The sequence below is a fragment of the Hemitrygon akajei genome, chromosome 1 (assembly GCF_048418815.1).
Source record: "Hemitrygon akajei chromosome 1, sHemAka1.3, whole genome shotgun sequence".
Lineage (NCBI taxonomy): Eukaryota > Metazoa > Chordata > Chondrichthyes > Myliobatiformes > Dasyatidae > Hemitrygon > Hemitrygon akajei.
The window spans coordinates 39181639-40335071 of NC_133124.1; the positions used below are offsets into that span (position 1 = coordinate 39181639).

The 1153433-nt window shown below is 41.3% G+C and overlaps 5 protein-coding genes and 1 long non-coding RNA gene across 31 annotated transcripts; 3 read left to right on the forward strand and 3 right to left on the reverse strand.

Moving 5' to 3' along the window:
* The first annotated feature begins 251 nt into the window (after nt 1-251).
* Nucleotides 252-68650, forward strand: ttpa (tocopherol (alpha) transfer protein). Of its 2 annotated transcripts, XM_073041632.1 has the most exons (5): nt 252-471; nt 43226-43379; nt 45114-45307; nt 67296-67406; nt 68282-68650. In XM_073041632.1, the coding sequence occupies exons 1-5, from the start codon at nt 271-273 to the stop codon at nt 68453-68455; spliced, it is 834 nt and encodes a 277-aa protein (XP_072897733.1). In that variant the 5' UTR covers nt 252-270; the 3' UTR covers nt 68456-68650. The 2 variants fall into 2 exon arrangements, with proteins under 2 accessions (XP_072897733.1, XP_072897742.1); XM_073041641.1 differs by lacking the exon at nt 67296-67406.
* A 41381-nt stretch (nt 68651-110031) lies between these two features.
* On the forward strand, nt 110032-155205 carry ggh (gamma-glutamyl hydrolase (conjugase, folylpolygammaglutamyl hydrolase)). The gene is made up of 9 exons (XM_073041655.1): nt 110032-110476; nt 124789-124900; nt 130078-130128; nt 133619-133703; nt 137143-137281; nt 140705-140811; nt 146377-146470; nt 148214-148351; nt 152394-155205. Exons 1-9 carry the CDS (start codon nt 110386-110388, stop codon nt 152528-152530), a joined length of 954 nt encoding a protein of 317 aa, XP_072897756.1. The 5' UTR covers nt 110032-110385; the 3' UTR covers nt 152531-155205.
* Nucleotides 155206-159863: 4658 nt separating this feature from the next.
* nkain4 (sodium/potassium transporting ATPase interacting 4) lies at nt 159864-678357 on the reverse strand. 4 transcript variants are annotated; one of them, XM_073041668.1, is made up of 6 exons: nt 678012-678357; nt 416301-416438; nt 395453-395533; nt 239001-239198; nt 201758-201818; nt 159864-160474 (listed from the first exon to the last, which is right to left on the reverse strand). In XM_073041668.1, the coding sequence occupies exons 1-6, from the start codon at nt 678063-678065 to the stop codon at nt 160461-160463; spliced, it is 546 nt and encodes a 181-aa protein (XP_072897769.1). In that variant the 5' UTR covers nt 678066-678357; the 3' UTR covers nt 159864-160460. The 4 variants fall into 4 exon arrangements, with proteins under 4 accessions (XP_072897769.1, XP_072897778.1, XP_072897796.1 ...); XM_073041677.1 differs by having other exon boundaries at nt 201718-201818; XM_073041695.1 differs by lacking the exon at nt 678012-678357 and adding an exon at nt 416678-416766.
* Nucleotides 678358-697909: 19552 nt separating this feature from the next.
* On the reverse strand, nt 697910-753564 carry LOC140725790 (uncharacterized). The gene is made up of 3 exons (XR_012098461.1): nt 753288-753564; nt 751451-751573; nt 697910-699566 (listed from the first exon to the last, which is right to left on the reverse strand). It is a non-coding gene; the product is annotated as an uncharacterized lncRNA (long non-coding RNA).
* A 24833-nt stretch (nt 753565-778397) lies between these two features.
* Nucleotides 778398-989005, forward strand: unm_hu7910 (un-named hu7910). 15 transcript variants are annotated; one of them, XM_073041733.1, is made up of 32 exons: nt 778398-778644; nt 822384-822533; nt 823216-823260; nt 834993-835061; nt 879002-879094; nt 880866-880934; nt 885735-885971; nt 894648-894701; nt 896201-896245; nt 896326-896376; nt 902691-902738; nt 904248-904292; nt 912144-912185; nt 912431-912472; nt 913130-913171; nt 913299-913340; nt 913672-913716; nt 919597-919641; nt 922585-922656; nt 922984-923019; nt 940713-940751; nt 951038-951129; nt 953268-953354; nt 954253-954403; nt 956078-956214; nt 958252-958350; nt 961715-961804; nt 962520-962657; nt 964673-964808; nt 969876-969967; nt 982060-982193; nt 983858-989005. In XM_073041733.1, the coding sequence occupies exons 1-32, from the start codon at nt 778587-778589 to the stop codon at nt 984006-984008; spliced, it is 2676 nt and encodes an 891-aa protein (XP_072897834.1). In that variant the 5' UTR covers nt 778398-778586; the 3' UTR covers nt 984009-989005. The 15 variants fall into 15 exon arrangements, 14 of the variants coding, with proteins under 14 accessions (XP_072897834.1, XP_072897883.1, XP_072897825.1 ...); XM_073041724.1 differs by having other exon boundaries at nt 778399-778644; nt 885714-885971; nt 913133-913171; XM_073041716.1 differs by having other exon boundaries at nt 778400-778644; nt 885714-885971.
* On the reverse strand, nt 989000-1120204 carry LOC140725864 (clavesin-1-like). 8 transcript variants are annotated; one of them, XM_073041817.1, is made up of 9 exons: nt 1120110-1120204; nt 1119400-1119629; nt 1117161-1117245; nt 1057484-1057638; nt 1054911-1055505; nt 1025887-1026061; nt 1015887-1015997; nt 1010294-1010529; nt 989000-989669 (listed from the first exon to the last, which is right to left on the reverse strand). In XM_073041817.1, the coding sequence occupies exons 5-9, from the start codon at nt 1055297-1055299 to the stop codon at nt 989585-989587; spliced, it is 996 nt and encodes a 331-aa protein (XP_072897918.1). In that variant the 5' UTR covers nt 1055300-1055505; nt 1057484-1057638; nt 1117161-1117245; nt 1119400-1119629; nt 1120110-1120204; the 3' UTR covers nt 989000-989584. The 8 variants fall into 8 exon arrangements, with proteins under 8 accessions (XP_072897918.1, XP_072897921.1, XP_072897926.1 ...); XM_073041820.1 differs by lacking the exon at nt 1120110-1120204 and having other exon boundaries at nt 1119400-1119837; XM_073041825.1 differs by lacking the exons at nt 1057484-1057638; nt 1117161-1117245; nt 1119400-1119629; nt 1120110-1120204 and adding exons at nt 1056175-1056295; nt 1056915-1057038 and having other exon boundaries at nt 1054911-1055679.
* Between the last annotated feature and the right edge of the window lie 33229 nt (nt 1120205-1153433).

The following is a 1153433-nucleotide window of genomic DNA, read 5'->3' on the forward strand; positions in this document are numbered from 1 at the left end:
GCTGGCACTGGGGATCCGGGTTTTACTGTCTTAATATAGTAAGAGAACATCAGTATAAACATAATTGACTCTGGTTTTACTTTTCATCTCTATGCAGACGAAGTAACATGAAAAGAAATCGATCCCCGGTTACATTCATAAAAGTGTATCCATCAAAAATAAAGGGATGGAATGAAAGTCGTGATTGGATGACGGCTGCCGCCACCCACAGTATAAAATTAGGCGTAACTTAAAATTAAAATTAGGATGAGTGTTTATTGCAAGTGCAGCATGTCGGCGGAACGCACGGGCGAGGGAGAGATCCCGCGGCACGGCGGCTCTGAGCTTCACCCCGACTCGGTGCTGCGCTCGGTGTCGCAGCTCAGGCTGAGGGCGCTGAGCCAGAGCCCGAGTTGGCCGCTGGGCTTGGAGGACGAGTTCCTGCTGAAGTTTCTGAGAGCCCGCGACTTCGACATCGACCTGGCGCTAAAGGTAAGTGTAAAAACGGACAAACCACAGCAAGCTCGCCGTGTCGTGGAGGAGGGCTGGAAGGCGGGGAGAGGAGAGATCCGATCTTTCCGAAGTTCATAGGGGTCTTCAGAAGAGGACAGTGAGCTGAAGGTGAAAGCAACATTTGAAATTTTTTTTAAAAACGCTGGAAGCACTTACGGACACGAGATTTTGCAGACGTCGGAAGTTCTGGGTGTTCTCCGTGCAGAGATGTCCGCCAAAAATGTCGACTGTTCGTTAGATGCTGCCTGACCTGCTGAGTCCCTCCAGCATTTTGTGCGTGAAACACTCACGGGGGACAAGCAATATCTCTGGACAGAGGAGGAATCAGCATTTTAGACGGTCGATTTTCACAAGTTTAATAGAGTTAGAGTGAAACGTGTTTAAAATTGCAGAGAAGAAACGAGAAGATGCTCCAGAGGATGGAACAGGGAAAAAAAATGAGTGGAAGAGGGTGGCAAAGTCTGGCGAATGACTCGGGTGGAGATGGGGTGATGTAAATGGGACAGGAAAAGATTTGAAGTGTTACGTAATCAAAAGACCATTACGAAAGTTGGAATGGGGGAAGACAGGAAGCTGACACAGGTTGAGTCCGGAAAGCTGTAATATCTCCAGCAGTAAAGTGAGGTGTGCGCGCATTGAGCTTTGGCCCCTGAAGAACGGGAATGAGATGGAGAATCAATGTCAGGACGCTTGATGTCACTTTTCATGTTCAAGTTTATCATCATCCAACTATGCACGTCGATACAACTAAATTAAATACCTTTCTTCTGGAGCCCAGGTGCAAAACACAGTACATATAGTCATACGCAGCACATAGATACGATCCAGGAAAGAGTCATAAAATAATAACACAACTCCGAGTGGCATGACATGAAGATTGACATACTGACATATGTAATGTTACTGCCACTTTTCTAATAAAAACAAGCAGTAGTATAAACATGTTCATTCTTTTTTTCATTATACATAACTTTTGATATTTGTCAGCCACACCAGCCTACTCTAGCGCCACTTTTATCAATCTTTCCTGTTTACACACGATAAACTTTCCTGTTTGATCTCTCTGCTCCCGCATTGCCCCCACCTCACGTTTCTCTGTGCCCTTAATTTAGTTCTAGTTTTGAAGCCAAATCGTCAGCCTAAAGTATTAACCATGTTTGACTTTCTACAAATGCCGTCTGTCTTGCTGAATACTTGTTTTCATTGAAAATGGAGCTCACATTGGCGAAACGCGCTCAGCCTTTTTTAAAAACTTTTATAATAAGATCTAAAAGTGCTTTCACAATATTGCAATATTAAACTTCATCATGGCGGATAAGTTAAGCATAGTACAGTGTTAAAACAGAAGTTTACTTGTTTGTTAATTAAGTTTAGCCGGTGGCATCATTGGGAACAAAGCAGCAGAATTCACATTGGAACACCTCCCATTGATGATTGCCTATGGTGATACAGAGGCTGCCGATGCTGCTCGACCTGCTCCAGTGAAGAAAATTAAGACCCTGTCTCAAGTATCTGGTTGAGCAATGTGCAAAGGATTTAATGATAATTATTCATGCAACCATCATCCAGGCAAACCACAGAAGTTGAGCTAGTATAATCAATGATGTTTTGCAATAACAAGATTCCCGTGTTGTCTTGTGCAAATGCAGGATCATCCACTTCGAACTGGCAACTGCAGACACTGACCTGCTATTTCTTCTACCCTGCTTGTTGAGAATTTACCGATGGAATTGGAATTGTTGACTATTGTTATACAGTATGCAGTGAGATACAGCCTTGCACGCTGTTCATATAACGTAAAGTGCACTGAGGTAGAACAAGGTAAAACAATGCAAAGCAAAATAAAGTGTAACAGCTACAGAGAAAGACCAGTGGAAGTAAACAATAAGATGCAAGATCATGATGAAAATAACGTGCAAAAGCTTTGGCTTTAAAAAATCTAAATGTGTTCTGACACATCTACCAACCAGTAGTTCAGTACGTGTTATTTCTGTATGATAATGTAGGGCATTCTGTAATACAGTAAGGATTAGAATTTTTTTGTCTTGATTTCATTATCACGCTTTTCAGTCCATGTTTCAGTCCGCGTTGCTCTTTCCACCATGCTGAGCTCCAAATATCTGGTTTGACTTGAGTCCTTTAGAGGAAGTTGACAATTCTGTGATATGGCTTCCATTGTCAGTTGCAAAATAATATATGTAGAAATGATCATTTTCAATTTTTGAAATCATAATTTGTGATGTAATGTGATTGTGCATTTAGTATTATCATGATAATCTTTCATAAATAAGCCTGAAAACTCCACATGTATCCCTATTGTTTATTCAGTAAGAGCCATGGGTTGAGAGCAATGTTCCCTCTATTTTGTTTAACAGCTGCACAGACTAACCATTGCTCTGAACAGGAAACTTTTACATGGCCGGAAAACTGCATCAGCGATCAGTGGACTGGTTATTTATTAACAATGAGCTAACAACTTTCGTTCTGTGTTTATTGTTACAATTTGTAAAGTGTTGAAACTTGAAACACTGACAATGTAACAATGTGTAAGCTCTAAAAAGTTTCAAAGTAGTATTTAGAAAATTTATGGACTTAATTTATTAACTAATAATTAATTACAGGGTATTTTGCAAATATATTTACAGAAATTTCAAAATTATATTAGCATAATTTCAAAATTATCTTAACATTATATAAAAGAAAATTCCAGCTTCATGGCAACAAAGGCTATGTGCATAGGAGTGTTTCAGTTACTGCGCGGCCATGCACCCTAACAGCTTAGAGGGAATGGTGGTGGAGAGGATCCACTGCTGGATTCCTGCAATGCAGTTTACATTGCTTGCGTTCCTTCACAGTGTCCTCCAACTCCTTGCTAATGACCCTAACCATAAGACATAGGAGCAGAATTAGGCAATTCGACCCATCAGGTCTGTTCTGCTATTTGATCATGGCTGATGTGTTTTCCCTTTCAACCACGTTCCCCCATCTTCCTCCCCCTGTTCCCTCACTAATGAAGAGCCTATTATCCTCTGCTTCAAATATACCCAATGACTTAGCCACAACAGCTGTCTGTGGCATTGAATTCCACAGATTCACTACACTGCTAAACCTCTTCCATATGCTCTCTAAAGCCTCCACACCCTTCCTGCAATGGGGTGACCAAAATCATGCACAACGCTTTGTGCAGCTTAAGCAAAGTTTTGTATAGGTACAATATGTCCTCATTACTCTTCTGATTAATGAAGGCAAGCATGCCATAGGACTTCTTTACCACATTATCTACTGGTGTGGCCACTTTCAGGGAACTGTGGACCAGAACCCCCAAATTTCCCTGTACATCAATGCTTTTAAGGGTCCTGCCCTTTACATTTGATCTTCCCAAGTGCAACACCAGACACATGTCCAAATTAAAATCCATCTACCATTGAAGTAACCAGATGCACCCAATGACAATGTCACCTCTTCACTTTAACCAAATCTGTCTGTTTATTCCCTTGGAGCTATTAAAAATTCTCGGCAGCTTATGGTTCATGATAACCACAAAGTTATGACCTTGCAAGTATCTGTACAACTTCATTACTCCGTTGACAAAAGTTAAATCTTCATTGTTCAGATGCAAGTAACATTGCTTTCCCTTGGGAAGGGAGCTTGATGTAAACCTGACAGCTTGCTCATCTCCATTCTTCTGGGGGTGAAACTATTTAGGACCAACCCTGCAAGGACATGCATCACAGGACAGAGGCTTCACTCAATCTTAATGAACAGGAACATGAGAATTAAACTTTGCCTCAAATCTTGGATCACAGCTTCTTGTTCATTTCTATTTTCATATTGGTTGTGGTTCAGTAACTATTATAAATGTCCTAACATTTTGGATGAGGATGGCAGGAATTATCGTAGCGTTTGAGAAGTCATAAAGAGGTCTTCAACTGTTGAGATCTTTGGTCAAGGTGAAATGTAGCTTTAATCTTGTATTCAAATTGGTGGAGTTTTTCAGGTTCCACTGTTTTCAAGATAAGCTACATCTGAAGTAGTAAAGATGCATGCCTTCCTTCAGCTGCATTTCTACATCTCAGAATCATTGAAGTATCTTCCAGTTTCCTTCTCATGGTCCTACTGTCCTTCCAGGCACGAATGCAGCAGTTAGAAAGACGACAATGCCACTTGGATCAAACAGTCCATTGTCTCCAGAAAATGCACAAAGCTGATAGGATCCTAAATAGAAGTTATACTGTTGGAACAGTCCAAGGTGTTCATTTATCTTTGAGTGTTCCTTTAATCTTGTCATAACTGATTTTCTGGTCATCATTGTGAAATATTCCTGCTTGCAGTCGTGTCAACTTCTGACGTACAGAAAGGTTGGGTGTAGTTCTGACAGTGTGAACAGTTTGGTTACATTTAGGTCTCCTCCTACTTCAATTAGTTTGTTTATGATACACTTCACTTTGCTTCCCAGTGGGTTTTGTATTATTTGATTTCAGTGTAACCCCCTGGGTCACCTCAGGCTTGCTCAGCTCGTTCTCGTCTCGGGGGATCAGCCTTCGGCCCCGCCAAACTGGGTAATCAGCTGGTGTGGGTGCTGTGTGATGTCCCCACCTCACCCAAAAACAGACAGCACACCATATGCGATTAAATGAGTACAATTTATAAAGATTACTATAACCAAGTAATTAATAACGATACAGTATACATGAAGGAAAAAAATAAAGAAAAGGCGCCAAACTTATCAAAGTCCAAACCACTTCGTGCACAACCGTTGGAGTTCAATTACTGAAGTCTTCTGGCCACCACTTGATCCCCTCTGAACTCCTTGACTCGCAGCTCAGGACCACCCGAAGTGGTTAACCAAGCACATCTATCTTTGTCTCCTCTCCTCGGGGTACCTCCTGGCCTTAGACCCCGCGTGGGGTCCGTTCTTCGCCCAGTTTACAGCATCGCGTCCTCTCTCTCTCTCTCACCCCCTTGTGCCGATCTCCCCAAAAGCCCACCAACAATAGCTTACAGACTCAGAAGAAAGAACAACATTAATCCCAATTGGTTTACAAAGGAATACAATTCTCGTTAACAGTAAATTTTAACCCAAACAAGCTTCCAGCACTCTCTCGCAACAAAGAAGCATTCCTACTTTTAACAAAACAAAGAAGCCATTTTGATTAACATACGCAGTAACAAAGAAAAAGAAGAAACCCCCTCTTTATACTCTCCCCCACCAAATAAAAGTCATGTCCTCATGACTATTAAATAACTTGCTCACTCTTCCTGCCAACACAAACCCTAACCCAGGCATAAACAGGGACATTGCTTCCCAAACAGTAAACCTCACGTGCTGTTCCTCAGGCGCTACATAGGCCAACTTATCTGGGAGTTTCCTAACCCTCCGAGACCTCCGTACCCCCTCACCTAAACCCTTCAGTCTCGCACACAACTGGGAATAACTCGGGCCCACTACCAACTCCTCTCTCAACCTCTCTCTTATGCCCCCACTGCAACTCTGAGCCCCCTGCTGCCCACAGCTAACCCTTCTCACTACACCTGACTCAGTGGGAGAAGGGCCAAGGGTCTCTTCCTCAATCGAGGGGAAGTCAGCAAAAGGCAGCATGTACCACACATCCAGCACATCATCCTTCAAATCCGTATTCTTCCTCATTTCTGCGATTGGTAGCTGCTGTTTGATCTTCTCCAAACAGAATCACGTGGCCTGCACTGCTCCTGCAGTCTCTTCAACCTCCTGCAATCGAGAGATCAGCTTCTTCTCTGGCTCCTCCAACTCTCGCCACAGGCTCAGCAGTTCTGACTCACAGATCCCGGCCATCTCAATCTGGGACGCAGTTACTCCAACAGCTTCTTCCACCCCGACCTGAAAAGCAGCAGTTAAAGATTGGTCAGCCTCCAGTTCAGTATTCACTGCACTTCTCTCCAGTTTTTTCTTCATCGTGACTTCTTCCAGATCGACTATCAGGCTTTGCACTTCATTTGAACTGTCGATGGTCATCTTCAGGTTCCCTTCAAGCTTCTGCTTCCCTCTTCCGAGATTTGTCCGCAATTTCTTCACCTCCGCAAACTCCCCTCTCCAGGTTCTCAGTTTGCTGTTGCCCTCAGTCAGACAACTTCCTTCGTTTTCTCTAACTTGTAAGTCTTCCCACTGGCTCCAGATCACTCTGTCCAATCTCTCAGTCTTCATTTCAAACTTGATTCTGTAGAGACAGTCACTCACGAGCTGCAACCTTCGCCAGCCCTGGCACGTGTCCAGAAAACACTTTAACTCTGTAGTTCTCAGCCGCTCCTGCAACAACCTCACTTCATATTCTCCTGAGGCAAATCCAAATACCAAGAGATCATCCACATACACTAAAACTCCAAACGCCTCCACATCCCCATGGTCTTCCACATGCCCCGCGGGAAGGTTGCAAGGGCTCCGGATATGCCCTGTGGCATCTTTGCGGACTGGAAGACTCCTAGGGAACTTATAACGGCTGTCTTCTCCTTGTCGGCCCCACTCATCGGGATCTGGCAACATCCACTCCTCAGATCCAGCACCTTAAACCACTTCACACCACTCAGATAGGCCATCGCCTCTTTGGCCCTCAGGGCCATATTCTGGTCACTGACAGTGCGCCTCTTCAGCGCAATATAATCCACACAAACGCTGTCTACGTCTTCCACGGCTGTAGGGCCCAGTCACCGCAACCTCTCTCTCACCGAGATGTCTTCAGCAGTCAACTCCCCTCCCTCGTGGTATTTCACAGCGTCCACTAAGAGGGTCTCACCCTCAAATACTTCCCCCAGGCCGTACCACCACCTGCTCTTGTTTGAATTCGGTATCGTCCCAATGCTGCTACACACGTTCGCACAAGCAGCTCGAAACTCTGGGTGCATCGACAATGCCTCCAAACAGCTCTCACCCGCCTCCTCCGGGCAGGCCCCCAAGAGCACCAGCAAGGTATTGGTTCTCTCCAGAACCGAAACGCTGCCCATCTCAACAGTGTCCGGACACATCAGCATTAACGATTCACGAACCTCAGTCACCCCCACGTTTACCTCTAAGAACTCCATTTTCACTGACCAACAACCGTCATCTGGATAATCACCGGCACTGGTACCCCAAATCTCCAGTGCCCTCAATGTGGTCAAGGGTAAATGCTTCCAATAACGGTTATAAAACAAACTGTACAGCAACTTGACCGGCGCCCCGGTGCCGAGGATGGCTTTAACTTGGCTTCCATCCATCCGTAACGACACCTGAGCGCGTGGTCCCTCTAAGCCTTCAGGAATAGTGTCTGTTCCTTTCGGGAGTTCCTTGGTACATTGCTGGGAACGTGCTCCCCCAGAGACCCCAAGCCGTTCCCCCACTGGGCCTCCTCTAAGTTTCCCGACACCTCTCGGATCAACTGAACAACTGAGGGAGGAGCTGATCCCTTTGACAGATCCCCCTGGCACCACAAGCAATTCATCTGCCCCCCTGGCCAAAAGGGATACCCTAAAAACTTTCCACTAATCACCTGCCGTGGATATGGTAAGCCCCCCAGCTGCGGCATTTGACTTCCAGTCAAACCAAATGCATTTTCCCACACTTTCCCAGAACTGGCAGCTGTCACTTCGAGGTAATTGCCCCCTACAGTTCTAACAACATCACCAGCCCACCTACTCAAACTTTCAACCAATCCCTGTCGCTTTCCCTCAGCCAAGCACTGCCACTCACCCAACAACTGAGAGGTCTGCTCCGCCCACGTCTCCGTCCCTTTAGGGCTGGACATTATTCCAACAACCGGGCGAAGCCCACCGTAGCTGGAACATACCCACCAGTCCTTCCCCTCTCTCTTAACAGCATGGACAGCCCATGGCCCCACCACCATTTCGTCAACGCTAGTCAGAACTGGAACAACACCCTCTGGGGCACCAACAGCCAACCCACCCAACACACATGCAGAGATAACCAGCAATCACACACCCGCAAAGGCACACCAGCTCTTCGCCGCAGATATAATTTAAAGAGGACGATCACACATTTTCCACGGAAATCTATCCGGACGAGCACCCCACAATGTAACCCCCTGGGTCGCCTCAGGCTCGCTCAGCTTGTTCTCGTCTAGGGGAAGCAGCCTTCGGCCCCGCCAAACTGGGTAATCAGCCGGTGTGGATGCTGTGTGATGTCCCCACCTCACCCAAAAACAGACAGCACACCATATGCGATTAAATGATTACAGTTTATAAAGATTAATATAACTAAGTAATTAATAACGATACAGTATACATGAAGGAAAAGAAAATAACGAAAAGGCGCCAAACTTATCAAAGTCCAAACCACTTCATGCACAACCGTTGGAGCTCAATTACTGAAGTCTTCTGGCCACCATTTGATCCTCTCCGAACTCCTCGACTCACAGCTCAGGACCACCCGAAGTGGTCAACCAAGCACATCTATCTTCGTCTCCTCTCCTCGGGGTACCTCCTGACCTTGGACCCCCGCTTGGGGTCCGTTCCTCACCCAGTTTACAGCATCGCGTCCTCTCTCTCTCACCCCCTCGCGCCGGCATCTCCCCAAAAGCCCGCCAACAATAGTTTACAGACTCCGAAGAAAGAACAACATTAATCCCAGTTGGTTTACAAAGGAATACAATTCTCGTTATCAGCAAATTTGAACCCAAACAAGCTTCCAGCACTCTCTCACAACAAAGAAGCATTCCTACTTTTAACAAAACAAAGAAGCCATTTTGATTAACATACGCAGTAACAAAGAAAAAGAAGAAACCCCCCTTTACATCAGCATGGTCTTCTTTTATGTAGCTTTGCTCTCAATAAAACTGTTGTTCAATTTCCCTTGAGAATGTTGATTACAGGGAAGAGGCACTTTGCATTCATTACCTCTGGGTCATGTGCTGTCAGTGATAACAACTTCCATTTGGATACTTCTTCGGTTTTCCCAAAGATGCCAACAAAGTTAGGCCTCAACATCTCAACAGTCCAGGCCTTTGCTTGGTGATGTTTCAAATCCTGTGCTTGCTCAGCTAATGTCTGCATAAAATCCAGTTTCTTCATAGTGAGCATCCTCTTTAAGTGTTATGGAATCCAAAAACATCACTTCCAAATTTCTACCACAATAGGATGAACAGCAAACTGCAGCAAAGTAAGATTGTTCCATCCTTTTGACGCAGTCTGTCGATGATTCAGAAGAACTACTGAAAAATTTCAAACTAATCATGTTCACCGCAACATATCTAGTAACATTTAACAATTATCAGTTGAGACCTGCTTCTTCATGGCTCCAGAGAAAGAGTCCTCAATGTGTTACGAGAGGAACCTGGGACCTGACTAAATGGGCAAGCAGGAGACCCAGAAGATTGCAGATAGACCATAAGATATAGGAGTAGAATTAGGCCATTTGGCCCATTGAGTCTGCTCTGCCATTTCATCATGACTGATCCAATTTTCCTCTCATCCCCAATCACCTGCCTTCTCCCCGTATCCCTTCATGCCCTGACCAATCAAGAATCTATCATTCTCTGCCTTAAATATACATGAAGACTTGGCCTCCACAGCTGCCTATGGCAAACAATTCCACAGATCTACCATCCCTTGGCTAAAGAAGTTCCTTCTGATCTCCATTCTAAAAGGACGCCTCTCTTTTCTGCAAACTTTGCAACAAAGCCATCAGTTAAATCATACAAATGATTGGCATATAACATAAAAAGAACTGGTCCCAACATAGATCCTGGTGGAACATTACTAGTCACCAGCAACCAACCAGAAAAGGCTCCCTTCATTCACACTCTTTGCCTCCTTCCTATCAGCTACTGCTTTATCCATACTAGAATCTTTCCTATGATACCATGGGCTCATAGCTTGTTAAGCAGCCTCATGTGTGGCACCTTGTCAAAAGACTACTGAAAATCCCAGTACACAACATGAACCGATTCTTATTTGTCTATCCTGCTTGTTATTTCTTCAAAGAATTTCAACAGGTTTCCCTTGAGGAAACCATGCTGACTTTGGCCTATTTTATCATGTGCCTCCAAGTACTGTGAGACCTCATCCTTACTAATCGACTCCAACATCTTCCCAACAACTGAGGTCAGACTATCTTCTGCCTCTCTCCCTTTTTGAAGAATGGAGTGACATTTGCAATTTTCCAGTCTTCCAGAACCATTCCCTAATCTAGTGATTCTTGAAAGATCATTACTAATGCCTCCATGATCTCTTCAATCACCTCTTTCAGAACTCTGAAGTGTACACCATCTGGTCCAGATGACTTATCTACCTTCAGATCTTTCAGTTTCCCAAGAACCTTCTCTCTAATTATGGTAATTTCACACACTTAATGAACCCCATCACTTGGAATTTCCATTATACTGCTGGTGTCTTCCATCCTGAAGACTGATGCAAAATGTTGATTCAGTTCATCTGCCATTTCATTATCCTGCACTACTCACTCTCCAGCATCGTTTTCCAGCGTTCCGATATCCACTCTTGCCTCTTTTACACTTTATGTATCTGAAGAAACTTATTGGCGAGTTTACTTTCGTATTCCATATTCACCTTTGTAATGACTTCTTAGCTGCATTCTGTTGGTTTTTAAAAGCTTCCTGATCCTCTAACCTCCCACTCATTTTTAGTCTATTATATACTTTTATGTTGGCTCTGACCTCTCTTGTTAGCCTCGGTTGTGTCATCTTTCCTTTGGAATACTTCTTCCTTTTTTGGATGTATATATCCTGTGCGTTCGAAATTGCTTCCAGTAATTCCAGCCATTGCTCCTCTGTTGTCATCCCTGCCAGTGTTCTTTTCCAATCAATTCTGGCCAACTCATCTCTCATGCCTTAGTAAATTCCTTTACTCCACTATAATATTGGTACATCTGACTTTAGCTTCTCCTTCTCAAATTTCAGGGTGAATTTGATCATATTATGATCACTTTCCCCTAAGGGTTCTTTTACCTTAAGCTCTCTAATCAATTCTGGTTCATTACACAACACCCAATCCAGAATAGCTGATCTTTTAGTGGGTTCAACCACGAGCTGCTCTAAAAATACATCTCATAGGTACTCTAGAAAAGACACCTCCTGTAATCCAGTGCCAAACCGGATCTTATCATTTCTACTTGCATATTGGAGTACCCCATGACTATTGTATCATTGACCTTTTGGCATGCATGTTCCACCTCCCATTGTAACTTGTAGGCCACATCCTTACTACTGTTTGGGGGTCTGTACACAACTCCCATCGGGGTATGTTTTTATCTTTGCAGTCCCTTGGCTCTATTCACAATGATTCAGCACCTTCTGACCCTATGTCACCTCTTTTTAATGATTTCATTTCATTTTTTACCAACAGAGCAACACCTACCCCCTCTGCCTTCCTGCCTGTCCTTTCGATACAATGTGTATCCTTCGACATTATGCTCCCAGCCGTAACCTTCTTTCAGCCATGATTCAGTGAGGCCTACAACATCATACCTGCCAGTTTGCAATTGTGCTGCAAACTCATCTACCTTATTCCATATACTATGTGCGTTCAAATACAACATATTCAGTCTAGTATTTACCTTTTCGATTTTGTCTACCTTTTACTTTGCACCTCATCCTGTTGATTGCAATTTTGCCCTATCAGCTTCCTCTCCTCACTACACATTGCTTCTGTCTGTAAACCAGCTGCCTCACCTTCAGCACAATTAGCTGCCTTTCCAATGATACCTCTTTCATTTGAGTAGAGGCAGCACAGGACACTAGTCACACCATGCTGAACCTTTTTGATTCCTAACTTTGTAAGAGGTCTTACCAACTTCTACCTCCACAACCTCTCCACTAACTGTTCTGGCACTCTGGTTCCCATCCCCCTGCAACTCTAGTTTAAACCCCACTATGCAGCATTAACAAACATTCCCACCAGGATATTAATCCCTCTCCAGTTTATGTATAAACCATCCTTTCTACTTAGGTCCTACCTTCCCCGGAGGAAAACTCCATGATCCAAAAATCTTATGCCCTCCCTCTTACACCAACTCCTTAGCCAAGTATTAAACTGTATAATCCTCCTAGTTCTAGCCTGGCATGGGTAGCAATCCTGAGATCACAACTCCGGAAGTCCTGGCCTTTAACTTAGCACCTAACTCCCTGTACTCCCCGTGCAGAACCTTGACACTCGTCCTACCCTTAGGTTACTGATACCTACATGGACCATAACTTCTGTCTTTCACCCTTCCACCTAAGAATGCTGAGGACTCAATCCAAGATATCCCAGACCGTGGCACCCAGGGGACAACATACCGTCTGGGAATCTCATTCTCACCCACAGAACCTCCTGTCCATTCCCCAAACTAATAAATCCCCTCTCACCACAGCGTGCTTCTTCTACCCCTGCCCCCCCCCCCCCCCCACTTCCCTTCTGATTCACAGAGGCTGAGGCCCACCCACTGTGACTTTCCTGTTAGGTCATCCTCCAAAGGATCCTCCATATACCAGTCATAGGGTGGGGTGGCATTGGGAGCGGACCCAAATGCAAGACACAGACACTGAACTACCAGGAACAGGACTAGGCGTGAGAAGGAGGCAAGGAAAGTGGGGAAGACAGGACGTAGGACATGACACAGGCCCTGGACAAGACAAGGATTCTGGGCCTGGGCTAGGACTTGACTGGGATAGCAGAACCTGGACATGGAACTGGGAACTTGGAGCCTGGGCTTGGTCTCTGAGCCAGAAACTGGACAATGACCCAGAATCTGGGTCTTGACTCAGGCTCAGACCCCAGAACTAGGCGAGGACATGATGCAGCTACAGGATGAGGAGAAGCAATGGGACTGAACATGAGACTCCTGGTTAGGACAAGGGAATCCCAGCACCTGACTGGGCAAGGCACATGGACAAGACAAGAACACAAAACCATGGCTTGGACAGGACAAGGTTCCTGGACATGGTTAGGACTGGACGAGACCCTAAAGCCTTGACTTGGTCGAGGGAGAGACAGGAACGCAGAGCCCTGGTCGAGGGAGAGACAGGAATGCAGAGCCTGGATTGAGGGAGAGACAGGAACGCAGAGCCTGGATCGAGGGAGAGACAGGAACGCAGAACCTTGGTCGAGGGAGAGACAGGAACGCAGAGCCCTGGTCGAGGGAGAGACAGGAACGCAGAGCCTTGGTCGAGGGAGAGACAGGAATGCAGAGCCCTGGTCTAGCTAGAGACAGGAACGCAGAGCCCTGGTCGAGGGAGAGACAGGAACGCAGAGCCCTGGTCGAGGGAGAGACAGGAACGCAGAGCCCTGGTTGAGGGAGAGACAGGAACGCAGAGCCCTGGTCGAGGGAGAGACAGGAATGCAGAGCCCTGGTCGAGGGAGAGACAGGAACGCAGAGCCTTGGTCAAGGGAGAGACAGGAATGCAGAGCCAGGACCCCTCTTTGGAAACAGGACATAGGGCCAGGACTCGTACACAGAACAGAGCCAGGACCCCTCCTTGGGTACAGGACATAGGGCTGGGACTCATTACACAGAACACAGAATACAACAAGACAGTCCTCAACACACGGTAGCAGCAGACAGCCAGACCTACCTAGCAAAGGCGTGGACACAGAGACAGTTCAAAACAATGAGAGACAGTTCCTCATCTTGCTCCAGTGGTTGAACTTGACAGCAGTGAAGGCGAGGGTTACAGGCAAGGCTCCAGGCAGAAGGTGAAAGGAAGGGATACAGACGGGGGTTTGGACAGAAACAATCCAGCAGCCAGAGGCTGAATCCTGAAGCTATTTATGAAACCAGCTCAAACAAGAGTCAGGTGCCTCAACAGAAATTGGGGAAAACCAGAAAACCTGGAATAAGGAGCATGGACCAGACCGTGCGGATTTTATGGACTGGACCATGACAATACTTGTTGTTGAGGGGAATGGCCATGGGGGCATTTGCTCCTTCACCCTTTTCTTCTTCCTGACTGTCACCCTGTTTCCTGTGTCCTTGGGTGTAACTAACTCTCTATATCCGATCTATCACCTCTCAGCCTCCCGAATGATCATCCAGTTCGAGCTCCAATTCCTTAATGCAGATTGTTAGAAGCTGTAGTTAGATGCACTTCTCCTGCTTGTAGTCATCAAGACAACAGGACATCTTCCTGTTTTCCCACATCCTGTAAGAGGAGCATTTCACTGTTTCACAGATGTAAGAGTCTAGAGAAAAACACAAACTGTTGGCGGAACCCAGTAGGTCAGGCAGCATCTGTAGAGGAGATGGATAGTTTCCAGTTGAGACCATTCTTCTGGACTGATACTAGAGGGGAGATAGCCGGTGTAAAGAGGGATGGGGAGGAGTGGGGCAGGCTTGTCTGTATCTCACTGGTGATCAGCATTGATTACTTCACTGAAATTTGCAGGAGAACAGGCCTTAAACTAAACATCCTGTTGATAACGGGCTTTGAATAATCTATCCCAGCTACACAGTGTTGTCCCTGGTGACCAAGACCATGATAAGATCCTTCGAAATGCGAATCATCCTTATTTTGAGAGTAGTTTCTCAGCAAAGGCAGCATTAGTTAATGCGATTAAAAAGAAAACGCTAGGGAATCATGGACAAAAAATCAATAGGAGCAAGCATTGATAACAGGAGAGGGAGCTTGCTGCCTTTTGGATGTATTGATTTCATTAATGACCCCATGCACTCTATAGTGTGTATAGTGCTGTTAACTTGCGCAGCTACACGAGGATCCTCTTCTGCTTCGGGAGGAAGCAAAATCAAAGTGCTAGATCTCAATTTCCTATTGGATCTACCCATTGTCAGCATATTTAGTGATTACAGTAAAACTAGTCAAAGTATAAGGGTGATGACTTTGACAAGTTTGTGTCTAAGGTTGAGTTGGCTACATCTGGTTGCAGCATTCAGTGCAACTCCCTATCACAGCTTTCTTGTTGAATCTTGGTTAATATATAGATAAGTCCTCCTCTGAACCCATTCCCCTGAAAACGTCGCAAAAGTCATTTTCAGATACAGTATTTAGTTCTTTGAGTTTCTAGCCGAAAAGTTATAAAAGGTAACTGCACCATGGTAACTGACCTTTCACAGTGGCATTCATGTTACTGTTCTTGTTTACAAATAGTGCACTAGTTATTTATTTATTGATTGCAATGCGGAGTAGGCTCTTACGGTCTTTTGAGTCACATCACCCTAGCAACCCCTCAACTCTCATTAACCCTAACCAACCCTAACCTAATCATGGGACAATTTACAGTAACTGATTGACCAACCTGATAATTCGTTGGACTGTGGGAGGAAACCGGTCTGTAATAGCAGCACCCTAGCCGCTATGCTACCATGCACAATATTTACAAATAAAGAAATAGGCACAGTTCTTGGAGTAAAGCCTGATTTATACTTCTGCGTCGCATGTACGCCATAGGTACCGTGTAACCTACGCCGTAGGGTGACATGCACCTCCCCAAAAAAGTAACTCACGTGTCACAGCAACGCAAGCCGCAACAACTGTGATTGGTCCGCTTGGTAGCATCGCATTTCCTCCTACGCATTTCCGGTTGCTTCTTCTCCGCCATGTCTGTACACCGATGCGAAATAGATGAACCAACTCGTCAAATCTACCTGCCGACATGCAAATATGTTTGAAATGCATTTCCTCGTCCACGTCTGTCAGGAAGAAACTCAACACAGTGGCATAGAAACCCCACTGCCAACTAGCGTTTTGGCGCACACCAACACATGCTTTCTTCGGCATACAGCCTACGCAGAAGTGAAAATCAGGGTTATGGCATAGGCTACAGCGTAGGCCGTACGTACAGATATAAATCAGCCATAACTTGCGGTGTTGAACATGAGGGCAAAGTGTTGTTCTCCTTTTTAGAGTATGTTCATGTTCTCCAAAATGGAGAAGTTTTTGATCTGAAGCTTTGAGAATAGGTTGGGTGAACTTGGCCTTTTCTCCTTGGAGCGATGAGAGGTGACCTGATAGAGGTGTATAAGATGATGAGAAGCATCGATCGCGTGGATAGCCAGAGGCTTGTTCCCAGGCCTGAAATGGCTAACATGAGGGGGCATAGTTTTGTGCTTGGAAGTAGGTACAGGGGGAATGTCAGAGGTAAATTCTTCACACAGAGAGTGGTGGGTGCATGGAATGCACTGCCAGCAGCAGTAGTAGAGGCAGATACAATAGGGTATTTTAAGAGACTCTTAAATAGGTACATGGAGCTTAGAAAAATAGGGAGCTATGCAGCAGGGAAATCCTAGGCAGATTCTAGAGTATGTTACGTGGTTGACACAACACTGTGGGCCAAAGGGCCTGTAATGTTCTGTAAATGTCTATGTTCTATGTTCTATATGATAGTGATACTGGGCTCTGAGACCTGAATTAATAATTCAGAGAGCATCTGTTCAATTACAGCCATTGCAGTTTAAAATTGCAAAATCTGGAAGTAAGGTAATATTGTCAAAATCAGAATCAGGTTTATTATCACCGGCATGTGACGTAAAATTTGTTAACCTATCAGCAGCAGTTCACGGCAATACATAATCTAGCAGAGATTATAGTAAATAATAATAAATAAAGTAAAACATAATAATAAATAAACAAGTAAATCAATTATGTGTATTGAATAGATTTTTTAAAATGTGCAAAAAGTAGAAATACTGTATATTAAAAAAATTGAGGTAGTGTCCAAAGCTTCAATGTCCATTTAGGAATCAGTTGGCAGAGGGGAAGAAGCTGTTCCTGAATCGCTGAGTGTGTGCCTTCAGGCTTCTGTACCTCCTACCTGATGGTAACAGTGAGAAAAGGGCATGCCCTGGGTGCTGGACGTCCTTAATAATGGACGCTGCCTTTTTGAGACTCTGCTCCCTAAACATGTTAGATTATTTTTAAAAATCTAGTGAGTGAAATAATATTGTTAAAGAAATGAGCCATTCGTTACCAACATGATACACTTGCTTCTAAATCCGTCCCATGATAGGTTGCTATTAACTGCCTTCTAAAATGGCCTTTCTAGCTGGGAGAAATAACAAGCAAAACTGGAAAAACAACTCCCCTGCAGCCCAGGCTTTAATCAGGACACAAAAGGTTCATTCTGCCCAGTTGGCCTTGAAAAATACTCCTCATTGACATTGGGGGATTGGTGCCAAAATCAGGAGAATTGAACCACAAACTAGTGAAGCAACAGCCTAAAAGAATGACACATTTATCTGCAAAGTGTGCCTAATTCCTTCATTATTCTTAAATATTTTAGATCCCAACACATATCTACGTATTGTGTGGAGCTCTGCAAAAGTTTGTTTGTGGTGAAATGTGGTTTAGGAGGTTTATTATGCTGAACATCAATGGACTTCCCCTCCCCCTACAGATACAAGTCACGCACCTAACGAGAGCATTTTTTATGTTGAACCTACTTCTAGGAAGCACTTAGTGGGAAGGGGAAGATAAGTAAGAGCCTGAAATGTATTCTTTGCACCTCACTCTCTCTCCCTCAGAGTGATTCATTAGTTGCACTAATGATGTGATCTTGAAGGGCATTTGGTACACATTGTTTTGTTTGCCCTCAACATCAGCAGTATAGGTGTGGTAGATATGTCATTTCAAGATTGACCACTTTGCATTCCTTTGGTACTAAATGAGGTAGATTAATGACAGATAGAATCATAGAAAAGTACAGCACAGAAACAGGCCCTTCAGCCCTTCTAGTCTGTGCCGACCCATTTAAACTGCCTACTCCTATCGCTCTCCATACCCGTACCATTGATGTACCTATCCAAACTTCTCTGAAGCATTGAAATCGAGCTCACATGCACCAGTTGCAATGGCAACATTCCACATTCTCAAGACCCATGGCAAGAAGATATTTCCCCTCATGTTCCCCTTAAGTTTCTCATCATTCATCCTTAACCCATAGATGGGTCTAGTTGTAGTCCATCCAACCTCTTTGGAAAAAGACTGTTTGCATTTACTCTAAATATACCCCTCATAATTTTGTATATCTTTATCAAATCTTCTCTCAGTCTTCTACATTCCAAGGAATAAAGTCCTAACCTATTCAATCTTTCCACGTAATTCAGGTCCACTTGACCCAGCAACATCCTTGTGAATTTTCTCCGTACTCATTCAACCTTATTTATATCTTTCTGATTGGTAGGTGACAAAAGCTGCACATAATACTCCAAATTAGGCCTCACCAATGTCTTATACAACTTCAACATAACATCCCATCTCCTGTACTTATAGAGCTCTTATAGATAGCGGGGTCAAGGGATATGGGGAGAGGGCAGGAACGGAGTACTGATAGTGTACGATCAGCCATGATCACAGTGAATGGCGGTGCTGGCTAGAAGGGCCGAATGGCCTACTCCTGCACCTACTGTCTATTGTCTATTGTACTGAGTACATTGACTTATGAAGGACACTGCACCAGAAGTTTTCTTTACGACCCTATCAATCTGTGCTGCCACTTTCAATGAATTATGGACCTGTATTCCTAGATCCCTTTGTTTTACCAAACTCCTCACTGCCTTAACATTCGCTGTGTAAGACCTACCCTTGTTGGTCTTACCTAAGTGCAATACCTCGTACTTGTCTGCATTAATTTCCATCTGCCATTTTTCACCCATTTTCCCAGCTGATACAGATCCCTCTGCAAGCCGTGATAGTCTTCCTCGCTACCCACGACACCCACAATCTTGGCTTCATCTGCAAATTTGCTGATCTAGTTAACACCATTATCAATCACATTGTTGATACAGATGACAAACAACAATGGACCCAGCACCGATCCCTGCAGTACTCCACTAGTCACAGGCCTCCTGTCAGAGAGGCAACCAGCTATTTCCATTCTCTGGCTTCTCCTGCAAAGCCAATGTCTAATCCAATTTACTACCTCATCTTGAATGCCAAGTGACTGAACCTTCTTGAACAAACTCCCATGTGGGCCCTTATCAAATGCCTCACTAGCATCAATGTAGAGAACATCTGTGGCCTTGGCTTCATCAACTTTCCTGCTAACATCCTTAAAAAACTCTATAAAATTGGTTAGACATGACAACTACACATAAAGCCATGCTGATTATCCTTAATCAGTTCAAATCTATCCAACTACTCATATTTCTGGTCCCTTAAAATATTTACAATAATTTTCCACTACTGATGTCAGGCTCACTGGCCTATAATTCCCTGCATAATTTTTAGAGCCTTTCTTAAACTGCAGAACAACATTAGCTATCCTCTAATCATCTGGTACCTCACTGGTCGCTAAGGATGATTTAAATATCTCTGCTAGGGTTCTGAAAATTTCTGCACTTGCCTCCCGCAGGGTCTGAGGTAACACCTTGTCAGGCCCTGGGGGTTTAATCTGCCTTAAATTGTCTCTAGAAAGCAAACACCACCTCCTCTGTAATCTGTACAGTGTCCATGAACTTGATTCCACTTTGCCTCACCTCTATAGATTCTGTGTCCAACTCCTGAGTAAAAACAGATGTAAAAAAATACATTTCAGATCTCCCCCATCTCTTTCGATTCCATGCTAGGGCTACTACTCTGGTCTTCCAGAGGACCAGTTTTGTCCCTTTCTCTTAACATATCTGTGGGTTCCCTTCGGATTCTCCTTCACCTTGTCTGCAAAGTGAACCCCATGATTTTTTAAGCCCTTCAGATTTCTTTCCCAAGTATCCTCTTGCATTTCTTATACTCCATGAGCATCTTGTTTCTTCCTACTTTCATATGCTTACGATGCATCTCCATTTTTTTTATCTTAAACGGTGCTTCAGTATCTCTTGAAAACCAAGGCTCCCACACCCCTTATCTTTACCTTTTATTCTGAAACCCGCATTCGAGCTTTGTACTCTCAAAATGTCACTTTTGAAGGCTCCCCACTTACTAAGTACACCTTTGTCAGAAAACTGCCTGTCCCAATCCACACTTGTCAGATCCTTTTTCCAATTTGTCAGATCCAATTTCCAAAATGGCCTTTCTCCAATTTAGAATCTCAACCCGAGGACCAGACATTGTTTTTGCATAATTAGCTTTGAAACTAATGGCATTGTGATCTCTCGATGCACAAGCATTCTACTTCACAGATTTCTGTCACCTGCCCTATATCCCCCCCAATTGTAGATCAAGTATTGCTCATGGGGACTTCTATGTACTGATTAAGAAAAATGCTCCTGTACACATTTGACAAACTCTGTCCCATCTGGTCCTTTTACAGTATGGGAGTCCCAGTCAACATGTGGAAAGTTAAAATCACCTAAGATAACAACCTTATGTTTCTTGCAACAACCTGTGATTTCTTGACAAATTTGTTCTTCTAAATCCCTTGGATTCTTGTGTGGTCTGTAATATAGCTCCATTAACGTGGTCGTTCCTTTCTTATGACTCATTTCCAACCATAACACCTCACTAGACGAGTTCTCCAGTCTGTCCTGACTGAGCATTGCCGCGATATTTTCCCTGTCTAGTAACACCACCCTTCCTCCTTTAATGTCTCCCGCTGTGTTTTGCCCGAAACAACTGAACCCTGGAATATTGAGTTGCCAGAACTGACACTCCTGCAACCAAGTTTCACCTTAAATTGTCTCTAGACAGCAAACACCACCTCCTCTGTTATCTGTACAGGATCCATGAACTTGATTCCACTTTGCCTCACTTCAATAGACTCTAGTTCATAGTTCTAGGTGTTGATTAATGCCCTGACCTCATCTGCCTTTCCTAAAATACTTGCATTGAAATATACGCAACTCAGACTATTAGTCCCACCCTGCTCAACCATTTGATTCCTGACTTGGTCTGAGATCTTAACAGCATCTCTCTCCACAACCTCTCCACTATCTGTTCTGACACTTTGGTTCCCAATCCCCTGCAACTCTCATTTAACCCCACTAATAACTCAGACCTCAGCATCCTTGAGGGTCAGGATGTAGTCACAGCTGGAAACTACCATTGACACACAAGAGAATCTTGAGAAAATAATAACTTACTAGAGGAACTCAAGGGATCAGGCAACATCTGTGGAGATAAAGAGATCGTCATTAATCTGGGTAGAGTCGCTGCATTAGGGGACTGGATATGACCATGATCTTTCCTTATCTCATTACCGTCAAACAGATGCTCATCCCTTGTTTAACGATGAACGCGTATGCGAATGAGTATTGAAATCACCCAGCAGCTAGTTCTCACCTACCAACAAGTGGGTCTCAACTCATGAAGGCTGTAAGGCAGAACTGTATGGGTGTCAAATGGGGAAACTGCATGCACATCAGAATAAATCATGGAACAGCTCTGAAATCACGATACATCCTCAAATCTACTCACGGCATCCATCCATGAGTGATGGGGAACAATTAAGTAATTAGCAAGACAAGATGGATGCAAGATCACCCAAGACCATAAGGCCATAAGATATAGGAGCAGAATTAGGCTATTTGGCCCTTCGAACCTGCTCCACCATTTCATCATGGCTGATCCAATTTTCCTCTCAGCCCCAATCTCCTGCCTTCTCCCCGTATCCCTTCGTGCCCTGACCATTCAAGAATCTGTGAACCTCTGCCTTAAATATACGTAAAGTCCTGGCTGCCACAGCTGCCTGTGGCAAAAAGAATTCCACAGATTCACCACTCTCTGGCAAAAGAAGTTCCTCCTCATTTCCGTTCTAAAAGGATACCTCTCTATTCTGAGGCTGAGTCCTCTGGTCTTAGACTCTCCCACCATAGGAGACACTCTCTCCACATCCACTCCATCAAGACCTTTCACTATTCGATAGATTTCAATGAGGTCATGACTCATTCTTCTGAACTCTAGTGAATACAGGCCCAGAGCCACTCTTCCTATGACAAGCCACTCAATTCTGGAATCATTTTTGTGAGTCTCCTTTGAAATCTCTCCAGTTTCAGCACAGCCTTTCTAAGATAAGGGGCCAAAAACCCGTTCACAGTACTCCAACTGAGGCCTCACCCCTGCTTTATAAAGTCTCAAAATTTTATTATTGTCCTCTTGAAATGAATACTAACATTGCAATTGCCTTCCTCACCACAGACTCAACCTGCAAATTAACCTTTAGGGAATCCTGCACAAGGACTCCCAAGTCCCCTTGCACCTCAGATTTTTTCTGTATTTTCTCTCCATTTAGAAAATAATCAACCCTTTCATCTCTTCTACCAAAGTGCATGGCCATACACTTCCTGACAATGTATTCCATCTGCCATCTCTTTGTCCATTCTGCTAATCTGTCTAAGTCCTTCTGTAGCTTCTCTATTTGCTCAAAATTACCTGCCCCTCCACCTATCTTCATATCATCCGCAAACTTTGCAACAAAGCCATCAATTCCATCATCCAAATCATTGACATATAATGTAATGATAATTGGTCCCAACACAGACAGCTGTGGAATGCCACTAGTTACCAGCAGCCAGCCAGAAAAGGCTGTTTATTCCCACTCTTTGCCTCCTGTCAATCAGCCACTTCTTTATCCGTGCTAGAATCTTTCCTGTAATAACATGGGCTCGTTGTATTTGAGAGCAAAATCTCACCTTTAGCTGAAAAACATTAGGTTTCAAAGTTTCAAAGGTACATTTACTGTCAGAGAAATGTATACAATATACATCCTGAAATGATTTTTCTTCCGAAACATCCACAAAAGCAGAGGAGTGCCCCAAAGAATGAATGACATTTAAATGTTGGAACCTTCAGGCACCCCCAGCTCCCTACTCCCATGCGTAATCAGCAGCAAGCAACAACCCCTCCTCCCCCACCAGCAAAAAAAGCATTAGTGCCCCCCCACCAAGCACTCAAGTGGGCAGCAAAGCATCAATAAAGACCAGACTTGTTGTACCCCAAAGACTACTCGTTCACCCGGTATTCGACATACCACAGTCTCTCTCTCTCTTTCCCTAATAAGGGAAAAAGAGATGTCCCTGTTCCACAGCAAGAGGGGAGACATGACAAACAACTCGCTGATTTACGATGTTAGAAGTCCGTTGCGTCGCTTTTTCCAAGCTCCGTGCCCAAAGAACTCAGGTCTCTGGTACACAGCTTGCTGCTTTCGATCTTCCATCTCCCACGACACACCAAGTTCCTGCAGAGGCACTGACCTCGAGTTCATCCGACTCCAGAGCCATGAAATCGCGGACCTTCGAAGACGAGCTCATCTTCTCGGCCGTGTCCATGGTATCTCGAATAACGGCCATTCGTCAGACCCCGAGAGCGGGTCCCATTCCTGCAAAGAACCGAAGTTAGTGTGTAACTCCAGGTCAGGGTCTTCAAAAGAACCCTGAAAGGGAACAGTAGAGATATTAAAGATGGAAATAGAGCTGTTTCTGAAGATGCAAGTAAAGGAGTCGCCGTTAGGCACCATTAGCTCCTTAGCTCCACCCACAACATATTTCTTGAATAAAAACATATTGCTAAAAATACTCAGCAGATCAGACTAGAGATGTCTGAATCCCTGAGATCATCTTTTTTCCATTGTCAGTCTTCTAGCTGCTTGATTTACTTGATATAATACGATATGGAGCCAGTGATCATTAATGGAGAATGTGTGGAGCAGGTTAAGACCTACAAGTATCTGGGAGTACAGTTAGACGAGAAGCTAGACTGGACTGCCAACACAGATGCCTTGTGCAGGAAGGCACAGAGTCGACTGTACTTCCTTAGAAGGTTGGCGTCATTCAATGTCTGTAGTGAGATGCTGAAGATGTTCTATAGGTCAGTTGTGGAGAGCGCCCTCTTCTTTGTGGTGGCGTGTTGGGGAGGCAGCATTAAGAAGAGGGACGCCTCACGTCTTAATAAGCTGGTAAGGAAGGCGGGCTCTGTCGTGGGCAAAGTACTGGAGAGTATAACATCGGTAGCTGAGCGAAGGGCGCTGAGTAGGCTACGGTCAATTATGGAAAACCCTGAACATCCTCTACATAGCACCATCCAGAGATAGAGAAGCAGTTTCAGCGACAGGTTGCTATCGATGCAATGCTCCTCAGACAGGATGAAGAGGTCAATACTCCCCAATGCCATTAGGCTTTACAATTCAACCGCCAGGAGTAAGATATGTTAAAGTACTGGGGTTGATTGTATTTAATGTATTTAAGTAAACTACTTAAGAACTTTTTAAAAGCTATTATTAATGCTTTTTGAGAGAGTGATTTAGATGCATATCATACTTTTACTGAGTTAAGTATTGTATGTAATTAGTTTTGCTACAACAAGTGTATGGGACATTGGAAAAAATGTTGAATTTCCCCATGGGGATGAATAAAGTATCTATCTATCTATCTATCTATCTATCTATCTATCTATCTATCTAAGAAGCATGTATTACATATAAGCTCTGGTCACCTAAAATGTATTAGTACTGCAGAAACTTATGACTCAGAACTGCATTTAGCTACATTAAATGCAGTGTTTATGCACTAAATGCACTAAATATAACGTTTAGCTATAATATTGCTATCTATATGATAGTATGGAAAAGTGTTCAAGTCGTCCATTTACTAAATTCAGCTTGGTACACCACCTCCTCTCCTGGACTGCTGCAAAAGGCAACTCCACGGCTTGTCGCTACAACCAAGGCCATGCAGCTCCCCTGCTGCTTGTCTCACCAATAAACAGGGGAAGTGGACTCGTGGTATTTTACATTATCAATGCCCAAACAGGGTCTTGCAATTGCAAGAGAAAAGTTAAAGACAATCGTTCATTGGTAGACTTCACACCACTTTCACGCACTGACTACAATGCCTTCCTGCAGCAGGCAGTAACACAGTCCACACCAAGTCCAGCTCCTCCACCAACGAGCAGCTCACCGATGGGGTACACCTGCAGTACGTGAAGTTCTAAATGTCCAACATTGTCCTGTGATTGTCTAAAAAGGCCAAAATCAACTTTGTTTGGCTCCCAAGAGGCTGCTGCATCTAAACATGCCGCCATCTTGGAAGCTGTGCCAGTGGTCAGAACAGCACTTTAAATTCTTCACCAAATGGAGATATTTTAGTAGAGGAATTTGAACAGTAGAGGAGCAAGATGAAACCTGGTTTGTGTTTTCAAAAAACACAGTGATCTTGATAAATAGCTTGTAGGGCTGTGACATATTATAGTCAGTATGGAAATTGTTCCAGTGTGAGGCACATGTGGTAAGGATTGTACACTGGGGTTTAGAAAGTGTGAGAACATTGTATGCCATTAACCGAACCCGAAATGGGATCCTCGTTTGCATTGAGCTTTATTTCCATTCTTTGTGCTCTCATATTTGTTTTGAGAACGGATCCAATTATTATGCAGACATGTTGGTGATTATTTTCTGTTACCACAGAAACCAGTCTGAAAATATTCATGATGACAGTGCAAATGTGGCATGATGGAATTCCTCAGCTGAAACAATTGTGACAACTGTTGCAAGATGAGCTAATTTATACAACTCATCAAAAAGTGGGGTGATAGCATTGAAACAGCTCTTTAATTGAACGTCGCTCATATGGGATACAAATGCAGGGCACTTTGATAAAAAATACGAACCAGTAATTCATGTTACCCGATCGTAATTGAGAGGCACCAGAGCTCCAAGTTTAACTCCTGTGTTAATAGTTACGCAGGAAGATGTGACGTGATCAGCGGGACTCAGAAACTTAGGGCTTCTCTGGAGCCAGGAGCAAGTGACCCTTCTTGCGAGAAGGGAAGTTCGCACTGCACCCTGACTCTGAAAGTTACAGGTATCGCAGCCAGAAGAGAAAATGGTTACTGAGAGGCAGAAGTAATACTAGTTGAACCAGTAATGGGTACCTTCTCGGTAAGATGATCTGCAGGCTGAAAAACAGCCAGGCTTCCGGCAAACCAATTGTTCAGACGGTATCAGGCTGCCAGTATACCATTATTTTCTGAGTATGTAAAGGATCTAGTGTTTGCTTGAGATGTGGGTGAAGGGCAGAATGTATTTTAGGCAAATATACGCATGTGCTTCATTCCCATCATTAAGTGTAGGGAGACTGCGCTGTACCTTGACCAAAATGTCATTTGTGATGGAAGAAAGTGTAAATGCTTTGAACAGAATGGGGAGGCAATAAAACAAATACAATTCACTCATTTAGTTGTTAGAAATACACTCTCCAGGGTGTGTTTCACTGGCCCTCAAGGTGTTGGAAGAGGCTGCTAGAGGCGATGATGATAATTCTTACTCAGTCTGGACATTCAGCTTGGTGTGTGCTGAGGAATTAAATCACAACTGAATAGACCAAATCACAAACAAGAGAAAATATGCAGATGCTGGAAATCTGAGGAAAACACACAGAAAATGCTGGAGGAACTCAGCGTGCCAGGCAGCATCTATGGAAAAGAGAAAAACTTCGGCAGTCCTGCCTACTGTGCTATTCCATGCCCTCACTTCGGGAAGTCTGATCACCTGGCTGTACTTCTACTCCCTGAGTATAGGCAGAGGCAGCACTAGTACTGAAGCCCAAGAAGGTATGGACAAGGGAAGCACAGGAGCACTTTCAGGACTGCTTTGAATCGGTGGACTGAACTGTATTCGGGGATTCATCTTTGACCCTGGATGAGTATGCTGCTGTTGTTACTGACTTCATTAAAACCTGTGTGGATGAGTGTGTGCCTACAAAGACTTACTGTACATTCTCAAACCAAAAGCCATGGATGAACCAGGAGGTAAACATGAAACTGAAGGTTAGATCTGTGGCATTCAGGACTGGTGACCCAAGTCTGTACCAGAAAACCAGGTATAATTTGTGGAGGGCTATTTCAAGGGCAAAGAGACAATTTTAAATGAGGTTGGAGGTGACATTGGATGTATGACAACTCTGGCAGGGTTTGCAAGACATTACTTCCTACAAAGCAAAGTCCAATAGTGTGAATAGCAGTGATGCTTCACTACCAGATCAACTCAACACCTTCTATGCCCGCTTTGAAAGGAGCGCACAACTACAGCTGTGAAGATCCCTGCTGCACCCAGTCATCCTGTGAACTCTACCTCAGATGCCAATGTTAGGCTGTCTCTAAAGAGAGTGAACCCTCATGAGGTGAAAGGCCCCGCTGGAGTACTTGGTAAGGCTCTGAAAACTTGTGCCAACAATTGGTGGGAGTATTCAAGGATATTTTCAACTTCTCACTGCTACAGGTGAAAATTCCCATTTAGATAGATAGATAGATAGATAGATAGATAGATAGATAGATAGATACTTTATTCATCCCCATGGGGAAATTCAACTTTTTTTCCAATGTCCCATACACTTGCTGTAGCAAAACTAATTACATACAATACTTAACTCAGTAAAAAAATATGATATGCATCTAAATCACCGTCTCAAAAAGCATTAATAGCTTTTAAAAAGTTCTTAAGTCCTGGAGGTAGAATTGTAAAGCCTAATGGCATTGGGGAGTATTGACCTCTTCATCCTGTCTGAGGAGCATTGCATCGATAGTAACCTGTCACTGAAACTGTTACTTCAAAAAGGCAACATTTATACCAATGCCTGAGAAGCATAATGTGAGCTACCTCAATGACTATCGTCATGTAGCACTCACATCTACAGAGATTAAATGCTTTGAGAGGTTGGTCATGACTAGACTGAACTCCTGCCTCAGCAAGGACCTGGACCCACTGCAATTTGCCTATTGTCACGATAGGTCAACAGCAGATGCAATCTCAATGGCTCTTCACACGGCTTTAGACCACCTGGACAATAGATACACCTATGTCAGGATGCTGTTCGTCAGCCATAGCTCAGTATTTAACACCATTATTCCCACAATACTGATAGAGAAGTTACAGAACCTGGGCCTCTGTACCTCCCTCTGCAATTGGATCTTCAACTTCCTAACTGGAAGACCACAATCTGTGCAGATTGGTGATAACATACCCTCCTCACTGACAATTAACACTGGTGCCCCTCAGGCGTGTGTGCTTAACCCACTGCTCTACTCTCTTTATACCCACGACGGTGTGGCTAGGCACAGCTCAAATACCATCTATAAATTTGCTGATGACATAACCATTGTTGGTAGAATCTCAGGTGGTGACAAGAGGGCGTACAGGAGTGAGATGTGCCAACTAGTGGAATGGTGTCGCAGCAACAACCTGGCACTCAAAGTCAGTAAGATGAAAGAGCTGATTGTGGACTTGAGGAAGGGTAAGACGAAGGAACACATACCAATCCTCATAGAGGGATCAGAAGTGGAGAGAGTGAGCAGTTTCAAGTTTCTGGGTGCCAAGATCTCTAACCTGGTCCCAATATTTCAATGTATCTATAAAGAAGGCAAGACAGTGGCTATACTTCATTAGGAGTTTGAAGAGATTTGGTATGTCAACAAATGCACTCAAAAACTTCTATAGATGTACTGTGAAGAGAATTCTGACAGCGTGCATCACTGTCTGGTATGGGGGGGGGGGGGGGTGGCGGCTATTGCACAGGATCAAAAGAAATTGCAGAGGATTGTAAATTTATTTGGCTCCATCTTGGGTACTAGCCTACAAAGTACCCAGGACATCTTCAAGGAGCGGCATCCATCTTTAATGATAGTTCCCAGGGCATGCCCTTTTCTCACTGTTAACATCAGGTAGGAGATACAGAAGCCTGAAGGCACACACTCAGCGATTCAGGAACAGCTTCTTCCCCTCTGCCATCTGATTCCTAAAGGGACATTAAACCCATGAACACTACCTCACTTTTAAATGTGTATTATTTCTATTTTTACACAATTTTTAATCTATTCAATATACATATTCTGTAATTGTTTTACTTATTATTTTTTCTTCTATATTAAGTATTGTATTCAACTGCTGCTAAGTTAACAAATTCTGCAACACGTGCTGGTCATAATAAACCTGATTCTGATTCTGATTCTGATTCTGAGCTAGTTGGGTTAAAACCAGGGTTGCAGGGGGATGGGAACCAGAGTGCCAGAACAGTTAGTGGAGCAGTTGTGGAGGCAGATGTTGGTAAGACCTTAGACAAAGTCAGAAATCAAAAGGTTGAGCATGATATGATCAGTGTCTTGAGATGCAATATTTCAGTGTAAGAAGTATCATAGGCAAGGCGGATAGAAGTGCTGAACTTGTAAAATTAGTCAGCTGTCTCATGGATACCACCTGCCGTAGAATTCACAACATCTTCAAAGGGCAGTGCCTTAGGAAGGCATTCTCCATCATTAAGGGCCCCCAGCGGCCAGGACATGTCCTCTTCCCATTGTTACTGTCAGGGAGCCTGAAGGCACACACTCAGTGAATCAGGAACAGCTTCTTCCCCTCTGCCATCCGATTTCTAAATGGACATTGAACCCGTGAACACGACCTCACCACTCTTTTTATTTCTGTTATTTTGCACTACTTATTATAACTGTTTAATAGACATACGTATATTTAATGTAACTGCGCTTTTTCTCTATATCTATTTATCAAGTATTTCATTGTGCTGCCGTGAAGTTAACAACTTTCATGACACATACTGCTGATATTAAATCTGATTCTGATTTCTGATTCTGAAGCTAAGGTAGCTGGTTTACAAACAGAGGCAATGTGTGGTGAAGAAAGGGCAAAATTGCAGTCAACAGGATGAATTGCAATGTAAAAGGCGGCAAAAATCGAAAAGGGCAACTACAGGACTGAAGGTGTTATATTTGAATTGTGTGGTATACGGATTAAGATAAATTAATTTGTAGCACAGTTACAGGTTGGCATGTATGAAGATGTAGGCTTCACTGAAAAATGGCAGAAAGAAGATTATAGCTGGGAGCTTAATGTCCAAGGATACACATTGTATCGAAAGGACAGGCAGGAAGGCATTGGGAGTGGTGTTGCTCTGTTGGTAAAAAATTAGATAAAATCATTAGGAAGAGGTGACACAGGGTCAGAAGGTGTCGAATCATTGTGCAGAGAGCTAAGGGACTGCAAGGGTAAAAAGACCCTGATGGGACCTGTATACAGACCCCCAAACAGTCTATGGTCTACAAATTAAAATGGGAGATTGAAATTGCATGCCAAAAGGGCAATGTTATAATAGTCACGGGGAATTTCAATATACAGGTAGACTGGGAAAATCAGGTTGGTGCTGGATTCCAGGAGGGGGAATTTCTAGAGAGCCTATGAAATAGCATTTTAGTTCAGCTCGTGGTTGAGCCCACTAGGGGATCAGCTATTCTGGATTGGGTGTTGTAAAACGAACTGGAATTGATTAGAGAGCTTAAAGTAAAAGTGGCAAGTGATCATATAATATGATCAAATTCACCCTGAAACTTGAGGAGAAGCTAAAGTCAGCTGTATCAGTATTACAGTGGAGTAAAGGGAATTACAGAGGCATGAGAGAGGAGTTGGCCAGAATAGATTGGAAAAGAACATTGGCAGAGATGACAGCATGGCAATATTGGCTGGGATTTCTGGAAGCGATTTGAAAGGCACAGGATATACATATCCCGAAGGGGAAGAAATATTCCAAAGGCAGATGACAGAACCGTGGCTAACAAAGGAAGTCAAAGCTAAGGTAAATGCCAAAGAGAGGGCATATAATAGAGCAAAAATTAGTGAGAATGTAGTTAGAGGATTGGGAAGCTTTTAAAAACCAGCAGAACACAACTAAGCAGTCACTAAGAAGGTAAAGATGGAATACAAAAGCCAACTAGCCTGTAATATTAAAGAGGATATCAAAAGTTTCTTCAGATACATAAAGTGTAAAAGAGGTGAGAGTGGATATTGGACCAATGGAAAATGATGCTGGAGATGTAGTAATGGGGGACAATGAAATGGCAAATGAACTGATTAAGTATTTTGTATTAATTTTCACTGTGAAAGACATTAACAGTTTGGTGGAAGCTCTAGGTGTTAGGGGCCATGAAGTGTTTGAAGTTAGCAGTACTAGAGGGAAGGTTCTTGGGAAACTGAAATTTGGTGGCATCCGTTAGTCTCGCAAGACCATGGATCTGTGCCTGGAATGGTTTCCAGGGTGCAGGCCTGGGCAAGGATTTATGAAAGACCAGCAGTTGCCCATGCAGTGAGTCTCCACTCTCCACGCCACCAATGTTGTCCAAGGGAAGGGCAAGAGCCGATACAGCTTGGCACCAGTGTCATCGCAGGAATTGCCAGAGCAAGGTTGAAGCAACGTCGGACTGCCTTAGGGAGTCCAGCTCCGGATTTGTCCTCAGGGTTTACTCCTAAAGCCTTTCCCATGAGTGGGTTTGGCCACAAAGCAACGGAAGTTTGAAATCAGAGTTTTCCCTCTCTTAGATGGACTGCTTTCCCAGACAAAGAGCTCCATCTACCAGAAGGAAATTGAAAGGTTCAAAGGTAAATAAGGCACCTGGACCAGATGGTCTACACCACAGGGTTCTGAAGGAGGTGGCTGAAGAGATGGTGGAGGCATTAGTTATGATCTTTCAAGAATTACTAGATTCTGGAAAAGTGCAGATGTCAGTCCACTCTTCAAGAAGGGAGAGAGGCAGATGAAAGGAAACTATATGCCAGTTAGTTTGGCCTCAGTGGTTGGGATTATCTTGGGATCGATTATTAAGGCAAGGTACTTGGAGGCACATGATAAATTAGGCCATAGTCAGCATGGTTTCCTCAAGAGAAAATCGTGCCTGACAAATCTGTTGGAATTCTTTGAAGAAATAATGATAGGATAGACAAAGGTGAATGGGTTGATATTGTGTACTTGGATTTTCAGAAGGCCTTTGACAAGTTGCCACACATGAGGCTGTTTAACAAGCTATGAGTCCATGGTATTACAGGGAAGATTCTACCATGTATAAAGCAGGAGGCAAAGAGTGGGAATAAAGGGAGCCTTTTCTGGCTGTCTGCCAGTGACTAGTGTTGTTCCACATGGGTCTGTGTTGGGACCTATTCTTTTTACGATATAAGTCAATGATTTGGGTGATAGAATTGATGGTTTTGTTGCAAAGGTTGCAGTTAATATGACAATAGGTGGAGGGGCAGGTAATTTTGATGAAGTAGAGAGGTTACAGAAGGACTTAGACAGTTTAGGAGAATGGGTAAAGAAATGGCAGATGGAATACAGTGTTGCAAAGTGTATGGCCATGCACTTTGGTAGAAGAAATGAAAGGGTTGGCTATTTTCCAAATAGAGAGAAAATACAGAAAACTGATGCACAATGGGACTTGGAAGACCTTGTGCAGTATTCCCTAAAGGTTAATTTGCAGGATGAGCCTGTGGTGAGGAAGGCAGATGTAATATTAGCATTCATTTCCAAAGGACTAGAATATAAAAGCAAGGATGTAATGTTGAGACTTTGTAAAGCACCAGATCGGCCTCACTAGGAGTGATGTGAGTAGTTTTGGGCTCTTACCTTAGAAAGGATGTGCTGAAACTGGAGAGAATTCAAAGGAGGTTCACGAAAATAGTTCCAGGATTGAATGGCTTGTCATATGAAGAGCGTTTGATGACTGTGGGCCTGTATTCACTAGAATTCAGAAGAATGAGAGGTGACATCATTGAAACCTATCAAATGGCAAAAGGCCTTGATAGAGTGGATGTGGAGAAAATGTTTCCTATAGTGGGAGAGTCTAAGACCAGAAGACACAGCCTCAGGGTAGAGGGGCGTACTTTTAGAATGCAGATGAAGGGGAATTTCTTTAGCCTGAGAGTGGTGAATCTGTGGAATTCTTTGCCAGAAGCATCTGTGGAAGCGAAGTCTTTATGTATATTTAAGGCAGAGTTTGATGGATTCTTGATTGGTCAGGACATGATAGGATATGAAGAAAAGATGGGAGATTAGGGCTGAGAGACAAATTGGATCAGCCATGATGAGATGGTGGATCAGACTTGAAGAGCTAAATGCCCCTGCATTTTATGGTCTTATGGGCTTAACCTATCCTTAACTACTCCATAAGGAACTAAAGAGGTTACTGTCAATAACTGTGAGAAAATGGACACAAAGCACAAACGTTTGATTCTGTCCAGGCAAAGAGTCTTCATGTTTAGCTGAAACTAGCTGAGGAGCATTAGATGCAGAGGGTACAGATCCAGAGATGATGAGCATGGTAGAGACATTCCACTTTTCCAGTCATTTGACTTGGGGATTAAGGAGGCTGCCAGACTAGTTAATTCAATGTTGTTAATGAAGTGAATGATTTGGAAGGGATGAAAAGCACAACCATTCACTTCAAGTGCTGAATTCCACAAGGTTGTGAAAGACACATGGGAAAGAACCCCACATTAGGCATGGCAGTGGACAATGGGACTGCAGAGATGACTCACCGGAGATCAAAGTTACAATAATGGAAGTCATGGTATTTTGAAGCACCAACCATCTTAAAGTCTATTGAACGGATTTGCTTGTTGGAAGATACATGATTTAGCATGACAGAACAGTATGGAACTCAATTACTCCATCACAGTCAAAACAGATTGACCATAATAATTGCAGGTGGCAATCCAAATTCATTGTGTTAGTGAGACTGAGTTCAGCAGCAAATCAGTATTAGTCTGGCTCCCCGAAAGATTGACTGTATGGTATTTTTTAATGACCAGTCATTGGTGATTCCATTGATTGTATATTTCTTCCATCTTTTGGAGGACCTGATGCCAGGTTGTTTCCCCTTCCATCAGTGCTGCCAGAATGTGGAGTATCCACATTTTCCCTGTTGCAGCTTGGATTTCCTCCATTGCTCTAGTGTCCTCCCACATTCCCAAAGATGTGCCCATTGACAGAATTAGTTATACAATGTAAATTGCCCCTTGTGTGTAGGTATGATGGGGAATTTGGTGGGGCATTGAAGGAATATGACGAGGTGAACCGGGATTAATGTACGGAGATTATTGATGGTCAATGTGGAATCAGTCGGATAAAGGTATGTTTCCACTGTCTGTGAATCTAATCATTGTGGAAATTGTATTGTCATAATCACTCATAGGTTAAACAAACATAGGTTTGTGAGAGTAAGCACTCGGCATGGACTAGAAGTTTCCATGCTGTAATTGTTATATGGTTATAAACAGTGAAAATTACCAAATGCTTCAACCACTGAGGAACCATATATTATTTGTCTTCAATAGTTTGTTCATTGTGGCTTTGAGTTTCATATTGACAATTCATTCAAGATTTAAGATTACAAAGTATTTGTTACTGTGGTTCTGATGCAGCACAAAAAGAAACACAATAAGATAAAGAAAATTATAATTTAAAAAAAATAAATACATAAGATTGTTAATATACATAGATTGATTTTATGTTCATAATGTGATGTGAGGCACAGGAGAGTTGTGACTAACAGGAAATGATAAAGTAGTGAGTTTGGGTATATGGGGGGGGCTGAATTGGTGGGTGAAGGTGTTGATCAGCCATTTTGCTTGAGAAAGTAACTGTTTTTGAGTCTGGTGGTCCTGGCTTGGACGCTACTTAGCATCCTCCCTGATGGGAGTGGGACAAACAGTCCATGAGCTGGGTGTGTGGGATCTTTGTCCATCCTGCTTGTTACTTCCTCAAAGAACTTTTGTCAGGCAAGATTTCCCTTTACAGAAGCTATGCTGACTTTGACTTATTTTATAATAAGTCTTTGTACCCTGAAACTTCATCCTTAATAATAGACTCCAACATTTTCCCAACCACTGAGATTAAGCTAACTGGCTAATAATTTCCTTTCTTTTGCCTTCCTCCCTTCTTAAAAAATGGAGTGACATTTGCAATCTTCCAGTCCTCCAGGACCATGCCAGATTCAAGTGATTCTTGAAAGATCACGAACAATGCACCCGTTATCTCTTCAGCAACCTCTCTCAGGACTCTGGGATGTAGTCCATCTGGTCCAGGTGACTTATCCACTTTAAAACTTTCCAGTCTGCCTAGATTTTTTTTCCTTTCTAATAACATACTGACGGAGCTCTGGCACACTGCTAGTAGACTGATGCTAAATACTCATTCAGTTCATCCGCCATTTCTATGTCTCGCATTACTACCTCACCAGCATCATTTTCCAGTGATCCAGTATCAACTCTCACCTCCCTTTTACTCTTTATATAAATGAAAAAGCTTTTAGTATCTTGCTTTATACTATCGGCTAGTTCGCCCTCATATTTCATCGTTTCCCTTCTTAGGGCTTTTTTAGTTGCCTTTTGTTGGATTTTAAACTCTTCCCAATCATCCAACTTCCCAGTCACTTTTACTACATTATATGCCCTTTCCTTTGCTTTTATGCAGTCCTCTAGTCAGCCACAGTTACCTACCTCTGCCATTTAGGAACTACTTCATCTGTGGGACATATTTATCCTGTGCCTGGTGAACTATTCCCAGAAACTTCAGCCACCTCTGCTCTGTCACACCCTTCTAGTAACCCTCTCCAATCCAGCTGGGCAAGCTCCTCTCTCATGCCTGTGCAATTCCCTTTATTCCATTGTGATACTGATACATGTGAGTTATGCTTCTCTCTCTCTCAAATTGCAGTATGAATTCAATTACATTCTGATCACTGTCTTCTAAGGGTTCCTTTACCTTAAGCTCTGTAATAAGATCTGGATTATCCAACACCCAACCTAAGATAGCCTTTCCCTGAGTATGCTCAAGCACAAACTGCTCTAAAAAGCCATCTTATAGGCATTCATCAAATTTCCTCTCTTGTAGTTCAGACACTCATCTAATCTGCCTCTTTTCTGCAATTAAAGGTAATGCTCCATTATTGGCTGGTCCGCTGGTGGCTCAGTGACAACAGCGCCGGACTCTGGAACGGAGGTTCCTGGGTTTGAATCCAATCAGGCCATTCCTGAGTACACTTTCCATCCGTGCTGGGTTGAGTGTTGAGCTCGCAACTTGACCTCGTAAAAAGAAAAAGAAAAAATACTATGAAATGTCTGTGTGAGGAGTGGCACGCCACACAGTCTTTCGTTCCGCACTTGGTAAGGCATGAAAATGCCCAACACCTGACAGTCAACGTAGTCATCATCATAATAATAATAATAATCATCATCATCATCATCATCATGCATTATTGAGACTTAAAAATAGTCACATGAGACAGTGCATTACTGGGCAAGAAATTCTGTGTACATTTTCCACTGTGAAGAAGAGCTGTACTAGGGAGCCTGAATTCAGTGATGATATATTGTATGCAGAGTCACAAGGGCATTTCATCCTCAATTTATGAACACAGTGGAAATGCTAGGAGACCATGGACATGGAGGAGATGGTGGTGGTAGGGAGTGGGGAGACCAGTTGTGCTGGGAAAAGTATTCAATGGGTGATGGTCAAGCCAGAGGATAATCGAGAGGGGAGAATGTCAAAGTGAGCTAGGGAGATGATCTGGGACCAAGTGAGGATATGAAAAGGGGAGCAAAAGAGTAGATGTGGAATTGAAGAAAAGTTTGGTGGCAGTGGAGAATATTGTAGATAAAGTCAGAATTGGGTAGAAAATTGGTACTTATTATACAGTCTATAGAGGGCTTCTGAGACTTTGAGAAGAATGGAGATGAATTGTAGGGGTAGGAAATGTCATGTCTCTTTGTAGCAGGGCAACTACTGTGGATGAGAACATAGAATAAGGCTGCATTGACTAAAACAGTGGCAGATATCCAGGTAATGTCAGGTCCTTTAACACCACACCATGGCTCATCCCTTCAGTTCAGGCCTTCTGTAATGTTTGTGTTCTGTGCGCTGGCGGGTTGCATATACATTGTTTAAGAACTAGATTTGTGGCTAAGTGATAGACACTGATTGACATGTTGGGCTTCATGAGCACATGCAAAATGCTTATGGAGGGTGAGAAATTTTTCCTGGAGTGGGCAAGTACTGATTTGAGTTTGGGTAAAATTAATTTTTGGTACCATTTAAACATTTGTTTATAGAACATAGAACATATAACATAGAAATCTGTGGCACGTGACAGGCTCTTCAGCCCACAATGTTGTGCCAACCATGTAACCTACTCTAGAAACTGCCTGGAAATACTCTAGCGCGTAGCCCTCTATTTTCCTAAGCTCCATGTACCTACCTAAGAGTTTCTTAAACGACCCTATTGTATCCGCCTCTACCACTAACACTGGCAGTGCATTCCATGCACCCACCAATCTCTGTGAAAAACTTACCCCTGACATCCCCCTTGTACCTATTTCCAAGCACCTTAAAACTAAGCCCCTTCATGTTAGCCATTTCAGCCCTAGGAAAAAGCCTCTGGCTATCTAATGCCTCTCATCATCTTATACATCACTCATCCTCTGTCACTCCAAGGAGAAAAGGCCAAGTTCACTCAACCTATTCTCATAAGGCATGCTCCCTAATCCAGGCAACACCCCTTTAAATCTCCTCTGCACTTTCTCTATAGTATCCACATCCTTCCTGTAACACAGTACTCCAAGTGGGGTCTAACTAAGGTCTTTTACAGCTGTAACATTATCCCATGGCTCTTGAACTCAATCTTACGGTTGATGAAGTCCATTATACCATACGCCTTGTTAACAACACTGTCAACCTGTGCAGTAGCTTTGAGTGTCCTATGGACATGGAACCCAAGATTTCACTGAGCTTCCAACTTGCCAAGAGTTTTTCCATTAATATTGTATTCTGTCTTCAAACTTGACCTACCAAAATGAACCACTTCAACCTTATCTGGGTTGAACTCCATCTGCCACTTCTCAACCTAGTTTTGTATCCTATTGATGTCCTGCTGTAACCTTGACAACCTTCCAGACTACCCACAACACCCCCAACTTTTGCCATTAGCAAGCTTACTAAAGCACCCTTCTACTTCCTCATTCAGATCATTTCTAAAAATCACAAAGAGGAGGGATCCCAGGACAGATCCCTGCAGAACACCATTGGTCACCGACCTCCATGCAGAATACTTCTTCTTCAGCAGTCCATTGATTTCAATATTGACAGTTTAGTCTCTGCAGGTACGTTTATGGGCCACAAGACCAGCAATGGATCGGCACTGTTTCCCACATCGGTTGCATTTGTGATTTGACTGGTCTAGCACCAAATTTCTGCATCCATGACCTGCTTCATATTTCTTCTGCCTTTTCTCCTCGATAGCTGGGATTGACTTCCTGACAATGCAGCGCCAACTTCTTCTGTCCAAAGCATCTTTCTCCCAGGTGTTGACATTCATGTCAGTGTTCTTCATATGGCGCTTGAGCTCATCTTTGTAGCACAGCTTCTGACCACCATGCTTCCTCTTTCCTTCATGTAGCTCGCCATAGAAAACAGCTTTGGGTAAACAATCATCGCTCATTCTTGTGACATGACCAGTCCAACGCAGCTGAGAAGCTGTGATGAGCGATTCTGCGCTGACTGTCCCAGCATGTTTGAGCACTTCCACATCTGGTACCCTCTCTTGCCACGTGATGTGCAATATTTGGCGTGAATGCCTGAGTTGTGTCTTGGTCAATTTCTTGATGTGCTTCCAATACAATGTCATTGTTTCAGTTGAATAAAGCAGAGATGGTAAAACAGCTATGTGCTGCCTTTATGGCAGTTATTTAGTTTATAATATTTTCGCTTAGTAATTTGTTAGCATTTTTTAGTTAAAGTTAGGATTGTTTAAGTCAATTTATTTGTCTGTAATATATCGCGGCTGCGATGACATCACATCCGGGTTCGCCGCGTCTTGTGGGAAAATACCGGTTTGGGATAAACGCAAGGGTGGGGGTCGCTCACATGTGGCGCCACAGCGCTAGTTAAGTTTTCTCTACGCACCAAAGACACAGTGAAAGCAACGCTGTAAGTCATTAGGTAATCGATATGTTGAGTTAAAATGTTAACGCCGATTCTGTTAAAAGTAACGACGGTCGATAAGGTTTATGTTTTCGTTAGTTAAAGAGTCGGGATAGTTTGTATTGAAGTGTATCTAAAGCAGTCAATGGAGCAGCTAGATTCTGACTGTATGCTGCACTTTAATGTAATGTAGTTATTGTAGTTTTACCTTTGCAAGTATTCACAATGTAAATGTGATATTTAGAAGGAAACAAACACTGTACCAATCTTGTATTGTTTTATCAACAGTTTTCACCATACGTTAATGTGAAGAGTGAACAGTAAATGGTTAATCTTACTGCGACCTTGTTTTCATTGACTCCGGTTTACCTCGACGTTTAATTCGGGTCCGTTACACCCGAGCGAGAACGTTACAAGCTATGTTATACACTTTGACCTTGGTTGCCATTTTATTGTTGTGGCGAGATCAAAGTCGCTTCTGCAAAGCACCAAAGACTTTTGTAGCTGATTGAATTCTCCTCTCAGCTTCCAGGTCTGATGAGTTGGTGTTGGTCACAGCGCTTCCTAAGTATGTGAAAGAGTCAGAACATTTCAGCGCTACCCCATTGACCGATATGACTGGTGGTTGGGTCTCACTGGGACTACACAGAGGAGGAGGCTGGTACAGGTTCGGTTTTGGAGACATTGATTCTTAGGCCAAAAAGGGTGGCAGCAAATGAGAAGTGGTGTACAATTTCTTGAATCACATTAACATCAGTAGCAACCAGGGCTGAGTCGTCTGCATACAAAAGCTCTCTGACTCATATCTCTCTTGATCTGGTTGAAGCTTTGAGTCTTGACAGGTTGAACAATTTTGCATCTGAGTGAGTCCTGATGTACACACCTTTGTCCAAATTATGGTACATTATTTCTGAAACTGCAGCAAGATATAGTGTGAACAAAGTTGGAGCAAGAATGCATCCCTGTTTTACCCCGTGGTTGATGGTGAAGGCTTCACTGACATCCCCTCTGATAGATACTTTGCCAGGTATGTTCTCGTGAAACAACTTGATCATCGTAACCAGCCTATCTTTACAACCATAAGTTTTGAGCACTTCCCAGAGTGTTTCTCTGTCCACCATATCAAATGCTTGTGAGAAATCAACAAAGACAATGCACAATGGTTGCTGCTGTTCTACTGCCTTCTCCTGGAGTTGCCTCAAAGTAAAAATCACGTCAGTGGTTGCTCTTCAGCCCTAAAGCCACATTGGCTTTCAGGAAGCACATCTTCCGAGATGATCTTGAGCCGGTTGAGCAGTATCTTCACCTTAATCTGGCCAGCTGTGGACAGAAGGGAGATTCCTCGGTGGTTTCCAAAAACTCTACGGTCACCTTTCTTTTTGTAGATGATGACTGATCAGTGCATCTTTGAAGTCCTGAGGGAGACATTGATTCTGCCAACAAGCATTATATAAGTTTAACCGTTCAGTCTTCAGAGCAGGACCATCATGCTTCAGTACATCTGATGGAATGCCGTCTTGCCCGGGTGCTTTACCACTCCTGGTACCTTTTAAAGCCTTATTAAGTTCTGTCATAGTGATGAGTCCACACAGCTCTTCTCTTACCGGTCCAGCTGTGAGCCTTTCACGTGCATTGTGGTCAGCCGCACCTTGTTGTTTTAGAAGGTTACAGAAGTGTTCCCTCCATCGCTCAATGACGTCTTTCCTGTCAGTGCATAGCCTGCTCCCATCTGCAGCTTTTACTGGGGCCACTGTATTGCTTCTTGGACCATAGATAGCTTTCAGTCCTGAGAAGAGCCCATGGTAGTCATTCCTGTCTGACATTTCTTGCAGTTCTTCCGCTTTCTTATTCCACCAGTTGTTCTTCATAGCCCCGATCTCCCTTTGAACTTTGGCTTTCACGGCCTTAAACGCTGCTTTGCTTCTTTCAGAGTTCTCTTTCAAGTGACACATATAAAGCCTTTGTTTCATCTCCAACAGTTCTTGAATTGAATCATTTTGTTCTTGAAACCAGTCAGGAGTTTTTCTCTTAGGGTGGCCAAGCACTGCATTTGCAGTTGAATGGATGGTTTTCTCAAGCTGCTTCCAGCATTCTTCAATATTGGTTGGGTCACTGAGAGGGTCTTTGTCTTCGTGGAGAGATAATGCCAATGCTGTGACAAGTCTCCTCTGATGTTCCTCACTGGCCAACTTGTTGGCCTCCAATTTCTTGGGTGCTTCACTAGGGGTTTTTCTCCTTGGCATCAGCAGTTTAAGTCTAAGTTGTGATCGTACCATGTAATGATCAGATGAGCACTCTGCTCCACGCGTTGCTTTTGTTGATAGAACCTCCGGCATATCTGCTCTGCAAGTCACAACATGGTCAAGCAAATGGAGATGCTTTGACCTTGGGTGCATCCAGGTGAAGTAGTTCTTCTCAGGTTGACAAAATAAAGTGTTGGTAACACACAATTTCGTCTGAGCACAAAAGTTTAGCATAAGGTCACCATCGGTGTTCTTTTTGGCTTTACCAAATTTGCCAATGACATCTTCATAGGTACTGTGATCCTTGCCTACCCTGGCATTGAAATCCCCCAAGATGAGCAACTTGTCTGCCCTAGGGACATTATCAGTTACTTCAGCCAGTTCCTGATAGAAGGACTCCTTGTCTTCGTCAGAATATGCCATGGTTGGTGAATACACATTGATCAAATTCAGGAAACGATCCTTTCCGATGGGAGCACGTAGTCGCATGATCCTTTCAGATATCCCTATCGGAAGTGTTTGCAATTTGCTAGCAATCTTGTTGGAAATAGCAAGGACCACACCTGCATCTCTCCTTTCGTTGGCTTTCCCAATCCAAAAGAAAGTATGAGTATTTTCTTGGATCTGGCCTTGTCCTTCAATCCTTATCTCTTGGAGCGCAGCAATATCAATGTTGTATCTTGCCAATTCCTTAGCTATCAAAGCAGTTCTCCTTTCCGGTCTTGAGTCATTATCCAGCATTGTTCACACATTCCATGTGGCAACAGTCAGATTCATCTTCTTAAACTTCTTACCACAGTGGTGAAGACCCGCTGGCCACAGTGAGCCAGCCAGGTGAAATCTGAGCAAGCTTTCTTTACCCCACCTTTTCTAGGGGCTTCCCCTTCCAGGGCAGGCAGTGCTATCCCTAAAAAGGGCTGCCCTGACACTCACATAACTGCCTAACCCTGTTGTGGCTCAGAAAACTCAACAAGGTAACGACCATCTTATGTGAACCGCCTATGTGCAGAGTTCATGCTAGCAGCTTCCTGCTTCGTCATATGACCTTCATCGCCACAGGGCTTTCCACACCATCCAGAAACTCTACTCCAACATGCCTTGCACAGTAATAAGACAGATGGTGTTGTGCCCCCACCATACGGTCTCTCTGGGTTTCCAACTCTGAAGATAAGTACGGTGGAGATTCGTTCTCTGGCAGGTCTAAACTAGCCGTGAAGGTGATGTTCAATCGGTATTCTACTAGACTAGATCTAGTAGTAGGATCCTGGCTAGCTAAGTCAAGGAGGTAAGCATGCCTTTGCTACTTTGTAGGTTATGCCTCTTCAGACAAAGGCTGCACCCAGTGAGGACGCTGGCAGCAGGGCATCTGATGGTGTCTGTGCAGATGAATCCGAAAGGGTCGATGGTACAGCCACCTTGGTGACATGCGGAGGAACCGGAGTGCTGGTCAACGGATGGCATCACCAGACTAGTTAGTTGTCACTGCGGGGCAGCGTCCTTATCCGCTAAGTCTGTTACGCTCCTGTGTACCACTTAGCATCAGATTTGGAAGCCCAGAGAGACTCTGCAGAATACGAACCATCTACAACCACCCTTTGCCTTCTGTGGGCAAGTCAATTCTAGATCCACAAAGCAAGGTCTCCTTGGATCCCATGCCTCCTTACTTTCTGAATGAGCCCTGCATGGGGAACCTTATCAAATGCTCTACTGAAATCCATATACACTGTATCCACTGCTCTACCTTCATCTCCATGAGGAATTGTGCATTAAGAAAGATAACTTCCAGAGAGACATAATAACAGTGAATTTTTAAAAATAAAAGTAAATATTTGGCATTACTTTTCAATTATTCAAGGAGTGAGGAATTTTGTTGCCCAAATAAAACCTTTCCACGTTGACTTCACAGTTACTGTCAAACTACCATAAATGGAGAGCTGAATGCCCTGAGATCAGTGCAGACCTGAGGCCTTCGTCCATCATAGGTCTCCTAAAGGCTGGTTACCACGCAGTTTTGAGGTCTCGTGATTCTAGTGGAAGCAGAGTTTTGATATACAAAATTGGTAAGTACTGTATCTTCCCTTTGATTCTATAGTTAAAGAAGCTCATTGTACTGCACATGAGTCCCATTAATCTGTATCCCTAGTCTTCAGGGGAATTCTTCGCTAAATAAATGAAGCGTTAATATGAGGAATGTACAAAGAAATATCCTACTTAGCATTAGAATGATTACAAAACCAATGTTGATTTTTTTTCCCCTTTCAAGATTCTGTTATTTTGAGTACGTTAGCAGTTTTGTTGTACTGTTCATGGAGACAGCATTTCATGCATTGTATTTTTCCCCATGCCATCTCCTGGTTAAACCAGCAATACACTGCACCTCTGTAGTTTTTGGAATTATTACAACATTTATTATTTTTTTATTTGAATGAAGCATGTAGCGTGAATATTGCTAAGGACATTTAGTGATCGCTTTATTGTTCAAATCACTTATCAGCTTCTAGCTTGTACTCCTTCATCTGCCCCCACCCCCACCCTGGCACCTTCTGATTCGGGCTCCTTCCCCTTTTCTTTCTAGTCCTGATGAAGGGTCTCAGCCTGAAACGCGGGCTCTTTATTCCATCCACTAAATGCTGCCTGACCTGCCGAGTTTCTCCAGTACTTTGTGAGTGTTGCTCTGGATTCTTTATGAGCATATCTACTGTTGCATGCTTGGCCTTTCTGTTTTTCTGGGAGCTATAAGTTGTGGTCATAGGTTGCACATTATTAGTTCACCTTGTTTTTTCGCTGGCAAGGCAGAAATGAACATTGCAGATGTTGGCTGCAACATCTCATGGGGAAATAATACAAGAAAAGCTTTAGCTACCTTAAAGGGATTTGCAGCCAGAGGTTGCAGTGGGTGGGACTCCTATCAGAAATGGTCAGCATTTTTCAAAGCACTTACAAAACAATGTGTATTTAAACAAAAAACACATAATTATATCTGATTTCTCAGCTTATGTGTGTATTAGGATGTCACATGAGGGGAGTTTATATTGCCTTCTCCATTCTATTAACCAACATAAACATTTCATGTATCTCAACGTTTCTCTGCACTTATCTATCTGTATGAATCTCGTTGAAGGCCATTACTGTCCTCTATATTTCATTAAAACTCTAAATGGTAAAATATGTATATTTGGAAATTCTGGCTTGTACATCCAAATCATAGCCATTAACACATACCATATTTTAATAAAATTGGCTGCACTACTAGCTCCTGAGGAAGCTGACTGTACACTTCCCTCCAGTGTGAACACTTCTTCTCTATTATTCTTTCCTGCTACTTAACAAACTTCCTATTCGTGTTGTTGCAGCCCTTGTTCTAGCCTTCAATCTCTTTGACAAGCCCACTGTACCCAATTAAGTGAAAGGGGCCGTGCCAAAGTTGAGGATCTGGAAGCAATTCTATCTGGCCCCTTGGTTCAGCCTGACTGAACCTCCTCCTGACTTCCAGTAGATTCTTGACTTCTGCATTACAACTCCTGGTTGCAGCTCAACATGATCCTGGCAGTCATGTTGGTGTTGTAAGGTAAGGATGTCTTGAGATTGTGTGAAAATGGAGCTGGAGATAAATAATGGATGGAATTAGAATCATGTCTGATGTTCCTCACAGGTTACCAAACAGTGGAGATGAAATAGAAAGGGAAATCTGAAGCAGTTCTATTAGATAATATTGAGTGAATTTATCTTTTCTAAGTGAGGTTGAAATAAAGGAAAATGACTGGTATCTGATCACTGTCCATTTCTTTTTCTAGGACATTGGGATCCCAAGCTGTTTTCAGTCTATGAAGTATTTCGTGTCAGCCTAATCACATCAGAACTAATTGTGAAGGAGGTCAAGACACAACAAAATGGTGTAAAGGTTATCTTTGATCTCTGTGGTTGGCGATTTGCTCACGTTTTGCTGATCAATCCAATAGTTGCTAAAAGAATTGCTGCAGTAATCGTAGTAAGTTTTTTGTCTTTGGTTAAATTTTGAATTAAAGGTTTGCTTTATATCCAACCACAGTGATAATAGATAGATAAGATAGATAGATAGATACTTTATTCATCCCCATGGGGAAATTCAACTTTTTTCCAATGTCCCATACACTCGTTGTAGCAAAACTAATTACATACAATACTTAACTCAGTAAAAAAAAATATGATATGCATCTAAATCACTATCTCAAAAAGCATTAATAATAGCTTTTAAAAAGTTCTTAAGTCCTGGCGGTAGAATTGTAAAGCCTAATGGCATTGGGGAGTATTGACCTCTTCATCCTGTCTGAGGAGCATTGCATCGATAGTAACCTGTCGCTGAAACTGCTTCTCTGTCTCTGGATGGTGCTATGTAGAGAATGTTCAGAGTTATCCATAATTGACCGTAGCCTACTCAGCGCCCTTCGCTCAGCTACCGATGTTAAACTCTCCAGTACTTTGCCCACGACAGAGCCCGCCTTCCTTACCAGCTTATTAAGACGTGAGGCGTCCCTCTTCTTAATGCTTCCTCCCCAACACGCCACCACAAAGAAGAGGGCGCTCTCCACAACTGACCTATAGAACATCTTCAGCATCTCACTACAGACATTGAATGACGCCAACCTTCTTAGGAAGTACAGTCGACTCTGTGCCTTCCTGCACAAGGCATCTGTGTTGGCAGTCCAGTCTAGCTTCTCGTCACAATAGTGTGACAATATTGTGACAATAGTCACAATTTCTACCATTGAACACTTGCAGACTATGTTCAGTTTCACATTACACCCAGATTTTTTTCTGAAGCTTGCAACTAAGTATTAAAATCCAATCATTGTAGAAAATTTCTCAGCAAAAAGGGCCACTTTCATCCCAGCAACTTAAATTTCATTTTCTTAAACCTGAATTCGGTGAATGTGAGCAAAATTGATCAAAATAACAAATAAAAAGAACCAGTAAAATCACTATCGAAAAGATATTTGAAGATCATTCCAGCATTAGTAAATCTAGCCTACTTCAATGAAATAAGTATAATACAGATTTACTGATCAAAAACCCAGCTGAAGGAATAAAATTACTCAAAAATATGGTCTGAATTTGTTTCTTTTCCCATAGATCTAAATTAGTGTTTCTTGTATGCTAGAATGCATTTAGCTAAACATTTGTTAAATCCTAAACAATTGTTAAACATCTTAACATATTATGCTAAAAAAGAAATTAACAATGTTTATTGTTAGATTTTGAATTACGTTAGATCTTCTTCCCCAGAATTAATGCACTGTAACCTAGAAGGAAATTCAATCTACCATTTTTGGCTGCTGTACTTGACTCAGCTAGGAAGGATGCAGAATTCCTCATTATAATTATCACTTCTAAGTAATCTTAAAAAGTATTTTGGAAAACTTTAAAAACTCTTTGATAAACTTAAGTTATGATTAAGTGCTACATTTTTATTACCTGTGCATGAGAGTGATTACAACTCAAAATGGCAATTTTTATCCCTGTAGAACTTACAGTGCAAGGTGAAAACAAGAAATTCTTTGAAAATGAACAAACGTAAATCTGTAACGTACATAACCCTCGGGCTCCCACAGCTCGTGGTCGTCTAGAGGAAACAGCCTTTGGCCCCGCCAAACTGGGAAAGCATGTTTGTGTAGATGTGTAATGTACCACTCAGTTACAAACTCACAACGCAACATATTAGACAGTACACCATATGCAATTAAATGATTGAACTTTATGAATCTTAATCTGAATATAGGGTTAGTAATGAAAATTAAAAAAGGGCCCAATTCAAGGAAAAGTTCAAAAGTTCACGTTGGAGCTCACTCAGTAGTCATTCTTCCACCATCGGTCTACTCCGAGTGTCGCCGACTTTCGGACCCTCAGATCCCAGTCCACTCCGTCCGGGGGTCTACCAGCTCTCTCCACATGCATCTTCCCTCTTCGTCTCTCCTCAACAAAGACCGTGAAAAACATCCTTCCAGATTCACAAGACAGAGCAACAATCTCCAATTGGCTAACATGCATACCACAGTCCTGTTATCTTCAGCCATAACACAAACATTGCTGCTGCAGAGTAACCATTACCTCAGCAGTGAACATTACAGAGAAGCCATTAGATTAGCAGTGAATCCTTACAGATATATATTGCAGGAACACCAGGTACAACTATTCTGCTTTTATCACTAAATATAAAATTATTGGTTCCTCAAATGTGAAATTAAAGGCAGCATTGATAGTATATGTTTTACTTAAACATAGATGAGAAACTGCTAACTTGCATTGAGGTTTTTTGGTGTTATGCAATGGAGAAAATGATTGAGGTGTGTGTTCTACTTGAAAGAAGAATCAAATAGTAATGTAATGAGTAAAGAGATCAGGCTTGCTAGAATGACAAAACATGTGTATCAAGATGTGTCCTCAGTTAGAATGAAGCATTCAAGTCCCTTTTGTGCCAACCCCATGCTAAGTGTATTCTTTGAATAACGAGGTGGCCTACAGGGAAGAAGTCATCTCTCTGACACAGAGGTGTCAAGAAAACAATGTCAATGTCACAAAGACAAAGGTGCTGGTTGCAGATTACAGGAGAAATGGAGATGGGCTAACCCCTATTGACATCAATGGATCTGGGGTTGAGAGGGCAAACAGCTTCAAGTTCCTCGGCATCCACATCACCGAGGACCTCACATGGACTGTACACACCAGCTATGTGGAGAAAAAGGCACAACAGCACCTCTTTCACCTCAGACGGTTGAGGAAGTTTGGTATGGGTCCCCAAATCCAAAGAATTTTCTACAGGGGCACAACTGAGAGCATCCTGACTGGCTACATCGCTGCCTGGTATGGGAACTGTACCTCCCTTAATCGCAGGACTCTGCAGAGAGTGGTGCGGACAGCCCAGCGCATCTGTAGTTGTGAACTTCCCACGATTCAGGACATTTACAAGGACAAGTGTGCAAAAAGGGCCCATTGGATCATTTGGGGACCCAAACCTTCCCAACCACAATCTATTCCAGCTGTTACCATCCAGGAAGTGGTACCGGAGCTTAAAAGCCAGGACCAACAAGCTTCGGAACAGCTTCTTCCACCAGGCCATCAGACCAATTAACTCACTCTGATTTGAGTGTACTCTATATTACATTTATTATAAATTACTATGATTGCGCATTGCACATTTAGATGGAGATGTAACATAAAGATATTTACTCCTCATGTATGTGAAGGATGTAAGAAATAAAGTCAATTCAACATTCATCGTCCCAAGCTTAACTGGCCAGGGAGTATTTGATTGTCTAAGTGAGGAACACCATGTAAAGAATAGGATGATTTAATGAGGTGAACAAAATCTGCAAAAATTTTACTGGGGCTAAAAAGGAGGTAAACCTGTGGAAGATGAATGCAGATATAAAATTTATGAAAAATGCAGAAACCTATTTTAATGCACTAAGTTGATATGATCTGGAAGATACAAACTGAACAGTAATGGCAGTGGATCCAATAATAAACTTCTAAAAGGGAGTTAGCGAAGAAAGGTGCTGGAAATAGAACATAGAACAAAACAGCAGAGGAATAGGTCCTTTGATCCACAAAGCTGTACCGAGCAACTTAGTAATCAAATGGCCACTAAACTAATTCTTTATGAAAACACAATGTCCATATCCTTCCATTTTGCTCACTTTCATGTGCCTATCTAAACATCTCTTGAAAGTCTCTAATGTATCTGCCTCTACCACCACCCCAGGCAGCACATTCCAGGCACCCACTGCTCTCTCTGTTTAAAAAAATGTCCCTTATATCTCCTTCAATATTATTCCCCCCCCCCCCCCCCCCCCACCTTAAATGTATGTTCTCATGTATTAGACTTCTCAACTCTGGGAAAAAGATACTGTCTGTTTATCTATGCCTCTCATGATCTTATCAACCTCTATCAGATCTCCTCTCAGCCTCTGCCGCTCCAGAGAAAATAACCTAGGTTTATCCAATCTCTCATTATAGCATGTGCTCTCTAATCCAGGCAGCATCTTGGAAATCCTCTTCTGCACCTTCCACAAAGCCCCAACATCTTTCCAAAAATGGGGTGACCAGAACTGTATGCAATACTCCAGATGTGGCCTAACTAGGGTTTTATATAGCTGCAACATAACTTCCTGACTTTTGAACCCAATGTCTCAACTAATAAAGGCAAGCATACCATATGCCTTTGTAACTACCCCATCAAGCTGTGTAGCCACCTTCAGAGACCTATGAACTTGGACCCAAAGATATCTCTGCTCATCAAAACTGTTAAGGGTTTTGTCTCTTTACATTTGACCTATCAAAGTGCAACACTTCACATTTGGCTGGGTTAAATTCTATCCGCCATTTCACCACTCATATCTGCAACTGATCCATATTCCACTGTATTTCTTGCCAGTCTTCTATGCTATCCACAAGACCACCAATCTTCACATCAATAGCAAACTTTCTAACCCACCCACTAACATTTTCATCCAGCTCATTTATTTACATCACAGTCAGCAGAAGTCCCAGTACAGATTCTTGTGGTAAACCAGTAATCACACACCTCCAGCTAGAATAAGTCTTTTCAACTACCACACTCTGTTTTCAATGGGCAAGTGAGTTCTGAACCCAAACAGACAATTAACCATTGATTCCAAGCATCTTCATCTTCTGGATGAGCCTCCCATGAGGGACTTTGTCAAACCCCGCCTTACTAAAATCTAGGTAGACAATATCTGCAAATCTACCTTTGTCAATCATTTTCATCACCTCATCAAAAAACTCAATCAAATTAGTAAAACATGACTTGTCCTGCACAAAACCATGCTGGCTGTCCCTAATTAGGCCGTGGTTTTCCAAATGCTCATTCATGCTAACTCTAAGAATGCTCTCCAGTAGCTCATTGGTCTATAGGTTCCAGGATTAACTCTGATTTTCTTCTTGATCAATGGAACAACATTGGCAACTTGCCCGTCCTCCGGGACCTTGCCTGTGACTAGAGAGGACACTAAGATATTTATCAAGGCTCAGTGTACTGTATTTAGTATTAGTAATATTTGTGTAATGTTGTAAATAAATTGTTTGATTAGACATTCTTTGTTTACATAATTCATTATGTTAAAGTACACATGCATCCCAGCTCCTTTTTTTTTCCATAGAACCATAGAACCATAGAATATTACAGCACAGAAACAGGCCTTTTGGCCCTTCTTGGCTGTGTTGAACCATTTTTCTGCCTAGTCCCACTGACCTGCACCTGGGCCATATCACTCCGTACACCTCTCATCCATGTTCCAAGCTTTTCTTAAATGTCAAAAGTGAGCCCGCATTTACCACTTCATCTGGCAGCTCATTCCACACTCCCACCACTCTCTGTGTGAAGAAGCCCCCCCCCCCATGTTCCCTTTAAACTTTTCCCTCTTCACCCTTAACCCATGTCCTCTGGTTTTTTTTTCTCCCCTAGCCTCAGTGGAAAAAGCCTGCTTGCATTCACTCTATCTATACCCGTCATAATTTTATATACCTCTATCAAATCTCACCTCATTCCAGGGAATAAAGTCCTAACCTATTCAACCTTTCTCTGTAACTCAGTTTCTCAAGTCCCAGCAACATCCTTGTAAACCTTCTGTGCACTCTTTCAACATTATTAATATCCTTACTGTAATTCGGTGACCAAAACTGCACACAATACTCCAAATTCGGCCTCACCAATGCCTTATACAACCTCACCATAACATTCCAACTCTTATACTCAATACTTTGATTTATAAAGGCCAATGTACCAAAAGTTTTCTTTACTACCCTATCTACCTGTGATGCCACTTTTAGGGAATTTTGTATCTGTATTCCTAGATCCCTCTGTTCTACTGCAATCCTCAGTGTCCTACCATTTACCTTGTACGTTCTACCTTGGTTTGTCCTTCCAAAGTGCAATACCTCACACTTGTCTGTATTAAACTCTATCTGCCATTTTTCAGCCCATTTTTCCAGCTGGTCCAGATCCCTCTGAAAGCTTTGAAAACCTTCCTCACTGTCCACTACACCTCCAATCTTTGTATCATCAGCAAATTTGCTGATTGTGGTGACCCACTTTCTGCGCAGGCGAACCGGCTCACAAATAGCCAGCGCGCAGGGAGAGACTTTGGTAATGCACCTCTGACGTCATTTTCGCCGGGAGAGTGCGGGCGCTAGGGATCAAATGCCAGCGCCGCGAAGTTTGAATAAACTAGTCTCAAAACGACTTACCGACTGCGTGTCGTCTCTAGCTCTGTATGTAGTACATCGCTACATTGGTGACCCCGACAGTCCAAACGTGATTTGGGCCAAAGATGACTAACTCTTCATCTGTTCACGCAGTTTCACTAAAACTGCCGACTTTCTGGATGCTGCGACCACGCGTGTGGTTTAGCCAAGCAGAAGCCCAGTTCCAAATTCAGCAGATATCCTCTGATTCCACGCGTTACTATCACGTGGTGAGCGCCCTTGACCAGGAGACGGCCGCCCAGTTTGCGGATTTCATACAGTCGCCCCCGGAAGAAGGGAAATATGAAGCATTCAAAGTGCTGCTCATTGGGACCTTTGGCCTCTCACGGCGTGAGCGGGGTACCCGCCTGCTTCACCTGGACGGTTTGGGAGACAGACTGCCGTCAGCATTGATGAACGAGATGCTGGCCCTGGCTGACGGACACAAGCCCTGCCTCATGTTCGAGCAAGCGTTCCTAGAGTGACTGCCCGAGGGCATACATCTGCTGCTGGCTGACGCAGATTTCAGCGACCCCTGGAAGGTGGTGGCCCGGGCAGACGTGCTGTGGAAAGCCAAGAGGGAGAGCGTGGTGTCCGTTGGTCAGATTACCAGGCCACGCACCCAACAGCGGACCAGACCAGGTCCGGCAGGGGGGCACACACAACACAGAGGCAGGAGTGAGGAGGACAGTGAACAGTGGTGTTTCTACCACCAGCGGTGGGGCACAAAAGCCTGCCGTTCTCACCCGCCCTGCAAGGGCCAGGGCCAGCAGCCGCTAATGACTATGGTGGGTGGCCACCAGAACAGCCTCTTGTACGTCAGGGACAAACAGTCGGGATGCCGCTTCTTGGTCGACACCGGAGCAGAGATCAGCGTCTTGCCCCCGACGGGGTATGACACCCGCAACAGGAAGCCAGGACCCACTCTGAGGGCCGCAAACGGCAGCACGATACGGACTTACGGCACCCGCACAGTGCAGCTGCAGTTCGGCGCCAGCCGGTTCACATGGGACTTCACACTGGCCGCCGTGGCCCAACCACTCCTGGGGGTGGACTTCTTGTGAGCTCACAGCCTGCTGGTCAACTTGCAAGGGAAAAGACTGGTACATGCCGAGACTTTCCAGACGTTCTCCCTGGGTGAAGCCAAGTTGCCAGCCCCACACCTGGACTCCATCACGCTGTCGGACAACGAATTCACCAGAATCCTGGTGGACTTTCCATCAATTCTGGCACGGCAGTTCACGGCAGCCATGCCCAGACACGGGGTACAGCACCACATTCTGACCTAGGGATCACCCCTCCACCCCCGCGCACGAAGGCTCCCCCCGGAAAAGCTCCGCCTGGCGAAGGAGGAGTTCAAGAGGATGGAGGAAGTGGGGATCGTATGGAGGTCCGACGGCCCATGGGCCTCCCTGCTGCACATGGTGCCCAAAGCAGCCGGGGGTTGGAGACCATGCGGCAACTACCGCAGACTGAACGAGGCTACAACACCGGACTGCTACCCTGTGCCGCACATACAGGACTTTGCAGCAAACCTGCACGGGGCAAGAATCTTTTCCAAAGTAGACCTCGTCCGGAGATACCATCAAATCCCGGTGTACCCTGAAGACATCCCCAAAACAGCACTCATCACCCCGTTCGGCCCATTCAAGTTCCTCTGAATGCTGTTCGGCCTGAAGAATGCCGCACAGACGTTCCAGCGGCTAATGGATGCGGTGGGATGCGACCTGGACTTTGCGTTCATCTATTTGAACAACATCCATGCTCAGACATGGGGTACAGCACCACATTCCGACCCAGGGACCACCCCTCCACGCCGCGCACGAAGGCTCCCCCCGGAAAAGGTCCGCCTGGCGAAGGAGGTGTTCAAGAGGATGGAGGAACTGGGGATCATACGGAGGTCCGACGGCCCATGGGCCTCCCCGCTGCACGTGGTGCCCAAAGCAGCCGGGGATTATAGCCAACAGTAGTCGCCAGGAGCATCTGCCCCACCTCCGCCAGCTCTACTCCCGCCTGAGTGATTTAGGCCTCACGATCAACCCGGCCAAATGCCAGTTCGGTCTCGATACCATTGGCTTCCTGGGCCACAGGATTACCAAAGACGGGGCAACACCTCTGCCCTCCAAGGTAGATGCGATCCGCCTCTTTGCCCGGCCCAACACGGTCAAAGGCCTGCAGGAGTTCGTTGGTATGGTGAACTTCTACCACCGTTTCCTCCTGCTCCAATTTATCACATTCTTTCGATTAATTTTTGGAATTACAAAACATAACAGTTATACAAGAAAGTTTGAAAATGAACCAAAGGTGTCTACCTACCTGTTGAAGCATAGCCTCTTTTTATTCACAATGGGAGAGAGGTGTTTGAGTTTTAAAAAAAGCAGAAAACAGGAGAAACTAACAATTAATGTGTATGGCCACTGGTTCATAAACAGTGAGCACCAGATGATAATAAGAATACATTTAGAGAACACGAGTGAATCTGCAGATGCTGGAAATAAATAAAAAAAACACGAAATGCTGGCAGAACTCAGCAGGCCAGACAGCATCTATGGGAGGAGGTAATAACGACGTTTTGGGCCAAAACCCTTCACGTATTTCACGCACCTCTGCCCTCACCCCATCAGCCCACCAGGGATAGAGTCCCCCTGGTCCTCACCTATCACCCTACCATCCTACAGATCCAACGTATAATCCTCCGTAACTTCCGCCACCTCCTACGGGATCCCACCACCAGACTCATCTTCCCCTGCCCCCCACTCTCGGCTTTCCGCAGGGATCGCTCCCTACGCAACTCCCTTGTCCATTCATCCCCTCCCATCCCTCTCCACCGACCTCCCTCCGGGCACTCATCCCTGCAAACGGAAGAAGTGCTACACCTGCCCCCACACTTCTTCCCTCACCACCATCCCAGGCCCCAGACAGTCCTTTCAGGTGAGGCACCACTTCACCTGCGAGTCAGCTGGGGTGATATACTGTATCCGGTGCTCCCGATGTGGCCATTTATACATTGGGGAGACCCGCCGCAGACTGGGAGACCGTTTCGCCGAACACCGGCGCTCAGTCCTCCAGCAGTGGCGGGATCTCCCTGTGGCCACACACTTCAATTCCACAGACCACTCCCACTCCAACATGTCTGTCCGTGGCCTCCTCTACCGTCAAGATGAGGCCACACGCAGGTCGATGGAGCAATACCTTATCTCCCGCCTAGGTAGCCTCCTACCTGCCGGCATGAACATCCAACTCACAGACCTCCATTAGTACCCCTGCCCCCCACCCTTACCCCCATCCTTATTTATTATTTTAGTCTGGTTCTCTTTCTCTTCCCCCCCTCACTATAATCTCTCCCCCTCCCAGCCCTACCTTTCTTTCTCTTTTATTTCCCATCATTTTCCACCTTCCCCCTAGCCCATTTCCCTCCAGCCTATCACTTCCCAGCTCTCTACTTTATCCCTTCCCCCACTTCTTATCCCCCCTCGACCATCCCATGTTACTTCACTCCTGATGAAGGGTTTTGGCCCAAAACGTCGTTATTACCTCCTCCCATAGATGCTGTCTGGCCTGCTGAGTTCTGCCAGCATTTCGTGTTTTTTAATTTATACATTTAGAGAATTTTTTTTTTAAAAAGCAGAAATAGTCAGAAAGATAGACATATTCAATTGCACAACAGATAACCGGATGATGTATACTGAGTGAATTATACAATATTCTGACGCAAATGAAATGATCAGTGAATGGTGAGTGTCAGTGTTACTGACTGCAATAGGTGAAAAAACATACAGTTTGCTTAGAAGTTTAACTGTTCCAACCAAACCAGCTGAAAAGAGCATTGCAAATGTAATGTACATTTAGAACCAAAACCATTGTTGCAGAACACTTTAGGTTTCATAATCAAAATGAAGGGGAGTCCATTTAAGCTTACATGGCTGAACTGATAAATTTGTCTTAACATTGTCAGTTCAGTAATAGGCTTAGTGATGCAATGAGAGATCATTTAGTTTGTAGAATCTTACAAAAATAGCTCCTCAATGAAGCACATGGTGGTTGCCCATCACATCTGAAGATGGCAGGGATCCTATGACAGACAATTTTTAAAGTGGAAAAACCACTCTATCAACCTTAGAAGTCAGGGTACACCTGTATGAACAAGTGGCAAAACCTTCCTTGGTTGCAGTGTATGATCATAACATACTCTGTGCCTTGTCATCTCCTTTGCTTTCCAAGGAGCATTGTAGTACCTCCTTCTTGGCTGTTGGATCTCACTGTAGATCTCATCCACCCAGTCTGCCAGAGCTGACTCTGCATGCTAGGATAGGCATGAGTCTGTCAGGAGCTGTGGTGATTCTAAATTCACCAGCAGCACAGTACTGAAAGTAAATTAATATCCTCGGCCCAAGATGGAGGATAGCTTGGTAAACCTTTCTGGAAGGCAACATTTCAGTAAAGTGGACCAAACTACAGATGGAGATTCTGAAGTGTTTCTCACTTAAAAAGGGCTTTATCACTATAATCGGATTATTTTTAGAGTAGCAACTATACCTACACTCTGGCAGAAATCAGGTGCTGCAAGGCTACCTACTCAGTGTTACCTGGATGACATCATTGTTACTGGTGAGGATAACAAGGAACACTTCCAAAATCTCAAGACAGTGCTGAAGAGATTAGAAAAGTATGGGCTCAGAGCATGACTCAACAATTGTGAATTCTTTAAACCAAACATCCCTTGCTATGGACACACCATTGATGCACAAGGATTACACAAGTGTGCTGAGGAAATTCAAGCAGTGTTGGATACCCAAGGTGAAAGGGCATGTCACAGATATGGTCCTTTTTAAGATTTTTCAATTACTATAACAGATTCCAACCAAACCCAGCTACTGTGCTCCAGCCCTTGCACTCATTACTACAGATCGGGAAGAAGTGGCAATGGACAAAGCAGTGTGAGGTAGTTTTCCAAAGACAAACGCAATGGTGTCACTGTACAGCATTATGATCCACATCATCCAGTCATGTCATATGAGTGATGGAATTAGCCTTTGCGTCGAATTCCCTTACTGTAACAGAGCAGAACTATGCAGATTGACAGAGTGGCTTTAAGTCTGGGTTGGGGTGTAAAACATTTCAACCAGTTCTTGAATGGGAGTGTACCCTCATTACTGATCATGAAGCACAGTGTCCATTATCAATCCACAGGAAGTTGTTCCACTAACACCAGCAGCATGAATGCAGAGATGGGATCTGTTTCTTGGAGGACACAGTTACAAGATTGAATTCAAGAGAACAACTAGTTATGGAAATGTTGATGGATTGTCCCATTTACCCTTGCAAAAGGAATTACTTGAAAAATTTACAACATAGACCCTTCTCTTGATGTATTCTCCTAATGCAAATTGAAAGTCTCCCTCTACAGCAGAGATGATCCAAACGGAAACCAAAATGGCTGCAATGTGCAGCAGAAATTCCAGTTCCCCTATCTCTACCAGCACTGGGATGAACTTACCGTTAATGGGGGTTGCCTTATGTGTGGATTGAGAGTTGCTGTACCATCCAAGCTAAGATCTGAAATGTTGGAGGAGCTACATGCTGGTCATATAGGCATGGTCAAAATGAAAGCATTGGCTCGAAGGATAGTCTGGTGGCCTGGGATTGATCAGCAGATCAAGCAGCTTACGATGTACTGTTTGGGATGCCAATATGTCCTGAAGATTCCAAGAGCAGTGCCCCTCTGTCCCTGGGAGTAGCCTGCATTGCCCTGGCAGAGGGTTCAGGTAGACTTTGCCAGATCATTCATGGGCATAAATTTTTTTGTAGTAGTGGACGAAGCTACAACGTGTCCCCAAGTAGATTCCACAAAAGCCTCACACACTGTTGATGTGTTGAGAAACCTCTTCAGAAGGACTGGAGTTCCAGAACACTTAGTCAGTGACAATGGACCACAGTCAGTCCTGAAAACGAATGGAATAAGACATACTACATCTGCACCGTACCACCCAGCTGCAAATGGATTTGTGGAAATGTTTGTCCAGAGTCTAAAGAATGCACTGCAAGCAATGGCAGCAGAACACACTGCACTGACAGTGAATCAGAATCTCATCAATTTCCTTCTTGCATGTCGCAATGCAGCACACTCCACAAACAAGAACTTACCTGCTATGCTGTTCCTGGGTTGCCCCTTGCATTCACGCTTGGATCTGCGTGAATTTCATGTGTATGTATTTTCAAATCACGTTTTTCATATTCGGTGTGAAAGAAGTTTTGAAAACCTTCTAGCTTTTGGACAATTGGTGACCATTTGAAAATCCTTTGTCCGGAGGAAGATTGGAAGGATGCTGTTGAAGAAGCATCATCTAGTAGGAGGCATGCATTTATCTCAGCAGAGGAGCAGATAGGGAGACAGGTTCTGGAAAGGAGTAATAATAACAGGGTTGTTGTGGTGGGAGATTTTTATTTCCCAAATATTGATTGGCATCTCTCTAGAGTGAGGGGTTTAGATGGGGTGGAAACATAGAAGCATAGAAAATGGGTGCAGGAGTAGGCCATTCGGCCCTTCGAGCCTGCACCGCCATTCAGTATGATCACGGCTGATCATCCAACTCAGAACCCTGTATCTGCCTTCTCTCCATACCCCCGATCCCTTTAGCCACAAGGGCCGTATCTAACTTCCTCTTAAATATAGCCAATGAACCGGCTTCAACTGTTTCCTGTGGCACAGAATTCCACAGGTTCACCATTCTCTGTGTGAAGAAGTTTCTCCTCATCTTGGTCCTAAAAGGCTTCCCCTTTATCCTTAAACTGTGACCCCTCATTCTGGACTTCCCCAACATCGGGAACAATCTTCCTGCATCTAGCCTGTCCAATCCCTTTAGAATTTTATACGTTTCAATAAGATCCCCCCTCAATCTTCTAAATTCCAGCGAGTATAAGCCCAGTCGATCCAGTCTTTCTTCATATGAAAGTCCTGCCATCCCAGGAATGTGGAGTTTGTTATGTGTGTTCAGGAAGGTTTCTTGACACAATATGTAGATAAGCCTACAAGAGGAGAGACTGTGCTTGATCTGGTATTGGGAAATGAACCTGGTCGGGTGTCAGTGGGAGAGCATTTTGGAGATAGTGATCACAATTCTATCTCCTTTACCATAGCATAGGAAAGGGATAGGAACAGACAAGTTAGGGAAACATTTACTTGGTGTAAGGGGAAATATGAGGCTATCAGACAGAAACTTGGAAATATAAATTGGAAACAGATGTTCTCAGGGAAATGTATGGAAGATATGTGGCATATGTTCAGGGGATATTTGCATGGAGTTCTGCGTAGATACGTTCCAATGAGACAGGGAAGTTATGGTAGGGTACAGGAACCACGGTGTACAAAGGCTGTTGTAAATCTAGTCAAGAAGAAAAGAAGAGCTTATGAAAGATTCAAAAAAACTAGGTAATGATGGATATCTAGAAGATTATAAGGCTAGCAGGAAGGAGCTTAAGAATGAAATGAACAGAGCCAGAAGGGGCCATGAGAAGGCCGTGGTGGACAGGATTAAGGAAAACCCCAAGACATTCTACAAGTATGTGAAAAGCAACAGTATAAGACATGAGAGAATAGGACCAATCAATTGTGACAATGGAAAACGTGTGTGTGGAACTGGAGGAGATGGCAGAGGTACTTAATGAATATTTTACTTCAGTATTCACTACGGAAAAGGATCTTGGCGATTGTAGGGATGACTTGCAGCTGACTGAAAAGCCTGAGCATGCAGATATTAAGGAAGAGGATGTGCTGGAGATTTTGGAAAGCATCAAGTTGGATAAGTCACCGGGACCAAACGAGATATAACCCAGGCTACTGTGGGAGGTGAGGGAGGAGATTGCTGAGTCTCTGGTGATGATCTTTGAATCATCAATGGGGACGGGAGAGGTTCTGGAGGATTGGAGGGTTGTGGATGTTGTTCCCTTATTTAAGAAAGAGGGTAGGGATAGCCCAGGAAATTATAGTCCAGTGAGTCTTACTTCAGTGGTTGGTAAGTTGATGGAGAAGATCCTGAGAGGCAGGTTTAAGAACATTTGGAGAGGCATAATATGATTAGGAATAGTCAGCATGGCTTTGTCAAAGGCAGGTCATGCCTTACGAGCCTGATTGAATTTTAAGAAGATGTGACTAAACACATTGATGAGGGTAGAGCCATAGATGTAGTGTATATGGATTTTAGCTAGGCATTTGATCAGGTAACCTATGCAAGGCCTATTGAGGAAGTAAGGAGACATGGGATCCAAGGGGATCTTGCTTTGTGGATGCAGAACTGGCTTACCCACAGAAGGCAAAGAGTGGTTGTAGATGGGTTATATTCTGCATGTAGGCCGGTGACCAGTAGCGTGCCTCAGGGATCTGTTCTGGGACCCCTACTCTTTGTGATTTTTATAAATGACCTGGATGAGGAAGTGGATCCAACCGCATCCTTTTACTGCAATTTTTGGTTTACCAATGGTGGATAATAGTCGTTTATCCTCGTCATCTCGACGAATGATTGCATTTGTTACATTAATGGCTAGAAGATCTATTTTATTGAATTGGAAAGAAATTAATCCTCCAACTATATTTCAGTGGTTTTCTCAAACTATCTCTTGTTTGAGCTTAGAAAAAATTAGAAGTGTTGTTTTTGATCCTTCAGTTAAATTTGAAGAAACTTGGAGACCATTTATTCAACATTTTCATATGAGTTAAATTGTCTTTTCCTAAACCTTACTTTTATTATCCTTAATTATTTGGATGGCGGTTCGGAGTTATTGGCACTACTGTATGTATTTAACATTATGCAACGGCCCATGTTGGTTAGTTTTTTTTTCTCTTGTTTTGGGGTTTTTTTTCTTTTTGTTTCTTTTGTTCATAAATACTGTGAGTTTGGGAGGCTATATATATTGATTATTATATATTTGAATATCTACTTAAACTATCAATTGTGTACTCTCAAACACTTTGTATTCATGTTTCATTTATGTTTGTTTAAAAATTAATAAAAAGATTTAAAAAGAAAGATGAGGAAGTGGGTTAGTAAATTTGCTGATGACACAAAGTTTGGAGGTGTTGTGGATAGTGTGGAGGGCTGTCAGAGGTTACAGCGGGACATTGATGGGTTGCAAAACTGGGATTCAACCCATATAAGTGTGAAATGGTTCATTTTGGTAGGTCAAATATGATGACAGAATATAGCATTAATGGCAAGACTCTTGGCAGTGTGGAGGATCAGAGGGATATTGGGGTCTGAGTCCATAGGACACTCAAAGCTGCTACACAGGTTGACTCTGTGGTTAAGAAGGTATACGGTGCATTGGCCTTCATCAATCGTGGGATTGAGTTTAAGAACCGAGAGGTAATGTTGCAGCTATATAGGACCCTGGTCAGACCCCATTTGGAGGACTGTGTTCAATTCTGGTTGCCTCACTACAGGAAGGACGTGGAAACCATAGAAATGGTCCTGAGGAGATTTACAAGGATGTTGCCTGGATTGGGGAGCATGCTTTATGAGAATAGGTTGAGTGAACTCAGCCTTTTCTGCTTGAAGCGATAGAGGATGAGAGGTGACCTGATAGAGGTGTACAAGATAATGAGAGGCATTGATTGTGTGGATAGTCAGAGGCTTTTTTCCAGGGCTGAAATGGCTAGCACAAGAGGGCATAGTTTTAAGGTGCTTGGAAGTAGGTACAGAGGAGATGTCAGGGGTAAGTTTTTTATGCAGAGAGTGGTGAGTGTGTGAAATGTGTTGCTGACGGCGGTGGTGGAGTCGGAAATGATAGGGTCTTTTAAGAGACTCTGGAGGGATACATGGAGCTTAGAAAAATAGAGGGCTATAGGTAGTTTTAAGGTCAGGACATGTTCGGCACAGCTTTGTGGGCCGAAGGGCCTATATTGTGCTGTAGGTTTTCTATGTTTCTATGTTTCATATTTAAAATGGCAGCCTGATTTTTCTGGAAGTGCCAGAGTAGACCACACACCATCAGAGAGGCAATGTCAAGTTATCTCATGTGGAAAGTGAACAACATTTAATCTCCTGCACAAGCAAGGCATTTGTTGGAAACACTACAGACTTGATCTTTTATTTTTAATTCCAACTCCTTTTGTCACCAGAAGAGCTCATCGTTATTATAAATCATCTAAATAATGCGTGGAACCCTTTTATCATTCAAAACATGCTAGAACGTTATGTGCGAATGGGTTAGTCTGTAAAAGCATCAGATTGAGATGGTGAGATAAATTTGCTGAAGAACGAACGGAGGAACATAGGAGCGGGAGTCAACCTCCTGCCAGCCTCACCATTCACCAGATCACGCCTTAAATCCTCTTCTGTGTCAATCCACATTATCCGCAATTCCTAGATATTTAAAAGAAATGTTTACTTCCTCTTTACATGCCTCCACAACTCCAGTCTTCATGACGCTCCAGGATAGTCAATTCCAGCTGTTCTTCATCTTCTGCAAGAAGAAATTCCCATATGCCTCAGTTCCAATTGGTGAGCCCCTAATCTTGTTACTATACAATCAGTGGCCGCTTTATTAGACACAGGAAATAGTCTACTGCTTGGTTCATTGTGTTCTGAGTTCAGGGAGGTTCTTCTGCACACCACTGTTGTCACACATGGTTATTTGAGTTACTGTCAGCTGAACCAGTCTGGCCATCCTCCTCCGCCCTCTCTCTCATTAACAACGCATTTTTGTCCACAGAACTGCCACTCACTGGATGTTTATGTTCTCTCTTTTTCCTCTGGATGAGGTGGAAGTCAATTTGAAAACCCTTGCAATATTGTAAAAGAGGTGATAAATAATCAGCAGTACATTTTTCATATCTCCTGATGCTATTTTCCATTTGATTTCAATATGTTAACGATTGACACTACAATCAAGGTGGTGCCAATAAATGGAGTTCTGACTGGATTCTTCAAATATTCCCATTTAGGACTACTACAGCTGAAATCCACAGTCACAGCCATGGGTACTTCAGTAAGCAATATCATTTTATGATGCTTAGAAAATCGACTGATATTCAAAATCAGTGGGCCCTGAATGGCAGACTCATGTTGTGAGTGCAGTTCCCATTTCAGAAAAAAGGCGAGTAGGTCTGCAGGTGTGATTGAAACACAGAGTCCTTAGACCTCCACTGCTGACTATCTTATTGGTGAATGCAGTCAATGCAAATTAAAACTGATGACCTCAGAGCAAGATTGCAGTACCGGAGGGATATTGGGGACTGCTGTGTACTTTGCTTCGCTGAAACATGGCTCAAGCCCACCATTTCAGATGCAGCACTGCAGCCCAAGGGCTTCACCGTACACCAGGAGGACAGGACAGTAGGACTGTTTAAAGATAGTGCAACTGGAGTATGCTTCATGATTTACTCATCATGATGCACAGATGTTTCTCACTCTCACTCTTCCAGGCTAGAATATCTATTTTTAGTTGAGGGAGTTTTCTGCCCTCATCCTGGTAATAGTGTACCTTCCATCTCTTGTCAACGTCAGGCTGGCACTGGAGAATCTGAGCACCATGATCAGCAGTCTCAAAACAGTGTGCCTTCACTATCATTCTGAGGCATTTCAACCAGGCCAACTTGAAAAGGTTTCTGAACAACATATCACCTATGGAACTAAAGGAGCCAACACACTTGACCACTGTTGTACTACCATCAAGAACACTTACCACGCCTTTCCACATCCAGATTTTGGGAAGTCCAATCACCTGGCTGTACTTCTACTCCTGATGTACAGGTAGAGACTAAAGACTACAGCACCAATTGTGAGGACCAAGAGGGTATGATCAAGCGAGGCTGAGGACTGCCTACTAGACTGCTTTCAGTTGGTGGACTGGACGAGATTCAGGAATTCATCTTTGAATCTAAACAGTGACTGTTGTCACTGACTTCATCAAGACCTGTGTGGATGAATTTGAGCCTTTGAGAACATTCTGGATATACCCAAAACAAAAGCCATGGATGAACCAGGAGATTAGTAGTCTGCTGAGGTGGCATTCAAGACTGGTGCTCTAGAACTGTACATTGATATACTGTATGACCTACAGGTCGCTATGAGAAAAACATTCCATTTGAGGTTAGAGACAGAACCCCATGTGCTTTAGCTCTAACAGGGCTGGCAGGACATTATTTCCTACAAGCACGAAGGAGAATCCTAACATCATGAACGGCTGTGATGATTCATTCCCAGATGAGCTAAATACCTTTTCATGCATGCTTTGAAATGGAAAATAAAACTACACCTGGTGCAAATCCCTGCAGCATCTGGTGACCCTGTGATCCCTGAGTTGAAGGCCAACAATAGACAATAGGTGCAGAAGTAGACCATTCGGCCCTTCGAGCCTGCACCGCCATTCTGAGATCATGGCTGATCATCTACTATCAATACCCGGTTCCTGCCTTGTCCCCATATCCCTTGATTTCTCTATCCATAAGATACCTATCTAGCTCCTTCTTGAAAGCTTCCAGAGAATTGGCCTCCACTGCCTTCCGAGGCAATGCATTCCAGACCCCCACAACTCTCTGGGAGAAGAAGTTTTTCCTTAACTCTGTCCTAAATGACCTAGCCCTTATTCTCAAACCATGCCCTCTGGTACTGGACTCTCCCAGCATCTGGAACATATTTCCTGCCTCTATCTTGTCCAATCTCTTAATAATCTTATATGTTTCAATCAGATCCCCTCTTAATCTCCTTAATTCCAGCGTGTACAAGCCCAGTCTCTCTAACCTCTCTGCGTAAAACAGTCCTGACATCCCAGGAATTAACCTTGTGAATCTACGCTGCACTTCCTCTACAGCCAGGCTGTCCTTCCTTAACCCTGGAGACCAAAACTGTACACAATACTCCAGGTATGGTCTCACCAGGGCCCTGTACAAATGCAAGAGGATTTCCTTGCTCTTGTACTCAATTCCCTTTGTAATAAAGGCCAACATTCCATTAGCCTTCTTCACTGCCTGCTGCACTTGCTCATTCACCTTCAGTGACTGATGAACAAGGACTCCTAGATCTCTTTGTATTTCTCCCTTACCTAACTCTACAGCATTCAGATAATAATCTGCCTTCCTGTTCTTACTCCCAAAGTGGATAACCTCACACTTATTCACATTAAACGTCATCTGCCAAGTATGCCCAGTTACTCAGCCTATCCAAGTCACCCTGAATTCTCCTAACATCCTCATCACATGTCACACTGCCACCCAGCTTAGTATCATCAGCAAACTTGCTGATGTTATTCAACATCCGAACATCTTTCAACATGGTGAACCCTTGCAAGTCATCAGGCTCTGATTGTTACCTGGTAGGAGCCAATCAACTGGCAAGGACATCTTCAGTCTCTGACTGCTGCAGTCGGAGGTTCCACTGTTTCAAAAGGGCAACAATCATACCAGTACCAGAGAAGAGCAGAGGGTGAGATACCTCAATGACTGCCACACCTTTGCACTCACATCTACTGTGATGAAGTGCTATGAGAGGTTGGTCATGACCAGAATCAACTCCTGCCTAAGCAAGGACCTGGACCAGCTGCAATTTGCCTATCGCAACAATAGGTCTATAGTGGATGCAATCTCACTACCTCACTTTTTTTTCCTTTTCTTTTTGCATTATTTATTTAATTTAATTTTAATATATTTCTTATTGTATTTTATGTTTTTTATTTTTATGTATTGCAATGTAATGCTGCTGCAAAAGAACAAATTTCATGACATATGCCGGTGATATTAAACCTGATTCTGATTCTAATTCTACTCCTGAGAAAATCTGGAACTATGTTTTCAAATGGAAAGCATCTGTAATGTCCTGGTTGAAGTTATATTTCTACTGTTATGCCCTTGAGCATTTTATTTTAGCAGTTTTCTGCAAACACAGTGTGTTTAGCTAGTTAAGCTTCATAGACTAGTGTTTTGACTTCAGCTGAGATAAGGAGAATTTGCTCAGCCTAGGAATGTTGTGTTAGCCAATCGGGGTGGGGGTGGGAAACACCATGGAATATTAAAGCGAGCTGGGCGAGATCAGATTTCTGAAGGACAGTAGTTTGGTTTGGGGTCTTTCATTAGGAGGTGCAGAGAAGAGCACGAGGGATAATGCCTGGAGGATCCCACCCGAGGGAGACCCTACTGCAAGGAGTGTTTTGGGCAGATGAATGTTTCCAAGAGGAAGTGGTAATAGTTCTGAGTTAGCTGGTGTGTTCATGATGTTCTAAGAAGGAAGTTTGACCTGTGGCTGGTGATGAAGGTTGAGTGCCATGAGTAAAACAATACACCCAACTACTACAGAAACGAGCTCCAATGTTTATGTGCACTTTTAGACTAGTTTAACTATAATGGGTCCTTTTCTTTTTCTGTTAAATGTTAAAGTTGAAACATTGGTAAGTATAGTTCCACTGTAATTTCAATGATTTCCACTGTAATGATCTGTTATTTCCTGTCGGACGATAATTTTGCATGGGGCATTATTTACACAACATTCACCACAATTTTCAATCCCTCATCAGAACACTCCAACTTTCCTGTTTGGTCGAATCTGAACCATACAGACCCTGGACGTGTGCTGTTTATTGAAAGTGGCCTTCTCACTGTTACCCATGTGATACTGAGTCACGTGACTGTTCAGTTAGCCAACGAGCCGAGTTTGTTATGAGGCCCGGTGAGAGGGTTACACATCCATTATCACTGAGTAGAATCACATGTCAATGAATCAATGGAGATTAATTGTGGCAATATTTATTTCTTCCTCAGGCTCTCTGAACGAACTGCTTCCTTAATAATTGTAAATATTGTGTTTCTGAAGCAAATTTTGCAAAACCTGTATAACCACCAGTCATTCAGTAGCCTTTCCTAGTCTGAAGTGTCAAATTGTAACACATCCAGCAAAGGGTAGTTTATACTTAGGTATTTCCCTGACCGGGTGTCTGTGACTGGTGTTCAAGTAAGGATCATTACTGGGAACCTCTCAGTCATATATTTAAATAATTTGGACAAAATGTAGGTGGGCCGATTAGTAAGTTTGCAAAAGGCACAAAAATTGTTGGGGGTTGAGGGAGATGGTCAAAGAACACAGCAGGAATTGGACTGATAGAAATATGGCTGGAGAAATGGCTGATGGAGTATAATCTGGACACGTGTGAGGAACTGCACTTTGGGAGATCAATGCAAGAGGAGAATATATATTTTATGATTATTATTATTTCTTTCTTTCTTTTTGCAGTTTGTTGTCTTTTGCACACTGGTTGCCACCTTGTTGCTGTGGTCTATCATTGATTCTATTATGGTTATTGGATTTATTGAGTATGCCCGCAGGAAAATGAATCTCAGGGCTGTATATGGTGACAGTTTGAAAATAAATTTACTTTGATTCCACCCTGCTGTTCAGATGAAGCAGAGCCTTTGGTTCTGAGAGACTACACTAAATATGGACCCCCGTTCTAGAATTGGCATACTCACACATTGTCCCTGTAATTGCTAAGCGTCAGATCTCATGGATAAAATGTGGTCAGACAGGGTTTGAAAGAATATGGAACAGCAGCTAGAAAAAGTCATGAATATTGGTCTAGAGAAAAATAAACTAGAACTTGTCAGTTTTTGCCTGGTCTTTATTCATTTCTAAGCAAGGGTATGTCTGCTTAAAGCATCTTGATAACTGGTGGATCTTAAGAAGGCTATATTTTATTGAAATGTAGATATGCAAAAATATGAAGTATAATGAAGGCCTCTTTTTTGTTATTCCCAGGACTCTTTTCCACTGAAGGTCCGAGGCATTCACATGATCAATGAGCCAGTGCTATTTCATCCAGTCTTTGCTATAATTTCAAAATTCTTGTCAGAAAAAATCATGAGACGTGTGAGTAATCTTGCACACTTCTTTTTAGTCCCAGAGAGAATAATTATTCTCAGTTTAGTTATTCTAACAACAATAATAAAACTTTATTTTAATCAAAACATAATCACATCAAAAGCATCCTTTAGAAGCCCATTCTTTATTTTGCTTGGGAATGTTGTCATTGGGACAAAGCATTGAATGATTATTTCAGTTATCAGCATGAATATTTCTCATTTAAATGAACAGCAAATGAATTGTTTTTATATTTTAAAACATGAGATGTCTGTATTTTAACTATTATGTTTCAAACTGAAGAATAGATGCTTCACAGATTTCAATGTTACTATTCAAGACAGAATGATTACAACAGTCTTGACATGATTTGTGTATAATCTGACAAAATGAAAATACAGAAAATGTCAATTATCTGAAACAATCGAATACAAATTGCAGAAAATACTCATTAGCTCAGACAGCATGAATGGACAGTTTATGTCTCTTCAAAGATCAGAGTTTTCATAAGAACTTCGTGCAATCTCCTGTATTATGGATCCTGTTCCACCCAAATGGTCTACTGGGGGAAATTTCAGAGACATTCAAAGGTATTTCACAGACATTCAGAAATATTTAAAACCCCTGCAAGTTTAACATTTGCCAAAGCTGGAGGCAAAACTTTGTCAACTGTCAAAATTTTAGTGGAATTTCTCAGGTAGAGCTCTTCTAGTGTCCCAATAGAGACCCTTCCATCCTAATAATATCAAATCCATTGTCTTTATTATTTATTCATATTTTTGTTTAGTTCATACAGAAAATATGCTTTATGAATTCTTTTTAAAATTGAAAAAAAGTAAATAAGGATGCCCTGATTTCAACTAAATCCATTGTGCTTATTTCAGATTCACATGCATGGAAATAATTATGAATCCAGCCTTAGAAGGTACTTTCCAGTCCAGATTCTTCCGCCTGACTATGGTGGCCAAGGACCTCTTTATGAAGAGCTCTGTCAGGAATGGACGAATTTTGTGCTGCATTCTGAGAAGGATCTTCTTGAACTCTCACTTGTTACTTGATGCCATACACCAGTGACTAGAATCTGAAAAGCAGTGGTTTTTCATGGTGTTATATCAATGTAACCCAAGTGCCAAAAAAGATGAAATTTTACAGAACAAGTCTATATCTAGTAATGCACTGCAATGTATTATAAGTATGATTCTTTTTAGAGATATTGAATATTGAATAAAATTGATAGTTTATTTGGGATTTCAGATGATTGTGTATTTAGTTTTTTTACCGTATATTTTTTGGTTCCAAAATGTTTGTTTAAATTTCAGAACTTTTAGGAACTGAAGCCTTTTTAGCTAGATTTCTACAAATGTGTTCCTGAAGTTAACTTAACTACCCTTTTTGGAGTACAGAGCTTTAATCCAAGTTCAAAGTATGTAAGCTATATGCAATCTTGAAATTTGTCTCCTTACAGGCAGCCACAAAACAAAGAAACCCAATAGAACCCATTAAAAAGAAAGTTGAACATCCGATGGGTTAAAAAAAAGAACAAGTCAGGCAATCAATAAGAAGTAAGCAAATAACATTCAGAACTAAAATTCATGAAAGTGAATTCACAACCGCATATCTTGAGCAAGGATTTCCACTCTAATTTTAAATGCTATTGGTATTATTTGACCATAAGGGCTTTCAGAAAAAGTGATGATGTCCATGGATTTTGAGATAACAAAACCAGTAAACCAGTTTCTCGGGAGAAGCCCTGGTTGGTCAGATCAGGGCTGAAGGTAAATATGTTTCATTCTTTGGTGTGTGCTTCCAATTTGACCAATTTTAAGGTCCATGTTTTGTAAACAGGACTCTGCTAGCAAGATGATGTTGGAAGGTATGTTAATAATATTCAACTGATAAATCAATATACTTAAATAAAGGCAAATTATCCTGGTCCTGAGCATAAATGGGAGGCATTTTTCAGTGGGGAACCCACCCGATGCTTCAGAAGTGATACCCTGAGTATCTTAAATCCTGGGACAAGTCCCTATCTCTCAGTGAAGTTATGATTGATCAGTATTTTCATTCCATTTGCCTACCTTTGTTCACAGCACACACAGCCCTTTGAGTCTGCTTCATTATTCAATACAATCATGGCTGATGGCTACTTCAATACCAAATTCGGACTTTCTCCCTGTACCAAGAACCCTATAAAACCCTGTTGAACTCCTATCTCTGTTATTTTTAAATATATTCAGTTACATGATCGCCACAGCCTTCATTGGTTGAATTCCAAAGGGTCACTACTGGGGAGAAGCTTCACCACATCCCAATCCTTAAAGGTCCTGGAGTCCTTAAAGTTCCCCTTAAAGATCCTTGGGTCTGTGAGCCATGCTTCTAGATAACTATAGAGAACGTAAACATCCTGTCTGCATCTAGCCCGTAAAACACTGCCAGAATTTTCTCAGCAACAAACTCAAAATGCTGGAGGAACTCAGCAGGCCAGGCAGCATCTATAGAAATGTCCTGATGAAGGGTTTCAGTCTAAAATGTAGACTGTTTTCTCCTTTTCATAGATGCTGCCTGGCCCGCTGAGTTCCTCCAGCATTTTGTGTGTGTTGCTTTGATTTCCAGTATCTGCAGATTTTCTCCTGATTGTGGACAGAATCTTGTGTTTTGCCTTTATATTCCAGTGAGTACAGGCCTAGTCAATCAATCTCTCCTCTTATGGCAGTCCTGGGGCACTGCTGTTGTACTCCCTCTATGGCAAGTACATAATTCCTTAGGTAAGGAGAAAAAAAGTGCACACATTACTTTGGGTGTACTCTCACCAAGGTCTCACCAAGACATCTTTGCTTTGGTACTCAGAACCTATTGCATTTAAAGCCAACGTCACATTTGCCTTCTTGACTATTTGCTACATCTATTGTTGATTCCAGTGATTTGTGTACCAGAATACCCATATCCTATTGTACATCAATATTTCCCAATCCATTACCTTTATATTATACTCTACTCTTCTTCTTTTCCTACCAAAGTGGATAGCATTCAATTTTACAGTATTATCCCATATCAGACTGTACAGTAAAATAATAATAATCCACTATTCAATTCTTTCTTTCTCAATTTTTTTATTAATAACAACATGATAAGATTAGTACATAGATAATGGGATTACAAACTTACAAAATTAAAATGAACATAAAAGGATACACAAGCAATAAGTACAATATAGTTAAGTCTTCCCAAATCATGAATGATACAAATATCATATAAACGAAACAAAAAAAAAACTAGGTAAATCATGTTAAAAAAAACCGATAAGAGAAAAAGAAAAAAAAAATTAATACCCTAAGAAAAACTAATCTTACAAACTAACCACTATTAAAGAAAAAAAAAGAAAGAAGAAAAAAATGGGCTGTTTATAGTATCTATAAAAAAAAATACAAAATCATCGGTGTCCCCAACTCCGATCCTCTCAACATATATATAACCAAAACCGGAAAAACAAATAGGATTGGAACAGGGTCAAATTACATCATGTGAAAATATTGAATAAATGGCCTTCAAATCTTTTCAAATTTAATAGAAGGGTCATATGTTCTATAGGTCAGTTGTTGAGAGCGCCCTCTTCTTTGTGGTGGCGTGTTGGGGAGGAAGCATTAAGAAGACGGACGCCTCACGTCTTAATAAGCTGATAAGGAAGGCGGGCTCTGTCGTGGGCAAAGTACTGGAGAGTTTAACATCGGTAGCTGAGCGAAGGGCGCTGAGTAGGCTACGGTCAATTATGGAAAACCCTGAACATCCTCTACATAGCACCATCCAGAGACAGAGAAGCAGTTTCAGCGACAGGTTACTGTCGATGCAATGCTCCTCAGACAGGATGAAGAGGTCAATACTCCCCAATGCCATTAGGCTTTACAATTCAACTGCCAGGACTTAAGAACTTTTTTTTTTTAAAGCTATTATTAATGCTTTTTGAGTTAGTGATTTAGATGCATATCATATTATTACTGAGTTAAGTATTGTATGTAATGAGTTTTTGCTACAACAAGTGTATGGGACATTGGAAAAAATGTTGAATTTCCCCATGGGGATGAATAAAGTATCTATCTATCTATCTATCTATCTATATACGACACTTCTAATTTTCTCCAAATTTAGACATAACATAGTTTGAGAAAACCAATGAAATACGGTAGGGGGATTAATTTCTTTCCAATTCAACAAAATAGATCTTCTAGCCATTAATATAAGAAATGCAATCATCCGACAAGCAGAAGAAGATAAATGGATTGACTCCATCATTGGTAAACCAAAGATTGCAGTAATAGGATGAGGTTGTAAATCAATGTTCAATACTGTGGAAATAATATCGAAAATGTCTTTCCAATATTTTTTCAAAAGTGGACATGACCAAAACGTATGAGTTAAAGAAGCTATCTCAGAATGACATCTGTCACGTATAGGATTTATATGGGAATAAAAACGAGCCAACTTATCCTTGGACATATGAGCCCTGTGCACAACTTTCAACAGTATCAATGAATGTTTAGCACATATAGAAGATAAATTAACTAATTGAAGAATTTTATCCCAATTCTCAATAGGGATAGTAAAGTTAAGTTCACTTTCCCAATCATTTTTAATCTTATAAATGTATTTTCATAATTATATTGTAAACATTTGATATTATACCTTTCTGAAAAGGATTTAGTTCTAACAATTTCTTCAAAATACCAGAAGAATCAAGATTTGGAAAGGTAGGAAGTACAGTGTTTAAGAAATTCCTAATCTGTAAGTATCTAAAAAAATGAGATCTAGGCAAATTATATTTATTAGATAATTGTTCAAAAGACATAAAACAATTATCCAAAAAATAAATCAGAAAATCATAGTAATCCTTTAGTCTTCCAAGCTGAATAAGCTTGGTCCATAATAGAAGGATAAAAAAAGAAATTGGATACAATAGGAATAGTTAAAACAAATTGATTCAACCCAAAAAATTTCCAAAATTGAAACCATATACGTAAAGTGTGTTTGACTATAGGATTGTCAATTTGTTTATGCAATTTAGAAAGAGCAAAGGGAAGAGAAGTCCCTAAAATAGAACCCAATGAAAATCCTTGTACAGACTTAGTTTCCAGATTTACCCAATGAGGGCTAGGAGATAAATCCCAATCCCTTAACCAACATTTCAAATATCGAATATTAATTGCCCAATAATAAAATCTAAAATTAGGCAATGCCAATCCACATTCCTTCCTTGCCTTCTGTAAATATCTTTTACCTAATCTAGGATTTTTGTTCTGCCATATATATGAGGAAATTTTTGAATCAGCATTGTCAAAAAAGGATTTCGGAATAAAAATTGGTACCATTTGAAATATATATAAGAACTTTGGTAAAATAATCATCTTAATAGCATTAATCCGACCTATCAGAGATAAAGACAATGGTGACCATTTAGTGAACAAACATTTAATCTGATCAATTAAGGGTAAAAAATTAACCTTGAATAACTCCTTATGATTTTTTGTAATTTTAATCCCTAAGTATATAAAAAAAGTCATTAACTAATTTAAAAGGTAAATTTCCATAAATTGGAACCTGTCTATTTAAGGGGAACAATTCACTCTTATTAAGATTCAATTTATACCCGGAAAAATTACTAAACTGAGCCAACAATGATATAACTGCAGGAATGGATTTCTCAGGATCAGTGATATATAATAAGTCATCTGCGTATAATGATAACTTATGTATATCCATTCCGCGAGTAATGCCAAAAATGTTAGGTGATTCTCTAATAGCAATTGCCAAAGGTTCCAGGGCAATATCAAATAATAATGGACTAAGAGGACATCCTTGCCTGGTACCCTGAAATAAACGAAAAAAGGGAGATCTTTGATTGTTAGTAAAAACCGAGGCTACTGGAATATGATATATCAAGATATAAATGTTGGACTAAAATTAAACTTCTCAAGCACAGTAAATAAATATGGCCATTCAACACTATCAAATGCTTTCTCCGCATCTAATGAAATGTCACATTCTGAGGTGCTGCGTGAAGGAGTATAAACAATATTCAATAATCTCCTAATATTGAAAAAAGAATAGCGATTTTTAATAAAACCAGTTTGATCCTCCGAGATAATTTGAGGTAATACCTTCTCCAGCCTGGTCGCCAGTAACTTGGAAAAGATCTTGGAATCTACATTCAATAAGGATATTGGTCTATAGGATGCACAGTCAGTAGGGTCTTTATCTTTTTTTCAATATTAAAGAAATGGAAGCTCTATAAAAAGATTGTGGCAATTTACCTAGTCTAATTGCTTCTTCAAAAACCTTGCATAATCTTGCATAAAATTCTTCAGAACATCCAGTGAGTGGTTCAGTATCTGGTTGTGTTTAGGAGTCTATCTCTTAAACTCACCAGGGCCCCCCTCTTGATCTACTTTCAAACTCAACCGGGCTCTGTATCCATGCTCCTTTGAATCTCTCACTCAGGTCCTCTTCTCTGGCGCCCTTAGAACTTACAGGGCCCCTGTTCCCACGATCTCTTTATGGTTATTGATGCCTCTTTTGTGATGCTACAATTAACCTATCCAGGAAGCTCTTCCCTTACTCTCTTTTAAGCTCACCTGGTTAAATGTAAAATTTATAATCTTATTGTGTAAGATATAAAACAAAATTGAATATAAGAAGTGTTAGATTATTAATAACGTCCAGCAGTCCGGAAATCATGCCACTGCCACTCCAGCACCACAAAACCCTGAGGGTGTTTTTAGAGTTTTACTGTACTTGCCTCTCCTCCAATTTGTATCAATCACCTCGAAGCATTTTTCTGCTCTCCTCACGAAACCCAATTTTGTATTGTTGACGAACTTAGAAATATTACATTCTGTTCCCTCATCAAAATGATTAATATGTGTTGTGAATCGTTGATGCCCCATCACTGTTGTCTGCAATGATTCACTAGACACAGCTTGCCACCCTGAAAAGCCCATTTATTTCTTTTCTCTGTTTCCTATCAATCCATCAGCTTTTTATCCATACCAGTATATTGCCCTGACCCCCCCAGTGCATTCATTTTAATTTTTTATGGCATTTTTTTTAAGAACTTACTTCAAATCTAAGTACTTTCTCTCTTACCTATTTTGCCAGGTATATCTTCAAAAACTCTAGTAGTTTTGTCAAATTCGATTTCCATTTTCAGACTTTTATGTTGAGTTTGTCTAATTTTATTAACATTGTCTAGGTCTCCTGTTATCATTTCATTCATAATGATTCCAAAATGTACTACTGAGGATAAACTAACCGGTCCAAAGCTCAGTTTTCTCCTTTGTTTAAGTAGACAGTTGTCGCACACCAAACTACAAGAACTGATTCATAATAAGCAAGCAGCTTGGAAGGAGATGACCAATATTTCCCAGCTACCTCTTTATCCTGTGATGCAGACCTTCAGGCCCTGGGGATTTATCAGTGGTTTAAACTAGACTTGCAAGGGGATGGGAACCAGGTTGCCTGAATAGTTTGTGGAGTGGTTGTGTAGGCAGATGTCGCTAAGACCTCAGACAGAGTTAGGAATCAAAAGGTTGAGCATAGTGCCACTGGTGTCCTGAGCTGTGTGTATTTCAATGCAAGAAGTATCTTAGGAAAGGTGGATTACCTCAGAGCATGGAATTATGATGCTGTAGTCATTAGTAAGACTTGATTCTAGCAGGGGCAAGACTGGCAGCTTAATATTCTGTGGTTCCTTTGTTTTAGACATGATGGAGTGGGAAGGATTAATGGAGGAGGGATTGCATTTCTAGTTAGGGAAATTGTCACAGCAGTGCCCCGTCAGGACCGACTGGAGAACTCAACTAGTGATGCGATATGGGTGGAATTGAGAAATAAGAAAGGCACGACCACGTTAATGGGGTTACATTACAGACGACACAGCAGGGATTTAGAGGAACAAATTTGTAGAGAGATCGCAGACTGTTGCAAGAAAAATAAGGTTGATATAGCACGTGATTTTAACTTTCCACATATTGACTGAGAATACCATACTGTAGAAGGACTAGATGGGATAGAGTCTGCCAAATTCGTTCAGGAAAGTTCCATTCATCAATACGTAGAATTCCCAATGAGACAGTGTGCCTGGATCTGCTATTACGGAATCAGGGCAGGTGACAAAAGTTTGTGTAGGGGAACACTTTGGATCCAGCAACCACAATGCCATTAGGTTCCAAATAAATATGCAAAAAGATAGGTCTGGTACGTGGGTTGATATTCTATGTTGGAAAAAGGCCAGTTTTGATGATCTGTAAGTGTGGATTAGGACAGGCTGTTTTCTGGCAAAGATGTACAGTACTTGGAAAGTGGGAGGCCTTCAAAAATTAAATGTTCAGAGTACAAAGCTTGCATGTGCCTGTTAGAATAAAAATATATAGTGTAGGGAAGCTTGGTTTTCAAGAAATAGTGAGGCCCTAATTAATAGAAAAAGGAAGTGCATAGCTGGTATAGGCAGGTAGGAACAAATGAGGTGGTTATGGAGTATAAGAAATGCAAGAGAACACAAGAAAGAAATCAGGAAGGCTAAATGAAGTTTCTCTAGCAGACAAGGTGAAGGAGAATCCTAAGGGATTCTACAGATATGTTAAGAGCAAAAGGATTGTAAGAGACAGAATTGGTCCTCTGGAAGACCAGAATGATAATTCATGCGTGGAGCCAAAACAGATGGGGGAGATAGTAAATGAATTCTTTGCATCCGTACTTACTCAGGAGACAGATAAGGGGTATATGGAAAAATGCAGAGTGGCATCAACCTCATAGACCATAGAGACTACAGTCGAGGAGGTGATTGCTACCATGAGACGAATCAGGGTCGATAAATCCCCATGGCCTGACAAGGTGTTCCCTCAGACTCTACAGGAGGCAAGTGCCCTAGCAGAAATATTACAAACATCCTGAGCAACAGGAGAGATACTAGAGGATTGCAGGATCACCAATGTTGTTCCACTGTTTAAAAAAGGCTCTAGACAAACACCAGGAAATTATAGGCTGGTGAGGCTGAAGTGGGAAAGATACTGGAAGGTATTTTAAGGGTGTATTTGGATAGACATGGATTGACTAAGGATAGTCAACATGGCTTTGTGCATGGAAGGTCATGTCTAACCAATCATATAGAGTTTTTTAAAGGAAGTTACCAGGAAAATGCATGAAGACAAGGCAGCAGATGTCATCTACGTGGATTTTAGTAAGACTTTTGACATAGTCCCACATGGAAGGTTGGTTAAGAAGGCTCAGTCGCTCAACATTCGAGATGAGGTAGTAAATTGGATTAGACATCGGCTTTATGAGCGAACACAGACAGTGGAAGTAAAGGGTTGCCTCTCTGACTGGAGGCCTGTGACTAGTGGCATGCTGCAGGGATCAGTGCTGGGTTCTTTGTTGTTTGTCATGTATATCAATGATCTGGATGATAATGTGGTTAACTGGATGTGCAAATTGTGGATGTGTGGTGAACTACATATACCTGTCTGGACACGCCCCCTGCTGACTGCTCCTGTGGCTCCTCCCACGGACCCCAGTATAAAGGCGATTGGAGACACAGCCCCGGCCTCAGTCTCCAGGATGTTGTGTGGTGGTCACTTGCTGCTTGTTCTTTCTTCCAGCTAATAAAGCCTATATCTCGCCTCACGTCTCTGAGAGCTATTGATGGTGCATCAATTTTATTGGCTGGAAGTTTTAAAACATGGAGAGTATCTTACGTCCAGAAAAATTAGATTTGGACCCTCAAGCTCCAGAAGCAGCTCTTGCCTTTGAACTCTGGCTTGCATGATTCCAATCATACTTGGAAGTGATTCCAGTGACTGAGCCTGCCACAATGTACAAAATCCTCCTTTCCAGTCCAAAAGTATTCTCCCTAATCAGAGACCTGCCGACCTACCAAGGGGCACTGGACGCCCTCAAAAGACAGTACCTGCAGCCGGTGAACACCGTCTACGCAAGACATCGCTTGGCGACGCGGCGGCAGAGGGCCGACGAGTGGAGCAGGGAGTTTCTCCGAGTCCTACAGACACTCGTGCGGGCCTGCGACTGCAAGGGACTGATGGTGGAACAGCATGTGGTACGAGACGCCTTCGTTACGGGGATCAGGTCAGTGTACGTGCGCCAGCGGCTGCTGGAAAATGCCGATCTTACCTTACGCTCGGCGATCGAGACGGCCGACACGCTGGAGGCTGCTCTGCACAATGCTGATGCTGTCCAGCCGCGCGATCCCCCGCCGGTTCCGTGGATGCTGCAGACCCTGCCACCCGCGAGCAAATCCACCACCACTGCTGCCAGTCATGAGTCCACAAACTCCCTGAAACCGACCACAGCTGCTGCCAGTCGCAAGTCCGCGCAGTGTTACTTCTGCGGACTCGAAAAGCACCCCCGAAAATGCTGCCCGGCCCGAGAAGCGACCTGCTCCAACTGCGGAAAGAAGGGCCATTTTGCCAAGTTCTGTAAGTCTAAACCACGAGCGGGGTCGGGCAGCACCACGTGTGAGGCATGGGGACCGCCATCTTTGTCGGCGCCACCTCACCCCGCCCCTGACCCACCGGTGCTTACCGGGCACCAAGACGGCGGTTCAACTCTGGCCTCCGTAACCCTCGACCAAAGCGCCCCACACCAGCTTGCAAGGTCAATGATGGGCATCCTGGTGGAGGGGCACAGGACTAGCTGCCTGTTTGACACAGGCAGCACTGAGAGTTTTATTAACCCGGACACGGTGCAACGCTGTGGACTCGTGACACGGCCGGTAAGCCAGAGGGTCACCATGGCTTCTGGGTCACATTCCACAGACATGCGGGGGTGGGGGAAGTTGTCTAGCGACATTGGTGGTGCAGGGCACAGAATATCGGAACTTTGCGCTACTGGTCATGCCTCAACTGTGCGCGCCTGTGCTATTGGAGCTGGACTTCCAGAGCCACCTCGAAAGTGTGACTATGGCATATGACGGGCCCCTCCCACTACTCACTGTCAGGAATTCTCAGTTTTGTGGGACTTCGTCATATACCCCGCTACTGACCACACACACACACCGACCCACACATCCCACCCAGCACCATGCCGACAGCTGCGCTACTGACACCACTTGCAGCCTCTCCACCCTCAAGATCCCTCCCCCACCGCTGTTCGCCAACCTGATCCCCGACTGTAAACCTGTGGCAACTAAAAGCAGGAGGTACAGCGCGGGGGACAGGGCCTTCATTCAGTCGGAGGTGCAGCGGCTGCTCAGGGAGGGGATCATTGAGCCAAGCACAAGTCTTTGGAGGGCCCAGGTGGTCGTTGTTCGGACCGGGCAGAAAAATAGGATGGTCGTGGACTATAGTCAGACCATCAATAGGTTCACGCAGCTTGACGCGTACCCCCTACCCCGCATCACGGATATGGTCAACCAGATAGCTCAGTACAAGGTGTACTCGACCATAGACCTGAAATCCGCTTACCATCAGCTCCCCATCCGCCCGGAGGACCACCCCTACACTGCCTTCAAGGCGGGCGGCAGGCTCTATCACTTCCTGCGCGTCCCCTTCGTGTCACGAATGGTGTCTCTGTCTTCCAGAGGGAAATGGACCGGATGGTGGACCAGTGCCGACTGAAGGCCACATTTCCCTATCTGGATAATATCACCATCTGTGGTCACGACTGGCCGGATCACAATGCCAACCTCCAACGATTTTTCCAAGTGGCCAAAGCCCTGAACCTTACTTATAACAGGGACAAGTGTGTGTTCAGAACCACCCGACTCGCTATCCTTGGGTATGTCGTGGAGAACGGGGTCATTGACCCTGATCCCGACCGTATGCGCCCCCTGTTAGAACTCCCTCTTCCCACCACCCTCAGAGCCCTCAGACGGTGCCTGGACTTCTTTTCCTATTACGCCCAATGGGTCCCCCATTACGCAGACAAGGCCCGTCCCCTGGTCAAGTCCACCACATTTCCCCTCTCTGCTGAGGCCCGCGCGGCCTTCAGCCGCATTAAAGGGGACATTATCAAAGCAACGATGCATGTGGTGGACGAGACCATTCCCTTCCAAGTAGAGAGTGACGCCTCCGATTTCGCACTTGCCGCTACCCTCAATCAGGCAGGCAGGCCAGTAGCATTCTTTTCTCGTACCTTTCAAGGCCCTGAAATTCGGCACTCCACGGTGGAGAAAGAAGCCCAGGCCATAGTGGAAGCTATTAGGCACTGGAGGCACTATCTCGCCGGCAAAAGGTTCACCTTGCTGACCGACCAGCGCTCGGTTGCGTTCATGTTCAGCAACCAACAGCGGGGCAAAATCAAAAATGATAAAATTTTGTGGTGGAGAATAGAACTCTCCACCTACAACTATGATATCCTGTACCGGCCCGGAAGGCTCAATGAGCCCCCTGATGCCCTATCACAGGGAGCGTGTGCCAGCGCACAGCTCAACCAGCTATACGCCCTCCATGCAGATCTTTGCCACCCGGGGGTCACCCGATTTTACCATTTCGTGAAAGCCCGGAACCTGCCTTACTCCCTTGAGGACATCAGGACGATGACCAGGGACTGCCAAGTCTGTGCTGAGTGCAAACCGCACTTCTACCGTCCTGAAAAGGCACAACTTATCAAGGACACCCGCCCCTTTGAGCAACTGAGTGTTGACTTTAAGGGCCCCCTTCCCTCCACCGACCGCAATGTCTACTTTCTCAACATTATCGACGAGTACTCACGGTTCCCCTTTGCCATCCCCTGCCCCAACACCACTGCCACATCCGTCATAAAAGCCCTGCGCCAGCTCTTCACTCTGTTCGGATATCCCTGCTATATCCACAGTGATAGAGGATCCTCCTTTATGAGTGACGAGCTGCGCCAGTACCTGCTGGCTAGGGGCATTGCTACTAGTCGGGCCACGAGCTATAATCCCTGGGGAAATGGACAGGTGGAGAGGGAGAATGCCACAGTGTGGAAGGCCACACTCTTAGCCCTTAGGTCAAAGGGATTGCCGGTCTCTTGCTGGCAGGAGGTCCTCCCCGAGGCACTCCACTCTATCCGCTCCCTGTTATGTACGTCCACCAATGCCACCCCTCACGAGCGCCTATTTTCTTTTCCCAGGAAGTCTGCCACTGGAACCACCCTACCAGCTTGGCTGACGCCCCCAGGGCCAGTGCTGCTCCGGAAACATGTGAGGAGCAATAAATACTCCCCGCTGGTCGAGAGGGTTCACCTACTACATGCGAACCCCCAGTATGCCTACGTGGTCTTGCCTGATGGGCGGGAGGACACGGTCTCTGTCCGCGACCTGGCGCCCGCAGGAGCAGCAGACCACTACCCTGAACACTCCACGGTAACTATGAACCCTGTACCCGAGGTGACACCGCGCACACCAAGCCCTACACAGACTCCTCACGACACTCCCATACCGGGCGTCTCGCACACGCATATACCAGGCGCCTCGCACACGCATGAGGGATCACTGACGCCTAGTGGGCTGACACCTCCAGTCAGGCCGGAACCAGCACAACCTCCGTCTCCGGTGCAATCACCACCGGCACCTGTGCAATCACAGCCGGTGCTACGTAGATCGCAGCGACAGATTCGACCACCTGATAGACTTAACCTGTAAATATACTTGTAAGAAACTTCGCCCCATGGGGACTCTTTTTTAAAACAAAGGGGGGGTGAATGTGGTGAACTACATATACCTGTCTGGACACGCCCCCTGCTGACTGCTCCTGTGGCTCCTCCCACGGACCCCGGTATAAAGGCGATTGGGGACTCCGCCCCGGCCTCAGTCTCCAGGATGTAGTGTGGTGGTCACTTGCTGCTTTCTTCCAGCCAATAAAAGCCTATATCTCGTCTCACGTCTCCGAGAGTTATTGATGGTGCATCAGGATGATACCAAGATTAGGGATGTAATGGACAGTGACGATGGCTATCATGGCTTGCAGAGGGATCTGCATCATTCGGAAAAATGGGCTGAACAAATTAGCCCATTTTAAATGGCAGATGGAATTTAATGCAGACAAGTGCAAGGTTCTGCATTTCGGTAGGACTGACCAGGGTAGTTTTACACAGTGAACATTAGGGCACTAAGCAGTGTGGTAGAGCAAAGGGATCTGGGAATACTGGTCCATAATTATTTGAAAGCGGTGTCACAGGTAGAGACGATCGTTAAGAAAGCTTTTGGTACATTGGCCTTCATAAATCAAAGTATTGAGTACAGGAGATGTGATGTTATATTGAAGTTGCATAGGACATTGGTGAGGCCTAATGTGGAGTATTGGGTGCAGTTTTGGTCACCTACATACAAAACAGATGTAAACAAGGTTGAAAGAGTACAGAGAAAATTCACAAACGTGTTGCTGGGTCTGGAGGACCTGAGTTATAAGGAACGATGGAATAGGTTAGGATTGTTTTCTTTAGAACATAGAAGATCTGATAGAGGTAGACAAAATTGTGAGAGGTGTAGATAGGGTAAATGCAAGCAGGCCTTTTCCACTGAGGCTGGCTGGGACTACAGCCAGAGGTTATGGGTTAAGGGTGAAAGGTGAGAAGTTTAAGGGGAACATGAGGGGAAACTTCTTCACTCAGAGTATCACGAGAGTGTGAAACGAGCTGCCAGCTCAAGTGGTGCATGCGAGTCCGATTTCAATGTTTAGGAGAAGTTTGGACAGGTACATGGATAGTAGGGATATGGAGGGCTATGGCCTCGATGCAGGTTGATGGGTGTAGGCAGTTTAAATGGTTTGGCGTGGTCTAGATGGGACAAAGGGCCTGTTTCTGTGCTGTGCTCATCTATGACAATGACCTCAGTGCAGCAAGATAGCAGCACAGAATATTATCCTTGGATTTTCTAATGTTATGCAAAACAAAAAAATATTACTGGAAATGCTGAGAAAACCGAGAAGCAGATTTTGTAAGAGACATAAATGTGTCAGGTTGACACATCTAAAGTGTTCCCAGTTTGAAATTTCTGTTGTATCTAAATTAAATCCTACCAATAGTAACACAATAATTCATCAACCACCAGAGGGCAGTACAGTGCAGCTATTAAAGCTCATTTTGGTGGGTCACCTGAAATCTTGAGAATTTATCCAAAAAAAAACCTGTAGATTAATAACATAGCCATTTGTTATGGTTTTCTAGCCCGTTATTCACAAATGCACCTCCACTTTTGGACAACAGGAACTATGAGGTTTTATTTAACCATCAAGTTTGAAATCTCTTGCTGGAGCTGAACATTTTAATGAACCACTGACCGTATCTGGAAACTGACTGAAATATCTGATTGAATTGTGCATCACCTGTGGTGAGTAGGTGCATGGAGGCCACACTGCACTGCAAGGTCACATAAGCAAAATAGTTATTTGCTTTTTTCAGGTTTGTGCAATTGCATAATCAATGCACACACCTACTCTGCAGTAGTTGTAAGAGAAGTGAAAATAGAAAATGTTGGAAATGACCTGGCAGTAGTAGCAGATAGAGTAAGAATTAACATTTTAGGTTGAAAGTTTATTAACTTGAAACACTAATATTAACATTTTCTCCACAGATGATTTATTTCAGACACCCAGCACCTAAGGTATTTTATCAGTTCAAATCAAATTGACTTCAAACTACTATCTGTGTTTTCTTTTGTCTCTAGGCAAATACTTCTCGAGGAACTTTCCCTGGTGCTTTTTCTGCCTTCCAGCTTTACTGGCAGTGTATGCCTGAACCCCTGACACAGGCACCATCACTCCACACTCCCCCATCAATCACCAATCCTACATCCCTCAATGTTCCAATCTCTTCCTGTTCTCTTTGCCATTTAAAGACCAAATATTTCATTGTTGTGATGTAATCAGGCATTTGGGCTTATGAAAACAATCCTAAATGCACTTAAAAAGCAGATTACTGGACCTTGACTGTAAAATGAAACATTCCGCGCATCATGCTTTGCGCGAATTTGAGCGTGAATGGTATTGCAATGTGATACAACTTACTGCTGGATTTTACCAAGAGTTCAGTCTTTGCTGCTCTGCCCAAGACCCCAGGACATTGCAGTGTAGTGCAGTCTATCAGTCATTTGAACAAACCTCCCTTCCACTCATCTTATCTAAAATTCCCACTGCCATGAGAAAGCAGCCAACATAATCAGAGACCCCCCCCACCCCAGTTATTCCCCCCTTTCCATTGGGCAGAAAATACAAAATGCTATGTTGCCTACCAGCAGGCTTAAGGCAGCTTCAATCCTGCTGGTAGGAGTCTCTTGAATTGACCTTTCGTGTGATAAAGATGGAACCTTTGCTGAAGATGCACACTCAGCGTTTTAGGAACAGCGTTCTCCCATCTGCCATCAGATTTCTGAAAGGTCCATGAACCCATGAACACTGCCTTGCTATTCCTCATTTGCATTTTTTATTTGTTTGTTTGTTTATTACAACTTATAGTAATTTGTTATGTGTGTGTGTGTGGCACCCTGGGAATGGTGTCACTGCCAACGTAATGGACTTGCTGCAGAAGCAGTGTTTGGGTTAGGGTTGGAGGTAATGGGTGCTTTGCAACATGAGCTGGGTCTTTCTGCTCGACCTGAGATGAGGGCAGAAGACGCTGGACAGAACTGGTCATAGGATGTGACCCCGTGGGGAGAACGAGTCAGATGGTGAGATTGACCGAGGATCGTTGAGTTAAACTCCAACTGGCGCACATTTGACTGTTTAGTTATAACGGGCCCTTTTTGTTTTCCTTTCCCATCCCTTTTGTAAAGATTCATAAATGTAATTACTTTAATCATATGCAGTGTGCTGTCTGTTGGTTCTGGGCGCTGAGTTGTAACAGGGTTGCAAATTACACAGCATCCGCACAAACCGGGGTTTGTGATGGGAGAGCTGTCTCAATCTCATGGGTTTGGTGGGACCAGAGTTTATCTTGCACAGCCAAGGAAACCAGCGGGATTTGATGTGCAATGTAATTTCACCACCAATGTCAGTGAGGACAAACTTGATTCTGATTCTCAGTCTCCCTTGTCATGGCCCTTGCCCCTTAATTGCATATCTGCACAGCAATGCACTTCAACCCTGTGTTCTACATTCTGTTCTTGTTTTATCATTTACCAAGTACTTTTGTACAGAATGATCTGTTTGGATGGCATGCAAAAAAAAAAGCTTTCCTTGCATCTTGGTACGTGTGACAACAATAAACCAATTCCCAGTTACTAATTATGTAGAGACACAGAATCTACAAGGAGAGAAGCATGGATAACCTTGAGCTTTCATTGTAATCAGCTGAGATATTGCGGGGAGACAAATCAATGTGACACCTTTACGCACAGTTTCCATTTACCAATTGGCTATTACGTTTCCTACATTTCAGAGTAACTGCATTTTAATAATTATTCAAATTACTGTAGTATATTATTCTAATATGTACAACATTTAGAAAACACATTCTTAGAACTTAACACTTACACTAGGCGGGACTTGCGCTGTATCAAAACTGATGTGCAATAACCAGCAAGTCCCCCATTGATAAGGCTTCAGGAAACCAATGGTGCCTATGTATCCTGACACTACATTCAAGGATCTGTTTGACCTGCTGTATCAGTCTCCACTCCCTAGGCATCACTGCATCATGCTCCCACTCTTATTCCTCCTTGCTGAAGCTCGTACAGTGGTGTACTCTGTCTAATACATCTGCACTATGACCACTAGGAAGTGTGAAAGATGGCTCTGTTGATAATACTTTTGCTTCTGAATTGGTACATTTTGGGTTTTAGTCCCACATCAGAGATTCGTCCAAAAATCTAGATTGATGTTTCAGTGCAATATGAGAAGTGCTGCAAGATTACTGTTCTAATTCCTTGGTATTATTCCAAAGAATGGGTTGCTTGTCTCTCAAGCTACCCCTGATTAAAAACAATTTATTTCATTATTACCACATTGCACTTCATGTATAGCTTCTGTTTATCAAGCAACACACACAAAATGCTGGTGGAACACAGCAGGCCAGGCAGCATCTATGAGGAGAAGCACTGTCGACGTTTCGGGCCAAGACCCTTCGTCAGGACTAACCGAAAGGAAAGATAGTAAGAGATTTGAAAGTAGTGGGGGGAGGGGGAAATGCAAAATGATAGGAGAAGACCGGAGGGGGTGGGATGAAGCTAAGAGCTGGAAAGGTGATTGGCAAAAGTGATACAGAGCTGGAGAAGGGAAAGGATCATGGGACGGGAGGCCTCAGGAGAAAGAAAGGAGGGGGGGGGGGGGAGCACCAGAGGGAGATAGAGAACAGGCAAAGAGTGATGGGCAGAGAGAGAAAAAAAAGGGGAGGGGGGAGAAAACTAAATATATCAGGGATGGGTTAAGAAGGGGAAGGGGCAAATCAGCACAGAGACTATTTAGCAGACAAATACCTGGAATGGGTAGGTTGCCCCATGACCAATACCTCAACATTCTGACGTTTAGAAGAGAGAGAAAGAAATTGATTGACGCTCTGAGAATTCCTGACGGGATGGGTGTGGAGAGGATGTCTAATCTTGTGAGGGAATCGACCAAGGAGACATCGTTTTAATATAAGGGTTGCCCTTTTATGACAGATGAGATGATTTTTTACTCAGAGTCTTGCATCTTTAAAATTATTTTAAAAGCAAATATAGATGAATTATTGATAATCATGTAGGAAGAATATTTATGGTGCATAGATTGTAATGTTGTGATAAGATAGAATGAATAGCCATAATGCTATTCAGTGGTAGGACAAGCTTCTGTTATGACTTCATATGTTCACATTAACAAGTGGGACAAGTGAACTGGTGACAAAGCCTTTAAATCTATTGTGTCACTGAAAAACTTTAAGGTAGAGAATACTTAAATCACTGATGGAAATGACATCAAAGAAAACTGAAGCACATCGACATCACAGATTCAGGACCTCTCCAGTTGGCCATGTAAATCCTATCACCGGCTATCAGCAGCAACTACAATAACACCTGATTCTATTTCTTCCAACAGCCTCGAGACCATTACCACGGCATGCTGAACTCTTTGATCTCCTGTCTCTTATCAACCTCAACCAAGGTGATATTTCAGGACAAGGATGCTTCATCAAAACTCGAAAAGTGAGAGAATAAAAGCTAGTTAAGATGCAGAGAGAAAGAGAGGAGGAGAAAACAGAGGGAATATCTGTGACAAGTACACACCAAAAATGTCATGGGAACAATTGCTTCGAAAAACTGACATAATAAATTAAAACAGGAAATAACAGCTTTGTCTATGGGAAAGAAAAGGATATGGGCGCATTTCTTTCATGTTAGACTTTAAATATGTCCTGAGGATTGAGAATAGGTTGAGTGAACTTGGCCTTTTCTCCTTGGCGCGACGGAGGATGAGAGGTGACCTGATAGAGGAGTACAAGATGATGAGGGGCATTAATCATGTGGATAGCCAGAGGCTTTTTCCCAGGGCTGAAATGGCTAACACGAGGGGGCATAGTTTTAAGGTGCTTGGAAATAGGTACTGAGGGGATGTCGGGAGTAAGTTTTTCACACAGAGAGTGGTGGGTGTACCCTATCAGTGGCGGTGGTGGAAGCGGATACAATAGGGTCTTCTAAGAGCATCTTAGATAGGTACATGGAGCTTAAAAGAATAAAGGGCTGTTTTCCAGGGTAATTCCAGGCAGTTTCTAGAGTAGGTTACATGGTTGGCACAACAGTGCGGGCCGAAGGGACTGTAATGTGCCCTTCTGTGTTCTACGTTATGATGTGACTGGTCAGAAGACGAGCAACTGTTCCTTATTGGAACAATATCGGAGGCCAACGGTAGATAGGTCAGAGTGTGAGTGGCAGCGATAATTAAACTGAAAACTAAAAGCAACAGGATTTTGTAGAATGAATGGAAATGCTCTGCAAAGCAAGTCCCCAGTCTTTATTTGGCTTCTCTGGCGTAGAAGGAAGCACTTTGTGACCACTGAATGGATTACAGTAGATAGGGAGTAGTGCAGGTGAATGACCGTTTCACCTGGATGTACAGTTTTGGACCCTGGCTGATGGGGAGAGAAAAGTGAAAGGCCAGTGCATTTCCTCCTCTAGTGAATGAGTGGGTGAAGCCAATGGAGTCCCTATAAATGGAAATTATTGTTGTTGTTATCTACAAACTTGTTCAAATGTCTTTTAAACCCTGGCCTTGAATCATATACAGTCAATGATGGATATGTAGAGATTTTCTTCAATTAAGGACCTAAATGAACCTGATGGAGTTTTACTCCAAATCTGTAGCTTTGTAGGGTAACGTAATTGGGAGAAATGTACATAATTCACAACAACTGACATTGAGTTGGGGTTTTGCTTTAAGAGGCTGGTCTGATGGGATGACGTGGTTCCGTAAGGATTTTAAGCGTGTTTCTGCGTTTAGGTTTTCGGAGTTCAATAACGTGTGTTACGGGTTTCATTAAACATAAAACGCCTCACTTTGTTTTATTTGAGAAAACCTCCATTGGTGACCCAGAAGGGAGCAAAGCGGCATCACTTGCTTGGTACAAGCAGAGGCCCAGTTTGCTCTGCGAGAAATCTCCACCGTCAACATCAAATTCTACTATGTGGTAACGTCGTTCAGCAACTCCAGGGCTGAGAGAATGAGGAGCCTACTTGAACACTCGCCTGAACATGATAAAGACCAATTGCTACAAACTTTTGGACTGTCGGAGCCTGAACGTGCCAAACAGTTGCTCTTCTTGCCCAGTCCCGGTGATGGCAAGCCTTTAGAACTAATGGACCACATGCTGTCTCTCCTGGGAAATCACCACCCTTGTTGTATTTTTAAAGAACTCTTCATGCAGCAAATACCTGATCAAGTTCGCACAGCCCTTGCTAATGCACCCATGAAGGACTATAGGGAGCTTGCTCAAATGGCTGATAGTCTGCACTCAGCCAGGCAGCAGTAACCATATAACCATATAACAATTACAGCACGGAAACAGGCCATCTCGGCCCTTCTAGCCCGTGCCGAACGCTTACTCTCACCTAGTCCCACTGACCCGCACTCAGCCCATAACCCTCCATTCCTTTCCTGTCCATATACCTGTCCAATTTTACTTTAAATGACAATACCAAACCTGCCTCTACCACTTCTACTGGAAGCTCATTCCACACAGCTACCACTCTCTGAGTAGAGAAATTCCCCCTCGTGTTACCCCTAAACTTTTGCCCCCTAACTCTCAACTCATGTCCTCTTGTTTGAATCTCACCTATCCTCAATGGAAAAAGCCTATCCACATCAACTCTATCTATCCCCCTCATAATTTTAAATACCTCTATCAAGTCCCCCCTCAACCTTCTACACTCCAAAGAATAAAGGCCTAACTTGTTCAACCTTTCCCTGTAATTTAGCTCCTGAAACCCAGGTTACATTCTAGTAAATCTTCTCTGTACTCTCTGTACCTTGTTGACATCTTTCCTATAATTCGGTGACCAGTATTGTACACAATACTCCAAATTCGGCCTTACCACTGCCTTGTACAATTTTAACATTACATCCCAACCCCTATACTCAATGCTCTGATTTATAAAGGCCAACATACCAAAAGCTTTCTTCACCACCCTATCCACATGAGATTCCACCTTCAGGGAACTATGCACCATTATTCCTAGATCACTCTGTTCTACTGCATTTTTCAATGCCCTACCATTTACCATGTATGTCCTATTTGGATTATTCCTACCAAAATGTAGCACCTCACACTTATCAGCATTAAACTCCATCTGCCCACTCTTCTAACTGGCCTAAATCTCTCTGCAAACTTTGAAAACCTACTTCATTATCCACAACACCACCTACCTTAGTATCATCTGCATACTTACTAATCCAATTTACCACCCCATCATCCAGATCATTAATGTATATGACAAACAACATTGGACCCAGTACAGATCCCTGAGGTACACCACTAGTCACCGGCCTCCAACCTGACAAACAGTTATCCACCACTACTCTCTGGCATCTCCCATCCAGCTACTGTTGAATCCATTTTACTACTTCAATATTAATACCTAATGATTGAACCTTCCTAACTAACCTGCCGGGTGTCAAAGCCCTTACTGAAGGCTATATAGACAACATCCACTGCTTTACCCTCATCAACTTTCCTCTTAACCTCTTCAAAAAATTCAATAAGATTTGTCAAAAATGACCTTCCACGCACAAATCCATGTTGTCTGTTCCTAATCAGACCCTGTCTATCCAGATAATTATATATACCATCTCTAAGAATATTTTCCATTAATTTACCCACCACTGACGTCAAACTGACAGGCCTATAATTGCTAGGTTTACTCTTAGAACCCTTTTTAAACAATGGAACCACATGAGTAATACACCAATCCTCCGGCACCATCCCTGTTTCTAATGACATTTGAAATATTTCTGTCAGAGCCCCTGCTATTTCTACACTAACCTCCCTCAAGGTCCTAGGGAATATCCTGTCAGGACCCAGAGTTTTATCCACTTTTATATTCCTTAAAAGTGCCAGTACTTCCTCCTCTTTAATCGTCATAATTTCCATAACTTCTTTACTTGTTTCCCTTACTTTACACAATTCAATATCCTTCTCCTTAGTGAATACCAAAGAAAAGAAATTGTTCAAAATCTCCCCCATCTCTTTCGGCTCCACACATAGCTGTCCACTCTGATTCTCTAAGGGAACAATTTTATCCCTCACTATCCTTTTGCTATTAATATAACTGTAGAAACCCTTCGGATTTATTTTCACCTTATTTGCCAAAGCAACCTCATATCTTCTTTTAGCTTTTCTAATTTCTTTCTTAAGATTCTTCTTACATTCTTTATATTCCTCAAGCACCTCATTTACTCCATGCTGCCTATATTTATTGTAGATCTCTTTCTTTTTCTGAACCGATTTTCCAGTATCCCTTGAAAACCATGGCTCTCTCAAACTTTTAACCTTCCCTTTCAACCTAACAGGAACATAAAGATTCTGTACCCTCAAAATTTCACCTTCAAATGACCTCCATTTTTCTATTACATCCTTCCCATAAAACAAATTGTCCCAATCCACTCCTTCTAAATCCTTTCTCATCTCCTCAAAGTTAGCCTTTCTCCAATCAAAAATCTCAACCCTGGGTCCAGACCTATCCTTCTCCATAATTATATTGAAACTAATGGTATTGTGATCACTGGACCCGAAGTGCTCCCCAACACATACATCCGTCACCTGACCCATTTCATTCCCTAACAGAAGATCCAACACTGCCCCTTCTCTAGTTGGTACCTCTATGTATTGCTGCAAAAAACTATCCTGCACTATTTTACAAACTCCAAACCATCCAGCCCTTTTACAGTATGGGCTTCCCAGTCTATGTGTGGAAAATTAAAATCTCCCACAATCACAACCCTGTGCTTACTACAAATATATTTCCTTGCATCTCCTTGCAAATTTGCTCCTCCAATTCTCTCTCCCCATTAGGTGGTCTATAATACACCCCTATAAGTGTTACTACACCTTTCCCATTCCTCAATTCCACCCAAATAGCTTCCCTAGACGAGCCCTCTAATCTATCCTGCCAGAGCACCGCTGTAATATTTTCTCTGACAAGCAATGCAACACCTCCCCCTCTTGTCCCTCTGATTCTATCACACCTGAAGCAACGAAATCCAGGAATATTTAGTTGCCAATCACACCCCTCCTACAACCATGTTTCACTAATAGCTACAACATCATATTTCCAGGTATCAATCCATGCTCTAAGCTCACCCACCTTTCTTACAATGCTCCAAGCATTAAAATAAATGCATTTAAGAAATTCTCCACCTCTTCCTCTCTGTTTATCTCTGACAGTACAAAAAACTTTACTGCCTTCTTTTCCTTCCTTCTCCCATACATCTGTTCCTACGCTCTGGTTCCCCTCCCCCTTCGTATCTAGTTTAAATCCACTGGAGCCTCTCTAGCAAACCTACCTGCAAGAATATTTGTCCCCCTCCAGTTCAGATGTGAACCGTCCCGCTGGAACAGGTCCCACCTTCCCTGGAGGGTATAATTCCTCCTCCTTTCCCTGCCTCAGTAAACTCAGTCAGCAAGGCCCCCAACATAAGGATGCCTGTGGCTGCCAAACAGGTGACGCCAGGCCTGTGCTTTCACCATGCTCACTTTGGCACTGTTATGAACCACAGTTTCAACACCTGGGACAGCACATGATGTACTGGGAATCTGTGACTTTGTTTCTGTGAGTGGCACGCGATGACCTACCCCGACGGTATAAAAGGAGCAGCACAGATTGCTCCGGAGAGTCGAGTATGGTTTCAACCATGGAAAGACACCAGTGAGTGGGGCCGCTGGTTTAAACTCTCCAAGTAGCCCAAAGGGGTGAGTTGAGATCGATCCACAGTATTGATAAATGACTCTCACGGTCGCTGCAGCTGGAGGCAGTTGCCGAGAAGAGGAGAGAGAGGAAAGATTTGAAACAGAAGGAACCTAGTGACAAAGAGATCATTATTTGGACTCTGCCAAGTAGCCCATAAGGGTGAGTTTAATTCCATTTGAATACGAAAGTGTGGTTGTCACATAGTTAATCCACAGGAGTAGGTTCTCTGGTGAGGGAAAACCTTTGTGAATACCACATGTGTGTTAACCCTTATCTGGGTGTGGTAGTTCACTAAAGAAGGCACCCCTGTGGCAAATCACTGTTGGAGTTACTTCATATGTCATGGAACTGGATAATCCAAACGTGGATTTTTGGCACCCACTTTGGTAAACCCCTGCAAAGTCTCGGGTGAGTGGTGACCAGTCCTGGAAAAGGGATGTCTCCTGTCAGTTACATGGTGAGATTCTCACTTTTTGGGTACTGTGTGTCTGCCAAATCGCCTTCAGAAAGGTACGGTGGCCGTTTCTGGCGTATGTCTGCAAGACTCGCTTCTTCGCTATTTTGAATCTCCGTCTTCAAGATTGTCTCTTCGCTACACCTCAAAGCTAAAGGTCTGTCCTATCAATTCCCCCGTGAATCCCTGAAACTTTCCTAACTGACATTCTGAGACTGTGCTCCAGTAAGACTCTGTTAAGAATTGTTTCTAAGTTTAACCATTTGGAAGCTGTAGACACATAGCGCTGTTAACTTTGTTTTAAGTTGGTCACTTGTTTAATTTTCTATGTTTCTGCTTGAGTGTTAATAAACTCTGTTGTTTTCCGATAATATTCTGACTCCATTCCACATCTATTATTGCCAGTTCCACGTAACAGGCACGAATACTAGAAAGTGCAGTTCCAACAGTGCCATTGCATTGGGACATCAGAGGTCTGTGAACACCGTGGGTTCCAGCTGCCAGAGTCGTTTACAGGGAGACACTTCCTGTGTGACACGGATGCTCGAGTAAGTGTGCTGCCAGCATCACCTACCGATGAGAAGGCAAAGAGCGATGAAACCCCATTCATATCAGACGTCTGGGCTTTGACGGCCAGAACCTCGGTGGTAGGCTACATCACACCATGGCATATCACCCACAGTCCAAAGGCCTCTGCAAGTGGTTTCACCTCTCTTTAAAGGCTTCCCTGATCAGTGGGTGTTGGCATGCTCATCTCCCATGCGTCCTGCTGGGGCTCAGAACTGCTCCAAAAGAGGACCTGCAGTGGTACGTGGCTCAGGTGGTATAAAGGGACCATTATGAGGGCCAGATGATTTCATTCCTGATGCCACAACCGCCTGGTCGGCCTCTCAACAGCGCTCCACTCTCCTCAGTAAATTCAATTCCCTTTCACCTGTTCCTACCTCCCATCATGGCGTACAGCACCTTTGGGTTTCTGTTGACCTGCATTCCACCTCGTTTGTTTTCGTCCACCATGGGACACACCAACATCCACTTAGGCCCCCTTATGATGGCCCATTCCGCATTTTGGAACGGGGAGAAAAGACATTTACCATAGATAAGAAAGGTAAACCCAAACATATTTCAGTAGATCGCCTTAAACCGGCCCACCAGGATTTGGAGCATTCCACTGCCATGCCCCTGGCATCACATCATGACCAGGAGTATGCCAACACACCTCTGGACGAGCCAGAGGCACCTGCTGTTCCTCCGCCCATGGAACACAGGACCCGAACTGGGAGGCTCATCCGAGTTCCAGACAGGTTCACAATGCCGGTTTTATTGAATTCTGGGAGGTCCTGTGAAGGGTAACATAATTGGGAGAAAGGTACATAATTTACAACCACTGACATTGAGTTGGGGTTTTACTTTTTAGAGGCTAGTCTTACGTGATGACTTTGTTATGTGAGGATTTTTTGTGTGGTTTTGTGTTTAGGTTTTGGAGGTCAATAAAATGCGTAACTGGTTAAACATAAAAACATTTCATTAAACATAAAATGCCTCACTTTGTTTTATTTGCGAAAACCTACAGTCTCATGTTTGCTATTATAATTTTAGATTAGTTTAATTAAGTTTATTTTCCCAAATTCTAGAGCATGAATTGAATTCCTATCTCCATTCCTAGGCTCTAGATTATGTGAGTAATTTCATTGTTCATTTAATATAAAGCTGTATTTTGTTGTCCTGTTTACAAATGGGTCAAAGTTCAATGTACTAAGTGTCATGTAAATTTTATTGGCATGTTTACAAGGATCAATGTATTGGGTATCATATAATGCACATACTAACTTTGTAACTTTTGTTCTGTCAGATGCAGCCATAAACTCATTAAAAGAATAAATTTCAAGCCTATGAATCTAGACTTAGCTCTATTTTATTTTCGTCCCCATGATCTTAAAAGATAAAAGTAAGTGTTTTCTGCCACCATCCTTTTAAGATATATGTTGGTTGAGGCAAAATAGAGAGCAAGTATGATCAGAGGGTGACAAATAAAAATTTCATAATCAGGTAACTGATGAAGTAGTTGAATAAATATTTCAGCTTCTGTTATTTTGTTCAGATGTTTTTCAAAGTCAAATGTTCAAGAACTTTCCTAGACATCTCTTGCAATCATTGCAAACCAAACTTTTGACAGGAAACTACACAGTTGGAGTATTTCTCAGAAGAGAGGATTTAGCAAGGTTGTTAGTTACTATTGCTTTACATAATAAGCTTTGAATAACAACCTTTTTTATACTGTATAATTGCAGTGCTTTTATTTAATCTGCTACAATTTTCATGTATAAACGTAACCACGAACTGAACAGATGTGTAACTCCATCGCACCCATGCAATACTTTGCTATGTTTAAGCTTGAAATACAAAATAATGTCATCATGAATCAATAGCAAAATTATAAGAGTCTAGAAAACTGTAGATTGGACAAGCAATATTATCTTTCATATAATTATTTAAATTGTAAGTTTCAAATGACTGTGTTTTGCTGACTTCATGGGCCTTCACAACCTTCTTAGGACAGGGAATTCCAGAGACTCATCATCCTCTGTGAAATGAAGATTTAACGCAGCTCAGTTCAATGACTTTCTCCTAATCTTGTAGCCGTGTCTCCTTAACCAAAGTACTCCCACTAGCAGTAAGATCTCAACATATGTCATATAAATCACGCTTCATTTTTCTCAATTCTAAGGAATATAGATCTAACTTCTTTAGCCACTTGTGACAATATTTTGCTTTGTGTGAGCATACAATTCATATTTCTTCAGTAGGATAAATTTCATAGTTTGCTGGCACAATAGTGTGGTTGCACAATATACACAGTATATCATAGATACTTACAGATTTGTTAATTTATTTTAGTTTTCTCAGAATTCTTTATTATGTATTTCAGAAGTTCACAAAAAATGATTTCTACAGAGCCCTGTGTACAAACATGAGCAGCCAACAAGTAAAACTTGTGCCCACCGTGGAAGGTAAATTCAAATAACAGCAGCTGTTTTTAAGTCTTTGAACAAAAGATTTTAATCATACACCCTACATGTAGAATATATTAGTTTTATCTGGGTTAGAAAAGCTGAATCTGATATTCCTATTTGCATCATTAATTTTTTTTTAACCTTGTAAATATCTGATTTATTGATGTTGACAAATGGTCCCGTCCATTACAATTAAGCATAGGAGATGCTGGTAAATGATTAGAGAAAGCTGGAAGAAAAGACAATATTCCCCAATGTAGTTACAATAGTTATGAAGTTGCGCATTCAGTTTCAAAGATCATTTATTGTACCAAGTACACTTCATGGCTGTAATAAGCTAATGCTAGTTATTGCATTACCAGCACACTATAATGTAAAAAGGTTTCGAGTTTGAATATTTCATCTATAATAGTTTCATTAATTTTCCATGAGGAAAGGATTGCTTGGCTTGCCACATTTCCAAGGACTTTAACAATCCTAGGCTTTCTTTGGGTAGCTGGGAAATAGCTGTTTGCAAATTACGGTAATTTCTTGTATATAACTTGACTGTCATGCTAAATAACTCTATTTAATGTAAAGCACTTAAAAATTTTGAAGATTATTTTACCACTCTAGCATTTGAATTTGAATCTAACATAACCTTTATAGTGAATGTTAACAATAAATGTCACCTTACTAGCAGAGCAGTGAAACCAAATCATCTTTCTCAGCTTGTGACTGTTTATCTCCACATTAGGCAGAGATCATCAGACATCGATCTGAAATGAGAACCTTGTTTCATTTTTCTCTATTTAATTTGCTAAGCCCTGTTGAGGTCTACCGAAATCTTCCGATAGCCACAGGCTGAGATGAAGTAATTTCCCATAAACCAGACCAAATCTGGGTCTTCCAGTATGGAGATGCTGGACATGCAGAATTTCCAGACTATTAAACATTACTTCTATGATATTCCAACACACTTTTAATTCATTTTTAAAATATGTCACATCATAATATTATAAGTTTACCGATGAATCAGGTTGAGGTTTTAAAAACTGGAGGAAACAGTGCTGTAGTGAGTTTAAAGGGGACACAGGAAATGCAATGTGGGTATATTAGAAGTGGGAAATGGGGTTGCAATATGAAAGGAGTGTGGTAACTGGGGCCCTTGGCAGTCTAAAAGTAGTGCTGGAAGTGAAGTCTTATGAGCCATTTGCCATAACAATTGGGATTTCTGTAACAATTGGATGGCAGATAACTGGAGTTTATTTACTGGCTAAATATATGAGCTATTAAACAAATTTTATTTGTGCAGGTCTATAAACCACCAATAGACTTTGCAGGAAATGTGCTATTTCTTGAAGAAATTAATCAAAAATGATATTGTGAATTGCAGTTTGCTTGGATAAAATGAACTATTCTATGAATGGTAATCTGTTAATCATTTTATTTTGCACATTCTCATCATGTAATGAAGCGAATGTTGATCTGTGTACATTATGTTATGTGTTTGTAGCATTTCTCATTTGGTTTATATATTTTTGTACTACTTTGAAATTACAAATGGATTTAACCTATTTCAGTGAGTGGAAAAGTGAGTATGAAATGGTATAAGACCCCACAGCTCCTCTGAATCTTTCTGTAAAATAATTTTACTATTACATTTCTATGTGCATTCACATTAAACTTTGTGAGAGTGCTTCAGTTTGGAAACTTTCATTATAGAAACATAGAAAATAGGTGCAGGAGTAGGCCATTCGGCCCTTCGAGCCTGCACCGCCATTCAGTATGATCATGGCTGATCATCCAACTCAGAACCCTGTACCTGCTTTCTCTCCATACACCCTGATCCCTTTAGCCACAAGGGCCACATCTAACTCCCTCTTAAATATAGCCAATGAACCAGCCTCAACTGTTTCCTGTGGCAGAGAATTCCACAGATTCACCACTCTCTGTGTGAAGAAGGTTTTCCTCATCTCGGTTCTAAAAGGCTTCCCCTTTATCCTTAAATTGTGACCCCTCGTTCTGGACTTCCCCAACATTGGGAACAATCTTCCTGCATCTAGCCTGTCCAATCCCTTTAGAATTTTATACGTTTCAATAAGATCCCCCCTCAATCTTCTAAATTCCAGCTAGTATAAGCCTAGTCGATCCAGTCTTTCTTCATATGAAAGTCCTGCCATCCCAGGAATCAATCTGGTGAACCTTCTTTGTACTCCCTCTATGGCAAGAACATCTTTCCTCAGATTAGGGGACCAAAACTGCACACAATACTCCAGGTGTGGTCTCACCAAGGCCTTATACAACTGCAGTAGAACCTCCCTGCTCCTGTACTCAAATCCTCTTGCTATGAATGCCAACATACCATTCGCCTTTTTCACTACCTGCTGTACCTGCATGCCCACTTTCAATGACTGGTGTACAATGATACCCAGGTCTTGTTGCACCTCCCCTTTTCCTAATCGGCCACCATTCAGATAATAATCTGTTTTCCTGTTCTTGCAACCAAAGTGGATAACCTCACATTTATCCACATTAAATTGCATCTGCCATGAATTTGCCCACTCACCTAACCTATCTAAGTCACCCTGCATCCTCTTAGCATCCTCCTCACAGCTAACACCGCCACCCAGCTTCGTGTCATCTGCAAACTTGGAGATGCTGCATTTAATTCCCTCATCTAAATCATTAATATATATTGTAAACAACTGGGGTCCCAGCACTGAGCCTTGCGGTACCCCACTAGTCACTGCCTGCCATTCTGAAAAGGTCCCGTTTATTCCAACTCTTTGCTTCTTGTCTGCCAACTAATTCTCTATCCACATCAATACCATACCCCCAATACCATGTGCTTTAAGTTTGCACACTAATCTCCTATGTGGGACCTTGTCAAAAGCCTTTTGAAAATCCAAATATACCACATCCACTGGTTCTCCCCTATCCACTCTACTAGTTACATCCTCAAAAAATTCTATAAGATTCGTCAGACATAATTTTCCTTTCACAACTCCATGCTGACTTTGTCCGATGATTTCACCTCTTTCCAAATGTGCTGTTATCACATCTTTGATAACTGACTCTAGCATTTTCCCCACCACCGATGTCAGACTAACCGGTCTATAATTCCCCGGTTTCTCTCTCCCTCCTTTTTTAAAAAGTGGGGTTACATTAGCCACCCTCCAATCCTCAGGAACTAATCCAGAACCTAAGGAGTTTTGAAAAATTATCACTAATGCATCCACTATTTCTTGGGCTACTTCCTTAAGCACTCTGGGATGCAGACCATCTGGCCCTGGGGATTTATCTGCCTTTAATCCCTTCAATTTAACTAACACCACTTGCTGTCAGGAATGTGCTTTAAATGTAATGTAACAGATAAACTTTTGGACGTGATAGTCCTGTTTTGTCTGATCACTTGCTCTGAAAATATGGATTACTGATTTTTGCAGTGCAGTAATACCCAGGGAGAAGTCCTTATCAATGGAAATCAACAAAGGAACTCTCACATTCCTCTGAAGCAGTTAAAGTCCCTTGGCATTTAGCTGATTTATTTTGTTAATGAAGGTATGGTTCACAACACACAGTACAGTGTTTTCTGTGTTTAGCTTTTTATAGCTGATGGGATTTTTAAATAATGAAATATTCTTGTTCAGTTTATATATGCAAATCTAAGAAATCGTCAAGAAAATTTCTCCTAAGAAAAATGCATTTTGTTTCTCAGCATGGAAGAAGTTCCACCACTTTTCTAATCGTGCAGAAGCCTAAGTATTGATAGATAATTATTTACCTGTTTACATGCAAAACATGTCTAACTTTGAACAAATTTTTATAATTGATTGGATTGAATTCAGCTTTATTTGTCTCAGTCAAATAAATTTAAATAATTACTTGTTACAATTTTTTCATTCTTAACCTATTAATAGAAACATGACTGTTTAATCTTTTCCATAGATGCTACCTGGCCTGTTGAGTTCATAGAAACATAGAAAACCTACAGCACAATACAGGCCCTTTGGCCCACTAAGTTGTGCCAAGCATGTCCCTGGCTTAGAAATTACTAGGATTACCTATAGCCCTCTATTTTCTAAGGTCCATGTACCTATCCAAAAGTCTCTTAAAAGACCCTATCGTATCCGCCTCCACTACCGTTGCTGGCAGCCCATTCTACGCACTCACCACTCTCTGAGTAAAAAACTTACCCCTGACATCTCCTCTGTACCTACTCCCCAGCACCTTAAACCTGTGTCCTCTTGTGGCAACCATTTCAGCCCTGGGAAAAATCCTCTGACTATCCACACGATCACTGCCTCCCATCATCTTGTACACCTCTATCAGGTCACCTCTCATCCTCAGTCGCTCCAAGGAGAAAAGGCCGAGTTCACTCAACCGATTCTCGTAAGTCATGGTCCCCAATCCAGGCAACATCCTTGTAAGTTCCTTTGGCATTTTGCATGTGTTGCAGTAGAAACTAATTACCTGCTGTGTTATGCTTGCTAATGTGTGGGGAAATGCCTTTCATTAGAAAGTAAGTGTGGGTCAGAACCTATAACTTTGTCAAGTGAAGTAAATGATGCAATAATTTTGGTTAAGACAATGGTGTGAAAAGGAAATTAAATCTTAAGACTTCCAGGCAATGCCCTCAGAATCTACAAACAACTTTTACTTTTACTTAGTAATAATATTTTGACAGTAAGTAATTCTTTTGTTTTACATGGCTTTAAGTACACTTTGCTACAATTCTGAAGTTTTGTTTTCATGGAATGTTATAACATTATTCATATTGGCACATAAATAAGAAATCAATACTAAGAATAGTGAGATCGTACCAATCTTCGCAAGATGGGGCAGCTTCCATTGCTTGATTTCTTTAGGCTTCAGTGCACAGAGCCAAGTTATGGAGACAGAAATAAAGTATGACTGCCAGAATTGAGTATATAATTTCAATCTGCTAGATATGTAACTCAGTTAAATCCATTGTGCATATTTGCCCTTAGATTTATGTAGTTCAGATTCAAAATTCTGTGCAATGGCTGTGACTATTTGTAGACTTAAGTGTCAATTTATTTCCTTTGGGGATACTAAAAGCTGTTCACAATTTTATTGGTTAAGCTCTAAAAACAGAAAGGTGTATTTTTGTACAGATTGTGAGAAGCTCTGGCAAGGCAAGTAGTTCTTGCCTTTGAGAATTTGAGAGGGAGTGTTCACCAGCGGAGCTGCATTCCATTCGGTGAAAACACTCCTGCAGATGGTTCAATATACATACCCAGTCATAATGAAGGATCAGCAATATATTTTGAAGTCTGGACATCGTGCGATAGTGAGGAATTGCAGGTAGTGGGATCCCCATGCTTTACCCTATTAAGTGGCAGTGATCATGGGTTTGAGAAGAGCTGTCAACCTCTATAGACTGCAAACCAAATTGAAATGGCATAAATTAAACCTAAGTCAACCATCATGGAACTGCAAGTCGCAAGAGGGAAGGAGAACACACATTAGTCTTCATCGAGGAGTCAGGAGTATAAAGGATCAGCAGTTTCTAGTTCCTGGGTGTCAGCATCTCTGAAGGTCCAAGATATTGATGCAATTATGAAGAAGGCACACCAGCAACCATATTTCATTGGAAATCTGAGATTTGGCAGGTGATGAAAGACTAGTAACTTCCTACTGATGTATCACAGAGGGGATTCTGACTGGCTGCATCACCATCTGGCATGGTGGGGTCAATGCACAGGTTTGGAAAATACTGCAGTGGGTTTTAAACTCAGCCAGCTACATTTTGGGCACTAGCCTACCCACCATCGAGGACATCTTCAAAAGATGATGCCTCAAGAAGGAGGCATACTGGAGAGAGGAATCATTGTCAACTGGAGGAGATCCCAGTTCAAAGTAAATTTATTATCAAAGTACATATATGTCACCATATACAACCCTGAGATTCAGTTTCTTGTGGGCATTCACAGTAAGTACTAAGAAACAAATAATTATAATACTGATTGTTGTCCATTGTGTCTGACGATGACAGAAAACCATTGCAGGTGTGTTTTTAAAGTTTAACCTTTTTGAGCTCAGAACTCCAAGTCCAGTTTTACAAACAAGCATCACAAACTGGGGTCTTCCCATTTGCGGTGGATGACTATGACTTCTTCCGTGCCTTGTAATGCCTTACACTCTCCACGAAGCATTGCGGAATTACCTTCCTGCCTGCTGGGCCTCACCGTGGATCTCATCTACCCAGTCCACCAGAGTTGACTTTACATGCTGGGACAGATATGTCCCTAACTCACTGGGGTATGAGGCCGCTGGCTAGCCTCACCTGGTTTAGCCCACCTGTTGAAGCTGTGTATTGGAGTATGGCTGTTGTCATATGCAAATGGCTACTTGGAGACACAGGTGAGGCTTGAGTGTCTGGTGGGGACCAAAAGTAAGTGAACTGCCCCAGAATGGCCATGATATGCCCCTACACCAGAGGTACTACCTGTGGTGAACTACATATACCTGTCTGGACACGCCCCCCCACTGACTGCTCCTGTGGCTCCTCCCACTGACAGTGGCTCCTCCCACGGACCCTGGTATAAAGGCGATTGGAGACACTGCCCCGGCCTCAGTCTCCAGGATGTAGTGTGGTGATCAATTGCTGCTTGTTCTTTCTTCCAGCCAATAAAGCCTATATCTCGCCTCACGTCTCCGAGAGTTATTGATGGTGCATCACTACCCCTCCCTGGACACCCCAATAATAACAATAATAATAAATAAACAATAAATATTGACAACATAAGATGAAGATTACTTGAAAGTGAGTCCAAAGGTTCTGGGCACTGTTCTTTGTTGGGATGAATGAAGTTGAGTGAAGTTATCCCCTCTGGTTCAAGAGCCTAATGGTTGAGGGGTAATAATTATTCCTGAACCTGGTGGTTTGGGTCTTGAGGCTCCTGTCCCTCCTTTCTGATGACTCCAGCAAGAAGGGAGCATGACCTGGATGGTGGTGGTCCGTAATGATGGATGATTCTTTCCTGTGACAGTGCTCCATATAGATGTGCTTGATGATGGGGAGGCTTTATCCATGATGATCTGGGCTGTATCCACTACTTTTTGTAGGATTTTCTAATCAAGGGCATAGGTGTATCCATATCATGCCGTGAGCAACCAGTCAATGTACTCTCCACCACACATCTATAGAAGTTTGTCAAAGTATTGGATGTCATGCCAAATCTTTGCAAACTTCTAAGAAAGTAGAAGGGCAGCTATGCTTTCTTTTTAATAGCACCTACGTGCTGGACCTAGGACAGGTTCTCTTAAATGATAACACCGAGGAATTTAAAGTTGGCGACCTTCTCCACCTCTGATCCCCTGATGAGGACTGGCTTATGGACCTCTGGATTCCTCCTCCTGAAATCAATAATCAGCTCCTTGGTCTTGTTGACATTGAGTTAGGATTGTTGCGGCACCGCTCATCCAGATTTTCAATCTCCCTTCTACGTGCTGATTCATCACCACCTTTGATTTGGCAAATGACAGTGGTGTCATCAACGAACTTGAATATGGGATTGGGAATATGGAAAGAGAGTGTAAGCACACAATCTTGTGGTGCACCTGTGCTGATGGGAGATTGTGGTGGAAATGTTGTCGCCAATCCAAACTGACTGGGTGAGATAACCAAGTGAGGTAACCAAGGATCCCATTGCACAAGGAGGTATTGAGGCCTTGATCTCGATGCTCATTGACTAGTTTTAAGGGGATGATAGAATTGAATGCAGAGTGGAAGTCAGTGAAGAACAACCTGATGTATGCATCTTCAGTGTCCAAGTATTCCAGGGTTGAATAAAGAACCAAAGAGTGGCATCTGCTGTTGTGAAGGTAGGTAACTGGAGTGGATCCAGTCCTGTCTCAGGCAGGAACGTTTCATTACCAACCTCTCAAAGCACTGCATCACAGTGGATCTAAGTGTGACTGGACAAGTCATTGAGGCAGGTTATCACATTCTTCTTAGGCACTGGAATAATTGAAGCCTGCATGAAGCAGGTGGGTACCTCAGACTGCTGAAGCAAAAGGTTAAAGGTCTCAGTGAACATTCCAGCCAGTTGATCAGCACAGGCCTTTAGCACTTGGCCAGGTACCCTGTCTGGGGCAAGTGCTTTCCATGGGTTCACCCTCCTGAAGAATCCTCTCATGTCAGCCTCAGAGACTGAAGTCAAAGGGTCATTGCAGGCTGTAAGAGTTTGGGATAGTTCCTCCCTGTTTTGATGGTCAGTGAGCATAAAAAGCATTGGGAATGAAACCTTGTTGTCGTATATGTCACTTGGTTTTACTTTGTAGGAGGTGAAAGCATTCAGACGCTGTCACAGCTATCGAGCATCCTACAGTGATTCAGATTTGGTCCAGAGTTGCCACTCTGCATGTGAGATTGTTTTCCGGAGGTCATATCTGGACCTTTTGTATTTTACTTGATCACCACACCTGAACACCACTGTTCTGGCCTTCAGCAGATTGCAGATCTCTTGTTTTATCCAGGAATCTGGTTGGGGAAGACTCTGATTCACACTCAAAGCCCGTGACAACTATGGAGTATTCATTCAGATCCTCTGATGAGTCCTTGAACACAGCCCAGTCTACTGACTCAAAGCAATCCCACAGCTGCACCTCTACCTCCCATGACCACCTCTTCGTTGTTCTTATCTCTTGAGTCTTGCTCTTTAGCCTCTGCCTGCATGCAGGTGTAAGGAGGACAGCCAGATGGTCAGATTTGTTGAAATGTAGCCCAGGATAGAATGTTAGGTATTCCTAATACCTATATAACAGTGGTCAAGTGTGTTGGGACCCCTGGTGCTGCAAGCGATATGCTGATGATAAATGGGGAGAGATTTCTTCAAACAAGCCTGAATGAAGTACCCAACAATGATTTGGAAAAAACCTTCAGTGTTTAACGATTGCCTTAGTATCGCTTCAAGTACTACCATCAGGTAGGGGAGTTGGAAAGTTTTTGGTAGTGAGAAATGTTGCTAGGTTTTGGAACTAGAGCAACGGCATCGATTATGGCTGTCTGTCTTTGTAACTGGTTTGCACATTTCAGGAAGTGATTGAGGGGCAGAACCTGAGAGTGCAGTCAGGAAGAGAAAGTGAGTCAGGAATGTGCAGGCACGAGGACGCTCTCAGATTATTATTAGATTCTATGTACTGATGGGAAAGCTTTCCACGGGGGTGCAATCAGAACCGAAACCATAGCATTGTGGTCAGCTCAACTGCACAGGAAGAGAGAAGAAAAACCAACAAAGCAATATTCACAGGGGAGTCTATAGTTAGAGCAGACAAACATTTCTGTGGTTGCCAGTAAGACTTGCTATCTCCCTCAAAATGAGCTCAAAGGTATCACAGCAGAAAATTCTGAAGGGAGAGGCCAGGCATCCACATCAATATCAATGATTATGAAGGAAAATGAATGGGGCCCTGTAGGCAAATAAAAAGCAGGACCTCTAAGGCAATAATTTCACAATTACTCCCTGGCTCCCAAGCTAATGAACGCAGAAATATAGCATGAGTTACTGTATTGTAGAGGAAATGTTGTAGAACAGAGAACTTTAGATTCTTGGAGCATTTGGACCAATTCAGGGAGAGGCGGGACTTGCACAGATCAGACTGATCACACTTTAGCAGAGCTGGAACCAATGGTGATACAAAGTGTTTAGAAGAAATAGGGAAGGGAATAATAAGTAAGCAGAATGGCAGTAATGATACATATGAGGAGTATTTGATGGCTCTGGGCTTGTACTCGCTAGACCGGGTCATGCTAGAGTACCGGGAGGTCCAGATAGAGTGGACAAGGAGAGGATGTTTCCTATAGTGAGGAAGTCTGGGACCAGAGGGCTCAGACTCAGAATAGAAAGATGTCCTTTAGAACAAAAATGAGGATGAACTTCTTTAGCCAAAGGTTGATAAGAGAATAGAATTTGGTGCCACGGGCAGGTGTAGAGGTCAGTTCATTATATTTAAAGTGGAAGTTTTAAATATATCCACTACTCTCCAAATGGGAACAGAAATGAGAGTGCTGAAGGTGAGGTAGCTGGTTTACAAACAGAGGCAGTGTGTAGTGAGGCTCCTAGCAAGGAGAGGCTGATGATAAAACTGCAGTCAACAGGATGAGTTGCAACATAAAAGGTGAAAAAAAAAATTGAAAAGGGTGAATAAGGTGTTATATTTGAATGTGTGCAGCATACAGAATAAGGTTGGTGAACTTGTGGCACAGTTACAGATTGGCATGTATGATGTGAGCATCACTGAATCGTGGCTGAAAGAAGATTCTAGCTGGGAGCTTAATGTCTAAAGATACACATTATATCAAAGGACAGGCACGTAGTCGGAGGGGGTGGCATGGCTCTGTTGATAAAAAAATTAAAACAAGTTATTATCAGAGGTGACACAGGGTCAGAAGGTGTTGAATCGTTATGGATAGAGCTAAGGAACTGCAAGGGTAAAAAGACACTGATGGGAGTTATGTACAGATCCCCAAGCAGTAGTAAAGATGTGGTCTACAGATTACAGTGGGAGATAGAAAGTGCATGGCAAAAGGGCATTGTTGCAATAATGCAGAAGACAACAAACTGCAAATGCAAATATTAATAAATAGCAATAGATATCAACAACATTAGATAATGAAATAAAGAATCCTTAAGAGTGAGATCATTGGTTGTAAGATTTCAATGATGGAGTGTAGTTATCTCCTTTTGGTCGAGAGCCTGATGGTTGAGGGGTAGTAACTGTTCTTGAACCTGGTGGTGCAAGGCTCTTGTACCTTCTACCTGATAGTAGCCGCAAGAAGAGAGCAAGACCTGGGTGGTGAGGATCTCTGATGATAGATGCTGCTTTCCTCTGACAGTGTTTCATGTAAATGTGTTGAATGGTTGGGAGGGCTTTACCCGTGTGTACTGGGCTGAATCCACTACCTTTTGTAGGATTTTCCATTCAAAGGCCTTGGTGCTCCCATAACATACTTTCCATTACACATCTATAGAAGTTACCAAAGGTTTAAATGTTATGCCAAATCTCCAGACTCCTAAGGAAGTAGAGGCACTGCTGTGCTTTCTTCGCAATTGCAATTACATGCTGGGTTCAGGACAGCTCCTCTGAAATAGTAACACCCTGCAATTTAAAGTTGATAATCCTCTCCACCTCTGATCTTCCAATGAAGACTGGCTCATAAACCTCTAATTTCCCTTTGTGGAAGTTTATAATCAGTTCCTTGGCCTTGCTGACATTGAGTGAGAGGTTGCTGTTATGACACCACTCAGCCAGATTTTCAATCTCCCTCCTGTATGCTGATTCATCTCCACCTTTTGATTCAGCCCACAAAAGTGGTGTCATCAGCAGACTTAAATATGGTATTGGAGCTGTGTTTAGCCACACAGTCATTGTAGGGAATTGTAATCATTGTAAGGAGTTGTATTACAGCATACCCCAACATCAGTTTGAGAACCACAGTATTTTGTCTTATATCCACGACCTCTACCTGGATGTACAGGGCACAAAACATCAAGTCACAGCCTACTGTGAAGAAGAGACTAATAGCATCCAAGCAGATACTACCCAAATACTTTGCTCTCTTTTTGGACGAATTGCTTATTTTTAAATACATTTCACATTGTAGCTTATAATATATTTTATGTATTGCACAGTAGACCTGTGCAATATGCAGGGATTCCTTAAGGTTGTTATAGCTGGGGGTGGTAATGGGGACAAGCTCCCGCTACATATTAAATGCTTCCAATATCATGCGCCTCAAATAGCCTCTGACAACCAAGTGCATCTCCTGGTCTTTGATACTAAGCCCAGTGGAACCATTTCTACTGATAGGAGAAAGAGTAAACACATGTTTCTGGCACCATAAAGCGAGTCACTTTGGGCAGATGGGGCTTGTCGGCCGCGATTGGCAGCTCACCTAGGGGAAGGAAAACTCTGATCTCAAACCTCTGTTGCCTTGGGGCTATACCCACTCAGAGAAGGCTTCGGGAGTAAGCTGCGAGGGAAAAATCCAGAGCTGAAGTCCCTAAGGCAGCCTTACATTGAGTTCAATACTGAATGGCAACTCTTGCAAGGCTGCTGGTGACAAACTGTATCGGTCTTTGTCGTTCCTTTGGGTTCATCAGAAGCGTGGAGAAGGGGAGCTTACTGCATATCAACAGCTTGCTCTCCATATTGTACTGGCCTGACTTGCATATCTAGACAGCTGAATGGAATGGGTTATAGGTGGTAAATGAAATTTAATGCTGAGAACAATGAATGTTACAGTTTAGGACAAAGAAAGAAAAGCGGCCACAATTCTAAAAGGGCTATTAGAGCAGATCTGGTGACATGACAGATTGAGGCAGTGTTTCTAAAAAGACATACGGGGCCCGGGGCTTTATAAATAATACAACGACTAACTTATGATGCACCTGCATAAAACATAGTAATGGAACAAATGTAGTATTGTGTCCAGTTCTGAGACCGTATTTTGGGAAGGATGTAAAGAGAGGACACTGCAGATACTTACTAAAAAGATTACTGCAATGAATGTCTATAATTATTTGGATAGACTAGCAAGTTTGTAGTTCTCTTGGAGCAGAGAAAGCTATGAGGTGACCTTCCATAATATTACCAATATATAGTAAAGGAGAATGCTGTTGAAGGACTTCAAGAACTAGGTTTCACAGAACAATGGTGACTGGCAAAAAGACAGCCATGTTTCAGGGTGGAAATGGAATTTTAAAATTGATGACATAAGGAATTGAAAAAAATGGAGAATGCTGACGATTTTGTTTTATCATGGAACACTTTTTTTTCTTTCCACCTACGCTGCCTGACCTACTGTTGTCAGCATTTCTACTTTTATTCATGAAAGTGCAGCAAGCTTCAAATACAGAGTCCAATGGGAAGTGGACATTTATCCAAAGTTCAGATTTCCACATATGGCAGTAAAGTACAGTCGCACAAAAACATATAGGTCCATGAATGCTGATGAAATCTGCAGCCGAACATTTGTCATCTGCCGAGTGAGCACGGGGGGGGGGGGGGGGGCAGCACCGACTCCAACGTTGATGCTGCCACGCTGCCTCCAGTGAAGCAACGACTCCGACCCCTCTCTCCTGGCCGACACCGCGGTTTGAAACCTAGTCATCGCTACGCCCAAGGCCATGCACCTTCCCCACCGTCCACCAATAACTCAGTGAATCGGACAAGAAGCGTTCCACATTAACAATGTTCAACAGGGTCTTGTGATCACAAGGAAAGTGACTAAGTGAAAGTGACTCGCTGTTAGACTGCACACCACCTTCGCGCACCAACTCCTCCGTTTTTTTTTGGAGGCAGCAGCGCGATCCACACTCATTCCAGCTCCTTAAGTTTCTCCGCCTGATGCACCATCAATAACTCACTCTGAGACGTAAGAAGTGAGATATCGGCTTTTATTGACTGGAAGAATGAACAACACAACATCCTGGAGAATGAGGCTGGGCATCAGGCCTCATTCGCCTTTATACAGGGGTCTGTGGGAGGAGCCACAGGAGCAGTCAGCAGGGGTCTGTAGGGAGCAAACCACTCTGGTATATGTAGTTCACCACACCGCCAACGAACCACTCGTTGACGGAGTAGACCAGCAGTCCTCTAAGTTCTGAATATCCAGCAGGGTCTTGCCATTGTAAAAAAACACGTTTCTAAAAGTGAAATAGCTCCTTTGGTTGAACTCGTAGAAGCCGCTGCGATTGAACGGCTGCCATCTTACTGGAACCTACGTAACGTTTTCTTGCAGGCATTTACAAATAAAAACAATGGAATCACTGAAAATCTACATACCAACAAAAACTAATAAGCAACCGATGTGCACATTCTGCAAATAGGAAAAACATATATAATAATAATAATAATAATAATAATAATAATAGAATGCCCCAAAATATAACCTATCAGTTATTACAGATAACTCTTCCCGCCATTACGGACATTTACACTACATGCTGCATCCACAAAGGAAACAGCATTATGAAGGACCCCACTCACCCCTCATACAAACTCTTCTCCCTCCTGCCATCTGGAAAAAGGCTCCGAAGCATTCGGGCTCTCATGGCCAGACTATGTAACAGTTTCTTCCCCCAAGCTATCAGACTCCTCAGTATCCATAGCCTGGACTGACACCTTGCTCTATTGTCCTGTTTATTATTTATTGTGATGCCGGCACTATTTTTGTGCCCTTTACGCAGTCCTGTGTAGGTCTGTAGTCTAGTGTAGCTTTCTCTGTGTTGTTTTTTTTTTACGTAGTTCAGTCTAGCTTTAGTACTGTGTCATGTAACACCATGGTCCTGAAAAACGTTGTCTCATATTTACCATGTACCATACCAGCAGTTATGGTCGAAATGACAATAAAAGTGACTTGACTTGAGATAGGGCAATAACCATCCGGATATAATAATAGAGGGTGAGCAAGCGAGAACAACTTATTTAATACGGTTGTAGATAAAGCCATTCCAAACACACAAAGCTTACAGAAATCAATGAGAAAAACACCATAAGTATGCCGAATTAAAAGAGGAATTTGAAAGAATTTGGAACATGAACAGGGTGTGCATTGTCCCGGTATCATCCCAAGGGCATTACACAACAGCATTAAACAATTAGGGCCACACAGTAATATCTATGTAAATCTTCAGAAACTTCCAATACTAAAACCACTGGAATAATCCGAAAGTTCCGAGCAATTGACAACTGAGCGCGCTTGGCTATGCCCGTTCCTCTGGGATTTACCAACTGGAACTGAGAAAACGAAAACCACAACAATAAATAAGTAATACTGAGAACATGAGACGCAAAGTCCATACGTTGTGTTCCGTGTTGAAGTTCTCCACGCTGTTTCAGGAGCCTGATGGTTGAAGGGTAACTGTTCCTGAACCAGGATGGTGGGGGTCTGTGATGATGGATGCCGCTTTCTTGTGCGGTGATGGTGGAAGAGGATTGAATGGGCTCTTCCGTGTCGTGACCTTTTGAGCATGTGGTTGATTTAATTCGGCTTTTGACTTTGGACCTCGAGTTCTGGAGTGGTAGTGCCAGAGAACGGAAGTGCGGAACAGTTGTTCGAAATCCACTGAGCAAGGAGTCAGTGCGGGCATTAGGCTGCAGGAATTCCGCTGTCGTGAATTTGTTGTATTAAAAACTTCCTCGGAACAGCTCTGAACTTGTGTCGATATTTTCATAATGGATATTCTCCGGCCGCACGCATTTGTACTGCTGTTGTGCGTCTCCGAGGCTCTTTCGGCTGCCCCCGTCAACCAGCGACCCGTAATCGGTAAGAGAGGCGAGTGACTCACAGCCGGGCATTGCTGGCAGTAAAAAAATAACTAGAACTGGGGATTTTGCAAAAATATTTATTCGTTTTTTTTTCAAGTCTCTCCCAATCAGAAAGCCAACTCGGCTTTCTGCCGACGTTTACGGCTTGTCAATGCCGTTACGTGCTCTGACACCGCCGGGAATGCTCACAGTTTGATTTATTATTTTTAAATGAAGCAAATTGCTGGAGGAACCCAGATCATCGGGCAATATCATGGGGTGGGGGGGGGGGATGGATAGTGAAGGGATTGCAGCCTCCTCAGGTTGACTCTTCATTTCCCTCCACAACCTTTTCGTATGCCCAGGCCCACCCAGCGCCACGGAGCCAACCGGTGTGTTTCAGACAGTCAGCCATAATTTCTGCGACTCTTTGGTCTCCAGGGAACGGATAGGATTTGTGACCTCTTGCATGCTCGGTCAGTGGCTGGCACAGCCTCTCAAACTTGTCGCCCACAACCACTGTGATAGAGAAGGACCTGCAGATCCTTAATGTAGTATTGATGTGACTCGGACACCGCTGTAGATTGAACAACCACGTTTATTTAACAGACTTCCATTTTCTTAACCCCCCCGTCCTGACGTCATACGCACTCTGACCTACGAATACTCACACAGTACATTACATTCCCCTTCTCAAGATTTGTTTTACAACACTGTGAATTACCAAAACAATGCCTTTCTTACATTGCAGCAACCATGACATAAACTAAAAAAATCTTAACTTCTTATACTGTATTCTACATTGAATCTTTACACCACTAACAGCAGTGTATTTTCTTTTACTAACATAGACTAATAAACCTTTTATTTCACACCTTGGAACTTATAACATGTGTCTTTGCCTCAAACTGTGTGAGACTGTAGGCAGATCTAGTCTCTGTATCTAGCTGAAAGCTTGACTTGTCTCCCAGACCGTGTGCGATACAACTGTGCTTGTCCTTCATCAGAGTCAGTCTCCCGAGTGACCTCTTGTGTCTTTGCGGTCTGCATTCCCACCTCGGTCCTAACCTTCACCTTCATTGCGTCGTGGGGTTTCATCGCGCCCCTCACTCTTGGTGTCGTTTGTTTCCATGTGTGTATCCGTGGAAATGTCCTGTGCATCTGTACGTGGAAGCTCCCTCTCGCCTGTCTTCAGCAGATGCTTCCTGTTCCTCCTCTAGACTCTTCCATCCGGCGTGCAAACTATGAAGGATCTTGGTTGCTGATGTCTGTTCACACCTACAGCTGGCTGCCAAGTGTCTCCTCTCTGTATTCTGACATTTTCGCCTGTATGCAGATCTGGCAATTGTCTTGTATGTCTGTCATAGTAGCTCTTTTGCTTGTCATGTACTTGAGCATCACCTTCAGGAGTCAGTAGAGTTGTGGATGTCAGCAGTTTGGACTTCAGACAACGTCCCATCAACAGCTGCGCGGGAGAGAACCCCGCACCCTCAATCGGTGTCTAGCGGTATTCAAGCAGAGCAATGTAAGGGTCACCATTGCAGCTTTGCCTTCGTGAGCAAGGGTGACCTGCAGGCTAGCGGAGGGAAGGAGCTCCTTACACCTCCTTTGATATACACCCCTTCCCCCACTAGTTTAACATAAGTATTCATAACTACAGGAAAGATCTAGCCTAATTTACTGATGTTTGCCAGCTGTCTGACTAATTGCTCAAGTACGAGTTCTAATTATGGTGCATATCAGCTGGAAATATCACAATAATCTGTGGCTCCCATGTTCACTTTATCCTCGCTACTAATTTGACCTTCAAGCTAACCCCAAACTCGCCCAACTAAATAAGAAATCTTTACCTCAATAAATCTAGTTTAATTGATTTTATTAAGCTTTTGTACTTTTGATCACACGGATGTAAATAATGAAAGACAAATTATACTTTTAAACTCAATATCCCTATGGAATAGATCAAATGCATTCAGGTTACACCTCCATACTGTCAAGCTTATTCATTTCTCTGTCACATATGACTCTTGGCAGTGTGGAGGATCAGAGGGATGGTGCAGCTGCACAGGTGGACTCTGTGGTTAAGAAGGCATACGGTGTATTGGCCTTTATCAATCGTGGAATTGAATTTAAGAGCTGAGAGGTAATGTTGCAGCTATGTAGGACCCTGGCCAGACCCCACTTGGAGTACGGTACTCAGTTCTGGTCGCCTCACTACAGGAAGGATGTGGAAACCATAGAAAGGGTGCAGAGGAAATTTACAAGGATGTTGCCTGGATTGGGGAACATGCCTTATGAGAATAGGTTGAGTGAACTCAGCCTTTTCTACTGTGTGGATAGTCAGAGGCTTTTTCCCAGGGCTGAAATGGCTGCCACAAGAGGGCACAGGTTTAAGGTGCTTGGGAGTAGGTGCAGAGGAGATGTCAGGGGTAAGTTTTTTACGGAGAGAGTGGTGAGTGCGTGGAATGGGCTGCTGGCGGTGGTGGTGGAGGCGGATACGATAGGGTCTTTTAAGAGACTTTTGGATAGGGATGTGGAGCTTAGTAAAATAGAGGGCTATGGGTAATCCTAGTAATTTCTAAGGTAGGGACATGTTCGGCACAACTTTGTGGGCCAAAAGGCCTGTATTGTGCTGTAGGTTTTCTATGTTTCTATATCTTAATTTGTTACAAGGTTCTGTTTTTAAAAATTAACCTCTGGTTTAATGGTTTAAACTGAATGCTGATAATATTCAGTCAATATTTTCTGTTATAGAGCCATAGAAAAGCACAGCACTAAAACAGGCCTTTCAGACCATCTGGTCCATGCCAAAGCATTTAAACTGCCTATTTCCATCAACTGGCACCCTCTCATTGCCATCCAGGTACCTATCCAAACATCTCTTTAATACAAAATGGAAATAGTGAACTTTTGAGTACAGACTTCAAATGAAGGTACTGATCTAAATTTTCAGGAGTTTCATCTGATTTGGAGCTCCTAATGTTTTTGACATAATTCTATTGCATGGTCAGTTTTCCAATAAATTTTGCTGCTATCATTAAAAATGCCAGATGGTCTAAAACCGTGTCCCTGACAAATAATCAGAATTAGAATCAGGTTTAACATTGCCAGCATATGTGGTGAAATCTGTTAACTTTGTGGCATCAGTACAATGCAATACATAATAATATATTAATTACAGTAAGCATATGTACATATATTAAATAGTTGAATTAAGAATAGTGCAAAAACAAAAATGATAAAAAAGTAAGGTAGTGAGGTAAATAAATAGATATTGCCCACATTTCTTAAACAAAAAAATCTCTATCACCCTCTTTTCAATTATAAAGCTTAAGGGTAAAAGGTAATAAAACTAAAGTTTAGTTAAGATAGTTACTCTTTCTTTTACATTTACATTATAGTGTTTTTTTCTTAAAATATTTTTTTTACAGAACTGTAATAACTACACTGCACACTGCCAGAATCATGACATTCTGTTCCTATAAATTCTTACCTGAAGGATTGATGCAGCATATAATTACATGTCAGAAAAGAAGCATTAATGTCAACTTTTTATGATCCATGTTCCTAAAAGCAGAAGTCAGAAAGTTGTAGGTATCAGATCTGCACTGTCTCAAGACAAAATGATCAGGAGTATTTTAAACCTTTCTTGTTTCAAATGTCTAGCTGTACCTGATGGCCATGTACCACACATTCCTTTTGTAAGCACAGAATATGTGTGTAATCACTGCAGTGACGAATGAAACGACTTCCCCACCCAAATAATTTTAAGTACAATTTTATGTGTGACTCACACTTCGTATAGAAACATAGAAAACCTACTGCACAATACAGACCCTTCAGCCCACAAAGCTGTGCCGAACATGTACTTACCTTAGAAATTACGTCGGGTTACCCATAGCCCTCCAATTTTCTAAGGTCCATGTACCTTTCCAGGAGTCTCTTAAAAGACCTTGGAAAATAACACAGAGATATCTCTAAAGATGCAGTAAAAGAAAACTAAAACTTTGCAGATGATGGAATTCTGAAATAAAAACAGAAATTAGTGGAAAATCTCAGTGAGTCAGACATAGAACATACAACACAGTAAAAGTCAGGTTTATGATCATAGCACATGTTCATGTGTGCATAAGTGCAATGAAAAATTTAACTTGCTGCAGCATCACAGGTACACAGCATAAGATAAACAGCATTCACAAGAAAAGCGTAAATTAATGCACAGCAGTACCAGTGAGAGTGTCCTGTCTGGCAGCATCATTGTGCAGTATGGAAGCTGCAAGGCAAGATCGTCAGGAGGATGGTAAAAATAGCTGAGAGGTTCACCAGGGTCTTCCTCCCCCTATTTATAACACTTATCAGGAGTGTTGCAAACAAAGGGCCCAATGCATTGCTCAGGATCCCCACCACAATCTTTGTGACCCACTACCATCAGGCAAGAGGTACATTAGCATCAGGACTAGGACTGACAAATTGGGCAACAGCTTCCCCCTTCAGGCTGTGAGACGAATAAATACCCTGCCACCAACGAGCTCTCATCACTCGGACAGCAAGCAGTTTACTGTTAACTATTTAAATGTGCATACTTTACCACATGCATTTTGAATTGTGTTTTATTAACTTATTGATAGTATAATATTTTAGTCTATGTGCTGTGTGTGATATGTGTTGTGGTGCACTAAGGCCCAGAAGAGCGTTGTTTCTTTAGGTTGTATATATAATGGATGTAGGAGAGATCCTGAGCACAAGAGATTCAGTGGATGTTGGAAATATGGAGCAACACGCAAAGTACTGGAGGAACTCGGCAGTTCAGGTTGCATCTACGCCTATTCCCCTCCAGAGACTTTACCATTAGTCTATGAGGGGAAATAAATAGACTGTTTATTCCCGCCCTTGGACTGATCTCCATCAGCACGACCTCGTGAGCAGAGGGGTCTGTACTGTGCCATAGTGTTCTATGTTCTATATTCTATCAGCTGAGTGAGGATGATCGGTGGTTTGTGTTTAATATGGAGTCAGCAGTCTGACAGCAACGTCGAGGACTTCTGGAGCTATTCCATTCCTCCTGAACACCACTGTCCTGCCCTACAGGTGGGACATGATGAACCGATGGGTTATGGTGAAGGAGTCACACACATTGCATGATTATGCAAGTAACAATTTATCAGGCAATCTGACCTCTGCTGGAGCGGACATCACTGCCCAGGTGTTTGTGAGGAAAGCTTTGTAAGGTCGATTAGGCTGCAGTCCAAATGTGAAAAGAAGCAAATCCTGACTGATTTCTATTGTGACCTGAGCTCTGCATTCCTGACAACCCACTGAATATTTCTCAGTGCTGTGCAGGATGGGCATGTAGCTGAGTTATACCTCATGAAAAAGACAATACACACAGCAGCTCTCAAGTCACTTGAATATGAGAGATTTCATTCGGAATGTATTCATTATCATCTGACTCATTCCACTCAATATTGCAGTTGGTCCGTATTTTTTGGCCTTGATTCAGACATCCTTATTTTGAAAATGTCCCTAATTATCTGTATTTATAAGAGGAATTTAATGAGATTCTTTGACTTCTTGGGTAATTGTCAGGTTTCTGGCATCTGCTGCAATGGCTTCAATGCAGTTAGATGTAATATTACCTGAAGTGTACGTGACATCGATAGAAATGTATAATGGAAAAGTATTAAACAGAATGGGCTGTTTCGTTTGTGTCATCGACAGGAACTCGAAGCATTCTGCCTTTAAAACTGGAATATGTCTCAAAATTCCCTGAACGCAATGTCCTTGACAATCTGACAGATTTGACCTTCTGGATACACTTTTCCTTACGAATGTGCATGTGAAAGTTAAACCGGACAAACGACTGTTGTCTGTGTTAACCCTCTCTTCCTGAAGTGATATCATTTGCTTGAGATGCTGTCGAAGAGGAGTGCCCAGTCTGTTCACAACTCCCTCCTGAGATGAATGCCAAGGACGTTCCCAGCTTATCACCAAGTTCAAAGAACCTTGAACCAACTGTAGTGAATTGCTGCAGCTGAGATTCTGAAAGCTGTCTGTTCCAGAGTTATGATTCATTTTTGTAATGCTCAGTATTTTTCAGTAAGATCCTCTCATCAAAGCTGAATACTACCCAATCGTAATAGTCTGGTTTGCAGGAATTTAATTGAAAAAGAGCTTCTTAAGCAGTAATACAGACAGGTAATTTTGTTCTTCTGTAAAATATAAAGTCAGTTAGGCAGCACACTGCATTAGAAGAAAGAGCTGGCTTGCCAATTTGCTCATTGGCCCAGTTACACTAACACTGATGGGTCCTTGTTACTTTCCTGATGTTAAACACTGCCACATTGTGTGTTTTATAGGGATTGCAAATCAGAATGTTTTAGAAAGTGTATATCAGTTCAGGTGTGTTCACATTTTCTTTATTCCCCTCTATTTATGACGTTTACTGGAAGTATTGAATACCAAAGGCCATCCATCCCATTATCTCTTTGACTCACTGCTGTCCACAAGGAGGTACAGGAGCATCAGGACTAGGACTGCCAGACTGCGTAACAGTCTTCCCTCAGGCTGTGACACTAATGAATAACCTGCCACCTCCGAGCTCTCATCACTAGGACAGCAGGCTATTTACTGTTTATCTGTGCTGTGTGCTGGGCACTACAAATACAAATACTTTATTGTCAGCAAACAATTGCTACTAGAGCGTACAAGCATCACAGTGATATTTGTTTCTGTGCTTCGCGCTCCCTGAAGTACAAATCAAAGTAAATATACTAAAAATTTAAATTATATATCATAATTAGAAAATAGAAAAGGGAAAGTACGGTAGTGCAAGTCAGGTCCGGATATTTGGAAGCTACGGCCCAGATCCGGGTCAGGATCTGTTCAGCAGTCTTATCACAGTTGGAAAGAAGCTGTTCTCAAATCTGGCCGAATGAATCTTCATGCTCCTGAACCTTCTCCCGGAGGGAAGAGGGACAAAAAGTGTGTTGGCTGGGTGGGACTTATCCTTGATTATCCTGGCAGCACTGCTCCAACAGTATGTAGTGTAAAGTGAGTCCAAGGATGGAAGATTGGTTTGTGTGATGTGCTGGGCTATGTTCACGATCTTCTGCAACTTCTTCCAGTCTTGGACAGGACAACTCCCATACCAGGTTGTGATGCACCCTAGAAGAATGCTTTCAACGGAACATCTATAAAAATTAGTGAGGGTTTTAGGGGACAGGCCAAATTTCTTCCGCTTTCTCAGGAAGTAAAGGCGCTGGTGGGCCTTCTTGGCAGTGGACTCTGCTTGGTTAGACCAAGTCAGGTCATTTGTGGTATTCACCCCGAGGAACTTAAAGCTTTTGACCTGTTCCACCTGCGCACCACCGATGTAGATGGGGTTGTGCGGTCCGCTACTCCTTCTGACGTCAACAACCAATTCCTTCGTCTTGCTGACGTTGAGGGATAGGTTATTGTCTTCGCACCATGCCACCAGGTTCTTAATTTCCTCTCTGTACTCAGACTCATCATTACCCAAGATACGGCCTACAATTGTGGTGTCATCAGCAAACTTGTATATTGAGTTCGATGGAAACTTGGCTACACAATCATGGGTGTACAGTGAGTACAGCAGGGGGCTGAGTACACAGCCTTTTGGGGCACCAGTGCTCAGAGTGATTGTAGAGGAGAGCTTGTCCCCTATCTTTACAGCCTGGATCCTGTCTGTGAGGAAGTTGAAGATCCAGCTGCAGATCTGAGTGTTGAGACCCAGGTTCCGGAGCTTAGGAATCAGTTTATTTGGAATGATGGTATTAAAGGCAGATCTGTAGTCAATGAAAAGGAGCCTTACATATGCGTCTTTATTCTCCAGGTGATCTAAGGAGGAATGTAGTGCCAGAGAGATGGCATCTGCCGTTGACCTGTTGCTCTGGTAGGCGAATTGCAAAGCGTCGAGGTTGACCGGTAGGTTATGGTTGATGTGTGCCATAACCAATCACTCGAAGCACTTCATTAGCAATTGACATCAGAGCCACAGGTCGATAGTCATTCAGGCATGCCACCTTGCTTTTCTTCGGCACCGGGATTATCGTTGCCTTCTTAAAACACGAGGGGATCTTAGACTGAAGCAGGGAGCAGTTTCTAAGATGGCAGCGTGACGCAGCAGCCACTTCGGAATGAATATCTGTAATCTGCCAAGTAGGATGCCGTGTACAATCCTGATTTGACGGAGACGGACGTGTGAAGCACGGAGGAACGTCTGGTGAAACTTTTGAAATGCCCGTTTCGCTGCCGCTGCTGCTGTGCGATCAGAAAAATCTCCGGGAAGAAGGCCCTGAATCTTCGGCTTTGCCTGTTGCTTGGCGGTAGATGCCGGGGTCGAAGCGCTCGGCAGAGATGGTGTTCGGTGCTCGGTGTCGGAGGGCTGGTCGGAGGCTCGAAGTTTTCGGACGGACTCAGAGTTGGCTGTGGTTGGGTGCTTCCAGTGGGCTGTATCAGCAAGCTGTGGCGCTGGAGGTTCATGGCAGGAAGAGTTTTTCTTCCTTCTACCATCTGCGTGAGATGATGGGCTATCGGGACTTTGAGACTTTTTTTTACTGTGCCATGGTCTGCTCTTTATCAGATTACGGTATTGCTTTGCACTGTTGCAACTATATGTTATAATTATGTGGTTTTGTCAGTTAGTCTTTTATCAATTATGATATTGCCTGCACTATTGCAACTAAATGTTAACTATAACTATATGGTTTTGTGTAGGTTTTTGGTTTGTTGGGTGGTAGTGCTGACTCTTGACTTAGTGTGTCTGGGTAGTCTTGTTTTGTCTGATGGATTTGGAGCTCCTTTCCGGGGAACGTGCTAAGATGGTAGAGCGATATTGATATGCAGCAGCCTCTCTGGACTCTGGACTGGGGATTACCAAACGTTATATGGTTTTTCTTGTTTAGTCTATTTTGTCGTGTGCTTTTGTGATATCATTCCGGAGAACGTTGTCTCATTTTTTAACTGTATTGTATTTGTGGTTTCTAAATGACAATAAACTGAATCTGAGTCGAAGATGTCAGCAAACAGTCCAGCTAGCTCGCTTGCACAGGCCCGGAGAACCCGTCCCGGGATGCCATCTGGGCCATCTGGGACACAACCTGCAAATTAATCTTTATGGAATCCTGCACAAGGACTCCCAAATCCCTTTGTGCCTTGGGTCTTTGTATTTTCTCTCCATTTAGAAAACAATCAACCCTTTCCTTTCTTTTACCAAAGTGCATGACTTTGGTATGCACTTTGTTCCAGCTGCTTTTTTTTTGCCCATTCTCCTAATCTGTCTAAGCCCTTCTGTAGACTTCCTATTTCCTCAAAACTACCTGCCTTTCCACCTTTCTTTGTATCATCTGCAAACTTTACAACAAAGCCATGATTTCCATCATCCGAATTATTGACATATAGTGTAAAAAGGATTGGTCCCAACACAGACTACTGTGGAACACTATTAGTCACCGACAGTCAACCAATAAAGGCTCCCTTTGTGACTTACCAATCAGCGACTGCTTTATCCATGTTAGAGTCTTTTCTGTAATACAGTAGCTTGTTAAGCAACCTCATGTATGATACCTTGTCAAAGGCCTTCTGAAAATCCAAGTACTCTCTGATTCTCCTTTGTCTATCCTACTTGTTACTTTTACAAAGAATTCCGAGAGATTTGTTAGGTAAGATTTTCCCTTGAGAAAACCATGCTGATTATGGTCGATTTTGTCATGCGCCTTCAAACAGTCTTGAGTCCTCATCCTTAACAATCGACTCCAGCATCTTCCCATCTACTGAGGTCTGACTAACTTGCCTATAGTTTCCTTTCTTCTGCCTCTCTCCCTTCTTGAAGAGTGTGGTGACATTTGCAATTTTCCAGTTTTCTGGAACCATTCCAGAATCTAGTGATTCTTGAAAGATCATTATGAATGCCTCCTCAATCTCTTCAGCCACCCCTTTCTGAGGTGTACACCTTCTGGCCCAGGTGACTTATCTACCTTTGAATCTTTCAGTTTCCCAAGAACCTTTTCTCTAGTTATGGTAATCTCATATACTTCATGATCCCTGACACCTAGAACTTCTACCATACTGCTAATGCCTTCCACAGTGAAGACTGATTTAAAATTCTTATTCACTTCATCCACCATTTCCTTGTCCTCCATTCCAACATCTCCAGCATTGTTTTCTAGTGGTCCAATATCCACTTTTACCTCTCTTTTACACTTTATGTATAGAAACATAAAAACATAGAAAATAGGTGCAGGAGTAGGCCATTCAGCCCTTCAAGCCTGCACCGCCATTCAGACTGATCATGGCTGATCATCCAACTCAAAACCCTGTACCTGCTTTCTCTCCATACCCCCGATCCCTTTAGTCACAAGGGCCATATCTAACTTCCTCTTAAATATAGCCAATGAACCGGCCTCAACTGTTTCCTGTGGCAGAGAATTCCACAGATTCACCACTCTCTGTGTGAAGAAGTTTTTCCTCATCTCAGTCCTAAAAGGCTTCCCTTTTATCCTTAAACTGTGACCCCTCGTTCTGGACTTCCCCAACATCGGAAACAATCTTCCTGCATCTAGCCTGTCCAATCCCTTTAGAATTGTATACGTTTCAATAAGATCCCCCCCTCAATCTTCTAAATTCCAGTGAGTATAAGCCTAGTCGATCCAGTCTTTCTTCATATGAAAGTCCTGTCATTCCAGGAATCAATCTGGTGAACCTTCTTTGTACTCCCTCTATGGCAAGAATGTCTTTCCTCAGATTAGGGGACCAAAACTGCACACAATACTCTAGGTGCGGTCTAACCAAGGCCTTGTACAACTGCAGTAGAACCTCCCTGCTCCTGTACTCAAATCCTCTTGCTATGAATGCCAACATACCATTTGCCTTTTTCACCGCCTGCTGTACCTGCATGCCCACCTTCAATGACTGGTGTACAATGACACCCAGGTCTTGTTGCATCTCCCCTTTTCCTAATCGGCCACCATGCAGATAATAATCTGTTTTCCTGTTCTTGCAACCAAAGTGGATAACCTCACATTTATCCACATTAAATTGCATCTGCCATGAATTTGCCCACTCACCTAACCTATCCAAGTCACCCTGCATCCTCTTAGCATCCTCCTCACAGCTAACACTGCCACCCAGCTTTGTGTCATCCGCAAACTTGGAGATGCTGCATTTAATTCCCTTGTCTAAATCATTAATATATATTGTAAACAACTGGGGTCCCAGCACTGAGTCTTGCAGTACCCCACTAGTCACTGCCTGCCATTCTGAAAAGGTCCCGTTTACTCCCACTCTTTGTTTCCTGTCTGCCAACCAATTCTCTATCCACGTCAATACCATACCCCAATACCGTGTGCTTTAAGTTTGCACACTAATCTCCTGTGTGGGACCTTGTCAAAAGCCTTTTGAAAATCCAAATATACCACATCCACTGGCTCTCCCCTATCCACTCTACTAGTTACATCTTCAAAAAATTCTAAAAGATTCGTCAGACATGATTTTCCTTTCACAACTCCATGCTGACTTTGTCCGATGATTTCACCTCTTTCCAAATGTGCTGTTATCACATCTTTGATAACCGACTCTAGCATTTTCCCCACCACCAATGTCAGACTCACCGGTCTATAATTCCCCAGTTTTTCTCTCCCTCCTTTTTTAAAAAGTGGGGTTACATTAGCCACCCTCCAGTCCTCAGGAACTAATCCAGAATCTAGGGAGTTTTGAAAAATTATCACTAATGCATCCACTATTTCTTGGGCTACTTCCTTAAGCACTCTGGGATGCAGACCATCTGGCCCTGGGGATTTATCTGCCTTTAATCCCTTCAATTTACCTAACACCACTTCCCTACTAACATGTTCCTCCATCTCACTAGACCCTCAGTCCCTTACTATTTCCTGCTTAGTGAAGACAGAACCAAAGTAGTTATTCAATTGGTCTGCCATGTCTTTGTTCCCTATGATCAATTCACCTGTTTCTGACTGTAAGGGACCTACATTTGTCTTGACCAATCTTTTTCTTTTCACATATCTATAAAAGCTTTTACAGTCAGTTTTTATGTTCCCTGCCAGCTTTCTCTCATAATCTTTTTTCCCTTTCCTAATTAAGCCCTTTGTCCTCCTCTGCTGGTCTCTGAATTTCTCCCAGTCCTCAGGTGTGCCGCTTTTTCTGGCTAATCTGTATGTTTCTTCTTTGGACTTGATACTATCCCTAATTTCCTGCTAAAACATTTGTTTATATTTACATTATTATTGTGATTTGCCCTTTACTGTGCCTATTGTCTTGTTTATTAATCATTGTACTGTCTTGGACTGTTTTGTGCACTTTATGTAGTCCTGTGTAGGTCCGAAGTCTAATGTAGTTTTGTGTTGTTTCAGGTAGTCTGGTGTAGTTTTGTGTTGTTTCAGGTAGTCTGGTATAGTTTTGTGTTGTTTCAGGTAGTCTGGTATAGTTTTGTGTTGTTTCATGCAGCACCATAGTCCTGGAGGAACATTGTTTTTACTGTGTACTGTAGCAGCAGTTATGGTTGAAATGACAATAAAAGCGACTTGACCTGAAGATTGGTATGTGTTCCTGCCTCGCAGTGGTCCTGACCCAAGAACCCAGCCTATCTAGGTATATCCTGTTACAGAATCACAATGACCTCCTCATCACAGCATGCTCTCCCAGCTATTTTCCATATCATCAGAGAACTTGGAAACTTTACATTTTGTTCCCTTCTCCAGATTTTTAATGTAAGTAATAAACAATGGAGAGTGCAGAATCAAATCCTTGTGATATTCCATTAGATATATTTCTCCAGCCTGAAAAAGACCCATTTATTCCAACTCTTCTTTTGAAGCCCATTTTAAATCCATGCCAACACACTTCTTCCAATAACCTGTGCTCTTAATTTATAAAACAGCTTCCTCATGTGACACCTTGTCAAATCTAATGTAATACATTTACGGGTTCCCATCTTTCAATTCTCTCCTGTCCCATCTTCAAAGTATTTGAGCAAATTCCTGAAACGTGACTTAATTTTCATGAAACCACATTGAGTAAATTTGGTTATCCTAAATGATTAGTTGTTTCCTCGTTGATTGCTGACTCAAATTATCTTGCTAAAGGCTTGGCATTGAATTAACTAATCACAAACAAGAGAAGATCTGCAGATGCTGGAAATCCGAATGACTCACACAAAATTCTGGAGGAATTCAGCAGGCCAGGCAGCATCTATGGAAAAGAGTGCAGTCGACATTTCAGGCCTGCTGAAGGGTTTCAGACCAAAATGTCAATTGTACTCTTTTCCATAATGCTGCCTGTCCCGCTGAGTTCCCCCAGCATTTTGTGTGTGTGGATTGAACTAACTAACCTACAGTTTCCTACCTTCTATCTTCTTCCCTTTTCAAAGGGAAAATATTGTCTATTTTCCAATCTTCCGGCATCCTGCAGAATATAGTGAGTTTTGTAAAACTTCCATTAATAGGTCCACTGTCCCTGCAACCAATTCCTCTAAAATCTTGGGTGCAGGATGCTGACTTCTGATGATTTGTCCAGATTTAGCCCCATGGAATTCTTGAATGCGTCTTTTATTTCTTTCAATTGGGATTTTTACAAATCCTTCAGTATTATTTAAAATTAACCCATCCATTACCTGGAATATTTTCAGCATCATCCATGGAGAAGGCATGCAAAACATTGTTTTAACTTACTTGACATTTCTTTGTTTCATTTATTGATTCACCATCTTTGTTAACCTTAGTTGTCCTTTTCTATTTTTATATCCATACAAGCTCTTTCCACTTGTCTTGATGTTACCTGAAATTTTACTCTCTGACTTTTTATTTGGTGCTGGATCGTAAGAGCTTCTCAGTTGTTCTACCAACCACTAGGCCTGGCAAATTTGTGTGCCCTGCTTTTCAATTTGACTTACTTTGTTAACCACAGTTTATACATCCTTCTCATGAAATCCCTCTTTCCAACTGAGAGAAATTCCTGCTGGGTTTCATGGATCAACTGTCCCTCAGTGTTCAGCTGTGATGATCTTTGAAGACTCTGAATGGCTCATTGAGTGGGAATGAATTACTTAAATTTTGGGTTGAAAGTGGTATTAGGTAAAGTTCGTATGAAATACTCCAGAATTAGAGCTTTATATTTAACTGGCATTGATTGACCTGAAATAGTAAATTTTCTCCAAATGCTGTCTATTCTGTTATTTATTTGTAACATCTTAATTTGCTTTAAAAATGTCCAGCATGTTCACTGTTATGATATTGACTTACCCAATGCATATCTAATAATTTTATTTTTTTACTGATGCTTGTATTTTTGTTTGGTCAGGTATTCTGGCTCAGCAAATGCCTAATAAATTTGCAGACTATGGCGGTAGCTACATTGCAGCATCGTATGTGAAATACTTGGAATCTGCTGGAGCAAGAGTTGTACCCATTAGGTCAGTGTAGTAAGCTTCCATTTATTCTTTTTACTCAGTATGAGGTTAATTTATTGTAAAGGACTGTATTGTAGATCTGTTAAAATGAAATTCCCCGAGCTTAAACATTGATAATCAACCATTTAAGTTGTTTTACAAACATATTTAAGACATATTCCTAAAGCTACACCACCCTCATTGCACCTTGTTTAGCTTTGCCAACCAGGATCTCCAAATCCAGTTTGCATTCAACACGTTTGTTTCAAGCATCTTTCTGACATTAACTTCATCAATTTGCATCAAATACAGAGAAAATTGTGCTGGGCTGCCTGGATATGTCAGTATGCTTTGGGTGCCAAAATAGCATGCCCTCAACTCGGTAATCTTGACCATATGTCTTTGGAATGTAGGAGAAAGCAAGAGCGCCTAGACAAAATCCAGGGAGAACGTACAAGCTCCTTACAGATAGCGGTGGCAATTGAACCCTGATTACAGCTGGCTGCTGTAAAATGTTGCACTACTGTGCCACCCTGCAGTATATATCCAGGAGTTAATCAATCCTTAAGTGATTAAAATCAAGCTAATTTATTTCTAATGATCTTCCAATTTATAATGTACCATTTAAACTGAAGCACAATTCTAGATTTACTCCTTGATGTAACATGCAAAGTCATTTGCAGACCAGTGGAATCTGCTAACTAAATTGCATTACTGGAGCCAGAAAAATGTAGTTAGTACTTTGATGCCAGAGAGTGTTACCATCTGCCTGGGTTCAGTGCACCCCTTGCTTAATGGTATTGATCCACGGCATAAAAAAAAGGATGGGAACCCCTGACCTAGAGGCTCAATATAGCTTTGGTATTCCAAAACTATTAAAAAGTAAGAGATTTCTGTAAGTAAATCAAATCAAGTAAATAAATTTGGATCACTAGGCTGTCTTCCAGGGAAGGGAGGGGGACCTGTATGGGAGAGAAGCATTGTACCAGAGCTGAAAGGGGACTAATATCCGAGGGGGAGGGTTTCCTAGTGCTGCACAGAGGGGAGGGGGGTTAAATTAGAGTTGTATGGATGGGAACCAGAGTTCCAAAACAGATAGTGGAGAGATTGTGTATAGAGTTGTTGTTAAGACCTCAGACAAAGTCACAAATGAAAAAGTTGTGCATTGTGCGAGTAATGTCCTGAGCTCCATATATTTTGTAACCCCCTGGGTCGCCTCAGGCTCGCTCAGCTCGTTCTCGTCTAGGGGGAGCAGCCTTCGGCCCTGCCAAACTGGGTAATCAGCCGGTGTGGATGCTGTGTGATGTCCCCACCTCACCCAAAAACAGACAGTACACCATATGCGATTAAATGAGTACAATTTATAAAGGTTACTATAACTAAGTGATTAATAACGATACGGTATATATGAAGGAAAAAAAATAAAGAAAAGACGCCAAACTTATCAAAGTCCAAACAACTGTTGGAGCTCAATTACTGAAGTCTTCTGGCCACCATTCGATCCCCTCCGAACTCCTCGACTCGCAGCTTAGGACCATCCGAAGTGGTCAACCAAGCACATCTAGCTTCGTCTCCTCTCCTCGGGGTACCTCCTGGCCTTGGACCCCTGCTTGGGGTCTGTTCCTCGCCCAGTTTACAGCATCGTGTCCTCTCTCACCCCCTCGCGCCGATCTCCCCAAAAGTCCGCCAACAATAGCTTACAGACTCAGAAGAAAGAACAACATTAATCCCAATTTGTTTACAAAGGAATACAATTCTCGTTATCAGTAAATTTTAACCCAAACAAGCTTCCAGCACTCTCTCGCAACAAAGAAGCATTCCTACTTTTAACAAAACAAAGAAGCCATTTTGATTACATACACAGTAACAAAGAAAAAGAAGAAATCCCCTTTACAATTTCAATGCAAGAAGTAATGTAGGAAAGATTAGGAAAGAGTCCTGAGGAGGTTCACGAGGATGATTCCAGGAGTGAAGGGGTTAACATATGAGGAGCGTTTGGCAGCTTTGTGCCTATACTCACTGGAATTTAGAAGAATGCAGGGGGATCTCATTGAAACCTACTGAATGTTGAAAGGACTAGATAGGGTGGATGTGGAGAGAATGTTCCCTAAGGTGGGGAACTAGAACTAGAATGCTTTACAACAGAGGTAAGGAGGAATTTGTTTTAGCCAGAGAGTACTGAATCTGTGTAATGCTGTGCCATAGACTGTGGTGGAGGCCAAGTCTGTGGGTATACTTAAGGTTTCCTGATCAGTCAAGGCATCAAAGGATATGTAGAGAAGGCAGGTATATGAGGTTGAGTGGGATCTGAAATCAGCCATGATGGGATGGTGGAGCAGACCCAATGGGCTGAATGGCCTCATTCTGCTCCTGTCTTATGGTCTTAAAGGTAGATGAGCTCAGGATATAGATCAACACATGGAATTATGGCCTTTAATGAGACTTGTTTGCAGGAGGGTCAGGATTGGCAGCTCAGTATTCTGAGGTTCCATTGTTTTTGATGTGACAGAACGGGAGGGATTAAAGGAGGAGGGGTGGTGTTATTAGTCAGGGAAAACATCACGGCAGTGTTCAGTTAGAACAGACTGGAAAAACTCACCTAGCGAGGCGTTATGAATGGAATTGAAGAAAAAGAAAGATATGACCATGTTACTAAGCCACCCAACAGTCTGAGGGATTTAGAACAATTTTGTAGAGAAATTGCAGACTGCTGGAAGAAACACAAGATTGTTATAGAAGGTGATTTTAACTTTGCACATATTGACTGGCTCTCCCATACTGTAAAAGGACTAGATGGGTTTGAGTTTGTCAACTGTGTTCAGGAAAATTCCCTTCATCAGTATGTCGAAGTCCCAGTGAGAGAGTGTGCGATACTTGATCTCCTATTAGGGAATGAGACAGGACTGGTGACGAAGTTTGTGTTGAGGAAAACTTTGCATCTAATGACCATAATGCCATTAGTTTCAAAGTCAATATGCAAAAGGTAGGTCTAGTCCCCTGGTTGACATTCTAAATTGGAGAAAGGTCAATTTTGATGGCAAGTGTGGATTGGAACAGGCTGCTTTCTGATAAAGATATACTTAGTAAGTGGGAGGTTTTCAGAAGTGAAATTTGGAGAATACAAAGCTTATACACAGCCTCTGAATAGAGGGGAGACCTTTTAGAACAGAGATGAGGAGGAATTTCTTTAGCCAGAGAGTGGGAAATCTGTGGAATTCTTTGCCACTGGCAGCTGTGGAGGCCAATTCTTTAACTATATTTAAGGTAAAGGTTGATAGATTATTGATTGGTCAGGGCATGAAGGGATATGGGAGGTGGTGGGGGTGAGGGGGGAGACAAGAGGTTGGGGCTGAGAGGAAATTGGATAAACCATGATGAAATGACAGCAGACCTGATGGGCCAAATGGCCTAATTCTGCTGTGTGGTCTTATGATTTTATATTTAAATCATCCTTACCCACAGGTGACCTATTGGAGGATAACCAACGTTGGTCTGCCGTTTAAAAAAGGCTCTAAAATTAAACCAGGAAATTGTAGGCCTGTGAAGTGTAGTGGGAAAGTTATTGGAAGATTTTCCAACGGAGTATTTGGATAGAAATGGACTGTTTAGGGATCATCAGCATGGCTTTGTATGTGACAGGTTATATCTAACCAACGTTGTAGAGATTTTCAAGAAAGTTACCAGGAAAGTTGATGAAGGCAAGGCAGTGGATGTGGTCTGCATATACTTTAGCAAGGCATTTGATAAGGTCCCACATGGGAGGTTGGTAAAGAAGGTTCATTCATTTGGAATTCAAGATGAGGTAGTAAATAGGATTAGACATTTGTTTTGTGGGAGAAGCAGGGGAGAGGTTCTGGAGGCCTGTGAGTAGTGGCGTGCCTCATGGATCAGTTCTGGATCTATCATTGTTTATCATCTATGTCAATGATGGTAATGTGGTTAACTGGATCAGTGAAGTGGTGGAAGACACCAAGACTGGTGGTGTATTTGACATTGGTATTTGGAATATTTTGTGCAGTTTTGGTCACTAATAAGGATGAAAGGGTACAGAGAAAATTTATAAGAATGTTGCCAGGACTGGAGGTCCTGAGTTATAATGAAATATTGAATAGGTTAGGTCTATTCCTTGGAATGCTGAAGATTGAGGGGAGATTTGATAGTGGTATACAAATTATGAGGGGTATAGATAGGGTAAGTGCAAGCAGGTTATTTCACTGACTTTGGCTGGGACTGCAACTAGAGGTCACGAATTAAGAGTGAAAAGTTTAAGGGGACCATGAGGGGAAACATCTTCAGTCAGAGTCATGAGAGTGTAAAATGAACTGCCAGCTCAAGTGGTGCATGTAAGCTCGATTTAAATGTTTCAGCAAAGTTTGGATAGGTACATGGTAGGGGTTTGGAGGGTAATGGTCCTGATGCAGGTTGATGTGAGTAGGAGGATTAAATGGTTCAGCATGGACTAAATGTGCCAAAGTGCCTGTTTCTGTGCTGTACTTTCCTATGACTCTGAAATGTCATGTATTTCAAAGTAGCTTTATGATCTTATGCATCGTTTATGACACCACTAAGAAAATCCAACTAAAATACAAGAAGTTAATGTGTCAACATTTTCTTTTCTCTTAGTCTCCAGCAGGGAGTTCTCTTTCAAATAATAAGTTTGTCACTTTCTCTGCAAGTCCATGTATCACTTAAGCAACACCACAAAAAAGCGAGTAGACGAGAGTACCTTTCTAACTGCATTTGTTAATCTCCTTTGGTAAAGAACTCAAGACAAGAAATAAGGATCAACTTGAAATTTTCAGGGCCAGTGAGCTTAAATTATAGGGAATAAAGAAATTGATCTAAAAGAGCAAATAGCTGGAATCACACTTAGTGGGAACATGAAGTCTCCAAATCTTGTGAATGGAGGGCCAAGGCCTTTCATGCTTCAAGTTAATGTTATACTTATTATAATTAACGCTTGTGACATTTTGGTTGTTTGAACACAGTGATTCTATGCACTCAATTGCAGCGGTGCTGCACTCTTCAAGATGCCTAATATTCTCAGTGGTAGTTGTGTTTATTTAGTGTACTTAGCCCGAGTTTGCCGAACTTCAGATCAGAGTTCAAGTTTTAGTTTATTACAGTGAAGCTGTTTACCAGCTGGCACTGCTTCCAAATAAAGAAGTTAATATAATCTTTATATTTCTGTTCTCCTGTAGCACTAAACTAAGTGAAGCTGAATACCAGAAACTATTTTATTCTCTAAATGGGTGAGTACTTTTATTAAGCCATAAGAGTTTTGTTGTTATATTTTGATTATGTGAACAATGTGTTACTAAAAGCTTGTATTTTTATGCCTTGTCTGAAATCTGCTGCATGTTTTTTTTCCGGAAAGAATAAATAAGGATAGAGTAAGGCTCAGCGGATGTTTTACTGTCTGGGAATGGGCAGTGAATGAATGCGTCCCATTTAGGTCCTGTGTTACATTAAAAATAGTTAATTTTTGAAATTTTGGTAAATTAGTTTGCTTGGACTTGACTAGATAGGATGGAGAAATATCTGGGTTGTTGTTGTTTGTTGATAGTGAGGATTCTTACCTATAGATACATAGGGCATAGATCAACTGAAAGTTGGGCAGATGCTGGAATTTAATCCAGACAGGTGTAACTAAAGAACTGGTTAGACATATAAAGTAAACAACAAGGACCATACAAGTGTCGATGTAACAGAGATCTTTTGTGTGCAAGATTGTAGTTTGCTGAAAATATCTGCAAGGGTGAATTGAGTAATGCTTCACAGACTGGGGTATTAAATATAAGAGTTGGATCATTATGATGCAGTTGTGCAAGATTTAAGTTGAGCTGCTTTTGGACAACTGCGTGCAGTTCTGCTCACCACAAGCTGGAATAAAAAAAATCCAGAAAGGGTTCAGCAGGATGTTGTCAAGTGTGAAGGGACTTAGTTACAAGGGGAGATTAGGTAGGCAGGGATAGTTCTCACTAGAGCACAGAAAGATGAGAGGTGACCTTTACAGAAATCTATAAAACTATGAGGGCGTAGACAGGGTAGATAGTTGCACTCTTTAGATAGATAGATAGATAGATAGATACTTTATTCATCCCCATGGGGAAATTCAACTTTTTTTTCCAATGTCCCATACACTTGTTGTATCAAAACTAATTACATACAATACTTAACTCAGTAAAAAATATGATATGCATCTAAATCACTATCTCAAAAAGCATTAATAATAGCTTTTAAAAAGTTCTTAAGTCCTGGCGGTTGAATTGTAAAGCCTAATGGCATTGTGGAGTATTGACCTCTTCATCCTGTCTGAGGAGCATTGCATCGATAGTAACCTGTCGCTGAAACTGCTTCTCTGTCTCTGGATGGTGCTATGTAGAGGATGTTCAGAGTTTTCCATAATTGACCGTAGCCTACTCAGCGCCCTTCGCTCAGCTACCGATATTAAACTCTCCAGTACTTTGCCCACGACAGAGCCCGCCTTCCTTACCAGCTTATGAAGACGTGAGGCGTCCCTCTTCTTAATGCTTCCTCCCCAACACGCCACCACAAAGAAGAGGGCGCTCTCCCCAACTGACCTATAGAACATCTTCAGCATCTCACTACAGACATTGAATGACGCCAACCTTCTAAGGAAGTACAGTCGACTCTGTGCCTTCCTGCACAAGGCATCTGTGTTGGCAGTCCAGTCTAGCTTCTCGTCTAACTGTACTCCCAGATACTTGTAGGTCTTAACCTGCTCCACACATTCTCCATTAATGATCACTGGCTCCATATGAGGCCTAGATCTCCTAAAGTCCACCACCATCTCCTTGGTCTTGGTGATATTGAGACGCAGGTAGTTTGAGTTGCACCATATCACAAAGTCCTGTATCAGTTTCCTATACTCCTCCTCCTGTCCATTCCATTCCTGACACACCCCACTATGGCCGTGTCATCAGCGAACTTCTGCACATGGCAGGACTCCGAGTTATATTGGAAGTCTGATGTGTACAGGGTGAACAGGACCGGAGAGAGTACGGTTCCCTGCGGCGCTCCTGTGCTGCTGACCACCGTGTCAGACCTACAGTCTCCCAACCGCACATACTGAGGTCTATCTGTCAAGTAGTCCACTATCCAATCCACCATGTGAGAGTCTACTCCCATCTCCGTTAGTTTGTGCCTTAAGATCTTGGGCTTAAGATCTTAAGATCTTTGTCCGAGGATAGGGGAGCTTAAAACTAAGTGATATAAGTTTAACGTGAGGGGAAATATTTAAAGGGGAACTGAGGGGCAAGTTTTTCCAGACAGAGTTTGATGGATAAATGGAACAGGCTGACAGAGGACTAGCACAGTATTTAGAAAACACTTCTAAATGAATAGGAGTATACATGGATATATAAATAGAATTAATAACATGATCAAATTCACCCTGCAGTTTGAGAGGGAGAAGTTAAAGTCAGATGTATCAGTATTACAGTGGAGTAAACAGAATTACAGACGCGTGAGAGAGCAGCTGGCTAACATTGATTGGAAGGGGACACTAGGAAGGATGGCGGTGGAGCAGAAATGACTGAGGTTTCTGTAAGCTATTTGAAAGGTACAGGATAGATACATCTTGAAGAAGAGGGAGTATTCTAAAGGCAGGATGACACAACCGTGGATGACAAGGGAAGTCAAAGCCAAAGAGAGGGCATATAATAGAGCAAAAATTAGTGGGAAGTTAAAGGATTGGGAAACTTATAAAACCAACAGAAGGCAACTGAAGAAGCCGTGGGGTGGAGGGAAGATGAAGTATGAAGGTAAGCTAACCAACAATATCAAAAAGGATGCGAAAAGATTTTTCAGATATATGAAGAGTAAAAGAGAGGTGAGAGCAAAAATGAAGCTGGAGATATAGTAATGGGCGACAAAGAAATGGTGGATGAATTGAACAAGTAATTTGCATGAGTCTCCATTGTGGAAGACGCTTCAAATTCCTGCAGATGCTGTTTCATAAAACTTGAGCCATTGTTTGCTTAATTAACAGAGTACCTATTTGAGCTTTTACAATTTATCAGGCTCTTCGTTACACAACATTCCCACTTGCTTCATCTCCAGGTGGTTCACAGAGGGACGTGAGGCTACCTCAGCTCTGTTCTCATATATTGATAATGGCCAGGTGTAGAACGTTTCACCTTCCTTCACTCTACCCCTTTCTTCTTGGTTCTCAGCATCTCTTACTGGCCTCAAGTGTGTCATCCCAGAGCCTGACAAGATACTGGCTGCTACACTGGTCTTGACAGCACTGAGGAACCCATGCAGGTCATGGTAATTGGCTAATTGCTGGATCTCCTGCATTATTCTGGACATCACAGATTGTTGGACTTTTAGCATTCAAATGACGGTGAACCTCCTGCTTAATCTGAAAGTAAAAAAACAGATTATGCTTGTGTACAAGTCTGCTGCTGCCCCACTGTACCATTTGGGAGCCCAAGTTAGTGAAGTTAAATCTGATATTCTCTTCAGTTAACCTGGTAGTTGTGGCACATGATGTAACTGTGTGAGGAAAAAGGGTCTGAATTGGAAAAGTTTGTTCGTTCTTCCTAATACTTTTAAAGAGTAGGTACATCTTGCCAAGTGGATTGATGAGCACAAAGTCAAAAGGGTTTTTTTGTTATGAGATTTAAGGTCAGTTCAACATAGTTTTCTTCAGCTATTACAATGTGTCCTTCAAAATATCCTTGTAAATTGATAATATGTGCTGATTATTTTCAGGGTGCTTTTTCCAGGTGGTGGTGTAAGCCTTCGGACATCACAATATGCCAAGATTGCATCTTTGTTTTATGATCTTGCAATACAGGTAACTGCATTTGTTTAGTAGAAAAAAATTGTCGAGTATGGATGACCTTGTATATGCATAAGTGCTGTTTTCAGCCCGTGGTTTATATAGAGTGATTACTGTGTCTATGCATTTTCAAAAATGTACTTGGGCTTCTGCATAGGAGATAAGATAATGCAAATGTACCATTATGTATAGAAAGTCTTTGAAGGAGAGAAAGGTAGCTATTTTTTTCTTTGAACTTAAATCTAGTTCTCATTTTTCTTGGTATATGTTTATCATGTATCCAGTTGTTGTACAATATTCAGAATTACAGAAGGAGATTTGTGAGTGTGATTGACCATTAAAAGGACTCCAGGTGAATTCAGAAGAAACTAAAAGATTGAGTTGATGCTTGGCTGATTAATGCCGATACCAGGAATGGTTCATTATGCGGTTGGTTTCACATCAAGCAACGGATCAGAGACATTTAAGTTTCTAATATAGCAAGCTTTGTGAGCAGACCATTTGGCAAAGTTGTATTTCTTAAAAATGATCCCAGGTTTTATAATGAAGATCTTAAGCCTGTGTTTCACCAATCCCACTTGGCTTATCATAGCCAGGGACCAAAATTGGACTAATGATCAGAGTTCCAGTGGTTAGGTAGGAGTGACTGCCCTAGATATCAAGATCACATTTTATTGATTGTGATATCAAAGCAGCTAAGTAAAACTGATATCCATGGGCATTAAGGACAGAACTCTCCTTCAGTTGGTAGCATACTTTGTGCAAAGACGATTGTGGTTTTTAAAGGTTTATTATTTCAGCTGACTGTCTACATTCAGGGATTCAGACCCAGCCTTCTTCAACTAGTCGCGGATGACTGCTCTTGCTTCATAAGTGGGACTACTTATTGATGATTGTGCATGATTCAAATCTATGAAGTAACCCATACGTGTATGCAGTGAAACCTAAACAAACTTTAGACATTGACTGATAGTGTAAAGTTATCTTCATCTGATGGTGTTGACCAACTACAGCTAGGAAAACCACAGGCCTTCTTCAGATCCACCCACCCCAGTCATCATTGCCCATGTAAAACTGGGTCTCCAAGAGTAGGACAAAAGTCGGGTGTCCTGCAATGTTTTGCTTCCTAATTTTGAAAAGCATTTCTGTCATTTGGTGTCAGGAGTATACACCAAATCCAGTGGCCTGGATGCATGCAGTTCCAAAAATACTCAAGTCAACTGACATCATCCAAGCAAAGGCAGTTTGTCCGTTTGGTATGCCAGACACCATTGTTAATTTTCACTGCCTTCTTCGCTGTTACAGCTCCAGTAAGTATCATCAGCTATTCACTACATTTAGTCGCCAAGGTTACTCTGATAACCCCTTCTAAACTCAAGACATTTCTAACATATTTTGGGGACGTTTGACGACTGTGACAGGGCTTGAATGCTTTTACCTCTTATAAAGTGAAACCAGGTGACACAGGTGACAACAAGGTTTCACTCCCAGATGAACACAATGCCTTCTTGCACTCTAGAGGAAAATCTAGAGGAACCTTCATGAACTCTCACAGCCCTGATGACCCTGTGATTTCAGTCTCTGAGGCCAACATGAGAGCATCCTTCAGGAGGGTGAACCCATGGAAAGCAAGCAGCTCAAATGGGGTTCCTGGCCAAGTAGTAAAGACCTGTGCTGATCACCGGCTGGCGTGTTCACCGATATCTTTAACCTCTTGCTTTGGTAGTCTGAACTACCCACCTGCTTCCAGCAAACTTCAATTTTACTGGTGCCTATGAACAACATAGTAACCTGCCTCAATAACTATTGTCCAGTAGCACTTATGTCCACAGTGTTGAAGTGCTTTAAGAAGTTCATTATAAAACATATCAACTCCTGCCTGAGAAGAGACTTGGATCCATTTCAATTTGTTTACCAGCACAACAGGACCACAGCAGGTGCCATTTCATTGGCTCTTCATTGAACTGTGGAACATTTGGAGAGCAAAGGTGTAGACTTCAGGATGCTCTTTATTGACTACAGCTCGGTATTCAACAGTATCATTCCCTCAAAACCAGTCAGAAATCTTCAAGACCTTAGCCTCATTACCTCCTTGTGCAATTGGGTCTTGGATTTCCTCACTTGCAGACCACAGACAGTTTGGATTGGCAACAGCATCTCTTTCATAATCTCCGTCAACGTACTGAAGTGCGCCACAGAGCTGTGTGCTTATCGCCCTGCTCTAGTCACTTTATACTTCTGACTATAAGGTCTATGAGCCAGTGCTCATTAGGGGATCAAAGGTGGAGAGAGTCAGCAAACTTTATTTTAGAGGATCTGCCTTGGGTCCAGCATGTAAGTGTAGTTATGAAGAAAGCAAGGCAGCACCTCTATTTCCTTAGAAGTTTGTGAAGATTCAGCGTGACATCTGAAGCTTGGGCAAACTTCTATAGGTGTGTGGTGGAGAGTTTATTGACTGGTTGCATCATGACGTGGTATAGAAAATCCTGCAAACAGTAGTGGATATGACCCAGTCCATCACAGGTAGAGCCCTAACCACCATTGAGCACATATACGCAGAGCGTTGTCACAGGAAAGCAGCATCCATCATCAAAGACCATTACCATCTAGGCCATGCTCTCTTCTTGCTGATGCTCAGGGGGCTTCAGGACCCACCCTACCAGGTTGAGGAACAGCTATTACCCCTCAACCATCAGACTCCTGACCAGTGGGGATAGCTTCACATCCCCATCACTGGACTGTTCCCACAGCCTATGGACTCACTTTCAAGGACTCTTCATCTCAGGTTCTTGATATTTATTGCTTACTTATTGATTTATTAATATTTTCTTCTCTTTCATATTTGAACAGTTTGTTATCGTTGCACACTGTTTGTCTTATTAAGTTCTGTTTGTCATTTATTCTATTGTATTTCTTAGATTTATTGTGCATGCCTGCAAAAAAATCAACCTCAGGGTTGCATATGGTGACGGGGTGTGTAAGTTGCTATATTATCACTTAGATAATAAATTTACTTTCTACTTTGAACCTCTAATATAATGACATTCTTCAGGTATATTATTCTTTTAATTTATCAATTTCTCTTTTGCTATTAGGAGGACATTTGGTCCCTTTTTAAGTAAAAAAAATCATTTATTGTGCAAGATGCTATATGTATCACTCTCTTGCACAATGTAATTTCTAAAGGGATATCATTGTGAATATGGCTGTGATATTATTCAAACTTAAGAATGCAGTAATTAGAAAGGCTGTAGGTAAAAAGATGGAAATAGTAATAACCTACCTAAATGTTGTTACAATATTTGCTTGTTAGTATACTGTAAATGCGGTGGAGTAACTTAAGCAGATTTAGACCTGTCAATTTAAGACATATGTAATATCAATTATAAATACAAAGCACTACTTGTCAAAGGCTGGCAGTAAATGCAACTTTTCTGATCCTGTTTTAAAACAGGCCAATAATCATGGGACCTATTTCCCAATCTTGGGGGTTTGCCTTGGATTTGAAGAGCTGACTGTCCTTACCAGTGGACAAAATCTTCTGGTTGCTACAAACACCAAGAATGTGTCTCTTCCTTTGAAATTCAGCAAAGGTAAACTTTGATTGGGAGGGTGGGATCATTTTGGTTATGGAAATGAAAATTGTGGGACCTGTAAGTGTAAGAAATTGGCTCCATTAACATTGTGATTCTCTTCACTCCTCTCACCTCCTTGTCTTCTTGTGTATTTTTAACTTTCATCTAGCTCCATTTCTTATACATGTGTCTGTAATGACAATTTATTATCACCCTTGTTATTTATATATTTCTTTTTAACATGATTCATTCCACCCAGTCTACTTCTAGCAAGGGATGAAATCTAATTAAATGGCTTGAAAGAAACACTGCACCAGAGCTTTATACGACAAAGAATAAACTCCAGGGACTTGGTGTGCGTTAGAAGCTAGTAGTCTAATGCAGTACTTCATTATCTAATTTTTGCCAGTTGCAAATCCATTTGCTTGTTCAGCTGAATTTGGCATGAGACAAAAAATTAGCTTTTTTCAGCATTTCCCCCACTATCCATTAAACTGTAAGCAAGACAGTTATTTTTTACATCTTTGTAACAAAAATCTTTGCATGAGCTGCACAATTGCATGCAGGACAATGGGCTAAGATTCTGTATAAAAGTAAAATTTTCCTTTTTCTGTCTATCCGTTGTGTGTGTTAAGCTTTTGTTAACATTTACAAGAGCAGGTCTTCAAAATACAGTCCTCATTTGTGATCTTACTTTGGATCCAGTGGCAAGCATACAAGTGAAACGTCGCAAGTATCTTGGCAGTAATTTCATTTATCGAAACTCTTTTATTAACATACAAGGTCTTACTTAATAATCCAGCTACTATATGTGTAAAGAAGTACAAGTACAATTGAAGTTCAAAAATAGCATCTTTTGTGTGGTTCGCTCAACGTAACTGTAAGCTTAGATTAGTTACGTTTACAGATTTTTTTATGGCTGACAGCCTATTTGTTTCTAATAATGTTGTACAGGGAAAATTGTGTTATCATTGTCTTTGTCATTCTCTGTTTGTGTTCTAATGTTTTCTGTTACAACACTTAAGATTCTGACGAATTTGGACATCTGAGAGACTTGTCAATATATTGTGGGGCTCCTTTAATTGAATCCATGACTTTGTGGTAATCAATTTCTATGAACTCATTAATCTCACCAGCTTTGGTATATTGTAGTTTGATTGCAGACATTTGATCTTGCAGTTTGCAACTGGCTTTAAATAAAACAATTATATTAAACCTACAGGTTATAACTTCCAGACAAGAGTCACTGATCTGGAATAATATCTCTGTCTTATAGAGTTTCTTACCCTTTCGCAAGGCAGTTGCCTTGTAACAACATGAGTACACTTTTCTCCTTGGAGTAAAGCCTGGTTACCAACTCCTGCCTCATTTCCTTTAAAGGGCAGATCCTTCAGGCAGGAATTGACAGTGGCTTGCTGAGTTATATTTTGATAAATTGCGATTCAGGAAGCTATGCATGTCTGATTGAGCTGTGTTCCGTTGCTGCACATATTTCTGTTCTGCTTCAGGGTATCCTAAGTCCACAAGTTGAAAGGAACTGTGTTCCATCTGTGATTCAACAATAAATAGATGATAAACTAATGGTGGTGTTAGCTGCTACAGTGATGAGATCAAGAGTTAATCCACTGATTCTGTTACAAATTCGTAGCCGACTGTGAGATTTTTCTCAACATGGCACAATCTACTGTAGCTGGCCTGATATACGTGAAGGTGAGGCAAGTTGCAATCTCTCCCCGTTTGTCCTGGGCAGGTTTCAAAGCCATCCAGTGTTATCTGTGCCAGTGCAGGGATTTGATTTCTTGTAACTCCAGTGCAACTAGTAAGCTTGTTTTGAAATTTCCCTTGTTTGAATTTGCTAAGTTTGTAGACTAATGAAAACAGGCCCCCTGGCTCACTGAGACTGCACCAGCCATCAAGTACTGCTGCACCCCATTTCCTGACACTTCCCGGAGCCTTCTGAGTCATGCCGTTCCAAGCACTCGTCCAAATGCTGCTAAAATCTCGTGCGAGTACCTTCCTTCATCACCCTCACTACCTCTTCCTGCAGAGGGTTCAAACAAAAGGCTTGCTCAAATTCCCTTTAAATCTCCTGCCCAGAACTTTCAACCTATGCTTGCTGGCTGTAGCCACTCAGGCTATGGGGAAAACTTCCTCACTGTCTGTCTACAGCAAATTCCAAATACATTTGAATGTATATGACAATGGAGTTGATCCTTGATCTTTCCCTCAATACGTACCACAATCAGGTCATCTCTCAGTCTTCTCTGTTCTAAAGAAACAAATTAAGCCCATCCGGTATCTCCTCATAGCTGATATGTTCCATCTCAGACAACATTCTGGTTAATGTTCATTGTGCTGTCTCCAATACAGTCATATCCTTCCACTGATGAGAAGATCAGATAACAACACAGTATTCCGCATGTGGCCTGCTCCTTTATCATGCCTTCTCTGATCTGTATTCCATGCCCTGTCTAATGAATGCAAGTATTGCACGAGCCTTCATAATCACCTGTCCGCCTGTGTTGCTACCTCTGGTGATTCTTGATCCCAGTTACAAACCTTGGCTCCTCAAGACTTCTAATTATCGTATTACTGTTTGTGGCTTGAAGGGGTCTAATTATATTCAATAAATATTTTCTGTGGGGTTTTTTCCCCTCTTTTTTTTTCCTTTTGGAGAATAAGGATTGATATATTTAAACCAGTCTCGGCTGACCCATTCAAACTCGTGTTTTCATTAAGAAAGTGCCCAGATTCATATTAATATATCTATATGTCTCATACGGATTGCACACCTACCAGTATATCTTTGCATGACCATTACTATGACCACTATATGTCATAGTATTGATTATGTCTAGATCTTAGCAAAACATTGTAGCTGCTGCAGATTTCAAGCCAGTGTTCTGTACAATAAGCTTCAGGTGCTAAATCAGATAGCTTGTTGTCAGAGGGGATTTAAGTGCACTGTTGACAATGCAGCAAATTGGAATATACTTAAATTAAAGAAAGTTTTATTTAGAACATAGGCTACATAATAGAATTTAAATGTTAATGAGCTAGAAAGGAAACGACTAACTTATCCACAGAAAATAAGGAATTGATGCATACATCAGAAAGCTGCCCTTGAACAGACATGAAAAAGCCAGAGCATTAAACTGTTTGGAGTGCACGTTCAGGGATATCCCTGATTTATAAGGAACTCCTGTAAAAGAAAAAAAAAGCTCTAATTTATTGAAATTACAGAAGCTGTAGTGGTTGGGGGAACACTATTACAGCTCCAGGCATCAAAGTTCAGAGTGCAATTCTGGCGTTCTCTATAAGAAATTTTGTGTGGATTGTTGAGTGGAGCAGTTCCTTGGGACAGAAGGGCCTGTTCTACACTATATCTCTCTTAAAAAAAATAAAATTGTTACTCTAAATCACTTATTTCATTTTGTCCAGATGCAGCAACCAGTCGGATGTTTAAGAACGTTCCTGAAGATTTGATGAAAGCATTGGCTGTAGAACCTTTAACTGCAAATTTCCACATGTGGAGTCTTTCTGTTCAGGTCTGGTAACTAGCACTTTCCAGCCATAAAGCTCTTGGACATATGAAATAAAAGTTAATGCACAATATAAATAACCAGTTGATTCTCTCCACACATTGTGGTGCGTTTTGTGCGGCTTATAGACATTACTTGTTTCAAGTTGTTAAAACTTTGCCAAAGTTTTAATTGAAACTGCAAAAGTAATGTTCAAAGAATTCAGTTAATCTGTAAACACGCTGTCCACAACGATCTGCTAAAAAACACCTAAAGGGATTTGACTGCGTCTGCGGAGATTCCTCATAAGACTATAAAGACATAGGAGCAGAATTAGTCCATTCAACCCACCAAGTCTGCTCCACCATTCCATTGTGGCTGATCCTGGATCCCACTGAACCTGCCTTCTCACCATACCCTTTTATGCCCTGACCAATCAGGAAACTATCAACTTCCACTTTAAATATACCCACGGGCTTAGCCTCCACTGCTATCTGTGGCAGAGCATTCCACAGATCCACTATTCTCTGGCTAAAAAAAACCCTTCTTACCTCTGTTCTGAAAGATCACTCCTCAATTTTGAGGCCGTGACCTCTAGTTCTGGATAACCCTGCCATTGGAAACAGCCTCTAAATATCCACCCTGTCTAGTCCTTTCAACATTCGGTGGCCTTCAATGAGATTTCCCCCACATTCCTCTAAATTCTATTGAGTACAGGCCCAAAGCTGACAAACATTCCCCATATGTTAACCCCTTTATTCCCAGAATAACCTTCATGAACCTCCACTAACTCTCCAATAACAACATATCCTTTCTGAGATATGGGGCCCAAAAATGTTGACAATACTCTGAGTGGCCTGACTAGTGTATTATAAAGGCTCAGCATTATCTCTTTGCTTTTATATTCTATTCCCCTTGAAATAAATGCCAACATTGCATTTGCCAGCTTTACCACAGACTCAAGATGTAAATTAACCTTCTGGGAGTCTTGTAAGAGGACTCCTAAGCCCGTACACCTCTGATGTTTGACTTTTCTACCCATTTAGATAAGAATCTGCATTGTTGTTCCTTTTATCAATATTATACTTTTCTGAACACTGTATTCCATCTGCCACTTTTTTGCCCATTCTTCTAATTTGACTAAGTCCTGCTGTAATCGCATTGCTTTCTCAGCATTACCTACCCCTCCACCTATCTTCGTATCATCTGCAAACTTTGCCACAAAGCCATCAATTCTTTTCTCTAAATCACTGACAACAATGTGAAAAGTAATGGACCCGATACTGACTCCCAAGGAACACCACTAGTCATTGGCAGCCAATCAGAAAAGGCCCCCTTTTATTCCCACTTGCTGCCTCCTGTCTGTCGGCCATTCCCCTATCTGTGCCAGTACCTTTCCTATAATGCCATAGGATTTTATCTTGTTAAACAGCCTCATGTGTGGCACCTTATCAAATGCCTTCTGAAAATCCAAATAAATGACAACCACGGCCTCTCCTTTGACCACCCTGCTTGTTACTTCCTCAAAGAACTCTTAACAGATTTGTCAAGCAAGATTTCCCTTCCCAGAAACTATGCTGACTTTGACTTATTTTATCATTAGTCTCCAACACTTTCCCAGCCACTGAGGTTAAGCTAACTGGCATATAATTTCATTTCTTTTGCCTTCCTCCCTTCTTAAAGAGTGGAGTAACATTTTCAATTTTCCATTACTCTGGGGCCATGCCAGAATCAAGTAATTCTTTAAAGATCATGACCAATGCATCCATTATCTCTTCAGCAACCTCTCTCAGGACTCCGGGATGTAGTCCATCTGGTCCAGGTGACTTATCCACCTTAAGACCTTTGAGTTTGCCTGGCACTTTTTCCGTTGGAATAGCAATGGCGCTCACTCCTACTTCGGATACTCACAGACCTCTGGCACACTGCCAGTGTCTTCCACGGTGAAGACTGTTAAGTTCATCTGCCATTTCTTTATCCCCCATTACTACCGCACCAACATCATTTTCCAATGGTCCAATATATCTGCCAACACAGATGCCTTGTGCAGGAAGGCACAGAGTCGACTGTACTTCCTTAGAAGGTTGGCGTCATTCAATGTCTGTAGTGAGATGCTGAAGATGTTCTATAGGTCAGTTGTGGAGAGCGCCCTCTTCTTTGTGGTGGCGTGTTGGGGAGGAAGCATTAAGAAGAGGGACGCCTCACGTCTTAATAAGCTGGTAAGGAAGGCGGGCTCTGTCGTGGGCAAAGTACTGGAGAGTTTAACATCGGTAGCTGAGCGAAGGGCGCTGAGTAGGCTACGGTCAATTATGGATAACTCTGAACATCCTCTACATAGCACCATCCAGAGACAGAGAAGCAGTTTCAGCGACAGGTTACTATCGATGCAATGCTCCTCAGACAGGATGAAGAGGTCAATACTCCCCAATGCCATTAGGCTTTACAATTCTACCGCCAGGACTTAAGAACTTTTTAAAAGCTATTATTAATGCTTTTTGAGATAGTGATTTAGATGCATATCATATTTTTTACTGAGTTAAGTATTGTATGTAATTAGTTTTGCTACAACAAGTGTATGGGACATTGGAAAAAAAGTTGAATTTCCCCATGGGGATGAATAAAGTATCTATCTATCTATCTATCTATCTATCTATCTATCATCTCTCACCTCCCTTTTACTCTTTATATAACTGAAAAACACTATTCTCATCCTGCTTTATATTATTGGCTAGTTTGCCCTCATATTTTGTCTTTTCCCTTATAGCTTTTTTAGTTGCCTTTTGTTGGATTTTAAAAGCTTCCCAATTATCCAACTCCCCAATCATTCAACTTCCCACTCACTTTGTATGCCTTTTCCCGGCTTTATGCAATCCGTAACTTCCCTTGTCAGCCATGGTTACCTACCCTTGCCATTTAAGAACTACTTCTTCTGTGGGGCAGATCTATCCTGCGCCTTGTGAAATATTCCCAGAAACTTCAGCCCCCTCTGCTCTGCCGTCATCCCTGTCAGTATCCTCCAATCCACTTGGGCAAGCTCCTCTTTTGTGCCTCTGTAATTCCCTTTATTCCATTGCGATACTGATACATGTGACTTGTGCATCTCCCTCTCAGATTGCAGTATGAATTCAATCATATTATGATCACAGCCTCCTAAGGATTCCTTTACATTAAGCTCCCTAGTAAGATCTGAGTTATTACACAACACCCAATCTAAGATAACCTTTCCCCAAGTAAGCTCCAGCACAAGCTGTTCTAAAAAGCCATCTCATAAATATTCAACAAATTCCCTCTGTTGCAATCTGACACCAACTTTATTTTCCTAATCCCCTTGCATATTGAAGTCCCCCATTACAATTGTGTCATTAACCCTTATTACATGCCTTTTCCAGCTCCCTTTGCAATCTCAGCCCCACATCTTGGCTACTATTTGGAAGCCTATATATGATTCCCAGAATGTTTTTGTACCCTTGCGGTTTCTTACTTCACCCACAAAGACTGAACATTCTCTGACCCTCTGTCACCTCTTTCTAAAGATGTAATTTCATCTCTTATCAACAGAGCCATACTATCGCCTCTGCCTTTCTGCCTGTCCTTTCGATTCTTGCCCAGGTGGATTGGAGAAGGATACTGGCGGGTATGACAGCAGAGCAGAGGTGGCTGGAGCTGTCAACTACGGCCTTCTTTCAGCCATGACTCAGTGATGCCCACAACATCCTACCGACCAATCTCTAATTGCGACACAAGTTCGTCCACCTCATTCTGAATGCTACGCATATTTAAATACAGCATCTCTGTCCTGCATTCTTTGCCCTTTTAAATTTTGCGTCTGTGGTACAAGTTAACTCTTTGTGCTGTCTGCATTTGTACCCAGTCATTGGCTTGTCCTTCCTTACATTCATGTTACTCCCATCATCTTGTAACCCTGCTGGCTCATCCTCAGCTCTACCATACTGGTTCCCATCCCCCACCCCCGCCATATTAGTTTAAGCCACTCCCAACAGCTCTAGTAACCTGCGCACAAGAATATCTATCGTTCTTTTTTCAGTAACTGATATTTCTAATGTCTAAGATAAGAAATTAGATGCTAAACTTGTAAAGAATAATATCTAAGTAATATATTAAAGCCCCATCTTTACAAATATTTAAAAGAATTGGTGGAGACAAAAGAAATCTATGATTGCCAGCCTTGCGTCTCACGTATCTAGTACTCCTATTTTTTTCACCTTCTCCTGTTTTCACCTGCTCCAGAGATGTTGTACTATTTACTAACCATTTCTATCCTCTTTCATCAAGCTGTTCTTTGATCTTTCTTGTCTTCCACCTTTTTAATTCTTTTAACTGTTCCTTGTTCTGATGCAAATTTATCAACTTTAAATATTAGCCCTGTTTCTCTCTTCATAAATGCTCATCTGAGCTTTGATATCATTTTCTGTCTTCGTTTAGATTTCCAGTATCTGCAGTGCTTTGCCAAAAGCCGCACAAAGAATTGGGATGTATAAGCTCGGTTGTTGAACTGGATCACGTGACCTGCTTTGCTTTTTTTAGTCATTAGGTGTTTGGATCAGCAGAGTGGCTCATAGATCACTGGCCAGCCATCACTGAGATCCATCCCTCACTGCAATCTGTGACACTAGATTCACCTGGCATCCCCAGAGATGGCAGTGAACCCTCCCCCCTCCGGCCAGTCATTCCTTTGTTCAGTGCCACTTGGACTTTTTTTGGCACAACGCTATTTTTCTGATTGTTTTTTGCTGGACCACAGCATATGCTACTCATTGGAGAAGATCCTGGCCATTGCTAGGATGGTCTGGATCACTGAGATAATGCGTAAGAAATGGGGACAATTATGAGGAAGTTAATTTTATGAATAGTTTATGCCCATATAATTGTTTGCAGAAAATAGCAGCAAACAATGAAAATTCTTCGGGGCAAGTATCTAAATAAGCATGGAATTTTGTTTTTATTTATGTTTTTCATGTTAGTATTTCTGTTCAGGTAACTGACCATGCAATACCGTAAGATATAGGAGCAGAAGTAGGCCATTTGGCCCTTCGAATCTGCTCCAGCATTCAATCATGGGCCGATCTAATTCTTCCAGTCATCCCCACTCCCCTGCCTTCTCCCCATACCCTTTGATGTCCTGGCTAATCAAGAACCTATCTATCTCTGCCTTAAATACACCTAATAACTTGGCCTCCACAGCCGCTCGTGGCAACAATTTTTGCAGATTTACCACCCTTTGACTAAAGTAATTTCTCTGCATCTCAGTTCTAAAAGGACGTCCTTCAATCCTGAAGTCGTGCCCTCTTGTCCTAGACTCCCTACCATGGGAGATAACTTTGCCATATCTAATCTGTTCAGGCCAGTGATTTCAGTGAAGTTTCTCACAAGTGTCCTTGTTTTTGTAGTTTGATGCTACACACCATCCAATAAGATTTGCTGCAGAGAATAGTGAACAAGGGTTTCTGTATCAATCACTATGAACTGAAGGAAATTGCAACATCTTAAAGTTTGTTGCTTTGCCCAGATCAGCAGAGCATCATTGAAAATCTTGTTGATGACGTATATTAATTTTTTATGATTTAATTTTAGAAATTTCAAAAGAATGAAGATTTGAAAAACTTCTACAAGATCTTGACCACTAATACAGACAGCCAACAGATTGAATTTATATCTACAATGGAAGGTACTTTCTAATTAACAGTTCTAATTAATAAACACACGAGTTTCCTTGGATTGATTTCAATCCATTCTATGAGATGTATTGTAATTTTCCTCATTCTTCAGAAAATAAGCTACTGCTGTGATTTCTTCTTTCCATTATTAGTATTGCTAAAGGTTTCTGTTTGTATGACACCACCAGATGGTATAGGTGACTGGAGAAACAAGGAGTCAGGTAGGGAGTGATAGAGACGAGCATTCTCCAGCTGTACACAGACTGTACATTTGGATGTATCCAGAATGTCTTTGGCCCGTTCTGCCAGTAAAGTAAAGTTTTTTTGTTACATATTTAAATGCTGTTTTCATTTTTGGCAGCAGTGTTCCAGCATATCCTAACAAGAACGCAAGGGTGCTAATGGACATGGTTCAATTCTAATACAAATAATTAGGCATGCATTATTTTGCTGATGATTAAAACGCCACTCTCGTACAATTAGATTAGTGAAACACTTCTTATGTTTTTATGTGCGTTTTTGATATACATTTGTTTATATAAATAAGTTCTTAATTGACAGCCTCAGTTATTTCTATTAATTTATTTTTACAGCCAAAAATATAGTTTAATTGCCACAGTTCTGGTTAACATATCAAAACATTTACTGTAAATACATTTGACTGGTCTAAATATAACACTGGGTGTTGGGGTGGAGCTAAGTCTCTTTCAAATGAGATGCAAAGCGCTCCTTCCCTCTGCTAGTTTGCAGGTCAACCTTGGGCAAGGTGTAGCACCTCTTTAGCCCCACCAGTCAGGGTCACACGAAGGCATGGAAGCAGGTGGTGGATGGTCAGGCTAATACATGCAACAAGTCCTGGTTATGTGGCCACTCTGAAGAGTATTGATAATGGCTGGGGTTACCCGTCTTGTAAAGACACTGCCCTGAAGAAGGCAATGACAAACCACTTCTTTAGAAAAAAATTGCCAAGACCGATCATGGTCATGGAAAGACTGTGATCACTCATGTCATACGACAAGGCACATAATGAATGAACAAATGAAATAGAACAAGTCTGGACCACGAGACCTACACCCCTTCCCTGGATTTTAATCAGTTATGTCTCTTATCCCAAAGTCCACAAGAAACCACTTGATTTAGATTTCATTAATGGAAGTTAATCTAATTCTATAGTTTTTAATTCATTCTGCCCACTCTCTTAGTTTAATAAAGTCTTTATTTCTATTTTTAAAATATTTTTACAATTCTTCAATGTCACCAACTCCTACCTCCTGACAAATTTAGCATGGAGCCACACGTGCAGAATGATTAAACTATGTAATTTCCACAGAGCAAGTTTTGGAATGGAAAAGTAATTATTCAGGTGCACGGTGTATTAATGAGGAGAGAAGAATGAAAGAACTAAACCTGATTATCAACTTTGCGTTTGCATTGCAGTACTCTTCCAATCCTACTCTGCAAAATCTAATTAGGAGTAACTTTTACAATGAAATTTATAATTTCTAAATTGATTTTTCTTTCTCTGAAGGATGATTACATTCCACAGAGAAACAACTGTACTTACTCATTGATCTGAATCATGTATTTTAAGAACTTGTGCAAACTTGTCTACCAACACTTTTTAGATGTAGTGTATGTAGTTGAAGCATACATTTCCAGTAAGGATTTCAGTGAGTTACTGTGGATAAATTTCATAGAACAATTATGCTCATTGATTGTATAAAGGGAATGATGAATGGTTTGTGTTATTGCAGCACACAACTATCCTATTTATGGAGTTCAGTGGCATCCAGAGAAAAACCCTTATGAGTGGAATCCAAAAATCAGCATCCCACATTCCAGCAATGCTGTGAAACTAACATGGTACATGGCTGACTTTTTTGTTAGTGAAGGTATGACCACTTAACATAATTAATCTATGATACTAGTTTTATTTTAATAGTTTGTGATTAGCAAAATGATTTATAGCAACTAACCAAATTGATTATCTACTTTGGAGAATTTGGGAAGTTGAACATGACCTGAGAAAGGTTTTGAGTGGAAAAGTAGTATTAGCGTCTTACTGCTGTCCAAGGCACAGGTGTTCCCAGGTTGTTCAAGTTACACATCAAAACTGAGACTGGAATTAAAAACAGATTCATCAGGTTTGCCACCATCAAAGGTGATCATTGTAAAGATTAGCGAATATTGGGCAAAATTCACAGGTTAAAATCCAATTGCGATCCCCTCACAACAACATCCTCTGCACCCAATCTACCCCACTTGCACAAGTTCATGACAATAGACAATAGGTGCAGAAGTAGACCATTCGGCCCTTTGAGCCTGCACCGCCATTTTGAGATCATGGCTGATCAACTACTATCAATACCCGGTTCCTGTCTTGTCCCCATATCCCTTGATTCCCTTATCCACAAGATACCTATCTAGCTCCTTCTTGAAAGCATCCAGAGAACTGGCCTCCACTGCCTTCTGAGGCAGTGTATTCCAGACCCCCACAACTCTCTGGGAGAAGAAGTTTTTCCTTAACTCTGTCCTAAATGACCTACCCCTTATTCTCAAACCATGCCCTCTGGTACTGGACTCTCCCAGCATCTGGAACATATTTCCTGCCTCTATCTTGTCCAATCCCTTAATAATCTTATATGTTTCAATCAGATCCCCTCTCAATCTCCTTAATTCCAGCGTGTACAAGCCTAGTCTCTCTAACCTCTCTGCGTAAGACAGTCCAGACATCCCAGGAATTAACCTCGTGAATCTATGCTGCACTTCCTCTACAGCCAGGATGTCCTTCCTTAACCCTGGAGACCAAAACTGTCTGCTGCACTGCCTGCTGCACTTGCTCATTCACCTTCAGTGACTGATGAACAAGGACTCCTAGATCTCTTTGTATTTCTCCCTTACCTAACTCTACACTGTTCAGATAATAATCTGCCTTCCTGTTCTTACTCCCAAAGTGGATAACCTCACACTTATTCACATTAAACGTCATCTGCCAAGTATCTGCCCACTCACCCAGCCTATCCAAGTCACCCTGAATTAACTCCTAACATCCTCATCACATGTCACCCTGCCACCCAGCTTAGTATCATCAGCAAATTTGCTGATGTTATTTTCAATGCCTTCATCCAAATCGTTGACGTAAATTGTAAACAGCTGTGGTCCCAATACCGAGCACTGTGGCACCCCACTAGTCACCACCTGCCACTCCAAGAAACACCCATTCACCGCTACCCTTTGCTTTCTATCTGCCAACCAGTTTGCTATCCATGTCAATGTCTTCCCCCTGATGCCCTGAGCTTTGATTTTACCCACCAATCTCCTATGTGGGACCTTATCAAATGCCTTCTGAAAATCGAGGTACACTACATCCACTGGATCTCCCCCGTCTAACTTCCTGGTTACATCCTCGAAAAACTCCAACAGATTAGTCAAGCATGATTTACCCTTGGTAAATCCATGCTGGCTCGGCCCAATCCTATCACTGCTATCTAGATATGCCACTATTTCATCCTTAATAATGGACTCTAGCATCTTCCCCACCACCGATGTCAGGCTGACAGGTCAATAGTTCTCTGTTTTCTCCCTCCCTCCTTTCTTAAAAAGTGGGATAACATTAGCCATTCTCCAATCCTCAGGAACTGATCCTGGATCTAAGGAACATTGGAAAATGATTACCAATGCATCCACAATTTCCAGGGCCACCTCCTTTAGTACCCTAGGATGCAGACCATCTGGACCTGGGGATTTGTTAGCCTTCAGTCCCATCAGTCTTCTCATCACCATTTCCTTCCCAATGTCAATCTGTTTCATTTCCTCTGTTACCCTATGTCCTTGGCCCATCCATACATCTGGGAGATTGCTTGTGTCTTCCTTAGTGAAAACAGATCTAAAGTACTCATTAAATTCTTCTGCTATTTCTCTGTTTCCCATAACAATTTCACCCAATTCATTCTTCAAGGGCCCAACATTGTTCTTAACTATCTTCTTTCTCTTCACATACCTAAAAAAGCTTTTGCTATCTTCCTTTATATTCCTGGCTAGCTTGCGTTCGTACCTCATTTTTTCTCCCCGTATTGTCTTTTTAGTTAAGTTCTGTTGTTCCTTAAAAAGTTCCCAATCATCCGTCCTCCCACTCACCTTAGCTCTGTCATACTTCCTTTTTTTTAATGCTATGCAATCTCTGACTTCCTTTGTCAACCACTGTGGCCCCTTTTCCCCCTTTGAATCCTTCCTTCTCTGGGGGATGAACTGATTTTGCACCTTGTGCATTATTCCCAAGAACACCTGCCATTGCTGTTCCACTGTCTTTTCTGCTAGACTATCCGTCCAGTCAACTTTGGCCAGTTGCTCCCTCATGGCTCCATAGTTTCCCCTGTTCAACTGCAACACTGACACCTCCGAGCTGCCCTTATCCTTCTCAAATTGCAGATAAAAACTTATCATATTATGATCACTACCTCCTAATGGCTCCTTTACTGCAAGATCGCTTATCAAATCCTGTTCATTACATAACACTAAATCCAGAATAGTCTTGTCCCTGGTCGGCTCTCATACAAGCTGTTCCAAGAATGCATCCCATAGGCACTCTACAAACTCCCTATCCTGTGGTCCAGCACCAACCTGATTCTCCCAGTTCACCTGCATGTTGAAATCCCCCATAACTACTGCGACATTACCTTTGCCACATGCCAATGTTAACTCCCTATTCAACTTGCACCCAATATCCATGCTACTGTTTGGTGGCCTGTAGACAACACCCATTTGGGTCCTTTTGCCCTTACTGTTCCTCAGTTCTATCCACACAGACTCTACTTCTCCTGACCCTATGTCCCCCCTTGCAAAGGACTGAACCTCATTCCTCACCAACGGGGCCACCCCACCCCCTCTGCCCACATTTCTGTCCCTACGGTAGCACGTATACCCTTGTACATTCATTTCCCAGGTCTGATCTCCCTGCAGCCATGTTTCCGTTATCCCAACAACATCATAGTTACCCATTCGCACCTGAGCTTCAAGCTCATCCGCCTTATTTCTGACACTTTGTGCATTCAGATATAGAATTTTTAGCCCATTTCTCCTCTCTCTGTTTGAATCGCTGCCTATTGTGCTTAACCCAGCTTCCCGAACTCCCATCGGGCTCTACGCCCCTAGAATTTTGTTGTCCTTCTTAAATTTACTTATTCTTTCAACACATTTAACTCCATGTTCCGTCAGACCATCCCTCTGTACATGTGTCCTCCTTATCACTTGTTCCACCTCACCTTTCTCTACTACACACTTAATATTCCGGAACCGTGTAGTCCCCACCTGTCCTTTATTCTTCCTCTCGTTTATCCTCTCTCACATTCTGGATCCCCGCCCCCTGCAAATTTTGTTTAAACCCCCCCCCAAGAAGCACTAGCAAACTTCCCTGCAAGAATGTTAGTACCGCTCCAGTTCAGGTGTAAACCGTCCTTTCGGAACAGATCCCACCTTCCCTGGACATTTTATTAGAAACAGAAATTTCCTGTTTGAACTGACTCATTAGTTGTCTCCCTTCCTCAGGCCAATTCTGAGACATCCCCCATTTTCCATTAACTCTTTCAAAGTATATCTACCTGTATATCATTTATTATTTGTAAGCGTGCCCTTATAATTGATACTTTTGTTTTATGTTCCATATTTAGATAATTTGGATTACCTTGCTATAGCACCTGGCAATCTCAATATGGAGCTCACCTTTACATTTATTTCTCATAGACTAGCAGAAAGCCAAGCTTTACTTGCTTCTGCTCTCACTGGTAATTCAGCTCTTCATCACATACATGATGCAATTCCCTTGCACTGGCAATGCATTTCATACATGTTTTGTTTCCCTTATTCACTTCAGAATTGCAAATGTTGTGAGTCAGTACATAAGCTTTAAGATCTAATTGTTACTGTCTTCTTTTCCAGCTCAGAAGAATTGGCATCATTTTCCTAATGAAAAAGAAGAAGAGAAGGCTTTGATCTATAACTATGCACCAATTTATGCTGGCAACGTCTCCCACTTTGAACAGATTTATGTAATTGATAAACCCTACTTCACTTAAGAAGTGGGCTTTGGAAATAAATCATCTTTGTGCCAAGATGTGAAGAACCATTTGAAATTGTATGGCTTCCCATGAGGAACTCAGAAAATGTCCTTTAAATGTATGTAATCACTTGATTCTAATAGTTCTAATATAAAAATGGTTATGTTAACTTTGTGGCCAATAGAAAATAATGTATAATTCTGTGGACACTGATACTGTCAGGATAAGGTTAATGGATATTTTGAGATTTTTTTGATTTTTGCTCACTTTTCCTGACTAACCTGGATCATCTAGTGGGTAAAACCACAGGTTTGGCTATAGAGGTTAATATTGGCAAAAGCATGTCATCGCTGCTTCAATGTACTATCGGTGCTGGTTTCTGTGTTTCTGAAGTAACAAAATCCAAGAGGAATACATTTACTATCTTGAAGGTGAAGTTCCTCCAATTCCTACTTTTAGCAAATCACACTAAACTTAAAACCAGATTCTCAATTTTGTACTTGTATAGATTCTAAAAGAATTTGAACTGAACAGCATATCTGAATACAATAGACAGTAGACAGTAGGTGCGGGAGTAAGCCATTCGGCCCTTCTAGCCAGCACCGCCATTCACTGTGATCATGGCTGATCATACACAATCAGTACCCCGTTCCTGCCCTCTCCCCATATCCCTTGACCCTGCTATCTATAAGAGCTCTATCTAACTCTCTCTTGAATGCATCCAGAGACTTGGCCTCCACTGCCTTCTGGGGCAGAGCATTCCACATATCCACCACTCACATTATGGCTTTCCCATCCAGAATGTTTTGACAAAAATAAGTTGATATCCTTAGTGTTCCCTAGACAACGAACATCAGAAAATCTCGCAGATTCAGCCCACAGTTGATTAGAGAATCACATTTAATACCTGAATGACGGCATTTTGATGTGAATCTCTCCTGTTGAATTCTGAAATCCTAAAGAAAACAATTTATCCTGTGTCGTCTTTGGGCAAAGGATAAATTTTAAAGTTCAAAGTAAATTTAATATCGAAGTACCTGTACTTATATGACACCATATACAATCCTGAGGTTCATTTTCTTCAGATTCAGTTTATCGTCATTTAGAGACCACAAATGCAATGCAGTTAAAAAATGAGACAACGTTCCCCCAGAATGATATCACAAAAGTATATGACAAAAGAGATTACACCAGAAAATCCACGTAACGTTTGGCAATCCCCAATCCAGAGTCCAGAGAGGCTGCTGCGTGTTAATATCGCGCTACCATCTAGCGCGTTCCCCGGAAAGGAGCTAGACAAAAACAAGGCCAAAAACTAAAGCTACAAGACCTGCACAAAACCACATAATTACAACATATAGTTACAACAGTGCAAACAATAGCATAATTGATAAAAAAAAGACTATGGGCACAGTAAAAATAGTCCAAGATGTTAAAGGACTGTAAGTTATTGCGGGCATTCACAGTAAATACAAGGAATCATTGAAAGACAGCACCCAGCAGGAGAAAAAAACACCAGTTTGTAAAAGACATCAAATGATGCAAATACAAAAAGATAATAATAAAATAAGCAATGAATAATGAGAGCATGAGATGAAGAGTCCATAAGTGAGTACCTCGATTGTGGGGACAGCTCTGTGATGGGGTGAGTGAAATTACCCTCTCTGGTTCAAGAGCCTGATGGTTCGGGGGTAATAACTGTTCCTGAACCTGGCGGTGTGGGTGTTGAGCCTCCTGTACCTTCTTCCTGATAGCAACGAGAAGAGAGCATGGCCTGGGTGGTGGGAGTCCCTGATGATGGATGCTGCTTTCCTGCGACAGTGCTCCAAGTAGATATGCTCTGTGATGGGGAGGGCTTTACCCGTGATGGACTGGGCTGTATCCACTACTTTGTCATCTTTTGTAGAGGTTTGCAGGTGAATTATATGTATGCCAATTCACTAAAGTTCATTTACTTAATTATAAGCTACAACATACCTTTACCACAAATCCCATTTCAATGCAAAATGCTCTGACCTTCCACATTTTTAGTGGGGTGCACGTGCAAAATGACTAAATTTATCATTACATTTTCCAAGCTTCTATGAAGGCTAAAGTTAACTGAATTACGTTTGTAAATTTGAATTTCTGTTTTTATTGTAATCGAAGGGTGTGAGATTGTTTTGCAAAGGAAGTGTGGAAAGGAGAAACAAAATCATACAGCTTCTACAATTGCCTCCCTGGTCACCTGTCATACACTTAACCCTGTCAGCCCAATCTCCAAAGCTTTTGTTCAGGAAGTACTGCATTGTTTTGTTGTGAAACCAGGTAAGGTGACGTGCAGAATTTTTAAATATATTGACTGGAAGAATAGGATCAGCCCATGATTGCATGGCGGAGCAGACTCGATGGGCCAAATGAGCTACTTCTCCTATATCTTATGGTTTTATTATCATAAGCTTAAACAGTTAAAAGGATACAAATAAACTTCTATTCCAGTATTTGATGTAAGTTTTTGGTCTTTGTAGGAAGTAAGTGAGTAAATGTCTTTGCTAATTGTATTGTGCATCAGTATAATGATTTGTTGACTATCAAAGGACTCTTCATGCACTGCACAATACTGCAAATCTGTTTTCCAGTAATGCAAGGTGTAATAAGGCTTTTGGAAATTGAGTTTGTGTTTTTGATCTGTGATAAAGCTCAATAAAATTAAACATTGTATTTTGTTCTTATTTCCCATGTAGTGAATTTAACCTTACATAAAATACTCAGATATAAAAAGTAGTAGGTCATTACTAAAGTCAATTTTCAAGTCTGCTTTAGTTATCTGATATTTGTAGGGAATTTATTATGGACCAACCCACCTGTAATAAGCTTGCAGCATTTTATTACAGATCTGTACTCCATTCAGATTCCTCATGAAGAAACTTAGCACCACAATGTGCTTAATTCCTTAGCACTGTTCAAGGTGAGTCAGGACAATTTTTTAAAAATACTGTCAGGGTGGAACTGTGCAGGCTACAGGCTGGTAATGCAGTGTGCATAACTTCAAAAAAGAATTCTGTTGATCTTAATGTTTTTAACACACGCTTAGATGCTGTCCTCCTATTCTGAGAAATCATGAGCTACAGATTCCGGCAAGTCACTGAAATACTACACTTATCAAGATGGCTTCCAGAATTATTTCCTCTGACCTTCAGCAGCCGAGCTGTGGTGCTTGTTTCTGATATCTGGTGTCAGGTACAACATAATATGATGTGTCGATTAATAGTCGACTAAAACGTATTTAGAGCATTGATGGGGGATTTTGGCATGTACTGGTTTGCTTGTCCCAAGAATGTATTTGGTGGATTTTGTGTTTGCTGCATGTTGACTCCTCTCCGGTGCTTTGCAATTGTCATTGTAGTTATGTGTGTTTGAGAAGCAAACAGGAACCAGGGGATCAATGCTATCCAGTGCACCACAAGCTTTATGCTGGATTGAGGCCCTAATTTTCAAACTTTAATTTCCTAAGAAGGCCACTGGGGGCACTGCTGTCTCAGTTAGCTGAGAGGTAGCTCCTAGTGTATGAAAATGAGTCCACATATTCCAGGTTGCACTTGCTATTGTAGGGGATTGGTGCTGTGTTTGCAGGGCAGCCGATAAAAGGCCCATACCTCCCAGTGCATCAGTGGATGAATTAGCAACCCTCGAGGTGCTGGTGGATCTCAGCGAGTCATGCAGCACCTACGGAGGAAAATGGACAGTTGATGTTTTGGGTTGAAAGCCTATACTTGCATTGGGAGATGCTGCCTGACCTGCTGAGCTCGCATAGCATCTTGTGTCTTCTCACCCAGATTCTATCATCACGCGTCTTGTGTCTCCACAATGACTTGAAATTTAGCTGTGCCAGCAGCATCGGTGAGCTGCATCCCGGAGTGCATTTGGAAAGAAAACCTTAATTAAGCACCTTAATTGATCTTTGTAGTCGGTAATCAACAAATTAAGTTTGAATACATTTGGTTTGTGTGAGCACCAAGCCAAAGGCACCTATCTGGCCGAAGAGTGCAGAATTCCCTACAGATTGATTTAGTAATCAAGATACAATAAAGAAGGAATACTTACAAGTTGGTTGTAATCCAATGTACAATTTAATCATTTTCAGCTGATGTGGAGTATTTGCCATCCATATGAGTTTTTACAAGGTACCCAAGTGATGGGCTTTCTACATAAGTAAAAATTGTTTACATAAAATACTATCAACAAACACCCTCAATACACTTACTGTGCATATATGTACAAGTTCTTTTTTTTCCAAAAAAATGTTATGCACAATGTGCTTTGTTCATCAGTACTAAGCAGTAGATCCAGTATTCAAAGAACACCAATAACATACATGTGTTAGCAACATTTGAAATAAGTAGGATCTTTGCAGTCTCCTTTGAACCCAAAATAATTGGAGTCAATTATTAAATATATTTTTTAGTTCCTCCTCCACATGCCGTTGCTGCAGATGGCTACAGGGAAAATGCCATGAATTTAATTGAGCATGGTGCACAGTGAGGAGTGTTGCCCAGGAACCTTGTCGAGTAAGAATATTTCAACAGCATCAAACAGGAAGAACAATATGAAATTGAGAGTTGAATTTTGCCTGGGTTGTTCCAGTCCTGACAGAGGAACAGAAATTGTTATGTTTGCAGGATATTTGGGAAGGACTTGGCAACGGATGTGCTTGATCAGAATTTTGAGGCCTCCTCTGTTTAGATATTTTGTTAAAAATGTGCCCTTGATATTGCTGAAAGCAAAGCACCTCTGATTTGAATATCTCCATTAATTGTTTTGCTGAGGATTTTAGTCAGCTTTCGCATTTTGTGTATATTTTTTATTCTCTAGGTGCTTTTGACTTCTGGCAACAAATTTTATAACGGTGGCTGAGGTCTCCATTTTGCGATCTATTCTGAGTATGGTTAATATTGTTGCAGAGCTGTTGGAGGGTAGGAACAATCCAGAAGAAGGGCAGAGGAGAAGGCAGAAATAGCACAGTGAGTAGACAGCTATGTCAACGATGTATTGAATGAGCATATCTTGTACTTCAAAACAATAAAGGCCAACAGTTCAGATGACTTTGTTCAGTAAAGACAATCTGATCAAAATACATTACCAGTGGAAACCACAATCAATCATTGTTATCTTTGTATTTCACGCCGTGGTGCTCTTACAGCTTGGATAGCTGACATTTCATTGTGTGCACCTTCGTGGTAGCGGGATGGCACTACATGCTGCATATTCTCAGAGGAAGAGCAGAGTTACGACTTTGCTGACATTGCAAGCTGCCGATAGACTACATCCCAGGATCATCTGAGTATATATTTTTTCAGAAGTTTGAGATAATCTTCCTGAATGCAAAGTTTGTTTGTAACCACCCAGAGCACAGCATGTAAGTCTGCACCTACTGCTCCTTTTATTTTGCCTCAGTGTCAATGGTTACCTCTTCCAAATGTCATTCATGATCTCTGAACTTGTCAAAGGCTTAATGTTGGCAAACAATGCAAATTGCAGTGGTTCCAAAAATTATGTTATTGATGAATGTGCAGCCTTGATTATTTGAGAAATTATGCAGTACATCTCTTACCTAGCCTCTTATTGTTTGGTCACTAGCTAAATGAAAACATTGGAAATTGTAAGCCATTCAGTTCACTGAACCAGCACTCCCATTCGATAAGATCATAGTGAATCCAATTCTGACCTCGGGCTGCCTTTCCCACTCAGTCCTCATACTCCCGACTCTTTCGTAGTTTAAATGTCTGTCAAATTATTCAAACACCTAGCACCCACAACTACCTGTATTGGAGACTTTTAGATATTCATGACCTTGAGAAAAGAAATTCCTTCACATCTCCATTTAAATTGGGAGATACTCCTTCATTCTAACAGTATACTTCTTAGTTCTATATATGTCCACAGGTAGAAATAACCAATCAGCATCCACCTAGTCCAACTTTTGTTTCACCCAGTGTGGTGAACTACATATACCTGTCTGGACATGCCCCCTGCTGACTGCTCCTGTGGCTCCTCCCACAGACCCCTGTATAAAGGTGATTGAGGTCTGAGCCTGGCCTCTCTGTCTCCAGGATGTAGTATGGTGGTCAATCACTGCTTGTTCCTTCTTCCAGTCAATAAAAGCCGATACCTCGCCTTTACGTCTCAGAGAGAGTTATTGATGGTGCATCACCCAGGGCACCTCATGTTCTTCTGTGATCTAGTAAGTATAGACACAACCCAAACCCACTGTTGACTTATTCATCCTGAGCATGTCATTCCTTAAATATAGACGGAAGTGGTCACCAGTTGCTACCAGAAGTTAAATCAAACCTTCTCAACTGTTATACAGCATTCAAACTCTGTGGACAATATTCTACTATCATTCTTAATTGTTTTGTGACCTACATGGTAATTTTTGTGCTTAAAAACCTTCTGATATCACTTAATTTTTCTTTACAATGTTCTTGAGTCTTGCATTTTTCATATTCAACTCCATTTTGTGACTTCTGGCCCACTCATTTCACCTAACCATCCTTTTGTGTACCTTGTGTCTTCCTCACTATGCATTAACTGATCTATGCTGCCCTTTACATCAAAAGTGGAAGAAGAGGAGAAGATAGAGGAGCACTATTGACCTTTGTTTGTAGGGAGTTTGGAGTGATACAAGAGCATTGCACCTGAATTATCTACAGTTCATTAGCTGCATTTACCACCCTTAGGTATTGGTTGTTAAGACAATGTTTGAGTACCTTTATAGTGGCACTGATAACACACAGTTCTTTTACTTTCATACATTTAGTAGACACATTATTTTGGAAGAGAGATGGGTGAATACCTATAGATCAACACCCATGTTTCTTCTAAGGCAATTTCTCGTGCTGAAGGATGATTTGATATTTCTCCACATCTATGATGGATGAATGTGAGATCTGCAGGTTCAGCCCCAAATGTGGTGGGAAATGTTTGTGAGGGAATGTTGATTGGTAGCATAGAAAGCAGTGTGGTTCTTCCAGCCTCTTCTTTGGGCTTTTGACCACTCTGGACAAAGACAGTCGAATACAATCCTGAATAAACAGATGTGCATAGGTAACCCACCCCCAACCACCCACTTGCTCCACTTTAGGCATGATGGAATTCCTAGCCTCTCACATTTAGAAGTCTGTGGGTGTTTTAATTTAATTATTATGTGTTCCAGATAAAGGCTTTGAGAGTAGGCTCTGAGACCAGGACTTTTAAAACTGTCAAATGGTAAATTGGATCTGGCAGTTAGGGTAATACAACCATGTCACACGCTCCACTCAGCAGACGACTTACAAGATCCTCAACTACATCAGAGAGAGAAATGCAGCAATAATGAGAATGAAAGGTTCCTTTAATCGCCTACTCTATAATGCATAAATAGCCTAAAAGATATCTTTCACATAAAATGCAACATTCACAAGACTACAAAATACTGGGGTGCTAACATTATCTTACAAATATGTTAAGAATTAATAATTCATAAATTCATAAAAAAGTGTTTTATACAAGTTGAAAACAGAATCATTTAAATATTCTACAGAGAAACTGTTGCTACTGTCAAAGGACTGATTCATTCTCAGCACAAATCCAGCAATGCTTTCCTTTTGCACAGTGGTTTTACCTGAAAGAAATCACTTTACCAAATTCACTGTCTGCTACAGTGTACATACTTTAACTAGACGCTCCATACAAGATACCATTATTGTACAGCAAAGGACAAAAAACAGTCATAACTAGAACCAAGTATTTCATTCTCCACTTGGATTTGTCTAAAATTAGTCCTTGACTTGCGTTTTGGTCAGAAATTAATTATGCGGGAGTACCTGCCCACATTTGATATTACATATAACCTTTTCTTTTCCTCTGATCTGTAGTTTGAAATATATCATTGCCAGCGGCCTCTTCATTGATGGTCATCTGTTATCAGTCATTTACTTCGACCTGCAATAGAAGCAAAAGCTTCAGTAATATCACTTTTGGACATTTTTTCCATCCAATATTTTTATTAAATTTCACATAGGAAAATGCAGAGTTCATGAGGATACATATTATGAATCGAAAAAGAAGATAGAATAGTACAAAATGCACTATATTTAAATCATGCTATTGCAATCACAGTACTCCATAGTCATAATCAAACAAATGAATTAAATTGAATTGTAATAGTTTTATTCTAATAGTTTTATTGTAAAAAAATAATCTAAACCCACTACCAAGATCAAAGCTGTTTGGTAAAGAAAAGAAAGACAAAAAAGACCTTACCAGATAGTGATTTGTGTTAATAGCCAACATCTGTACTTTAATGCCAGATCAAAGATCAATAGTTGAACCTTTGGATATTTTAAACTATATTAATATATAAACCTTGAAAGCATTAACCTTTCCAGCATAAACTATCTGAAAAGTTATCTGACTGCATTAATAATAAGTCTAATGGTACATCAACTTACACATCTTATTACAAATCCCTGACTGGATTGTCAAACGCTTTAATTGATAAGTAGAATACATGGTGCAATGATGCACACACACACACACCAACTGCAAATATTAAATGATCCTGAATGAACTGATGTCATCTCAGAAATCAGCAACAAATTATTGCAAAAATGGGTATGAGTGAGCATATCTTGTACCTCAAAACGATAAAGACCAACAGTTCGACCACCTAGCACCCACAACTCCCTGTGTTGGAGACTTTTAAATATTCATAACCTTGAAAAAAGAAATTCCTTCCTGTCTCCATTTGAATTGGGAGATACTCCTTCATTCTAAAAGTATACTTCTTAGTTCTATATATGTCCACAGGTATAAATAACCAATCAGGATCCACCTAGTCCAACTTTTGTTTCAGTCAGGTCACCTCATGTTTTTCTGTGATCTATTAAGTATAGACCCAACCCAAACCCATTGTTGAAACAATGGGTATGTTTCAGAAGTAACTCATTAATACTACTGAAGGGACAATGTAAATAAAAATATTTTTGTACAGTCATGAGTGAGGGTATTCATGCATGCTTTGAAAGCGAGAATAACACTATACCTGTGCAAATCCCCACAGCATCTGGCGACCCTGTGATCTCTGTCTCTGAGACCTTACAGCATACCTGGCTGAGTATTGAAAACCTGTTCCAACCAAGAGACTGGTGTATTCTTGGACATCTTCAATTTCTCACTGCTGTGGATTGAGGTTTGCACTTGCTTCAAAAGGGCAGCAATCATTCCAGTACCCAGGAAAAGCAGGGTGAGCAGTCTCAATGACTATTGCCCTGTAACACACACATCTACAGTAATGAAGTGCTTTCAGAGGTTATATATGGCCAGAATTGACTCCAGTCTGAGCAAGCACCTGGAACTACTGTGATTCGGCTATCACCACAACAGGTCTACAGCGGGCATAATCTCACTGGCTCTCCACTTCACTTTTGCAGCACCTGGAAGACTGCAAGACATAAGCAAGGCTACTATTTATTGATTACATCTCTGCATTCATCATTCCCTCAGAACTGATAACCAAGCTTCAAAATCTGTGATTCTATCTCCCTTTGCAACTGGATCCTTAATTTTCTTATCGGGAAACCACAGTCGGTGCTGATCAGCAATAGTATTTCCTCCTTGCTGTCAACACAGTTGCACCTCAAGGATGCATGCTTAGTCCACTGTTCTACTCTCTCTCTCTCTCTCTCTCTCTCTCTCTCTCTCTCTCTCTCTCTCTCTCTCTCTCTCTCTCTCTCTCTCGCTCTCTATTAATGACTGTGTGGCTTGGCGCAGCTGAAATGCTATCTATAAATTTGCTGATGCCACCACAGTTGTGGCTAGAATCTCAGATGATGATGACGCTTACAGGATCGAGGTAGGTCAGCTGGCTAAGTGGTGTTGCAACATCAATCTTGCACACAACTTCAGCAAAACTAAGGGACAGGCTTAGGAAGGGGAAGTTGGGAGAACATAAATGAAAGTGGTAAGGTAAGCACCCCCAGGTCCCTGGGCTTCAGCATCTCAGAGGATCTATCCAGAGCTCAATGCAAAACAATCATAAAGAAGGCATGCCAGCACCCCTGCTTCATAATTAATTTGAAGAGATTTGGTAGGTTATCAAAGACTCGTATATTCTGACGGGTTGCATCACAGCCTTCAATGGAGCCTCCAATGCACAAGTTTGCAAGAGTGGGTTATAAACTCATCCAGCTTCATCATTTCCTACCACAGAGGATGCCTTCAAGGCAGCATCTATCATTAAGCACCATCACCATCCAAGACTTGCCCTCTTCTCATTACTACCATCAAAAAGTAGAAGTTACAGGAGCCTGAAGAACTGCACTCAATGATTTAGGAACAGTTTCTTACCCTCTGCCAATGGATGTCTGAATGGTACCTGAACTCATGAACACCAGCTCATTTTTCCTTCTCTTACACTATTTACTTGTAATTTATAGATTTTTATGTGTTTGCACTGCACTGCTGCCAGAGAACAACTAATTTTATATCATACTGTATGTCGGTAATAATAAATCTGATTCTGGTCCAAGTCCATCCATAGTTTTCCCTTGAACTGAATGATTTCCCTTGAATTGAACCAACTTCAAGGGGCAGTTTAGAATCGAACCCAATGCAATGGGGTTAGAGGTACATTATAACCAGACAGGACAACGAAGGCAGATTTCCTTCCCTAAAAAGACATTGAAGCAGAGATATTTTTTAATATGTTCAGTTAATAAGCAATTATCATTTAAGATGCTGTCTTGTTAATCCACTTTATTTAATTAACTGAGTTGGAATTCCTTGGCTGAATGTAGTCTGATGGGGTTTGAACCTCCATTGCACATCTTTAAACCTGACTTTAAAAAGCTGGATGAGAAAAGGAATATTGGATGCAAATCCCTGATCATAATCCAATAACCCCTTGCTTGAACATGCACATATATTAATATCAGGTCAGGAAGGGAACGTAGATTTGGCTGTAATAGTTCAATTCTCTGCCAATTTTCTGTGTCTATAATAAAATGCTAATCATGGCTACTGAGGAAAGTGCTGCTGGATAGAAAAATGTTCCTGAGGTCAAATGTTTCAGCAGATGGAGAGGGAATTTTACCCATACAGATTTCTCATTTTTACTCATGAAAGGATAATGCCTATGCTTCAGTAATTCTTCCGCTGTAGGTAATTTTAAAGGCATGTTGATTAGAGCGGGCTAATGTTCTGCTAAAGTAACTCCCTCATGTTTGAACACGTTGCCTTCTTGGGATCAAGTAAAAATATTCTAACAATTACCGTGAATTGTGCCTGAGTTTGAGATTTGAATTAGAATTTCAGAATGGGAGTTAATCTCTCAACTCGTATGTCACTGTGTGGAGCTTTTGTTGCTATTCTTGAAATCGAGGCCAGAAACACACAAACCAGTGCTGCAGAACTACAAACAGGAGCGAATATTCAAAATCCAAACCAATCCCCCATCCAGAAGTTTGTCACAGCTAACCTGACTAGACTCTGCCAGATGCAGTGAGGTCCTGGAATCTTCAAATTCTGCTCATTTTCTATGGTGCAAGAAACCTTATAAACTTTTCTTACATGGACTTAGCTTATGGGTTTCATTTATTAAAATACTAAGTAGCAAGTAGTTATTAAAGTATGTTTTCTTTTAGAAGTACCTTAAGTGATTTTAAATCAGATGCTGTGGAGGATTGAGCACCCTAATTAAAATGCTCTATTTTCACTATATTATGTTCGTGCAGTAATACTTTTAATAAGAATAGTTAAAGAGTTAATAACTAAGCCTGATATGCACTGATTTATGGAAACTTTATAATAGTAATTACTCATCTTAATTTTAGAGGAAACTTGGAAGCAATTTTGGTGCAATTGTGCAAGTGGTCAGCAGCACAGGAGCGCCACAGGGAACCGTACTCTCTCCGGTCCTGCCATGTGCAGAAGTTCGCTGATGACACGGCCATAGTGGGGTGTGTCAGGAATGGACAGGAGGAGGAGTATAGGAAACTGATACAGGACTTTGTGATATGGTGCAACTCAAACTACCTGCGTCTCAATGTCACCAAGACCAAGGAGATGGTGGTGGACTTTAGGAGATCTAGGCCTCATATGGAGCCAGTGATCATTAATGGAGAATGTGTGGAGCAGGTTAAGACCTACAAGTATCTGGGAGTACAGTTGGACGAGAAGCTAGACTGGACTGCCAACACAGATGCCTTGTGCAGGAAGGCACAGAGTCGACTGTACTTCCTTAGAAGGTTGGCGTCATTCAATGTCTGCAGTGAGATGCTGAAGATGTTCTATAGGTCAGTTGTTGAGAGCGCCCTCTTCTTTGTGGTGGCGTGTTGGGGAGGAAGCATTAAGAAGAAGGACGCCTCACGTCTTAATAAGCTGATAAGGAAGGCGGGCTCTGTCGTGGGCAAAGTACTGGAGAGTTTAACATCGGTAGCTGAGCGAAGGGCGCTGAGTAGGCTACGGTCAATTATGGAAAACCCTGAACATCCTCTACATAGCACCATCCAGAGACAGAGAAGCAGTTTCAGCGACAGGTTACTGTCGATGCAATGCTCCTCAGACAGGATGAAGAGGTCAATACTCCCCAATGCCATTAGGCTTTACAATTCAACTGCCAGGACTTAAGAACTTTTTTTAAAGCTATTATTAATGCTTTTTGAGTTAGTGATTTAGATGCATATCATATTATTACTGAGTTAAGTATTGTATGTAATGAGTTTTTGCTACAACAAGTGTATGGGACATTGGAAAAAATGTTGAATTTCCCCATGGGGATGAATAAAGTATCTATCTATCTATCTATCTAAAGCAGATGCTGTAATATCAAACTGAAGAAATATGTGATTGACTGCTAAGACATGTATTGCTTCTGCAGAGGATGGTGCTTTAGTGGTTAAATTACTGGGGTTATAATTTAGAGACTTGAAATAATGGCATGGAGACTGATTATACAACCCCTATGGCAGTTCATTAGATAATAAACAAATATTAAACAACAATAAAAAGTTGCCTGGATAATGGTGCCCATGAAGTTGGTTTGTCATTAAATAACCATTTAATTCTCTGTTGCTCTTTGACGGTGGGAAGTGCTATGCTTTTGCCTCTACCACACAGTAATGTAGTTGGCTCCTAATTGCCTTCTCAAATGGTATACCAGCAGACTGGCTATGCCGGAAGGACTGAGGACTAGACATCACAGGTAGAAAAAAGGGAAAGAGAGTTTATGAGTGACATAAAGAAAATCCTTTATATCTGGTAGAGGTGGGATCCATTGAGATCACAATATGTTAAGGCAGCAACACTAGAGAGCAGGTTTGATAGAAACAAAGGACGCATGGAAGAAGGCCAAACAATATTAATCACCACTCAGATCATATCAAGCCTTGAATGATAATGAGCAATTAAGCAAGACTCAGCTTCTAATGCAACCCCATCCTCAATTATACCTGAGTCAAGCACTTCTAATTATCTTAAGCAAGATTCAATTTGGCTTCTGTCTGAAATCCCCATAGTGGTCATTCAAAGTCTATCAATAACAGAATGAATTCTGGCAAATGGTAGATGCTAACTGATCTTATCTCTCCAAATGTTTCCTGAGTGTTTCCAGCATTTTCTGTTTTTATTTTATATGGCATCAGAAGTTGCTAAACTTGGCTAAAACTAGTACAAGCAGACAACACTCTTACCTGGAATGCTGAAGCCTTATGCTCCAGAACCAGCTGATACTATAGCTAGCTGTTGCAGTGCAGTTATATACTGGCATCTAACCAGCAATGAGGCAAATTGTCCAAGCATCACCCATCCCAAAAAGTATGACGAATCCAAAGCAAAGTATGTTCAATCAACCTCCTCGCAAACATTTGCAGAATGATCCAAACAGTGCTAATAAGCAGCATTTTCTCATCAATAACATGCTCACAGTTGCTCAGTTTAGCTTTTGCCTAGACCAGTCCTCATCAGTAATTTGGGCAAAATCAGGACAAAAATCTGAACTCCAGATGTCAGGGATGATTTTGAATTGAATTAAATTGACTTTATTACTTACATCCTCCATATACATGAGGAGTAAAAATCGTTCCATTACATCTCCATCTGAATCTGCAATGTGCAATTTATAGTAATTTGTAATAAGTAGTATGTACAACAGGATAGTCAATATAACATAGAAATACAATTGTATCAGCATGAATTAAGCAGTCAAGTGGCCTGGTGAAAGAAGCTGTCCCGGAGCCTGTTGGGCCTGGCTTTTATGCTACGGTATTGTTTCCCAGATGGTAGCAGCTGGAACAGTTTGTGGTTGGGGTGACTTGAGTCCCCAGTGATCCTTTGGGCCCTTTTTACACACCTGTCTCTGTAAATGTCCTGAATAGTGGGAAGTTCACATTTACAGATGTGCTGGGCTGTCCGCACCACTCTGCAGAGTCCTGTGATTGAGGGAACTACAGTTCCCATATCAGGCAGTGATGCAGCCAGTCAGGATGCTCTCAGTTGTGCCCCTGTAGAAAGTCCTTAGGATATGGGGACGCATACCAAATTTATTCAACCGTCTGAGGTGAAAGAGGCATTGTTGTGCTTTTTCACCACACAGCTAGTACGTACAGACTATGTGAGATCCTCAGTAATGTGTATGCCTAGGAACTTAAAACTGTTCACCCTCTCAACATGAGATCCATTGATGTCAATAGGGGCTAGCCTGTCTTCATTCCTCCTGTAGTCCACAACCAACTCCTTTGTTTTTGCAACATTGAGGGAGAGGTTGCTTTCTTGACACCACTGTGTCAGGGTGATGACTTCTTCTCTGTAGGTTGCCTCACTATTATTTGAGATCTGACCAATCAATGTAGTACCATCTTTAAATTTAATTAGCAGATTGGAGCTGAGGGTGGCGACACAGTTATGGGTATACAGAGAGTAAAGGAGGGGGTTTAGGACACAGCTCTGAGGGGCACCTGTGTAGAGGGTCAGAAGGCAGAGGTGAGGAGGCCCCCTCTTATCACCTGCCGGCAATCTGACAGGAACTCCAGGATCCAGCTACACAAGGCAGGGTGAAGGTCGAGGTCTCTGAGCTTCCAGTTGAGCCCGGAGGGAATTATGGTGTTGAATGCTGAACTGTAGTCCAAGAACAGCATTCTCACATAAGCATCTTTCTTCTCCAGATGTGCAAGGACAGTATGTAGAGCTGTGGCTATTGATTGGTTGTATTGGTAGGTGGAGAGGTGAATTGTAGGTGGGCCAGTGTGGGTGGTAGCATGCTGCAGATGTAATCCTTGACCAGCCTCTCAATGCATTTGCTTATTATTGAGGTGAGCAGGACAGGATGCTAGTCGTTTAGACATGTTACCTTGGTCTTTTAGGTACAGGAACAATGATAGATGTTTTGAAGCAGGAGGGCACTCTACACTGGGACAGGGAGAGATTAACAATGTCTGTTAACACTTTGACTGAATTTTGCAGCTGAAATTTAAAAGAAATAGTGGAAATGTATTTATTGATTTGAGTAATGCACAAACAAAGGTATTAGCACTTCTTGGAGGATAGTCATTTCAGCAAAGCACAACAAGAGTTTTCAAGGAAATGTCATGGAGCCAAACCACCTTTTCCTACTTAATCAGCAACCATTCTTTTATCACGTTCTGAAATGTGATTGTTTACTAATGACTACAAAATGTTATTCGTCATTAAGAATTCTTTAATACAGTACCTGGGTAACATTTAGGGATGAGCTGAAAAATAGTAAGAAACATGCAAACCACACAATCACCAGGCAATTTTCAGTGCCTAAAACTGAAATAGGTTCTAAGTTGTGAGCTGCAAAGTCAATGAGGGCAAGATGGTAGATATAGACTACCATGTAGGGACTCCTTAATTTCATTAGGCAGAATTCACCCAGACTGTTAAATTCGCCATATACTTTGTATGTTATACGTTATTACATTTTGGGGGTGGGTTTGTTTCTTTTATATATATATGGACTGGAGGCTTATGACTCATGGTGTTCTCTAGATCTAGATGCTACCTACATTAATGATTTGGATGAGAATGCACAAGGCATGGTTAGTAAGTTTTTCAGATAACACTAAAATAAATGTTGTTGCTGACAGTGAAGATGGTTATCAGGATGTACAATGGGTTCTTGATCAACTAAATAAGTGGGCCAAGGAATGGCAAATCCAGTTTAAATAGGACCACTGTGAGCTACTGCATTTTCAGAAGTCAAAGTAAGATTTTTTTTCCCCAGTGCACAATAGGATCCTGAGGAGTGTTGCAGAACAGAGGGATCTAGAAGGGCATGTACACGGTTCCCTAAAAGTGGCATCACAGGTACTGTAGATTGGATGGTGAAGAATGCTTTTTGCACGTCAGCTTTCATTCGTCTGGGCTATGGGTATAGAAGTTGGGATGTTACATTGCAGCTGTACAAGATGTTGGTGCGTCTATATTTGGAATACATGTACGGCTTTGGTCACCCTGTTGTTGGAAAGATGTCATCAAGGTTGAAACGAGATTCACACGGATGTTGCAGGCACTAGAGTGAGTGAGCTATAGAGACAGGTTGAGCAGACCAGAACTTCTTCATTGGAGCTCAGGAGAATGAAAGGTGATCTTACAAAGCTGTATAAAATCACGAGGGTAAATGCACATTGTCTTTTTCCCACAGCGTTGGTGAATAAAGAACCAGAGGATATGGGTTCAAAGTGAGAGTGAAAAGCCATATTTGGATAAGCTGCTGGAGGGAATAGTTGGTGCAGATACATTTAAAAGGTACTCAGGATAGTTACACGAATAGGAGATGTTTAGAGAGATACAGGCAGATGGAACTAGCTTAGATGGAAATGTGGATTGGACTGGACCAGTGGGGCTGAATGGTCCATTTCCCTGCAGTACGACTCTATGATTCTAAAACACTTAAAGTATCAGACAGGAAAAAAAGCTTACCTAAATTGTAAATTACGTTATTCTTAACATTCTCTCTTACAGATGTTCTGTCCAATTCCAATGGATGGGCTTGTTTAACTTGCACCACGTCTGAACATCTGGAATTTCCTAAATATCCACACCCTGCCTAAACAGAGAACCACCTGGCATTCCTTAGATTTCCTCTGAGAAATCTGTGGAATTGTGCTCTGCTGTGGGATTCCATGAGAATACCAACTTCTACACAGTTCCCACGGTTGTACAGAAAATTGATGGCATTACTGCCGATGATGTGGGTCATTATTATATCACAAGGCAATAGATGAAAGATTACAGGCACTGAGGCTGAGATGTTGCTAAACTGGTGTCAGATCCACTGTGAATTGTTGTGCTGAACCACTGGATGGCATAGCTGCATCAAAGTGCACGATCAGAAGTAACAATTGCTGCATTTTTAGCAGCAAGTGGAAAATACATCAATCAGACAGCATATTACTTGCTTCTGCATGGATGACTATTTCCAACATTGTGATTTTTATCTATGAATTTTATAACGAGTGCCTCATTTCTATGTAGTTTAGCTATGAAGCGTTCAATCTTAATTGTATTTGCAAGTGAATAGACTTTGAACAACCCATGAGATCAGGGTGACAATATGGTCAGAAGCCATCACTCTCTAATAGCCTGTCCTTCCGTTAACATTCCATAAGCTTTAACTGCAGACACAGTTCATGCATAATACTGAGTAATATAAAACAGTAAGATATAGGAGCAGAATTAGGTCATTTGGCCCACTGTCTGATCTGCCATTTTATCATGGCTGCGCCATATCCCTCTTAGCCCCAATCTCCAGGCCCTTCATCTCCTTGTAACCTTCATGCCCTGACTAATCAAGAACCTATCAACTTCTAACTTAAATATACCAAATGACTTGGTCTCCACAGCTGCCTGTGGCAATGAATTCCACAGATTCACCATTCTCTGGCTAAAGAAATTCCTCCTCATCTCTGTTTAGAGGCTGTGTCCTCTGGTCCTAGACTCCCCCACCATAAGACACATTCTCTCCACAACCACTCTGTCAAGGTTTTTCAACATTAAGTTTCAATAAGATCCCCACTCATTCTGAATTCCAGTGAGTACTGGCCCAGAGCCATCAAACTCTCCTCATATAATAAGTACAATCCCAGAGTCATTTTCTTGAATCTCCTTTGAACTCTCTAAAATATCAGCACATCCTTTCTTAGATAAGGGGCCCAAAGCTGCACACAATACTCTAAGTGAGACCTCACTAGTGGTTTATAAAGCCTCAACATTGCATCCTGGCTACACTCTAGTTCTTTCAAACTAACTGCTAAAATTATACTCACGATGAAGAGTTGGTCACAGCAAAACCTGTCAATAGTGGTTTTGGACTGTCATGTGTGAAATAATTTTCCTGATAATTTATAAATATCAAAGATGTATGTCTATATATCATCTGGTCATTTATATTGTTCTCTGCATATTGAAGAGGGAGGAATCTGCTAAAAATATTCCTGTAAGAGATAAGGAATGTCATTGGTAATGCCTCAGCTATTGCCAAAATTCATTTTAGGGGCTGGGTCCTGTCTTGCTTCCTGTTCAGATTACTGATCAGTGAATTCTTCAAAATATCAAACAGAACAACTTTATTTATTCCTGCTAGCAGTAGATTTCTTGAACAAAGTTCGAAAGGAATTACGTTTTATGAGCAGAATATTCATACCTGTAAATCAAACTTTAAGATAGGCAGTGAGGTAAAGATAAACAAGCTTTTACAGGCCCTGTTACTGATACTGCAAACATGTAGTGTGGCATTACAATCTTTCCCTTTCATTATACTGTAGAGAAATGCAAGGAGTGGAACTGACAGGAGGGAGTTGATCATCTTTATCCATGTCTATATAAATTAAGGAAAAATGTGTGGGTCATATAAAAAGCAAGAGATTCAAAGCTGCTTATTTTCTCTCACCTGCTAAAGATGAATATCACTCCCCAAATCTGGTGACAACTCCACTTTATACAAATTTAATCATATGACTGTTTATAACCATGTCAACTAAAGAAAAGATTCAGTGCCATGATATAATTGTAAGCTTACAGTATACATTTGTGGAAGAGAGCATTTCCCAAAAAACATATATTTTAAAGAAGTGACTTTAGTTGCATTAATCATTTCCTTATTTAATGTGTCTGTTTGTCAACAAAGCTACAGTACTAATTTTCTGAAGCAATAAGTTATTGAATGAAAGGAGAAGTGTCAAATTATGAAAGCCCATTTTCCTGTGGGTTTTAGTAAGAAATATGATGGTCTTTGTAATTTTGTTTTCTCCAATTCCACAGGAAGAAAGGAAAATACTAACTTTTACCCAGATATTTTTTATTTTGGCCCAATGTTACATGCTAATTTTTTTTTATTTCTAATGCTGTATCTATTCTTTATTTCACTTTAATCAATATGATTTCCTTCATTCTTTTACTTGTGACATATTTCTTGTTTATGTAAATAACCTTAACTGTCAAAAAATTGCTATTTAAATATTTTCTAATGACTAAAATGCAAAAGCTTCATTATTAGTTTCTAACTATTGAATTGTGACTGTGGGCTTTAACCTTTACTCCAGTGCAACACCAGCATGAATTTTAGTAGCCCTTTCACTCTCACCATTTGAGAACAGAATACCTGCCGGTTATACAATAGACCTGATCTTCATTTCAATTCAGGTGAATGGACATGTAAGCCAGTCAGCCCTAGTGAATAGGGGATGGATCACTAAGAGCAAATATTACACAAAGAGCAAATATGTGCAATACAAAGTTCAGTTGAACGTCCTGTCTTTTCTATTTCCCTGATAAGGACTCAGGAAGAATTAGTACTTACAAATAAAATTCAGAAGGTTCTGATTAATTCCGACACATCGGGACCAGTATATTTTGGCCCAATTAAGTGGCTGCCCCAATTAGCCAAAGTTTCATGGAAAAAGTTAAAAAGGTATAAAAAAGACAAATGACCATTTAACTGAGTAACAAATTATGTATTTGAAAGAAATACAGAACATATTAGAACACTAACAAAACTAAGTACTATAAAAACTTGCTATTAGTTCCTGATAGTGATCAATGGAGAAATTTATTCAGTGTATGCTGCTGTGTTCTTTTGGTTGACTTTAAATGAACAAAATCAGTGCACACCTCGTGCAGATAGTGGACTGCTTACATCCAGTGCTTTGGACGATTGCATCCCTAAATCTTCATTTTCATTGTAACATTCAAGATGATTGTTGTTACCTTTAAATTCTTCATAGTTCCTAACTTGAAGTAGTGAAATCATTTCACTTTCACTCCCAACTGTTTCTGGCATCTCCAAGCCTGAATGCTTGAAACCGCAGGGGGCAAAACAGTTATGAATTGTCTTACTGTTAATTATATGCGAACCATCAGAGACAAAATCTCTGTTTTTTGAACACAAGCACACACGTGACGCTATGTAAAAACTGTTCACTCTAAGCAAGGGGTAGTGTCTAATGAAGACATGCACGTGACTGATGCTAGTTGGAAACTGTTCAGCAGTAGTCTGTTGTTCCAATTAAGTGACAGTGTTCCAAATAAATAAAGGGAATCCCAGCTATTTTCTCCATTTGTTTTTGTTCTATAAGATTTGTCCCAAATAGGTGGTCGCCCTGATTAACCAATGGCCCAATTAATCAGAATCCATTGTGCTCCCATTTTCAGGAACATAGGCTTGCAGTTAAACCCTCCCATGCCAAGTGTAATACTTAGAATTACAATTTAGAAGCCTTTGATTTGTATATTTTTTTACTGGAAATCAATAAAAAAGATTGAAAAAAAATATTTATAAGAGTAAAGCCCTCGATCATATACCTCAGCAAAAGAGCATCTTCTACTACTTTAATGTGGTATTTTATCAAAATTCAAAGTTCAAAGTTAATGTTTTTATCTAAGTACATGCATGTTATCAAATACAGCCATGAGATTCATTTCCTTATGGGCATACACAGTAACTCAAAGAAAAATGAAAAACCGCATTGAACAGGCTGGGTAGATATCCGAAGTACAGCAGACAACAAGTAGTAAAAATACAACAGAAATCAATAAATAAATGAATAAATAAGCAATAAATATTGAGAGCCAGATGAGGAGTCCTTGAACGTGAGTCCATAGGTTGTGGGAACAGTTCAACAATGGGGTGGGTGAAGATTCAAGAGCCCCATTGATTCAAGAGACTGATGGTTCAGGGGAAGTAACTATTCCTGAACCTGGTGGTGTTGGTCCTGAGGTTCCTGTACCTTTTTTCTGATGGTAGCAGTGAGAAGAGCATGGCCTGGGTGGTGGGAGTCCATGATGATACTTTCCTACAACAGCAGTCTGTACAGATGCGCTCAGTGATGGGAACGGCTCTACCTGTGACAGACTGGGCTGTAATTTTGTAGGATTTTCCATTCAAGGGCTTTGTTGCTTCCATACCAGGCCATGATACAACTGGTCAATATACTCTCCACCACACATCTATCGAAGTTTGTCAGAGTTTTAGAAGCCATGCCAAATCTTTGCTAACTTTTAAGGAAGTAGAGGCGCTGCCATGCTTTCTCCATAATTGCGCTTACGTGCTGGACCCAGGACAGATCCTCTGAAATGATTACACTGAGGAATTTAAAATTGCTACCCCTCTGCACCTCTGATTCCCCAATGAGGACTGGCTCGTGGACAATAGTCAGCTCCTTGGTCTTGCTGACATTGAGTGAGGATTTGTTGTGGCACCACTCAACCAGACTTTCAGTCTCCCTCCCTTATGATTCAGCGTCAGCTTTCTTTCAGCAGTAACAGTGGTGTCATCAGCAAACTTAAGTATGGCGTTGGAGCTGTGCTGAGCCTCACAGTCATAGAGCAGGGGCTGAGCACACAGCCGACCGCTGCACCTATGCAGATGGAGAACGTGGAAACGTTGGATTCTCCATCTTTGTAGCACATGGAGTAGGTCGCGTTTCTAGCAGCTCTCTCTCTTTTAATATATTTTATATCCCACTAACAGATCCCTTTTCGTTCTAATGACTTACTACTTCTACTGAAGAATTTTACGACTTACCGGTAATTACAATGGCCAAAAAAAGTCATTCTGGTATTGAACTGAGAAGCGGCAAGACTTTCCCCGAAATGGAGCAAACGGAACAAACCAAGAAAACGGAGGAATCTGTTACACTAGCGGGAATATTTTCTTCAATACAAGACATGAAGTCGGAATTCGGATCGCTTAATATTAAAATTGATAAGCTGACCGGTTCAAGCGGGAAGCTCGAAAAACCTATTTCTACGATTCAAGACTTGTTGAAAAACTTGGATGCTTCAACTTCAAACACTTCAGCAGACTACAACCCGAATCGAGAGCGAGCATGATTTATTCAAGCAAACTATTAAAGATCAAGGAATGAAGATATCTTCAATGGAAAAGAAAATCAATGAAATTACCTCGGAACTATCTAAAACGAAGAAAAGAATGGTTGATTTAGATAGTAGAGGGCGTCGGAGGAATCTGCGTATTCTGGGACTGCCTGAAAATACTGAAGCTGGCGATCTGTTAAAATTCTTTTCAGATATGCTGTATTCACTTTTCAATGAAACCCTCGAATCTAGCCCCTTAATCGACAGAGCTCACAGAATTCCATTCTCTCGCCGTTCAGCCGAATTACGTCCTCGAGCAGTTGTACTTTCTTTGCATTATTATATGACTAAAGAAGCTATTCTTTGAGAAACCAGAAAGAAACGGAAATTACTCTTTAATTCAACACACATTCGTATAGTTGAAGATTATCCCCCCAAAATCTTTGCCGAAAGAAAGAAATATCGAGAAGTTATGAGTGAAATGTATAAATTAGATTTAAATCCCTCCCTTCGCTTTCCAGCAAAGCTGATAATTTTTCCTGAAATATTTCAACCATTGAGAATCTACTCTCCTCAGGAGGGATGGGAGTATATTAAAAACTTTAAAGTTACGCCTACTGAATAAAATATTAAAATTACATCGATTATTCAATAGCCAATTTTGAAGTATCTGCTGTATGAGTTGTTTATGGAGCTTTTGAGTTAAGTACATGTTATACCTTTTCACTCTCTGGTATGGGACGTGGTCGATTTTTTTTTTACCTTATTAATAATTAATACATATATAACTGTTTTGTAGGGAACCTTTATAGTATTGTACTTTAGTGGTCCGTGTAGGACCTGTTGTGTATTAATCTTTTTTTAATGTTTCAATACTTATAGTTTTAGGTCTGTTATATACATATATTCATTTATTTTTATTTTTCAAGAGAAAGAATATTCTTTGTAACATTATTTGCTCGGATTTATTCTTTCTTTTGAATATGTGTTTAAGCTACTTTAGCTGATTCTAAGATGAATGAGAGGACATGATTTGAGAGTCGGGGCAAAAGTTTAAGGGAAACACGAGGGGGTATTTCTTTACTCAGATAGTGATAGCTGTGTGGAATGAGCTTCCTGTAGAAGTAGTAGAGGCCAGTTCAGTTGTGTCATTTAAGGTAAAATTGGATAGGTATATGGACAGGAAAGGAGTGGAGGGTTATGGGCTGAGTGCGGGTAGGTGGGACTAGGTGAGATTAAGAGTTCGGCATGGACTAGGAGGGCCGGAATGGCCTGTTTCCGTGCTGTGATTGTTATATGGTTATATGGCCGTTGTTGATTATGTTTTTATTAATGTTAGACACAACATTATAGTAGTTGAATTCTGTTTGTGCCTTTTATTATTCTATTTTCCGTGGGATTTTTGCTTTTTTTTATATATATACGGATGCTGCAAGTTGGAGAACAGGGTCAAAGGTGATTAGTTAGCATGGGACCAGCTATTGGTTCCTTTCTATCGATTGGGAGGGGGAGGGGTCTATTGGAGTAGGTTTTTTTCTTGATTGGGCAGTTCTTTTGATGGATTTCTCTTTCGTAAATGTGTCGCTCCTGGTTGTACCTGCGTAACATTTCTTTTATATAATATTAAACTCAATTTTAAACATGGATAATAATAAAATTAATATAATATCTTGGAATTGGAACAGTGTCAATCATCCCATTAAGCGTAAAAAGATTTTTAAGAAATTAAAAACACTTAATGCTGATATTATTTTTGCGCAAGAAAATCATATACGAAAACAGGATGGGGATAGATTTTTTCGCTTTTGGAAAGGACCTCTTTTTCACTCAGTGTCGGATAGTAAAACAAGAGGCGTTTCTATATTTCTTAGTCCCAAAACCCCTTTTGTACACCTTAATACTACTACTGATTTGGTTGGAAGATATTTAATTGTTACTGGTTTATTATGCAAGCAAAAGGTAGCTCTGGTGTGTGTATACGCACCTAATGTAGATAATTCTGATTTTTTAAAGAAACTTTTTCAGAGTTACCGAATCTCAATGAATATAAGCTGATCATGGGTGGTGACTTTAACTGTTGCTTAGATCCGGCGATTGACAGGTCATCAACCTGTCGTCGCTTCCTAATGAAGCGGTAGCTTGTATTAACTCTTTTTTTATTAGAATATGGCCTTGTTGATATTTGGAGATATATGATATATATGATAAAGATTTCTCCTTTTTTTCACACGTCCATCACAAATATTCCCGAATTGATTACTTTTTTTAGATACACGTCTGTTAAACTCCGTTGTTGAATGTGCGTATGACATCATTGCGCTTTCAGACACGCGCCTTTAAAGTTAACCCTTAAGCTCCCGGATAGATTTTTGAAAATCTCAGTGGGGATTGAACCCCGTTTTGTTACAGGATCCAGCTTTTGTTAATTTTATTAAGGAGCAAATTTCTATATTTTTTGAATTTAATACAACTAAAGGAATGTCAAATCTGGTTATATGGGACACCTTGAAATCTTTTCTTAGGGGACAGATAATCTCATATTCAGCAGCCTTGAGAAAGAAAACTAAAGCAGAATTGTCAGTGCTTATTAATAAAATTAAACAGATAGATAAAGCGTATTCAGTTAAACCTACTGAGGACCTATATAAAGAAAGGGTCGAACTTCAATCACAGTATGATTTACTTCTGACCTTTCCCATTGAACAGCAAATTTTTAAATCTAAAAGTTTATTTTATTTTCATGGGGAAAAATCTGCTAAACTTTTAGCGGGTCAGTTAAAGGCTGGGATGGTCAGAAGACAGATTTTAAAAATTCGCCGACCAGATAGAACAGAAACTTTAGATCTTTATGAAATTAATAAAGATATTTATGGACTTTTATTCTAATCTTTATAAATCTGAATTCTCTGATAGTAATATCACTATGAATAGATTTTTGCAAAGGTTAAACTGATGCACCATCAATAACTCTCTCTGAGACGTGAGGCGAGATATCGGCTTTTATTGACTGGAAGAAAGAACAAGCAGTAGTTGACCACCATACTACATCCTGGAGACTGAGGGCCGGGCTCAGGCCTCAATCGCCTTTATACCGGGGTCTGTGGGAGGAGCCACAGGAGCAGACAGCAGGGGGCGTGTCCAGACAGGTATATGTAGTTCACCACATAAACATACCTCAAATTTCGATTCAAGATGTTGATATGTTAGATGCACCTATTAAACAAGAGGAGATAGCCAAGGCTATATCCTCTATGCAATTAGGTAAAGCTCCGGGACCTGATGGTTATACGGTAGAATTTTATAAGACTTTTCACGAAACGCTTATACCACATCTTCAACAAACGTTCACTGATTCTACATCTTCTGGGAACCTTCCTAAAACTTTTTATGAAGCACTAATTTCATTGATTCCAAAAAAAGGGAAAGACCCACTGGAATGTGTATCCTATAGACCTATTTCTTTACTGAATGTAGATTTTAAAATCCTCTCTAAGATTCTAGCAAATAGGCTTGAGAGTATCTTGCTTAATGTTATCTCAAATGATCAAACAGGATTTATTAAAAATAGGTACTCACATTTTAATATTTGAAGAATATTAAGTATCATTTATTCCCCCTCAACCAAAGATTCTGAATGTATTGTATCTTTGGATGCAGAGAAAGCCTTTGATAGGGTGGAGTGGCTTTATCTATTTCAGGTTTTGAAGAGGTTCAATTTTGGTCCAGGATTTATTTCCTGGATTAAATTGATTTGTCATGCCCCGGTAGCTGCGGTTTTAACTAATAATCAAAAGTCTCCTTACTTTAGATTATATAGAGGTACCCGTCAGGGCTGTCTCCTTAGCCCTTTATTATTTAATTTGGCTTTAGAACCACTTGCTATTGCTCTTAGGGATTCTAATTCTGTGCAGGGTATTAGGAGAGGGGATAAATTATATAAAGTTTCGTTATACGCGGATGATTTATTCGTTTACATTTCAAATCCTAAGAAATCTATTCCTTCTATGTTATCTATATTTATGGAATTTGGTACTTTTTCTGGATATAAACTTAATTTACATAAAAGTGAATTATTTCCTATTAATAATTATTTTGATTATTATGATCAAATACCTTTTAATATTGCCAAAAACCATTTTACTTACCTTGGTATCAAAATTACAAAAATTTTTAAAGACCTATATAGGTATAATTTCTTCCCTTTAGTTGAATATACTCAACAGGCACTTTCCAAATGGTCACCTATGTCGATGTCATTGATAGGTCGAATAAATGCTATAAAAATGGTTATTCTACCGAAATTTTTATATATATTTCAAGCAGTTCCCTCTTTTGTTCCAAAAACATTTTTTGATAAAATAGACTCTCTGATTCTGTTTTATGTTTGGAATAATAAAAGCTCTAGAGTGAATAAACTTTTATTGCAAAAATCAAAAAAAGATGGAGGACTGGCTTCACCAAACTTTAGATTTTATTATTGGGCAATTAATATTTGCTATATTACTTTTTGGATTTATGATATAGACGATCAAGATTGCCCTTCATGGTTACAGCTGGAGGAAAATTCAGTAGTGGGGTTTTCGTTAGCTTCTTTATTAGGAGCTCCTCTTCCTTTTTTGTTCTCCAGAATAGGTAAACAAGCTCTTAACCCTATTGTTAAACATACTTTAAAAATTTGGTTTCAATTTCATAGATTTTTTGAATTAAATGATTTTTTACTTTCTAGTAATATTTATTCAAATTTCTTTTTTAAACCATCAACTTTGGATAAGGCTTTTCTAACTTGGAAAATTAAGGGAATAAAAACTTTTTTAGATTTGTTTTTACAAGACTGTTTAATGTCTTTTTCACAGTTAATGGATAAACATGATATCTCCAATACACATTTTTTCAGGTATTTACAGGTTAGGAATTTCTTATGTGATTTTTTACCAAATTACCCCTTGATCTGCTCTTCAAATTTGGCTTATGTTATTTTTCAGTTTAAACCTTTTCAAAAACGATTAATAGCTATCATTTATAAACAGTTAATGAATACTCACACATCGCCTAATGATAGGGTTCAACGCTCCTGGGAAGTAGAACTTCAACATTCACTCTCAGATAACCAATGGAGTAAAATTTATTATTTAGTTAATAATTCATCTATCTGTGCACGCCATATTTTAATTCAGTTTAAGATAGTACATAGATAAATTGGTGCTAATATATGCCCTATTTGTGATAGATGTAATGCAGAAGTGGCCACTCTAACCCATATGTTTTGGTCATGTGTAAGTTTAAATAATTTTTGGAGGGATGTGTTTGGAATATTATCTAAAGTTATAGATATGGATGTTCAACCTAATCCACTTACAGCAATTTTTGGGATTTTCCCAGAGGAAGCAAGCAAAGTGTCTGCCTCCGCCCAACATGTGATAGCTTTTTCAACTGTACTGGCTAGGACAGCTATTTTGCTACACTGGAAAGAATCTAACTCACCCACTGTTTTCTATTGGCTCTCCTCCATCATGTCATGTTTAAGCTTGGAGAAAATTAGAAGCCGGACATTTGATACATCCTTTGATTTTGAACAAGTCTGGCGACCCTTTATTCAATATTTTCACATGATTTAATTTATCTTTATTTATTTATTTTTCTTTATTCTCTTTGGAGAATATCCTTGTCCATGAAGGTTTGGAGATGACTGGAAGGATGTGTTTTTTTTTCTCTCTTTCTTTTTTAAGTTTATCCTCATTTGGACTGCCCAATCTTTCTTTTTCTTTTTTTTTCTTTCTCTCTTTTTTGTTTTAGTTTAGTTAGTGGGGTTTTTCTTTCTCTATCAATAAAATTTCCAATCTTTTTTTACTATTGCTATGAGGAATTGTAATTTCTCTCTGACCATTGTATATATAACAGCATAATATATTACCTATTTGAGTTTGATATTATATGCTTTTTGTCTTTAATATTGCTGTTTATATGTCTTTTATATTATCTACTTGTTAAACTCCTCTTTCGATTTGTATTTGTATATTCTTTATTTGAAAATCAATAAAAAAAGATTGAAAAATGAAATGAAATGGAAATGTCAATCCAAACAAGCTGGGATTTGCAGGTGAGGATATCAAGGATCCAATTGAACAAGGGGGTATGAGGCCAAGGTCTAGGACCTTAGTGTTTAGTTTTGAGGGGATGATAATATAGAATGCTGAGTTGTAGTCAATTAAGCGCACCCTGATCTATGCACCTTTGCTGTCTAGATGTTCCAGGGTGGAGTGAAGAGCTGATAAAATGGCATCTGCTGTGGACCTGTTGTGCCAGTAGACAAATTAGAGTGGATCCAAGGCACTCCTCAGGCACGATTTCAAAGCACTTCATCACTGTGGATGTAAGTGCTGCTGGATGACAGTCATTGTGGTAGGTTACCATGTTCTTCTTAGGTACCAGTATAATTGAAGCCTCACACTGCTGAGGCAAGAGGTTACAGATATCGGGGGAACAGTCCAGCCAGTTGATCAGCACAGTTGTTTAGTACTCGGTCAGGTTCCCCATCTGGGCCACAGGCTTTCCGTGGGTTCACCTTCCTGAAGGATACCTGTCTGAAGATTTATTTGCCAGATCCTTTGAACAAGGTTTAAGATTAGCAACAGCTTCGCTCAATGTTGAATTAGAATGAAACATTTTGTAAAGCTGGCTGTTCCATAGAATTGCCTAATTTACTTTGCGAGAGAATTGTATTCTCTATCACACATTCTAACCACACAAAGTAGTAGTTTCTGAATTGTAGTGACTTTGAACTAAAGTTTGAATTTGCTGTGTAGCCAGGGATGAATTTCTTGATCTGGAGTCTAGTAAGGAAACTATAGCTATATTATTTGCTAGTTCTGTCAATTGAAATAATAATAATTTTGTGCTTAAGCTGTTGATTTTCTTTTCTGATTACTTTCAAGAAGTTGGTTTTGCTTTTCAACTGTATTCTTAACATTGTTCAATTAAGCCATTTGAAAAGGATCTTCTTCTTCCTTGAGTTTTTACGGCAGTTGGCATCCACACTGCCATCTTCAGGATTTACGTCCCTCACTGTCCATTCACTTGACTGCCTGAAGTCGTCTTTCCAGTCCAGTCGCCCTTAAAAAACTAAACAACCATTTCCTCCCCGATCACTCTCCCCACATTCCAATAAACCTTTAACACTGTTCTCTACCAGTCCAATTTTGCGTAATTGTTGTAGCATTTGTTGTCTTCCCTGTGCAAATTTCCTGCATGAAATAAGAATATGCTCTACTGTTTCAGTCTCCTGACATAGATCGCAAAAACCTGTCGGATGTTTATTTATGATGGCCAGAGTACCAGTAAGGTTGAAAAGGATGAACACTGGATGAACACAAGGGATGATATTTTTAAATAAAGCTATTTGAATAACTCCAATAATTTTAATTTAGGTTAGATATCACAAAGAAAACTTGAATACGACATTAAAATGTGTCCTGAATATGTTATATTATTGGCCATAATTCCACTATATTGTTGCAAGTCTTTTTTAAAAAGATGACGATTGAATGCTGAAGTAGGCTCTGTTGTAAAATATAACCTGAATTTTCCTATGTTCCTTTTAATCATTAGTAATTTGGTCTTTGAAAAATCAGCATTAACAGTTGATATTAATTAATTCTGCAGAACAAGAGGAAAACTCCCAACCAAAAGAACTCATTAGTTCCTGGCCTACACAAATAATCCAACCCTAATCTCCTTGCATAACTTGTAAGGAGATTAAGTTGTTGTTTTTAGCCTTTAAAATAAAATTGTTTCAACTGCTTAACTTTTACTTATCTCTGGGGAAATTCAGAACAAACCGTTGACATGGACAAAGCTTTGAGAAACCCTTTACCTGATGTCTATAAATAAAAATAAAAGAATGTTATTTAACTTCCCTGGGGATAAAGTGATTTTGGCTGCAGATTTAAATTACAAAATTACAAAATAAATCCCAACTTCAAAAAGCCAGTTTCAAATATTATCTGCTTAGATCACCCCAAATAAAGCCATTTTAAATTTTCTGTCTTTTGTTCTGTGTATTTCTTACAATTTATACTGTCACCTTATGGCGCTAACAATGACTCCATCTCTGGAATTAGTTAAAGAGACAGACATCCTATGAAAGGAATATCACCTGAAGATTTTCTCTAACCATAAGCACCATTCTTAGTGCAATTCCATCAAACAAATCTTCAGTGACAAGTTAGTGTGTGCGTGTCCTGACATACAGGTAAGTCAATCAGAAACTCGAACATAATGCATAGCTTTCAACTGCCATGGACTATAAACCAAGACGATGTTTTGTGATGTATTTCTAACAAGAACAAACAAATGACTTGAATATACTCAAAGTTTAATATTTTTCATAGTCCCCAGTTCACAGGCTTATATCTAATATCTAAGGAAATGATGGAATACTAGTATTAAATGATGGAATATTGTAAGCTAGCCAATAATATTAAAGAAGGTACCAAAAGTTTCTTCAGATGCATAAAGTGTAAAAGAGAGAAAGGAGTGGCTATCAGACCGCTAGAAAACAATGCTGGAGTTGTAGTACTGGGGGAAGCAAGGAAATAACAGATGAACTGAATAAGTATTTTGTATCAGTCTTCACTGTGGAAGACACTAGCAGTAGGATGGAAATTTGAGAGAGTAAGGGGGCGTGAAGTTGCCATTACTAGGGAGAAGGTTCTTGGGAAACTTAAAGGACTGAACGTAGATCAATTACCTGGAATAGATGGTGTACACCACTTCTTTCAGAAAGAGCTGGCTGCAGATATTGTAGAGGAATTAGTAATCACTAGATTCTGGAATGGTTCTGGAAGACTGGAAAATTGCAAATATCACTTTACTCTTCAAAAATTGAGAGAAGCAGAAGAAGGGAAATCATAGGCCAGTCAGTCTAACCTCAGTGGTTGGAAAAATGTTGGAGTCGATTGTTAAGGATATGGTTTTGGGATTCTTGGAGATTCATGATAAAATAGGTCGTAGACAGCTTGGTTTCCTCAAGGGAAAATCTTGCCTGTTGGAATTCTGAAAAAATAACAAGCAGGATAGACAAAGGAGAATCGGTGGATGTTATGTACTTGGATTTTCAGAAGGCCTTTGAGAAGGTGCCACACACAAGGCTGCTTAACAAGTTAAGAGCCTGTGGTATTATCGGAAAGATTCTAGCATGGATGAAGCAGTGGTTGATTGGCAGGAGGCAAAGAGAGGGAATAAAGGGAGCTTTTGCTGGCTAGCTGCCAGTGACTAGTGGTGGTCAACTGGGGTCTGTCTTGGGACCGTTTCTTTTTACGTTATATGTCATGACTTGGATGACTGAATTGATGGCTTTTTTGCAAAGTTTGCAAACAATATGAAGATAGGTGGAGGACATGTAGTTTTGAGAAGGGCCTTAGAAGGACTTAGACAAATCAGGAAAATGAGCAAAGAAGTGGCAGATGGAATACAAAGTCATACACTTTGGTTGAGGAAATAAAAGGATAGACTATTTTCTAAATGGAGAGAAAATTCAAAAATCTGTGGTGTCCTTGCACAAGATTCCCTAAAGGTTAATTTTCATTTGAGTTGGTGGTGATGAAGACACAATGTTAATATTCATTTCAAGATGACTAGTATATAAAAGCAAGGATATAATATTGAGGCTTTGTAAAGCACAGATGAGGCCTCACTTGGAATATTCTGAGCAGTTTTGGGCCCCTTATCTAAGGGAGGATGTGCTGACATTGGAGAGGGTTCAAAGGAGGTTTACAAAAATGATTCTGCGATTGGATATGAAGAGCGTCAGATGGCTCTGAGCCTCTACTCACTGCAGTTAAGAAAAAATGAGGGCTGAATAATAAGTGTAAATGAAAAATGCATTAAAAATTAATTTACTTTTTTATTCCAACATTCTTCAATGTGCCTTTAACCTTTTCATGGCAATACAGAGGATTTAAATCACTTTTCAATGGTAACAAGGTTCTATAATTGATTCAAAGGTTTTCTTTCACTACCTTAAAAATCGCTCCAATCGATTTATCAGTATTTACTGTGCGATTCAGAAACTTGTGAGGTCGATTTTGAATATTTATCCTGGCAAGTTAATTCCTTGTGTATTTTGAATGGGTCAGTGAATCTGATGAAACAACAGACAGTGGAACTGATTTCTCCAGACTTCACATCTGTCTGCCAGCAGGGTGCCTGTAGTCACACTTACTCCCTATAGTTGGCCTCCCTGCTGCAGCTGTACTGTGCAACAGGGAGCGGCAACTAGGTCAGGCGGAGGAAACCACGTCTCTGCCCATGAAGCAACTATGTTACCCTCCGACAGTTCAGAAGTTTTTTTTCATAGTTTCTAAATGCCAAAATGAACAGAGGCATTAAGAAACAGTTGAAAATATTATCTTAATCTAAATTCATAGAATGAATGAACTAAAATATATTCAACTTATGCTGGTTAATTATAGCTATTAATATTGAAGCAATGGAATCCAGGTCATGCCCTCTTCATGTTAGGGTATGTAACGGTTTGTGCAATGCTTTACAATAACCAGCTGTAAGATAGTGGTTCAATTCCCATTGTTGTCTATAAGGAGTTTGTACGCTCTCCCCATGACCACATGGGTTTCTTCTGAATACGCTGCCTTCCTCACACATTCCAGAGTAGAATGGCTGGGGTAAGTGAGTTGTGGGCTTGCTATGTTGTTCCCAGAACCGTGGCAAATTTGCAAAATCGCTAATTTGATATGATGCAAATAACACACTTCATGGTATGTTTTGTAGTGCATAGGACAAAAAGGACAAACTAATCTAATTAAATGACTACTATCGGTGAGGATGTGCAGGAGCCTGAAGATGCACACTCAATGTTTTTTAGGAACAGCTTCTTCCACTGCACCATCAAATTTCTAAACAGTCCATGAACACTAACCCTCTACTTGCTCTCATTTAGCATTATTTATTTATTTTTCTTATATTCTTATTGTAACTTATAGTAATATTTTATGGAGGATTTGCACAGTACTGCTGCACAAAATAGTAAGTTTCACAACAAATGCCATTGAGAAGAAACTCACACAGTGCTGTGAGCCCATTCAACTGAATGGGGCTGCACTAGACCCAACCAGATATCACTGGCTTCGTGATGTAAGTTGTGTCCAGTCCCTCAGCTGAGATGTCCCAACATTTGACCTGAGATACCCCAATATGTTCCGTACTTGTTTCCTTATGGGACCGTGGGTTTGTCATCAGCGTGACCTGGCCCATTACCCCTCCTTGCTCTAGATCATTTACAGAAGAGTTGCTTGGAATGTTACTAGAGATAAGTGCTTTTCTTTAGACCATCCACATGCTGCTGAAGTTGAAGAATATCAGAAATTTAATTTTCCAATGCGCGCACCCAAACGTTGAGTCGTTAAGCTTTTCACCAAACACTGCAATATTGTAATTTGACCAATGTGCACCTAAATTATGAATACTATTTTAGCCTCCTTCCTCAAATTATATAGTTAGAGGTATAGCTACAGTGGGAACCCCAGTTTCACTATACTATTGCAAGTTCTCAAACTCCCATTCAGGACCACAGAGTTCTGTTTCCAGTCTGGATGATCTGCCAGAGGGTAAGGTGTGGAGGATAATGCCCTTTTCTGGGGTGGCACCATTTACTCAAACCCTACTGTTAGATACAGCCACAATTTTCCAGTGAGCCTGGCCATGCTATCTTCGGTGCAGGCTAACCAATACTTTACATTCCTGCTTTCAAAGTAAGTAATACCTCAAGTGAATATTCAACTTTAATACCAATTAATATCATTTTGTGGGCTGTGATGCTTCACTCCCAGATGTCTTTAACACCTTTTATGCACGAGAAAGAGAATAAAACTACAGTTATGAGGATATCTGCAGCATCCAATGACCCTCTGACCTCTGTCTTGGAAGATGGCAGCAGAACTTACTTCAAGAGATGGGTTCTTGATTAACCAGGGTATCAAAGGGTATAGGGTGAAGGCAGGGGAGTGGGGATGACTGGAAGAATTGGATCAGCCGATGACTGAATGGCAAGCAGACTCGATGGGCCAAATGGCCTGCTTCTGCTCCTATTTCTTATGGTCAAGAGGGTGAACCCTCGCAAGGCCGCAGGCCCCGATGGTGTATCTGGTAGGGCTCTGAAAGCCTGTACTAACTAACTAGTGGGTGGGTTCAAAGATATTTTCAATCTCTCACTGCTATGGTCAGAAGTTCCCACCTGCTTCAAAAGGGCAACAATCTTACCAATGCCCAAGAAGAGTAGGGTGAGCTGCCTTAAAGAGCAGTAGCCTTAAAATCCAGTAGCACTCATAGCTACAGTGATGAAATGCTTTGAGAGGTTGGTTATGGCTGGGATCAGTTCCTGTCTCGGCATCAATCCCGACCCACTGCATTTGCCTATTGCCACAATAGTTCTACAGTGAATGCGATCTCATTAGCTCTTCTCACAGCCTTGGATCACTTGGACAATACAAATACCTATGTTAGGATGCTGTTCATTGACTACAGCTCAGCGTTTAACAAAATCATTCTGGCAGTTCTATCAAAAAGCTCCAAAACCTGGGCCTCTGTACCTCCCTCTGCATCTGGATCCTCAACTTCCTCACCAGCAGACCACAATCTGTGCGGATTGGAAATCACATCTCCTCCTGACTGATAATCAACATTGGCACATCTCAAGGATGTGTGCTTAGCCCACCACTCTACTCTCTCTACACCCATGATTGTGTGGCTAGGCACAGCTCAAATGCCATCTATAATTTTGCTGACAACTCAACTATTGTTGGCAGAACTTCAGATGATGATGAGAAGGTGTACAGGACCAAGATAGATCAGCTGGTTGAGTGGCGTTGCAGCAATAACCTCATGCTCAACATCAGAAAGGGTAAAAGAAAGCAACATACATCAGTCCTCACAGAGGGTTCAGAAGTATAAAGGGTGAGCAATTTCAAGATCCTAGGTACCAACAACGCTGAGAATCTAACCTGGGCCCAAAATATTGATGCAGTTACAAAGAAGCCATGATGGCGGTTTTATTTCATTAGAAGTTTGAGGAGAGTTGGCATGTCACCAGAACACAACAATATCTGCAGGTATACTGTGGGCAGCATTCTAACTGGCTGCATCAATGCCCAGTATGGTGGGGGGGGGGGGTGTCACCACACAGGATCAAAATAAGCTGCAGAAAATTGAAAACTCAGTCAGCTCCATCATGGGCATCAGCCACCCAGCATCCAGGACACCTTCAAGGAGTGTTTCCTCTAAAAGGTGGCGTCTGATTTCTGAATGGACAATTAACCTCTGTATACTACCTCACTACTTTTCCCTTTTTCCCTCTTTTTTCACCACTTATTTCATTTAACATTATATATACCTTATTGTAATTTGCAGTTTTTATTATTATGTATTGCAATGTACTACTGCCAGAAAACAATAAATTTCATGACATGTGCCATTAATATTAAACCTGGTTCTGATTCTGCTGGGGAACTGACTCTCCAGGGAAATGGATTTCAGACTTGCATAGAAACATAGAAAGCCTACAGCACAATACAGGCCCTTGGGCTCACAAAGCTGTGACGAACATGTCCTTACTTTAGCAATTACCTAGGGTTACCCATAGCCCTCTATTTTTCTGAGCTCCCCAATCCAGGCAACATCCTTGTAAATCTCCTTGGCACCCTTTCTATGGTTTCCACTTCTCAAGCACATTTCATCTTGGATCATAAGCAGCATTTGAAAATAAAGTCTAGGCTAGTTATTTCTGATAAATTAGAAATAAATGAAATGAATGGTCTATATTAAATCCTTTTCCTGATGACACTTTTGTCAAACACCAGAATTCCATGATATCCATAGTTTCCTCTCAGGTGTTGTCTTACCATATGCCTGCATGTTTCTGGTAATTTATTAATGCTATTCCCACCTGTAGTCATACTCCTCAGACAGTTTCCCATTTTCTTTGGTTTATCTTCAAATCAGCCATAGTTCCCACAATTGTAGTCCTATCCCTGAAACCTTTCTACAGACCCTTCGGCCCACAAAGCTGTGCTGAGCATGTCCCTACCTTAGAACTACCTAGGCTTTACCCAGAACCCTCTATTTTTCTAAGCTCCATGTAGCCATCCAGGAGTCTCTTAAAAGACCATATCGTTTCCACCACCGCCACCGGCAGTGCATTCCACACACTCACCACTCTCTGCGTAAAAAACTTAGCCCTGATATCTCCTCTGCACCCACTTCCAATCACCTTAAAACTATGTCCTCTTGTGCTAGCCATTTCAGCCCTGGGAAAAAGCCTCTGACTAACCACATGATCAATGCCTCTCATTATCTTGTACACCTCTATCAGGTCACCTCTCAACCTCCATCGCTCCAAAGAGAAAAGGCCAAGTTCACTCAACCTATTCTCATAAGGCATGCTCCCCAATTCAGGCAACATCCTTGTAAATCTCCTCTGCACCCTTTCTATGGTTTCCACGTCCTTCCTGTAGTGAGGCGACCAGAACTGAGCACAGTACTCCAAGTGGGGTCTGACCAGGGTCCTATATAGCTGCAACATTACCTCTCGGCTCCTAAACTCAATCCCACAATTGATGAAGGCCAATGCATCATATGCCTTCCTAACAACAGAGTCAACCTGCGTAGCAGCTTTGAGTGTCTCAACCTGCATAGCAGTTTCACTTATCTCCCTTTGCTTTGCTTTCATTACTTTTCACGCATTTTTGCCTTGAATAAATAGTTTGAGCTATTTCTTTATAGGCATTACAAAAGATTTTTTTTAAAAAAAAGTTTCCTTTGTTTTCCTGAATTTGTACTGGAGAGCAGATCAACCAGCTTATTATCAACAATGATTTAACAGCAACTCAGTCTGACTATTCTCCTTCCTTGAGCTGTGCTTTTACATGGCATCATGGTACTGCAGTGTGAAAAATTCCAGGATATATACCTATAAGAATAAATCAATTCATATGATAGATTAAAGCACCTAGTGTGGGTTAGAGTTACATTACATTACACAACTAAGTATGTGATAATTAATGTTCATTGGTGCCCAGTAACAACTTGAGTGCCCTCAACTAAGCTTTCAATTAAAACCCAGTCACTAATGGAGTTTGGTGTGTTAAAGTGTAACTGAGGCTTGGAATTAGTCAATTAGCTACATTAGTCATTTGACAAGAATCTGCCTCTTGGGTTGATGTCACCTACATTCATTGTTTCCTTTAAAGAAGAAAAGCATAAAGTAGCAGGCTGCTCATTTGCCAATGTAGTGAAGGCAATTAACCATCAGAAGCTGCTGTTTAACCACAGGATACTCTTCTGTGGTTTCCACACTTTTACCAGCACATGCCGTTTGAATTAGAGCAAGGTTTATTGTCAGTTCTGGAAGGCACACCAAAGCAGTTAATAATGTTCACTTTCCTTCTAGTCAGCAGCAAACTTGTCAGAAGATCTCATAGCCTCCCAGCTGCATTGCTATTTGTGTTATGGAACATGTTATTTCTGCCTTTCCCATTGAGAACTGAGTTAAGATAAAGACTGAAGAGAAGAGAGAAAACCCTTTAAATGCAGGTTATGAAAATAATTATTCAAATCCTGTAGCTATATAATTTAATAATAACTATATTGGGTCATGCGGGAGCAAGTGAATTCTAATTGATGAATGTTATTATTGAGTAAGTGCAGGCTTTACAATAGCTCTACATGATTCTTGTTTTTTAAATGAAGATGTTCATTTTCAAATTTCACACTTTGAATCAAAATCAACTGATTACATTTAATTTTACATCAGAGCTTAAAATACAGTGTTCAAAGAGAAAATAAATCTTTAAGAAATTCTAACCTGCGGTTGGCCTTCAGCTAACAGCCACAAATTTTATGGTGGGATCTATCAAGTCAGGAAAGACTGCATGAAACTGTGGCGTAGCTTCAGCACAGAATGTGATTCAAGTCTTGGAATTTGCCCGTCAATTGCTCTTGGCATATTTTTAGATGAACTGCCAATTGCCTCTGGTTACGTATCTTACTGGATAATCACACTAAACCAACAATTAGATTTAAAAAGTTCTACATTGCATTATAAATTAAACTGGCATATATACATGAATATATGCATAGAGCACGTTTCCTGCTTTAAACAAAACACTGGCATTGATTGCATTGTAACACAAGTCAGGCTCTGATGAAAAATCTGAACATGAAGCTACTTTGAACATTAGATTTAGCACCTAATGCTAGGGACCAGAATTTAAAGAGGACTTTTTGGTCAATATTCCTGAAAATTCACGCCCTAGAAAGAACGTGGAAGAAGTTAACGCCCTTCCACAGCCAAACATCAAGAGGTAACGTCACTGCATTAGAGGAGTTTTCACTGTGCTCCAGTGCTTTATCTAAATTATGGATTAAATAACTATGATTTCACACAGGTTCAATGCAAGCTCTGCGTATTATTACATTATGTTTAATATTAATTAGAAAGCTGAATAGGCTGGAAAATAGGTGGCCAATTCATGACCAGTAACAGTAAGAATTCAGTCCAATTCTACCATTTGGATTCAAAATAGGCTTGCCTGTGGAAACTTATTCTGCTAGAAGTCTGAGACTAGTGGTGTTGCATAGGGATCCATATAGGGACCTCTGTTGTTTGTGATATATTCTGCCTAAGAATACAGCAGAGTACAGATCACTTGCAGATATGGGTGGGGAATATGACACGGCTGAATATAAAGCTATGCAATTTTGGAAGATCAAGTGTAAATAGACAGTACACGCCTAATGGCAAAACCCTTAACAGTGTTAATGTGCAAAGAGTCCAAGTTTTTTAATTCCCTGAAAAGTGGCTACAGAGGGTGAGTTCAGGAGTTAGGAAGTTATGTCAGAATCACATTTCAAAATTAGATTGATTTTCACTGACATAAGTTATGAAATTCTTTTTGGTGGCAGTAGTACCAGTTCAAATTATTGGCATTCAACTATACAGCCATATGAAACATCATTCCTCTGGGTGCAAAACACAGCACATATAATCACACACGATATATATAGTTACAATCTAGCACATAGAGTCACAAAGTAATATTAGTACAAATCCTTGAGTGGCATGTTGACATAAACTGGGAGATGCATACTTATGTAAGGCAGTATAATGTTACTGGCACTATTATAACAAATTTGTAAAATGACAGCAATAAAAGATGAAAAATGACCAATGTAAAGTGCTGATGAGTTGGGAAGCATTCCTAGATCCCTTTGTTCTACCACTCCCCTCAGAGCCCTACTGTTCACTGTGTAACACCTACCCTGGTTGGCCCTACCAAAGTGCAAAACCTTGCGCTTTGTTCCATCTGGCATTTTTCAGCCTATTTTTCCAGCTGATGCAGATCCCTCTGCAAGCCATGATGCCTTCTTCACTGTCCACTACATCCCCAATCGTGGTGTCATCTACAAATATGCTGATCCAATTAACCATACTACCATCCAGATTGTTGATATAGATGACATACAACAGGCCCAGCAACAATCTCTGCTGCACAGCACGAGTCACAGGCCTCCAGTCAGAGAGGCATTCATCTCCCACAGAGCCAATGTCTACCTCATTCTGAATGCCGAGTAGCTGAACCTTGACCAGCCTCCCATGTGGGACCTTATCAAATGCCTTACAAAAGTCCATGTAGACAACATCCACTGCCTTGTCTTCATCCACTTTATGGTAACTTACTCAAAAAAACTCTATAAGATTGGTTAGACATCACCTACCATGCACAAAGCCATTCTGACTATCCTTAATTAGTCCATATCTATTGAAATACTTAAAAATCTGGTCCTTTAAAATACCTTCCAATAACTTCCCCACAACTGATGTCAGACTCATTGGCTTATAATTTCCCAGTTTCTGTTTAGAGCCTTTTTTAAACAGTGGAACAACATTGGCTATCTTCCAATCCTCTGGTACCTCTCCTGTTGCTAGGGATTTTTAAAATATTTCTGCTAGGGCCCTGGCAATTTTTGCACTTGCCTTCTATAGGGTCCAAGGGAGCATCTCATCAGACCCTGGTGAATTATCCACCCCGTTTTGCTTCAAGGTAACAAACAGCTCCTTCTCTGTAATCTGTACAGGGTCCATGAAGTTGATGACACTTTGCCTCCCTTCTATAGACTCTGTATATATTCCTGGAGTAAATACAGATGCAAAGTATGCATTAAGATCTCCTCCATTCTGTTTTGGCTCCACAGATGGGTTACCATTCTTTGTCCCTAGCAATCTTTTTGCTCTTAACATACCTGTAGAATCCTTTAGAATTCTCCTTCACCTTTTCTGCTAGAGCAACTTCAGACCTTCTTTTAGCCTTCCTGATTTCTTTAAGAGTTCTTTTGTATTTCTTATACTCCATAAGCACCCCACTTGTTCCGACCTGCAATGCTTAAACCTGCAATGCATCTTTTTTTTCTTAACTAAGGCCTCAATATCTCTTGAAAGCCAAGGTCCCCTGCACTTGTTACCTTTACCAGAAAACATCCTGTCTCAATCCACATTTGCTAGATCATTTCTGGTACTTTCAAAGTTGGCCCTTCTCCAAGTTAGAATCCCAACCTGCAGACCAGATCTATCTCTTTGCATATTTACTTTGAAACTACTGGCATTGTGGTCACTGGATGCAAAGTTACACACAGACTTCTGTCACCTGCCCTGTCTCATTCCCTAATAGCAGATCAAGTGTCATATGCTCTCTCATTGGGACTTCTATGTGTTGGTGAAGGAAACCTTCCTGAACACATTTGACAAACTCTATCCCATCCACTGCTTCCCAGTACGAGATTCACAGTCAATATGTGGAAAGTTGAACTCACTACAATAACAATATTCTGTTTCTTGCAACAGCCTGCCATCTCTTTACAAAATCTCTAGGAATGTTGGGTGGTCTGTAGGATAGCCCCATTAGCGTGGCCATATTTTCTTATTTCTCAGTTCCACCCATAATGCTTCACTGCTTTTGTCCTGATGGAGCACTGCCGTGACATTTTCCCTGACTAGTAATGCCACCCCTCCCTCCTCCTTTAATCCTTCCTGCTCTGTCATGTCTAAAACATCAGAACATTGAGCTGCCAGTCCTGCCCCTCCTACATCCAAATCTCAATAATGACTACAACTTCAAAATTCCAGGTGTTGATCCATGCCCTAAGCTCATCTGCCTTTCCTAGGATACTTCTTGCATTGAAACATAGGCAGCTCAGGTCACTAGTCACACTATGCTCAACCTTTTGATTCCTGACTTTGTCTGAGGTCTTACCAACATCTGCTCCACAATCTCTCCATTGACTGCTCTGGCATTCTGGTTCCCATCCAGCTGCAACAGTACCTTCTGCCTGACAGCAAGAGGTCAAAGAGGTCATGGGAAGGATGGGAGTGGTCTTTGACAACTTTGTAGGCATCGCTTCTGATATGCACATGTCCTGAATGGGGGCGGGAGAGAGATCCTGATGTTTTCAGTGGTCCTCACTATCTGTTGCGGTGTCCTGCGATCTGATGCATAGCAATTCCCCATCCCATAGCAGATGGAAATGCAGCTGGTCAGGATCTTGATGATAAGCCAGTAGAATGTGCTGAGAAGGGTGGGGGGGAGGGTAGCTTCGCTTGTCTCAGTTATCTCAGGAAGTAGAGGTGCTGCTCTTAGCCAAAGAGATGGAGTTGTGGGACCAGGTGAGATCGTCAGTAATGTGCATGCCAAGAAACTTGGTGTTCCTGACTTTCTCCACAGAGAAGCCATTAACATGCGGTAGGGAATGGTATGCCTGCATCTTCCTGAAGTCCACAATCATCTCTTTAGTCTTGCCCATGTTGAGACTCAGTTTATTGGGTTTACACCAGTCCATGAGCTGGTCTACCTCCTCCCTGTATGTTATTTCTTCTTTGTTGCTAATGAGGCCAATCACTGTTGTCAGCAAAATGAATGATGTGGTTAGAACCAGATTTAGCAGTACAGTCATGCATTAGCGGTATGAACAGCAGTGGGCTGAGTGTGCAGCCCTGGGGGTTCTGCTGCTCCGTGTGATGGAGCTAGAGATGTTGCTGCTAACATGGGCTGTCTGTGGTCTCTTCATCAGGAAGTCTAAGATCCAGTTCCAGTGGGAAGTGTTGAGACTGAACATGGACTGTCTTTCCACCAGCCTTTGGGGAATGATTGTTTTGTATTGATTGCAGAGCTAAAGTCAATAAACAACATTCTGACATAGGTGTCACCACTGTCCGTCAGGAACAGGGCTGTGTAAAGGATGGAGGCCATGCATCGTTGGTGGACTGACTTAGAAGCTATGCAAACTGACAGGGGTCCAATGTTGTGGGAAAGCTGGATTTAATGTAGTTCAAGCGTAACCAATCAAAGCACTTCACTATTACTCCACAACCTGGATCAACACATTGATGTCATGTGGAGGCTTCCATGCTTCAATGACTCCATCAGGCAATGCCAACTCAAAGCCACCCATGTTGGACTGGCTGTGGATGAGATGCCAGACGGAGATTGATCCAACCCGGGCTCCCGAATGGACAAACCTGCGTCTGCCCCTCCCGGGCCACACTTCAATTAGAAGTGTTCATACAAAACAACGAATATTACTGATGTCACTAGCACGTGATGGAGTAATTGAGGTAGGATACGGCCAGCTTCTTGGGCACTGGGATGATGGTGGTGGCCTTACAGCTTGTGGGGGTGGTGGTCTGATCCCGGGAGATGTTGATGATGTAGTGAGAATGTCTGCCCGCTGGGCTGCACAATCTTAGATTACATGGGCACATATATTGTCAGGCCCTGGAGCTTTACATGGGTTGACCCCAGCTAGGGGCTTTCTCAAATCAACTGTGGCCAGACAGAGTGCCTGCTCCTCAGGGGGAGGGGCACCTTTTGAAGCACTAAATGATGGCCTGGCAGGAAAGCTCCCCCATAGAAGACTATGCATGCATAACAAACTACTACAAAATAAACTAATATAAAAAGAGGAATAGCAAGGTAGTGTTCATTAGTTCATTGACTTCAGTGTTCCTGTGGTAGAAGCATCTAGTCACAAACAAGAGAAACTCTGCAGACGCTGGAAATCCAAGAAACTCACGCAAAATGCCAAGGAACTCAGCAGGTCAGGCAGCATCTATGGAAAAGAGCACAGTTGGCATTTCAGGCCGAAACATCGACTGTACTGTTTTCCATAGACACTGCCTGGCCTGTTGAGTTCCTTCAGCATTTTGTGTGTGTTGTTAGAAGCATCTAGTGTTCAGTTCTGGATGGCCCATTTTAGAAAGATTGTTGAGGCTTTGGAGTGGGTGCAGCAGACATTTACCAGGATGCTGCCTGGATTAGAGGGCACGTGCTACAAGGAGAGGCGGGACAAATTTGGATTGTTTTCTCTGGAGTAGTGGATACTCCACTATATATGTGGAAAGATCTGATAAAGGTTGATAACATTATGAGAGGCACAGATTAAATGGACAGACAGTATCCTTCCCTTTGGTGCTCAAGTTTCTAATACCAAAGGACGTGCATTTAAGGAGAGGGAATGTTATGATACACGGATTATGACCAAGGAAAAACTATGGTCACTTAGCACTTTTTGTGCAAAGGTGCTTATTAGATCTGTCACAGGGAGGGGGTTAAGTTCAAAGGGGATGTGTGGGGTATGTTTCTTTTTTTACATAGAGAGTGGTGGATGTCTGGAATATGATGCCAAGGGTGGTAGTGGAGGTATATATAATAGAGGCATTCAAGAGGCTTATAGATTCACACATGATATACAGGAACAAATGCTACGAACATTGTGCAGGTAGAGGGGGTTGATTTATTTGGACATTTGATTACTAATTTAGCTAGTTCAGCACAACAACATGGGCCAGAGGATTTAATGTTGTGCTGTACTGTTCTATGTTCTACAAATTCTATCATGTCCTCCTGGAATAAATAGAGGAGATTACATCTTACTGCTAAAGTACATTCTCTCCATATGTATGCTTTAAAACTTCAAAGCTATTGACTTTGATTTTTATCAGATAAAGAACCTTATTGATTTTTGACTAACCATGACACATTAGATAGAATAAAATTTCCTTTCATTAGCCATTAAAATAAATTTCAGTAGGCGTGACATCACTAACAACAATTTTAGCGGAGTAACACTTAATAGGTTCTAATAGCATTTCCCTTATCCATTATCTTAATGAACTTCATTTATTTTAAATGGGTGTCTGCACTGGAAATGGGGAGATAAAAACAATATAACACTAAGTGAAAACTTCTGGGAGTTTCCTTGAGGATCCAGCACTGATGGATCTTGGTGACTGAGAGAGAGAGAGACTGGACTCACGTAGAGTGCAGTCACCACTGCAACTTGTAAAATTGACCAGATTGACAGGAATACCTGGGGGCCAGTTCAAAGGAAATAGCACAGCATTGTGATAAACAGCTGTAGGATAAAGGACATTGGGAAGCACCCAAGTCATGCAGGACAAACTAAGGTATCTAAAAAACATTGCAAGTTATTCTGGAAGTTGGAACAGGTTTTGGGCATCGAGACTTGGAATGAGCACAGTGTAGAGAGCCTTCTCTTCAAAGTTCAGCATTCTTTGTAACCAATTGCATTTGACTATGAGGCAAATTGGTACAATTAGGATGGCCATTTCACAGGTAAGCAGTGGTGCAGGGTGAGCATCTGATGCTCATGGCACAACAGAAGCAAGACATGGATAATGATGCTGTTAAGGGATAGCAAGAGCAGCTCTTCTGCTGGCTGTTTCCAGTGGCCACTCACCCATGCAGCAGGTCGAAGGTACAACCTGGAGCTAGATGAGAACTGGTCCTGAATTTATGTTTCATTGACACTCAGCTAAGACCTTGGAAGACCAGTAGCTTGGATTTATGAATATCCAGTTCACTCACTTATGCCAAGCAATGAAGAGAATCAAGACACACATTACTTTAGATGTTATGGGAAATGAAAATGGATTTGATGAGATACAGTCAGAACATGGGTACATCAACAGTTTCATTGGAAAAGCAATAAAACATTTGATCCTTTTGCTTGTTCCAGCAGTCAAGGAACTGATATCAAAACCAATGCTAATCAGTGAATTACACAAAATGCTGGGTCTAAGGAGGGGAATAAACAGTTGACGTTTTGGGCTAAAATCATTCATCAGGACTGGAAAGGAAAGGGGTAGAAGCAGAATAAAAACGTTGGGGGGTGTGGGTGAGGGGAAGTAGAACAAGGTGACAGATGATATGTGAAACCAGGTGAGGAGGAGGGGGGAGGCTAGGTGGGCCATTGTCAGGTTGGAGGGGCAGCACCTCAGATTCCATCTGGATTGCCTCCAGTCTGACAGTGTGGACATCGATTCCTTTGACCCCCCCCCCCCATTCTTTATCCATTCCCCATTTTGCTCCCTTAAGGCCATAAGACATAGGAGCAATATTAGGCCATTCTATCAGGGCTGATTTATTACCCCTCTCAGCTGCATTTTCTTGCCTTCTCCCCTAACCTTTGATGTCCTGACTAATCAATAAACTACTAGCCTCTGCTTTAAATTTACTGAACATCTTGGCCGCCATAGTCATCTGTGGCAATGAGTTCCACAGGTTCAACACCACCTGACTAAAGAAATTCCTTTTCATTTCTGTTCTAAATGGATGTCCCTCTATTCTGAAGCTGTGCCCTTTGATCCTAGACTCACCCATAACAGGAATCATCCTCTCCACATTCACTCTATCTAGACCCTTAAATATTCAATAGGTTTCAAGGGGATCTTCTCTCATTCTTCTAAACACCAGCAGGTACAGGCCCAGAGCTCCTCATACATTAACTCTTTCATTCCTGGAATCATTCTCTGACCCCACTCCAATGTCAGCACATCCTTTCTTAGATAAGGGGTCCAAGATTGCTCATAATATTCTAACCAAAGCCTTAACGTTACATCCTTACGTTTATATTCTAGTCCTCTCAAAATAAATGCTAACAATACATTTGCCTTCCTCACCACCAACCTTTGGGGGAATGAGGACTCCTAAGTCCTTTTACACAAGGACTATTCAAACTAACCCATCAGGAATAAGCAATTCAGATCCAGCCAATCAGGATTGATCATTAAGTCCCACCCAAGCCCTGCTCACTCAAGAGAGTATATAAGGAGTTGTCTCCAGTGGGACTTGCCATTTGACTAAGCTGTGCCTGAGGAAGGTGGTTGGGTTTACTGTTGAAATTTTGCAATCAGTATCTGTAAGAATGTGACTATTAAGGCCAAAGGATAATCTGGATAGAACTCTAAATCATGTAAAAAGGTTCTGCTACTCTGACCCGTCAAATGTTCAACTCTCCCTTTTCCAGTGTGACCTCCAATCTTGATCTCGTGCCTCCTTGCAGCAGATGCTGCAAATCTCTTGCCCTACGCTCGTATCCTCACGGTGTCCTGACTGTCCTCCTAGTCCTGAGCTCTCCGGCATGCCCCTACAAATTAACACCTATCCCCAAAACACCTCCCCATTAATCTACCTCCTTTCCCACTACTTGTAAGGTGAGTGCAGAGTGTATGCCTTTTAACACCACAGTGATGGAAAGGCAGTCGCATGGAATCGTAGGCCTTTCACAGTGTGCAATTCTCTACCAGTGGGGTTTTGAAGAAACATTTGTAGGGATATTTCTAATCCAGGCTATTGTTCCAGAAAATCTGTGCTGCACTCCCTGTAATACCAGACAGCTCATAGCTCCAGGTATGGTTAAAAGTTTTCAGCATAACTTTTTTACCCTCTTGTTCTATAGATTTCTAGACATGAGGGCCAATAAAAATACCACGTTATCATTTACTGATTATTTTCTGTACTTGCCCATTGCAGCTCAACGTTCAGTCTACCTGCGTCCCCAAGCCTCTTTGAACTAACGCAGTTTCTAGCATTTCGTCCTTTGGAACGTATTTCATCCTTGTTTGGGCTGAAGTCACATTGTTCCAAGTTACTACAATGTTGCTTATTGACTTAATCTACTAATGCTGTTATTTCTGCCACTCAGCAGCCCAGAATTGTGGCTTGTTATCTAACCATTTAAAGCAGCTCAGAAATAGTTACAGCCGCAGAAACAGAGGCTTCAGAGGCCCCACTAGTCACCTCCTTCCCATCTCCTTCCCATAGTGAGTGCCAAGCCCACATCTACAATTTTTCACTGGATTTATGTGGATTTTCTGGTGTAGTCTGTTTTGTCGTGTGCTTTTGTGATATCATTCTGGAGAAGGTTGTCTCATTTTTTAACTGCATTGCATTTGTGGTTTCTAAATGACAATAAACTGAAACTGAACTGAACTTAATTCTAAGCCCTTTTCTTGTTTTTAAAATAAGTATTAGCCTTCAAGTTCATAAGCACCAGCTTTAATTGCTTCTTTATCGGGTGCCTTCTGGAAGGCCACGTAAGTAACATCTACAAAGCTCATCCTGGTTTACTATGTTTTTCATCTTGTCCAAAATTTTAAAAATCTGTCATTGGAAGCAGCTATTTCCAGCAGCATATCTTTCTCTCCATCACAAGCAAGAGAAAATCTGCAGATGCTGGAAATCCAGGCAACGCACACAAAATGCTGGAGGAACTCGGTACCAGGCAGTATCTATGGAAAAGAGTGCAGTCGACGTTTTGGACCGAAACCCTTCAGTAGAATAGGTTTCACCCTGAAACGTCGACTGTACTCTTTTCCATAGATACTGCCTGGCCTGCTGAGTTCCTCCAGCATCTTGTGTCTTACTATGTTATTCATCTTGTCCAAAATAGTAAAAATCAGTTATTGGAAGTAGCCGTTTCCAGTAGCATATTTCTTTCCCACTTAACTATTAAGTTCAAAGATTTGGCCATCTCCCAAATCCTGATATTTTTCGATCACACTTCCATGCAGATGACATGCAACATTGAACGCATTGCAGTCATCATTAATGAACCTCCTGGAATAATTAATAAACAGATAGGTAACATATCTGTGAACTTTATTCATTGAACTATTTCATTTTAGCTGCTCACTATGTGGAAAACTATTGCATTTTTCTAAATTCAGCTGGGTTATTTTAGAGGGTGTTTATCTGCTTTGGAAAATTAATGAATTGAACTAAGAACTGTTCAGTGACAGAGATTTGGATCGCAGCCCAGTTGCAATTCCCCTCACAAAAAAACTGAGCAGGTTTTTTTTATTGTGTGTAAATATCTTATCAAATGCATGACCTTTGTTGCTGAGGGGGAGAGAAAGGGCAATGGTGATCAGTCAATTTATACATATCTACTAATGGAAAATCTGTTTAAAGAGCAGCTAAGCTGCATTATAACCCACCAGTGCTGAAAATTCTGTCCTATAATTCCAAAATTTTTTTTTCCCACACCTTCTCCTGCACCATACCCAACTCACCACCAAGAATGGAATAACATGTAAGTATTTTTTAATGCACTTTCAATAATAAAGTAGAATTGATCTTAATTTGTAACCCAAGCAATTAATCTTCTGAAAGAAATAAGTACCAGCCAGGAATGCAAATCCTGTCCAATTATAATAAGTAACTCAGAATAAGTAATCTTGAACATTGCTTTCCATAGGTTCTAAAACCAGTGTATCCCATAGAACATTAATCTGAGAGATAAGTGGTAATTATTACCTTTACTCCCTTACTTTGTGTTGAAAAATTTAAACTTTATATTATGAGATTTATTATTGGCTCGGCAAAGCCAAAAATAGCTGCTGAAAGAAAGTTCTAATTACTTTAATTAGAAATTGCTGAAATGTAGTCTAAACGTATGTCAAATAATTTATTACAAAGGTCATGTCTCACCCTGGAGTGATCCAGAGACGGGCGTTTTTTCAGTACTTACAGCTGTCCTCTTCTTCAGTGAAAACGCTGATCACATAGCAGGCATAGACAAAGCCGATGAGCTGTAGGGAGATGTAACAGGGAAAAGCCAAGGTTATCGAATGTTTTCAGGTCGTTTTCAACATATCCATCCAAGACTGATCAAACTAGAACTATCTATACCTTACCTATTTCCATGGACCAGTTCTGTCAAACAAGATTTTTTTCTTGATAGCATAGTTATCATATCAGGATGTTTTAACGTCAGTTCACCAAAATGCATGTAGAAATTGAAAGCTATATACATGCCATGGAAAAGTCAAATTTGATAAACTATCTCATCTACTATTCTGAAATGCTTTTTTAAAAATGAAATCAAATGAGCAACCAAGGTATTTCAGAAACAATAATTCAGTATCTAGAAATCAGCTTGATATCTATTAAGTGGTGAAAAAAATGTCATAAAACATATTCTTTCTCTAACTGTTGCATTTCACTTTCACCTTCCTGATTGGGAGATGGTCAAGACCAGTTCTATTGGACCAGCAATATGCTGCACAACTTCTCTAGCAGGAGGAAACCACATAAATTACAGGGCCTGGAACAGAGCTTTCATTTCTGCCCGATGGACATACAGGACAATGTCTCCAACATATAAAACCTGACAAGATCAAGATTTTGTCTGAGCATGTGTTAAGACCAAAGACTTTAATAGTAATATCCCTTTGATAGGCCAGTTCTCTCTTTTTTTTTACAAAAAGGGCTATTCCCCCAACTGGTATTGGATATTATGACATTTCTTCCAATTGCTTTTGCACTGGTATTTTGCTCCGATCTTCCTCTGTACATATCACAGTAAGTGATATCAGAAGCTTTGAGCTGATGTGTCTACATGGAAATGACAACAGGTATAATTGATGCTGAGATGAAGTGTTCTAGTCCAGACCTGAATCCCAATATATTTTGACCAATAATATCCCCAAAATGGTATTGGCAAAGGCAGACACTAAGGAGGTGATAATGAGAGCTGAATAACTGCCTAATATTTATGTTGGAATACTTTCCAGTAGCAGTTCAGTCATAATTTCCCATGACTTACATGGCATTGCATCATAGAATATACTAGTGCTCTCAGTATTTAAGATGCCATAAACTGCCTGACATTTAGACAAAATTAGCAACAAGCAAAGGCACACTGGATTCTCCAGTTCCAAATAACGGTGCTAGTTTTAAATTCTTAGATCATGTTTCAATGTTTCTAGTCAGGAAGTTTAGCCAACCAAAGCTCCACAAGTACAACGTGGCCATACTCTTAGACAAAATTACTTCTAAGCTGCTGACTGCAGAGTTAATAGTCATGTTCAACAGACTAGGGATTCCATGGCCACCAGATTTGGTGGCAGTGACCTGTGACCTGGCCAAAGTGGCAGATGCAGGCAGTGTGAGAGGGAGCAGAAATGTGGCAAGTGAGCCAGAGTACCAGACTAGCTGACAGCTAACCTGACCAGACCAGCAGAATCATCACTTTTCCTGGCCAACACCCACTCACTAGAAAATAAAATGGACTCACTGGGACTGAGAATGAATGCACAGAAAGAGATGAGAAACTGCTGCATTCTGGTTTTCACTAAAGCGCGGCTAAGCAACAATATGCCCAACTTGGCATCTTAGCACGATGCAATAACTCTGCTTCAAGCAGAGATAAGCTCCATTTGTCAAAACTAAAGGAGGTGGACTCTGTGTGTACACTAACAAAGGTTGGTGTTGAAGCTCATTTGTAGCTGGTAGTCACTGTTCTGTGGCAAATACACATCGTACAATTGAACGCTGGCCACATTAACTGTTCAGGTGCTGTTATATTCATCACCACTGTCACAACTCCCCAAGTGCAAGTACCATGGGTGCACTGCAAGAGCTTTACAGATCTAGGCCTCATATGGAGCCAGTGATCATTAATGGAGAATGTGTGGAGCAGGTTAAGACCTACAAGTATCTGGGAGTACAGTTAGACGAGAAGCTAGACTGGACTGCCAACACAGATGCCTTGTGCAGGAAGGCACAGAGTTGACTGTACTTCCTTAGAAGGTTGGCGTCATTCAATGTCTGCAGTGAGATGCTGAAGATGTTCTATAGGTCAGTTGTTGAGAGCGCCCTCTTCTTTGTGGTGGCGTGTTGGGGAGGAAGCATTAAGAAGAAGGACGCCTCACGTCTTAATAAGCTGGTAAGGAAGGCGGGCTCTGTCGTGGGCAAAGTACTGGAGAGTTTAACATCGGTAGCTGAGCGAAGGGCGCTGAGTAGGCCACGGTCAATTATGGAAAACCCTGAACATCCTCTACATAGCACCATCCAGAGACAGAGAAGCAGTTTCAGCGACAGGTTACTGTCGATGCAATGCTCCTCAGACAGGATGAAGAGGTCAATACTCCCCAATGCCATTAGGCTTTACAATTCAACTGCCAGACTTAAGAACTTTTTTTTTTTAAAGCTATTATTAATGCTTTTTGAGTTAGTGATTTAGATGCATATCATATTATTACTGAGTTAAGTATTGTATGTAATGAGTTTTTGCTACAACAAGTGTATGGGACATTGGAAAAAAATGTTGAATTTCCCCATGGGGATGAATAAAGTATCTATCTATCTATCTATCTATCTATCATCAGCACTTTACAAAACAAGTATCCAGGACAATCTCTTCATAAATGCAGGAGACTTCAAACATGGGAACCTGCAGGACATTTTACCCAAATTCCACCAATACATCACCACGGCCATTAGGGGAACAAACAGACTCAACCATGTTTATGTCAGCAGACACAGTACTTACAAAGCCATCCCACACCGCATCTTGGCCTCTCTGACCACATATCCACAATGTTAATCCTAGCACACTGACCGCTGCTGAAAATGGAGAAACCAGTAAAAAGGACTATCACTGTATGGCCCAATGAGGCAATCTGTAAGACCATAAGATATAGGAGCAGAATTAGGCCATTTGGCCCATTGAGTCTGCCCCGCCATCTCATCATGGCTCATCCAATTTTCCTCTCAGCCCCAATCCCCGTATGCCTTCACGCCCTGACCGATCAAGAATCTATCAACCTCTGCCCTAAATATACATACAGACTTGGCCTCCACAGCCGCCTGGGGCAAAGAATTCCACAGACTCACCACTCTCTATGCTTAAGGACTGTTTTGAACAAACTAGCTGGCAGATGTTCGAGGAAGTCACCAAAGACCAAGGAGACACAGACCTTGAGGATATGCCTCATCTGTCATTGGCTACATCAGTAAGTGTGTAGATAATGAAGGTACCTCAAGAACTGTCATCTCAAGGCCCAACCAGAACCCTGGCTGAATGCAGAGTTGCACTCCCTACTAAGAGCCCAGGATACTGCCTTCAAGTCTGGTGACAGAATATCAAGAGGGCTGAGACCCTCTATGCTCAAAAAATTCAGGTGCACCTGTCCAATAACAATCTCCGCAGTATGAGCACTGAGGGTGACGATGCCAGGAAAAACAGTGTCAACTGTTACTTCCCTCCCTGACGCTGTAAAAACAATATTTACGTGTGATTTTGGGTCAGAAACACAATATCTGTCACAAAAGCTACACCGCTCCCAGGTGACAGCGGCAGACATGAGAAGCCCACCGCAGAGAGGCAAACCCCAGGCCAGATAACATCCCAGGCTGAGTACTCAGGGAGTGTATACACCAGCTCACTGACCTCTTCATGGACATCTTCAACACATCACTCATCCAAGCTGCTGTCCCCACGTGCTTCAAATCAGACAGCATCATCATCAAAGAACTTTACATCTTCAGAACCAAATTGTCTACTGCCAATCATCATGAAGATGGTAATGGCACACATCAAAAACTCCATTGCAGCCACAAAGTCAATGACAGAACCACTTACCAACAGATGCCACAGCATCTGTCATGACCCTAAGCCCTGACACACCCAGAAAACAAAGACACTTATGTCAGAAAACTGATCTAAGTGCAGTCTGTCATTCAATTCAGTTCAGTTTCAGTTTATTGTCATTTAGAAACCACAAATGCAATGCAGTTAAAATTGAGACAACGTTCTCCAGAACGATATCACAATAGCACACGACAAAACAGACTACATCAGAAAATCCACATAACATTTGGTAATCCCCAAATTCAGAGTCCGGAGAGGCTGCTGCATATTAATATCGCGCTACCATCTTAGCGCGTTCCCGGAAAGGAGCTCCAAACCCACCAAACAAAACAAGACTACCCAGACACACCAAGTCAGAAGACCAACTCTACCACCCAACAAACCAAAAACTAAAGCTACAAGACCTACACAAAACCACGTAGTTACATATAGTTATAGTTAACATATAGTTACAACAGTGCAGACAATACCATAATTGATTTAAAAAAACTGACCATGGGCACAGTAAAAATAGTCCAAAGATGTTAAAAGACTGTAAGTTGGAAAGAAACCACCACACAGTTTCCACAGATCCTCAGGGTCCCACAATACTATTGTCCCACAGACCTTGGTGAACAAATTCCTGCTGCTCAGCTAAATTCACAACTGTGCAACTGAGTGTTGGGCTTCCTAATCAACAGACTTCAGATAGTCAGGATGCACAAAAACTCCTCCCTCCACATCACCGTCAACATGGCTGCTCTCCCGGGCGGTGGCTGAGCCTATTGCTGTACACTCTCCTCACACATGACTGCTCAGCGAAATATCCAGGTAACCATGTTGTCAAGTTCACTGATAACACGGCAGTGATAGGGCTCCTCACCAATGATGATGAGCCGACAGATAGGAGGTGGAAGAGCCAGGCAAATAACCTCTTCCTGAACGTCAACAAGACAACAGAGATGATTATCAGCTTCAGCTCGTACTACTCACACCCATGGCACAACAGTGGAAACAGTGAGCAGTTCCAATCTTCTGGGTGTGCACATCACGCACAACATGTCATCATCACAGAACATATTCTACACCATCAGGAAAGCTCATCAACACCTCGACTTCCTGAGGAGGCTGAAGAGAGCTGGACATTGCACATCTACACGCCTCTTTCTACAGATGCGCAGCATCCCATCAAGCTGCCCCACTACATACTACGGAAAAGACACTGCACCGGACGGGAAGGCTCGGTGTGGGTAGACATACTGCCCAACACATCACCAGCAACAGCCTAACTGTCATCAAGGACATACATACAGGAAGGTGCCAGAAAATGGCCAGTAACATCATGAAGGACCCCACCTACCTTGCTCAAGGACTGTTTGTCCCAGTTCATTAAGGGAGGAGGCTATGTAGCAAACATGCCAGGACCACCAGACTCAGTTACTTTCCCCAAGCAGTAAGGCTGATCAACACCTCCACCCACTAATCTACCCCTTCACACATCTAGTCACTACTGTTTTATTTCCTGTCAGTCGCCTTATGTATAGACACCCGTGTCTATGGACATACAGTACAATCTATGTATATAAGCTATCTTATGCATTTGTATTTATTATATTTTTGTTATTATTCTTGTGTTCTTTACCTTATTGTGTTTTTCTCTGCTGCATCAGATCTGCCGTAACAACTATTACGTATTCCTTTGTACTTGTGTACAGGAAATGATAATAAACAGTCTTGAATCTTGATAAATTGAAGTAGAAATAGTTGTGGTAATGTTAGAAGCTACCATCTCCTGTCATACACTTTATAAAGCAGATTAATTGACTCTTGTACCTTCAGAGAGCCATATGGAGTGTCAAGTGGAATGATATTCTCTCAAGCACCACTCACAACAATTCTTTCAGGCAGGAGGCCAGGTATTGGACTGTATGATTCACTCCCACATCTTTATCTTTCCCTGCATCGTAAATCCTTCAGCCTTTGAGAAATTTGCACTCTGAAGTTTTCTAATAGCTTTTAAAGTTCAATTTGGCCATTGAGTCATCATAAGACCATAAGATATGGAAAGACCATAAGACCATAAAATATAGGAGCAGAAGTAGGCCATTCAGTTCATCAAGTCCGCCATTCAATCATGGGCTGATCTAATTCTACCAGTCCTCCCCACTCCCCTGCTTTCACCCCATACCCTTTGATGCCCTGGCTAATCAAGAACCTACCTATCTCTGCCTTAAATACACCCAATGACTTGGCCTCCACAGCCACTCGTGGCAACAAATTCCACAGATTTACCACCCTCTGACTAAAGTAGTTTCTCCGCATCTGTTCTAAATGAACATCCTTCAATCCTGAAGTCATGCCCTCTTGTCCTAGACTCCCCTACCATGGGAAATAACTTTGCCATATCTAATCTGTACAGGTCTTTTAACATTCGGAATTTCTCTATGAGATTCCCCCCCCCCCCACCCCATTCTCCTGAACTCCAAGGAATACAGCCCAAAAGCTGCACATAATACTCCAAGTGTGGTCTCATGAGTGACTTATAGAGCCTCAATATCACATCCTTGCTTTTATATTCTATACCTCTAGAAATGAATGCCAACATTGCATTCGCCTTCTTCACAACCAACTCAACCTGGAGGTTAATCTTTAGGGTATCTTGCACAAGGACTCCCAAGTCCTTCTGCACCTCTGCGGTTTGAATTCTCTCCCCATCCAAAAATAGTCTGTCCATTTATTTCTTCCACCAAAGTGCATGACCATACACTTTCCAACATTGTATGTCATTTGCCACTTCTTTGCCCATTCCCCTAAACTATCTAAGTCACTTTGCAGGTTCCCTGTTTTCTCAACACTACCCACTCCTCCACCTATCTTTGTATCATCGCCAAGTTTAGCCACAAATACATTAATACCATAGTCCAAATCATTGACATACACTGTAAAAAGCAGCAGTCCCAACACCGACCCCTGTGGAACTCCACTGGTAACCAGCAGCTAGCCAGAATAGGGTCCCTTTATTCCCGCTCTCTGTTTTCTGCCGACCAGTCAATACCCCACCCATACTAGTAACTTCCCAGTAATTCCATGGGCTCTTATCTTGCTAAGCAGCCTCATGTGCGGCACCTTGTCAAAGGCCTTCTGAAAATCCAAGTACACCACATCTACTGCATCTCCTTTGTCTACCCTGCTTGTAATTTCCTCAAAGGATTGCAGTAGACTTGTCAAGCAGGAGTTTCCTTTCATAAAACCATGCTGACTTTGGCCTGTCTTGTCATGTGCCTCTGGGTACTCCGTAATCTTATCCCTAACAATCGATTCCAACAACTTCACAACCACTGATGTCAGGCTAACAAGTTTATAGTTTCCTTTCTGCTGCCTCCCACCCTTCTGAAACAGCCAAGTAACATTTGCCATAGAAAAATACAGCACAGAAACATGCCCTTTGGCTCATCTAGTCTGTGGTGAACCATTTTAAATGCCTACTCCCATTGACCTGAACAGGGACCGTAGCCCTCCATACCCCTACCATCCATGTACGATCCAAACATCTCTTAAACACTGAAATCAAGCTTGCATACACCATGCGCGGTGGCAGCTCATTCCACACTTTCGTGACCCTCTGAGTGAAGAAGTTTTCCCTCATGTTCTCCTTAAACTTTTCACCTTTCACACTTAACTCATGACCTCTAGTTATAGTCCCACCCAACTTCAGTGGAAAAAGCTTGTTTGCATTTACCCTATCCATACCCCTCCATAACCTACCACTCACTATATAAGACCTCCCCTGATTGATCCTACCAAAGTGCAACACCTCACACTTGTCTGCGTTGAATTTCACCTACTATTTTTAAGCTGCTCCTGATCCCACTGCAAGCTCTGATAGATTTCTTCACTGTCCACTACACCCCCAATTTTGGTGTATTCTGCAAGTTTGCTGATTCAATTAACGTTATCATTCAGATCATTAATATAGATGACAAACAACAATGGACCCAGCACTAATTCCTGCTGTACTCCACTAGTCACAGGCTTCCAGTCAGAGAGGCAACCATCTACTACCACTCTCTATCTTTTCCCACAATGCCGATGTCTAATCCAATTTACAACTTCATCTTGAACGCTGAGCGACTGAACCTTGTTGACCAACCCCTCGTGGTCCAAAACTTGTCAAATGCCTTGCTAAAGTCCATGTAGAGAACATCTACTGCCTTGCCTTTATCAACATTCCTGGTAACTTCCTCGAAAATCTCTGTAAAGTTGGTTAGACACTACTTACCACACACAAAACCACGCTGAATATCCCTAATCTGTCCATGTCTATCTAAATACTCATATATCCAGTCCATTAGAATACCTTCCAATAACTTTCCCACTACTGACATCAGGCATCCCAGCCTATTATTTCCTGGTTTAGTTTTAGAGCCTTTCTTAAACAGCATAATAACATTAGCTATTCTCCCGTCCTCTGGTACTTCACCTGTTCCTAAGGATGATTTAAATATCTCTGCTAGGTCTCCTGCACTTTCTGCACTTGATTCCCATAGGGTCCAAGGAAACTCCTTGTCAGGACCTGGGGACACATTTACTCTAAATTGGCACAAGAGAGTAAAATCATCCTCCTCTGTTTTCTGTTAATGACATTGATGCAGCTTTGCCTCACTTCTATGGACACTGTGTCCATCTCCTGAGTAAATACAGATGCAAAAAATGCATTTAACATCTCCCCATTCTGTTTTGGTTCCACACATGTATTGCCATTCTAGTCTTCCAGAGGACCAATTTTGTCCCTTGCAATTCTTTTGCTCTTAATATAACTGTACAATCCCTTGGATAACTCCTGTATAACTCCTTCACCTTGTTTGCCAGGGCAACCTCATGCCTTCTTTTAGCCCTCCAGATTTCTTTCTTGTGTTCTTTCGCATTTCTTATACTCCATAAGTGTTCCATTTGTTCCAACCTGCCAATACCTGCTATGAAATTTTTTTTACTTAACCACAGCCTCATTATCTCTTGAAAATCTTGGTTCCCTAAACCTGCTATCTTTACCTTTTATCTTCACAAATACCTATAAGATTTGTACTCTCAAAATTTCACTTTTGAAGGCCTTCAACATACCATGTACACCTTCGCTAGGAAACAGCCTGTCCCAATCCACACTTGCCAGATCCTTTCTGATGCCATCAAAGTTTGTCTTTCTTCCAATTTAGAATCTTAACCCACAGACCAAACGTATCTTTTTGCATATTTAATTTGAAAGTAATGGCATTTTGATCACTAGATACAAAGTGTTCCCCCACACAAACTTGTGTCACCTGCCCTGTCTCATTCCCTAATAACAGATCAAGTATTGCAGACTCTCTTCAACGTACACAAAGTGCTGGAGGAACTCAGCAGGCTAGGTAAGTCAGGGTGAGAAAGTGGGTGAGGCGAGGAGAATGTAAGACATAATGTCCAATGGGAAGTGAAATTAAAATGGGTGGCCACTGGGAGTTCCCATCTTTTCTGGCGGATGGAGTGTAGGTGCTCGGAAAACTGTCTCCCAATCTGCGTCCATTCTCCCCAATATACAGGAGGCCAGGTAGGATATAGTAGATGACCCCAACAGACTCACAGGTGATGTGTCGCCTCACCTGGAAGGACTGTTTGGTGCTCCGAATGGTAGTGGAGGAGGTGTGGCTGCAGATGTTGCACTTGTTCCATTTGCATGGATAAGTCCCAGGAGGGAGGTCAGTGGGATGGGGGATGAATGGACAAGGGAGTCACATAAGGTGTTTTCCCTGCAGAAAGCAGAAAGTGGGGGGCGGGAGGGGGGAATATGTGCTTGGTGATAAGATCCAACTGGAGATGGCGGAAGTTACGAAGAATCATGTGCTGCACGTGGAGGCTGGTGGGGTGGTAGGTGAGGACAAGAGGAACCCTATCCCTGGTGGGGTGGTAGGTGAGGACAAGAGGAACCCTATCCCTGGTGGGGTGGTGGGAGGTTAGGGTGAGAGCAGACATGCATGAAATGGAAGAGATGTGGTTGGGGGCAATGTTGATGATGGAGAATGGGAAACCCCTTTCTTTGAAGGAGGAGGACATCTTCATTCTGAAATGAAAACCTCATACTTATCACATTCTCCAACATTTTGTGTGTGTAGCTTGGATTTCCAGCATCTGCAGATTTTCTCTTGTTTGTGACTGCACACCCTTTTTGTGTGGCTTGCACGAACTGATTAAGGAAATCTCCCAAAATAAATTTCACAAACTCTATCCCGTCTAGTCCTTTTATTGTATGGGAATCCCAGTCTATATGTGGAAAGTTAAAATCATATAATAGAACAACCCTGTGTTTCTTTCCACAACAGTCTGTGATTTCTCTACAAATTTGTTCCTCTAAATCCCATTGACTATTGGGATTATAGCCTTATTAATGTGGTCATACATTCCTTAGTCTTCAGTTCCACCCATAATGCCTCAGTCAATGAGTTCTCCAGTCCTGACCGAGCACTGTCATGATATCTTTCCGGGCTAGTAGTACCACACCTCCTCCTTTAATGCCTCCTGCTCTGTTGCATCTGAAACAACCGTGCCCTGGTGTAAAGCTATCTCACACATGTGTGCTTTTATTTAATCAATATGTAGCTGTGCACAGACACAACACCCAGAATATTGAGCTGCCAGTCCTGTCCCTCCTGCAACCAAGTCTCACTAATGGCTACAATATCATAATTCCATGTGTTGATCCATGCCCCGAGCTCATCTGCCTTTACTACAATATTTGAAACATACACACCTCAGGACATTAGTCGCACCAGTCACCTTTTGATTCCTGACTTTTCTGAGGTCTTAACAACATCTGTTTCCTCAACCTCTCCACTATCTGTTCCGGCATTCTGGTTCCCACACCCCTGCAACTCCAGTTTAAACATCACCCCCTGCCCCTCTTCCCATGCCGCACTAGCAAAACTTCCTGCTAGAACATAGAAATTTACAGCACGTTACAGGCCCTTCAGCCCACAATGTTGTGCTGACCATGTAACCTATTCTAGAGACTGCCTAGAATTCCCCTAGTGTATAGCCCTCTATTTTTTTAAGCTCCATGTACCTATCTAAGAGGGTCTTACAAGACCCTATTGTATTCACTTCCATCACCACTGCTGGCAGTGCATTCCACACACCCAGCACTCTCTCTGTGAAAAACATCCCCTCAGTACCTATTTGCAAGCACTTTAAAACTATACCCCCTCATATTAGCCATTTCAGCACTGGGAAAGAGCATCTGGCTAGCCATACAGTCAATGCCTCTCATCATCTTATATACATTTATCAGGTCACCTCTCATCCTCCGTCACTCCAAGAAGAAAAGGCCAAGTTCACTTAACCTATTCTCATAAGGTACGCCCTCCAATCGAGGTGACATCCTCGTATATCTCCTCTGCACTGCACATTTGTCCCCTTCCAGTTCAGGTACAAACCGTCCCTTCTGTAAAAGTAAAGGTCCCACCTGCCTAGGAAGAGAGCTAAATGATCCAAAAGTCTGATGCCCTCTCTCCTACACCAACTCCTTAGCCATGTGTTAAACTGTATAACTTTCCTATTTCTGACCTCACTAGCATGTGACATGGGTAGTAATACTGAGATCACAACTCTGAAGGTCCTTCCTCGCAAGGTGGCAGGCCCCAATGGAGTACCTGGTAAGGCTCTGAAAACCTGTGCCAACCAACTGGCGGGAGTATTCAAGGACATTTTCAACCTCTCACTGCTATGGGCGGAAGTTCCCACTTACTTCAGAAAGGCAACAATTATACCAGTGCCTAAGAAGAATAATGTGAGCTGCCTTAATGACTATCACCCAGTAGCACTCACATCTACAATGATGAAATGCTTTGAGAGGTTGGTCATGACTCGAATGAACTCCTGCCTCAGCGAGGACCTGGACCCACTGCAATTTGCCTATCGCCACAATAGGTCAACGGCAGACACAATCTCAATGGCTCTTCACATGGCCGTAGACCACTTGGAGAATACAAACACCTAAGTCAAGATTCTGTTCGTTGACTATAGCTCAGCAGTTAACACCATCATTCCCACAATCCTGTTTGAGAAGTTACTGAAGCTGGACTCTGTACCTCCCTCTGCAATTGGATCTTAGACCTCCTAACCGGAAGACCACAATCAGTGTGTATTTGAGATAATATCTCCTCCTCTCTGACGATCAACACTGGTGCACCTTGGGTGAGTACTTAGCCCACTGCTCTACTCTGTGTATACTCATGACTGTGTGGCTAGCTACAGCTCAAATACCATCTATAAATTTGCTGACGATACAACCATTGTTGGTACAATCTCAGGTGGTGACAAGAGGGTGTACAGAGTGAGATGTGCCAACTAGTGGAGTGGTGCTGTAGCAACAACCTTGCACTCAACGTCAGTAAGACAAAAGAGCTGATTGTGGACTTGAGGATGGGTAAGATGAAGGAACACATACCAATCCTCATAGAGGGATCAGCAGTGGAGAGGGTGAGCAGTTTCAAGTTCCTGGGTGCCAAGATCTCTGAGGACCTGACCTGATCCCAACATATCGATGCAGCTACCAAGAAGGCAAGACAGTGACTATACTTCATTAGGAGTTTGAGGAGATTTGGTATGTTAACAAAAACATTCAGAAATTTCTGACACGAGGAAATCTGCAGATGCTGGAAATTCAAGCAAATTCAAACGTAGTCCTGACGAAGGGTCTCAGCCCAAAACGTCGACTGTGCTTTTTCCTATAGATGCTGCCTGGCCTGCTGTGTTCCACCAGCATTTGGTGTGTGTTGCTATTTATGGACAACTAATTGTTTGAATTTAGGACCAATCCTTCTCTTTGCTAAAGAGAACTTCAAATCCCCAACGTATCTTTCTAAGTGGGTTTGAATTACTTGAATATAAAATAAATGTCATAATCCTTGTTGAAATGTCACAAATTCAACATGGTGTCAATGATAAAATAATCATTGGATAATCAATAATCCTCGGACTTCCCCCTCCTACTTTCAAATTTCTTACTATCTTTTCTTTCAGTTAGTCCTGATGAAGGGTCTCGGCCCGAAACATCAACAGTGTTTCTCCTTACAGATGCTGCTTGGCCTGCTGTGTTCCACCAGCATTTTGTGTGTGTTGCAGAAATTTCTGACAGTCTGTATCACTGTCTGCTACTGCAAAGGCTGCAGGGTTCATAAATGTAGTCAGCTCCATCTTGGCTACTAGCCTACAAAGTACCCAGGACATCTTCAAGGAGTGGTGTCTCAGAAAGGCAGCATCCGTTGTTAAGGACCCCCAGCACCCAGGGTATGCCCTTTTCTCATTATTAAAATCAGGTAGGAGGTACAGAAGCCTGAAGGCACACACTCAATGATTCAGGAACAGATTCTTCCCCTCCGCCACTGGATTCCTAAATGGAGATTGAACCTGTGAACACTACCTCACTTTTTTAATATATATTATTTCTGTTTTTTGCACAGCCTTTAATCTATTCAATATACATATACTGTAATTTATTTATTTTCTTCTATATTATGTATTGCATTAAAATGCTGCTGCTAAGTTAACAAATTTCACAATACATGCTGATGATAATAAACCTGATTCTGATTCCCCTTAACTTAGTACCTAACCCCCTGAAGACTCTTTGCAGAACTTGTCAATCTTCCTACCTATGTCATTGGTACCTACGTGAACCTCTGGCTGTTCACCCTCCCACTCAAGAGTGCTGAGGACTTGATCTGAGATGTCCAGGACACTGGCACCCGAACAGCAATGTACCATCCAAGAGTCACAATCTTGTCCACAGAACCTCATTTCTGTTCCCCAAACTAATGAATCCCCTATCACCACAGCTCGTCTTGGAGATTCCTTCATTATTTGACTCTGTTGTTTTAAATCCATACTGTATTGCTGCTGAACTGTGCTAAATTTGCAGGAAGTTGCAAGCAATTATATTATTGGGGATATGACAGGTAATTGAGGGCAATTAAGCTTTTGGGATTTAAAGGGAATTAAATCAATGTTAATCAAATTACAGCTACTTTACATTAACTGATGATCACCTTCATTATTTTATCATTGACACCATGTTGAATTTGTAACATTTCAACAAGGATTATGACATTTATTTTATAGTCAAGTAATTCAAACCCACGTAGTAAGATGCGTTGGAGATTTGAGGTTCTCATTAACAAAGTGAAGGATTGGTCCTAAATTCAAACAATTAATTGTCCATAAATATTTTCTTTGTGGTTTTGCTTTCAGTCTCTTCTATCTTGGCAGTGATTAGATGACACCCAGATAAGAGCACTCATTTATATGCCTAAAGCAGTCAAGATAGTGAATGCAAATAATTCCTCGTAAATAATACACAATTGTTTCCAAGACTCTACAGAATTTCTAACCTGTAGAGCTATCAACAGTCCATTAATAAACTTGACTTCAATATTATCAGAAAACATGCATTCAGCAAGAAACCACTGGTCAATTTGTGGGCTGGCAATGTTAATGCTTAATGAAAAATTTGGTACGGTAGTGAACTGACCAATTATCATACTGTCACTTGATGTTATCTGTCAGTCCAGCAGCTCCTCTTTAGTATTGGTTACAGCAAGATACTGCTTTGTCTTTGCTATCTCTCATGGGGGTCTACTATTTGTAAAATCTAATAAAGCATTATTTCTAAAAGTGGATTATTTTTTCCATGAGTTGTTTTAGCATTCTACAAACATTTATTTAAATTGATTTCCATTGTTCCTCAATGTAACATATATCAAGAACCTCCTATGGTCCTTTTTATTTCACAATAAGTTTACATCCTTGCCAGATTTAAAGAGTATTCCATGAGATTGAATTTTCATGGAGGTAAAGGAAGCATTCAATTTCCCATCATTATTCCATAGTGTATTTCTCCAGGCAAAACTTCGGAGAAAATACCAACGACAATTCCTTGTTGGATTTTCCACTAAAATTATGACAAGCAGTCAGCAGAACACTCACACCAACACTAATCCCAACTCATGATCACATTTTAGTGCCCCCGTGTTTCATTCCTCTCACATTTACTTTTTCTACTTAAGAACCTTACAGAAAAGGATGGAAGTAGAGGCAAGTACAAGGTTAATGCCTCAGGATTTGGGAAAACATTTCCAGTACTGATTAAATGTTGATTGCTATTCTGCATGGAAAAGCCCTGAAGTGCTGGACCAATTTTACCCTGTGCAGCAAAGTCATACATCTTAATCATGGACACGTCTAAGAATGTGAAGCTTGCAGAAATAGAAGCGGAGTAGGACGTTTATCCCTGTAAATTTGTCGTACTATTCGGAACCACTTAATATTTACCTCAATTTCCCCAAATACCAAAAAAAACTTCTTAACCATGTCTTTAATATACTCAAGTTTCTGAAGATATGTGACATTTTGAGAAAAGAAATTTCTTATCACGCCTTCCCCTTGTAGCTAAGTTCCTATTTTAAGACTGGTACTTTCAGTTCAAGCTAAGGGAAATACTCACTGATCATTGACCAAAAACTCCCCTTAGGTATTTAACATTTCACGTTTTTCACCTCTTGTTCTTCTAAATGAGGCCACATCGGTCCAGTCTACCCATTTTATTGGACTACTTTAACAGCTGTACTTGAGGAGTCTAACTTGCCATCTAACAACCTCTCAGCCTGTTTATTAGTCTTGCTCAAACTTCTCATCTCAGTCCCACATGGCCTATCCCTTATTCTGAGACTGAGACACGTGGTTTGACATTTCTTAGTGGAGGTAACATCCTCCCTGTATCTATTTTCAAGCGCTTTCCAACTTCAGTGATTTTATTGAACTCAGCTCTCAATCTGCTAAACACTGGACCATACGGGGCTGGTCTAGTTGTTCACTCCTCATGTAGTAAACCCACCATCCCAGAAACCAGGCCAGTAAGTCTCGGTTGCACTTCCTCCATAACAAATATTTCAATTCTTAGTTTAGGAAACTGAAACTGTAAGCACTGTCTAAGTGTGGTCTTAATGCAGTAAAATATTGCAGTCTTGTATTTATTTCATGGATTAATTAAATTACACTTTTATTCAAACTGAAGTTTACAGGCAGCCCACATTTAGAATTGCAAATTATAGACAACGTTCCCTGTAAGATGTGCTCATGTGCTCATACACACCTCTTTTGCTACTAGCGCACAAAGGAATATAAACTTCTCACAAAAGGTTGTCACCTTCTACCTCGTTGGCATGTTAAGTATATTTCACGTTCAATACACAATTACATTTCTTTTTCCGGTTTCTGATGCAGATGGTGTTGACAACGAGGAGTTTGCAATGATTTGTCTGCAGAATTTAGAACTGGCTTTTTTATACTATTTTTGTTGAAAAAAAATTGATTCACTAAGTTGAATTCCAAAGAAGCAAAGGGCGTGAAGCACAAAAGAACCGCTAGTTCATCTGAAGTGGAATGGCTTAATGAAACAGTAGAAACTGCTACACCCGAAAGCTCATGAGATCAGGGATGTGCAGTTACGAGCAATATTTATGTACAATGCAGAAACTGGTGTTACCTGCATGTGTTGCCACATTGCACAAGTTGCTAGAGAGTTTACAAGTGGGAAGAAATGGAGTGATATTTGGAAATTTGACTTTTTAAAGTGCCATTTAGCAAGCAACTCACATATGGACATTGTGCAAAACTTCCAGCGAGAAACACGCGTGACAGGCCTGATACATATGTTTTCTGAGAGTGGAGATTGAATGACAGCGAAAATGATCAAACTCAGAGGAGATCCAAGTTCTTTAGATCAGTGTTTTGCTAGCTGTTAAAATGAGTACCTCTATATAAAATTCAGTCTGCACATGTCATCACTGGGCAAAAAATTGTACAGCACAATATTTTTGCACCCATTGGTCATTACATATCAGAGGAAACAGTGATTATGGATATGACACAATTAAGACCCATTTAATATTTGTTCTGCTTTAAGATGATTAGCAATATATTCTTAATGAAGCAGCTGAGATACAGAATCCTTCTTGAAAATCTGGTTATATTAATATCTGATTACTAACAGTGATATTAATTATCTTTAAACTTCTGAACAATGATTGTGATCTGTTTTGAGCTTGTCATCTTGGAAATGTAGTTTAGTAGTGAGAAGAATTGTAATATAATAGTTTCAGATCTTAACACTTGAGCAATGAAGTATTTAATAAAACAAATTAGCTTCAAGTGCTATTATTTTAATGTGGTAAAATGATTTTAATTAAAAATATAACGATCTAATGAATATGTTCACTTATTAAATAACTTGGTGAGCAACCTTGAGCACAGTGTATATATTAATGCTATATAGAACGTCCCCAGTGTGTTTAGTGGAGTTCCTCTTAATGACAAGAATATACTGATGGCCAAAATTTAGCATCTGGCACTTACGCCCATTTTCAAAATTATAAGACTACTTAATATAACTATACTCTGAGGAGTCTATCAGATACTTGCTCTCTAAAAGAGTGACCTTTAAGCCTGTTTATTAAAATCTTTCTCAAATACAAGGAATTTCTTACTCTTAGTTTATGATTGAAAAAACTGTGCATAACCGACTGCATGAAAATTGCTTGCTATATCTGTAACTTGTCTGAAGCCAACATTTAATTTGAAATGAGAGTGCTTCACTGCACTGCTTTGTAGTAATATGTTTTTGTCTGATTTTACTTTCAAAATCATTCTGGGACTTAGAGATTCCCAACATTACATTTTGATATACGCTTGATGAACCTCCCAGAAAAGGCTGTAAGTTGTGGAACCAGCTCAATTGTCTCATGGCCTTACAGCAGCCATCTTCCAGAGTGTATATCAAGCTTTGTACTAAGAGGATAAGACAAGCAACGGGGGTGGGTGGGGAGTGTCTTGGAAAAATAGTTAAATATTACACAGCTTGGGAGGCAGCACACAATGGTGTAGATGGGGCTTCAACGTAACACCAGTAGTAAATAATACCTTTGCTACCAGGAGTGGGCAGATGTGCACAATGGGACAAAGCACTGGGAAAAGGCAGAGTTTAGAATTTTAATGGAACAAAACTCCTGAATGAAAATCTGGGAAATAGATGAAGATCTCTGGCATGAGACCTGAATTTGGAACCTGAGAGTAACAGGCTGCTTCTTGACAATTGTTGGGCGGCACAGGAGCATAGTGGTTAGCTACAATGCTTGACAGTACAGTGACACAGGTTCAAATCCCGCTGCTGCCTGTGAGGAGTTGGAACATTCTCCCCGTGAGCATGTGGGTTTTCTCTGGGTGCTTCAGTTCCTCCCACTGTTCAAACACGTACCGGATAGTGGGTTAACTGGTCATTATAAATTGTCCTGTGATTAGGCGAGGTTTAAACTGGGGGATTGCTGATGAGCTGGCTCGAAAAGCCTACTCCATGCTATGTCTATGAGTAACTAAACCCAGGAGAGCAGAGAGTATTTTATTGCAATCTTAATCCTTGTCTTTTACATGGTGGATGGCTTCGATGAGTCAGGAGTGGAGTCACTCACCTCAGTTTGCGAGACTGACCTGCTCTGACCATTGCAATGTTTATGTGGCTGGTCCAGTTGCGTTCTGGTTAGTGATGAGCCTCAGGACATTGAAGATGGCGGCCTAGATAATGTCACTGAATGTCAAGGATGGGTAATATATCTCTCTCTTGATGGAAAAGGTCACTGCTCGACTCCTGTGCCACAAAATGTTAACTGCAGCTTTTGAGGCTCTAAGGAAATCTTTTTCAGATCTTGTTGAATAGAAACATAGACTGGTCCATTTTCAGCTGAGATGCCAAGGCAATTTAAAACTGTACATTTAGAATAAGGGGGTCGGGGATTGTTATTGTCTATGATTTTTTATGCAGGTGAGAAGGTCAGGGATTGTTATAGTCGCTGTTTTTTCTGTGGGGAGGGGGTGGAGATTTATTGCTATTGTCACCGTTTTTTTCAGCAGGGAGGGGTGGGGTTTTCTGGGGTCCTGCAAGTTTTTTTTGTGTGTATGTTATGACTATCTGGAGAAGACAAATATCAGAGTTGTACTGTGCATGCATACTATGACAATAAAATGAACCTTTGAAAATAGAGCACAGAACAGTACAGCACAGGAGCAAGCCTTTTGGTCCATGCTGTTGTGCCAAACTAATTAAACTAGAAAGTAGATACCGGTCTAAACCAATCCCCCCCGCTCACACAATCACATCCCTCCATTCTCTGCACAACCATGTGCTTGCACAACAGCCTCTTGAATGTCTCTCTTGTAATTGCTTCCACTATTACCCTTGACAGCACATTCCAGTCACCCACCATTCTCTATATAAAAAAAGCCCCACAGTTCTCCTTTGAACTTAGTACTTCTCACCTTATATGCATACCTCTAGTGCTAGACATTTCAATCCTGAGTAAAAAAATCTGTCCACTCCATCTGTTTCTCATAATCTTACAAACCTCAATCAGATCTTCCCTCAGCCTCCCTCTACTGCTTCAGCTAAAGTGTGTCCAAATTCTTCTTATAGCTCATGTCCTGTAATCTAGGCAACGTCCTACTGAACATCTTCTGCACCCTCTCCAAGGCCTCCACATCCTCCCGATAATGAAGCAACCAGAACTGAATGCTATATTCCAGATGCTGCCAGATCAGAGCTTCACATATCTGCAATTGCCATTCATTCTTTGGGGCACTCCTCTATTTGTGTATGTTTGTGAAGAAAAAGAATTTCAGAATGTATATTGTATACGTTTCTCTGACATTAAATGTACCTTTTGAAACCTATTGAGACATGATTTCCCAACTCTTGAACTCAGTGTTTTGACTAATCCAGTCAAGCAAACTTTGACTATTTTCCAAAAATAGCTTTTTCCAGTTAACTGTCCCTAGTTCCTGCCTAAAGCTCTCATAATTTGCCCTACTCAATTTAATACTCTCCTACAAGGTCCACACTTGCCCTTATTTAGAACTACCCAAACTCTTGCAGAGTTGTGATCACTGTTTTCTAAATGTTCTCCCAACGAAGGAGCAGTCATTTGGCCAGCCTAATTTCCCAACACCAGGTCTAGTATGGCCCCACTTTTTGTTGGTCTATGGGCATACTCATTTAAGAAATCCTTTAGGATGCTCCTTATAAAGTCTTCCCTGTCTAAAGGAGGTCCTTGGGTCCACTTTGTTGGAGTACAAGCATGTGTCTGATCCAATGACAGAAGCAAGTAAATTGATAAAGAAAATGAAGATGGTTTGGCCAAGGTTAGTGCCCCGAAGAATCCTGAATTATGTATCCCCGGGCTGTAATAATTAATTTCCAAACACACAACTATGTTCCTTTATACAAGGTTCAACTCCGATTACTGGATGTTTTTCACTACACACCCATTGACATCAGTTTTATTAGAACTCCTTGATGCCTCTTTACCATTGGGTCAGAAGTACCTTGATGTCAAGCATGGTAACCCTCAACTCACCCCTGGGATTTAGTTCTTTGATCCACGTTGACCCAAGGCTATGATGAGGTCTGGAGTTGAGTGAGCTTGGTGAGATCCATATTAGACATTTGTTAGCGGATATTGGCACTTTCAGAGACATCCCTATCATTTCACTAATAATTGAGAATAGACTGAGTGTCTTTATTGGAGATGTCTTCTACTATCTGCAACAGGTTGTTCTGGAATGCAAGTCTGCTATTCTACAGCTGTAATGTTCTTTGGTCTAGTTCTTTCAGCTGTTTCTTGATAATTCAAATAAAATAATTGAATTGGTGTAATGCTGGCTTTGGTAATGGCTGCAGTATCAGGTGGAAGCCAGGTTAGTTCTTCTGCCTGAATGTGGTGGCAAGTGTTTGCCTTGAGCATTCAGATGCCAGATGCCAGTATTGTTTAGCTTGGGAAATTTCTTGAAGCTGCTTTTCTGCTAGATGCGTCACTGTCTGCTGCAATTCATAACTGGATGTGGCAAGACTGCAGAACTGCTGCCTGATTCATTGGTTGCGGCATCACTTAGCTCTAAGTGAAGATAATGCTACACTGTGTGATGAATGGATTCCTCCATGAGGATTGTGTTGATTACTCCTATTAGGATGGCCATGGATGGATGCATCTGTGACAGATGGATTGAGGAGGGCCAGATGTTTACTAGTTCACTCATAACCTGTCACAGACCCAGTCTGGCAGCTGAATCCTTCAGGACCCGGCCAGAAGAAATCTATTAAGCTGCTCTTTGTGATGAACATTGAACATTGAATCTTCCACACTAGTGACTTGGGAGCTAGAGTAGTACATAAAAATACGCTCCCTGTAACCCAGTTTCTAGCTTATTGGCTTTGTTAAATTGGGAAGTAATTTTACAGTAACAAATAAATAATGTGCTTTTGTTGCTTTAACTGACAGTTGAAACCATATGAATCATCCATCATTACTATTGTCCCTTTGTAAAACTAAATCCAGGAAACTTTTATACATCTTAGCATAGCCATATATATACCCACCTTTTACAAACAAAGTGGTCTCCTATCACTCCATCAATTTATCTGCTAAACACTCGATTCGCTGAACTCCATTACACTCTCTAATTTTCTGCAAACTATCAATTTAAACATCATTTACCTTGCATGTATATTCTGTTCCAGTGTCAGCACCTCTCTCCTTGTATTTAATGCCTGGTTAAAGTCTGCAATAAAGCCAATAGCTTTGTCTTGCTGAAGAATCCAGAGAACAGTAGCACTGCGTGCTGAACCCCCAAAAAATGAACTGTGGTTTGAAGTTCCTCAGCCCATTAAAAAATGCACTGAAATAGTGCTAGACATGACAGTTGAACCACAAACATGGAAAAATCTGGAGATGCTGCAAATCCAAAGCAACACACACACACACACACACACACACACACACACACACACACACACACACACACACACACACACACACACACACACACACACACACACACACACACACACACACACACACACACACACACACACACACCACCCCTCCCCCTCCCGGAGGCCAGGCAGCACCTATGGAAAAGAGTAAACAGTCGACGTTTCCAGCCAAGACCCTTCATCAGGAGTGAAAATAAAAGGGGGAAGTCAGATTAAGAATGTGGGGGGGAGGGGAGGAAGAAATACAAGGTGGCAGGTGATGGGTGAAGCCAGGAGAGGGAGAGAGGGTGAAGTAAAGAGCTGGGAAGTTGATTGGTGAAATAGATAAAGGGCTGGAAGAAGGGGGAATCTGATAGGAGAGGACAGAAGACCATGGAAGAAAGGGAAAAGGGGAGGAGCACCAGAGGAAGGTGATTGACAGGTAAGGAGATAAGGTGAGAGAGGGAAATGGGAATAGGGAATGCTAATGGCGGGGTGGGGGGGGGGGGGTGGGGGGAGCATTTCCAGAAGTTTGAGAAATTGATGTTCATGCCAGCAGTTTGGAGGCTACCCAGAAAGAATATAAGGTGTTGCTTCTCCAACCTGAGTTTGGCCTCATCGTGGCAGAAGTGGAGGCCGTGGACCATCAGGAGATCCTGCTTTCTGGCAGATGGAGCAAAGCGGCTCGGCGAAGTGGTTTTCCCAACCTACATCAGTTCTCGCTGATATACAGGAGGCAACATCAGGAGCACTGGATACGAGTGTTGCCTCACCTGCAAGGACTGTTTGGAGCCCCGAATGGCAGTGAAGGAGGTATAGGGGCAGGTGTGGCACTTGTTCCACTTGCACAGAGAAGTGCCAGGAGGGAGACAAAAGGACAAATGAAACACATAGGGAGCAGTCTGTGGGGGAAGCCAAAAGTGGTGGGGGGGGGGGGGGGGCAGGCTGAAGATGTGCTTGGTGGTAGGATCCCATTGGAGATGGTGGAGAATATGGAGAATAATGTGCTGGATGTGGAGGCTAATGGGGTGGTAGGTGAAGACAAAAAGAATCCTATTCCTGGTGAGGTGGCAGGAGGATGGGATAAGGGCAGATGTGAAAGAAATGGAAGAGATATAGGTGTTGGCAATACTGATGGTGGAGAAAGGGAAGCCCCTTCCTTTGAAGGAGAAGGACATCTCAATTGTTCTGGAATGAAAAGCCTCATCCTGAGAGCAGGAACAGCAGAGTCGGAGGAACTGAAAAAAGGGAATGACCTTTTCACAAGTGACAGGGAGGAAGAGGTATTGTCCAGATAGCTGTGAGAATCAGTGGGTTTATAAAAGATATCAGTAGATAGTCTGTCTATCAAGGGGAGAGAGGTGTCAGTAATGGACCAAGTAAATTTAAGGGCAGGGTGGAAGTTGGAGGCAAAGTTGATGAAATCGATGAGCTCAGCATGGGTGCAGGAAGCAGCACCAATGCAGTTGTCGACGTAGCATAGGAAAAGATGGGGAGTGATACCAGTGTAGGTTTGGAAAATGGACCATTCCACATAGCTGACAAAAAGGTAGGCAGGGCTTGGACCCATGCAACTGCTCATGGCTACACTTTGGTTTGAAGAAAGTAAGAGGAGCTGAAGGAGAATTATTGAGGATGAGGACCAGTTCTACACCTTCCCCTGCACCTTCTCCCTCATCACTACCAATCAGGGCCCCAAACAGTCCTACCAGGTAAGGCGACACCTCACCTTGGCGTCAGTTGGAGTCATCTACTGTATTTGGTGCTCCTGGTGTGGCCTCCAGGAGATTGGGAGACGCCTTCACCGAGCACCTTTGCACCGTCCCCTGCAAAAAGTGGGATCTCCAGCTGGTCACCCATTTCAATTCTACTTCCCATTCCTATATGTCAGTCCATGGCCTCCTCTACTGGCATAATGAGGCCATGTTCAGGTTAGAGAAGCAACACCTTATAGTCCATCTGCGTAGCCTCCAACCTGATAGCATGAACATCGATTTCCCAAAACTTCCTGTAATTGCCCCCCACCTCCTTCACTGTTCCTCAATTCCTGTTTTCCTCTCTCACCTCATCTCCTTAGCTGCCCATCACCTCCCACTAATGCTCCTCCCTCTTCCCTTTCTTCCTATCAGATTCCCCCTTCTCCAACCCTTTATCTCTTTCACCAATCAACTTTCCAGTTCTTTACTTCACACCCTCCCCATCTCCTGGTTTCACCAATCACTTACCACCTTGCACTTTTCCTCCCCTCCCCCCACCTTCTTGTTCTGACTCCTTCCCCCTTCCTTTCCAGTCCTGATGAAAGGTCTCGGCCCAAAACATCACTGTATACTCTTTCTCATAGATGCTGCCTGGCCTGCTGAGTTCCTCCAGCATTTTGTGTGTGTTGTTTTCAACTACCGTAGATGCCAGATTATAAGCCGCTACTTTTTTCCCACGCTTTGAACAGCTTTGAACACTGCGGCTTTTACTACGGTGCGGCTAATACATGGTTTTTTTTCATGCCGCCAAAAACATTTTGCCTCGTAACAGTAGACCAATAAAATTGATGAGTAGTTCACAGAGGTCCAATGAAATTGTACGATAAATCAAGCGCACTTTCACAATTAAATTATTGTAAATCAGTCATTTGTACTCACCCTCATCAACATGGAAAACACTCGAAGAAAAGCATTGTGCTGCCTTTATGGCAGTTATTTAGTTTATAATATTTTCGCTTAGTAATTCATTTGTTAGTATTTTCTAGTTAAAGTTAGAAGTGTTTTAACTATATTTGTTTTCTGTACTACATCCCGGTATGCTATGACGTCACATCCGGTTTCGCCGCGTCTTGTGGGAAATACCGGTTTGCGATAAACGGGAAGGTGGGGGCGAGCGGCATTAGACCTGCGCGAGAACGCTGCTTTTAAGTTAAAGGCGATCAATAACTTTTCCTGGTAGGCTGCAGTATATATATTTTTTTACCAGTCGTTAGGAGATATTGGAATGTTGTTCGTGCACTGTTCAGTAAAAAAGTATACGCAACGTAATTTGTATGTTACCGATACGTATGTATATTTAAAAGTAGCCGTGTTACAGGCACGGTTCGAAAAAAAACATTTGCAATATGTATTTGTTTATGTTACCATACGGATTTAATTAAAAGTTAAAAAATCCTCACGTGTAATATCTTTCTGTGTAAATATCTCATATTACAACGTGGGACACCTGCGGCTTAAAATCCGGTGCGGCTTGTACAAGTACAAAATTGATTTTCTTTCTAAAATTAGAGCCTGCGGCTTTTAATCAGGTGCGCTCTATAGTACGGAATCTACGGTAATAACAATGTGTTCCTATGTCATTTGTGTTTTTTTTGTATCCACGTTTCTGGAATTTTGGAAGCATTAATCGGGATTTTCTTTTTTGCCCAAGTAATTTTAGGAGTCCCAGAAACCCTGTGAAATGTACCAGTGCTGAATGGCATCACACCAGAATCATAAAATTAGATACATCCACTGTAAGAAATTATTGTGGAGCTTGGGGAGTAGTCACACATAGCCCCAAGACATTTTATTGGAAGTTGTGAATATGTTCAGGGAGGCCCTGGATAGTGGGGGTGATGAAAAAAGCCCTTTATAACAGAAATGAAGCACCACTGGAAGCCTTGGCAAGAGAACATTGCACACACTAACCTGAGGACTTGATCCCAGAGCCAATAACAAAATATCATAAATTTGCAGTCCTGGCTGAGGTCCTTGTATATAGCAGTTAGTTTGAAGCTTACCTTGCGAAAGTGTTCATAAGGGACTCAGAGATTGTCAGCCTCAGTGGCAGCTCCAGCATTGTGAATGAGCGAACACTCGGCAAAGAGAAACATTTGCTAGTGACACTGATGTATGTTGTCCTGTATATCTAGCTGCCTTGCCTTTCTAGGAGCTTCGCATTGTGATAAGGACAAAATTTGCAAAAGTTACAGCTTCCCAGCTGAATCATGCCAGTATTGTGGTATAGTGCTACCTTAAGCCCAAGAGATTCTACAGGTGCTGGAAATCTAGAGCAACACACGCACACACACATACACCTACACACACACAAATTGATGAAGGAACTCAGCAGGGTGGGCAACAACTATGGAAATGAAAACAATTGATGTTTTGGGCTGAGACCTGATGAAGGGTTTCGGTCTGAGATGTCGACTGCTTACTCATTTCCATAGCGGTTAGCATAATGCTTTACTGCACCAGCAATCGAGGTTCAATTCCAACCACTATCTGTAAGCAGGTTGTATGTGCTCCCCGTCACCATGTGGGTTTCCACTTTTATTCTAAAGACATAGAAGCGAGGGTCAGTAAGTTGTGGGCATGCCGGAAGTAGGGCAGCATTTGCGGGCGGCCCCCAGCACATTCTCAAGCTGAGTTGCTTGTTGATGCAAATGACACATTTCACTCTGTTTCAATGTCTTGATGTACATGCAACAAACGGAGCTAATCTTTACCTTTGATTTTTATCTTTGTAAATGAACTCATGGAGCTAAATGAAGAGCACATTACAATCTCTTTGGAATAGTAGACAACTCCTTTTACAGACAGACTTGAGACTTTCAGATGCTGAAACAACTCAAAACAGATCGAGCCTTTGATACAGCATTCAGACCATCCAACATGCTCTTGTAGTGCCAGTAATGGTCCTTGTCAATATCGATCAAAAGGATGTTTCAGTTGGAAAATGCCAATACAATCATCACCTAGGCTTTATAAGGCATTGGTCAAACCCCATTTGGAGTACTGTGAACAGTTCTGGCCCCATATCTAAGGAAGGCTGTACTGGCATTGGAGAGGGTCCAGAGGAGATTTACAAAAATTATCCTTGGAATGAAATAGTTAATGTAAGAGGAGAGTTTGATGGCTCTGGACCTGTAGTTATTGGAGTTTTGAAGATGCATTGAAATCTATCAAATATTGAAAAGCCTTGAGAGAGCAGACATGGAGAGGCTGTTTCCTGTAGCGAGGGAAGTGTAGGGCCAGGGGACACAAACTCAGAATAGAAGGATATCCCTTTAGAACAGAGATGAGGAGGAATTTTTTTAGCCAGAGAGGTGTAAATCTGTGGAATTCATTGCCACAGGCAGTGGTTCGTCCATTGTCATCGATGAAGACCTTGACACCATTAGTCACTTTGAGACTGGATGCGGTGTGTCCAGAGGTGACTGGTCAGGCCAATTTGGGCACGGAATGTCCTGGCACACATTAGGCAGAAAAGTGTTTGCACTGCAGTTGTTGCGCTGGTGGCCCTGGACTTGCGCAGCTCGCGCTTATGTTGTGCTTCAGCGGTGCGCCTTGCTTTGTAATCTTGACAGCCCTTGTGAATGAGGCCGCGCCAGGTAGGGTGGTTTTGTGCCAGCGTTTTTCAGGAGGTCGTGTCTATGTCAAGCGACTTCAGGGAGACCTTTAGTGTGTCTTTGTAACGTTTCTTCTGCCCTCCATGCGAGCGTCTTCCAGCAGAGCGTTCCCCAAAAAGGAGGAGCTTGGGTATGCGCTCGTCTGGCATGCAGATGGCATGACCTGCCCCAGGGTCTGTGCTCCATTCAGCAGTGTGTGGACTGATGGCAGACTTGCTCTAGAGAGAACTTCAGTGTCTGGTACTTTGTCTTGCCATCTGATGCCTAATATTCTGCAAAGACAAGTCATGTGGAAATGGTTGAGCTGTCTTGCATGCCTTCGATAGACAGTCCACGTTTCACATGCATACAGGAGGGTCGTGAGTACCATGGCTCTGTAGACCTTCAGGTTTGTTGTGGGGCTGATTCCTCAACGTTCCCATACAGTGGAGCGCTATATACATCACAGCAGATGGCCAGAGGCTAAAATGTATACATTAGCCATTTGATAAGGTGCCACACACGAGGCTGCTTAACAAGATAAAATCCTATGGCGTTACAGGAAAAATACTAGCATGGATACAGAAATGGCTGACAGGCAGAAGGCAGTGCTTGGGAATAAAAGGGGCCTTTTCTGGTCGGTTACCTGTGACTAGTGGTGTTCCTCAGGGGTCAGTACTGGGTCTGCTACTTTTCATATTGTTTGTCAAAGATTTGGATAATGGAATTGATGGCTTTGTGGCAAAGTTTGTGGATGATATGAAGATAAGTGGAGGGGTAGGTAGTGCTGAGGAAGCAATGTGATTGCAGCAGGACTTGTACAAATTAGAAAAACGGGCGAAAAAGTGGCAGATGGAATACAGTATTGGGAAATGTATGATAATGCATTTTGGTAAAAGAAACAATAGTGTGGGCTATTATCTAAATGGGAAGGTTCAAACATCAGAGGTGCGGAGGGCCTTGGGGGTCCTTGTGCAAGGCTCCCAGAAGGTTAATTTACAGGTTGAGTCTGTGGTAAAGAAGGCAAATGCAATGTTGGCATTTATTTCAAGGGGAACAAAATATAAAAGCAAGGAGATAATGCTGAGGCTTTATAAGACACTAGTCAGGCCACACTTGGAGTATTGTCAACAGTTTTAAATGTAGAAACATAGAAATCTACAGCACATTACAGGCCCTTCAGCCCACAATTTTGTCAGGGCATCAAAGGTTATGGTGAGAAGGCAGGTGTATCGGGTTAATTGGGTACTGGGATCAGCTGTGATGGAATGCTGGAGCAGGCTGGATGGGCTGAATGGCCTAATTCTGCTCCTATATCTTATGGATATGTATACAGAATAGTAAAAATGAAGGAATCTCCCAAATAAAGACTGTCTGAAGTACATTAAGCACCACTTAATTATTTATCATGATTTTTCTAATTCTTATCTTCAAAAGCTGAGGGAAGCAAACTAATGAATGGTCCTCGAGCCTATGAACATTACTTTGCCATTCCTCTTTTATACTATTTATTTATTTATGCTGTTATTGTATTTTAGTCATTTTTATGTCTGACAATAGACTGTTGTTGTAAAACATCTAATTTAACAACACACTGTATCAGTGAAAACAGCCTGATTCCTTATTACATTCACTTCAGTCCAATTCTTTTTGAAGCAACTTTATTCAATTGCATTGTACCCATTTTAATATTTCATTATTAATGTCAAAGCTGATTTTGTTTAAACTAGGGACAACTCCAGATGAAAATTCATATATCATTTCTAAGGTAGGGACATGTTCAGCACAACTTTGTGGGCCGAAGGGCCTGTATTGTGCTGAAGGTTTTCTATGTTTCTATAATTTATATTAAGATGTAACATTTATGATGTGTCAGGAGTACATAGAACATAGAACAGTACAGCACAGGAGTAGGCCCTTTGGCCTAAAATGTGCTGAACCAATTAAACTCGTAGTCAAATGGCTAACTAAATTAATCCCCTCTGCTGACAGAATGTTCACATCCTTCCATTTTCCTCACATTTACGTGCTTACCTAAAGGCCGCTGAAAAGTCTCTGAAGTATCTGGCTCTACCACTACCCCAGTCAGCACACTCTGGGCACCCACAACCCTCTGCATAAAAATCTTTCCACTCAAATCTCCGCTGAGCTTACCCCTCTCACCTTAAATGTACAGCCTCTGATATTTGGCATTTCAACCCTGGGAAAAAAGAAGCTGTCTGTCTACTCTTTCTGTGCCTCTCATAATGTATTAAACCACTATCAGCTCTTCCTTCAGCATCTGCCGCTCCAGAGAAAACGACCCAAGTTTGTCCAGCCTCTCATTACAGCACACGTGCCCTGTAATTCAGGCAGCGTCCTGGAAAAACTCTTCTGCACACTCTCTGAAGCCTCACCATCCTTCCTAATGGCCAGAACTGTATGTAATACTCCAGATGCGGCCTAACTAAAGTTTTATAAAGATGCAACAAAATTTCTTGGCTTTTAAGTTCAATGCCCAGACTAACAAAGGCATACACGCCATATGCATTCTTAACCACCCTATCATCCGGTACAGGAGTCACTGCTTACAGAGTGTGGAGCATTTTCATTATTGGGCAATTCTGAATTGAACTAGAGGTTTAATATTAGCTTTATTTGTCACGGGTGCATCAAAAAGTCAAATCAAATCAGCGAGGATTGTGATGGCGCCAACATACCATGCCCACAACCCACTAACCCTAATCTAACACCTTTGGAGTTAAAGTCCTGCTCACATTTCTGTGATGTCAGCATCACTTAAATATTGAAGGCTGTTGCAAACTGCCACCTTCATCAGAAAATAAAAATAATCTGAGCAAGACCTAGGAAGATTTAATGGTCAATGAATACTATTAACGCTATTATCTGGCAATTACTATAGAGTAGGTGTGAAACCACAGGGATAATTGCATGTTTCTGGGTTCCTGGAATTGACCAACAGAGCATCAACTGAAACAATATCAATAATACGGATAATGGGCTGTGAACAGCAGCTGTAAACTGCTGTAACAACTGAAATGATTTGAGGGCAAAACAGTTTTCTTTTCTGAGCTGTACAAGAATGGAATATAGCATAGTGAAAAAAATATTTTTGGTGACAAACCAAATCTCATCAAAGTCCTGATGAAATTTAGCTGCTGTCTTGTCTTCTTTATAACTGCATCAATTTGTTGGGACCAGGTTACGTCCCCAGAGATGCTGAAACCCAAGAAATTGAAGTTGATCATTCTCTGCACTTCTGACCCTTCTGCGAAGATTGGTTTGTGTTCCCTCATCTTACCCTTTCTGAAGTCCACAATCAGCTCTTTGGTCTTGCCGACATTGAGTGAAAGATCATTGCTGCCACATCACTCAACTAACTGATATATCTTACTCCTGTATGCCCTCTTGTCACCACCTGAGATTCTGCCATGACCAACCTCTCAAACCATTTTATCACTGTAGATGTGAGTGCTTGGATCAACTTGCCTCAGTGTTACACAGTGAATAGTGGGGCACTGAGGAATGTGGTAGAACAAAGGGATCTGGGAATACAGTTCCATAGTTCATTGAAAGTGGCATCACAGGTAGATAGTGTCATAAAGGAGGTTTTTGACACATTGGCCTTCATAAATCAAAGTATTGAGTACATGAGATGGGATGTTATGTTGAAGTTATATCTTTGTGAGGCCTAATTTGGAGTACTGTATACAGTTTTGGTCATCTACCTTCAGGAAAAATGTGAAAAAAGTTTGAAAGAGCACAGAGAAAATTTACAAGGATGTTGCCAGGTCTGCGGGACCTGAGTTATAAGGAAAGATTGAATAGTTTAAAGCTTTATTCCTTAGAACATAGAAGATTGAGAGGAGATTTGATAGAGGTATACAAAATTATGAGGGACTAGATTGGGTAAATGCAAGCAGGCTTTTTCCACTGTGATGGGTGGGACTACAACCAGAGTTCATGGTTTAAGGGTGAAAGGTAAAAAGTTTAAGGGGAACATGAGGGGAAACTTCTTCACTCAGAGGGCAATGAGAGTGTGGAATGAGCTGCCAGCACAAGTGGTGCATACGAGTTTGATTTCAATGTGAAAGAGAAGTTTGGATAGGTACATGGATGGGAGGGGTATGGAGGGCTATGGTCCTCGTGCAGGTTGATGGGAGCAGGCAGTTTAAATAGTTTTGGCATGAATTAGATGGGCCAAAGGGCCTGTTTCTGTGCTGTATTTTTCAATGACTGTAATCTAATCTTACACATAAAGCTCATCTGCTACCAATCTAAATGCATTAAGATCACCTGAGCTAATGCTTTATGAATGAGCTGGCCAACTTTCTACTCTGGCTTTATTTTTTTACACCTGTGTAGGTTATTGGTAAAGTGGCGATGATAGAATCACAGAAAAATAACATTTGGCCTTTTATGAGGGCACTGGATAATAAAGAGCCCTTTGCCTAAACCCACCACGTGATCCTTAGCCCTGTCTGTGATGACTAGTCAAGTACAATCCAAATACTGTTTCAATGTGGGGAGAGTTTCTGTCTCTACCACCTCCTGTTCAAAGGTACTAGCAAGAAGAGAGCATGGCCTGCTCGACGGAAGTCTTTAATGATGGATGCTAATTTAGTGGCAGCACTCCGTGTAAACGTTCTCAGTGGTGGGGAGAGCTTGACATGCGATGGACCGGGCTATATCCACCACTTTCTGCGGCCTTTTCCATTCCTGGGTATTGTGTTTCCGTACCAGACTGTGATGCAAGTGGAATTTTAAAGGTGCTGTGAGGATTAAATTTCTTATAGGCGCCTGGAATAGGTACGAGGGATAGTAGAGGAAGCAGACTGGTTGGGTGCAAGAAACTTTTAGATAAATACATGAATATGAAGGAAATGGGCGGATTTGGATGATACACAGGAAGAGGATGCTTAGTACAAATAGGAATCAATATCAACACAACATTATGGGCCAAATGTCCTTTCCAGTGCTGAACTGTTCTATGTCTTGAATCTCTGCTAAAATCTAACTATTACTCCCTGCTTTCCTTTGACATTCATCTGGGCTGGTGAGCCATTGGTTCCTTGTATTAGCAGTCATCTGTAATTCAAATTCTGCTTAAATTGTTAAACATGACGACACTTTGCGATCCCCAATCATGTGCTTTTTATGCTATCCTTTGCTATTAAGCCCCCTGCTCTACTTGCTTTATACCTATGGCTGTGTGGCTAAACACAGCTCCAATGACATGGTCAAGCTTGCCGACGACACCGCTGTTGGAGGCTGAATCAGCGTATGGGAGGGAGGTTGAAAGTCTCGCAGAGTGGTGCCACAACAACAGCCTCTTACTCAGCAACACCAGGGAGCTGATTATTGACTTCAGGAGGAGGAAATCAGGGGTCCATATGCCAGACCTCATCAGGGGATTGGAGGTGGAGAGGATCGGCAATTTTAAATTCCTTATGTCATCATTTCAGCGGCCCTGTCCTGTGTCCAGCACGTATGTGTAATTACGAAGAATGCACGGCAGTGCCTGACTTGGGAGTTTGCAAACATTCAGCACAAATTCTGAAACTTTGACAAACTTCCATATATGTGTAATGGAGAGACTATTGATTGGCTGCATCGTAGCCTGGTATGGAAACACCAATGCCCTTGAATGGTAAACCCTACAAAAAGTAGTGGCCCAGACCATCATGGGTAAAGCCCTCTCCACCACTGAGCACATCTACATGGAGCATTGTCATAGGAAAGCAGCATCTATCATTAGGGACCTCCACCATTCAGGTTGTACTCTATTCTCACTGCTACTATCAGGAAGAAGGTACAAGAGCCTCAGGACTCTCACAACAAGGTTCAGAAACAGCTATTACCCCTCAAACATCAGGGTCTTGAACGAAAATGGCTAACTTCAGTCGACTTCATTTGCACCATAAACCACGGATTCAAATTCAAGGACTCTTCATTTTATGTTCTTGATAGCCATTGCTTATTTATTTATTATTATTTCTTGCTCTTTGTATTTGCACACTTTGTTATCTTTTACACATTGGTTGAACACCCAAGCTGGTGCAATCTTTCATTGATTATATTACAGTTATTATCATATTATGGATTTATTGAGTATGCCTGCAGGAAAATAAATCTCAGGAATACACGTACTTTGATAATAAATGTACTACATCAGCCTACATGCAAAAGTAGAAGAGGTAACTTTTGCAGTAGGTGAAACCAAGTGAGTACTGTATAGACCGTGACATGACAGCATTTATCTGTGAAACTTTCAGCAACTTCAGGGTTCCTGCATGAAATGCAGAAGGCTTGAAATTGTGATAGCTCTCTCTGTGTTTTTCCCAACCGCACTCCCATGATGGGCTGTAGCAAAGGAGCACAAAACAATTCCAATTCCATACTACTAAAGAACCTTATGCAGCTTCTGCGGAAGTAAATAAACAGTCAACATTTTGGGCCAAGACCCTTCATCAGGATTGGAAAGGAAAGGGGAATAAAGGTCTCAGCCCAAAATTTCATCTGCTTATTCATTTCCATAGATGATCCCGGCCTGCTGAGTTCCTCCAGCATTTTGTGTGTGTTGCTCTGGATTTCCAGCATCTGCAGAATCTCTTGTGTTTATCCATACTACTAAAGTGTGGCAACCCACAGAGACATTCTGTGGTAAATTGGACCTTCTGTGAGAACTGGTTCCCCATTGAGGCTAATGGAGTGGAAATACTATGAATGACTAAGGTTAGAGTTTCTTAATTTGGATATTTAAAAATTGGTTGATTTAAATTACCTGTTCTTAAGTGTTTTAGGGTTTTAGATTTAAAGTGCTTTTATAATGTTGAAATTTGAAAACCGATAGTAAGCCAGCGGTGTGACATAGTAAGTACCGGTAACAAAATTTACAAAAGCCTTATTTTGGGCAGGGCTCTCTACACCAAATGAATCTGTAACATCATGGAATGACAAACCTGGCTATGAAACATGATTCTGTGGATGAAATCTCACAAGTAGTTTCACTTTGAAGCTTAGCAATGCTGTCTCCCTGACAATTTCTGGTCCAATAGTTTCTGCAGTAACTCTGCCGTGGACTGTCCCAAACCCAGCTGTGAAAGGAGGCGGGTTGTGCATGGCAATAGCAAACCCATCCATGTAAAAACCCAGAGCCACAGAAACACCAACAGAAGCTGCAAAGACCTCATCCCTGGGAGACAAGGCTACACCCAGGAAAAATTTGAAAAACTAGCCGAAGACAGTAGAATCTGTCGAGCTTCTCTGAATAAAAAATCACAGAAATAAAGTAGTATATGAATGGTGGACAGGTATATGGATGGGAGGGGTTTGGAGGGATGTGGCCCAGGTGCAGGTCAGTGGGACGAGTCAGAAAAATGATCCGACACAGTCAAGAAGGGCCAAAAGGCCTGTTTCTGTGCTGTAATGTTCTATGGTTCTAGTAAAAATGCTGCGATTGTGTAACAGGTCAAAAAAACTCTATTTCTACATTTGTTAATGTCAGAATGTTTACGTTTTTGAAATTCCTGCTTAGTTTTTCTGCTGGTCCAAGTTGCTTAACTACACAGCATATGAATTGTGGCAATGCTCATTACTGATATCAGTTAACAGGAATTGTTGATTAGTTGCAGCAAACTGCCTCAGAAGCAAGTCAAGAACAGGAAATTTAACAGCATTACTTGTTTAGCTTCTCTGTACATAACTTATCATAAAGTAAGCATCTCTTATTCTAATATCAGAATCAAAGTTTCGATTTCTTTTGGCCAGCAGAAATACAGGGGCAAACAGAAATGATCTACTCTGTGAACTGCAGTGCCAGTACAGAGATACTGTCTGTATTGTATAAATAATGGGCAATGTCTCAAGTATTGAATTGACCCTAAATTTCAAAACACTTTATCAGTAAGTAGTTTATCAAAGCTTGAACCTGCTCCATACTTATGGTCACATCAGCACTTAAAAGAGTTATATCCTGGCTGCTTATTGCGACTGCGAGATGCACCACCCAGCCATTGTGTCCTATGAATGCTGAGCTGATTAAATCCTAATGCAAATACTGTATGCAAAATCAAGAGGGGCATAGGGTGGAAGCACAAGAAGCACAAAATGTGCTTCTCAAGGAGGTGGTGCTAAAAATCAAGAGAGAAATGTCAGCTTAAGATCAGAGGTGAGAGATTTAAAAGGAACATCAAGGACAGCTTCTTCATGCAAAGGATGGTGCATATTTGAAATCAGCTGTCAGAAACAGCAGGCACATTAACAATGTTTAAAAGCCATCTAGATAAGTACATGGGTAGGAGTGGTTTAGAGGGCTATGGGACAGATGTGGGCAGATGGGACTGACTAGCTTACTGAGCAGCATGGGTGAGTTGGGCTGAGAACCTTTTCCCATGCCGTAAGCCTCTATGACACTGTAATGATAATAATTATGTTAAAAGTGTCCATTAGCATTTCCACAGTAATGAGCCACTCAAAGAGTCAAAAAGCTGGGAAGCAGATTTGTTCATGTAGTGCTGCTCTTGTGTGGTTTAAAGTTTAAGTATTTTTCCTGTATGTTTGGTGAAATGATTGAGTAACAAACAAAAACCTTTATCAAAAAAGATTTAGGAGTCTGGGACAAAACGTTTGGTCACCTCACATAAACCTACTTCACTTTGCCTTTGTTTATGTATCTGAAGTTACCACAGAGGATGCATTGGTACACAAACTCTGAAAATGGCAGGTAAAGCTTAAACTATTTTCGAAGGAGAATGCTAAATGGTTCAGGAAAGTATGTGTTTAATTCTTCTGGTAATGAGCTAGGTTAGGATAGAAGAGTGTGTATGGGAAAACATAATCACTTTTAGTTTTTTATAATTAAGACAGGCCCAACATCTATAATAGAACAAGAATTTCGATATATATTCCACCTTCAATGCGAACAGACAGCGATAACAATGACCAGTCAATAATTTCTGCAGGGGTAGAATTATTACATTTGCTGGGACCGGTGAAGAAGATGGCACCAGCAAACAATGCGACCAAAGGTGACATCCTTCAGACAGTTTGCAAAATTACTTCTTCTACTTTCTTTACTATTACTATTTCTTTCGAATATGATTCAGTTACTATTGGAGTCTGTACTCTATAGATTGGTGGTGTGAGATTGAGCGAACTGGCACTTTGTTGTGTCCGAGGGAGTTCATTGAGGTATCGAGCCATCTGTGGCCTTGAGGCCAAGAAGCCTGGAGACGGGTACCAGCCCATGATCAACTCCATTTCTCGCTAATCCTGCCGATTAAAGCATTGAGGAAAATTTAAATTAACGAGAATGAGAGCAGAAGGACAGCAAGTGTTCAGCGCCATCTGCCTGCAAGTGACTGCGCTCTCTCTCATTCTTGCTCACTGCTCCCGGAGGAAGGTGTTTGCATTCGATTGGTCTCTCTCTCTCTCTCTCTCTCTCTCCCTTTTGCTCGTTGCTCATGCGGGAAGGTGTCTGCATTCGATTGCTCTCTCTCTCTCTCTCTCTCTCTCTCTCGTTGCTCATGCGGGAAGGTGTCTGCATTCGATTAGTCTCTCTCTCTCTCTCTCTCTCTCTCTCTCTCTCTCGTTGCTCATGTGGGAAGGTGCCTGCATTCGATTGGTCTCTCTCTTCCTCTCACTTGTTGCTGCCAGAGGATGGTGCTGGAGACTTGGGTCCTCAGCAAGGTTTAATCAACTCCGTTTGTGGACGGGGCTCTGTAATTCATGTTTTGATATGATCCTGGTTGCTCTGTTTTCTCGGTCGCTTTTTTTTGCAATTTGGATCAGAGTGAACTGGCTCTGCGGCCTGCAGTCAATGAACAACACAGCACTCGACTGAACTGAATATTCCTGACTCTCTCACTGACTTTGTGCTTTGATGTTTTATATTGTGTTTTTTTGGGGTTTTTTGCCACTTGTATGATTTGGGGTTTTTTTTTGCATGTTGGGGGTTTGATGTTTTTCTTTGAATGGGTTCGATATTTTTCTGTGTTTTGCGGTTGTCTGTGGGAAGAAGTATCCCTGGGTTGTATATTGCTTACATCCTTTGATAATAAATGTACTTTGCATCTTTGACTGTAATCACTAACACTTAAACCACTTTTTCCAAGGGCCATACTTACCGACAGTAGTATTTGGAAGGAGCTGTGAATAACCTCCAGGTACTGAAAATCGACAATGCAGCCTGTCACTGAGATATAGGTGCGATCATCCAAGCTTTTGCTGGCTGAAGCAGTCAACTCCTTCCGCACACACCCAGGCCCATGTTCCCTCCACCACGAGCGGTGCATCGAGATATTAAAGGTCATCAAATCACTATCCTGCAAATATCATAAAAAAGGCAATTTAAATGCTCTTTACTTTAACCATATCACCAAAACCACAGTATTAGACATACTGAAACTCTTGATTGTGTGCTAGATCCTTTATGTATTGCCAAAATGCAAAGCTGTACCATGTACCAAAATTAAGTCATTAAATAGAGCACACTGCTTCCTAGTTTGAGCTGAAGCTGACAATTTCATCCAGTCATCTGCATAGATGCTACATAGGGCACCTGAGTCAGCGGAGAGGAAGTGGGCAGCATAGAAGTTGGTGCATCATTTTCCTGCACCAGTGATCACTAATTGATGTTCAATTCCTGCCGCTGTATGGAAGGAATTTGTACATTCTCCCTCAGCTCTGAATATACATAAAGGGCTCGTCCATGATACAGTTGGAGAGAAATGACCTACCAGGGGAGGTGACATCTTCCTGGTCTCTGGCACCGAGTCTAGCTCTAAGGCTCAGAAGGGAAGGGGGGGAAGAAGAGGAATGCAGTGGTGATAGCAGATTCCATAGTTAGAGGAGCAGACAGGAGATTCTGTGGACTTGAAAGAGACACCTGGATGGTATGTTGCCTCCTAGTTGCAGGGTCAGGGATATCTCCGAATGGGTCTACGACATTCTAAAGGAGGAGGGTAAGCAGGCAGAAGTTGTAGTACATATTGGTACCAACAACATGGGTAGGACATGTAGTGATCTTTCAAGAATCACTAGATTCTTGAATGGTTCCAGGGGACTGGAAAATTGCAAATGTCAGTCCACTCTTTAAAAAGGGAGAGAGACAGAAGAAAGGAAATTACAGGCCAGTTAACTTGACTTCAGTGGTTGGAAAAAAGGTGGAGTTCATTATTAGGGATGAGGTATCAGGGTACTTGGAGGCATATGATAAAATTGGCCAACCCAGCATGGTTTCCTTAAAGGGGAAATCTTGCCTGACAAATCTATTGCAGTTCTTTGAGGAAAAAACAGGCAGGATAGACAAAGAAGAGGTAGCGGATGTTGTTTACTTGGATTTTCAAAAGGCTTTTGACAAGGTGCCACACATAAGGCTGCTCAACAAGATAAGAGACATTGGTATTATAGGAAAGATATGAGCTTTTCTGGTTGGCACCCGGTGACTATTGGTGTTCTATAGGGGTTGGTGTTGGAACCATGTCTTTTCACATTATATACTAGCGATTTGGATGACTGAATTGATGGCTTTGTGGCCAAGTTTGTGGATGATACAAAGGCAGGTGGAGGGGCTGTTAGTGTTGAGAAAGAAGGGACTCTGCAGGGTTTAAACAGATTGGGAGAGTGGGCAAAGAAGTGGCAGCTGCAGTATAGTGTAGGGAAGTGAATAGTCAGGAATAAAGGTGTAGGCTGTTTTCTAAATGGGGAAGAAATTTAAAAATCTGGGACTTGGGAGTCCTTGTGCAGGATTCCCTTAAGGTTAACTTGCAGGTCGGGTAAGGCAAATGCAATGTTGGCATTTATTTTGAGAAGACTAGAATATAAGAGCAAGGATGTAGTGCTGAGGCTTTACAAGTCATTGGACAGACACCACTTGCAGTTTTGGGTCCTTTATCTAAGAAAAGATGTGCTGGCATTGGGGAGGGTCCAGAGGAGGTTCACAAGAATGATTCCAGGTTAACACATGAAGAAGGTTTGATGGCTCTGGGCCTGTACTTGCTGGGAATGAGAAGAATGGGGTGGGATTTCATTGAAACCTATTGAATATTGAAAGGCCTAGGTAGATTGGATGTGGATATATAGGAAACATCGTGTGTCAGTCTTGGACCAGAGGGCACAGCCTCAGAATAGAGGGACCTCCATTTAGAACAGAGATGAGGAGGAATTTTTTTTTCGTCAGAGGTTGTCAGAATTCTCTAGAATTCACTGACACAGATGGTTGTGGATGTCAAGTCATTGAGTATATATTTAAAGCAGAGATTGATAGGCTTTTGATTATTATGTTTATTTTTCAATCCTAGCCTAATCACAGGACAGATACAATGACCAATTAACCTACTAACCAGTACTTCTTTGGACTGTGGGAGGAAACTGGAGCACCCAGAGGAAACCCATGTGCTCATAGGAAGGAACATACAAACTTACTTACAGAGGACACCAAAACTAAATGCTGAACTCCAACGCACTGAGCTGTAAGAGCGTTGTGCAAACTGTAAGCTTGTGCAAGCTGTAAGAGCGTTGTGCTATGCTACGGTAGTGTAGATTAGCCAGGGCATCAAAGGATATGTGGAGAAGGTAGGAGAAGGTGGTTGAGAGGGAAAATAAATCAGCCTTTATGGAACAGCTGAGCAGACTCAATGGGCACAATGGCCTATTTCTGCTCCTATGTTTTATGATCTTATGATTAACTGTAGTGCTATCAGCCTGGCAAGGAGCTAAACTGTCTTAGGTCACACCCTAGACTGCCAATGAAACACTGTCAGCTGAGTGAGGTTTTTGAGGATGGTTTTCCAGCATGAGTATATGTCACCAGCAGCACTATATTCTCCATTGTTTGTTCCATCTCATTAATTTTATGCTGGCCCATGAAAGCAATCACATTCCTCAATTTTCCCAGTAACCCATTCTTCTTACATTCCTTTTAATTTCCACCTAATCCCAACATTTTCCCATGCACTTACCTACCAGCGGTAATTCACAGTTATCCGTTAACCTATCAACCTGCACCTCTTTGGGGAGAAACAAGAGTGCCTGCAGTAAATCCACACCCTCAGCTATATAGACACAGGCAGGAGGTACATGGCAGCAATGGCTGTATGTTACTCTCAAAGCTGCATAGTCTCTTGACTTGAAAAGATATCACTGCCCTACTTTATGTACCTTCAGGCAGAGGGTCAGGTTTTGCCTGAGTTATGTCAAACGCTTCCCTTTATTGATCACAGCACTTAAACAAACGGGGATTGACGATAGTCATTAATCCATAACAAAAATGGCAGAAGCAGACCATGAAAAAGGCAGTATAGTGTATAGTATATTTATACCAGCAACAAGCAACCAACAGCTGCCACTGTGTCTATCCTGTGAAGTATATTTTTCAAATGAGGCAATGAAACTGTCCAGATTCCTTGAGCATTTGAAGAAAACACACTCTGACAAAGCAAACAATAAACTTGGCTTATTTTCAGTCACTTCATGAAAACTTTCAGAAACAGAAAATACTTCAAAACACGTTTGCCAGCTCTTCACAACAAAACAATGATGGTTTGTGTGCTTTGTACAATGTTTCATTGCTTATTGCTAAATCTGGAAAGCTCCATACCACTGGAGAGGAACTGATCCACCCTCCACCTGGCCCTAACCCACCTGGACAAAAAAGACACATACGTTCGGATGCTGTTCATAGACTTCAGTTCAGCATTCAACACAATCATCCCTCAGAAACTGATTGGAAACCTGAGCCTACTGGGCCTGAACACCTCCCTCGGCAACTGGATCCTAGACTTCCCGACTGGGAGACCTCAGTCAGTCCGGATCGGGAGCAGCATCTCCAACACCATCACACTGAGCACGGGGGCTCCCCAGGGTTGCGTGTTCAGTCCACTGCTGTTCACTCTGCTGACCCACGACTGTGCTGCAACACACAGCTCGAAACATATCATCAAGTTCGCCGATGACACGACCATGGTGGGTCCCATCAGCAAGAACGACGAGTCAGCTTACAGAGAGGAGGTGCAGCAGCTAACAGACTGGTGCAGAGCCAAGAACCTGTCTCTTAATGTGAACAAAAGAGATGGTTGTTGCCTTCAGGAGGGCACAGAGCGACCACTCCCCGCTGAACATCGATGGTTCCTCGGTAGAGATCGTAAAGAGCACCAAATTTCTCGGTGTTCACCTGACAGAGAAACTCACCTGGTCCCTCAACACCAGCTCCATAGTAAAGAAAGCCCAGCAGCGTCTCTACTTTCTGCAAAGGCTGAGGAAAGTCCATTTCCCACCCCCCATCCTCATCACATTCTACAGGGGTTGTATTGAGAGCATCCTGAGCAGCTGCATCACTGCCTGGTTTGGAAATTGCACCATCTTGGATCGCAAGACCCTGCAGTGGATAGTGAGGTCAGCTGAGAAGATCATCAGGGTCTCTCTTCCCGCCATCACAGACATTTACACTACACGCTGCATCCGCAAAGGAAACAGCATAATGAAGGACCCCGTGCACCCCTCATACAATCTCTTCTCCCTCCTGCCATCTGGGAAAAGGCTCCGAAGCATTCGGTCTCTCATGGCCAGACTATGTAACAGTTTCCTCCCCCAAGCTATCAGACTCCTCAATACCTGAAGCCTGGACTGACACCTTGCCCTATTGTCCTGTTTATTATTTATTGTAATGCCTGCACTGTTTTTGTGCACTTTATGTAATCCTGTGTAGGTCTGTAGTCTAGTGTAGCTTTCTCTGTGTTGTTTTTTTTTACGTAGTTCAGTCTAGTTTTTGTACTGTGTCATGTAACACCATTGTCCTGAAAAACGTCTCATTTTTACTATGTACTGTACCAGCAGTTATGGTTGAAATGACAATAAAAGTGACTTGACTTGACTTGATTCTGCCAGCAGTAAGGGAGGTTGTAATTATGGTTTTGCATCAGTCACCAGACCAAATAATTAAAGCAATTCCGTTCAGCAACAACTCTATTCAAAGTCGCACAGATGAAATGTCTGGAATGTGGAAGACTTATTGTGCAACATACTTGGGACAACAGAATTTGCTCCGCAGCTGGATGAGTCGACTTTGCCAGGCAATGGATTGTTGCTTCTTGGTTATGTTTGTTGCAAAACAGATGGTTCAAGAGTTGTTATTTGCAATGGGACTAGAAACAGATGCGAAGGGGGAGTCAATATTTCAGCTTTTGAGAAATTTTTCAAACAGAAGGACGTTCTGTTCACCAACATTCAATGATAGGATGCCATTTATCACTTTCTTGATAAAAGCTGTACCGAACGTATTTATCATTCACTGTGTAATTCAGAGACAACGTCTTGTCACAAAAAAACCTGAAAGATTAGCTGCACAAATGATTATATCCTGTTATCACAGCGGTAAATAAAATCAAGTACCATGCTCTCAATACTCTCAATTGGAGAGCTTTGTACTGAGAATAATAAACAGTTTGAACACTTGCTGTTGCACATTGAAGGCAGATAGCTCTCAAAAGGAGACTGGCTGGGATGCAGTGAGATGCTTGGAAGCAAGACTGTGTGTTGCTGCACAGTCATGGCTCAGCAGAGTGAACAGCAGTGGACTGAGCACACAGCCCCGGGGGGGCCCCCGTGCTCAGTGTGCTTTTTGAAACTGTAATAAAATTCTTTAAAGACTGAAATGCTTCATTCAGTAATCAACTCAAAAATATTAGTAACAACATTGCTTATTTGTCAGAATGATTCACAAAGTTTAATGAAATTAATCTTCAATTGCCAGGAAATGATGTGAATTTTATCGAAGTTTAATCAGCCTCCATTGTTCTATCTAAGTTAACCCTATTTAAGTGCACCATTGGCCACTGCACTCTTTTCCAATTTCCGAACCTCTCGGAAAGAACACCAGATTTTCAAGCATACTGTGCCCAATGGGTTGAGCTGCATAACGACAGATCAGAGAGATTTCAGGATCTTCTCTTGATGCCAATTACAGTTCTGGTAATAAATCCATTCCTTAACACTTGTAATGAAGAATTAACAGGTAGGATGTAGAAAGAACTGATCTCATTACAAAATAACTTTGTGTTGAAGCTGAGGCTTAAAAACAAGACTTTTAGTTGCAGAAAGAAGTCTCCGAACGCAATCATGCACTATGGGAAAAGGATGAGGTGTTCTTTATTGCCCTTCCAACATCATATTTAGCGGTCCGTGTTTTCACTGCAGTCACCAAACTTCTTTTGAAGCAATGAAACAGACTGCAAATTACTGAACATGGGGAATCTGAGACTCCTGAGTGACATTCAGCCTGAGATTGAGAAGCTGATATTCCTGCATGAAGCACATCCAGCTCATCGAAAGGTGAAAAAGCAATGAAGAGGTGAATAGTTGGACTACTAATCTACCCTCTAAAATTGTTCATGAAAATTGTTTTTGCTGTAATTAAATGAAGACAATTTATTTGTAGCTTTAAATAGATTTGAATTATTTTGGCAATTATTTGTCACTGCTCTGAATTTGCAATTCCTACTTTCTTTCACTGTGCTTCATAAATCAAAATTCTTTATAATTTTTATGTAATGGCTGGAAAGGGAAAGGTGGGGGGTTGCTGGGGTTGGGGTCTGGGATCCAAGGGGACAGTAAATTAAAAACAGTTTGGAAACCACTGCTCTAGGTAATGCGTTTTGGCCAGGAAATTTAACTCTGATTAGGTGTATAAATTGCATTGTATCGTGGCATTCTATCTTCAATATTTATTCCACTGAAGTTATGAACTCCCCAGCTACCATACAGCGTTGTTCTGCATATCAATTATTAGGCGCATTGCAAATCTATTATTTGATACCATCTATTCAAAACGTTTCCTTAAAATCAACTATGAGTTTTTCATAATTTGCTGTATATTAACTTTTACCCAGCCTCTTTCCAGTCTAATTTTTTTGGCAGCTGGGCAATTTTATTTCTTCATCAGAGACAGGTTAGGACAGATTTTGCTGTTAAGCTGAAATGTTGATGGCTCCTTCCATCAGTTGTACGCAAACTACATTGACAACAACTTCAGATGAAGAAAGTGAGAAAGCATTACAGGTGCTGGTAATGAGAAGCAAGGGTTATTTAAAAGGCTGGAAATATCAGATCAGATAGCCTCTGTTGGAGAGAAGAACAGAGTTAATGTTTCATGTCAATGACCTTTCATTATGACCTTCATCACCAGTTCTTATTAAAGATAATTCACCTGCAGCAGAACTCCTCTCCACAATGGCTGTGATTTCCATTTTTTATTTCAGTAGTTCTGTAGTTAAGTGAGCTCTTTTGATGATACTGTAAGTGCAGGTCACTGCTAAACAAGCTTATTGGCCCATTGGTGGTGCAGCTAGTGGAGCTGCTGGCTCAGAAGGCCAAAGACCTGGACTCAGTTCTGACCTTGGCAGCTACTTATAAGGAGTTAGCACGTTCTCTTTGTGACTGCATGGGGCTTATCTCGGTGCTCCAGTTTCCTCGCACATCCCAAAGAGAAGCACGCTGGTAAGTTAAGTAACCACTGTAAATTGTCCATAATGTGTAAGTGAGTGGTAGAATCTGGGAAGAAATGTTCAGAATGAGGATCAGGAAGATTTTAAAATGATCAAGTATAGATTTCATTATTTTAGCTCTTTTTCTATCCCTTTAAATCCAATCTTTCTTTATCTCTTTCTATTTTTCCTCCTGCATTAACTTTGACACTGTATTCCTTCCCTTATTTTACCCTCCTCGGGTTCTGAATTTTCCTTCCCTGGCCTTCCATACTTTTCGTCAAGGCTAGCTTCTCTCTTTGCACAGAGTTAAACATTGTATTTTTCCTGCAGTTCTATTATTTGCTTACATGTTCAACTGCTTGGTTGGAAAATTTTATGGTGCTGGGGAAGGTCCAGTCAAGAAAAGGCAAGGTTAAATGCACTGCTACTCTATTTCTGGCCCAATGATTATTCTTTTTCAAAGTGGGAAAAGGTTGTACCAGGTCATATCATGGAATATCAAAAGACTTAATAACATTTCTACTGAGAGCTGCTAATGTACGCTGTTAGTGGTAAGACCTCTTCAGAAACCGTATTTCAACAACATTCAAACTGTGCGTCAAATAGTGCTGAGGGCATTGACACAATCTATCATAATTACCTGCAAACCAAAGTAACAGAAGGCAGATGATAAAATATTCCATTCTGCTATATTTGCCATCATGATTTTTTTTTATATAAAAATGAAAAGCTTGCAGAAGCTTGATCCTGATCAGAGCTCCTGGCAGGTATTAGTGCCTGCACTGCTATCTTGATCTGTTCCACTGAGATTTGATCATTAAGTTAAATGCAAAGCAATTTTTTTCTGCAGTATCCCAAGAAATCCATAGTCTAATTATGTTTATTTCTGTGCATCAGCATTCCCATAGCTTTTTATTTTAAGACCATAAGCTATGGAAGCATTCAGAGACCATTCAGCCCATCAAGTCTGCTCCGCCATTCAGTCATGGCTGATCCAGTTCTTCCGGTTGTTCCCACACCTCTGCCTTCTCCCCATACCCTTTGATGCCCTGGCTAATCAAGAACCTATCTATCTCTGCCTTAAATACACCCAGTGACTTGGCCTCCACAGCTCCTCATGGCAACAAATTCCACAGATTTACCACCCTCTGACTAAAGTAATTTCTCTGCATCTCTGTTTTAAATGGACATCCTTCAATCCTGACGTCATGCCCTCTTGTCCTAGACTCCCCTACCATGGGAAATAACTCTGCCATATCTAATCCGTTCAGGTCTTTTAACAATCAGAATGTTTCTATGAGATTCCCCCTATTCTCCTGAACTTCAGGGAATACAGCCCAAGAGCTGCCAAATATTCCTCATATGGTAACACTTTCATTCCCGGAATCATTCTTATGAATCTTCTCTGAACCCTCTCCAATCTCAGTATATCCTTTCTAAAATAAGGAGCCCAAAACTGCACACAATACTCCAAGTGTGGTCTCACAAGTGCTTTATAGAGCCTCAACATCATATCCCTGCTCTTATATTCTATACCTCCAGAAATGAATGCCAACATTTCATTCGCTTTCTTCAACACTGACTCAACCTGGAGGTTAACCTTTAGGGTATCTTGCACAAGGACAAAGTCTCTTTGCATCTCTGCATTTTGAATTATCTCCCCATCTAGGTAATAGCCTTCCCATTTATTTCTTCCACCAAAGTGCATGACCATACACTTTCCCACATTGTATTTCATTTGCCACTTCTTTGCCCATTCCCCTAAACTATCTAAGTCTCTCTGCAGGCTCTCTGTTCCCTCAATAATATCCGCTCCTCCATCTATCTTTGTATCAATAGCAAATTTAGCCACAAATCCATTAATCCCATAGTCCAAATCATTGACATACATGGTAAAAGGCAGCAGTGCCAACACTGACCCCCGTGGAACTCCACTGGTAACCAGCAGCCAGCCAGAATAGGATCCCTTTATTCCCACTCTCTGTTTTCTACCGATCAACCAATGTTCCACACATGCTAGTAACTTCCCTGTAATTCCATGGGCTCTTACCTTGCTAAACAGCCTCATGAGTGGCACCTTGTCAAAGGCCTTCTAAAAAATCCAAGTGCACCACATCTATTGCATCTCCTTTGTCTACCCTGCTTGTCATTTCCTCAAAAAAAAATTGCAGTAGGTTAGTCAGGCAGGATTTTCCTTTCAGGAAACCATGCTGGCTTTGGACTATCTTGTCATGTGCCTCCGGGTACTCTGTAATCTCATGCCTAACAATCAATTGCAACAACTTCCCAACCACTGATGTCAGGCTAACAGGTCTATAGTTTCCTTTCTGCTGCCTCCCACCCTTTTTAAATAGCAGAGTAACATTTGCAATTTTCCAGTCATCTGGTACAATACCAGAATCTATCGATTCTTGAAAGATTATTGTTAATGCCTCTGCAATCTCTCCAGCTACTTCCTTCAGTACCCAAGGGTGCACTCCATCAGGTCCAGAAGATTTATCCACCCTGAGACCATTAAGCTTCCTGAGCACCTCCTCAGTCGTAATTTTCCCTGCACATACGTCACTTCCCTGACACAGTATATTGCTTTAAAACAATTAAAAAGCACATTTCAGTCAGTTTATTTGAATCAGGTGATTTGAGAATCAAGTTCCTCTTTTCATATTTTCTTTTAATTGAAGAGGAAAGGCTAGAGCAATTTCAAGTTCCAGGGTGTCAACAACTCCAAGGATCTATCTCGGGCCCAACGTATCAACGCAGTTACAAAAATGGCCCAACCGTGGCTATACTTATAACCATATATAACAATCACAGCACGGAAACAGGCCATTTCGGCCCTCCTAGTCCGTGCCGAACTCTTAATCTCACCTAGTCCCACCTACCCGCCCTCAGCCCATAACCCTCCACTCCTTTCCTGTCCATATACCTATCCAATTTTACCTTAAATGACACAACTGAACTGGCCTCTACTAATTCTACAGGAAGCTCATTCCACACAGCTATCACTCTCTGAGTAAAGAAATACCCCCTTGTGTTTCCCTTAAACTTTTGCCCCCTAACTCTCAAATCATGTCCTCTCGTTTGAATCTCCCCTACTCTCAATGGAAACAGCCTATTCACGTCAACTCTATCTATCCCTCTCAACATTTTAAATACCTCGATCAAATCCCCCCTCAACCTTCCACACTCCAATGAATAGAGACCTAACTTGTTCAACCTTTCTCTGTAACTTAAGTGCTGAAACCCAGGTAACATCCTAGTAAATCGTCTCTGCATTCTCTCTAATTTATTGATATCTTTCCTATAATTCGGTGACCAGAACTGTACACAATATTCCAAATTTGGCCTTACCAATGCCTTGTACAATTTTAACACTACATCCCAACTTCTGTACTCAATGCTCTGACTTATAAAGGCCAGCGTTCCAAAAGCCTTCTTCACCACCCTATCTACATGAGACTCCACCTTCAGGGAACTATGCACTGTTATTCCTAGATCTCTCTGTTCCACTGCATTCCTCAATGCCCTACCATTTACCCTGTATGTTCTATTTGGATTATTCCTGCCAAAATGTAGAACCTCACACTTCTCAGCATTAAACTCCATCTGCCAACTTTCAGCCCATTCTTCTAACCGGCATAAATCTCCCTGCAAGCTTTGAAAACCCACCTCATTATCCACAACACCTCCTACCTTAGTATCATCAGCATACTTACTAATCCAATTTACCACCCCATCATCCAGATCATTTATGTATATTACAAACAACATTGGGCCCAAAACAGATCCCTGAGGCACCCCGCTAGTCACCGGCCTCCATCCCGATAAATAATTATCCACCACTACTCTCTGGCATCTCCCATCTAGCCACTGTTGAATCCATTTTATTACTCCAGCATTAATACCTAACAACTGAACCTTCTTAACTAACCTTCCATGTGGAACTTTGTCAAAGGCCTTGCTGAAGTCCATATAGACTACATCCACTGCCTTACCCTCGTCAACATTCCTCGTAACTACTTCAAAAAATTCAATAAGGTTTGTCAAACATGACCTTCCACGCACAAATCCATGCTGGCTACTCCTAATCATTAGGAGTTTGAGGTATGTCACCAAAGACACTTGTAAATTTCTGCAGATATACCATGGAGAGGCGGCACTGCATAGGATCGAAAGAAGCTGCTGAAAGTTATGAGCTCTGTCAACTCCATCATGGGCACTAGCCTCCCCAGTATCCAGGACATCTTCAAGGAGCAATGCCTCAAAAAGGTGGCATCCATCAATAAGGACTCCCATTACCCAGGAATTGTCCTCTTCTCATTGCTCCCATCAACGAGGAGGCACAAACTCAACCATTCAGGAATACAGGTTTCCCCCGGTATCCGAAGGTAGAGCGTTCCTATGAAACAATTCGGAAGCCGGAATGTCGTAAAGTGAAGAAGTAGTTACCATTTATTTATATGGGAAAAATTTGTGAGCGTTTGCGCACCCAAAAAAATAGCCTACCAAAGCATGCCATATAACCATTAAAACCTAAAATAACAGTAACATATGGTAAAAGCAGGAATGATCTGATAAATACACAGCCTATGTAAAGTAGGAATACTTTTCTGCAATCATTGCAGCACTGTCCACCGCAGCAAAAATCTCACGCAAGCGCTCTCGGCAGAAAGACTCGGCGTAAGCGCTCTCGACATAGCACTCTTTGCAGTAATCTTTAAGCTATGAAGCTGCCAAATCATACCAAATAACACATAAAAATACACAGCCTATATATAGAAGTAATGTATGTACAGTGTAGTTTCACTTAACAGAATCGGGAAGACAGCGAGCGCACTGATGATGGTGTGTTAGGCTAGATCGTCGGAGGTTGAGGTGCTGGGAGACCGGGGTGTCATCTCATCGTCATCTGTTTCCATCAGGGCAGGCAGGTTACCTTCTTCTATGTCTGCCTGCCTCGATGTCGAAGATCGAGGTTCGTCGCCTGCTGTGGCTGACGTGGAAGGCTTGAAAAATGACAGTATGCTTGACAGCTTAGCCCTGGGCATTATTCTATCATACAGTTCTTTGGAAGCACTCAAACCATCCTGCAAATATAGCCTAAACCTACATACCCTTTCAAAATTAAAGTTATACTTTTCTGCAATCATTGCAGCGTTGTCAATCGCAGCGAAAATCTCACACAATTGCTTCACGTTCAGTTCCTGGACGACTTCACTTTCGGGTTGTTTGCTGCTGTGTTCAGTTCGATTGTTACCCTTTCCGCTTGCAATTGCATCAGCTCTTCATCTGTCAGTTCTTGGTCATGGGATGCCAAAACCTCTTCGACATCATCTTCGTCAATTTCCACAAGCCAAACTCACTATGTCCTTACTTCGTTCACCATGATCGAGATGCTTAGTTATGTCTAGTTTTACGCTAAGTCTAACACCCTTACGAGCTCTTTTAGGCTTTTTCTATTCCTTAAAACTCATCTTGCTAATGGATGTATAAAATAAATCGACATAAAGCACAGATGCTCACAGGCACATGTTTAAGCTATGCCGGCTGGAATGCAGTTCCGGGGGAGGAGCTTGGCTGGTCGGCGCGCGCGCTGCCTTTTTTTGTAACAGTGAAAACACCTTCTGTTAGCAAAAACAGTGAACTAATGTAGGTCTTTCGTAACAGCGAGGTGTCGTAAAGCGAACGTTTTAAAAATGGGGGACACCTGTATCTTCTTCCCCTCTGCCATCAGATTTCTGAATGGACATTGAACCTATAAACACTACTTTTTTTCTCTCTTTTTACACTACTTATTTAATGTACTGTGCTACATAACAACTATATTCATGACATACGCCAGTGATATTAAACCTGGTCCTAATTCTGATGCTGCTATTGTACCTTTTGCCTCAGCTGTTTTGATTTCTTCACTAGCTTCTGCAAGCAATACTACTGCCAATATCAGAAAGCTTATTAGATTTTCAAGATAGTAGCAGCTTCACTCACCTGAAGTGGTTAGAATGAGTAAAGCTAATATCTTGAAAATCTAATAAGCTTTGCTTCACAAACATCTCCACATTTTTTTAAATTTCAAGAACAGTACATTATTTGTAATATTTGCCAAAATATTAAAAAAGTATTGTCATGGGTCACCATTTCTAGTACCACTGTATCATTCATTTTATGTTAATGAGACAGCACTTTTCATTTATGTATATTCTTTGAATAAATACCATGAAGGATTTTCATGATGATTCCAGATCCTCAATATGTAATGACGAAGGGTTGGGCATTGCACTGTGACCTTTCCGCATTTGGTCTTTGCAGCACAACATTAACTATTAGCGCATTCCTCGACACGCATGGATATACAACTCTGGGTTGTGGACAGCTCTTTGCACAAGCAAGTTTTGGCAAGACAGAGGGTGAATTCTAACAATCTTCAAGCAGTAACTTCACAACCACCTCTATGATTGTTTTGCTTTCAGTTTGGTTCCCATTTAAGGTTTAATTCAAGTTTACTCAATCATTAATCCACATTCTATGGTGCCAGCTGAAAGATCACCGAGTCCTAATAACACTTGGAAATCCCCAGCTGTTTAATTATTCTGCAGCCTCCTCCTTCTGTGATGGTCTTCCCAACATCTATCAGTGTCAAATTTAAATATAACCAGCTAGCTTAGTAGTATCATCCAAGTTTGTTCCATACACCATCTGTAGTTGTGTAAGGTATGATTATGCACAAAACTTGACACCACTACCTTCCTATTTACGAAGTGATTAGTTGAATCGTTGAACTTTCTGTTCATGGAGATGCAAACCAGGTTCAATATCATCAGTAATGGGAAGTTGTAATTCTGATAAAAACAATGTTATGATAAATCCTCATCATGAATATGGACACAGAAACTTTGAATGTAGCAATGATAGATGCAAAAGTTGTAAAATAATAGTTCACTATTGTGTGAAAAGTGCATTGGTCCAAAATAGAGTAACAACTGCAAAAACAAGCTCATTGGATGTTAACTGTTTTGCGCTGAACTAAGAGATGTGATGAAGCACAGTATAAAAGTAATATTTTTCTCTATTTATTAGGTAGTACCAATTATAAGCTGCCTATTTGTCTTTGGAGCATAGAACTAGAAGACATGGGATTAAAGTTACAATCCTCAAGCAAGACAATAAATAAAAAAAACACATTTCTTTCCTATGAAGAAGAATGGATATATAAAAAATCCTTGCAATAAAAAGCACTTAGTGGCATCTTCAAGAGAGCCAAATAAACATCTACTTTTACACACAACTGAACATTATCAGGACATGGAGAGACATGAAAATCAAACAATGTCAGGTATACACAGAATCTAGGGTAAAGAATGCTCGAATCTGAATTAGGCTTTGCAATTTATGAAACATATTTATTAATTGTGGTTAAATCTTGATTTTGGTTTCAGTCTTGTATCTCTTGACTTGGGAGTCATAAGGTTATGGTTTGAATCTTTAGATGAAAGATTTTACCACTGAATTTGGTGCAATTGTGTTGAAGATTATACTTATGGCTGTGCTTCCTTTCAAATGTTGCACAAAACCAAGAACTTCCCTTCTCCCTCGGACAACAACCCTTCCATAGCTCTACCCGAAGAGATGTCAGGAGCTCATTATACTACGGTTTGTGGAAAACGATATAATTTCATTGATTGGATATCAGTCTGAGATATAAGAGGTAGTTTTGAAATTTCAAAGGAGATACTGAGATTTCAAAGGAATGTCCATTCTGATGGCAGACAATCAGGAAATCCTTCCCAGCAGAAAACTACAAAATCCTCCTCAGTGAGCACTAATGCTGGGTAATGTTTACACATGTTTGCAATTACACTGAAGACATAGACCATTCGGCCCATCAAGTCTGCTCCACTATTACATCATGACTGATATATTATCCCTCTCAACCCCACTCTTCTGCCTTCTCCCCGTAACCTTTGATACCCTTACTAATCAAGAAACTATCAACCTCCCCTTTAAATATAACCAATGAATTGGCCTCCACAGCTGTCTGTGGCAATGAATTCCACAGATTCACCACCCTCTGGCTAAAGAAGTTCCTCCTCATCTCCGTTCTAAACCGACTTCTCTCTGTTCTGAGCCTGTGCCCTTTGGTTCAAGACTCCCCTACTGTAGTAAACATCTTCTCCACAGCCACTCTATCTAGGTCTTTAAATATTCAAAAGGTTGCAAAGAGATCCCGCCCCCCCTCAGTTTCTAAACATCAGCCAGTACAGGCCCAGAAACATCAAATGCTCCTCATACATTAACTCTTTCATTCCCAGAGTCATTCTCGTCAACAACCAATGACAGCACATTCTTCCATAGATAAGGGGCCCAAAATTTCTCACAATACGGCAAGTGCAGTCTGACCAATACCTTGTGAAGCCTGGGTATTACATCCTTGCTTTGCTATTCTTGCCCTCTTGAATTTAATGTAATATTGCATGTCTTCCTAACGCTGACTCTAACTTCCAGTCACCAGGGTCAATGATAGTTCTTAATATTTTTTTGTTTCCTCTTTCAGTATTTTGTTGCAGATTTGAGCTTTCACCAGCGACCAATCTAGACATCGGAAATTTGAGAGGAGAGGAGTTCACTCAGGTCCACTGCCCAAGTAGAAAAAGGTAGCAGCGGATCATGGTACTGTAATTGAGCTTTGACCAGTGACCAGTCCGCATCTGGTATTCATAAGCAATAGCAAATTTAAGGAAGGCAAAGGCAAGTGCAGTGGCTGTTGTCTGAGTGGACAGAGTTACAGTGGTGATCTTGAGGCTTTTGCTCTTAGAGATTTCTGTCAGAGAAAGCAAAGAAAAGCTCGAGGTTCAGTTTTTTTCCTTCCCTTTTTTATATCTGCACAGTAAGGACAGCAAAGATGCCAGGAAGTATAGCTGAATACTCCTCTTGCAGGATGTAGGAAGACAGGGAGACCGCCAGTGTCCCTGATGACTACAGCTGCAAGAAGTGCACCCAGCTGCAGCTCCTAACAATCCATGTTAGGAGTTGGAACTGGAAGTGGATGAACTTGGGATCATTCGGGAGGCTGAAGGGGTGATTGATAGGACATATGGAGAGGTAGTTACACCCAAGGTGCAGGACACAGGAAACAGGGTGACAGTCAGGAAGGGAAAAGGGGTTAAGGAGCCAGAGCAGGGTACCTCTGTGGCCATCCCCCTCAACAACAGGTATATATAATTTGGATCATTTTGAATACTGTTGGGGGAGGGGGGTGGATATGACCTAAGAGAGGAAAATCACAGCGGTCTCTGGCACGGAGTTTGACTCTGTGACTTGGAAGGGAAGGGGGAGAAGAGGCATGCTGTGGTGATATGGGATTCATTGGTTAAGGGAACAGATAGGAGGTTCTATGGGCAATAACAAGATTCCTGGATGGTATGTTGCCTCCCAGGTGCCAGGGTCAGGGAAATCTCAGATCAAGTCCTCAGCATTCTTAAGCAGGATGCTGAACAGCCAGAGTTTGTGGTCCAAGTGGATACCAATGACGAGTGAAGAGGTTCTGCACAGGGAATTCAGGGAATAAGGTGCTAAGTTAAAGGACAGGATCTCCAGGGCTGTGATCCCAGGATTGCTACCCATGTCATGTGCTAGTGAGGCCAGAACGAGGAAGATTATGCAGTTTAATACATAGCTAAGTAGTTGGTGTAGGACAGAGGACAACTGATTTTTGGATCATTGGGCTCTCGTCCAGGGAAGTTGGGAAGGGACAGTTTGCACCTGAACTGGAGGGGGACTAATATCCTAGCAGGAAGGTTTGTTAATGCTTCCATTAGTGAGGTGGTTGCCAGGGGAGCAGCTCAGTATTCAGGAGTTCTATTGTTTTAGATTTGACAGAGTGGGAGGGATTAAAGGAAAACGGATGGTGTTACTATATATAACATATAACCATATAACAATTATAGCACAGAAACAGGCCATCTCGGCCCTTCTAGTCCATGCCGAACACTTACTCTCACCTAGTCCCACCTACCTGCACTCAGCCCATAACCCTCCATTCCTTTCCTGTCCAAGTACCTATCCAATTTTTGTTTTAAATGACAAAATCGAACCTACCTCTACCACTTCTATTGGAAGCTCGTTCCACACAGCTACCACTCTCTGAGTAAAGAAGTTCCCCCTCGTGTTACCCCTAAACTTTTGCCCCTTAACTCTCAACTCATGTCCTCTTGTTTGAATCTCCCCTACTCTCAATGGAAAAAGCCTATCCACGTCAACTCTATCTATCCCCCTCATAATTGTAAATACCTCTATCAAGTCCCCCCTCAACCTTGTACACTCCAAAGAATAAAGACCTAACTTGTTCAAACTTTCTCTGTAACTTAGGTGCTGAAACCCAGGTAACAGTCTAATAAATCTCCTCTGTACTCGCTCTACCAGAACTGTACACAATACTCCAAATTTGGCCTCACCAATGCCTTGTACAATTTTAACATTACATCCCAACTCCTATACTCAATGCTCTGATTTATAAAGGTCAGCATATCAAAAGCTTTCTTCACCACCCTATCCACATTAGATTCCACCTTCAGGGAAATATGCACCATTATTCCCAGATCTCTCTGTTCTACTGCATTCCTCAATGTCCTACTATGTACCATGTACGTCCTATTTTGATTATTCCTACCAAAATGTAGCACCTCACACTTATCAGCATTAAACTCCATCTGCCATCATTCAGCCCACTCTTCTAACTGGCCTACATCTCTCTGCAAGCTTTGAAAACCTACTTCATTATCCACAACGCCACCTACCTTAGTATCATCTGCATACTTACTAATCCAATTTACCACCCCATCATGCGGATCATTAATGTATATGACAAACAACATTGGACCCAGTACAGATTCCTGAGGCACACCATTAGTCACCGGCCTCCAACCTGACAAACAGTTACCCACCACTACTCTCTGGCATCTCCCATCCAGCCACTGTTGAATCCATTTTACTACTTCAATATTAATACCTAACGATTGAACCTTACTAACCTTCCATGTAGAACCTTGTCAAAGGCCTTACTGAAGTCCATAAAGATAACATCCACTGCTTTACCCTCATCAACTTTCCTAGAAACCTCTTTAAAAAATTCGATAAGATTTGTCAAACATGACCTTCCACGCACAAATCCATGTTGACTGCTCCTAATCAGACCCTGTCTATCCAGATAATTATATATACCATCCCTAAGGATACTTTCCATTAATTTACCCACCACTGACATCAAACTTACAGGCCAATAATTGCTAGGTTTACTCTTAGAACCCTTTTTAAACAATGGAACCACATGAATAATACGCCAATCCTCTGGCACCATCCCCGTTTCTAATGACATTTGAAATATTTCAGTCAGAGCCCCTGCTATTTCTACACTAACTTCCCTCAAGATCCTAGGGAATATCCTGTCAGGACCCGGAGATTTATCCACTTCTATATTCTTTAAAAACTCCAGTACTTTCTCTAGTACTAGTATGGGAAATGTCATGGCAGTGTTCTGTCAGGAGAGAGAACTCGACTAGGGAGGTGTTATGGGTAGAACTGAGAAAGAAGAAAGTTATGACCACGTTAATGGACCACCCAACAGTCCTAGAGATCTAGTGGAACAAATTTGTAAAGAGATCACAGACTGTTGAAAGAAACATAAGGTTATTCTAGTGGGTGATTTTAACTTTTCACGTATTGACTGGGAATCCCATGACATAAAAGGAGTAGATAGAAAAGAGTTTATCAAATGTGTTCAGGAAGGTTTCCTTTATCAGTACATAGAAGTCCCAATGAGAGAGTGGGCGATACTGGATCTGCTGTTAGGGAATGAGACAGGGCAGGTGACAGAAGTTTGTGCAGGGGAGCACTTTGCATCTGGTGACAACAATGTCATTAGTTTCAAAGTAAAATATGCAAGAAGATAGGTTGGTCTGCGGGTTGAGATTCTAAATTGGAGAAAGGCCAATTTTGATGGTATCAGAATTGATCTGGCAAGTGCATTTTCTGGCTAAGATGCGACTGGAAAGTGGGAGGACTTTAAAAATGAAATTTAAAGGGTACAAAGCTTGTATGTGCCTGTCAGAATAAAAAGAAATGGTAAAGAGTGTAAGGAACTTCGGTCTTCAAGAGATATTGAGATATTTAAGTGAAAAAGGAGATGCATAGCAGGTATAGGCAAGTAAGAACATTTGAGGTGCTTATGGAGTACAAGAAATGCAAGAAAAAACTTCAGGAAGAACTCAGGAAGGCTTAAAAAAAAGGCATGAAGTTGCTCAAGCAGACAGGCTGAAGGAGAAACCTAAGGGATTCTACCGATATGTTAAGAAGAAAAGGATTGCAAGGGACAAAATTGGTTCTCTGGAAGACCAGAATGTGTGGAACCAAAACAAATGGCGGAGATCTTAAATGCATTCTTTGCGTCTGTATTTACTCAGGAGATGGATAGAGACTCTATAAAAGGGAGGCAAAGCGGCATCAACTTCATGGACCCTATACAGATTACAGAGGAGGAGATGTTTGCTATCCTGAGGCAAAACAGGGTGGATAACTCCCAAAGGCCTGACAAGGTGTTCCCTCAGACCCCACGACAGACAAGTGCAAAATTGCCAGGGCACTAACAGAGATATTTAATCATCCTTAGCGACAGGAGAGATACCAGAGGATTGGAGGGTTGTCAATGTTGTTCTGCTGTTTAAAAAAGGCTCTAAACAGACAGCAGAAAATTACAGGCCGGTGAGTCTGACATCAGTTGTGGGAAAGTTATTGGAAGATATTCTAAGGGCTCGGATATATCTAAGTATTTGGATAGACATGGACTGATTAAAAATAGTTAGAATGGTAAGTCATGTCTAACCAGCCTTACGGAGTTTTTCGAGGAAGTTACCAGGAAAGTAGTTGAAGGCAAGGCAGTGGATGTTGTCTACATGGACTTTAGCAAGGCATTTGACAGGATCCCTCGTGGGAGGCTGGCTGGGGAGGTTCAGTCATTTGGCATGAGGTAGTAAATTGGATTAGACAATGACTTTGTGGGAGAAGCCAGAGAGTGTTCGTAGAGGGTTGCCTCTCTGGCTGGAGGCCTGTGACTTGTGGTGTACACCGGGAACAATTCTGGGTCCTTTATTGTTTGTCATCTATATCAATGATCTGGATGACTGGAGGTGTAGTGGACTGTAAGAAAGGCTATCATGGCTTGCAGAGGGATCTGCATTTGGCTGGAAAAGTGGGCTGAAAAATGGAAGATGGAATTTAATGCAGGCAAGAGCCAGCTTTTGTATTTTGGTAGGACCAACCAAGGTAGGTTTTACACAGTGACCAGAAGGGCACTGAGGAGTGTGGTAGGACAAAGGAATCTGGGAGTACAGGTCCACACTGTAATTCACTGAAAGTGATTTCACAGGTAGATATGATCGTAAAGAAAGCTTTTGGCATGTTGGCCTTCATAAATCAATGTATTGAGTATAGGAGATGGGAGGTTAAAGTTGTATAAAACATTGGTGAGGCCTAATTTGGAGCACTGGATAAAGTTTTGTTCACCTACCTACAGGAAAGACGTAAACAAGATTGAAAGAGTGCAGAGAAAATTTACAAGGATGTTGCCGAGTCTGGAGGACCTGAGTTATAAGGAAAGATTGAATAGGTTAGGACTGTATTCTTTAGAACATAGAAGATTGAGAGGAGATTTGATAGAGGTAAACAAAATTATGAGGGGTATAGATAGAGTAAATGCAAGAGGCTTTTTCCATTGAGTTTGGGTGGGACTACAATCAGAGGTCATGGGTTACGGGTGAAAGGTGAGAAGTTTAAGGGGAACATGAGGGGAATCTTCTTCACTCAGTGGGTTGTGGGAGTGTGGAATGAGCTGCCAGCACAAGTGATGCATGCGAGCTTGATTTCAATGTGAAAGTGAAGTTTGGAGAGGTATTTGGATGGTAGTGGTATGGAGGGCTTTGTTTGATGGGATTGGGCAGTTTAATTGGTTTCGGCAGGGACTAGATGGGCTGAAGGGTCTGCTTCTGTGCTCTACTTCTCTATGAAGAGGCTAAAAACCTACCGCTTTGACCATGCTAAATTCATTTCTGAACACTCCCCGCTGATTTGTTGTTTTCCTTTTAAAAATATATTTACTTTACCACATTTGATATCTGGAAGTTCGACTTACCCAAGCAAGAAGCTGAGTTGTGGTTTTGTATTTCTTCTTTTCAAACACTCCACTGAACTCTGATTTTGTAATCACTATTCAGTACAACTCATTCATTGCTTGCCTGCTAAATAGATCAGGATTAGCATTCATTATTGAATCTATTTTGGCCTGCCTCGTTGTTGACTTGGATGCAGAAAATAAGTTACTAATGCACGATGGAACTTGAAGAACTTCTTCACGAGCTGTTCTACTTGATTCAGTTTTCATGTAAGTTAATATTCCCATTAAAACTACTACGCATGATTGTATCTGGTGCCATAAAACTATTTGCTTCAGCCAGATGGTGCTCTTCAGCTGTGACTGGCAGCTCATCTAGAAGGAAAACTCTGATCTCAAACCTCCGCTGCCTTGAAGCTATACCCACTCATTGGGGAGGGCTTCACGAGTTAAACCCCCAGAAAAGATCCAGAGCTGGATTCCCTAACACAGTCCTATGCTGAGTTCAACGCTGACTGGCAACTCTTTCGATGCCACTGATGCCAGTCCGTATGGGTCTCTGCCATCTCTGGATTCGACAGCTTTATGGAGAGGGGGAGCCTGCTGCATTGGCAACAGCTCGCCCTCCTTATCATACTGCCTCCTAATCACGTAGACAGCTGGGACAAATATCCATGGTCGACCCCAACCAACGGAGGGCTTCAATGCGGCCATCATATCAATTCCTAAGAAGAACATGGTAACCTGCCGCACTGACTATCATACAGCAACACTTTCATCCACCATGATGATGCGCTTTGGGAGGCTGGCCATGAGGCGTAACAACTCTTGCCTCAGGAGTGACCAGGATATACCCCAGTTTGCCTGCAGTCAAAACAGGTCAACAGCAGATGCGATTTCATGGACAATGAAGATGCTTACATCAGGATGCTCTTCACTGACTACAGATTAGTACTCAATATAATGAACCCCTTGAAACTCATCACTAAGCTCTGAGACCATGGCCTCCGCAGCTCTCTGTGTAAATGCATCCTCAATTTCCTCACTAGAAGACTCCAGTCAGTATGGATTGGCAACTACATTTCCTCCACAGGTGCACCACAGGGCTGTGCGTTTAGCTCTCTGCTCTACTCACTTAATACTTACGATTGTCGGGCTCAGTATAGCTCCAGTGCCATATTTAAGTTTGCTGGTGACGGCACTGTTGTTGGCCAAATCAAAGATGGCGATGGACTGGCATATAGGAGGGAGAATGAAAATCTGGTTGAGTGGTATCTCAACAACATCCTCTCGCTCAGCGTCAGCAAAATCAAAGAGCTAATCATTGACTACGGGAGGAAGAAGATGGAGTTCCGTGAGCCAATCCTGATTAGGGGAATGGAGATGGAGAGGGTTAGAAGCTTCAAATTCCTTAGCATCAACACGTGAGAGGACCTAGGACCAGCACATAAGTGTCATCACGAAGAAGGCACAACAGCACCTCTACTTCAATAGACTGTGAGCGATTCAATGTCACAAAATTCTTCAATAAATTTCCATAGATACTCAGTGGAAAGTGTCCTAACTGCTTGCATCAAACTTTGTATTGAAACACCACTGCCCAGGAATGGAAGAGTCTACAAAAAGTGCTGGTCACAGCCCAGTCCATCCACAGGAGTACCTTTACGTGGAGAGCTGCCACAAGAAAGCAGCATCTATCATTAAAGAACCCACCCCACCACTATCCAGGCCATGCCCTCCTCTTGCTACTACCATTAGGCAGGAGGTATAGAAGCCTTAGGTCCCACACCACCATGACATGAACAGTCATTACCTTACAATCATCAGGCCCTTGAAATGGCATGGATAACTTCATTCACCACTACTCTGAACTGATTCAACGACATAGACTCAATTTCAAACATCCTTTACACTCACGTTCTTGGCATTATTTTTATCTGGACAGTTCGGCTTCTTTTGCGCACTGGTTGTTTGCCAGTCTATTTATGTATAGTTTTTTAAAAAATAAAATTCTATTTTATTTCCTTTTTTCCTGTAAGTGACTGTAAGAAAATGAATCTCAAGGTAGTAAATGGTGATATTTACTCAGTCGTTCAAAAACTGAGCTGATTAATATCTCTGTTAGATAAGGCCAAAATCTACTCAAGTGAACAGAGAAAATCGCACGTTGGAGTTTGAAGAGTTCATGAAGTGAGGTCAAAGTGAGCGAAGTTCACAGTGACACTCAGGCAAGTACTCACTCAAGACACTCTGCCTGAAGCTTCCTGTCACTGGACATAAATTTACTATCAAGATAATGGCTGTGGCAAGTTTAAATGTGCCTGACGTTATTGCTGTGTACATCTTCTGCTGAGGAAGAGGCAGGCAGTGATTTGCGAATTGCCACATTGCTGGATGATCTGCACCACCCTGCCATCAGCCTGGTGGAAGCGGCAGTTTGCTCTGAGCTTCTCCGCTAGTTGCTGTATTTGCATCCTAATTGCCAGCTATATGCAGAAAGTTAGAGCTGCTATTAGCACCTTTTCACCGAGAATTCTGTTCCTGCAACATCAATCAACTCTCTGGCTCAGAGAGGGAAAACTTGAAACTGCGGCTTCTGATTCTTACAGTTGTTTATATATGTACAAGAGTGAAGCAAAAAAAAACCTCTTAACTAATGAGATATACTGTTAATGCAAGGTTCCAACAACGTCAAAGCCTTAATTACTTTTAATTGATAAATCGATAATGGGGTACTGCTATTGACCTTTCAGGATACCGCTTAATTCAGAAAAAAGCTGGAAACAAGATTGCTTAACAATTACGATTATGTTCTGAGGTGGGGGATAAAACGGTAAAATATCTAGAACCAATGCACAGGATTTAAATCTTTTATTGCGATTCACTATTTCTCACAGTATCTGGAGACACTGACACTGGACGACTAACATTTTGCTCAGATGAAGCTGTTGCCTCGAGCTCTGTTATCAGCAAATATTTCTCAGTTGGAATACTAAACATCAATGACATTGCAGGTACTGGTTCCAGTTTTAGCAAATTCATTCAACAGTAAGTGGTTGCAAATAACATTGCTTTATTGCTGTTAGAATGTAACACAAAAATATTTTAGAGCAGTAAACAAGCCAAGTCCATGCTGACCTACTACATTAATCTCACTTTTTATTCTCCTGCATTCTCATTAACCCCAGACTCTACCCAGATTCAATCTAGGACCAATTTACACCGGCCAACTGGTCTACGACCTGAATGTCTTTGGGATGAGAGTGGAACCCTGACAAAAACATACGTTTATTTATTTATTGAGTTACTTGCGTGGATGAAGCCGTTCTAATTCTAATTTTAATTCTAGACCAACCATGGGACAAATTACAATGACCAGCTATGAGGCTGTAAAAGGCATTGGTGAGGCCAAATTTGGAGTATTGTGTGGAGCTTTGGTCACCGAATTACAGGAAGGATATTAATAAGGTTGAAAGAGTGCAGAGAAGGTTTACAAGGATGTTGCCAGGACTTGAGAAACTGAGTTACAGAGAAAGGTTGAATAGGTTAGGATTTTATTCCCTGGAGCGTAGAAGAATGAGGGGAGATTTGATAGAGGTATATAAAATTATGATGGGTATAGATAGAGTGAATGTAAGCAGGCTTTTTCCACTGAGGCTAGGGGAGAAAAAAAACCAGAGGGCATGGGTTAAGGGTGAAGGGGGAAAAGTTTAAAGGGAACATGGGGGGGGGGGGCTTCTTCACACAGAGAGTGGTGGGTGTTTGGAATGAGTTGCCAGATGAAGTGGTAAATGCGGGCTCACTTTTAACATTTAAGAAAAACCTGGACAGGTATATGGATGAGAGGTGTACGGAGGGATATGGTCCAGGTGCAGGTCAGTGGGACTAGGCAGAAAAATGGTTCGGCACAGCCAAGAAGGGCCAAAAGGCCTGTTTCTGTGCTGTAATGTTCTATGGTTCTATCAACTGGTACATCTTTTGACTATGTGAGAAAAACAGAGCACCCAGAGAAAAGTCACGCTGTCATGGGGAGAACATACGAACTCCCTCCAGGCGGTGACTGGAATTGAACTCGGGTGCCTGTACTGAAAAGCGTTGTGCTAACTACTACGCTACCGTGCCACGCAACACGGTCACGGAGAGAAACTGCAAACTCCCCACAGGCGACACCAACAGGTCAGAAATGAACCCGAGTTGCTGACACTACGAGAGAGCAATTCTACCAGTTGCCCCACTGCGCTGAGACAATATTTTCTTTATCCTCTTGTTATGGAGTGGTTGCCAGTTATCGTTCACAGTGGAACCATTCAACAAGCTCACAGGAAAGTTTGCATATCCACTCTGCGATGTTCAGCCGGGCATCAGCTTTCAGGTGTCAGGGTTGGATGCAATTGCAGCTTTTGAATAACCCTTACTATATTTCCAGAAATTGGCTTATTTATAGATCGGTGTAAACATAATCATCAGGCTGTAGAAAAGAAATCAAACCTTCTCAGTTCATGATGGCTCCATGTAGTGCATTATTAAATATATAAATGTATTGATGGATGAATTACTATGTCTTTTAGCTGTGCTTCAGTCATTTATTGAATGGTTGGGTGATGTATTGGGTTAAATATGGCGCAGGAGCAATTTACCCTATTATAAAAACTGAAAGATTTTACAGCTTTTCAATTGCATCAATTACCTAAACATATACATTTCTAAAGCTTCATGGCATGCTTTTCAATAATTTTGTAAGAGCGACAGAGCAGGGGATTCCTGTATTGCTACATCTTAAGCCAAACAACATTAATTAGACTTTTTCTGATTTATCACACTGTACGCACAACTCAAATTGCTGATATTGATCTGACATCATCTGAGCACTATCAATGTCTGGGATCTCACACGTGTCACACACAGTGGGTTAGCTCACTGGACCGTGAAATGAATGGATCGAGAAAGGAAGCGAAAGACAGCAAAGGAAATAAGTGAATGAAAGTCAAACTTAGGACAGAAGGTTAAAAAAGAATGAATCTAGTGAGAAATGTAAAGGGAAATAAAGCCAAAGAAAGTGTTAATGAGAACAATCAGGAGAGGACAACATAATACTTTACTTGAATTTCAAAACTGTTATAGCAATCCTCGAAGTTAATGTGTGAATGGCAAGTTATGTGTGAGGAATGTACAAACATTTTTGACCATAATGTATCGGACCAGGCAGCCTCATCCTTCATGATCAGGATCAATGCAGTAAACTAGGGGTTGCCCACTTGCACTGCTTTATAGGAATATGGAAAATGCCGGATAAAATAAAAAGACCAAGAACTATCTGGTTCATTTTCTGGTATATGTATGATACCATAAGACGTAGGAGCAGAACTAGCCCATTTGGCTCATCGTATCTGCTCCACCATTCAATCATTCTTCCCTTCCTCAGCCCCATTCCCCAGCCTTCTCCCCATAACCTTTGATGCCATGTCCAAACAAGAACCTGTTAAGCTCTGCCTTAAATACACCCAACAACCTGGCCTCCACAGCTGCCTGTGCTGACAAATTCCACAAATTTTTCACCACCTGGCTAAAGAAACCTCCACATCTCAGTTTTAAATGGATGCCCCTCTATCTGGAGGCTGTACCCTCTCGTCCTAGACTCCCTCACCTCGGGAAACAACCTTTCCACATCTACTCTGTCTAGGCTTTTCAACATTTAAAAGGTTTCAATGAGCTTCCCCCTCATCCTTCTGAATTCCGGTGAGCACAGATACCCAGAGCTATCTAACATTCCTCGTATGATAACGCTTTCATTCCCAGAATCATCTAGGATACAATTGTAATTAAGTTGCTGACTAATTAGAAACATAGTAACATAGAAAACCTACAGCACAATACAGACCCTTCAGTCCACAAAGTTGTGCCGAACATGTCCCTACCTTAGAAATTACTAGACTTCCCCATAGTCCTCTATTTTACCAAGCTCCATGTACCTATCAAAAAGTCTCTTAAAAGACCCTATCATATCCGCTTCCACCACCGTTGCTGGCAGCCCATTCCACGCACTCACCACTCTCTCCTCTAACACACTCACATCTTCTCTGTACCTCCTCCCAAGCACCTTAAACCTGTGCCCTCTTATGGCAGCCATTTCAGCCCTGGGGAAAAAGCCTTTGGCTATCCACACGATCAATGCCTCATCATCTTATACACCTCTCATCCTCCTTCAATCCAAGGAGAAAAGACCGAGTTCACTCAACCTATTCTCATAAGGCATGCCCCCCAATCCAGGCAACATCCTTGTAAATCTCCTCTGCACCCTTTCTATGGTTTCCACATCCTTTCTGTAGTGTGGCGACCAGAACTGAGCACAGTACAGTATTCCAAGTGGGGACTTCAACTACAACACAGAGTATTGCCATCTTCAGAAGTTTTCTGATGACTCTGCCATAGTTAGATACATCAGCAAGGGAGATGAGGCTGAGTACAGGGCGATGGTGGGAAACTTTGTCACATGGTGCGAGCAGAATCATCTGCAGCTTAATGTGAAAAAGACTAAGGAGCTGGTGGTGGACCTGAGGAGGGCTAAGGCACTGGTGACCCGTTTCCATCCAAGGGGTCAGTGTGGACATAGTGGAGGATTACAAATACCTGGGGATATGAATGGACAATGAACTGGACTGGTCAAAGAACACTGAGGCTGTCTACAAGAAGGGTCAGAGCCGTCTCTATTTCCCGAGGAGACTGAGGTCCTTTAACATCTGCCAGACGATGCTGAGGATTCTCTACGAGTCTGTGGTGGCCAGTGCTATCATGTTTGCTGTTGTGTGCTGGGGCAGCAGGCTGAGGGTAGCAGACACCAACAGAATCAACAAACTCATTCGTAAGGCCAGTGATGTTGTGGGGGCGGAACTGGACTCTCTGACGGTGGTGTCTGAAAAGAGGATGCTGTCCAAGTTGCATGCCATCTTGGACAATGACTCCCATCCACTCCATAATGTACTGGTTAGGCACAGGAGTACATTCAGCCAGAGACTCATTCCACCGAGATGTAACACTGAGCGTCATAGGAAGTCATTCCTACCTGTGGCCATCAAACTTTACAACTCCTCCCTCGGAGTGTCAGACACCCTGAGCCAATAGGCTGGTCCTGGACTTATTTCCACTTGGCATGATTAACTTATTATTATTTAATTATTTATGGTTTTATATTGCTATATTTCTTCACTATTCTTGGTGAGGCTGTAATGAAACCCAGTTTCCCTCGGGATCAATAAAGTATGTCTGTCTGTCTGTCTGACCAGGGTCCTATATAGCTGCAACATTACCTCTCGGCTCCGAAACTCAATTCCACGATTGATGAAGGCCAATGCACCGTATGCCTTCTTAACCACAGAGTCCACCTGCGCAGCAGCTTTGAGTGTACTTTGAGGACCCCAAGATCCTCCACGCTGCCAAGAATTTTACCATTAATACTATATTCTGCCATCATACTTGACCTACCAAAATAAACCACTTCACACTTATCTGGGTTGAACTCCATCCACCACATCTCAGCCCAGTTTTGCATCCTATCAATGTCCCGCTGTAACCTCTGACAGCCCTCCACACTATCCACAACACCCCCAACCTTTGTATCATTAGCAAATTTATTAACTCATCCCTCTACTTCCTCATTCAGATCATTTATAAAAATAATGAAGAGAAGGGGTCCCAGAACAGATCCCAAATGAAGTACAGCCTCTCCTCGTGTAGGCTTATCTACATACTGTGTCAAGAAACCTTCCTGAACACACCTAACAAACTCCACCCCATCTAAACCCCTTGCTGTAGGGAGATGCCAATCGATATTAGGGAAATTAAAAATCTCTCACCATGACAACTCTGTTATTATTACACCTTTCCAGGATCTGTTTCCCTATCTGCTCATCTGTATCCCTGTTACTGTTGGGCAGCCTATAAAAAACACCCAGTAGAGTTATTGACCCCTTCCTGTTCCTAATCTCCACCCACAGAGACTCTGTAGACAATCCTTCAATGACGTCCACCTTTTCTGCAGCCGTGACACTATCTCTGATCAACAGTGTCACGCCCCCACTTCTTTTGCCTCCCTTCCTTTCGTTTCTGAAACATCTAAAACCCGACACTTGAAGTAACCATTCCTGTCCCTGAGCCATCCAAGTCTCTGTAATGACCACCACATCATATCTCCAAGTACCCAGCTCTAAGCTCATCCGCTTTGTTCACAATACTCCTTGCGTTAAAATAGACATATCCTAAACCGTCGGTCTGAGCATGTCCATTCTCTATCACCTGCCTATCCTCCCTCTCACACTGTCTCCAAGCTTTCTCTATTTGTGAGCCAACAGCTTCTCCCCCAGTCCCTTCAGTTCGGATCCCACCCTCCAACAATTCTAGTATAAACTCTCTGCAATACCCTTAGCAAAACACCCCACCAGGATATTGGTCCCCTTGGGATTCAAGTGCAACCCGTCCTTTTTGTACAGGTTGCACCTGCCCCAAAAGAGGTCCCAATGATCCAGAAATCTGACTTCCTGTCCCCTGCTCCAATCCCTCAGCTATGCATTTATCCTCCACCTCACTCTATTCCTATTCTCACTGTCGCATGGCATAGGAAGTAATCCCAAGATGACTCCCTTTGAGATCCTGCTGCTCAACTTCTTTCCTAACTCCCTGTAGTCTGTTTTCAGGACCTCTTCTCTTTTCCTACCTATGTCATTGGTACCAATATGTACCACGATCTCTGGCTGTTCTCCCTCCCACTGCAGGATATCTTAGACGCGATCTGAAACATCCCAGACCCTGGCACCTGGGAGGCAAACTACCATCCGAGTTTCTTTCCTGCGTCCACAGAATTGCCTGTCTGACCCCTAACTATAGAGTCACCTATCACTACTGCCTTCCTCTTCCTTTCCCCACCCTTCTGAGCCACAGGGCCGGACTCTGTGTCAGAGGCACAGCCACTGTTGCTTCCCCCAGGTAGGCTGTCCCCCCCAACAGTACCTAAACAGGTGTACTTATTGTTCAGGGTACAGCCACAGGGGTACTCTCTAGTACCTGACTCTTCCCCTTCCCCCTCCTGACTGTGACCCACCTGTCTGTCTCCCATGGCCCCGGTGTGACCACCTGCCTATAACTCCTCTCTATCACCTCCTTGCTCTCCCTGACCAGGCGAAGGTCATCGAGCTGCATCTCCAGTTCCCTAACACGGTCCCTCAGGAGCTGCAGCTCGACACACTGGGTGCAGATATGGCCGTCCGGGAGGCTGGGAGACTCCAGGACTTCCCACATCTGACACTGAGCACAGAAGACCGGCCTCACACATATTCTCCCTGTCCACAACTAACACAGGTAAACCTACCTCACCTCACCTCGCTACCTCCTAAGCCCTCTCACTCCACATTCAATGAACTTACAGTTTCAGAAACGATGCAAAGAAACATCTTCTATCCTCTATTTTATTTGTTCAACTGGTAATTTATTGCTGTAATGAAGCTCGTACAAAAGTTCCTGCTTTGGAAAGATGAGGTTTGAAAAATTGCAATTAAATCCTTGATACTGGAAATATTAGCCAGGAAGAGGACACTGATGTTGGTTCAATAACAAAAGCAGAAATATGATGGATTTACCTAATTTTGAACTTCATCATGTGTGAAAGAGGTGGCTTCAAAGATCCTGGAATTGCTTCACACCTTCTGGGGTGATTCAACCTTTACTGTCAGGATGCTATTAGCCTTTTTGAGGTTTCAATGTCCTTGATGCTGGGGAGGCTAATGCCCATAACGGAGCTGGCTGATTTTTCAATCTTCTGTGGCTTTTTCCGATATTGTGCACGGCCCCTCCATAGCAGACAGTGATGCAATGGTACTCTCCACGGTACATCTGCGAGAGTCTTCAGTGACATACCAGGTCTCCTCCAACTCCCAATCAAATGTAGTTGCTGTCCTGCTTACTTTGTAATCGCATCAATACGTTGGGCCCAGAGATGTTGACACCCATGAACTTGAAACTGTTCACCCTTTCTACTGCTGAGCCCTCGATGACGACTTCCCCTTCCTGAAATCCACAATCAATTTCTTGGTCTTACTGATGTGGAGGGCAAGGCTGACACCACTTAACTAGCTGATCTATCTCACTCCTGTACACCACCTCGTCACCAGAGCTTCTGTCAACAGTTGTATCATTGGCAAACTTACAGATGGTGTTTGAGCGGCTCCTCACCACACAGTCATGGGTGTAGAGAGAGTAAAGCAATGGGCTAAGCACGTGTCTTTGAGGTGTGCTGGTGTTGAATGTCAGCGAGGAGGAGGTGTTACATCGGATCCACACTGACAATGGTCTGCTGGTGAGGAAGTCAATATTTGACTGTACATTAACTATGTTCTAGTGGAAAGCCTGTTCGATTTGAGGTACAGCAATGCAACGAGAACGAATGAGAAAACATTGCTTGATGCATGACTGCACTAAAATTGGGGTTGCAGTAGATCTATTGATTAAGATTATGGCATTCATGCTATGACATATTAGGCCTAGGGTGGAGACTAAGCTCATTGTAGTATCTAAAGGCCATATAAAAGCACGCTAGTGAGAAACTGCTAGGCAATAGTCTCCTGTCCCAATTAAGTGGCGCAGTGTGCCAAATAAATGAAAGAAATCCTGGCTATTTTCTTGATTAGGTTTTGTTCTTTAAGAGTTGCTCCAAATAAGTGGATGCCAATTAACTGAAGGCCCAATTAACCAGAATCCATCGAGTATCATTGCCAGTGTAGTGCTGCATACAGTAGGTGTTATCTACGCTGTATTACTACTGTTATGAATGTACCACAGCACTGAGGGGCCGAAGGGTGCGGGACCAGCCCCCTCCTTCCTGAGAATCGCAAGATCGCTATTAATACGGGTCTTGGACCCAGGAAATGAGAGACAATGCAACGGATTTGACCATTGTTCTTAGAGACACCTGTGTGAATTGCGACTCTTTACTACGTGCCAGCTCTCAGGGACATGGACACCCTCGGGCAATGTGGGGTGGGGATTGTATCATCCTACCTTGATTGACATCTACAAATCTGCCAGTCACGATAAAAGGGGACAGCAGGAGGCAGTACCCCAGCGACGCACCAGAAGGAGACACCATCGCTCATCGTTCCCGGGAGGATGGGAAGCTGTTCGGGAGCCACGTGTGATTCGGTTCCCCTAGCCTGGGGAACGAGTGGCTGATAACACCGAAAAGGACTTAGAACTGACAACGGGGAACCGATTCAACGATTTGAGTCCAAAAGGCTGGCAAGTTTATTTTCTCTCTCCAACACGTGAGACCCCAGCGGTCTCCGAAAGGCTAAAAGCCTGTAGGAATTTAAGAGACTTTGATATTTCCATCGGACAATAGTTTTATCCCTAGACAAACGATAGAGCTACTTCTTAATGTTGATTATTACTATACCCGCGCTTTAGATTGAGTATTGACGACGTATATTATCTGAATGTTTATATTAACCTTACTTTTGTGCCCCTTCATAAATAAAAACGTTTAAAAATAGTACCATCAGACTTCAGCGGACCTCTCTATCTTTGCTGGTAAGAGACCCAGTTACGGGGTTCGTAACAACATTGGGGTACTCGTCTCAGGATTTGACACCAAATTGGAGGGCCAGTGAATCGGGCTTAAGTCAAAAATTTGGATCTGGTAACAGGTAGCCAGACGGGAAACCAGCAAAGATGGACGTGGATGAATTTATGGGAAACCCGACTCTGGGGGCACTAGAGGCGGCTACCAAATTAGACTTGGTAAATCTGGCGAAGGGGTTAAGCCTCACAGAGGTGAGGTCATCAATGAAAAAGCGGGAAGTGCGAAGGGTCATAACTCAGTATTACATTGGGAAGAAGGTGTTTGCAGCTGAGGATTTGGAAAATATCCTTGAAAAGGTACTAGCGAGTGGGACGGATCAGTTAGAGTTGGAGAAATTAAGGTTGGAAGATGAATTTAAAGTAAAGCAGCTGGAAGCGGCTGAGAGGGAGAAAGAAAGGGAGCAGGCGTTCCAACTAAAGGAGTTAGAGGTGAAACGGGATCATGAGCTCCAGCTAAAGGGGCTGGAAGCAACTGAGAAAGAGAAGGAGAGGGAGTATGAGGAGGCAGAAAAACAGAGGAAACATGACTTGGAGATGGAGAAGTTAAGGAAAGAGCGAAGAGATCAAGGGTCAGACCGAGAGGAGAGGTTTAATGTTAGTCGGGAGTTAAGGGTAGTACCTCCATTCGAAGAGACGGATGTTGATAGTTATTTCTTGCTTTTCGAAAAGGTGGCAGTGAATCAGAAGTGGCCCAAAGAGCAGTGGGTGGTGTTGTTACAAAGTGTGTTAAAAGGGAAGGCACAACGAGCATATGCGGCGTTGTCCATCGAGGAGGGGGAAGCGGAGAATTATGCCAAGGTAAAGGAGGCCATTCTCCGGAGTTACGAGCTAGTACCTGAAGCCTATAGACAAAGGTTCAGAAATTTACAGAAAGGGTGGAATCAAACGTATACTGAGCTAGCCCATGCGAAGGGTGTGCTCTTGGACCGTTGGTGCACCGTGGAACAGGTGGACGGGGATTATGGGCGTATCAGGGAGTTATTTTTGATTGAGGAATTAAAAGGGTGTGTTCCGGAGGAGATCCTGATGTATTTGAATGAGAAGCCGAATAAGTCCATCTCAGAAATTGCTAGGTTCGCAGATGAATATGCCCTAACCCACAGGACAAAGTTTTCCTTGCCAAAAAGTTACCCGAGAGACTGTGGGAACGATCGAGAAAGTCCGCCGGCTGAGGCGGAGATCCCGCTGGGAGCTAGTGGTAAAATTGAGGAGGAGAGGCAAGACTGCAGGAGAGGTCCTGGCTTGACCTGTTTTAATTGTGGAAAGGTGGGTCATATTGCATCTAAATGCTTTGCTCCGAGAAAGGAGCCAGAGAGAGGGAAAGCAGCGATCCCTATCGGGTGTGCAGTGGTAATCAGAAAATCAGCAAGAGGGTCCCAGGGGAGCAGAGAGCGCGAGGACTGGGCTGCCAACACAGATGCCTTGTGCAGGAAGGCACAGAGTCGACTGTACTTCCTAAGAAGGTTGGCGTCATTCAATGTCTGTAGTGAGATGCTGAAGATGTTCTATAGGTCAGTTGTGGAGAGCGCCCTCTTCTTTGTGGTGGCGTGTTGGGGAGGAAGCATTAAGAAGAGGGACGCCTCACGTCTTAATAAGCTGGTAAGGAAGGCGGGCTCTGTCGTGGGCAAAGTACTGGAGAGTTTAACATCGGTAGCTGAGCGAAGGGCGCTGAGTAGGCTACGGTCAATTATGGATAACTCTGAGCATCCTCTACATAGCACCATCCAGAGACAGAGAAGCAGTTTCAGTGACAGGTTACTATCGATGCAATGCTCCTCAGACAGGATGAAGAGGTCAATACTCCCCAATGCCATTAGGCTTTACAATTCTACCGCCAGGACGTAAGAACTTTTTAAAAGCTATTATTAATGCTTTTTGAGATAGTGATTTAGATGCATATCATATTTTTTACTGAGTTAAGTATTGTATGTAATTAGTTTTGCTACAACAAGTGTATGGGACATTGGAAAAAAAGTTGAATTTCCCCATGGGGATGAATAAAGTATCTATCTATCTATCTATCTATCTAGGGGTCGGAGATTTATCTGTCACACGGAACCATGTCTGTGAGGAAGGGGGACCCGCCAATTCCCGTACGGATTTGGAGAGACACGGGGGCGGAGCTATCATTAATTAGCCGTAACGTATTACAATTCGGACCTCCGACGGGCGAGGTAGCCCTGAGAGGAATAGGAAAAGGGACAGAAAGGGTGTCTTTGCGTAGGGTCATTTTGGATTGTGAGCTGGCGTATGGATCAATTGAAATGGGGGTGCCATCAGAATTCCCGAGAACTGACATGGATGTCCTCCTTGGGAACGATTTAACAGGAGGAAAAGTTTGGTTGGCCATGACTATGACCCGCCGACCGGTGCGTGTTGAGGCCCCGCCCATAGAGTCCCCGAGCTATCCCGCATGCGCGGACACTCGCAGCCTGTCGAGAGCGGCAGCTGAGAACGGGAGCAGTTTAAAATTGGCCAGTTTTGATTTGGCCCAGACATCTTTACCGACCCTGTGCCACGAGGGTTTCGAGGGTGGTAAAACGAGGAATAGTAACGTAAAAGGGAGTAAGGGAGAGAAGGTAGATCTGCCCTTAGCGAAGAAAAAGGTCCTAGAGGTAGGAAATAAAGATGAGAAACAGATAAAGCTGTTAAAAGGTCCAGGGTTGGACATGGATGATCTGTCTGGTTTGGCAGGACTGTTTGAAGAAGTTGAAAATTCTAAAGGTGTTCCCGATAATGAAATGAGGGCAGTCCTAGATGAAAAGGATGCCATTACCTTGAAGAAGTCTGCTGGGTTGGCAGATGAGGTTGTTTCAGCCCGTGGGGTTGAGGTTACTCCGGAACTGAGTTGCCCAGAGAGTAACTGGGAGGATCAGGGGAATTTAGAATTTGAAAAGGGTACGGGTATTGAAAGCCTGGAAGAGGCCAATGCCCCGTTTGAGTGTGTCCAAGATGGGGATGCACGTGGTCCTGAACCTAGTCACGGAGCTCAGAAAAAGTCTGAGGTATTTGACTCAGCTGGACGAGACGGTCGTCCTTTTGGAGCAGATAGACTTGGTTCGGGAAAAAAGGGGTTAACCTTGGGAAGTGTGAGTTCCCAGATGGTTGTGCTGAAGGGGGTGTTCAGAGTTAATGTGGAGTTTACGAATGGGGAGATAACTGTTGTTGTGGAGGAGAACGGTAAATCTGTAGTTCCCAAATCGAATGAAAAAAAGTTAAAGTCTAGATTGATGCCTGCGCATCGATTACAGGTTGATTTGGAATGTAAGGGTGCGTCACACGCTATTGTTATTCAAGAAAGCGCTGTGAGGAAGCCGAAATTTAAATGCGGCCGGAGAAAAAGGTTTGAACTGAAACACATCTGCCTGCATGGTCTTGACAAAAGGGTTAACTACCTGTGTAGCATTAAAGAATTGGGTGGAAATTCCCATGATGGACTAGGTTGGGGACACGGAGTTAAGAGAATAAACCTCATGGAAAGGAAAGGCGGGAGAGTACCTCGCCAAATTACTCAAGTTCCCCACGGGGGGACTCTCCGAAAAAGAGGCGATGGTTAATAGAAAATGCCATTTTTAAACAGCGGCGCCGGTTGTTCGGGTTTGCGCCAAAGCCTGTGAATAATAAAGTCAACCCCTTTGGAGACCTGCCGGTGAAATAACACGACCAAAACAATTAGTATTTGTATAAAATTTTGTAGATGCACCTAAGCTAAGATCACACCTCCTTAGTTTTGTTGCTGAAGAAAATAAATAAATAGGTGGTTATTGAGCTGAAGTTTGATGCTACCAGACTTTAGTACGGTACGCGATGTTAAGATATTAAAGAAAGGGACACTGTAATTGTTACCTGTTTAGATACTGACTTGAATGTATAACGGTAGTACTCTGTGAAGAGAGGAGCTTGTGTATTGTGTTAGAAAAAAAAATCCTATAAGACTCTGTACCAACTTGTTTTTAACCGCTGGTAAAAAACTTTTAAGAGGGGAGGTGTTATGACCCCAGCCCCCTCCTTTGTGAGAATCACAAGAGCCCTAGTCAAGGGGGGGTCAAATGACCCGAGAGAGGGAGACGTGCGGAAGACCACGTTCCCCCGGGAAGCAGAATAAAGTGACTCTGACTATTGTCTCATGAAGACCACGTGTAAAGCCCTCGGGCAACGTGGGCTGGTTGAGAGAGAGATTGACACCGGCGATCCCGTGAGGAAGATAAAAGGTGGGCTGCCGAGGCGGGGCCACAGATGCACCAGAAGACACGCTAGAAATCCTGCAACAGCATTTTGATAGCGACAGCCGGTGGTGGGGTTCGTGTGCGTCTTTTCCTTGCCTGGGATTGGCGACCCCACAACGGAAGAACGGCTTAGCTACAGGGGAGGCCACAGATGAGCGTTCATTCCCCCAACGAGGCTCCGACAAACCGAACTCCTCCAGGTTGGAAAACCGGTCGGGTAACTGTTTCATCCCATCTCTCTCTCTCTTTCTAACAAAAGTGCACCAACGCGACACCACAACCGACGGCAGCTGGTGGAACTGCAGTGACCGCAAAAGACTTTTAGATATCCAGCAAACAATATATATCTACATTACCCCTAGACAACGATAGAGCTTATTTCTGATTGATTATTACTATACCTGTGCTTTAGATTGAGTTGTGACGACGTATATGATCTGAATGTTTTGTATTAACCATACGTTTGTGCCCCTTTATAAATAAAAACGTTTGAAAATAGTAGCATCAGGCTTCGGTGGCTCCATCTATCTTTGCTGATAAGTCACCCGGTTACTGGGGAACGTAACAGTAGGAAATAAAGATGAGAAACAGATAAAGCTGTTAAAAGGTCCAGAGTTGGACATGGATGATCTGTCTGGGGTGGCAGCCCTGTTTGAAGAAGTTGAGAGTTATAAAGGTGTTCCCGATAATGAGATGAGGGCAGTCCTAGATGAAAAGGATGCCATTACCTTGGAGAGGTCTGCTGGGTTGGCAGATGAGGTTGTTTCAGCTCTCGGGGTTGAGTTTACTCCGGAAGGGAGTTGCCCAGAGAGTAGCTGGGAGGAGCAAGGGAATTTGGAATTTGAAAAAGGTACAGGTATTGAAAGCCTGGAAGAGGTCAATGTCCCGTTTGAGAGTGTCCAAGACGGGGATGCACGTGGTTCCAAACCTAGTCACGGAGCTCAGAAAAGTTCTGAGGTATCTGATTCAGCTGAACGAGACGGCCGTCCTTTTGGGTCAGATAGACTGGGTTCAGTGAAGACAGGGTTAACCCTGGTAATTGGGTGAAGTGAGGGTTCCCAGGTGTTTGTACACGAAGGGGTGGTGAACCTCAAAGTGGAACTCGACCATGGGGGGATAAATATTATTATTGAAGGGAACGGAGAGTTTGTAGTTCCCAAATCGAATGAAAAAATTTTAAACCCTGCAGCTCGCTTACAGAGTAAGCCGGGAGCTGCCGGGGCCCCACACGCTATTGTTATTCAAGGGTGTGGGGTGAACAGGCAGCACTTGACAGGCTGTCTGGACAAAACGGGATCGCTTGCAGATCTTAAATTGGAAACTAATAGCATGACGGGTCCTGAAGAGAAAAATAGCAACTTGCTTAAAACTAAAGAATTGGGTAGAAATGAACTAGGTCTGGGATCCGGTGTTGATAAGATAACTCCTATGAATCAGGCGGACGGGAGTTTACCCCGCCAAACTACTTGAATTCCTCCCGTAGAAACTCACCGGAAAAAAGGTGATGGTTAATGGGGGCGCCATTTTTAAATAGGAAAACTGGCTGTACGGGATTTTGACAAAGCATGTGAATAACAAAGACAACCACCTTGGAACCTGCCTGTTAAGTTGAAATCTGATGCTACCAGCCTTTAGTCAGGTACAAGAGAAAAAAAAATATTAAAGGAAGTGCCACTGTACTCGTTACTTGTTTAGATGCTGAATTAAATGTATAACTGTATAGCTCTGTAGTGAAAAGAAAAGCTTGTGTATTGTGTTAGATTCTAAAATCCTGTAAGACTCTGTACTACTTCGTTTCCACCGCTGGTGAAAACGCTTTGAAGAAAGGGGGTGTTATGAATGTACCACAGCTCTGAGGGGCCGAAGGGTGCAGGACCAGCCCCCTCCTTCCTGAGAATCGCAAGATCGCTATTAATACGGGTCTTGGACCCAGGAAATGAGAGACAATGCAACGGATTTGACCATTGTTCTTAGAGACAATTGTGTGAATTGTGACTCTTTACTACGTGCCAGCTCTCAGGGACATGGACACCCTCGGGCAATGTGGGGTGGGGATTGTATCACCCTACCTTGATTGACATCTACAAATCTGCGAGTCACGATAAAAGGGGACAGCAGGGACAGCAGGAGTCCCCAGCGACGCACCAGAAGGAGACACCATCGCTCATCGCTCCCGGGAGGACGGGAAGCTGTTCGGGAGCCACGTGTGATTCGGTTCCCCTAGCCTGGGGAACGAGTGGCTGATAACCCCGAAAAGGACTTCGAACTGACAACGGGGAACCCACGTTCCCAATTCAACGAGTTGAGTCCAAAAGGCTGGCAAGTTTATTTTCTCTCTCCAACACGTGAGACCCCAGCGGTCCCCGAAAGGCTAAAAGCCTGTAGGAACTTAAGAGACTTTGATATTTCCATTGGACAATAGTTTTACCCCTAGACAAACGATAGAGCTACTTCTTAATGTTGATTATTACGATACCCGCGCTTTAGATTGAGTATTGACGATGTATATTTGAATGTTTGTATTTACCTTACTTTTGTGCCCCTTCATAAATAAAAACGTTTAAAAATAGTACCATCAGACTTCAGCGGACCTCTCTCTCTTTGCTGGTAAGTGACCCAGTTACGGGGTTCGTAACACTACTATTACTTCACAAGGGATGCATGATCAATTGCACCAGTTCAAAAAATAAGCTAAATGAATATTTTCGCACAGTTTTTCACAATATCATGTCATATTCATAATACTGGCATGTATTTTTAGCAGAATCTGGGAGAACTTTTTAAAATAAACTTTATACACTTTTTGGTGAATTGGCTCACGTGAGGAAAATGGCAGAACAGGTTTTTAAAGTAAAAGCCTCACCTTCAGCATCTAATAAGCTTTTCATTTTCCCTCCTTTCCTTCCTCCCATGTACACCCCTTGCTGAAGGGAGATTAAAAGGAAAATGAAACCAGGTCATCAAATTTATGATAAAGGAATGATATAGAAATGAATCAAGAGAAATATTTTCCAAAAGGATCCTTTCTGTTATTATATCATCAAAGGGAGTGGGTTTTGATGATGTGGAGCAGGATAGATCACATGGCTAGTGCATGATCATGTCGATTAGTTGTCAAAAGTGAAACATTGTGCAGGGGCATGACCCCTGCAGAGGCAGAATGACCAAGTTAAATGTCTATGGTGCATTCAATGTCATGAAACATGAGAACATTATCAAAGAAAAATTATTTCATGCCACAAAGTAAAATACTAGGATGGCACAGTGGAGTCCCGTAGTTCCAGTGATATGGGTCCGGTCCTGAACTTTGCACAGTTCACAGCACCACTCCCCAAGTGACCAATTCGATTTCCATCGGATGCTCCAGTTTCCTGCTACTGTGCACCCTCAAGGCATACAGTTGGTCAATTCACTTGCTGATGGTGAAACCAGACAACTTAGGATTTAAAACCAGAAAATTGGGTGCATAGCATGTTCTCAGAAGGATTTGAGTTGAGCTCTAACCCGTTACCAGAAGGAACGACAACTCCAAAGGAGCTGGACAGAATATGGGCCAAAAGGCTACTGAACATTTGAAGACACATAGAAATCTACTGCTTGATGTTACCTTGTTACACCTCTCCACACCTTGAGGCGCATCAGGCAGCCACTTCTTTCACATTTGTCTGTTTTTTTTAGAGGAGGAACTGTTAGCTTGACACTCAACCCAGGAAAGCATGCAAGGAATCCGGGACTGCTCACCTTGAGGTCTGGTGGGGATGCCACTGCACCATCAACTGGCCACATGTTGCCTGCCGCACCGGTAAAGTGGACCAACTTCACAAGTAGGGGCAAGGTAAGGCAGCAACTGGCAATGCTCTCTACCACAGGAACGGCAGTTAATGCTGTAACACCAATTTGTTTCGTCATCACTATTTTAAATGCTTTGCCGAAGAATCTCCTGTTGCTCTCAGCCTGGATCCTATTGGAATATCACGCATATCTGTTTCCAAATGCTCCCACAATTTCCTGTTCTTTCACCAGACACCTTACCATGTACCTCTGAACAACTGGAAGGAAAACTGTGAAAATGTTTACAACAATTTTATTAATGAAGAGAGGTCCGAGCACCTATCAAATTTGCTAGACCAGAGAAAAAAACTATTTCAGGCACCATAAACAACCCCTGTACATGACTGAATTTGAATTTTGGCTTGATGCATCATTTGAGGCAATTCCTGAATGGCTGGTTGAAAGGGAAGGAGTTGTAATCAGGTCAAGAGAGTAGTCGATGGGGATGAAGGGAGAAGGGAGACAGCTGGATGATCAGAATAGGAGTCTAGACAAAGGTGATCAGAACTCAGATAGACGGTACATTATTTTGCAGCTTCAAAAGAGGCACTGAGGTGGCAGTGGGCAGGGGTGACAAGGTTGTCAAGTGTACCCTACAATTTTCACTTAGATCAACAGTCTGGAGAAGGTATTGGCAAAAAATTTTTGAAAATCTATCTTAGAAATGGTTATTATTTTGAGCACCACTGGTTAGTCCCCCAACAGCTGGCTGTGGAGGCAAAGTCATTGGATATACTTAAAGCAGAGATTGATAGATTCTTGATGGTAAGGGTGTCAAAGATTAGGGGGAGAAGGCAGGAGACTGGGGTTGAAAGGGATAATAATTCAGCCATGATAGAATGACAGAGCAGACATGATGGGCTGAATAGCCTAATTCTGCTGCTATGTCTATGGTCTTATGGACTGTGTAATTTAACCGCATATCATTTATAACATTTGATTAATCATTAACCTTAGAGAAAACAAACTTGGCCTCATCACAACTCCAGGTTAGTATCAGTAAATGTTGCAGGGACCCTCGCTGGTTTCTGGAAGAACTGTGGTGAAATATTTCAATGAAAGCCAATGTACCCACCCGAATTCGATGCATAAAAAGAGGGTTATCAATTATCTTGAATGCTTGAGTGAAATACCAGATGCAAGTCCTTGCCCAGGGAATAAGATTCAGGGCTATTAGGTAAAAACTGGAAAACTGAGAGGAAATAAATTAGTAAAGGGGTTGATGATTATCACTATTTAGACAGCTGCCATTTATCACAGCGGAGGTCTTGCTGTATAATTTGGGGAGTTGACTTGAAACCCACCATCAGCAGGCAAAGAGATACAGAATCTGTTTCAGGATTGTTTTGGAATCTTGTCTTACATTTGCCAAATAGAAGGCTAATGAATTTAATTTATTCTGGCTATTGCTTGAATAGACAGACCTAAGCAGGCTTGGAGAAGAGATAATAACTTTTGTTTAGCATTCAGCCTCCAAACACACTTGCTATACACTGACAACTCCTACAGGCTCTCCCTTTAATGGGACAGCAGTGTAAATGTCACTAGGGCAAATTAATGTGGACTCGGCTCCTTTACCAGCACAGTTAGACACTAGGAATAACTGGAATATAAAACCTGTCAGGCAAAACAAGATGTAGCTTTCAATTGCAGTTGAAATTTACTTCCCAGCTGAAGAATACATTCAGTGCCGCAGCAGTCTGTGTGATAAATATTTGTGCACATTCATTTGTCTTCCTGTTGCCAAATATCTGTCAGCGTGGAAAATTTAGTGCATTCATTTCCAGGCTGAGTTAGGAATATATTCTTCAATCCTGAATTATTGTTGCAAATAAATTTTGTGTGACCTTTACAAGGCAAATCACAGCTTTTGTTTTTGTACCTTTAGTGCAATAGTACAAAAGGGTTAGAACGGAATCTTTCACTATATCAAATCATCAAACCCAGAAATTTTTCATCAGGTTTACACATTGTGGAAAAGAATTTAATTAAAAGCCTGATTGCAAAATATGATTGTGCATGTTGCATAAGACGGTCCTTCTGTGCATGTGAGCTCAGGACTTGCTCAGTAATGTCAAGCAACATACAACGATAAAGATTAGCTTTATTTGTCACATATACATCGAAACTTACAGTGAAAAGCACCATTTGAGTCAACAACCAACACAGCCTGAAGATGTGCTGGGGGCAGCCTGAAAGTGTTGCCATGGCTCCAGCACCAACGCAGCACGCCCACAACTTACTAACCCTGATGAGTGTGTCTGGGAGGAAATGGGAACACCCAGAGAAAACCCAGGGGTCATGGGGAGAATGTACAAACTCCTCATAGCCAGAAGCAACACAATCTTTCCTCACCACTGTAAACTCACTTCTGCACTCACGCCAGTCTCTTGAATTGTATTAATCTTTTATCAGACACATGAGCTGCCGCGGCATTTCTTAAAGAGGTCCCGCCTCACCCGCTCCTTCGCTATTGAGCTCACTGCATTAATTCCTGCAGGCAGCTCCTCTTTAAGGCATTCATGTACATTCCGCAGCCCAGTATTCCCAGTACGGCCCCCACCGATGGACCTCAATGTTATTGTGGATGCTGAGCCCTAAGCCCCAGGGCAGCAATACCGCTTTCACATAAAAACCTAACTTTTGGTACCACATCTTTCCCAAGTCAATCTCACACTGCCCACTAGACTGTGCCCAGCTCTCAAATTGGAGGGAAGGGAACTGAACTGGTATGATTGCTTGGGGCAATGGCTCAGTAGGCGGCCTTGCTACCGCCAGTTCCTGCATGTCACTAACGAGGTTACTGATGGGAGAGAGTAGGTCCATCTCTGGTTGATTAACTCATTCAAAAGTTGTTTTTCATTTGCTGATTTCATGAAGAAAGTCTTTGAAGTTTTTCTTTCTTATTTTAGTAAATGGATGCCTTTCGTTTCAAATAATTTTCCAAACTTAAGTTTGACTTTTAATTCAACGTGTTTGCAGCAGAAGTTTTTGATCACAATATAAATTGGTTATTTGAGTCATACAACACAGAACCAGACCTTTTGGCCCATCTAGTTCATGCTGAACCATTAATCTGCCTAGTCTCATCAACCTGCACCTGCACCATAGTCCTCCATACCCTTCCCATCCATGTACATACCCAAATTTCCGATAAACATTGAAATCAAATGCACATCCACCATTTGTGATGGCAACACATTCCACACTCTCACCACCCTCTGAGTGAAGAAGTTCCCTCTCATGTTCCCCTTAAACATTTCGGTCTGGTTCTGTGTTGTATGACTCAAATAACCAATTTATCAATTTATATTGTGATCAAAAACTTCTGCTGCAAACATGTTGAATTAAAAGACAAACTTAAGTTTGGAAAATTATTTGAAATGAAAGGCATCCATTTACTAAAATAAGAAAGAAAAACTTCAAAGACTTTCTTCATGAAATGACAGCCTTCCTGACTGTCCGCCACACCCCCAATCTTGGTGTCATCAATAAATTTCTCGATCCAGTTAACCAAATTATCATCCAGATCATTGAAAGATTAAAAACAACAACGGACCCAGCACCGATCTTGTGACACGCTACTAATCACATGCCTCCAGGCAGAGGTAACCCTCTACCACCACTCTCTGGCTTCTTCCATGAAATCAATGTCTGATTCAATTTACGACCTCATCTTGAACCTTTTTGTCCAATCTCCCATATGGGACCTTGTCAAAGGCCTTCCTAAAGTCCATATAGATAACATCCACTGCCTTTTCCTTCCTCAATTTTCCTGGTGACTTCCTTAAAATACCACCACTTGAGTTTGGAAGGTGCCAAATGCTGCCATCCAGGTAAATGGCAGGGAAGGTCTTGTGTAATGGATAGAAAATGATGGTGTCAGCAGGCTGCGTTTATTCCTGGAAACAGCAGAACTATCCATTATTTCAGAGGAACAAAAGCAAGTTGTGTGACTTGTGTGCTTTATACAACCCATTTGCTTTATAATTGGCGAGATATCAGTGGCAGGTTTAATGCTCAGGTCCTGATTCTAACATCTTCAAGGTCCTAAGGATTAATAAAGTTTAAAACTCTAGCTCCAGACCTGCCTGCAGGTTAATATTATTGACAGCAGAAACAGTTTACATCAGTAACCTCTTCACTTTAAACTATTACCTCCTGACAGTTCTTGCTGTGGGAACCATTACCTGATTCACAATTCCTGCAGCTGGGACTGAAGCTGTTCACAGGAACAGCTCAGCAGTGGCATCTACATGACGTTCAGCTGCTCTTACAGCTGATTTAATATAACAATTAAATGTCGGTAAAATAGAAGCATTTTAGACAACCTAATTAATCTTTGTGAAAGAAAGTGAAAAGATACACTGTAACAAGTAACTGATTATATCTGTCAGTAATGAATAAATACGGTACTGTGCAGAAGTCTTAAGCATGTACATATAGCTAGGGTGCCTCATAGACTTTCGCACAGTACTGAATTTGTCAACGTGGAGCAGAGAGTCAGTTTCTAAGTCTGGCAAGAGCAAAGGATGTTGGTAATGACGAGGGGGGAGTGCTGCTGGAGGGGTGAGGAACAGGTGGCTGAGAAGGAGGACAGGGAAGGGAGGTGGCACGGGTGCAGACACACCTAGCCCTAAGACTCCAAGCAAAGTCATTTGATTCCAAACAATTGGTTTATTGATTACTACAGAATGCCTCTCTGGTACTTCCTGGTCCCTCCCCTCTCACTTCTCCTTTTCCCAACCAGATTCCCCTCTCTCTGCCCCCTTCCCACTCTCAGTTCACAATAGAGACCCCTATCGGGATCAAGTTTGTCATCACTCACGGATGTTATGAATTTTTTTTTTGGCGTAGTACAGTGCAATACATAAAATTACGACAGTACTGTGCAAAAGTCTTTGGCACCCTAACTATATATACAGTGCCTAAAAAAAATTTATCCCTCTTGAGTTTTCATGTTTTATTGTTTTACAACATCGAATCACAGTGGATTTAATTTGGCTTTTTTGACACTGATCAACTGAAAAGACTCTTTTGTGTCAAAGAGAAAATAAATTTCTAAAATTGGTCTAAATGTATTAAAATTATTGAACACAAAATAATTCATTGCATAATTACTCACCCTCTTCAAGTCAGAATTTAGTAGATGCACCTTTGGCAGTAATTACAGCCTTCAGCCAGTGTGGATAGATCTCTATTAGCTTTGCACACCTAGACACTGCAATTTTTCCCCATTCTTCTTTACAAAACTGCTCAAGCTCTGTCAGATTGCATGGAGATCATGAGTAAGCAACCCTTTTCAAGTCCAGCCACAAATTCCCAATTGGATTGACTCTGTCTTGGCCACTCCAGGACATTAACTTTGTTGTTTTTAAGCCATTCCTGTATAGCTTTGCCTTTATCTTGGGCTCATTCTCTTGCTGGAAAACAAATTTCCCAAGTCACAGTTCATCTTGCAGAATGCATCAAGTTTTCCTCCAGGATTTCCCGATATTTTGCTGCATTCATTTTACCCTCTACCTTCACAAGCCTTCCAGGGCCTGCTGCAGTGAAGCATCCCCACAGCATGATGCAGCCACCACCATGCTTCACAGTAGGGATGGTGTGTTTTTGATACAACACACACAAAATGCTGGTGGAACAGCAGGCCAGGCAGCATCTATAGGGAAAAGCACAGTCCACGTTTCAGGCCGAGACCTTTCGTCAGGACTAACTGAAAGGAAAGACAGTAAGAGATTTGAAAGTAGTGGGGGGGGAGGGGGAAATGCGAAATGATAGAAGACCGGAGGGGGTGGGATGAAGCTAAGAGCTGGAAAGGTGATTGGCGAAAGTGATACTGAGCTGGAGAAGGGAAAGGATCATGGGACAGGAAGCCTCAGGAGAAAGAAAGGGGGGGGAAGCACCACAGGGAGATGGAGAACAGGCAAACAACTAAATATGTCAGGGATGGGGTAAGAAGGGGAGGAGGGGCATTAACAGAAGTTAGAGAAGTCAATGTTCATGCCATCAGGTTGGAGGCTACCCAGCCGGTATATAAGGTGTTGTTCCTCCAACCTGAGTTTGGATTCATTTTGCCAGTAGAGGAGGCCATGGATAGACATATCAGAATGGGAATGGGATGTGGAATTAAAATGTGTGGCCACTGGGAGATCCTGCTTTCTCTGGCAGACCGAGCGTAGGTGTTCAGCGAAACGGTCTCCCAGTCTGCGTTGGGTCTCACCAATATATAAAAGGCCACACCGGGAGCACCAGACGCAGTATAGCACACCAGCCGACTCACAGGTGAAGTGTCGCCTCACCTGGAAGGACTGTCTGGGGCCCTGAATGGTGGTGAGGGAGGAAGTGTAAGGGCAGGTGTAGCACTTGTTCCGCTTACAAGGATAAGTGCCAGGAGGGAGATCGGTGGGAAGGGATGGGGGGGTGGGAGACGAGTGGACAAGGGAGTCACGTAGAGAGCGATCCCTGTGGAAAGCAGAAAGAGGGAGGGAGGGAAAGATGTGGTCTCGAAGCTCTTTGCTTCTTTTTGGATTCCAGACCTAACCAATTCCCATCTACCACCACTCTCCTCCATCTAGCGGAATTAGTTCTTACTCTCAATAATTTCTCCTTTGGCTCCTCCCACTTCCTCCAAACCAAGGGTGTAGCCATGGGCACCCGTATGGGTCCCAGTTATGCCTGCCTTTTCGTTGGCTTTGTGGAACAGTCCATGTTCCTCGTGTGTGTTTTTGATGATGTGCGGTGTTTGGCTCATGACAAATATTGCATTTAGTCTGATGGCCAAAAAACTCAATTTTGGTTTTCTCAGACCATAGAACCTTCTTTCAGCTGACTTCAGCGTCTCCCACACGCCTTCCGGCAAAGTTAGCTGAGGTTTCATATGAGTTTTTTCAACAGTGGCTTTCTTATTGCCACTCTCCCATAAAGCTGCGACTGTTGAAGCTCCTGAGCAACAGTTGTTGTATGAACAGTCTCTCTCATCTCAGCCACTGAAGCTGTAACTTTTTCAAAGTTCTTGGTGGTCTCCCTTCTTGCACGGTCACTCAGTTTTTGAGGACGGCCTGCTCTAGGCAGATTTATAGCTGTGCCATATTATTTCCATTTCTTGATGATTGATTTAATTGTACTCCAAGGGATATTCAGTGACGTAGAAATTCCCTTGTGTCCATCTCCTGTCTTGTACTTTTTAATAACCTTTTCACAGAGTTTCTTGGAGAGTTCTTTTGTCTTCATTGTGTAGTTTTTGCCAGGATACTGACTCATCAGCAGTTGGACTGTCCAGATATAGGTGTATTTTTACCACCATTAATTGAAACTCCTTGACTCCACACAGGTTTATATATAGCTAGGATACTTTAACTAAATATGTGACTTCTAAAACCAATTTGTTGCACCAGTGATGATTTGGTGTGTCATATTAAAGGGGATAAATACTTATGCAATCAATTATAACCATATAAACCATATAAAAATTACAGTACAGAAACAGGCCATCTTGGCCCTTCTAGTCCGTGCCAAACGCTTACTCTCACCTAATCCCACTGACCTGCACTCAGCCCATAACCCTCCATTCCTTTCCTGTTCATATACCTATCCAATTTTACTTTAAATGACAATACCGAACCTGCCTCTACCACTTCTACTGGAAGCTCATTCCACACAGCTACCATTCTCTGAGTAAAGAAGTTCCCCCTCGTGTTACCCTTAAACTTTTGCTCCCTCTCTCAACTCATGTCCTCTTGTTTGAATCTCCCCTACTCTCAAAGGAAAAAGCCCATCCACGTCAACTCTATCTATTCCCCTCATAATTTTAAATACCTCTATCAAGTCTCCCCTCAACCTTCTACGCTCCAAGGAATAAAGACCTAACTTGTTCAACCTTTCCCTGTAACTTAGGTGCTGAAACCCAGGTAACATTCTAGTAAATTTTGTCTGTACTTTCTCAATTTTGTTGACATCTTTCCTACAATTCGGTGACCAGAACTGTACACAATACTCCAAATTCGGCCTTACCAATGCCTTGTACAATTTTAACATTACATCCCAATTCCTGTACTCAATGCTCTGATTTATAAAGGCCAACATACCAAAAGCTTTCTTCACCACCCTATCCACATGAGATTCCACCTTCAGAGAACTATGCACCATTATTCCTAGATCACTCTGTTCTACTGCATTCTTCAATGCCCTACCATTTACCATGTATGTCCTATTTGGATTATTCCTACCAAAATGCAGCACCTCACAGTTATCAGCATTAAACTCCATCTGCCATAGTTCAGCCCACTCTTCTAACTGGCCTAAATCTCTCTGCAAACTTTGAAAACCTACTTCATTATCCACAATGCCACCTATCTTAGTATCATCTGCATACTTACTAATCCAATTTACCACCCCATCATCCAGATCATTAATGGATATGACAAACACATTGGACCCAGTACAGATCCCTGAGGCACACCACTAGTCACCGGCCTCCAACCTGACAAACAGTTATCCACCACTACTCTCTGGCATCTCCCATCCAGCCACTGTTGAATCTATTTTACTACTTCAATATTAATACCTAACGATTGAACCTTCCTAACTAACCTTCCATGTGGAACCTTGTCAAAGGCCTTACTGAAGTCCATATAGACAACATCCACTGCTTTTCCCTTGTCAACTTTCCTCATAACCTCTTCAAAAAATTCAATAAGATTTGTCAAACATGACCTTCCACACCCAAATCCATGTTGACTGTTCCTAATCAGACCCTGTCTATCCAGATAATTATATATACCATCTCTAAGAATACTTTCCATTAATTTACCCACCACTGACATCAAACTGACAGGCCTATAATTGCTAGGTTTACTCTTAGAACCATTTTTAAACAATGGAACCACATGAGCAATATGCCAATCCTCCGGCACCAACCCCGTTTCTTAATAAATCTGTCAGAGCCCCTGCTATTTCTACACAAACCTCCCTCAAGGTCCTAGGGAATATCCTGTCAGGATCCAGAGATTTATCCACTTTTATATTCCTTAAAAGCACCAGTACTTATTCCTCTTTAATCGTCATAGTTTCCATAACCTCTCTACTCGTTTCCCTTACCTTACACAATTCAATATACCTTCTCCTTAGTGAATACCGAAGAAAAGAAATTGTTCAAAATCTCCCCCATCTCTTTCGGCTCCACACATAGCTGTCCACTCTGATTCTCTAAGGGAATTATTTTGTGTTTTATATTTGTAATTAATTTAGATCACTTTGTAGAGATCTGGTTTCACTCTGACACGAAAGCATTTTCGATTAATCAGTGTCAAAAAAGCCAGATTAAATCCACTGTGATTCAATGTGGTAAAACAATAAAACACAAAAAGTTCCAAGGGGGGAGAGGGCGGGGTGAATATTTTTATAGGCACTGAATATGTACCGAAGACTTTTGCACAGTACTGTAATATTAATTCATATAATGAAACCTACAATATAAAATGAAGCTGTATATTTTGGGAAATTCGGTAGCTGAACAAAGCATTTTTGAACCATATTACAAAAGCCAGAGTCAGCACTTCAAAGCAACCATGATTGGTTTCTATATGTCACAAATCATATGAAATTTTACCACTGACTTTATTTTGAGCTTTTATTCAATGTACTTGCTCTGGATTTACTGTAATATTTTACCGTGCATTAGTTGCTCACAAATACTAGCACACAATTTAGAAATGTGCATTTGTGAGTGTATGTGTGTGCACTGTTGTGAAGTTCTAATGCTGGCATGTTAGGCTGTCTTCTCTCATTCTCAGGCAGGAAAGCACAGTGCAACACTAAATTCACCACTCTTTGTATTGTAGTAATTTAAAATGAGTGTTCACTGATTGGGTTTGAACTAAGGAACAAGCTTCTGACCACTCTTTTTCTGACAGATTCTCATGCAAGTTAGTTCTCCATGCTTGTATATGTTATTTTATGACTCTTAGAATTTACTTGCAAACAAATCGTATAATACAGACACATGTCCCCGAGTTTCAGATAATTTCAGAGTGATGTCTTCTAGGATAGATAAAGGAGGGAGCTTCAAACTATAACCTTTCCTGGACATAATAAAACTTCGCAACTGAAGGTATTTAAAAAAATGACATAAATGTATCGCCACTTATAAAGATCAGACACTTTAGCTATGCCTCGGGTCGACCAAGTTTTAAAACCAGGGTCTGCTCTGCCGGGCTGGAAGCTGTCATCACCAAAGACAGGAGTAAACTGGGATAACTGTCATGCCTCTCCCAAATTCGCAAAAGCATCATGCCAAATCATTACTGTATTTTTTTAAGAAGGGGTTTTTAGTTTGTTTGACCAGTTTTTTTCTTATCTGCTAATACATATATAGTTCTAGAGGGATATTGATCCACTGGGATTCCATTGAGACCCAAGTAGGGGAGTGATCTACAATACAAATGGATAACCAGGCAGTACATTACTCCAGTCAGGTTGCATCACTTTAACCCCAACTTTCCAGACACATGCATTAAATGTAATCACCAAAAGGGGTCTCTGTTCCATCGTATGTGGGAGTGCCCCCGGATAATCTGCTTCTAGAAGAAGGTGCTGGATTTGATTAGTCAGATTATTGGAAAAAAGGTACCCCTTGATCCTAAATGATGTATTCTGAACATTTATCCAAAGGCTTTGTAACCTCCAAAAATGTAAGGTCTGCTTCATATTTGTTTTTTGGAAGCCAAACGCTGCATAGCCTATTCATGGAAGGAACCAACAACCAGTGGATTCTCACAATGGCTGAAAGGAATGACTTCTTATCTTGCTCTAGAAAAGATAAGCTACATCACAAAAAACAAACTTGGCAAATTTCTGGAAATTTGGGACATCTTCTACAAGTTTCTGGAGAACAATATTTAGGATGATGAAAGTAACGAACTGAATTGACTGTTTTTTTAATGGTGGGGTGTTTGCTTTTCCTTATATTGATACTAAAAGTTTACCCAACTACCAAAACTTTATCTACTGAACTGCAGTGTAAAATTACATTATGTTTGAAGCTTATTAAGACCTACATGACTGAATGATGTCCATTGTCTTATTGAAAAATGTAGGACTTTCTAAGTAATCAGACACAGGGAAGGGGCAGAAGGGATTACAAATAACTGTATCTATTAAGTTGAAGGATATTAAAGACAGCAATAGTAATCAGTTAACAAGCATTTCCAAATGTTGGGATATTCATCTTAAAAAGCTTCAACTTTATAGGTGTTCTTGCATAATGTACTGACTATAGTATAAAGAAAGAAAGGGGCCAAGACTTGTAATTATTAATCCATGCAATCTACTTAAATATTTTGTCAAAGGGTGCCTATGATGCAGGTTCAGAAAGATTTAGGTAGAATCTACAGCACAGAAACTGGCCTATCTGGCCAATAGGCCCGTGGGAGCATTTAGCCTTGGCATGCATGAGCTTCATCTTCATCTACCTTCCCAACACCAAACTTTGCATTTCACCATTCAGAACATCTTCCTTTCGCTTCTTACCTCCCATACTTATCTGGCTTCTTTTGTGTTCTGATTAATCTGTTTTAATATGAGATGATGACATGGCCTCACTTTGGAAATTAAACAAGATTCAGATTGAGAATTTGTATATGAGGAATTAAAAGCAACCTATGAACATGTGGGAAAATGCAGTGGCACAAATTTCAACCACAACACCAGGTTGAGGCTATGATTGACATTAAGTCCACATTACCACATTATCAAAATCTGATGGTGGGTAAACATATACACGTGTATTTTGAACCACACAGTGTGGGAACCTTCCATGCTAGAGTCCTGGTCTGTGCCGTGTTATCTCACCTTATCAGGCTTCTGGTGACGTTGCACACTTACCTCCATACGACAGATTTAGAATGGGAAAAATAACTATTGTTCTTAGTTGCTGTCCAAAGAACTCTGCTGGAGAGTTATTTCTGTGAGATCAGACCAGAATTGCAACAAAGCAACATTCCCCCCCAATCTAAACTCACAGTGCTCACACAGCCTGCAGATATTCAAAGTTCACAATGCTACACAGAGTTCCTTAAGTTAAAAAAAAGGTTGGTGATGCACCATCAATAACTCTCTCTGAGACGTAAAGGCGAGATATCGGCTTTTATTGACTGGAAGAAAGAACAAGCAGTAGTTGACCACCATACTACATCCTGGAGAATGAGGGCCGGGCTCAGGCCTCAATCACCTTTATACCGGGGTCTGTGGGAGGAGCCACAGGAGCAGTCAGCAGGGGGTGTGTCCAGACAGGTATATGTAGTTCACCACAGTTGGAACACCTGCTATAATTATAACCTTCCTCAGCCCCTTTAGGAGAGGAAGTGTAGCTGGGTTTTTAACTCACAGCAGTTTCCAGGAAGTTTGGAACTCCATGCTTGCGTGCTAAATGCAGCTGAAGTCTGCATCCATTTTTATTGCTGGATTGACTAGGAGTCAGATATCGAGCTCCAAGTTTATCTCATGGATAACTTGTAAGTTTCTAAAGAATCTTACTTTCTTTGGTGAGAACTTGTGGGACACTCTTACGCCTCTTCTTCCAACATCCAGATTCTTTGTGCTTTCTACCAGCTGTCAACTGGCTTCATTTATCAAAAAAAGTTGCAGCAGATTTTGCTCCCAAATCCAACTAACAATACCCTTGGGGTTCTACTGAAGTGCCAGGATCTGTTACTTGTATGATGTGAGTGTTTCACTTGCACAAGCTCTTACTAAAGCTGCTCATTTCCAACTGCTCATCTGTCTGAGTTTAGGCCCGGAAGGGTTATTTAGTTTTGAGACAGAAACATCATTTTGAATGCACCTACGTCACTGCAAATAGAGTGCTTTCCTTGTGATTTCCGTCACTGAGTTGATGACTGCTAAACAAAGAAAGAAGCTTTTCTAAATGTTTATCATGTAAGAAGAGTTTCACTTCAAAAGGTTTTTCTCAGTTGAATACAGTATGAAACAGACTTCATAGAAGTAGTGAATAATGAAAAGTACATTAAAAATTTATTATAGTTGTGACATCAATGCTTGAAAAAAGTGTTGGAGCTTATGCATCCAGAAGCCTCTCTGGCTTCAGGTGTCTTTGAGTCCAAGAACTGCAGAAATTTCAAAAACTGCATGAAATATTGAAAGGCAGACACTCTCCATTGTCACCAAGGGATTTTGCTGTGCATTTGCCTAATTTTCCTTCTAAAATATTGATCAGTAAATTCCATCAAAACCCATCCCAATCTGCACGTAGGGGCCACTTTATGGCTACTTAATAAAGTGGCCATTGAGTGAATATTTGTGGTCTTCTGCTGCTACGGGCAATCCACTTCAAGGTTTGATGTGTTTTTCACTTTGAGATACTGTTCCGCACACCATTGTTGGAATATGTTGTTTTTTCAGTTACTGTCACCTTCCTGTCAGCTTCAACCAGTCTGGCCATTCTCCTCTGACCTCTCTCTAATTAACAGGGTATTTTTGCCCACAGATCTCCAACTCACTGGATGTTGTTTTGTTTTTCACACCAATCTCTGTAAACTATAGAGACTTATTGCATCTGGTGCTCCCAGTGCGGCCTCCTCTACATCGGCGAGACCCGACGCAGATTGGGGGACCGCTTCGTCGAGCACATACACTCCATCCGCCACAACAGACAGGATCTCCGGGTTGCGACCCACTTCAACTCTGCTTCACATTCCCATTCAGATATGTCCATACGTGGCCTCCTCTACTGCCATGATGAGGCCAAACTTCGGTTGGAGGAACAACACCTCATATACCGTCTGGTAGTCTCCAGCCCCTTGGTATGAACATCGAATTCTCCAACTTCCGGTAATTCCCTCCCTCTCCCTTCCCCCATCCCACCTTCACTCTGTCTCCTCTTCTAGCTGCCTATCACCTCTCATGACTCTGCCTTCTTCTACTACCCATAGTGCTTTCCCCTTAGATTCCTTCTTCACCTCTCCTGCCTATCCCCTCCCTACTTCCCCTCCCCCACCCCTTGATCTTTCCTCTGATTGGTTTTCCACCCTTCCCCCACCTTCTTTATAGCGTCCCTGCCCCCTCCTTCTTTAGTCCTGACAAAGGGTCTCGACCCGAAACATTGACTGCTTCTTTCAACGGATGCTGCCCGACCTGCTGAGTTCATCCAGCTTTTTTATACGTCTTGATTTGACCACAGCATCTGCAGTGTACTTTGTGTTAACTATAGAGACTGTTGTGTGTGTGACAATTCCAGGATATTAGCAGTTGCTGAGATATTCAAACCACCCCATCTAGCACCAACAATCATTCCATGGTCAAAGTCACTTAGATCATATTTCTACCCTCTTGTGCTGTTTGGTCTGAACAACAACTGAACCTCTTGACATGTGTACATGCTTTTATGTATTGAAGTTCTGCCACATGATTGGCTGATTAGATACTTGTATTAACATACAGGTGTACATATCCATGTACACCACTAACAATAGTGGACAACAGTGCTGAAGATGCAATTGATGGAATTTCAATCAGCAATAGTTGGAACAAGATGGTACACAAGTTCTTTTTGAACCCAACTTTGAGTTTTCTTGCAATGAGCAGCACACAAGATTGAACTTTACATCATAACATCAATATTAGTTTGCATTGCAGAATCAGACCTTTCTTGTTCCGTATGCAGCATTCAAATCCACTGCTTCTTTGACATCTAGTACCATCCTAGTCCACCATACCCATTAAATCAACTGTCCATTCAAGACTGACAGCAAAGAAACAAGCATGATTTTAATGTGTAAACCAAATGGTTAAATACAATACTAAAGTAAGAGCTAGAGTGGAAAAAGCTTTAGTCTGCAGCCAAATGTCCACAGGGTTCATATTTCTCCATAGATTGAAAACTTATTTTATCATTAATTAAATAAAATCTTGATTGAAAGGCATAAAACTACTGCTGTCATAAAAATCCAACTGATCCATCACAGTCCTTCTTAAGTGAAAACCTGATTATGTGCCTACATGTGACACCAGACCTACCAATGTGGTCACGACTTAACTGCCTCTTCAGTTCAGAAGCAATTCAATATGAACCACAGATGCTGGATTTGCTAATGACGTATGCAAGCTATGGTTGCTTAGTTAAAAAATAAAGTTAACAAAGCAGAATATAATTCCGTCTTTGAAAGGACCACTCCAGAATCTTTGTTCTTAGTCACCAGTGTAATTTTGTGTGATCTGTTCTATTTTCTACTGTTCTGCAAGTCAATTAGGAATTGGAATGAACACTGGAACACTTGCTAACAATACCACACTCTGCAAGCAGATGGCAAATATAAAGAAAATAAACAACATATGGATATATTGAACCATTTTTAAAAATTATTAAAGAATGAAAATTAATTTTAATATAAACAAATATAAAATAAATCATGTTAGAAAAGTAAACAACAATGATCTGTTAGAACAGATATTAACAATGCAGATGGCAAATATAAAGAAAATAAACAACATATGGATATATTGAACCATTTTAAAAAATTATTAAAGAATGAAAATTAATTTTAATATAAACAAATATAAAATAAATCATGTTAGAAAAGTAAACAACAATGATCTGTTAGAACAGATATTAACAATGAAGAAATAGAGTCTCAAAGCGATTTATCATTATTTGCTGAATGTTTCCATGTTGGCATAGTTACCAAAGTTACTAAAATCTACATCAAAGTCATTTGTTTATAGATTATGAAAAATGTCTACAATAAAATTTCTTATGCATAAATTTTATCATGGGTACTGTAAAATTGTAATTCATACTACTGACAGCAAAAGTCTATTTCCACTCAAAGAAAACATGCTATAATTTATTCTTATATTTGTTTTTCTCCTACCTTTCGGTTCAGATATAAAAATCTTGTGGGATCTATTCAAATATGTATTTATTCGATACCTTTTTTGTATTTAGGAACTTCTTAAATCTGCTTCTTTTCTCTGGTTTTCATGAAGTATCTTCCAGTCTAGCTTGTTTTTTTACATTCATTCAAGGGATGTGGTCTTTGCAGGCTGAGCAAGCAATTAGTTACCATCACTAGTAACCCTCAAGAAGGAGGTGGTGAGCTGCCTTCTCAAAGCACTGCAGTCCTAGAGGGAGGACTAAGTGCAAGGGTTGTCCAGGATAGTGATACAGTCCATTACACTTAACTAAAGGTTTTTTGTGGCAAACATTCTATTGGTCTAAAACAAGTTTACCTCTCTTACTTTCAGGGCCTTAGATACTGGAAAGCAACACCACTAATATTTCATGGTGATATCTTTTCATCAGCATTGGCAAAAGTTAGAGGTAAATGTGTTTTAAAATGCAAAGAAAGAAGAGAAGGGAGGGACTTTGTGAAGGAGAGGAAGACAGGAGAAACTTTTTGACAAAAGTGATGATGGTACCAGATGCAGGAAGGTGCCATGAGGACAGAAAATAAACAAAGCGCTAGAGGAACTCAGCAGGCCAGGCAGCATCTACGGAAGAGAAAACAGTTGATGTTTTGGGCCGCGATCCTTCATTAGGAGTGGAGATAAAAGGGAGAAGTCAGATTAAGAAGGTGGGAGGAGGGGAGGGACAAGTACAAGGGGAGGTGATAGGTGAATCCATGAAGGAGGGAGGGGTGAAGTAAAGAGATGGGAAGTCAATTCATGAAAGAGATAAAGGGCTGGGGAAGGGGGAATCTGATAGAAGAAGACAGAAGACCATGGAAGGAAGGGAAGGAGAGGATACCAGAGGAAAGTGATGGGCAGGTAAGCAGATAAGGTGAAAGAGGGATACAGGAATGGGGAATGGTGAAGGGGGGGCTGGGAAATTACTGGAAGGTCAAGATATCGATGTTTTTGCTATCAGGTTGGAGGCTATCCAGACGGAATATAAGGTGTTACTCCTCCAACCCGAGTGTGGCCTCATCTCGGCAGTAGAGGCGGCCATGGACTGAAATGTTGGAATGGGAATGGGAAGTGAAATTGAAATGGGTGGTCTCTGGAGATCCCGCTTTTGGTGGCGGATGGAACAAAAGTGCTCGGCGAAGCCGTCTCACAATCTAATTATCTAAAATCACTATGAATGATGGAAATTTGAAATTAAAGTATTGGAAATGCTGAATATTTCAGTGCTTTGCTGAGTCTGGATGGTTATAATGTTCTTAGTGAAACTATGCTGTTCCTTGAGCTTATTTTGAACCTCATTGGAACAGAATGAGCTGGAGAGTTATAATGATGGGTGAATCGAGGTTCAATTTCATGCTTGCTCTCTAAATGTTGATGATCCACAATCCACTCACAATCTATGTCCAGCATCTCTAGCAGACAGAAGGTCATATTGATAGCAATGAATATTTGATAAATGGAAAGAAGCTCAAGCAATTTGCTCCTTTATGAAGGGATTCATGGAGAGTGTGACAGGAGGAAGTAAAAGGGCAGCATAACTCCAGCAACTTCACAGGAAGAAGTGCACTTCTTTGCATTTCATGGGGAAAGTGGTGAAGATTGCTGGAGGTGGAAGGGAGAACGAGTTCCTAAAGGGAAGATTTTTCTTAAACTGCTGAAATTGGACGAAAGAGAGATTGTGGTGGAAAATTTGTTGAATGTGGAAACCTCTGAGTGGAATTTTCTGACAGAGGGAAGCTCATCCCAGTTCTGAATTAAAGGCAGAGTGAGGGTATAAGTGTAGCAACAGGCATTACTGAGAACCCTGTTGCTTACAGTGAACAGAAACTGCAGTTGAGGGAAAAGGATGGCACATTAGAAGCACTGGAATGAAAAGTGGCACCAACAGTGCAGCTGTGGTGTGAATGATGAAACTGGGAGAGTGGTTTGGCTTTCTTACCACGAAACAGCATATAGTAAAGATAGTTGTGGAGGTTCAAGAGCTTGAGGTGGATATTGGTTGCTAACCTCACCAGTTAGCATTGGACTTGAAGAAGTCGAGGAGAGTGGAGGAAGGACCAAAGGGAGAACTGTTAAATAGATTACTTAGAAGAAAACAACCTCAGGTGAGTTTGTAGAACCAGTCTCAACAAATTAGCACCTTTATGCACTGTTGAAGCAAACACCACAAGAAGTGCAAAGAGATATCTCTGCTGCTTTTTAAACTTGATCAGAAAAGTTTCCTCTTTCAAGGAAACCATGTCCTGCACTTTTTAACAAACTAGAACACCTCTCTGTGATTTGTTTTATCTTGAATGTCTCCTTTAGTTGTCTAGGGTTTGTCTTAAATCTTGCTCATTGCGACTGTAATGTTTTGTAACTCCAAAACTTAAAACTAATTGAAAAAAACCCACTGAGCTGGGAATAACATGTGAAATCTATTTTCGTTTTTACTTTAGTGAGGCATACACTGATAAAATGGTGATGTGATAACGTATGCCATTGACATACTTCGACAAATAATCTGCATTAATTATTTAAATGAACAATGAATGCTTAATCTAACAATATATTTACAATATTATTCAAATATCACTGAAAGATTAAATAAACCATGACGAATGATGGAATTGCAAATGTTCCTACTGGAAAATTGGCTAATAGGCCGATTCCTCTGGTCTACTGCAGTTTCTAAACCAGGCACTTCAGTAATAATGTTATTAAAAAAGACATTGATCCAGACAACACATAGAACCTTGCCAAAGAGGTTTAGCATTATATAGGTTTGCAGTGAATAATGAATGCTTGATGCACTGTAGAGAATTTCTCACACAGGATATACTACTTGGTAGGGCATAATTTTGCATAAATCTATTAGTATTCTGGCAGGTTAGTGATCTATTCTTCCTTAAGGAGTTCATTAGTTTAATAAATTCAAGTCATTATGAGAGTGAAAGTTGACTCAGAACATTATAAAATCTTGTATCTCAAAATTTTTAAGTGGCCTTGTTATCAGACACATGGTTAGAGGTTACTGTTGGTAAACTAACCCTTCAGCTTTGTAATTCTTCTCCTTGTAGATGGAGGTAGATAATAGATTTTGATGAAATACAGAATAGGCTCAGGTTACAGCCAGGTGGTCCTATGTTCCATGAGTAGTAAATGTAAGCCATCGATTGTAGATATATTTCTTATTGCTCTATATTATTTAAGAAAAATGTTCTTGAGCTTGGGGCTTCACATTCTGATGGCCTCTGCTATATTTTTACTTTCTCTCAAATGTTAAAATTACTCCTGAGATTAAAAGATATGAACTAACCACTGGACTTAAAACTTCCATGTTCAGTATTTGTGAGAGAAAAAATGGCCACCAATTCTGTTTACGTTGATATTATGCGAAGGAGGACTTTTAGCTCTTAAATATATAGTTTCTGCTAGAAAGTGTTCTTCAAAGGCAAAATACATAACAGCAGTTTTTCTTTCCATTTTCTGCATCCTCTGATATTGTATTAACAGTCTTACTCAAAGAGCCCACAAGACTGCTAGTGACAAATCACTATTGTTCTCAAGTATCTTGTGAAAGTACAATTACCGTATTTATTTCTGAATTCTTGCTAAAGCATTAGTGACTACTTCGCTTTAAGGATGTTACAATAATCCTCTCCCCACCTTCACATTTCTGTCCAGACATGGTCACTTTCACAAGAGTTTCTTGAATCAGAATCAGGTTCATTATCGCTGACTCATATGACATGAAAGTTGTTGTTTTGCAGCTTTTCAATGTAAAAATTACTATAAATTACAAAACAAATAAATAGTCCAACAGAGTCAGGGTAATGCAGCATGGAAAAAGGCCCTTTGGTCCAAATCTTCTGTGCAACTACAGAATTCTCCCTGCTACATCCAGCCGCAGGCATTCGGCCCATAGTGCTCCAAGCCTCTTCCCTCTATATTCTTATCCAAATGTCACTTAAAGGTTGCAATTGTACTCGGATTGACCACTTTCTCTGGCAATACATTGCAGGTACTCACTACCTAATGTGTGCAGAGCAGTTACCTCTCGGGTTTCTTATCAATCTCTCCCCTCTTATACTGCATCTGTGTCCTCTTGTTATGGACTTCCCAATACATCTTAAAGAGGAAGAAGTATTTGTGGTGAACTACATATACCTGTCTGGACACGCCCCTCTGTTGACTGCTCCTGTGGCTCCTCCCACAGACCCCTGTATAAAGGCGGTTGGAGGCACTGCTCCCCCCTCAGTCTCCAGGATGTTGTGTGGTGGTTTCTTGCAGCTAATAAAAGCCTATCATTTGCCTCCCGTCTCTGAGAGTTATTGATGGCGCATTAATTTATTATGAGTGTGGCCTTCCACAGTATTCTAAAGGGAAGATAACACAACTGTGGCTAACAAGCGAAGTCAAGGTCAACATAAAAGCCAAAGAGGGCATATAATAGAGCAAAAATTAGTGCAAAGTTAGAGGATTGGGAATCTTACTAAAAAAAACAATAGAAGCCAACTAAAAAAGTCAAAAAGAGGGTAAGGATGGAATTCAAAAGTAAGCTAATAATATTAATGAGGATACCAAAAGTTTCTTTAAATACATAAAGTGTAGAAGAGAGGCGAGAGTGGATATCGGACCACTGGAAAATGATGCTGGAGAGGTAGAAATGGGGGCCAACGAAATAGTGGATGAACTGAATAAGTATTTTGCATCAGTCTTCACTGTGGAAGACACCAGGAGGATAGTGGAAGTTCCAGCTGCCGGGCCGGGGAATGAAGTGTGTGAAGTTACCATAACTAGAGAGGAGGTTCTTGGGAAATGTCTTAAGTTAGACAAGTCTCCTGGACCAGATGTTGTACACTCCAGGGTGAAAGAGGTGGCTGAAGAGATCGTGCAGCTATTCGTAATGATCTTTCAAGAATCACTAGATTCTGCAATGGTTCTGGAAGACTGGAGAATTGCAAATGGCATTCAACTCTTCAAGAAGGGAGAGAGGCAGAAGAAAGGAAATTATAGGCCAGTTAGTCTGATGTCAGTAGTTAGGAGGACGTTGGAGTCGATTATTAAGGATGAGGTCTCAGGGTACTTGTAGGCACATGATAAAATGGTCAGCATGGTTTCCTCAAAGGATAATCTTGCTTGACAAATCCGTTGGAATTCTTTGAAGAAGTAACAAGCAAGATAGACAAAGGAGAATTGGTTGATGTTGTGTGCTTGGATTTTCAGAAAGCATTGACAAGGTGATACACGTGAGCCTGTTTAACAAGCTATGAGTCCATGGTATTTCAGGAAAGATTCTAGCATGGATAAAGCAGTGGCTGATTAGCAGAAGGTAAAGAGTGGGAATAAAGGGAGCCTTTTCTGACTGGCTGCCGGTGACTAGTGGTGTTCCATAGGGGTCTGTGTTGGGACCAATTCTTTTTACCTTAAAGGTCACGGATGATGGAATTGATGGCTTTATTACAAAATTTGCAGATGACATGAAGATAGGTGGAGGGGCAGGTAGTTTTGAGAAAGTAGTGAGACTACAGAAGGACTTAGATTAGAATGGGGGAAAAGGTGGCAGCTGGAATACAATGTCAGGAAGTGTATGGTTATGTACCTTGGTAGAAGAAATGAAAGGGTTAACTGTTTTCTAAATGGAGAGAAAACACAAAAAACTGAGGCGCAAAGGGATTTAGGAGTCCTTATGCACAATTCCCTAAAGAATAATTTGCAGGTTGATTCTGTGGTGAGGAAGGCAAATACAATCTTAGCATTCATTTCAAAAGGACTAGAATATAAAAGCAAGGATGTAATGTTGAAAGTTTATAAAGCACTAATGAGGCCCCTTATCTTAGAAAGGATGTGCTGAAACTGGAGAATATTCAAAAGAGGCTCCTGAAAATGTTTCCAGGATTGTATGACTTGTCATATGAAGAGTGTCTGATGGCTCTGGGTCTGTATTCACTCAAATTCAGAATAATGAAGGGTGACCTCATTCAAATCTATCGAATGGTGAAAGGCCTTGATAGAGTGGATGTGGTGAGCTTATTTCCTGTGGTGGTAGAGTCTATGATCAGAGGACACAAGCTCAGAATAGAGGGGCATCCTTTTAGAATGGAGTTGAGGAGGAATTTCTTTAGCCAAAGAGTGTTAATCTGTGGATATCTTTGCCACAGGCAACTGTGGGGGCCAAGTCTTTATGCATATTTAAGGCAGAGGTTGATAGATTCTTGATTGGTCAGGGCATGAAGGGATACGGGGAGAAGGCAGGAGATTGGGCCAGAGAGGAAAACTGGATCAGCCATGTTGAAATGGCAGAGCGGACTTGATAGTTCCCCTCCTATATCTTATGGTCTAAATTGTGCACTTGTATTCAGGTCCCTCTGCTCCACAGCACATATCGGTGCTCTGCCATGCACTATACAAGTCCAATCCTGGTTTGACCATCTACTTGCAAATCATCAGGCCATCTCCCTAACTGATTTATCTGCAATTCATTCTAACCCGTTTCACCAACAAGACACCCTAAATTAGTATCATCAACAAACTTACTAATCATGCCATGTACCTTCATATCTAAATTATTTACAGTAATAATGACCCAGCACTGATCTCTGCAACACTCTACTACCCACAGGACTCCAAGTTAGAGAATAAACCTTCAACCATCACTCGCTGCTTCCTATCAAACCAATCCTAAATTCACCTTGTTAGATTCCCCTGAATCCCATGTGATCAAACCTTCCACATTAGCCTGCCATGTGGTTTGTTGTCAAAGACCTTATTAAAATCCATATGCTCTACTCTACCTTCACTAATCCCCTTAGTTTCTTCTTTGCAAAGCTCCAAAAGATTTGTCAGAATCACTCCCCACTCACAAAACCGTGTCAATTATTCTTCATGAAGCATTAACTATCCAAGTGATGGGACATCCTATTCTCCAGAATTCCCTCCAGTAATTACCTTGCAGCTGAAATCAAGTTTTCAGGCCTGTAGTTCCCTGGCATGTCTTTGCTATCCTTTTTGAACAATGGAACAACATTCGCCACCCTCCAATCTTCTGAAACTTTTCAGGAACTTATGATAAAGCGAATTATTCTACAAGGGCCTCTCTAATTTCTTCCCTGACCAGGGATTATTTGGTCAGGCTGTGGGGATATGCCCACCTTAAGGCACTACAAGGCTGCAAATACCTCTTTTCTTGTAATATGCATATGTTACTTATTTACCCCCTTTCTCAGGCATCCATGATCCTTACTAAAGTTGAAGAGAAATGGACATTAAAAATCTCAGTCACCTGCTGTAGCTCCACTCACTGGCAGCTCTGATGGTCTTCAAGGGTACCCTACTTCTCCCTAGTCATTGTTTCACTGCTAATTTAAATGAAGAACTAACCCTGCATGCCAAATTCATCTCAGATTCTGTTTTTACCCACCTGAATTCTCTCTTAAGCCTATTCAACCTCTTTTTTTATTTGTCAATGGATTTATTTGTACCCAGCTGCCTAAAATACGATGCCTCCTTTTTTTTTTCTGACCAGAGCCTCAATATCTCTCATCAGTCAGGATTCCCTGAACCTGATAAGTCACCCTCACAGAAACATGCTCTCCTTGGACTCTTAATATGACCTTTTTTTCTTAAAAGTCTTCCACCTGCACTTAGGGTCTCAAGTCCCTTCACCCATTTCCCCAATAACCCCAATCTTGTTTAAATCCCCCCCGTTGAAAAAAGCAGATTTCCCGGCTAGGACATTGGTCCCACTTCAGTTTAAGAAAAAGGATTAATGAGGTAGTGTTCATAGGTTTATGAACCATTCAGAAGTCTGCTGGTTGAGAGGAAGATGCTGTGGGTCTTCAGACTCCTGTACCTCCTTCCCAATGATACTAATGAGAGGAGGGCATATCTCACATTGTGATGGTCCTTATTGACAGATATTGACAGAGGCACTGCCTCAATGGTTGTGATGTCCTGGATGGGAGGATTGTACCTGTGATGGAGCTGCACCATTGAGGCTGAGATACAACTGGACAGAATGCTCTCTACTGTACATTCAAGATTCAGAATTCATTTATTATCAATGAATGTACAAATTATACAACCTTGAGAGTTATTTGCTCACAGGTAGCCGCCGTGTAAGAAACCTGAAAGAACCCAATTAAGGAAAAAAAAGAATAAAAATAAAAATAAAAGACTAACCCTCAGTGCAATTTAGAAATTTGTAAAAGTCTTTGGTGACATATCAAATCTCCTCAAACTCCTAATGAAGTAGAGTTGCTGGCATGGTTTCTTCATATGTTGGGCTCAAGATAGATCTTCCGAGATGTTGAAGCCCAGGAATGAGAAGCTGCTCACCCTTTCCATTGGAGACCTTGCACAATGAAATCCCCCACTGAAGATGTTCAGGAGTGGGAAAGGTATCTGTGTTTTTCCAGAACACTGACGTAACTCCCATCTTCCTCAGCACATTCAGATCAGCTAATTTCACACAAAATACAGAGTAAAGCTAATGCCCTCACTCACACTGATCTAAGTTACTGGAATTATTACAGAATATTGCATGAAAACAACATTCAAAGTTCAAAGTAAATTTCTTATCAATGTCACCATATACTACCTTGAGATTCATTTTCTTGTGGGCATTCACAGTAAATACAAAGAAACACAATAGAATCGATGAAAAAATGTACACAACAAAGACAGACAAACAACCAATTTGCAAAATACAACTAATTGTTCAAATATTAAAAAAAGAATAATAAATACATAAATAAATAATGAATATTGAGGACATGAGTAGTAGAATCCTTGAATTTGAGTCCATAGGTTGTGAAATCACTTCAATATTGGGGCAAGTGAAGTTATCCCTGAATATTGAGGGGCAACAATTGGTCCTGAACCTTACGTGTGGGACCTGAGGCTCCTGTACCTTCTTCCTGACGGCAGCAGTGAGAAGAGAGAATGGTCTGGATGGTGGGGGTCCTTGATGATAGATGCTGCTTTCCTGTGACAGTGCTCCATGTAGATGTGCTCAATGGTGGGGGTGGGCTTTACCTGTGATGGACTGTGCTGTATCAACTATATTTTGTAGGCTTTTCTGTCCAAGGGCATGATGGAACAAGTCAGCATTCTCTCTACCAAACATCTATAGAAGTTTATCAAAGTATTAGATGACATGCTAAATCTTCACAAACTTCTTAGAAAGTAGAGCCATGCCTTCTATGTAATGGCACTTACGTCTGAGGCTCAGGACAGAACCTCTGAAAAGATAAAGCTGAGGAATTTGAAGTTTCTGATGCTCTCCATCTCTGATCTCCTGATGAGGACTGGCTCATGGACCTGCAGTTTCCTCCTCCTGAAATCAATAATCAGCTCCTTGTTCTTGCTGACGTTGACACCACTCAGTTGGATTTTTCATCTCCCTCCTCTAAGCTGATTCATCACCACTGTTGTCAGCAACTTAAACATGGCATAGCTGTCAGACATTTGAAGTCACCCTGTCCTCCCACATTTCACATCTCTCCTCACAATCTCCCTCCTATATGCAGATTCATATACCTTTGATTCTGCTAATGACAGTGGTGTCATCAGCAGCTTAAGTATGGCATTGAAGCTGTGCTCATCTTCACAGTCATAAGTATAATCAAGTAGATCAGGGGGTCAAGCACAAAGCCTTGTGGTGCACCTGTGTTGATGGTGATTGTGGAGGAAATGTTGCCAATCCAAACTGACTAGAGTCTACAGTGAGGGAATCAAGGATCCAGTTGCACAAGGAGGTAATGAAGCCAAGGCCTTGGAGCTTATTGTTTAGTTTTGAGGGAGTGATGGTGTTGAATGCAGAGCTGTAGTCGATGAAGAGCATCCTGATGAATGCATCTTTACTATCCAGAAGTTCCAGCATGGAGTGGAGAGTCAATGAAAGGGCATCTGCTGTTGACCTATTGCAATGGTAGGCAAATTGAAACAGATCCAAGTTACTCCCCAGGCAGGAGCTGAAATGTTAAACTACCAATTTCTCAAATCACAGTGGATGCAAGTACTATTAGATGATAGTACCTTGAGGCAGGTTACCATTATTCTCTTCAGCACCGATATAATGAAGCCTGCTTAAAGCAGATGGGTACCTCAGTTTGGTGAGGCGAGAGATCATAAAAATATCAGTGAACGTTTCAGCCAGTGGATCAGCACAGGTCGTCTGTACTCAGCAAGGTACCTGGTCCGTGGGTTCATCTTGCTGAAGGGTGCTTTCACACCGGCTGAAATCACAGGGCCATAAGGGGTTGTGGGACTTCGTGAAGGTGCCTCCTGTTCAAGATGTTGCTGGCGATACACGGTGACATTTTGTGTGGAGCTCACAAAACTTCTTGATTTACTTCTCTGAACTACTATCTCTGCAATCTGCAGCCTGTAAGTTCCCTCTAAGTAACATCTAAACAACCTAGCAACTCCTGAAGAACTCAGCAGGCATGACGCAGGAATGCAAGTACTGTACGACACTTTAAAGCGAACACAGATCCATCACCCTGGCCAGAAGAGAGGAAGGAGGGAAGACTGAAACAATGGGGTATTAAACTTCCTCCAACTAGCATCAAATTAACAAACTGGAGAAGAAGATTAAGGAGCTAAGGGCAAGATTGCTGTATCAGAGGGAAATGAGTGATTGCTGCAGTTTCTGTTTCACAGAGACATGGCTCCCTCTGGACATGCTGGATACAGCACTCGAGGTAGAAGGGTTCTTGATCCACTAGTTGGAAAAAACTGCTGATTCAGAAAAGGCAACAGGTGTTTCACAATAAGCTCTTTGTGGTGCTCAGACATAAGTGCTCTTGTTGCATTCTTGTTCTCCTAACCTGGAACATCTGATGATAAGTACCGTCCATCCTACTTACCAAGAGAATTCTCCTCCATGATACTGACCGCAGTTTCCACACTGCCAAAGGCTGATGTTAGGCAAGCATTTGATGTATTGAGACCCACGATTAGCAAAGAAGAAAGAGTCTACCCTGAAGCCTTTCAAATTATTGCCAGGAACTTCAGTCAAGCTTGCTTGAAAAACCTCTGCCCATTTATCATCAACATATCACCTGCATTACCAGGGGTGTCAACACACTCGACCACAGTTACACGACAATAAGAATGCCTACCATTCCAACCCTAGAATACATTTTGGGAAATCAGATCTGATCATCTGACTGTCCTCCTCCTACTTGCACACAAGCAGAGGCTAAAGAGCAAGACTCCAGAGGTAAGGACAACAAAGAGGTGATTGCAGGGGGCAGAGGAGGAACTGTGGTGGGATTGCTTCAAGTCAGTGGACTGGGCCATGTTCAAGAACTCACCAAGGTCATCACAGACTTTATAAAGTCAGGTGTAGATGAGTTTGTCTCTTAAAATAATTCAGTCTTCCCCACCCAGAAACCCTGGATGAACCAAGAGATCTGCAATCTGCTGAGGGTCAGGTCAATGGCATTCAGGTCTTGTGACAAAGTAAAATACAAGAGACTAGGTGTGACCTCCAGAAAGCCATTTCACATGCAAAGCAGCAATTCCAGGCAAAATTTGAATCACAGAAGCATGAATGCTTGTCAGTTGTGTCAAAGCTTGAATGCTATCACCTCCTATAAAGTAAAACCAAGTGGCATAGTTGACAACAAGGTTTCACTCCCAGATGAGCTCATTGTCTTTTATGTTTTCTCTGACTGATAAAACATGGAGGATTTTGAAGAAATAACATAGTGTAAAGCTGAAATCTTTCTTCTTTGCCACATTCACCTTTGTACTAGATAAATTCACTTAAGCCACTGAGAAGCTTGATGGAATTGGTTTCTTTGAGGGTGTCAGATTACAGAACTCTTTGCTGCATTAGGATTGTACTTTTCTTAAGTAGGTGGACATCAATGCATTTGTCATTGATAACTTCTATCAATCAGTTTGGTTTTGCTTAAGTGCTAGAGATTGCTCTGATAGAATTGCTTCCAGCAGCCAATCAATACTGCAACACAAGTCTGAAAATTAACAGATTTCTCTTGTTCAGTCATATCACTGAATGTTCTGTTTAGAGTAGTTAATTTGCATTGGTTTGCCCCAAGCTATAACCCAGAGCATTTATTAAAAAAACTATTAGCAGAGGAATGTGTGATGTAGTGTGACAAATATTGTTGTGGTATTGTGTTTTAAATCCAACACAGACTGATTTAATACAATTATTTCTGACTGTAAAGGATAAATTTAATCTTCATTTCATCCCATATTGGTATTGAGTTAATAGCTGCACTGGGAGAGGTCAGAAGATTAGATACAAGAATGATCACATGCTACAGGAGGATAGTAGATTGAAGTTCAATTGAATGCATTTTCTTGAATATTAAAGACAGAGCGATGAAGGGATATAGACCATGTGCAGGCAGATAGGATTAGTTTAATTTGACATCTTGTTTGTCACAAACTCGTGGGCCGAAGATCTTGCTGTTTTATGCTCTATGTTCGATTACATACTTGATAAAGAATTGCTTAATACTAATTTGCTCATTACCTTACTTCACCTCCAGCCATGATCAGTCCATCTTTCTTATTCTGGCTCATATCGGATTACCCCAACCACAGTCTCTCTGTGACCCCACCACCAGAGTTTTATTCGTTGGGTCCTTACGGACCTGCCAGGCAGCTAAAGATTTTGGTTGCTGGACAGGAGAGAGAAAAGAACTAGAAATTATCAGGGAAGCTGCATTTCTAAGGTCCTGTATCCCAGAACACATAGCTCATATAGGGGCAAAGCCAAGAAAGTGCTTTTTTTTGTTTTTATGTTAGATTTCTTGTACTTGAAGAAACTTGCTTTGTAAATTTATTTTGCCTTCTATTTTCCTTTTTTCCCAAAATTAATAAAAGAAAAGTTCCCAATCTTCGGAATCTGAATCGGAATCAGGTTTATTGTCATTCACATAAAACATAAAATTTGTTGTCTTGTGCCAACAGACTTCATGCCATATGCTCAGTAGTAATGGCTACTACATCACACCCAGCATGGCTGAATTTCAGATGACAGGTTGCTTCTAAAGAGTGAGGTTGTTAATTTAGTGAAAGCTATGAGTCACAGACAAATGTCTACTTAAAAATTGAAGAGCAACAAAAAAAAATTAAAATGCTGAAAATCTGAAACAAAAAAAAATGTTCGAGATGCGCAGCAGATCAGGCACTTTTTCAAAGATGGAAATGACTGATGACCCTTCAGAAGTTTTGATAGAGTTTCACTCTCTACAGATGTTGCCTAACCTACTAAGTATTCCAGCCATTTTCGTTTTGATTCCTTGAAGAGTGTTGAGAAAGAGAAATAGTCTTCACTGAGCAGTCTAAGCTAGGAGTAAAGCTGAAATACTCACTGCAACCCCAATCACTGGGGGACGAGATGTTATTGTTAAGTTAGAACAGGAATGAAAGTATTCAGAAGACAAAATAGCTTGCAACATAAGAAGATAGGAAATAGGAGCAGGACCAGGCCATCTGGCTCATCGAGCCTGTGCCGCCTTTCAATAAGATCATGGCTGATCTGGCCATTGACTCATCTCCACCTAACTGCCTTTTCCCCATAACCCTTAATTCCCTTACTATGCAAAGGTCTATCCAACCTTGTCTTAAATATAATTACTGAGGTAGCCTCCACTGTTTCATTCAGCAGTGAATTCCACAGATTCACCATTCTCTGGGAAAAGCAGTTTCTCCTCATCTCTGTCCCAAATCTACTCCCTGAATCTTGAGGCTATGTCCCCTAGTTCTAGTCTCACCTACCAGTGGAAACAACTTTCCTGCCTCTACCTTATCTATCACTTTCATAATTTTATATATTTCTAATAGAGCTCCTCTCATTCTTCTGAACTCCGGCTAGTACAGTCTAGTTAAATCTCTCCTCATAGTCTCTCCTCACTTTGATGTGTCTGCTCAGTGAAGAAGGAATTAAAACTTATCCATTTCTCTGAAAACAAGTGTCATGATATAATACACTTCTGTTTTATCAGGATAACCTCATCCCTTTTTTTCCCGCCCATTTCTTAACGGATAGCCTCTCAGTAAAGAGATAGAAATCTGAAGACATACCTGACAAAGCATGTAATCCCAATGGGTCTCAAAACTGAACAGATGTTTTCAAGAGAAAATGTTTCCATTTCCTGTAATAAGTTGACAGATCCATTTTTCATGTTGATATATGGCATGAGTATTTTACCTGTAACCATTTGAGTACTGGAATAGGAAATCAATCATTCAGCATATTACTTTAAAGAATTAAGAATTCATTGGGTCTGTGATCAAAGCTGATTCTTTCAATAAGCTTTTCAGGATAAACAGACATTTGTTTTAATATTTTAAAAAGGAATTTCTGGTATGGTTCCTTTAATGACTGGGGGTGATTTCTGCACAATAACTTGACTTTCCATCAACTTCCTTACCCATCAATTACAACGGTAGTTGTCACAGTTAGTCAGTCTCCAGTCTCGTGTGATGTAGTCATGTGCTGTAGAAAAGTAAAAGTTTGTTGACCAAATGGAGCCTACTTGGGTCGCATTTTCTGTTCCAGCTCTTTGCTGGAGCAACAGAAATCTAATTACAATGCTCTTTTTTTTCAGTGAATTTGCATCTCCTCCACATCAAATATTTTCTTATGAGGTTAAAAGATCTTTGCCTCAACATTTTCTCCAGTGCAACTGAGAAACTTCTGCAGAAAGGGTCTGATTTTTTACCCCTCTATCTTCATAACAATTTGGAATTAAAGACCAAAAACCAGATAAATCATTTAATCAATGTGAATTGCAGCAAATATTTTGGTAATTATAAAAATACTTCACAGAATTCTCCTCTCAATTTCATCGGTTGAAGTAATCCAAGCATGGTGGGCATGTATATCTTATCCTTGGTTGCCCTTGAGAAAATGGCTGTCAGCTTTCTACATCAAACACTGAAGTACTTGTGATAAAGATATTCCTGTAATATTGTGAGGTGGAGAGCTCCAAGATCTTGACCAAAGGACTCTTGGCAGCATGGAGGATCAGCAGGATCTTGGTGTCTGATTCCATAGTTCACGCAAAGCTGCTGCGCAGGTTGACTCTGTGGGTTAAGAAAGCATACAGTGCATTGGGCCTTCATCAATCATGGGACTGAGTTTAGGAGCCGAGAGGTAATGTTACAGGTATATAGGACCTTGGTCAGACCCCAGTTGGAGTACTGTACTCAGATCTGGTCAGCTCACTACAGGAAGGATGCGAAAACTATAGAAAGGGTGCAGAGGAGATTTACAAGGATGTTTTCTGGATTGGGGAGCATGGCTTATGAGAATAGGTTGAGTGAACATGGCCTTTTCTCCTTGGAGTGACGGAGGATGAGAGGTGACCTGATAGATGTGTATAAGATGATGAGATGCATTGATCGTGTGGATAGTCAGAGGCTTTTTCCCAGGGCTGAAATGGCTAACATGAGAGGGCACAGTTGGAGGTGGATACGATAGGGTCTTTTAAGAGGCTCCTGTATAGGTACATGGAGCTTAGAAAAATAGAGGGCTATGGGTAAGCCTAGGTAATTTCTAAAGTAAGTACGTGTTTGGCGCTTTATGGGCCAAAGGGCTTGTATTGTGCTGTAGTTTTTCTATGTTTCTATATATCCACATCAGGATAGTGTGAAACTTGAAGTGAACCTGAAGGTAATCACGTTTCCATTTAGCTGATGCCCTTCTCCCTCTAGGTATTGGAAATCAGGGACATTTAGAGATGTCCTGTGGATTATCTGCACTGAAGCCGCAGTAGATTAGTTGTAAAGAGGCTGCTGATATATGTTGATAAGTGCAATTTTGATCAAATAACTGATTCCTTTCTCGATAGTGCTAAGCGACTTAACCATTGTTCCAATTATCAAGGCAAGCATCCTTGTTACAAATACCTTAAATTCTCAAGTGAAAATCACCATCCAGGGACTCAAACTGTCTTTCCAGGTGAAGCAGTAATTTAGTTGCATTTTATCCAATCTGTTGTATTGAGTCTGATATTCACAATGTCGTCTCCTTCACAATGGAGAAACCAAACACAGATTGGGTGATTGCTTGGAGGAGAACTTGCATTCATGAGGTAACCCCAGCATCTCCGTTGCCTGCCAATTTGATTTGCTCTCCCAATCCCACCCTGATATATATGTAAACATCTCTCTCCCTCCATCCATCCATCCATCGCATAGGATAATGATGGTTCCTTTCAGTCAGTCAGTGGGGTTTGATATGTGCATCCTGGAGTGGCTGTACAGGCCGATCCCTGACAGGCACTGCTTGCCACATACTTGGCAGGTGAGGCCTGGAGGGGCAGCAGGGTCAGAAGCCCTGTTGTGGCGTTTCCTGTGCCTTTCCTCTGTTGCCTCTATGAGCTTGTTCTCAGCAGTGTCCACACCTTTTCTGATGGCGTCCCTCCACTGTGAGCGATCTTGAGCCAGATCCTCCCATGCTGATGGGGCAATGTCAGCTTTCTTGAGGCTCCTGTGCAGAACATCCTTGTACCATAGTCGCTGGCCCCCTTGTTTTTGGGTACCACTGGACAGTTGGGATGTCCTTGGGCAGTCTCCCGTCAGGCATTCTGACAACGTCCTGCCCAGCGCAGTTGGGCTGACATCACCAAGGTTGAAACTGCTGGCATTCCGGCTTGAGAGAGGACCTCGGTACTGGAGACCTTGTCTCGCCAGGTGATCTTCATCAGAGAACGTAGGTGACGCTGCTGCAGTTGGTCAAGCTGGCGTAAGTAACTCTGATATGGGCACCATATCTCACCGTATAGCAAGGCTGACATGACAACGGCCCTGTATATACCTTGAACTTGGTGGCCAACCTGATGTTCTGTGACTAAACTTGATCTTTCAGCTGACCAAAGGCAAAACAGGCTTTTCTGGTTCTTGACTCAATCTCTCCATCCAGAGAAGCTGAGGATGCCCAGGTAAAAAACTTGTTGACAGCATTGAGACGAGTGTCATCAATGAGGATAGTTGGTTCTTCATAGCTTGAGCCAGGAGCCGGTAGGTACAAAACTTCCTTCTTTTTCAGGCTGATTGTCAGTCCAAAGCTTTTGGCTGTACTGGCAAAGCGATTGGTGATCTCCTGTAAGTCTTTGAGAGAGTGGGCAACCAGTGCACAGTCATCAGCAAACTGTAGCTCATATGCCACAATGTCCCAGACTTTTGTTTTTGCTCTCACTCTTGTGAGGTTGAGGAGCCCGACATTAACCCTCGTTTGTAGGAAGACCCCTGACTTCAGGTCTGATGTGGCATCCTGAAGAACAGCAGCGAAGAATAGTCCAAACAGAGTAGAAGCCAAAACACAACCCTGTTTTACATGGTTGCTGATGGGAAATGGGTCTGACAGCTCACCACACATGTTGATGCGGCCTTCCATGCCTTCGTGGAACTGATGGATGATGTTGGTTAAGCGTGGGGGGCAACCTAATTTTGGTAGGAGCTTCCATAGGCCATCTCTCCCAACAGTGTCAAACGCTTTGGTTAGATCAACAAATGTGACATAGAGACTTCTCTGCTGCTCAACACATTTCTCTTGGAGCTGCCTCAGTGAGAAGATCAAGTCCACTGTACTACGGCCTATTCGAAAACCACACTGGCTTTCTGGAAGGATTTTGTCACTGATGTTGGACACCAAGCATCTAAGGATGATCTTCGTGAGGCATTTTCCTGCAACTGACAGAAAAGAGATGCCACGGTAATTGTTGCAGTCTCTCTTGTCTCCCTTGTTCTTGTAGATGGTCAGGATTGATGTGTCTTTGAAGTCTTGTGGTAGTTCTGCAGCTCCCCACAACTTTGCGAACAGCTGGTGCAGGCACGATGTCAGTGTGTTACCACCATACTGGTAGATCTCGGCTGCGATACTATCAGGCCCTGGTGCTTTGTTGGGTTTTAGCTGTTTGATGGCTTTGATGACCTCGTGAAGAGTAGGGAGAGCATCTAGCTCGAACAGTATGGGTCGAGGGTGTACTCTGCCCAGTGCTTCATCGGTGATGGTTCCTGGTCTGTTCAGCAGCTCGTGGAAGTGTTCTTGCCATCTTTTCGTGTGCTCTGACTTCTCAGTGAAGATGGATGTACTGACCTTGCTCAGGAGTTGTGAGGTGCCTTGCTTTGATGGACCATACACAACCTTGATTGCTTCATAGAAGCTTCTTGAGTGATTGCAGTCAGCGAAGGCTTGTAACTCCTTGGCCTTGTTCACCCACCACTGGTCTTTCATAGCTCTGAGCTGCCTCTGCAAAGTTGGTTTTGCACTCAAAAAGGCACGTTCATTGGAACTTGAGTTTGGGTGTCGAAGAAGAGCCTGGTGTGCAGCTGCCTTAGCTTTTAGAAGGTCTTGCACAGATTGGTTGCTCTCATCAAACCAGTCCTGATGCTTGCGCTTGACTTTCCCCAAGGAGTCCTGGGCAGCACTGTAGACCATTTCTTTGAAGGCATTCCAGTGCTCAGTGATATTGTCTGGTGGATTCTCAGTCAGTCTGCTTAGAGCAGTTTCCACAGAGGATTTCAGGGCATCAGCACACTCACGGTGTTTCAGTTTGCTGGTGTTCAGCTTTCTGGGTGGTTTGGTAGCATTCAGTCTGCGTGGAGGTTTGATCGATAGACAGAGATCCGACCACACCATTTGCTGATCAGTTGAGCACTCAGCTCCACGCTTAACTCTGGTGATACAGACGTCAGAGATGTCTCGTTGTCTGGTGATGATATAGTCAATGAGATGCCAGCTTTTAGATCATGGATGCATCCATGTGCGTTTGAGCTTGTCTGGCAATCTGAACAGTGTGTTAGTGATGCACAGTTTTAATTTTGTGCACATCGAGAGGAGCAGTAGACCGTTACCATTACTGTTGCCAACCCCTTGGCGTCCAATCACACCAGGCCACACAGTGGACTCCTTGCCAACCCGAGCATTAAAGTCTCCCAGCAACAGCAGTTTATCGGAAGTTGCCACGCACGATGGTGGTTTTCAGCTCACTGTAGAATGCCTCCTTGACTTCGCTAAGATTAGTCAGAATTGGGGCATAAACGTTGACTATGGTGAGGTGGCACTTTCCTTGCAGAGGTGTATGCAAGGTCTGGATTTGGTCATTTACAGCAACAGGCAGGGTTGGTAGCTTTGCTGCGAGGCAGTTCTTGATAGCCAAGCACACACCAGATTCTCTTTGTTCTTCTTCGGGCCTGCCAGACCAGAAGAATGTGTACCCTTCCTTTCGCTTCACAAAGCACGCCCTCTCCAGCAAGTTGGGACCCCTGAAGAGCCGCAGTGTCCACGTTGTAGTCCTTGAGCACACGAGAAACAAGTGCAGTGTGTCTCTCTGGGTGATCAGAGTTAGCATTGTCCAACAGAGTTCGTCTGTTCCATGAGGCAACGATCAGATTCTGCTTGTGATTCTTACCGCTAAGAGTTGGACGACCTGCCAGCCGCGGCAGACTGGCCAGATCGGTGTGAATGAGCTTTGTTTGAGCCACATTTTCTAGGCCCTTCCCTAATTCTAGGGTGAGCAGTGCCTCCGTAACAGGGCTGCTCAGACACAGAGGGTGCTGCCTCACCAAATCTCCGCTCTGTAATCCGCGTACAACCACTCTCCCCCTGCCACCTGCATGCAGACTTGTGACTACGGCTCCCAGCTGGTCGAGCTTACCGCTTCGTCACCTGTCCGTCACTACAGGACTGGGGTGTGTTGAGGATACCCCACCCCTCAGAAAGGAACAGCGTGAGTGTGAATGGATTTTAGGTAAGCAGGGGGTTGCACAGGTCCAGACCCACCCTCTCAACATTCCCTCCCGGATCCAGCGGCACGGTGGGGTCCAAGACGGCCGGGGGAAGTTCTGTTGCAGTGAACGGCCAGACCAAGCTTCGATGCAAGGGATGCCCTTTCCGCGCTTCACGGCACGTGTTTGCTAGATGGCCGTTGACCCTACCAGAGGGTTCATCCACCTTCGACAGGTCTTGTTTTTCGTCCTGCAGGGTGTCTAGCCCCTTTCCTCACCAGGTAAGCCCGGTGCAGGAGCCGGTTTAGTCACCGACCACGCGACAGGTAGCACTGGCTTACATGGGACCAGTAGCACTCAGACCTGATCTATAGGTCTGTGGCTTCCTGCACTGTCAACCCTAACTCATCATTTTCTGCCTGCTCATGTTGCAGCGTTTGGGCTTAATATTGAATTCTACAATTTCAGGTAACTTGATATCTCTGTCAGCATCAGATGTCCATTTTGTAATATTGACTCCGCTAGTTTTTGTCTTTCCTTTTTGTTTCTTTTTGCTGTCCTCTGGGAGAGGAGGATCTGTACAGCCTGACCTGCTCTCTTACCCTCCTCTGTAATTTGCCATTCGAATATCTATATTCTCAGTGATTAAATACTGCCGTTCATTCACGGACCACATACCTTGATTTTACATTATCAGAGACATACCCCACCCACCTCACCCTCTCAACTGCTTAGACCTATTTTGTCCCCTGCTCATTCTGATGAAGGGCTTTTGACTTTAAACTTAGGCTCTGTTTTCTCTTCTTACAGATGTGGGCTGCTCCGCTGAGTGTTTTTCTGTTTTTATCTTTAATACTCATGCCTTTTGCTAAAGTAAAGCTGGGCACCTGATGCATGAACATTCATTTACAAAGTCCAGTTCTGGTTATTGTCCATCTCATTACCTGAGGAAATATGAGTAGAATTTAACACTTGCCATTTCAGCATTATGCTAAGTGAGAATTACCATGAAGAATACCTATGACAATGTCCTCAATCTATGCTTCAACAACCAGAACATTATTTCCTTTTACTGGGAGTAAGTCCAAGCACAGATAAGGTTCTCCATTGTCTTTCACTGAGCTATTTTGTTAAGGCTCTTTTCTTCTGCCTGATTCAGATTCTGCCTTAATGTCAAAGATAATTGTTTTCATTTTATTCAGTTCTTGAGTGTGCTGCCAGAATAACCTCCATATCAGTGAACAAGTTATTAGTAACTAAGTGGCACTTCATGCCCATGTTAACACATCTTCCATTGTTTTTCTATTGAATGAGAACAGGCTAATAAGATACTTGGACAAGAGTTCGAATTGTCCTGTTCACCTAGACAATTATATACAATTTTCTGATAACTATGTTGCTGCTGGACTGAAATTACTTTGTTAGAGGCCCAGTTAGTTCTGCAGCACAAGTTGTCAGCAATGGAGCTAAGATGCTGCCAGAAACAAGACCCTTTGCTCTTTCCAATGCATGCTGCTATTTCTTAATGTCACAACGAATTAAGCAAATTAGCTGAAAAACATGCCATCAGACTCCCAGGAGGTGGCCAAGAAGAATCATCCACTTAGTGCTTCTGGCTGAAGAATGCGCTCTTCAAGTCAAAATCATCTATATATACTGACAACATCACTGACTCTGGAGATACATCACTTCATTCCAGGTCCATTATAATACACGCCCATTTGCTGTAACACTCATATTTGTACCCATCAGCCAGCTTTCAGCCCCAAAGGATGCATCTTCCCCTACTGCAACCACTTGAGTTTTTTCAAACGAGTCTCTTGTGAGGGTTCTTACTGAGATCTTCTAAACATTCAGGCACTCTTCATTGATCTAATCTAGCTTCTTTTCCGCAAATCAGTGTCTAAGCCTATGCAATTCTAGATGGTAAGAATTTCATCCTGCATTGTGTCATTCAGCATATGTCAAAGGTCACAACCACCTTTAGATGGTCTAGTCTACAGCTGCTTTGGTTATACTCTACCTGTGGACATGAATTACCCCCAGTTGCTCTCCAGCAGATAATGATGGGCATCGTTTTGAACAGCAGGAATCCTTCCAGTGAAGGTACTTTCACAGCATTTGTGCAGGATTTAGACCCAGTGATGGAATGTAGGCTCTTTGGCCCCTGATGCTGTGCTGGCCCTTTAACCTTCTCTAAGACCAGTCTGATCATTCACTCCCACATAGCGCTCAATTTTTCTTTCATCCATGTGCCTGTCTAAGAGTCTCTTAAATGTCCCTAATGTACCTGCCTGTTCTACAACCGGGGCAGCATGTTCCACGTACCAACCACACTGTGTGAAAAACCTATGTCTGACATCCCTCTCAACACTTTAAAGTTATGCCCTCTTATATTAGGCATTTCCGCTGTGGGAAAAATGTCTGATTGTACATTTGATCTCAAGGATTAAAAGCACAGTACATCTATTATCAAAGTATGTAAGCAGTATAGGAGCCTGAGATTTGTCTTCCCATAGGCAGCCACGGAACAAAGAAACACCACGGAACTCATTCAAAGAAAAACATCAAACCTTCAATGTGCAAAAAAAAGTAAAAAAAACACAGAATATAAAACACCGAACTACAACTCATTGAACTAGTGCAGGCATATTCAGCTCAATTCAATTCAATCTAGCTCTGTGTCATTCGTTAACTTCAGGCTGCGGAGCCACAATCAAAATCACACAAAGTGCCTCTGATCATCTTGTACACCACTTATCAAATCACCTTTCATCCTCTTCCAATCCAAAGAGAAAAGCCCTAGCTCGCTCGACCTATCCTCATAATGAAGGAATGACTATATCTTTTCAAGCTGGCTTGGTACGTGAATTCATCTCTTTTGTCCATGCTTGGACCAGGGCTATGATGAGGTCTAGAGCCAAGTGGTCCTGGTGAAAACCCAAAATGGGCATCTGGGTTATGCAGTTATCGGTAGGTGTCTCTGGATAGAACATCTTTGTTGAGAACATCTTTTATTACATTGTTGTTGATTGAAAGGAGGCTGATGGCTGTGATGAGAAAGGAGACTGCAGATATTGGAACAGATCACTGGAAGAACTAGCAGGTGAAGCCAGATCTGTGGATACAAAAGGTGTACTTTGATATTTTGTGTTGAGACTGCACTGTGCAATTAGCTGTGTTGTCGTCTGACTCTTGGAGAACAGAATATACCTTAGCAAAAGATGCCAATGCACAAACTGTACTGGAGCTGCTCGGGTAGATAGGAGCGTAGCACAGCAGGAATGTAGTTTAGAGCCAGAGACATTGTACTCACATGGGAGTGAGCCAAGATGCCTGAAAACTGGCCTAACATTGAACCCATGAACACCACCTCACTACTTTTTGTTTTCACTACTTAATTTAACTTAAAAAAAAATATATATATACACTTCTAACTGTAATTCACAGTTTTTTTATTATTATATATTGGATTGTATTGCTGCCGGAAAACAACAAATTGCACAACATATGCCGGTGATATTGAACATGATTCTGATTGGTGATCTCAGTTGGAAGCCAAGATTAAATTAGCTTTATTTGTCACATGTACATTGAAATGTTGAAACACACAGTGAAAAGCAATGTTTGCATCAAATCAAATCAGTGAGGATTCGCTGGGGACACCTGCAGGTGTTGCCATGCTTCCAGTGCCAATACAGCATGCCCACAACTCACTAACGCCAACCTGAACTGGAATGAGAGAGGAAACATTCCTTAGATAGGTACATGGAGCTTAGAAAAATAGAGGGCTATGCGGTAGAAAAATTCTAGGCAGTTTCTGGAGTAGGTTACATGGTCAGCACAACATTGTGGGCCGAAGGGCCTGTAATGTGCTGTAGATTTCTATGTTCTATGAAATGAAACACCTGAAGGAAACTCACATAGTTATGGGGAGAACGTACAAACTTCTTACAGGAATCTGTGATTATTGACACTATAAAGCAATGTGCAAACCACTACTCTACCATGCTGCACCTACCTGTGACTTTGGTATGATCATTACCATGCCAACACAGGTCCAACAGTCAGAACTTCTGACTGGCAATGATTATAAATACTTCTGCCCTGTCTTTCACAGTCACATGTGCTTGAAGTCTTCATCACCTCTAAAAGCTATTGAATGGTTTATCACTATTCTAGACGAGATAACTAGCAATCTCTGATCTAATATTAGTTGTAAGTTTACTCAGCACTATTACATGCTAGTTTTGTTTGCAGATTTACTTTGTAGCTTTCACCAGATTAGCACCTTATTTTTCTGCATGTTTGAATAAATGAACACGATGGAGTGAGGAATACGGCCAGGTCATGATGTTACAGACTCTGGTGCTTTCCTGCTGTTGCAATGGTTCACAGCTCAGGAAAATATTCCATGTGCTCCAGCATTAAATATTCATATTACCTAAATCTAGAATAGCATTTCATTTTTATATGTTTATAAAGCATGGGCTGATTCCTTTCAACTTTTTGCTCGCTGATTTTTGAAGCTTTACTTCTGCTACATTTCAGTAAGGTGATATTGGAGAATTGAGAAAGTATGCGCAGTACAGCATGCATGGTGCATTTTGTGGCAGCTGTACTCTCCAGCTACATTTTTGGTGTGGTTTTGCTTCTATTTTCAATGAAGTCACATACCAGCACTGTGCTGGTAGCTACAGAATGTTCTGAATTTGACACAAATCAACTCAATGTTATTTTGCAAAGGTACAAATCCATTGAGCCAGTTAACATGCAATACCAAGCATATTCACAGTGACAACATATGCAATGAAGTAATTAGTTAAGCTGACTTGAAATCTGAAAGTACTGCACTGCAAAAATAATGTTAGCTACATGTAGAGATCAAAAGACTGTTCCATAACATCACTGGCAGAAGACTGTATATATTCTACAAGCCATCCAGTAATCCTGGGGATTTGGCTATGTCCACCAGAAAATTTAATCTATATTCTGCTCATTTGAGGAATGCTACATTGCAGTTCCTTAGAGCTGAACAAAGATGGAGCTTAAATGAAGCAGAAAAAGAGTCAAACTCCCAAGATGCACCAAAATAGAAGCAATTATCTATGAATAATATCCGCTGTTTTTAAAGAATTTTCAAAAAAAAAATTTAAAACTCATTGATAATTAATCAATGGGAGCTTTTTTCTTTCATGAATAGAATATTTAAACAGTTGTTGTATAAACTCACAAATTAAGCTTTTATATTTCTTGAACATACAGGTTTTACAATTTAGACTGAACTGAATATTCAGAACTGCAGGTCAGAAAGGTCATTGTCATTGAAATATACAAATACTGACTTTAAACCCACATACAGTGCAAGCTAGCAAAAACTATCTTTGGTATTTTAATTTGATTAATGTAAAAAGATCGACCTGGTGCCTCGGCAGGTTGCAATAATTACGCATCCCTCTTCCATTAGTGTGAGATTCCTGCCAGTCGAGTGTATGGAGAGTCAGGAGATTAAAGGCCAATAAAACTGAGAGAGCAGGAGAAAACACAAGCAAACCTCAAAGCTCTGCTGATAACTTCCTACTGCAAATTCCCTAAGCTCCAGTCAGCACTCATCAATAATCTGCTTTTGACGCGGTATTCCTGTTCAATTTAATTTAATTGTATTGCCAAGAACGGAAACATGCATTCCTTTAGCAGTCAGTCTGTTAATGTGCTAAGAGATTTTGTAAGTATGCCTTTGTGTTTGATTGAATATGGGCATATTTGTTTGTAGACTTGTATTGAATGTCTGTATGTGTATTTGTGTATCTGTATATGTTTGTCTCTATTTGTATGTTTTTTGTGGATGTTTGTGCATGTATTTGTGTATGTGTATTTGTACATAGAGCCAAAGGCTCAATTTCAGAAGGACTTTGAGGAGATTTGGTAAGTCACCAAAGACTCTAGCAAATTTCCTCAGACGCACCATGGAGAGCATTCTGACCAGTTGCATCTCCATCTGGTATGGAGGCTCCAAAGTGCAGGATGACATGAAGTTGCAGAGGGTTGTAGACTCAGCCAGCTACTATATAGCATGGGATAAGCCCTCCTTATCGCCGAAGACATCTTCAAGAGGCAGAGTCTCAAAAATGTGGCAGCCAACATTAAGGATGCTCACCATGAGGGACATGCCCGCTTCTTATTACTACCATCGGGGAAGTTACAGCAGCCTGAAGATCCACAATTAATGTTTAGAATTAACTTGAGCAGTCTATGAACCAATGAATACTACCTCATTTATCCTTTTTTGCAAAGTTTATCATTTATAAAGTCTAATTATTTATGTCTTGTACAGAACAAATTTCACGACACAAACACAAGAAGTTCTGCAGATGCCGTAAATCTTGAGCAACATACACAAAATGCTGGAGGAACTCAGCAGGTCAGGTGGCATCTATAGAAGGGAATATACAGTCAAGGTTGTGGACTGAGACCCTTCATCAGGACTGGAAATGAAGGGGGCAGAGGCCAGAAGAAAATTTCAAAGATATTGTCAGTGACATCGTAGTAATTTAAGATGGTGTCGTGCTTGATCACAGTGGCCTCTCAATGGTACAATTGTTCATCCTTTATGTCTTTCTTCTGATTGTAAGATGATGCTGGATATAAAGAACACTAAGTGCTGCAATTCTACCTCACCAGCGAGATGCTGGACAGCAGAGGAGCTGCACAACATAGGCTTATGGCGTTGTCTGTTGTCGCTTGCTACAGTTGAGCAGGGACGAAGTCGTCAGAAGCAGCATGCGGTCTAATAAATGGTTCAGAGGCTTGAAGTAACTATTTTTCCTGTGATCTGAAGACCCTGTTGGATATTGGTAACACAAAATCCTGCAAGTCCAGTTCGTTAGCGTGAGCGACAGTGGGGAAGATGCATGACCTCGGTTGTTGTACCGGCCAGGGTCTCATTCCACAGCATTGTCTGTTACAGTCACCCAGGGCCGGAGATGCTGAAGGGCGTGTGTGAAAGAACAGAGGCACAGTGAGCATTTTGGACTCTCTGCTGGGTTGGGGGCCAACTCCTCCTGTCAGTGCTGCTCTCCTGGAAGAGGAGCTGGATCGCCCACGGCTGACACAGTGCGAGGCAAGCTGATTTGCCTTCGTCCGTGGCTGATGCGAGATGAGGAACTGCTGCATACTTGCTCTTGCAGAAACGTGGCTCCAGGACAATATCCCATGCACCATCAATCTTCATGCTATGCTTCTCAGGGTCTTGTGCTGATGTTATTTTTCTGACTGTATGTGCTATTGTTACTCTTTGAGCTGTGTGTGATTGTATGTACTGTGTTTACCACCTTGGCCCTGGAGGAATGCTGCTTCATTTAGTTATATATGTGTGTATAATTGAATGAAAATTAAACTTGAATTTGAATAGTAGACCTGATTCTGATTTTAACATACCAAATTTTAAGAGCCTTAGAAATCACACTTAACACAACAGAACTTTCCTGTCACATTCCAGCATTTTCAAAGGCTTCTTTTCTACACTACTTATTTTCAGCCACAAAGCTCATGTATAGCTCCTGCTCAGATATCAATGTTCAAAAACAGCTTACTGTCATTATATGATCAAGATATTAACTGGAAAGGTGTGGGAGAGGTCCGAGGCTCTGGGAGACTATTGTACGACAGGGGACGCACACCTTGCTGATTTTAATAGCAGCCCTCATATTTAAAATACATCTTCCCTGAGCCACCTGGAAGGAATCTTTGCTCTGGGAGATTCGAGGAGATTTTGGGGATGGTATCCTGCACAGTGAGGGGAGCTAGGGGTGAGATATTTGGAATGTGTGCTTCTCTGAGGGGCTAATGGTGAGAATGGGACTGATAACAGCTAAGTGAGAATCCAAATGAAGCCTAACAGTGTGCTAGGACTATAGAACAAATGGTGAATGAAGGGGAGGCACGTGAGAATCACGGCTTCCTAAAGAGTTCTGGAGTAAATACAGCAGTTCCTACTGGCCGATAAGGCATGCTCAGAGGAATGCCATGCTGTACAATCAGCAGTTCCTTCCTTGGATTAGTTGCGAGAACTCCATAGATCACACTTACCCTCATTAAATTATCATCTAATAAGGCTTATAAAGGAGTAATACAAGTTATATAAGGAGCAAAGGAGAAACACAAGTGGGTATCAAACTTCTGGAAAATGATGCTGGAGAGTTAGCAATGGGGGACAGAGAAATGTTGGAGGAACTTAAGTACTTTGCAGCAGTCTTCACTGTGGCAGATGCTAGCAGAATGTCAGAAAAGAGGCAGTATCAAGTGGTCAGAAGTGAAAGTCATTCTAAGGAGAAGGTGCTTGGGAAGCTGAGAAATCTGAAGGTAGACAAGTCACCTGGATTAGATGGACTACACCGCAGGGTTCTGAAAGATGTAGCTGAAGAGATTTTGGAGGCATAAGTAATGATCTTTCAAAAATCACTAGATTCTGGAATGGTTACTGAGGACTAGAAAATTGCAAACATCACTCCATATTTCAAGGAGAGAGGAGGCAGAAGAAAGGAAATTATACACTAGTTAGCCTGTTTTCAGTAGTTGGGAAGATTTATTAAGGAGGGGGTTTCTGGGTACTTAGAGGCCAAATCAGCAAGGTTTCCTTCAGGGAAAATCTTGTCTGACAAATCTTTTGGATTTTTTAAAGGAAATAATAAGCAAGATGGACAAAGTCAGTGGATGTTGCTTACTTGGATTTTCAGAAGGCCTTTGACAAGGTGCCGCACATGAGGCTGCTAAACAAGATAAGAGCCAATGTTATTAGCAGAAAGGAATGGGAATGGACTGAAGATTGGATGACTGGCAGAAGGCAAAGAGTAGAAATGAAGGGGGCCTCTTCTGGTTGGCTGCTGGTGACCAGTGGTGTTCCGCAGGGGTTGCTATTGGGACTACTTTTTATATTGTATGTCAATGACTTGGATGTCAGAGTTGATGGCTTTGTGGGCAAGTTTGTGGACAATATGAAGACAGGTGAAGAGGTAGGTAGTGTTGAGAAAGCAAAGGGTCTGCAGAAGGAATGGGCAAAAAAACTGGCAGATGGAATATAATGTAGGTCATGCACTTTGGCAGAAAGAATAAAGGCATGGACTATTTTGTAAATGGGGAAAAATTCAAAACGCAGAGGTGCAGATTCCCTATAGGTTAATTTTCAGGTTGTGTTGGTGGTACAGAAGGCAAATGCAGTGTTAGCATTCATTACAAAAGGACTAGAATACAAAAGCAATGATGTAATGCTGAGGCTTTATAAAGCACTGGTTCGACTGCACTTGGAGTATCGTGGGCAGTTTTGAACTTGCTTGGAGTATCGTGAGCAGTTTTGAACTTCCTTGGAGTATCGTGGGCAGTTTTGAACTTGCTTGGAGTATCGTGAGCAGTTTTGGACTTCTTATCTAAGAAAAGATGTACTGGTGTTGGAGAGAGTCCAGAGGAGGTTCACAAGAATGATTCCAGGAATGAAAGGGATAACATATGAGGAGCATTTGATGGCTCTGGACCTGTACTCACTGGAGTTTAGAAGAATGAGGGGGAATCTCATTGAAACCTATTGAATATTGAATGGTTTAGATAAAGTGGATGTGGAGAGGATGTTTCCTAGGACCAGATGGCACAGCCTCAGAACTGAGGGACATTCATTTAGATCAGAGATGAGGAAAGATTTCTTTTGCCAGTGGTTGGTGAATTTGTGGAAATTCTTTGCCGCAGATGGCTGTGCAGGCCAAGTCATTGAATATATTTAAAGTGGATATTAAGAAGTTCTTCATTAGTTATGGTGGCAAAGGTTACTGGGAGAAGGTAGAAGAATAGGTTTGGAAGGGATAATAAATCAGCCATGATGAATGATAGAACAGATTTGACGGGCCAAATGGCCTACTTCTGCTGCAATGTCTCTTATAGTCTTATGGTCTTATTAATAAAACAGTATTATGGAATCATGGTCTGGTTCCTGCATTTCAAATTTAAGAAGATGAAAATGAAACAGACTGCCTAAATCCGAAGATTTTAAAACTTCCCTCCACATGCCTTGATTGTTCTTTTCCTGAAGAGAAGGGATGGAAGTTCAATCAGATCTCCATGGGTGACAGGAAGCTGGATTCAATGTTGGGTAATCTATGGGCTGATATTATCGTGAGAACTATGACACAAATGTTAGGGGTGTTGTAGATAGTGTGGACGGCTGTCAGAGGTTACAGTGGGACATCGATAGGATGCAAAACTGGGCTGAGAAGTGGCAGATGGAGTTCAACCCAGATAAGTGTGAGGTGGTTCATTTTGGTAGGTCAAGTATGATGGCAGAATATAGCATTATTGGCAAGACTCCTGGCAGCGTGGAGGATCAGAGGGATCTTGGGGTTTGAGTCCATAAGACACTGAAAGCTGCTACACAGGTTGACTCTGTGGTTTAGAAGACATATGGTGCATTGGCCTTCATCAATCGTGGGATTGAATTTAAGAGCTGAGAGGCAATGTTGCAGCTATATAGGACTCTGGTCAGCCACCACTTGGAGTACTGTGCTCAATTCTGGTCTCCTCACTACAGGAAGGATGTGGAAGCCATAGAAAGGGTGCAGAGGAGATTTACAAGGATGTTACCTGGATTGGGGAGCTTGCCTTATGAGAATAGGTTGAGTGAATTTGGCCTTTTCTCCTTGGAGTGATGGAGGATGAGAGGTGACCTGATAGAGGTATATAAAATAATGACAGGCATTGATCGTGTAGATAGTCAGAGGCTTTTTCCCAGGGCTGAAATGGCTGGCATGAGAGGGCATATTTTCAAGGTGCTTGGAAGTAGGTACAGAGGAGATGTCAGGGGTAAGTTTTTTATGCAGAGTGTGGTGAGTGTGTGGAATGGGCTGCTGGTGGCGGTGGTGGAGGCAGAAATGATAGGGTCTTTTAAGAGACTCTTAGATGGATACATGGAGTTTAGAAAAATAGAGGGCTATGGGTAACCCTAGGTAATTTCTAAGGTAAGGACATGTTCAGCACAGCTTTGTGGACCGAATGGCCTGTATTGTGCTGTAGGTTTTCTATTTTCTATATTTCTCTAACGATTAGATAATTGTAAAATTCCATCTGATTTATTCATGATTTTCAGGGAAGGGGGGCCCATAACTCCTAACTAGCTTGACCGAGAGTATTTAGTTGATTTACTCTCTCTCTGCAGCAGGGCACTGAGTTATAAATCAATCCGGACTATATGGAACAGTAACAGTAAGTAAATACAGAGGAAAAATAACTGAGACACTGAGTCAAGGTAAGGCTCTGACACTACCAATCCTATCAGTCCCTTCAGCCCTCTGACCGAGCTGGGAGAGCTCCCTCTGAGAACAACATGAGGAACAACTTGTTGGAGTTTTACTCACTAAATCGTCCTGTAATCCTCTGTAATTTTATTTGAGTGATCTGCCTTCACCAGAGATAAAGCCATGTCTAATCCTGAGTCTAAAGATCCATGAAGCACCTTTGGGCCCAGAAAAACAATGCACCACTTTTCTGTCAGGATATGAAATAAATGTCATATTTTATCCCTCAGATAATGTGATAGATTCCATGGCACCATTCCAAAGAGGAGAAGACGACTTTGTGATCACATTGCTCAGGTGTTATCCCCTCAACTACTATCACCAAAACCCAATGCCAATGTATTTTCTACCCAGGCTGTGATCCTGGTCTGGACTCTTTTTTTTGCAGAAAATACTCTATGGAAGTATTTCAGGCTCCTCACTAAAAGGGGAAATGTTTTGTTTAGGGACCCTGGCTCTCGCACTGAAACCAACTAATTCCTTTGATTATAGGTGTGAATTAATGGGATTTCGATCTGGCCATCTGTGGAGGTGTCATCTGGACACAGCCCAGCACACACCAGGAGCTGGCAGCTCAGAATTTTTCAAGTTCTTTTCCCTAAAAGCTGTGCTTTGGCGACAATCCACTTTTGTGTAAAAACACCTCTTCACAGTCACTTTTGAATTCTGACTCATACTCCAGCCTCTGAGGGGTAGTTGCCCCCTCAAAAGAAAATCAGAATCTCCACATACAAATGCCCATGATGCATCCCATTGATAAAACCTTAAGAAATAAATAATATTGATTTTTGTTTTTAACTGAGGACTGTTATAGGACAAAAACCCGTTGTGTTATTCTGTTACTGGTAAGGTAAAGACAGTGGAAAATGTTTTTCATTTTAACTGATGTTTCTCCTCAGTTACAATAAATAGGGTGACTTCAGTGAGGTGATGTGTAATATGAAAGCATTCGCTATGCAGCACACACCACTGTGGCACTTCTATTGATTTGGGATGAAAGAAATAGTTGTGGTATTGTTCATCCCTTCAACTGTGTGGTGTCCTTTCGGATTCATCTTCATTGTGTTGTGCTCTGTGTACTTCAGCCGTGATGCAGGACACATCACCGCAGAGAGATGGAAAATATTTTTATAACTAGTTAGACCAGACTATTCTGCAGGATGCAATAACATCTTAAAGCACTGATTACATTTGATCAATATTTCTACTTTATTCTGCTAACACTGAAGCAGGAACAGTGTAAACCTTTACTCAGATACTTCAGTTAATAACAATGTTTGTGAAGGTTTGCACATAAAGCTGGTTAGGACTGAGGATGAAATTTGGAAAGAGATACTCAACTACACTGCACAGCAGCTGAGGTGAAGACAGATTGTGTGCTGTTATGTCAGGAAACCCCATAGTTTTCACAGCCTTTGCTTGAGAATTGGCTTCCAATGGTGAGCCAGAGTTTGGTGGGTTTAGAATAGCAGGTGGAGGGGAGGGGTGTTTGTAGTCTCAAGACCTGATCTTAGGTCATCTTATCCTCAATTGTTTGGTAGGATTGAGCTGTCATGAAGTGTACAGTAGCTGGTGAAAAAAAGGGAGAAGCAAACTCCACCAGTGGGTTTATACCTCTTTAGGATTTTTGATACCCAACCTCATTAAGAATGATATGATTCCTATCAAGTGAATTGAGGATTGGTAATAGGTAGACCTCCAATTGCAGTGTTATGTGGATGTAAAGCAAGGCTTGTGGGGGCTGTAGTTGAGTGGTGTTTTTGATATCAGGGAGTCTTTGGGTGTAAGGCCCCCTCATTATTTCTTCTTGCAAGCTTGTATGGGTGAACACCTTTTCTCCAAAACTGTCCTCACTGCCCCACCCACCTTAAACAACAGGATTTCCAAAGGTAATCCACAGGTACTGCAATGGAGAAGGGAGACTGCCATTTTATCACTGGAGAGATCGCTCAGCTATGGAGAGAGAGAATTTTGCCCAGATTTTCAGCGTTTTGGACGTGGACTTGGACTGTGGACTTTTATTCAGTCTTATGGTTTTTTTTGTATTCTGTGTTTTTCTCTAATTTTTTTTTTGTATGTGGTGGAGGGGGATTTGGTGGTCGATGTGGCTGTTCGGTTCTTGTTCATTTTTTTTGTGCGGGGAGTTGGGATTTGAGGGTTGATGATTGTGCTGCTATTTCTTTTTTTTTCTTGGTTTCATGGCTAGCTGGAGAAGAAGAATTTCAGAGCTGTATACTTTGATAATAGATGAATCTTTGAACCTTTGAGGTATTGGAAGCTTAAAATGGCCAAAGTCTCCTGGGAGAAAGAATTAAACGATAAGCAGTTTAGAAAAATCAATTTATCATTTTGCCAAAGCCTAAGGAGAATGGTTGCTAATGGGTAAACCTAGAATTGAGGGCATTAGAGATGCTCAATAACATTTAAAAAGTCTGTCTCTATCAACAAGAAGCAGCATCTTGCTGTGCACAGTGTGTGCTTAGCTTTAGACTACCATCGAAACACTCAGAGCAAAGAAATTAATAATAGAGACAGAACAAAAAAATCTGCAGGTACTGGAAATCCGAGCAACACACACAAAATGCTGGAGGAGCTCAGCAGGCCAGGCAGCATCTATGGAAAAGAGTACAGTCAATGTTCTGGGCCGAGACCCTTCAGCAAGTCTGGAGGTGAAAGGTCCTGCTCCAAAACGCTGACTATACTCTTTTCCATAGATGCTGCCTGGCCTGCAGAGTTCTTCCAGCAGGGTCTCAGCTGAAACATTGACCGTTTATTCTTTTCCATTGATGATGTTTTGCAGAGAAGCAGGACTGAGTTGCCCAGGGAAGGCCTGCCTCTGACTGAGTCGCACAGATCATTTGCAGGATAGGCATGCACGCCTGAAGCATGCAGCATCAATTTACAAGGCAATGTTATTGCCTGTGCCTAGTGCGCTGTCCATTGGCACATCACATGCGTGTTTGGTCCAGAATAAATTTAGTAACTGATCCGACTCAAGCAGAAATAATCTGATTTTGTTCAACAGTTGTGTTTTTTAAAATAAATCCTTTCATACAGCACCTAAGAACACTGCAGAATGGAGAGGAAGTTCCAGCCCCTCATCACATACCACTTAAAACCTTCATTTTCTTTGGATTCATACAGTTCTAACTGCTATCGTGGTATGCCAGCACACATAAGCTGCATCACATTTCTAAATTTCCACTTTCATCTGCTATGCTGTTTACTGTGATTCCTAATGTAGTATCTTCCAAAACTCTGTCCCTTCATCCAAGTCAACAACATATGTAAGAGATGGTTCCATCAAACTGGATTACAATAACCCAAGTAATGCTATTATCCAGCAGTTAGGTGAGAAATCTGAGTGTGTTTCCAAGATAAAAGACGTTACCAACCTATCAGAAGCTCATAGATACCCCAAGAACCGATAAACTGAGTCAAGGGGTGTTTATTAAAAGGAAGAACAAGCTGTAACAATAATATACCATTAATACATTTATTGTAAAGCAGTTGCCCTTCCCACTATCTCACGTCACCCAGCAACATTGTTTCATTCCTCTATTCCTTATTGCCCACTTATCAAAGCGAGATGAAACCTCCCTTCAGGTTTGATTACTTTTTTTTTTGCTTCTGCCTCTTGTGTGGAGCTGCCTAATTTTTTGCCAAACAGATCAAAGTTCACTGAGATGGAACATCAGAATCAGAATTAAGTTTATTATCACTGATATATGCTGTGAAGTTGTTTTGTTTAAGTCCTGAAAGCTTATATCAGGTCCCATTGCTCTGTTCATTACCACCTTCCTCTTAAACTTATCCTAACTCCATTAAATTCTTTCCCCGATATAATTTTAGGTTCTCCTTATGTAGAGTGACGGAGTTTTGCAGAAACAGGCCCTCCAGTTATTAACTTCAAACTTGCTGCATAATCACTTAAAGAGTTGAACTGCGTGTGCATGTAACGAGAGCTGTATAACTCATCTTCTTCTACCTTAGGCCATGAACTTATCAATCACCCCTGCTGTGGACCACTTTCTGGAGGTCCAAGATGCCAACTTCTACAAAGAAGGGATTCGTATACTCCACGACCGCTGGACTAAGTGTATAAATGTGGGAGGGGACTATGTTGAAAAATAAATGTGCTAGGTTTTCTAAAATTGACTCCTTATATCTTAGGCCACAAAATTATCAATCACCCCTTGTACAAGCAGGAGATTTGTTTTCACCACAGCCAGCCACAGAACAAAAAAACAAGGAAACCATTCAAAGAAAAACATCAATCACACCCCCCCCCCATGTGTATACGGCAACAACAAAAGAGTGAAAAACACAGAAAATAAAACACAAAATCAAAAGAGTCCAGGCATATTCAGTTCAATTCATTTTGTTATCTGCAGGCTGCCCCAATCAAAAATCGCACAAAATAGCAACAAAAAACAGAATGACTAGCAACCAGAAGCACATCATAATGTCAACTACAGAATCCAATCCACAAACCATGTCAACTAAATCTAGCCCAGGACCCAGAACTCCGACAGGAGAGAGAGAGAGAGAGAGGAGAGAGTGAGGTGGGGGGGGGGGGGGAAGGGGGGGGGGGAGAGAGAGAGAGACCATTCGAACATGGCGACCTTACTTTGGGAGCAGTGAGCGAGAGGGAGAGACAGACCGTCACATGCAGGCACCTTCCTCCAGCAGCAACAAACGAGAGGCTGATAGACGGCATTGAACAGCTGCTCACCTTTCGCACCTGCCTCGATGATTTCAATATTCCTCAATGGTGTAAATGGCAAGATCAGTGAGAAGTGGATTCGATCATGGGCTTGTGCTCCATTTCCAGGCCTCCAGGCTGCACTCTTCGTTCAAAGCCCCATGGAACCCTCTCAGAGAAAGCAATGCACTAGGTTGCTCAAGCAGCCCAAAAACACATCACCGAACTGTAGATCACAGGCAGAGCCGCATTTGAAAGAAGGAGAAGATGGAAGAGAAGTGTCAACCAGCTGGAGGATGTCACCCTTGGTTGCATTGTTCGCTGGCACCATCTTCTTCAATCAAAATCTTTAGGTTTCTTTTCTCTCTGCTATATACCCATTGATGTGAGGACATGAGGTTAACGGCAAACTTCCAGTAATGTCACATTAAAAAAAAAGGGAAATCCAAAGGAAATTAACACTCATCAAAGAAATTCCTCATAAAATAGAAATAAATTCCTCTTCAAGATATGTTGTTATTGGAGGAGCCTGTGGGATAGGGCTGGATTGGGTAGAGCTACGAAAACTATGAGGGGCACTGATGGAATAAGGTTCAAGTGTTTACTTACTATCAAAGTATACAACTCTGAAATTCCACTTCTCTGGGTAGCCATGAAACCAAGAAAAAAACAAAAGGCAGCAAAATCATCAAACCCCAAATACCCCCTCCCTGCATAAAGAAATGAACAAAACAGAACAGGTATGTCAGCCCTCAAATCTGTCATCCCACACAAAAAAAACAAACAAAATGGAACAGGCACATTGACCCCAAATACCCTCCTCATATAAAAAAACGAAAAAGATCAGGCAAAAAGCATAGAATATAAAGTCCATAAGAATGAAAAAAGTGTATAGTCCAAGTCCACATCCAAAACACAGAAAACCTGGGCAACACACTCCGGGCACAGCGACAGGCTCCCCCTTTCCATAGCAGAGTAATCAAAAGACAGGCAGCCAGCACTCACCCCTCCTCACTCGCCTCGATGCTTCAATCTCTCTCTTCGCTTTGTTCAGAGAACATCTCTATAGGTAAGTGTATGGTGTATGGGCAAGTGTGTGGGTATGAAAACTGGCACAGCAGGGAAATGGTTAACAGTTCGGAATATGTGGGCGTGTTATGTTGTTGGGGAGATTGACCCTTCATACTAGATAAGGGGAGAACAATATGTGACTCTGGTCTACCGGATAACATGCTTGAGAGCAGGGTAAAAGTGCTGATTTGTGTAAAAGTAATTCATTACCTTGTCTCTAAAGAATGTTTTTTTTTACATTGTTTGGCTGTAAGATTAAAAGGATGCATTGTCCCTGAGGGGGCAAAGGCTGGTTGTTACAGGTCACTCGACCGTGGTACTTGCAGGTATGAAGGATATATGTTGGCTTAATACGTGGCCAGGACCTGAATTGGCCCAAGTTAGGGTCGTGTAAGCGTCGTATTGGATGCCGAGGCCCTACCAGCTGGACTGGGAGGTGGTGATAGGGCTATAAAGGTGGGCAAGTTCTTTCTTGGGCCGACCACTCGCCTGGGTCCCACCTTCGGGCTGAGCAGCTGAACCGGCACCAAGGTCCTCCACCCTAGCCAGTCCACGGTCGACCGCCTGCTTCAGGGATCACGCAGACGTTGCTAAGTATACTTGGCGGTGTAGACTACTAAGTTAGCCCTACCTATTGGTGGTGTAGGTAGTGTATAATATAAAGCATTTCTCACAACTTTTCTTCTCTGTATTAACAATAAAGTGAGTCTCGGAGGAACTATCATGTCTGGGTCCATTTGTTCAAGCGAAACCAAATAGTTGCAGCATCCACCGGTCATGGTTATTCTTATTGGGTATCAGTTTTGTGGAACACCATCCCACAACCTGCCCACCATAAAGGTCACACACTCTGCATTGGCCTCCTGGAATCCTGTTACAAGAGTGCAGAGCGCTGGAACACCCAAACGATCTCCAAACAGCAAATCACAGGCTCTAACAGTTCTAGAATCACACTTAAGATGAACAAACATAAAAATCATTTTAAAAAAGTGAAATATATGGTTCTATGTTCAACCGAGAAGATGTCCACTGAAGGAGCACCATACACAGGCGGCATCATGACCGGCTGTCCCATCCCGACCGGGTAATCCCAGTGAAATAGAAGATGTCATAAAAACAGAGAGAATAGTTGAGGGCTAGGTGTACTGGTGAATTTGGTATATAATGTGTATGGGACATTGGAAAAAATGTTGAATTTCCCCATGGGGATGAATAAAGTATCTATCTATCTATCTATCTATCTAATGATAGAAGCAGGGACTTTAACTCCATATCTAGATACACAAATGGGTCATGATGATCAACATGGACATGCTGAGCTAGAAGATCTCCGTCTGTGCTCTATGACTCCATAACTCTATGACTCTATGAAGCTGCTTATTCTGGACATCACTATTAGTTAAAATATAATCAGAATTCATCTTTTAAATTTTTTTTCATTTCTTCAGAAATCTGTAAAATCCCTTAGAAATTGAGAAGAGATGTATGGAATGAGCTCTGAAAGGAAATGCGTGAAGTAGGTAAAATAGTTTTGTTTTTAAAAAAATTGGACAGGTGAATGGAGGGACAAGGCTCAGAATCAGGTTTAATATCATTGGCATATCAAAGTTCAAATTAAACTTATTATTTGTCTCCATATACAACCCTGAGACTCATTTCCTTGCAGGCATTCACAGAAAAAACAAGAAACACAATCGAATCAATGAAAGACCACCTCTAGGAGGACGGACAAACAACCAATGTGCTGAAGACAACAAGCTGTGCAAATGTAAAAACAAATAATATTAACAATCCAACAGCAGTTTAACTCAATCAGATTACTCACACCGGCACAATCAAGTGGCAAACATCATTCCACAAAACCTTGCTTTAAAATACAAACTCATAAAATACATCACACCTTATTATAAATACAAGCCTGATCCAGTTTTAGTCAGGGTCCTACAAATTATATTACGACCAATCCATTATTACAGATAGGACGATCCAGCATAACTGGCCAGATATAATAATACAGGGTAAACAAGTAAGAACAATTTACCTTAGCAGGTATAGCCATTCCAAAAACACATAACATAAAAAAATCAGTAAGTAAAATTACCAGAAATATACTGAATTGAAAGGGGAAATAAAAATACTATGGAACATGAACAGGGTATACATTGTCCTAATAGTAACATCTACAACTGCTGTCATCCCAAAGTCAATACACAATAACATAAAACAGTTAGGCCTACACAGCAATATTTATGTAAAACTCCAGAAAGCCACAGTACTAAACATCACCAGAATAGTCCGAAAGTTCCTTGCAACTGGGAAATGAGCGTGCTTGGCTATGCCTGTACCTGAGGGTTTCACCAGCTTGAGATGAGAAAAAATAAAAATGAAATAACAATAATAGTAATCCATGAGGGGTTTTCTGTCCCCTGCAGGTCATGTCCCCATGCGCCGGATTGGAGAAACCTCTGCAAATATGCAGGGCACTTGGGACCAGAACAGAAACAAATCCAGGCATGTCTCTACCCAGATTGGGCAGTGCTCTGGTCAGCATCCGTTCTCCATGTTAGGGACAGCTGAACCTGAAGCCTGGCTCCAGGTATAAAAAGCAATACCCTTTTGTTTTAGAAATGGAGAGATGTCTATGGAATGGAGTGATACAGCCACTGCCCAGGAACACCAGGACATGCCTGTAAGTGAACTGCCAGTGGTGCACTGCTGAGTAGGTGGGCGGGTCAGCAGGAAACCTGAAAAAGATACAGCTAACACTCAAAGTAGCTCGCCGACACCACGGGCTGTGACTGCTGCAGGCGTTCCTCAGGGGAGCTGTCCACTGACAACTGAGACCGCTCAGGCAGTTCAGAGAAGAAAGGTATGCATGAAATGGTCATCAGAAGTAAACACATTCATAATATGTGCATATCATCGAGTAACGGAACTTGAGACTATTATGATAGCATATAGGAACAAACTTCATCAACAGTTTATAGCACGATATCCCTTCATGTAAACAAATGCACAACGAATAAGCAGGTATCACCCCAGTCACTACACAACAAAGTTAAACAATTAGGCCTATACAGCAAATATTTATGTAAATCTTCAGAAAGCCACAATACTATACAACACTAGAATAGTCTGAAATGAGAAATGAGTGTGTTTGGCTATGCCGGTACCTCAGGTTTTACTAATTTGAGCTGAGAATTTATTTATAAAATAAGCGTCAAAGGCTTGGTTCAGAGTTGGAGACCTCTTGCCAGAAACGGAGGGGTTCTTTGTGGTAATACAGGACCAGGTTATTAATACAAAAAAAATTATCAAAAATATATTATAAAAGACACATAAATTCAAGACGGTAAATGTAGAAAATTCCAAGTGAAACCAGAAACAATCCAATACATGACAGGATCCTGCAGCAGTTGAATTCAATCCGATAACTTAAACAGGCACAATCAGACGACAAACATCATTCTCCAAAATCTTGCTTTAAAATGCAAAATTATAAAATACATCATACCTTACTATAAATACAAGCCTGATTCAGTTCTGGAGTCAGAGTCCTACAAGTTATATTATGACCGATCCAAATAAAGATTTTACTTCCTGAGCAACACACAAAAAATGCTGGAGGTCAGGCAGTATCTATGGAAAAGAGCAAACAGTCAATGCTTTGGGCCGAGATCCTGCTTCCTGAACACTTTTGGGTGTATCTCATGAATTTTGGGCTGCTGATCATGAAAATCATGATGAAATTTTCTTATCACACATCATTTTTGAACTTGCCTATATTTGTTATTTCAATTCATAATTCAAGTCAATTAAAATTTTGCCCACAATGTAGGCTGAGAAGTTTTCTATCTTGTCCATGCCTGGACATGCTTAGGCAGGGCAGATGCTGCTTGGCAGGACAGGGCTTAGAAAAGCTATACATTTCCGTGAAGGACTTTGATATTGACAGACGTTCCCCAGAGTAACTGATACCAAGATGAAGGAAGGCATTTTTGTTGGTCCACAAATCAAACAGATCATCAATGACAGGTAATTCAAAGAACTTCCAGTGGGACCAGAGAAAATTTCATGAACAGCATTCAAGGATGTTGTTGAAAATTTGCTTGGCAACTACAGAGCACCGAACTACATGCACCTGTTTGACAACATGCTTCAAGTATACAAAACCATGAAGTGCAACATGTCACTAAATGTATGCCTATTTAGACTTCTTCCCTGCAAATTTTGGCGCTGTCAGATATGAGCGTGGTGAAAGGTTTTAACAGGACATAGCAGTCATGGAGAAACGGAATCAGGGCAAATAGAATCCATCAATGCTGGCTGACACTTAATTAAGAAGCCTCTGACACTGAGTACAAATGAAAATCATCAACAAAAGAGCTTTAGCTTAGTTGAACTATTGCAAAGCGTCAACACCATTATGCAATTAAACTCATTATATTCAATAAAAGTTAATTACTTGTTTCTTCAGTCTCCTATGTTTTACAAACAGTCTAAAATTATATTTGTGTTCAGCTTCAAGCAGTCTATCATAAACAAAATAAGATTCTGAAGAAGCAACGCTTTCGAAAAAATTTGTTGTTATAGACAGGACAATCCATAATAACCATGCAAACAAGCAAGAACAACTTATAGCCATTCCAAACACACATAACATACTGAAATCAGTAAGTGAAAAACACCAGAAATATGCTGAATTAAAACAGGAAATTGAAAGACAGTGGAACAAGAACACGGTATACATTGTCCTGATAGTAATATCTACAACTGGTATCATCCCAAAGACACTACACAATAGCATTAAACAACACAATAATAACAATAAGTAAATATAGAGAACGTGAGATGAAAAGTCCTTGAAAGAGTCCATAGGTTTTGAGGAACAGTTTAGTAATGGGGCAAGTGAAGTTGAGTAAAGTTATCTCCTCTGGTTCAAGAGTCTGATGGTTGAGGGATAATAACTGTTCCAGAACTTGCTGGTGTAGGTCCTGAGGATCCTGTACCTTCTTCCTGATGGCAGCAGTGAGAACAAAACATGGCCTGGATGATAAGGGTCACTGACGATGGATGCTGTTCTCCTGCGACAGTGCGCCAAATGTAGATGTGCTCAAGGTGGGGAGGGCTTTACCACGATGGACTGGCCCATATCCGCTACATTTTGTAAGTGCAGGGTGTGAAGTTTGTTGTTCTGTGACAGCATACATTGCAATACATAGTAATAAAAAGTACTTTAATTTATATTCATAAGTAATGCAAAATAGAGCAAAAAAAAGTGAGATATTGTTCATGGCTTCATTGTCCAATTAGAAATCTGATGGCAATAGGGAAGAAGCTGTCCTGAATTGTTGAGTGTGTATCTTTAGGCTCCTGTACCTCCTTCTTGATCGTAGCAATGAAAAGAAGGCATATCCTGGATGATGTGGTCCTTAATGATGGATGCCATTTTTCCTAAGGCACCGCCTTTTGAAGATGTATTCAATGCCGGGGGGGGGGGGGGGGGGTGGGGTGGGTGAGGGGCTAGTGTCCAAGACGGAGCTGGATGAGTTGGTAGCCTTCTGCAGCTTTTTCTGATCCTGTGCAATAGCCCCTCTATATCAGACAACAATGCAACCAGTTAGAATGCTCTCCTCAGTACTTCTGCATAAATTTGTTAGAATCTTTGCTGCCATACCAAATCTCCTCAAACTCCTGATGAAATATAGCCACTATTGTGCCTTCTTTTTTGTTGCATGATTACGTTGGGCCTAGGATAGGCTTTCAGAGATGTTGACACCCAGGAACTTGAAACTGCTCACATTTTCTACAGCTGATCTCTTGATAAGGACTGGTGTGTGTTTCCTCGACTTCCCCTTCCTGAAGTCTACAATCAATTCCTTGGTCTTACTGACGTTGAGTGCAAGGTTGTTGTTGCGACACCCCTCAACCGGCTGATCTATCTCACTATTTATAGACATGTTTGAGCTGTGCCTAGCCACACAGTTGTGGTTTAGAGAGAGCAGAGCAGTGGGCTAAGCACACATCCCTGAGGGTTGTCAGTATTGATTATGAGTGTGGAGGAGAAGTTATATCTGATCCTCACTGATGGTCGTCTCCAAATAAGGAAGTCAATGATCTGGTTGCAGAGGCCCAGGTTTTCAAGTTTGTTGGTTAGAACTGAGGGTACAGTTGTGTTGTACGCTGATCTGTAATCAATAAACAGCAGCCTAATGTAGGTGTTGCTGTTGTTCAGGCAATTCAAGGCTGAATGGAGAGCCAGTAGTGACAGGCAAATTGCAATGGGTTCAAGTCCTTGCTTATGCAGGAGTTGATGTTGCCATGAGTGACCTCTGAAAACACTTCATCCCCACAGTAGGGGTGAGTGCAGATGGGTGATAGGAACTGGGCAAAATGTGGTCAATTGGGCTTTTTTCTGTCTCGGCAACTTTTCGAAATGATTTGATGAACTGAAGTGAAATATTGAGGCATCTCACTTAGTAGATACATAGAGCTGTACTGTTCTATGATTAAAGAGACTGTGATGCCTTACTGCACTCTGTACCATTTGTGAGATGAACAGTAAGTCTCACAAAATATTCAATATAATCTCTAATATGATGTATAAATTCTTCAGGTATTTAACCATGTCCAAATAGAAGACAGTGGTCTTTTATGAAGTACAAGCATGTCAAGGCCAGCACGTAAATTAAAAATTTAAAACTAAACAGATGCAAATGTTGGAAATATAAAATTGGGTGGAAGAACGGTTCCTGCATCCACAGATGCAAGCTGACCTGATGAGTACATACTGTATTTTCTGATTTTGTATCAGGGTCACCAAGCCTGTTCCAACCAAATCATTTCCTCGATTAGCTAATATTTTAACTATATCAACAGAAGTCTTTAAACAGAGCAGTAAATCTGGGACAACTCTACACATAAAAACAAATGATTCATTTAATTGATTTATCCTCTCTGAACATTCAGATATTCTCTGAACATTAGATAACTTATTTCTTCAATACCACTGCATTTAGCCAACATAAGTAGCCTGATTTGAAGACATGACAAAAAAAATCCTTGGACACCATTTTCTTTAGGAGGGTGGAAAGCTGGGTATGTGTAATGCTGTTCTTAAAGGCCTTGATGTCATTCCAGCTCCAGCAGGTTTTAGAAGTCAATTGGATACTGCTGAGTTACTATAAAATTCATAGAAACACTTTATGGGATCACCTCCTTGTGTATAGCTCCACAAAGGAAATGCTCTGCAAGAGACTGGTGTGTTGTTGGGCAAGTTAAGCCACATTGATTCATTTCTTACCTCATATTTCTAGTTATTTCAAAAGATATGCTTGTTGATGATGAGATAACCTAGTAATTCCAACAGCTCTGAAGGCTCTGAAGAGGAAGACAGGTTGATAATTTTCAACTGAAATCATAAGAGTAAAAATTATACCTGTGCTACAATGGGTGAAATTGGAAACTAACCTCTCATTGTTAGACTTCCTCTGCATTTTTTCTGGTGAAATTTCAAACCTTCATTAGTATATTCAGTAGAAGTCTCAAACTGTTTACAATATTTTAAAAAACTATTTTTCATATATTTCACATACAAGATTGTTAGATTTAATCTTCTAGCATCAGTTTCAAATTCCTGAAAGTAAAGCTGAGAAAAATAGGCTTATGATAGGTCCCCGGGGAAATCCGAAAGGGCCGTTTCAGAGACCCAGATCACCTACTCTGACTTTTGTGTCAACCTCTCTCCCGAATGGAGAGACATCATTCATCAACACTGACACTTCTCTAATGTGGGGAGACACCGAGCAAACAATCCGGCTGATGACTGTACCATTTGCAAATAGCGGTCCATTCTTGTGGATTTCCAAGCACAAATCTTTCAGAGGGGCATTAACATTTCCAGCCAATTTCTGACAGTTAAGGATACTTTCAATTTGGATGAATTTGGATACAAGGACTTCCGGACTGGAGAAATGTTATAATTGAGCTGTGAAACAGGCTTTTCATCTCCAGTGTAAATTATTCTCATACATCACAAATATTGCTAGTGGGCTCTGCAAGATCTGAAGAGTGTTTCTCCATTTAAGGCACTAGCTTTCAGAAAAGAAACTATGTGTTGAAATTTAAATCCTCTTTATTTTGTGCTTATCAAGGTTGAGAAAACTTGAAGTGTAGAATTATAAACTAATAGTCTAAGTTATATATCTGATACAATTCTGGCTGTAAAAGCAATTTTAACATTGAAAGGTCACTGCATAATATGTAACTGCATGAAATCAATAATAAATGCACTTCAAAATTAAAATGTAATTGAACTTTCATTTATGAACTGGTTGGTTGCCTGGCATGCTGGTCACAAACATTAGGAATGGATTTTGGGAAACTGCAGGCAATCTCCTTGTTGAATGAGTGGAAAAGCAAGCACAGCAGGACCAGTGTTGCTGCAGAGTAGACACACTCCCCACTTCTGTTCTTTCAGCAATTCTTTATGCCTAGAAAACTATTTTCAGTCAATAGAACTAAACATACTTAAAGCGCAAACAACACTTTGTTCTTTGTCTGCAATGGAACGGGTGACCAAATGAATATCAGGGTACAACATGTTGAGGCTTCTAACATAGTTAGTGTTATGTTTTGTAACTCCAAAACATAAAAATAATTGAAGGCCAAAGAACAGAGCCAGGAATAACGTGTCTAAGTTCATTTTTACTTTAAGTGAAGCACATATGTATGACACAGAGGTGTGATGATGTACGCCGTACATGTACTTTTATATATGTAACCCTTTCACCAGGCTCATATACCAACTTGGCTCGACAGCTAACTCGGCTAACAGCCACGTGACTCAGTGGTGAGAAGGTCACCCTTATAAACAATATATGTCTAGGGTAGGTGTGATTTGGGGTTCAACCAAACAGGAAAGTCGGGATATTCTGATTAATGAATTTGAGCAAATGCTGTGTAAATACTGTTCATACACAATTTGCTGTCAGCAAGAAATAACAGATCGTACATTGCATAAAATTATAAAGGAGGTATATTGCCAATTTCAGCTTTATCACAGTTAATGAGAAATTAAAATTAAAGGGCCTATTACAGTTAAATCGGTCTCAACATGCACATGACCGTTGGAGCTCATCTCTCCCAAAAGCTGGCTATAACTGTTACTTATGGCGCCGAACCCACGGTCTCCATGAAAGCTCCCGTCACAGTCTGAACTTCCCTCGAAGTCCATCTCGAACAAATGGCTCTTTCTCCAGGATATTGGCCTTCCTCCTTGGAGCCATTCATCTGCACAAAGCACTTCCTGCAACAGAGACTCTCCTCTCCATGGCATTCTGTTGCATCTTCCCTTGTGTCCCACTCTGCAGCTCATGCCAAAAGACCCCAAATCAGACTACTGTTCTTCATAAAACTCTTCCCCAAAGTTCTCTGAAACCTTCTCTCACATTCCACAATCCTGATTGGCTGACTCAGTTGGACAACATGTGCTCTTATCTTAGCCAAAACAAAACACATTTTCCAGCATGGCACAATGCTTTTACAGAAAACTGCTAATAGAAACTACCTCACAGCACAGCAGTAGACATCTTAACCAGGACATTACACATATAACACATATTGAATTATTTAAGCAACAAAGAATGCTTAACCCCAAACAATATATATACAATATTGCTCACATATTATTGAAATATTAAACGCACAACACTCCTCCCTGCTTAACCATAGCCATGCACTCAACATAGAATGCATCTCAAATTATATACATACATACACACAATATACTATATAATACAACTACTCTAAAGACATGAACATCATAGTAATTTTTAAGTTGTTCCATTCAGGCCAAAAGATTTATTTACTGTGGAGACTTTCTTATCCTTATGAGATAATGACTTTCTTGACAAGGCAGAAATCACTCCGACTGGCAAGTGAGATTTGTGGCTATGAAATAATCTCAGGTTCTGTGGTGTTGTAGGAATTGACTTTGGGAGTGCTGGAAATAGTTCTGACAGCAGTGGACACCTTTATTCTCCTTTCTCTAAGATGATTAATTGGCATTTCCATGACTAGCTGTCCTTTAGAATTCGATCTGGTAACCGTGCCCTCCAGGAAACAAAGCCCATCTCTGCACTTGTGCTGCTGCTGTTAGTGGTCACCCTTCTGCAGACTGAAAATGGATACTAGAGGTTGAAGTTCAGTAAAGAGGATAAACTCTCCATTACAAGATCTGTTTGAAATGTTTTTCACACCCCAGACCAGACTCAAGGCCTCACTGTCAAACTGTGCATATTTTTTTCTCTGCAGCGGCAAGGGAGCGTGATGCAAAGGCTACGGGGCGTTCACTTCCATCACTCGTAACATATGACATGACTGCACCTATGCTATAAGACATAAGGAGTCATAGGCAAGCTTCACTGGACAATGTGGATCATAAAGTGTGAGCACAGTGTCTGATGTCACTATTTCCTTTGTCTATTGGAAAGCCACCTCACAATGCCTTGTCCATTGCCACTTCCTCTCAATCTGTTGTAATGAATTCAAGGGGTGGAGCACAGTAGCCAGGTTTGGCAGAAATCTGTTATAATAATTGACAAATCCTAAAAAAGGACTGCAACTGTGACACATCCTTTGGCCTTAAGGCATCCACTAATACTTGAATTTTCTCAGCACACTTGTGTAATACTTTTGTGTCAAAGGTGTGACCACTTTAAGTGATGTTTGGTTTAAAGAATTCATACTTCTTGTGTCCGGCTGTGAGCACATAATCTTCTAATCATTTTAACAGCATCTTGAGATTTTGGAAATGTTCCTCGTTATCCTCACCAGTAACAATGATGTCATCCAGGTAACACTGAGTGCCTGGGCAGCCTTGCAGCACCTGGTCCATAGCTTTCTGCCAGAGTGCAGGTAAAGATGCTACTCCAAAAGTAAGTCTATTATATTGATAAATCCCATTATAAGTGTTTATGGTGAGAAATGCCTTGGACTTTTCTTCCATTTCCATCTGTAGGTTGGCCTCAGCTAAGCCCACTTTGCTGAAATGTTAACCTCCAGAAAGCTTTGCAAATATATTCTCTATCCTGGGCAGAGAATACAGATCTACTTTCAGTACTGGGTTGATGGAGACCCTAAAGTCACCACAGATACTGACTGACCCATTCTGACATCACTGTTGTTGCTCATGGGCTCTACACAACCTTGGAACAAATTCCTTTAGCCTCCATGTGATCCAGCTCACTGCCTACTCTATCATGAATGGTATAGAAACATAGAAAATAGGTGCAGGAGTAGGCCATTCGGCCCTTCGAGCCTGCACAGCCATTCTGTATGATCATGGCTGATGATCCAACTCAGAAACCTGTACCTGCTTTTTCGCCATACCCCCTGATCCCTTTAGCCACAAGGGCATATCTAACTCCGTCTTAAATATAGTCAATGAACCGGCCTCAACTGTTTCCTGTGGCAGAGAATTCCTCAGATTCACCACTTTCTGTGTGAAGAAGTTTCTCCTCATCTCGGTCCTAAATGACTTCCCCTTTATCCTTAAACTGTGACCCCCTCGTTCTGGACTTCCCCAACCTTGGGAACAATCTTCCTGCATTTAGCCTGTCCAATCCCTTTAGAATTTTATATTTTTCAATAAGATCCCCCCACAATCTTCTAAATTCCAGCGAGTATAAGCCCAGTCGATCCAGTCTTTCTTCATATGAAAGTCCTGCCATCCCAGGGATCATGGATATAAGAGACTTGATGGCTTTGTAAAACTTGGGTGTGGCATTTTCATTTAACACTATTTTGCCCTTGATATGTTTGAGTTTTCCAATGTCATCCTCCAACACTGCTGTGGCATCATCCAGTACCGTTCTTAATTCGCTTTCAGTTGACTCTATTGCAGGAGAGGCAGGGTGCAAATGGCGGGTGGATCTCCAACCAAGTAGGAGTTGTCTCAGCCATTTATAACCTCACTTCTGTTTTCAGCACAGTACGGCCTGTGTGTTGTTTTATCTCACTATTACGAATGTCATTCATACAGGAGTTTTCTTTTCTCTGGGAGCAGATCCTAGATGCATATCTGCAGACTAATTCATATCTTCAATATCTTTGAAATGGAATTCAAGCTTATCTTGTGGAATGACTGAAGGAGATGAACCAGTGTCCAATTCCATTTTAATTAATTTGCCATTCACTTCGAGTGTAAGCCATAATGCTTGTCTGTTACTAGCTTTCACATTATAAATCTCAAGGTTATCCAGTCCTGTGTCACTCTCATCAGATTTTTCATCAACAGCATGCAAATTAGAGCTCTTTTTGAAACTGCAACATGACTTTTTATCTTTTTCTCTACCCTGTGCAGTCCAGTTATTTTTGTCTGCCCAACAATTATTTCTGCTCTTTGTACAGGTCCTACTTCGTTGCATTTTCCACACGTTTCAATGTTAAGCCTGCATTGGACTAGTGAATGCATGTCTCTGCCACAATGGTAACCCAATTTGTTTGGCCAGGCTGGTTTCTGCTTAGATGCTGCAATTTTGTTCACACTCATTTTCATTCCTGACTGCAACTCAATTATGTCTCTGTGTGCTGTTTCCATTGATACAACTATGTCAACTGCTCTATTAAATGCAAGCTGTGCTTCTGTTAGGAGCCATTTTTGAATGCTTTCTTGTAAGATATCACAAACTAAACAATCTCTCAGTGCATCATTAAGCCTATTACTGAAGTGACAATTCTCAGACAATTCTTCAGTTCAGCCATGTATGCTGATAGTGACTCCCCTTCCATTTGAATCCACTTATGAACTAAATCATTCTGCAATCAACAACGGTTTCAGTTCTATATGTTCCCGCATTACTTTCATGACATCAGCAAAGCTCATTTTGGCTAGTATGGTTTCCCACCTATTACACTTGGCGAAACTAGTACTTGTTTCTGATCGACTATTCCAGTTGCTTTAAAATATTGCTCAGTTTGTTCAGTATAGATATTCCAGTCATCTCTTGTGCAATTGAATACATCTATTTTTGCAACGTAGCCAGCCATTTCTGTCTTTTTATTTATGATTATTACGACCTGGTATTCATCATCTATACAGCCAAGAATTTGTCGTTTTCTGCCTTGTTTTAAACTCGACCATCTTCTCTCTCTCTCCCCCTTTCAAAGGGACACTGCTGTGCTGTTTTTTTTAAACTCGACCGTTTCACACTGCAATTTTTTAAAACTTGAGTGTCTTGCTGCATTTCAACAGGTATGTAGTTGTATTGGGTTAATTTTAAACTTCTTCATCATCACTGTTATGTTTTTAAATTCCAAAACATAAAACTAGTTGGAAGAAAAACAAGGGAGTTTAGAATGCGAGTTTAAATTCTTCTTTTATTAAGTGATGCATGTACTTTTACATATAGCCAGTAATGAATTATTCACACACAGAATATTACTGAAATATTAAATACACAACAGTGAGTGCTCTTGGCTAAAGTATCCTTAAATCTCATTTGTTAGCATTGCTTCATCATTTATAAAGTTGTTCTATGAAAAGAGTATATTTGAATATTGCTGTATAAAATACATTTTCTTTATTCTGATGACTAGTTGCAGAAATAGGGCAGTTGCAGAACATAGTTTTGAAGCTAGGCCTGACAACAAATTACTCAATGTCACATTAGTCAGAGCAAAAATCACATCACTTCAATGATGTGTCATCTCAACTCTTCACTTTCCTATAAGCTGCAGGGCAAGGAGCCTGTAAAGCAGGGGTTTCCAACCTTTTGTACGCCTTTGAGCCTGACCATAAACAAAGGGGCCATTGACCCCAGATTGGGAATACCCACTCTAAAGGAATTGTCTTAAAGCAAGTCATAAAATAAAATCACCTTTGATACTGCCCTCACCCATACCTCCCCTATTTCCCATACATCCACACTTACTCCATCCTTCTGCTGTCATAACTGGCATAGGGCTCCCCTTGTCCTTACCTACAATCCCATGAACTTTTGTATCCAGCACATCATTCTCCATAACTTCCACTATCTCCATCAGAATCCTACTGCTAAGCCCATCTTTCCCTCCCCCACTACATCCGCCTCTGCTGTCTGAAGGGATTATCCTCACAGAGTACATGACTCCCATGCCCATTTATCCCTCTCCCTCCCCACTAATCTCTTTCCTGGTACTTATCTCTGCAAGTGAGACCAGGGCAACACCTGCCCCTAAACTTCCTCCCTCACAACCATTCAGGACCCCAGTCAGTACTTCCAGATAAGGGTCGTTCACCTGTGAGGCTGATGGGGCCAGATATTGTTCCCCGATACTCCCAGTAAGGCCTTCTTTACATGAATGAGACCCAATGCAGTTTGGGGGACAGCTTAGTCAAGAATGCTTACTCTGCCCTCTGCAAAAGGCAGGATCTCCTGGTGGCTACCTATTTCAAATCGACTTCCCATTCCTATTCTGACATTTCCTTCTTTACTGTCATGATGAAGCTAAACTTAGGATGAAAGAGCAACACCTCACGTTTCATTTGGATAACTTCTAATTTAATGGCATGAACCATTGTTATCTTCAACTTATGGTAATTTCTCCCCCCCCCCCCCCCATCCTTCTCTCTTTTTCTATTTCTCTTTCTGGTTCCTCTCTCACCCTTACTCTCCTCCTCATCTACCATACTACCTCCCTTTAGTTTCCCTCCTCCTTTCCTTTCTTTCATCATTCACTGTCCTCCTCTATCAAATTGCTTCTTCATCCCTTTATCTTTCACCCATCCCCTCCCAGCTTCCTACTTCATCCTCCCTACGTCACCTGGTCTCACCTATCTCCAGCGAGCCTGTACTGCATCCTCTCCTTTCTTCTCCTTATTCTGGTTTCTGACCCCCTTCCCTTCCAGTCTCAGCCTGAAATGTTGACTGTTTATTTCCCACCATAGAATCTGCCTGACACTGAGCTCCTGCCGCATTTTGTGTGCATGTCTCAAATGTTATGGAGACTCAAAATCTGAAATAAATGTAGAATCTGTAGGGAACATATCTAGACAGTCAAAAATTACTAAATTAAAAAACTGTTTAGAAGACCAAGCAACATATGTAGAGGTAATTTGTGGTTCTGTATTTGTGGTCAGTAGCTCCCTACTATTTTCTTTTCCTGTGCAGATTTTCTCCAGGACAACAAGGTCCCATACTTATGTAGTTAAAACGTGAGAGATTAGAAAAACCCAGAGCATTTCTGGAGCAAAAATTCTGATGGATGGTTAAACCACATCTCAAATTAGTCAACTATCAAAGCTATCCAAATACTATGAATGTTTCTGACTTGATCCAAGTCTAATTTAGAGAAGGATGCTTGACCTGATTCCCTGTGATGTGCCAGAAACCTGGGACATTTGTACTTGCTGGCATTTCTGTGCAAAACTGTCAGGGACAATATTTCAGAACTGGAAAATGCTAGGCTTGTACATGTTCCTTCTCTGTCTTTCCTCCAACTCAGATTGAATGTCAACAGCATGAAATTATTAATTCAGTTTCTCTCTGTGTGGCTTACTGAGTACTTCAAACATTTTCTTCTTTTAATTCTAAAGGCTCCTGAAAATAATTCCGCCGTTTGCGACTATTATACATTACGACAGTTGTTCAGTATCAGTGGTCTTCTACTTAGCTCTTCATTAAAAAATAAACATCAACACACTTAAGCAGCCACCTTTATTGCTCACCTTGGAAGTGTTGGGTTCAGATCTGACAGCTGCACATCAGGTCAGATTTGGAGTGCATATTGTTGCAATCATATTATAAAGCCTGCTGTCTGAGTAATTAGTACAGGCTTTTCCTCAGCAAGTGCCCATAATGGCTCTATCAACCATCAGTGAAAATGGGTTTGGGAGAGAGCTGTGGGAGAAAATTGCAGGCCTGAGTAAAGCCTCTTTCATCAAGCAGATTTGTGCAGAGCTGTGTGCAAAGTGGGGAAAACAGCTCTCCACAATGAGTTTTAATAAAAAAAGTGAGGTTGTCCCTTTAACGTTGCAAGTACCCATGAATTTCATCTCCAAAAATTGGCAAGTTTAATTTCCTATTGTAATAGTTGACTTTTAATCTTCCTGCATTATAGATATATCTCTTATTTGTTTCTCAACATTTCAGCTCTCCATCCACAATCTTAGTATTTTTATTTCCAAATCTCTCTTCTTTGTTCCATTAAAAAAATACTTGTCACTTGGGCTTGTTTTTTTTTTGAGATTTACAGAATTTTCAATTCGCTTACAAGGGGAAAATTTTTTAAAATCTGCTATTCTGATAACACATCTGAGGCCCTCTCTGAGATTGGTCTGAGGCATGTTAACACTCCACAACCTAGCACATAGCCAAACTGTGAATGCTTTGTATTGAAACTCAAATGTGCTCCATTGCCCCAGTTTAACATCCTCACACTGCTCACATTATTGACACAAAAGCAAAAATAGTTTATTTAAGGTGAAGAGAGACTATACAGCCCAAGACAAAGGTGCAGAATTTGGCCCAACAAGATGTTAATATTTCAAATAAGGCCTTTTTGCCATAGATTGATTAGGATGCTGTGACAGGCATTCTTAATGTTTGCAGACTGACAATTTTTCTCAGTATTTCAGACATGTACTGTATGTAAAATACTTATGTTAGTTTTCTAAATTATTCCACATGCCACAGGCTAATACAGGCAATAGCATGGATGAATGAGTGGCTGAGGAGATGGTATAGAGGACAGGGTTTCAAGTTCTTGAATGATTGGAACCTTTTCTGGGGAAGGGGTGCCCTGAGGTAGGAGGGAATTGCACTACTAATAAGGGACAATATCAGTGCTGCACTCAGAGGAGACATAATAGAGGGTTAGACACTGAGTCCACTTGAGTAGAACTCAGTAATAGGAAGAGTGCAATTATACTGGTGGGATTGTGCTACAGACACCCTAATAACCACTGGGACATTGAGGAACAGGTATGCAACCAGATTAAGGAAATTTGTAAAATAGGGTTGTTGTCATTTGGGATTTCTACTTCCCTAATACAAACTGGGACCTTCTTAGTGCAAGGGGTTTAGATGGAGCAGAGTTTGTTAAGTGTATCCAGGAAGGTTTCTTCAATCAATATGTGCACAATCTAATGAGAGGAGGGGCCGTACTAGACCTTGTGCTGGGTAATGAGCCTGGCTAGGTGACAGACCTTTCAGTGGGTGAGCAGTTAGGGAACAGTGATCACAACTCCATAACTTTCGGGATAGCTACGGATAAGGATAGGTTTGGCCCTTGTGGGAGAGTTTCACACTGGAGTAGGGCAAATTATGAGGGCATTAGGCAGGAATGAAGAAGCTTAACTGGGGACACCTTTTCTCTGGCAAGTCCACATAAGACATATGGAGGGAGTTGAAAGACCAATTGCACAAAGTACTGGAAAGGTACGTTCTTGTTAGAAGGAAGTACGGGGATGGAAAGATGAGAGAACCTTGGATATCCAGAGATGCGATGATATTAGTCAAGAAGATAAAGGAAAAGTACGTAAAGCTTCAGAAGTTAGGGTCATTCAAAGCAAACAATGAGTATGAAGAAGACACAAAAGAACTATAGAAGAGAATTAGGAAAGCCAGGAGGGGCCGTAAAATGTCTTTGGCAAGTAGGATTAAGGTGAATCCCAAGGCATTCCATACATACATCAAGAGAAAGAGGATAACAGGGAGAGGGTGGGACCACTCAAGAGTAAAGGGGGGAACATTCGTCTGGATGCAGAGAATGTTTCAGTATTTACCAAGGAACACAATATGGAGGAACACAAGATCACTGCTGAGTGTATAAATACTTCAGGGCCTTTAGAAGTCGAGAAAGATGAAATGTTGGGTCTCCTAATGAGTATTAATGTGGAAAGGTCCCCAGGGCTTGATGGGATTCACATCAGATTATTGAAGGAGGCAATAGACAAGATTGCTGGGACCTTGACCGGTATCTTCATGTCCGCTCTAGCCACAGGCGAGGTCCCAGAGAATGGTCGAGTAGCTAATGTTGTACCTCTCTTTAAGAGGGGAACTAGGAAAAATCCTGAGAGCTATAGACTTGTGAGTCTCATGTCAATTGTAGGGAAATTGCTGGAGAAAATTCTTAGGGATAGGATATATGAGCTTGTGGAACCTAATTAGAGAGAGCCAGCATGGTTTTGTGCATGGCAGGGTATGCCTTACCAACTTGACTGATTTTTAGACAAGGTAATGAGAGAGATTGCTGAGGGTAGGGCAGTGAATGTTGGCTACATGGATTTTAGTAAGCTGTTTGAAAAAGTCTCTGATGAGAGGCTAATCTAGAAGATTAAGATGCATGGGATCCACGGTGAATTGGCTATTTGGATTCAGAACTGGTCTACAAATAGGATACTGGTTGAAGGGACTTATTCAAGCTGGAGGTCTGTAATTAGTGGAGTTTCCGGATGATACCAAGATCAGCAGTGTTTTGGATCATGCAGAAGACGGCAAAAAAAATGCAGCACAATTTAGATCAGTTGCAGATTTGGGCAGAGAAATGGCAGATAGTGTTTAACCCAGATAAATGAGAGGTGTTGCCCCTTGGAGAGCAAATGCAAGGAGAGAGTACACTGTTAAGGGCAAGATTCTTAACAATGTTGATGAGCAGAGAGAGCTTGGTGCTCAGCAGGGAGATCTTGGGATCCAAGTTCATACTCCTTGAAAGTGGCTACACTGGTGATTAAGAAGCCTTATGGAATGCTTGTTTCTATTAGTCGAGGCACTGAGTTCAAAAGTCAGGAAGTCATGTTGCAGCTTTATGAAACTCTAGTTAGGGTACAGTTCTGCTTGCATCACTATAGGAAGGATGTTGAGGCTTTGGAGAGGGTGCAGAAGAGGTTACCATGATGCTGCCTTATTTAGAGGGCACGTGCTATCATGAGAGGCTGGGTAAATTTAGGTTGTTTTCTCTGGAGCACCAGAGGCTGAGGGGAGATTTGATAAAGGTTTGCAAGATTATGAGAGATACATAGATAGAGTGGATGGAGAGCATCTGTTTCCCAGGGTTGAAATGTCTAATATCAGAGGCAGGCATTGTAGATGAGAGAGAGTAGGTTCAAAGGGAATGTGAGGGGTAAGTTTTTCACTCAATGAGTTGTGGATACCTGGAATGCGCTGCCTGGTATGGTGGTAGAGGCAAATACATCAGAGGCTTTAAGAGATGTTTGGATGGATATAATGAAAACAGAGGGTTATGGACATGGTATAGTTAGGAGGGGCTAGAATTTGGATGTTTTTGATTTGCTTTTTAGCTAGCGCGACACAGCATTATGGGCTGTATGGTCTGTTCCTGTGGTGTACTGTTCTATGTTCTATTATCATCTCTTTGCCGAGTATTTCCAATAATTTAGTTAATTGTAAATACTTTAATTTGATTACTTTTCATTCAGTTGCCTGCCCCTTTTAAGGCAATTCTTACTGTGATAACCCCTCAATTTGAATAAAAACTAAACTAAGGAAATCACCCAGATTACCATGCACAATATTGTACCATTGTTTGATTTATTATACTGTTGCAATTTCAGCAAATTCTCCACCAAATAATATTCCTGTATGCAACTCTTTTCTTGTATCACTGAAAATAAGACCTGCTGTCAGACTGTCAACTGAAAGAAGTCTCCTTTCTTTCTTGATAGGAAATAACTACTCGTGTAGGTCACTTTGGTGTACTTACCTCTGTCATAGTTTACTACTGACATATATCTATTGAATCCTAAAAAAAAGATGAACATTTGTAAAACAAAAGAAGCACACATTATCAGAGATGTGACGGTACTGTGGGTAAATTAATTCTTATTTATTCATAGTTTCAGAAAAATTTAAGGGATAGTTATAATTGATTCTGTCTTTGAAAAACTTGAAAAATTAGATAGAATTAATAGTCCTTTCCAAATGTCAATTTAAAAAATAAATACTTCTAAAAAGGTGCTGTTCCCTCAATTTAATATTATTGTGTTGATGCACCATCAATAACTCTCTCTGAGACGTAAAGGCGAGATATCGGCTTTTATTGACTGGAAGAAGGAACAAGCAGTGATTGACCACCATACTACATCCTGGAGACAGAGAGGTCGGGCTCAGGCCTCAATCGCCTTTATACAGGGGTCTGTGGGAGGAGCCTCAGGAGCAGTCAGCAGGGGGCGTGTCCAGACAGGTATATGTAGTTCACCACATGTGTAAAAGGAACTGTACAACAAAAATCTATTTCCTTTACTACTGCAGCTACTAGACCTACAATGGGGAGTGGGGTGACTGAGACGGCAGAAGTCATCGGCTGGAGGTGTAGTGGGCTAATCGATTAAACACTGAGGAAGGAGGGTGCCCACTTGAAAACCCCTGCGTGTCAACCCTGTGCCACTCCCAACATCAAGGCAGTCTCAAGCAAGTGCTCACGACCCATTGGCATGAGGGATAATATCTTACCCTGTGTTTTTTTTAAATTTTGATTAACCGAACCCATCCAGCGACTGCTGTGAAAGGGCAGTTGACGACAAGGGAAAGGCCTTGTGGCAGCATAGAAAGACAGCTGACAGGAGGGAATAGACCCCAGTGGGGCTGGCATGGGATAGCTACCCATGGTGGCAGTCCTCAATGCTGTTTCAGCATGTTACAGACACCCGTTAACAGCTATGAAAAGGCAACAAAGGAAGATACCCCAGGAGCCTGCAGGAGCAGAATGCAAGATGACTCAAAGGCTGATAACACAAATACAGACCGAGGAATGAAACCTAGCATGAATAAAGAGAGCACTGCACAAGAGACCACCAAAGCAACAGCAGCAGTAGCAGGACACAAGTGCTGAGTGTGCTTCTGTCAGTGGGAGAACGTAACATCAGAAAAGGGGTTGAAGATCCACCAAGACAGGGAAGGGGAGTCAATCAATTAGGTCGAGTCACAAACAAGAGAAAAGCTGCAGACCCTGGATATCCAAGCAACACACACCACCAAATGCTGGAGGAACTCATCAGGCCAGGCAGCATCGGTAGAAAAGAGTACAGTCAACTTTTTGGGCTGAGACCCTAGAGCAGGACTGGAGGGTCGAGTGAAATGCAGTGACCGGACATAAACCAAAGTTGGCAGAGCGTCAGCACCCCTGTCACTGAGGTTAGCCGAGAAATCCCAGCAGAGGGACCCAACCCACACAAACACCACACCTCCTAAGGAGAGAAAAATCAAAGGGCACAGACTGCTCCTGAAGTGGCCCACAACTGCTGATAAGAAAGAGTGGGAAACCATCAACAACGACTTGATGAAAATTCTGGAGCAATTAAAAGGAAAGGCAGAAAAGAAGTTGGATGCAACGGGAGACATTGTCTATTGCTGCAGGGAAGAGAGGTTTGGAGTCAGCACAAAGAAGAGTGGAAAGACATCATCACCACCATTAAAATCCAGGAAGCAGCAAGAGATTGAGTGTTTGGTTCGAGAAAGGAGAGCTTAGGAGGCTTCTGTATCTCCTACCTGATGGTAACAGTGAGAAAAGGGCATGCCCTGGGTGCTGGAGGTCCTTAATTATGGACACTGCCTTTCTGAGACACCGCTCCCTAAAGATGTCCTGGGCACTTTGTAGGCTAGTACCCAAGATGGAGCTGACTAGATTTACAACCTTCTGCAGCTTCTTTCAGTCTTGTGCAGTAGCCCCTCCATACCAAACAGTGATGCAGCCTGTCAGAATGCTCTCCATGGTACAACTATAGAAGTTTTTGAGTGTATTTGTTGACATGCCAAATCTCTTCAAACTCCTAATAAAAGTACAGTTACTGCCTTGCCTACTTTGTAGCTGCATCGATATGTTGGGACCAGGTTAGATCTTCAGGGATCTTGACAGCCAGGAACTTGAAGCTGCTCACTCTCTCCACTTCTGATCCCTCTATGAGGATTGGTATGTGTTCCTTCGTCTTACCCTTGCTGAAGTCTACAATCAGCTCTTTCGTTTTACTGACATTGAGCGCCAGGTCTGGTGCTTACAGTTTGGACTCCTACCCTGGGTGATGTGGCCATTCACTGTCTAGGAGGTCCCACTAACAACCATGAAGAAACTCAATAGAACCATCACATTATTAGTAAAGAAGTGGCACAGCGCCACTAAGGCGCATCAGCAACATCAGTCTCTATGGTAAAGGAATCATTGAAATACCTATCACAGGCCTTATAGAGGAATTCAAGGGTTTTAAGGTGCATCTACAGGTGATACTCAAAGACTCTTGTGACAAGACCATTGGTAACGCTGCATGGACCTTACCAACTGGGCAGAAATGGACCCCAGCTGATGTGGCGCAGCAAGCAACCACAGCCCTTAGGTACAGGGAAATTGTGGGGCAAGCCCCATAGGGTGGGGGAGGCTTTGGTCTGGCAGCAAGTGGACCCACCTGGCACAAGGCCACAATTCCAGAGTGAAGGAAGATGGTTGTCAAGGAAGTACGGCAGCAAGTAGAGTCAGACAGAAGTGCAAAGGCTGTCCCCCTGGATAAGCAGGGGCAATGGATGTGGTGGAAAGCATTGAGAGGAGGAAAATCAGCTGAAAGGACATATGGGAGATGGAAGCAAACAGACTTAGCTTTCTCATCAGAGTAACGTGATGTGCTTCCCTCATGAAGAAACCTCCACCAGTGGTTCAGTGAAGACCCAACTTGTTCCCTGTGCCTGATTCCAGCAATGCTTAAGCATATCCTAGCAAGCAGCAAAATCCCCCTCACTCATTGCATCACAACCAGATCTTTAAGAGTTTGGCAGCAGCAATAAAGACCAAGAGAATAGTAACTAGCTCCTCACCCCTGCCTAGAATGCTCTGACACCAGCAGCATTTGCCTGGGATGGAGTGAAAAGACCAACTGATCTCCCTCCTAAGCCAGAAACAGGACAGATGAACATGGCCTGTGACTGGAAAATGCTGGTGGATGTTAATAAACAACTCATCTTTCCACTAGAAATTGCTAACACCAACCTCAGGAGAGACTTTGTTCATTGGTCCAATTCATTAGAGAATGTCTACATCGTGGAACTCACAGTCCCGTGGAAGATTCAGTGGCTGAAGTATACGAGTGCAAGAGGTTATGCTACGCAGTTCTAGCAGCTGAAGCTCAGCGACAGGGCTGGAAACACAAAGTTTGTCCTTTGAAAATGGGTTGTAGGGGATTTGTAGCCACATCCACCATCAAATTGCTGAAAGAGCTGGGGATTCATGGTCAGATTCTACAGCAAACGATCAGAGCCTTATCAGAGGCAGCAGAAAGAAATAGTCGCTGACTTTGGATCAAGCGGAAAGATACCTCCTGGTGCCAAATTAAAATCAAATGAGAGGGAGGACACAACGGGGGGGGGGGGGGGGGGGTGAATCTGGGACACTGGAAATCATTGTCCAGAGATGCAGTGGATTAATCCATGAATATTTGAGGAAGGAGGGTGCCCACTTGAAATCCCCTGCTGGTCAACCCTGCGCCACTCCCAACATCAAGGCAGTCTTGAGCAAATACTCATGTCTCATTGGCATGAAGATTTTGATATTTTTTATTCACAGTTTAAGAGAAATTTAAGGGATAGTTGTAATTGATTCTGTCTATGTGAAAACCTTAGATAGAATCAATGGTTCTTCCCAAATATCAATTTTAAAAGGTGCTGTTCCTTCTATTTAATATTATTGTGTAAAAGGAATTGTACAGCAAAAATCTATTTACTTTATTAATACTACCAGAGCCAGGTTTTAAAACTGGCATAGCTATATAATAGGACCCAGGATGCATATAAAGAACGGCAATATTATTATACGAAATTCGGAAAGATTTCAATCCGGGTCAGCTGTCCACATTTGAGGTAACAGTCCCCAGTGCTATGTATGTAAAGAGTTTGGCTTGATCAGATGAGGTTCATGGTTAGGGTCAGACAGAGGATACCCAAGGTTTCCTCATGGTTCAGTAGCAACACATGAACAAACAATGAAGCTCTTTAAAAAATAAATCAGCGAGCTTCCAGGGGTTTTTCTTGCCTACTTTTTTGGTGGCCTGAGCTTCACTAGCATATATGACATCACGTGTGATGTCCATGATCCAGAGGAAAGACTGCCACAGGTTCCAATACTTGAAAAGTAACGTGGTGGGTGCCAGTCCTGAGATTAAAAACACTGGATTATTGGGAGAGGTAGAAGCTTTCATCCAAGCATGTTAACATAGACATGAAAAGGCAATTTAATACAAAAACTGGAATTATTGTGAAATATGCAACTGCTCTCACTCTAATTGAATCTTTAAGAATAATAGAAACATTTAAAATACAGAGAACAGTTTGAAAATTGTGGCTGCCCAAATTGCACAAAGTGATAAATATAATATTGAATATTTAAATGTAAATCTAAAATACAAATACATAAAACAGAACTTGGAACAGGTCAGGAAGGGAATAGGCCTGTCAGCCCACCATATAAGACCAAAGATGTAGGAGCAGAAGGAGGCCATTCGGTCCATCAAGTCTGCTCTGCCATTTAATCATGGGCTGATCCAGTTCTACCAGTCATCCCCACTCCCCTGCCTTCACCCCACACCCTTTAATGCCCTGGCTAATCAAGAACCTATCTATCTCTGCCTTAAATACACCCAATGACTTGGCCTCCACAGCCACTCGTGGCAACAAATTCCACAGATTTACCACCCTCTGACTAAAGTAGTTTCTCCACATCTCTGTTCCAAATTAACATCCTTCAATCCTGAAGTCATGCCCTCTTGTCCTGGACATCCCTACCACGGCAAATAATTTTGCCATATCTAATCTGTTCAGGCCTTTTAATATTCAGAATGTTTTCATTAGATCCTCCCTCATTCTCCTGAACTCCAGGGAATACAGCCCAAGAGCTGCCAGACATTCCTTATACAGTAACCCTTTCAGTCCTGGAATCATTCTCATGAATGTATGTTTGTATGTCCTTTCTAAATAAGGAGCCCAAAATTTCACACAATACTCCATGTGGTCTAACAAGTGCCTTACAGAGCCTTAACATCACATCCCTGCTCTTAGTTTCTACACCTCTAGAAATGAGTGACAACACTGCATTCGCCTTCTTCACCACCGACTCAACCTGGGGGTTAACATTTAGGGTATCCTGCACAAGCACTCCCAAATACCTTTGCATCTCTGCATTTTTAATTCTCTCCCCATCTAAATAATAGTCTGCCCGTTTATTTCTTCCACCAAAGTGCATGACCATACACTTTCCAGCATTGTATTTCATTTGCCACTTCTTTGCCCATTTCCCTAAACTATCCAAGTCTCTCTGCAGGCTCTCTGTTTCCTCAACACTACACGCTCCTCCACCTATCTTTGTATCATCGGCAAATTTAGCTAAAACCCATTAATACTGTAGTCGAAATCATTGACATACATGGTAAAAAGCAGCGGTCCCAACACCGACCCCTATGGAACTCCACTGGTAACTGGCAGCCAGCCAGAATAGGATCCCTTTATCCCCACTCTAATGCTCCACCCATGCTAGTAACTCCCATGTAATCTTATCTTGCCTCATGTGCAGAAGGCCTTCTGAAAATCCAAATACACCACATCTACTGCATCTCCTTTGCCTATCCTGCTTGTAATTTCCTCAAAAAATTGCAGTAGGTCAGTCAGGCAGGATTTTCCTTTCAGGAAACCATGCTGGCTTTGGCCTGTCTTGTCATGTGCCTCCAGGTACTCTGTAATCTCATCCCTAACAATCGATTCCAACAACTTCCCAACCACTGATGTCAGGCAAACAGGTCTATAGTTTCCTTTCTGCTGCCTCCCACCCTTCTTAAATAGCAGAGTAACATTTGCAATTTTCCAGTCAGCCGGTACAATACCAGAATCTATCGATTCTTGAAAAATCATTGTTAATGCCTCCGCAATCTTTCCAGCTACTTCCTTCAGAACCCAAGGATACATTCCATCAGGTCCAAGAGATTCATCCTCCCTCAGACCATTAAGCTTCCTGAGCACCTTCTCAGTCGTAATTTTCACTGCACATACTTTGCTTCCCTGACACTCCTGAATTCCGATACTGCAAGTGTCTTCCACTGTGAAGACTGATGCAAAATATGCATTCAGTTCCTCTGCCATCTTTGCGTTTCTCATTACAATATCTCCAGTGTCATTTTCTATTGGTTCTATATCTACCCTCAACTCTCTTTTACCCTTCATATACTTAGAAAAGCTTTTAGTATCTTCTTTGATAATAGTCACCAGCTTCCTTTCATAATTCATCTTTTCCTTCTTAATGACCTTTTTAGTTTTCTTCTGCAAATTTTTATAAGTTTACTAATCCTTGATCTTCCCACTAGCTTTGGGTTTCTTGTATGCCCTCTCTTTTGTTTTTACTTTGGCTTTGACTTCACTTGTCAGCCACAGTAGTGTCCTTCTTCCATTCAAAAATTTCTTCTTAGTTGGAACATATCTGACTTGCTCTTTCCTCATTTTTCGCAGAAACTCCAGCCATTGCTGCTCTGCTGTCCTTCCTGTTTGTGTCCCTTTCCAGTCAACCTTGGCCAGTCCCCTCTCATGCCATTGTAATTTCCTTTATTCCATTGAAATACCAACACATTGGAATTTAGTTTCTTCTTCTCAAATTTCAGTGAACTCGATCATATTGTGATCACTGTTCCCTAAGGGTTCCTTAACCTTAAGCTCTTTTATCACCTCCAGATCATTGCACAACACCCAGTCCAGCATATCCGATCCCCTAGTGTGCTCATCAACAAATTATTCTAAAAAGCCTTCCCTTAGACATCCTACAAATTCTCTCTCGAGGTCCAGTATTGGCCTAGTTTTCCCAATCTACTTTCAGGTTAAAATCCCTAACGATTATCATGACATTGCCCTTCTGACACACCTTTTCTATCTCCTCTGTAATTTGTAATCCACATTCTGGCTTCTGTTGGCAGGAGGCCTGTATACAACTGCCATTAGGGTCCTTTTACCCATGATATTTCTTAACTGAACCCATAGAGTCTCTACACCTGATCCCAAGTTATCCCTTTCTAATGATTTAATATTATTTCTTATACACAGGGCCACACCATCCCCTCTGCCTACTAACCTATCTTTCCGATACACTATATATCCCTGGACATTAAGCTCCCAATGGCAGCCATCATTTAGCCAAGTTTCTAAAGAAAATCTGCTAATATATCTGCTAATTTGCTAGGATATCTGCTAATCTAACATCTTATCTACCCGCATATCTCTATTCCCTGTCCATAAGAATCATAGAACACTACACCATTGAAACAGGCCCTTCAGCCCATTTAGGCTATGCCAAACTATTAATCTGTCTACTCCCATCAACCTGCACCAGGACCATAGCCCTCCATACCTCTCCCAGCCATGTACTTATCCAAACTTCTCATAAATGTTGAAATCAAATCCTCACCCACCACTTTGCTCATTCCACATTCTCACTACTGAGTGAAGAAGCTCCCCCTCCTGTTCCCCTTAAATATTTTACCTTTCACCCTTAACCCATGACCTCTAGTTCTAGTCTTACCCAACTGTCTTCAACTGTCTATGTAGAAAATAACTTGCTTGCAACTCTCCTGTCAAGATCAACCCCTCACCTTAAACCTATGCCCTCTCAAGTTTGACATTTCCACTCTGGCTAAAAGACTGACTACTTAGAATAGAAAAGGTTGAGAGAAAATATCTAATGAAAGCAGAATAACAGAAAGGCAAAGATGTGAAGACAAGAAATGCATTCTGACTTAAAATTGTAATGCACAGGTCATTAAATATTCCACACACACAGATGAAACATTCGATGTTTGGTTATGTTGAATCAAGGTATTTTAAGTTACAAATTTCTTAGCCTTGAAAGGAAACAGAAGGCCACAAAATTTATCACCTCAGTGTAATTCTCATGAGGAAGTAAGATGTAGAGTTTTCCAAAGTTAGAGAGATATGTTGATCCAGAACTGGCTTGCCCACAGAAGGCAAAGAGTGGTTGTAGATGGGTCATATTCTGCATGGAGGTTGGTCACCAGTGGAATGCCTCAGGGATCTGTTCTGGGACCCTTACTCTTCATGATTTTTATAAATGACCTGGATGAGGAAGTGGAGGGATGGGTTAGTAAGTTTGCTGATGACACAAAGGTTGGAGGTGTTGCGGATAGTGTGGAGGGCTGTCAGAGGTCGTAGCGGGAAATTGATAGGATGCAAAACTGGGCTGAGAAGTGGCAGATGAAGTTCAACCCAGATAAGTGTGAAGTGGTTCATTTTGGTAGGTCAAATATGATGGCAGAATATAGTATTAATGGTAAAACTCTTGGCAGTGTGGAGGATCAGAGGGATCTTGGGGTCCAAGTCCATAGGACGCTCAAAGCAGCTGCTCAGGTTGACTCTGGTTAAGAAAGCGTATGGTGTATATGCCTTCATCAATCGTGGAATTGAATTTAGGAGCCGAGAGGTAATGTTGCAGCTATATAGGACCTTGGTCAGACCCCGCTTGGAATACTGTTCTCAGTTCTGGTTGCCTCACTATAGGAAGGATGTGGAAGCCATAGAAAGGGTGCAGAGGAGATTTACAAGAATGTTGCTTGGACTGGGGAACATGCCTTATGAAAACAGGTTGAGTGAACTCAACCTTTTGTCCTTGGAGTGGCAGAAGATGAGAAGCAACCTGATAGAGGTGTATAAGATGATAGAAACATAGAAACAAATTGCAGGAATAGGCCATTCAGCCCTTCGAGCCTGCACCGTCATTCAGTATGATCATGGCTGATCATCCAACTCAGAACCCTGTACCTGCCTTCTCTCCATACCCCCTGATCCCTTTAGCCACAAGGGCTATATCTAACTTCCTCTTAAATATAGCCAATGAACCGGCCTCAACTGTTTCCTGTGGCAGAGAATTCCACAGATTCACCACTCTCTGTGTGAAGAAGTTTTTCCTCATCTCAGTCCTAAAAGGCTTCCCCTTTATCCTTAAACTGTGACCCCTCGTTCTGGACTTCCCCAACATCGGAAACAATCTTTCTGCATCTAGCCTGTCCAATCCCTTCAGAATTTTATACATTTCAATAAGATCCTCCCTCAATCTTCTAAATGATGAGAGGCATTGATCGTGTGGGTAGTCAGAGGCTTTTTCCCAGGGCTGAAATGGTTGCCACAAGAGGACACAGGTTTAAGGCGCTGGGGAGTAGGTACAGAGGAGATGTCAGGGGTAAGCTTTTTACTCAAAGAGTGGTGAGTACGTGGAATGGGCTGCTGGCAACGTGATGGAGGCGGATACAATAGGGTCTTTTAAGAGACTTTTGGATACGTATATGGAGCTTAGTAAAATAGAGGGCTATAGGTAATCCTAGTAATTTCTAAGGTAGGGACACGTTCAGCACAACTTTGTGGGCCGAAGGGCCTGTATTGTGCTGTAGGTTTTCTATGTTTCTATATTCACCCACAACCAGTCAGAACTGCATTGGAAAGCTAAAATACTTTAAGAATAAATCACGTGCTTCACCAATCAAATTTCCACAGGTTTGTCACCCATTCACAGAACTGGCAGAATTCCCACATCAAATTAATCTGATAATTGTATCCATTTGCAAGCTTTCAAGATCTCAAAATTAATCTATTTTAAGGATGCTATTGGGCACCACTTGAAAGTTTTGAAATTTTAAAAATTAGCTAACTAGCTGATTACTGCAGACTGCAAAACTAGTAAAGATTTGATAGCTACTTAACATATCCCTGATAAAAGAATGGGCTAATTTTAAATGTCATGGAGGAATTTGTGAAAATCCCAGTCGAAAGGGATAAAGTATTAGAGAAGTTCTCAGGGCTAAAAGTGAACCAATAGCTGGGACCTGACAGCCTGCACCCTAGGGTTTAAAGGAAGTGGCTGCAGAGATAGGGGACCCATGACTTTCAAAACTCTCTAAATTCTGGGAAGGTATCAGAAAATTGGAAAACAGCCAGTGTGACTCTCTTGTTCAATTGCAGGCTAGTTAGTTTAACAACTATAGTTTGCAAGATGCTAGAGTCAATAATTGACGAGAAAATATTTAATCATTTAGGAAATCTGAGTATAACCAAAAACACAAAGTACATGGCAAATGCTGGGGTCAAAGCAACAACACACTGGAGGAACTCAGCAGGTCGGGCAGCATCCGTGGAAACAGGCAGTCAATGTTCCGGGCCGGGACCGTCGGGGTCTGGGCCCAAAACGTTGACTGCTCGCTTCCACAGATACTGCCTGACCTGCTGAGTTCCTCCAGCGTGTTGTTGCTGAATATAACCGAACCTGGTCAGCTTGGTTTTGCAAAAGGTAAATCATGTTCAACAAGTTCGATTGAGTTATTTGAGGATGTGAAGGGGGAGATAATAGAAGAGAACTTATAAGAAATAGTGTATCTATATCCAAAAGGAATTTGACAAGGTGTCACATAAGAGGCTCGTGATCAAATTAAGAACCAATGAACAGGAGGAAGGATGCTGACACAGATTGAAAACTAGAGAGATTGTGCAAAAAAATTGATACATGGTAAGAGTAATCAAAAGGTGTATTATTATCCAAATGGAGAGAGACTACAAATGAGTGAAGCCAAGATGAATCCTAGTGTTCTAGTGTATGAATCAGAAAGAGCATATAGGTTCAATTGGTCATTAGAGGGCAAACAGCATTTTGGCTTTTATTGCAAAGGGTTGGGATACAAGTATAGGGAGGTCTTGTTACAGTTGCACAGGGCATTGGTGAAGCTACACCTGAAATACTGTGCACAATTTTGGTCGCCTTACTAAAAGTAAAGGAAATAGTAGAATTATAGGCAGTCCACAGGAGATTCACAAGGTTAAAGGGTTGAATGGGTTGTTATTTCAAAAGCGACTGGAGAGTTTGTATTCCTTGAAGTTTAGAAGCATGCAGTGCAACCTTATTCAAACATGTAAGATCCTAACACTTGGGCAGGACTGAGATTAATGTCTTCGGGGGATTACTTAGTAGTGCTGTTGGGAGGGTTTAAACTAATCTGGCCGGGGGATGGGAATGCAGGCAGAAAGACAGAGGGAAACATTGCAGAGACCAGAGCAAAGAAAAGAGAAATATCAGAGTAGAGTACAGAAAAGTTAAAGGCAAAGGACACAAAGGTTAATAGATTTGAAAAGGACAATGAGTGCAAGGGTAATTATCTGAGCCACAGTATTTGAAAGAGGTCATTGAACCTGTAGTACAAATCAGTAGAAAGTGGTATGATTCAGTAGGCATCACAGAAGTGTGATTGCAGGGTGGAGATAATTGGGAATTAAGTATCCAAGGGTATCAGATAATAGGGAAGAACAGGCAGGAGGGTAAGGGAGTTCAGGTAGTGCTCTTAATTAAGGTTGAGATCAAGGTGATGGTGATAGACAATGAAAGATCTGAGGAGAAGGCAGTTTTCATGGAGGACTTCAACTTGCACGTTAATTGGATGAGTCAAGTTGGTCAAGGCAATTTTGAGGATGACTTCATAGAATGCAACCATGATAGCTTTCTTGAACAGCATGTTAGTGAAACTACAAAAATGCTATCATAATCTGGTCCTGAAAAATTAAACAGGTAAAATTAATGATCTTCCATGCAGGACAGGTCCAGTTTGATTAATGTACTGGAATCCTTTGAGGATATAATGAGCACAGTTGATAGAGAGAAGGAAGTGGATGTTGTTTATTGAACATCTTTTGGAAATCCAAATATGGTGCCACATAAAAGACTTGTCCATAAGTTAAGGATGCATGGAATTGGGGGTAATGTATCAGCATGAACAGAGGTTTGCTTAACTAATAAAAGACAAGAGTTGGGATAAATTTTAGTCATACACTTTGGAAGGAAAAATAGAAAATCTATTATTTAAATGGTGAAAGATTTTTGGGATGCTGTTGTACAAAGGAATTACAAGAGGTTGGTTTGCTGGTGCAACAGGTTACCAAGAAGGTGAATGGAATGTTAGCCTTCATTGCTAAAATGACTAAAATTAAGAGCAGTGAGTTAATGCTGCAAATGTACAGGCTACAGATGAGGCTGTGCCTGGACTACTGCATTCAGTTCCAGTCTCATTACTGAAGATAGATATGGAAATGAGTACGGTCGACATTTCAGGCCGAGACCCTTCAACAGCAGGAGTCCTGCTAAAGGGTCTCAGCCTGAGACATGGACTGTACTCTTTTCCATAGATGCTGCCTGTTGCTCGAGTTCCCAGCATCTGCAGATTTTCTCGTTTGTGGAGATAGAGAAACTGGCTTTGGAAGAGGTGCAGAGAAGATTCACTAGGTTGAGTCCGGAGATGAGAATGTTAACCCATGAGGTCAAATGAGTCATCTTGAACTATACTCACTGGAATTCAGAAGAATGAGAGTGAACCTTATACAAGCATGTTAAGTTGTGAAAGAGATAGATACAACAGAGGCAGGAAAATTGTTTCCACTGGTAAATGAGACTAGATTTTGGGGGAATAGATTTAGTACAGAGATGAAGAGGAACTACTTCCCTCAGAATTGAGAGTCTGTGGAATTCTCTACCCAGGAAAGCTTTAGAGTTATCTCATTAAATCTATTTAAGACAGAGTTAGATAGATTTTTGCATGGTAGGGAAATTAAGGGTTATTGGCAAAAGGTAGGTATGTTCAATCATGTTCTTATTTAATGGTTGAGCAGGCTTGGCAGTACAGATGTCCCAGTCCTGCTCACATTTCTTATATTCTTTATGTAAGACTGCTTAGCAGTGTAAAGTGGATATATTTTCTTTAGTGGAAGAGACACCAAACAAGTTCTTTTTTTGAAGATGGTGCTGGTGATACACTGTGGCATTTTGCAGGCAGCTTATTAAACTTCTAAATATATGCCTTTGAACTACAATCACTGCAATCTGCAGCCTACAATTTCCCTTCAAGTGATGTACTTTTGAACTGGCTAAATGAAATTGCGATTTCATGATCTTCTGAAGGACTCAGTGGTCTTAACTTTCAGGCATGCAGATATAGCTCCTTGAACAGGATGAAGGTACAGCATCTTTAAGAGGTTGACGGTACGTTGCTACAGCCAGGAGGAGGAGGAGCAGGGAGAGGATTCCAAACTAGGCTAGATGATGAGGAGGTGTAAAATTCCTCTACCCAGTACCTTGTTAGCAAATGTAGTCACTGGAGAACACTAAGGAGCTAGCTAAGGGCAAGATAACTGTATTGGAGAGAAATGAGTGATTGCTGCATTCTATGTTTAACAGAGACATGGCTTACTCAAGACACACTGGATATGATGTTATGGTCTTGATCTACTGGATGAATTGATCTGCAGAACATTCAGGGAGGGCAAGTGGTGGGGTTTCATGATAAACTCCTCATAGTGTACAGATGTAACGGTCTTGACACACTCTTGTTCCCATGGCCTGAAACATCTAATGATTAAGTGCCATCCATTCTATTTACTAAAAGAGTTCTCCTCCGTGACCCTGAACACAGTTTGCATAACACCAAAGGCCAACGTTAAGCAAAGGTTCAAACTTTCAGTTATTATCAGAGTATACAACTCTGAAATTCTTAAATTCTCTGGGTAGCCATGAAACCAAGAAAAGAAAGGCAACACAAGCATCAAGTCCCAAATCCCACCTCCCTGCAAAAAAATGGAATAGACACATCAACATCCAAATCCCTCTTTCAGCTCAAAAAAATGGGCTGCCTTAATGACTATTGCCCAGTAACACTCACATCAACAGTGATGAAATGCTTTGAGAGGTTGGACTGAACTCCTGCCTCAGCAAGGACCTGGACCCAATGCAATTTGCCTATCGCCACAATAGGTCAATGGCAGATGCAATATCAATGGCTCTCCACATGGCTTTAGACCACCTGGACAACACAAAGACCTACGTCAGGATACTCTTCATTGACTATAGCTCAGCATTTAATACCATCATTCCCAAAATTCTGACTGAAGTTGCAGAACCTGGGCCTCCGTACCTCCCTCTCAAATTGGATCCTTGACTTCCTAACCGGAAGACCACAGTCTGTGCAGATTGGTGATAACATATCCTCCTCCATGATGATCAACACTGGAGCACCTCAGGGGTGTGTGCTTAGCCCACTGCTCTACTCTCTGTATACACATGACTGTGTGGCTAGGCATAGCTCAAATACCATCTACAAATTTGCTGACGATACAACCATTGTTGGTAGAATCTCAGGTCGTGCCAAGAGGGGATTCAGGAGTGAAATTAGCCAACTAGTGGAGTGGTGCTGCAGCAACAACCTGGCACTCTAAGTCAGTAAGACGAAAGAGCTGATTGTGGACTTCAGGAAGGGTAAGACGAAGGAACACATACCAATCCTCTTAGAGGTATCAGAAGTGGAGAGAGTGAGCAGCTTCAAGTCCCTGGGTGTCAAGATCTCTGAGGATCTAACCTGGTCCCAACATATTGATGTAGTCATAAAGAAAGCAAGACAGCAGCAGGACCGAAAGAAGCTGCCAGAAGGTTGTAAAATTAGTCAGCTCTATCTTGGGTACTAGCCTACAATGTACCCAGGACATCTTTAGGGAGTGGTGTCTCAGAAAGGCAGCATCCATTATTAAGGACCTCCAGCACCCAGGGCACGTCCTTTACTCACTGTTACCATCGGGAAGGAGGTACAGAAGCCTGAAGGCACACACTCAGTGATTCAGGAACAGCTTCTTCCCCATTGCCATCTGATTTCTAAATGGACATTGAAGCTTTGGACACTACCTCACTTTTTAAAAAATATACAGTATTTCTGTTTTTGCACATTTTAAAAAAATCTATTTAATACATGTAATTGACTTACTTGTTTATTTATTATGTTTTATTTTATTTATTATTAGGCTTTTTTCTCTCTGTCTTTGCTGGATTATTTGAACTGCTGCTGCTAAGTTAACAAATCTCACGTCACATGCCGATGATAATAAACCTGATTCTGATTCTGTGATCATAGTTGATCGTGAGGTCAGCGTAGGTCAGCCCTGATCACACCGAATGGCTGAAAGGTCTGAGAGGCTGGCAGCCGACCTCCTGCTCTTCTTTGCTTATGTTCTTGGATGTGCTTGAGGTAGTCATGATATTAGAGATCATCTACTGAGTTAATGTTAACACCTAATTGACAATTCTTATTATCAATGTACTTACGGAAGCACTTCAGAAAGTCGTTACTTCCGTATGAAAGCTTGGACCTGAAAATGCCAGCAGTGGGGAATTTGTATTTTAGTCAGAGCTTTCGATAAAGCAGAGAAAAATATTGGAAGCTTAATCTGACATAGATCTCAGAAATGCAATTTCGGAACGTGTATGCAAATAATATTAAACTGAAGTGAAGACTTATTATGTTATCTACAGTGCATTAAAACTTCTTAAGCCTCCAGTTTTCATAACCTCAGTCAATGGATGACATTGTTGTTCTTGGACATATCAGACATTCATTATGTGCAATTATCAGGGAAAATGTCAGGTAATACAGCTCATGCTTAGAATGTGGCTATCTAAATGATGCGTCAAGGGACAAGGTCTGTCGCTAATAGTTGGTGGAATACATTACTTGGGGGTATAAATAAGGGGAAATATCAAGATAGACATTGAGAAAGCTACATATTAATATTAGAACATTCAACTTCAGGGGAAAGTGGAAGGAATGAATCAGCCCATTAACCACATCTCCAGCCAGCCGTCATATAAGCCTGCAGGCTATAAGGAGGCTCAGCAGCACATGCATCACTACACTGTAATAGGGTATAGCTTCAATTCCCCTCTGCAATTTATTATCTTTTGACAAACTCACCAGTTTCTGCCATTTGCTAACATTAAAACAAATCTTTGCTCACAATGGGCTGCATCATGCAAATTTGCTGGATCTAATCATTAGTGTCAGGATCAAAGAAGAGGATTCTTTCTGCAGTCCCTTTTCCCTTCAGAGCTGTCATGTGACTGCAGATCAGCTTCAGAAGAACTTGATTGGAAGAACTACTAGTCACTCAAAAGAGGTGGCTGATCTGAAGTCATCAATTATTAACTGGGTCACTTGCACAGTTCTCTTGCACATAAGGTACTCAGAGACTGGAGTCAATTTTTCAGGGCCACTAAAATCCAAACCTCAAAGTTAAACTAAATTGATGACTGTAGTACATTTATGCTACCGTATAGTAACCTGAGATTAATTTTCTTGCAGGCATTTACAGGAAAATAATGAAATACAATATAATTAATGATAACTACTGAATATGTAAACAAAGATTAACAAACAGCCAATGTGCAAATTTTAAAAGATCAATTGTGCAAATAAAAATTAAGTCAATATTACTGAGAACATGAGCTGCAGAGCCATTGAAGGCGAGTCTGTAGGTTGCGGAATCAGTTCAGAGTTGAGGGGAGTAAAGTTATCCATGCTGGTTTAGAAGCCTGATGGTTGTAGGGCAATTACTGCTCCTGAACCTGGTCATGTAGGACCTAAGGCATCTGTACCTCTTGCCCAATGACAGTACTGGGAAAAGTCAGCAAGAATCAACAGCTACTTTCAATTGCTAAATACATTTGTACATTTCCAATAGCAAGTGCTTGACAAATTGGTAAAGTTCAGAATCAGGTTTATTATCACCAGCACGTGACTTGAGATTCGTTAACTTAGCAGCAACAGTTCAATGCAATACTGTACGTAACATAGAAAAAAAATTAAATAGAATAAAAATAATAATAAATAAGTAAATCAATTACAGTAAACATATATGAATAGATTAAAAACATGCAAAAAACAAATACTGTATATTAAAAAAGAATTAGTTTTAATGTCACTGGCATGTGTCGTGAAATTTGTTAACTTTACAGCAGCAGTACAATGTAATACAGTCAGCCCTCCTTATCCGCGAATTCAACCAACCGCGAATCGCGAAAACCCGGAAGTGCTCTTCCAGCACTTGTTGTTCAAGCATGTACAGACTTTATTTTTCTTGTCATTATTCCCTAAACAATGCAGTATAACAACTATTTTACATAGCATTTACATTGTATAGGTATTATACGTAATCTAGAGATGATTTTAAATGTACGGGAGGATGTGCGTGGGTTATCATGGATCAGGATCAAAAAAATTTGGAAGTTCTCTTACTAAGTTGGAACAGGTACATCCGGTATTATTAAGCGTCAGTTATTCAAACATTTGTCTTAGTATATAGTATATATTTTACCTTTCTATGCATATAAAACACTTAAGATCGTATGTTTCAGCATGGGGCTCAGGAACCATTCCTGAGTGCGAGCCAGTGACAGACTGCTTTCAAGTGCGCTTTCCATCCGTGGCGGGTTGATGTGGAGGATCAAAAACTCAAAACCCCAAAACCCAGTAATTAAACCACTGTGTTGCTTAGTAATAATCGTAGCTTGCATCTGGGCAGGGCCTTTCTCACTTTAGCCTTTAAAATTGTTCCGATCATTGACCAACATAGCCTAACGCTTTTACAATGACCGATGGCATTTCACCTCTTTCCGATCGCTTTATTATTTCCACCTTATTTCAATCGTGATTATTTTTGTGAACAGAAACACTGCACATTCAGAGCTCTGGCGCCGGGTCCTAATGTCCACCGCACTAAGACAGATCTGGGGTTCTGCTGGGTCCTAAGATTCACTGCATTGAGACAGGTTGAATAAGGGACTTGAGCATCCGCGAATTTTGGTATCCACGAGGGGTCCTGGAACCAATCCCTCGTGGATAAGGAGGGCTGACTGTACACAATAAGCAAATATAGAGGAAAAAAACTGAATTTCATTAGGTATATATATGTCTTCTAAATAGTTAAATTAAAATAAGTAGCACAAATAAAAAAGTAGAGAGCAAATGTTCATGGGTTCAATGCCCACTTAGAAATCAGATGGCAGAGGGGAAGAAGCTATTCCTGAATCACTTTGTGTGTGCCTTCAGGCTTCTGTACCTTCTTCCAGATGATAACAATAAGATGAGGGCATGTCCTGGGTGGTGGGGGTCCTTGATAATGGATACTGGATTCCTAAGGCACTGCTCTTCGAGAATGTATTGGATCCTATGGAGACTGATACCCATGATGGAACTGACTAATCTCACAAGTTTCTGCAGCTTACTTCCATCTAGTGCAGTCGCACCCACCCCCCTCCGCATACCAGACAGTGATGCAGCCAGTCAGAACACTTCTTTATAGTTGCATCAATAAGTTGCATCCAGATAGCACTTAAATTGTAGTTCGTAAGGAAAGCAAGGGGAATATTCTGAATTCAACATTCCAGTAAGGAGCCACAGCCACTGGAGATGGAGGTTTAACGTAAGCAATGGAATTTCTGATTTTTTCTCCCACCGCGAATCAGTAAACATCAGTCAGTATCTTTTTCAGTCTGGAAATTATGGCAAAATTATTCCATGAATTTTAATAACTGAAGAACAGGTTCCTGTGCCAGTACTGGATTTAATTCCAGATCTCAGCTGTTTTCGTCTGCCATTCGGTTTACTCAAGTGCTGAAATGAGATCATTTAGCTAATGCCAAATGAGCCCAGAACTTCCCTGATGATTCTAAAACACATGAAAAGGGATATTTATTTATCCACAAGGCAAATCCATGGGGATCTTCACAGAGGATGCCTAATAACACAATGAAGTTAAATCAGTGCTCAAAGTACAAGAAAAATACAACTTGCTATAAGCGTGCAATATATTTGAGAACAGGATTAATCAGTTTGCACTGCAGTTTACATTCCTCCTCATTTCGGATTCAATGAACTTTGATAGTATTTTTTTTAGCAGATTCAAAAACTGACTCAAGAGGACTGTGTTCTGCTCATATTTACTCACAAAATTCAAAGGCCCTCAAAACATCTACATTATACGCATGTACTCATAAGCTCGTTCTGTAAACATCAGTTTTAAAATGACCACAGCAGCATTTGGTCTCTTTATTTTAGCTTCACATCATTAACCAGATTTAGCTGCTATTGTTAGATGTATTCAAAGGAGCAACTGAAGTCATGGATAGTTGTAAGACATTCATGATGCATGGATCCTTTGCAAGTGCCCAATTCTATCTTTATTCCAAACAAGAATGGTGTTACAGGCTGGCTGCCAGACAATAGATTTATGCTTTGAAGCAGTAAGCCACATACTGAGACATCTCTGTAGGGCAGAAATGAGACGATGTGATCTGGGGAAAAAGGAGGCACATATAGTGCTACACATTATATAATGAAAACTGGTGAGAAGTTACAATTAACATCTATATGGACTACTTAATCCTAGCAAACAATACCAACAAAAATAGCAAGGGTGCAAGAAGCATCTACAATGAAGGCAGCTGCTAGCCAAGGGGAGTCTACATATGATATTTCTAATGAGGAGCCAGGACAACATCCTTCTGTCCAGAGGTGATTGATACACCAATAACATTTGGTGAATTTGTAATTTCAACAGAAATAGCATCACCACTCTCTGAAACTTACAAAGAATTCAATGATTCAGTAAATTTGTCAAATGTTTACATATATACTAAATAAGTTTTTCATTTATTTGATAGGAAAGTAGTGTAGTGCATGTTATTTTGATTGTGCACGATGATTATAATTTTAAGGTCATCGTTCTGTTAAGTGTTTTGTGTGACAAAATGTTTGTGATGTAGAAAGAAATTCCAGAGAAATGATGTGTGAAGAGCCTTTGACTAAATGCTTTGAGCACCTCGTGTCGCATATACAGTATATACACAACGTTTTTGCATTTTGCAATGGACTTTGTTCAAGGTTAAAATCAAACTGAGCACATGATTGTTTACAGAAATGTTCTGTGAGTATCGTACTCTAGTTAGTCATTAACTTTTCACTACCAGTCATGCCTAGTTGTGCTATGACCACAGAACTTTGATCTGCGCAAGACAAAGTTTCATTTTTGTTTTATCATCCCTAAGGATGTATGGGTTGTGAGATTATTTATCCATTGTGAATTACGCCTAGAAGTCAAGGTCAAGTTTATTGTTACATGCACAAGTACATACATGCACATGTGCAATGAAAATCTTGTAGCAGCATCAGAGGCACATAACATGTAGGTGATTACTAGAATTTGGGTGGGGGCAGGAACTGAGAGAAGAATAAAATGAAATTGGTGTCAGATCAGCATAAATGGTGCTGGAGGGTCAGCATGGTCTTGATGGGCTGAAGAGCCTGCTTCTCGGCCATGTGACTCCTTAATCCCTATAAAGTCATTAGCAATAAATTATTGTGCTAATTTAGGGCACAATTTTAAGGTGCTTGCAAGTAGGTACGGAGGGGATGTCAGGGGCAAGTTTTTTTTAAAAAAAACACAGTAAGTGGTGAATGCGTGGAATGGGCTGCCAGCGACAGTGATGTAGGTGGATACAATAGGATCTTTTAAGAGACTCTAAAAAGATCTTAGAAGCTTAGAAAAGTAGAGGGCTATGGGCAACCCTAGGTAATTTACAAAGTATGTACATGTTCGGCACAGCATTGTGGGTCGAAGGGCCTGTATTATGCTGTAGGTTTTCTATGTTTCTATTCTAATGCAGGTAAAGGTGCCCCGAGAAAATGGAATGGAAAGGTGCCCATCATCATGGAAAGGGATGACACCAAGAGAAGGGGAGTCAGTGTCAGGTATGTGTTTGGATGGTGGAGATGTGGACAAGTATCAGGCATTTGATCACCTGGGAACTGGACTGTGAGGCTCAGAGACATGAACTGAAGAACATCAGACATGTAGCACCCATTTCTTAGGCAAAATCCAATCTACATTCAATTGTACTGAGAGCTGTTTATGCTGGGAATCATTTCCAAGTGAAATTGCATCAGTTTCAAAACTGAACTGTGATCCAAGTGATTGCACCCAAGTTCCTCTCAATGTTTCTGTGCACCAATTGACAAGCTAGTTGCATGCCACCTATTTCCTTCTGTAACAATATAAGTGGGAGCAGAAGGCTTCACGCTGCCACTGTCGTGGAACAGTCCAAGTAGATGCAACAGCTCATTATACGAGATGCTTTTCCTACTATTTTAAGCAGAACATCATTGGAAGTGTTCTCAGTGCAGAGCGGTTTGGGACCTCAGGCACTAAACAAAGATGTGCCCACTGTTGAGGAGCCTCATCGCCCACCAACTTCACAGACACTCAGTCCTACCTGAAACTCTCTCACAAACAATAATGCAGTTGCAGGGTCAGGTATTTTGACACTGGGATACGCAGTATTCTGTGGAAGGCCAACGATAATCCTCTCCTTCCTGGACTGACCTCTCCGTGGTGCTCAAGGTCATTGTAGGAGCCAAGTACTATTTTCTATCTGCCTTGTATTTTGTGTTGCATACGTTATTGTTTACTAGGTAGTCAAGTGGGTGGGGACAGTGGTCAAGTGTGTTGGCAGCCCTGGTGCTGCAGGAGTTGATGATAATTGAACAGGGATCTCTTCAAACAAGCCTAACTGAAGTCCCCATCAATAACTTGAAAGGCATAGGGGTAGGTTGTTCCTTGTTTGCTAATCACAGTACTCAATACATCAAGTACTTGCTTAACATCAACCTTCGGTGTTACGTAAACTGCATTTTGGATCACAGTGGAGAACTCCCTTGAAGTAGATCGGACTGCACTTAATCATTAGACTTTCCATGTCAGGAGAACAAGAGTGGAATGAAACTGCTATGATCAAGCACCACAAAGAGTTTATTATGAAACACAGACACCAACTTTTGCCCTCAATTCAGCGGTTCAGTCCATCTGGTAGATCAAGAAGCCCTCGAGTCTAACCATCATATCCAGCTTGCCCGGAGTGAGCCACTTCTCCGTGAAATAGGGACCACAGCAATCCCTTATTTCTCTATCATCCAACAATCCCATAGGTCCTCTATTTTGTACCCCAGAAACTATACATTTGCTAACGAGCTACCAGATAGAGGAAGTTTAATAGCCCATCGTTTTAGTCTGGCTTGGAATCATTCTTGCTGACCTCTCTTCAGGACAAGACAATGACAATTCTTCTGCTTAACGGTGTTGTACCTGCATTCCTGAGAGGTGAGTCTGTTGAGTCCTTCAGGATATCGTAAAATTGCTTCTTCATTTAGATGGTTATAAAGTATCCTACTCACAGGGAAATTACAGGCTGTAGATTGCAGTGACAAGAGTTTAGAAGAAGTACATCTAGAAGTTTTGAATGATGTCAGCCAAATGTTGCCATGCATCATCAGCTCTATATTTGATAGGACCATCATTCTAATGGAGTCCATATTTGCTGGACACTCAGTGGCTGATGATGTTCAGACAAATATTCCATTGATTTCACTGATAAGTGCAGGGATAGACATTGAAGAGCCAATTCTAAAACCAAGGAAATCCAAAATCATTTAACAAAGCAAGATTACTCAGAAGATTCCAACGGAGGTCTTTTTTTTTTTTTTACAGCCAGCAGCAATATAAACACCACAATTGATTTACCTCACAATTGGATCTGATCAATATAGCTTCATACTTGTCTGCATAAACCATTAGTTCACCATAGTATTTTCTCATTTAATTGTATGCTTTCAATTCTCTGCATAACGGAGTACTTCATGAAAAGGGACAGTGTACAGCAAATATTTCATCTCAGTGTGCAAATTCCTTCATATTTCCCAGAATCTCCTAGGAATCCTTTCTTTAGAAATGGCTATGAGAGCTATTTTAAGATTAGAACAAGCAGCGGATGAGAATTGCAAGATAGTCATCGATGTCACATTGGAGGGTCATACACATTCATTGCCAGAACAACATAGCAGCTCTAGTGTGAATCTAAATATATCACTATCGTGCGTTCTGCTGCAGTGGATCTGTAGCTGGTAAGGTGAAACTATCTCTCAAACTACAATCAAGATTTAGATCAGACACATACACATGACATGAACAACCTTTCCAGGTGAAGCATTGCAGAATATGCAGCATTTGTCACAGCATATGGTTTTTGACATAAAATGGGAACACATTTCAACAATCTTACTGTGTTGAAACCATTGCAATCCCAAGTAAAATTGATCCATTGATGGAAGTCATAACATCTGTCAATAAAATGACATATCCAGGTGCTTTTTCCATTTCACAGCCTTGCAATGTGGGCACTGAGGGCGTGTTTGGATGGTATGAGTGAGCAGTCTGTAAGGTTTCTAATTGGAAGCAAATTACTTTGTGCAACGTGCCAAAAAAATGTTGCTCTGTTCAAACCCATTTCTAGGTGGGTGAGTTTGGAGTCAAAACGTTGTGAAACATCACCAGCTTCAACTGATTCACTTTAAAATTACTTCAAATGCAAGTTAATTGCTTTGGTTACTTTTGCCTCCTATACAAGAAGCAAAGTGTTATTTTTGTAAGTCATCAGAGCTTGAAGGGTTTCTTTGTGTCAATCTCAAAGAGAATTTCTGCTCATTGGGAATGCTGTTCTCCCCAAAAGTTTTGTTATACTGCTGCTTGACTTTTAGTATTTAGTACACATCAGTACATGTATGAAAGAACACTATATGAGATAACAGGCAATTCAGTCCATCTATTTACAATCAATGAATCATAATCGACATATTTTATATTGTGCTTTCATCATTTGAACACAATATCATAACAATAAAACACATGCCACAACTTCAGAATGTCAGGGAATGTAGAGGGGCTTGAACCAAAAGCAGAGTAGCAGAGACGATGTAGCAGTGAGCAATAAATTCACTAATAAACTGCAAAATAGCAAGCCACAGGGGGCCACTAAACAAGACAGAACAGACACTAAACTTGACAGGCAACAAGGTAACAGAAGGCTAGGAGCAACTGGTTGAGGCTGGCTGGTTCTATGAGTGAACAAGGACTGTAGAGGAGAGCTGGGTTTAAATAGGCTGCAGGTGATGAGTTGGAAACAGGTCACAGGGAACTTTTAGCTGGGTTGAGACTGGGAGGTGCCTACCTGTACACAGAATCTCCAATACTATAAGCTACAAACTTATAATCCAAAAATGAAACTAGCTTTGAACACAGAACACCCTTGAATTAAGTGCTCATTCAAATTATGAAGACCGGTGATGATCCCAAGCAGAGGGGGATGTCTGGTCAAAGCCTCTCTATGGATAGAAAATGTCACCATTCTGCTCAGATCCACAGTCCACTCACAGACCAATGAACATCCAGAACAAATTTGAAATGGCTTGGAAACCAGAGCCAATTACAATGAATTAGAGAATGGGTCCTTTGACAGATGGTCCTACCCATCCTTCATTATCAGGTCTGAATATGTGAAGGTGCTGGGAATTTGGTTTGGACATGTTTGGCCATGTAGCAAAAATTGGATGGAAGGAATACTCAAAGTGAAACAGAAAGTGGGAATGTGTGTTCACAACTCTTTTGATCACCAGAAAGAAACTCGTCATTAGTGTGAGGTGCCCTCAGTCCGGCTGTGCGTCACCTGTACCCCACACCATTGCAGTCATCCGAGTTACTTTCCATTTCATATGGAGATGCAAAATGGACTAGTTCCGTAAGGATCTTATGTTGGAGTCTCCAGAGAAAGTTGGGAAAAATGTCCCAACATAGAGTTCATACTGATGACCAGCTTTTTGTATGGCTGCACCCACGCATTAGGGTTAGGGTGTTGCTGGGGTATGCACTATATTTAGTGATGTATAGAGAATGGTCTACAACCACAGCAAAACATATTACTGAAAAATGGAGTAATACCAGATAAGTTTAACTAATATGTTGAAATAGGAGGAAACACGATCCTGAAACAATGAAATCGACTAACTTAAATTATCTTCAGATTTGCGACAGGTAGTCTTGGCCTTGTTGTTGCAGAACTATCCATTCAGTTAGACTGTATCATAACAGCTAGCCCTTATGGAATACTTTCTGCAGAAACACCACAGACCATGTCAATAGAGCAGAGGTCTGCTTGGCATGTCCAAGAGGCTCTGTGTGTACAGTATATAGCAGGGTGGTCTCCAGATTACACTGCAAAAGTCATTTGGGAGAATGCCTCAACACCAGGATCTCATGGCTGGTGTTGACAAGTGACCTCCCCATCAACCAGTTCTGCCCTGTGCTCCTCTTAAGGGGGCTGCAGTGCAAGTGACATAGCAGTTCACCTCCTTGTGGTCTTTGCATTTTCCAAGACAGAGGCATAACGCAATAGTCTTCGTCAATGTTCTTGCAAAGTAACCATGTAACACAAGCTTTTGTGCTCTACGAGCTGTTCCCAGGAAGGTAAGCTGAGACAGTAATCAATTGCTGCAATTCACTTTTTGATCTGCATGAGACAGGGCGCTGTGTAATAACTTCTCAGATAGTTATTTTCACTGACAGGCTGCTTAGGGATGAAACAATGGCGATGCATTGACATATTTTAAATGCTGTCAGAGAATATAAGGATTTTATTTCCACAATGCCTACTTGTTTTCACTCTGCGCTATGATAATTAGCTTCGTTTGATACACAATGCTTTTTACATCGGTCAGCAGGGATGCCAGAAGTCTGCATGCAGTCTGACAGAACAGAAATTGCCATTTAAGTGCTTCAAATTGGCTGCACTGGATAATAGATGTATATGACCAAGATGGCAAACATTTTGAGACAGTGGAATGCTGGAAGGTCCATTAGGTATGAGTTGGGTTCCAGGGATACTTATCCTGAGGAAAGTGAGACTTTCCAATGCAAAAGTGAGTGATAATGTAGAAAGGAACACCAACATAGCACCTCAGCAATAAAGAGAAATGGTGCGTGAAACTGAATTGATGTAGCTTGGGGTAATTCAGAAAATAAATTTGGGTGAAGGTCAAAATGCAGACATTGCCTACCGCACTCACACAAATGTCAGAGCTTTCAGAGGAAAAAAAAGGTTCCTGAGACCAAAAATAGACAAAAAATGCATTGACTGAAACCAGGCTGCCTGTCCATGAAACAAAGCACAAATTCTTAGCTCCGAACTGGTAGATTCATAATTGGGGGACTGAGAGTAAGCAATTTGCCCTTAATTGTTCACTCTAGCTTGTGTGTGATTATTGGCAATTATAGTCACTTTTTGCATTTCTGGCTCCATTGAAGTCAATCAAATCAAATGAGTGGAGGTGAGCTTCCACAAGCAGAAAATGTTCTCACATTCATTTAACACTCACGCCAAAAACAAATTGCTTCTGCCTAGGTGTTCTGATCCAATTGTAACTGGCAGCATTAAGACAATGCAAAGAATTGCTGCCACTAGGTGTGCATTTCAAAAGGACAGGTAGGGAATCCACAAAAGATGCTGCCTTGATAAATTGTACATATTACATCCAGAGAGCCATGGATAAAATAATTAAAATATTGCAAATGTTCATAATTTTATAATCTATTAATGCACTCATTTATTAGTAACATAATAATTCCTTTGTCTTGCACTGTACTGCTGCCACAAAGCAACACATTTCATGACATATGTCAGTGACAATAAAATTGATTGTCATTGGCTTCCATGGACTGCTTTATTTGGAGAAGCCTATACTCCATCCTCGCAGAAGAAACACATGGAAGAAGAAATAACAAGTAGTCCATAGGGTTTAAAAGAAACTTCAGGCCAGCAAACGGAAAGACCATAACATACAGGAAAAGAGTAGGCCATTTGGCCCATCAAGTCTGCTCTGCCATTGGGTTAATCCAATTCTTCCAGTCATCCCCACTCCCCTGCCTTCTCCCCAGACCCTTTGATACCCTAGTTAATCAAGAACCTATCTATCTCTGCCTTAAATGCACCCAATGACTTGGCCTCCACAGCCATTCATGGCAACAAATTCCACAGATTTACCACCCTCTGACTAAAGTAATTTCTCCGCATCTGTTCTAAATGGACGTCCTTCAATCCTGAAGTCATGCCCTCTTGTCCAGGACTCCCCTACCATGGGAAATAACTTTGCCATATCAAATCTGTTCAGACCTTTTGACATTCTGAATGTTTCTATGAGATCCCCCCCCCCCCCCATTCTCCTGAACTCCAGGAAATACTGCCCAAGAGCTGCCAGACATTCTTCATACAGTAACCCTTTCATTCCTGGAATCATTCTTGTAAATCTTCTCTAAACCCTCTCCAATGTCAGTATATCCTTTCTAAAATAAGGAGCCCAAAAATGCACACAATACTCCAAGTGTGGTCTCACGAGTGCCTTGTAGATCCTCAAGCTCACATCCCTGTTCTTATATTCTATATCTCTAGAAATGAATGCCAACAATGCATTCGCCTTCTTCACAACCAACTCAACCTGGAGGTTAACCTTTGGGGTTATCCTGCACAAGGACTCCCAAGTTACTTTGCATTTCGGCATTTTGAATTCTCTTCCCATCTGAATAATAATCTGCCTGTTTATTTCTTCCACCAAAGTGCATGACCATACACTTCCCAACACTTTCATTTGCCACTTCTTTGTCCATTCCCCTAAACTGTCTAAGTCTCGCTGCAGGCTCTGTTTACTCACACTATTCGCTCCTCCACCTAGCTTTGTATCATTAGCAAATTTAGCCATGAATCCCATAGTCCAAATCATTGACATATATCGTAAAAAGCAGTGGTCCCAACACTGACCCTTGGGGAACTCCACTAGTAACCAGCAGCCAGCCAGAATAGAATCCCTTTATTCCCACTCTGTTTTCTGCTGACCAGCCAATGCTCCACCCATGCTAGTAACTTCCCTGTAATTCCATGGGCTCTTATCTTGTGCGGCCTCATGTGCGGCACCTTGTCAAACGCCTTCTGAAAATCCAAGTACAGCACATCTACTGCATCTTCTTTGTCCACTCTGCTTGTAATTTTCTCAAAAAACTGCAGTAGGTTAGTCAGGCAAGATTTTCCTTTCAGGAAGCCATGCTGGCTTTGGCCTATCTTGTCATGTGCCTCCAGGTACTCTGTAATCTCATGCCTAACAATCGATTCCAACAACTTCCTAACCACTGACTTCAGGCTGACAGGTTTATAGTTTCCTTTCTGCTGCCTCCCACCCTTCTTAAATAGCAAAGTAACATTTGCAATTTTCCAGTCATCTGGTACAATGCCAGAATCTATCAATTCTTGAAAGATCATTGTTAATTCCTCTACAATCTCCCCAGCTACTTCCTTCAGAACCCAAAGGTGCATTCCATCAGGTCCAGGAGATTTATCCACCCTCAGACCATTCAGCTTCCTGAGCACCTTCACAGTTGTAATTTTCATTGTACATACTTCACTTCCCTGACACTGTTGAATGTTCGGTATATTGCAAATGTCTTCCACTGTGAAGACTAATGCAAAATATGCATTCAATTCCTCTGCCATCCCTGCATTTCTCATTACAATATCTCCAGAGTAATTTGCTATTGGTTCTATATCCACCCTTGACTCTCTTTACCCTTCATATAATTAAAAAGCTTTTGGAATCTTCTTTGATATTAGTCACCAGCTTCCTTTCATAATTCATCTTTTTCTTCCTTATGACCTTAGTTTTCTGCAAGTTTTTAAAAGCTTCCCAATCCTCTATCTTCCCACTAGCTTTGGCTTCCTTGTACTTTTGCTTTACTTTGGCTCTGACTTCACTTATCAGCCACAGTAGTGTCCTTCTTCCATTCAAAAAATTTCTTATTTGGAATATATCTGTCTTGCACTTCCCTCATTTTTTTTGCAGAAACTCCAGCCATCGCTGCTCTACTGTCCTTCCTGCTAGTGTCCCTTTCTAGTCAACTTTGGTCAAGTCCCTGCTCATGCCATTGTAATTTCCTTTATTCCATTGAAATACCGACACATTGGAATTTAGTTTCTTCTTCTCAAATTTCAAAGTGAACTTGATCATATTGTGATCACTGTTCCCTAAGAGTTCCTTAACCTTAAGCTCTCTTATCACCTCCAGATCATTGCACAACACCCAGTCCAGCACAATCGATCCCCTAGTGGGCTCAACAACAAGCTGTTCTAAAGAGCCTTCCCTTAGACATCCTACAAATTCTCTCCTGAGATCCAGTACTGGCCTGGTTTTCCCTATCCACTTTCATATTAAAATCCCCAATAATTACCATGACATTTCCATCCTGACACGTCTTTTCTATCTCCTGCTGTAATTTGTAATCCACATCCCGGCTGCTGTTTGGAGGCCTGTATACAACTGCCATTAGGGTCCTTTTACCCTTGCCATTTCTTAACTCAACCCATAGAGACTTTACACCTTCTGATCCCATGTCATTCCTTTCTAGTGATTTAATATTATTTCTTATGGAGGGCCACACCACCCCTCTGCCTATTAACTTATCTTTCCAATACTCTGTAAATCCTCCTCTCCTGTCTGTTCTTTCTATCATCTCTGTTGCACGCTACCTTGGATTTATTTGTTCTCTCCTTCCTCAGCCCTATCACTCCAGTTCTCATCCACCTGCCAAATTAGTTTAATTCCTCCCTAACAGCTCAATTAAACCTGCCAGCTAGGATATTGGATCCTTTTGGATTCAGGTGTAACAGGCCCTTTGTATACAGGTTGCATCTCCCCCAGAAGATGCCCCAGTGATCCAAGAACCTGAAGCCCTGTCCCCTACACCAGTCTTTCAGCCACGTATTAATATGCCTGATCATGCTATTCTTGCACTTGTTAGCACGTGTCACAGGCTGCAATCCTGAGATTACTACACCAGAGGTCCTGCTTTTTAGCTTCCTACCCAACTCCCTGAATTCTCTCTTCAGGACCTCCTCCCTTTTTCTACCAATATGTAGCAAGACTTCTAACTGTTCACCTTCTCCCTTCAGAATACTCTGCACCCGATCTGAAACATCACGTGCCCTGGCACCTGGAAGGGAACACACCACGCAGGTATCTCCGTCAGGCTGAATGAATCTCCTGTCTACGTTCACATCGAAAGGAAGAACAAGTATTAAATGGATTGTGTTAAGCTTTACCCTGAAACCAAGGGGTTATTTGATTCTGAGATTGTTAACAGACTTATTGGCAGTTTCCCAAATCTCAACACCTACCCTGATGGGAGTTGTATACAGGCCTCCAAACAGTAACCAGGACACGGGATACAAATTACAATGGGAGATAGAAAATGCACGTCAATAGGGCAATGTTACAATACTTATTTCAATATGCAGGTATCAGGTTGGTGCTGATGCTGGATCCCAAGAGAGGGAATCTGTAGAATGCCTACGAGATGGCTTTTGAGAGCAGCTTGTGGTTGAGCTCACCAGGACATCAGATATTCTAGATTGGGTATTGTGCCATGAACCAGATCTGATTAGGGAGCTTAAAGTAAAAGAACCCCTCAGGAAACAGGGATCATAATATGATCAAATTCACCCTTCAATTTGAGAGGGAGAAGCTGAGGACACGAGTATCAGTATTACAGTGGAGTAAAGGGAATTACAGAGACATGAGAGAGGACCTTGCCAAAGATGATTTGAAGGGGACACTAGCTGCAATGATGTCAGAGCACCAATAGCTGGAGTTTCTGGGAGCAGCTTAGAATGTGTAGGATAGGTACATGCCAAAGATAAGTGGTATCCTAAAGGCCAGTTGATGGAACTGTGGCTGATGAAGGAAGTCAAACCACCATACAAACACAAGAGAGGGCATGTAATACAGCAAATTACTGGGGAATTTGAGAATTGGGAAGTTTTTGAAAACCAACAGAAGGTGACTAAAATGCAATAAGGAGGGAAAACATGAAATATGAAGGTAAGCTAGCCAATATGAAAGATACCAAAAGTTTTTTTAGATATATAATAAGTAAAAGAAAGTTGAAAGTAGATTTTGGACTGCTGGTAAATGACACTGCAGAGGTGGGGGGGGGGCAAGGAAATGGCACATGAACTGAATAAGTATTTTGCATCAACCTTGACTGTGGAAGACACTAGCACTAAGCCGGAAGTTTGAGAGCGTCAGGGGTCAGAAGTGAGGGCAGTTGCTATTATGAGGGAGAAGGTACTTGGGAAGCTGAAAGGTGTGAAAGTAGATAAGTCACCTGAACCAGGTGGACTACACCCCAGATTTCAGGAAGAGGTAGCTGAAGGGATTGTGGAGGGTTAGTAATGATTTTTCAAGAATTACTAGATTCATGAATAGTTCCGAATGACTGGAAAACTGAAAATGTCACTCCACTCTTCCGGAAGGGAGGGAGGCAGAAGAAAGGAAATTATAGGCCAATTAGCCTGACCTCAGTGGTTAGGAAGATGTTACAGTTGATTGTTCAAATTGAGTTTTCAGGGTACTTGGGGGCACATGATAGAATAGGCCAAAGACAGCATAGTTTCCTTAAGGAAATATCTTGGCTGACAAATCTGTTGAATTTCTTTGAGGAAATAACAAGCAGGATGGACAAAGGGGAGTCTGTGGATGTTATGTACTTGGATTTTCAGCAGGCCTTTGGCACGGTGCAGTGCATGAGGCTGCTTGACAAAATAAGAGCCCCAAGGTATTCCAGGAAAGATATTATCATGGATAGAGCAGTGGCTGATTGGCAGGAGGTGAAGAGTGGGAATAAAGGGAGCCTTTTCTGATTGAATGTCAGTGACCAGTGTTGTTCTGCTGGGGTCAGTGTTAGCATTTAAGTTGAGAGAACTAGAATATAATAATAAGAATGCAATATTGAGGCTTTTAAGGCACTGGTGAGGCCTTACTTAAGCAGTTCTAGGCTTCTTATGTAAGAATAGCTGTGCTGATTTTGGAAAGGGTTCAAAGGAAGTTCACAAGAACGATTCCAGGAATGAAAGGTTTAACATATGAGGAATATTTGATGGCTTTGGGCCTGTACTCACTGGAATTTAGAAGAATGAGGGGGATCTCATTGAAACCAATCAAATGTTGAAAAGCCTAGATAGAGTGGATGTGGAGAGAATGTTTCCTATAGCCGGGAGTCTAGGACCAGAGGGCTGTCCATGTAGAACAGAGATGCCGAGGAATATCTTTAGCCAGAGGGTGGTGTTTGTGTGTACTGTAATTCGTTGCCATGGGCAGCTGTGGAGACCGTCTTTGGGAACACTTAAGGCAGAGGTTGATAGATTCTTGATAAGTCAGGGGTGTGAAAGGTTATGGAAAGACAGGAGAATGGGGTTGAGATGGGAATGGATCAGCCATGATCAAATAGTGGAGAAGACTCAATGGGCTGAATGGCCTAATTTTGCTCCTATGTCCCAAGTTTTTTTGACTAAATGCTTCCACAATTTAAACCCACACTAGAAACCAAAGTCTCAATTTCTCTTCACGAATTTACCTGTCCTCCTCACCATGCTTTAGTTTAATGAAGTTATATGATCCAAGATTGATGTATGGATAAACAAGAAAATGACAAAATTGCTGACAGATATTTTCACAGTGCTGCTCCGCATCAACTGTCTAATTTTTCATCTTCAGTGATTCAGAAGCTTTGGCAGCATTACCAGCCAAACCATCTCTCAAGAGGGAGCACAGACAGTAATGGAACATCTGAATGAGCTGATGTACTTCAATTTCATCTATATGCCTTAGCCGCATTTCAATATTTATTAACTCAACACACTGCAAACATGCAGTCAAAAATGCCAAAAGAATTCTGACAAATTTAAAGTAAGCAGTTGTTACTCTTAATGTGAGAAAAAGTTGCAGCCTTTTTTGTGCTGTATAAATTAAGTTGGATGCTCTTATTACTTTACACTAAAAGAATTTTGGCCATTAGTAATTTGATATACCATGCCAAATTTCACTTTTAATTGCTCCTCTGAAAAACGTAGTGAAGTAGAGTTTAAAAGTTTAAGAGTTTTAAAAGTTTAAAAAGCAGTCTAAAACTTTTCCAACTTCAAATTTTAGGCTGGCTAGGATAAATTCCACTGACAGTTTGTCAATAGTTCTAAAACTGATGAGATTGTTCAACACCTTCCTTGCGGGATCTTCACATTGTAACAACATTGAGCAAATCTCTACAGATCACTGGTGAAGTTCGAAGTTCAAAGTAAATTTATTCTCCAAGTACACACTGTATGTGTCACCATATATTACCCTGAGATTCTTTTTTTTGCATATGTTCACAGTAAATACAAAGAAACTCAATAGGTTCAATGAAAAACTATCCACAAATAAAGATGGACAACTTAGGTACAAAAGGCAAAAATTTGTGCAAATACAAAAAGAAAAACTAAATAATACTAATAGATAATTATGTAATAAATAATATTGAGAACATGACATGTAGAGTCCTTGAAAGTGAGTCCGTCAGTTGGGGTGAGTGAAGTTATCAACTCTGGTTTAAGAGCCTGACACTTGAGGCCTAGCAACTGTTCCTGAATCTGGTGGTGAGGGTCCGAAGCCTTTTGTACCTCTGTCCGGATGGCAACAATGAGAAGAGAACATGGGACTCTTTAATGATGGATACTGTTCTCCTGCAATAGCACTCCTTGTAGATGTGCTCAGTGGTGGGGAGGGCTTTTCCTGTGATGTACATTTTGTAGGCTTTTCCATTCAATTATATTAGCATTTCCATACCAGGCCATGATGCAATCAGCCAATATACACTCCACCATGCATCTATACACATTGTCAAAATTTTAGATGGCATGCTGAATCATCACAAACTTCAAATAAAGTAGAGGCACTGCCATGCGTTCTTTGTAATGGCACTTACACGCTGGACCCAGGACAAATCCTTTGAAATGATAATGCTGAGGAATTTAATTACTGGCCCTCTCCACCTCTGAACCCCTAATGAGAACTCTGGTTTTCTCTTCTTGTAGTCAATAAATCAGCTCTTCGGTTTTACTGACATTGAGTTATTAATGTTTCACCATTCAGCCAGATTTTCAATCTCTCTCCTGTACACTGATTCATCACCACCTTTGATTCGGTCAACGATAGTGGTGTCATCAATAAACTTCAATATGCCATTGGAGCTGTGCTTAGCCTCACGGTCATTAGTGTAAAGCAAGTAGAGCAGGGGGATACGCACATAGCCTTGTGGTGAACCTGTGCTGATGGCAGTAATGGAGATGTTGTTGCCAATACAAACTGACTGGGATTTGCAAGTGAGGGAGTCAAGGATCCATTTGCACAAGGAGGTATTGAGGCCTAGGTCTTGGAGCTCACTGATTAGTTTTGAAGAGATGATAATGTTGAATGCAAAGTTGCAGTCAATGAAGAGCATCCCAATGAATGCATCTTCACTATCCAGATGTCCCAGGGCTGAGTGAAGAGCCAAAGGAATGGCATCTGCTTTTGACCTGTTGTGATGATAGACAAACTGGAGTGGATCTAACTTGCTCCTCAGGTATGAATTGATATGTTTCATCACCAATCTCTCAAACTACTTCATCACAATTAATGAGAAGACTTCTAGATATCCGATATCTTTATGATATTTCATAAAATATTTTCATTGAACTCATGGCAGTTTTTTTTCCCAGTTTCTTTTTTTTCTACAATTAAACTACTTCCATACTTCTTCATTCAGAGAGGTGGATGTTGCAAAAAAAAAATGGCAGAATTTATGGACCATTCTTATTGCTCGAGAAATACGGCAAGCCAACCACCAGAAAACTGAATGCCTGCTTCAGAGGGCAGCTAAGGATCAACTGCATTGCTGCAAATGAAGGGTCCTCACCCGAAATGCTGACTGCTCGTTTTGTTTTTACATAGATACTGCTTGACTCATTGAGTTCCCCCGGCATCTTTATTGCACATTGCTGCATGTACGGAGCCAAATGGAATATAATATATGATCGTGTGGATAGTCAGAGGCTTTTTCCCCAGGGCTGAAATGGCTAACTCGAGGGGACACAGCTTTAAGGTGCTTAGAAGTAGGTACAGAGGAGATGTCAGGGGTGAGTGTGTTTTTTTTTTAAAACGCAGAGAGTGTTGCGTGCGTGGAATGGGCTGCCGGCAATGGTGGTGGAGGCAGATACAATAGGGTCTTTTAAGAGTCTCCTGGATAGGTACATGGAGCTTAGGAAAATAGAGGGCTATGGATAACACAAGGTAATTTATAAAGTACATGTTCAGCACAGCATTGTGGGCCAAAGGGCCTGTATTGTGCTGTAGGTTTTCTATGTTTCTTTGAGCTATAATGAGTTCCATCTCAAAACAACGTCATTGAACCAAATGGGCCGCCTAAAAGTTTCATGGTCACTATTACTGAAACTCACCAGGAACTTAATTTTAGATTTTCTGGTTCAGTTCAATTCCTCACTAGCTAAAGCTGCATAGAACTTTCATCTCTGGATCATTTGTTTGACTTAGCTTAGCCACCGTATGTGATTTCCTACAATGTGATGAGAGAAAGTCCTGCTAATTGGCTCGTTTCTGGTGAGTGATAACAGTGTTATACGAGGGGTGATTGATAAGTTTGTGGCCTAAGGTAGGAGGAGTCAATTTTAGAAAACCTAGCACATTTATTTTTCAACATAGTCCCCTTCTACATTTACACACTTAGTCGTGCAGTCATGGAGCATATGGATCTTGGATCTTTAGTTATTAACTGATGAGTTATTAACTTCAAACTTTCTACATAATCACTCAAGGAGTTGAACTGTATGTGCATGTAATAAGAGCTGTATAACTCATCTCCTTCTACCTTAGGCCACAAACTTATCAATCACCCCTGCTGTGGACAGTTTCTGGAGGTCCAAGATCTGTATGCTCCACGACTGCTGGACTAAGTGTATAAATGTAGGAGGGGAAAAATAAATGTGCTAGGTTTTCTAAAATTGACTCCTTCTACCTTAGGCCACAAACTTATCAATCACCCCTTATATTTCTCTTCTGCTGCAGTCTGAAAAGTAGTGGCTGTGCTGTTACAACTGTGAATTTCCATGATGAGAGAGATGTACAATAAAGCAACATGTATACTATATGCTGACAGTTAGCAAGAAGCACACACTGCAGTTCAAGTGTCCACACGTCCCTCCCCACAGATCTCCCACCTGGCACTTATCCCTGCAAGCGTAAGTGCTACACCTGTCCCTACACCTCCTCTCTTACCACCATTCAGGGCCCCAAACAGTCCTTCCAGATGAGGCAACACTTCACTTGTGAGTCTGTTGGGGTCATCTATTGCATCCGGTGCTCCCGGTGCGGCCTCCTCTACATCGGTGAGACCCGACACAGATTGAGGGACCGCTTCGTCGAGCACCTCCGCTCCGTCCGCCACAACAGACAGGATCTCCCGGTTGCCACCCACTTCAACTCTGCTTCACATTCCCATTCGGATATGCCCATACGTGGCCTCCTCTACTGCCATGATGAGGCCAAACTTTGGTTGGAGGAACAACATCTCATATACCATTTGGGTAGTCTCCAGCCCCTTGGTATGAACATTGAATTCTCCAACTTCCAGTAATTCCCTCCCTCTCCCTTCCCCCATCCCACTTTCACTCTGTCTCCTCTTCTAGCTGCCTATCACCTCTCATGACTCTGCCTTCTTCTACTACCCATAGTGCTTTCCCCTTAGATTCCTTCTTCACCTCTCCTGCCTATCCCCTCCCCCCACCCCTTGATCTTTCCTCTGATTGGTTTTCCACCCTCCCCCCACCTTCCTTATGGGCCACTGCCCCCTCCTTCTTTAATCCTGATGAAGGGTCTCAGCCCGAAACGTTGACTGCTTCTTTCAACGGATGTTGCCCGACCTGCTGAGTTCATCCAGCTTTTTTGTACGTCTGGGGTTTAAGGAATTTGTTTTACTCTGATTCTGTGTACATTTACTTTAAAAATCTTCCACACTGGAATCCTTTCCTTTTGTGTTTATGTCCATTCGCTTCCCTTGCTACTGAATGACACAATAAATACTTGGGAAGTTTGATGAACAGAAATTGATTTGAATCATGCCAGCTCAAAAGTTTTACAGCACCTGGTCCAGTGCGAAATTGTGCTTGTATTTAATGTTAACATATACATCATGGGCAACGGGAAAAATCTGCATTCCACCATCTAAAGCCATACCATGGTGCCAAGAGTCATGGTTAATGCTAACAATCACTGAGCACTGGTGCCCCACAAGGCTGTGTACTCAGCCCCCTGCTGTACTCACTGTACATCCATGATTGTGTAGCCAAGTTTCCGTCAAACTCTTTTGTGCTGATGACACCACAATTGAAGGCCATATCTTGGGTAATGATGAGTCTGTGTACAGAGAGGAAATTAAGAACCTAATGGCATGGAGCGAAGACAATAACCTATCCCTCAACGTCAGCAAGACGAAGGAATTGGTTGTTGACTTCAGAAGGAGTAGTGGACCGCACAACCCCATCTACATTGGTGGTGTGCAGGTGGAACAGGTCAAAAGATTTAAGTTCCTCGGGGTGAATATCACAAATGACCTGACTTGGTCTATCCAAGCAGAGTCCACTGCCAAGAAAGCCCACCAGCGCCTTTACTTCCTGAGAAAGCGGAAGAAATCTGGCCTGTCCCCTAAAACCCTCACTAATTTTTATAGATGCACCGTAGAAAGCATTCTTCTAGGGAGCATCACAACCTGGTATGGAAGTTGTCCTGTCCAAGACCGGAAGAAGCCGCAGAAGATCGTGAACATAGCCCAGCACATCACACAAACCAATCTTCCATCCTTGGACTCACTTTACACCGCACGCTGTCGAAGCAGTGCTGTCAGGATAATCAAGGACACGACCCATCCAGCCAACACACTTTTTGTCCCTCTTCCCTCCGGGAGAAGGTTCAGGAGCTTGAAGATTTGTACGGCCAGATTTGGGAACAGCTTCTTTCCAACTGTGATAAGACTGCTGAACAGATCCGGACCCAGATCTGGGCCGTACCTTCCAAATATCTGGACCTGACTTGCACTACCTTACTTTCCTTTTTCTAATTATGATTTATAACTTAAATTTTTATTATATTTACTTCGATTTGTACTTCAGGGAGCGCGAAGAGCAGAATCAAATATCACTGTGATGATTGTACACTCTAGTATCAATTGTTTGGTGACAATAAAGTAAAATTAAAATGTTAACCAATCACCCTTCTCTTGAGAACAGAATTGATGACTTTGTGACCAAGTTTATGGATGATATGAAGATACAGTAGGTGGAAGATAGGGGCAGGTAGTGTTTAGGAAGTCTGCAGAAGGACTTAAATAAATTTGGAGAATGGAGTAAGAAGTGGCAGATGGAATACAATGCCAGGCAATGCATGGTCATGCACTTGGCAGAAGGAACTAAGGTGTAGATTATTTTCTAAACAGGAAGCAAATTCAGAAATCAGAGGTGCAAAGGGATTTGGGAGTCCTTGTGCAGAATTCTCTAAATCTTAATCTGCAGGTTGAGTCAGACAGGTGGTAAGGAAGGCCAATTCAATGCCAGCATTCATTTTGAGAAGGCTAGAATATAAAAGCAAGCATATAATGTTGAAGCTTTATAAGACATTGGTCAGACTGCACTTGGACTATTGTGAGCAGTTCTGGGCTGTTGATCTAAGAAAGGATGTACTGGGGTTGGAGTGGGTCCAGAAGAGATTCACAGGAATAATCCTGGGAATGAAAGGGTTTATGTATGAAGAGTGTTTGCTATCTCTGTGCCTGTACTCACTGGAGCTTAGAAGAATGAGGGGGCATCTCATTGAAACCTATCAAATAATGAAAGGCCCAGACAGTGGATGTGGAGAGGATGTTTCCTTTAGTGTAAGAGTCTAGGACCAGAGGGCACAGCCTCAGAATAGAAGGATATTCCTTTACAAGAGAAATCAAGGGGAATATCTTTAGCCAGAGAGTGATGAATCTGTGGAATTCATTGTGGAGGTCCCTTCAAGGTGAAAGCTGATTAGCTCTTGATTAGTAAGGACATCAAGGCTGAATGGCCTAATTCTGCTCATATGCCTTATGGTCTCTTACAGGGAAAAAAGGTCCATTACCAGAGCTCTGTCTTTAAATTAATTCTGCATCATTGTTTGTCTTTTTTTAAATAGACGGGAATATTTGTGTATTAACATTAAACAATGGATAGTTTTATTGCTCATTTCCTATGACAATCATTGAGTCACAGTAGAGTGAGGAGAAATCTCCACAACAAGGCAATTCATCAGCATGCAATTGCACAGCACGTCCATCAAAGTGGTTTGGGCCAATTTGTAAGTGGGCATGATTATTCAAATTAACCATTCTCACCATGCTTGAAGCAGGACAGCAGACAAGTGTTCTGCTTTGCATCTCAGTACAAATTTACCTTTAATTGGAATCAGCGAAAAATAGTATAAGTATCTATATAAGGGGCAAATTATCATTGCTGGTTTTATGACCAGAGAAAATGGAAATCAAAATTGGCCCTGCTCGGTCAAAAATGATCCCTATGAAAATGCTGCACAATCTATATAAATGCCAAATATTCAGTTTGAACTTTGGATTAGGTCAGAAAGGACACAAGATAGCAAAGTGAGAAATCGGGAAAAAAATTAAATAAAGGAAGGTCACCAATGAAAAGGACCTTGGCAATTGTGAGGATGACTTAAAGCAAACTAAAACGCTTGAGTGTATAGACATTAAGAAAGAGGATGTGCTGGAGTTTTTGAAAGGTATTAAAGTTTGATCAGTCATCGGGACCAGATGAGATATACTCCAGGCTGTTGTGAGAAGTGAGGAAGGAAATTGCTGGGCCTCTTGCAATGATCTTTGCATCATCAATAGGGACAGTAAAAGTACCAGAGGATTGGGAGGTTGCAAACGTTCCCTTGTTCAAGAAAGGGAGTACAGATAACCCAGGAAATTATAGACCAGTGAGTCTTACTTCAGTGGTGGGCAAGTTGTGGGAGAAGACCCTGAGAGGCAGGATTTATGAGCATTTGGAGAGACAATCTGATTAGGGAAAGTCATCATGGCTTTGTCAAGGGTAGGTCATGTCTTACGAACCTGATTGAATTCTTTAAGGATGTAAAACACACTGGTGAAGGTACAGCAGTGGATATAGTGCATATGGATTTCAGTAAGGCATTTGATAAGGTTCCACATGTGAGGCTCATTTGGAAAGTAATGAGGCATGGGATTCAAGGAGGCCTAGCCTTGTGGATCCAGAATTGGCTTGCCCAGAGAAGGCAAAGGGTGGTTGTGGATGGTTCATATTCTGCATGGAGAACCGTGACCAGTGGTGTTCCACAGGGATCAGTTCTGGGACCTCTCCTCTTTATGATTATTATAAATGACCTGGATGAGGAAGTAGAAGGGTGGGTTAGTAAGTTTGCTGATGATACAGGTGGTGTTGTGGATAGTCTGGAGGGTTGTCAGACATTATAACAGGACATTGATGGGATGCAGAACTGGGCTGAGAAGTTGCAGATGGAGATCAAGACAGATAAGTGTGAAGTGTTCCTTTCAGTACGTCAATTTTGAAGATGGAATATAATATTAATGGTAAAACGCTTGGCCGTGTGGAGGATCAGTGAGATCTTGGGATCCATGTCCATAGGACACGCAAAGCTGCTGCACAAGCTGGCAGTGTTGTTCAGAAGGTGTATGGTGTGATGGCCTTCAACAGTGGGATTGAGTTCAATGTTACAGCTATAAAAAACCTTAGTTAGACCTCACTTGGAGTACTGTGTTCAGTTCTGGTCACCTCATTGCAGGAAGGATGTGGATGCTATAGAGAGAGTGCAGAGGAGATTTACAAGGATGTTGCCTGGATTGGGGAACATGCCTTCTGAGAGTAGGATGAGTGAACCTGGCCAATTCTCCTTGGAGTGATGGAGAATGAGAGCTGACATGATAGAAGTGTATAAGATGATGAGAGACATTGATTTTGTGGATAGCCAGAGGCTTTTTCCCCAGGAATGAAATGGCTAACATGAGGGGCATATTTTTAAGGTGCTTGGGAGTAAGTACAGGGGTGATGTCAGAGGAAGCTTCTTCACACAGTGAGTGGTGGGCATGTGTAATACACTGCCAGCTACGGTGGTGGAAGCAGATACAATAGGACTGTTAGATAGGTACATGGAGGGTTGTGTGGTCGGGAAATTTCTAGAATAGGTTACATGGTCGGCACAACATTGTGGGTCAAAGGGCCTATATTGTGCTGTAGGTTTTCTATATTCTATGTTTTAAAAAGAGCTGGGAGTCCTAGTGCAGAGTTCCTAAAGGTTAACTTGCAGCTTGAGACAGTAAAGCTGACTGAAGGTGACGCTGAAAGATCCTTAACTATTAAGGATGTCAAAGATTATGGGGTGAAGGCAAGAAAATGGTCAAGAGGGGTAAATTAAATCAGCCATGACCAAATGGAAGAGCAGACAATGTGCCAAATGGACTTATTCTGCTCCTAGGTCTCATAATCCAAGAGGGACTTTTGAAAGACAACATTTACTACATTCGTTATCTCCACAGCTACATTTCTCAAACCTTGTGGAAAGTGTCATCTTATGCTTGGGATTTATCTGTTTTCAGTACCATTAATTTCTCCAATACTATTTTTGCACTAATATTAATTTCTTTCACAGAAGAAATTAATTACACAGGTTATTCTAATTATTTCCACATGATCAAAATGGACTGGGCAGGCCCAAATATGAAAACTATGAATGATATTCAGTATCTAACTGCAATTTGCATACATAGCTACTGGAAGTGGGTCACTACTCACTCGATAACAATGTAGGAGTTTTTAAACATTGAGAACAGGGTCTAAACTGACACTGTTCACCTAATCATAGTTTGAAAAATGCAAGTGAGCTTAGAGGAAGAGCAATAGCTGACTTGATAAATGACATTCCCACTGTGTCATTAGTGGGAAGTTCAAGGAATGTGACAAATTATAATGTTCATTGAGGATGATCAGATTTCATACGCCAACTTGACCCAACTACCGCGTGCTACTAGTCTTTCACTCAGTAATGTTACCTACTCATGTGTGGTTTTTATTCATTTTCTTCTTGACTTAATTTGATGTCTGCTGAAACTGGAACATATCCACTGAAATAGTTTCAAATAAAATATAACTCATTTTGAATCGTACCGGATAATAATTATGTCCTTATTCTCCACAGGCAAAAGCAGCAAACTTATCCAAGTATTCTGATCAGATTTGTTATAGTTGCAAACAAAGGCACTTAGTTTGTTGTCAAAAAAATAACAAGATTAACTATTATCTCTAAAAATATTTCACCTTGAACTACTGAGTGCAAGATGCTTCATATAGTCGAGAGAGAAATTGCAGCAATTAATAAAAGCTGGTTAATTATCCTGCAAATAATTTACCCAGAGGATGCTCTTTCCCTAACTTCAAGGATTCCGAGGCATATTTTGTTCCACTGTTTTTTGTTTAGAGAAATAAAACCCGGAATATAGAGACACTTTTTATTGTAAAGACTCAAATTGACTAACAAAATAAAAACTAGCATGAGAGTAAAGGTATTGGAAGAAAAAGATTTGCTACAGCAGACTTTTGTTAAACTGAACACGCATTGAAAGGGTGGAAGGTAAGGAGAAAGCAAATGACATGCTTGTCGAAGGGAGAACTTCCTGTAGCAAGACACAAACATACTGTAGCATTGTGTACATAACTATACATTCTGTGGCATTCATTACAACCATTACAAGCCAAGAACTCCAGCTACGTTGGATATAATGCTGGTTGTCAAAGATGATCCTTACCTTTGAGAGTCCTCCAACCTCCAAATAGAAGCAGAAGATGAATACATTCCAGGCAACCCACAAGGCTGTCCAAATAGTGTACTAGTCCCAGAAAGAGAAAGAAAAACAGTTAAATCATTAATAAAGTACCCAAGTGAATGCACATAGAATTTTGTTTCTTTTGCCCCTCTCCCATCAACTGTCCAACAAACCTTCAGGAATTAAATTCAATAATATGGAGACTCTAAAAGTAAACCTTAAAAAGAAATGCATGCTTTGTCAAAAATATGCTTAAAGTAGTTCCATTTTTTGAGATGCTGGCAAAACATTATTGCCATTGCTCATAGGTAGAGAGTGGGGAGAAAAACATGCTTGAAGCGGAACTTTTAGATTGTCTCTTTTTATAGCTGTCATACAGCAGATCCTCAGAAATTATTAGTAAAGCAGATTTTGAAGTGTTCAACATGACCTGATTAAATATTCTCTTGAGATTTAACCTTCTTCAGTTCTTAAGTACTTAGTGATAAACCCTTGAAATTCCATAAATTCTTCATATCTCTGGTTAACTTGTCCATGTCAACATTCAACATGTATGAAGCTGGATAATCTATTAAATTTGGGATCTATCGCAACTGTGCATTTTTGTGATGGTACACATTGCAACTGCAATGTGCCAATGAACAAGGAAATGATCACCGATGCCATTAAGAACAAAGTACAGGAGCCTTAGAAGCTACACCACCAAGTTCAGGAACAGTTATTACTCCTCAGACATCGGGCTCTTGAACCAGAAGGGATAACTTCACTCACCCCATTACTGAGCTAATCCCACCATCTATGGACTCACTTTCAAGGACTCTTCACCTCACGTTCTCAATATTTATTGCTTTTTTTCCCTCTTTTTTTTAATTTGTACAATTTATTGTCTTTTACACTATGGTGTTTGTCTGTCTTATTGGATGCAGTCTTTAGCCCATAAGACACTGGCACAGAATTAGGCCATTTGGCCCATTGAGTCTGCTCTGCCATTTCATCATGGCTGATCCATTTTCTCTCTCAGACCCAATCTCCTGCCTTTTCTCCATATCCTTTCATGCCCTGATTAATAATTGATTCTATTATGTTTCTTTTCTTTTACTGTGAATGCACACAAGAAAATGAATCTCAGGCTTGTATATGGTGACATATATGTATTTTGATGATAAATTTGCTTTGAACATTATCCTTAATAATAGCAAATACACTCACTTCTGCCCCTGAACAATCTCATATTTCTGATACAGTTGTCTGTTGCCCCTGCTGTTTGCTTTTGGATTCATCTTCCTCAAGGCATAATACTTAGTTCACATACAGGTGCACAGGATTTCTCTGGTGTAGCTAGGGAAGTTAAGGATTCCCCTTTCAATATTACCAAAGAACGTCTCATTAGTACAAGATATAGACATCGTGCACTGTGGCCATAATAGAAAATCCAAGTGCATTTCACCAGAAGAAGAGGGTTATATTATTCTTATTTGTAACCTTAACAGCCTCATTAATTGACACATTTACATATTGTGCAAAGAGTAACTGCTAACTTTAAAATCAGTCAGTGTGCATTATACCAGTTAACTTAGAATTACTATAAAATAATTCCCTTTCGCAGTATTATTCAGTGATTTGGAAAAGAAGCATTAACCAGATTTATGGAAGTGGTCTTTGTTGGAAAAGCTAGAAGGATCAATCTTTTACCTCAGTTGAATTTGTGGTGAGTATGACTTTCTTCTACTTCACTCAATTGTTCACTTTGAGAAACTTCTTGAGAAAATTTCCTTCTGGCACCCTGGTGTCACCTGCAGCTTGCTGGGAGGATTGGCCATAACAGCTGAAGTATTTGTTCCATAGCACGGTTGATCTGTTATGTTATTAGTCACTGAAAATAAATGGGGGGGAGGGACGTCAAGAGTTGACGTGGGAGTGGGTGCTGAATGACCCACTGAACAAGCTACCCAAAGCAGATGGACTGCCAGAGAGCAGAGAGACGGGACATAATGATGGTGCTCATGATCACAAGGGAGGCTGCTAACTCTCCTTACCATCTGGTCCACAAACCTAGTGACAGACAACCAAATGTTGTGTACTGCTTGTGGCAGTTAAGGTCACAGCTGCTCTCAACTCTTCAACCAGTAAACCTGATAAGGGCACCCATAGGGATATCTCAGGAGTCAGTTGTCCTGCTCATTGTATTATTAAGCAGTTCACTTAGCTCTCATTGCACTGAATACTCACTTGGCATCGTGAATGTAGTCTGAGATAAACCTCAAGCAAGCAAACCATTTTTGTTAAAGCTCTTCCTGTTTTCCATGATTAACTGCACATTGGCAACACCTCTGCACTCAAAACTAGGAACCCAGAGTTGTATACATACAGGGGACAATGGGAAATTGAATTGATAAATTGGTTCATTATTATTACACGTAGTGAGGCACAGTGAAAAACCTAAGATCATAAGACACTCAATGGCCCCTCTATTAGGTCCCTCCTGTATCTAATATATTGGCCACTGAGTGCATGTTCATGGTCTGCTGCTGCTGTCGCCCATCCACTTCAAGGTTCTGCATCTTGTGCATTCAACAATGCTCCTCTGCACACCACTTTCAAAATGTCTGGTTATTTGCATTCCTGTCGCCTTCCTGTCAGCTTGAGTCAGACCGGCCATTCTCTCTCATTAACAAGGTACTTTTGCCAACAGAACTGCTGCTCACTGAAAGAGTTTTTGTTAATCACACCATTCTCTGTAAACTAAAGAGACTGTTGGGCATGAAAATCCCGGAAGATCAACAGCTTCTGAGATACTCAAACCACCCTGTTTGGCACCAACAATCATTCCACGGTCGGTCACATAAATCATATTTCCTCCCCATTCTGATGTTTGCTCTGAACAACAACTGAATCTCTTGACACTGTCTGCATGCTCGTGTGCATTGAGTTGCTGCCACATGATTGGCAGATTAGATATTCGAGTTAATGGGCAGGTGTGCAAGAGTGCCTAATAAAGTGGCCACTGTATGGCCAACATATTGATGCAATCATGAAGAGGGGGTGCCATTGATTATACTTCACTATGAGTTTGAGATCTGCTTTGTCACCAAAGACTCCAGCAAATCTCTGCAGATGTACAACGGAGAGTATTGGTCAAATCACCATCTGACATAGAGGCTCCAATCAATAAAAGCTGCAGAGGGTTGAAGACTCAGTCCGCTCAATCATGGATACCAGCCTTCATATCATCAAGGACATCTTCAGAAGGTGACACCTCAAGGCAGCAGCATCCAATGTTAAAGACACTCACCATCAAGGACATGCCCTCTTCTCATTACTACCATCAAAGAGGAGGAACAGGATCCTGAGGACATATACTCAGTATTTTAGGAACAGATTCTCCCCTCTATTAGATTCATGAAGCATAAACATTAGCATATAACATATAACAATTACAGCACGGAAACAGGCCATCTCGGCCCTTCTAGTCCATGCTGAACACTTACTCTCACCTAGTCCCACCAACCGGCACTCAGCCCATAACCCTCCATTCCTTTCCTGTCCATATACCTATCCAATTTTACTTTAAATGACAATATCGACCCTGCCTCAGAAACCTGGTGCAAGGGTCAAGGATTCTATGAGCGGCTGCAGGACATTCTGGAATGGGAGGATGAACAGCCAGTGGTTGTGGTGCACATAGGTACCAACGATATAGGTAAAAAATGGGATGAGGTCCTACAAGGTGAATTTAGGGAGTTAGGAGATAAACTAAAAAGTAGGACCACAAAGGTAATAATCTCTGGATTACTACCAGTGCCACGTGCTAGTCAGAGTAGAAATAGGAGGATATTTCAGATGAATACATGGCTTGAAAAATGGTGCAAGGGGGAGGGATTCAAATTTCTGGGGCATTGGAACCAGTTCTGGGGGAGGTGGGACCGGTATAAACAGGACGGTCTGCACCTGGGTTGAACTGGAACCAATGTCCTAGGGGGAGCGTTTGCTACTGCTGTTCAGGAGGCTTCAAACTAATGTGGCAGGGGGATGGGAACAAGTGCAGAGAGACAGAGGGGTGTAAAATGAGGGTAGAAGCAAAAAGTAGTAAGGTGAAAAGTAAAAGTGGCAGGCAGGCAAATTCAGGGCAAAAAGCAAAAAGAGCCACTTTTCAACATAATTGTATAAAGGCTAAGAGTGTTGTAAAAACAAGCCTGAAGGCTTTGTGTGTCAATGCGAGGAGCCTTCATAACAAGGTGGATGAATTGAATGTGCAGATAGTTATTAATGAATATGATATAGTTGGGATCACAGAGACATGGCTCCAGGGTGACCAAGGATGGGAGCTCAACATCCAGGGATATTCAATATTCAGGAGGGATAGACAGGAAAGAAAAGGAGGTGGGGTAGCATTGCTGGTTAGAGAGGAGATTAACGCAATAGAAAGGAAGGACATTAGCCTGGAGGATGTGGAATCGATATGGGTAGAGCTGCATAACACTAAGGGGCAGAAAACACTGGTGGGAGTTGTGTACAGGCCACCTAACAGTAGTAGTGAGGTTGGGGATGGCATTAAACAGGAAATTAGAAATGTGTGCAATAAAGGAACAGTAGTTATAATGGGTGACTTCAATCTACATATAGATGGGGTGAACCAAATTGGTAAGGGTGCTGAGGAAGAGGATTTCTTGGAATGTATGCGGAATGGTTTTCTGAACCAACATGTCGAGGAACCAACTAGAGAGCAGGCCATTCTAGATTGGGTATTGAGGAATGAAGAAGGGTTAGTTAGCAATCTTGTCGTGCGAGGCCCCTTGGGTAAGAGTAACCATAATATGGTGGAATTCTTCATTAAATGGAGAGTGACATAGTTAATTCAGAAACAAAGGTTCTGAACTTAAAGAAGGGTAACTTTGAAGGTATGAGACGTGAATTAGCTAAGATAGACTGGCAAATGATACTTAAAGGGTTGACGGTGGATATGCAATGGCAAGCATTTAAAGATCGCATGGATGAACTACAACAATTGTTCATCCCAGTTTGGCAAAAGAATAAACCAGGGAAGGTAGTGCACCCGTGGCTGACAAGGGAAATTAGGGATAGTATCAAGTCCAAAGAAGAAACATATAAATTAGCAAAAAAAAGCGGCACACCTGAGGTCTGGGAGAAATTCAGAGACCAGCACAGGAGGACAAAGGGCAAAACTACATTAGACCTACACAGGACTACATAAAGAGCACAACACAGTGCAAGACAGTACAATGATTAATAAACAAGACAACAGGCACAGTAAAGGGCAAATCACAATATAATAACAAATAATGTAAGCATAAACAAATGTTTTAGCAGGAAATTAGGGATAGTATCAAGTCCAAAGAAGAAACATACAGATTAGCCAGAAAAAGCGGCACACCTGAGGACTGGGAGAAATTCAGAGACCAGCAGAGGAGGACAAAAGGCTTAATTAGGAAAGGGAAAAAAGATTATGAGAGAAAGCTGGCAGGGAACATAAAAACTGACTGTAAAAGCTTTTATAGATATGTGAAAAGAAAAAGATTGGTCAAGACAAATATAGGTCCTTTACAGTCAGAAACAGGTGAATTGATCGTAGGGAATGTTCTGTCTTCACTAAGGAGGACATAAATAATCTTCTGGAAATAGTAAGGGACCGAGAGTCTAGTGAGATGGAGGAACTGAGGGAAACACATGTTAGTAGGGAAGTGGTGTTAGGTAAATTGAAGGGATTAAAGGCAGATAAATCCCCTGGGCCAGATGGTCTGCATCCCAGAGTGCTTAAGGAAATAGCCCAAGAAATAGTGGATGCATTAGTGATAATTTTTCAAAACTCCTTAGATTCTGGATTAGTTCCTGAGGATTGGAGGGTGGCTAATGTAACCCCACTTTTTAAAAAAAGGGAGAGAAAAACCGGGGAATTATAGACTGGTGAGTCTGACATCAGTGGTGAGGAAAATGCTAGAGTCGGTTATCAAAAGTGTGATAACAGCACATTTGGAAAGAGGTGAAATCATCGGACAAAGTCAGCATGGATTTGTGAAAGGAAAATCATGTCTGACGAATTGTGTTGCCTTTATGGCATTTGTTTAGTTTATAATATTTTTGCTTTAGTAATTCGTTTGTTAGCATTTTTTAGTTAAAGTTAGGATTGTTTAAAGTAAATTCGCTGTCTGTGATATATCGCGGCATGCGACGACGTCACATCCGGTTTTGCCGCGTCTTGTGGGAAAATACCGGTTTGGAGAAACGGGAAGGAGGGGGGCTCACATGTGCAGGATCAGTGCAAGAAAAGTTGTCTTTCTACGCATTAGAAACATAGTGAAGCAACGCCGTAAGTTCATGAGATAATCGATATGTTGAATTAAAATGTTAACGCTGATTCTGTTAAAAGTAGTGACGGTTGATGTTTATGTTTTCGTTAGTTAAAGAGTTGGTGGATAGTTTGTGTTGAAATGTATTTAAAGCAGTCAATGGCGTAGGTAGATTCTGACGGTATGCTGCATTTTAATGTAATGTAGTTGTTGTAGTTTAGTTTTGCAAGTATTTACGATGTAAATGTGATATCAAGAAGGAAACAAATACTGTACAAATTTTGTATTGTTTTATCAACAGTTTTCACCATACGTTAATGTAGAAGAGTGAACAGTAAACGGTTAATCTTACTGTGATCCTGTTTTCATTGACTACGGTTTACCTCGGTGTTTAGTTCAGCGTTCTCTTACACCTGAGCAAGAACACTACAGTGAAAAGGCGGCATTATCAGGTGTTTCAAGTGCTGTAATGACAACTCGATCCAGCATCAGGTCGTTGCCATCCAGCGACAGGGGCAGTAGGGCATCAACAAGTAAGGCCGCCCATGCAAGAGCTAAAGCAGAATCCGCCAAGGTGTGAGCGCTCTACGCCGAACAAGAAGCAAAATTGAAAATGGAAGCGGCTGCCAGAGAAGCCGAAAACCAGAAGGAAGTGGCTGCCAGAGAAGCCGAAAACCAGTTGGAAAGGGTAAGGATAGCGTCAGAGTTAGAAGTGCTGACGCTACACCGAGAAGCAGAAGCTGCCAGAGTGGAAGCAGAGTTAATAGAAAATGCTGAAAAAAATGCATGATCAGGTTGACGTAAAATCTACTTCAGAAAAGATCAGATTGGAACGCACAAGCGACTATGTCCGATCTCAAATAGACTGGAAGATTCGTTCTTCCTCTCCATACTTATTTGCTAACGTCCCATTTCATGAGGAGTCTCAGAGATGCCCGATTGCATCACATCCATCCGAAGACGACAATTTACCCTTGCAACTCCGTGATGAATTCAAGAATGAAAGGGTTGATGACAGATACTTCTCAACACCAAACTTACCAGATTTGGCGAGAAGAGAGGCAAAGGCCAAATTCAGAACAGCAAATTCCATAACAGATGTACGCCCTCAGTCGTATACCCGCCGATATATTTCCCCAGCCCGCATGCCATTTGCAGTTGAACCCATGGCACAGTATTTAGCACGACGAGATCTCGTCACTTCAGGACTATACCAGTTTGACGATAAACCTGAAAATTACCGTGCATGGTACTCCACATTCACCAACGCTATCGACGGAGTCCAGCTCAGAGCAACCCAAGAGTTGGATCTTATGGCGAAATGGCTGGGAAAAGAATCATGCGAACAGGTGAGACGCATACGTTCAGTGTACATCAACAACCCCAAGCTAGCCTTAAGCAAAGCATGGGAGAGACTTCGGGAGGGCTATGCGGCCCCTGAAATTATTGAAGCGGCACTATACCGACGTCTGGAAAATTTTCCGAAGGTGTCAGCCAAGGACCACACTAAGTTAAGAGAGCTCGGAGATTTACTCATGGAGATTCAAGGCGCCAAAGAAGATGGCTACTCAACTGGTCTAGTATACCTAGATACTCCATATGGGATTCGACAAATCGTGGACAAACTTCCATTTGGGCTGCAGGAAAGGTGGGTGTCTGTTGCCTCAGAGTACAAGGAAGACCACAATGGTCGATTTCCTCCCTTTGAGTATTTCACTAGGTTTGTGTGCAAGGAGGCGAAGAAGTGAAATGACCCTAGCCTCATGGGTCCAGGAAGCAGTACAATTTACACCAAGCCAGATAACTCCTCTTCGAATAATTTCAACATTAATAAACCCATCTCAGTGCTTAAGACTGAAGCCTCTACAACTAACAACAACCCTAGCAAGAATTGTCCATTGCATAACAAACCCCACCCCCTCAAAAAATGCAGAACGTTTAGGGAAAAACCCCTTGAAGAGAGGATGGCCCTTCTTAAGGAGGAAAAAATGTTTTAAATGCTGTTCCTCGACCTCTCACCTTGCTAGAGAGTGTACGATTGCCATGAAGTGCCCGGAATGTAATAGCACTAATCACGATGGGGCCATGCATCCCGGCCCGTTACCGCAAACCGACAAAGCTCCTTCACCCCCACACCAGGACGGCGGGGAGGGAGAGGCTCACTCCAGGACAACTGTTGTCAGCTCGAGCTGTACAGAAGTTTGCGGTCAAGCTCAGTCAAGCCGTTCTTGTTCAAAGATCTGCCTCACTAAGGTGTACCCTAAGGGAGCTAAAGACAAGGCCATCAAAGCCTATGTAATTCTGGACGATCAGAGCAATCGCTCGCTAGTCAGTCCAGAGTTCTTTAACTTGTTCAACATTGAGAGTGAGCAGTTCCCATACTACCTTAGAACTTGCTCAGGCAATGTGGAAACTTATGGAGGGAAGGCAGAAGGCTTCCAGATCGAGTCCCTGGATGGTAAAGTCATCATCTGTCTCCCTCCACTCTTTGAGTGCAATGAAATTTTGAATAACCGCGCTGAGATCCCGACGCCAAGTGCGGTGCTACACCAGCCACATCTCCACCACATCGCCAAACACATCCCAGAACTGGATCCAAAAGCAGAAATACTCCTGCTATTAGGGAGAGATGTTCTCCGGGTGCACAAGGTTAGGCAGCAGGTCAATGGACCACACGACGCCCCCTTTGCGCAACGCCTGGATCTGGGCTGGGTGGTGATAGGAGAGGTGTGCCCTGGCAATGTACACAAACCGACGGTTAACACATTCAAGACCAATGTGCTAGAGAGTGGCCGCCATTCAATTTTTCAACCCCGCACAAGTGTCATGTGTATTAAGGAAGCACGACAAGGCTTTAACAAATGTAAAGTAACTGACGAGACGCTGGGTTAGTCAGTCTTCGCTCAAACTGAGCACGATAATAAACTTGCTCCATCAGCTCAAGACGCCATTTTCTTAAAAATAATGGACACCAAGGTCTTCAGAGATGAAGCAAATAATTGGGTCGCCCCACTACCTTTCAGAGAACCACACCAGTGCTTGCCAAACAACAAAGAGCAGGCAGTCAAGCGGTTCACGTCCTCACAAAAAACCCCAAAAAGGAAACCTGAGATGCAGCAATGCACCCGATTGACCCACGAGGTACTGTGCACATTAATGGCAGAGGTCACGGCCATTATAAATGCACGACCACTCTTATCCGTGTCTTCTGACCTGGAAAACCCCTTCATACTCTCACCATCAATGCTCCTTACGCAGAAGGCAGGAGCCCCCCCTCCACCAGGGGACTTCTCTGATAAGGATTTGTACACAAAGCAATGGAGACAGGTCCAGGCTCTGGCAAATCGGTTCTGGTCTCGTTGGAGACAGGAATATCTACCTTTGTTGCAACACGGACAAAAGTGGACAGAACCCTGCAGGAATCTTCAAGTTGGAGATTTAGTCCTACTCAGAGACAAGCAAATCACCCACAACAGCTGGCCAATGGCCAGAATCACTGCCACATTCCCTAGTAGGGACAGACATATCAGGAAGGTTGAGTTGAAAACTACCGACCAAGGTGATGTGAAAATTTACCAAAGGCCAGTTACAGAAGTCATTCTACTTCTACCTAAGGACTGATTTAGAGACTGAAGTTTTGTATTATGTTCATTGTGACCTTACGAAGGTCAAGCGGGGAGTGTGTTGCCTTTATGGCATTTGTTTAGTTTATAATATTTTCGCTTTAGTAATTCGTTTGTTAGCATTTTTTAGTTAAAGTTAGGATTGTTTAAAGTAAATTCGTTGTCTGATATATCGCGGCATGCGATGACGTCACATCTGGTTTCGCCGCGTCTTGTGGGAAGACACCGGTTTGGAGAAACAGGAAGGAGGGGGCTCACATGTGCGAGATCAGAGCAAGAAAAGTTGTCTTTCTACGCATTAGAAACATAGTGAAGCAACGCCGTAAGTTCATGAGATAATCGATATGTTGAATTAAAATGTTAATGCTGATTCTGTTAAAAGTAATGACGGTTGATAAGGTTTATGTTTTCGTTAGTTAAAGAGTTGCGGATAGTTTGTGTTGAAGTGTATTTAAAGCAGTCAATGGCGTAGGTAGATTCTGACTGTATGCTGCATTTTAATGTAATGTAGTTGTAGTTTACTTTTGCAAGTATTTACGATGTAAATGTGATATCAAGAAGGAAACAAATACTGTACAAATTTTGTATTGTTTTATCAACAGTTTTCACCATACGTTAATGTGGAAGAGTGAACAGTAAACGGTTAATCTTACTGCGATCCTGTTTTCATTGACTACGGTTTACCTTGGTGTTTAGTTCATCGTTCTCTTACACCTGAGCGAGAACACTACATGAATCTTTTAGAATTTTTTGAAGATGTAACTAGTAGAGTGGATAGGGGAGAGCCAGTGGATGTGGTATATTTAGATTTTCAAAAGGCTTTTGACAAGGTCCCACACAGGAGATTAGTGTGCAAGCTTAAAGCACACAGTATTGGGGGTATGGTATTGATGTGGATAGAGAATTAGTTGGCAGACAAGAAGCAAAGAGTGGGAGTAAACAGCACCTTTTCAGAATGGCAGGCAGTGACTAGTGGGGTACCGCAAGGCTCAGTGCTGGGACCCCAGTTGTTTACAATATATATTAATGATTTAGACGAGGGAATTAAATGCAGCATCTCCAAGTTTGCGGTGACATGAAGCTGGGCGGCAGTGTTAGCTGTGAGGAGGATGCTAAGAGGATGCAGGGTGACTTGGATAGGTTAGGTGAGTGGGCAAATTCATGGCAGATGCAATTTAATGTGGATAAATGTGAGGTTATCCACTTTGGTTGCAAGAACAGGAAAACAGATTATTATCTGCATGGTGGCCGATTAGGAAAAGGGGAGATGCAACGAGACCTGGGTGTCATTGTACACCAGTCATTGAAGGTGGGCATGCAGGTACAGCAGGTGGTGAAAAAGGCAAATGGTATGTTGGCATTCATAGCAAAAGGATTTGAGTACAGGAGCAGGGAGGTTCTACTGCAGTTGTACAAGGCCTTGGTGAGACCGCACCTAGAATATTGTGTGCAGTTTTGGTCCCCTAATCTGAGGAAAGACATTCTTGCCATAGAGGGAGTACAGAGAAGGTTCACCAGATTGATTCCTGGGATGGCAGGACTTTCATATGAAGAAAGACTGGATCGACTGGGCTTATACTCACTGGAATTTAGAAGATTGAGGGGGGATCTTATTGAAATATATAAAATTCTAAAGGGATTGGACAGGCTAGATGCAGGAAGATTATTTCCGATGTTGGGGAAGTCCAGAACGAGGGGTCACAGTTTAAGGATAAAGGGGAAGCCTTTTAGGACCGAGATGAGGAGAAACTTCTTCACACAGAGTGGTGAATCTGTGGAATTCTCTGCCACAGAAAACAGTTGAGGCCGGTTCATTGGCTATATTTAAGAGGAAGTTAGATATGGCCCTTGTGGTGAACTACATATACATGTCTGGACACGCCCCCCCGCTGACTGCTCCTGTGGCTCATCCCACGGACCCCAGTATAAAGGCAATTGGACACACAGCCCTGGCCTCAGTCTCAAGGATGTAGTGTGGTGGTTAATTGCTGCTTGTTCTTTCTTCCAGCCAATAAAAGCCTATATCTTGCCTCACGTCTCAGAGTTATTGATGGTGCATCAGGCCCTTGTGGCTAAAGGGATCAAGGGGTATGGAGAGAAAGCAGGTACAGGGTTCTGAGTTGGATGATCAGCCATGATCATACTGAATGGTGGTGCAGGCTCAAAGGGCTGAATGGCCTACTCCTGCACCTATTTTCTATGTTTTTATGTCCTCTTGTTTGAATCTCCCCTCTCTCAATGGAAAAAGCCTATCCATGTCAACTCTATCTATCCCCCTCATAATTTTAAATACCTCTATCAAGTCCCCCCTCAACCTTCTACACGCCAAAGAATAAAGACCTAACTTGTTCAACCTTTCTCTGTAACTTAGGTGCTGAAACCCAGGTAACATTCTAGTAAATCTCCTCTGTACTCTATCTTGTTGACATCACACTTCTCACATTACCTCATACTTCTGCTCGCTTTTGCACAATTCATTTTCATATATATTTCTGATTATAACATAGTTTTTTAAAAAAAAAGGTATTTCACTCTACTGCTGCTGCTAAACAATAAATTTCAAAACAATATGAATCTGATTCTAAACCGCATGAGCCAAAAGGTGACTTTTGATTCATTGTTGTATCAGCCACTGCTGTTAGTTGAATGTTGTTTTCGTCAATTATTCTTTTTTTTTGGTTCAGAGGTTGCAGGTATTGCCAGCAACATTTTCCATTCTTATTTACCCTGAACAAAGGAGGCAGTTAGAGTCAATGACATTTGTGGATCTGGAGTCCCAGAGGCGTGACTGAGCAAAGACAGCAGATTTACTCCCGACGGATTAGTGAAACGCACACGCAAAAATTGAACTTCTTATAATAGTTCAATTCTGTTATGCTTACTTTTGTTTTTAATTCTAGATTTATTTAACTACTGAATTTAAATTCTCCATCACCATGGTGGGATTCAGCTTCATCAATCAAGATCAGCGGGTTGGAACTCTGGTGTTGGTCCAGTGATTTTAAAGCCTGTCTCCACTCTCTTTTACTTGCTTTACTATACAGCAAAACAAAACCAATTTACTGATGCTGCAAAGGCACTGAATTTGGGAATATTGCTCCTGGGAAATGCAAGGCAGTTGTGTTCAGTGGAGATCGAGAATGGGGGATTGAAAGCAGGAAATTAATCTTTAAATACCTGACTTCCACAGTGTGATTCTGGATGGTCTTGAACAGTACAGTGCAAAGAAAATCAGAAATGTGTATCTTATGTCTTAATGAGACTTGGTTGCAGGAGGGGCAGGACTGGCAGCTCAATAACAGAGTGTTGTTGTTTTAGATGTGACAGAGCAGGAACGATTAAATGAGGGGTGGTGTTACTAGTCAGGGAAAATGTCATGGCAGTGCTCTGTGAGGATAGACTGGAGAGCTCATCTAGTGAGGTGTTATGGGTGGAACTGAGAAAGAAGACAGGTATGACCACATTAATGCAGCTATATCACAGACCACCCAACAGACTGAGGGATTTGGAGGACACATTTGTAGAGAGATCGCAGACTGTTGTAAGAAACACAAGGTTGTTATAGTAGGCGATTTTAACTTTCCACATATTGACTGGTACTCCCATACTGTCAGAGGGCTAGATGGGATAGAGTTTATCAAATGTGTTCAGGAAAGTTTCCTTAATTAGTACGTCGAAGTCCCTACAAGAAATGTACAATACCGGTATTAGGAATGGGACAGGGCAGATGACAGAAGTTTGTGTAGGGGAACACTTTCCATCCAGTGATCACAATGCCATTAGTTTTAAAGTAAATATGCAAAAAAAAGTTCTGACCCACGGGTTGAGATTCTAAATTGGAGAAAGGACAATTCTAATGGCATCAGAAATGATCTGGCAAGTGTGGGTTGAGACAGGCTGTTTTCTGGCAAAGGTGTGCTTGTAAAGTGGGAGGCCTTCAAAAGTGAAATTTTGAGAGTACAAAGCTTGAATGCACCCATCAGAATAAAAGGAAAAGATAACAAAGCGTAGGGCACCTTGATGTTCAAGAGATATCGAGGCTGTGATTAACTGAAAATTCGAGGTGCATAGCAAGTATAGGCAAGTAGGAATAAATGGGGTGTTTGTAGAATACAAGATATGCAAGAGAACGCACAAGAAAAAAAATCTGCAGGGCTAAAAGAAGGCATGAACTTGCTCAGGGTGAAGAAGAATCCTAAGGAATTCCATAAATATGTTAAGTGCAAAAGGATTACAAGAGACAAAATTGGTCCCCTGAAAGATCAGCATGGTAATGAATGTGTGGAGCCCAAAGAGATAGGGGAGACATTAAATGGATTTTTTGCAATTGTATTTATGTAGGAGTTGGACACAGAGTCTATAGAAGTGAGGCAAAACAGCAGCAAGGTCATTAACCCAATACAGATTATGAGGAGCTGTTTGCTATCCTGAGGCAAAATCAAGGTGGATAAATCCCCAGGGCCCGACATAGTGTCATCTCAGATCCTATGGGAGGCAAGTGCAGAAATTGCAGGGGCCATAGCAGAGAAATTTATATCATCCTTAGTGACCGGAGAGGAAACAGAGGATTGGAAGCTAGCCAGTGCTGTTCTGCTGTTTAAGAAAGGTTCTAAACAACCATGAAGTTATAGGCCGGTGAGTCTGACATTATTTGTGGGAAAGTTATTGGAAGGTATTTGAAGGGTCTAGATATGCAAGTATTTGGATAGACTTGGATTGATCAAGGATAGTTAGCCTTGCTTCATGCATGGTAGGTCACATCTAACCAATCATAGTTTTTCAAGGAAGTTACTAGGAAAGCGGATGAAGGCGAGGCAGTGGATATTGTCTACACTGACTTTAGGAAGACATTTGACAAGGTCCCACATGGGAGATTGGTCAAGAAGGTTCAGTTGCTTGGCATTCAAGATGAGATAATAAACTGGATTAGACACTGGCTTTGTGGAGAAGCCAGTGAGTGGCAGTAGATGCCTGCCTCTCTGACTTGAGTCCTGTGACTACTGGTGTGCTGCAGGGATCGGTGCTGGGTCCATTGCTGTTTGTCATCGATATCAATGATCTAGATTATAATGTGGTTAAGTGGATCAGTACATTTTCGGATGACACCAAGCTTTGGGATGTAGTGGACAGCATCAGCTGAAAATACAAGTGGAAATATGGGCTGAAAAATAGCAAATGGAATTTAACACAGACAAATGCATATCAAGGTGTTGTACTTCAGCAGGACCAACCAGGGTAGGTCTTACACAGTGAAGGGTAGGGCACTGAGGGATGTGGTAGAACAATGGTATCTGGGAACACAGGTCCATGATTCACTTAAAGTGGCGTCACAGGTAGATAGGATTGTAAAGAAAGCTCTTTGGAACATTGGTCTTCATAAATCAATGTACTGAATACAGGAGATGGGATGTTATGTTGAAGTTGTATAAGATATTGGTGAAGCCTAATTTGGAGTTTTCCATGCAGTATTGCTCACCTACCTAAAGGAAAGATGTAAACAAGATTGAAAGAGTACACAAATAATTAGCAAGGATGTTGCCAGGTCTGGAGGATCTGAGTTATATGGAAGGATTGAATAGGTTAAGACTTTATTCCTTAGGACATAGAAGATTGCAAAGAGATTTGATGGAGGTATACAAAATTATGAGGGGTATAGATAAGATAAATGCAAGCAGGCTTTTCCACTGAGATTGGCTGGGACTGCAACTAGAGGTCACGAATTAAGAGTGAAAAGTTTAAAGAGAACATGAGGGGAAACTTCTTCATTCAGGGGGTCGTGAGAGTGTGGAATGAGCTGCCAGCACAAGTGGTGTATGCGAGCTCGATTTCCACATTTAAGTGGCTTGGATAGGTACATAGGTGGTGGGGGTATGGAGGGCTTTGGTCCTAGTTCAGATTGATGGGATTGGTCAGTTTAAATGGTTTCAGCATGGACTAGATGGGCTGAAGGGCCCATTTTTGTGCTGTACTTCTCTACGTCAGTGCACGCTTATTTATGAGTACATACTGCAGGTATGAGGAAAGGTGCTTCTTCCAAATCAGAATCAGGTTTATATCACTGGCATATTTCCTAAAATCCATTATTTTGTGGCAGCACTATATTGCAATACAGAAACTTGTTAAAAATATAAATTACAATAGTGTGTATATATATACACACACATATATACATACATACACATTATATATATATATAGACACACACACACAAATAAATAATGCAAAAAGAGACCAAGAAAAATAACAGTGAGGTAGTGTACATTGTACTTTCAGAAATGTAATGGTGGAAGGGAAGAAACTGTTCCTAAATGTGGAGTATGTGTCCTCAGGCTCCTGTACCTCCTCCTTGATAGTAGCAATGAGAAGAGTGCACATCCTGGGTGATGGGGGTCCTTAATGATGGATGTCCCTTTTTGAGGCATCACTTTTTGAAGGTGTCCTTCTTCAAATGATGCTGGAGAGACTAGTGCCCATGAAAGAGCTGGCTGAATTTACAACCTTCTGCAGCTTTTTCTAATACTGTGCAGTGGCCCCTCCATACCAGATGGTGATGCAACCAGTTAAATTGCTCTCCACGGTATATCTGTAGAAATTTGTGAGTGTCTTTGTTGACATACCAATTCTCTTCAAATTCCCAATGAAATATAGCCACTATTGAGCCTTCTTGTAATTGCACCAACATACTGGACCCAAGATAGATCTTCAATCTTTCCACTGCTGATCCCTCGATAAAGACTAGTGTGTGGATCCTTCCTCTTCCTGAAGAGAACAATCAATTCCCCGGTTCTACTGATGTTGAATGCAAGGTTGCTGTTGCAACACAACTCAGCCAGATGATCTATCTCACTCCTGTATGCCTGCTCATCACCAGAGATTCTGCCAAAAATAGTTGCGTCATCTACAAATTTTTTAGATAGTGTTTGAGCTGTTCCTAGCCACACAGATGGGTGTATAAATACAGTAAAGCAGTGGGCTAAGTACACATCCTTGAGATGCATCAGTGTTGATTGAAAGCGAGGGGCAGATACTATTTTCAATCTGTATAAACGGTTGCAGAGGAAAGTGCAAAGGCCCAGGTTTTGGAGCTTGTTGATTAGAATAGCGGGTATGACTGTGTTGAACATTGAGCTGTAATCAATAAACAGCAGGCTGATGTTGGTACCGTATTGATATTGTACATGTGACCCAAGGCTGACTGGAGAGCCAGTGAGATTGCATTCACTGTAGAACTACTGTTAGCAAAAGGCCAATTGCAGGGGGCCCAGCTCCTTGCTTATGCTGAAGTTGATTCTGGCCATGACCAACCTTTTAAAAGCAGTTCATCGCTGTAGATGTGAGTGCAACTGAGTATTAATTGTTGAGACAGTTCACCCTACTCTTCCTAGATACAGGTATGACTTGTCACCCTTTTGAAATAGGTGACTGCAGGAATGAGAGATTGAAGATGTCCTTAAGCACTCCCACCAATTGGTTGGTACAGGTTTCCAGTGCCCCACCAGGTACATAATCAGGGCCTGACGCCATGTGAGGGTTCACCATCTTGAAAGATGTTCTGAAGTTGTCCTCTGAGACAAAGATCACAGGGTCACCAGATGCTGAACAGATTTACACAGGTGTAGTTTTATTTTTCCTTTCAAAATATGTATAAAAAGTGTTGAGCTCAGCTCGGAATGAAGATCATGGCTATTCATGATGTTAAATTTCGTCTTGTAGAAAGTAATGGCCTGCAAACCCTGCTACAGCTGATGTGCATCCAATTCTGTCTCTAACTTGAATCAGAATATTTCCTTCACTCTTAAAATAGCCTTCATAAGGTCATACCTTATCTGTCGTGGGCAAAGTACTGGAGAGTTTAACATCGGTAGCTGAGCGAAGGGCGCTGAGTAGGCTACGGTCAATTATGGATAACTCTGAACATCCTCTACATAGCACCATCCAGAGACAGAGAAGCAGTTTCAGCGACAGGTTACTATCGATGCAATGCTCCTCAGACAGGATGAAGAGATCAATACTCCCCAATGCCATTAGGCTTTACAATTCTACCGCCAGGACTTAAGAACTTTTTAAAAGCTATTATTAATGCTTTTTGAGATAGTGATTTAGATGTATATCATATTTTTTACTGAGTTAAGTATTGTATGTAATTAGTTTTGCTACAACAAGTGTATGGGACATTGGAAAAAAAAGTTGAATTTCCCCATGGGGATGAATAAAGTATCTATCTATCTATCTATACCTGGACTTCTTGCATAGCTCTGGATCATTGCTCTTAAGTTCCATAGATCTAGCACTCAGGAACTATGAATCTCCTGGTTCAACAATAGCTTTTGGTTTGGGTATGTCTGGCATGTTCTTGAAGGCACACACTCATCCACACAGGTCTTGATGTAGATGGTGTCAACTGTGGATTATTCATTCAGATTCAAAGATGGATCCTGAATATTATTCAGTCCATTGACTCAAAGTAGTCCTGTAAGTCCACCTTACCTTGACCATGCCTTTTTGGTCCACACTGCTGGTGCTGCAGTCTTCAGTCTCTGTCTGTATGCCAGGAGTAGTATAGCCAGGTAATCGGACTTTCCAAAGTGTGAACTTGATATGGCATGATAATCATTCTTGTTGGTGGTATAACAGTGGTCAAGTGTGTTAGCTCCTCCAGTTCAACAGGTGATATGCCAGTGGTAATTGGTCAGAGACTTCTTCAAGCTGGTGTGGTTGAAATCCCCTGCAAGGATGTGGTGTTTTGTGACTGCTGATCATGGTGCACAGCAACCAGGATAATGGCAGAAAACTCCCTCAGCAGAAAAAATAGATGACACAACTGCTAGGTGTTTTGAGGTCAAGTGAGCAGGACTGAGACAGAGCTGCCACGTCTGTGCACACGATGAGTTAATCATAAAGCATACTCCACCTCCTCTACCTTTAAAAGGCTTAGGTGTCCTGCCTTTCTGGTGGATGGTGATGCCATTGTGCTGTAGCGCTCCATCCAAAATGGTGGAGGTGAGCCATATTTCTGTGAAGCAAAGTACACAGCAGACCCTGATGTCTCTCTGGTACTGCAATCTTGCTCTGAGGTCTTCAATTTTATTTTCCAGAGATTGTATGCTCGCCAACTTGTTAGTCAGGAGTGGAATAAGACCTGTGTTTCCATTGTACCCGGAGACTTGCTTCTATTTTCTTAAAGGGGAACTACACTCATGTAACACACAAAATGCTGGAGGAACTCAGCAGGTCAGGCAGCATCTATGGAAAAGAGTCAACGTTTTGAGCCGAGACCTTTATTCAGGACTCCTGTCCTAAGTCTGCTGTTCAGGGTCTGCTGATTTTGAGATGCAAGTAGATTTTTTTTTAAAAATAGTCTTAAAACAATGTTGCTTACTGAAGTACCCATGGTTGTGACTGTGGATTTCAGCTATAGTAGTCTTAAACAGGAATATTTGTTGACTCCCATTGGAGCTGCACACAGAGTCACCACCTATCACTCCATCTTCCTTTTGTCATTATTAATTTATGATTAGAGCACCCAGCAAGCAAGTTTCTACACTTCTTGAATTTTTTTTTGCAGGGGACATGAGAAGATCAATTTGCATAAAGAGTCTATTTGACACAATTTCCGAGTCATACAGTTTAATCTTTAAAACACAAAAGATCAGTCTTTCAGAGAAGGTAATGTGGGGCTCATGACACTTCCCGTTCCTTCTTTCTCATTTCCTCATTCTAACTACTGCATTTTCACCATTAATTCACCTCCACTGGAACAATATCTCCCTTGAATGGAGACCTCATCAGATCCAGAAAAAATATCACCATTTGATCTAGAATTGCAGGAATCAGTTACATTCCATCTACACAGTACACTGCAAAAAGACAATGTTTCTTTTAAACAAAGCCTTTAATACAGTAAAACACACTATGAAATTTCGTAGGAGTATTGTACAACTAAAAATGATACCAAGTCCAAAAAGAAGATAAAAGGGGACATGTTCACTTGTGATCAAAGAGGTAGATTTCAAGAAGAGCTTTAATGGTAGGAATGTACAGAGGTAGAGAGACTGACAGAGGGAATTTTAGTGCTTTGCAGTTGAACACATGGAATAAGTACCATCAGGGATGGCAAGTTCACCCCGGAGGGAATACCCTAAGAGGATAATTGAACTGGTAAGTGTTCACAGGTTGGGATTGACAAAAGCGGTTTGAAAATATTGGCAAAATTTTGAATCAGTGCTTAACTTGGAGCTTAATCCACATCAGAGGTAATGGATTACCAGGTCTTGTAACCAACTGAAACATTGGTAACAGAACATCAGATGACCTCAGCTATACAGAGGTGGAGTGAGGAAGGTGTTGGAACTGTGATGCCTAGAGATAGAACAGACATGGGTGATGATTTCAGGGACATGTAAACTGAGGTTAGCTGCTGAGGTAAAGTTATGCAATATTACCTGGGTGAAATCATGATGACAGCATGAATTTATGGTTCAAAACTCATTTTGGTTATTGAGGCTGAGCAACACATTGTGATCCAAACTAAAGGCTGTGCATTCAGTTTTCAACAAGTAGTTTTACTACATGAAGTACAAAATAAAATATAAATTGATTATTATTGCTGAAATTATTGTCGCCATCTTGTATTTCCTTTTTAATGCAGATGTGAAGTAGGATTTCTTTCTGTGCAATCATGAAAAAGGAACAAGAGGACACACAGTCACAGTGTGATGGTACTAGTCCCAACCTAGCTGTGTTTACAATAATGAATTCTTAATGTCTTTTTTTTAGATTGAATGTGAGGCAGTTTTTGCATGACTAGCTGCCCTCCAAGATATGACTCTTTTCATGGTAATTTTATTTGTCACAAGATGATTTTTTAAAATTTTAATGCAAGTATCTAATTTCACAACTTACCACCACAATGTAGCGAGGCCTGTATTGAATTGTCCCGAACAGTCCCAGAATGACAACAATTATATGAAGGAAGTTGGCCAGTATAGGAGCCCACTGGTAACCCAGAAAATCAAAGATCTGTCTCTCCAATGCTGCCAACTAAGAGAGAAGACAAGAAAATACTTTTTAGAAGTTGTGTGATACACATTCACCTCATAGACTTAAGGTACAATACATATTATGATTGACATCTGTAAATGCAGTTCACCAAGCTTAAAATACCAGAGGCATTTTAAGTTAAAAGCTCACAAGGTATAAAATATAAATAGCTGTGAAAATGCCCTTTAGAATCTCATAAATTAATTAGAAACACTTATCACATCAACGTTTCCATAAACCTTCACAATCATCCATGCCAGTTTTCCGAACCATCACAAATGTCTATTATTAAGAGTCACCACTAATTACACACTTCAGGTAAGCTTTAATTGTACAGCTAGAACTTTTTGGTCACATAGCTAGCATTAGGTTTTATCTTTAATTATTTCTGAAAATATTTTGTTTACTCAGAGATTAAGCCACTGTACTCTAAAAAGTGAGTAATATATATATGCTTCAAGGTCAGATCTCAAAATCGAAAGAGTGTAAGATGCCAGCTTACTTTAATGGAAGCTCTTTTTGACACTGTTGCCAAATTAACAATCTTAAACAAATGAAGAATTTTCCAGCTTGTACATTGGGCATACGCAAAGGAATGAGAGTGGAAACTTGGTGGGGGTAGGAAAAAGACTATTCAAAACTGGATTTGGACTAAATTTTGAATGATTGCACCCTAAGCAGAAACTCAGTTAAATTTACAATGACCACCGTTTAAAATAGCATCACACAATAAACATCCACAATGGAAATAGGAGATTGAAGAATAGGGTTACTCCGCTCAGTCACACATACACAATGATCTCTCAAGCTTTTCATTCTTCCATGCCTTGCTATACCCATGTCATTAAACACCAAATCAATATAAAATATTCAGTGTTAATCCAGAGAAGAATGAAATAAACTATCTGCTTTGACAGTTACAGGAACCTTAATTTAACTATTAATATATGCAACCATAATAAGAGAAAATTCCAACATTTAATTGCATTTTTCCTAATGCAAATTCATGAAAATCCATTATTGATTAAAAACTGTCAGTAGAACGCATGTGAAGGTTTCATTAAATATTTACTTGTTACACTGTGTGGATAAAAATTGACCACAATTTCTCCAGAGAGAAAAAGTAGTACAATAAAAGTAGCCAGAGCCCTTAATACTGATCATTATCAAACAGCAGCAGATGGCACAGTGCTAGAGCTGGTGTCTCATAACTCCGGCAATCCAGGTTCAATCCCGACTTTGGGTGCTGCCTGTTTCCTCTCACACCCCCAAAACGGGTGGGTGGTTACAAAGGTTAATCAGCCACAGTAAACTGCTCTGAATGAGAGAGTCTGGAGAAGGCACATGGGAATATGGACAGAATAGAATGGTTAAAGTGGGATTAGCATGAAAATGGGTGCTTGATGGCTGGTGAGCTGCAAGGTCTGTTTCCATGCTATCTCTCTCCAAGACTTCTGCTGAACAGTGAACATTTATGGACATTGTCCAGAACCTGATGTTAACATGTTTCAATAATTCTCTTAGCCAGATTTTATCTATAGATAAGTGCTTTCTGGAGTGAGCTGCTCGGCATAAGGGAGCTATTCGTCCCTGTCCTACACAGCGTTTGGTCACGTGAGTAGAAAAGGCAATAGGAGAATAGACAATGATCTGCTTCTGATTATATCTAGCAATCAATATATTTAATATTGATTCACAGGATATTTGCTGCCCATTTCGAACTGAACTCCAGCATATAGTCACGAGCTATTAGCTGAAACAACTGAATGGCTTGCCAGGACATTTCAAAGGCTTGGTTCGGAGTAAACTACATTGTTGCAGGTTTAGAGTATCATGTGGGCCGGGCCAGCTGACTTCCCTCTCCCGGTGAGTGGAGGTGATTCCCCCCCCCCCCCCCCCCCCGCCAAAGCCTGGTAATAATAAGATCAGTTTTTACAATAAACTGGCCATTTATAGCTATTTGTTTTTTCAATTTCAGGAATACTTAACTGACTAAATTTTTAATTAATTAGCTGTCGTAACACATATCTCTGGATCATCAGTCCAGGCCTACATAAAGTGGGAAACATTCTTAACGAATTCCAAACTTCGGTAATGTACCTCCCCCTTCACCATCCCCTTTTTCCCTCTCACTTTTATCTCCTTGCCTGTCCATCGCCTCCCTTTGGTGCTCCACTCCCTTTTCTTTCTTCCATGACCTTCTGCCCTCTCCTATTAAACCCCTTCTCCAGCCCTGTATCTTTTTCACCAATCAACTTCCCTGCTCTTTACTTCATCTCTCCCCCTCCTGGTTTCACCTATCACCTTGCATGTCTCCCTCTGCTCCCCACACCTTTCAACTCTACTCCTCATCTTTCTTCTCCAGTCTTACTGAAGGGCCTCGGCCTGAAACGGTGACTGAACTCCTTTCCATAGATGCTGCCTGACTTGTTGAGATCCTCCAGCATTTTGTGTGTGTTGCTAATGAATTCACAATCTCACTGCTAACCCAGAAAGTGTTGGAAAAGGTATCCAACAATTGAAAACAATGCCTCTGCTGAAGTATTAAATCATGATATACACACAGTGAATTCAGGATCTCCTTTTGAGTCACCAAGGATGAGAAGAGCAGGGCAGGGAATTTCAGAGATGCCATGGAACATAGAAAATAGAGCATTATAGCCCAGTAAAGGCCCTTCTACATACCTTTTAACCTACTCTGAAATCAATTTCTCTATTTTTCTAACATCCATATGCCTAAGAACAAAACAAATCAGGTTCATCGATCCCAAAATCCCTCTTGCCGCACCAAAAAAATCTGAACACAATATTCCAAGTGTGGTGTAACCAGGGTTCAATAGACCAATGATTGCAATATTTTCAAACAAGGGGAAGAATCCAAATGTAGTATTAGCAGGGATTTACCCTTTGTCCAACACAGGGACGGTCATTATAGGAATCTTTCCAAGGCAGCTCACCCCATTGACAGAAGAGTTCCTTCTAGAAATGCACACATGCCATCAATTGGTAAAATGGACTAATGCTTCATGAGCAGCAAAAGCATGAGCTTCTTCAACCCGAAACTAAATCCGACTCCTTTGGCTGACATCGAATATGAAAAGTCTTTTTTCAACTTTGCCAGTCTTTTGAAATTATTTTTACTGTTCTGCGCTTGCTACATGATGCCATGATCCTAGCCAACAGTCCCACAATTGACCTGGTGTATAAACAGGAATCAAGCAAGAATGTATCATCCTCAATCTTACTCAGAAAAAAAAACACACTCGTGTCCAACAATATCCCAGATGGAATGAAACGGATAAACAAGGAACCCTTCAGCCTTCATAATTCAGCCTCCAGAACCATAAGTATCCCAGTCTCAGTCAGAACACATAGTTCATACACCTGTACACGTTTATGGGCATGAACACTGAGTCTACACTGTGCACAGAGCTTTATCTCAGCACAGTGGATAGTATCCTGACAGGTTGCATCATGGCATGGTAAGGGAACAGCAATCTCCAGGAATGAAAAAGCCTACAAAAATCAGTGGACACAGCCCAGAAAACCACAGACAAAGCCCTCCGCACTACTGAATAAGTCTGCACGGAGCACTGCTAGAAGAAAATAATATCCATCATCAATGAGCCCCCCGCGCCCGCCTCCCATCATCTAAGACATGCTCTCTTCTCACTGCCACTGGGAAGGAGGTACAGTACTCTTAGATCCTACACCAACTGGGTCAGGAACAGTTATTACCCTTCAACCATCAGGCTCCTGAACCAGAGTGGATAACTTCACTCACCTCAATGCTAAGTGGATCCCACAAGCTGTGTCCACAGCACATGTTCTCATTTTTATTATTTTGTTTTATTTACAGTTTGTCTTCTTTTGGTTATTTGTAAATCGTTGCTTGTGTGCAATTTTTCATTGATTTTACTGTATTTCTCTGTTCTACTGTGAATGCCCGCAAGACAATGAATTTCAAGTTGGTTTTCAGCAACAAATGTACTTTGAACTTTGATTTGTCATTGCTGATTCCTTCACTGAAATGTATGAGAGGATAAGCTTTACACCAAACATCTAGAAGACAGTGGAGATAGTAATCAGGATTTACAGAGGGATCGTGATCAGCTGGGCAAGTGGACTGAAGACTGGCAGATGAAGTTTAATTTGAATAAATGTGTAGTATTGCATTTTGAGGAAGCAAATCAGAGTAGTAATTTCACAGTGGAAGGTGGGGCCCTGGAAAATGGTGTAGAACAAAGGGATCCGAGAATACAAATACATAGTTCACTGAAAGTGGTGTCTCTGGTAGATAAGATGGTGGAAAAGGCCGTTGACATTTTGCTCATTTCATTGAGTACAGAACTTGGGATTTTCTATTGCAGTCATTCAAGAATTAGCGAGGCAGCATTTGCAATATTGAGGTCAGATTTTGCCAACCTGCTAAAGGAGGGATGCAATAAGCTCAAAACTGTGCAGGAACACAAGGATATTCCCAGAACCCAAGGAACTGAGATATGGAGAGACTTTAAGCTAGTTGGCATTTTATTCATTGGAGCAAAGGAGATGATGGGTGATCTTATAGAGGTGTCTGAAACCATGAGGGTACAGATAAGGTGAATGCAGTCTTTTTTTTTTCCAGAGATGGAGAATCAAGAACGAGAGGACCAACACTCAGTGGTCACTGTATTAGGTACACCTGTACACCTACTCATTGATGCAAGTACCTAATCAGCTATGTGGCACCAGCTCAATGCATAAAATCACCATCCAGACATAGTCCTTGCGGTGGCCCAGTCAGCGGTGGGAGCAGCGCACAGCGAGGAGGTTATTCACAGGTCAACGGCGCTCGGTTAAAAGGAGAGCTTCGCGGGCATTCGGTGTCATTGCGGTGGCCCAATCAGCAGTGAGAATAGTGCAAAGGTGATTAAATAAAACTACAAAAGGAACAAGTAGAGTGGCGATTGTTGGGAGTGGGCCAAGGGCAAGGGTGGGAGTGTCAGGCTTTGGCCTTGGAAGAGGTATTGGTTCTGGTAAAGTTGTCCGGTAAGTTTCTGCACCCCAGGGTTCTGAAGGAGGTAGAGATAGAGAAGGCAGCATGGTTTCCTTAAGGGAAAATCTTGCCCGACAAACCTGTTGGAGTTCTTTGAAGTGATTACACACATAATAGGTAAAGGGGATGCAGTGGATGTTGTATATTTGGACTTCAGAAGGCATTTGACAAGGTGCCACACATGAGGCTGCTTACCAAGTTAAGAGCCTATGGCATTACAGGAAAGTTACCAACACGGCTAGAGCATTGGCTGATTGGTAGGTGGCAGTGAGTGGGAATAAAAGGATCCTTTTCTAGTTGGCTGCCAGTGACTAGTGGCATTCCACAGTGACCGCTTCTTTTTTTGCTGTATTTCAATGATTTAGATGAAGGAATAGATGGTTTTTTTTGCCAAATTTGCAGATGTTATGAAGATAGGTTTAGGGGCAGGTAGTGCTGAGGAAACAGGAAGGCTGCAGAAGGATTTAGACAGATTAGGAGAATGGGTAAGAAAGTGACACGTGAAATGCAATGTTGGAAAATCTATGGTCATTCACTTTGGTAGTAGAAATAAATGTGTGGACTATTTTCTAAATGGAGAGAAAATCCAGGAATCTGAGATGCAGAAGGACTTGGAAGTCCTTGTGCAGAACACTCTGCAGGTTAACTTGCACGTTGAGTCAGTGGTGAGGAAGGCAAATGCCATGTTAGCATTCATTTCAAGAGGTCTAGAATACAAGAGCAGGGATGTGATGCTGAGGGTTTATAAGGCACTGGTGAGGCCTCACCTTGAGTATTATGAACAGGTTTGGGCCCCTCATTTTAGAAAAGATGCGCTGGCATTGGAGAGGGTCCAGAGAAAGTTTACAAGTATGATTCCAGGAATGAAAGGGTTATACAAGGAACGTTTGATGGCTCTGGGTCTGTACTCACTGAATTTAGAAGGATGAGGGGAAATCTCATTGAAGCCTTTTGAACGTTGAAAAACCTAGACAGACTAGACATGGAAAGGTATTTCCCATGGTGAGAGAGTCTAGGACAAGAGGTCACAGACTCAGGATAGAGGGCAGTCCATTTAAAACGGAGATACAGAGAAATTTCTTTAGCCAGAGGATGGTGAATTTGTAAATTTGTTATCACAGGCAGCTGTGGAGACTAGTTGTTGGGTGTATTTAAGGCAAAGATTGATAGGTTCTTGATTGGCAATGACATCAAAGGTTATGGGGAGAAGGCCGGGAAGTAGGGCTGAGGAAGGGAAAAAAAATTAGCCATGATGGAACGGCAGAGCAGACTATGAGCCAAATGGCCTAATTCTGTTCCTATGTCTTATGGTCTTATAGCCCAGAGGTTCAGTTACTCAAGTGATTCTCTAGATGCTTGAAATTCAGACCAACACAAACAAAATGCTGGAGGAACTTAGCAGGTGAGGCAGCACCTATGGAGAGGAATAATGAACTTACGTTTTGGGCCAAGGTCATTCTTCAGGACTGGAAAGGAAGGGGGAAGATGCCAGAATAAAAAGGTGGGTGGGGAGAGGAAGGTGGACTAGCTAGAATAGGTGAAGCCAGTTGGGTAGAAAAGATAAAGGGCTGGAGAAGAAAGAATTTGATAGAAGAGAGTGGACCATGGGAGAAAGAGCAGAAGGAGAGGTACCAGATGAGGAGAATATGTAAGAGGCCAGAGTGGGGAATAGAAAAAGAGGGAAAGTAGATGGAAGAATAACAAAAAGTGAAACTGATGCAACCGAGAGAGAATATGTGTTGTTACTCCTACATCCTGAGAGTTGCTTCTTCACAGCAAAAGTGGAGGCCATGGACTGACATGGCAGAATCGGGATAGTTGGCCACCAGGAAATTCTGCTTTTGGTGGATGAAGCAGAGATGTTTGACATGGTGATCCCCCAAGAGTTTCATTTGCTGTTCAGACCGAACTTCAGAATGGGAAAGAAATGTGATCTAAGTGACTTTGACTGTGGCATGATTGTTAGTGCCAGAGAGGGTTGTTTGAGTATCTCAGAAACAAACTGTTCTCCTGGGACATCCACACACAATAGTCTCCAGAGCTCAGAGAATGGTGTGATTAACAAAAAAAAAGCATCCAGTGAGCTGGAGTTCTTTGAGCGAAGATGCCTCGTTAACAAGAGAGGTCAGAGGCGAGCGGCCAGGCTGGTACAAGCAACCAGGAAAGGGGAAGAAACACAAGTAACAATGCAGTATACCAGTGGTGTGAAGATGAGCATCTCTGAATGCACGACATGTCGAAGGTTGAAGTGGATAGGCTACGACAGGAGATGACACCAGGTTTCACTCTTGTACCTAATAAAGTGCCCACTGAGTACATGTTTAGGGAAAGGACATGGAGGTTTATTAGGAACCTGAACAGTAATCTTCTCACCCAGTCAGCTGCCAGAGGAAGTGTTTGAGGCAGGTACGCTGACATTATTTAGAAGATATTTGGATGGAAAGGATTTTGAGGGTTTTGGGCAAGTGTAGCTGAGATGGGAATGTTGGTTGGCATGGGCCATTTGGACCAAGGGCCAGTTTCTGTTCTGTGTGGCTCTATGCCTCTATAAATTTCTTCTGGCTTCTCCCCCACACAACATCACTGATTAAAATTTATCTTGCAAGCCTTGATAAGTGAATAAATTTTCACTTGTGAAGAACACCTTTCAGTGATTGCCAATCTCAAGGATAATATTGCCAAGCCTAAGGATAATATTCACCAGCAGTTCCAATGAGCAAGCACGGCCTTCAGCCAAAGACATCCAGTGAGCTTTGAAGCTCAAACAATCTGCACAAAAGCAACATAAAGCAATGGAAAAATAATGTCAAATCTGTCTCTGCAGAATTCTCCAGTTTGGCAGAACAAACAAATTCTCTCTCCCAGGCTAACTACTCCAGGATTGAGATCCTGTTCATGCTTAACCAGCTCCTAAAATGAACACTCAGCTGTAAGCTGCACGACTGCAAGAAACTTCCAGCTGAGCACAGAAAACAGTCAAGGACGTTCTCAAAGTCTCCTTGAAAAATACAGCATGCTCTTCAGCATGGCCCATGATACCTCAAGAAGCAAGATGCAAAAGGAAAGGAGCTTCCAGGAGAACACCAAACTATTTGCAAACTGTATGAGGACTGAAGCAGCCCTATCTTGCACCTCCTACCCCCACCTCTAGCGGGGTCTGGAGTTCCATACTGACTCATCACAACCCCAGAGCCGAAGAACTGGAATGGAAGTAAATCGCCCACAGCCCTGAGAGACTGCCTACAAAGAGACGAATTGACCAAGCATGACAAATATCTTACCAGTCCCTGCACATCAAGAAACTATAAATAAATTAACTGGGATCCAAGCAAATAAACTACCTTTTTGAGATAAATTGAAAGCGAATAAAAATAATGCTTTTAAATTGCGCATGCTGGTGGTTATATGCACATCCGCAGAGCAGCAGTCAAATTTGGCATAGTGATGATAAAACAGATATTTTATGGTGCCTAGGGTTAACTCTAATGGAATTGTCCTGTGTTCCTCGACTCTCACTTGCAAATAAAGCCATGTGCTTTGAAAACGATGTCACTACAAAGACTGATTTACAATATATGACCGTGCTTTATATTCAGTACTGAATGCTGCATCAATTCCAGATTTTTATAGCCACTGTTCCAAATACAAACACTTAAAATAAATATCCGCAGAGACCCAGGAGCCTCAACCACACTGGCTGGCAACCATCAGCGGGACAATATTAAAATGGTTTAACTTTCTAGGTGAGGACAAAGACAAATTCCTGTCAAGAGGCCACCAATTGCCAATTTTTGTGAAATGTATCTTGACAGCACAGGAAAACAAACTAGTAGCTATCTGAAAGCCTGCTTTTAAAGGCCAATTCAATGGTTACAGCTTAATCTTTTTAATAGTGTGTTACAGGAGGCTTCATATTTGGAGACAGCTTGTTCTGAATGTCTTGATCAGATTCATCTTGTTGACAGATCAGGAAAGTTAATGTTGCAAAAGATTTATTAAAAAAAACGATATATCCAGCCATTCATTTTTTCTTGTATTTATTCCAACTTACTACTTTGGTACTCCATAATGCTCTTCACACTACATTACAGACAAGATGCAATTGCACTAGAGATGGGACAAAGGAGATTTACCAGGATATTGGCAGGACTCTCAAACTTATGTTCTGAGGGAAGATTGGGAAAACTTAGCCTGTTTTCTAAAAACATAGGAAGTGGAAGATTTAATTTAAAAAGGTATAAAATATGAGGGACCCAGACAGGGGAAACATGGAAGGAATTTATTCTCTTAGCAGAGGTCAAAACATAGGTATTAGGACATAAATTTTAAAGTACTTGGTTGAAAGGTTAGTTGAGACTCGGAAGTTCTTTTTTTACAAAATATCAGCACCATCACAATAGGCCAAATCTCCCACCGTTGAATGTTGGAGCACAGTCACATGAAAGCAGCATCCATCATCACAGGCCCCACCATCCAGCCCACACTCTCTTCTCGCTGCTGCCATCAGGAAGAAGGTACAGAAGTCTCAGGACTTACACCACCAGGTTCAGCAGCATGTCCAACCAAGCTCCCGAACCAGAAGCGACAACTTCGCTCACCCCTCCACTGAACTGTTCCCACAACCTATGAACTGACTTTCAAGGACTCTACATCTTATGTTCTTGATATTTATTATTTATTTATTATTACTGCTCTTTTTTTGTATTTGCAAAGTTTCTTGTCTTTTGCACATCAGTTGTGTGTCTGTCCTGTTGGGTGTGTTTTTTCATTAATTTTATTGAGTTTCTTGTTTTTACTGTGAATGCCCACAAGAAAATGAATCTCAGAGGTGTATAAGATGACACATATATGTAGTTTGATAATAAACTTACTTTAAACTTTGACAAGTGTTTCCAGGTACAGCTCCTCACATGCTGCATGGGTCAGTCAAAGTTCAAAGTGCATTTATTATCAATGTATACTGTACTATATACGACTTTGAGATTCGTCTCTTTACAGGCAGCCACAGAATGAAGAAACATAATTGAACCTATTTAAAAAAGACCATCAAACAGCCAATGTGGAAAAAAACAATCATGCAAACAATAAAAAGCAAGCAAATAACATTCAGAACTAATGATCAGTCATCCCTGCATCCAGCTCAGGAGCCTGTTCGTTGCAGGCCACAGCCTCAGTTCAGTGCAGAGACAAGTAAACCTCACAGACCAGTGAGCCAAACTCCAGCCTATCCCTTGCCTCTAACCCTGACCTTTTCAACCTGGCACGGCATTTAAATTGGCCAAACATCAGGTTGTTCCTCGCTCTCAGACCCAGGCCCTGCTGCTTCGATGCATTCTCAGGCCTGAAGCCCCCACCTCAATTCAGCCCAATTCCGACCTTTCCAATCTGACCCGGAGCTTAAATCGGTCAGGTATCAGCTGATTCCTCACTCTCGGGCCCAGACACCGACTTGCCTTGGATCTGCCGCTTCGAATCAACTCCAAGTCCACTCCAGCAATGGTCAAACATTGGCTTGTCCCTTGCTCTCAGGCCTGAGCCTCATCACCGCATGACAACCATCCTGTACCCTTGGGAGTTCAGTTCATGTCCCAAAAATACTTCAAACAGGCAAATTCAAAAGCTTAACTCCGAAAGGAAAATCTCATGCTGGAGCAGCAGTTGCAATCACACTGAAGCATACAGAAGATCAGAAGGTGTCAGAGGTAGGACACTGCCTGCAGTCGTCACACTGCAGGTTCAGCCAAAGAGTAGATGGGTGACTGCCAAGTGAGGCAGACTGGAGACCCCTGAGATATGCATCAGTGAAGAGCGTGGAAGGTTTTATTAGGGAAAAGGAGGATGTAGTACATGTTTATATATAGGAAATCATTACCATTTGAAATAAATAAGGAATACAAGGGAAAATTTAAGGAAGAAATTTGGAGGGCAAAAAGGGGGCTTGAAATGACCATAATATATAGAAGTAGAATTAGGCCATTCAGTCCTTCATGTCTGCTGCACCATTGAATCATTATTAATTTTTTCAACCCCATTTTTTCAACCACCTTCATCTGTAACACTTAATCCTCTTGCCCATCAAAATCCTATTAATCTCTGCATTAAATATACTTGGATCCTAGACTGCCCCACTAATGAAAACACTGTCTCAATGCACCCCCACCCCCAGTCCAATCCTTACAGCATTCAAGTAGGTTTCAATGAAAACCCCCTCACCTTTCTGAATTCCATCACGTGCAAGCCCCGAGACATCAAAGTCTTTCATTCCCAGTAAATCACCTCTCCATGGCCAGCATATCTTTCATTAGATATAGGACCCAGAATTGCTCACAATATTCCAGATATAGTTGGACGAACGCCCTTCTAAAGCGCCAGCAATTCACGCTTGCATTTACATTCCAGTTCTCTTGAAATGAATGCTAACATTGCATTTGCCTTCTTTATTACCAACTCAATCTACAAGTTAGTCTTAAGGGAATCCTAACCTAGGATGCAAAAGTCCCTTTGTGCTTCTTTCCGAATTTTCTCCCTATTTATAAAATAGTTTACGGCTGTACTCTTTCTACCAAAGTACACAATCACTTCATTCCATCTGCCACTTCTTTGCCCATTCTCCCAACCTGTTCAAGTTCTTCTGCAAACTCCCTGTCTCTGTCACAACAGCTGTCCTCTTACCTATCTTGGTATCAACTGTGAACTTGGCCATAATGCAACAATTCTTTCAACCAGGTAATTCTTCCATAAAGTAAAAAGTTGCAGTCCCAATACCGATCCCCGAGGATCTCCACTAGTCACCAGCAGCCATCCTGAAAATGACCCATTTATCCCCACCCTCTGACTTCTGTCAGTCAGCCAATCTTCAGTCTCAGCTGCTACTATGCCTTGAACACCATAGGTTCTATCCTGTTTATCAGACTTGTCAAAAAAGCCTTCTGAAAATCAAAGCAAATAAAATTCGTTAACTCTCATTTGCCTAACTTCTTCATTACCTCCTCAAAGAATTCTAACAGATTTGTCAGGCAAGATGTCCCCTTAACAAAAGAGTACTGACTTTACTCTATTGTGTGATGTACAATAGAATCTGGTTAATTGGCCCATTGGATTATTGGGCAGGCACTATGTTTGGGTCAACTCTTAAAGAACTAAAACTTACCGAGGAAATAGCAGGATTCCCTTCATTTATTTAGGATACTATGCCACTTAATTGGGACAGGAGACTGTTGCCAAAAAATTTTTTAAACTATAGTCAGTCATGTGCACTTATGTGGCTATTAGATACTACACCGTACTGAGAGAGCAAGCAGTTTTTAAAATAGAAAAATTTGCAGGTGTTTGGATTCAAAAAGCAGTGATATTTGAGAAATAAGTAATAAGACAAATCAGAACTGCTTTTCTCACTGCAGTTTCAAGCATTCAGGCTGAGAGATGCCAGAAACAGTCAGGAGTGAAAATGAAATGATTTCAGTACTTCAAGTTAGAATTTGGAAGTATTGAGAACCATCTTGAATGCTACATTGAAAATGAAGACTTGGAGGATCGTTGTGTGAAAGCAGTCCAGTTTTTTGTACTAACTACCTGCACTGAATTTGTTCATTTACAGTCAAAGGAACACGGCAGTGTACACCAGATGAATTCCTTGGTCAATAACTATTAGGGACTAATACAGTGTTACAGTACTGTATTGTGAAGTCAGCTCTAGCAGAGAGGGTGGATAGTAAAATGACGCTATCCGCTGCAACCCGATGTGATGACTCCTCATACTACTGGACCCAGACTTCCGAGGCTGAGGGAATGGAACTGCCTCAGTGCAACTCAATCACACAGCTTCCTCGTCATTGGCAGATATGATGGACAACCACTACCACAGTTTGCCAGTGCTTCAACTTGTTCTGTATTTCATTTAAATACACAATTTGTAACTCAGTTAAATGGTAGTTTATACTTTTTAACTGTTTCCATGGAATTTCAGCTCATTGGAGCTGCGGCTTAATTTTCAAAGCCGGAATCCACTGTATTTAGACCATAAGAGCAGAATTAGGCCATCTGGCCCAACAAGTCAGCTACCCATTCAATCATGGCTGATCGTATTTTTACCCTTCCTCAGCCCCACTCCCTGACATTCTCCCCACAACCTAAGATGCTATGGCCAATCTAGATCTTATCAATCTCTGCCTTAAATACACCGAGTGACCTGACCTCAAATTCCACAAGTTCACCACCCTCTGGCCACGGAAATTTCTCCACATCTGTTTTAAATGGGCAGCATACTTGGATCCTAAACTGTCCCACTAATGAAAACACCCTCATGCACCAGTTTTTTGCTCATTCTCCTGATCTGTCCAAGTCCTGTGCAGCCTTCCTGTTTCCTCAACACTCCACCAATCTTTCTATGATCTGCAAACTTGGCAACAAAGCCATCTAATCCATCATCTAAATCATTGATATACAGCATCAAAAGCAGTCCCAATACTGACCCAAGGAATGCCACTAGACACCGGCAGCCAACCAGAAAAGGATCCTTCTATTCCCACTCACTGCCTCCTACCAATCAGGCAATCCTCTAACCATGCTAGTAACTTTCCTAATATCATTGGCTCTTATCTTGGTAAGCAGCCTCATGTGTGGTACATTGTGGCACCTTGTCGAAGGTCTTCTAAAAATCCAAATATACAACATCCACTGCATCCTCTTTATCTATACGACACACAATCACCTCAAAGAATTCCAACAGGTTCATCAGGCAAGATTTTCCCTTAAAGAAAACATGCTGAATTTGCCCCATCTTGTCTTGTGTCACTAGATACGCCATAACCTCATCCTTAACAATGGACTCCAACACCTTCCCAACCACTGAGGTCAGGCTGACTGGTCTATAATTTCCTTTCCGCTACTTCCCTAATTTCTTAAAGAGTGGATTGACATTTGCAATTTTCCAACTCTCTGGAACCATGCTAGTGTCCAATAATTTTTGAAAGAGTATTACAATATTTAACCCCAGACATTCAGTTCCCAACTATAACCATCCTTCAACCACAATTCAGTGGTGACCACAACATCATACACAGCGATCTGTAAAAGTGCAATTGTCGCAGGGATGTGGCTGGGGACGAACCCAGGTGCAGGACACATGCGCTGAGGCAGAGTCGTTAGGCATTAGCGCCACTGCAAATGGAGGGCCGGTATCTCGGAGAGTCTTTATGCAGAGACAAGGTTCATGGGGAGAATCCAGGAGACAACGCAGAACTTAGAACTAACAGTCCTAAATAACCATGAAACAAGTTTACTCATACAAGAGTTCACCAACGAACTGGCAGTTCCTCCTCCTCCTCCTCCTTCTATTTCCGGCAGTTTAGACGCACCTAGACATATTACTGCCCTCTGCAGGATGTACAGTTAATTACAGAATTTCAAGAAACTCAAATTCTCAAATATAAACTCGTCGCACGTAGAAACAAAGTAATATCTTTTCAATCAGATGGTGGTTCTCTTGGTGGCCAAAGATTTAATAGAAAAACAAAATATATTTAAGTCAGACAACCTCTTAAACAATATTCTTCTTTCAATTTTATATCGATTACAACTCAGCAAAACATGCTGAACTGTCTCTGGACTACCACAGTCACATAATCCAGTTGGATGTCTTCCCATTATCTTTAAGTAATAGTTTAGCCCACAATGCCCCAACCTATGTCTTGTTAATTTCACCATATCTCTATGATTTGAAGAGTAACAGTCTGAGACCTTTTTAACTAGATGGTGACTAGAAAAGAAATGCCTTCCCTTTAATTCATTTTTCCCAATCCTCTTGCCATTTCTTCTCTATGCTTTTTTTTTAAAATCCTGCTTCTCAATTCTGCTCTGCCTAAGGGTATTTTAATTCCTACTTGCACTCTGTAAGGAAGACTTTGCAATGCCATCCACAATTTAGAATCTGATTGCTCAATTTATATTTGCATTTTGTGCACTGTTAAAATATTTTTTTAAGTTCAATTTGTTCACCCGCAGTATTGTATGTGGTTCAAAAATTAGAAATTAGACTACTTCATCTTCAAATGTGATATTACTTTTGTAGGGGGTGCGAACATTAATCAAACATTTCCTAGGGGTGTGGGGCATAGAAAAAGTTGGGAACCACTGCCTTGTGAGAATAGGTTGCTTGAGCTCGACCTTTTCTCCTTTGAGCGATGGAGGATGAGAGGTGACCTGACAGAGGTGTACACGATAATAAGAGGCATTCATCATGTGGATGGTCAGAGGCCTTTACCCATGGCTGAAATGTCTAGCACGAGAGGGCACAGTTTTAATGTGCTTGGAAATACACACAGAGGAGATGGCCGGGGTAAGTTTTTTTTTAAATCAGAGAGTGGTGAGTTCGTGGAATGTGCTGCTGGAGAAATTGGTGGAGGCTGAAACGATAGGGTCTTTTAAGAGACTCCTGGATGTCTACATGGAGCTAAGAAAATCATAGGGCAATGGGACAAGCCCAGGTAGTTCTAAGTTAGGGACCTGTTTGGCACAGCTTTGTGGGCCGAAGGGCCTGTATTGTGCTGTAGGTTTTCCATGTTTCTGTAATTTCATTTCCCTCCACTCCAGCATGCCCAGGTATCCATGGAAATCTAACTTCACAACCCAGACAGTGGAAAACATCCTGTATTGTCCCGGTACCGAAGAAACCACAACCAAAGGAGTTGAATGACTTCAGACCTGTTGCCTTGACGTCACACGTGATGAAGACCATGGAGCGGCTGATAATACAGAATCTGAGGCCACAAACCAGGCACGCCCAGGATCCTCTTCAGTTTGCGTATAAGGAGAAGGTGGGAGTGGAGGATGCTATCACGTATTTGCTGCACAAATCACTCTCTCACCTAGATGGGGTCAGTTGTGCTGTGAGGATTACATTCCTTGACTTCTCTAGTGCCTTTAACACCATCCAGCCCAAGATCTTAAGGCACAAACTAACGGAGATGGGAGTAGACTCTCACATGGTGGAGTGGATAGTGGACTACTTGACAGATAGACCTCAGTATGTGCGGTTGGGAGACTGTAGGTCTGACATGGTGGTCAGCAGCACAGGAGCGCCGCAGGGAACCGTACTCTCTCCGGTCCTGTTCACCCTGTACACATCAGACTTCCAATATAACTCGGAGTCCTGCCATGTGCAGAAGTTCGCTGATGACACGGCCATAGTGGGGTGTGTCAGGAATGGACAGGAGGAGGAGTATAGGAAACTGATACAGGACTTTGTGATATGGTGCAACTCAAACTACCTGCGTCTCAATATCACCAAGACCAAGGAGATGGTGGTGGACTTTAGGAGATCTAGGCCTCATATGGAGCCAGTGATCATTAATGGAGAATGTGTGGAGCAGGTTAAGACCTACAAGTATCTGGGAGTACAGTTAGACGAGAAGCTAGACTGGACTGCCAACACAGATGCCTTGTGCAGGAAGGCACAGAGTCGACTGTACTTCCTTAGAAGGTTGGCGTCATTCAATGTCTGTAGTGAGATGCTGAAGATGTTCTATAGGTCAGTTGTGGAGAGCGCCCTCTTCTTTGTGGTGGCATGTTGGGGAGGAAGCATTAAGAAGAGGGACGCCTCACGTCTTAATAAGCTGGTAAGGAAGGCGGGCTCTGTCGTGGGCAAAGTACTGGAGAGTTTAACATCGGTAGCTGAGCGAAGGGCACTGAGTAGGCTACGGTCAATTATGGAAAACTCTGAACATCGTCTACATAGCACCATCCAGAGACAGAGAAGCAGTTTCAGCGACAGGTTACTATCGATGCAATGCTCCTCAGACAGGATGAAGAGGTCAATACTCCCCAATGCCATTAGGCTTTACAATTCTACCGCCAGGACTTAAGAACTTTTTAAAAGCTATTATTAATGCTTTTTGAGATAGTGATTTAGATGCATATCATATTTTTTACTGAGTTAAGTATTGTATGTAATTAGTTTTGCTACAACAAGTGTATGGGACATTGGAAAAAAGTTGAATTTCCCCATGGGGATGAATAAAGTATCTATCTATCTATCTTCCCTACTGTAAACAAAACTAAGAGAATCTCAATAACTATGTCAGGTCGAGCTTTTGATTTATTCCCTTTTATAGCCTCTACAGCAGCAGCAGAATCCAAACAGATGATAACCCTCCATGGTCAAGAGTCTTCTATCCACCATAAGGCCCAGAGGATTGCTAATAATTCTGTTGCAAAGACAGAAACACCATCTGAAACCCAGTGATCCATCTCAACTCCAAGTTGAGACATATACATCCCAAATCCTGCCTTACTGCTCTCTGGGTCCATCAGTAAAAATCTTCAGAGAAGATCCCCATTTATTATTTAAATATTCATTTACGATCGACACTGTTGAAATTGCTCTGCTTCCTTTAAGCTGGAAAAGGAAGAATAGGTCTACTTCTGGTTCTGGCAAAAGCCAAAAAGGAATGGGTGGCAAGCAAATTTGGTCAGCTATGTCTTCCTCAATCAGTTTCAATTTCACAGCCCAGATATCACCCATTTTTAGATTTGGTTATCTTTTAGTTTTACTTTGGTGGCCCGATGTCTCCTGCAAAAGACATTTTGATGGACAGCTGTGATTGAAACCATTTAGTTTTACCCAATTCTGCAGGCCCAACTTAACTCATCTTAAATGTAGAGGCACTTCTCCCATCTCCACACAATGCAGTGACTGATGTTGTTCTAAAAGCTCCACAACAGAGTTTACACGAGGAAATCTGCAGATGCTGGAAATTCAAACAACACACACAAAATGCTGGTGGAACACAGCAGGCCAGGCAGCATCCATAGGGAGAAGCGCTGTCGATGTTTCGGGCCGAGACCCTTCGAGTTTAAGTGCTTTGAACTGTACAGTGTCTAATTTTTGAAGCACTGCCATAGCAGCGGAACCATAAGCAATACAACCATAATGAATTACTGATCTAATCATAGCTAGATATATTTAGTTTCTTGTCCTGCTTCCCAGTCACATCCAGTGATACTTTTCATAACATTTAAAACTTTCTCACACTTTCCAATTGTTTTATCTATATGAACCCTCCAATAAGTCTTTCATCAAACCAGACACCTAAAAACTTGAATACCTTGACGCTTTCTAATGGAGAATAATATAGACAATTCTCAATCAAGAATCTTTCTTCTAAAGCCAAAAATCATATTTTAGGACTGAGAAGCAGAAATCCTGAAACGCCATTTGTTTGCCCAGTTTTCAACTGATCTTAAAGCCTTTTGTAGCTACTTTAATATATACTTGAGGTTTCTTCCTCTTTTCCAGATTGCACATCGTCTACAAACAACAATTTGCCAAATCCTGTCCCTACCTGCCCAAAGATATTGTTTATCATGACATTAAAAAGAACTGGACTAATGACGCTTCCTTGAGGGGTACCATTACCTATTTTAACAGACTTTGAGCTTGTTCCGCCTATTCTTACTTGAATTGCCCTTTCCTTAAGAAAATCTTTGATCCAATTAAATATTCTACCTCTAATTCCGGCATCACAGAGTATAATTAATAAACCATCCTTCCATAGTGAGTCATATGCTCTTTCAATATCTAGAAATACAGTTACCATTACTTCTCTGAAAAGTTTTTTTAATATCATGATCTAAAAGGGCAACAGATTCTTCCAGTTCCAGTTTTAGATCTTCCAGTTCTAAAACCATTTTGATAGGCAGCAAAATGCCCCTTATTTTCTAAAAAATAAATGTCTGTAGGTGACCATTCATTCCATAGTTTTACAAAGCACTGATGTTAAAGCTATAGGCCAATACAAACTAGGACTAGACACGTCTTTACCTGGCTTTAAAACTGGAACTACCATCGCATGCTTCCATTCTACTGGTAATTTTCCTTCTTTCCACACTGAACAAAGCTAGCATTTCTATTAACACAGAGTCATCTAAATGCTTAAGCAATTCATAACACAGTCCATCCCTACCAGAAGTGTTTGTACCTGATTGGACAGCTTCCTGCAATTCCTGAAGGGAGAAAAACAAATTCATGGAGCTGTTATCATCCGAGCTCCTGTCTAATTTCCAACTTTCCTTTAACATAATTTCCTTTCTCAAATCACCTGGCTCTCCAGAACTGTGTAACGCTTGGAACCCCTCTACAAACATCAGCCTTTTCCTTGTTGGTTATAGCTTCATATCTCCTTCCAGCAAAGCTGGGATAGATGGTTTTCTATATATCCCTGACATTCTGTGAATGATCATCCATACCTGCTTTATAGGTGTCTCAGGGACCAGGGTTCTCCAACTATCCTTCTTTGCATTTTTAATTACTCTCCTTGCTACTGCTCTTTCCTTTTTATACTCCATAACATTATCCAACACTGGGTACTTTCTTAATTTCCTGTAAGCTCTATTTCTGTTTCTAACTGCTATATCACAATTTTTATTCCACCATGGAATAAATACTAGAGCCTTAGGAACATTCCATAGTGGAATAGTCAACTGAGCAACTTTATGAATTATAGAACAGAGAGATTCATTCCACTCAACTATGGAGCCCTTGCTATCACTCTCTTCTATTACATCCACAACTTTCTCCTGGTACTCATCCCACTGGGCCAATGAAAAATTATACCTAGCAGCCCTCTCCTCAACTTCTACTATCAAATTTCTACCAAATCTACATGATATAGGATAGTGATCACTTCCTAGTGTGTACTTGTCCATAACATCCCATTCCCCAATCCTGGCTAAGTTTGAGGAAGTGATTGATAAGTCTAAGTGACTACAAGTATTCTTTACAATATTAAATCTTGTTGGCCTTCCGTCATTTAGAAGTACCATGTTGTATTTATCTAGAAACTCCTCTACCACCGCTCCATTTCTATGTTTATTTTCAGTACCCCACATAGAATTATGGGCATTGAGATCTCCAACCCAGATTACTGGGGATCTTACCTTATTCATAATTTCATCAAAATCTGATATCATATTACATGAATTATAGAAGCTAATCAAAGTTGTTTGACCACGAGAGCGCCAAACCTCCACAGCCGCAATTTCAAGGTTAGATTTAAAATCAAGTTTTCTAAACTGAAGTCCTGTTTTTATGAAAGTTGCACTCTCCACCAGATTTACCCATTCTGTCAGCTCTCAAACTATCATACCCAGGGATCACAAAATCTAAATGAGGTTTTAACCATGTGTTATGAATGTACCACAGCTCTGAGGGGCCGAAGGGTGCGGGACCAGCCCCCTCCTTCCGGAGAATCGCAAGATCGCTATTAATTCGGGTCTTGGACCCAGGAAATGAGAGACAATGCAACGGATTTGACCATTGTTCTTAGAGACACCTGTGTGAATTGCAACTCTATAGTACATGCCAGCTATCAGGGACATGGACACCCTCAGGCAATGTGGGGTGGGGATTGTATCACCCTACCTTGATTGACATTTACAAATCTGCCAGTCATGATAAAAAGGAGACTGCAGGAGGCAGTACCCCAGCGACGCACCAGACAGGACACCATCGCTCATCGCTCCCATAAGGACGGGAAGCTGTTCGGGAGCCACGTGTGATTCGGTTCCCCTAGCTTGGGAAACGTGTGGCTGATAACCCCGAAAAGGATTTCGAACTGACAACGGGGAACTCACGTTCCCGATTCAACGATTTGAGTCCAAAAGGCTGGCAAGTTTATTTTCTCTCTCCAACCTGTGAACACCCAGCGGTCCCCAAACGGCTAAAATCCTTCATGAACTGGCGAGACTTTTACATTTCCATTGGACAATAGTTTTACCCCTAGACAAACGATAGAGCTACTTCTTATTGTTGATTATTACTATACCCGCACTTTAGATTGAGTATTGACGACGTATATTATCTGAATGTTTGTATTAACCTTACTTTTGTGCCCCTTTATAAATAAAAACGTTTTAAAAATAGTACCATCAGACTTCAGCGGACCTCTCTCTCTTTGCTGGTAAGTGACCCAGTTACGGGGTTCGTAACACCATGTCTGCTGTATACAGATCAAATTAGTCTTATCTTTAAAAGTTCCAATAAACCTTTTAAATTCTTGACCATTTGCAATTAAACTTCTTGCATTCCATTGTAATATTAAAAACATCCAAATACTAATTATCAGCCTCTTCATCCACATAAAGTTCCCCCATACTCTAACCCCAACAACTAAGAAGTATTCAGTGATCGTTTGTCTGTCATATACTCATGTAATTTTTGCAGTAAAACCTGTTTCACATCAAGGAATCTCTCTGCAGCTCCACAATTACTTTTATATCTGACCTCTTGGTTGCAGTTTTAGCCCTGACCAGTACATCAACAAACACCAAAAAAGACTCTTTAGTCATCAACATGTCTGAAGGAACCATAGTTGGAGAATGCAGAATGTGCTAACTCCCCATCATTCCAATCTTTTCTTTACTTATTTTTTGCTCTCTATCAACTTTCTTTACTGCCTCAGCATTTGATACTTTTTTGTTGGTTACTAACAACCTGAATCTGCTTAGCCTCAATAAAATACTCACATCCTCTGAACTCCGCTACATGGTCCCCTCCAGTTACTGCATTTTGGTGCCACACACTTTAATATCATGATCCTCTCCACATTTCACACATCTTCTTTTACCTCAACACAAACCAGCAACCTGTCCAAATCTCTGGTAATTATAACAGCAAAAGGGAGGTCTAATATATTCTCTAACTTCATAAGACATGCTCCCAAGATAGACTCTAGTTGGAAGAACATCACCTGCAAAAACCAGTAGGACAGGAGAATCCCAATCACCTCCTTTTCTCGATTTTAATCGCTTGAATTCAATCACTTGACCACCTTTAATATTGTCCAAAATTTCCTTTTCAGTTGTGTCAGACCAAATACCATACACTACCTCCCCCCCCCAACTCCCTTCCTTTCAGAGTAATACACCCCACTTTCACAACCAATTTTCCCACCGTTTTAGCACTGTTATATTGGTCAACATCTGTGCAACAAATTTTCAGCAATCCATTATACAAAATCTTATCCTGGAATCCTTTACCTATTTGGTTCTCTAATGCTGCAGCCACTTTCAAAGGATTAAGGGCTCTAAATCCTCCTTCCCCTTCCTTCTGACCTTTAGTTTTATACAGAACTACAAATTCCTCTGAGTCACCCATTTTCCTCAATTTGTTGTCCCCTATTACTTCAGGTCTTTCACTTGATGCCCCTCTTTTTCGGCTTCCCTTACTTCTGGAGTATTCCACGTCTCCCACCCGCCTCCTTCAATCTCAACCCCCCTCCCCTCCACTTTGCTACAAACTAACCCTTTCAAACTATTAGGCTGAATAAAGGGGAAGAAATCAAATTAATACAAAATTAAACAAACTGGCCAACCAAAAGTAAGAGAACCCACCACTGATCAAACATCAAAAACACCCATCTCAACCCTGCTAGTTCCTTGTTGTGTTTCCAGGGCTTTCATCCTGCAGTTACTGATGGGAAGCAGGTGTGTGTAATTTGCTGAATCGGGAACGATTGGAAATCAGGCAAGGGGGTTAGGGCCCAATTAAAGAGGTAATGGGGAATACCAGACGGAACCATGACAGCCATAAGATCATCCACCTTATTTCTTATAACTCCATGCATTGAAATATGACACTTTGAATACTGTATTTGCTACTCTTTTTAATTCTGCATCCCCGAAGCACTGATACTCACCTTGCTGGCTGCAATTTTGTCCTATCATCTGCCTGCCCCTCTCGACAGTCTGACTGCACGCTATCTTTGATTTTTTACAATCTGTTCCATACCGAGTCCCTTCACTTCAGTTCCCATATCCCTGCCAAATTAGTTTAAGTCCTTCCCAACAGCTCTGACAAACCTGTCCACGAGAATATTGCCCCCCCTTGGGTTCTGGTGCAACCCGTCCCTTTTGTACAGGTATTACCCCCACCAAGAAGAGATCCCAATGACCCAAGACCCTGAAGCCCTGCCCCACTGCGCCAGATTCTCAGCCACGCATTTACATTCATCCTGGTTCTACCCTCACTCACAGGTTGGCAGCACCCGTTTAAAAAGAGAACACAGGTGCTCGGTATCATTTCACCAGCTCAATCAATGGCGGGAGCAGCGTAGAGAGAAGTAAATAAAAGTACAGAAGGGACAGCAGAGCGGCCATTGTTGGAACGGCCATTATTGGGAGTTGGCCAGTGGTCGGAGTGGGAGTTTCAGGGTTTGGCTCAAAGAAGGCTTCAGCTCAGAGGAGGCATTGACTCTGGGTGAGTTGTCCAGGTAAGTTTCTGTTAAGTTTCCCTTTTTTCTTACAGTGTCAGGGGTACAGTGTAGTTTAAATGGTCGTTGTGTGTTCTTCATGCCAGATGTCCCAGGGAACGACATCTGCATGAAGCGTATAGAGTTGCTGCTCCTTAAAGACCATGTTAGGGATCTGGAGCAGCAGCTGGATGGGCTTCAGATTGCATGGGAGAGTGAGGAGATCATCGATCTGAGTTACAGGGAAATAGTCACCCCTCGGTTGCAGGGGGCAGATAGTTGGGTGAGTGTCAGGAGAAGGAATGGTAGTTAGCACAGAGCACCCCTGTGGCCATTCCCTTCAGTAACAAGTATACCGTTTTGGATACCGTTATGAGGGATGACATCCCAGGGGAATGCCACAGAGCCCAGGTTACTGGCACTGAGCCTGGGTCAGTGGTGCAGAAGGGAGAGGTACTGGAGGCCAGAGAATTAAGGGAGATGCACATTGATATTCTGGAGCATATCTGTATCAGGAAGAAGGTAGTGCTAGAAATATTGGAGCTTATTCCAGCCAGATGACTCTATTCCAGGATGCTAAAGAAACAAGAGAGGAGATTGCTGGGGCTCTGACAGAAATTTCTACATCTTCCTTTACCCATGGGTGAATATCAGAAGACTGTAGGTTGGCTAATATTGTCCCCTTGTTCAAAATGGAGAGTAGGGACTAGCCTGGACTGACGGGTCGGTGAGCCTTAGATCAGAAGTAGGGAGGCTGCTGGAGAAGATTCCGAGTAAAAATACAATTATGTTCACCTGGAAATGGTAGAGATTCACGCAATTTTCCTCAAAAACTGAAAGAGTTCTAAGATGAGAAAAAAAAACTTGGACCTTATCCAAACATAATTTCAAAATAAAATGTTTCCTCGTGCTTATCTGGGTCCCTTTTAGCACTTCTCCAATCAAGTAAATATTAACATTAGTCCTGCACCTGATCTAGCTTGCAGCAGATTTTTATAGGAATCCTAGATCCCCGATTGAAAACCGCTCGAACTACATTCCTGATGGTGGCTTCCGTGCAGCACAGACACAGGAGAATCATTGGGGGGCGGGGGGGGGGGGTGTATTTTTATTTTTTATATATTTTCGGGAATCTTGAGGCTCCCAGTATTTTTCTGTGTATATTAGGAAATCTTGAGGCTCCGAGCATTCCCCTGCAAGATCTTATTCATTATGATGAATTATTCATCATAATCTAATATCTGAGAAGATCTTGATTCCTTGAAACAGCTTGTGGCATTAACACAAATGATATTATTCACTTGCCAAGGTTGGCTGGCTGCCTGCCACTCAAATCTATGCAGAACAGCTGGGTTCCATTTTGTCAGTTCTCAGCTGATCAAAGCATTAAAAGCAGCATTTGCATGTATCCTTTAACGATAGACCAAAGTGTATTCCCAGCAATAAACGATAGCTGAGGTGTAGGTATTGTTGCCAATTCACAATGATCCACAAAGAGTAACAAGAGTGAGTTTTAATAATATTGTGTGGATAGTTTTTTCTCTTTGCAGTATTATTTTCCTTTGCATTGATTTACAGTATTTAATTTAACTATTGTATATATACTACATGTACACTATAATTCAGTTTTTCCTCTATTAGCATGCATTGTATTGTACTGCTGCTGCAAAATCAACAAATTTCATGACATATGCCGGAATATTAAACCTGATTCTGAGAGTATCTGTACATAAAGCGATTCTGACAGGGAATGATAAAGTGGTGGTGGTGGGGAGTGTGATGGGGTGGGTTAATGGGTGGACGTGTTAATCAGGCTTGGTGAAAGTAACTAATTTTGAGTCTTGTGGTCTTGGTGTGGACACTGTGTGGCCTCTTCCCTGATGGGAGTGGGACAAAGTCTATGAGCAGGGTGGGTGGGACCCTTCATAATATTGCTTTCCTTTTTCCGGCACCTTTCTGTATGTGTCCTTGACAGCAGGGAGGCTGGTGCCAGTGATATGGAAAGAGAGTTACAATCGTACCTTAAACTGCTCTGTTTTAAAATTCATGTTTTTGAAACCTTGTTCACTGATGTCTGATGTTTTCCAAATGAGTGTGGTATATAATTATAATCACTTTTTAAGAAGATTAAATTGATGGTAACTCATTTTTCTCTGCTTCTCAATTAGTTCTGTGGTTGTGCTGCAATAAATTTGCTCTCTTCTAAACCTTCAATATGAGATAGATAAGGCTTGTCATTTGCTGAGTTCTTAATTTTATATCCATGTAAATATGAGTATCATCTGGATCCTCCAGCAAAGTACTTTAGACCCTGAAATTAAAATTGCCCATCGTTGAAGGCGTCTCTTGCAGTAGATCACTATCCTAGGTGACAAGCAGGATCCCTGAATTTTGTCCAGCTGGTCTTCACTTACCATGTGGTGAAAAGCATTTTGTCAAAATCTGTTTTCAGTGACAAGTATAATGCAAATGTCCAGCTATAATTAGTGCTTTCATCTGTCAGGCTGCTTCAAAATATTCAGTTCCTGTTCATTTTTTCCCAATTTCTAACTCCTCATACAGTAGTTTCAGTATTTTGGCTCTTCACAATGGTTAATATTGCTGGATGGTTAGTAAATGCTCATTCCTAAACAAATGGAAAAGGAGCCATTATTTGCAGTGTTGAAGAATGGATATCCCTGGGCTCTATGTGCCTTCTTTGCACTTGGTGATTGCAATCTCTTCTATCGCATCACTCCACATTCACTTTTGTTTCACTTGCCACTGAGTCTAAAGGTTGTGTGTTATTCCCAGTCAGGTGACTGCAACAGAATATCAACTACTGGTTTAAGATGACGCTACTTAACGTGGGTGACAGCTTACTGGTGGTCCTCAAGGCAAGTTATTCGACTAATTACTCTATTATTAAGTATTTATATGGAAAATTGTGGTAAACAATCACTGCAAACAATGAAGAGGGAAGCAAAGACGAGGCTGATCTGAGGGTAGAGGCGTGCGTTTGCGAGACAGAGCCAGAACGAGGCACGTTCCAGGGGAAGATAGAGTTGGAGTCGCAGATGGAGTCGGAGATGTGGCTGGAGCGAACAGAGAGCAGAAAAGCTGAAGAGGAGCCGTTTCAGAGCCTGTCCCCCTAAACCGGGAGCGAGGTTCGCTACATCTAAACGCCGTGTGGATTTGCGATGGTTGAGGACAGGCCGGAAGTGGCCCAAAGCGTATTGCTGTGGTGGGACCCAGGCCTGAATCTGGGGGATGAACTGGTGCTTGGACAATTTAAACGGAGGGCTAAATGGACTGAAAAGGCAGGGTGTCAGGACCGGAGGCGAGTGTCGAGTAGGTACTGCTCTGCAACGTTTTATTCCACTCTCTTCAGGACTGAGGCTGTGTTGTGCCCCGGCTGCTTAGTGTCTGTAAGCTTTGCGGCAATTTGCCTCAGTGTGAGGAATGAGACAGACTAGGGACCTACTTTGGCTGTTCCTGGCTTTGGGTTTACAGACTCAATTTTGATCTGAATGCTGATGCTTGCTTTATTGTTCACACGATTTGTATTGATTTGGTTTTTTTCCCCCTCTGCACACTGTGTTGGTCTTCTTTTCAATTGGGTTCTAGTAAGTTTCTTGTTTTGTGGCTACCTGTAAGCAAATAAATCTCACGGTTGTATAATTTATACTTTGATAACAAATGTATTTTGGACTTTGAACTTAGAAGTTCTTATTTAAATAATGAGGGAGAGCCACATTATCACAGATGCTGTCTTTGGGATTAGGTGTTAAATCAGAAGGTTGTTTGTTCCCTTAGTAAGCGTACATAGAGTATATATAAAATAGTTAAATACTGTAAGCAGTGCAAAAAATAGGAAATAAAAAGGTAGTGAGGTGGTGTTCATGGGTTCAATGTCCATTTAGAAATCAGATGGCAGAGGGGAAGAAGCTGTTCCTGATTCATTGAGTCTAGCGTCACTTCATGTACAATCAACTTGTGTATATAAGCTAATCTTGTGTATTTATATTGTGTTTTTATTGTGCTCTTTATGCTTAGTGTTTTTATGCTGCATTGAATCCAGAGTAACAATCATTTTGTTCTCATTTACACTGGCGTTCTGAAGAATAACAAAGAACAATCTTAAGTCTGAACAGTGCATTCACACATCACTTTGTATTGTTAAGTCAATTCAAGTGTTTCTTACATTGTCATTAGTTTGGTTATAGTGTCAGACAGGCCAACTCATCTATACTGACCGTGTTGCCCAGCGAGTTAGTCATATCTGTGTATCCGTCTGGATGGTCTCTAAATGTTGCTGGTGAGCCTGTCTTAACAACTGTTTCTGGCAGCTCATTCCAAATATACACCACAGACAGACGGACATACTTTATTGATCCTGAGGGAAATTGGGTTTCGTTACAGCCGCACCAATCAAGAATAGTGAAGAAATATAGCAATATAAAACCATAAATAATTAAATAATAATAAGTTAATCATGCCAAGTGGAAATAAGTCCAGGACCAGCCTATTGGCTCAGGGTGTCTGACACTCCAAGGGAGAAGTTGTAAAGTTTGATGGCCACAGGCAGGAATGACTTCCTATGACGCTCAGTGTTGCATCTCAGTGGAATGAGTCTCTGGCTGAATGTACTCCTGTGCCTAACCAGTACATTATGGAGTGGATGGGAGACATTGTCCAAGATGGCATGCAACTTGGACAGCATCCTTTAGCATTGTCAATTTATTTAAAGTAGCTTTACCTGCAGGAATTTCTAGCAGTCCTTCAACAGAATTGATAAGCAAGTAATGGTTTGAAATAACCAACTCCAGTCTTTCAGATAAAGTTCAAAAGTCAAAGTTCATTTATCATGCAGGAATGTATACATTACACAATCTTGAGATTCATCTAACAGGCAGCCACAAAACAAAGACAGCCCAAAAAATAATATATACATTTATCTATATATAAAAAGACTGTCTAACTCTCAATGTGCAGAGAATTAAAAAAAAACATTTTGCCCATAAAAAAGAACCCATAAGAATGAAAGAACCCATAAAGAAGACCATCAAACACCCAATGTGCAATAAAAAAGACATCATGCAAACAAGCAAATAGTGTTTCTGAAATGAAATCCACAAGAGTCCCATAGTTCAGTGCAGAGCCAAGTAAATGCCACAGAGCAGCGATCTGAACCGGCTCCCGCCTCACCTCCGGCAGAATAATGGAAGTTATCAGAAAGCAACTGCACATACAATGCAGTTACTGGCTCTGAAGATGCTACCAAATCCTCTCCTGTTCCACAAACGCACTGCTGCGATCTTATTTCAAAGGAAAAATCTCAGCACCTTGATTTTTTTTCCTCAGCTGTAAGATTTGAAGATGTTTGCCTACAAATCAAAATTCTAAGCACATTTATTATCAAAAATATGTATATTATATACAAACTTAAGATTCATCTCCTTACAGGCAACCACTAAACAAAGAAAGCAATAGAACCAATTTTAAAGAGACTGTCAAATACCCAATGTGCAGGGAAAAAATAAATTGTGCAAACAATAGAAGTAAGCAAATAATATTCAGAATTGAAGTTCACGAATGTGAGCCGACAGAGATGAAGTCAGTCATCACTGCAGCTGACTCAGGAGCCCCTTAGTTGCAGGCCACAGCCTCAATTTGGCGCAGAGACAAGTAAACCTCACAGAACAGGGAGCTGAACCGGCCCGTTCCTCGCCTCCAGCCTGACACCCTGACCTCCTCAATCCGGGTTGTTTCTTGCTCTCGGACCCGAGCCCTGCTGCTTCGATACGCTCTTGGGCCCAGGCCCAGCTGCCTTGATCTGGCCCATAGCCAAACTTGCCAATTCGGCACGGCGCTTAAATCCATCACACCTCAGGCCTTTCCTTGCTCGGTCCCAGGCCCCACCGCCTCGACTGTGCATTGCCTCCACTCACCTTGTCTCAGTTCTGCCACATCGAATCACCTTTTAGTCCGCTCCAGCAACCGTCAAACATTAGCTCATTCCACACTGCCCTGCACGGGCCAAGCCGCTTCTCCACTTCTCTTCAGTAGTTGCTCTTCTGGATTCAACAAAATTCTTGGTTGCTCCGTGGATCAGTTTTCTCCAGTGGTCTCTGACACAAGCCAGCTGCTGCTACTCGTTGACCTTGATATTTGCCCGAGAGAGCTGGTTGGTCTTTGTACCTCTTTCGTGGGGCACCACAATCTCTCTTGCCCTGAGAGAGTTCTCCGTAGAGTACTGCTTTCAGTAGCCTAGGATTGTCCATGTGAGACACGTGGCCTAGCCAGCAGAGCTGCCTGAGCAGCGAACTGGCCCCTCTGCTTGGAAGTTGATCCTTCTGCAGGACCTCGTTGTTGGAGACACTATCCTGCCAGCTGATACCCATGGAGTGGAGTCAGCGCCGACGGAAGTGCTCGAGCGACTGGATTTGATTGTGGTGCAAGAACCAGGCTTTGAAGCTGTACAGCAGTGTTGTGACGACGGCAGCCCTGTACATCTGGATTTTTGTGGAAAAAGACACAGCTGGTGGTTCTTCCACACACAGTAACAGGCTATCGATTGCAGTGACCGTATCTGAGAAATCATGTGATCAATACAGTAATTTTTGTTTGCTACCCAAAAGTCATTGCTGTGCTTCCCCAGTACCACTTAAAACTGGAAATCCATGCTTGATAAGCAGTATTAAATGTGCTCTCTAATGGCATCAATGAGTTGCATTTGATTTTCGAAATTCATTCCATTACCTTCAATGTGCATTAGCGATGCTGAGGATGGATTTAAGCAGCTATCCTTTGTTCGTTGACATGTATTTGAGCTTTAACTGACATAGTAAGTATAAATACTCTTCAGTGCATTCTCTAGTCCAAGACAACTAGATTTGTGGTGTGGTTTTGTCATTCTTCCAGAATATTTAATTTTAAATTTTAATGAGTATGCCAAAAATATATAGCTTTTTAAAGTTGAACTAATGTCTTAAAACATTTCAATGAACATCTCCTTGGAGTGACGGAGGATGAGAGGTGACCTGATAGAGGTGTATAAGATGGTGAGAGGCATTGATTGTATGGATAGCCAGAGGCTTTTTCCCCCAAGGATTAAATGGCTAACATGAGGGGGCATAGTTTTAAAGTGCTTGAGTACCGAGAGGATGTTAGGGGTAAGTTTTTCCACACACAGAGTGGTAGGTGCGTGGAATGCACAATAGGGTCTTTTAAGGGCCTCTTAGGTAGGTACATGAAGCCTAGATAAATAGAGGGCTATGCACTAGGGAAATTCTAGGTAGTTTCTAGAGTAGGTTATATGGTCGGTACAATATTGTGGGCTGAAGGGCCTGTAAAGTGCCATAGATTTCTATGTTCTATGTTCTCATTGAAACCTATCCAATGTTGAAAAGACTCTATAGAGTGGAGGTGGAGGGGCTGTTTCCTGTGGTGGGGAGTCTAAGACCAGAGGATACAGCCTCAGAGAAGAGACATACATTTAGAATGGAGATGAGGAAATTCTTCAGCCAGAGTGGTGAATTTGTGCAATTCGTTGCCACAGGCAGCTGAGTAGGCCAAGTCATGGGTGTATTTAAAGAGCAGAGGTTGGTAGATTGTTGATTAGTCAGAGTATGAAAGGATACCGGGGGTGGGGGGGGGGGGGGTGGTGGTGAAGGCAGGAGATTGGAGCCGAGAAGAAAATGGATCAAACATGATGAAACAGCAGAGCAGACTCAACGGGCAAGTGGCCTAATTCTGCTCCTATGCCTTACGGTTTTATTATCTTTAAAAGCTCGAGCTTTTCTAACTTATGGATTGCTGTTTTCCAAAATTCTTCAATGTGAAATGTTACTCTGTGAACATCTCCTCTATAAAATGTACCTGGCACCAACTGATGACAGTTAAAAGGATATCCAACTGACATATTTCTGAAGTTTTGTGGGTGGGTTTCTCTGAAATAAACAATGAGTATTGTCACTTGGATCCACACTGCAATATCACAGCCAATTTCAACAAAAAAGAGTCAACCATGCACAAGAAATTAAAGGTACAGTCCAACTCATTCTATTTTGAAGCATCATCTACAAAGTAGATTTAGAACTTAAATTTTAATATAATGATGAAAAAAATTATTTACTATTTATGAAGTACAATTCCAAGCTTGTCTAGCTGGTGAAGTAGGTAAAAGAAACCCATTTCTCTGGAGTGATCAACACAAATCTGAACCTTTCAGAACACAGGAAGGAAAACACACGCTGAGGGATCCAACCAAACCGTGCCCATCAGCAGGTGGTGGACGGAGGGAAGAAAAGGGAGATAAAATATTGAGATAAGGAGTACTACTATTTAGAGGAGGAGCTCAGAATACACTTTAAGGGTATAAAATGAATGCAACTTTTCACATGGTAAACAGCAAATGTTGGAACTATTATTCACTGACATTACTTTGTTGTTCATTCCTGTAATATGTAGTACAATAGATAGCAGAAACTACAACTAATTGGTATAAAATCAAATGTGAACGTAAAGTCATTTTGAGTAGAAAGCAGTGAGCAGAGATGACTGCCCACCTGTATGAGTGTTTTATCTCTAGGACTTCACTTAATTATGCTGACCATAAATCACACCCAACCTGGCACCAACATCACAAATCCTATAGATGGGATGGGAATATGAAAAATGGCAAGCTGCAGCCTACGGAGACCAGCAGGAACTCTCCCCAACCAACACGAGGACAAAGGTTAGGAACACATACCAGTCCTCAGTGAGAGGTCAGCTGTTCAAAAGATAAGCAGTTTTAACTTACTGGGTGTCAACATCTCAGAAGATCTATCCTAGGCTCAACATATTTATACAAGTAATGCACGCCAGTGGCTACATTTCATTCAGAGCTTGAGAGGATTTGGTGTGTCAACAAAGATGTACTGTAGAATTTCTACATTCTGACTGGATGCAAAACCATTTGGTATGGAGGGGTCACTGCATAGGATCAATGCTGGAAAGGGTTGTAAGCTCAGCCAGCTCCATCATGGGCATTGGCGTCCTCAACATCGAGAGCACCTTCAAAAGTCAATGCTTCCAAAAAAAAAAACCCACCATCATTCCAACACCAAGCAAGAAGTGAATGATAGCACATACAGTGTTAACTTTTGTGCAAATGTTTTAGGGGTGAAAAACAATAAAATGTATAGAAAATTGTAATGATAGTATTGTATTTTTAATGTGTGCATTTGAACAGCAAGCAACGGGTTAATGTGTATACACAGTGCTGAAATAGTGCTTTTAGTTCCATTGAAACACTACTGCCCAGAATAAAAGTTGAGTTCTGCTTTGCAAATTATAAGCCATAAAATAAGCCCAGTAGCTCTTCAGCTCTTTAAAATTAGCATACTGAAAAGCCTCACTCCATTAAACAAGAGCTTTCTATGCTAGTGCTTGCAAATTCTATGTCAGTGCATGTACATCCACTCTGATTTTTAGTGTTACATAGGTGTCACGCAGTGCAAACTATGAAAATGGAGATGGAATTAGTTCATAGAGAATAAGAAAGGCAGTTGAGAAAGAGAAAACCAAACTTGCATTTATATAGTATTTTAATATACATGCTTTGGAGCAAATCACTTTGCAACCAATCAAAAAAGTTTGTACTGCTAAATCTACTTTCAATCGGGCAAAAGCAGTGATAAATGAAGATTCCACAAACAGGTCCAGCTGAGACCATGGACTGTTAACCATGCTAGCCTCACCCTCAAGGTGCAGCTGCTTCATCCTCAAGATTTGCCATAATAGAAGTAGCAAAGCTTATAGCAGGGCCAGGTGCATAGCTTGATTGCAATTCCCCAGGCTCCACTGCGCCTGCTGCCCGTGTTGAACAACAGGAGGTAAAAGGATGAATGATCTATTGAGAGACTTGAGAATAATGGAGAATTTCTTTTATAAATTGAGATCATGGCATTCCTTCCAGACAGAAACTATTTGAATCAAGTTTGCTATAGCTAACCCATGCCTATATTAGCTAAATTATGTATATGACAAACATTAAAAATAATGTAAATTGCAATCAAATAACCCAAGCACTCAACTGAACAGCTGTTCACACCTTTGTCTGGAAATGATTGATATTGTTAATATTCTGATTACTTGATTAAAAATACTTCAGCAGCCCATTAGAATTGCATGCATTTCTTGATATTTTCAGCCATCCGATTTGGATTATGTATCACAATGAAGCAATGCTAATCACACATATAACAGTTTATCAAAGTCCAAGATTCAAAGTTTTCAAATAGAGTTTTGGAGATTTAATATTTGTTATTATTTTGGAATACTTTATGTGCTAAGTATTGTACAAGTAGAATCTTGCACTGAGTTGGTGGCACTTAACTAGTCCACTAGCAAAATAGCTTGAATTATTAATCTGACTTTATTCACATTATAGAATGGCCAGAGAAATGAAATGGGCATCCTGCAAAATCACAGTTGTACTGTGAAAAAGAAAAATGCCACTGATGCAACACACTCCTCACTCAGGCATCGAGCACCTTAGCAACACCGCAACAAGCGGGATTTTCCGGTAGCTAACCACTTTAATTCCAAACCCCATTCTTATTTCAACATGTCGTTCCATGGCCTCCTCTACTGCCATGAGGCAACACACAGGCTGGAGGAGCAACAACTCAAAATCTGTCTAACTTGACAGCATGAGTATTTATTTCTCTAACTTCCAGTAATTTCTCCCCCTTTCCTTGTCTTCCATTCTCGCTCCCCTTTTACCTTCTTCCCTGCTCCTTACACCTGCCTCTCACCTCTCTCTGGTGTCTCTCCTCCTTCCCTTTCTCCCTTGGTACATTGCCATTTCCAATTAGATTCCTTCTTCTTCAGCCCTTTACCTTTTCCACATGTACCACCAGCTTCTCATTTCGTCCCACTTACCTTCTCCCTCACCTGGCTTCACCTATCACCTTCTAGCTTGTACTCCTTCCCCTCCCCCACCTTCTCATTCTGGCTTTTCCTCCTTCCTTTCCAGTACTGATGAAACATCGACTCTTTCTTCCTTTCCATAGATGCTGCCTGACCTTCTGAGTTCCTCAAACATTGTGTGTGTGTTACTCTGGATTTCTAGCATCTGCAGAATCTCTTGTATTGACCTCTCAGCCAACACATAATATGGCAAATTTTCACATTCAGAAATACAGGTATTCTTGCAAAAGCACTCTCTGTATACTCAGATGCTGACTAATGAAGAGGGAGGGAGGCGGCTATATTGTAAAACCTTTGAATTCATTCCTAATTCACCGACCTGAAATATTAATCTAATTCTTCCTGTACAGATGCTAACTGACCTACTGGCTTTTTCAGCTTTCTGCTTTTATTTCAGATTTCCAACATCTGCATAATTAGATGTTTTGACCACTTCATTAGATTGAGCATAGTTATGGGTAATAACTACTATGTACTGGAGTTAAAATAATAAATGGGGAAGGATATGTTTCAAAATAAAAGATTGAGCAGTGACTAAGAAAAAGTGAACTGGAACCAGTTTCTTGAAGACAAATAATTGGAAGAGCAATGGGAGATAGACAATATGATGGGCTGAATGGCCCAATTCTGCTCCTATGTCTTATGACAGTGGGAGCTTAAGGCAGATGTGCTTCTACAAGGGAAAAGTGTGAGAATACAGTTCTAAAACTGTCAAGGATGCTAGCAGACAAAAAAAAAGTTTCTGCCAGATACTAAGAGGATAAAGAAAGTTCAGGGAGGCATGTAAAAAAATAAATTGGGAAAACCAAGAAAAAAAATAATGGCAAGAAAAATAATCAGGAGAAATGAAAAGACAAAGAGTAAAATAAAAATGAATATAAATCCTGTAGACCCAAACATAACAAGAATTGATTTTGATTATACAGCTAATGCTGTAGTAATTAACTCATTATCAAGAGGATGCGAGTAGCAGTATTACAAAAATGTATCCCACATTCAATCCATTCAGTTCATCACCAACCATCAACCTAACCAGAGACTCACAGACGCCAGCTCAGATTCTGACAGTTCAGATAATGTCAAGGCTACTTCAGCAGTATTGTTGTCAACAGTGAGGGGCAAGGTGCAAAGTAACTTTGATATCAGTACATCCAAGAGTTGGAACCCATCTGTTCAGTCACAGAAGACTCAGATAAGGACAGCTGACAGAAAAAGACTGATATACATGCGCATGATGAAATAGCCAATGGACTGACAGGCCTGTCTGGAAGCATAAACACAGCATTCAGTTTTATGGAGTCTTCCAACATTGGTCTGCACATAACTGTTCTTTACTAGAGCCCATAAAGTGGCCAACTCTTATACAACACCTGTGGATCCAATCCTCACGCCATGTTTAATGGATGGTTTCCTCAATCTGGAGACTATCTCTGCAGTGAAACCTCAGGTTCTTGCCATCATCCCTCTGGGTAACATTAAATACATAAAATTCACAGAGATTGAATGCAAACTGTCATTTCCATGAAGCTGACTCTGTTATGATGCAAATCATCTGGCAATTATTGCTAATTTGCAGACCCTGTGGCATCTTCTCCTCTGCATAAATTGTTACATCATTTATGCCATGTGTCCTAAACGTATCATTATTTTGCCAGCATATTCTGGCTCAATAATTGATTTAATTTGGATTTCATGTTTGTTTCTAGTTCCAATCAACATGCTCAAACGGCTACTCCAATAACCTGCCACAACTGAAAGGCCATTTCTACATCAAACCAAGCAAAGCACAAGAGTCCATTATTAACCTTGACACCACAGCTGCTAGTTTGTCATGGCTAATTTCCTCTCCTCATACAACCCCAATTAAGCATTGAACTAATTAATTAACATGCCTTAAAAGAATAAACATTGATTATAATGCTTTGCATTCAAAATTTTCATGAAAACATCAGATGTAATGATCTGAAAGAGGGCATATTAAAATGAAAAAAGACCTAGTGTTTTTGTGGTATATATGATGAATAAACTGTTTGCGGGCTTCCAGCCGGGTATAGGTATCAATTTATTAAAATGAGCTTGCCAAAAGAGGAGCATTTAAAACATTAGGTTGAATTGAGGTTGGAAAGTAGGTCTTATCATTGTACAATAGTGTTAAACAAGCTGTCAGTTCACTATTATCCATTTTCTATCAGTACGAAAGGTCTGAATCAGTCCCTGTGAAAAGCAGTAGGATAAAAGCTAGTGGATAGTTCTGTTTCATGGTATACTTGTTCAACAGTTGCAATTCACTGTTTGCAGCAGTTACTTGAAACAAACCAAACCTGCTTAAAGCCAAGCACAGGGGTTGATACTGTATGACATGCTTATCTAATAATGAACTTGAAACGTCGAAGAGTACAGTCGATCCTTTATGAAGAAACCAGCAAAACAATCTTGAAACATTAAATACTAAAACCAACAATATAATGAAATAAACTCTTAGCGTATTACATGTACTTAAGCCAAGCGTTCTTAAATATATTTGAGTATTTAAGTATTCAACATAGATATCACCCCCAGCCCACTCATTAGCTCTATCCAGACTAGACTGACCCAAAGACAAAGCATGAATACATAACCAAATTCTTTGCTTCTACCATGCCTCAACCCATGTGACTACCCAAAATAAACATAATAAAGGCTCAGAATAAAATATAATACAGATAGCAAATGGATGCGTAGCTCCTACACTGTTAATGAAGAAATGTTGTAAAACATTATCCTTACGTGTTGCCAGAAAATACCATTACATTCTTTTGCAGGAACAATAAACTTGCATTATATATGATATTTAAAAAAAATAATTCCATCTTTCTTCCTCATCGACTGGACATCAGTACAAAAGTGTTTATAAGGTATCACTAACCTTTGCAGCACAGTTTTTTCCAGATTAATGCATTCTTGTAGTTTGATTTGTACAAACTGAATATTACAGACTATCCTCATTTCTCAATAATTTACACAGTAAAAAATTTTGGTGAAATTGAATTTTTAGAAGAGATCCACAAGATAGATAACTGTCATAACATTACTCTCATAAACATAGAGTAATCAGCATAGAGCATTTGCAGATGCTGGTAATCTAAAGCAACAGACACAGTGCTGGAGGAACTCAGCAAGTGAGGCAGCATCTACAGAAGGGAATAAACCGTCAGTGTTTCAGACCGAGACCCTTTGTCGGGCTTCCTAATGAAAGGACTCAGCCTGCAATATTGTATGTTTATTATCCTCCATAGATGTTGCCTGAATTGCTGAGTTCCTCCAGCAATTTGGGTTTGTTGCATAACATTACTTTGTTACTTAGTTTCTATGGTATAGTCTTTCCAAATATGAAGAACAAACTCAGAAGTCATTTTTGTCTTCTGGGAAATAGAAGTGTTTATTCCCAGAAATTCACCAAAGAAAAAGTGTTCTAACAAAGAACATATTAAAAAAACGTTCTAACAGGCGTCTCAAGGAAGAGAAAAATGTCAGTTTATACAAAAGCTTGGATTGGCAAAGCGTAACATTATACTTGACGGAGAGGGAGAGACAAGAAACAAAACTACATTCAGATGTCTGGTTTATTTCATTTTATTCCTCAAACCGTGCAGCTATGTACTCCTACAAGATAATCAACCATTATACTAATGCAGCAAGGAGCCTGCTCCAATCAGGCACACATTATCCTGATTTGAAGAGGAAGGAGAGGCAGTGCTTCATCTCCCTGGCTGCCTTATTTGAAGCATTGAAATTATTAAAATATATTCAGTGACTCATATAGATACATAAGAAAGATAGTTCTGGTAAGGTACAGTGTGATAGTGAAACCCTCTCTTGCAATAGTTCCTGGGTGAAAAGCTGTCAAGATTAATTTTCCTTTACTGTTGAGCTGCAGAAACTACTAGAATAGATCTTTATAAAATGGTCTACAATTCATTATAGACCATTCTAGTTATTCATATGATACATCTGAGGAGCTGCTAAGCCTCTTCATGGGTAATTGACGAATAATCCAAGTTTAGTACCCTGGAGTCATATTAGGCAGTCCAAGTAAGAACAACATTAAAGGGTGTGGGCAAGCTGGTTCAGTTTTTTTTGAATTTTGGTATTAGAAAATGGTATCAGATTTATTTCTCAGGACTTTATAAAACTGTGCTCACTGTCAGGATAGGAGTTAAGCTCATCTCTCTGGATTTTATTACTGTATTCAGTCTTGTCCAGTAACTCAACCATTAAACAACTGATAATCTGCAGAAACACAAGAAAATCTGCAGATGCTGGAAATCCAAAGCAACACACACAAGATGCTTAAGGAACTCAACAGGTCAGGCAGAATCTATGGAAAAGAGTAAACAGTCAATGTTTCAGGCCAGGACCCTTCTTCAGTGCTCGAGTTCCTCCAGCGTTTAGTGTGTGTTGCAGATGTCTTCCTGTATTGACACTTCATATTGCTTCTGATCATGCCAATTATTCAGTGCCAGGAAAGCCTTGCCAATGGGCACAGGTTACTGAAATGTATGTCATCCCATCCAAAATCAATATCAACTGTTGAACCTTTCTGAACAAAATCCAACACACACAAAATGTTGGAGGAACTCAGCAAATCAGGCAGCATCTATCGAAGGGGATAAGCAGTCAATGTTTTAGGCTGAGGCTTCAGTCCTGCATCTGCAGAATCTCATGTTTATACACTGGTTTTATAATGATATTAAATGCATTGGCATTATATGTGCTGGAAGCAAGTCATCACAAGCCAGTAGGAAGAAAATATTCTGCTTCTTTCTGTAAAAGTCACATGAAGCAACATATCTCTTCAACCTCAGGAATTCTATTTACCAGACTGCAACATGAAACTCTGCTTTGGTGTCAACATATGACAACAACTCTGGATAGTGAACCATGCAGAACACATACCCCAATATAAACCCAGTCATGATTTCCTGATTCCATATTCTCTTGTACATTCGCCCAAATCATAATGCTCCAAACAACATTAAAATTGAAAATTAAAAATGATAGTTGAAAACTAATGAAACTGCAGATGTCATCAATCTGAAATAAAATCAGGAAATACTGTAGATACTCAGCATGTCATTGATCTGAAATATTAACTTTATTTCTATCCACAGATACTGAGCTGCTGAGTTTTTCCTACCATCTTGTCTTTATTTCACAAAACATTTGTGTCCTTACTTCTGGAATAAGATTTTTCAGCCAGCATTATTTGGAGTTGTTTCTCAATGCCAAATGAAGTACAGATTAGCATAATGATCTTGTAATTATTATTAATATACCCACATAAAGGCTGCTTTGATTGCACCAGGCAAACTAAAAATGCTATTTTTATTATGTTTCATTTTATTCTGTGCTAAGATGATTTTATTATTAACACATGGTACTGAAGGTATCAATGCATAATTAATAACCCCATAATATTTTTGGTACTGGGTGTTAATAATCAGTTCATGGAACAGTCTCTTTTGACTCTTGGACACAACCTCTGGAAGATGTAGGATGTTTGGGGGGAAAGATGAATCACTTAGCACATCTTTCAGCATTAAAGTGGCATTAGGAAATGCAAAGCAGCAGGATTTATACCAGCCTGAAACTGGGATAAAGATAATACAGAGAGAAAAGAATATAAAGCATTTAAATAATCTTACTTATTTATAATGATACAGAAAGTGGCATTTTGGCCCATCAAGTCCATGCCAGCCTCATGCAGTGTAATCTCATTGGTCCCAATTCCCCTCATTTCCCTGTTAGCCTGCAATTTATTCTATCTCAATGCGCTGTCTTTAGCTGATGTAACTGCAGCTTTGAAATTACCCACAAGTTCTTTCAATCTAAGATAAATAGAAAGAAAGCTCCTTTATGCTTTGAATAGGTGCTGCTTCTCAGTACTTTCACTAAGTGTCTTTTTCTGATCATGCCAAAATATTTATGTGCATCAACATTGAAGTTAGTTTTAAGTATACACCAAACAAGTATCTAAAATAGTGGGGAAGATTTACATTTTGCACACGAGAGCAGTGACAGAAAATGAGTTAGCAATTTTTATACATCGTGGTGTATTTGAGTTAGTTAATCTCAGGACGGACAATGAGGTTGCGGTGAACACACTGGAGTTCAGTGTCAAAGGTAGGGAAAGGATCCAGCTGCTCTATTCTCTTGCTCTGGCATGCTGGGATAACAGCATCTCTGGTTTGTAAGGGCAGGATCATCAATCTGCTGATCTTCTCTTGTTTGTGACAGGATCATCTAAAACCCTCTTTAGAATAAATAATATGGCAAGTTCTCAACCAGCAAATTTGAAGTTTTATAGTGTCTTATCAAAATTCTGAAAAGGCGCTAGGCAGACATCCTTTTCCCTCAGGACCCTTTGCCATTGGAGGCATGGCAACACACCAGTAAAGTCATGGTTCTGTCATAGGCTTAGCATCCTGATTGCCCACAAATGAGCTTATCATAAAGTATTACTTCACTATGGATAAGAAAGGGAATATATTAACCACCATCTCTCTTCTGATTGAATATAAAATTAGTTTTGTACCTTGCTATAACTATCTAAACTTTATCGTTATTCTTTTCTCAACATATGAATGATTGTTTTTTTTATTCAATTGCCAGTGCAGAGATTTTCCTGTCAATAAGTACACTGCCTATTATTTTGCTGAGCAATACTCTGCTATATAAAGGAAAATATTAATGGACCATTTAGAGGTAACAAGTATCTATATGATCAGTTGTTACACCCATTACTAGTGGTGTTCCACAAGGATCTGGTCTGGGACCGCTCCTCTTTGTGAATTTTATAAATGACCTGGATGAGGAAGTAGAAGTGTGGGTAAGTAAGTTTGCTGATACACAAAAGTTGGGGGTGTTGTGGATAGTGTGGAGAATTGTCAGAGGATATGTAGGCCTCCGTTAGTCTCGATAGACCATGGATTTGCACCTTGGAAAGTTTCCAGGGCGCAGGCCTGGGGCAAGGGTTTTTTTTTAAAATAGAAGACCGGCAGTTGCCCAAGCTGTAAGTCTCCCCTCTCCACGCCACCAATGTTGCCCAAGGGAAGGGCGTTAGGACCCATACAGCTTGGCACCGGTGTCGTTGCAGAGAAATGTGTGGTCTTGCTCAAGGACACACACGCAAGCCTCAACCAAGGCTCGAAATAGCAACCTTCAGATAACTAGACGAATGCCTTAACCACTTGGCCACGTGCCAACATCAGAAGTTATAGTGGGGCATCAATAGGATGCAGAACTAGGCTGAGAAGTGGCAGATGGAGTTCAAACCAGATAAGTGTGAAGTGGTTCATATCAGTAAGTCAAATTTAAAGACAAAATTTTATATTTATGGTAAGACTCTTGGCAGTGTGGAGGGTCAGTGAGATCTTGGAGGCTGTGTTCATAGGATGCTCTAAGATGCTGGGTGGGTTGACAGTGTTGTTAAGGTGTGTGGTATGATGGCCTTCATTAACCATGGGATTGAGTTCAAGAGCCGTGAGGTAACATTAAAGCTATACAAGATCTTAGTTAGACCCCACTTGCAGTACTGTGTTCAGTTCTGGTCACCTCACTACAAGAAGGATGTGGATACTATAGAAAGAGTGCAGAGGAGATTTACAAGGATGTTGCCTGGATTGGAGAGCATGCTTAAGAGAACAGGTTGAATGAACTTGGCCTTTTCTCTTGGAGCGACGAAGAATGAGAGGTGACCTGATAGAGATGTACAAGATGATGAGAGGCATTGATCATGTGGATAGTCAGAGGTTTTTCCCCCCAGAGCGGAAATGGCTAGCACGAGGGGGAATAGTTTTACGGTGCTTGGAAGTAGGTTCATGGTGGATGTCAGAGGCAAGTTTGTTTTTATTTTACACAGGGAGTGGTGGGTGCATGGAATGCACTACCAGCAACAGTAGTAGAGGCGGATACAATAGGATCTTTTAACAGACTCTTAGACAGGTACATGGAGCTTAGAAAAAGAGACGGCTACTCGGTAGAGTAGTTTTAGGCAGTTTCTAGAGTAGGTTATATTGCCACCACAAAATTGTGAGTGAAGGGCTTGTAATCATTAGATATTAATATTGAAGTAGTAAAATGGATTCAACAGTGGCTGGATGGGAGATGCCAGAGAGCAGTGGTGAATAACTGTTTGTCAGGTTGGAGGTCGGTGACTAGTGGTGTGCCTCAGGGATCTGTACTAGGTCCAATGTTGTTTGTTATATACATTAACGATCTGGATGATGGGGTGGTAAATTGGATTAGTAAGTATGCAGATGATACTAAGATAGGTGGTGTTGTGGATAGTGAAGTAGGTTTTCAAAGCTTGCAGAGAGATTTAGGCCAGTTAGAAGAGTGGGCTGAAAGATGGCAGATGGAGTTTAATGCTGATAAGTGTGAGAAGCTACATAATCAAAATAGGACATACATAGTAAATGGTAGGACATTGAGGAATGCAGTAGAACAGAGTGATCTAGGAATAATGGTGCATAGTTCCCTGAAGGTGGAATCTCATGTGGATAGGGTGGTGAAGAAAGCTTTTGCTATGCTAGCCTTTATAAATCAGAGCATTGAGTATAGGAGTTGGGATGTAATGTTAAAATTGTACAAGGCATTGGTGAGGGCATATTTGGAGTTTTGTGTACAGTTCTGGTCACCAAATTATAGGAAAGATGTCAACAAAATAGAGCGAGTACAGAGGAGATTTACGAGAATGTTACCCGAGTTTCAGCACCTAAGTTACAGAGAAAGGTTGAACAAGTTAGGTCTTTATTCTTTGGAGTGTTGAAGGTTGAGGGGGGGACTTGATAGAGGTATTTAAAATAATGAGGGGGATAAATAGAGTTGACGTGGATAGGCTTTTTCCATTGAGAGTAGGAGAGATTCAAACAAGAGGACATGAGTGGAGAGTTAAGGGGCAAAAGTTTAGGGGTAACACGAGGGGGAACTTCTTTACTCACAGAGTGGTAGCTGTGTGGAATGAGCTTCCAACAGAAGTGGTAGAGGCAGGTTCAATATTGTCATTTAAAAAAGAATTGGATAGGTATATGGACAGGAAAGGAATGGAGAGTTATGGGCTGAGTGTGGGCCAGTGGGACTAGGTGAGAGTAAGCATTCGGCACGGATTAGAAGGGCCGAGATGGTAATTGTTATATGGCCATGCTGTAATTGTTATATGGTTATGTGGTAATGTGCTGTAGATAGCTCTGATTCTATGGTTACCTAATCAGAAAACCATCCATGCCTCGCTGATCAGTAGTAAAAATTTGCTTAAAAAGAGTAATTACATTTTATTTTACAACTAGAAAACCTGAAATCAATGTCAACCACAACTTTAGTGTGAACCATATTAGACCTCTGGACTACTGAAAAATGAGCACCTGGAGCACTATTTTAAGCACTGATAAGTCAATCAAAACCATTCAAATACCAATTATTATTAATTGAAAGCTGTTCATTTTTGTGTTATTCTTGTTACATTAAACTATATGGAATGGATTGTTGTGCTTTCCAAATAGCTTATCTACTATTGATATTTTAGTTTTATAAGTCCTATTTTTCACCAATAATGCGTTCATATGCATGCTATCCACTGACACACAATTCATCTAAAGTACCATAAATATGTGCATGCCTTTCAGAGAAGGGAATGGCTGCACCGATAGTTCAATTTCTCAAGTTGGACACAACCTGAGCAGTTAAATTCACAACTTAGTGCTTCAGTTGAAGACTACTGGTGCTCACTGGCAACAGCCAACAGCACAAAGTACATACCCAACCAGTTTCTTCCTAATCGCTAGCTTATTACGGTGAACAAGGAACTTAACTCAATCAAGAAGAAAAATATCAAGTGAGCTCAAGGGTAGCTCATTTTTTTTTAAAAAAAGGTATGGTCATTTATTTATTGTTATGCAACTTAGGATTCAGATAAAAATACATGGAGTTATGCTTATTTTCTCATTACAAAGCTACAACATTGCACTTTTACAACTATCTAATTTTAAATAGTAATCAATTCCTCTTCAACATACTTGAAATTTGCAACATTAAAAATCTGAATCAGGTTTAATATCACTAACAAACGTCATGAAATTTTTTTTGTGTTGTGGCAGTACATCGCAATACTTTATAAAATTATAAATTACAACGTATATAAAAATACTTAAAATAGGTAGTGCAAAAAGAAGGAAAATACTGAAGTAGTATTCATGGTTCATTGTCCATTCAGAATAATAGCTACTAATTATAATAATTACTAACACCCTATACACTTGGAACAGCAGTTCTAGAATAGCAGACAATTGTAACTGTTATTCCATTTGCACAATATCTACCGTTGAAGCTTAACCATGAATTCTGCAGTCTGTGTAATCCCTCTTGCTGGGAGTGAGCTGATCTATCATTCACATAATGACTTGAAAAGAAAATGGAGTATGCTAATAATGAATTAAAATAGTTTTATTAAAGCACTTAAAAATATAACTTAAGGCTAAATTGATGTCATATGGCCATTGCAGCCATTACGATGAAATCTAAAACAATTGCCCGTCCTGTCATTGTGCGATACTTATTCTTTCCTGTCACTTCTCACTTGCTCAGTAATTAAAATTGTTTAGATAGCCTGAAGGGATAAGACACAATGTTTTAAGAGTTACTACATGATGAAAAGAATTACCATTGTACTGTAGGATCTAAAGGCATTTAGAATATGAGATTTATGCCACTGAGATTTACTGCTTGCAGCAAGATATGTCAAAGAAAAATGGAAATATATGCTTGACAATTGATTTAAAACACATTTTCAAAGGTTAAGATATATCATGCTTATCAAAGCAGAATTCGAGATTGTTGGTGATATTGTTTTCTATAATGATTCACAGATGAAAATATACTTGTGTTACATAAAAATCATTCCACAAAATCAGTAATCTGAATTTTACACATTTGTGGTAAATTCAATTTAGATGCAACTAAAGTTATTTGGTTTCAGATCCAAAATGAGTGACAGAAACTATAATTGTTGATTTGTTTAATTTTAACTTATACTGTGTTCTATTTGCAAATATTCTATCATTTTATGAACCTATAGCCCTTCTTAACTACACCAGCTTCTCATTTGTTCCCACATTGTCCCAGTGTTAATGATTCACAGAAATGAAAATTACTTGTAGCTGTGGAATATGGCAACTCAGCCCAAGTCCACACTGTATGTGAAAAATACATTTAGTCCCAGTCCTTTGCCCTCGCCTCACCGCCATGCAAATTCCTTCCAGTCAAATATTTCAAAGTATATTTATTATCATATCTCACCAAGTAGGAACTACTCTGAGATTCATTTTCTTGCAGGCATTCACAGTAGAACAAGGAAATACAAAAGAATCATGGAAAACTACATTTTTTATTTAATTCCTCCTATTGAATGGCTTCCTGAACCACGGTGCTCATCTTTCCTACAGCCCCCACTCCTTTCCGGGCAGGGAACAGCAATCTCAGACCTGTTGGGCAAGGCTCAAGTTCCAAGACTTCTTCAGCACCATCTCTACAATTCACATATCTGCTTCACTTACAACCACCCTCTTGTCCCTGACCACAGACCAAATCTACTTCAATGATTAATCTAATGGGTGTGTCTGCCTCCTGAAACACTATATCCAGGTAGTCCTCCCCTCCCGGAGGCATCACACCGTTTGAGGCTCAGATTCCAGGTCGTCAACTTCGAGCCTGAATTCCTCAAGCAACCAACACTCACTGCAGATGTGGTCACCAGGAACCACAATGGAGTCCACCAGCTCCCACATCATACAGCTATAGCATATCAACAGATCCTACACCACTATTATATTGCACACAAGTGAATCTGCAGATGCTGGAAATAAATAAAAACACAAAACACTGGCAGAACTCAGCAGGCCAGACAGCATCTATGGGAGGAGGTAGTGATGACGTTTCGGGCTGAAACCCTTCATCAGTCTCCTGAGACTGAAGGGTTTCGGCCCGAAACGTCATCACTACCTTCTCCCATAGATACTGTCTGGCCTGCTGAGTTCTGCCAGCATTTTGTGTTTTTACCACTATTATATTTATTTTATTGTAATTTTGTGTCTTTTTGTTTGATTATAAATAAAACTTATTTGTTCTTACCAGCTACTCAGCTGCACCTTCTCACTGATGCTTCTCAAGCCAAAGCGTCAAGTTCCTTCTCTTACACCAACCCACTCACACAAGATCATTCCAAAATGCACGAGTTAGCAGGCTAATTGGTCATTGTAAGTAATCTTGTGATTAGGCTAATATTAAATAAGCAGGTTGTTGGATGGTGTGGGAATTGGGGGGGGAGGGCCAAGGGCCAACAATGTAAGCAGAACAAGGAAAAAGGCTCTGCTGATGCCATTTGAGCTGTTAATAAACTTTGGATTGTTCAAATAAGCCACGGGTGATTTGACACAAGGTTAATAAGATTGGAGAGTTAAAAGTGTGTTTCAAAGATTGGTGTGGGAGAAATGGGTTTGAATTTATAGGACAGTGACAAGAGAATTATGGAAGGAGGAAGCTGTTCCAATGGGAGGAGCTCCATCTGAACCACACTGGGACCAGGGTCCTGGCAAATCATTCAACTAAGATTGTGGATAAGGTTTTAAACTAAACATCAGGGAGCTGGGTTCAACAGCTGGGAAAAGCGAGGACAAAGTAAAAGGAAAGCAGAATGCAGGAGAGATTCCTGAAGTCTCCAGAATAAAGAAAAAGACAAAGTTCAGAAAAGGAAAAGAATACGCAGGACCTCAGGGGTAGTAATCTCGGGATTGCTGCCTGCACCATGCAACGGTGAGGATAGGAATAGAATCAGGTGACAGATAACTTGACTGAATAATTAGAGCAAGGGGTAGGGATTCAGATCTCTGGATCAATGGGTCCTCTTCTGGGGCAGCTGGGACCTGTATAAAAAGGGATAGGTTGCACTGGAACCCAAGGGAGACCAATATTCTTATGGGCTGAGCTAGCCAGGTGATGGGTGTAACATGAATGTAAGGAAGGACAAGCCAGTGACTGGGTACAAATGCAGACAGACCAAAGAGTTAAATTGTACCACAGAGGCAAAATTCAAAGGGCAAAGAATGCAGGAATGAAGGCCCTGTATTTGAAGGTGCATAACATTCAGAATAAGGTGGACAAACTTGTGGTGCAATTAGAGATTATTTGGTATGTGGTTGGGGGCATCAGAGAGTCATGGCTGAAAGAAGGCTGTAGTTGGAAGCTTAATATCAAAGGATATATTTTGTATCAAAAGGACAGGCAAGAAGGCATAGATGGTGGTGTGGCTCTGTTGGTAAGAGATGGAATTACATCTTTAGAAAGAGGTGACAGAGTCAGAGAATAGCGAATCATTATGGGTTGAGTTAAGAAACTGCAAGGGTGAAAAAGACCGTTATGGGAATCATGCATAGGCCTCCAAATAGTAGACGAAATGCAGGGTTGAGGTTGCAAAGGGAGCTGGAAAAGGCATGTAATAAGGGTAATGTCACAATTGTAATGGAGGACTTCAATATGCAAGAGGATTGAGAAAATTAGGTTGACGTTGGATTGCAAGAGAGAGCATTTGTTGAATGCCTATGAGATGACTTTTTACAGCAGTTTGTGCTTGAGCATACTTGGGCAAAAGCTATCTTAGATTGGGTGTTGTGCAATAACCCAGATCTTATTAGGGAGCTTAATGTAAAGGAATCTTTAGGAGGCAGTGATCATAATATGATTGAATTCATACTGCAGTTTGAGAGGGAGAAGCATAACTCACATGTATCAGTATCACAATGGAATAAAGGGAATTACAGAGGCATGAGAGAGGAGCTTGCACAGGTGGATTGAAGGAGGATCCTGGCAGGATTGATGGCAGAACAGAAGTGGCTGAAGTTTCTGGATAGATACGTCCCACAGAAGTAGTAGTTTTCAAATGGCAGGTGTAGGCAACCATGGCTGACAAGCAACATGAAGGACTGCATAAAAACCAAAGAAAGGATATATAATGTAGCAAAAGTGAGTGGGAAGTTGGATGACTGGGAACCTTTTAAAATCCAACAAAAGGCAACTAAAAAGGTTATAAGAAGGGGGAAAAAAAATTAAATATGAGGGCAGACTAGCCAGGGACAGGATAGTAAAAGTTTTTTCAGTTATATAAAGAGTAAAATGGAGGTGAGAGTTGAAATTAGACCACTGGAAAATTATGCTGGTGAGGTAGTAATGGGGGGCGAAGAAATAGCAGATGAACTTAATGAGTACATTGCCTCAGTCTTCAGTGTGGAACACGCTAGCAGTGTGTCATACTTCCCTTGACATCAAAGTCACATAAAGGAGCCTGAGTAGAACCAGAATGAATGGTCTGCAAAGGAAAAACACTCCAGTGACTGGAGTCATATCTTGTACAAACCAAGATGAATATAACAGTTGCAGCTCAATCAGTGAGAGGACACCACTGCCAAGGATCCTCAAAGAAGTTTCCTGACCCAACCAACTTCAGTTTTTTTTCATCAGTGTATCTTCCATCCATCATAAGATCAGAAATTTTAAAAATGTTGTTAATTATAGTAAAATTTTCACTTCCATTTAGAAATGCTCAACAAATGAAGCAGCCCATGCTTACATGCAGCAAGACCTGGACAATATTCAGACATGGGCTGAAATATTCACAGCTATTAAGTTCTAGAGGGTTGTCAGGGACCAGAAACTCTACTGAGTAACCACATAAACACAAATAAAAACACAAAATGCTGGCAGAACTCAGCAGGCCAGACAGCATCTATGGGAGGAGGTAGTTACGACGTTTCGGGCCGAAAACCTTCATCAGGAGTGAAGTAACATGGGATGGTGGAGAGGGGATAAGAAGTGGGGGGAGGGATGAAGTAGAGAGCTGGGAAGTGATAGGCTGCAGGGAAATTGGCTGGGGGAAGGTGGAGAATTATGGGAAATAAAAGAGAAAGAAAGGTAGGGCTGGGGGGAGATTATAGTGAGGGGGGAAAAGAGAGAGAAAGAGAACCAGACTAAAATAATAGATAGGGATGGGGGTAAGGGGGGGGGCAGGGGTATCAACGGAGGTCTGTGAGTTGGATGTTCATGCCGGCAGGTAGGAGGCTACCTAGGCGGGAGATAAGGTATTGCTCCATCGACCTGCGTGTGGCCTCATCTTGACAGTAGAGGAGGCCATGGACAGACATGTCGGAGTGGGAGTGGTCTGTGGAATTGAAGTGTGTGGCCACAGGGAGATCCCACCACTGCTGGAGGACTGAGCGCCGGTGTTCGGCGAAACGGTCTCCCAGTCTGCGGCGGGTCTCCCCAATGTATAAATGACCACATCGGGAGCACCGGATACAGTATATCACCCCAGTTGACTCGCAGGTGAAGTGGTGCCTCACCTGAAAGGACTGTCTGGGGCCTGGGATGGTGGTGAGGGAAGAAGTGTGGGGGCAGGCTTAGCACTTCTTCCGTTTGCAGGGATGAGTGCCCGGAGGGAGGTCGGTGGGGAGGGATGGGAGGGATGAATGGACAAGGGAAACTTCACTTCGCCTGCACCTTTCACCCCGCCCTCAAATTCACCTGGTCTATTTCTGACACCTCCCTCCCCTTTCTAGATCTCTCTGTTTCTATCTCTGGAGACAGCCTATCTACCGACATCTACTACAATCCTACTAATTCCCACAGCTACCTAGACTATTCCTCCTCCCACCCTGTCTCCTGCAAAAATGCTATCCCTTTCTCTCAATTCCTCCGCCTCCGCTGCATCTGCTCTCAGGATGAGGCCTTTCATTCTAGAACGAAGGAGATGTCTTCCTTTTTTAAAGAAACGGGCTTCTCTTCATCCACTATCAACTCTGCCCTCCATCGCGTCTCCCGTATTTCACGCACCTCTACCCTCACCCCATCCCCCCGCCAGCTCACCAGGGATAGAGTCCCCCTGGTCCTCACCTATCACCCTACCAGCCTACAGATCCAACGCATAATCCTCCGTAACCTCCGCCACCTCCTACGGGATCCCACCACCAGCCACATCTTCCCCTCCCCCCCCCCACTCTCAGCTTTCCACAGGGATCGCTCCCTACGCGACTCCCTTGTCCATTCATCCTCCCCATCCCTCTCCACCGACCTCCCTCCGGGCACTCATCCCTGCAAACGGAAGAAGTGCTACACCTGCCCCCACACTTCTTCCCTCACCACCATCCCAGGCCCCAGACAGTCCTTTCAGGTGAGGCACCACTTCACCTGCGAGTCAACTGGGGTGATATACTGTATCCGGTGCTCCCGATGTGGCCATTTATACATTGGGGAGACTCGCCGCAGACTGGGAGACCGTTTCGCCGAACACCGGCACTCAGTCCTCCAGCAGTGGCGGGATCTCCCTGTGGCCACACACTTCAATTCCACAGACCACTCCCACTCCGACATGTCTGTCCATGGCCTCCTCTACCGTCAAGATGAGGCCACACGCAGGTCGATGGAGCAATACCTTATTTCCCGCCTAGGTAGCCTCCTACCTGCCGGCATGAACATCCAACTCACAGACCTCCGTTGGTACCCCTGCCCCCCACCCTTACCCCCATCCCTATCTATTATTTTAGTCTGGTTCTCTTTCTCTCTCTTTTTTCCCCCCTCTCTATAATCTCCCCCCAGCCCTACCTTTCTTTCTCTTTTATTTCCCATAATTCTCCACCTTCCCCCTAGCCCATATCCCTCCAGCCTATCACTTTCCAGCTCTCTACTTCATCCTTCCCCCCACTTCTTATCCCCTCTCCACCATCCCATGTTACTTCACTCCTGATGAAGGGTTTCGGCCCGAAACGCCGTCACTACCTCCTCCCATAGATGCTGTCTGTGCTGCTGAATTCTGCCAGCATTTTGTGTTTTTATTTATTTCCAGCATCTGCAGATTCACTCGTGAACCACATAAACACTGTGGCTATAACTACATGTCAGAAGCTGGTATCTTGCGGTGTGTAACACACACTTCTGACAAAACATCTTTCTGTCACCTCCAAGGCATAAGACAGAAACTGGAATACTTCCACTTGCCAGATGAATTGATGAAACTCAATGCTATCTAAAGCAAAACCAACCCACTTGACTGGTACCCCATCAACAACTATGAAGATTAATTTCCTCTACCAATATTTCACAGTATCCACAGTGAATGCCATTGACAAAATTCACTATAGCTAGTCACCCTGGTTGTTCCAGCAGAACATTTGAAACGCATAACCTCTATTCTACAAGAAGGACAAGAACAGTAGGTCTTTCTTGCACCATCACCTGCAGGTTTCTCTCAATTTCAATGGTATGTCATCGCAGCCAAGTCAGACAAATGGAATTCCCTATCCAATGATACTTTGAGACTACTTTCACATAGAACTCTCATCGTACAAGAAGATAGGCTCCAACAACTTCTCAAAGGCAACGAGAAATGGGAAATTAATGCTGACATTACTTGAGTTGCCCAGATCCCAAAAATGAGAAAAAGTCCTCAGCATTAACTGTTCTAAGTTAGACCACCTTGACTAAGGGACAGTAGAAATGGAATACTGTCCTGCTACATACAAGAAATTCAAGTAGTATTGCTGTTTTCAATCATTAAATCTAACTCTTGCCTAAAGAATCTTTAGTTGACAGGATATGTATTTAATGTTGGCCTACGTAGATTCACTCATAAAGAAAACCATTTCATTAAATTAACAATTAGGACAAAGTGCCTGGTTTGATTCATGAAGAAAACTGGGAAGTTAGAAGATGAGAACTGTTGCTATTCCACTTGACTTTGTAACAGTAAACTCGCAACTGTCCAGCAACCATAGGAAATGTGGGTTGGTAAATGCCAGTTGCATGAGAATTATTCAGAAAATTAATTACTTTGCATCACAGAAGTATTCAGTGCATAAACACTTAAATAAATTGACTAACTATATGTCATCTCCTTACCTTTGAAATAACATTATGCAATGCCATACTATATTTTAAGGATAATCAGTGTTGATGTGAAATAGAGCAAAACTAAATTAAATTGCCTCAAAAGGTACTCACCATCACATGAAGTGTCCCATCTTCAAAGAGGATGTGGCTGTTAATCAGCTTTTGTGTATAAATGTAAATAAATATTTTTGCATAACACTTGAAATAAAATTCATTGTTTGCACTTATTTTCATTAAAACAAAACCTCATGGAGGCTATGCAAGCAATTTGTGCATGCTCTAGTCTTCGTTTGCACAATAGTCAGATCACGTTCAAAAACAGAATTATTGTAAGTTCCACAAAAATAATCAGCTGGAAACATCTTATCCTTGAATTCCATGTGGAACATTGAATAGTGTGAGCCATCCCTGAGAAAAGGCACTCTAATCTTCACAGTGGTCAAAATGTCTAATACTAGAGGGCATGCATATTAGATGAGAAGGGGCAAGTTCATAGAAGATGTGCAAGGCAAGTTTTGGTTTTACACAGAGTGGTGGTGCATGGAATGCACTGCAAGGGTAGAAGTGGAAGCCAACACAATAGAGGCATTTAAGAAGCTCTTAGATAAGTGCATAAATATACAGAGATTTGATTGATATAGGCATCGTATCGTCTGAGGGATTAGATTAGTTAGATATTTAACAACTAGTTTAATTAGTTTGGCACAACATCTTGGGCCAAAGGGCTGTCCTGTTCTATGTTCTGTTATCAAGTTTTGCTGTGTGCATCGTATGATGCTTTTCAACTCCTTTATTACTTGGTTCAGGAAGACCTCGTAAGCTTTTCACTTTGTGATCTAACATAATAAATCCTTGAGGAACCAATCTTGAATTATTTCATAAGAGTATTACTCTTTTTCCAGACTTTAACTTGCTTCCAGCTTCTGTTTCAATGTTAGAGCAACAGGCTTCTCTTTCTACCTTTGCAGGGAGTGTTTCTATCCAACACCGTGGATAAATTGAAAACTACAACGCAGTTGAGGAAAAACAACTGGAACCAACCAACACTAGTAAACACACATGGAGGAATGAGGGTGAGCCAATGTGCTGTGGGGTGATGATAGACAATGTGTGAATAATAATAATTTGGAACCTAGCAAGGGTAAATTTAAATTTGCTATTTTTTTAAAGTAGACTTATGAAATTGCTTTCATTGCTTCTTAAAATGGCTATTGCATGAAAATTCTGGGTGAATAAATACTTGATAAATGAGCGTTTACCATGGTAGTTTCTCGTTACTGTGTCTACACACAGTAGGTTTTAGGAAGCAGGGTAATGCAACCTGAAGTATTTCATGATGATTATACAGTTAATGATGGTTCAAATTATCATCTAAATTGTAATTCTCAGCTATGCAAAATAGCTCTACATGGATTCAAAAACATAAAAATAAATTTCAGGCATCAATAAAAATTCATTTCATGATAATACTTGCACACAAAAGAAAATTTTACTTCTACTGAATGACTTACAGAGGTAAAATGATCTTAGTAACTCTTTTATTAACTCTCTTAGGTACTGGAGGCAGTCTTTCATTTTATTCATGAAAGAGTGTAAGGAGCCAGTAAGCAAGCTTACAGATGGGGTGCTTTCTATAAAACAGCTTCTTATTCTGAATCTGCTGCCCAAAATTGTTGGAAAATGAGTCTCCAGGAAAATCACATTGTACGTTCCTTAAAAGGATAACAGCGTACAAACAACAATTGTTGTCTATTTGTTACGTTACATTGAGCACGCATGCTATAAAATGGGCTTCATTGTAACTGTCAAGAATCTTCCCTTCTTGCCACATATCCATTCATTTTTGAATACAAAATAGATTTCACATGGTTAATAATAACTAAACTATATGAAGAATATTAAAACAGATGAATAAGGCATTTAGTCACTCTTTTCTGGGTCTCAAATCAACGAGAAGCCTAACTGTGATCGAACTTCATGTTGCATCTTTGCCCCATATCCATCAGAATTTTGGTAAAAAAAAGATCTCAGGTACACAATTGATAATTGACTGAGCATTTCAAATTTCTGTAATCCTTTGGATTTAGTAGGGTTCTATAGTTTCAGGTCTGAAGGAGATAGCTCTAATTTTTCAGCCATTCCAGTTATCCCAGATGGATCAACAAGTGGAAAAGATTCCAAGACACTTAATTTCCTGAATGTAAAATGTTAATTACTGTCAAGAGGTAAGAAAAACACAAGTTGGAAGATGAGCTGAAGCTGGGTTGGAATCAAGTGATATTTCTGAGCTGGGAACCAAGTCTCTTAGAAATAATGGTGATTTTAGATTCAAAGTTTCATATGGAATGAAATGTGACATCAGGATTTTTCATTCTCATACAGAGACTCCGATGGTGAAGAATGGCAGTCAGGAAATAGAGTTTGATACAAGAATTAAATTCAATAGTTTCAGTCCTTTCAAAATTTAATTAGAGGAATTTTCTGCTCATCCAAATTTAATATTGAGCCTGATCCACTATTTAATAAAGTTGAGGCTAATCTAATTGTAACTTCAATTGAAATTTCTGTCCATCATAGATAACCTTTCACCCGTTTGCTTATCAAGAATTTTTCTACCTCGTGTATTCATATACTTTTGTCCTTTGAGCAAGAGAGCTCCAAAGATTCACTACGCTCTGAGGGAAAAAAAATCATGTAATTTTTGCCTTAAATGAGCAAGCTTTTATATTTAAACACTGACTTCTAGTTGTGAATTTCCCTACAAGAGGAAACATCTCCTCCACTCTCACCCTGTCAAGGTCTCTCATAATCTTTTATAAGAACATGAGAAATAGAACAGGAGTCGGCCACCTGAGCTGTTGAACCTACTACACAAATCAATAAGATCATGCAAATCTGACTCTGAATTTAGTTCCACCTACCTGCCTTTTCCCCATAACTCTTATTTCTCCTGCTATTCCAAAATCGATTAACTGTGCTTTAGATATATGTAATGATAAACCTCTGCCGCTTCCCCGGCAGAGAATTCCACAGATTTACTACTCTCTGGGAAAAGAAGTTCATCTTCATCTCCATCCTAAACCTATTCCCCCAAATCTTGAAACATGTCCCCCATTCCAGTCTTGTGGACCAGTGGAAAGAACTTTCTTGCCTCTATCATAATTGGTGATTTTCATAATTTTCTATGGTTCTATAAGATCCCCTCTCCTTCTTCTGAAATGAGTACAGTCAAGAGCAAGTCAATCTCTCCTCATAGGAAGAACCTTTCATCTACACAATCAATCTAGTGAACCTCCTCTGTGCCACCTCCAAAGCTAGTACGTTTTTCCTCAAGTAAGGGGACTAGAAGTGAACACAGTACTCTAGGCGTAGCCTTGCCTGTACTCTGTACAGTTACAGCATAACCTTCCTGCTCTTAATTCCTTCTAGCAATGAAGCCCCACCATTTTATTTACCTTTTTGCATCTGCAAACCAACGTTTTACAACTGATGCACAAATCCCTCTGTGCAACACCATGTTGCAATCTTTCAGCACTTAAATAATAACCTAGTCTTCATTCCAAAGTGGATGACCTAGCATTTACCAGTGTTGTACTCCATCTACCAAACCCTTACCCTCTCACTTAACCCATCTAAATCTCTCTCCAGACTCCCTACATCCTCGGTACAATTTGCTTTTCCACTCAGTTTACTGTCATCAGCAAACTTAGATGTGCTCCTCTTGGTCCCCTCTTCCAAATCATTACCAGTTGCAGACCAAGCACCGACCACTGTTGCATTTTGCTCCACGTTCACAGTCAACCAGAATAACACCCATTTATCCCAACTTAATGCCTTCTATTTGATAACAAATCCTCTATCCACACTAATGCATAAACCTCAGCTCCATGTTTCCTTATGGATGTCTTTGATGTGGCATATTATCAAATGCATGCAAACAGCTACTTGGAGCCAGAAGTGGGGACCAAAGTTGTTTCAGTTGCCCCAACTTGGACATAACAAGCCCTTTCACTAGAGATGTTACCAGTCCCCAGACACCCCAGACACCCCATACATCCCGTGCACGTCAAGGTATGGGTGTCTAGGAAGGGATATTGAAGTAAAACAAAGGTAAACAATAGCAGAAAGCCCAATAAAGTGTAACAGCTATGGAGAAAGTGCAGTGCTGGTAAACAATAAGGTGCAAGATCATAACTAGGTAGATTGTGAGGGCAAGAGTCCACCTTATCGTACCAGGAAGCCATTCAATAGTTTTCTAACAGCAGGGTAAAAGCTGTCCTTGAGTCTGATGGTATGTGTTTTCAGACTTTTGTATGGAAGAGGGGAGAAGAGAGAACGTCCAGGGTGTGCGGGGTCTTTGATTGTGCTGGCTGCTTTACCACAGCAACGAGAAGTACAGACAGATCTGTAGAGAGGAGGCTGGTTTCTGTGATGTGCTGATTATGTTTTACAATTCTCTGCAGTTCCTTGGGTCACTTGCAAAACAGTTTCCAAACAAAGTCTGGAGCATCTAGATAAGGAATGATAAAGGGCAACAGGAAGATTTAAAATGTCTTTAGCTCCTGAGGAAGTAAAGGGGTTGTTGCGCTTGCTTGCTTGGCTTGCTACATCATCTGTGTAGATGGACTAGGGCAGGCTATTGGTAATCTTAACTCTTAGGATCCTAAACGTCTCAACCCTCTCAACTTCAAAACCGCTGAGGAAGACAGGAGCATGTGCATTGGCCTACCTCCGAAACCTTCTTTGTGAAGTCAATGACCAGTTTTTGTTAACACGAGGAAAGGTTGTTACTATGAACCTCTTGTAGTAACAGTCAGTGCTGATAATAAAAATGATTTTTATTTTACTTGTGCACAAGGAGAACAGCATGGGCCCCTGTCACCCAAATTGTTCTGAAGTCTGAACAGAAAACTAACATTTTCATACAGAATTGGCTTATCAGCTATGGATATTGATTATATTAAATTGTGTATGGTATGTTTGAATTCCTTGCTCACAAGATCAATCACCATTCACAACAGAGGTTTTAAAATCCATCAAAACTTCAAAGCAGACAGCTGATGATATTTTGCGTTTAGTAGGGACAATAGAGGTGTTAAAACTCAATCAAAACTTTGAATGGAGAGCTGAGGATATTTTGGAGTAAGACAATACAGCCTTAATTGTGGGGTATGTTTCCCATCCTTCTGCTACCACATCTGTCTTCAGCACTCGCTATTGTGTGAAAGGTCACTATGTTTTAAGAAGATCCTTCTGGAAAAGTCTCGCTGCCAGAGGCCTTGCTCGTCTGGCTTGAGTACCCACTGCAGCAATCAATGCAGCCAATCTCATCTGTAGTAAGTAGAGGTGTCTCCAGTGGTCTCATTTCACTACTAATTGCATCCAAAGGATGTTTCTGCATTATCCTTTGGATAATACAGCCCACTACATTGGCATTATCTACAAACTTGTTGAAGTGTAACTATCCAAGGTTTGAAATGCAAGTACAGTGCAGACACTAAATGGGAGACATTTCGAAGAAACAGTTTATCCTCTGTACGATAGTGACAATTAGTACTTTAGAGAGATGTAAGCCATTGCAATAGTTTTTGGGACTGCCTTTTTGGGAAGCTATTGAAATAAAACTAGAGGAAAAGAATTTCAACAAAGACCAATGTCTTGCTTTAAGTAAGAATTGGAATTGGATTGTAAACAAGGTGGGACACCTGACTGGATGAGTACTAGCCAATCAGGAGAGACAGATGACTGGACTAGATCTGCGCAGGCATCATCCTTGATGAAGAAAACAGAGTTTGTCATCGAAATAAGGTTAAAATCGATACCTGGACCTGGCTGGAAAACCGAGAAGAGTTTATCCATAGTCTGGATTGACATTATTATCAATGTTGGTCTTTAATGTCTCTCTTGGTCTTTCAGTGGAATCCAGTTATAGGAGGATATAAAGACAAGCACTGGGCCAGAAATTTGACAATAGTAGTGCAAGCAAACATGGATCATTCATTTAAAGGGCTGCTCATTACATTTCTGCTGAAGAGTTCGGGCAGACAGCTACTGTTGCAACCATCCTGCCCCCTCTTCCTCCACACAGTCACCTTCATCAGCCCTCTCATCATGATGAAAGTCCCATTCTGTTGGTACTTTGATATGATGTCTCGAAGTTGTACAGCCTGCAGCATTATATGGGATAATTTTTGCAAGCTGACTTGCACAAGCCATAACCAGGCTTGTGAGATAATGAGAGTGGAGCTCATTTCAGAATGCAAGTGAGCTCCAGGGGTGGAGCCTTGGATCTGATTATGGCATGGTGCCCCTGGGTGAGGGGGACTCTTGAAAGAAACTATGAGATAATTATAGAGGGAATCTTCTGGCCTCCAGCTCCCACCAAGCAGTCTTTGACCAACAGTTCGATATTATAAAGCAGGAGATTGAATATTGAAGCAAGAGAAAAATATGGCAGCCAGTAGAACAGATAGCAAAGACTTAGGATGGACAACACAATGGTACTCTTAGTAGAGCTACTGACTCACAGTACAGAACAATCAGGTGCAATCCTGACTTTGGGTGCCGTCTCAATGGACTTTACACATTCTCCCCATGTCCTAGTGGGTTTCTTCGGGATTCTCTGTGATCCAGTGGGTTTCTTCTGGATTCTCTTTTTAATTCTCACATCCAAAACTTAGCCTGATTTGTCCCTGATATGCCCCCTTGGATTCAGAAGGTTAAGATGCCTGAGTTCAAAGGTGACTTGGTAGTTTTAGTTCAGAATTGGCTTCCCTACAAGAGACACTGGGTAGGTGTTAGGATAGTGATGTGTTTCAGGGTGTTATTCTGGCTGGAGGCCAATGGCCATTGGTGTTCCACAGGTGTTGGTGCTGGGGCCTCTGCTATTTATGAAATATATATATATTACTTGAATGGAAGTATGGATGGTTGGCTACATTTGCAAATGACATAAAGATTGGTGGAATTTTAGACAGTTCAGGGGACTGTCAAAGGAGTAATAATCAGTTATATTTATAGGCAAAGAAATACAGGTGGAGTTTAAACCCAGCAAGTGTGAGGTGTTACACTTTGGGAGGTCTAACATAAAAGCAAGGCATACAGTTAACAGCAGCGCCATTAACAGTATTGATGTACAGAATGGGCTTGAGGTTTAATTCCACAGCTCAATGAAAATGACCACACAAGGATGGGTAAATAAGGCATGTGGCATACTTGCCTTCTTTGGCCAGGGATTTAAATATAAGAGCCGGGAAGTCATGTAACTGCTAAATAACATTTGGTTAGACTGCTTTTGGAGTCCTTTGCACAATTCTGGTTGCAGCATTATTGTGTGTGGAGTTTTTGGAAAGGGTACGGAAGAGGTTTACCAAGATGCTGCCTGTTTTAGAGAGTATGAGCTATAAGGAGAAAATGGACAAACTTGGGTTGTGTTCTCTGCAGCAGCAGAGGCCGAGGGGAAACCAGGTCACAGTTATTAGATTATGAATCTCTTTCTCAGGGTAGAAAGGGCAAGTACTAGAAATTATCCATTTACAGTAGGTGAGAGGAGGAAATTTTAAAGATGCCCAGAGCAAGTGTTTTTTTCACAATGAGAGCGGTATGCACCCGGAATGGTTGCTGTGGGCAGGCCATAAATCCATAAGATATAGGAGCAGAGGTAGGCCATTCAGCCTATCGAGTCTGCTCTGCCATTCAATCATGGGCTGAAGGCCCATAGGTAGTGGTAGAAGCAGATACAATGGAGTTTAAGAGGCAGTTGGTGGACACATAAATATGCATAGAATGGAGGGATATGGATCGTGTACATGCAGAAGAGAATTCAGCATCACATTTCGTGTATAATTTGTGGGCCGAAGGGCCTGTTCCTGTCTGTACAATTTTCTAGGCTGAAGTGTTAGAACCTGGGGGGAGTTGACGAGTATGTGGATGGAATAAAAATGGTGTTAATATAGGATTGGTGTAAGTGGATGTTTGATGGTTGGCAAGGACCCATGGTGCCACAAGGCTTGTTTCCATGTTGTATGACTTCATGACCTGTGTGATGCTCAACATCACAAAACCGGCTGCATATGAATGGACTGGAACCACTTTCATTATAAATTGCAATAGAATTTTCTTTCAAATACTATCACCTAACCAAACAAAAGAAATACTAAAATGATGGTTCATTACAGTTAATTTCAATAGCACGCTGTCAACAATGTCTGTGATACTTTGGTTCGACAGTGACCAGAATGAACTGCAAAGGAAATTCTCCTCAGTAAAAGGCATTTGGTTAGTGCCTGATTAACACTCAATTAAGATAATCTTATCTTAATTGTACACATCACTAATTTTAGTTGCTGTTAAATTTTAATTAATGCTTCTTTCCCCAATGGCTTTTGTTCACTTCCAAGAAGACAGAATGTGCTTAGAATCACAAAGAACTTTTCATCACTGGAACACTTTGAAATATGTGAGAAGTTACTTACTTCTTAATTACTGAAGTAAATGACAGGAGTTGTTGCATAAAATAACTACAAAAATGATCATTATATCTGCTATCAAAATAACAAGAATATAGATCAAGCCAGGAATACAACGTATCCAGCTAATTTTGAGTACCTTCTTTTGCTAAGTTAAACGCATTAATGAGAAATTACTTCCAAAGTTAGCTGACGTTTCAGAATTTGAATATAATCCACAAATTCTTTCATCACTTGGGAAGATGGTGGTGTTTGCGATGGGCGAAGACCTTCCAAACTCAACTTTGGGAATCCAGCCTCAGTCATTTTTTTTAAATACAATAATGAATTGAATGGAAAGTAAATATACAGTTCAGGCAGCACTTTAGGTGTCCAACTGTTAATTCATTTTCCAACATTTAATTTGAATATTCAGCATCTGCAGCTTATTTTCTGATTTTCAAAGGAAAATTGTCTTACATATATAAAGCACTTAAAGCTCCCAGCATCAAATCACATTCTTATGAGCATAGCACCTGGAAATAATCAAAACAGACACAGTTACTTGAGAACAAGAAGGTGAATCTACAAATACTAGAATCTCATCAGACACACTGGAAGTCGGTTGCTGGAGATTCTTCTCACAATGCCAAGACATCAAAGGAATATGTCAGTGAAATACCATTGGATAAATGATCTTTTCTGATCAAATCCAACATTTCGAGGAGGTATAAATCAAAGCATATGAAAATATTGAATAAAAGGTCGCCAAGTTTCCTCAAACTTAAAGGATGTATCAAATGTCCGACTTCTTATTTTCTCTAAACTTAGACAGGACATGATGGAGGTAAGCCAATAAAGAGCAGTAGGTGGATTAGAGTCCTTCCATTTAAGCAAAATGGCTCTCCTAGCCAATAAAGTTGTAAAAGCTATCATCCGTTGAGCAGAAACAGGAATATATCCTGCTTCCGATGGAATGATCCGAAAAATTGCTGTAAGTAAATTTGGTTGTAGATCCAAATTCAAGACTTTTGATAAAGTTTTAAAGACTTCTTTCCAAAAATTATTTATCTTGATACAAGACCAAAGCATATGTGTTAAAGTAGCCACCTCAATATTAAATCTGTCGCAAATAGGATTAATATTACAAAAGATACAGGCTAAAAAAAAAAGAAAGAAAGGTTAAGTGATCTTTAGGTACTTAACCAAAGAGCATCCCTTCCTCACAAGATCAAAAAAAAGAATGTATAGTTATGCTTCTACAATTTATTTTCATACACAGCTTCTGTGATAATCAAACAGCCCACCCGTTGACCCAAAAACATAGGAATTTAGGGTGATAATTGTTGATGACACTTAAATGTTAGGCAATTTTGAACAAGAGAAACATAGAAACACAGAAAACGTACAGCACAATGCAGGTCCTTCGGCCCACAATGCTGTGCCGAAAATGTCCTTACCTTAGAATTTACCTAGGGTCACCCATAGCCTTCTATTTTTCTAAGCTCCATGTACCTATCCAAGAGTCTCTTAGAAGACCCTATTGTATCCATCTCCACCACCGCCACCGGCAGCCCATTCCACGCACTCACCACTCTCTGTGTAAAAAAACTTACCCTCTGTACCTATTTCCAAACACCTTAGAACTGTGCCCTCTCATGTTAGCCATTTCAGCTCTGGGGAAAATCCACACAATCAATACCTCTCATCATCTTATGCACCTCTATCAGGTCACCTCTCATCCTCTGTCACTGCAAGAAGAAAAGGCCAAATTCACTCAACCTATTCTCATAAGGCATGCTCCCCAATCCAGAAAATATCCTTGTAAATCTCCTCTGCACCCTTTCTATGGTTTCCACATCCTTCCTGTGGTGAGGTGACCAGAACTGAGCACAGTACTCCAAGCGGGGTCTGACCAGGGTCCTATAAAGCTGCAACATTACCTCTCGGCTCTTAAACTCAATCCCACGATTGATGAAGGCCAATGCACCATATGCTTTCTTAACCACAGAGTCAACCTGAGCAGGAACTTTGAGTGTCCTATGGACTCGAACCCCAAGATCCCTCTGATCCTCCACACTGCCAAGAGTCTTACTATATTCTGACATCATACTTGACCTACCAAAATGAACCACCTCACACTTATCTGGGTTGAACTCCATCTGCCACTTCTCAGCCCAGTTTTCCATCCTATCAAGGCCCCGCTGTAACCTCTGACAGCCCTCTGCATTATCCACAACACCCCCAACCTTTGTGTCATCAGCAAATTTACTAACTCATCCCTCCACTTCCTCATCCAGGTCATTTATAAAAATCACTAAGAGTGGGGTTCCAGAACAGATCCCTGAGGCACGCCACTTGTCACTGATCTCCATGCAGAATATGTCCCTTCTACAACCACTCTTTGCCTTCTGTGGGCAAGCCAGTTCTGGATCCACAAAGCAAGGTCCCCTTGGATCCCATGCCTCCTTACTTTCTCAATAAGCCCTGCATGGGGTTCCTTATCAAATGCCTCGCTAAAATCCATATACACTACATCTATGGCTCTGCGTTGGTGTTTTTACTTCAAATGGCCTGCCACTGTTGAGTCTGTCAGCACCTAAATGCTGGGTGTAGAGATGAGGTAGGGGTCAGATTACTAAATGTTGGTCACAACCTTATCTGAACCAGCCACATGAATGGTATAGTCACACGAACAAGACTTTGCAATCTATTGAATGCTTTGCATCATCTGCAAGTTACAAACCGGATTATTGTTAATAAACATTTCCACAGCAGACTGAGCTGTAGTTGCTAGGCTTATCCCCATTCCCTTTTTTTGAACAAAGCAGTAATTTCCACAATTCTTCAGGCCTGCTTGTATCTGAGGATAATTGAAAAATAATGGCCAGTACAATATTCACCCTCATTTCCATTAGCATCCTAGAACACATCTTATACACCCCCTTATTTGTTATGACCTTGGTAGTATCTTCTTCCCAAGTAAAGACAAATGCAAGCACATGTAGTGTCTCAGCATTATCTTTTGTCCTGTCTCCATCTGGTTTCTTATTGACCTCACTTGTCCTTTAACTAACCGTTCAGCATTTACAAGTCTATAGAAATTCTTTTAGTTTCCCTTTTTTTGTGTTAGTCGCTAGTATGTTCTCACTTTCCTTCTTTGTCCTGCCAATTTTCTTTTGCACTTCTCATCTAAGCCTTCTGTATTCTGCATAGTTCTCACAGTATGTACTGTGAGACAGCTGTCAATATTGTGGAGTAACTGATGTGTGAACAGGAATGTGGCATACATCTACTACAGAGGGAGCTGAGTCAGCTGTCAACTGGAGAATGATGAAAGTAAATCCATGAAGTAAATTGAAGATAGTGCTGGGGAGACATGGCAACACTTTGAAAGCAGCAAACAAAAATACTAACAATTCTATAAAGTATACTTTTTCAGGACAACAATCAATGCAATCCACAGCCTGTAATTTCCCACCGGGAGATGTGCTTTTGAACAGTCTTCGACCTGGGGTTTCTGTGGTCTCCTGAAATGTTTGTCCAACTGGACTCTCAAGAATGCAGGTACGTCCGCAACGGTTACTGCTGGAGTGGACTTGGATCCGAACTGAAACTCTGGGCTGGATTGAAATGGTGGGGCCCAGGCCCGAGAGTGGATAACAAACTGATGTTTGGCCAATTTAAGCACTAAACCAGATTAAGAAGAGTAAGGCACCGAGGCCAAGGGTGGAGGATGAACCGGGCTTTAGCTCGCTACTCTAGAAGGCTTTGAACTGCCTCAGCTCTGAGCTGACTCTGCAGCAGTGGCCTGCAGCCATGAACACCCACCTCAGCACTGAACCTGGCTCCAGGGCCGTGGCCAGAAGCCGTTGGGCTCCTGGACCAGCTGCGGCACTGAACTGGCTACGTGCCTGAGGACTTACTTTCAGGGACTCTATGTTCTGTGGATTATTTCTTTGCATGATTTGTTCTTTCTTTTTCACACATTGGATATATGTGACTGTCTTTGTGGTGTGGGATATTTTTCTTTTACAATCTTTTTATTAATATCAACATGATAAAATTGATACATAATTATTGGGATTACAAAATTACAAAATTAAAATAAGCATAAATGGATACATAAGCAATAAGAATACTATAATTAAATCTTCCCAAATCATACATGATACAAATATAATATAAACAAGACAAAAAAACTGGGCATATCAATATAAAAAAAACAGAGAAAAGAAGAAAAAGAGAAAAAGAAAGAAAAAAATTATAACCTCAAAAAAGAACTAATCTACCAAATAACCACTAACTAATAGAAAAAAGAGAAAAAAAAACATATCTAAGAAAAGACAAAAAAAAATGGTGTCACCAACTCCATGGAACTGGATTTACATCATGTGAAAATATTGAATGAATGGCCTCCAGGTCTTTCAAATTTAGTAGAAGGGTCATATATGACACTTCTAATTTTTTCCAAGTTTAAACATGACATATTTTGAGAAAACCAATGGAATGTGGTAGGGGGATTAATTTATTCCCATTTCAACAAAATAGATCTTTTGCCCATTAATGTAAGGAATGCAATCATCCAGAAGAATCAAGCAAAAGGAGATAAATGAATTGACTCCATCATTGGTAAACCAAAGATTGCAGTAATAAGATGAGGTTGTAAGTCAATATTCAATACCGTGGAAATAATATCAAAAATGTCTTTCCAATATTTTTCCAAGAACGGACATGACCAAAACATATGAGTTAGAGAAGCTATCTCAGAATGACATCTATCACATATAGGATTTATGTGGGAATAAAAACGAGCTAATTTATCCACAGACCACTCCCACTCCGATATGTCTGTCCATGGCTTCCTCTACCGTCAAGATGAGGCCACACGCAGGTCGATGGAGCAATACCTTATCTCCCGCCTAGGTAGCCTCCTGCCTGCCGGCATGAATATTCAACTCACAGACCTCCGTTGATACCCCTGCCCCCCTTACCCCCATCCCAATCTATTATTTTAGTCTGGTTCTCTTTCTCTCTCTTTTTTCCCCCTCACTAAAATCTCCCCCCAGCCCTACCTTTCTTTCTCTTTTATTTCCCATAATTCTCCACCTTCCCCCTAGCCCATTTCCCTCCATCCTATCACTTCCCAGCTCTCTACTTCATCCTTCCCCCCACTTCTTATCCCCTCTCCACCATCCCATGTTACTTCATTCCTGATGAAGGGTTTCGGCCCGAAACGTCGTCACTACCTCCTCCCATAGATGCTGTCTGGCCTGCTGAGTTCTGCCAGCATTTTTTGTTTTTATTTATTTCCAGCATCTGCAGATTCACTCATGTGCCTAATTTATCCTTGGACAATGTTTATCCTTTTTTGACACTGTTGATTCCAAAATTTCTTCATATATATGGCAGAATAAAAATCCTAGGTTAGATAAAAGATATTTACAGAAGTCAGAAAAGGAAGGTGGATTGGCATTGCCAAATTTTAGATTTTATTACTGGGCAATTAATATTCGATACTTGAAATGTTGGTTAAGGGATTTGGATTTATCTCCTAGCCCTCACTGGGTAAATTTGGAAATTAAATCTGTACAAGGATTTTCATTGGGTTTTATCTTAGGGACTTCTCTTCCTTTTGCTCTTTCTAAATTACATAAACGAATTGACAATCCGATAGTCAAACACACCTTATGTATATGGTTTCAATTTCGGAAATTTTTAATCAATTTGTTTTAGCAATTTCTATCGTATCCAATTTCTTTTTTCATCCCTCTATTATAGACCAAGCTTATTTAGCTTGGAAGACTAAAAATATACTACGGTTTTCTGATTTATTTTTGGATAATTGTTTCATGTCTTTTGAACAATTAGCTAATAAATATAATTTGCCCAAATCTAATTTTTTTTAGATATTTACAGATTAGGAACTTTTTAAACACTGTACTTCCTACCTTTCCAAATCTAGATTCTATGGGTATTTTGGAGAAATTGTTAGAACTAAATCCTTTTCAGAAAGGTGTAATATCAAATTTTTACAATATAATTATGAAAATACGTTCAGAGACCTTTTATAAGATTAAGAATGATTGGGAAAGAGAACTTAACTTTACTACCCCTATTGAGAACTGGGATAAAATTCTTCAATTAGTTAATCATCCTCTGTATGTTCTAAACATTCTTTGATACAGTTTAAAGTTGTGCACAGGGTGTGGGATATTTTGTGAATTCTGTTGTGGGTTTTTTTTGTGTAATGGCTGCCTGCAAGAAGATGAATCACAAGCTTGTTTATATTATACATACTTTGATAATAAATATACTTTGAGCTTCAGAATGATCACTATTAGCCATAAATTGTATTATGTTTATGGAATATTCTGCGTGTATTGATGCAGCAAGTACAATGGTATTGAGACCTCATGTTTTGTGCTATATTAAGAAATGAATGAATAAAGATCCATATGCTGCTGTGTCAAGCTGCAGTGAGGACAAGTGGAGATAAAGCTGATCCCATAACTTGTGTCATAAATAACATTGCTCTGCTGTCAGTGATCTCAGGCAGTACATTGTTATTTAATCACCTATAGTTCAATACTAACTCAAGGAGGAAGGAATAAAACGTTAACACATTGAAACAATGTTGCCAAGCCTTTTTCTTCAGATCCCATTTACTCTAATTTATTTTCACTATGCAATTATTGCTCCAATTCCTTTTTCATACATATTTCTACTTCATTAAAATTATTTCCGGTTTTACTATTCACTCAATACCTTCTTGATATTTTCCTTAAAAAAATTTTTCTCTATTTCCTCACCAAGACCATGCTGATGGTTAGACAGCAAACTTGTCAGCAACAGCCAGCAGTGCCACTACACATAACAGCATATGCATTACTTTCAGATTGTAAGCTGGGTAATGCACCGCAGGGCACAGATGTGTACACAAGACTATTTGCAGACTGGTAAAAGATGTAGATGGAATTTACTACAGTGTAATCTTAAAAAAATGGGAATATATTGGAAGTGTTTTAATGTGTTTTTCAGATTTTAAAAGTAATTTATGTATTTTTAAGTATTTAAATGTAATGAAAATGTCTAAATATCTGCACATAAAGAGTAGGAGGGAGAAGTCTGGGAGATTGAATTTATCAGTGCACGGAAGAAGATTCTATCCTCGTCTTCCATAGCAAATTTCACAGCACTGTCTTAATTACAGACTGTCCATTTTAGGATTGCTAAGTCGGCAGCATCCTTTCATTAGAACAATGTATTCATTGTTGAAGCCCAAGCTGTTTTATTATTATAGGTATTTTCAAACTCAAGCACAATGATTGACATCATGGTCATGTGCCCTGAAGCCTCCTTGCACACGCATGTTACGACCACAAAACATGTGATTCAATTTTCCATTATATGGCATGGTAAATGGAGCCTAGAAAAATAGAGTGCTATGCACTAGGGAAATTCTAGGCAGTTTCTAGAGTAGACTACATGGTCAGCACAACATTGTGGGCTGAAGGGCCTGTAATGTGCTGTAGATTTCTATGTTCTATGTGCTCTGGAAATGTTTTGATCATCTTAACAATTAATTTTACACTTCAGTTCAATTGTATAAAATAAAGCAAAGTATTTGTTTTTCATGAACTCGAGAGATTTTGCAGATGCTGGAAATCTAGAGCAACACATAAAGTGTGGGGGAACTCAGCAAGTCAGATGCTGCCTTTGTCTTCCAATCCTCATCATTTTTCCACTTACTTCAATTTTTTTTTGCATTTTTGCTGTTTCCTTCATTTTATTTTTCATTCTAATTGTTCATATTTTACACTTGTTTTTTTTTCCTCTGGCTGTTTCCCAAAATATCTTCTGTAATCTTGCTTTACTTATACACATTGCAGCAGCTACTCATAACCACACGTGAAACTAGTATCGCACTACTCCACTGCTCTGGCTTCACAAATCCATGACAGCATGTATATCTAATTGGCAAAGACACTCTGAAGTATTAACTCTGAGTGTGTGTGTGTGTGTGTGTGTGTTAACACTGTGATCAGCAGCAGCCTTAAGTGCTGTGCCTGCACATCAAAGTATGTAATGGTCTGATAGGCATTCAGTTTAACCTAGGTCTTAAAGATCGGACACAGAAACATTCTCATAAATAAATCTTTACCTCTCTTTAGATATATTTGTGTCTCATTGCTTCTCTGACACAATTGAAATATGGGTAGAAACTGCAAATGAATCAACAACAATTTTTCAATCCCCCACAGCTAACGGATGATTCTGTGTGCCACAGTTCCCTTGGAGACATTGGATTTTGTACAATGGGGCATGTATTTCAAAAGAAGAGAGCAGGGCAGTCGGGACATTCTGCGGGCCACAGTTCCCTTGGAGACATTGGATTTTGCGTGCAACACACAAATAATGCTGGCAGAACTCAGCAGGTCAGGCAGCATCTTTGGAAATGAATATACAGGCGACATTTGGAGCCATTGTTTGTGAGAACAATTCAATGATAGGGCAAGTGAAGTTGAGTTTTCCCACTTTGGTTCAAGAACCTGATAGTTGAAGGGTAGTAACTCTTCCGGGATTTTGTGTTGTGAGCCCTGAGGCTCCTGTACTTTTTCCTGATGGCAGCAGTGAGAAGAGAGCATGTTCTGGGTGGTGGGGGCCCTGATGATGGATACTGCTTTCCTTCAACAGCATTTTGTGTAGATGTGCTCAATGATGGGGAAGACTTTACCTGTGATGGACTGGACTGTATCCACTACTTTTTGTCTCCTGATGAAGGGTTTCAGCCCGAAACGTCGTCACTACCTCCTCCCATAGATGCTGTCTGGCCTACTGAGTTCTGCCAGCATTTTGTGTTTTTATCCACTACTTTTTGTAGTGTTTTCCATTTAAGTCTGTGATGGAGCCAGTCAATATACTGCCCACCACACATCGATAGAAATTTGTCAAGGATTTAGGTGACATGTCCAATCCGCAAACTCCAAAGGAAGGACAGTAGAGGTGCTGCAGTGCTTTCTTTGTAATTGAATTTCTGTGCTGGGCCCAGGACAGGTCCTCTGAAATAATAACACTGAGGAATTTAAAGTCTTCTCCACTTCTGATCCTCCAATGGACCTCTGGTTTCTTCCTCTTGAAGTCAATAATCAGCTCCTTGGTTTTGCTGACACTGAGTGAGAGGTTGTTGTTATGGCACCACTCAGCCAGATGTTCAATCTCCCTCCTATATGCTGATTCATCACCACCTTGATTTGGCCGACACCAGTGGTGTCATTAGCAAATTTGGATACAGCATTGGAGTTGTGCTTAGCCTCATGGTCATAAGTAGAAAGCGAGTAGAGCAGGGATCTAATGCACACAGCCTTGAGGTGCCCCTGAGCTGATGGCGATCGTGCCAATCCAAACTGACCGGGGTCTGCAAGTGAGGAAATCGAGGATCCAATTGCACAAGGAGGTATTGAGGCCAAAGTTTTGAAGCTTAATGATTAGTTTTGAGTGACGATGGTTTTGAATTCTGAGCTGCAGTCGATGAAGAGCATCCTGGTGCATGCACCTTTGCTGTCCAGATGTTCCAGGGTTGAGTGAAGAGCAAATGAGATGGCATCTGCTCTGGACCTGCTGCTCCAGTATGCAAATTAGAGTGGATCCAAGTCACTTCTCAAGCAGGAGTTGATATGTTTCATCACCAACCACTCAAAACACTCCATCACTGTAGATATAAGTCCTACTGGATGATAGTCATAGAGACAGGTTACCACATTATTCTTAGGCACCAGTATAATTGAAGCCTGCTTGAAGCAAGTGGATACCTCAGACTGCCAAAACGAGAGGTTAAGGAACTCAGTGAACACTCCAGTCTCTTAATCAGAACAAGTTTTTAGTATTTAACCAGGTATGCCATCTGGCCCAGTTGCTTTTTGTTGGGTCACCCTAAAGAAGGCTGTTCACACGTCAGCCACAGAAACTGACATCACAAGATCATCGGGGGGGGGGGGGGCGCTGTGGGAGCTCATGATGGTTCCTCCATGTTCTGAAGCCAAAGCACACATAGAGGGCATTGAGCTCACCTGGAAGCAAAGCCCTGTTGTTGCCCATGTTGCTTGCTTTAACTTTATAAGAGGTGACAGTATTCAAGCCCTGACACAACTGTCAAGCATCCTTCGTTAGTTCAAGTTTACTCCAGTATAGGCGGGAAGGAGAATATGAGATGCTTGAGAAAGAGAATCTAAATGACTTCTAGAGATACTGCATTCAGTATTAAGAGCAAAAGGATAGCGGAATCAGAATCAGGTTTATTATCACTGACACAGCAGTTCAATGCGATATATAATGTAGAAGAAGAAATAAATAAATCAACAAATAACAATGTATATGTACTGAATAGATTAAAAATCGTCCAAAAAACCAGAAATAATATATATTAAAAAAGTGAAGTAATGTCCACAAGTTCAATATCCATTTAGGAATTGGATGGCAGAGGGGAAGAAGTTGTTCCTGAATCACTGAGTGTGTGCCTTCAGGCTTCTGTACCTCCTACCTGATGGTAACAGTGAGTAAAGGACGTACCCTGCGTGCTGGAGGTCCTTAATAATGGACGCTGCCTTTCTAAGACACCACTCCTCGAAGATGTCCTGGGTACTTTGTAGGCTAGTACCCAAGATGGAGCCGACTACATTTACAACCCTTTGCAGCTTCTTTCAGTCCTATGAAGTAGCCCCACCCCCCATACCAGACAGTGATGCAGCCTGTCAGAATGCTCTCCACGGTACATCTATAGAAGTGTTTGAGTGTATTTGTTGACATCCCAAATCTCCTCAAATTCCTAATGAAGTATAGTCGCCGTTTTGCCTTCTTCATAACTGCATCGACATGTTGGGACCAGGTTAAGTCTTCAGAGATCTTGACACCCAGGAACTTGAAACTGCTCACTCTCTCCACTTCTGATCCCTTTATGAGGATTGGTATGTGTTCCTTCGTCTTACCCTTCCTGAAGTCGACAATCAGTTCTTTCATCTTACTGACATTGAGTGCCAAGTTGTTGCTGCGGCACCATTCCACTAGTTGGCATATCTCACTCCTATACAACCTCTCGTTTCCATCTGAGAATCTACCAACAATGGTTGTATCATCAGCAAATTTATAGATGACATTTCAGCAATGCCTAGTCACATAGTCATGGGTATAGAGAGATTAGAGCAGTGGGCTAAGCACACACCCCTGAAGTGCACCATGCTCAGCAACAGACAACATTGATGATCAGCGTGGTCATTATGCATGAAACCAAAAGAAATAGGAGTGATCTTAAATTGTTTTTTGTATCTGTATTTCCTTGGGAGATGGACACAAAGTCTGTAGAATTGAGGCAATTCAGCACTGAGGTCATGGATCATATAGTTTACAGAGGAAGAGGTATTTGCTACCTTGAGGAAAGTTAGGATGGATAAATTCCCAGGGCCTGACAAGGTGTTCCTTTGACCCTGTGGGAGGGTATTGCAGAAATTACAGGGGCCCTAGCAGGGATATTTAAAATTACCTTAGCCATAGGTGATGTGCCAGAGGATTGGAGGATAGCTAATGATGTTCTTTTGTTAAGGAAGGCTTTAAGAATAGTCCAGGAAAATTATAAACCGGTGAGCTTGACATCAGTAGTGCTTTGAAAGGATTCCTAAAGGACCTGATATACAAGGATTTGGATAGTCAGGGTCTGATTAGGAACAGTCAACATCGCTTTTGGTGTGGTAGGAGGTATCTAACCAATCTTAAAGAGTTTTTCAAAGAAGTTATCAGGAATGTTGATGAATGCAAGGCAGAGAATTGTGTGTACATGGACTTTAGTAAGGCCATTGACAAGGTCCGCATGGAATGCTGGTCAAGAAGGTTTAATCACTTGGCATTCGGGATGAGGTAGTAAATAGGACTAGACATTGGCATCATGGGAAAAGACAGAGAGTGGTTGCAAATGGTTACCCCTCTGACATGGGGGCCTGTGAATAGTGGTGTGATACAGGAATCAGTGCCGGGCCCATTGGTCATCATCAACATCAATGATCTAGATGATAATATTGTAAAATAGATCAGCAAATTTGTGGATGACACCAAGATTGAGTGTGTAGAGGACAGCAAGGAAGACTATCAGAGGTTGCAGTGGCATCTGGACCAGCTGCAAAAATGGGCTGAAAAATGGCAGATAAAATTTAATGTAGGGAAGTGTGAGCCATTGCACTTTTGGAAGACAAACCAGGGTAAGATTTGGACAGTGAGTGGTAGAGCACTGAGGAGTGTGGTAAAACAGAGGCATCTAGTTATTTATACCCTTTATTCCTTGAAAGTGGCATCACAGGTAGATAAGGTTTTAAGGAAAGCGTTTGGCACATTGGCCTTCATAAATCAATGTATTGAGTACAGGAGATGGAATGTTATGTTGAAATTGTATAAGACATTTATGAGGCTTAATTTGGAGTACTGTGCACAGAGAAAATTCACAGCCATGTTGCCAGGGCTTGAGGACCTGAGTTATAAGGAAAGAGTTAATAGGTTAGGATTTATTTCCTCGAGCATAGGAGAATGATGGGAGATTTGATAAAGATATACAAAATTATTAGGGGTAAAGATAGGGTAAATGCAAATAGGCTTTTTTCACTGAAGTTGGGTGAGAACATAACTAGAGGTCATATGTTAAGGATGAAAGGTGAAGTATTTAAGGGGAGCATGAGGGGAACTTCTTCACTCAGAGGGTGCTGAGGGTGTGGAACGAGCTGCCAGCAGAAGTGGTGGATGCAGTTTTGATTTCAACATTTAAAAGATGTTGAAATGTACACGGATGGGAGGGATATGGAAGGCCTTGATCTGGGTACAGGGCAATGGGACTAGGCAACTAACAGCTTATAAAACCATAAGACATAGGAGCAGAATTAGGCCAGATGGCCCATCGAGTCACTGCACATTCCATCATGGCTGATTTATTACCTCTCTCAACCATGTTCTCCTGCCTTATCCCCATGCTAACTGGCTGCATCACCATCTGGTATGGCTACCGTACATGGTTGAAATAAGCTGCAGAGAGTGGTAAACTTAGTCAGCTTCGTCATGGGCACTACCCTTCGTAGTATCCAGGACATTTTCAAGGAGCGATGCCTCAGAAAGGCAGCATCCATCATTAAGGATCTCCATCACCCAGGACATACCCTGTTCTCACTCCATCAGGAAGGAGGTGCAGGAGCCTGAAAGCACACACTCAACAACTCAGCAGCAGCTTCGTCCCCACTGCCAACTGATTTCTGAATGGACATTGAACCCATGAACACTACCTCACTACTTTTTTAATTTTTATTTTTGCACTACTTATTTAACTATTTCATATATACGTATATATTCAGTGTAATTCACAGCTTTTCTCTATTATGGATTGTATTGTACTGCTGCCACAAAGAAAACAAATTTCGTGACATATGATGGTGATATTAAACCTGATTCTGATCCTTCTTGTTGGTTTGATTTCCAACAGATTTGCCAGGCAAGATTTCCCTTTAAGGCAACTATGCTGACTTTGGTCTATTTTATCATGTGCCTTCAAAAGTACTCTGAAACCTCATCCTTAATAATAGACTCCAGAACCTTCGCAACCACTGATGTCAGGCTAACTAACCTATAATTTCCTTTCTTCTGCCTCCCTTCCTTCCTCAAGAGCGGAGTGACATTTGGAATTTTTCAGTCCTCTGGAACCATTCGAGAATCTAGTGATTCTTTAAAGGTCATTAGTAATGCCTCTACAGATTGTTCTGCTGCTAGTTTGGGAACCCTGGGCTGTAGTCCATCTGGTCTAGGTGACTGATCTACCTTCAGACCTTTTACCTTCCAAAGCATCATCTCAATAGGAATAGCAACTACAGTCACTTCTGCCCCATTACTACCTCCCCAGCTGTCTGATATCCATTATCACTTCTCTTTTACTGTTAATAATTCTGAAGAAACTTCTGGTATTCACTTATATATTATTGCCAAGCATCCCTTCATATTTCATCTTTTCTATCCTTATGGCTGTTTGAGTTGCTTCTGTTAGTTTTTAAAAGCTTTCAAAACCTTTACCTTCACAGTAATTTTTGCTCTATTATATGTCCCCTCTTTCACTTTTATGCTGTCCTTGACTTCCCTTGTTTGTCGATGTTGCCTCATCCTCCCTTTAGAATACTTCTTCATTTTTGTGATGTATCTATTTTGCACCTTCCGAATTTCTCCCAGAAAGTCCAACCATTGTTGTTCTGCCATAATCTCCGGCTAGTTTCCACTTCCAATCAACTTTGGCCAGCTCCTTTTCATGCCTCTGTAACTCCCTTTAATTCACTGTAATACTGAAACATTTGACTTTAGTTTCTTCCTCTCAAATGGCTGGGTGAATTCTACCATATTATGATAACTGTCACCAAATTGTTATTTTACTTTAAGCTCCCTAATCAAATCCAGTTCATTACACAACACCCAGTCCCTTTCTCCTAGTCAGCTCAACATCAAGTTGCTCTAAAAAGTCATCCTGTAGGCATTCTACAAATTCCTTCTCTTGTGATCAAGCACCATCCTGATTTTCCCAATTTACCTGAGTATTGAAATCCCCCAGGACTAACGTAACACTGCCCTTTTTATATGCCTTTTTGAACTCCCGTTGTAACTTGTACCGAACATCCTGGCTACTGTTTGGAAGGCTGAAGAAAAATCCCATCAAGGTCTTTTTACCCTTGCAGTTTTCTTAACACTACCCACAAAGAGTCTGCATCATAGGATTCAATGTCACCTCTTTTCACAGTGGAAAACTAGCCAGGGATGATAGCAGAACAGCAACGGCTGGACTTTCTGGGAGAAGTTTGGAAAGTGCAAGACAGATACATCAAAAAATGAAGAAGTATTCAAAACGGAGGAAGAGGCTACGGTATCAAACAAGGGAAGTCAAGGACAGCATAAAAGTGAAAGAGAGGACATATAATAAAGCAAAAATTACTGTGAAAGGAGACAAGGAAAGGAAGGTAGGGTACAGGAACCATGGTATATAAAGGCTGTTGAAAATCTAGTCAAGAAGAAAAGAGAAGCTTATGAAAGGTTCAGAAATCTAGGTAATGATAGAGATCCACAAAATTATAAGGCTAGTAGGACGGAGTTTAAGAATGAAATTAGGAAAGCCAACAAGGGCGATGAGAAGGCCTTGGTGGACAGGATTAAGGAAAACCCCAAGGCATTCTACAAGTACGTGAAAAGCAAGGGGATAAGATGTGAGAGAATAGGACCAATCAAGTGTGACAGTGGAAAAGTGTGTATGGAACTGGAGGAGATAGCAGAGGTACTTAATGAATGCTTCAGTATTCACTATAGAAAAGGATTCTGGCGATTGTAGGGATGACTTGCAGCGGACCGAAAAGCTTGAGCATATAGACATTAGGAAAAAGGATGTGCTGGAGCTTTTGGAAAGCATCAAATTGGATAAGTCACCGGGACCGGATGAGATATACCTCAGGCTACTGTGGGAGGCGAGGGAGGAGATTGCTGAGCCTCTGACAATGATCTTTGCATCATCAATGGGGACAGGAGAGGTTCTGGAAGATTGGAGGGTTGCAGATGTTGTTCCCTTATTCAACAAAGGGAGTAGAGATAGCCCAGGAAATTATAGACCATATAACCATATAACAATTACAGCACGGAAACAGACCATCTCAGCCTTTCTAGACCAGTGAGTCTTACTTCAGTGGTTGGTAAGTTGATGGAGAAGATCCTGAGAGGCAGGAATTATGAACAATTGTAGAGGCATAATATGATTAGGAATAGTCAGCATGTTTTTGTCAAATGCAGGTCATGCCTTACGAGCCTGATTGAATTTTTTGAGGATGTGACTAAACACATTGATAAAGGTAGAGCAGTAAATGTAGTGTATATGGATTTCAGCAAGGCACGTGATAAGGTATTCCATGCAAGGCTTTTTGAGAAAGTAAGGAGGCATGGGATCCAAGGGGACACTGCTTTGTGGATCCAGAACTGGCTTGTCCACAGAAGGCAAAGAGTGGTTGTAGATGGATCTTATTGTGCATGGAGGTCAGTGACCAGTGGTATACCTCAGGGATCTGTTCTGGGACCCTTACTCTTCATGATTTTTATAAATGACCTGGATGGGGAAGTGGAGGGAAGGGTTAAAAAATTTGCTGATGACACAAAGGTTGGGGGTGTTGTGGAAAGTGTGGAGGGCTGTCAGATGTTACAGAGAGACATCGATAGGATGCAAAACTGGGCTGAGAAGTGGCAGATGGAGTTCAACCCAGATAAGTGTGAAGTGGTTCATTTTGGTAGGTCAAATATAATGGCAGACTATAGTATTAATGATAAGACTCTTGGCAGTGTAGATCAGAGGGATCTTGGGGTCCAAGTCCATAGGACACTCAACATTGCTGTGCAGGTTGACTGTGTTGTTAAGAAGACATGCAGTGTATTGGCCTTCAGCAAGCATGGGTTTGAGTTCAAGAGCCAAGAGGTAATATTACAGCTATATAGAACACTCGGCAGACCCCACTTGGAGTACTGTGCTCAGTTCTGGTCAACTCACTACAGGAAGGATGTGGAAACCATAGAAAGGGTGCAGAGGAGATTTACAAGGATGTTGCCTGGACTGGGGGAGCATGCCTTATGAGAATAGGTTGAGTAAACTCAGCCTTTTTTCCTTGGAGTGATGGAGGATGAGAGATGACCTGACAGAAGTGTATAAGATAATGAGAGGCATTGATCATGTGGATAGTCAAAGGCTTTTTCCCAGGTCTGAAATGGCTAACACAAGAGGGTACAGTTTTAAGGTGCTTGGAAGTAGGTACAGAGGAGAAGTCAGAGGGTAAGTTTTTTTACGCAGAGAGTGGTGAGTGCGTGAAATGGGCTACCAGTGACTGTGATGGAGGCAGATACGATAGGGTCTTTAAGAGACTCTTGGATAGGGACATGGAACTTAGAAAAATACAGAGCTATGGGTAACCCTAGGTAATTTCTAAAGCAAGTACATGTTCGGTACAGCATTATGGCTGAAGGGCCTCTATTGTGCTGTAGGGTTTCTATATTTCTTCCTAAAGATTTGATTACAATCTTTGCCAATAGAGCCATCCCAACCCCCTCTGCCTTCTTGCCTGTCCTTTCTATACAATGTACATCCTTAGATGTTAAGCTCCCAAAATTGATCTGCTTTCAGCCACGACTCAGTGATACCCATGTTATACCTGCCATTCTTTCATTGAGCTCTAAGGTCACCTAACTAATTCTGTCTACTGCATACAAATGTAAACCTTTCAATCCATCATGTCCCAATGTTACACTTCAATTCATCCCACTGACCGATACTTTGCCCTGTCTTCTGCCTGCCCTTCATCACAGTGTCACTACACACTGATTTACTTGCATACCAACTGTCCCATCCTCAGCCCTATTACTCCATTTCCTATCCCCTGCCAAATTAGTTCAGCATGGACTAGATGGATCGAGGGGCCTGTTTCTGTGTTGTGGTGTTTTGTGACTCCGTGTCTCCATGCTAGCAAAGAACAAGATGATGTAGGATGTTAGATCCCTTGTAGTGGGAAGGATTCACTTCACCGTTAAAGGTGGGAAAGCTTATAGAAACTGAGAAATCCAGTTGGGCTCATGCAGAATAATATGGACTAAATATAGACTACAGTTAAGAAAGGAGAGCCAGCACAGATTTGTTAGGGCAAGGACTGCATTTGACTAAGTCATTCCTGAAGCGTGCGCTTTTTTCTCGGGAGAAGTGATTGAGCTGACTGGGTCTATACATTTCAGAGTTCAGCAGAATGAGAGGTGATCTCATTGAAGCAAACAAACATTCTTACGAGGTTTAACAGAGGGATATGGAGGAATGATGTGCCCTTTAACCAGCAATCACAATCTCCAAAGAAAATCTCACCTCCCAACTTCTCAATTCATTCCCCGCCTCCACCACCCCTGCTTCACCCTCACCTGGTTTCACCTATCACCTACCAGCCTGTACTGACTCCTTCCACAACCCAGACTTATGTAGCTTCTTTCCCCCTTCCTTTGAGACCTGATGAAGGCTCTTGTCCCAAAATGTCAACTGCTTATTCCACTCCAAGAATGCCACCAGATCTGCTGAGTTCCTTCAGCATTTTGTGTGTGTTGCTCCAGATTTACAGTATTTGCAGAATCTCTTGTGTTCTCAAAATAATGGGTCTTTCCATTCAGAACTGAGATGAGAAGAAATTTCCTCACTGAGATGATAGTGAATATTTAATTCTCGACCCTTTAGCAGCTCAGTCATGATGTACATTCAAGACCAAGGTTATTTGATTATTGGATATTATGACAATCAAGGGTTATAATGCTGATTTATTTTTACCTCAGTGTCAGATATGATCTTATGGTATGGCAAAGCAAGTAAGTATGAAGGGATTTGGTTTCTCATGTTCGTTATCAAAGTTCTTGATGAGATGACAGAGCGGGCAGATAAGAGCCATGAACACAAGTGAAAAGGTTGAAAGGGTTAATGTACGAGGAACATCTGGCAGCTCTTGGGCTGTATTCCCTGGAGTTCAGGAGAATGAGGGGGGATCTCATAGAAACATTCCGAATGTTAAAAGGCCTGAACGGATTAGATATGACAAAGTTATTTCCCATGGTAGGGGAGCCTGGGACAAGAGGGCACGACTCCAGGATTGAAGGACGTCCATTTAGAACAGAGATTCGGAGAAATTTCTTTAGTCAGAAGGTGGTGAATCTGTGGAATTTGTTGCCATGAGCAGCTGTGAAGGCCAAGTCATTGGGTGTATTTAAAGCAGAGATAGATAGGTTCTTGATTAGCCAGGGCATCAAAGGATATGGGGGAAGGCAGGGGAGTGGGAATGACTGGAAGAATTGGATCAGCCCATGATTGAATGGCAGAGCAGACTCAATGGGCCGAATGGGCCTACTTCTGCTCCTATATCTTATGATCTTATGGTCTTAAGTGCAATCAAAGTGGTTGATGCCAGCTTGACAGCCATGGAATGAGAGAGGAAAGGCAAGAAGAAATGTCAAAATCTGTTGTTCAGTCAATAACTAGTTCTCATACTGAAGTGAGGTGTGTTTCCCAGAAATCAGACCAGATCTGAGGATAACAGGAGGAGTTAGAGGGATGCGGAGAGCAGCTAGGTTGGAGGAGGGAGGATATGCAATGTGAACTAAGAGGTGCTATTTCAAAGGGCTCTAGAAAGTAAACCCTGTGGATACAAGTACAAGGTCATAGGTCAGACGATTTGAAAAGGCTTATTAAAGAAAAGCACATGTGATTATTTTGGAACTGACAACAAAATCCAGGTAAGTAAAATAAAATGCATCGGTTTGGTTTAACTCCACACTGAATGCCATTTTCAGCTCTGAGGCATTTAGGCATGATTTAAGAAGGAACTGAAGCTTTTGGAGAAGTAGTAGAGATAGTAAAGATTTACTGTGCCAAAATGAGGCTAGCCTCAGGGTGGAGGAGCAACACCTTATATTCTGTCTGGGTAGCCTCCAACCTGATGACATGAGTATCAATTTTCTTCTAGCGAATAAATCTCCTTCCCTCCCTCCCTCCCCCTTCCTCTATTCCCCAGTCTGACTTTTCACTTCCTCTCACCTCCCAATTGCTTCCCCTGGGACTCTTCTTGCTTCTCTTTTTCCTATTGTCCACTCTTCTCAGATTCCTTCTTCTCCAGCCACCTTTCCAACCCACCCATCACCTTCCAGCTAGCCTTCCTCCCCTCCCCCCACCTTTTTATTCTGGTATCTTCTCCTTTCCTTCTCAGTCCTGAAGGAGGCTCTGAGCCTGAAACATTAACTGTTTACTTTTTTCCGCAGATGCTGCCTAACCTGCTGAACTCCCCCAGTATTTTGCTTTGGATTCCCAACATCTGCCGAGGTTCTCTTGTTTGTAATTTACTAGAATGGTTTCAAAGATAAAAGCTCGAAGTTAAACAGTTTGGACATATTTTTGAAGCAGAAATAGCTGGGAGGAAACTGGTTTGATGGAACTTACAAAAAAATCTCATAAAATAAATAAGGAAAATTATTTCTATGAATGAAACAAAATGGGTTTATGGAAATTACCTGAAGCAGCAGAGGTCACATGAACAAAAAAAACTTTTTTAATGCAATTTATAGGATTTAGAAATTCTCTTCCTGAAAGGGTATTGCTTACAAATGCAGCAATAGGTCTTAGGAGGAAATGGAATAAATTGCAGAAGATGAAAATGAGCTTGGAAATGTGACTAACTAGGTTATTCAGAAGAGATTAATGGGTTAAATGGCTTTCTGTTGTACTCCATTATTCTGTGTGTCCTTCATGCATTAGGGCATATTGAACATACAGGGCAAATGTTCAAGGGAATTTAATCTTCGAGGTGAGGAGGCGATACATCAATTATACAGACCCTTGCTCAGAGCTATTATAAAGGACAGCTTTGGTGCATCCTAACCATGGATAAGGAACTGTACTGACATATTAAAGTGATACTTAGACTTAAAATCTGAACCTCTGAGGACAGCTTGCAGAAATTTGTCTTGTCCTGTGACTTCAAAAGTTTGTGGGTGATCAAAGTTCTTAAAATGATTGAGGAGTTAAAACCACAGAAATGCCCTTTGGTGTTGGTATGTAGAACGAAGTAGCAGAGTACATTTTTAATGCAATGCAAATGCAGAACTAATTTTACCAGAAGACTGGTTCGACTGAAATGTTCAAGACGGGTGAATAGATTTTAATTTCATGGGTTATCAGTAATGTGCAAAGATGGAGTGGTGGGACAGATCACCCATGATCTAAGTGAATAGAAGAAAAGGCTTGAGTGACACACTAACTTTTAATCTTGTATTAGTTCAGAAAAGGTAAATCTCAGAATCTGTAGTCCTTTCTTCTGCATCAAATAATTAATCTCATTTTCACTTAGCAGATGCAGTAACCTCTGTGGTAAACCACAGAATGCTCCAGTACTTAACTCAATAGAGTACAGAACAGAAGCAGGCTCTTCATCCCACCAATCAAACTGTACATGGTATGTATCCTTCTAACCCCTACCTGCTCACATGTCTGTCTAAATGCCTCTTAAGTGTTGCTATTACATTGGCTTCTACCACTTCCCAGGCAACACATTTCAGGCATCTATCACTCTCTTTTAAGAAAACTTGCCCCACAAAGCTCCTTTAAATTTTCCTTGTATCACCTTAAACCTGTGCCCTCTTGTATTTGGCATTTCCAATCTGGGAAAGAGAATCTGATTATGTACCCTAGACTTGTTTTTTTTTGAGAGTCTGGCCATCAACCATCTTCTGGCTCAGGCTCCAACCCTGGAAACTCACCACCTCCCTTCTTTGCACAACTTCAGCTGAGTTTCACAGATCCATCAGGATACTGTCAACAGTATGTGACATGGCATATACCTGATAGGATTTGGTAGTTTATCTTCTTAATGCAGTTCAATGGTTTTAGTTTAAACCTTCACTTTACACAAGATAAACCAGGATTCGTAGTTGTAATAATATCCTTTCTGTGCACAGAGACTAAAATTATGCCGAATGAGCTCCATAGAATTGCAATAAATCTTTACTCTTCTGTTCCATCTACTTTGCAATAAACTACAATTTTTTTTTGATTTACTATCTACATGCTGTACCCACGTGTCAATTTTCTATGTTTCAAGTACAAGAACGTCTTATTTCTCAAGATTTACTAGGTCAGACATTTGACAGTTCTTCCATTCTCTGTACCAAAGTGAATTACCTCACATTCCCCCATGTTACTCTTCATTTCTCTCCTCCTTTCAAGTTCAGTTAGATATTGAATATTCCAGAAAATCCCTTAGCAGGTTGTTTTCTCTACTCCCGACAGCTAAGTTGTGCATCTAGCCTTGTGCCAACAGCCGTCTTTCTCCTTTCATCTCATACATCCACATAAAATAACAGGATGAGGCCCAGCAGTGATTGCTGTGCCAGCTCAACCTCACTACCTCTTATAACTTCATGCTAACTAACCAGCCTCTGTTCATGCTTCCATATCCCCTAACCCAATGAGCACTCATTGTATATAACAATCTTTTGTGTGGGATCTTATAAGATAGTTTTTTAAAAAATTTAGATATGCTGCATCCATTTTAAATATCCCTTAGCAAGCCTGCCGGCGACAACAGTCCTTGTGACGGAGCAGATGTGGAACCCCTGCAGAGGCTTTGGTGAAGAGGAGTTTTACAATGTCATATCAAATCTAACAAGATGCTTATTTAAACTGTGTGTTGTCTGCAGCAAGTTTGTTTTACAGAATCACACAGTCACAGAATGATTACAGTGTAGAAGGAAACAAACACGAGAAAATCTGCAGATGCTGGAAATCCAAGGCAACACACATAAAGTGCTGGAGGAACTCAGCAGGCCAGGCAGCATCTATGGAAAAGAGTAAACCACCGTCATTTCGGGCGAAGACCCTTTCCGGGCCAAATCCTGAAGAAGGGTCTCGGCCTGAAACGTTGACTATTCTTTTCCGTGGATGCCGCCTGACCTGTTGAGTTCCTCCAGCGTTTTTTGTGTGGCACAGTATAGAAGGAGGTCATTTGGAGCATTAAGTCTCTCATTTCAATGCAAGAACAACACAGCCAGTTACCCTCTCCCCATAAACCTGGCTAGTACTGAACTAGCTTCCTCTTTGAACAACACATGTCAATCTGCTTTTATTACTATTCCTCACTGCGCTCTCCAGACTCTAATTTGTCAAAAAATAAATTCCTCATGTTAAACCTTTGTTAAATCCCTTTAGAAATTACTTTGTTCAAAGAAAAAAGTTCTAGCTTTTGTAATCTATTCATAATTGAAGTCTTTTCTTCCTACAATCATTTTCATGATTTTTTTCTGCATATTCTCTAAAGCTTTGCCATTTTTTCTGAAGAATGAGTCTTGGAACTGGACACAAGACTTCAACCGTGTCCAAACCAATGCTTGAAAACATTCATCACAACTTCCTTGCACTCATAATTCGAGTCAGTTGAAACATTCAAAATTCCCTAAGTTTGCTTAGCATATTTTCAATCCACTCAGTCATTTTCAGCTAAATGTACACATACAGTATACTTTTAAGGCTGTATTTATACACTTCTTTCAGAGCTGTGACCACAATGTTCTCATCCTTGCTACCAAGATATAACACTTCACATTTCTCAACATTAAATTTCATTTGGCACCTATCCACCCATTTCATCAATTAGACTACATTTCCTTGAAATCTATTACATCTCCCTTATTGTTTACTAGACATTCAAGTTTTGTTGGAAGCCACATCGCACTTTAATTATACAGAATATATTGCGTAAGTAGGCTATTCTGCCCGATCCATCCAAGCCAGCACTGATACTCAATTTGATCTTCTCTTTTTCTTCCTCATGTAAGTTTGCCCTCACAAGGATGCCTTTTAAATACATCTATACAACTTGCATCAATTGGTTAAAAATAAGGTTGAAAGAGTACAAAAATTTCTTACAAGGATGTTACCAGGCCTGGAGGACCTGGGTTAGAAAGAAAGATTGAATAGTTTAGGACTTTATTCATTGGTATGGCAAAGATTGAGGGAGATTTGTTAGAGGTATACAGAATTATGAGGGATATAGATCGGATAAATGCAAGCAGGCTTTTTCCACAGAGACTACAGTGGAAACTACAATCAGAGGTTATGGGTTAAGGGTGAAAGGTGAAAAAATTAAGGGAAACAGGGAGGGTAACTTCCTCACTGAAAGGGTTGTAAACGAGTGGACCAAGAAGCCATCAGATTTGATTTCAACACTTAAGAGAAATTGGATAGGTACATGGATGGGAGGGGTATGGAGATCTAATGTCTGGTTGATGGGAGTGGGCAGATTAATAGTTCTGCCTGGACTAGATGGGCCTAAGGGCCTGTTTCTGTGCTGTACTTTTCTATGACTCTATGCTCCTTATCATGGTGAGTTCCACATTCTCTAAACAAAAGGGTTTTCTCCTTCATTCAGAGAAATGACACTCAGTGGTCTCTTTATCAGGTACACCTGTACATCTGCTCATTAGTGCGAATATCTAAGCAGCCAATCATTAGCAGCAACTCAATGCATAAAAGCATGCAGATGTGGTTTCGTTGCTGTTCAGACCAAACATCAGAATGGAGAAGCAATGTGCTCTAAGTGACTTAGATTATGGAATGATTGCTTGTGCCAGACAGGGTAATTTGAGTATCTCTGCTCAGATACTGCTGATCTTTTGGGATTTTTTGTGCACAGAAGTCTCTGGAGTTTACAGAGAAAAAGAAAGAACATCTAGTGAGCGGCAATTCTTCCAGTGAAAACACCTTGTTAATGAGAGAGGTCAGACTAGTTCAAGCTGACAGGAAGGTGATGGTAACTTAAATAACCATGTGATACAACAGAGGTGTTGAGTGTTTAGATTATTTAACACTTAATGTCATTTCCATTACAAGTGTGGAGTACAAGGTTACTACAGATCTGATGCAATAGAAAAAAAACACAATAAATAATACAATGTAAAACAATAAACATAAACACATAAGGTAGCTTATATACCACACGTAGATTGATTGCATGTCCATAAGGTGGCGCTAAGCACAGGAGTTTCAGTACATAAGGTGACTCTGAACTCTGACAGGAAATGATAAAGTAGTGGTGGTGGTGGTTTTGGAAGTGTTAATCAGTTTTACTGCTTGGGGAAAGTAACTTTTTTTGAGTCTGGTAGTCCTGGCATGGATGCTACTAGCCCTTCCCCTGATGGCAGTTGGGCAAACAGTTCATGAGCAGGGTGGGTAGGATCCTTCATGATAGTACTGGTCTTTTCCCCCACCTTTCTGTATAAATGTCCTTGATGATGGTTAGGCTGCTGCTGGTGATGCACTGGGCAGTTTTGACTATCTGTTGCAGAACCTTCCTGTTTGCTGCAGTGCAGTTTCCGTGCTGCACAATGATGCACTTATGTGGAAGGACAAGAGTCTAGACGTGCAAACCCCAGCTCTCTTCCGCCTCCTTAGAAAGCAGAGGCATTGGTGAGCTTTCCTGATTATGTGGAATGTGTTCTGAGCCCATAAGAGGCTTGAAGCATGTGCACTCTCAGGACATTGAAAACGCTCTCAGTGGTGCTGATTTAAAGAGGGGTGCAAGTTCTCCTAAAGTCAATAACCATCTCCATTATCTTACTGACACTGAGGAAGAAGTTATTTTCCACCTCCTCTCTATAGGGTGTCTCATCATTGTTGGTTCATTGGCGAACTTGACAATGGGTGCTCGGCGGTGCAGTCACGTATGAGGCGAGTGTACACAACAGGCTCAGCACACAGCCTGGGGGTGGGGGTGGGGGGGGGGGCATGTCTGCTGAGCCTGATGAGCAAGGAGAAGTGGTTGTGCATCCTATTAGGAACTCCAACACCCAGTTGCACAGTGGTGTATTTAGACTGAGGAGCAGGAGATTTTCACCAAGATTTGTGGGGCAATAGTGTTGAATGCCGAACTGAAATCCAGAGACAACATTCTGACGAAAATGACGAAGGGTCTCGGCCCAAAATGTCGACAGCGCTTCTCCCTATAGATGCTGCCTGGCCTGCTGTGTTCCACCAGCATTTTGTGTGTGTTGTTGTTCTGACGTAAATGATTCTGTTTTCCAGGTGTGTCAGAGCCAGGTGCATGACAGATGCTAAGGCCATTACCAGCTGTTAAAAGCACTTCATATGGATTGGCATTAGTGCCACTGGAAAGTAGTCACTTAGGTCTGAAGGTGTAGCGTTCTTTGGTACATGATTGATGGTGGCTGAATTGAAGCTTGTGGGATAGCAGCCTGGATGAGTGAAGTGTTGAAGATGTCGGCGAAGGCATCAGTGAGCTGGGGTGCACACTCCCTGAGTACTTGGCCTGGGATCTTAACTGGCCCGACTCACTTAACACCCTGCAGGCTCCTTCTCACTTGTGCTGTTTTACAGACAGTGGCTGCTCACCTGGGTGAGGGCTAGGGTTTGGTGGCTGCCATTGAGTTCCATGCCTTGAAGCCGGCAGAAAAGTTGTTTAAAAGGTCAGGGAGGGAGGCTTCACTGGAGCAGTCAATGCTGTTTTTCCTTGTATGGCCAGTAATGTGCAGAAGATCACCTTTGATTGCGCAACATGTCAAACCTCGAAATGGATGGGCAAGACCACGGACATACACTTGATGGCCGCTCTATTAGGTACAGCAGGTATTATTATTATTAATTATTATTTAATAACTTAGTGACACAGCATGGATTAGGTTCTTCGAGCCCTTCAAACCACACCACCCCAGCAACTCACGACAACCCCGATTTAAACCCCATTAGCTTATCCATTCAGAAAAAAAAATCCCTTAAATCATTCACTCAGTCAAAACCTTTCACTATTTTAAAGATTTATATCAGGTCACACCTCTTCTAGAGGAAAGAGGTCCAGTCTATTTATCCTTTCTCAGTTTAGCCTTGCAGTTCTGATATCATTCTTGCAAATAGTTTGTGCACAATCTCCAACTTATAACAACCAGAGATATTCAAGTCTCGTCTTACTGCCTTTCAATACAAGCTGAGCATAATTTCTCTACTTCTCAGTTCCATCTTACTAAAATAGACACGTTGTCAGTTCCTCTTTGCAGCCTTATGAACCACTGGTAATTGGTGATATTCATGATGTCTTATTGCAACAGTGCAAAATTTCCTCTAATTCAGTCCTAATTAGCACCTCTGGAAACTATTTCATAAAGATCATAAGTTGATTTATGTTGATGGAAGTTAGAAATGCCAAATAGTTAAATGCAGGGCTAAAAGCATGCCTAACTCTGCTTTTCATAGACCTGAGTGTGTTTAAAGCTGACACCCAGTGACTAAATTACCTGGCTGAAAATAATGAAACATAATCATGATGATTCCCAGCTTTTTCAAATTACTTTAGAAAGTTTTTCAACCACATTTCAAAGAGAGTTCAAGTTGCACATCGAGTGTGATTTCAGTCACATTAATTGGTGTCATATCCCAATCAGGTCCCAAGTGTGATCACAGTTAGTCATTTCAGAGATAACTATGTTTACATCATAGTAGCAGACTAATATACCATAAATTTAAGTTCCCTATTCACCTCCAATCCCTCAAGGTCTCCCTCTCCATGATCCCAACCACACCCACTACCCAGTTATCTCAACAATTCTTCCCTGGCCACTAGATTGGATCAGCTCCCTCCTCCAAGCAAGCCAAAAACGGCCATTCCTCCCTCACTCAACTAACGCTGCACCTTGATCTTGACTTTGACTGATCCTGATTCCTCACATTCCCTCACTACCCAGGTCCCAAAGCTCATCATTAGCCCTCTTTCCCCCTCTAACTCTAATCCTGATCATCTCCATCAACTTCAATTCCAGTGACATCTTGACTGTGAAGCTCTGCTCCCAAACACACATTAACCCATCATTACCTAAATGGCACTGCTTTTGATCAGCAGTCCATTCCAACACCTCACTGGACCTAAGTTCTGTTCTTCAAGCACTTCTCCAGAACAGATCATTGGCACTCTGTTCTACAGCTTTAAAGAGCCCCCTTGATGGTGTACTGTCCATCCAACATCACCAAAATCCTGCCTGTACGTTAATCTATACAACCACTTGCTCCTTTAAAACGTGTAACCTCTTTGCCAGAGCAACTACTTTATATTAGTTGAAAAGGCATAACATTCATCAGCTCTCATTACCTGACCCAATCTTCATTTTGAGTTATGGTATTTTATCTCAAGTATTGCAGAGGATTTATAATGCTGAACAAGTAGCATGACTGCTTCACATTTCACAGATGATTCATTTTCCAATACTCAGAATTGCCTGAGTGAGAAAAAAAATAATTGCAATGATGAAATGATACAAAGAATCAGGCTGTTATTACAGTCTACAGATCCACATTGATCAGTGTTATTGCTGTAAAACATGCTATTTTAAACACCTGCACTTTCCATTCCCTTTCTATCTGCTGTATTCATTTCCTTTTGAAACCTGATGTTATTTGTTTGAATCTTAGCGAGTGGATGCACAATTGACCAGCGAGATTTATGGACAAAATCCACAGATCCTTGCAAACCTATTTGCCTTCTAATCTACCAACAATGTTTATACTGCAGCGCTAAGCAGCTCATTAATGTACTGAAGTCACACTCCATCTTTCCCGTAGATTGGTTTTGAACTAAAGAGACCAGGAGGAGTTGCATTTGCAACTCTGCCCAAAGGAATATCTGGAACAATTACCGCTGTTAAAAATGTGTATGAAATTGTTTAGGAAGTGAAATATCACTCAAAAATAAAAACTGTTATTTATGATTTCAAATTGTTTGCTATTCACAATTATTTTCTGTCTCTATCAATTCTGTGGAATCCTGCAGCAAGGAAGACAAGCAGAAGCAATTTTATTACCTACTTGTGAGTCATGACTAACAGTCAATAGTCATGGTCCATCCCTCCCTCCTGCAACTTCAACTCCTACTCCTCCCATTCCTCTCTTCCTCCTAGCTCTATTCCACCTTGGTTCCTATTGTCAATATTTCCCACAGATGGACTTGCTGAAAGAAATGCAGTACATACCAGAAGTATTCACCCTCGCCCCCCTGCCCCTACCTAGACGTTTTCATGTTTTGTTGTTCTACAACATTGAATCACAGTGGATTTAATTCAGCTTTTTTGACACTGATCAACAGAAAAAGACTCATGTCAAACAGATCTCTAACAATCTCTAAATGAATTACAATTATAAAACACAAAATAATTGATTGCATAGGTATTCACCCCACCCCCTTTTATACGACACACCAAATCATCACTGGTGCAGCCAATTGGTTTTAGAAGTCACATAATTAATTAAATAGAGATCACCATGTGCAGTCACAGTGTTTCAATTGAATGTAATAAAAATACACCTGTATCTGGGAAGTCCAAATGCTGGTGAGTCAGTTTCTTGGTAAAAACTACACCATGAAGACAAAAGAACACTCCAAGCAACTCCACAAAAAGCTTATTGAAAAGCACAAGTCAGGAGATGGATACAAGAACATTTCCAAATCACTGAATATTGCTTGGAGTACAGTTAAGTCAGTCAACAAGAAATGGAAAGTATATGGCACAGCTGTAAATCTGCCTAGAACAGGCTGTCCTCAAAAACTGAGTGACTATGCAAGAAAGGGACTAGTGAGAGAGGTCACCAAGAGACCTACGACAACTCTGGTGCAGTTGTAAGCTTCAGTGCCTGAGATAGGAGAGACTGCGCATACAACAGTTATGCCTGGGTGCTTCACCAGTTGCAGCTTTATGAGACAGAGCCAAAGCCACTGTTGAAAGAAACTCACATGAAGTCTCAGCTAGAAATTGCCAGTAGGCAGGTGGGAGACTCTGAAGTCAGCTGGAAGAAGGTTCTATAGTCTGATGAAACCAAAATTGAGCTTTTTGGCCATCAAACTAAACGTTATGCCAAGTGTAAGCCAATCACCACACATCATTAAAAACACACCACCCCTACCATGAAGCATGGTGGTGGCTGCATCGTGCTGTGGGGATGCTTCACTGCAGCAGGCCCTGGAAAGTTTGTGAAAGTAGAGGGTAAAATGAATGCAACAAAATATAGGGAAATGCTGGAGGAAAACCTGATGCAGTCTGCAAGAGAACTGCGACTTGGGAGCTTTATATTTCAGCAAGACAATGACCCCGAGCACAAAGCCAAAACTACAGAGGAATGACTTACAAACAACAAAATTAATGTCCTAGAATGGCTAAGTCAGAGTCCAGACCTCAACCCAGTTGAGAATTTGTGGCTGGACTTGAAAAAGGCTGTTCACTCATGATCCCTCTGCAATCTGACAGAGCTTGAGCAGTTTTGTATGGAAGAATGGGGAAAAATTGCTGTGTCCAGATGTGCAAAGCTGATAGAGACCTATCCACACAGACTCAAGGCTGCAATTGCTGCCAAAGGTGCATCTACTAAATACTGTCTTGAAGAGGGTGAGTAATTGAGCAATCAATTATTTTGTGTTGAATAATTGTAATAAATTCAGACCAATTTGTAGAAATTTGTTTTCACTTTGACACGAGAAGTCTTTTTTTGTTGATCAGTGTCAAAAAAGCCAAATTAAATCCCCTGTGGTTCAATGTTATAAAACAATAAAACATGAAAACTTGCAAGGGGGTGAGTACTTTTTATAGGCACAGTGTATTGTTTGGTGTGATCTGAAGTCAGGATTAATAGGACCGGCAGAAGAGCGAGTATCCCAGTTCTCGGTTAATCAAATGCACATTTTTTGGTTGGAGGGATGAATACTCATGGACCACACCAAAGGACAAGTGTTGCCTGCAAACTGCAGAGAAATCTGGGTCCATCATTATATTCAATTGAAACATACAAACACTGAAGAAGTTTAGCACAAGATCAAACCCTTCGAGTCACCATGAAGGCAACTAAACTAATTCTACCTGCTGCATGTTGTCTCTCTATTCCCCATTTGTTTATAGGTCTGTTTAAATGCTTCCTAAAATATTGCTATCATCAGCACATCTGGCAGTGCATTCCAGGTTCCTACCATTCTCTGTGTAGAAACCTAGCTCACAAATCTCCTTTAAACTTTTTTTCCCTTGCATCTCAAAAAACAATGCCCCCTCGTATTTGACATTTGCACCTCAGGAAAAATACACTGACCATCTTCTCCAATCTGTGCCACTCAGTTTTATATACATTATACCCATAGGTCACCCCTTGGCCTCCCACTTTAAAACAAACAATCCAAGTTTATTTATCATCTCCCTATAGCTAACAATTCCAATCTTGCAAATACTGACAAATCTCTTCTGCGTCCTCTCTACATATTTTTCCTACAGTACGGTGACCAGAAAAGCACATAATACTGCAAATGTAGCCCAATCAAAGTTTTATATAGATGCAATCTGAATTGCCAACCTTAATTTTCAAAGCTTTGGCCAATGAAGGCAAGAATGCAGCATGCTTCCTTTACCATCCTATCCATAAGACATTGGAGCAGAATTAGGTCATTCAGACCATCAACTTTGCTCTACTGTTTTACTATGGCCGATCCCAGATCCCACTCAACCCCATACACCTGCCTTCTTGCCATATCCTTTGAAGCCTCGACTGATCAAGAAATGATCAAATTCCATCTTAAATATACCCATGGACTTGGCCTCCACGGCAGTCTGTAGCAGAGTGTTCCACAGATTCACTACTCTCTGGCTATAAAAAAGTCCTCCTTACCTGTGTTCTAAAAGGTCACCCCTCAATTTTGAGGCTCTGCCCTCTTGTTCTGGATACCCTACCATAGGAGGCATCCTCTCCACTATCTAATCCTTTCAACATTCAGTAGGTTTCAATGAGGTCCCCCCCGCATTCTTCTAAATTCCACTGAGTACAGGCCCAAAGCTGCCAAACACTCCTCATATGTTAACTTCTTCATTCGCAGAATCATCCCGGTGAACCTCCTCTGGACTCTCTCCAATGACAACACATCCTTTCTGAGATATGTGGCCCAAAGCTGTTGACAATACTCCAAGTGCAGCTTGACTAGTGCCTTATAAAGCCTCAGCATAATCTCCTTGCTCTTATATTCTATTTCCCTTGAAATAAATGCCAACATTGCATTTGCTTTATTTATCTGTAAATTAACCTTCTGGGAGTCTTGCACAAAGACACCCAAGTCCTTCTGCACCTTTGATGTTTGAACCTTCCCCTCTTTTAGATAATTGTCTGTATTATTATTCCTTTTACCAAAATGCATTGTCATATGTTTCCCAGCACTGTATTTCACCTGCCACTTTTCTGCCCATTCTTACAATTTGTCTAAGCCCTGCTGCAATCGCATTGCTTCCTCAACACTACTTATCCATCCATCTATCTTTGTATCATCTGCAAACTTTGCCACAAAGCCATCAACCCCATTATCCAAATCACTGACAAACAATGTGAAAAGCAGTGGTCCCAATACTGACCCCTGAGGAAAACCATTAGTCACTGGCAGCCATTCAGAAAGGCCCCTTTTATTCCCACCAGCTGCCTCCTGCCTGTCAGACATTCCCCTCTCCATGCCTGTATCTTTCCTGCAGCACTAAAGGATTTTTACCTATTAAGCAGCCTCTTGTATGGCACCTGATCAAACGGCTTCTGAAAATCCAAGTGAATGAAATCCACTGCCTCTCGTTTGTCTACCCTGCTTATTACTTCCTCGAAGAATTCTAACAGATTTGTCAAGCAAGATTTCCCTTTCAGAAACCATGCTGACTTTGACTTACTTTATCATTAGTCTCCAAGTACCCCAAAACCTCATCTTTAATAATAGACTCCAGCACTTTTCCAACCACTGAGATTAGGCTAACTGGCCTATAATTTCCTTTCTTTTGCCTTCCTCCCTTCTGAAAGAGTGGAGTGACATTTGCAACATTCCATGCCAGAATCAAGTAATTCTTCAAAGATCATGCACAATTCATCTGTTATTTCTTCAACATCCTCTCTCAGGAGTCTAGGATGTAGTCCATCTGGAGCAGGTGACTTATCCACCTTAAGACCTTTGAGTTTGCCTAGCACTTTTTCCATTGTAATAGCAATGGCACTCCCTGACACTCACAGACCTCTGGCACAGTGCTAGTGTCTTCCACAGTGAAGACAGATGCAAAGTACCCATTAAGTTCATCTGCCATTTTTTTGTCTCCCATTTACTACCTCACCAGCATCATTTTCCAGTGGTCCAATATCAACTCTCACCTCCCTTTTACTCTTTATATAATTGAAAAAATAGCTTTATATTGTTGGCTAGTCTGCCCTCATATTTCACCTTTTTCCTTCTTTTAGCTTTTTCCATTGCCATTCCATTCCATTGGATTTTAAAAGCGTCCCAATCATCCAACTTCCCATTCACTTTTACTGCCTTTCCTTGGCTTTCATGCAGTCGTTCGTGTCCCTTTTCAGCAACGGTTGCTTACCCCTGCCATTTGAGAACTACTTCTTCTGTTGGACATACCTATCCTGTGCCTTGTGAATTATTCCCAGAAACTTCAGCCATCTCTGCTCTGCCAACATTCCCGCCAGTATCCTTCTCCAAACCACCCAGGTAAGCTCCTCTCTCATGCCTCTGTAATTCCTTTTGCAATACTAATACACATGACTTGTTCTTCTCCCTCTCAAACTGAAGTATGAATCAAATCATATTATGATCACTGTCTCCTAAGGGTCCCATTACATTAAGCTCCCTAATAAGATCTGAGTTATTCTACAACACCTAATTTAAAATAGCCTTTCCCAGAGGTATTTGATAAGGTACACCATGCAAGGCTTATTGAGAAAGTAAGGAGGCATGGGATCCAAGGGGACATTGCTTTGTGGATCCAGAATTGGCTTGCCCACAGAAGGCAAAGAGTGGTTGTAGACGGGTCATATCCTTCATGGAGGTCGATGACCAGTGGTGTGCCTCAGGGATCTGTTCTGGGACCCCTTCTCTTTGTGATTTTTATAAATGACCTGGATGCAGAAGTAGAGGGATGGGTTAGTAAATTTGCTGATGACACAAAGGTTAGGGGTGTCAGAGGTTACAGCAGGACATCAATAGGTTGCAAAACTGGGCTGAGAAGTGGCAGATGGAGTTCAACCCAGATAAGTGTGAGATGGTTCATTTTGGTAGGTCAAATATGATAGCAGTATATAGTATTAATGGTAAGACTCTTGGCAGTGTGGAAGATCAGAGAGATCTTGGTGTCCGAGTCCATAGGACACTCAAAGCTGCTGCGCAGGTTGACTCTGTGGTTAAGAAGGCATACGGTGCATTGGCCTTCATCAACCGTGGGATTGAGTTCAAGAGTCAAGAGGTAATGTTACAGCTATATAGGACCTTGGTCAAGCCCCACTTGGGAGTACAGTGCTCAGTTCTGGTCACCTCACTACAGGAAGAATATAGAAAGGGTGCAGAGGAGATCTACAAGGATGTTGCCTGGATTGGGGAGCATGCCTTATGAAAACAGGTTGAGTGATCTTGGCCTTTTCTCCTTGGAGTAACAGAGGATGAGGGGTGACCAAACAGAGGTGTATAAGATGATGAGAGACATAGATCATGGAGTCAGAGACTTTTTCCCAGGGCTGAAATGACTATCACGAGAGGGCACAGTTTTAAGGTGCTTGGAATAAGGTGCTCCATAGCTCCATAGCAAAGAAAGCCAAGCAGCGTCTCTGCTTTCTGCGAAGGCTGAGGAAAGTCTATCTCCCACCCCCCCATCCTCATCACATTCTATAGGGGCTGTATTGACAGCATCCTGAGCAGCTGCATCACTGCCTGGTTCGGAAATTGTACCATCTTGGATTGCAAAACCCTGCAGTGGATAGTGAGGTCAGCTGAGAAGATCATCGGGGTCTCTCTTCCTGCCATCACGGACATTTACACTACACGCTGCATCCGCAAAGCAAACCGCATTATGAAGGACCCCACGCACCCCTCATACAATCTCTTCTCCCTCCTGCCATCTGGGAAAAGGCACCAAAGCATTCGGGCTCTCACGACCAGACTATGTAACAGTTTCTTCCCCCAGGCTATCAGACTCCTCAATGCCCAGAGCTTGGACTGACACCTTACTGCCCTATTGTCCTGTTTATTATTTATTGTAATGCCTGTAACTGTTTTGTGCACTTTATGCAGTCCTGGGTAGGTCTGTAGTCTAGTGTAGCTTTCTCTGTGTTGTTTTACATAGTTCAGTCGAGTTTTTGTAATGTGTCTTGTAACACCATGGTCCTGAAAAAACATTGTCTCATTTTTACTATGTACTGTACCAGCAGTTATGGTTGAAATGACAATAAAAGTGACTTGACTTGACCTGAATTGAAGTAGGTACAGAGGAGATGTCAGGGGTAAGTTTTTGATGCAGGGAATAGTGAGTGCGTGGAATGGGCTGCCGGCGACTATGGTGGAGGCAAATATGATAGGGTCTTTTAAGAGACTCCTGGATAGGCACATGGAGCTTAGAAAAATAGAGGACTATGGGTAACCCTACGTAATTTCTAAAGTAAGTACGTGTTTGGCACAACGTTGTGGGCTGAAGGGCCTGTATTGTGCTGTAGGTTTTCTATGTTTCTATGTTTCTATGAGTAGCCTCAAGCTCTAAAAAGCCATTTTGAAGGCATTCAACAAATTCCCTCCCTTGTGATCTGGCACCAACCAGATTTTCCCAAACCCCTTGCATATTGAAGTCCCGTATTACAAATGTGGTATTATCCTTATCACATGCCTTTTCCAGCTCCCTTTGCAATCTCAGTTCCACATCGTGGTTACTAGTTGAAGGCCTATATAAGATTCCTGTAATGGTACATTACCACTTTCAGGGAGCTACAAACCTACATGTGAGGATCCCTCTGTAATTCAGTGCTCCTAAAGGTCAAGCAATGTCCTGTAAGCTTTCCTCTTATATTTAACTTTCCAAAATGTAGCACCTTATGCACGTCTAGATTAAACTTCATCTGACATTTCTCTGTTCAAAATTCCTAACTAATATCTTCCCTGCTATATCCTGACATTTTCATCGCTATTCACAACAATGACATTTTTCATGAAGATCTGTAAATGTTTTGTTGTCTTCTGTAGCAGAGCTTCTAATAATATGCTAGGTAAGATTAATTTCCTTGAAATTAAGAAAGTAGGATGTGGACTAGGCCACCTGGTCTCTCAGGTCTGCCCTGCCATTCAATATGAACATGTCTGATCCATCCCAGGCCTCCTCTCCTCTTCTATGCCAGTTTTGCAAAGCTTGATCTTTCAGAAGATTTTCTTTCTCCTTTAAACACCACCAGTGATCATCCCCATATCAATCCTTGAGGACAGAAGGTTTCTAAGATTCACCACCCTCTTGTAATTCCATCCCCTCATTTGAGGTTGTCTCACTAATGGAAACATCATGACATCTACCCTGTTATAAACCCTCAGGATGGTATATGTTTCAATAAAGTCATTATTCTGAATGCCAAAGCAAACTGGTATTGCCCCTGAGAGCAACATGGTGTCCATTTCTTTCCCCAACTTTTTGGCAGGATTTTCATTCTCCATACGTCTTTTCCTAGACATAAAAAATCTCCCAAGTCATATCAACACAGTATACATTCAGCACTTGTGTAAAGTATAAAATTCATCTCCTTAGAGTGGCTTTGAATCTCATACTGGTTGAAAAGAAAGGAATTCTTATTTTCTCAGTTTCAGATCTAATGACTCCTATTTTTCTCAGGCCATGATAATTGAAGAGCAACAAATCCTTTCTCCTCACAAACCTCATGGAATTGAAACAAACATCTTCTGATTAAGAAGCAAGGCTACCAAAAAATTACTGAAGAAGGGTCTCAGCCCTGAAACATCTACTCTTTATTCCTCCCCCACAGACAATACCTGACCTGCTGAGTTCCTCCAGCAAATTGTGTGTTGCCCTGAAAAAATCACCCTCTCTTGAAGCATTCACCTCATTTCTTACTTAAGTTAAAGGTATCAAAACTCTGACATACATTTTATGACCTCTACTCTCATCATTCACAATACTTTCTCCCTGTTTTTACTTGCTCCATCCTATTTAAGTTCTAACCTTCCGAGCACTACCTGCATTAAGCCCTATCATTGAGCAGAAACCACACTGGAGTAGTCATACAGAACAGAGAGCACTATAGCACAGGAACAACTTCTCAGGCACATTCTGTCTGTGCCAAACATCTCTGCCTGTACATGCTCCATCTAGCTGCAGTCCCTCTGTCTATTGAACAGCCTCTCAAATGCCATTGTTGCATCTGCTTCCACCACTGGCCCTGGCAGCCTGTTCTGGGCACCTGCCACTCTTTGTGTAACTAACCCGCCCCACAAATCTCCATTAAATTTTCCCCCTCTCACCTTAACACAATGTGGCTGCAAGAGCAAGTCAAAGGCTGAGAATCCTGTGGCGAAGAACTCCACAAACTCTCTCCACCATCCACAAGGCTCAAATCAGGCATGTGATGGCACATTCCTCATTCAACCAGGCTGGTGCTGCTTCCATAACGCTCAAGAAGGTTGACATCATACAAGACACAACAACCCACACGATAGGTACTCTATCCACAGCCACTCACTTATTCCAACACAGACACAGATTCACCATCTACAGGATGCACTGAAGCAGCTCACCAAGTCTTATCGCGGCTTCCAGCAGTTAGGAGGACAAGGGTAGTGAAAGCATGGGAATCCACTAGCTGGAAGGTGCTCTCCAGGGCACTCACCATCCTGACTTGTAAACATGTCACTGTCCCTTCCCCATCAGTGGCAGAAATCCTGGAGCTTCCTCCCTACCAGTATTGTTATAGTGAAAGTAGATCACTACCACCTTCTCAAAGGACAACTAGGAGTGCGCATTTAAAATACTGGCTCAGAGTGTGAACCCCACATTCTCTCTATAATAATCAAAAGTAATTTCTTAAACATTTCAAACTCCTCCTCTATCCCCACCTAACTCATTTCAGATGAATGGAGGCAGGACAGAGCAGAGGTGCCAGATGGTTGGTTGAGATGTGTGAATTTTGTATTTAAAATTTCTGCAATATTAAGTAATATTGTAAATGTATTGTTTAATTAAGCATTCTTGTTCGTTTCAATAATCCATTATGGATTATATGTAAAAATAAGTGAATTGCATATGTCATGATGCTACGGTGTGATAGGTGTGTGCCTTGCCTAAAGTAATGGCCATAAGACATGGGAGCAGAATTAGGCCATTTGGCCCATCGAATCCGCTTCATCATTCCAACATGGCTGATCCTGGATCGCATTCAACACCATGCACCTGTCCTCTCACTATAACCTTTGATGCCCTGTCCAATCAGGAATCTATCATCTTCAGCTTTGAATACACTCATGGACTTGGCCTCCACTGCAGTCTATGAAAGAGCATTCCACGGATTCATCACTCTTTGACTAAAATAATTCCTCCTTACCTCTGTTATAAAAGATCACCCCTCAATTCTGAGGTTATGCCCTCTAATTCTGGATACCCCCACCAGAGAAAGCATCCACTCCACATCACCCTATCTAGATCTTTCAACTTTCGGTAGGTTTCAATGAGATCCTCACACATTCTTCTACGTTCCAGTGAGTACAGGCCCAAAGCTGCCAAATGCTCCTCATATGACAAACCGCTTCATTCCCAGATTCATCCTTGTGAACCTCCTCTGGACTCTTGCCAATGACAATGCATCTTTTCTGAGATATGGGGCCCAATACTGTTAACAATATTCCAAGTGCGCCCTGACTAGTATCTTATAAAGCTTCAGCATTATCTCTTTGTTTTTATATTCTATTCCCCTCGAAATAAATGCCATTTGCCCTCTCTACCCCAGACTCAGCCTGTTAATTGACCTCCTGGGAGTCTTGCACGAGGACTCCCAATCCCTTTGCACCTAAACTCAAAGTTAGACTCACACTTCAGATTCCCATGTCCTCTTTTTTGAATTAGTTCAATGTTTTCAAGTTATAAAACTTAACGTGAATGACCAACTTATACTTGGGATGTGGCTGGATCTGGTGGAAAATTGCTGGAGGTCTACTGTACCTGTGCGGAACAATCAGACTTTAACTCGTGTTTTATTTTTACCTGATGTTAAAGCTTCAAGAAAGTACAGCAGGTTATATAAAGTAAGAAGAGGAAAATCCATATGAAAACTGCGACACAGGAGACTGCACATTCTGGAATCGGGAGGAACAAGCATTCTTCTGAAAGAATTCAGCACATTTGGCTGCAACTGTGGAATGAAAGAAATTGTCAGCATTTCCAGGTCTAAATCCTGCATCAGTTCTTTACGTAGAAAATATAAATGTTTTGTGCACAGTAGAGTTCATTCTGCATTAGCAGATTGTGATATTCACTGTACAGGGCCAGGGTGTCTTTTCTTCTTTTTTTTGTCAGCTTTCTAAGTGCAGCAGCTGAAATTTCCAGAGACCAAAGGGTTGTTTTTAAGAGTAGGTTAGACTTCCAACCAATATCCTTTATACACCCCCACCCTCCCCCCATCTTCACCACATTCTACGGAGGATGTATCGAGAGCATCCTGAGCAGCTGCATCGCTGCCTGCTTCGGGAATTGCACCGTCTCGGATCGCAAGACCCTGCAGCGGATAGTGAGGTCAGCTGAGAAGATCATCGGGGTCTTTCTTCCCGCCATTACAGACATTTACGCTACATGCTGCATCCGCAAAGCAAACAGCATTATGAAGGACCCCACACACCCCTCATACAAACTCTTCTCCCTCCTGCCATCTGGGAAAACGTACTGAAGTATTCAGGCTCTCACGACCAGACTGTGCAACAGTTTCTTTCCCCAAGCCATCAGACTCCTCAATACTAGACTGACATCTACATCATTTATTATTATAATTGAAATTTGTCCTCTACTGTGCCTATTGTCTTGTTTGTTTGTTTATTTATTTATTATTGCACTGCCCTGCACTGTTTTGTGCACTTTATGTAGTCCTGTGTAGGTCTGTAGTCTAGTGCAGTTTTTGTGTTGTTTTACATAGTCTAGCATAGCCTTGAGTTGTCTCACATAGTCTAGTGTAGTTTTGTGTTGTTTCATGTAGCACCATGGTCCTGGAGAAACGTTGTTTCATTTTTACTGTGTACCGTACCAGCAGTCTATGGTCAAAATGACAATAAAAAGTGACTTGACTTGACTACAGTCATAGAGTAATCAAACACAGAGCATAGGAACAAGCCCTTCAGCGTGTCTGGTCTGTGCAAAACCATTAACCTAACCAGTACCATCAACCTGCAGCTGAACCATAGCTCCCCATATAGGTACTACTATCCATGTACCTATCCAATGTTCTCATAAATGTTGAAATCAACCCCACATCCCCCACTTGTGCTGGCAGCTTGTTCACCACTCTCGGAATGAAGTTCCCCCATTATGTTCCCCTTAAACATTTCACCTTTCACCCTTAACCCATGACCTCCAGTTGCAGCCTCACCCAACCTCAGATAAAAAAGCCTGCTTATATTTACCCAATCTATATCCCTCATAATTTTGAATACCTGAATACCTCTAACAAATCTCCTCTCAATCTTCTGCATTCTACAAAATAAAGTCCCAACCTATTCAACTTTTCCCTGTAACTTAGGTCTTTAAGTCCCAGCAACATAATTGTAAAAATTTCCCTGCACTCTTTCCACCTTGTTTGCATCTTTCCTGTAGGTAGGTGGCCAAAACTGGGCACGCTACCCCAAATTAGGCCTCAATATTGTCTCATACAATTGCAACATAATGTCACAACATCTGTACTCAATACATTGATTTATGAAGGGTAATGTGCCCAAAAAAATCCTTATGATCCTATCTATTGTTATGTCACTTTCAAGGAATTATGCATCTATATTCCCAGATCATTCTTTTCTACCGCACTCCTCAATGCCCTATCACTCACTGTAGTGTTCTCGCTCGGGTGTAACGGAACCCGAACTAAACACCGAGGTAAACCGTCGTTAATGAAAACAGGGTCGCAGTAAGATTAACCATTTACTGTTCACTCTTCCACATTAACGTATGGTGAAAACTGTTGATAAAACAATACAAGATTGGTACAGTATTTGTTTCCTTCTAGATATCACACTTACATAGTAAATACTTGCAAAGGTAAAACTACAACAACTACATTACATTAAAGTGCAGCATACAGTCAGAATCTACCTACGCCATTGACTGCTTTAAATACACTTCAACACAAACTATCCGCAACTCTTTAACTAACGAAAACATAAACCTTATCGACCGTCGTTACTTTTAACAGAATCAGCATTAACATTTTAATTCAACATATCGATTATCTATGAACTTACAGCGTTGCTCCACTGTGATTTCTAATGCGTAGAAGACAACTTTTCTTGCACTGGATTTGCACATGTGAGCCCCCCACCTTTCCGTCTTTCCCAAACCAGTATTTTCCCACAAGGCATGGCGAAACCGGATGTGACGTCATTGCATGCCGCGATATATTACGGACAACGAATTTACTTAAACAATCCTAACTTTAAAAAATGCTAACAAATGAATTACTAAGCGAAAATATTATAAACTAAATAACTGCCATAAAGGCAGCACACTCACCATGTAAAACCTACCCTGGTAGGTCCTCCCAAAGTATAACACCTCACACTTGCCTGCATTAAGTTCCACCTGCCACTGTTCAGCCCATTTATCCAGCTGGTCCAGATCCTGCTGCAAGCTTTGATAGTCTTCCATGCTGTCCACTACACCCCCAATTTACTGATTAAGTTTACCACATTATCATCTAGATCATTGATATAGATGTCAAACAACAATGGGCCCAGCACTGATACTTGCAGCACACCACTAGTTGCAGACCTCCAGTCAGAGAGGCAACCACATACCACCACTCTCTGGCTTCTCCCATGAAGCCAATGTCTAATCCAATTTACTACCCCATCTTGACTAAGCAACTGAACCTTAACCAATCTCCCATGTGAGACCTTGTCAAAGGCCTAGCTAAAGTCCATGTAGACATAGAAACATAGAAAATAGGTGCAGGAGTAGGCCATTTGGCCCTTCGAGCCTGCACCGCCATTCAGTATGATCATGGCTGATCATCCAACTCAGAACCCTGTACCTGCTTTCTCTCCATACCCCCTGATCCCTTTAGCCACAAGGGCCATATCTAACTTACAAGGATGTTAGACAACATCCACTGCCTTGCCTAATCAACTTTCCTGGTAACTTCTTTGAAAATTTCTGTAAGATTCGTTAAACATGACTTACCACGCGCAAAGCTATGTTCACTATCCCTAATCAATCCCTGTCTATCCAAATCCCCATATTTCTCATCCTTAGAATACCTTCCAATAACTTTCCCACTACTGGTGTCAGGCTCACTAGTCTATAAATTCCTGGCTTATTCTTAACGTCTTTTTTAAACAATGGGACAACATTAGCTATCCTGCAATCTTCCTGCACCTTACTCATAGTTAAAGAGTTCTAAATATCTCTGCTAGGGCCGCTGCAGTTTCTGTACTAGCCTTTCACAGGGACTGAGGGAACATCTTGTCAGGCACTAAGGATCTATCCACACTAATTTGCCTCAAGACAACAAACACATCCTCCTCCTCTGTAATCTGGAGAGGGTCCATGACCCATGCTACTTTGCCTCATTTATATAGACTTTGTGTCCATCTGACTAAAGACAGATGCAAAAATCCACTTAAGATTTTCCCCATTTTGGCTCCACGGATAGATTATTACTCTGACCAAATTTGTCCCTTTGTATCCTTCTGCTATTGATATATTTGTAGAAGTTCTTAGGATTCTCCTTCACCTTGTCTGCTAGAGCAACCTCATTTGAGCCCTCTTGACGTCCTTCTTAAGAGTCCTCTTGTATTTATTATACTTTTCAAGTACCTCATTTATTCTTGCCAGCATATACCTGCTATGCACCTTTTTCTCTTAACTATCTCTCAGAATCTCTCAAAAACAAAGTTTCTCTAAACCCATTATCCTAGTCTTTTATTCTGGCAGGAGCATACAAACTGTACTCTCAAAATGTCATTTCTGAAGGCCTCCCACTTATGAAGCACATGGTTGCCGGAAAACAGCCGTCCCAATTCACATTTGCCTTTTCCTTTCTAAGATCATCAAAACTGGCTTTCGTCCAATTTAGAATCTCAACCCAAGGACAAGATTTATCCTTTTCCATAACTACCCTGAGTCTAATCACTAGTTGCAAGGTGTTCCCCAACACAAACTTCTGTCACCTGCCCTGACTTATTCCCGAACTGGAGAATGAGATAGGTTTTTATTTAGCTTCTTGTCATAAATGAGAACTAGTCTTCAGTTCTTCATATAAATAGCAAGCAGTAATCAGTTTGAATTTAAAAGGACACCTTTGAAATAAGTACTCTCTATAGATCAGACTTGCTGGCCCACAGATCCTGGGCTGACTGCTCAAGAGATGCAGTATAAAACAATGGGATTATTTAATTTGGCTTGTTTCAAACAGACAGTGCTGGCTAAGTTACTTAGTTCAAAAACTTGCAGACCGGATTGATTAGCACATTTAGCACATCAAATAGCTGATGGATTAATAGTTGGAAAATCTGCGTGCTCAAAGAGTCAGCTTCATAGCATTAACTGTGGGAATCTGGGAGCTCTATCTGTGGAAGCCTTTAAATGACTGCATGAAAAATATCCAAGTGGCAAAAAATAGCATAAATGTAAGAGAACAGGCAGGCTTTTTAGGAATGGTCCAGCAACATCAAGAAGAATATCAGAACGATGGCACAAACAAATCCATTCCTCTGCCTTCGATTGCTGTGGTGGATGATTCAATCATCTGCAGCTCGTGGGTATGTCTTTTTAGCTTATCAGAACTGTACCTATGTTTTGGAAATCCTTTGTGTTTTAGAAATGCCTTGTAATTTGGAAGTATTTTATAATATAGGAATCCTCTGAGTTTTAAATATGTTTTAAGGTTGTTGTTTGGATTTAAACGTATATCACTAAAAATAAATGAACTGTGTTTAAGCCACTTTGTTAGCATCCTTGGTAAGCTCGGGTGACCCACCACCCAAATAGTGGGTGTTCTGGCAAGATGGCATTAGTGACCAATGGTGAGATCTTGCAGGCAGCTTACAAAACGACTGCATATGCTTCTTCTAGATATACGGTACTTTTTCTTCTTCTTCTGAACTGTGATTGATTGCAGCCTGAAATTTCCCTTTTTTAAGAATATATTTTTTGGCTGAGTGAACGATCTGGTGCTTCTGCAATCTCCTGGGTGACTTAGCATGGAGTGCAACTATGGCCATCTCTGGGGTGTGGCTCAGTCGAAACCTAATGGCCAAACGCCAGCCTCTGGTTGGCTCCACTACTCTGCTCCAATTGAGAAGTTGAGCAGGGTTGAAATCAACGAGGACGAGAACAGGAAATGAATGAGTGTCCGGCGTTGTCTGCCTATGTTTGACCAGTCTCCCTCTCGCGGCTGTTGGCGGAAAATGCAGGTGTCTTCGGTCCCACGTTCAGCGGCTCATAGACATGTACTCACTTCCAGCTGCGGCTTGACGTTTAACATCCTCAGTGCTGAACTCACTTTACTCTTTCTGCAATTCGATCGAGGCGCAGAACTGGATCTGCAGCTGTAGCCTGCAGCCATCGACACAGTGCTGACTCAGTGACTGTGGCTGCGGCCATCGACACAGTGCTGACTCAGTGACTGTGGCTGCGGCCATCGACACAGTGCTGACTCAGTGACTCTGGCTGCGGCCATCGACACAGTGCTGACTCAGTGACTCTGGCTGCGGCCATCGACACAGTGCTGACTCAGTGACTGTGGCTGCGGCCATCGACACAGTGCTGACTCAGTGACTGTAGCCTGCAGCCATCGACACAGTGCTGACTCAGTGACTGTGGCCTGCAGCCATCGACACAGTGCTGACTCAGTGACTGTAGCCTGCGGCCATCGACACAGTGCTGACTCAGTGACTGTAGCCTGCGGCCATCGACACAGTGCTGACTCAGTGACTGTAGCCTGCGGCCATCGACACAGTGCTGACTCAGTGACTGTGGCTGCGGCCATCGACACAGTGCTGACTCAGTGACTGTGGCCATCGACACAGTGCTGACTCAGTGACTCTGGCTGCGGCCATCGACACAGTGCTGACTCAGTGACTGTGGCTGCGGCCATCGACACAGTGCTGACTCAGTGACTGTGGCTGCGGCCATCGACACAGTGCTGACTCAGTGACTGTGGCTGCGGCCATCGACACAGTGCTGACTCAGTGACTGTGGCCATCGACACAGTGCTGACTCAGTGACTGTGGCTGTGGCCATCGACACAGTGCTGACTCAGTGACTGTGGCCATCGACACAGTGCTGACTCAGTGACTGTGGCTGTGGCCATCGACACAGTGCTGACTCAGTGACTGTGGCTGTGGCCATCGACACAGTGCTGACTCAGTGACTGTGGCCATCGACACAGTGCTGACTCAGTGACTGTGGCTGCGGCCATCGACACAGTGCTGACTCAGTGACTGTGGCTGCAGCCATCGACACAGTGCTGACTCAGTGACTGTGGCCATCGACACAGTGCTGACTCAGTGACTGTGGCTGTGGCCATCGACACAGTGCTGACTCAGTGACTGTGGCCTGCAGCCATCGACACAGTGCTGACTCAGTGACTGTGGCCATCGACACAGTGCTGACTCAGTGACTGTGGCTGTGGCCATCGACACAGTGCTGACTCAGTGACTGTGGCTGCGGCCATCGACACAGTGCTGACTCAGTGACTGTGGCTGCGGCCATCGACACAGTGCTGACTCAGTGACTGTGGCCTGCAGCCATCGACACAGTGCTGACTCTGACTGTGGCTGTGGCCATCGACTGCTGCACTGGCTTCACTCACCTCAGCAGCTCATGGCTGTAAACTCACTCCTGGGGGTTCTGCGATTCGATGTTTAATGCCCTGTGTGTTATTTGTTCACTTATAGCTGTTTAAGTGATTTGCTCTTTTTCACGTCTTGTTGTTTGGGGCTTTTCTTTAAATGGGTTCGAAAGTGCTTCTTTGTTTTGTGGCTGCCCACAAGAAGACAAATTTCAAAGTTGTATGCTGCACATTGATAATAAATGCACTTTGAATGTTAGCAGCTAAACTTGACATGGAAGGTAAACAGAGCAGTGAACTTGTCTTTAAGAGTAGGTTATATAGTATAACCCCCCTTCAGTGAGGGTAGCTGTAGCTATCTATATCAATAGGACATAACATCTTTGTTTAAATTTAGACCTTCAGGGTCAGAAAGACCATTAATTTTATCTCTTAAAGTGTACTGCAGCATTCTGCATAGAGGTCAGTTTGGTTTAGATAAATATGTTTGCAAACTGCGGCCTTCTTCGAATAAAAGGACCCCAGCAAATACAAGGAAATCTGCAGATGCTGGAAATTCAAACAACACACACAAAATGCTGGTGGAACGCAGCAGGCCAGGCAGCATCTATAGGGAGAAGCGCTGTCGACGTTTCGGGCTGAGACCCTTCGTCAGGACTAACCGAAAGGAGAGATAGTAAGAGATTTGAAAGTAGAGGGGGGAGGGGGAAATGCGAAATGATAGGAGAAGACTGGAGGGGGTGGGATGAAGCTAAGAGCTGGAAAGGTGATTGGCAAAAGTGATATAGAGCTGGAGAAGGGAAAGGATCATGGGACGGGAGGCCTCGGGGGAAAGAAAGGTGGGGGGGAAGCTCCAGAGGGAGATGGAGAACAGGCAAACCCCAGCAAATATTTCAATCTTAAAATACAACACTTAAACACAACTCTGTTTTTTTTTTAAAAAAGCAAAAATAAAATCAAAAATCTAGAAGTATGTCAGGTTCCTCGTATCAAGCCCAGCTCATGTTTATACTAGGTAAAGCATTTGTCCTCAAATGACTCCAGTTAATAGACAGTACTGTTCAAATTAACACAGCTCAAAAAATTATTTAGTACACTTATTCGTCAGCTTTTCTGTAACCAAGCCTTACTGCAGCACTCCTTTAAATACATGCAATTTTTATCAACAAACCTTCCATGTGTTACCTTATCAGAGCCTTTTGAATATATGTACACACACCTAATTCATTTTCTGCATCAATAACCTCTAGCATTATCTCAAAGAACCCTATTAAATTTGTCACACCTGGCTGTCCTTGATTAATCCATGTTTTTTTTTTCAGATATTAGCTTTATACCGCATTGTGGCCTCTGGACAGATACCCGTGACCAATGTTGCACAGACCAGTCTGGAGGTTACAAGCTTATCCTTTGCAACATAGGCATTTATCAGTCCATTGATATAATTTTCATATTCAATTACATTTAAGCAACTGTGGTCGGATTCCCTCTGGCACTGGTCAGTGCACTTCTTTTTCTTTATTTTATGTTTACATTTTTTCAGTACTGCCTGTTCACCTATATTCATCCTGCTTAATTGTGTCCTTTACACAACGCTACTATCTCCTGTATCAACATTTAAAGCAAAATGCATTTGATCACTCTGATAGCCCAGGGTGAAAGTAGTGCTGAAAGACGATGCAGAGATTGATTGAAGAAAACTTGCAAACACTCGCCAACACTCTCATCATTTCAGCCTCTATCCTACTCTCTCTCCTTCTCAGCTCCCAATCCCATACAAAGTACTGTAGGTCAACCGTACTGTGTTGAGTGGTGGGATGTCCAGTCTTCAGCTTATTATTTTTACTGTAACAGAAGCACTTAGCTGTTGTTTTATTAAAAGTAATTTCCCTCATTTACTTACAAAGGCGATATATACGGCGACGGTCGAAGCGGGTTTTATATTTTACCAACATATCTATTGCAGCTGATTTTCACACTGTTATCAAGCCAATTTGTTAATCTTGAAGCAAGCAGCATATGCTAAGGAATCCTGAGGCAGTTTACTAAGATCATGATCATACAAGGAATACTTCAGTGTTATTTAACAAGATATCTAACTTGGGGAAACACATTTTTTAAAGAACCAACTAATATGTTTAAAAACATGTTAACTTGAATTGAGTAACCTGGTCACAAACACTTTGACAGATATTAGAGGCAATTTAGCATCTCCTTAAAGGAAATAAAAAATAATAATTTAAATTATTTATAAACATATATTAACTAAAACAATGGATGGTGCCAATAGAAAAGCAAAACTACAGCTGCTGAAAGTCTAAATAAAACCATTAAATGCTGGGATAATCAATAGGTCAAGTGGCATCTGTGGAGAGAGTTAATTGTTCTGCTTAACAAATTCATCAGAATTTGAAAACTAAGAAAGCAAGAATGTTTTAAAATTGTAGAGAGAGAAAGGGTGACAGTGAGAGCAGAGGGAATGAGGACCAAGAGTGTCCCAAGTGTTAATGCTGCAGCACTCGAACACTAAATGCAACAATTTCAGATATCAACCTTTCCCATCTATATCAAAAGTGGCCAGTTCCAACACAAGGGCATCCAACAATAACATCAACATCTTTTCTCTTTCTGCAGATGCTGACCGCTCTGCTGAGTATTTCCAGCCTTCTCCTTTATTTCAGATATTTTACTGCTGAGTTCTGCATCTCAGAGTCCTGCCATTGTTGTTTTCTTTTCCTACTACCCTCAGTCACTTACCTCTATTTACATTACTCCAGAACAACCTGCTGTGATTAATTAGCTTTCACCGCCCTCTTGCATAGTACCAACAGCATTCATGTACCCTGGATAATCTTAAACTGCTTAACCTATGATCCTGTAATGCATTATACAAACACTTCTCTGGAGCAGTATTAACATGTAAAAATATCTTTATTACATTTATATTTGGGTGTCTGTGTGAATGCATTATGAATCCAGGAATCGATGCTTTAACTTCTCCATTTGAATTTCTATACGAGTCCAAAAGACATAGGAGCAGAATTAGGCCATTCAGTCCATCAAGCCTGCTCCAGCATTCCATTATAGCTGATCCCAGATCCCTCTCAACCATATACACCTGCCTTCTCGTCATATCCTTTGATGCCCTGACCGATCAGGAAACTATCAACTTCTGCCTTAAATATACCCACTGACTTGACCTCCATCACAGTCCATGGAAGAGCATTCCACCCATTTACAACACTCTGATTAAAAAAGGAATCCTCCTTACCTCTGTTCTAAAAGGTTGCCTCTTAATTTTGAGGCTGTGCCCTCTAGTTCTGGATACCCCCATTATAGGAAATATCTTTTCCACATCCATCCTATCTAGTCCTTTCAACATTCAGTAGGTTCTAAATTCCAGTGAGTACAGGCTCAAGGCTGACAAATGCTCCTCATACGTTGACCCTGTCATTCCCAGAATCATCCTCGTGAAATTCCTCTGGACTCTCTCCAACGACAACACATCCTTTGTGAGATAGGGGGCCCAAAACTGTTGACAATACTCCAAGTGTGGCCTGACTAGTGTCTTATAAAGGCTCAGAATTATCTCCTTGCTTTTATATTCTATTCCCCTTGAAATAAATGCCAACATTGCATTTGCCTTCTTTACCACAGACTCAACCTATAAATTAACCTTCTGGGAGCCTTGCACAAGGACTCCCAAGTCCCTCTGCACCTCTGATGTTTGAATCTTCTCCCCATTTAAATAATAGTCTGCACTATTGTTCTTTTTACCAAAATGCACTATCAGACATTGCCCAATAATGTATTCCATCTGCCACTTTTTTGCCCATTCTTCTAATTTGTCTAAGTCCTGCTGCAATCGCATTTCTTTCTCAGCGCTACCTACCCCTCCACCTATCTTTGTATCATTTGCAAATTTTGCCACAAAGTCATCAATTCCACTATCTAAATCATTGATAAACAATGTGAAATGTAGCAGTTTCAATACTGACCCGAGGAACACCGCTAGTTACTGGCAGCCAGCCAGAAAAGGCCCCTTTTATTCCCACTCGCTGCCTCCTGCCTGCCTGTCATTCCTCTATCCATGCCAGTATCCTTCCTGTAACCCCACAAGATTTTATCTTGTTAAGCAGCCTCATGTGCGGCAGGCCTTTAACAAATCCCTTCTGAAAATTCAAGTAAATGACATCCACTGACTCTCCTTTGCCCACCCTGCTTGTGTCATGTAAATTTAATTTCAATTGCCGTTGCATTGAAATTAAGTTCCTCCTTCTGCGTAAACTCAAGTATTGACGCACACCTGGCAAGAGTAAATCCAACTATTTAAATTGTGATTTGGATGACTGGATTTATTTGTACTGTAGCACTTCTGAATTTGTTTACTACATTTTTAAGTAGATCCGATATTTCTTAATAACACACATTGGGAAAAGTTGTGTGTGATTTCCATTTGTTCTTCAAAGTAAATTAACCAAAGCTCCAGACAATCCATCTAACCTTCTATTCCACGTAAACTAACATTATATTGTACGTTATATATCCAACTAACCTTCACATCTCTGATATTGTAGCAGTTCATAAACATACTTCATATGACTGTCAATGATCTCCACCAAAATATCACTCTGTTCTTAGATATACAACTCCTTCTTAATTAGTGAACTTTAACTGCATTAGCTGGTACTTGCATATGAATGGGAAAAGTGTTTCTTCCTGATTGAGGTTTGTTAATGTTATGCTTTGATCACTTTTATTCCTTACAAAGTTAAACAAAAGCTATTTTCTTCTAATGATCATGCCTGTCATTGATAGAACTTGGATCATATCATTATCATTCAATCTTGTTTATTTCTCCATTGTCAAAATTCTAATTAATTTCTGTCTTTTTATTTACAACACAAAACACTAGTTCCCACCTCCATCTAAAGTATATTAGTGTCTAGGTGAAAAGAGAGTGGTCGAAACCGTGCAGGTCCAACCTCCATTCCATTATGTGTTGAATAATGAAATAATGAAAAAAGAGCGTTTTCGATCACTCATGCAAAACAAGCCAAGAAATTTCTCCCATACACAACCACGAAAACAATCTTGAAGGGGAAAGCTTAAAACACTGGAAATAGCCTGCAGAGCAAGTAATATCCATGGAGGAAGAAATAGAATTAGCATTTTCTGCTTCTAATTTAGATTTGCAGCAGCTTCTTGCCTAAGAAAACTTCAAGTCTTTTTACAATTACCATACAAACAAAATCTTTAACTTAGTTAAAAAATTTTAAATAAAATTTAGTATGTGATTATCAGGCACAATTTATAGCAGATTTTGAGATAATTTCTGGCCTTTATGCAATTAATAAAACTGAGATGCAACAATTTTCATCCAAGATTGGTTCTCACTAAGCATTATTAAGTTGAATCTTTTTGCTCGAAACAACAGCATTGTGCATTTCATCATTTTGAAGAACCCAGCAGACATTGTTGGCCCTGGGTGCTCATTATCCTGTAATGGATAACAATGAATCAGTAATCACTACAAACTGCCCCAGACAATGCTGTTCTATTCAGTGCCTGCAATTTATTTTGTTTGAATAAATCATGCCGAGACGACAGCCTGAATACTCATTATAATTATTCTTGAAAAATTGTACAGACTTCTTGTCAGCCATCTGGCATTGCAATTTTTACAATTAAACCAAAGACATGGAAATGTGTTAGATGCAGAAATACTGAGCAGTACACCTGATTTTTAATTCATGTACAACCAAACAGGGCGATACCAATAGGGAAGTACAACATTTTGCACTCACTTTTATATTTATTATCAAACCTTAAACAATCTTTTATTTCCCTGCTCCATTCACTTACACAGGAAAAGGCAGCATACAATGTTAACAAAAGGATCAAGGCAGGAGGACTGAGTCCAAATTATTATAATCCTATGGAACCGACGCAATAACTCCATCTTTCTCAATGTCATTGATAAACGCAGAATCATAAACACCAGACACATATAAGATTTGGGCTTAAATTGCATATATGAAACTATTATTCTGGACCATTAAGAATATTCAACCTCCTCTACAATTTAATTACACAATAAACCTTTATCTGATTACCAAGTCCACCAAACTACAATTGCCTGTCTTTGCTCCACATCTCTCAACATCCTTAGCCACAAATATACACAGATCAGTCCTGAAAGATGCATCCTACTGTGCTTCATTAAAAAATGACCTGATTTTGCCTCTGACTGAATAGTCTGTAAATTTAGGATTGTATTTTAGAATCATGGAGTACTACAACACAGATATCTAGTCTGTGCCTATCTGTTTCTCTGCCTAATCTCATCTATCTGCACCTGGACCATAACCCTCCATACCCCGCTCATTCATGCACCTATCCAGACTTCTCTTAAGTGTTGCAAATGAGTTGACCTTGGTCTGTCCCACCAGAACAAGTAGTTTGTCCATCTTTATTTTAAAAGCCTTCTAACATATTAAACAACACAAACAAATGCTGAAGAAACCCAGCAATTAAGGCACCATCGATGGAGGGGAATGAACAGTCAACGTTTCAAACCGAGACCTGTCATCAGAATAAGTTAAAACATCTCATTTACATTTCTAATTAATTTATGCATATGTCCTAATAGTTTAACTTTCTGATCTGACAATTTCTTTTTATTCCTTCAAAGGCCAATAAATTTTAGGGTGTACTGTCCAGAAGTGATATTCCAAAAGGCATTTGACCAAGGTTCACTATTTGCTCTGCTTTTCATTCCTGGCCCTGTGAAATTAAGGTCAATATTTCCACAGTCTTTCTGATGGCTTTTTGTACGTTTCCATCAGCTTTGCATCAGCTTTGTACTTAGATTTTCAAATCTCTCCGCTGTCTGTCCACACAACCTGTATTTATCCCAACCAGCTGGACAACCATTTGTATAGACTACATTAACCTGCCACAGCACCTTAGTTTAATTTGATTCACTCAGTTAAAGTTGCCTTTCTGTGAAGTCAGTCCTAAGTTAGCTTAAATCCTGGCTTATAACTTGTCCCCATCTGAAACAGATCCTATTATTGTTTCAAACTGGAAAATGCTCTTCACTGCCAGGTAATTAATTAATTCTTACTCATCTGAGCCCTAAAGCTTGAAACTATCTGTTTTACAGAATCATTGGCACAATAATTAACTTCATGGTATTGAGTAACTAAATTGCCAATACCACTTCTCTTTTCTTCACCAATCATTCTGAATTAAAGATTATTTTATATTGTTGCTTGTCCAGCTGAGATCTTTGCTATCTGCTTCTCCCGCCCACTGGAGGTCAATGGACATAGGTTCTTCTGCATGTCCCACTCTCTGGTGAGAGCTGCAAGTGTGCATTGCATTCAACTCATATTCTTAAAATCTGTTCCTAACACTTGGAGACCAACAGTAGCAGTTCTATCTTCTTCAGGGCTGACCTTGGATCTCCTTTTGGCAGTAAGTAGGTATACAGACAAGAGCCCTACAAACATTTGCAAATAAAGTCATCAGACTCAGAAGCAGAATCATAGTTTATCACTAATATGTATTGCAAAAATTGCTGTTTTTGTGTCAGCAGTACAACGCAATATATAAACATTACAGCAAGTTACAATATAAAGAAGGAAGAGAGGAAATTATAGGCAGTTAGCCTGACCTCAGTGGTTGGGAAGATTTTGGAGCTGATTGTTAAGGATGTGGTTTCGGGGTACTTGGAGGCACATGATAAAATAAGCCAGAGTCATAAGGTTTTTCATAAGGAAAAATTTTGCCTTACAAATCTGTTGGAATTCATTGAAGAAATAACAAGCAGGATAGACAAAGTTAAACTGGTGAATGCTGGGTGCTTGGATTTTCAGATGGCTTTGATAAGGTGATGCACATGAGGCTGTTAAACAAGATAAGAGCCTAGGGAAAGATAAGACCATGGATATAGCATTGGTTGATTGCAAAGATTTGCAATAAAGGGAGCCTTTTCAGATTTACTGCTGATGACTAATGAGGCTTTATGTTGGGACCAGTGCTTTTTACATCGTATGTCAACAATTTGGCTGATGAAATGTTGGCTTTGTGCCAAATTTGCAGATGACACGAAGATAGGTGGAGGACAGGTAGTTCTGAGGAAGCAGAGAGGCTGCAGTAGGAGTTACACAGATTGAGAGAATGGGCAAAGAGGTGGCAGATGGAATACAGTGTTGGGAAGTGTTTGGTCACGCCCTTTGGTAAATGAAACAAAAGCAAAGACTACTTTCTAAATGGGGAGAAATTTCAAAAATGTGAGGTGCAAAAGGATTTGGCAGTCCTCGTGCAGGATTCCCTAAAGGCTAATGTGCAGGTTGAGTTAGTGGTGAGGAAGGAAAATGCAATGACAGCACTCATTTCAAGAGGACTCAAACATGAAAGCAAGGATGTAATGTTGAGGCTTTATAAAGCAATGGCAACATCTCACATGGAGTATTGTGAGCAATTTTGGGCCCCTTATTTAAGAAAGGATGTGGCAACATTGGAAGGGTTCAGAGGACATTCACAAAAATGATTCCAGGAATGAATGGGTTATCATATGAACAACAATTGAAGGATCTGGGCTTGTTTAGAAGAATATGGGGAGAGTCTCATTGAAACCTATTGAATACTAAAAGATACTAAAAGAACATGAAAAACATCTTTCCTGTGGTGGGAGAGTCTAGGACCAGAGGGCACAGTCTTAAAGTAGAGGAATGTCCATTTAAAACAGAGATGAGGACAAACTTCTCTAGCTAGAAGGTGGTGAATCTGTGGAATTCATTGCCACAGGTGGCTGTAGAGGCCACATCATTGGATGCATTTAAAGCGGAGGTTGATAGGTTCTTGATTAGTCAGTGCGGGAAAGGTAATGGGGAGAAGGCAGGAGAATGGGTTTGAGAGGCAGGGCATTCCACACAGCCACCACCCTCTTTGTAAAGAAATTACCTTCAAACACCACCCCCCTAAATACCATAAGGGTGGTGTTACGTACCCCGTAACTGGGTGTCTAACCAGCAGAAAAAGAAGAATTCGTTGGAGTCTGGTGGTACTATACTAAAGGTGTACTAAAACCATATCAATAATACATATACATATAAAACTAGTTAGCAGTAATAAACCTAAAAGTGTAGGAATAATAATAATCAATAATAAACAAGCTCTATTGATGTCTAGGGGTAAATAAATTGTCATAGAAAAGTATAAAGTTCAGTTCAGTTCAGTTCATGAGTGCTGATGTAGATATAGTTGTTGTATTGTAATCGTTGGAGAGAGAGAGAGAGAGAGAGCGAGATGTAACAGCTACAGTCAGGCAAACTTTTCTTTGCTTTCTTAATCCATCTTTTCTTTGTTGTGGCCATTCAGTTATGACCTCTCCGTCCTTCTGCTAGACCGTTCTTCTATGGTGGACTCGTCACTCTGGCATGAGTGGACGGACACACACAAGTCCCCACCGGCCCTGCTTTTACACTGATAGTCTTACTGACCGACCTCCTGGTTCGGTCTTCGAAGCCCCCACCTTTCTTGTGGGTTCCAACACTCAATCAGTGTCCACTGGCGTGTCTGGAGGGTGTCTCTCCAGACCTGTCTTTTATCCCCACTCACGGGGACTCAGCTATCCATCACTCCTGAATGACTGTGTCCATCAAATAAGGCCACTCCTTCAGTCCACTGAGGAATGTTTATGAGCAAACTAATGTCCTTGCAGTGAAACAGTAAATAATTCAAAAAGGAGTCACAATACGGTTAATCAGCAATTTCCCCCTCTCTCTTATCTGTCATCAATGTTCTTACTTGTTTTTCCGTCTCTCTTTCTCATGGCAGCATAACAACAGTAATAGTTCGTGTTTCTCGGGAGGGGAATAGTTAACTCTGTACCCCATTGTCCATCAGGTCTGTTCATCACTCATAACAGTGGGGAGTTGTCAGAGGTATGCTATGCCACTTTCCCAATACATCAGATCTCCACCCTACGTTAGAGAACCCCAAAAGAGATTCAGGATTAACAGTACTTTTCCAAACCATCTTAAATATGTTTAGAGGAAGTTACTTCCAATTCTAAAGCACTGTTAACATTCCTCTATTTAAATAATGAAGTATTAATATTCTTCATAATCATAACATTGCGAATTTCCACAATTCTTTTTATGCTCCAAAGTTGCCTCTTCAATTTGTTTTGCATATTATTATATACAGATCTGTTCCCACATAGTGTTCTAATGATTCAGTAACATTGAAAAAATTAGACAAAGGGCAAATGGAAAGACAGGGTAATAACCACAGCTATAATAGTAACACATATAATAAACTCCCATAAAAATTAACCAAATGGCAAAGTCTGATTATAGACTCTCCCTATTATTTCTATAACTATATCTGAGCTGACAATGTTTGCTATCTCATTCATTAGATAGGTTTTCCATTGGCCAAGCTGTTTATTTAAATCACTGAGGTGTATCTGTTGCACAGTGCCTTCAATGCCTAATGCCATTCAGTTTGCTATAAAGATTTGCTGCCGTCAGTGTCAAAAAGACAGACAGCCAATAATGAATATCACAGAGTATTTACTAGTAACAACATCAAAAGTGCAGATCAGTGCTATTAACAAATCGTGGGTGAAACCTTGAGTGTGTCAGTCCTAGTATTGATTCTTTTGCCTAATAAATATATAAACTTTATAGACTGGGTAATTTACAATCAGCAATATATTCTGCACATTTGGATTACTCTCCTGAAATTACTTCAGGTATCAGAACTTTATTTAACACCCTTGAATCTTACACTATAAGGTCATTTTGAAACATGGAAAATCCACAGGCAGTTAACCTGTTGGCTAAAGCCACACCAGGCACCTCTTGCTAAACACAAAATCAGAAGATCCACCAATTATTGATGGTGAATCCATGAGTAGTGAGTGCTCAATCTTCCTACGGTCTTTAACAAATAACAAATAACAAGTGATCACAGCAAAACAAAATACGATGCACCATTTGAAACACAATTACTACAAGGTCAAAGCTTGGGCTTCCATCACAGCACAAATTGATGAGTCCAGAAATAAATAATAAACAGTTGACATTTAATCATTTTATAAGTTTTCCTTACAGACTAGGATTTTTTCTTTTAAGGAGCCACAGCACAAGAGAAGGCTTTTTCTCAAAATCCCACTAAAATGCAAACAATGCTGGAAGTGTGCAGATATCCAGCTGGCATTTAAAAAGTACACACCTTTTCATTTATTCATCCATCAGATCTGCCATAGACAGGCCACAGGGAGTCTTATTTTGTATTCAGTAATGTGGGCAGAGAGAATAAGACTCAACATGCAAGTATTTTCAACTAAGGCTGCCAAATCTGTTCAATATCCTAGTAACAGGTTTTAAAGTGAGCATTAGAATTCTATGTTAATAAATGATCATCTTTGGCTATAAGAGATATTTATCACAAACTCAGCATGAAAGGCCACTTCCAGAATCCATTTTAGGTCTCACATAAGTAATGGCTGCTCTAATGAGGCCAAACCAGAATCAGAATCCGAATCAGGTTTAATATCAGACATATGTCGTGAAATTTTTGCTTTGTGGCAGTATATAGACTAAATTCAATAAGTCGTGCAAAAAGAGAACAAAAGAATAATAGTGAAGTCGTGCTCATCGTTGGTTCATTGTCCTTTCAGAAATCTGCTGGCGTAGGGGAAGAAACTGTTCCTAAAATATCAAGGGTGTGTCTTCCGGCTCCTGTACCTCCTCCCTGATGTTAGCAATGAGAAGAGGGTGCACCCTGGTTAATGGGATCCCTCAATGATGGATGCTACCTTTTTTAAGCATCAGCTTTTGAAGATGTCCTTGACACTGGGAAGGCTCGTGCCCATGGTGGAGCTGGCTGAGTTTGCAACCTTCGACAGCTTTTTTTGATCCTGTGCAGTGGCCCCTCCATACCAGACAATGCAACCAATTACAATGCTCTCCATAGTACATCAGTGCAAATTTGCTAGAATCTTGAGTAACATACCAAATCTGCTCAAACTCCTATGAAATATAGCCACTGTCATGCTTCTTTGTAATTTCATCAATAAGTCGGGCCCAGGATAGATCTTCAGACATAGAAACATAGAAAACCTACAGCACAAAACAGGCCCTTTGGCCCACAAAGTTCTGCCGAACATGTCCCTACCCTAGAAATTACTAGGCTTACCTATAGCCCTCTATTTTTCTAAACTCCATGTACCTATCCAAAATTCTCTTAAAAGACCCTATCGTATCCGCCTCCACCACCATTGCCAGCAGCCCATTCCATGCACACACCACTCTCTGAGTAAAAAACTTACCCCTGACATCTCCTCTGTACCTGCTTCCCAGAACCTTAAACTTGTGTCCTCTTGTGGCAACCATTTCAGCTCTGGGAAAAAGCCTCTGACTATCCACACAATCAACATCTCTCAACATCTTATACACCTATATCAGGTCACCTCTCATTCTCCGTCACTCCAAGGAGAAAAGGCCGAGTTCACTCGACCTATCCTCATAAGACATGCTCCCCAATCCAAGCAACATCCTTGTAAATCTCCTCTGCACCCTTTCAATAGTTTCCACATCCTTCCTGTAGTGAGGTGACCAAAACTGAGCACAGTACTCCAAGTGGGGTCTGACTAGGGTTCTATATAGCTGCAACATTACCTCTCAGCTCCTAAATTCAGTTCCACGATTGATGAAGGCCAATACACCGTATGCCTTCTTAACCACTGAGTCATCCTGCGCAGCTGCTTTGAGTGTCTTATGGACTTGGACCCCAAGAACCCTCTGCTCCTCCACACTGCCAAGAGTCTTACCATTAATGCTATATTCTGCCATCATATTTGACCTACCACTTCACACTTTTGACCACATTTGAACTGCTTCACACGTATCTGGGTTGAACTCCATCTGCCACTTCTCAGCCCAGTTTTGCATCCTGTCAATGCCCCTCTGTAACCTCTGACAGCCCTCCATTGTGATTGAGATGTTGCCACCCTGGAACTTGAAACTGCTCACACTTTCCATTGCTGATCCTTCAACGAGGACTGGTGTGTGTCCCTTCAATTTCCCCTTCCTGAATTCCACAATCAACTTCTTCCTTCATCGTACTGATGCTGAGTGCAAAGTTGTTGCTGTGACATCAATCAGCTGACATATGTCAGTCATATACGCCACCTCGTCACCATCTGAGATTCTCCCAACAGCGGTTTTGTCATCAGCAAATTTTATAGATGGTGGTTGAGCTGTATCTAGGCACATGGTCAAGGGTGTAGAGCGAGTAGAGCAGTGCGCCAAGCACGCATCCTTGCAGTGTGTCCGTGTTGATTGTCAATGAGGAGGAGATATTATTTCCAACCCACACTGACCGGTCTGATGATGAGGAAGTCAAGGACCCAGTTCAAGATCCAAGATTGTTTAATGCCTCTTGAACACAAGTGTAAGGAGAATGAAATAATTGTTACTTCGGATCCAAACCACCTCAAGAGATAAAGAACACAATTTAAAAAATACATAATAAATATAAATACATAAGATAACTTATATGCATATATTGATTGTATGTCCAAAAAGTGACACTAGGCTGTACATAAGATGACTGATGGGAAATAATAAAGTTGTGGTGGAGTTTGTGGGTGGAGGTGTTAATCAGCCTTGGGGAAAATAACCATTTTTGAGTCTGGTGGTCTCAGTGTGGATGCTATGTAGCCCCCTCCCTGATGGGAGTAGGACAAACAGTCCAAGAGCAGGGTGTGTAGGTCCTTCATGATGTTACTGGGCCTTTTCCAGCACCTTTCTGCATATACAGTATGTCCTTGTTGCAGGGGCTCAGATTTTGAAGCTTGTTGATTAGTACTGAGGGTATGATGGTGTGGAATGCTGAGATGTACGCAGTAAAGAGCAGCTGGACATAGGTATTGCTGTCTTCCAGGTAGGCCAAAGCCAAGTGGAAAGCCAATGACATTGTTTCTGCTGCAGACCTACTGTAACAGTAGGCAGGTTGGAGTTGGACAATGTTCTTGCTCAGGCAGGAGTTGATTCCAGCCATGACCAACCTCTCAAAGCACTTCATCACAGAAGATGTGAGTGCAAATGGGCAATAGTCATTCAGACAGTAACTCTGCTCTTTTTGGGCACTGGTATGATCAACGCCCTTTTGAAGCAGGTATGAACCTCTGATCATGCCGGTAAAAGGTCAAAAATGTCTTTGAACTCTCCAACAAATTGGTTGACAGGCTTACAGTGTTCATCCAGGTACACCATTGGGGCCTCACGCCTTACGAGGGTTCACCCTTTTTGAAAGATATTCTCACATCAGCCTCACAGACAGAGATCACACAGGTGCAGTTTTATTCTCCCTTTGAAAGGATACATAAAAGCCCACCTGGGAGTAAAACATCACAGCCATTCACAATGTCGGATTTTGCCTTGTAGGAAGTAATGGCCAGCAAACCCATCTTCAGCCTCAATTGGAATTGATGCTTTGCACTTAAAATAGCATTCCTTAGGTCATACCTGGAATTCTTGTATAGTTCTAGTTCACCATTATTGAACACCCTCAGCAAACTGTGAATGTCATCAATGGTTACTTTTATTATCAAAGTATGTATGCAGAATCCAGCTCTGAGATTTGCAGCTGCAGTGATGATTGGGATGTGCTAAGGGAAGTTGGTGAGAACCAATCTAAAATGTGTTCTGCACAAACTGGGCTCCACTGCTTGCTCAAGGTTAAGTAACTCTGCAGCAGTTTCACAGTGGCTCTTTGCAGTCCAAGCTGATGAAAATTCTGTCTATAATTCAGCAGTCACGAGTCGTTTGGTTTGACCAGAGTACTAGAAGAACACCGGGTAAGTTATTTCTTTAAATCAGGATGTACAACATGGACCCTGCAAACACCAGGCCTCCAGATCTCAAATATCAGGATGAGAACCAGGATCATCACTCGGTCTGGCTCTAAAGTCTATGGGATTATATTAGAATTAGTCTGATTTTCTAGCCCTTCGTCCAGATCCAGATCAATATCCGAGATATTCTGTGCTGGTGGACGGCAGCCTGCTATTGCAATATTACACATTATTGTAGGTACAGGTCTGTTACTAAATAAGACTGGGTGTATTTCAGGTGGGGACAGGTGTAGCGAGATAGGTAAATGCACTGCAGGTGTAGTGAAGCATACAGTAGGTGGGAAATGTCTGGGACTGGAGATGAGAGGGAGAATGAGTGAAGGAAAGGGGGCAGTAGCTGACTCAGTGACTAAAGGCAGCAAGGGCAAGGCACAGTGAGTACAGCAGTGAGTAGGCAGTGGGTAAAGCATGTACAGGGCAGTCAGTGGAACTGTGGGAAGGACAGTGAGTGACGTGCGGGAGGGAGGGGCAGTGAGTGACAGTAGCAAGGGCATGTGAGAGCAAAGATATGGAAAAACTCAATTTTTATAATGAACAAACGATTATAATACAAACATCTAATACTTTGTTATTAAGTCTGAAAGATGACCTGTTCTTCCAGGTGGCTTTCCCTGCCCTATCTTTAGCCAGCCAGCTGGTAAAGCACAGTTAGTGTTAACTTGAGACCTGGCTATTTTGGGGGATAAGCTTCATTACTACTTAGTAGGTCACTGATGAGCAAGTGCCTTTTGCAATATTAAGACACCTATTGGACTCCGGCCAAGAGACATATTTATTCATTGAGGGCTTCCGTCTCAGCCGAGTTGCTTTCCCAGAGTGGAAGCTGCCAAGGCTGGCGATGGGTATGGCAGTTTTGCTTTTTCTAGCAACATAACAGTAAAATAAAACTCCTTGTAGTTGCCTAATGATCTATCAGCTGATATAGAGCAGAGCAGGTGGGGTGCTCAATCGTTCTCCTAGTGCCCTGCAGCATAGAATCACAACCTACACATTCAAAGACAGATCACATATTATTTCCTAATAGGTTGATTATGCTACTCTTCCATTTAAAGTAGGAGGCTTTATGATCTTCCTGTGTGTCCTCTATAATAAAAGGATTCATTGAGCTGACCAAACCTAAGGATTACCTAATTATATAAATCTTTATTCAGACCCCACAAATGTATTTCTGGTCACCCCATTATCCAAAGGATGTGGAGATAGTGCAGAAGAGGTTTGCAAGAATGTTGCCTGGATTAGAGGGTAGTAGATATAAGGAAAGTTCGCACCAACTTGGGTTGTTCTTACGTCAGAGGTTGAGGGGAGAGCTGATGGAGTTTAAACTATGAGAGTCATAGATAGATAAACAGTCAGAATCATTTCCCCATGGTAAAAATGTCAAACACCAGCGGATATGCTTCTACAATCAGAAGGGAAATGTTTAAAGGATTTTTTTACACAATTAATTTTACACGGAGAGTGGTGGGCAACTGGGATGAGTTACAATAGACAATAGACAATAGGTGCAGAAGTAGACCATTCGGCCCTTCGAGCCTGCACCGCCATTCTGAGATCATGACTGATCATCTACTATCAATACCCGGTTCCTGCCTTGTCCCCATATCCCCTGATTCCCCTATTCATAAGATACCTATCTAGCTCCTTCTTGAAAGCATTCAGAGAACTGGCCTCCACTGCCTTCTGAGGCAGTGCATTCCACACCCCACAACTCTCTGGGAGAAGAAGTTTTTCCTTAACTCTGTCCTAAATGACCTACCCCTTATTCTTAAACCATGCCCTCTGGTACTGGACTCTCCCAGCATCTGGAACATATTTCCTGCCTCTATCTTGTCCAATCCCTTAATAATCTTATATGTTGCCATCAGATACCCTCTCAAGCTCCTTAATTCCAGCGTGTACAAGCCCAGTCTCTCTAGCCTCTCTGCGTAAGACAGTCCGGACATCCCAGGAATTAACCTTGTGAATCTACGCTGCACTTTCTCTACAGCCAGGATGTCCTTCCTTAACCCTGGAGACCAAAACTGTACACAATACTCCAGGTGTGGTCTCACCAGGGCCCTGTACAAATGCAAGAGGATTTCCTTGCTCTTGTACTCAATTCCCTTTGTAATAAAGGCCAACATTCCATTAGCCTTCTTCACTGCCTGCTGCACTTGCTCATTCACCTTCAGTGACTGATGAACAAGGACTCCTAGATCTCTTTGTAGTTCTCCCTTACCTAAGTCTACACCGTTCAGATAATAATCTGCCTTCCTGTTCTTACTCCCAAAGTGGATAACCTCACACTTATTCACATTAAACGTCATCTGCCAAGTATCTGCCCACTCACCCAGCCTATCCAAGTCACCCTGAATTCTCCTAACATCCTCATCACATGTCACACTGCCTCCCAGCTTAGTATCATCAGCAAACTTGCTGATGTTATTCTCAATGCCTTCATCTAAATCGTTGATGTAAATCGTAAACAGCTGTGGTCCCAATACCGAGCCCTGTGGCACCCCACTAGTCACCACCTGCCATTCCGAGAAACACCCATTCACTGCTACCCTTTGCTTTCTATCTGCCAACCAGTTTTCTATTCATGTCAATATCTTCCCCCCCAATGCCATGAGCTCTGATTTTACCCACCAATCTCCTATGTGGGACCTTATCAAATGCCTTCTGAAAATCGAGGTACACTACATCCACTGGATCTCCCTTGTCTAACTTCCTGGTTACATCCTCGAAAAACTCCAACAGATTAGTCAAGCATGATTTGCCCTTGGTAAATCCATGCTGGCTCGGCCCAATCCTATCACTGCTATCTAGATATGCCACTATTTCATCTTTAATAATGGACTCTAGCATCTTCCCCACTACTGATGTTAGGCTGACTGGACGATAGTTCTCTGTTTTCTCTCTCCCTCCTTTCTTAAAAAGTGGGATAACATTAGCCATTCTCCAATCCTCAGGAACTGATCCTGAATCTAAGGAACATTGGAAAATGATTACCAATGCATCCGCAATTTCCAGAGCCACTTCTTTTAGTACCCTAGGATGCAGACCATCTGGACCTGGGGATTTGTTAGCCTTCAGTCCCATCAGTCTACTCATCACCGTTGCTTCCTAATGTCAATCTGTTTCATTTGCTCTGTTACCCTATGTCCTTGGCCCATCCAGATTGCTTGTGTCTTCCCTAGTGAAGACAGATCTAAAGTACTTATTAAATTCTTCTGCCATTTCTCTGTTTCCAATAACAATTTCACCCAATTCATTCTTCAACATTACGAGGTGTAGTTGGGGAAGAAGCAGCCCGGTGGTGTTTAAAGAGGCTTTTAGACGGGCACTTGGACATGAAGGGAATGGAGGGATATGGATGAGACACAAAAAGCAGACATTTAGTACAAATTGCCAGATCGTGGGCTGCATGGCCTGTCCAGTGCTGCTCTGTTAATGTTCTATGCACCTCTTCAGAAGTACAGTCAGCTACTGGCATTGAGAGATCTTTGCAGCTTTAATCAATGACATTTGAACTGTTTGGTAACCCATCAAAGATCCACTGTTGTTTGTGCACCCATGGTTATCTGATGTTATCAGGTGTTGCTCCGAATATAAACTGTCTGGCTGGAGATTGCAACCACTGCCCCACAGTCCCCCTGAAAAATATAGATTGCCTGAGGGCTTTTAGGATTAATATTCCATTATTAAGTACAACAGAGATGATTATTTTGACACTCATGGGAAATTTCTAAATAATGATAGTTTAACCAAAGTAAACGGAGCCATGAAGGTGCATCACAAGGGAAATCTGCCTCGGGCTATGAGGATTTATATTGGCATATTAATGTGTCTGTTTACGTTGTATTTTAGATTTACAGGGAAATTACTCGAAATGGTTTCTCAAAGTAGAAGTAGGCATAAGTTAACTGCTGCAATTTAGCTGCCTTAATATCTCTTATCTGCCTATGATTCAAGAGTGGAAATGAAACCAGCAGCCAATAAAACTCCAACTTCCACATTAGCTTAGGGAGTTCATTCAGTAATATATTGTGCACACAGATTAGAAGAGTGATGGATTCAATCCAGTGAGCTCTTTTGAAGATCTCAGCTGGGATGAGAATACAAAAGCCACAAATAGCTTCAGGTGCCCTGGGATAAACACTAGCACTTTCAAATGAGGGGAGCATCACAAGATGCAATGACAGTAAAAAGAGACAATGGCACCAGGCTTCAAAGAGCTATTCAGATTTCAGTGTGTAGAGATCAGTGCACTGCAGCTTGCGTTCAAAGACCAGGACAAATGTACAGCAAGACAGTCAAATCACATTTAGTGGAAAAAAGCGTATTACACATCTGGGTGGAGGCCACAGGCTGCACTCTTTGCAGCATTTTGGCAATCTCCAAGTAAACTGTGGATATTCAAGCCAGTCCAGGAACAAGGTACTCAGTTAAAATATCACTAAATTGTCAGAGTAACACACACAAAATGCTGGAAGAACTCTGCAGGTTATGAAAAGGAATAAAAACTCAACTTTTCAACTCCCTTCACACAAGAAAAGAGAAGTGGGCAGTTTGCCCTGCCCTCCCTCCACCCCCCCCCCCCCCCATACTTATTTCAAGCAAAATCATTAAACACATTAACAACACACACAAACTGCTGCTGCAACTCAACAAATCAGGCAGGATCAACAGAGGGGAATAAACAGTTGACGTTTTGGACCAAGTCCCTTCCTTAGGATTGGAATGGAAGAGGGAAGATGCCGGAATAAGAAAGTGGGATGGGGGAGGAGGGACTGAGGACAACCTGAGGGGTGAAATAAGACGCTGGGAGGTGATATGTGGAAGAACGCTTCTGTACAATGATGAAAGAAACATTAATAAAACACATTATCTCATCATAATCATATTGCTGTCTATGGGACCTTGCTGCGCATCAGTTAGCTTCAATGCATCCTACATTGCCATGTTGACTAGATTTCAAAGTATTTCATTGAATTTTGATACGGCATCAAAGCATGGAAGATGTGATAAAAATTTAAGTCTTCCTTCATTACCCCACCCATACATCCAAGTCACTTATACTTTGGCGTCTGGAAGGTGAATGAGCTTTGGTTGAATGCTTAATTGATTTTGATGGTTTAAATGCAGTGGAAACCTGCTCGGGTTGGTCACCCTGAACAGTAACTACTCATTGCTTGAAAGGGCAGGAAATCCAGAACAACAGGGGATTATCACATGCTGACAACAGCATCCAGTAGAGTTACAAAAAAACAATTTGAGTGCATGCATCAGCAAGCCAGTGACAATGGTGAAGTGTGTTGAAAAGGAGGAAGAAAAAGGATGGAACCCTACTTTTCTTTGCTTCAGTTTTAATGTTTCATGAAATAGCTCTCTTACTGATTTCACTTGTCCCACAGCGTTTCCGATACATTGGTTATACTTCTATGCATCTCAAGATGTGTCCTCAGCCCAATGCTCTATTCTCTGTAAACTCATAACTGTGTGGTTAGGCACAGCTCAAATGCCATCTATAAATTCACTGAGGACAGCACGGTTGTTGGCAAAATCCCAGTTAGTGACAAGGTGGTGGATAGAAATGAGATAGAACAGCTTTTTGAGCGGTGTTGTAATAGCAACCTTGTAACATCATTAGCAAACTAAGGAATTGATCATGGATTTCAGGAAGGGGAAGTTAGGAGAATACAGACTAGTCTTCATTGAAGGGTCAGTGGTAGAAAGTGTGAGCAGCCTCAAGTTCCTAGGTGCCAACATTAATATACAACACATTAATGACGCCAAAAAAGACAAATGCCAGTTGGTCTACTTCATTAGGATTTTCAGAAGGCTTGGTACATCACGAAGGACCCTAGCAGATGTACAGTGGAGAACATCCTGACTGGCTGAATCACTGACTCCTATGGAGTTTCTAATGCACAAGATCGCAAGCTTCAGCTAGCTCCATCATCGACATGAATCTCCCCACCAGTGAGGGCATCTTCAAAAGGCCGAACCTCAAGAAGGTGGCATCCATCACTGAAGACCCTCACCGTGCCTCTTGGCATCACTACTTCTCTTGTGCACTATTTATTTATTTATTTCACAACTTATAATGATTTTTATGTCTTGCACTGTATTGCTGCTTCAAAAGAGCAAATTGCAAGACACATATTAATGATAAACCTGATTCTGATTCTGAACCTGCCAAGTCTGTCAATGACTGTGGAGTCAATTGTTAGCTATGCTATTAAATATCAAGGGGAAATCATTGACCTTCCTCTTTTTGGATATGGTCAATACTTGGCACTTGCATGGCATGAAGTTATTTTTCACTCGAAGCCCCATCACCAAATGTTATCCAGGACTTGCTTCATTACCTGAAAAATTACAAATGGTCCCAGGGCATAATCCTAACTCTTACCCCACAAACAGGCGGTGTGATGGTATTGGGTTTGATTCACTAAACTCAATAGAATACTTTAAGCCCTATCCAATATAGATACTACAAGTACCCTCACTATAACTCTCCGATCTTCAAAATTAGTTCACCTCCCTGTTTATTGTGTCTATGAAAGTCCTCAGTCATCCACATCACAGTACATCAAGCAGTAGTAAATCAAGGCAACTGGACTTGCTGTGTTGTCTAGAAGATGTTTCGCCACTCATCCGAGAGGCTTCTTCAGCTCTGATACATGGTGGGCAGTTTTCCAGCTTATAAACTCTGTGAGTTGTTTAAAGGTATAGCAATTATGTGAGGGTTGTTAAGAGTTGTAGAGGTAATGAGAGGGTCATTAGTTTTATCTTTGCATGAATGGACGGGTGAACTGTTATGGAGATACTGGGGTAGGAGATGTTAGGACTGTATTGTAAGTAGCTGATAGGTGGTGTCATACCCCATGCCCTCTGTTCAGGGATGGGTTTTCCAGTTTAACAAAGATGGCTTCTTTAACCCCTCTTTCAAAACACCTGTCCTTCCTGTCCAAAATGTGCACATTGTTACTATCATGGATTAGGACTGGTAGCCATGAAACCAAGAAAGAAAAGAAAGGCAGCACAATCATCAAACCACAAATCCCTCCTCTCCACACAAAAAAAAACTCTCCTTCAGTCTGGATAGTCCATGAAATCATATATTTCACTTTTTTATGTCTTTTACATTTGTATTTTGTATCTTGAATGTGACTCTGGAACTGTTGGAGCCTGTGATTTGCAGTTTGGAGATCGTGTGGTTGTTTCAACACTCTACGGTCTCCGAGGGGATTCTGAGGCAGCATGAGGGAACCTTGAGGTGAAAAGGCTGCGAGCCAATGTTCAATTGCATTTGACACCGATTAAAGTGACGAGGGAGATTGAAACACCAGCTGTCTGCCTTTCTCTCGCAGGGCGAGATCTGGCTGCATGGAGATGGGAGACTGCCTTTTTATCATTGGTGAGTTCGCTCTGTAAGAAGAGGGAGAATGTTGCCCAGGTTTTCTGCGTTTTGGATGTAGACTTGGACTGTGGACTTTTTTCAGTCTTCAGGGTTTCTGTATTCTGTGTTTTTTTGCCCAGTCTTTCTCAGGCTTTTTTTGTGGGTGGGGAGGGGGATTTGGGGACTCCAATTTCCTCCCTTGTCCCAAAGATGTACAGGTTCATGGGTTAATTGGTCACAGGCTCATTAGGCTGTGCCTGTTACCATGTTGTATCACTTAATAAAGAAAATAAATATACTACAAGGGATCCTGAACTTTATAAATGGAAGCATCGGATGCAAAATTGTGATGGAATAGTGGCTATCGAACAATAGCTCACTGCAACTAATTCTGGTCACCATAAAATTGTTAGAGAGGATTTGGTAAAGATCAACAGGACTGGTTCATGGTTCTGCATCTTATGGAGAAGCTTGAGGACTCAAAGTAATGAAGGAATAGAAGGAGCAAGGAGAAAGAGAGTGGCGTGTGAAAGAGTCAAGAATCTGAGTGCATATATTTTTGACAAAAATAACCTAAGTGGCAAGAGGGAAAACTACAACACGAGGAAATCTGCAGATGCTGGAAATTTAACCAACACACACAAAATGCTGGTGGAACACAGCAGGCCAGGCAGCATCTATAGGAAGAAGTACAGTCGACGTTTCGGGCCGAGACCCTTCGTCAGGACTAACTGAAAGAAAAGATAGTAAGAGATTTGAAAGTGGGAGGGGGAGGGGGAGATCCACAATGATATAATAAGACAGGAGGGGGAGGGATGAAGCTAAGAGCTGGAAAGTTGATTGGCAAAAGGGATACACTGCTGGAGAAGGGAAAGGATCATGGGATGGGAGGCCAAGGGAGAAAGAAAGGGGGAGGGGAGCACCAGAGGTTGATGGAGAACAGACAAGGAGTGATTGTGAGAGGACCAGAGAGAGAGAGAAAAGAAGAAAAAAAGGGGGAAATGAAAAATAAATAAAAAGATAGATAAGGGATGGGGTAGGAAGGGGAGGGGGCATTAATGGAAATTAGAGAAATCAATGTTCATGCCATCACTATGTCATTCTGCTTGTGGTTAGCATCCAGAAAATATTGTTGGGGAGGGTGCTGGAGGTGTATTCAATTGTGTCTTTAAACATTGAATTAAATCAGGGCTTGGAAAAAAAATTGCAAAACTAAAATAAAAATATGTGGGTGCAACAAACTCCAATGCTCCTGCATGGCTTTGAAGGAACAAATCATGTCCTGTGCTCTTACCACTCCATGAGCAGCTATTGGAATAAAGATTTCTGACATCAGTTAGCTTTTTCTCCTCTAACATATCCGGCTTTTCAAACCACTTCCAAATGTATACGTTTAGTGAATATTACAAAAGGCCATAATATGCTCAAAGAGAGAATCTAACTGTATCTCCAGTTAGGAAGAATTTTTTGCACCTTAAGCTTTAAATTCCATTTTCATTGCAAAAGTTTCTGGAAGTTTGAACAGAGAATAATGAATTCAGATAATCTAGGACCTGAATGAAAAGATCAAGCATCTCTGCACTCCTTCACGAATCATATTGAGGGGATTACAGGTACTGAAAAGGTCTAATTGACTCCATTGCAAATCAAGTACAGAATTAAAAGTAAATGTAAAGGAAGTCAAGTTAAACTTGAAAGGAAGTAGACAAAAAGGACAAATAAAACAAGTTTTCATTTTAATTTTAAATGATGAAAGTTACAGAATAAGAAAAATAGGAAATCATTTGATATTATATTTGCAAAAATTAACTTTCAATGGCAGAAAGGTAATTAGCAGTAATTAGCATTTATCATAACAATTATGCAAAATAAAATGGACAGCAGTCAGTAGCAAGTTTCGTGCTCAAGGCTAGATAGCAATACCTTTTGAGTTTCAATGCTTAACCTCAGCTGCACTTCCTGATGTTAATACAGCATCTGAACATTAATAATGGTGGATGTTATATGGTGCATGTTAATTTGCCAACAAATTATGGGCCACTGGGTTTATTACAAACCGTAATTACTGTAATTTTAAGGTACTGAAGTGTGTGGGCCTTTGAAGGGAAAAGCTATACAGTAAAGTATATCATTTCAGACTTTTATACTTAGCACTGCGTAATTAACATGATCCAGTTACCAATTCTTTGCCAGTGAGTTATCACTGCTTTTTGCTGACCTTAATTGATTTTGCAATTTCTATGGAGTGCAGATGCAGCAATGTGCATCCAATAACATTGTGATGACACTGCTGTGAGGAGAGCACTTTACACATACATATCAACATCTACAACTCCTGTTTGTGTTGTTGCTTAATTGCAGCGAAATCTGTAGATGTCAGGGCAAAGTCAGAGCTGAATATCAATATTCACAAAATTATTATTTTGTAACTTTGAGAAACTATAGGACTGCAAGAGTTAGTAGATGAAGTAGAAGAGTAAAATAGCATGGAAATCATAAAACTTCTATTAACTAACGTATTAAACTGGATTCTCTGCAATTTTCACCTATTGCACTCTAAATTCTGATGGACAAAATGGTGAGAAGTGGGAGCCATAGTCAGCTGCAATGAGGAAGGTGAAAGAAATGCAGCTACCAGACTAAAAATCCTGAAATTCATAAACACAACTACAGTTTGAGTACATTTTATCCTAAAATCCACAAACCTCTGAAATCCAATCTTTTTTCAGTGCTGACATGACATCACAAATGGAAAATTTCATAAGGCGCTGGGCAATGTGCAGGTCTCTGCACACCACAGACAGTTCGGAGAAGTGACCTCACATATGTATTAAACAGAATTCAATGAAAAATAGAAAAACACTGCATAAAGTGAAAAACGAAGATCTTGAAAGTGTATTGAAAGACTGGATTCATCAGTGTTGGAGTGAACATTTGTGGCTTAACAGTATGCTGATCATGAAACAAGAAACGATCTATCACAATAAGCTGAAAATTCAAGGTAATTGTGAATATGCAGCAGGATGGTTGCAGAAAATTAAGGCACAACATTAAATTTTTAAAGATTTTAAAAAATTTAAAGATAAGGTGTCTGCAGGTCACAGAGCAGCAGAGAAATTCATTGATGTGTTTGCCAAGATAATCACCACTGAAAATCTAACACTAGAAGAAGTCTACGATGCTGATTGCTTCTGTACCGTACATAAACCTACATAAAAGTAAAATACAAATACAACATACTGTAACCTTTTAATTAAAACACAACATCATTGGTGGAGTTGATATTGTTCAACAGCTGATTCCCGGCACACATTATATTAATGGTATGTAATAATTTCTTTTGAGGTTGGTTGGTAGTGTAGTGGCACCAGCACTGGACTTCGAGGGGGATGGCCCTATGTTTGAGTCCGGCCAGGTTCCAGCAGCAGCAGTATCTGCATGGAAGAAAGGCCTGGCAATCTACTTCTGTATCTTCTTACGAAGACTACACTATCCATATGGTGGCCATGAGTCAATATGACTCAACAGCACACAACAACAATTATTTTTACTGCTAAATGCATATGTATGATGAACAAGCATAAGAGAAAGACTGCTTACCTGTACCACATACATAATTCAGAGTCTGAAATTATGGCGATCCCAAGCTATCTCATTATCTATTCCAAAATCTAAAAAACAAGCTCAAAATCCAAAACGCTTCTGGCCCCAAGAATTTACAATAAGGGAAACTCAACCTGTAGTATGTTGGAGACACAACTGTCTTTGATTATAATTAATCTGGTTGCAAACGAATATATTACATCATCACTACAGAATGTAACAACACCAGGCAGCAACAAGCAGTGGATTGCTTTCCCAATTTTTATTCCTTTGGTAGAAAAATTAGGTGAACAGTATCTCATAGGTAGCAATGTTAAAAAGAAATGTCGCCATATTTCTTCAAGACTGTACAGCATAAAGAATGATGGGGAAAACAATTGAATAGAATAAATATCATCCATATCAAAATGTCTGCAGATCTCAAGGTAGGTGAGATGAATGAGTCTAATAAACTACAGGTAAAGTTGCAAACACAAGAAATTCTGCAGATGCTGGAAATCCAAAGCTGCATACGGAAACTGCTGGAGGGACTCAGCAGGTCAGGCTGCAGCCACGGAATGTTAAATGTGGAAGATAAAGTTGCAAAACACCAAGAACTTCAATAAATTCCAGCACTTGACATGTCCTAATCAACACAGGGCAGCAATTAAACAAAAATAAATTGGAAGTTTAAACCACAGAACTTATACATGGAAATACAGTAGTTAAAAATAAGCTTTCAAACCTGGGCTTCTGTACATCCCTCCACAGCTGGGTTCTTGATTTCCTCATCAGGAGATCACAGTCAGGGCAGATCGTTAATAACATCTCCCTTGCACTGAGAATCGACACAGGCTCACCTCAAGTATGCTTGCTCACTGCTCTGCTCTCTACTCTCATGACTGTGTGGCTAGGCACAGCTCAAATGCCATCTACAAATTTGCTGATGACACCACAGTTGTCGGCAGAATCTCAGAAGGTGACAGCAGTAAGATAGTGTAGATCAGCTGGTTGGTGCCACAACAACAAACTTGCACTCAATGTCAACAAGCCCAAGGAATTGATTATGAGCTTCAGGAAGGGGAAGTCAGGAGAACACACACCAATCCTCATGGACATGCCAGCCGTGGGAAGGATAAGCAACTTCAAGTTCCTGGGTATCAAAATCTGAAAGGAGCGATCTGGGCCCAACACAATCACAAAGAAGGCACACCAGTGACTCTGCTTCATTAGTAGTTTCAGGAGATTTGGTTTGTCACCAAGGACACTAGCAAGTTGTAACTGAATGCATCCTGACTGGTATGGAGGCTCCAATGCACAGGATTGATAAAAGCTGCAGAGAGCTGTAAACCCAGTGAGCTCCATCACAGGCACAAGCCTGCCACTACTATGGACATCTTCAAAAAGGTAGTGCCTCAAGAAGGTGCCATCCATCATTAAGGACCCTTACCACCCAGGACATAAGCAGCAGGGCTAGGCAAGGCTGTGTTCTCGCCCCAATTCTCTTTGGGATCTTCTTAGCCCTTCTCCTGAGGCATGCGTTTGGCACTGCAACTGAGGGGGTCCACTGCCACTCCAGGTCAGATGGTAGGCTTTTTAACTTCACCCGCCTAAGAGCCAAAACTAAAGTTCGCAAAGCTATGATCAGAGACGTAGAAATCGACAAGTGCACCGGGAAGGCTGCAACAACTCTCGCCTGCCTCACTACATGAGCATGAGAGAACTCCAAACTCTCGGTCAAAACAATGACGGCAGCGTACAACGCTTGTGTCACCAGCACACTACTGTACAACAGCGGGAGCTGGCCAAGCAGGAGAGAAGGCTCATTTAAGGTACTTTTGTCACATCTTGGGCATCTCCTGGAGAGACAGAATACCCAATGCTGAGGCTCTCTCTCGTGCTGGCCTTCCCAACATGTACCCTGTGCTCAGGCAGCATAGGTTGTGCTGGCCGAGCCATGTCTGCCGCGTGCAGGGTGGCCGTATCCCAAAAGACATCCTCTATGGTGAGCTGGCTTCATGCAAGAGAACTGCTGACCGCCAGCAACTGTGCTACAAGGATGTCTGCAAGCGAGACATGAAGGTGCTGGACATCATGGCCTGGGAGGAACTTGCAGCCGGCCGCAGCAGATCAAAAAGTACCCTCAGAAACACCTTAAGTCAGGCGTGGAAAAATTCCTGAAAGTGGCAGAAGACAAACAGGCCCATAGAGAGGAACGCTGCATCTCCACTTACAGATATGACCTTTGCAAAAGAGACTGCCACTCTCACATTGGTCACAGATGGCACTGCACCAACAATGCAGGTAGATAGGACACAACATCATTGGTTTATCTCAACCGAGAGAGGGCCACCAACCCAGGACATACTCTTTCTCATTGCTACCACCAGAGGGGAGAAAAAGGAGCCTGAAGACCCAAAGTCAATCTTTCAGCAACAGCTTCTTTCTTTCTGCCATCAGATTTATGAATGTTCCATTAACCCTTGAACACTACCTTGCTACTTCTCTTTTGCATTATTTATTTATTTTTATTGGGTTTTTTTAATACTTATTTATTTTATTCTTTTAGTCATTTATGTCTTGCACTGTGGTACTACAACAAATTAAATTTCACAACAATTGTCAGTGGTAATAAGCCTGAAAACTCTGCTTTACCTTCTGTGAACATATCCAATCCTAGTCAACAAGGGACTCATTAAAGTTCTGAAAGCAAACAAAGTATTCTATCCAAAGATACTAAGAGTCATAAAGTTGATTCTTGTTCTTTGAAGGCTGGAAGAACTTTATAGGAAGGACTTGAAAAAATGTGGTCTTTTCAGTTTGCTAGTGAGATATCAGAGAGTTGATACTTCTATAACATGAATGCTACAGAACTAGAGAAGTAAAACCACAATAACTTTCAATAATTGCAAGAGTAAGTCAAATGTCATAGTTTCATGTTTTAATATAGGACATATTACAGTCTTTGCTAATTATCTTTTCATAGATTTCTTCCAGTTTTGCGGTCAGTACTTATTAAGTGCTTGGCATCTCAGTGACCCAATTCAAATGAGATGCAAATTTGAAAATGATTCATTCCCTGAGCTCCTGATATTTTGTGGTTGGTGGAATACCTGATCTACGTACCACCCAGCAATTGTGGGCAGTTTGATGAAAAACACTTCACCAGTTCTTTGAAAAAATCTTCAAGTCCTATATTCTCCAAACATCCCCACCCATCCCAACCAGACACTAAATCTATCTTCCATCTAGGGCCTCTTGTGATTTATGCTGCGTTCTTACTCCACCACTAACACCAAAGATTTTAAGCCGGCTGACCTGACTTCAGAACTCCCTTGGTAGGCGTCCCAGTTGTCTGCCTTTTTTATGTCTCTCATCCATTTAAAAACATTCAGTCAAGCCATCCTATATATTTTTTTTCATTCTGGGTCCTCACGTTCACCTGTGAACTGTCTTTGGTTTGCAATTATATAAAAGTCCTTAAATTAATGTAAGCCTTTACTGTTTTATTTATAATAGTTCCATATTATCTTTTAATATTTTTACAGTGCATGCATAAAAAGCCTCCTTTAAATTATTTGAAAAGCTTGTGCCTCACATCCTTTGTCAATAAACTATTTGATGTAAGTGCATACTGGGCTAGTGCCACTCAGAATCTGTGCTCCAGACAAGTACTGCAATAGATGCTATGATCTATTTGTCTGTTTATAAAAATGCAGGAACAAAATTTTGGTTTTACACTAAGAAATGGAAGCAAAATCTAGTCTATATAGGTCGAACTAGTCATCTCCTGTTCTAATTCTTTAGGCTGTGCCTTGGGGCAGGAAACTATTTATATTGCTAACTATAATATCAAAGCCATCGATATCCAGACTCCACTGATCGTGACATTTGCTGTGATGATTTGTTTTGATATTGATAAGACATACTCATTTCATGCTATTACTCCTTTTACAGGATGCGAGTCGATCTCTTTGAGCAATTCTCAGAGTACATGCTTTTTGTTTATCAGTTTCGTGTCAGACTTGTACTGCACTTCGAGCGTTTCTAAATTCGCTGAAAAGTCTGATCTTGGTTTGAGGTATTCTGCTAGGAGTTCAGTACATAGACTGTGTTCATGTACTTCACAGAAACAGGCCTATCGGCCCTTCTACTGTGCAACTTCATTTTATCAATCGGTTTAACAACCATGATACACAAGGAAACAACTCTTGGAAGATGTAAGTGAGTCTAGCAGCATCTGTGGAGGTAAAGGAGTTGTCAACGGTTCAGGATGCAGGTGCTAAAAACAAGTACATAGGTTTAAGATCAGAGGTGAGAAATTTAAAAGGGGCATCTTGGGCAGCTTTATCACTCAAAGGGTGGTGCATGTTTGGGATGAGCTGCCAGAAAGAGTGGTTGAATCAGGCATGTTAGCAATATTTAAAAGCCCTCTAGATACGTACATGGATAGGAGAGGTTTAGAGAGCTGTGGGCCAGACACAGGCAGATGTATCTAGCTCATGGTAACACAGTCAGCATGGTTTCCATGCAACAACACCACAGGTCAATGATAGCAATTGTACCTGATGTGATTTTGTTGATAGTTCTTCATCGGGAGAGGTATCAACGTCTATCAACTGGTTTGCTTTTGGTGGGACCGGAGAGGAATGCAATAACTTCACTTTGGAGGGCATGAAGCATTCACATACCGGCACGTTGTTACGCTGCATTTCTGTGGTACTGATATGAAACAACAAATTCTTCCAGTCTCTGTCAGGATGCATCCATATAGTGAAGTCACAATCAAATTTATACTACTGGCATCCCACTCGTCATGAGAACACTTGGTACTATCTATCTGCCATTTTTTAACCTCATTCCATACTTGGCACAGCAATGCGAAATTCTAAGCTGAAAGTTGGCATGTGGATTGAAATGCAACATTGTAGCAACACTAAAAAAAACACTAAAATTTTACACTGGGATCGTACATCATTCTTACCGACCAACCAACTCAGCAGCAAATGCACTTCCATTATAAGACATTCCTCCACCAATTAACCTGCATGTCGGAAATCAGAATCAATATATTGGATTTTAACTGCACCAAACAGTTGCCGAATTTGAAGAGGTAGCATGATTGGATGCAGGATGGGATCACAAACCACCAGAGCCAGTCAATTCCCCCACTGCTGATCGTGCACAAGCCTGAGACAGTGAGGCTTAAACACGAGCTGTAGATTCTGATTTACTGTTTACAGATTTGAAAAATATTTTTCTAATGTACTAAAATTTTAATTTGACAAAGGAACCTTTTGGGATAGGTCACCATTTTGTAAAAGCAATAGGAGGGCCAGATCATCAAATATATCAGCCAAGGGCAGAAATAGGCCATTCAGCCCCTTAAACCTGTGCTGCTACATACATTCACCCTTTTGCTTACCAAGCGTCTGTCTGCCTTGGCCTGAAAAATGCTCCAAGATTCTGATTATACCTCCTTTTTGAGAAGCGAGTTTCAAAGATAATCTTTTCTCTAATCATTTCTCTTTCTTCTGATACTTTCTGTTTCTATTGATATTTTTTAATGTAAGAAATACAACAGTAAATTTAAAAAAACAAAACCCTGTTATCAAGATTGCAATAACTGATGGCTGTGGAGGCCAAGTCATTGGATATATTCAAAGCAGAGGTTGATAGGATCTTGATTAGTGAGGGTGTCAAAGGTGAAGGATAATGGAGTTGGGGGGGATAATAAATCAGCCATGAATGAATGGTGAAGTAGACTCAATGGGCTGAATGGCCTTATTCTGCTCCTACTGTTTGTCTTATGGCCTCAAGGTTTCCAATATCCAGGAAACCTGGCATTTGGATGTTTGAAAGGAGGGCTGATTAGGGGAGGTAAGTGCATTTATGACACTGCTTTTAACTCAAGACAGTCGTTCACAGCTCAAGCATTTCCCCCAGCATGCTGTCCATAAGCTCTCTGCCTCCAGCATCCATTGTAGCCACTTCCAACCATCTAACTCAATATTTTTGTGGTTTGCCTGACTACTCCATCAAAACAGGCCTTCAGTTTTCCTTCCTTCCAGGGTGAATGTACTTTCCTTCTGCCTGACTCCAGAATACCTTCAAAACATCCCAGGTGAAATCAGGAGCATGCCAGTTAAAGAACAATACAGCAACAGGGTGGGCGGTGTTTCAACAATCACTCCTTTTAATAAGAAATTCACCATCTGTGCCAGTTTACTGGCATGTCCTGTAACTGGTGTGTTAGAGGGAACTGGAATTGGTTTATTATTGTCACATGTACCAAGATCCACTGAAAAGTTTGGTCTTGCCTAGTCCTCACACAGATCAAATCAATACACAATACACTGAGGTAGTACAAGGTAGGTCATAGAAGATAGTACATGGAACAGAATAGGCCCTTGGCTCAACAATGTTCTGCTGAACTTTTAACCTACTTCAAGGTCAATCTAACCCTCCCTCCCACACCATTCTCCGTTTTTCTTTCAATCATTTAAGAGCCTCTTAAATGTCTTTTATAAATCTGCCTTTGCTAGGGTAACCATAGGTTCGGTTGGCAGCGTTAGTCTCGGGGAAGACACTCTCCAGCCTGCCAAACTTGTGAAATCTCGCTTGTGTGGATGCGGCATGATGTTTTCCCATTACAAATCAGTACCATGAAATAACAAACAGTACCTTGTATGCAATTAAATGACTTAGCTTTATAATTCTTAATTTGACTAGAGGGTTAGTAAAGAAAACAAAAAGAGAAGGGCCCATTTTAATGAAACAGTCTAACGTCCACGTTGGAGCTCACGGTTTCCCGTCTGTTCATTCTCCATTGACTTCCCATAGAACACTACAGCACGGTACAGGCCCTCCAGCCCTCCATGTTGTGCCGACCCATGTAATCCTTAAAAAACTACTAAACCCACACTACCCCATAACCCTTCATTTTTCCCGGGCATCGTCAAGTCCCGACCCCATTCTACGTCCACTCAGCCCTGCAGTCTACAACCTCTCCGTTCTGGCATCTTCTCTCTCCATCTTCCAGAGGATCAGAAAATATAGAATCCTTGCTGGTAGTGTTAAGAAACTACAAGGGTAAAAAGACATGCAGGCACCCAAACAATAGCCAACGTGTGGGATATAGAATTTCAATGGGAAATAGACAAGGCAATGTCTATTAGACCCCCATGATAAGGTCAATGTTAAGATAGTCATGGGGGATTTCAATAAGCAGGTAGATTGGGAAGATTGGGCAAATTGGGAAAATTAGGTTGGTACTGGATCCCAAGATGGAATTTTTAAAATGATAATGAGATAGCTTTTTAGAGCAGCTTGTGGTTGAGCCCACTAGGAGAATGAGAATTCTGGATTGGGTGTTAAGTAATGACACAGATTTGATTAGGGAGCTTAAGATAAAAGAACCCTTAGGAGACCATAAGCATAATACTATAGAATTCACCTGTGGTTTGAGAGGGAGAAGAGAAAGTCGAATGTATTAGTATTAGAGTGAAGTAAAGGAAATTACAGAGGCATGAGAGAGCAGCTGGCCAAAGCTGGGATGATGACAGAACAGCAACGGCTGGATTTTTGGGGGGCAATTCACAAGGTGCAGGATAGATAAATCTCAAAGATACCTAAGTATTCTAAAGGGAAAATGAGGCAACCGTGGCTGACAAGGGAAATAAAAGACAACATAAAAGCAAAACAGAGGACATATAAAAGAGTAAAAATTGGTGGGAAATTAGAGGATTGAGAAGCTTTTAAAAAGTAACAGTAGGCAACTAAAAAAAACATAAGGAAAGAAAAGATGAGATATGTAAGCTGGCCAATAATATAAAAGAGCATATCAAAAGTTTTCTCAGATATACAGTATTAAGCAAAAAACAGAGCAAGAGTGAATATTGAACCACTTGAAAATGATACTGGAGATGTAGTAATGGGACAAGGAAATGGCAGACAAACTATTTTGTGTCAGTCTGCACTGTGGAAGACACAATCAGTATGCCAGACATTTCAGAATGTCAGGAGCCGAAGTGAGTGTCATTGCTATCACTAAGGAGAAGGTGCTTAGAAAGCTGAATGTTTGAAGTCACCTGAACGAGATGGGCTACACCCCAGAGTTCTGAAGGAGGTAGCTGGAGAGTTTGTGGAGGAATTAGTAACGTTCTTTCAAGAATAGCTAGTTTCTGGAATGGTTCTGTAGGATTGGAAACAGATGTTCAAAGGGGAAAGCACAGAAGTAATGTGGGAGAAGGTTAGGGACCACTTGAGCTGGGTTGAGGATAGGTTTGTCCCACTGAGGCAAGGAAAAAATGGTAGGAAAAGGGAACCGTGGCTGACGAAACATGTGAGGCAACTCGTCAAGAGGAAAAAGGAAGTATATGTTAGATATAAGAAGCAGGAAGTAGGAAGGGCTCATGAGAAATATAGAGTAGCCAGGAAGGAGCTAAAGAAAGGACTTAGGAGAGCTCGAAGGGGGCATAAGAAGGTATGTAGGATTAAGGAGAACCCCAAGGCGTTCTACGCGTATGTGAAGAACAGGAGGATGACGAGAATGAAGGTGGGACTGCTAAAGGATAAAGAGGGCAGCATTTGCCTGGAGGCGGAAGAGGTTGGGGAGGTCCTAAATGAATACTTTGTTTCAGTATTCACAAGTGAAAAGGATCTTGATCAGGGTGAGGTCGAAGTAGAGCGGGCCTGTGTGCTGGACAATGTGGAGATTAGGGCAGAAGAAGTGCTGAATCTTCTTAAAAACATCAAGATTGATAAATCCCCAGGGCCGGATATGATACACCCCAGGTTGTTGTGGGAATTGAGAGAAGAGATTGCTGGAGCATTAGTCATGATCTTTGAATCCTCTTTGGCTACAGGGGAAGTGCCAGAGGACTGGAGAATGGCAAATGTAGTTCCCTTGTTTAAAAAAGGTAATAGGGAGAAACCTGGGAACTATAGACCAGTGAGTCTTACGTCAGTGGTCTGCAAACTACTGGAAAGGATTCTTAAGGATAGGATCTATGAGCATTTGGAGAAGTACAGTCTACTCACGGATAGTCAACATGGCTTTGTGAAGGGAAGATCGTGCCTCACGAACCTGATTGAGTTTTCTGAAGAGGTAACAAAAGAAATTGATGAGGGTAGGGCAGTGGATGTGGTCTACATGGACTTTAGCAAAACATTTGATAAGGTCCCTCATGAGAGACTCATCCAGAAAGTCATGAGGCATGGGATCAGTGGAACTTTGGCTGTTTGGATAAAAGTATTGGCTGGAAGGAAGAAAGCAGAGGGTAGTTGTGGAAGGAAAGTATTCTGCCTGGAGGTTGGTGACTAGTGGAGTGCCGCAGGGATCTGTCCTGGGACCCCTGCTATTTGTGATTTTTATAAATGACCTGGATGTAGAGGCAGAAGAATGGGTAAGTTTGCGGATGACACGAAGATTGGAGGAGTTGTGGATGGAGCTGTACGTGGTCGAAGGTTACAAGAGGATATAGACAGGCTGCAGAGTTGGGCAGAAAAATGGCAGATGGAGTTAAATCCGGACAAGTGTGAGGTGATGCATTTTGGAAGGACAAACCAGAAGACTGAGTACAGGATTAATGATCAGTTACTTAAGAGTGTGGATGAACAAAGGGACCTTTGGGTTCAAATCCATACATCCCTCAAGGTCGCTGCACAGATTGATGGTGTAGTTAAGAAGACCTATGGGATGCTAGGCTTCATTAACAGGGGGATTGAATTCAAGAGTAGAGAGGTCATGTTGCAACTCTACAAATCTCTGGTGAGACTGCACTTAGAGTATTGTGTTCAATTCTGGTCACCTCATTATAGGAAGGATGTGGAAGCTATGGAGAGGGTGCAGAGGAGATTTACCAGGATGTTGCCTGGTTTGGAGAACAAGTCATATGAAGCAAGGTTAGCAGAGCTGGGACTTTTCTCTTTGGAGTGTAGAAGAATGAGAGGGGACTTGATAGAGGTCTACAAGATTATGAGAGGCATAGATAGGGTGGAAGTCAGTACCTGTTTCCCAGGGCACCAATAGCAAACACCAGAGGGCATATGTACAAAATTAAGGGAGGGAAGTTTAGGGGAGACATCAGGGGTAAGTTTTTTACACAGAGGGTTGTGAGTGCCTAGAATGACTTGCCAGGGATGGTGGTGGAGGCTAAAACAGTAGGAATATTTAAGAGCCTCTTCGATAGGCACATGGATGAAAGAAAAATGGAGGGTTATGGGGTAGTGTGGGTTTAGTACTTTTTTTTTAAGGATTATATGGGTCGGCACAACATGGAGGGCTGAAGGGCCTGTACTGTGCTGTAGTGTTCTATAGTTCAATGGACTGGAAAATTGCAAATGTCACTCCACTCTTTAAGAAGGGAGTGAGCCAGAAGAAAAGAAATTATAGGCTAGGTAGGCTGACCTCAATGGGTGGAAGGTGTGAGGTTTCGGGCTACTTGGAAACATATGGTAAAGTTGGCCAAAGTCAGCATGGTTAAATGTGTTGTAATTATCTGAAGAAATAACAGGCAGGATAGGCAAAGAAGAGTCAGTGGATGTTGCTTACTTGGCTTTTCAGAAGGCCTCTGACAAGGTGCTGCACGTGAGGCTGCTTTACAAGATATGAGCCCATGTCAATAGAGGAAAGGTACTAGCATGGATGGATGTTTGGCCGTCTGGCAGGAGGAAAAGAGTTTGAATAAAGGAGGCCTGATGTAGACTAATTTCTAAGCAGGGAGAAAATTCAAAAATCAGAGGTGCAAGAGGACTTGGGAGTCTTTTTACAGCATTCCCTAATGATTAATTTGCAGGTTGAGTCGTATGCAATGTTAGCATTCATTTCAAGAGGACTAAAATACAAGAGCAAGAATGCGATGCTGAAGCATTGGTCAGACTGCACTGTGTATTGTGAGCAGTTTGGGTCCTTTATCTAAGGAAAGATGAGCTGGCATTGGAGAGGCACCAGAGGAGGTTCACAAGAATGATTCCACGAATGAAAGAGTTAATGCATAAGTAGCATTTGATGGCTCTGGATCTGCTGGAGTTTAGAAAAATGAGAGAGGACCTCACTGAGATCTATTGATAGATAGATAGATAGATACTTTATTCATCCCCATGGGGAAATTCAACTTTTTTTCCAATGTCCCATACACTTGTTGTAGCAAAACTAATTACATACAATACTTAACTCAGTAAAAAATATGATATGCATCTAAATCACTATCTCAAAAAGCATTAATAATAGCTTTTAAAAAGTTCTTAAGTCCTGACGGTTGAATTGTAAAGCCTAATGGCATTGGGGAGTATTGACCTCTTCATCCTGTCTGAGGAGCATTGGATATTGAAATGTCTAGATAGAGGAGATGTGGAGAGTATGTTTGCTATAATGTGTGTCCAGGACCAAAGGACACAGCCTCAGAATAGAGGGACGTCCATTTGAACAGAGGTAGGAAGGAATTTATTTAGCCAGAGGGTGATGAATCTGTGGAATTCATTGCCACAGATGATTGTGGAGACCAACTCATTGGGCATATTTAAAGCACAGGTTGATGGCTTCTCGGTAACTCAGGGCGTCAAAGGTTTACACGGAGAAGGCAGGAGAATGGTGTTGAGAGGGTTAATAAATTAGATGTAATGGAATGGCAGAGCAGATGCATTGGCCGAGTGGCCTGATTCTGTTTCCATGTCTCATGATCTTATTGTCTTATACTTACCTTCAATCACCTTAAAAGAATATCCTCTCATATTAACCATTAGCACTTGAGCCACTCTAACTATGCCTCTTATCACCTTTTGTACTTTTATCAATTCTCCTCTTATCCTCCTTCACTCCAAAGATAAAAGCACTAGCTCGCTCTACCTTGCCAAAGACAGTAATGATAGAATGTGGAATAAAGTGTAACGTGAAGTGTAAGTGTAGTGCATGTAGACAATAAGGTGCAAGATCATAATGAGGTTGACTTTGAGGTCAAGCTTCCATTTGATCAGACTAGGGAAGTATTCAATAGTTTTATAACTGCAGGGTTGAAGCTATCCTTGAGCCACAACAGAGTACAAAAGATTCAAAGAGGGACTATTACTAAATTCTGGTCAGGAAATCTGCCTCATCACTTTTTCATACTTATCTGTGACTGACTACATCAAGAAAGGAAGCAACAACTTATTTGTTCTTCAGCATCCATCAAAGTGAAATTAAAACCACAAACTCACAACCATTTCCCTTTTCTCTAAAGACTTTATAATGAATAATGCTTTTTTTTTGCTAAATCAATCTTGACAAGCTGCCATCTCCAAATCCCTAATAGCTGCTTGTGTTTAGATTTAACTGGGGGAAACGGACTGTTGAAACAGTATCTGCATTTTGCGCAGGGCTGTTAGAAAGATCAATCAAATTACTCAATACAAATCTAATCTGTACAACCAAGAAATTCTAGCAGTGTTAGGATTCTGCAAAAGGGAATCCTCTAGTATTCATCATAGTGTCTTCTCTCCACACTGAATCAATTATATCACTAATACCAATCAATATGACTTGGCCAGCTTTCCAAATCACAGAAGGAATCGTTTAATCCCTAATGTGGTCATTAGTTCCTCAAGCAGACAGGATTGTTGAATTATCTCGTTTCAATGCATCACTTTAAAGTGAAAAATGCTCAGATTATATATACATTCTGCAGTCAATGAAAAGAGAGCAAGGCACTGAAAGGGTTACTGGGTTAGTAATACACTGCAAGAGCAGAAAGAGCAATGCTTGAGTGATATATAACGTCGTTTCGACCACATAATATATTAATGTCTTGGAAGTAATAAATCAGACAGATCAGAAGGACCCTGTTCAATCTCCATACAGCTGAATTGGCTTATCTCAGAGAGGAAAGCGATGTGGATGCCCTATTTGGAATCAGAAATACAGGAAACTCTTGGTGGTTCAGAAGTTTATGGTAATAATTTATGTTTTGTGAAGTTGAATTTAACTTTCAAGAACACTGATAATTAGTGTAAGGAATGGCATATTTCCATCAGAAAAATATTACTGGGTTAGAAAATTCCCATTCACTTTCCCCTCTATCTATTCTTGTCAAGAAGCCATTCATCCCTCAGCTTTAGTCTGATGACTGCACATACATTTTAAAATTTCATCTAGCCTCCAATCTCCGCACATTCTACCCGAACTGCCGACTCTGGGATATTTTTATTCTTTCACTTTGGCTTTCCAGCATCAGTAGTATTTTGTGTATTGTAATTTAATTAGCCTTCTCCAAAGGTCGTCACCTCATTGTGGTAGAGGGGCTTGTGAGTTGCTGAGATTCCGAGAGTCTGGAATTGAGCCATCTGGTGCTTAGCTCCTGCTAGTAAGGTCAAGGGGGAGGTTCCAGGCAAGGAGCAATCCAACCAAGACCTCAACGGTGGAACAGGCACAAGGTGAAGACACATCAGAACAACAGTGAAGGCAGAGGAAGGCTGTAGTGAATGGACCCCAGTATCCGTGCATTCCTGCCACTGGACCCAGAACCTGATCTGTCAAGGACCATGTGGTGGTTCTCTGGGAGGTTAGGATGGATTCTCTTAATAGTGAAATCCTTTGCATGACTCTGTTCAACGCGGGGAGGCTGATGCATGGGCAACTTCCCCACATTAAACAAAGTCACATTCAGGCATTCTCCATTAAGGGAATCACTGACTCAAGCGATCGAACATCATACCAACTCAAGTGATCACACTACTACTAGAACTCATTTAAGTCAGCAATTCCATGGATTGGCATGTTCAAAATGCTTCCATGAGAACCTGAGATAATGGGATGACTATGTTTGTTAATACACAGCGTGAGTTTAGGTGGCTGAGATGCTCATCTGAGGCATTTTAACAGAAATAAGCCTTGAAAACATTCGGGGATGGGAAGTTAGTTGGAGATATAGGAAGACACAAATGCCCATACCATATCAGTGCAATCTGAGCACCTGATGTTGGAATGACAGAAGGAGAGTAGAACTGGGCAATTGCTCCAAACATGCCCCTCCCATCCCAGTTCACGTTAACATGATCAGTCAGAACCTGGAGAAAATAAGGGCCCTCTCACGTTAAATTTGGATATGCCATTTTTAAAAGCTTGCTTTAAATTAAGAGGCACAGTCGGCAAGAAATAAGAAATAATGGAAAATAAACTACTTCATGAGTTTCAGAAACCATTTATATGTGAGGTCTGTGTAGGAGGCACTCAGTGGTGAATATCCTCCGCCTCTCTCACATTGCTTGGTCAAGATTACTCTACGGAGAAGTTCTCCTAGTTTATGACTTGCAGTGCAATTCCCAACCTTTTATAGAGCCTTAGCCAGCTAAATTTTAGCCTGCTAATGATGGGAATTCAGCTCTATCAGCTATTTGCCGAAGCAAATGAGATGGTGAAGAGGCCAAGTTATCTTTTAACATTGGGGCAGAATGTATAGAAAACATCTAGCATAGTTCTTGGAATCAACGGCTTTGTGTGCACATCTTTGTGAGTTAAAGCAGAATCAGGACTGGCCGGTTCATAGGTGCAATGATCCCTTGTTATTCCAGGTAAAGTAGGCTTGAGGCTGAGAAATGGGTGACCCAACAAACAAACCAAATTCACATCCCAACAAGACTCTGAGTCACATTGTAGTTGCAAAAAAAATTACAGGAAAACTTGATCAAATTATATATTTAAAAAAAAATTTATTCATTTGAAATGGAGACAGAAAGTAATTGTTTTTACTGAATTAATAAAGATACTTGAACAGAATGTCGTGAATGTTAATCTTTCCTCTGGCACATACTTTATTCATTGCCTTGGGAATGCAATTACATAATAACATTTTATTTCAGATTTTCATGCATTAGAGTAAAAGAGCCATATGTTTTAAAGCAGTTGATGTGAATTCCCTATTTATTTGTCTTGTTGAAACAGTAACGCTCAACCTCTTCCAGATGGACTCACATGAAGAGGTGCAAACAGATCCCTTTCATACCTCTTTGGCCAGAACATTGTCCCAACCCAACCTGTGACAGATGTCATTCTGAAGTTGCTTCATTGACCCACATGTTTTGGTCTTGCCCCTGCTTGCAAAGTTATTGGAAAGATATTTTCGGTATTATTTCAAAAGTTCTGAATATTAAATTGCAACTGCATCCTATTACTGCAATTTTTGGTTTACCAATGGTGGATAATAGTTGTTTATCCTCCTCAGCTCGGCGGATGATTGCATTTGTTACATTAATGGCTAGAAGATCTATCCTATTGAATTGGAAAGAAATTAATCCTCCAACCATATTTCAGTGGTTTTCTCAAACTATTTCTTATTTGAGTTTAGAAAAAATTAGAAGTGTTGTTTTTGACCCTCCAATTAAATTTGAAGAAACTTGAAGACCATTTATTCAACATTTTCATATGAGCGAAACTGACTTCTCCTAAACCTTACTTTTATTATCCTTAATTATTTGGATGGAGGTACGGAGTTATTGACGCTACTGTGTATATTTGACATAATGCAATGGCCCAGGTTGGTTAGGTTTTTTTTTCTTATTTACTCCTTTTTTCGTAATCACTATGAGTTTGGGAGGTTATTATATATGGATTATAATCTATTTGTATTTATACTTTAACCTATTAATTATGTATTCTCAAACTCTCTATATCTATGTTTCTCTTATGTTTGTTTAAAATTAATAAAAAGATATAAAAAAGAACATTTTCCCAAAAGCACTCCTGCTCTGTCTCTTTAAGTTTGCTGCAAAGGGGTCTGCCATTGCAAATCCGGCAAAATTATCCTTCCAGAAGCAGACATGAAAACAGCACAGCAGCTTCATTTGGAAAACGCAAGCCTGATGTTCTTGTGCAATTACGTACATGTAGATTGGGAATTTTATAAAGTACTATTAGATTGTTTACTGTGCCGTTGAAAAGCTATGTATTTGAAGAAGTGCTAGTTTTGGAAAGGTACAATATTACCATGCAAGGGGTATTCAAAGAATAGTGTGATTTTACTTGGCACCCTGTAATATAACATTTTCTCATTAATGATTCTAATGTATCATTAATGAAGGACATCTACAAAGCACAGATCTGAAAGACTATAGCCTTGAAATTCAGCATTGTTTAAAACATTAAAAAGGAACTGCACCATGCCTCTTCGATTGGTGTCAGAAGGAAATGATTTTTGCACGCATCGTATTATTTATTCAATCCCCCCACCCACCCCGACAACCTCGACACACTGCAATTTGCCTACTGCAGAAACAGGTCTTTGGCAAATTTCATCTCCCTGGCCCTACACTCACCCCTGGAGTATCTGGACACCCACTGCAACCTCAAGTATGCAGCTGACACCACTAGAGTAGGTCATACCTCAAATAACAATAAGCTGGCGTGCAGGAGAGAGAGAGAAAGCCTAGTGACAGGGTGTCATGAAAACAAGCATTCCCTCAGAATCAGCAACACAAAGCGGCTGGTAACTGACATCAGGAAGAGGAGCACTGCACATCAACGGTGCAGAGGTCAAGAGGTTTTGAGAACTTCACGTTCCTAGGAGTGAAGTTGTCCTGGTCCAACTACATTGATGCCATGGCCAAAAACCCTCATCAGTCCCTCTACTTCCTGTTAAGATGGCACCATGCGATGGTCTCTGTCCAGGTCATGGCTCAGACAGTTAATTTTTCAGCCCTTTCTTTAGATTTGTAGAGATGGTTTAGAGGAGAGAGAGGGGAGCTAGGAATCAAGTCAAGTTAGGGTTAAGGGACAGGAATGTGGAGGTTTTAGAGGTCAGACTGAAGTCTAGGCTTCTGCTCTGCACTCCACGTTTGAAGTCCAGCGACAGGGACATGCAACAAAGGACATCTGTGGTTGGGTGTTGGGCCAACAGACCAGCAAGGGCTGATGTCCCCCCCCCCCCCATGTTTAAGGGTCATCGGTGTGTCCTGGGATCAGAGTTCCGTGAGGACAGGAGCCATGAAGGCCGCTGAACCCTGGGTACGTGAGTCGGCGAGACTGAAGTTCAAGGCCTAGTGTTCGAGGCCTGGAGCTCAGAGTCATCATCATCAGGGAGACCTCGGGTCATACTGAAGATTGAAGGTTGATTGGAAGTCTGAATTTGGAGGCCAAGTGGCCAGAGCCTTAAGTCTGCAAGTCCCCTAGGGAAGTCAAAACCCAAGGTCTGCAAATCCTCTAATCTACTGGGAGCCGGAGGCCAGAGATGGATGGCCTATCTTGCAGTTGGAGGACTGTGTGTGGGTGTTTGTGTGTGCACGTGAGAGGGTGGAGGTGAGAGAGAAATAGGACTAGTTTTGTTGCTTGTTGTGTTCTGTACATATATGCACACACAGACACTTACTGTAATGTTTTCTTTCTCTATTATTATGTATTGTATTGAACTGCAACTGCAGAGGCAACAAATTTCATGAAATATGTTGGTGATATTACATCAGATTTTGATTCTGATTCTAACCCGTATCAAGCTGGTGGACAGTAGTTAATGAAGGAATGCAATGCACTCGCCAGCAGGGATCGTTCCTTGTCAGTTGCAAATAGATTTACCAGATCCCTGCCAATTAGGCATTGGCTATGTCAGATAAAAAGGAACAGCAGTGGAGATTTTAAACAACATGGCTTTGTGGTGGATAAATATCATGCCTGTCCGAAGTGCTATGAGGAATAGACTTACATTGGCTGAAATTGAGCTACAACAGTATAGAGGAGGCTGTTTCCTCATTGAAACGTTCAGTACCTGGGCTGAAAACTGTAGCATTACTCACCCACTCTCTCACTTTGAGCCACAGAAATATTTTTTTAAAAATTGAAATATGTGAGTATGCATGCCTTTGAAGGAAATAATTTTATAGCAAGATAATAAGTTTAATCTACTCCAAAGAGAAACCTAACACAAGGGAAATAATATAAACAAGAGAAAATCTGCAGATGTTGGAAATCCAAGCAACACACACAAAATACTGGAGGAACTCAGCAGGCCAGGCAGCATCTATGGAAAAGAGCACAGTCAACATTTCAGGCCGAGACCTTTCATCAGGACTGGAGAGAAAAAAAAAGAGGGATCAGAGTTAGAAGGCGAGGGGAGGGAGGAAGAAACACAAGGTGATTGGTGAAACTGGGGGGGGAGGGGTGAAGTAAAGAGCCCAGAAGCTGATTGGTGAAAGAGGTAATATGGTGAAATTATATGATTTACTTTAGATTCACACAAGAGGTACTGCAAATTCTGGAGATCTGGAGTAGCAGATACAAAATACTCAAGAAACTCAGTAAGTCAGGCAGCATCTATGGAGGGGAATCAGAATCAGGTTTAATATCACCGGCATATGTTGTGAAATATGTTGTCTTTGTGGCAGCAGTATAAGGCAATGCATGATAATACAGGAAAAACAAAATAAATAAACAAACATATATATATAAAAATAAATAGTTGAATGTAAAATAGTACCAAAATAATATAAAAAAAGTGAGATAGTGTTCATGGGTTCAATGTCCAATTAGGAATTGGATGGCAGAGGGGAAGAAGCTGTTCCTGAATCACTGAGTCACAGAGTGAGTCCTTCAGGCTTCTGGACCTCCTTGCTGATGGTAACAATGAGAAGAGTGTATGCCCTGAGTGGTGGGGGTCCTTAATGATCAATGCAGTCTTTCTGAGGCACCGCTCCTAGAAGATGTCTTGGATACAACAGAGGCTAGTACCCATGATGGAGCTGACTCATTTTAAAGCTTTCTGTAGCTTGTTTTGATTCTGTGCAAGAGCTTCCCCCACCCCATACCAGACAGTGACGCAGCCTGTCAGAATGCTCTCTGCGGTACATCTGTAGAAGTTTTTGAGTGTCTTAGGTGACAAACCAAATCTCCTCAAACTCCAAATGAAATATAGCTGCATTGATATGTTCAGACCATGTTAGATCTTCAGAGATCTTGACACCCAGGAGCTTGAAATTCCTCACTCTCTCTACTTCTGATTCCAGTATGAGGACTGGTTCATGTTCCCTTGTCTTACCCTTTCTGAAGTCCACATCAGGTCATTGGTCTTACTGACATTGAGTGCAAAATTGTTGCTGCAACACCACTTAACTAGCTGGTATATCGTGCTCCTGTACGCCTTCTCATCTCCACCTGAGATTCTGCCAACAATGGTTGTATCATCAGCAAATTTATAGATGACAATTGAGCTATGCCTAGCCACACAGTGATGGGTATAGAGAGAGTACAGCAGTGGGCTAAGCACACATCCCTGAGGTGTGCCAATAACTGTCAACAAGGAGGAATTATTAATACCAGTCCACACAGATTGTGGTCTTCCAGTAAGGAAGTCAAGGATCCAATTACAGAAGGTGATACAGAGGTCCAGTTCTGTAACTTATCAATCAGGACTGTGGGAATGATGCTCTTAAACACCAAGCTATAGTCAACAAACAGCATCCTGAGATAGGTGTTTGTATTGTCCAGGTGATCTAAGGCCAGGTGAAGAAATCATTAAGATTGTGTCTGCTGTAGACCTATTGTGGTGATAAGCAAATTGCAGTGGGTCCAGATCTTTGCTGAGGCAGGAGTTGATTCTGGCCATGACCAACCTCTCAAAGCATTTCATCACTGTAGATGTGAGTGCTACTGGACCATAGTCATTAAGGCTGCTCACAGTACTCTTCTTAGGCACTAGTATAATTGTTGACCCTTTGAAGCAGGTGGTAACTTCCAACCATAGCAATTAGAGGTTGAAAATGTCCTTGAATACTCCCGCCAGTTGGTTGACGCAAGTTTTCAGAGCGTTACCAGGGACTACATCGGGGCTGCTGCCTTGCATGAGTTCACCCTCCCGAAAGACAGTCTGACATCCAAGACAGAGATCACAGGGTCACGGGGCGCAGCAGGGATCTTCACAGCTGTAGTTATATTCTCCCTTTCAAAGCGGGTATACAAGATGTAGACCTCATCTGGTAGTGAAACATTGCTGCATTTCATGCTATTGGGAATAGACAGTTGATGTTTTGGGCTGAGATCAAACTTTTTATCATTTGCTTTTTGTGCAGTATTTATTTTGATCACCCATATCAAGTTGGAAAAGCTACAAAATACAGACAGGATTTCGAGGTCTGCTTGTTACAGCGAGTTTTGGAAACCAAGGTTTAGAAATATAACTATCTTGTCTGATTTACCGCAATCAGTTAAACACAAGTTAATCAAGTGTTCAGCTGCTGGTCCACATTAGGTTTGTAACAATCATTGTACACAAGGAAAACGGATCTTCTGGGCAAGTACCCCAGTAATTCTCCCCATAATGCCAAGTGCAAACCAGAATGATGCTAAGTAAAAAGAATTAAAGTGGCACTAGATAGCTACCAGCTGCACAAATTCAACAAAATTCACTGGGGAGATCTCATAACACAATAGATACTCAACTGTTTATGTGAATACTATCAATATTTAACATTTACCCTCATAACAAATTTTAAATAATTATATTAAAATCAGATACGAAATCAGTCGTTTCTTTTCAAAATCTGGAAGTTGTAGCTGTAATTTGTTAATAAAGAAGGGATGGACATTCCAAGAGAATTTCAAAGGCATTTCTCTCAAATTTATCTTCAACCTGTTATTGTCATTTTTTTTGCAGCAAGCACTTTCTTAATTAGAAATTTCATCCCATTAACCCATCAAATAGTCTACACACAATTTATTTTCAGGTCAGAAGTTTTTCAGCCACAATAGCTTGTTGAAAATTAATCAACACTGGTTATCAGGAGTCCATGAATGCATTAATGGTAATTGATACCTAAACTAGTGCTAATGCTAAAAATGCTTTTAGCTGCAGCTGCACAGAGCAGGTACCAAACCGTAAAAATAACTGATGGCTGTGACTGACACAGCGCATCAAGTGCTTTAATGATATTGGCACTGGGTTATTAATGAATTCGGATGACTGGACCAGAGATAAAAGTGGGGAAAAGATGTGTGAAACCAAAGAACGAACTGTGAATATCGAGGGAATGTTAAGTGTAGCATTTACAACTCCCCAATGGTCTCCTTGCTGGGTAATTGGCATTCCCAAAGTGGCATTGAACCAGACAAACTGAAAATCGTCAGATCCATCATGCATTAGCTAATCTCAAGTGGGCAACAGTTGGAAAGTTATAATTGACTTCAATTCTCATGCAGTAGTGAGGGGCAAGGTCAGCCAAGATTCCTACTCCTATTTGCTGACTGGTAACTGCTGCAAAATGCACATCTGTAGACAATAGCTAAAGAATCAAATTATGGATGGTGCAGAAGCCAGACACCCAAATCACCTCTGAGACCCAATATATATGCTTAAAGGCGACTGAAGACAACAACCTCAGTGTTAGCATTTATACCCATAGATACATTGAAGCCTCACTTCAGGTCTTAGACATACATTATAAGTTGACATGGTAACATAGTCCAGCCCAGGGACCATGCTATAATGTTAGAAAACCATTTTTACAGCCATGTTAAATTCTCATCTGGATGCAAAGGTGTCCCAGACAAGAGTCATCCTTCAATTTATACCATCGAAGTAAAAAGGGATTATCTGGTCATGCATCCCATGACTGTGTGTGTTGCCTTTAAATTGGCTGTTGCCTTTTCCTACATTGCGGTGACAGAAACGCTGTAACTTTGATTGTGAAAATCCTGAGACTGTGAAGGATACAGAATATAAATACAAACTATTGGGTATTTTCCTACTGTCGTCATAACTGCCTGGTAATATTTATCCAATGCATGTGAATTGTTATTAATTAATGCCCTAGACACTGGATTACAGAACATTTATTGTTTTCAGCACTAAGCAATCAAAAATTGATACATTCTGCAGTAGATCGCACAAGCACTCAATTCCACTCCTATTCGCAGCCATGCTAGCATGTCTGACACTCTCCTGGCATTATATGTACATTATATGTACATTATATGTACACTCAATTCCACCCCTGGATATGTCCTATTCGCAGCCATGCTAGCACGTCTGACACTCTCCTGGCATTATATGTACAGCTGATGATGACAACTGCTGTGTGCACTTATTTGAAGACTTCTTGAATCTATCCAGTACTGTACAGAGATAATCTGTTAGCAGTCACATAAACACAAAGTGTAAAATCCTCTGAGATCTACAGTACATTTACCTGACAAACAAAGGGGAGATTTCTGAAGGCAGCTTCAAAGTTCAAAGTAAATTTATTATCAAAGAACATATATGTCATCATATACAACCCTGAGATTCATTACTTGGCGGCCATTCATAGCAAACACAAGAACCACAATAGAATCAATGGAAGAACACATCCAGCAGGATGGACAAACAACCAACGAGCAAAGACAACGAACTGTGTAAATACAAAAGAAAAATAATAAATAAATAAGCAAGCAAGCTATAGATATTGAGAGCATGAAGTGAAGAGTCCTTGAAAATGAGTCCATAGGTTGTGGGAACAGTTCTGTAAATGACGTTGAGTGAACTGAACTCTCTGGTTCAAGAGCTTAATGGTTGACTGCTCCTGAACTTGGTAGTGTGTGTCCTGAGGCTCTTGTCTGCCTGAAACATTGACTGCTCATTTCAACGGATGCTGCCCGACCTGCTGAGTTCATCCAGCTTGTTTGTACATGTATCTTCTTCCTGATGGCCACAATGAGAAAAGAGCATGAATGGATGGATGCTGCTTTCCTATGACAGTACTCCTTGGAGATCTGGTCAGTGGAGGGAGAGCTTAACCTGTGATGGCCTGGGCTGTATCCATTACATTTTGTAGTCAATCTATTCTCCACCACACATCTATAGAAGTTGATTAAAGGTTTAGATGACATGCCAAATCTTCGCACATTTCTAAAGAAGTTGAGGCGCTGCTGTTACGAATGAGGAGCAACTCTGATGGGCAGAAGGGTACAGAATCGCCAATGCCCGCCCCCCCCCCCCTTTTTGAGAATCGCAAGATCGCTATTATTTCGGGTCTGATACCCAGGAAATGAGAGAGATACACAGCATGTCAGTAATGAGAGAGAGACAACGCCAGAATACACAAGGTGGAATGTCTCCTATTGACAAAGAGAGAGATTACTGCTGTTGTCTCTTGAAGGAGGAATTGTGTTTTGAGTACTGTACTATTCATTGAAACCCCTCAGGGGGCAGCCAGAGTGGTCTGGTTGAGGGATTGCATCATCCCAACCTGATTGACATCTGAGACCCCGTGAGTGGGGATAAAAGTAGGGTCTGGGGAACACCCCTCAGACGCACCAGGAGAGACGCTACGAGACCGGTGGGGGCTTCTGTGTGTGTGTCCACCCTTGCCTGGGTGACGAGTCCTCCACGGAACGGTCTAGCTAAAGGACAGATACGGATCAAGATCAAAAAAGGAAAGTCAGCAAGTTTTTCTCTCTTTCTCTCTCTCTCTCTCTCTCCAACAATTGCAACACAGTGATCAACAACGACTGCAGCCTGTATGAACTGAACTGAACTTTATATTTCCATCGGACAATTCATTATCCCCTAGACAACGATAGAGCTTATTTCTTATTGATTATTATTATACCCGCACTTTTAGGTTTAGTATTGATGATGTATATTATCTGTATATTTGCATTAATACTATTTTTGTGTATTTTTACTAATAAATACTGTTAAAAATAGTATCATCAGACTTCAACGGCTACTCCTATCTTTGCTGGTAAGACACCCAGTTACGGGGTTTGTAACACTGCCGTGGTTTCTTCATAACGGCACTTACGTGCTGGGCCCAGGACCGACCCTCTGAAATGATAACACTGAGCAATTTAAAGTTGTTGAGCCTCTCCCCTCTGATTCCCCGATAAGGACTGGCAAATGGCTTCCTTCCCCTGAAGTCAATAATCAGCTCCTTGGTCTTGCTGACACTGAGTGAGAAGTTGTTGAGGCACCACTCAACCAGATTTTCAATCTCCTTCCTACATAGTGATTCATCACCACCTTTCATTCGGCCAATGCCAGGGTGTTGTCAGCAAACTTAAATATGGCATTGGAGCTGTGCTTAACATCTCAGTAATAACTATACAGCGAGTAGAGCAGGGGTCAAAACACACAGACTCGTGATGCACCTGTTCTGATGAAGATTGAGGAGGTGATGCTGTTGCCAATCCAAACTGATTGGGGTCTGCTAGAGAGGAAAATGAGGATCCAGTTGCACAAGCAGGTATTAAGGTCAAGGTCTTGAAGCTTACTGACTAGATTGGAGGGGATGATAGTATTGAAAGCCAAGCTGTAGTCAATGAAGAGCATCTCTGATGTGTGCACCTTCACTGTCCAGCTGATCCAGGGTTGAATGAAGAGCCAATGAAATGGCATCAGCTGTTGACCTGTTGTGACAGCAAGCAAACTGGAGTGGATTCAAGTCACTTCTCAGGAAGGAGTTTTATCACCAACCTCTCAAAGCACTTCATCATAGTGGATGTAAACACTACTGGACAATAGTCATTGAGGCAGGTTATCACACTGTTCATAGGCACCGGTATGAACATAGAACATAGAATAGTACAGCACAGTACAGGCCATTCAGTCCACAATGTTGTGCCGACCCTTAAACCCTGCCTCCCATATATCCCCCCACCTTAAATTCCTCCATATACCTGTCTAGTAGTCTCTTAAATTTCACTAGTGTATCTGCCTCCACCACTGACTCAGGCGGTGCATTCCACGCACCAACCACTCTCTGAGTGAAAAACCTTCCTCTAATATCCCCCTTGAACTTCCCTCCCCTTACCTTAAAGCCATGTCCTCTTATACAAAGCAGTGGTGTCCTGGGGAAGAGGCGCTGGCTGTCCACTATGTCTATTCCTCTTAATATCTTGTACACCTCTATCATGTCTCCTCTCATCCTCCTTCTCTCCAAAGAGTAAAGCCCTAGCTCCCTTAATCACTGATTGAAGCAGGTGGGTACCTCAGACTGCCGAAGCGAGATGTTAAAAATATCAGTGAGCACTCTAAGTAGTTGGTCAGCACAAGTCTCTAGTACGCAGCCAGGTACCCGGCCTGGGCTGGTTGCTTTCTGTGAGTTCACCCCTCTGTTCACGTCAGTCTCAGAGACTGATATCACAGGGTCATCAGGGGCTGTGGGAGTTTGTGAAGGTTCCTTCAATGTTTTGACGGTCGAAGTGAGCATAAAAGGCATCAAAGCTCATGGAGCAGCTCAAAGTTTAAAGTACATTTACTATCAAAGTACGTATGCATTATACAACCTTGAGATTAGTCTCCTAACAGGCAGCTACAAAATAAAGAAACCCAAAAGCAAATCCCATATATATTAAAAAGACTGTCTAACACCCAATGTGTAGAGAATAAAAACCACATCGTGCCCATAAGAAATTTAAAGAGCGAAGTATCCCATTAAAAGGACTGAACACCCAATGTGCAATGAAAAAAACATCATGTAAACAGTACGGTAACTGTAAGCAAGTAGTATTTCTGAAGTCCGCAAAGAGAGTTTAAGACCCACAGTTCAGTGCAGAGCCAACTAGCGTCACAGAGCCGCACTCTTAATTAGCCCACACCTCACCTCGGGCCCTGATGCCTTGACCTTTTCAATCTGGCCCAGCGCTCAACCCTCCATCTGAACTTCAGGTTCTGCTGCTTCAAGCAGCAATCCAAACTGGCTCGCTCCTCGACACCCTGACCTTTTCAATCGGGCCCAGCGCTTAAATCTCTGACCGAGCACTCCTCAGACTCTGCTCAAGTCAGCAAAGTACAGTTTTTTGGAGAACTTAACTACTAAAGAATCCAGTTAATTGAAGCTGCAGGGATGAAAGGAATTTCTCCTCAACATGGTGAGGTGCTATGCCCGAGAGGGTTTTCTCCTGATCTGACAAACAATCTGCTGGAGGAACTGAATGAGTCCAGCAGTAACTGGCAATTTAGTTTCAGCTGTCCCTGTACTACTGATTAGGGCTTCTTCCATAAAGTGGAGACATGGGAGTTTGCAGATGCTGCTACCTGGAGCAAGCAAGATGCTGGAGGAACTCAGCAGGTTTGGCAGCAAGAGTGGAGGGAAATATTTAATGCTTTGGGTCCAGGCTCCAGGTGTTGTACAGAAACAGACTTCTCTGCTGTACCACCTCCAGCGATATCCAACTTTTGCCATCTGGAGTTGGCACAAGCTGTCTTCTCCAGCCATTGGTAAGACTCCCTCAGGGGGTGGAGAATGGGGCTGAGGTGAGCAGGCCATCTGGAAGACAACTGTGTTAACTGAGCTTTGGGGAGGGTAGTGGGGGAAAGGCAGACAGACTGGTTGTGAGCCTTTATTAATTCAGAACTCATCAGTCCAGCCTCGTGGAGAGGCAGAAACAGAAAACACTGGAAAAAAATCAACGTCAGGGAGCATCTGTAGAAAACTCTGTGTCCTGCTCAAACTTCCCAACATTTTCAGATGTACAGTTTTATTTATAATTGCGCAGGGATGCAGAGTGGAGTGCAAGAGACAAGTAGAAAGGAAGAAGCAAAATTGGAGGTGTAGGAGGGAATCGTGCAAATGCAGATGATAGGGATGACAAAGAACCAGACTGGGGGGGGGGGGGGTGAAGAAAGTCTGGCGAGAGGATGGTGAGGAAGCAGAATGAAAACATTGCAGTTAGGTTAAAATAAATCAATTCTTGTTTGATGGTATTGAGTTGGAAACAAACAAATTTGCTCCAGTTCTTGTATGACCCAAAGTAACAGATGTGCTCTCTCAGCTCTGGCAGTCAAACAGACTTCTGTATACACAGCTCCCTCCAACATCACAGGCAAGAGGAAAACTAAAAGTGCTACTAAGTAGGGAAACTCTGCTACTCCAGTCTACTCAGATGACCAGCCGCCATTTGACTGGAAGCCATCATACTCAAAAATGTACCCGTACATTCAGCAGAGCCTGCTCCATTGTATAATGAACAAGTTTTGAGCATCCCAGTTACACATGTGGCTGACTTGTAGACCTGTGCTTGGTGCTCACCCAAGGCTGTTTGCAGCCAGATGTGCCCTGGGCTGAAGAGGGAGGGGTTTATCAGCAAAAGACTACAGTAGAGAGCAGGCGACAGTCAAGAAAAATGTTGGGAGCCCATAGAGCTGTTTGTGAAAAAGCAAGGTAAATGCCTTTCTGTGCTGAAAAATAAGGGGAAATTTAATTTCCAGGCAGTTTTTTATGTTCAAATCAAATTATTCTAATTTCCATTTTCACTCTGTTTTTCAATTTGTGTCAAATTATATCTGAGCACTTTGGCACAATAAAGAATGTTTCCAAATCAAATTTACAAATCGTCCTTGCAAACCTAGAAGCAAAAATGAAATTATCGATTTCCTTTGTGCAAGTCACAGAACAAAATACACAGTGTGTGCTGGGAAACATCATGAGCTTAGAGCTTGATTTCTCCTATTTAGTTGTGCAGCATGATTAAAGCAAAACTGCTTTAAACCTGCCACTTGTTATACGGTGGCCTGGAATGATTTCAACCCAGTTTGGAAGTGAATGCTGCATTTAGTTACAACAGACATTTGTCTGAATTTATCTGCAGAGATCACTTACTCTGCCACTTACATAACTGGGGATCTGTGAATACAACATTCAATTCACAAGACTTGCCTAGGATTTGAGTCAATTGAATTTAGAATGTGAGTTTTGATTGCTATCATCAGTCATCTGTGTTCACACTTCCAACTTGAGGACCAAAGACAAAAAAGTTGTCAGAAGCAAATGCCACTGTTATAATTGGTCAATTTAAGCAGACCAGCTTCTTAACTTGGTTAGAATGTCAAAGGAAAAGTGCTATTGGTCAACATATTTGAGACTGATTTTAATGCAAAAGTAATAAGTAGAATAGGAATGAAAAACCAGAATAGGATAAAAAGAGTATACAGTATATATGATCATCTAAATACCACTTCCTCAGAGGAAGTGGAAGACTGAAAAATGCATTCAATTTAAGGAAATATTTCATCAGTTTTGTTATCGCTGTCGGCAAACACCATTGCATGTTTTTTATCCATAAAAATTACTTTGCTTCCTCGGCAGTAAAACAGATTTTACAGATGGCACGATTAGGCAATTTGAAGTATAAAAAACTCTTACAAAAATTTATAACTAAATATAAAACCTCCAAAAAATGGCTGTGAAAATGTAAAGAAACTGTTCAGTCGAGTGCAATTTACAAGAAGTTTTACTATCTTAACAATTTCCAAATTGTGGAAGAATGCATTGTGCTATAAGGATCACAATTCCCAAAACTTTTGAGATCACAAGGTACGAGAAAGACAAGGCTTATCCCTGCCCTCCAGTCATCCACGCAAGAACACATTAAGAATTTTCTTTTAGTGGTTACTGACCCCATTCTATTTCCAGTATATGCTTCACCTTTTATGAACTAGATTAAGTTGAGCATTATATCCCACAGTTTCTCTCATGCACTAAATCATGGAGCAGTCAAGCATTATACATTGCAGCTCTGACTCCAAACTACTTTCACATATTCTATATTTCATTGCAGACTGACCTCCCCACTTCCTGCATTGGGTCCATGGTAAACCTATCATTTAGGCAGTGACTGATTCTACTGTGAGAAATGCAAGCATTAGGCAACCCAGTTGCTGGAAGACACCTTAATTGTGCAATGGGTCTGACAATCAGTTTCAAACGACCACACAGCCTGCCTAAACCTCATCCAATGGCAATAGTGTTTACATATTATGCGGGATATAGCAACGGGTCAGTACTGGAGGACAGAGATTTCAATCTAAATTATAGATATTTCACTGCAGATTGTGTAATCCAGGAGAAATCAACATAGTTTCAGAGTACTAAATAAATGGAGTACAGTCCTTGAATGTGCTCACATTTACAAGGTGCACTGCCTCAAAAAGCGGCATCCATCGTTAAGGGCTCCCGTCATCCAGGCCTACACCACCAGCTGCAGGAACAGTTATTACCCTGCAACCAGAGTGGATAACTTCACACACCACCTCAACACTGAACTAAACCACAACCAGTATGGATTTGCTTTCAATGACTATATAACTCATGCTCTCACTATTAATTATTTACTTGTTTATATTTGCACATTTTCTTCTTTTGCATAAATTATACTCTACTTCTTTACTTTCCTGTAAATGACGGCAAGAAAATAAATCTCAAGATAGTCCATCAACAAGTACCCCCACCATCCAGGCCACGCTCTCTTCTCGCTGCTCCATCAGGAAGGAGGCTCAGGAGCCTTAGGTCCCAGACCACCAGGTTCAGGAACAAGTATGATGCTTCAACCATCAGATCTGAACCAGCATGGGTAATTTCACTCACTTCACACTGAACTGATCACTGAAAACAACCTGTTGACTCATATTCAAGGACTCTACAACTTATGTTCTCTATATTCTTTACTTTTATTTTACTTTCTCTGTATTTGCACAGTTTGCCTACTTTTGCACACTGGTTGACACAGGACATAGGAGCAGAATGTGCCCACTTGGCCCATTGAGACTGCGCTGCCATTCAATCACGGCAGATTCTTTTTTCTCCTCCTCAACCCCACTCCCCAGCCTTCTCTGCATTACCTTTGATGCCGTGGCCAATCAAGAACCTATCAATCTCCACCTTAAATACACCCAACAACCTGGCCTCCACAGCCATCTGTGATAACAAATGCCACAAATTTACCACACTCTGGCTAAAGAAATTTCTCTGCATCTCTTTTTTAAATGGACACCCCTCTATCCTGAGGCTGTACCCTCTTGTCCTAGATTCCTCTGACATGTGAAACATCCTTTCCACATCTACTCTGTCTAGGCCTTTCAATATTCTAAAGGTTTCAATGAGAACCCCCACCCCCCATCCTTCTAAATTCCAGTGAGTACCAGCCGAGAGCCATCAAATATTCCTCATATAATAACCCTTTCAGTCCCGGAATCATCCTTGTGAACTTCTTTTGAACCCTCTCCAATGCCAGCACATTTTTTTTTAGATAAAGAGCCCAAAACTGTTTACAATACTCAAGGTGAGGCCTCAGCAGGGCCTTATAAAGCCTCAGCATCAAATCCCTATTCTTATATTTCAGACCTCTTGAAGTGAATGCTAACATTGCATTTGCCTTCCTCACCACTGACTCAACCTGCAAGTTAACCTTTAGGGTGTTCTGCACAAGGACTCCCAAGTCCATTTGCAGCTCAGATTTTTGGATTTTCTCCCCATAGTCTGCTCATTTATTTCTTCTACCGAAGTGCATGACCATTGTATTTCATTTGCTGCTTTCTTGCCCATTCTCCTAATCTGTCTAAGTCCTTCTGTGGCCATCCTGTTTCCTTAACACACCCTGCCCCTCCACAAATCTTTGTATCATCTGCAATCTTGGCAACAAAGCTATCTATTCCATCAACTAAATCGTTGAGCTACAGCATAAAAAGTAACAGTTCCAACACTGACCCCTTAGTAACGCCACTAGTCACTGGCAGTCAACCAGAAAAGGATCCTTTTATTCCCACTTACTGCCTCCTACCAATCAGCCAATGCTCTAACCATGTTAGTAACTTTCCTGTAATACCATGGGCTCTTAACTTGGTAAGCAGCCTCACGTGTGGCACCTTATCAAAGGTCCTCTGAAAATCCAAATATACAACTTCCACTGCATTCCCTTAATCTATTCTACTTGTAATCTCCTCAAAGAATTCCAACAGGTATGTTAGGCAAGATTTTCCCTTGAGGAAACCATGCTGACTTTGTCCTATCTTGTCCTGTGTCACCAAATACTCCATAACCTCATACTTAACAATTGACTCCAACATCTTCCCAACCACTGAGTTCAGGTTAACTAGTCTGTAATTTCCTTTTTGCTGCCTCCCTCCTTTCTTAAACAGTGGAGCCAACATTTGCAATTTTCCAGTCCTCCAGAACAATGCCAGAATTCAGTGATTCTTGAAAGATCATTACTAATGCCTCCACAACCTCTACTGCTACCTCTTTCAGAACCCTAGGGTGCAGTTCATATGGCCCAGGTGACTTATGTACCCTTAAGTCTTTCAGTATTTTCAGCACCTTCTCCCTTGTAATATTAACTGTATTTTCTCTTCTTCCTTCACATCCTTCAACACCTGGTATACTGCTAGTGTCTTCCACAGTGAAGACTGATCCAAAATACTCATTTAGTTCATCCGCCATCTGCTTTTCCCTCGTTATTATTTCTGTGGCTTCATTTTCCAGTGATCTTATATCCACTCTCATCTCTCTTTTATTTTTTCTAAACTTGAAAATGTTCTTTCTATCCACCTTGAAATTATTTGTTAGCTTGCTTTTGTATTTCATCTTTTCCCTCCTAATGATTGTTTTAGTTGCTTTATGTAGGTTTTTAAAAGGCTCCTAAGCCTCCATCTTCTGGCTAATTGTTGCTTTGTTGTATGACCTCTCTTCTGTTTTTATATTAGCTTTGACTTCCCTTGTCAACCACAGTTATACTATTTTGCCATTTGAGTATCTCTTTGTTTTTGGAATACATCTATCCTGCACCTTCCACATTTTACCCAAAAGATCAAGCCACGGCTGCTCTGCTGTCTTCCCTGCCAGCATCTCCTTCCAATTTACTTTGGCCAAACCTCCTCTCATACCACTGTAATTTCCTTTACTCCACTGAAATACTGCTTTGCCAGACTTTACTTTCTTCCTATCAAATTTTAAGTTAAGCTCAGTCATATTGTGATCACTGTCTCCTAAGAATTCCTTTACCTTAAGCTCCCTAATTGCTTCTGGTTCATAACATAACACCCAATCCAGAATAACTGATCCCCTATTAGGCTCAACGACAAACTGCTCTAAAAAGCTATCTCGTAGGCAATTCAACAAATTCACTCTCTTGAGATCCAATCCCAACCTGATTTTCCCAATCTACCTGCATGTTACAATCTCCCATGATTACCATAACATTCCTCTTATGACACGCTTTTTCTATTTCCTGTTGTAATCTGTAGTCCACATCCCAGCTGCTGTTTGGAGGCCTGTATATAACTGCCATCAGGGTCCTTTCACCCCTGCGGTTTCTTAAATCAACCTACAAGGATACAACATCTTCTGATCCTATGTCACATCGTTCTAATGACTTGAAGTCATTCTCCTCGCCTACTTTCCTATCCCTCCAATATAATTCCCAACTGCAACCATCCGTCACCAGAATTACACTGAATGCCCATGGAGCTCTCCTCTTAAACAAGTGCCGTCAACCCGCAAGTAACGTCTTCGCTGTGTGCTGCTTCCACCACTGATTGGGCCGCTAGTTGTCAAACTTTGTGTGCAGTTTGTCATTGATTCTTTTGTATTTCTTTATTCTGCTGTGAATACTTTCAGGTAAATGTATCTCAGTGTGCTATTCAGTGATGTATGTGTCCTTTGATAATAAATTTACATTGACTTATAATATACAATCTGGGAGAAAGAAAGGATATGAAGAACAGAATGCATGATATTTTTCCTTAAGATAGTAGTTTTTAAAATCAAAAGATTGGTCAAGAAAAGGCTCAATTTATATTCCAGATAACTTTTTAAATCCTTTTCATTTTTTTGTTAGTGGTTTGCAAGCTTTGCAAGTGATGACCATGGATAAATCATTAATTTCATTCAAGGTGTGATTGACAAAATGGGCACAATGAAGGAAATGATGGACATACACATTAATACCCAGAATAAATAGAGTTTCACTTCTATAATTTTCAAGAAAATCAGAGGAAAACTGAGACAAACATTGGCTGATAGAAATCAAAACCACTTTCCAATGTTAGGTTTGCAATTTGTTCTGTTGACATTTTAGATTCCTGTGACTGCCTTAGTAGCAGTACACTTGATTAAACACTGCTAAGCTACATTATTCATGAACTCCTGTCCTTCTTTTGCATGCAGCTGCGTAAATCTATTGCTGAAAGAGTTTTTATCTATTTTGCACTGTCAATGCTGCTTCGAGGTTGTCACAGGAGTTCATAGTTGATGCCCTCAAGTGCAATCACCTCCCAATGATTCCTCCCACTGATAACAAAGGTCACTTGCATTGGTGAACAGAAGGCCAACTATTTCCTGATTTGTTCAATGAATCTGTATTACTGATCTTTTCTCCCCTTTTCATTTTTCCTCTGTAGCATAACAAAGGAATACACCAGGACTAACATTCTTTTATCTCCATGAAACACAATATTTGAAAATCTAGATACCGAAAATGCTTTTCATCTTCCCACTTTAACTCTCTGCCTCTTGTATTATTCCAAAATCCTTGAGTATAAATATTAGAATGGCACTTGTAACAAAGCCTTACAGAACATTGTACTGTTACCATCTTTTGAAGATGATATAATCCAAGGTCTGTCTTGCATCTCAGGAAGATGAGAGTTTGAAGAAGAGGAAGAGAGTCTATTCTGATATTTTGGCCAATATTTATTCTTATTCTTATCTACTCTTATTCAATAATTACTACAAATTAACTGCTTAATTATCTCACTTATTACAAGATGGCTCAGGATCATTAAAACCACACATAAATGCATATCTTTCTTATATGGAGGGAACTGATTAAAAATTCCGCTCCTCGTCACTAACTCATTAAGCTCAATGCTGTAGATGTCAAGCTGAGCAGATAAATGTAGCTCAATCTTTGTTCTTTTGTCTGTTCTCATTAGGAAGCCCTCTGCTTTGGTCTTCCTTTAGAGTATAATAAAGACTTGGAACCCACCACAATAGCGTTAGAAAAATACATGTGATACCAAGTAACTTACAGTGTATTAATATAAAGAGCTAAATTATCATGTGTGTTGAATTTTGTATTATTATAGTATTCATAGAATTACAGGTTAATGAAAATTTATAATGCAGGAGGAAGCAATGTGGCCCAGGATATCGCATTATTAACCTATGGAGACTATACCCACTTTCCTATACTTGGTTTGTAAGTGATTTCATTCTAAGTGCTCATTCAGGTACTTTTCAAATGAGTACCTCTGCTTCAACCACCCTTTCAGTTATTGCTCATAATAAGCAGGTTAATTTACAAGGTTACATATGACACTATGCTTTGCACTTAACTAATATCTCCAACTTTTCTAAATAACTGAGTCCTGGTCAATCAGATTAAATATGAGATCAGGAAAATTTGCAGAATGCTTGATGCTTGCTTATTCCAGATATATGGAATCATATGGTAATTATCAAATTGTAATGATACCAATGTAATGTCTTGACAATGATGGCTAACAATAGGTTCAATAGCAATGTGTATTTATAGAATAGTTTTATTACAGTGCATATTGGGACAAGGCTGAAAGTACCTAATTTTAGTAGTAATGTATATTCAGGTTGATTAGCACTTGGATGTTTGACAACAAGAATACTTGGAGCAGCTAATTGGAGAAAGAATAGGAACTATTTAGTGTCTCTGCCTGCTGTTTCACCTGTGACACAAATCAAGCTAAATCACCTGAGGTGATGTGGTGCCTTGGGAATTACTTTCAGCCTTAACCTTATCTGTAGAAAATAACATCGCGGAGCCTCAAATGAGTTCCAGAGATAATATTGATACTGAGCCACATAAGATAATAAGGCAAAAATTTGGTAAATAGGGTAGACTTTAAAGACCAAGAAGCAAAAAATGAAAATAGGCATTTGGATAATATCTTTCTCAGCTTCACTTTGTTTCAAAGCATTTTGCCAACAATGAACTAAGGCTAGTTGAGTCACTTCTGAATTGCATTAAACACAGCCAGTAATTTGCAAACATAAACCTCACACAAAAAAACTGACAATACCCAGCCAATCTGTTCCAGTATTATTTGGAAATAAAGGACCTGAACATTATTTTAAAAAAATCCCTTCCACTCCTTTGTAATGATGCAAAGTGATATATTACAGAAAGTTTAGAAAGCTGTCAGGACCATGGACAGCACCTAAGTTGAGACCATTGTTCTTCATATGTTGAAGTTGAACTTAAGCACACAACTATGTAAGTGTGATGTCAGAGCCCTACTAAATGTAACACTACTGCAGCCTAAACAATTCCTCAACTGCAGTTCTAATAACGTTTATATATTGCAGAAAGACGGGTGATGAGAGTCTTGGCTAGAGGAACAGATGCCATTTGTGAAATGATTACATTCCAGGGCAATAAAAGAGCTTGTAAATGGGACAATACAAATTGGGCTAATAAAGGTCATCAACAGAGACTACAGACTACAGGAGGAGAAAACTGAAGATCCATGAATTGAATTGACTTTATTACTTACATCCTTCATATATGAGGAGTAAAAATCTTTTACATTCCATCTCCATCTAAACGTGCAATGTGCAATTTAAAGTAATTTATAATAAATAGTATGTACAACGGGACAGTTAATATAACATAGAAATACAGTTGTGTCAGCATGAATTAATCAGTCCAATGGTCTGGTGGAAGAAGCTGTTGTGGAGCCTGCTGTATTGATGTGACTCGGACATCGCTGTAGATTGAATAACCATTTTCCTTACGCCAGTCCTGACGTCATACGCACTCTGGCCTATGAATACTCACACAATACATTACATCCCCCTTCTCAAGATATTTTTTTTACAATAGTGTGATTTACCAAAACAATGCCTCTAGGTATGCCTTTCTTACATTGCAACAGCCATGACATAAACTAAAAAAAAATCTTAACCTCTTAAACTGTATTCTACATTGAATCTTACACTACTAACAGCTGTGTATTTTCTTTTACTAACATAGACTAATAAACCTATTATTTCATGCTACCCCGTGATTCTTCGGGCCCTTTTTTCACTTTGTAAATGTCCTGAATAGTGGGAAATTCATATCTACAGATGCGCTGGGCTGTCTGCACCACTCTCTGCAGAGTCCTGCAATTGAGGGAAATACAGTTCCCATACCAGGCAGTGATGCAGCCAATCAGGATGCTCTCAATTGTGCCCCTGAAGGAAGTTCTTAGGATTTGGGAGCCTATAGCAAACTTCTTCAACTGTCTAAGGTAAAAGAGCCATCCTCATCAAGGGTGGGGAGGACTTTACCCCAACGGACCTGGTGAAGATCAACAATTAAATTCCTCTGCATTGTCATTTCAGAGGAGCTGTCCTGGATCCAGCATGCATGTACCATTCCAAGAAAAAGGGCCGGCAGCTTCTCTGTCTTCTGAGATTCTGCATGTCATTTAAAACAGTCACAAAATTCTATAGATGTGTGGCAGAGAGTACAATGACTGGTTGCATTGTAGCCTGGTATGGAAATACCAATGCCCATGAACGGAAAAGCCCATAAACTATAGTGGTTGCGGCCTAGTCCATCAAGGTGAAGCCCTCCCCACCTTTGAGCACATCTACAAGGAGTGCTGTCACAGGAAAGCAACATCCATCAAGGACCCCCACCAACAGGTTGAGAAACAATTATTACCCCTCAATTATTGGGTTCTTGAACTAAAGGGGGTAATTTCACTCAACTTCACTCATCCCAGCAGTGAACTGATCCCTATGGACTCACTTCCATGCTATCTTCATCTCATGTTATTGATATTTGTTGTTTATGTATTTATTATTATCATTTTGATTTATTCTGTATCAATTCTGTGTCTTTTGCACACTGGTTGTTTGCCTCTTTTTGTTGTGTGCATTTTTCATTGATTATATTGTGCTTCTTTGTATTTACTGTGAATACTTGCAAGAAAATGAATCTCAGGTCAGAATATGGTGACATATACGTACTTTGACAATAAATTTACTTTAAACTTTGAAAGGCAACATAAAACAAACTGGAGGAATTCAGTTAGTCAAGCAGCATCTGTAAGGGACAAGAACTTACATTTTGGCTCTAGACCCCCCATTTGCATAGTGGGAGCAACATCAGAAAAAAGTATTTGAACAAAGTTCGGAATGAGAAAATCAGGTTGTTTCATAATTAGGACCTAATGTAGGTGCAACCGACTAATTGATGTTATTTCCTTTCCCTCACAGATTTATTGATGTAATTTCCTTGCCCTCTGCTTGACTCATTGAATTCTTCCAGTTTGTTTTATGTTGCCTTTGAAAGTTTAAAGAAAACTTATTATCAAAGTACATATATATCACCATATACTGCCCTGAGATTCATTTTCTTCCAAGTTTTCACAGAAAATTAGAACTGAGGCAGCAGGGTTTTGATGTCCTCTAGTTTGCAGAGAGTAAAATGATGAAAGCTAACAAAGTGTTCTTTGGAATGGCCAAGTTTAGAACAACAGAAGAGATGAATGTGGATTTCAACACAATGTGAGCTGAAGGAGTTGGGGAGGGGGTTTGGACGAAACTTAACTTCACTCACCTCAACTCTGAACTGATTCCATAACCTACAGACTCATTTTCAAGAATTCTACAATTCACATTCTCGGCATTATTATTATTATTTTATTTATTTATTTATTTATTTTATTATTTGCATAGTTCTTTTGCGCATTGGTTGTTTGTCAGTCTTTGTTTATGTATATTTTAAATTAATCTATATTATATCATTATTTTCCTGGTAAAGACCTGCAAGAGAATGTATCTCAACGCAGTATACGGTGACATGGACGAACTTGATAATAAATTTCCTTTGACTTGAGTGTGAGGCCAGTGACTGGAAGTTGGTGATGTTACCATGGAGGAAAGAGGCACCATAGACATGCTTTAGATATATGACCCAAAGCACATCTCAGGGTCATATATGACACCAAGTTTGATTTTGTTTTATGCAATTGTCAGGAGAGAAGAACATAGCAGTTGAAGAGTTGTATTTGTGGGCAAGGGAATAGGTAGTGGTAAGGGATTTATATGTTCAATTGGCAGGCGCTGAAGTCTTCACCAAGTTTCACCTACCTAGACAGAATTAAATGTAAATGAAGTAAACCAACACTACCTTACAATTACACTCATTACACTCACAAGGGGTTTCAAATTCAAACTCAAGTTTATTGTCACATGCACAAGTACATGTATACAGAGTTGCAATTAAAAACTTACTTGCAGCAGCATCTTCAGCTCATAGCATCATATAATTAGAATTCACAAGAAAAACATAAATTAAACAGATATTTTACAAGGAATGATATTCAAACAAAAATAAGGCAATGTCCATTTTAGTGCAAAGTCATCCTTGTGTTCCTAAACTCTAGAAATTAAGGCTGCGCTACGTGGTCCAGGAACTAAATGGTTGAGGGAAGTAGTTATACCAACATTCCTGAATTGATATATTATTATTATTATTATTATTATTATTATTATTATTATTATTTTATTAGCCGGTGTCATGAAGTCATCACACAAAATATTAGAAGCCACCATGAACAAGGTATTGAAGTTAGATAAATACTGTCTACACAAACAACATTTTGATTGCAACTGCAAATCAGGAAAATCTCTGAATATTTGATAAAGGTCCTGAGGAGACTGACAACATCACAACAATTGTGCCTTTGTACAGAAAGAAATGTCTGGTCCAGACAAGGACACAACTGGTTCAGAGCTAACAAGGAAAAGCGTAAGGTCATTATCAAAGCTGTCACTGAAATTCAGCACAATTTGTGTCCAAGACAAGAATACAAGGTGGAGGTTCAGGTGAGAAGAAACTCCAATATTTCAAAAAGATAAAGAAAATAATAAGATTAGTCAAAGCAGCACTGGAAACTTTGTTTAAGTTTACCAGTTCTGCTTCAGACCCCAACATATTGCTCTAATGCTCCACCCACATCTACACTATTTTTCTGCCACCCAACTTCATGACCCTTCAAAGTCAAAATAATTCATTGTCAAGGTATGCATATGTTATCTTATACTAACTTGAGATTATTTTCCTATAAATGCTTGCAAGAAAATAAAAGGAATACAATAGAATTTATGAAAAGCTATACAAAAACCTTTGGTTAACTGAACCATCCCCCAACTAATCATGGACCTTTACCTCTAACCAATACTTGCAGGCTTTCTCTTTTGAGTCACCAGCAACTTTAATTACCCCACAATACACCGCCAACAAGGATGGTCTTCCCTTCAAAACTCCAGACCTGGCCGTAGCCCAAGATCTTGTTTATCTCTTTTGCACTGTAGCACAGAAGAAAAGGCCTTTCTTCGTGGAATACCAATTCATTAGTGTGCAGTCAGAACTGGTCCCAGAGCTTCAAAGAAAGAACACTTCCATTTCAAACACTGTAGTGTAATTCCTGTGTGAAACATTGTGTTGCTATCCTTTCCCCCCCCCCCCCCCCCCACCCATCTGCTTTTCAACAACGGGATGTGCACTGTGGAATTCCAAGCCCAGGGCCCAGGCACACAACAATGATCATTTAATATATCTCTGCAATGACCACAGCAATTCTAGTACAATCTGCAGCCTCAGTCTGTAGGCAATTCAGCTTTTGTATTCAATTTCACAGTTAAATGTAGCGATTGTATCTACACAATGCCTTTCACTCCATCAAGATAACCCAAGGTTGAAAACTCAGCCAGCACCATCATGGCACTAGCTTACCCAGCACTGAAGAAATCTTCAAAAGGAGATGACTCAGAAAGGCGACATCCATTATTAAGGACCCCACCCCCCAATCACCCAGGATGTGCTCTCTTCTTATTACTACAAACAGAGAGGAGGTACAGGAGCCTGAAGAGACACATTCAATGTTTCAGGAACAGCATCTTCCCCTCCACCATCAGATGTTTGAATGGACAATGAACCAACTCATGAACTATTTCACTTCCGCTGCAGCCTCCTCCATCCTCAACAGGATCCTATCAACAACCACATCTTTACCTGACCTCCACCCCCCCCCCCCCTCCACTTTCTGCCGCCAGGATTATTGCCTCTGCGATTCCCTGTCCATTCGTCCCTCCCCACTAATCTCCCTCCTCGCACATAACCTTGCAAGTGACAGAAAGTTAAATGGTATTAAACCTGATTCTGATGTTTCTGCAGTTCATTAGGGAGTATTTCTGTGCCATTATTGTAGTAACACGTGTGGGTATGCAATTATAAATAAACAAGATCTCTTCTAAAGTTAATAGCCCAGCAAATATAATTTTAAAAAACTTCAGTGGAAGAAATTCATCTTTAGTTTCCAAAGTTAAACATGTACTAGGATAACAGCCTCCATTTGACCTCATCCCTCAGCACCTACTTCCACCTGGGTCAATGGAAACGAATGTGATGGTGCCTGCTACTCCAGCATTAAGTAAGCAACACAACTGTTTGGTTTACATAATCTACAATGCCAAAGATTCAGGTTCTGAAACTAGAGGCTCTTTCAGAGTCTGCAGGTTCCTCATACACTCAGTGGCCACTTTATTTTGTACAGGAATTGAGCCCTGTCTGGTCTTCTGCTGCTGTAGCCCATACACTTCAAGCTTCGATGTGTTTTGCATTCAGAGAAGCTCTCCTGCGCACCACTGTTGTAACGTGTGGTTATTTAAGTTATTGTTGCCTTCCTGTCGGCTTGTACCAGTCTAGACATTCTCCTCTGACCCCTCTCATTAATAAGGCATTTGTGTCCACAGAACTCAGAACTGCCGCTCAACGGATCCTTTTTGGTTTTTTTTGTACCATTCTCTATAAACTCTAGAGACATGAAAATCCCAGAGATTCTAAGATACTCAAATCCCCCCAGCTGGAACCAACAATCACTCCACAGTCAAAGTCACATTGATATAATTTCTTCCCCATTCTGATGTTTGGTCTGAACAACAAATGAAACTCTTGACCATATCTGCAGTATTTTATGTACTGAGCTGCTGCCACATGATTGGCTGATCAGATATTTGCATTAATGAGCATGTATCCAGGTGTACTGAGTGTATATAAAAAAAGAAAATTCATTTAAATTGCCATTAGCTTTGTAGATTCAGATGAGTTAGTTTCCATGACTGAATGAGCAGAAAGTTAGATTGATGTGTAATGAATTAGGATGTTGATTTAAATTGCTAATGACTGTTTTTGGTGTAAACAGAGGAAGTTATTTGAAACAGCTGTTTATTGTCCATTTTCAATCTCTTTTTCACAATTAGCTTCCTCACATTTCTCAGGAAATGAGTAGGAGAGAAACCCACAGCGCAAAGCCAATTTATTGCTATTATTTAATGTGAGATTCAAATTAAATTTAATACATTTATGGAATGGATACTCACCATCCAGCATTTCATCCCATTCTTGGGCTGTGGTCATAGTGAAATCCCCCATACCTCTAGCTATTATATACAGAATAATTAAAAGCCTATAAGTTCCAAAAGCAAAGAAGAATCAAGTTCTCCAACCAAAGGTTGTTTCTTCCTTGGAACACTTAAGGATCTGATGCTGGTTAGACCATAACACCATAAGACATGGAGCAGAATTAGGCCATTCAGCCCATTGCATCTGCTCAGCCATTTCATCATGGAGGATCCATTTCCCTCTCAACTCCTTTTTCCTGCATTCTCCTTGTAACATTTCATATCCTGATCAATGAAGAACCTATCAATCTTCGCCTTAAATGCACCCAATGACGAGGCCACCATGGCCGCCAGGTTCACCACACTCTGGGTAAGGAAATACCTCCGTTCTAAATGGATGTCCCTCTATTCTGGCGTTGTGCCCTCTGGCTCTGGACTCCTTTACCAGAAGAAACATCCTTTCCACGCCCACTCTATCAAGGCCTTTCAATAGGTTTCCACTCTCATTCTTCTAAATTCCAGCGAGTGAAGGCCCAAGCCATCAATTGCTCCCCACACGATAAGACTTTCATTCCCACAATCATTCTCACGAACTTCCTCTGAAACCTCTCCAAAGTCAACACATCCTTTCTTAAACAAGGGGTCCTAAGCTGCTCACAATACTCCAAGTAAGGCCTCACCAGTAACCTCTGCATCCTTGCTTTTATATTCTCGTCCTCTCAAAACAAATGCTAACATTGCATTTCCCTTCCTCACCACAATCTCAACCTCCAAATCAACCATTAAAGAATCCTGCACGCAGACTCCCAAACCCCTTCAGACGTCAGATTTTTTAAAATTTTCTCTCAATTTAGAAAATAGTCCACGCTTTTATTCCTTTTACCAAAGTGCATGACCGCGCGCTTCCTGACATGGCATTCCATCTGCCATTTCTTTTCCCATTCTCCTAATCTATCCAAGTCCTTCTACAGCCTCCCTGCTTCCTCAACACTACCTGCCCTTCCACCAATCTTCCTATTATCTGCAAACTTGGCCACAAAACCATAAATTTAATCATCCAAATCTTTGGCATATAGAAGCGATACACCACTACTCACTGGTAGCCATAAAAGTCTTCATTTATTCCCACACTTTGCCTTCTGTCAACCAACCAATGCTCTATATTCCTCCATCTTTCCTGTAAAAGCATGGGCTCTTATCTTGTTAAGCATCTTCATGTGTGGCATCTTGTCTAAGGCCTTCTGAAAATCCTCTTGCCAAATTATTTTAAACCCTCCTGAACAACTCTAGCTAACCTGTCCACAAGGATATTGGTCCCCCTCGGGTTCAGTGTAACCCATCCCTTTTGTTCAGGTCATACCTTCCCCAGAAGAAATCCTAATGATCCAGAAGACTAAGACATTGGCACCTAACACCAGTTTCTTTGCCTTGCATTCATCTGCTTGTATACCAACTGCCCCATCCTCACCCCAATCACTCCAGTTCCTATATACCCCGACAGCTTTCACAAACCTGCCCACAAAGATAATGATTCCCCTTAGGTTCAGGTGTAAGCTTCCCTTTTTGTGCAGGTCATCGGTCATACCCTCCCCAGAATAGATCCCAAAGATCCAGAAATCTGAAGCCCTGCCTCCTACATCAGTTCCTCAGCCATGTATTCGTCTACCAAATCACACTATTCTTACCCTCACTGTCCAGAGATTGCTACCCAGTACGTCCTGCTTTTCAGCTTTCTAACCAGCTCCCCAAATTCTCTCTTCAGGACCTCCTTGCTTTTCCTACCTATGTCATTGATGCCAATATGTACTGATTTCTGGCTGCTCCTTTAGGATGCAATGAATCCAGTCCAAGATGTCCTTGACTCTGGCACCTGGTGTCTCTGCCGCACCCACAGAACCTCATGGAATCCCCTATCACAACTGCAATCCTCTTCTGTCCCCTTTCTTTCTGAGCTACAGTCCCAGACTCAATGCCAGAGACCCAGTTGGTCGTTTCCCCTTCCCCCCCAGTACGTCATCCCCCTCAACAGTATCCAAAATGATATTTTTGAGGGGAAGGGGTACTCTGTGCTAGTTGCCCATTTCCCTTCCCTCTCCTGACAGTCACCCATTTTCCTGCTTCCTGCAACTTACAGGTGACTCCATCCCTGTCGCTCCTACCATCTGCTCAGTTTCCTGGATGAGCCAATCACCGTGCTGCAGCTCCACTTCCTTAGCACGTTCTCTCAGGATCTGCAGCTCGGTGCACCCGGTGCAGATGCCGTTATCCAGGAGGCTGGAAGTTCTTGAAGTTGAAAATGTTTCTATTCCAGTCGTGTACAAGAAGCAATGTGTCAAATTGCTTATTAGTACACTGAGAGGACACAAGCAGGCCTTGATAGGAAAAAATTGATTCGGCTCATTGAAACTAGATTGGATATCTTGTTTTAAAATTGAAATCCACATCACAAGGTAAAATTGTATCCAAAGTGTTTTAACTAAATGACAGAGCATTTCAATGATTCATGTTTAGGAGGAGGTTTGAGAGGATTGCAATAACTGTTTGCTCCAACTCACACCCACTTACCCTCTTCTCTCAGAGGAAATGCAAAGCCTGAACAGAGAAGATTTGAATCTGAGAACATCGTGCCAAGACTGAACAAATTCATTGGGCTATGTTCATAGTTATGAAGCCAAAAATCAAAGTAAGTGGTGATTATAAAGTAATTGCTACTCATTTTCTTTTTAAATACACTGAAGGAAACTACGCAGCCTATTCAATCTATACTGGCAACCAGTACAGCATCCCATTCCCCCTCTCCTACCAAGTAGCCCTGCAACTTATTCTCTCTCTCATCCATTAACACCTCCACAATTTATCAAGTCTTGGATACAATTCACCCAATACTTTGTCAAATTGGAAGATTTATACGCAGTCTTGACGGGAGATCTTTTCAACATTTCATCTAACAAATATTTATCTTGAATTCAAGTTGGATGAAGGTTCCACATCATACTTTATACTCTCTCTATGTACAGTGTCTTTTGCAGCTCGGGAGGATGTTGTTTAGTGCTTTCTTTGCCCAAAGAGAGTCAAAGGGAAGAAATATTCACAATTCATCTCCAAACAAGCAGATTGATAATGACAGGCTGGAAGAAGTGTTCCAACTTTTGGAAAAGCATGGAGTAGCTACAAAATGATGCAAATGTGAGGTGTTTCAGAAGTCTTTGGATCATAGCGAGGGCAAGGATAGTTTCTGTCTTATCAAGGAAAAGCTGAATGCAATCGAGAATGGTCACACTCCGAAAGCACATCTATTGAACTTTGTATATTACAACAATAATCTAATGCTATTTGAATGAACATAGAACAGTACAACACAGCAACAAGCCTATTGGCCCACAATGTTGTGCCAAACCAATTAAATTCATAATCAAATGCTAACTAAGCTAATCTCTTTCTGCCTACGCAATGTCCATATCCTTCCATTTCCTTCACATTTGTGTGCCTACCTAAACATTTCCACCACTCTGTGTGTAAAAAACCTGCCCACATCTCCTTTGAAAGTAACCCCTCTCACCTTAAATGTATGCCCTCTTTTATCAATACCTCTCATAATCTTATAAACCTATATCAGATCTCCCCTCAGCCGCTCCAGAGTTTGTCCAACCTCTTGTCCACATTTTTCCAGCTTCTTGTTTTAGCTCGTGACCTCTAATCCAGGCAGCACCTTCTCGAAAGCCCTGACATCCTTTCTATAATGGAGTGACGAGAACTGCTGGAAGTTGGGAATTTGTTCTACTGACGATTGTGACAAAAATTCAAAGATAAAAGTTAATTTTTTGAGCATACTATATTTGTACATCATATGTCAAAATAGATCAGACTAACTCTCCTTTGTTACAGGTGGTCTCTTGCATCTTCAGTGCAAATGAGTCAAACTATGCAAAAATCAAAAAAGATGCCCTGTACATGATTTTGAGGGGCAGAATGCCTCACAGAATGTCTGTGCAGTCATAGGTTTTGCTATCCTAATGGACCAGGAGATGTGGACAACTAGTATAAATAAAAAACATATAATAAAAAACTTCAGACAGGAGACAATTCAGTCCATCATATCTCTGCTAGTTTAAAAGCAGGTAACTAACATAATCCCAACACTAGAGCATACCCCTCTGGACCATGGTTCATCAAGTACATATCCAAGCACTCCTTAAAGGTGATGAGGACTTCTGCACCTAATATCCTTTCAGGCAGTGAGTTCCAGAATCTACCATCCTCTAGGTGATTCTTATCCCTCATATCCCCTCTAATCTTTCTGCAGATTAGTTATACCCTCTGCTCTTTGACCCTTCAATCCATAGAAATAGGTCCTTCCTACTTATTCCATTTAGTCCCTCAGCTGATATCTGAACACACCCTACCTAAGGGAATCATGGAGTTACAGAAAAGCACAGCACACACGGAAACAAGCCCTGCCGCCCATTTAGTCTGTGCCAACCCATTTAACACTGTCTACTCCCATTGACCTGCTCCAGGACCAAAGCCCTCCATATCCCTGCCATCCATGGACCTATCCAAACTTCTCTTCCCTCTGGGTGAAGAAGTTTTCCCTCATGTTCCCTTAAAATTCTCACCTTTCACCTTTAACCCATGACTTCTAATTTTAGTCCCACCCAACCTGGTGGAAAAGGTCTTCTTGCATCTACCCTATCTATAGTCCTCATAATTTTGTATATCTCTATCAAATCTCCTCTCAATCTTCTATGTTCTAAAGAATAAAATCCTAACTTATGTAATTTTTCTTATAACTCAGGTCCTCCAGATCCAGCAACATCCTTGTAAATTATCTCTGTACTCTTTCAACCTTGTTTAAATCTTTCCTGTAGGAAGGTGACCAGAACTGCACACAATACTCCAAATTAGACCTCACCAACATCTTGTACAACTTCAACATAAGATCCCTTCCCCTGTGCTCAGTATTTTGATTTATGAAGACAAACATGACAAAAGGTTTCTTTATGACCTTATGTGTCACCACTTTCAATGAATTTTGGACCTGTATTGCTAGATCCTGACGAAGGGTCTCAGACCGAAACATTGACTGCTCATTTCAACGGATGCTGCCCGACCTGCTGAGTTTATCCAGGCTGTTCGTAGGTCTTGCTAGATCCCTTTGTTTGACCACACTCCTCAGTGCCCTGTGCAAGACCTACCCTGCTCGATCTGACTGAAATGCAATACTTTGATATGCACTCGTCTGCATTAATTTCCATCTGCCATTTTTCAGCCCATTTGTCCAGTTGGTGCAGATCCCTCTGGATGCCATGATAGCCTTCCTTGCTGTCCTTTACACCACCACTCTAGGTCACCCACAAATCTGCAGATTGAGTTATCATCCAGATCGTGGGAGTCCCACTCAATATGTGGAAAATTAAAATCACCTACTGTAACAACCTTATGTTTCTTGCAACAGTCTGCAATCTCTCTACAAACTTGTTCCTGTAAATAGTCCATCGGACTGTTGGGAGGTCTGTTATATAGCCGCATTAACGTGGTCATACCTTTGTTATTTCTCAGTTCCACCCAGAACACCTCATTGGCCCTCCTTTAATCCCTCTTGCCCTGTTTCATCTAAAACAACAGAACCCCAGACTATTGAGCTGCCAGTCCTCTCCTGCAACCAAGTTTCAATCATGGCTACAATATCTTAATTCCAGGTGTTGATCCATGCCCTGCCTATGATACTTCTTGAATTGAAATATATACAGTTCAGGATGCTGCTCAACCTTCTGATACCTACAGTTGTCCAAGGTATTGACAACATCTGCCTCCACAACCTTTCCGCTAACTGATCTGTCACTCTGGTTCCCATCCTCCTGCAACTCTAGTTCAAACCCCACCGTGCAGCACGAGCAAACATTCCTGCGAGGATATTAGACTCCCTCGAGTTCAGGTGCAAAACTACTCTTCCGTACAGACCCCACCTTCCCTGGAAGAGAGCTGAATGATCCAAAAATGTTATGTTTCCCTCCTAAACCAACTCCTTGGCCATGTGTTAAACTGTATAATCTTCCTATTTCTGGCCTCAGTAACATGTGGCACAGGTAGAAATTCTGAGATCACAACCCTGCCTTTTAACTCACTGAACTCCCTTTGCAGAACCTCATAACTCTTCCTACCTATGTCATTGTACCTACATGGAGCACAACCTCTGCCTGTTCACCCCTCACCTAAGAATGACTCAGTCCAAGATGGCTGGGACCCTGGCACCCATGAGGCAACGCGCCATCTGTGAATCTCGTTCTCGTCCATGGAACCTTTTTTCTGTTCTCCTAATTAATGAATCCCCTACCACCACAGCTCGCCTCTTCACCCCATCCCTTCTGGGTCATAGAGCCAGAGTCCGTGTCTCTGCTAGGTTATCACCCCCAACAGTATCCTAAGTGATATACCTGTTGTTGAGGGGGGGTGGCCACAGTGGTATTCTGTACTGGCTCCTTAATCCCTTTCCCCTTCCTTAATGTCACTCAGTTTCCTGTGTCCTGTACCTTGGGTGTAACTACCTCTCTGGATGTCCTATCTATCATCCTGTCAGCCTCCCAAATGATTTAGAGTTCATCCTGTTCCAGATCCAACACCTTACTGTGAGTGTTTGAAGCTGCAGCTGGATCCTTATTAAGCAAGTACTGGATCACAGAAACATCAATTATCTCAACACCACATATTCTTTCTAATAAGGCACTGGAAAAGTGGTCACACTACCACTGGCAGAGCACCAGCTGAGCTGTTTCTTGGACCACAGCCATGAACATGATTCTCATTGCTAAAGGCAAATTGAATGAAAACAGAAGACAATTAAAATAGTCAGAATTCCAGCAGAGCTCGGAAATAATTCTGAAAATGAAATAAAGGTTGATTTGAAAATCGTCACTATAAACATTGTTTTTATAAATGACTTTCACACGTGTGGTCAAGATGTTTGCGAGTGGCAAGGTTAGCATTCAGCATATTGACTGTATCATCCCCTTCCAAAATCAAAGGAGATACAGGTTGCAATGAAACAAACTGTCCTGATGAGTCTGAAAGTCTGGCTCAATGTGAGTTAATCCAACATCGCCTGTAGCAGAAACAGAGCAAACGAAGGGTCAATATTCAGCTCGGAGGTGGGGGAGTGGGCGAAAAAATAGGGATAAGGGCACGGATATGGGAAAGGTAACAAAAATGAATGGATTGGGGCTGGATCAGAATGGGGGGAGGTGAGGGGAGAGGTAGGGGAAGTGAGGGGAGGTGAGGGAGAGGTGGGGAAGGCAAGAGAGAGGAGGAGGGAGACAGGAGGTGAGGGAGGCAGGGTTTGGGGAAAGTGAGGGAGAGGAGGTGATGGAGAGCGAGGTGAGAGGAGGAGGTGAGGAATTTGGGAAGGTAGAGGTTATCTGGAATTCAGTATTCATACCAATGTTTTGTAGACTACTCAGGCAGAATATGAGGTGTATTTGTGCTAAATTTGGGGCTCTTTTCCCCAAACATTATAGAACTAGTACACTGTATTTAGTGACGTATCATTTTTATGACCAGACACTGCATTATAACTGTAAGGAGTTATATATGTATATACAATTGCTAACATAATTATTATTTGCAGCCTTTCACTAGGTTGGGAGAAGTGTGTATAACAGCACTCTCTTGCAGGTGGAGTAATAAATTACTAATCTGAGCAGATTGAATTCAGGTTCTGTAGTCCTTTAACAATATCCAATACCTCATCTCGTGCCATGCTAGAGCAACACCACGGTTGACAGGGGCTTTAACCATATTTGTTCTATAAACTGCACTTCCACATGCATCCACTTCACTCTGACCCAGAACAAGAGTAAGAGAGCCCTTGTTCCAACTTCCACACTTGCACAATGACACAATAAGACGCAGCTTTCGTTCCCCCTTTGTCATTCTGAAGAAACCATTTCCTCTGGGCCAATCAAGTTCCAGTACTGTTCACTCCCCTTCCATGACACCTTCCTGTGAAACCCGAGGAGATACAACTCCTCATTTTTCCTCTTCCCATAGGGCAACAAATACTCTGCCAGGTACAACAGCTCAGCCGCACTTCTTCCTGCTCTCTGCGTAAGGGGGAATCCAAGTCCAGATTGAATGACCATTTTGCAGTACATCTACCATTAGTCCCTTCCAGTTGCTTGCCCCTTTAATTCTCCATCCAAAATGCATACTGACTTCTGTCTTCATCAGTTTACATGGTTCCAAAAATAGCTCAAAGCAAGCTTCAGAAACATTACCTCATGTTCCAAACAGACATGTTAAAATCTTTTGGGCATAACATTGAATTTCAAATAATTAGCATGACTCTTCATCCATCTGGTCTTAATCCCCATCTCACTATTCACTACCATCCCTTTTGTGTTGTGAGTCTTCTCTTTTTCAATAAGTGTGAATGATCTGAAACAATAGCTCTTTTTCCCTCCACAAATGCTGCCTGATCTGCCGAGTCTTTCCAGCATTTTATTTTATATGTGCCCTCTCAGTTGAATGTAAATGATACTATGAAACTATTGCTAAGTGTAAAAACTTGTCTGTGGGTGTTGGAATCTGGACAAACAATCCAACTCCAGAATCACTCGATGGTTCAAGCAGAATCTTTAGAGGGAAACAGGCAATTGACATTTTAGGATGAGACCCTTCATTGGGATGGGAGCAAGTATAATCTCCCTGATGACCAAAATGTTCTGATGGAAGTCACCTAGGTGAAATATTAATTATACTTCCCTACCCATGAATGATTTTTAACCTGCTGATCACACTTCTGACTTGACTAAATATTTATGTTTTAAGTAGATTTACTGAAACAAATCAATCGGTCATTACCACACGGTTGTGTGCAAGGCCTTCCTCTGCTACACTTCTGCTGTGCAATAGAGACTGTGCTTCAAAAAGTATGGATTTCACTCACTTTTAACCACTTTCTGCTTGCATGAAGGTTGAAAGGCAAGTAATAAATGGAATTCCTTTTATCTTCTTTAGGCCTTCAGGCAGCCCAGGGCAAACATAATCTGTCCCCAAGAAACTGCTTCTACTCAAAGAAACAGCTTACATCTTTTCATTCAGTTCCTCCAGCTCTGGGGCTGGTATAATGTTGGTCTCCTTTCTCTAAATACACTGGTATGACTTGCGCAGATCTCCTGGCCTAAGTGTTTAGTTGACCAGTCTGAAATCTGTAATGGGATCCATAACATCTTAATGGCTGGTCAGACCTTTAAATTCCCGTGACCCCAATGGAAAGAAATAAAAATACTGAAGCTAGTTAAATCAGACAAAATGTTAAAAAGTAAATAATAAGAAGTTTATACAAAATTGCAGAAGTACTAAACCAAACAAATTTGTACTAAATAGCATGGGAACTCCCATGTTCAGACATCACCTCCTACTCTGAACTCAGAATTTAAATATTGCTGCAGATGGTCCTGGGTATCAAACCTTTGGGGGAACTTGGAAAGGAGGTAGCATGGAGCACAATGACTTCTGTAGAAAAAGCACAATAATTAATCCTATTAAGCTGAGTTAAAGAAAAGGGCTGATCATCCTACTGGAACTACGAATAGTAAATAAAGGAATCAAGGATAACATTCATTGTCAAATTAGAGAGGTGTGCATTCTGACAATTGTATGCATTAGAGAGCTCAATTATTCATAAATACAGTTGAATGTGGAAGCATTTCTGCAAAAATGTGCCTACACAAGTGAGTGTAAAATTTCTGGACTTGGTTACTCAGATGTACAATTACTTTTTGAAGAATAATTATAAAGGTTTTAGAACAATTGATAAACATTTGACCTGTGCTTTGAATAATACGAAGTATAGATTCTGCATAATTTTTGACTGGACTATCAGTGCCTTCCAAATCAGGCTCCCAACAGAGCAATATGAAAGGCAATCTCCCTCAGGCAATTGCAGTCGAAGATAGTTGATAACATGGTTCATTTTAAAAGCTTATTGTCCAGAGACCTATGGCAAGGGACTAAAAATAACAGCCATCATCAAGTTTTATTGAGGTCACACCTCTCCATTTTTCTCTGTGTAATAGGAATGAAAACAATGGTATCCTTTTATTTTTAATTTGGCTTACACTAAACATCATAAAACACAGGCAACTTTCTGAATTACTGCTATTACTTCCATTCTGTCTCAAATATTATGTAATTTTTATTGCTGGTAGCTCCAATGTAGATGTACTAATGATTTTAATGCCAGGGAAGATTATGAAAAATGGGTTTATGTCTCAAGAATGTTTTGTAGAACCCCTTTCATAAATCCACAGAATGTTTACAGCATAGAAGGAGGGCACTCAGCTTGCCAAGTCATTCACACTGAGTTTATTACACTTACTTGGTGATTCTGGGCCTGGTTGTGGAACAGATAGCTTTCTGGTTCCATTCTGAAATGGAGCGAGACAGCACTAGGCAAGCTGGCGGTCATGCGCTACCAGTTGGAAAACGTGGAAGGTGGCTGAAATGAATGCAGTGTGATTATCAGATGGCACTCAATGTCCAAAATTCAAAGTAGATTTATTATCAAAGTACACATGTGTCACCACATACAACCCTGAGATTCATTTTCTTGCGGGCATTCACAGTAAATCTAAAGAAACGCAACAGAATCAATGAAAGTCTGTACGCAACAGAGATGGACTAACAAACAAAATAGTAATAAATAAGCGATAAGTATCAAGAACATGAGATTTCGAGTCCTTCAAAGTGAGTCCGTAGGTTCTCTGATCTCCTGATGTGGACTGAATCATAGACCCCTGGCTTCCTCCTCCCGTAGTCAATGATGGTTGATTTTACTGACACTGAGTGAGAGGTTGATGTCGTGGCACCACTCAGCCAGGTTTTCAATATCCCTCCTACATGCTGATTCCTTACAACGTTTGATTTGCCTAACACCATCCAACATAAATACGGCACTGGAGCTGTATTGAACCTCACAGTCATAAGCATACAGTAAGTAGAGCAGAGGGCTAAGCACAGAGCCTTGTGATGCTGCAGAGAGGATGGAAATTGGGAAGGAGATGTTGCTGCCAATTCAAACTGACTGGGATCTGCACGTGATGAAATCGAGGATCCGGTTGCACAAGGAGGTATTAATTCCTAGGTCTTGGAAATTGTGGATTTGTTTTGAGAGGATAATAGTACTGAATGCAGAGCCTTAGTCAACGAACAGCATCCTGATACATGCACCTTCGCTGTCTAGATGTTCCAGTGTTGAGCTGAAAGTCAAGGACATGGCATCTGCCGTGGACCTGTTGCACCAGAAAGCAAATTGGAGTGGATTCAAGACACTCCTCAGGCGGGAGTTGATATGCTTAATCACCAGCCTCTCAAAGCACTTCATCACAGTCAAAGCAGATACTACTGGATGATAATCATTGAGGTAGGATATTATATTCTTCTCTGGCACACTCGATCACTGCTACTCTACCCAGAAATGTCTACCATTCCATACCTAGACCACATTTCCAGAAATCTGAGTGGCTATGGGATTGCTCTTTGAGTTGACGGACTGTGCCATGTTCAAAGACTCATGAGAAGATTTGAATGAATCTTGTTGAATGAAACAGTTGTTAGTCGTGGATGAGTGTGTTCCATAAGTTCTTTCAGAGTCTTCCCCAAACAGAAGCCCTGGATGAACCAAGAGATCCATAATCAGCTGATGGCCAGATCAGCGGGGTTTGGGTATAGCAACCAAGTACAAGAGATCCATAATCAGCTGATGGCCAGATCAGTGGGGTTTGGGTATAGCAACCAAGTACAAGAGATCCAGGCATAATCTCAAAAAAGCAGTCTCGCATGTGAAGTGAGAAATCCTTGAATCACTGCAGGATGCTAAGCAGCTGTGTCAGGGCTTGAATGCTGTCACCTGTGGATTTCACTCGGGTCCACTGACAGAGTAGAAAAAGGCAGCGATGGATCACGGCACCTTATTTGGAGATCTCATCAGCGGCCAGTCGGTGCTTGGGATTGATTAGCGAGAGCAAATGAAAGGAGGGCAGGGGCAAGCGCAGTGGCCATTGTTGGAGCAGGAGTGGTGAGGCTTTAGCTTCAGTGAAGAGCAGCTTCAGTCAGAAAAGGCAAAACGAAAAGCTCTGGGTAAAGTTTATTTTTTCCCTTTCCTGCTGTACATCTGCTCAGTTAGCACAATAGAGATGCCAAGCAGGATAGCTGAAGGCAGAGAGACCTCCAGCATTCCTGATGACTACAATTGCAAGAAGTGCATCCAGCTGCAGCTTCCAACATCCACATTAAGGAGTTAGAGCTGGAACTGGATGAACTCCAGATCATTCGGGAGACAGGTAGGACATACAGAGAGGTAGCTCCACTCAAGGTGCATGACACAGGAAACTGGGTGACAGTCAGGAAGGAGAAAGGGGTTAAAAAGGCAGTGCAGAGTATCCCCGTGGCCATCCCTTCAACAACAGGTATACCACTTCGGATACTGTCAGTGGGGAAATGACCTAACAAAGTTACAGTGGTTGGTTCTTTGACACCGTGTCTGCCTTTGTGACTCAGAAGGCAAGGGGGTGGGGGGAGAAGAGGCACGCTGTGGTGACAGGGGATTCATTAGTAGGGACAATGGACAGGAGGTTCTGTGGGCGAGATTGAGATGCCTGGATGATACGTTGCCTCCCAGGTGCCAGGGTCCAGAACATCTCGGATCAAGTTCTCAGTATTCTTAGGTGGGAGAGTGAACAGCCAGATGTCGTGGTCCATGAAGGTACCAATGACATGGGTAGGGCAAATGATAAAGTTCTGCATAGGGAGTTAGGTGCTAAGTTAAAGGGCAGGGCCTCTAGGGTTGTGATCTCAGGATTGCTACCCATGCCACGTGCTAGTGAGGCCAGAAATAGGAGGACAATACAATTTCATATGTGGCTTAGGAGTTGCTGTAGGAGATAGGATAGAGTTTGTCAAATGTGTTCAGCAAAGTTTCCTTAATCAGTACATGGAAGTCCCAGTGAGAGGGTGTGTGATACTGGACCTGCTATTAGGGAATGAGACAGTGCAGGTAACTGAAGTTTGTGTAGGGGAACACTTTGCATCTACTGACCACAATGCCATTTTCTTCAAAGTAAATATGAAAAAAGGTAGGTCTGGTCCACGGGTTGAGATTCTAAATTGGAGAAATGCCAGTTTTGATGATATTAGAAATAATCTGGCAAGTGTGAATTGGGACAGACTGCTTTCTGGCAAAGGTGAGTGTGAGGCCTTCAAAAACAAAATTTTCAGAGTACAATGCTTGTATGCGTCTGTCAGGATAAAAGGTAAAAAGTCAAGAGATATTGAGGCCCTGGTTAAAAGGAAAAAAGGAGGTACATAGCAGGTATAGGTAAGTAGGAACAAATGAGGTGCTTATGGAGTATAAGAAATGCAAGAGAACACTTAAAGAAATCGAGAGGGCTAAAAGAAGGCACGAGCAGTGAAGGGGAAGAAGAATCCTAAGGGATTCTACAGATATGTTAAGAACAAAAGGATTACAAGGGACAAAATTGGGTCCTCTGGAAGACCAGAATGGTAATCCATGTGTAGAGCCAAAACAGATGGGGGTGATTGAAAATAAATTATTTACATCTGTATTTACTCAGCAAATGGACACAGAGTCTACAGAAGTAAAGCAAGGTAGCAAGTAAAGCAAACCTCATGGACCCACACAGATTACAGAGAAGGTGGTGTTTGCTACCCTGAGGCAAATCAGAGTGGATAAATCACCAGGGCCTGACAAGGTGCTCCCTCAGACCCTGTGGGGGGCAAGTGCAGAAATTGCCGGGGCCCTAGCAGAGATATTTAAATCATCCTTAGTGACAAGGGAGGTACCAGAGGACTGGAGGATAGCCAATGTTGTTCTGCTGTTTGAAAAAAGGCTCTGAACATAAACCATGAAATTATAGGCCGTTGAGTCTGACATCAGTTGTGGGAAAGTTATTGGAAGGTATTTTAAGGACCAAATATATAAGTCTTTGGGTAGACAGGGACTGATTAGGGATAGTTAACATGACTTTGTACATGATCGGTCATGTCTGGACAATCTTATAGAGATTTTCAAGGAAGTTACCAGGAAAGTGGATGAAGGCAAAGTAGTGGATGTTGTCTACATGGACGTTAGCAAGGCATTTGACAAGGTCCTGTAGGGGAGAATAGTCAAGTAGCTTCAGTCGCTTGGCACTTAGGGTGAGGTAGTAAATTTGATTGGACATTGCTTTGTGGGAGAAGCCAGAGAGTGGTAGTAGAGGGTTGCCTCTCTGGCTGGAGGCCTGTGACGAATAGTGTGCTGCAGGGATTGGTGCTGGTTCTGATGCACCATCAATAACTCTCTCTGAGACGTAAAGGCGAGATATCGGCTTTTATTGACTGGAAGAAGGAACAAGCAGTGGTTGACCACCAGACTACATCCTGGAGACTGAGAGGCCGGGCTCAGACTTCAATCGCCTTTATACCGGGGTCAGTGGGAGGAGCCACAGGAGCAGTCAGCAGGGGGCGTGTCCAGACAGGTATATGTAGTTCACCACAGGGTCTTCTGTTGTTTGTAATCTATATCAATGATCTGGACGATAATGTGGTTAATTGGATCAGCTATTTCACGGATGACACCGAGATGGGGGTGTAGTGCACTGTGAGGAAGGCTATCATGGCCTCCAGAGGGATCTGCCTCAGCCAGAAAAATGGGCTGAAAAATGGCAGATGGAATTTAATGCAGACAAGTGCAAGTTTTTACATTTTGGTAGGATCAGTCAGGGTAGGTCTTATACAGTGAATGACAGGGCACTGAGGAATGTGGTTGAACAAAGTGATGTGGAAATAAAGGCCCATAATTCATTGAAAATGGTGCTCAGGTAGATAGGGTCATAAAGAAAGCTTTCAGCACATAGGCCTTCATAAATCAAAGCATTGAGTACAGGAGATGGGATGTTATGTTGAAATTGTAGAAGTTGGTGAGGCCTAATTTGGAGCATTGTGTGCAGTTTTGGTCACCCAACTACAGGAAAAATTGAAAGAATACAGAGAAAATTTACAAGGATGTCGCAAGGTCAGGACAACTTGTGTCATAAGGAAAGACGGAACAGGTTAGGACGGTATTCTTTAAAACATAGAAGATTGAGAGGAGACTGGTTTTTTCCACTGACGTTGGATGGGACTGCCCCCAAAGGTGTTTGGTTAAGGGTGAAAGTTTTGGTTACCTCACTACAGGAAGGAGGTGGACGTTATAGAAAGAGTGCAGAGGAGATTTACAAGCATGTTGCCTGGATTGGAGAGTGTGTCTTATGAGAATAGTTTGAGTTAATTTGCCTTTTCTCCTTGGAGCAACAGAGGATGAGAGGTGACCTGATCGAGGTGTATAAGATGGTGAGAGGCATTGATCGTGTGAGTAGCCAGAGGCTTTTTCCCCAGGGCTGAAATGGCTAACCCGAGGGGGCATAGTTTTAAGGTGCTTGGAAGTAGGTACAGAGGGGATGTCAGGGGCAAGTTTTGTTTTACACAGAGAGTGGTGAATACATGGAATGGGCTGCCAGTGACAGTGGTGGAGGCGGATACAAAAGGGTCTTTCAAGTGATTCTTAGAAAGGCACGTGGAGCTTAGAGAAATAGAGGGCTATGCAGTAGAGTAATTCTTGGAAGTTTCTAGAATAGGTTACAGGGTTGGCACAACATTGTGGGCTGAAGGGCCTGTAATGTGCTGTAGATTTCTATGTTCTATGAAAGGTGATGATTTAAGGGAAACATGAGGGGAAACTTCTTCACTCAGAGGGTCGGGAGAGTGTGGAATGAGCTGCCAGCACAAGTGGTGCAAACAAAGGTACATTGATGGTAGGGGTATGGACAGCTCCGGTACAGGTCAGTGGGAGTAGGCTGTTAAATGGTTTCAGCATGGACTGGATGGGCTGAAGAGCCTGTTTCTGTGCTGTACTTCTCTGCAACTCTATGACCACCTACAAAGTAAAACCAAGAGACCAATGTGACAATAATGTTTCACTCCCAGATGAATTCAATCCAGCAAAACATGGAGGAACCTTCACGAACTCCCACAGTCCCCAACGACCTGTGATTTCAGTCTCTGAGGCAGAAGTGGGGGTATCCTTCAGGAGGCTGAACCCACAGACAGTATTGAGTCCTTACTACACGTGCTGAGCAACTGGCTGTAGTGTTCACTGATAACTTTAATCTCTCACTTTGGTAGTCTGAAGCACCGACTACTTCAATTATAATGACACTGGAAATATGCTGGACAAAACGCCCATGTTCCTTGCAAACTCATTTTCCAGACAGTGAATTACTGTCATACCCAGTGCATGCTGCTCAAAGTGGGTCTGTTCAGGGAGGAGTTGAGAGACGAGTGTATTCTCTTGTGATTCCTCGCCCTAGAGGAAGGATGACTAACTCATGGCCTGCTTCAATGACCTTCAATAAAATAACAACTGCAGCTTGTCAAAGATTAAGTTGGGAAAATAGGAAATGCAACCTAAAGAAAATGTAGTGGCAGAATATCCACCTGGCATAGAGAAAAGATCTGATGGTGGGGAACATATCTGTATGCTGTCTCTAGGTGGCAGTTCATGCCGGCACGCACATTGCCAGTCCACTGCTCTCGTCAACCTTGGTATTTGTATCTCACTAGAATTTGCATCACAAACAAAGAGCTTGGACTGTTGTATTTTTATTTGTTTTTGATCTGTTGATTGCCCTTCCTGGGCCGCTGCTTCAATGTCATCAGTTTTTCTTCTACATGTAATCTGCCCACAAATGGGTGCCTATTTTAAGAATTCATGCTTAATTGCGATTTTATTTTAAGCACAAGCCGCACTGTGGAGTGCAGCCACTCTGAGGTTGGCGGTGTTCTATCAGCAGTTTGGTCTGGACATGACCTTTCTGAACCAGAGTGTGGGCATCACAGTGAAAGACAATCTAAAAACGAATTTCTAAAATTATCAGTAAGGTGAAGGACTAAATAATGTATCGTTAGGACTAAATGGTCAGCGGCGTCAACGGAGCTTTACCAAGAGGGGTTTCTCGCAGGTCGGTGGCGGTTATTTAAAAAGGGAGCTTTGAGAGCATTTGTCCATTGTACGCAGCCTATCAGCGGCTATAACCAGAGCACCAGTTGTGAGTTAGATAACAGGGAAGGTTCTGGCATAAAAGGGAGACGCTGCCTACTGGAGCGGTCATCAAAGGAGTGATCGGAGGCAGGGTGGTAGGGCTTTGGCGATATCGGGTCAAGGCGAGGTAAGTTACCTGTGAGGAGTAGAAACAGGAAGTATGTCTGTGAGGCCGGTGTTCTGTACTGGGTGTCAGATGTGGGATGGCTGGGAGACTCCTGGCCTCCCGGACGGCCACATCTACGCCAGGTGCGTCGAGCTGCAGCTGCTTAGGGACTGTGTTAGGGAACTGGAGATGCAGCTCGATGACCTTCATCTGGTCAGGGATAGTAAGGAGGTGATAGAGAGGAGTCTTAGACAAGAATCATACCAGGGCCTCAGGAGACAGATAAGTGGGTTAACAGTGAGGAGAGGGAAGGGCAAGAGTCAGATACTAGAGAGTACCTCTGTGGTTGTCCGCTTTAACAACAAGTACTCCTGTTTGAGTAATGTTGGAGGAGACAGCCTGCCTGGGGGAAGCAACAGTGGCCATGCCTCTGGCACAGAGTCCGGCCCTGTGGCTCAGAAGGGTAGGGAAAGGAAGAGGAAGGCAGCAGTGATAGGGGACTCTGTAGTTAGGGGGTTAGACAGGCAATTCTGTGGATGCAGGAAAGAAACACGGATGGTAGTTTGCCTCCCAGGTGCCAGCGTCCGGGATGTTTCTGATCGCGTCCACGATATCCTGTAGTGGGAAGGAGAACAGCCAGAGATTGTGGTACATACTGACATAGGTAGGAAAAGGGAGGAGGTCCTGAAAACAGACTACAGAGAACAGAAAACAGAAAACAGAGTTAGGAAGGAAGTTGAGAAGCAGGACCTCAAAGGTAGTAATCTCGAGATTACTGCCTGTGCCATGCGACAGTGAGTATAGGAACAGAGTGAGCTGGAGGATAAATGCGTGGCTGAGGGATTGGAGCAGGGAGCAGGGAACCAGATTTCTGGATCATAGGGACCTCTTTTGGGACAGGCGTGACCTGTACAATAATGACGGGTTGCCTTGAATCCCAGGGGGATCAATATCCTGGCAGGGAGGTTTGCTAAGGCTTTTCAGGAAAGTTTAAACTAGAATTGCTGGGGGGGTGGTGGGAACAAAACTGAAGAGATGGAAGAAGGGGCAGTTGACTCACAAATAGAGCAAGCTTGGAGACAGTGCAAGAGGGAGGATAGGCAGGTGATAGAGAAGGGACGCGCTCAGACCGATGGTTTGAGATGTGTCTATTTTAATGCAAGAAGCATCATGAACAAAGCGAATGAGCTTAGAGCTTGGATCAGTACTTGGAGCTATGATGTTGTGGCCATTAGAGGCTTGGATGGCTCAGGGGCAGGAACGATTACTTAGAGTGCCAGGCTTTAGATGTTTCAGAAAGGACAGGGAGGGAGGCAAAGGAGGTGGGGGTGTGGCACTGTTGATCAAAGATAGTGTCACAGCGGCAGAAAAGGAGGAAGTCATGGAGGGGTTGTCTCTATTGGTGGAAGTTAGAAACAGGAAGAGGTCAATAACTCTACTGGGTGTTTTTTATAGACCATCCAATAGTAACATGGGCATCAAAAAGCAGATAGGGAGACAGATTCTGGAAAAGTGTAATAATAACAGGGTTGTCATGGTGGCAGATTTTAATTTCCTAAATATTGATTGGCATCTCCCTAGAGCTAGGGGTTTAGTTGAGGCCGACTTTGTTAGGTGTGTTCAAGAAGGTTTCCTGACACAATATGTAGATAAGCCTACAAGAGGAGAGGCTGTACTTGATCTGGTATTGGGAAATGAACCTGGTCAGGTGTCAGGTCTCTCAGTGATGTATAGCAGAATTGTGGCAAATGTTCAGCGGATATTTGCATGCCATTCTGCATAGGTATGTTCCGATGAGACAGGGAAAGGATGGTAGGGTACAGGAACCGTGGTGTACGAAGGCTGTTGAAAATCTAGTCAAGAAAAGAAAAGCTTATGAAAGGTTCAAAAAAAACTAGGTAATGATAGGGATCTAGAAGATTATAAAGCTAATAGGAATGAGCTTAAGAATGAAATTAGAAGAGACAGAAGGGGCATTGAGAAGGCCTTGATGGACAAGATTAAGGAAAACCCCAAGGCAAAAATGGAAAAGTTACTGAGAAGCAGGATTTATGTGCATTTGGAGAGGCATAATATGATTAGGAATAGTCAGCATGGCTTTGTTAAAGGCAGGTCATGTCTTACGAGCCTGATAGAATTTTTTGAGGATGTGAGCCAACACATTGATGAAGGAAGAGCAGTAGATGTAGTGTATATGGATTTCAGCAAGGCATTTTATAAGGTACCTCGTGCAAGGCTTATTGAGAAAGTAAGGAGGCATGGGATCCAAGGGTATCTTGCTTTGTGGATCCAGAACTGGCTTGCCCACAGAAGGCAAAGAGTGGTTGTAGATGGGTCATATTCTACATGGAGGTTGGTGACCAGTGGTGTGCTTCAGGGATCTGTTCTGGGACCCCTGCTCTTTGTGATTTTTATAAATGACCTGAATGAGGAAGTGGAGGGATGGGTTAGTAAAATTGCTGATGACACAAAGGTTGGGGATGTTATGGACAGTGTGGAGGGCTGTCAGAGGTTACAGCAGGACATCAATAGGATGCAAAATTGGGTTGACAAGTGGCAGATGGAGTTCAACCCAGATAAGTGTGAGGTGGTTCATTTTGGTAGGTCAAATATGATGGCATAATATAGTATTAATGGTAAGACTCTTGGCAGTGTAGAGGATCAGAGGGATCTTGGAGTCCGTGTCCTTGGACACCAAAGCTGCTGCACAGTTTGACTCTGTGGTTTAGAAGGCATATTGTGCATTGGCCTTCGTCAACCATTGGTTTGAGTTTAAGAACCAAGGGATAATGTTGCAGCTATATAGGACCTTGGTCAGACCCCAGTTGGGGTATTGTGCTCAGTTCTCATCACCGCACTACAGGAAGGATGAGGAAACTATAGAAAGGGTGCAGAGGAGATTTACAAGGATGTTGCCTGGACTGGGGAGCATGCCTTATGAGAATAGGTTGAGTGAACTCAGCCTTTTCTCCTTGGAGTGGCAGAGGATGAGGGGTGACCTGATGGAGGTGTATAAAATGATGAGAGGCACTGATCGTGTGGATAGTCAGAGGCTTTTTTTCCCAGGGCTGAAATGGCCTCTATTGTGCTGTAGGTTTTCTATGCTTCTGTTTCAATGTTAGAATAAGCAGGATGTATATAACTGTAAGAATACAAAGTGTAATTTATTTGTATCAGTCATAAATAGGGAATATTTTGATTGTGAGAAAGTTATTACAACTTACCTTTTAGTTCCTTGTGTTGTGTCAGAAATGAGAACAAAAGCCAAAGATCTCTGTAAGGATAATGTTTGCACACATGCTCTTGACAAGTTTTAGTACATACGGTTCCAAACAAACAAAAAGCTTGAGTGGATCAAACTCACGGTAATGCAGGCTATGAACAAGCTATCAGGATATAGATAATTTAGATCCGATCAAAATTATGTTTCTGACAACTGCCTAATGGTTCAGAATCTCCAAAATTAGTGCTGAGAAATATGCCCACTTGTCCTTCATTTACCCACTTCCTCATTCATTTTTTCTTCCCATGAGGACCTTACTGCTTCTCTAGGTACAGCAAGGTTTGGTGTAGGCTGGTATGATCCCCATCAATACACAGGGGTACAGTTAGAGCAGAGCTTGGCATATCAGCACAGGGTATTGGGTAAGCTTCCTTCTCTTTTCCAACCAAGAACACTATATTAAAATGGATTTAACATTCCAGAGCTAACTTCAGCCCAGTAATAAAAAGCCTTTACCCCTGTACAAAAGCATCACCAATTTCTTCATTGGAGAGACTTTGTACTTTAACATGAATGAATATGCAAAGATATTTATTTTCACTTTAATATCGTTAAAATAATGAAACATCTGAACCCATCAAATTCCCCAAAAAAACGAAACTGAAGAAAATCATGTCTGCATTCAGTCCCATTGGGCATTCCCAAAGTTAGGGCAATGCTGAACGGAAAATGTTGCCAATCAATAAAGCTTTGGCTACAGTGGGTGACTTCCTTAGTTATGGAAGAACTTCAGAACTGATCCTTCAAGGCAGGCTAGATAATTACTGTTTCACAGTAGATGTCACACTGTAATTAAGATAACAGGCTTCCACATGTCCTTGACTGTCAAATATATTCAGGTAATAGTCACAAATTTATATTGTTCATGTGAATGACTCTCAGTGCAGAAATACCAGCCTTATGGAGATCAGGAATACTGAATACACAGAAATATTTATGAGAAACAGAATTTATTTGAGTTCATGAAACAAGCTGTATGAACTTAAGGGTCTTTACATTTCTGATATTTTCATATATGTAAATCCTGACTTGAGTAAGTTGTGATTCATTTAATATAATTCACGTACTTTCTGATCCTTATCATACTGTTACTTTCTTCCTTTAACAACACAGTAGAAAGTGATTCATTTAATTGGGTCCCTGCTCATTCCCAGTAGAGCATTCCCAAAGGCTTCAATTGCCCTCTATTTATTTCCCTGTGTCTCAACCTCTGATTGTCTTTCACATGTCCATCTACTGTGATGAATCAACTCCTGCCTAAACAAGGACCTGAACTCCCTGTAATTTACCTTTCACCACAATAGCTCTAGAGCAGATGCAATCTCTCTGGCTCTCCACTCGGCCTTAGATCACCTGGACAATAGGTGAACAGGCTGCAGTTTATTGACTACAGCTCGGTGGTCAACACCATTATATTCTCAGTACTAATCAACAAGTTCCAAAACCTGGGCCTCTGTACCTCCCTCTGCAATTGGATTCTTAACTTCCTCATTGGGAGACCACAGTCAATGCAGATCACAAATAACGTCTCCTCCTCACTGTCAATCAACACTGGCTCACCTCAAGGATACATGCTTAGCCCACTGCTCTACTTTCTGTACACACACAACTGTGTGCCTAGGCACAGCTCAAATGCCATCTATAAATTTGCCAATGACAGCTATTGTTGGCAGAATTTCAGATGGTGATGAGGAGGCGTACAGGAGTGAGATAGATCAGCTGGTTGAGTGGTGTTGAAACAACAACCTTGAATTCAATGTCAGGAAGACCAAGGAACTGATTATGGATTTCAGGAAGGGGAAGTCGAGGGAACACACACCAGTCCTCATCGAGAGATCAACAGTGGGATGGGTGACCAGTTTCAAGTTCCTGGTGTCGACATCACTGAAGATCTATCCTGGGCCCAACATAACAATGCATTTGCAAAGAAAGCACAACAGTGGCTGTATTTCATTCGATCTTTGTGGAAGTATGTCACCAAAGACTCTTGCAAATTTATTCAGATGTACTATGGAGAACATTCTAACTGGTTGCATCATCATTCAGTATGGAGGGGCAACTGCTAAGGATCAGAAAAAGCCCCAGACTCCTTGGCATCGAGGACATCTACAAAGGGCAACGTCATCACCAAAGACCCCCATTAACCAGGGTGTGCCATTCCTAACATCAAGGTGGTGGTACAAGAGCCTGAAGACACATACTCAACTTCTTAAGAACAGCTTCTTCTCCACCGCCATCAGATTTCTGAATGGACAATGAGCCCATTACACTACCTCTATTTTTTTACTCTCTTTTTTTGTTCTCCGTATTTAATTTGTATATTGTTATTGTAATATTTACAATAATCATTTATATGTTGTGTATTTATATTATTGTAATTTATGGTTTGTATTATGTATTGCAATTATGTACTGCTGTTGCAAAGCAACACATTTCATGACATATGCCAGTAATATTAAACCTGATTCTGATATTCTGGGTGACGTGGAATTTTGCCATTATGGCAGCGTAAAGTCTGAAGAAAATGCAACTGATCTCTAGGCTATTGATTTTATGATATTTAAAATACAATGTAAAACTGTAAAGTACAACATTCACAATACATGTGGAACAAAAATTAAGCTGAATAATACAAAATAATCATTAAAAATAAGAATTATTCCTAAATTTAAGCCTGCTGGTAATTTTAACAGGAGTTAAATCACCAAGTTCTATTGGTTATCCAACATTCGTTTCACCATTGCTCCTGTCTGCAAGATCCCATTACCTGTCACAAAGCTTTAACAGTTTGCTGTACAAATACATAGAAAATATGTCAGAGTGAACTGATTAAAAGTCAGATTTTGTATGTTGCTCCTAGAATGAATTCATGAAGTGTATCTTAAACCAGCATGAAATCATGAACAGAAAGCACATCAAGTCGTAGAGTGTACATTATCTCTGAATGTTTATTAATTTTTGTTTATGAGCCAAGTGATTTTGGTTTGAAATATTCTCATTTGCATAACACCTTTGAGAATAATATCCATTTTCATTTGCAAGTTATGACATGAACAGCCCTAGGTAGTTTCTTCAGAACAGCTTGTCGTCCCATGGATAATGTGAATAAACTGAATCTCACCCCGCAGTCAAAGTCGGTCAGATGAAGCAAGGAATTTCTTTTGATTTTATTGTGCAGTTTTGTTTCAAAATCTTTAATTTTGATCAGTAGTTTACTTCAGATTAAATCCAAATAAAATCTACCAAAGCAGACAGGCTTTAAAAAAAAAACTGTAGATTGGAATGAATTAATCTCCAAGTAGAGTTAGGTTTCAATTTAGATTTAATCAGAGGTAACAAAATCAATACTTCACTGCATGGATCTAAGTAGAGATTTAATGAAGAAAAAAGCCGGATTAGAGCTTGAGAACCAAGGACATAAACACAGAAAGGTGCCGGAAAAGGGCCAGTAACATCATGAAGGATCACCCACATTGCTCATGGACTGTCTGTTCCTCCGGGGGCTGTGGGGGTGGGGGGGGGGAGGCTACATAGCATCCACGCCAGGACCATCAGCATCAAAAACAGCTACTTTCCCCAAGCAGTAAGGCTGATCAACACCTCCAGCCACTAACCACCCCTCCACACTCCCAAATACCAATACTTTATCATTTCCTGTCAGTCACTTTATGTACAGACACTCTGGTGCCCAGCATCACTTTATAGACAGATAATCTAAGTACATAAGCTATCATATATTTACATGTAGTTTTTTTTATCATTGTGTATTTTTTCATGCCGCATTGCAGCCGGAGTAACAATGATTTACACTAGCGTACTGGAAATGGCATTAACCAGTCTTGAATCTTGAGTAAAGGAAGCTCTCCCTCTCCCTGATCTCCTTGCTTTTCTTTCATTCCCTTTGTTCTTTTCCCTCTCACTATTTCCATTCTTGATCCTTTCTGCATTCTGAAGTACTTTCTTCAACAAACAGCCTCTAAATCGACCCCTGCGCCCAGCAGTGGGGTTACCTGGCTTCCTTTGCCCTGGACTTCACAACGTTAACCATATTAAACTGGGCATATTGGATGTTTACCAGGTGGGGAAAATTACTGCACAAATCTTAAGTGGTTTATTGCACAATGCCTGACATAGGATTTAGGGCCCCAAACATCCCCCAATAAAAGTGAATAGCAAATTGATTTACTGAATTTCTTCATTGAAACATGAAAATCAGGAACAGCTGAGAATTCTTATTTAATATAAATTGATTCTGGTAAATGATATCGATAGAATGGACGAGAAGTAAATTGACCACCGAAAAAAAATCAATGTTAGGGACCTATAAAATTTTTGATGAAGTAAGCTTTTTGACTTGATGCATTTACTTCCTCAGCTTCTTTTAGATACCACAATTGCACCTTAAAGACCTGTTCAATGCTTCCTGCTAACCATTATTTTTTCTCTCAGTGAATGAAGCAGTTTCCATCTGAGATACTTCAGTGTGGGTCTTGTGGTGAAATATATAGAAAGCAAGATGAAGCGTTCCTAACCTGCCTTCATTAATACCAGCAACACATTAAGTAGCAACTTTAACACAGTAAATGTTTTATGGTACTTCACAGGAACCTATACAGCAAAATTTATGGCCAATCCCTATAAGGATATTACCACTCCATTAAAAATATGACAGATATCAAATAAGGTTTCAAGGAATATCTTAAATGAGAAAGAGCTAATAAGAGTCAAAATTATTTAGGTACTTCCTGAGCTAGAGGTCTTGGCAACTGCAGGCATGAAAAGATTGATTGAACGATTAAATCGGGGATGTTCACAGTGCCAACTGGAGAAATACAGATGTCTTGATTGAGCGTTGAACTGGAGTGTATTGTAGAGTAGGGAGGAACAGGCTTTAAGAAAGAGCTGAATTTCACTTTGAAGGCAAGAGGAGAATTTTAAAACAGTAGAGTGGCTTAACTGGGAATCAATGTGAATTGTTAAATGCACATTAGACCACTGGAACCCGGTATGTGTTCGGATACTGAATGCAAAGAACTGGAACTTGGTATGTCTCCGCAAGGAAAATGATTTGAAGTTACACGATTGCAGCTGGCTCCTTTATAATTATAAACCTGGATTGAAGACACACACATAGGATTTCAAGAGCCCTTGAACCTGAATAAACAATGTTACAGGGCAGAGAAGGTTTTTCATGAGGCTGTGACTTAGTGTGAATTCAGATTGTAGCGGTTATTTGAAAACAAACCAAAACTGCTCTGAGACTAAGCACGCTGGGTTGACACTGTGCTCCAAAAATAACGAAGTTCTAAGTTGAAGTACGCTTGATCCTTTATTAAGAAACCGACAAAAACAAACAATTGTGTAATAACAGAAAGCAAATGAACCAAAAGCTAATGATTTAACAGAATAAGCAGTCTAAGCACTCTTAAGCATATTTAAATGTTAGTGATAAGTGTAGTTTATTTAAATGATAGCATTAAATGATCAACAAAAAACTCATTCCTTCGACCCACCAGTCTAACCAGGCTAAATTTCACTAAAGACAAAGCATGAATATGTAACTACACTCTTCACTTCCACCACATCGCAACACTGGTGACAAATTAGCCATAATAAACGCACAACAAAATACAATACAGACAGATACACAGATCTAACCCTGGTTGTAAGTAGTCTGGTTCACCACACAGTAGAAAAAAAATGGACCCTGTGGCAGAAATGAAGTTAGCTCACAATATTTAGTCCGAGAAACTTTATGCTCATTTGGAGCTGAAAATATGAGGGGGGGTGAACATCAAAGTTAAGTTTATTTTAAGAAGAGGTTTGGTTGTGTGGAACACCCAGCTGGTAGCTGGCAAACACATCAGGAACATTTAAGAAATTCAGCTTGGCACATGGATGATAGGAAAATAGAGGCACGTGTAGGAAGAAAAGGTTAGATTGATCTTAGAGTAGGTTAAAAGGTCGGTTCAACTTCATAGGCCAAAGGGCCTGTATTGGGCTGTAATGTTCCATGTTTCGAATAGTACAACTATTCAATAAAAAGCGGGGAAATTTCGAAAGGTGATGGCGATGGCTATCCGCATCGATTTGAAAAGAGTGAGGCATGTCCTGGGTTCTGTGTGCGCAGAGCTGCAGCTCCACAGACCAGCACAGGAACTGACAAACCAAAACTTGTGAGCTACACACAGCTCTGTTACTGTTCTCAAAGGTCCACAACACACACACACTGTGACATTTTAACTTCAGTGAGAGGGCTGTAGCATACAGCTCATACAGTAATGGCAAGTTAGCCCTGGAGGTCTGTGACTTCAGATGCTGCGGGCAGAATGTGCTCAGCTTACAATACGCGTCCCTGAATAGTACAGGGCAAATCTATTACATCTGTGCTCCCTGCCTGAGCTTTCTCCCTGTATTAATGGTCCCACATTAATTTTTCTGGGTGACAATGACATTGAATTAAAAAAAACACAGAAGTGATAAAATTCTAAACCCGCCAGAATGGTGAGAAGACTTTGCATTTACTATTAATCATTGTACCTCATCTGTGTGCATCACTCACTCGTTCATTACAAACAGTGCAATTCAACGCATCACCATCAATCACAATACATTTCTAACTCAATGTTCTTCTGGTTTTCAATTGTTAAAACCAGACAACTACTTTTAAACCAAGCCTAAACAGCAACTAATACTAAATTCTGCATTCAGTAAGGACAGTAAGTTTTATTATTATATAACAAATGATATATCTATCGCCTTATTTCATGGAATGTTAATATTTTGATGGACAATTTGTTAAGAATGAAACTACAGGAGTGGCTGTAATTTTAGATTCACGCAGACTTCAGCACCAATGCATCAGGAGCAGAGGCAAACTACCGTTATGTCAGGAATGTGTGGCTTGTTCTCACAGTTGAGATACAAGCTGGTTGAAGGGGTAGGCTCTGAATTTCTTGGTGGATCCTGAAGTAAAACAACTAACTCTCCAGGCCCACAAACAAACCTCCCCTTGGGGAAAAAAATAATTAGCTCATTGCCCTTATTCTGGGCATTGTGCACTCTTTAGCACACAGTGCTTCCAGGGAGGAAAGCAGCTGGCACCAAACAGGACAGCTAAGCATTGATCTGTATTAAGTCCAAATTATTATTGATGCAAGGATCCTACTGGCAAGCACCTGCCAAAGGAGGGTGGAGCATGGTCTGATGTGGATCAGTGCAGCTTAACATACAAAGCATTTTAGTTCGAGCAAAGAGGAAAGATTGGAATAGGCCCTCTATTATTCATAGGTATTTACTAACATAACGCCCCGGATGAACAACTGTCTGCCTCAGTTATCTTAATTCTAATCATTCGCTCTCTTTTCTCCCCAGCAGAGTTTCCACAATTACGCAGATTTTGATTCCCATAATATTTTCTTCTGTTGTTATAAATAAACGCAATGGTGTGATGGATGGATTTCTTTCAGTGCTGAAACGGAACTTGCGGTTGTTAACTAAGATGAGCATTCAGAACGGTTGCCAAATGTTTTGTGCCTTCCCAGTTCCATTTTCAATTTCTCACTTGAAATGAGCAGATGGAAATTTATCTTCATCCACAAGCTGACAGGATTGATGGCAGAGGAACAAATTGAGTGACTAGGGCAATAAATACCTGGGTATCAAGTGAGAAAGGTCCATTACAATATTCAATATTCCCTCATCCTTGTCTTGGCCCCTCTGACCACATCTCCATGATGGTAATCTCAGCATAACAACTACTGCTGAAATTGGAGAAACCAGGCAAGAGGACTGTCATGGTATGGCCTAATGAGGCAATCTCTGCACTTCAAGACTGTTTTGAGTGGACCAACGGGCAGATGTTCAAGAAGGCTGCCACAAAGAGAGTAGGCACAGACTGAGGAATATGCCTCATCTGTCATTGGCTATACAAGTAATTGCGTAGATGACACTGTTGATCTCTAAGGCTCTTTATCTTGTTATTTCATGCTCTCGTTATTTATTGCCATTTATTTATAATTGCATTTGCGCAGTTTCTTGACTTCTATGCTCTTGCTCTTTCATTGATCCCCTTACAGTTACCGTTCTATAGATTTGCTGGGTATGCCCGCACGGAAAAGAATCTTGGGGTTGTATGTGGTGACAGGTATGTACTCTGATAATAATTTTTTCTTTGCAGTCATCTCATGGCTCAACCAGAAACCCTGGCTGAACGCAGAGTTGCACTCCCTACTAAAAGCCCAGGACACTGCCAGAAAGGCTCTCAGAGCAGGCAGGAGAACCCTCACATTAGGCATCAAGGGGGTAAAGACTGCCCTTGCACAAAAAAAGTCAGGAACATCTGTCTGATAGCGATCCCCAGCGTGCGTAGCTGCCTATCAAGGGGATGACAGACTGCACAAGGAAAAACAGTGTCGAATAAACTTTTACGCACGCCTCAAAGCATGCAACGCAACGCCAGCCACAAAAACTACCCCCTCACGGGTGAGCAGCCACTGTCTGTGACAGCAGCGAATGTGAGGACTCCGCAGAGTGTCACCCGCAAGGGGCTGGACCAGAAAACACCGTAGGCCAACTACTCAGGGAGTGTGTAAGCAGCTCACTGACATCTTCAGCACTTCACTCACTGAGGCTTCTGACCACATATACTTCAAATCAGCCACCATCATCCCTGCACCAAAGAAACCTGCAGCTTCAGAGCCACACAACGGCCGCCCAGTGACACTGACACCAGTCATCACGAAGTGCTTTGAACATCATCAATCAAAAACTCCATTCCTGCCACACTGGGCACTCACCAATGTACGTACTGACAGAACTGCTGTACAGCAGATGTCATAGTATCTGCCATACATCTGGCCCTGATCCATCTAAAAACAAGGACACGTCAAAATGCTGCTTCTGGATTTCAGTTCGGCTTCAAACACTGCTGCCAACAGACCTTGCTGAACAAGTTCCTACTGCTCGTTCAAAATATGCAACTGGGTGTTGGACTTGCTAACGAACAGACCTCAGATAGTCTGGAAGCACAACTGTTCCACCCTTCCCATCATCCTCAATATAGGTCCCCCCCCACCCCCGCCCGCCCCGCCAGGGCTGGCACTGAGCCCATTGCTTACACATGACTACACAGCCAAACACCCGAGTAATCACATCGTCAAGTTTACCAATGACACGACAGTGGTGGGGCTCATCACCAACAACGATGAGATAGCCTACAGAGAGGAGGTGGAAGAGCTTGAGGTCTGGTGCCGGGCAAATAAGCTCTTCCTTAGTGTCAACACGACAAAGGAGATGGTTATCAGCTTAAGGGGACCTCACACCACTCACACACCCTTTACGTCACAGGCACAGCAGTGGAAACTGCTGGGAGTGCACATCACACAAAACACATGATCCCAGAACACATCTGACACAGTCAAGAATGCTCACCAATGCCTTTACCTTCCAAGGAGGCTGGAAAAAGCTGGACTTTGCACATCCATACTCACATCATCCTACAGGTGTGCAGTGGACAGCACCCTGACAAACTGCATCATTGCTTGGTATGGACACTGCACTACGGTAGACAGGAAGGCTTTACAATTGGTAATCAAAACTGCCCATCATATCACTGGCACCAGCCTACCCACCATAAAGGACATTTATACAGGAAGAAAGCTAGTAAAATCAGGAATGCTCCCACACACCCTGCTCATGGACTGTTTATCCCACTCCCATTTGGGAGGAGGCTACGTAGCATCCACGCCAGACTCAAACACAAGCAACAAGACTGATCAACACCTCCACCCATTAACTCCACCACTAGTTTATTATTTCCCCTTAGTCACTTTATGGACATACAATCAATCTACTGTATGTATATAAACTATCTTATGTATTTGTATTTATTGCGTTATTTATATTTGTATTATTTTTTGTGCTGCATCAGATCCACAGTAACAATTATTTTTTTGTCCTTACATTTGTATACAGGAAATGACATTAAACAATAAATCTAAACAGGAATACATGTTAAAAGAATCCCTGAACAATAGCATATCTGAAAACTTGAGCAGATATCACAATGCAAAATCCCATGTGTTTTTTGAATGTTTCATTTTCTACGAAAGGTTAAGCCATCTTTCAATTTACTCTCTTGCATGCAAACCACCAACATTTTTATTTCCAGATTCTGTCACTGAAGCAGAGTCATCACCAAGCTGGAGTGCAAATACGGAAATTGTTTTAATTTCTATAAACTGGTGCATTTTAAAACCTAAAAATCATACAGTATAAATGAGATCAAGGGTGTAATTATGTTTTAACACGAGTCCTGCATTTTAGAGATTTAAATGTCAGCTAAATTGGTAACTTTATAAAGAATTCACTAAAGGCTACAGTAAAGTCTATTTCATTGATTATTTGTGACAGAATTTGATTTTAACAGGATTTATCTTCATAGTTAATTAGTTTCACTGACAAGTGGTGGGAAAGTTGCAAAGTATCAATAATGTTCCTTTTTAAAATACTTTTATGCGTAACCCCTTGCCTGCACTGTGGCTTTTCAAGAGGAAAGGTCATCTATTCGCTCCCTAACTTGCCAGGAAGGGAGGGTTATTGGCCCTGAGGCTTGCACGATCCAGAGACATGATTTCACAGAAGCTGAAGAATTTAAATTCCATTAATTAAATAAAATAATTTTATCTTTAAAATATTGGTTTCAGTAATGGTGATCATAAAGCAGTGAGTTGTCATAAAGTTCTTCTGTTCATTACGATTCTTTACAAAAGAAAACCTGCTACCCTCGCCCAGTCTGATCACTGAATGACTCCAGGCTGACTGCAACACAATGACCGGAGCCTGAGATGTCAGCTGGACAGTTATAACAAAAATACAGCCAGAGCTTTATTGGCCCTTCAGCCCAGCTCATGCGTGCCAACCAGGTTGCCTGAGTGAGCTAGTCCCTATTTACAGTAAATGAAAAATGTTAACTCAGACAGGCAACTTGGATCAACTGAATCTGGACATAGTAAAGTCACCCCCAGCTTATTTGTACACCTCAAATGTTGGGACTGATTTGTGAGAGCTACCTCAGGGTCTAGTCAACCAACATAGTTGTCACAGAATCACAGTTGTTGCAACCAAGATCTGGGTTTCCTCATCATAACCACTGGTTTAATCCTATCTCAACAACAGCACAAGCCAACAGTTGAGAAGTGGTCTTGAGAATCCTTGAAACGGAATCTGTTCCCATAAAGTTTCACAGCATCAGGCTAAACATGGGCAAAGAAATCTTCTGCTGATGAACACTCACTATCCTCCCTCAAATAAGGAAACACAACAAAGAATAATTACCAAGAAGCACTGATGGTGCAAAGGGCACAGAATGCAATTTCCATGGAGAATTGCAGCAACTATCACCAAAAAAAAAGATACAGTAGCACCACGATTAACCAAGCTCTCAATAAGAGAACTGCCAGACTGGGTCTGCAGGAGGTGGTGAGTGAACTAAAACTTAATTGACTTCATCCTCATCAGTCTGACTGCTACAGATGTGTCTGTTCAATACAGGAGTGAGCAACGTTTAGGCCTTGTCGAGAGAGTCCTGTCTTCTCCATTATGTCACAACAGCACATTCAACAGAGTAAATTCTGAGTAGATCTGGTGTCTCCAAATTGAATATCAATGAGAAACTTTGGGCTATTTGAAGGATCAGTAATGTATTCCCATACTCTGGCATTTACTTGTTGCAAAATTACAATCAAGCCTATAAATCAATCTTGTTCAAAGATAGACCTGGTTTCAGAACTAATGGATCAGATCAAAGCTTTTCAGTCTATCAATGCTCAACTTTAAATGTTGAAGCACTTTAACAGTTAAGGATGAAGTTGCAACAATATTCTCACCACACTGATGGCACATCTCAGCCTATGTGTGTCCTGTAGACTAAGTGGGAGAATTCACAATCATGTTCATTGAGGACTGCTGAGTGATGATCCTCCTGAGATCCAGACAAATTCAATTCACTCCACGTAATGTTAAGGAATAGTTAAGAGTACTGAATGACTAAACTGCCAAACAGCATGTTGGCTGTGATAGTGAAGAGTTCCAACAGTTATGGCTCATGATAATTGTTTGGAAGTATCATTTGCCCCAAATTTATGGTCATGTCTTCTTGCTCTGGATTCCCCATTTCGGGAAGTACATTATTTTGAAAGAAATTAGAAAACAAAACAATTAGAGCTAAGTAAGTACAATGTTGATTCAACATAAATAGGAAAGACTTTAAATGCGTGTTTGAAGTTTTGCAATCATTAGACTATTTCTTCACAGTGTTGTTATACACTGACACATCTTCCTATTGTTGATCTGAGCTTATCCTGCAGTATGTCACTGAGGCTCACATGCTATGTTACAGGAATTTCACAATTCTGGCATTCTTAATATTCCCTCTGGTACTCTGTAAATGTAGAGGACATCAATTGCTGAATCTTCATGCATGACACTGGCGGAACTCAGAAGTTCTACTGAGCTTCTTTTACCACAGAAAGTTGTTGCTAAATAAATCAGAAATATTAATCACCTGTTCAAATCCAGATGTTGTATTAAATATTTAAATACAGAAAGCCTATTTTTTTAAAAAAGGACTATTGGTTTGATACTTCCAGCAATTTCCTAGCCACTCTCCTTGTTCCATTTTGCTCCAATGGTTTTCCAATAGGGATCTCTCCCTGGCACCTCTCCCTCCTTTACTGGAGAGTAGGTTCTTGAATCTGGTCATTGCTTCAACGTGTAAAACAATTTGATACTAAACTTTTGATTTCCCAGATATGGTATCAGGCTGTCAATGGTTGAAAGGAAATATGAGAATAAAGCTTTGACCTTGCTGCTTGAATGTACAGACAGGGCTGATGGATATAAAAAGAGCTCAAAGTAAGAACATTAATTTTCCTCACTGTTTTCAAAATCAACAGTAATCCCAACATTCTGCATTTGGAATTATCATTTAAACCTACAAAACTGGGAGTTATAAACATTAATTGGTGGTTAAATTCAAATGACAACTTAATGAAAAATGGAATACTTACCCATGAACAATGAAATGACTCATTACTTCTATGAAGGAAAGACAGTCACCATTATCAATTTTAATTTGCGGTGAGAAACGTGAAAGCCTGTAATGGCCAGTTGACTCAGCAAGCCAGGTTTCGTTCGCACTTACTCTACATGTGACATCAGCCCACCTACAACATGTAGTTTCCATCGGGACCCATTCTACAATGTGAAGGACGAATGCATTTCTTATAGGAAGTTGAGATTCACTGAAGGTCAACTCTGCATTGACTTCTATGTTCTATTTTGTGCCTCCACTGTACACACTGGCTGAAGGGTAAAGTTGACACTTGAGACAATGCTCACTGCACTGAGAGTCAGAGGAAAATGCCATTTCTAAGAGAAATAAAAACAGAAAGTGCTGGAGCCACTCAGAAGCTCAAGCGACATCTGTGGAAAAAGAAGCAGAGTCAATATTTCAGGTCCAGATATTGTCCCAGTTACATGTTGCCAGCTGCAGATCTACGCGGTATGCCCACTATGGTAATGGAAAGAGGAAAAAGCTGATCCAGATTCTGAGATGGAACTATGAGAAAGCCAAGTAGTCTGACTGGAGATGATAGAGAGAGGCAGCGGTAACAAGGAGCTGGGCACAGTGCTGCAAGTAATTCAACAATATCTCCAAGTCAGAAACGTAGGTGAACTTCCTGCCTTCACCACGTCAGTCACCACCACTCTAACACTCTTGTCACCAGGTCCTCAACAATACTCTGAAAGTATAGCACTTAGAATTGCAGAATGAGAGACTGGCTCATGATGTGCAATGCACATGGTTGTTTTGAGTGCAATTAGAAAAGGGAATTTAAATAATACTCAGGTGCCTCAAACAACTTCCACTTGAATCCTAGATGCCTATATCACTGTCCTGCCCAGGAGAACAGCTTCTTTCTGCCATGTTGCCCCTTAGGCTGTCCTCAAAGGAACATTTTACCATTAGTGTTTGCTCCTCCATACATATAGATTCTGTATGGGTTCCTGTAATTAATAATCTCTGAGCCCAGGGCGATGCCAGTGACCTCACTTCTATTAGAAGGAGCTGCATTTCACTAAATCTGGCAAGAGATACAGCAGGTAGATTGCTCAGAAAGTGAATGGAAGGAAATGAAAACAGTTTATTCATTTATATTCGAGTGGTGTTGACAGAATTCCATGCAATAAATTTCATCAATGTGTTTCTTTATGTCCTGATTATGGATGCAGTTAATTAGTATGCCTCTTGGCAGAATAAGAGAAAGGAAAAGTCTAAAAGATGGGTCAATAGAGAGTATTAAGCTAAAATGAATAATGCATTAACTACATCATGCAGAGATTACTCTGCAATTATACACCCAGACCAAAGAAATTCTTGCATTTGTGATAGTGGATTTATCAGTAAAATTGCAGTCACTAAACGTAAGAGGCTTCTCCCTTCCATTTGTTTCTACTGCACACTGAGGACAAAGTACCCAACAGATTTACTTTAATCCATTGCTATTTACACAGGTCAGAGCAGTTATGCCTCAGCACCAATTTATATTGGAAAGCTTGGCTGAATCAATGGGACTACAGACACAGGGGAAAGGAGAGTAATCAAATCTGATGGTCTTTAATTCTGAAAGTCTCACGTAAAAACTCTTAAAAGAGTGACCCTGAAGACTCCAGAATGAAAAACTGTTCCAAGGCCACCAGAATTCAATTATCACAGGTGCTGGCAGCTGGAATGTAGACAAGAGAATTTATCTGCAGACCACAACACAACTTCAGAACAGACACATGGAGGAGAAAATAAGTCTTTGATATTAGTCAGGACCCTGCAGTAGATATATCTACATATTATTGTTCTGCAATTTGCTTGAAACTGTTCATATAAATCATTTTCTCCTGCAATATGATTCAAGATAGGTTAGAACATTGGTAGGTGAAACAAACACAGGGATGCTAAATGTTATATTGTGTTCAAAAAGATTAGAGAGCACAGTATTTATTTATGTAGAAATACAGCATTGAACCGTTCCTTCCAGCACAACAATGCACACCGCTCAGCAACCCACCTACTTAACAGTAGCCAAACCATAGGACAATTTACAATGACTGACTAACCTACTAACCAATAAGTCTTTGGAATGTGGGAGGAACCCAGAGCACCCAGAGGAGATCCACTCGACCCACAGGGACCGTAACTGAACTCTAAGCTCCAGAATAACCCAAGATGCAATAGTGTTGCAGTGACCGCTATGCTACTGTGATGTCCCAGTAAACTATTCTGAAAGGAGATTGCGGTTGGGGTGGGGATGTACATGTGTTAAATTCATTAGAACTAGAAGGGCAGGATGAGAAAGTGGTTAGGAAAGCATACAGGATCCAGGTAGATTGATGTAAACTGTACAAGGGTAAGGAAGTCATCATGGACCTTTATAAAACATGTTTGGCCATAATTGTGCACATTTCTGGTCACCACACCTTAGAAAGATATGCTGCAGATCAGGGACCTCAGTGATGTGGATGTCAAGGATCCTTCATCAGAATTGCAAAAGTGACAAGACGCATGAATTCAAGTGAGACTGACGCAGATTGCTTTATACAGGCCTTCAGCCATTAGGCTCCTGAACCGGTTGCAGCACTGAACTGAATCAGTGGCTGCGGCCTGCCAGAATTGGGCTCCTGGACCATTTGCAATGCTGAACTGGGTCCATGGCTACGGACTCACTTTCAGGGACCCTGATTCATGTTCTGTGTGTTACTTGTTCACTTCTTTAATTGTTTGCATGATTTGTTCTTTTTTTTTGTACACTGGGTATTTGACTATTTTTGGTGCATATGTTGTTTTTAGTGGGTTCTTTCATGTTTCTTCGTTTTGTGGCTGCCTGCAAGAAGACAAATCTGGAGGTTGTATATGGTATACGTACTTTAATAATAAGTGTACTTTGTACTTTTGAACTTTGAAGAACTGCTCTGTATTTTGTTTCAGATACAGAGCTTGTCCCAATTCTCCCGACACAGTGCTCAAGCCCAGGGATTCCTCAATCCACTACATGGACCAGATGCCAGCACTGGGGAAAGGGAAAGGTGGCTGCCTCTGTTTTATGAAGAGCTCATCATCGTGCATGAACAAGACTACCTCATTCTATTCCGGCTTACCTAACCTGGAACTCCAGGCAGTGAAGTGCCAAACATTCTACCTTCCACTTCACTTGATTTACAGGTGGGCGGCAGATGCGTCATAGCAAGAAATGGGGATCGAGCCACAGAGTCACCTGTTAACAGTTGCCCAGGAGAGATGCATCAGGATTGGTGCACTCCACCAGAGGCGGTGTGGCATAGTGTCCACGCTAGAGTCGATGCTGCCCCCCCAGTGTTCACTCAACAGAGGACCAGCTGCATTGTGCTTGACTGCAGAATGCCGCAACTTTCATGGACTCAGCGTCTTGGACTATATTTTTACATGTTACTGTATTTTACTGATATCTTGTATGTGCTTGCTACCTCACGTGTGCTATATGTGCCTTGTGCTGTGTGTGACCGTTGGTATTTTGTTTTGTACCTTGGCCCCAGAGCAACACTGTTTCATTTGGGTGTATTCATGCATGGTTTAATCGCACTTCAACCTTGAACCTCCAGTGGTTCTCTGCTAACATCCTGACTGCAGTCTACATCTCACCCTAAGCTGGCATCATGTTTTGTGATTAATAAAATGAAGCCACATGCCCTGACGCCTGGCATGTCATAGTGGGAGACTGTACGCAGGCTAGGCTCTGCCTAACTACTATCAACACCTCACCTGCAACACTAGACCACCTGACACACTCATCCACTGCCACAGGATCATCAGACCAGCCTCTCGCCCCATCCTTGCCTGCACTTTGTTAGCTCCAACCACTTGGCTATGCTTCTTCGGCCTCAGACACTGAAGTGTGATTCATCAGTGAAGGCTACAAAGTCCATAGGGCCATAAGATATAAGAGAAGTAGGCAATTCGGCCCATCAAGTCTGCTCCGCCATTCAATAATGGGCTGATCCAATTCTTCCAGTCATCCCCACTCCTCTGCCTTCTCCCCATATTTGATGCCCCAGTTAATCAAGAACCTATCTATCTCTTCCTTAAATGCACCCAATGACTTGGCCTCCACAGCCACTCGTGGCAACAAATTCCACAGACTTACCACCTCTGACCAAAGTAATTTCTCCACATCTCTGTTCCAAATGGACGTCCTTCAATCCTGAAGTCATGCCCTCTTGTCCTGGACTCCCCTACCATGGGAAATAACCTTGTCAGATATAATCTGTTCAGGCCTTTTAACATTTGGAATGTTTCTATGAGATCCCCCTCATTCTCCTGAACTCCAGGGAATACAGCCCAAGGGATGCCAGAAGTTCCTCACATGGTAACCCTTTCATTCCTGGAATCATTCTTGTGAATCTTCTCCGAACTCTCTCCAATGTCAGTATATCCTGTCTAAAATAAGGAACCCAAAACTGCACACAATACTCTAAGGGTGGTCAGCAGAAGTGCGGAAGTGAATGCAGGATTGCTTCAAGTTGGTAGACTGGACCGCCAATCTACAATTCATCTTTAGACCTAAATAAATATATCAAAGTCTACACTGACTTCATAAAGACATGGTATGGACGAGTGTGTACCTATGAAAACATTCTAGGCATTCCCCAACTAGAAGCACTGGATGAACCATGGAATTAGAAATCTTCTGAGGATTAGATTTGTGGCATTTCAAGCTGGCATGATAATAAGTGCAGGTACAACATCTGGAAGGGGTTTGACAGCACAAAGAGGCAGTTTTGGACTAAATGGAACCACAGATGGACACTCTTGACAGCTGTGACAACTTCCTACAAGGTAAGATTAGGAGGCATAAGTGGCAATGGCTCATCAATGCCTTTCACATATACCTTGATAAAGAAAACTATGACACAGCCACACAAGCCTCCAAATCTCTAGAAGACTCTGTAATTTCAGTCACTAAAGTTGACACCCAGGCAAGAAAGTTGAAAGTTGACATTCTTCAAGAGGGTGGATGCACAGAACATATCTGGTCCAAGCAGTATAACTATGTGAGTACTAAATATCTGTGAAGACTAATTACTGGAGCACAACAAAGCACAGTTCCAAATTCACCAAAAATTCAACATACTGTCAGGCTCTAAATTCATTAGGGTGGGTACTTGAGGTAATGAAGCTGACAGTTCTTCTGAGGACTGATTACACGGAATCATAAATGGGACAATAAGAAGGGATAGTGATAAAAAGGCCAGTGCTAGAACTTGGAGGAGTCATAGGAAAGTAGAAAGGGGAGAATGATCTGAAAGAGCATTCAATTCAAGAGCTGTTGGTCCTGCCTGTTCTATGTCCAATGCACTGCTTTTTCTTTCCTGTTCTGTATCCTGCCCATTGCATTTCTCGTGCAATGGTTACCCACCGAGCTTGTCTACATCTTTATTAAATTACATATGAAAACCTGTTTCTCTTTCATACATGTCAACAGAAAGGAAACTTTGGCAACATAAACAACAGATAGTCAATCCTCAGCCAATTTTGCTGTCAAGTTCTCTACTTCAAAATATTTAAAGAATAGTTATTGGTCATCAGTCAAGAGAAACCAGCTTTCCCTCCTTTTACCAAGGGCATTATGAGAATCAAGAATATGCAAGAAAGTGACAATGATCTTATTAAATATCAGATCAGGCATGAGGGGACAATTGGCTACCTCCAGCTTGTGTTCCTATCATTCTTAACAATCTCAATCCCTCCGTCTTCTCGCGCCCAATTGCATTTGAATTATTTTACATAGAAGTTACAATAGGTGGATCATTAAACAACAAGGCAACTTGCAATTCAAGTTCATTACATTTCAATAGTCTCCAGTTCATACACAATAATAATTAAGCAGTTTTTCAAGGCTACTTGAAGACTACTTGAATCTCTGTAGGAAGTGAGAGACTGGACAACTACATATCCAAGCTTCTGCAGGGGGCTGCAGACATGTATCTTGCTCCTCTCAACCTCTAACTGTGGCTCCCGCTCTCAATGTTAGGCAATAACAATGCCACAGAAAACAGGTGGATGCAAACTTGCCAGAAGTAGCAAAATCACGACCCATATCCTCTCATTAACATTCTTAAGGTTTGTTCAAAGAAAGAAGAAGGCAACCTAGGTTAGGGGCCTGTATTATGACATAGTGCTGTCAGATCACGTACTCTCTATGTTTACAGTCATTAGTGTAACAACACAGAACTAACAAAACATAGAGACTCCAAGGGCTCTGAGACCCTGACCTTGTAGGAAGGAGTAGGTCATTACAATTTGAGCTCAAACTGACCAGCAATCTGTCAATTCTATAGTCTCTTGGTGTTATGTCACAGAACAGTACATTGTGCAGATAAAAAAAGCATAATTTGAGCCAATGCTTAGCGATATATGCTGCTTCAACAAAGTGCATTTGGCCTTGCACATCTTCATGACTTTCAGTTTCTGAGAAGGGCACGAAGGAAACTAACACAAAGCTTTTGTTCAGACACTAATAATAACAGGAAAAGGAACAAAAAATATAGCAATTCTGACTGAGCACATCAATTAACCTTTCAAATGGAATAGCAAAAATTAACCAACTATATAGGCATGCAAACACAAGATAGAAATAGGAAGAATGCAGTATTCGTTCAGAAAGCAATGAGGCAGAATGAGAATTAAAACTTAAATGCTGCACTTGTTTGGCAAACATCAGATATTCAGCAATTTCCTGCTTTATAAATTGAAATTATTCTTATTGGGGTTTGCCAAAGCATTTTTCAAAGCGAGGCTATTCTGATACAAGTTACCGGAAGGAAGTGCTACATTGGAGAAAAAAATGTATCGGTAGGTTTGCAGGTAAATATTTACAGTTTAGCTTTTTTAATTAGAAAGAGAATCGTTCATTTGTGGCAAGGAATAACAAAGAAAATATCAGTAAAATATGGAAGAGTTGCAATTCTCAAATGAATGGCAAAATCACATGGTCATTTGTGACTTTCAAATCAGTGCACATTTTATTCCCTAAAGTAAAGGACAGTGAATTCTGTACTGAAGCAGACTCCAAGACTGCCACATAATTTTCTCTGAGACTATCATAAGCATGTTATTAATTAAACCGGTATTACTTTAAAATATTCAGTTACTAACCATGGTGAAGTTGAACTGAAACCAATTACAAAAGGAACTGCAGTATTGAAGAGCTTCAAAACAAAGAGTTTGCATTAACCCTCTATGGCCACTTTCTTAAGTACACCTGCTCATTAATGTAATAAATCAGCCAATAATGTTTGGTAGGAACTCAATGCATAAAAGCATAAAACCAAACATCAGAACAGTGAAGAAATGTGATCTATCTGACTTTGACTGTGGAATTGTTGTTGGTGTCAGATGGGGTGGTTTGAATATCTCAGATACTGCTGATCTCCAGGAATTTTCACATACAGAAGTCTCTAAAGTTTATAGAAAATGGTGTGGGGAAAAAAAACAGTGAGCAGCAGTTCTGTGAGCAAAAACTGTCTTGTTAATGAGTGAGTTTAGATGAGAATGGCCAGACTGGTTCAAGCTGACAGGAAGGTGATAGTAACTCAAATAACCATGTGTTACAATAGTGACGTGCAGAAGAGCATTTCTAAATACACAACATGTATTTGAAGTGAATGCGCTACAGCAGCAGAAGACACAGATATACACTCTGTGGCCACTTTATCGGGTACAGGAGGTACCTAGTAATGTGGCTACTGTGTATTTAATTCCACTTACAACAATAAAATATTCATAAGCCTTCTTACACAGAAATACAGGGGATAGTAATGAACTTATACACCTTGCAGATCTCCTCTGCTCATCTTTGGACAACACTATGGCATATTTTATTTATTGTTTATTTATTTATTAAGATACAGAGTGGAATAGGCCCTTCCAAACCTTCAAGCAGTGCCGCCCAGCAATCCCACGATTTAATTCTAGTCTAATCACTGGACAATTTACAAAGACCAAGTAACTTACTAACCAGTACATCTTTGGACTGTGGGAGGAAACTGGAGCATCCGGAGGAAAACATACAAACCCCTTACAGGCAAAGGTAGGAATTGAACCTGGGTCACTGTACCTTAAAGCATTGTGCTGACGACTACACTACCGAGCAGTCCACGTGGCAGAGTAGGTGGAGTCTCAGTATAATACTTCAGATGACAAATGAAAATTTTCACTTAGCTCTCCAATTCCCATGTGGAAAAATCCGCTTGTTTGGTTCCCTGGACTCCAACAATCATTGGGGAAAAGGGACATGCTTTAGAAGATCAAAAAGCAATTCATTGAATTGATCACTTATATATTACTTTGATATCCTTAAATTGAATACAAAACTTAGCATGTTGCTAGGAAACTCTTTTCCCTTTTGGATTGTAATCTTCAGGATAATGAGTCTAAGAACATCTGATTTAAAATTCTGATTTATTTCCCCTGCAATCATTCAAAGTAATGAAACCACAAAAATGTCCTTCAAGCATATGGCATGTTTTAAATTAGCTTTCCAAAATCACACTTCTCCAGATATCGAGAGGCCATAAAGCTACTGACACTTTCTGACACACACCCACTATAACTTCAGAGAAAATTTACTGGACAAACCAGGACTTTGTATGGCAACTGGTCGAGTTCTATACTTACAGCTTGGGTTTTCTCAAATGTAAAGCAGACTGAACCTTATCAGGGCCAGAAATATTCATGTGGGTTGGGTGGAATGATGGCGGGGAAGTTTGAGTTCCCAGTGCATCCCTGTGGATTGCTCTGGGGCAATAAGTCCAGAAGTTTTTAGTTGTTTTGAAGCAAAATGCTAAAATGAAGATAGAAATAAAGAGATTAGTTTTATTTATCACATATACATCAAAATATGTGAAATATGTCGTTTATGTTGATGACCAGCACAGTCCAAGGATTGTGCTGAGCACAGCCCACAAGTGTCAACATAGCATGCCCACAATTCACTAGCCCTGACCTGTATGTCTTTGGAATGTGGGAGGAAATCAGAGCATCTGGGGAAACCAGGAGAATACACAAACTCCTTATAGACAAAAGCAGGAACTGAATTCCAGTCGAAATTGCTGGAACTGTAAAACATTACGTTAACTGTTAGTCTATCGTGCCACCTGGAGATCAATGGCACTGCATGCAGACTCATGCCAGCTTCCTCTAGTTGCAGAGAAAATTTTTATCTGCACACGTTATACAAGGCTATGCACAACTGAGAGGCAAATGTGATGAATTTTCCACTGTTGTATGAGTAATCATGAATAATTTCAAAGTAGGAACAATTCCGCACAATGGCTGGGTTTTTTCTAAACTCCAGAGAATACAGGCCCGGCTGAACTAATTTCTCCCTATACAGCAAACTGCCATCCAAGGAACTAGTCTGTTTAACCTTAGCCATGTTCCACATGCACTCTGTATTTCTTTTTTCTTATTTAATAAAAAAACCAAAACTGTACATTATATTCCAAGTGTATCCCCACAACAACCTTTTATTAGTGCAGCTAGAAATCCTGAATCCTGTGCTCAAATATCTCTTTCAGTAAAAACAGCATATTATTTCCCCTCCAAAATATTTGCTTGCAAGGATGTCTGTACAAGGACACCCAGGTCCTTGTGAACATCAACATTTCCCTATTGGTCACCATTTTCAAAATACTGTTTTTTCCTGTTTTGCACGCCAGTGTGCATATTGAATGAGGGATATGCATTTCACCCATTCACTTAACTTGTTCATCCTGCTCATGACTCACAATCTCACTAACTCAGAAATACAGCAATCTGCAGATCACTAACAAATCGTGAGTAACTGGGATCCAGGAATTGAATTCTGCAGCCACCAGTTTATTCCCACTCTGCCTTTTTGTCAAATCAGTGTTAGTGTATTAAGCCCAATTCCATGTGTTTGAACCTTGTGCACGAGTCCTTTACAAAAGCCTTCTGAAACTCTAAATGTACCACATCCCCTCACTTCTCTTTACATGCAGTATTGTGCAAAAGCCCAAGGCACATATATATAGCTCGAGTGCCTAAGACTTTTGTACAGTATTGTATTTGTCAACATGGTGCAGAGAGCAAGTTTGTAAATCTGGCGGGAACAAAGGATGTTGAGAATACCGAGGGTGGAGTGCCGTGGGAAGGGTGGCAGAGAAGGAGTGCCGGGGCTGGGGCAGGTGGCATGGGTGAAGACACAACCAGTCCTGAAACACCAGGCAAGCTCATTTGATCCCAAAGAATTGGTTTATTGATCATCACAGAAAGTCTCTTTGGTGCTTCCCCCTTCTCTTCCCTCAACCATGATTCCCCTCTTCCTGCCCCCCTTCCCACTCTGAGTCCACAATACAGCCCCACATCAGAATCAGGTTTATCATCATTCACATATGTCATGAAATTTGTTTTTCTTTTGTGGCAGCAGGACATAAAATTACTACAGTACTGAGTAAAAGTCTTAGGCACCCCAGCTACTGTATGTGTCCAAGACTTTTACACAGTACTGTATTTTACTAATCAAATTCTCAATAAACTCTAATAGCTCAGTCACACACGCTTTTCTCTCCATAAATGTATAATGATCAACTGGAGCTCGGTTGATGCCTTCTGTTGCAAACACTGCGAAGATGCTGGTAAAGTTACACCTTTTCGCTAATTCCTGAGCATGTTTGTTTTCCTCTCTCAGAGCCTGCTTTACTCCTTGTAGTCCACATTCTCCAAATAGGAAATAAGTGGAGTGGTGCATCACCAGCAACAGCAAAGATGGGATGCATGAAGAGTGAACGTCAACGCTGTATTCCCAGCACCCTTAACGTGAATGCGTAACATTCCTTTGAAAGCTGCGCACACTGAAACTCTCTACCATTGTAATAGTGTGGTCAATTTATCCCTCAATTCAATAAACAACATGCACAATTTCCTGGTTTAGTGAACAGCAGCTCTGCTGACTCAGGAGCTATCACTGGCAACACAAGAAAGTAGCAACCATTATCAAGAACCACATTCAAGAGTGTCAGGGAAGTGAAGTATTTGCAGTGAAAATTACAACTGTGAAGGTGCTCAGGAAGCTTAATGGTCTGAGGGTAGATAAATCTCTTGGACCTGATGGAATGCACCCTCAGGTTCTGAAGGAAGTAGCTGGAGAGATTGTGGAGGCATTAACGATGATTAATTGATTGATTCTAACATTGTACTGGATGATTGGAAAATTGCAAATGTTACTCCGCTATTTAAGAAGGGTGGGAGGCAGCAGAAAGGAAGTTATAAATCTGTTAGCCTGCTATCAGTGGTTGGGAAATTGTTGGAATTGATCGTTAGGGATGAGATTATGGAGCACCCGGAGGCACATGACAAGATAGGCCAAAGCCAGCATGGTTTTCTGAAAGGAAAACCCTGCCTGACAAACCTGCTGCAATTCTTTGAGGAAATTACAAGCAGGGTAAACAAAGGAGATGCAGTAGATGTGGTGTATTTGGATTTTCAGAAGGCCTTTGACAAGATGCCACACATGCAGCTGCTTAGCAAGGTAACAGCCCATGGAATCATAAGGAAGTTACTAGCGTGGGTGGAGCATTGGCTGGTCAGCAGAAAACAGAGAGTGGGAATAAAGGGACCCTATTCTGGCTGACTACCAGTGGAGTTCCACAGGGGTCAGTGTTAGGACCTCTACTTTTAACGATGTATGTCAATGATTTGGACTATGATATTAATGGATTTCTGTCTAAATTTGCCGATGATACAAAGATAGTTGGAGGAGCGAGTAGTGTTGAGGAAACAGGGAGCCTGCAGAGAGACTTCGATAGCTTAGGGGAATGGGCAAAGAAGTGGTAAATAAAATACAATGTTGGAACGTGTCTGGTCATGGACTTTGGTGGAAGAAATAAACGGGCAGACTATTATTTAGATGGGGAGAGAATTCAAATTGCAGAGATGCAAAGGGACTGGGGAGTCCTTGTGCAGGATACCCTGAAGGTTAACCCCCAGGTTGAGTCAGTGGTGAAGAAGACTAATGAAATTTTGTCATTCATTTCAAGAGGTATAGAATATAAGAGCAGGGATGTGATGTTGAGCCTCTATAAGGCATTTGTGAGACCATACTTGGAGTATTGTGTGCAGTTTTGGACTCCTTATTTTAGAAAGTATATCCTGGCATTGGAGAAGGTTCAGAGAAGATTCATGAGAATGACTCCAGGAAAGAAAGGGTTACCGTATGAGGGATGTCTGGCAGCTCTTGGACTGTAATCTCATAGAAACATTCCGAATGTTAAAAGACTTGAACAGATTAGATGTCGCAAGGTTATTTCCCATGGTAGGGGATTCTAGGACAAGAGGGCACGACTTCAGGATTGAAGGACATGCTTTTAGAACTGAAAAGCAGAGAAATTACTTTAGTCAGAGGGTGGTAAATCTGTGGAATTTGTTGCCATGAGCGGCTGTGGAGGCCAAGTCATTGGTGTATTTAAGACAGCGATAGATAGGTTCTTGATTACCCAGGGCATCAAAGGGTATGGGGTGAAAGCAGGGGAGTGGGGATGACTGGAAGAATTGGATCAGCCCATGATTGAATGGCAGAGCAGACTCAATGGGCCGAATGGCCTACTTCTGTTCCTATATCTTATGGTGTTATGGACCCCACAATCCAGGCCATGTACTCTTCTCACTACTACCATCAGGCAGGAGGTACAGGAGCCTCAGGTCCCACACCACCAGGTTCAGAAACAGTTATTACCCTATAAACATCAGGCTCCTGAACTGGCAAGTATAGCTTCACTCACCTCAGCTCTGAGCGTTCCAGTGCTACCTGTAAGGAGTTTGGACATTCTCCCTGTGACCAGGTGGGTTTCTGCGGTTTCCTCCACCCTCGCCATTCTCAACATCCTCTGCTCCTACCAGATTCCTCCCACGGTCCAAAGATGCATTGGTTGGTAGGTTAATTGGACATTATAAATTGTTCCATGATTATGTCGGGGACTGCAGGGTGGTGTGGCTCAAAGTGCCTATTCCATGCTGTATCTCAATAAATAATTTTTAAAAAAGGATTCTACAACTCATGTCCACAAAATAATATTCTTTTATTTACACAATTTGTCCTCTGTTCACATTGGATGTTTGTCAGACCCGGTAAATAATTTTCCATGAATTCTATTGTATTTATTTATTTTCCTGTAGATACCTGCAAGAAAATGTATCTGGTGTGGTATGGTGACAAATACGTACTTTGATAATAAATTTACTTTGATTCTGACTGAGACTTAGATTTACATATCCTGCACTACTAAAAGCTTCTTTTGGTATTTTTCTTGCCTTGATTAAAGATTCACCATGTGCAGGAGTTTGGGAAAGTCACTTCTCGGCAATTTGTCTGCTTCATATTGGATGTACTGAAGATCTAGGGGGGGAGAGAGGTGGGAGGTAGGTGTTTGAGGATTTGTGTATCTCTGAGGTTCAGGTAGGACAGCTGTTCACTCCGGTCTCATTTCTGGCACTAGCAGTTTACCCACAGCAACAGCTAAGTACTTCTAAGGTGCTAAAATGTCAAAAAAGTACCGAGTTAATTAGTGGCCTATAATGAAAAAAAGCAATAATCTGCAATTATCACATTACACCTTTAAAATACCGCTGATGAGGAGTCTTCCTACCAGCTCTTGCCACGTTGTGCCATGAGAGGGAAGCATGTAGTAAATGAAGCCCTGATGTTTTCAAACACTATAAAACGCATACTGCAGAGTGCAGTGTCCACTCTGAGACAAAATATCCCGCTCTTTAAATGATCACAAAAGACAGTCTCATTAACTGTACCCTCTTATTCGATCTGATGAGCATTACACTCATGGCTGGAAACGTGCGAGCACTCCCTGTCCTCTAAATTGGGTCAATTAGTCCCCAAATAATATTCACCATTTTTCCAAGTTTCTGGGCTAACCTATTTTTCTCTGCACTTAATTAACTTGCTGGATCTATTCCGCACCATGCCTATTTATTAACTGTCCTGTATGAATGCAACAATTTACCCTTTAGAGTGCTCTGTGATTGTTGCAAATACCAAATACACCATTTGTCAGATAGCATGTGCAACAGTGATAATTCCATAATTTAAGGCTGGATAATGTGAAATGGACCATTTACTCAGTGGAGAAGCTAGCCTTTGAAGCTGTGCCTTACACTTAGATAAGAGTTCTGCAATTCTATTATCCATGGGTGAAGAGATTTATAAACAGAGGGTAGGAGAAAATTCTTCACACAGAGCTGGGAGACAGTGAAATGTATTTCAAGGGTAAGTGAGATAAATAAAAGCTACGTCACGGAGCTTTGCTCTGCAGTGAGGTGGCTGGGCTCACAGCTGACCTTCAAAGAAGCTCCCCACAAAGTTCCATCAATCTTAGTGGTGTGGATTTCACTTTGCCAGGTGTCGGCAGATGTCAATGAAGAAATGTACTATCCAATAACAGTGATATTATCAAGTATATTAAGCTGGCTGGAAAGTCTATCGCATTGAAGATGTAGCAAATACTGAAATCCAGCAAGAAAATCTTACGATTTTTGATTAATGTTTCAAACATTCACATAAAGCTTGGACCATAAACCGAATTAAGGTTAAAGTTAAAATATGGTGAACATAATAAAATCAAAATAAAAAATGTTTTAAATACATCATGAATTTTTCAAGTATTTATATGAGAGACCGATGATACTCACATAAATTATTTGCTAGAATCAGAAAGGTTGTTAGATGGTAATTACAGCCTAGACTACCATTAAAAATTCAGCTGTATCTCATGAATCAAAGCACAACTTCTTTTGTGTTTTTTAGAGCGTGACTGTATTATAAATACTGCTCTCATCTGCTTACTGATTATACCAGAGATAGCTTCAATGGTGCTCCCTATGCAAAAGCCAGGAACCTGCTTGTAGCAAGCTTCAGGATTTCTGAGTTTAACTGTGTACTTGGAGCATAAAAGAACAAATGCACACTCTAAAACACCATACCCCCTCTCACAATATGCTGCACCTCAATCTATTATTCCAAATCCAAGAATATGCTTGGATAGGTGAAAGAACAAAAAAAGATCAGAGTCCAAAGTAAATTTATTCTCGAAGTACATATATGCCACCATATACAACTCTGAGAATCATTTACTTGCTGGCATTAACAGTAAATACAGGGAAACACAACAGAATCAATGAAAGATAAGTATATCTAATCAGTGATAGATGAGTGTAAATAAGATAGAGATAATTTCTGACAGGGGCACGAAACCAACACTGCTTGGTTTAGCTGACTAACCTGTTATGGTTCAGAACATTTGTATATAGTATGTCAGTCTTTGACTGCAATAACTTCCTCTGCACCATCTGAGAACCGGGTCAATAGGATTTAATTATATCTGATATGATAAATTTTAAATATCTGTGTGTATATATTTTATACATTGTTGGGCCTACAAGCTGACCAACTGGCTGTACGAGCCAGCTCAGTCCTCAGTCTATGCTGTTGGCTCTTCTCAGTAAGGGTGACACTATTCATTCTGCAATAGGACTGTGTGGATGTCAGAAGAGGACAGGAACTGGATATGAGAGGAGTAGAAAGTGCCACTTTTCTCTCCTCAATTCTCCATACCAAGGGTTGGAGAAAGGAGGAAAAGTAACCAATTAAATTAATGTGAAATGAAAGATATAGTCATTGTTACATTAACTTAAGGGTATAGATATCAGTCTAAAGTTATTACATACATACCTGAAGCTTTGATATAACTGTTGAAAACTAGAAACTAGCTCAGTTTGCAAAGGAGGTAGATACCTTCATTGTCTAGCAGTAATAAGAAGTCCAAATCAGACAACCAAAGATTAACATGCTAAACTTATAACCATTGTGAATTATTTGTTGATCTCTTGCATACACTTGAATATCAGTTGCTATTTCATTGAATTAACTTACACTTTCTTCAAGGGATCTGCTAGTTTAGTTTTTGTTTCAAATTTCATAGTAATCTGGTTGATCATTTTTTACTTAGGATGAAGCTTACATGGGTGGCATAACAATACACATGTCAAACAAGAGTGTAAAACTTTCAGGGTGTGCTCTCAACTTCAAATACACGGGCTGAGACAGAGTTAAATAAATCACTCAGAAATTAGATGAATCTATGAACGACGCAATTACTCCCATGTACTTTCCATCCAAGAGGACATCACTGCAGCCCATTCCTTTTGCCTGTATTTTTCCCCAGCTGTTTTCCAGTGTTTTAAAACAGCCTAAGGCAACATTCTGAAATTTCCTCTATTAACTTCTCTATTCCTACATCAGCTTCATTTCTACGTTTCGAAGCATTGCTGAAGTCATTACCACAACTATTTCATCAAGTTTTCTGACCAATAGATGATTTAACCTTCAAATTTCACTAACTATTCGAGTTATATTTTCTTAATTTTCTGCAAAATCTTACTTCAGAATTGTCTTCCATGAATTTTCCTTCCAAATACCAGAAATATAGTGGAAAGTGCACCCGTCTGCAGCTCCTTTTCAAGTGCTTATCAATGATGGTGACAGAGCACAATGCCATGTCTTTCGCTCTAAGCATTCTGCTACCTTTTCCATGCACTGTGACTGCATATCAACTTAATTTCTACAAACAGTTTGCTCAATGCTAACCAAAGGCTAATTGTGCTCTGAGCCCTTTCATTTCCTGACCACCAAAATGTTATCTGGGTTTCTTGTGGGACCAGTTAAAAGCATAGCACTCCTCCTGTCACCTTGACAAGTCAGCTTGTTACTACATGCCATTCTCCAAGCTATTAGACTGGTTCTAGAAGAAAACAAGGGATTTTATAGCCTAGGAAGTTATGTACCGTTTAAGTAAGCAAAGCACTGTATCACTTATTCCTTAGGAAAAATAAAAATATATACCTGAATTAAATTCCAATTATCTGGTTATCAAATACAGCCTTCAAGCATTATTCAGACTTCTCATTGCTTACTCTTTTGCATTTATTGATGTCTCACTTTAAAATTGCTTAAACACTTGCAACATGGAAAATAGTGTGATGATAGTGTATTGATTCAGAGATAGAATTTCTGACTTATAAAATCTTAGTCATTTCCTGATCATGATCCTACATCTTTTACCAAAATTTATCACCAGTCAACTTGGTGCTCTCTCCACAAACGCACATCATATTTTACACCGTAGAAGTAAAATATTGCAGAGCTAGAAAACAAATAAAAACAGAAAATGCTGGAAATGCTTAGCAGTTAGGTAGCATCTGTGGAGAGAATAATGGGGATAATTCTTCAGGTCAAAGAGTTTTTCCCCCACAGATGCTACCTAAGCTGCTCCATATTTCAAGCATATTTCAAAATTATACTCTGTACTGTGAAAAATGAAGAGCCAAAAACTGAAAATTGAATCAGGGTTGAGTACTCCATTGGTTAATTTCACATTAAACTTTGGCCCTGAACCCCAGTCTCAGCCTTACCCTCATCACCACTCAATAAAAAGGTAAGACCAAATTCTTCTTGAGTGGAAAGTTTTATTTTTAGAAAAGACTTCTTCCAACATTCTAAAATGTGCTTTAAACCTATACTTGATAAGTTACTAGCTGCTACATGTCCTTCAGTCTCAGTGAATGACGGCTGTAAAAACAATATATTTCCCAAATTAACAGCTACAGTTTGGAGGGAGGCAAAGGAATAATGAATTAGAGTTGAAGTTGTACAGTTTAGAAACAGGCCTTCAGCCCAACTCATCAAGGTGCCCACCAAAGCTAGTCCCATTTACCTGCATTTGATCCTTGTCCCTCTAAATCCTTCCTATCCATTAACCTGTTCAAATGTCTTTTAAATGTTGTACATGAACCTACCTCTACCACTTCCCGTGGCAGCTCATTCTATATACTCACCACCCTGTGTGGAAAAACTTACCCCTCAAGTCCCCTTTAAATCTTCTCTCTCTCACTGTAAGCCTTTGTCCTCTAGTTTTAGATTCCCCTACCCCAGGAAAAGGACATACCATACACCTTATCAATGCCCCTCAGGAATTTATAAACCTCCATACGATCACCTTCACTATCCCCTTCACTATCGGGAAAACAGTCCCAGCATATGTAGCTTCTCATAATTCAAACCACTTCAGTCCCATCAACATCCTTGCAAATCTTGTATGCTTCCTCTCAATCCTAATCACACTTTCAGAAAGTCAGAAGGCATGGGATCTAGGGAAGTTTGGGACAGGTGGATTCAGAATTGACTTGCCTGCAGAAAGCAGAGGGTCGTGGTGGAGCACGTACATTCGGATTGGAGGCTTGTGACTAGTGGTGTCCCACAAGGACCGGTTCTGGGACCTCTACTTTTCGTGATTTTTATTAACGACCTGGATGTGGGGGTAGAAGGGTGGGTTGGCAAGTTTGCAGACGACACAAAGGTTGGTGGTGTTGAGGATTGTCAAAGATTGCAGAGATACATTGATAGGATGCAGAAGTGGGCTGAGAAGTGGCAGATGGAGTTCAACCCGGAGAAGCGTGAGGTGGTACACTTTGGAAGGACAAACTCCAAGGCAGAGTACAAAGTAAATGGCAGGATACTTGGTAGTGTGGAGGAGCAGAGAGATCTGGGGGTACATGTCCACAGATCCCTGAAAGTTGCCTCACGGGTAGATAGGGTAGTTAAGAAAGTTTATGGAGCGTTAGCTTTCATAAGTCAAGGGATAGAGTTTAAGAGTCGTGGGGTAATGATGCAGCTCTATAAAATTCTGGTTAGGCCACACTTGGAGTACTGTGTCCAGTTCTGGTTGCTTCACTATAGGAAGGATGTGGAAGCATTGGAAAGGGTACAGAGGAGATTTACCAGGATGCTGCCTGGTTTAGAGAGTATGGATTATGATCAGAGATTAAGGGAGCTAGGGCTTTACTCTTTGGAGAGAAGGAGGATGAGAGGAGACATGATAGAGGTGTACAAGATATTAAGAGGAATAGATAGAGTGGACAGCCAGCACCTCTTCCCCAGGGCACCACTGCTCAGTACAAGAGGACATGGCTTTAAGGTAAGGGGAGGGAAGTTCAAGGGGGATATTAGAGGAAGGTTTTTTTCTCAGAGAGTGGCTGGTGCATGGAATGCACTGCCTGAGTCAGTGGTAGAGGCAGATACACTAGTGAAATTTAAGAGACTACTCGACAGGTATATGGAGGAATTTAAGGTGGAGGGTTATATGAGAGGCAAGGCTTAAGGGTCGGCACAACATTGTGGGCCAAATGGCCTGTACTGTGCTGTATTGTTCTATGTTCTATACTTCCTATAGCATGGTGACCAGAGTATACAGACATACAGAGTATATCTTGTCTTCAGTGCCCCTTCCAATGAAGTCAAACTTATCATAAACCCTTTTCACCACTCAGTCTACTTGTGCTGCCTTTTTCAAGGAACTCTGTACTTGTACCCCTAAGACTCTCTATTCTACATAGATTAAGAATGCAGAGATATATTGGGTTTAGAAAGACAAAGAATAGAAAAGGAAAATCAATTGAAGCAATGAAACAGGATTATTTAAATTTCTGTTTTCTAGTTTGATTACTATTTTATTAAAAAGACATTTAAGGTAACATTATAATTATTGGTCCTAACATTAAATGGAATCCACAGTAGACAATTGATAGGAGACTTAAGACACCGGAGAAGAATTAGACCATTTGGCCCATCGAGTCTGCTTCACCATTCCATCATGGATGATTTATTATCCATCTCAATCCTATTATCCTGCCCCCTCCCCCCTCATCTTTGACACCCTGACATATCAAGAACCTAGCAAAATCCACTTTAAGTATACAAAATGACTTGGTCTCCACAGCCCATCTGTGGCAATGAATTTCACAAATTCAGTGCCCTCTGGCTAAAGAAATTCCTCCTCATCTCTGTTCTAAATGGATGTCCCTCTATACTGAGATGGTGCCCTCTGGTCCTAGACTCACCCACTGTAGAAAACACCCATCCACATATATCTAGGCCTTTCAATATTCAATAGGTTTCAGTGAGATCCTCCTTCATCCTTCTAAACTGTAGCTAGTGTAGGCCCAGAGACAAACAGTCCTATGTTAACCCTTTCAATTCCAGAATCATTCTTGTGAACCTCCTCTGGATTCTCTCCAATGCCAGCACATCCTTTCTTAGATAAAAATCCCAAAACTGCTCCCAATTCTCAAGTGCGGTCTCACCAATGCCTATAAAGCCTCAACATTTCATCCTTGCTCTTATATACTATTCCTCTCAAAATGAATGCTAACATTGCAGTTATCTTCCTTACCACAAACCCAAACTGCAAGTTAATCTTTAGAGTATCCTGCACAGGGACTCCCAAGTTCCTGGGTACCTCTGATATTTGAATTCTCTCCACATTTAGAAAATAGTATATGCTTTTATTCCTGCTACCAAAATGCATGACTATACATTTCCCAAATCTATATTACCTCTGCCACTTAATTGCCCATTCCCCCAATCCCCCTAATTCCTTCTGGAAAAGTCCCTGCTTCCACAACACCACTTACCCCTCCACATATCTTCATATCATTTACAAACTTGGCCACAAAGCTATCAATTATATTACCCAAATCATTGACATATAACATGCAAATAAGTGGTCACAACACTACCAGTTCACCACTAGTCACCGGCAGTCAACCAGAAAAGGCAGCTCTATCTTCCCACTCTGTCTCATGCCAGTCAGCCAATCTTCTAACCATGCTGGTATCTTTTCTGTAATACCATGGGCTCTTCTCTTGTTATGCAGTCTTATGTGTGGCACCTTGTCAAAGGCTTTCTGAAAATCCAGGTAAATAACATCCATGAACTCTTCTTTATCTATCTCGCCTGAAACTTCTTCAAATAATTTCAACAGAATTGTCAGGCAAGGTTTCCCCTGAAGGAAACCATGCTGAATATGGCCTATTTCATCAAGTGCCACAAATTAACCCAAAACCTCATCCTTAATAATGGACTCCAACATCTTCCCAACTACTGAAGTCAGGCTAACTGGCCTATAATTTTCTTTCTGCTGCCTCGTTCCTTTCTTACAGAGTAGAGTGACATTTGCAATTTTCCAGTCCTCTAGCGATTCATGTAAGATTAGTAATACCCCCACAAAATCTTCAGCCACTTCTTTCAGAACCCTGGGATAGAGTCCATTTGGTCCAGGTGATTTATCTACCTTCAGACCTTTCAGCTTCCCAAGCACCTTCTCTTTAGTAATAGCGACTACAATCACTTCCGCCCCCTGACACCCTTGAATTTCTGGTACACTGCTCGTGTCTTCCACAGTGAAGACTGATGCAAAATGCTTATTAGGTTTGTCCACTATTCATTTGTCCCCCAATACTACCTCTCCAGCATCATCTTCCTGCAGTCTGACATCCATTCTCCCCTCTCTCTACTCTTTAAATAGACTCTTTTATATTATTGGCTAGCTTACCTTCATACTTCATCATTTCTGTCTTCAGGGCCTTTCAGTTGCCTTCTGTTAGTTTTTAATATATAAACTGTTAGTTTCCTAGTCATCTGATTTTGCACTAATTTTTGCCATTTTATATACCCTTTCTTTTGTCTTTAACTAACCCTCGTCAGCCATGGTTGCCTCATTGTCCATTAAGAATACTTATTTTTTCTTTGGGGTGTATCTATCGTGTGCCTTCCGAATTGTCCATAGAAATTCCAGCCATTGCTGTTCTGTGTCATACCTGATAGTGTCCCCTTCAAATCAACTTTGGCTAGCTCCTCCCGGAAGCCAATGTAATTCCCTTTACTCTACTGTAATACTGATCCATCTTGACTTTATCTTCCCTCTCTCACACTGCAGGGTGAGTTCTATTATTTAATTTTAAACTCCTAATTAAACTTGGTTCATTCCACAATACCCAATCCAGAATTGCCTTTCTCCAAGCAGGCTCAAACACAAGCTGCTCTAAATGCCATCTTGTAGGGATTCTACTAACTCTGTTGCAAATTATCTCAAGCCTGATTTTCCCAGTGAAGCTGTATATTAAAAACCCTCATGGCTATAGCATTGCCCTTTTTATATGCACTTTCTACCTCCTGTTGTAATTATAGCCCACACCCAGGCTAATGTTCAGGGGCCTGTATATAACTCCCATCAGGGTCTCTTTACTCTTGCAGTTTCTTAACTCTGCCCACAAGAAATCTACATCTTCCAATCCTATGTCACCTATTTCTAAGGATTTCATTTCATTTTTTATCAACAGAGCAACACCACCTCCTCAGCCTACCTGCCTGTCCTTCCGATAAAATGTGTATCCTTGGATGTTAAGCTCCCAACTATGATCTCATTTCAGCCATGGCTCAGCGATGCTCACAATGTCATACCTGACAACCTCTAACTACACTACAAGATCATCTGCTTTATTCTGTGTGCCACTTGCATTCAAATGTAACACCTTCAGTCCTGTATTCATCACCCTTACTATCGGCCCTGTTCCCAGCTCAATAACTCCACAAATCCAGTACGTTCTTACAAATGGCAGCAAACCTTGGGGTGAAATACATTTTGCACGAAGAGCATAACAAACCAGGTCCAACCATGTTCCTGATTCACAAGATATGATATATTACACAATCTATTAAACTTGTTGGTCAACTTACACATTAATTATTAAAGAAAGCAGTCCTGACCAAGGATCATTGGCTCTAAACAATTAGCTTTGCCCATTTCTTTCCATAGGTGCTGCCTGACCTGCTAAGTGTTTCTAACATGCATTGTTCATGTGCTAATATTTTACGAAGAATATTTAACCCTCAAACAGAACACAGTGTGACAGAACTTCGGCCTTCATCTCCAAGAGTTGGAATAAAATGGTGTGGGAGTAAGATTACAGGTGAGGCAAGACCTGTCTGAAACCCTTCTAGAGCACAGCATTTGGTTCCACAACTCAGGAAGGACAAACTGATCTTCAGCTGGATGAGTACAAGAGGCATGACAAAACTAAAGCAAGGATATTGAAGGCCGACATTAGAAAGCTCGTCTATTTTAAAGGCCATGGACATTTAGAACTCTTTACTTCAGGGAACTGTTGCAGATTGCCCAAGACCAAAGGCCCAGCCGGCCTTTCCCATAGTAGGGCATGTTTTGTTCCAACACCAGTTTTTAAGTTGGTCAGTGGTAACTAGTAGACTGATTGGCTCTAGGGCATCAAAAATCAATTTCATTCACCAAATACATTTACATGTACCAGGAGTTTGCAGTCGTGGGTTGGCGCGACATGTAATAAAGAACAATATTCAACAATTATGAAGAATAATATAAAAATAAAGTCAGAAATAACAAAATGGAATGTATGTGCAAAAATACATAAATACCACTGGGGCACAACTGAGAGCATCCTGACTGGCTGCATCACTGCCTGGTATGGGAACTGTACTTCCCTTAATCACAGATCTCTGCAGAGAGTGGTGTGGTCAGCCCAGCGCATCTGTAAATGTGAACCCCACTATTCAGGATATTTAGAAAGACAGTTGTGTGAAAAGGGCCTGAAGGATCATTGGAGACCCGAGTCACCCCAACCATGAACTGTTCCAGCTGCTACCATCCAGGACAGCTTCTTCCACCAGGCCATCAGACTGATTAATTCATGCTGATACAACTGTATTTCTATGCCATATTGACTGTCCTGTTGTACATACTATTTATTATAAATTACTATAAATTGCACATTTAGATGGAGATATAACGTAAAGATTTTTACTCCTCATGTATATGAAGGATGTAAGTAATAAAATCAATTCAATTCAAAATTTACGATGTTAGCAGCATTGTAAAAGTGGCTGAAAGTATTGGGAAGGTCTCCTGCAGTTGAGAGTAAGCCACTGGAATTACAAAATCTTAGACAGATGTTAAGAATAAGAGACCAAGATCTAAATGTGAAGATCTAATTGAATGGCTGGTTCCTTTCAGATATTCTAACATTAATAGAGGTTCAGTTCTTAATGGATCACAGATAGACAGCTGGTCAATGCTGTTGTAGAGCAACGACAACTTATTAGATTGGAGTAGGTGAGCTCCATCCACTACCCTCCAGCTGGTCAAAAGTTAATTTATGCATAAAGGTAATTAGGTGGAACATCCCAATATCAGAAAAATGCTCCATTAGTAATAGTAAAATTTTCTCCAAATGCATCGTACAGTGGATGCTGGAAATATGAACCTTGCCCCCACCTCCCATGATACAGGTACCTTGTGAGAGAAACTAGTAAAAGTTAGAAATACTCAGCAGGTCAGCCAACATTACTAGAGCAGAAGCAGTTAATCCTTCACGTCACAAACAAGAGAAAATCTGCAGATACTGGAAATCCAAATAACCACAAAAAGCTGGAGGAACTCAGCAAGCCAGGCAGCATCTATGGAAAAAAGTACAGCTGACATTTCGGGCCAAGGCCCTTCAGCAGGACTGGAGAAAATAAAGGTGAGGAGTAGATCTTGAAGGTGGAGGGAGGGGAGAGAGAAACACAAGGTGATAGGTGAAAGTGGGAGGGGGAGGGATGAAGCAAATAGCTGGGAAGTTGATTGGTGAAAGAGATATAGGGCTGCAGAAGGGAGGACAAAAGGCCATGGAAGAAAGAAAAGGGGGGAGGTGCACCAGAGAGAGACAATGGGCAGCCAAGGAGTAAGGTGAGAGAGAGAAAAGGGGAAGGGGGCAGGTGAAGGAGAGGGTGGGGCATTTACAGAAGTTCGAGAAATTGATGTCTTTCAGGTCAATGACCTGGAAGGTGAACTTTGTTTATCCCCCCATCCTTTCTCCATCAATGCTGTCTGACCTGCAGGAAATGTATTCCCTGCATTTCCTGGTTTATAGCACAAAGACACAAGAAATAATGGAGCAGGAATAGATATCAGACTACCCACTATTTAATGTGGTCATGCTAATTTTTGTTGACCTCAACTCTTCTTCAGTGCCAATTCCCCATGCCCCTTGTATTCCTCAATCTATAGAGATTCTGGAGGAACTCAGCAAACCAGGCAACATCTTTGGAAGTCCTGATGAAGGGTTTCAGCCCAAAAACGTCAACTGTACTCTTCTCCATAGATGCTGCCTGTCCTGCTGAGTTCCTCCAGCATTTTGAGTGTGTTGCTCAGATTTCCAGCATCTGCACATTTTCTCTTTTTTGTAAGTATTGATCCACGTCCACTTTAAATACTTCTACTGATCCAGCTTTCAGAACCCACCAGTGCAAGGCATTCTACAGACTCACCACCATCTAGGAGGAGAGCTTTCTATATACCTCAGTTATAAATGACCAGCCTCTTAACTTGTAGCTAGATATCTTTATTGAAGACATTCCCAGGAGAAAAGCATCCAAACGCCCACTCTGTCAAGCCACTTCAAGATCTTGTGTTAGCATGAGGTAACCCCTCTGTCTTCTGAACTCCAAAGAATACAGAACCAGAATAGACAATTCTCTCATTCCAGGGATTACCCTGGTGAAAAGCAAAGTGATTGAGGAACTCAGTGAGTCAAACACATCTGTGGGTAAATGAGTGGAATCTGCATTAAACTCCATTTGCAATAAATGGAAACCGCCCCTCCAACCAGTGTGCACTGTAAAAATCACCTTAGTCTCAGATTATCTAGTTTTCCATCAAGAATGAGAAGACCAGAGGTAATTCCAAAGTCTCTTTCTTGTCATAAAGTACAATCTTGTCTTAATATTTGTATCTTTACCTTCACATTTTCAAATTGGTTGTAATAATGATTGGACATCAACTCATCCACTCTACCTCCATCACACCACTCACAGCCCCTCTCCTACCCCCTACACCCTCCCCACACCATCGTAATCATTTTCCATTAAAATTTCAAGGGCTTTCTTTCAGGATCCTGTAAAGGAGAGAAAATGTGATTCAGTTTGGCAAGCTGTTTCATGATTGCACAGATTATCATTTTAAAGGGGAAATTCAGCATTACTTTTAAACAGCTAGTTGAGTTTTAAGATGTAGGGAGGCCCTGATCTGTGAAAAGCACAGCTGCAAAACAAAGCATACAGCCAGTGACATGACCAGGGCACTAATTACAAATTCCGGTGGGCGGCTGAGCAGCTGGGATGCCTGTTTATCTGTAATGAATAAAGGGTTGGTTAGCACTAATTTTTTAACATCTCAAAGGCACAATTAAAATCAGCCATGCCTATCCAGGTCCACCTGTGCCCATGGAGTAACTCCTCAAATGGTGTGTCAGCCTAATATTCCCATTGCCCCACACAAAGCCTGCTTTACTTGTGCCTTCACTGCACTGATTTCCAAGAGATCTCACGCAATATGATTAAGCCCATAGCTTAAAAGTCATACGAGAAGGCATGTATATTTACTTTGCTATTCATTGATATGTAACAATTATCCATTTACCCACCTCAGTAGAGGCAAGTACATGGGTGTGCAGGGTATTTGAGTGTTTCATTTTAATTCAAATATTACAGGAAGGATATTAATAAGATTGAGAGAGTGCAGAGAAGGTTTACAAGGATGTTGCCAAGACTTGAGAAACTGACTTACAGAGAAAGGTTGAATAGGTTAGGACTTTATTCCCTGGAGCGTAGAAGAATGAGGGGAGATTTGTTAGAGGTATATAAAATTATGATGGGTATAGATAGAGTGAATGCAAGCAGGCTTTTTCCACTGAGGCTAGGGGAGGAAAAAAAACAGAGGACATGGGTTAAGGGTGAAGGGGGAAAAGTTTAAAGGGAACATGGGGGGGGGGGCTTCTTCACACAGAGAGTGGTGGGAGTGTGGAATGAGCTGCCAGATGAAGTGGTGAATGCAGGCTTACTTATAACATTTAAGAAAAACTTGGACAGGTACATGGATGAGAGGTGTATGGAGGGATATGGTCCAGGTCAGTGGGACTAGGCAGAAAAATGGTTCGGCACAGCCAAGAAGGGCCAAAAGGCCTGTTTCTGTGCTGTGATGTTCTATGGTTCTATCCTGAAATATCAATGAAATGCACTAGTAAACACAAGAGATTCTGCAGGCGCTTGAAATCCAGAGCCACACATACAAACTGCTGGAAGAACTCAGGCAGCATCAATGAAGGGGACTAAAGGGCCAACATCTCAGGCCAAGATGATTCTTCAGGGCTGGAAAGGAAGGGGGAAAGATGTCAGAATAAAAAGGTGGGGGGTGGAAAAGGAGGGGACCTAGAAGGTGATGTGAAGCTAGGTGGTTGGGAAAGGTAAAAGGCTGGAGAAGAAGGAATCTGATAGGAGAGGAGAGTAGACATGGGTTAAAGGGAAGAACAAGGGGCACCGGGGGAGATGAAGGCAGGTGAGAAGGGGTGTTTAGAAGGAGAAATCGATGTTCACTCCCTGGTACCCATCCTTCTTCCCTTTCTCCCATGGACTACTCTCCTCTCCTATCAGATTCCTTCTTCTCCAACCTTTTACCTTTCCCTCCCACCTGACTTCACCTATCACTTTCTAGTTTGTCCTTTGTCCCCTTCCCCCACCTTTTATTCTAGTGTCTTCCTCCTTCCTTTCTAGTCCTGATGAAGGATTGCAGCCTGATATGTCGACTGTTTATGCATTTTCAAAGATGCTGCCTGATCTGCAGAGCTCCCCCTGCAATTTGTGTGTAATGCAATGAAATACACTCTAATATCCTGAAAATATCCATGGTGCTCCCCAGCATTTTCAAAACCCAATGCTTCAAAAAGGCAGCATCCATCATTAAGGACCCCCATCATCTAGGACACATCCTTTTCTCATTGCTAACAACAGGGAGGAGATACAGGAGCCTGAAGACACACACTCAACATTCTGGGAACAGCTTCTTCCCCTGTGCCATCAAATTTCTGAACGGACAATAAGCCAACTCGTGAACACTACTTCAGTGTTTCTATTTTGCCGTCTATTTGCATTACACATTTAATTTCATTTTATTTAGATAGATAGTAGATAGATACTTTATTCATCCCCATGGGGAAATTCAACTTTTTTTCCAATGTCCCATACACTTGTTGTAGCAAAACTAATTACATACAATACTTAACTCAGTAAAAAATATGATATGCATCTAAATCACTATCTCAAAAAGCATTAATAATAGCTTTTAAAAAAGTTATTAAGTCCTGGCGGTAGAATTGTAAAGCCTAATGGCATTGGGGAGTATTGACCTCTTCATCCTGTCTGAGGAGCATTGCATCGATAGTAACCTGTCGCTGAAACTGCTTCTCTGTCTCTGGATGGTGCTATGTAGAGGATGTTCAGAGTTATCCATAATTGACCGTAGCCTACTCAGCGCCCTTCGCTCAGCTACCGATGTTAAACTCTCCAGTACTTTGCCCACGACAGAGCCCGCCTTCCTTACCAGCTTATTAAGACGTGAGGCGTCCCTCTTCTTAATGCTTCCTCCCCAACACGCCACCACAAAGAAGAGGGCGCTCTCCACAACTGACCTATAGAACATCTTCAGCATCTCACTACAGACATTGAATGACGAATATAAGTTTCTTATTGTAATTCATCAGGGTTTTTATGTATTGCATTGACTGCAGCTGCAAAAAAACACATTTCACAACAAAGATCAGGATGTTAAAGCTGATTCTGATATTCGGGTGCTAGAAGGCAAGGAGTTAGTCTCTTTATCGAGATTGTGTACAATTACACTATAAAACAGCAATATTACGTGGCATCTCTTACCACAGGTGTTGCCTGACCTACTGACTATTTCCAGCATTTTCTGTTTTTATTTCAGGTTTCTATTAGCTTTTGATTTTCATATTTACAGATCTGGTCAGTAAACAACACTCAACTGTGAGCTAGGAAGTTTTAAGGATTCAAAATAAGGCCAGAAACTTCTAGGCTGATACTCCAGAGCAGAAGTGAAAAGCTACTGCACTACCAGGGGCCGAGTACTTCAGTCGAGACATTCAGCAGAGGATCTACTTGATGTTAAAGGATCCCTTGACAACATGTTGATGTATAATGGGTGAATTATTCCAGAACTTCAGTCACATATTCAACCCACCAAGTATTAACAAAACTTATTTCGTCATTATCGCACTGAAGCTTAGGAGTCTGGTGGCTGTAACAGCAGGGTATACAGTACACATCAAAAATACTTTTAAAGTATTTTGGGACCTGGAATAATCTACAACTTTTCTCCCTAAGCAACCCTTGGAAATATTTTTAAATAAACTAATGCTTACTACATCACGTTATAGAGTAAATCTAAAATGTTAAGACTGACTCAGAGTTCTCCTACGCATAATACCCCTCATTAAAAGAGCACAGTATCAGAGAACGGGGTTGGTTTAATGCATGTTCCCACTGGGAACAATAGCTTGCAGATGTGAATGACAGACCTCACGCATGACAAGGCAAACAAAGGCCTTTCTCTGCCAGATCATGACTATGATTTAGCAGAATGATGAACAGTTTTAAAAAGTTAAATGTTGAGGACAGGTTGTAATAATGTTGTTCTATTCTCTTAAATTTAGTGGTTTTTGGTCTGAGAAAAGGATTCATTACAGTAGGCATGGACACAATCTTAAATCTAAGAAACAAAATAGGGAGAATTTTGTCACTCAAAAGTTGATAAAAATCTGAAAGTTGTCCTCAAAAATGACAGTAAATGCTAGGAATGAGATTAACACACACAAAATGCTGGAGGAACTCAGCAGGTCAGGTGATAGAGTCGACCCTTCATCAGACTACCTGACCCTCTAGCATTTTGTATGTGTTATTCTGGATTTCCAGCATCTGCAGAATCTCGTGTGTTCTGGAAGAAGACTGGTAGATTTTGTGAGCTGAGGTTTTCAAGGAATATAGAGTTACAGTAAGTAAATGCAAACATTCAGCAGGTTAAGCATTTTGGTAGGTCAAATATGATGGCAGAATATAGTATTAATGGTAAGACTCTTGGCAGTGTGGAGGATCAGAGGGATCTTGGGGTCTGAGTCCATAGGACACTCAAAGCTGCTGCGCAGGTTGACTCTGTGGTTAAGAAGGCATTTGGTGCATTGGCCTTCATCAATCATAGGATTGAGTTTAGGAGCCGAGAGGTAATGTTGCAGCTATAGGACCCTGGTCAGGCCCCACTTGGAGTACTGTGCTCAGTTCTGGTCACCTCACTACAGGAAGGATGTGGAAACTATAGAAAGGGTGCAGAGGAGATTGACAAGGGACTCAGCAGGTCGGGCAGCATCCTTGACTGCTTCTTTCAACGGATGCTGCCCGACCTGCTGAGTTCCTCCAGCTTTTTTGTATGTCTTGATTTGACCACAGCATCTGCAGTGTACTTTGGATTTACAAGGATGTTGCCTGGTTTGGGGAGGATGCCTTATGAGAATAGTTTGAGTGAACTCGGCCTTTTCTCCTTGGAGCAAAAGAGGATGTGAGGTGGCCTGATAGAACTGTACAAGATAATGAGAGGCAGTGATCATGTGGATAGTCAGAGGCTTTTTCCCAGGGCTGAAATGGCTAACATGAAAGGGTGCAGTTTTAAGGTGCTTAGAAGTAGGTACAGAAGAGATGTCAGGGGCAAGTTTCTTTTTAAATAAACGCAGAGAGTGGGGAGTGCATGGAATGGGCTGCCGGCGATGGTGGTGGAGGCGGAACCGATAGGGTCTTTTAAGAGACTCCTGGACAGGTACATGGAGCTTAGAAAAATAGAGGGCTATGGGTAACCCCAGGTAATTTCTAAGGTAAGGACATGTTCGGCACAGCTTTGTGGGCCAAAGGACCTGTATTGTGCTGTAGTTTTTCCATGTTTCTATCTATGGAAGGAAAAGTAAAGTTAAACTTCAGATCTGAGATCCTTTATTAAAACAGGACAAAGAGAAAACAAGTTAGTTTTGAACAGCAGAATGGATGGTTAGAACAAAGAACGTCTCTGATAAGGTAATAGAAAAAGAGTTGAGATGACAAAGGATCTTGTGCTTTTCCAGTATATATGAAAAATAAACTCTACTTGAGCTTCCAGCCAGGTATAGGTATCAATTATAATCAATATCTGTACCCGGCTGGAAGCCCGAGAGTTGAGATGTTGATCAGTCATGATCTAACTGAGTGGAGGATAAACTCTGGGGATAAAATGATTCATTCTTTTTCTGAAAGACTGACTGTCCTAATATAATTATATTTTCTCTTACATATGATTAACCCTGGAGCCTGTAACACTGCACTAACAATGACTTTGAAAATTGTGACATTTTCATCACTGGGAAAACTTATTTTTGTTAAAAACATACTCTTGAAAATTTCAAACAAATATCTAAAAAGCCCCTGCTGAAGTACAATTATTGGATGGACACAAAGTGAGTCAGAATGCATTTGATTAAAGGAAATGAAACATGATAAATATTGCATTAAGTCCAGTGTTTTATGGTTTTATGAAAGGAAAATCTGGACCAAAATGCATTTGAATAAAGAATAAATTGAGCTAATGTTTGAATTCAAGCTAGACTTTGGTGTGTTAGTTTCTTTATTTGTGCATAATTGTTCAAAAGCAATTATTCATTTAGATAAACATACAATTTTTAAAAAGATGCAACTGGATAAATAAGGCTTTGGAGAAAAAGATGTCTACATTTATGTTTTTCTACAATTCCAAGTCAAAAATAACACAGACTTTAAATATTTTGCTGATGACTATGTCCCCAGCCCACATCTTTACACAATTAAAATAGTGTTTGCTTTTATCAAACCACAAGTTTAAATTTTTGTCTATGTGCTATGTAAGACAAAAAATGAAATCATGTACCTGATTAAATACTTAGATTTATACTTTTGACCGCCCTGTAGAGACCTTAATTCATAGCACTGCAGCAAACAATAGATTGTGTAGCCTTTAGCTTGACTGCACATTAATGTACGCCTCTGGACATCAGTAATATTTATTTTCCTAATTATATTTCTTCAATGCCATTTTGCAATTCATGTAACAATTGAAGAGCACTATTCCAACAAATACTATTGAGTACTGTGTATGATATATTTATTTTGTGTATGTGAGTTTATTTGAGAGACTGGGTGTCTGTGGTAGCGTTCGTATTCGGATGTCAGAATTTGGGTGGATGTGTGGGGTATGGGTGTGTGTTTTGCTTGCCTGTGTTTGAGCGGTTTTGTTTTGTGTCATGTGTGCGTGTGTAGTCTAGTGTAGTTGTTTTTTTTCTCTGTGTTCTTTTTTTACATACTTCAGTCTAGTTTTTGTACTGCGTCATGTAACACCATGGTCCTGAGAAACGTTGTCTCATTTTTACTATGTACTGTACATAGCAGTTATGGTCGAAATGACAATAAAAGTGACTTGACTTGACTTGACTAGTGTGTAGAGTGCAGAGTGTACTTATGTGCATTAGGTCAATGGACTCCTACATGGCCATACAAGAATTCCAAAGTTTAACTTTTACATTTGTTCTTTAGTCAATGCAAACAAAATTACCAGAATTTTTCCCCCTTTTTAAATTTAACTTTGGAATACTCTACTTAAAGACTGCTTAATTTTCTGGAATTTTTCTTGTCAGAGGTGTATTTAAAAAAGGACTACAACATAATACAGAAACGTTGTGCACAAATATTTTTGTAATGTGCTGACACAAAGAAAACAGAACTCCAAACATGACAAACATTTCCTTAGGACAATGGTCTTTAAAGATATTTGTAGTTTGAAATCCAGCCCCACGTCTCATACATTTCAATGGTGTGATTCCGTCCGTTTGCTTCACCTTGAACGGAAAACAAGAACATTGGGCTGAAGATAATATAAAAAGAATGTTCTGCCCACTGGTTGCTCAAGGCACAATTCACTTTATTCTACATTGTCCTCATGAGGGATATCACTGTCCTTGGCCAAAGAAGCAAAGAGGCTTATTAAGATATTTTAATCAAGATCCTGAGGCATTCATGACAATTACAGAAATTAGAATAGTACTTAGAAGAGATTGTGTCTAAACCTGTTGATAGCTCTGAGCCAGGATGAACCTACACTACGTACAATATATCTTTCTGTCCCTGCTATTCAATTAATGTACCAGCTCCTCAATTGACTCCAATCCTTCTAAACACCTTTTGATGGAAGTGCTCAGCTCACAATCAGACACTATGCCTGATTTGCCCATCCACCTTCTTTCTATTTACTCCTTCACCCCCTAACTGAATGCTCATCAGAACCAGTGTAATACTCGATCAAATTAAATTGATGCCTGGCTGTGAAAATTGTTCGGCCTAGCCTGCTGGTATCATCCACAACTGTGGCTCCCACATGGTCTGCATGAACAAGATTATCAATTCTTCAACAAGAAATAATGTTTAAATTTTACAGACATTTTTAAATATACTAGAGTTTCCTCTCTCAGAGAATTGACTTATACAGTGTACATCCCATCTTGGAACTCTTATGCTGGAGAGTGATTCCATACAAAAAGCACAAATGGATATGTCAGGGGATGGAATACTGCAAAATGTGCACAATCAGCTGGTCCTCATTGCTTTTTCATAATGCAAAAGGAAATGCAATCTCTACATTTAGCTTAGTCTGAAGATATACATATAGGTTTGACAGAATTTAATTTGTATCAATAAAGATCAATAAATTGTAATTTCAGATTGTACTCAGATAGATAAAATAATACTTCTAGCATATAGGCTCAGCATTTATTAATGTCCGCACAATGATGCTTAGATCTTTTATTTGGGATGCTGGAGAGAACAGAAATTTGTCATTGATGTGTTCATTCAGCAGTCAATATTAAGGGATTTTTTAAAATTTATATTTTCTTTATCGATATAGCATGCAACAGGCCCTTCCAGCCCAACGAGGCGCACCATCCTGCAGCCCACATACTAATCCTAGCCTACTCACAGGACAATTTGTAATGACCAATTAACCTACAAACCGTTAGGTCTTTAGACTGTGGGAGCACCCAGTGGAAACCCACTCGGTTCATGGGGAGAACATACAAGTTCTTTACGAATGGCGCCAGAATTGAACTCCAAACTACCCCAAGCTGTTAGGACGATCCTATTGCTTCTACACTACCGTGGGGTCGTGTATAATATGGATATAGTGTAAGAAAAATGTCACTGAGGTATAAGATCAGCCCTGAGGTGATGAATGGAGGTGCAGGCTCAAAGGCCTAGATGGCCTAATCCTGCTTTTAATACCATAAGATACAGGACCAGAATTAGCCCATTTGACCCATTGAGTCTGCTCCACCATCTCATCATGGCTGATCTGTTTTCCCTCTCAGACTCAATCTCTTGTCTTTGCTCCACATTCTTTCATGCTTAAGTTCTTATATATCCTGAACTCTTACACAGGAAAATAGGAGCATGACCCGTCATTCAATATGACCATGACTGATCTACACAGATCCAGTTCATTTCCATTTATGTAAAACATCATTCCTGTAAACTATATAGACAGTTATTTACTGGGTTGAAAATACTAGGATTGACAAATGTTTTACAAGGGGATAATTTTTAAATGCTCATATGTCAAGAAAATATTTCATGAACTGTAAAACTGATAGATTTCATGCTTTTGGTTAATAATTTTAACGATACTTGCCTCACGCATGGATACTAAATCATTAAAACATCTAGTGCAGAGAGGATTGGAGAGTCAGCTGCATTCAGATTATCCCAATCTGCACCTGGCTGCCTGGGGTGCAAGAAGGCATTTAGTGCAGTGACAAAGGAAATAAGGCAGGCTTTCATAACGCCATTAATAAAGATGCAAAGTAGATTCTGTTTTTCATAAGTGTAGAGTCCTTCTTATGATATTATAAATGGTCTCTCACACGACTACAATACGACTTGAGCCTTATAAGAGACAAGCGCTTAAAGCCTGCACTTGATGTATTATGTGAAAGAAAGAGTCTCCCCTTGGGAAAATACCCATCTGGACAATATGAACCACAATGATTCCAGGCTAAGGGACACCAGCTTGGGAGACTCCCTTGTTTAATTCTTTCTAAATATTAACTCCCTTTGATTATGCTTGCTTTTGAAAGGTTTGAATGGGTCCAGAAGCAGATTTTCAGCCTTTACCGACTCCAAAAGAAAAAGGGCCAAAAGAGGGCACCACTTACACTCAAATGTTCATCACATAGAAGTAATTACTTTCTGTAACCATGGACTTCATTCAAATTCACCAGCTGTTAGGGAGGAGAAATAACGTTTGTTTACATCTCACCCACCGCTACCACACATCGTTATTCTAACAATGAGAACAAGGCATGATTAGCTCATAGTAAGAAGCACAATACTCCAGCCTTTGTTCAGCAATGAGAACGAGTTCTTAACCTTTGTTAGTAATGCATTTCATTTGCTCTGTAGTATGTAACCCCATTTTAATAGGTGATGAATAAATATCAGAAAACAAGAATTATATAATGTACAAGGAGTGCTTAATCAATATCTTAATTTACAATATGCAATCAATTCCAAAATTATCATGTCACTGATATATGAACTTTTTTCCTCGTAATATATAATAGAATGACAATGGGCAGCAAAGTAATCATTTCTTAATCTGACCTGTCAATTCATACATAAAAATTCTATACACAATGTCTGCCAGATAGACATCAGCACATTGAACAGAGAAACATTAAAGCCATAAGCCAACAATATAGTCAGTCCACATTGGTAATTAAGCAGTAGACATCATTAACTGGTCATCACTACTGTTGTTTTGTCCAGCTCCTGTATTGTGGGGATAGCCCCATTGTTAGATTGATTTAGAAATTCGATGTGAAGCAGTGCTGACTGGTTAAAAGAATAAACTGGCTTCTTGCCAGTCTCTTTCTCAACCCAAAATCCATGGGGAGATTTTTTTTTAATTTTACCTAATTTGCAAGTTTATTTGTTCTTCACAATCTAGAAGATTGGGCTCATATCAGGATGCTCTTTAAGCAGAATAACATGAAGCTTGTTGTGCCAATGTAGAATTGAACCATCCACACATATAACCCCGGTCCACAATGAATGAATGCACTCATTTCATTACAGGAAGAGAAAAGCCAATAAGAAATTGTGGCCACAGAGCATCCTGACTGGCTGCATCACTGCCTGGTATGGGAACTGTACTTCCCTCAATCGCAGAACTCTGCAGAGAGAGGTGCAGACAGCCCAGTGCACCTGTAGATGTGAACCCCACTATTCTGAATATTTAGAAAGACAGGTGTGTGAAAAGGGCCTGAAGGATCATTGGGGATCCGAGTCACCCCAACCACGAACTGTTCCAGCTGCTACCATCCAGGAAATGGTACCGCAGCATAAAAGCCAGGACCAACAGGCTCCAGGACAGCTTCTTCCACCAGTCCATCAGACTGATTAATTCACACTGATACAATTGTATTTCTATGTTATATTGACTGTCCTGGTGTACATACTATTTATTATAAATTACTACAAATTGCACATTGCACATTTAGACAGAGATGTAGCGTAAAGATTATAACTTCTCGTGTATATGAAGGATGGAAGAAATAAAGTCAATTCAACTCAATTCCACACTTTGACCAAATTACCTAATTCAGTGCTTTTACAACTATGGTTATTATAATGAAATATGATGGGCAAAGTACACAAAGCAGGATTCTACATAAAAAAGGTCAGTGATAATGTTCAGTTAATCTGTTTTAGGGATTTGAGTGAGTGAAGAATAAATCTTCTCTAAGATCACCACTTCTCTTTGAAATTCCAGGCACAGTATCTTTTAAGTCCATCAGAGGCAGTAGATATGATATTCACATAATCTCAGAGAGGAGGAATTCTGCCAGAGATCCTGCTCTTGATTATTATTATCCAGACATTCCTGGCAGAAGGCTTAACATTTAAAAGAAGATGGACCTGGATTTGCCAATGGTATCCCATGAGCAGCTGGACAGCAAGTTCTCACTGACTAATTTAACAAGTGAATTGATGAGCAAGACAACACATGTGGAATCATACTGTACGAGGAATTGCTGCCTTCATTAGAGGAAGCAAGTCAAAAGGGGAATATAGAGTCAATGCCATTTGATTACTAGAACTTGTTCACATTGCTGTATATTAAAATTCAATCATCACGGTATTGACCCTAGCATTGGAAGATATTAAAGACTCTCAGTCTCTAAACAGGTGTATATTTTGTGTTTGAGTTATAGCACATATTAACCATCCATAATAGCATTTCCTGGCAAAGATTCATTGTTCAAGAAGCAGAAAGCAGTGCCTTATTCATTGATAGTTCTTTTTAAACTCACCACGTCAAGGACTTTTGTTCACTGCCTCTTTATCATGAAATACTGTTTCATTATCACACCTGTCATAATGGAAGATATTTCAATGGATAAATTCTAATAATTGATTACTAGGTTAACTGTGTAGGATTGTTAGCATTAATCATTAAGTAATGCCAAGAAAATGGAAAAATATATTTATCATTCAATTATAGTGCAGAAAAACATTTGCTTTCTGGTTGATTGTATTCAAAAACATGGGAAATCCTTATTATGATTAAGAAACACGGTATGTCATAAACCTATTAATTCTACACATTCGCACACAGATTCAGTCACTAGTTCAGTTTACGTTTCTGTGTTTGAGAAATTATAATGAAAATATCACATTTTATATTCAGTGAAATACCTCCACTTTCTTTCATTGTTTTAAGGTGCCTATAAAATTAAACACAGGAAAAATATTTTAACAGTGGACAGCTTGTTAGTTGCTCTGCATTACATCCAGATGATCAATTTGTTGAATCCATTATCAGAACCCTGAAAAGACTCAGAAGTTCTGCACACGGTGAGGTTAAACAGGAATAATAAACGGTATATGACTGGATCACACACAAAATGCTGGAGGAACTCAGTAGACCTGGGAGCATCTATGGAAAAGAGTACGGTCGACATTTTGGGCTGAGACCCTTCATCACGACTGGGATAAAATAGATGAAGACTCAGAATAAGAAAGTGGGAAGAGGGCAGGACGGACCACAAGGTGGTTGGTGAAACCGAGGAGGAGTGGTGAAGTAAAGTTGATTGGTGAGAGAGATACAGGGCTGGAGAAGGGGGTGTCTGATAGGAGAGGGCAGAAGGCCATGGAAGACGGAAAAGGGGGAGGAGCACAAGGGGGAGGTGACAAGGTGAGAGAGGGAAATGGGAATGGGGAATGGTGAAGGGGAGGGGGAAGGATGCACTACTGGTAGTTCAAGAAATCGATGCTTATGCCATCAGGTTGGAAGCTACCTCTGGTGCTCCTCCCCCTTTTCTTCCTCCCATGGTCTTCTGTCCTCTCCTATCAGGTTCCCCCTTCTCCAGCCTGGTATCTCTTTCACCAATCAACTTCCCAGCTCTTCACTTCAGCCCTCCCCCCAAGAGCTGTGGATAAGCAGGTCTGATATGACAATTTATCATGACGTTTCTCTTTTACTGTAATAACAAAACCCAAGGTCCCTTGTGCTTTTTAACTCATTTCTCAAACTGGCCTGCCACTTTCAATGAGATATGCATATATGACCCAGTTCTCTCTTGTTCTTATACGTCTTTTTGAGCTGTGTCTTCCTTTTTTAAAAATTCTTTGTATAAAATGTAATGCTTCTAATTTCTCAGCATTGAATGTCACCTGCCACTGTTCTACCTGTCTATATCCCTGTTAAATCTATTGCTCCTCTCCTCACATTTCTCCATGCCTCCAAATTTTATGTCATCTGCAGATCTGCAGTTTGTGTCCTACAAACCCAAGTCAGAGGCATTGATCAAGGAAAGCAGTGATAGTAATTCCAATCCCTAGGAAATTCCAGGCTGAAAAGTCTCTTTTCCTACTAATTTGCCAATGATGGAACAGCAGTAGTTCCTTTTATTTCAAGTTCTAAGTTCTGATAACAAATCAATTAATTGGCATTTTGTCAAATATATAACGAAAACTCACAGATTGCACATCAACACTGCCTCCTCTCTATTAGTTAATCATCATACCTATTGAACTGCTAACGAAGTAATCACTAATCCTGTCCTGGTTATCTTTTATAGAACTTACCCTATTATCAAAGATAACACTGATTTGTCCATAGTGACGGAACTTATCCCTACATTTCTGTTTTCCAGTCCTCGGGTGCCACCTCTGAATCTACGGATTTAAAGGCCTCTGCAATTTCCTGCTTTGGCTCTCTCAGCAATCACAAGTTGATCCCTCTGGAACTAGTGATTTATCCACTTCCGATTAGGCCAGTCCATAAGACTGTAAGACATAGGAGCAGAATTAGGCCATTCAGCCCACCGAGTCTGCTCCAGCATTCCATCATGGCTGATCCCCGATCCCACGCAATCCCATACAACCTGCCTTTCCTGACCGATCAGGAAACTATCAACTCCACCGCAGCCTGTGGCAGAGCATTCCACAGATTTACTACTCCTTGGCTAAAGCAAGAATTCCTCAATCTTGAGGCTGTGCCCTCTAGTCCTGGATACTCCCACCATAAGAAATGTCCTCTCCATATCCACCCTATACAGTACTTTCAATATTCGGTAGGTACAGCCCTCCTTGTACTTCCTCTATTGCCCTTTCAGAATCACTATTACACATTCTTCTGCCGAGGCTCCAGCAGCACCTCTCCAGGGGAGATTGGTCGAGTACACACTCAGCACCTCAGCCATATCCTCTCCTCCATGAGTAAAGTTCCTGACTGCTTTCTCTTCAGCTCCAACCTTCTGCTTACAACCCCTTCCCTGATAACATGCCTACGAAACCAGAATCCGAGCAATTTCACCAGTTTTGGCATCATTGCACTGGCTGCCTGTGTCCTTTAGGATTAATTTAAAAATACTCTAATTGTACATAAGGCTCTGAATAATCTACCTCCTCCATATGTTTTGGAGTGAAAGAGGATCTAGTGTTTTCCCAGCATATGTGATGAATAAACTCTCCTCGGGCTTCTAGCCAGGTTTAGATATCAATATAATCCATACCCGTATCCGGCTGGAAGTCTGTCATATACAGTACTTGTCGTATATGCCGGGAAAGCACCAGATCCTTTTTCACTTACCGCTGCAGGGAGGAAGTTCATCGCAATGTTTGTTGCTTTGAACCATTGCGTAAAGAGAAGGCAGCGTTTCTTTGTTCTTTAGACTTCCTTCAGAGATGCCGGGACAAGGACATCATTCCGAAGTTGGTGAGGATGCATTCCACAGTGGTTTCTCTGGTGGCTAAGCACATTCTACGATGAGCTGGCCAAGCGTTGATTAGGGAGTGTAACCATTACATTATATCTGCTCTGGACATCAATGCAAACAGAAAACCTTGTCTCCCAGTGACTGGGAGTACATTGTCAGGTCCACCACTGCCCAAGGGGAGTTAGTTTCATGAAGGAACTCTACGAGGCAGGTCAGGAAAGTACAACAAACTATCCAAAAAAGAGAAAAGGGTAGGCATCCCACTATAAGGATTGTCATCAATCAGACTTGGCAAAGCATGGATGAGGTGACAAAAATGGTCCTCGCCAAGGGGCAAAGCTTCACTCCGGTCCCCAGATCCGTACCTCATCAGGACAACATTAGCGGAGTAGAGCAAAGCGAACCGAAAACTACCACTGGGTACCGCAGAGGAAGTAAGGACAGGGATCTGCACGGCCCCCAAAAGAGCCATTTTGCCGAAACCGAGCATTCAAAAAGGAGAGCTACTGGCTCTCCTCAGATTCTGGATGAACCTGCCTACAGAATTCTACAGTGGGACCCCACTGATTCAATTGTCAAGATGACCTTTGCTTTACTGAAGAAATCTGGACTGCCAACACACATATGCAAGACAATTCTGCTTTCAGCTGCCGGTACCACCAAGACTTTCCGGGCTCCTAAGATACACAAAGAGGGATTGCCCTCGAGGCCTATCGTCAGTGGGACAGATTCTCCGACTTACTGCCTCACTAAGCATTTAACGACCACGCTGCCTTTCTTTGTTGGGGACTGTGAGCACCACATCACAAATTCGACCAACTTCGTTAAAATGATAACCGACATGCAGCTGAACCCAGAGGACATAATGGTCAGTTTCGACATGGTGTTCACAAGAGATCCCATTAAGGACAGCTGGGCCCTCCAATGGTAAAGGTTAGATAAGGGTATCACTGATCTTTCTGAACACCCCCTTACATCTTTGCACTTCCCCTGTAAAGGTTCAAAGCTTCATTTATTATCAAAGCATGACAGCACGTATCCTCAGAGTTTTGTATTTCTCCAGATAGCCAGGAAACAAAGAAAGAACATAAAAGTCATTCAGAGAGAAAAATCAAACCCACTCTCCTCCATACAAAGAAGAACAGCATCCTAATTTATCAACCTCCTCACACAACACAGGAAGTTGGACCCCAAAAAGCAGCCCCTCCCCACAAAAAAATTAAGTCAAGTCAAGTCACTTTTATTGTCATTTCGACCATAACTGCTATATACAGTACATAGTAAAAACCAGACAACGTTTTTCAGGACCATGGTGTTACATGACACAGTACAAAAACTAGACTGAACTATGTAAAAACAACACAAGAGAAAAAAAAACAACTACACGAGACTAAAGACCTATCGAGGACTGCATAAAGTGCACAAGACAGTGCAGGCATTACAATAAATAATAAACAAGACAATAGGGCAGTAAGTTGGTGTCAGTCCAGGCTCTGGGTACTGAGGAGTCTGATAGCTTGGGGGAAGAAACTGTTACATAGTCTGGTCGTGAGAGCCCGAATGCTTCGGTGCCTTTTCCCAGACGGCAGGAGGGAGAAGAGTTTGTATGAGGGGTGCGTGAGGTCCTTCATAATGCTGTTTGCTTTGCGGATGCAGCGTTTAGTGTAAATGTCCGTAATGGCGGGAAGAGAGACCCTGATGATCTTCTCAGCTGACCTCACTATCCGCTGCAGGGTCTTGCGATCCGAGATGGTGCAATTCCCGAGCCAGGCAGTGATGCAGCTGCTCAGGATGCTCTCAATACAACCCCTGTAGAATGTGATAACAGAACACTAACAGAATATCAACTCCCAAGCACCCTCTCCCCTCACACAACAAAGCTGAAAAGGAACGGGCGATAAAAGAACACAGAATATGAAAACCACAAGTCTGGAAAAAGTCCACAGTCCATAAACTCAAGTAGTCCAATTCATAAACACAGAACCACGATACCATCCTACAATCTTACTGACATTCATTGAAAGAGAGGGGCACCACATGAGCTAGAGAGCCCTACCTGCCTGCCACAGTGAGCCGCACAGCGATAGGCCGCTCACTGACTCCTTTTCCGGCAGCAATCAAAAGGAAGGCAGTCGAACATCGGCTCCATTTTGAAGTTTTTCCACATCAAAACCGTCCGAGTATGCACACGTTTCCCAAAATCTTCTGGGAGCCAGCAAAGCACTGGGCCACTCTAACAAACTCCAAGCTGTAAACCACAGGCTCTCACAGTCCCAGAAACACATTTAAGGTGAAAAACCTAAGTAAAAATAGCTATTTCCATCAGTTATCTGGAAGATGTTGACCGAGGGAGCATTGCACACTGGTGCCATCTTGACCTGATAAGGGGAACCGCTATGTATAAACGGATGGAGTGGCCATGGGGTTGTCCTTGTTGCCAGCTAATGCTAATTTCTACATTAAGGACCCCAAACGCTTCTTCAGATACATCAATGACACCTTCATAGCGTGGCCTCATGGTCTCCATGCACTCTAACAGTTCCATGACCATCTGAACAGTACACATCTAAACATTCAATTTACAAAGGAGATGGGGAAGAATCATTGCCCCTCTTTCCTGGACATTCTAATACAATGGAAATCTGACATGGTGTCTACTGGAAACCCAGCCACGTGGACTTCTACCTCAACAATAAAAGCCACCATCATGCCTCTCAATGTAGACGGTTCTTTCTACTTTGATTAACCATGTGAAAACTATTTCGAGCCCAGAGAGTCTCCCCGAGGAAGTAAGATGATTATTCATGACGTTCCTACAGAATGGCTACAAGGTGAAGGAAATCAATTGGCCCTTAAAAGGGCCAACAGAAATACCAGAAAACCTAACAACGAGGAGCCACCGCCAGTCTTCCCTACATTTCCATGGTGACTGGAAGATCGCCAGGATCCTGAAGAAATACTGGATTAATACCATCAGCAAACCCATAAGGAATCTCATCACAGCTTAAGAAGGTCAAAGATAACCTGGAACTCAGCTTGGCAGGCGTTTACAGGATTTCCTGTGAATGTAGAGCAGTGTATATCGGCCAGATGGGACTCACAGTGGAAACCCACATCAAGGAGCACAGGAGGTGCATCTGTTTGGGTTACCCAGAGAAATCAGTGGCTGCAGAACACTGCATTCGATAGCACAAAACTACTGTGCTGTACCAATGATTTTTGGGACCGCCTGGTGATGGAAACCATTGAAATAGAAGAAGAGGCAAAGAATTTTAACAAAGATGAAGGTCTCACTCCAAGTAAGAACAGGAATTTGATTGTAAGCAAGAGTGGAAACCTGATTGGATGAGGACTAACCAATCAGGAGGGACGGACTACAGTACCACCAAACTAGACATGCCCAGGCATCATCCCTGAAGAAGATGGCAGAGTTCATCATTGAAACATCAGTTATAATCGATACCTGTACTCGGCTGGAAGCCTGAAAAGAGTCAATATTTTGGAGTATCTATCCCCTTACATCCCTAACCATCATCTTAGTTCCACAAGTACCGGTTCACTTTGCGTTCCTGGAGCTAAGTATACAAGAGCTGGTGATGTGGGCTTTTGTTCTTATGAACCAAAAATCTGCTGTACTCCACTGATGGAGATATGCCAGGCTAGTACTGTGGAACATTTCAAAACATATTTGCAAACCTACTTGTTTAAAAAATTTGGCCTACTTATAGGAGTATTTATTGACTGCTGACGTTGATTACATTTATATAATTTGATATGTTCAATTACATTTTATTCTATGTAATGGATCAAAAGTGGAAAGAGTAAGCGATTTCAAGTTCAGTGTCCTGCCTCAATGACTACTGTCCCGTTGCACTCGCATCCATCATCATGAAGTGTTTCGGGAGGCTCGTCATGAGGCACATCAAGATCCTGTGCCCCCCCCCCGCAGTTTGCGTACCGCCCCAACTGTTCAACAGACGACACCATTGCCATCACCCTCCACCAGGCCCTAACCCACTTAGACAAAAAAAGACACATACATTCGAATGCTGTTCATAGACTTCAATTCAGCATTCAACACAATCATCCCTCAGAAACTGATTGGAAAGCTGAGCCTATTGGGCCTGAACACCTCCCTCTGCAACTGGATCCTAGACTTCCTGACTGGGAGACCTTAGTCAGTTCGGATCGGAGGCAGCATCTCCAACACCATCACACTGAGCACAGGGACCCCAGGGCAGTGTGCTCAGTCCACTGCTGTTCACTCTGCTGACCCATGACTGTGCTGCAACACACAGCTCGAACCACATCATCAAGTTCGTCGATGACCCGACCGTGGTGGGTCTCATGAGCAAGAATGACGAGTCAGCATACAGAGAGGAAGTGCAGCAGCTAATGGACTGGTGCAGAGCCAACAACCTGTCTCTGAATGTGAACAAAACAAATGAGATGGTTGTTGACTTCAGGCGGGCATGGAGCGACCACTCTCCATTGAACATCGATGGCTCCTTGGTAGAGATAGTAAAGAGCACCAAATTTCTTGGTGTTCACCTGGCGGAGAATCTCACCTGGTCCCTCAACACCAGCTCCATAGCAAAGAAAGCCCAGCAGCATCTCTACTTTCTGCAAAGGCTGAGGAAAGTCCATCTCTGACCCCCCATCCTCATCACATTCTACAGGGGTTGTATTGAGAGCATCCTGACCAGCTGCATCACTGCCTGGTTCGGAAATTGCACCATCTCGGATCATAAGACCCTGCAGCGGATAGTGAGGTCAGCTGAGAAGATCATCATGGTCTCTCTTCCCGCCATTACGGACATTTACACTACACGCTGCATCCGCAAAGCAAACAGCATTATGAAGGACCCCACACACCCCTCATACAAACTCTTCTCCCTCCTGCCATCTGGGAAAAGGCACCAAAGCATTCGGGCTCTCACGATCAGACTATGTAACAGTTTCTTCCCCCAAGCTATCAGACTCCTCAATGCCCAGAGCCTGGACTGACACCAACTTACTGCCCTCTGCTGTGCCTATTGTCCTGTTTATTATTTATTGTAATGCCTGCACTGTTTTGTGCACTTTATGCAGTCCTGGGTAGGTCTGTAGTCTAGTGTAGTTTTTTTCTGTGTTGTTTTTATGTAGTTCAGTGTAGTTTTTGTATTGTTTCATGTAGTACCATGGTTCTGATAAACACTGTCTCATTTTTACTGTGTACTGTACCAGCAGTTACGATCGAAATGACAATAAAAAGTGACTTGACTTGACTTGAAGTTGCTGGGTGTCAACATCTGAGGATCTGTCGTGGGCTCAACATATCAACACAATTACAAAGAAGTCACGACAGTGACTATATTTCATCAGGAGTTTCAGGAGATTTGGTATGTCACCAAAGACACTCAAAAATTTCTACAGATGTACCATGGAGAGCAGTCTAACTGGCTTTATCACCATCTAATACGGGTGGTGGGGGGAGGATACTACTGCACAGGATCGAAATAAGCTGCAGAGAGTTGTAACTTAGCTCCATCATAGGTACTAGGCTCCGTAGTATCCAGCATATCTTCAGTGAACGGTGTTTCAAAAAGCATCCATTATTAAGGACCCCCATCACCCAGAACATGTCCTGGTCTCATCTTGCTACTGTCAGGCAGGAGGTACAGAAGCCCAAAGGCACACACTCAATGATTCAGGAACAGCTTCTTCCCCTCTGCCATCTGATTTCTGAATGGACACTACCTCACTCCTTTCTTAATTTCTATTTTTGCACTACTTATTTAATTTAACCATTTAATATATATATTCTTACTGTAATTAAGTTTTTTTTCTTTTACATATTGCATTGTACTGCTGCACAATGACAACAAATTTCATGGCATTTGCCGGTGATATTAAAGCTGATTCTTATTCTTTAATTATGATTTTTAATTATGTTTCATATTTTATGATCGTATTGATTTATCTTTACAATCTATGTAAAGCATTTTGAGCCTGCATCTTAATGTATGAAAGGTGCTATATAAAGTCATTATTATTATTAAAAAACACAGTAAATTGCCTGGAAAATACACTGCTGGATTCCCTTTAACGCTACTGACAGCCTTTACTCATGGTTTCTTTTTTCGACTCATTTCCTTTATTACTTTCCCTCTGAGCTCCCTGTAATCAGTCTGGTTCTCGCTTATACTAGCAATCTTGCATCTATTCTGCTCATCTTTTCTGCTGTCTTTTTGGTCATCCAAGGAGCTTTGGCTTTAACTTCCCTACCCTTGTTCCCTATGGAAATATACATAGAACTGTAGCTGAAACATCTCCAACTTCAAAGCTTCAAAATGGTTTTGCTGGCCAAGCTGTGATTCCAGAACATCCAGGCTAGTCTGTTCTCTCATCTCATTGAACTTGCCCCTTCATTGATTGACTTTTCTTTTATCCTGGAGTGCTCTATATACTTTTCCATAATTATGTCTCTAAGTGACATTGGATTGTGTGTAGCATGAGAGAGATTTCAAAAGAAGCGATCAGAGACAGTCAGGACATTCTGCAAGCCACATATCACTAGGACACACTGTAGTGTGTGTAATTAGGCACTTGGCAAGGTCCAGTAAGGAGAAGTCAGCTTTAAGTGGTTCGGCCATTGTGTGAGTGGACCAGTGTTAGAGTGGGGATTTCAGGCTTAGGCTCATAGAGGCTTTGGCGAGGAAAGGCTGTAGGTAGATATTTTCATTTAATTTTTCTTACTTTCATTCTTAACGCACAGTTAGAGCAGCGGGGATTCCAGGATAGTGAATGCTCCCCTTGCAGGAAGACAGGGAGAACATCTGCCCCTGACAACTACAACTGGACAGAGTCTATCCAGCTGCAGCTTCTTACCGACCAGGTTAAGGAATTGGAGCTGGAAATGGATGAACTTTGGATCATTAGGGAGGCTGGGGGATTACAGGGTGATAATTACTCCCAAGGTGCAGGACACAGGCAATTGAGTAATCATCAGAAGTGGGAAAGGGTAAGGCAGCTATTGCAATGTACACCTGTGACTATTCCCTTCAATAATAGGAATTACGCTTTGGATATTGTTGGGGGGTGGTGGTTATGAGGAAAGCCACAGCAGTCAGGTCTCTCGTACTGAGACCGGCTCTGTGGCTCAAAATGGAATAGGGAAGAAGAGGTGAGCTGTAGTCATAGGGGAATCAATAAATTTCTGTGGACAAAAACACGATTCCCGGATGCCAGGGTCAGGGACATTTCAGATCAAGTCCACAGCATTGTTAAGTGGGAAGATGACCAGCCAGAGATCATGGTCCCCGTTGGTATCAATGACATGGGTACGGAGGGAGATGAGGTCCTGCACAGTCAGTTCAGGGAGTTGGGTGTCAAGTTAGAGGACAGGACCTCCAGGCTTGTAATCTTAGGATTGCTACCTGCATAATGAGCTAGTGAGGTGAGATACAGGACAAAAGTACAGTTCAACACATAGTTAAGGAGATGGTGCAGGAGGGAGGATTTCAGATTTTTAGATTGTTGGGCTCCCTTCCAGGAAAGTTGGAACCTGTACAGATGGGACAGTTTGCACCCTAATTGCGGGGTGATTAATATCCTTGCGGGAAGGTTTGCCCCTTGCAAGAAACACAAGGTTGTATAGTAGGTGATTTTAACTTTCCACATTTTGAATGGGACTCCCATACTGTAAAGAGGCTAGGTGGGATGGAGTTTCTTAAGTTTCCTTATTCAATACGTTGAGCTCTCAGCTAAAGGGAATGTGATACTAGATGTCCGATTAGGGAATGAGACAGGGCAAGTGACAGCAGTTTGTGTAGAGGAACACTTTGCATCTAGTGATCATAGTGCAATTAGTTTTAACATAATTATGGAGAAGGATAGGTTCCTTAGGTTGACAATCTAAATTGGAGAAAGACCAGTTCAGAAAGGATCTGGCAAGTGTAGATTGGGATAGGTCGTTTTCAGTCAAAGACACGGTTGGTAAGTGGGAGGACCTCAAAAGTGAAATTTTGAGAGTACAGAGTTTGTATGTTCCTACAATAATAAAAGACAAGGATAACAGATTTAGGGAACCTTCATTTTCAAGAGATATTGACACCCAGGTTAAGAAGGAAGAGAAATTACATAACAAATATAGACAGGAAGGAAAAAAATATAGATACTTGAGTATAAGAAATGGAAGAGAAAACAAGATGAGAATCAGGAGAGCTAAAAGAAGACATGAGGTTGTTCTAGCCAACAAGGTAAAGGAGAGTCGCAGGGGATTCTATATATTTTGCATCTGTAGTTATTCAAGAGACAGAGACTACAGAAGTGAGGCAAAACAGCAGTGAGGTCATGGACTGATACACAATACAGAGGAGGCTCTGTTTGCTGTCTTGAGGCAGATTAGGGTGACATAATCCCCAGGGCCTGATAAGATGTTCCCTTGGATCTTGTGGGAGGGTAGTGCAGAAATTACAGGGGTGCTAGCAGAGATATTTAAAAGGTCCTTTGCAACTGGAGGATAGCTAATGTTGTTCCATTGTTTAAGAAAGGCTTTAAAAATAAGGCAGGAAATTATAGGCCAGTGAGCCTGACATCAGCAGTGGCTAAATTTATTTATTTATTGAGATGCAGCATGAAATAAACCCTGCCAGCCCTTCAAGACATGCTACACAACAACCCCCATTTAACCATAGCTTAATCACAGGACAATTTACAATGACCAAGTAACTTCCCACCTGGTACATCTTTGAATTGTGAGAGGAAATCGGTAGACCCTTGTGGTCAAGGGGCAAGTGCACAAACTCCTTACAGACAGCAGCGAGAAGTTATTGGAAGGTATTCTAAGGGACTGAATATGTGTATATATTTCAATAGACAGGGATTGATTAGTGATAGTCTACACGGCTTTGTGTGTGGTAGGCTGAGCCTAACCAATCTTTTAGAGCTTTTCAGAGAAGTAACCAGGAAAGTTAATGAAGGACAGGCAGTGGATGGTGTCTACATGGATTTCAGCAAAGCCTTTGACAAGACCTCGCAGGGGAGGTTGGTCAGGAAGGTTCACTCTCTTGGCATTCAGGTTGAGGTAGTAAATTGGATTAGACATTGGCTTTGACTCCTTTAAAATGGCATCAGAACAAAGAACAAGTTCTTGGCTCATTAGCTTTCAAAGTATTGAGTACAGGCATTGTGATGTTATATTCAAGTTGTATGAGATGTTGGTGAGACCCAATTTGGAGCATTGTGTACAGTTCTGGTCACCTACCTACAGGAAAATTATCAATAAAATTGAAAGAGTGCAGAGAAAATTTACAACGATAATGCTGGGATTTGTAGACTCAAGCAATAGGGAAAGATTAAATAGATTTACTCGAGCATAGGAGAATTACAGGAGAGTTGATAAAGGTATACAAAATTATGAAGGGTATAGATAGGGCAAATACAAGAAGGCCTTTTCCACTGAGGTTGGGAAATACTAGATATAGAGGTCATAAGTTAAGGGTGAAAGGCGAAACATTTAAGGGAACTTCCTCATTCAAAGGGTTGTAAGCACATGAAATGAGCTGCCAGCAGAATTGGTGAACGTAGGTTTGATTTCAACATTTAAGTGAAATTTGGATTGGTACATGGATAGGAGGGGTATGGAGGGCTAATGTCTAAGTGTAGGTCGATGGGACCTACACAGGCAGATTAAAAGTTCAGCATGGACTAGATGGGCCAAAGGGCCCTTTTCTGTACTGTAGTGATTTATGATATAATCAATTTTAATAGATGTTACACTGCTAATATTTGCTGCACTTGTCTTGGTTTGCTTTTTGCAACCAAGTCCAGCAGTGCAGCATTCCTCATTGGGTCAGAGAAAAAACAGTGGTAAAGAAATCTATCTTGAACGCACATTGGAAATACCTCCCTATCTTGCTCCTCGTTACATTGCTACTCCTGCATATGTTGAGGTAGCTAAAGTTTCCACTATCACTGCCCATAGCTTTTGCATGACACTGAAATATCCCTGCAAATATGCTCTCCTGTATACTCACAACTAGTTCTTAAGTCATGTCACTTTTATTGCTGTGATATCATTAGCCCACTTGGTTAATTACCCTGGGAGCTTACAATCCTATTTAATGTGCTTCTTCCTATAAACATGTGCATTATTAACCTATCTTGGACACTTTTGGTCTTGTCAAAAACAGTATTTATTATCTGGTACTATTTTTTTCCAAACCTTTTTTTTCAGCTTTGTGTTCACATTTCCAGTGTTCAATTTCTGTGTCCAAGCCACTGCCAAATTAGTTTAAAACCTCTCACCAACAGCACCATGAATTTTTTATGAGAACATTTGCCGTACGTCAGGAAAACTGAATCTATCTGGCTGGTATAGGTGCTGCCTCCCCAGATCTACTTTCAGTGCCCCAAGAATCAAAGTCCTGTCTCTTGAACCCTCTCACAAGCCACACTATTGTTTTTTTCTCTCTGTATTCATTCATGCTTGACACCAAGAGTAATCTGGAGATTAATACCTGTGCTTCTTAATCTCTTTCCTAACTCCTTAAAAATTTCCCTGGAGGACTTCATCCATTTTTTTTCCCTGTGCAGGTTATTTATGCATTGACCAAGACTTCTAGTCATTCACTCTCCCCTATGGAATTCCATGCAGTTGCTCAGTGATACCTTTAACTTTTATTTCCCTAGAGAAAATGTACCATTGCTTCGGCAATTACAAAAACACCTTCCTGGTCCCCAAGTACAGAGAAGAGGGAAAAGGGGTAAATATTCAGACTGAGGAAAGACAAAAAGTAGTGGTCTACATGAAATAGACCTGGGACTATTGATATTTATTATATATTAACAATTTAGACAATATCAAAATTTGAAGATGATACCAAATGAAGATTTAGCTCATGCTGAAGAAGGATGCAACATACTACAATAACATATTAGAATATTTACAGACTAAATGGCTAACTTTATTGTAAATGCCAAGTGATACCCTTTCAGAAAATAATAACACAATCTAAACTTTAGAAAGTAAGAAACTAAATAAATTATCGGAGCACTGGAATAAATGCAAAAGAAAAGATTTACTAAAACAGTACCAAAACTGACTCCTTCCAATGGTAACAGGAGTAAAAAAATAGTATCAGGAAAATCTGGAAAGTTGGGATTTTGAGCTGGGAGACCAAAAATTGCTTCAGTTATTCCCCATTGAACTTCCTCATAGGCATTGATTGTCCCCAAAGTTTTAAAAACTCTAACATAATAATCCATCTGAACTACAGTAATATTCATATGCATAATTGTCATCTATCCAGCCTTTCAGCATTCAAAAAGTGAAGAAAAAGATAAGCTAAGTAAATTATTTCACTGCTTAACCTTGCATTAACAATGAACACTTGGCTACATCTCCTGCAAAAATGTGATTAATTTCATTGTTATTAGAAAGAGTACTGACAAAATAAATCGTGGTAATTTGATTCAATTAAAATTAGCTTGTTGCAATGGCTTGGAGTTTGTGCATATGCATACATTCAGGAACATAGTGCTCCTATATGCATACAAACAAACTGAAATGCTGCACTTGGGTCTGCTTTATGGTGAAGGATCCAGCCCGGCTGTAGTATTCAGGACCAATATAATATTCAATCAACAGAAAACTATAAAACCTGGAGTACACCATCAACAAAAGCTTTCTGATAATTCTTTATGAAAGATCAATAAATTCTACCAGACACAATAATTGCTACAGATTTTAAGGGAAATGTTTAACAATAATATTAATGATCTGAACTGGCAGTCTACTATAGTGAGGGAAATTAAACTACATGAATGAAATATCACCTTGTAAGCACAGCTAAAGCAAATTGTTTTCTTTAAAATACAGTACATATTTGAAATAAATGGCATATTTTTTAATTCACTGAGATAAGATATTGATATATTTGACTACTTATGCACTGAGGGACTGTGACTAGTAAAGGAAAGCATCAATCAATTCAACCTAAAATTAACCCTAACCAAGTATGTTTAAGTCCAAAATGTTTGACCCAATTTGTTATAAAGTGTGCTGTGAAGTTCCAGAACCAAGAAAAACATTGAGTTGAGAATCCATAAAAGCAGAAGAGGAGGCAATAGGACTCAAAAGCAGAACTTTTGCAACGGAGTCCAAAAATGAAAAATATGTTTGCTTTTACATTTTGATGCTGTGTTTACACATAAATTACCTTTGATACAGCTTTTTGTTAAAATATTTTCTTGCAAATGATGGCATTTACACACATAGCAGAGAAACCAAAGTTAACTTAGAAAAATTTTTATTTTGATGGTGAAATCTCCTTAAAATAAATTACACGCATTTGTGATTAAATACAGTGCTCTAGAAAGCAATGCGTTTTAGTGGTGATTAGTATTACTAATAAGTTCTTGATTTCAAATCACCTCTTCATTACTTACTATTTCATGGCTCGCTCTTGCAAAGAGTTTGCTCTGATGGTGGAAGTAGTCACACCTGCAAGTAGGTCTGAAGCTTTCACATGAAGACCTCCCGTCAAACAAGGAGCTGTCAGCGCAGCTGCTCGGGGTGGTAATGGTAAATGGACAACTTAGTAAATGTGCCGTCACAAAGCATACTAGAAGTCAGGGGGTTGATAAAGTGTGAACACAGAAAATAATCCATTTTAGAAAGTGCAAAGAATTTCCTAAATGATAAAGAAATATATGTGATTCTGACGCAGATTGATCGGGCGTTAATCTGGGAGCCACGATGATAAGAGACCAATTAGTTACACAGTATTTCTGCAACAGGAAGAGGGAGATACTAGACCTCCACCCATGATCACAGACGGACACAATATGAAAATCTCCATTACAAGTCCACCCTCCCCCATTCTGACACCCCACCCAGGCAGATTAATCTGCCCCACCGAGTGGTAGGGTAGGTTGGCTCTTGGTATCTTCAGTCTCTTCCCTCAGTTTGGGTGAACGCACGGGATGAGGAAATTAAATGGCACGGCTGGTAAATTGAAAACAAAATCTTTCGAGTTGGATCTGCTGAAACAGGACGATGGGCAGGAATGATATAGTTAATAATTTGACACGAAGCTCGGGTCTTTCGAGTCCTGGACGTCATCCCAATAATACCAGCCGGTCCTATAATTTGTGACAGGAGTAACGTTGCTGGATTTCTGCCTGTAGAACTGCACTATTGTGCCGGGAACCTATTGGGATCAATTAATAATCAGGTCTGAAGGTAGTTTGGTCTGGAAATAGTTCATTCCTCTGCTCCTTCATTCACTAGAAGCCCGAATTGCCCAGATAACCGAACAATGCGATCAAAATAGTCTTAAGATATGCGGTTTCTTATGCCAACGATATCATCCCTTCCTTAAATATTTATTTACAAATAGCTATATATAATATGAGCGTCCGGTCAACTCCGGAACAAAATCCAGAAGGCGCAATATGTACTTTCGTCTGAATATCGCAGGTGGAAAATGCATTCGCAGGACCACACCGCACCTGCTCCGAGTGCTCACAGCAGCAGGCGTCCGGTGGCAGTCTCAGCCTTTGTCAGCTGCCTGATCCATCCGGTCCGGCTTCATTTTATTCACCAACAGCCAGATGCTTCCATGCTTGCCCTCTTAAGAAAAATCAATACAATGCAAGCAGCCCTGCCTCTAACACATTATTTGCCCAACGATCTTTCCATTTTATTTCGTGGTTTCCTAAAAGGCGTTCTTTCCGCTGAGAACAGGCGTTTGTTCTGTTGCACCTCGGACTTCAGCAATGTGCACCTTCAAAATGAGCAAGCATCCACTAAACAGCTACAGCATCCAATTTCAATCCACATACCGCAGCACCAGACTGATTCCCACAACAAAATATGCACCAGGAAAAGAAATTTCACTCCCGGCTGTGCCTGCCTTTATTTGGTGACTGGGTTCTCAAAGAACAATCAATTGGAGCTCCTGAGATAAGCAATGTACCGCGAGCCCAACACTCAGCATCCCGCCCCCCATCCCCCGCCAATCCCGGGGCTCCCGGTTGTTTCGGGCTCGGGCCGGTGAATGGATAGCTATCTGGCTTCGCGATGTTGCTCCTGGGTTGGGAGCAAACAGACTGCCAGTCATTGACAGTATCCGGGTGCATTTGGATGGACTCGCGAAGGAGATCCCGGTGATACCGATTTTAAAAAATACAGTTGAACTACAGCAACACAAGCACGAACTGAAGTGTCAGCACGACTCAAAGTGCCGATAGCAAATACAAAAGGGATAACAAACAAGCATGATTTTTTAAATTCCATCTCCACACCGCACAGGCAGCAACCCAGCAGAGCGCGATTAAACACAAAGAGATGGTAGGATAGAGAGACGAAACCGAGCGCAGCCGCTGAATCTTATTTGGCAATAGATTGCCAGCGATCCATGTTTGGAACCAGGTGTACTGCCGTTCTATCTTAAAGTTGACGTGCTCCAACACACATATTAACCGTGACATACTAACTCTAGTGTACACTCAGTAAACACAGAGATTTCAGCAAATAACCGCTCGGTTTTTCTTTTGCGACTAATGAAAGTACGCAGATCCCTTCAAACGTCCCAGATCATTTTTGTAAGCAATGCTTACACACTGCCCAAGCACAATGGGTCGGCGTGGAATACTCACCAACTGTAAAGTACAGAGGAATATTAAAGTACACCGACCCGTGCAGCAACCCATTCCAACCGGAGGGAAAGTCTTGCCGGAAGAATCTGATTAGGTCGCTCTACACCTTTTGAATCGCAATCAGCGAAGTCTAGTTGGCAGTCTGGTGTAGGATGTCACTCCATGTACGCGGTGCGGAGAATGGAGAGGAGGCAGGAAGGCGGCTAGTAGAATCCGGCTGCTCCGGGATTGTTGCCGCGGAGAGGATTCGAAACGCTTCTTATACAGTCGCAAGCCCGGTCACTTGCTGGGGAAGCCAAGTATGAAGTGAGAAGACGGGGTGGCCAGGGTTTATGGGCTAGGTCGGAGAAAGTTTAATTGAGTTGGTGGGATTTTCTGAAACGTAACTCGTCAGGACGCTCTGGGCGGGGCGGCCATCCCCCACCCCCCAAAATGATTAATTCGAAAAGCGGAGGGGCAGAGTTGGAAACAGGGCAGTTGGGGTTAATGTTGAGCGGGTCCGTGGGCGGAGGCCGGGGATGCTTGGGAAATTCAAGGGGCTGAGCAGATGAGAGTGTGAGGTGAAGCACTTTGGGGTGTGAAGGCTGCATTAAACATCATGGCTGGCGAGGAAGTATTTGTCAAAGAAAACAGTGATGGGCTGTGGTAAATTGGCCGAAACTCAGCCATCTCCATTCAGACTAACACGGGAAAGTTCGGAAACTAAAGTGAAAACAGGAAATGTTTCAGACTCTCCGCAGGTCGGGCAACATATCTGAAATATATGTTCGGGTGGCAGACTCTTCGTCGGAATTGGGAAACGAGAAGACAATTTGGTTTCAAGCTACGGAGGTGGTTGGGCGAGAGATTTGGGACAAAGGGAATCTCTCCAAGAGGGTGAGGCCAGTAATGGTAAGAAGATCTCAATATGTGCAGGAATCCGGGTTAATAGATTAATGCGGGAGTTGGAGGCATTTTTTAAAGGGTCGATGAAACCTATGAAATGCAAGTCACGAGTATAAAGCACTACAGCACAGAGACAGGCCCTTCGGCCCGTCTAGTCCGCGGCGAACTATTATTCTGCCTAATCCTATCGATCTGAACCTTAGCCCTCCACACCACCCCCATCCACATACGTCCCGAAATGTCCTCTGAATGTTGAAATCAACTCCGCATCCAGCACCTCCGCTGGCAGTGCCTTCTACACTCCCACCAGCCTCTGAGTGAAGTTCCCCTTGATGTTACCCGTAAACACTTCGCATTTTACCCTTACCCTATGGCCTCTAGTTCCAGTCTCTCCCCAACGTTAGTGGGGGAAAAACCTGCATTTATTTACCCTATCTGTACCACTCATGATTTTGTATTCGGGAACAATCATGACTTACTGAAAGTTGAAACAAAACGGTCTGCGTATCAGGCAGTAGGAGAAAACCCAGTTAAGTTATTGTTACAGCAGAGAGGGCCATTTCTGTCACAAGCGGGAAACGTGAGTCATCCGTAATTGTTGAATTTGATATTGAAATATGAAGACTGCGATATGCCTGGACAAAAGGTGAAGCGCTGTTCCTTGATGTTACGCTGGACCTCTTTGGAAAGCGGAGAGAGTTGGGTCAGATTGGAAGTGGCACGGGAAATTGAAGCGACAGGCAACTGGAAGCTCTTTCAGACTGAACAGAAGCATACTGGAAAATGGGTAACCAATCTATATTTGGCGTCTCCTGTGCGAAGATCATTACTGTCAAATGCAGTGCACTAAAATCAAGGAGATACGAGTGTATGCTGGATCAGCTAGAAGGAGCATTGGTGAGAAGGGACGATTGGAAAAGGGCAGATGCTGAACCGCTTGTTGCGTGGGAAGATGCTGTGACATGATGAGTGTATTTTAGCGGAGTGTTTCCCGGCACTTGCAGAGCGGATGGTCCAATCAGTGTGCTGAGAGAAGGAGAAGGGAAGTTGTGTTTGATGATGACATCCCACAGGAGGTGGCAGAAACTTAGGGAGGATGATCTGTAAAATGTGGAGACCACCAGGTTGGAAAAGAGGAGGAGCAGAGTGAAACAGATGTACAGGCAATGAAGAGGACAAGTTGACAGTTCTGTGGAGTAAAAGGAGGATAGGTCATTGGAGGGATAAGGAACTTTAGAAGAACTGCTGTGGAAGGTGTGATCATCATGTTACAGATAACTGGGAGAACAAATGGAGCCCTTACAGCAGTGCAGCTGAGAGGATGATAGCCAAGGAAGAGATTTGATTTGTAAAGGGCACTAACCCATCCCCTGCCAAGGGGGTAGTGAAGACAATACAGGGTGAAGAGTCAGAGTTGGACCATATGAAAGAGAGAACAATGTGGAAATTAGCTTCCTACTTTTGATTTCAGGAAGCAACATTGATATGCTAGCAACACACTAGAAAAACAGATGGAGGTGGGGCCTAGTTGGCCTGAAACAAGGACTGCTCCATGAATTCCACCAAGACTGCATAGACAAGGAAATCTGCAGTTGCTGGACATCCAAAACAATGCACACAAGATGCTGGAGGAACTCAGCAGCCCAGGAACCTACAACTAACAAGATGCCAGAAGGCATTCAAGATCTCATTAGAGCAGAGATTAGAGAGAGTAAGGCAGAAAAAGGGGAAAATAGTAAGGACAAAGTAGGAAGTAATAATCTCTATGGGACAACAATTAGTTGAGATGACGGGTTTACCAGAGCACAGCATTTGTGGGCTGTGCAAAGTTGAGAAACTATGAGTCCAGAAATTGTGGAGGAAATAATCTGCCATATTATTGGAAGCTTACTTGCTGTTATTGAAAATAATAAAAATGCTGGATATATGAAATACAAACAAAAACTGGTGTAAATACTCTGCAGGTAAGGTGCACCTGTGGAGAGAGAAACAATGAGAGCTGAAAAACAGCAAAAATCTAGCACAGCTTAAGTTGCAGAAAGTAAGTTGGTAAGTTTTTCAAGCATTCTTTGTCTTGTTTCATATTCCATTGTAGTGGTTTGTATTTCACACTTCATGTGTTTTTCTCTATCTCTTGCTCTCATTTGTTTCCTTTTTGCATCTCAACCAGACAGATCAGATGTGAGTAACAAACTTTCACCACCCTCTCTCACACAGCACATTCACCACTTGTGTCATTCATTTTCTCTCACCTACCCTAAGACATACAATCTCTTTGTTCTCTGCATTCATCCTTCACTCTTGCAACAAGTTTGACTTCAGATTTTTCTGCTAACATTTGGAAAGCCAAGGCCTGATTAGTGATAGTCAGCACGGCTTTCTGGCATTGGAAATCACCTCTTGCAAATTTGATTGAGCTTTTTGATGAGGTAGGAAAGCAGACCTTGGCTACATGAAGAACATTTGCAAGGTTACACAATGCAGGCTAGCCTAGAAGATTAGATCATATAGGATCCAGTGTTAATAGGCCAATTGGTTACAAAATTAGCTTGGTGGAATGAGTCAGAAGCTGGCAATAGAGGACTGTATTTCAGACTGGAAGCCTATGTTCAGTAGTGCTCCTCAGGGATCAATGCTGGGGCCTCTGCTGTTTGTAATCTATATAGTAATTTGTTGTAGATTGTACATGGTTACTAAATTTAAGAATGACAACAAAATTGGTGATTTTATGAAGAGGTAATCTTATGATAATCTATGAAGAGAGTGATCTAAGATTACAATAGGATCCAGCCCAACTGGAGAAGTGGGCGAAAGAATGGCAGATGAATGTGTGTGTGTGTGTGTGTGGGGGGGGGGGGTGGTGGTGGTCCTGGAGTCGTCGGGGTGCAGTCATGACAAGCTTTTTGCACCGATCTTTTTGGTGATTGCTCATCATACGGCATGCCTTAGGCATCTGAAACCTGGCGGAGCCCATCCCTCTGCAGGTTTTTGGCGCCGGCTGGATTCGAACTCGGGAGCCTTCGCTCCAAGGTCCGGCACGGATGCCACAGCTCCACCAGCCAGCCTGAGGTGTGGCACTAAACGATGGCAGGACTTACTAAGTAGTAAGGCCCTGGAGTGTGCTGTGGAACAGAAAGACCTACGAGTACAGATGCCTAGTTCCCTGACAGTGGAAATGTAAGTAGAAAGGGCTGAGAAGATGATGTTCGGCAGACTTGCCTTTGCTGTTCAGCATGTTTAATACAGGAATTCAGTCTTCATGTTACAACTATATAAGTCATTGGTGAGACCACACTTGGACTATTGCAAGCAGTTCTGGTCACCCAGCTAAAGGAAACTAGAAAGGATGCAGAAAATAATCTCAGGGTTGTTGTCATGTCTGAAGGACTTGGGGTATAAGGAAAGCCTGAATATTTTGGCACTTCTTTTCATGGAGGGTCAGAGGCTGAGGGCTGACCTTATAGAAATATATGAAATCATGAGCAGCATAAATGAGGTGAATGGTCAAAGTCCTTGGAGGATATAGATTTAAGGTGAGAAAGATTTAAAAGGGATCTGAGGGGCAACTTTATCACACAGAGAATGGTGGGAATATGAAATGTGCTGCCATAGGAAGCTGTAAAGGTGGATATAATTACAATGTTGAAAATATATTTAGACAGGTGCATGAATAGGAAAAGTTTAGAGGGATATGGGGCAAATGCAGGCAAATGGGAATAGCTCAGGTAGGCAATTTGGTTGACATGGGCAATTTGGGTCTCAAGGACCTGTTTTTGTGCCATATAACTGAATTCTGCCTTAGACGGCATATCCTCATTATAAATGATTAGCTCAGCAATCATTTGCACTTTCTATTTTTTTCAGAACAGCAGCAATGTATCCTCTATCACCAGATACAACCCTTTACATGCCAATATTGATTCTGATGGATCAATCTCTGAGAATATATAGTAGGTTCTTTCTTCAATTTACCTTGCATTGAAATATACACACAAAGCTAAATAATAACTATTAAACCATGAAAGTTCCCAATTGTAAATATATTGGAAAAACTTCAACATCAGAATACACTTTTGCAATTGGATCAAATTATTTCCTGATGCTACACACCTAATATATAAAATTTGACAAAGAAACACATACTATCCACTCAGCTATAACCTAATGCCAGTTATGAATTAAAGATTTCATCAAAGCAGTTGACCATGGAGACAAAACTTCCTTATGCATTCCATTGATATAATAGATTATTTTTCGACCTTTCAGTGTCAAAATTATTTACCATTTTTTCCCAAATTGCAAAACACGAATTGCACCAAAAATACTTAGCATGCTGTAGCTAACATAGGATTGCTGAATTCATGAAAGGGGCTTTTGACTATCATTATTATTCACTGCACTTATAGAAAGGACAGCATCACTCTGTTTTTCATAACTGTCACTATCTTTCACAATTTAGGTCAAGAGACCTGCAGGATGTGAGTGTTTGCAGTTCTCTGAATATTTAAAATGGGAGAGTGAGACAAAAATTGTAGTAGTCTCATACCGAAAGATCTTTGGAAACAATTGTATTTTCTTTCTTAGGCAGTCCTTTGGGATAGACAGTGTCTTGCTTCCACTTAGGTCCTGTGTATTCTTAGACGACTGGTGAGACCAACATACTTCTAACAAACGTGGGTGAAGAGTTTCTTGGCACAGTAGGCAGTTGGGTAGTTTGTGAAATACAATGCTTCTTCTGTTTTTATGGCAGCCTATTCCTGAGGAGATACCAGATTGTTTGGAGGGAGGGACAGTATTGGAGAAATGAATGGATCAGTCAGCACAGTCCTGAGGAGACATTGGATTGTGCATAATTGGCCACTTGGCAAGGACCAGTTAAAAAAGTTAGGTTTAAGTGGAGTGGCAATTGTTTCAGTGGGCCTGTGTTGGACAGGGGAGTTGAGGATTTGGTGAGGAGAGGCAAGGCCATAGGTAGATTCTTTTCATTATTTATTCTTTCTTTATTTCTTATTGCACATTTAGAGCAGGGAGAATGCCAGACAGGATACTGAAATACTTCTCCTGTGAGATGTGGGAAGGTAGTGTGACCTCCCGGTTGATGACTACACCTGCAAGAAGTGCCCCTGCCGCAGCTTCTAACAGACTGCATTAAGGAGTTGGAGTTGGAACCAGATGATCTCTGGATCATTCAGGAGGCTGTCTGGTTGATTGATAGGGCACACAGGGATGTAGTTACACCCAAGGTGCAGTACACATGTAACTGAGTGATCGTCAGGAGGGTGAAAGAGGATAGACAGCCAACGCAGAGTAGCCTCATGTCTGTTCCTCTCAACAACAACTTTGGATACTGTTGGGGTGGATGACCTAGCAGAGGAAAGTCACAGTGGTCAAGTCTCTGGCACTGAGACTGCCTCTGTGTTCAGAAGGGAAGGGGTGAGTATTGTCGAGCTGTAATGATAGATTAGTTAGTGAGGGGAACAGAAAGGAAGTTCTGTGGACGAGAAGGAGATTTCTGGAGGATTTGTTGCCTCTTGGGGATGGATGACGAAATCCTGCAGTGAGTTCAGGGAGTTAGGTTCTCAGTTAAAGGACCGGACCTCCAGGGTTCTTATCTTAGGACTGCTACCCATGCCACATGCTAATGGGGCCAGAAATAGGAAGACCATATGGTTTAACACATGGCTAAGGAGTTGGTGCAGGAGGGAGGGCTTCAGATTTTTGGATCCTTGGGTTCTCTTTCTGGGAAGGTGGGACCTTTACAGAGGGATATTTTTCATATGTACTGGAGTGAAACTAATATCTTAGTGGGAAGGTTTGCTAATTCTGCATGGCATGTTTAAACTAGTGTTGCAGGGGCATGGGAACCAGAGCGCCAGAACAGATAGTGGAGAGTTTGTGAAGAAAGGTGTTGATAAGCCTACATACAAAGACAGGAATTGAAATGCTGAGCATACTGGGATTAATGTTCTGAGCTATTTCAATACAAGGAGTATTGTAGGAAAAGTGGATGAGCTTAGGGCATGGATCAGCACATGGAATTATGAAGTTGTAGCCATTAGTGAAACTTGGTTGCAGGTGGGATAGGAGTTTCATTGTTTTAGATATGATAGAGTGGGAAGGATTAAAGGGAGAGGGGTGATGTTACTAATCATGGGAAATGTCATAGCAGTGTTTAGTCAGGACAGACTGGAGAGCTTGTCTAGTGCGGATTTATTAGTAGAACTGAAGAATAAGAAAGGTATGACTGCGTAAATGAGAATATGTTATAGATTAACCAGTATTTAGAGGAGCAAATTTGTAGAGATCATAGACTCTTGCAAGAAACATAAGATTGTAGGAGATTTTAACTTTCCACATATTGACTAGGACCTCCATACCGCAAAATGGCTGGATGGGGAAGAGCAAGTCAAATGAGTTCAGGAAAGTTTCCTTAATCAGTATATAGAAATCCCAGCTACTGACAGTGTAGAATACTACATATTCTATTAGGGAATGAAACAGGGCAAGTGACAGAAGTTTATGGTAGGGGAACACTTTGCATCTAGAGATCACAAGTTTCCACATCACTGCCTGGAAAGCAAATTGGATTGCCTACATCTGCAGCTGACCCAGCATGAAATGGAGAACTGCTGCGTGCTTGTTCTTGCAGAAACATGGCTTTAGGGCAACGTCCCATGCACCATCAATCTTCAGGCTATACTACTCAGGGACTTGTGCTAATATTATTTTGTGACTCCATGTTCTATGATAACTATATGTGCTGTATGTGACTGTACTACATTTTGCACCTTGGTCCCAGTGGAAGACGTTTTGTTTGACTGTATAAATGCGTATGGTTGAATGACAATTAAACTTGAACTCAGAGAAAGGTCATTTCTGCACACCTCAGTTTAAGTGACTGACCCTGATATTGTGTCTATGTCATCTGTTCATGACTCTCCCACTAATGAAAACATTTACACATTTGCTCTGTAAAGTCCTGTTAGGATTCTTAGCAAAATCCCTCATTTTGCAATCTCTCTCTATTTAGTTCTGAATCCACCTTTCAGTTTCTCTTACAGAATTTGCCAGATCTTACACTTTCCCATGTTAAATCCATATCCCAGATTTTCACAGACTCAGTCTATTTATGTCCCATTGCAGAATCATAATGTCCTCATCACAACTTTTCCTTTGATCTATTCGGTATTATTGGCAAACTTAAAAACATTACATTTTGTTCCCTCCTGCAGGTCATTAATGTAAACAACTGCAAACCAGGAACATCACTAGTTATAAACCTCAAGTCTAAAAGAGATCCATTGATTCCAAATCATTGTTTTCTATTATACAGACACCTTTAGTTCTTAATTTAAGCACCAGCCTTTTGTAAGGCACGTTGTTAAATGCCCTTTGGAAATCTAAGTTACCATATTTACAGGTTTCCCTCGACAAGCTCTCCCTGATGTATCCTTGAAGAACTTGAGCAAGCTTGTCAAACATAATTTACCATTCATTCATAAAACCTTGTTGACTAGGTTTGCTTATATTTGGCTTTGTTAGCAGCCAATAATAAATATCTTCACAAGTCATTAACCTAAAATACAACTGTTTCTCTCAAGCAGACTACGCATACATTTTGACATGTTTCATTTTACTCATAGTGAAAATTCATACTGAAATAATTCTATCTTATTGGGCAGTTGGTGGTTGGGTATGACGGTAGCATAGTGGTTAGTGCAACACTCTAGACGTTCGAGACGTTCCTGGTTTCAGGCTTCAGAGTTCAGTTCTGGTGCCATTCTTTACGAACCTCTGTTATGTCCTCCCTGTGGAATGCGTGCATTGTCTCCGGGTCCTCCTCCAGTTGCCTCCCACAATCCAAAGACATATTGGGTAGGTTCATTGGTCATTGTAAACTGTCCTGTGATTAGGTTAGGGTTAAATGGGTTTGGTGGGGATGCTGGGGCAGCGTGATTTGAAGGGCTGTAGAGGCCTACTCTGTGTTGGATTGCTGAATAAATAATAAATAAATAAACTGCTTTCATCATCTCTCTCTGGAGTCTCTTCTGTTTATTCACCAAGTTTAATGCATTAATGAAGGTAATTTTAATCTAACTCAATTAGACAGCAAGCCCAGGGGATCAGATGGAATGGTGATTTTGCACTCTATTCAATAATATTCTCTACTGATGTTAATATGAAACCTTCAGGCGAAGGCCATGTGCTCTGGAGAAGGTGAATGCAAAACCAAATTCAGGTCACCCTAGGCAGGTGATAGTGAGGCTGGTAAATTTCTTAAAGCAAGTCAGTCTTATTTCTTAATAACTGTTGACAAAAATACACTTCAAGACAATGCCTCTACTCTTTGTGACAGGTTATTATTTTAGAAAATAATTGTTAGAGGGAAATTCCAAACCTGTCTAATGGATTTATTTTATTTAGCTGAATGTGAGGGATAAATTGGTTTCCTCAAAAGCACATTTTTTTTCTCTATCCTACTGTCAAAGAGTGTCAGCTTAATGTTATTTGTTATGTTATTCATTTCCTGGGACAAAAAGTTATATTTTAATTCATGAATTAATAAAGCATCACATAAATACAGAGAAAGAATGAATGGTTTAGGTAATGGAAAATACTATTTGTCATTTAAACTTCACACTCAATTAAATTGTCTGGGTTCACTTTTTAATCAATTAGAGCTCAGCTTAACCGATTTAATGAAGCAAACATTCATTTTACAGTCCATTATCACATCTTTCAAGAAGTTCCTACATACACTTTTAAAGAAAAGACTAGCTTTTTATGTTGACAAACCAATTGAGGAAGAAAAACAAAGTGGAAATCGTAAGGCTGAGTGTGTGAAGCACAACACACAGACCTGTTGGGCTAGTTGAATAAATAAATAAGTGTTTCATCTTTATGAATATTTATTAGACATCCCATACTGAAGTGAATGATCTGCTAATCCACTTTTTTTGTTGGATTAATGACAAACATTGGTGGAAATTCCTTTGTTTTCTTCAATAGCTAATGATTCAAGATTGCATAATGTCATTTCTTGAACACAAATGTAAGGAGAATAATTGTTATTCTGGATATGATTCAGCACAAAGAAGAACAAAAGTTAAAGAAATCAGCAGCAACAGTAACAATAATAATAATAATAATAATAATAATAAACACAATGAGTATAAATACACAAGAGCTTCTATACATAGATTGATTGCATATCCATAAAGTGATGCTAGGCTGTACATAAGGTTTCTAATAGGAAATAAAGGAGCGGTGGAGTTGGGAGGCATTGATCAGCCTTACTGCTTAGGGAAAGTAACTGTTTTTAGACCATAAGACCACAAGTTACAGGAGCAAAATTTGGCCATTTGGCCCATCGAGTCTGCTCCACCATTTCATCATGGCTGATCCATATTTTCCCTCAGCCCCAATCACTTGCCTTTCCCTATATCCCTTCGCACCCTGAACAATCAAGAATCTATCAATCTCTGCCTTACGTATACATAAAGACTTGGCCTCCACAGCCGCTTGTGACAACAAATGCCACATATTCACCACTCTCTGGCCAAGGAAACTTCTCCTCATCCCTGTTCTAAAAGGATGACCCTCTATTCTAAAGCTGTTTTCTCTGGTCTTAGACTCTTCCACCATAGGAAACACCCTCTCCAAATCCACTCTATCAAGGCCTTTCACCATTCAATAGATTTCAATGAGGTCACCCCCCATTCTTCTGAATTCCAGTGAATTCAAGACCAGAGCATCAAGTCATTTAATCCTGGAATTGTTTTTGTGAACCTCTTTTGAGCCCTTTCCAGTTTCAGCACATCCTTTCTAAGGGGCCCAAACCTGCTCACAATACTCCCAATGAAGCCTCAGCAGTGCTTTATAAAGTCTCAAGTCTGAAGTCTACTCCTGTTCCTTTTTTTTTTTAAATGTTCTCAACATTACATCCTTGCTTGTATATTCTAATCCTCTTGAAATGAATGCCAACATCGCATTTGACTTCCTCAACACAGACTCAACCTGCAGATTAATCTTTATGCACAAGGACTCTCAAATCCTTTTGCACCTCAGATTTTTGTATTTTCTCTGCATTTAGAAAATTATCAAACCAAGTTGGGTGGTCTTAGCATGGATGCAATGTAGTCTTCACTGAAGCATGGGCACAATTTGACCATTCCTCAGATGGAGACTCATATGACAATTACTGCTTCTAACAATGCAACATGCAGGCAACACTGCACTGAATTGTCCATGCATATAAATATTAAATGAGATAAACCGAAGCAAAACCAAAACAATTACCACTGCTGGTGACCCTGCGGATTTGTTACACTTGCACGATGTGCCCTCACTCCATAACGATTGCTCCAAAAATTGAGAATATGCATTCGATCTTTTATTGGCAATTAGCAAATGTACAATCTTGATGTGATGAAACTTAAGCATACCCAAGTGTCAGCAAAGTGTAATTGAATGTTATTGAGCAGTCAGCAAAACAATATGAAATCTGCTGGCCTCCAACTACTGGAAACTGCAAAGAACAAAGCATGAATACATAACTTATTCCCCTCACTTTTACCACTCATGTGACTAATTACCATAATAAACACTTAACACAGAATGCAATGCAGATAGAGAACAGATGCATGAGTCCAACAGGGGGACCAAGGAAGATTGAGTTAATAATGCTGCAACACAGCTTAATGGATAATTTCATCTGCTCAGGTCAAGAAACAGGCTAAGAGGGCATTTTCAAGGAGAAAAGTTTGGATCAAACTTGATTTTCAAGAAAAGCAAACATGCTGTGTAAGCATATTTAAACATGGTCCACGTACACTGTTTGCTGATTGGACGAGCTGGGAAGAGAATGAAATTAGTGTAGAAGTCCTACTTATAGTATGTTTCAGCTCATTACATGGTAAATTTCACTCCTACCATTTCGCAGCAAGTAATCTGATCCCAAATCCGTGACCACGTAAATAATAGAAAATTCTAAAATAGAGAGAGCACAGAGGAGATTTACTAGAATGTTACCTGGGTTTCAGCACCTAAGATACAGAGAAAGGTTGAACAAGTTAGATCTTTATTCTTTGGAGCGTAGAAAGTTGAGGGGGGACTTGATAGAGGTATTTAAAATTATGAGGGGGATAGACAGAGTTGACGTGGATAGGCTTTTTCCATTGAGAGCAGGGGAGATTCAAACAAGAGGACATAAGTTGAGAGTTAAGGGGCAAAAGTTTAGGGGTAACAAGAGGGGGAACTTCTTTACTCAGAGAGTGGTAGCTGTGTGGAATGAGCTTCCAGTAGACGTGGTAGAGGCAGGTTCGGTATTGTCATTTAAAGTAAAATTGGATAGGTATATGGACAGGAAAGGAATGGAGGGTTATGGGCTGAGTGCAGGTCAGTGGGACTAGGTGAGAGTAAGCGTTCGGCATGGACTAGAAGGGCCAAAATGGCCTGTTTCCGTGCTGTAATTGTTATATGGTTATAAATTAGTTTGTACTTTGATTAAGCAAACAAAGACTTTTATCTTTGTGGTAAAATGTAACCTCCAATACGCCAACCACGTGGTCCAATATGGTGCACGGAAATCTTTTCCCCTGGAAAAAGTGTAATTCTCTGAAGCTGCAGTTATGTATGATTTATGAAGAATATCCAGATGGATATCTTCTGGTTTAATCTGGGTTACATTGCCTGGTTACAAAATAATTGATTCTTACTAGGAAATAGCTTCAAGCGCACAAGTTTGCGGTACATACACATGCGGGACTCTGCTGTAAGGTAGCATGTGTCAAAACTGATTCAGAATCAGTTTTATTTTCACCGACATTTGTCATAAAATTTGTTGTTTTGTGGCAGCAGTACGGTGCAATACATAAAACATTCCTATAAGTTACAATAAATGAATATGTAAATAAATAGTGCTAAAGAGGAAGGGGGGGTAGTGTTCATGGATCTTATAGCGGTATGGATCTTCAGGTCTTGTGTTTCCTCCCCAAAAGTAATAATGGAAACAGGGCATGTCTCAGATGGTGAAGGTCCTTAATGATGAATACCACCTTCTTGAGGCACTACTAGTTGAAAATGTTCTTGATACTAGGGCTGGTTGTTTTCTGATGGAGCTAGCTGATTCTACAACCCTCTGGAGCTTCTTTCAATTCTGCGCATTGAAACCTCCAAACAAAGGTGGTGATGTAGCCAGTCAGAATGTTCTTCACTATACATCAGTAGAAAGTTGTTAGAGTCTTTGGTGATGCACCAAATGTCCTTAGGCTCCTAAATGAAGTATAGCCACTAGCATGGCTTCTTCCTGATCGCATCAATCTGCTGGCCCAGGATAGAAATCTTGAGATGGCGATGCCCAGGAACTTGAAGCTGCTCACCATTTTCACTGCTGACCCCTTGATGAGGACTGGTGTGTGTTTTCCAAACTTCCTCTTTCTGAAGTCCACAATCAATTCCTTAGCCATGTTGACATTGACTGAGGGCTGTTGTTGCAACAGAATCAGGTTCATTATCACCGGCATGTGATGTGGAATTTGCTAACTTAGCAGCAATTCAATACAATACATAATCTAGCAGAGAAAAGGAAAAATAATAAATAAAATAAAGTAAATCAATTATGTATATTGTATAGATTTTAATAAGTGCAAAAGCAGAAATACTGTTTATTTAAAAAAAGTGAAGAGGTGTCCAAAGATTCAATGTCTATTTAGGAATTGGATGGCAGAGGGAAGAAGCTGCTCCTGAATCGCTGAGTGTGTGCCTTCAAGCTTCTGTACCTCCTACCTGATGGTAACAGTGAGAAAAGGGCATGCCCTGGGTGCTGGAGGTCCTTAATAATGGACGCTGCATTTCTGAGACACCGCTCCCTAAAGATGTCCTGGGTAATTTGTAGGCTAGTACCCAAGAAGGAGCTGACTAGATTTACAAACTCCTGCAGCTTCTTTCAGTCCTGTGCAGTAGCCCCTCCATACAAGACAGTGATGCAGCCTGTCAGAATGCTCTATAGTTGTACCATGGAGATGTTTTTGAATGTATTTGTTGACATGCCAAATCTCTGACACTGGTACTCAATCAACCAATCCATCTTGCTCCTGTACACCTTGTTGCCATCTGGAATTCTGACAAAGGTGGTTTCATCAACAAATTTATAGACAGTGTTTGAGCTATGCCTAGTCACACAATCATGAGGCTAGACAGTGTGGATTAATGTGCAAAGAGCACATTCTTAAGGTGTGCCTGTGGTGATTGTCAGCTAGAAGATGTTATTACTGATCACTACTAACTACTGTCTCCTGATGAGGAAGTCAAAGATTCAGTTGCAGAGGGAGATAAAGAGGCCCAGGTTTTGAAGCTTGCTAGTTAATGTTGAGAACATGCATTGCTGTTGTCTAGGTCTTGTGGCAATAGGCAAATTGCTGAAGTTACCAATGTCAAAGACAAAGTAACATAGTGTCTTAACATTTATCTTTCCTACATGCTACAGACAAACTGAAACACGATTTGCCTAATAACTATCTTTCCAGCTTTTGGTTTTGTATCCCATATGCGTGGCCTTTGTATTTTATTTCTTGATGCAAAGTAGGTTCCACCTGTGAGCTTCAAGTAACAACTATATTATGTTTTTGCACTAAACCAAAAAATTTAATTTAAGAGCAACAGAAAAGGGAGAAATTAAAATTGTGAATGCTGGAAATATAAAATAAAAACAAAGAGCTGGAAATCAGTAGCTAACATCAGTGGAGAGAATCAGCATTAACAGGCCAATGACCCTTTACCAGATTCATTTTAGACATTCAGCAGGTTTCACAGATGTTATATGTTAACAATTGTTAGCTTATAGAGCACAGAATGTTTTAATGCTTCGGATGCAAACATTAATATGCTGCCTTCTAACCATTTTCCAAGATTTTATTCCCTGCTTCTAAATATGGATAGAGCGCTAGAAGCAAAATTAGCTTTTCAGGACTTGATAGCTGATGCTGCCTTCACCTACCAACTTGCTGAATCTTTTTAATTGGGTTCAAAATCCTTCAAGTCCTCAATATTCATGCTTAATCCAAAGTTTAGTTTTGTACTTGGTTGTCCAGAGAACAGCACAAGTTAATTAACATTCTGTTAAGGTCTATGGATGCCCCTCCTGATGGGGCTACAGTATGTTTAATTTCTTGCAATAATCTCTTCATTTCCTCTATAAATGACAGTATTTTCAAAATAAATTTTTAAAAAGTGCTTTAGTTTGCTGTGCAAAAACAATGTGAAATTGGTATTTGAATCAGAAGATATCAGAATTCACTAATATAAAGTGGAGAATATGATAGTGACATTTGGCATATGCACATAAGATAAATGCAGAAATCCAGAAGGCACAATACATTCTTCTCGTTGTTTCACATTGAGCTCATTTGCAGTATCCTATGGTGCAATCAACATAAATTAATGAATCTGATAATAGCTTCACTTACAGGTTAACTGTTCTTATTTTTAAAAAATCCTTGTTCAATTAACTGTTACTTTATTGTTAATAGTGCAAAATTATAAATACTGTATTATGAACTCTCTGGCCCCAAATACAACTGAAATTTATATTTAGAATCTTTCCTGCAGATAAATTGTTTCACATTTTAGTGTTCTAAAGTAATAAAATGATTACTCTGAAACTGAAAACAAAATTTAGTTTTAGTTCAAATAAATTTGTTTACATATGTTTGTCATAAGGGGACAGGAGGCTGGACCCAAGCACAGGACACAGGCACTGAAGTACTAGGGGCAGGACAGAAACAACTAAACAAGAGACAAGATGTGGAGACCATGGTGTGCGTGAGGGACGTGACGTTCAAGGTGATGCTGGGGTTCCAAGAGAGTCTTAGAGTTCAGGCAAGGCAGGAGGATCCCAGAGTTCACTGGGAAGGCTGCATAACTCCTAGGCCGGGCCCAGACCTCCCAGGCAGGAACACAGGGGCCTGAGCAGGTCACAGGGCACCTGGGTAGGTTGCAAGGCACAAACCATCTGCAGCAAGGGATAGAAAGGGACAGAGTCCCCCACCAGGCAACAGTAGTCCAGCCAGGCTTATCCAACAGAAGCAAGGGATAGAAAGGGAACTAGGTCCAGGGTGCCTGACAGACTTACTCAAAGAACTCACCTTTAACCAGGAATAACTCCAAGCCAGGATAAGCAGGACAACCCACCAACTCCACTCAGTCCCAGAGCCCCCTATATACACCGCCAGCCGATGGGCATCAGGTGCGCCTCCTTGAGCCCCAACAAGCCACGATGATCCACAGGTGTGACTAATTGCCTCAAAGGTGAAAGGAGGGACGGCTACAAGACCCGGAGTCCGGAGTCCACGGACAGGATCAAGAACCAGAATGCAAGTTTGGGACCGGACCATAACAATGTTCATATTTTGTTGAGCAAATATTTGCTTTATTTTTGCTACCTGTGAGAATTCAGCAATGTGATTGGTACTATGTCACTTTATGACATCACTGTTGTCGGATGTAGAGATCCCAAAGATACCAGAGATAAGCCCCCTGGGCCAGATAGGATAGTCTCCAGATTACAATGGGAAGTGAAAGAAGAGATTACTGCACCTTGTCAATGATTTTTGCAATCTCATCAGCCCAAAGAATAGAAACAGAATAGTAATAGTAACAGGGAGTCTCTTCCAAGATCCCTGCTCTTTGTGATTTTTATAACTGACCTGAATGAGGAAGTGGACGGGTGTGTTCGTAAGTCTGCAGATGGCATGAAGGTTGGTAGAGTTCCGGATGGTGTGGAGGGTTGTTGCAAGTTAAAATTGCATATTGACAGGATGCAGAGCTGGGCTGAGAAGTGGCAGATGGAATGCAATCCAGAAAAGTGTGAAGTGAATAATTTTAGAAGGTCAAATTTGAAGGCAGAATACAGGGTTAATGGCAGGAATTTTGGCAGTGGGGAGGAACAGGGATCTTGGGATACAAGTCCATAGATCTCACAAAGTTGCCACTCAAGTTGATAGGGTGGTTTACGAAGGCATGTGGTGTGTTGGCCTCCATTAGTAGAGGGATTGAGTTCAAGAGCCACAAGGTTATGTGTATCTCTAGAAAACGTTGGTTACACCATACATGGTGTACACCCCAGGGTTCCGAAAGAAGTGGTTGAAGAGACCGTGAAGGCATTAGTAATGATCTTTCAAGAATCAGTAGATTCTGGCATGGTTCCAGAGGGCTGGAAAATTGCAAATGTCACTCCACTCTTCAATTAAATATGGGAGGCAGAAGAAAGGAAATTATAGCCCTATTAGTCTGTTCTCAGTGGTTGGGAAGATGTTGGAGTCAATTTTTAAGGATCTGGTTTTGGGGTACTTGGAGGCACATGATAAAGGAGGCCAAAGTCAGCATGGTTTCCTTAAGGGAAGATCTTTCGACAAATCTGTTGGAATTCTTTGAAGAAATAACAAACATGATAGGCAAAAGAGAGTTGGTGAATATTGTGAAATTGGATTTTCAGAAGGCCTTTGACAAAGTTCCACACATGAGGCTGCTTAATAAGTTAAGAGCCCATAGTATTAGAGGAAAGATACTAGCATAGATAGGGCATTGACTGATTGGCAGGAGGCAAAGAGTGGGAATAAAAGGGGCCTTTTCTGGTTGGCTGCCATTGACTAGTGGTGTTCCACAGGGGTCTGTGTTGGGGCCACTTTTTTCTGACATTATATGTCAATAATTTGGATGATGGAATTGATAGCTTTGTGGCCAAGTTTGCAGACAATACAACAATAGGTGGAGGGTCATAAGGTGTTGAGGAAGCAGAGAGGCTGAAGAAGAATGTAGACAGATTAGGAGAATGGGCAAGGAAGCAGCAGCTGGAACGCAGTATCGGGAAGTGTATGGTCATGCACTTAGAAAAGCAAAAGTGTATACATTTTCTAAATGGAGAGAAATTTTTTAAAAATCGGAGGTACAAAGGGAGTCCTTTGGCAGGATTCTCGAAAGGTTAATTTGCAGGTTGAGTTGGTGGTGAGGAAGGTTAGCATTCATTTTGTGAGGAATAGAATATAAAAGCAAGGATGTAAATTTGAGGCTCTATAAGACACTGGTGAGTCCTGACTTAGAGTATTCTGAGCAGCTTTGGGCACCCTATCTAAGAAATGATTTTCTGTCATTGGTGAGGGTTCAAAGGGAGTTCAGGAAAATGATTCTGGAATTGAAAGGCTTATCATATGTGGAGCATTTGATGACTCTGGGCTTGTACCCACTAGAATTCAGAAGAATGAGGGGGGATTTCATTGAAACCTAACAAATGTTGAAAGCCCTCGATAGAGTGGATGTGGAGAAGATGTATCCTATGGTGGGAGAGTCTAGGACCAAAGGACATAGCCTTAGGATATAGGTACATCTATTTAGAATGGAGATGAAAAGGAATTTCTATAGTAAGAGAGTGGTGAGTCTGGAATTCACTGTCACAGGTGGCTGCGTGGGCCAAGTCATTAGGTATATTTAAGGCAGAGTTTGATAGATCCTTAATTAGTCAAGGCATGAAGGTTTATGACGTGAAGGTAGATTGAGCCTGAGGGGGAAATGGATCAGCTATGATCAAATGTTGGGGCAGACTCAATGGCCTAATGGCCTAATTCTGCTCCTATATCTTATGGTCTTATGGAATACTGTGTTCAGTTTTGGTCGCCTCATTATAGGAAGGATGTGGAAGCTTTAGAGAGTGTGCAGACAAGATTTAGCTGAATGCTGCCTGAACTAGAAGGTGTGTCATATGAAGATAGGTTGAACAACCTTGGCCTTTTGTCTTTGCGGTGAAGGAGGATGAGAGTTTACTTGATAGAGGTGTACAAGATGGTAAGATGCATATCAGAGTGGATAGCCAGAGATTTTTTTCCAAGGGTGGAAATAGCAAATACATGGGAGCATTATGCAAGGAAGAAAGTACATGGTGGATGTCAGAGTTATATTTTTTTCACAAAGAATGGTGGGTGAGTGGAACACTCTGCCAAAGGTGGTGGTAGAAGCAGATACATTAGGAGCATTTAAGAAACTCTCTGATAGGCACTTGGATGATAGAAAAATAGGTTGTGTAAGAGGACAGGTTTGGATTGTTTTTAGAGTAGGTTAAAATGTTGGCACGACATTGTGGGCCAAAGACCTTGAACCGTGCTGTATTGTTCTAAGTTCTATGTTCTAAGAACTGACATCTGACAGTCAAGTGATGTCATAAAAGATGAAATTTGCACCATTGGTTCAGTAAAGGCACTGGGTATGCCTGGAGCGGAAGCACTACAGTTTCTCTAGGTTTTTAAGTCTGGAGGAGGTACAGAGAGTGAGGGGTGAGGATGTGAAGGGACTTGGAAATCCTGGTGAAGCATTGTTGAATAATTCAGGCATTATCCATGAAGAGAAATGGCTAGATCTCTATGATTAGCTTCTCTCAAGTTTGGAGGTGAATTCAGTCACTTCTCTGATGATTAAGCAATGCAGGACATTATATTATTACTTTCTTGAGATAGACTGGAGGGTTGCTGAGTCGGTGTCCTTTAGCTGGAAAATGAAAATGTGTGGATATAGTCTAGGTCAGCACTAGGTTTATCTGTAATCCTGTCATTGAAGAATTGGTAAGTCACCAACATTAATGGAATAGTTCTTCAATATTCATAACCAATCAACACATTGGGGAAAGGAAGAGACAACAGTGGAAGGACATTTTGTTCTAACTCTTTTAGTGATGTAATAGTCACTACGTACCTTGGATGTCACAGACAGTTATTGTTTTTAAAGAAGATGCATTACTAATCAAACAGAAACTGCATGTCTGATACTTTAGATTTATTTACTCCAAGGGCTTTTCTAGTAGATCCTAATTCTAATTATCTCTAGAATTTGCATTACCTTGTTGACTGGAACTTAAAAGGCAAGGTCAAAAATTTCAGAGGCAGTAAATGGGTAGTATTTCTTTCATTTTTATTAATTACCACACACCTTTTCAATGTACTGTTATACTGGCAAACATTTGAGGCATCTTTTAACTTTAAAAACTATAATTATTTTTAAATTCTTTAATCTATAAACACTGCAATAGAATGGGTACATACATAGTTACACTGTCACACGGTGCATTGTCAGAATGAATGGGTTTACATAAACCAAACTCCCTCTCTCCATTATAAGAATGTAAGAGGATAAGAAATAGGAGCAGGAAAAAGCCATCTTGCCCATCAAGCCCGCTCCGCCATTCATTAAGATAATGATTGATCTGCATGGTCTCAGCTCTACCTACCTGCCTTTTTCTCATAACCCTTAATTCCCTTACTACGAAAAAACCTAACTGTGTCTTACATATAGTTAATGAGGTAACCTTCACTGCTGAGCAGAGAATTAAACAGATTCACTACAGATATACTACTCTCTGGAAAAAGCAGTTGTTCTTCATTTTCATCTTTAATCTTACCTCCCAAATCGTGCGGCTGTGTTCCTTGGTTCTAGTCTCACTTCCCAGTGGAAACAACTTCCCTGCCTCTATCTTCTGTCATAATTTTATGTTTCTATAAAATCCCCTCTCATCCTTCAGAATTCCAGCAAATATAGTCCCAGGGGACTCAATCTATCCTCATCTCCGGAATCCGGCTGGTGAACCTCCTCTGCACCTCCTCCAAAGCCGATAAATATTTTCAAAATTAAGCATATAGTACTCCAGCTGCATCCTCACCAGTACCCTGTTCAGTGGCAACATAAGCTTTCACTCCTAAATTCAATCCTTCTCTCAATGAAGTCTGACATTCTATTTGCCTCCTTGATAAGCTGATGAACCTGTAAACCAACCTTTGACATTATATTATTTTTAAAAGACAGTGAGCCAAAGGACTCCAGGAGTGATGTAATGTACACAGCGCAGGTGATCAAGAGTCCATCCTTAACATACTAGGGTCATTCAATAATCTTATAACAACAGGATAAGAGCTGTCCTTGTGCCTGGTGGTACATGATTTCGGGCTTTTGTATCTTCTGACTGATAGGAGGAAGGAGAAGGAAGAGTGTCTGAGGTGAGTAAAGACTTTGATTATGCTGGCTGCTTTACTAAGGCAGTGAGCGGTGTGCACAGAGTCCATGGAGAAGAGGTTGGTTTCCATGATGCATTGAGTTGTGTCCACAACTCCTTCCAGTTTCTTGATGTCTCAGGCAGAATAGATGCATGCCCCCAGCCATGATGCATCTGGATAGGATGCTGTCAGTGGTGTATTTATAAAAAATAGTGAGGGTCAAAGATGACATGCCAAACTTCTTTAGCATCTTGAGGAAGTAGAGGTATTGGTGAGCTTTCTTGGCTATGGTGCCAACATGGTTTAACTCCAAGGAACATAAAGTTCTCAACCTCCACACTGCAGGGCATGGGGCAAAGAATTGCTCTTATATAGAGATAGTAAGGAATTAATGGGTCAAATGCTTTCCTTCTCTGCTGTAACTACTCTGTGATTCCATGAAGGAATGGGCAAGTGGAGAAGTCTACAGGGTAATTTTCACAGATAATGACCCAAAGACGTGGCAGCCAAAAGTACAGCAGAGCTGAGGGACGATGCATAACAGGCTGGAGTCAAAGAGCTGTAACATTCCTGAGGTTTGCAGGGCATTTGAATATCGAAGGTTGAGGGTTTGAGTACAAGGAAACATTCAGTTAAGCAGCATCTGTAAAAGAGGGAAACATTGTTAATATTTCAGATGTTTGACCGTTCATGAGAAATGGGAATAATTGGTGATATATCAGGTCAAGCACACTGGATTGATATGGATCAAAGGAACTCTCTGGCTAGGCATCCATGTTTTAATATTGCTTTCATTGTGATCTACCTTATTCAATTATTTATGTGCTGCTTTCTCTGTTAAGTGTTCAGCTCTCCTTCGTCAATCTGAAATAATAAATATGAAATAATAAAAATAAAAGCTATGTTCTATATCAAAAAATATCCAAGTGAATGATAATCCATATCTTTTCTGGGTCTGAGAAATAAATTGGCAGAGTTGTAGATTAATGTATTATTAGAAGCTCATTTATTCTTCATGGAGTAAAGTGGTTTATTTTCAGTACATTTTTAAACAGTGAATTAGGAAGAATTAATTGAAGTTCTTGATTTACTGTTCTTCATTGATTATGCAGAAGAGGTTACAATAACAATCCATGTCGATGAGGAAGGGATCACTGACAGCAGTTTCTGAATTTTTCCGGTTGTTATTGAATTTGACTACTTGGCAAGATGCTGTTAGTTTCATAATCCAGTGACAGTAAACACAAACAACCCTCCCTTCAGAATCGGAACCCAACAAAATCTTAAGTATCCAGCTACTGCTTTAAACAGACTGATCCTTCTGGCAACCTCAAACAAACCTCTTGAAATATTTCTCTTGGTATCCTCATCATTATTTGTAACCAGAGTGGTCTGTAAGGAAGATATGAGTGGTGAAGCTGTTTGTAAATATTACATATCCTTGATTTCACATCAGCCCATTTCAAATCAGAATCATAAATGACCTAGTGAAGCCTGACATGTATTCTATGTTGTAAAAAAGAACATATAAATTTCATTGTTAAGAAGGATCGAAGGGAAAATACCTCTGTTTGAAACTTGATTTCTGCGAGATGCACCACTTGTCTGGTACTCAACTATGCAGTGAATGAACAGCTATGAATTTTATGAGTTTGCGACGAGATTTATCACGCCCAGATTTTTATAGCCTGTCTTTTTTTTTCACTCTGGTCTTTTGAAGGTGGTTAGAGCAATGAGAAGTTTACATAGAAACATAGAAAATAGGTGCAGGAGTAGGCCATTCGGCCCTTCAAGCCTGCACCACCATTCAGTATGATCATGGCTGATCATCCAACTCAGAACCCTGTACCTGCTTTCTCTCCATACCCCCGATCTCTTTGGCCACAAGGGCCATATCTAACTTCCTCTTAAATATAGCCAATGAACCGGCCTCAACTGTTTCTTATGGCAGAGAATTCCACAGATTCACCACTCTCTGTGTGAAGAAGTTTTTCCTCATCTCGGTTCTAAAAGGCTTCCCCTTTATCCTTAAACTGTGACCCCTCGTTCTGACTTCCCCAACATCGGAAACAATCTTCCTGTATCTAGCCTGTCCAATCCCTTTAGAATTTTATACGTTTCAATAAGATTCCCCTCAATCTTTTAAATTCCAGCGAGTATAAGCCTAGTCGATCCAGTCTTTCTTCATATGAAAGTCCTGCCATCCCAGAAATCAATCTGGTGAACTTTCTTTGTACTCCCTCTATGGCAAGAATGTCTTTCCTCAGATTAGGGGACCAAAACTGCACACAATACTCTAGGTGCGGTCTCACCAAGGCCTTGTACAACTGCAGTAGAACCTCCCTGCTCCTGTACTCAAATCCTTTTGCTATGAATGCCAACATACCATTTGCCTTTTTCACTGCCTGCTGTACCTGCATGCCCACCTTCAATGACTGGTGTACAATGACACCCAGGTCTCGTTGCACTTCCCCTTTTCCTAATCGGCCACCATTCAGATAATAATCTGTTTTCCTGTTCTTTCCACCAAAGTGGATAACCTCACATTTATCCACATTAAATTGCATCTGCCATGAATTTGCCCACTTACCTAACCGATCCAAGTCACCCTGCATCCTCTTAGCATCCTCCTCACAGCTAACACCGCTGCCCAGCTTCGTGTCATCCGCAAACTTGGAGATGCTGCATTTAATTCCCTCGTCTAAATCATTAATATATATTGTAAACAACTGGGGTCCCAGCACTGAGCCTTGCGGTACCCCACTAGTCACTGCCTGCCATTCTGAAAAGGTTCCATTTACTCCCACTCTTTGTTTCATTTGTGAGGATATGGGTGAAGAGACTTAAGAATCTATTTTTATTTATAACACACACAAAATGCTAGAGGAACTCAATAGGTCATACAGCATCTATGGAGAGGAATAAAGAATTGATGTTTTGAACTGAGACCCTTCTATAGTTTTAAGTTTAATTTAATATCAGAGAAATGTATACAGAATACATTCTGAAATTCTTATTCTTCACAGGACATTTTCAGCATCTGCAGAATCTCTTGTGTATATTATTTATTTTTATTACTTTTTATTTCCAATTGCATCAGAATTGAATTTTTGCAATGCCTGTACAGTGAAAAAGTAATTGACCACAATAAAAATGGATGCAGCAACATACTCTGGCTGGCTTAGTAAATTGGTAAATTGATAAACTGTTTTATTATTGTCACAGGGAAAAATTTGTCTTGTATGCTGTCCATACAGATCAATTCATTAAAACAGTGAGGAAGTGCAAGGTAAAACAATAAGAGAGTGCAGAATAACGTGTTAAAGAGTAAGTACAGTGTAGGTAGACAGCAAGGTGCAAGGTCACAATCAGGTAGATTGTAAGGACAAGAGTCCACCTTATAGGGGTTAGAATCTGCGAAGCTTAACAGAAAGTTCTCCACTTGCTGATTGGCTGAGCTGGGGTCCTGGCTGGTGACGTGGAGGGTTGTTCCATAAGGCACTTGTCAACATGGACAGCCAGAGTGATCAGACTTTCAAAGTACGTGGGCCATGATGTTAATGGTCCAGCAGCACTTCTGCACTCCAGGAATCATGAAACAATCCTTCACCAAATACTGAGAGGGGACAAGACAATATAAATGGAAATGTTAAGCACACAGAACTCCTTGGTCTAAATTTCCTTCTTTTAAAATATTTTATCACTTTAGCATGAGCTGATGCAGCCTTACTTAAAATGATTTATGCTCCAATATAGTAATTTCAATCATGTCTCATCAAGATTAGGACATGATTCAAGATTAATTTATGTTTCTTCTAGATGCCGTGTGTTGCCAGCAATTTATGTTTCAATTGTAATTAAGGGTTTTTTAAGCCTGTGCATTAATATCTTAATTGCTCCATTTGTATTTTTAAGGCAGACACCAGTAGCAATGAAGATAGGTATCTCACTACAGGTATGGACTCAGAAAATATAACCTTTAATGTCTCCTTATTGTCTGACAGCTCTGTGCTCACATTAATATTTATTTGAAATGATCAAATGATAGATGTAAATTTTTAGCCATGCCAAAGTGAAATAAAATATTTATTTATTTTAAATTATTTCTTAAGACCTCATTTCATTGACCTCATTTGGTCAAACTTACTAAATTATCATCATTACCATATGACTGTTAGAAAATTAAAAAGACAGTAAGGAAAGTTACAGCATAGCTTGTTAGAAATAAAAATAAAAATGATGTTGAATCTTCAGCTGTAAATGCTTAATATGTGAGAGACACCAAGAAGGACTCTGAAATCATAGTTGTGCAAAATGTGTAACAATTATGTTAATTTATTCATTTCAAATTGCACAGTTATTTAATGGAAAACATAAAAGACTTGTTATAAGACGATTAGAACATTGGTCAAGACAGGTTCACATTTGTAACCAATTAGGAGTATAATTTCAACTCAGAACATTAAGGTATTAACCTCTTTTTGTTAACTATGGGCAGCAGGAATAAAGAGAACATTTCAGACCAGATCCACTTTGCTCATATTTTCTATTCCTATTTCAGACTTGTAATATGTTTTTTTTTAATCTGGAGAGAAATTCAATTGAAAGCTCTGATTATTTTGGTTACAGTGGCCCTTGATTGTGTTGCATTGCTCAAAGTATGTATCAAAATAAATGATAGGTTTTTGTAGTTTGAATATTTATGAGTTATTTTCATAATATGTAACAGGAAATGAATATTCATCTCTGCCAATTATTTTCTGCCAGAATTTTACCTTGAATTTAAAACCCTTAAGAAAATGTTAATTATAATCACAGAACATTGTGATAACTCCCTTCAAACAGTTATAGCCAGACTGGAAAAGTTAAAAAAAAAAGAGACAATATAGCAAGATAATTGAAAAATGTGTACTTAATACTCAATCTGAGAGAAAAAAACACATATTCAAGGCAGCAATTTTTCATCTTCTAGAGAAATATTTCTGAGAAATGTTATAGTTCAAGCTCATAGGACTAGATATTTCAATCCCTTTGATAAGCAGATCTTAACTCAGGTCCTAGCATAGAGATCTTGGGGTGGGGCTTGGTGGGTGGCAGATGCTTCCCAGGGATCATCAGGTGGGCACCCCCCTTACTAAATGTTTTATCAGTTTAAACCTGTTACATTTCCGGAGAGCTCAACAGTGTGACCCGGAGTCCCAGGCGCACCCACTCCACATCTGGCCACTCATGGGTCATTTTAGGGCTCAGCTGTTGTCACTTGTCTTCATCCATAACCAGTGGCTGCTTCACTCAGCTCCCTCCCAGAGTTCTTTTACACCTTGCTGCTGGCCCTGGCCCTGGATTCCCAATCCTTTCAGCAATTTGACCATGGAAGTAGCCACAAATCCTCCGCAGCCAACCTCTACCGGAAAAATCTGCACCTTCCATCCAAGTTGCTGAGCACCTGTGGGCAGCTCAGTGTATCTTACATGTTTCCAGTCATACCCCTCGCAAACTGCATCTTCCCAGGGCCCCGGGAGCTCTCAGATTACTGCAGCCTTCAGACTGATGGACCACAAGACCGAATCTGGTCTGAGGGTGGTAGTGGTTATCTCCAGGGGAAATATTAGCCTGAGAGAGTAATCTTGAGCCTCACCTTGGCTCTCTCGAACTCTTCAGTCAGCCCGTGACAGGCAGCTTCAGAGCTTCTTTGTCAAGGTCGGCAGCCATGTTCCAGTCATGAGCAGGTTCCAGTATGCCTGACACCAACCGTGTCACTGAGGGTGGCACTGTCTGTCCTTGCTGGACAAAGGGGAAGGTGGTTCTTCCAGTCACATGGGGCTTAGAGTTGTTCCTCAGCCTTTGCTTCTCCACAATGGATGCCAAACATCTGAGGGCCTGGTTGGGCCTCCATGTGTATCTTCCTTGAGAAAGGCTTACTTTGCAAGATGAGAGGATGTGCTCGCGGTTTGCTGTTCTTCCACAGAGGTGGTTCATTGAGCCACTGGTTCTGATTTGTGGGAGTTAGGAGAACATCATAAACTTGTAAGGAAGCTAATCTTTCTTCCTTCCTTTTCCCATAAGTCTTTCCAACTGAATTTTCTTTTCTCAATGTTTTCCCACCTTGTCCACTGTCTTTGTCTGGGACACCGCTCTTGCATACCTCCTGTCACTGTACTTCCTCCACCACCTTAGCTTGCCTTTGCTTTGGTGTTGTCACCTTTTGTCAAATGGGCCTATTTGACCCTGTTCCAAGACCCCCTCTTCCTAATTGCACCTGGCCCACCATGTCTGCCATCCTGAGTGCAGCTTCTGCCTGTTTTACTGACTCTGCTGGACACCACTTTCTCCCTGTGCAGTATCCTGGACAACACTGTCACAGGATTCTGAGAGAGTAATCTTGAGCCTCACCTTGGCTCTCTTGAACTCTTCAGTCAGCCCGTGACAGGCAGCTTCAGAGCTCCTTTGTCATACAGGCAGGTGTTACTTAGCGACCTTAGTAGGCCCATCCACTTCTTAGTGAAGGAACTAACTGTCCTCTCCAGCTTTTCAACATGAGTGATGGGAACCTCATATCTCAGAGTTGAAGTCATGCCATGTTGTGTTACCGGAATATCATCTTGCACCCCCACTCTCACTGACTCTGGGGGTATCTTATTTTGTAGTTCTAGTAGCCATCAGTGGTTGACCCCTATATGCTACCTAAGCAAGAGGAGTCTGCTGCCATGGATTGTGAGCCTATGGCAACCCCAGTGGGGCCTTTCCCTTCTGTCATCTGTCATCTGTCTTTCCAGGATGTCACCAGGACTTTCCCTGGTTGTCAGCTGCTCTTTCACAGCAGTCACTGATGAAGCAGATTTATAGCTCGAGCTCATAGGACTAGATGGTTCCAGATCCTAACTCGGGTCATAGCAAAGTACTGATGATGCAAACCTAAAATTTAAAAAACACCCAGTTGTACCGAACAAAGATAACATTTCAGGTCAAAGACCTGTCATCAAAACTATAAAAAAGGGATATGTCAAATTGTAAAGAAGTACAAATACACAGAAAGGTAGAGAGTAGGAAAGAAGAAAAGGGAAAGCTTTTAAAATAGTATACAAGTCTGGTGGAAACAGAGGTATGGCTTCCCTTAAAAAAACTGAAAAATACATCAATAATTGCAGTTTATATCTTGCACCTGACCCTTTCAACACACACAACGTGTGTGCATATAGGCCCTTCCAAAAGAAGCTAATTTAAATTCTCTTTCGGGACCCTCACCACCTGGGATGTGCTTTCTTTCCATTACCACCATTGAAGAGGAGTCAAGGAAGCAAGACCCACAGTCAACAATTTAGGAACAACTTCCTCCCTTCTACCATCCAATTTCTGAATGGTCCATGAACCAATGAACACTGCTTCCTCCTGGTCCTGGTCCTTCCACCAGCATTTTGTGTGTGTTGTTGTTTGAATTTCCAGCATCTGCAGATTTCCTCGTGTTAACACTGCTTCAATATTCCTTTTTCTGCACTGTTTATTTATAATTTGTAGTATTTCTGTCTTTGTACAAATGAGGTCAGTGTGGGAATTGCAAACACTTCCATTGATGGGGCAGGTGGGTGGTTAGTACAACGTTCCTTCTGCCATCTACACAAGGCCTCTGTGTGCTCTAATTCCGAAACTGAAGGTTTTCAACACGGTCCAGAATAGTCATATGTAATGAGTTTTTCAGGCCTGTGTGGGGCGCCAGAGAGTATCGGGCACTGATATTTTTAGAGCACCAGAATTGGCTATTTTTGTCCAATGACAGTTCTTAATTGTTTAATATTCCTTGCACTTTTCCCAAGCGATTCGGTCTTTGTAATATGGTCTCCAGGTGCCTTTTGCTTAAGCTTGTTAAGTTTATTTTGATTGGCTCAGGGATTCCATGATACTTATATTATTTAAGCGAATGCCTGATTAGTGCCAATCGCAGGCTCCTAGTTTTGAGAATGTTCTTTTGGAATTATTATGAATAAACTCTCATCACCATCTCTACATCGAAGTCTGTCTTTCCTCTGCACTTGAGTTCCAATATTGCCAGTGTACACCTTGACACCATGGATCAGAGATTCCCGAGAGTTATTGGGAATGAGAGCACTTCTTTGAACCTTTACTTCTGTACACCGCAAAGCTCTAACCATGTCAGAGCTCAGATTGTGTTGAGAGTCTGGAATCAGGCATACAAATGACGTGCCTGACTGCCCAACCAGATTGAGGGTACGCAGGGCATCAGAGCTGGAGATATTGTCCTGGGGGAGGATGTGGACCTACGCTTTGTCTCTGCAGTTACTGAGAATCTTCTGGGAATCCACTTCAATTTGAAACCAAGCACCTTAATGGAGCTAATTTTCAAGTCTTTTCTGAGAAAAAAATAATCGCGGATTGTAACGGGTTGTTTATTTTTCATTTCAAAATCAAGCTTGGTTTTGCAGGTAAACAGCTTCTAGCTATGATCACTTCTTAAGAATGGATAGCAAATAATCCAGTGACCGTATTTGATCTTCTCCCGGTGAACAAACATGTCCTGCATATTTACAGAACAAAGTTAGATTTTCTTCCATGCTGTCTGTCTGAATTTGATTAGCTAAGCCCCAAACAATAAAGGATGCTAGTTCATTGTGTCTGAAAGTAAACAGTAAATCCCTGTGCAGTTTATTGCCCTGAAAAAAATTAAGACAGCTATTTGAGCACTGATTATGGCAAACAATCCCTTCCATCCAGCTTATTGTTCAAAGGCACTTAGAAATTTTAAAATGTTCTTGGCAGGTATGTTGTTTATTGGATTTAGAGTTTTCAGGTTACTTCTTCAGAGAGCTGAGTTCCCTCCTGGTTCTGAAACCATATTACAGACAAGGAACTACTGGCTCTGAGCAATAACTGATGATTAAAAATTGATGACTCCAGCACAACCCCATTGTTAAATAATTTAAATTTTGTTGGAAACTATATTAACAAGAGGCAAAGCTTACTTTTACTTTTGAAGGTGAGGTTGGTAGGTGATGGGTGGTGGGATAGTTCTACTTATCAAGGTTTAAAAAAAAGTTAACACGTGGCATCATTTTTTGCATTCACTACTTTTAACAAGGTACTCATTTTTGCCACTGTATTCTAGTCACAACCATTCCAGCAATATAACTTTGGTGTTCTTCCATTTTCCACCTTACAATACCTCAGGGTCACACAAGACTTTCAACAACGCACTCAATACCAAATCTGATTTACATTGCCTCTCCGTTAATTAGGCATTTGGTTTTAAAATGTATGATCTTATTTCAAATTATTGCATTGATTTAATCCTCGTAGAATATCTCCAGGCCTACAACCCTCGCAAATATCTGACTTCTTGCAAGTCTTTCCTTTAGCAGGTCCCCAAATGTCAAGTTCCCGCCATTGCAAGCAAGGAACAGGCCTCATCCGAATCACTGCTGCACGAATCCCAGCTTGCAACCGGTCCGGAATACCCGTCATTGCCATGGACGTTGGTTCTTCTTTTGTTCTTAGCCCTTCAGCAATTTAATTTTAATATATGAATCCCTGTGCTCAAATCCTCTGGACTCTGGTGTGCCTGTAAACTCAGCGGCAAGAACACCGTGTGTGCATAGTGTAGTCCAACACGGTGGTCTGCACTCCCTGAACCTGACATCGTAAAGTCAGGGCATCTGTACATCGCGCTGTGACGAGGCCTTCACTGAACCAGGCAGTGTAAATGCAGTGCACCCTATGAACTCGAAAACCCAAGCACTCTACGTTCTCTGGCATCAGCAGTTTTTCCATTTTGCCAGTGTGAGTTTGAGGTCTTCTCTGATCTCAAGCACGACAGAGTCTGTATGTGCAGGACATGCAAAGCAACACACACAAAATGCCGGAGGAACTCAGCAGGCCGGGCAGCATCTATGGAAATGAACAAACAGTCACTGTTTCGGTCCAAGCCCTACTTCAGGTCTGAAAATGAAGGGGGAAAGACACCAGAAGAGGGGGAGGAGGATAGCTGGAAGGTGATAGGTGAAGCCAGGTGGGTTGGAAAGATAAAGGGCTGGAGAAGAAAGCATCTGATTGGAGGGAAGAGTAGACAATAGGAGAAAGGGAAAGAGAAGTCGCAGCAGGAAGCAGAGAACTGGATCCTTCAATCAAGTTCCAAGCTGAACGTCAGAGGCTCCAACAGTTTCCACAACACAAACAAAACAAGAAGAACAAGCAGAAGGCGTAAAAAAGGTGTGCTCCCCCTGCTTGCTGCGAGGAAGAGTGAAATGAAGCCAGATAACCTGAATGGTATCATTTATTTAGTAACTGGTAAATTGCAAAATAATGCTAACATGTCAACTTAAGCAATATTAAATAATTCCAGGCAGTTGTACAATTTCTGAACAATCCATGAACACAACCTTAATATTTCTTTCTTTTTCACTATTTTTGTAATTTGTAGTAATCGTATATATTTGCACTGCACTGTTGTTGTTGCAAAACAACAAAGTTCACATCATATAAGTCAACAATAATAAATTTGAGCAACACACACAAAATGCTGGTGGAACACAGCAGGCCAGGCAGCATCTATAGGGAGAAGCACTGTCGATGCTTCAGGCCGAGACCCTTCATCAGGACTCCCAATGTCCCGAATGTCCCGACGAAGGGTCTCGGGCTGAAATGTTCACAGTGCTTCTCCCTATAGATGCTGCCTGGCCTGCTGCGTTCCACCAGCATTTTGTGTGCATTGCTTGAATTTCCAGCATCTGCAGATTTCCTCATGTTTGTGATAACAAATTTGATTCTGATTAGCATCTAAACTGTGAGTAGTAAATGAACCACTTTAGTGGTACTGGAAGGGCAAGAGGATCTTTGCAGCAGCTGCAAAGATCCTATGGGTCATGTCTTGTTCTCATTGTTATCATCAGGAAGGAGGTACAGGAGCATGAATACACAAACTCTACAATTCAGGAGCAGCTCCTTCCCCTTCCCCATCTGATTTTTGAATGGACATTGAACCCATCAACACTACCTCACTACATATTTTATTTCTATTTTTGCACTACTTATTTAATTTAGCTATTTTATATGAAAATAATATATATACTTACTGTAATTCACAGTTTTTTTCTCAATTGTTATGTATTGCACCGTACTGCTGCTGTAAAGACAACAAATTTCATGACACGTGCCAGTGATATTAAACCAGATTCTGGTTCTGAGCTGAATGCCAGTTCAGATGTGTAAGTGTGATGGAAGGCATCAGTTTAAGCAGTGAGCTCAAAAATGGTCGCACGTCCATTGATGACTGCACAGAAAAAAATAGATCTATAGTCATTGGTCATTAGAAGATTGGGAGGTGGTTTTACTAAAATATGTAAGATCCTAGACAAAAATAGGGTAACTGGTAAGATGCTTCCACTAGTGTAAGAAATTCAAATGAAGGGGCATAGTTATACGATTAAGAACTATTATTTGAATTGGAAGTGCTTGGGAACGTATTCTCACAGATAGTTCTTCAACCAGAGGGTTGTGGAGGATGGATCATAGGAGTGTTTAAAGAGGAAATAGATACATTTTTGAAATTGTGCGGAACTTTCAGCTATGGACAACTGGCATAGAAGAGATGAGGCTTGGGGCAGATCAATCATTGTCACTTCGTAAGGGGCTGAATGAACTTTGTCTGCTTCTGTTTTCTTATGCTGATATCACAAACTGCCTGTGGTGCATACCTCCTGCAGGTGTTATCTGTGCACACGTGAATGCCCAGGTCTCATACCGTCCTGGAATGATGTTGCATCAGTAATGCTTCTACTTCATGGTTTCAAATTGTGTCCAAATTTCTAACTTCCAGGATAAATTGTTTCTACAATTTGATTGTTCCACAGGCATTTTGATAATAGATTTCAACTACTTTTTCACATTGGCTAGACATTTTGAAATGTCTGTCTATTCTGCTTCTGTATAAATGCTAGACATCTGCTGAAGGAAAATGACGACAAAGTAAAGCTTTTACCAAACTACCATGATTGCACTTGATTCATCTTAATTTTCTTAAATGACATAATGGAATAATCTCAGTACATCCTGTTGCACTTAATTCAAGAAACAAGATTCAAAATCCAAGATTGCTTAATGTCAGTTCCAGTACACAAGTGTAAAGCTGAACAAAATAATTGTTATCCGGATCCAATGCAGCACAAAAAAACACAGTAAGATAATGAACACAATAATATATAAAAACCAATAAATATAAAGATAGCTTATATACATAGATTTGATTGTATTCATCAGGTGATGCTAGGTCCAGGAATGTCTGCTGTTATGTACCCCGTAACTGGGTCACTTACCAGCAAAGATAGAGAGGTCCGTTGAAGTCTGATGGTACTACTTTTTAACAGTATTTATTGGTAAAAATACACAAAAATAAGATCAATGCAAACATACAGATAATATACATCATCAATACTAAATCTAAAAGCGCGGGTATAATAATAATCAATAAGAAATAGCTGTAACGTTGTCTAGGGGATAATGTATTGTCCGATGGAAATATAAAAGTCACTCAAGTTCATGCAGGCTGTAGCCTTTGGTTGGAGTCAAGAGAGAGAGTTTAAAACTTGCCCATTCCTTTTATGATGTCAATCCTTCGAGAGTCGTTGGGGCTGATTTCTCCTTTGTTTTAGCTAAAGCCGTTCTTCCGTGGTAAGGCCCACCAATTCCGAGGCAAATGGAAAAGGACGCACGTGGGCTTTCCACCGGCAGTCGCTATTACGCTGTTACGGGATTTCTAGCGTTTCTTCTGGTGCGTCTAAAGGGGCTGTTCCCCAGACCCTCTTTTAACCTGACTCAAAGGGTCTCAGATGTCAATCAGGGTGGAGGGATGCCTCCCCTCAACCAGCCCACTTTTGGTCATTCCCTGAGGGCTTCAAATAAATAGCACAGTACTCAATACACAATTCCGTCTCCAAGAGACAATGGCTGTTTCCCATCTTTGTATCGCTGAGGGGCCAGGACATTCCAAACGTCTCTCTCTCATTTCCTGGGTCTCCTGACCTGAATTAATAGCGATCTTGCGATTCTCAAAAAAGGAGGGGGCTACTTTGGGACCCTTCGGCCCCTCAGAGTTGGACACAGGCGTAACACTGCATATAAGATGACTCTGACAGGAAATGATGAAGTATTGGAGGTTGGGGATGTGCTGTGCTGGGGTGGAGTTATTGATCAGCTTTACTGCTTGGGGAAAGTGCTTTATAATGGGCATTTTAATAAAGGACATTAGCTTGATGTGGGGAAAAATGGCTACCACTTTACCCACTAGTTGGAAAAATTGCAGCAAGTGAAAGACCGAAGTCATTTTTTTCCATTTATTTTGTTGAAGAACAAGGTTGGACAGGATGAGGGTCAAAGGATGTAGATAAGGCTCTGGCATAAAAAAGTATAATCATAATCATCAAAGTATAAAAAAAAGCATAATCCTGAATTATATCTGGAGTTGTCTTGAATCACATCTTGCAGACGCAAAATAACACTTACTCTATTAAACCAAAACTAGTACATAAAATGGTTCCATTGATGTCACTTGAAGAAAAAATGCTTAAAACAAGGCTCGAAATATGTCAGCTGTAATGAGTCATAATCTTGAAAGGAGCTAAATTAAGAGTTGGATACTGAATTTGGACAGGGCCTTTGCCTCTGTATTATGCATAGGGAGGGTTGGTGTGGCCATTCTTTCACCTGGACCCTCTCAATAGTAGCATGTTTTCAAGCTTCTAGTTAAAATTTCTCTCTATACATGCTTGTATGATTAGATCACACTTTTCTGCTCAGACAAAATGTCAGTTTTGGTCTGCCATAGAGCCCAAATTTTTACTAAACTGATCTCATTGATCCTGGCAAGCAGTGTCGGAAGAGGGAATGGTGGTAATATCCACCCGACCAAGTTGCGACTTGACGTTTCCTTCCCCCTGGGACAATCATTCGAGTTGTGTCCTTGTGGAAGACCATAACTAATTCCAAATCTATGAATTTCTCTGGATATGAAAAGTAGTTCTGAAATGCCGGTGTTACGTACCCGTGACACGTGACAGTGGTACCCTTGTCACGTGACTGGGGTTGAAGCTATACTGGACTTGAGGTAATGGTTTTGTGATGGTGGAGTGATGTCATTTTCCCGCCAGTAGAGGTCATGTGACAGGTTTTTTTTACAGGGTATAAAAGGAGGACCCCTCCCTGTGAGGAGGGGCAGTTCGTGGCTGGATTTGCCATGTTGACTTCATGCCACTGCGTGATTTAATGTTATGACGCAGTTTAGTTGAAAGATGAAGTTTTATCTAATGCCTAAAGCTTAAAAGGTCATTGCCAGCAGTTTCTTTACAATACTGCTGGTTGAGATTCAGTGGAGAGTGAAGATCAGAGTTCGGGAGTTAAAAGATCGAGGGAAGTCGATTTCGACGGTGAAACAGGTTCGACCTTGTTTGATCCTCATTCGGAAGGAATTCATTGACTGTTCTAGTGTTAATCCCTGTGAAATAGCAGAAAGAATTGGGAACAGTTCTGTAAAGGAAAGGTCAGTGCCTTTAAGCCGTTCCATTTGTCCACCTACGTAAATTCTTCGTGGGAAAAGTTTGATTTGGGAACCGAAGCAACACGACGTGAAAGAGAATTTAAATCATCCTAAAAAGTCTCTCCCTTAAATGGACTGTAAGCATTTTGAACTTTTGCAATACTACTTTGAAGAACTGTTTGAGCTGCCTTGCTTTAAGAATTGTTTAAGCTGCCGCACAGCAGCTGATTTCCGGTTACGTGAGTGGTTTGTTTACTTTTGGGGGGTTTGTTTTCAGTGTTTAATAAACGTGTTATTTGTTATAAAAACCCCTGCCTCACTCATGTATTTATTGTTGCTTGAATCCGTAACACCGGATTTAGTGAAGTCAGTGCACTTTCTGTTTAGTCATGCTGATGTAAGTATAATGGGTCCAGGATTTTCCTCGTCATATTGTTCATTTTCAATTTTAATACAGGGCTTTTCAATGCAATTGTGTGTTCCATACTGTTCACAAAATGCCTCATTGGCTCTGAAATCTTTTCTGATATCACCCTATAATGCCAGTCCTTCTTTATTTAGTTTGATATATTTTATATCTGTTGTCTTGCACACCCTGGGGAAGCCAGTAAACCATAAAAGGATTAGATTGAATTCTATATAAGGATCTGGATTTATAGAAGGCAAAGACTTATGTCACCTTTAATTCAATCATGAGATTTTGGCAGTATTGGATAGAGGATAAAATCATTTGAGAAAGTCACGCTGTCATCCAATTGCATCCTCTATGAAGCAGCGATAACGTGCAGTCAGATCCTCAAAAATACAGAATGTCATTTGCAACCATTACATGCAATTGGTGGTTCAGCAGCATATCCATTGAAATCTTCTCTTTGGGTACATTTCCCTTTTCCTCCTCTGACGTTATGAAAAGAGATTTCTTCTTTCATTTAGTCAAGAATATTCTGCTGAATAGTTTCCTGTCACATCAAAAATTGACAGTGGTTTCATCACTCTTTTGGCTAGCTGGTTTGCAATTTCTTCAGAAATTTATGTGATTAAATATCTGAACCCAATAAGAAACCACCAAGTGTAATTAATGGTTCCTCTTAATTCAAAATCATACTTGACAATGTGAATAGAGCGACACATCTCCATGTGAGAAGAGATTGGTTAACAATCAGGGTTTATAAACTGACTAATGCATACAATTCTTCAGAGGGAATTGCATTTATGCAAATAACTTACTTAAAAAACATGTGAACCTTGTGAAACATGATGGCTTCCAGTTAAGATGGTGCTACCAAACGTGAGTGACAGCTTCTGGTAGTCAAAAAGCTAAGAAATCTGAGAAAAAAAATACTAAAAATACTTCTTCTGAGGAAATTGTGCGAAATTAACACCACAAACAGTGAAGTGGCGAGCGATGGTGAGGCGAGTTCAGGCGATGAGCCGAGATGGTGTGAGGCAGAGTCTTTGCAGTTGGAGTTCCGATGCTCATTCAACTGGCCAGGTGTGAGGGGGTATCACTCAAGGCACCAAAAGGAGAAGTCTTGACCAGAGCAGAGAAATTCCAGTGCTCGTTCAACTGGCCCAAGTGCAAGGCTGGGTTGCTCTGGGTGCCAAACCGATTCAAAGAGCTTGAGAGCAGCTTTGAGCTGGGTGACAAAATCTGGGCCTGGAGTGAATCGCTGGGCAGCATGGTCTAGGCCTCGAGCCTTTTGTAGCAGCAATGCCTGGGTCCTAGTGTGAGATACGATACATTGTTTAGACAATTTAAATGCCGGCCCTGATCAGAGGCGACACCTGATTTTGCTCGCTCTCCGCAATTTTGACTCCTCTCTCCAGGGCGCCAGAGCCTTTCACTGTTCCATTGTTTGATCAGTTTACATGCCAGCCCTTATAGACTGAAAAGCCCGGGTGTCAGGATCAGAGGCAAGAGCCTGTTTTGCTCGATCTCCGCAATGATCATCTCCATGGCGCTGAGGCTATGAAAACTGCCCCAGCTGCTGTGCTCCAAGCCTGCTGATATGAGGAACTGATAAGAAAGGCTTTGGGTCCTGATGCACCATCAATAACTCTCAGAGACGTGAGTCAAGATAGGCTTTTATTAGCTGGAAGAAAGCACCGTCAGCAGCGTCAGCAGCAAGAGACCACCACACAACATCCTGGAGACTGAGGGGGGAGCAGTGCCTCCAACCGCCTTTATACAGGGGTCTGTGAGAGGAGCCACAGGAGCAGTCAGCGGGGGGGGGGGGGGGGGGGCGTGTCCAGACAGGTATATGTAGTTCACCACAGGTCTACTCCAGGATGGTCCAGGGTTTGGATCTGAGGGCTCAATTTTGTTTTGGAATGTTGTTGCTCATTCAATAGTTTGCATGATTTTTATATTTTTTCTTTCTCCTGCACATTGAGGGTACGTCTTTTATTTTAATTTTTTTCTGAATCGGGTTCTTTTGGGTTTCTTGCTTTGTGGCTACCTGTGAGCAAGCAAATCTCAATGTTGTATAATTTATACATTCTTTGATAATAAGCGAATCCTGAATCTTGAATCTACTTTAAGTCTGTAATTTCTGTGTTGAGTTTACTAGTTGTCTTGAGAAATGTATTACAAAAAAACAGACATGAGCAGAGAGGTTACCATTCATCAACACTCAGATTAATGTGTTGATATAAAATCCTTTGTCAATTCAAGCTGTATTTATGAATGTACCAAGCTTCAGTACACTATATTTCACACTGCATAATTTTACAGCATCAGTTCCCAATGCAATCATACCAGCATCAAAACGTATTACACAAATTCTATGCGAATTTTCTGAGAATTACACAAAGCTTTGCTACTTATGTGCGATCAACAGCTTCACCAGATGGAAAATGCATCTGGCAATGCACAAGGTGAAGGGAATGCTAATTGCTTAGTGCCAGTCAAAACACCCAGTTTAAGTACAGTTAGATGATTGCGTTTTATCTGTTGAACATTACGGGAATAAGAATTATGTCACTGACACTGATTCCAAAATCTGAGTGAAAGGCTCTGAACAAGGTAGATAAAGCTTGGAATATTTTTATGAAGATACTTAGTGAATAGCATGTGCCCAGAGTATTTACCTTTTTGACCACACAGGATTATGATTATTTCATTTAAAGTATTTTGTTTAGAAGAGAAACAAAGAAACTAGAAACATTCAGCAGGCCTGGCAGCACCTGTGGAAGGATTTAAGGTCCAAGACCCTTCATCACAACTGGGAAAGAGAACAGAAGTTGCTTTTCATAGCAAAATAAATGGGGAAGAGATACCAAATGTCACAGTCTGATCTAAATCCATATTATCCTCTGTTCCAGCCACTGCTCTGTTTTTGTCATCTCTGCTGGATTTCCCATCTCTGGTCCCAAACAATCATTCCTCAGTAGAAGCCTCAGCTTTGGCTGCCGATGAGCCCAAATCTAACTGAAATATTTCAGTTCTGAAAAGTCAACTTGGTTTCCTTTTCCACAGATGCTGTCTGACCTCCTTTTATTTCAGATTTCCAGCAACTCCACACATTTCAGATTTTCATTTTGTTTTTCAAAGAACCATTTGGATCACCTTACCTCTGATATATGAGAAATAGCTAGAATTCCCAGTTCAATCCAAAAGAAATTTATTGCCTAAGAAGATGCATAGGGCATTTTTCATTTCTTTAAAATTACTAATTATGTATTATTAAATAGTGCAAATATGCAGAATTACTGCTGGACAAAATTTACTTCATTCATTACTTTAATAATAATTGTGTAAGAATAGTGAACATTCACAACCCCTTGAACATCCTTTTCAGAAAGGTAATTTCTAATTGCAGATGAGACATCAACTGTCTCAACTATAGCACTCCTGTTACAAAACTAACCCAACAGTGCCAGCTTCTGGGGTTTGGAAGCTCTGACTCTGGAATAGATAGCTGGCACCACCCCTTTAAAGATCCAGGTCCACCCTACTAATTGGCGGCCATGTTTTGGTGCCAGGATTTCAATATTTAAGAGTATGTGAAATGAGGTTCAACGCTCAACCATCAGCTCTACTTTGGATTCTTGTCTAGCATCTAGTTTTGTATCCTGTCTTCATTTAGTCTCAATTTGAGTCTGAGTCTAGTGTCAGATATTCCAGCAGTTGAATTGTAACCATTCACAGTATGATTGAGCCTAACATGGACTCAGCGGTATATCGGAGCCTCTCGTCCACTGAGGCCAGCCACAACAAGCGAATTTCAAGGCAGAGCCTGGAGATACATGACCTGCAAGTTGCTGTGTGCCTGATATTGCAAGGAGGAAGCTAGAGTCCTTTGGGTGAGTCTCTTGGTCACACTCTGGAGCCAGTCCATCTTCTGACCCCAGAGAGATTCAGCAGTGACCCCGGTTCTTCCTTACCCGATGTTTATTGGTGTTGGAACTCCACCCACCCAGTTCCCCAGGGGGTGTGGAAAGATGGCCTTCATGACTTCTCTCCTGACTGGGAGGGCCCTGGCCTGGACCACCACACGTTGGGAGCAAAGGTCAGAGATTTGCTGGGATTCGGAGGAACTCATGGCCACTATGAGGAGGAAGCCAAGCTGCAGACTGTCTGATGAAGGTGTATTGGGGCACCTGGTCAGTGGCTGACAATTGAGTTTCATACTTAGGCCCAAGAGAGCAGCTGGAGCAGGGAAGCCTCAACCACTCTATACTGCCACAGACACAGAGACAAAATAAAGGATGTCCTTGCCTCGGAAGAGCCGCTACAGGACTTAGAGGTTCTGATTGACCAGTCCATCTGCCTTGATAATCACCTGCCTGAGCAAAAGTGGGACTACCTCAAGAAGTTGAAGCAGACTACCCTGAGCCCAGTCACAACACATCGTAGTTCCACTTTCTGACTTAGGACAAAGACCAACCCATCTTCTGCTCAGGATCCTGTTGAGCCCATACAAATTGGCTGCACAAGACTCTCCGCCGATAAGAGGTTCCAGCATCAGAGTTCAGTTTGCTGCTACCACTGCGGGGAAGCAGAGCTCCGGCAGGCTGAATGTGTGAAGCTGCATTTGTCGGGAAACTGCTAAGACCATCCACTGTTGGGAGGACCGTGACAGGAGCAGCCTCCACTCCTGGCCCCATGGATTCTGGAGTCACGCTGAAGGTGGCGATCTCCTGGAGTAAGAACCAAAGAGAGGTGAATGTCTTTGTAGACTTTGGAGCAGCTGGTAATTTCCTGGACTTGGGAACCATCCGTCAGCTCAACATATTGCTGCAGGAGTTAAGCCAGCCCATGCCTGCAGCTCCCCTGGATGGCCATCCGCTAGATTCCGGGCAGCTCCAGCAGCAGACAATGGTTTTGCTGATGAGGTTAGAGGATCATGCGGAGGACATCAGTTTCTATATCATAGAGTCTCCTCATATACCCCAGATCCTCAAGCACCCTTGGCTGTCCCAGCATAACCCTTCCGTGAACTAGAAGCAAGAGAGGATCATCGCATGGTCCAGTCTCTGTAAGGAGGTATGTTCTCGGCTTGCTGTTCTGACACCTAGACTCTCCTGAAACCAGTGGCTGACAAGAGGGAAGACTTCTGTTCAGGGTAACATGGAGTCTTCAGGAGACCCAGTCCTGCTTTCAAATGCAGACAAGCCAGCTTCAGCCAACAGGACTGTGTGAGTCCTGGCCCTGTCCAGTGGAGGGGGTGTGCTGGAACTAGAGAGTGAGGACCTCTAGTTCAGGAGCAAGCCAAGGAGGTGCCCAAGCAGTCTGGTACTCCAGCAGCTAAGCCTAAGGGCTCCAATCACCAGCTCCCGTCTAAGAGAAAGGCTCCAAAACGAAAACCCTGGAGCCTGGTCCCAGAGCACAGGGACCATTTGTACTGCCTTGCTGCTGATGTCTGAGGATACAGATGAGGCTTTGGACTCTGATTGGGTCTCTGTTTAAACTAAAGTCTGCTGTGAACCTATGAAGGAGACTCTGAGGTCTGCAGAATCAAACCCACTACCTAAGGATCCTCAGGAGAAATCCTCAGAGGGTTCAAGGGTATTCGCAGCACCCGAGCTGGTTGAAATCCCTTCTGTCTACAAGGATTTGGAAGAGGTCTTCAGCAAGTGAAAGGCTTCAACTCTTCTACTGCACCCACTCTATGACTGTGCTATACATCTGCTGCCTGACATGAAGGAATACATATGGGAGCCACTTGCCATGGGATTCATTTGGCCCGCCATCTCTTCTGCCGGTGCTGGCTTCTACTTCATGCAGAAGAGGGACGGAAGCCTGTGGTTATGCATTGATTACAGGGGACTGAATCACATAACGACTGAGAATCGTTAACTTTTCCCAGTCATGAACACTGTCTTTGAAATTCTCCAAGGGACAAGAGTATTGTCGAAGAGTATTGTTGATCCACAGGCCCTTTTGTTTGGACTACCAAAGCAGAGCCTGCTTTTGCAGAGCTCAAACAGTGGTTCATGACAGCTCTCATTTTGGTTACACCCAACCTGGACCTTCCCTTCATTGTGGAGGTGGATGACTTGGATGTCAGAGTGGTGCGATGTTGTCCCAATGGACACCTTTGGACAATAAACTGCACCCGTGGGTGTTCTTTTGGAAGGAACACTAAGATGCCTGGTTATTGCATGCACTTACTCACGCCAGCTTCCGAGGTTCAGACACTCTAACTCCCTGGAGTGTGGCTAGCTGCCGCAGCCCCTTTATAGATTCAGAACATTCCTACTAATTGGCAATCATGTTTTGGTGCCAGGGACTGAGCATTTAAGAAGCACCAGAACTGAGGTTCAGTGTTCAGTTGTAAGCCTACTCATGATTTCATCTGGTATTAGTTTGGTGCTCTGATTCTCGATCTAGTTTGAAACCATATCTTGTTCCTAGCATCGGACACTCCAGCATTTGGGTCCATGCCATTTTGTCAAGGTACACTTGAGCCAATATGGACTCAGCAGGATATCGGAGCCTTTCGTCAGCTGTGGCCAACCATAGCAAAAATACTTCAAGACAGAGGCTGGAGATACACGCACTCCAGATCACCGTGTGCCAACTTCTGCAGGCAGGAGGGCAAAATCACTTGGGTGAGGCTGTTGGTCATTCTGAGGAGCGTGCCCGTCTTCCAATCCTCGAGAGATTCGATGATGACCCGGGTTCTTGCCGTGGTCTCCTTGTCCAATGCTCATTGGTAATTGAACTCCAGCCATCCCGGTTCCCTTCAGAGCGTGGAAAGGAGGCCTTCATTATCTTGCTTCTGATTGGAAGAGGAAACGGAGGTCAGAGGTTTGCTTGGATTCCGAAGAGTTCATGGCTGCCATGAGGAAAGCATTCCATCACTCTGCTGAAGCCAGCCAAGCCTCGGACCACCTGATAAATATTTGACAGGGTGGAGGGTTAGCAGCTGAGTACGCAATTGAATTTCAGACCTTGGCCCAAGAGAGTGGGTGAAACGGAAAGCCTTGACCATGCTATACCGCCACGGACTCCGAGATAAACTAAAGAATGCCCTGGCCTTGGGAGAACCAGCTGAGGACTTAGAGGTTCTGATTGACCAATCCATTTGTCTCGATAATCGTCTGCAGAGCGTAAGTGGGACTACATCACGAGGTCACAGAGGGCTTGCTTAAGCCCAGACTCAACACATTGTTGTTCCACCTCACCCAGATCTCAGACCATGATCCACCCACCTCCTGCTCAGGATCCTGTTGAGCCCATGCAAATCGGCCACATAAGAAACTCCTCTGAAGAGAGGTTCCGGCATCGGAATCGAGGTTGCTGCCATTACTGCGGGGGAGCAGGTCACATGAGGGCGGATTGCCCACAGCTGCAGCTATTGGGAGATCTGTTCCCATTTTGATTGCACCTAACCTGGACCTTCCCTTCATCATGGAGGTGATGGTGTGGGTGCAGCGTTGTCTCAACGGACACCCTTGGACAGTAAACTGCACCCATGTACATTCTTCTCCAGGCCGCTATCCCCAACAGAGGTGAACTATGACATCAGGAATCGGGAGCTTCTTGTGGTTAGGTCAGCTTTAGAAGAATGGCAGGGCTGATGATGGTGGGTAGAGGGATCCAGGAACCCTTTAATTGTTTGTTCAGACCACAAGAACCTGGATTATATTCAGAAGGCCAGGAGGCTGCATTCATGGCAGGCCAGGTGGTCTTTGTACTTTAACTGCTTTAATTTCATCCTGATCTGTCAACTGGGTCAAGGAACCAGAAGCCAGACGCTTTGTCCCGTCAGTTTGATGAACCTGAATGAGAGGATCAGCCTACCACCATTTTGTCCCAAGCCAAGGTGGTAGCGCCAGTTCATTGGGGAATCAACACACTTGTTCACAGAGCCCAAGCGCAAAAGAAGATTCCTAAGGTTGGTCTTCCATGTTGGCTGTTCGGTCCAAGTTCCCGTGCAGCCAAAGATCTCATCCAATACTGCAAGCAAAAATGGATTAGGGCAAGAGAGATTTTACTGGACTCTTCCCGGAAAGCGGAGACCTAGGAATACTAAAAGACAAGATGGGGACCTGCTTTATAGTCTGGGCAACAGATCTGGTTGTCATGATTTGCCTCTGGAGTCCAGGAAATTGGCGCCCAAATTCATTGGATCCTCCAGGGTTCTCAGGAAAGTAAACCCAATGACCTACCCCTTGCAGCTCCCCAAGACCCTCAAGGCAATCCCATTTTCCACATTTCCAAGTTAAAGCCCATGAACACCAGCCCGTTAGCCCTACCACCATCACCCCTGCCAACACCGAAGTTTGTTGATGGGGAACAAGTTTTGATCATGAGGAGAATTTTGGACTCACATACTGTTTGAGGTGTTTGGCAATATCTCGTGGACTTGAAAGGATTCAGACTGGAGGAGGGGTGCTGGGTGCCTTGGAGAGACATCTTGGATCCAGATCTCATCCGTGACTACAATTATCATCTCTCCGCGCAGCCAGGGTTGTCAGGAGTTGGCCACTGGAGGTGGGTCTCTTATGACACACACCCATTCGCACCAGCTTCCGAGGTCCAGATACTCCATCTCCCCAGATGGATAGCAGGCACGGGCCCTTTAAAGATTCAGGATGGTCCCACTAATTGCCAGTCATGTTTTGGGTTCCAAAAATTGAGTATTTAAAGAGCACCTGAACTGACGTTTGGTGCTCAATTGCAAGCCTACTCATGATTTTATCTAGTGTTTGTTTGGTGCTCCGATTCTCGATCTATTTTGAAACTTTGTCTCAACCTCAGCCTCAGATATTCCAGCATTTGGTTCCAGGCTGTCCTCTTCAAGGACTCTCATCACACTGGCTTCAGAAAACCAGATGAGTGGTGCGACCATATGATGTGGGCAGAGATCGCCCACGGTACTTTACAGCATTTAGTGCACGGGATGTCCCCATTCAAATGTCAATCTGGGGATTTTCCATCACTCTTCCCTGAGCAAGGGACTGAAATCGGAGTTCCTGTGGTCACAAACCTCATCAGATGCTACAAGGAGAGATGGTCTAGGGCAGGGGAGACTTTGTTGTCCTCTACCTGGAAGGCTGAAATAAAGGCTAACCGCAAGAGCAGACAAGGACCGGTTTTGCAGCCTTGCCAACAGGTTTGGCTGTCCACTCATGATTTGCCTCTTAAGGTGGAGTCTAGGAAATTAGCGCCTAAGTTTATCGGACCCTGCAAGGATCTCAAGAGAGTCAATCCAGTGGTCCTCACCTTGCAGCTCCCCAAGACCCTCACGATCAATCCCACTCTCAAACCTGTGAACACCAGCCCTTTATCCCCACCTCTATCAGTCCCTCTGCCACACAGGTTTGTTGACGGGGAGCTGGTTGTCACCGTGAGAATTTCTGATTCACAAACTGTTTGGGGTGTTGGTCAGTTCCTCCTGGTCTGGGAAGGATTTAGACCTGAGGAATGGTGCTGGGTTCCGAAAAGGGACACCTTGGATCCAGCTCTCATCATCGTCTCTCCATGGAACAAGGGCTGTCTGCTGTTGGCCATAGGGGAGGGAGTCCTGTTGCGATATGTACCCAACTGCTCCAGCTTCTGAGCTTTAGGTGCTCCAACTCACCCGAATACGGATAGCTGGCATGACCCCTTTAAAGATTTAGGTCCACCCTGCTAATTGGAAGTCATGCTTTGACATCAGGATTTTGATATTTAAGAGCACCTGAATTGAGGTTTGGCGCTCAATCATCAGCTGTACTTTGGATTCTCATCTAGCATCCTGTTTTGTGCCCTGTCGTCGTTTAATCTTGATACATGTCTCAAGCCTAGACTTGGATACTCCAGCACATGGATCCTAACCATTCTCACTTAGGTCTCTCATTACAACTCCTCACTATTCCTCAAACATTACTACCTTTGAACCAAATCTCTCTCTGCGCTAATCCCAAACTGACCATCAAACCCTCAGACAAAATGGTTGCAGTCGCGTTGCAGCAGACCGACCTTTACCTTGCTGAAAAGAGGTGGCAACTCTCAGACACCTTCTCTTAACTACCCCTTGAAGTGCTCCCCACTCCTGACCATCAGAAAACTCTCTCCAACACAATCACTGACATCATCAACTCTGGTTGATGATGCCACCATTGCCACGAATCTTATAGTTCCCTTACCCTGCGCTGCTCGTTTCTACCTCCTACTCAAGATTCACAAACATGATTGTCCATTGTATCTGCCTGCTCCTGCCTCACTGAGCACGTGTCCTCATATCTCGGCTCTGTTCTATCCCCTATTGTTCAGTCCCTTCCTGCCTACATTGATGAAACTTTTCATGCTATCTACTCACAAACTTATAATTTCCTGGCCCTGACTGCTTAATTTTCACCAGGGATGTTCAGTCCCTATATACCTATATCCCCCATCCACAAGGCCTTAAAGCTCTCCATTTCTTTCCCAACAATAGAAGCAACCAGATCCCCATCCGCCACCACCACTGGTAGAACTAGTCATCACCCTCAGCAATTTCTACTTTGAGGGGTAACCATGGGCACCCGCATAAGCCCTAGTTATAGCTATGTACACCACTATAGTTCTAATTTTCCCTGATAATGCTCCTCAACTCTTCATCCACAGCATTGACGACTGCATTGGTGCTGAATCATGCATCCACGCTGAGCTCGTCAATTTCATTACCTTTGCCTCCCACTACCAACCTGCCCTTAACTTTACTTGGTTCATCTCTGACACCTCCCTCTCCTTTCCCGATCTCTCTTTCTCCATTTCTGGAGACAAACTCTCAATCAAAGTTATTTATAAACCTATCAACTCCCATGGCAATCTTGATTATACCTCTTCCAATTGCTATCTTCTGTAGAAATGCTATCCCCTTTTCTCGCTTCCATCATCTTGCTGCATCTGTTCCCAGGATGAGGTTTTCCTGGCCAGGATATCAGAGATATCCTCCTTCTTCAAAGGATGTGGCTTCCCTTCCTCCACCATTGATGCAGCCCTCATCCACATCTCCTTCATTTCTCAGAAATCCACGCTCACCCCATCTTCCCACTGCCTTAACCATGATAGTTCCTCTTTTCCTTACCTAACGCCCCATGAGCCTCTGCATTCAACGTTTCATTCTCTTCAACTTCTATCATCTCCAAAGGGATCCTACCCACTCTGGCCTCTTGCCTCTTCTCTACCTGCCTATCACTTCCCCCGATGCCCCTCCTCTTTCTCTTTCTCCAGTGGTCCACTGTCCTCTCCTATCAGATTCCTTCATCTCTGGCCCTTTACCTTTCCCACCCACCTGGTCTCACCTATCACCTTCTAGCTATCAGTCTTCCTCTTCCCCCACCTTTTTATTCTGGCACTTTTGCTCTTCTTTTCCAGTCCTGAAGAAGGGCCTTGGCCTGAAATGTTGATTGTTTGTTCATTTCCATGGATGCTGCCTGACCAGCTGAGTTCCTCCAGCATTTTGTGTGTGTTGATTTGGATGTCCAGCGTTTGCAGAATTTCTTGTGTTTGAGAATGACAATTTGACGTCTTCAGCCTTTGGGTTACCTCTGTTTAAAAAAAATCATCTGTGGCCACCCTCTACTGGCCATTTGCAGAGCATTTGATCATGGGCATATAAGCAAATTCTACATGGACTTTAACTCAGTCACTGGCCTGACAACAGTTTGTAACAGTTTGCCACTTGGCAATGAGATGTAGACAATTTTCATAAAAGTAAAATCATTAATAGTTAAACATTGAAAGGACTTGATGTTTCTACCATACCAATGTTGCATGTAATGTCCAATTTCAAAACATTGCCGCAGACATAGAACAAAGAGCTAAATAGAAATGGCTTTCATCCATCACATAGTGTGACAGTTCTTACATGATAGAGAGATGCTGAGCTGCAGCAGAAAGCAAACACACATTCTAATTATAGCTAGGAAGCAACATTTCATTTCAATCAACCTTGATGCTCAAAATAAGTTCCTTGAGTCACTCAGGACTTATGCACATTTCAGCACAATAATCTGCCACATACTAAAAGGTCATTTGGTTCTACGAAGATAGTGTAACAGTTCTTACTTTTCACTATTCTTCAGAAGTCCAATTGCTGAATGTAGAGCTATAGAGTCATAGAGCACTACAGCACAAAACTGGCCCTTCAGCCCATCAAGTCTGTGTCGAACTTTTATTCTGCATAATCCCAATGCATCCAACCTAGCATTTACCCTATCTACACCCCTCATAATTTTGTATACCTCTGTCAAATCTTTCCTCATTGTCCTAAGGTCTAGGGATTAAAGTCCTAACCTATTCAATCTTCCCCTATAATTCAGGTCAAGTCCTGGCAACATCCTTATTCAAAGTTCAAAGCAAATTTATTATCAAAATGGAAAAATGTCACCATATACATACAACCCTGAGATTCATTTTCTTTTGAGTATTACAGTAAATACAAGAAACACAATAGAATCAATGAAAGACTGCCCCCAACAGGATGAACAAACAATCAATGTGCAAAAGTCAAGGAACAGTGTAAAAACAAGATGATGATGATGATGATAATAATAATAATAATAATAATAATAATAATAATAATAAACAAGAAATATCAAGAACATAAGATGAAGAGTCTTTGAAAGTGGGTCAACAGCTTCTGGGAACAGTTCAGTGATGGGGCAAGTGAGGTTATCCACTTTGGTTCAAGAGCCTGATGGTTGACGGGTAATAACTGTTCCTGAACTTGGTGTTGTGGGTACTTCCTTTCTGATGGCAGCAGTGCTATTTATTGCTCACACATTATTATTATTTCCTTTTTTTTGTAACTGCACTATTTGTTGTCTTTTGCACATTGCTTTCTTGTCTGTCCTGTTGGGGGCGGTCTTACATTGGTTCTATTGTGTTTTTTGTACTTACTGTGAATACTCACAGAAAATGAATTTCAGGGTCTATTATGCGGATCTAAATTGTTGTATTCACTCGTGCATAATACTGATGAGACCCGAAGCCAGGAGACAGGGCAAATCCGGAATTTATTCAGTAAAACCACACAAGTGCAAAATCTCAAAATCAAAATTCAACTGTACATCCCAAAGCATGACTTACTTGAAGAACATTCGGGACCTTGGTTGGAACAGCGATCAATTAGTGAAAGTCAGCTTGGGAATGGTTGTTAGCTGGCATTGGTTGTTTCGGCTCTCCGTAACATCTCCTTCTCGAAGATGATTACCTGAAGGATTTGAGCTGCTGGTTGATATAGATTAGAGCAACTGGCTTAAACTAGTGATCAGTCCTTCTTAGTGGTCGCAGGCTGACACTTCCTTGTTGCAATGTTGCTCGAGGCTGTGCGGGCACTGGTGGTTGATTCGGTCAGGGTTATCAAACTCTTGCAGGAACAAACTTTGGTGTTTCCATACCAGGCTGTGATGCTGACCCTCTCCACCTCTGTTCCCTGATAACAACTCGCTCATGGACCTACTGTTTCCCCCTCCTGCAGTAAATAATCATCTCCTTGGTCTTGTTGACTTTGAGTGAGAGTTTGTTATAAATTTTCCTGTATGTAAGTGACCAAAACTGTACACAATACTCTACGTTAGGCCTCAGTAACAGCTTATATAGCTTCCACATAAGATCTCAACTCCTGTACTCAATACTTTGATTTATGAAGGCCAATGTGCTGAAAGCTTGTTATGATAGTACCTACCTGTGATGTCACTTGCAAGGAATTATGGACCTGTATTCCCAGATCTCTCTGTTCTACCACACTCCTCATTGTCCTACAACATTGGACCCAGTACTGACTTCTGCAGTACATCACTAGACACAGGCCTCCAGTCTGAGAGGCAACCATCTACAACCAGTCTGAGTCCTCTTGCAAAGCCAATGTCTAATCAAATTTACGATCTCGCCTTGAATGCAGAGTGTGACAGAGGAGGTTTGCCACAAGTCATTTCTTCCTCCTTCCCCAGTGAGTACACAGCCCTGGGTGCTGAGCCGAAGGCACGATGGCCTCTTCCTGATCCAGCGAGACCGTACCAGATGTCTGACATCGTGACTCTCCTGGAAAGATTCCGTCAGCAGGATCGGGAGGAACAATCCAGGAGTTCGAGAGCTGAAAACTCATCTGTAACACTTACCCAACAGGCTGGTATATGTCTAGGGGAAAAAGAGATCCAGCCACTCACCAACCCCACCTCCTGTACACGCAGGTGCTGTGGGAATCAAGTTTATGCCGCGCGCACACACACCATATCAAACTCACACCAGATACCGTTATGGAATACACTTTAAAGATTTTACTAAAACTAAAAGAGTACTATGCAATATAATATATATGAAGGAAAAGAAAATAAAGTAAAAGGCGCCAACTTATCAAAGTTCAGTCAGTTTAGTGCACATCGTTGGAGCTCAACCATTGAACCATTCGACCCCTTATCACTTTCCTCCGACCTCCACGTCCTCGCACCTGGGACCACCCGGGTGGTCGACCGAGCAGTGCAGCGCACATCCACCTTCCTCGGCGTCTTCTTCCCGACTCTCCTGAAAAGACTGCGAAACCCCTGCTCCCAGACTCACAAGTCAAAATAACATCCCCCATTGGTCAACAAATGAATACAATCCTGATATCAGCAAATCTAAAGCTAAATAACTACGAGAGAAAGCACTTATCATACAAAGAAGTATTCCTACTCTTAACAAAACAAAGAAGTCATTTTGATTAACATACACAGTACATTGTACATTCTCCCCCCACCAGCAAATGTCACGCCCTCATGACATTACCAGAGTTCCCCAATGCTTCTTGCAACACACAAAACCCAACCCAGGTGCAGAAAGCAGCGACATAACTACCCAGAGCAGTAGAAATCACACTCGGTTCTCCTGGCACCACATATGTCAACCGCTCCAGGGGGGCGCCTACTCCTCTGAGATCTCCGTACCCTTCCACATCAGACCCCATGGGGGACATTCCTGTCGGACCCTCATCCTCCCCCTCACTGGGCTCCCTCTTCACCTGAGAACCCTCTGCCTCGGACACTCCAGGTCTACCTGTCAGACCCTCAACCCCTCCCCCACGGGGTTCCCCCTCACCTGAGAACCCTCTGGCTCACGTTCGGGCTCCACCCTCTCTCCCCCCAACACTGGCTGCCTCTCCATCTGACCATCAACACCTTCCCTCCTCTCACCCAACTCAGTATGGGAAGGGCCAGGAGCCTCCTCTCCTGGTACTGGAGCGCCAGCGAATGGGAACAGGGGCCACTCATCTGAGTCGTCATCTTCCAAATCGGTATCCATTCCCGGGTTAAGGACCCGTCCCGGCTCTTCAGCAGCGGCCTCCTCCCTCGCTCTGTGCCCTCGCAGAGTCTTTGTACTAGGCACAACCTCCCATTCTCACTCAAAGGAGACCTTGCCCATGCCCGGGATTACGGCTGCACAGGTGGAAGGTCAACTGAGGAAGATCTGTACCAGCAAGGCGGCTGGACCGGATGGAGTTTCCCCACGATTACTGAGGGCCTGTGCGACTGAGCTGGGAGAACCCCTACAGCGCATCTTCAACATGAGCCTGGAGCAGAGAAGAGTACCCAGACAGTGGAAAACATCCTGTATTGTCCCGGTACTGAAGAAACCACAACCAAAGGAGTTGAATGACTTCAGACCTGTTGCCTTGACGTCACACGTGATGAAGACCATGGAGCGGCTGATAATACAGAATCTGAGGCCACAAACCAGGCACACCCGGGATCCTCTTCAGTTTGCGTATAAGGAGAAGGTGGGAGTGGAGGATGCTATCACGTATTTGCTGCACAAATTCCTCTCTCACCTGGATGGGGTCAGTGGTGCTGTGAGGATTACATTCCTGGACTTCTCTAGTGCCTTTAACACCATCCAGCCCAGGATCTTAAGGCACAAACTAACGGAGATGGGAGTAGACTCTCACATGGTGGCTTGGATAGTGGACTACTTGACAGATAGACCTCAGTATGTGCGGTTGGGAGACTGTAGGTCTGACACGGTGGTCAGCAGCACAGGAGCGCCGCAGGGGACCGTGCTCTCTCCGGTCCTGTTCACCCTGTACACATCAGACTTCCAATATAACTCGGAGTCTTGCCATGTGCAGAAGTTCGCTGATGACACAGCCATAGTGGGGTGTGTCAGGAATGGACAGGCGGAAGAGTATAGGAAACTGATACAGGACTTTGTGATATGGTGCAACTCAAATTACCTGCGTCTCAATATCACCAAGACCAAGGAGATGGTGGTGGACTTTAGGAGACCTAGGCCTCATATGGAGCCAGTGATCATTAATGGAGAATGTGTGGAGCAGGTTAAGACCTACAAGCATCTGGGGGTGCAGTTAGACGAGAAGCTAGACTGGACTGCCAACACAGATGCCTTGTGCAGGAAGGCACAGAGTCGACTGTACTTCCTTAGAAGGTTGGCGTCATTCAATGTTTGTAGTGAGATGCTGAGGATGTTCTATAGGTCAGTTGTGGAGAGCGCCCTCTTCTTTGTGGTGGCATGTTGGGGAGGCAGCATTAAGAAGAGGGCTCTGTCATGGGCACAGAACTGGAGAGTATGACATCGGTAGCAGAGCGAAGGGCGCTGAGTAGGCTACGGTCAATTATGGAAAACCCTGAACATCCTCTGCATAGCACCATCCAGAGACAGAGAAGCAGTTTCAGCAGCAGGTTGCTATCGATGCAATGCTCCTCAGACAGGATGAAGAGATCATTACTCCCCAATGCCATTCGGCTTTACAATTCAACCGCCAGGGGTAAGATATGTTAAAGTGCCGGGGTTAGGACTGAGCTTAAGTTACCATTCAATGTATTTTAGTAAACTATTAAGAACTTTTTAAAAGCTATTTATTAATGCTTTTTGAGAGGGATTTTAGATGCATATCATATTTATACTGAGTTAAGTATTGTATGTAATTAGTTTTGCTACAATAAGTGTATGGGACATTGGAAAAAATGTTGAATTTCCCCATGGGGATGAATAAAGTATCTATCTATCTATCTATCTATCTATTCTGGCTCCTTGTCCACTTGTACCACTTGGCCCAGGGGCAGCAGGTGATTCCAATGGAGCACCTTAACAGGCCCATTCCCATCCTCAGGTTTCACCCGGTAAACTGGTAGATACGGCATCTGGCTCTCTATTACATAGGGGCTGGCCGCCCATCGATCTGCCAACTTGTGCTTACCGGGGAGTCCCAAATTCCATAAAAGGACCCGGTCGCCCGGCAATAATTGAGCAAACTTCACCTTTTGATCATATCTCCACTTATTCCTCTGATTTTGTTTGGTAGCCGTCGCCTTGGCCAACTCATACGCCCGCTGTAACTCCCTCTTCATATCGGACACATACTTTAGATAGGACTTCCCGGGTAATTCACCCACTTCAGCCCCAAAACACAAGTCAATGGGCAACCTCGCTTCCCGCCCGAACATCAGATAATAGAGTGAGTACCCTGTAGCATCATTGCGAGTACAATTGTAACAGTGAACCAATTGTCCAATATGACAACTCCACTTATTTTTCTGCTCAATCTCCAGCGTCCCGAGCATATCCAACAGGGTCCTGTTGAAACTCTCAGGCTGAAGATCACCCTATGGGTGATAAGGGGTAGTCCTGGATTTCTCAACCCCAAGCATAGTCAGTAATTCATGGATAAGCCAGCTCTCAAAGTCCCGCCCCTGATCACTATGGATCCGTCTGGAAAGGCCATAATGAACAAAATACTTCTCCCATAACACCTTCGCCACTGTCGTCGCCTTCTGATCCTTAGTGAGAAATGCCTGAGCATAGCGAGTGTAATGATCAGTGATGACTAAGACATTCGCGGTGTTGCTGGTGTCAGGCTCAATCGACAGGAAATCCATACACACCAGATCCAGAGGTCCCGCACTCTGCAAGTGCGACAGTGGAGCCGCCGACGCTGGCAGGGTCTTCCTCCGGATGCAACGACTGCATCTCCTACAGTATTCTTCAACACCCCCCCCCCCCCATCCGGGGCCAGTAGAACCGGTCTTTGAGTAATCCATAGGTCTTTTCCACCCCCAAGTGTCCGGAATCGGCATGCAAGGCCTGGAGTACAGTCTACCGATACTTCTCCGGCATGACCAGTTGCCAACGGCGGGGTTGGTCCGGAGGCGCCGTGACCCGGTACAAGACTTGGTTCTTTAATTTTAACCGGGGCCACTCCTTCAATAACAGAGGCACGGACGGGTGTTTCGCCTTCTCAGTCAACGCCACATCCCCCTTCTCTACCGCTCTCCACACAGTGCCACGACCCGAGTAATTTTGCTGAGCAGCTGCCACTTCTCCCGGACTCAATTCCGGCAACTGTTTAGTCTGCAGTGCAGTCATGTCACAGTAAGCTAGGGGTATGGCGTCGTCAAAAACCCCCAAATGGTCCACGGCTCGCTCCAGCCTTCCTCTTCCCTTGGCCTTCACGGTGATAGCAAACTGACACATCGCCTTCACTCCAGGGACAGGGACACTCTCCCACTCCTCGTCCTTCTCCTGTTCCCCCGGCTCCCGACGTGACAAAGCATCCACATCAACATTCCTGCTTCCTGGGTGGTACTTCAGGCTGAAATCATATACCGACAAGGCCGCCATCCACCGACGTCCTATAGCATCCAGTTTAGCCGAAGTCAGAATATAAGTGAGAGGATTGTTATCCGTTCGCACCTCAAACTTGGCTCCGTACAGGTAATCGCCCAGCTTGTCCACCACCGCCCACTTCAGCGCCAGGAACTCCAACTTGTGAGTGGGATAGTTTCTCTCAGATGGCGACAAGCTTCGGCTGACAAAAGCTACCGGTCTCAATGCTTTGCCATGCTCCTGGGACAGAACAGCCCCTAGACCCTCTCGGCTGGCATCCGTGTGCAGCACATATGGCTTCTGGGGATTGGCAAAAGCCAACACCGGGGCCTGGGTCAGCGCCCTCTTCAAAGATTGGAACGTCTCTTCACATCAATCATCCCATCTCGAGCCGAAAGGTTCCACGGGGTTCCAGTATCCTCCAGCGTCTTGCCTCCGGTCCCTCTTCCTTTTCTTTCCCACCGGGAGATAGCCACACAACAGCTGCGTCAACGGGTGACACATTTTAGCGTATCCTTTCAAAAATTGGCGGCAAAACCCACATAACCCCAAAAATTAGTGCAGAGCGCTCACGTTCTGGGGTCTCGGCCAGGTGGTCACAGCCTCTATCCTGGTTGGATCAGTAGCCACTCCCTCTTGTGAAATGATATGGCCAACGTAGCTAACCGACGACTTGCAGAACTGGCATTTGTCCAGGGAAGGCTTCAGCCCTTCCTCCTTAAGCCAGCTTAATACCTTTAACAGCCGCTCTTCATGTTCCTCCAAAGTTAATCCAAACACTATCAAATCGTCAGGTACACCAGCACCTCCAACAGATTCATATCCCCCACAGTTCTCTCCATGAGCCTCTGGAAGGTGGCTGGGACCCCCGATATGCCTTGGGGCATTCGTTCGAACTGAAAGAACCCCAGCGGGCAGGTAAAGGCTGTCTTCTCTTTATCGCCCTCACTCATCAGGATCTGGTAATACCCACTTCTTAAGTCCAACACACCGAACCACTTCGTTCTGCTCAGGCAGGCCAACGCGTCCTTGACCCTCGGGACAGTATATTGATCAGGGACAGTTCGCCGATTCAAAATCCTATAGTCAACGCACATGCGCACCCTCCCATTCTTCTTCCGTGCCACCACTATTGGGGACGCATAGGGACTTCGAGACTCAGCTATGATTCCAGCTTCCTTCAACTTGCACAAGTGCTGCCGCACATCTTCAACATCTGCTGGGGCCAGCCGCCAGGATCTCTCTCGGAACGGGGTGTCCTCCGTCACCCGGATGGTGTGGTGAGTGCTTTTGGAGCAGGGCATCAAATGGGGTTACAGGCAAATGCTTTAGATATTGGTTGTAGAACGACCAGTACAATAAGGTCACCTGCGATCCCGTATCAAGAACGGCTTTTGCGTAAACTCCCTCTATCCGTAGACACACACTGGCACGGGGTCCTACCAGCCCATCCGGAATATAGGCGTGGACACCCGGTAGTCCCCTGGCTGATCTCTGGGAACGTGTTCCTCCAAAGGCTCCAGTCTGTTCCCTCACTGAGCCTCTCCTAAGTTTCCCGACACCTCCCCCTTCTTAGTCGCAGGGGGGCTTGCCCTCCGCGGGACTCCTTGTCTCTCACAATCCCACCGAAAGTGTCCCTCCTCTCCACAGCTATAGCACACCCTCGGCCGCCCACAGTCCCGCCTGAAAGGCCCCTCTTTCACACAGTTAAAGCACACGCTGCCCGCCATCCCTCCTCTCCCAGGACGGCCCCCGCTCCCAACCCACTGCACGGGCTGCCCCCCAGGAGTGGGTACCTTCCCTGTCCTTCCCCTCCAGAGGGGGGTCCCTACTCTCCTGGGGGTTTTCAGTCCTCCACCCAGCCACCACTTCCTGTATCACTGAGGATTGCTCCCGGTGGCCCGGGCCCCTTTTCCGCCCCAATGCTCTCTCTTCCTCCCGCACCTCTCTAATCAGTTGCCCGAATGATGGAGGGGAGCCCTTTCTATAAGCCTGCCGGATGGTCCACGCCAACTTGTCCTCCTCCAGAGAGCCACTGAATATCTGACTCATCCTCACGCTAGCCACGTCAGGTGCCTTCACTACCCCCCGAAGCTGCAAACCCGTAAGCATCCCCTCCATCCTAAATATGTACTCGGAGAGCTTTTCCCCTCTCCGTTGTTCCAGGCATTGGAACTCTGCTAAAAGCAGCCAGGGTTCCCCTGACAACCCAAACGCTCCCTCCAAAACTTCTATGCATTCCTCCACTGAGGCCCCAGGCTTTTCAGCTTTCAACTCCCGGACCGTTTTGGCTGCCGAACCCCTCAAACTTCCCACCAATCGCTGCCTCTTCTCCTCCTCCGAGCCTAGCCACTCCTCTAACATCAAGGACGTATGCTCGATCCAGGTCTCATAGTCCACCTCCCCGTCCGGAGTAGGCTTGGCTCCTGAGAACACCCCTAGCTTCAGCCGGGGCCTCTTGGCCACTCCCACTAGGGAGTTAAGTGCAGCTGCCAGCTCCAAGGCCTCCACCGTCCCTGGGGGACAGGGCCTGGTCACGCCTCCCTCCTCCGACCTCCCTTTACTAGTGACGGGCACCTCTCTGAGGGCCACTTCTAGTTCTAGTTCCTCCTCCGGTGCCTCATCATCCTCATCCTCGGAGAGGGTGTGGAGCCCCCATGGCCCTGCCTCCCCCGGAACACTGACCGTTGCTGGCAGTTCCAAAGTCAAGACATAAGTGCTCATACGAACCAACACCCAACTAGACTCTACCTCTTTACCACATCATCTAGCTACCAATTCTACCTGCCCTATACCTTTTACCAAACTTAACCCCCGCACTAACGCATCTCCCGAAACTCGAAAATCCACTCCGCTCACTACACAGGCATACTGCACTGGTACATCCTCCAACTCGCACCAGCTAACAATCTTATCTCTGTCCATCTCTGCTCTGCTGCCTGCGCGATTCCACAGCCCCTGACAATCCAATCCCGGGCGAGCCCCCACAAATGTAACACTCACCCAACAGGCTGGTATATGTCTAGGGGAAAAGGAGATCCAGCCACTCACCAACCCCACCTCCCGTACATGCAGGTGCTGTGAGAATCAAGTTTATGCCGCACACACACACACACACACACACACACCATATCAAACTCACACCAGATGCCGTTATGGAATACACTTTAAAGATTTTACTAAAACTAAAAGAGTACTATGCAATACAATATATATGAAGGAAAAGAAAATAAAGTAAAAGGCGCCAGCTTATCAAAGTTCAGTCAGTTTAGTGCACATCGTTGGAGCTCAACCATTGAACCATTTGACCCCTCGTCACTTTCCTCCAACCTCCACGTCCTCGCACCTGGGACCACCTGGGTGGTCAACCGAGCAGTGCAGCGCACGTCCACCTTCCTCGGCATCTTCTTCCCAACTCTCCTGAAAAGACGGCGAAACCCCTGCTCCCAGTCCCACAAGACAAAATAACATTCCCCATTGGTCAACAAATGAATACAATCCCCATATCAGCGAGTCTAAAGCTAAACAACTGCGAGAGAAAGCACTTATCATACAAAGAAGCATTCCTATTCTTAACAAAACAAAGAAGCCATTTTGATTAACATACACAGTACATTGTACACATTTAACAACACTACCCCAGCAGAGGACATGGAGAGAGCCAGTGCAATTCCTGCTATGTGGACACCCAGCTTTCACTAAATATCTGCTGAAAGTTCCAGCCCAAGACTACTCCTACCAGCTCCCTGACATTCTCTGCAGGCAGGTGAAGGAGGTGCAATACAGGAGGCCACTGTGAGACCCAGAGACTTCACTTACAAAACAGAGCCTTCACTTACAGAACAGAGCCAAAAGTGCCCACCTTCCAAGATAGAGAGAACATTGAAAACTACTTGCTGCACGTTGAGTGCTTTGCTGAAGAGTTGGCCTGTGGCTCATCCCAATACTGAAGGGGAAAGCACTTGAGGCCTACTCTGCGATAGATGAGACAGTGTCCAACCAGTATCCTCAGCTGAAGGAGGCTTTCCTTACCAAGTCTGACATCTCTCCAGACACCTACTGGGAGAGGTTTTGAGCCCGGTCTACACCACCAGGGGAGTCACCAAAGGAGACCTTGCCTACCACTGACTGAAGGGATTATATCACTGCTGGGTGAAGACCAAGGAGGACATCGGAGAGGTCATTGTGCTAGAGCATCTGCTGCAAGTCCTGCCAGGAGATGTCTGTACATGGGTACAGGAATACGAACCTGCAAATAGCTTGGCTGCATCCCTGCTGGCTCAACAGTACCTGAATGCCTGCCGAGTGGTCTTCCAGCCAGTTTTGATCCAGCCACAGGGGCAGAGGACAGCTGCAGTGAGCGAAGGTATTCCACAACCTACGGAAGTTACACCTGGTCTACACAGGAGAAAGACAGTGGGAAGACCAAGCCTTTAATTTGTTTCTTCCTTCAACAGCCAGGCCACAAAGCTTCTTGTTGTCCCCTTCAGCACACAAAAGTGTCAAACTACTGTTATCTTCCCTGAGAAGGGGAAGACAGACAGACAGACATACTTTATTGATCCCGAGGGAACAGAAACAGAAACAGAGCTGGAGGCCTATGAACGTTCTAAGAGGGAGAGAGGTGTGGTAAGGTGAAGTGTATTACAACGGTTTGTACGTTAGATTGATGTTTTGGAGCCTAGTCCTAAAGGTCTGATAGGTCTGCATTTTCTCTTTTGTCAATTTTGTTATTTTGTCTTTTTTTGTATTGTAAACATTTTAGCATTTACAAATTTTAAATTTATAATTTTTTTACCTCGGACATACAATAAACACCTTTGCACTGTATGTGCTATTGCAGCCTGCCATCCGATCCTTAAAGTCCACAACTTCATAAGGGCAAAACCCACAGTGTGACACTGTATGAATGAACCTTCTTGACCAAGCTCCCATGCAGGATCTTGTCAAAGACCTTGCTAAAATCCATATAGACAACATCCACTGCCCTGACTTCATCAAATTTCCTGGCAACTTCCTTGAAAAACTCTTTAATATTGGTTAAACATGACCTACCACACACAAAGCCATGTTGACTATCTCTAATCAGTCCCTGTCTATTGTAATACCTATATATGTGTTCCATTGGAATATCTTCCAATAACTTTCCCACTATGGATATCAGGCTCGCCAGCCTATAATTTCCTAGCTTATAGTTAGAGACATTCTTAAACAACGGAACAACATTAGTTATCCTCCAATCCTCTGGCACTTCACCCATGGCTAAGAACGTTTTAAATGTCAATCCGAGGGACCTTGCAATTTCTCCATTAGTCTCCTATAGGGTCCACGGGAACACATTGCCAGGCCCTGGGGATTTATCCACTTTAATTTGTCTCAGGACAGCTAAAATCCTCTCCTTTGTAACCTGTGTACGGTCCATGATCTCACTGCTACTCTGGCTCACCTCTATAGACACTGTGTCTGTCTCCTGAGTAAATGCAGGTGCAAAAGAGTCCATCTGATATTTCCCCTATCTCCTTCAGCTCCATGCAGAGAGGAGTTCTCAACCTAGAGCATATGTCCCCACTCCAGGGAGCCATGCCGGATATTTTAGGGGCCACAAGTGAAAAACCGAAAAACTGGGGGCCACGTGAGTCTCTGGATGGTCCATGATAAGCTTTACTGACATATTACTAAAAGGTATAAGTAATTAAAGAATTAAATATATTTAATTGACTTGGAACTCTGAGTGAAATGAATGGGGAGATATGCTGGATGATGCAAATGAGGCAGCAAAGCAGGTGTGTGTGTGTGTGTGTGTGTGTGTGTGTGTGTGTGTGTGTGTGTGTGTGTGTGTGTGTGTGTGTGTGTGTGTGTGTGTGTGTGTGTGTGTGTGTGTGTGTGTGTGTGTGTGTGTGTGTGTGTGTGTGTGTGTGTGTGTGTATATATATATATATATAGATAGAGGGGGGAGGGTGCAGCACATCACTGGTTATCTCTGTTCCTGCCTGACCATGCACAAACCATCATTCACACTTTGCTGGGCGACCTGCTGAGCCCCACTCCATGTCTGCCCGCATATCACAGAATATACAGTGACCAGGTGGGTGTGACCCTGCAAAGTGCTCCACCAGCTAGTAATTCTGATTACTTTGTTATACTGTAGATAATTATATGTTAATAGGGAACCATCTGCATTTAATTCCAACTGAAAGACTGTCAGAAGTTGCCAGGTTTCCATATCAAAACCCTTATCAGAAGGGGATTAATGTGGAAAGCCTGGCGTGGCCCATGTTGTAGAATTCTAATTTAAATGATTATGAGTATCATGAACAAACTAAAGATTGGGCAGGGCTGTCTGCAGCAGGAGGCTGGTCATGTTTGCCTGCTACTGACTCCTGCATGTTATAAAATGTGACATGAAGGCTCCGGTTACTGCAGTGGAATCATCTGCCAGAAATGTACAAACTGCAGAGACGAGAATGCGTGCAGTCCAGTGCTGCATCACCACCAACCACTACTAACTTCCATTAAATCCCTGATACTTATCATAAGACCAGAAGATATAGCAACAGAATTAGCTTATTTAGCCCATTGAGTCTACTCTGCCATTTCATTATGGCTGATCCAATTTTCCTTACAGCCCCAAACTCCTACCTTCTCCCCGTATCCCTTCATGCCCTAGCCAATTAAGAATCTATCAACTTCTGCCTTAAATATACTGTACATAAAAACTTGGCCCCCAGAGCTTCCTGTGGCAAAGAATTCTACTGATTTACCACTCTCTGGCTAAAGAAATTCATCCTCAACTCCGTACTAAATGGACAGCTCTCTATTCTGACACTGTGCCCTCTGTTCTTAGACTCTCCCATCATAGGAAACATCCTCTCCACATGCACTCTTTCAAGGCCTTGCACCATTTGATAGGTTTCAATGAGGTCACCCATTTTCTTCTGAATTCTAGTGAATACAGGCCCAGAGCCACCAAGCACTTCATATGACAACCCATTCAATCTAAGAATCATTTTTGTGAACCTCCTATGAACCGTGTCCAGTTTCAGCATATAGTTTCTAAGATAAGGGGCCTAAAACTGCTCACAGTACTTCAAGTGAGGCCTTACCAGTGCTTTATAAAGTCTCAACATTACATCCTTACTTTTATATTCTAGTGCTCTTGAAATGAATGCTGACATTGCATTTGCTTTCCTCACCACTGACTCAATCTGCAAGTTAACCTTTAAGGAATCCTGCACAAGGACTCCCAAGTCCCCTTGCACCTCAGTTTTTTGTATTTTCCCTCCATTTAGAAAATAGTCAACCTTTACATTTCTTCCACCAAAGTGCATGACCAAACACTTCCCGACACTATATTACATCTGCCATTTCTTTGCTCATTCTCCTAATCTGTCTGAGTCCTTCTGTAGCCTCTTTACTTCCTCAAAACTTTCATATTTTAGAAGTAAGTTTATTTTGCTTTTTTGGTGAGTACACACTCTTTATTACCACATAGAATCTGCATATATACTGTAGTAGCATTTAAAACATTATTTATGGCATGTATCTATGAACTGCCTAAAATGTGTGTTGATGAACTGGTGAGGTGGAAAAACAACTAGCTGAACAACTGCAAGTTAAGAACTTTGCCTTGCAAATCAGCGAAAGCACAATACCAGATAACAAAGCCCTTTTGATGGCATATGTTAGCTTTCTGAATGATGATAAGGCCAGTGTGCAAAGGTTTTTTGACCAAAATCTTAAGACAGATACCAAAGGTAAAACTATTATTGAAGAAGTCAAGAGATACAGTGTTTCTTAGAAAAGAATATTCTGCAGGAAAATACAATGGCTTGTGCAACAGATGGTGCCTCTTCGACAGAAGGAAGATACAGAGAACTTACTGCTCATTTAAAAAAATGCCATGCCTGGTGTTCTTTGCACACACTGTGTCATCTAATGCAGGCATTTCATTGCAAAAAAATTGGGAAGACATTTGCATGACATCCTTGCTGCTGTAAAAATGGCTGTCAACTTCATGAAATCAAATACACTTCAAGATTGTTGTTTTCAACCACTTTGAATGACTACTAATGCATACAGAGGTCCAGTGGTTATCAAAATGTAGTTGTCTTCATTGCTTTGTTGCACTTTAGGATAGAATTGTAACATTACTAAGTGGTAAGCAGCTTAGAAAACAAGTTGTCACTGGTAGTCTGACATATTTTACCTGAAAATGTGATTTTATTAAACAAATGGTTACAAGGAAAAAAGCTGTTATCTCATATCAGGCAAAGAGGCTATTATCACTTTCTCTGGAAAACAAACTTTTCAGCAGCAGTATTGGATGTCAGAGAAGAAGTGTAGATGCTACCCAAAAATAACCCTATTATAGCGATAAAGCCCTTTGTGAGTGTTTATGGTGAGAAACACTTTGGACTCTTCTTCCATCTCCGTCTGTGATAGGGCTCAGCTAAGTCCACTTTGCTGAACTGTTTCTCTCCAGAATGGTCTGGAAAGATCCTGGCCAGAGGTTATTGATCTATTTTCAGTACTGGGTTGATGGTGACCTTAAAATCACCACAGATCCTGATAGACCCATTCTTCGTGGCTACTGGGACCACTGGTATTGCCCATAACCCTACTCAACTTTGGAAAGAATTCATTCAGCTTTCATGTGATCTAGCTCACTAGCTACTTTATCATGGATGGTATAAGGAACTGGACATTGTAAAACTTGGGTGTGACATTTTCATTTTAACGCTATTTTACCCTTGATATGTTTGAGTTTTTCAATCCCATCCTTGAACACTACCATTATCCAGTACCTTTCTTAATTCGCTTTCAGTTGATGAGGGGATGTGGCATGCAAATTGTGGATGAATCTCCAGTCACATTGAGGTTGTCTCAGCCACTCACATCTGCTCAATGCTGGCCCTCCTGTTTTTATCACATGCAAGCCCAATGCGGCTTGTTGGTTGTTACAAATATAATTTTCACAGGGTTCTTTTTCATCCAGTATAAGTTCTTAATTGGATATCTGCAGGCTTTAGTTCAATATCTTTGAAATGCCATTCAAACTCATTTTGTGGAATATCTGAAACAGCCAAGTGAGTGTCCAATTCCATTTTAATTAATTCACCATTCACTTCTGGCATAAGCCACAGTCCTTGTCTATTGTTAGTTTTCACTTTGTAATTCTCAAGGCTACTCAGTCCAGTGTCACTCTCATCACTGTCAATTTTTTTCATAAACAGCATGCAGGCTAGTGCTCTTTTGGAAACTGCAACTTGACTTTTTATCTTTTTCTTTGCCCTTTGTCTACCTGACATGTTCTTTGTATGTAACCTACTTTGTTGCATTTTCTGTAATTTTCACCTTTAAACCTGCATTGGTCTGGTGAATGTGTGCCCCTGCCACAAAGGTAACAAAATTTGTTCAGCCAGTCCATTTTCTGCTTAGACATGGCAATTTTGTTCATGCTCTCTTTCATTCTTGACTGCGTCTCTATCTATGGTTTCCATTGAAGCAGCTATTTCAACTGCTCTAAATATTCACCTTAAATGTAAGTTGTGCTTCAGTTAGGAGTTGTTTTTGAATGCTTTCTTGTAAGTTTCCATGAACCATCTCTTAGAGTAGCATTAAACCCATTACCAAACTGACAGTGCTCAGAGAGCTTCTTCAATTAAGTCATGTACGCCAAAATGGACTCTTCTTCCTTTTGATTCCGCATGTGAATCCTAAAGCATTCTGCAATCAACATGGTTTTGGTTCTAAATTTTCCTGCATTAGTTTCACAATATTTGCAAAGCTCATTTCAACTGATGTGGTTGGAGCAGTTAAACTTCAAAGCAAACTTTCTGCCTTTAAACTCAATGCACTCAATGAAACTGGTACCTGTTTCTCATTGGCTATTATATTTGCTTTAAAATACTGCTCAATATACAATATCCAGTAATCTGTTGTGTAATCAAGCACGTCAATCTTTCAAAAGTAGCCAGCCATGTTTTTTTTTTCATTTATGATTATTATCACTTGGTACTTTTTGTTTGTGAACCTATGAATCTGTTTGTTTTCCACCTTTTTTTAAAACTTAAATGTTTTCTCCTCCAAAGAAGCAGATGACGCACTGCTTTTTTTCCTCAATAGTTTTTCTGCGCTTTTTTTAAAAACTCAAACATCTCGCTCCGCTTCAACAGGTAGGTAGCTGTCTCGGATTCATTTGAAACTTCCTCGTCACCACTACTATGTCTTGTAACTGAAACATAAAGCAAATTGAAAGGGGAACTCAGGAGCCCAGGAGAATGTATCTTAGTTTTTTTTTACTTTATGCGAGGTGCACACATATCACGTGGTGGCATAATGACATACGCCATTGACGTAATTTTACAGATAACCTGCCACAATACATTATGTAAACCACAAAGAATGCTTAATCGAAAAATATATTTAAAATATTAGTTAAATATTACCGAACTATTAAATACACAACAATAGGTCATTCCCCCTCCCACCTTCAAACAGTATCGAAAAGAGTATACTGGTTGCTGAGGGGAATGGACACAGGAAACCCTGCACTGATTGTTTACCCCCCTTACTTCTCCTGGTGGTCACCCGTTTACTATCTGAAGCCTGTGCTCTGGGTGTGACCACCTCAGTAAAAGACTCATCACTGAATTTTTCAGCCTCTCAGATGGTCCTGAGTGTGTCCAGCTCCATCTCTGGTTCCTTAAACTTATCAGGTAGAAGCTAACGTTGAGCGTACCCCTGTAAATGTGATCTGCATCTCGCAGGAGGAGCTTTCCACTGCCTGAACTACCACCCTGCCTACACTTGTTAAGCCTCTAACTTAAGTTCTCACCCATGCCTGTAGTCCAAAGCCTGATCACTGTAACACTGTTCACTTACATAATGGAAACTCCGTTCAAACCCACTTCTTTTTATTGGCCCTTGCTAATTAACCCCAGTTACTATTAACCCAAGTGGTCTTCTGCTCCACAGACACGTACTGACGGGCCCCACTCACTTTTAAAACTGGCATGTAAAGTCCACAAGAAGCTGTCTCAAACCCCAATCTGTCAGGGACCGTCTGGTCACTGCCCATGCATTAGCATCTCCATGTTATACGAAGTCACGAACAGGCCTTCTTCATTATGGAAATAACCCCTTGTGAGAACATTATACTTGATTCAAGTGGTCATACAAAAAATATAGACACACAGGTAGATGGCCTTAGGGTATGTAATCAACCATAGTGAATGGTCAGGCAGGTGGAAAAGACTGAATGTCCTTTCCCTTGGTCCTGTATTTCAATCAGAATATTGCATAAGTTGATTATATATGCTAAAACACGTTTATGGGTGGTGAATTAATAATCTGATGCTGTGAACGCTGGAACTTTAGGCATTCATAGAGAGAAAGGTTAGATATTCTACACGCTAAGCAATTTGCAAAGTCCAATAAAAAGAAGTTAGTTTTAAGCAGAGGGCCCATTGTGTTAGAGTGGGGCATTCAGGCTTTGACTGAGCACAGCTAGAGTGGTGTGGATGGCAGGCAGGTGGATTGTTCCTCTTGCGGGATGTGAGAAGGCACGGAGACCTCCAGCGTCCCTGACAACTATACCTGCAAGAAATGCATCCAGTTGCAGCTTTTTCAGGCTCTGGCAAGCATTCAGAGATGGAACTGAATGAATTCCAGGTCACTCAGAAAGCTAACGGGTTGACTGACAGGACATACAGGGAGATAGTTACACCCAAGGTGAAAGACACAGGTAACTAGGTGTGGTGAACTACATATACCTGTCTGGACACCCCCCCCCCTCCCACCACTGATTGCTCCTGTGGCTCCTCCCACTGACCCCTGTATAAAGGGGATTGGAGGCACTGCTCCTCCCTCAGTCTCCAGGATGTTGTGTGATGGTCTCTTGCTGCTAATAGTGCTCTCTTCCAGCTAATAAAAGCCTATCTCTCGCCTCACATCTCCAAGAGTTATTGATGGTGCATCACTAGGTCACTCTCAGCAGGAGGAAAGGGAATGGGCAGCCAATGCAAAGTGCTACTGTCGACATCCCCCTCAACAGCAGATATGCTGCTTTGATACTGTTGGTGGGTGACCTAGTAGAGGAAAGCCACAGTGGTTAGGTCCCTGGCGCTGAGTCTGGCTCTGTGGCTCAGAAGGGGCAGAGAGAGAAGAGGATTGCAGTAGTGATAAGGGATTCCATGTTTGGAGGAACAGACAGGAGATTCTGTGGATGTGAAAGACACATCCAGATAGTATGTTGCCTCCCAGGTGCCAAGGTCAGAGATGTCGCAGATCGGGTCCACAGCATTCTAAAGGGGGAGAGTGAGCAGCCAGAAATTGTAATACATATCGGTACCAACAACATAGATCAGAAAAGGAAATAGAATATAAGGAGTAAGGCAGAAATCTGAAAAGCAGTACCTCCAGGGTGGTGACCTCTGTTTGGCTGCCCATGCCAATGTGTCAGTGAGGGTAAGAAAAGGATAATTTGGCAGATGAATGTGTGGCTGAGGAATTGGTGCAGGGAGCAGGATTTCAGATTTCTGGATCATTGGGGTGTCTTCTAGGGAAGGTGTGATCTGTACAAAAAGGAGGGTAATACCTGAACCCAAGGGATATCAATATCGTTGGGAGTTGGTTTCATAAAGCTGTTGGGGAGGGTTTATACTAATTTGGCAGGGGAATGGGAATCGGAGAGATAGGGCTGAGGATGGGGCAGTTGGGGTACAAGTAGATGCAGTGTGCAGTGAGACTGTGAGAAGGACATCAGATGATAGGGAAAAAAGGAGTCAGTAGGATGAGTTGAGGTGTTACATGAGAGATGTTATATGGATGGATATGCTTGGATTTTCAGAAGCCTTTTGACAAGGTGCTGCACATGAGGCTGCTTAACAAGAAATGAGCACATGATATTACAGGAAAGATACTAGCATGAATAAAAGATAGGTTGACTGCCTAGAGGCAAAAAGTGAGAATAATCTGGTTGGCTGCCAGTGACTAATGGTATTCCATAGAGGTCGGTGCTGGGACAGCTTCTTTTCACGTTATATATTGTTGATTTGGACGATGGAATTGATGGCTTTGTGGCCAAGTTTGAAGATGATATGAAGATAGGTGAAGGGACAGGTACTCTTGAGGAAGCAGAGTGTCTGCAGAAGGACTGAGACAGATTGGAAGAATGGGCAAAGAAGTGGCAGATGGAATATAGTGTAGGGAAGTGTATGGTCATGCACTTGGTAGAAGAAATAAAGGGATAGACAATTTTCTAAATGGGGAGAATATTCAAAAATCGGAGGTGCAAAGGGAATCAATGAAGGGTGCTGATCAGTTGTGACAGGGCTTGAATACTATCACCTCATAAAGTTCAATCAAGTGACATAGGCATCAGGAGGGCTTGGCTTCCAGATGAGCTCAATGCCTTCTATGCTTGCTTTGACCGTCAAAGTATGGGGGAACCTTCACAAACTCCCACAACCCTGATGATCCTATGATTTCTGCATCAGAGGCCAATGTGCAAGCACCCCTCGAGAGGGTGAATCCATGAATAGCATCTCGCCCAGATAGAGCACCTGGTCAAATACTAAAGACCCGTGCTGACGAACTGGCGAGAGTGTTTACTGAGTTCTTTAACATCTCACTTGTGCCTAAGAAGAGAGTGGTGACCTGTCTCAGTGACTACAGCCAGTAGCACTTACATCCACAGTGATTAAGTGTTTTGAGAGGTTGATGATGAAACATATTAACCCCTGCCTGAGAAGTGACTTAGATCTGCTCCAGTTTGCCTACCAGAGAAACAAGGCTCTATTCAGACTTGACAGGAAGCTCGGAGACCTTGGCCTCGATTCTGCCTTGTGCAGTTGGACCCTGGACTTCCTGTCAGATCATTGGCAGGTGATAAGAGTGGATTCCCTCACCTCCACCCCTCTGACTCTCAACACAGGAGCTCCTCAGGGCTATGTACAAAGTCCCATCCTTTACTCCATGTATACCCATGACTGTTTTGCCACCCATAGCTCTAGTCTGCTAATTAAATTTGCTGACCACACTACATTGATTGGCCTAATCTCAAACAATAACGAGGTGGCCTACAGGGAAGAAGTCATCTCTCTGACACAGAGGTGTCAAGAAAACAACCTCTCCCTCAATGCCGCAAAAACAAAGGAGCTGGTTGTGGATTACAGGAAGAATGGAGACAGTCTAACCCCTATTGACATCAATGGGTCTGGGGTTGAGAGGGTAAAGAGCTTTATGTTCCTCGATATCCACATCACTGAGGACCTCACGTGGTCTGTAAACACTGGCTGTGTGGTGAAAAAGGCACAACAGCACCTCTTTCACTTCAGACAGTTGAGGAAGTTTGGTATGGGCCCCCAAATCCTAATAACTTTAAACAGAGGCACCATTGAGAGCATCCTAACTGGCTGCATCACTGCCTGGTATGGGAACTGTACCTCCCTTAATCGCAGGACTCTGCAGAGAGTGGTGCGGACAGCCCAGCGCATCTGTAGTTGTGAACTTCCCATGATTCAGGACACTTATAAAGACAGGTGTGAAAAATGGGCCCGAAGGATCATTGGGGACCTGAGTCACCCCGACCACAATCTATTCCAGCTGCTTCCATCCGGAAAACGGTACTGCAGGATAAAAGCCAGAACCAACAGGCTCCAGGGCAGCTTCTTCCACCAGGCCATCAGACTGATTAACCCACACTGATCTGGGTGTATTTCTATGTTACATTGACTGTTCTATTTATTATAAATTACTATGATTGCACATTGCACATTTAGACAGATGTAACATAAAGATTTTTACTCCTCATGTATGTGAAGGATGTAAGAAATAAAGTCATTCAAGTCCACAGCAGATGCCATTTCATTGGCTCTTCACTCAACCCTGGAACTTCTGGATAGCAAAGATGCATACTATTTCAACAGTAAAAACACAAAATGCTGGCAGAACTCAGCAGGCCAGACAGCATCTATGGGAGGAGGTAGTGACGACGTTTCTACTCCTCCTGATAGTCACTCCTGATGAAGGGTTTCGGCCCGAAACGTCGTCACTACCTCCTCCCATAGATGCTGTCTGGCCTGCTGAGTTCTGCCAGCATTTTGTGTTTTTATTTATTTCCAGCATCTGCAGATTCACTCGTGTTACTATTTCAACAATTTGAAAGAGTACAGAGAAAATTTACAAGCATGTTGTCGGGTCTGGAGGACCTGAGTTATAAAGAAAGATTGAATAGTTTAGGACTGTATTCTTTAGAATGTAGAGGAGATTTGATAGAGGTTTGGGTAGGTACATAGATAGTAGGGGTATGGAGGGCTGTGGTCCCAGTGCAGATTGATAGGAGTAGGCAGTTTAAGTGGTTTGGCATGGACTAGATGGGCCAATGAGACTGTTTCTGTGCTATACTTCTCTATGACTCTATGAGATCAGGTTACTTTTTAAAGTACAGCTCAGCATTCAATGCCATTGTCTGCTCAGAACTAATCAATAAGCTCCAATACCTTGGTCTGAATAGCTCCTTGTGCAATTGGATCCTTGATTTCCTCACTTGCAGACCCCAGTCAGTTCAGATTGGCAACAACATCTCCTCCACAATCTCCGTCAGCACAGGTGCAACACCAGGCTGTGTGCTTAGCCCCTGCTCTACTCGCTTATACACTTATGACTGAGTGGCTAAGCGCAGCTCCAATTTCATACTCAAGTTTGCTGACGACACTACTGTTGTGGGCTAATTCATAGGTGGTGATGAATCAGCATATTGGAGGAAGATTGTAAATCTAGCCAAGTTGTGAATAATAACAACAACCTCCTCCTCAATGCCAAAAAAACCAAGGAGCTAATTATTAACTTCTGGAGAAGGAACCAAAGGTCCATGAGTCAATTATCATCAGAGGATCAGATGTGGAAAGGATAAGTAACTTCAAGTTCCTTGGTGTTTTTATTTTGGAGAACCCATAAGTGCAATCATGAAAAAGCACAGCAGCGGCTCTACTTCCTTAGGAGTTTGTGAAGATTCATCATGACATCTAAAACTTTGACAAACTTTTATATAAACACACACAAAATGCTGGAGAAACTCAGATCAGGCAACATCTATTGAAATGAACAAACAATTGACTTTTCAGGTTGAGACCCTTCTTCAGGATGGGAAAGGAAGAGGGAAGATGCTAGAATAAAAAAATGGGGGAGGGAAGGAGGATAGCTAGAAGGTAATAGGTGAATCAGGTGAGTAGGAACGATAAAGGTCTGTAGAGAAAGGAATCTGATATGAGAGCGGAGTGGACTATAGGAGAAAGGAATGAAGGAGGTGAAATTTCTATAGACATGTGATGGAGAGTATATTGATTGGCTGCATCACAACCTGGTATAGAAACATCAATACCCCTGAATGGAAAATCCTACAAAAAGTTGTGGATACAGCCCAGTCCATCACAGGTAAAGCCCTCTCCATCCCTGAGCACATCCACATGAAACATTGTTGCAGGAAAGCAGCATCCATCATCAGGGATCCCCACACCCAGGAAGAAGTTACAGGAGCCTTGGATTCGCACCACTAGGTTCAGGAACAGTTATTACCTCTCAACCATCAGGCTCTTGAACCAAAGGGGATAACTTCACTCAACTTCACTTGCCCTATCATTGGAATATTCCCACAAACTATGGACTCACTTTTAAGGACCCTTCATCTCGTGTTCTCAATATTTATTGCTTATTTATTTATTATTATTTCTTTCTTTTTGTATTTGCACACTGGTTGAATGCCCAAGTCGGTATAGTCTTTCATTGACTTTGTTATGGTTATTATTCTTTGAATTTCAGTCAAGTCAAGTCAACTTTTATTGTCATTTCGACCATAACTGCTGGTACAGTACATAGTAAAAATGAGACAACGTTTTTCAGGACCATGGTGTTACATGACACAGTACAAAAAACTAGACTGAACTACATAATAAAAAAAGCCAACACAGAGAAAGCTACACTAAGCTACACTAGACTACAGACCTATACTGGACTGCACAAAAACAGTGCGGGCATTACAATAAATAATAAAACAGGAGTATTGAGTATGCCCACAAGAAAACAAGTCACAGTGTTGTATGTGGTAACATGTATGTACTTTGATAATATATTTACTTTGAACTTTGGAGTCCTCATGCAGGATACCCTGAAGGTTAGCATGCAGGTCAAGGCAGTGGTAAGGAAGGCAAATTCAAAGTTAACATTCAGTCATTTTGAGAGGACTAGAATATAAAAGCAATGATACAATACTGAGGTTGGAGTATTGTGTGCCATTTTGAGCCCCTTATCTATGAAAAGATCTGCAAGATTTGGAAAGGTTCCAGAGGAGGTTCACGAGAATGATTCTAGGAATGAAAGGACTAACAAATGAGGAGCATTTAATGGCTCTGGGCCTGTTCTCGCTGAAGTTTAGAAGAATGAGGAGGGATTTCATTAAGGGTGGTGAATCTGTGAAATGCAACGCCACAGACATCTGGAGGCCAAATGATTGGATATATTTAAAGGGAAGGTTGACAGTTTCTTGATTAGTCAGGGTATCAAAGGTTACAGTGCAAAGGCTGGGGAATGGGATTGAGAGGGATAGTAAATCAGCCATGATGGAATGGCAAAGCAGACCTGATGGGCTGAATGGCCTAATTCTGCTCCTATGTCTAATGGTCTTATAATAAAGTATTTTCAAATCTTTATCGCCAAGAGATTACATAAAAGACAACTGAGAAATCACATTTAACATTGTGGAGGAAAGCTGATCCTGGAAGACTAGAGATTATTGCACATTGCAGTGTGGTATTACTAATTTCTAAGTTGTTTTATAGATACCCAAATTTATTTAAGTTTGTGCTTCCTGATAAAGTCCAGTTTTTATATTTTTGTAGCATGTAATTGATTGTAGGCTCTACTTGTATATTTAAAGTGTCACCTCAACTTTTGGATAGAACTGTGAATAGCATTACAGTGTTTTTAAAAGGAAATTACAGGTCATGATTTGCATTATAGTAAGTCTAGAATGCATTTTCAAATTCTTTCCTAATCTTGTTTTGTATGTATATATATAATGTGTTTGCTGCTTCTACTGGGAGCACATGCTGTGCATTCACAGTTCTGTGCAGGTAAACAACTGTTTATTGTTTTTGTTTATTATTATACCTCACTATTATACAACAATTCACTCGCTCCAGGTGAAGTCTTACTAATGCAGAAAATCTCTTCCTGCTGTGGTCAATTCCAGCTCTACAAAGGACATCTAAAGCACCTAAACTCAGTAACTGTTCAGAATGCCCAATTAACATGTGCTTGTTCTACAGGCAGCTAATTTCAAAACTCTTTTATTTTTCCAGCAAAAAGACTGTAAGGTGGAGGAAGAAAATCATTTGTGTGTATCAGGCAGAGCTAAATATAAAAAAAATCACATTTTGCTTTTAAAGAGATCATATTTGGAGAGAAAAGGAAAGGCTGCCAACTTTCCAATAAATTGGAACTTATTGATATTCCAGCTGCATGCATCACAAGCAAGACTGGTATTTGTTACCCATCTTTAGTTGCCCTTGATCTGATGGTGATGGGCACATTTATCTCTTGCCAAGGTACTCTCAGTGTTGTTAGATAGGGAGAGCTAGGGCGCTATGAGATAAAGGAGCAATGCTGTTTTCCTGTATATTTCAAGTCAGGAAATAGTAGTCTGTGACTTGGTTGTTGAACTATTCCTTGCATATGTCATTCTTTCCCTGCCATATGGTGACGGTCATAACTTGGAGGATAAAGCAGGACTGCCCTTTGAGATTACTCTGAACAAGTTGGACTGAGGCTGTGATTGAATTAGAAACCAAGGATACAACTACAATGCCATACAGAGTTTAATTATCTGTCAAGGGCAAAGATAAGTACTATGGCATCTATGCACTGTATAATTAACTCTATATCATTACAGAGAAAATGTCATTAACTCAGTCACCTGGATGTCTCTTTGCCTTTCCTGTTGCAAATCCACAGCTGTCTTCTCTATGTCATAGTACATTTCACACTTTTCATCTATCTGCCAGTCTTCTTCCTCAAGAGATGCATATCATCCAGATTTCTAAAGAAAAGTGTGGAAAAATTAAATGCAAATATAACCATTCATTTTATACAGGATAAAACTGTCCACAGTACATGAGAACATTAAGTAACAGGCAGACGACTACTGGCATCGACCTTGAGGAAATTTGGAAAATGTATCGATCCTGCAGCTGTGGAGGGGTTACTCAGAGCACAAAAGCATGATGTACTGGAAGCTAACATAACAAAAGTTTAACTATTGCTAGTATTGAACAGGGGCACCCAAAATTAATAAAACTGTTCTATTAGAGGTATAATGACATTACAATAATTCTGTTTGGTTTTCAAAGAAGCAAGTAGTCATGCTGAATAAGAAAATAGAGAAGATAAATTACCTTGACTTCCAACATTAAGTAACAATCACCTTTCTTCCATTCAGACAAACAACCCCATTATTAGCACTCACCAACAAATGGTGCATTAAATAACTTAGGTGATTAATAGCTGCTGGGTGAGTCAAAGGACACAATAACATTTAAAGATCCTGTTCTTAACTTAAGGCTCATAAAATATTAATCACTGCTTGTAAACTACGAAGACCATGATTCCAAAGATCCTACATTAATGAAGACATCATACAGAACATCAAACACATATGGAGGCTCTGAAATCTCTCAAAAGAGACAACAAATATGAAAATGTTTGAGGCTAATTGACTTTCTGTGCTACCCTGATAAAGAGATACCCATTGATGCAAAGCATTCTGTAGCACATGCGTGATACAGGAACATCTGCATTCAATTCCCATAACAAGAAAAATATTACTGATGGGCTGTAATTCCCACGACATTGAAAGAGGCATTCAGTAACTACCAGGTTGCAGAGCAGCATCTATGAGTCTGTGGTGTACTATCTACTGAATTAGGAAGCTTTTTATTTGATGTCCTTCAGCTCAATCTGACTTAAGCCTGTTATGAGTCTGGTAATTCTAGAAAGTTTAATTTCCATCATTGAGTTGTCTCGGACAGCTACATAGCCTGTGTCCTTCAATACCTTCATTACCATGATTAATTATACTGACAAATGCAATTGGTGAACTTATCCCAGAGGTATAGCTTTTGTAGATCTATCTTGGAAGCCCTCAAATAAAAGTCATTTCTTCTCAAGGAAGCTTCGTGTAAAATATTTATTCTCATCATAGCCTTGGAAACAATACTGTATCTGCATAAAATTAAACCAGATACAGTACAGGGTCTTGTACCCATTATGAATGATCTTACTTGTAAAGTCCAGCTTTACACAAATTTTCTGACACATTTTGAAGCATTTTAAGCCAATAATAATTATTAATAGTCCTGGTATTCAGTAACACTGGATGTAATACATCATCTGTTAATAACTGAGGGTATTCAGAATGATTATTCAGCTACTAGGGAAATCTTGGCATCCAAAGCCTCCAGCCCAAAAGAGTGGAGTTGGCAATATAATGCCAATTCCATGTGCAATATGGAGTTCCTGAAGGATAGAGAAATTCCACAAGAAACCTGCAAACTTACAGCTCCCAATGAAAACCAAGTGGTCTTCTCCACTCTACAACTCCCAAATGAAACAAAATAAGCAAGTAATAAGCCAAAAGGGCCCAGTCAACTCTTACATCATGCTGTGCAAATCCACCTGTACCGAATGTAACATTTCAATGAATGATTCTCTGATTCTCAAATTTAAATAATGTGTTACCAAATCTCTGTACTTACTCTGAGTGGTCAATTGTGTAAACAGCATTGACCTTGCAAAAGACACTTTTTCATCTGAGCAGCTCCATTCTGTAGCTCTAAATGTTGTTTGTCATCCTCAAACCCCTCAATCGAGATCCAAACACAAACAAGAGAAAATCTGCAGATACTGGAAACCTGAGAAACACACACAAGATGCTGGAGGAGCTCAGCAGGCCAGGTGGCATCTAGGAAAATATTACAGTCGATGTTTCGGGACAAAATGTCGACTGTACTCTTTTCCTAAATGCTGCCTGGCCTGCTGAGATCCCCCAGTAATTTATGTGTCTTGTCCTCAATATACATGATGGCTAGTCAGCATAGTAGTCACAGCTGTTAAGGGTATTGCACATAACCATATCTTGATCTGATTATTCATATGCTGTTTAAAATTATTTTTAATCAACTTTACAGTATTTTTCGGGAACCCAATTTGCTGCCAGCTCTAAATGCAACAATACTTTAGTGCACAAAAAAATAAGGTGTAATCCAACTTCTTGGTAAATGTGTTTTAGTAATGTTGAGAATGCATATTGCCTGTTCTGCTGGAATGCTTGCTGGCACTTCTCTGGAAAGCTGATCCAGTCCGATTTTAGAAGCCACACAGCTCAAGGCTAAATAGCATTTGGATGGAGGACTGCCCTAAAAATATGTGGTACTATATGCTAACTTCATCTGACAAACACTTATGGTGTACATTAAGAAGCAGTATCAAAGAAACAATGACCACACAGATAATTTTGATTTCCTGACACCAGGAATAGTTTTCTTTGTTTTTTTTAATGGCTGATTGGTAGTGATTTCATGCCCCATCTGAAAGGAAGGACCTTTGACAGTGCAGCAATACCTCATTACTAAACAGAAGAGCAAATCTAGAATTTTGAGCTCAAATCCTTACTGGTTAAACTTGGATTCACAATTCTGTTGCTTAGAGCTGAGATTCCTGACCTGTGACACAACACTGACACCAATATTATTTCTCTTGCTTAATTTTAGTAAGGCATTTGACAAGGGTCCACACAGTAGGCTTATTCAGAAAGTCAGAAGGCATGGGACCCAGGGAAGTTTGGCCAGGTGGATTCAGAATTGGCTTGCCTGCAGAAAGCAGAGTATCGTGGTGGAGGGAGTACATTTGGATTGGAGGGTTGTGACTAGTGGTGTCCCACAAGGATCGGTTCTGTGACCTCTACTTTTCGTTATTTTTATTAACTACCTGGATGTGGGGGTAGAAGGGTGGGTTGGCAAGTTTGCAGACGACACAAAGTTTGGTGGCGGTGTGGATAGTGTAGAGGATTGTTGAAGATTGCAGAGAGACATTGATAGGATGCAGAAGTGGGCTGAGAAGTGGCAGATGGAGTTCAACCCGGAGAAGTGTGAGGTGGCACATTTTGGAAGGACAAACTCCAAGGCAGAGTACAAAGTAAATGGCAGGATACTTGGTAGTGTGGAGGAGCAGAGAGATCTGGGGGTACATGTCCACAGATCCCTGAAAGTTGCCTTACAAGTAGATAGGGTGGTTAAGAAAGCTTATGGGGTGTTAGCTTTCATAAGTTGAGGGGTAGTGTTTAAGAGTAGTGAGGTAATGATGCAGCTCTATAAAACTCTGGTTAGGCCACACTTGGAGTACTGTGTCCAGTTCTGGTCGCCTCACTATAGGAAGGATGTGGAGGCATTGGAAAGGGTACAGAGGAGATTTACCAGGATGTTGCCTGGTTTAGAGAGTATGCATTATGATCAGAGATTAAGCTTTCCTCTTTGGAGAGAAGGAGGATGAGAGGAGACATGATAGAGGTGTACAAGTTAATAAGAGGAATAGACAGAGTGGACAGCCAGCGCCTCTTCCCCAGGGCACCACTGCTCAGTACAAGAGGACATGGCTTTAAGTTAAGGGGAGGGAAGTTCAAGGGGGATATTAGAGGAAGGTTTTTTACTCAGAGAGTGGTTGGTGCGTGGAATGCACTGCCTTGAGTCAGTGGTGGAGGCAGATACACCAGTGAAATTTAAGAGACTATTACACAGGTATATGGAGGAATTTAAGGTGGGGGGTATATATGGGAGGCGGGGTTTAAGGGTCGGCACAACATTGTGGACAGAATGGCCTGTACTGTGCTGTATTATTCTATGTTCTATCTTTGTTCTATTGTTGCTTAAATCCCTTAGTCTCTTTAGCATAAATAATCATTTATTATCTAAGCCTGTGGCTCGTCCTTACTACAAAACCTTGATAGAGTTGGAGTCAAGTAGATAATTACCTCACACAGTAAGTTATCATGTTAGCAGCCAATTACATGTTTGAATAATGATCCTAGATGCAGGTTTTATGAGTATTCATCTGTAAAGATATGTAAAGATATGCCACCAAATGGAAACAGCGCATCGCTGTCCTCAACTGGTATTAAGAATGGAAATCTAACACTATGAATTAACTATACATTTAAATTTGTTTCCTACTCATTCATTAACATGATAGAAATTACTCTGGCCATCATACAGAAAATTAGATGGATAAAGTGGAAAATAAATGCTTAAAATTTAGTTCCATTAGATGTAAAGACCTTTAATGTAAATCCTGCAATAACTGTTACACAGAATATTAACAATGAAAAAAAATCCATTTCCCATTACCAATACTTGTGCTCTGATGAAGATAGTGGCTGTCCTATTTTATATTAAATAAATACCTCTAGTGGACTATCACACTAGAAAGGATTTCAAATTAAAGTGTGCTTCTTGAGATGAAAATGAAATCAGAGAATTTATTTAAGTTTCTGAAAAATGCAATTGCAATGCAAACAGACGCAGACTGGGAGACCATTTCGCTGAACACTTATGCTCTGTCCGCCAGAGAAAGCAGGATCTCCCAATGGCCGCACATTTTAATTCAACATCCCATTCCCATTCTGATATGTCTATCCATGGCCTCCTCTACTGTCAAGATGAAGCCACACTCAGGTTGGAGGAACAACACCTTATATACCGGCTGGGTAGACTCCAACCTGATGGCATGAACATTGATTTCTCTAACTTCCGTTAATGCCCCTCCTCCCCTTCTTACCCTATCCCTGATATATTTAGGTTTGCCCCCCCTCTTTATTTATTTATTCATTCATTCATTCATTCATTCATTCATTCTCTTTCTGCCCATCACTCTGCTTGTTCTCCATCTCTCTCTGGTGCTCCCCTCCCCCTTTCTTTCTCCCTATACCTCCCGTCCCATGATCCTTTCCCTTCTCCAGCTCTGTATCCCTTTTGCCAATCACCTTTCTGGCTCTCAGCTTCACCCCACCCCCTTCGGTCTTCTCCTATCATTTCGCATTTCCCCCTCTCCTTCCTACTTTCAAATCTCTTACTATCTTTCCTTTTAGTTAGTCCTGACAAAGGGTCTCGGCCCGAAACGTCAATAATGCTTCTCCTTATTGATGCTGCCTGGCCTGCTGTGTTCCACCAGCATTTTGTGTGTGTTGCTTGAATTTCCAGCATCTGCAGATTTTCTCGTGTTTGCTTTTAAATCAGCTCTCTTTTATTTTGATGTTTCTCACCCCAGTTGTAAGATTTCAAACATGATGGTGGTACTGCCTAGAAATCTATGGGTGAAAGAAAGATCTGGGAATACTGTAAATCCAAACACCTATCAGAAAACGTGGTCAGATAATTTAAAACCCTAAAGCTTCTATTGAGCCAGTAAAGTAGAAGCTATTGTTGCTGATCCTATAAGATTCTTTTCTGAAGGTATGTTTTATGTTTTCCATGTGATGTTAGTTCCATCAAGACAACTGAGAGAATGATTTCAAATAAAAAGCAATTTTTCACCAAAAATGTTTTTGAATCTCTGTGTGTTATTAAAGCATGCCTATTGCTACTAACTTCATCACCACTTTAACCTTGAGCTGGATCCTCAGTTATGTGACTGCACCCAGCACCAACTGCGGTATTAAATAGCTTCACACCTCAGCAGGAGAATGATGCTGCTCTCTAGAGTTAATAAAGACATCACAACTGTGGCTCAAGCGTTTTCTTTCCTGGAGAATTGTGAAGAATTACTCAATATGGAGGAGGACTGACTTGAAGATTTTCTGATGTTGCTCTGAACACTTTGGCTCATTAAGCCAAGAGGAATTGTACTCTACCACTGGGGTCCAGGAAACCCTCAGCAAAATAGGAGCATAGTTACTGTTCTTCTTTTGCCCGTTATTCTGCTGGCATTAGGACAGCAGTGAAAGTCCTCCCTCTCCGGCGGTGTTTACGGCTTTCTTCGTCATGTCATTAGCTTCCTCTCGGTTTACTGTCATTCATGTAAGTTCTGTGTGGAGACTCAGGAATACTGTCGTACTCAGATATAGAAGGATTCTTCATGGCTATTTCTAATAACACTTCTGTTTGACCATTCAGACTTGTTAGCAATGAGTTGAACCCCAAAACTTGGATGATCGATGGACCACTCTTAGTCTGGCATTTACCCTTTGACCTGCTTGGCATGGGTAACCATACCAAAAGTCAAAGTATAAAGCCCTGACTCCAGCCAGCATAGCTCTCTGGGTCATTGACGCACGCAAGCTCCAAACCCTATGACAAGGTTGCGGTCCTCGTGGAGAATAGTTACTGCTACAAAGACTCAATCCCAATGAACTTAATGCAATGTTATGAAGTTCAACAACCTTTCAAGTGGTCAAGGTACAGTAGGTGAAAGCATCTTCAAATGACATCCCAGTAGTCGTATCACAGATCTCAATCACAGCTCTTTACACCACATCACCAACATTAATTTACCAACAATAGTTAACAGTCAGTCAGGACTCTTACTCTACATTCCCAGGTTCACTCACACAATGAACGCTGCTGCAAACTTTACATCCTCACCTCATTCATCATGGCACATCCTTTCCTGACATAAGGTGACACACAATTGAATGCTGAGCAGTTTACCTGTAGGCAACAGCCAAGGATGCAAGACACAAAGAGATGGTATTGAAGCAGTTGCCGCTGAAGCTCAGCCAACACTAGAGTGGAAATGAAGATGGCAGCATATTCCAAACTTACCTTTCTCACACTCCAGTTCTCCTTCTACAACTCTTCTAATTTACCCAGTAAGTAGTGGCTCCATCTCTGAGTCACAATTTGCTAGGCTTAACTCCACTTCCTGGGCATGAGCACAGCAAACCAAGCCTTGAACTCCAGAGGGTAATGAGGAGGTGATGTACCATGGGTTTTCAAATTAAGCCATCTGAGGCTCATTCTGACCTGAAACATGGCGAAGGTAGACATGAAAGTATCTACTGGACAATTTTGAAGAATGTTGGGAGCTACATCTAGTCTTGTACCCAATAGTTATCTCTCAGCCAGTCTTTGCTATTAGTGAGATCCAAGTGCACAAATTATCTCTGAAGTTTCTCACATTAAAATAGTAATTATACTTCAGAGAATCTCATTGGCCACAAAGTGTTTTTGATGTGCCATGAAGGTATATGAATGTGAATTTAAATTCATATGAATACAATGTTAACTTTCCTTTCAGGAGGACTAGAACATAAAAGCAAGGACATAATGCTAGGGTTGTTACAAGGTAGTGGTGAGGCCTCATTTGGCATATTATGGGCAATTTTAGGCCCCATATCTAAGAAAGGATGTGCTGACTTTGAAGAGGGTTCAGAGGAGGTTCACGAGAATGATTCCAGGAATTAAAGGGCTATCTTATGAGCAGCTATTGAATGCTTTGGGCCTGTACTTGGTGGAATTTAGAAGAAGGAGGGAGGATCTCATTGAAGCCAATCGAGTGTCGAAAGACCTAGATAGAGTGGATGTGTAGAAGATGTTTCCCTTGGTGGGGGAGTCCAGGACCAGGGGGCACCACCTCAAAATAGAGGGACTTCTATTTAGGACAGAGATGAGGAGGAATTTCTTTAGCCAGACAGTGGTGAACCTATGGAATTCGTTGCCACGGACAGCAGTGGAGGCCAGGTAACTGGGTACATTTAAGGTGGAGGTTAATAGGTTCCTGACTTGTTAGGGCATGAAAGGTTATTGGGAGAAGGCAAGAGAATGGGGTTGAGAGGGAGATGGATCAACCATGATGAAATGACAGAATAGGCTTAATGGGCTGAATAGCCTAATTCTGTTCCTATTTCTTATGGTCTATATATTTCATTCTTTCTCTATCCTCCCTCCTCTCACCAAATCCCTACCCTTATTTCTTTCCCTTTTTCTTTTCAGATAATCAAAATTGGAAACCTAGCCAGGTTATGCTGCTGGAGAACAGAGATAAACAAGTAATCACTAAATTTAATACTTGAATTTACGAGCCTACACAGTGAGAATGCATTTACTGTAAGTGTCATAGTCATATAGCACAGAAACAGGCCAGTTTTCCCAACTCCACCATGCTGACCTGGTTGCCTAACTTGAGCTAGTCCCATTTGCCTACATTTGGCCTAAACCCTCAAGACCCTTCCTATCCATAAACCTGTTCAAATGTATTTTAAATGTTGCAATTGAACCCGCCGCTACCTCTTCCTCTGGCAGTTCGTTCCGTATTTCCATTGCCCTCTGTTAAAAATCTTTTCCCTCAGATTCCCTTAAAATGTTTATTCTCTCACCTTAAATTGATGCCTTCTAGAATTACACTCCACTATTCTGAGAAAAGACTGTAATCATCTCTTTAGCTTTTCCTAAAGGTTAGTTTGAGACATATCTGCATGTAGTGAGACACAAGAAATTGACTGTGAAGGGGAAGTTTGGAGAAGACTGATCTGGCCATAATCATGAATTTAGTGGTGGAAAATCTGAGCAGTTTCAGGTTTTTGGGCATTGGCATCTCAAAGGGCATACCATATTGATGCAATAATGACAAAGGCATGCCAGTGGCTGTACATCATTAGGAGTTTGATGAGATTTGGTGTGTCAACAATGACTCGAGCAAATTTCTATCGATGCAATGTGGGGAGTATTCTGACTGTGCATTGGTACCTTCTGCTAATGCACAGGATCATAAGGGGCTTCAGAGTGTTGTAGACTCAGCCAAATCATGCCCACCACTGAGAAGATCTTCAAAAGGTGGTGCCTTAAGAAGGCAACATCCATTATTAAGGACCCCCACCACCCACGATATGACCTCTTCTCATGCTACCATCAGGGAGGAGGAACAGAAACCTGAGAATGCACGCTCAACATTTTACGAACAGCTTCTTACCCACTGCCATCAGATTTCTGAATAGTCTATGAATCCATGAACACTATTTTGCTCTTTTTGCACTAGTTATGTATTTTTATATATTTCTTATTGCAATTTACAGTAATTTTATGTTTTGCACTACACTGCTGCCACAAAACAACAAATTTCATGATATTTGTCAGTGATAATAAACTTAATCCCAACTCTAATTCTAATGCAATTACAGTTTTAAGAAGAATTGACACTGATGGAAACAATTAGGAAGGATGTCAGCCAAATGCAGGCAAATAAGATTAGTTTAGATAGTCACCTAGGTTAGCCTGGTTGAGTTGGGATGAAAGCCCTGTTTCTGTACTATTTAATTCTATGACTTTATGAACCTTTGAAAGACTACTCATGACATACTAGCTGATAATTAGTAAACATAAATAAGAAATCATGATCAAGGTATTAAAGAAGTTTGATGTTTTATTTTGCTTAATGCTGTTAGAACCTAGGATGGCCAACTATGGGGAATACTTACTTATTGCTCATTATGCTGCCAGCGTTCCGGGCAGCAATGACGATCCTCCATCTGTGTCTGTCCTTGGCCATTCAGATGCAGAAGGAGTCTTCATTGCTGTTTCCTTGTTTGATCAGTCAAGGTTTTTGTCCTGAGCTGAACCCCTGAACCTGGAGGACTGGTGGACCACTTTCAGACTGGCCTATACCCTTTGACCTGTTTAGCATGGTTACCCTAGCAAGACCCAAAGTATAAAGCCCTGACTCCAGCCAGCATAGCTCTCTGGGTTATTGATGCACACAAGTCTCCAAACCACAACAATGCTGTGGTCCTCTTGAAGGTATGGACAATACTGGGAGAAGAATCCTAAATGTATTTTTAAAATGGAGGTGGATAAAAGAAAATCTTTAAAAGGTTTGGAGAAAAGGGTCAGGAAGTAGAATAATGGAATAGTGATCTTGTTTAGAAAATGTGGATGAACATCCTACATTTATGACAAAATGTATGATTCCTGAATTATTATGTACTCTTAACATATAATTATGATGTCACCTATGATTTCAAAAGCATACTGGTAGCCACTTTGTCAAAGGTCTTTGAAATGTGTTTATCTGCTTTAGTATAATGCTATTAAATCTTCAGCACAAGCTCACACATTGGAATTCAACAAAGGTGCCTTCTTGGCATATTTCTTAATCTAAGGTTTGTTGGTAAGACAGACAAATATATAAAGTCAGTTACTGGCAAGTTTATAATAGTTGAAATGTCTAAATATTATGAAATAAAAGCCAGAGCTGCCAGGCACATTATGCTCTGTCACCACGTGTATATATATACAAAATGGATTCCAGTTAATTGGGACACATTGGGATCTGTACATTTTGGCCTATTTAAGCGACTGTCCCAATTAGCCAAAATTTCATGGAAATAGTCAAAAAGGTATAAAAAAAAGGACAAATACCATTTAACTGAAGAACAAATTATGTATTGAAATGATATATAGCACAAATTAGCACACTATCATTACTACTACAGTATGATAAAGCTGTGTATTAGTTCCTAAAAGCTGGTTTGGTGGTTGTCCATCGTATCTGAAAATAGCAGGAAACCTGTGCGGGAGAGTTTTTAAAGTGGAAACGCTGTTGCACTAGGGCAATTCCACTCACTTGATCTCAGAAGTTTGGGTCCAGTGGTACAAAGATAGTCACAACTGGGGTTCCTTGTTTGCAGTGGTTGACCATGATTTCTGTGCCTCATCATGCCCTTCCCTCTCCACAGAGTGTTGTAGAACTGTCATGCCGGCCGTTGGAGCTTACTGTGAGTCTCATGTCCAGTCTGCTGGAGCTGACTTTGCATGCTAGGACAAGCATATCTTTATCTCTCCAGGGTATAAAGGCCTCCAGCTACCCTCACTTAGCTTAGCCCACCTGTTGAAATGGTGTGCTGGATTGTGCTCGCTGTCACATTAAACAGCTCTTTGGAGCAACAGATGTACACTGCTGCGTTCTTTTGATTGACTGTAAATGAACAAAATCAGCACTGACTCCTAGTGCCTTCACACAATTTTCGACAATTGCATCCTCCTTCTTTTTAATTGTAACGTTAAAGATGATTATCCATACCTTCAAATTCTTCGTAGTTCCTAACTTGCTGAAGTAATGAAATCTTTTCATTTTCACTTCCAGCCGTTACTGGCATCTCCAAGCCTAATACTTAAAGCTGCAGTGAGAAAAAACAGTTCTGAATTGTCTTACTGCTTATTTCTCATCAAATAACAGTGACAAACATCATTGCCTTTTCAACAGAAGCGCAACCGACTGGCACTATTTAAAACCTGTTCGCTCTATATACAGGGTAGTGTCTAACAACCTTACAAGTGTGCACATCTGACGATAGTTAGAAGCTGGTTGGCAACAGTCTTCTGCCCTAATTAAGCAGCATAGTGTCGCAAATAAATGAAGGGAATGCTGCCAATTAACTAGATTCAACTATCATTAATAAATCACTTACTCTTCACCAAATGAAATTTGTGACATGTCACTCAAGAAAGTCTTTTGTATTTGCAGCTTTACAAATGTACCAACCTTTGAGATTTCTAGATTAATAAAGCTGATCCAGGGGAGAAAAAGAGGAAAGGATACTTTCATCTAAACTCTCTTTTCCAGTCCTGATGAAGGGTGTTGGCCCGAAATGTTGACTGTTTACTCTTTTCCATAGATATTGGCTGGCCTACTGAGTTCTTCTAGCATTTTGTGTGTATTAAAGGATACTTTCTTACACAGCTTAAGATCAGTTAGGCAAACCCTTTAGTTATCCTGAGACTGTGGATGCTGCTAATAGCCAACAAAGATTGTTTCAAGAAGTAACAGGGTTATAGTTAAAACTCTCCATTTAAAGGGAGATGGTGAAACTTTGTGGTGCACCTTCATATCTGCCTGTTTGTCTACCAGAACACCTGCAGCATAGCAACACTGATGGGAACTAAATATTCCTGAACCCTCTTCGACTTCAACAAGAGCTATCTACCCACACCATCCACAAGACCCCAGCTCCATTGCCTGCATGGTTGGCTCCTGAAAAAAGGGATAATCCAATAAATTATATGAGTTCACCACCAATATGCAAATAACACAGTCTATCCCATCTCCTATAAAAATGGTACATACTGCAAACTATCTCCATTAATAATTCTCATCTCATTATGCCAATCTGAAGATTTCTAATAGATTCTTAAAAAGATATAGGAAGCAAGCTCCAAAAGGAATGTTCAGATGGTACTTCGAGGAATATTTGACATTTCAACCCAAAATTATAGAACATTTCTACACATGAAGTAAAGTTGTAGAGTCATAGAGCTCTACAGCATAGAAACAGGCCCTTTGGCCAGTCTAGTCTGCCCATTATTTTCGATGGGCTGCAAACATTGCGAGCAGTTGGTGAGGCAGTGTAAGGTTTAAAATGCGGTCAGAGCCTTGCAAAACTTTTGGTGGGCTGCAGTCACGACGACCCATGGACATAGTGGGAGCAGATAGGCTTACTTCTGTGCTCGCTTTGACCGAGAGAACAAGGAGGTCACCCTCAAAGCCGATCTCCCACCTGGTGAACTGCCTCTCTCACTTTCCACCTCCGATGTTTGTGCCACCCTGAGCAGGGTGAATGTACGGAAGGCAGCTGGTCTGGATGGAATACCTGGCCGTGTGCTCAGAGTCTGTGCAGGGCAGTTGGCCAGGGTCTTCACGGACATTTTCAATCTGTCCCTGGCCCAGACAGTTGTCCCCACAAGCTCCAAGATCGCCACCATCGTGCCAGTGCTGAAGCATTCCACTGCCACGGGCCTGAATGACTTTCGCCCAGTTGCACTCACCCCCATCATTGCAAAGTGCTTTGAGAGACTGGTTCTATCACATCTGAAATCCTGTCTGCCCCCTACTACCCTGGACCCCCATCAATTTCCCTGTCGCACCAACAAGTCAACAGATGACACCATCTCCACGGCACTTCACTCTGCCCTGACCCACCTGGACAGCCCCAACTCTTATGTCAGAATGTTGTTCATTGACTTTAGTTCAGCATTCAATACTGTGACCCCCTCCAAGCTGATCGCCAAACTTCGCCAGTCAGACCTTGGGCTTTCTGACTAACAGACCCCAATCTGTCAAGTTAGACAACTGCTCCTCCTCCACTCTCACCCTGAACACCGGCGTGCCTCAAGGCTGTGTGCAGAGCCCTCTTCTGTACTCCCTTTTGACCTACGACTGCATTCCTGTTCATGGTTCTAACTCCATAATTAAGTTCGCAGATGACACCACGGTGGTCAGGCTGATCAGAGGGGACGAGACAGCCTACAGGGACGAGGTCCAGCACCTGGCCACGTGGTGTGCCGACAACAACCTGGCCCTTAACACCCAGAAGACCAAGGAGATCATTGTGGACTTCAGGCATGCTAGGAGCCACACTCACGTCCCCATCTACATCAACGGAGCTGTAGTGGAGCGTGTATTAAGGTTCAAATTCCTTGGTGTCCACATTTCCGAGGATCTCACCTGGTCCCTGAGCTCCTCCATCCTGATCAAAAAGGTGCAAACAGCACCTTTATTTCCTGCGGAGCATCGAGAAAGCTCACTTCTGTCCCAGGATATTGACGGACTTTTACCACTGTACCATTGAGAGCATAGTCACCAACTGCATCTCAGTGTGGTATGGCAATTGTCCCGTATCGGACCGCAAAGCACTCCAGTGTGTGGTGAAAACTGCCCAGCAGATTATCGGCACCCAATTGCCCACCATTGAGAACATCTACCATAAATGCTGCCTGGGCAGGGCGAAAAGCATTATCAAGGATGCATCTCACCCTAACCATGGACCTTTTACTCTTCTCCCATCTAGTAGGCACTACAGGAGCCTCCGCGCCTGCACCAGCAGGTACAAGAAGAGCTTCTTCCCTGAGGCTGTGATCCTGCTGAACCTCACATCACAGCGCTAAGCAGTATAGCACCCAAATTGTACTGTCTCAGTACTCTCATATTTGTGTGCTGTAGCACTTACTATTTATTCACAGTTATTTTGTAAATAACACTATTCTTTGCATTTCTGGTTAGATGCTAACTGCATTTCATTGGCTTTGTATCTGTACTCAGCACAATGACAAAAAAGTTGAATCTAATCTAATCTATTGGAGCAGTCTGTTTTGGAGTGAGTGGACAGGTTTAGGAAAGAACAGGCAGATTCTAAGAAGGTCATTTCTCTTTTGTCTGTTAGTACATACAATGCCTTGAAAAGGTATTCAGCCTCCAAATCTTTGTTCACATAATTAAGTATTACAACCTGGGATTTTGATCAATTTAATTGAGTACTGTTTTTTTTTGTGAATCATACTCCTTTGTTTCACAGTAGAGTCCAAAAAACAAGGGAAATTATAATGTACAAAGAACTAAAAATTCAAAAACTGAAATGTTAGCAATTCAAAAGTATTCATCCCCCTTTGCTCAATACTTAGTTGAACCACCCCTTGCTGCTATTACAACCAGTGGTCTTTTTGGATAAGTCTCTGTTGGCTTTGCAGAACATGATGGAACAAGATCAGTCCTTTCCTTGTTCGCGTTGTGTCAGGTTAGTTGGAAGCATCTTGAGGGAAGGTGTTACCTGGCCGATGTGCCATATTAGATTGACGCCACAAGTACCACTTAGTGTTGAGGCCAAAGGGCTCCACCTTAGCCTCATCTGACCACAAGGCCTTCCTACAGATCTTTACAATATCTTCTAAGTGACGCATTGCAAAGTCCTTACAGGCAAGGGTATGGGTTTTTTTTTGACGGCACGTGTGGTGTTAATCTAATACCGCATATCAGCCAGGTAACACCATCCCCACTATAAAGTACAGTAGAAATGCTTTTCAGCAGCAGGGACTGGAAATCTGGTCAGGATAAATGGGAGGATGAACGTTGCTAAATACAGAAGGATCTTGCATAAAAACCTGCTACCCTCTGCCAGAAAACTTAAACTTGGGAAGGAATCAATCTTTCAGTAGGACAACAACCCAAAGCACCTGTAGAGTAGCTGCAAATGAAGAAAATTCATGTCCTTAACATGACAAAATCCAAGGCAACATTCACAAAATGCTGGAGGTATTCAGCAGGCCAGACAGCATCTTTGGAAATAAATAAATAGTCAACGTTCGGGACGAGACCCTTCATCAGGACGGGAAATAAGATGAGAAAGAGTAAAAAAGGAGGGTGGATGGGTGGAAGAAGCCCAGGGTAGTAGGTGATAGGTGAAACTGGGAAAGGGGTGAAGTAAAGAGCTGGGAAGTTCTGATAGGAGAGGACAGAAGATCATGGAAAAACGAGAAAGATGACCACCAAAGGGAGGCGATAGGCAGGTAAGGAAAAAAGTGAGAAAGAGCAACAGGAATGAGTAATGGTGAATTACCAGAAGGTAGATATTCATGCCATCAGGTTGGAGGCTATCCAGACGGAATATAAGCTGTTGCTTCTCCAACTGAATGCAGCCTCATCATGGCAATAGAGGAGGTCATGGACTGACATGTCGGAATGGGAATGGGAAGTAGAATTGAAATGGGTGGCCACTGAGATCCAGCTTTTTTCTGGTGGATGGAACATAGATGCTCAGCGAAGTGGTCTCCCAATCTATGTCGGGTCTAATCGATGTAAAAGGTGGACAAAATCAAAAGGGGTGAATGCAGGACTTAAGGTGTTGTATTTGAATGTGATGTGCGCAGCATATAAGGGTAAAAAGACCCTAATGGGAATTGTATACGGAACCCCAAACTGTAGTAAGGATGAGAGCTACAAATTACAGCAGGAGATAGAAAATGCATCCAAAAAGGCAAAGTTACAATAGTCATGGGGGACTTAAATATGCAGGCAGATTGGGAAAATCATGTTGGTGCTGGACTCCAGGAGGGGGAATTTCTAGAGTGCCTATGAAATAGCTTTTTAGAGCAGCTCATGATTGAGCCCACAAAACTATCAGCTGTTCTGAATTGGGTGTTGTGCAAAGAACCAGAATTGATTAGAGAACTTAAGATAAAAGAACCCTTAGGGCAAGTGAGCATAATATGATCAAATTCACCCTGAAGCTTGAGGAGAAGCTAGCCAGGTGCATCAGTATTGCAAAGGAGTAAAGGAAATAACATAGCCATGAGAGAGGAGTTGAACAGAATTAGTTAGGAAAGAACACAGGCAGGGATGACGGCAGAGCAGCAATGGCTGGAATTTCTGGAAGAAATCAGGAAGGCACAGGATATATACATCACAAAGAGGAAGAACCATCCTAAAGGAAAGATGACACAAATCTTGGCTAACAAGAGAAATCAATGCCAACATAAAAGCCAAAGAGAAGGTCTATAATAGACCAAAAATTAATGGTAAGTTAGTGGAATGTGGAGCTTTTGAAAACCAACAGAAAGTAACTAAAAAAGTCATTAAGAGGTTAAAGATGGAATACAAAAGTAAGCTAGCCAATAATATTGAAGAGGATACCAAAAGTGTCTTCAGATTCATAAAGTGTAAAAGAGAGATGAGAGTAGATATAGGACCGCTGGAAAACTATGTTGAAGAGGTAGTAATATAGAACAACAAAATGTTGGACAAATTGATTAAGTATTTTGCATCAATCTTCACTGTGGAAGAAACTAAAAGTATGGTGGAAGTTCCAGGTGTCAGGGGTCATGAAGTGTGTGAAGGTACCATGACTAGCGAGGTTTTTGGGAAACTGAAAGCTGAAGTCACCTGGACCAGATGGTGTACACTCCAGAGTTCTGAAAGAGGTGGCTGAAGAGATCACTGAGGCATTAGTAATGATCTTTGAAGAATCACTAGATTCTGCAATAGTTCCAGAAGATTGGAAAATTGCAAATGTCACTCCACTCTTCAAGAAGGGAGAGAGGCAGAAGAAAGGAAACTATAGACCAGTCAGTCTGACCTCAGTGGTTGGGAAGATGTTGGAGTCGATTATTCAGGGTACTTGGGGGCACATGATAAAATAGGCCAAAGTCAGCATGGTTTCCTTGAGGGAAATCTTGCCTGACAAAGCTGTTGGAATTCACTGAAGAAATAACAAGCAGAATAGACAAAGGAGAATCGGTCGATGTTGTGTACTTGGATTTTCAGAAGGCCTTTGACAAAGTGCCACACATGAGCTGCTTAACAAGCTATGAGTCCATGGTATTACAAGAAAGATTCTAGCATGGATAGCAGTGGCTAATTGGCAGGAGCAAGGAGTGAGAATAAAGGAAGCCTTCTCTGGTTTGCTACCGGTGATTAGTGGGGACTAATCCTTTTTATATGTCAATGATTCGGATGATGGAACCTATCATATCCTAGCTGGCTTTAGGACAGATAGAAGTTCAAAGTTCAAAGTAAATTTATTATGAAAGTACATATGTGTCACCATATACAACCCTGAGATTTGTTTTCTTTCTTGCGGGCATACTCAGTAAATCCAAGAACTATAATAGCATCAATGAAAGACTGCACCCAGCAGGACAGACAAGCAACCAATATGCAAAAGACAAACTGTGCAAATACAAAACAAATAATAAATAAATAAATAGATAGATAGATAAATAAATAAGCAATAAATATTGAGAACATGAAGTGAAGAGCTCTTGAAAGTGGGTCGATTGATTGTGGGAATGTTTTAGTGTTGGGGCAAGAAGTTGAGTCAAGTTATCCCCATTGGTTCAAGAGCCTTATCACCGAGAGGTAATAACTGTTCCTGAAACTGGTGGTGTGAGTCCCGAGTCCCCTGTACCTCCTTCCTGATGGCAGTGGGGGTCCCTGACGATGGATGCTGCTTTCCTGTGACAGCGCTTCATGTAGATGTTTTCAATGGTGCAAGGGTTTTACATATGATGGACCGGGCTGTATCCACTATTTTTGTAGGAATGTCTGCTCCAGGGCATTGGTGTTTCCATAGCAACCAAGTCAATGTATTCTCCACCACATAACTATAAAAGTTTGTCAAAGTTTTAGATGTCATATTGAATCTTCGCAAACTCCAAAGGAAGTAAAGGAACTGCTGTGCTTTTTCTGTAATTGTGCTTACGTGCTGGGCCCAAGAGAGCACATGATAACACCGAGGAATTTAAATTTGCTGACCCTCTCCACCTCTGATTGCCCCAATAAGGACTGGCTCATGGGCCTCTGGTTCCCTCTTCCTGAAGTCAATAATCTGTTCCTCGGTTTTTCTGACATTGAGAGAGAGGTTGTTGTTGTGGCACCACTCAGACAGATTTCCAAGCTCTTTCCTTTCTGCTGATTCATCTCCACCTTTGATTCAGCCAATGACAGTGGTGTCATCCGTGAACTGTGTGCTTAATCAGGGGGATAAGCACAACATATCAATGCTTGGGCATTAGCACTGGCAGTTCACCCAGAGGCCAAATTAAAAACAAGGACATTTGCAGTCCTTTCCTCTGAAAATAATACAAATTGGGAAAAACTGCTAAAGTGAGTGACTGTCATCTAATGCATTAATAAATATGATATTCTGGATTTCATGTACACTTTGACAATGATATAATACAATGAAAAGATTATCTTGCTCAGTGGTATCTTCTTTTACCCACTTTTTTCAACTTTCACACAGTGACACCCACTGGTGGCGTCACATTTATTTACAGTAGTTATCTGATGATACAGCATTGATTTTGCAACGTGATGCCTTTCAGAAACAGTTTCTGAAAACAATTGGTACAGCATTGAGCACTACTTCTGAACCTCGCATTTGCAATCTAAAAGAGCTCAAGTGACCGTTTCCTTATTCCATCTCAATAGGAAGTCTATATGTGCCCTTTGGCGGAATGAAGATAATGAACAGAGAACCAATATAACTTGAAGTTCACTTAGATTAAACTTTCAGTAATTGATAACATCTCAAAATTACAAGAAAGGCAAACATATTTTCAAATTTAGAGATACAGCGCTGAACAAGCCTTCCCTGCCCCTCGAGCTGCTCTGCCCAGAAACCTACTGATTTAACTCTAGCCTAATCACAGAACAATTTACAATGACCAACTAACCTACTAACCAGTGCATCTTTGGACTGTGGGAAGAAACCGGTGCACCTGGAAGAATACTAAATTTCTTTTCCTGTATAGTGGGAAAGAATTTGGACCCATTTTAATAATGTGTATACTGACCCTGAGTCATTGTGTAAAGATATTGTCTAACTACCAAAAACAGGCTTAAGACAAGGAAACATTACTGATCACATGCAGCATGAGCTGGGGTGTCTATTGATGTTCTGACGCAGTCTTGGTTGTTTTTTATGTTTGTAGGGATGGTTTGCGGGACATCATGAGGATTATGGGGTCAGGCTGGGGTTTCGGGACAGGGATGAGTGAGAGGTAGAGGTCAGGGGCAGTAAGTGAAGAGTCAGGGGCAAGAGTTGGTGCTTAGAGTCCAGGTTGGAGCAGAGGTTGGTTCAGCATGCGCTGAGGAGACTGGCAATCCCCAAGTCAATGAGTGCCAGGTCACTGGTCACTTTGGGCAGAAATTATGAGGGCAGGTAGACCCCACCCCCCCTCCCCACCACCACCCTCAGGTCACCAGGGTCAGTGGTCCGTGCTAGTCCGAAAATCAAGACCCAAACCTCAAACCTGTGATCGGTGAATTCTTTAGTCAATATCTAGAAGTCAGCAAAGTCTGCAGGGGAAATCCGAAGGTTGAAGTTGAGTGCTCAGCATGTCGGAGGTCGAAGCTCAAAGGTCAAAGATCAAAGTCAGCATGTCTGCAGGTAAAGGCTTGAAGTTTCGAGGCCTGATATCTGTGAGTCTGGGGCCAGAAACTGGAGGCCCAGAAGCGACCTGCCCTCAGTTGGAAGCCTGTCTGAATGTGTGTGGGTGGAAGAGTGAGAAAGGAGGGTTCTTTGTTGTTGTTGTCTTGTTTTCTTTTGTTGTGGTTGCTGCTGCTACTTGTGTTGTTATATTGAACACTGTGGGCGTTAGAATGAATGCTCCACTTGCAGGCTGTCCCAGGCACATCTTGGGTGTGTCGGTTGTTAACACAAACACACACTTCACTGTATTTTTCAATGTACATGTGATAAGTAAATCTGAATAAATTTTTAATCAGACAGAAAAAGACAACTTGGCAAAACATTGAATGCATATATATGAAAAGAACTTATTTGAATTGAATTGACTTTATTTCTTACATCCTTCACATACATGAGGAGTAAAAATCTTTGTTACGTCTTTGTCTAAATGTGCAATCATTGTTATTTATAATAAATAGAACAGTCAAAGTAACATAGAAATACAGTCAAATCAGCGTGAGTTAATCAGTCCGATGGCCTGGTGGAAAAAGCTGTTCCAGAGCCTGTTGGTCCTGGCTTTTATGCTGCGGTAGTTTATGCTGGAATAGATTGTGGTTGGGGGTGACTTAGGTCTCCAACGATCCTTGGGCCCTTTTCTCACACCTGTCTTTGTAAATGTCCTGAATCATGGGAAGTTCACCACTACAGATGTGCTGGGCTGTCTGCACCACTCTCTGCAGAATCCTGTGCTTCAGGGAAGTACATTTCCCATACCAGGCAGTGATGTAGCCAATCAAGATACTCTCAATTGTGCCCCTGTAGAAAGTTATTAGGATCTGGAGGCCCATACCAAACTTCCTCAACTGTCTGAGGTGAAAGAGGCGTTGTTGTGCCTTTTTCACCACACAGCTGGTGTGTACAGACCACGTGAGGTCCTCAGTGATATACAATTGCATAACAATTGTTTCATAAATATTTCAAAATATAGGGGTTCCTAAAATATTTTTAATTACATTTCAAATTTGAATTGAAACAAATGCACATGGTTCAGTCTTTATTTAGAATAATGCTCAAAACATGGTTAAAAAATGAACCTGGTTTGCTGTCTACGGGAATATATAAAGGAGTGGCTGTCAAAACAGCTTGATCATATCTGGATGCCTGGGATGCTGATATGGTGAGGTCTGACAGCTGTAGGTGATGCAAAGAGGAGCTTGCTTAGAGATCTGCTGCATGCAGCCTTCTGAGCCATTGTTTTTGGTATTGCAGGGTTCCACATTCCCCAACTCTCACGATCCAATGTCAACATGTCCTAGTGCCTCATCTATATGAAGGGACTTTGCAGGATGCTTGGAAGAGAAAATAGAGAATCTTCTACTGAAGTATAATTGATTGGCTGAAGTTCAACATTTGTTGATATTCAGTCATGGTATCCAAGTGAGAGTACTGTCATTGTCTGGTGTCTTTTGATATGAGGACTGTCACTACATGTTTCGGGGAAGCAGATTCATGGGTTTGGTAAGTGAGACAGAAGGTACTGATTACAAATAAGCGCATTAACCATTTATTTTCAGAGAAAGGGTGAAATATTTGACCAAACATCTAAGCCACCATAAGTTACATGAACAACGATACCAAACATTCAGCAACACTTCAGGCTCAATAGGTACCTCATTAGGTCTTCCCAAGTTACACAACTACAAGGCTAAACAATAGATACGTAGCTAAGAGTGCAAGTGGGCCCTCCTGTATCGGCAGCGCACTTTCCCAGTGGTTTTTCAACATTGGTGATGACCTCAGTGTGAAGGTAAGTGCTTGGAGACAAAAGAAAGCCCCTAAGGTGCCTGAAACTGGACACCAGTGTCATTGCACACAAGGTAACCAATGGCTCCATTGGTAAGAGATGGAATTAAATCTTTAGAAAGGGATGACACAGGGTCAGAGAATAGCGAATCTTTCTGGGTGGAGTTAAGAAACTGCAAGGGTGAAAAAACATTATGGGAATCATATCAACACACACAAAATGCTGGTGGAATGCAGCAGGCCAGGCAGCATCTATAGGAAGAAGCACTGTTGATGTTTCGGGCTGAGACCCTTTGTCGGGCTCGGCCTGAAACGTTGACAGTGCTTCTTCCTATAGATGCTGCCTGGCCTGCTGCGTTCCACCAGCATTTTGTGTGTGTTGCTTGAATTTCCAGCTTCTGCAGATTTCCTCATGTATGGGAATCATATATAGGCTTTCAAATAGTAGCCAAGATATGGAGTTGGTTGAGCTTGCAAAGGGAGCTGGAAAGGGCATGTAATAGGGTAATGTCAGAATTGTAAGGGGGGGCAGACTTCAATATGCAAGGGGATTGGGGCAATCAGGTTGGTGTCAGATTGCAAGAGAGGGAATTAATTGAATGCCTACGAGATGGCTTTTTAAAGCAGCTAGTGCTCAAGCCTACTCGGGGAAAGGCTATCTTAGATTGGGTGTTGCGTATGACCCAGATCTTATTAGGGAGATTAAGGTAAAGGAACCCTTAAGAGGCAGTGATTATATATCATTGAATTCATACTGCAATTTGAGGGGGAGAAGCATAAGTCACATGTATCAGAATCGCAATGGAATAAAGGGAATCACAGAGGGATGAGAAAGGAGCTTTCCCAGCTGGATTGAAGGAGGATATTGGTGGGGATGATGGCAGGGCAGAGGTGGCTGAAGTTTCTGGGAACAATTCATAAGGTACAGGATAGATCTGCCCCACAGAAGAAGTTGTGCTCAAGTGGCAACCATGGTTGACAAGGGAAGTTAAGGACTGCATAAAAGCCAATGAAAGGGCATATAAGGTAGCAAAAGTGAATAGGAAGTTGGATGATTGGAAGCTTTTAAGATCCAACAAAAGGCAACTAGAAAAGCATAAAAAGGGAAAAAGATGAAATATGAGGGCCAACTAGCCGATAATATAAAGCAGGATACTAAAAGTTTTTTTCAGTTATATAGAGAATAAAAGGGAGGTGAGAGTTGATATTGGATCACTGGAAAATGATGCTGGTGAGGTAGTAATGGGGGCAAAGAAATGGCAGATGAACTTAATGAGTACTTTGCTTCAGTCTTTACTGTGGAAGACATTAACTGTATGTCAGAGGTTCATGAGTGACAGGGAGCAGGAGTGAGTGCCATTGCTATTACAAAGGAAAAAGTGCTAGGCAGACTCTAAGGTCTTAAGGTGGATAAGTCACCTAGACCAGATGGACTACATCCCAGAGTCCTGCGAAAGGTTGGTGAAGACATAACAGATTCATTGATCAAGATCTTTCAAGAAACACTCGATTCTGGCATGGTCCCAGAGGACTGGAAGATTGAAAATGTCACTCCACTCTTTTAAGAGGGAGGGAGACAAAAGAGAGGAAACTATAGGCCAATTAGCCCAACCTTACTGGTTGGGTAAGTGTTGGAGTCCATTATTAAGGACGAGGCTTCAGGATACTTGGAGGCTAATGATAAAATAAGTCAAAGTCAGCATGGTTTCTGTAAAGGGAAATCCTGCCTGACAAATCTGTTGGAATTCTTTGTGGAGTAACAAGCAGGGTGGACAAAGGAGAGGCCGTGGTTATCATTTACTTATATTTCCAGAAGGCATTTGATAAGGTGCCTCACATGAGGCTGCTTGACAAGATAAAATCCTATGGTGTTACAGGAAATATATTGACATGGATAGTGGGATGACTGACAGGCAGGAGGCAGCAAGTGGGAATAAAAGGGGCCTTTTCTGGTTGGCTGCCAGTGACTAGTGGTGTTCCTCGGGCATCAGTATTGGAATCACTACTTTTCGCATGGTTTGTCAATGATGTGGATAATGGAATTGATGGCTTTGTGTTAAAATTTGCGGATGATACGAAGAGACCTGGTGGGGTAGGTGGTGCAGAGGAAGCAATGCAATTGTAGCAGGACTTAGACAAATTTGAAGAATGGGTGAAGAATAGTGGTAGAAGGAATCTAGTATTGGGAAAGGTATGTTAATGCATTTTTGGTGAAAGGAATAATAGTGCAGACTATTATCTAAATGGGGAAAAAAAATCAAACATCAGCAGTGCAAAGAGACTTAGAAGCCCTTGTGCAAGACTCCCAGAAAGTTAAATTACAGGTTGAGTTTGCGGTAAAGAAGGTGAATGCAATGTTGGCATTTATTAAAAGGGCAATAGAATATAAAAACAAGGAGATAATGCTGAAGCTTTATAAGATACAAGTCAGGCCATACTTGGAATATTGTCAACAGATTTGGGCCCCATATATCAGAACGGACACAGTCATTAGAGAAAGTCCAGAGGAGTTTCACAAGGATGATTCTGGGAATGAAAGGGTTAACATGTGAGGAGCGTTTAGCAGCTCTGGGCCTGTACTCACTGGGATTTAGAAGAATGTGTGGGGATCTCATTGAAACCTACCAAATGTAGAAAGGACTAGATAGGGTGGATGTTCTTTCTGGTGAGGATATCCAGAACTAGAGGGCACAGCCTCAAAATTGAAGTGTGACCTTTTAGAGCAGAAGTAGGGAGGTTTTTTTTAGCCAAAGAGTGGTGAATCTGTGGAATGCTCTGCCACAGACTGTGGTGGAGGCCAAGTTTGTGGCTATATTTACAGCAGAAGTTGATATATTCTCGATTGGTTGGGCATCAAGGGATATGGTGAGAGGGCTTGTGTATGGGTTGAGTGAGAGCCGGGTTGAAATGGCAGCATGATCTTGGGCTGAATGGCCTAATCCTGCTCCTGTGTCTTCTGGTCTTATGAGAAGAAGCTGCTGCATCCTTCGAATGGGCCATTCGATGACCAGGAAGGCAGAAGCAGCTTTTGACCGACACATAAACTTACCCTTCACATTACACTGCAGTGTTTAATTCAAAACATCGTCTGCCATCACCTTGAAGTGCAGTTATCAATTTCACCAAATTTGCATAGACGGCATTTTTCTTAACCAGGCGCTGGTGACTGTTGGATTATGTCATTGTCTGAGTGAGAAATGGTCAGGTAATCTGTGCTGTGACAAATAGCACTGAATGCTGGACTGTTCTCTATTTAATCCATTCAGTAACCTCCACAATTTAACCTTTAAAAATAATGGTAACAAAATTAGTTCTGGAGGATACTGAGGTCCAACAAGGATATGAATTACTAACAGTAGGTACCTCAGCACACTGGCGAAGTATCCACATTTCTGTCTGTCTCTGTAAAATCCTGCAGATCCACTGGCTGGGTCAGCAATCCCATGACAGAGTCTTCTCCCTTTAAGGCATAAATCAACCTCAGCAGAGTCCAGTGAGCTTCTCACTCCTGAAACAGGTATGCCACTCTGAGCTCAGTAATGGCAAGAGGCGATCAGTAGCACAAATGAAATCATTCAAAGATGTTCTTAATCTCATTAAAACATGGAAAACAGGTTATTTGGCCCAACTCATCTATGCCAACCAAGATGTGAGCCTAAGCTAGACCCATTTGCCCACATTTGTTGCATATCCCGTTAAGTCCTTCCTATCCATATACCTATTCACGTTTCTTAAATAGTTATTTTTATCCGCCTCTTGCAGCTCATTACATATACAGACCATTCTCTAAATGAAGAAGTTGCCTTTTGTGCAGGATCTTGCAGGTGTATGCTGAAGTCCATATAGACTATCGTCCCATCATCAGTCCTCTTGATTCCCTCTTCAAAAAGCTCTGAGTTGAGCCATACAATTTACCATGCCCAAAGCTGTGCGGATTATCTCTAATCATTCCTTGTCTGTTCAAACGCTGGTAGATCCTGTTCCTCAGAATCCTGCCAGTAACGCTGATGTCAGAATCACCAGCCTATAGTTCTCTGGCTTTTCTTTGCTGCTCTTCTTAAATAATGTTACAACATTTCCAAAGCTACAGTTCTTCAGAACCTCACCTGCGGCTAATGATGGAAATATTTCTGGAAGGGCTTCAATAATTCCACTCCAATGGAAGTCCCCACTAAGATCCCATTGGAGTGAAAGCCTCCCCTAGACTTCACTGTCTATCTCATTATGGCATTGCACCTTATTGTCTGCCTGCACTACACTTTCTCCGTACTTTATTCTGCATTCTGTTTTCATTTGGCTTAAAAGCGCAATATTTAGCGCAATCACTTTACAGCGCCCTCGTTCACTGATCGACTCCCATCACTGTCTGTGACGAGTTGATGTACTCTCCGGCTTCTTCACACATACCTAAGAGGTATGGTTGAGGTTAGTGAGTTGTGGGCATGCTACGTTGGCGTGATGACACTTGTTGTTTGCCCCCAGTACATCACAACACGATGACGCAAATTATGTCTTTTACTTAGCAAACACGAGGAAATCTGCAGATGCTGGAAATTCAAATAACAACACACACAAAAGGCTGGTGGAACACAGCAGGCCAGGCAGCATCTATAGTGAGAAGTGCTGTCGACGTTTCGGGCTGAGACCCTTCGTCAGGACCTTTTACTTTATGTTTTGATGTACACTTGACAAATTAAACTAACTTTTTAATAGTTCTACTACCTCAATGAACTCGTGTAATGAACTGTATGCATGGCGTGTAAAATATATTTGCTACACCTCGGTATATATAACAATAATAAACCGTTTACATTCTTCACCAGCTCCCACAAAGTCCGAGCACGCACGTAGTCAGACCCCGAGGATTTATCTACCTTTGTGTTTTTTATGATGCAAGTGACTGAGGTGGGAATCCCTTGCCAACAATCATCCAAGATCCACCCGAGAAGACGGAGTGAACCGGAATCAGAATCAAAGTTTAATATCACTGGCATATTTGGTGAAATCGGTCTGATGTGTGAAGGCAGAAGCAGCCCCGCCACGCAACCCTTACTCCACCTGCAAAGAGAACTGAGCTCCCCAACCCCCCGGCGACGCTGTCTCAGTGGAGTGGGCGCTCGAAACCGATGAGGTGAGGAGGGATGTGAACCGAACTGCAGGTGACTAACTCGGCAGACTGACAGCCCGCTGAAGCTCTCGCGAGCCTTCGCTGCTTCCATGTTGCCACGTTCGCTCGGCGCGCGCTGCGCCTCACTCTACCTTGATAGCACGGCAGTCCCGCCCCCTCCCGGGGAGTGGGACGGGCATAAATGGCTACCATCCAATCACCGCCGAGAATCCTACCGCTGGTTGGACCGTTTTGACGTCAATTAACGAGATCGTTGCCGGGATTAGGTTGCAGCCGTGCTCCTACCTTCGAAGGGTGTTGAAGTTCGGTTAATGTTGAGCCGAGGAAGCGGGCGAAGGGTGGTTATTTTCCATTGATTTCTTCTTTTGATTGCACGCGTTTTAAATTTCAGTCGAGCAAGCCATGGTTTCGAAAAATAAAGCCAGCAACAGCAGATCGAGCTCTGCGGGATCGAAGAAAGGTGAGCGGGCCGGGGGAGAGCGCTTGCAGTCTGGAGCCGATGCTGATGGCTAACTCCTGATAAGGAGCAGGATGCCATGGGACAGGCGGGCACGGAGGGAATGGGCACAAGGCTGGCCCGCCTTCCCGTAGCGTTATTACGTTTGCACGTTTTCTAACGCACCTTCCCTATTTACCTGTGCGCTGTAGGTTGGTGTAGGTTGGTGCACTCTGTGTTGTACTCATTGCTTGCTTTTCATACAGGATTTGCCTGAACCTCAGTCAGATCGATCTTTGGTCTTTCCTAGAGGTTAAAGGCACCTTTTTCCTGTAGAGGTTTAATGTCTGGTATTGGTTGAAAATATACTGCAATTTCTACCTAACTGCATTGGTTTCATATTTTGGTAGGGCTTGCTGTTTTGGGGTAGGTGGGTCCATTGTGCATCCGTTCTTTAAGATTATTTAATAGTTTGTTTGAAGTTTCTTGTTTTATGTGCTGCTGTGGGTTTGAAGTTGTGTTCTATTTTCGCCAGTCTTTGAATTACGTGGTTTGAATCATGTACTGAGCATTGGGGTGATTATTTGCTATTTTAAGCAGCATTCATTAGTTCCTTCATACTTGTGAGACATAAAGAGGCAATTTGCTGCCACTTCCCAGCAGAGAGAACACCATCAATTCCATTCCGCCTTATTTTTCTGTAATCCTGTGATTTATTCTTTCTCACAAGTCTTGAAGCAAGGTTTTGTTCCAGGATACCCTTTTGCAAGCTATCCCGAGAAACCACTGTGATGCAGGGTGGAGGAATTTAAAGCTGTGGTGGGGTACCATTTTATGCCCTGGAGTCTTACCATTAACTAAGGAGACTGTGGACCCCAGGTTGGGACCCCTACTCTGAAAGAATATTACCTAAATCTTGCAGTGCTGATTTGGGAGGCCTGCATATAATTAAAATACCGTTAACAAAAAGTACTTGCATAAAATCTGGGAGCACAATTTCCTGGAGTATTGCCCCCTGCAGTCTGCTTTGCCTTCCCTCTTTAATATTCCGCCAGTGTCTTTACCTCCCTTTGTCAGCATACTTTCACCAGATGCTTCAGTGTTAAATTCTTCTGCCCTGCTTCCATCCTCTGTTACTCACAGTAAGAGTTCTTTCCTGACCTGTTCCCTTCTTCTGCAATCCACTAAACTCAAAAACTGAATTTGCCTACCACTCCAGCCTTATTTAGGAGAATGGAAATCAGTTCCAACTGAAGCCTTTGTCACTTGAACACAAGAACTTTGAGTGAGAGTAGGCTGTCTGTTCTTCAGTCTGCTTCACCGTTCATCATGATTGATATTCCACTTCAGTGCTATACCCTCTGTTATCCCCTTTGTGTTCTTAACTATTCAGGAATCTTATCAATGTTAATTTTGACTAGACTCAGTGATTGAGGCTCACAACCATCTAGCAGAGAATTCACCAATTACTGCTTGGAAAAGTAGTCCTAAAGTGGCCTATCATTTAATCAGTATTGGGCTCATGGTTCTATATGTTTCAGTCAGGGAAGATTATCTACCTGCATCTACACTTTGGAGCCTTTTGTAAGATCCAGTGAGATCACTTGTCATTCTTCTAAACTCCAGTGGTTACAGGCCTAATCCATCTCTTAGAGCAAACTTGTCATCCCCAGAACTAGCCCAGGGAATCTGCCTGCCACTGTGGCAATTATGTTTTCTTTTGATTAAGAATGTCAAAAGTTCGTTATGTTGTTCTGGTGAGTTTTCACAAATTGCAATAGTTGCAATAATGGAAGCTTAATGATTCCTTTTTATTGCTAGCAAACCCCCCCCCCCCATGTAAACCTGACAATTTAGATGTTGCACAAAATGTTCTAAATTCTAATTGTAGCATTTACAGCGGATGCATCATCCTGCTGTTACGTACCCTTGTCACGTGACTGGGGTTGAAGTTATACTGGACATGAGGTAATGGTGGAGTGATGTCATTTTCCCGCCAGTAGAGGTCATGTGACAGGTTTTTTCTACAGGGTATAAAAGGAAGACCCACCCTGTCAGGTGGGGCAGTTCGTGGCTGGATTTGCCAAGATGACTTCATGTTACTGTGTGATTTAATGTGATGACGCAGTTTAGTTAAAAATGAAGTTTTATATAATGCCTAAAGTTTAAAAGGTCAGAGCCAACGGTTTCTTTGCTAATGGAGAGTGAAGTTTGGAGATCAAGAAGAATCGATTTTCAATGGATTGACTTCGACCTTGTTTGATCCTCATTCGGAAGGATTTCGTTGACTATTCTCGCTGTTGACCCCTGGGATGACCAGAAAGGGTTTGAGAATAGTGTGGAAGAGAGGTCAGTCACTTTAAGTTGTTATATTTAATAAAATTCGACGTGGGAGTTCGACGCTGGGAATCGAAGGACATCGACGTGGAAGAGAATTTGCATCGCTTTAAAAAGTCTCTCCTTTTAAAAGTACCGTGAGCTTTTGAACTGTCGGCATATCGTTCTTTGAACTGTTTTCATTCGGCATATCGCTTTAGAGAACTGAGTTCTTTTCAATACCATTTTAAAGACTGTTTGGGACTGCAAAGCTATTAAGAACTGTCTGACCAGCTGCCAGCAGCTGAGCTCGGACCATTGTTTGGGTTTGTTTACATTTGAAGGGGGTTTGTTATCAGTGTTTAATAAACGTGTTATTCGTTATAAAACCCCTTGCCTAACTCATCTATATTATTGTTGCCCGAATACGTAACATAATTATGGGGGTACGTCCGGAATTGAATTATTTGTGTTTAAAAAGTTTTTTGAATTTTGAATCGGTGTTTTGGTAACGGGGATTGCTCGATTTTTTTTTGTTTGATTGGCTTGTGAGTGGTATTCGGCAACGATGAATATTGATGAGTTTCTGGATTCGCCAGACGCGGACTTGTTAGCGAAGGCGAAAAAAACTGAAGTCTCTGAACTTGCTAGTCGGTTGCATCTTAAAGGGATCTTGCCAACTACTTCAAAAGCTGTAATACAGAGAAAGATCGCATCACATTTTGTGGCTTCGGGTCATTTTGAAGAATCGATTTTAGAATCGTTTCCAATAAGTAATCTGGAGATGCAGTTGCAAATCGAACAAATGATGTTAGAAAGGTGTAAATTGGAAGCTGTGCAAAAGCAAAGAGATTTTGAATATGCAATGGAGAAATTAAGGTCTGTAGAACAGTCTGCTGATTCTAAAAAACCGTTTGTTGCTAGCCAAGAAATTAAATTGGTCCCTCCATTTAGTGAAACAGAAGTGGAGAGATATTTTCAACATTTTGAAACTATTGCTCGGATGTCAGAGTGGCCGAAAGATAAATGGTCAGTGTTATTACAGAGTGTAATCAAAGGCAAGGCACAACAGGTTTACACAGCTTTAACTGCTGCGCAAGCATTAGATTATGATATTGTGAAAGAAAATATTCTCAAATCGTATGAGTTGGTCCCAGAAGCGTATAGGGAAAGATTCAGGAGTTTGAAAAAGTCTGTGGAAAAGACTTATGTGGAATTTGCCTATGATAAAGCTATGTGTTTTGAGAGATGGGTTTCTTCTAAAAGTGTAAATGGGGACTATGATACATTGAGAGAGCTGATTTTGATGGAGGAATTTAAAAGAAGCATTCCTGTTGAAGTAAGGACCTACTTAAATGAGAGGGATACTGATAAATTGCAGGACTGTGCTAGATTAGCTGATGAGTATGTTTTAATCCATAAGAATAAATTTCCTCAGGGTAGAATTTTCAAGAGGAAAAATAATATGGAGACTCAAGGTAAATCAGAAATTAAATTAGAGGTTAATGAGAGAGGTAAGGAGGAAGGAAAGCCTGTGAAGGAAAGACAGTTTGGTCTTATTTGTAACTATTGTAAGAAGCCTGGCCATGTAATAGCTAACTGTTTCAAATTGAAAAAGAAAGAGAAGGAAGCAGTTCCGGATGTTTGTGTGCAACATACTAAAGCACCTGTAAAGTTACAGGGTTTGGTAAACACAAATGAGGATTTGTTAGAGTCTGACCAAGTTAGAAAGGGATATGATCATTTTATAACTGAAGGGTTTGTATCCTTGAAAGAAGGATCTACTCTGGTGCCAATAAAAATTCTTAGGGATACTGGAGCTTCTCAATCACTGATGTTAGATAGTGTGTTGAAGTTTAATGAAGAGAGTGATACTGGTGAGGTGAATTACATAAGAGGTGTTGGAAGTGATTTTATGCCTGTACGTTTACATGAAGTAAATTTAAAGTCAGGGTTAGTTACAGGATTTGTTAAGGTAGGACTACAGCATAGCTTACCTGTGAAGGGTATTTCTTTATTGTTAGGTAATGACTTGGCAGGTGGACAAGTTTTTCCTGAAGTGCATTTGACAATGGAATCAGAGGTACCTGAGGTGAATTCTAACACAGATTTTTCCTGTGTTGTGACTAGAGCTATGGCTAAAAAAATTGATGTGTAGAATGAGGTTGTTATTCATGACTGTTCAACTCAGGATTTGAGTTTTGAGGATGTGTCAGATACTTTCTTACCTTCGTTGTTTGAACAAGATTCTGGGAGTAAGTCTGACTATGAAGATTTATCTTTGTCACGGAAGGAGATGATAGCAGAGCAGAATAGAGATCCTGAGATTATAAAATTAAGGGAACAAGCTTTACTAGGTAGTGAAATTGAGAAGGTGTCAGTAGGATATTACTTGGAAAAAGGAGTGTTGATGAGGAAGTGGAGATCGCCTACAATTCTTGCAAGTGAGGAATGGAATGTTGTTTACCAGGTGGTTGTTCCTAAAGTTTATCAGAATGAGATTTTGACTTTAGCTCATAGTGTGCCTTTAGGTGGACATCAAGGGGTAAGGAAAACTGTGGACAAGATTTTAAAACATTTTTACTGGCCTGGTTTAAGAAAAGATGTGGCGATGTTTTGTAAGACGTGCCATACTTGTCAAATTGTGGGTAAACCAAATCAGGTTACACCAGTAGCTCCATTACAACCTATTCCAGCATTCGGTGAACCGTTTTCTAAAGTTATTGTAGATTGTGTTGGTCCATTACCAAAGACAAAAACTGGTTATCAGTATTTGTTGACTATCATGTGTACTTCGTCTAGGTTTCCAGAGGCAGTACCACTTAGGAATATAAAAGCTAAAACTGTGACGAAGGCTCTTATAAAATTCTTTACTTATTTTGGATTGCCTAAGGAAATACAAACTGATCAAGGTAGTAATTTTATGTCTGGATTGTTTCAACAGATAGTTTATAAATTGGGAGCTAAGCAAATTACTTCGTCTGCATACCATCCAGAATCGCAAGGTGCTTTGGAGAGGTTTCATTCTACTCTCAAGAATATGATTAGGACATATTGTGTGGAGAATGAAAGTGACTGGGATGAGAGTATAAGCTTACTTTTATTTGTAGTAAGGGAATCGGTACATGAATCTTTAGGGTTTAGTCCATTTGAACTTGTGTTTGGACATAGAGTTAGAGGACCTTTAGCTTTATTGAAGGAACAGTGGATTAGTAAGGAAGTGCATACTAATTTGTTGGACTATGTTTTGAAATTTAAGGACAGGTTACATAGAGCTTGTAGCTTAGCCAAGGAAAATTTGAAGTTGGCTCAGGAGAAAATGAAAACTTGGTATGATAAGGAAGCTAGGATGAGGATGTTTAAGCCTGGAGATAAGGTGTTGGTTCTTTTCCCAGTGCAGACAAATCCTTTACAAGCTAGATTTCATGGACCTTATGAAATTGTGTCTAGAGTTAATGATGTGGATTATGTAATAAAAACTCCAGATCGTAGAAGGTCAACACAACTTTGCCACATAAATATGATTAAACCATATTTTGAGAAACAATCTGATACTGTGACTGTTGTGGTTAGTGAGAATGAGTTGGATTTAACTGGGAACATGATAGATGATTCATCTGACTTTCATTCTAAATCTAACATTGTTTCTGTTAGGTTACCTAATTCGATTATTTTGGAAAATATGGATGAGAAATTAGCACATTTACAGCTAGAGCAGAAACAACAGATGAAGGAATTGATTTTTAAGTATAAGGATTTGTTTCCAGATGTTCCGAGAAGGACTACTATAGCTTCACATGATGTAGATGTTGGAGATGCCAAACCTATTAAACAACATCCATATAGGATGAACATGGAAAAATGTGAACTTGCTGAGAAAGAAATTGAATACATGTTAGAGAATGATATTATTAGACATTCTAACTCGAATTGGAGTTCGCCATGTGTTATGGTGCCAAAACCTGATGGTAGTATTAGGTTTTGTACGGACTATAGGAAGGTGAATGCTGTAACGAAAACAGATGCATATCCAATTCCTAGAGTAGATGATTGTGTAGATAAAGTTGGAAAAGCAAAGTTCCTTACAAAGATTGATTTATTGAAAGGGTATTGGTGTGTTCCCTTAACGGACAGAGGTAGAGAGATTTCTGCATTTGTAACTCCATCTGGGTTATATGAGTATAATGTTCTTCCATTTGGGATGAAGAATGCCCCAGGTACTTTTCAGAGGATGATTAATTCTGTGATTCAGGGATTGAAAGATACTGATGCTTATATTGATGATTTAGTGACAGGAAATGATACTTGGGAAGCACACATAATTGCGGTGGAGAAATTGTTTGAAAAGCTTTCAAAAGCTAACTTGACTATTAATTTAGCCAAGAGTGAATTTGGACATGCTACTGTGACTTACCTTGGTTATGTTGTGGGTCAAGGTAAGGTAGCTCCTGTTCAGGCAAAAGTTCAGGCAATTTTGGAAATTCCCACTCCGACGGGGAAAAAAACTCTCAGAAGGTTTTTGGGAATGGTAGGATATTATCGAAAATTTTGTAAGAATTTTGCTAATGTTGCCCTTCCATTAACTAACCTTCTGCAGAAGAATGTGAAGTTTGTATGGACAGTGTTTTGTCAGGAAGCATTTGAAAAATTGAAAACAATGATATGTGAACAACCTGTGCTTAAGGCACCTGACTTTGAAAAACCTTTTTCATTAGCTGTGGATGCTAGTGATGAAGCTGCGGGAGCAGTATTGATGCAAAAGAATGAGGGTGATGAGGTTGATCATCCAGTAGCTTACTTTTCTAAGAAATTTAATAAGCATCAAAGAAACTATTCCACAATAGAAAAAGAATTGTTATCTCTTGTTTTAGCTTTGGAATATTTTGAGGTATATGTTGGTACAACTCAAAAACCACTTATTGTTTACACTGATCATAATCCGTTAGTTTTTCTGAGTAAGATGAAAAACAAAAACAGAAGATTGTTAAATTGGAGTTTGATGTTACAAGAGTACAATATTGTGATAACTCATATTAAAGGTAAAAATAATGTGGTTGCTGATTGTCTATCTCGATGTTGAATGTACAATGGTTTTTTTTTGGAGTGGTTTTTTTTTATTGTAACACTCCTACTGTATTGTATATTGTGTATGTTATATGATTTATACATTTGTTTTTTTTTGTAAGTAATTGTTAAAAATTTTTGTTCTTGATAGACCAAAAATGTTTTTTTTGGAGGGAGGTGTTACGTACCCTTGTCACGTGACTGGGGTTGAAGTTATACTGGACATGAGGTAATGGTGGAGTGATGTCATTTTCCCGCCAGTAGAGGTCATGTGACAGGTTTTTTCTACAGGGTATAAAAGGAAGACCCACCCTGTCAGGTGGGGCAGTTCGTGGCTGGATTTGCCAAGATGACTTCATGTTACTGTGTGATTTAATGTGATGACGCAGTTTAGTTAAAAATGAAGTTTTATATAATGCCTAAAGTTTAAAAGGTCAGAGCCAACGGTTTCTTTGCTAATGGAGAGTGAAGTTTGGAGATCAAGAAGAATCGATTTTCAATGGATTGACTTCGACCTTGTTTGATCCTCATTCGGAAGGATTTCGTTGACTATTCTCGCTGTTGACCCCTGGGATGACCAGAAAGGGTTTGAGAATAGTGTGGAAGAGAGGTCAGTCACTTTAAGTTGTTATATTTAATAAAATTCGACGTGGGAGTTCGACGCTGGGAATCGAAGGACATCGACGTGGAAGAGAATTTGCATCGCTTTAAAAAGTCTCTCCTTTTAAAAGTACCGTGAGCTTTTGAACTGTCGGCATATCGTTCTTTGAACTGTTTTCATTCGGCATATCGCTTTAGAGAACTGAGTTCTTTTCAATACCATTTTAAAGACTGTTTGGGACTGCAAAGCTATTAAGAACTGTCTGACCAGCTGCCAGCAGCTGAGCTCGGACCATTGTTTGGGTTTGTTTACATTTGAAGGGGGTTTGTTATCAGTGTTTAATAAACGTGTTATTCGTTATAAAACCCCTTGCCTAACTCATCTATATTATTGTTGCCCGAATACGTAACACTGCATCCTTCATCAGAAATGCAGGATGACATTTCTCAAATATAATCCTGCTCAATAATTGATTTTTTTTTTTTCCTGTTCATTTTCCTTGCTCTAGAAGTGGTTTTGGTGTTCTTTTTAAGCAAGAAGGTAATTAGAAATGGGCTAAATGTTGAAGTTAAGGTGATACTTTTCTATCTATCTGAACTTGTCAACTCTTTTACTGTACAGAAAAAATGATTAACATTTTGTGCAGATAATTTTGTGTCGAGAATTGGGAATTAAAATTAGAATACTTTATTGTGTGCTAGGAGTCTCATATTGGGAGTAGGGAGTTCTCGTGCAGGATTCTCAGATTAACTTGCAAGTTGATTTGATGTTAAGTAAGGCAAAAATGATGTTAGCAGTCATTTTGAGAGGACTAGAATATAAAAGCAAGATGTAAAGACTCTGCATTACAGTCGACCCTCCGTATCTGTGGGGGTTTGGTTCCGGGACCTCCCCCCGCCCCGCGGATACCAGATGCTCAAGTCCTGTGTATAAAATGGCGTAGTATTTGCACATAACCCACACACATCCTCCCGTATACTTTAAATCATCTCTAGATTACTTATAATACCTAATACAATGTAAATGCTATGTAGATAGGTGTTATACTGTGTTGTTTAGGGAATAATGACAAGAAAAAAAGTTTGTACATGCTCAAACAGCAAGTGCTGGAGAGAGAACTTACGGGGTTTTTTTCCAATCCTGATCCGCAGTTGGTTGAATCCGCTGATGCGTAACCCGTGGATATGGAGGACTGACTGTATAAGGCATTAGTCAGACTGTACTTGGAGTATTGTGAGCCGTTTTGTGCCCCTTAACGAAGAAAGGATGTGCTGGTGTTGTAGAGGGCCCAGAGGAGGTTCACAAGAAGAATCCCAGGAATGAGAGTGTTAACATACAAGGGACGTTTGATGCTCCAGGCCTGTACTTGCTAGAGTTTGAAGAATAAGAAGGGATCTTATTGAAACCTATTGAATATTGAAAGATTTGGAGAGGATGTTTCCTGTTGTGAGGGAGTCTAGGACCAGATGGCACAACCTCAGAATACAAGGATACTCATTTAGAACAGATATGAGGAAGAATTTCTTTGGCTAGGTGGTAGTGAATCTGTGGAATTTGTTGCCATAGGGTAACATAATTGGGTATGTTTTAAGTGGGGGTTGTTAGTTACAGGGATAAAGTGGGAGATTGGGGTCAAGAGGGATAATAAATGAGCCACAATGGAATGGCGGAAAAGTCTAGATGAGCTGGATGACTTTATTTGCTTCTATGTCTTATGCTCTTATCTAGTATATGATCAGCTCATGAATAAGATTACAATGATTCAAATTTGTGGTAGTTATCTAGCAGCAATCTGATGTAAAGGATAGTTACTATCTTGCATTTGAAAACAAATCTATTTCACTATTAATCAGCTGGTTTCTTACTGTTATAGAATAAATTGGAGGTCTGTATTTTCCATCAGAATAGTAACATTGGAAAGTATTTCTATTTATTTATGCAAATTTCATTTTAAATTTAGAATGGTGCATCATTTTATTAGCTTGGATTTTTCAGAATGAAGTTAGAGGTCTGAAGGAATCTGTTGGCATGTATCCACATTAATACTATAGCAGCAAATTAAGGGTGTAAAACTGCTGAATTTAAGACTTTCCCTTCACTCTCTGACTCATCAAGAATCTATCAACCTCTGCCTTCAATATTTTTAAAGACTTGGCCTCCACTGCTGTCTGTGCCAAAGAATTCCACAGATTCATTACCCACTGGCTAAAGGAATTTTCCCCTTATCTCTGTTCTAAAAGGACACTCCTCTATTCTGAGACTGTGTCCTCTGGTCTTGGACTCTTCCACCATAGGAAACGTCCTCTTCACACCCACTCTGTCAAGGCCTTTCACCATTTGATAGGTCTCAATGAGGTCACCCTTCATTCTTCTAAATTCTAGTGAGTACAGTTCCAGAGCCATCAGACGCTCCTCATATGACAAGCCATTCAATCCTGAAATCATTTTTGTGAACCTCTTCAGTTTCAGCACATCCTTTCTAAGAAAGAGGCCCAAGCCTGCTGATGATACTCCCAAGTGAGGCCTCACCAGTGCTTTATAAAGTCTCAACATTACACCCTTGCTTTTATATTCTAGTTCTCTTGAAATGAATGCTAACATCACATTTGACTTCCTTATCACAGATTCAAACTGCAAATTAATCTTTAGGGAATCCTGCGCAAGGACTCCTAAATCCTTTTGTGCCTCAGTTTTTTGTATTTTCTCTCCATTTAGAAAAAGTATATACTTTTGCTTCTAACACAGTGCATGACCATACACTCCCAACACTGTATTCCAACTACCCTTTCTTTGTCCATTCTCCTTATCTGTTTAAGTCCTCCTGTAGCCTCTCTATTTTCTCAAAACTACCTGCCCCTCCACCTATCTTCATATCGTCTGCAAACTTGTCAACAAAGCCATCAATTTCATCAAACAAATCATTGACATATTACTTAAAAAGAATCGGTCCCAACACAGTCCCCTGTGGAACACCGTTAGTCACTGGCAGCCAGTCAGAAAATTCTCCCTTTATTCTCACTTTGTTTGCTTCCAACCATCCACAGCGTTATCCGTGCCAGAAACCTTCCTACAATACCATCGACTCATAGCTTGTTCCGCCTTGTCAAGGGCCTTCTGAAAATCAACTGATTCTCCTTTGTCTGTCATGCTTATTACTTCTTTAAAGGATTCCAACAGATTTATCAGGCAAGATTTTCCCCTGAGGGAAACAGTGCTGACTACAGCTATTTTATCATGTGCCTCCAAGTACCCTGAGGCCTCAGCCTTAATAATCGACTCCAACATCTTCCCAACCGTTGAGTCTATAGTTTCCTTTCTTCTGCCTCTCTCCCTTCTTGAAGAGTGGAGTGACATTTGCAATTTTCCAGCCTTCCAGAACCATTCCAGAATCTAGTGATTCCTGAAAGACCATTATGAATGCCTCCACAATCTCTTCAGCTATCTCTTTGAGAACTCTGGGGTGTACACCATCTGGTCCAGGTGATTTGTCTACCTTCAGTTTTCCAAGAACCTTCTGTCTAGTATGGTAGCATCATACACTTCATACCCTCTGATGCCTGAAACTTAAACCAGACTGATCTTGTCTTTCACAGTGAAGAATTGCAAAATAATTAAGTTCCTCTGCTATTTCGTTGTTCATTGTTACTAACTATTCAACTTTGTTTTCCAGTGGTCTAATATCCACTCTTGTCTCTCTTTAAACTTTATGTAAATGGAGAAACGTTTGGTATCCTTTGTTATCTGGCATACTTAATGTATTCTATCTTAAAATGACACTTTAACATGATTTTTCAGTTGCTTTTTGTTGGTTTTTAAAAGCTTCCCACTAATATTTGGTCTATTGTATGTTCTTTCTTCGGCTTTTATGTTGGCTTTGACTTCTCTTTTTAGCCATGGTTGTGTCATCTTGCCTTTGGGATGTATATATCCCGTACCTTCCGAATTGCTTCCAGAAATTCCAGCCGTTGCTGCTCTGCTGTCATCCGTGCCAGAGTTCTATTTCAATCAATTCTGGCCGACTCCTCTCTCAGGCCTCTGTAATTCCCTTTATTCCACTGTAATACTGATACATCTGACTTTAGCTTCTCCTTAAAAAAATTTCAGGGTGAATTTGATCATATTATGATCACTTTCTCCTAAGGGTTGTTTTACGTTAAGCTCTCTAATCAATTCTGGTTCTTTGAGCATTGGGTTATCATATACCAGGGCATTGTGTTTTGTAGGATTGGTGATCCCATTAATTTCAATGGGAATGTAGACCAAAATGAGCAGGTTTCATATTTAATTTTGTTTTTTGAATTTACAAACATATTTAATTAATGACTTCTTTCATAGAATTTATCGAAGGAAAATCAGCTGCATTGCATCTATGGGTGTTTCAGAGAATGGGGAAGGCAACTGATGTTGGGCTCATACAATTAGCTGCTTTTTCTTTGAAATGGCCAATTCTTCTGTTTTCTGGTGAAGATTTTTTTTTTGTCCCCTATATCAGAGTAATTCCAGATTGTGTATTGAAATACTCTATTTGGAGAATTGAAACTAACTTGTTAAAATATTTTCACAAAGAATATATAAAAAAATGATGAAAAAGACAAAATGCAGTGGTTAAATTCTTCTAAACATGTTTCATTTTAACATAAGATTTTTTTTGAAGCAATTATATAGGAAAGAGAACAGAAATGCCCTGGTGAACCATTTAGAAACAAATTCTGACTTAAGCTTTTAGAAAGCAAAGCAAGTCAACAGCATGAGTTGCAACGTAAAAGGTGGACAAAATCAAAAGAGCTGAATACAGGACTAAAGGTATTATATTTGAATGTGTGCAGTATATGGAATAAGGCTGGTGAACTTGTGGCACAGTTACAGATTGGCAAGTATGATGTAGGCATCACTGAATCATGGCTGAAAAAAGATTATAGCTGGGAGCTTAATGTCTAAGGATACACATTATATTGAACGGACAGGCAGGTAGGCAGAGGGGGTGACGTGGCTCTGTTGGTAAAGAATGAAATTAAATCATTAGGAAGGGATTACATGGGGTCGGAAAGTGTTGAATCATTGTGGATAGAGCTAAGGAACCACAAAGGTGAAGGACACTGATGGGAGTTCTGTACAGACCTCCAAACAGTAGTAAGGATGCGGTCTACAAGTTATAATTGGATATAGAAAATGCATGCCAAAAGGGCAACGTTACAGTTGTCAAGGGGAATTTCAATATGCAGATGGATTGGGAAAATCAATTTGGTGTGGGATCCCGAGAGGGTGTTTTCTAGAAAGCCTACGAGATGGCAGCCCACTGGAGGATCAGCCGTTCTGGATTGGCTGTTGCGCAATGAACCAAAATAGAGAGCTTAAGGTAAAAGAACCCTTAGGAGAAAGTGATCATAATATGATTGAATTCACCCTGAGATGTGAGAAGGAGAAGCTAAAGTCAGATGTATCATCATCATAGTGGAGTAAAGAGAATTAGAGGCATGAGAGAGGAGTTGGCCAGAATTATTTGGAAAAGAACACTGGCAGGAGTAACAACAGAGCAGCAATGGCTAGAATTTCTGGAAGCAATTAAGAAGATATACATCCCAAAGAGGAAGAAGTATTCTGATGAGACAACCTTGCCTAACAAGAGAAAAGAGAAGTCAAAGGCAATATATAAGTCGAAGAGGGCATATAATAGAGCAAAAATTAGTAAGAAGGTGGGGGATTGGGAAGTCTTTAAATACCAACAGAAGGCAACTAAAAAAGTCATTAAGGAGGTAAAGATAGAATGGCAAAGTAGATAGCTGGTGATATTAATGAGGATGCCAAAAGTTTCTTCAAATACATAAAATGTAAAACAAAAAGAGGCGAGAGTGGATATTGGACCGCTGGAAGATGATGCTGGAGAAGTAGTGATGGGGGATAATAAAATGGCAGACAAACTTAATGGGTACTTCCCATCAGTCTTCACTGTGGAAGACGCTAGCAGAATGATGGAAGATCCAGGTGTCTGGGGTCATGAAGTGTGTGAAGTTATCATTACTAGAGAGAAGGCTCTTGGGAAACTGAAAGATCTGAAGATAGATAAGTTACCTGGACCAGATGGTGTACACTCCAGGGTTCTGACAAAGGTGCCTGAAGAGATTGTGGAGGCATTAGTAATGATCTTTCAAGAATCATTAGATTGTGGAATGGTTCTGGCAATTGGAAAATTGCAAGTGTCACTCCACTCTTCAGGAAGGGAGAGAGGTGGAAGAAAGAAAATTGTAGGTCATTAGTCAAACCTCAGTGGTTGGGAAGGTGTTGGGAGTCATTTGTTAAGGATGTGATTTCGGGTTACTTGGTGGCACAAGATAAAATAGTCAGCATGGTTTCCTTCAGGGAAAATCTTGCCTAACAAACCTGTTGGAATTGTTTGAAGAAATAACAAGCAGGATAGACAAAGGAGAATCAGCTGATGTGTACTTGGATTTTCAGACGGCCTTTGACAAGGTGCCACACATGAGGCTGCTTAACAAGCTATGAGCCCATGGTATTGCAGGAGAGATTCTAGCATGAAAAAAGCAGTGGCTTATTGGCAGGAGGCAAGGAGTGGGAATAACGGGAGTATTTTCAGACTGGCTGCTGGTGACTAGTAGTGTTCCACAGGAGTCTGTGTTAGGGCAGATTCTTTTTGTGTTATATGTCAATGATTTATGTGATGAAATTGATGGCTTTGTTGCACAGTTTGCAGATTATATGAAGATGGGTAGAGGCGCAAGTAGTTTTGAGGAAATAAGGAGGCTACAGAAGGACAGACTGTTTGGAAAGGGCAAATAAGTGGTAGATGGAATACAGTGTTAGTGAATGTATTGTCATGTACTTTGGTAGAAGAAATGAAAGGGTTGACTATTTTCTAAATGGAGATAAAATACAAAAACTGAGGTGCAAAGGGACTTGGGAGTCCTTGTGCAGGTTCCCCTAAAGGTTAATTTGCAGGCTGAGTTGGTGGTGAGGAAGGCAAATGCAATGTTAACATTAACTTCAAGAGAACAAGAATATAAAAGCAAGGATGTAATGTTGAGACTTTATAAAGCATGGTTAGGCCTCACTTGGAATATCGTGTGCAGTTTTGGGCTCCTCGTCTTAGAAAGGATGTTGTTATGAAACTGGAGAGGGTTCAAAGGAGGTTCATGAAAATGATTCTAGGATTAAATGGCTTGTCATAAGAAGAGCATTTGATGGCTCTGGGCCTGTATTCACTGGAACTTAGAAGAATGCATTAGGGGTGATCTAATTGAAACTTATTGAATGATGAAAGGCCTTAGTAGAGTGGATGTGGAGAGGATGTTTCCAATAGTGGGAGTGTCTAAGACCAGAGGACGTAGCCTCAAAATGGGGGAAGGGGCATTCTTTTAGAATGGAGATTACGAGAAATTTCTTTAGCCAGAGAGATGCATCTGCGGAATTCATTGACACTGGCAGCTGTGTACACCAAGTGTTTATAGATAGATAGATACTTTATTCATCCCCATGGGGAAATTCAACACCCCGCCTTCCTTACCAGCTTATTAAGACGTGAGGCGTCCCTCTTCTTAATGCTGCCTCCCCAACACGCCACCACAAAGAAGAGGGCGCTCTCCACAACTGACCTATAGAACATCTTCAGCATCTCACTGCAGACATTGAATGACGCCAACCTTCTAAGGAAGTACAGTCGACTCTGTGCCTTCCTGCACAAGGCATCTGTGTTGGCAGTCCAGTCTAGCTTCTCGTCTAACTGTACTCCCAGATACTTGTAGGTCTTAACCTGCTCCACACATTCTCCATTAATGATCACTGGCTCCATATGAGGACTAGATCTCCTAAAGTCCGCCACCATCTCCTTGGTCTTGGTGATATTGAGACGCAGGTAGTTTGAGTTGCACCATATCACAAAGTCCTGTATCAGTTTCCTATACTCCTCCTCCTGTCCATTCCTGACACACCCCACTATGGCCGTGTCGTCAGCGAACTTCTGCACATGGCAGGACTCCGAGTTATATTGGAAGTCTGATGTGTATAGGGTGTATATATATGTATATGTATATTATATTTAAGGCAGAGGCTGATAGATTCTTCATTGGTCAGGACATGAGGATGTACAGGCAGGAGGTGGGGGAAGCGGGAGATTGGGCAGAGAGGAAAAATGTATCGGCCATGATGAAATGGTGGAGCAGACTCGATGGGCCAAATGGCCTAATTCTGCTCCTGTATCTAATGGTCTTGTGGAATTTATGAAATGCACAGTCAGCTGTTTTTAAAATGTGCCTAATACATTACGCTGACCAAGTACACTTTTTTAATGATGAACATTTATAGGCAAATATTTTTTGTCTTTCTAGATAATGTACTGCAGAATACACTTTGCATGGGATACTTGAACCTTGAAAGATTACAGGGAGAAGGCAGGAGAATGTGGTTGAGAGGGAAAATAAATCAGCCATGATCGAATAGTGGAGAAGATTTGATGGGCCAATTGGCCTAATTCTGCTCTTATACCTTATGATCATCTAGTGAAATTTCCAATATTATCACAAAATGCTGGTGAAACACAGCAGGCCAGGCAGCATCTATAGGGAGAAGCGTTGTCGACGTTTCGGGCCGAGACCATTTGTCAGGACTAACTGAAAGGAAAAATAGTAAGAGACGCCAATCACCTTTCCAGCTCTTAGCTTCATTCCACCCCCTCCGGTCTTCTCCTGTCATTTTGCATTTCCCCCTCCCCCCCCCCCCCCCACTACTTTCAAATCTCTTACTATCTTTCCTTTCAGTTAGTCTTGACGAAGGGTCTCGGCCGGAAACGTCGACAGCGCTTCTCCCTATAGATGCTGCCTGGCCTGCTGTGTTTCACCAGCATTTTGTGTGTGTTGTTGTTTGAATTTCCGGCATCTTCAGATTTCCTCGTGTTTCCAATATTATGTTGTGGTTCATCATAGTATATGAAATTTAAAGTACTAGAGGTGACTTTGGACAGATGTTTGTACCAACTCTACTGGATCAGATTAGTGTGCTCTACTATTTCACTGCAGTCCTTGATTCTAAATGTTGATTCAGATTTCCTTTAAAGGATGTAATGATCTTGCTCATTTTAAAGGGCAGAACATTGTAACTGTGCTGCCTCTCAGCTGGATTAGTTGCTTGTCTGGAACCTTGTCTCTTTTGAGATTGCACATTCTTACCACAGGTTCCTGGATGTTCTAGCTTCCTCCCAAATCCTAAAGATGTGCTGGTAAGTTAATTGGCCACTGCAAATTGCCCTTTAGTATAAATAAGTGACAAAAGGATCAAGTAAGTGAGAATAAATTGCAGGAATACAGAGCAGTTGAATGATGTGATTGCTCTTCTGATGTCTGCAAATTGCTGCCTGTGTCATAATAAATGTGTATCTGTCTCATCTAACTATTTTTCTTAACAGTTTTCTTCAGAGATGTTTCCCTTCATCTCAGAAATCCTGTCTTTGTCCTGACTTTTGTGATCATGAATAATCTTCATAGTAAAATAAAGCATTCATTTTCTCTTGGCTTTTCCTACTCTGTAAAGAATTTTGTCACCAAATCAGTTCAAGTCCTTGACCTTTCTTCCCATTGTTTATACGAGCAATCATTGTTCCAGAGGAGGTTATACAGTTGTTCATTTCTGCCTGCATAGGATCTTTGAAAGAACTATCCAATCAATCTTCCACTATTCTTTCAAGACTGTAGTAGTTTTCCTTTTCAAATATACTTACAATTCATTTTTGGAAGCCACACTCAAACCTGCTTTTATCATGCAGAATGGTGGTACACTGTAAAATATGCCTCTTAGTATTATAAAATTGATGTTCTTCTATTAATGACCTGTGGGGAAGTGGAAGAAGCAGTATATTTACAAAACAAAAAACACAAAATGCTGGCAGAACTCAGCAGGCCAGACAGCATCTATGGGAGGAGGTAATAATGACGTTTCGGGCCGAAACCCTTCATCAGGAGGGAAACGTTGGCCCGAAACATCATTATTGCCTCCTCTCATAGATGCTGTCTGGCCTGCTGAGTTCTGCCAGCATTTTGTGTTTTTTATTTATTTCCAGCATCTGCAGATTCACTCGTGTTACATTTACAAAACATTTGGGTGGCTACATGGATCGGAAATGTTTAGAGCTGGGGTCCACAGATCCCTTGGTTAATGGCCGGGGTCCATGGCATATAAACAGTTGGGAACCCCTAGTTTATAGGGATATGGGCCATATGCAGGCGGATGGGATTCACTTGGATGAGTTGGGCCAAAGAGCCAGTTTCCATGTTGTATAACTATGAAGTATCTTCCATCCATTGATTAATGCTGTTTAGAATTTTAAACATTTGCATTTAGTATCACTGCTCTGAGGGGTAATTTCCAGTCTCTCTACATAACTAAAATCCCTTGTACTCGCAGCATTCTTGTAAATCTCCTCTGCAACTATTCTGTACATGTGATGGGTTGATGGAGCCAAGCACTGATCCACAGGAAACATTGTCATTGCTGTAAATCATTCCTATTGTTCTGTTATTCTCTCTCAATACCACGGCTGCATCCAATTTATGTTTCAATTACTTTTCTATAAAGCTGTATTAAAATAACTCTGAGTCTGTGGACACTTGTATTATGCATTCTATTATAAATGCATTTCAGGTGACTTTAGATGAGGCAACTAAGTAAGTTCAGTGCAATGAATAACACTTTAAATTTTCTAGTAAGGTGCAGACATTGCAAGTCAATGCTATTTGTTGCTGAGTTGCCATATTAAATTCCTGATTAAGTATTCAGGTATGTAAAATATAAGCTTTATTTATTAGTCAAAAAAACTTAAAGTTGTGATTTTAAAAGACCTAATCTCCATAATAGAATCAATGAAAGACTGCACTCAACAGGGTGGACAACAAATGTGCAAAAGACAACATACAGGTACTGTACAAATACAAAAAAAGGAAATAATAAATAAGCAATCAATATCGAGAGCATGAGATGAAGAATCCTTGAAAATGAGTCCGTAGATTGTGGGAACAGTTCAGTGATGGAGAAAGTGAATTTGTGTCTCTTAATTTGCATTCCCAGCCAATTTTGTATTGTTGGCAAATTTAAAAATATTGTGTTTAGTTCCTTCATTCAAATCACTATGTAAGGCTGGAATTCAATCACTGATACCTTTGGTACTCTAGTTTGTCACCAGCAGCTAGCCCAAGGAAGTCCAGTTGTTCCTACTTTGATTTCTGTCTGTTACCCAGTATAATCTCTACTCTTACATGGGTTTAATTTTACACACAAACCCATCATGACAAAGTTCATCAACGGCCTCTGCAAATTGAAATATATCACATCCATTTGTTCTCTTCTCTATTCTACTACCGTAGATTCCGGATTATAAGCCGCTACTTTTTTCCCACATTTTGAACAGCTTTGAACTCTGCGGCCTATAATCCAGAGCGGCTAATACATGGTTTTTTTTCATGCCGCCTCGTAAACATTTTGCCTCGTAACAGTAGACCAATAAAATTGATGAGTAGTTCACAGAGGTCCAATGAAATTGTACGATAAATCAAGCGCACTTTCACAATTAAATTATTGTAAATCAGTCATTTGTACTCACCCTCATCAACATGGAAAATACTCGAAGAAAAGCAAGACCCGAGCGCGTCAGACCCGATTAGACCCGATCGCATTGCGCAAGCGCGTCAGACCCGATTAGACCCGATCACAATGCGCAAGCGCGTCAGACCCGATTAGACCCGATCGCATTGCGCAAGCGCGTCAGACCCGATTAGACCCGATCGCATTGCGCAAGCGCGTCAGACCCGATTAGACCCGATCGCAATGCGCAAGCGCGTCAGACCCGATTAGACCCGATCGCATTGCGCAAGCGCGTCAGACCCGATTAGACCCGAGCGAAAACGTTGCTTTTAAGTTAAAGTCGATCAATAACTTTTCCTGGTAGGCTGCAGTATATATATTTTTACCAGTCGCTAGGAGATATTGGAATGTTGTTCGTGCTGTTCAGTAAAAAAGTATATGCAACGTAATTTGTGTTACCGATACGTATGTATATTTAAAAGTAGCGGTGCGGCCTAAAATCCGGTGTGGCCTTTACAATTAAAAAATTGATTTTATTTCTAAAATTAGAGCCTGCGGCTTTTAATCAGGTGCGCTCTGTAGTCCGGAATCTACGGTAGTTACAAACTCAAAGCTCCAGTAGGTTTGTCAAAGATGATTTCCCTTGCCTTACTCTTCAATGGCTCTACTGACTTACTAATTCAAATCTAGGTTAGTATGAAAGAGCAGCATAGAGCATTGTATCTTTGAAAGATGGGTAATCTTAACAACTGAATGATTGGAATGAAATGCGTAAATGACAAATGGCCGGTTGAGAACAAAAAGATGGAATGGTAGGTCACAGAAAGAGACTCTTTAAATGTCTGGTGACCAATTTTTATGTACATTTTCTGGGTGCAGGGCTTTTTAATATTAAACGGGTTGAATCATTTCAATACAAGAGTCGAGAGGTAGATACATGTACAGGTATGTATAATGAATGATTGCCATTGAAATAGAAAAGGTAACTATAGCTGACAAAACTTAAAATGCTAGTGTTCACTGTAGATAGTATCCATACTGTACATAGTGGCCACAGTATCATGCTAGTCTTCCTCTGTATATAATATTGAGCTACATTGCCTACTTGGTTTGCAGAAGGGTATGCTGCATGCTGCACAACACCAGCTCACTTCTTGTTTCTTGTGATATTGGCTGACATGAGAGAAGGGTGTTGATGTGCAGTTTTCCTTTTAAGAGGAGCCATGTGGAGAGCATTTTTATTAGCAATCTTTTATCATTCAGCAGATACATGTGGAAATGTTGATCTTTAATTTCACTGGATTGCAGATCACCTGACATTTGTACTATTTATTTGCATAATTAGGTTTTGGAATTTGAATCCCATGATCGTTTGTATTCAAGTCATGTTGAGTTTATTTTCATGTGCACAAGGAGCGTAAATTATACAAGACAATACAGAGTTTTTAAAATTCCTGCTTATCTATCCTTTTGAAATAATTTATTTTGTTTTAAAACTAACAAATTGTCAAGAGCAGTCTCAGTGGCAAAACATCTTTTTTTCATTTAAAATCTTGAATGGAGCCTTTATGAGGGAGTTTAAAAACTTTATTCCCTTTTTGGCTATGCATATTTTTTTGCTGAGAAATATTTACTTATATCTGACAATTTAATCAACAAGTCTAACTTGTCTAGAGATATGCACTCTATTGCATGTGACTCTGAGCAGCTTATAGCCTGAGGTATACAGCACAGATCATCAACTTTAATCCTTTTGGATCGCAGTCATTAGAGGGTATCTGTCTAGCTTTCAAAGTTGGGATGAATTTAACAACAAGATCTTTCGGTATGGTTAGTGAGTTAAACATTATTTTTCCCTTGTGATGAGGAGCACCTAAATATTTAAAATCTATAGCGGTCAAATGGTATTTGGTGATGAGGATCAAGTAATTATTTTTCTAACTGGATGACTTAGAACCATGGGAGAAATTCGCTTTCACTAATTAATGCTGACAGTTTGGTATTTCACTGAACAAATGTATCCTGAATGATATTGTATTTGACCTTTGCACTCAAACATGGGTTTCATATTGATGTAAATATACCGATAAACTATGTAATCATTTTGCCTAATAACACTGTGAAGAGTTATTAAGTATTTTAGTTTTTAATTATTGATTCTTCATCTTGGCACAGAACCTGTGCATCAACACTGCTACAAGCTCATCTGGAGTTGTGTGCCTTCCTAGCGAAGACTATGACTGGTAATCTGAGAATGGCATGTAGTTGAGTTTTATTATTTTTACTGTTGGTGTTTAGTATTCATAGCTATGAATGTTGGAGGTGAATTTGTGTGCCTGCATGCTGCCTTTTTTTCCTGTTGCTGTGCTTTTTCTCTCCCTGTGTTTTCTGAGAATCTTGCAAGCCCTGCACAAGTAAAACCTGCTTGACCGAAATGCGAGTGTTTGTTATGAAATTGTTCTGTTAATTAACTGAAACATGAAGTGATGTGTTATTTTTATTTTCAAGTTTCTTCGTTTTAGTTTTTTTTTGTGTAGCATTGCTAATATTTTGGTTGTGGTGAAGTTGGTATTTGTTTTAATTCATGAACTTAATTAAGATTTTAAGCCAGGTATATTTTGTGCTGAACTTTGCATGAATGCATTCTTAAATATTTTTTGAATATTAAATACAAATTTTTGGAAAAGACACATGGGTAGTGATTCGGTTTTTGTTGGTGAGATTTCCTGTTTACAATTTTTATAGGATAATATGTTTTAACATAGTATGTAAAATTGAACTGCAGGAAGAACTTGATGTGTTAGGCAGCATCTGTAGTGAGACCTGAACAATTATCTGTCTATTTCCCTCTGCTGAAGTAGCTTCATCCACTGAGTTCCTCCAACAGCTCACTCTTTTGCTCCAGATTCTAGCATCTGCAGTCTCTTGTGTTTCCATGTTTAATCTTCTCTGATTTTTCATGATTCCACTGTATATTTAAAACTAAAATTTCAACTTGAGTGCAGTTAGTGCATTGCTCAGTGTTTTCTGTTAAGTGAGTATTGCTACCTGATGTGCTTCAAATGTTACTAGCCAAGTATGGAGAGAGAGGAAACTACATTACATATATTAATTAGGCCATTTCTTTCGTCAGCAATCTGGATTGTGATCTTCCTTAGATTCTAAGATCTCTGCTATTAGATGTTGGACTACGTAAGCCAAAAAGGGTCTTTTCATGTTATGTATGCCTTTATAACTACAGATCTTCCCTGACTGATTTGCATATCCAAGCTATTAATTTATTCCTCAATTACCTTACTAAACTAAGAATGTTCTGCACCAACTTAAAAACCCTTTCCCAAAAGAGGCATGATAACCTGTATGTAGATGCCCTGTATCGACTACAGCTTGGCATTCAATACCACCATTCCCTCAAAACTAATCAATAAGCTTTAAGACCTTGGCCTCATTACCTCCGTTGTGCAGCTGCATCCAGGATTTCCTCACTTGCAGACCCCAGTCAGTTCAGATTGGCAACAACATCTCCTCCATAATCTCCTCAGCACAGGTGCACCAAAAAGCTGTGTGCTTAGCCCCCTGCTCTACTTGCTTTATGACTGATCACCACTCCAGTGCCATACTTAAGTTTGTTGATAACGCCATTGTTATAGCTCAGCACTTAATACCATCATTCCCACAATCCTAATTGAGAAGTTGCAGAACCTGGGCCTTTGTACTTCCCTTTGCAATTGGATCCTTGATTTCCTAACTGGAAGACTGTGCGGATTGGTGATAACATCTCCTCCTCACTGACGATCAACACTGGTGCACTTCAGGGGTGTGTGCTTAGCCCACTGCCCTACTCTCTATATGCACATGACTACATGGCTAGGGATAGCTCAATTGCCATCTATAAATTTGCTGATGATAAAACCATTGTTTGTATAAACTCAGGTGGTGACAAGAGGGTGTCCAGAGTAAGATGTGCCAACTCGTGGAATGGTGCTGCAGCAACAAACTGGCACTCAACGTCAGTAAAACTAAAGAGCTGATTGTGGACTTCAGGAAGGTTAAGATGAAGGAACACATACCAATGCTCCATAGAGGGATTAGAAGTGGAGGGATTGAGCAGTTAGTTCCTGGGTGTCAAGATCTCTGAGGATCTAACTTGGTCCCAACATATTAATGTAGTTATAAAGAAGACAAAGTGGCTATACTTCATTAGGAGTTTGAAGCGATTTGGCATGTCAACAAATACACTCAAAAACTTGTATAGTTGTACCGTGGAGAGCATTCTGACAAGCTGCATCACTGTCTGATAGGGAGGGGCTATTGTACAGGACTGAAAGAAGCTGCAGGGGTTGTAAATCTAGTCAACTCCATCTTGGGTACTAGCCTACAAATTACCCAGGACATCTTCAAGGAATGGTGTCTCAGAAAGGCAGCGTCCATTATTAAGGATCTCCAGCGCCCAGGGCATACCCTTTTCTCACTGTTACCATCAAGTAGGAGGTACAGAAGCTTGAAGGCACACACTCAGCGATTCAGGAATAGCTTCTTCCCCTCTGTCATCAGATTCCTAAATGGACATTGAACCCTTGGACGTGAGCTCACTTTTTAAAAAATAATGCACTATTTCTGTTTTTTGCATATTTTTTAATCTATTCAATATACATTTACTGTAATTGATTTTCTTTTCTATATTATGTATTACATTGAACTGCTGCTGCTAAGTTTACAAATTTCACATCACATGCCATTGATAATAAACCTGATTCTGGTCAAAAGTGTTGACAAATCAGTATAAAGAGGGAGTTTGAAAATTTGGCTGACTGGTGCCACAGCAACAACCTGTCACTCAATGTCAGCGTGAACAAGGAGCTGATTATTGACGTCAGGAGGAAGAAACCAAAGGTCTATGAGTCATTCCTCATTGGAAATCCAAAGATGGAAAGGGGCAGCAACTTTAAATTCCTTGGTGTTATCATTGTCCTGGGCCCAGCACATAAGTGTAATTATTCACAATTCAAAGTAAAATTTATTATTAGAGTACACACGTCACCTCATACAACCCTGAGATTCTTTTTCTGTGGAAGTATTTAACCAATCTGTAGAACAGTAACTAAACATCAGGAATTGTAAGTACATTGCGCAAATGCAGATAATAAATAAATGGCAATAAATAAAAAGCATGAAACAACAAGATAAAAGAGTCCTTAAATGAGTGTAGCTATCCCCTTTTGTTCAAGAGCCTGATAATTGAGGGGTAGTAACTGTTCTTGAACCTGTTGGTGTGAGTCGTGAGGCACTTGTGGCTTCTGCCTGATGGCAGCAGTCAGAAAAGACCATGGCCTGTGTGGCGAGGATCTTTGACGCTGCTTTTCTATGGCAGCATTTCATGTAGATGGGCTCAATGGTTGGGAGGGTTTTGCCTGTGATGTACCAGGCCGAATTCAGCACCTTTTGTAGGATTTTCTACTCGGAAGGCATTGGTGTTCCCATACCAGGCCGTAATGCAGCCAGTCAGCATGCTTTCCAACACACATCTACAGAAGTTTGCCAAGGTTTTTGATGAAATGCTGAATCACTGCAGACTCCTGCGGAAGTTGAGGTGCTGTTATGCTTTCTTCGCAATTTTGAGATAGTGACACCCAGGAATTTAAAGTTACTAACCCTCTCCACCTCTGATCCTCTGATGATTACTGGCTCATGGACCTCTGGTTTCCCTCTCCTGAAGTCTATTATCAGTTCCTTGGTCTTACTGATATCGAGTTGAAAGGTTGTTGTTATTACACCACTCAGCCAAATTTTCAATCTTCCTCCTGTATGCTGATTCATGGTCACCTTTCGTAGAGCCCCTAACAGTGGTGTCATCAGCAAACTTGAATATGGTGTTGGAGCTGTACTTGGCCAAATAGTCATAGGTGTAGAGCAGTTGGGAGTACACATCGCTGTGGTGCTCCTGTGCTGATGGAGATTGTGGAGTTGTTTTTGTCTAATCAAACTGACTGACGTCTACAAGTGAGAAAATCCAGGATCTAATTGCACAAGGGGGTATTGTGTCCCTGGTCTTGGAGTTAACTGATTAGTTTTGAGGGGATGATGGTTTTAATGTCAAGTTATAATCTATAAAGAACATCCTGATGTATGCATCTTTGCATACTTAATTATTGAAGAAAGCACAACAGTGCCTCTACTTCCTTTGTAATTTGCGAAGGTTTGGCATGACATCAAAAACTTTGACAAACTTCTATTGATGCATTGTGGAGAGTATATTGACAGGCTGCATCCCAGCCTGTTATGGAAACACCAATGCCCTTTTTTATATAAAAAAAAGTCAACCCCCTACCAACTACCAAAGAAAAAAGCTGATGGATGATAATGGATAATTAGGAAAAAAACATATTCACTTAAGAAGAGAAGATAAAAATATACATAAAAGTCTGTGCACTGTTAAACTTTATAAATTGGAAAAGTAATTTAGGAAAGGTCCCCAGATACCATAAAAAGATTGTTTCGAATTTAAGACTGAGCAGCGGATCTTTTCTAAATTTAAATAAGACATAATATCACGTAGCCATTGAAGATGTGTAGGAGGGGTAGACTCCTTCCATTTAAGCAAGATTGCTCTTCTTGCTAAAAGAGAGGTAAAAACTAAACCTGTAGGTTAGGAGTATTTAAAGTTATATCTTCATTTGCAATAATACCAAACAAGGCAGTAAGGGGATTTAGGTCAAATTGGACCCTAAAAAGTTGTGAGAAGGTATGAAATACTTCCCGCCAAAACTTTTCAATTTTAGGGCAAAACCAAAACATATGAATTAAAGAGGCATCAGCAGAGTTGCATTTATTACAAAGTGGAGAAACATTCGGGTAAGAACTGGACAGCTTCTGTTTAGAAATGTAAGCTCTATCAACCACTTTAAATTGTAGAAGAGAATGACGAGCACAGAAAGATGAATTATTAACCCGTTTAAGAATTTTATTCCATCTATCATCAGAAATCTGACAATTTAGGTCATCCTCCCAGGCTTTTTTTATTTTATCTAAGAAGTCTTGTCTAGAATCAATCAACAAGTTAAAGATACCAGTAATAGAACCATTAACAAAAGGTTTTAAATTTAAAAGATTGTCCACGAGATTTTTATCAGGACCTATAGGAAAAGTAGTTACCGTAAATTCCGGACTACAGAGCGCACCTGATTGAAAGCCGCAGGCTCTAATTTTAGAAAGAAAATCAATTTTGTACTTGTACAAGCCGCACCGGATTTTAAACCGCAGGTGTCCCACGTTGTAATATGAGATATTTACACAGAAAGATATTACACGTGAGGATTTTTTAACTTTTAATTAAATCCGTATGGTAACATAAACAAATACATATTGCAAATGCTTTTTTTCGAACCGTGCCTGTAACACGGCTACTTTTAAATATACATACGTATCGGTAACACACAAATTACGTTGCGTATACTTTTTTACTGAACAGTGCACGAACAACATTCCAATATCTCCTAACGACTGGTAAAAAAATATATATACTGCAGCCTACCAGGAAAAGTTATTGATCGCCTTTAACTTAAAAGCTGCATCATATGTTTGCAGCGTTCTTGCTCGGGTGTAATGCGCTCACCCCCTCCTTTCCGTTTATCCCAAACCGGTATTTTCCCACAAGACGCGGCGAAACCGGATGTGACGTCATAGCATTCCGGGATGTAGTACAGAAAACAAATATACTTAAAACACTTCTAACTTTAACTAGAAAATACTAACAAATGAATTACTAAGTGAAAATATTATAAACTAAATAACTGCCATAAAGGCAGCACAATGCTTTTCTTCGAGTGTTTTCCATGTTGATGAGGGTGAGTACAAATGACTGATTTACAATAATTTAATTGTGAAAGTGCGCTTGATTTATCGTACAATTTCATTGGACCTCTGTGAACTACTCATCAATTTTATTGGTCTACTGTTACGAGGCAAAATGTTTTTGGCGGCATGAAAAAAAACCATGCATTAGCCGCACCGTCGTAAAGGCCGCAGTGTTCAAAGCGTGGGAAAAAAAGTAGCGGCTTATAATCCGGAATTTACGGTAATTGGAAACGTAGGAAATCTCTAATTTGAAGGTATTTGTAAAAATGTGTTTTTGGGAGTGCAAATTTATTTGACAATTGGTCAAATGAAGCAAGAGATCCTAAGATAAACAGGTCCCAAAAACACTTAATAGCTAGTTCATCCTAATCCTTAAAGATTTTGTCTGTCATGGAAGGGATTAAAAAAAAATTGAGGAGAATGGGAGATGATAATGAAAAATTTGCTAAACCAAAAAATTTCCTAAATTGAGCCCAAATCCTTAAAGTTTGCTTAACAATTATGTTATCTGTTATTTTATTTGCTGAAAAAGAAGAGTATGATCCAAGAAGAGAGACAATAGAGGAATTTTTTACAGAATTAACTTCCAAGGAGACCCATGATGGGCAATCTTTACGATAAATATAATAGGACCAGAAAGTAATATTCCTTGTATTGGCAGCCCAGTAGTAAAACCTAAAATTGAGTAGGGCTAATCCACCCATCTCTTTATTTCTTTGTAGGTAAACTTTACTTAAACGAGCTTGTTTATTATTCCAAATATAAGATGTTAAAATTGAATCTAAAGAATCAAAGTAGGTCTTAGGAATAAAATTAGGTAAATCCTGAAAAAGATATAAAAATTTAGGAAGAATCTTCATTTTAATCAAATTAATTCGGCCAATTAGGGATAAAGAAAGAGGGGACCATTTAGAAAGCGTCTTTTTCACATAATTCAATAAGGGGTTTAAGTTTTCTTTAAATAAATTCTTGAAGTTTTTAGTAATTGTTACACCTAGATATGTAAATTGACTTGTAACAACTTCGAACGGAAATTTGGCATTTGATGACATTAGGTCATTTAAAGGAAATAGCTCACTTTTATGTAGGTTCAGCTTGTATCCTGAGAAAGAACTAAACTGGGAAATTAAAGAAAGAACCGTAGGTAAAGAAGTTTCAGTGTTAGAGATAAAAAATAAAATATCATCAACATATAATGAAATGTTATGTCATACCTTCCCTTAGTATACCAGAAATGTCCTTGGATTCTCAAAATGCTATTAACCATATAACAATCACAGCACGGAAACAGGCCATTCCGGCCCTCCTAGTCCGTGCCGAACTCTTAATCTCACTTAGTCCCACCTACCCGCACTCAGCCCATAACCCTCCACTCCTTTCCTGTCCATATATCTATCCAATTTTACCTTAAATGACACAAGTGAACTGGCCACTACTACTTCTACAGGAAGCTCATTCCACACAGCTATCACTCTCTGAGTAAAGAAATACCCCCTCGTGTTTCCCTTAAACTTTTGCCCCCTAACTCTCAAATCATGTCCTCTCGTTTGAATCTCCCCTACTTTCAATGGAAACAGCCTATTCACGTCAACTCTATCTATCCCTTTCAAAATTTTAAATACCTCGATCAAATCCCCCCTCAACCTTCTACGCTCCAATGAATAGAGACCTAACTTGTTCAACCTTTCTCTGTAACTTAAGTGCTGAAACCCAGGTAACATCCTAGTAAATCGTCTCTGCACTCTCTCTAATTTATTGATATCTTTCCTATAATTCGGTGACCAGAACTGTACACAATATTCCAAATTTGGCCTTACCAATGCCTTGTACAATTTTAACATTACATCCCAACTTCTGTACTCAATGCTCTGATTTATAAAGGCCAGCATTCCAAAAGCCTTCTTCACCACCCTATCTACATGAGACTCCACCTTCAGGGAACTATGCACTGTTATTCCTAGATCTCTCTGTTCCACTGCATTCCTGGGATCCTTGCCGTGATGAAGGGTCTCGGTCTGACAGCCTCGGCCTGAATCGTCAGCTGGTTTCTCGTTTCCATAGGTGCTGCCTGCCCTGCTGATTTCCTCCAGCGTTTTATGTAGCACTTTTACCAGAAGGCTTTTCATATGGATCAAAGGTTTATACTGGATATATGCTTGAGTGTCTCTGTTCCTGCATCACTTTTTAAATTTTTTTCTTCCAAGTTGTACCTCTTCCAGTTTTGCCTGTTACAATGCTTTTCATCCTCAGTTGATAACAATGATCAGTCTCATTGTTAGCCAATAGTACAATTCTAATATCCAAACTTTGAAGTTTTACAATAGGTAGTCATCACCGTTTTGTATCCAGCAGTCATGCCGAGTACATCCCAGAGTGCAGAAATCACCGTTTGTCACCATTCTGCTTCCTCTCCTGTAGTTGTACAAATCAGCCTATTATATGATCTTTTTTCCCCCAAGTGCTTTTTTTTTACAAGTCCATCTATAGAACAACTCTCAGACCTCCGTTGATACCCTTGCCCCCCACCTTACCCCATCCCTATTTATAATTTTAGTTTGGTTCTCTTTCTCTCTCTTTCCTCCCCCCCCCCCCCCCATAATCTCCCCCCAGCCCTACCTTTCTTTCTCTTTTATTTCCCATAATTCTCCATCTTCCCCCAGCCCATTTCCCTCCAGCCTATCACTTCCCAGCTCTCTACTTCATCCCTCCCCCCACTTCTTATCCCCCCTCGACCATCTCATGTTACTTCACTCCTGATGAAGGGTTTCGGCCCGAAACGTCATCACTCCCTCCTCCCAAAGATGCTGTCTGGCCTGCTGAGTTCTGCCAGCATTTTGTGTTTTTATTTCCATCTATAGAACAATTGTGTTGGTCCAATAGCCATCTGTGTTATTTTATTAAACATCAAACACACATTGTCTCTGCATCATGACTCAGAAGTTGAAATGGTCATTTTGATGCACCTGGTCTCTTTGCCAGAAAGAAAAGGACTGATGAAAAGGTATAAAAAGTCTAGGTTGTTGAGGGTAGATTGTGGTCGGTAGTCAGTTTTTTGGAGATTATTTGATATTTGCTTTCATTTGAGGCACTAAAAGCTCAGCTTTGATTGTAGTTTTGAAATATTGCACCTGTCGTCATTTTGGGATATCCCAAAGAGCTTTGCAGGCAGTACATTACTTTTGAGATATTTGCATTGTGCTGCAGGAATTATGAAGGAAAATACTGATATAGAATTCTCTGTAATATAAACAGGATTGTAGAAAAGCCATATTAGGCAGCTTTTGTGACAAGGCAATATGATTGCTGTTGCTCATCTTTTATTAGAACTGGAGGATATTAGTTTTATAAGATTTTATTCTCGGTGCTTTTTCCTTACTGTTTTGAGCTATACATACAATTGATATGTTTATTTTGCACTGTATTAATCTTCATTTTGCTGTTGGGTTTTTGCTTGTACTGGTTGTAGAAATGCATAAAAAATCAATTAAAAAGAACTGGAAAGTTTTTAAAGTTTTTATGGCTTGGAAAGTGAGGAAACAAAAGGGTTGGTTTTAGATGGGGTTAAAGATGATGATCAAGTTTCACAAGTAAAGAAACAAAAAATTTGTTTGGAAGAGCTGTATAACTATCAGATTGTGCTGTTGGCTCCTTGTGCTTGTGATCTGTGTTCCATCTCATCCTCCAGTGCTGGTTTTATTGAGTTTTCACCTTCTTTCCGTGGCTTCTTGAATTTTACCCTGAATGCTCCAAATTTTCTTCCAGTTTCCTAAGATGCACTGGTTTGGAGACTTAATTGGCTTCTGTGAACTAAGTGTGGTATGGGTGGGTGTTAGGGAAACCAGAGGGGAGTTCAATATTGTAGGATTACAGAGAGATGAATGGTAAAATTAGGGTGATAGTATTAACTTGATGGGCCAAGTGGGCTTGTTCTAATTTATAAAAGTAAGAAATTAACAGCAGTCTTTTGGGGAAATATTGTAAAGTGTTGTAAAGATGAAGATTTATATTTTTCAAGTGTACTGAGTTTCATAGAAAAGCTTTAGTGGGCTTGGCAGAGATTGTGAGGTCAGAGTCCTGTGTTATTATTGTGTAGCAATTGTTGTGTATTTGCTCCTACTGTGGAAAAACCACATATTAAGCAATTTAAACAGAACACTATTAAATAAATATGATTATAAAGGGGGGTTTCTTCTTTTTCTTTGTTACTGTGTATTGTAACCCCCTGGATCGCCTCAGGCTCGCTCAGCTCGTTCTCGTCTAGGGGGAGCAGCCTTTGGCCCCGCCAAACTGGGTAATCAGCTTGTGTGGGTGCTGTGTGATGTCCCCGCCTCGCCAAAAAACAGACAGCACACCATATGCGATTAAATGAGTACAATTTATAAAGATTACTATAACTAAGTGATTAATAACGATACAGTATATATGAAGGAAAAGAAAATAAAGAAAAGGCGCCAACTTATCAAAGTCCAAACCACTTCGTGCACAACCGTTGGAGCTCAATTACTGAAGTCTTCTGGCCACCATTCGATCCCCTCCGAACTCCTCGACTCGCAGCTTAGGACCATCCGAAGTGGTCAACCAAGCACATCTAGCTTCATCTCCTCTCCTCGGGGTACCTCCTGGCCTTGGACCCCTGCTTGGGGTCTGTTCCTCGCCCAGTTTACAGCATCGTGTCCTCTCTCACCCCCTCGCGCCGATCTCCCCAAAAGCCCGCCAACAATAGTTTACAGACTCAGAAGAAAGAACAACATTAATCCCAATTTGTTTACAAAGGAATACAATTCTCGTTATCAGTAAATTTTAACCCAAACAAGCTTCCAGCACTCTCTCACAACAAAGAAACATTCCTACTTTTAACAAAACAAAGAAGCCATTTTGACTAACATATGCAGTAACAAAGAAAAAGAAGAAACCCCCCCTTTACATGATTGTCACATTTTAACCTGGTAGAGTGTTTGATGCTCTAGTGAGCGATAGGAGGGGGAAAATGTTTATTTTTTTAAAAATGCACACACACAAAAATGTTGCTTGGAGGCTCAAGAGACTGCAGATGCTGGAATCTAGAATTCCATGGACTCATCTCAGGGTGCTGGAGGAACTAGAATGAAGTGTCCACACCCAATGCATTGTCTATTTACTTTCATAGATGCTCCTGACCCACTGAGTTCTACCAGTATCTTGTGTTTAGCACAATGTGTTATATCTCCATTCCCGAAAAATTCAGGTTGGAAGATGGGAAAATCTTGTAAATAGCAGTTCTTTTCACTATGCAATTAGAGGGAGATGGCTATTCTGGTATGATGGCAATTTAAACTGTTAAGTGTGGGGATTTAAGTACTGGTGTGGATTTTCTTGATTTCTCCAACTTCTGGTACTTTTACTCCTACCCAGGCCTCTTTTTCAATTCCCCACTCCTGTGCCCTCCTCCCCCCCCCCCCCTTACCTGCCTATCAGCTCCCTCGAGTGCCTCTCCTTGGTCCCCTAGCTTTCCAGTCCTAAAGAAAGGTCTCAACTTGAAATGTCTGTTTATTCATTTACATAGATGCTGCCTGACCTGTTGAGTTCTTTGAGCATTTTATGCGTGTTGCTCAGGGTTTCTAGCATCTGCAGAATCTTTGTTTAAAATTGTTCAGCCACTTGTTTTTGTTCATGATCTCTTGTGATCGAATAGCTTTTGAATGATTTATTAAGACATACTGGGAAATATAATGGCACATTTTATTCTTTTGTTCTCTGAGCAGTACCTGTCATTGGACAGTGGGTGAATATTAGTGATGACTTTTGCTTGGATAACTTGGACAAGTTTGATGCCAAATAGTTGTCATTCAATGAGAAGTATTTCCATATGAGTGCTTGAAACTGGTTGACTCATGGAGAAAACAAACCTAAAAATACTCTGCTGGCAGATTCTGCCGGCTGGTCTCATATCGGGTTATAGCTGAGTTAGCTCTGGCTTTCTGCTCTGTGGCTGGAGTCTCCGTTCCAGAGTTGTGCTTTTCTTCATGATTACATTTAATAATGTGTTGCCTGCTACTTTATGGAAAATAGATGACTGATACCATGGCAGATGTTTCAGGTAACATTTTAAATTTTGTGTGCAAGTACACTGGATATTTTGTGGCCTTGATCCTTGTGTGCAATGATTATGTTTTAGAACACAAGAATATTAGACTTGTACTCTGGTATTACAGTGTGTGGTTGAGAATGTAATACATTTCAATGCTGCTTTTTGCTTAATGGTAGTAGGCCCATTTTGTATTAAGTTGTGACTAGCTGGTAATCATCTGAAAATTAGGCTTGAGTTTTTAGACGTGTTAAATTAAAGCTCATGGCTTAAAAAGAGCCAAATTTGATTATTTAATGTTGTCTTTCAGATGACTTGCTCAATTGCAGCATTTGCTTTATCACCACAGATAACAATGCTGTAGAGTATTGTACTTGAAGTCTTGTGTAAATCTGTATTCAAAATAATTTTCACCTTTTTAATTTTTTTTGTCAAAACATTCTATTTATCATTTCAGTATTACTTAGGAAGCAGATTGGTCTATCTAAGGAGTACTACAGGTGTACTCCTGAACTATTTCTAATGAAGAGCTTAGAGCTAATCTGGTGGCATTTTCTTGTCACAAAGTGTTTCAAGGAAATTGTGCCCCTATATGGTCTGGCTTACTTGGAAATATTTTAATTTGCATTGCATAGTTTAGTTTTGTTTTTGCAAGTGACACCCAGTCTAATAAATACTGAGTTAACTTCTCGTGATAATCTTGCAATGATCTGTGTCGCAGTATAACCTCCTTGTTTCTGATTTGTCCAATGCGGTTTAGTGAATTTGTTTTCAGTGGATCAAGTCAGTTACTGATATTTATCTGAAAACTCCCTTTCATACTGATCAAGAATGTGTCTGGATCAGCAAAAGGACACAATTAGATAATTATCCCCAGCTCAACAAATTACATAGAGCTTTCCAATCATCAGTTTGCTATCTAAATTAAGCTGTCATTTTAGAAAGTAATGAATTTGGAAAGAAAGCTCCATGCAGTGAAATGAAGCTAAATAATGCTGTCATATAATGTTGGAGAAATTAGCTATCTTTGATCCCTGAACTGTAATTAAGGGGATGTATTAATTTCATCTTGGTTCAGATAACAAATTGTCCAGTCGATGATCTCAAAGATGGTAAGGGATATTTTTCAAGTGAGAGAGGGTGTCGGAATAGTTTGAGCACTGTTTTGAGGTGAGAGAATTTAAATATTTTGCAGTTATAAATGACAATGAAAAGTTAAAAGGTATGTAATATTGGTAAAGTGGTTTTTATATTAGGACCTCAAAACATCCAAAAGTACTATAATGTAGGAAACTATGATGCCATTTGGTAAGTAGCAAACTCTTGTAGAGTGATGAGAAAATGGCCATTTAATCGGTTTTAGAATTGTTTGGTGAACAGTTAAATGTTAATCAGTTTGTTTTCAGAATTCTGTCTTCTGAGTTGTTCTGTGAAACCTTTGTGTTCACTTAGAAGGACAAGTGCGGTCCTGGGTTAATTTCTCATGTGGACATACTGCACCGGTGATAGTGCAATACTCTTTCATTAGAGCAGAATTTGGATTACGTGTTCAAGTCTCTAAAATGGGTCTCGAACCTACAATGTTTTAACTTGGAGGGAAAAAGAGTTGTTTGCCCGTCTGAAGCAGTCATAGTTTTCTTGCTTTGTGAGCAAATGTAAGGTTACAGAAATAGTCTAAATGGAAAAAAATAAAAAATATATGTAATATTTATTTGTTTCTTACAGCAAAATAACAAATAAAGTAGTGAAGTGGTGCTCATGGGTCAATGTCCATTCAGAAATCGGATGGTAGAGGGGAAGAAACTGTTCCTGAATCACTGAGCGGTGCCTTCAGGCTTCTGTACCTCCTTCCTGATTGTAACAGTGTGAAGGGGCATATTATAGGTGGTGGGATTCCTCAGTGATGGATGCTGCCTTCCTAAGGCACCGCTCCTTGAGATACTACGGAGGCAGGTACCCATGATAGAGGTGATTAATTTTACAAGTTTCTGCAACTTATTTTGATTTTGTGCAGTAACCCCCCCCCCCCAAAACCAAATGGTGATGCAACTAGTCAGAATGCTATCCAAGCTATATTTGTAGAAATTTTTGAGTATTTTAGTTGACAAACCAAATCTCCTCAAGCTTCTAATCAAATATAGCCACTGTCTTTTAATATTTATATATATATTCATCAATATGTTGTGTCCAGGTTAGTTCCTCAGAGATATTGACACCCAGGTACTTGAAATTGCTCACTCTCTGCACTTCTGACCCCCTCTTTCTCTTCCAATTGGGATTGGTTTGTGTTCCCTCATCTTACCGTTCCTGAAGTCCACAGTCAGCTCTTTGGTCTTGCTGACGTTGAGTGCCAGGTTGTTGCTGTGATACTGCTAACTAACTGATATCTCCTGTATGCCCTTTAGTCACCATCTGAAGTTCTGCCATCAATGGCTGTATCATCAACAAATTTATAGATGCTGTTCGAGCTGTGCCTAGCCACGTAGTCATGGGTGTAGAGAGGGTACACATCCCTCTGGAGCACCAGTGTTAATTGTCAGCGAGGTGGAGATATTATTTCCAATCTGCACAGATTGTGGTCTTCGGTTAGGAAGTCGAGGATCCAAGTGGAGAGAGGAAGGTACAAGCATCCAGGTTCTGTAGCTTTTTGACCAGGACTGTAGGAATGATGGTGGTAAATGCTGAGCTATAATCAATAAACAGCATCATGACGTGAGTACAGTATTTGCATTGACAAATCATAGACTATTCTACATTTCATATTTCAATACCCCAAGTCATGTTTTGAAGGCAACTTGACAGAATTCAAGTTTCTGAATAAACAGCCACTTGGCTATGTAATATCAGAAATTGAAGTTAATAATGTATGTTGTTTAACTATCTCATTGCTGTCTCCAAAGGCCACTTGAGTGTTAGGGCCTGGCATCCTTAAAAATGCATCTAGCTCTTTTTGAATCTTGGAGCAGTATGAAGGAAATGTGGTTGTTAAAGAATTAGAGGGTAGCAATTAATTTTTACTTATTCACAGTTCCCAAAATGGAGCAGTACTGATAAGTTGGTATTCATTTGGTTTGGACACCACTTGGAAAATGTTAAATGTATTTCCTAATTTGATTTATTGTTCTCAGTAACACTTTGTAACAATGTGCCTCGGTTGAGCCATCAAACTTAGTTGTGAATGCCTAGTATACAAAGTTGTATTCAATCTGAAATAACTTTTTTCCCCATTGGATTATTTTGTTCCAAGCATACTACAGATGCACAAAGTTTTGCATTCAAAAGACTTTTTTAAAAAAAAAATGAAACAGCCAGATTGAGTATTGATGCTAATCTTTAGAAGTTGTCCTGCTATTTTACAACCTTAGTTACATTGACCCCTTGGCCTATTCCAGTGCCGAAGCCCTGTAGCAATACATCATTTGCTGAGTCATTTTGATTATAATGCCTGTTTGATTTGTGCACTAGTTGTGCAGACTGTCTAATGACCTTCATTCACATAAGTAGTTAGAAATGCATAATGTTCACAAAATGAGCTCTAATAGATGAGGGTGGTGGCTAAATTTATATACCAAATTAGATTATCAGCATCATTGCTGGCCCATATCTTGGAGGACTTAATTGCCAGAATGGACTTCAAGGGGAAAATCCTCCTCCATACTCTCCAAACACAATTTGTAGAAATAGAGCTTCGTCTTGCACATTTGAGGAGATTCGTTGTGTTTTGTTTGGCCCTGCTATGCTCAGTGGGATAGATTTAGAATATGTGCTGCAGTTCAAATCAGGCTATCCATGACCCACTGTTGCCATCAGTCGCTAAGCAATGCCAAGTGAATGGAGTTGTGCAGCGATTAGTTGAGTTACTTACTGGGTGAGAAGCCAGAGCTGTAGAACATAGAACAGTACAGCACAGGAACAGGCTGTTTGACCCACTATGTTGTGGCAAACTAATTAAATTAATGAATCCCAATTCCTTATTTAGAACATAGAATAGTACAGCACATTACAGGCCCTTCGGCCCACAATGTTGTGCCGACCCTCAAACCCTGCCTTCCATATAACCCCCCACCTAAATTCCTCCATATACCTGTCTAGTAGTCTCTTAAACTTCACTGGTGTATCTGCCTCCACCACTGATTCAGACAGTGCGTTCCACGCATCAACCACTCTCTGAGTGAAAAACCTTCCTCTGATATCCCCCTTGAACTTCCCTCCCCTTACCTTAAAGCCATGTCCTCTTGTACTGAGCAGTGGTGCCCTGGGGAAGAGGCGCTGGCTGTCCACTCTGTCTATTCCTCTTAATATCTTGTACACCTCTATCATGTCTCCTCTCATCCTCCTTCTCTCCAAAGAGTAAAGCCCTAGCTCCCTTGATCTCTGATCATAATCCATACTCTCTAAACCAGGCAGCATCCTGGTAAATCTCCTCTGTACCCTTTCCAATGCTTCCACATCCTTCCTATAGTGAGGCGACCAGAACTGGACACAGTACTCCAAGTGTGGCCTAACTAGAGTTTTATAGAGCTGCATCATTACATTGCATCTCTTAAACTCTATCCCTTGACTTATGAAAGCTAATACCCCATAAGCTTTCTTAACTACCCTATCTACCTGTGAGGCAACTTTCAGGGATCGCAGATCTCTCTGCTCCTCCACACTAGCAAGTATCCTGCCATTTACTTTGTACTTTGCCTTGGAGTTTGTCCTTCCAAAGTGTACCACCTCACACTTCTCCGGGTTGAACTCCATCTGCCACTTCTCAGCCCACTTCTGCATCCTATCAATGTCTCTCTACAATCTTCGACAATCCTCTACACTATCTACAACACCACCAACCTTTGTGTCGTCTGCAAACTTGCCAACCCACCCTTCTACCCCCACATCCAGGTCGTTAATAAAAATCACAAGAAGTAGAGGTCCCAGAACAGATCCTTGTGGGACACCGCTAGTCACAACTCTCCAATCTGAATGCACTCCCTCCACCACGACCCTCTGCCTTCTGCAAGCAAGCCAATTCTGAATCCACCTGGCCAAATTTCCCTGGATCCCATGCCTTCTGACTTTCTGAATAAGCCTACCATGTGGAACCTTGTCAAATGCCTTACTAAAATCCATGTAGATCACATCCACTGCACTACCCTCATCTATATGCCTGGTCACCTCCTCAAAGAACTCTATCAGGCTTGTTAGACACGATCTGCCCTTCACAAAGCCATGCTGACTGTCCCTGATCAGACCATGATTCTCTAAATGCCCATAGATCCTATCTCTAAGAATCTTTTCCAACAGCTTTCCCACCACAGATGTAAGGCTTACTAGTCTGTAATTACCTGGACTATCCCTACTACCTTTTTTGAACAAGGGGACAACATTCGCCTCCCTCCAGTCCTCTGGTACCATTCCCGTGGACAACAAGGACATAAAGATCCTAGCCAGAGGCTCAGCAATCTCTTCCCTTGCCTCGTGGAGCAGCCTGGGGAATATTCTGTCAGGCCCTGGGGACTTATCCGTCCTAATGTATTTTAACAACTCCAACACCTCCTCTCCCTTAATATCAACATGCTCCAGAACATCAACCTCACTCATATTGTCCTCACCGTCATCAAGTTCCCTCTCAGTGGTGAATACCGAAGAGAAGTATTCATTGAGGACCTCGCTCACTTCCACAGCCTCCGGGCACATCTTCCCACTTTTATCTCTGATCGGTCCTACCTTCACTCCTGTCATCCTTTTGTTCTTCACATAATTGAAGAATGCCTTGGGGTTTTCCTTTACCCTACTTGCCAAGGCCTTCTCATGCCCCCTTCTTGCTCTTCTCAGCCCCTTCTTAAGCTCCTTTCTTGCTACCCTATATTTCTCCACATGGTCTATATTCCTCTCTTCTCTACATATTTATATGCCTACCTAAGAGCCTCTTGAAAACCTCTTATCATCACTGTCTCCGCAACCAGCCCTAGCAGCGCATTCCAGGCACCCACAACTTAAGAAGCTTGCTCTGCATTTCTCTTTTGAACTTCTCCTTCCCCCCACCAGCTTCTTAAATGAATATCCTTTGTATTAGAAATTTCAACTCTGTGGGGGAAAGATAACAGCAGTCTACTCTAACCATGCTTCCTATAGTTATATAAACTCAGCCTCTGCCGTTCCAGAGAAAATAGCCCTAGTTATCAGTCAGTTGTAACCTCAGTAGTCTGAGCACTGAGAATAGGAGGTGGGGCATTGTTGTAGCTGTACAAGTTGTTGGTTAGAGCACACTTGGTGTACAGTTTTGTTCACCCTGTTATAGGAAAGGTGTACAGTCGGCCCTCCTTATCCGCGGGGGATTGGTTCCGAGAACCCTTGCGGATACCAAAATCCGCGGATGCTCAATTCCCTTATTCAACCTGTCTCAATGCGGTGGACCTTAGGACCCAGCGGAACCCCAGACCTTATTTAACCTGTCTCAGTGCGCTGGACATTAGGACCCGGCGCCAGAGCTCTGAATGCGCAGTGTTTCTGTTCACGAAAATAATCACGATCACGATTGAAAATAAAGTGGAAATAATAAAGCGCTCGGAAAGAGCTGAAACGTCATTGGAAAAGCGTTAGGCTATGGTCAACGATTGGAATAATTTTAAAGGATAGTTGAGAAAGGCTCTGCCCCAGTGAAAGCTACAATTATTACTATGCAACGCAGTGGTTTAATTATTGGGTTTTGGGTTTTTGATCCTCCACATCAACCCAGCACGGTGGAGAGCGCACTCAGAAGCAATCTGTCACTGGATCAAACTCAGAAAATTCCGTTCCCGAGCCCGTTACTGAAAAATATGTTCTTAAGTGTTTTATATGCATAGAAAGGTAAAATATGTACTATATACTAAGATAAATGTTTGACTAACTGATGCTAAATAATACCGGATGTACCTGTTCCGACTTGAACTTCGGATTTTTTTTTTCTATCCTAATGCCCGATAACCCACGCACATCCTCCCGTATACTTTAAATCATCTCTAGATTACTTATAATACCTAACTTGAACTTCGGATTTTTTTTTTCTATCCTAATGCCCGATAACCCACGCACATCCTCCCGTATACTTTAAATCATCTCTAGATTACTTATAATACCTAATACAATGTAAATGCTATATAAAATGGTTGCTACACTGCATTGTTTAGGGAATAATGACAAGAAAAAAAAGTCTGTACATGCTTGAACAACGAGTGCTGGAAGAGCACTTCCGGGTTATCGCAATTTGCGGTTGGTTGAATTCGCGCATATGGAATCCGTGGATAAGGAAGGCCGACTGTAGTTAAATTAAAAAGATTTGAGGATGTTCCCAGGACCGGAGGAGGATATAGGCAGAGGTTGGCCAGGCTAGGTTTTCATTCCTTGGAAAGTAGGAGCTTGAGGGGTGACCTTATAGAAATGTTTAAAATTCTGAGAACCAGAGGTAAGGAGTCTTTTCCCTAGGATTGGAGAGACCAAAACTCAGGAGCAAAGATTTCGAGCGAGAAGGGACCTGAGGGACAACTTTTTCATGCAGAATGCTGTGAGTGAAACGAGCCGCCAGAGAAAGTGCCTGAGGCAGTTACAGTAATATAATTTAAGAAGCTCTTGGATAGCTATGTGGAAGGGCTGGGGTTATGAGCTGAACTCTGGAAATTGGCAATAGCTGGGTGAGTACCATGGTCAATGGACTGAAGGGCCTGCAGCTGTGCTTGTATTGCTTAAATGGTTCTCCTTATTGCATATTCCTCCTGATTCAAGCAAGACCCTGGTAAACCTCTTGTGCATTTTTCTCTCACCTTCACATCCTCGCTATAATGAGGTAACCAGAATTGAATGCAGTGCTCTGGATGTAGCCTAAAAAGAGTTTTATTTTTTAAAAAAACTCTTAACACCACTTCCTGACTCTTGAATTTAATGCCTTGAGTAATAAAGGCAGGCATGCTGCTTGCTCTCTTTATCATTCCATTGACTTAAGCAGCCACTATACAAGGTGCCCCTGTACATCAGTGCTGTTAAACATCCTGCCATTATAGGCAAACCAGAATCAGGTTTATTATCACCGGCATGTGATGTGAAATTTGTTAACTTAGCAGCAGCAGTTCAATGCAATACATAATCTAGCAGAGAGAGAGAAGAAAAAAAATTAAAGTAAAACATAATAAAAAGCCAAGTAAATTACTTGCGTATATTGAATAGATATAAAAGAATGTGCAAAAACAGAAATACTGTGTATTTTTTTTTTTAAAAAGTGAGGTAGTGTCTAAAGCTTCAGTATCCATTTAGGAATCGGTTGGTAGTGGGGAAGAAGCCGTTACTGAATTGCTGTGTGTATGGCCTAGTCACTGTTTATCCCATACATCTAAATCTTCTGGGGAGAATACCATGAGAGACTTTGTTGAATGTCTTTCTAAAATGTGAATCACTAATTCAGCTATAAAAGTTCAAATCCTATCATAGCAACTGGAAAATTTAACACCAAATAACTACAGATAATAAGAGTTAAGGAACTATGAATCGGCTAAGCTATTACAAGCACCCATCTGAAATTAGCTGCCTGCCTGTCGGGCTTAAGTGCAATCACAGATCCACCAAGGTTGGCTGTTAACTGTCTCCTTAGATCAGAGTCAGATAGGAATTGCCAGGTACACTCAGATCATGTGTTTGAATACACTTTGTGTAGAGGTCATGATGCTAACTTTCTTTCAGTGATTATGTAAAGATATTTCTGGAGTAACAACCGCTGGAACTAAAGTGTGCTGACAGCTTGAATGAAACTGCAATGGAGAGGTATTGGGCTTCCCATAACAAAAACGAGTAATTCCACAATGGATCAAATTGAATTTTGAAGTCTTGCAGATCCAGTTCTGAATGATGGGGGAGAATTGATTATTTAATAGAAAAATAGAAAATTAGTATGGTACATGTAATGGAAGTTGAGAATAGGCATTTGCACAGCAGGCATTAAAACCATTCATGTGGAACAAGTTTTGGTTTTAGCTTACTTTTTACTTTTAGTGGATATAGCTTCTGCTATAAGTATATGGCTGTTTTTGGGGATGTTGAAAGCAAGTGTGTAGGGATTTGAGAGGGTCTGAACAGCTTTGCTTTAAGAATGTCTGTCCTGTAGGTTTTCTATGTTTCTGTAGCCTAGGTAGCTCTAGGATAAGGACATGTTCGGTACAGCTTTTTTGGCTGAAGGGCCTGTATTGTGCTGTAGGTTTTCTGTGTTTCTAATAGAAACCAGTTCATTTAAAACTATTTTCAGTTTGGAAAAATTTTAAATGGCTGTAAACCCACTTCTGAGCAAGTGATGCTATCAGTGACTTCAGTTATTTTTGGTGATGTGTTTAGAAATTTGTTCCACCCTTTGCATGGAACACCTGCTAAGATATATCCTTGATGTAAAGAATGTGGTGATGAAACAACCTAAAGATCACATACGGGAATGAGGAAAAAAAAGTGAAATCTGGCTTTAAGCCACTTTTTTCAACAGGAGGGTCCTTATCACTTGGCTGTGTGGCTGAATTTGTCTGTGCTGTAGTACTGGAGTTGATAGAGGGGATATTTTGTTGTTCTGTAATTGCTGGCTTTTTGTCCCTAAGCCATTTTACTCTTCCAGCCTGTCCATGGCACAAACGTTGGCTGGGAGCCTTTCTCTGCCTCTTCAGTGCAGACTTTTCCTCAATGCAAGCAGCCTTTTGCACTCCCAGACTGGGTGTGACAACTGATGAGCCCTGTCCTCTGCTTACATTTTACTTGAATGCTTGCATGTCACAAAAACATGTATCGGTAGGGTAAAATTCAAATGGAAGTAAAAATTAAATATAGTTAAAAAGCATTTGTATACAAACAACCATTAAATGTAAAAGCAGAAGTTGTTCCATTTCTGGTAATCGACGACTTCCATTCATATATATAAATGAGACTGCTATTTATGTGGTTTAATTTGGGATAGGCCCAATGGTCACACTTTCCAGTTTGACATTTGGGAAACAAGCAGAAGTTCGTATAGTATTATGGGACTCCATGAGGAGTCTAATGCACAACTGGCAGCGAGGCCACAAATGGAAAGGTACAGGCGTTAACATTGGTATTGAGCCAGTTGATGTGGTCCAGTCAGCTTCTGTGCATTGCTGTTGTGACAATAGCTTTTAATCCAAATCATGCAATTGGCATTATATGTTTCTGTGAGTCTATCCCCGCATAAATGTTACAAATAGAGCAATTTTAAACATTCGTGTTTTGTCCATTTGCTTACTTACTACAGATGACTAACCAGGATTTCTTCTGTTGTAGATAAACATGGCACTAATAAAAATGGGAAGAAAGGAGATGGGCCTTCAGGAAGCTCGTTCTTCATGTGGTTCATGATAATTGCTTTACTTGGAGTCTGGTCATCAGTAGCTGTTGTTTGGTTTGACTTGGTGGATTATGAGGAAGTTCTGGGTAAGTTTCTCATTTTTCAAATTGCATTTTGAATGAAAGTTCCTGTCCTTGAAAGCAGGATGTCATGTATGGGGGAAGTTGAATTCACTTTACTCTTTTATTGCTCAATATTACTTGAATTATTTTATTAACTTTTAGATTGGTTATCATTTTGGGTCATATTCCGTTATAGTTGAAACATTGGTGGCAAGTGGATGACATGCATGTATGTCTCTTTCTATTAGTAAAATTGTGGATTCATTCAGACTACAGTTTCTTCAGCTGTTTGTCCATAGTTCTTGTACATTTTAATCTTTAGAATGTATAAGAACTGTAGAGATACAATCACATACAGCTTATAGTAGTGCAAAATAGCCCTCTAGCAATTTGTATTCTACTGGGATGACCTTCCAAAACAATAAGAACCAACTGTTTTATCTTAGAGCTGTTAAAATAACTGCTTTTGATTTCCAGGAGCAATTTCTGTAAACTAAATACATATATTTGTGTGTACTATAATCCTCAGATGCCAAAAGTTGCATTTAATTAAGAGTTAATAAGATCACATTAAAACTACACTACTTCATTTTGAATCAGCATCCTTTTGGATCCTTCAAAATATTGAGTTTCAGTCTTTTGTTCTATGTACATAATGACTATTTTCTACAGTTCTTTAAAAGTGTTATTTTTATTACTCATGCAGCAAAAGCTAAGGAATTCCGTTATAATTTTTCAGAGGTATTACAAGGTAGGATTTACACTGTTCCCATATGTTATAATCTCTACTAGCCTGAAATCTCTGTATAGTTTTGTCTGGATATTATTGTGTTGATCTTGAGATTTGCAGAGGTGATTATTTTATGCTTCAATGCACTTGGTATTTTTTGGGTATTTTTAATTTTGTATATTATGAATGGGAAGATAGGATTTGGCATCTGTTCCTGCACAGCTATCATCTCAATGTGTCTTTTTTTTAATGCTACAAGCTGGGCTAATTTAAAGGAAATAAGTTCCTTATTTTTAAGGCATGATCAAATCAAGCTTCATTCTGTCTTTCAATCTGGTTTTCAGCTTGTAGAAGTCTGAGGTAGCTGAAAAGTAGGATTTGCAGACCCATAACTGGGAAGGATAGTACATGGTGGCAGGGTGGGGATGTGTCTCTACCAAAGGAAACGTAAGGCACATCTTCCCTCAGTTAGCCTGCAGGTCCCATTGGGCAACATGTGGCAGCTACTTGGCCCCCGATTAGGTAGAGGAAGAGCCCTCAGAGGGTTCGTGGTGAAAAGGGTGAGCAGCTTCAATTTCCTGGGTGTTAATTTTTCAGAGGATCTATCCTTTGCCCAACACATGGATGTAATCGTGAAGAAGGCAAGCCAGAGTCTCTACTGCATGAGAAGTATGAGGAGATTTGGTATGTCATCAAAGACTCTTGCATAACCTCACCAGCATCAAGGACACATTCAAAAAGTGATGCTTCAAGAAGGTGGCATCCATCATTAGGACCCCACATCACCCAGGATATGCCTTCTTATTGCTACCATCAAAGAGAAAGTATAGGAGCCTGAAGACACATTCAATGCTTCAGGAACAGCTTCTTCGCCTCTGCAATTAGATTTCTGAATGGACATTGAACCCATAAACACTACTTCACGATATATTTTTGCGTTAGTTAATTTCATTTTATATTGATAATTCTCATGCAATACATTAAAAAAATCTATAAATTACAATGTACTGCTGCATTATGCTCATGATAGTAAACCTGATTCTGATATTTCTATAGATATATGGTAGAGACCATTCTGACTGGTTGCATCACAGCCGGCTATGGAGACTCCAGCGCACAGGAGAGTCCCAGACTCGGTCAGCTCCATCTTAGGCACAACCTTCCTCACCATTGAGGGCGTCTTCAAGAGCTAGTGCCTCGGAGAGATGGCGTCCATCCTTAAGGATCCTCAACTTGTAGGACGTGCCCTCTCCTTGTTACTACTACCGTGAGTGAGGAGTCTGAAGACCCACACTCATTGATTTAGGAACAGCTTTTTTTCCCACCATCAGATTTCTGCAGAGTCCGTGAACCCATGAATTCTTTGCGCTTTTTATATATTTATGTCTTTGCATTATTCTGCTGCCACATAACAGCAAATTTCATCATATGTCAATGATAATAAGTTCTGTGCTTGGAATAAAATAGTTTTTTTATTCATTCTTGTGTAAATCATATAATATCCTGTTACTATTGATGGTGAAGATGTGGATGCGGTGAGGATCTACAAGTACCTGGAAATGCATCTGGATGACAGACTTGAGTAGAGCACTAACACAGAGGCTGTGTACAAGAAGGGCCAGAGTTGCCTCTACTTCCTGAGGAGACTGGGGTCCTTTGGAGTATGCAGGCCTCTCCTTCACAGGTTCTACCAGTCTGTTGTCACCCGTACAATCTTCTATGCGTTGATGTCCTAGAACATGCTGATGGGTGATGCCAACAGGCTCTATAAACCAATTAGAAAGGCTGACTCTGTTATTCGAGTCAAAGTGGACATACTGGAGAACCCTACGGAAAATCCTGGCAATTCTGAACAATGTTTCTTGCACTCTACATGCCAATTTGGCTGAGCAGAGGAGCCTTTTCAGTAAAAGACTAAGACAACTGTGCTGTTCCAAAGAGTGCTATATGAGGTCATTTTTACCCTCGGTAATAAGATTCTATAATGATTCAACCTATAGCCGGGAAGGTGATCTTGCAATCTCTAACTTGTAAATCTTGAACATTTAACTTTTAAGTTAACTTTTTTAATTCCTTCTTGCTTCTCTTCTAATATTTGTATATCTGTGCACTTGTAATGCTACTTTGACACTGTAATTTTCTTTGGGATCAATAAAGTATCTTATCTATTGAAAAGCATTTAGAGTTATTCTGGACAACCCTTTCATTGGGCCATTAGATTAGATAATAACTTGATTCATATTGTTCATTTGAGATCTAAAAGCTTCTCTTATCTACCAAGATTTATTCATCAAACATTTTATAATATGTTTAATATATTGTAGTTAGTTTTTACTTTTTTGAATAACCAGGTTATGTGTGGCTAACTACAGCTCCAACACAATATACAAGTTTGCTGATGATGCCACTGTTGTGGGCCATATCAGAGGGGGTAATGAGTCAGTATACAGGAGGTAACTTAAGAATTTGGCTGAGTGGTGTAATAACAACAAGCTCTCACTTAATGTCAATAAGACCGAGGAACTGATTGTAGACTTTAAGAGAGGGAAACCAGTGGTCCATGAGCCAGTAATCATTGGAGGATCAGAGGTGGAGAGGGTCAGTAACTTTAAGTTCCTGGGTGTCACTATCTCAGAGGACCTGTCCTGGACCATCATATAAATATAATTAGGAAGAAAGCGCGATAGCACCTCAACTTCCTCAGGAGTCTGCAGAGGTTTGGCATGTCATTGAAAACCTTGGCAAACTTCTATAGCTGTTTGATGGAAAGTGTGCTGGCTGGCTGCATCACGGCCTGGTATGGGAACACCAATGCCTTTGAGTGGAAAATCCTTCAAAAGGTAGTGGACTCAGCCCAGTACATCACAGGTAAAACCCTCCAAATCATTGAGTACATCTACATGTCAAATCTTTGTGGGTGGAGTTAAGAAACTGCAAGGGTAAGAAATCCATTATGGGAATCATATACAAGTCTCCATATAGTAGCGAAGATGTGAGGTTGAGATTGCAAAGAGAGCTAGAAAAGGCATGTAGTAAGGGTTATCTCACAATTGTAATGGGAGACTTCAGTATGCAAGAGGATTGGGGCAATCAGGTTGGTGTTAAATAGCAAGAGAGGGAATTTGTTGAATGCCTATGAAATGGCTTTTTAGAACAGTTTGTGCTTGAGCCTACTTGGGGAAAGGCTATCTTAGATTGGGTGTTGTGTAATATCCCAAATCTTATTAGGAAGCATAATTTAAAGGAACTCTTAGGAGGCAGTGATCATAATACGATTAAATTCATACTGCAATCTGAGAGGGAGAAGCACAAGTCACATGTATCAGTATCACAGTGAAATAAAGGGTATCACAGTGGCTTGAGAGAGGAACTTTCCCAGGTAGATTGGAGGAGAATATTGGTGGGGATGACAGCAGAGCAGAGATAGTTAAAGTTTCTGGGAATAGTTCATGAGGCGTAGGATACAGATGTCCCATAGAAGTTCTCAAGTGGCGGGGGTCGGTAACCATGGCTGACAAGGGAAGTGGGAGCTGCATAAAAGCCAAGGGAAGGACATAGAAGGTAGCAAAAGTGAGTGAGAAGTTGGATGATTAGGAAGCTTTTAAAATCCAACAAAAGGCAATTAAAAAAATTATAAGAAGGGAAAAGATGAAATATGAGGGCAGACTAGCCAATAATATAAAGCAGGATACCAAATTTTTTTTTTCAGTTTTTATGTAAAGAATAAAAGGGAATTGAGAGTTGATATTGGACCACTGGGAAATGATGCTGGTGAGGTAGTGGGGGGGGGGGGGGGGCTGGTTGGGGGGAGACAAAGAGATGGCAGATGAACTTAATGGGTACTTTCCATCAGTCTTCACTTTGGAAGACACTAGCATTGTGCCAGAGATCTGTGAGTGTTAGGGAGCAAGAGTGAGTGCCATTGCTATTACAAAGGGGAAAAAGTGCTAGGCAAACTGAAAGGTCTTAAGGTGGATAAGTCATGTGGACAGATGAACAACATCCCAGTGTCCTGGGAGAGATTGCTGAAGAGATAATGGATGTATTGGTCATGATCTTTCAAGAATCACTTGATTCTGGTATGGTCCTGAAGCACTGGAAGATTGCAAATGTTACTCTACTCTTCAAGAAGGAAGGAAGGCAAAAGAAAGGAAATGATAGGCCAGTTAGCCTAACCTCAGTGGTTGGGAAAGTGTTGGAGTCTATTATTAATGATGAAGTTTTGGAGTATTTGGAGACTAATGATAAAATAAGTCAGTCAGCATGTCTTCTGTGAAGGGAAATCTTGCCTGACAAATTTGTTGGAATTCTTCAAGGATGTAACAAGCAGGTTGGACAAAAGTAGAGGCAGTGGATGTCATTTACTTGGATTTTCAGAAGGCATTTGATCAGGTACCACAAAATGAGGCTGATTTAAAAATAATAAGATCCTATGGGGTTACAGGAAAGATACTGGCATGGATAGAGGAATGGCGACAGGCAGGAGGCAGCAAGTGGAAATAAAGGGAGCCTTTTCTGGTTGGCTGCCAGTGACTAGTGGAGCTTCTCAGGAGGCGGTATTGGGACCACTACTTTTCACGTTGTTTGTCAGTAATTTGGATATGGAATTGATGTCTGTATGGCAAAATTTGCAGATGATACGAAGTTAGCTGGAGGGGTAGGTAGTGCTGAGGAAGCAATGCGATTGCAGCAGGACTGAGACAAGTTGGAAGAATGGGCAAAAAACTGGCAGATAGAACACTGTTGGGAAATGTATGATAATGCATTTTGGTAAAAGGAACAATGTGCGGACTGTTATCTAAATGGGGAGAGGTTCAAACATGAGAGGTGCAGAGAGACTTGGGAATCCTTGTGCAAGACTCCCAGTAGGTTAATTTACAGGTTGAGTTGGTGGTAAAGAAGGTAAAGGCAATGTTGGTATTTACTTCAAGGAGATTAGAATATAAAGGCAAGGAGATTATGCTGAGGCTTTATAAGACACTAGTTAGGCTGTGCTTGGAGTATTGTCAATAGTTTTGAGGCCCCATATCTCAGAAAGGATGTGTTGTCATTGGAGAGAGCCCGGAGGAGGTTCACAAGAAAGATTCCGGGAATGAAATGATTAACATATGAGGAGTGTTTGGCAGCTTTCAGCCTGTATTTACTGGAATTTAGAAGAATGCGTGAGGGACCTCATTGAAACCTACTAGATAAGGTGGATGTGGAGAGGATGTTTCCTATGGTGGGGGTATCCAGAACGAGAGGACATAGCCTCAAAATTGAGGAGCAACCTTTTAGATCAGAGGTAAGGAGGAAGAGAGTAGTGAATCTATGGAATGTTCTGCCAGACTGCGGTGGAGGGTCTAAAAATACTGTGTATTATAATATGTGCATATATTATACACATACATACACATTATTATACACAAACATATAATATGTGCATTATAATTTTGTGGGGGGGGGGAATTGCCATTGTTTTTCAAAATTTTCCTTTTCTCAGTTAACATGATTGCATCTTGAAATGCACTTATTCTGTGAACTCTGCAAAGAGTCAACCCCCATAAGGCAACCGGGCAGGCAACATCCCAGGCTGAGTACTCCAGCTCACTGACATCTTCCAGCCTGCTATCCCTATCAGCCACCATCAAATCTTACACTTTCAGAACTAAATGACTACCACCCAGTGGCACTGATGCCAGTCATCATGAAATGCTTTGAACGGCTGGAAATGGCATATATCAAGACCTCCATTCCTGCCACACTGGACACTAACTGAAATGCTTACCGAAGAAATGCTGTACAAAAGAGACCACAGCATCTGTTGTGCACCAACTCTGGCAAACAAGGACACTAATGTCAGAATGCTCTTTCTGGGTTTCACTTAAGCATTCAACATTATTGTTCCACAGACCTTGGTGAACAAAATCCTACTCATTGGTCTAAATATACCATTGTGCAACTGGATGTTGGACTTGGTAATAAACAGACCTTGGATAGACAGGATGCACAACTGCCCCCCCCCCCCCCGCCATTATCTTCAACGCAGGTGCCCACCACGACTGTGCACTGAGCCCATTGCAGTGCATTGCACTCTGCTCGCACATGACTGCAAGGCTAAGCACCCGAGTCATCACATTATCAAGTTCACGTTTTTATTCACTTTTTTTTTGTGTGGAGAGGCAGGTGGATTTGGGGGTTGATGATCATGCTGCCTTTCTTTTCTTTCATGGTTTTATTGCTACCCAGAGAAGAAGAATTTCAGAGTTGTGTAGTTGATAATAAGTGGATCTTTGAACCTTTAAAACAGTGGTGGGGCTCATCACTAACAATGAGGAGGTAGATGAGCTTGAGGCCTGGTGCTAGGCAAGTAATCTCTTCCTGAAAGTTAATAAGACAAAGAAGATCATTATCAACCTCAGGAGAACTCTCACTACTCACACTTCTCTTTACAGCAGTGAAAACTGCAAGTAGTTTCAAACTCCTGTGAATGCACATCTCACACAAACTCTCATAGTCTCAGATCACAAACACAATCAGGAGAGCTCATCTCTGCTTTTTGAGGAGTCTGAAGAGAGCATCCTAACAAACAGTGCCACTCAGTGTAAGGAAACTGCATTGCAGCAGACAGGAAGATTTTACAGTGGGGAGTCAGAGCTAACCAGTGCATCACTGGCACCAGCCCAGTCGCCATCAAGGACATGTAGACAAAGGTGGTGAAAAGGGACCAGTAACATCATGAAGGATCCCACCCATCCTATTCGAGGATTGTTTGTCCCACTCCCATCAGAGAGGAGGCTACGTACACACCAGAACAACCACACTCAAAAACAGTTACTTTCCCCAAGCAGTAAAACTGATCAACACTTCCAGTCACTATTTTATCATTTCTTCTCAGTGCCTAGTGTTATTTACATGCATATGAGCTATTTTATGTATTTATATTTATTGCTTTTTGTTATTATGGTGTAGTATATTTTGTATTATTTTGTGCTCCATCGGATCTGAAATAACAATTATTTCACTCTTTTTTTACATTTGTGTACTGGAAATGACATTAAACAATCTTGAATCTTGACAATAAACTGCAAAATGTAGAGGAGAAAACAAAACTGCCAGAGGAACTCTTGAGCCAAACAACATCTGTGGAGGGAAAAGGATGGTCGATGTTTCAGTTTGAGACTGTTATATTGTTTTAGTGCAGGGTTTCCCAACCTTTTTTTTAATGTCATGGAGACTTATCATTAACTGAGAGGTCAATGGACCCCAGGTTGGGACTCTTGTTTTAGTGGTTTGATCGTCAGCACTTGATGATAAGCTGCCTGAACATCATTAGTATAATAGTAATTATTAATATATTATTATGTAGAGCATTAACTTGTACTTCTGCAAGGCTGAATATTGATAATATAAGAAGTCTACTTCATCAACCCACTTCCGAGAATGTATTGTAAATTATAGTGGATTACTCCCCTGAGGAAGTAGGTGTCCTCATTTTCTGCACAACATTTTGAGCTTTGGCTCCTCGAATTGTATTTGGGTTATTATTGTGATGGCTTTGCCTGTTTTAATCATTTTTAATTTAAATGAATCTAATGAAACTTTGTATGTATCAGACTAGCTTCATAAATACATTCACAGAAAAGAATGTGCATGAAGTGCCAGCTGTTCCAATAACCTTATCCCACATTGTGACTTCTCGACCACCATGGCTAAACACTGCTTTTCTGAGGGACACACTTTAAGTTTGAATTTTGTATATGCTATATAAGGGGAAAACAAAAACTTCTTTAGACAGGGAAGAAAAAAGTTCTGCTGTGACCCATGCAGGAGATTAGAACTTGTTCAGGAAATTGCATGAAACAGTATTTCAGTGTGAATCATGCCTTCCTCATGATGCAGACTCTTCCCAGTGAGAAACATACTCAACTTCCTGAAGCAATGCAGGGAGGTACCACAAGCAACAGCAGTTTGTAATGAGTTCCAGAGGTTCTCAGTTCCCTGTAGCAGGTATTGCCTGTTTTAATTTCTATAAACTTGTATCTTCTGGCCCTTTCTAATATGTTACAACTGGAATGATCTATTAGAAGCAACAACCTAGTCTGCTGACCTTTATTTATCTGGTGATCTCCAGATATTGTTGTAATATTGTGCCCACTGAGGCATTTCAGGCTTTCTGAGCAGCTGAGATTCTCAAAGCTAGGAATCATTTGTGTAATCCTCTACTTTTCAGAACTTTTCTGAAATTTCTATGTAATCCTGTGAGATGCTCCAACAGTGCACCTTCATTCTCGTAAGAGTTCTGTTGGAGGTTGAGCTAATCTTTAGGTCATCCTATATCTTCTGTGCTCCAGAGCAGGGTTTATCCAACCCTGATAGTTAAGTTACAGTATACAAAAGGATGAGCAATAAAACCCCTTTTTAACTCTTTCACTGAAGTGTGCGAGAAAATAGATCTTTAACCCAACATGCATTAAAGAATGAATCCTCTATTATTCTGACTTAATTGTACTCTACTGCCCTCTTGACAATTACAGTTTATGATAAAATCCTAAACAAATTGTTCATCAAGGGACATTTGAAGTTCTGCCTTTAACGTGCCCGTGCAGTGCCTTGAACCTGACTCAAGTCTAAGGGTCTGTAAGGTAACACTGATCCTTGCCTTCCTGTATGCTTCTGAGATCTGGATTACCTACCTACCACAGTCACTAAATGGCTTGGAAAGACGCCATCTATTGTATCTCTGCAAGCCCTCCCATTTCACCTGAAGTATAGGTTAACCCTTACTCCAGGAAGAGATTACTGAGATGGTCAGCAGAAATATACAAGGATGTGCTCAAAGTCTCAATAAAAACATGCAGTCTACCCATAGAGCTAGAGAATTCTTAGCCCGTATCTGGTCAGAATGAAGAAAGAACATTTGAGAACCTGGAGTCTGTGTGTCAGGAGTACATGGAGTCCTCTGTAAAATGGTGGTCTAGTCTGTGCCGAACGCTTACTCTCACCTAGTCCCACTGACCTGTACTCAGCCCATAACCCTCCATACCTCTCCTGTCCATATACCTATCCAATTTTTTTTTTTTAAATGACATTATCGAACCTGCCTCTACCACTTCTACTGGAAGCTCGTTCCTCACAGCTACCACTCTCTGAATAAAGAAGTTCCCCCTCGTTACCCCTGAACTTTTGCCCCTTAACTCTCGACTCATGTCCTCTTGATTGAATCTCCCCTGCTCTCAATGGAAAAAGCCTATCTACATCAACTCTATCTATCCCCCTCATAATTTTAAATACCTCTATCAAGTCCCCCCCCAACCTTCTATGCTCCAAAGAATAAAGACCTAACTTGTTCAACCTTTGTCTCTAACTTAGGTGCTGAAACCCAGGTAACATTCTAGTAAATCTCCTCTGTTCTCTCTCTATTTTGTTGACATCTTTGCTATTATTCGGTGACCAGAATTGTACACAGTACTCCAAATTTGGCCTCACCGATGCCTTGTACAATTTTAACATTACATCCCAACTCCTATACTCAATGCTCTAATTTATAAAGGCCAGCATACCAAAAGCTTTCTTCACCACCCTATCCACATGAGATTCCACCTTCAGGGAACTATGCACCATTATTCCTAGATCACTCTGTTCTACTGAAACTACATATTTTAAAACCATGAGATACAACTTTGTAAAATAATATAGTGTAAAATACCTCAAAGGTTATTTGAAAGTCCAGGTATACTGTAGTTTATTTGTCCTCAACCTAGTGGCCCTTTTGAACTATTGAAGTTAAATATTAGATCGGTGCTCTTCAAACCCAGAAGCTTTTGTTAATCTTTATTTTTCTTAACTTATCCACATAATCAATTGTAATAATAAACACGAGATCTTTCAGATGCTGGAAATCCAGAGCAACACAATAAAATGCTGGAGGAACTCGGGGTCAAGCAGCATCTGTGGAGGGGAATAAACAGTGGACATTTCGGGCTGAGACCCTTCGTCAGGACTGGAAAGGAAGGGGGAAGATGCCAGAATAAAAAGGTGAAGGGAGGGGATAGAATATAAGTTAGAAGGTGATAGGTGACTGGGGGGGGGGGGGGGGGGGAATGAAGTAACAAGTTGGGAATGAAAGACGGAAAAGGCGAAGCGCTGGAAAAGAAGGAATCTGATGGGAGAGAAGAGTGGATCATGGAAGAAAGGGATGGAGAGGGGCACCAGGGGGAGGTGATAGGCAGATAAGAGACTGCAGTGGGGAATAGAAGAAGAGGGAATTGAGAGGGCAAAAAATTACTGGAAGGAGAAATCGATGTTCATTCTATTAATTTAGAGGCTACCTAGATGGGATCTGATATGTTGTTCCTCCACCCTGAGACTAGCCTCATCATGGCAGAAGAGAAGGCCATGGACTAACATCTTGGGGATAGGTACTAAAATGGTTGGCCACTGGGAAATACTGGTTTTTGCAGAATTATAATAATATTCCTGGATTCGTTATTATTGGGCACCACAGGAGCCTCAACTATTTGCAATCTGTTTATTAATGACTGAGGTCAAATTTACTGATGGTGCAGTTCAGATTGTTAATTGCAAAATGTTATGTTACGAAGGTTCTCCTGCAAAGAATTGACATGCATGTGCATCAAGTAATTAGGAAAGCTAATGAATTGTTGGTCGTTGTTACAAGGGGTGCTGATGAAATTGGCCTCGTGTACTGCATTCAGTTTTGGCCTTTGTATTTTGGAGAGATGTATTGGATGCACTGCAGAAAAGGGCAGGTTATTCCTTGGGTTTAAGGGGTTGACAGATGAGGAAACATTGGACATTTGGACAATTAGAATTTAAAAGAGTGAAGGGTAATTTTGTTGAAATATACAAGTTTCTGAGGGAGATTAGCAAAATGAATGTTAAAAGGCTGTTTCTTATGGAGTAGATGTTCAGACTAAGGGGCAAAGCTTCAGAATAAAAATGTTGTCCGTTCATGTTGAGGTGAGGAGTATTTTTTTTTCCCCTTGACCAATTTGTAACTATTCGGAATTCTTTATCTCAAAAGCTACGAAGGCAGAGTCTTTGGTTTATGATTAATATTGCATGGAGTATGATGAGAGAGGAAGAAAATGCTGTTGAGGCCAAAGTTGGATAAGGTGTGATCTGATTGAAGGACAAGGCAAGCTGGAGGGATGATTAGTCTACTGCTGGTTATATTTATTATGTTCACTGGAACATAAACTTCAACTACAGCTGTATTTTCTACTGCGACAAAGTCCTTCTGTAGCTCTGACATCCCACGTCTAAGTTGGAATTATTTTTCGATGTGAAAAGGACTAAGATATTTTGGTTATTTTTTAAAATCTGTGACATTAACTTAAACATGTTTTTGCTATTTTTGCTACAATTATGTATCATTATCTTAACAAATTATGTCTTGTGTAACTCTATTGGTATTTCTGCTTTGTATAAATTCTTTCAAGTGACCTAAGATCTTCATATTACAAAGTTTGTCATTTTGACACTGGAAGGATTAAGTTAGTTATGTAGCTCTGGTGGAATGTCATTTAGTATCTGCGTGGTTAGAAAGAGCCTTGTTCCCAGTAGCTATTCTTGCAATACTGCTTCTTGTACCAAGTATAGTGTAATGTATATACATATTGTAATTGTATTTTTTTGCAATTTGGGCACATCTGAAACTTCTTTATTTTTTAATTGTTTTTGTATGCTGTGAATTTGTTGCATTGAAATGTAATTCAAAAGGTAATTGTTTTCCTTTTTATTCTGAATAGGGAAACTTGGAATCTATGATGCAGATGGAGATGGTGATTTTGATGTGGAAGATGCCAAAATTTTGTTAGGCAAGCATATCTTTGTTTTTATCTTGCATGGATTTCCAAAACGGCACCCTTGTTTGGCAGTTGCATGAATGAATTTGGTTGTTCTGAAAGCTTAATTTTAAATGCAGCTATTGACTGAACTTACATGATCGATGTTGAACGTTGGTAACCTTATTCTCCGTTTATGAACGCCACAACTTGTGAGTTTGAAGATGAGAGAATTCACAATTATTCTGGGTGCAGGAACTGATAAATGTACAGAAGTTTCATGTAACAGATAGATTTTCATGGATTGGAAAGAAGAATCTTCAAATATCAATTTCAAAACAAATATATTTGCATTTTCTCAATAAATAAATATGCATTTGTACATTATTGTGGGCCATATATTGAATTTAGTGTTTTTAATTTGGATGTCAGGGTGGCTTGTTAATATGTAGGAGTTCTTGAACATCATTTGGTGATGGGCTTTGTCAGATTTAGGCAATTAAATTGGTTTGCTCTCAGTTGGTCAAAAATGGACAACCCCCTCCCCCCATAAAAGATCATAGAGCTATAACTTGAATGTAGATAAGTTAATCTGCCATTAAACTATTTGTTCACTATAGTTTGAATGATTTAAATAATGCAAACTAGGTGAATGGTTAGAAAAAAGAATTTAGTTTGTTTTAATAATTATAACATTGCACCAAATTGCCACTTGAGTACACTAATGAAGATTTTTTAATGCCAAGTGAATGAAGTAAATATTATATTATACTTCATTGTTTGTGATCAGGTGAACTTGAATTATAACTTAAATGGTGGAATTTTTACCTAATTTCCTGATACTTTTAAAACTGAACTTTCGTGCAGCAGTGGCAAAAGAAGAGATTCTGATTCTCTGTTGTCAGTGTAGGTTGTTTGAGCTAGAGCCTGCCTGTCTGACCCATGAACCCTCCAAACATTGAGCTTGGTTTTGGTGTATGTGCTGTTAAAGTATTTAGGGTTAGGTTAGGCTCGGTAAATTTAATAGATTAGAAGTATTGGCATATGTTTTCATCTGTTGGTCAAGAGCAGTGTACGTGCAGCATAGCCTGTCTTTTTTTCTGTATTTTTTCCCTGCTAGCTTAGTTGACTATGGGGGATGGGGGCAGAATAATAAAAGCAGATAGAACCTTGGCTAGTGAGATCTATGTCATATTTTCATTTTGTAGCAAAATAGCTTTCTAGTTTTAATTTATTTGGAATTTGCTTGGGGAATGTGAGCTTCCATAAAAGTGATGATATTTCTGCTGAACAGTATTTTGAGCAGAGTAATTATTTATATTCTCTTATCACTCTCTTGCGTCCATTTTTGTATCCATTTGTCCAGGACAAATACAATGCAGCAGACATCTTGCCTTTAGTTTTAGTTGTAATTGTTTTGATCGCTGGGTTGATATAGAGTGGTAATGCTATTAAATGAGTATGTGATGATAACACTTTAATTCTTGTGGAGACTATAAATGTTGCTAAAACTTTCTGTTTTTAATATTTGAAGACATTGTGAGCAAAAATGAAAGTATATGTTGTATCTTATACGCAATAGGCTCCAACTACTTTTAGCAAAACTTAGGGGTACTAAATCCCAGTGAGTCTACCTCCTGACATAATTCAAGCAATTGTCATTTCAGAATTAGAACTTTGGTCTTCCAGTTGACTATTTTCAAGCTTTCCTGTTTCCTCAAAGGACACCTAGTTGGGAATGCAAAAGGTAGAGGTTGTTCTTGTTCAGATGGCAGGGTGAATAGGTTGGGATGATATTGAATGAACAGAAGGAGGAAGAATTAATTTTCTTTGTAACACAAGAAATGATGTGATTTTTAAGAGCTGATTGATTCCAAGTAGGACACTTAAAGTAGCACTCCGCTGTTCTATATTCTTCCACTTCTGTCTGACCACTTCTTCTTTCTTTTCTCTCCTTTTTCCCTTCTCATTCTTATTTAGGCCTCACTAAAGGTGGTGGTAGTAATGAACAAATTGGTACACTCGAGGAGGTCCTAGATATTATAACAGAGGAATCCTCAGATTGGGTTTATGGTTTCCTCTCATTTCTGTATGATGTAATGACGCCTTTTGAAATACTAGAAGAAGAAAATGAAGCATCAGAGGATGTTCCTGGTACGTCAGAGAATGAAGGGATTAAGGGGAAAGAAAATTGTGTCATACTGGATTTACAGAACCAATAGCAGTCATTCTAAGTACCTAGATGAAGTTGGGCAAAAAATGTCCAAAATAAATCCACAAAGAGGAGCAAAATAAAATTTGTGGGGGGGCAAGTGGAAGTTGATTTGAGGTTGAGATGTTATGTGATTTCATTATTGATGTCTAAGATGCATGATTAAAATGCCTGTGAATGCATTGTTGCTTTGCAGGTGACAATAATGGACAGATATAAATTATGTGAAATACCTTTTATTCTATGAACCCATAAGGGATGTTAATTATGTAATTGAATCCTTCATGTGTACATCCCTGTTATAAATTGTCAAGTTGTAAGAATTCATGGAAGTCTTTTATTGGCAGCTTTTCACAGGGAGAAGATATACTTGTATATGCATTTAACTTCATTCTTGTGTGTTTATTTTTTTCCAGCCATTTTATTTTTAATTTTTTTTACTTTCTCCATTTGCGTTAATAGAGAAGTGTCATTGGATTGAGACGTTAAAGTACTAAGAAATCTGACTAAAGCTTGGAATGATTCTTTGTGCATGATTGTATAATATAAATATGCTTGCACCTTGTAAATAACATTTTTATAATCTTGCTATTTGAATATATGAATTTATATGCACTTTTGTATACTAATATATGAAGGATCCTTGTGTAAAAATTGATGTCTAGCATGAGAAATTTGCATGTTGGGATTCTGATGTAAATTAAACTAAGTGAGCATGTCTAATGTAGTTTCTCCTGATTATCTGGTTTTATGAAAAGATAAATAAATGAAATGTGAAGATACGGTTTTTTGCTTGCTATTATTTAGTAATCTGTATAAATGCATTCAACTGCACAATACTCTCGTATGCATTTTTGAGGAATATTTGAATTGCTAAAGCAATAAAAGCTTTCATCCAAATGCTGGTAGATGGGTTCTTGATGGTCAACATGAATATTTTGGGCTATTTCTGTGGTGTGTGACTCTATGAAACTGGGCTGTTGATCTATCTCTTGATGGACTTAGTGGCAAAGATATTTCAATTCTTTTAATGAACAAACAATTTAGACTTTAAAACAAAAGACTGTACTCAGTCATCAAACTTTAATATTTGATGCATAGCTGCTCATTATTAAGGCCTAATGGAGTTTCATAAGAGAACATGAGGGTAATAGAAGTAAAGTTGCTTGTGATTCATAGTCAATAGTCAAATAAAATCAAAACGCTAAATTTTGACAAGCGATGTACCTCTCATAAAATTATTGAAATGTTCTATGAAATTGATGTAGTAGAGGATTCTAAAAAAAAATTGGAAAAATCTTGATATAAATTTTTCGTTTTCTATTTTTGCCATATCCTATTAGTGATGGAATTAGTGGTGTAATTGGCAGTACATTCCTCCCAGATTGCGTCCCGCACTACACTTGCCTCTGCCAAAGCAGTGCCAGTATCAGGATTTGTTTGCATCTACCCCCTCAAGTTACGCAAAGAAGTCCTGACACTGGCACTGCTTTGGCAGTTTAAAATTTAAAATTTAAGTATAATCTTTGCCATGCTGTACAAAATGAAACATGCGTAGAGGATTGCAGTTCTAACAGTGAAACACTGCAACGTCAGCTGCATTGGCGTATGCTTCAGCGGAAATCTTATCAATGCTTTCAAGAATTCTTTTGAGTTGATGCCTGAAAGCAACAATGTTTTGGAGGTGTGCAAGTTATTGCCACCAGAGTTTGCTGGATCTTGATGGGCAGCTCTCTTCAAGATCAGCAGTGACAGTATTTTCACTGCAGTGCAGACTCTGAACCAATAATGCTTTAGATTGTAGGTCACTTGATTTTGTATCTGGGGGAAAAAAAAGTTATTTTAAAAATGTATAATAGCTTTATAGCTGTTTTTTTTTCGCTACATGGCAGGGAACTGGAGCCCCATGTGTACCTCCTCGTTGACATTACTGATGACACGACTACTGATAGTTGCACAAAATTAGGTTGATTATCCAGTCATATACTGGTGAGCAATTTGAATTGTTGGAGTACAGTGAATGAACTTTACAGTTTACCATGTTCCTATTTCATTATAGATAAATATGTTTTTCAGTTTTCTAACTGAGTTGTGTGTCATCAAGCTTCAAATGTATACCTCTTTATTTAGAATTCTGTTTTTGCAGATTGGGATGGCGGGTGGGTTTTGGTGACAAAAATGATGAAGATTTTAATTAAGTTTGTTAGTTCAGTTTGTCAAAATTATTATCATTGTGTGTAAACCATGATAAGAGTTTTTGAAATCATGCAGAATTATTTCTTACATGAATTTGGTATCGTGAACAAAATACGTTGGCTTTAAAGCTATAGTTTTAGACTGGGGTACAAAGAGAGAGGGCACACTTGCTAGTGTTATGTACCCCGTAACTGGGTCACTTACCAGCAAAGATAGAGAGGTCCGTTGAAGTCTGATGGTACTATTTTTAACAGTATTTATTGATAAAATACGCAAAAATAATATCAATGCAAACATACAGATAATATACATCGTCAATACTAAATCTAAAAGCGCGGGTATAATAATAATCAATAAGAAATAGCTCTATCGTTGTCTAGGGGATAATGTATTGTCCGATGGAAATATAAAAGTCACTCGTTCATTCAAGCTGCAGCTTTTGGTTGGAGAGAGAGACGGAGGCTTAGAACTCGCCCGGTTTTCCGTTTTATGATGTCGATCTTTCGAAATGGCGTCGGGGGTGATCTCTTCCTTAGCTAAGCCGCCTTCCGTGGTAGGGCCTCAATCCCAGGGCAACGGGAAAGGACACACGTGGGCCCTCCACCGGCTATTGCTATTAAACGCTGTCACGGAACTTCTAGCGTTTCTCCTGGTGCGTGTGTAGGGCTGGTCCCCAGTCCCTCTTTTATCCTGACTCACAGGGTCTCAGATGTCAATCAGGGTGGAATGATGTCATCCCCCCAACCAGCCCACGTTGCCTGAGGGCTTTCCATGAAGTACAGTACTCAATACACAATTCCGTCTCCAAAAGACAATGACCTGTTCCGTGGCTTTGTATCGCCGGGGCCAGGACATTCCAAACGTCTCTCTCTCATTTCCTGGGTCTCCTGCCCTGACTTAATAGCGATCTTGCGATTCTCAAAAAGGAGGGGGGGGGGCCACAGGCGTAACACCCCCTTTCTTCAACGCGTTTTTTACCATCGGAAAAAAACAAAGTAATACCGAGTCTTACAGGATTTTAGAATCTAACACAATAGAAAAGTTTTTTTTCTCTACAGAGTAATACAGTTATACCTTCAATTCAGTATCTAGATGGTTACCGATTACATTGTCACTTCCTTTAACATCTTAACATCTTGTACCTTACTAAAGTATTGTAGCATCAGACTCCAATTGAATAACCACCTATTTTTAGGTCTTATTTTTCTTTAGCCAACAAAAACTAAAGAGTTATGATCTTAGCTTACGGGTATACTACAAAAGTTCATGCAAATACTAATCTTTATGTTGCTTTCAAACTTAACAGGCAGGCTTCCATGGGGGTTGTCTTTTATTATTCACATGCTTTGTCGAAATCCCTTAAAACCGGCTTCTGCTATTTAAAAATGGCGTCCCCATTAACCCTCGCCTCTTTTCCGGTTAATTCCCATGTGGGGAGCTTGTGCACCCTGGCGAAATAGGCTTTCGTCCGCTCCTTCCATAGGAGTTATTTTATCAACAATGTGTTTCAAACTTAGACCATCTTCTGAATTTCCACCCAATTCTTTAATTTTACCAGTTGCTAGTTTTCTCTTCAGGATCCTTCAGGCTATTAATTTTCATTTCAAACTCTTTGTTCAAACAGCATTTCAAATTCTGCCTTTTCACACCACACTCTGGAATAACAATAGCGTGTGGTGCCCCGTTACCTTCCAACTCAACCTGTAATTGATTCACAGGCTTTGTGGTACCACGCCATTGTCTCTGTAGCCTGGTTGCTGCCTTTGATATCAGTCCAGCCTTTAAATTTTCTTCATTCAAGTTAGGAAGTACATATTTCCCTTTTCCTTCAATAATAATATTCATCTCCCCACTAACTTTTAACACACCTTCGAGCACAAACACCTGGGAACTCTCACTTCTCACTATTACCAAGTTTAACCCTTTCTTCACTGAATCAAGTCTATCTGACCCACAAGGACTGCATTCCTTTTCAACTGAATCAAATACCTCAGACTTTTTCTGAGCTCCATTACTAGGTTCAGTACCACATGCATCCACATCTTGGACACACTCAAACGGGACATTTGCCTCTTCCAGGCTTTCAATACCTGTACCCGGTCCAAATTCTAAATTCCTCTGATTCTCCCAGCTACTCTCTGGGCAACTCCCTTCCAGGGTAAACTCAACCCCGCGGACTGAAACAACCTCATCTGCCAACCCAGCAGGCTTCTTCAAGGTAATGGCATCCTTTTCATCTAGGACTGCCCTCATTTCATTATCGGGAACACCTTTAGAACTTTCAACTTCTTCAAACAGTTCTGCCAAACCACAGATCATCCATGTCCAACTCTGGACCTTTTAACAGCTTTTTCTGTTTCTCATCTTTATTTCGTGCCTCTAGAACTTTTCTCCCTGCTAAGGGCAGGTCTACCCCCTCTCCCTTACTCTTTTTCACTTTACTACTCTTAGTTTTACCACCCTCTAAACCCTCGTGGTACAGGGTTGGTAAAAACGTCTCGGCCAAATCGATACTGGCCGGATTTAAACTGCTCTCGTTCTCAGCTGCCTTTCTCGACATGCTGCGAGTGATCGCGCATGCGGGATAGATCTTGAAATCTAGGGGCGGGACCGGCTCTACTCACCGGCTGTCTCGTCAGCGTCATTGCTGACCAAACCTTACCACCGGCTAAATCATTACCCAGAAGGACATCCACGTCAGTTCTCGGGAATTCTGATCGCACCCCCATTTCAACTGGTCCAGAGACTAGCTCACAATTCATAATGATCCTATGCAAGGACACCATTTCCGTCCCTTTTTCCTATTCCTTTCACAGCTACCATTCCCGTCTTGTGACCAAAATCTAGTACCTTACTGCTGATCAATGATAGTTCAGCCCCCGTGTCTCTCCAGATCCGTACTGGAACTGGTGTGTCTCCCTCCCTCACAGACACGGTTCCGTTTGACATACAAGTCTCAGACCCTTCTCGTACTCTGTCTACCCGGGGCTCTCTGGTGGATTTACTGATTACCACGGCACATCCAATAGGGACGGCTGCTTTCCCTTTTCCTGTCTCCTTCCTCGGAGCAAAGCACCTAGATGCAATATGTCCCCCCTTTCCACAATTAAAACAGGTCAAGCTTGGAAATCTCTGGCCGTCTTGCCTTTCCCCCTCAATCTTACCACTAGCTCCCGGCGGGACCTCTGCCTCAGCCGGCAGGCTTTCTCTATCGTTCCCATGGTCTCTCTGGTAACTTTTATTCGAGGAAAACTTTGTCTTGTGGGTTAGGGCATATTCATCTGCAAACCTAGCAAAGTCTGAGATGGACTTATTCGGCTTCTCATTCAAATACATCCGGATATCCTCCGAAACACAACCTTTAAATTCCTCAATCAGAATTAACTCCCCGAGACACCAAAAATCCTCGTCCACTATTTCTGCTGTACACCAACTGTCCAAGAGCACACCCTTCTCATAGGCAAACTCGGTATACGTCTGATTCCACCCTTTCTTTAAATTTCTGAACTTCTGTCTATATGCTTCAGGTACCAATTCATAACTCCGGAGAATGGCCGCTTTTACTTTGTCATAACTCTCCGCCTCTTCCTCCTCCATGGACAACGCCATATATGCTCGTTGTGCCTTCCCTTTTAACACACTTTGTAACAGCACCACCCACTGATCTCTGGGCCACTTCTGATTCACTGCCACCTTCTCAAAAAGCAAGAAATAACTATTAACATCCATCTCCTCGAACGGAGGTACTAACCTCAACTCCCGACTAACATTAAACCGCTCCTCTCGGTCTGACCCTTGATCTCTTCGCTCTTGCCTTAACTTCTCCATCTCCAAGTCATGTTTCCTCTGTTTCTCTGCCTCCCTCTCCTTCTCGGCTCTTTCCTTTTCTTTCTCAGCTCTCTCCCTCTCTTTTTCAGCTGCTTCCAGCTGTTTTAACTGAATTTCATGCTCCCTTTGTTTCTCAGCCCTGTCCTGCTCCCTTTTCACCTCTAACGCCTTTAGCTGGAGCTCATGCTCCCGTTTCACCTCTAACTCCTTTAGCTGGAGCTCATGCTCCCGTTTCACCTCTAACTCCTTTAGCTGGAGCGCATGCTCCCTTTGTTTGTCGGCCCTTTCTTTCTGTCTCTCGGCCCTTTCTTTCTCTTTCTCAGCTGCTTCCAGCTGCTTTAACTTAAATGCATGTTCCAACCTTAATTTCTCCAACTCTAACTGAGCCGTCCCACTAGCTGGTACCTTTTCAGGGATATTTTCCAATACCTCAGCTGCAAACACATTCTTCCCAATATAATACTGAGTTATTGCCCTTTGTACCTCCCGCTTTTTCATGGACAACCTCACCTCTGTGAGGTTTAGCCCTTTCGCCAGATTTATCAAGTCCGATTTGGTGGCCGCCTCTAGAGTCGGGTTTTCTATAAATTCATCCACGTCCATCTTTGCTGGTTTCCCGTCTGGCTACCCGCGTAACCAGATCCAAGTTTGGACTTAGAAGCCCGATTCACTGGCCTCCCAATTTCGTGTCAAAACCCGAGACGAGAACCCCAATTGTTACGTACCCCGTAATTGGGTCACTTACCAACAAAGATAGAGAGGTCCGTTGAAGTCTGATGGTACTATTTTTAACAGTATTTATTGATAAAATACACAAAAATAATATCAATGCAAACATACAGATAATATACGTTGTCAATACTAAATCTAAAAGCGCGGGTATAATAATAATCAATAAGAAATAACTCTATCGTTGTCTAGGGGATAATGTATTGTCCGATGGAAATATAAAAGTCACTCAAGTTCATTCAAGCTGCAGCTTTTGGTTGGAGAGAGAGACGGAGGCTTAGAACTTGCCCGGTTTTCCATTTTATGATGTCGATCCTTCGAAATGGCGTCAGGGGTGATCTCTTCCTTAGCTAAGCCGCCTTCCATGGTAGGGCCTCAATCCCGGGGCAACGGGAAAGGACACACGTGGGCCCTCCACCGGCTATTGCTATTAAACGCTGTCACGGAACTTCTAGCGTTTCTCTTGGTGCGTGTGTAGGGCTGGTCCCCAGTCCCTCTTTTATCCTGACTCACAGGGTCTCAGATGTCAATCAGGGTGGAATGATGTCATCCCCCCAACCAGCCCACGTTGCCTGAGGGCTTTCCATGAAGTACAGTACTCAATACACAATTCCGTCTCCAAAAGACAATGACTTGTTCCGTGGCTTTGTATCGCCGGGGCCAGGACATTCCAAACATCTCTCTCTCATTTCCTGGGTCTCCTGCCCTGACTTAATAGCGATCTTGCGATTCTCAAAAAGGAGGGGGAGGGAGCACAGGCATAACACTAGCTAGTAATATTGTAGCCCTGCTTTAGTGTTTTTGTATAACTACTTGTAGTGTGGGTGTTAAAGCTTTACTGGGTGGCTTACTTTTTGAGGTTTAACTTAATCTCGATGGAGGTCAACCCTTGCTTTGCTCACCCCAAATCCCAAGTTCTTTTGGTGCATATCGGCTGATACAGAACCATCCTGCAATTTTTCAGAAAACTGTTTGTTGCAGCAAACTACCAGCCAGCACTTGTTCTGTATCGTAATGATTTGTGAATATATTGAATGGTTTAGCACAGTTTGATTTTATTTTAAATAGATGTAAGGTTAGAGGTTTGTAATTTTTCCCTGTATGATGCTCTAATGGTTCTGCCATAGCCAGAGGTTGAGTTTTCATCTCATTGGTAAAGCTCTATGTATTCAGTATTTGACTTGCTGTCAAGTTAGCTGAATTTTCTTAAATTTAGGATTTGTTTTTCACCTGTTCTTGCATTTAATCATTCCATTTAATTATTTTACTTCAGTATTTTGGTTGGCTTTGAAATACATGGTTCAAAACTCAGAACAATTGTTTACAGCTTTTTGTCTCCACTGGAATTGTTATTTCATTATGCTTATCTGCATTACTGTGTCTCTTAATTTGCTATAGTATTCTAATTTCAATGTGCCTAATAATAAGAACAGCAAACGAGTATCAAGATCTGGTAGACTAGTTACAGAAGTTGTTTGCTTAGCAGCATGGATGATGTGAAACTTTTGAAAGACACAATTGCTTTCTACTTATTTCTTCCATTATGTTTGTAAAGTACCAAACAGCTCATTTGATTTGTCATGGTATTTACGGCTAAGATGGCCAAAAGCATGACAAACCTGATTCTGCACGGTATTGATCAGAAGCCTTCTTAACAGTGCCTTCTTTAAAGCCTTCTTTACATAACATAGTTATGTAAAATGTAGTGATCTAGACTGGGCTTTTTTTTCCCAGCATATAGATATATTCAAGTTGTATTTATCAGCACAATATGTTGCATGTATTGTGATGTTTGTGGTGTCACATATAGACAGTCTTTTATTTTAAAGTGAAAGGTTGAAATAGAAGAGGCCTATTGGGGCATGATTATCATCATTTGATTATCTTTTGTTTTGCTTTGCCGAGAGAACAGACATGAGGATGGCTATTAGGGTAAAGCTGTTTTCTGAAAATATTTTGATTGTTGAATGTTGTATATGTGTATGCTTATAGAGTTCAGCCTCGAAAGCTGGTTTGTCCAATGAATGATATAGGAAACTGAGGGAGTAATGATTCAGTGTATTGATTTGCCCGTGGACCAATAAAGTCAAACATTTTATCTGCATCTGCAGATGCTGTGCAAAATAATTTTGAGCTGTCTTAATGTTTTTCTCGATAGACATTAATAGTCAATATTTTCTATTTTTGGAAGGTTATTGAACTTTCCAGAACTGAATGAAAATAATTTCTAACACATGGAGCAACGTCTTTGAAGATTGATACTGTGTGGTGCTATAGTTTTCGCTGTTCAGGTGACCTTTGGGCGATGGAAGTTTGCCCTTGCAGAATTCACAAATTACTGTCTAAAAATTTGGAATATAAAATAAAAATTACAAAAATTAGAGGGGAAGATATTAAATTAAGAAACAAAACGGAAAAAAACAATACATTTTTCTTCATTTTTATATTTTGAACTCTCATTTCTTGGTTCACATGCTGATAGTGGTGTACTTTTAGTGTGGTATGGTCATTAGTGTCTTTCCCCTGAGCTTTCTGTTCTACTGAATTTCAAGGTGCCTGGAACAGGGCTGCAAGTTTTAAGTGCAAGTTATAAGCTTGTGTCATGATAGATCACAGTGGTCATTTGTGTCATTGAGAATCTTCTGCTTTTAGATATATATTGAATCTGACTCCATTCAATCTGAAGACTTGAAGGTGATAAAAAATCTGTAGTCACTTGCATCTGCAAATGTAGCTGCCAGTCTCTTAAAGCGATTTACTTTGGAAATAAAAAGACCATCTTTTATGTCGTCCCCCCCACCTTGAACCAGGAGCCTCACTGCTGCAGCAGCATTACTTGTGAGAGAGTAGTGTCTTGTAGGATGCACCTCCACTAACAGCATGGGATTCCATTGGAACTAGGGTCTTGAGTTACGGAAAATCACGATATGGATGGTTTTCTGGGAACGTAACCCTTCCGAAATGTGGGGTCCGTCTGTATTTGGAGACAGCTTCATCACCAGCTTTACGTGTCTCATTTGAGGTTGTAATTGCTGCCATCATCCTGTTTGTTCTTGCTGCTTTCGTTGCTACACTGCCCAGTAAGTTTGAATTTTTTTTTCTTAAATTTATTTCTATTCAATGTCATTGTGTTATCATGCATCATGCATTTTTCATTGAAGAAAGCCAAGTGCGGTGTCCCATGTTGACCTCAGTAAGGGAATCTGAGCATGTGTGGTTTCAGTTTAGGAGCGTCTTTCCAATGATCTTTACATTAATTCTGTTAATCAGATGTGTAATTACTGAACTTGAATGTCTATGAACACTCTGCAAGTTTTAGTCTAATTTTCCTTCTTGTGACTGACAGAACCAGGAGGGAAAGTGAAAGCAAAGGAAAAGGCTAAGGAAAAAGGTATTTTGCTAAAATGCTGGTAACAAGAGTGGTTAGCTGAACCAGATTTGTGAAAGCATGCATTGCATGAATATTTAATGATGAAATGCATTTTCCACATGTTGCACATGCTTTCAATTTTTGCAGCACTTTAGTGTGCCATGTTACACAGAACATTTTTAACTTTGATCTATTTGGAATAGTTGACAGATTTGAAAGTCCTAGGGCAGATTTAAGTGTTGTGAAAATGCTTGACCAAATTGTATTTTACAGATTATTCTGCACAGCAATGCAGTCAAGTAGAACATTTTTAAATGTATAACGTGATAGATATACATTTTGCAGGCATCTGTGACCAGTAAACTCAGATTAAGGAACATAACTATTAAATTAATACGTTTGTCAAAAATCAAAGTAAGGCAGAAAGATTTTTTATAATGAGTTAGAAGGGCAAAGTAGCATGAAAGTACTGTTGCAGGTGCAAAATATACTTAGAAAGTCCTTTTTAAGCAGTGTGTGCTGAATTGAAAAAAAACTTCAAGTAAGTAGTCTATTTGCAGGAAAAGATGCATTTTTAAGAATACAAGGTGTATTAAATGTGTGAATATCATTCGCCAGAGAAATGGGTCTTTCAGCCCACTATATCTATGCCAATCGTCAAACACCTATTTGAACTAGTTCATTTATCAGCACTTGATCAGTAGTCTTCAGTGTGCTGTTGGTTAAGGTGTTTATTTAGTTACCTGCCTCCATTCAGGCAGAGTCTTCCAGATTACAACTGGGTGGAAAAAGTTCTTCAGCTGATCTTTCCTAATCAATTGCCCTCACACCTAAACCTAAACCTAAACCCTTTGATTTTACATCTGCATTGAGGAAAGGTTTTCTACAATGTACAATATCTCTGCAAGGTCTACTCTCAGCCTGCTCTGCTCCAAGGAAAGTAAGTTTAGCCAGTCCAATCTCTCCCTCACAACTGAAATGCTGTTCCAGGCAACTGTGGTGAATCTCCTTTGCACCCTTTCCAACATAATCGTGTCCTTATCTATAATATGCCAACCAGTATTCAGTTTTCAAACTGTGGCCTTAACACTTTTATATTATTTACCATGACATACTTGTTCGTCTATTCTATTGAGACTTGAAAAATTTGTGAACTATTGATTAAGCTATTTGATGCTGAAGGATAGTAATAGATTGTAAAAAATATTAAAAATCGGCATTCATTATTAGGTCTACAGTGTATTTTATGTAGATTTGAGGGCTTCACTGTAGATGCTGCAAATGCAGAGCAACACACACAAAGCTGGTGGGCACCACAGTAGCATAGTGGTTAATGTGACTCCATTACAGCTCGAGATGTTCCGGGGTATGGAGTTGAATTCTGGCACCATTCTGTAAGGAGTTTGTCTGTTTTCCCCTTAGAATGTGTGAGTTTTCCCAGGTGCTCTGGTTTCCTCCCACAGGCCAAAGACATATTGGTTAGTAGGTTAATTGGTCATTGTAAATTGTCCCTTGATTAGGTTAGGGTTAATCAGGTTTGTTGGGGGGTTGCTGGAGCAGCATGACTTGTACGGCTGGAAGGGAACATTCCACATTGAATTGCTAAATACATAAAATAAATCAACGGGTGAAGCAACATGGAACTTTCTCATTGTGTGACACTGTATTGGTCAAGTCATATCCACAAAGGTTTACTAGGTTGGTAGAGAGGTCAATAATACTTGGGACAAATCCAGGAAATCTTCCACCTTTATTTTAAATCAATCCAATTTTTTATTAAAATACTGAATGTATTAGATCATACAAACCCCATTTCCAGAAAAGTTGGGATATTTTCCAAAATGCAATAAAAACAAAAATCTGTGATATGTTAATTCACGTGAACCCTTATTTAACTGACAAAAGTACAAAGAAAAGATTTTCAATAGTTTTACTGACCAACTTGATTGTATTTTGTAAATATACACAAATTTAGAATTTGATGGCTGCAACACACTCAACAAAAGTTGGGACAGAGGCATGTTTACCATTGTGTTACGTCACCTTTCCTTTTAATAACACTTTTTAATCGTTTTGGAACTGAGGATACTAACTGTAGTAGATTTGCAATTGGAAATTTTGTCCATTCTTGCTTGATATAAGACTTAAGCTGCTCAACAGTCCGTGGTCTCCGTTGTCTGATTCTCCTCTTCATGATGCGCCATACATTTTCAATAGGAGATAGATCTGGACTGGCAGCAGGCCAGTCAAGCACACGCACTTTGTGTCTGCAAAGCCACGCTGTTGCAGCCCGTGCAGAATGTGGTCTGGCATTGTCCTGCTAAAATAAGTATGGACGTCCCGGGAAGAGACGTCGCCTTGATGGCAACATATGTCTCTCTAAAATCCTAATATACGCCTCAGAGTCAATGGTACCTTCACATACATGCAAATCACCCATGCTGTGGGCACTGATGCACCCCCATACCATCACAAGTGCTGGCTTTTGCACCTTTCGCTGATAACAATCAGGATGGTCATTTTCATCTTTGGCACGGAGAACTCGATGCCCGTTTTTTCCGAAAACTAGCTGAAATGTGGACTCATCTGACCATAGCACACGGTTCCACAGTCGTTCGGTCCATCTGAGATGAGCTCGGGCCCAGAGAACTCACCGGCGTTTCTGCATAGAATTGATGTATGGCTTCCTCCTTGCGTAATACAGTTTCAAGTTGCATTTCTGGATGCAGCAACGGACTGTGTTAAGTGACAATGGTTTTCTGAAGTACTCCCGAGCCCAGGTGGCTATAATTGTTACAGTAGCATGACGGTTTCTTAGGCAGTGCCGCCTGAGGGCTTGAAGATCACGCGCATTCAACAGTGGTTTCCGACCTTGCCCTTTACGCACTGAGATGTCTCTGAATTCTCTGAATCTTTTCACAATATTATGTACTGTAGATGTTGAAAGACCTAAATTCTCTGCAATCTTGCGTTGAGAAATGTTCCTTTTGAACTGACTAACAATTCTCCCACAAATTTTGGCACAAAGGGGTGAGCCACGACCCATCCTTGCTTGCAAAGACTGAGCCTTTGATGGATGCTACTTTTATTCCCAAGTCATGATACCTCACCTGCTACCAATTAGCCTGCTTACTATGGAGTCTTCCAAACCAGTGTTACTTGAATATTCTGTGCACTTTTCAATCTTATTTTAACTCTGTCCCAACTTTTGTTGAGTGTGTTGCAGCCATCAAATTCTAAATTTGTGTATATTTACAAAATACAATTAAGTTGGTCAGTAAAACTATTGAAAATCTTTTCTTTGTACTTTAGTCAGTTAAATAAGGGTTCATGTGAATTAACATATCACAGATTTTTATTTTTATTGCATTTTGGAAAATATCCCAACTTTTCTGGAAATGGGGTTTGTAGAATTTCCAATGTTTGCGTTTCAAGTTGTGCACCTGTTTTAGGAGAGATTTCATAGAACTTCAGCATGCAATTGTTTATGATGGCTTGCAAAATTGTGATTGTACTTTGAGCATCTTTGATCTACTTAGCAATATGAATTCTTGTATCCACAGAATATGTAGTGAAGAGGTATTTAAAGTAGCATTAACAAAAATTGACTTCATAACGAATGAAATAATATGCAAACGTTGAAGCCCAGGACCAAATAACAGTGGTACAAGGAGGAGTTAAAAGTTAGTCACACAATGGATTTTTTTTTGCAAGTTTTTTAATCTTTTAAACTATTGTAGAAATTAAAGGTATTCACTCAGACTCTGCAGGAGGCCAGTGCAGAAATTGCAGGGGACCAAATAGAGATATTTAAATCATCTTTAGCAACAGGTGAGGTACTGGAAGATTGGAGGATAGCTAAAGTTGTTCCACTGTTTTTAAAAAAAGGCTCTAAAATTAAATCAGGAAATTATAAGCTGGTGAGCCTGCCATCAGTAGTGGGAAAGTTATTGGAAGGTATTCTAAGTGACTGATTAAGGGTAGTCAGCATAGTTTTGTGTGGTAGGTTGAGTCTGACAAATCTTAACGTTTTTTTTTTGAGGAAGGTTGATGAAAGAAAGGTAGTGGATGTTGTCTACATGGACCTTAGCAAGGCATTTGACAAGGTCCCGTATGGAGGCTGGTGGAGAAGAGTCAGTTGCTTGGCATTCAAGATGAGGCAGTTCATTGCATTAGACATTGGCTTTGTGGGAGAACCCAGAGAGTGGTATTGAATGGTTGCCTCTCTGACGGGAAGTCTCTGACTAGTGTGGTGCTGCAGGGATTGTTGCTGGGTCCTTTGATTGTCATCTGTTTCAAAGGTCTGGATGATAATGTGGTTAACTGGATCAGCAACTTCTTGGATGACACCAAGATTGGGGTTGTAATGGACAATGAGGAAGGCTATCAGAGCTTGCAGCAGGACCAGACCAGCTGAAAAATGGCAGATGAAATTTAATGCAGACAAACATGAGGTGTTGCACTTTGGTAGGACCAACCAGGATAGGTCTTGTATGGTGAATGGTAGGGCAGTGAAGAGTGTGATAGAACAAGGGGATCTGGAAACACAGGTCCATAATTCATTTAAAGTAGTATCACAGATATGGTTGTAAAGAAAACTTCTGTCACATTAGCCTTCATAAATCAAAGTATTGAGTACAGGATGTTATGTTGAAATTGTATAAGGAATTGGTGTGGCCTAATTTGGAGTGTTATGTGCAGTTTTGGTCACCTACCTACAAGAAAGATGTAAATAAGATTGAAAGAGTATGGAGAACATTTATAAGGACGTTGCTAGATCTGGAGGACCTGAGTTAAAAGGAAAGTTTGAATAGGTTAGGAGTGTATTCTTTAAAACATAGAAGTTTAGGAAGAGACTTGATGGAAGTATTCAAAAGTATGAGTATAGATAAGGTAAATGCAAGCGGGCTTTTTCCACTGAGGTTGGGTGGGACTACAACCGGAGGACATAAGTTAAGGGTGAAAAGTTTAAGGGGAACATGAGAGGAAACTTCTCACTCAGAGGGCTGTGAAGAGCGTATAACGAACTGCCAGCGCAAGTGGTGGATGTGAGCTTGATTTCAACATTTAAGAGAAGTTTGGATAGACACATGGATGGCAGGGGTATGGAGGTTCTATGATCCCAGTGCAAGTTGATTGGAGTGGGCAGTTTAAATGATTCAGCACCTACTGGATGGACCAAAGGGCCTGTTTCTGTACTGTACTCTTCTATAACTAATAGTATGGTTGACAAGCCTTAATACCAAATACATTCAGATCTAGGATATTAAAGGAAATAGATAGGAAATAATGTAGGGGTTCGTGAGTTTGGAGTTCATTTCCAGTGTCCTCTGTGAGGTGTTTGTATATCCTCCCCATGAACGCATAGGTTTCCTCCAGGTGCTCTGCTTTCCTCCCATAGTCCAAAGATATACCGGTTAGTAGGTTATTTGCTGATTGTAAATTGCCCTGTGATTAGGCTAGTGTTAAATAGGGGGGTTGTCGGGTGGCACGACTCCTTGGGCTGGAAGGGCCTGTATGCTGAATCTCTAAATAAAATAAACATTAGAGATGCATGGCAATACATTAATTAAGAAGAGTTGAGAAGAGAAATCAGATGTCAGTTTAACATTATATGAGGAAGTTATTGAATTCTATCAGGCATAAAGTAATTGGGCACATAAAGTCTGAGATATGGATTTAAAGGATGTATGTATGCCTCTGTCGGATGTATGTTATGGTCTATTAAGTCTAACTGCATGGAAGGGCATGCATTTCGATGATTACCTGTAGGAGTTATTAGCAACAAGTTTATAAACGGAGCTTGTGGCACAAGTATCACAAGAAAATGGCACGTCTACAGTATGCCATGACTTCTGTACATTCAAGTTACTGATAGGGAAGAGGATGCTAGTTCTAAAGGAATAGACATAACCTGCTGTAGAATTTTAAAGACTATGAAGGGTTTAGATTAAGAAATAAAAGCAAGATGAGGCCATTAGCCCTATTGTGGCTTTCTTCTATGTCCATTGATACCTTAAGTGTAAAAAATCTGTCAATCACCAGTCTCAAATATTCTCAGCAACTGAACTATCTAGGTAAAAAATTGTTTCTTACATATGTTAGCCCCAGATAGCTGACTATTTTTGAACTGATTCCTGATTTCAGATAATCCATCCAGAGAGAGGATAAATCTTGTATTCACACTGTGCATACAAAAGAAATTTGTATGTTTCATTGAGATTATATAGTTTGTCAGAATGAGTGGTAGATTATAGGCCCAATGTGGATAATCTCTCCTTTGTGGGGGAAAATCCTTCCTCGTTCCAGAAATCGATCTTGTTTGTGTATCTTTGCTGCACCCCATCACAGGATTTTCTTTCCCTGGGTTGAGAGATCAAACTGCACACAGTATCCCAAATGTGGTTTTATCAGAGCCTATATAATTTCTCCTCAAAGCTTCTTGCAGTAAAGACTAATATACTGTTTGCCTTCCTAAGTGTTTGTTTTTCCTTCATGTTAACTGAGGATGTGCTGGGGGCAGCCTGCAAGTGTTGAAACACATTCCGCCGCCAACATGGCCTGGTCGCCATCTTTGCAGAACAATAGCAACAAAATAAGTCATGTTCCTCTCTCTACCTATCCACTAACATACATACACACACACCACACACACACAGCCCTCCACCCCGAGGACATGCTGTCTTTGGGCCTACAGCTAGTTGTGTGAAATGATAACCATATTGCAACACTTTTTGGTGTATTGTGATTTAAAAAAATAGTCTGCTTCCCTGTCCCCCACCCCCCCCCACCAAAGTGGATGTTTTATTGTATGCTGTTTTCCATCCACCATGTCCATGCCTGTTCACTTAAAAGTGCTTTCTCTGAAATGCCTCTGCTTTCTCCTTACAAATCTTGACTACCATTCAGCTTTTGCACCCTCCTGGGTTGCCGCAGGCTCGCTCAGCTCGTTCTCGTCTAGGGGGAGCAGCCTTCGGCCCCGCCAAACTGGGTAATCAGCTTGTGTGGGTGCTGTGTGATGTCCCCGCCTCGCCAAAAAACAGACAGGACACCATATGCGATTAAATGATTACAATTTATAAAGATTACTATAACTAAGTGATTAATAACGATACAGTATATATGAAGGAAAAGAAAATAAAAAAAAGGTGCCAAACTTATCAAAGTCCAAACCACTTGGTGCACAACCATTGGAGCTCAATTACTGAAGTCTTCTGGCCACCATTCGATCCCCTCCGAACTCCTCGACTCGCAGCTCAGGACCACCCGAAGTGGTCAACCAAGCACATCTATCTTCTTCTCTCCTTGGGGTACCTCCTGGCCTTGGACCCCTGCTTGGGGTCCGTTCCTCGCTCAGTTTACAGCATCGTGTCCTCTCTCTCTCACCCCCTCACGCCAATCTCCCCAAAAGCCCGCCAACAATAGCTTACAGACTCAGAAGAACAACATTAATCCCAATTGGTTTACAAAGGAATACAATTCTCGTTATCAGTAAATTTTAACCCAAACAAGCTTCCAGCACTCTCTGGCAACAAAGAAGCATTCCTACTTTTAACAAAACAAAGAATAACATTAACATACGCAGTAACAAAGAAAAAGAAGAAACCCCTTTTACATTTTGTATCAGCAGAAGGCCTAACATATAATAATTGGTTCCTTGATAGATAGTATATGGGTGGTGGGGGGCAGCAGCTGCATTAATATGTGCGACAACACAAATTATTTATTTTGACTGGTCAACAAACAGAAAATAGACTGTCTTTAATCCACGTGCTCTAATTTTGTTTAATAGCCTCTTGTGTGGCACCTTGCTTGAAGGCCTTTTTAAGTCCAAATGTCTTGTATGGTGAATGGTAGGGTCCAAATGTACCACATTCACTTGCTTACCTTTGCCTTTTCTGGACCATAAGAGATGAATTAGGCCATGATCACGGCTGATCCATGTCCTTATCAACCCATTCTCCTGCCTTTACTCTGTAACCATTCATGCCATGGACTTATCAAGAATATGTCAACCTCTGCCTTAAATACAATCAATGACCTGGCCTCCACAGCTGCCTGTGGCAGTGAATTCTACAGATTCACCACCCTCTGCTTAAATAAATTCCCCTCGATCTCCATTCTAAATGGATAATAACTTCTATCGTTGTACTGTGGAGATCATTCTGAAAGGCTGCATCACTGCCTGGTATGGAGGGGTTACTGCACAGGACCGAAAGAAGCTGCAGAGGGTTGTAAATCTAGTCAACTCCATCTTGGGTACTAGCCTACATAGTACCCAGGGCATCTTTAGGGAGCAGTTATCAGAAAGGCAGAGTCCATTATTAAGGACCTCCAGCAATCAGGGCATGTCCTTCTCTTACTGTTACCATCAGGTAGGAGGTACAGAAGCCTGAAGACACACACTCAGTGATTCAGGAACAGCTTCTTACCCTCTGCCTTCTGATTCCTAAATGGACATTGAATCCTTGGACACTACCTCACTTTTTTTAATATATTGTATTTGTTGTTTGCATGTTTTTTTAAAACTCTATTCAATATACGTGTACTGTAATTGTTTACTTGTTTATGATTATTATTTTTTATTAATTTTTCTCTTCTAGATTATTTATTGCATTGAACTGCTGCTGCTAAGTTAACAAATTTCATGTCACATGCCGGTGATAATAAACCTGATTTTGATGTCCTTCTATTCTGAGGTTGTGACCTCTGGTCCTAGATTCCCCCACTATAGAAAAGAAGCATCCTCTCTGCATCCACACAATCTATGGCTTTCGATGTTCAATAGGTTTCAGTGAGATCTCGCCCCTCATTTTTCTGAATTCCAGCGAGTACAGGCCCAGAGCCTTCAAATGTTCTTCATATGGTAAGTGTTTCAATCTTGGAATCATTTTTGTGTACCTCCTTTGAACCCTCTCCAATCCAGCACATTCTTTTTTTTTAAGATAAGGGCCCTAAAAACTGCTCACAGTTCTTCAAGAGATACCATGTTTTATATTGTAATCTTCTTGAAATGAATACCAGATTCCATTTGCCTTCCTCACCATTGACTCAACCTGCAAGTTAACCTTTGGACAATCTTGCACAAGGGCTCCCAAGTCCCTTTGCTCCTTGGATTTTTGAGTTTTCTCCCTGTTACTCTTCCTGACACTGTATTCCATCTGCCACTTCTTTGCCCACTCTCCTAATCTGTCTAAGTCCTTCTGCAGCCTCGCTGTTTCCTCAACACTTCCTGCCCCTCCACTTATCTTCGTATCGTTCACAAACTTGGCCACAAAGCCATCAATTCTGTTAGCCACATCACTGATAGCATTAAAAAGAAGCACCTTACCATGTGGAACGTCTTTTGTCACTGGCAGTCAATCAGAAGAAGCTTCCTGTATTCCCATTCTTTGCCTCCTATCAATCAACCAGTGATCTTAACCATGAGCAATCTTTCCTGTAATATGGGCTCCTATCTGGCAAAGTACCTTCATGTGTATACCTTGTCAAATGCTATTTGAAAATATAAGTATGAATTGATTTGACATTATTTCTTATATCCTTCACATACATGAGTAAAAATCTTTACGTTACGTCTCCATCTAAATGTGCAATGTGCAATCATAGTAATTTATAATAAATAGAACAGTCAATGTAATATAGAGTACACTCAAATCAGCGTGAGTTCATCAGTCTGATGGCCTGGTGGAAGAAGACATATACCAATTCTCCTTTCTCTATCCTGCTTATTAATACCTCAAAGAATTCCTACAGATTTTCAAGCAAGATTTTCCCTTCAGGAAACCATGCTGATTTTGGCCTATTTTATCATGTGTCTCCAAATATCCTGAAGCCTCATCCTTAACAATTGACTCACAATATTTTCCCAACCACTGAGGTCAGGCTACCCAGCCTAAATTTCCGCCTCCAGAACCATGCCAGAATTTAAAGAGCAAACACGAGGAAATCTGCAGATGCTGGAAATTCAAACAACAACACACACAAAATGCTGGTGGAACACAGCAGGCCAGGCAGCATCTATAGGGAGAAGCGCTGTCGACGTTTCGGCCGAGACCCTTCGTCAGGACTAGAATTTAATGGTTCTTGAAAGATTATTACTAATGCCTCTACAAACTCTTCAGCTACCTCTTTCAGAACCTTGAGGGTCTACTCCATCTGGTCCAGGTGACTTATTTAGCTTCAGACTTTTCTGCTTCCCAGGCACCTTCTCTCTAGTAATAGCAACTGCACTCAGTTTTGCCCCCTGACACTCTCAAGCTTTCAGCATATTGTTTGTATCTTCCACAGCGAAGACCGATGCAAAATACTTATTGATTTTGTCTGTCATTTCCTTGTTCCCAGTACTACATCTCCAGTCCAATGCCTACTCTCGCTTTTCTTTTACTTTTTATATATCTGAAAAATCTTCTGGTATTCTTTGCTATTATGTGTACCCTATTTTCATATCTCCCCTTTTGACTCCTTATGGCTTTTGTTAGTTTCCCAATCCTTTAACTTCCTACTAATTATTTCTCTTTTATATGTTCTCTCTTTTGCTTTTATGTTGACTATGACTTTCTTTGTTAGCCATGGTTGTGTCATCCTGCCTTTAGAATACTTATTATTCTTTGGGATGTGTATCCTGCACCTTCCAGAAGCTCCAGCCATTGCTGCTCTGCCATCATCCCTGCTAGTGCCCCCTTCCAATCAACTTTTGTCAGCTCCTCGCTCATGCCTCTGCAGTGCTTTTCACTCCAATGTAATACTGATTTATTTGACTTTAGGTTCTCCCTCCTTTACCTTAAACTCTCCAATCAAATCTGGTTCATTACACAACACCCGATCAAGAATAGCTGATACCCTCATGGGCTCAGCCAACAAGCTGCTCTAAAATGTTGTCTCATATGCATTCTGCAAATCCTCTCTCTTGGGATCCTAATCAGCATCAACCTGATTTGTCCAAATCTATATACATATTAAAATCCCCCATAACTATCGTAACATCGCCCTATTGACGTGCATTTTCTGTCTCCCATTGTAATTTGTAGCCCACTTCCTGGCTACTGTTTGGAGGCCTGTATATAACTCTCATCAGTGTATTTTCACCTTTACATTTCCTTAACTCTACGCACAATAAATCTACATCTTGTGATCGTATGTCACCTTTTTTTAAGGATTTGACTTTTTTTTTACCAACAGAGCTTACGGGTTTGTCCTTTCAATAGAAACTGTGTATGCTCGGATGTTAAGTTCCCAACCATAATTTTATTTCAGCCACGATTCTGATGCCCACAACAACATACCTGTCAACCTGTAACTGCCATACAAGATCATCTGTCTTATTCCATATACTGTGTGTATTCAAATACATCATCAGTCCTGTATTTGTCACTGTTTCTGATTTTTGTCCCACTGTTACATAGCAACTCATCTCTCTGACTGCAGTTTTGCCCTATCATCTGCCTCTCCTTCCTGACAGTCTCACTACACACTGCCCTCAGCCCTATTACTCTGGTTCGCATTCTCCTGCCAAATTAGCTTAAATCCTTCCCAAAAGTTCTAGCAAATCTGCCCTCAATGTTCAGGTGCAACCCATTCCATTTGTATAGGTCATGCCTTCCCCAGAAGAGATCCCAATAGTCCAGAAATCTGAACCCCTGCCCCCTGCACCAATTCCTCGGCCAGGCATTCATCTGCCAAATCTTCCTATCCTTACCTCACTGGCACATGGCTTCGGTGGCAATCCAGGGATTACTACCCTGGAGGTCTGGCTTTTCAGCTTTCTACCTAGCTCCCTAAATTCTCTTTTCAGGACCTCCTCCTTTTTCTGACCTATGTCATTGGTGCCAATATGTACTAAGACTTCTAGGTACTCACCCTAGTGAGTTACAATCCTGCTAGTTACAATCTCAAACTATGATTTTCTTTACAGAATTCCTATGAGTTTAACTATCAAAATATGATTTTCTAAATACCAGCAGTGACACAGATTGTAGCATTTTCCTTTCCAATGATGGTCCATAGTTCCTGCTTTTACTTCTCTGCCTCCTTGTTTAAAATAGAAACATAGACAACAAGAGAAAGAAAAGGACATTTGGCTTTTTCGCTCCTTCAGTTCAGTTTGATATTGCATTATAAAGCCTTGTTCCTTTGTGTTCCAACATCCTTTGATCCTATTAACATTAAGAATAAGATCGATCTCCTTGAATATATTTAGTGATTTGATCCCCTCTATCTGTTGTAACAGGGAATTCTAGTGGTGAAGATATTTTTCCTCATCTCAATGTCATACCCTGTATCCTGAGACAGCTTTCTTCTTTCAGTTCTGGACTCCCTCACTATCAGGAACATTGTCCCTAAATTAATTCTGTTGAGCTATTCAACTCCATTACTTTTGGGGGATATTTTGTGTGTTCATATATTTTATCTTTTGGGGTCACTTTGATTAGGTGAATATGGAAACAACATGCAAGACAGGTTAGACAGTTTCATTCTTCCATGTCTCAACAACGTGATGGTAGGTTAAATCGGCAACTGTAACCCATTAGGTTAATGGCATCAGTAATTAAAGGGAGTCGATGGAAAAGAATAAGTTTTAGGGATTCAGGGATATAAAGAGACAGAGAATAGGGCTAATATTATAATAGACTTGGGACTTTGTATAGACTGGATGGGCCAACTAGCCCCATGAGTTATTACGTGTAATATCTGCAAAGTGTTGGCACTATTGTGAAATAAGGAACCGTACACCCAGTCTGCATGTGGAAAGAGTCCAGAAATAATAGGCCAGGTTATTTTTTTCACTTGTTAGTTAAGACTAAACTAGTGTTCAAATGAGATGTCTCAACATTCTTTTTACAAATTGCACCACGTCACCTATCCATGTCTTTTGGGTGAGGCATTAATAGTGGTCATGAACATGAGATTCTGCAGATGCTAGAAACCCGCTCCAACATTCGCTTCTATTAAAGTCTACTCAGAGCACTGGTGACTTTGTGCAACACTGCTACAGTATTACACTGAAGTGCTAGCTTAAATAATATGCTCACCTGTTCAGAAATAACTGTTGTATATAAGGGATAGGATAATTTTTGAGAACATTAAACAAGATCTCTAGGATACAGATGAGAGCAAATTGATGTTCCAAAGAGGCTGAATGCTGATGCTGGAAGGAGAACATGCTCCTGGGGATAATTTTGAAACATGTCATGCTTTTATTTGTTTATAACCAAAAGTTGTTATATCTTTTACAATCTGTGGACTTTTTTGTGCAAAATACATTTTGATATAGTCTTGAACAGTAGTCATGAGTTTTTAAATTGGCTTGCATCTTGACCTATTAACAAAAAATATCCATGCAGTGAAACCTGTTTTAAAGGCTACTCCTTAATGTGTAGCTGGTGTTCCTACAGGCTTTCTACACAAATTGACCATTTTGGTCAGTAAAAATGTGAATGGGTTGCTATGCAGATGATGATGCATGCATTTTGATACTAAATTGCATCTGGAGCTCAGAGCTTACTAACGCTTGCGCTATTCCTGGATGAGTTTGAAAAAGAAATTTATTTGGCAACTCCATTATTTTCTTTTAAAGATTATTAGGTTGCAATCTGCTGTGTAGAACATGAAAAATTTTCAGTTTTCCATTCCATACATTATTATCTTCAAAGTTACAGGTCAATGAAAGAAGGAAAAAATCTATTATTGTACTATTTGATATTAATATGTTCAGTGTGTGAAAACTTCTTGTGCACAGTAAGACTTACTAAATTCCTAATAATTATTTGGCACATGTAAATATTGGGTTGGTGTACTCAATTTAACTGACTGTTGACCTAACTATACATTAATAAAATTATTGTAATTTAGAGTAATACACTCAAACTGCTGGAGGAACAATTCATTGAAATGCAAACTATCTTTGGAAATATTTCAAGGAGACCTCACTTGCTTCTCATACCCCACATGCATTTATAGTACAGTACAGACCAGACACTTTATTCCATACTAACACACACAAAATGCTGGAAGAATCAGCAAGTCAGGCAGCATCTATAGAGTGGACTAAAGACCTGACGTTTTAGACCATGACCGTTCTTCGGGACTGAAAATGAAGGGTGAAGACACAAGAACAAAAAGATGGGGGGAGGGGAAGGAGGACAAGTCAGAAGGTGATGGGTGAAGCCAGCTGGGTGGGAAAGGTAAAGGGCTGAAGAAGGAGGAATCTGGTAAGAGAGGAGAGTGGGCCATAGGAGAAAGGGAAGGAGGAGGGACACCATGGGGAGGTGATAGATGAGGAGAAGAGGTAAAAGGACAGAATGGCCAACAGAAGAAGGGGGAGGGGGGAGGGGAAAAATGACCAGAAGGAAAAATTGATGGTCATGCCATCAGGTTGGAGGCTACCAGATGAAATATAAGGTGTTGCTCATCCACGTTGAGAATGGCCTCAGCATGGCAAAAGAGAAGGCCATGGATTGACATATTGAAACGGGCATGGGATAGGAATTAAAATGGTTGGCCACAGGGAAATCCTGCTTTTGGCAGATGGAGCGGAGGTACTCGACAAAGCGGTCCCCCAACTTACATTGGTCTCAACAATGTAGAGGAGGCCACATCAAGAGCACCAGATACCATAGACTAGCGGTCCCCAACAGATTCTTAGGTGAAGTGTTGCCTCACCCGGAAGGACTGAGGCTCTGAATGGAGGTAAGAGAGGAGGTGAATGGGCAGGTTTAGTATTTCTGTCAGTAAAGGGAGGAGATGAATGGACATACATGTGTGTCTCTGAAGACAAGCTGCTTCGGTATGAGTTTAAGTGTTCATTCTACTTAATTTTTCCTTTTCTTCCATAATTTGATTTTTCTTTTAAATAAGTGAAAGAAGCATTAAGAGAGCTTAAAAAGGTAAAAGAAAAACCTGAAACAAAGGAGGCTAAGAAACCAAAACCTTCAAGAGTTGTTGAGGAGAAGTCTAAGAAGTCAAAGAAAGAAAAGGTAGAGTTGAAAATGGTGAAACCAAAAAAGGAGAAGCTCAAGCTCAAACCCAAGCCCAAGCCCAAAATGGAACCGAGAAAGGAGTCCGAAAAAGAGAAGACAGTCGAAGTTGAGAAAGCAAAACCAAAAGAAAAATCAGAGTCTTTGCAAGAAAAAGTAAAAAAGTTATTTCAGAAATTTAAAGTTGAAAAAAATGCGCAAGTGAAAGATGAAAAGGAACCTAAGGTTCTTAAAGGTAAATCTACCAATAAGGAAAAACAGAAGTAAGGAGTGAAATATTATGACAAGAGAAACTGATTAATCAAGCTTTGTGGACCGGTACTGTGATAGTAGATATCTCCCAAAGAATGTTTGCCAACCTTTCTGGTTTAACTGTTTCAATTGCATACAATTCCATATCTTTCAAGGTAAACTTTCAATTTCATACAATTGTGCTTTTCCCACATGAACTTGAGCAGTTAAAAATAAATTGCCAAGCAGAGTACCTTTGCCATGCATTCTATTACAAGTTAAAATACAAAAAACAAAGTAATGAACAGGAAGGAAAGTACTCCATTTCCTTAGTATATCGGTACAGTTTTATTTTATATAGCTGATTTTTTAATAATGTGTATTTAAACTGAATCTTCATTATTTAAACACCTCCTAGATTGTCATTTTTTAAACACGTTCTTTGTGTGATTTTCTCTGAATTTGTACAGATTCCATGAAAGCATTGTCTATGAAGCAAAATATATTTTGACATCTGTGATCTGTTTTAATACCTTGGATTTTTTGGAAGTACCCAGTTTGTATGCATTGTACTTCAGTTAAATTGTACCTTGTACTGTAATCCAGATTTATTGTTTTGCATATTCTTTCTTTGTAATTTCATGTGAGGAAGAGGATTGCAGGTATTTTGGATTGATTGGAAGATGCTTTTCCTTCTCGTACTGGTATTAATTGTACTGATATTAAAATCTTCTATTTCTGCCTTGCTTTATAATAAATCTGTACAACTAAAGGAAATCGGGGAATTCCAGAAAAATATTTGAATAAATCTTATAATTTGCTTTGGTTCTCATTCTCTCCTATCCTCTTGTCTCTTATTCTAGCTTTAACTAACATTTTAACATTCTCCATGCCAATGATACCACTGCATCTTAGATTCCACCTTCTGTTTGGAGATTGAGCCAACTTTATCAAATTGGATTTGGCTGAAAATATGATGACTGCTTCTTTCTTCTCAGATGAGAATGCAAGCACCTGAAGGATGAATTAGACATTTTGAAAATGGTGCTTGCTTGCCTGAGTTGTCACTTTATGCTGCAAGTAATTTGAAGTAAAGCTACAAACTATATAATCATGCAAGTCAGTTTACTTGATAATTGCTCTCAATGAAAAGCTAATGATATTGAAATTCTGCAGGACCTTTCTACAATAGCCTGTGTGCAGAAATTAAGGAATTACTGGATAAGCTTAGCAGGTCAGACAGCAGTTGTGGCATGAAAAACAGAATGTTTGCTTCGGTAACCTTGCATTAGAACTGTGAGGGGCATCACAGTAGTGTAGTGGTTTGCATAACACTTTACATAAGGCTGTGGTTCAACTCCCACCGCTGACTGTAGGGAGTTTGTGTGTTCTCTCTATGACTGGTGGGTTTCTCTGGGTATTCCGGTATTCTCCCACATTCTAAAAGATGCATTTCACTGTATGTTTCGATGTACGTATGACAAATAAAGCTAATTTAACCTGAAAAATTGGGGATAAATAGGGTTTTAGGTGCAGTAAAGTTGGATAGAAGAGGGAACAAATACTAAAAATGCTGGAAGCACACAGCAGATCATGTAGCATCTGTGGAAAGAGAAACAGTTTCAGGTGCAGGATCCATTGGAAGTTTTTGTTTTCTGTTTTAACAAGTTCAGATTTTATTTTATTAAAAATTACAAGTGTGTGGAAAGCAAAAGATTACTGGGCAACAGATAACACTGGAAGGTGAACTGGCAATCTATATTTTGGATTGCTGAAATATCATTGATCTGAAATACTGATTTTTTTTTTCCTCTTCCTTACGAATGTTTCTGTAGGAACATTTTTTTTAACTTGGCTGGTGGTGTCATTTGCAGGACTCAAATTTACGTTTGGATTGAGGGGCATTTGGATAAATGGTGATACTGGTAGAATAGACCTTCCCAAACCACCTTGTGGTCTCTGCAAGGTATTTTGGACCATTGTTAAGCTTTGGCCCTCAGTTACAGTAAATATTGCAACATATTTACCTCCTTAACCCACAGAACTGGCTTTAGTGCTCTTGGGCAGAAGCAAGAAATTGAGAAGACATCAGAAGGTCAAGGAGACCATATTCTGCAGGGCACTACTGGATGAGTGAGGGCTTTATCTGCTGAATTGGATTTCACCCTTTTTTTATGGACTAAGTAGGTGATAATGTTCCAATGCCAAGCTGAGGAATAACCAAACAAAATCTCAAAATTGGGTTGTCTCAGCTTTATGAAATCACTATCATTGTTTTCTCCATTTTGAAAGGAATAGAAGGCAACTGATGGATTCGTGGACAGCAGCTGCTAATAGGACTTGCAAGTGCTGTCTCATTTGGATGCTGCTGGAGTGGCCTGGTTAGCCCCACTGTCACAGCGTGGAGCTGAGCTTCTTTTTCTATTGGTTCTGTCTGTTTGTAAAAAGGCAGAGAATGCAAATTAATGTTGTTTTGGGGGACCCTTTAATTCTTGAATACTTCCTCATCCTGTGTGATTTGATGCTTGTTTTCTCAGAATCAAGTTTAATATCACTGGCTTACATTGTGAAATTTGTTAACTTTACATCAGTACAATGAAATACATGATAAATAAAAACAGAGATTTTTGAGTGTTTTTGTTGACAAACCAAATCTCCTGAAACTCCTAATGAAATATAGCTGCTGTCTTGCCTTCTTTACAGCTGCATCAATATGTTGTGTCCAGGTTAGATCTTCAGAGGTATTAACACCCAGGAACTTGAATTTGCTCACTCTCTGCACTTCTGATTCCTCTATGAGATTGGTTTGTATTCCCTCATCTTGCCCTTCCTGAAGTCTACAATCAGCTCTTTGGTCTTGCTGGCATTGAGTGCAAGGTTGTTGCTGCGACACTATTCAATTAGCTAATATATCTTTCTCCTGTATGCCCTTTCATCGGCCAACAATGATTGTATGATCAGAAAATTTATAGATCCGTTTGAGCTATACCTAGCAGCACAACCATGGGTGTAGAGAGAGTAGAGCAGTGGGCTATGCACACATTTCTATGGTGCATGTAAAAACCAAGATTATAGGTCATGATTTTTTTGATGCAGTTTCTGTTTGTGTCAAAAATGCCTACCATGAATGTTGATTACATCACACCTATGAAGAAAGAGGAAGGAATTATATCTATGTTGGGATGAAACTTAATGGGAAATGTCCACTCCAACATGCCATTTGGGATGCCTGGTTGAGTTTCCAGCAGGTTTCCTGGAATGAGTGCAAATATTTCAAACCCTTTGCAAAATGCCTTTTTTATGGCTGATTTTTGCATCTAAAATGTGTTCCTAATATTTTTATCCTATTTCTTGATAATTATAGATTTCCTGAGTGCCAGATTCAGTTATAGATGACTAAAGTTCTGCTGTGGCACCTCAGAATTGGTAAAATGATTTATTATTATCATAGCATGTACTGTGGTACAGTGGAAAAACTCTGTTTTGTATGCCCATCTATATTATATTGTCTGATTACATCAGTGAGCTGAGGTAGTATAAACGCAATGCAAACAATAACAGAATGCAGAATAAAGTGTTACAGAGAAGGTACATTCCAGACAGATAATAAGCTTCAAGGCCATAAGTACATTGTGAGGTCATCTTATCATACTAGAAGCCTTTATTGCTACAGTCCAGGTGGCTTCTGACCCATAACTTTGGGTGTATTTGGTGTTCTCAGCTATGACTTGATATCACATGGCATCAATCAAATTAGTTGAAGATTAAATTTTTTTGTGATGACAGTGATCTTGCAGAGGATGGGGCCTGGGAGCCAAGATGCATTGTGCACTCAACCATATGCAAAATGCGCAGAGGAATTCAAGAGGTCAGGCAGTATTAATGGAGGGAAATAAAAGTTTTAAAGTAAACTTATTATCAAAGTAGATATATGTCACCATATACAACCCTGAGAATCATTTTCTTGCAGGCATGCACAGTAAGTCCAAGAAACACTGATGAAAGGCTGCACCCAACAGGACAAACAGATAACCAGTGTGCAAAAGAGAGCAAACTGTGCAAATACAGAAAAAGAAAATAATTAAAATAATAAATAAATAAGCAGTAAATATCAAGAACAGGAGATGGATAAGTCCTTGAAAGTGAGTCCATAGGTTGTGGGAGCAGTTCAGTGATAGGGTGAACGAAGTTGAGTGAAGGTATCCTGATGGTTGAGGGGTAATAACTCCTTTTGAAACTGCTAGTGTGCATCCTGAGGCTTTTGTACCATCTTCCTGATGGCAGAAGCAAGAAAAGAGCATGTTCTGGGTGGTGGAGGTCCTAGATGATGGATGCTGCTTTCCTGCAATAAAGCTGCCTGTAGGCGTGCTCTGTGGTGGGGAAGGCTTTACCTGTGATGGACTGGGCCATGTCTGCTACATTTTGAGATGTTTTACAAGTGTGGTTGAATACCAAATATGTTGAAAAATGATCTAGTGTTTTCCTGGTGTATGACAAATAAGGTCTTCTTGGGCTTCCGGCCAGGTCCAGGTACAGGTTTCCCCCCACTATCTGAAAGTGGAGTGTTCCTATGAAACCTTTTGTAAGCCGAAATGGCGTAAATCGAAGGAGCAATTACCATTAACTTATATGGGAAAAATTTTTGAGTATTCCCAGACCCCAAAAATAACCTCCCAAATCAAACCAAATAGCACATAAAACCTAAAATAACATTAACATATAGTAAAAGCAGGAATGATATGATAAATACAGCCTACATAAAGTAAAATAATGTATGTACAGTGTAGTTTCACTTACCAGAATCGGGAAGATTCAGCCAAAAATCGACTTGTAGGGAAAAAAAAGCACGTACACGCATGTGCACACACCTGCCCGCACAAGACTTATTGGTCATGGTAGTCTTTCTTGGGGTAAACACAAGTTTAAAGCGGGCACCTTTTTTTCGTAAAAGCGAAAATCCTCTTCACCTTGTTTACAATCGAATTCCAGCTCTTTCTTAGAGCAAGACCTTCATTGGCACCAATGGCTTTGGGGACCATCTGGTAAAGGGAGCCATTGAAATAAAACTAGAGGAAAAGAATTTTAAGAAAGATGAAGGTCTCCTTGTAACCTTTGATGCCCTAGCTAATCAAGAACCTATCAATCTTTGCTTTAAACATACTCAATGACTTGGCCTCTACAGTGGCCTGTGGCAAGGAATTCCACAGATTCACAGCCCTCTGGCTTAAGAAATTCCTTCTCATTTCTGTTATAATGGGTGGCCCTCTAGCCTGAGGCTGTGCCCGCTGGTCCTAGACTCATCCACAAAGGAAACATCCTATGTACATTCACTCTTTCCAGACCGTACAATAGGTTTCAATGAGATTCCCCATGTCCCCAACTCCACCCCCAACCACCCATTCTTCTAAATTCTAGTGAGTACAGGCCCAGAGCCATCAAACATTCCTCATATGATAACCTTTTCATTCCTGGAATCATTCTCATGAGCATTCTTTGGACCCTTTCCAATGCCAGCACCCCTTTTCTTAGATAAGGGACCTGAAGCTGTTCACAGTACTCCAAGTGTAGCTTATAAAACCTCAGTGTTACATTCTTAATGTCAAATTCTAATCCTTTAGAAATAAATTCTAACATTGTATTTGCATTCCTTACCATCAATTTGCCCTGCAAGCTAACCTTTAAGGAATCCTGCACAGGGACTCCCAAGTCCCTTTGCACCTCTTATTTTTGAATATTCTCCATGTCAGTCTATGAAAATAATCTACACCTTTATTCCTTCTACCGAAGTCCATGACCATTTGCTTCTCTACTCTGTATTTCATCTGCCACTTAGTCCTAATCTCCTAATCTGTCTGATTCCTACTGCAGACTCCTTGCTTCCTCAACACTCCCTGTCCTTCTACCCATCTTCATATTGTCTGCAAACTTGGCCATAAAGCCATGAATTTCATCATCCAAATCATTCACGTATAATGGGAAAAGGAGTGGTGACAATACCCAGCCCTGCAGGACACCACTAGTCACTGGCAGCCAACCCTTTATTCCCACTCTTTGCCTCCTGCTAATCAGCCAAACTTCTATCCATGCCAGTTTCTTTTTTTTAAGAGCCTCATGTGCGGTACCTTTCAGAAGCCTTCTGAAAATCCAAAAAAAAATATCCATTGACTCTCCATTGTTTATTGCCTGTAATTTCCTGAAGAATTTTGAGGGGATGACGGTATTGAATGGCAAACTGTAGTAGAAGAACTCCAAAAGATTCGTTAGGGAAGATTTCTCCTTAAGGAAACCATGCTGAGTTTGACCTATTTTATCATGTCTGTCTAAGTATCCTTAATAATGTCATCCAATATCTTCCCAATCACTGGGCCATATTTCCTTTCTTTTGCTTCCCTCCCTTTAAGAGTGGAGTGAAATTTGTGATTTGCAAGCCCCTGGAACCAGTCCAGAATTGAATGGTTCTGGAAAGATCATTACTAATGCCTCCACAATCTCTTCAGTCACTTCTTTCAGAAACCTGGTGTGCAGTCTATCTGGTCCAGATGATTTATCTACCTTCAGACCTTCCATTTTCCCAAGTACTTTTTCCTTAGTTAATAACAATAGCACTCATTTCTCCGCCTGACACTCTCAAATTTTGGCATACTGCTCGTGTCTTCCATGGTGAAGACTGATGCAAAATACTTATTAAGTTTCTCTGTCATTTCACTGTCCCCCATCACTCCCTCTCCTGCATCATTTTCTAGTGGTCCAATATCTAATTTCGCCTTTTTTACTCTTTATTTGAAAAAATCTTTTGATGTCCTCATTTATATTATTGGCTAGCTTCCTTGTATATTTCATCTTTTCTCTCCTTATGGTTTATTTAGTTGTGTTCTGTTGTTTTTTAAAAACTTCCCAATCCTCTAAATTTCCATTAATTTTTGCTATATTGTATGCCTTTTCTTTTGCTTTATGGTGTCTTTGACTTCCCTTGCCAGCCACAGTTGCCTCAGCCTCCTATTAGAATACTTCTTCATCTTTTGGATGTATCTATACTTCTAAATTGTCCCTAGAAAATCCAGCCATTGTTTTGCCGTTATCCCTGCCAGTGACCCTTCCAATCAACTTTGGCCAGCTCCCCTCTCATATCTCTGTAGTTCCTTTTATCCACTGTAATATTGATTTGTCTGACTTTATGTTCTCACTCTCAAGCTGCAGGATGAATTCTATCATATTATGATCACTGTCTCCTAAAGATTCCTTTGGTATCACCTACCGTAGATTTCGCACTACAGAGCGCACCTGATTAAAAGCCGCTGGCTCTAATTTTAGAAATAAAATCAATTTTGTACTTGTACAAGCCGCACCGGATTTTCGGCCGCAGGTGTCCCACGTTGTAATGTGAGATATTTACACAGAAAGATATTACACGTGAGGATTTTTTAACTTTTAATTAAATCCATATGGTAACATAAACAAATACATATTGCAAATGCTTTTTTTTCGAACCGTGCCTGTAACGCGGCTACTTTTAAATATACGTTGCGTATACTTTTTTACTGAACAACATTCCAATATCTCCTAACGACTGGTAAAAAATATATATACTGCAGCCTACCAGGAAAAGTTATTGATCGCCTTTAACTTAAAAGCAGCGTTTTCGCTCCGCCGCTCGCCCCCCGCCTTCCCGTTTATCGCAAACCGGTATTTCCCACAAGACGCGGCGAAACCGGATGTGACATCATAGCATCCCAGGATGTAGTACAGAAAACAAATATAGTTAAAACACTTCTAACTTTAACTAACAAATGAATTACTAAGCGAAAATATTATAAACTAAATAACTGCCATAAAGGCAGCACAATGCTTTTCTTCGAGTGTTTTCCATGTTGATGAGGGTGAGTACAAATGACTGATTTACAATAATTTAATTGTGAAAGTGCGCTTGATTTATCGTACAATTTCATTGGACCTCTGTGAACTACTCATCAATTTTATTGGTCTACTGTTACGAGGCAAAATGTTTTTGGCGGCATGAAAAAAAATCATGCATTAGCCGCACCGTAGTAAAGGCCGCAGTGTTCAAAGCTGTTCAAAGCGTGGGGAAAAAGTAGCGGCTTATAATCTGACATTTACGGCAATTGAGATTGTCTTTTCACTAGTGGGCTATACCACAAGCTGCTCTTAAGAGCCATATTGTAGGCATTCTACAAATTCTCTGATTTGGGATCTACTGATTTTCCCATTGTACTTGCTTATTGAAATCCCCCATAGCTATTGTAACAATGCCCTTTTTACATGCCTTTTCTGTCTAGCGTTGTATTTTGTAATCCACATTCTGGCTATTATTTGGAGTCCTGTATATAACTCCCAACAAGGACTTATTACCCTTGCAGTTTTTTAAGTTTACCCACAAAGATTCTCCATCTTCTAATCTTGTGTCACCTATTACTAAAGGATTTGATTTAATTGTTTACCAACAGAGCCCCTACCCCACCCCTTCTGCCTACCTGCCTGTCCTTTTGATACAAGGTGTGTTCTTGTCCTTGGACAAGCCAATGTTTCTCAATGTATAAGTTATCAAGAGAACTACACTACAATTGGTCGCAATAGTTTTTTGAAGCAGTTTTGTTATTTACTGGACAATGCGGAATCTCAAACATTTCTGGCAGTAGGTTGATAGAATACTAATTGAATTTTCTAAGTTACCAAAAAAAATGTTGTTGGGGTATTTTTTGTGTTTAAACTAATTCCTGCAGGTTGAGGAGGCTGAGTTTAGTGCACTTTATGTAGCTTCCATACGATGGTTACATATTTACAAAATGGGCTATACTATACAAACAACTGATGATTAGAACTGTATAGCCAATAGAGTTCTTTTAATTGGCAAACACATTCTTGCTGAAGTACAAGTAAAAGATGTTGCAAAGGATTTGGTAATAACATCTCACTGACATTTAACGCAGGTGCACAGGTAGATCCCACTGCTTTTTCTACACACATACAGTGCCTTGAAAAAGTATTCAACCTCCAAAACTATTTTCATATTTTACTGTTTCATTTTCCAAATTCAAAATATATTGAAGGAGGCTTTTTTTGAGCTAATCTAGAAAACATTATGTATTATATCTATAATCAAAAGGAAAATTTCAAATCCTTTCAAAATTAAAAACCAAAATTGTGAGACTGAAAAAGCATTCATCCCATCTGTAGGTATGACACAAGCTTTCCTCAGGTGCTTTTTACCTTACCAACTCACCCAATTTATTGATGTAAAAAATTTGGAGGATCACTTGCTTTCAATGAGTTCATAAAAATAAATACTTCTCTCTGTAAGGTCCAACATTAACATAGATTTTCAACAAACCAAATTAAAATGTTGGCAAAAGATCATTCAAGACAAGTGTTGGGGAAATGATAATAGAAAAGCACAAATCTGGGGAAGGGTACAATACTCTCTCAAAGGCACTGAACATACTTTGGAGCTCAGTGGAGTTCATCGTGAAATTTTGGAAAAATATGAAACCACAGCCACACTTTTAGATCAGGGCGCCCCTCTATGCTTAGTCACCAGAGAAGAATGACATTTGTAAGAGAGGCTACTGTGATGGCAATGGTTATTCTGACCAGTAGTCAGTGACTGAAACTGGAGATGAAGTTCATGGCTGCACCATCTCAAAGACCTTGCTCAAAAAGGGTGTTTAGAAACAGAAACCTACAGCACAATACAGGCCGTTACCTTGTTCTTACCTTAGAACTATCTAGTCTTACCCATGGGCCTCTTTTTTTAAGCTCCTTGTAGCCATCCAGGAGTCTCTGCCTCCACCACCGCTGCCGGCAGCCCATTCCACACACTCACCACTCACTGTGTAAAAAGAAAACTTGACATCTCCTTTGTACCTACTTCCAAGCACCTTAAAACTATGGCCTCTTGTGATAGCCATTTCAGCCCTGGGTAAAAGCCTATGACTATCCACACGATCAATACCTCTCTTTATCTTGTACACCTCTATCAGGTCACCTCTCATTCTCTGTCACTCCAAGGAGAAAAGGCCAAGTTCACTCAGCCTATTCTCATAAGGCATGCTCCCCAATCCAGGCAATATCCTTGTAAATTGCCTGTACATCCTTTCTGTGGTTTCCATGTCCTTCCTGTAGTTAGGCGATCGGAATTCAGCACAGTACTCCAAGTCTGACCAGGGTCCTACATAGCTGCAACATTACCTCTCGGCTCTTAAACTCAATCCCTGTTTATGAAGAGTAGCAATGAAGAAGCCCTGGCTAAAGAAAATGCATATCCTTGCCCGTAAATCCTTTGCAAAGCATCACTTGGAAGGTTATTGTAAAGATGTGGAAGAAGGTCTTGTGGTTGTATGAGACTAAAGTGGAACTTTCTGGACTGAACATTAAATGTTTCATGTGGTGCTGTGCAATAGCCAGTTAACACTGTCCTTACTCTAAAGTATGGTGGAGGTAGCATCATGCTATAAAGATGCTTTTCAGCAGCAGGGACTAGAAATATGGTCATGATTGATGGAAAGATGAATGCTGCTAAATACAGAGAGATCCTGGATAAAACCCAGATAGCCTCTGCCAGAAAGCTTAAACTTGGAGTTCGTCTTTTATCAGGATAATAACCCAAAGCACACTTCCAGAGCAACCATGTTGTGGCTTCAAATAAAGAAAATTGATGTCCTTGAGTGGCCCAGTCAGAGTCCTGACCTTAACTTAATCAACCATCTCTGGCAAGACCTCAGGATTCCTGTCTACCGCTGCTACCCAGCTAACTTCGCACAGCTTGAGCAATTTTGCAAGGAGGAATGGGCAAATCTTGCTCCATCTCATTGCGCAAAGCTAATAGAGACTTATCAAAAAGGCTGTAATAGCTGCAAGAGATGGTTCAACTAAGTACTGAGCAAAGAGGGAAGGATACTTTTGATCTGACAATTCAGATTTTGAATTTTTTGAATTTTTCATGCTTTACAATCTTCCCTGTATTTTTGTGCTGTACTGTGAAAAAAGGAGCAAGTGATTCACAAATAAAAATTAACCGGTTAAATTGATCAAAATCCCTGGTTGTAATACTTATTTATGTGAACAAAGGGTCGGAGGCTGAATACTTTTACAAGGCATTGTAACTGTGTGGCAAGGAACAGCTCAGATACCACCTATTAGTTTGTTGTTGGCAGATAGTAGCGAGGAGGTATGCAGCTGTGAAGATTGGCCAGTTGAGTGGTGTTGCAATAATCTTGCACTCACTCTCAGCAAGACCCAGGAATTGATGGTGGATTTCAGGAAGGGGAAGTTAAGAGAACAGAGGCCAATACTCATTGAGGGGTCAGCAGTGAAAAGGGTGAGCAGCTTCAAGTTCCTGGGCAATCTGTATCTCAGAGGGTCTATCCTGGGCCCAGCATATTGTAAGATGAAGAAGGCAAGCTGAAGACTACACTTCATTTGGAGTTTGAGGAGATTTTGTATGTCACCAAAGACTAGAGATCTGCAGCCTGACCAGTTGCATCACTGCCCCAATGCAGAGGATTGAAAGAGGCTACAAAGGGTTGTAGACTAAGCCAGTTGCGTCATGGGTACAAGCCACCCCACGCTCAAGGATGTCTTCAAAAGATAGTGCCATTAAAAGGCTGCATCCATCGTTAGGGACCCTCACCACCCAGATCATACCCTCTTCTCTTCTCAAGGACCTGCCGATGCACATTCAAAGTTTTATGAACAGCCTTTTACAATCAAACTTCGGAATGATCCATGAACTGCCTCACTATTCCTGTTTTGCACTATTTATTTTGTTTTTCATTATAATTTATGGTAGTTTTTATGTCTTGCTCGGTACAGCTGCCACAAAACAGCTAATTTTACAACATACAATATGTCAGTGATAATAAACCTGATTCTGATTTTACACTTTTATTGAATAACCCCCTAACCTCTACAAAGAACTTTCAATGTAACAAAGCTTCCACTGTATTTGAACAGAGCTGACAACAACCATTGATGAACAGGATGCTTATAGAAGTGGTCTAAAGCATGAAGTGGTGATGTTTGTGGTGGTATAGTAGAAGCGAGGTGGCATGGTAGGCCTTTTAAGATAGGAAATAATTTGGTGTAGGAGCTGTGTGGTTTTGTCTGTTGTTTGTTGGTGGGGTAGAATCAAAGGCCAGAGCCCTGAAGCATACAGTTCATTCACTGGCGAGTTGAGTTAATAGGAGGTGAGATGAGATTGAATGAAGCCTTGGACCAAAAAAAAATGTAGGTTCTGAAAATCTTAAATAAAAATAGAAAATTCTGGAAGTATTCAGCAGTTAAAGCAGTATCTGTGGAGTGAGATTCAGATTCAGTTTATTGTCTTTTAGAAACCACAAATGCAATGCAATTAAAAAATGAGACACCGTTCCTCCAGAATGATATCACAAAAGCATATGACAAAACAGACTACACTAGAAAATCCACATAACGTTTGGCAATCCCCAATCCAGAGTACGGAGAGGCTCAGATGTTTGAAATTAACAACAGTTCAAACTGGTTAAGTGAGAATACATCATGTTTTAAATCACAGAAAGACCTTTTGATGCATTTTCCCTTCTTAACAATGGTATCTTGTTTACTGTGGTTGATGGTCTCTCAGTCTTGTCTGCTGTTTTCCACTCTTCTGCTTCCAGTTAGAATAAGGATAAGATTCTGCTTGTCCTCATCTTCTACCTTATCAGCCTTCATATTCAATGGATTATCCTTTATCATTTTTGCCATCCTCAATGGGATTCATCCATCAGACAGGTCTTTCTGTCCTCTCACCTTTCAGCATTCTAATAGGGTTGTTCACTCCTCTAGTCTCTGACTTGTTTTTCTGCCTTCAACAATGACACTTTCCATGGGAAATGCATCACGTGCCCTCTTCTCACATTCTACTGTTAAGGAACTCAAACTGTCCTTCAAGGTGAAGTTCATTCTTCCTATTTAATGTATTGTGTTTGGAGCTCATGATTTCAGTAACTTTGATTTTTCAATTTCCCATCACTTCAATCTCCTCTTCAGTTCCACTTTGGCCTCTCTGTCTTTTGTCTCCAACACTGATTTGATAATGCCCTACTTCAGATTTCATATGGGAATGTTGAAGCCTTTGGGACTCAGTATTGGATTCAACTAACTTCTGGATTTTCGCTCTGTGGATGTTGGACATTTTCAGTTTTGAATTCCACCTTTGATTTTGCTTCTGTTTCAGACTGCAGAATTTAAACTTGACAACTTGGGTCTGTATCTTATCACAGACGTTACCTTTGTTATCTATCCCTTACTCTTTCTGTAACTTTTTCTCTCAGTCCATTTTGATAAAGGGTTGCAGACAGAAAGTGTTCACTTTGTTTCTCTCCATGAAGTTTGCCAGGCCAGCTGAAATCTAAAGCTTCTGACAGGTATTTTACATCTAATTGATCAAGATGTCAGTGGTAGATAGGAATAATGATAGTGAAGCATTGTCTACAGTAGGATATGTCCGGTGGAACTCTGCAAAAGTTAAAACCATGAGTGATAAGGGTTTTTACAATCAGTAGGATAATGTGCTGATATACACCAATATCCCATATATGAAGTTCAGTTTGAGATCAAGAGAATGGAGATTTAGTTTGAGCACGTAGCTGGGAAATGATGGATGTGTACCAAGGCATAAAGTTTTAGGCTGGAGGATGAGAATGAAGCTAATGGCTGATTGCATTTTCTTTTACCGTACAATAAAGAAGTGGATACAAGACCCAATCACAAGAGTGGAGTGAAGGCTTGGGGAGTTGAGAGGAGAAATGATTGCAACACCTTATCATTTTACATTTAATACCTTCTAAGTGTAATAAAGGTTTACCATTGTGAACTTGCCTAACCAATCCATTCAGGTAAGGTTCAAGATGAATAAACTGTGGATGTGGTGATATTCAAAGTACCAGTCCCTTAACAGGGAATGTATTTGAACTCAGGGCAATTTCTAACAGAATTAGGTCTTTCTAATTTTATTTTGCCATACATTGTTCATTATAACAGTTTGATATGAAATGAAAGTACCGGTAATTGTTGTAATTGTGGGTATTTAGTGTATTTAAATTGATGCATTTGAAATAAAATTGAGGCATCTTTGATCTTGGCAGCTTTAACTTTGTCTTTCCCACCCTATTTGAGCAAAATAGCACACTTTCCAAAAAGAGGTCTTTTTAGTTCACAATTAGCATAAACAGCATACAAATTTTAAATGTCCCATGCAGACTATAGATTTCCTGTAGTTTTGCTTACTGCTTGGCAGTCCTAAGAAAGGATGCAATTCAGTGACAATAATTTATCAGTATTGAGGGTATTCTGAGAAGTAAAAAGAAACTTAGTTTCAATTTTCTGTTATTTAAAATTGGTGAGCAGAGAATCATCTTGCTGAGGTTTTGTGTTCCTAAAGTGCGTCATCTGTGTTCAAATGTGGAAAAACAAATCATCTCCACCACCACCACCAACATTTAGATTTTGTTTCTCCTGTTTTATTATATGAAAGATTTAAATATAATCTTTTTGTTCAAGATAAATGGAAAATTTACAGGGTAGTAATTCATTGCAAACAAGTGCCAGAAATACAGGAACAATGCTTAAAAGTTCTGACAATTTGAGACTACTGCACAGGATCAAAGTAAGCTGCAGAGAGTTGTAAATTTGGCCAGCTCCATCATGGGTACTAGTTTCTGTAATAACCAGGACATCTTCAATGAGCGATACCTCAAAAAGGCGTTGTCCATCATTAAGGATCACCATCACCCAGGTCATGTCTTGTTCTCATTACAGGACGTAGAGGAGCCTAAAGGCCCGCACTCAACGATTCAGGAACAGCTCCTTCACCTCTGCCATCTGATTTCTAAATGGACATTGAACCAAAGAAAAACACTACTCACTGCTTTTTATTCCTATTTTTGCACTACTTATTTAAATTTTATATAGAAATATTTATTTATTTACTGTAATTCAGTTTTTTTCTATTATGTATTGCATTATACTGCTGGCACAAAGACAACGAATTTCATGACATATGCTTGTGACACTAAGCCTGATTCTGATTCTAATATTAAGACAATCTGTTCAAGCAGATACATTTTCATGAAAAATCCCCTAGATGGCATTGCAGAGTAAATCATGTTGGCAATAAAGCTGCATATAATATGCCATATATTTAGGAAGATGAAGTCAATGGCAAGTGCACACCTCTTCATTTTCCAGTCCAAGCATCTCATATTTTCTTCTCTGATGGTGCTTTCACTCCCTTCACTGAGTGCATCACACTGTGCTGCTTCACTTTATTCAACTTTATTTTGAAAAATTATTGACAACCTCAAAGCTTTAATATTTACCTCATGCTACAAACTTTGCTTGTTCACGGTGGATTACATCTTGAATTTAGGACTTCTGTAGTCTATTGAATCTTAAGCAAGTGACTCCTGGGATTTGAAGTTTAGCTGTATTAGCTGCATTACTTGGGTAAAAACAGCAGTATTCTCTGGTCAATTGAGGTTGTGATTGAGTAGATGGTGCTGTTTTGCATTGAGATACAGTGTAACAATGCTTTATAGAGTGAAAGGTAAGTATACCTGCATGTATATTAGATTTTACCTGAAGTGTATGTATATTTAATGCCTCTGGAAGTATTTTTTTTCAGGAAGCATTTACTAATCTTTCAGTAATGGAACTATATATTAAAATTACAATATAGTAATCAACTTTTAATTAAAAACAAAAGAGGTCGCTTATGTATTGCTTCCTCATGTTTGAAAATCTTTCTGTGACTGAATTTGTTCCTTTAAAAACTGTTTTGAAGGTTGCATCAAAAGAATGTCAATCTATTATGGCTACTTTAATTAGCAGCAATGCACTATACCACTGGTACCTTGTTTAGCGCTTAGGTTGTGCACCTAGAAACAAGTTATTGTGGAATAGGTGCTAAAAGGACTCACTGTAGACACAATGCTGTTGTGCTTGGATTCTGGTGTGAACCCAACCCTTGATGATCTGCATGCTGGCGCAATGGGAACCTGTTTAAGGTCTTGGCCCTGCTGGATTTCCTGCACTGAGGAAGTGGTTAATCCCTTCCCATGGCTTCATGGCTTGGCGTGGATGGAGGCACTGTGTGGTGGCAACCTGTGAGGGCTCAGTCAGGAAGCATTGCCACTCACTGTTGAGATGCAGGGCTCAGCAGCTGCACCCTGGTCAAATGAATAAGTGCAAACTGTTGCCAGAGACTAGCAGTGACTGCACCATGTATCAACAGACTATTTGAGTCCTGTTGAGAGAGACTATGGGACTAGGTAAAAAATATAATTTGTATGCCCGCAGTTCACTGTACAGTCATTTTAAAAAGCCAGCTTTTCTGTCCCGTGCTGGACATTGATACCAATTCAATTGTTTTATGATATTCTTTGGTATTTAAAATTAGGAATGAAAGAAGTGGAAAGATCCATTCGTGCTAAACATTTTGGGAAAAATGAAGAGCCAGTTCAAACAGCTGACAATCCACCACTTAAGACAGGTAAGGTGGGGCTACTTTAAGTGACACTGTAAAGAAGATGTATGTGAAGAAAAGTTATTCTCTGATTGTAAATGAGCTTCTCTGTATTGAGTAAAGTGATGTGTAGCTCTTTGATAATAGATATGGGTAAACTAATTCCTATGTAATGAAATGACAAAACTGGAAAAAATGCCAAACTGGCCAAAACAGAATAATAACTGACTTTTTAATCATGTATTGAACTAAATGAGCTATCTCCCAAGTTTACAGAAATGTTACAATGCCAAACAATATAAAGCCTTGAAAAGGCTACTTTTTGTCAAAAAAAGTTCTCTGCAATCTTTATTACTTGAATTGCCTGCAAATCTCAATGAAGTGTTGTAATGGTGAGTATTCAGATTAAATGCTCATTTTTCTGGAAAGGGCTACAAGAAGGAGATTTTAATATGAAATTACTCTTTGCATTCAGCAGTAAAACATTGGACTCAGACAAATATAGATTAAAGGCATTTCTCTTGTATATGAAGAAATTAGTGTTACGTACCCCGTAACTGGGTGTCTTACCAGCAAAAATAGAAGTATCCGTTGGAGTCTGGTACTATCTTCAAAACAGTGTTTATTAGTAAAATATACAAATCAATATCAATCAACAATGCAAATATACAGATAATACACGTTAGCAATACTAAACCTAAAAATGTGGGTATAATAATAATCAATCATAAACAAGTTCTATCGTTGTCTAGGGGATAATGAATTGTCATATGTGAATATAAAGTTCAGTTCAGTTCATACAGGCTGAGGTAGTTGTTGGTCGATGTGTTGTAATTGTTGGAGAGAGAGAGAGAGAGAGGGAGCGAGAGCGATCAAACAGTGACAGTCAGTCAAACCTTCCTTTACGTTCTTGATCCATCGTTGTGTTGTTGTGGCCATTCAGGTATGACCCCTCTGTCCTTTAGCTAGACCGTTCTTCTATGGTGGACTCGTCACCCAGGCAAGGGTGGACACACACACAAGCCCCCACCGGCCTCGCTATAAACACTGTGAGTTAAAATTGACCGATCCTTCGTTCCGTCTCCGATGCCCCACGCTTTTCTCGTGGGTTCCAACACTTAAACAGTGCTCACTAGTGTGTCTCTTGGTGCATCTGAGGGGTGTCTCCCCAGACCTCACTTTTATCCCTACTCACGGGGTCTCAGGTGTCAAATCAGTTTTTAATGGCTTAGCCCATCAAACCAGCCCACTCCGGCTGTCCACTGAGGAACTTTAATGAACAGAATAGTACCAAGTAAACATCCCTCTCCGGAGCCATAAGTCTTACAGGAGTCATAATATGGTCTCTCTCCCCCGGTGTTATCTCTCCCTTGTCTGAAGCAAATGTTCTAGTCCCAGTATGTTTTGTTCTATCTCTTTCTCTCTCATTAGCAGCCTGGCAACAGTAACAGTTTGTAATTCTCCCAGGGGAGGGGGACATGGGCAACCCTGCACCCTTCTGCCCATCAGAGCTGTTCATCCTTCGTAACATTAGAAACAATTCATAATAATATTTACCATCTCCTTAAACTGATTATAATAACTGTAACAAAGCAATGTACAGTATTCAAAATAATCACCTAGGATTGTTATGAGAATGTACTACAATTGTATTTACAATGTTACATCTCATGACAGATCATATCAGAAATGTTGAGATGTACAAAATAGAGCCATGGTTAACTCAGTGCTAACTACTGTGTTAAGAGTTTAATTAGTGGAGTAATTTGCTGATACTGTCTTTAAACTATTATTTTAGAGACTCAGCCAGAAGAACCTGAACCTATTAAAGCCACTATGGCTCAGGAGTCTTTCAAAACCAATATAGGTAGGTCTTCACGTTTTGGATTATATATTATTCCTTAACTCATTCGAGGTCAATATACCGAAGGTATAAAATTTGATCTCTTAATTAAACTGTTGCATTTTGCTCAAGTAGGATTTGTTACACAATGAATTAAATGAGTATAGGAATGTATTTCTTCAGCTCTTGGCTTCTCCTTTGAGAGTGGGGTATTATAAAATTTGTAATTTCGGTAAGTGATCACTTTGAATGTATATGTTGTTACCCTTGTTATTTATCATGGAACCATAGTGTGGGTACCATAAAGACACAATTGGCTTATTGTGTCTGCTCTGGCTCTCTTATGGAGTAACTATCTAGTTCCCATTCATGTTCTCCGAACTGCCACACTGCATCTTAGACTCAGTATAAGGAGCAGACTCAGTGGAACAGATTCAGTGGGCCAAATGACCCAATTCTCTTCTACGTTTTATGGTCTTATGTATTCATTCCTTAATTTCCTCATGTAAAATTGCTGATGGAAGGACACAATGGAACCTGCCTCCACCACATCTGCGGGTAGTATGTACTATGATTTAACTCCACAGTGTGTTTAAAAAAAAATTGTCATGTCACTCTAGATTCTTTTTCCCTTTATACTTGTGACCTTGAGTACTTGACCTCTCCATAGCTTCCCACAATCCTATCTATATTTCTCATCATTCTATATCTTTCCATCAAACATTCTCTTGTCCTTCTCCAAAAAGTAGTCCTCTGATTCTGTAATCTAGCCTGGTTCCTCAATTTCCTCAGTTAGTTCTGATTGGCAACAACTTCTCTACAGTCAGTACCACAAGGCTGTGTGCTTAGCCCCTATTCTACTCGCACTATACTTGGGACTGTGAGGCTAAGTGCAGCTCCAGTCCCTTATTTAACTTGCTGATGACAACACTGTTGTTGGCCAAATCAAAGGTGGTGACAAATCAGCATATAGAAGGGAGATTGAACCTTATTGTTCAATGTTGACAATTGACTACAGGAGGAGGAATCTGGAGATTCATTAGCCAGTCCTCATTAGGGGATAAGAGGTGAAGAGATACGGCAACTTTAAAAATACTCAGTATTGTCATTTCAGAGGATCTGTCTAGCGCATGGTACCATTACAAAGAAGGCACGGAGGTGCCTCTTTTAAAAGTTGGCGAAGATTTGGCACATCATCTAAATTTTTGACAAACTTCTACAGATGTGGGGTGGAATGAATACTGACTGACTGGTTGCATCACGGTCTGAAGTAGTAAAACCAAAGCCCTTGAACAGAAAAATCTACAAAAGGTAGTGGATACAGCCCAGTCCATCACAGATAAAGCCCTCCCCACCATCAAATTCATTTACACAGTTGCAAGAAAGCAGCATTTATCATCAAGTGCCCCACCATCCAGACAATGTCCTCTCCTTACTGCTACCATCAGGAAAGAGGTACAGGAGCCTCAGGTCCTGTACTACCAGGCTCAGGAACAGTTATTGCCTCTCAACTGTCAAGCTCTTGAACCAGAAGGGATAACTTCACTCACCGCAGCACTGAACTGATTCCACACACTTTCAAGGACTTTACAACTCATGTTCTCAATATAACTATTTATTTGTATATTCATTCATTCATTTTTTTTTTCTTTTTTTATTGCACACTTTGTTGCCTCCTGCACATCGGTTGTTATCTGCCTTTGTCGCGTGCAAGTTTTCATTGATTGTATTGTGTTTCTTGGTATTTACTGTGAATGCTTGCAAGAAAGTAAATGTTAGGGTAGTATATGTTGACATATATGTATTTTGATAAAATATTTACTTTGAACTTTGTACTTAACTATGGTCCCTAATTACCAACTGTTCAAATAAGAGTAGATATTATTTTGTCAAACATTCATTCACTTTATGGTGATTAGTGAAGGAATCATGTTTATTGTGCTCATTGAAGATACCTCACAAAGTAGGCGAACCATCTGATTAATTATCACTTTCTCTAATTCAGTTTCGAGCAGATGGCATGGGTCAGAGGACAAAGAATATTAAAAATAGAAATGCATTTTAGCAGTTTTATAATGCAGAAACAAAATGCAGATATATTTTATTTTCAAAGTAATCAAAAAGTATCTCAAGGCACTTGAGCAGACCATAAAACCAGACGGAGCATATTTAGGCCATTTGGCCCATCGAGTCTGCTCTGCCATTTCATCATGGCTGATCCATTTCCCTCTCAGCCCCAATCACCTGCCTTCTCCCTGCATCCCTTCATGCCCAGACTAATCAAGAATCTATCAATCTCTGCCTTAATTATACCCAATGACTTACTCTACAGCCGCCTGAGGCAATGAATACCACAGATTCACCATTCTCTGGCTAAAGAAATGTTTCCTCATCTGCGTTCTAAGTTGATGTCCCTCTATTCTGAGGCTGCGTCCTCTTGACTTAGACTCCCCTACCATAGGAAACATTCTCTCCAAATCTACTCTATCTACCCTTTCAAAATTTGGTAGCTTTCAATGAGATCTCTCCTCATTCTTTTGAATTCCAGTTGAATACAGGCTAGGAGCCATCAAACACTCTAAAATGACAAGCCATTCAATCCTGGAAACATTTTCGTGAGCTTTCTTTGAACCCTCTCTAATTTCAGCACATCCTTTCTAAGATAAGGGTCCTAAACCTCCTCACAGTACTCCAAATGGTCTTCACCAGTGTCTTATAAGGCCTTAACATTACATTCTTGCTTTTATTTTATAATCCTCTAGAAATTAATGCTAACAATTGCATTTGCCTTCCTCACCATGGACTCAAACTGCAAATTAACCTTTAGGGAATCCTGCACAATGACTTTCAAGTCCCTTTGCACATCAAATTTTTGATTTTTTTCTTCATTCTTCTACCAAAGTGCATGACACTATTTCATCTGCCAGTTCACTGCTAATTCTCCTAATCCACCTAAGCTCTTTTGTACCCTCTCTGCTTTCTCAACAATAGCTGCCCCTCTACCTGTCTTCATATCGTCCACAAAACTGGCCACAAAGCCACCAATTCCATCATCCATATCATTGACATTTAATGTAAAAAAGTTGTCCCAACACAGACTCCTGTGGAACACCACTAGTCCCAAGCAGCAAACCAGAAAAAGCTCCCTTTATTCCATCTGTTTGCCTCCAGCCAACCAGCCAATGCTCTTTCCAAACTATAACCTTTCCTGTGTTACCATGGCTTTTAACTTGTTAATCAGCCTCTTCTGTGGCACCTTGTCAAAGGCCCTCTGAAAATCCAAGTGCATAACATCTATTGATTCTCTTTTGTCTATCCTGTTTGTTATTCTTTCAAAGAATTCCAACAGATTTGTCAGGCAAGGTTTTCCCTTAAGGAAACCAAGCTGACTTTGGTCTATTTTACCATGTGCCTCCAAGTACCCGGAAGCCACATCCTTTACTATTGACTCCAACATCTTCTGAACCACTGAGGTCAGACTAACTGATCTGTAATTTCCTTTCTTCTGCCTCTCACTTCTTGGAGTGACATTTGCAATTTTCCAGTCCTCCAGAACCATGCCAGAGTTTAGTAATTCTTGAAAGATCATTACTAATGCCTCCAACAGTCTCTTCAGCCACTTCTTTCAGAACTCTGGGGTGTACATCATCTGGTTCAGGTGACTTATCTACCATCAGACCTTTGACTTTCTCAAGCACCCCTCCCTAATAATGGCAAGTTTACTCACTTCTGCCCTGACACTTTTAAACCTCTGGCATACTGTTACTTTCTTCCACATGAAAGACTTAAGAAAAATACTTAATTAGCTCATCCACCATTTCCTTGTTCCCCATTACTGCCTCTGTAGTATCATTTTCCAGCAGTCAGATAACTTTAACCTTCCTTTTACTCTTTATATCTGAAGGAACTTCTGTTATCCTCTTTAATATTATTGACTTTATTAGTTGCCTTCTGTTGGTTTCTAAAAGCTTCCCAATATTCTAACCTCTCATATATGCCCTCTCTTAGGGTTTTATGTTGGCTTCAGCTTCTCTTATCAGTCACGGTTGCATCATTCTGCCTTCAGAATACTTCTTCCTCTTTGGGATGTATATATCCTGCTCCTTCCAAGTTACTTCTGGAAATTCCACCCATTGCTGCCCCTCCATCATCCCTATTAATCTTCTCTTCCAATCAGAGATTGGAATGTGAAGAAATAAAATATGACACTTTTTAATGAGATAATACTACAGATGTATTTTAAGGAGCAATTACAACAAATGAAGTGGTGAGAAAAATCATGGGAAGGAATTCCAGGGATTAAGGCCACATGAGTTGCAGAGTGTTAGTGGTTGAAGTCAAGAGACCGGTTTGGAGAGGTTGTTAAAGCTGTGGTTGCAAAGTTTAAGAGTGGGATGAGTTGAATACTTCAAAATTGAAATAAACAGAATTAACAGCCAGTGTAGGTTCACGAGCATGTGTAATATTGGTTAAAGAAATTCATTTGGCATTGGGAACTGGGTTCTGCAGCTTTGATTTTCATTGCTAATAAATGAGTGAAATTTGTTAGAGTGGCATTAAAAATAATTTAAAACTTGGGCTAACTTACTAATAGGGTAATAAAAAAAGCTATTATTAAAATTCAATTATTATTTGATTCCTGTAAGAATGCTAAATAATTTATTGTGCTTGCTCCTTTATTTTTGGATGCTGAGCTAATTGAGATAAAATTATTGTAATTGTGGTCTTCATAATTGGGATTCAAAGATTGTATATACTTAGCACTTGCACAGGTTTCAGAAGCATTCATTTTTTCCCCTATAGAGCCAGAGCCAGTGGAGGAAGAGCCAGAGCCAGTGGAAGAGGAGCCAGAGCCAGTGGAGGAAGAGCCAGAGCCAGTGGAAGAGGAGCCAGAGTCAGAGCCAGTGGAGGAAGAGCCAGAGCCAGTGGAAGAGGAGCCAGAGTCAGAGCCACTGGAGGAGAAACTCGCACCAGAGCCAGTGGAAGACGAGCCAGAGCCAGAGGCAGAAGAAGCAAATGAATTTGATGCTGTGTCTGAAGATTCAGTTGGTCCTGAAGCTGGTGAGCTTTCATAGGCTATTGCTGTAGATCTGGGGTAAATTAGATTATGAGCAAGAACCTCAAAGTTTTATATAATCAAAGAACCTATTTCAGCAAGACTTTAAGAAGCTACCTCTGGTGGAAGTTTATATCTGTTCTTGGGTAAATAGCAGATAGCTTTTTATGGTGCATGTATGTAAATAGCAGGTAGCTTTATACAGTGTATGTATACTCACATATCTCTATTTTAGAGCAACAGTTAGTTCTAGTGGCCCTTAATAACAGAGGACAAAATTTAGCCAAGATTCTTCCTTATTGTTAATTAATGACCTACAGTGGAAAATGTACATTTTTCTGTTATGTTTTGGTGCCCTGTTGGTGACATAGAGTTTGCTAAAACACATTATTGAGTTTCATACATGATTAACTGTTTGTTTTGCCTCATTAGGATATATCAATATGATCAGAGCTGATCTGTGCTGACCTTCTGTCAGTTCTCCTTAATTCCTGGATCTTTCAAATATTTATCTACCTCCATCCTAAATATAAAATAATCTCATCTCTACTACCCTCAGGGACAGAGAATTTTTGAGAAGTTTCTACGCGCTTCTATTTTAAATAGCCTACCTCTTATTTTGTAGCCACGTCCTTATGCGCATGACTCACCGCTGGTGGAAACATCTCAGCACCTACCATTTTATTAACTTGTAATGGTAATTGGGAGATATTGAAGAGCCTTGTCTCATTATGGTGCCATGGGATTGTTTGTATTCAGTGGCTTACTATCTGATTTGAAAGGTAGCTTGTGTGGCTGTGCAGCATCATATTCTGAGTATGGTGAGCTTTAAGAGTGCAGATCCTGACTCTTACTCTTGAACAAAGGCTGATGCATATAACCATAGTGAGGGAAACAGAAGAAAAAAAATGTTGGGGAAGGGGGGAAGGTTTCAGTTCTGTGCTGCATGCCTGGGAGAAAAGGAGTGTCATAGGATGCTGAGTAATAAGTCATGTCAATTATGCTCATTGGCCACAGGAGTAGAAGCAGGTGTGGTCTTCAGCTGCTGTAGCCCATCCACTTCAAGGTTTGACATGTTGTGCATTCAGAGATGCTCTTCTGCATACCGCTGTTGTCACATAGAGTTATTTGAGTTACTGTCCCCTTCCAGTCAGCTTGAACCAGTCTGTATGTTCTCCTGTGATCTCTCATTAATAAGGCATTTTTGCCTACAGAACTGCCACTCACTGGGTGCTTTTTGTTTCTTGGCACCATTTTCTGTAAAATTTAGAGACTGTTGTATGTGAGAATTCCAGGAGATCAGTTTCTGATATACTCAAAGCACCTTGTCTGGCACCAACAATCATTCCATGGTCAAAGTTACTTAGATCACATTTCTTCCCCATTCTGATGTTTGGCCTGTACAAGAACTCAACCTCTTGACTATTCTGCATGCTTTGGTGCATTGAGTTACTGGCTAATTACCGGTAGATGTTTGCATTTGTAGCCCCTGGTAAGCCTCAAGCTCGCTCAGCTCGCTTCCGCCTAGGGGGAGCAGCCTTCGGCCCCGCCAAACTGGGCAATCAGCTTGTGTAGACGCTGTGTGATGTCCCCACCATGCCAAATAACAGACAGTACACCATACGCGATTAAATGATTACACTTTATAGATATTACTGGAACTATGTACTTAATAGAGATACAATATAAAAGGAAAAGTAAAAGGCACCAAACTTATCAAAGTCCAACCACTTCGTGCACAACCATTGGAGCTCAATTAGTCTTCTTGCCACCATTCGATTCCCTCTGACCTCCTCGACCCGTCGCCTGAGAACAACAACAGTGGTCAACCAGACGCTCCACACGAATCTGTCCTTGTCTCCTCTCCTTGCTGAAGACCCTGGGCCTCGGACTCCCGCTCGGGGTCCGTTCCGTCGCCCAGCTTACAACATCGCGTCTTCTCTCTCCAAACCCCTCATGCCTTCTCCTCAAAAGCCCGCGCAACACTAACTGGGGATACCTGGGGATACGAATTGACAATAAACTGGACTGGTCAAAGAACACTGAGGCTGTCTACAAGAAGGGTCAGAGCCGTCTCTACTTCCTGGGGAGACTGAGGTCCTTTAACATCTGCCGGACAATGCTGAGGATGTTCTATGAGTCTGTGGTGGCCAGTGCTATCATGTTTGCTGTTGTGTGCTGGGGCAGCAGGCTGAGGGTAGCAGACACCAACAGAATCAACAAACTGATTTGTAAGGCTAGTGATGTTGTGGGGGTGGAACTGGACTCTCTGACGGTGGTGTCTGAAAAGAGGATGCTGTCCAAGTTGCATGCCATCTTGGACAATGTCTCCCATCCACTCCATAATGTACTGGTTAGGCACAGGAGTACATTCAGCCAGAGACTCATTCCACCGAGATGTAACACTGAGCGTCACAGTAAGTCATTCCTACCTGTGGCCATCAAACTTTACAACTCCTCCCTCGGAGTGTCAGACACCCTGAGCCAATAGGCTGGTCCTGGACTTATTTCCACTTGGAATAATTTACTTATTATTATTTAATTATTTACGGTTTTATATTGCTATATTTCTACACAATTCTTGGTTGGTGTGACTGCAACGAAACCCAATTTCCCTCAGGATCAATAAAGTATGTCTGTCTGTCTTACAGACCCACAAGAAAGAATAACAGCTATCCCAATTGGTTAACAAATGAATACAATTCTCGTTATCAGTAATTATAACCCAAACAAGCTGCGAGAGAAAGCACTCTCTCACCAGTTAACATAACAAAGAAGCATTTTTACTTTTAACATAACAAACAAGCCATTTTAGTAGCCTTAGCAGTAACATAAAAGAAGAAACCCCTTACACATTAAAGAGCAGGTATACCTAATAAATAAGCACTAAATGCACATTGGAAGCAACTTCAGAAGGTAATAAACACGAGAGAGTCTGCAAATGCTGGAAATCAAAGCAACACACAAAATGCTGGGGGAGCTCAGCAAATCAGGCAGCATCAATGGAATTGAATGAACAGTCAACGTTTCGGGCCATACCCTCCTCCATGAGTTTTCAAAAACATGTAGATTGTGGGAGAGATCAGTATTTGGATGTAGTATTTGGGGAAAATGAGCCCTGTCTATTCTTCACAAAGTGTAAACAACTATGTTTGAATTTTTATGGACAAGGTGACAGTGTTATCCTCGACTTATCTAGTCCCGGTATGGAGGGCTGTTCTTGCTGACACTCTGTGCACTAGGGTGGGATAGGAAAAGATGGTAAGAAAACTTAAAATAGCTAAGTGCTCGGGGCCAGACAGGCTATGCCCAAGGTTAAAACAAGACTTGAGGGAAGAAATTGTGATGAGTTTAGTGTCCTCACTGGCCACAGGGAGTAGTACCAGAACATTGGAGCGTGACAAATGTTATTCCTTTGTTGGAAATAAGATAATAGGGATGATCCAGGGAATTATAGACCAGTGAGTCTTGCGTCAGTAGTGGGCATACTATTGGAGAGGATACTCGGAGACAGGATTTACGAGCATTTGGAAAAGCCAGTCTGATTCGGGATAGTCTTTGTGTTGGGCAGGTCATGCTTCATGAGCCTGATTGTATTCTTTGAGGAAATAATGAAACAAATTGATGAAGGTAGAGCAGTGGATGTGGTTTAGGTGGATTTTTATAAGGTGTTCAACAAGTTTTCTCATGGTAAGCTCATGCACAAAGTGAAGAAGCATGGGTTCGAAGGAAACTTGGAGGTGTGGATTCAGGACAGAAGGCAGAGGGTGGTGGTATAGGAGCATATTCTTCCTGGAGCAGTGTTCCATAGGCATCTGTTCTGGAATCTCTACCCTTTGTGATATTTATAAGTGACTTGGATGAGGAAGTAGAATGATGTGTTAATAAGTTTGCAAATGACACTAAGATTAGTGCTGTTGTGGATAGTGTAGAAGGCTGTCAAGGGTTACAGTGGGATATTGATTGACCAGAAAATGTAAGAGCAGAGTTAGGCCATTTGGCCCATTGGGTCTGCTCTGCCATTTCATTATGGCTGATACAGTTTTACTCCCAGCCACAATCTACTGCTTTGTCCCAGTATCCCTTCATACCCTGACCAATCAAGAATCTACCAACCTCTGCCTTAAATATACATAAAAACTTGGCCTCCGCAGCTGTCTGTGGCAAAGAATTCCACAGATTCACTACTCTCTGGCTAAAGAAATTCCTCCTCATCTCCATTCTAAAAGGACACCCCTCTATTCTGACACTGTGTTCTCTGGTCTTAGACTCTTCACATAGGAAACATCCTCTCCACATCCACTCTATCAAGGCCTTTCAGCATTCGATGGGTTTCAATGAGGTCACCCCTCATTCATCTGAATTCTAGTGAATACAGGCCCAGACCCATCAAACGCTCTTCATATTACAAGCCATTCAATCCTAGAATCAATTTTTGTGAACCTCCTTTCAACCCTCTCCAGTTTCAGTACATCCTTTCTAAGATCATGGGATCAAACCTGCTCATAATACTTCAAGTGAGGCCTCACCAGTGCTTTATAAAGTCTCAACATTACATTCTTGCATTTATATTCTAGGCCTCTTGAAATGAATGCTAACGTTGCATTTGCCTGCCTCACCACAGACTCAACCTGCAAGTTAACCTTTAGGGAATCCTGCACAAGGACTCCCAAGTCCCTTTGCGCCTCAGATTTTGTATTTTTTCTCCATTTAGAAAATAGTCAACCCTTTCATTTCTCCTACCAAAGTGCATGACCATACACTTCCCAACACTGTATTCCATCTGCCATTTCTTTGCCCATTCTCTTAATCTGTCTAAATCCTTCTGTAACCTCTCTACTTCCTCAAAACTACCTGTCCCTCCACCTATCTTCATATTGTCTGCAAACTTTGCAACAAAGCCACCAATTTTGTCATCCAAATCATTGACATACAGCATAATGAAAATAAATTGGTCCCAACACAGACCTATGTGGAACACCACTAGTCACCAACAGCCAACCAGAAAAGGCTCCCTGTATTACTACTGTTTGTTTCCTGCCAATAAGCCACAGCTTTGTCCATGCTAGAATCTCTCCTGCAATACCATGGGCTTGTAGCTTGTTAAGCAGCCTCATGTGTGGCATCTTGTCAAAGGCCGTCTGAAAATCCAAGTAAGCAACACTGACCGATGTTCCTTTATCCTGCCTGGTATTTCTTCAAAGAATTCTAATAGGCACAAAGGGACTTGGGAGTCCTTTTGCAGGATTCCCTAAATTTTCCTTTGAAGAAACCATGCTGATTTGGCCTATTTTATCATGTGCCTCCAAGTAACCTGAGACCTTATCCTTAATAATTGACTCCAACAACTTCCCTCATTAATGGCTGGCTCCAACATCTTCCCAACCAGTGAGGTCCGACTAATTGCCCTATAGTTTTTGAAGAGTGGAGTGACAGTTGCAATTTTCCAGTCTTCTGAAACCATCCCAGGGTCTAGTGATTCTTGATTACTAATGAAGTGGTTACTAAGAATGATTAGTGGTTACTAATACCTCCACGATCTCTTCAGCCACCTCTTTCAGAACTCTGGGGTGTACACCATCTGGTCCAGGTGACTTATCTACCTTCAGACCCTTCAGTTTCCCAAGAACCTTCTCTCTAGTTTGGTAGCTTCACACACTTAATGACCCCTGGAGCTTCCACTGTAAGGATGGGATGCAGATGGAGTTCAAACTGGAAAACTATGCACTTTGGAAAGTTGAACTTGAAGGCAGAGGATAGGTTGAATGGCAGGATTCTCAGCAGTGTGGAAGGACAGAGGAGTCTTTAGGATGGCTATGGAAGCTTTAGAGGGGGTGCAGAGGAGATCTATCAGGATGCTGCCTGGATTAACGGTATGTTTTATGGGAATAGGTTAAATGAGGGAGGGCTTTTCTCTTTGGAATGAAGGAGAATGAGAGATGACTTCATAAAGGTGTATAAGATAAGGGGCATTATTAGAGTGGGCAGCCAGTGCCTCTTTCCCAAGGCAACAGTAGTTAATACGAGAGGGCATAATTCAACGGTGATTGGGGGGAAGTGTAGGGGGGATGTCAGAGGAAGGTTTTTTACACAGAGTGTGAAGTGTGTGGAACACACTGTCAGGGTGGTGGTTGAGGCAGAGACGTATGGGACACTTAAGAGATTGGCATATGGATGAATGAAAAATGTGGAAGGGATGGGTTAGGTTGATCTTGAAATAGCTTAAAAGCTTGGCATTATGTGTCCATACTGTGCTGTACTGTTCTATGAAGCTCAATCTAAATATTAAAAACAGACAATATTTATTCTCTCATGTTTAAAATTCAGAATCTGAATCAGGTTTACTATCACCAGCCGGTCATGAGATTTGTTAACTTAGCAACAGCAGTACAATGCAATACATGATAATATAGAGAAAAAATAAGTTAAAAATTATAGTAATTATATATGTATATTAAATAGGTAAATTAAAAGTAGTGCAAAGACTGATATATTAAAAAAGTGAGGTAGTGTTCAGGATTCAATGTCCATTTAGGAATCGGGTGGCAGAGGGGAAGAAACTGTTTCTGAATTATTGAGTGTGTACCTCCTTCCTAACGGTGACAATGAGAATAGGACGTGTCTTGGGTGATGTGAGTCCTGCATGATGGACGTTGCTTTTCTGAGGCACTGCTCCTTAAAGATGGCTCAAATACTTAGGAGCCTAGTACCCAAGATGGAGCTGAGTAAATTTACAACTTTTTACAGCATTTTAATGAAAATAGTACATTTGTTAAGTGATATTTTAATGCTTGAAATTCGCATCTGAAGTTGAGTATGAAGCTGAGTTTGATCATGCAGAAGCATGAGGTTTTATTTAATGGGGATTTCATTTAGTATTCTTTCAGATGAAGTTAAAATTATATAACAAGAAGATGATAGTTTTATAACAAGAATTGTTTAGGTTGAGTTACTCCAAGTAAGTTCCAATTGGATATTGATAATTCTAGTTCACAGTGTGAGTTATGGTGAAGCAATTTGCACAGCAAATGCAGAATTAAACATGGAAAGTTTGTAAGTTTCTTTCAGTGGTCTAGATCTACTGAAGGTTATGCTCTTATAGTCATCTTTGACAAAATAAGTGAAAATCAGCAAACTGATGAGAACTTAAAGAATTTGAGTTATTCTTGCTGAATAAAAAGAATATTGTTGCACGAGTGGCTATTCCATTTTACGTTAAGTTTTAAACTAGAAGAAATATCTCTGTTGTCAGACACAACTTCTGGGTTACCACAAATGCCATATCCAACTCTGACAGTAGATGCGAGTATGAAGAAAATTGCAGATTGAATGCTCCCTTAGTCTATCTTGAACCTTTTGACAACTGGTTAGGGAAGATGCAATATGAATTTGGTACATATAATGAATGATTTTTCAGCAGTAACATAAGCATTGACAGCAATTCCTGAAGCCTTTGAGTGTATCTATCATCTCACCGCAAAACTAATCTACTGCCCAAACATAATAAGAAAGAATGGTCTACCAAGCCAAATTGCTAATTATATTTAGAAAATGTATTTGTGAATTGTTATTTCCTTTGGTGAATATTTGAAAATTTTGTGGGTTTTTTTCAAAATATTTAAAATACTTCAAGTTTGTGATACTTAGATTTCATTTCACTCTTATTTGTATGTTTCATTCTGTATTTTGTACTCCAAAAATAATCAAATCATTGCTTTAAAACATTGCTTTCTCCTTCATGAATTGCTGAAGGAGAATCCACCCAACGTGATCAGTTGCTCAATCTTCTTGTTATCTCGATGGCTGCATAAACTGATACTTGATAGCAACCAAGATAAGCAACAAAAGGTGCTGCTTGAACATGATGACATCTATCCCTAAGGACCTCCACCATCCAGGACATGCCCTTTTCTCATTACTACCGTCAGTAAGAAGGTACAGGGACCTGGATACACACACTCAAGCTTTCCCTCCACTATCAGATTTCTGAAAGGACAATGAACCTCACTATTTTCGCGTATGTACTGCACAGTACTGCTGTTACAAAATAAACAAATTCCATGGCTTATGTAAGTGATGATAAACTTGACTCTGATATGGGGCTCTATTGAGGACAGATAGTGGGAAAGAGGCACGGAGAGGGGAATCATGGCTGGGAAAAGGGGAAGGGAGAGGGAAGCCCCAGATGGACATTCTGTAATAATCAATAAACCAATTGTTTGGAATCAAATTACCTTGTCTGGTGCATCAGGGCTGGGTGTGTCCACCTGCGGCACTCCTCCTTCGCTCCTACCAGATTTACAAACTTGTTCTCTGCTCAACTTAGACAAATACAGTATTGTGCAAAATTCTAGGCACCCTAGCTATATACACGTGCCTAAGGCTTTTGCACAGTACCATGTATATACAAGTGTGTATATATATATATATATATATATATATATATTCTTATTGTAATCTGTAGTATATTTTATGTATTGCATTGTACTCTGCTGCCACAAAACAACAAATGTTACCTTATGTCAGTGATGATAAGCCTGATTTTGATTCTGATTCTGGCATAAGAAAGGTGAAATCATGCCACAGAAGTAGTTTGCAGGTGTCTGAGGTCAGTGACGTGCACTGTTAGTTCTGGTTACAGTCTCTATTTTGACGACTAACATGTATTTTTTTTCTTTTAGAAGAGTCTGTTTATATAGAAGATGAAGCAATTTCTGAAACAGAAGAGACAATGGGTATGGGTTGCTTTGTATCAATTCATAAAATCTTAAGTTCTGTTTCATTGGTATTTGAACACTACGCTGTTAATTCACTGATAGTTTTGACTCTCACCTCTACCTTCCCTTATCATACCACAAATACATTGTTTTTTGCTGTTATTTGAAAACCTGAAAAAGCTGGAAAACAATCTCTGTATTTCCCTAAACCAATGGAGGGCAAATTCAGTACTCAGTACTCAGTACCAAACTCAGCACTCCTCTCCTGTTCTTTTTCCCCCTGAAATGTTGTAACTCAAATTATTGCAAAAAGATAGCCAATATTGCTTTTGCACCTCAGTCATGGTGGGAATCTTTTACTTGCAGGGCACTCAACCTGAAGTTGTTGATTGAATTGACTTTATTTCTTAAGTCCTTCACATACATGAGGAGTAAAAATCTTTACATTATGTCTCCATGTAAATGCACAATGTACAATCATAGTAATTTATAATAAGTAGTCAGTCAATGTAACATAGAAATACACTCAAATCAGTGTGAGTTCATCAGTCCAATGGCCTGGTGGAAGAAACTGTCCCAGAGTTTGTTGGTCCTGACTTTTATGCTGTGATACCACTTTCTGGATGGTAGCAGCTGGAATAGATTGTGGTTGGGATGGCTTGGGTCTCCAAAGATCCTACCGGCCCTTTTTACACACCTGTCCTTGTAAATGTCCTGAATCATGGGAAGTTCACAACTACAGATGCACTGGGCTGTCCGCACCACTCTCTGCAGAGTCCTGCGATTGAGGGAAGTACAGTTCCCATACCAGGCAGTGATGCAGCCAGTCAGGATGCTCTCAAGATGTACAAACAAGCTGGATGAACTCAGCAGGTCAGGCAGCATCAGCTGAAATGAGCAGTCCTGACGAAGGGTTTTGGCCCGAAACGTTGACTGCTCATTTCAACGGATGCTGCCCAACCTGCTGACTTCATCCAGCTTGTTTGTACATCTTGATTTGACCACAGCATCTGCAGTATACTTTGTGTTTGGGATGCTCTCAATTGTGCCCTGTAGAAAGTTCTTAGGATTTGGGAGCCCATACCAAACTTCAACTGTCTGAGGTGAAAGAGGCACTGTCGTGCCTTTTTCACCACACAGCAGGTGTGTACAGACCACGTGAGGTCCTCGGTGATGTGGATGCCGAGGAACTTAAAGCTGTTTGCCCTCTCAACCCCAGATCCATTGATGTCGATAGGGGTTAACCCATGTCCATTCCTCCTGTAATCCACAACCAGCTCCTTTATTTTTGCGACTTTGAAGGAGAGGTTGTTTTCTTGACACCATTGCGTCAGAGAGATAACTTCTTCCCTGTAGGGAAGTCTGACAGGAAGTCCAGGATCCAGCTGCATAAGGCAGGGTCAAGACCGAGGTACTGTAGAAGAATTTCCAGGTAGATTTTGTGAGCTATTTTCATGGCAGACTTTAAATTTTTAAGGAAGAGCCATTAATTTTGCAGAAACTTCTTTTTCTTTCAGAGTCAGAAGAGAGAGAGGGGGAAGTTAATGAATACACTGTTTCAGGTTTGCACAATTACTAATCTCTCTTAATTCTAATGAGCTGCTGTACTGATTCTGATAACAAAATATTCTTTATGGTGTAGATGAAGCAGTGTTTGAACCTGAAGAAGTAGTCTCTGAACAAGATGCTACAGGTACGTATTTTTTATTTTATACAAAAACTATGTGAGGTGTAGTGAATGAAGGAATTGTTTTCATAATTAGTTGGAGTTATTGCCTGTGCATGCTTCTATAATGAATAAGATCTCCCTTGCACAAAAACATGGTATCTCCTAATCAAGTTCTCTCTTCCCAAGTGAAGGTAAATCCTGCCTGTCAGAATCTTCTCCAGCAGCTTCCTCATCACTGATAGAAGGCTCACCAACCTGTCATTTCTAGGCTTATCCCTGTTGTGTTTTAGAACAACAGGGAAAATTCGCCTTCCGCCATGTTTCTGGTACCTCTCGCATGGCTAATGCAGTTGTAGAAATCACTTTCAGAGTCCCAACTGTCTTCTGGCTTGCTTCCCTTAACAGTTTGAGATATATCCCATCCAGCCCTTAAGATTCACTCATCATAATGTATAATAAGATTTGCAGCACTTCCTGCTTCTTGTTACAGCTATGCTGCAGAATATCAGCGTATTAACTCTCCAGCCACCACATCCTTCTCCCTGCTGAATACTGATGAGGTGTATTCGGCGAGGACCCTAATCATGTCCTCTGGCTCCACATACAGATCATTCCTTTAGTCCCCAAAGGGACTTACTCTTTCCTTTGCTACCCTCTTCTAATATACTCAGAAAAGGTTCTGGAATTTTACCATAATCCTACTTGTCAGTGTCATTTCATTGCCCTCCTAATTTCTTTTTTCATTTCTATTTTCTTTTCCCTTTTAATCTCAAAGAATTTGTGCAATACCAATTTCCTATACCTTGCATACAACTCCTCCTCTTCTTTGAGTGAGCCTTCAACATCCTTGTTAGCCAAGATTCCCTAAACTTGCTCTCTTAACTCTTACTATCTTACTTCTAAACTCACTTTTATCTCACTTTCAGGGACCCTTCATCTCAAGTTCTCGGTATTTATTAGTTGTTTATTTATATTATTGTTTCTTCTTTATGCATTTGCTCCAATTGTTGAATGCCCTAGTTGAGCGGTCATTTATTGATTCTGTTACAGTTACTATTCTATAGATTTGTTGATTATCCCCACACGAAAATTGAATCTCAGGGTTGTACATGGTGACATATATGTACTTCGATAATACATTTACTTTGAACTAAAACAGCCCCACTTATCTGATGTTGTTTACTTTCTAGCAGTTGCTGCTATAATGTCCTTTTAGAATAAGTTCCAATCATCGAAGTTAAACTAGCTACCCTGTAATTGCTTGTCTTTTTAAATTGTGCATCGTTACTGCCTGAGAACTGAAAACTTGTGATCAGGGACTCTGCAACCTTGTTCACCACTTTTAACAGTTGGTAAATATTTCATCAGTGCCTTGACTTTTGAAAGATAAACTGTTAATATTTTACTATGTTCATCCTATCCAATATTTTGCACTTGTGCTCCTAAACTGCAACATTGGCATCATCTACCCTTTGTGCTGGCAACTGTGAAGTATACATTAAGAACCCCACCACAAAACATCTGTCCTTTCACTGGGCCTGCTCTTTGTGTACTTATTCTCTTGATGTTTATGTAAGGCTTACTGTACCTCTTTGGATATTCTTAGATTACACTTGGCAGTATTATTTTACACCGCCTTCTTTCTTTATTTCTCCATTGGTTTGTTCACTCCTCCACTTTCTGTACTCTTGTGGACATTTTTCTTGCATTAACCTCTAGGTATCTTGAATAAGCCTCTTTTTTTATCTTGTTCTCTCAGAGGCAATAAGTTTACCCTGAACCCTTTGAAACTCCTCTTTAAATTCCTTCTGTTAAAAGAGTTCAAAGGTTCATTTTATTGTCAAAGTATGCATGTACAATACAACTCTGATATTCATCTTCTCCAGATAGCCATGAAATACAAAAAAGAGAAAAAATATCAACCACCTTCTTGCAAAAAAAGAAAAAAGAAACCTACCTTAAAAAACCCCAACCCCCCCACCCCCTCCCTTGACAAAAGCTAACAGATTGCCCACAGGGAAAACAGTGGCTGGAACATTGAACCCCAAACCCCCAACCCGCTTCCTCTCATAAAACAGTGCCAATAACATCAAACCCCAACTGCCTCTCTCACACGCAAAAGTTAACGGATCGCCCACACAGAAAAGCCCCAAATCACCAACCCCTCCCTCTCACAAAAACGTATCACCCACCCAGAACCCCAACCCTCCAATCAGCAACAGAAAAGAAAACACAGAAAACTGAAGGAGACCAATATAAAGTATAGTCCAGTAATCATATAAATCTTAGAATTTCAAAAACATTCTCCTGTCAGAAACGAACCCAGTCTTCCATGAAGAGCGACTGCCGTATTGTTGACCTACGGCCTTCCGAGTTACGTCAACCTGTGGCTTCCCGAATGCCACTGACCTGCTACCAACCCATCGACTCGTTGTCTCCGTGGTCCACTCCACGGTCAGCAGAGTGCTGGATCATTTGATCAAACTCCAAACTGCACGCCTCAAGCTCCAGCAGTTTCCGAAACACAATCAAGACCAAAATAACAAGCAGAAGGTGTAGAAAAAGTGAAATAATTAAAAAGCTTAGCTATCTGGAAGATGTCGCCCAAGGAATTGTTGCCAAGAATCAAGTGTATTTTCAAGTAGATCTTTCTGGTTTGGTCAAAGTAGCTTTAAATCTAATTTAGAACCTTTTTATTCATTCTTTGTTTGTTTCTGTAATCAGTATTAATTGTAAACTGCATTCTGATCATTCCCATAAAAAGCCCTTTAAAAGATAATCCTTCCAATTTGCCAGATGTTTCCCCTACATGAATTACGCCCTCTCTTCTTTGGACTTGTAAACGACTAGCTGAAAAGAGCTCTCCTGAATACTGTTAGAAAATCATGTACCCTCTAAATTATTTACACTGACTGTATTCCAGAATTACTGCCCTAGTGCTTCAGCATTTGTTAGGAATTAGCTTTAATTTTGTTTTTGTTTGCTCATTCATGGCTGGTGGCTAGTCCCCGTCATGCTGTCTGCTAAAAAACATCATCATGTAACAGCTACAGTTTAAGCTTCAAAGCCCAAAATTTGAACTCCTCCAGCTATTAACACTTTAAGATCATACAACATAGGAGCTGAATAAGGATATTAGACCCATTGGGTCTGCTCCGCCATTCTATTATGGCTTTTTTTAAAAATTATCCCTCTCAAGCCCATCTTCTGCTTTCTCCTATAGCCTTTGAAGCCCTGACTGATCAAGAAAGTATCGATCACTGTTTTAAATATTTTCAGTGACTTAGACTCGACAGCTGTCCATGGCAATGAATTCCACAGACTCACCACCATCTGGATAAAGAAATTCCCCCTCATTTCTGTTCAAAATGAATGTCCCTTTATTCTGAGACTGTGCTGTCTGTTCCTAGACTAACCCACTGTAGGAAACATACTTTTCACATCTACTCTATCTAGGCCTTTCAATAGTCATTAGGTTTCAATGAGATGGCCCCTCATTCTTCTAAACTCCAGCGAATACAGGTCCAGAATCATCAAACATTCCTCATATGTTAACCCTTTCATTGCCAAAATAATTTTCGTGAACCTTCTTCAATGCCCGCACATCTTTTCTCAAATAAGGGATCTAAAACTGCTCCCAATATTAGAAGTGCTGTCTGACCAGTGCCTTATAATGCCTCAGTATTACATCCTTTCTCTTGTACTCTAGTCCTCTCAAAATAAATGCTAGTGTTGTATTTGCCTTCTTTATCACCGACTCAACCTGCAAGTTAGATCCCAAGTCCCTTTGCACCTCTGAGTTTTGAAATTTTCCCCCCATTTAGAAAATAGCTTACACCTGTATTCCTTCTACCAAAGTGCATGGCCATACATTTCCCTACACTAAATTCCATCTGCTACTTCTTTTCCAAGCCCCCCAATCTGTCTAAGACAATCTGCAGAAACTACTTTCTCAACACTGCCTGTCCCTCTTGCTATCTTTGTTTCATCTGTGAACTTGCCACAAAGCTATCAATTCAGCTAGCCATCCAAATTTTTGACATATAAAATGAAAAGAAATGTCCCCAAACCAAATCCTGCAGAACACCACGTTACCAGCAGCCAACCAGAAAAGGCTCCCTTTATTCCCACTTTTTGCATCCTGCCAGTCAGCCAATCTTCTAACCATGCTAGTATCCTGTAATACCATGAGTTCTTATCTTGTTAAGCAGGCTCATGTGCGGTACCTTGTCAAAGTCCTCCTGAGTCTCCAAGTAAACAAAATCCATTGACTCCTTTGTCTATCCTTCCTGTTATTTCCTCAAAGAATTCCATCAGATTTGTCAGGCCAGGTTTCCCCTTAAGGAAACCGTGCAGACTTTGGCCTTCTTTATCACATGCCTCCAAGAACCTCAAAACCTCATTGTTAAAAATGGACTCCCAACATCTTCCAAACTGAAGTCAGGTTTTATTCTGCCCCTCTCCCTTCTTGAAGAGTGGAGTGACATTTGCAATTTCCAGTCTGCCAGGACCTTGCCAGAATCTAGTGATTCTTTAAAGATCACTACTAATACCTCCACAATTTCTTCAGCTACCTCTTTCAGAACCCCGGGGTGTATTCCATTGGGTGCAGGTAACTTATTTACCTTCAGACCTTTCAGGTTCCCTTATTAATAGCAACTACACTCACTTCTGCACTCTGACATTCCTGAATGTCTGGGATACTGCTAGTGTCTTCCACAGTGAAGACTGATACAAAAAAAATACAAGTTCGTCTGCCATTTCTTTGTCCACTATTACACCTCTCCAACATCATTTTCCAGTGGTCCATATCCTCTCTCACCTTTCTTTTATTCTTTATATATCTGAACAAACTTTTCCAATCTTCTCTGATATTTTTGGCGAGCTTACCTTCATATTTCATCTTTTCTTATGGCTTTTTAGTTGCCTTCTGTTTGTTTTTAAAAGCTTCCCAATCCATTAACCTCCCAGCAATTTTTGCTATATTATGTACTTTCTCTTCTTCTTTTATGCTGTCTTTGGCTTCACTTGTCAGCCATAGTTGCCTCATTCTCCCTTTAGAATACTTCATTACATCTTTATCTTTAGGACCAAACTGTCCTGTGCCTTCCAAATTGCCCCTAGAAATTCCAGCCTTTGCTATTCTGCTGTCACCCCATTAATGTCCCCTTCCAATCAACTTTGACGACCTCTTCTCTCATGCCTCTGTAATACTGATAGATCTGACTTTATCTTCTCCCTCTCAAACTGCAGAATGAATTCTATCATATTATGACCACTGTCTTCTAAGGGTTCCTTTACCTTAAGCTCCCTAACCAAATCTGGTTTATTACACAACATTCACTCCAGAATAGCTTTTCTCCTAATGGGATCAACCACAAGATACACTAAAAAGCCATCTCATAGTCATTCTATAATTTCAGCATCAACCTGGTTTTCCCAACCTACCTATATATTGAAATCCCCCATCACTATCGTAATGTTGCACTTAATTCATGTCTTTTCTATCCCCATTGTAACTTATTTCCTGTATCCTGGCTATTGTTCGGAGGCCTGTATATAACTTCCATCAGGGTCTTTTTACCCTTGCAGTTTCTTAACTCCACCCATAAGGCTTCTACGTCTTCTGATCCTCTGTCACCTCTTATTAAGGATTTGATTTCATCTTTCACCAACAGAGGCACCCCACCCTATCTGTCTATCTGCCTGTCCTTTCAATACAATGTGTATCCTTCGATATTAAGCTTCAAACTATAATTTTCTTTCAGCTATGATTCAGTGATGCCCATAATGTCATACCTGCCAATTTTTAACTGTGCTATAAAATCATCCACCTTATTCTGTATACTATGAATGATGGACTGGGCCATATCCACTACTTTATGTTGAATTTTCCATTCAAGGACATCGGTGTTTCCATATTGAAACCAGTCAATGATGTATCAGCCATGATGTGACCAATCAAAATACTTTCTACCACATATCTGTTGAAGTTTGTCAAAGTTTTAGATGTCATGCCATTTTCACAAACTTCTAAAGAAGTTGAGGCACTGCCGTGCTTTCTTCATAATTGTACTAAAGCGCTGGTTTGATGTTTGAAAGTTTGTTGGTACTTTGTGTTGGTACTTCAATTTACAAAAAATTATTCCTTCTAGATGAAAATTGCTGCCTAATTCTGCATGAATGATAAATTAAGCTTGTGAGAGATGATTTAAGAAGTGTTTTTTAAGGAATTTTTAAATGATATACTGCTTCTTAAGATAGATTATGATGGTATGGCTTGGAGGAGAATGCACTTTGAACTTCATGATGTTACTAAAGATTTTTTCCCCCTCTAGCATATGAAAGTGAAACGGAAGATTTCTCTGATCATCTGGACAGTGAAGGTTAATTTTTGTGTTTATTTATTTTGTATGTTTTTTTGTGTTCAATAGATTATTGTTTTTTCTAAAGATGAGTGGCATGAAGTATTTGATCTTTGTTTTTCCAAGTGAAAGTTGTGTTTGCAGATTATGTCAAAAATACACTTTTTCTCATTCATATCACTTTCCAAGTACTGAGATTGTTGAAATGTATGACAGATGTTTTCAGATTCATTGTAGAATTTCAAAATGTAGCTTATTCATTTCAGAAGGCTGGTTAAATGAGTTGTTTAAATGCTGATTATTCAAGATTCAACATTGTTTATTGCCATTCTTCAGTACACAAGTGTAAAGGAGAGCAGAGTGATTGTTACTCTGATGTGATGCAGCAAAAAAATACACAATAAGCATAAGGAACACAGTTATAAAATGTGATAAATATAAATACATAAGATCAGTTTGTATGCATAAACTGTATATGTACTATTGTCAAACCAGAGAAAATCTGCAGATGCTGAAAATCCAAGCAACACACAAAATGTTGGAGGAATTTATCCAATCACAAACAAAAAAAAAATTTGCAGATGTTGGACATCTGAGTTCCTCCAGCATTTTGTGTGTAATGCTATGTACTATTTAGTTACGCCAGGTACAGGAGTACATAAGGTGAAGTTGACAGGAAATGGTGAAGTAGTGACAGTAAGGGTTTGGGGAGGGTGAGTAACTGGATGTCTGAAAGATCGTGCTAACGCCTAATGTGTCAACAGAAATCCAGTGGTGGTGCTTCGTTACTGTGCCAGATGAATGAGAGAGCAGCTCCACACTAGAAACTTGAATGTATTATTTAGTCTGACACTCTGGTGCCCAGTATAACAGTGTCTAAGCTGCTCATTTTGGGTAAGACATTAAAGAAGCTCCAAGTCAAAATAAAAACAAATAGTAATGCTGGATACAAGAAATGAAATTGAATAAAAAAGTTCTGAGACGTGGACCACTTTCTATACATATGGTCCAAACTGTTAATTCCAGCATTTTCTGGGTATTTTTGCTTTTAATTAGCTTCCTATGTGTCTGCACAGATGGATGAAAATATCCTGTGTATGATAATTGTAACTCTTTAAGAAATTTGGTAATGAAATAAATGTGTTACACTGCAGAAAATCCATTGCACTTGGTAGAGAAGATCAGGGTTTTTTTAAAATCTTAATTACTCAAATCTTAAAACTTGTCTAATTATCGTCAAATATTTCAAAACTTCATTTTTTAATTTTATACTTATTACAGATATCTCCCTCATTTCCCCCTCTATTTTGAGATTTAATTGGTTTAGACACTGTTGTTCATTAACACTTCTTCACTCAGATCAGTTATAGAGTAAGCTGGGAACAAACCCATTATGTCAGTATAATGAGTTGTTGTGATAATTTCTTTATTGTTGAGGGCAAATTGTAGTCCATAATTTGAACAAATATGGATCATTTTGAACCAATGTATAGTTTCAAATTTTCAACTAATTTAAATTTATACCTGCAGGTGAAAGAGAGGAAGATTTGCCGATCAGTGATGAATTTATAGAAGGTATATATGGTGGCTTTGTCGTTTGTTCTTTCGATTGATTATCATTCTGCTGATGTGTGGAAGCATATTTAATGAGGGTTTGTGTGTCTTGGCAATTGCTGGAATGGTGCTGTGAGGTGAAATAAGATCCTATTTTTTGAGATACAAAGAACACTTTATTGTGAGCTAAGATCTGTTGCATTATAATTAAGAAATTATGATAGCTAAGAAATTGTGTAGGCATTAACAATAATATTTCAAGAATCACTAAACTCTGGAATGGTTCTGGAAGACTAGAAAATTGCAAATGTCACTCCACTCTTCAAGCAGGGAGAGAAGCAGGAAATGATAGGCCAGTTAGTCTGACCTCAGTGGCTGGGAAGATGTTAGAGAGTCGGTTGTTAAGGATGTGGTTTCAGGGTACTTGAAGGATCATGATAAAATAGGCCATAATTAGCATGGTTTCCTCAAGGGAAAACCTTGGCTGACAGATCTGTTGGAGTTGCTTGAAGAAATAACAAGCAGTATAGACAAAGGAGAATTGGTTGATGTTGTGTACTTGGATTTTCAGAAGGCCTTTGACAAGGTGCTACACGAGAGGCTGCTTAACAAGCTATGAGCCCATGGTATTACAGGAAAGATTCTAGTATGGATACAGCTGTGGCTGATTGGCAGGCAGAAAGAGAGGGAATAAAAGGAGCTTTTTCTGGTTGGCTGCCACTGACTAGTGGTGTTCCACAGGGGTCTGTGTTTGGACAAATTCTTTTTATATTATATGTCAATGATTTGGATGATGGAATTGATGGCTTTGTTGCAAAGTTTGCAGACAATATGAAGATAGGTGGAGGGACAGGTGGGTTTGAGGAAATAGTAAGACTACAGAAGGACAGACAAATTAGGAGAATGGGCATAGAAGTGGCAGATGGAATACAGTGTCGGGAAGTGTATGGTCATGCTGTTTGGTAGAAGAAATGAAAGGGTTGACTATTTTCTAAATGGATAGAAAATACAAAAAAACTGAGGTGCAAAGGGACCTGGAAGACCTTGTGCAGGATTCCCTAAGGGTTAATTTGCAGGTTGAGTCAGTGGGTGAGGAAGGCAAATGTGATGTTAGCATTCATTTCAAGAGGACTAGAATATGAAATTAAGGATGTAATGTTGAGAGTTTATAAAGTATTAGTGAGGCCTTAGTTGCAGTTTTGGGCCCATTCTCATAGAAAAGATGTGCAGAAACTAGAGAGGGTGCTAAGGAGGTTCATGAAAATGATTTCAGGATTAAACTTCTTTTCATGTGAAGAGCATTTGATGACTCTGGGCCTATATTCACTGGAATTTAGAAGAATGAGGGGTGACCTAATTGAAACCTTTTGAATGGCGAAAGGCCTTGATAGAGTGGATGTGGAGATGATGATTCCTATGCTGAGAGTGTCTCAGACCGGAGGACACAGCCTCAAAATAAAGAGCAGTCCTTTTAGAATGGAGATGAGGAGAAATTTCTTTAGCTAGTGAGTGGTAAAGTTGTGGAATTGGTTGCCACAGGCAGCAGTGGAGGGCAAGTCTTTATGTATATTTAAGGCAGAGGTTGCCAGATTCTTGATTGGTCAGGGCATGAAGGGAGACGGGGAGAAGGCAAGAGATTGGGCTGCGAGGAAAAATAGATCAGCCATAATGAAATGGTGGACAGACCCGATGAGCCAAATGGCCTAGTTCTGCTTCTATAATTAATGATCTTAGGGCTTTACATTTCTTAACAGAATGAAATTCCTGAACGTCCCAAACAGCTCATTGGAAGTTTTCATTCAGAATCGTTATAGATCCTCTTCAGATCTTACTTTTGAATTGTATGTGTTTTTCAACTGAAGCTAAAATCATTTAGAAAAGATCTGGAAGTGTTTGGCCTTCACCAGGAAATAGAAAACTGCTTACAGCATGCATAGGTATGTTCTATTTGGAGATGAGGAATGCACCAAACCTTGGGGTGTTACTGTGAGCAACAGTACTATGAAATCTTCAGAAATGATTTGTCACATTGAAACTAAACACTCAATGTAAAAGAAAAGCCCAGTGGAAATTTTCTGTTGAAAGCAAGATGCAGCATCTCAGTGGAAATGACCAATTACCACAGTGATGACAAGTATAGATTGTCCAAAGTGTAATATAACCTGGCCCATAGCACTGCTGAATAGAAATTACTCTTTACAGTGAATGAAAGCTTAACTTCCAGTAGTAAACAGCTGTCATTCAGTCTTATGTGATGTAATTGCCAAGAAAATTAGTGATATTCTTTCGTCAAATGATTCATCCTTGTGTAGAATTAGTGATACTGTGAAATATGTTAGATCCTAATTGAAGGAGAGGTTCCACCTGGTGAGCTATTATGGGGAATTAGATTGCATGAGAGTTAAAGAGAGTTGGCTATTTGGATTCACAATTGACTTGATGGTAGGAAGCAGAGATTGATGGTAGGAGGTTGTTTTGCTGAATGGTTGGCATGGACCGGTGGGCCGAAGGACTGTGTCCATGTTGTATGACACTATGCAGTAGATACTTAGATAGATAAATAGACACTTCAGTGATCTTAAAGGAAATTACAGTGTCACAATAGCATTACAAGTGCACAGATATAACTATTAGAAGAGAAGTAGAAAGAATAAAAAATATGTTACCACAAACAGTCAAACAGGAGGGGCTCATCATTTTCCCAGCTATTGGTTGACTCATTATAGAGCCTAATGGCTGAGGGTGAGAATGAATTCAAATAGCGCTCTTTAGAGCAGCACAGTTGCCTTAGTCTATTACTAAAAGTGCTCCTCTGTTCAAACAAAGTGGCATGCAGGCGGTGAGAAACATTGTCCAGAATTGCCAGGATTTTCCCGAGGGTCCTTTGTTCTACCACAGCCTCCAGTGTGTTCAGTTTGACTCCTATAACAGAGCCAGCCTTTCTAATCAGTTTATTGAGCTTGTTAGCATCGCCAGTGTTGATGCCATTGCTCCAGCACACCACCGCATAGAAGATTGTACTGGCGACAACAGATTGGTAGAACACGTGAAGGAGAGGCCTGCATACTCCAGAGGACCTCAGTCTCTTCAGGAAGTAAAGACGACTCTGGCCCTTCTTGTGTTCCACTCAAGTCTGCATCCATGTGCACCCCCAGGTACTTGTAGGTCCTCACCATCAATAGTAACAGGGAGCAGTGCAGGCTTAGTCTTCCTGAAGTCCCTCACCACTTCCGTTGTCTTACAGATGCTGAGCTGCAGATGGTTCAGTTTGCACTATTTGATAGTTCTCCACCAGGGCTTTATATTCATCCTCCCGTCCTCCCTTTATGCACCCAACTATTGCTGAGTCATTAGAGAATTTCTGCAGATGAAATGCTTACTGTTGTATCTAAAGTCTGAGGTATACAGGGTAAACAGGAAGGGAGCCAGTGCAGTCCCTTGTGGGATCCTAGTGCTACTTATAACCATAGAGAAACGCTGTTATTTCTGTTATCTGATTTACGTATTGTCTTGGTTTAATCCTTGTTGTACTAAAACCAAGGAGAATTACCTAATCAGTAGCTCTGACCTTTGTTAACAAGTCACATGCTAAACAAAACTGATCCTTGCTGTCTGCCTGTACTTTCCTCTCCATCTATTTTCCTTTGTCCAGCTTCTCTTTGTTCTGAATAAATTTCTTCCCAAGTCAGATTTCCTTTCCACATCCAATGCAAGTTACTTACTGTTTCACTTGGGAAAATGTCCCTGGACAACAGAAGTGGAAGAGGTAATATGGCATGTGTGCATGCCTTGTAATTGTAAGAGAAGGTGCTACTGATGGAGTTGGAAGAAAGGCCCTCGTTACATGCTGAAAGGGCCTCATTCTCAGTGAGAAAATGAGGAATGAGAGCAGGCCTATAGTAAGTGAATTGAGACCTTGTCAACAATGCCCCCCACAGGTGACACGTTGCCTTGCCTGGAAGGACTGTCTGGGGCCCTGAATGGGAGTGAGGGGGGAGTTGTAAGGGCAGGCGTGTCACTTGTTCTGCTTGCAAGGGTAAGTACCAGGAGGGAGATCAGTGGGAAGGGACGAATGGACAAGGGAGTAGCGTCGGGGCGATCTGTGCGGAAAGCAGAAAGTAGATGAGGAAGGAAAGTGTGCTTGGTGGTGGGATCCAGTTGGAGATGCTGAAAGTTACAGAGAATCATTTGCTGGACATAGAATCTAGTGCAGTGGTAGGTGAGAACGAGGGAACCTTATCCCTGGTGGGGTGGTGCGAGGATGGGGTGAGAGCTGACGTGCACGAAATTGAAGAGATGCAGGTGAGGGCAGCATTGATGTGGAGGAAGGAAAACCCCTTTCTTTGAAGAAGGGGGACATCTCATTAGTTCTCATTAGATAGGGCAGCTCCGGCAGCATCTGCCAGGCATTACTTCCTTCCTACAAAGGGAAACCCAATAGCATGAATGGCAGCAATGCTTCACTACCAGGTGAACTCATCGCCTTCTATGCACGCTTTGAAAGGGAGAACACAGCTACTGTGATCACAACTGTGAAGATCCCTGCTGCACCTGATGACCCTGTGATCTCCGTTTCAGAGTCTGATGTTAGGTTGTCTTTAAAGAGAGTGAACCGTCGCAAGGCGGAAGTTCCCGATGGAGTACTTGGTAAGGCTCTGAAAACCTGTGCCAGCCAACTCAAGGGAGTATTCAAGGACATTTTCAACCTCTCACTGCTACAGACGGAAGTTCCCACTTGCTTCAAAAAGGCAACAATTACACCAGTGCCTAAGAAGAATAATGTGAGCTGCCTTAATGACTATCACCTGGTAGCACTCACATCTACAGTGATGAAATACTTTGAGAGGTTGGTCATGACTAGACTGAACTCCTGCCTCAGCAAGGACCTGGACCTGTTGCAATTTGCCAGTTGCCACAATAGGTCAACAGCAGATGCAATCTCAATGGCTCTCCACATGGCTTCAGACCACCTGGACAGCACAAACACCTATGTCAGGATGCTGTTTGTCAACTATAGCTCAGCATTTAACACCATCATTCCCACAATCCTGATTGCGAAGTTGCAGAACCTGGGCCTCTGTACCTCCCTCTGCAATTGGATCCTCGATTTTCTAACTGGAAACCACAATCTGTGCGGATTAGTGATAACATCTCCTCCTCACTGACGATCAACACTGGCGCACCTCAGGGGTGTGTGCTTAGCCCACTGCTGTACTCTCTAAATGCACATGACTGTGTGGCTAGGCATAGCTCAAATACCATCTATAAATTTGCAGACGATACAACCATTATTGGTAGAATCTCAGGTGGTGACAAGAGGGCGTACAGGAGTGAGATATGCCAACAAGTGGAGTGGTGCCACAGCAACAACCTGGCACTCAATGTCAGTAAGATGAAAGAGCTGATTATAGACTTCAGGAAGGGTAAGACGAAGGATCACATACCAATCCTCATAGGGGGATCAGAAGTGGAGAGAGTGAGCAGCTTCAAGTTCCTGGATGTCAAGATCTCTGAGGATCTAACCTGGTCCTGACATAACGATGTAGTTATAAAGAAGGCAAGACAGTGGCTATACTTTATTAAGAGTTTGAAGAGATTTGGCATGTCAACAAATACACTCAAAAACTTCTATAGTTGTACCATGGAGAGCATTCTTACAGGCTGCATCACTGAATGGTATGGAAGGGCTACTGCGCAGGACCGAAAGAAGCTGCAGAGGGTTGTAAATCTAGTCAGCTCCAATTTGGATACTAGCCTACAAAGTACCCAGGACATCTTTAGGGAGCAGTGTCTCTGAAAGGCAGCGTTGATTATTAAGGACCTCCAGCACCCAGGGCATGCCCTTTTCTCACTGTTACCATCAGGTAACAGGTACAGAAGCCTGAAGGCACACACTCAGTGATTCAGGAACAGCTTCTTCCCCTCTGCCATCTGATTTCTAAATGGTCGTTAAACCCATGAATATTACTTCACTATTTTTTCATTTCTGTTATTCTGCACTACTTGTTTTAACTTAACTATTTAAAAAACTAAGTTTTTTCTCTATATTTATTTATGTATTTCATTGTACTACTGCCATATAGTTAACAGATTTCAAAAAATATGCTGGTGATATTAAATCTGTTTCTTAAAACCTCAAATACTTTAACCCCATTGTGTATCTGCTGCTCTTTAAAGGAATCATTCATTTAATCTCATTCTCCTACACCCTTTTTTTTTCTTTTAATAATTTTTCAAATATCTATATACTTTTAGATTTTACATCTTTCAATGTATCTGGCACAGCATCCATTGTCCTAACTTTTCAAAATGTTTCTTCTTTAACTTATAATTTTAAATACATTTTATCTGTTCCTGAAGTCTAAGCAGCCAAAGCAATGACTTTATCACCTTTTTCAAATGTCTATCTTTCCTCCTATTTGTACAAAGTAAAATAATGTGTTTTATCATGAGTAAAATAAATTAATATGCTTGCTAAATGAATTGAAATTTGAAAAAGAATCATGGGGCTATTAAGTGGATAGCTTAGTGATACTTGATGCATGGTGTTAGGAAATTATCACATGCCATTACAGAATGATATGCCTGCCTTGAGTTATACTGAGAATTACTTGGAGGTACTGCCTTGATGGCATGATTAACATTGGCACACTGTGCAACAATCTAGAAGAAATCTGTTTGTCCAGATTTAGCAGATCTCATCAGGGTGGTAGCTCTGGTCTCATATATCAGCCAGGTTTCATCCTCCCAGTATGTACTCTTGTAATAGGTAGGTAACTCAGATAACAGTAACTGTAGCTGTGATTTATTTCTTCTTACCCTTTTCAACCATTGTAGCCTTTGATGTATGTCAAACTGTCTTCTGCCAACAGCCCTCTATGAACCACTGAGTACAGCATGTTTATGATTACTTTGTTAACTATTTAACTAATCTTTGCCAAAGTATATTGATTAATGATTCTTCTTCCAAACCTAGCCTTTACTTTTGGCACTCTGATCTTAAGAATTTCAGGCTCCTCACCTTAATAATGCACATGAGTCCGCAGTGTTGCCCAAAGTGGAGGCAGTTCTGTATATGCTTGATAGATTTCAAGTGTGCTTCCGACATGTCTCTAAACTGCTCTCTTGGTGCTGAGTTGTCTTGTTTTTTGCCCTATATATGTTTATGCTGAAATTTCTATACATAAATGATAAAAGTGTTAAGATTTTTTATTTTTATCGAATTGACTATGATTATATGTTTGCATCTTGAAATAGTTAAAGTTGAAACTTGTTGCGTTTAAAGATTCCTTGTAATAGCCAAGACTACAATCCAAAGGCTAGAAAATAGGATTAATATAATTAACTTTTTTTGACAAAATACACAAAATGGAAGTCCAAAAATATAAATTGGTACTGTTGGATTAGGATCTAAATTATAATTTTTCTTATAAACTTAACTTCCTTATGTTTGCTTATATGTTTGTATGATCATATGTTGGTAAATTTTCAGTAAAATTTTCTCTAGTTGGTTCTATATTTCTGTCATAAACTGTCCTTATCGTCATCTGTCCAGCTTGAACAGTATAAAGAGGGAATACAAGGCACCCTTTATACTCGTCTTTGCCATTTCCTTCTTTACTTCTCACTGGCTGTTTTCTGCTGCTAATTACTGCCACTTTTTTACAAACATCTAATAAAACGGCTCTAAACACACGATTTGTGCCTCATACTTGACTTCTGAAGAACTATCTGGATAATATTATCTCCAGATCCAACAGAATGGTACTGCTCACAAACTTGGAATTATTCCATGTGGAGAGTGTTATATGGAGGAGGGAATGAGAGAAAATTGAAATAAAAAGTTCATTTTAATTAATTTGTTTGTTGCAGATAATGACCCGGAGCTTGAAGATAAAGTGGATGAATTTTATGGTTAGTATTTTATAATCCCAAAGTTTTGAAGTTGGAAATGTGCCTTGTAGGCTGTAAGTATCTCTAAACAGCAAACTCTAAACTCTGGAAGCTAACCTAATGTTCCTTTGGAAAGTAAAATATTGGCCATCTCGTGGTTGGGTGAAACATTACAGGTTTAAAAATATATCTGGTTACTGCAGAAGATTCTAGGATGATGCCCATAAAATCATGAAATTTAACTGGTTTTAAATTTTTTTTACTAGCTGAAGAGGTGGAGTATGTGCCAGGCACTGACGACATACAAGGTTAGTTTACCTTGATACACATTATACTTAAGACTGTCAATATTTGGTAACTTTGAGAAAAGAACCGATCATAAGCCCTAAATGTTGCTCTCCTTATCTTCAAGCTGTGCCTTTGATAGCAGTCTCACTAGCCAAGGGAAATATTTTCTTGTAGAAGGCCTGTTAAGACTTTGAGAATTTTTCATATGGCATAGATTTGCAACAGGTCAGATTCAAAAGGACTATACATCTGTAAATCCATCTTTCTGTTATTCAGCAATTTAACTGTGGAGTCATCAGTTCAAATTTGTCAACTTGAATGAAAGCTATCTCCTCCCAACAACCAATATTTGTTCAGCACTGATCTGACACTGATATGCTGATTGTAGAATTAAACTGGAATACAAACTAGCTCCAAAACACATTGGACCATGAAACGGGACTTGTCTTTCTCCTCATATTCCTCTAGGAAATTGAAGTAAAGGGAGAAGTATTGTCCCCTAATTCTAATTACAAATCTGAACAATCTTGTAAGGTGATTCTATGTTGATATGACATCTTTTCCCTCCATGTTGAGCTGTTGAAATTGTGCTCCAACCTATCATTTAATGATTCTGTGAAAAGATTTGTGCTGTCTCTGCCACCTGTGATCATGTTGTTCTGTTACTTTTCTTTCAGAAGCATTGCCTGTTCAAAAGAGTGATGAAGATTATCTGTCAGGTTTGTGTTGAAACTATCTTTTTATTTTTATTTCTAACATTCTAACATGAAACAATCTAACATTATGTGCATAACATTAAAAGGGTGAATATTATTAACAAATTCTCAATTTTGTTACTTACAACAGCCAATACGTCTCAGAACTTGGATGTGGAATCTGAAATCCAAGGTTTGTTTGACTTGGCTGCCTTTAGTTTTGCCCTGTCCTCTCATAGCTTCCAGTTTTTCAGAGTTATTTTGCTTGTCTGGGGTGATGTTTGCTTTAAGCTGTTTCACAAAACTTTTCAAAGGGTGTTTTTGAACCTGAATTAGGGCACAATTTCAAATTTGTTTCCTATACTGCATCTGTCGCTTGATTATCTTCAGGCTATTTTCACATGGTGAGTATTAGAATTGATCTTGTACCTCTCCTGCTTGCATTAAAACAAGTTGAGGATATGTTTCTTTTGTGCAATACTTGACATGGGCATTATAAACTTAATTGTCTGCTTATCTTCCAGATGCAGTACCTCTTTCTGAGGCAGTGGAAGAGTCTGTGGAGAAAGGTAGGCATCATTTTAGATTCTGCAATATTTATAGGTTCTGTTCTACAAACAAACATACATCGTAAAATGCCTAGTTCATCTGTCCTGCCCACATTAATTGGGATACCTTTTACAACATAGAGACACTATGGGGAAATTTGATAGGTTATATATTTTAACTGAAGGTGAAGCACTCAATGTAATGTTTTTGAAATTAATGATGCAGCATTTCATTAAACTAATAATTTAATAGTGGCAAAGTGATGCTGATAAAAATTTTGAGTAATTTCATTCATTTTGGGCAGTAGCGGATTTGGACCAAGCTGTCTCTTGCATTAGGAGGCTGCAGTACAGGGCTGCGTCCAGTCCAAGTGGTCAGCTGTGCTCTCAGAAAGGCCTAGACAGTGAAGCCCAGGCCCCAGGGTGACTGACTGTCAAAGCATTTGCTTTTCTAACAAAGCAGAAATCAGCTCTGCATGTTAAACCCTCTCAGTTCAGTGATAAATTCAACAATTGCAGAACAAAAACTTTTAAGTCCCAGTAATCAAAAATTAAAACACAAAATGCTGGGAATATCGAACAAGTCAAGCTCGTGATCTAAAGTGTTAGCTGTTTCTCCATAGATGCTGCTTGACCTGTTTAATACTCCTAGTATCTATACTTGGCAATTTCAGATAATTGGCTTAATCCCAACAATTTATTTCTTTCCTCTAATAGTAATATGAGATTGTATTCATCATTTTCATTTAAAACTCCCTAAAACTATCTAATACTGTTCACTTGTCTTCGCTCTTTCAGGCAGCTTTATCACCACTTGTGTATTTCCAGTGTATTTCCAGCCCCTGATCCTGTCAGAGACTTTGCTTTTCTTCTTTCCACCCCTTCCCCTTTTCTTATTTCTATCCTTTCCTCTTTTCATTGCAACTTGTTTCATTTCCAAATCTTACTAATTCTGAATCAGGGTAATTGGTCTAAAATGCTATTTCTGTTTATCCCTTCAGTGATTCTGCTGGAATGCTGAGTATTTTAGCATTTTCTCAATATTTTGCACCATTATCTCAATATTTTGCACCATTTTGAAATCTCTTTCCATATCCTTTCTTAAAAGAAAACCCCAGTAGTCTAATCTCATAGCTGAAATTGCTCATTCTGGCAACCATTAGAGTAATATCCTCTGCATTTTTTGAGTGTCTTCGCATCCTTCCCAAATTATGGTGACCAGCATTGGACACAGGTTTTAGTCAAACAAGTGTTATATAAAGTTTTAAAAGCTGGGAGGAGGGAAATATAACCTTGCTGTCTTTTTATTCTATGCCACTTCTTATGAACTTTTCCAGTCATATCCACAACATGCCTGCCACTTCTAAGAATTTTGACATATGTACAGCCAGGTTCCTCTGTTGATGTACATACTTCAGAATTGGCCACTGTCCCAAAGTCTGAGAATGAAAAGCCTTATAACACTCTGCTTTCTGCTTCTATGACAATTTCTTATCCAAGATTCCACTGACCCTTTTATTCCATCTATAGCGATTTTCTTCATCACGCTAGTGCATCTCCTGAACAAAAAATAACAATCAAACATGATTTCTTCATTTTAAGAGACTCAGACTAGCATTTTATAGCTTTAAACTTCTTCCAGGATTAGGAGATTATATCAAAACCTTCTGCAATCTCCATCTCTACTTCCCACAGCAGTTTGGAAGAGGCCCTTCCCAATCAGGTGGCTTACAGGTTATTCTCAAGTTGAGAATGCCCAGCTTATGAACACTCCCAAAATATTAAAGTTAAAACTTTAATGTGCATACCTTTGATTGTGCCTACAAATAGCCAAGCTAGTTTCTTCTCCAGTTCTAGTAGGTATTCTTATCAGTTTTATGTACTTTTAATGGTATTCGTAATAATACTTTGGAGGTATGTTTACCATAATGAGCAATTCTTGTGTAATTTCTGAATTTTTGACAAAAGAGACTTACAGATGCCTGGAAAACCAGAACCAATCCATTGCCCAGGTATTTTGTTTAATTAACTTTTAAACTCATTTCCCTTTTGTTGAGGTACTTGACACTACAGTACATGTTTAAGGATTCATCAAAAGATCTGAACAAATATGCTATGGTTGTAACAGACTTTATAAACTTAATAGTGGGTGACTGTGTCCCCACAAAATAATTCAGAGTCTTCCCGAACCATAAGCCCTGGATGAAACAAGAGATCGACAGCCTGCTGAGAGCCAGATCAGTGGTGTTCAAGTCTGGCGACCAAGTAAAGTACAAGAGATCCAGCAAAGAGCTCCGGAAAGCCATCCCACATGGAAAGTGGGAACTCCAGACCAAACTGGAATCATAAAAGGATGTTTGACAACTCTAGCAGGGCTTGAATGCTGTCACCCTATACAAAGTAAAACCAGCCAGCATATGTGACAGCAAGGCTTCACTTCCAGATGAGCTCAATGCCTTTTATCCTCACTTTCACTGACAAACATGGAGACGCTTTCACAGACTGCCACTGTCCTCGGCGACACTGTGATTTCAGTCTCTGAGGCTGACGTGAGAGCAGTCTTCAAGAGAGTGACCGTGTGAAAAGCATCTGGCCCAAATGGGGTACCTGGCCGAGGACTGAAGATCTGCGCTGATCAACTGGCTGGAGTGTTCATTGATATCTTTAACCTCTCACTTCAGCAGTCTGTGGAAAACTTCGATTATACCAGTGTCCAGGAAGAACATGGTAACTTGCTTCATTGACTGTCGTCCAGTAGCACTTACATCCAGTGTGATGAAGTACTTAGAGAGATTGGTGATGAAAAGTATTAACTCCTGCCTGAGCAGTGACTTAGATCTGCTCTAATTTGCCTACCGTCACAACAGGTCAACAGCAGATGCCATTTCATTGATTCTCAATTCAACCCTGCAACATCTGGACAATGGAGGTGCATGTATCAGGATGCTCTTCATTGACTACTGCTCGGCATTCAATACTATTATCCCCTTAAAACTAACCAATAAGCTTCATTACCTTGACCTTAACACTCCTTGTGCAACTGGATCTTCGATTTCCTCACATGCAGACCCCAGTCAGTTGGGATTGGCAACAATCACCATCAGCACAGGTGTACCACAAAGCTTAGCGTCTTGCTCCACTTGCTTTTTACTTATGGTTATGAGGCTAAGCACAGTTCTAATGCCATATTTAAGTTTACTGATGACGCCACTGTCATTGGCCGAATCAAAAGTGGTGACGAATCAGCATATAGAAGGGAGATTGATAATCTTTCTGAGTGGCTCAATAATAACAACCTCTCTCTCAAAGTCAGCAAAACCAAAGTGCTAATTATTGACTACAGGAGGAGGAAACCAGACGCCCATAAGCCAGTCCTCATCAGGAGATCAGAGATGGAGAAGTTCAGCAACTTTAAATTCCATGATGTTATCATTTCAAAGGATCTGTTTTGGGTCCAGCATGTAAGTGCCATTACAAAGAAAGCACAGCAATACCTCTATTTTCTTAGACGTTTGTGAAGATTTGGCATCTATATACTACTAAAACTCTCATGCTCTGTTTGTGACCTCCAATTAGAGCAAACGGTGCATTACAGTGGCACTGTTTTTGGCTAAATCGACTTAAAATGCGCTGACTTACAGAATGCAGCAAAGTTCAGGGTTATATATTCGTATAAAATTCCTCACTTGCCAAAATCAACAGCCCCGCTTTCACCCGAGAGCCGATGTCAACCATGATGGAAACTGCGACGTGACACCACGACGCATGCGCACGGCCAGCCTCAGTAGCGCCTCACGATGCTCACAGCAGCAACGCCAATTGGAGCAAAAGAGCAAGGCAGCTCTATTTCGAGCGGTTACATTCTGCTCATCACCATCCGAATGTGTAGGATTGGGACAGATCTAACTGCCACCCATCAATAAGAGATAATTAAATCTTATTGTAATGATGTACTTCGAGACACCCATTAAATCCTTTGCTACAGTCAAAGGACAGCAGTGACTATATCACGCAACACACACAAAATGCTGGTGGAACACAGCAGGTCAGGCAGCATCTATAGGGAGAAGCAGTGTCGACGTTTCGGGCCGAGGCCCTTCGTCAGAACTAGCGAAAGGTGTCGGCCCGAAACGTCGACAGCGCTTCTCCCTATAGATGCTGCCTGACCTGCCGCGTTCCACCAGCATTTTGTGTGTGTTGCTTGAATTTCCAGCATCTGCAGATTTCCTTGTAAGTGACTATATCATGTCCATTTAGGAGAGCACCAACCACATCATCAAGAATAATCAGCATCCTGGAGGCTTTCGTGTTACTGCTTCGTATCTTCTATCCAGCATTAGGGTAAAAAAATATGGTCAGCGTAATAGTGCTGTGTGGAAAGAGAAGCGAAACACAATTGTCAAGAGATGATGCCAAACGTCGTCGGGAAGTGGCAAGGAGAGGGAGAGAACAAGAATCGGATGAGGCCAGGGCCGCACGACTCCAGGATCAAAGAGTCAGGACAAAAAAAGATGAGAGAAGAAGAGACAGAGGAGGAGAGTTATGCATGTCTCCAAAATGACAACAACTGGGATTGAAGGAGGAGAGAGGAAGAGACAAAGGACCTGAGAAATGCACGTTTCCAGGATCAGAGACAAACAACAAACAGCAGAAGAGATGAAGAGACAGGGGATGAAAGGGCTGCTCATCTCCAGAATGACAACAAGAGGCACAAGGGTGGCAGATCAACCAGAAATTATGCCATCAAAAGTGTCCTTTGTTAAATGGGGAGGAGCTATATTTGCCTTGCTACACGTCCTTCTTCTTTAATAAACTGAGGTTTCCTTCAATTTCCACAGCAAAGCGATACCAATAGCATTCAGGAAAATTTAATGTTCATTCTGGTCACATCAGACTGCACTACCCTTCTCTCAAAGGGTGCCCCAATGGGTCACCCCATGGTCTAGTGTCATCTAAAACTTTGACCATCTTCTATAGATGTGTGGTGGAGTGTATTCTGACTGGTTGCATCACTGCCTGGAATGGAAACACCAATGCCTTGAACAGAAAAACCTACAAAAGGTAGTGGATATAGCCCCGTCCATCATGGGTGTAAAGCCTTCCTCACCTTTGAGCACATCTACATGGAGCAGTGATGCAGGAAAGCAGCATTCATCATCGAGGACCCCTACCACCTAGGCCATGCCCTCCTCTCACTGCTGCCATCAAGAATGAGGTACAGGAGCCTCAGGATTTATACAAGCAGGTTCAGGAACAATTATTATCCTTAAACCATCATGGTCTTGAACCAGAGGAGATAATTTTACTGACCCCAACACTGTGCTGTTTCCACAACCTTTGGACTCAACTTCAAGGACATTTTATCTCATGTTCAGGATATTTATTGCTTATTTTTTTTATTTGTAATTGCAATATTTATTGTTGTTTGCACATGGTGTGTTTATTCAACTTGGGTGTGTTTTCATTGATTCTATGATGTTCCTTTGTATCAACCCTGCAAGAAAATGAATCTCAGTTGTATATGGTGATGTATATGTATTTTGATAATAAATTTACTTGCAGCTTAGATCTTTGAAATGTTATCAATAGTGCTCATAAAACTCAACATTACTATCTCAAAATTACTGTTTTTGGATAATGTGTTTAAATCTCACTACGTGTGTGACCACTGAGAAAACCGTATCCTAATTCCTGAGTTATGAAGTCATGTTAGACCGGCTTACAAAAGGAAGATGTGTAGGCTGTTTTCGTCCAGCAGGAGAGGAAACTAATTTCTCCAGTTCGAACTTTGAATGATTGAGTTATTTGTAATTTAGATTCTGAAACACGACTTACTTTGTTACTTCACAATCATTTATCAAAATGCCTGCCTTAGTAATATAACCCCTCATTTTCTCACAGAGGATGATACTCCAGAGGCGCCAAAAGAGCATCTAGCTGAAGAAGGTATGGGTTTTCATTTCAATCTGAAATACAGCAGTGTGTGGTTCTTCTAGGTTATGTTTATTCAATTGTTTCTTAACTCAATATGAAAATTAATGCAGTTGACTTTTTTATATATTTGATTAGTAATTGCGATACCCATGTTATAATTTTGTCATTTGTGTTTCTTCTTACTATTTTTAACCATGCAACAATGAGTCAGGATTGCTAATCCATTATTAGTTCAAGAAATCTAGAGGCAAACGTGAGATTCAGTTTTTTTCATAATTTTGATTGCTGACATTTGATAGCTTCATATCATATGTGTTAAACTTCTAAAATAAAGCATGGCACTTTCATTTTAATACTTTCATTTATTAAGCACTTTGCAGAAGATTATTGTTTTCAATTTACTCTTGCGGGCAAAAATGTTTGCATAACCCAGAGTTTGCTCGTCTGCACTCAGATTATTTGTTTTGTTCGTAATTTCTTCACCTTCAATATCCTGCTGGTTATTAATGATCAGAATCTCAACTGGATCAGCCACATAAATACCATGGTAGAACAGCAGGTTGGTGGAATGTATATCCTGCTCTTCTAAGCTTCCTCACACCTGGAGCCCTGCAGTCTGACTCTTTGACTTGACTGGATTTATACAACTCCAATAGCTGTCAACCACTTAACCACATTCAGAATAAAGCAACCCACTTGACTGAACATTCCTTCCTTTTATCCCTGGTGCACACCGGCTGCAGTGTACACCATCTCCAATTTTCACCGCAGTTACTTTCATTTGGCAAGGCCCCTCCTTCATGGTATGCTGATCCAAAAGGTTAAGATACATGGGATCCATGGTGATTTGGTAGTTTGGATTCAGAATTGCCTTACCTATAGAAGATAGAGGGTAATGGTATTCTGGCTGGAGGATGTTGATCAGTGGTGTTCTTTAGGGATCATTACCGAGATCTCTGTTTTTGTGGTTATATATAAATAACTTGGATGTGTTACGAATGTGCCACAACTCTGAGGGGCCGAAGGGTACAAAGTCGCCCCCTCCTTTTTGAGAATCGCAAGATCGCTATTAATTAGGGTCTGGGACCCAGGAAATGAGTGGGGGACACGCAGAATACACAAGGTTTGGAATATGTCCTGGCCTCAGCGGAACGGAACCACTGATAACGGCCATTGTCTCTTGGAGACGGAATTGTGTATTGAGTACTGTACTATTCAGTGAAGCCCTCAGGGGACAACCAGAGTGGGCTGATTGAGGGATTGCATCATCCCAACCTGATTGACATCTGAGACCCCGTGAGTAAGGATAAAAGAGGGTCTGGGGAACAACCCCTTTAGACGCACCAGGAGAAACGCTAGAAATCCCGTGACAGCGTTTAATAGCGACAGCCGGTGGGGGGCTCGCGTGCGTCCTTTCCCTTTGCCTGGGATTGGCGGCCTCACCACGGAAGAACGGCTTTAGCTAAAGGAGAGGCCACAAGTGAACGGCTACACCAACAGGACTCCTGAAGGATCGAAATCATAAAGGTTGGAAAACCCGTAGCGGTACCTGTTCCCATTCTATTCCTATTTCTCTCTCTCTCCAACAAAGTGCAACACAGCGACAACCAAAAGGCTGCAGCCTGAATGAACTGAGTGACTTTTATATTTCCATCGGACAATACATTATCCCCTAGACAACGATAGAGCTTATTTCTTATTGATTATTATTATACCCGCACTTTTAGATTTAGTATTGACGACATATATTATCTGTATGTTTGCATTGATATTATTTTTGTGTATTTTTACTAATAAATACTGTTAAAAATAGTACCATCAGCCTTCAACGGACCTCTCTATCTTTGCTGGTAAGTGACCCAGTTACGGGGTTCGTAACAGATGAGAGTGTAGTTGGATGGTTTGCAGATGATACAAAGATTGGTAAATGTGTGGATAGTGAAAAGGTTGTCGAGGACAGAGCAGCATAGAGATCAGCTGTAGATATGAATGGAGAAACGGCAGGTGGAGTTCCATCCTGGCCAGGTGTGGTGCTGTACATTGGGAGATCAATTGTAAGGGAAATATATCGTTAATGGCAGGACTTTTAACGGCAATACAATTCTGAGAGGCGTGAATAGGGAAGGATGGCCAATTTATTTTCTAGGATAGAAATGTCAAATACTAGAAGACATGCATTTGAGGTGAGAGAAGGAAAATTTAAGGGAGATGTGCAGGACAGTAGCCTGGAATGGGATGCCACGTCTAGTGCAAGAGATAAGATAGTGGCATTTAATAAACTTTCAGATAGGGGAAGGGGGAATATGGATCATGTGCAGGCAGAAGAGATTTAGTTTAATTTGCCATTGGTTTTGGCACAGCTGTCAAGAGCTGAAGGATATGCTACTGTGCTGCACTGTTCAATTTGCACACTGAGGCCACTTCCAAACCAGTAACCCCAGGCAGCAGCAAGGGTGTATAAGCACATCATCACCTTTTCGTTCTTCTGTGATTTGAAATTGTATCACTAGTCTTTCATCATTGATTCTGTATTCCGGAACTTACCCGGCTGCACTGTGGGACTACCTTCACTAAAAGTCTGCATTTCGAGAAGGCAGCTGGCCAGCCACCAATTTCTCAATAAATGCGAGCTTTACAGTAAATCCTAGATCCTGAAAACAAAATTTAACAAAAAATGTTGACAGAATCGGGTTTAATCACCGTAATTTGAGTCTATCTAAAAAAAGAGAAAGTATGTAAATGTTGTTAAATGCAGATCTATTTCGAACCACTCTGTGGCGCAATACCACTGAGTTATCCTGCTCTTTCTGTGTAGCGCCTGAGCTTTGGTTTAAAGGCCATCATTTACATTAAGTGGCAACACTGAGGCAGGATGATGATTCCAGTTACAAGATTGAAATCACAGACTCTGTTTAAAATGATTGATTGCTTTCTTTGTTTTTTTTGTCACTGCAGAACATGTGAATTACTCAGAAGATCACCAAGAAGTGAGTGAATCCTTAGAGTCTGACCATCTGGAAATAACAGGTTAGTCAGGAATCTGATTGCAATTTCACCAGCTATTTTTCTACCAATGTTTTTTTTTGCCTAAAGCATCCTTTATATCATCATGCTCTTTGCTTAGATTCAAGGTATTGGGAGTCATCTTTGACATCTGTTCTGTTAAATTTGATTTCCCAGATTGCATCTATAATTCTACACAAACCTAATTTAACAGCATAACTATCAGGTTCTGTCTCGTGGATGCTCTGTTCTTGAAATCTGATTTACGCACCAGTGTTACAACTGAGTTTTTGTTTATACCTGTTTATGCACTTGACAGTTTATATATATGTGCTTCTTTTTTTTAATTAGGCGAGGCAAAAGAGGAAACAATTATAGATGAACCAGGTAAGCAAGAACTGCTTTTTGTGGGTGGGGGAGGGGGAAAAAGTTCTGTACTTGGGCAATGTCTTTTGCTGCCTTGTGTCATCTCATAATAATACAGTCAATGAAGTAGTTTTTATGTTGAAATGTATGGGATGTAGAAACCAATTTGTAGAGGGTAAGCACCCACAAGTCATTATTTGTTACCTTTTTTTGGGGGGCCAGGATGTCAAGGAGAGCTTCACTCCTGTTCTTCAAGATAGTGCTTTGGATCTTTTACATCCACTTTGGAGCAGAAATGCCTCATTTTAAATTCTATCCAAAAGAGAGCAGAGACAATCTAGAGAAACAATCGTAGTTGTTTGTTGAAGTGACATTCTTGTAAGAATCTGGGGTAGAAGTGAATTCATTATCTTTTGACTTGAACAAGAGTACTGCTCACTGAGTTGTATATAGACATAACCACTTAGTAAATAATTGGTCCTTCCAAGTCAACTGTATTTTGTTTTGTTGATGTATGGTTCAAACTATACTGTATTAACAAATCTTTATGCACAATAATTCTCATACTTTTTAAGGCTTTTATTCTCTCCAACTCCCATCTTTAATATCACTGGCAGATATTCATTATCCTTTTAGATCAACTGCACATCATTGTGGTTGCAGAGATAATTATTGCTACAAGTGGTCTTCAGATATGCCCTTTTTAATACAGGGGTAGCAGGTGGAAAGGAAGCAAGTATAACATTACAGTTTACAAAATAGGAAAGGTAAAATGACTGAGCGGTTAGCCTGATATCCGCTGTCGACAAACTGTTGAATCCATCATTGCAAACACCAAAGGTACATAGTAAATCCTAACAAGGTTAATTTGAAGCAACGTGGTTTTACGGTATGAAAATCATGTTTGCCAGATCTACTTTTTGATGCTGCGTCTCTAACAGAGTACATTTTTTAAAAAGAAAATCTGGTGGTTGCTGTGGATCCAGCCATTCAAAGACGTTTGATAAGGAGCAGCATAAATTGTTGAACATAATTAAAGACTAGTTCATGAGGTTGGGGGAAAAGGCAGGATAGGGAAAGGAAGAATTAAAGGATAAACAAATCAGTCATTTTTAGATTGACAGACTCTTTCCACAGGGTTAGGTCCTGGACTTTAGACTAGTCACTATTTGTGCTAATGGAGTAAATGAGGAAGCGATGTGTCATACACGAGCTTGCTGATGACAAAAGCACAGCAGTGCAAGTGAATAGGGAAGATGATGTTGTCATTTGTTTTCTAACATTTAAGAAAGGTCAGAATCACTATCAAGTGCCGAATATTGGATCTTTAATAGGATGGTAGCTATGGTAATAGTGGCAGCAGATTAATTTCTTTGCAAGTAGCTTAGTTAACAGATCCTGAATTTTTGAACATAGAACATAGAAAACCTACAGCACAATACAGGCCTTCAGCCCACAATGCTGTGCCGAACATGTACTTACTTTAGAAATTACCTAGGGTGACCCATAGCCCTCTATTTTTCTAAGCTCCATGTACTTATCCAGGAGTCTCTTAAAATACCCTATTGTTTCTGCCTCCACCGCCTTCGCCGGCAGCCCATTCCACGTACTCACCACTCTCTGCGTAAAAAAAAAAAAAAACTTACCCCTGATATCTCCTCTGTACCTACCTCCAAGCACCTTAAAACTGTGCCCTCTCATGTTAGCCACTTCAGCCCTAGGAAAAAGCCTCTGACTATCCACACGGTCAATGCCTCTCATCATCTTATACACCTCTATTAGGTCATCTCTCATCCTCTGTCGCTCCAAGGAGAAAAGGCCAAGTTCACTTAACCTATTCTCATAAGGCATACTCCCCAATCCAGGCAATGTCCTTGTAAATCTCCTCTGCAAAAGGTTTCCACATCCTTCCTGTAGTGAGGCGACCAGAACTGAGCACAATACTCCAAGTGGGGCCTGACCAGGGTCCTATACAGCTGCAACATTACCTTTCAGCTCCTAAGCTCAATCCCACGGTACCTTATCAAATGCCTTGCTGAAATCCATATACACTACATCTACTGCTCTACCTTCATCAATGCGTTTAGTCACATCCTCAGAAAATTCAATCAGGATTAAGGGGAACAGCCACAGGGGTACTGTCTAGTATCTGACTCTTGCCCTTCTCTCTCCTGACTGTTACCCACTTATTTGTCCCTCAAAGCCCCAGTGTGACTACCTGCCTATAGCTCCTATCTATCACCTCCTCACTCTCCCTGACCAGACGAAGGTCATCGAGCTGCATCTCCAATTCCCAAACGCGGTCCCTAAGGAGCTATGGCTCGACACTGGGAGTCTCCGGACTTCCCACATCTGACACCCAGTACAGAATAGTGGCCTCACACACATACTTCCTGTTTCTATTCCTCAAGTAGCTGACCTCACCTCGACCCATTATTGCCTTAGCCCTCCTATTCTGACTCCCTCTACACGGCATCGCCCACTCCTCTGGCACCCGTTTTCTAAAGCTGTCTTCTATTTAAACTCTTCTCGCTGTTCTAGCTGACTGACGTCCACGCACTTGCGCAGTCGTGCCTTGACTACAAGTGTAATTCAATTTGCTGAGGAAAAGTTATAGAATCAGCTTATTCAGTTATCCTTGCCCCGTAACTGATAAACGTCTTCATCAAAAAAGAAACACAATTCAGGCAAGTACTGTGTTACTTGACCAGATTGTCTTTCAATGAATCTAGCATGATGTCTTTATTGCATGTTTTTTGACAGCCCTTTTGTTGAGGACTGCTCTCAGGAAAGTCGTTTGATGTTCAGCAGTTCCTGCACCTACTGTCTATTGTCTATTGTCAGCAATTAGCTGGTTCCTGTGCAATATTTTATGGATATTTTTGACTATAGATGTGCAACTTCACAGAAGGCATGTATCTATCCCATTTATATTTTTATAATCACAGAGTTACTTGGTCTCTCCATGATGTTCCAGCCTGTTTCAGCAAACTAGGTTTGGATCCTAAACCCTATTGTATAATTCGAAAAAACACGATTTCTTGAGTAAGAAATCTCTTCTACTTGTTATATCTCATGCATTTTTCTTTCTTTCCTTAACCCAATGTTCCTTCCTTTTATCAATATTCATCCATTTAATCTCAAATGGTTTCTCATTTGCTTTCTCTCTGTCATGCATTTGACCGGTTTATGATATTTGAATAAATGCAGTTTTTAGATTTTTAATTTCGAGTATTAATTAGTAGGTTAGTGGTCTTTTGCGTAGTTCGGTGACTGGAGAACTGAGGAAGTAGTTGGGCATAAAAGAGAGGATAGGTTACAGGAAAGACATGAGAAGTGGGATTGACGTGATTGCTCCAAGAGCCAGTGAAGACTCAATAGGTTGAATGGCCAGCTTCTAAGTCATGAGGAAATACAGTAATATGAGCAATGGGGCTATTTCTTTCTCACGCTTTGGTGCCACTGTATAGATTTATTATTAATAAATTAAAAATGTAGTTGAAAAGCAAATTGACCAGCTTTCAATCCATCAGTCCTTTGGCTTCCATTTTGAGGCTTAATTCATAATCTTACAATTTTTGATAATTTTATTAAATTGCTGTTATTTCATTACAATGTGACTGTGGGTATTGACCGTTATAGGTCCTCACCTTAATTTTAATCCTAATTATGTACATTTTATAATTGCTATCCTACGCATTGAATTGACTAGCTGCTGTGCGTCTCAGAAATCTGAAGAGTGGATATTTGCATTACACTGAAAGATGGGAGCAGGCATTTCTGGTCTCCTTCACTATCCTTAAGTTTAGTGTCATTCTGTACATTAGAACTGAAATATACTTAATAGTCAAACCCATGATGGTGCCTTAGCCACTGCTACTTACTATGAACATAAGTGGGCGATATCTTTTTTTAAATATTTTTCCTTAATGATTGACAGTGATATTCAGTGAAATTTGGAGACTGTGTCTTGTGTTTCATACTTACAAAAAAGGTACATATTGTAATTGGAAAGGCCTCGTGACCTGAAAAATTAATGAGTGAAGAGGTTCATAGTGCCTTTCATTTTCTTAACCGAGCTGGGATGTCTGGTATCAAAATAACAATTTGTATTAATATACATCTTAATTTCTTGGGGGATTTATTGATAAAATCAATAAAAGCATTTTTGGCAAGAAAGAAAGATTGAGGAGAAATGACCAAAAGATTGTTCGGAGAGAATGGTTCTAAGATGCATTTTAAAAGGACAGAGAGAGGGAAAGAAAGACTTGGGAGAACAATTAAAAACAGGTTGAAAGCTTAACTACTATAGTCAAGAAGTTATTGTGGACTCAGCAGCACATTGGCTAGCTTGCCAGTCACCATTCCCAGTACTGAAAGAGAGTTAGGAATGGGGTCAGGTAATTGCTCTTGTTGTGTGAGTGGGCCTGTGCAGGATCGGAGGCTTTACTTGGGAGGCTTCGGCAAGGAGGCACAGGTGAGTAGCAGGTAAGAACAGGTTTTTTTTATCAAGTATGCTATTAGTTTTGTGTAACTAAAAAAAGATTTTAAATTATAACAAATTAAATATAATAGGGTTAAAGGATCACGTGATATGTTGTAGCTGCATCAGGTGGGAGCTGGTGGACCCCATTGTGGTTCCTGGTGGCCACATCGGTAGCAGTGTTAGTCGCTCGAGGAACTCAGGCTCAAAGTTGATGACCTGGAATCTGAGCATCAAACACTGTGATACATCAGGGAGGGAAGAGTGTTACCTGAATGCTGTGTTCCAGGAGGCAATCGCACACGATAGATGATCTACTTCAAATTCGGTCTGTTGCTAGGGCCAAGAGGGTGTGACTACAGGTAGTGGGATCCATGAGGTAGTGCTGGAAGAGCCTTAGCCCTTGAGCTTGTCTAACAGATCTGCTGAGGGAATTTGAGCAGCTACTGATTAAATTAAAAAGTAGAATCAAAAAATTGGTCATCTCTAGATTATTACCTGAGGCACGTGCAAATTGGCACAGAGTTAATAAGATCAGAGAGCTAAATGCATGCCAAAGATCAGTGCAGTTCTGAATTCATGTGACATTGGCACCAGTATTGAGGAAGGAGGGAGCTGCCCCAAAGAGACGGGCTCCTGGCGAATCATATTACTAGGGCTGTAGATAAGGCTTTAAATTAAATATCAGAGGGGTGGGTTCAGCAGCTTGGAAAAGTAAGGATAAAATAAAAGGGAAGGCGAGTGCAGGAAAGGGTATGGAAGACTCCAGAATAATAAAAAAAAAAGACAAGTAGCTTAGAAAGGTATAAGAATTGAACTTCAGGTAACACGGAGACATAATTGAAAAGGGTGATGAAAACAAGATTGAAGGTGTTATACTTGAAAGTACGCAGTATACAAAGTAGATGATCTTGTAGCACTGTTAGAAATTGGCAAGTATGACTTTGAGGGCATCACTCAGTCATGGCTGAAAGATCACAGCTGGGAGCTTAGCATCTAGGGATATATATATATAATTTCCAAAAGATAGAAAGGTCAGCAATGTAGATGGGTGACGAAGAACTTCTGTGGATATTGGGCTGTTCCAGGATCATATATCTGTGCAGTCAGAAGGCATGAGGACCGATCAGTCAGAGAGGAGGCCTGTCGTGGATTTGGAGGATTATCCGTGTCTGTGGCTAGGCGGGACGGTGGGAGAGAGGAAAGGGGCTTGTTTGTTATTTTGTTGCTTGTTGTGTTCTGTGTTGTTCTGCTGAGCATGCTGTGTGTGGCAATACTTGTGGGCTGCCTCAGTACATCTATGGCTGTGTTGGATGTTATGCAAATAATGCATTTCACTGTATGTTTCAACATGCGTGTGATAAATAAATCTGAATCACTAGCCAGAATGTGGAATACAAATTACAATGGAAGAGGCACGTAAAAAAGGCAATGTTCCACTGGCCATGGGGTATTTCAATATGCAAATAGTGGGAAAATCAGGTTGTTGGCTGGATCCCAAGAGAAAGAGTGTGTAGAATGCCTTCAGATGGCTGTTTAGAGCAACTTGTGGTTGAACCCACTAAGGAAGAGGCAATTCGGGATTGGGTGTTGTGTCATGAACCAGATTTGATTAGGAATCTTAAGGTAAAGAAATGCTAGGAGGCAGCAATCATAATATGATAGAATTCACCCTGTAGTTTGAGAGGGAGAAGTTAAAAATCAGATGTATCGGTATTACATTGGAGTAAGGGGAGCTACTACCTCAACCCTGGAGAGGCAGTAATGGGGTTCAAAGAAATGGTGGACAATCTCAGTAAGTATTTTGCATCAGTCTTCTCTGTGGAAGACACAACAGTAGTATGCCAGAAATTTGGCATTTCTGTGTATCCTTGGTGGCTGTTCTGAGACTGTGATTTTAACTGAGTTATAATTTCAACAGGTTTAACACTGCCAATGTTTAGTGTCAATTTGCAGTGCTTTAGTGCTTGGAGACTTGTAGCTGATGATGATGTACCTTTTTGTTTGGATGTATGCAGTTTTGTCACTCAAGCCATCCGTATGTCACACTGTTCGGAAAATTTAATGTTCGTGAGCTTTAGGAAAATGTAAACTTTTTGAGTTTATATATACGGTATGTTTTTTAACTTGGGAAGAAAATACTATGATTAACTAAGAAGAACATTTGTACATGAATTAGAATTACAGGACTGTGAGCATCAAAAGATTTGCTAATAGGTTGATCTACACTTGAGAATAAATATTTCTGCTTTTCATTGTATTTGCATAATGTAGGCATCCATATACTGTGCCTGACAGAAATTGACCAGGAGTGCTAAAGTTAGCTGCAGCCTAATGCAAAAATGAATAAAAGTATTGATGCTGTATGGTAATTTGTAAATTGCTATGTGTTAAGAAATCGCTGACAACATTGATGAGCCAAATTTGTCTTTTTTTAGTGCATTATTCTTTGAGTTGTGTGATTTGTCTGTAATCATAGTGACCACACAGCAATGGTTTCTGCCACCCTCCTTCACATTACTGTCTTAAATTAAGATATAATGAATATTTCAGTCAATTTTTGCTCACGAGCATTTTAATTTGTTTGAATGCTATTTCTTTCAGCACGTGGCACATTTTAAAGCATTGTTAAATGTACTTTTGAAATGCTGCAGAATTATCGTAAAAATTCCCTTTCTTGCTCGGTCTTTCATGTCGTTCTCAGTTGGACATAACAATCAACTGAGAGACTCAAACATGATGGTTTGGCTCAAACAGCAGCATTTTTATTGCCTTCGACCTCTGGGCCCATAATTTCTCTTACTCTCTCATTGTTGTCAAGGCTGGGACTCTTCTAGTTCAGTGAGAAATGTGAAAGAGAATGTCCAGAACAGCACCTGGCATAATCTGGCAATGCATTTTCATCTTGGTGAAGCTACAACACAAGAGACTGGAGTTGACAGTATGCTGTGGAACAGAAGTATGCAATGCCACAGCCAACATACTTGAAGAATACTGTTCTTCTTGCTGCATCCAATCGTAAATGATGGCTGATGATTAAATACCAAATAGCAGGGAGAGGCACGCTGAATGTACAGATCATAAATGGTAATGAAATCAGGATGATGATGCAAAAGATGAGCCACATGTGTTCGCCAGAAGTGGCAAGGGGATGATCCACCTCTGCCACTGATTTGGTCTTTATCTGATTCAAATCACTCCACCAAACAGTTGGATAGAGCACAGTACTAGACAAACATTATGGGATGTGGCAACATCCCAGCAGTGGTGTTGAAAACTTGTACTCCAGATCTGACTGCACCTCCAATCAATTTCATGAAAGATACAGTACTTGAAGATATGGATTAAAATTATATATCCTGTCCACAAATGACTGCACAGATTAATTTGGGTGGTTATCACTTCAGAGCTAACTTGTGATCATTAGCAACATGATGGAACACTCCATCGCAGAAAATAAGTTCCGTTTGCTTTGATCAGTAATTCTCGATTTGGGGTCTACTAGAGCTTCTCGGCTTCAGTATATGATTTGACCAAGGTTATTAAGGGACTTGTTTCCAGAAGTGAGTTCGATGTGGCTACATTTGGCACCAAAGCACCATTTAACTAGTTACACACGCAAAATGCTGGAAGAACTTTGGCAGACTTCCTCATGTTTATGATTTAACTAGTTTGGCATTTAGAAGTTTCAGGGAAGTTAAAGATCATGGTCATCATGCAAGAAAACTATCCACTAGCTATTGTTGTGGTTTTTGGAGGCCTAGTAGCTTCAGGCATTCCTCAGGACAATTTTACAGGCCCAAATATATCAAAGATTGCCAATGGGATGTAGTGGGGGGCAGGGTTGGTAAGAGAGAATAAGAAAATGATTTATCTGAGTAAACTGTTAAATAACACGAGCTTCTACAGATATACAAAAGAAAGGGTGGCTGAAGCAAACTGGATGATATCCATATCCATATGCAGTTAGATCTGCCCAACATTCAGCTTTGGGCTGTAATGATGTTTTCCTTTGTACCTCTCTTTGATGCACAAGAACACATTTACTGTTTGCTCCTTTCCCCATCTTTGCAAAGGACTTCTCAACCTTGTGACCACTGCCATACGGAAAGTTAACTAACACCTGAAAATGTCAACATCTCCAAAATCACCTTTAATTTACAGATTATTTTGGCCTGGGCATATAGCCATTCTTTGAGTTGCCAAAATCTGATAATTTCCTACATGAAGACATTCTGAGAAGATGTTCTCCATATGTTCTCTACCTGTTCCAAAAAGGTGACTCTGCCACTTCCTCAGAAGCAATCAGTAAATGCAACTTGGTGCCTTCTGCAGAAAAAAGCTTTTTTTTGCTTCCAGTAACAATGGAATGTTTGTTATCAAGTTAGCATGACTCCTTAAGACTTTGTACATACTGTATTACATGCAGGTTTTTCTACATTAACACTGTACTTAAGTTTTACTAAAGGAGGATGTTTCCAAAAAATTATAAATGGAGACAGCCCATTCTGGGATTGAAAATGAATCTCTGGGGGAGGGGATATATTGGAATTCTTAAACGAATAATTATACATTCTCTTTGACTTTTATGTTAGTAAGTGTTTCTTGCAGCTCATTTATAATTGCACTCTGTTCTTTAACTATGAAGTTGTCTACATTGAATCTTGTAAATTGACGCCGATTTTGGGGAAGCAAATTATAGATCAAAATCAGGTTTATTATCACTGACGTAAGTTGTGAAATCTGTTGTTTTGTGGCAGCAGTACAGGGCAACACATAAAAAAAGCTATAAATTACAATAACAAATATATATCTAAAAATTTTAAAGTGAAATGAGTGGTGAAAAAAAAAGAGCAAAACTAGTGAGGTAGTGTCCATGAGCCGATCCATTGTCCATTCAGAAATCTGATGGCGGTGGGGAAGAAGCTGTTCCTAAAATGTTACGTGTGTGTCATCAGGCTCCTGTACCTCCTCCCTGATGGTATCAATGCGAAGACGGCATTTCCTGCATGATGGGGGTCCTTAATGATGGACGCCATCTTTCTGAGTCATCGTCTTTTGAAGACGTCCTCAATGCTGTGCAGGCTAGTGCCCGTGATGGAGCTGGCTGAGTTTGCAACTTTATGCAGCTTTCTCTGATCCTGTGCAGTGACCCCCCTCCATGCCAGATGGTGTTGCAACTAGTTAGAATGCTCTTCACAGCACAACGTACATCTGTAGATCTTTGCTAGAGTCTTTGGTGACAGACCAATCTCCTTAAACTCCTAATGAAATATAACTCCTGATGTAACTTCTTTGTAATTGCACTAATATGTTGGGTTCAAGATAGATCTTCAGAGATCACCCAGGAACTTGAAAGTTCTTCCCCTTTCCACTGCTAGTTCCTTGATGAGGGCTGGTGTGAGCTCCCTCGACTTCCCCTTCCTGATGTCCACAATCAGTTTCTTGGTCTTGCTGATGTTGAGTGCAAGGTGGTTGTTCTGACACCACTCAGTCAGCTGACCTCTCTTGCTCCTATACGCCATCTCATCGCCGTCTGACATTCTGCTATCAACGTCTGTGTCATTGGCAAATTTATAGATGGTGTTTGAGTTGTGCCTGGCGCACAATCAGTGGGTGAGAGTAGAGGAATAAGCGAAGCATGCAACCTTGAGGTGTGCTGATGTTGACTGTCATTGAGGAGGAGATGTTAGACTGTTACTATATAAATGTTATTGTGGAATCGTGTGTTAGTGTGCTATTCACTGTTGCAGTAAGCTGTGTTCTCAATTGCAGTATTCAATCTGTTTAACGTTTGTTTTCCTTTGTCCCATTGGTTGATTTTAGATCTTCACATGGGGAAACTACATGTTTTATTCTTCTGATCCTGTTTTCAGTCTAGTTGAAGGTAGAGTAGAACTAACATGAGTAAGGTTATATACCTCAACTATTTTTTTTGTACAGGTAAATTTCTGCTTGGGGCTCTGGACAATGGAAATGAAGAAGTAAAGGGCAAATCTTACACATTAAGTTTTTAGTATATTCCTTTCTGGCTCTATGAAATTGCATCCTCCCAACTACGCCTGTGTACTGGCTCCTACTAAGCATTGACCTATCTACATGCTTGCTGAGCAACACTAGTTTCCAATTATACAACACTCCAATTTTTGAATTCTGCTCCTTGTTTTCACATTGCTCTGTGGATTTCACAGTCCTTATCTCTATCATTTCATAGAGTTATAGAACTCTTCAGCACAGAAACAGGCATTTCTGCCCATCTAGTCTGTGCTGAACCATTAATCTGCTTACTCCCATTGACCAGCACCCAGAACACAACCCTCCATACCCCTCTCATCCAAGTACCTATCCAAATTTCTCTTAAAAATTGAAATCCACCCAGCATCTACCAGTTGCGCTGACAACTCATTCCATACTCTCACCACACTCTGAGTGAAGAAGTTCTCCCTTATGCTCCCCTTAAATATTTCACTTTTCACCCTTAACCCATGCCCTCTAGTTGTCGTCTCACCCAACTTCAGTTAAAAAAGCCTGCTTGCATTTACACTATCTATACCCATTATAATTATGTAGACATCTATCAAATCTCCCGTGAATCTTCTACATTGTAGGGAATAAAGACCTAATCTATACAACCTTTCCTATAACTCAGGTCCTCAAGTCCTGGTAACATCCTTGTAACTTTTCTCTGCATTCTTTCTATCTTATTTACATCTTTTCATATGTGACCAAAATTGCCCACAATATTCCATATTAGGTCTCACCAATATCTTATATAATTTCAACATAACATCCCATCTCCTGTACTCAATACATTGATTTATGAAGACCAATTAGCCAAAAACTTTCTTTATGACCCTATCTACCTGTGATGAAACTTTTAAGGAATTATGGACCTGTATTCCAAATCCTCCTTCTGCACTCCTCAGTGTCCTACCACTCACCATGTAAGACCTACGCTGGTTGGTCCTCCAAAAGTGCAACATCTCACACTTGGCTGCGTTGAATTCTATCTGCCATTTTTCCAGCTGGTACAGATCCTGCTGCAAGCTTTGATAGTCTTCCTCGGTATTCACTCTGCCATCATGCAGGAATTTATCAATGACCTTGCTAAAAAGCCTTAAAGGAAAAAAAAAAGAGAAATGGAAAAGGGTTTCAGCAGTTGAATTGTGATAGGGTGGAAAATCAAAATGCAACTAATGCTAGAAATCTGGATAAAAATGTACAAGATGGTTAAGCAATTCTTAAAGAAAACTATTAAATCTTCAGGCCAGAACCTTTCATCAGAGGTCGGGTGGCATTTATAGATATGTGGTCTAAGACTCTAGTCAGAATCAGATATAATACCAAGTCTATGAAGAATATAGTTCAGTGATGGATAGTGGCATGGAGAGATGAAGTCAATGGCTGGGGGAGTGAATTAGTGACTGGAGCCAAAGAAAATAGATTCAACCTGAATATTTAATTTGAGGTATGTCTGACATGTAATAAATTCTGAGTATTTGGTTCTATGATGGTTGTAACTATCCTGTATATAAATTTAGCACTATTTCATCATCTGGTCAAATGAGTAGTGTATAGATATTGAGCAAAAGAATAATAATGGGTACAAAGGAGGGGTTAGTGCATAATCACATCGATTTACTTTTCATTGCATTTTGTACTGTACTGCGCACATGTCTTGTGCACATATATGGCTGATTTACTATCCTCTCAACCCCATTCTCCTGCCTTCTCTCCATAATGTTTGATGGCCCTGACTAATCCAGAACCTATTAACCTCCACATTAAATATACCCAATTACTTAACCTCCACAGCCAAATGTGGCAATGAGTTCCACAGATTCACCATACTCTGGCTAAAGAAATACCCTCATGTCCTAAAAGGATTTTGTCATATTCTGAGGCTGTGTCTTCTGGTCCTAGACTATCCTACTTTTGGAAACATCCTGTCCACGTCCACTTTATCTAGGTCTATTAATATTCAATAGGTTTCAATGATAACCTTCCTCAATCTTCTAAGCTCCAACAAGTCAGGCCCAGAACCATCAAATACTCTTCACACGTTAACCCTTTCATTCCTGGAATCATTCTTGTGTACCTCCTCTAGACCTTCTCTAATGCCTGCACATTCTTGCTTATATATTCTAATCCTCTTGAAATGGATTATAACATTGCATTTGCCTGCCTTTCTAATGACTTGACTTTCAAGATATCCTTTGGGGTTTGTGCCCTAGGACAGCTAAGTCCCTTTGCACCTCAATTTCTGAATTTGCTTCCATTTAGAAGATGGGTAGCACCTCTATTCCTTCTACCAAAGTGAGTGATCATACATTTCCCTACAATCCTTTGCCTTTCCTCTTAATCTGTCCAGTCCTCCTGCAACTCCCTGCTTCCTCAACACTACCTGCCCCTCCACTTATCTTTGCATTGTCCGCAAAGCTGGCCACAAAGCCAACAATTCCATCATCCATCCAAATCACAGACCTGCTGAAAATCCAAGTAAACAACATCCACTGACTCTCTTTTGTTTATCCTGCCTGTTACTTTCTCAAAGAATTCCAACCAATCTGTCAGGGCAAGATTTCCCCTTAAGGAAAACATGTTGACTTTGGCCTATTTTATCCTGTGCCTACAGGTACCCCGAAGCCTCTAACCAGCCACTGAAGTCAAAGTTCAAAGTATATTTATTATCAAAGTATTTAGATTATGTACAACCTTGAGATTCATCTCCTTACAGGCAGACACAAAACAAAGTAGCACGATAGAATCCATTAAAAAATCCACAGAGCAAAGATCATCAAACACCCAATGTGCAAAAACAAAGAACAAATCATGCAAACAATAAAGAAGTAAACCAATACACACAGTACATGAACCGCAGACTCCCTGAAAGTGAGTCCATTACCACGGAGACAAGTGAAGCCGGTCCAGGAGCCTGATGGCTGCAGACCATAGCCACGGAACCAGTTCAGCATTGAGTTGTGTAAACCTCACAAAGAAGTGAGGTGAACAGCAGTTCGTCCTTCGCCCTTGGCCTTGACGCCTTCATCTTTTTCACTTGGCTCAGCATTCAAATCAGCCAAACATTTGTTTTTCAGTCTTAGGCCCAGGCCCCAGCTGCTTCGATCAGGCCCCAAGTCTGCTCTAGCAATGGCCAAACATCGGTTTGTTTTTCAATCTCGGGTCCAGGTCCCACCTCTTTGACCCATTTCCAAGTCCACTCCAGGAATGGCCAAACGTCGGCTTATTTTGCATTCTCTGAACTGAGGCCCGCATCTCCAATCTAGCCCCAAGTCTGCTCCAGCAATGGGCAAACATCGGTTCATTTATCGCTCTTGGGCCTGAGCTGAGTGCTATGATCTGGACGCAAGTCTGCTCCAGTGATGGCTGCTGCAGCTACCTGCATTCTTGAGAGTCAGTTCACTGAAGTCAGGCAATTTGGCCTATAATTTCCTGTATTTTCCCTCCTTCCCTTCTTAAACAGTGGAATGGTATTTGCAATTTTCCAAGCCTCCAGTATTTTCGTTTCAAATTGGATGCGGTGGAAATTGCAGTGTACCCTCTTTCCTTGACCATACAGCTCTTCTCAGCCTTCATAATCTAAATGGTAACAAGCTGAGTAACTAGGGACCACTGTTGAGCTTGTTGAGGCTGATATTGCATGTTGCCTTGGTTCTTTATTCCATCTCCATGCTATGCAGGGCTAAGATCTTCATTTCATTGTGTGTGTTCCAAGATCCTGGCACAGCAGCTTGCAGCCTGAGGGGAATTCCCTTTTAAATTACTTGCTTCTGATATTGGATTTAGTTGAATAGAAGAATCACACACTTATTTTAAATAACGCAAATCTACCTGAAAATGTGGCATTTTTGGAGCAGTTATCTGCAAACTTGAGCAGTACTTGGTGTTTCAGATGAAGTTTTATTTATAGCATAAAAGAAGTGAATTTGATCAGTGAGAATTTGAAACTACAAAGCAGTTTGCAGAATTCACAACAAAATGAAGAATTACCTAAAGGTGCAGATGAATTATGATTATCAGCCAATTCTACTATTGACTGTCAGGACTTTTAATTAAAAATTTGTGTTGTTTTGCAGATCTTTAACTCATCACAAAGACCTCAAAAAAGTCATTTGGACCAGGCCACTCTACATTCCACTTAATTTTATTTTTGTTCTTAAAACAGCCACTATAAGAGTGAGATCTCTGGAAGATAATGTGATGGAATACACTAAGGATATATGGAATATTTTTCACTCAGTATAATATTTTTTATGTTGATGTGTGTGTTTTTTTAGAAATTAACACTTTTTAGTAGTGGTGTGCTTTTACAAATTTTGTATTGCAAATATTTTGACTGTATCAACTCGATCGTGTGATATGAATGATGGGAGTGAGAATTGTACCAGTCAGTCTTTCTGTATGGTCTCAAACAAAGTCTGCTCTTTATATTAATGTGGAATTGTTACATAAATATAATATATTCACTTAAATGAAAGAGCAGTCTATAAATGTGAATAATTTCAATAAACTGATAGAGTGGACTGCAATGAGCATATGCAGCAAATTTAAAGCAAAAAAATCATTGGAACAAAATGCCACAGACGAGGTCTTAACTTTTGGTTGGAAATGATTGGAAAAAGCTTTTTTAAATATTTGAGGGCACATTCCCCTTGAGTGCTTTCTATAGCTATTGTACGAAAGGACAATGTGATCCTTGCAGAACCTCAATGTGAAGAGTATTTAATCAGACTGACATCTTTTTTTGTAAAAGTGGTTGCAAATGGCAGGGAAATTTCAACTATAACACTTTTTAGTAAGATATGGATCTTTTTTGACTATATTAAATTTCACATCAGAAGTATAATTCAGGTTTAGCAATAAAATTTACCAGCTGTGATGTTGCCATTTCTGTATATGCCTTTTGGATGGCCTTGTGTCAGAAAATGGACAAAGCAGAATACATGGTACTTATTTTTAATTAAAGAAATTGTATTAAACTTATAAAGCCATAGAAAGGGTACGATATTTGTTAAGGAGATGGGTTAGTTAAAAAAATAAATGCAAAATATTGCTAATCTGCATCATTAGCAAAGGTTGCTTTTCATGTTCTATTGTATTTTCATTTTGGTCTAGGAGATTGGTTCTCTTACAAATGACTTGATAGTCAAAAGTTTACATGGGCACTAACTAACTTTAAGCTAGCAATTCTAAATTGTTGCCAAAAATCTTGCTAGCATTAAGAAATACTTTGCATTTGCAATTGATGTAATTTTAGTGTGTTGCATAAAGTTTAGGTGCAAATCTATTCAATGTAAAGTTTTTTTGGATATGTCACTTTTGAAAAATAAAATGTTCTAGAATTACATCTGTGAGTCATTGTAGTTTTTTTATGTAGGTACAATTAATGTAGTTATGCTCTGACTTAAGTATAACCAAAACACAAAAGATGTGTGTATTTTAATGTTATACTATTCTGAAAAAAAATGAGGAATGGAAATACAAGACTGCAGATGCTGAAATCAGGAGCAAAAGAACAAATTGCCTGAGGAACTCAGCAGATCAAGCAGCATCTGTGAAGGTAAAGGGAAGAGTTGATGCTTTGGGTTAAGGCCCTGCATTACAAACCATGATGCAAATCATCATGTAAGGACTTGAGCTGAAACACTGACCATCCCTTTGCCTCTATGGATGCTGCTTGACCTGCTGAGTTCCTGTAGTAGTTTGTTTATTACTGCAACTAGAATGGAAAATTGGCTTCAATGCTGCATGCAGCTTCTGTACACAAGCCAAGGGTTTCTAATGATTAGGATGGGTGAAGATAGTAAGATATAAATTGGGCAGCAGCTAGAAATCATGATGGGGATTAAATATGAACAGGGAAGGGGGGAGGAAATCTTCCCATGAAGTGGTCCACAAAAATAAGTTTGTGAACCTCTTGCTTACAGAAACAGAGTCCCGTAATCTGTTTTCCACAAAGCTGTGCATACAAGGTAGCATTTTTTTATAGTGTGTTTTGGGAAATAACATTGCTGACAAATTGTTGAAAAGGCAAATCTTATGCTAAAATGTCAGATTTAGACAGCTGATTCTATAGTTGATTTATTATGCTGACAAGGTGTGTGTTATTTAATCAATCGGGACTCAAATTGCAAAGTGAAGCATCCATTCAAGCAACTGGTTTTTGTTTGATGTTTCCCTTGTCATGGTAACCCTGTTCTGGTATTAATTGGGTGTTGAGGATGAGACAGAAAATGTGTATATAGAAAACCTGTACCACCCGGACTCCTGCTCCGAACCTTTGCTCCCCTTTTTAGAAATGGAAAAGCAAGATCTGTTCAGTAAGTTCTACTATATACAAAACTTCGATACATATCCTTGCTTCATTTTGACTAATAAATATCTACTGTGCAACTTAGTTACAGTAGTGCAGCTAGTAGAATTTCTGCCTCACAGCTTTAAGGATTGGAATCAATCTTGACCTGTGGAGTTTGCATGTTCTCTCTTGTGATCTTATGGGCTTACACTGGGTACTTCAGTTTCTTTCTGCATCCCAAAAGATGTGCAAGTTGGTAGGTTACTTGGCCACTTTAGATTGATCTTAGTGTATAAGTGAGTGATAAAATTTAAGGACAGTTGATAGGAATATGGGTAAAAACATTTCCAAATGGGCGCTTGGTATTAGGTACTGATAAAGTAGGCTGGTCCTGTTCCTGTGGTCCATGACTATGTTTCTAGTGCACATGTATACCCATGTGGGGCAGATGCCTGCTTTGTATAATGGCCGGCTGGTGGCACAATGGCATCAGCGCCAGGCTCCAGAGCGAAAGCTCCTGAGTTTGAATTCCAAGTCATGCCACCCCCGATCACGCTTTACATCCGTGCCGGGTTGAGCGTCGAGCTAGCCACTCGGCCTCATAAAAAAAAAACAAGGTTCGAGTCAGGAACGTTCATATTGTGACCCAGTTAATCCGAAAGGAGACCAATCCTGACACCACGCGCCAGACAAGAATGGCTGACTGGTGCGACACGCCAAAAAAATAATGGTGTTAATCTAGTGTCTTACATAGCATTTGTCACTTAATCTCTTGGAGGTGGTACTTGAAATACAGTTTGCTACCTTGATTGTTTTTTGCAAATTTGAGGAAAAGAACTTTATACAACAATCTGTATTAGTGATGCATTGTAGTCATTTCCCTTAATCAATGAAATAATTTTTGTAATCTTCCAGAAAAAAGATCTGACTCTGAAGTGAAGAAGGAAGAGAAAGGTAAGCTATGTGTTATGTGATTCCTAACTGTAGAAGCAATTGAATGGGAAATTGCACAATGTATTCAAAATGTAGAGTACATCTTATTGATATACAGATAAATCAAGTAATTCGCTAAAGTTTTGACAATTGAATTTGATGAGGTAGGGCAAGTGACAGGTCAATACATCTTAACCAAGTAAATATGAGCATTGGTAGGAAATGATGAATAAAATGAGCTAAGACTCATTCGGGCTTTACTGAGATACATCTGCTTCTTGCTCCTCTCTGCATTTTATCATAGAATCTTTAGACAATTCCATTCATTCTTGCTGAAATTTTAAAAAAGTAATGTTGAAATGCAATCTGTAATCCAAAGCCAGTTAAGACGTGTTTCTGAATGGAGCCTGCCACGTTGCACGATCGGTGGAGTCTCTATTAAACACTTTAAAAGGTTCTTGTGCCGGTTGATTTCAATTAATTATCTTCTGAAATAAAGTTTCTTAGCTAGTCTTATTAAATGCTTATTTTAACTGCTTAATGTACAAGCAACTAATTGCTTAAAACAACAAATAGGATAGTTCAATTCAACTGATTCTCAGCAAAGCATTTTAAATAGGCTTTAGTTTTGAGTTAACATCCCAGATTACAGGGCAATTTTTGATAATGGTGTGATGTAGTTAGAAGCTGGCAGTTCCATGTTGTAGATGATCTATAATAATAATAAATGAGGGCCCGTAGATATAGTGATAAATGTAAGAGATTTTGAGAAAAGGGAAAGGAAGAACCCTTACATGGAATTGGAAGAAAATTGAATTTATTCCTGGTATTTGTACTTTAGGTAGACACTTCTCATGTTGCAAATGGCCTATTTCCCTCTTGCAGCTTGTACATACAGAGATTAAATAACTAGATCCGTTGCTTTAAACTGCAGTGGGGGGAAAAAATTCTATTGCAATTTTATTTATTTGCAAATATCCTGCCACACCTGTGCAATGACGGTCTCACATTTGTAACATTGTTGTGGTGGAAAACTTAATTTGATTGAAAAGGAAAACGTGTACTTTGGGGTTATGTGACAAAAGCTTGAAATCATTTTACACTAGATGGCACTATAAATTAATACATAACTGATGCCCATTTTGGGTTAGATGTATAAGATAGCATTATCATTTATTTTAGAGAGTGAAAATCAATGTGGGGTTTTCATTACTCTATTTGAGAAGATTGCCATGGGCTACATGTCTCCAACAACTTTTATTCAGAGAACTATTTGCTGTTAAGAGAACAATGAATGCTTTAGACACTAGATATACCATTATACATTTATGAATGTAATTTTGCAACAAGAATGCATTACTATATGGAGAATTGAGCATAAGGTGTCAATTTTATTGCATTACGTGAACACATTACCATATAAATGAGGTATGCTAAAAATTTATAGAGGTCTATCAACATTCTCCTTGACTGTTAAATTGGTGTATTATCACTAAATTCTCATCAAACTCTCCGCAACACTTGACAATTGTTCAGATTATTCTCTTCCAGAATCACTTGCATGACCCAGCTCAACGAGAAGAGATCTAGCCTAATTGCATTCATAATTTCAAGGTTCAAGATCCATTTATTATCAAAGAATGTATTAATTATACGACCTCAATTTGCTTGCTCACAGGCAGCCACAAAGCAAGAAACCCGAAAGAACCCAATTAAAGAAAAAAATAATTGAAGTAAAAATAGAAGACCAACCCTCGATGAGCAAGAGAAAGAAAAAAAAATACAAATCATGCAAACAACAGCATTCTGAACCAAAATTGAGTCCTCAGATCCGAACCCTAGAGCAGCCCGGAATAAGCCTAAAGCCTCACTCATCAGTTCATTATATTAGCAGGCACAGAGCAGAATCGCCTCTCCTTTTGTTCACTGTTACCTTAACCACCATCCTTAACTTCACTCTTTCACTTGCATGGTGCCACTTTGTCATTTAGTTTTCACATCTTTACCTGTAACACAACTATATTTGTGCTACATTTTTAATCCCTCTACTGCTTCTTTCCTTAAATGAGTATCAGATTCGTTGAGGTATAGAGAAGTATAAGAAGTAGGAGAATGGGTGTAGATCCTACAGTCCCTTGACCCTGCTCCTGTATTCACTTCAGCCTTCCTGACCATTGGGTGCAACCTTCCTTTCACTCTTTTCTGAATATGATTTCTTTAGCTGTCTAGATCCTCAAGCTGTGGAATTTCTTAATCATACTTCACCTCCTTTTCTTGCTAAAATTTTCATAGAAGTTCACATCTATGGGTGCCTAGAACAGCGAGCTACTGCTTAAAAATAAACAGTCTGCCCATTTAAGATAAGAGTGGCATTTTTTTTCTCTCTGAGGCTCATGGTCTTGGGGAATCGCTTCCTAAAAACATAATAAAGCAAAGTCTCTGAACATTTTTGGAAGCTGAGGTTGATGAGTATGATTTTTAGGGATGGAAAGGTAAATGGGATTTCTTCATGTCCCTGAATGTTTTTAAAGAACAGAACACATTTTTTTTGCTGTTACAGTTTTTAAATAATATTGCACTTTGTGACCATGGGCAAGGTACTACAAGATGCACAAGTGTAATGCAGAGAATGGAGAGCGATGCATTACAGCTTTTGCTCCTTTGTTTGTTTTATTTCTTTGAAGGTTATATAACCGTGCTGTTTTGAATCTTTGCGGTGTGGAAATGGCAGCTAAGTGGCCTTAATGACGGCTGCACCTGATGTGATTATTTGCCATAGTGATCAGCAGCAGGGTGTTTAAATTAAAAATGATGGTTCTCCTACCTGCTGTGACTGTAGAACCCGAGAGAAAAGATGCTTCTACAGCCATGTCAGGAGCACAGTGGGCCAACCAGGCAGCTTTTTATATGTTCCAGCTCTCTGATTTACCCTTCACCAGATGTTGTGTGTGATGGTACTGATCTGCCTGTTTTGTTTTGTATTTACTTCATACATTAGGTATTGTCTTTTTGACATTGATCTTCAGAATACCAAAGAGGTTTGAGACCTGATCTGATCATCATCATTCATGACTAAGCTTCCCTTGAAAAACACAAGTTTCAAATAGGACCATGTATAAATGTGCAATTCTTCCATCCGTGCTCCGAGGCTGAAATGGCAATGGAAAGCTAAGTTTTTCGTGAACTTTGATTTACTTCATCCTTTAGTCTTTTAAAATGCACTGAGCAAGTTCAGTGACCTGGATCACACTTCAAAAATCAAAGCAAGTCCAGGGCTGGTATGTTTGACAAAAATGCATAGATATCTCCAAGTTTACAGATTGTCAAATTGATCAGTTTGTCCTTTTAGGCCAGATATAGCAAGTTGAGTTTATTTGTATGTGCGGGTTCAATGAAAAGCTTACTTGTGAAGCATCACAGACACATAGCATAATTCGCAGGAAAAATATTAAGCACAATTTTTCAAGAAAACAATTAAAACAAAAGAAAGCAAGGTCTATTTTAGTGCAAGATGGCCACAGTATAGCTGTACTATAGTGATTAAGCTCTTTCTAGTTGGTTCAAGGACAAATGGTTGAAGCGAAGTAGCTGCTCTTGAACCTGGTGGTGTGCTTCTATACCTCCTGCTTTATGGTAGCTGCTAAAAATTGGTATGGCCTGGTTAGTGGAGTTGTTTGATGATGGGTAATACTTTCTTGAGGCAATGCGTCCTGCAGGTACAACCAGCGGTGGAGAGGAATGTGCCTGTGATGCATTGGGCAGAGTCCACTACTCTCCACATGTTCTGTGCATTTGAATTGCCATACCAGACCATGGCACAACCAGCTTGAGCTTTCAACAGTAGATCTGGAGAAGTTTGTTAGAATGTTCAGTGACATGCCAAACCTCCTTAAACGGCTTAGGAGGAAAAGATGCTGGCCCACTTTTCATATGATTGAATTTATGTGCTGGACCCAGAACAGATTCATCAATATGTTAACGCCCAGGAATTTAAACCACAGACTCTCTCCACTACTGATCTCTAAATGTAGACTGGCATATGTTCATATTCCTTCCCCTTTTCTGAAGTCAAAATTCAACTCTTTTGTTTTACTGACTTTATGGGAGAAGTTGTTTTTGTAGCAACCACTCAACCACGTGACCTACCCCGCTACTGTAAGTTGACTCTTCTTCACCTGCTACTTACCTAACAGCCACAGTGTAAATGGAAAATTTTGAAAATGGTATTGAAGCTGTGCTTAGCCACCCAGTCCTGTGTGTATAGAGAATAGGGGAGGTGGCTAATCACGCAGCCTTGAGATGCACCTGAATATTGCCGTTGATCTTCACTAGTTAATGTCGGTCGATGAGTAAGCCGAGTATCCAGTTGCAGAGAGAGCTACAGAGGCCCGGCTCTTAAAGTTTCGTGATGAACTTGGGAGGGAGCACATGTGATTGTTTTATTTTTTGTCAGATTTGACATTATAAAGGGCAAGGTAATACCAATTTACTTCTAATGTTTTTAATTATTTGAAAGGTTATTTTTCAATCCAAGGAATAGTGAGTAGAGGCATACCATTATTCATGAGCCTCCAGTCCCAGGAACAGTCTTGCACCATCACCGTCTTCCTTTATGGTAGGAAGCAGACGATGATAGTGGAAGGCTATTTCTAGGACTGGAGGCTCGTGAATAGCGGTATGCCTCAAGGCTGGTGCTGGGCTCATTGTTATTTGTCATCTACATTAGCAATTTGGATGAGAGCATACAAGGCATATTTTAGTACATTTGCCGATTACATTAAAATAGGTGGTATGGTGGATAGTGAAGATGGTTATCAAAAATTGCTAAAGGATCTTGATCAGGTAAATAAGTGGGCTGAGGAGTGGGAAATGATATTTTATTCAGATATGTGTGAGGTGTTGCATTTTCTAAAATCAAATTAAGATTGGACTTCAACAGTGAACATTAAGGCCCTTGGGAGTGTTGTAAAACTGGGAACTTGGAGTTCAAGTACATGCTTTCTTGAAAGTTAGAGTCACAGATAGACAGGGTATTGAAGGAAGCTTTTGATACACTGGCCTTCGTCAGTCAGGTCATTGAGTATAGAAATTGGAAGACTGCAATGTGGTTGTACAAGACGTTGATGAGGACGCACTTGGAGCATTATGTTCGGTTTTGGGAAAGATGTCATTAAACCAGGAGAAGTACAGAAAAGGTTGAAAAGGATGTTGCCAGAACTTGAGGGACTGAGTTGTAGGGATAGGACTTTCTCCTTGAGTAGTAGGAGACTGAGAAGTGATCTTATAAATGCTTGAGAGATATAGATAGAGTGATTGCACTTAGTATTTTTCCCAGAGTTGGAATATTGAGAACTAGATAGCATAGATCTAAGTTGAGAGGGGAAAGATTTAGTAGGAGCTTGAAAGACAACGTTCTATTTTTTTTCAGGTATGTGGACCAACCATTTCCCCGAGTAGGAATTTTTTACGTGCTTGAAAACTGTGGGGCACTTGGATATCAACATTGTCTAAAATAAAATTCCAGCTGTGTGACATGGGAGCATCTCAGTTATTGCGCAGGCGCACAGCACAGAGGGAACAGTGCTGAGGGGCAACTTCTTTTTACACAATGGGTGGTATGTATCTTGATTGTGCTGCCAGAGGAAGAGGTTGAGGCAGGTACAATAACAACAGCAGAAAAAGTTTGATACATACTGTACATAGATAGGAAAGATTTAGAAAATAATGGGCCAAATGTTGTCATAGGGACTATCTTGCATGAAGCATGAGCTTTTGGGGCTGGTGGGTCTTTTTCCTTGCCATATGACTCTATTAGCTAAATTAAGTTTAAATTTTAATAACTTTTTAATTATATACTTTCTTTCCAATGACTTTCAATGATATTTAGAAACCCTCACACTATTTACAACAGTCAGGGCTTTACAGGCTGTCAGAGCTTTCAATGGTGTTTCGTGGACGGACCTTCTCTGTGTGTTGGAGGCCTTGCCAATCCTCAGGCCATGCTGCCTGCATCTGGGGATGCTTCAGCCTGATCCAGACCAAATAATTATAGGCCAGGTTGTTTAACCGATCCCGAACAGTTTGCATCAGTTTTTCTTAGCAGATGTTCAGAACCTTACTGGAGACATGTGCCTCTTTGAATTCACTATCCTTCCAGTAGGACAGATCCTTGCTGCTACACTCCATTGAGCTCAGCAAACAATGGGTCTTCCAAGACTTTGCATTGGTGGCAGTCAGAAGTTAGGCATGGAAGGTAAATTGGGTGTTCCAGCAGGGATCATGATCACATGGGCCATTGAAAACCAATCTGTCATTGTTTTGTGGAAAATGCTATCCACTCTTTATATACCTACTGCTCATTATTAACATCAAGACATCAAAGTGCTTGTACTATATAGGCTGTTCCCAGGTTACAAATTCCCAACTCCCATAATATTATTAAATTCAAAAGTCAAATGTATGTACATATGTTAATTCCTAAAACTGCTGAACTAATGATTTTGGTGTATTTCCTGACTAATAGACAGGATTGGCTTATGAAAGTCTGTAAAATCGGAACCAAGGGACAGCTTGCGTGTTGAAAATGCCATTTGAGTGGGGGAAGTAAAAATAGTTAAGAGGATGTAGTAGGTCAAAGAAGGAAGATCTGGTAGTTTTAGAAGGGAAGTAGCATCTCATCTACTCTGTTTACTGAGACCAAACACAAATTTCAAAGTTGAAAAATGCCTGTAAAAAGACTCAGTTAAGTTGTGGTCACATTAGCTGCACAACATCACAGGGACTAGGCAGCAAATATGTAGGATCAGCACTGTATCCCAGCTGTCATGACCTTCTTGTGGTTGCGTTAATGTTGCTTGGCTGCAAACAGTGAGCTGCTAAATGACATTTACAGCATGTGGCAAAATACATCACTTATGATTGATAGGAAATGTGTGGTATTAGCTCTGCAATGAAGACAAATTGGTACTCACCCAATTTTTAGGGCAATGTTGTACTTGTGAACTTCTGTAGTGCTTACTCTCCTCGGTAGTTGAGATCGTAGGAGTTATTGCAAAACTTCTTTCCTACCCTCCACCCCCTTTTTGTTTGAGTTGATCACTTCTGAGGAGTGGAGAGCACGTGTGCACTGCTTCTCTTAGTAAGGACTGAGTGTTGCACACCAGCTACCGTAAAGTCTCTACAGCATATGGTCCTGGTCCAAAGTGATTGGGGACCAGGTTCTGCTCCATGGACTGTGCAGATGAGTATGCAAATGACTGTGGGCAGATGGACACAGAAATGGCCACAAATGTATGTTTTGTTAACTTGGTTTTGCTTCCAGTACGTCTCTTAGTAAATGTTTACAATTTTCTTCTATACCAAGATTTTTTTTAACATTGTTCATTATAATTTCAAAAAATCCTTGCAGGCTCTATGCTCATTGAAATTGAAAATCCCAGGGAGATTCCTGGTGCATCATTCATCATTAAGTTACTTGTTTATCAAGTACATGCATTTTAGACTGACCAGATATAAATCCAGCAATTCCTGTGCATTGTAGTATGCTAAATTAGAAATCCAGCATTAAAGAGGTTAACCATTTACAAAATTTTATCAATTAATTGGTATATTTGATACAAGACCAAGTTAATTTAGTGTACCACCAAATTAAAATTTTTATACATAAAACTTTGATTGTGTCAAAATAAATGAGAATTACTGCACATGCCAATGTGGGATCAAGTTGCTGTGATTTTAAAAAGCATTTTGGTTTTAACTATTCATTATATGACCCAGCCACCCAGAGGGACTTGAGGCTTATCATCGTGTACTCAAGTAATGCATGAGGTGCACGATTTGGTCTCCAAATCTTATTAACACCACCATGGCAGTGTCTGCCATAAGTGCAATAATTACACGGTAGTGCAAACATCTTAGGCAGATATATAGCTCTGGTGCCTAAGACTTGCACAGTACTATATTTGTCAATGTAAAATGGAGAGCGAGTTTGTAAATCTGGTGGGAGCAAAGTATGTTGGGAATGGTGAGGGTGGAGTGCAGCGGGTGGGGTGTGAGACAGGTGGCAGAGAAGGAGTGCCAGGAGTGGGGGTAGCGTGGGTGCAGACACACCCAGCCCTGAGTCAGCAGGCAATGTCATTTGATTCCAAACAATTGGTTTATTGATCATTACAGAATGTCTCTCTGCGGCTTCCTGCTCCCTCCTCTCTCCCTTCTTCATTTCTCAAACATGATTTCCCTCTCCCTGCCCCCTTCCCTCTCTCAGTCCGCAATAGAGACCCATATCAAAATCAGGTTCATCTTCACTCACATATGTCATGAAATTTATTTTTTTTGTGGCAGCAGTACAGTGCAATAAATAAAATTACTACAGTACTATACAAAGGTCTTAGGCACCATAGCAATATATACTGTACCTAGTACTGTGCAAAAGTCTTGTGTGGCAACATAATTTGTTTGGCAACTAGACATTTCTAAATAATTAATTGCATCTATAAATGTTAAAACTATTTTACACCCCACTGGGGAGAGGCTGAAACTGCGACTGTATTTCACAGTATGGATTAGGGCCCACTAAACGGTGTAAAACAGTGTATAAAAGCCCTGCTTTCACTGCTATATTCGCATTAATTTTCATGTCTTTAGTTTTTAAATCTAAACCTCTGGATCGTTGTGCCTTTCCCTAAAACAGTATTTGTTCTATTAAAGAGCCTATGAACATTTCAAAATTTAATTATTATTTGAAAGCAAGGTTTTAGGTCAAATCCTGATATTTTAAGGATTGGTCTACACAAGTGTTAAATTCCGATAAATTTATCAACAGACCAAACAAAATCTACATAAACAAATGTTCAATTTTCCAATAATATTGAAGAGTTGTTGTTAAAGTTGTGAATGAAAGAATTAAACATTTGGACAGAAACATCACTATCTTCTTTGCAAGCTGTGAGCAGTTCAAATTTTTGAACTTCCTTGGGTTTATCTTGGCTGCACATGACCCATTTTCAAAGTTTTTAGCCAATGATGAACCTGGAACAGTAGCGAACAACTGACAAAAAGAGGCTAATGAAATGGACCAATGAATAAGATTGTGAAGTGATGCATTTCCAGAAGGATTAAAATAAGTGTAATTGAATATTTGTAAAAAATAATGCAATGATAAGAACATGTCAAGTGCAGACATTTCTAAAGATGATGGGTCAAGTTGAGAATGCTTTTCATATAAAGCAAAGCTCAGGATCTTAGGCACAGAGTGCTACAACAAAGTTATGCCAAACCTTTTGAAATCATTTGTCGTCATCTCCTCCCTACATCTCACCCTTATTGATGGCCATCACACTTCAGAAAAGTTAAAGGAGAGGATACAGAAACTTTGTTTTTGAAATGATACCAGGAATGCAAAATATGGAAAGTTTGGGGATGCTGGTGTTTCCGCTAGAACAGAGGAGGTGAGAGATTTCAAAAGATGTTCCAAATCATGAATCGCTTTGCTAGGGTAAACGAGAACTTGTGTTTCTAGTGGTAACAGCTTTGTAACCCATTGTACCAAATTAAACTAACTTGGTGAGACGAAGGGTCTCGGCCCGAAACGTGGACAGTGCTTTTCCCTGTCGATGCTGCCTGGCCTGCTGTGTTCCACCAGCATTTTGTGTGTGTTGGTGAGATGAGTACAGTTTTGAGTGCAGTGAATGTTCTGAGTTGGGATATGCCTTCAATGACAGCTATAGAATGAATTGAATTTAATTGACTTTATTACTTACATTCTTCATATGCATGAGGAGTAAAAATCTTTCTTACGTCTCCATCTAAATGTGCAATATGGAATTTAGAGGGATTTGTAATAAATAGTATGTACAAGGCAGTCATATAACATAGAAATACAATTGTATCAGCGTGAATTATGCTCAGTGATACCCAATCGTTGCTTTCAAAAGAGAACAGATTATGTAATTGAATAATTGGTTAAAAACTGTGGCAACATGATTGTCAAGTGGAAATAATGAAAATCTCTTAAAAAGCCAGCATATTCATGAAAGGCCAAATGGCTCTTTTTTGTGTTGTATTGAACTGTAATATGGACCCTAAATTTGCATGGAGATTGCCGTAGTATAATTCAGGATAGGGATTATTGGAAAATACCAGAGAAAAGCATAAACAGAAATTGAGAATCTGAATAAAATCAATTTCATGCATAAGTTTTTGCAGGAGATCAGTAGGACTCTATGGAAATTTATGACTACTTCTGAGAGCTGTATTGTTTACCTTTTGGAATACTTGTATCATATGGCTAATGGTGGTTGTTCTATTAGTTCCAGCTAAGAAGAAGAAACCAAAACTCTTGAATAAGTTTGACAAGACCATTAAACCTGAATTGGATGCTGCTGAAAAACTGCGAAAAAAGGTGAGCTATAAGATTCAGTATCTTACCTGTGAGGCAGCATGCACTGTGATTCTGCTTCAGAAAATTCTGCAAATTTTGACAATACCAAATAATACATTGTTAAGTGCAATAATACTTTCAAATGCTTAAACTTAACAGGATTTCCTGGTGTGAAGTAGCTTTTATAAAGATTATCCACCACAGTGATCGTGATCTTTAGCATTTGAATAACTTGGAGAATAATCATATGCTGATGATCATAATTGATGTTTCAACTCCAGAAGTTGTGGCTGCTAATTACTGTCAAGGTTCTTGAGAAACCTCCACCATTTACAGTTCTGCAATTCACAGCAATAATCTAAGCAGAGCATGTTTAGATGTAAATAATTCAAAAAGATTAATTTTTTTTTAAAGTAACAATTATTTTATTTTACTATTCTATTTTACCTATTTTATTTTTAACATTTCCAATTTGTTATTAGAAGTTAAATAGTAAAAGTAAAATAAGTAAAGCTGTTAACTGTTTTTATCTTTTCTCACAAAGTTCGCAAATGCATTCAAATGAAAAGATTGCCATTTTCATGACAGACCTTCTCTTTAGGGAGTCAGTGACCTGCTACAGGACTTCATGACCAGTGGATAACCAAAAGAGGCATCTCAGTCCTAACTTGTTTCCTCTCTTTTCCATTTCTGATTAAAGTTCTTGGGCCTGAAATGTTAACTTTCTTTCCATTTCTCTCTGACCTTTTTGAGTGTTACCAGCATTTTCTCTTTTTATTCGTACAGTGAAAAGCTTTCTTCTGTGGAAACAGATACATTTGTCACCCTCATCGCTGAATATCCTAACTTTGAGCTCCTCTTTTAATAGGAAAGGATTTTGGTAGAGTTTACATTTTACTCACTACATAAGTCTATGCCAAAATGCCTCCAGATTTTGCTGCAGTGTGAGAATCTGTAGAGTTGTGAATGCAACTGAACATTCTTCAGTCATCAGCAAACATCTCCACTCATCATTGATGAAGCAATTGAAGATGCTTGAATTCAAGTTTATTGTCGTCATTTTATTGTTTCGCGGGATGTAAATGCCAGGAACGTTAGATTTTTGCAACAGCGGCACAGTGATGAGAACAAATAGAAGTTAATGCAAACTTAAGTTAGCATAAATCATAAGTAACTTGCACATGTGCAAAGCAAACAACAAATAAACATAATGTTCACATGGAATTAAGAGAGAAATAAAATATAGGTCGAGGTAGGTTAGTTCAAGAACCTGATGATAGTTCGAAAGAATCTGTTGTGGCATCTTGAGTTGTGGGTCTTCAGGTTCCTGTACCACCTCCTGATGGCAGAGGGCTTGGCCTGGATAATGGTGGTCCACGATGATGGTTTCTGTCTTCTTGAGACATCACCTCTTGGAGATAGGATATAGAGATTGTCTGCCTAACTCCTGCAGCTCCAGTCATCTCATTTATCATCCTTTGTGCAGAACATGACTTCAGCCAGTGTAAAGATTTCCCCTTATGTCCTGTTACCTGATTTTTTATCCAGGGCCCTTTGGAGCTGCACTCTTGTCAAGTGGTGCCTTGATCACGAGGACAGTAGCTCTCATCTTCCTTCTTTTGCTCTTCATTCACATTTGGGATTGTGTGTAGGTCCAGAGCTGAATGATCCTGGTGAAATCACTGAACAGGTTGTTAAAATGTGCCATATCATTAACACTGTTAATAATGCCTTTCCCCACTTTGCTCTTGATGGAAAGTAGACATACAGGGCAGTTGCTGGTTGGCTGGGGTTTGTCATGCATTTGTGTGACCACCTGTTTCTTGGTATTACATGCAATGATTCAAGCTAACTGAAGATTGACTTCTGTTGTGGTGGTGACCTCAGAAAGATTCAGTGATGGGTCTCCACTTGGTACCTCTGGGTGCTGAAGAGGATGGCCCATCTTGCCTTCAGTTTGGATTGCTCATAATATTTGATAATGATGAAATCAAAGAGTCAAATCAATTAGGATATAAGTACCCAAGTTAAAGCTAACAAAAAGAAATTAGATTTGATATCAGGTAATTTATCATTGATGAACATTTGGAATGGACTGTTTTTGTTTACAAAGATGTACAAATGTTTCCAAGTATTAAAACTTTCTCTTTATCCTTTAGGGTAAACCTGAAGAAGCACTGCAGGCATTTAATGAACTTCTCAAAACATATCCCCAGAGTCCTCGAGCTAAATATGGAAAAGCACAGGTAAGTACACTAAGAGGTTGAGTGTGCTGTACTTTCCATCCGGTGAGAGAGGTGAAATTCTTGACAGGAACCCACCCTGGCCTTTTTATACCATATGCTTCTCTATATCAGCATAGTTTAATGGGAGATCCAGTCCAACTTTAGCACCACGTGATTGTATATATTGCACCATTCTATTGTGTATATGTGTAGTGTGCTAGGTAAGGGTTGTCTTATTGTTTACCAACAGTTTATTTGAAAGTTTGTTTAGTATTGTAAATGGTGAAAATTTGTTTAAGAACTGTTTGTAGTTGCAAAGACCCACAATTTTATTCAATGTTTTTCAATTATTTCTGTGCCCTTTATTAATTAACTAAACCATACTATTGTTGGTAGCTGAAGAGTACTGCATGTTAATGAACAACATGTTGGAGGAAAAGTCAATGGAGATCTTTATAAAGCAAATATGAAAATGGATCAGGAAAATTGTACAAAGACTGTCTTCCAAGTACTTGACATTTATCTCTCACCTCCTATCTAGTGCAGTGTAAACGAACTGCAGAAAATTAACATTTTTATAAGCATTGCTGTTTTGTAAGTGCCTTGTTCGAAGCTCAAAGTACATTTATTATCGAAGTATGTATACTATATACAATTCATCCTCTTGCAGGCAACCACAAAATTAAAGAAACCCTATAAAACCCTTTTAAAAAAGACTGTCGGACACCTATTCTGCGAAAAAAAAGAACAAATCATGCAAACAATAAAAAGTAAACAATTAACACTCAGAACTTAAGTTCACGAAAATGCATCCACAGCCACGAAGTCAATTCATCGCTGCAGCCGGTCCAGGAGCCCGTTAGTTGAACTTCAGTACTGAATTCTGTATATATTAATTGTTTCATGTGGTTTTATGTAGTCAGAAGATGATTTGGCAGAGAAGATGCGAAGCAATGAGATCCTTCAAAGAGCAATCAGTACCTATGGAGAAGTGGCTGACATGCCAAATCCAACCGCTGATCTGGTGAAGTTGGCATTGAAGCGACAGGCAAACCGACAACAGTTCCTTGGTGAGGAATGTAACTAGCTTACCTAGTTATAGTAACTTGATCATACTATTATTTAATTAAGCTTCATGCTGTTTCTCTCTCTCATAGATTAGTGCCATAGAGTAAGAAAAAGAGTCAAACACAAGAGAATGTGAAATGAGGCGGTTGAAGGGCAGGAATGGAAATAGCATCCAGAACAACCTTGTAAAACTTCCAGGGTAACTATGGAGTTGTATCAAGGGAAAGAGGTCATATAGATTGCTTAGCTTAAGTAAGGAAATCTATAAATGCAGAAACGGCTATTACTAGATACTGATCTTTGCAAATTCAGGAATAACAAAAGGTTGGGCCTTGCAAGCATTCCATAGTGTTCATGAAAAATAATTACAGGAAAGTAGTTGGTTCAGAAGACTAACTGAAGACAAAGAGCCACTAGCGCCACAATCAATCAGATCCCTTCGATGTAGTGTGAATGTAAGGCATGAATGTATAAAGTCATGTAATTTGATGGTGGAAGGAAAAAAGGAAAAACAATTTATAGAAGCAATGGTATTAGATAAGAGAACCATGAGAGATGCAGATGGAGAGAAAAAATAAAAATGGCTGGAGAATTTAGTGAGTCGACCTGAATCAGCAACCAACCACTCCTGTCTTGCAGTGGAGAGATAGTTGGTGATTCAGGTTGAGACCCAGATTATAGAGGGAAGAAGGTTAGTATGCTGCTGGGTGATAGGTGGAATCATTTGAGGATAGGTGTGATGAGCAGGTTGGTGTGGGGGAGGATGTGGTGGACACAGAAGACAGTGACTGGTGGGTGGTCTGCAGAGAGAGATAAGGAAAATAGCAGCTGCAGATGGTGGAATCTGATAAATAAGGAAGGTGATGTTGAACCACATAAGTGGGGAATGATAGGCAGATGGAACCAGCTGAGCAAGGGGTTAAGAAACGCAGTAGGTAAAATTTGTAGATGATAGATCTCTCCATGTCAGTGTCCCCGTTTGTTTGATTGTTTATGACTCCATCCTCTCTCTCTCTCTCTCTCCCTCTCTCTCTCTCTCTCCCTCTCTCCCTCCCTCCCTCCTTCCCTCTCTCTCTGCGCCTCTCTCTACTTCCCTCTCCCCCTCTCCACCTCTCCCTCTCCCCCTCTCTCCCATTCTCTCTCCCCATTCTCTCTCCCCTTCTCCCCTCTCTCTTCCCCCTCTCCCCCTCCTCCCCTCCCTCTCCCCCTCTCCAATTGTGCCTCCAATTTTCTGCCTTTCCCAGCTGTCTGTTTTTCTGTTACCCCTACTGGAAGAGTCACAAGGTCATGGAGTTGTACGGTATGGAAACAGACCCTCTGTTCTGTCATTTCAGTGCGGACCTGTTCGTCCATCTGCATTAGCCTGTTTGCCCACGTTAGGACCATATCCTTGTACACCTTATTTAAGTGTCTATTTAAACACCTTATAAAGGCCATAATTCCATCACCAATTGTCAACCTTTTATTCCAGAAATATCTGTTAAATTTATGTTCTTCAGCTACCCTGGTAGGATCTAGGTTTGTGTCTTCAGATCCAGGAGACAGAAGAGTGGTACTTTGTTAAACAGTTGCTTTAACTCTTGCCTGTAGTATCAATGAAGTTTGTTTAAGGTGATCTGATGTGCATGTTGCTAACTTTTGTCATTCGTTATTCTATTGTGTATGCTTATATACAGGTCACATTAAACGTTCTGTGATGACCCATAAGAAGCTGGTATCTCTTTACCCAGATGATATCTCAATTAGAAATGAGCTTGGAGTAAGTTATCTATTATTGGGAGACAACAGTAATGCCAAGAAAGTGTATGAAGAGGTACGTCATAAAGAAACATAGTAGAAAGATGTCAGAATATCTTCAAAGCTTTACGTTTGAAAAGTGCATATCTTTTTCCATGTTTGAAGTTCATATTCAAAGACAGCATCTTCTTGAGTTTATGTACTCCCAAATGCTTCATTTGGTTCATAACCACCAATCATAAAGCTAAGCCATTTTGCCTATGAATAAATAATGTTTAATTGTTTCTCTTTGCTAATCTTATCTGGCCCATTAATACAAGTGCTACATCCTGTGATCTGCAGTGGTGAAGTGTGTGTGGAAATATGCTGTGTATACATGGGTAAGAAGGAAAACATAGGGTTAAATTCAGTTGATTTCTTGATTGTTATTCACTGTTCATATTTACATATGTAAGATGGCTGGTGGATAAGATGCTAAAGGGTAATTGATACAGTGGTACTGTATCCCACCTTTAGAAATGCAAGCTGTACAGATGAGGAAAAAACAAAGGTTCCTTCATACCATTGTAGAAACCCTAAATTCTGGAAAAATGAAACTGTGCTGTAAAATATTGCAATAGTTCTACAATGAAATGTTGTTGCTGATTGAAACACAGATATTTTTCTTACCAAATTTTGTAAAGTGTGTTGAATTCAGTGGTGATGATCTATGCAATGTAACCAATTACCTTGTGACCAACTCTGGAATGTATATATTAGTGGGCTGTTAATTTGTGTATGCTTTAATTGAGAAACACATGTAATGTTAAGTCTGGTAAAGATACAGGCAGTGGATCATTATCACTTTATGAGCTTGTTGTGAAACTGTGCCATTGCCAATATATCTCACCATATTGTTGAACCTCATCTCCAACAATATTCCCTTTTATGGAGCTGATCTTCAGAACTCATGGATGCTATTCAATCTATAATGATTACACTCCAGATGCTGTAGCGTGCAGAGAAAGCTTGTGTTTGTACATGCTCAGAGGTTGAGCACCAAGCAACCAACTGCACTTTCACTCAAGCAATTGAGAAGATGGTTCTTATATTCATTGTCCCCAGGATCAGTGTCCAGTAACAACTGCCCTCTCTACACTACAACATCTTCCAACATTAAAGACTCATGTAAGTATCATGGATAAAGAGGTCCACCTGTCATTTCCTGGGCAGTAACAGATATCGATGATGTAATTCACTGCTGCACTATTACAGACATTAGGTATATATAAAATAGGATCTGGAACAAAACGCCGTGAGGCAGCACTGATCCCTGTCCATCGAAATGATAAGGACTACAAAGCACAGTGAAAATAACACCAATGTGTCTTCGAAGTCTTTCAATTCCCTGGGAGGATAAATGAGCCAGCGTCCTATCTTCTCCTAGGCCAACATCTCTAGTATTGAAACCCTAGTCACACTAGGCTATGTTGGAGAAGACACATCGTGCCAGACTTCCAGATCAAACCCTCGGTTTTGAGTTGTGTTATGGCAAGATTACCAAGTGGACAAAGGAAAGGATTTAATAATGTACTCAAAGTATAAATGCAATAAACCCATTGATTCCTGGGAATCACTGACCCATGAATGTTCAAAGTAGAGAAGGAACATTAAGGTATGGAACTAAGAACCTTGAAGACCTGCCTCAAGAGAATGTAGACAGACTGTGGATATAGTGTACCATCTCACAAACTTGTACACTCATCGTCTACCACCTACTCTATCTGAGGAAGAGGGTGTAATTCCCACAGCAACTTGAGGCTCTTTACAAATGCTTAATTTAACAATAAATATTGAAATGTATTATTATGTTACTTACATAGAACAAGACTATGAAGAGGTGTTGGCTCTTCCCTTCCCAAATGAAGAAAAATTTTACCAGATGCTTCTTCAAAAATATGTGGCCCCTTAATTTATTACTTGGTATCAGACGCAAAGACATTTGACTAGAATGAATGGAACGAGCAAAGTGATTTGCTTGAATAAATGGTTCTCTCTTATTTTACCCTTTTAACCAAAAAAGTAAAGAATTTCTGATGGTGAGTAAAGAAATAATAGCTGTGTGATGTTTCAGGTTTTGGCCATGGCTCCAAATGATGGATTTGCTAAAGTTCATTACGGATTCATCCTCAAAGCTGCGAATCAGATAGCTGAGAGCATCCCGTATCTCAAGGTAAACACAACCCTGTTAGGTTAACTCATCCAAGGTTGCATGTTACAGTAATTCAAAGTTCAGATATATAGTAATTCAGGATAGTATAGCAATACAGATCTGGCTGTGAAGTACACAGTGGATTCTGCTTAATTGGCTCTCATCAGGACCAGTATATTTTGGCTCAATTAAGTCACTGCCCCAATTCGTCGAAGTTTCATGGAAATAGTTTAAATGAATTAGAATAATGCCGGCATTACCACAATACCATTAAATTGTGTAATAGTTCCTAATAGTTATCAATAGAAGAATTAATCCAGTGTACGCTGTCATGTTCTTTTGATTGACTGTAAATGAACAAAATCAGTGCAGATAATGGACTGCCTTCATTGCTTTCCTGCATGAAGTAGTGTCAAAAATCACTGCTTTTAACTTGGCATCAGTCGGCCTAAATTAATAATGTAACACAAGCATACGCAACTGATGCTATTTAAAAGCTGTTCATTTTAAGCATGGTATGGTGTCTAATGGCCATGCAAGTGACACGACTGACGCTGGTTAGGAACTGTGGCATCCTTCTAAACATTCAAGAAGATTGTCGATAACTTTAAAATTTTTGTAGAAGCAGACTTCTTGAGGTTGTGAAATCATTTCCTTTTCTCTCCCGGCTGTTTCTGGCATCTCCAAGCCTGAATGTTTGAAACCACAGTGAGCAAAACGGTTCTGAATAGTTAAGACCATAAGACATGGAAGCAGAATTAAGCCATTCAGCCCATTGAGTCTGCTCTGTTATTCCTTCATGGCTGATCCCGGATCCCACTCAACCCCATACACCTGCCTTCTTACCATAACCTTTGATCAACGATCAACTTGCACCTTAAATATACACACGGATTTTGCCTTCTCTGCATTGTGGCAAAGCATTCCACAAATTTACTACACTCTGGTTATAAAAATTCCTCCTTCCATTCTAAAATGTTGCTCCTCAAATTTGAGGCTGTGCCCTCTAGTTCTGAATACCCCCAGCACAGGAAACATCTTCTCTACATCCTGGTGCGGCCTTCTATATATTGGTGAGACCCGACACAGACTGGGAGACCGTTTTGCTGAACACCTACACTCTGTCCACCAGAGAAAGCAGGATCTGCCAGTGGTCACACATTTTAATTCCACGTCCCTTTCCCATTCTGATATGTCTATCCATGGCCTCCTCTACTGTCAAAATGAATCCACACTCAGGTTGGAGGAACAGCACCTTATATTCCGTCTGAGTAGCCTCCAACCTGATGGCATGAACATTGATTTCTCTAACTTCCGTTAATGCCCCTCCTCCCCTTCTTACCCTGTCCCTTATTGATTGATTGATTGATCCTTCTCTCTCCCCCCCTCTTTTTTTCTCTCTGCCCCTCTCACAATCACTCCTTGCCTGTTCTCCATCTCCCTCTGGTGCTCCCCTCCCCCTTTCTTTCTCCTTAAGCCTCCCATCCCATGATCCTTTCCCTTCTCCAGCTCTGTATCCCTTTTGCCAATCACCTTTCCAGCTCTTAGCTTCACCCCTCCCCCTCCGGTCTTCTCCTATCATTTCAGATTTTCCCCTCCCCCTCCCACTTTCAATTCTCTTACTATCTTTTCTTTCAGTTAGTCCTGACGAAGGGTCTCGGCCCAAAATGTCGACTGTATTTCTCCCTATAGATGCTGCCTGGCCTGCTGCGTTCCACCAGCATTTTGTGTGTGTTGCTTGAATTTCCAGCATCTGCAGATTTCCTCGTGTTTGCGTTTTCCACATCCACCCTATCTAGTCCTTTCAACATTCGGTAGGCTTCAATGAGATCCCCATGCATTCTTCTAAATTCCAGTGAATACAGGTCCAAAGCTGCCAAACGCTCCTGTTAACCTGTTCATTCCTGGAATCATCCTCGTGAACCTAAGAAACTGGAAGGGTAAAGAGACACTGATGGGAGTTATATACAGACCTAATCTTACTGCTTATTTCTCACAAATATCAGTGTCAGAAATCACTGCTTTTAGAACACAAACACGCACACCTGACGCTATTTAAAACCTTGTTTGCTCTAAGTACGGTGTAGTGTCTAAATGACAACCACGACTGACGCTAGTTAGGAATTGTTCGGCAACAGTGTCCTGTCCCAACGAAGCAGCATAGTGTCCCAGTTAAACAAAGGAAATTCTGGCTATTTTCTTGATAAGTTTTTGTTCTTTAGGAGTGGTTCCCTAATAAGTGACTGCCCCAATTAACAGATGGCCCATTTAACTGGAATCCACTGTATTTCAACACTGCCTCATGTTGGATGAGTAGACAGTACAGTAAATAATACTGGCAACCAAATTTTATGATATTAATTTGCACTGGTATGCCAGCAGTAATTTCAATGTCAACCCCTGCTTTTCATTCCTTTGACTTGTTTGAATGCTTGGGTTTCAAGTTTTGAAGATCTGAAGGTCCAGTTCAGCTGACTGTTTTTAAGCAACTGTTGTAAAAAAAAAAATTTCATTCCATAAAAGCTGTCTTATGTCATACTGAGTCAGTTGCTGTTTTCACAGGCTTTTGTGGAATATTTGAAAAATCCTGTGTTCCATTCAATCCACTTTCATGTATTTTTTTGTTGACAGTCATAAGGAAAAGCCATTTAGCCTTTAGTCAGGTACCAGTTAGATAAATAGGTTCGATTCTGATCAGTGTGGACTCTGTGAGAAAATAGGTAACCTGGAAGTATGTAGGGGACAGGAATTGTTCTAAGAGACAGCATGGATTGAATGAGCCGAATGTCCTCCACCTACATCATAAAGCAATACAAAATTAGGCTCAATACAAACAGGGTTGTTCTCAATTACACATGCAAGAAGAACTCAGTGAATCAAGCAGTATCTGCGGGAGGAGAGGAATTGTTCATGTCTCAGGATAAACCTTGCATGAGGACCTGTTGGATTTCGACTTGAAATGTTGACAATCCCTTTCCTGTTCGACCCACTGAGCTCCTCCAGCGTCTGCAGTCTCTTGTGTCTCGTTTAGACTAAGTTGAGTTAAAATTGAAGGAAGTATTTAGATGGTGCTCTGTCATTTGGAGTGTTTTATTACCACCTTATTACAGAGAAAATGCAATTCAATCCCTGTGTGAAGCTGTTGTATTAAATCTAGAATAAGACTTAATTCTCATGTCATGAATGATTGTAAAACCACAATCTCTCTCAGCCTAGGCAGTAAGTAGTTTATATGACTGGCAGACATGAGTTTGAGTAGTTTTGCATGTTTGGAAGTGATTAATTCAGGAAACACAAAGTTTACAATAAAATTAGTGTAAAGTCTAATGTATATCATCTGTGTATTGTGGAATGTGTTTCTTGCTTAGTGACCATGTTTTTGCAGGAAGGATTATTGTCTGGAGACCCAGGCACTGATGATGGACGCTTTTACTTCCACTTGGGAGATGCATTACAGAGAGTGGGCGATCAAGAGGTGAATATATAGGCGAGCCACCATTTTATATTAATAGATTAATAGAATTTATTCATTTAAGACTTATTTCAAAGATGCATATATATCAAAGTAACATCTCATAAATACTGAGCTAGCAATAGAAATTCTGCATAGTAATTTTGTTGTAAGAGACTTTGACGTAAAATAATCAATTGGTTTTTCAATTACAGTATTCTCGCCTTCCAAGTACAGTTAAAGCTCACCCAAATATATCCCTAACTTAGATTTTCTAATATCAGCACTTTCTGCTTTGTCCTTTGTACTTCCTTTTTTCTGCTTTTCTTGGCCTCTCTTCCATCTATAATGGTGTAATGTCTAATACTGTAAAAAAAAATCTGACTTTCAACCAGTTTGTTTAGAGGAAGAACTTAATGAATGCTAATTGATTACTTTTCTCCAGATAATAAAACTAATCTAATACAGCAATTGGAAAAGTCACTTTCTGATGCTTTTAAACAGAGCAAATTCACTTTAAATTCATGTTATAGTGATTGTTAATTTGTCTTGCAAAGTGATTGAATCTAGTATAACTGGTGAAATAAAGGAACATTAAAATATGAAATTTAAAATATAAGAATTTAATGTAGCATTTCCTTTAGCACAATCAATGCAGTTATGAAATGAGTTAGCAGTCAATGAGAGATAATCATAGTATGGTTTACAGAGTAGTTTTACCAATTTATCTCATCTACAGGCACACGCATGGTATGAACTGGGACACAAGAGGGGTCACTTTGCATCAGTGTGGCAGCGTTCACTGTACAATGTGAATGGACTTAAGGCTCAGCCTTGGTGGACAGCTAAAGAAACGGGGTATACTGAACTGGTGAAGGTTTGTGTACTTCTTAATCAAGTCTGACATAATATGTCAAGCCAACTTTGTATTCATCTGTTCATTTCTCTCATATCATGAGGTTGAACTTTCTAGTGTGTTTCTTACTGGGATACAATATTAATTTTGCTGTGGAGATCCCTGGACATTGGGCAGAAATTTTGATACAGGAATAGACACTTTCTGCATTTCTACTATCTATTCAATTAACTAATATGTAGAAGGGAACTGTTAGTTATTTAAGTGACGTTAATTATTCCATGTTGATAGTCATTGACTGTAGTCATGAATCCATGTAAACAGTAACTGGCTGTGGAGTGCCTTGAAAGTCCTGAAATTGTAGAATGTGGCATAAAAGTGCAATTTTTTAAATAGCCGTGTATTTCTAACTAATTTGTTTATAGGTTCTAAGAAGTTGCACACAAGTGACATTGCATGAAGATTATTAAGATTATTCTTTCTCTTGTTAGATCGAAGTGTTGCACTGATTATTCTAGATCAGAGGTGTCGAACTCAATTGCACATGGGGCCAAAACTCAAAGCACACTTTAGGTCGCGGGCCGAACAGGATAAACATTTATTGAACACACTAAAACTAAACATTTTTTGAACATAAATATGAATAAAAACAGACAGGAATATTATTCCAGAAAAAATAAACTAAAACTTTAAATAACTTAAATATTTTGCTCTCCATAAAAATATCTCCTGTCAGTATTATACAAGTTAGAAATATGAGCATGCTGCAAAAAAACCCTGAAAATATAAATAAAATTTGTGCTTTTCAGCAGAACTTAAAACAACAACAAATCAAAACACTCAGTTTTCTTTGCTCTTATGCCGTTTTGTCAGAGCTGGATGCTTGGCATCTTTTCTTGGCAATAAGTTCGTTTAGGTTTGGTGTAAGGTTCTGTGTTGTGGAGATTCTCAGGATGGACTGCAGGTGTTCATCAGTGAGACGACTCCTGTGTGATGTTTTGTTAATCTTCATCACTGAGAAAAGCTTCTCACACAGATATGTGCTACCAAACATGCACAAGGTTCGAGCCGCATGTAGACGGAGCTGAGGCATTGCTTCAGGAATGGAGCGAATAAACTGTACGGGCCCTGCAGTGTCGTACTTTGCCTTTAGTGTCCCATTACACTGCAGCTCTATCAGCTCCATCTTAATCTGTACAGGTGCAGTTTCCACGTCGACGGCAAATGGATTGCGAAGCAGCTCGAAATTAATTTTTTGTGCTTCAAAGTCACCAAAGCGCTGTGCGAACTCAGTGCGAAGTGCGCTCAGTTTATCAGCAAAGTGCGCATTTGGGAACATCATTGCGCCGACCTGGTTCAACATTACTTGGCAACAGGGAAAATTAGGCAAGTTGCACTGGTGCATTTGTGTCTCCCATAAGAGCAGCTTCACTTGAAATGCCTTCACTGCATCATACATGTCAGTGATCATGCGGTCACGTCCCTGGAGCTGAAGGTTTAAGACACTGAGATGTGTTGTTATGTCAGCCACATTAGCTCCACAAATAAGACACACGGGTTTACCGGCAATGTCAGTAAACATATACTCATCGGTTTTGAAAGACTCTTTTTTTCAGAATCAACTTTTCTCTTCGCCATTGTTAGGGGTTAGCTTTGACTTCAGAATAGTGTTGTATACAGCAACAGACGCTTGACGCGGGAATGTTCCCGGGTAGCCTATCGGCAGCTGTTGCGCTGCATTATGGGATCTGTAGTTTGGGTTTTATCAGTGCTTCATATCGCCGGGCCATTAATAATTAAAATAATAGATTTATCTAAAATGATCTCGCGGGCCGGATATAATTGTACGCCGGGCCAGATATGGCCCGCGGGCCTTGTGTTTGACACCTATGTTCTAGATGAATGATGTGGATTATTTATTTGAGACAACTGAAAGTTCTGGTCTTTGTTTTTCTGCTGAGAAAATGTTGTAATGGCCCATTCAGCCCATGATGGTGTTTAGTTGTGAGATCATAAATAGTATTTACTTTTTGTAGACCCTGGAGAGAAATTGGAAGTTAATCCGTGAAGAGGGTCTGACCGTAATGGATAAAGAAAGAGGACTTTTCTTACCTGAAGATGAAAACTTAAGGGAAAAAGGCGACTGGGGCCAGTTTACAATTTGGCAGCAAGGTAATATCTAATTGTGAAGATAACACCATATCATCTGTGTGATATTTCAATATATTGATCATATTAAAATGTGTAAAACCAACATCTTCAATTAAATGAAATAATAATAAGGCCAGTTAATCAGTGGAAAAATTGATTAATGCTACTCCAGTAACCAGTTTGTTGACTTGAACATATAAGTTTTCAATAGACAATAAATGGGACTATGGATAAAAACTTAGCTCTGGTATTTTTCTCTGATATATAATAGTGCATCTCCTGTCTCGGCTTTGTTTTTTATTGATTTGTCTATTAAATGTTTTACTTTTTGTAATCCTTAATCACGTAAATTCATAGTTCCTTCTTGCCTTTTAACCTTTTCTAATTCCCTTAATATTCTTAATGGTACTTGTCATCATTGTGCTTAGTATATGTGTTTACTGATCCAAGGAATTCCCATGAGTGTTTTCTTGATACTTTCCTGTTATTGAAATATTTTTAGTTTCACTCTGTTGAGCAGTTTTCAAATGTTTCCTATTGTTGCTCCACATCATTCTTTACCAGTTTTGCTGGCCATTTTACATGCCCAACTTTACTCAGACCTCCCAGGCAGTGCTTTTCCCCAGTCTAGTGATCTGTTTTTTTAATCATATTTTGTTTTCTCTGGTATCGTTTGAATTATTGTTTGCCAGATGTCCCTCTATCATTCTTCTTAACTGCTCTGGTCCACTGACCATTGTCAGGTTCAGTAACAAATCCTTCCTTTTAGGCTATTTTGCATTTTGGGTTATAAAGAACCTCTGTAAACATTGTAGGAAATCTATTCCCTTACCCTCTTTACTCATCCACCTCTTTTGATTTTGTGTCACAATATGGTGGTCCTGCCTTGCAGTCTACTACTTTGCAAAGCATTTCCATTCTGTCCTCATGGGTGACTTGAAGCTTCCAGTTGCCTGTAACTTTAATTCTTCATCCCACTCTCATTCAGATCTCTCTGTCTTAGGCCTCTTACTCTCTCCAATGAAGTCCAGTGCATCCTTGTTGAGCAACATCTCATCTTCAGACTTGCAGCCCTCAGGACTTAACCTTGAATGCAACAACTTGGGTAACCAGCCCTTCCATTTTCCATCAGAATTGTCTGGCTATGATTAAATATCATTAAGTTGAAAGTTTAAAACTGTTTCTTTCTCCATAGATGCTGTTGACCAACTGGGTATTTCCAGCATTCCCTGTCATTCCAGATTTCCAGTATCCGTAGTACTCTGCTTCTCCAGTTTTATGTTTCCAGCATTGTTTTATTTTTTTTCACTCTGTTTTCATCTACCTCCATCTCTTTACAAAGCCTCCAGGTAAATCTCCTCAGTTCCATCACGCTCCATCGGCCATCACCAACATCACTCATGTCAGTCAGACTCACCTTGAATGTCTCACAAGACATTCAGTTTGTTATCTCTATGATTCTCCCCTTCTCCGCAAGTTAACGAATGATTCATTTCTAACATTTCTTTGATGAAAGGTCCGTGAGAGTTTCTCGCTCGAGGGATGCTGTTGGATCTGCTGTTTATTTCCAGCATTCACTCTTTCTATCCTACCTTTTCTGTCCAGTTAACATTGGGTTACATGTTCTGTCAAGAAAATCAACGTATTGTTAGAATTACTAATCTAAAATGTATTCTTTAAATGTTCACAGTTTTGAGGTTATTTTATAATTTACACAAGTACTGATTATAGTGAGGAACTTAGCTTTCAGTTAATTTTGTGGTTAAAATTAACTGCCCAATGAAGCAGTGGAGGCTACCTCAGTAAATATATTTAAGACAAGGGTGGATAGATTTTTGCCTAGTAGGAGAATTAAGGGTTATGGGGAAAAGGTAGGTAGGTGGAGATGAGTTCATGGCCAGATCAGTCATGATCTTATTGAATGATGGAGCAGGCTGGATGGGCTAGATGGCCTACTCCTGCTCCCATTTCTTATGTTCTTATATTATGTAAAATAACGTAAAAAAAAGATGTATTACCATTCAGTATCCCAACTAAAAAAAATAAAAATAATAAAACCCTGTTTTACAGATGACAGAATAGCAAATCTTAAAGTAGCCTTTTGCCAAGTGTGTGTTCTCTCCCAGCACGTGAATATGCAGACATTGAACATTTAATTACAGAATGTGGTGGTCCCCTACATGAAAAGAGATGAGTTGAGGTGGCTTTCAGTGAATATGAGGCATATAACTGTAAGGTCTTTGTTGTTGCTGAGGTAAAATTATCCCAGTGGAAAAGTAGGTTAGTTGAATGAATTAGGTATGAAAGCATGAAACATAAAGTACTAATTATCAAAGGTGTATTATGCAAATAAGTATACACAAAGGACTACAATCAATTAAAAAGATGTTGATTTTTTTAACCAGAAGTGTCATACAGTTTGAAAGTTTTCGGAATTGATGAGGGTAATGGAACAAATTATGCTCGGAATCCGTCAGGTTTAGTATCTCTGGCATACGTAGTAAAATTTAATAGAAGAAAAAATATTGAGGTAGTGTGCATGGCTTCATTGTCCATTCAGAAATCTGATCGGGGAAGGGAAGAAGCTGTCCCTAAAATGTTGAGTGTGTGTCTTTTTTGTAATTGTATCAATATGTTGGGCTCAGAATGGATCTTCAGAGATGGTGGCACTCAGGAACTTGAAACGACTCACCCTTTCCACTTCCGATTCCTTGATGAGGACTAGTGTGTGTTCTCTGAAGTTCCCCTTCCTGAAGTCTGCAATCAAACCCCTGGACTTACTGACTTTGAGTGCAAGATTGTTGTTGTGACACCCCTCAACCAGCTGATCTATCTCACTTCAATACGCTTCCTCGTCACCATTTGAAATTTGAATACCAACAACAATTGTGTCACCAACAAATTTAATGATGGTGTTTGAGCTGTACCTAACCACACAGTTGTTGGTATGGAGAGAGTAAAGCAATGGGTTATGCACACATCCTTGAGGTGCTCCAGTGTTGATTATCAGCAAGGAGGAAATGTTATTTCTGATCTACACTGGCTGTGGTCTCTCAATGAGGAAATCAAGGATCCAGTTGCAGAGGGAGATACAGAGGCCCAGTTTTGGAGCGTGTTGATTACTTTATTATGAACGCTAAGCGTTATCAATAATAGCAGCATGACATAGGTACAGCTGTTGTCCTAGTGATCCAAGTGCTGGTGAGATTGCATCTGCTGTCGTCCTGCTGTCCGTAAAGCAGATTGTTTGAAGCCACAAAATAAATTGATTTATTCTCCTCATCCTTAACTCAATTATTTTAAACCCTGGATGAAAAAATTTGGAATGACCTGAAACCTGAGGGGTACAGGCACTGCAGATTCTGGGGTGCATGTGTATGATTTATTGTAAGTAATAGAGCAGGTGGAGAAAATGTTACAGAGTGATAAGAGTGCAAAAGCAAGAAAGTTGCAGTGAACATTTATAAAGCCCTCATTCAGCCACACAGTATTACATCCAATTATGAGTACAACACCTCAGGAAGGTGTCTTTATAGAGGTTCAGCTAAAATTGCCTAGATTGGTTGCAACGGTTAGGGACTTTAGTGATGTGGATAGACTGGAGAATTGGGTGTTTCTTTTGGAACAAAGAAAAGGGCTTCTGATGGAGCATCTATAATGATGGAATATGGGTGGCGGAGTGAAGATATGTCTCTACCAAGGTGCTACTTCCCTCCGCTAGCCTGCAGGTCACACTTGGGCAAGGTGTAGCACCTGCTTAGACCCCCCGATCAGGGTCATGTGAAGCCATGGGAGCAGGTGGTGAATGGTTGTATGAGTAGTTGGTGCATATCACAAATCCTGGTTATGACCACTGACACCAGGCAGACAATCTCTGAGGATTGATAATGGCTGGGATCACCCACCTTGTAAAGACACTGCCCAGAAGAAGGCAATGACAAACCACTTCTGTAGAAAAATTTGCCAAAATTTTTCTTACAACATGGCACATAAAGATGATAATGAATGATAGAGTAGGCAAAGTAAACCTGTTCTGATTAACCAGGGGAAACAATAAAAGTAGTTAGCAAAATAAAATGAGGAAAACTTCAAGTAGTGAGTGGGTAGTGCCTGAATTGTACAGCCAGGGGCACTGTCGCAGCAGCATCAAATAGGAGCTGGCTGAGTGTCGGAAAGAAAGAATTAACATGGCTATGGCAAGAGGATGAGGGAGCTGATTCTTCTTTTGTAGAGCTAGTGAGGGATGCACTGTGCTAAAAGGCCCCTTTCCTGCTGTGTAACCCTTCTGTGATTCTGTGAAAATAGCTTCTTCTATTCTTGATATGTCAGTATGTTTATACTGAAACAAATGGGAAAAGATCACAACCTGGAATAAAAACAACAAGTTTGCGAAGGCGTCATCTGAAACTTTGACAGTCTTCTGTAGATGTCCAGTGGAGAGCTTACTGAGCAGTTGCATCACGGTCTGGTAAGGAAACACCAATGTCCTTAAATGGAAAGTGCATAAGAAATAGTGGAGACAGCCCAGTCCATCACAGGTTAAGCTCTCCTTGCCATTGAGCATATCTACAAGGAGTGCTGTCACAGAAAAGCAGCATCAATCTCCAAGGAACCCTACCATGCAGTTCATGCCCTCCTCTTGCTGCATTTTATGTAGCTTTACACAGTTTGTCTCATTTTGCGTATTGGCAGCTTGTCAGTCTTTGTGTGTAGTTTTTCATTGATTCTATTGTATTTCTTTGTTCTACTGTGAATGCCCACAAGAAAAGGAATCTAAGATGTATGGTGACTTACTCTATAGATACTTTGATGATAAGTTTACTTTGCACTTTGAAGAGAGTGCACATTTTCTCAATTACAATGAGAAAATTATGAGCTCTGAGCAGGTGTGTGTGAAAACAAATAGTATTTGTGGAAAAGCAGTAAGTGCTAGACAGCCATTTTTATGTGTTTTCCCTGATGTATAATTTCCATTATGGTTTGACCTAAAAATATGATTTAAAATTTATCTTGCATTAATTATGACTTATATCAATTATTGTAATGTGTTTACTGCCTAATTATGTATGTTTTACTTTTCCATCCTAGGTCGTAGAATTGAGAATTCCTGTCAACAGGTTCCAAAAACATGTGCCTTGCTGGAGAGATTCCCTGAGACGACAGGGTGTAAAAGAGGACAGGTATGTTAAAATCTATTGTGGAAATAATATATACAGTCAGTGTGCAATGCTGTATGAATTGCTGTGGAAGGCATCAAACATAACTCTTTAATTATTTTATTCCAAATAAATTTTGATATGATTCAAATATGAATTTTAGGTTGCAATTCACATAGATGTACCAGACCAGCCATGGCTTTCAGAAATCATGTTTACTACACTGTTCTCTCATATCAATTAAACTGTCATTCACTGCAGAAACAAATCATTAAGATCCTAACTGAATCATGACACATATGACATTAGTAATTACCTTGATCTCCAGAGTGCATCAGCCTGCAATTGTAAAATGAAATGAGAGACAGAAGCTGCATAGTTTTTCTGTGACTCAATCTGCAGCGGCCCCGCGGAACTACAAAATTAGGATGTATCAATTAGAATGCTGTGTTTTCCGTGAAGGATGAATCTAGTCTTACGGTCTTCAGTTTAACACACGATGTTAACTACTTGTAATAGAAGTAAATTTTAATATGCTGAATTTAATATTCTCAAATGAAATTACATTGCATATGTGCTTTCACCTTTCATTGTGCATCAGGATGGTAACTCTGATTCTTTGTATTGCTTGGTTACTGGGAGGGATTGAAACTGGTTCCATGCCAAAATATGCCTTTGATCTTTTGTAACATCAGCCAATAACGATTGGCAAGTCTCACTTAGTAGTTTTATTCTTGTGCATCCAGCATTAATTTTGACACTTCCTTCAGCATATTTTTGTGGCTTGAATCTTAAAGTAAAAACAGTTATTGTAATCATGAATTTAGTCAGATAGCATTTGTACATTTGACAACAAATGCAAAAATCAGGTATTTGTTGTCCTTTCCTCCTCATTGTGACTTTCTTCCACCTCACTTCATGAGTTGTTAGGTGGCTGAGGCCAGCCTGAGATTTGCACTCTGCCATAGGTGGGCCTCGGAGGGGCTTGATAGGGTGAGTGGGCAAGGAATTTGGGAGCTGTTTTGCTTCTCGAAACCCGTTTATCATGGGTTTCTACCTATCAGATGAACTGTAGGTTCTCAGTGCCACCGGAATTCTCCTTCTCCATTTAGAGTGAGCAAGAGCCACGGTTTCCCATATGTTAGTTAGGGCAGTACACTTCTGCATGGACATTTGAGAATCATTCCTTCAGTCCACTTAGTAATTTCTTGTCTTATTGATGTTTGGAATAAAGGTTGTTAAAGCATGTGAATAACATGGGCTACCCAGCAGATGATATTTGATTAATCATCAAACAATAATATGGATGAATTTTGATTAATCATCAGACTACTAAACTTGTGCCTTTGTATATCTCTCTGCAACTCGATCCTTAATTTCGTTATTGGGAGACCACAATCAATATGGATCAGTGATAGCATTTTCTTGCTGACAGTCAACACAGGCGCATTGCAAGGATGTGTGCGTGGGTCACTGCTCCACTCCCTCTACACTCATGACTGTGTGGCTCAGCACTGCTCAGATTCACAGATGGCACCACTGTGCTTGGTAAAATCTCAGATGGCAACAAGGAGGCATACAGGAGTGAAAAACATCAGCTGGTTGAGTGGTGTTGCAATTCACCACTTCTATTCAGACTAGTGTTGCACACGATGTCAAAAAGGCCAAAGAATTGATTGTGGACTTCAGGATGGGGAAGTTGAAAGGACATGTATCAGTCCTGATTGAGGAGCCAGTGATGAAAAGGGTGAGCAGCTTTAAGTTCCTGGGTGTTAACATCTCCTAGAATCTGTCCTGGGTCCAACACGTTGTTACAATCATAAAGGAGACATGCCAGTGCCTCTACTTCACTGGGGTGTTGGGAGATTTGCAATGTCTATAGATGTACAGCAGTGAGCATGCTAATTGGTTGCATCACAGCTTCCAATGCACAAGATCACAAGAGGCTGCATATGTTTGTAGACTCAGCTAGATCCACCACAGCCACAACCTTCCCTACCTTTAGAGATATCTTCAACAAGTGGTACCTCAAAAAGTTGGCATTCATCATTAAAGACCCTCACCATCCAGGAAATGGCCTCTTCATGTTACCACCATCAAGGCGGAGGCACAGTAGCATGAAGACCCATACCTCTTAGGACCTAACCTGAACGCAACTTATTGATGTAGGTAGGTCAATTATGGATAACTCTGAACATCCTCTACATAGCACCATCCAGAGACAGAGAAGCAGTTTCAGCGACAGGTTACTATCGATACAATGCTCCTCAGACAGGATGAAGAGGTCAATACTCCCCAATGCCATTAGGCTTTACAATTCTACCGCCAGGACTTAAGAACTTTTTAAAAGCTATTATTAATGCTTTTTGAGATAGTGATTTAGATGCATATCATATTTTTTACTGAGTTAAGTATTGTATGTAATTAGTTTTGCTACAACAAGTGTATGGGACATTGGAAAAAAGTTGAATTTCCCCATGGGGATGAATAAAGTATCTATCTATCTATCTATCTAAAGAAGGCAAGACAGCAGATCTATTTCATTAGGTTTTTGAGGAGATTTAGTTTGTCAACTAAAACACTCAAAAACTTCTACAAATGTACCATGAAGAGCGTTCTGGCTGGCTGGATCACCATCTGGTATGGGGAGGGGGTGCTACTGCACAAGATCAAAATAAATTGCAGAAGTTTATTAAAGTAGTCAACTCTATCATGGGAACCAGCATTTTCACTATCATGGGCATTTTCAAGGGGTGGTGCCTCAGGAAGGCAGCATCCATCGTTAAGGATCCCCACCACCCAGGACATGTCCTCTTCACACATTTACCAGAGGAAGAAGGTACAAAAGCCTGAAGGCATACACTCAGCATTTCAGGAACAACTTCTTTCCCTCTGTCATCTGATCTTTAAATGGTCATTGACCCCATAAATACTACCTCACTACTATTTTATTTCTGTTATTTTGCATACTTATTTTAACTTAACTATCTAATAGACGCATATATACTTAATGCAATTCAGTTTTTTCTCTATACTTATGTATCACATGGTGGATTGGATAGTGGACTACTTGACAGATAGACCTCAGTATGTGCGGTTGGGAGACTGTAGGTCTGACACGGTGGTCAGCAGCACAGGAGCGCCGCAGGGGACCGTGCTCTCTCCGGTCCTGTTCACCCTGTACACATCAGACTTCCAATATAACTCGGAGTCCTGCCATGTGCAGAAGTTCGCTGACGACACGGCTATAGTGGGGTGTGTCAGGAATGGACAGGAGGAGGAGTATAGGAAACTGTTACCGGACTTTGTGATATGGTGCAACTCAAATTACCTGCGTCTCAATATCACCAAGACCAAGGAGATGGTGGTGGACTTTAGGAGATCTAGGCCTCATATGGAGCCAGTGATCATTAATGGAGAATGTGTGGAGCAGGTTAAGACCTACAAGTATCTGGGAGTACAGTTAGACGAGAAGCTAGACTGGACTGCCAACACAGATGCCTTGTGCAGGAAGGCACAGAGTCGACTGTACTTCCTTAGAAGGTTGGCGTCATTCAATGTCTGCAGTGAGATGCTGAAGATGTTTTATAGGTCAGTTGTGGAGAGCGCCCTCTTCTTTGTGGTGGCGTGTTGGGGAGGCAGCATTAAGAAGAGGGACGCCTCACGTCTTAATAAGCTGGTAAGGAAGGCGGGCTCTGTCGTGGGCAAAGTACTGGAGAGTATAACATCGGTAGCTGAGCGAAGGGCGCTGAGTAGGCTACGGTCAATTATGGAAAACCCTGAACATCCTCTACATAGCACCATCCAGAGACAGAGAAACAGTTTCAGCGACAGGCTGCTATCGATGCAATGCTCCTCAGACAGGATGAAGAGGTCAATACTCCCCAATGCCATTAGGCTTTACAATTCAACCACCAGGAGAAAGATATGTTAAGTGCCGGGGTTGATTGTATTTAATGTATTTAAGTAAACTACTTAAGAACTTTTTAAAAAAGCTATTATTAATGCTTTTATAAAAACTTTATTAAAGTTTTGCTACAACAAGTGTATGGGACATTGGAAAAAATGTTGAATTTCCCCATGGGGATGAATAAAGTATCTATCTATCTATCTATCTATCTATCATATATTTCCATAAGACACAGGAGCAGAATTAGGCCATTTGGCTCTGCCATTCAATCATAGCTAATCCTTGTTTCCCCACCTCAGCCCCACTCCCCAGCCTTCTCTCTGTAACCTTTGATGCCGTGTCCAATCAAGAACTGATCAAGCTCTGCTTTAAATATGCCCAGCGACCTAGCCTGCACAGCTGCCTGAGTAATAAATATCACAAATTCACCAGCTACTGGCTGAAGAAATTTCTCCGCATCTCTGTTTTAAGTGAATGCCCCTATATCCTGCGGATGTGCCCTCTTGTCCTAGACTCCTCCACTACAGGAAACATCCTGACGATGACAGAATACACTAATACCGCAGCCTGGATCAGGCAAGCTGCCTTGATACCTTGAGCTCATCTTTGATGAAACTGTACTTTCTCTTCCCTACTTGACAATCATTTCTTGCTAGAAAATTGCATTTCTTCCCAACTTATACAATTAAATCACCTGGGAGGATCCTATTATCTATCTCTGCAATGTAGACAAAACTTTATTCAAATGTGCCTGGACTTCAGTAGAAGCTTTCAGGGCTGGTGATCTGATGACTAACAGGTACTGGTTACGTGTTGGATTGAACGAGTAGGATAACGAGGTGATCACTTTTCCCACAATGGCAGATGGTGAGATCCCAGATTTTGGCAAATTACCAACACCTTTGTAAACTTTGTAAGTGGCCTTTCCACTGTTTACAAAGCCTATGTCAGGAGCATGATGAAATACTGGTTGGCCAGTGATGGCCAGAAAATTAGTAAATTAAACAGCCAAGGTGGCATACGGAGGTGAGAAACGTTGTCCAGAATTGCCAGGATTTTCCATAGGGTCCTTTGTTCTACCACTGACTCCAGTGTGTCCAGTTTGACTCCTATAACATAACCTGCCTTTCCAATCAGTTTATTGAGCCTGTTGGCATCACCCATGTTGATGCCATTGTCCCAGCACACCACCGCATAGAAGGTTGTACTGGCGACAGCAGTCTGGTAGAACATGTGAAGGAGAGGCCTACATACTCCAAAGGACCTCAGTCTCCTCAGGAAGTAAAGACAACTCTGGCCCTTCTTGTACACAGCCTCTGCGTTGGTGCTCCAGGTGCATCCCCAGGTACTTGTAGGTCCTCACCACATCCACTCCTCACCATCAATAGTAACAGGGAGCAGTGCAGGCTTAGTCTTCCTAAAGTCCATCACCATTTCCTTTGTCTTCCTGATGTTGTGCTGTACATGATTCAGCTTACACCATTTGACAAAGTCTTCCAGCAGGGTCCTGTATTCATCCTCCCAACCTCCTTTTTACACCCAGCAATTACTGAATCATCAGAAGATTTCTGCAGATGACATGATTCGGTGATGTATCTAAAGTCCAAGGTATACAGGGTAAGCAGGAAGCCAATATAATCCCCTGTGCTGCTTATAGCCATGTCTGTCATACAGTTTTAAGCCGCATAAACTGTGGTCTGCCAGTCAGGTAGTCTATTATCCAGGATACAGTGGAAGTGCCAACCTGCGATGAATGAAGCTTTTCTCCCAGCAATGAAGGCTGTATGGTATTGAAGGCACTTGAGAAATCAAAAAAACATGATCCTCACAGTGTTGTCCTGATTATCCAAGTGGGAGTAGGCTCTGTTCAGCAGGTAGATGACAGCATCGTCAATGCCAATGTGCTGCTGGTAGGCAAACTGCAGGGGATCGAGGGCTGATCTGGCCTGGGGTCGGAGGTGAGCCAGGACCAACTTCTCTTGGGTCTTCATGAAGTGTGAGGTCAGGGCACTGGACGGTGGTCATTCAAGTCTTTCAGTTGGCCCTTCTTGGGTACTGCCACACATGATGTTTTCCACACAGTTGGGACCCTTTCTAGGCTGAGGCACAGATTGAACATGCACTGAAGATCCCCACACGGCTGCTCAGCACACTCCCTCAGGTCCCTGCGGTTCGCAACATCCAGTGCCAGTGCTGTGCCATGTCTGAGTTTCCTCAGAGCCCTTTTCACCTGCTCAGTAGTGAAGGTGAGTCCAGAATGACTGGGAGATGGTGGAAGGTGGGGGCTGGGGGAGGTGAATATTGGGACGATAGCAGTTGGTATGTGGAGATGTGGACGGTAGGTGCGTGGCCAGGAGGGGATGTAGACAGTGGTAACCTGTGTTGTTCATCCACATGTTGAACTGGAGGAGGGGAGGTGTTGGTGTTGAGGGAGCAGTTGGTGTGCTGAGAGGGTTGTGACCAGGAGAGCAATTGTCGAACCTATTGAAGAACTTGTTTAACTCATTAGTCATTCACAGCTGCATTCCAAGGCTCTACAGCTAGGCCGATTGAAGCCAGTGATGCTCTTCATGCCTCTCCACACTTCTTGTGTGCTACTCTGCCCAAACTTGTTCTCCAGCTCTCCTGATTTCCTCCTTAGCCACCTTGATCTTCTCCTTTACCTCCCTCCACACGTTTCAATTCCTTGCTGTCTCCTGATCGAAAGGCTCTCTACTTGTGGTTGAGAAGAGCCTTTAGATCACTGGTGACCCATGGTTTGTCATTGGGGAAGCAGCAAATAGTCCTTGATGGTATTACAGTGTCCACACAGAAGTTGATGTAGCCAGTGATGCAATCAGAAATGACCTCCCCATGTAGCTTACAAAGCACGTTCTAGTAGTAACCTCAAAGCAGCCCTTAAAAGCCTCGATGGCCTCTGGAGACCTTTTCTTTACTATCTTGGTGGTAGCTAGCTGTTGCTGTACTTTGGGCTTATACAAGGGCATAACGAGAACCAAGTTGTGATCTCATCTTCCAAGTGGGGGGAGAGCTCTGGAGCTGTAAGCAGCTTTAGCATTTGCATACAAGAGATCCAGTGCTTTATTTTCTCTCGAATGACACTTGACAAACTGATTGAAGGTGGTAGGGTTGTCGGTTAAAGTCTCCCGATTCTGCAATGAACATATTGGGGTGTTGAGTCTAGAGTCTCGCGATAGTACTGCATATGACATCACACTGCGTTGAGAAGGCGGAATGTAGACAAAGAAAAAACTGGCGTGACTGAACTCAAGCAGTAGATAAAACGGATGCAAGCTCACAGCAGGCAGTTCGATGTACAGACTGCAGATTCATTCTTTCACAGAAATGTGACTGGGATTACACCACCTATTGTTCACAAGCACTGAAAACCCATTCACAGTAGCATTGGAATCCGGGATTTGCTTGTGTAGCCATGTCTCGGTGAAACGTATAATGCTGCATTATCTGTATTCATTCTGTGTCCTCGTGAGTACTACTAGTTCCTCCATTTTATTTGCCAGCAATCTTACTTTCCCCATGATAGATGTCTCTTGTTGCACCACTTTTTTTTGCACCCACTGCTGCATGACCATCAATTCAAGCACAGACACAGGCACACGCGCGCGTGCACACACACCCACACACACACTGACGTCCATATGTTTGCATATGCACAAGAAGGAGCTTTGCACATAAGTAAAGTCCCTTGCGTAGCACCTCCTCCCTCCCCCACCTACTCCCACCCAACAATCCTCTTAGTCTAATATTCACCTGAATAATAATGGTGGGTCACTCTGTCATTGACAGTAAAATAGCTTAATCTGGGGGAAAATACCTTGTAGAAAAGCACTTCTGCTTTCAATGTGAGGGGGGTTAAAGGAACAGAAAATCACAATACTGGCTACTTTCTGAGGACACGACACCTACATAACCTGGGAGTTGGCTGTACATTTTATTAATGGTCTTTGGTCAGCAAAGGTCAATTGGCCAACTTATTAAAACAAGCTATTCATGCAAGTCCAGAGAGAAACACTGACAGATTGCTCTACCTTACGTGGCATACAGCACAGTAGCACTGGGACCAGTTAATATATTCTTAGCAATGCTAACTGATGAGTAAAGTTATATATGTTTAGAACATTGGAAAGGAGAACAAAAGAAGTGGCCTATGTCAAAGGCTTTTCTCTATTCTTAACCTTGGGGTGAGCAGTTATCAATCAGTACATACTAGAACTGCTATCCCTGAAGTAGTTTTGAAGTTGATAGCATGCTTTTCACCTATAGCCCTGCCCTACCTTCTCCCATTTAGTACTTTGTCTGCGAATCAATAAGATGCACTTAGTGATTCATTTGAAAAGCAAATCAATCGATAGAATGCCTAGGTCAGCTCAATTTTTGACATTTTTGAACAAAGATACCAAGTCACAGAAAGATGGCTGAGAATGATTGTTATGGAAAAATCATGATGGTTAAACCTTTATTTTCACTGAATGGACTTTTTTTTAACTGAGAAGTGATCTCTTTTTTCTCCAACAGCAAGTAGATTAGCAACGACTATGGGACAAAAGCTATTTTTAAGTCTGTGGGAATGTCTGTAGGTTAAATATGCATTTACAGTACATGTTTTTTTAATCCCCTGGAGAATCACCACACTTTTCTCATTACATTCTTCAATACATATTTTTCTTTAAAAATTGACCAAATATATACCTGCTTCAGTGTGCATCTAGCAATGCCTTGTTCAATGTGGGTATGGTTGGCCAAGTAACATCTAAGCTTAATTTCCCCTTAAGGGTGAAGCAGTAAGTTTCTCTATTGGACCGTGGCAATCCCTTGAGGAAGGATCTCCCGTTATGCTGTTGCTAAGGAAGTTCCAATATATTTAGCCAGCAACAATCGAAAAATGCCAGTGTATTATCATGTCAAGATACTTCGTAGAAAAAAACTTGAAGGAGGCAATATTTCTATCCAACTTGTATTGTGTATCAGTTTACTGGTCAGCCACTGACCCTACTAAATCGCTGGGTAGAGCATAAAGATTAATGCACATTATAGCCCAATGGGCCTGTGGGAGAGGGCATGGATGTTTAAAGTGGTGAATAAAGTAGCAATTAGCAGACTACTTTGTTCTTATACTTTATAACAACACGAGACACTGCTATTTGCCCTACCTGATCCATGCCAGTTTGCAAGGGGCCAGCCAATAAGTCCAATGTTCTTTCTCCTTAATTCCTCATATTTCTGCAATTTATTCTTTCTCACATATTGCCATCACCCTTTTTGCCATTAACCTGTGCTAACTGGTCATTTATTGGCTTACCAGTCAATCTGGGATGTGGGATACAGCTCAGTGAAGTCATGGAGAGAACATACAAACTCCAGCTCAGGATTTAATTTGATGGTGATCGGATTTGAATTTCTTGCAGTTGCACTTATCCAGGTATGGGTTGATCATTCCATCATAGATATATTTATTACGAGGGATTTATGAGTAAGAAAATAATCACCTACTACAGATTTCCACCCTTCTGGTCTTCTCTTGGGAGCATATTATGTTGTTAAATGTCAAGGAAAAGAGGCTTCATGTTTTCTTATTCCATAACTTCAACAGCTGGCTGCAAGCACTTTGATTATTTTCCATTCTCTAACCTAATTTCCTTCACTTCTGAATGGTATTTAAATATTTTGATTTACTTAATAAATTGGCTGATCAATTTTATCAGTTCTGCCAAAATTTCAAATTTGATTAGCCTAAGGTTTCTACCTACTTCCCAAACGTCTTTGTAACTTCTACTGTGCAAAAGTCTTAGACATATTATAAATAGCTAAGGTGCCCAAGACTTTTACGCAGTACTCTAGTTGTGAATGTGAAGTGTAGAGTGAGTTTGTAAATCTAGTGGGAGGAAAGGATGTTGGGAATGGTAAGGGTGAAGTCCCGCGGGAGGGGTGTGGTGCAGGTGGCAGAGAAAGAGTGCCGGGGCAGCAGGTGGCACAGGTGCAGACACACCCAGCCCTGAGACACCAGACAAGGTCACTTCCAAACATTTGGTTTATTGATCATTACAGAATGTCCATCCAGTGCTTCCCTCTCTCTTCCCCTTTCCCATCCATGATTCTCCTCTCCCTGCACCCTTCCCACTCTCAGTCATGAAATACATAAAATTCCATAATTAGAGATTTCTAAATAATTAATTGCATCTATAAATGTTAAAATTGTACTTTATACCCCACTGGGGAGAGACTGAAACTGCAACTGCATTTCACAGTATGGATTAGGGCATACTAAATGGTGTAAACCATCAAATAAAAGCCCTGTTTTCACTGCTGTTTTTCCATCAATTTTCATGCCTTTTATGTTGAGATCTGAACTTCTCTGGGTCTTTGTGCCTTTCCCTAATGCAGATCTGACAATTGAAAGCTGGTTATTTAAGAACCAGTAGTGTTTATAGCATATGTGGAGGAAAGGAAAGGAATCTGCATACTGTTGACATCTCTAGTAAAGTTAGCTCATGTCTGTTACTTTCAATGCATTGGATACAAAGCCAACAATTTATTTGATTTACATTAGTTATATGCAAGGGGTGATTGATAAGTTCGTGGCCTAGGGTAAAAGGAGTCAATTTTAGAAAACGTAGCACATTTATTTTTCAACGTAGTCCCTTCCTACATTTACACACTTAGTCCAGCGGTCGTGAAGCATACAGATCTTGGACCTCCAGAAAGTGTCCACAGCAGGGGTGATTGATAAGTTTGTCACCTAAGGTAGAAGGAGATGGGTTATTAACTTCAAATTTTCTGCATAATCACTGAAAGAATTGAACTGTATGTGCATGTAACGAAAGCTGTATAAATGTAGGAGGGGACTATGTTGAAAAATAAATGTGCTAGGTTTTCTAAAATTGACTCCTTCTGTCTTAGGCCATGAACTTATCAATCACCCCTCGTATGTGTGGAGATCACTACATATGTTAAAAATAGCTATGGTCCCAAAACTGGTATCCTGCATTCTCTTAAGTTTTGTTGCTCTGCTTAAAATGTTGTTGTTTAGTATAGCCTCAATTTTGAAGTTTTTTTTTACAAAATTATCCCTCCAAAGCCTTTCTTCAGTTTTTGTTCCATAACTCTATCATAAGCTGTAATTTACCGAAGTTTTGATCTTAAATTATTGGTGTCAGCAGAACTTTTCTGTCTACTCTGTCCAGAATGTCAAGAAATTTTCTTCTGGTTAATTAAACAGATTCAGATTCCTTTTTTGAATCTCTGTATGCAGTTTTGGTCACCGAATTACAGGAAGGATATTAATAAGGTTGAAAGAGTGCAGAGAAGGTTTACCAGGACGTTGCTAGGACTTGAGAAACTGAGTTACAGAGAAAGGTTGAATAGGTTAGGACTTTATTCCCTAGAGCATAGAAGAATGAAGGGAGACTTGATAGAGATTTATAAAATTATGATGGGTATAGATAGAGTGAATGCAAGCAGGCTTTTACCACTAAGGCTCGGGGAGAAAAAAACCAGAGGACATGGGTTAAGGTTGAAGGGGGAAAAGTTTAAAGGGAACATTGGGGGGGGGCTTCACGCAGAGAGTGGTGGGAGTGTGGAATGAGCTGCCAGATGAAGTTGTAAATGTGGGCTCACTTTTAACATTTAAGAAAAACTTGGACAGGTACATGGATGAGAGATGTACGGAGGGATATGGGCCAGGTGCAGGTCAGTGGGACGAGGCAGAAAAATGGTTCGGCACAGCCAAGAAGGGCCAAAAAGCCTGTTTCTGTGCTGTGATGTTCTATGGTTCTATGCTAATTGTTCATTAACAAATTCTTATTATCCAAAAAAATCACCCAATCTATAGCTCAAAATCATTTCAAGGACCTTCCATATAGCAGATGCTAAATATGTTTTCCAGATGTCGCTCACTTTCTAAACTTCTCTCTCTAATCTGTCCTGAACCTGGCAGATATACAGCAATAGCAGTTTCTAACCTCCAATCCTTTTTGATTTCTATATACAAAATTTTGTTTATATTGTAATCTGACTATTTATTTACTGACTTCACAAGAGTTTTTTTTCCATTTGCTGGCAATGTTAAAAAAGATGTCAAGATCATTTAATCAAATTGTAAAATTGTCATTCTGAACTCATCAAAATCAGTAATAGCTCATAAGTATAGAAACCCAGCATTTCATTTATTACTGTGTATTCTTTTTAGATTAAATATTCAGTAATGCAGCCAGGGACTCATGTATGGCCTCACACTGGACCAACAAACTGTCGTTTAAGAATGCATCTTGGCCTGGTTATTCCTAAAGAGGGATGTAGAATACGCTGTGCTAATGACACCAGGTGAGAGATTTCTTCATGTTTAATGAATACATCTACAATCAAACAAACAAATTAGAAGAGCATATTAATATTTTGTTGTCTCAGGTAAGTGTAACCAATGGGAAAAAAATGGCTAGATGAAGGATCTCAGCCTGAAACATCAACTATTTATTCATTTCCATAGATACTGCCTGACCTGCTGAATTCCTCCAGCATTTTGTGTGTTTTGCTCTAGATTTCCAGCATCCACACAATCTCTTGTATTCAAAAAAAAATGACCAGATGTGAATTACTGCAAATATGCATATTATCTCTGATTCATCTCTCTAGCTTTTCCTAATCTACTTAGCTCCATCCAATCTACTTTCATAACTCCAGGATTTCCTTCGAGAAACTGGCTGAACAGCTGTGGAAATTCCACTTCAGTGTAGAATTCCATTCTCCTGAAGTTCCTTTGCATACACATTTTAAGTAACTTTTTTTTTCCTTCAAGTCTGTCAGCTGTTCCCAGTTGATCTGATGCTGTTTTGAATGTGCGCTTACAGGACTTGAACAATAATGTGTCAGATATGCACCCCAATAACCAATTAATATTTTTCAAGAGGAATGCTAATTTTTTCCATTTACATTAATGGAAGTCCTTTTCCTTTGAAAAGCGGAAAGGATTTCACATTGCTGGAAAGTGGCACGTTGCAGATGTTGAAATGCAGGTGCATTGTTGCATCTGGCCATTTCCCCAAACTTAGGATTTGAAGTGAAAGATATTCTAATGCTGAACTCCCACTTACTGTCTTTGTCCCGCTTTTAAGTTTCTAAACCAAAACTATTAGCCCCAGAACTTTTAATCCAGTAACAGTACTAATGCTGGACCCTACTTGGCATGTATCCCAGTTTTCCATACTAGCTGAGGCCAGCGCTAAGGACCTGTGCTGTGAACTGTCCCTGTCTGCATGGTGGAGTGGAATATGGTAACACAAAGCTCAGACCCACAAATTGTCAGTCTGGAATACTTTTTGGCAAAGTAGTGCTGTGTCTGCACCAAACTTAACAACCGCACCAATTAAAATGAAAGGGAGAAATTGGTTGGTAACAGAAAGGTAAGCAGAGTTACAAATAGCTTAAAGTGCAGAAGTCTTTATTAGTGTATTAATGTAAATATTTTTAATCAAATCGCAAGAATTATTTATTGTTCAATAACATCCACCAAACAGTTACTATGACAGCATTGATAGCTGAATAGCCTGGAGCTGGGGTCTCAAATGGAGGCAAAGCCAGGTTATGAGTGTAGGAGGCAGTCAGCCCGTTGAAGTGCTGGGAACTGGGATGCCAGAAGTCTGCATCTGAGACCACAGTAGAACAACCTGCATGGCCCAGAAGCAGGTGACCAGTGATGTTCCACTAATAATAATCAAACTATTAATATTATTATATGAGCTATTATTATATGGGGCCAGCCTCAGCTCTTGAATTTTCAAAACTGCACCCAGCATGTACGTACAATGCAAGAAAATCAAGACTAGATATTTCTCCCAGATTTGATGCATGATTATTGGATCGTATCTAGTGATGTCTCAGTTTTCTTTTCCAGATTGCTTTAAAACAATATCAACCTGTTATGTATCACTGCGATTTTCAATACTGTTCAACTGATGTTGATCCAATTCAGTGTTGTCCTGTTTTTGCAGAGAATGGAAGGAGGGAAAAGTGCTCATCTTTGACGATTCTTTCGAGCATGAGGTTTGGCAAGATGCTGCCAGCTACAGGCTTATCTTCATAGTGGATGTATGGCATCCAGACCTTACAGCCCACCAACGTAGAACACTTTCACCAATCTAATCACATGCTTGAAGCATAAAGTGAAGAAGGAAATTTTGGGAGTTGAGATGACATGAAGAAATTATTATGTTATGAAGTGTAATGACTTCCATTGATGTTTTTTTAACTGTTAGTACAGGGAAGTTTTCTGAGATTAAAGGATGGTCTATTTTTGGGGAAGAAAAAAAATAATGGATTAACTAAGAGGTCTGTGTGGGGGGGGGCATTTTAAGAGGTTATTTTTTATATTAAGTATAAACATGAGTTCTGTCCTCTTCCAAAAAGAAACACAGTGACAAAAGGTGGATGAGATTAACATGGCATCTTTTTCAATTGGAAATAGAACAGTTTCAATACACTGTACACAATAATTTGGCTCAAGCAGTCTCTTCATTGTGAAAATCAAAGTAGATACTATGTTTTTTCACTGTATTACTTAAGCTGATTATACTCTATCTAATTTCTATAAGGCACTCATACTGTTACATTCACATAACTGGTCTTCGGTATTTTCATATGGAATCAATCTGTATATATTTTGATTACTTTAATTGTACAGATATTCATGAGTTTCGTAATCATAGATATTGCCCAGTTTTATAAAGATGATCTATGCCTCTCATTATTTTAATTAATCACTATGTGTGTATTCTATTACAGGTTTACCTGAAATCAGCATTTTTTAAGCTTACACTGACAACTAATGCTTGATCTACCATTGCACTTTCTGATCATTTCCCAAGAAATATCAATTTAGATTGTTTTGGCCTGTGTTTCAATTTTGAATTTTCTTTTTGTTTACACGGTGTGTTACTTCTCTCAATGGGAGAGCTGCCTTTGTGAAGTTACTACGCCTGACAGTGTGAGCGAGATTGATTAACACACAGAGTTGAAATGACATGATCGCTGAAGCATCCTGAATTAACAGATGTATCAGTGCTTATACTTAGCCTCCCCCACACTGCGCTTAGAAACTCATCCAAAGTCGTTTCCCCAGCAGTCTTCCCAGTGTTCACTGTTCGAGGAGTTGAATTAATGTACATCATGTAAGTAAAGAGCAAGTTTCTTTCCAATGTTGCTAGCTTCACTTATAAAGGTGATATACTTTTTGAGTGTAGAATTATGTTTTCTGTTAAGAGAAGTTGCACTGCATTCCCAGAAGATGCTAACTGATTTAGATGCCACTGTCGAACTTTTTTCATGTGACAAAAATGAACAAATGCCAATGTGAGAGGCGCAGTCATCAATAGATGGCTGATGCATCTGTGCAAAATGCCGAAAAGCAGATGGCTTGTGACAACCATAATACATCTACAATAAAATGACCATATGTTTTTACATTGAAATTTATTATGCTAAGTATAAATGACAGACTTAATGTTGCAGGGGCAAGCCAAGGAGGACTGACTTTACCACAAAGGAATAATCAAGATAATTTTATCTCAGAGCAGTTATGTGAGCAGTCAGATCCCTAGAGAAAGATAAGGATTACAAGCTTGTCCAGAAAGTGGGAAAAGGCAACTACCAATTATTTATTCATATATTTTGGCAAACCATTTAGACAGCAGAACATTAGGGAACTGAATAACACACACAAAACGTGGGGCAACTCAGCAGGTCGGTCTCCATCTATAGAAATGAATTATCAATGTTTCAGGCTGAGGCCCTTTTTCAGGACTGGAAAGAAAGGTAGAAGACCTCAGAATTAAAAGGTAGGGGGAAGGAAAGGAGGGCTAGCTGGGAAGTATTTGGTAAAGCTAGATGGGTGGGAAAGGTAAAGGGTTGGAGAAGTAGGAATCTGATAGAAGAGAGTACCATGGGAGAATCGGGAGAAGAAGGGATACCAGGAGGAGTTGATAGGCAGGTGAGAAGAAGAGGTAAGAGGCCAGAGAGGGGATTTCAAAAGGAAAGGGAGAGGGGAAAATTACTAGAAGGAGAGCTCAATGTTCATGCCATCAGGTTGGAAGCTACCTATACAGAATACAAGGTGTTTCTCCTCCACCTTCAGAGTGGCCTCATTGTGGTTAAAGAGGCCATGGGCATACATGTCGGAACAGTAATGGGGATAGGAATTAAAATGTTTGGCCACCAGGGGATTCCGTTTTTTGGTGGATGGAGCAGAGGTGCTCAACAAAGCATTCCTTAAGTATGTGTTGGGTCTCACCAATGTCGAGGAGGTTGGATCAACAACACTGGATACAATAGATGACCCCAACAGATTTGCAGGTGAAGTGTCGCCTCACCTGGAGGAACTGTTTAGGGACCTGAATGGATGTAAGGGAGGATGTGAATGGGCAAGTGTAGCATTTCTGTCAGTAGCTGGAATATTTGCCAGGATGAAGGAAGATTAGTGGTGAGGGACAGATAGACCAGGGAATCATGAATGAGTGATCCCGGGGGGGAGGGAATGTAAAGATATGTTTGGTGGCAGGATCCCATTGAAGATAGTAGACGTTGCAGAGAATGATGTGCTGGATACGGCGTGCGGAGAATAATATGTTGGATGCACAGTGGAGAATGATGTGTTTGAAAAACCTAGGTGAATGTGGTACCTTAATTTAAAATGTTTAGTGACTGTGATTTTAAAATTACCTTTTGAGTTTATAATTCTGTGAATGCCTGTCTTGATGGATTTATCGACCAAGTCACCCAGAGGAATTGGATTGGCTGCACAGGCAGGAGTTGCTTTTTGTTTCTGCTCATCTGGTTTATTGTTCTCTATCACTTCCGTAATGGTTTTATTGGAATCCTGTATAATGCAAATGTAATTGAATCCCCTAACTTTATATTACTATGGAATCCCTGTTCATTGATGCTTTGTTTTCTTTACCTCTTTTCTGATGCACTGAAGTCAATATGCTTGTAGTGATGGCTAAAGCTGCACAGTACCCAGCATTCCAGTGACAATGAGTCTGATAAAATTTGACATCTGTTTATTATCAGGGCTTAGTCAAAAATTGCAACATCAAAGTGATCTTCACTGAGATTTAGAACAATTTTCTCTTTGACAGATATTGATATTGTTACATTTGGTAAACTATTATTCAAAAATATTCAAGATGATAAGATGTTTAGCCAACTGAAATATTGTGTATGGATGTTAAAGTTTCCATATGTTGTACATTTGCAGAGAGCTGATATTAAGCAGATGATGGTTTTCTTTTCTTGACCCAATTTTCAAACAAGTTCTAATTTAGTATATCAATTAAAATATTATCAGAGGTCCGGCTTTGTTTCTGGAAGAATACTTGGTATAAGTTTTAATTTAAACCTATGGGAGACTCGACTTTCTATTTTGTTACGTGGGAACACAGATTAGATTTTGTTTTTGACTTTCTTTTTAAAAGAATAGTTTTTTTTTTCCTTTTTTTTTGAGTCCATTGATAACTGTACTGCAGTTCTTTTTGACTCTGTCATTGAATGCTGGGATGATAATTTTGAAGTAAACACTACTGTATATCATTGGATAAAATAAATTTGCTCTGAGTGTTATGTGAATGTATTATAATTACTGGTTTAATGTCAATTTGATTTGTTATTGAAGTGGTTTCATGGAAGTAGACATGCATTTTAACTGTGAGTACTGCAGCTTTGAGGGAAGCTCATAGTCTGCGTTCCTGAGTTTGGGAGTTTTTTTTATAAATGTGAGTCAAATCTTTTCCTTCACCAATAACTTGACTGAGTTATACAAAGCAAACACGAGGAAATCTGCAGATGCTGGTAATTCAAACAACACACACAAAATGTTGGTGGAACGCAGCAGGCCAGGCAGCATCTATAGGAAGAAGCACTGTCGACGTTTCGGGCTGAGACCCTTCGTCAGGACTAACTGAAAGGAGTGATACTAAGAGATTTGAAAGTAGTGGGGGGACGGGGAAATGTGAAATGATAGGAGAAGACCGGAGGGGGTGGGATGACGCTAAGAGCTGATTGGCGAAAGTGATACAGAGCTGGAGAAGGGAAAGGATCATGGGACGGAAGGCCTTGGGAGAAAGAAAGGGGGAGGGGGGGGGAGTACCAGAGGGAGATGGAGAACAGGCAGAGTGATGGGCAGAGAGAGAGAGAGGGAAAAAAACAACTAAATATGTCAGAGAAGTCAATGTTCAAGCTTTAGCAAGCAAAGTTTTAGCTTTGCTTTTGTTTTAAATATCTTATGGAACAAATAGAATGTATAGATTTTTGCAAATAATATAAGCCTAGTATTCTTTGAGCAAAATGCAACCACCACTTATGAAGCAAAAAAAAACAAACGAAAACAGAAAATGACATGGCAAGCAGTATCTGTGGAGAGAGAAATGGTGTAAACATTCCAGGCCGGTAACTCTTCATTAATGTTGATGCTGTTGAGTATATCTGACATTTTCTGCTTTTGCAGCTATCACTGTTACAAATATCAATACTGTGTCTCCAATTGGAAAAAGATATTTGAAATTAAAGTTTTTATTTACTTTATGAACATTGACTTCTCTAACTTCCGTTAATGCCCCTCCTCCCCTTCATTTCATGCGAATCATTTCGCATTTCCCCCTCCCCCCACTACTTTCAAATCTCTTAGTATCTCTCCTTTCAGTTAGTCCTGACGAAGGGTCTCGGCCCGAAACGTTGACAGCGCTTCTCCCTATAGATGCTGCCTGGCCTGCTGTGATCCACCAGCATTTTGTGTGTGTTGTTTGAGTTATACAAAGCCCAGTTTTAGCTTTGCTTTTGTTTTAAATATCTTACGGAACAAATAGAATGTACACATTTTTGCAAATTTTTGCAACTATCACTGTTACAAACATCAATACTGTGTCTCCAATTGGAAAAAGATATTTGAAATTAAAGTATTTATGCTTCACACTTAAATTATGCTTAATGTTTTAATGCAACTTGTATTAAGAACCTTCATTGCATTGTAAACATTTAATTACAGTGAAGAATACTGAGCAGAATATCTGTGACTTACTAATGAACACAAAAGCTTTGTAACATGCTGTACAAGATCTATGGTTCCCAAAATAAAACACAGAAGAAAGTGAGTAATTGTTTTATTCGTCCACTTAGCTAAACAGCATTTTGTTTGATAAAGTTAGCTTCATTTACTGAATTTAACTAAAATACATTAATAGATGTTTGGTGTTCATTCAGAAAATAAATAGGAATGGAACTATTGGATCTTTGGCACATTAATAAATGGTTTTTCATCCTGCCTTCTGTTTGAAATTTGGTGTTTTTTTTAGTTTTCCAATCTGATACTGAAATATAAAAACATGGCCTTTCTTGGAAAGGCACAAATATGTCAGAAAATTGCATGCCTGTTATCAAGACCTAAATAGTTCTGCCATAATGGATCTTTTCCTTCTTCTGTAGGCAAAGTACCAATATCTGTAATCCTTCCAAGGTTATTGTCAGGTTGCCCACTGCAGACAATAAATCCTTCAGGTATCTTATTTCAAATGCTCTCAGTTTTAAATCAACTTCTGACAGTTCTGATGAGAAAGCTGGTGATACCTGAATTTTGCCATTTTAATGAAAGAAAGTATAATTGAAAGTGATTTAAGTAAATACACCGTAAATGTTTGCACCTCAGAGATCCAGCCATGTAGTTAACAGTTAATTCAATCCAGAGCTAGTAGTGGTTGGGTGTTATCATCATCCCTGTCTTCTTGCTTCAGTACACCTGGTTCCACCACCGACTGTGACCTGCATGGTAGACAATTTGGGCTTCATGTAAACAAAGCTTAGAGTGATGATAAATAACCTATAATTCAACTTCCACTTAAGGAAGAACAACGTTAATCTTTGTTATCAATTGGTGTTCAATTTAGCTGAATGCTAAATGCAAAAAACATGGAAATTAATGATGAAAAATTCCATTCAAATTAATGGTTCTCTCAACTAGTCATCAGTTGAGTAACTGTAAAGTTAATCAATTTTCTATCAAATTTTTCATAAATTAGCACAGCAACATGCCCTTCAGTCCTGTCTATGTTGACCATGATGCTAATTTAAACTGTACATTTGCTGGGATGTTTATACCCACCCCTACCCCGTTCTGTGCCTGTCAAAATGCCCCCTAAATATTGCTATTGCACCATTGCCCTTGGTAATGCATTCCAGGCATCTACTATGTAAAAAAAACTTGCCACATAAATGGCCTTTTAAAGTTTTCCCCTCTCATCTTAAAGCTATCCCCTCCAGTATTTGACATTTCAGCCTGGGAAAACGTAGAACTATGGTTCATATTAATGTTTCTCACAATATTATATTTATGCATCAGGTTGCCCACTCAGCCTCTGATGCTCCAAATAAAACAAGTTCATCCAACGTCTCCATATTGCTAAAAGTATCAATCCAAGCAACATCCTAGTGAACCTGATTTTCACCCTCTCCAAAGTCTCCACATCCTTCCTGGAATGCAAAAACCAGACCTGAGCACGATACTCCAAAAGTGGGCGGATCAAAGTTTTATACAATTGCAACATGACTTCCCGACTTTTTTACTCAACACCCTGTCTGAAGGCAAGCATGCTGGATGCCTCCTTTTCTATTTGTGTTGCTACCTTCAGAAATCTATGGACATCCTTTCTGTCTCTCAATGTTCTAAAAATGCTGCCATTTATTGTATACTTTCTTCTTAGAAACATAGAAAATAGGTGCAGGAGTAGGCCATTCGGCCCTTCGAGCCTGCACCGCCATTCAGTATGATCATGGCTGATCATCCAACTCAGAACCCTGCACCTGCTTTCTCTCCATACCCCCCGATCCCTTTAGCCACAAGGGCCATATCTAACTTCCTCATAAATATAGCCAATGAACCGGCCTCAACTGTTTCCTGTGGCAGAGAATTCCACAGATTCACCACTCTCTGTGTGAAGAAGTTTTTCCTCATCTCAGTCCTAAAAGGCTTCCCCTTTATCCTTAAACTGTGACCCCTTGTTCTGGACTTTCCAACATCAGAAACAATCTTCCTGCATCTAGCCTGTCCAATCCCTTTAGAATTTTATACGTTTCAATAAGATCCCCCCTCAATCTTCTAAATTCCAGTGAGTATAAGCCTAGTCGATCCAGTCTTTCTTCATATGAAAGTCCTGCCATCCAAGGAATCAATTTGGTGAACCATCTCTGTACTCCCTCTATGGCAAGAATGTCTTTCCTCAGATTAGGGGACCAAAACTGCACACAATATTCTAGGTGTGGTCTCACCAAGACCTTGTACAACTGCAGTAGAACCTCCCTGCTCCTGTACTCAAATCCTTTTGCTATGAATGCCAACATACCATTTGCCTTTTTCACCGCCTGCTGTATCTGCATGCCCACCTTCAATGACTGGTGTACAATGACACGCAGGTCTCGTTGCATCTCCCCTTTTCCTAATCGGCCACCGTTCAGATAATAATCTGTTTTCCTGTTCTTACAACCAAAGTGGATAACCTCACATTCTTACTCTGACCTGAAGTACAGCACCTCCCACTTGTCCAGATCAATCTTTATCTTCTATTTATCTGCTTACAATTCCAACTGGCTGATATTCTGCTGAATCCTCTAACCAGATTCCTCACTATACACAAATCCAACAATTGTTGTGTTGTCTGCAAACTAATAAGCCTATCTACATATTCATTTAAATACGTATAATCACAAACAAGAGGTCCCAGCACTGTCCTGTGTGGAACATCGCTTGTCACAGACCTCTAATCGGAATAACACCTGCCTCACATAAAATACAGATGTGCTGTGTCCAGGTTAGTTGTAAATTGATCTTTCAATAGACTGGAGTAAAAGCATAGTGATACGAACAATAGCAATATCTTTAAAATGGATTTTAAGATTTCTATCCAAATTTCTTATTGATTTAAATTTTCAGATTCTTTGAGCTCAGCAACTTTAAAGTGGGCTTTCTGTGAAAATAACACTAGGCAACTCTCCAGAAGCCTCAAATCGTAAACAAGAGATTCTGCAGATGCTGGAAATCCAGAGCAACATCACAATAAATGCTGGAGAAAGTCAGCAGGTCAGGCACCACTTATGGAAATGAAGGGTCTTGGCCTGAAACCATCGACTGTTTATTCATCTCCAGGAGCCTACATGGTAAGATCAGCAGTTATAACAGCACTAAATTATAAAATCCAAGAAAACTGATTGGTTCTAGGTCTCTACTGAGTAAGTAGTTGTCAGAGTAAGCAGTGCTCTTATGCTAAAAGGGTGTGTAGAATTTTGGCAGGAAGGACAAAATTAACCATTGGTAATTACAAATCTAGTTATAGGTGCTAAGTAGAATTGGACACTAAATAAGATGGTATACTCTGATAGTAAAGTTGTATCATAAATTTAATTCTTGCAAGATGAAGATATGTCAGGTGGTAAGCATTATCTCAAATAACAGCCAATACACTATCCTGAGGTCGGGAGAGTGGAACTGCCCCAGTTCAATGGTTTTTCCACTTTAAAAACTCTCCTGCAGAGGTTTCCTGTCACCAGTAACTCATAATATTTCTTGCTTATACAAAGTAATCAGTTATGTATTTTTGTACATCTCAAATTTCTTTGAACTTATGTGTTGACAAAACGTTAAAGGGAGTAATTACTGTCAAGAAGAATGATCATCTGGCTGAATTGCATCATATGTGAAAATTAGTGTCTTTTTCCCGGTCCTCCCATACTCTGCAAAGCAGCTTGAAAACAGGCTGAAGGCCTGATAAAATTTACCTCAGTGGCAGTAAAGGAAAACAGGAATTACTACAAGTAAGTGGGGGATGGGGTGGAATCCTAAAATCTGCCTGCAGAGCAAGTCCTGGGGAATAGGAAGGTGGTTGAAGGGCCAGTGTCAAGGACTGACACCAGCAGATTCAATTATTGATGTGTGGAGCCGGGGAAGGAAGCATCAACTCGCAAGTACAAAAATCTGCATGTTCTTTGGTGGCCTCTAGGTGTCCCTTTGGGCTGCAGGATGCCTCCCAAATAAAAAGCGCATTCTGAAATTACTTGCTGTTAATTCGGTAGAGTATTGAAAAGGATGTCACTTTTATGATTAAATGAGGATTGACTTTCTTTTCCTTTCACAGCTAGACCTGGCTCTAATCACAACCCATGACTGGGTGTATAAATTTTCTGGTAAATGGCACCGGTTTTCTATCGAGAGTGGTAGACCAAGCTGATTTATTTTGCTCAGTGTTGCAGCCTTGTTAGCCTCTGCATCTCTCTAAGGGATTTCAGCAGAGTCCATTAATCAAATTTACAGATGCTGTAATATTTTAATTACGTTAGTATTTGTTTGCATTTTATTAGAAATGTTGAATCAAGTAGGTGTGTGTTGCTTCACAAACCCAGTGCCTCAAAAAGTGGTATCCATCATTAAGGACCCTCACCATCCAGGAAATGCCCTCTTCTTGCTACTCCCATAACTGAGGAGGCACAGGAGACTGAGGACACACTCTTAACATTTTAGGAACAACTCCTTCCACTTTGCTATCAGATCTCTGAAAAGTCCATGAACACTACCTCACACACAAACAAAAAATGTCAAGACATATGCCAGTGATATTACACCTGATTGTGATTCTGATTCAACATCAAACATCATGATTCACGAGAATCACGATTCTGAGACCGATCCAGTATCCTTTTTCAGAAATAGGTCTTTGGGTCTGTTGATATTGGTCAATACTTGGTTCATATTTTCAAACACATTATTGACAAAGTTATTCCCTTTTTCTCAGTTTGAACTATAGTAACATTATCTTTTCAGTGGCCTCGCCTTCATTTTCTTCTTGAACTCATTGTTAGATGTTCCAGCCAGCGGGGCTAAAAGAGGACAATTTCATCGCCACTCACTGGTGCATCTGTGACTCTGTAGAACTGGAAAAAAAATCTTGCCTTGTTGTATTTTCAATCCATTTGCTCTTTTTCTCCATATGTGATTTATCTCAACTACTTTTGTCTCCGGTGTTCAGTTTATCATTCTTCTTATATTTCTAATTACATGGAGGTTTCCTGGAGTGAGGGGAAAATATAGCTGCTGTGGTGAAGAGTTGACCGTATTGGGAGGAGCTGATAGATAGCAACACAAGGAAGAAAGGAAGGGTTAATGTTACAGTCCAGGCTGCAGCAATGATGATTAGAACTCCTAGGGGAAGATAAAAGCTCTCCAATAAAAAAACAGAAGCCACTGGTTGAAAGGTCAGCCAGAGAGCAGAACTACAAGAAGCAAGATCGAACAAGCTGTGGCATGATCAAAGCTGCTGAAGGTGGGGTGGAAGGGTGGGGGTGGGGCAGTGAGGGGGGAATGCAGCAGAGTGAGTAAGAGAATGTGATTTAGATTTCTTCTAGTTCAGAACTGTTCCCTCATTAAGTGTCATTACACTTCAGTGATGTGAAGCAATATTTCATTTAAATCTGGGGAAGCTTTGTGGATCTGTTACATATACAGCAAAGATGGTGTCATCAAATTTGCTTTGTCACTGTATTTCAGGAATCAATTGACTGGGATGCATGGGAGATGGGCGTTAATTTATGGTTAGCTTTTCACCAATCTTTAGAGGGGCAACTGAATAGAAAACCAAATAATGGTGGATTTAATTACAGGCAGAAAACTTGAGCAAAGTGGATTCAATCATGTACCCCTGGTGTTGTAAAACCTGTTCATTGACATTGGATGATGGGGTGTAAATAGGTGTGGATTTGCAGGGCAGAGAGCTTTTCCTGCCATGCATGATTCTATAACTCATAGAAAACTAAACTAATGCACGTGTGGTTAATAAAGTAACGCCTGCCCATTTTCATTTACGGTTATAAAATATCATCAAGTAACAGGCTATGAACATTACCTTTATTCTTCTTGGACTGTCTCATTCAATTTAGTGAGTCATTCAACTCATACATCAGTATGACATGACTTGCTCCTTAAAAGCTGTGCTGAGTTTTCCTGATTAAGTCATGGTTCTCCAAATGCTCACAAAACCCATCCTTAAGAATCTACTCCAATAGCTCCCCTACTATTGATGTGAGGATCACCATTCTGTGGTCACAGGGTTATGCATATTTCCCTCCTTAAACAAAATTAGCTCCTTGCCAGTCCTCTGAGACATCTCCAGGGACCAGGCGGATGAGGTGCAGATGAACCTCTGCCTCAATTGGAAGGGCATCTTGGGTCCCTGGAATGTGGTGAGGGAGGAGGTGAAGGGTCAAGTGTTACATCTCCTATGGCTGCAAGGGAAAAGTGCTGGGAATGAGGAATGGTGGGTGGGAAGGAGTGAGCAGACCAAGGAGATGCAAAGTGAGTGTTCCCTGTGGACAACAGAACCAATAGCCTGTATTGGATTGGAGTGAAGAATTGGTTTTTTTTGTAGTTTACCATTCCTATGCTTGCTTATAACTTTGTGTGTACCTTTTTAGTGATCCAAAAATTCTTTCCAGGTGCATTTCTTCCAACCTAGTGTATTGTTTTCAGTGCTCACAATGTGGCCACCTCTATACTTCAGAATCGGGTGATTACTTTGCAGGATTTCCTTGGTTTCACCTGATATCACTAAGACAAACTTACTTCTCCCTCATTTGAAAAGTTAACACTCTCTCCCACAGATCTTAACATCTCTTTCCACAGATCATACCTGACTTAGTTTTTCCAGCATTTTTCATTATTGTTTTGAAAACATGTTAGATCAGTTTTAATTATCCTCTGTAGACATGTCTAGCCTGTCAAGTAAGTAACACAATCTTACTATTAAAAACTCAGGCATCAGTATTAGGGCCTTTCCTGTTTCTGACACACATAAACAACTTTGGATGTGAACGGTGGAGGTATGATTTGTATGTTTATAGATGACACAAGATCGGTCGCATTGTTGATATTGATGAATGTTATCTAATGCTACAGCAGGATGTAGATCAATTTGGGAAATTGGGTGGTAACTGGATGAAATTTCATCCCAATAAGTGTGAGGTGATGGATTTTAGAATGTGAAATTGGAGTAAGACATATACAGTAAGTGGTAGGGTCCTGATGTAGGATCTTGGCCTAAAATGTCGACTATATCTTTGTGTCCACAGATGCTGCCTGACCTATTGAGTTCCTTCAACACCTTTTTTTTGTTCTAGATTTCAGCATCTGCAATCTCTTGAGTTTATGCTGCCTTTTTCAGTTAAGTACGCAAGTTTTTTGCTTTTTTGCATAACACTCCAGTAGATTTTGGCAAAATAAATAAATTCTACTAGATAGTTCTCATGAAAGTTGTGTGCAACAATCTTGGGGAAATTACAAAAGAAGGCAAAAGAGCTAGAATGATAAATGCAAAACTGCAGATTACTATTTTCTGTCATGTATTGGCAGTGGCCACTGAAAACATCTGTGATAAATGCTTTCAAATATAATTTTAAGATGTATTGCAGACTTTCATAAGATAAGGCAAAGTAATCAATCAGCAAAATTACACTTATCCAAATTAATCCAAGAGAACAGTAGGCTTTACATTTCCTTCTGCCATTTATCACAACTGTTACCTGATGCTAAGAAAAATAGAAACGTATTGTAGTTAAAAAAATTGTAGTTTAAAAAAAATGTTATTGACAGGCTTGAAAACAAAAGGAAGTTGTATTGTGTTACTATCTTAATTGCAAGTCGCTCTATTCTCCGTGCAGATTGCACACATATTATGCCTATACAGTGACAGGCTCAAATCTCTTAAAATAATTAACAAAGTACTCTCAGATTTAACTGTTACTGCACAATAATTTGCAAAGGATCTCTCAGTCCTATTATCTTTAGGCTGAAATTCCCTCTAGAGAAACGGAAGACTGTTGACCTTTATATTTTCTGTGCTTTTTTTTATTAATCCACTTTAACTTAACTGCATTTTTAAAAGAATAAAACATTTTTGAGATTTTAGGCTCAGATTGTGATACAGATGGAAAATTAGCAAATGGTAATGCACAATGGAAAAGGAATCACATTATTCAGGAAGTCTACTTTATTTATTGCTGGCAAAAGACTAGCATAGTTATAGATTAGTAAAAACCAGTGAAAGCACTAACTCTTTGAGGCTGAGACAAAACAATGTATATTAATGAATCTAGAAGACTTGGCTAAAGGTAAGTGAGGTTGATACTCAGCATCAAAAAACTGAGTTAATCAGAAGAGAAACATGGCCTGCAAGTTATGAAAGAGGATGTCACAAAAATGAAAGTAAGAGAAAGCATGGAAGAAAAAATTCAAGGTGTACAGTTGATTCCAGTTAATAACGCCATCAGTTAATTGGGGCAGTCACTTATTTAAAGAAGTATTTATTTATTTAAGCCACTCTTAAAGAACAAAAACTAATAAGAAAATTGCTGCTTTTCCCTTCGTTTATTTGGGACACATTTTCGCTTAATTGGGGCAGGAGATTTGCCAAACAGTTTCCAACTATTGTCAGTCGCATGCACTTGTGTGGCTATTAGACACTATACTTAGACCGAACAGTTTTTAAATAGCATCAGTTGTGTGTGTTTGTGTTCAAAAAGCAGTGATTTTGTCACTGATAGTTGGTGAGTAATAAGGATTAAGACAATTTAGAACTGTTTTGCACATTCAGCCTTGGAGATGACAGAAATGCCCGAAACGATTTCACTACTTCAGCTAGTTAGGAACTACAAAGAATTTGACGGTATCGACAATCATCTTGAAGGTTACAATGAAAATGAAAGTTTGGAAGATGTAATCATTAATAGTGTTGTATGAAGACAGTCCATTATCTACACTAGGTGTCTGCACAGATTTACAGTCACACAAATTTACTGTTCCATTTGTTCTGTATTTCATTTAAATGCAAAATTCATTGCTCAGTTTGTCTTTTTTATACCTCTTTAACTGTTTCCATGAAACCAGCCAACTGGGGCAGCTGCTTAATTGGGCCAAAATGTACTGGTCCCAATATGTCACAATTAACCAGAATCCACTATATATATATATATATATATAGCTATATATCCACATTTTGAATGTAAAGTGTTAAAGAGTGGAAACAAATGGAAAAAAAAAGTGGACACATGGAAGTCAGTGTCTTCAAAAGAGCTAACACTGGGAAAGATAAAATTGGAATTAAGTGAGGAAATTAATCGTTACTTCTAAAAATCTGTAATTTATAACTGGCTTATTTGGTATGTAAAGGGAAAATGTGCTTCTATTTCAGGCATCTCTGCAGCATTGTTCTCTTTCAAATAATTATCAATATCATAGAGATTCAGCAATTTCTGAACAGATATTTATGGTGATATAGCTGGTGCATGAGGGAATAGAATTGGATACAGGGAAATTAGAGCTCTAATCAGTTCAAAGAGTGCATCACCCATTGTAATATGAAGCCTCTCTACTAACCTATTGGAATATGGTGGTTTAAATCTTTCTTCTTTCTTTCTTTATCTGCCAATCAACCAGTGATCTTTTTTCTCCCATGCAACTAATGCATAGTCTGACCTTTCACTGAACCGTGAACAATCACTTGGAAATGGTAATAATTACCGATGGTAACCAGGGAATTATTCATGGCTATTAGAAGGAATTCCAACAGCAATTGCTTGGCTGGAACAGACACACAAACACCATTCTGCTCAGCCACATCAGATTATATTACTTGTTTGTTTCTTTACTGTCACCTAATTCTATACTGTGAAAAACTATTTTAGCAATTAGGTTCATATTTTCTGTATTGTAAAAGATATTCAGTGTTTTGAATCTTCATTTCCTCCTCATCCCTTTCCTTATGACAGGCCCAATGTCCAAAATCTGGCTGTTTAAGAAGCAGAAACGTCTGAAAATTGGGCATTTCTGTAAGTTCAACTAGCTACTGACTTTATTGTTTTCTTTTCACGCTTATCAAGTTCCCATGCTCTGATTTGCCCCTAAAACACCTGACCTTATTTTGGTGGTGGATAACAGGAAGAATGGTCAATAAATATTCTTTTCAAACTTGATTTTTACATTGACCAAAATCCAGGATGGCCTCTATCAAAAAGGTTCTGAACTTTGGGCATCTCCGCTGTGGGCACTTCTTCATTTGTATAAGCATGGATCAAATGCTAGCATTTATCTGAGTAAGTACCCAGATTCCACCATGTAACTGTTGGCAAGATCCAACCATGTGAAAAATGGCAAACTGAATTGAGAGTGGAGGCTACACACAGATTGGGATGAGAGATTGAAAGAGGAGCGTTCTCAGGCTTCCAGCTTTTGCCGTGGCCCAATTGAATTGTGAGGGACAGTGAAACGACCATTGTTGGAATGGACCAGTGTTAGAATGGGCAGGCTTTGGCTCACTAGACTTGGGTGAAGTAAGTTTCTATTAAGTTTCTTCTTCATTGTTCATCTGTTAGGACATAGTTCAGTGAGTATGGCTCCAGGGGCTTTGTGGTGGTCTTTGTGTGAGATGTGGGAATTTTGGGAGACCTCCAGCCTTTCAGATAACAATGTTTGCGCCAGGTGCAGCAAAAGCTGCAGCTCCTCAGAGAACATGTTACGGAACCAGAGCTGCAACTTTGGCTCCTATGGGATACTGAAAAGGTGATCATAGAAACTACAGGAAAGTAGTCACCCCCAAGTTACAGGAGGCAGGTATCTAGGTGACTGTCAGGAAAGGGAAAGGAAATGGGCAGCCAGTGCAAAGTATCCCTGTGGTCGTTCCCCTTAATAATAAATATACTGCTTTGGATACTGTTGAGGGGAAGACCTACCTACCAGAGGGGATGGATGATATGACCCAGGTGCCTGGGTTAGGGGCATCTCAGATCAGGTCCACAGCATTCTAAAGGAAGAGGGTGAGCAGCCAGAAATCTTGGTACCTATTGGTCACCAACGACATAGGTAGGAAAAGGTAGGAGGCCCTGAAGAGACAACTTAGAAGGTTTGATTGAAAGCTGAAAAGCAGGACATTCTGGGTAGTAATCTCTGGATTGCTGTCTGTACCACCCACCAGTTAGGGTAAGAATAGGATGATTTGGCAAATGACTGGGTGGCTGAAGAACTGGTGCAGGGGGCAGGGGTTCAAATTTCCAGATCATTAGGGTCTCCTGTACAAATGGGACAGGTTGCACCTGCACCCAAGGGCGACCAATATCCTTGAGGGTAGATTTTCTAGAGCTGTTGGAGAGTGTTTAAGCTAATCTGGCAGGGCGATGGGAACCAGAGTGATAGGGCTCAGGATAATGCAGTTGACTTACAAATGGATGCAGCTTGCAGTGTGGAGTGAGACTGTCGGGAATGGCAGGCAGATGATAGGGCAAATTTGCAGTTATTGGATAAGTTGCAGTGGAACATGGGGACAAAATCGTAAAGGAAAGTGAATACAGGTCTGGAGGTGTTATATTTAAATACACACAGTATACGGAATAAGGCAGATGGTCTTATAACGTAATTAGAAATTGGCAGATATAATGTTATGGGCATCACTGAGTCATGGTTGAAAGATTATTGTTGGGAGCTTAATATCCAAGGATACACATTGTATTGAACAACATCATTCCCACAATCCTGATTGATAAGTTACAGAACCTGTACCTCCCTCTGCAACTGGATCCTCGACTTCCTAACTGGAAGACCACAATCTGTGCAGATTGGTGATAATATCTCCTCCTCACTGACGATCAACACTGGTGCACCTCAGGGGTGTGAGCTTAGCCCACTGCTCTACTCTCTGTATACACATGACTGCATGGCTAAGCATAGCTCAAATACCAACTATAAATTTGCTGATGATACAACTGTTGTTGGTAGAATCTCAGATAGAGACAAGAGGGTGTACAAGAGCGAGATATACCAGCTAGTGGAGTGGTGTCACAGCAACAGCCTTGCACTCAACATCAGTAAGACGAGGATGATACATTGATTGTGGACTTCAGGAAGGGTAAAATAAATGAACACATACTGTACCAATCCTCACAGAGGGATCAAAAGTGGAGAGAGTGAGCAGTTTCAAGTTCCTGGGTGTCAAGATCTCTGAGGACCTAACCTATTGATGCAGTTATAAAGAAGGCAAGACAGCAACTATACTTTGTTAGGAGTTTGAAGAGATTTGGTATGTCAACAAAAACAATCAAAAACTTCCATAGATGTACTGTAGAGATTATCCTGACAAGCTACATCACTGTCTGGTATGGGAAGGGCTTCTGCACAGGACCGAAAGAATTCACCACACATGTCACTGATAATAAACCTGATTCTGACTCTGAAAGGACAGGCAGGTAGCAGAGGGGGTGGGTGGCTCTGTTCGTAAAAATACGAGATCAAATCCTTAGGAAGAGGTGACATAGGAGCTGAAAGTATAGAACACTTGTGGGTGGAGTCAAGAAATTGCAAGGGTAAAAAGACTTTAATGGGAATTATATGCAGGCTTCCAAACAGTGGCTATGGTGTGGACTGCAAATTACAACGGGAGATAGAACCACATGTCAAAAGGACAATGTTATAATAGTCATGGGGGATTTCAATACGCAGATACATTGGGAAAATCAGGTTAGTGCTGGATCCCAAGAGAGGGAAATTGTAAAATGCTTATGAGATGGCTTTTTAGAGCAGTTTGTGGTTGAGCCCATTAGGGTAAAGGCTATTCTGAACTGGGTGTTGTGCTGTGTAATGAACCAGATTTTATTAGGGCGTTTCAGGTATTACAGTGGAGTAAAGGGAATTATAAAGGCATGAGACAGAAGCTAGCCACAGTTCCTTGGAAGGGGACAGTAGCAGGAAAGATGGTAATGGCAGGAGTTTCTGGGAGAGATTTGGAGGGTTGCAAAAAAGAAGATGAGGTATTCTAAAGGCAGGATGACATAACTGTGGCTGACAAAGGAAGTCAAAAAGAACATAAAAGCAAAAGAAAGGGCATGTAATATAGCAAAAATTAGTGGGAAGTTTGGGGATTGGGAAGCTTTTAAAAACCAACAAAAGACAACTAATAAAGCAATAAGAAGAGAAAAGATGAAATATAGAGGTAAAACAGCCAATAATACAAAAAGGAATCCTGATTTTGTCAGATATATAAAGAGTAAAATGAAGGTGAGAGTGGATATCAGACCTCTGGATGACACTGGAGATGTAGTAAGGAGGAACAAATAAATGACAAACAAACTTAATAAATATTTTGTGTCAGCCTTCACTATGGAAGATACCAAGAGTAGGCCAGAAATTTGAAAGTGTCAGGAGGTGGAAGTGAGTGTAGTTACTGTTACTAAGGCGAAGGTACTTGGGAAGCTGAAAGGACTGAAGATGGATAAATTACCTGGGCCAGATGGACTACAGCCAAGGGTTCTGAAAGTGGTAGCTGAAGAGGCCATGAATTTATTCCCAGGGGAAATCTTAAAAGTCAACAATTCCTTATCATTTTCTTTCTTGTTCTCAAATCATTCAATGACATTAGCAGTGTTCCGATCTAAAGAGACAATTCCTGAATTAGTAGACCTCTTACTACCTATTAACATGGCAGAATGGAATGTACAAACTTCTGGACACGCTATTTCCTCTATCTCATTATTATTCCATTTTCAAATTCTACCTTTCCTCTCAAGTCTTTGAAAACCAATTCAATGCCCACCTTTAGCAGAATTTCAAGTATTTTTCTTCCTCATCAGAGGAAGAATTCTCTGTCACAATCAATGTAGAAAGAATTGAATTAAATATCACATAAGTGCATCTCTTTCCTTGTTCTCTAATATTCACCACAATGTTTAAAGACAACCACACCACCTGCTTCCATAGTGCAGTTATCTCCTGTAAAATCTCCCTACCCAACTCTACACCATTACTGCTGGACTTGATCCATCACTGGCTGCATGCTCTCCGTATTGTACCTTAATGAAGTCATCCTAAAAAGAGCAAGAAGCTGACACATGTAGGTACAGACTGCTAGCTCTGCCTCCACCAGCCCTGCTTTACACAATGCTAGTTGTATATGTGATTATATAAATGTACACTTAGAAATTCTTCTAATGGAAGAATATTTGCTGCTTCTGAATAAAAAGGTTTTGGTCCATCTGTCAAGTGTTAACAAAATCTGCGTGTAGTCTGACAAGATGTATCAAGCATAGGTAATTTGCACTTATGAAAACAAGTAAATAAGATTACTTTCACCAGGGAGCAGTTCTACAGATGTCCACCTAAATGGGTTGTCAGATTAAATTTGGTGATTTTACTAAATAACCTATAACTGAGTATTCTGTTACTGGGACACACTGAGCTATCCCGCTCCACATGAAATGGGAACTGCTAGACAAAAACAAGCTCTGTTTAAGTTTACCCTCTCTGAGCTGGTAATAACCCACTACAATGGGAGTAGCGTCATTGATAAATCATTGCAATCAATTCCAGAAATTAGTCCATTCCTCTACCAGACAAGGTGAGGAAATCAGTGGTATATATTTTAAAAGAAAATCCCTGTTCCACAGTTATCTGTTCCTTTCAAACATGCCTAAATATTTTTATCACTGAACAGGTTCTAAAGTACTCCTATGCTGTATCTGAAAACATCAAATTTGGAGTTTAATGACTCCAAAAAGAACTGATTTTGGACTTCAGAAAGGGTAAGATAAGAAGGAAAACCAACAAGGAATTGTCAACTTCTAAGCCTTCCCCTTGGAAGTGAATTCCTGGGCTCTTTATGAGACAGAGTGAGTAGGAACTTGGATACATACAGGCTTATCACAGACATCCAGTATGATTTAATAATGCACCAAGTCATACCCAACTAACTCTGCTAAAATTTTAAAAGCTAATGTTATTCTTCAAAGTTAAAATTAAAATTATTATCAAAGTATATGTATGCTACCATATACAACCCTGAGATTCATTCTCCTGTGGCCATACACGGTAAATCCAAGAAAAACATGAACTTACACACATATATATATAATTACTGTAATTCTGGTTTTTTTCTCTATTATGTATTGCATTGTACTGTTGCAGCTAGGTTAATAAATTTCACGACGTATGCTAGTGATATTAGAGGAAGGTTTTTCACTCAGAGAGTGGTTGGTGCGTGAAATGCACTGCCTGAGTCAGTGGTGGAGGCAGATACACTAGTGAAATTTAAGAGACTACTAGACAGGTATATGGAGGAATTTAAGGTGGTGGGTTATATGGGAGGTAGGGTTTGAGGGTCGGCACAACATTGTGGGCCAAAGGGCCTGTAATGTGCTGTACTATTCTATGTTCTATGATATTCAACCTGATTCTGATTCAATATTACCTGCTTCCATTGTGCCTCAAGGGATTGACTATTCTCTCATTGATCAACAGATCAACACTGAATTTGCTCTAACATGAGAATCCTGAAAAAGGGTGTATCACCTTATTGTAGTTTGCTATTTCACCCCCTTTAATTTGTAAATCAATCACATTACTTCTTATCCTTTAATTTTCTAAGAGAGCATACCCAAATTATACATAACCTCTTCTCATAAACTAATCCCTCAATCCTTATATTTGGTCTGGTTGTCTCCTCATGCTTCCTTCAATAATTTATTTTGTATTATGATGACCGTAACTGCACTTCATTCTTAATCTGCTTGCTCCAATGAATAATAAAGGGGTAGGATTGTTCACTATCTTGATCCATTATTGATATTTAAATGTCCAAATGGGCCCGAATCCTACCAATTCCCTTTCAAAAGTTCCAGTTCAAAGTTCAAATTAAATATATTATCAAAGTACATATATACGGTATCACCATATTCTACCCTGAGACTCATTTTCTTGCAGGTATTCACAGTAGAACAAATAAATACAATAAATCAGTCACAAAGACAAAGACAGACAAACAACCTGTGTGCAAATTTGGGCAAATACAAATAATACTAATAAATAAGTAAATAAATAATACCTAGAACTTGAAATCCAGAGTCCTTAAAAGTGAGTCCATAGGTTGTGAAATCAATTTAGAGTAGTGATGAGTGAAGTTATCTACACTGGTGATGGCTGAAGGGTAGTAATTATTCCTGAACCTGGTGGTGTGGGACCCTTCCTGGTGGTGTGGGACCCTTCCTGTACCTCCTTCCTGATGGCAGCAACCAGAAGAGAGCATGGGCTGGATGGTGGAGGTGCTTGATGATGGATACCCACCAATGACACCATGTTCATCCAGCCCATAGACTGCAGCAGTGGCACTTACTTGTGCAACCATGGGGCTCCCATTGATATGGAAGCTTCATCACTACAGTTGCCTCTTGGGATAATGTGCCCATGAGTGGCAAATGAATCTCAGCAGCACAGACTGAGGCCTTCATCTCATAGCCTTCTGACAGAAGGCCTTTGCCACAGTTAACATGCTGCTATTAAACAAATTAATTGGAAATAGTAATAGTAACTAAATAAGAAACCTCTTCATGCTGACAGTCAGCAGCTATGTTCCAATGAATGGATATCGTAAGGATGTTCCAGCTGTGAATGACATAAAAGTGAAGGACTAGATACAAAATGTATTCAACCCTTCAATTCTTCCTTTAGACTCAGTGATGTGTCCATGCTCAAAGTAAGAGGTCAGTTGTGCTTGTACTTGACCTGCAGAGCATTTCCTACCAGAGTACAGCATAGTACAGGCTCAGAAGGTCAGTACACACTGATACACAACCTGTAGGCAGCCAGCATATTCCTATGGACAGGACAGCATTCAGAAACCATCACTATAATTTTCTCATGCTTGACTTGCATTTACTTAATAACTTGAAGCACTCTTAATGGTACTTCCTAATTACTGTTAATCAGAACTGCCAGATCTCTGTATTAGTATTTGTCCATTTAGATAACTGTACCTTTCAGGATGTTAACCCCACTTAATTTCTTTACACTATAGAATTTATTATCATTTAGTTCAATTTCAGTATTAAGGGAATTGAGGGATAGCAGGCCAGAACTTTCTCCCTCTTCCCTTTTGAATCTGATATTCAGAGGAGGCAGAGAAATATGAGGGAGGCAAGATGGCAAGATGGAAAATATACAACACTTGTCTGTTCTCGCGGAGTCCTCTGTTATGCTGGACTCTGGGAAGAGTAGGATAGGGAGAGAATTGAAGGCCTGTGCAGGGAATCATTACATGACATTGCCCAGATCAGGTTGTTAAGATATGAATGAAAATCTGAGCTGCTGCGGATATTTTGACGTGGTGGCCCATGGTGTTCCTGAAGTGGTCAGTTGATGCAATGACATTAAACAAACCTCACCTGGGGTTGATGAGAGATGTTTCAATGCTGAATGATTAAAGGTTTGATTGGCTCGAAACATTATCCCTTTAAAACCTCTGCATGCCCATTGCAAGCTACTCTGATTAGACTGCAGTTCTCCACTTTATTGATGGTGGCCTCAACGCTGAAATGTCATCATCACCATTCAGCAGCAGGCCAGAGGGCTCAGTCCTGGGGAAAGTATGTTTTGATGTTGGGCAAATGGCAGATATGTTAGTGTGGTTCAAGTCTGGAAGTGCCCAGGACAATTTCCCAATGGTCACTAATTGACCCAGAACTGATTGCTGGCATGACCTAAGAAATGAAAAAAAAACTTTTATTTTCAGGTCCCACATAAAAAGCATAGACAAATGAGTTCAATTTCTAGGCTGATTTCCTTTCTAAGTTTGTTTATCAATAATAAATCGTATCTGAGCCTCTTCCAAATTCGAATAAAAGAAACCACAGGGCCTTCGCAGAAAGTACACAGTCAACAAACAATACCGGCTGTGCTATTTAATCAAAATACCACTAGCCTCCCGTTGACCTAATTAAGTAAAAAGGCACCCAAAGTGAAGCAGCAGTTAAAACCATGTTCCATCAGTTCACTACAGTGTCCAGGAAACAATCTGTTTTCCACAAAGTGCAACACGTGACATTCTTTTAAAAAAATTTAAGCAATTACCTTCAATTATCTAAACATGATTTTGTTAAATTCTGATTAGAAAACAAATACATTATTATTATTATTATAGTTTTACATGTTAGTGGGGGATATGATACCTCTTACTCTTAAAGTCAACTACAATGAAGTAAGAAAATGTTCAATAAACAAAATGCAAATTGACCTATCTATTCTCACAGGTAGAGCTATTTTTCAAGCAAATATGTTGGATTTGATTTTATGAATGGGAACATTAGTGTAAATTATGAAAATACTCTGTTTAACATACTGGAAACGATGTTAAATTTCACATTATAGTAATCATCACCCTGTGAGAGTCTGCATACTAACTGAATGACAATCCATTTATTCAGCAGGCTCTACAGAAATGATATGCTGGCTAACATGTACTCCAACTGGTACTTAGGCTAGCTTGAGTGCATTAGTTCCACCTTGCTAAGGCTGCCAGACATACGATATAAGGTCAAGCTGGAACATCGTGGAAATTCTAAGCACATTTGGAAGAAATTGTGTGGAGGAAATGTTTCAGATTAATGACCCTTCCTCAGGATATCCAAACTGGTTTCACAAATTTTCACTGTACAAGCTTTTGCATTTTGAAGGACAAGTTTTTCATTCTATAAAATATAGGAGCAGAAGTAGGCCATTTGGCCCATTGAGTCATCTCCACCACTCAATGATGGCTGATTTATTTCTCCTCTTAAACCTACTCTCCTGCTTTCATCCCATAACCTTTGACACCCTTACTAATTATGTATATATCAACTTTAATTATTATGAATGACGTCCTCCAAAGCAGTCTGTGGCAGTGAATTCCACAGATTCAGCACCTTCTGGCTGAAGAAGTTCCTCCTCCACTCAGTTCCATAGGGACATCCTTCTATTCTAAGGCTGTGCCCTCTGGTCCTAGACACTCCCACTATTGGAAACATCCTCCGTTCTTCCACTCTCTCCAGACTTTTCAAGGTATTTCTGTACATGTGACAATAAACTAATTCCAATTCCAAAATTTCCAACACACAACACATAATATTCCTGTCCTTCAACCGCCTAGCACATCAACTCATGGATTTGTATCCAATTATCTGAATTTCATTCTAATTGATAAATAATAATATCACTTTTCATCTGTATGCCTTCAAAAACACACATCTTTGCAATAAATATATGTATATGTTCAGAAACCAATTTGGGATACATTTCTATTTGCAATATAAGTATTATGTTTAGTACGGAAAAAAACAGCTACTATCAATAATTCATATTGTTGCTTGCGGGAGTCATTCATGCAACTTGGCTGCTACACTTGCTGCATTGATTATGGATGCAAGTGTAAAACTGGCCTGAGATCATAAAAGGTACAACTGAAATGCAAGTGTTGATATTCAATTCTTTGCTAAGTGCCAGAGATAGCTCTGGTGCATTCACCACTGGGGAAAATGGAATGTGGTCTGATCTGCTTGGGCTGAATTAAAATATGATATTGCTTTTGCAGTGCAGTGATCAATAAGCTGAAATATGAACTGCATATCTGAAGAATCACATCCAGTAATCAGTAAGATGGCAAACTGTGATGGACACCATGATGTAATTGATAGGTGACCATGAAATGGACCTGTTTTTTTTTGATGCACAACCCTGAACTTGAGATTACCCGGGTATTACTAGTTCAGAAACAGGCAAAGCAAGGATTAGGAGCTTCCACTGAACAATCAGGAGGGGCATAATTTTGACTTTGGACCAGGGGTTTGCAACTTTTTTTATGTCATGGACCAATGCCATTAAGCAAGGTGTCCCTGGACCCCAGGTTGGGGGAACCCCTGATTTAGACAATAGTGCTTTGGCAGCCCATTCAATATCTGTCCAGATCATATTTCCGTTGAAATCAAAACAACACACTGACAGTTTCAGCTGTTCCAAATTGATCCTAAACCATCCAGGATCCGACAGAATTGCTAAATTTCTAACCTGGATTGTAATGCAGGCTTCTCACTCCCTGTACTATTAGCACAACAAAATTAGGCATAAACTTGTAACATCATATAAAGACAAAAGCCTAGACATCCAAATACATTACCAAAGTGGACATGTGAAGAGGACTGATTGCCAGTTTATCGCCGTTCCGCAGACTATGATATTCAACTACACACAGAGCCGAAGACCATGCAAAATAAAATACATTTTGCAAACAGAAATCCGTGGAGAGGCCTCTTCCCCGTGATTGCAAGCACAGAAAGTCTAATGAGGCAACAGTGAAGATGAAAAGAAAACAATCAGCAGATATTTAAATACCCTTAATGCCAGGCAGCCCCTAAGTACATAAAACATAGAACAATAGAGCCCACTATCGGCCCAAGATGTTGTGCCGACCTTTTAAACTACTCCACGGTCAATAGAACCCTTGCCTCCTACATAGCCCATAACCCTCCTTTTCATTTCATTCATATGCCTATCTGAGAGTCTCTTCAATGTTCCTGATTTATCAGCCACTACCATCATCCCAAGCAGTGCATTCCTGGCATTAACATCCTCTGTGTTGAAAATCTACCTTTACCATCTTTCTTAAACTTTCCTCCACTAGATTAGGCTATTTAATTCTTGAAGAATCTCTCAATCCTTTGGTTATGAACTGCTTCGGTGTTTTTGTTCCACACGCCCTGTGCTTAATAGCAGTTCATTCCAAGTGACATCAGAAATAATGTCATATGTCTTCTGACATCACTGTCCACGTCCTATAATGTTGGAGTGTACATGCCTTATGCATGTGGCAGACCTCACGATGTGCCAGTTAAAGAGATGATTGAGTAGATGGAGCAGCAATAAGAAGTGTTTAAAGGAGAATAAACAGCTGTCAAGTAAGGATGTTTCAAGAGCCTTGTCACTAGAAGGAAGATGGCAACTAGTGAACTTGGAGAAAGCAGAAAGGAGACGTTCAAATATCACCGAAGGGTGTGTCGCTAGAATGGTTACCGAGGCAGGGATGAGTTGCTAATGACAGCAGTAACAGTCTACTTAAATAGAGTTCCTGTGACCACCTGCGTTTTTACAATTTCATTTACATTTTCTCTTCTGAAGATGGTGATTCAATGCTAAATTCAACACAGATCGTGTAAGCTGAGTTTGCTCACTGCTTGATGCGTAAGCCTCAAAAATGACTGCAGGGCAGGGCTTGATCTAATCCCCGCCTGCCCACATTCAGTTCCAGCATGGCAACAGGTACGGAGGTCGTACAGCTCTCTCAGGTTGAGATCAGGGCTGGTATGGCTCAGACAGCCCGAGATCAGTGCATGAATCCATACCGGCTTCCTCAAGATTATTTCACAGAATGTACTTGTCAATAAATTACTGGTGACAGTTAATTTGACATTACAATAGCATGCATTGAAAATTATGCAGAAAAAATTGTATGTGCAGATTTTGAGAGCTGGAAGAGAAATTTAATTTAAAAATGATGTAATTAGACTGTACAAACCTCTTCATATGCTTGGGAGAGCAATTGCTTTCAGGATCATCCAGCATGTCTTTCATGTGCATTGAGTTGTACGAATTGTAAGTATATTCAGTGTCATCATTGTACTCTGGACCAAGTAGTGTTCGCGCCCAGGTTCCCATGTCATATGGGGGTAGTGTACCTCCAAACTCTGATGGCAGATATTCTGGATGAATAAGCTGGTGAAGACTGTTCAAGTTGTTACCGTGAAGAAAAATCTGGAAAAAAAAAAGAAATTCAAAAGAATATTCATAAAATTGGGGTAAATTAAAAATTTGTCGTGTCAAATTGAATTTTACTTGGTCGACAAAAACAAATGTTTTCAATTAATTAAATACAACTCAATGCACCAATAATCAACATTTGTTAAGTGCAGAATTGTTTTTCCCAGTAAGTTATTTGTGGATGGATAGATAGATAGAAAGAACGAAAGAAATGTTATTATTTCTAGTGGAAAATCATTCCTGTTAGATGAAGTTGTGTAATTGAAGTTATAAAACACTGCAGATGATTAATTCTAGCTCAATTTCTCTGGACTTTGTGATGTCACCTTCTTCGCTCATTTCTTTTGATATTCTGTCTTCATAATTTTTAAGCCTATTCACTGCCAAGGTGGAGGTTCCAACAGGAGAACATTGATTCTGTTCATGGCATTAAAACATATTTCATTTCTCAAATAAGACTCATTGCTTTTTGCCAGGCTACAAACGTGGATAAATAAGAACAATTAGTCCATCTTAATCCACACATCCCAGAAACCTTAAAAAAAACTTTATTCATATGTTATATGTGGCAAACTTGCTTCAGCAGATCAAAATAATGTTTTTCCTTAAGTGACCTACATTTCAACAATGAAAGTTATCAAAAAATTTTGTACTGTTTAAAACATTGACTTCAATGGAAAAGATAAGACTTTGTATAAAATAACCTGCCATTTTGTAACACTGGGAAACACTAATTTCAGTAATTGAAATTAATTACTGCATTTAAGCCAATTTAAACTTTCCAAAAGAATCACCTTTTAGAAATAATAAAGACAATTACAGATCAATATTCAAAAGTAGTTAAATTGATATCACCTTTCTTTAAACTGCAATTAACTGAAAAATGAAAATAAAATCTACCAGGGCCAGTTTTAAAACACTTACTGATTCCTAATATTCCTTTCTTTCAGTTTATAATGCTTGACATTCATTGGGAGAAACCTCTTAAGCAGTTTTTTTTTACTTGGCAGCAAGGTTGATACAAGTGGCAATATTTCTAGTTAATTTGTGTAAAAATTAAAGAGGAGGAAAAGATTTTCAAGAATACAGAGGGACAGCAGAAAGCCTCGTCGCATCTAAAATGCATCTGAATGAACACCTGAAGAAGCATACCCTGCAAGTATTCAGGCAGAGAGCTAGGAAGAGTTAGCCCTACAGCTATTTTGGCTGGCAAGGACATGAAGGGCCAAAAGGCCTTAATTTCTACAGATTTTGTATCTATGTATTTATTTATTGATACAGCGTGGAGTAGGCCCTTCTGGCCCTCGGAGCCATACACAACCCTGATTGTACCCTAACCCAATCATGGGACAATTAACAGTGAACTATTAACCTACCCAGTACGTCTTTAGACTGTGGGAGGGAGCCAGGGAGCACTCAGGAAAGCCCACGCATTCCCCGGGGAGGACGTACAGAGACTCCTCACAGAAACGCGTCGGAATTGAACTCCAAAACGCCCCGAGCTGTAATTGCATCGCACTAAGTGCTGGGTTACCATGGCGCCCATGCCTGTGCCATGGCCACCCCTTGAGTTTGGAGAATGTAAAGAAAGATAAAGGATTTATGTTTTGATGCTAAGGAGTGAACCATGCATCTTCAGCTCTTGCTGTATTGCAGGGTTGGAATAAAAATCATTATCTAGCCCACAAGCAGAGCTGGAGAAGCCAAGTCAGTTAATGAGTACTTAACCACTTGGACTGCTGGACTAAATCTTGAGCTGAGTACATCTGTTATCTGGTTGCTTATAACTCTGACATATATACTCTCCAAAACTTCAAATCAAGGAACAACGAGTGGAGCTTAAATCACGGAAGCTCTAATTCATACAACTGTTTTGCTCAATGATTAATATTTGAAGAATGACCTTGCTGTTGCTGGATGGTATTCTGAAGTCCTCAACAATACATTACTACTAAGCTCAACAGTGACATCTTGTGGATGAAAGTAAACTCCAATAATCTGGTATCTCATTGTTCAGAAATATTTATGTTTCAGCATCTGGCTCACTAAATCTTTATTATCCTCAGATCCACAACTCCTCAGTTGGCTGTTTCAAGTTGAAACAGCCTGTGTTCTATTTCCAATGCTCCCTTTAAACTCACCAGGTTCACAGTAAAATATATTTTACCACATGTAAAATGTAAGAATGTAAAAAAGAGAGTGAAATAAAAGTGTGTTGGAGTAATAAGAGTACATCCAATTGTCCAGGAAATAGGCTGTTCCAGTGCCACAGAGCCCTGAGGTTGCCAGATAATCAGTTTTACTGTTATTCTTTTATCCATTATTAAATCTAGCCCACAGACCTTGATTTCCCCTTCCTTTGAGTTGTTTCATTAACCATTAAAGGCATACTCTGTATTGAAACAGAACAGTCCATACCCCAGCTATCATAGCTGCAAAATTTAATCTTTGTTGCCGGTTGTTTGGGTGAATCTAACATGACCGCTGAGCAGCCAAGAGTATGACATCAATCACCAGCCTAATGCTCCCGATGAGATATTTCTGGGGATGGATTCAGCAGCCAGGAAGCACCCACAGTGAACCTAATTTAAGTAGATTATCATATCTTCAAGTTAGTTTTGATTGATTTATCTTGCTATGGAAATGATTCTGCAAGGATCTGGTGCTTTCATGTACTGTTCTATGTCAGGAAGTGCCATGCCAGAAGCTTAAGAGGATTGTCTTCACTTCATTTCAAAGAGAAATCAAGTCAGGTCAGACATGCTCACGGCAGTGGATATGAATGGGGGAACTGGCAGCAGCCAAATGGAGCAGGGCAAATTACCAGCGGAAACTGGGAAGGCAACGCAGAGGAGAACTCAGAGAGGCCAGATTCAGGTGGAATGTTCAGGGAATATTTCTCCAAATGGTACAGAAAGAAACAATGAGAAATCACTGAAGCAGATCGTCAGGCGAGATTCTTCAAGCTGCTTCGTCAAAGATCTTTGTTTATTTTCATGCAAGTATTGGACTCGGTCAGTGAATAAGAGTCCAAATCCCGTCTTTTTTCCAACTTTGAACTTACAGGAAGACTCGGACCTTGGTTGGAAAATGATAGTTATCAGTCAGATTTCAAAAATGCCATTTGCTGGTCAACCGAAGCAAGAAAATGCTCAGGCTTCAATTTCTAACCTTCAACAGCAAGACCAATACTGCAGCTCCTACCATTAAAATTTTACAAATTACTATTGTCAAAACCCTTGGTAATGCATGTCGTGTGGCTACCGGACCAGACCAAAGGCTGGGTGATCAGTGATGAGGGGCTCACCTCCTTGCTTGGCACCATTGGCAGGATTAAAGCTGAAACATGATGGCAATCCACCGTACACCTGATTGTTGTGACAGATGGAGTTCAATACCAAAAGCGTGCAGTGATACAGTTAGGAATGTCAAACTAGAAGGAAGAGTACAAGGTTAATTGCAGGATCCTTAGCAGTGTGGAGGGATAGCGAGATCCAGGGTTCCATGTCCTCACACGAGTTAATGGGATGGTTAAGAAGGTGTGTGGTGTGTTGGTCTTCATTAGTTGAAGTATTGAGTTCCGGACTGTACGGTAATGTTGCAGCTCTATAAAGCTCTGGTTAGACCACACTTGGAGTATTATGATCAGTTCAGGTCACCCCATAGAAAGGATGTGTAAGGAGATTTGCCAGGAAGTTTCCTGGATTAAAGAACATGTCTTATGAGGAGAGAATGAGCAAGCTGGGGCTTTACTCTTTGGAGTGAAGGAGGAAGCGAGGTGACTTGATGGTGCATAAGATGATAGGTGGCATAGGTAGGGTGGATAGCCAGTGCCTTTTTCCCACGACAGAAATGGCTACTATGAGAGGGCATAATCTTAAGGTGATTGGAGAAAAATACAGGGGTACTTTTTTTTTTAAACATAGGGAGCTGTAGTTATGTGGAACTTCCTGCCGGGAGTGGTGGTAGAGATGGAGACATGAGGGAGATTAAAGAAACTCTTAGATAGGCACGTGAAAGATGGACGATGGAGGAGGTTAAAGGGTTGGCACAACACTGAAGAGCCTGCACTGTGCCGTAACGTTTTATGTTCTAATCACAGCTTCCATCAATACCCACAAAAGCCAAAAATCTCCAAACCAGTATGTGAACTTGGACGGTATCACTGAGCTAATATTCTGAGAGGACCATTGTCACAAGTACAAGAGTGGCTCAAAGTGAAGGTCACCACACTCTTCCCAGGGAAACTAAGTATTGATGATATCTTTGTCCTTGCCAGCAATAAAAGTCTACTGAAGCTTAGTGGAATGCATCGTTTCACACTAAATGATTATTTGACAAACAACACTGAATGTTATAATATTAAGACAAAGCGTCTAAAAATACAAAGTGTTAACACTGGGAGTTTATCATTCCCCATGAGGCTCTATAAAGGATCTATTATACAGATAGCATATCAATAAATTTGATCTGAACCATTATTAAAATCAAAAAATTAACTAAATCATTAATCCTTGGGAAAACGGTGTTTTAGTGACAAAAGTGCAACACAATCAGTTTTCCAAATAGTAATGGTTAGTATCTAATGCAGCCGGGGAACACCACTAATGGACAGTGTCAAAAGTGCCAATCATGTTGTCTGGAAGGTGGCATGTGCAGTTGCCCAGTTGCAGCTGCTCAAACTGGATATTGTATCAATTTAAGTTTGTCTCTGAGATTATAACGATCACTTTTGCTGTAATGAGGATTTAGATAGTGCCCAAAACTCCCATGGGATTGAACTTCTAACATCACATGCTACCAGGAGATGATTATTTACACAAGGTTCTTTAATGTGTTACTGAGTACTAAGTTGCTCGGCAGCATTGCTGTAGGTTTTAGTAGTGGCCTGCTGGCTGCTTCTCAGTTGTTAACTAGTTGTGGGCTGATTTGTAAAGAGGGAAATGAAGAGAGGGGCATTAAAAGTAAAATGTTCCTGCAAAGTTTTCTGCAAACATCTGTCTTCTCCCAAATGTTCAAAACTAAATCACGTTTGTTTTATTGATTCACATTAGTTAATACCATGTCAATTAAAAATTTAATTCATCTTTCAGAAGATTAAAATGGACTTTTCCCATACCTCACCTTGGATTTCAACAGAGGATGAGCTCAGATCAGAACAGCGTCTGATTCAATAAATCACTTATACTCACAGACACATGCAGACTAACCGATTCATCTCTCCCCGTAACTGTCTTTCTCCCCCATTCAACCAGGCAGAGGAGAGGTTTATTATTCTGAACCACGCTTGCAAACTAATTGTTAATTGCCATGCTGAATCATGTTTCCCATCTGTCTGAAATTTTAATTACCCTTTTTCTGGTCTTGTCTTTCAAGAATGGCTTTATTATCGTGAATAAAGCATAGATGTACCAAGGCTGGTTCACAAAATGGATGCCTCCAAAGCGTGCGGGGAAGCTGTCCTGCAGAGATCAGAGCACAGAATCAACTGATTAGTAACTTAAAACCACGGAAAATCTGCCACATTGACTGGTCTGTAAAATCAGAGCTGCTGGAAGGGAATACTCCCTCTTTAATTCTGATCTAATTTTTGCTTTTATTTGCTCTCAATCTTCAAAGAGCAATGAAAAGAATAAAGACTGCTTCTTTTCCACATTTAATGTCCAGGGTCCTCCAGTTTAACCTCTTACATTATAGAGCTCTAGTACTACAGGAACCTGTGTTTCCTAGGACTTGTTTTGATTTATATGGATTTGCCCACCCTCTTAAATCAGATTATGGTAACTGGAGGAGGCACTGAACAGCAGACAACCATGTGGTGGAGTGGTGTGTCGTGAGATCTGGTCTGTGATTTGTTTTCCAGCTGTGAAGAAGGACGTGTATGTGTCAGAAGGCAGACACTGACTGTACAGGAGAGGTATGTAGGTGTGCAGAGTGAGACATCTGAGGAAGTGCCATTGTAAAAGGAAGACTTCAAGAATGAACGTTGTAAAGTGGATTAGCTGCAATTCATCCAGGAGTAACGAGAAATTAAAATGGTATCGATGACTTGCAAAAATTAGATACATGCTCCCATATGCCTTTGGTTTGATATTCAACATCTTGTAGTAATTGAAATGAAGTTTTCTTTCATGTTCAGTTAAGGCAAACAACAAAACCAAATACTGTCTGCGTTTGCATTTATGGTGAAGATCCTGGCAACATCGATGCTGCAAAATTACACTGAGATTATCAATGGTGATCTGACAGTAGTTGCTGAAAATCCTTCATCTCACAGATGGAGATGAATTAAACTTCAAGGAAAAAGTAAAAGTTTCCAACATTATCAGCATCTTGTAAGAAAGGCTAATTTGTATGATATCTTCAACTATCTGAAATCAAATCTGGTACTGTCTCTTCTGTCCTTAGTACCTTTTTAACTCACTTTTCAGATTGCTGTCCCAACTTTCCTTATAGTTTTCGGTGTGTTTGCTTTCTCTACCCCATGATAGATTTTTAGTCAATCTCACCTTTTGAAGCTAACTTATTAACTTGTAATATTAATAATCTTTTTTTTAATTGTTCCTGATTTTTTTAAATGTGGTCAGTCTTTTCTAGTCTGCAATCATCTGGCACCTGCTCTCCAAACCTAAAATAAAAACAGGAAAAACTGGAAATACTGGATCAGGCAGCATTTGTAGGGATAGAAACAGAATTAACGGCTCAGGTCACTGACTTATCATCAGAGCTCAGTTAATGTCTATATTTCAGATTTCCAACAATTTTAGTTTATTGCTTTTTAATGTCCCATATCCAGATAGATTATAAGATTAAAATCAACATTCATTTTGGTCAGTGGCTGAGTCAATGGTCAATGGGTTCAAAACTCAATCCAGAGAATCACAGGATCATTTTGACACAGAAGGAAGACCTTCAACCCATTGGCACCACTTGGACCCCTTATCTGATTAGTCCCATTCCTTGGAGACCAAAAACTTGTATACACAAGAGGATATGAAATAGAAGCAAGATTAGACCATTTGGTCCCTTCGCCATGCAATAAGATCTCTGCGGTTATTTGATCTCATGACACTACCTTACACAAACACATTTCACTGATTCCGTGCATCATTAGAAATTTAACAATTTCTGTCTTAAGCATACTCAGCGATTCAGCCTCTTTGGTGGAGAAGTCCAAATGTTCGCCCACTTCCAGGTGAGGAAATCTCTTTTCACCTCTTGTCTGAATGGCTGAGCCTTTATTTGGAGACCTCTGCTCTTTTAAACATTGCATTTACCCTCTCAAGTCCTGTAAGAATTTATGTGTTTCAATAAGGTCACCTTTCAGTCTTCTAAGACGGTACAGGCGCAGTTGGTTTAATTTCTCCTCTTTCAAGAACTCCATCCCAAGAACGTGGTGACCATTTGCTGCACTTGACTGTTGTATTTATGGGCCTTTAGGTAGGGAGACAAATATGTAGTTGCAGCCTCTATATAGCTACATCTAATCATACAGATATCCTATATAAATAGAGCATGGCATCTTTATTCTTGTAATAAAGGCCAACATATCGATTATTGTTCATTGTACCTGCATTATAATTTCAGTGCTTCTGGTGTCAGGCTATCCCTCATATTTTCCCACTTTATATTCCATGAAGCACATCCTTATCCATTCTCTTACAATGCCAATAGCTCCCTGAAGACTATCTGCATTCTCCTCGCAATCCAAATGTCACCCAGTTTTATATCATCAGTAAAGTTGGCGATATTTGAAGATGTTCTATAGGTCAGTTGTGGAGAGCGCCCTCTTCTTTGTGGTGGCGTGTTGGGGAGGAAGCATTAAGAAGAGGGACGCCTCACGTCTTAATAAGCTGGTAAGGAAGGCGGGCTCTGTCGTGGGCAAAGTACTGGAGAGTTTAACATTGGTAGCTGAGCGAAGGGCGCTGAGTAGGCTACGGTCAATTATGGATAACTCTGAACATCCTCTACATAGCACCATCCAGAGACAGAGAAGCAGTTTCAGCGACAGGTTACTATCGATACAATGCTCCTCAGACAGGATGAAGAGGTCAATACTCCCCAATGCCATTAGGCTTTACAATTCTACCGCCAGGACTTAAGAACTTTTTAAAAGCTATTATTAGTGCTTTTTGAGATAGTGATTTAGATGCATATCATATTTTTTACTGAGTTAAGTATTGTATGTAATTAGTTTTGCTACAACAAGTGTATGGGACATTGGAAAAAAAGTTGAATTTCCCCATGGGGATGAATAAAGTATCTATCTATCTATCTATCTATGAACAGCTCCAGCACACCACCATATATCATTAAACCCAGCCTCCCAAGCCAAAAGTAATTTGTTTATCTTACCCTCTGTTTTCTGTCCAGAAACTAATTTTCAAAGTGCGCTAGTATGTTATGCACAGACCCCCCCAACCTTTTTGGATAAGGTGTTACAAAAGATTACTAATTTTATTAAAAATCCAAATGAGCCACATAAACTGGTTCATCCATGGTGTTTCTGTTGATTACCACCCAGATCTGTCAGACTTCACCCACCACACACCCCCACCCCCGATCCCTATGCCAATTCCCAATTATTCTTTCTTCAGATTGGCTGTTGCTTTATTTTTTATCTTTATTTCAAATCAAGTAAAAAATCAAGTTTAATTATTATTCAACCATACATAAATACAGTGTTCCTCTGGGGCCAAGGTGCAAAGCATACATATCACATGACTCAAAATAGCAAGCAAAAAATAGTCACGCAAGAAAATGTGTGTGTGTATATATAGCCCAAGTCCCTGTGCGACTGTCCCGCAGATTGATAGTGCAGTCCTTGGCAGTGCTTGGCCACTGCAATCCAGCCTGTCATTTCACAAATTGAACAATAGAGGGCAGCACCAACAGAAGCAGCCAGCCCCCAATTGAGCATGGATGCCATGCTACACAGCCTCCGGGAGCATCTCCTCTCCTGGACGGCAACAGACGGCAACATAGTCCTCTCAGCTTCCCCACCGTCTGCAACACCACCAAACAAGGGCAACAAGCCTGCGGCATCTTACATAATCACTGTTCAACAGAGTCTTCCAATCGCAAGAGAAACATCCAGTACAATCACCCATGGGTCACATACATTGAACTATAAGGTAAAGTGTATCATTTTGCATCAAATAAAATTAGCAAGGATTGTGCTGGGTAGCCCACAAGTATTGCCATGCTTTCTGCGCCAGCATTGCTTGCTCACAACTCATTACTCATATCTGTATATCTTTGGAACGTGAGAACTCGGAGGAAACACATGTAGTCACAGAGAGAATGTATGAACTCTCTACACACTGTGGTGGGAATTGATTCCTGATCTTACCACCTGTACTGTAAAGTGCTGCGCTAACCTCCACACTACCATGCTGCCCTGCCATCACAGGCTCAGATTTCCTGATCATAGCAATCTCTTGCAAGTCCTGAAGAAGGGTCTCGGCCTGAAACGTTAACTGTTTATTCATTTCCATAGATGCTACCTGGCCTGCTAAGTTCCTCCATCATTTTGTGTGTGCTGCTTTAGATTTCCAGCATCTGCAGAATTTCTTGTGTTTATAATCTCTTGTTATGATCTTTTCTACATATCTTCTATCTTTACTCATTATTTCAAATCTGTCTCCTCACATTCTTGATGTTTTGCTAATGGGAACAGGAGTTTATGTCTTATTGTTTTATTTAAACCCATCATGATCTTATTCATCAAGTTTCCTTCAGCCTTCTTTACTCCAAGGAGAACAGCCCAGATTTGCCAGTCTCTAAGACTTTGACATGCATCTAGAGCAGGTGTTCCCAACCTGGGGGTCAAACCCTTTGCTTAATGGTATTAGTCTATGGCATAAAAGAGGTTGGGAACCCCTGAACTACAGTGGCCCAGGAGTGAACATAATAATCTCCCACTTAAGTACTTTACATGTCTTGACCATCAAATATAAGGTAACTTTGCAGAACATTATGGAGTTATATCATTAAACCAGTTGCCTTTTCATCTCGCAGATCTTACTTCAAAACATTAGTTTATGTTCCCAGTCAATATTTATCTTTTCAACAAAACCATTAAAGGAACATCACCATTATTGACTTATATCTGCTGTTGTTTGTGAAATTTTACTGAACATAATTTGGCTGCCACTTAACCACAGGAACTGTCCAGAAGAAAAGCTTGATTACCTTTAAAGCATTTTGAGACTTTGATGTCTATGTAAATACTATTATTTTCTTCCTGGATAAAAGACCTAATCTAGCATCCACACTCTGCTACCTGTACTGTCTCTATTAAGACTCTGAAATAACGCAGAGCAGTACTACCATTTAGATTATCAGATCTGTTGAAACATAAATGGATCAAAAAGATTCATTATCTAAAATGCCAAAACAAATACTGTTGAGGTTGGAAATATGAATGTAAATAGGAATAGTTTGAAACCTTTGACATGCAGTGCAGTTATTAATTAACTTTATGACATTTTATGAAGGGAAGGGGAGAAATGTATCACATTCATCCACATAGAATGTAAATGTGCTGCTGGAAAACTGGAATTGATGTTGGAGGCAAAAATTTGAGCTCAAATGTCTATAATGCGGGGGAACAGGGATATGGAGGAATTTAAGGTGGGGGGTTATATATGGGAGGCAGGGTTTAAGGGTCAGCACAACATTGTGGGCCGAAGGGCCTGTACTGTGCTGTATTATGCTATGTTCTATGTAACTGTTCCTCAAGCTTCATTGAGCTTATTGATGGAGACCTTCTCATCATAAGCTTTGACTCTTACTGATCAAGAACCTATCAACCTCCACTTTAAATATACCCAATGACTTGGCCTCAGCAGTCATCAGTGGCAATGAATTCCACAAACTCACCACCTTCTGGCTGAAGAAATTCCTCCTCATCTGTTCTAAAGGGACATCCTTATATTCCGAGGTTGTGCTCTCTGGCCCAAGACTCCCCCACTATGGGAAACGCTCTTTCCATGTCCACTCTATCTAAGCCTTTCAACAGATTTCAATGAGGTTCCCCTCATTCTTCTAAAATCTAGTAAGAACAGGCCCAGAGCCATCAAATGCTCTTCATAACTTTGCCCTTTATTTCTCAACATCATTGTTGAGAACTTCCACTGTACCCTCTCCAAAGGCAGCATCCCTTCTTGGATAGGGGGCCCAAATCTTTAGGAAGATTACCTTAGATTTTTGTTAAACCACTTCCCAAGGGTCCCAGTTGCACAACAGCCCTCATCAGTCCCTTTGTGAATCTTTATTGCCGCAGACTTGTATTTAACTTTACACTCAATAGCCTGAACCCAGTGAACTACTGTTACCAATTCACACATTGGATATTATGAGAAAGAACTTATTTAAAAGAATGTGAAGTCATCCACTTTAGAACATATGACAGCAAAGCAGAGTTCTTTGTTAAATGATGAGAAATTGGATAGTGTTAATGTTCGAAAATATGCTTGAAGGCCATAATAGATGTACAGCTAATGAGCTGGAAAGCAAACAGTATGTTGTTCTGATAGGGTCTGATTACAGGAGTAAGGAATTCCTATTGCAGTTCTATAGGACCTGGCATATTGTGTATAATTATGGTCACCTTACCTAAGAAAGACTACTTGCCGTAGAAAGAATACAGTAAAGAACATAGAACAGTACAGAACAGGAATGGTCCTCAGGCCCACAATGTTGTGCCAAACTAAAACCCCCTCGGTTTACTGGGCTGGTTTCAAATGTTATGGGTTTGCTATAAGAGAAGTTGAATCAACTGGCGCTGTTTTCAGTAAAGTTTAGAAAAATATCAGGAGATCTAAATGAAATGTAACACTTTTAACGGGCTTGTCAGCTTGACATAGGAAGAATATTTTCCTGGACTGAGGAGTCCAGGATCATGGAACAGGCCATTCCAGACAGAAATGCAGAGAACTTTCCTCACTCAGAGGGTAACCCACGTTTGGAGTTCTCTGCCCTGCCCCCGTGGGATGTGGAAGTTCACTGGCCTCCTTCAAAATGGAGTCATTAGATTTTTGGCATTTAGGGAATCAAGGTATATGATGATAGTGATGAGAAAACTAAAACTTCAGTCAGGTTCTTTACAAAATGGAGAAGACAGCACACTCCTGCTCCTATTTCGTATATTAAAAACTGGATTGGTCAAATAAACTGGAAGCACACTTTCTCTCTTGACATGGGCAGAAAAGTAAAAGTGAGTATAAATTAGTATTCAATTGATACCAGCACATAACTGTTATTAAAGACAATGAATAGAAGAATGTAGAAACTTAGCTTGTTAATACGTTATATGAGTTATGCAATTTGTAAAATAATCTGCTTATTCTACATCCCATATGGCTTTTCTGACAAGCTCTGTTTGCATTCTGTAGCAAAACCTAGCAAAATGATTTCATGATTCTTTTCTTCATCTTCAAATTCCTCCATTTTATTAAAATGCTAGTTTTCAGCTATAATGTGTGTGCATATTTGTTCTATTAACTGGGGACTATGTTAGTTTCCTGCCCCTTTTGCTTTATAATCCTGTTCAAAAACTTCTTATTTTCTTCTTTCCCTGATCATAGCAGCCATTTTCTTGTAAATATTATAGGAAGTTTACATATCCCAAGCACAAACAACTTCTCTGCACAGATATTGATTGACTGTGGGTTTCTAGGTCCAAAAGTATTTGTCAGGGCAGCCTCCCTGCAGAAGTCCTTCAAGTTCTATTGACAGAGGAAGTAATAGTATTTGCTATTAGCTCTAATTAGTGTTGTTTAATAACTAGATTATAAGAGATGTTTATAACAGTTGATGGCAGAAATTAACACATTCACATAGCAGACGGACGTGTTTCTAACACCTTTGATGGTTTTATAATAACTGTAATGTTTTACTGAATGGTTCTGAATTGATAAGGATTTAATTTAACACTAAAGATTTCAGATATATATATTTCTGACATTTTTAAGATACCCTACACAAAAGTTTTTAGATAGTTAGATGCAATAGAATTAATACAATGGGTTTTCTCCATATCATTGTGATGAGAAACTTTGGACCAGTGCTAAACATCACTGGAGGACCACTGTTCGATACCAGCCTGTGGACTGCTGCCATTTACTAGCTCAGCCCTGCACAAAGATCTGGCTAGGTGGCCTGTTTGCTGGAACAAACTGGCACCAGTGTAGCTGATAATCCAAAATTGGTGAGGGAATTTTTAAAAGAAAAGAAGCTGTTATGCTTAAGCATCAACTACATGGAGCAAACTGAAGAAACTGGGGGTCTGCCTATTTACCTTTGATATTGTTTAATTTAAATCAAAAATAATTTTAACAGATTAATAGATTTCTCAAACTGGAGATCAGCTGGACCTTATGAAGACATTATGGCACACAACTCTCCACATCTCCACACAGGATGAGCCATTTCTCCCTCTGTTCATCCCCACTTAGCAATTACCTCAGTGTATCTCAATAGTAAATTTTCAAGCTCCACCTACAGCATGGCTGGGGGAAAGAAATGCTGCGTGTTTTTCAACTGATGGGTCTTTACATGGTAAGAACACAAAGCAAAAACTTAACAAGGTCACCTCTCAATGGATCTAAAATCTGGTCATTGGAAAATGCACTGACAGTAGCCCGAGCAGCACGTGAACTGGATGCAAGGATTTTGCACATAATTTCCTCATCTGTGGTTCTGCAAAGCCCAGTACTCTGACTAAAAGGTGTCAATGAATTTATTTTTTATTAGTCTTAATGTGGAACCATTCTTCACCCCATAGCACCAGAATTTCCTAGTGGTGGATACAGCCCAGTTCATCATAGGCAAAACCCTCCCCACCATTAAGTAGATTTACACGAAGAGCCGCCTCGGGAAATCAGCATCCACCATCCAGGCCATGCCTTCTTCTCACTACTATCATCAGGCAGGAGGTACAGAAGCCTTAGGTTTCCCACCACCATATTCAGGAACAGTTCAACCATCAGGCTCCTGAACTGATGTGGGTAACTTCATTCACCATTACTTTGAACTAATTCTATGACTTACAGGCTCACTTTCAAGGACTATTTACAACTCATGCTCTCAGTATTATTTTTATTTGCAGAGTTTGCTTTTTATACATTAGTTGTTTGTCGGTCTTTGTATGTTTTTGTAAAATTCTACTTGAACTTCATTTTCCTGTAAATGCCTTCAAGAAAATAAATCTCAAGGTAGTATTTGGTGAGATACAGGTGTTTTACTTTGATAATAAATTTTCTTTGAACTTTGAATTTTTGAACTTCCTTCACTAACATTCTTCAGATGCAGGGTAACTAGGAAAAGTCCTGTTAATGTTTACTCCTGCTTGCCAAGCTCTTATTTCCCAGAGTAGTTCTTGACTCTTTGCTCATAGTAACAGGATTTCTCTGATCACTGCCTTCTGCACGACCGACCTAATTTTTGTTTTTGCTGATTGGTTTCCACCAGTTCTACACGATGACCTCGGCATGAAGCACAACCCCTTTCTTCCTCGCTGTTTCCTTTGGGATATTTTTGATCTTTCCTCGTCAGTCTGGATGTTGCACATACGAGTACAAGAAAAGACTTGCTGATATGTGACCTTTTGCTTCCCTCTAGCCTCTAACCTCCCCTTTTATTCTATTTTTCCCAGGACCACACAGTAGAAAATTGCTTTTCCCCCCTCTCGTGGTACCTTAGCTGGAAATGCACAAAACTTTTGATCTATTGAAAATGGACCAAAACAATTAGGCTGCCTCCTAATCTAATAATATTCTGGTGGGCCACAGAAGTGTGGAATTCCTTGTGCAATTTTTTATTGCTAAATCATTGAAGTTTTAATACTCAAGCTTGTTGGCTTTCAATTTTTTTTTCCTTTTTTATTTACCTCAACCCCTTTGTGGCACCCTATTTAACTTTTTTACTCTGATCCTTTTAATTAAAGTAACTTATTTTATTGCACCTTATCTATACTTCTCAATTTGATTATATTTTACTTGTTACCACTACTGAATCTTACCGAGGCCAAGCAGCTTTCTTTTGCTAAAGTCAGCCAAGTCTGTTCTAAAAAGAATACTTGAGGGAAAAGACATAATGGCTGTGAACAACTGGGCTTCCAGTTTCTTCCCCTCATGACTGGGAAGTGTCTTAACGTCTGCACTGTGCCCTTTACTGATGTGGAAGTCACCTCTCAAGAAGCTACATCCTTTTATTGTGCTTTATTTAAGTAATGCGCCAATGGGACAAGTATTATATTTGCTCAAGCTGCGGAGATTACAGTTTGTAAAACATTGAAAGCTCTCATTCCATAATCGAGAAGGAAAATAAGCATGCAGAATCACTAACCTGCAAGCCCTCGATGGCTAGTCTTAGTATACTGGGAGTCAGTTTGGAGGCTTGTTTGAATGTGAAATTACTCCAGTCTATAATTAGCACAAATCCATTTATCTGTAACTCTGGATCTTCAATAAGAATTTCCAGGGACAGCAGAATAGCTCGGAGAATGTCCACAAAGGTATTCCTGAAAGAGAGGGCCATACAAGCATAAAGGGATCAGAGTTCTCCTCCATGGTCTGTGGAGCATCGTTCTGAAACAAGATAGGAACTTCGAGATTTCACTGTTGAAAGAATATATTTCAACTAATAGCAAACACGAGGAAATCTGCAGATGCTGGAAATTCAAACAACACACACAAAATGCTGGTGGAACACAGCAGGCCAGGCAGCATCTATAAGGAGAAGCACTGTCGACGTTTCAGGCCGAGACCCTTCGTCAGGACTAACCGAAAGGAAAGATAGAGATTTGATAGTAATGGGGGGAGGGGAAATGCGAAATTCCCAATTCATCATTTCGCATTTCCCCCTCCCCCCACTACTTTCAAATCTCTTACTATCTTTCCTTTCGGTTAGTCCTGACGAAGGGTCTCGGCCTGAAATGTCGACAGTGCTTCTCCTTATAGATGCTGCCTGGCCTGCTGTATTTCAACTAATAGCTCATTTTTTCTTATACATATATATCATTTTCCAAACCAATACTAAAATCCTGAATTATTTTTTTCCAAATTCAGACTTATAATAGTTCAGATTCTCCACAGCTTTTTGATATTATTAGGATCAATTTATAATGCACAATCTGATAAAATTAGACTGTTTTTTGGTGCTCATACAGTTCCAGGTCCATGCTATGGCAGATTTCAATTCCAGTGGACTGTTTGTAGTTTACTAGTTGAAAATGAAGCTGTGAATAGAGTTCTCAAGTGGCACAAGATGCCTACAGCATCACAGCATCCAACAGATCCACCCCACTGACCTCCCAAACACAGGCTGTACATAAATCATGCAACTGCAGTCTGGGGAGGACCTACAAATATTTCACTCAGTACCATTAAATATTGAAAAGTTTGTTATAAGGACATTTGTTAGTTCTTTTGTATTAATGGGAAGCAGTTTTGGCCTAATATAAACCCAGCTCCAGTTTTGGAAAGAGTGTGGAACGAGTAACTGTGGAAATGAGTGTCCCTGTGCTACAACAGCATGTCTAATGCAGTATAAATGCAATCAGTGCAAAGCAAAATGCTAAAATAACTTTTAAAGAAAGGATGTTTTTAATTTTTCAAAGCTAACATTAAAATGTACATAACATTCAGTCCAACAACCATGGAATACCACACTGGTATAAGTCAGTGTGGGTGGTCTTGTATAAATATCTATAAATGCCAGTCTTGGACTAATACATTTAATATAACATTGTCCATGTTTTACACATTAGCAGCTTCTTGTAAAAAGAACCTTTTATCAAGGGTGTAGTTATGCGTTCGCTATGAGTTGCTCCTGGGTGAACTCAAAATGCATTTAAAATTTAATGGTGAAAGTGAAATTTATAGGTACATGAGCACAGAGCCAACTCCTGCTTCTTAAGAGCTCAGCCTGTAGCCAAGCTGTATAAATCAAATTTTGCCAGGCTAGGTATGGTTTCTTAACTACTGGCTTCCGCTACAGTAGGAATGAAGATTAAATCTTTTGAGAAAGGAATAGTTAGAATTTTAGCTTTATTCGTTGCCTGTCCCAAACCTCAATAGATTGGACTTAAAACAACACTGAATGCTCTTACAAATGAGGCATATAAATTATAATTCTATTTTTTCCTTAACAGATGCAATTAGCATCACAAATTGCTAAAATACCATTTCGGGGGGGGCGGGGCGGGGGAAGCACTCAGAAACAAGGAATTAACTTTCACTGGAACACACACAAAATGCTGGAGGAACTCAGCAGGTCAGGCAGCATCTATGGAAATGAATAAAGAATTGACATTTTGGGCCTTCTTCAGGACAGGAAAGGAAGGGGGAAGACACCAGAATAAAAAGGTGGGTGGAGGGGAAGGAGGACAGCCCGATGGATAGAAAAGGTAAAGGCCTGAAGATGGAGGATCTGAGAGGAGAGAAGAGACATGAGAGAAAGAAGAGGAGGAGGGAAGCCGGGGGAGGTGATAGGCAGGTGAGAAGAGGTAAGGGGCCAGAGTGGGGAATAGAAGACGAGTGGCTAGGGAGGCAAAAACTTCTTTAACCAGAAAATCGATATTCATGCTATCAGATTGAGTTTCGTCAGCATTTTGACTGTGTTGCCTTGGACTTCCAGCATCAGCAGAATTTCTTAAGTTTATTATTAAGTTTCATTGGTGCTTGTGTGTGTGTAAGAATTGGGTATCATCTATACTCAGCTCTTGTCATTCCATTCCACTGACTTTAACAAAACTAAATGGCCAAGAGGAGAGGACTTTCAGTCACCAACACTCTCAAATGTATCTAGAAATATTGATCAAAGACGAATTTGTACATACATCAGTTATGCAAGAAAATATTGCATTATATTTAAATCCATAATGCTGGAGCACAACCAAGAAAATGGCCTAAAATTAGATATCATAAACAATAAGTTTCCAGGGTTTCTTAAATATGAATCCTCATCACAAGCCATTCTAAGCAATTCTTTTCCAATGTATTTCTAAGAAGCCTACCCACATTCTGAAGTCAGAAACTAAGCTACTGAAAAGAAGAACTGTTTAAAATATGCAGCATTCTTCAACAAGTAGTTAAGGTTATTATGATGTAATATTTGGGAGAGATCTACTTTTAACACAACACATTAAATGTAAGTAATATTTAACTGTGTGTTATAGGACATGGAGCTGAAATGCACTGGACCTTCCAAGCAAAGTCATATTTCAGGATTAATTTGAATAGCTGCTGTAAGTACTGTAATTGTCAATTTAGGTAGAATTAATTTTGTCTCCTGAATTATCTTAAGGAGAATTCTTTGTCACAGATGGCTGTGGAGGCCTTCACTGAGGATATTTAAAGCGGAGGTTGATAAGTTCTTTAATAGTAAGGGTGTCAAAGGTTATGGGAAGAAGGAAGGAAAATGAGGTTGTGTGGGATAATAAATCAGCCATGATGAAATGGCAGAGAAGACAATGGGCTGAATGGCCTAATTCTGCTCCTGTGTTTTATGGGCTTATGGTCGAATAATGTTAGTTGTTCTGCAGTATTTGCAGCTTAAGTGATTTGTTGTGCTAATATTTCGTAAATCAGGATCCAATCAAATGATCATGACTAGACTTGCTACTGGATTCATGTGGTATCAAATATAAATGTGTAGGCTTTTGCAAATAAAACAAAGTGAGGCATTTTAAGTTTAATGAAACCCATAATACATTTTATTGTACTCCATAATGTAAACACAAAATCTCATTAAAATGCTTATGTAATAACTCCTTAAAGTGAATCCCCAACTCAGTGTCGGTGGTAGTGAATTATGTACATTTTTCCAATTACATTACCCTACACAGGCTACCCCCCTACCCGACAAAATTCACCAAAACCAGCATTGTGAGGCTCTCTGGAGCTCAGGTGAGCCACCTGGCTCGTCCAGAGATGAATTGACAGGCTCATGGTCATGTTGTGATGCCAGGTGCATAGCAGTGGAATGCTCCAAACCTTGGGCTGGTTTAAGGTGATCTACTGAAATACATTCAGGTTTACCTTTCTTAGATAGGATAAAAAGTCTTTTCTCCCCATTCCAATGCGTGGAACACACCAGCATAAGGGAGCCTAAGGGGATGCTGGTGTGCATCCTGGCAGACGAGAACGAACAAGGCAGAATGTAGGTCAACAGGGACCCAAGAGTGCTGTACATGATGGGAGGTGGGAATAGGTGAAAAGGAATTGAATGGGCCAACCAGGCAGTTAGGGATGAAATCACCTGGCATTTGTAACGACTGCCCATAAACCTACTCAGCCATGGACGACTGCGGATCCTCTGAGTGCCAGCAGGACCCAGGGGAATCCTCAGAGCAGCCTTTAGGGAGCGGTCAAACTGCTCGCGTAGGCCGTCGGACTGCGGTTGATACGCCGCGGTGTGATATAACCTAATGCTGAGCTTCTGGGCCTTCGCAGCCCAGAGGTCTGAAATGGGGACGGCAGTCAGAGGAAATATCAGGTGGGGTGCCGAACCAGGCTGCCCAGGTGCTGATGACTGCCTGATCCACAGCTGCGGCCATCGCTGTTGCCAAAGGGTGACCATGGTAAGGAGGGACGTGAAACTGGGGGAGGGGGGAAAGGACCAGCAGTGTCCACATGGACGTGGTCAAACCATCGCTCAAGGACTTAAAAGATGCCACTGATGTAGATGATGGTTAATTTTTGCCTACTGGCACTCCACACAGGCTGCAATCCAATCACACACGTCTTTCCTGAGTGCAAACCTTAGTGCAACAGTTTCTGTGAGGCCTTCCTGAGGGCATGAATGGAGTCAAAAAACAGTCTGGCTCCAGTCTGCGGGGCGAGGGTGACCAGATGAGACATCACACAGGAGAGGAACACCAGCTTCACTGAACTTAATGCTGGCCCGTGACTGCTGCTCGGTAAGCCTGGACCTCTGGGTCAGTAACTTGGTCGGCTGCCATGTCGGCTTAGTCAAGCCCTATGTGTGTGGCCTCAACAGCTGGCCGTGAGAGGCAATAGGCCGCAGCATTACTTTTCCCCTTGATATATTGTATATCAGTGGTGAACTCAGGTATGTAGGCCAAGTGACATTGCTGCCGTGCAGACTAAGGGTCTGATAATTTGGTCATCGCATGCACGATGGGTTTGTGGTCAATGAACGCTGTGAAATGGCGACCCTCTAGAAGAAAATGAAAATGGCCGACAACCAGATGAAGACCGAGAAGCTCACGGTCAAACGTGCTGTACTTCCTTTGGAGCGGCTGGCTGAAGAAGGCGAGTGGAAGCTTCATGCCTGTGACCAGCTGTTCATGCACATCACCCACAGCACAGTCTGGGTCATCAGGAGTAACGTCTATGGGTGTGCTGGGGAGCAGGTGCGTCAGTAGGGTAGCATTAGAAAGAGCTCGTTTGGTATCATCAAATGCCCTGGTCATGTCCGCTGACAAGTCAAGGATTAATTAGAGGTATTCCCTTTAAGTACACTACACAGAGGGAGCCTAAGTTCAGCAGCTTGCAAAATGAAGCAGTGATAAAAATTTATCGTACCTAAAAACTCACATAGGTTTTTTTTGGCAACACAAGTGAATCTGCAGATGCTGGAAATAAATAAACACACAAAATGCTGGCAGAACTCAGCAGGCCAGACAGCATCTATGGGGGGAGGTAGTGACGACGTTTCGGGCCGAAACCCTTCATCAGGAGTGAAGTAACATGGGATGGTGGAGAGGGGATAAGAAGTGGGGGGAGGGATGAAGTAGAGAGCTGGGAAATGATAGGATGGAGGGAAATGGGCTGGGGGAAGGTGGAGAATTATGGGAAATAAAAGAGAAAGAAAGGTAGGGCTGGGGGGAGATTATAGTGAGGGGGAAAGGAGAGAGAAAGAGAACTAGACTAAAATTATAGATAGGGAAGGGGGTAAGGGGGGGCAGGGGTATCAACGGAGGTCTGTGAGTTGAATGTTCATGCTGGCAGGCAGGAGGCTACCTAGGCGGGAGATAAGGTATTGCTCCATCGATCTGCATGTGGCCTCATCTTGACGGTAGAGGAGGCCGTGGACAGATATGTCAGAGTGGGAGTGGTCTGTGGAATTGAAGTTTGTGACCACAGGAAGATCCCGCCACTGCTGGAGGACTGAGCGCCGGTGTTCGGCGAAACGGTCTCCCAGTCTGCGGCGGGTCTCCCCAATGTATAAATGGCCACATCGGGAGCACCGGATACAGTATATCACCCCAGCTGACTCGCAGGTGAAGTGGTGCCTCACCTGAAAGGACTGTCTGGGGCCTGGGATGGTGGTGAGGGAAGAAGTGTGAGGGCAGGTGTAGCACTTCTTCCGTTTGCAGGGATGAGTGCCCGGAGGGAGGTCGGTGGAGAGGGATGGAGGGGATGAATGGACAAGGGAGTCGTGTAGGGAGTGATCCCTGCTGAAAGCCGAGAGTGGGGGGGGGAGGGGAAGATGAGTCTGGTGGTGGGATCCCGTACGAGGTGGCGGAAGTTACGGAGGATTATACTTTGGATCTGTAGGCTGGTAGGGTGATAGGTGAGGACCAGGGGGACTCTATCCCTGGTGGGCTGGCGGGGGGATGGGGTGAGGACAGAGGTGCATGAAATACGGGAGACGCGATGGAGGGCAGAGTTGATAGTGGATGAAGGGAAGCCCCTTTCTTTAAAAAAGGAAGACATCTCCTTTGTTCTAGAATGAAAGGCCTCATCCTGAGAGCAGATGCGGCGGAGACAGAGGAATTGAGAGAAAGGGATAGCATTTTTGCAGGAGACAGGGTGGGAGGAGGGATTGTCTAGGTAGCTGTGGGAGTCTGTAGGTTTGTAGCAGACATCGGTGGATAGGCTGTCTCCAGAGATAGAAGCAGAAAGATCTAGAAAGGGGAGGGAGGTGTTGGAAATAGACCAGGTGAATTTGAGGGTGGGGTGAAAGTTGGAGGCGAAGTTAATGTGTAGTAGACACATTATCCCCCCCATCCCTCCCCACCCACCTCCCTCCAGGCACTCATCCCTGCAAACGGAAGAAGTGCTACACCTGCCCCCACACTTCTTCCCTCACCACCATCCCAGGCCCCAGACAGTCCTTTCAGGTGAGGCACCACTTCACCTGTGAGTCAACTGGGGTGATATATGGTATCCGGTGCTCCCGATGTGGCCATTTATACATTGGGGAGACCCGCCGCAGACTGGGAGACCGTTTCGCCGAACACCGGCGCTCAGTCCTCCAGCAGTGGCGGGATCTCCCTGTGGCCACACACTTCAATTCCACAGACCACTCCCACTCCGACATGTCTGTCCATGGCCTCCTCTACCGTCAGGGTGAGACCACACGCAGGTCGATGGAGCAATACCTTATCTCCCGCCCAGGTAGCCTCCTACCTGCCGGCATGAACATTCAACTCACAGACCTCCGTTGATACCCCTGCCCCCCCTTACCCCCTTCCCTATCTATTATTTTAGTCTGGTTCTCTTTCTCTCTTCTTTTTCCCCCCTCACTATAATCTCTCCCCCAGCCCTACCTTTCTTTCTCTTTTATTTCCCATAATTCTCCACCTTCCCCCTAGCCCATTTCCCTCCAGCCTATCACTTCCCAGCTCTCTACTTCATCCCTCCCCCCACTTCTTATCCCCTCTCCACCATCCCATGTTACTTCACTCCTGATGAAGGGTTTCGGCCCGAAACGTCATCACTACCTCCTCCCATAGATGCTGTCTGGCCTGCTGAGTTCTGCCAGCATTTTTGTGTTTTTATAGATTTTTTTGTAGTGCGTTGCACTGGAAATCCATAATATCGGCTACTTTTGATGGTAGGGATTTCACACCTTCTGTGGAGATCCGATGGCCGAGAAAGTCAATAGTTGACAACACAAAATGGCATTTAGTCGGGTTAATAATCAACCCATGCTGGCTTTGGTGCTTGAAAAGTGTGCAGAGATGAGATATGTGTTCAAATTCAGATGCACCGGTGACAAGTATGTCATCCAGGTAAACTTAAGAAAATCTACGTCTTTTATTTGCAGAGTCCATCAGCCATTGGAAAGACTGTGCTACATTTTTCAGCCCAAAAGCATGCACAAAAGCTCAAAAAGATCAAGCAGACGTATCACAGCTGTTTTGGGAATGTCCTCTGAGCACACAGGCACTTGATGGTAGCCCCTAACTAGATCAACTTTGAAAAAACTGAAGTTTCCCCGCTAAACGTGCTGAAAAGACCTTGATGTGTGGAACTGGGTAATGATCGGGGAGGCAGCCATATTAAGCTGTCGGTAATCACTACAAGGGCAGCAGAGGCCATCGGACTGAGGGACCATATGGAGGGTGAAGCCCAGGGGCTAGTCGACTGGTATACAATGCCAAGACTTCCCATGTTGGCAAACTTAGCCTCCTTGGTTGTCAGCTTTCCTGGGTCCAGTCTTCGTGTGTGGGCATGGACTGGTGGGCCAGTCGTGGAAATGTGGTGCTCAATGCCACGTTTTGTGACTGTAGTAGAAAACGTGGACTTGGTGAGGTTTCGGAGCTGAGTAAACTCGGTGCATGCGCCTGACAGAGTTGTCGTGGGGAACTTACTGGGGGCAGCAGGGTAACGACCCAAAGTCCTTGACATCCGGCAGCCAGCAGTTATGACTGACTAACAGGAAATCTGCACCAAGCAAAGGTCTAGCCACTTTAGCCAGGACCAAGTCCTGCACGTAATATAGCCCACTGAAGCAGTGTCACCCGTTGTGTCCCATAAGTCTGGATCCTTGGCGGACTCCAGTGAGGTTTGTCACTCTTTGCCTTCTCATCGGTAGGTGATGCTGGCAGCACACTCACTCGAGCATCCGTGTCACACAGTAAACATCACCCTGAAAGGGTGTCCGTAATGAAGAGTAGACGACCCTGGCAGCTGGAACCCACGGTGTTCACAGACCTCTGATGTCCCAATGCAATGGCACTGTCGGAACTGCAAGGCGGTCAGCACTTTCTAGTATTCGTGCCAAAGTGAGCATGGTGAAAGCACAGGCCTGGCATCATTTGTCTCACAGACATGGGCGTGATTATGTTGGGAGCCTTGCTGGCCAAGCTATTGAAGTAGAGAAAGGAGGAGGAATGATGCATTGCTGCCGAGCTGAGTGCAGAGTATCAGCCATTTTAGCCAGCTCCCTATAGTCCTTCATGGGTGCATTAGCCAGGGCTGTGCAAACTTGGTCAGGCATTTTCTGCATGAAGAGTTCTTTTAAAATAAAACAAAGATGGTGATTTCCCAGGAGGGACAGCATGAGGTCCATTAGCTTTGACGGCTTCGCATTGCCGAGGCCGGGTACAGAAAACAACTGTTCAGCGCGCTCAGACTCTGATAGTCCAAAAGCTTGTAAAAGGTAAGTTTTCAGTGACCAGTATTTATCGTGTTCAGGTGGGTGTTCTAGTACACTCACTACCCTTGCACCTGTGCAGTTGCCAAGTGACGATACCACGTAGTGGAATTTGGTGGCGACGGTGGTGATTTCTCACAGCAGGTACTGGACCTCAGCTTGTACAAACCAAGCAACGGTATTCTGCTCCCAAAACTCCAGCAGTTTCAAAGCAACTGCATTGGCCAACGTGTTGATTAACTCTGGAACAGTCCTAGCACATCGGGGATCACCAATGTAGGTTTTTGCAAATAAAACAAAGTGAAGTGTTTTATGTTTAATGAAACCTGTAACACATTTTATCAAACTCCATAACCTTAGCACAAAATTGCGCTAAAAATCTTTGCGTAATAATGTCATCATGTCAGACTAGCTTCTTAAAGTGAAACCCCAATGTCAGCGTTTGTGAATTGTGTACACTGCTCCCAATTACATTACCCTACAAATGCATTACTATTGAATTGTGACATGAAAACATAAGATATAGGGGCCCATCGAGTCTGCTCCACCATTTCATCATGGCTGATCCATTTCCATCTCTGCCTTTCCCCATATCCTTTCATACCCTGATAAACCAAGAAACTGTCAACCTCTGCCTTAATTATACATGAAGACTGGACCTCCACGGCTGCCTACCGCAACAAATTACAGATTCACCACTCTCCGGCTAAAGAATTCCTCCTCATCTCTGTTCCAAAAGGACAGCCCTCTGTTCTGAGGCCATGACCTCTGGTCTTAGACTTCCCCACCCTAGGAAGCATCCTCTCCACATCCACTCGATCAAGGCCCTTCAACATTCGGCAGGTTTCAATGAGGTCACCCCGCATCCTTCTGAATTCCAGTGAATGGAGGCCCGGAGCCATCAAAGCCTCCTTATATGATAAGCCGTTCAATCCTGGAATCACTTTCATGAGCCTCCTTGGAACCCTCTCCAATGTTAGCATACCTTTTCTTAGATATGGGCCCTAAACTGCTCACAATACTCCAAGTGAGGCCCACCAGTACTTATAAAGCCCCAACATTACATCCTTGTTCTTTATTTCCATTTACCCATATAAATAAAATACTTTTAAAATCTCTGCCACTTTTTAATCTGCTTATTATTCCATTTTTAACATTGCAGTTTTGCATTATAGCCCTTGTTAGGGAATATTCCAGAGTTATGTGAATATAGCAGATATTAATCCAAATAAAAACCAGTCTTTAGATCCTATTTTATGTAAACATAAATAAGTTCACACTGTTTGCAAATAGCTTTCAGTCCTTATTGTAAATTGCAAGCAGTAAATTGAAGTAAAACTGGCCCACAGACAAAGAGATTTCCTATGCAATAGACAAACGTTAAGACAATGGGGTCATGTTAATTGGCTTGCATCAAACCAGGCAACATGGCTAAGTTATTTGCACCAATAATGACTTGAGTTCACCTGGCAGACCTAACTGATATTGTCACTTAACATATCAAACATGATTGCAGATATAGGCAATCAATGTTTTGTATTCTTACCATATTTGTGTATTCAGAGACAGCCCTGACAACACTAATTATTGGTGTCCGGCTCTCTGTCATCAGAAGCTTTTAGAATACATTTTGGGAGTCTTCATGCAGGATTTCCCAAAGGTTAACTTGCAGATTGAATCAGTTGCAAGGAAGGCAATATTGGTATTCATTTCTATTATGGAAAACCCTGAACATCCTCTACATAGCACCATCCAGAGACAGAGAAGCAGTTTCAGCGACAGGTTGCTATCGATGCAATGCTCCTCAGACAGGATGAAGAGATCAATACTCCCCAATGCCATTCGGCTTTACAATTCAACCGCCAGGAGTAAGATATGTTAAAGTACCGGGGTTAGGACTCAATGTATTTAAGTAAACTACTTAAGAACTTTTAAAAAGCTATTATTAATGCTTTTTGAGAGGGTGATTTTAGATGCATATCATATTTTTACTGAGTTAAGTATTGTATGTAATTAGTTTTGCTACAATAAGTGTATGGGACATTGGAAAAAATGTTGAATTTCCCCATGGGGATGAATAAAGTATCTATCTATCTATCTATCTAGAGGATTCGAATATAAGAGCAAGGATGTAATGCTGAAACTTTATAAGGCATTGATCAGACCACACTTGCAGATTTCTGAGCAGTTTTGGACCCTTTATCTAAGAAAAGATGTGCTGAAATTGGAAAGGGTCCAGAGGAGGTTCATAAGAATGATTCTGGAAATGAAAGGGTTACTGTATGAAGAGTGTTTGCTAGCTCTGGGTCTGTACTCACTGGAATTTGGAAGAAGGAAGGGGTGGAGGAGGGATCTCAATGATACCTATTGAATATTGAAAGGCCTAGATAGAATGGACATGGGGAGGATGTTTCCAGAGGGTACAGCCTCAGAACAGCTGTCCATTTAGAACAGAGATGAGGAGGAAATTCTTTAGCCAGAGGATGGTGAATCTGTATGGAGAGAAGTCAGGACAACAGGGTTGAGAGTGGTAATAAATCAGTCATGATGGAATGGCGGAACACATTTGAGAGGCCGGAAAGCCCAATTCTGCTCCTATGTTTTATGACCTTAGAGTCTAATATTTATGTTAATTAGATTTTCCAAAAGACATTTGGGCCTTCAGCGATGCACTATCAATTACAATGTGCTTCCACTACGTATCTCAAAGGAACAATTTGTCAACCCAAGGAAACTGTGCCATTGTAACCATTGAACAACCTGCAAAGGTACATAAATACTATTGATAACCCATGGGTGAAATTGACTCTTAAAATATGGAAAACTACTATAAAAGAATATAATCTAGAGGGAGATATTGCAATTCTTAAATGGTGTACATATGACTCGGATTTTACACCAAATAAATTGGATGCTAGATTTAAGGACTGGACAGCTAATGGAATAACAGTTCTTTGCAACATAATGAAAGAAGGAACATTGTTCAGTTTTGAAATGCTTAAAGAGAAACACTTATTAGAAAAACAAGATTTTTATCGGTATTTACAGATGCGACAATATGTTAATAAGACGTTTAAAAATTTAACCAAGGCAAAAACATGCTTGATAGAGCTCTTTAGAAATGCATACAATTCAGATAACGGTAGTAGAATCATTTCAAGCATGTACAAGGGGTAGTCAAATCTTAAAACACATACAACTTCATACATTAAAACAAAATAGAAGGAGGGATAATTATATCAGAGGAAGAATGGACAACAATATGGAGATATCAATGGAAGTGTACCAGTTCACAGAAATGGAGGGAGTTTGGATGGAAAAACTTGATAAGATATTTTATTACACCCTCTCAGAAATCCCATTATGATAGTAACCTCCCTGTTTGCTGGAGAAATTGTGGAAATCAAAATGCAAATCATTATCATATTTTTTGGGACTGCCCTGTTATCAAAAACTATTGGAGGGGTATACACAATGCCCTACAATACATCTTTAAATGTGAAATACCCTTAGAGAGTAAAACCATATATTTTGGATATATACCTCAAGAATGGTTGAAAAGAGATAAAATGAATATACTGTTGGTGGCTGGTAAAAAGACTCTTACTAGGAAATGGTTATCACAGGAGAGCCCAACTTTAAATGCATGGATGGAAATTACAATGGACATTTACAAAATGGAGAAGATAACTGCATCAGTTAACCATAAGCTGGAACATACTTGGAAAAATGGTTTAACTACATAATGCCTCATCGGCTTGATTTTATTCTCACAAATTAAGGAATCTGTTGTTAAAAAAAGGATCACTCCCTATTTGGACATAGTTCTTTCCTTTTGCTTGTTTTTTCTTTCCACTCTTTTCTATAAGTGTATACCTCAGATAAATACTTTGTGGAGATTTGTGATATATATGATTATATGATATGATTATATGGAGCCAGTGATCATTAATGGAGAATGTGTGGAGCAGGTTAAGACCTACAAGTATCTGGGAGTACAGTTAGACGAGAAGCTAGACTGGACTGCCAACACAGATGCCTTGTGCAGGAAGGCACAGAGTCGACTGTACTTCCTAAGAAGGTTGGCGTCATTCAATGTCTGTAGTGAGATGCTGAAGATGTTCTATAGGTCAGTTGTGGAGAGCGCCCTCTTCTTTGTGGTGGCGTGTTGGGGAGGAAGCATTAAGAAGAGGGACGCCTCACGTCTTAATAAGCTGGTAAGGAAGGCGGGCTCTGTCGTGGGCAAAGTACTGGAGGGTTTAACATCGGTAGCTGAGCAAAGGGCACTGAGTAGGCTACGGTCAATTATGGATAACTCTGAACATCCTCTACATAGCACCATCCAGAGACAGAGAAGCAGTTTCAGCGACAGGTTACTATCGATGCAATGCTCCTCAGACAGGATGAAGAGGTCAATACTCCCCAATGCCATTAGGCTTTACAATTCTACCGCCAGGACTTAAGAACTTTTTAAAAGCTATTATTAATGCTTTTTGAGATAGTGATTTAGATGCATATCATATTTTTTACTGAGTTAAGTATTGTATGTAATTAGTTTTGCTACAACAAGTGTATGGGACATTGGAAAAAAAGTTGAATTTCCCCATGGGGATGAATAAAGTATCTATCTATCTATCTATATATGTACAACGTCTGAAATACATCTTATGGAAATGTTTGTTTGATGATGAACTTCAATAAAAAAATAAATTACAAAAAAATTGTATTGAATCACCTACTGTTACCTTTGATATAAAAATGTAATGTCCCTTTGGGTTTTTGTGCCTCTGTTGAGAGGATCTCCATGAGAATGATGTCTGCTTGTCAGGCTGAATCAGGACCTCTGTATCATCAGTTTCAGTATCTCTCCAGTGACTATGATCACAGTCACAACAGCCTTTAGACGTAATCATTTTAAATGAGGATGATTGTGCATATTGAAAATACCATGAGATAACCTGTTATTGCTTCTGATATATTATTATATCTACAAATTTTAAAAATTATAATTTGTGGATTCAATCTTCCACAAGCTCATCCAGAGTTAATAGCTCGTCCAGCCTCTCTTCAAGAAAGAGGACAGTAAGTTCTGGGAGACTATGCTGTCTGCGGTTTTCAAACTGTATAGCTTGGCATAGGATTTGTAGATCCTATAATGTCAGACTGCTGGAATGTTGCAAAGCCATCATCTTCCTTAAACCTGTTATTCCCTCTGCTCAGACTTAGAAAGAAGAAATGCAAACACATCTCATCCCACTCCACAGAGAAGACTCTGAATCAAAAGGTAGTCTTGGAGTACTCCAAGGCCAAGAGTGAGGCTGTAGCTCTCCCTCGACACCCACTCCACTCACCATAGAAGGAGCAGATTCTGTAAGCTTTTCTGGTGTTGGCAAATTTCCCTCTGACTCTTTCCTGCCTTCTAAACACCTTTGAAGATGACGAATCCTTTGATGTTTTCTTTAATTGATTCCCACCAGTGATCCAGGGAATCAAAGAGAAGTTTTTCATTTCTCCAATCTATGTAATCTCTTTTAAGTTCCTTGATGTTTTCTGTGCACATCAGTTCTACTTTTAGCTTCCATATCCCTTGCCAGCCTTCTGGTTTTCCTATAGGAGATAATCAACGCAGTAGGAGGCAATGGTAAGAAAACTACTAGTGTGACTATGTATCTGACCATGAGGATTTGAAACACAAACAGGATGTGTATCTAAGGACAAATGAGTTACCCTGTCTGAAACTGACAGATAACTGTGGTGCTCTGTCTGTAGAGCTTAGCAATTTTTACTACTTCAGTCAGGAGCCTGAATGGAGCATCCAGTTTGCAAATGCCTCCGCTAGATCACCCATTGCTTTTGAAGTCATTGCCAGAGCTGTGAGCGGCAGCAGTGTGATCTGATGGAAGATGGGTTGCCATGGGCTTAGAACAGAATCACATATTAACAAGCCCAAAACAGATGCTTTTGTGCATCATCTCCTCAACAAGCTACAGTCAGCCGCTACCCTCCTCGGCATGATTGTTCAATTGTCTACCTGCAGCACACTGTTTAGGCCAGAAAAGTGATCACTGTTACCTACGTGTATTGATCACTGGCAGGACCACCTTTGGAAGTGCTACCATACTTGTAGAGGTGTGGTACGCTGCACTCTTACAGAGGTCCTTTGTATCAATGATCTGGATGACAATGTGGTTAACTGGATCAGCAAATTTGTGGATGGCACCAAGACTGGGGGTGTAGAGCACAGAGAGAAAGGTTATCGTGGCTTGCAGAGAGATCTGCATCAGCTGGAGAAATGGGCTGAAAAATGGCAGGTGGGATTTAATGTAGACAAGGTTTTGCACTTTGGTAGGACAAACCAGGGTAGCTCTTACACAATGAATGGTAGGGCACAGAGCAGTGTGGTAGAACAAAGGGATTTGGGAATATAGGCTCAAAAATTGTTGAAAGTGGCAAGGCAGGTAAATAGGTTTATAAAGAAAGCTTTTGGCACATTGGACTTCATAAATCAACGTACAGAGTGCAGAAGATGGGATGTTACGTTGAGGTTGTGTAAGATATTGGTGAGGCCTAATTTGAAGTATTTTGCGCAGTTTTGGTCACCTACCTACAGAAAAGTGTCAAACAAGGTTGAAAGACTACAGAGGAAATTCACAAGGATGTTGCTGGGTCGGGAGGACCTGAATGATAAGATTGAATAGGTTAGGACTGTATTCTTTAGAGCATAGAAGATTGAGAGAAGATTTGATAGAGATATACAGAATTATGAGGGGTATATATAGGGTAAATGCAAGCAGGCTTTTTCTACAGAGGTTGGGTGGACTACATCCAGAGGTCATGGGTTAAAGGGAAAATGAGGGGAAAACTTCTTCATGCAGAGGGTTGTTAGAGTGTGGAATGAGCAACCATGTGAGCTTGATTTTAACATTTATGGGAAGTTTGGGTAGGTACATGGATAGCAGGGTTATAGAGGGCTGTGGCCCCGGTGCAGGTCGATAGGAGTAGGCAGCTTAAGTAGATTCAACATGGGCTAGATTTGCCGAAGGACTGGTTTCAGTGCTGTACTCTAAAAGGTTTGCCTTGACCTTGGTGAGGTGCCCTGAGTTGACAGATTATAATGTGAGTTATAATCTCCACATTGAGCTGTTCAATATACTCTCCCTTCTCTTCACTCTTCCTGCTATTACCTCTCTCCTTGACATAGTGCTAGCTACCTGTGGTGATGGCTCAGGCCAGAACCGGGTATCTGGAGTAGCTGTAATCCTGCCTCTGACCCTGTGTCTCCTGTCATCTAGTTGGTAGGGCATAGCCACACTCTTTCGGGGGTAATCTCCCTTCCCACTCCATTGTCCTGGAGCGCCTGGTAAACCTCCTTTCTGCTGTTTTGGTGAGATTGCACCACCCATGCCCTGACGGTTGACTAACCTTTCTTGCTATGGCTCCTGGGGATCACAGATGAAGTGAGTACTGATCTCTGAACATCACTACCCAAATGCTGTATCATTAGATGGAGAGAGTTGGATTTTCGAAAGCTTGTCAGATAAATATCAATGAAGGTCTGGCACACTGAAATAGTTGAGACATGGGATAAATCCAACTCATCATAATGAGTGGCAGAGCAAGCCAAAGACGCCAAGGGACTCCTGCAACACCTCTTATTTTGTCTGGGTAGCCTCCAACCTGACAGCATGAATATCAATTTCTCTAACTTCTGGTAATTTCTCCCCCCTCCCCTCGTTTCCCATTCCCCATGATTCCCCTCTTACTCCTCCTCACCTGCCTATTACCTTCCTATGGTGCCCCTCCCCCTTCCCTCTCTCCCAGGGAACACTCTCCTCTCCTTCTTCTTCGGCCATTTACCATTTCCACCTATCACCTCCCAGCTTCTCACTTCATCGCCCCCTCCTCCACTGACCTATCTCCCCCGTCACCTGGTTTCACATCACCTTCTGGCTTGTACTCCATCCCCCCCCCCCCCCACCTTCTTAAGCTGGCTTCTTCCCCCTTCCTGTCCAGTCCCACTGAAGGGTCGAGCACGCCTTGCTACATTCCTCCAGCATTCTGTGTGCATGACTCATACTCCTATTTTCCTGTGTTCTTGTGATTTCACACGTTATATAAATACCCTCATTCTAAAAGAACTGCCCAACTATACACAGTCTCTTCCCCTCAAGTTAATAGTAACGTCCAACATATTTTTCAGCTTGCCATGTCTTTACAGATACAGCATCATTTTGTATCATGCCAAAAATGCTATGCAAGATCTACGTTACTCTGGAGCAAACTGTTGAACTGTGCTTCATTCAGCACAGTTCTCAGTCATTTAAAATAGATGCTTATCAGTTCTATTGAAAGGTGAACAAGTATATTCGTGAGACCCGACGCAGATTGGGAGACCCCTTCGCCTAGCACCTACGCTCCATCCACCACAGAAAGTTGGATCTCCCTGTTCCACTTCCCATTTCCATTCAGACATGTCAGTCCGTGACCACCTCTACTGTCGCAATGAGGCCACACTCAGGTTGGAGGAACAATTCTGTCTGGGTAGCCTCCAACCTGATGGCATGAACATCGATTTCTCAAACTTTTGGTAATGACCGACTCCCCTTCACCATTTCCCATTCACATTTCCCCTCTCTCACCTTGTCACCTGTGTCTGGTGCTCCTCCCCCTTTTCTTTATTCCATGGTCTTCTATCCTCTCCTATCAGATTCCCCCCTCTCCAGCCCGGTATCTCTTTCACCAATCAACTTCCCAGCTCTTCACTTCACCCCCGACCCCCCAGTTTCACCTATCACCTTGTGGTTCTTCCTTCCTTCCCCACATCTCTTTACTCTGACTGCTCATCTCTTTTTCCCAGTCCTGATGAGGGGTCTCAGCCCAAAATGTTGACTGTTTACTCTTTTCCATAGAGTTCCTCCAGCATTTTGTGTGTGTTAACCAATAATTTACCAGAATAAATTAAGGTCTTTCCGGTATGAATGTGATAATGTTGTTGTGCTGTCTGACTCAAATTAAGATAATTAAGCTGGGAAAAAAGCTGATTTTGACCTTAGAATTTCCTGGAAGTGCTACAGAGCAAAACACAGAAAACACTAGAGGAAATTAGCAGGTCAGGCGGCATCTGTGGAAAAGAATAAACTGTCAACATTTTGGGCTGAGACCCTTCTTCAGGACTGAGAAGGAAGGGGGTAGATGCCAGAACAAAAAAGTGGGCGGAGGGGAAGGTGATAGGCGAAACCAGGTGGGTGGGAAGTATCAAGGGCTGGAGAAGAAAGAATCTGGTAGGAGAGGAGAGTGGACCAGAGGAGAAAGGTAGGAAGGAGGGGGACCCACAGGAAAGTAATAGGCAGGTGAGAAGAAGTTAAAGGTCAGAGTGGGGGTGAGAGATCAATATTCACGCCATCAGGTTGGAGGACACCCAGATGGAATATAAGCTGTTGCTCCTCCAGCTTAATGGTGGCCTCTTCTTGGCACATGAGGAGGCCATAGATTGATATGTTGGAAAAGAAATGGGAATTAAATTGTTTGGTCACCAGGAAGTCCTGCTTGGGGCGGATGGTGCGGAGGTGCTCGATGAAGTGGTCCTCCGATTTGTGACAGATCTCCCCAATGTAGAAGAGGCCACAATGGGAGCACCAGACAGAATAGACAGCCCCAGCAGATTCACAGGCGAAGTGTTGCCTCACCTGGACAGACTATTTGAGGCCCTGAATGGAGGTGAATGGGCAGGTGTCGCAATTACTCCATCTTTAAAGAAGGAGGACATCTCTGATTTCCTGGAATGGAAACCTGTGTCCTGGGAGCAGATGCAGCGGGGAGAAAGAAACCAAAAAAAGGGAATAGCATTTTTTATAGAAGATAGGGTGGGAAGGGGTATAGTCAGAAGGCAGTGGAGGCCAATTCTCTGGATGATTTCAAGAAAGAATTAGATAGAGCTCTTAAAGATAGCGGAGTCAAGTGACATGGGGAGAAGGCAGGAACGGGGTACTGATTGTGGATGATCAGCCATGATCACATTGAATGGCGGTGCTGGCTCGAAGGACCGAATGGCCTACTCCTGCACCTATTGTCTATTGTCCAGATAACCATGGGAATCTGTAGATTTGTAAAGGTTGTCATTTGACAGTTGTCTCCAGAGATAGAGACAAAGAGATTGAGAAAGGGGAGGGAGGTGTCAGAGACTTTAAGGGCAGGGTGGAAGTTGGAAGCAATGTTGATAAAATAGATGAGCTCAGCATGAAGCAGCACCAATGCTGTTGTCAATGTAGCAGAGTAAGATTTGGGGAGTATAACCAGGGAAGGCTTCAAACAGAGACTGCTCTACATAGCCAGCGAAGAGGCAGGCATAACTGGGGCCCATGTGAGTGCCCATGGCCACCCCTCGAGTTGGAGAAAGTGGGAGGAGCCAAAGGCCAGATGGAGGAGGGTGGTGGTGGTGGGGGAGGGGGAGCTAGGATTGGTTGGTTCTTTTGTCAAGAAAGATGCGGAGAGCTTTGAAGCCTTCATGATGACATTGATTTACTTTTGAAAATCAATTTCTTTTGCATCACAAGAATATTGTAATATTCTGTCTGGGGCGTGTATCTCTGTGCCTATGAAGCTACTGCAAACAAAGTTGTTTTCATTGTACCGTGCCTCACCAAATGCCACAAGACAGTAAACTCAACTTGACTTAAATCAAAAAGCCATGAGTTACATGTGAAATCTTAATTTACATCACTAATCTATAGAAAGAGAGCAAATCAAAGCCACATATGGGTGGGTGGGGTGCTGGGGAGCAAAAATGCTAAGAACCATATATTAATTTAGCACATTTCCTCATGAGGGTTTTCAGGCCAATACCTTGCATTTCTGATTTACCTTTTTGTTACTGCTAGACTGTATTTTTCACTGAATGGAATTGTTGCTGCGCTTCTTATTACAGCAGGGCATTAGCATTATCTATCATGTTAGATATGGTCCTTGTGGCTAAAGGGATCAGGGGGTATAGAGAGAAAGCAGGTAAGGGTTCTGAGTTGGATGATCAGCCATGATCATACTGAATGGCGGTGCAGGCTCGAAGGGCCAAATGGCCTACTCCTGCACTTATTTTCTATGTTTCTATGTTTCTATCATAATCCAGATTTAAGTCTGGGTCCTATATTTGAAAACAAACATGATAACTGACATTGAAGTGAATATTTTGTTGTCAGGCACTAATTAATGAGTGCAGTGCCTGAGAACAAAAGATTTACTTACATTTTTTACCCCTATAGTCTTATAATAACAAAAATGTTTTCTATCAACTAACAATGCTGCATTATATAAATTTATGAAAATATGCAATTTAAACAGTATTTACATCATAAAACTGCACTGCAGTTTTGAATAGAGCTATATTGATTTTTAATGTAGCAGATGTCATTAAAATATTCATATAACATCATGCTATTTTGTCAGTCAATTGGCAGTGAATAAGACCACATTGAAAAATTCGTTATTCTGGACTCTCATAGTTTTTTCTCTAAAACCCCTGAATCCACATGAGTTTTGTTCTGTATTCCTGCATTGCTAAAAAGGTATTTCTATTTAGCGGCACTGGACAGCGACAAAGGCAGCCTGGACTTTAAATCACTGAGTTGCAAGAGAAGCAGCTGTTCTCTCCGGAGAAAAAGATGGGCAAGGGGAACATGATCCAAGCTTTTAACATCACTAAAAGAGCTAGGAGGCACGATCGCAAATCAAGAGGAAATAGATTGTGAAGTACCAGCACACAGTCACAGAGGATAAGGACTCTGATGTACATTTCAAAGGAAATTGGCAATCTGAGATCAGAGAAATGAATTTAGGGCTAAGGTTCGAATTGAAGCAAACAAACTAAGCTGGAGGGTGAAAGGTTTTTTTTCTGTTCTCACCTTTCAACGTATTTGGTTTTGGCTAAGCATTAATGTGAACATATACAGTAGCTCCAAAATTAATACTTTAAAGCAAATTTTATTTTTACACTAGTATAGGTGTAAATAGCACATTGTATGACCATAGCGAAACATCCATTTTAGATTTCATTGCTGGTGTTCTAGATGACTCATTCGCTCATGACTCCTGCCCCAAGAGGTCATCCCAAAGCATCTTCATTTTGATTAAGTGCATGTACTCTGAATGTTCATCCGCATCACAATCTGTTGATTTAGTCAAGTTACAAAGCTAATGGAATTTATTTTAGCTGTTCATTTTCAATGTTCTTACCCCCCTGACACTACGCAGATGCTGAGGGTTTGGAGCGGGGAGTCATATTTGATGACTCACCTGGCCTGTGTCCAAAGGTTTCTATTCGAGAATTGCTTGTGGATCTTAATCTAAACAGGCAGATTTTTTTAATGTAAATTAATAGATATGAGAAAGGGAGGGAAGATTAAAGAGCCTACATACGATGTTTATGTAACCATTAATTATCTTTGCTTAGGCAGTAAGTGAACAATAGGGCCTGAGGAGTGTGGTAGAGCAAAGGGATCTGGGAATACCAGGAGACCATATGACATAGGAGCAGAATTAGGCCATTTGGCCTGTTGAGTCTGCTCCGCCATTCAATCATAGCTGATCCTGTTCTCCTCGTAACCTTTGATGCCATGTCCAATTAAGAACCTATCAAGCTCTGCCTTAAATACACCCAACAATCTGGCCTCCACAGCTACCTGTAGTAATAAATGACACAAATTCACCACACTCTTACTAAAGAAACTTCTCCATATCTCTGTTTTAAATAGACGCCACTCTACCCTGAGGCTGTGCCCTCTTGTCCTAGAATTCCCTCACCACAGGAAACAGCTTTTCGTCATCTACTCTGTCTAGGCCTTTCAACATTCCATGATACACAAGTCATTGAAAGTGGTGTCATAGGTAGGTAGCATCGTAAAGAAAGCTTTCGGCACATTGGCCATCATAAATCAAAGTATTGAATACAGGAGATGGGATGTTATTTTGAATTTGTATAAGACATTGATGAGGCCTAACTTGGAGCACTATGTGCAGTTTCGGTCACCTACTCAGGAAAGCTGAAATAAGGTTGAAAGAGTACAGAGAAAATTTACAAGGATGTTGCCAGGTCTGGAGCACAGGAGTTATAATGAAAAATTGAATAGTTTAGGACTTTATTCTTTAGAACATAGAAGATTGAGGGGAGATTTGATAAATGTATACAAAATTATGAGGGGTATAGATAGGGCAAATGCAAGCAGGCTTTTTCCACTGTGGTAGGGTGAGACTAGAACCAGAGATCATGGGTTAAGGGTGAAAGGTGAAAAGTTTAAGGGGAACATAAGAAGAAACGTCTTCAGTCAGAGGTTCATGAGAGTGTGGAACAAGCTGCCAGCACAAGTGGTACATGCAAGTTTGATTTCAACGTTTAAGCAAAGTTTGCATAGGTACATGAATGGTAGAGGTGCGGAGAGCTATGGTCCCAGTACACATCAATGATAGTAGGCAGTTTAAATGGTTTAACATGGACTAGATGGGCCAAAGGACCTGTTTCTGTGCTGTACTTTTCTATGACTCTAATAAATATATTTCAACTGAACTCTTGATATAAATATACAAGAAATGGGAGTGGGAGTAAGTTATTTGCTCTTCAGCTGTCCCACTATTCAATGAGATCATATCTTGACCTCAGCACCATTTTCCCACTCCCTCCTCATATCTCCCGACTTCCTTGCAATTCCAATATCTGCCAATCCATGCCTTGAATATTCAGTGATTCCTTTTTCTCAGCTCTCCGTCATAAAGAATTTCAAAGAATCACAACACATCAATAGAAAAAAAAACTTCCCTTGATCTCCATTCAACAATGGCAAAATTGTTTCTGAAACAATATCCCATAATTCCAGATATTACTACTAGGAAAACAAAATTATATTACAGCTCAATGACTTTTCAACGGAACATTTGCTATCTGATCTGCAGATCACACAATACCATATTCTGCTCTTGAAGGTTCAAATCAAAATACAGGTATCTGCCAAAAGAGGCAAATAATAATCTACACCACAAACAGAGAACTTTGAATAAGTGCCAACAGCGTGCAGATGATACTTCTCATCCAAGTTACAGTATAAATCAAAAGTTAAAGTAAAATTATCTAACCAATTGCACTTCAAAACAACTTGGGTTCAATTCTAAAGTTTGTGCCTCTGATTCTTCGGTGCTAAAGTCTCTGAGGTTGTCAACTTTCCACCAAATGCCAATGGATAAAACAAACAGCCATTTCCAGTGTCCAGGGATGTCGCGCTTTCAAATCTGCAAGTTGTTATTGCTGATACACTGCATCTCCATCAGCTGCATTGTGATTTTTTGATGTAATGGCATAAAATTCCAAGTTTTAATGGCCATGGAAACTTTGGGTCTGGCGCATTCAGGAGTAGGAGAGATTTTAAACAACAATTAAACTACTAATGACTAAATAACCTCTCTGGGGATAGGAAAATTAGGTTCATAAATAGATTTCATTAGTCTTCATAAGAGCTCCGACACAGGTCTTTGGCCCAACATCCATGCTGAGCAAAACATTTTTATATTCTAAACCTATTTGTCTGCATTTGGCCCCTTTCACCCTGAATCTTTCCTATCCATGTACCTGTCCAATTTTGTTTTAAATGTTGTAAGTGTTCCTGCCTCTACCACCTCTTCTAACAGCTTGCTCCATATATGTACCTACTACACACTGTGTGAAAGCCTTGTCCTAAATCTTTCCCCTCTCACCTTGGAGTGGAGTATTCTCCACAGAGAAAATAATTCTTCTTGATGTAAAAAAAATATAGTATTCTTTTTCATTAGGTTGTTTCTCTGCTGCACATCTCTTTCTTACTTTATTTATCTGAGGCCATTTATTGCAGATTGCTTATATTTTTATTGATATTAATTAGTTATAGAGTTAAAGAGAAGTACAGCATAGAAATAGGCCCTTTGACTCATCTAGTCCATAACAAAACCATTTAAACTGCCTACTTCCATTGACCTGCACCGGGACCATAGCCCTCCATACCCCTGCCATCCTTCTACCTCTCCAAACCTCTCTTACACATTGAAATCGAGCTCGCATGCACCACTTGTACAGGCAGCTCATTCCACACTCTCATGACCCTCTGAGTGAAGAAGTTTCCCTTCATGTTCGCTTTAAACTTCTCACCTTTCACCCTTAAACCATGACTTCTGGTTGTAGTCCCACCCAACCTCAGTGGAAAATGTCTGCGTGCACTTACCCTATTTATACCCCTCATAATTTCATAAACCTCCATCATGTCTCTTCTCAATCTTCTACGTTCTAAAGAATACAGTCCTAACTTAAACAATCTTCCTTTATCATTGAGGTCCTCCAGACCTGGCAACATCCTTGTCAATTTTCTCTGTACTCTCTCAACCTTGTTTACGTCCTTCCTGTACGTAGGTGACAAAAACCGCACACAATACTCCAAATTAGGCCTCACCAATGTCTTATACAACTTCAATATAATATCCTATCCTTTGTACTCAGTATATTGATTTATGAAGGTCAATGTGCCAAAAACTTACTTTATGACCCTATCTACCTGTGCCACCACTTTCAATGAATTATGGACCTGTATTCGCAGATCTCTTTATTCTACCACACTCCTTAGAGCCCTTCCATATACTGTATAGGACCCACCCTGGTTGGTCCTCCTGAAGTGTAAAACCTCGCACATGTCTGCATTAAATTCCATCTGCCATTTTTCAGCCCATTTTTCCAGTTGATCCATGATAGCCTTTTTCACTGTGCACTACACCCCCCCCCCACCCCCCCCCCCTCGTCTTGGTGTCATCCACAAATTTGCCGATCCAGTTAACCACATTATCATCGAGATCATTGATATAGGTGACAAATAACAAAGGACCCAGCTCTGATCCCTGTGGCACACCATAGGCCTCCAGTCAGAAAGGGAACCACTCTTTAGCTTCTCTCACAAAGACAGCATGTAATTTAATTCACTACCTCATCCTGATTGCCAAGCAACTGAACCTCCTAAACTAGCTTCCCATGTGTGACCTTGTCAAATGCCTTAAGTAATTATTAACAATAATTATTAAGGTGTAGTATCCAAGTCTATTTTTTATTTCTCATTTACAAAAATGTGTTTTGCAGTTTGCACATTTCAGTAACTATCTTTTCATCTGATTGGTCAGAAAGATCCTCAGACCTTTCCTTTTCTGATTCCCTGGAGAGAATAGAAAGGGAATTGCACTGGGTTAAAAGTGAGATGAGTCGAGATCTCCTCTCACAAGCTGGAAAGCAGTCTCCTGATAACTGGGTAACGTTCCTTTACTCCCAACACATTCTAAACTTTGGATTCTAAATCACTGTGCAAATCCACTCAGAATCCATTGCTAAACATCAGCTGGCACAGAAAATGTAAGTTTTTCTGTTGTTCATCTCAGATACATATTGCACCCTCCCCCCCCCACCGTCAGTTTACATGCTCATATTCTAAAATTTAATTCATTTACAAGATCTGTACATTACTAACAGTATTTACTGCCATTCATGCAATAAATAGTAGTGAACCATCTTCTTGGCCAGCTGCAATCTTTTAAAAAATACGCGTATAATACTGTAGCATGGGAGTTTCAGGATTTGGTCTCACTATGGATGAGTGGAAATATATTCCCAGCTAAGGATGGAATGTGACTTGAATAGGGAAGCTGCGGCATTTCTATGTTCTTACTGACTTTGTCCTTTTTGTTTGATGTAGCTGTTATGCATCTGGAAGGTGTTAATAAAGCCTCGACAGTTTGTTGCAGTGTGGAGGGAGTGAAGGGTTAATCGGTGAATTGTATGCCAATCAAGCAGGCAGCTTTCCCCCGGATGCTATCAAACTTTTGAAGAGATCTTAAAGTTCTGTTCATGCAGGCAGGTCAATGACGTCTCAACACACTGCTGAATTTCCTTATGGATGATTGAGATTTTGGGCTATCAGGAGGTCAATCACATGCTTCAGTTTATCAGATTACATATTATGGAATCTGTTTTAAATCATTAACACATTTTAAAAATTATTTTAAATATTATTCATTACAAATTATAACATTTATTGAACATAAAGTTAATCAATAATTACAGAAACTTTATATGAGGTTTGACATCTAAATAAAAAAAAGATTATGGTATTTCAAATATTTTCTTTACAAGGGCAAACTACTCTTGTAGATGCTAGTGAATCTGCCATGTTCTTCCAGACAGGTCTGTTTTGAATTGTACTGGTTTTGATTTAATCTTAAAGTCCAAAATACTTTAATGATCTTATTTCAGTCTTTTAAAATAACATTTTTAGAATATTGTGTTTTATTTTCAGTGTTTTAATAGTACAAAGAAAATGTTGGCCATCTATTGAACTGTGTGATATGTGTGAACTATGTGCTATATCATCATTGTTTCAATTGAAAAATAATTATCACATTTTAAGAATTACTGATGAAATGACTTGAATTTTTAGAAGGTACAAGAAATTTATAACCAAATTAAACTGATGTTGCTGTTTTTTTAAAAAATATGATTCTCTTGGTTCAATTCACTCTAGTGAGAAAAATGCAAGGCTTTATAAAAAGAGAACAAAAAGTACATTTAATGATAGGTCGTTTCAGTGAGGTTCTTAATCCAAATTATGAAATATAATATTATCAACCGTACCAAAATCATACACAAGGAACTAGGTGCTGAAAATTAAATTTATTACCAATTTAGAGTCTTGATTAGAAAGGGGTATTTCTTGAAATCATTCTCTATCAGGAATTCTGTTTGGATTGTAAATGGTTTTATTCACAATGTTTACTGAATAAACTCTTGTGCTGCTATAACCTATAAAAGAAATTACTTGGTATTAAGTCCTGTCACAGATCCTGTGTTCAACTTGATAATGCTGTCAAGGATATTACACTTATGTGAGGGGGTTAAAAATGAAACCCATAGCTGGAGAATGGATTCTGGTCTGGTATCACCATACTCTCTGGGGGCTAATTGAATTCACATGACCAGACAAGAACTGTGTTCTGTGTCCTTTTGTGCACACACAGAGATTCTCCAAATGCCATTCAGATTTCAAGTGATTGAAAAGTACGGAGTTCCTCAGCTTCATTAGAAAGTTGGCATAAATCATGCTGTTTCCCCTGAAGTCAAAGCATGAACTCATGACAATCCCAATGGACATTTCAAGCACAAATTTTTGACAATGGGGCTAGGAGCATTCACATTCTAAAAGCCTAGCAGGCAGAGTTTCGAAAAAAGATGCCGGATCACAGATATAAAGCACAAGGAACAAATCTATTAAAGGTCTCTTCAAGCATAAAATTAGATCCCATCTGACCACAGCCAATCTGAACCTTATAAGTCTTCCATATCTGACCTAGCCTCATGGAATTTACACAATGACAGAGGAAGGCTAGTAATGATACGCATTTGCTGTGTCAGAATACGCAAGCAAACCATCCTGCATCAAGTAATGAGTTTACAACATGATGTGCCACGACCTGGCTTATCGCAAGTCAACATTTTCTTTTGAGAAAAAGGATACACTTACAGTTAGGGTTATGCAACCCACCTGGGCTGTAAGGGTGCTGGCCCTAATCCCCTAATGCATTGTATAACATTCATTAGAATAAAACACTTTGGGTTGGTAATAATAACCTTGCACAAATAGTAAGCACAGATTCAAAAGGGAACATACTGTTTGATATAAGTTTGAGGAAGTGATGTCGCAAATGTTTTATGGAAAAGCCTTGAAGCACATAGGCTCAAACAGTATTTGTCAAATGGAACGTTGGATTCCAAACTTCTATACAAATTAATTACTTTTGCAGATAATTGTAATTTGGGAGAGGATGCTGAGACTGAAGAGTCAGTTCAGAAATATAGAATAAACTGGACACTATTGATGAAATTTAATACTTACAGGACACAGTGACATATGGAAGGAAACTATACCTCTAGTCATCTCAATAAACAGGACTGAAACTTCTAATCTAAGAGAACTAGAGTTCTTGCAGACAGTGAGAGAACCTGGAAACCAAGCAGCAACACTCCCCCCAAACAAAAGATGAAGTGACTAATACCTCATTTTGAGAGCTGGCAAAGTATCTGGAATGTTCATGTGCTGACTGGTGACTTTGGAATTTACTAATGCCAGGCCTTATTCACAAAATTGGTGAGGCCTTCCTTTGGCATTATCGAGTGGGCACGTCATCAGCTCGAAACCCACAATCCAAATATGGAGAGACCTACTCCACATGAATCAACCAAATAGGTCAGCGTACAAACCAAAGCAGCCAAAATGACGGTACAAGTCAGAGCAACTTTTACCAAAATTTTGTAGTACTCTGTTCAGTCTGCAACTTGTTTTCATTAACAGGATGCAAGGATGCTTTCAAGTTCTAGATGAATCACCAAGCAGATTTGAAGGCTGAATGACAGCATTAAGGGGCAGAACATTAAGTGACTAATTTAAGTGAACTATGAAAGACTGAAAATAGTAAATGTAGATTGTATTAGGAACTGAATTTTAAAAATGTAGCATTTAAATTGATCTATGTTGCAAAGGATTTCTTTACACCAGAAGGTGATCAATCAATGGTTTCCAGCTCTGACAGAAGAGTAGAATTAAATATAAAATATTTAATGTCATCGAGGATTGGAGGATTTTTCTAAATAGTTAAGCTAAAGGAGTTCACTAAAAGACTTCACCTGTAATTAGTTGGTGATTTGCAGTGGTCTGTAATATATGCACTCAGGAAGAACAAAGGCATTTTGAAATCACAGTTCCTGCAATGCTAGAATTAAAATTGGTAAAACTGGCAAGACCAAACATGGGAGACTGAATCTTAAGAATTCTTAACTGTCCTGTTTCTAAAGGGAAATTCCAGTGTATAATGGTTTTATACTTTTCTTGCAGTATCTGCGCACTACCAGAGGGTGACCCGTTTCTAAAGCACTTTAATCCATCATTCACAGTCAAACTGAGGAAAAGCAGAACCTTTACATTTACCTACTCTGGTCCCAGTTGGCAGCGAACAGCACCAGGATCTTCCTCCCATGGTGATCCGGCTGTTGGAGGACTCCCGGAAAGCCATCCATCAGAGCCCGTTTGATGCCAGGATCATCTGCTTTGAAGTTTTTGAACATATCTAAGTTCTGTTGCCGATACTGGAAATACTGAGCCAGCAGTTTGAAGGCCTCAAAGTGGCTAAACTTCCTGGCTCTCAGAAACCGCAGGATGAATGCATCGTCCGTGCGTAGGAAGCCGATATCCGGGCGGGTTACGATCATGTCTCTGACCTGCTGGATGTCCTGGTGTAAGGCTTCGGCGTTCTCATTCAGTTCCAACCGAGATTTCTCGATGGTTTCAGCACGGAGCCCGGCCTGCAGATGAGTCATTTTAACAGCGACCAAAACCACGACCTTGCTCTGATTTTTTTTGGCGATAGGGCTATCAATGATCACACATCCCTGCCACCGCCAGTGTTGTGTTCATTGTCCCTTCTCACAGCCGCTGGGTACGTCAATACCCTTTGCTTATTGAACATTCTCTTCCATCTGTTGACTAAACATGTTGCTGAAGCGAAGCCACAAGGCCGGACTTTCTGTAACATACATGTGCATGTATGAGTGAGAAATTGTACTTAATGCTACATAACGTTGCAGGCAGGCAGGGGCCATCTTCGAGGCGTTTCACTACGATCCAGCACTCCCAATCTATTCATTACAATAAAAACCACGAACTTTCCCCTCAGTGAACAGATACACCTTTGCTTGGCCTTTATTTACATGGGGACAAAAAATAAAATACATTAAAACCCTTTGTTTTAAAAAAAAAATCATCTATTTTACTGAAGAAGATCATCAGAGGTTAAAATCGAGCCCCGCTAATTCCAGGGCTGATTACGAAAGGGATATCCTTCACTCACCCACGAACTTTAATGACCCTCTTTCAGATTTCTGCTCAAAAACAAAACATTCTGAAAAAGGCCCGGTTGTGCAAGATGAATTGAAGGTCCAGAATTTATGAGTGCTTAAACAAAGGATAAAATCATGGACGGTCGATTCCAAAATCAGTGAAATTCCTGCAAACCTCGTAATATAAAGCAGTCACACTAACTGAAAGCAGCTGGTGAAAAACACACACTAGCTAAAATATATGCGGTCCGCCGGATTACAAAAAAAAACCATGAATGTTTTTTATTAGAATTTCCCTGAATTATGGTCTGCCTTTTAGTTATATTCAGGTAACAGAAATAAATAGTTACACTTACTTTAGGTTTCTGTAGAGCCTCTTATTCTTGGTCGCTAAAAACAATATCTTGTCGTGTATTCTTTGGTTTCATTTGTGTAGAATGCTCATAATTTTTTGTGTCAAGGTTCAATTTTGTTAAGCTGTATGATTTGAGAATACTTATGTCTATGCCCGTGAGCCCACCGTATGATCGGTACAGAAAAAGACAGCCAGCGTCCAAATATGGAGCTGGGGATAAGCTGGAGCAGAGCGATAGCCAGGATAAGATGCAGTATTCTTAAATTAACATTTACACCACCAATCACAATTCCAGGCTTGGTTACCAATTTATTATATACGTCGTTCATCGGAGGCAAAGCTGCATTCGAAATGGGTTCAATGAAATGAGATCAAAGCCCTTTAACACGTTTTAGCCTCGAAAGATTTGCACTTCTCGTGTTTAACCCAGTGACATGCATTAAAATGGTGCTGGATTGTAAAACACACGAGCTGAAAACCATACAGTAAATGAGCATGTTTTGATAGCGGTTTTCGTGGGTGAATAGCTGCTACTCAGCCCCGTTCATGCCAACACGCCGCCATGGGTAGTGCGGAGAGGCCGCAGAGAGAGCTGGTACTGCCGGGAGCAGCTGAGCAGGTGCATGCGGGTGAACTGCAGATGGAGGAGCTGTTCATGCAGGGAGGTGCTGGTGAGCAGCCATTGAGAAACATACTCGGGGCGCTGCAATGAAGGCCACCGTTTTAAGAATGGAACCTCACCTTGGTGCGGGAGATTTTTTTTTTGGTTTGGTTTTTGTGTGTGTGTTTTTTTTAATTCTTCTTTCCTCTAATGTCGTATCCTCAGCTGGGCGGCGGAATGATGTATTTGCCATCAACCGATTTCTCCTGAGTGTTTTGAATAAAGCCCTCGAGCCCAATATGTTGCCAGCAATGGGCGTGTTTGTCCTGACTCGTCCGCAGCACGCTGAGAGAAGCAGCCGGGTCCCAGTGCCCGTTGTGATGCCCGTAATTCCACGCAGCTGGAGCTTCAGAGCAAATTCTCTTTGTGGAACAATAGATCCCGATAAATGTAAATTCAACTTTTTCACTTACTTGTCAATTGTTTGTCAAATTCAAATCACGGGGAGCTTGTGTTCCAGGGCTATGGCGATTTAGAAATGTTTATAAAATCAGTCTATTAATCCAGACTAATTATGCAGAGACCCGAGTTCCAATCCGATCATAATAGATATGGAATTTAACATTAGTTAGTCGTCTAACTTTTCAAAGTTGCTAGTTTTAGTAATAATAAACGAAACACAAACTAGTGGATAACTAGAAAAGAGTACCTGGTTCACCGTAGTCCTTAAGGGGAGGGTTATCTACCTACACGTGACTCCAATCCCATTAATGTCCTTCACTCTGAAATGCCCCAGCAAGCCATTCAGTTTAACAGTAGTTAGGGATGGGCAATTAATGCTGGCCTTCCCGGTGATGCCGTGATCTTAATAAATAAAGACAAATATTTTAAAACCCAATAAATAATGAAATATATTTTAAAAGAAGAGCAATGTAAATTAAGTACAGTCTACAGAAAGGATTTCGTGCTTTCCCAGCGTATACGACAAATAAACGCTTCCCAGGCTTCCAGCCGGGTACACGTATCGATTCTAACCAATGTTTCAATGACAAATTCTGCAAAGAAGATATTTGTACCCTGCTGGAAGCCCGAGAAGAGTTTAAGTACAGTCTTAATCATAAAACTGGGTATGTTGTTGATCCACTGATATTTTCCAATTGATTTGGAGGCTGCATATACTATGGTAACTACTGTCAGATCTGTCGTTTAGCAAATATATATTGCTATCATACAATATTGGGGACATATCAAGTTTCAAATATTTCAATGAACTACATTATAAAATATTACTAGCACTATGTTATTGCAAGCACAATAGTTGAGTTCAACCAGATAAAAGTTGTACCTAGGATGTTTGGAATTAATCTTAATCAATTGGAATATGATGGTGGTGAATTTTAAAACTGCAATAGAAATTCTGAAAATATGTCATGTCAACATGAGATATCCTCCACCACTGTTGCAAACACTGCAGTGCCAGTAAGTGTTAACTTTTGTGCTATTAAGACACTATGATGTATATAAATATGATGGCAGAATATAGTATTAATGGTAAGACTCTTGGCAGTGTGGAAGATCAGAGGGATCTTGGGGTCCGAGTCCATAGGACGCTCAAAGCAGTTGTGCAGGTTGACTCTGTGGTTAAGAAGGCATACGGTGTATTGGCCTTCATCAATCGTGGAATTGAATTTAAGAGCTGAGCGGTAATGTTGCAGCTATGTAGGACCCTGGCCAGACCCCACTTGGAGTACTGTGCTCAGTTCTGGTCGCCTCATTACAGGAAGGATGTGGAAGCCATAGAAAGGTTGCAGAGGAGATTTACAATGATGTTGCCTAGATTGGGGAGCATGCCTTATGAAAACAGGTTGAGTGAACTTGGCCTTTTCTCCTTGGAGCGACGGAGGATGAGAGGTGACCTGATAGAGGTGTTTAAGATGATGAGAAGCATTGATCATGTGGATAGTCAGAGGCTTTTTCCCAGGGCTGAAATGGTTGCCACAAGAGGACACAGGTTTAATGTTATGGGGAGTAGGTACAGAGGAGATGTCAGGGGTAAGTTTTTTACTCAGGGAGTGGTGAGTGCGTGGAATGGGCTGGCAGCAACGGTAGTGGTGGAGGTGGATACGATAGGGTATTTTAAGAGACTTTTGGTTAGGTACATGGAGCTTAGAAAAATAGAGGGCTGTGGGTAAGCCTAGTAATTTCTAAGGTAGGGACATGTTCAGCACAACTTTGAGGGTTCAAGGGCCTGTATTGTGCTGTAGGTTTTCTATGTTTACTTTCAAACAAGTATCTGTTTGTCATCAAATAGAGAGAGAAACAATCACATTTAAGGCCCTTTTGTCAGAACTCAGTTTTGAGGTCTCCATGAACGCTACCTGACCTGTTGAGCATTTTCAGCATTGTAGACGTAAGAGACTGAAGATTCTGGGGTCCGAAGCAACAGAAAATCTGCAGGAGGATCTCACTGGGTCGAGTAGCATCAGTGGGGGAAAAGGAACTATTGATCTGTCAGATCACAACCCTGTATCAGAATGTTTAGGTAGGAACCAGCAAATTTGATTGGGAGGAGCTGAAGGGATGTCTGACTATTGGGAGGTATTTTGGGGAACCATGGATGATGAGTAATATTGAGGCTCCAGTCAGGGTAAGAATGGTAGTATATAAGGTACAGGCAACTGGGATCGTGAATACTTTTGAAGTGTATAAGGTATATAGTAGTGGACTTGAGAAACAACACAGGAGAGCAAAAGAGGAACACAAGATATCCTTGACAGATAATGTAAATGAGAGCTCTAAGAGACGCAATTAGTACATTATGATTAAAAGGATAATAAGAGAGCGAGTAGGTCTCCTTAAGGATCAGTCTGGTGATTTATGTGTGGAGTCACAGGAGAGAGGCAAGGTCTTAAATTAATAGCTTTCACCTCTATTCACAGTGGAGAATCCAGAGAGTTCAGGGAAGTCCTGAAACACCGTCATGTTATGAAGGAAGTGTCAGCAGTGTTGAGGAACATAAAGGTGGATAAATCCTACTAAATCCCAAACCAGGAAACAACTACAAGGTTGTTAGCCAAATATTAGTGATGGATCATTTACTGAAGGGAATTCTGAGAGACAGAATCGATCTGAAGTTGGAAAGGTGATACAGGTAGACAATTTGATAAAGAAGGTGAATGTCTTAATCAGTGAGGCATTGAATTCAAGACTGGTGTTACAACAGTACAGAATCAGAATCAGCTTTATTACTGCTGACACTGTATATGACATGATTTTGTTTGTTTTGCGGCAGCAATACAGCGCAAGCTTTAAAAATTACCATAGGTTACAGAAATTTAAAACACATGCAAAAAGTCAAATAATGAGGTAGGGTTGGTGAATGGTTCAGAAATCTGGTGGTGAAGGTGAAGAAGCTGATCCTAAAACTTTGAGTGTGGGTCTTCTAGCTCCTGTGCTTCCTCTGGTGGTAGTAACAAGAAGAGGGCACGTCCTGGATGATGTCAGTCCTTAATGATAGATACCTTCTTCCTGCAACACTGCCTCCAATGGTGTGAAGTATAGTGCCCATGACAGAGCTGGCTAAGTCTATATACTTTTGCAGTCTCTTGTGTGTTGGAGTCTCCATACCAGGCTATGATTCAACATGTTGACGAGGCCTCATCCGGAATGTGTTTTGGATTTCTGGACACCATATTAGACAAGCTCTGAAATTCGTTTCCTAACTCTCTCAACCTCTTTGATCCCATAAGACATTAAATGTGCCTCTTTGATCAAGCTTTTAATCAGCTGCTCTAACAACTCTCACAGTGTTAAATTTTCCTCTGGTAAACTCTCAGAAAGCAAAATATTTTCCTGCAGAAGTTGCCATTTTGCTGATCCCCAATGCTTCCAAGTTGTTTAGGCGTGGTCTGATGCACTGATGTCTGCTAATGAGCTCTCTAGTACCAAAAGAGAGGGCACATAATATAGCTAAAATTAGTGGGAAGTTAAAGTGTTTAAAAAAAAACAACAAAAGACTTCTAAAAAAGCAATAGCAGAGAAAAGATGAAATATAGCGGTAAGCTAGCCAATAATATAAAAGAAAATATTATTTTTTTTGCAGATATGTAAAGAGGTTTTGGGGTTACCTGGAGGCACATGATAAAATAGGCTAACATCAGCATGGTTTCCTTCAGGGGAAAGCTCGACTGACTAACCTGTTGGAATTCTTTGAGGAAATAACAAAGCAGAAGCAGTGTATTCTATTTACTTGGATTTTCAGAAGATGGTTGACAAGCTGTCACACCTGGGGCTGCTAAACAAGATAAGCAATTACAGGAAAGATACCAGCATTGATATAAGATTGGATGACTGGCAGGAGACAAAGAGTGAGAATAAAAGGTTTCTGGTTGGGGCTGCCAGTGACTCGTGATGTTCTGCAGGGACAAAAGTGTTGGGACCACTTTTTCACATTATATGTCAATGTTTTGGATGATAGAATTGTTGGCTTTCTGGCCATGGTTGCAGGTGATATGAAGCTAGGTGGATGGGCAGGAAGTGTTGAGGAAGCAGGGAGTCGGCTGAAGGACCTAGACAGACTGGGAGAATGGGCAAGTAAGTGGCAGATGGAATATAGTGTAGACAAGTGTATGGTTACACACTTTGGTAGAAGGAATAAGACTTAGGCTATTTTCTAAGTGGGGTGAAAACTCAAAACTCAGAGGTGCAAAGGGATTTGGGGAGTCCTCATGCAGGATTCTCTGAAAATTAACTTGCAGGTTGAGAGGGCTGGAATATAAAAGCAAGGAAGTAATTGTGAGTCTTTCTAAGGCATTGCTCAGACCACACTTAGAGTATTGTCAGCAATTCTGGGCCAGTTATCTAAGGAAAGATGTGCTAACATTGGAGAGGGTTCGGAGAAGGTTCACGAGAATTATTCTGGGAATGAAAGGGTGAACATATGAGGAGCATTTGTTGGTTCTGGCCTGAACTCACTGGTGTTCAGAAAAATGAAGGGGAATCTCATTGAACAGCAACAGGAGTGAATCTGCAGATGCTGGAAATAAATAAAAACACAAAATAAATAAAATCCCAAGGGTTTCAGCCCAAAATGTTGTCACTACCTCCTCCCATAAATGCTGTCTGGCCTGCTGAGTTCTGCCAGCATTTTGTGTTTTTATTTATGGGAATCTCATTGAAGTTCAGTTCAGGTTTTCCTGCCACTTTTACAAAATAAGACATATAATTATTTAGTCTTTACACTTTTCAGTATGAAAACATTAAAGTAACAGATAATAACTGTGTAATTGTAGGTGTAAATACATTTCTAATTTTTAATGGAAGACTATCTTGAAGAAAAATGGATTGCAATTGATATGTCAAATATTTTGTATTTTCATTATAAAAAAAACTTGATTTTAAGTGTCATTTCAAAAAGGTTATTAAGACCATAAGACCACAAGATATAGGAGTAGAATTAGACCATTCAGGACATCGATTCTGCCCCACCATTCCACTATGGCTGATTTATTATCCCTGTCAACTCCATTGTCCTGGATATAACCCCTAAATATAACATAGTTTAGGTGTAGGGGGACAAATTTAAATCCCATAGGGCGCTACAGTGCAGAAAAAGGCTGTTTGGCCATGCTGAACTGTTATCTTGCCTAGTCCCCATGACCCGCACCTGGGCAATAGCCCTCCATACCCTCCCACCCATGTACCTATCCTAACTTCTCTTAAATGCTGCAGTTGAACACATAAGCACTAACTTCGCCAGCATCTCATCCCACACTCTCACCACACCCTGAGTGAAGAAAATCCCCCTCAGCTCCCTTTATATGGGTCACCCTTCACCCATAACCTATGACCTGTAGTTCCAGTCTCATCCAATCTCAGTGGACAAAGCTGTCTGTGGCAATGGACTCCACAGATTCACCACCCTCCGGCTAAAGAAATTCTTCCTCATCTCTGTCTAAATGAATGTCCCTCTTTTCTGAGGCTGTGATTCAGTAAATTTTCTGAAAAGTAAGCTTTCTTTCATAGATTCAGGAAATAATTGCAGTATTTTCACTCTCTTGACCCTCTGCATTCTTGTTTGGCCTACAAGTATTTGATGAGCAGCTACGTTTGATGATATTGGGGAGACTTAAGTGAGAACCTGATCATATTTGCTGACACAAAAGCTTTGGTGAAGTCTAAGAGGTCTGTGCTGTTCCCTGAATTTTTTGTGTTGGAGTTGCTTCATGGTGAAGATCCATGTTTACTAAGCCTCCAGAGGAATGGAATTCACTCTGTAATTTGGGGTTCGACTAATCACAGTAATTACACCTATACACCGATATGTTATATTTAGGAGCCTTATTAGGTGCCACCTGTACCTAATCAAATAGCCACTAAGAATATGTTCGTGGTCTTCTGTTGCTGTAGCCATCCATTTCAAGGTCCAACTTACTGAGCATTCGGAGATGCTCTTCTGCACACTATTATTGTAAGGCATAATTATTTGAGTTGCTGTTGCCTTTCTGTCAGCTTGAACCAGTCTGGCCATTTCACTCTCGTAACAAGACATATTTGCTCACAGAACTCACTGGATGTTTTTTTATTTATTTGTATGTTTTTTGCATCATTCTTTATAAGCTCTGGGAGACTGTTGTTCATGAAGATCCCAGAAGATCAGCAGTTTCTGAGATACTCAGACCACCTCATCTGGCACCAAAAATAATTTCACAGTCGAAGTCACTCAGATCATATTTTATCACTGTTCTGATGTTTGGTCTGAACAATGAAACCTCTTGACCATCTCTGCATGTTTTTATACATTGAGTTGCTGCCACATGAATGGCTGATTAGATATTTGCATAAACAAGCAGGTGAGCTTGGTAAAGTGGCCACTGATCGGTTCCTGGTCTGGTATGGACTACTGGAAAAAATTGCAGCTCATTTTAAGGATGACTCTGTGTGAGTAGTAAGGATCTAATGGATTTTACTCACCATTTCGAACAATGCTATACTTTTGAGAAGCAAAACATACAAAATGCTGGAGGAACTCAGCAGGTGAGGCAGCATCTACGGAAACATTTGACGTTCGAGTGCTTTGCCTTGGATTTCCGACATCTTCAGATTTTTTTTGTGTTTCTGAAAAGCAAACTCGTACTTCCAAAATGCAAAATATTGTTTCCTTTACACAAGCTGGCGAAAGGATTCTAATTTAACTCAAAGACTGATGTTTCTTTGAAGGCAAAGTGTTGATGGATGCAGTTCCCCACGATCACACTCAATCCAGTATTGCCAGTTCTCAAGGCCTGAAGTTGAGACTTTGGTCTTTCTTAAGTTATCAACAAAGTTTCAACACAGCTTATGCTGGCGGCATTTCAGTCTGACAGTCAAACAAAATGTACCGGATATGGTTTATCTAATATATTATATATATATATATATATTTCCCCATGTGTCCCTTCACCATTCAGAGGTAATCACTGTACAGTGAAATAACTTCCTTACAGCCAACCCACAATTCAAGTTGCAAAATGAAGTTCTTGCAAAAAATGTTGCCGTAACCGGCAGTACCTTGTCACCAAACCACATAGTAATCACGTCTCCTTGTCACTAAACCATGTAGTAATCACTTTTCCTTGCCCCTGTGCATAATAATGCGAAATACTGATCCAGGAAGCCAAGATCAACAAGATAACTAACATGCCACAAGTTGTACCTCACTGGTCCTTCAGCCATATTGCCAGGGGGAGTCTCTTGATGAGGAATCACTCAGCCCTAAATGAAACCCCCTGGATATTCTTACTTGAGAATGTGTCCTTACATGTCCAGAATTCAGTGTCTGTCATTATTGAGCTATGGAAGATAAGCTGCACACCACAGATGATGAACATACTCTTTGCTAGATTTGCATTTTGCTGTTCTCTGGAGCAATGTGTTGAATGACACAAGATGAACGGTGGATTTATACATCTGAATGGTCATTCATCAATACCATATTGCAGATGTAAATCTGAAAACATAGAATTATAGAACTATGAGCATAAAGTCTAGAACTCAGTGAATAACTGTTCTAATTCTCACTTTCTACAAGTATCCCATTCAATGCTCCCTCTAATTTGTAATGACCAGTGTACACAAAAATCTTGTGCTGTGCAATTTTTTTACCCAGTGACAACAACATGTGTGCTCTGAATTTTATATATAGAGGTATCCATTTTGACAGCTAGCAAAATACCGTCAATAAGAGCTTTGATCTCTGGATTTGATGGTTTTCGCTCTCGTTCATCTGCACTCTCACAAAACATGCGTAGCAGGCCTGTAGTGGGGAATGAAGGATTTTCTCACTGGAGCTTTTGCACACTGATCATATGTAATTTGCTTGCTAAATCATGCTTTAAAAAGTCAAGCTTCCAAATATCACTCTACTTCTTCTCACTTGCAAATTCTCCAGCAACTTTTGCATTGCGACAATACATGCAGGTAACACCAGTTTCTGTATTGTTCATAAATATTTCTCATAGCTGCACATGCCTGACCTCATGAGCTTTCAGTGTAGCAGTTTCTCCTGTTTCATTAAGCCATTCCACTTTAAATGAACTAGCATTTCTTCTGCGATTCATGCCCTTTGCTTCTTTGGAATTCGACATAGTGAATCAATAATTTCTTCAATAAAAATAGTATAAATAAGCCAGTTCTAAAATCTGCAGATAAATCATCGCAAACTGCATGTTATCATCACCACCCGCATCAGAAACCAGAAAAGGAAATGTGATCATGTACATTCATGAAATATACTTAACATGCCAATAAGGTAAAGGGTGGATAGCAGATTAGGGCAAGAGGAGCTCTATCCCTGTTAAGGTGGCAGGAAGATGGGGTAAGCATGAATGTCGAGGAAATGGAGGAGCTGTGGGGTGGGCAGCATCAATGATTTGAATGTTCTCCTATTGATTCCACTACTTAGACTCCCATTCATGAGGAAAATTTCCACCTGTATTTTTGAAAGCAAAATCAAATATACGTAAAGTGCTAAGTCAAAAATCATAACCATAAACAAAATATTTGACAGGAGATTAGGGTAAACAAAACTGAGTAGTAAACTTTGTAGGCGAGGTTAAACATTCTGCACATTTGCCTGATTAAATGTATGTGAAAGATTATAATTTGTTGGTACGGTAAGTATAAATTGACTGTCAGATTTCAGAACAATTGAACTATTCCTTTACCTTGCAAAATTCATCTATTCTTGTAGTTTATAGATTTTTATGTCTTTGCACTCTACTGCTCAAAACTGGTATAAGTCAGATCAACACCTCCACCTACCTACTCCACTTTACTTTATTATTTCCCATCATTCACCTTACGTACAGTCTAGTGTCACTTCATGGACATATGATCAATCCATGTGCAGTGTTGATAAAAAAGTATTCACCCCTTTGGAAGTTCTCATGTTTTATTGTTTTACAATATTGAATCACAAAGGATTTAATTTGGCTTTTTTTGACACCGATCAACAGAAAAAGATTCTTTTGTGTCAAAGTGAAAACACATCTCTACAAAGTGAGCTAAATGAATTACAAATATAAAACATAAAATAATTGATAGCATTACTATTCATCCCCATTAATATGACACACCAAATCATCACTGATGCAGCCAATTGGTTTTAGAAGTCAGATAACTAGAAGTCAGACCATGTGCAATCAAGGTGTTTCAATTGATTGTAGTAAAAAATACACCTGTTACTGGAAAGTCCAACTGCTGGTGAGTCAGTATCCTGGCAAAAACTACACCATGAAGGCAAAAGAACACTCCAAGCAGCTCTGCAAAAAGGTTATTGAAAAGTACAAGTCAGGAGATGGATACAAGAAAATATCCAAGTCACTGACTATCCCTTGGAGTACAGCTAAGTCAATCATCAAGAAATGGAAAACATATGGCACAGTTGTAACTCTGCCTAGAGCAGGCCATTCTCAAAAACTGAGTGACCATGCAAGAAGGGGTCTAGTGAGAGAGGCCACCAAGAGACCTATGACAACGCTGGAGGATTTACAAGCTACAGTGGCTGAGATGGGAGAGGCTGCACATTCAACAACTGTTGCCCAGGTGCTTTATGGGACAGTGGCAAAGAGAAAGCTACTGTTGAAATAACCTCACGTGAAATTTCGGCTAGAGTTTGCCAGAAGGTGTGTGGGAGACTCTGAAGTTAGCTGGAAGAAGGTTCTATAGTCTGATGAAACCAAAATTGAGCTTTTTGACCATGTGACTAAATGCTCTGTTTGGCATAAGTCAAACACTGCACATCATCAAAAAAAATACCATCCCTACTGTGAAGCATAATGCTGTGGGGATGCTTCACTGCAGCAGGCCCTGAAAGACTTGTGAAGGTAGAGGGTAAAATCTTGGAGGAAAACCTGATGCAGTCTACAGGATAACTATGATGTGGGAGAAGATTTGTTTTCCAACAAGACAATGACCCCAAACATAAGGCCAAAGCTACACAGGAATGGCTTAAAGACTATAAAGTCGATGTCCTGGAGCAACCAAGTCAGAGTCCAGACCACAATCCAATTGAGAATTTGTGGCTTGACTTGAAAAGGGCTGTTCACTCACAATCCCTGTGCAATCTGACAGAGCTTGAGCAGTTCTGTAAAGAAAAATGGGGGGAAATTTCAGTGTCCAGATGTGCAAAGCTGATGGAGACCTCTCCACACAAACTCAAGGCTGTAATTGCTGCCGAAGGTGCATCTACAAAAACTGGCCTGAAGGGGGTGAGTAATTATGCAATCAATTATTCTGTGTTTAATAATTGCAATATATTTAAACCAATTTGTAGAAATTTGATTTCACTTTGACACAGGGTCTTTTCTGTTGATCAGTGTCAAAAAAGCCAAATTAAATCCACGGTGTGATTCAATGTTGTAAAACAACGAAACATGAAAGCTTCTGGGGGAGGGGGGTGAACACTTTTTATAGCCACTGTATGGTCAAAATTTCTGTTACTGTGAATAGCTAAGCGAGTAAAAGATGACCTGATTTCCAAAAGGCATAAAGTTAAAGATGACACATTTCTTTAATATTTTAAGCAAGATTACTTTTTTTCCATCTTTTACAGTTTCAAAATAACAAAAAAGGAAAAGGGCCCGAAGCAAAATCTTGGGCACCCTGCATGGTCAGTACTTAGTAACATCCCCTTTGGCAAGTATCACAGCTCGTAAATGCTTTCTGTAGTCAGCTAAGAGTCTTTCAATTCTTGTTTGGGGGATTTTTGTCTATTCTTCCTTGCAAAAGGCTAGTCCATTGTGGATTTTGAGATGTGTTTAGGATCATTGTCCTGTTGTAGAAGCCATCCTCTTTTCATCTTCAGCTTTTTTACAGATGATGTGATGTTTGCTTCAAGAATTTGCTGGTATTTAATTGAATTCATTCTTCCCTCTACCAGTGAAATGTTTCACGTGCCACTGGCTGCAACACAAGCCCAAAGCATGGTCAATCCACCCCCGTGCTTAACAGTTGGAGAGGTGTTCTTTTCATGAAATTCTGCACCCTTTTTTCTCCAAACATACCTTTGCTCATTGCAGCCAAAATGTTCGATTTTAACTTCATCAGTCCACAGGACTTGTTTCCAAAATGCATCAGGCTTGTTTAGATGTTCCTTTGCAAAGTTCTGATGCTGAATTTTGTGGTGAGGATGCAGGTAAGGTTTTCTTCTGATGACTCTTCCATGAAGGTCATATTTGTGCAGGTGTCGCTTCACAGTAGAACAGTGCACCACCACTCCAGAGTCTGCTAAATCTTCCTGAAGGTCTTTTGCAGTCAGATGGGGGGGTTTGATTTGCTTTTCTAGCAATCCTATGAACAGTTCTCTCAGAAAGTTTTCTTGCTCTTCCAGACCTCAACTTGACCTCCAATGTTCCTGTTAACTGCCATTTCTTAATTACATTATGAACTGAGAAAACAGCTACCTGAAAACGCTTTGCTATCTTCTTATAGCCTTCTCCTGCTTTGTGGGCATTATTTATTTTAATTTTCAGAGTGCTAGGCAGCTGCTTGGAGGAGCCCATGATTGTTGATTGTTGGTACAAGGTTTGAGGAGTCAGAGTATATATAAAGTTTTGAAATTTGCATCATCTTGCCTTTCCTAATGATGAGTGTGAACAAGCCATAGCCCTAACAAGCTAATTAATGTCTGAGACCTTGGTAAAAGTTATCTGAGAGCTCAAATCTCTTGGGGTGCCCAAACTTTTGCATGGTGCTCCTTTCCTTTTTTTCACTCTAAAATTGTACAAAACAAAAATAATACTCAAATCTTGCTTAAAATGTTGAAAAGAATGTTTCATCTTTAACTTTATGACTTTTGGAGATCAGTTCATTTTCTACTCACTTAAATATTCACAGTAACAGAAATTTTGACCGGGGTGCCCAACCTTTTGCATACCACTGTATAAGCTATCTTGTGTATTTATATTTATGGTGTGTTTTTATATTATTATTAGTATTGTATTCTTTATCTTTTGTGTTTTGTTCTTGTGTTGCATCAGATCAAAACCTGATTCTGATCTTGATTCTGAAATTGTGGTGGCCATGGGTGTTCTGAGCCGGTAAGAATACAAGATCTCAACTTAAATGAGGAAGTGCATTCCGATGGTTTTTATCTATTCTGTTTTCTGTTCTTCTTCCTGATCTGCTTTGATTGACGGGGCCACAGGTGCCAGCAGTCCTCCAGTACCTGACCCAAATAACCTTCCTTTATTTAGCAGCCTTGACAGTGAGTGTTGGCAGCCTATTTAACCATAGGGGGCATCACATCTGAAGAAGATTCTCTGATGGGCTCTTTTTACATTTGTATTCTCTCCTGCCGAGGCCACAATAAGACTTGAGAGGAACCAGGACTGATTATTCTTTTTTATCCTGTGGCTTTGAGGTGAAATGTAGCCTCCCTACTATCTCTCATGCTGAGGTTAGCTAATCTAGTAAACACTGGGAATGAAACTAGGAAGCCTTCTGTTCTAAATAGATTAGAGCTATACTGCCAGTACCCACTCAGGCATGGGGGATGCTGCTTATTCTGTCCTTCTATATCACTGCTATTTTGCTTTTCACATAGTGTTCTTGCTGTTAAAATTGGAACTCTTATTTTAATCCGTTTTATATATAATATTCTTTCTTTCTTCAGTGATGCAGAGATGGGTTTTTCAGTGGTTTATTGTCCAACACAAAGATGAAACTGGCTTTAATTGCCTCATTTTCATAGTTAAAACTAATGGCTGTTCAAAACACAGGCAGAGATACTGGAAATTGGCTCAAGCCAAACTTTTGCTGTGAAATTCCACCTTGCTGTTCCTTTTCACTTTGCATTTAAAAATGGGTGATGAGAGCCAATCTTACTCACCTCCATCTCACTAATTTTGTTTTGACAAAGCTACGCAGTCAGGAAGTACATAGTGCAATCTGGCAATGCACCCAAATTGTCAAGAGTCCTGCTTAACCAGGGCTTGGAGAGCAAACAATGTCAGTCAGTATAGGGAAAGAAATCTCAACACATTCCTTTCCCAGATTTCCAGGAGACACAGATTTTTCCAAAATTTCTGACCTACTCTATTTTGAACGAGCTCTCCTATTGTGGTTGATATTTTTAAAGACTGTTTACAATGTAAGTTTTGATAATCAATATTAATAATGAGATATTATTGTGACATCTGTGTTTCTTAATGAACAAAGGTCACACTTGAGAAACCTCGTGACCTTTTGACTATTGACCTATCTGAGCCCACGGTAGTTTCCTTCCATGGCAACCAATCGATTGATTTCACGGAATCAATTAGCATCTGCCTGTGTGGCCTTTGGAAATAAAACATGCAAATTAATGGCAACAAATCAAAGAATCAAGACCTCCATGAAACTTCAATTTGCATAAGATCAGTATCTGGGAAAAAATACCTGATTTTTTTTTGTTTGATTTGAACAGTTGAAAAGGAACATGGTTCCAGAGCCAGTACTGTGAATGATATAAAGACAATATTACTAATATTTCTATTTTTATATATTTATGTGTTCAAATTTGCTCTTTGCTTTGTGGAAAATAATCTTTAAAAGAATTTTTGAGTATATTGCATTTATTAATAAAGGTGAGGATTAAAGAGATAAGAGATCAGAGTTTAAGAAGTTGGCTGAGAGAGGGGAAGAATGTGGAAGCACTGGAAAGGGTACAGAGGAGATTTACCAGGATGCTGCCTGGTTTAGAGAGTATGGATTATGATCAGAGATTAGGGAGCTGGGGCTTTACTCTTTCGAGAGAAGGAGGATGAGATTGAGACATGATAGAGGTATACAAGATATTAAAAGGAATAGGTAGAATGGACAGCCAGCACCTCTTCCCCAGGGCACCACTGCTCAATACAAGAGGACATGGCTTTAAGGAAAGGGGTGGGAAGTTCAAGGGGGATATTAGAGGAAGGTTTTTCACTCAGAGAGTGGTTGGTGCGTGGAATGCACTGCCTAAGTCAGTGGTGGAGGCAGATACACCAGTGAAATTTAAGAGAATACTAGACTGGTATATGGAGGAATTTAATGTAGGGGGTTATATGGGAGGCAGGGTTCAAGGGTCGGCACAACATTGTGGGCCGAAGGGCCTGTACTGTGCTGTACTATTCTATGTTCTTAAAAAAAGCCAGAATTTATCTTTACTTTCCAGGATGATCATAGAATTGTAACACAATGTCCATTTTTTCACAATTCCAAAGTCAGATAATAAATTGTAGGTAGGTTTGCAGAGTTGAGGAGAAGACTTGAAAGGTGCAGATAGTTAGTCAGAGATGGTGGAATCACAGAAGAGACATCTGGGTGGGAGAGGAGGAGGAGGTTTTTGCTGCTTTTGGGAATGATTGGATAGAGAAATGAGTAAAATTGCATGTCTATCCTGACATAGCTGCAGATGGTGTTTGGCACAAGTAACTTGCAGGCAGAATATTCATTTTTAAATTATTTAATTTTATCTCTACAACAGCAGCGTAATCACTGTTTCTTGTGGCCCTCCAGCTCACACCTCAACCACTCAGAATGTCTATTTTGAAGAAAAGTACAGGCAGATAGCTTCCAAATTCTTTGCATAACAAGTCCATTACTAGTGATCTGAAAATCCCCTTTTTGAGATAAAGACACGAGGGTGTCCCACCAAACTTGATGCTGGTGGAGTGAATTGTTGAAATGGCATAATGATTAAAGTGAATGATTTGGTATCAAGAGAAAAAGAATTAAATTTAAATTTTAATGGTATTTTTGACAGCTGTATGGAACTGAAACACCAACATGGTTTGCTGTTTACTGGTTGGAACTGTAACTTCTTTATAGCTGGCTCTTGTTATATTGCAGGTTTTATTGCATACAAAATGTACTCCTTTGGCTCACATAATTTACTAAGGAGGTTTTCTAGATGGGTGGCTTTTCAAGCTGAATAGCTCTAATGAGGAACACTCCAAGCCGATAAAAATCAGAAAAAGGAGTAAGTCAAAACTATAAATAACTAATTATCAATAAAGTAGATCCATTCTTCAAAGTGAGAATGAATGTCATTCAATTGACAGCTGTCAGTCTTTTCATTTCTTTTATTCCTGAATCAAATGTTCTCCTCTGCAAGCAGGCATTTCTATTTTGCAAATTCACACAAAGCCTAAACAGTTGGCACCTTAGGCTGAGACCCTTCATTGGTCTGGATGAAGGGTCTTGGCCCAAAACGTTGAATGGTTATTCCTCTCCATGTATGCGCCTGACATGTTGAGTTCCTCCAGCACTTTAAGAATGTACTCCGGATTTCCAGCATATGCAGAATCTCTGGTGTCCATAGGCCTGTACTGATATCAAAGACTGTACTCAATATTTATTTTATTATATTTATCTACCAGTGTAAACATTAATACTGTTTTAATGATTTCACACCAATGAGAGTAATTGTGGCATGTGTTCCAAATTTGCCTTAATATTGAGGGGGGAGGGAATCAAATGTGACCTGTGATGTGACTAAATGTGCTTGTATTAAATAAAAATCAACTCAACTGGAATGATGATGATTACTGGAGTAATTTTAAATCAATTTGTTGACAGGAGAGGCATAGGATAAGATAAAATACCCGTTTTACTCCCAGAATATGTAAATTTGGTGTTGCATCTGCCTCGGCTTCCTATATTATGTTAGAATTCCTAAATCTTCCTTGTTAACATTGCTTTGTGTGTTCTCTTCTTCATTGGCTATTTTTTTTTCTATCATTGGAGAAATGAAAAATGTGGGTTTTTTACTCATTCATTTTCTCATAATAACCTACATGGCCCCAGTGCAGTAGTCTTGAAAGTAGCTTCTATTTTCAAAGTGGGGTCGCGGAAAATACTGCTCTTATTGTACTTAACGCACCTCTGAAGTCGGGGTCTTCAACACCGTTGTTTATGTTATCGTTAGTTGACAAATTTTCTAGCTGCTGCTTTCATATTCATTAAATAATGGAGAAATATAGTTTTATGAATTACCTCAAAAAGGTCAGTAAACCACCACCTCCATTGTTTTATTCCAGTAGAATAGCAAGGAGCACAGTGAATGAGTTATGGTCGGGTATCGTTATGTGGACTGTGTTTTTGGATGATCTTGTAAGGGGGCACGTGTAGGTGAGAAATCAAAAGGGAAAAGTGTAGATCTTTTAAGGATACAAGAAACAATGATGTAAGTGCAGGAAGAACAGACATTGCTGATGGAATTTTGTCTGTGACTGGACCATAAAGGAGAAGCCCATGTGAATATGGTCCAGTCTGCCTCAAGTCTAGCAGAAGTGGATATGGTCAATTGTGCAAAAAGTTTTCTGACAGCTTATGGAGGATAGGAATTGAAGTCAGAATTAAGGACAGTTTGTTTGTGAAGAGGGGAGCTGATTGCAGATTTGAAGGTGAAAAGGTCTAAAACTTTGGAGAAGGGACTGTTAACACCATTGCAGGGACCAAAAAGAGAGTCTGGCCTTCAGTAACTTATGGGAAAGAGAATTAAGAGAGCAGCAGATGGGTCTTGTTGTCAAGGTGAATTCTCAATGAGCATGCTGGGAAATAGAAGAGAAGACAAAGTAAATCAGCCAAGGGATCAGGGAACATTAGGAGTTTGGCCATGAGTTAGGCAAGAAAAGGAGCAGGCAATAGAAGTAATGGACTCGCTTTTTGTGATAGAGGATTCTGAATTTATCTCACTTGTTGTTGGATGTGAGGATAGAAGAGACAAGAGAAGACTGTTTAAGTGAATGTTTCAGTGTAGAAGGAAAAATGAGCCAGATATTATCTTTACTCTGTAGAATGATTATGGAGTTGTAAATAGCTCTAGTAAAAAGACCTATTGTAGGAGAATTCAGAATAAGTCAGCGATAGTCGCCTTTTTGGAAAATTGATGACTGGAATTAATAAAATGACAAGGAGATTGACAAGATTTGCTGAGTTAGATGTGGGAAGGTAAGTGCGAGCACGATGGGTAGGTAAGAGAACAGCTTTGGATAGGTACGCAAGGAATTCTACAGATGCCGGAAATCTGGAATGGAAGAGCTCAGCAGGGCAGGCAACATGCATGAAGGGAAATGAGCAATCCATGTGTTGGGTCAAGACCCTTCATCAGGACTGGAAAGGAAGGAAACAGAAAGAAGAATATCTTAGGATAGGTGTGGTTGTTGATCATAAAGAGGCCCTGAAGAATGAATTGACAATCCTTTTTGAAGAAAGTAAGAACGACACAGAGCAATGCCATCAATTTATCAGCTGAGAGAGTGGTGGCAATTTGGAAGCGTTGAGGACAATTGAATATCTGGTGTAGAGATTGGAGAGGCCTGAGTCTTTTTAATGAAATAAAAGAGGAGGGGCGGGGTTACTGTGAAAGAGGTTCCAGAAAGGACACAGAAAAAGAAAGCAAAGAGGGACTAGAGATAGTATCATAGATATGATCAAATCATGTCTAGAGTGGCAACCAGGATTTTCAAATAAATACAAATAAGTTTCATAGGGCCAGTTATGAAGAAGCAAAAAAGAAAGGACAGAGTTCCATTTTAAGGATAAAATTCGCATGGAAAGTGAGGTAGTTGATAAAGAAGTGGCTTGAGGGCCAAATCCAGCCCAATTAATTTTCCTGTCTGTTGGTCGCCTTGCGTAGCTTCATGTGAGAGGCATCTTTTCAAGTTGACCTGCTTATCCCTACGGTGTGTGTCTCATGGGAATGTTGTGAGGTATAAGGCCAAAGGTGCAGTCAGGTCCACGTCACTATCATTGGCACTTTCCTCCCCCTCCTGTCCTCCTCCCTGCATCCTCCACTCAGTGTTCTGGAGCGAGGGAGACAGGACACCCCTCTTGATATCCTTCCAAACCAAAACAGAATGTAGATACACATGTGAGCTGCCCCTCTTCACCATGGCCTGAATATAGGAATTGGAGAACAGCGAGTCATCTTTTCATTATCATACCTTGGGTGGCTTCACTGTTGGGTAGAACATAAGTGGTAGAGTCAAGGAGGGAAGCAGTGTAACAGTGATTGAGCTAAGGATGGGTTAAAGATTTCTGTGACTATCCCTCTGCTGTCTGTAAGACAGAGGGCAGTGTTTGTCAGTGTGCAGCTCACTTTGACGCGACTTGAAATTTCTCGTAGCATTGCTTCATTTTGTTTGGATTCTGACTGCCAGAGGAGACCGACCACCTTAGCCTCTTCCTTTTCCTAGTGTGGTCCTGGCAATACTCCTGTTTCCTTTTCTCATTCCCCGTGCCTCCAACCACCACCGTTATGTCCCAGTTGTTGCCACCCTCCATCCCTAATCCCTTTCCCTGCCCCAGGACTTTGCACCTCATATAAGACTTCCCTCTGATCTTTTTCCCTCTCTCCTGCAGCCTTTCTCTCTCGTATCACAACAACAGTGTGTGTGTCTGCTGGCTGCAATAAGAGTGTACTTTACAAGTTAACAACTGATACTGTGCAGAAAAATGTCAGGACCACACTTAATTGAATTTGCTCCCAGCAGGGTGTACAAGACCCTAGTTTCTGAGTGTGAAAAAAGTTAGCATTGTTTCAAACATCTTCTTTCTCATCAAATTTGCAATTGTGTGTTTTTATTAAATGCAGTTAGATGCAGTCCAACATATAGGCAAGTGCCAAACAATCAACAGGCATTATAAAAAGCAACAGAAAGCACAGGAAATGCATTTGTACTGAGCAATGCAAAACATTAGAAGTAAATAAGGAAGTGAGCTTGCTAAGAAGGATAGAGGTGTGACAGCTGCTAAAGGAGTACTTTTCTTCAGCTCGTAGAGAGAAATTGTGCCAGAGGATTGAAAATTGGCAACTGTGGCCCTACCTTTCATTAAGTGTCAGTACAGGAGATGCAATTATAATATGCTGAGTCTTACTTCAAGTACTCTGATTGGGTAATATTTTCAATATGGGGTGAAATTAACAAATGTCTGAGTTTTTTCCTAACCAAATCTTTACTCCTCCAGTAGAGCTGTCCATGAGCAGTAGGGGGAGCATCTAATACAGTTAGAGGAATAAGTGTTTGAAACTCGAGCTACATAAGTTCACTTTGGTAACTATATTCGTGATCTGATAATAAATTATTAAAACAACCTTTGAAATGTATGTAAATAATTCTCCACTCTCCTCTCTGCAAAATCCTTAGACACAGTTCCAGAGCTATGTTTGAGGTTTGTTTTTACTTTGTAGCTAAGTTTATGCCTTCATTCTAAATGTGCTTGTGTGTACGATTTTACTCCCTTCCTTTGCAAATCTGTGATTCGATCGGAACCTATTTGCATAGCAGGCTCGACAACAGAACGGGACAAATCGACCTTTCTCTTGCTGGCAAGATGTAACAAATGGTGTGCCACAGGGATAGGTGCTGCTGTTTAATGTTTGCAAATTATAAAAATGACTTGGATGAAGACACCACATAGCTGCTAATTTTGTTGATTCTGCATAAAATGTAAGCTGTAAGAAGGCTGCAAAGGGATATAGGTAGCTCAAGTGAATAGGCAAAGATCTAATAAATGGAGTATACTGAGGGGAAATCTGTAATTAACCAAGCATTGGTCTCCTTATTCAAGGAAGTGTGATGATATATTGGAAGCAATTCAGATGTTTACTGAACCTGGAACAGGCAGAAGAAAGTTTGGACACACAAGGCTTGTATCTCCTCGTCACAAACAAGAGAAAATCTGCAGATGCTGGAAATCCAAGCAACACACACAAAATGCTGGAGGAACTCAGCAGGCCAGGCAGCATCTAGTACAGTTGACATTTTGGGCTGAGACCCTTCAGCAGGACTGGAGAAAAAAAAGATGAGGAGTATAGTTAAAAGGTGGGGGGAGGGGAGGGAGAAACGTGAGGTGATAGGTGAAGCTAGGAGAGGGAGGGGTGTAGTAACAAGTTGGGAAGTTGATTAGTGGAAGAGATGCAGAGCTGGAGAAGGGGGAGTCTGATAGAAGAGGACAGAAGACCATGGAAGAAAGAAAAGGTGGGAGGAGCACCAGAGGGAATTGATGGGCAGGCAAGATGAGGTGAGAGAGGGAAAAGGGGCTGAGGAATGGTGAGGAAGGGGAGGGGGCCATTACTGGAAGTTCAGGAAATCGGTGTTCATGCCATCAGGTTGGAGGCTACCCAGACAGAATATAAGGCGGTATTCCTCCAACCTGAATGTGGCCTCATCACGACAGTGGAAGAGGCCATGGACAGACATATTGGAATGGGAATGGGAAGTGGTATTAAAAAGGACCAGCAGTTACAGCAGGTAACATGGCGGAAAGGCAGCCCACAAAGCTTAACCAGTCCACTTGCACCTCCTCTTGTCCTGCCTTTGCCAAATCTATCACCATACACTCTGATCAGCCAGTTTATAAATGGTTCATTGAATCAACATTCACCTACAACATCATGGCATGGTTTGGAGCAATGAGCACTATGAACCTCAATCCACTCAACAGAATTGTCAGAATAAGTAGTAAAATCATTGGCCTGGAACAAGAATCTCTCAGCAGTGTCCATAATAGATGGACAATAAAGAAAGCTCAGGAAATAAGGGAGGACATTACACATACACTTCACACACAATACTCTCTCATGCCATCTGGACACCGCTACAGGTCCCTGGCCATCAGCACCAGAAGAGCCTTACATAGTTTTGTGCTTTTCCTCTATTTGCCTCCTCAACACCCAATTTTGAGTCTGTAGTATACATAGCACCCATGACGGTAAAAGCAGTCAGTTTTATTATATGTATCTGTATTTTAAATTATGTGTTAATTTTTAGTATTTTGTTATCTACTATGAGTATTTTATATCGTGTTCAACTATATGTAGTGTGGTGTTGTGTATCTTAAGTTCTGCGATGTTGTCCTTACCACTGCACAAAGTTCCTCACGGAAAATGAACTGAATTGAATCGAATGTCTCGTTAAATGATGGAGAAGGCACCAAGGGCCGAGTGGGTCTCCTCCTGAACCCAGTTTGTATGTTTCCATGCTCCTATAACTGGAGGCCATCAAAGTGCAATAGTCACACCAGAAATCAAAAGGGGATTTCAACAGAAATTTAGAAAATCTCTGTCAAATAGATACACTTAACAGGAGGCTGTACATTAAAGAGAAATGAATAGTAGGTTATGATGATAGATTTAGCTAAGGAAGGACAGATGGAGACTCAAGTGGATGGTTAATCAATGTAGACTGTTTTCATCTTATTACATGACATTAGGAGGCTTTATGCCATTATTAATGCCAAATGTAAATTTAGCTGCTCCATGTCATTTTTATAAACTATTACATCATTAATGAACTATGAGCTGAAGCAGTGATCTGCAGGTTTTATAACCAAATATTTGCGCAGGATTTTCACCAACTTTTAGACTTAGAAACAATTGCGTTTGGTGATGGGTGGGGAGATGGGCTGCCTTTTGCATTAAGATTGATTTACAAAATGGAACGGTACAAGAGAAACTGGAGCAAAGAAGAAAGGGAGAAATGAGCAAACGCACAGAAAGACAGATGACGCATAGAAAAAGGTAAATTAAAAATAATAGACAGAAATCAGCTATGATCATTAGATGGTAGTTCATATTCTAGCATTTAATAATTGCAGCTGACATGACTGTAACCTCAACTCTGCAGTTCTGCTACCCACAGTAACATATCAGCCCATTGCTTATCAAGAATATACCTAACTCTGCCTTAAAGATATTCAAAGTTTCTGCATCTTCTGTTCTTTGAGAAAAATCATTCAAAATGTGCATGATCCGCTGAGCAAGATTCTCCTTCGTCTCTGTCTTAAACGGACAGCCCTTCATTACAAAACAATGATCCCAGGTTCTAGCCACTCCAATAACAGGAAACGTCCTCTCCACATCCACCTTGTCAAAACTCTGACCTTGTATGTTTTAATCAAGTCTCTTCTCATAGAAACAAGCACGGCTGATCCAACCTTTCCTTGTAATCTAAGCTGGCCCTTGCAGGCATTTCTCCAGTCAACATGTTTAAATAATGTGTTTATCTTTTTTAGTATTCTTACCAAAATAGACAATTTTATAATTCCTCACATTTGCCGGATGTCTGCCCACTCACTTAACCTTCATAGCTCTTTACAACATCCTTGTAACTTAATTTCCTATCTGTCTTAGCAACCATACCTTCAACACCTACATCTGTCAGTTCTATAAATTTGAGGCCCCAGGTTGATCCCTGTAACACACGGTTCATTGTCTTGCCTACCAAAGGGAAAAAAAAGATTCATTCCTGTCCTACACACAAAATGCTGAAAGAACTCAGCAGGCCAGGCAGCATCTGTGGAAAAGAGTAAACAGTCAACGTTTCGGGCCGAGACTCTTCATCAGGACCTGGTAAAGGGCCATGGCCCAAAACGTCAATTGTTTACTCTTTTCCACAGGTGCTGCCTGGCCTTCTGAGTTCCTCCAGCATTTTGTGTGCATTACTTTGATTTCCAGCATCTGCAGATTTTCTCTTGTTCATTCCTGTCCCGATTCTGTTAACCAGCTGATCTTCTACCTACATTAGTACGTTACCTCATACATTCTGTGAGATTTCATTTTCCACAATAATCTTTCATGCAGTGCTGAGAACATAGAGCATTCAATGCAGAACAGGCTCTTCAGCTCATGATTTTGTGTCAAACTAAATAAACCAAAGACTCCCAATTAATCTCATTCCTCTTTTCTGCAGGTTGCCCATTTCATTTCCTTTTCTGCATATTCATTTGCTATTTTAAGAGTCTCTTAAATGGACCTGTGCTCTCTATCACCACTGTCGGCAGTGCATTCCAGGTCCCCACCACGCCCTGTGTAGAAGAACTTGTCTCCAATCTCTTTGTACTTTCACATATGCCCTTCACTGCTAGAAAAATGCTGGCTGTATATTCTATCTATGGTGGCATCCGTTAGTCTCGCGAGACCAGGGATCTGTGCCTGGAATGGTTTCCAAGGACCAGGCCTGGGCAAGGTCGTATGGAAGACCAGCAGTTGCCCAAGCAGCAAGTCTCCCCTCTCCATGACCGATGTTGTCCAAGGGAAGGGCAAAGGCCGATACAGCTTGGCACCAGTGTCGTGGCAGGAGTTGCCAGAACAAGGTTGAAGACAATGTTGGACTGTCTTAGGGACTCCAGCTCCAGATTTTCCTCTGCGTTTACTCCCAAAGCCTTTCCCATGAGTGGGTATGGCCGCAAGGCAGCGGAGGTTTGAAATCAGAGTTTTGCCTCTCTTAGGTGGACTGCCTTCCCAGGCTGACAAGCTCCATCTACCCAAAATTCTATCTATGACTCGCCTATTTTTATGAATTTCTATCAAATGTCCCTTCGGCCTCCACTGCTCAAGAGAAAACAACCTCATTGTGGGAAGCTTGAGTGGAGGTGTGTGAGGACTTGGCAGAAATTTTTGTGGTCTTTATTTGGCATAATGAGGAACTGGAAAACTGGACAATGACTGATGTGTCTTGATTTAAGAACATAGCAAGGATAAACCAGGGAACTCCAGACAAGCGAGCCTTGTGTCCGTGGTAGTAAATTTATTTGTTTTGCTGTTTGATGCTTTGTCACTTGGTATGTTCTGTTTTGAGTTCTGTGTTGTTCTGCTGAGCATTATGGGCATGCTATGTTAGCACTGCATTGTGTGGTGACACTTGGGAGCTGCACTTAGCACGTCCTTGGGTATATTGGTACAGAATGCAGCTATGCATTTCACTGTTTCAACATATGCGATAAATAAACCGGAACCTATACTGTCTCCAGGACGTCACCAAAAGATCCCCAAATTAATTAAACCTGACCTTGCTTTTTCGTAATCTGTGCTGATTGTTCATGCTGAATGGTGTATGCCATGCTGAGGCCCTGAGGAAAAGAGTTGGGACGTTACAGATATAAACCGTTGGTTAAGCCATGCTCGGTGCATTGTACTCCGTCCCAGTCACCACACTATGGAAAGGACATAATTAAACTTGAAGGGGTACAGAAAAAAATTCACAAGGATACCACATGGATTGGAAGGCTTCAGTTATAAGTAGAGTTTTGATCAGTTGGGCCTGGGGTGAAAATGTTTGAGAGTTGATGTGATAGAAGTATATAAAATTATGAGGGGCACAGAAAGGATAGAGAAATGTTTATTTTCAATAATAAGGTGGTTTAAAACAAGATTTTTCCTCTTGTTAGTGTAGTCAAATCTTGTTTGTCAGACTGGAGACTACTGGTGTACCACAGGAACCTTGCATGTTTGTTATTTATATAAGAGATTTAAGCATGAATGTTCAAGTCATGGTTTGTGGATGTACTAAGTTGGTGGTAGCATACAGAGTGAAGAAGGATACCAGGATTTACAAGAGGATTTTGATTAGCTAGTTAAGTGGGCCGAGATTTGGCAAATGGCTTCCAACTCAGTTAAGTGAGAATTGTTTCATTTTGGGAAGACAGACTATCATTGAAGTTGTAGCGTGACTCGGTGGGCGCCGGCCACTTTGTGGAATGGGGAATGTAGGAATAGAATATATTGTTCACTGAAAGCACTGTCACAAGTAGGTGGGGTGGAAAGAAGGTGTTTGTCTGGCTTTCATCATTTGGGGAATTAAATATAAGAGATGGGACATAATTTTGCAGTTAGACAAGATATTAGTGAGACTGCTCTTGGAGTATTGTGTACAGTTTTTGCTGCCCTGTTGCAGGAAGGAGATCATTAAATTGCTAATAGTGCAAAGAAAGTGCAATGATGTTGGCATCACTTGAGAGCCTGGCCTGGCTTATAAAGAGAGGATGGGCAGGCACGGACCTTTATCCTTCAAACGTAGATGACTGAGGAGTGACCTTAGAGGTGTGTATAATATCATGAGGGGTATAGATGGTATTTTTACAGTCTTTTCCCCAAAGAAGGGGATCTAAAAACTAGGGACGGTATTTTTAAGGTGAAAGATTTAAAACAGATCTGACGGGCAACTTCTTCACACAGAGGATGGTGGGCAGATGGAATGAACTGTCAGTGGAAATGGTTAAAGCAAGCACAGAGCAACATATAAAAGACATTTGGATAAATGTACGGATATGAGTTTCTGGGTAAATGGGCCAAATGCAGGCAATTGGGACTTGCTTGGTGGATACCATTATTCTCCAAAACTTCCCCCATCTCCAAATGGATCCCACATCTTCCCCATCACCATCCCCCCCCCCACCCACTTTCTGCTTTCCTCAGGGATCGTTCCCTATGTGACTCCCGTATCCATTCATACCTCCCCATTGATCCCTCCTGGTACTTATCCTTGCAAGCAGAACTACACCTGCCCCTACACCTCCTCCCTCACTACCATTCAGGGCCCCAAACAGTCCTTGCGGATGAGGTGACACTTCACTGGAGGATCTGTTGGGGTCATGTATTGTGTTCCATGCTCCCGGTGTGGCCTGTTCTAATCGGTGAGACCTGACGTAGATTGGAAGACCACTTCACCGAGCATCTACGCTTCATCCGCCAGAACAAGCAGGATCTCCCAGTGGCCATCCATTTTAATTGCACTTCCCAATCCCATTCTGATATGTCCATCCATGGCCTCCTCCACTGTTGGGGTTAGACCACACTAGGGTTGGAGGAACAACACCTTGTATTGTGTTTGGGTAGCCTCCAACCTGATGGCATGAACATTGGTTTCTCAAACTTCCAGTAATGCCTCCCTTCCTCCCCTTCACCATTTCCCATCCCCTTGTCCCTCTCTCACTTTATCTTGCCCATCCATCATCTCCCTCTGGTGCTCCTCCCCACCTTTATTCTTTCTTCCATGGCCTTCTGTCTCTTTCACCAATCAACTTCCTAGCTCTTTGCTTCATCCCTTCCCCACCAAGTTTCACCTATCGCCTGGCATTTCTCTATCCCCTCCCGCCACCTTTCAAATCTACCACTCAACTTTCTTTCTCCAGTCCTGCCAAAGGGTTTCAGCCTGAAAAGTCGACTGTACTTTTTTTCCATAGATGCTGCCTGGCCTGCTGAGGTCCTCCAGCATTTTGTGTGTGTTGCTCGGATTTCTAGCCTCTGCAGATTTTGGTGGATACCATTGCTAGATTAGGGGAGTTCAGTCAAAAGGCCCGTTTCCCTGCACTACTACTGTATGACCGGATATGGGAATCACATGGACTTGCAGCTTGGCATTGCTTTCTGCCCATCTACCCCTGACATTGTAGGCTCTCACTTTATTCATTAATCTATTATGAAATCAAAAGTTAGAGCTGATGGCATGAGGTAAGATAAATTTATGCTATCACTCAATGCAGAACTGAGCAGGAAATACAGATTTAGATGAGACTTTAACACGTTCAACATCCCAAGTGAATGGAAAATCTTCCTTTCCGGTCATGATGATGGGCTTCAGTTTGAAACGCTGGATACATGGCTAATCATGCAGTCTGGATGCTGCCTAATCTGCTGAGTTTCTCCAGCATTCTGTGCATGTTGCTCTGGATTTCCAGGACATGTTGAATCTCTTGTAATGTAAATGTAATAGTAATGTAAAATACCTCACAGCACTTTTTCAGTTAAGGAAGAGGAAACTCCTATTTATCCTTCATCCAGCTACACTTAAATTGATTGTCTAATTTGTATCAGAGTGTGAACTAGAGTCATCATCATTATGTGTTGTATGACGTGGGGGATTATGGTCTTTGAATATGATAGTTCTTGGCAAATTTTTCTGCAGAAGGGGCTTGCCATTATCTTCTGCACAGTGACTTAACAAACCAGGTGATCCCAGCCGTTATCAGTGCTCTTCAGAGATTGTCTGCCTGGCGTCTGTGGTCGCATAACCAGGACTTGTGATCTGTACCAGATGCTCATATGACCATCCACCTCCTGCTGCCATGGCTTAACATGACCCTGTTCAAGGGGCTAAGCAGGTGCTACACCTTGCCCAAGTGTGACCTGCAGGCTAGCAGAGGGAAGCACCTACCTTACACCTCCTTTGGTAGAGACACATCTCCACACCACCACCCAAAAGTCTAGAGTAAAGGATTTAAAAGATTTTCATGGCTATAGGTAAATCTATTAGTTGTCATTATGTTAACCGCTCAGATAACCCTTCATGCCAGTGAGTATAGGCCATACATAAAGTTCAAAGTAAATTTATTATCAACACATGTTATTTTCAATACTATTTATTATCAACGTACATGTACGTCACCATATACAACTCTGCAATTCATTTTCTTATGGGCATACTCAATAAATCTACAGAAAAATAACCAGAACAGAATCAATGAAGGACCACTCAACTTGGACGGTCAACCAGAATGCAAAAGACAACAAATTGTGAAAATACAAAAAGAAAGAAATAATAAATATATAAGAATATGAGATGAGGAGTCCTTGAAAGAAAGCCCATCAGTTATGGGAAATGATAGGGCAGAAGAACCTGATGGTTGAGGAGTAGTAATTGTTCCTGAGGTGGTGTGGGTCCTGAGGGTCCTGCACCACCTTCCTGATAGCAGCAGTGAGAAAAGCGCCTGTTCTGGGTGGTGGAATTCCCTGATGGTGGATGCCGCTTTTTTGTGACAGCATTTCATGTAGTTGTGCTCAATGGTGGGGAAAACTTTACCCGTGATAGACTGAGCTGCTATCACTACTTTTTGTTGGGTTTTCCATTCAAGGGTATTGGTGTTTCCATGCCAGGTTGTGATGTAGCTGGTCAATATATTCTCCACTACCAAAGTTTTAGATATCATGCTGAATCTCCACAAACTCCTAAGGAGGTAGAGTCATTGCTGTACTTTATTCATAATTGCACTATCTGCTGGGCCCAGACAGGTCATCTGAAATATCAACTCTGAGAAATTTAAAGTTGCTGACTTTCTCCACCTCTGATTCTCTGATCAGGACTAAATCATGGGCCTCTGGTTTCTTCCTTCTGAAGTCAATAATCAGTTCTTTGGTCTTGATGCCATTGAGTGACACCTTGTTGTTATGACACCACTCAGCCAGATTTTCAATCTCCCTCCTGTAAGCTGATTCATCACCACCTTTGATTTGGCCCACAACAGTGATGTCATCAGCGAACTGGAATATGGCATTGGAGCTGTGCTTAGCCACACAGTCATAAGTGTGAAGCGAGTAGAGCAGAGAGCTAAGCACACAGCCTTGTGGTGCACCTGTGCTGATGGAGGTTATGGAGGAGATGTTAGGAATTTGAACTGACTGGGGTCTGCAAGTGCATGTTCAGGATTCGGATTCATTTATCACATGTACACCAAAACGTACAGTGAAACGCTCCATTTGTGTTAAGGATGTGCAAGTGTCACCACACATTCTGGGTCCAACCTCACTTTACAAAATAATACTTTCATCCCAGGAATGAACTGTTATGTTTTACAATGCCAATACAAAAACTAATTGAAAGGAAAACGAGGGAGCCAAGAGATATGAGTCCAACTTCGCTTTCTACTTTAAGCAAGCCACGCACACATCATGTGGTGACGTGATGACATATGCTATTTACGTGGTTTTACAGATAACCCGAATGCATTATGTAATCAACAAAGAATTCTTAATTAAACAATATATTTGCAATATTACTCAAATATCATTGAAATATTAAATGCACAACATTCCTCCCTGCTTAGCTATAATCTCCAACTCAATACAGGATGCATCTCAATCGTTTACACAATATACTTTTAACACCCTGGTTCCATCAGTGGCGCAAGTCTAGGGAAGACACCCTCCGGCCCCGCCAAACCTGGGAGATTGAAGTGCAAGCCCACCAAATTCCCCGTTTGTGTGGATGCTGTGTGATTTGTTACCCCCGTTACAAATTACAGCCACAAAATTACAGACTGTATACTGCATACCATTTAAAGATTTACCTTTATAATTCTTAATTTGACTAAAGGGTTAGTAAAGAAAAAGCAGAAAAAGAAAAGGGCCCATTTTAAATGAAACAGTCTGACGTGCACAAGTTGGAGCTCACGGTTTCCCCTTCGCCGATCCTCCTTCGATCTCACCCGGGCTTCATCGAACCATGGCCCCACTCTGGGTCGACTCCTCTGACGTCTTCTCTCTTCTTCCCTCTCAAAAGCCCCAAACCCAACCTTAGTGCCCCTCACCAGAGAAACCCCCCACCGAATCCATTCATCCCCATTGGATGGCACACATTTCTCCTCTCTCCTATCTTCAACAGTAACCCGAACAAGCAGCCTACACAGAGAATAGAAAAGCATAACAGAGAAAAAATAGGAACCATGTGAACCAGGGCATTACATACTATATAATACAACTATTATATACAGCCATCCGCACTGTAGTAAATTTTAGATTGTCCCATTCAGGCCTAAAAAATTAATTGCTGTGGAGGTGTTCTTATTCTTGTGGAATAACGTCTTTCCTCTGCTTTGCACGTGAAACTTGTGGCTGTGAAACAATCTCAGGTTCAGTGGCCTCCTCCATGGTGGTTGTAGGAAGTGATTCTGAGACTGGAGGAAGTGGTTCTGACAGCTCCGGATGCCTTTCTTCTTCCTTTTTTTCTAGTTTGTGCATCTTGATCTTGGGAAGGCGCATTTAGTTCACTGGAGTATCCTCTGATTAATACTTCTATTGCTTCCATTACTATCTGATCTCTCCTCTTGGTTTCTTCATCCACAACATCATCTGATGAATCCTCTGTTTTCACATCTCCATTGACTCCTTTCTTTTCGGCCTTCCATTCATCCAGCTGGGCTCTAGTTTTTGCATCTGCTTTTACAAGCAGTTTTTTACCTCCCACTTGAAGTTCATGCAATAACCTTAACGAATGCAGAGTAGATTCTGGTTTTTTATACTCACAAAAGTCAAATTCTTGCAATTTTCCTGAAGCTCCTTGAACTCCCTTCCAGCTTAAAACCAAGCCACGTTTTGCAAGTAACTGCCTGATTATCATTTCAGAAGCTTTCTCAAAGGTGTTGCCTGCAAAAAATGCTGTAGTCCTAACACTGCTTCTGTTACTTTCATGATTCCTCTGACAGCATGGTCCTTCCTTGGTCCAACATGCTTTCCAACCAGAGGCACAGAGGCTGGTACTAACACCTGTTTACCCTCTGTTGGGCAATGGTTCACGGTGTACAGCATAGGGACAGTTGTGGTGTCATTCAGTACCTGTTTTAATTTGCTTTCAGTTGACTTTATTACAGGGAATGTGGCATGCAAATGGTGGATGGATCTCCAGTAAAGTTGTAGTTGTCTCAGCCAATAATGCCCCCACAATGGTGGCCATTTTATTTTTAACATACTAGTCCAATGTGGCTTGTTGGTTGCTGTATTTCACCATTATGAATGTCATTCCCACAGGAGTTATCTTTTTTCCTAGGTGCTACCCAGTCCTGTGCCACTCTCATCCTTATCAGATTTCTCATCAATACCATGCTTGTTTTGAAACTACAATTTGACTTTTCAGCTTTTTCTCTTCCCTGTGCAGCCCATTTATTTTTGTCGGTCCCACATGCTCTTTGTATATGTCCAACTTTGTTGCACTTTCTGCAAGTTTTACATTTAAACCTACATTGATCTGGTGTATGAGAGCCCCTGCCACAAAGATAATACAATTTGTTTGGCCAGGTCTGTTTCTGTTTAGATATTGGAATTGTGTTCATGCTCACTTTTACCCCTGACTGCAACTCAGTTATGTCAGAGTCTGCTGTTTCCATTGACATAGCTACTTCAACTGCCCTTTTAAATGTATGTTGCGCTTTAGTTAGGAGTCATTTGTGAATGCTTTTTTGAAATAGTCCACAAACTAAATGATCTCTCAGTGCATCATTAAGTCCATTATCAACCTGACAATGCTTAGATAAGTTCTTCAATTCAGTCATGTTTGCTAAAATGGACTCCCTTTCCTATTGGTTCTGTTTATGAAGGCTAAAGCATTCTGCAATCAGCTATAGTTCCAGTTCTAAAGGTTCCTGCATTACTTTCACAATATCAGCAAAGCTCATTTCGGCTGGTTTGGTTGGAGCAGTCAAAATTCTCAGCAAACTGTATGCCTTTAAATCCAATGCACTCAGTAAAGTAGGCATTCACTTTTCATTGGCTATTTCATTTGCTTCAAAATACTGCTCAGTCTGCTCATTATGCAAACATCTAGTTATCCATTGTGTAATCAAAAGTGTCAATCTTTCTGATGTAGCCAATCATTTGTTTTTTATTATTATTATTATTATTATTATTATTATTATTATTATCGCCAGTACTCATTGTTTATGAACCCATTAATTCTTCTGTTTTTTGCTTTTTTTAACTTGATCATCTTTCCTTTTGAGAAGAAAATATGCTGCAATTTTTTAAACTGGACTGTTTATCATTGCGCTTTTTTAAAAACATGAATGTAAAAGTGCGCTTCAACTCATCTCAGGTTCATTCTAAAAATACCTTGTCACCACTATTATGTTTTGCAGCTCCAAAACATTATAAACTGATTGGTAGGAAAACAGGATAACTGAGAGATGTGAGTCTTACTTCATTTTTTGCTTTAAGCGAAGCGCTCACGTATCACATAATGGCGTGATGATGTATACCATTTACAGATAACCTGCAATGCATTGTGTAAATAACAGAGAGTGCTTAATCAAACAATATATTTACAATATTACTCAAATATTACTGAAATATTAAATGCACAAGATGAATCCTCTCTGAATCATCTCCAAAGCAAGAATATTACTCCTTTAACAAGCTCAAAGACAATGTTATGACAATGTTTAACTACACATTTTATGCATTGAGTCTGTTTTGGAAAACAAAAATCTGGTGTGAATTTTTGGCGCATGCTCAAGTCAAATTACCATGCTTCTAGGCACTGCTCCTTCTGCTTCCAAGAAATGATCATTATCGGGCAGCTCTGGGGCTAGTTATGACACCTCATAGAGTCTTAGAGTTGTAGAGCATAGGAACAGAAGTTTTGGCCCATCACATCTATGCTGACTGTTTTGACCCATTAAAAATTATGCCATTTGCCCATATAAGGTGGGTATTCTAACTGATGTCCATGTCTGACACCTCGCTTAGGTAAACCCCTACATATCCGTTGCAAGCCATTGAAGTCCTAAAATTTTGCAGTGAACCAACAAATGCCCCCATGCAGTCCCCAGTCTCCGCCCACCCACTTCCCCACTTACCCAGCCACCATCCTGATGCACCAGCAATAACTCTCGGAGATGGGAGGTGAACGGTAGGCTTTTATTAGCTGCAAGAAACCACGATTAGTAGCAAGAGACCACCACACAACATCCTGGAGACTGAGGAGGGAGCAGTGCCTCCAACTGCCTTTATACGGGGGTGGGTGGGAGGAGCCACAGGAGCAGTCAGCGGAGGGGCGTGTCCAGACAGGTATATGTAGTTCACCACATTCATCCCCCCTTTGTTTTAAAAGAGAGTCCCCATGGGGCGAAGTTTCTTACAAGTATATTTACAGGTTAAGTCTATCAGGCAGTCGAATCTATCGCGGCGATCTACGTAGCACCAGTGGTGATACTACATATACCTGTCTGGACACGCCCCTCTGCTGACTGCTCCTGTGGCTCCTCCCACAGACCCCTGTATAAAGGCGATTGGAGGCACTGCTCCTCCCTCAGTCTCCAGGATATTGTGTGGTGGTCTCTTGCTGCTAATCGTGGTTTCTTGCAGCTACTAAAAGTCTATCGTTCACCTCCCGTCTCCGAGAGTTATTGATGGTGCATCAATTTTATTAGCTGCAAGGTTCCGAACACACACTTGTCCCTGTTATAGGTAAGGTCAAGAGTTTTGGCCACTTGGAAAAATCGTTGGAGGTTGGTGTTGTGATCCTGCCAGTCGTGACCGCAGATGGTGATGTTACCCAGATATGGGAACGTGGCTTTCAGTTGGCACTGGTCCACCATCCAGTCCATTTCCCTCTGGGAGACAGAGACACCGAAAGGGACACGCAGGAAGTGATAGAGCCTGCCGCCCACCTCGAAGGCGGTGTAGGGGCGGTCCTCCGGGCGGATGGGGAGCTGATGGTAAGTGGGTTTCAGGTCTATGGTCAAGTATACCTTGTACTGAGCTATCTGGTTGACCATATCCGCGATGCGGGGTAGGGGGTACGCGTCAAGCTGCGTGAACCTATTGATGGTCTGGCTATAGTCCACGACCATCCTATTTTTCTGCCCGGTCCGAACAATGACCACCTGGGCCCTCCAAGGACTTGTGCTTGGCTCAATGATCCTCTCCCTGAGCAGCCGCTGCACCTCCAACTGAATGAAGGCCCTGTCCCCCACGCTGTACCTCCTGCTTTTAGTTGCCACAGGTTTACAGTCGGGGGTCAGGTTGGCAAACAGCAGTGGGGGAGGGATCTTGAGGGTGGAGAGGATGCAAGTGGTGTCAGTAGTGCGGCTGTCGGCATGGTGTTGGGTGGGATGTGCGGGTCGGTGTGTGTGTGTGGTCAGTAGCGGGGTATATGACGAAACCCCACAAAACTGAGGATTCCTGACAGTGAGTGGTGGGAGGGGCCCATCATACTCCATTGTCACACTTTTCAGGTGGCTCTGAAAGTCGAGCCCCAATAGCACAGGGGCACACAGTTGAGGCATGACCAGTAACGCAAAGTCCCGATATTCTGTGCCCTGCACCACCAATGTCACTACACAACCCCCCCGGATGTCTGTGGAATGCGATCCAGAAGCCATGGTGACCCTCTGGCTTACCGGCTGTGTCACGAGTCTGCAGCGTTGCACCGTGTCCGGGTGAATAAAACTCTCAGTGCTGCCCGTGTCAAACAGGCAGCTAGTCCTGTGCCCCTCCACCAGGATGTCCATCATTGACCTTGCGAGCTGGTGTGGAGCGCTTTGGTCGAGGGTTACGGAGGCCAGAGTTGAACCGCCGTCTCGGTGTCTGGTAAGCACCCATGGGTCGGAGGCGGGGCGAGGTGGCGCCGACAAAGATGGCTGCCCTCATGCTTCGCATGAGGTGGGCAGGCAAGATGGCGGCGACCAAGATGGCCGCCCCCATGCCTCGCACGAGGCGGGCAGGCAAGATGGCGACCCCCATGCCTCGCACACGGCGCTGCTCGACCCCGCTCGTGGTTTAGATTTACAGACCTCGGTGAAGTGGCCCTTCCTTCTGCAGCTGGAGCAGGTAGCTTCTCGGGCTGGGCAGCGTTTTTGGGGGTGCTTTTCGAGTCCACAGAAGTAACACTGCGTGGGCTTGCGACTGGCAGCAGCTGTGGTCGATTTGCTGGCGGGTTGCGGGGTCTGCAGCGTCCAAGGGACCGGCGGGTGATCGCACGGCTGGACAACGTCAGCGTTGTGCAGAGCAGCCTCCAGCGTGTCGGCCATCTCAATCGCCGACTGTAAGGTAAGATCGGCGTTTTCCAGCAGCCGCTGGCGCACGTACACTGATCTGATCCCCGTAACGAAGGCGTCTCTCACTATGAGTTCCACATGCTGTTCCGCCGTCAGCCCCTGGCAATCGCAGGCCCGCACGAGTGTCTGTAGGGCCCGGACAAACTCAGCGCTCGACTCTCCAGCCCGCTGCTGCCGCGTCACTAAGTGATGTCTTGTGTAGACGGTGTTCACTGGCCACAGGTACTGTCTTTTGAGGGCGTCCAGTGCCCCGTGGTAGGTCGGCAGGTGTCTGATAAGGGAGTATACCCGCGGACTGACCCTGGAGAGCAGAACTCTGTGCATGATAGCAGGCTCAGTCACGGGAATCTCCTCCAGGTACGATTGGAAGCATGCAAGCCAGAGTTCAAAGGCAATGGCTGCTTCGGGAGATTGAGGATCAATGTCCAATTTATCTGGTCGTAAAATGCTCTCCATGTTTTAAAATTGCAGCTAATAAAATTGATGCACCATCAATAACTCTCGGAGACGGGAGGCGAACGATAGGCTTTTATTAGCTGCAAGAGACCATGATTAGTAGCAAGAGACCACCACACAACATCCTGGAGACTGAGGGAGGAGCAGTGCCTCCAACTGCCTTTATACAGGGGTCTGTGGGAGGAGCCACAGGAGCAGTCAGCAGGGGGGCACGTCCAGACAGGTATATGTAGTTCACCACACATCCTCAACTCCCACTCTCCATCCATAGAGGCTTTCCTGATTACCAACTCCTCTGCCCTCACACTCGTGTAATCAGTTGTCTGACTCCCTTGATCTAGCTCCTTTTACTGTCCTAGCAGCAACAATGCTGGGCACTTGTGGAATAGCTGTAATAACGAAGCCTGGAATTTGATTGGACTCATGGGCTGAAGAAAGTTAATGTAACAACAGGGATCATACAGGGGGTGAACACAAGCCGCAAGCTGACAGGAGCATGATAAATGAAAGAGACCTATTGAAAGTGATAATGTAATACATTTCGTATTTTTTTTGCATTGAAGGTTCATCAGTGAATAACCACATTAGATATTGGTGACTGTAGCAATCATAATTCAATATTAATTCTGAATTAGTTGAAATGCCTGCTGCTGTAGAACTGATAATTCATTAATAGATTGATAGACTCGTTTAAGGATTTCATAAAATCCTTCCTGGGACTGTTTTACTCTGTCTGATTATCTTTTAAAAGCTCAAAGTTGTTAAAGGACAAAAATCATAATGTATTCAATCTTATGCTTCACTGAGCATTTTTTAATTTACTTTCACAGAACAGCTCAAGGTCCCTCAGGAGATCATCACTCATTCAGCTGTGATTCCGACACCATTAGAAAGTTATAAAATCAAGATTTAAGTGCCCAGTTATGTCCTTATTAAAGAGGTGGAGACTGTAGTTACCCTTGTCCCAGGAATGGCAAAGGAAAGGTGAACTAAAGGTTTGAACATTTATATCTCTGTGCAAGCAGATTAAATCTGAGGACAAAAGGCTGAAGAATGAAGGCATCAACAGAGGAGTTTTCTGACCATATAATCAATTTCAATCACATTTTGAGTGACTACGTTAAAACACCTAACACGAGGAAATCTGCAGATGCTGGAAATTCAAACAACAACACACACAAAATGCTGGTAGAACACAGCAGGCCAGGAAGCATCTATAGGGAGAAGCAATGTCGACATTTCGGGCCGAGACCCTTCATCAGGACTAACTGAAAGGAAAGATAGTAAGAGATTTGAAAGTAGAGGGGGGAGGGGGAAATGTGAAATGATAGGAGTAGACCGGAGGGGGTGGGATGAAGCTAAGAGCTGGAAAGGTGATTGACGAAAGTGATACAGAGCTGGAGAAGGGAAAGGATCATGGGACGGGAGGCCTCAGGAGAAAGAAAGGAGGGGGGGGAGCACCAGAGGGAGATGGAGAACAGGCAAACAACTAAATATGTCAGGGATGGGGTAAGAAGGGGAGGAGGGGCATTAACGGAAGTTAGAGAAGTCAATGTTCATGCCAGCAGGTTGGAGGTTACCCAGCCGGTATATAAGGTGTTGTTCCTCCAACCTGAGTTTGGATTCTTTTTGACAATAGAGGAGGCCATAGATAGACATATCAGAATGGGAATGGGACGTGGAATTAAAATGTGTGGCCACTGGGAGATCCTGCTTTTTCTGGCGGACCAATCGCAGGTGCTCAGCGAAACGGTCTCCCAGTCTGCATCGGGTCTCGCCAAAATATAAAAGGCCACACCAGGAGCACCGGACGCAGTGTACCACACCAGCCGACTCACGGGTGAAGTGTCGCCTCACCTGGAAGGACTGTCTGGGGCCCTGAATGGACCTAAAATGTTTTCTACCCTCTGTCAGAAATTTGTGAGTAGCTGTTACTTCAGGTTGTATTTTATAAAGTATGGTATTTAGGGAGGAAATTCTTGAGCAATAAGTCAATCCTAACACAGCTTAAAACATAAGCAAACAATATCTTTGGTTCCAGTCAAAAATCCTACAGATAGTAATATAATCTATTTGATCCCATGTTCATTTTGAATCTAGTTAATTACTTGCCTTTTGTTTAGTTGGTCCTAATTTATACTTTGCAAATGGTAGAGAAAAGAGTTGAAGTTTCCAAAAACTGTATTTGGCCAGCATGATTCCACACAGCAGAGCAAAGCCAAAAAGTGATAGTCAAGTTGAACAGCCTGTTAAAGATTTTGTATTAACCACCTATGTCACACAGAGAGAGAATATGACTTACTTATATCTGAAACATCAAAATTTAACTCCATCAAGAAAGCTTTCTATAGATGAGGGCCTTCTAGACTCTGAGCACATAATGAAAGAAAGTCCGCAGGTAGAGAGCTGTCAAATTCATGAGTTGATCTAGTATAAGGAGGTTAAGCTGCAAAATGGAATTTGACAGACGGGAAGAACAGATTTGCATCCAGATGATGTATTTGTAGTATCTGATGTTTCAGCAGAGAAAATAAATTCATACAAATATTATTGACAATGAATTAGTCACTTCAACTCTCTGAAAAATAACTACAAACTCATTTTAATTATGTTACCTCCTAAAATAGTAAAGTACAACTTCTTCTGCCCAAAAAAATAAAATTGAGGCCCCAATAGAAATTCCAATGAAGTTTAAAGTAAATTTATTGTCAAAGTACATAGATGTCACCATATACTACCCTGAGATTCATTTCCTTACAGACATTCACAGTAGAACAAAGAAAATATAATATAATCAATGAAAAACACAAAGACAGATAATGTGCAAAAGATGATCATTTGTGCATAAACAAAAATAAGTAAATAAATACTAGTGAGAACATGATTTGCAGAGTACTTGAAAGTGAGCCTATAGGTTGTGGAATTAGCTGAGTCAAGGTGAGTGAAGTTAGTCATGCTGGTTCAGCAACCTGATGGTTGAGGGTAATAACTACTCCTAAATCTGGTGGTGTGAGACTCCTGTACCTCCTTGCTGATGGCAGCAGCAAGATGAGAGCACGGTCTCGATGGTGGGTCGCCTCATGACTGATGCTGCTTTCTTGTGGCAGTGCTCCTTGTCGATGTGCTCAATGGTTGGGAGGGCTTTTCCTGTGATGGCCTGGGCTGTACCCACCAGTCTTTGTAGGCTTTTCCATCCTCGAGCATTGGTGTTTCCATACCAAACTGTGATGCAGCTAGTCGGGATACTCTCCGCAGTGCATCCAAAGACATTTGTGCAAGTTTTAGATGACACGCTGAAACTGCACAAGCTTCTAAGAAAGTAGGAACATTCTCATTCCTTCTTTATAATGGCACTTACATGCTAGTTTCAGGACAGATCCTCTGAAATGGTAATGCCAAGCCCACATAAGCTCAAGGAGTAGCATGAATATCTTCCATTTGGGCATGTTGTAACTCTCAAGACTCAATAGTACATTCCACTATTTTAGACAACCAGTCTTTACTGTCTCTCTCAGAACTGACAGCTTCAGATGCAAGTGTATCCATGGATAATGTTAACTCAATTTTTCTTGCTCCACAGATGCTGCCTGCTCTGCTGAGCAATTTCCACCATTCTCTTTAGTTTCATATTTTCAACAAGTCCTTTGACCATCTTCTTACAATCCCAATATATTCTAATGTTTATTTTTCTCCAACTGCCCTCATTCATTTGTTAACTTCCAACTAATGGAATTTTTGTTTAAAAAGTTATAGTTTTTGAAGAAACCCTTGTAGCCAGATAAGCTGTCCAGCCTTATTTATTGGCACCGAACAGAATACTTGCAATAGACACACATGACTTTTTTCACATTTTCAGTTCTGATAAAGATCATAAACCTGAAACATGAACTCTTTTTTTGCCCACTGACTGAATTGCTGAGTATTTCCAACACTTTCCGTTTGGTTACAGGAGGGCTCAGAATCCAAATGTCACTCTGCTTGCATACCCTTACCCAAAGCATCACTCACTCTTAGTCTAAGCACCTGATAGAGACAGACAAGGTTGGTAGCTTCTCACAGCTACCATCAAGCAGGAGGTACAGAAGCTTGAAGTCCCACAGCATTGGGTTCAAGAATAGCTACTTCCCTTCTGACACTCAGTTCTCAAACCAACTTGCATAACCATCATCACTACCTCAGTATAGTAACACAATGACCACCTAGACTACTTTACATATTACATGGATTCTGTTTTTTTTTGTTCTAAGTGTGTCCTTTATGGTATAATTTTGTGTAATTTGTGTCTATGTTTTTGTTTTGAAAGCTGGATCTCTAATGCTTTGTGACTGTGATGCGGACATGTACCTGTATATATGATAATAAACTTGATCTTCAAGCTTTTAGCTTTTGACCTTCAAGGCAGAAGCCCAGCAGTTTTCTGACAAGGAAGACCAGCAGAAAAGAGTGCAATTGCGAGGAAGAATGATTCCCTGAAGAGCGGACACCTCTATTCATGACTTCCTCAGCATCGCGGATGCTCCGGTATGAATCCAATCGCAGCTCCAGACGCTCAATGCGGTCTGCCAGAAGCTGCAGTTGGACCCACTTCCTGCACGCGTAGTCGTCAGGGACACTGGAACTATCCCTGATTTCCCATATGCTGCAGGATGAATAAACCACGGGGCCGATCTCAGCTGCCATAACCTACCCAATACTTGCCTCAACTTTTGAAACTTTCTCCTTTGAAAGGAACTTACCCAGCCTTACCTCACTTTCATAGAGGTTCTGGTTTTCCTGAGCTCCAGGGTACAGTTGATGGGATCCATTTTATCTGCTAAGTTCCATGAAGCAACACTTCCCAATGGATGATTTTTTCTGCATGACAACATATGAACAATTCTGCATTTCATTGCAGAGTTTGCTGGAGAATGTCATAATGCATTCATGCTTAGAATGAGATCTTTTCTGTCCATTTAAGGTAGAAAATTATTTTAATTTTTGGAGAGAAAGCCTAGACCATACCTTTTGAAGAGAAAGCCTGGACAATCTCCCAAATAAATGTTGCCTGAAGTGCATCAGAGACACTTCACAATCAAGGGCAACTATTGACAAAAAAGATCATCAATGGGACCAGTTTAGTCAACTGATGTTTTGACTAAACTTACATCAGTTTAGTCAACTGATGTTTTGCTGTGGGTGGATTGGTCACTTACATCAAGTACAGATGCACGGCTTATGATTACTTGGCAACTGGTGGTGTAAAGTATTTTAAAATACTCTGCAGTAAATTAAGTTGGGTTGCTTTTTCTCAAGTTCCAAATGGTTGATGGGCTTTTTCCATATCGTAACTTTCTTACGAAGGTGCTATACTAACATCCTATGTGTTGCAGCCTGACTGGAAAACATTTGGAGTCTGTGTTACACTTTTAATATTGCCACAACTAAAGTAGATTCAGCCTGGCGTTGTGAAGCCAGAGTCACTACTTGAATGATATGTTCTGAGGCCCATTTGTCAGTATATTGTATTGACTACATTACATTTAAAATTAGATTTAAAGAGAAAGATTGATAATGGGGGTTGCAGAGAATGGCCAACCCATAAATGTTAGATAGCAAGGTACATCATTTATCTAGCACTAAATGATCATGATGATGAAAATAGATAAAACTTTAACATTGAGCTGAAGTACATAAGATGTGTGGAGCAGATCTAAAGTGATCATACACTACAATACAGTAGATTAAAATGTGTCCTTGTTGCTGCAACACTTTAGCAAACTAGGAGCAGGTCTATCTTACAGTCAACATTGTAGACAGGAAAAAATATTTAAAATAATGAAATGTCTGCAGTGTTCTTTCTAGCATTGTTAAACATTAATTAAGAGGTCAACTATATAAAACATTATTATCTCATTATCTCTTAGCACAGGTGTTTTACTGAAATCCAAAGAACACTGACACCATGTGGAAAAGATAAGCTAATACTGCAGGACAATGTCATCAATAGACAATAGACAATAGACAGTAGGTGCAGGAGTAGGCCATTCGGCCATTCACTGTGATCATGGCTGATCATACACAATCAGTACCCAATTCCTGCCCTCTTCCATATCCCTTGACCCTGCTATCTATAAGAGCTCTATCTAACTCTCTGTTGAATGAATCCAGAGACTTGGCCTCCACTGCCTTCTGCGGCAGAGCACTCCACATATCCACCACTCTCTGGGTGAAAAAGTTTTTCCGCATCTCTGTTCTAAATGGCCTACCACTTATTCTTAAACTGTGGCCTCTAGTTCTGGACTCACCCATCAGTGGGAACATGCTTCCTGCCTCCAGCATGTCCAATCCCTTAATAATCTTATATGTTTCAATCAGATCTCCTCTCATCCTTCTAAATTCCAGTGTATACAAGCCCAGTCGCTCCAATCTTTCAACATATGACAGTCAATAGATCAATACATGACCTGTGACAGTAAAATCTACGTCATTCTGAAGACAGGAAGGAGCACTTTAATGACTCTTCAGAATCTGTGTTTTTGATCACCAGCACAATAATTGACCATGAAGGCTGTGCAAGCACTGAAATCAAAGGATTTATGCACCACGTATCAATAGCCATTGCTGTTCTCATAACAATTTTTTTTGACCAGTCAGGGGTTGTTAGCCCTGAGCTGAACCTGCAAACTTGGTGGACAGGCAACGCTGTGAGATGTCGGCGATATTATTTAACCTGGTGATTGACTGGGTAATGAGTCAAACAATGAAAGATAAGCAGAGAGCATTAGGTAGACTCTAATCTCTACTTTAGAAGACCTTGATTTTGTGGATGACCGCACGCTACTATCACATGCATATCAGCTTCATGCAAGAGAAAACTCAGTGCCTATGTACCTTTGGACAGGTTGGACTCAGAGTCAGATAGAGGAAGACAGAGACCATGATCCTCATTGTAGAGTTTCCTCCTCCCATCAAGGCATATGGCGTTGACTTGCCCAGCACCAGCAGATTCACCTACCTGGGCAGCATCATTCAGCAGTATGTTGGGACCAAGGACAACATCGAGTGCAGACTCAGTAAAGCTAAAAATGTCATCAGGTTAATGAGTAACATATGGAGATCAACCAAGCACAACATCCACTCCAAAGTGAAGCTGTACCAGACCTGTGTTATGTCCACACTCATGGGAGGTCAGAATGCTGGTGCATGACAGAGAATGACCTTGCCAAGCTGTCGCCATTCCACACCGTGAGCCTCTGGATGATCTTCCACTCTTTTTGGCCAAGAAAGATCTCCAACCACGCCCTACTCCTTCAGTGTCACCAAGAGGACATGGCCATAATCATTACAGGAAAGTGTTAGAGACGGATTGGACATCATCAGGACAGCACTTCATTGGACCCCTGTAGGGCGGAGGAAACATGGGAGACCAAAGGTATGTTGGCCCAAAACCGTAGAGGCAGAAATGTGGACCCTATCCACACCTGGGACACAATAGAGAAGATGGCTAAAGACAGGCAGAGATGGAGGACCTTCTTTGTTGCCCTAAACACCTAGAGCATAACAGACATTTGATGACGATGGTAAATCGTCAACTGAAGTGAATTTTCGTAGGAGCACTGTGGATGGAATTGTGCTAACTTCAAAACAAAGATGGAAAATACTAAAAGCTTTCTGTAGGTCAAGCAATATCTGTGGGAAAAGGAACATCACTTCAGGTTGGAGGCCCTTGGTCAGAACTGAAAAGGAATCAAAAGAAACTTGACAAGCTGTAAAGTAGGAGGTGCCAGTTTAGAGTAAGTGTAGAGGGACCATGGGGATAAGTTGTGAAGAAGGTTATCTGGTCATTTTGTAAATGGAGGCAGTTAGAAAGTGAGAACACAGACAAAAGAAAGCACCAGAGATTATAGATGCTGGAGGAACTCAACAGCATTCATGCATGGAAATAACAGTCAATGTTTTGGGTCAAGATCCTTCATAGGATACAACAAAAGAATGTGGGAACTGTGAGATGCAGAACAGGAGAACAAGTCCAGCAGGTCAGGATTATTGGGTTTGAGTTTGGTTTCGCCAATTAAGGGGAGATTACAAGGTGATCACTAAATGTACAGTAGTACACTAGTTTTGTGGAAGTGCAAGTGAATCACTGTTTCATCTGAAAAGATGTTTGGGGTGCTGGACGGTGGGAAAGAAAGGAGGGAAAGGGCAAGTGTGGCATTGCCCATACTTGCATGGAAAGTGCTATGGGAATGGGGTGATTGTTGGGAATGGAATAGTGGACAAAGGGAATAATCCCTATGAAGTGCTGAGAGAGGAAATGTGTCTGGTGGTGGAATTTCTTTGAAGATGGTAGGAGTTGCAGAGAATAATCCGGATGAATGGGGAGGCTGGTGGGCTGGAATTTAAGGATGAGGGAAAATCAATCTTTCTGTCTCTGAGGAGATGGAGAGTGAGATCAGAAATGAGACTATAAGGCATAGGAGCACAATTAGGCCATTCAGTCATAACATAAGAACATAAGAAATAGGAGCAGGAGTAGGCCATCCGGCCCATCGAGCCTGCCCCGCCATTCAATAAGATCATGGCTGATCTGTCCATAAACTCAGCTCCATCTACTTGCCTTTTCCCCATGACCCTTAGTTCCCTTACCGTGTGAAAACCTGTCCAACTGTTTCTTAAATATATTTAGTGAAGAAGCCTCAACTGCTTCCCTGGGCAGAGAATTCCACAGATTCACCACTCTCTGGGAAAAACAGTTTCTCCTCATCTCCATCCTAAATCTTTTCCCTTGAATCTTGAGGCAATGTCTCCTAGTTCTAGTCTCACCTACCAATGGAAACAACTTTCCTACTTCTATCTTATCTATCCCTTTCAAAATTTTGTATGTTTCTGTAAGATCCCCTCTCATGCTTCTGAACTCCAGTGAGTATAGTCCCAGATGACAGAATCGCTCCTCATAGGTTAACCCCTTCATCCCTGGGACCAACCTGGTGAACCTCCTCTGCACCGCCTCCAAAGCCAGTATATCCTTCCTCAAGAATGGAGACCTGAACTGCACACAGTACTCCAGGTGCAGCCTCACCAGTACCCTGTACAGTTGCAGCATGACCTCCCTGCTCTTGAATCAAATCCCTCTAGCAAGGAAGTCAATCATGTCTGTTCTGCCATTTCATATTTGCTGACTTATTGTCGACCTCAACACTGCTCTCCTGTTTTCTCGCCATAACCTTTTGACAACCTAAGTCATCAAGGCCTCAACCTCCACTTGCTCTCCTCCACCCTCTGGCTAAAGAAATTCCTCCTCATCTCTATTCTAAGCGAACATCCTTGTATTTTGAGGCTGTGCTGTCTCATCCTAAACTCTCACACTATTGTCTAGGCCTTTCAATATTCAGTAGGTTTCAATAAGATTCCCCCCCCCCGCCCCCATAATGTGTGATGATGCATGGCATGTGCCTGTGCTAACTTTGTTTAGAGTCAGAAGCCAAGTAACTATTGTACAACTTAACAACCCTACACCCCGGACACTCACGATGGACTGCATTTGAGTACATCATGGATCTCAAGTCTTAATGTCCAAATTTCTGGAGGAAATGAACTAAACTAGTAATTTCCGGCATTTCTCAGTCCATCTCATAACGTGATGTGTAACACCCTGAGAAAGGTTTCACTGTTAATGTAACGGTCTTTCTGTCGCAGCAGTGTTTGGGTTATGGCTAGAGATAACGGGGGCTTTGGAATGTGCACCATCCAACGAAGGAAGTGTTTTCTTTCTTGTTGTGTGCCTGGGTCTTTTGTTCGGTGGAAGATGGAGAGAGAAGATTCCAGAACAGAGAGGTCGTAGACACCAGAAAGGAGTGGACTTGGAGTGGGGCCAGGGGTCGCCGAAGCCCAGGGAAATCGATGGAGGTCCAGCAGAAGGGAAACCGTGACCTCCAACTTGTGCACGTCAGACTGTTTCATTAAAATGGGCCCTTCTCTTTTTGTTTTACTTTACTGACCTTTTAGTCTAATTAAGAATTATAAAGCTAAATCGTTTAATTGCATATGGTGTACTGTCTGTTATTTTGTGGTACTGATTTGCAACAGGGTGACACATCACACAGCATCCACACAAACAGGAGGTTTTGCATCTCAATCTTATATGTGTGGTGGGGCCAGAGATTGTCTTCCCTGGACTTACACAGCCGACAGAACCTGAGGGTTATAGGTGTATTTTCTTGGATTTTCAACTTTAGTTGCTACATACAATTACAATTTTATATTAGATTTTTTTTTACATTATATGTGTACATCTTTTTATCAGTTTGGACTTATTTTCTTAATTTTAATGTTACCCTTTAAGACTTCTGATCTGGAAACCCCAAACTTATCTAGCAGAAACTAAGATGGCTTAATCTCTGATAGATCAGCATTCTTCAGACAAGTTGAATAAGAGCAGAAACTTGCCATATGAAAACAAAACACTGTAAAGTCATTTATATCAAATTATTATAAATACGGAAAGTTAAGGTGTGGTAAAGCAGGTAAGAGCAAAACAAGGCATTTAGCATTTAGATTTAGAAAAAAATCAAGACATGACGTTTTAGAAAGCACAAACAAATCATTGTGATCGCGAGAAACAAATCATTAATACTTGGAAAACTACAGAAGTGTAGGTGGTATGATAGCTCGGTCAAGACAGGTGCCAAGAACAGAAAAGATGTCAAAAATCAGAAAGTAGCAATAATATAATTTTAATTTACAACAAGATTAAGGATAGAATTTCACAGATATATTCAGTAACTGCTTCATTTCAAAAAAACATGAAATAGAAAACCATAAACACAAGATAATCTGCATAAGGTGGAAATCCAAGGCAACACACAAAATGCGGGAGGACCCCAGCAGGTCAGGCAGCATCCACGGAAAGGAATAAGCAGATGATGTTTCGGGCTGGGGCCCTTCATCAGGGAGAACCATGCTTTATGAAGTACTCACTTGTTTACCAGAGCTGGCTGGCTACCTGGAAACAGACAAACATTTGGTTTCTGGTAATTAAAATGGGGTTCAATTTAAAATTAGTGTTCAATGCTGAAAATAGCAACATTAAATCAGCTAGCAGGTAGTTTTAAGAAGGTTGATGTAGACTGGGATGGCAAGACAGTAGAATATTTTCATTCCTCAAAATGACCACTCTCCATAGAAGGCAACTATTGTCTGTGTGATATGGCTAATGCATCAGTCACCTTCTGGCATTTTACATAAACAGCAGTTTCCAAAACACAGAAATTCATGGCCCTAGGGCTACGGAGACAACGTATTATGGGTAGATGAGTTTAGGGCTGGGAGTGGGAATTATTTCTGCCAATTCCTCTCCTATTATAATGCTAAGCAAAAGAAGATAATATATCACAGACCACACTTTCTGTCATTCCACCCTAGAAGAGGAATAACTACTCACCCAAGGGGATTGTTTAGAAGGGTAGTTGCTGTCTACAGTATGGAAAAGACATTGAAATGGACTACTTTTTTACTTCTCACTGGCAGGCCATAAACAGCCAACACTTGGAAAAAAGGGAGACTAGATCTGCAATTAAATCATTTGGCATAATGTGTGGGTCAATAGCTAAAATAATTCTTTTTAAAATACAATTTCTAATAAAAATTATTTGGTAGCAGTACCTTTGTCATTGTGTCTTTTGCTATGTGAAAGTAATCCCATCCATCATAATGACTGGAGCTACTTACAGAAGAACAGAGATAATTATGGCATCAGCTACATGCTCTGATATCAAAATCAGCTAAGTCACAGGTAGATTTAAAAAAGACCCTAGATTATATTAGAATTTTTCCCACTACACCATCATGGCGTTACTGGAGGAGGGCAGAAATCCCCTAAACAGTTTTCGGTAGACTTCTGACAAAGTTACCGAGGCAGGACTTATGTGGAAGCTTGTATCTGATAATATGAAGCCTTCCAGTATGATCACTTAGATTATATGATTATACTTACTTTAAAGTTCCCCTGATTAATGCAGGCCAGCACACTGTCTACCTAGTTAACCACCCTATTAACTGGTGCAGCAACTTTGAGGGATCTGTGGATTTGGACCTCATGATCCATCTGTTCCTCAACACTGCTAAGAATCCTGCCGTTAACCTTGTACTTGGCCTTCAAGTTCAATTTTTCCAATATGTATTGCACTCTTGTGCAATGAGTGTTTTTTTTTACGTAGTTCAGTCTAGTTTTTGTACTGTGTCATGTAACACCATGGTCCTGAAAAATGTTGTCTCGTTTTTACTATGGACTGTACCAGCAGTTACGTACCAGACAATAAAAGTGACTTGAATTGACTTGACTCTTCCAGATTGAACTAGATCTGCCTTTTCTCTGCCCAACTCTGCATCCTGTCTATATCGCATTGTACACTAGCCACAACATTTCCAACCTTTGTGTCATCTGCAAGCTTACTAACCCACTCCTTCTTTTCCTCTTCAAAGCCATTTATAAAATTCACAAAGAGCAGGAACCCCAAAATAGATTCCTGCAGAGCAACACTGGTCAAAAAACCTCAAGGCATAATACACACCCATCCTCTGTTTTCTGTGGACAAGCCAATACCAAATCCATGCTGCCAAGTTTCAATGGATCTCATGCTTCATGACTTTCTTGATAAGCCTACCACGGGGAAATAAAGCCCAAGCCTATCCTACTCAATATCACAAGTCCTGGCAGCACTCTTGAGATGTTTTCCTGCACTTTTTCCAGTTTAATAATGTCTTTTTTTCTCTCTCTATAGGAGAGTGACCAAAACTGAACACAATACTCGAAGTGCAGCTTCACTATTGTCCTGTAAAATCATGCTTTGGTGTTCCAACTGCTATACTCCATGCTGCGTTATTAAGGCCAGCCTTTTTCATCGCTGTCTACCTGTGTGTGACTCCACCTTCAGTAAACCACGTGCTTGTACTCCAGGGTACCTCTATTCTATAGCACTCCCCAGTGTCCTGCCAGTTACTGTGAAAATTCTATCTGGATTTTACTTTCCAAAATGTAATACCTCGCACTTATCTAAATTAAACTCTATTTTGCATTCCTCAGCCCATTTACTCAGCTAATCATGATCTCCCTGTAATTTTTGATAACCTTCATTGTCCACAAAACCACGTAGTTTAGAGTCATCTGAAAATATGCTAACTGTGCCATGTACATTCTTAACCAAATCTTTGATATAGATAACAAACCTTGCATCGGTCCCTATGCACACCACCAATCGCAGGTCTCCAGTCCAAGAACCAGCTTTCTACCTTCACCCTTTTCTTTCTACCCTCACGCCAATTCTCTATCCAATTAACCTACTGTCACTGAAGTCAATGTGATCTAACTTTCTAGAGCAGCCTACCACGTGCGACCTTTTCAAAGAGCTTAATGAAGTTCATAAAATCCATATCAACCACCCTGCACTCATCAGCTTATACAATCCTTGAGCAAGGACGTGCCGAGTACTTTGAATCAACCCAACTTTTCACATGTTCATACATTTTATCCCTCAGAATTCTCTCCAGCAACTTGCCAACCATAGATGTTAGACTTAATGACTTGGGGGATAACTACTCTCATCTATTCAAATATTCCCACAACCAATGATTTCAACTTAAGGACACATTATCTTGTTATTTCATGTTCTTGTTATTTATATTTGCAATTGCAGTTTGTAGTTTTCTATACTCTTGCTCTTTTTCATCCTGCTTACAGTTACTGTTCTATAGATTTACTGAGTATGCCCACAGGAAGAAGAATCTCAGGGTTGTATGTGGTGACATGTATGTACTCTAATAATAAATTCTATTTTGAACTTTGAACTTTATAGTTCCAAGGTTTTTCTCTGCCGCTCTTCTTAAATAAAGGCACAAGGTTTATTAACCCAGTCTACTCACAACTCATCTACGGCTAACAATGATGCAAATACCTCAACCACGTCTCCCGCAATTTCTTCTCTAGCCTCCCATGATATTCTTGGATAAACCTGGTCAGGTGCTGGATACTTGAATACCTTCATATCTTCTAAGACATCTAGTACCTCCTCTATGGTCACGTAGACTAGACCTTAGACCTTACCATTTACTTTTCCTGTCTTTCTCCTTGGTAAAACCAGAGAGGACATATTCATTAAGGACCTCACCCATCTCCTGTGGCTCCACATGGAGGTGTCTCCTTTGGTCTTTGAGGGGCCCTTTCTCTATCTATTTACTCTTTTTCCATTAATATACTTATACAATCTCTTCAGATTTTTCTTAATCTTCTCTACAAAAGTTGTTTTATGCTGCCTCTTGCCCTCCTGATTTTGTTCTTGAGTATACTTCTGCATCCATTGTACTCTTCCAGGTATAGGCTTGATCCTCGTTCCTTGTACCTGACCCATTCCTCCTTTATCCTGGCCAGGGTCTCAGTATCACATCCAGAATTGCCTAACCCTGCCAGCCTTGTCCTTCCATTTAACAGGAACAAGAAGATCTTGTGCTCTATCTCACCTTTCAGATAGTCTTCTTCTTTTTATGGGTGCTTTTGTGTTTCTTTGTTTTGTGGCTGCACGTAAGTAGACAAATCTCAAGGCTTGTATAATGTATGCACACCTTGGTAACAAATATACTTAGAAGTTTGAAAAACCTCCCAGTTGCCTGTGATCTCTTTGCCTGCAAACAACCTACTCTAATCATCCTGTGCCCTGCAAGGGCAGCAACACGAAGCAGAGGGAAGCAACTCAAACCAGCGGCCGCTCAGAGGGAAGTGACTCAAACCAGCGGCCTCTCCATGTGAACCAACTCAGTGACACAAACTTAGCAGCCTCTTCACAAGCCACTCGCTCTCCTCCACATTTGCCCTGATATTTTAATCTTCCTTGACTCTTTAATCGGTGAGAAATGTAGTTAATCATGGACCCTCATATCATCTCCAAGCTTCTCCTCATGCTCGCATTTCTCTCCTGGAGTTTTCTTGGGACCAGCAAAGCACTAGGTCACTCGCTCAACCTACAGAGTGCAAGGCACAGGTTCCAACAGTTTTAAAAACAAAATTAGGATAACAAGAATAAGTAAAAGACATAGAAAAACTAAAATGATTGACTATGTGGAAGATGTCGTTCGAGGAATCGTTGTTCACTGGCGCCATCTTGACTTAGGTCTGATGGGTAGATAAATGTAACAATGTGAGACTGGGGTATTATATGGAAACTTGGCTAAGGGAGGGACAGATTGATGTTCTTGTTGTTGTCTGTCCGTGTGGGTGATCTGTCAGTTTTTGTGTGAGGGAGGGGTTTGTGAGTTTTTGTTTCTTTTTCTTTTGGTGCAGAGGGTGATTGATGTCTTTCTTTCAACTACTTCTGTAGTTTTCTGTATTTTATAGCTACCTGGAGACAACAATTCTCAGAGTTTTAGTCTGCGTACATACTCCGATAATAAAACAAACCTTCGAACCTTTAGATCCCTTGCATTAAAGTAAATACAATTTAATCCGATAGTCCTTCTTCACTCATGACCACTTTCCTGCTGGTCATTCCTATTCACCTTGCTATCACTGACTTTGGCATCACCTTCCAGCTTCTCATCTGCATCCCTGATGCTTGGGATCTTGCCCCCCCACCCCCGCACATCTAATAAGCCTTGTTAGATTTGTCATTTGCATTAAGCACGTAAAGAGTCGATAAGAGACATAGCTGCAGAGTGTAGAGGCAATATTTCAATCATGGTGTCACTACTAGGGAAATGCTCTCAAGCAACTCTAATGCAAATATCAAATTCTTGAATGACTGTGTGCACAACAGGCAGTTAAGATCATCAAATATTGAAACAATTTGGGGAATTTGTAATTAATTCACTTTTATAGCAGCTCATATGGCTACAAAGGACAACAGCATTGAAGCTTTCCGTCATCAAGTGCTTGTAAAGAATTCACTAATATGAGGAGGCAGAAAGTTAAAGGGTAAAATAATAGCTTAATTTGTTACATGTACATACAGTGAAATGTGTTGTTTGAGTCAAATCAACTCAGTGAGGATTGTGCTGGGCAGTCCACAAGTGTTGCCATGCCTTTGGCACCAACATAGCATGGCCACAACTCGTAACCCTAACCCGTATGTATTTGGAATTTTTGCACATTATTAGCAGAAGGCCAACAAAATCATGATTTAAAACACCAGATTTGTTCAAATGCTTTTTTTTTAAAAAAAAATTCTTGTTTTTTCTGTCACTAAACATTTCAACTTGGTGTCCACAATTTAGCTGTAAATAATTTTTTCATGAGTGCAGCTTGTCATTTTTGACATTCAAGCATCTGTCAGACTCAACATAGAGCTTCTGTGAAATCCACATCTCTAAACTATTGTAAAATTTAGTGTGCACTAGAAAAGCTGTCAAAAGACATGAATTGTTCACATGACATCCAACCAGAAGTTGCTTCCATTCACAACAAGATGAGGGTATTGGAAAATGCTTAATGGCACAATTTTGAGATAGCAGTCTTCAACAGAATGAAACGATCATCTGGCAGCTCGAGAAGTGACATTTTTTTCTGAGTAAAACATTCAATTACTGCAATCACTTGAAACAATTGTAGCTTTCCTGGGTGATCAGTTCCAGAATTTTGAAAACGGAAGTTAAAAAGCGTGAAAGTTCTTCCACAAAATTATAAATGTGATCTAACAATTTTTGCCATTGAAGCACATTAACCTGAGACTTGACTAGGAGGGAAGCCAGTGGTTTTGGTCTGAAATCTTCGATGTTTTATTTGACCAGTTATTAGCCTGTTTTTATTGCAGAGCGGATGTGTACACAGCATGCTGGACATCACTGATGTTCAGAAATATGCCACTATATTTGCAGTATGTGAACCTAACGTCTGGAACAGAATTTTGCTGAATTCATGTAATACAGATTTTATGTACAGAAAGAGACAAATAAATATTCTGCCAAACTGTTGAAAATTCTAAAACAAAGAAGCTTTTATTCAGCAATCCCCTAATGTGTGCATTTTATGGAAACTCTTACTGACCCTGCCAGTTACAAACTGTGAAGGAGAATATACATTCATAACGATGGCAGGGATAAATAATTGAACTGAGATCAAAATGCATCAGAAGTGCCTGAATTCCATGTCTCTGAAGGCAGCTGAATTGAAACTGGAGCAACAAATTGTCTTCGGTGACATTGTACAAGACATTCCTCTCCCACAGCTTGCAGAAAACTGATAATTTAAAAGGCACAACACAAAACCTCACGAGGTTTTGCATGTTTGTAATTTCTCATATTTTGCTTTCATAATAATATGTAAATGAGTGCACGGAAGAGATTTTACAAAATACAAAGTTTTGTATGCGTTTGGTGGTTCTGGGCTGAGTAAAGAAACATTAAAGATGTATTGTGTAAGCTTTATTTTACCTTCAAGAATCTCCAATCATCACTGTGAGACATGCTCGAAGCCATCAGTTTGATTGGGTGACACGGTAGCATAGCAGTCAGCATGGTGCTACCTCGGCTCATGGCATCACAGTTCAGAGTTCAATTCTGGCTTCCTCCCTATAAGAAAGTTTATACGTTCTTCCCATGTGGTCGTGGAGTTCCTCCGAGTGCTCTGGTTTCTTCCACAATCCAGAGACTTAACACCTTAGTAAGTTAATTGGTCATTGTAAATTGTCCTGTCTTTAGACTGTGGGTTAAATCGATGGGTTTCTGGATGGTACAGCTCGGTGGGCCGGAGGTCTTCTTTCATGCTGCATCTCTAAATAAAAATAAATCAAATAAAATCTGTATTTTTCTTGTGATTTCTATGATGCAGTCCAAAGTTTAAAAAAGTGTATTTTGTATCAGGCTTATTAAACGTTTTCATGAGATAATTTTTTCTTCAGTTTTGTGCGGCAAAAATAAGTTTTGACAATGCACATTCTGCTTTATTTATTAATGTGTCGTGCAAATTATTTATTGTCTTTCCACATTAATATTTTTGATACAGTTATGTTTTACAGAAGTGTTAGTATGGGGGAAAACCTCCAATTTTTTGTTTGCCATAGCCCCAGTAAAGTTTATTTCATCTCGGCTGGCATCCTTGACCTTCCATTCAGCTGATTTTTACCAGACAACAATGACCACAAAGTGCACCCATGACAAACTCTTGCTAACTTTACTCATTTCTCAATAACTTTACCAATTCCTCACATTGGCAAAATTACACCACAATACTCTCACAAGTGCAAGTTCATGTGACCAGTCCTCATTCATGTGACTCCTGCTTTCCCAAAATACATCCTGCAAAGCTGGTTTCTCAACTTCACAGGCAATGCCTGACAACTGAATTCCCTTTATTATCAATTTTCCCATTGTGTAATTTAATGTACCAGATCTTATAGTGTACATGCCAGCCCATGCCCTATTGCTATATCTTACAGAGTGCCAGGCTGAAGCAGAGACCCATTTCTTCCTGAGGTGTCAAATCAACCAGCTGTAGCTTCACCACAAAACCTTGGTGCAGCCGAGATTACTGGAGAGGTTGACTATACTAAGCCTGGGAGTTCCTAGTTTCCAGTGGAGATTCAAAGTGAACAGCTGGTCAGAAGGCTGGTGATTCATAGTCACGCAATGGACTCTGTTGATCTTGCTAATCTTCCAATTGGACATAACTATTGGCAGTTATAGTGCTAATTGATAATTTGAACATTCTGATCGTAGAGGTGGCTGTGTGTTACACCTTGTTTCACAAATTCTATTCCTTTCTCCTTAATTGAATCAAAATTTGGAAATGGAACAAAATGTGAAGTCATTTCATTGTATTTAGTGCATGACCAGGGACTATTTTCTCCCAGAATGCCTCTGACTAACTCAGTATTCTCGGCTGGAGAGGTTCCAGAGAGAGGCACCCCTACACCCATATACACAACTCCTACATATTGAAGCTCAGACTCACAACTCGCTCCATCATACCACAGTTTACATTGCTTAGTTCTACTTTATAAGATGCAGAAATCCATTTCTTAATTAATCACACTTTAATCCACTTTTTAATTAAGCATAGAAAATCTGAGAACAATCATAAATACTTACCGCCTCTCTCTTACACAAATCACTAAAAACAGAGCGCCCTTCTTCCTTCACACCCTCAATTTCAGCTCATTCCTGCCCTACCCCTTCCTTTTATCTCTCCCATTTAAGGGATCTTAGATGCTTGGTTCTCTACTACTAACCTGCTAAATTCTCCAAACAACTCTTTCTGTAACTGGAATTCAAGTTAGAATTGGAATTGGTTTATAATTGTGGCATGTACCAAGACACAGAGAAAAGCTTGTCTTGCATATTGTTCATACAGATCGCAGTGCACCAAGGTAGAACAAGGTAAGACAATTACAGAATGCAGAACGAAAATGTAACAGCTGCAGAGAAAGTGCAGTGGAGGTAAACAATGTGCAAGATCATAATGAAGTAGATTGTTAGATTAAGAGTTCATCTTCTTGTACTGGCTCAGTAGTCTTCTAACAGCAATGTAGAAGCTATCATTGAGCCCAGAGGTATATGTCTTCAGGCTTTGATTCTTCTGCCCGATGGAAGAGGAGAGAATGCCTGGGGTGGGTGGGATCATTGATTATGATGGCTGCTTTACTGAGGCAGTGACAAGTAAGACAGAGCCACTGAAGAGGAGACTGGTTTCCATGATGTGCTGAGCTGTGTCCAAAACTCTCTGCAATTTCTTGCAGTCGGGTCACATGCAGAGCAGTTGCCAAACTAGATAGGATGTTTTCTATGGTCCATCAATAAAAAATGGTTTGGGTCAACAGAGACAGGCCAAATCTCTTCAGCCTTCTGAGGAAATTGAGGCATTGGTGGGGTTTCCGGGCTACGCCATGCATATGGTTGCACCAGGACATGTTATTGGTGATGTTCTCTTCTAGGATCTTGGAGCTCTCAACCTCAACACCGCTAACGTAGACAGGATCATGTGTGCTGCGCCACCTCCCAGAGTTAATGACTGGCTCTTTTGTTTTACTGGCATCGAGGGAAAGGTTGTTGTCATGACACCATGCTACTAAGCTTTCTATCTCCTTCCTTCCCTCCGACTCATTGTTATTTTAGATATGATCCATTACAGTAGTATCATCTGCAAACTTGTAGATGAAGTTAGAGCAGTATCTAGTCACACAGTCATGAGTGTACGGGGAGTAGAGTAGGGGTCTAAGGACACAACCTTCTGTATTACTATAAATCCCAAGATAGCCCCTTTAAATCATAAAGCAGTACATGATTTTCCATTTGTTATAGATATGTTTCAAAACAGAGCCATTACCAAAGGTAGGACTGTACCACGTATACTTTAAGTGGAAATACCCTGGGAATAATTGTGGAGCCGCAGGTTGCTGCTTGACATATGTGAATCACACTTCAATATGTACATATATGCTTCGAATTTTACCCAAGTCAAAAATCATGACCCTTTAGAAGAAAGGAATCTTGTCTAAGATACTAGAGGGCGCTGGCTCTCCATGCCTTGCTAATGAGTCAGCATCATCAGTCAGGAGAGGGCAAAAATGTGAAGTTGGAACTGGAAGTGGGTATTATTGACTAATTTGTTAGTGTCCCTGACAGTGGTAAACATATTTTAAGTATCTTTATGTCTCACAGTTTTAAAATGGAGGCCTAAAGGAATAGTTAATACAGTGGCGATAGTGAAATATCACTTCACTATGTAGCATATCTTTGAATTTAAATGTACTCTTTGATGGGAAATTTAAATGTGTGTGATTAAGTGGCAGATTGACACATTAGGATTCAGTCCTTGTATCGGGAAGGGCTTATTTGAAGTTAACTGACTGTTGGTTATGCGCTGACTGCAGCTCTATTAACAGTTGTGTTAATGTCATCAAAATGCCTTCTTTCCTAAAGAACTCAGCTGAAAATTCCCAAGAGTGTTGTACCTTCACAGAACATTTGTTTCCCCCCCCCCCCCCCCTTCCCCACAGAGCAGCTTTCAGAGTGAAATCTTTTAACAGGTGAGTGCCTGAACTATAATAACAGCCTTTATTGTCTGTTATGCTGGGAGATAATACTCTAATGATGAGATCGTTTCTGTTTCCTGTGTTCAGTTGATAAAACAGACTTCACATTAAAAAGAACTAACGTGCTTATTTCTCAGAAATGGGTCATGATGAGAGACAGAAAATGAAACAATGAGTCAGATAAATACATTGGACAAAAAATGAGTCCGTCTCTGTTACAAGTGGGCAATTTCTGTTTCCCAGATTTCTGAAATATACTGCACATGTGATAGTTTCTACAAACGGGGGAAGAGAAAAATATGTTAATCCTTCTTTGTACAGTACTTACAAACATAGGTGGAAGACATTTAACCCCTTGAACTCAGTCTCTGGACTATGAACTCAATTTTGCCCTTTATTCCATGACTAGCAAGATTCTAAAAAATTCAGGTCTAAAATCTTCGTGTCATTGAAAAAAAAACTGAAGCAAGTCAGGGATGACTGTGTAGACACCTTCCTAGGATCCATTGACAATAGGCTGAATGAGTTAGAAAAAAAGGACTGGAATTATGAAAGAGGGGTTCTTGTAGAGGAGGGTAATGTAGGAGAGAGATTGGTATAAAATAGTTCTTAAGCAGTTCTTTTAGATCAAGGATAATTTACTTCCATTTCTGCTTTGATAAGGAGGTGATTGTAGGAATCAAAGACTTCCACTGATGCCCTAATAGCCCTTGGTCTTATTCTTGCCTTTCATATACTGTATCCAACTGCCCTTTTGCCTTTCCATTGATACCAGAAACTTTAGACATCCTGATTTCCATGCCTGTTCTGTGCTCTAAACTTGCTTTTATAAATATCTTATTTGCCTTTTAGTGAAGCTGGTGATGCAGTTTTATAGAAAATAGAACATAGAAAACCTACAGCACAATACAGGCCCTTCGGCCCACAAAGTTGTGCCGAACATGTCCCTACCTTAGAAATAACTAGCCCTCTATTTTCCTAAGCTCCATGTGCCTATCCAAAAGTCTCTTAAAAGACCCTATTGTATCCGCCCCCACCATCGTTGCCGGCAGCCCATTCCATGCACTCACCTCTCTCTGAGTAAAAACTTACCCCTGACATCTCCTCTGTACCTACTTCCAAGCACCTTAAACCTGTGTCATCTTGTGACAATCAATTTCAGCACTGGGAAAATGCCTCTGACTATCCACATGATCAATATCTCTCATCATCTTGTACACCTCTATCAGGTCACCTCTCATCCTCTGTCGCTCCAAGGAGAAAAGGCCGAGTTCACTCAACCTATTCTCATAAGGCATGCTCTCCAATCCAGGCAACTTCCTTGTAAATATCCTCTGTACCCTTTCTATGGTTTCCACATCCTTCCTGTAGTGAGGTGACCAGAACTGAGCACAGTACTCCAAGTGGGGTCTGACCAGGGTCCTATATAGCTGCAACATCACCTCTCGGCTCCTAAATTCAATTCCTCGATTGATAAAGGCCAATACACAATACGGCTTCTTAACCAGAGAGTCAACCTGCGCAGCTGCTTTGAGCGTCCTATGGACTCGGACCCCAAGATCCGCCTGATCCTCCACACTGCCAAGAGTCTTACCATTAATACTATATTCTGCCATCATATTTGACCTACCAAAATGAACCACTTCACACTTATCTGGGTTGAACTCCATCTGCCACTTCTCAGCCCACTTTTGCATCCTACCAATGTCCTGCTGTAACCTCTGACAGCCCTCCACACTATCCACAACACCTCCAACCTTTGTGTCATCAGCAAATTTACAAACAAACCCTCCACTTCCTCATCCAGGTCATTTATAAAAATCATGAAGAGTAAGGGTCCCAGAACAGATCCCTGAGGCACACACACCACTGGTCACCGACCTCTATGCAGAATATGACCCATCTGCAACCACTCTTTGCCTTCTGTGGGCAAGCCAGTTCTGGATCCACAAAGCAATGTCCCCTTGGATCCCATGCCTCCTTACTTTCTCAATAAACCTTGCATGGGGTACCTTATCAAATACCTTGCTGAAATCCATATACACTACATCTACTGCTCTACCTTCATCAATGTGTTTAGTCACATCCTCAAAAAATTCAATCAGGCTCGTAAGGCATGACCTGCCCTTGACAAAGCCATACTGACTATTCCTAATCATATTATACCTCTCCAAATGTTCATAAATCCTGTCTCTCAGGATCTTCTCCATCAGCTTACCAACCACTGAGGCAAGACTCACTGGTCTATAATTTCCTGGGATATCTTTAATCCCTTTCTTGAATAAAGGAACAACATTTGCAACCCTCCAATCCTCCAGAACCTCTCCCGTCCCCATTGATGATGCAAAGATCATCGCCAGAGGCTCGGCCATCTCCTCCCTCACCTCCGACAGTAGCATGGGGTACATCTCATCGAGACCCGGCGACTTATCCAACTTGATGCTTTCCAAAAACTCCAGCACATCCTCTTTCTTAATATCTACATGCTCAAGCTTTTCAGTCTGCTGCAAGTCATCACTACAATCACCAAGATCCTTCTACATAATGCATACTGACGCAAAGTTTTCATTAAGTACCTTTACTGTTTCCTCCGGTTCCATACACACTTTCCCATTGTTAGGTCCTATTCTTTCATGTCTTATCCTCCTGCTCTTCACATTATATTCCTTCATGCCCCTAAACTGGTGGATCTTTGCCCCCAACTTACTTCAGTTTCAACTACTCCTCAACAAACATTAACAATATTTATCCTATTACAGAAATAGAATAGTAATCATGCTGTGTAGAACCAGTTTCAACAAATACTCGAGCGCCAAGCACCTGGATGAACTCAGTGGGTCAAGCAGCATCTGTGAAGTGAAAGGAATTGTCAATGGTATTGGGTCAAAAGACTGCATCAGGACCATAACCTTGTCTTCCTTGATGAAAAGCTTTGAACAGCAAACCCGCCACTAATGATTTTGTAAACAATGACTGAAAGTGGTTATCTTCAATAGCAAAGCACTAAATGGGTCTCAGTAGAATCATCTTACTCAAATATGGGTTTTTTTTGGCTTTGCATCATTGATTGCCAATGCATGGTTTGCTTTAAATATTGTTTTTTGAGTATGAAACATTTATTATGCAACTAAATACAGAGATGGGTGATACAAGGTAAGAAAATCCGCATTCAATCTAATAACAATATCTGCAGACAATAAAGCAAAAGCAGCCAAATTCCAAGAAGATTTTAACCAGATAAATGTAAATGAAGAAAAAGTTTTTTTTATATATGTAACACTATCCGTATTTACAGGATAGGCCTCAACACTAAGAACCCAGAAATAAAATTTAGTATTTGTGATAGTGCAGGAAACATAGCAGCCATTTTTCTGCCAAACAGTTTAGTGATCTGCCAGTGTTGGCACCTGCCCTACAGACAACAAGTGTTCTCGTGCCAGGAAGGGTGATAGCTCCAAAGGGCCTGCTGCAGCACTTTAATGGGGTAGGAACAAACATCAAAGTGAAACGAAGGCCACTATGATCAACTGGGCAAAAACTTTAGAAGACGAAGTATGGCATCGCTCAAGGGTAGAAATTAATAGCAGGATGTGTCAAGTAAACATGGCCCTCGGTCACATTATCATACATCATCACTCAAACTTGCAGGTGAAATTCAGTTTGTAGTCAATACAGCTGAATTTTGGAATTGGCTTCAGCGAATGTATTACCATATCACAACCATCAAGCATAAGGCCACAGGAGAATATTCTGTTCCTATATGTGAAAATTTCAGAATTCACATGTGGTTGGTGCTGAGTATACCAAATCCGTATTTAGCATTCCAGGATTGCAGGTGAAGATCTTGAAAGATTTATGAAATGATCACCTCTAGATCACCCTTGACTGTCTTAAAAATATCTACCCTTAAATATCCATGCTAGATGGGTGGATGCTGAATTGACAGCAATATATGGGAGATAATTAAAAGCAACTTTGGGAATCATGGTGGGAGCTGCTCCTCACATTGTAGTGTAGATTCTTTCATAGAGAAACCATGGATCCATTTTCATCAGATTACACCTTCAAGAAAAATGCATCTTCATCAACCAGATGGAATTGCTTGGTACTCACCATACATCGGACTCCCATGGAAAACTCATCTCAATCTTCTTTTTGCTTCATGACCACATCCAAGTCATGATCCCAACAAGTGGGTCTACAACAGAATTAAATATATTAAAGATTGGTGTCAAGTAAATCTGTCACTGAACTTTTGCTAACCTTGCTCACTTCAGTGTTGCACAATGTGGAGACCATAATCCAGAGGCAATAACATCCAAGATCTACCATCGAACTGCAATATGCAGACAGTGTTGTTTCTCTGCACACTGGGAAAGCAAGCCTCAATCCTTCAACGATTCATTCATTCAAGCACATGCAGGGATAGGCTTCATACTGAACACCTGCAAGACAAACATCCTCTGCCAACCTGCACCTGCTGTACAACATTACCCTCAAACCACAATGCTTCATAGCAAGACCCTGGACATTGGAAACAATTTTTTTCTCTCAGGAACCACCTCCTGGCAAAGGCAGACAATAATGCTGAAACTGGCCATCATATTCAATCACTTGCAAAGGCTTTGATAACTAAGTAAATTTAAAAATCTTGATCTCAAATCTGACACAAAACTCATTGTGTGCTGGGCTGCAGTGATTTCTGCATTGTATCTGCTTCTGAAACCTAGACTACCTATGAGTCATGTCAAGGCTCTGGGAAGATTCCACCAACACTGCCCTTGCAAAATACTCCAGATTCAATGCAAGGACAAGTAAATCGACATGAATGCCCTTTCTCACGCCAGCATCACTAGCATTGAGACTCCAGTTACACTCAGTGGCTAAGTTGCTCAGGCTACATCACCTGCATGCCCAACACTTGATTGCCAATTCTCAAGTTCTGTCATGGAAGGGAATGACCAAGTCGAATGAGGAAAAGATTCAACAATACGTTCAGAGCTTCTTGAACAAATCCTGGATAGCTCTGGCCCATCACTGCTCAAAGTAGAGAAGTATCTTTTGGGATGGCATTGAGAACTTCGAGTCCAAACACTGGTAGGACGCAGAAACTTCCATTAACAATGGAAAACGCATATCATCTTACAAACTACTCACGTCAGGCATCATCTGTCCCATTTGTGGAAGTCAGTCACTGTCTTCATTGGTCACTTACAGCCCACAGATCTGGAGAAGCAAGTTGTTCTCGATCTCTATTGACTGCTTAGGAAGTTTCATCTCCAACAATGTTATTCATAAGTTTAACTATACAGAATCTGAACAACAAATTAGCCTTTGATGATTAAGGAAATTTAAAATCAGGACCACAGACCTGGCACTAAACTTGTAGTCTACTAGGCAGCAGTAAATTAGCCATTCATCATTATCCTTTAAATTAGCCATTGCTGAAAATCCATATGGAATAATCATGCAAAATAGTTTACGATCTTCCAAATATATACAGTACACTTAATAACTTAAAAGCGACGTACAGAAGTAGCTTACACAGTGCCTCAAATCTGCTTCATTATATGATCATTACTGATCTTTACACTGGCCTCAGACCCATTAACCTGCCCATTTCTCATCATCCTTGATTTCTCTGCAGTCTAAAAGGATTTTCAAGATGTGCTCGAATATACTCAGTTGACACAGGATCGACAGATCTCTGGAATAACTTGACTTCAGGTATTAAAAACACAACTGCTGAAGGTAGAAAAAACGAATGAGGTCAGCAGAAATCTGAATGCAACCTGTGCCAAAATCAGCACTAAGTCATTTTATTTATTGATTGACTTAGAGATACTGTCCTGAACAGGCCCTACCGGCTCAACGAGCCACACCGCTCGGCAATCTACCCTAATCACAGGACAATTTACAATGTCCAATTAACCTAGTTTGTCTTTGGAATGTGGGAGGAAATGCAACATTCACAGGGTGGATGTACAAATTCCTTACAGACAGAGCTGGAATTGTACTCCAAGCTCCAGTGCTGTAATGGCTTCCTTCACGCTGGTCACTAGTCATTCGTGATATTCTAGTTTTTACCTTGAGAAGAGGGAAAGAGAAAACAACTATCCCTTCCTGTTTTAATCCCTGTTCTATTCACACTGATGTGATTGAACATTCTGGGGCAAATTCAAAAAAAAAACAAAAAGAGCATGGTTCTCTCAACACTTGAGCCCATTTCAGTCTCAGTACATCTGTTCTATTTCAATTGATGCTCACAGATTCATGGAAGCAATTCTAAGGTCACTGATTGTATCAGAGAACAAAGCAACAGAGGACTGCAGCTAAACATGCACATACATACCTGATAAAGATTAGTTTCCCTTTAATAGCCTCTGCTCTTCGCCTGGTGGCACATGAGGCAACCAATTCCTTCCACATCCAGCAGATCGTGCTCTAGGTCGTTTCCATAACAAAGGCCTTTTTTTAATGTGGTCAGCTCATTAGCCTGACTCATAACTCTCACCCAGGCAATCGAGCTAGATATGTTGATGGGGGAGGGCCACTACTCATCTCCCAACCAACGTAATTGCCCTGTTGGAATTCAGCATGGTATTTGGAACAGGTCAGTAGTCTGTTTACTGTGGTTTTTATAAATAGAGGTTTGGATTCATTCTTTCTCAATACTGAATCAGGAAAACTGTCACTTAAACAACATATTTCATATTTGTTTCACTGAAAGCATGAACGCTGAATACTGTGGTGTGAGCATATGAAAAACATACAAAAGATAACCTAATAAAATTTATTCTATGAGTTAATACAACCTTCAGATGGAAGGGCCAACTAATCTTGTATGAAAATACTAAACGCTGCATTTTCCTGACTTCTATTTCTTGGGTGCTCCCCTAACAAGTGCATACTCAGCCAATGAGCATTATATTTGAGTCATTAATTCCAGACTAATTTGCAGGTTTCGTAAAAATCACAGTCAATTTAATCAGTCAACAACACAAAGGTAAATAAAGCAAAATCATTAACACCACAAACAAGGCGATCAAGCTAATATATTACCAGCTGTAGGAGATCCTAACCGTGGATTGAGTAGCAACCAGCACTTGAGGGAAGGTTTCAGTCGGGAGGTAGGGCCTAGTTTTTTTTATTGAGGCCAGGTGGAATATTCTTGATCATGCCCCCTGCCAGTTTTCTCTCTGGCCTTGGCACCAGACATCAAAGCTGCCAACCAGCAGGTCTGGATGGCATCACTGAACCTTGAAATTTAAATATTAATGAGACCTGGGAGTTAAAAACTAAGATGGGCACACAGGCATCTGCAGATATTTTGATTTACAAAAGCATCATTATTGAAGAGGGAGATGATCATACTCCAAAGTAGCCTCGGTCTCGCCACCCTGTTCCTGTCGGGCAATTAGGATTAAAGTCGAACTTTTTATGTGTAAAATAGTAACAACAGAGCATGATTTGTCATTCAATCTTTGTTTCCCTGCAAAGAAAACTGATAACCAATAGAGGTGAATGATTTTCTACATTTCAGTTTTGTGCTGCAAAACTGGAGTTTTATCAGGTTTCTGACTGGTATTTTACCTCCTGTTTTCTATTTTCCATTTCGTGGACAAATTCCCCTGCATTTCTCCAAGGGTTAATCTTTGCACACCACATTCACCCATAGAAAACCACACTATCAAGCAATTTACATATCAATGCCATGCAGAGCCAACAATATTCAAAATGACCATCACACTTGCAGCTGTGCAGTCAGAACCTATTCACTATCTGCCAACTATTAATCCCAAACAATGTAAAATGGTTTCATCCATCCGGGTTTCTCAGCACTTGATTGATTGGTAACAAAAAGCTTTTTGACAAGTCAGTTAATTTATTTTCACTTTGTTGTTATAGGATAGGCTAGAGCCATGCAGATATATCTCACAACACCCACGCTACTACAGCTAAACTGAGCCCTTAAGATATATTATGAGGTTCACGTAACTTAGGAAAGCAGTTCCCTTATCCCCTGCTTTCTTCTTTCACAAGTTCTCCATCGAAGCAAATTATTCATGCTGGGGCACAGTTCTACAAATGTTGTCAGTCTTCCAGCGCCTCAGTCGAATAGCCTTTATTAATGTGTGATCATGGACACTGCACATCAGTTAATTATTCAACCATGGGAGCTTCTTAGTTATGCCCATGTTTCTTGCCCTTAACGTTCCTGCAGGTAGTTTCAGTAGTGCTTGCAATGTTTTTACCGAAAGGTGGTCAAAGAAGAAATCACTCCAAGTTGTATACTTCGATAATAAATGAATCTTTAAACTTTAGAATTTCTCTCCTTCTTAGTTTTACCGAGATAAATCCCTGCCTGCTGCCTGTAAGGAGTTTGTACGTTCTCCTCAGATGCTCCAGAATCCCCCCGCAGTCCAAAGACGTACCGGTTGGTAGGTTAATTGGTCATTGTAAACTGTCCCGTGATTAAGCTGGGGTTAAATCAGGCGTTGCTGGGCAGCGTGGCTTGAAGGGCTGGAAAGGCCTATTCTGGGCTATATCTCAATAAAATAAAAATAATAATGCAGCCAAGCTTGACCAAATTGGCAAGGGGTTGGCTGTAATAATTCTGCAATATGGAGCTGGGGTTCACAGGATCCAAAGGATAATTTGATTCTATTTTTCCACTGCTGCATACCTGATGTATTATGGAAATGTACCACAGATAGCAAAAGGTAGGGTTAATTATCTTTCTGCTACCTCGAATTGCAATGTGTAATTTATAGTAATTTATAATAAACAGTATGTACAACAGGACAGTCAATATAACATAGAAATACAATTGTACCTGTCCAGTGACTCTTGTAAGACGTAAACATGAGGATACCAAAAGTTTCTTCAAGTACATAAAGTGTAGAAGAGAGTAGATATCGGACCACTGGAAAGTGATGCTGGAGAGGTAGTGATGGGGAACTAGGAAATGATGGACAAGCTGAATAAGTATTTTGCATCACTGTGGAAAACACTAGAATTATGATGGAAGTTCAGGGTGTTAGGGCTCATGAAGTGTGTGAAGTTAACATTACTGAAGAGAAGGTTCTTGGGGAAACTAAAAGGTTTGAAGGCAGATTAAGTCACCTGGGCCAGATGGTGTACACTCCAGGGTTCTGAAACAGGTGGCTGAAAAGATTGTGGAGGTATTAGTAATGATCCTTCTAAAATCACTAGATTCTGGAATGGTTCTGGAATACTGGAAGATTGCAAACATCAGAAGAAAGGAAATTATAGGCCAGTTAGCCTGACCTCAGCTGGAAATGTTAAAGTTGATTGCTGAGGATGTGGTTTGGGGGACTGGGAGGCCATAGTCAGTATGGTTTCCTCAAGTGGAAGTCTTGCCTGACAAATCTGCTGGGATTATTGAAAGAAATTACAAGCAAGGAGAATCGGTTGATGTTGTTGTGGTGAACTACATATACCTGTCTGGACTGCTCCTGTGGCTCCTCCCACAGACCCCTGCTGACTGCTCCTGTGGTTCCTCCCACAGACCCCTGTATAAAGGCGATTGAGGCCTGAGCCCGGCCTCATTCTCCAGGATGTAGTGTTGTTCATTCTTCCAGTCAATAAAAGCCGATATCTCGTTTCTTACGTCTCAGAGTGAGTTATTGATGGTGCATCAATTTTATTGACTGGAAGTTAAAACATGGAAACCGTTTTATGTCCGGAAAGATTGGATTTGGACCCCCAAGACCCTGAAGCAGCTCTTGCCTTTGAACTCTGGCTTGCATGCTTCCAATCATACTTGGAGGAGGTTCGTGCAACTGACCCCGCTGTTAGGCACAGAATACTCCTCTCGAGAGTCGCCCCAAAAGTTTATTCATTCATCAGGGACCTCTCAACCTACGAAGGGGCGCTTGATGCCCTCAAAAGACAGTACCTGCGGCCGGTGAACGCCGTCTACGCCAGACATCGCTTGGCCACGCGCAGACAGCGCCCTGTGGAGTCGTCCGCCGAATTTCTCCGAGCTCTACAGGTACTCGTGCGGACTTGTGACTGCAAAACGCTCACGGCGGAACAGCATGCGGAACTCTTGGTACGAGACGCCTTCGTGAACGGAATTAGGTCAGTGTATGTGCGCCAGCGGCTGCTGGAAAATGCTGATCTTACCTTACGCTCGGCAATCGAGATGGCCGACACGCTGGAGGCTGCTCGGCACAACGCTGACGCTGTCCAGCCGCGCGATCCCCCGCTGGTTCCGTGGACACCTCCGACCCCGCCGCCACCGGTTCCCGCGAGCGAATTCGCCAACGCCGCTGCCAGTCGCGGTTTCACGCACTCCCCGAACCCAACCAAGCGAAAGCTGTGTTATTTCTGTGGGCTTGAGAAATATCCTCGAAACCGTTGCCCAGCTCGAGAAGCGACCTGCTCCAGCTGCGGAAAACCGGGCCATTTCGCCAGAGCCTGTAAGTCTAAACCACGCACGGGGTCGAGCAGCACTGCGTTTTCCATGCCCGGATGTGGGCGGCCATCTTTGCCGGCGTCACCATGCCCCGCCCCTACCTACCCGTGTGAGACGTGGGGGCCGCCATCTTGCATGCCCGGATGTGGGCGGCCATCTTTGCCAGCGTCACCATGCCCCGCCCCCGACTTGCCGGTGTTTACCAGGCACCAAGACGGCATTTCAATTCTGGCCACCGTAACCCTCGACCAAAGCGCTCCGCACCAGCTCGCAAGGTCAATGATGGACATCCTGGTGGAGGGACACAGGACTAGCTGCCTGTTTGACACAGGCAGCACTGAGAGTTTTATTCACTCGGACATGGTGCAACGCTGTGGACTCGTGACACGGCCGGTAAGTCACAGGATCACCTTGGCTTCTGGGTCGCATTCTACAGACATCCGGGTGGGTTGTGTAGCGACATTGGTGGTGCAGGGCACAGAATATCGGAACTTTGCGCTACTGGTCATGCCTCGACTGTGCGCACCTGTGCTATTGGGGCTGGACTTCCAGAGCCACCTAAAAAGTGTGACAATGGCATATGACGGGCCCCTCCCACCGCTCACTGTCAGGAATCCTCAGTTTGGTGGGACTTCGCCATATACCCTGTTACCGCACACACATACACACCGAACCACACGTCCCGCCCAGCACCATGCCGATAGCTGCACTACCGACACCACTTGCAGCCTCTCCACCCTCAAGATCCCTCCCCCACCGCTGTTCACCAACCTGACCCCCGACTGTAAACCTGTGGCAACTAAAAGCAGGAGGTACAGCGCGGGGGACAGGGCCTTCATTCAGTCGGAGGTGCAGCGGCTGCTCAGGGAGGGGATCATCGAGCCAAGCACAAGCCCTTGGCGGTCCCAAGTGGTCGTTGTTCGGACTGGGCAGAAAAATAGGATGGTTGTGGACTATAGTCAGACCATCAATAGGTTCACGCAGCTTGACGCGTACCCCCTACCCCGCATTGCGGATATGGTCAACCAGATAGCTCAGTACAAGGTGTACTCGACAATAGATCTGAAATCCGCTTATCACCAGCTCCCCATCCGCCCAGAGGACCGCCCCTACACTGCCTTTGAGGCGGGCGGCAGGCTCTATCACTTTCTGCATGTCCCATTTGGTGTCACCAATGGTGTCTCAGTCTTCCAGAGGGAAATGGACCGGATGGTGGACCAGTACAACCTGAAGGCCACATTTCCCTATCTAGATAACATCACCATCTGTGGTCGCGACTGGTCGGATCACGACGCCAACCTCCAACGATGTTTCCAAGTGGCCGAAGCTTTGAACCTTACTTATAACAGGGACAAGTGTGTGTTCAGAACCACCCGACTCGCTATCCTTGGGTATGTCGTGGAGAACGGGGTCATTGGCCCTGACCCCGACCGTATGCGCCCCCTGTTAGAACTCCCTCTTCCCACCACTCTCAAAGCCCTCAGACGGTGCCTGGGTTTTTTTTTCCTATTACGCCCAATGGATCCCCCATTACGCAGACAAGGCCCGCCCCCTGGTCAAGTCTACCACTTTTCCCCTCTCTGCTGAGGCCTGCGCGGCCTTCAGCTGCATTAAAGGGGACATTATCAAAGCAACGATGCATGCGGTGGACGAGACCATTCCCTTCCAAGTAGAGAGTGACGCCTCCGATTTCGCGCTTGCCGCTACCCTCAATCAGGAAGGCAGGCCAGTAGCATTCTTTTCTCGTACTCTTCAAGGCTCTGAACTTCGGCACTCCACGGTGGAGAAAGAAGCCCAAGCCATAGTGGAAGCTATTAGGCACTGGAGGCACTATCTCGCTGGCAAAAGGTTCACCTTGCTGACCGACAAGCGCTCGGTTGCGTTCATGTTCAGCAACCAACAGCGGGGCAAAATCAAAAATGATAAAATTTTGCGGTGGAGAATAGAACTCTCCACCTACAATTATGATATCCTGTACCGGCCTGGCAGACTCAATGAGCTCCCTGATGCCCTATCCCGGGGAACGTGTGCTAGCGCACAGCTCGACCAGCTGTATGCCCTTCATGCACATCTTTGCCATCCGGGGGTCACCCGATTTTACTATTTTGTTAAAGCCCGGAACCTGCCGTACTCCCTGGAGGACATCAGGACGATGACCAGGGACTGCCAAGTCTGCGCTGAGTGCAAACCGCACTTCTACCGTCCTGAAAAGACGCAACTTATCAAGGCCACCCGCCCTTTTGAGCGACTGAGTGTTGACTTTAAGGGCCCCCTTCCCTCCACTGACCGCAATGTCTATTTTCTCAATATTATTGACGAGTACTCGCGATTCCCCTTTGCCATTCCCTGCCCCGACACCACTACCACGTCCGTCATAAAAGCCCTGCGCCAGCTCTTCACTCTGTTCGGATATCCCTGCTATATCCACAGTGATAGAGGGTCCTCCTTTATGAGTGACGAGCTGCGCCAGTACCTGCTAGCTAGGGGCATTGCTACTAGTCGGACCACGAGTTACAATCCCCGGGGGAATGGACAGGTGGAGAGGGAGAATGCCACAGTGTGGAAGGCCACACTTTTAGCCCTTAAGTCAAAAGGGTTGCCGGTCTCTCGATGGCAGGAGGTCCTCCCCGAGGCACTCCACTCTATCCGCTCCCTGTTATGTACGTCCACCAATGCCACCCCTCACGAACGCCTATTCTCTTTTCCCAGGAAGTCTGTCACTGGAACCACCCTACCAGCTTGGCTGACGTCCCCGGGGCCAGTGCTGCTCCGAAAACATGTGAGGAGCAATAAATACTCCCCGATGGTCGAGAGGGTTCACCTTTTGCATGCTAACCCCCAGTATGCCTACGTGGTCTTACCTGATGGGCGGGAGGATACGGTCTCTGTCCGCGACCTGGCGCCCACAGGAGCAGCAGACCTCTACCCCGAACACTCCACGGTAACTATGAACCCTGTACCCGAGGTGACACCGCGCACACCGTGCCCCACACAGACTCCTCACGACGCTCATGTACCAGGCATCTTGTACGCATATATTCCGGGCGCCTCGCACACACGTGAGGGATCCCTGACACCTCCAGTTAGGCCAGAACCAGCACAACCTCCGGCACCTGTGCCATCACCACCTCCGTCTCCTGTGCAATCACCACCTCCAGCACCTGTGCAATCACCACCGGCACCTGTGCAATCACCACCACCAGCATCTGTGCAATCACCACCACCGGCATCTGTGCAATCACCACCACCTGCACCTGTGCAATCACCACCTCCAGCACCTGTGCAATCACCACCACCTGCACCTGTGCAGTCACCACCTCTGGCACCTGTGCAATCACCACCTCCGGCACCTGTGCAATCACCACCTCCAGCACCTGTGCAATCACCACCTCCGGCACCTGTGCAATCAGCACCTCCGGCACCTGTGCAATCAGCACCTCCAGCACCTGTGCAATCACCACCTCCGGCACCTGTGCAATCAGCACCTCCGGCACCTGTGCAATCAGCACCTCCAGCACCTGTGCAATTGCAGCCGGTGCTACGTAGATCGCAGCGAAAGATTTGACCACCTGATAGACTTAACCTGTAAATATACTTGTAAGAAACTTCGCCACCTGGGGACTCTTTTTTAAACAAAGTGGGAGTGATTGTGGTGAACTACATATACCTGTCTGGACTGCTCCTGTGGCTCCTCCCACAGACCCCTGTATAAAGGCGATTGAGGCCTGAGCCCGGCCTCATTCTCCAGGATGTACTGTTGTTCATTCTTCCAGTCAGTAAAAGCCGATATCTCGCTTCTTACGTCTCAGAGTGAGTTATTGATGGTGCATCAGTTGTGTACTTGGAATTTCTGAAGGCCTTTGACAAGGTGCCACGTATAAGGCAGCTTAGCAAATTAAGAGCCCATGATATTACAGGAAAGATACTAGCATGGATAAAGGAGTGGCTGATTGGCAGGAGGCAAGGAGTGGAAATAAAGGAGGCTTTTCTGGTTGGCTGCCAGCGACTGGTGGTGTTCCACTGGGGTCGTGTGTTGGGACTGATTCTTTTTATGCTGTATGTCAATGATTTGGATGATGGAATTGATACCTTTGTTGCAAAGTTTGCAGACAATACGGAAATAGGTGAAGAGGGAGGTAGCATTACATCCTTGCTTTTATCTGCTAGTTCTCTTGAAATGAATGCTAACATTACATCCACTTTCCTCACCACCGATCCAACCTGCAAATTAACTCTTAGGGAATCCTGCACAAGGATTCCGAAGTGTCTTTGCACATCGGGTTTCTGAATTTTCTCCCCATTTAGAAAACAGTATATGCTTTTATTCCTTCTGCTAAAGTGCATGATCATATATTTCTCAGTACTGTATTCCATCTGCCCATTCTCCTAATCTGTCTAAGTCCTTCTGCAGCCTCTCTACTTCCTCAACACTACCTGCCCCTCCACACATCTTAGTAACGTCTGCAAACTTGGCCACAAAGCCATCAGTTCATCATCCAAATTGTTGACGTACAACATAAGAAGAAGCAGTCCTGACACAGACCCCTGTGGAACACCACTAGTCACAGGCAGCCAATCCCAAACACATTCTATTATTCCCACTCTTTACTCCCGCCAATCAGACAATGCTCTATCCATTATAGTATCTTTCCTGTAATACCATGGGCTCTTAACTTGTTAATCAGCCTCATGTGCAACATACTTGTTCAGTTTGTCCGCCATTTCCTTGTCTGCAGAATCGCTTGTGTCTATGGTGTTAGTAAGGCTAGGATGTAACAATAACTGGTAGCATTATAGAGAATACACAGGAACACAGGGATTTTGCTGTCTCTGTCCAAGTACCTTGAGGGCAGAAGCACAAATAAATAAGATGATTAAGAAAGCATACATATGCTTATCTTCATTAGCTGGGACATAGATTTAAAAGCAGAGAGGCTATGATACAACTACATTAAACAATAGTTAGGCCAACACAGCAGTACTATGTGTGGGTCAGGTCACCATGTTATAGAAAGGATGTAATTACACTGGATGGGGTGGGATTCAGGATGTCTGGGACAGAGGACTTCAGCTATAAGGAGAGACAAAACCAGTTTTCTTTTCTTTGGCTGTGGAAAAAGCTGAGTGGCGACCTGACAGTGATATACAAAATTTTGAGAATCTTAGATCGAGATAGTGAGAAACCTAGTGGAAAATGCTTAGCTGAGGTGTTTATGACCAGAGGGCATGGGTTTAACTAAGAGATAAGGGATCTGACAAAGATTTCTTCACACAAGGGTCATTTGAAACTTAGAAGCCAGTACCTGAAGTGGTGGCGGAAGACGAGCCATATTTAGATAAACACTTGTTGCATTGCATCGAAGCAATGGGCTGAGTGTTGAGCAACAGGGTTAGCATAGAAAAGTATCTGATGGTTGGCACAGAGACAGTACTGTCGTCTGATGAGTCTGTTTCTATGCTGAACGATCCTATGACTTAATGACTCTATGTACTGCAGTTTGGATGTGCCTAATTGAATCTTATTCCAACATAATCAGTGCTGCTAATACTTCACCAAAGGTTTCTCCTAATCTGTTTTATATTCAGTGGAAGACAAGCAGAATCCCAGAGGTGGGCTGTGAATAGCCAGTAGTAATCATTTGTACTGGGGTTCCACCAGTCTCCTAAAAAGTAATGGCAGGCAACCAGGGATAGTGCTTCTCCCTCACACATCTTTGATTTTAATCAATCCGCCAGTTAAACACAAATCCTACACTGTGGAATTCTTTCCTAAACTCATCATCTCTCCATCTCTTACTCTTCATTTAAATCCTTAAGGTCACCAGGCCTCTTAGCATACCTTACTGTCAGTTTTTCTTCTCTCTCTGAGCACTCTTTGAAACATCTTATGTATTTCTTATGAAGTAAAAGACAAAGTAGAAACGCTTGTTGTTGTGGTTGTGGTTTAGAATTTATCGTTTTCAAGTGAGTAGTGACAATTCCAACCTTCAAAGTGCACTTTGTTGCTGATAGATAAAGATTTCCTGTATACTTTTCCACTGATCTGAATTCTTCACTATCTACTCATTTCACACCTGACATCAGCAAACAACCTCACGCAACTTCATGTTTTACTCCTGCTTTTCTGTTTTCTTGTTTTTTGATTTTAGTTGTGCTTTTGCAAACAGGAAAAAATAGTTACTGACTTTAATCAATGGTGTAGGCACAGAAGTCTGGCTTTGCTACACTGCACGTTGGGGGCTTCTCCTAATTTGAATATGTTACTGACAAGTACAAACTTGCTCTGAGAACTTGGCTGCTAGTCTGGGAGTTCTTTTTTTTTGCTGGGGCATCAATACTTAAGCAGGAAGTTGTAATGGGTGGCAGAAAGTTACTTAGTGGAGAAGAATCTGCAAGTTTGCCAACTTACTGCTGTAGAATCTGGGAAGCTGCTTATGTGAAATGTATTGAGGGAGGGCGACCTTACCTGGGGTAAAAGTCATCCTCCAGTGGAAAACCATCAACTGGATATTAAGTTGTGTGAAGAAGTGTTCTCATCTCAGGAGTAAGATAAATTTGTTCATCTTTTAAGGGGCTTTTAAGGAAGACCACAACCTGTGCAGATCGGAAATAACATCTTCACCTCCCTAACAAACAACACTGGTGCACCTCAGGGTGTGTGTTTAGCCCACTCATTGCTCTACTCTCGCTACACCCATGACTGGATGGCTAGGCACAACTCAAATGCCATCTATAGATTTGCTGACAACACAACGGTTGTTGGCAGAATTTCAGATGATGACGAGAGGGCGTACAGGTGTAAGATATATAGCTAATTGAATGGTGTTGCAGCAATAGCCTTGCACACTCAATGTTAGTATGACCAAAGACTTTAGAAAGAGTAAGCCGAGGGTTCCTGGGGTGTCAACGTCTCTGAGGATCTCACCTGGACCCAACATATTGATACAGCTACAAAGCAGGAACGAAAGCAACTGAATTTCATTAGGAGTTTGAGGAGATTTTGTATGTCACCAAAAACACCAGAAAATTTCTACAGGTTTACCATAGACTGCACTCTAACTGGCTACATCACAATCTGGTGTGGGGAGGTGGTGGTCGCTATTGCACAGGATCAAAGTAAGTTGCACGGAGTTGTAAACTTAGTCAGCTCTGTGTCATGGACACTAGCCTCCGTAGTATCCAGGACATCTTCAAGGAGTGAAGCCTCAAAAAAGTAATGTCCATCATTAAGGACCCCAATCACCCAGGTCATGCCTTGTTCTCTTGCTACCATTAGGAAGGAGGTACAGGAGCCTCAAAGCACAGTCAATGGTTCAAGGAACAGCTTCTTACCCTCTGCTATCCAATTTCTGAATGGACATTGAACCCATGAATACAAACCCACTACTTTTTATTTGTATTTTTGCACTACTTATTTAACATAACTATTTACATACATACATATATACACGAGGGGGGATTGATATGTTCTTGGCCTAAGACAGAAGGAGTCAATTTTAGAAAACCTAGCACATTTATTTTTCAACATAGTCCCCTCCTACATTTACATGCTTAGTCGAGTGGTCGTGGAGCATACGGATCTTGGACCTCCAGAAAGTGTCCCAGTTGGGTGATTGATAAGTTCGTGGCCTAAGATAAAAGAAGTGTTATACGGCTCTCTTTACATACCCATGCAGGTCAACTCTTTGAGTGATTATGCAGAAAGTTTGAAGTTAATAAATCATCTCCTTCTACCTTAAGCCACAAACGTGTGTGTGTGTGTGTGTGTGTGTGTGTGTGTGTGTGTGTGTGTGTGTGTGTGTGTGTGTGTGTGTGTGTGTGTGTGTGTGTGTGTGTGTGTGTGTGTGTGTGTGTGTGTGTGTGTGTGTGTGTGTGTGTACTTTCTGTAATTCGTATTATGTTTTGCATTGTATTGCTGCTACAAAGACTACAGATTTCACAACACAAGCCAGTGCTATTAATGCTGATTCTGATAACCAAACATGATATTAAAATAAGAATGGCCGCACCATTTTAGATTTATCACTTGTAATAATGTACACAAACACTGTATATATTTCCATTATGACTAAATTATGTGACACACTTGTGTTAATAAGGATAGTCCTGTACTGTACTCTGAAAAATAATGCACCCAGTATTACACCTCCATCAACTAATGTGGGTATAATGAACTGTTACATAAGGATGCATGATGGCTAAGTAGGTCATTGACAACCATGAAAGCATTCAGGTACAATTTGAACGCTACTGTTTTGTCAAGGGCCATGAGAAAAGTTATCCTGGTAGTGTGATGTGACAAAAATGCCTTCTGTCATTGCCTCTTGCTGAATTTTCTTTTTCTCCTCTTCTTTGTTTCATAGTGCTCACCCACCCTTAAATCCTGATAGAGTCGTCGGGGTGCCATCATAACAAGCTTTTTGCAGCGATCTTTTTGGTGATTGCTCATCGTACAGTGTGTCTTGGGCATCCGAAACCTGGCGGAGCCCATCCCTCTCCAGGTTTTTGGAGCTGGCTGGATTCGAACTCAGGAGCCTTCACTCCGAAGTCCAGCGCTGATGCCACTACACCACCAGCCGGCTATTTGGTGGTAGGCACAACCAAAGACTTGTGGATCAAAAATATTAAATGAAGAAATAACTGGAGAAAATACTTCATTCTTGGAATTTAAATGGAATAGCACAGGCAGGAAGATACAAACATACCCACCACCATTTCCCCACCCTAGATAAAACCCTATAAATTGAATTAAAAATTTTGTTTTAAAAACATGTATCTCACTTTTAAGCTGAGGTACCTACCTTGACATAATCTTCGCTGAAGGGATGATGGAATTTGGCAAAGGACATTTAATAAGATACCAAACTAAAATGAAGCAGCGTCTGCCCATACTCTTACTTTGAAATTGCCCATTAAAGATTTGGGCTTTCTAAAACCTTGAGAAGAAAATAGTAGAGTTTGTAAATTTGCCCAGCTTTGAGAAATACACCTCAGCCTGCCAGGTACATCAAAGATGATTACTTATAGTTCCCATAAAACTGTAAAAATATTGAAGGGCTGCAATATATCTATCAGGAAAGAAATATGACAGCATAATGCTGTTGTAAAATGCCATAAGGCTGTGAAATGCAGCACATTATTGGCTGTAGATTGGTGTGAATTAGCACACACAAAAGCATGCAATAATCTGCATATTCTGACACCATCATGTGCATTACAGGTTTGGAATGTCCCTTTGGAACAGAGATGATGGGCAGTTTCTTTAGCCAGAGGGTGGAGAATCTGTGGGATTTATTGCCATAGTCAGTTATGGAGGTCAAGTCATTGTATATAGTTAAAGAAGATGTTGACAGGTTTTTGATTAGTAAGAGCACTGAACGTTATGAGGAGAAGGGGTTGAGAGGGTTAATAAAATGGCCATGACGGAAAGGCAGAACAGACTTGTCCTTCTGCTCCTGTGTCTTGTGGTCTTACGGCTTTATGGTAGCAGTTCTGGTAGATCAGACCCGAGTGCTGGAGACAACACTTTCTGAAGTCTACAAGAAGGTGTGGCTGAAGAAACTATAGTGCCCTATTTTTCAAGCTTCAGCAACACCCTGCGTTCCAAATGCTGACATTTGTTGAACACTGCTTGGTCTTCTAGATGTCAGAATGAATTAGGAGAAGCTGCGGAGAAAGCTTAATGGATTCCAAGCAGGAGGTCTGATCGATAGAGGATTTCTAGGAACAGCTCTCCTCAATGGATCTCACTGATCAGAAGTGTTTGAGGTGGAGCTGGAAGAGTTTATAGAGACTTCGCTCAGGTTTCAGTTACAAATTAAGGTCAGGCCATTGACAGTGGCAATGATGGTTCAATTCCTATAGTCCTCTGTGTCCTTACAGGTCAGTGTAGGAGATATTTATATCACTCAGAGGCACAGCACTGCAATTATAATACAGGCCCACTCCATTATATGAAGTTGAATTAGAACGTAAAACGTAGAACGGTACAGCCTAGTACAGGCACTTCAGCTCATGATGTTGTGATGACCTTTTATTCTACTCAAAGGCCAATCTAACACTTCCCTCCCCCAAAGCCCTCCCTTTTTCATTCATCCATGTGCCTAACTAAGAGTCTCAAATGAAGAAGGGTCTCTGTGTCTTGCAGAAGGGTCTTGTCCTGAAATGTTGACTGTTTATTCATTTCCATAGATGCTGCCTGACCTGCTAAGTTTCTCCAGCATTTTATGTGTGTTGCTCTAAAATGTCCCTAATGAATCTACCTCTGCTGTCATCCTTGTCTATGTGCAAAAAAACCTACCCCTGCCACCCTCCCTATACTTTCCTCCAGGCACCTTGAAGTTATAGCCCCATGTTTTAGCCATTTACACCCTGGAAAAAGGCCTGGGAGTTCAAGAGAAACACAAAGTTTGCCGATGTGCTACTTCCTCAATAAATAAGGCCCTAGAATAATTTGTTCATAAAGAAACAGTGCTGCTGAATGCTAAACCCATAATGACAAGGTTGTAAAATGAATCTTGATTGCACTGGGTCAAACAGATAGGGATTAATAATGTATTGAAATTCCAGGACTCATTTCCTCCATGTTTTATTCCCCAAAGAAACTGCATTGTACGCTAGGTACATTAGGATTGCGTCTGTAAATAATAACTTAGCAACAGGTATACGGTATCAATATATTTCCTTTAATTAGGGCCTTTGAAATGCCATGTTTAGTGTGGCCAGCTTTACTAAGGTGGCAGAGGAATCTTTAAAGATTAGAAAGCAATAGTCAGTAAGAGTTTTCCAAATAGCTACAGTATGGCAGCAATTGTAGATTCCCAGTGTGTCACACAATCGTCTATATTACACGGCAACATAATATTCACTACGAGACTGGTCTACTTGTACAAAGTCCTTAGAGGGTATGAAGTTCTAAAACTTCTCCTTAGTCTGACAAAGTGCTGCATTGAGTAAGTGTCTGCTTTCAGCAGCTTGTCTCTTCTGCATCATCTTCCACTTCACTGGACAAACAATCTGAAACTCAGGCTAGATGCAAAAAAAGAAAAATAGCAATGACAGTTATCTGATATAATGCCAATATTGATTGTCTGGTGATGAGGCTTATAAAAAATAACATTTCATGTGTGCAAGAATCAGTCACTGCTCCTTCCTACATCTACAATTCCTAAATATTTCCATTGACTGAAGAATGTTATCAGGTTGAAATGATGGTTGATTTCAACAATAAGTGAAAGCCGAACACAAAGGCAGCAGCTTTACATTCAGCGCTGCCGAACAGAATGGTGCAAAGGTCCAGGTGGGGCTTTACAGAGCACCTGCGTTCAGTCCTTAAGAGCGAGTCTGAGTTCATGGTTGCCTGCCAACTTTAATTTTCCAGCCTTTATATTGCTACAACAAGGCCCAAAGCAAGCTTAAATAAGAGCACTTTATTTTCTGTCTGAGTCTTTTAGTCCTGGTACTGAATTCTTCAGGTTACTTGCCCTTCAATCTGTGTAAGATCAAGTCATTCCTGCCAATTGTCCGTCTTGAGATATTGTCTCAGTTTTTCTCATTAGATTGATATAACCCAGTCTACTGACATGTCCCACAGCCTTTACATTAACAATATCTGACACAAACAAAGAAGCATTATCATTATCTAATTATGCCATTATCCTATATGACCTAGTTTCATTCTACCCATTCCCGTTATCCTCTCAATTTCTCCCACCTCCTTCTCTACATTAAAATTACCATTTTAATCTCTCTTTCCTCACTCTAACCAAAAGTTTTGAACCTGAAATGCTATCTTTTTTTTTATCTTTCCACAGATGCTGTCTGACCTGCTGTGTGTTTCCAACACTTTTTCCTTTCTTGGATCAGTTTTCCAGCTTACACATTTTTTCTTTATTTACATTTGTCTCACATTTCAGAAGGACCCCACTGGCTGCAAGTCATCGAGCTATCTGGAAAGAGACAAGAAAGGTACTCATTCAGTACAAATAAAAATGTCTTTTTTTATTTCAGTGTGTGTGTGTGCACTTGCGAGTGTGTTTGTGAAACTCCACAGACTAGAAACTGGGTTTAATCAATGGAGCTGAGGTCAAGAAGGTTGAGAGGTTCAAGGTCCTAGGAGTGAATATCACCAGTAGCCATTTTCCTGGTCCAGTCACGTTAAAGCCTGGCAAAGAAAGTTCACCAGTGTTTCTACTTCCTCAAGAAGCTAAAGACATTTGGCATGCCTCCTTTGACCCTCACCAATTTTTATCAATGGACCATAGACAACATCCAATCTAGATGAATCACGGCTTGGCATAGCAACTGCTTTGGCCGTGATCTTAAGAAACTGCAGAGTTGTGGCCACAGTTCAGCACCTCATAGGAATCAATCCCATCCCATCCATGGATTCTGCCTGCACCTCGCTGCCAGCATAATCATTAAACCCACGGACCATGGACACTTCCTCTTCTCCCTTCAGGCAGAAGATATAAAAAGCCGGTAAGCATGTATCGCTAGGCCCAAGGACAGCTTCCACCCCACTGTTATAAGATTATTAAATAGTCCCCCTGTATGATAAGATATTTTCTTGACCTCACAATCTACCTCGTTATCATCCTGCACCTTATTGTCTCCCCGCACTGCACTTATTCTGTAACTGCAGATATTTATTCTGCACTCTGTTATTATTTTAACTTGTATTACCTCAATACTCTGTTGTAATGTAATAATCTATACAAACAGTATGCAAGACAAGTTTTTCACTGATCCTCAATACATGTGACAATAATAAACCAATTTACAAGTGTATTGTCATTCAACCATTGACATGTATAACGCCAAACAAAACAACACTCCGCCGGATCAAGGTGCACAACACAGTACATATAACTCACACACAGCACATAAAGTAACATTACCACAAATAAATCAACAAATAATAAAATATATTCCAGAAGATTGATATTTAGCACATTTAGAAGAGTGACATTTATGACACAAAAAGTAAACAGTATAAGGATACTGGTGCTTTATACGTGATGAGACCTTGGCGGTGGCTGGGAGTTCAGTAGTCTCATGGCCTTGGGGAAGAAGCTGTTTATCATCCTCACAGTCCTTATCCCAACGTTATGATATCTCCTGCCTGATGGCAGGGTGTCAAAGAATTGTGGTACTGATGTAAATGATTCTTGACAACGCTAAGAGCCCTGCGTATGCAGTGCTTCGGAGGAACATCTCGGATGGGTGGAAGAGACAGTCCGAGTATCCTCCCAACAGTCCTCACATTCCTTGGTAGGATCTCGTGGTCAGATACCTTGCAATTCCCGAAGTAGATGGTGATGCAGCTGGTCAGGGCACTCTCAAAGGTGCTCCTGTGAAAATTGGTTAGAATGGGGATGAGGAGGAGAGCCTCACTTGCCTCAATCTCCTCAGAAAGTGGAGACGCTGATATTCTCTTGACTAAAGAGGTTGTGTTGAGGGACCAGGCAAGATCGTCCATTACGCGTACTCCTAGAAACCAGGTGCTCCCAGCTCTCAGCACGGAGGAGTCACTTATATGCAATGATGAGTAGTCAGCCTGCACCTTCCTAAAGTCCACAATCATCTCTTTAGTCTTGTCCACGCTAAGACTCAAGTTGTTGTGCTACCGTCATTCTACAAGTTGCTCTATCTCCTCCCTATATGCCATTGTTGTTGATGGGCAAAACACTGCTGTGTCACCAGCGAATTTGATGATTCAGTTTGAGTTGGATCTAGCTGACTTGGTTTTCGATGATGGCTAAAGTGCAGAGGGAGAGACACAGCAGCGGGATGTACAGTTCACTGGTTCTTAATAAGAACTGTGCAAAACCAAAGGAAAATGCTAAATGCCAGGCCAACAGAGGTGCGAACTAAAATGCTCAAACTAAAATCTAACACAACTGCTGTGGCTCGGAAGCAGAAACTCAATACTAAATAAGTTCTACTCCTTTGCAGCATCGATCAAAATTGTGATCTTCCTTCCTAGAATGTGCACTAAGATAAGCAGATACACTTCAGTCAAAAATCAACAAGACAGAAACTAAAGAAAGGGAGTTAAATACGACCACAAATAAACCTTAAATGGCTGGCATGAGCCATACCCTTCCCAATCCACTAGGTACTGGAGCCTGCCCTGCACCAGGCAAGATGCTAAGATGTGTTGTACAGAATAGACCAGGGACCCATCCACCAAGCGGGGAGGAGGGATGATGAGCAAATGGGGAGGAAGTCATCAATTTTGCACCGGGAGACATGGAACACTGGGTGAATCTTCACTGATGGTGGAAGCCACAGTCTATCGGAGGCTCCCACATAGCATGGAGCCAACTTGCATCTCTATACTCTCAAAGCAAGATACCTAGATGCCAGCCAAACTTTTTCCCCTGGCTTCAGCAGCCCCATCAGCCAGCTGGGCATGTTGTTTCTGAGTGCGCAGCAGAGAAGCCCTGGCCGTCTCCCTGTGCACTTGTAGCATTGGCCAATTGCTCAGCAGCAGGAACTCCCACATCAGTCTCCTGGTCAGGGAAGAGAGGTGGCTGCAATCCCTTTTGGCATTCAAAGAGGGACGTGCCAGTGGAGGACGACTAGAGGTTATTGTGGGAAAACTCTGCCAAAGCCAGTTGGGAGCTCCAGGTTGTGGGGTTGGTAGAGAAAAGGCAGGCAGGGTAGTCTCCAGCTTCTGATTCACTCTCTGAGTCTGGCTGTTCGATTGGGGGTGGAAGCCTGATGAGAGGCTGGCTGTGGTTCCCAAAAGAGAACAGAAAGCCTTCCAAAAACGGGATGTGAACTGTGGTCCTTGATCAGACATGTGTAGCCTGAACACATGTTAGGCTATGAAAGTGGCAGCTTCACGAGCTGATGGGAGCTTGGGGAGAGCAATGATGGGGGCTGCTTTGGAGAACTGGTCCTAAACTACTGGAATGGTGGTGTTCCCATCTGACAGAGGCAGACCAGTGATGAAAGTCACTGAGGGGTGGGACATGGGGTGGTGAGGCACAGGCAGCTGGCAGAGCAGACCAACTGGGCTCTGACACGTTGCCTTGTGCTGGGCACAAGTAGGACAGGCAGAGACAGCATCGTGGACATCTTGGGACATTGGCAATCTGAGATGCCAATCTGGCAGGAGAGGGCATCAGCCTTGGCATTCTGGCTGCCAGGATGGTAGGTGAGGGTGAAATTAAACCAGGTGAAGAAGAGAGCCCAACAGGCTTGAAGGGAATTAAGTCTCTTGGCATCCTAAATGAAGGAGAGGATCTTGTGATTTGTCCATACCAGAAGGGTGTGCCTTCCCCCTCCACACAGTACTGCCATGCCTCCAAGGCCTCCTTCACAGCCAGAAGTTTTCAGTTCTCAATATCATGGTTACACTCTGTAGGAGTCAAGTAACAGGAAAGAAAAGCACAGGGGTGCAGCTGATTATTTACAGAAGAGCACTGGGAGAGTACAGCTCCAATGCTGACATCTGATGTATAAACCTTGACAATAAATGGACAGGATAGGTCTGGATGTTGTACCACTGGGGCAGTTACTTTAGCTCTGAGAATGCTTGGTCAGTTTCACTTGTCCATAGAAACCCTGCAGTGGTCTTCGCGGTGAGTGCATTTATGGGTGTCATGATGGAACTGAAGTTTCTGCTGAAGCGATGCAAACCCCATGAGAAAATGTACCTGTTTGACTGCAGATGGTTTGGGTCACTCTGTTACTGGCTGAACTTTAACATAGGTTCATCTGAACACTGGAAGTGGTGAGGATGGAACCCTAATGACACCTGCTCTTTGTGGAACTCACATTTCTCTGGCTTGGCAGAACGTTTGTTCTCGAGAAGCCATCTGTGAACCTTCCAGATATGCTGGACATATTCCTGGTGAGAGCGGGAATAGATAAAAATGTCATCCATATACAGAAAAACAAACTGATACAACATGTCCCGGAACGCATCATTGACCAGGTCCTGAAAAACAGCAGGGTCTTAGCCAGACCAAAAGGCATCAGATGGTACTTATAGAGACCGTTGGAGGTGTTGAATACTGTCTTCCTCTCATCCCCTTCTTGGATGCAAACCTGGTTGCACAGATCTATTTTGGAAAATACAGTTGCTCCCTGTAGATGTTTGAACACAGAGGCAAGTTGGGGGAAGAGGGGAGGTGTACTTGACTGTAATGTTGATCAGGGTCTGATAATCAATGCAGAATGGAGCTTGTCATCCTTCTTGCTCAAAAACAAAGAAGCACACCCCTGCTGGTGAGGTTGGCAGATGGATAAATCCTAAGGCAATGCTTCCTTGATATATTCTTCCATGGCCACCATTTCAGGACAGGAGAGGGCAAAGAGCCGGCCCCAGGGAGGACTAGAACCAGGTAAGAGGTCAAAGGCACAATCATAAAACTTGTGTGAAGGCAGGGAGATGACCTTCTTCTTACTGAAGACTTCAAGAAGGTCAGAATCTTTAGCTGAAACACCAGACAGGTCCACACTAGCAGTTTGCGTAGGAAGGGATATGTTGCCAGGGGCTTAACCTGGACACAGACAGGTATACCGGCAGGTCGGTTCCCACTCCTGGAGCGCCTTCATGGACCAATCGGCCCACAGGTTGTGTCGAGCACCAGTAGATCAGGTGAATCAACAAGATAGGAGAGCCTATGGTTGCCCTTTAGCACAAGTTGGAGGGGTTCTGTGGAGAGGTGGATCTTGCCAGTGCCCAAGGGCCAACCATCCAGAACCTTGACATCAATATATACTCTTCATTGTTGAGTCAGAACTCCCCATCTTTGTGCCAGAGACATATCCATGGCTGAATATTCTCCATTTTCTTTTCCAATTCTTTCTTGAATATTCATCTTTATAGTAAAAGATAATGTCTGGAAGACTATGGGCAGCACATAAGGGACAGGATGCTGAAGGGGGCATGGAATCACTAGGGTGATGCATGGACTGAGGAAATATAAATGAAGCTAGAGTTAGATGCCTGCTCGTGGTTTACCTGGTACTTAAGCTACATCAACTCTCCTGCTGAGCTTCAGGTTCAGATTCACTTATTTATCACATGTACATCAATATATACACTGAAGTGTTTTGCTTGTATTAACAGACAACACAACCTAAGGATTGGTGGGAGCAGCCCACAAGACCCGCCACACAACTGGAACCAACATGGCATGCCAACAACGTTCAGCAGGCAATCACCAACAAAACACAACAGCAACAGCAAAACAAGCCCCTTTCTTCCTGTATACCAGAGAAAAGGTAACTTCTGTGGGAATGGCATTTGTAACAGTGAAACACAACAACCAACAAGCCGCATTGGGTTGCTATGTGGTAAAACCAGGAAGGCCAGCATTGTGGGGGCGTGATTGGCTGAGACAACTACAGCGTGATTGGAGATCCATCCACCGTTTGAATGCCACACCCCTGCAATAGTCAACTGAAAGCAAATTTAAAAAGGTGCTGGATGATGCCACGGCAGAACCAGAATCAGGTTTCATATCATCGTCATATGTCATGAACTTCCTTAACCTTATGACAGCAGTACAATGTTACGTTAAGTATATATATATATATATATCTTTCTATTAAATAGTTAAGTTAAAATAAACAGTGCAAAAAAAAGATATAAAAAAGGCATAGTGTTCATGGATTCAAATTTCATTTAGAAATCAGATGGCAGAGGTGAAGCAGCTGTTTTTGAATTGCTGAGTGTGTGTCTTCTGGCTTCTGTATCTCCTTCCTGATGGTAACAATGTGAAGAGGACGTGTCCTGGGTGGTGAGGGTCCTTAATGATAGACACCGTCTTCCTAAGGTACTGCTCATTCAAGATGTCTTGAATACTTTGGAGGCTGGTACCCAAGATGGAGATGACTAACTTTACAAGTTTCCGCACCCTACTTCAATTTTGTGCAGTAACCCCTCCCCATACTAGATGGAGATGCAACCAGTCAGAATGCTGTCCATGGTACATTTGTAGAAGGTTTTGAATGTTTTAGTTACTAAACCAAATCTCCTCAAACTCCGAATGAAATACTGCCGCTGTCTTGGCTAATTTTTTGCTGCATCAATACGTTGCATCCAGGCTGTCCTCAGTGACACCCAGGATCTTGAAAATGCTCACTCTCTCCATTTTTGATCCCTCTATGAGGTTTGGTTTGTGTTCCCTCACCTCATCCTTTCTGAAGTCCACATTCAGCTCTTTGGTCTTGCTGACATTGAGTGCAAAGTTGTTGCTGCCACAGCACTCAACTAATTGGTATACCTCACTCCTGTATGCCCTCTCGTCACCATCTGAAATTCTGCCAACAATGGTTGTATCATCAGCAAATTTATGGATGGCATTTGAGTGTAGAGGGAGTAGTGCAGTGGGCTAAACACACCCCTATTGTGAGCCAGTGTTGATTGTCAGCGAGGTGGAGATGTTATTTCCAATCTGCACAGACTGTGGTCTTCCAGTTGGAGGTTGAGGATCCAATTGCAGAGGGAGGTACAGAGGCCTAGGTTCAGTAGTTTTCTGATCAGGACTGTAGGAATGATGGTGTTAAATACTGAGTTATAGTCAATAAACAGCATCCTGACGTAGGTATTTGCAACGTCCACACGATCCAAGGATGCGTGGAGAGCCATTGAGATAGTGTCTGCTGTAGACCTATTGTGGTAGTAGGCAAATTGGTGTGGGTCCAGGTCCTTCCTGAGACAGATGTTGATGCCGGCCATGACCAAACTCTCAAAGTATTTCATCACCGTAGACAATAGTTATTAAGGCACTGGTATAATTGTTGCCCTTTTGAAGCAGGTGGGAACTTCCAACGATAGCAATGTGAGATTGAAGATGTCTTTGAATACCCCTGCCTGTTGGCTAGCACAGGTTTTCAGAGCTTTACCAGGTACTCCATCAGTCCCTGCTACCTTGCGAGGGTTCACCCTTTTGAAAGAGAGCCTGATGTGAGCCTCCGAGACGGAGATCACAAGGTCACCGGATGCTGCAGGGATCCTCATAGCTGTGGTTTTATTCTCCCATTCAAAAGCGAGCTAAAAGTCATCGAGCTCATCTGGTAGTGAAGCATTGCTGCCATTCATGTTATTGGGCTTTGCTTTGTAGGAAGTAATGGCCTGCAAACCTGCCAGAGTTGATGTATATCCAATTTCACTTCCAACTTCGCTCAGAATTGTCTCTTCATTCCTGAAATAGCCCTCCGCAACTCATACCTGGTTTTCTTGTACAGAACTGGGTCGCCAGATGTAAATGCCCCATATCTAGCCCTCAGCGGACTACGAAATTCCTGGTTCAACTGCGGCTTTTGGTTTGGGAGTGTACAGTAAGTTTTTGAAGGGGAGCTGTCATCCACATAGGTTTTAATGAGGTCAGTGACAACTGCAGCATACTCATTCAGACTCGAAGATGACTCCTTGAATACAATCCAGTCCACCCATTCAAAGCAGTCATCAAGGATGGAATTAGAAAACTCAAACATATAAATTTCTCTTTCACTAATTGGTAAAGCAATGACAAATCACAATATGACTGGCATAGACTTTGCTAATGAACGAAGGAGAAATATACTGCTAGTTAGTCAGGCTAAACGTGTTATATATGCTGCCGTTATTAGCAACAGCTAAAAGTCAAGTCATTTAAAATTCAGCTCCTTAATAAACAGCATATTCTTTAACCATCTTTTTGCACCAGGGACGATGATTATATTCAAAACACAAAATATGGAGAGGACTTGATTTGTTCAATTTACATCAAAGCTTGCTTATGACTATTGGATGTAAAGGCAAGCAAGGACTGGGAATTCACCTTTAAACAATGGCTATCTTTTAACAAATTCAGCGAATGACAGTGACATTCTGATCTCTCTTTATCCTGCTCTCTGTGAATAATTATTGTGTGTGTGTGTGTGTGTGTGTGTGTGTGTGTGTGTGTGTGTGTGTGTGTGTGTGTGTGTGTGTGCGTGTGTGTGTGTGCGTGTGTGTTTGTGTGTGTGCATGTGTGTGTGTGTGTGTGTGTGCGAGAGTGTGTATGTGTTTGTGTGTATGTGTGTGAGCATGTGTGTGTTTGTGTGCGTGTTTGTGTGTGTGTTTGTGTGTGCATGTGTATGTGTGTGAGTGTGTGTGTGTTTGTGTGTATGTGTGTGAGCATGTGTGTGTTTGTGTGTGTGTGCGTGTGTGTAGGTGTGTTTGTGTGTGCATGTGTGTGCATGCGTGTGTGAGTGTGTGTGTTTGTGTGTGTGTGCGTGTGTGTAGGTGTGTTTGTGTGTGCGTGTGTGTGTGTGCGTGTGCGCGCGCGCGTGTGTGCGTGTGTGTGTGTGTGTGTGTGTGTGTGTGTGTGTGTGTGTGTGTGTGTGTGTGTGTGTGTGTTCGTGTATATTCTATTCCTGTTGTTTTTGATCTCACGCATTCCTTCACTGGGTCTTCACAGGTTAACAGGTTGCTCCCTTTCTGGCCACCTCCATAATTCTCCACTTGCTCTCTCACTTACTCACTGAATTCCATTCGCTAGCACACCAATTCATTCACACACACCGAATGGAATTTCACCATCTTTTGTTTGGCCAAGCTGTTTTTCCATTTTGCACTACTGCACGTTCCACACAACAAAAAAAACATGAAGTGGTCTAAAAGATGTCTGAAACAGTGCCATGCTAATTTATGTTGAGAAAGACGACATGAAATGGGATCTGTTTTTTCCTGACGGGACCACATCAGCTAAGTATTATTCAGTTGCTGCACACCACTCAGAGAGCACACACTCATAAACTGGGAAGAGCTGCTGGTGCTGCTGACACATGACTGGACTGTTGGTGTCACAACCACTGACTCTGCCTTCCAGACAGACAGCTGAAAGGGGTCTGCATTCACACTTGTGAAAATGCACATCCTGCCAGTTAGGGTTTATTGGTCATTGTATTTAACTCCCTTCCTTTCGTTTCAGTCTTGTTGAGTCTTGACCGAAGCACAGTGATGGTAACGCTCCCTACCTTTCTTAGTCCACTTTCCAGGAAAGAACATTAAAATTTCAATTCACATTGCAAAAGAGTGGAATTTGTTTAAAATTAAGTTACTGCTTCTGATTTTAGTTTGAGAGTTTTTGTTAGCAGCCCTTTTGGACTAGCTTTTCTTATTTTCCTTTGGTTCTGTACAGTTCTGATTAAAACTCAGCGAAATGTTCATTCTGTTGCTGTGTCTCACTCTGCACTTGGGCCATCACTAAACACCGTGTCAGCAAGACTTGGCCACTAATGGACACAGTGAAGAGAGAACGGCTAACCTCGGCCCTAAGTTTTGTTGGTCAGGTAGGAGAGACGTTAAAATCAGTGGAGGCTGGTTTGGCAGAAGTGGCTCACACAGTGTGACAATTACTTTCAGTGCAGCATGCCCAGAACAAATCAAAGTCTGTTGACAAATGGAGGAGAAGTTAAAATCAGTGGAGGCTCGTTTGGCGGGAATGGCTCACTCAGTGCAACAATTACTTTCAGAGCGGAATGCCCAGCCCAAGCATTTGCAACGGCAGTTCAGCAACTCACCACAGACAGCCAGAATCAGGTGGCAGCCATTACTGCTCTCACTGCTGCAATTCAACCAGGGTAGTCCCACACCCAGCATCAGCACCCCCCATATTTCCTCTGTAGTAGTCTCATCAGCCTCAGCCCTGAATGTCCCGATTCCCTTGGCAGATTTCTGACAAAAACCAAGTATTCCTCTACCAGGCAGATACTCCGGTGACTGGCTACCTCTGGGCTTTCATTCTCCTTTGGACTCACAGGCGCTGGGCCTCCAACTTCCCCATCGGGCCTCAACTAGCAGACTCGCTGAATTTGGTGTTTGACCTTCAGGATTCCATCTTCGATATTGACCCCCGGACTTGCCATTGATGAAACCCCAAACTCCTAGTCTCAAACTCTAGCTTCGCCAACTTGCTGACCTGGGTGGGGGGGTGCGGAGTCTCTGGTCCTCGTGCCTCCAGCCTGCACGTACCTCTACCTCTGAGCTGGAGGGTCTGGAGGGAGTGGGGTTGTTACCAGTCCTCAAAGTGGTCTTCTTCCACTTTGCATGCTGATTAAACATTTATACATAGGGATCACTGGCCTTCGATTGCAGAGCACTCTAAGCTGGACTCCAGCCTGACCTGTAATTCCACCCCCCGCCCCCACCCATTGCTGTCCCGAAACTAATCTGACCCCTAACTCACCGCTCTGTCCTCAAAAATTTCCTTATGAACCTAAACACAACTAAATATAAACCATGACCTCAAGCCTAGCATGTTTGTTTCTGAACAGCATATGACAGGCCTCTTCAGATCAGAGAAAGACAATTCCAGTGTGTGGCAAGAAATATTCTGCATCCTTTCATCTGCACTTTTGTCATCCATTTCACCAGAAGCCTACTTCTTTACCTGAAAGGCAGCAAGTGGTCAAGAAATGACTAAATCTTTATGAGCCAAGACCCTTCTAACTCCTTCCTTGCTCATTTTAAGCAGGCTACTTAGATGAACTCAAATAGTAAAACTTGCAACAAGCGAACAAGCAGGAAAATAGAACTAAGGAAAAGGCCTCCTGTACTTCTGTACGTGTGGAGAGATGTAAAATACCGAAGGCCCAGCCCCCACCTCCCCAAGATGAGGTGGGAGGTATTGACTGTAGTGATTTTAATATTTCAGAAATATTTGAAAAATATTGTGAATATATTGTTTTGAGTAATCATTCCTTGTTTACATACTTAATTACGGGTTCTATATGAGAAGTACACGGATGGTGTGCGCTGCATCATATGCGGGCGCATCACTAAAAGTAAAACAAAGTAGATACAATTATCACGGGCAAACTTAATTGGACGACGTAGATCATAATATGTCTGACGTCACCATTTCCTTTGTCTTTAGGAAAGCCACTTCACACTGTTTTGTTCATTGTCATTTCTTTCTGATCTGTTCAAGGGGTGGATCACAGTAGCCAGGTTTGGCAGGAGCCTGTTATTGACAAGTTGCGACCAAACCTGTAATTGACAATTCGTAAAAAAGCCCTCAACTGTGACATGCCCTTTGGCCTTGGGGCATCCAGCATGGCTTGAGTTTTCTCAGCACAGTTGGGTAATACTTGTGTGTCAATGGTGTGACCCACAATATGTGATACTAAGTTTAAAGAATTCACACTTGCCGTGTTATATTCTGAACCCATAATCTTCTAAATTTTTTAACACTGTCTTGAGGTTTTGGAGATTTTCCTTGTCATCCTCACTGGTAAAAGTAATGTTATCCAGGTAACATTGAGTGTCTGGGCAGGCTTCGGTACCTGGTCCATAGCTTTCTGCCAGAGTGTAGGTGCAAGAGCTACTCCAAAAAAAAATAAACCTATTATAGTGATAATGCCCTTTGTGAGAGTCTGCGCTGAGAAACACTTCAGATTCTTCTTCATAGAAACATAGAAAACCTACAGCACAATACAGGCCCTTCGGCCCACAAAGCTGTGCCGAACATGTCCCTACCTTAGAACTACCTAGGCTTACCCATAGCCCTCTATTTTTCAAAGATCCATGTAGCCATCCAGGAGTCTCTTAAAAGACCCTATCGTTTCCACCTCCACCACCGCCGGCAGCCCATTCCACACACTCACCACTCTCAGTGTAACAAACTTACCTCTGACATCTCTTCTGTACCTACTTCCAAGCACCTTAAAATTATGCCCTCTCATGCTAGCCATTTCAGCCCTGGGGAAAAGCCTCTGACTATCCACACGATCAATGCCTCTCACTATCTTGTTCACCTCTATCAAGTCACCTCTCATCATCCGTCACTCCAAGGAGAAAAGGCTGAGTTCACTCAACATATTCTCATAAGGAATGCTCCACAATCCAGGCAACATCCTTGTAAATCTCCTCTGCACCCTTTCTATGGGTTCCACATCCTTCCTGTAGTGAGGTGACCAGAACTGAGCACAGTACTCCAAGTGGTGTCTGACCAGGGTCCTATATAGCTGCAACATTACCTGTCGGCTCCTAAATTCAGTTCCACGATTGATGAAGGCAAGTGCACCATATGCCTTCTTAACCACAGAGTCAACCTGTGTGTCCTGTGGACTTGGTCCCCAAGATCCCTAAGATACTGCCCACTGTCAAGAGTCTGATCATTAATGCTACTTCTGCCATCACATTTGACCTACCAAAATGAACCACCTCACACTTATCTGGGTTGAACTCCATCTGCCACTTCTCAGCCCAGTTTTGCATCCTATCAATGTCCCGCTGTAACCTCTGACAGCCCTCCACACTATCCACAACACCCCCAACCTTTGAGTCATCAACAAATTTACTAACCCATCCCTCCACTTCCTCATCCAGGTCATTTCTAAAAATCACAAAGAGTAGGGGTCCCAGAACAGATCCCTGAGGCACACCACTGGTCACCGACCTCCATGCAGAATATGACCCATCTACAACCACTCTTTGCCTTCTGTGGGCAAGCCAGTTCTGGATCCACAAAGCAATGTCCCCTTGGATCCCATGCCTCCTTACTTTCTCAATAAGCCTTGCATGGGGTACCTGATCAAATGCCTTGCTAAAATCCATATACACTACATCTATGGCTCTACCTTCATCAATGTGCTCAGTCACATCCTCAAAAAATTCAATCAGGCTCATAAGGCACGACCTGCCTTTGACAAAGCCATGCTGACTACACCTAATCATATTATACCCCTCCAGATGTTCATAAATCCTGCATCCCAGGATCTTCTCCATCGATTTATCAACCACTGAAGTAAGACTCACTGGTCTATAATTTCCTGGGCTATCCCCGCTCCCTTTCTTCAATAAGGGAACAACATCTGCAACTCTCCAATCCTCCGGAACCTCTCCCGTCCTCATTGATGATGCAAAGGTCATTGCCAGAGGCTCAGCAATCTCTTCCCTCGCTTCCCACAATAGCCTGTGGTACATCCTGTCTCGTCCCAGTGACTTATCCAACTTGATGCTTTCCAAAGCTCCAGCACGTCCTCTTTCTTAATATCTACATTCTCAAGCTTTTCAGTCCGCTGCAAGTCATCCCTACAATCGCCAAGATCCTTAATGAATCACAAAGTATTCATTAAGTACCTCTGCTATTTCCTCTCGTTCCATACACACTTTTCCATTGTCACACTTGATAGGTCCTATTCTTTCATGTCTTATCCTCTTGCTCTTCACCTACTTGTAGAATGCCTTGGGGTTTTCCTTAATCCTGTCCACTAAGGCCTTCTCATGGCCCCTTTTGGCTCTCCTAATTTCATTCTTAAACTCCTTCCTGCTAGCCTTATAATCTTCTAGATTCTTATCATTATCTAGTTTTTTGAAACTTTCGTAAGGTCTTTTTTTCTTCTTGACTAGATTTACAGCAGCCTTGGCATTGTACACCCGTTGAATAGATCCTGGGCTTCACCCCTCAATATGGTCCCTACGTCCGATGGTGGTTGTCACCCAAGTGGTGATTACTGATGCCTTAACGAGGCCCCCAACCCCAATCGTTACCTGGTCCCACACATTCAAGACTTTTTGACATACTTAGCCAGAAAAATAATTTTTTTCCAAAGTCAATCTAGTCAGGAGCTACCATCAGGTGCCTGTGTTTGGAGGACATTTCCAAAACAGTTAATATGACCCCATCCAGCTTATTTGAGTTCCTGCACGTGCCATTTTGACTGAAATATCTAGCACAGACTTAGATTTTATTTTAGTTTACCTGGATGACATACTTGTTGCCGGCACATCCAAATCTGAACACACATCTCATTTCCGCACACTTTTCCAGTGCTTACGCCAATAAGGGTTGATTACTAACCCTTTTAAATGCCAGTTTGGGTTGACAACCATTGACTTTCTCAGCCTTCGCATCTCTGCAGATGCTGGTTTTAGTGAATTCTGAGAGGCCTGGGTAGGGTAACGCAATTGGGAGAAATGTACATAATTCTCAACCCACTGACACCGAGTTGGGTTTTCACTTTGAGAGGCTGATCTGATGTGATGGCTTTGTACATAAAGACTTTTAGCATGCTTTTGTGTTTCGGTTTTGGAGTTCAATAAAATGTGTTGTGGGTTTCATTAAACAAAAAACGCGTCACTTTATCTTATTTGAAAAAACCTGCAGAACCACTTCCTGCAGACCCAGAGTCAACTCCTACAACCACCACAGAGAAGGCCTCAGAACCTGAGATTGTTTCACAGCCACACGTCTTGCCTGCCAAGCAGAGCAACCACCCCACCACCAACATCCAGGGGAAGGTTATCCTACAAGAGTAAGAAATCCTCCATATTGAATGGGACAATTTAAAAATTTACTATGCCGGGAATGTCTGTATAGTGGTTATATAGTTTACTGTGTGTATATTTTAGTTGAGATGCATTCTATCTTGAGTTGGACTTTATAGGTAAGCAGGATGGAGTGCAGTGTTTTTAATATTTCAATAATATTGTAAATATATTGTTTGAGCATTCTTTGTTAAATAATTCATTATGGGTTATATGTAAAAGCACGTGAATGGCTTACATCGTAATGTCACCATTTCCTATGTGAATGCCTCTGTAAAAGTAAAACTAGGTAGATACGTGATCCTGGGCTCTTGTGTGTTTCTTTCAATGAGTTTCTGGAGTTACAAAATGTAATAGTAACATATAAAATGTTTCCATCATAGCATAGCAGTTAGTGAAACACTGTGACAGCACCAGTGACTTGGGTTCAATTCCCACCACTGTCTGCAAGGGGATTATACATTCTCCACATGTCTTCATGGGTACCTCCAGGTGCCCTGGTTTCCTCCCACATTCCAGTGATGTAGGGGTTAGCAGGTTAAAAGATTATATAGGTGTAATTGAACAGTGTGGGCTCATTGGGCCAGAAGGGTATGTTACTGCGCTGGATCGCTAAATAAATAAAAAATAAATAAAAGCCACTCTAATAGTAACATAAAGGTGTAAGCACAAAGAAACACCTGCAGGAATTTGGATTCTGAAACTAACAGAAGCACTCTGAAACAACAGAAACAGTCGTGGGTCAAGCAAAAATCCATTTCAGGCTTTTGGCCTTACCTTGACTGGTGGATGCTACAGATGCGCAGCTCTCAAAATGGACCCAACAAGAGCGGGCGGGGGAGGAGCACTGACAGAGGAGAAAAGAAATAGAATGAGCTGTGACGTGTCTGGGTGGAGAACAGGAGGTGATTAAATGGCAAGATATGACATGAGAAGGAGACAAAAGCAGCAGAAATAAAAAGAAATCAAAGAAATAAAAGACGTGACAAATCTGCTGATCTTTTTTTTAACAATAGAGGTACGCTTCTGTAAACTTAAACTGGCTACATTGAGGCACGAGATTGTTCAATGTATTACAGAAATGTCTAAAAATAAGAAAAAAAAACATCCAGCCAAGATAAATCAGATCAAACACTGGGTTTGGCATATTGTGATATCGTCCTGTGGAGGGAAGGAAATTGTATTTGTGCTCCATGTGGATTAATGAAGCTGACCTTGTGCGAATTCTTGTGGTCTTCCTGCCCTTTAATGGCTTTCTCCATTAGTGCTACAGCAGTAACAGCCCTTTTGCAGCACTGCTGTCCTTGACAGTCAGATTTCCTCCAGGATTACAGTGGATCCTCTCCCAGAACCATAGTAAATCAGAAGAACTGCTGGATTTCTCAACCTGGCTGAAATCTACGGTAATTCATGGAGAAGAAGATACCCCAAATGATGTAACATAAGATTCCAAGTACAGATTTAAATAACATTACTTATTTTATTTCTTTATGGGGAAGCAAGCAACTAGAGAGTCTGGGCTTAGATATCTTACTTTCAGAATCAGAATCAGATATACTATTCCTGACATATGACATGGAATTTGTTGCTTTGTATTAAAGAAATAAACATTACTATTAAAAAAAACAAAGTAAATAATGTAAAAAAAAGGAATAACATTTTCATGGGTTCATGGACCATTCAGAATCTGATGGGAGATTGGAAGAAGCTACTTCTAAATCGTTCAGTGTGGATATTCAGCTCCTGTACCTCCTCCCCAATGGTAGTAATGAGAAGCTGGCATGCTCTAGATTGTGAGAGTGCTTAACGATAGATGCCACTTACTTGAAGCAGCAGCTCTTGAAGATGTCCTTGATGGTGGGGAGGGATGTGCCAGTGATGGATCTATATGAGTCCATGGGCCTCTGCAGCCTCTTGCGATCATGTGCTTTGGAGCCTCCATACCATGTGCTATGCAACCAATCAGAATGTACACCACCGTACATTTGTTGAAATTTGTAAGAGTCTTTGGTGAGATAGCATATCTCCTGAAACTCGTAATGAGGAAGAGCTGCCGGCACGGCTTCTTTGTGATTGCATCATTGAGCTGTGTCAATTTGCCCAGAGACTTAGCCTTGTGGTCTGTATTTCTTGTTGCGCATTCTGCTGAACATGTGGGATGTCTAATTTCCCTATGTACACCAGCACCACTTAGTCAGTAAATAAAATATTTTTCTGATACCTTCTGCATTGTAAGCATTCTTCAAATAATTTAGGAACTTCAAAATGTTTGATCATAAAACCATAAAATCATGAGACATAAGAGCAGAATTAGGCCATTTAGCCCATCGAGTCAGCTCAGTCATTCCATCATGGCTGATTTATTATTCCTCTTAACCACATTCTCCTGCCTTCTCCCCATAACCTTTGACACCCTGATTAATCAAGAACCTCTCCACCTCCTCTCTAAATATACCCAATAATTTGTGCAACTCTCTCACCGGATCTGGTATACTAACTTGGCTTGTTAGCGTACGATGCTAATGGTCACGTGACTCAGGAGTGAGAATGCCACCTTACATAAGCAAAACACGTCTAGAGTTGGTATGATTTGAGGTTCAACCAAATCAGAAGGTTGGGATGTTCCAATTAGGGAACATTGATCGTACCGAATGCTGTGTAAATACTGTCCATGCACAATTGTCTATCACCAAGAAATGTCAGATCATACGCCAGTATAAAATTACAAAATTATATTTACCTATTTCCAACTTTATCAAACACTTAGAAGGAAAAATATAAAAGGGCCCTTTACAGTTAACCAGTTCAAATGTGCACATAGACATTGGAGCTTGTTTCTGTAGAAACTGGGTGTAACACTGTACTCACGGTGCTGGATTCCCATCACCAATCACAGGTATAACTTCCCTTCTTGGAATCCTTTGTCTCGCAAAGCACTCCTCGCATTAGGGTTTCCCCTTCAGATGGGATCATCTGGGCATCTTTTGTGGTGCTCTTTTCTCTGCACCTCCCACTGAATGACCCAAACCAGACTCCTGTCCTTGAGAAATCTGAGTTACAATACATACCCATACAATCCCTAACTACCTGACACAACATTCCTAAGTTGGACAACATAGAACATAGAATAGTACAGCACATTACAGGCCCTTCGGCCCACAATGTTGTGCCAACCCTCAAACCTTGCCTCCCATATAACCCCACACTTTAAATTCCTCCATATACCTGTCTAGTAGTCTCTTAAACTTCACTAGTGTATCTGCCTCCACCACTGATTCAGGCAGTGCACTCCACTCACCAACCACTCTCTGAGTAAAAAACCTTCCTCCAATATCCTCCTTGAACTTCCCTCCCCTTACCTTAAAGCCATGTCCTCTTGTACTGAGCAGTGGTGCCTTGGGAAGAGGCATCCACTCTATCTATTCCTCTTAAAATCTTGTACACCTCTATCATGTCTCCTCTCATCCTCCTTCTCTCCAAAGAGTATAGCCCTAGCTCCCTTAATCTCTGATCATAATGCATACTCTCTAAACCAGGCAGCATCCTGGTAAATCTCCTCTGTACCCTTTCCAATGCTTCCACATCCTTCCTATAGTGAGGCGACCAGAACTGGACACAGTACTCCAAGTGTGCCCTAACCAGAGTTTTATAGAACTCCATCATTACATCGCGACTCTTA

Coding starts and splice junctions, on each gene's coding strand:
- nkain4 (XM_073041668.1), bottom strand. CDS start 678,065: ATGGGTTGCTGCACGGGTCGGTGTACTTTAATATTCCTCTGTACTTTA. Junction 395,534..416,300: donor GGCCTCGCTACATTGTGGTG/GTAAGTTGTGAA, acceptor TTCTGGGACTAG/TACACTATTTGGACAGCCTT. Junction 201,819..239,000: donor CCTTCCAAATACTACTGTCG/GTAAGTATGGCC, acceptor ATCTCCCTACAG/CTCATCGGCTTTGTCTATGC.
- ttpa (XM_073041632.1), top strand. CDS start 271: ATGTCGGCGGAACGCACGGGCGAGGGAGAGATCCCGCGGCACGGCGGC. Junction 45,308..67,295: donor GAATTGCTGCAGTAATCGTA/GTAAGTTTTTTG, acceptor TGTTATTCCCAG/GACTCTTTTCCACTGAAGGT. Junction 67,407..68,281: donor CAGAAAAAATCATGAGACGT/GTGAGTAATCTT, acceptor TGCTTATTTCAG/ATTCACATGCATGGAAATAA.
- ggh (XM_073041655.1), top strand. CDS start 110,386: ATGGATATTCTCCGGCCGCACGCATTTGTACTGCTGTTGTGCGTCTCC. Junction 130,129..133,618: donor CTATTTTATTCTCTAAATGG/GTGAGTACTTTT, acceptor GATTATTTTCAG/GGTGCTTTTTCCAGGTGGTG. Junction 148,352..152,393: donor TGACTTTTTTGTTAGTGAAG/GTATGACCACTT, acceptor CTTCTTTTCCAG/CTCAGAAGAATTGGCATCAT.
- unm_hu7910 (XM_073041716.1), top strand. CDS start 778,587: ATGGTTTCGAAAAATAAAGCCAGCAACAGCAGATCGAGCTCTGCGGGA. Junction 912,186..912,430: donor TAAAGTGGATGAATTTTATG/GTTAGTATTTTA, acceptor TTTTTTTACTAG/CTGAAGAGGTGGAGTATGTG. Junction 956,215..958,251: donor CCAAGAAAGTGTATGAAGAG/GTACGTCATAAA, acceptor GTGATGTTTCAG/GTTTTGGCCATGGCTCCAAA.
- LOC140725864 (XM_073041817.1), bottom strand. CDS start 1,055,299: ATGACTCATCTGCAGGCCGGGCTCCGTGCTGAAACCATCGAGAAATCT. Junction 1,026,062..1,054,910: donor GCCAACTGGGACCAGAGTAG/GTAAATGTAAAG, acceptor CCTCTCTTTCAG/GAATACCTTTGTGGACATTC. Junction 989,670..1,010,293: donor TCTCCCAAGCATATGAAGAG/GTTTGTACAGTC, acceptor TCTACCATGCAG/GTCACAGTCGGTGGTGGAAC.